Below are 1,153,433 nucleotides of genomic sequence, written 5' to 3' on the forward strand. Positions count from 1 at the left end.
GCTGTAAACTCCCCTCTCTCATTCTTAACCTTGAGTGCAGACTGCTGTGCATCCTTGCATGGATACTCTGGGAAACAGGACGGGTGCTGCATTGTTCTCATGCTGCCACCAGGCACATGGAACAGTGTGTGCCCCTACAGGCTTCCCGTTTTACACACTGAGTTTGGTGTAGGTCTCATGATTTCCTCAGCCCTGTCTCCCTTGCTGGCCACTGTCTCAGGTTGGAGTCCTTTAGATGCCCAACAACAAGTAATAGAATGGCATTCATTTCCTCAAAGCAGTGGTTCTCAAAGTGAGATCTATGGACCCCAGGGATCCCTGAGACCCTGTCAACGTATCTGCAAGATCAAACTATTTTCATAATAGTACCAAGATGTTATTTGCCTTCTTCACTGTGTTGACATTTGGGGTGAAATTGCTGCATGGTACTCTTCACTGTTACAAACTCTTGGGGGAAAGAAAAAAGGAAGCCAGTTTCATTTAAACAGTTATTTTATGAAACCTTGCCCAAAGTGTACTCTTGAAAATTTATGACTATTTTGTGTGACAACTTGGAAAAGAAGCACGGAGCCCTCTTACGCATCCTAACATATGATGGTTGTCTTGAGGCAAGACCCTTGTATGAGTAAACTGAGTTGTGAGCTAAACTAGCCACTTCCACAAACACAGTACTCAAAGAGATCAAATAATCATGGTTATTCAGATTTAGTTATTTGACAGACATTTTTTCAAAAAGAAACAAACTGAACTTGTCATGTCAAGAAAAACAGTAATTGACAGTATGTGTATTTACTGCCAAAACAGAAGCTTTAAGTGAAAATTAGAATTTTAAAAAATCTTTGCCCACCACAGTGAACTTAACCCCTTTCCAACACTTAATGGAAGTTTTTGATGAGGTCAGTGGTGATATTAACAAACATGAATTTTCAGTTTTCATCCTGACATCAAATTCAGAAGATCTGCATAGCTCAGTGAAGCAATATTTTCCAAATGTCCCATGTGTAGTATTACAAAATCATGCAGGGGCAAAATATCTATTCACAGTGCAAGCCAGACAAAATGGATTTTAAAATAACTGAGTACAAAAAGTTCATTGATATAGTTTCAAATTCCACATTGCAACTAACTTTTAATAATCTACCATTTGTCGAGTTTTGGTAAATGTCAAAGACAAATATCCACAGTTATCTGAAAAGGCTATTAGAATATTCCTCCCTTTTCCAACAACATATCTATGTGAGGCTAGGTTTCCTTCACATACTTCAACCAAAACATTATCACAGCTGACTTAATGCAGAAGTAGACATGAGAATCCAGCTATCTTCCATTAAGCTAGACATTGAAGTGATTTGCAAAAATGCAAAACATTGTCACTCTTCCTGGTAAATTGTGAGGTTTTTTGGAAAACAATTATTTTTTACAATAAAATATCATGTTAATTTATCTTGTAAGTGAATTAATAAATTCATGCATTTTAATGAATCACTAAACATCAATTTAATCATATGGATGAGTAAATATTAATGAACTAACAAACATTAAACTTTCTTTCTGTTTTTTCAATATGATAAAATATTTAATTATCTATTACTACCTAGCAAAGTATCCCCAACCCTAATGGCTTAAAACAATAATAATCATCTTTTATCTCTCATGGTTGCTGTGGGTCAGGAATTCAGGAGTGGCGTGGCTGCACAGTTCTGGCTCAGGGTCTCTCATGAAGTTGTAGTCATCTACAACTTCCACTTGACTGGGGCTGAAGGCTCTACCTTTAAGGTAGCACCCTCACAATCCTGGCCAGTTGTTTTTTGCCTTTGACATGAGTCCTTGGTTCCTCTCCATGTACTTAAAACACAGGGACTGGTTTTCCCAGAGTGAACAGAAGAGATCAAGTAGAATCAGTGATCCCTTTTATGACTTAGTCTTCGAAATCACACTCTGCCACTTCTACCCTCTTCTATTTGTCACACAGACCAGCCCTGATTCAAGAGAATACACAAGCGCATCAATGCTAGGTCATAAGGATCTTTGGGGGCTATCCCAGAGCTTCAAGAGCACAGGATCCATCAATAGATATAACCCACGTGAACAAAGGCTCTTTGAAGTTATCAATGAAAATATAAAGGAGTACTGAAGGCCAAAACATTTGAAAGCTGCTAATAAATGAATTGGTCCATATCTCTAAAAAGTCTTTGCTTGCTATTTATCTGTCTGTCTATCCATATTTTTGGCCTGTTGCTCATAGTTATACCATCCGTTAGGCAACTTCTTGCTCACCTTCCACAAGCTATGCTACTTCTGAATCTGAGTTTACCGAAGATTCCCTTATGCATTTTAACACTCCCATAAGATTGGCTTGTTGGAATTTTTGGTATTGCAATGCTTGGGGTATTTTGGTATTGCAATTGCTTCAGCTCCATGGGTTCTCAGATTAGGCTCCCTGAATATTCATGCCTCCAAGAGGGGTCATAAGAGGGCAAAGAAGAGTAGTGAACATAACAAACAAGCAAATTAAACAGCCTGTTAGAAAGTGAAGTGTTACATTGAGAATTACTGCAGGACAGGTGGCAGGAGGAGGCCAGTCAGAGGGAGATGTTAGAAAAGTATGGCAGTTCAAATGCTGCTGGCTTAGACTAGGGTGTTGCCAGTGAGTGTGGTGAGAGCTAGTTTGATTCCAGTTAGATTTTAAAGGTAGAATCAATAGGATGCCCCCGTGGCTTGGAAGTGGGGTATAAAAGAAAGACAGGTATTAATTCCACGGATTTGGGCCTCAACAGCTAGAAGGTTGGATTTGCCATCCTTTGGGAAGAGAAAATTGCAGATGCAGTAGTTTGAAGGGGAGGATATTTATAAAGCATCCCCCAGTTTTCTGTAAAATCTCAGCCTCGCCTCATAGGGAGCAGAGGTCCTAGAGGCCAGGTTAGGCCTGCCTGCTGCCTGCATTGCAGAAAACAGGCAAGAAAATCATTCACTATGTGTCATTTTATTTAAGGGAATGCAAGAATGTTGTTCTTGAGCCTCTCTTTTTTTCTTTGTCTTTCTTATTGGAAATGAAAGGAAAATAGCCAGTGGAGATAGGATCTCAGGTCTAGAAATCCTAGCAGGTAATTTGGGAGTTGAAAACAAATCTCTCCTGAAATGCATTAAGCAGGTGAAGGGGATTCCAGCTTCAACTCTTAAACCACACCTTATCCTGGCCTGGCAAACAACTTCCTTCTAGCCCCAGGCAAATCCCAACTCCCACCTGCCAAATGCCTATAGTTTAAACAACAAAACTCTGCAGTGGAAAAAGGAAGACTGATTGGAGACCAATGTACCGGAAGGGCTGTTTGAGGGCCTCTCTCTGAGAGCTGCACCCATAGAATCGGGGTCCTAGGTTGGGGGACCCAGGGCATGACTTCTTTTGGCACATCAGAGCAGGGTAAATATCTGACTTGTTCACTTATTTCACTAGAATCAAACCACTAGCCATGGCTAAATTCTTCCAAGGGGCTAATATCTCCAGGATCCATCAGCGAGCCACACTACGTCATGCTTCCTGCTCAGGACAGCAGGGCTGGAGTTTCCAAACTCCGGTCTGCATAAGTCAGTTGGGGGTTGTTGAGGAAGTTCCCACGAGTAAAGGGAGAACTGAGAAAAACAAGGCTCATGTTCTGCTCTGGGGAACGTGTTCAGCAGCCCTTGCTATTCCCATTTGATATGTCAGAAAACTAAGGCTCAAAGAGGGTGACTGACTTGCCCTGCAGTAGTGAGCGGCAGAGCAGAGATGGAGATTTGTTCAGCAAACCATGGTGACTCCCATTTGCTGAGCACCTGTAATGAGGTAAGCAAGGCCCTCTGTGCTTTGTGTGTGTAAATGTGTCCAGTTCTCATGGGTTACTTCCTTTTTAAAGAAGTGAAACTGTCCGACAGAGCTTCCTGCTCCCATGGAAATGTTCTGTATCTGCCCTGTCCAGAACAATATGGAAGCTGCCAGCCTGGGTAGCTCTTGAGCACTTGGAATGTGGTAGGTGAAACTGAGGAGCTGAGATTTTTATTTCATTTCATTTCGTTTTAAATGATTAAATTTCAATAGCCACGTGTGCCTACTGGCTACTTCATTGGCCAGTACAGTTCTAGGCGATTCAGTAGCTTTTTCAAAACCTAGTGAAACAACGAGGTGAGGGTTATGTCTCTGGCTGACTGGGTCCACAGTCCGGGCTGTTCCCTTTCTGCTCTGCCCTGGTGAGATGGCCTACGTTTTGCAAAGTGAAAAAGGTCCTGGGAAGGAAACTGATCAGACACTACACAATCAGCTGAAAATAAAGCCAGAGACCCTAAAGGTTGGTTCTGTGTTTGGGCCTGCTCTTTTGAGTGTGTCTGGAGGCCCCAGAGGGCAGCCACACAACCCAGCTGGGGGCTTGACACTTTGCATCAGCAACTTCCAGAGCCCACCTGTCCTAATTGGCTGAGGGTTCTGTGACTCACAAGTTCCAACCCTGCTATTTAAACAGCAGCATTTCCTTTTTCTGTGTTTAAGACCAGTTGGTGGCCAGGTGGCAGGCTCTAGGCCCAGCCTCACGCTGTTGAAACATGCATCTCTCAAAGGTTCCCCTGGAGGCAACGCCCCAAGGTTCAGCACGGGTCTGCTGCTGGGTGTCTGAATGCAGGTGTTTAACCCAAGTGGGCCTCTTGCTTTATCAGCCTCTCTCCAGCCTTTGAATGTTCATCCCTGCTGTGTCACTTCCCTGCTCCAGAACCCCAAAGGACACCCCATGATGCTAGAACAAACTCCAGAGTCACAATGTCCATGGCTGGCCTCTGTCCACTACTTGACCTTACGTAGTGCAGTTGCAGGTTATTAGCTCTGCCCCAGTCCTTGGTTTCCTTGCCGTCCCTGTCCCAGGTTTTTAGAATGTTCTTCCTGGATTGAACACGGCTTATTCTCTCTTCATTTGATCTCTGCCAAAATGTCACCTCTTCAGAAAGGTCTACTGACCCCACAGTGTATAAAATAATGCACCCCTCACTGCCGTCTCTCACCCTGCTTGCTTTTCTCAAGACTCTTATCATGAGTGTGTATGTCTTGTTTGGTTGGTTTGCTTAATGTAACCCGTACTAAGGTGTACACAGGGTAAGAAGGAACATTGCCTTTTTAAAAACTTTGTATCTCCAGTTTCTAGAATGGAGTCTGCAGGTAGGTGCTCACTGAGAATTTGCTGGGTGAGCCTAGCTGTGTGCCTGCATGGCTGCTTACCTCAGCTGTAGGGGTGGGGGCAGAGGTATGCTCAGGCTTGGCTCACCGCAGAGGTCAGTGCTTCCTTGATTTGCATGCTGAACCATGAGAAACAAAGAGATTTGCTGGTTTAATTTCTTTTGCCCTGGGAAAGTTAAAGATCATAGATAATCCAAAACTCTGTGCCAAGTCCTCTGATTTATAATTGAGGAATTATCCACATAGAGGTAAACAAGAACGAGGGACTGACAAGTGAACTGTAGGAGGAGAATGATAGGAAACAGACACAGGGACCCATGCAATCTCCGTGCCTTCAGCTGGCCTGGGTTCCCGCCAGCCCTCGCTTAAACTTGGATCTAGAGAATCCCTGCTGATTTTTACTCCCAGGACCCTTTGAGCCATGCTGCCAAGCTGGCAGTTGGGAGAGGGGGTCACTGCAAGCGACCAGCCTGTCTACCCATGACAATATCTTGCATGCATCTGAAAATACTGAGTGAATGACTGAGACTGTAGAGCTGAAAGGGGAATGGTGGCCTTGTGAAGACTGGTATAGTCAAGCAAACCCTGCACTGAGAGTGAGGAGCCTAGGGCTGGCCTCCCTGTGCATATAACTCCAGACATGGCCTGAGGCCTCAGTTTCCCTAACTGTGCAATGAAAGCCTGGTCTAGCTGAACTCTAGTTCCCTTACTAGCTCCGACAGCCTCTCACCCTTGGAATGCACCTTCCCATCTTTATTGTCTCTGGTTCTTACACGTGAGCTACCAAGAGCAAGGCTCATTGGGCTGGCGTGCATCCATTGTTTTTAAGTAGCAGAGGTTATTTGATAGCTATTCTCCCAAAATATTTTTCATAACTTCCTTACAAGAAGGTTCTGGAAGGTAGCCATCATCAAAATAGGAAGTAAAGCCAGGCTGGTGTTCTATTTATCAGATCACACAGGCTTAACCAACATACCTGTCCCTACTATGGTGATTTTGGCAGCTTGAGCCAGTTTCAGAGTGGTGAGAAGTCATCTCTGCGGCTTGTGGGATTTGGTATCTATGTCCCTTCTTTTCATAGTTCACAGCTGTGGAGGCCCAGGGAAGGCCCCGGTGGCCTTCTCCTCCCTCAGGGCCTCAGTGCGGCTGCTCCAGCTTCAGAGGCTGGGAAGGCCCAGGTTTCCTCTGTCAACTTTACATTTGACTATAAGCTGCCCATGAATCTGATCACTCTGAGAAGTGTCCCAAAGCACTAGTCCAGCAGAAGTCAGACTCCTCCACCTCTCCCCACTCTATCTATAGCCCAAGTCAGGAAGAATGAGAGGGTGGGTGCAGGGTTCCAGACAAGCTACAGCTGGACGATCTCTCTGGGCCTCAGTTTCCTCAGATGGGAGGAAGTTTCAGAGTTTCCCTGGCCCCGAGCCAGAGCCAGCCCCTTTCCCACGAGGGAGCTATGGTAGGCACGTTATGTAACTTGTATAAAGGCAGGGCCTTTGCTTTTTCTTTTCTTTTTAATGATCCTAGGTGCTCTAGGAAGAGAGGAACATTTTTATGGTCCCAGTAACCAAACAACATAATGAAAATCATGGCAACTATCAGCCTAATAAAACCCATGGCAAAAGCCTCCACATTTTCAAACAAGACCCTGGGAATTTAAAGCTCTCTGAAGCCTTAAGTGGCTTGGGCCCTGCTAAAGGCCTTGGGACGCCAGCTGATGGCTGATGAAAGGATTTTAACGCGCCACTGAAATTCTCTTTTCCAAAATAACCACTTTGAAAACTGTTAATTATAGACACACAACCAGCCCAAGCCCCCCAATAGCACTGGGGGCTTCTACCAGGGAGAGCTGGCTCCCAAGGCTGGCCACTGCCCTAAACTGCACATGCTTTGTGTCGGGGAAATTCACTTTAGGAAGAGAATTCAAATGAATTAAAACCACATGGCCACTCCCCCACCCCCAGCTGCCCACTCCACCTCCCTCCTTGGAGACAGAGGCCAGTTCAGTCTAATTTGGTCCAGTGTTTTTGTTTCCTAAAATCCGTCTTGGGCTTTGGGCCATTAATAGGTTGCAGCTGATTTTAATCTACAATGAATCAGAGACTTCGCTTCTTTGGTTTTAAGGAGATTACAAATTGTGTGTCCCACAAACTTGGGATGGAGGGGAACAGATCCTGGAAGGCACAAAAACTGCTCTCCATTAAGTGATCTCTCAAAGCTGGGGGTGGGGGGACGGTAAGAGGAGGCAGGGTCAGCTGCAGGAACTCAGAACCTGTCCTGTGTGAACAAAGCTAAAATCAAGGATCAGGACTTGCAGAGGCTACTCCCCTATCTTCAATAAATGAATTCCCCAAGTTATTACTGGGTACCTCCCATATGCTAAAGCAGGGGTTAGCAAATGGCACACTGGTCAGGTTTGGCCTACAGCCTTGGTTGTAAGTAAAGTTTCACTAGAGAACAGCCATGCCCATTTATTTCTGTATCATCTATGGCTGTCTTAGCAGTTGTGGGGGAGACCCTGCAGCCCAGAAAACCAAAAATATTTACTATCTGCCCCTTTGGAGCAAAAGTTTGCTGACTGCTGCACCAGGGAACTATACTATAATAAATCTTACTAGGCAGGAGTTCCACTTACACCACCACAAAAGACAGATTTAGGATTTACTCAATTTCCACCTCATCCCAAAGTCTAGTTTAGCCTTTCTAAACATCAGCCTTCAGGAGAAGTGTCTCTATGTTCCTTTAACTAATGACAATAAAAAGCAATGCCAGTAGTCATGCCACTCACTTGGAGGTTCAAAGTACTTGCCCTGACAACCCCACACTCCCACTCCACAGGTGAAGAAACAGTCTCTGAGATAAAGAAGCTCACTGAAGTTCACTCAAGAAACAGCACAGTTAGGAAGGACTGGACCTGAGCCATTGGATGACAGAAATGAGGGAGCTGGGGTGCTCTAACATAACCCCCTCCATATGCATGTCACTCTGTCCACTCCACTGGGGTCCTGTACAATCCAGTGAGGGCTCAGGTCTGTATTTTCAACGTAAATAAAAAAGATGTAGTACTGAGCATAAGGGAGCAGCATGAGGCTCAGCCTGGCCAGGTCACACTCGCTCCTCGAAAGCCATCTTCATCTAATTATTTAGCTCCTGCAACCCCTGAAGACCTCGGACTACATTTCTAATGAGCAGCATTTGCATTGGCTCTTTACTCGGGGCTTCTTACAAAGGGGATTGCTTTTAGGGAAGGGCAAGGTCCCTGGCTTTGCCCTCCCCAAGCACCCACATGCCTGTCCATCACTGCACCTGTCATGGAATCATTGCTCATCAAAGGGATTCAGAAGTAGCCTTCAATCTGTTGGGGAACATGGCACCGCTGGCTTCTGCCTCTCGGTGAGCTCCCAGGGCATCCCCGGCACCAAGGGCTGTAGGTGTAATCCTCACAGCTCTGTTCAGTCTAGACTTGGTTCCCTGGTAGTTTCGAGCTCTCTGTTCCATGGGACCCAATAGCCGGGAGATTTTTGTCACTGCTTCCTTGAGTCCAGACCAGAGGAAGAACAGAGACTCAGGACTCTAGCAGGGAAGCATCAGGAACCTACATGGGTGTTCAGACACCTGACTTAACAAGGTCCTGAGCTGTGCTAAAGAGTGATACTGCCACTCTGCATCTCTGGTGGTGGCTTCATAGCCTTTGAATGGAATGAAATGCATCATGGCTAATCAGCAGTCACTGAGTGACTTTTATGCGCTGGGTGCCACTTGGATGAACAAACTGGTGAGACAGAAGCTGAGGCAGTCACCTGCCGCGGGGCTGGTCTGTGAGGAGGTCACCTGCCAAGGACCTGGTCTGTAGAGCGCAGTTTCCTCCCATACCAAGGTGTTTGACCAAACTCCACAACTTCACTGAGGGTCAACCGTCTCAGGACCCTGTGCACGCTGGAGTCCTCACACAGGACAGGGCAGGTTAGTTGAGCTCTTTCCTTCTGTGCTAGCAAACACAGCTGAGCTGGCAGACAGCCAAGTCACAAAGCTCATAAACACTTCCTGGGCTGGACTCACAACCTAAAGCTTGAAGTAGAACAAGCCAGACAAGTCTGAAAACCCACAAACACACACCTCGACACTCAGGGTGTCACTGGCTGGGCAGGCTGGGGGCCTGAATGGCTTTGGAGCAACGAAGGAGGACATATTATAAAATGAGAGATCTCCCTTCTCTCCCTTCTAAATATAACGGGAGTGAATTATGGATTTTTGATTTCATTTGTCCTTCAAGAGAAACCGGGCAGTGACCTCCATGTGCTCTCCCTCCACTCAGCCCTGGATGTGGAGTTTTTGCTATCAATTGCATTTTGTGTCCTGTATAACCAAGGGCTGGTACCCAGTGCAGGAAATGAGCTTCACAAGCATTGAATGTGTACCAACCTGTGGTATGGGAGTTGCCAGAAATATTCTCATTTCTAACTGAGAATATTCATAGAATCTTGAAAGTTTCAGCTTCCCCGCCTGCACACTTGTGTGTGGGCACCCGCCATGTGTATATACACACCCAAATACAAAATTTCCCTCAATTTCCCCCAACACATGTCTATGGCAAGATTTGCCCATACACAGACCCACACCCACTCCCCAGGTTTCCCCTTCATCTCCCCAATATAGAAATGTGGGCACCTAGGCATGTGGCACTCCCCCCACCCAGACACACATGAGACTTTCTGCTCCCTCAGAACACCCCAGCACGCAGGAACTGGGGAGCCAAGGATGTTTATATTCCCACATGTGTATACACGTGTGTGCGTGCACACACACGTTCCAGCTGGTTCCAACACAGCCGTGACAGGCCTGGATCTGTTTGCCATTGTTTGTCCTGTGTCTCTAACAGGCGTCCAAGCAACCGAGAAGAGGTCACGAGAAGTTTGCTGTCCCATTTTGTAGCCTTTACCCTAAGCCTGAGTGTTGGGGAGGTGGCTTTTTAAAATCCTGTGTGGGCGGCAGGGTGGAAAACAGAGACAAAGGCATTCCTTCCAATCCCCTGACTGGGCTTCACTAATGAGCACTGTTCTGGACTGTTCCGAGGAGTTCTTTGTTACCCTGTCTGAAACCAGGCTGGGAGGATGGAGGCTCAGCTGAAGAATTTCTGGAAGTCCCATCTCAAGGATCTGCTTCATCACCTCTTATTCCTCTGATTATTCTAGGCCCAGGCTTCCTGGGGGCAAACTGGGTCCTCCAAAAGCCTGGGTGGGAGGCACCAGCCACCCCGGCAAAGACTAATGTGGGTAGAAACGGAAGAAGATAAAAAATTGGCATTTTTTATGGGAGGGAATTTGATCCACAAGAAAAGGTGGTTTACTAAAAAAAGAAAAGAAAAAGAAAAAGTGGTTTATAGAGGATTTTGCTCCCCACTCTAACTTCAGTCAATGTTCTAAGGGCTTGCTCAGCATCTGCAAAGTGAATACTGTCTTTGCATTGATAATAAGACTGGTTAACTCACAAGTTCATTTTACATTTCCAAGCACCACATGGACTTTGTGTGTCTAAGACACTAAGAAGCCCTAGGTTCTTACTGTGTGGACTTGGCCAGAGGGAAGTCTTCTGTTGTACCCATGCCTGCTCAGCTTGTCTGCATCGGACTTGTAAGCCCCACCTTGCCCCTCACCAGAAGAGCCCTTTCTTCCAAGGACTCCCCTGGGAAGCCTTGCACCGACACCAGTGCCTAGTCCGCCTTTCAAAGCACTTTTGGAACTCTTTTTCTGGAATGCCCTTAAGACCTGTTATACAGGGGTCTGATAATTAAGTTCGCAAACTCTTCCTAGAAAAAGTGCTTGGAAGGGTGGACTAGGCGTGGCTTTCCAAGGGGAGTACTGCAAAGGTGACCCTAGTGATATTCAACAAAGAGGTATGCAGCACCTTTTCTAGGATGAGCTTGTGAACTGTCAGACCTCATGCACTGTGTGCAGGTCATGATGGAGGCTGATCCCTTAGTTCTGCTGCCTTCATTTCTAGACCTCTAGCTCCCTTTCCCTCCACACCACTCAGTGAAGGCCTGGTCTCACTTGCTGAGTGAGGAAACAGCTGTAGCAACACTCCATACTGGTCCTGGAAGAGACACGGTGCTCCCAGATCAAGCCCTGCTCACCTGGGGAAAAGTGCCGAGGCTTTGGCTTTGGCAGGGCCAGGGCCTTCCTGCCTACAACAAGAGGCACTGTCAACATGCTATCACCAGCTCAGAAAGGCCCGTGGGGGAGATATGATTAGAGCCTGTAAACACCTTGGGCTTCCTAGATAAAAGACAACACCTTGAAGTTTTATTGTCTACCTACTCTGTTTTTTAAATTGTTCTAGCTCCCTTCTGTTTTTCTTTTTTTAATACTTAAACTTTATTAGGTATTAATTTCAAACAAAGGCCCCCTGGCACCTTAGAGCAGGATTTCATTTAGTGCCTTGGAGAATTTCTTTCCATGACCTGGACTCTCAAAAGACTCTCTCAGTTGGGGCTGTGTGCAGTGCCTCAGTTTGGTTCAATTTAGTAAATTGAACTGCTGACACCTGCCCTGAGAGGCAGGGCAGGCCTGGGGTATAGGGGAGGCTGTGAACTCAGAGCTGGGCTGCCCGAGGGTTGAATTCTAGCTTGACAGTTCTATATGGGCCCTTGGACAGCCTTGATCACCTCTCTGAATCTGTGTTTTGTCACCTGTAAGATGGAGACAACCTCATCCTTCTCACTGGGCAAAGTCATAAAAAGACACCAATCTAGGGAGTGGTGGGCAGGATTTCCTGTCTTAGCATTTGGCCCCTGGAGAAGAGGAGAGGGACGCCTCTTCCTCAAGTCTGTTCCTCCTCCCTGAGGCCTTCTGTCTAGTCCTAGAGGCTTCCTCATCCCTTTTGGAAAGAGTATCAGCTGGCTAAATTGGAAGTTTTTCATCTTGGTCTCCCCTAGTGCTCCTAGGCAACATTATCCCCCTCCAGTCTCCCTCCAAACCCATCCCCAAGCAGGAGAAGAAAAGAGCTTTCCATTGTTTCTAGACAGAGCACACAAGGGAACTGGCTTGGCTTTGTTGCACCTACTTCAGAAAAGATCTGCAGGCCCCACGAAGCATCAATCCTCCAGAGGAGAGCTCCAGGCCCCTGGGAGCAGGGGGAGGCCAGGCAGGGTGAGCTGCAGCTGTCACAGGGGGGCCAGTGCAGCCAAGACCCGTGCAGCTGTCCAAGGTAGAGCCTGCTCACACGTGCCCTCATCACGCTGGATCCCACCTGGAAGAGTCCTGAGAAGGTCCCCTGGCAGACACAGCTGTCCTATGTGAGAGAATTGTACTAAAGGCATCCACACAGGGTCCAGTCCCTCCCTGATGAAGATTCTTGCTGTCTCTCAGGTTCCCAGAGAGGACAGCGGATGCAAGAAAGTACTGAATAGGCACAGCGGAGGTTAACACACTTTAAATTAAGCTTCCCATACTTAGAAGAGGCCACAGTTCCCACAAATCCCCTGGAGCACGGAGCTCTGAGGCGGAGGGTTCAGTTCGTTTGTTCTTTCAGAAGTGTGCCTTGGAAGCCAGGAGTTATTTGTTTCGGAAAGGTAGGCGCTCATCAGGTGGGTGGTCTTTGCATTTTTTGTGGGCTTTGATTCCTTCCCTTTTCTTTTTGGGACCATTGAGGGGTTATTTTTCCTCCTACCAGCAGTGCTCTGGGGGTTTGGCTACAAATGCCTCTGTGCTGTGTTTTCCCACAGGCTCCTGCAAAGACAGCCCCGTTGCCTTCAGAAGCCCCGGGTGGCCCCGTGGGGGAGTTGGGGCTGCAGCTGTGCACCCCTCCTTTCTGCCGCCGGCTTTGATCAGTTTTTGTGGGGGCTGCCTGCAGTCTGACCTCCCGTGTCTAGCATCTCTCAGGTGGAAAGTTCTGTTCAGCCTGTCTGTGGCTTCAAAGGCTCTCCCTCTTTTGGGCTGGGATGAGACTGATAATGGTTCTCATTTTGTTGTTGTGTGATCTCCAGCAGCCCCCATCTTTCAATGGACAGCTTGGCTTGTTTGGTTGGGTTGCTCTGGCTGAACTCAAATCACCTTTCTGGTTGAGGAAGCACATTGACGTCCTCTCCATCCCAGACAAAGATGCTGGCAACACTGTGGCTAGGCACCCAGTGACTCAGGATCTGGGGCTGAGCAGGGCAGAGTTGATGAGGGGCAAAGAACTGCTGGAGCCTGTTTGTCTGTGGAGAGGAGCACTCAGGCCCGCAAAGCTGAGGGAGAGCCAGTGCTTTCTGCTCTAGCTCCTTGCAGGAGTCCCGTGTGACAGCTGAGTCCTGTCATACAGCATCCCATGCCTGTGCCTAGGCCTGTCTGGGTGTAGGAAAGGGCAAGAAGTCCTGAAGTTAAGAACTTGAGCAATTAACTATTTTGAGAAGTAGGCACTAGGCCAGCCAAACTTGGGAAGTTCCTATTCTGGTCCATTATTTCCAACAGTTGTGGACTTATAGCCCTGGTTCTCAGCCCAAACAGATTAGTGACAGCTCGCTTGGTTGCTCTGGGGCCTGCTTCCAGATCCTGCCCTAAAGCTGCTGACCTTATGCTTGGGCCTTTCAGCCTCAGTGGCCTGGATAAGAGGACAAAGGCTGGACAGCTGAGGCGTTGTCAGCGAGTTTGGGCAGGGGCCGCAGCTGCAGCTTGTTGCTGTCGTGATGCGGCGGGGTTAGGCTGCAGTTGCCCTTTGGTTTCCTCATATTCAAAATAAGGGTGGCCAAGGGCAGCAGGAGCGGTCAGGAGAGCATCCTTCTTCCGCTGTCTGATAGCACAGTGCTCTTCCTTCCTTTTGATCATACTCAAAACAACTGTAATAGAACAATAAGTCCAAAAGGAGGCCACGGGGGGTTGTTATGCTGTTGTCCTGTGGCAGGCCTTGCTTGGCTTTATCTTGCATCAAGGTCTGCATGGGAGGAAATCTGGCAGGCCCAGCGCTTTTCTCCCTGTTGCTGACCTCCCTCCGTCCGATGCGGAATGCTGGGAGGACAGGGAAGGACTTGCCACACTGGCCGGTCCCGCCCGAGCCACGGCAAGGGGGAAATCAGCCCGGCTCGCTCCAAACTCTAAAATGTGACTCTGTGAAAGGCAAAGGGACCCCCAAGAACTAGAGCCCTGGATCTGGAGAGGACCATGGATCTGGAAGACTCCAGAAAGTGTCACTTTGCCCCAGGAAAGTACTTTCATCAGACCTTTTTACAGCAGGCAGTGTGCTCTCTCCTCGTCCCAGATGGGGGAGTGAGTTATGTCAGAATGTGTCCTCTGTTTGCGGAAAAGCAGGGACAGACTCAGCAGTGAACTCTCCCATTCTCAGTTGGTCAGGGGTTTCATCTCCTCTCCCAACGCAGTTGAGAGCAGAGAGAGGACCTCGGGGTATTGTATTATAATCTTCCTTCCTTTGCAGTCTGGTAGCTCAAGTGTCAGCAATTTTGGAGGGAAGACCTTTCTACCAGGGCCTGGGAACTCCTAGGAGAATGTCCTCTCTATTCAACATGGATCTTTACAGATTAATAAGGGATTGAGGGAGGAAATACTCCTTAGGGCTCAGAGGAACTTGACTGGTCCTAATTTTGACTACATTTACCCCTGAACACAGCTGTTTTGCCTTCCATCTGTTGTTTGCAGGATCTAACCAGGTCATCACAGCAACTGTGATCTCAATCAATCCATCACTCAACCTCACTGTTCAAGAGAAATTCCAATGCCAGTGCTGTTAGGAAAACCATCCGTGAGTCAATACTTCTTTCTCATTTGGCAGCTGAGTGTGTGAGACGCTGGTTCAACTGCCCCCATGGGGCCTGCGCCTTTTGTAATGCTGCGAATCCAGCATAGAGTAAAGCTAGGTTCAAGGTCTGGTTCCACCAGTATTTCACGATTGACATTAACAGATTACATGAACTCAGAGCCTACAGATGAGGATGAGCATAACAACCTCAAGGATTGTTTTGAGGACTAAATGAGATAATGTATGTGATGTCCCTAGCACATGTTAAACATTCTATACAGTGTGGCCATTATGATCACCACCATTTCAAATAGATGTGAGGGTCAATTGTGAGTGGTGCCCATGGGTGAACAGTGAGTCCCACTCTCTGCCACAGAAGTGAATGCATGAGAAACACAAGAGAAACCGATTTGTTAGGGCAAAGTTTAATAAAGTTCAACTGCAACACCAATAGCAACTCCAGGGACGGAACTCAGCTTTCTGGATGGCCAGTCACTTCATCTCTCTGTGTAACCCCACTGTACTAGTTTCTTGGGCTGCAGGAACAAATTGTCATAGAGCCAATGGCATAAAAGAATAGATACTTTTTCTCTTATACTTCTGGAGGCCATAAGTCCAAAATCAAGGTGTCCTCAGGGCTGTGCTTCCTCAGAAGACTCTGGGGGAGTTTTCCTTGCCTCTTCCAGCTTCTGGTCCCTCCACGTGGTCCTGGGCTGGTGGCTGCATAACTCCGGTCTCTGCCTCCATGGTCACACTGCCTCCCTTCCCCTACCCATCCTCCATGTGTCCCTTCTGAGAGAATACTTACCATTGGATTTAGGGCCCATCTGGCTAATCCAGATGATTTCATCTCAAGTTCCCTAACTATATCTACAAAGACCTTTTACATAGATAAGGCTGTATTTACCCGTTCCAAGAGTTAGGGCATGCATATATTACTTTGGGGACACTATGCAACCTCCTATATCCACTAACCCCATAGAATATCCCACTGGATTATGACCAAAAAGTCAAGGTAAGAGCTCACACTTGTGGCTGCTGAGAAACATCACATGTTCTCCACTTGTCCCCAAGAAGGGAGGGTGACCTACCACCTATAAAGGAAAATCTTCCTCTTCATTCTTTATTTATTGCCAGGGAGTGCAGTTCTTCCCACCCTGTGAAAAACCAGAACCCTTTGCATCCACTAGGAGGCTCAAATCAGTGCCAAGTCCCAGGTCTCTGTCCTGAGCCACAGCCGTTGGGGTTTCAAAACTTGTTTTGCCCCTTAGGCTTAGGAGTGAACTGTGAAGACTGGCTGTGTGGTGAGTCTCCTTCTTCTGAAGGCCCCGAGGAAGCTTCATTCTCTCAGTGCTCACACCCTTCATCTCCTCCTCTTCTCACCAAACTCCTAAGGCCCCACATTCCCAGAAAGGTTCCAGAGCCCAAGTCATCTCCATTCTCAAAGGCCTCCTCTGGCCCTTCCTGTCTACTTCCTTCTTCAGCCCCTTATTCAACCAAAAGATCCACGTCTGATAGAAAGAACATTCTCCTAGGACTTCCAGGCCCCTCTGGAAGGGTTTCCCTCTAAAATTGCTGACCCTTCAGCTACCAGACTGCAAGGGAAGGAAGACCATGCTTTCAATCAAATGATACTTACATATCATATAAATTTAACATAGATCTCAGCTTCTATCAAGTGGCTTCAGGAAAAAAGCCAGTGTTACGCTTTTTCCCTTTGATGAGTCTAATTCCCTGGGGCTCTGCTGGTGGCCTTGCTTTTCCCCTCACTTTGTGTTTGTAGCTTCCTTTTTGAAGGTATTCCTCCTATTTCTGGCTCACAGATATTGACCAGTAGCACGTGTAGAGGTCAGTCTTCACAAATTTGGGACCTCTGAACACTGGATTATGCACTAACAGTGTCCCTGACGTTTACTGGAACCTGGCCAGGGGTGGGAAAGTCACTGGGCCCCACAGTCCTGAGAATAGGGAAAAGCAGGGACTAACTGGATGGAAGTGAAAATGAGACACGGTGGAAGCCCTGGTATATCTTTTGCTTAGAAGAGATGGGTAAAGATCAGCAAAGAGATGGGTACAGTCAGTCATCTTCAACTTGTCTGTTGAGGGCACACTTTCTCCCCTTTCTCTGTCCACGTGTTTGGGCAAAATTTGTGTCTGCACAAAGAGATGGTGAGTTGGGTGTATGCATGGAAAACAGCCCTTTTAGAAGGGCCTCGTTCTACTTTAGAATGTGACTCCCAGAAGGATGAAATCTGACCCGAGCTCATACACTGCCAGTAGGAATATAAAATGGTTTGGCCATGTGGAGAAGAGTATGGTAGTTCCTCAAAAAGTTAAAGATAGAATCACCATATGAACTACTAAATCTACTCCTAATTATATACCAAAAATTCCTTAAAACAGGAACTCAAATACCTGCACACCAGTGTTCATAGCAGCATAATATTCACAATAGCCAAAGGGTCAAAAGATCCCAAATGTCTACTGGATGTCTAATGGATAAACAAAATGTAGTATATCATTACAAAGGAGAATTATTCAGAATAAAATGGAATGAACTGTCTGTACATGCTACAACATGGATGAGGCTGAAAACAGGCTCATGAGAGAAGCCAGGCACAAAAGGTCACACGCTAAACAATCTCATTTATACGAAATGGGCAAAATAGGTAAATCCATAAAGACAAAGCAGACTGGGAGTTTCCGGGATCTTGAGGACAGGAGAATGTGGAGCAACTGCCTGCTGGGTGTGGTGTTTCCTTTTGGGGGATGAGAACATTTTGGAACTGGAGAAAGGTGATAGTTGTACACCACTGTGGATGTATAACACTAACTGCCCCTGAATTGTTCACTTTAAAATGGTTAATTTCATGTTATATGAATTTCCCCTCAATAAAAATAAATGTTTAAAAAAGGAGAGAAAGAGTAAAAAAAAATCATTTGTGGGTGGCGCCTGTGGCTCAAAGGGGTAGGGTGCTGGCCCCATATGCTGGAGGTGGCGAGTTCAAACCCAGCTCCGGCCAAAAACTGCAAAAAAATAAAAAATCATTTGTATGTATCCTGTGCACACACCCCAACCCCTATTCTCATTCCCATTCCCTGCTCCCTCACAGGCAGACCTGTGTGTCCATTCTTGGTGCCACAGGACCAGATCAGCTCATGGTGCAGATCACTTGATCCCATTCTGAGACGCATCCTCTAAAACCCCATGACTAAAGCTGAAGTCTACACAGCAGCAACCAATCGTTTCAGCAGACAACAATGGGTGTGGGTGAGAGCACCTTAATATCCAAGCTATTGTTTCCCAATATTTTGTTTCTGTGGCCATAAAGTGGATTTTGTAGGCAAGATGAACACATTTGCACATTTCTGTCTTTAAGAATTTCTGAAGGCTGAGAGAAGAAAAAGAACACAAGTATTAGGATACCTAGAAAAAGGTGTTGAAGGCCTATAAAAAGCCTATCCAGCGTGAAACTTTTATTTATCACAGTTAATGGTGAAAGAAAGTTCATACTCCCATTCTGTTTGTTACAATCTCATTTGAGGAGTTTAGAGAGAGCTTTTAGTTTGGTACTACTAGAACAGAGAAAAATGCCCAGAAGGAGAACTGGAGACATGGAGACTAGCCTGTATTAACTGGGACAATAAGTTGTAGTCTACTGACAAAACTGTCATTCATTTATGCACATGAACTCCTCAAAGTCATTCATGAGGGTTGGAATCAACATCTTCTAAGCTCCTGTTAATGTTGATATTTTGACCAACTCCCATGAGTCACAAATGTTCTTAATGGAAATCACTCACTTGTTTATTATGGAGCTGCCATGTGCCAGCAGGCAATGGGCCAGTCCACTGGCTAAAGAAGACCCCATCCCTTCCTTACACATGCAGCTCAGTGAGAAAGCTAGGATGGGCACACCCAGAGCAGCCTAGCTACACTGCAAATGCTCAGCAGAGGTACAGAGTCACGGGAGCACCAAGGCGTCACTGCCTCCGGGCCCTCCCAGAGTTGGGGATATTGGAGCCCAGAGTTGAAGAAAGAGACAGGCGAGTAAGAACAGCATCCCTACTGACCCAGAGGCATGAAAACAAATGGCATATCTGGGAACAGTGCTGCAGAGGACAGAGGAGGTTGTCCAGGCAAGTCAGGGGCAGACTGGGAAGGGCCTTGCATCTGACCCAATTCTTCCTGCTGACTTTTTCCTTTATATAAGAACAATAGCCAAGTATTTATCATAAATCATTTCCTTTAATCTTCTCTAAGCCCCTTTTACAGATGATCGCAGTGAGGCTCAGAAAGGTGAGCAATCACCCCAAACAGGGATGTACACATCACTGGAACATAGAAGGAAATGTCTGTGAATTTCCTTCACAGCAGTCACTGCTGCAGGAGAGGGATGGAAGGACAGGACCAAAAGGACACTGGAGGTTTAAGAGTATCGGCAACATTTCATTTCTCAAACCATATTTGGGCACGTGGATGCTCTTTGTGCCTTTTTGTATGAAATTTTCACAGTGACTCTCCAACCTACCAGGTGGTATGTTAGGTCAGCATCTCTGCTGGAAAGGAGGCTGGGTGCTGAGGCTGAGGGCTGCTCTTTAATGCCCCAATGTCTGCTGAGCTTTTCACTGTGCTGGAGGATGAGTTGCTATTTATTCTACTTTGCCAAGGCCTCAGAGACAACACCTCTACAGAAAAAGCGGGACACACAGGTTTGACCTTCCTGGCCCCCTCAGGCAGGAAGTGAATGTGTCCCACCTAGGTGTGCAGGAGGAGGGAGGAATGAGCTGAGCCTCACTTTGTGTCTTATGTGCCACATGACTGATGGTGCTCTGAGCTCTTTTTAAAGTGAATTTCCCTTCAGTTGCACTGTTTGCCTTTTTTGCCAGAGCATCCTGCCCCCTCTGGTACAGCCCCATGGAGGAGACCCAGCCCCTCCCTGCCTTCCTGGTGTGCAAAGTTTAAAACAAGAGGCCTCTGCCATCGGACATCCTTACCATTTCCAGTTATTAAGTGTAATCAGGTGTGCCAGGATCTGATTTCAAAGCCAAAGCAAAGGGACTTGGAGGAATCCTCTCTTCCCACTGCACTAGTGGAAGACAAAGGGGTCTGAACAAACAGGATGTGCTGAGAGCTACAGAGAGCACTCCCAGCAAGATGGACGGGCAGAATGCAGGCTGGAATAGATGGCCTATGAACTTGGGAGTTGGCATGCAATGTAATCATGCCCAAGAGAGAAAAGGATCAGAGTGAGGAGAACAGTGATTCATCTGGTAGCCTCGCTGGATGGTTCTTGATAGACAGTCATGCTCTTTTGGGGCCCAGGGAGTTATATAATCCCTGTCCTACTAGAAGATCCCATTTCTGGCCATTCATCTTGCAGGGGAATGTTGATATTTCTAGAGATCAGAGAGAATCCACTATGCCTTGGAGGGCAGGATCTACGGACAAGGCAGAGCTGATGTGTAGGGTGGAGGTGGAGAAGCCGTGCTGAGTGCAGCCCAGTGTTTGGGTTTTGGGGAATCCATTCATTTCTGTCCCCACTTCTATCTCTTAGCCCAGACTGACCCTAGGACCCAGGAACCTACATTTATTTAGTAAACTCTCCCAATCATTAACTCAATCAGGGGTTCAATGTCATTCCAGAGAACAGGACACTTCTTAGGGAGATATGAGCTCAGGGAAAATTTTAGTAATTTCCTCTTCCCACTGATACCATTTTCATATGGCAGAAATCAGAGGCAAACAAAGGTCGTCCAGGGCAACCATGACATTGGGTGAGAAGGTGCCTGTGCAGACTGCCCCCCTCTTTGATGGCAGCACTTAGTGGTGTTTGCCTCAAGTTCACCATCTTTCAGAGATAGGTTTCTGGTACTTTCAACCAGGGAGTACTTGGAAGATAGCCTATAGGCTCCTCAGACTGTTACAGCGACTGGGGGATGCTCCTGGAATTTTCTGGATGAGACTGAAAGGATGAATGTCCTCCAGTACATAGGCCCATCCCACACAACTGAAGAACTACACCAGCCTTTCGCTAATTGAACAATACTGATGGAATTGGTCACTTCTGACCCTCAACTGAACCCCAAGCTTCTCTGACCTGGAGGTTTTGAACATAAAACTGCAGAAAGAGTCTCTGAGAATAAGAATCCTGTTCTAAAGGCCACTGTTTGTTCTAGATGAAATAAAAGCACCCAGAAAATGAAAACCTGCCTGACATCTATTCTTCATCAATTGCCTTTAAAGGCAATTCTGAAACAAACTCAAAAGTTCCCAAGAGAAATTCTAACCCAGTTAAAGTATTAGAATATTTATGGAGATGCTTCTTCCCAGGGCTAGACTTGTGGGAACTGGAGATTCAGGGGTTGCCTCTCAGAATCCACGAAGTAGATCCGGAGCATATATTAGGTGTTTTTGTCCCTGTGCAGTGTAAATAGCTGGCAGCAGCTATAAGAAATAAAATCCTGGCTAATAGTGAGCATATGCAAAGCAAAATGAATATACTAGTTCTAAAAAATTTCTAGCTATGTAAAAAGGCAACATGATTGGGGCTTTTCTCTAGTATGGCCAGAGTGGAAACTGACTATAAGGTCCTTCACAGAATTCTAGCTACAATAAATGGATGGACTAGGGCTATTTTGTTTTGTTTTGTTTTTTTGAAGGGGCAAGGGAGACCAGCAGATATCATCCAGATTTTTCTTAAAGGGAACGTCTTCATGAGCCCATCATTCTACTCATAACAAAATGACCTTCCCAAAGATTTCAAATTCTATGGAGATTTTGAGCACAAAGCTGCCATGTCTTTCAGAACTCGATTCATCATTCAAAATGAACTGCTGCTAACTCAGATTATTCAGCCAGGAGGGGTGGGAAGGGGGGATCCATTAATCAAAAGGTAGCAGGAGGCCCTGCCAGGTGAGCCAACTGCAGAAAGGCAAGAAGTAAGCCTAGGCGGAGAAGGAATACCCCTTCTCTCACTCCTGGGGCAGCCAGAGACCAGTGTGCTTCAGGGAATCTCAGAGGAGTGGTCTAACCTATATGCTCTCCTAGATTCAGAGTGACTGGAGCTTTCCCGAGAAGAATTTAAATTTTAGGTCTGATACAAGTCGTACGACATTAAGCAAGCTATCTAAACCCAAGCCATGGGCCCTTCCCAAATGAGGTTGATAGTACCTGCCCCAGAGTGTTGTTAGGGAAACAAGTGAGCATTTATTGAGCACCCAGTATAAGCCAGGCTTGGTGTGAGGTACTGGGGAGACAAGGGTAAAAAAAGTTTCATTTCTGACAGTTTCATTAGCTCACTTCTGTTGTGCACAGGGCACAGACACTGCCTAGCATATAATAGCTGCTCAGTAAATGTTAGTTCCTTTCCCCTTACTAGCTGTAGCACTGGGCATCTGCTGTGTGCAAACCCCTGTGTGACCCTTAGACCTGACATTATATAGTATTTGATAGCTTCAGAACTGGTTTCACACCTGAGAGCAAATGTCAGCAGCTTTGGCACTTGCTCATGGACCACCAGCAGGGGTGGTGGGAGAGATCTTGAGCTCATACTTCCTTTAAACTGGAGCAGCCCTTCTTTTATTGGTTTTATATCCTGGACCTCTAAGAAAGAACCAACAGGGGTGCTTAGGACATATCAACAAACAAACCAAAGATGACCACACTCCAGACCTTATGTTGTAGCAGGGAAGACACATGATGAAGGGCAAGACTATGAGCTGGTTATTAAGCTACATGGTGTAAGTGCCTTGGGAAAGTACCAGGCAGTGTGGGGGTAAGGAGAGGCAGCTGCACCTTTAAACAGGTTATGTCTCATGGAGGAGGTGAGGAGAGGAGGTTAGCAAAAACTTAGAGGTGAGGGAGTCACCCCACTCTCTAGGGGGAGTTGGTGAGGGAGCCAGCTATGGCGCTCTCAGGAAACGTGCAAAGGTGGAGGTGTCCTTAGCACAGGAGAAGATGGAGGAGACAGGGTGGCTGCAGCAGGTGGGCAGGAAAGGAGCAGTAAGAGACAGGGAAGCAGGTGCTGCTGGACGCAGGGGGACTTTACAGGTCAGGGGAAGGACTTTGTTTTCAGCTTCAGTGAAAAGGAGGTCACTTCATAGAAATGGCGTGATCTGTTTTGTGTCTTAAACCTGAGAAGAAGTCATTGCAGTAACCCAGGATCAGACCTTCCATGAAGGCTGGAAACCCTTTCATCTGCACTGTTGTCCTCACAGGCCCCTTGGGCTTGATGATCCATCAGATTATCTCAGTTCCCATCTGATACCTTGGGAAATGGACTCAGGGAGGTTTTGGGTGTCCTCTGAGGGCCTAGTGCTGGAAGGCTGTGGACTGGGAAGTGAATTCTTCCAGTTTCTCTGGCTGTTGTGTCTGTGTGAGTTTCTCATGTCCTCAGCATTGTTTGGTGCAGAGAAAAGGCTAAAAATAGAATACCTAGCCGCATGTGCCTGTAGTCCCAGCTACTCAGAAGGCTGAGGCAGGAGGATTGCTTAAACCCAGGAGTTTCAAGTTGCTGTGAGCTATGACACCACAGCACTCTACCCAAAGGCAACAGAGTGAGATGGAAGGAAGGACCAAATTCTAAGAAAAACAAACAAACAAACAACAACAACAAATGACCCTAAAATTCTAGTTACTACTGTGCTTCTCTTCCTCAGGATCCCATCCCTGTACTGGGAAAGACTGGCATATCTCTTAGCAATGTATATACTTTTTCAGGCTCTTCCATACATTCATACATGTTCTTCTCTTGCCCTCACAACATTTTACAGATGAGGAAACCAAGAGGCTTCCTGATAGCAGTTAATATTGCTAGCTCATAGTTATGGCCTTCTTACCAAGCAGCCGACAATGTTCAGGTACCTATGTGCATTAACTAATTTTAGCATTAGCAGCTCTGTGAGTTACATGCGTAATTGCTTAAGATTACAAAGCTAGTAAGTGGTCAATTGCAATATGAACCCAGGCAGTCTACTCATGAGCCTGAATTCATAAATAACTACATTCTCAGGTGATGACATTTAAGATGTCTTTCTAGTATGCAAGAGTCAGGCAGCCTCCAATTGCATTCAGAATAAATATCTGTGTTTTGGGTTGCATGATATTTTATAATTTTTGAATTTCAAGATTTATTTAAAGAAAGACTTCATCTGAATATCCAGATTTCTGGCTTCCCTTGTAAAATCAGAAGTTCTGGTTACATTAGGCCAGCATCCCAGAAGACAATACTTGACTGAAACTGAATACCATTAAAGGAAAAATTTTCATGACACTTGTTAAGGATATTAGGGAGACTTTACTGAAGAAGAGACACTACCTTAGAGTTTTGCAGTAGCAGGATGAGACGGGCTCGACTCTGATTACAAAGTGGAAATTCATAGCTAAGGAGCAAGGCGGAGGTCTGTGGATAGAAATTTACTGCCAGGAAACGTACAGGCTGGTGGGATTCTGGCTAAACTGACTTGGTGGGATTCTTACTGAAGGCAGGCAAGGGGTATAAGATGTTGAGAGTAGAGGAAGGAGGAATTTGATCAGATACTGATGGTGATCAAATACCAAGGGTAAAGAATTTTTGCCAAGGTGACTGAGCAGAATTCTTGCTAAAATTGGACAAAGTGAGCCAAGGACAGAGCCCAAGGTTGGGGCCTAATCAGAAAGAGGACTCAGAGAGGCGTGACTCAAGTTTGGTCAAGGAGAGTCTTTGTCAATAACTGCTGCCTTTTTATACAAGGCACACTTTCCCTTATCAGTCCCTCTAACTCCCTATGATTGCACCAGGCCTGTTTTTGCAACTCTGTTACCTGGCTAGCATGAACATTTGAGTTGGTAGGTCCTATCCTGTAAAAAACCACAATCCCAGAGAAGCAAGATGGATCAATAATTTCTGTCCTGGAGCTATCGACACACTAGGGAAGTCATTTATTCATTTGTCTAACTTTCCGTTCATGTATCCATCTATCCATCTTTTCACTCTTTCTGTCTCATGCATCCTCCCCACCTACCTGCTACATACAGTCATAGCTGCATTTCTCGGTCAATATCCACTTTTCTCCCACTCAGATAAGGGCAGGATCAATTAGAGACTGAATTGTGTCCCCTGAAAATACATAGGTTGAAGTGCTAACCCCTAATGTTACTGTATTCAGAGATAGGGCCTTTAAAAGGAGGCAATTTAGGTACAATGAGGTCATACAGGGAAGGCCCTGATCCAGTAGAACTAGTGTCCTTATAAAAAGAGGAAGGGACCCGAGAGGTTCACACACAGAGGAGAAGCTTGACAGGGCACAGAGAGAAGGTGTCCATCTGCAAATCAAGGACAGGGACCTTAGAACAACCCAAATGTGCTGCCATCTTGAGCTTGGACTTCCAGCCTCCAGAACAGTGAGAAAATAATTTCTGTTGTTTGAGCCATGCAGTCTGTGGTATTCCACTATACTAGTAGCCTGAACAGAAAATTTTTATGTGCCTTTTGTCTTTTCATCCCTTCTTCCCCCTTTTCCTGAATAGGCAATCACCTAATGCTCAAGGACATTCAAACAGCCACTAAGAGAAAGTGTTAGTAATCCTGGTGAAGAAGGTCTATGGTTTCTCCAGCGGGGTGAATACCACCGTTAGGATGGGCTGTGAGGGTGGGAAAGGGCTAGGGGGGTATGCCAGTAAAGAATTCTACCAGTGAGATGGACTTGGGCTGCTTCCCTAAACACTGTATGTGTACTGGAAATAGGGAGCTACTGCTTAAAGTTCACAGACTGTGGAGCTGGGGTGTGGGCACGGAAAATATGAGCCAAACTCACAGTGGCTTAAGGAGCACTGAGAGCTGTAGGTCCGTCCAGCTGGCTGTTGGGTTTAGCAAGACCTTTTTGTTGGAAGATTCTGTGTGCAGCTTAAATAGAGCAAAGGTCAGATTGATTACTGCAAAATTTGCTTCCTCTTCAGCCTGCCTATGGGTTTCCACCAGGTGTTCTAGCTACAGAGACTCAGGCTATTGACACAAAGGTAGGTGGTTTCTGATTTACCCCGGAGGGGCGCAGAGAGCTGGGAGAAAGCCAAACCCGCTTCTGCTTCATCTCCGCATCAACTTTCAAGCTGTTATATTGGTAATGACTGTGGGGTTCAAATGATGGTTTGGCATGAGAGAGCAGTCAAACCCCAGATGGGTTCTCTGGCCCCAGAGGACAGCCAATGGCAATGGACTTCAACTTCGGGTTCTTAATGGAATGAGCAGGGATCTGGAAGTGATCCCAAGAACCTGACTCTAGAATCCCCCTGCAGCAGGTTTAAGAACACCGTCAGAGTTACCTTCTTTGTCATCAGAACCTCCTAGGGAAATGCTGCAATTCTAATCAGTGGATGAAAGTGTCAGTCACAAGACAAATTGGACCAATCATGTTATCAACATTGACATATTCAGAGCTCAAGCAAAGGCAAGGAAACACGGACTTATTCAAATTTGCCTCTATTTTACTCCTAGCTTTGTGTCCACTAAAAAGGATGTGGAAATACTGAAATTTGAATGCAGATGATTTGGGTTTAGCTTTTAGCCATCAGATGAGATATAAAGGTAATAGTATTTAAAAAATAAAGAGCAAAGTCTTAGTATCATAATTCCATTTTTCCCCTAGTCCTCTGGTTGATGTGTGAATTCAGACAAAGCATCATTTTTGAAGCAACTGAAATAGGGCCAATACCACACATGACTAATCTTCAAAAAAAAAAAAATCATGACAGTTTGTGAATAACTTCTAAGGAAGAGCTTTGGGTATCTTGGGAAAACACAATTGTCAAAAACTTGATCCAGGCTGAGAGATGGAGACTAGGGATTCTTGCAGGAGTCAGAGGAGGAGCTGGGGGTTAGTAAAGAGAGAATATCTTCTTGTTTGCTCAGATAGGGTTCCTCAATGGAAATTTCTCTTGTTTCATATGATGTCTGAATTTGAATTGCCCCCAAAGACTAGGAGGAAGAAAGGCACCTGAGTCTTATGGTGGGGACAGAATTTTCTTTAGCTAAGAGAGGATCTTATTTCCATTTCTCCTTCTATACCACATCTTCCCTAACCTTCCTCATGTCCTTACATAAATTTCAGCAGCTCTTCCTTCCCACTCACTAGTCTTGTATTTCTGTATTGGACACTTCAATGGGGTGAGAAGTAGGAGACTGAAGTCAGGGATTGGAGGATGGTTTGGCTGTGACAGGCTGTGAGGAAGCCAGGTCTACAGTGATGAGAAGGGAAGCAAAAAGCACAGGAGAGAATGCATATGATTGCTGCAGTCCAGTTCAGGGGTATAAGAATACACTAGAGTTCTTCACGGTCTTGCCCTCTCATAGCCCCTCTCCTGGAAGAAGCCTTGCCCATTCCTTTTGCTGTTCAGGCAGCCATGTTTTTAGAGACTTCCTGTGCCCACAACCAATTGGCTAGTTAGTGACCAGTGTCTGAGACAAAACACTAAGATGAGCTGGGGTCAACTGGATTCTCTCTTAGGAATTTTAACTAAGGTAAAAAGCCAATAGGAACTGAAGTTGAAAGGCTGAGCAGTAGGGAAAGACACCAGGATAGGCATAGGCATAGCAGTAGGGAAAGCCATAGGCAGATCAAAGTCTTGAGCAAGCAGAACTTCAGTATGAAGGACAATTCTGTTGGAGAAATTACCTTTGGGCAGACAGGCAGAGAAAAGCAGAGTCACCAGGATAATGAATTCCCAGACTGTCTCTCTTCCTGCAGGCTTTCCAATTCCACAATCCCCAAATCCTCAATGACACCTGTTGCCTTTAATCAGAGTAACTAAGATTCTTTGTCCCAATAAAACAGCCCAACTATAACTGAATTTTTATTTGAAGACACTTGCTTTGGGGAGAATGTGTAGGCTGGCTCTTAGCAGGCATGGCCTACCAATAGTTCACTTGGAAGTAGCTTGTGTACCTGAGATTAGGTTTTAGGCAGGAGGCAGTGTGGCCAAGTTTATCCCTTTGTTCTGATGTCAGGGTAGGCCAGGACTAAGTCCTGAAGAAAGGGAGTCTGGGCATTTAGAAAGAACTGGTTTGGTTCGAGAGAGTCCCCTTTAAGTCATTAAAATCCAGGTTCACAGATCTCTATAAGAAAAGCTTTAAAACCACAATTTTTTCCCTGGTTAAAAGGAATAAGGAGGTTTAGCAGCCACACTGGTTCACCAACCAGAGCTCATGAATCATTTCTCATGTCTGATTTCAGGGCTCAGGAAGGCTAGAGTGGAAGGAAACAGAGAGCAGCCCTTGTTGACATGCAACCTCATCTCTATGTCCACAGCTTCTTGGAACTGTCCCCCAGCAAGGCTGCCATCAGCACTTGACTGAAAACACATGGAGGCAGCCCACTCTGAGCAGGAACTCATTAGTGGAAGAATATAAGGGAAAGGTTTTGATTCTCTCTCTCTCCGTTCTCTCTGTGGCGAGGAGAGAAAGGAACGTCACAGGGCTTAGAAGGAATTTGCATCATGTCTGGGAATGGAAGTGCAAGGGAACGTTTCTGAAAGCATTTTTACATACTGGTCCCAGGCCATGCAAACCTATTTGTCTTATCTGAAATGTGTTGTTGAAGTCAGGCCGTGGCTCCATTTAACCCAACTGTCCCTTTCCAGGTTTATCAGTGTCCAGTAGCTCTAAGGGAAAAGCACCCACAGTGAAGTGGTCTTTCCTGGGCACTCCTCTGCTTCAACAATGTCACCTATGGTCTAAAATGGCCCACAAAACTATTTGGTCTTCCTTCCTCAACACTACCCCATAGATCTCTGCTGTATGCCAGGTAACACAAAAGAAAGGTATATGTAAGGAGTGAATATGAAAGAAGGAGAGAGTTACAAGCCTGCTGAGCATAGCAGTATAAGACAGACATTTCAAGTGTCATTAATATATAGCCCCCTTCCCTTCCACATACAAGGGAAGTTTGTAATTTCCTGTCTCTTTCCCTCCCCTCCACTTTCCTCCGCTCCCTCCCTTCCTTCCATTTTTTTTTGAGACAGAGTCTCTCTATGTCATACTCAGAAGAGTGCTGTGGAATCACAGCTCACAACCTCAAACTCTTAGGCTTAAGCAATTCTCTTGCCTCAGCCTCTCAAGTAGCTGGGACTACAGGCGCCTGCCAAAATGCCTGGGTATTTCTTTGTTGTTGCTGTAGTTGTCATTGTTGTTTATTAGACCCAGGCCAGGTTTGAACCCACCAGCCCCTGTGTATGTAGCTGGCGCCCTAACCACTGAGATAACGGGCACCAAACCTCTTTCTTTTCCCTTCACTTCACTTGCCTTCCCTTCCCTCCCCTCCCTTCTCTCTTTTCTTCCCTTCTCTTCCTTTCTCCCTCCCTTCCTTCTGACAAGTCTCTATTGCTCCAGGGTACAGTACCATGACATCATAGCTCACAGCAACCTCAAACTCCTGGGCTTAAGAGAGCCTCCTGCCTGAGCCTCCCAAGTAGCTTGGACTACAAGTCCTCACCGTAATGCCCTGGCTACTGTTTCTATTTTTAGTAGAGATGGGGTCTCACTCTTGCTCAGGCAGGTCTTGAACTCCTGAGCTCAAGTGATCCTCTTGTCTTGGCCTCCCAGAGTGCAAGGATTATAGATGTGAACCACTGTGCCTGGACAATATGTGTCATTTCTTGAAGGAAGATTAACTACTAGTGCTCAATGTTTCTTTTTTCCCCTCTCCTCCTCCCTCTACCCCACTCTTCCCCTACTGTGGGGATTCTGGAAGTGCCTGTTGATATTCAAGGGCAGTACTGAGGCTTCACAGGGTGGGGAGCTTGTCTGGAGAGTCTCAGACAAGCACAGACTTTGTTTTAAGTCACTGAAACTTTGGGGGTTGTTAGGCAGTAACACCAAATCTGCCCTGACTTGGACCAAGTGACTTGTTGGTTTTCTCTCATCCCGGATTTATTTATATAAAGTTCTAGACAATTTGTGTTCTACCCAAACCCTGTCTTCACTGAAATTCAGAGACCTAGGCGGTGTGTTTTCTCTCCTATACACTTAGGGTGTTCAGAAGAGAAGTGTAACAAGCACCTTCCTTTCATTACAGCAAAAGGGGCCTCTCTGAATTTTGGAGCGGAATAAAGAAAGTCCTTCCGCAGCTATAGAACAAAAGTGATAATGATGATATTGAAACCAAAGCTTGGGGGGAAAAAATGACCCTTTCAAATGGTTCTACGGCCATAGTTTTTAAGCCAGAATCAGATATTCTGCACTCCCTCCTTGCCTTCGCCCATTTTTCCTCCATTACCTAGTCCTTATGCTCCATTTCCAGAGTTCTCATTTGGTATCCCTGGTTTTTGCTGGATAATCTTTTATAGTCCTGACTCTGAGAAGTGACTTTACTTTATCCAAAACACACAACATAAAAGACATTCAGCTTCTCTGGGTTAATTGAGAAATGTTCACTCTGTAGGCTGACAGGGACCACGCCCTTCTGAATCTTCCCCATAACTATAGTACCTCAATCAGGGAGACAAAATTGGACTTTGCTCCCAACATGTACATCCATATATATACACATCTAAAAAGAATCTCTGAACTACATCATTAATTATTAATACTTCCAGTAAAAGTAATTAACAATAAAAGATGCCTCATTAGCATCTCATGGGTGGTACCAGCTTGGCTGATTTTCAGCTCCCAGGGAAGACTCCCACCTGTGTCTTTATTGTGCACATTTCCTGCGGGAAAGTCTCCTAATTTTTAATCATGGTAAGAAGAGAAGATGGCAGTGATGAAACTTGTATTATATTCTCAGCATCACTGCTCAGGCCTTCCACAGCCACTGCTCAGAGCTAGGAGATCAAACCACTCGCTTTTCTTCTGGTGATTCTTTTATTTGGAAAATATTCACTACCTTCCCATACTATTGTGTGTATAGTATTGTGCTGAGTACTTTTGCAAATTGAGGATGAGCAAGAAAGATTTATGACAGCTGGGAACAGAAACATAACATGGGCAAGGGGTGAGAGAAGGAGTGAGACCGCCTGGTTCGGATCCACACTCCATCCTTCCCAGTGAAAGACCGGACATTCTATGCTTCAGTTCCTCATCTGTAAGGACAGAATGACACAAAGTCCTACCTTATATGATTGTTAGAAGGGTTAGACAAGCTCGTTAGTACAAAGTGTGTGTCAGACATGTGGTGTGTGTCCGTGTGCACAGGGGGTGCTTAGAACCTGTCGCTGCAGCACAGTTTGTGGTGAAAAGTCGGGTGGGCCCTTTTCTGGGGAGTACCATTTATTTGCCAATTAATCACGGGGCACAGGGTACCATCTTAGTGTCTCCTGGGGTTGAAATGTAGTTTCAAGGAGTAGGCCACTTCATCTTTGACATTTGAGATTGGGATTATGTCTTCTTCTTACTTTTTGTCAAACATTTTTGAGTGATCCATTTTAATGTGTGAACCATTTGGCTTTTCTTTCTTGGTAGACAGAGTAAAGAGAAACCAAATTGAGAGTTACAGAGAAGAAATAACATCTTGCCCAATGTAGGGCAGAAAAAGTAGTACCTTTTCCTCACTCCTATTGCAAGGTTCATGGCTGAGATATCTATAACAAAAGACAGATTAATAAGAGAAAAACATAAATTTTTTAAAGTCAAAAGTACCTATTAAATGGCTCAGAACCCAAACCAATAAGCCTTTTCTGACTTAACTGTGGACAAAAGAAAAGTTCTCAAAAGATGCAAAGAGAAGCAGCCTTCCCAGATCCAGAACCAGTTTCGAAGATAGCCAAAAGAAAAGAAGGACGCAGGTAACCACCCCCTCTAAGAGCTGGCAACAGTTGTTATGATAGCTGCAAATGGGGTGAAACTCACATTTCTGTCTGGCTACATTCTTGGGGCCCCTAACATGAAGTTGGCCACCTGCATACACAAAAATGACAAGTTGTGTGCCCAGACAGGCAGAAAGTGGAGCCAAGTTATCAGGACACCAATCGACACAAACAAGAAGGCGACAGCTGCCCCTGGGAAGAAAAGTGTCAATAACAAATGGGAACCCTGAAACCAAGTTTATCCAGAGAGTCACAAACTAATGTTTTGCTCCTGTTATTCTGAATTTGGGAAGGAAGGGATAAGAAGAAATTTTTACTCTCCTTTCTTGACTGAGCACTACAGATAGGGATCTCCTTAGTAAACCCAACTGGGGTCTGCTCACCCAGCTCAATAAAGCCAGGCACTGACACCGAGATTTGCAGTGAAAGAAAAAAGCATTTATTGCATGCGCCAAGCAAGGAGAATGGGTGGCTGATGCTTAAGATCCGAACCCCTGCATGGCTCACAAGCCAGGGCTATTTTAAAAAAAGGCAGGGGTACATTTTAGGAAAGCAGAAGTTGCCAAACAAACAAACAACAAAAAAAAAATCTGTAAATCAATACATGGAAGGTATACATTGCTTTGGCCCCAAAGGTGAGCTATCTTAAAGATGCAGCTTACAGATCATAGGTAGATTCAGAGACTCTATGATTAGCAACTGGTTAAGAAAGCAAAGCCAAGGCAAAACTTGGGGTCAGCAGAAAGAAATGTTCAGGTTTGGCCTGTGAGGTGACTCTGTCTCAGTCCCTCAGGAAGAAATTTACAGCAGAGAATAGAGGTGAGAGTTCAGTCCTCAGCTCCCCCTGATCTACAGGATAGTGGTCAGCATTTTCCATCTGGTGGGGCTTCTGAAGAACTCAAGAACATATGTTAAGATGTTATCTTTAGCTTCTATCGGGAACAAACGCCTTGTGACTCTGCCTGCCTGCTTGGGAGACTCTTGTTACCATCTTCTTGCATATCAGGTTGCTGGTTTACTCTTTTTTTTTTATTAATATTAAATCATAGCTGTGTACATTAATGCGATCATGGGGCACCATACATTGGTTTTATAAACAGTTTGACACATTTTCCTCATACTGGTTAACATAGCCTTCCTGGCATTTTCTTAGTTATTGTGTTAAGACAATTATATTCTACATTTACTAAGTTTCACATGTACCCTTGTAAGATGCACTGCAGGTGTAATCCCACCTGTCACCCTCCCAGTTATAACCTAAGAATATGGGAAATGGGGAGAGGGAGGGGAAGGAGGGGAGGGAGGGGGGAGGATGGGCGGAGGGAGGGTGACAGGTGGTTTACTCTTCAAGGCTAGCTAGGTGCCTGGAATTTCTCTTAAAGGGCCTCAAGACTTTTCCTTTATTCAGGCTTGCCAGGCCTCTAAGAGGGGTCCCTGCTCCATCTCAGTTTGGAACAGCTAACCCTGGAAAGAATTCTTATTTCACTGGCTTTTTGTCAGTTATCCCCGGATCTCATCTCCAGAATGAGTGGAGTGTGTTAGCCATCCTGAGTTAAGCACCATAAACTAACTTCAGGGGAGAAAAAGTGGGATCTTTTCCTTACCTATTACAAGGTTCCTGGCTAAGGCCCTGCAGCAAAAGAAGAGAAAAGCATAATAATTTAAAATTTAAATGACATGGGAGCCTTTAGAAATGAAGACCCAAAGAAACAGAAAACACCTGTGTGCTTTTATGCTTAGGTTGGTGGCAAGTGGACAGTTGGGTATAAATGTGATTGGAGGACAAAAATGTATGATCTAATGGAAATAAACTGGGGGGACTTAGCCAGGCCTGTCTGTTCTATTTGTTCTCTCTTTGTACCATCTTCAGAGATAAGGATATTCCTTTCCTCTGGGTGTAGAGTTAGCACTTTAGGTTTTATGATTTGTTTCAGGAGAAAAGAGGGAGGGGAAGGTGATAGTGACCTTTCTGCTTCTGCTGTTTTCCCAAATGTCATGTACTGAATCCCACCACTAGTTTCTCAAATAATCTCTTGATGTTTGAAATTAGCCAATTCATGACATAAGAATTCAAAGGAAACGTACATTTCATCAGTTGCAAAAACTCACCTTGATTTTCACATTTTATTGAATATCACAAGTTCTCAAAATGTGCCCCACTCAGAGGAGACACATGGCCAATGCCTGAAACGTCTGCTTTCCAGCTCTTCCAGGTCCACCCGGATCCCCCTTGCTGCATGTCACCAGCACACCTGCTGCTCCCCAGGAACACTTCCCTGATCCATGCAGACGACGAGTAAGACGTTTTTCCTTTTGCCCTTGCTTGTGATCCTGCTTCATGTCATAGATAGTAGTTTATGAGCCTTTTCCCATTCCTTGTATTACATTTCTTGAGGGTGGGCACACATCCTATTGTTTTCTCATTTCATTTTGGTATATACTCAACAAATACTACATACTGAATTGTTATTTATTTATTTGTTTTTTGGCCGGGGCTGGGTTTGAACCCACCACCTCCAGCATATGGGGCCGGCGCCCTACCCCTTTGAGCCACAGGCATCGCCAACATACTGAATTGTTAAAGGACTCAGGTATTCAGAGTAGGAATCTGTACCTACTTTGTACAAAGCACTCTGTTGGGGACTAACAGGGGACATGAAATGGGGTAAGGCTTAATTCAAGCTCCCAAGACACTTTAAAAAATTATTATTATTATTATTTTTTTTTTTTTTTGAGGCAGAGTTTTACTCTCTTGCCCAGGCTACAGTGCTCTGGTTTCAACCTCACTCGTGCAACCTTGAACTCCTGGATTTAAGCTATCCTCGTGTGTCAGCTTCCCAAGTAACTGTGACTACAGGGACCTGCCACAATACCTAGCTAATTTTGTCATTTTCAGTAGATACCAAATCTTGCTCTTGCTCTGGTAGGTCTCAAACTCCTAAGTGCAAGTGATCCTACTCCTTGGCCTCCCAGAGTGCTAGGATTACAGGTGTAAGCCACCAGGCCCGGCCTACTTAAAATCTTCTGAAAAGGGAGCAGGTAGAAAGTGATCCTTCAGAAGACAGCTTGAGGTCACTAATAACCTGGATGAGTAGTCACTGGCTAAAGGCTGAAAAGATTTAATACCTGGCTTTGAAGGGGCTGAAGCCCTCAGACTGAGCCCAGACTGATGCTTCAGTTAAAAAGCTCATGGCAGTAGGAGTGGGTGGGCTGGGTGTTCTACTAGAAATGACTGAATTATCATATGGGTCAGCAACTGATTTATTTGCTAATTGACTGGCCCAGCTTTGGGCTTTAAATCTAAAGAAATCATTTCATCCTTTATTAAATTCTGCATGAATCTCCCTCTTTGTTCCATTGGGCCACAATATACCAATGAAACTTGAATTTACACTACAATAGTTATGCCAGTAATGGCCTTCAAATGCTACTAATACCATACATGCTCCACTTCTTGGCGGGATCTGAACCTGTCAGTGAATTCTGAGCCCATTGGCCACCCCCTGGCACAGGAGAGGCCCCCATCATTTCATTTCATTTCATTGCTGATGCCCACCCCCAGACCCCCCCCATCATTTCATTTCATTTCTGAATCAGTTTCTCTTTGGCGACCCCAATTCCTTCACACCTACTCTTTTTATTTGGTAGACAATACTTTATTCGGAAATGTTCCCTCCTGTAATTACAAATCTTGTTAGTCATCCTCCTCCTCTCCCCAGGGGGATTGTGGGCTTTAATTAATTAATGTGGTTAAACCGCTTTGAGGTGCCTGGTTGAAAGGTGCTATATAAGTGCAAATTATTATTATTATGGCTGTTGACATCCCATGGTGGCAAAGCCCTCCGCCTTACACATCTAGAGACTTGAACAAAGGCTTCTTCATCCTCACCTTCCCTGCTAGGTCTGAAATCACTGGCTCAATGGTCCAGGAGCAAATCTGTTACCATCTCAACAGCAATCAACTAATTAATCCCCATTATGTTGGCTTCCGTTTCCTTCTTCCAAGCAGCAAGGTCCTGTTTTATTTCACAAATCACACCCCCATCAGCTCTACACAAAGGTCACAGTCTCCCTATGGCTTCTGTTGGCCTAAAAGGAGAAAAAAGAGAAAGAAAGTTTGGGAAAAAAATGTCATGAAATGTACTAACTTCCCCCCAGCAATTTAATGAAACTTTCCCTGCAGCAGGGGCCTCTTTCACAGCTACTACCCACAGAGCCAGCTGCCTTGCAGACCAGGGACACCGAGAAACCCAGCAGAGGTGTGGGGTGAGGTCCTGTACCCCTGGCTTGGCTGCATGGGGTGGGAAGAGGTCATGCATAGAAGCAGGAGCCCCTCTTAAGCCTTCTCTACTACCCCCAAGTTTCCCCTGAGAAAGCCAGCTGACATCTGTAGCCATGAAAGGCTCACAAAGGCAGGGACCATGATTTAGATGTTTTGCTGCACCTAGTGCGCCACAGCCCTTAACAAATGCCCAGCACTTCCACCGTGATGGCAGCCATTGAAAGCAGCCCTGTGGGGGAGACGTGGCCTCTCATAGGGACGCTGCTGACCAAAACGCTCCTTACAAGGCTGTGCCTCAGACCCTTTGTTAGGGTGGATGTGGGCAAGCCTCAGGGGGTCATGTCTTCCTTGGCCTTCATTCATCCTCCCTATTGAAGGGCTCCTTCAGGACATCGGTCAGTCTCTGTGGGAAATGATTTGGAGAGCAACAAAAGAACTGGGCTCTTTGGGGGGCCTTCAGAATTCAGCAAACATCTGGACATGGAAGGCCAGGTTCTCAAGCAGCCTAGCTTGGGAGATGTGAAAAGAGAGAAAGCGCTGGGTGTGCAATGTCAGCTCTTAGTTCTGTGGTGACATTTGTTGTAGAAAGACACAGCCGCCCCAGGTAGATAGTAAAATTTTCAAAAGCTTCCCTATTCGTCAATTTTTGTGAGCACAGTCCACTGTTTGTCAGTTGTCATGGCATGTGTGAGGAAATAAGAGTTTCACATGCCTGGCGAGCAATGTGTGATGGATGTTCTGATTCTGTGTGTACTGTGAATGACCCAAGGTTGCATAATCCTGTCCAGGCAGTCATTGTTAAGCATTTCTGTTATTCTTGAGGTCTGTAAAGCACTTACTCGACAAGGTGACTTATTGGATCCTCATCATGAGCACATTATAATTGACGGAAAAATTAAGCACTAAGAAGTTAAGTGATTTACACTTCATCACACAGTGAAATTCAGCATCTGAACTCTTGACTCTCAATGTTCCCTTTATTGTTGAGTGTATCCATTTAGAACACATTAGTCAGCATGATCCAACACTTGCCACTAATCAGCATTCCCCAGTGTCCCCAAATTTACCCTCCAACAGCAAAAGAAACTGGCCTCTGTCAAGAGACAATGGAATGTGGTTTTTATCAGTATTCATAAGCTGAAGTCCAGTTCAAATCCCTCATGCTCTCAGGGCCTTTCTTCGTCATCTGCCTTGAAATAAGTCTACACCCTTTATCCTTCCATAGCTTGTTGTTTGAATTTCATAGGTGATCTCAGTTTGCTTTAGAGTAAACTTATTTAACTACCTCTCTGATGACTAGATTTTGAACTACTAAAAGAAAGGGACTCCTTTCGTCAGCCTTATGTTCCCTGAGCCCCCGAGCACCTGTGCTTTGTGAACAGTAGATGCTCAACAAATACTTATTGAACTGAGCTCACTGAAATGGGGCTTACGTCACATTCCAGAAAGAACACTGGGTTCTTCTGGAAGAGATTTTCAAAGAAAATCAGCAACCTGAGTTGATTTAACATATTTTGGTATTATTGTTACCTGTGCATTTTCACAAGTACAAATTGTTAGCTCTCCAAAGATAGCCAAATGGCTTTTGGGTCCTAAAAGAGGGGTAAATCCAGTCTCACTATAGCCAGCTTTGGGATAAGGTTTTTCCTCTAACATTTTGTTCCATGTTAAAAAGAAAAAACAAAAAAAGTGGAAACAGGAAAAAGTATTTCAGGAAAAAAATCTCTCCTAGTAGCTCTCTTTCGAGTTGCATACTGCATGATAACAAAACACATACTGAAGTTTCTGACTGAAGGAGATTCTGTTTGGGGTGGTGAGAACAAGGTTTCTGGGTGCTGATCCTCGGTGAAGTAAACAATGTGAAATCCTAGTCCTTTGCTCTAGACTTGGGAACCAAAGACAATTCTGATGGCATTTTTAACACACATGATAGGTATGCTGCATTTGAAGAGTGTAACTCTATTATGTAACAAGCCCAGCCCTTGGGTGTGCATTATTGCACTCTAGGGCCTAATCTCTGCAACTGGGCTCCTCAGCAAGGGCTGTGTCACTGAATATTCATTCTTCCTTTTTTTCTCATGACAATAGAACTCCCAAAGTTTAGCTGGGGACATAGCCACCCAGGGATTAGTGACAATATTTCATTCTTTCCTGTCATATGTCTATAGACTGGCCAATATCATATAAGCAGAAATAATGTGTGTAATTTCTTCCAGTTAATGTCCTTAAAAGAAGTGGGTGCTGTCCCTCTCTCACCACTCTCTGTCCCACGGAGGACATAATGCTCAGTCATTGTAGACCATGACAACAATGGTGGTTGATACCTTATGGATGATGGCGTGACAAGCCAGCAGCCTGGGTCCCTGGACAAACATGTGGAGGTGAGCTGCCACACCAGCTCAGGATCTGAGGTACTAGAAAAGGAAGCAGTAAACCTCTGTCTTGTACACCACTGTGAGTTTAGGCCGTGGTTACACCCAGCTAAACTTACAACCGAATTATGCTCTAGGAGTGCCTTGAAGAATCATGATATCCTGGGAGGCTGATGCGGGTGGATCGCCTGAGCTCAGGAGTTTGAGACCAGCCTGTCTTCATTAAAAATAGAAAAACTAGCTGGGTGTTGTGGCAAGCACTATGGTTCCAGCTACTTGGGAGGCAGTGGCAAGAGGATCACCTAAGCCCAGGAGTTTGAGGTTGCTGTGAGCTATGATGCTACAGCATTCTACCAAGGCCAACAAAGCAAGACTTCCTCTCAAAAAAGAAAATGAGAGAATCATTATATTATGTGACATCCATTTTAGCTTAGAATTTCAAGATTTAGTCAACAGAGGCCCCTGAAGCCTGAGAGATAAGTTGCTATGAAAGTTGGCAGGATGGAAGATAAGGGAGCTCAAACCCATTTCTTTCTTTTTTTTTTTTTTAGAGACAGAGTCTCACTTTGTCACTCCTGGTAGAGTGCCATGGGGTCATAGCTCACAGCAACCTCAAACTCTTGGGCTCAAGAGATCTTCTTGCCTCAGCCTCCAACCACCTGACACAATGCCCAGCTATTTTTTTAGAGATGGGGTCTTGCTCTTGCTCAGGCTGGTCATGAACTCCTGAGCTCAAACAATGCACCCGCCTCAGAGTGCACAGGATTACAGGCATGAGCCACCATGCCCAGCCTCATACCTATTGCTGATTTCTAAAATCTTAGGAGCCAAGGCTATTTGGGAAAGGGCTACAAACCCAATTTTGAGGCAGTGAACATTACTTCACTTTTCTGGAACTCAGTTCCCTCACCTAGAAATCAGGGTGACATACAAAACTAAAAGTTTGTTTTCTGGGAAAAAGTTAACTTTAGGAGGAATAAAGAAATGTTTATCAATCATCTAAGTATATACATAAGCACACGCACTGTGCAGAGGTCCTGCTGGAGGTTATGGAAAGCTGACGTTCCAGTGGCAGAGGCAAGAGGCATCCATGAGGAATGCCCATGGGAACACAGCAGACTTACACACATAATCACACTCAACTGTGTGGAAAGGACTGTGAGTTAGTAAACCTGCTTGGAGAGCAATTTGGGAAGACATAGCAAAGATAAAAATGTGTCTAGCTTCTGATCAATCATTCTGTCTTTGATATATACCTGGAGAAACCCTCATACCTGCATAATGAGAAACACATGTGACTGAATTAAGTTACAAATAATCAAAATTTCCATAATTAGTGGACAACATGTGGCACATTCATACGTGGATGTGGAGACCTGCAGTAAAGTGAAAGACCATGATCTTCGTCTATCAAGTCTATCAATAAGGCTATACTGCAGTAACAAAGTGCTAAGTGACAAAAGCAAGTTGTAAAATAATGTGCACAATAAATCAGGTATGCAAATTTAAGAGTGCACTCAAAATACGTCATTAAGTATGAATTCACATAAACGTAGAAAAGTTTTTAAGAACAGAGGGGAAGGATGTATTCCAAACCTAGGAGACCTCCTACTTCTGGGGTGGAGTGCAGGATGAGGAGAAAGTTTTGAAGTTAGTCATGTTTTATTCCTGTAACAATAATTTAAAAAATCTGAAACAAATGAGATAAAATTTTTCATTTATTAGATTCATGGGGTTTCTTTTATGATTTTCTGTACTGTTCTGTATTAAAAATAGTTTTCCACCTTGACAAAATCTCTCTTCGAGACTAATAGCCAGAGAAAAGGAAGTGAACCTGGCAGCCGGCAGGTGTGGGGAGGTGCTAGCGCGAGGGCTATGAAGTGGGTGTTACAAGAGAAGAGCAGGGCCAGAGGGGTGCTTTCCTTCCTTTCAGCCTGGGAAGCCCCACAACAAGAGACAGGCAGGAGGAGTGAAGGACAATGCCTTGGCCGGGATGAACTTTCTGAAACGGCAGTGGCACCTGGCAAGCTGGGACAATGTGATAGCCCTGTTTTGCCCTCTTCCCCGTGACCTCTGCGAGAGAGGTTCACTCTCTCTGCTCCATTGGATTCCAGGGCTCTTTGCCCAGGTTCCCATAAGAATGCCAGGCTGTGCCCAGTATGTGGGTTGTATTTACCACACAGACACCACTACACCTGGATGGAAACAGACTGAGAATCTTCTGGGTCACTTTGAGTCCAGCAGGCATAAAACATTTCCAAGGGTTACTGATGAAACGAAAATCTGATGGACTCAGATGGTGGTATTTGAGAGAAAAGAATTTTTTTAATAAATCATCCAGTTGGCTCAGTGACTAAAAAAATGGGGTGGAAGAATTTCACTGAAGTTTATGACAAGGGAACAAATAGAAGAGATTAATGCCTCTCCCGATACGCTTCAAAAGGCGAACCGTTTACTATCAAACCAACCATTCTTGATAGTAAAAGCAAAGCAAGAAAGATGAAGCGCACAGTTTCCAGCTCTAAAAAAAAAAATTCATTGTTTTCTGTTTTCTTAAGGGTCCCCACATTAAATGGTTGAAGACAAAGGAAACCAGGCTGGTGCCCGTAGCATAGTGGTCATGGCACCTGCCACTTACACTAAAGCTGGAGGGTTCGAACCTAGCCTGGGTCAGCTAAACAACAGTGACAACTGCAACAAAAAATAGCCACCTGTTGTGGCGGGCACCTGTAGTTGCAGCTACTTGGGAGGCTGAGGCAAGAGAATCACTGAAGCCCAAGAGTTGGAGGTTGCTGTGAGCTGTGATGCCATAGGACTCTACCGAGGCGACATAGTAAGACTCTATTTCAAATAAAAAAAAAAAAAAAGGAAACCAGTTGTTTTCAGCAGCCTCTCTGCACCTATCTCAGGGCACTACTGCTCATTAAAACCCAAACTAATAGAGGATGGCACCAGAATCCAAACTCCTCCCACCATATCTGGTCTCAGTTTTGTGAAAACATATTCTGTCCTTTTCAAAACAACCTGGCTTTTCTTTTTCAAATGCTCCCTAGATTCCTGAGGAATCTCCTGAGGAAAAGGAGTCAACTAGGGGTCCTGCTGTATTAACCTTTCCTTCTTTAGAATCTGCTTCACCAAGTCCATGGGGGTATGGACTTGGTGAGACCCATGAAAACCAGGACGGCTCCCGGAGATCCAGGCCCTCCCCCCGACTCCCTCCTCCTGTCACATCAGCAACACTGCCCAGCTGCCTTCAGTCACAAGGTCTTTATTCCTGGCCTTGAGTCTCAGCTGTGTTCTGGGTGGCACAACATTGGGGGTTTGCTGGATGAACACAGGACATGACCAGCGAGATGTAGGCCAGCTTGGGCTTCTCTGTAAGCCTTCTCGCCCTTCTGCAGTCAGCTCACCCCATTAAAGCTAATTCCCAAGGCCAGCTCTACCTTTCTCTCTCTGAGGGGAGCCACACCTCTGAGCTTCCCTAGCAGATGGGCATTGGGACTTGCATGGTGAACTCCGACGACAAAAGAAATAATGGATTCATGAGATCCTCTCCCACCCCACCTTTCCCACTTCAGTTGTACAAAGGGGCTGAACTCTGTGCCTGAGACCTGGCCCTTCTGAGAATCTGAACCCTTGGGAAGCTGGTGGCTGTGAGCTCCCTTTCCTTGGGGGTCTGATTTCCAGCATCTAGAGCCCAGACAAAGAAGATGTACACAGGGCGGTATTACCATACTAATGCCTGAGTCCTGTGGCTTCTTGAAGATGCTGGGAGGGTGGGTTTTCTTTCTTTCTTTTTTTTTTTTTTTTTTGCAAAAGGAGAATAGTTCCACTTTCTATTTTAACTACAATAATAGCATGAACTGGCTCCTTCAAGTGTTTCAAAAAGCAGCCTGAGAAATCTCTAACCAGCCCCTCAGTCTCTCCAGCCTGCCGTTTTATTGTCCTTCCCATCCCAGCGAACAAAGGGGAGGGAAGGGAATAAGGCCCCCAGTTGCCAACTGTTGTCAGCATCCTAATCCCTGAGAATGGGTGAGGGGAATGGCCTGTGGAGCCGGTAAATCGAATTTTGTCCTCACCTTTTATTCCTCCCCTCTGCTTGTGCACTCAGGAGTTCTTCAGGTATTATAAAAGCCCCTGGCTTATAGGCTGGTAGGAATCTTGGGGCTTGTGAAGGGATAAAAGGCACTGAGGGATTGTTCCCACATTCCTAACAGCCCCCAGCTCACTCCCACGGGCAGCTTTTCCCATCAGTTCAGGCAGGCGGCTGGATCCAGGTCTGAGTGTCAGCCACAGTGGCTGGCAGCCGCTCTCAGCTGGTAGTGCCCCTGCCCTCTCTGTCTGTAAGCCCTTAACCGTGGACTGCACATCCCACCCAGAGCTCCAGGGCCAGTCTTCATGCCAGCTAGGGCCTCCCCTGCCAGAGTGACCCCTCACCAAGGAAAGCTTCTTGGCCTTGGCTGCTGGTACCTTTCCAAGTTTACTACCCAGGGATCAAGGGTTTCTTTGCTTTAAACCTGGGGAATTGTGTAGGTGTCTTTTAGCTCAGTCATCGGTAAGAATGAGGAAAAGAAATAAACGTTTATGTTCCAGTGTGTGGAGATCTCAAGGGTACAACTGTGCTGAGCTAAGTGAATGATAAGTACATCATCTCCTAGGAGAATCAGATAAGGCTGAAGTGAGGAGGCCTTTGGAAATCACCCAGACCGGTTGCTCAGTCGAAGTAACAAAAACACTTTACGCTGCACCCCCTGACACAGAGTCATAATGTGTACACACATAATCATACAACAAATAATTTACTAAATGATACAATATGTGATATAATCCGATTTTTTAAATTCTCTACTTCTTCGTCTCTCTTTTTTAAAATGCTGGTTGTGACTCATCAATTTAATTTCATAACCCATTAGATGGGCTGCAATGCAGTTTCTGAAGCCTTGAATTAAGGTTAAGTTTTAATTTTCAAGCTGACAAAACTAGGGCTCGAAGAGTTTCTCAGGATCACCCCAGAGCTGAAGCTGAAATCAAAACATTCTGTCCAATGAAGGAGGAAAGCAGAGCTCCTTTTCATTTTTTCAAGGTCTTTGGGAACACACAGTGAGAGGGCAGGGAGTGCCAGGAGCCCCAGTTTGCTGCCACATCACTGCCTGGGGTGAGGAGTTCTGCTGCCTCCAGAAAACCTTGGAGAGGGGAATGTAGCTTGATGGAGTGGAACAGAGAAAACAACTTGAAAGCAACCAGGTGAGGTTCTGAGGTTTCCCAGGCATTCTACTTACTGATTTTGGTACTTGTGTCGTAAAATATTTTCCTAAATTTCTCTTTCCTGGATACACAGCCTCAGGTCAGCCTCCTTTAGCAATCTACCTTGGCCCCTGTTTTCTTTGCAGTTTTAATCTCTACCAATTCCTTATATTTTTAGTCTCTATTTTCTCTAAACAACTTCCTTGTCCCTGTTAAAATTGTGATCCTAGCAATGAATATCAGAGAGGCAACTTGGTAAATCTTGTTCCCACAAATATTATCCCCAAAGTTATCCAAACTGACCAGGCTTAGAAATGTTATTGCACAAAATACCCAGTGATCAAGGTACAAGCATCATAGCAAGGCTCTCAAAAGAAGCCATCTGGGAAGAACTAACTCTTTTCCTCCTGAAATTATCAGGTAATATCCCACAGGATTTCTTGCACTCTTCATCCAAACTTGCTATTTATTAGACTTCTAATCTTTTAAGAAAGCCTCTAAAAATGAAGAGCTGAAAGCCACCCTGTGCACAGGGTAAATAAAAGTCCAGCTTGCTGATTGCTTGTTAGTTATACACCCTTAGAAAGTATGTAACAAAGGGGCCTGCTGTTTGCTTTGCTTAATCTGGTCTTAAAATCTCTGCTTCTTTGTCAGAAAACAATATTTGCAATTGTAAAAAAAAATATTTACCAAAGAACTTGGATAGCATAAGTCAAAGGCTAAGAGCCAAAGGTCAGTAGTTCTTATCCCACATTTCTTGGACCCCAGAGTTCCTGCTGTGGAGCTCAGCTGTACCAAACACACACATTGTTTTGCAAGTCCTTTAAGAAGCAGACATTTTAGAAGGGGAAGGAGCAGGAAGGCTTCAGCCTGTTCCTCAGTCAGAAGATGAACTCTTCTTCTGCCTGTCCCACAGAATCCCTGTTAGGCTCTGCAATGTAGTGTGTCTCCCCAGGGATACTGCAGGGACGGCCTTCTTTCACAAACCTGGGAAAAACACTCAACTTACAAAATCTACAGGGCAGATATTTTTCCTGTTGACAGCAAAGGCAATACTGGTTCAGGCCAGATGTGTATCTATGCAACTTTATCTGCAGGGCCTGACAGTGGGGGACAGATGTGTATCCTGAGCATTTTGAAGGAGCCCCTTCTTAATCCTCAAAGCAGTTTTGGACATCTGACCCTGTCAGCTGATTCTTCTAAGTTTAATGGTGTTTGAATTTACTCCTTCATGTATCCTGTAAACCAGAGAATCCAGCATCTGGGAACGAACCCCACTTACAGATCAGTGAGTTCTAGATTGTGGCCTTGAGGTGCTTCATCTTGAGCAGCTCACTGAGTGAGCAGAGAGACTCCCGCCCAGGTCACTCCACAGAATCTATGAAGAGGACTGGCATGGTGGCAATGCCTAGTTTTCTTGGTTTGATCCTCATTTTCGGTTGTCTCACTCTGTTTTGAAATTCTGTAGTTCTTCCTCATCCCCACCTCAGTTTTCTCTGTCAAATTCTTGCCACAACTGCCAATCTCTTGATCTCATCAGGGTAAACATCACTAGCCAGTTCATCGAGGCCCTTGGTTCTGTCCTGAAATAGCTTCTATCAGGACCACAGCAGGAATTACCACAAGCAATAGGTGGCACTGAGCACAATCCGATAAAGAAATAGCTTAGTCCAAGGTTCTTACCTTGAAGAACCAGGCCTTCCTCCTTGATGGTGTAGACAAATGAGGTGAAGGGAGCCAGAGGGGACTTGGCAATGAGAATCTGCACATAAAGCATATTTTTTCAGAGTTAGTCGAAGGATCAGGGATGAGTCTCGATTCCACTCCCTGTCCCACTTTGAAACAAAGTGGTAACACATGACTAGAAGTCATCAGGTTTATTTTTTAAAAAACTATTTCAGAACGAAAATGTTCAAATGAGTGTTTTCCTTTTAAAGTGGTCATTTTAAATGCTATACAGTTATTCTAATTATGCTGCCAGCAAATGCCATATGCTTAAACCCATTTTTTTTTTTTTTTTTTTTAAGAGACAGAGTCTCACTTTGTTGCCCTCGGTAAAGTGTTGTGATGTCACAGCTCACAGCAACCTCCAGCTCTTGGGCTCAGGGGATTCTCTTGCCCCAGCCTCCCGAGTATCTGGGACTACAGGTGCCCACCACAATGCCCAGCTATTTTTTTGGTTGTTGCAGTTTGGCCAGGCCCGTGTTTGAACCTGCCACCCTCGGTATATGGGGCCAGTGTCCTACTCACTGAGCCACAGGTGCTGCTGTTCGTTCGCGTCTCCGGTCACGTAATAGCCCTTAAACCCATTCTTCTAGAAAAATCTTATTTATATCATATGCTTAAGTAGTTACCTTTCTGCTCGAAGATAAACCAGCCTAATTCTCTTATTTTAGGCATAAAGTTAGCTATTTTAGTAGAGAAAAGAATTCAAAGCTCCCCGTAAAGATTCATCATCCCTGCAAATATGAAAAGTAACTTACTAGAGGCATAGCAGTGGTGGGTTGCTTTGCTGGCTCCAGTTCTTCACCAACTCCTTTACCACGTGACTATATTTTCTCTTATTTAATTAAGGTGTAGTGTGCTTTCCATGATGCTTGACTGGGGGTTAGCCATATGACTTGCTTTGGTTAGTGAATAGGTTGTGCCAATTCCCTGCCTAGGCTTCAAGGAACCTCAAATATTTCCACTTGTTCTCTTATGTTTCTACCATTGCCAGAGAAAAATCCATCCATGCTAGTTGGTTGTCTCAAAGAAGACTAAGAGATACCTGAAACAGAGCTGGCTAGCTAGGCCCTGCCTAAATAGTTGACCCCCTGGCAGTGAACAGCAAAATACTGCTGTATATATACCTCTGAGATTTTGATGGTGGTATCATGAACCATTATTGTAGCAAGAGATGATTGATACACCAGCCAAAAGAAAATGTCAAAAATGTTTTGAGCAACAGCATTCTCCTAAGACTACACCAAGTTTATAGGACATGGTTATTTGGTCATTTAAAAAAAAACAGTATCATTAACCCCTTATTATAACTCATATGACTTGACAGAATCTCTAATAATTGGTGGATTATTTTATTATAACATTTCTACTGAAGGAAGATAAATAGTGGTTTCCTGTTTCACACATTAAAATAAAATCATGGCATGGCTCAGTATAATAGTTATGGTGCCGGCCACTGAGGCTAGTGGGTTCGAACCCGGCCTGGGCCAGCTAAACAACAATGACAACTGCAACAAAAAATAGCTGGGCATTGTGGAGGGCGCTTGCAGTCCCAGCTACTTGGGAGGCTGAGGCAAAAGAACTGCTTAAGCCCTAGAGTTTGAGGTTGTTATGCGCTGTGAGCCCCGGCACTCTACCAAGGGTGACATAGTGAGACTCTTTCTCAAAAAAATAAAAACATAAAATAATCAAAAATAGTGACAATTTGGGCAGAACCACTTACATAATCAGGGAGGCAAGAGAGAAGGAAGAAATAATTTCAAATAATACAAAGACTTACATATGATATCTCAATCCATCTCAATTCAGCAAACATTTACTCACTGTCAATGATGAGAAGTGGTAGAAAAATGTGATGGGAAAAATCATGAGTGTTAGTCATAGAGTTTGAATCTAGTTCTTCCAACACTCAGCGAGGTACCTATAGCAGAGGCTATAATTTTCCTCTCTTGGCCATTCACCTTCTTCCTTTTAGTAAACAACTCTCCAAGTTTCCACATTTCCTTTTTTTGTAACTAGGTGTGGCTGTGTGACCAAGCTTTGACTAATAGAATGTGAGTACAAATGACAGGTAGAACTTCCACAATTATGTTTTCATAAGAAACTGCCTTCCCTTCACTTTCCTTTTCTCCCTTCCCAAGGCAGGAATCAACTCCAACCGCATGGCCATGGGCAGCATCCAGGTGGTGACAACACAGCATAGGACAGAGAAGCTCGGTGACCTTCAGGGCATCATTGCCTCCCATCAGGGCCACCTGTCCCCTCAGGACAGAGTCACCTGTCTTAACTACTATAATTTTGATGTCTGTGTTATTATAGTGCAGGCTGAACTCCAACCAATACTGTGACTGAACAATCTAGACTTTCTGAGACTCAGTTTCTTCATGTGTAAAATGGGGATAAAGATTCCTGCTTAGAGGAGAGATTAAAGATGGCGGCCGAGTAACAGCTTCCCTGCAACTGGGAACCGCGAGTCTGGGGAGACAAGACTCCAGGCATCTCTGGCCGGTGGGATCTGCCTATAATCATCCCTTTGAGGATACAGGGAGCCAGCAAGGGACTTCTGGACCCCAAGAGGAGGACAAAAACAGTGGAAAACTGGCAAGTGGTTGCGTGTGTTCGATCGACCTAATCACGCTGGCAACCATAAGTACAAGCAGCAGTGAGACTGCAAACCGGAAAGACCTTACCTGTGAACTGTTTCGGTGTTCTTGGACTTGGCACTCAGTTGAACTGCCATGGGGAGAGCTTGAGCAGGAGTGTGGAGAACTCTGGGCATTGTCTGGGGTCGCAGACTGAGCCACTGAGCTGGGCGCAGGAAGCCATTGTGAAAGAACTGCCCCGACAAGCTCCACCCTCAGGGTCTTAGAGCAAGGATTGGGCGGGTCAAAGTAACCTACAACTGAGCAGCCTAAAGGTGGGGACTGAGCTGCCTTACGGCCTTAATCCTTAGGGGCAGAGTGAGACGGTTTTGGCACACTGGAGCCTTGGGCTGTTGCCCTAGGTAGAGTGCCGTGATGTCACAGCTCATAGCAACCTCAAACTCCTGGGCTTGGCGCTGCCCAGACCTCCATAAGAGCTGTGCAGTGACCCCCGACTGGTGACCCACACCCACCGGGCCTCCACATTCCCTGACCAGGAACTGCGGGAGCCACGCAACCCTGCGTCCTCCCCCCTGTGTCCTCCCAGCTTCCACACTAGCCCGTTCATCTGGACAGGGACTCTGGTAGCTGCGTGCCCTTTGGAGCCCTCCCTGCCTCTGCACAGAGCTCTTCTCCTGGCCAGAGACTGCTGGAGCCTTGGGCACTCTGTGCCAAAGTCACTGGGTGCCTGGCACTCCCAGAACCATGCGCACCACCCCCAGCCCTGTTGCTGGATCTGGGTGTGTCACAAACCGGAGCTGCTTCCACAACCAGAACTCCCTAGCTAGAGGAGCCCCAGAGGAACTACAAAGGGTCACTCCCTACAAAGATCCAGCAACAATAGAGTGATCCCGCTGGGGTCTAATCTTGAAGAGACACCTCCCCAACTCTGAGGACAGCCAGAGGCAACAGTGAAAAACAATCATGAGGCAAAATCAACAGAAAAACTCTGGCAATATGAATAATCAGAGTAGATAAACACCCCAAAAGATCAATGGGGCAGAAACAGCACAAGACCCCATGCACAAACAAATAGCTGAGATGTCAGAAATTGAATTCAGGATCTGGATAGCAAATAAGATCAAATTAGAATTCCAAAAGTTATCTCAAGAATTCAATGGATTCAAAGACCAAATGACCAAAAATTTTGACGCATTGAGACAAGAAGTTGCATCCCTCAAAGATCTGAGAAACACAGTAGAATCCCTCAGTAACAGAATGGAGCAAGCAGAAGAAAGGATTTCTGACATTGAAGACAAAGCTTTCGAATGCTCCCAAACCCTCAAAGAAGAAGATAAATGGAGAGCAAAAACAGACCACTCTCTTAGAGAGCTCTCGGATAATTTGAAGAAAACCAATATTCATCTTATAGGGATCCCTGAAAGTGATGAAGTGGCTTCACAAGGCACAGAGTCTCTTTTCCATGAGATTATGAAGGAGAACTTTCCAGACATGCCAAGAGATTCCAAAATTCAGACAGCAGACAGTTTCAGAACTCCAGCACAACTCAACCCAAATATGACATCCCCCCAGACACATCATAATCAATTTCACTAAAGTTAATATGAAGGATAAAACTCTGAAAGCTGCCAGACAAAAGAAAACCATTACCTACAAGGGGAAGAATATCGGAATAACTGCAGATCTCTCTGCTGAAACCTTTCAAGCTAGAAGAGGATGGTCATCGACTTTTAATCTCCTAAAACAAAATAACTTTCAACACAGGATCCTGTACCCAGCTAAACTGAGCTTCATTTATGGTGGAGAAATTCAATACTTCAATGACATTCACATGTTGAAGAAATTTGCCACAACTAAACCAGCTCTCCAGGACATTCTTAGACCTATCCTCCATAAAGACCAGCGTAATTCTCCACCACAAAAGTAAACCCACCCAAAAAATTCTTGATCAAATTCCAACTTCCACAGTCGCAAAAGGATTAAAAATGTCCACCGGTCTCTCGAAAGGCTTATCAATATTCTCAATTAACGTGAATGGCTTAAATTGTCCTCTAAAGAGGCATAGGTTGGCGGACTGGATACAAAAACTCAAGCCAGATATCTGCTACATACAAGAATTGCATCTTACATTAAAAGACAGATATAGACTTAAGGTGAAGGGATGGTCATCTATATTCCAGGCAAATGGAAAGCAGAAAAAAGCAAGCGTTGCAATCCTGTTCGCAGATGCAATAGGCTTTAAACCAACCAAAATAATTAAGGATAAGGATGGACACTTCATATTTGTTAAAGGTAATTAATACTCAACATGATGAGATCTCAATTATTAATATTTATGCACCCAACCACAACGCACCTCAATTTATAAGAGAAACTCTAACAGACATGAGCAACTTGATTTCCTCCACTTCCATAGTAGTTGGAGATTTTAACACCCCTTTAGCAGTCCTGGATAGATCCTCCAAAAAGAAGCTAAGCAAAGAAATTTTAGATTTAAACTCAACCATTCAACATCTGGACTTAACAGACATCTACAGAACATTTCATCCCCAAAAAACTGAATATACATTCTTCTCATCAGCCCATGAAACATACTCCAAAATTGACCACATCCTAGGCCACAAATCTAACCTCAAATTTAAAAAAATAGAAATTATTCCTTGCATCTTCTCAGACCATCATGGAATAAAAGTTGAACTAAATAACAACAGAAACCTGCATACCCATACAAAAACATGGAAGCTAAACAACCTTATGCTGAAGGATATATGGGTTATAGACGAGATTAGGAAGGAAATCACCAAATTTTTGGAACAAAACAATCAATCAAGACATGAATTACCAGAACCTCTGGGATACTGCAAAGGCAGTCCTAAGAGGGAAATTTATAACACTGCAAGACTTCCTCAAGAAAATGGAAAGAGAGGAAGTCAATAACTTAATGGAACATCTCAAGCAACTGGAGAAAGAAGAACACTTCAACCCCAAACGCAGCAGAAGAAAAGAAATAACCAAAATCAGAGCAGAATTAAATGAAATTGAAAACAAAAGAATTATACAACAGATCAATAAATCCAAAAGCTGGTTTTTTGAAAAGATCAATAAAATAGATAAACCTTTGACCAACCTAACCAGAAAAAAAAGAGTAAAATCTCTAATTTCATCAATCAGAAATGGTAATGATGAAATAACAACAGACCCCTCAGAAATTCAAAAAATCCTTAATGAATACTACAAGAAACTCTACTCTCACAAATATGAAAATATGAAAGAAATCGACCAATACCTGGAAGCACGGCACCTACCAAGACTTAGCCAGAACAAAGTGGAAATGTTGAACAGGCCTATATCAAGTTCTGAAATAGCATCAACTATACAAAATATCCCTAAAAAGAAAAGCCCAGGACCAGATGGCTTTACGTCAGAATTCTACCAAACATTTAAAGAAGAACTAGTACCTATACTACTAAACCTCTTCCAAAATATAGAAGAAGAAGGAATATTACCCAACACATTCTATGAAGCAAACATCACCTTGATCCCCAAACCAGGGAAAGACCCAACAAGAAAAGAAAATTATAGACCAGTATCACTAATGAATATAGATGCTAAAATACTCAATAAGATCCTAACAAACAGAATCCAACAACACATCAAAAAAATTATACACCATGACCAAGTGGGATTTATCCCAGGCTCTCAAGGCTGGTTCAATATATGTAAATCTATAAATAATTCAACACATAAACAAACTTAAAAATAAAGACCATATGATTCTTTCAATTGATGCAGAAAAAGCTTTTGATAATATCCAGCATCCCTTCATGATCAGAGCACTTAAGAAAATTGGTATAGAAGGGATATTTCTTAAACTAATAGAGGCCAACTACAGCAACCCACAGCCAATATCGTATTGAATGGAGTTAAATTGAAATCATTTCCACTTAGATCAGGAACCAGGCAAGGTTGCCCATTGTCTCCATTGCTCTTTAACATTGTAATGGAAGTTTTAGCCATTGCAATTAGGGAAGAAAAGGCGATCAAGGGTATCCACATAGGGTCAGAAGAGATCAAACTTTCACTCTTCGCAGATGATAATGATCGTATATCTGGAAAACACTAGGGATTCTACTACAAAACTTTTAGAAGTGATCAAGGAATATAGCAATGTCTCAGGCTACAAAATCAACACCCATAAATCTGTAGCCTTTATATATACCAACAATAACCAAGCTGAAAACACAGTCAAGGACTCTATTCCTTTCACAGTAGTGCCAAAGAAGATGAAATACTTGGGAGTATACCTAACAAAGGACGTGAAAGATCTCTAGAAAGAGAACTATGAAACTCTAAGAAAAGAAATAGCCGAAAATGTTAACAGATGGAAAAACATACCATGCTCATGGCTGGGAAGAATCAACATTGTTAAAATGTGCATACTGCCCAAAGCAATATATAAGTTTAATGCAATTCCTATTAAAGCTCCATGTCATACTTTAAAGATCTTGAAAAAATAATACTTCGTTTTATATGGAATCAGAAAAAACCTCGAATAGCCAAAACATTACTGAGCAATAAAACAAAGCTGGAGGAATCATGCTACCAGACCTGAGACTGTACTATAAATCCATAGTGATCAAAACAGCATGGTACTGGCAAAAAAGCAGAGAAGTAGATGTCTGGAACAGAATAGAGAACCAAGAGATGGATCCAGCTACTTACCGTTATTTGATCTTTGACAAACCAATTAAAAACATTCAGTGGGGAAAAGATTCCCTCTTTAACAAATGGTGCTGGGTAAACTGGCTGGCAACCTGTAGAAGATTGAAACTGGACCCACACCTTTCACCATTAACTAAGATAGACTCCCACTGGATACAAGATTTAAACTTAAGACATGAAACTATAAAAATACTTGAAGAAAGTGCAGGGAAAACTCTTGAAGGAATCGGCCTGGGTGAATATTTTATGAGGAGGACTCCCCAGGCAATTGAAGTAGTATCAAAAATATACTACTGGGACCTGATCAAACTAAAAAGCTTCTGCACAGCCAAGAACACAGTGAGTAAAGCAAGCAGACAGCCCTCAGAATGGGAGAAAATATTTGCAGGTTATACCTCCGATAAAGGTCTAGTAACCAGAATCCACAGAGAACTCAAATGTATTAGCAAGAAAAGAACACATGACCCTATTTCAGGGTGGGCAAGGGACTTGAAGAGAAACTTCTCTAAAGAAGGCAGACGCAAAATCTACAAACACATGAAAAAAAGCTCATCATCCTTAATCATCAGAGAAATGCAAATCAAAACTACTCTGAGATATCACCTAACCCCAGTAAGAGTAGCTCACATAACAAAATCCCAAAACCAGAAATGTTGGCGTGGATGTGGAGGAAAGGGCACACTTCTACACTGCTGGTGGGAATGCACACTAATATGTTCTTTCTGGAAGGATGTTTGGAGAACACTTAGAGACCTAAAAATAGACCTGCCATTCGATCTTATAATTCCTTTACTAGGTTTATACCCAGAAGACCAAAAGTCACAATATAACAAAGACATCTGTACCAGAATGTTTATTGCAGCCCAATTCATAATTGCTAAGTCATGGAAGAAGCCCAAGTGTCCATTGACCCACGAATGGACTAGCAAATTGTGTTACATGTATACCATGGAATACTATGCAGCCTTAAAGAAAGATGGAGACTTTACCTCTTTCATGCTTACATGGATGGAGCTGGAACATATTCTTCTTAGCAAAGTATCTCAGGAATGGAAGAAAAAGTATCGAATGTACTCAGCCCTACTATGAAGCTAAATTATAGCTTTCACATGAAGACTATAACCCAACTATAGCACAAGACTATGGGGAAAGGGCCAAGGAAGGGGAAGGGAGGGGGGAGGTTTTGGTGGAGGGAAGATAATGGGTGGGACCACATCTATGGTGCATCTTAGAATGGGTACAGGCGATTGCACTAATGTACAGCTATGATTTAACAATAAAAAAAAAGATTCCTGCTTAAATGGAATTATCATGAGGATTAATTTAAGTATATAAAATATCTGTCACTGTATCAAACACATGGTCAGTTCATAATGAATAACAGGAGCATTTCTACTCACCCCATTACACGTGCTTCCAAAGTGCCACCTAATCCTCACTCACCAGAAAACCAATATACTTCGCTATTATCAGGAAGAAGTCTCAGTCATTTTACAACAGCTTAAAAATTATCTAGATAGGTCAGGTGCAGTGGCTCACCTAGCACTCTGGGAGGCAGAGGTGGTGAGTGCACAGGTTTGAGACCAGTCTGAGCAAGTGCAAGACCCTCTCTGTAAAAAATAGCTGGGTGTTGTGGTGGGCGCCTATAGTCCCAGCTACTCAGGAGGCTGAGATAAGAGAATCACTTAAGCCCAAGAGTTAGAGGTTGCTGTGAGCTATGATGCCAAGACACTCTACTGAGGGAGAAAAAGTGAGATTCTGTCTCAAAAAAAAAAAAAGTTATTTAGATGAACTTAGTCATCATTCACAGAACCAATGAGTAGAAAGAACAGATGAGTATTTACACCATCATGTCAAAAATACCTCATTTGAAAAGTGAAGTGGATCCTTTTCTGCTTGAGATAGCTTGGAGATGGTTCAGTGTGAAGGTTAAGGATTCCTCCTAGGAGGGGAATGGCATGGTAGAAGAAAAGATAGTGCTTCTCAAACTTCATTGTGGGTATGAATTGCCTGCAGGTCCCGGGTATTTTTTCCTTTTTTTTTTTTTTTTTGAGACAGAGTCTTGTTTTGGCACCCTGGCTAAGGTGTAGTGGCATGATCATAGCTCATAGCAACTTCAAGCTCCTGGGCTCAAGTGGTCCTCCTTCAGCCTCCTGAGCAGCTGGAACTATCGGTGTCCACCACCACATTCTGCTAATTTTTCTATTTTTTGTAAAGACAAGGTTTTGCTCTTGCTGGTCCAGAACTCCTAACCTGAAGCAATCCTTCCACCTCGACTTCCCACAGTGCTAGGATTACTGATGTGAGCCACTACACCCAGCCCAGGTCCTGCAGACATACAGATTCTAGTTCTTAGGTTTTGTTGTGGTTCATAGACTGAATTTTGAATAGGCAATTCACCTAACTGAAAAGACGGAGAAGTAGGAGATAGGAAGGCTGGAGCTACTGCAATGATTTAGTGATGACATGATAAGGACCTAAGCCTCAGCTGTGTCATAAAGCATGGGGTGGGGAGGAATGGATAACCAAAATATAAGTCCTTTAGAACAAATAGTAATAAAAATAAACTACACATATCTGAAATCTCAGATCTTGTATGTAGCAACTAGATGCAAAACCAAAAGAACAAAAATAAATAGCAGTCAACAGAGTTATCATACTATATTATATTTTTGAAAATTATACTACCATTATTATTTTATAGACTGAGGAAGCTGAAACCCAGCAAAAAAGGATGTGATGTCCCACTGGGACACAACAATGGCTTCTGAGTCAAAACCTTATAACTGTGTGGTGCTAGCACCATCCTCTGATACCCAGCCCAGAAACAAGCCTCAACCAAGCAGATTCTCACACCTGGAGGGAGTCTGGGCCAGTTGCTGATGAATGCCCTTTCTGGAGCAGAGTTTAAAATGGGTCATCAGGGGCGGCGCCTGTGGCTCAGTGAGTAGGGCGCCAGCCCCATGTGCCGAGGGTGGTGGGTTCAAACCCAGCCCCGGCCAAACTGCAACAAAAAAATAGCCGGGTGTTGTGGCAGGCGCCTGTAGTCCCAGCTGCTCGGGAGGCTGAGGCAAGAGAATCGCGTAAGCCCAAGAGTTGGAGGTTGCTGTGAGCCGTGTGAGCCACGGCACTCTACCCGAGGGCGGTACAGTGAGACTCTGTCTCTACAAAAAAAAAAAAAAAATGGGTTATCAGGGTGGCACCTGTGGCTCAGTGAGTAGGGCACCGGCCCCATATACGGAGGGTGGCAGGTTCAAACCTGACCCTGGCCAAACTGCAATAAAAAATAGCTGGGCATTGTGGCAGGCACCTGTAGTCCCAGCTGCTCAGGAGACTGAGGCAAGAGAATTGTCTAAGCCCAAGAGCTGGAGGTTGCTGTGAACTGTGACGCCGTGGCACTCTACTGAAGGTGATAAAGTGAGACTCTGTCTCTAATAAATAAATAAATAAATAAAAATAAAATGGGTCATCAGCCAGGTGTGGTGGCTCACATCTGTATTCCTAGCACTTTGGGAGGCTAAGGTGGAAGGACTGCTAGAGGTCAGGAATTGAGACAGCCTGAGCAAGAGTGAGACCCCTTTCTCTACAGAAAACAGAAAACTCAGCCAGGTGTGGTGGTGGGTGCCTACTCAGGAGGCTGAGGCAAGAGGATCGTTTGAGTCTAGGAGTTTGAGGTTGCAGTGAACTATGATGACACCACTGCACTCTACTGGGGTGACAGAGCCAGACTCTGTCTCCAAAAGAAAAAAAAAAGGTCATCACAAGGATAATTTGTGTGCAGTTAGAAAGAGGAAGTGATAAGTTATGTCAGATGAACCATACTTCCTTTCTTTGGAAAAGAACTTCCAGATTGATAGATCAGAGAGTTGCCATCAACATAAAACATCTGATTTCAGCAAAAAAATGTGACAAACTCTCTCGATAGCCTTCCAGATAAAGTGAAGACAAGTTGAGCTGGCTGCTAATACCATTAGGTGGATCTGTACGTGATCAAAGATAAGTGGAAATCTAATGAGGGGCAGCAACCTCTGGTAGAATGTACTGGATTCTCTCTGACCTGGATGAAAATGCTGATGCAATCACTACCTCCATAGAACAAATATGGGACCTAGCAGGGAATACAACTAGCAAAGATTGCTAACCATTATAATAGAGCTTACATTCTAAAGGTGGCAAAAAGACAGTAAACAAAATAAATAAGTGAAATATATAGTATGTTAGATGAATATACGTGCAATGGACAAAACAAAACAAAAAAAACCCCAGAGAAACAGCATCAGAGGAGGGGGTCACTCTTAAAGAGAACAGTATGCGGTCTCATAGACGAGGCAATATCTGGATTTGTGGATCATGTAACTAAACTTATTGGTGAGATTTTGAGTTGGTGGGAAGGTAATAGAAGACAAAAAATTAAGAGAAAGTTCATATGTTAGATTAGAAAATCATAACAAAACGAATCCCAGTTTGGTTAGAATGTTGGGAGAAATCCAATATATCTTTTGGGATATGCAGTTTTATTTAGATAAACGTAAGGCCTTGTCCTTGAGAACAGAGCACCAAATATTGGTTACAGAATGGGAAAGATGAGATTTAGCATTCAGGAAAAGGAGGATTACTTAACTACAGTTCAATATGAGCCAGATGTGTCATGTGATTCTAAAAACCTAGTGTGGTCTCAGGTTGTATCAGTGGAGACACAGCATAGTCTCGTTCCCCTCCTCATCCAGCAAACCATGCCTGATGCAATGTGTTTGGATTGGGGTCCAAATTCCAAAAAGAAAACTGACAAATACAAAGCAAACAACTACAAGAGAACCACCAAGGAGGTTAGATGGCCACCAACAATCCATGACCATAAACACTTAAAAAAAGAAAACCAAAACATGATGGTGATAGGGCTAGGGGGGAAATACATACTGCTTTTTTTTTCCTTGGTAGAGATGGGGTGTTGCTACCTTGCCTGGGCTGGACTCAAAATCCTTGGCTCAAGTGATTATCCTGTCTCAGCTTCCAGAGTAGCTGAAACTACTGGCCCAGGCCTGATGTACGCTGCTTCTAATAAGAGTTTTCTGACCTGCAGGTTCTGTAGTGTTACATACTAGTGGGGGGAACTATAAATTAGATTTCTAGCCCAATATGGTTCAGGAAAAGAAGTAATGCTTGCCATGTATCTTTGTGACTACACATAGATTCCTCTTAAAAAAAAATTTTTTTTAATATATATTTTTATCATAATCTGTCTTCTACCCCAGGTAGAGTGCAGAGGCATCATGATAGCTCACTGCAACCTCCTAGTCCTGGGCCCAAACAATCTTACTGCCTCAGCCTCTCTAATAGCTGGGACTACAGGCACCCATTACCACACCCGGCTATTTTTTTTTATTTTTTGTAGAGATAGGGTCTCACTCTTGCTCAGGGTAGTCTTGAACTCCTAACCTCAAGTGATCCTCCTGCCTCAGCCTCTCAGAAATTCTAGGATTACAGGCGTGAGCCACTGTGCCTGGTCTCCTCTCTGTCTCTTTTTAGATCTGAATTAATACCCTCTGCCCTTGTGCCTTTCTGCCATTTGAACTATAAACTATATTTTTCTAAAGCCAACAACCCCACAGAAGGTAACTTACGCTGTTCTGTTTCAGATCTTCAGCCAGTCCATAAATTTGGGAGTGTTTCTCCTATAAATTAGGAGTGTTCTAATATTGTCTGACTTAGGCTATTTCCAAGTGTCATTCTATCTTTTCCAATACATAGTGCCCTACAGGGAGGCCTAGCTGCCTAATAAAACTCCAGGGCTAGAGTGAAAAATTTTGATCACATTCAAACCTGTGTGCAATGTGTGAAGTTGGCTTTGAACTCTCTGAGGGTTCACAGAAATATGCAAGTGAGAGAGAATGAGTGTGGACACATACGGCTCAGAAAGCCTGGAGCTCCACGTGGTAGGTGTGGGGTATTGTGGGCTGTTAATCGCACCTCCCACCAATAGCCAGATTGTTTTCTCTTGAAGATTTCCTCAGTGTCAGACTACCTCAACTTTAATTGAACTCTAATGAATATATTTTCTCCTCCCTATTGCAGAGAATATATTTTCTCCTCTACCTATTGCAAATAAAGTGGTCACCAAGACTTGCAAATTCTTTTGAGGAACATTTAAAGTGCACCTAGTACGCACTAGATGCTGGGTCCCAGATCCTACTACAATCTGGAAGTAATCTCCATATGTGTAGCTTTCACACACCCATCCATAAATTTATTCAATCCACAAATATTTTCTGGGCTCTTTTCTTTGCAGTAGGCACTGTTCTAGGCATAGGGGTATAGTCAGGGAAAAAACAGAGGAGTCCCTGGTCTCATGGAGCTAACATTCTGGTGGCAGAAGACTGATGGTACAGGGAGGCTTTTGGGCTTTTTCCCCTTTGACACTACTACTCACCCTCCATTTTGGGGCATTCAGTCCATCCATCAGCAGACATTTATGGAGTCCCTACTCTAGGTCCAAGAGATTTCATTTACACACTGTATGTTTACACTTATTAGAAGACCTCCACATGAGTTACCTCATTTTATTTCTTAGACGCATGCTCTGAATTCTCAGTGTGGCTACGAAGAGCAGAGGCATTGTCTTTGACTCCACTCCCTTCCCTTCTTTAGGGCCCAATGCAGTTGCAGCTGGGGGCTCCTAAAATGACTGGTAGGTATTTTCTTCACTTCCTCTCTATGCTGTGTGTGTGAGGGTTTCTCCCAACTTACAAGTGGAGGCTTAGGTACTCCAAATAAAACGTGAAGAGCTGGCCTTTGGGGCTCCCAGCTTCTCCTTGCATACATCCTCTCCTCCTGTTATGGCCCTCCACTTCGATATCTATTTTGCTCTCCCATCAGATAGGCTGTCGGCTAATTTCCTATAGCCCTAAAGCCATGACTGGAGAACTGTTGGGCGTTACCCTTCCCAGGTGTGCCTGTGTTTTAGTGTAACACTCTCAGAGGGAAGGAAGGGATCTATAATGGTGGGGTGGGCAGGGCTTCTTCTGAGGTTCCCACAGTACTAACAATGACAAGAACCACTGCAACCGACACAGCTTAATCTTCGTAATGACACTGGAGGCAGGTAGCTTACAAGAGACGGAGTTGGGTTCCAGTATAGGCTACCTGGTTCTGTAGTCCGTACATTTAAGCAACACAATGGCAGCTCCTAATTTGGTACATACTGATAAATCCATTTCCTTGGGATAATACATCAAATGAGGCAGAACATACAACAGCAAATAATGGCATTTTTTTTTACTGCATCATGGATCTTGCCTGATTCAAGACAGAGAAGGGGACCAGACTGGGCATCCGTGTGGGCTGCCTCAGCTATCACAGGTTTGCACACTGGCAGTCTTCCTTCTGCCCTTCATACCCCATACAAATGCCACTTCTTCTAGAAGCTTATGCTGATTTCTCCAGCCTAAGGTCATCTGTCTCTAAGTCCCCTGCACTTTATCTGTACTCTCTGATAATCGTCACTGCTTTCTTCATGTTTTACAGTTAATGTTAATTGAATTTATTAGCATCTATTTGAAAGCAGATAAGATCATCATTGTTGCCGCTGCTTCTGGTCCCACAAACCTCCAGGATGGTGCTATATATACATAAAAGAAGCTCAAATATGAAATGCAAGGCTGAATGAGTAAATATATACACAGATTGGTAACCTACTAAAACACTCGTGACTTATATCCACTTTGAGGACTTAACTAGTTCTCCCTCCCACAAAGCTAGGGGACTTAGAAGATGCCATAGAAAAGAGCAGGCTGCCCAGTCAATCATTGCCAAGATTCCCAGCTTGGGCAGACCCAAAGTTAAGTCTTTGGTTTCAGCTTGCTATAACATCACATGTTTTTCCTGGCCTGATCCCACTTCCAAGAGGCTTGGAAAGTGGAAAAGGAGCCACAAGACAGAAAGTGCTGGGCATAAGAATCCGAGACCTTCTCCAGGATAGTGGCACCTTCTAGGGATAGTGCCTATGTCCACCTTTTAAAGTATAGGTGTGACCCCTCAAGGAAAACCCAGTCTATCCCTGCTTGATGGGTGGCTACAAAGGCCAGTATGGAGCAGGCCACACAGAGATGTCAGGAACCTTGGATGCAGGCTGTCCTGGAGGCTGCTTTTATATATTTCTGGTCCTGGCAGTTTACATGAGTTCCTACAATAAAGCTCCAACTTTAGGAAAAAATGAGTTTTGCCTTCGTGGCCCAGGAAAGCAGATATGAAGAGGCAGCCATGAGCAGAGTGTAAGCTGGCATCAGTTCTTTCACTTTCTTTTCTCTAACTCCTGTGCCAGAAGGGCTTCCTTTGACACTGGGAATGAATCCTTCCTCTCTAAATGTTTTCTTCCCCTGCCACCCACTACCCCAAATCTCACATCAGCTGGGGTGAAGGGCAGAGGGAAATGAGCTGGCAGAGGGCAAGTGTTTGCAGAAGAGTTTCCTTATGGATGGGGCAGGTGGTAGGACTGGGTTTCTATACCAACTCTCTGCTGTAAGACGCAGGGAGGGGTCCACAGACAATGTAATATGTTTAGCCAAGAAAACTAGAGTGAGAGGCAATTGAGGTAGATAGCTCCAAAATATGACTTTGCATCCACCCACAATTTCCTGTCCTGCTAGTTTTTTAATCCTGTCTCAGTCTCCCTCATGATCAGCAAGATTATGTGGTTGTTGATGAATTCAGCAGGGATTTCCTTGTTGAAAGTGTCTGACGCTTTCATCTTCATGCAAGGGTCCTGCTGAGAAGCTAAGGAGGAAACCCACTGATTCTGAAATGTCCTTCCACAGGGACCCTATTATCTCACTTCAACTGGAGCTCGGGGCTAATAAAAACCCATTGCTAAGTTAAACAGACCTTTCCTCTAGCTATGCCAAGTGTCTGCGACAGAAATCTTTCATGCCAGGGTTTTTCCTCCTTGTCCAAGACTTAGAAAAAGGTTGTTTTCTCAGCTGCTTTGAAGCCCAGGAAGAGAGCCAGGGAGGCAAACAAGCCAGTTAGTTTTGCATCAGATAATTCAACAGGCTTTTGATAACCTGAAGTCTTCTGTCCCTTCCCCAGGTGAGCTAAACTCTCCACTGAAAGGGACAGAGGGCCGGAAATGCTCCAGACAGGAAGATCTGTGACTGGAATGAGGCCATAGATCAGGGGGGCTTGAAGTGTACCCATTGATCCTCATAGGAATTCCCCATTGTGTTGAGAAAGCTGGAGGGAAAGATGGCAGAGGGCCAGCTCCAGTCGGTGATTAGAATCTGCTTCATCAATCGGAAAATCACTCTCCACGGAACACTGAAACCTCCACATCAACGGCTTTGCAGGATTATGAGGAAGTGAAGAGAATGAGTTTAGTGGCATCCAAACTGCCTTCTCAAAATAGGGAAATAAGATCTGCAGAAGTAATACAGTGCTGGAAACTGGCAAAGTAGAAAAATGTATTTGAAAACGGCATGAATTTATTAAAATTACTTTATAAATTTTCCTATAGGAATTAGGGTACAGAAAGTAAGCTGCACCCTAATTCCTATAGGAAAATTTCCTATGGTTCAATGCCTAACTTCCCAGGAAGAGTCTCCTGGCAAGTTTGGCATTGAAGCTATAAGATCTTACTCCAGCATAGACTATCCTTATGCTCTTTTATAACATATCTCTGGTGATTGTTTTCAAAATGTTTACCCATAACACATTAGGGTTCCAAAGTATATTAAAGTTTGCCTAAGAAGTAGCTATTTCCTTAAAGAAAACATTAAGTTCTTCAGATCAGTAAGACATTAACTTAGTAAATTAATATGGTAAATTATGGTATTGTTCAGGGTCAGAGTGACATTTTGAGTTTGTCTTTCCCCCAAATTTTCTTATAAAAATTTTCAAACATGCAACAAAGTTGAAAAATTTTATAGTGAAAACCCATAAATCTATCAACTGGCTCTACCATTAACATTTTATTATACTTGTTATTATCACATATCTACTCATCCATCAACCCATCTTATTTCTTTTTCTTTTTTTTTGGTGGTTGTTGCATTTCCAAGTACATTGCAAACATCAGTACACTTTCCCCAAATACATTAGTATGTGTATAATTAACTATATGCTTAATATTTGTTCATACATTTTAAAAACAATGTTGGTATTTTTTTCAGTGAGTTTTACATGTGCTTTGAAAGTGCTAGAGATTCTTCCCAAATTATATAATACTGGAATCAGAGAGAACTTAGCAACTAACATCTATGGCAGAATACACATTTATATAGTCAAAAAATATGGCATGATAATTCTTTCTATAGTAATATTAGCTTTATTGAGGCATAATTTACATGCAATAAAATTTTTTAACATAGGCATTTAAGCTATGAATTTCCCTCTAAGCCCTGCTTTAACTGAATCACATAAGTTTTTTTTCATTTTAAGTCTTTTCTAATTTTCCTGTGATTTATTCTTTAACTTGTTACTTCTTTAGAACTATGTCTCTGTGTGTGTTCTTAAATTTGCACACATTGAGAATTTCCAAAATTTTATTTTGTTATTGATTATTAATTTCATTCTAGAGTGACTGAAGAAGTTTGCATGATTTCAATCTTAAATTTATTGTGGTTTGTTTTATAGCTTAATATATAGTTTATCCTGGAAAATGTTCCTTATATACTTGAAAAGAATCTGCTATTATTGGGTAGAGTCTTCTATAGACATGTTAGGTCTAGTTGATTTATAGTGTTGCTCAAGTCTTATATTTCTTTGCTGAGCTTCTGTCTAGTTGGTTTATCTATTATTCAAAGTGGAACACTGAAGTCTCCAACTATTATTATTGAATTGTCTATTTCTTCCTTCAATTCTATTTATTATTCTATTAGTTTTTGCTTCACTTATTTTGAGGCTCAGTTGTTAGATGCATATATGTTTATAATATTATGTCTTCCTGATAGTGTGACCCCTTTTTAATTATAAAATGTTCTTTGTTTCCAGTGATAATTTTTGTCTTAAAGTCTATTTTGTCTGATAATAGCATAGCTACTTCAGCTCTCTTTTGTTTGCTGTTTGCATGGCATATATTTTTCCATTTTTTAACTTTAAACCTATCGATAACCTTGACTCTAAAGTATATCTCTTCTAGGTAGCACATATTGGATGATGGTTTCTTTTTATCCATTCTGCCAATCTCTGCCTTTTGATTGAAGCATTTAATCTACTTATATTTAATGTTTAATATGCCTGCCATTTTACTATTATTAGTGTTCTGTGTATCTTATGTCTTTATTGTGCATCTATTTTTTTCATTACTGCCTTCTTTGCATTAGATATTTTTCTAATATACACTTTAAATTCTCTTGTTGTTTCTTCTGCTTTACACTTTTCAGTTATTTTCTTAGAGGTTGCCCTAAGGATTGCCATTAACATTTTAACTTCAAACTAGTTCAGATACCACCTTAAGTTCATTTTTATTTTTATTTATTTATTTAGTTTTTGAGACAGAGTCTCACTTTGTCACCCTGGGTAAAGTGCTGTGGAAACATAGTTCACAGCAACCTCAAACTCTTGGGCTGAACTGATTCTTTTATCTTAGCCTCCCAAGTAGCTGGGACTACAGGTGTCCAACACAATGCCTAGCTATTTTTTAGAGATAGGGTCTCATACTTGCTCAGGGTAGTCTCTAACCTGTGAGCTCAAGCAATCCACCTGCCTCGGCATCCCAGAGTGCTAGGATTACAGGCATGAGCCACCGTGTCTGGCCTTCTTAATTTCAATTGTTCATAAACACTTTGTACCAATATAGCTCTATTCCCTCCCCATTTGTACTATTGTTATACAAATTACATCTTTATATATTCTAAGTTCATCAAAGCAATTTTATAATTCTTGCTTTATGCAGTTGTCTTTCAAATCAGATAGAAGAGAAAAAGAATTATAAACAAAAATACATTATATTGTCTTTTATACTCATATATGTGTTTATCTTTACTGGTATGCTTTGTCTTTTTCATGTGGATTTGAGTTACTCTTTAATATTCTTTCATTTCAGCCTGAAGAATTTTTTTTGTTTTTTTTGGTTTTTGTATTTTATATATGGCAGGTGTAATAGTGACAAATACTTTCATATTTTGTTTTTATGGAAATATCTTAATTTGTCCTTCATTTTTGAAGAATAGTTCTGCTGGATGTATAATTCTTGATTCACAGTCTTCTTTCAGTATTTTGGACATGTTATCCACTGCCTTCCAGCTTCCTATTGTTTCTGATGATAAGTCAGTCAGTTAATTTTATTGAGGACCCCTGTATCTAAAATTAATTGGTGGTCCATTAATGATTGAACAGATTTCCTTAAATAGCATGAATCAGTGTGTGTTTTGGAGCATGCATTCAACACTCCAGCAAGCAGTTATAACTCTGTCTTATCCTTCAATTCTTTCTTGCACAGAGCCTCAAGGTCAGCCACAAGTAAGAGCTTTGAGTCTTCTCAGATCTTTCCTTGACATAAGCAAAGCCTTGGTTATTGCCTTCTAGATTCCCTGGTATATGTGAAAACTTTAGAAAGATTCCTATTGACATATCATTCTCCAGTTTTTCTTTTTAATTTTTTGGTCAGTCTCTTGTTAGCCCTACCTGGTATTGAGGCCTCCAGCAGCCAAAAGAGTAAGCAATTGCCACCAATTGTTTTCAACAAATATATGGGTAGAGTTGCTCATACAGACCAAGTTCTGAGCCACAGTCAAATAAAGACAAGCCCTGAGAATGGAGCTATTTGACAGGTCAAACAACAAGAATTCTCTGCAACAGGGCTTTTATGGTGCTGCAAACCTGTTCTACCCTCTCATGTGGCTACTAGTACACTATCTTTCAAAGGTACTATGGTTGCAAGACTGTTAGTTTTCAAAGTTATTGCAGCACTGGGGAGAGGAGGATGGGATTAGGGAAAATTAAAATGCTATAAATCAAAAAAAATAAAAAAAATTAAAAAATGCTATAAATTTTGCTGTTCTTACTGAGATTCACTTGGTTTTCTCAAATAAACATTCACTGGATTATTGCAAGCTTTTATTTGAGTTATTGCAAGTCTTTATTTAGTTGAGCCTCCCAAGCCCAAATTTTAAACATCATGATTAATATCTTTGTTATCTCTCCCTACTTAACTCTGATACCTTCTTTTTCTGTTTTAAAGGTTTTCACAGCACTAGACAACTTCTTATTTTTTTTGTTTTTAATCAACTTAATGCTTTCACCTACTTCAAAACAGCAAATAATGTCACTCTGTATTATTTTCCAGGCCTTTAATTGAATTTGTCAGTGATCATATTTTTACTTTCTAGATGTTCTTTCTTGTCTTTCATTTTCAATTCATTGCATCCTGTTGTTATTATATCATCTTTAACTCTTTGAGGATATTAATTATACTTTAAGTTTCTTGTGAATTTCACATTATTTCTAATTCTTCATGGTTCTTTTTTCTGTTTGTTTTCTTTTCTCTTTGATGTGAGAGGCACTTTACATAGTTTGGTGGTCCTTGGTTGTTCAATCAAATTTAAATATAAATTAGGTAATTAGAAGCACTCTGTATATGAACAGCACTTGTAAAGTGATGAGATCCACGGTAGAGTCAATAGATGCAGATAATTAAAAAAAATAACCCTTCAATCTCTTGCTTGGTTGCTGCATTCCAGAAGCAAAGCAGAGGAAGGGCTATAGATCAGCACCTGGTAGGCATAATCCCTTGTTTTAACTAAATGCCTGTTTTTGTCCAATGTTTTGTCTGGATTCTTAAGTTGAAGTTTCCCTAATTTAATTTCTCCAAAAATTAATTTGGAGAATTTTGGCCTTCAACCTCAGTTGAAAATCTGTCACTTGGCTGTCTAGGGTGAGAAAGGGGATTTAACTATTTCGTAAACAATTTTAAACCAATCTGTTGTTTTTGTCTTCTCTGTCTTCTGTGATACCTGGTACCTCTATGTTCTGAAGAAATCTCTCCAGCGTTCTACTGCTACACTATTTTGAAGGCATTTTGGTCTGTTCTTTCTTGTCAACCTTATATTACTTCCTGTTTTCTAATTTTTTTTTTTTTTTTTTTGAGACAGAGTCTCACTATATTGCCCTGGGTAGAGTGCCATGGTGTCCTAGTTCACAGCAACCTCAAACTCTTGGACTCAAGCAATCCTCCTGCTTCAGACTCCCAAGTAGCTGGGAATACAGGTGCCAACCATGATGCCCAGCTAGATATTTTTGTTTTGCCTTTTTTTTTTTAGTAAAGACAGGATCTTGCTCTTGCTTAGGCTGGTCTTGAACTCCTGAGCTCAAGAGATTCACCCGCCTTGGCCTTCCAGAGTGCTAGGATTATAGGTGTGAGCCACTGTGCCTGGTCCTGTTTTCTAATATTTTATTAAAACCTAGTGATGTCTCAAAGACAGTCACAGTGTCTTTGCCCTGTTAGGTTAATATTATTATCATTTTTGTCATTATCATCACACTGAAATAATTTCATATGGATTAAGAGAAAGAGTAGAGATAAACAGGTAGTCAAACCTCCACATTAAAGGAGAGGCATTCTTTGTGAACTTTAGTTCTTCTATCTCCAGTCAGGTAGTGATTTGGTGTCATTACGATACTCAGCTTTGAGGATACCAGCCATATGGAATAAACAGTTCCTCTCAAGGGTGTGCAATATAATTTTTTAGGTATCATCAAATCATGCTGACAGGGGGCTGAGAAAGGTGGCTTGGGAATAAGTACAATCTCCTTATTATCAAAGGTAACATGCTATGAATTTGGTCAAACACAACTTCAAATCTTGGCTATGTAATTTTGGGCACTCTCACCTCTCCAAACCTTGCTTTCTTCATCTCTGAAATGAGCACAATAACAGTGACCTCACAGGTTTATCGTGGGGATTAAAAGATGAATGAAATTAGTGGAAAAATGTGGCATATTATAGGAACTTGAGAAATATTAGTTTCTTTCTTCTATAGTGAGGGAAAATGATGGGGCTAAAAATGCAGTAGCTTGCCCTTTTTGAAGGCTAAAGAGTTAGTCCAATGGTTTAATCGCTTTTCCTTGCTGCGTGTGTGGGAATGTATAAGGCTAACTGCAACTTCACACAAAGAATGTAGAATTGTACGTTGGAGTTTAAAATGAGATTTCTAACCATCACTGAAATTTTAATATTACCATTTGTTTAATTCCCAATGGGTGCTCTAAAAGAGGTGAGAACTGATTTTATCACTACTCAGTTCATGGCCATCAAATTCTACATTTAAACTTTATTTGCAAAGGTTTTTCTTTAATCAGAAGTTAACAAAGGATCGCCTAATATAAGAATGAATTTGTTTCATTATCATATTTATTTGGAAACCTCAATCTAGCTCCCACTAAAGCAACAGGATACTTTCACAGGGGATTTCAAGCTACACAGACCAATTCCCTTTCTCTACCCTAAATCAGGAGTATTAAAATGACCAGAAAAGCAAGATGCTCTGGCCAGCCATAAATGCTAAGCTCTCTGCATGTCCAGTTAGGCGGGCCTGACTTCCCAACACCATCCACAGACCTACAGGAAGCAGAGCCGTATCCACTTGTCCAGGCCTGCTAGAAAACCCAGCCAAAGCAAGCAAGGCAGCTTTGGCCTTCAAGGATCACAGAAGGAAGGCTGTGATTGTGTGATTATTATAGTAAAAAGATGCCAGGAACTCAGAGGGTGTGTCTTGAACGCTGAAGCACATAGCCTTGTTACATCATGCTTGGGCCACACAGGATTTCTTCAGTCTCACAGGAATCGATTCAAGGAAGGCAACATGTTTCTATGTAAAGAGGCCGAAATCTGGGCTTGACACATTCCAAAACAGCTGGTTGAAGGGGACGGTGTGTGTACGGTACCACATCCTCGGCCCTGCTCTGACGGGAGGAAGCAGTGTGAGTGAGAAATCAACATGTTCTTTCTTCAGAGCACAGTCAAGTTAATTCTCCCTGTTACTGCACCATTCTAATGATTTCTCTAAAGTTCTCCTCCAGCAAAAACAAACAAACAAACAACAGAGGACAAGAAGGAAACACAAGACAGGATTTCTGATGAGTTGAAGGGTGTAACACAGAGACAGGAGGGGTACCCTTTCCAGCCTTCCCTTTTAAGCTCATCTTTGTGACAAGCTCAGGAAGACAGAGGAAGGTAAACTTTATATTAACGCAATAACCCTTTCTAGCATTGTCAGGGCATAACCAGGAGCCTCTCAGCTTGGTCTTTCGTATTTTTAATATTTTTAATGTGACTATATCTAAATCTTACATATGTAAACACAGGATGACTCATTTGCCAAGCATTATTATTATCTTTAACCCACAGGAATTGGCTCACAGACTGAAATAATTCAAGAAACGAGGATTTGCCTGAGGCCTTTAGAAAGAACTTGATAAGAAGAGCTTGATAGCAACCAGATTGGATATGTAAGGACTTTAAAAACTTTCCTACCTCTTTGAGAACCCCACCCCCACCCCCTGATTTCCATTTGGGGTCAACTCTTGACAGACCTGGGATAATAACCGTGATAAAAGCTAACATTTGTTAATTAAGCTTTTGTTGTGTGCCAGGCACTGCTCTAAAACATGTAATCCTCCTATCGACCTTCTGAGGTAAATACTATTATTATCTCAATTTTCCCAGTGAGGAAAAGGAAGCACAGGTCACACAAGTCTGCTGATCAATAGAGGGGAGGGATTGGCTGACCAAGCCCAGAACTTTTATTTATGGCAGCCTGCGAACAAGTGGGCCCATCAGGCTGTCACTTGTGGGATGTGATTTGAGGGGTACCAGTGGGTCCCTAGTCGAAATCTCCTTCCCGTTGACTTTGCAGGGTCTGAAATTCTTATCAGAGAATTTTTTGCACTAAATCTGTGTCTTCAGCCATTCACCTGGGTAACATACGCACACACTGTCAGGCAGAGCACATTCTCTAGAACGAGTCAACAGGTTATCCTGAGACACAGAGCTCTGAAGCTGAGAACGAGGTGAATACCAAAGTGGTCAAAACTATCTAATATAAGATGCTCCCTGCACTGAGAGGTCTGGACAGGGCCTTTTGTGGGGGCCAGCACATCCTGGCACTGAGTCCCCAGAGGACTTCAGTGGTCACAGAAGGAGGGCCACATGTCATCATCGTGGGTTATCCCTGCTCAGAATACTTGGAGTCCTTTTATGGGATCATGACCAACACTTTGTTGTTACGGGATCAGTAATATCTCTTTTATTGTTAGTGCTGACTTGACTACACTATGATACTATTTGCCAGTCCTGCCAAGCAACTGATTTTCTCTTTTCCCTCCGCACACTATGAGTATGGCTTTAGGCTTTTCTGATCCTACAAAGAACACATGTTCATTATAAATAAGTCAAAAGGCGTTATGAGGAATAAAGGCAACAAGCCCTTCCTCAGTGACTCTGAGTGATGGAAGGAACTATAGAACAGAGTGTGGGGTAAGAGCTTCCTGCAGAGGTGGGACAGGAAGCAAGTCCAGAAGATGTGGTCTTGGGAAAGTGCTAAACTCTTTGGGGGCCTTCCTAATGTCAGCTTCATTCTGTAGCTCCTCTGCTCCTATCCTACTCGACAGGCAATTGCTTCCTGGAATGGCACACAGCAACCTGGGGCTTGGCTTAATTAGGAGGCATAACAATGGGGAAAGCCTCTTCTTTGTTCCCCTAGGAGACCCATCTTAAATAACAACTCTCATTTTTCCCTCCTTCCCAAGGAGTTAATCATGTTTTAGAAGTAAACTAGAGCTCTGCCTAATTACTATGGGACAAAAGCTTTTATCACAAAGACAAGAGTTCACATGATTTTTCTTCAGTGCTCAGGGAGGAGGAATGAATTAGAGATAACTACTCGTAGGGCACTGTGGATTTCTGTATATACAGGCAGGAGATTCCTCCCCAGGGAAATCAGTCAGTACTCTAGAAGGAATGAGATCCCAAAGAGGAAAAAAGGCAAGAGAAAAGAGAATGGAAATAAAAATAAAAATCAGGTTCAGCAATACAAGAGCCTGGAGACCTCAGTCCCCCTCAGGCACAGCTGCAGAATCTGACTCAGGAGTCACAGGATCAGGGAGAGTTTATTCTTGGGGACAGCTTGGGGGATGGGAGCAAAGACACCTTACTTACTGGTGACCTGGAACAGGTTTTCTGAGTCATCTTTCCCTTTAAAATCAGGATCTTAAGAGAGAGACCCAATTAAGGCAGGCCTGACAAAAAAATATTTAAAAAACAACCATCTGTCTGGACTAGTACATAACAGTTTTTATGAGATTTTTGTAAAATATTTACTATGCTCTTTGGGGTCCCTAGGTAACAGGCTTAGACAAGGTTAATGATGAAGCCAGCTTAGCCACAATATTCACACACTAAGTTAACTATTGTCTAATTAAAGTTGCACTGCTACCTCTCTATTTGGATCAAAGTTTTAATTGTTTTCTTAATAAGTGAAAACGAAAGTACTTTAGCTTTTCTTGATATGATTTTAAGGTATGCAAATGTCATTCATTTTAATTTTATCATTCTCTTGACTACATAACGATATATCTACTCCATGAACACTACACTGTTATGAAAAAGGATTCGTAACTATGTATATTTACTTAGAAAGATTGCACATGATGTATGCATTATTTGAAAAGTAGGTTGTATAACATCATATATGGGGAGCACATGCATATTTTTATATATGCATAGAAGCTTCTGGGCATTTTCTCTCTTGTACTATTCTATATTGCTTGATTTTTTTTTCTTCACAACTAGCATGCATTACTTTTTTTGTCCTCCTTTTCAGAATACATAAACAAAAACATCCTCTCCCTTATACAGGTAGGAAAAGTCAAGTTATAGGGAGATCACACATTCTTCCATATTCGGTCAGCAAACAGGCCAGGATGTGGGATTCACTGTTCCCAGAGGCTGCCCCTATGGAGCAGGTACAGACTCTACCAGAAAGCAGACTCTGCTACTGAAACCAGACCACACCAGAGTGAAAATACAAGACTAAAAAAGGGCAGGCACACTTGGAAATTGTATAAAACCATTTTTACAACAAGCACAAACAATTATTACTTAGAACCGAGTGACTTATTTAATGTTATATTAATTCAACAAATATTTACTGAGTACTTCCTGTGTCACAGGTACTGAGCTAGACATTAGGGAAAACAAAGATGAATATGATGAGGTCCCTGCCCATAAGGAGCTAAAGGGCCAGCTCTGAGGCAACCCAGAAGGCCTTGGGAATCCAGGGGATGGCATGCTAAAAACACCTGCTTCACAGCTCCTGGGGCATTGGTGGCTTAACTGCTTGTACTTTGAGCTTTCTTGGATTCATCTGATCAATACTTAAGTGAGACGTACTGGGAGGACATGGATCACAAATCTATCCTATCTCTCTGGGCGTGGTGCCTCATACTTATAATTCTAGCACTCTGGGAGGCCAAGGTGGGTGGATCGTCTGAGTTCAGGAGTTTGAGACCAGCCTGAGCAAGAGCAAGAGCAAGACCCAACTCTCTTACAAACAGAAAAACTAGCTGGGTGTTGTGGCAGGCGCCTCTGTGCCAGCTACTTGGGAAGCTGAGGCAAGAGGATGGCTTGAGCCCAAGAGACTGAGATTGCTGTTAGCTATGATGCTATGGCACTCCACCCAGGGTGACAGAGTGAGACTCTCCCTTAAAAAAAAAAAAAGTTTTCTCTATTAGATAACTCAGATCCCTGTATATAATCCCAAAGTCCTCACAAGTAGATTACCACACTTTCCACTTCTTGAAAACCACCTTTGGCTCCCTGGTTTCTACTTTTCAACTCCTTTAGCAGGTGCTTCTCAGTAGGGGCCGAGGGCTGCTCCAGCCTCACCTCTCACCTGTGTCACTCCTGATCACGCCCAAAACTAGCTCTCCTGAGCCCACATGTCAGAAGTGCCTCTATGTGGGCTCTTCCCTCTCCCTGAATGAATTCTGTCAAAAGCCTGACTCAAAAGCTAACCCCTTTGTGAAGCTATTCTTTACACTCTCTCTTGGCCTCAGACAGGATCTGCTGTTCTCTATACACTTTGGGGAGGCCTTGATTACACACAGCTTTCGGATTCTCACTCAGCCTGACTGGACACTCCAGTTGTTTGAATACTGACAACTACCATGTCATTTGTCAAAGAGCTGCTGTCCCCAAGCTCTACAAGTGCCCCACTGCCACTCCAGCCCCAGGACTGCTGTGCATGGTCAGCAACTAAGGGGGTACTGCCTGGTACAGCGGGGAAGGGGGTGGCTCCAGAACCCACACCCATCCTCCCAAGACCTGGCATCTATTCTGCCTCTTTCCTTACTAGGAATCACCGGTCATTAAAGTTTACTGTCCTACTGACCATCACGACATTATGCTCAGTGGTTCTGAGACTTGCCAAGCCAGCTAGATTTTAAAAAATATGTTTTATTCATTTCTGCTTTTTTCAGCCTAGTACACAGTAGTATTCAATCAATAGGAGCTTGCTAAATGACCACATTTTCAAAACTACCTCTAATTTCATCTTAGTTGCTTATTTGATGCCATTTTTGAACTGGAAAGAATATTTTACAGCTCATCATTAATGATTAAGTGAGACTAACTCAGAAAAGGTGTATTTTTGTAGTGGAAGCAATGACATCAAGGATTTTCATCAAGCTTAATATGTGGGAAAAAAATAAAAACATGGATAGAATAGCTAAGTAAAACCTCAAAGTGACTTTTTAATTGCTTTTATAAATCAATATTTTTAACTTACTTTTTATATTAACCTTACTAAAAAAGCCTTATACACCAGAAAAGCTGTTTAATGTAAGTTCCATGCTCCTTTCTCTCTATTGTGGTAAAGGTAAGTAGTGAAAAGGTCAAAGGAAAACAAGAGGGGAAGAATAAATGCAGAAAGGAGCAGAGGAGGTGCAAAGGGATGAAATCATCTAGAAACCAGGAAGGATTTGAATATTCAGAGCTTGTGTCTACCTAATGGGAGGACAAAACCATCAATTCAATGATGAAGGTTGTCATTATCAGAATTTTTTTGTATGTATGTAACTACCAGCATTCAGTGTGTATTACTTAGTATCCTTTCTGTTGCAAATAACAGAGATGCAACTGAGCCCAAATAAAAATAGGACTGGACTGTGCAGGGGCAACTGCTCTTAGGCATGGTTGGATACAGGGCCTCAGAACCAGTCCCCACCCTGCAACATTCTCTCTCTAACTCTTGATTTTGTTTTACTTTGGGCTGATTTTACTGTCATTCTCAAGTGGGTTCCTTCTCTCTATCTGGTGGCAAAGATAGCCACCAGGAACTCCAGGCTTACCTTCTACCAATTTAGCAACTCTGATTGTTCAGGAAAGTCCTGGGTTTACTCTATTCAGCTTGGGTCGGGTTAACCAACTATTACAAAGCAATCTCTGTACACAGGGGATGTGATTTTTCCATTAGTCAGACATGAAGCCAGTAGGTACAATCAGCCATAACTAGGCAACACAGACTGAAAATTGAAGAAAGGTATTTATTTCCTTTACAGGAAAATCATGATGTAGGTATTAAGAGAAGGGGGAGGAAGAGACCAAGGGCAAGCTGAAATACCAGATGTCTACCATACTGTTCATGAAGCAAGACAACCTAGTTGTTACAAGTCACTTTAAAGTCTCTTTTTACCATTTACTACGGTAGAACCCTCTGTAATTTGACCACCCAAGGGACTGTAACAAACTGGTCAACATACAGAGGTGGTCAGCATAAATCCTTTATTCAACATATTGTGTACTCTAATGCAGCAAACGCTACCATATATATATAATGTCCTACTATAGGGTTCTAAGGACAGAAATGGATGTTCTGCTTTGAGTTTTAAATACAACTATAATCAGTATACACTTGATTCCAAAACAAATATGTACGTTCTAATAAAAAAATTGACCATAAAAAATACAATTCTTTTCAAAATGGTAAAAACAAAAAGGAACTTCTACTGAGCACATGTGATGCCTGTCCAGCCTATGAGAATTAGGTCAGCTTAAGGGGTGGTCAATGTAGGGAGGTGCTCAACTATGGAGGTTCTGTCACAGTTGTTGTAGCTTCAGAACACTTCTGCATCTCTCTGAGCCTATTTCCCCCTCTGTAAATTCAGAGTAAATAATACCCACTGAACAGTGTTATTATAAAACCCCACCTCACAGTGTTTTATAAAGATGATGTTTGTATAGCTCTTATGTACCTAGCACAAATATAGCCGTTAGCTGTTAACGCTATTACCAGCATTCTCTGGGGCAGCTATAGAAACCAGAGAGGGATCCAGAGGGAGCCCAGCTACTTGGGAGGCTGAGGAGAGAGGATGGGTTGAGAGCAGGAGTTCAAAACCAGGAGTAATATAGTGAGACCTTGTCTCTAAAAAAATTTTTAAAAAAGAAAAGAAAAGAAAGCAAGCACAAAGGCTATAGTAGAAACAAAGTGAAGAAGTTGCATAGCTAACTCAGATGCCAAATCATGCCATGGCATACAGCTTCATTTTTGAGCCCCTCTAGAGAATCTATAAAGTGTTTTTCAAGCTTTTCTTTCTCAGAGAACACTTGAACCTGTAGTTAAATTTCCACAGCACACTTAAATTATGATGATTAAGAATAAGAGTAGAACCAAAAGAATATATTTAACTGTGCTTTGAATTTCTTTCAAAAATAAATTAATTAATGACCTTGAAAATTTTTCGAGGTACACCTAAGATCCTCTCCCAGCACACCAGTAGAAAATCACTGGTCTATTGTCTTATTCCTGGCACTTGAACATAATCCTTGCCTCCAATTCCTTAAGTCCTTTTCATCCCAAAACATTAGTTTCCACTCTTCTGTACCAGTTCCATAGGATGGATGATCCTACCTGTTTGCCAAGTAAATAACTTTCTGCACACCTGTTAGTGACTTTGGAAAAGTCCTAGTTTCAGGCTTCTCAATATAAGAATAATATAACTTAAAAATAGCGAAGGCCCGGTTATAATTTAAGGGGGGGTCAGCAATTGAGAATGCTAATTTTCATTACTTTTATTATCTGTGGCCCCGTGTAACAGACTAACGGAGATAGAGTTTAGCAAAGCCAATCAAGTATAAGATAGACGGGCAGAACGGTACCTTAAATTGGCAAAGAAGACTCACAACTTACAATGAACTCCTTTGTGACTGAGTTCTCTCAGGTGTAAAATGGTAAAAACATTACTAAATGGTAAAAATGGGGATAATAGTACTTACCCTAAAGATGTGGTGATTAAGTGAGTTATTATCTGTATAACACTTTAGTACCTGGCAAATGGTTAAGTACTTGAAAAATGTTAGGTGTTGTTGTTATGATGTTTTAAACCACTACTTGCAAGGTAAACACCTGTGCTTTTAAAATAAGAGATCTTATCTTCCTAAAGGAGGAAAAGTTTGAGAGGTCTGGCCAGTCTTACCAATTTAGAGCTGTGTGATCTGGGAAGAGGATTCAGCAGTCTCTTCCCTAATTTGTCCTTCCTGTAAGGCTGGTGGGCCAGCTCTTTAGGTTGCAAGCAGAGTGTGAATGTGGGAAGACATTCTGTAATTCTAGTTTGCTGTCTCTGTCTACCTCTGGACCTCATAAACAGAGACATGACAGGAAAAAATTGCCAACGTTCAATTGCATAGCAAAGGAAGCCACAAAGCCAGACAGCTCCCCGGGGACCCACATAACCACTTTGTCTACTGCCAAGCCCTGGCCCCAAAGCATGGATACGCCTGGGAGCCAAGAGCTAAAGCCACAAAGCTCCACCAGTTTGTTTGGCCTCGGCATCTCAACGTACTGAGGGATCTGTTATTTGGGTTGTTGTCTCATTGTTAAGAAGTAAAAACAGAAACATAAACCCCCATCATCAGAAAACTGGTTTACTAAAATCACTACCATTACCTCCACCCTACCCCAACCCATACTGTGAGAACAGCTCTACTGCTGTGTGTGATGAAATACAGCAAATGCCAGCTTTCCCCACTGGTGTCCCTTGATCACTTTGTGGTCATTCTTTCCCATGGGGCCAACTTGGATGGGCCAGTTTCTGCATCCTTGGGTAGCAGCAGCCCTGTAGCCAATGCCACTGATGGTGAGTCTTTCTGAATCCTGGCCCTTTTAATAGAAAACGCTTGGGGCTGGGTGTAATGGCTCCTGCCTGTAATCCCAGATCTTTAGGAGGCCAAGGTGGGAAGATTGTTTGAGGCCAGGAGTTCAAAACCAGCCCAGGCAACACAGTAAACTCCATCTCTACCAAAAAAAAAAAAAAAAAAAAATCAGCCAGTTATGGTGGCACATGCCTACAGTCCCAGTTACTCAGGAGGCTGAGGCAGGAGGATTGCTTGAGCCCAGGAGTTCAAGGCTGCAGTGAATTATGATTGCACCAAAGCATTCCAGCCGGGGCAGCAGAGCAAGACCTTGTCTCTAAAATACATATATATTCTTTTATGCTTTAATTTCTGTTCCAATAGGTTTTCAAATCTTCCTAACATCTTTCACACAAACACACACCCAAAGGACTTATAACTTTTTCCACCTGTGGGATTTGCTTGTTTCCTCAAATTCTGCCCCTAAATCCAGCGACTACAACTTTTCTTCCTGAAAGCCATGATGATTTGAGTTGTAAAAAATGCCCCCAAATGGAAACCATGCAGAGGACTTCACACAAGAGAATCCCGAAGTTACAAATAGTAGCTTATCATCTTTGGAGATGTTTATTTAAGTTAATGAATTACATGTTGGGCATTTGCTCTGTGCCAGGCACTATGCTGGGACTTTTAGCTGAGTATCTGAGAGTCTGAGAAGCTGGCATGACAGGGATCAGGCAGCAGTTAAAACCATGAACAGTGGGGGTCCAGAGAGTGCTGTTTCTTCCTAGGGGTTGCCAAGAATGTAGGAAATGTAGTTATCATGGTCAGGGCATAGAGAATAGATAGGAAAGTTCTGGGCACAATCACACACTACAAAGTCTTATAGAAAACATGTAAATTATGAGAAAATATGGAATTATAAGTAAAGAAAAGGTACTTAGCACTAGTAATACGTCTTATCCATGAATTCTACTTGAATACTCAAAATTCATCACTCACTACAGGAGATTTTATTCTTAAAAGCAAAGTTGTTTTTTTTTTTAAACAAATTAATGTGCTTTTAGAGAGGCACATATCATCATTGAGAGGTGACTTAGGCAAGGCTGAGCAGTGGCTGAGCTGGAGGCAGACCCCAGAATTCCCAGCCTGAGCGTTACTATCAGATCACCCTGCCTGGGTCTTAAGTATTTGAAAATGGAAAAAAATGTGACAGGTCAAAATCTTAAGATTCTCTGGCTTTCTGATTACTTACTAATCTACATAAGGCTCACATAGCACTCTCCTCTCATTTTGTTAGCATCTGAATTTTTTGGTTGTCATGTGAGTGATGAAAACTTAAAAGCTACATTGATAGGTACAGCCTGTGGAAAGCCACTCCCAGGTTCTCTCAGCCCTGAAAGGGCGAGGGGAACACGCGCACATTTCTCATGCATCCAAACAGACCTATTTGTCCTCTTGTGCACACGTTCAACATCTTAGACACTCATTCAAAAAACAGACTGCTATGTGCTGGCTTGATGAGAAGCCACAGGCTAAGTTCTAAGTTCTCAGATCCTGGCCAAGAAGAGATGGGATACAACCCATCTCCAGACCACAGAAAAAATACTTTCAACCACAGAGCTGGCTGCAAAATATTCTTTTTGTAGGAAACAAAATGTTTCCAGCCCTGGGATTTTTTTTTGGGGGGGGAGGGGGTCCTTTCACTGTTACTGAGTAGGAAAGGCAAATGATTAAGCAAGAGGCCAAGTAAACATCTAAAGAAACCAAAACCAGGCTCTTTTGCTGGGAGAATGAATGAGCAGCACAGCAGTCTTTAGATGTTTTAGAGGAGCAGCAACCCAGGCAATTCTTTATGTGTGTACGGCCTCAGTTTAATCACTGCAGCTCCACTTATTGACTAAGTAGACTTGGACAAGTTACTTATACTTTTTGAAATTCAGTTCCTTAAATGTCAGGTGTGAATAATAATAACGTAGGTTACTATAAAGAATAAGTGAGATAAACATATAAGTTGCACAATGCCCATCACAGAGGAGGCCCTCAAGAAATAGGACTTGTGAAGGTATGTTCAGTAATTCTCATAGGTCACTGGAGAACTATTTTCATGGACTATTAGAACCCAAAGTTTCCTTGGAGTTTAATGCTCCAGGCTCTATGTTTTATAAATATGAAGACAGTCCTGGGGAGATGAAAGGTGGTGACCAAAGACCCTGCAGACTGGATGCAAAGAGTAAAGAGAGCAAACATAATTCCCAGCCTACAATACCCTATGTGCAATTGGATTGCACGTCTCTAAGAATTGCTCAGGAGTGTTTATACCCACCCCCAGAGCTGCTAATTCAGTCTGGGAAGGCCCTGGAATCTGAATTTTTAACAAGCTCTGCAGGTAGACTTGAAGAAGTATTCCTCTGGCCACAGAGAGGAAGTCATCAGCCAAATAAAAAACTGAGCAGAGTGCTAGGGTTGAATCCTACAGTTTAGCACAAACACATGATGGTGGGAATGAGAATATTCCCATTGTACAAAATAGTAAATGAGGTGTAACATGGCCTTGCTCTTCTTCACAGAACCAGAAAATGCAATCATCTTATAGAAGAGGAACCTATGACTTAGAGTCATTTGCCCAAGATCACATACCTAATTAGAGCTAGAACTTAATTCTAAAATGTCATTATCTTTTTCATAATGATATATCTTTTTATTGTTAGGTACCTACAGGTGAAGACATTGGTTTATGTATGTATATTATATACTAGAATCCATAAATACATCTTAATCTCTGAAAGAATTAAAAAAATCATCTAAGCTTTTTGATATACTCAGATGCAAATGTCCGCTCATGTTATTTCTGGGCCTGTGACTCATCTCACAGGCTCCTTTACTGGCTAATGAAGAAAACTTAATTCCGGACATTTCAGAGACACAAACTATAGTTACATTGAGGTACACCACCTGTTTCCTTTTCATTAAAATCCCAGGTATACTGGACCCCATAGGTCTATAAAGTTTTATGCATCATCAGATAATCACGTGAGCATACTGGTTAATGATTACTGTGGTGAAGAATTTAGGAACTTCTTAGACATAGCCTAAATAAATCAATATGGGATTGGATTCAAGATCCTCTCAAACAGATGGGGTTTCAGATGTTCCCGGCAGTAATGAATGGAACATGTAATAATTTCTTAGTACTTATTGGAGTTTCACCCCCACAGACTAGAAATGATGATTTCTTGCTACTTCTTGGCCTAATAATGAAGGATTTAGAAGGCACATAAGATAGCCCTTCCACTTCTACTTTCTTTGATGAATGCTTTAAGACAGCAATGATTTTCATCCCTGAACAGATCCTCTCCTGAAAGCTGCTGTAAAATGCGGGCAACGTAGCAAAGTAAAAGCTGTGGCCTTTTTGAAAAAAAATTAGCAATGGGCTCGGCACCCATAGCACAGTGGTTACGGCACCAGCCACATACACTGAGACTGGCGGGTTCGAACCTGGCCTGGACCAGCTAAACAATGACAATTGCAACAAAAAATAGCCGGTGTGTGGCGGGCACCTGTAGTTCCAGCTACTTGGGAGGCTGAGGTAAGAGAATTGTTTAAGCCTGAGAGTTGGAGGTTGCTGTGAGCTGTGACGCCACAGCATTTTACCGGGGCAACAAAGTGAGACTGTCTCAAAACAAACAAATAAACAAACAAACAAAAAAAACCCAGCAATGTATCTGTAGTTGCAGTCCATCCTCACAAAAATCTCAGAATGCTCCAATTCATTAAGTCAGTAACCATGGCCTTGAAAAGATTTTTTACTATAATTATTGGCCAAGTAAGGCCCAAAGAAGGGGGTTATAGAAATTTCCTTATAGAATCTGAGGTGGAATCAGAATTAGGATCCAAATATATCACTTACCACTTACTAATCCTTTCCTTCCCTCCTGGAGAGAATTCTGACCTCTGGAGCTATTCTTCTGTTTCACGTCATCAGGGCATTCAGAGGATGCCAACTCCTCTCCGATGACACCAACCAGTTAAAGGAAGGGAGTCTGTCATGCTTTCACCAAGGGAGGGGCAGGGTTTGGTTGTGTGTATAAAGACCCTGGACATTTCAACACACCTCTTTTAGAGAAGGCTCTGTGGATTTCAAACCCTCAACTCCCACAAGTCATTATTTCCAGCCAATAAAATGTTTCCTGAGCTTAAATACATCTGGAAAGTTTTGGAAAACCCTACAGGAAGGAGACTGGGCCAAAAGAGCTCCTTTTCTCATGCCATTCAGGAAGGACTACACGAATGTTTGCCCTCTAAGACAGCCAGCGCAGGAGCCCAACTCTGAGGGCTAAAGTAAAGACCCATGGTAGGCAGGGGGGTTCTTTGGGAAACAGGGCCAATGGAGAACAGACTTGGGATCTTATCCTAACTATGTACCAACCAGAGCTTATGTCAACCCATGTCTTTCAAGGTCCATCAGAAAAACAGGACTAACCCCAGGTGGTTCAAATTCTGAGAACTAGTTACAAATGTGTTGGAAGAGCTGATGGGAAAGTAGGGGACAGTGAATTGAACCAGAGATAACCAACAAGAAGCTGCCATCATTCATTTCTAGGGCCAGGAAGAATCAAGGAAGAGGTGCTGTTAAGTGTACTGGAGCCAGAGGCTGGAGCCGTCCAACTGGGTCTGGGATGACAGGAACCAATATTGCTGCCTGGGATACCACAAAAAGCAGGATGGGGTAGGGTGTGCAAAAATACTTGGCTTTTCTCATATTTCTGCCCTTTATCCTCCCTTCAGGGCCCAAAACTAATCAGAATCACTGGAAAGAAAACCTGAGGAATGTAAATTGCAGGGGTCAGTTTTCTGTGGTACCAAGCAGAGCAAGAGAAGGGACGGGCATGAGTCTGACAGCAAAGATGCTATTGACTGGCAAGACCCACTAAGGCAAAAAGATTCCTGACCCCCGATGTACAGATGGGATCTTTTAGAAAACTGATAGTCCTTCACGTTAGCAATTGGTACCACACTCAGGGCTTTTTTTTTTTTTTTTTTTTTTTTTGAGGCAATTATTTATCACATTTATTTTCTTGTATAAATTATGTACTTCTCTGGGCAGACAGCCTTCACCTTATTGCACTAATAGCACATCTGTAATACCAAGCTACAGGACAAGTCTTACCAAGAGATTTGTATTCTTCATGTAGCACTTGTCTACAGGCACTGTAGGGGAGTGAGGAAAAGCCAGGACCACTCAAGAAGTGAAGGGGATAGGGCGAGGGCAACATACACTTTTCTGACAGTTGGTTTTCTCCCAGAAAGGGGAACATGCAAAGCTTCTATCTGGATTTGGGAAGAAGCCCAACACAACACTGCAGTCAGCTGCCTTATTCCTAAGGGAGGCAGGGACTCATCTTTTATCTGTAACAAATCACTCTGGCCTACTTGGTATTTGGGGGAAACAATGGGGTAGGGGACATATTAGAATTTGCAGCAATTAACAGGCCATACATTGCCACAGTGAGGTGGTTGTCACCCTGGCTCCAGGGACCCATAGCTGTATATCCTAGAGAGGGGTGCCATTCAAGATCCAGAGCTGGCTTTGGAAGTCTCTTAACCGAATGGAGCTGGGACTTCAAACTGCTCATTAGGCTCAGGCTGGCTCTATGACCATGCTAGTTAGCCAAGCTCTGGTGTCAGGTCTCCCAACTATTGGTCAAAGCTGTAATGAGCCAAAGCTATCTGTAGGCAGAGTGAAGGGGATGCCTGAGTAGGAAGGGGGAAGCCCATGGGGATGGGGTCCGTGGGCAGTGATTGTAACATGATTAGGCCCTCCTTGCAGGTAGAGGCTAGGCTGAACCAGGACTGGGGTTAAAGCCACAAGCCCCCACACCCAGGGACTTTTAAGTTTGCCAGAGTTCAATGGAGAAGAATACACAGCTACCCAGCACGGCCTCTTCTCCCTAATCTTAGGGACTTTGCAACAAACAGTTCACACCTTCCCTTTCTCAGCAGGTGTCTCCTCACTTTTCATTTTTTACATATTCTGATAGCCATAGTCTCTGTATAGACCAGGGATCTAAAAGGAAATGGCATTGAGGGTAGAGAAGAATGGAATCATGAGTTGGAAGCAGTGGTGGGAGGCAGGGAAAGAGAAAATTTTGACTCAAGACTCTGCACAATTATAAGAAATCCCTTCTGATCCCTAAACTAATTCCTGACGGCCGTCATTGAGGTCTGCTTAGGGGAAGGGAAGCAGCCATACATTGTCACATGAGCAAAGGCCTCCCCTTTCTCCTTTACTAGCCCACTTTGGAGAGAGATAACCTCATCTAGCCACTTCAGAAACAACCCCCCTTCCCATAGCCTCCTGGCCCTCTTCTCTCTGGGCTTCAATGCTGTGGATCGTGTTTTCTTAGCATCTCACAGCTCTCCCCTTTCTCCATCTCAACAGCCATTGTCTTGGTTCTGGCCTTTGTTTCTTTTCATCCTATCTCAAATCCCTCCGAATCTGTATGGCAAGCTCCTACCAAAGGGAGCCTCATAAAGTACCGCTCTGCCCGCATAGCGCAGTTCCTTAGTGGGGCTTCTGAGTGCTTCAAGGCCAAGTCCGGTTTGCCCTCTTTTCTTACTGTATCTTTCACAAGTCCTGTCCTCCACCCCACCCACTGTACAGACCTGCCCTCCCTGTAGCACTAAAGAAGGACCGTTTGCACCTCCCACCTCAGTGCCTTTGCTCATACAGCCTCCTCAGCCTCCTACCCCATCTGCCTGGCAAACACCAAGTCACCTTTTCAAGTTCTGTCTCACACATCAGACCCTCCTCTAAATCCTTCTCGGACTACCCTTTCTAACGAGAGTTCTGACCATCCCCACCATGAGGCCCACACTGCACTCTTACCATTCCCTTACACTTTCTTGTATTGACTTCACATCTGCTTCCTTCTACTAGACCAGCGGTTCTCAACCTGTGGGTTGCGACCCCATTGTAACAATGAAAATACATCCTGCATATCAGATATTTACATTATGATTCATAATAGTAGCAAAATTACAGTTATGAAGTAGCAACAAAAATAATTTTATGGTTGGGGGTCACCACAACATAGGAACTGTATTAAAGGGTCATGGCATTAGGGGGCATTAGGAAGGCTGAGAACCACTGGAGTAGGCATTCCCCTCTATTCTGTTTCTTCAGGGCAGGAAATTGGGCTTTACTCACCATCATTTTCCCATCATTTGGCACATATGTCTAACCAGAAAAGACGTGAAGGATGGAAGAAAGAAAGACAGGGATGAAAGGAAACAGGAGGTGTCGAACACAAAGAACACTTAATTGTCTTGTTGAGATAAAAATAGAAGATTTAGAAAAGGATCCATGTCTGTGGTTAGAGCACACACAGAGGGCTGTTACTCCAATTATAGTCCCTAGAAGATTTATTAGCAAAGATTTTAAGCTACATTATATACATAGTATTGTCTCAGTCTGTTTTGTGTTGCCGTAACAGAATACCACAGACCGGGTAATTTGTAATGAACATAAATTTATTTCTGGCTCGGTGCCTGTGGCTCAAGCAGCTAAGGTGCCAGCCACATACACCTGAGCTAATGGGTTCTAATCCAGCCTGGGCCTGCCAAACAATGACAGCTGCAACCAAAAAATAGCTGGGTGTTGTGGTGGGTGCCTGTAGTCCCAGCTGCTTGGGAGGCGGAGGCAGGAGAATCGCTTGAGTCCAGGAGTTGGAGGTTACTGTGAGCTGTGATGCCACAGCACTCCACCCAGGGCGATAGCTTGAGGCTCCATCTCAAAAAAAATACTAAAATAAAAAATTTATTTCCCACAAGTTGTGGAGAGGCTAGGAAGTCTAAAAGATTGAAGGCTGGCATCTGGTGAGGGCCTTCCTGCTGTGTCATCCATGGAAGAAGGGCAAAAAGAATGGGAGAGAGAGAGAGAAGCAGAGACAGAGAAAATCGGGCCAAACTTGTCCTTTGACAAGGAACCCACTTCTGCAATAATGACACTAATCCATTCATGAGGGAAAGGCCCTCATGGCCTGATCACCTGTTAAATGTCCCACCTCTCAGTACTGTTACAGTGGCTAATAAGTTTCCAACACATGCCTTCTGAGGGACACATTCAGAAACAGGACACATAGCACTCCACCCTAGCCTACCAGACTCATGTCCCTCTCACCTATAAAACATATTTATTCAATTCCAATAGCCCCAAAGTCTTAACTTATTGCAGAACTAACTCAAAAGTCTAAATCCAGGGTCTCATCTAAATCAGATAAGGGTGTGACTCAAGGTATGATTCATCCTGAGGCAAATTCCCCTTTAACTCTGAGCCCTGTGTTTCTAAAGTTACATGCTTCCAAAATACAATAATGGCACAGGCTGGGGCGGCGCCTGTGGCTCAAGGAGTAGGGCGCTGGTCCCATATGCTGGAGGTGGAGGGTTCAAACCCAGCCCCGGCCAAAAACCACACACACAAAAAAATAATAATAATAATGACACAGGCATAGGATAGATAAAATCCCATTCCAAAAGGAAGAAAGAAGCAAGAAGAAAAGGATAACTGTTTCCAAATAAGTCCAAAACCCAAAAGGGGAAAAAAAATCAAATCTTACAGCTCCAGAATAGTTTCCTTAGACTTCAGGCCCCACTTTCTAGGCACACTGAGGTAGTGATTGGGCCCCACAGCAGTTTTCCTGGGTCAGTCTTGTGCCTGCAGCTCTCCCAAGCTGGGGCTGCACACTGGTAGCTCTGCAATTGTGGGATCTTGGGTAGCCTGCCATTATGGCCCTGCTAGATCTAGTGGTGATGCCCTATAGCAGCTCTGACCCCACAGTTTTGCTAATTATTGCCCTAGTGGGGCTCTCTGTGGTGGCTCTGCCCCTATATCAAGTCTCTGCCTAGGCAACAAGGCTGTTCAATATATCCTTTGAAATCTAGGTAGAGGCTGCCATGGCCCCAGAGCCCAGGCATGCTGCACGCCTGCAGAATCAGTACCACCTGGCACCATGAAGATTTGCAGCTTGCACCCTCCAAAGCAGTGGCCTGAGTTTCATCTGGCCCTGCCTGAGCTACAGCTGGGGCAGACAAGGAATACTGCACTGGAATGGAGAAAACAGAGTCCTGAGGTGCTCTGGGCAGCGAGCCTGTGAGGGGTACCTGGATGGTTCCCCAAACAATCTGCCCTGTAGAGTTCTAGGCCTGTGAGGTGGAAGCAGCTTCAAAAATCTTCAAAATGCCTTCAGGATACTTCTCCCACTGCGTTGAACAGCATCTGGCGTTCTTCTATGTCTATGAATCTTTTCATTAAATGGTCGCTTGGCCACACCCTTGGTTTCCTCTCTAGAAAGTGCTCTTTTACTCTCTACCACACTGCCAGTCTGGGAATCCTTCAAATCTCTAAATTCTATTTTGCTTTTAATTGTAAATTAAAACTTGAAATTATTTCCTCTTCTCTCATTTTAAAAGAGCCACACAGCTCCTTCAATATTTTGATTAAAAATTTCTTCTGCCAGATATCCTAGTTCATTTCTCTTAAATTCTGCTTTCCATAAGGCCTTAGGGCATGGACATAATTCAGCCAAGTTCTTTGCCACTGAATAATAAAAATGACCTTTATTCCAGTTTCCAATAAGATATCCCTCTTTTCTGTCTGAGACCTCATCAGGATGGCCTTTACTGTCTCTATTTCTACCGCATGGTGATCGTGGCACTTACATAATCTCTAAGAAAATTCAGATTTTCCCTACACTCTCCTCTTCTTCTGAGTCCTTGCCAGAATCACCCTTCATGTTCCATTTACAGCAATCTAGCCTCGTTTAGCCTCCTCCTTCACATTCTTCCATCCTCTACCCATGAGCCTGGACCAAACCCACTCCCGCATTTTCAGGTGTTTGTTACAGCAACACTCCTGGTATCAACATTCTTAGTCCATTTTTTGCTGCTATAACAGACTAGTACAGACTGACTAATTGGTAATCAACATAAAATTATTTCTCACAGTTGTAGAGGCATCTGGCAAGGGCGTTGCTGTCGCATCATCCCACAGCAGAAGAGCAAAGACGGGGGAGAGACAGACCAAGGGGACGAACTCAACCACTCGCAAACCACGAATATGGGAGGAGGGAGGGTATTTGGGGGGACCTCACCTAATGTGCATGATGCAATGGTACATTTCAAAACTATTAAGAAATGAGTATAATTCTGATGGATGTGTTACTTAGTTTAATGTAAGCATTTTACATTGTACATCAAAGCAGTACACTGAACCCCATTAAAAAAATGAAATAAAATAAAGCCTATCCTTCAAACAAAAAAGCAAACCACGTGCCAGAATGGAGTCACAGTAGGAGATAGGGCTCAGTCCCAACAAAAAGGCAACATTCCAATGCAGGTCAGCACAGACCAGTGTGTCAGAGAGAGCGCTGCCGAAGGAGACATGGGGAGGGGAGCGCAGCTGGGGATCAGCACGGCTGTGGAGGGGTTAGAATCCCTGTTGCACCCATTGAGCCTTTTTGCTTTAGGGGATACTAGTAAAAGAACATAGAGCTGCCAGACAGTGTTCCTGTTTCACCAGACCTTTACTGAATCTTCATTAGGGTGTGAGGATAATACTTTCAGAGAAGAAAATACAACTCAGAATTTAAAAGTAAACTAGGGGGGGTGGCGCCTGTGGCTCAGTGAGTACGGCGCCGGCCCCATATGCCGAGGGTGGCGGGTTCAAACCCAGCCCCGGCCAAACTGCAACAAAAAAATAGCCGGGCGTTGTGGCGGGCACCTGTAGTCCCAGCTGCTCGGGAGGCTGAGGCAAGAGAATCGCGTAAGCCCAAGAGTTAGAGGTTGCTGTGAGCGGTGTGACGTCACGGCACTCTACCGAGGGCGGTACAGTGAGACTCTGTCTCTACAAAAAAAAAAAAAAAGTAAACTAGGGGAATTGATTGCTATGTGGAAAGAGTGACTTTGTAAGAAAAAAATGAAAGAAATAGATGCCCTTTGCATGTCTAATTCTTGTGAAGGAATGTGCCCCTGTACCTCCTGGGGGCCCCTCACTGAAGGGGGGCCACAGGGAGATGAGGACTATTTGGTTCCCATGTGGGAAGCCTCTGCAGAGAGTGCTCTTTATTCTTTGGCAGTAAATGGCAGAACACTGAAGCCAAACTCAGTACAAGGAAAAGACACTAGCTAGAAAAGGGCAGAACTTGGAAACACAGGAGGAGGGCCAGGGATTCCCCCCTGATAATACTCAGAGGACCATGGCCTGTGGAGCTTATTCTTTCTCAAAAGTGTCCTGTTGCCACATAGAGGCACACAGTTAAAGGAAATAACTAATAATTATTTAACAGAGATAGAACAAGCTCCCTTAAGATAATAGAACATTCCCCTCTTTGAAGGAAGCATTAAAGGTAGCCACGCTGCAGGGGTTGAAAGGAAGGCTTTCTGCAATTAATTCCAAGTAGCATGCAGGAATAATCTTACATTAACAGGGGACTCAGTATAGGATGGAGGTGAATAACCCAGGGATGTAGAAGAGGGAGTGTAAGTATATGATCGGGGCTGGGAAGCAAAGGAGAAGGAAAATTCTGGCTTTGCCGTTTAGAAGCCATGAGATTTGGAACAATTTTTTTTTTTTTTTTTTTTGAGACAGAGCCTCAAAACTGTTGTCCTGGGCAGAGTGCCGTGACATCACAGCTCACAGCAACCTCCAACTCCTGGGCTCAAGTGATTCTCCTGCCTTCGCCTCCCAAGTAGCTGGGACTACAGGCGCCTGCCACAACACCCGGCTATTTTTTGGTTGCAGCTGTCATTGTTGCTTGGAGGGCCCGGGCTGGATTCGAACCTGCCAGCTCAGGTGTATGTGGCTGGCGCCTTAGCCGCTTAAGTCCTAGGTGCCAAGCCTGGAACAAATTTTTAAAGCTCTACAAACTTCAGTGTACTCATCTATAATATGTTCCTAGTGACACCTACCTCATAGAACTGTTGTGAGCCTTGAACAAGAAAATGCCCACAAAGCACTTAGCAGAGTAATTGGGGTAAAGGAAACTCTCAATAAACAGCCGGGTAGTCAGAGTAAGCAACCAGAAAGCCAGGGCTTTAGAAGGCTTGTTCTCAGTCTCTCCCAGATATACCCAGGACCTCAGTTCTAATTTTCTAAGGTTTGTAAAGGCTGTGCCTCCTTCTGGTGGCTTGACACTCAAGAGAATTCTGCTACAGGGTCCTGGATCAGATTCCTGGCTCTATCTCTCATTGCTGATTCTGGGCTGAGGACTGAGAAAATAGGCAGTGGGATATAGCCACTGCAGGCTGGTTCTCCAAGGTGTTCTCACAATCACAGTCCCTTTGGTAACAATAAAACACGAGTCCAAGGCTCAAGTACACATAGTCTTTGTCTGAGATGCCAGAGCTCTTAAGCTCTGCCAAGCCAAGAGAACAAACTTCCAGAAAGAGACCCTCAGTGAAAAAAAAAATCATCTCTATTGCAAGCATTCTAACCCTAAGGCAGTTGCCAGGAGCCAGCGATCGATTTAAAAATCCAGGGAAGGTTGGGCGGCGCCTGTGGCTCAAGGAGTAGGGCGCCGGTCACATATGCCGGAGGTGGTGGATTCAAACCCAGCCTCGGCCAAAAAAAAAAAAAAAAAAAAATCCAGGGAAGGTTGGAGACAGGTTGAGGGAAGGAAGGAGTGACTGTATCAACTCTATGGTAACTGAAAACACTCAATCATTTAGAGCTGCAGAAATCAGGAAAGCCCAGTGATTTCAATTGCACTTGACAATCCATTATGCATTGGATAATGTGTAGCATTTCATTAAATGTTATGGTAACATATTATTACATACATTCAAACTGAATGCCAGAGACTTATTTGATTTACTTTCCCTCACACTTCCATCAGGTAAATCTTTTGCCTGCTTCCATTCCCCTACCCCTAATTTCACATCTATTAACATTCTGGAAATGTCTGAAGCCCCTGACTCCACCAATCAGTGGCATCAAGAAAGGACTTGAAATGCAAACCGGTCTTGTACTGTGCTGTGCACCTCACAGCCGCGGCCCTCACAGGAGACAAGCAGAGGCCGTGGTCCAGGTGGTGTATCAGCTCAAGGCAAGGATGCTCCCTCAGCAACAGTAGCCAGGAGACAAAAGCTCCAAGCTGGCCTGCATCTGCCACATGTGTCACAAGTTTTCAAATTGTGCACACTGAGAGTGCAAGGAGCATTTTGGAATCACAGTCATACACCAGGAGGATTTCTAGGACAAATAAAGAGAAAAAAGTCAGCAGCAGATCACTGTCTTCTTCCTTTCAAGCCCCCGCCACAGAGCACGGGGTGCTGTTCTAATACGTACTTCAGTAAGCTTTGCAGGTAAATGAAATGACACTCTAGATTGTCATTTCTCAGAGAAAAGTCAGAGAGGAAGATCATAAGGGCCATTATTTGCAAGATAAAAGAATCACTGCTAAGTTAAGACTTCATTTTCCAGTGCCTCATTTTATTTCTAAATTAAAAAAAATTAAAATCATCACTTGGTTTCAAATCAATTGTAAGTTGTTTATTTTATTAGCCAAGTTTCTCTGTTTGTAAAAAGAGAGATGATAAGATCTGTGCTGCAAGGTTGATGTGGGGTTTAATGGAAATAAAGCACAAAGGGTCAAATGTGATGCCTGCAGCTTTACAGTTACTCAGTAAAGGCTCACTCACTTCCATCAGTAGAAGATAAAACAGAGTTTTAATTACCACTGCTGGGAGCAGTGGAACCAAATAAGGATGTTCTTTATTATCAACTATGGGACGATCTTGCCCCATTTTCTCCTTTCACTCACAGCAAACCAACCAACGTTAAAATACCGCATCCTGTCTAACCTTCATTCTCTTATGAGCCAAATAAATTTCAGCGTCCTTGACTCTCAGGTCAGTGCCTTGACCAACATATCGTGTAGTTGTTTCCGATGTTGTTTCCCAACTGGAAATACAGGCTGCCACCTGCCTCTGGTCTGCCTTCCTCCATCCTGCTCTGCCTTTTCAAAATAAAGATACAGAACTCAAAAATGTGATAACCACAAGGCTTCTTCCATATTCAGAAGACCAGACAAACGAAAGACAAAAACACTCTGGTTCTCCTATGGTGTGCCTTTAGCCTTTGAAGATGGTGAACAGAAAGCTCAGGATTGAAGGCTGGCCCTCTGTGAGGAGGGGCGGCACAGCCAGCCCTGCTGCAGCATCTTTTCTATAAGAAAAATCAATTGGCTGGGAAGTTTATGCTTGTTGTGAAGTTCAACTTGGAAAAAGTTGCCTATTATATGTCTGGGCTTAAGAATTTTAAAAGTTGACTTTTATCTTGAAATTCATTGCCATGTTGAGCGAGATGGTGCTTAAAAATTTTTTGTTTTTGCAGAACTCGATAGAATCTTTTTATTAACCATGTAAAGTTATAGGGGTATAAATATTACCTCACCTGCAAACTCTGTAATTTGACTGGGTTTGGGGACTTTTTCTGCCTAGAGTCTTTCTACTGAAAGTCACCAGATTAAAGTGAAAATAGGAACGAATTAGGAATTGGGAGAACTGAGTTTCTCTTCCATTTCTGCTACTAGTGGTGTGACCCTAAATAAGCCAATTAATCTCAATTGCTTAACCCATCTATAAAATCAAGGGGTTAGAATAGAGCATGGGATTGAGGACCACGCAAGTGGGAATCATTAAGTGCTTGCTAAACTCTGCAACTCCTGGATGTGGCCTCACCCTGCTCAATCCTGCTGGTGGAGCCTGGGGGGGGCCTTCTTTGTCCACAAACACGTGGGATTCTTAAGTTCACTGTAGTTGAGACTCAGTGAACAAGATGGCCCCTAGATTGCATTTCAGGTGGGACACTGTCACATTCTTAATGACAGTGAAGATACTGATTCACTGTATATCAGTTTGTAGTTTATGTAGACACGGAACCCTTCTTTCCCTTTTGCTTTCCCTAAACAACGATCTTGCCCTGTTTTCCTCTCACTCACAGCTAACCAACCAAGGCTAGAATATCACATCCTGTCCCACTTTCATTCTCAAATGAGCCAAATAAATTTCAGCATCCTTAACTCTCAGGTCAGTGCTTTATCCAAGAGATCTTATAGCTGTTTCTGATGTTGTTTTCCAAATGAAAACATTTTTCTTCCTCGGCCAGAGAATAAGGTCTTCAATTTGGTTCCAAAGCCCTGTGTCTCCTTTACTTCCCGCAGAGTTCATGTTTCTCCAGAAACCTCTCACCAACTTAGAGCTGGACAGTCACTCCATAAGGGGATTTGGTACCAGACAGTGCATAAAAATAAATCTAGGTTGACCTGGAGGACAGCAAAACAGTGCAAGTCCTGGTGAAATGAGTGGCTCATCATGCTCTGTGAATGCAACTAGTCACTTGGCCCATTGTAGTCTAAGCTTATGACCCTCTAAGAGAGAAGTAAGGACATATACTGAGTCTACCATAACAATATTAATAAGTGTGTTCTGTTGAAATACATTAATAAATATTCTTTATTCCAAGATATAGTTCTTTTTTTTTTTCTTTTTTGGCCAGGGCTGGGTTTGAACCTGCCACCTCTGGCATATGGGGCCGGCGCCCTTCCCCTTTGAGCCACAGGGGCCACCCACCAAGATATAGTTCTACTTTTTGGTGTTAAAATGTCTTTTCCTTTTTGAAATGGTGGTAAGAATTTTATCACTCTATTGATAAAAAATATTGTTTCAAATCCTATGGTAAGGCTGGACACAATGGCTCACACTTATAATCCTAGCACTCTGGGAGGCCCCTGTGAGTAGACTGCCTGAGCTCAGGAGTTCGAGACCAGCCTGAGCAAGAGAGAGACCCCCATCTGTAAAATTAGCCACACATTATGGCTTACTGTAGTCCCTTGGGAGGCTGAGGCAAGAGGATCTCTTGAACCCAAGAGTTGGAGGTTGCTGTGAGCTATGACACCACAGCACTCTACCAAGGGCAACAAAATGGGACTCTGTCTCCAAAAACAAACAAACAAACAAACAAACACCTATGGTAGTTCCTCACCTTTGTCTTTTTATTTTTATTTAAACTTTTATTGGCTCCAGGTGGCTCAAAATTTTTGTCTCAGCAAAGTCAGTGTGTCTCCTTGGGTGAATATGGATTTAGGCCTGACATTCTGCCCCAATCTACCCTTCAGCTTATCTTGGAAAAGAAATTTTTCATCCTTTTTTTAGTTATTCAGTCCTCTATAAGCCTTTCCAAGCACAGAGAAGAGAAGTTAAGGCTTATGGAAGGTGACAACTTAGACTTTTTACCTTCTCTCCAAAGTCCTCAATGCTGCCTGTTCCCTGAATCCCTCCCTTGCTCAGGCTAGTCTGTGTTTAGGGCTCTGACTTCCTTACACAGAAGAATTCCCAGGAGGATTCAAGGGACGTCTGCTTCCCACTCTCCCATAGCCCCCAACAGGATAGTGTTGCAAAAAAGCATTTCTATATAGGTGTCTGTTTGCAACTGTCTGTTGAAAAGGTCTTTGATGCTAACCTTTTCAACAGACAACTACTAGGATAATACTTAAAGGACTGATTCAACTGTAAAACGCAATTCCTATGGGGAAGAAGTGATTCTAAATAAACAGTATGTCCTTCATCTTCGAGACTAGATTTATATGTAGATGCAAGCAGTTTGTTTCTCTTTGAAAATAAATGTATCAACTGTGTAAGTGTCTAGCATAGTCCTTCCTCTGACGGTACACAGATAAAATTCAGTTGCAGACCTCAAGGGGCTCTTCACTCAGGATTCCAAAGTACAAGAATGCAGACAAGTGCTAGGTATAACTGTGGGCCAGAGGGAAGAGGGACAGATCCCGGCCAGGTATCAGGGAAGTCTTCAAAGTAATGATGCTTAGTCTTTGAAAATGTAAAATGGACACTGAGAGAAGAATTTGAAAACAAATTTTATTTCAGAATATTATGAGGTAAGAAACATTTTGTTACATAAATTGCTTTTGTATTGTTTGAGTCAAAGTTACAAGTGTGTATTATACCTGTTAGGTGTGAATTTACCCATCCTCTTCTTTTCCCTCCCACCAACTTGATTTTTGATGAGTGTTATTTCCATATGTGCATGTAAATGTTGATTGATTAGTTCCAATTTAATAGTGAATACATGTGGTGTCTGTTTCTCCATTCTTGTGATACTTCCCTTAGAAGAATGGTCTCTAGTTCCAACCAGGTTGTTACAGAAGGTATTAGCTCACCACTTTTTTATGGCTGAGTAGTACTCCATAGTACTCCACATTTTATTAATCCACTCATTCATGGGCACTTGGGTTGTTTCCATGTCTTTGCAATTGTGAATTTTGCTGCTATAAACATTTGTGTGCAGGTGTCTTTTTTACCTTTGAGTGAATACCTAGTAGTGGGGTTACTGATTAAATGACAGGTCTCCTTTTAGTTCTTTGAGATATCTCCAGACTACTCTCCATAGAGATTATACTAGTTTCCAGTCCCACCACCTGTGTATGGGTGTTCCTATCTCTCTGCATCCAGGAGAGAGAAGAATTGTGTCACCAGAAAGGAAACACCAAATACTTCCAAGATGCAAGACAACTTGAGGCTTCAGGAAAGCCTTGGGCTTAAGTAACATTAATGGTCCTGCCAACCATTTCCTAGGCACTTTAGGCTCACCCCTTAAGTCATCTGTAACTTTAGGGTGCCTTCTAAACAGAAGATGAAAATATTATTATAAAGTCCACTTAAATAAACCTCCTATATGAAATAGTCACTACTTTCCAATTTGTTGAAATAAGAGAGTCATAATATTTATCTCATCAAGGGGGTATGAGGCTTGGTCAGGATTAATTTAGTTCATTATTCCTTCTAGGGCACTTGAAAATTTATATAACCCCATATATAGTCTGTAACAACAGCCTTCATGAGGATTTGATGAGAGATAGTATGAACATGAATGTTTCCTAGAGTTTTCATCTATCTTTGAAGTATAACCAGCCTCACTCTAGCTTTTCCAGCCCTTGTGACAGGACCCCAGTTACTGAAAGAGTTTCTCCCTCATCACTGCAGAGCCTTCCTTAGCAGTAGGTGCTCTCACAGCTCTTGCACCCTGTTTTTCTACTTCTCGAAGTAGAATGTGAACAACCAGAGGGCATCATCCATCTCTTATCTTTGACTCCTGCATCTAGTTAGCACAGTAACTAGCAGAGATGATTAAATCAAGGTTTTTCAAAGGAACAAGTGCCCAAACCCTTTGTTCTTGTTCCAAGGCAAAACCCAGCCTTCACCCTCTGAGGATGTGGCCTACCCCTCTGCACCTCATCTTTCTTTCTTTTTTTTTTTTGCACGGTATTGTTATCATTTTATTTTATAAATTATATATGCATGAAATACTGGAAAGGAATACAATAAAATAGCAACCTGATTTTCTTTTTTTTTTTAATTAATATTAAACTCATCTTTCTTACTAACCAAATTTCATTTAAGGCAGAGGTCCTCAACCTTGGCTGCATACTAGAATCATTTGGGAGAGCTTACAAATAAAATAAACACAGATGCTTTTTGCTCCCTGGGCATAGATTTTGATATAACCGGTCAGGGAAGGGCCCTCACATTGGTACAAATGCCTCTGTGATGAGTCTAAAGTATAGCCAGGCTTGAGGACCACTGATTTTAAGAGGGTCCTCAAATCCCACCTCTTCCTAAAAAGACTGCTGCTGACAGTTCTGCCTTCCTTTGGATTCAAAGCAATAGTTGTTGCTATTCATTATAATACTGTTGTAACTATTCATTATATAATTAATCAAACACGGCCTTGTGACGGTACTTCAGAATTAGTTTGTTCTTTAATTCCTGCACTGCATTTTGATTGCCCATAAGGGAGTATGTGTATGTGTATATATGCACACACACACACACACACACACTATATATATATATATATATATATATATGATCGTCCATACTAGACCAGAGGACCTGGAGGGCAGGAACTGATAAACCACTTCCTTGTATCCCCTTGCCATGTACAGGGTAGACCAAAACAGATTTTTGATGATTTAAAACAATGATAACCAGAAAATCTAATAGAGGCCATTTTATTTGACATGTTTTTGGTAAAAATAAAATGTTGCAGAAAGGGTGGGGTAGGATTGAAGCAGAGTTAGAAAAGAGAAAATTAAAGTCAAACGAAAAAAAGCTAAATTAGTCCAAAAGAAAATGTTTCCCAGCTTCTTAAGAGGTTTTTGCAAACACTGAAGCAGAACAAATGATTTCTTTCTTGGTTATATGATTTTACTAAGTTTCCAGGGTGTAAATAAAATAATCAGGCAGTGAGGACTCCTTCCCTCAGACTACACAATTCAGCTCTTGGGTTAATCAGCTGGAAGATCTGTGCAGCTTGACCTGACCCCCTTCTAGGCCTGTGATCTCAGGCTAAGCCTCACATTCAAGAGCCCTGGTTTAGAGATCAATGTCATAGAAACAGAATAAAGCATAATCCCCCTCCCTTAACCTCGATCCCTTGGTGTAGTGGCCTTTGCTTGTACATTGAAAAAAACAAACAAAACAAAACCCCGAAAACCAGCCCAACTCCTACCCCTATTGTCTTCTCCAAGTGGCTGGTGTCCTGGTATCCAGCAGGTCTGACTACCCTAGAATGATCTAGGCATGTTCTACTAAGTGATGCTATAGGAAAGTGCTCTTTGATGCAATTACCTTAGCAGCCTAGCTTTGAAGTATTGTTTTGTGCACATATCCCAAAAGGCTTATCTTCACATGGCTCCTATGGTTTGTCATGAAATAAGATCACAGGAAAGACTCAGTGAATCGCTAAGCACATCCTCTGCTATGGCAATAAAAGGTCATCAGAGAGAGAGACATGTTTTCTGTATCAAACTTTATCCTAGTTATGAGGCCACAAGTTTAGGTACACAACTGGTACCTAAAGGCATGCCTATTTCTACAGATTAATTAAATGTATGTTCTTTGCCTAGGTTGGCCATTTTAAAACTGGTCACATTTTACATTATATTCTAATTATTGTCTGAAAACATGATTCAAAGGCCTTTAAATCTACTCCTGATTGATTAGGAATAATAATAACACGTTGTTCTTTGTAAATTAAGATAACACTGCTGACCCGTCTAATAGGATATGAGTTGCTATACTGTCACTGATCCATCCACACTTTGCTCTTGGTTCTTCTTGTGACCTCGGCTTGCCTTTGACCTCATCAGCCACAAGCCAAGAGACATCAACATCTTCCAGTCACCAAAGAGACAGAAAATAATAGCATTTGTCCCAACAAATACTTCCTATAGATGCTTACTGATTAATTTATTACAACAAAAAGAAAATAAAAAAATGTAGCACTCAATTCTTTATTTACTTATAAATTCTAAGTAGAATTTGTAAAACTAGTATTTGGGAGCCTTGAATCCATGACACCAAATCACAAAACCAGTGTGTATGGTAAGAACGAACTACTGGTTTTCAAGGATCCATGGAAATGGATGACTCAACACTGATTCACAAGGCATTTTGCTTCCTCTGACAGAGTTTAGATAGGAGTGCTTGACAGTCCTGAATGATTTGAAAGCTGCAACAATGTTTATTTAACATGATTTACTACCTAGAGTACAAACTAAAGGCCATTACATTCTCCAGAAATATTTTTGAATGTAGTCCACCAAAAAAAGAGCAGTAAGATTTAGAGCCCAGAATACCTCATCAGGGAACAGGTACCCTGAGGTAGTGAGTACACCATGGCCTGAAAAGTCAAGAATGCTTCTCTGCATGGAAACATGCAGCCTCACCTTCTCAGGACATGGCTGATGGGATCACCAGGCAAACCAGGAAGACTGCTCTGATCTGTACCCATGAGTATGCAGAAAGTTATGCCTGGAACTGGCAGTAGCTCACACCTGTTTGGGATGATTCCTGCCTCCTTGATAAAGAACTAATTTACCTAATGAAGGTAAAGGCAACAACACCCTTCCCACCATCTCCTCTGGAAAGCACCACCAGTGCAGGATTTCATGCCTTTTTTAATAGCCTGAATTTGATGCATATTTAGCAAGACAGGAAAATAATGGGTTGTGAAGTCTGTCCTATCCAAAAAATCAGAATAGTCACTCTATCTTCTTCTTGCTCCTGCTTTCAAGTAATTGAATCTGTCACCCCAGCAGGAAAAAAATTGATGTTAAACATTAGAAAAAAAAGAAATCTTCTGATGATGAAATATTTTACCAAAGGGGTCAGACAGTGGTGTCTCTTTCTTTATAGTGTGGAGAGAAGATTTAAAACAGTAGTAGAAAGTCATCTTTCTGGGTGGGAGCAGGAAGATTCTCACTTGAGATCAGGACAGAAACTAGGGAGCTCCGAGAAAGTCAGCATCCTTTTGAAGGTCTTTCTGGCGTCATTCAGCACTTCACACTATAAGCTTCTGTCTGGCCTAAGGTTTTCACAGCATACATATCCCAAGAAAAAGAACCATCACCATTTAAAATATCCACAAATTAGTCCTGAACACATACCTAAGTGAAATCATCACTGAGAGATGGAGAATTTGAGATCCCCCAGGGTGTGGTCTTTGGTCATTTATGAAGGGGAATGCTAACTCTGTGAGATCTATTTGATATTGTTTTCCTGTGTGTGAAATGTCTCCCCATTGGTGTTGGAGCAAGCAGGGAGGATGGTTTCTTTACTCCTGCCTTGCCAGTGCTGGCCAAGGACAGAGAATGTGGCCAACATCTTTATTTAATTTGTTTGTTTGTTTGTTTTCAGACAGAGCCTGACTCTGTCACCCTCAGTAGTGCCATGGCATCATCATAGCTCACAGCAACCTCCAACTCCTGGGCTCAAGAGATCCTCCTGTCTCAGCCTCCTGAGTGGCTGAGACTATAGGTGCCTGCCATGATTCCTGGCTAATTTTTCTTTTTTTTTTAGTAGAGACAGGGTCTTGCTCTTGTTCAGACTGGTCTCAGACTCCTGAGCTCAAGTGATCCACCCATCTTGGCCTCCCAGAGTGCTGGGATTACAGGCGTGCGTCCCCATGCCTGGCCTGGCCACCACTTTCAGAAGATGCTCAGATTGCTGGCCTTCGAAGTCAGAGAACACAATCAAAGCACTCACCTGTCTTCTCTCCGAATCAAGGTACTGGAGAATCAGCCGGGTGTTCACACTGTGACTCCAGGTGTTTCCTAGTGCAGCTGTCACACAGCTGGATCCAGAAGTATCTGAAATGAAACAACAAAATTGTGTTTATGGACGCCCTTTCTTATAATGGCGTTTCACATCAAGTCCCATAATTACTCATTGCTCAGAGAGTACGCAGAGGCTCAATTCATTACCACAGAAATTGACAAATTAGAGGAGGAGGAACGGGGTTAAAGATATGAGACTAAAACCAAAAACCATGGCTTGGCGCTGGTAGCACAGTGGTAAGGGCACCAGCCACATACACAGAGGCAGGTGGGTTTGAACCCGGTCTGGGGCCTGCTAAACAACAATGACAACTGCAACAAAAAAAACAGCTGGGCATTGTGGCGGGCACCTGTCGTCCCAGCTACTTGGGAGGTTGAGGCAAGAGAATGGCTTAAGCCCAAGAGTTAGAGGTTGCTGTGAGCTGTGACGCCATAGCACTCTACCAAGGGCAACATAGTGAGACTCTGTCTCAAAAATAAATAAATAAATAAATAAATACTAAAAACCAGCATGGGTTTCCTCAGTCTCGTTGAAAGTGATCACCACTGGGCTAAACAGTAACACAGTTATGTATCAGGAGACTGCATTCAGGGCAGCTTGGGGCCACTGTTGTTAACCAATCAAGCCACTCAATGTCCATGGCAGAAAGGCATAATTCTATTCCACAGTACAAGCATTTATGAAATAGGTTTAATAGAGTCGTTAGACATTTTTAGCTTGATAAGAGTCTTAACTCAGTTTTCCTTATCAATAGAGAAATGGCAGCATATATATAAAATGCCTTAGCCTTCTCAGCCCCTGTATACACATTGAGAAATAAATAACTGAGATCTCAACAAGTCTGGGAATTTTGGACTGAAGAAGAATTTAGCATCAGGAAGATTAAATTTGGGGTGGCCTTGGTTCATCATGGATGTAATTAAAAACATGCAAAAATTAATGTGAAAATTGCTCAGCTCCTGTGGCTCAAGTGGCTAAGGCGCCAGCCATATACACCTGAGCTGGCGGGTTCGAATCCAGCCTGGGCCCGCCAAACAACAACAATGCTGCAACCAAAAAATAGCCAGGCATTGTGGCGGGCGCCTGTAGTCCCAGCTACTTGGGAGGTGGAGGCAGGAGAATCACTTGAGCCCAGGAGTTGGAGGCTGCTGTGAGCTATGATGCCATAGTACTCTACCTAGGGTGACAGCTTGAGGCTCTGTCTCAAACAAAATAAAACAAAAATTAATGTGAAAATAATAAACTACATTGTTCTGATCTGATCTCATCATTCTACTTAAAATCCTCCCGTAGTCTTCTATGCCTGAGAGAGACACTAACTCCTGAAGAATGTGTTCTTGGACACATTGTCAGCTGCCTCTGCACCTCCCGCCGGCCTCAGCTCTCCCGGCTTGCTTGGGGGATGGTCTCCCGTGACCTTCTGACTCCTCTGACCTCATTGTCCTTTGGTCAGCAGCTGATAAAGCTTCTCCCTTCTTTGGCATCCAATCTACTGGCGTCTTCCCCTTCTCCTGTTACCACGTTGATTACTCCTCTCCCTTCTCCACCTTTGTGCTGGTGAACCTCAGGGAGTTGGGCGAGACCACATTTTTTCCTAATATCAAGTGCTTTCAATGGCTAGGAGAGTAATGTACATTAATGAAGAGGCCAGGTGTTTATATATTAATATGACAAAATTCTTTACTACCACAAAGAGATGAAGTTGCTTCCATTTTTCTTGAAATTCACAACGCTCTCTGTCTACCTTTCATTTTCTCCTTTCTGATAAAGACATGTTGATTGAGAAATATTTTCTGTTCTAGGAAAACAAGCACTGCAAGAGCAATAGCAACTACTTATGCAAAACAGCATTACTGAAACAATGTACCCATTTCATACAATCCACCCATTTAAAGTGTATGGTGCCTGTGGCTCAAGGAGTAGGGCGCCGGCCCCATATACCAGAGGTGACGGGTTCAAAGCCAGCCTTGGCCAAAAAACTGCAAAAAAAAAAAAAGGAAGTGTACAGTTCAATGGCTTTTACTACATCCACAGAGCTGTTCGACCATCACCACAATTAACTTTAGAACATTTCATCAACCCCAGAAGAAATCCATACCCATTGGCCATCAGCCCCCAGCTCTCTATCCCCTGCCTGCCCAGACCTTTAGGCAACTTCATCCACTTTGTGTTCTTTCTAGATTTAGCAACTGACTTTCAATCTTAAGGCCCCAGAGATGATAGGAGGTAGTGGGGACTGTGATAAACTTAAGAATTCATCCAAGATCTCAAGGGGGCAGCTGTTGTTCAGCTCTAGCTTGCTATTGTCAGGTGGCAATGTGCGTTCATAGCTATTCATATATTTGATTTCTGAAAGAAAAGATGGAATCAATATTTTAAGTACAAACTCCTGATTTTAAAATATTGGCTAAATATCCACATTTTAAGAAGACACAAACAAACATGCTTGTGAGCTGGATTTGCCTCATTCCCATTAAACATGCAGCCCCCTGGGGATGCTTCCTACGCCTACATCTCAAACTCTAACTTGTCTCAGCACCTGTCCCCACATTGCACTATAAGAACTGACATCATAAATTTTAGCTTTGTCAATTCCATATCTTCATACCAAGCTCTTATCTTTCCCAATAAATTCATTGCTCCTTCTTTGTTCCTTCTTTGGGACTTCCAGTTAATGTGGTTTGAAACCTTTGCTCCACTTTTAAATTTCTCCTCCTTTCATGTTCCTCATTTCTGATAATTGTGCTGTAAAATCCCACCTACGCCATTCCCTACCCTCCACTCCTCTCACCCCACCCTTTGGCCTGCATTAGCTTTCTCCTGGGGTGATTGCTTTAGTTGGGCAAAGCTGGTGTCCATGCTGCTGCCGGTTTCTCCCTACTAAAGCCCATCCTCTTTTTTCCTGCTGCGTTGACCTCCTCCCAGCCCCGCCAAGCACACTACCCTGCCACTTACAACCAGATGCTCACAAACTCTCAGTGGCTCCCGTGCCTTCGGAGAATTCCAAATTCCTTACCTTGGCATTCAAGGGCCTTTGGCTTCAATTTAATCATTTCTTCAGTGTTCTCACCTCATTTGGAATTCCTCTATGTCCACATGTCCAAAATCTACCTTGCCTTCAATGCCACTCCCTATGAGTCAACTTCTGTACTTCACAGAGATAGTGCCTTTCTCTTCAAAACTTCCATCATACTTAGTTTCACTTTCTCACATTACTGCCATTTTCTATCCTGTGGCATATTATTTATTTGCTTTTCTTATCACCCTTAATAAACAGTCATGCACCACAAACCACGTTCAGGTCAACAACAGACTGCATATATGTCGATGGTCTCATAACATTATAATGGTGCTAAAAAATTCCTATTGCCTAGTGATGTCACAGCCATGGTAATGCCTTAGCTCTGGTAACATCACAGCACAACTGATTACTCATGTGTTTGTTGTGATAATGATGTAAGCAAACCTACAGCACCGCTAGTCATATGAAAGTAGAGTATAATCGTGTATAGCATCTAATACTAGATAATGATAATAGACAGCCATGTTAGTCACTTATGTATCTACTATATTATACTTTTTAATCATTATTTTAGAGTATACTTATTCTAATTATTAAAAAAAAAGTTAACCATAAGAGTATACTTATTCTAATTATTAAAAAAAAAGTTAACCATAAAAGTCACTCAAGTCCTTCAGGAGGTATTCCAGAAGAAGTCATACGAGATGACAGGTCCATGCACGTTACTGCCAACCTGCTAGTGGAGGTGGAAGACAGTGATACTGATGACCCTGACCCTATGTGGGCCTAGGCTGATGCGTGTATCTCAGTTCTTAACAAAAGTTTAAAAAGTTAAAAAAAAAATCTTAAAAATTGAGAAAAGCTTATAGAATAAGGATATAAAAAATATTTTTGTATAGCTGTGCAATGTTTGTTATTCTGTTATTAAAAAGAATCAAAAAGTTAAAAGTATTATTTAAAAGGTTTATGAAGTAAAAAAGTACAGTAAGCTAAGCTTAATTTATTATTGAAATTATATATATATATATTTATTTATTTTTTTGGCAGTTTCTGGCCAGGGCTGGGTTTGAACCCATGATCTCTGGCATATGGGGCCGGCGCCCTACTCCTTTGAGCCATAGGCACTGCCCTATATATTTATTTTTTTGAGACAAAGTCTTACTCTCTCTCCCTGGGTAGAGTGTCATGGCATCAGCCTAGCTCACAGCAACCTCAAACTCTTGGGTTTAAGTAATCCTCCTGCCTCAGCCTTCTGAGTAGCTGGGACTACAGGTGCCCATCACAACACCTGGCTAGTTTTTTCTATTTTTTTAGTAGAAATGGGGTCTTGTTCTTGCTCAGACTGGTCTTGAACTCCAGAGCTCAAGCAATCCACTGCCTCAGCCTCCCAGAGTGCTAGGATTATAGGTGTGAGCCACTGTGCTGGGCCTAAAAATATTTTTTATAAATTTAGTGTAGTTTAAAATTTTATAAACAGTGTTTATAAAATCTACAGTAGTATATGGTTATGTCCTAGGCCTTCACATTCACTCACCACTCACTGACTCATCCAGAGCAACGTCCAGTCCTGCAAGCTCCATTGCTGGTAAGTGCCCTATTCATGTGTGCCATTTTTCATCTTTCCTATCACATTTTTACTGTAGCTTTTCTACATTTTGATGTTTAGATACACAAATACCATTATGTTACAACTGCCTACAGTATTCAGGATAGGTTTGCAACCTAGGAGCAATGGGCTATACCAAATAGCCTACGTGGGTGCTGGGTTTTTGTGAGTACACTCTACGTTGTTCATACCATGACAAAATTGCTTAAGATGCATTTCTCAGAATATATCTCTGTGGTTAAGTGATGTGTGAGTGTGTGAGAAAGCCAAAGCCAAGTCTGATTTATGGAAGCATGCCTGCATCACTCAACGCAAGGTCTGAGAACCTGAGGATGCTTATAAACAATGATTAAGTGACTAATTAATTAGTTATCTCCACTAACATGTGAAATATGTTATATACTTGTTTTAGCAGCAGGTTTACATTCTTATTTCTATCTTGCTTTAGCTAAAGTTAAAAGTTTACATTTTTCAAGTAAACTCTAGAAGCTAGTTGCTTAGATGCCTGCTAAATGATAGGATGAAGTGAGGCCAATCTTTAGTTTGCCAAGAAAAAATTACACCTGAATAATTAGGAGTTGCTAATTAATTTAGTACTTAAAAAGTTTTTTGGGGGGTGATAAACTGTAACATTTTCTCAGATCTAAAGAAAGACACAGGATTATCTTCAAAAGTGAGAGCCACATTTGGATCAGTAGAAACTATTTAAAGAACTCCATGTCACTGAATCAATGACAACAGTATAAAAAAGTACTCATATACTTTGCTGTTTTCTAGACAGGGAAACTCAAATTCTAACAAAGGGCTATGAATGCAAATTTCACAGAAAAGTTTCCAATGTAAACCTTAAATGAGCAAGCCTGAGGAGATGAATTTTCATGAGTGCTTAGTTAATGATAATAAAAGACAATACTTTTAAGGACCTACATGAGTACATGAGGGACCATGTAAGCCCTTTATATAGAGGGGCTTACATCTTGTTTGAGCTTTATCTCTCAGTTATATCTTTTTGATTTTCACAACACCTCTATAAAGTAGGAAATATTATCATCTCTAGTGGCAGACTGAAGCTGTGACCAACTAGTCACTCTCCAAGGTCACATGGCTGCCTAAAAACACATCCAGGTTCAGGATCAGGCCAACTGAGTCTTAACCATTACTCCAATTAGCCTTCGAGCTTATCATGTCTCTCAAGTCAAAAAACCTGCTATTCTGCCAGTCCACAGGGGCCCTTAGGAGAGGCCTGAGAGCCCAAAGGCCCATCTCTGGGAGGTGTGTTGTGAGGGCCTTATCACTCATCTGAACTCTGCAAGTCACTCAGGCTCCAAAATCAGCTTCCTCTGTTCTGATGTATGGTGATAACTGAGGGCAAGGGGCTTCCACAAAGATAGCACATACCCTGCCTCGGCAAATTATTTACCCTTGCTCACCTGGCCCAGCAGCCGGATCCATGCAAATCCGGTGGCCTGAAAATGACCCTCTCTGTTAGGTTGAAAATCTGGTCAGCACTGAAAAGTTATTTCACTTAATAGGGCCTCAAATATAGGGAAACAACTACTGGGTGCCTATAGTGACCGATCACTTGACAGAGGGAGTTGGGGATGCTGTCAGTGATTATAAATTTGTAAACTTATTCTCAACTATAAAACTTAGTAGCTTCTTAAGTCTTTTGGCTTCCAAGCATTCCTATGAGAGATCTGGTGTAAGTGATCATTAGTGCTGTTTATGGGAAACTTAAGGTAGGAAGAATTTGCTTATTGGCTTTTCAGAAAAGGTGATTTCCTGCCCAATGACCTAATTGGTCAGGAAATAGACAAATGAATTTTCTCTATGCTCATTTTAAACACAAGTACTAAAAAATGGGGCACTCTGTCCTTTACGATGACTGTGATAATTAGACCTGCTGAGGCGGTATGACTTCTTGTCTGAAATTTGGTTTTTCCAATACAAATAAAAACCAAATAAATGAACAGGGCTTTAAAAATATTTTCAGTTTTGAGTATTTTCCAGTGCCACAGAATTGAGCCTGCAAATGTATCTGGGTAAGCTACATAGTACAAATCTATATAATTTATTCACACTGAAGTCAGAGCTCCTTATAAAAGACTGTGGGAACATTTATTTCCCACTGTTTCAGAGATTCTTTGGCTAAGTCAAAGCATGTTCTCTTTCTGTGATTGCTAGTCCATCTGTGAAATGTGCATAATAATTCTTGCCTCTAGCAATCTAAAGTTCTTGGTGACCCTTAGAGGAAGACACTTGATATATATAAATGACAGGAACTCTGATGATCAAACACTGAAGAGGAAATTCTAGGGAGAAAAGAAGTTTGATCAGTATCCTCTATATTTTTTATTCTGCTAATAATAAATCAAGATAGTAAAGCTTAGTTCTGAAATTGTTAAAACAACAGGATTTGGATTCTGATACCTTTTATGACTACTATCTGTTGGATCCAATTCCCTACTCATCTGGAGTGGGAGTTGGTTATAAAGAGATTTTTTCACAGGCAGCAGCTCTCTCTCTGCTCTGTACAGAAGGAGTGTAGCCCTTGTGCAATCAAACTGAAGGAGGATGACTAGCTTGCTATGTAGCCTTGATTTCCAAAAGGTAATGGGCTCTGGTACCAACCTGTGTCAGTATTTGGAATGGGCCTGTTGGGGAGAGCCTTTAATGAGCAAGCTCCTTCTCTGAAAACATTTCAATTTATGACTCCTATGCTAAGCATTTTGGAGAGGTCAAATAGAATCTCTAGTATATAACATAAAAATGTTTGTGCTGTAGCAAAAGGGTCACCTTTAAAAGAATAGACTTTTCCATGATTGAAAAAAAGTGTGGGTGGAGGGGGACCAACAAAGCAGTGACTCCAAGAATAGGAACAGAGGGGAAGTAAAAGTTTAGGGCCTTAGAAGATTGTATATTCTGGATATTTAGTTCCTCCTCTCCCTTAGATGAAAGGCAACTTACTGAGAGTAGAAAAAGTAAACTTGAAGAAAGGAATAAAAATATATACAAATGTTTTCAGGACTGAAATAGATCCAGGGAAGCAGATGGTCTGTTACCACTGGAATTGACATTTTCTTTCTTATCTCTTATCCTCACGTTCTAAAGCATGTTCTATGTAATGCGTGATAGCCCACGGTCAGCTGCTGGCTGGGAGGTAGGACCCTGCAGTTCTATTTCTGACTCAGCTGTGGGCTTTTAATGAGACCAGGTGGGAGGAAGAGAGCAGTGCAAGAAATAACATCAGAGGAGGCCTTGGAAATGAACCATTACATCACCTCTCTAAGCCTCAGTTTCTTTATCCATGACAAGAGGGGTTGTTAAAAATAATCTCAAAAGCTCCTGCCTGTATTAAAACACTTTTAGTCTATTGTATTCTGGTGGCAAGAAATTAGTTCCTCATTCAGAACCTCACTTTTTCCAGGAAGTCTGAGAATGCTGTATTGCACACGCCATCTTTGCATTGCTGTGCCCTATCCAGCACCCATTTATAGACATGTGGTCCTTTTTCTGACAGCAGATTTCTCTTCAGACTGAAGATTTTCTTAGCCTATTCTCCTTACTAAAACTTCTGCTTCAGAATGTTTTTTAAATTGGATTACCCATTTGAACTGGAGAAGTGACTGAGAATCTTGGTTACCCCCAATCGAAAGATTAAGTAGGGAAAAGATTTAGATTTGCTTTTTCCTAAATTTCCCAGAGTAGTCTAAGTTGGTGGATCATCAGCTCTTATTCTAAACAATGCAGAAAGAATTTTAGCAACCAAGAATTTTAGCAACCACTCTTTCAAATTCTTTGAAAGAATTTCATCAAAGGTGAAGAGGATGAATGATTTATAGAAGAGGGAGACTGCTTAGAATAGGCTATTTTTGAAATACAGATTCAAGATGACTTACAAGCTCCATGAGGCCACAAGGCAAAGGTGTCAAATAAAAGAGATTGTGATAGGCTCAGACATCTATCCTCCAGCAAAAGTAATTTCTCTGGAGGCTTATGGTTCACTAACTGAACCTGTGAACCAGCTGTATTTAGTGTGCATTCTACTTCCTCAGGTCTCTAAAACTGACAATGGTCTATAGGTCAAGTTCCAACGGAAGTGATATTTCTGACCTAGCTCTATAAATAGAGCACTGGAAAAAACCCCTCAGCTGCAATGGCCCAGGGACCACACGCTATCTGTTAAGTAAGTAACCACAGTATCTGTGCTACCATTTTAGATGAAAAAAAAAAAAAAAACTTTGTTATTTATAATCTTGTGATTTTTGAGAATCTCAAAATACTTTAAAACTATTCATCTTCTTTCAGAATTGAATAAATCATCTGAAGTACAAACCCATATAATAACTGCCTCTCCGTCCTACCTGCGCACTGAGGAAGGCATTTGGTCTGTTAAAGAATAAGGCTGCTTCACTTTGTAAAATGCGTTACTGAGGAAGGTAAGAAATGTGAAGCAGAAGACGGGAAAAGGTGGGGCAATCAGAACCTCTGGAATGCAAGAGGTAGTGGTGGATTAATCCTCTACAGCAAAAGGTGGGGCAGAGCAGGGATAAGCTAAGAGACTAGGTTAGAGACTGTTGTGCATTAGCACCAATCATGCCAGTAACTCCACTGGCTTCTGCAGTGGGAGAAAACATAATGTAGTGATCACGTATCATCCAACGAGGACACTCTAAAAAATGAAATGAAGACATATTAACAATTACACTGAGATAACAAAGATAAATTGGAATCATTCTGGGAAAATCAAGGTGTATGGTCATCCCCACAGAAATACCACGTGGGAACATACAGAATCAGGATGAGGATACTCACTTTATAAGAAAAATGTCTGGAAACCATCCTGTTTGCCAACCAAACAGTTATATAGGGGCTATTGCATAGGGTTTCTCTACTGTTCGCAGTGATGATCATCAGGGTCCTCAAAGATAGGTAGGAAAACAATAGCAGGCTTAAGAAAAACTGAACTAGAGTGTCTGAACAGAAAGAAGCAATCTCCTCCCACCAGCTTAGCTCCCAACATTCTCCAGGAGGTCTTATCCCTAAACATTTCTCCATTAATAAAGTTTTCCTCCTGCTATGTAAGGGGGAAAAAATCCTGAATGATTACCTGTAGCTAAGTCTTTTGACCTTTTGGAAAGAACTTTTTAATTAAAAATAAATTCATTTGGCTCAGCGCTTGTGGCTCAAGTGGCTAAGGCGCCAGCCACGTACACCTGAGCTGGCGGGTTCGAATCCAGCTCGGGCCCTGCAAACAACAATGACAGCTGCAACCAAAAAATAGCCGGGCGTTGTGGTGGGCGCCTGTAGTCCCAGCTACTTGGGAGGCGGAGGCAGGAGAATCACTTGAGCCCAGGAGTTAGAGGTTGCTGTGAGAGCCACGGCACTCTACTCAGGTATTTTATTTATTTGAGGCAGAGCCTCAAATAAATAAATAAATAAATGAATAAATAAAATAAATTCATTCATAGAAAACACACACCTCCCTTCAGTAAATACTAGCATAAATAAAACAAAGAAAACAAAACCTCAACCATTTAAAGAAGTCCACAGCACTCTCTTTGTGAAATTATGTTTCATTTAAGATAAGCCAGGAAGATGTTTACTGAAAAGTTGTTTCCTCCCAATACAATGCTCCCTATCTGCTGCTCGCTGTGAATTCCTCAGATCATACTAATCAGCTCTCCCAGTAGGAACTTGGCTCTCCTGCTCCTATTGTGGACTCTAAGGCAGCAGCAGGATGCCAGAGCTGATTCTAGTAAGCTTTGTGTATCACACATGGTCATCATCTTATTTTGATCACTTGATATTTGTTTCAGGCAACACTGGCGGAAGCAGGAGAAATTCAGCTGCCCATTCTCAACTCAGATTAGGTATCCCCTTACCTGGCGGAAATGTACATTCAGCAAGCTAGGAGGGTAAAATCTTTTATTAAGTCACTCTTTCTGGGGAGATTGAAACTATTGTGAAGTAATGTGGTAGCCTTATATATCTAAGGAAGCAGTTTAGACAGTGAGAAAGCTGGTGACAACCTACTTGCCTGAAAAGAAAGGGGATGCACTTATGCTTATGAGATTTGCCTTCCGGAAATCAGCTCACAAAAGCAAACCCAAGACTGGAAACGGTCCTTTCCTGGGGCTACAGCTAATAGAGAAGTAGGCCAGGATAAGCCTACTCTTGCTTCAGGCCCACATCGAATCCCTGGCTATTTGCAAGCAGTAAGGATAGGAGAGGAAAAGAAATGCTGTTGTTTATTAGGAAACATGTTCTTGAAGAAAAATATTTCTGTGAAAACATCGGTGGCTTAAAAAACTATTAATGCAAAAAGACATTTCAACTAAATACAATGTCTAATCCTGGACCACATCCTGGAAAAAATTGCCATAGAGCACATTACTGCGACACCAGGCAAAGTTTGAATATTGCCAGCATATTAGATAATAGTATTGTATCAATACTAATTTCCTGGGTGAGATCATTGTATGGTGGTTATGTAAGAGAAGTTCTTGTTTTTAGGAGATAAATAATAAAGTGTTTGGGGATGGAAAGTTATGATGTCTATAACTTATGCTCAAATGGTTCAGCAAAAATTAAAATTAATAACTAATAATATTATAAAAATAAATTGGCAACAAAAATAACCTAGAAAGATAAAACAAATGTAGCAAAATGTTAACAATCTAGGTAAAGGGTATCTAGGGAGTTCACTGTACTTTTCTTGGAACTTTTCTGTAGGTTTGAACTCTCCCTTAATCCCTCAAAAAAATTAGTATGGCAAGGTACCTCAACCAACCCTGAAAGATGATTGGGTCAGTCTCACAGGATTGGAACTCTAGAGAGATTACTAGGGCATTGTCTCATATGAGTGTTCTACCCATCAGAATCTGCTAACTATTAAAAATGTAGAACTCTAGTTCCCATCCCAAACCTGATGAATCAGGATCTCTGGAGGTGATGCCTGGGAGTCTGTGTTTTTAACTCTTCTAGATGACCCTTATATATACCAACATTTGCTGGGCACGGTAGCTCATGCCTGTAATCGCATCACTCTGAGAGGCCAAGGCAGGTGGATAGCTTGAACTGGGGAGCTAGAGACCAGCCTGGGCAAGAGTGAGACCCTGTCTCTACTAAAAATAGAAAAAATTAGCTGGGCCTTGGTGGAGGGCACCTATAGTCCCAGCTACTCAGGAGGCTCAGGCAAGAGAATCACTTGAGCCCAGGAGTTTGAGGTTGCTGTTAGCTATGACAGTAGAGCACTCTAGCCTGGGGCAAAAGAGACTCTGTCTCAAAATAAATATGTATATACATATATACATACCAACATTTGAAAAGAAAAATCATGTATTAGGCATTTGTTGTTTTGCTTCCAACTGTAGACTCCTCAGGCCCTAGTACAGTCATGGATGCATTTGGATTAGAAAATCTCCCCCTAGTATATTATGATGTGGCTCCTATCCTTTTCATCTAGGAAGACTTCATTCTGGAGAATGCCCTTTAGCCCAGTTTTTAAGACTGACTTAATCCCCCACCCTTTCCCCCATGGGAATAGAGAGATGTAAAATGCTCTTTAGAACTGCCATATAATCCCTCTGGGGCAGTTGTCAGAGGAGCCACTAGAAATACTAACTCAGAAAGGCTCGGTGGAGGAGGGGCAGCTGCCAGCCTGAGGCATGAAACAGGCCAAGGCTGGTGCCTGGAGAGTCCTTCCTCAGAGACCCTCAGTGAGGTCCCCCCTCAGTCATGCTCCTTGACCAGCATTTCTTCAAGGCACTAACCATGGCTCAACTTTCAGAGTTCAAGCTCTCTTTGCTTCCTGGGTGAGAACAGGAACAGAGCACAGCACAGAGAACCCAGCAGGGCAGGAGGCAGATGCCCCCCAGGGGCTTTAAAAACTCCAGGTGCGAGCGCTGAATCCTAACCACTAGCCGGTGGCTCAGTCGGTGGGGCGCCGGCCCCATATACCGAGGGTGGCGGGTTTGTGCCCGGCCCCGGCTGAACTGCGACCAAAAGGTAGCTGGGCGTTGTGGCGGGCGCCTGTGGTCCCAGCTGCTTGGGAGGCTGAGGCAGGAGAATCGCTTGAGCCCAGGAGTTGGAGGTTGCTGTGAGCTGTGTGATGCCACGGCACTCTGCCGAGGGCCATAAAGTGAGACTCTGTCTCCACAAAACAAACAAACAAAAAAAAAAAACTCCAGGTGCACATCTGAGGAATTCAACTTACTGTGTTTCCTCTGATCCCTCGACATGGGTATAATTGTTATTCCCATTTCATAAGCAAAAAAGTGACTTGACCACCGAAAACCCACCTAGTCAGAGGCACAGATGGGTGGAAGCCCAGGCTCTCTACCATTTCCGACTTCCTGCATTACACCATCCAGTGCCTCCCTTGTGGCACTGCCATTGTGGAGAATGCTCTTAATCACAGATTTATTACTGTACTTTCCTCCCTCCCCATCTCCACTGCCACTTTGGGAAGGAGAGGCATAATGATAGGACAGACCTTGCAGTGTGGGAGGGAGTGGAATGCTGCCCCTGCAGCCTCTGGAAGTGGGGCGGGGAAGAAGGAGAATGCAGAGGAGTTGGTGGAGCCCAGCCCAGTCCAGCCCAGGGTCCTGGGCTGCCTGAGTTTTAAACAAGAGCCCAAAGCGTTTTCTTTTATTATTATTATTATTGTTATTATTAAATCATAGCTGTGTACATTAATGCAATCATGGGGCACCATACACTGGTTTTATAGACCGTTTGACACATTTTCATCACACTGGTTTACATAGCCTTCCTGGCATTTTCTTAGTTATTGTGTTAATACATTTATATTCTACATTTAGTAAGTTTCACATGTACCCTTGTAAAATGCACTGCAGGTGTAATCCCACCAATCACCCTCCCTCTGCCCATCCTCCCCCCTCCTTCCCCTTCCTCTCCCCCTTCCCCCTATTCTTAGGTTATAACTGGGTTATAGCTTTCATGTGAAAGCCATAAATTAGTTTCATAGTAGGGCTGAGTACATTGGATACTTTTTCTTCCATTCTCGAGATACTTTACTAAGAAGAATATGTTTCAGCTCCATCTATGTAAACATGAAAGAGGTAAAGTCTCCATCTTTCTTTAAGGCTGCATAATATTCCATGGTGTACATATACCACAATTTATTAATCCATTCGTGGATCGATGGGCACTTGGGCTTTTTCCATGACTTAGCAATTATGAATTGGGCTGCAATAAACATTCTGGTACAAATATCTTTGTTATGATGTGATTTTTGGTCTTCTGGGTATATACCTAGTAGAGGAATTATAGGATTGAAAGTCAGATCTATTTTTAAATCTCTAAGTGTTCTCCAAACATCTTTCCAAAAGGAATGTATTAATTTGCATTCCCACCAGCAGTGTAGAAGTGTTCCCTTTTCATCACTTCTCTGCCTTTTGGCTAAGATCAAGTGTAGAAGTGTTCCCTTTTCTCCACATCCACGCCAACATCTCTGGTCTTGGGATTTTCTGATATGGGCTAATCTTACTGGAGTTAGATGATATCTCAAAGTAGTTTTGATTTGCATTTCTCTGATGATTAAAGATGATGAGCATTTTTTCATATGTCTATAGGCCGTGCACCTGTCTTCTTCAGAGAAGTTTCTCTTCAAGTCCCTTGCCCAGCCTGCAATGGGATCACTTGTGCTTTTCTTGCTTATAAGTTTGAGTTCTCTGTGGATTCTGGTTATTAAACCTTTGTTGGAGACATAACCTGCAAATATCTTCTCCCATTCTGAGGGCTGTTTGCTTGCTTTACTTACTGTGTTCTTGGCTGTGCAGAAGCTTTTTAGTTGGATCAGGTCCCAGTCGTGTATTTTTGATACTGCTTCAATTGCCGGGGGGGGGGGGGATCCTCCTCATAAAATACTTGCCCAGACTGATTGCTTCAAGGGTTTTCCCTGCACTCTCTTTTAGTATTTTTATAGTTTCGAGTCTTAAGTTTAAATCTTTAATCCAGTGAGAGTTTATCTTAGTTAATGGTGAAAGGTGTGGGTCCAGTTTCAGTCTTCTACAGGTTGCCAGCCAGTTCACCCAGCACCATTTGTTAAATAGGGAATCTTTTCCCCACTGAATGTTTTTAATTGGCTTGTCAAAGATCAAATAATGGTAGGTAGATGGGTTCATCTCTTGGTTCTCTATTCTGTTCCATAGATCTACCTCTATGTTTTTGTGCCGGTACCATGCTGTTTTGATCACTCTCAATTTATAGTATAGTCTGAGGTCCTGAGTAATGTCTTGGCTATTCGAGGTATTTTCTGATTCCATATAAAACGAAGTATTATTTTTTCAAGATCTTTAAAGTATGACAGTGGAGTTTTAATAGGGATTGCATTAAAATTGTATATTGCTTTGGGTAGTATGGACATTTTAACAATGTTGATTCTTCCCAGCCATGAGCATGGTATTTTTTTTCCATTTGTTAACATTTTCAGCTATTTCTTTTCTTAGAGTTTCATAGTTCACTTTATAGAGATCTTTCACGTCCTTTGTTAGATAAACTCCCAAATATTTCATCTTCTTTGGCACTATTGTGACTGGAATAGAGTTCTTAACTGTTTTTTTCAATTTGACTGTTGTTGGTATATATAAAGGCTACCGATTTATGAATGTTGATTTTGTAACCTGAGATGCTGCTGTATTCCTTGATCACTTCTAAGAGTTTTGTAGTAGAATCCCTGGTGTTTCATTTTCCCACTCTGGGGAATTCACTTTGGTTGTCCAGGTCCTGCAGAACAGCTGGTGTTTCCTTGACTATCTGATTTCCCAAGGCAAGGCGAGGAGAAACTGTGGCACTTCTGCTTTTGGAGGCCTGCCCTCACATGAGGGATGTCCCCATGGCCACCACACCAACTAAGGCTTGCAACAAATTGGAGCCATGGACGGAGGGAAACTCCATTTGTGACAGGAATTCATAGGTCACAAGTTTCAAGGTCCAAACACTGTGCAGACTGCCAGCATGTGGGTGTCCTGGGCAGTGGAGATGACCTTACTTTAACTTCCTCAAGTATCCCTTCCCACCAGAGTCCCGGCCCGAGATGGGAACAGTCAAGTCCTTTCAGGCAGCAACCTCATGGCAGGAGAAGGAACTGGTGAACAAAACGTGCTGACACCAGCAGGGCTATTTTAATTGAGGGGAACTGGTTTGGGTGGCAGTAGGCAGTCAGTGCACATCTGCAAAATATGAATTCCTAAGCAAAGCAATTTCCTTCTTTCTGGAAGGCCAATGTTTATCCAGAAAGGGAATAGAACTATAGGTTTACTCAAAATGACCAGCATCAGCACAAAGTGATCAAGACCACCAACTCTGTGTAATGTGCCCCGCATCTCAGACATCAGTTGACATAAGACATTACAGTAAAGAATTATGAGGTAACACTTTGGGGTTACTTAGTATGTTATAGGTGCTAAGCAAAACACCTCACATAGGTTATCTCCATGAGGGAGCAACCATTATTATACCAATTTTCTAGGGAAGGAAGCTGAGCTATAAAGAAAGTGATTTGCCCAAGGCTACCTGGCAAGTGGATTTGAATCCTACCAGACCCAGGATTTGAACCCTGAAGTCTGACTTGTTATTTTTCCTTTCAGACATTTAGAAAGTATTACAACTGTGACCATTTCTCCCCTTTTCTGGGTGGGAGAATTCATAGGATTCATACCTCCTTCATTTTTCAGTTACCCCATTCATTTTCCTTTCTTCATTGAAGTGTAATATTTAATTTCTTTATTCAAAGTCATCTGTGCCTTTCTAGAAAAGCATATTTTAATAACGTTCTCTCCCTATTGTTGAAAAACTCTTAGTCATACGATAGGTTTCTAGAAATTGAAACCAAAGAAAAATAAATCTCCAGATTTTATCTGACTGAAAATATGTAGAGTAGCCCCAGTTGTCAAAATCATGACTGGCTTTCCTTCTATAACTATAACCTCCACATCTGGTTCATCTTCTTTGCCAGAAGTATGTGATCATGTATCTTTCTATATCGTTGGATATTTCCATATTGTATGGCATTTCTAAGTAGAATTGCTACATTAATCATTACAATCCCATTGATAATGACATTATTTTTTTTTATCAGTGTTAATTCTACAATGAAAAAATAAAACAGCAAAAGGGGAACGTGACAGAGGAAGAGGAACCCTACAGAGACCCTGGTAGCCCATTTTTTTATCTGTGATATGGCTGTGGGATGGGAAGAGGGACAGTAATCAAAGCTAACATTTACAAGCATCTATTGTGTGCCAGAGATGGTTCTGCGGGCTTTACATAATAAAAAAAAAATCCCTTAATCATCCCAACAATATGAAGTAGACACTGTTAGTGCTTTACCTACAGTTGGGCAGCTAGTAAGAGGCAGAGTCTGGCTCCAGACCCTGTGCTCTAGCATTACATTTCTGATATGCACCTGGGTCTGGGGGTCCTTGTTCTGGATACTTCCTGTGTCAGCAGCTGAGTTAGACCCTGAATTATTACAACATCCTTATCCAAGGATGGCCTATGAAGTTCACAATATTACCCATAGACTCATCCTGTTTATGAAACAAAAGAATGGCACAAACAGAAGAACTATATACTAAGAATTTTTTGAAATAAAAGATTGTATCATCATTATTCTTAGGAAGGTGGTGTGCTCAAGGTTACACACTTAGCCACTGTCCAGTACTGGGACAAGCACCTCTTCATGTCCACCTCTTGAGCCAGGACTAATTGCTTCACCTGGAAGGCACCATGTACTCTCTGCAGGATCTGGGCACGTCTGTAGTCACATGTGGCTCTGTTCAAGGTGCAAGGGCCCGCTGTACCAGTCCATCCGACTGTCAGGTCCAGCTCAACTCTAAACTAAAATCAGTGCAACACCAACAGTGTAGCAGCAATGACAAAATAATAAAATAAATGGCGGAAATGTCTCAAAGGCATAAAAATTCCTTTAAACTGACCATCAAGGGAAGGAAAGGGAGGGTTTCTGTTTAAAGAAGCAAATGTCCACCAGCAGGAATCTAAAACTCATTATCATTCCGTATTTTCCTTTTTCTTGACTGAAAAGCTTTTCTATCCTCCTCCTTCCTTCTCCGTCAAAAGAATAGCCCCCAAACAGTCACAAACTTTAAAAGTAGCAAGTCTTCACTTCAAAATAATATGTAAAAATAAAAACTCAAAAACACATAGTGGTTGGAAAACAGCTTTGTATGGAGCCAGGGCAAATTTTCTCTTAAGAGAGGCTAATTTTGTTAAGACTGGGGAGAGAGAGAGATGAGAGGCAGAAAGAGTGGGAGCAAAGGAGAAAGGGAGGCGGGAGAGGAGGGGATCAAGGAGGAAGAATCGCTGGCTTTAAAAAGCAACATTGTCCAGAGAGGTGAAAGGGAACAGATGGCCGTGGAGAATGTGGCCCTCAAAGCCCCGAAGAAAAGGGCGATGCTGACAGATCTTGCTGTTTCCCATTGACGCCTGAATGTTCTGGTGTGGGGAGCCGAGGCCAGTGCAAGGGACAGACCTCTGTTCCCAGCAGCTCACTGGGGACTGGCGTTAAAACTCACTGAGAAAAAGAGCAGGTGGGGGTGGGTGGAGAAGCAGCTGTGGTCACAGAGGGAAAGGACAGTGGGCAGCAGTGGGGACGTGCAGGCTTCCACAACCTTCTCTTCTAACTGGCTTGGGAAAGTCAGCCCCGGGCGATCTTTGCCCTGGCAGAGGTGAAGGAAAGGACAGGAGCCAGGGCCCAAAGTCTCAGCATCCTCCCCTGAAAACCTACTGGGGGAGGCATGTGTGGGATAAAGTATATACCTTGGGACAGGGAAATGCAGAAAATGTTCCAAATGCTTTTAGAAGATTGAGACCTTCAAACTACAATAAACAAGAATCTGGGTCTTTGAAAAAGGTCAGAGAATTCTGCCAAGCAAATCTTACACTATTTCATGGAGTCTCAGGGCAGAGAAATGATTCGTTGAGGAAAACACAAGAATAAGTAGATGTCAGACTCAGGAAAGAATCCAAGTGGTAGTCTCAAGAGGCTGAGCCAGTCCCCAGGGAGGTGCAGGATTCAAACTGAGCTTGAGCAGCACACAGGACGAGAGGAGGGACAGGGAGGTCTTTGGTGCCCAGGCCGTGCTCATGTATGTATGTGGGCTGAACAAGGGAGGAGAATCCTGTGGGCTGGTGACCTGTAGCATGCCACACGGCAGGATTGTTACTGGAGACTCACAAGTCATCACAGCGCAGCACTAGGACAGGAACATCTGGCTAGCCTCCTGGCCAGGAAGGGCCTGGCCTTTCAGGAGGGGAGAGCCCGATAACCCTACAGATGGAAGGCTGGAGAATGGGGGAAAGAAAGGGATGGTGTGTAGAAGCAGTGATTACAAAGAGGCCCATAAACTTCAAGGCACACAGATGCCATCAGTGTAATTTCCTCAATATAACTTTGATCAGAAAAATTATTGTTCCCACTGACATCTTGAACTCCCCTACATCCTCCCTACAGAAGGTGATGATAAAATTGAGCCCCATTCCTGCCCACTAAGAAGGGAGCCACATTCTTCTTGGCTAACCTTCCAGTCAGCCAGCCCATGGAAACTGCAGGAACTAAAATCATATTCCCTCTTCTTCCCTGGCCCTGACAATGGCAGAGACTTGAACTCACGGCTTAAGGTCTTGAAACAGTGGGGAACAGGTTTGGAGAAACAGATCCCTTACCAGAATAATCACTTGGAAACATTCCCACACATGTCAGGCCCCCATAAACATCTCTCATCTAACCCTCTGTGGGAGTCAAGGAAGTAAAGGGGGGCTCTAAATACAGTCAGTGACCTGGCAAATTCACCTTCACCTGCCTCTATTTCCACATGAGAGGGGTGCCAAAATGGTCACCAAGCCCATGTTGTGCACTGTACACACATCTGAGTTACTGAGAAAATTCCCATGGAGCGGCAGAGTAAAAAAAGATCATCGGAGATAAAGACTTTGCCTTTCATTTCCCTGCTTCATCCAAATTGCTCCCCAGGGCTTTAGATTTAGAAGCTCCACTAATCAACCTTATAAACAGCAGCCCAGCCATTGCATAGAAATTACTTTGTATAGCTCCTGAGTGAAACTACCCCGAGGGACAGAAGATGCCCAAGGCTTTAACAATCACAAGAGAACACAGCCCCTGTATGAGAAGACAAGCACACTTTGACATCCCAATTGAAACTCCAGGCTGAATCCAACATAGAAGAATATAATTACCTTTCCTAGTTTGACGGTGCACTAAAGAAATTGGAGAAGTGGAATACCTATTAGGTCCCACTAATCCTCTTCCTAAATTCAAAGCAGGGCTAGTCCCTGGAATTCATTTCTGAGTGTTCTTCCTCTCCGCTATTGTTAAACAGCTCAATTGATAAGTGCTTCCAGCTAATAATGCTTTCTACTGAGCTCACCCCTCCTCTTTCCCAGCAGCTCAAAGCACTTTACAAATATCACCTCATTATTCTTTATAACACTCAAGTGAGCCTGATAGGTGGAAAGGTTCATTATCTTCTCCTTACCAACAGGGGAAACAGACAAAGGAAGGAGAAGTGACTTGCTGAAGCCAACAAAGCAGAGGCAGAACTGGAACTAAAAGCTCGCCATTCCCCTGACTCCAAATGTGCACATGGCCCACGTCAGCTTGTAAAGCCGTTCTGCTGACAGGGCAGGACTTCCTTGCTGTGGGCTGTGTTGTAATCAACAGGTCTGCAGGACTGGGGCACTGGCTGGAGGGGAAAGGGCATGGGTCAAGATGGATAGGTCCCACTTGTATGGTTTTAACTAGTTTGGACGTTTCTTCAGCTCTGAGTCTTAGGGCCTTCCTTAGAAAATGAGGTGTTTGGAGGCTCTTCCAGGTTCCTTCCAACATTTATATAACTAGTGAAATTAGAGTTTCAAAAGAGGGGTTCTATTTTTGCCTAGCACCTCGTGGCCATCTGGAGCTCGTTCCTCTTGTGAGCCTGAAATAGTATCCTTGTCTCTCCACAGAGTGCCCTATGTCACCCGCTGTCCACCCCGTGGGGATCAAATCGTCAATTCAACTTGGCAAATGGGAGAGATGACCCTGGGGCATCGGGGCCAAGGACTAAAGAGAGGCAGGAGTAGGCAGGGAGCAGGAAGATAGAAGATTAGGAGGGTTGTAACAGGAAAAAGTGGCAAACAACGTCTTGAGCTATGTCTCCTTCCTAAACCGGGGCATTCCCTACATCCAAGTAACCTAGGACAGACAGGTCTTCTAAGGCATAAGAGGGCCCCAAAGAAACAAGGTTTGCTTTGGTTTTTCCAAATATAGGATTCACTTGCCAACCCCCAAACCCACGTAAACAATGCCACAAGTACCTTGCAATGGTGGTTTTCCATTTAAGCAGAATTTCATTTTAGTGAAATAACATTGATGTGCCTTCCTCAAGTTAATTAAAACGGGATTATACAGGTGGCTTCATAGTTTATAATTTGTGTTGCTTGAGCCAGATAAGCCTGAACCTTTAGAAAACCTGCAGCATTTCATCTCTCTGATCTACACTTTCTTCTCCTTAATGATGTTTTGTTACTCTCAATTTGCCACAAAGAGAATTGGAGAGAGGAAGGCATTTAGTAAAATCAACATTTGTTTGTAGGAGAAGCAGCCCCCACAACCAGAATAACAACCTTGGAAAGAGTTTTGGGTGATGGGCCGATTACAGTGACTGGATATAAAGGACTGACTGTGCAGCTGCCAGAAAGAAACACATTTTTGTAATATCTGAGTGGTTTCTATTGGCCGGATCTGCCTTGCATTCACCATGGGAACTGAGTCAACAGTTTGCTTGCTTTTCTTTCAGTGATTACAGAGCAGTTTTCTTTCTTCCACACACAGGGTAAAAGGAGTAAAGAATGGATACTACCTAAAATTCAAAGCCTTTGTGATTAAAAAAAAAATGGATATAATTTTATTTCTCTTCAAGTTCAGCTGTAAAGGCCAGTTGCAAACTCCACTCCATCTGCTCTCTCTAAGGATCTCAGCCTCCCCTTGTGGAACCTCCTTTCTGGGAAGTTAAAAAATTTCCAGGATTAGCTCAAGTCTTGAGGCTGCCAATTGTGACAATCTACAAAGGTCTCTTAGGTAATGATTCAGACCCGGCTTTTGCTCTAGGCCAATGTGGTCCCCAGTGAATGGGAAATATTATCATTTTCTGGCCCTTGACCATAACATTGGGTTGACCTTCCAAAATTTTGGAAGGGCAAGATCAGCATCTCTGCATACTAAAGACTCAATAACTAATATAACTGTGACAACATAAATGTATTATAATAGAACTTGAATAGCAGTGGTTAAGAGGTCACCTGTACAAGTTTTTAGAAAAATACCACAAGAAAGGAGAAAGACAGGAAGGAGAGAGAGAGAGAAATACGCCTCATAAATTTAATAACTGATCTCCACTCAATTCTGGAGAAAGGCATCTCATGAACATCTCCTGAACTGAACTTTTGAATTCCCCAGAGAAAGGCCAAATTTCCAATGCTAACTAGATAAAATGCCCAATTCCTCTTAGCATCACAGCCCCAAATTGGGGAAGAATGAATCGATACTCTCAGCTTGTTGTGTGTCGTAGAGATGAGTAAGACCTTAGATCCTACCAGGGACTGCACTAGTGTAATGTGGTTAGAGGTTACCCTAATCACTCCTCAGACACTCTCTCCCTGTAGTTCCTAAATAGTGCAGATATCTGGGTGGTTGATAAAACACCAAAATAAGCTTCTTACCCAGCTCTGTGCCCTCATCAAGCCTCAATTTCCCCATTTGAAAAATGAGGGAGTAGGACAAGAGGGCCTCCAGTATCCCTTCAAACTCTTTTTTTTTTTTTTTTTTTCCAGTTTTTGGCCAGGGCTGGGTTTGAACCCGCCACCTCCGGCATATGAGGCTGGTGCCCTACTCGGTTGAACCACAGGCGCTGCCCCAAACTCTTAAATATCCTACAACTATTGTATGTCTGCATAGGCTGGCACAGAACTTCTCCCAGTTGCAGTATATTCTCTGATAATAAGTTTCATCCAGTGCTAGTCTGCAGGGATCCCTGACAGTATCTGAGGAACCTCAGGCCATGAATTCAGTCTACTGGCTACCAGGAATATTTATTTCTCTCATTTATGTGGGGTAAAGTCGATGTCAGAACATGAGTTCTGAGTGAGATGTCTCCTCACTCAGGAGAAGCCAAGGGCACATGCCAATAGGTACAATCCAAAGTGGGTGAGGATGAAGAATTAGCAAGTAAATCACAATGGGTGAAGCTCACATATAAACATCTAGGAAATAAATGGGTAGCTTTTTATATAAATGACCAGAACTTCAAGGCTTAGATTTTTCCACTACTCAAGATTTGCAATCTAGTTATGACCCAGCTCAGCAACTATATCCATAACAATGGATTTCCACAATGCTAGTTGAGGAAATTTTAAGGTCAGCAACTCCAAGGAACTTCTCATTCAAGTACTCCAAAATGTTATGTAAGTATTATTTCTTCTGATCCCAAACAGATGTGGAGATGAGGCTCTTCATCTGAGAAACAAGGAACACTTTTCAGACTTGTCCCAGGTGATGGAGTGAGCCAGGAGTTGGACAGAGACTCCAACAAGCCACCCTTAGAATTACCCGGTTCCTGATCTGCTACTCATTAGCAGAATACCCGGGTTTAAAATGGTAGAGAAAAATTCAGAAGATTCATTGAGTAATGGGACCAACTTGGTCTTCAGGATCAGATTTTTCTAGAAATGCAGTATCCCATTTGTTTAATATCTTTATTTAGAATTCTTCTAGAAGCCTGACCAGGAAGAAACAATCTAAAGCTGACAAAATAATTAATATAAACACTAATGTGTATGTTTGATTTTTAAAAAATGTTCACTTTTCTATATTACCTTTTAGGTCAATTCAGAATATAGCCTTCCTTGGGCGGCGCCTGTGGCTCAAGGAGTAGGGCGCAGGTCCCATATGCCGGAGGTGGCGGGTTCAAACCCAGCCCCGGCCAAAAACCACACACACACACACAAAAAAAAAAAAAAAAAAAAAGAATATAGCCTTCCTAAGATAGATCAACATTTAGAACATGTTGGTTGATCTGATATATTAAACAAAAAAAGTAAATCAAAAGTATATGTGCATTATGGTCTAATTTTTGAAAAAAATTACATAAGTATATACATAGAAAAGTGGCTAAAATTACAAAAACATATTTTACATTATCTTACTATAGTAGCTTTATAATTTTTTTTTTTGAAGTTTTTGGCTGGGGCTGGTCAAACTTTGAACCCGCCACCTTGGGCATATGGGGCTGGCACCCTACTCCTTTGAGCCACAGTCGCTGCCCAAGCTTTATAATTTTTATTTTCCTTTTTGGCTGTCGGTATTTTCTCTTGGTACATAAAACAACATGAATAAACTTCATAAACATAATATTGAGCAAAAGAAACCAGTACCAAAAAGGACCTACTATATGACTCCATTTACATAAAGTTCAAAAACAGGCAAAACTAGGTAGCTCAAGCTACAATCCTAGCATTTTGGGAGGCTGAGGGGGGTAGATTGCTAGAGCTCAGGAGTTCAAGACCAGCTTAAGCAAGATCAAGACCCTGTCTTTACTAAAAATAGAAAACTAGCTGGATGTTGTGATGGACACTGTAGTCCCAGCAACTTGGGAGGCTGAACCAGGAGGATCACTTGAGCCCAAGAATTTGAGGTTGCTGTGAGGTATGATGACATCATGGCATTCTAGCCTGGGCAACAGAGTCAGAGTCTATCTCAAAAACAAACAAGAAAACAAACAACAACAACAACTAAAACGACAAAACTAACCAATGGTTGTAGAAGTCCATTTAGTGGTTAGTTACCTCTGGGATGAGGGTAGAGGAGTGGGAGGGAGTCTAGCAGGAAGGGGGAGCCTCTGAATGCTTGAAATACTTTATTTCAGCACAACCTCCTGGGTGATGGGCTCAACTACAACTTGAACTATACCTAACAAATGGAAACAATGTAACCTAATCGTGTGTATCCTCATATTAATCTGAAATAAAAAAATTGTTTCTTCATCTGAGTGCTGGTTACACATGTTGTGTTCACCTACCAAGTGCATGGAGCTGTAGTTTCATGACATATACACTTTCAGATATATACACGTTTTTGTTTATTGTATGTTATACTTCATTTCACATGTTCCTTAAAGAACAAAACATAAAAAAAACTGAATCCAGAGGCTTCCTCCCATATATTGTTAGGAAGTCTAGAGGAATAACTCTTCTGTGGGCAGGGAAAGGATATTTCAAACTGTGCTTTCAATTGTACAGTTGCCTTTCCTTTGGTGGTAGCAGTGACACACAGGGGAGAGAACCCTGTCTCATAGCTCTAGCTGAGAAAGGGACTCTAGAATCTGCTCCAGGGAGAGAAACACAAACTTACATCATTGAAGGATCCTGACTTGTGAACAACAGCATCCTTCGCCATCTCCCTTGACAACACCATATTTATGATAACTGTGGAAATCCAAGTTTTCATCCCATCAGGCTAGCTATAAAGGATAATGGGTTGGTGCTAACCAAAGGCAGGCGCAGGTGTGCTTCCCATGTGGCGTCTACATCATGAAAACAAGTGAAAAGTGGGTGAATCTGCTAAAAGGGATGCTCTGTGAAGACCAGGCCCTTGTAGCCTCAGTGCCTAGTGTGAGATATGCCACAGAACAGGGGCTCACAAAATATTTTTGAAGGAGTGACTGTATAAATCCACTTTCAAAAAGAAGAAACTATTCTGGCTCAAGTAGGAATTACCATGAATGGAAAAGGAGAGAGAAAAAGACGAAGTAGGACAGTATATATTTGACCGATGATTTGTGTCTCTGACTGTCCCTTCGTGTTCTTCAACTAAACTAAGTCAGGCTAACAAAGGCCTGGGGAGATTGTGCTGCTGCAATGTTTGGTAAAACTAACCAGAAGAACCAACCCCCAGCTGACAGAAGTATAACGCAAGTCACATATGTAATTTAAAATTTTCTAGGCTTGGCGCCTGTAGCTCAGCGGCTAGGGCACCAGCCACATACACCAGGGCTGGCGGGTTTGAACCCAGCCTGGGCCTGCCAAACAACAATGACAACTACAACAACAACAACAACAACAACAAAATAGCCGGGCACTGTGGCAGGTACCTGTAGTGCAGCTACTTGGGAGCCTGAGACAAGAGAATCATTTAAGCCCAGGAGTTTGAGGTTGCTGTGAGCTGTAATGCCATAGCACTCTACCCAGGGAGACATAGTGAGACTCTGTCTCAAAAAAAATAAAAAATAAATAAAAATAAAGATAAATAAATAAATAAAAATAAATAAAATTTTCTAGTGGCCGCATGACAGAAAAATGAAAAGAAATGGGTAAAATAAATGTAAATCATACATTTTAGCGCACTACAGCCAAAACAGAACTTCAACATGTAATCAATATGAAATATTTTACATTATTCCCCCCATACTCAGTCTTTGAAATCCAGTGTGCATTATATACTTATAGCACATTTCATGTGCTTAGTAGCTAACTGTGGGTCGTGACTATTGTTTCAACAGTGCAGGTGTAAAAGGACATCCATTTGGTGGTGACGGTGGTGGTGGTGCGCGTGTGTGTGTGTGTAACGGAGAGTATGAGAGAGACTAACTTCATGGCACTTAACACTGGTTCCATCTGTTCCCAAACTCAGCTGTATCCAGTCCTTGGTTTCTGTAGCTATGCTAGTGTCCTTACGATACTCCCATGTTCTGCTTCAGTTACTTTGAGTACGGCTTCTGTCACATGCTATCAAAAGAGATAGCTACAGAGAAAACATGTTCCTGGGTGCACCCTACTTTAGAGGCACAATGCCTGTCAAATAGTAGACAAATTAGTTTTATTGCTTTTATAGATCAAGAAATAAAGTTATTAACAAAAATGTGCCACCATTTTCTTCTGAAGGTTCTTAGGTTACTTGGTGTAGGTTGCACAATCGATTTGTACATCCCTTTTGAGAAAACATGAACCAAAGTCTAGTTCCAACTTGAAGTATTCCAGGTGCATTTTCACTGTAAATTCTGAATCAAACAGGAGTTTAATAAGATGCAGGCGTTACAAGTTACCTGGATACTATCCATTGGAGACTGATGCAATGTAAAAGAAATTAAAATAACAGCCTTTCTATCAGCCAACATACTTCTTGCTTCATCTCAGGGTTTGTCTTCTTGACAACACACATTTATTTCTGTGTGTCTTTAGTTAAACATGGAACTGGAGCTTGAGGGGAAATGGGTTGGTGGTTTAACTTTGCTGAGAGAAAAGGAGCAGGCATCCCTGATGTGAAAACACAAATCACTTGATGATTTAAATACTATAAATAAGTTTGATATTTCAGTATTGTTGTTCATTCCACAGAAGAGGATCCACACGGGAGAGGTGATATCAATGAATGCACAGTTTCATCCTGATGCCAATTTTTCCATGTCACAAATCAATCTTTGGATGACCTAAATTGTATATGCTACCCCTGTTTCTGGAATACCTTTGCGAGAGGTAAATTGGAAAGGAAGGAGTAAATAAAAGCAGAAACAATCACCTTCCTCTGCTTGATAGGAAAGCCTTCTCATGATTGGGAAAAGAGAGGTAATGAATGACATTAAGAGCAGCTCGGGCTTGGCTGTCAGAACCTTTAGTGCTAAAGGCACACACAGTCCAGTGGGGCTAGAGGAGAGAGGAAGGGCCAGCAGGATACTAGGTGGTATCAGGGCAGAGACAGTCAAAAAGAACCAGAAAGAGCAAGCTTTCCATTATCTCCTGCTGTGAAAATTCTTGGATGAGTCCTGCACGCATTGAATGTGGGCGGACAGTTGCAGGATATGCTGTAACTCTCACCATTCAGAGAGAGGTCGGATATTCAGTTAGCACCTTATAGCAGAGGAAGAATGGAATGGTATGTTATTGTTACATCTGTGTGAGTCACAGGCTTGTAAATGCCTTTATATAATGCATAGATCATTCAGCATCTGAGTTGGAAACTTGACTGCATTGTCTATATGTGGAGAGCTATTCCTGATTTGCCTTGGATGGAAGGGTTAAGCAGGTCATATTTGAATTTTCTGCTTATCCCAATTGTGAGCAGGAAGAGAAATTTAGCAGATGGAGCCCCTACACAAAAGGAGGACACCTGAGTTCTGCCAATAGTTTGTGTGTGGCCTTTGTGACTTCCTGCTTTTATCTCAAAGTGCCCATTTGCAAAAGAGGGGCAATAATAACCTGCAAAAGACACTGCCCTAAACGTTGATGAGACACATCTGAGGACCTGTAAACATTGGAGAGAACCCTGGGGAAACAGCAATGAAGCAATTGAGGGAGCATCGTTAAGTGACCACAGCAAGCTCCTAAGTCTGTAGACCCTGGAGTCAGTCTCTGGGTTTGAACTTTGGCTCTGCCACTTACTAGATATTTGTCTTTCAACAAATGAGTTAACCTCTCAGTGCCTCAGTTTCTTCATCTGTAAATCAGAGGTAGTACCTACCTCCTAGGTACTATTAAATGAGTTGATGTATGCTAAATGCTTAGAGAAGTGTCTGGCAACATACAAATATTAGCAAATCTCATTATTAATTAAGTATAGCATATTTTCTTTTTTAAAGCTGAAAAAGACTTCACAAAGTATCTAGTCCTCAGAAAAGCACCCCTTTTCACAGATGAGAAAACTGAGGGCCAGAGACATTAAAATAAGTCAATAGATACAAGTCTGTGTATGCCAGTCAGCTCATTAGCAGAGACAATGATATTTCTGAGCAACTATTCTCAGAAAGCACCATTAGCTATCATTACCGAACATTTTTAATACACTTTTGGTATAGTCTTGGAGAATGGTTTAGGCCTTACTCATCAGATGATAGCTGCCAGGTAGACTTTTCTTCTGGGAGACACAGAATGCATATGAGAATATTTGGCTGGTGGTATACAGTGCTAGGAGAGAAAAGCCAAAACCCATCACACTTCCTTCTTCTAAAAGAAGAGTCTTTTAGAAGAATGAGCTAAGTCCAGAGGTTTCCACATCTGTAGTCGGGGCTGGGGGGAACCCTTTGTCTCGGTGTGACATGGCAGTGAAGGGTGGCTGGCCTGGCATGCTGCCTGATTCAGAGAAGCTACAGCCCAGCTGACAGGAGAGTTGGTCCGAGCAGTCTCACTGTTCGCTTGAGAACTGGATTGAGCTCATAGGTAGGGGAAGTGGGGATTAACAGTGTGGTGTCCGAGCTAATGAGTTAGCAAAACAGAGACAGATGGCAATTGAGTAACTTAACTCACCCATCTCTGTTTGCAACGCACTCCCACAAGCTTCTCTGTCCTTGTGCTATCTAACTCTGCTCAGTCCTTTCCATCCATCCCAGAAGGTCACAGCCAGAGAGCAATCATCTTGCATGAAAAAGAGCTATCACCACTTTCCTAATACAACTGTCATCCACAGTTGAGGTGTAGTGGTGGGGAGGAGGTCTTTCAGACAGCTTTGGAGAGATACTGACCTCTGGTTATAGAAGGAAAGCACAGCTATTTTTAATGAATTCTTGTTATTTTATATGTAAGATATAATTTCTTATAACAATTGTTTAAAAAGTAGATAGTTGTGTATGAGAATGCTAAAAGGGGGCATAACTTGCAACTTGGGATTGAAACAAGAAAAGGGAAATTTTATTCTGATCCCCAAACAAATTTCCTTTAGTCAGATCCATAGACTGTGCAACTATTTCCTTCACAGTAAGGCAGCAGAGTGCCATATCCAGATAGGTGGCATCTGTACACACTAAGACCAGACATACCAATCTTGCCATTTTGGGAGGCAAACGATTACTTCACAAGTTATCTACTGCCCTGTACCTCTTTCCTTTCTCTTCTCTCTCTCTTCTTTTTTCTTTTTTTTTGGCTTCTTTCCTAATGATCATTGTTTCCCGCTGGCATTCCCGTGACAGGCTAGCAGGGCCAGGCCAGCCAGGACATAGCTAGTTTGGAAAATCCTGCCTTATACTTTTGTGTGTTGATTCATTTTTAGAATAATCTCCTTAGTAGTAAAATTCCAGGCATGTATGCAACAGAAGATTTTCTAGAAGGAAAGGAGGTTAAAAAAAAAATCTTTGATTTATGCATTTTGAAAAAAAGCTTTGTATTTCCCCCCCTTGTTCTACAAGGTATTGAGAAACAAACAAACAAACAAAAAAAAATAAGATAAACTGCATTGATGCAAATGAGTTTTGTTTTTACAAAGTAAAAACAGACTCATGAAAAGAAATGTTAAGTGGTTACTGAGTTATTCAAGAGAATACAAACTTAAACAGAGGTATTGACAAGGAAGGTGTGAACAGAAAGTGTACTCCCTGCTCACGTCCACATTCCCAAACTTCCCTACCCAGTGACCTTCTGGGGGCTCACTTTTGTCATCTTAGACTAGGGTCTTGGGATTGACAAATAGTAAAAAGTGATCAGTTACAAGACTCCACAGCTTACTAGACCTAATGATGTTTGGGAGAAGTATTTCTGTTCTACTCCAACCCTATGTATGCTAACAAGGGACAGTGAAAGATGCAGGTGATGACTTTGAACACAGGGTGCTGGGAGTAACACTCAGAGGAAACCAAATAAGACATTCTTGGAAGCAAAATTTCATTAGTGTCTTGTCACTCACTGTCATGAAATGGACACACTTTCCAACCATAAGGCTCAGTAACTAGGAAGTAACTAGTCACAAACTCCTTGTCAAAAAAGAAGAATGTCTTAAAGAGGTGAAGCTGGTAAGTTCAAAATCTGGTTTGGTTTACATCCCTCAGTGTGTATATCTGCATTACACACCACCTCAGCCTCAGTACTGCAGACACTTTGGGCAGGATAAGTCTTGGTTGTACGACTATCTTGTGCATTACGGGATGCTTAGCAGTATCCCTGGATAGATGCATAGCATCCTTCACTCCCACCCCAAGATGTGATGACCAAAATGACTTCAGACATTGTCAAATGTCCTCTGGGAGGTTGAGAACAACTGGTACACTGGTACACATGGTAAATTCTGAAAAAGCTCAAGTAAGGGATGTTAGGACCCTGTGGTTGATACTTTACAAAGTTAATTAGCTTGTAAAATATATTTTATCTTGTTTAATGAGAATCCAACTCACATGTATACAGAGATAAAAATACTAAAAGGGAATTAGCACCAAACTATAAGATGCATTGCTTCCTTCTAATAGGGGTAAATTTAAGAGCAAGTTAAGAATTAATTAATTTTTAAATCAGTTGTTTCTTATCAGAAAGAGAGATCAGAGTAGACTAAAAGAATACAGTGAACATAAACAAGGCCATGTATTACTAGGAAGTACAGTGCTCTAAGACTGATGGGGGCTCTGCCCCGTTGGGCCAGAAAAGAGCCAGGTGATACAATGCTAGTGATTTAACAAGAGCTCTTATCTCGTGTGTCTCTAACAGTCCTTCATAACCCAGGAAGCTATTAGCAGACCACCAGTAGGATGTGTTTTAGGAGTAGCCAGGACACATTTGTGCTGGTCTACTCAGTGAAAAGGCAAGTCCAAGTTAAAGCCAGATAAGTAACTACAACTTGAAATTCTTAACTTCATTTGCATTGGAGAGCAAATCAATTGTACTGAACAGAATTCAGAGAGTATTAAGTTCTAAGTCCTGCTGGGAGGTTGACATTGTATTAGCAGAGTGCCTGATAATAGTGTCATCTGCAAGAGCTGTTCTTTGAACAATGAATGAATAAAAGAACAAATAAATAGTACTTGATAAGGAGTGCCTTGGGTAGGGTCCTAATTTATGAGGTTCAAATTAGGAAGTCCACTCTGTCCTCTCACACAATATCTTTTGGTGCTAGTATCAAAGATAAAATCGTGAGTGAGATCAGAGATTCTCAGTCTGGACAACTCTCTCCTCTACCCTCTGCATTGCCCCCAAGGTATCTGTCACAAATGGAGGGATATTATTGGCAGCTACCCAATGGGAAAAGGCAGGAATACTGCTAAACATACAATAGTGCACAGGACAGCCCTCCATGCTCAAGAATAATCTGCCCCAAAACATCCATAGTGCCCAGGCTGAGAAATTCTAGGTGAGACAAATCACAGACCAGAGCTAAATAGATGGACAGGATATCTCAGAATGTATTTTTGGCCAGTCCCTATTCCTGTTCTTCCTAGATCTTTTCTCTATATATCCATCTCCCTTGAGCCTCCTAGCCTCAGATCTTACTTTTTATGCATTTTTCATCCACTGCCAATTCCATCTGATTGTTTCAAAAATAATCTGAGGTAACCATAGGATGGAACAATAGAAACAATGGTCAGATCCCCATGCAGGAGAGGTCTTGAGGGGACAGAAACAGGAAAAACTATTTCCTCCTGAAAAAGAACAATGGGAGTAGAGACTCAACTGGCGATTTCCACAGTGCCCAGTCTGCTTATCATGACACCATTAATGACTCAGGAGAAGCAGCAGTGTTATAATCTAGTCACAGAGAAATACATGGCTTTTGAACAGAAATTCACCATGATCAATTTGGGGGAATTAGGAAATAAATCAATATTGCTTTAACTTACATTGATAAGTTCTGGTAAAAGTATATTTCCCAGGGAAATCTATCAGGTAAAGTAGAAAGACTGATAAGCCAGGGGTCGGAGACAAGATGGCTGACCGAAGCCAGCTTTCCACAGAGGCTCCCGTCCAGAAGAAGAGTTAAAGGACAGAAATTTAGCAAGTAACCTGGTGGATTAGAGCTGCACCAAGAGAGAGGGTTGAAGAACGCACATCAACCCCGCTGAGGTGAGCTGCAACCCCAAGGATACAAACAAAAGGTATAAAATCCATCACCAAGAGGACAGGAGTCCCCTCTCCCATGAGAACGGCTCGGAGTACCCCACAAACAAATGAGCAGAGATCAAAGTTCCTCCCACTACACTCCATGGGAGAGACCCTCTAAAAACTGGACTATCTCCCCTACTAGGGTGCCACGGCGTTCTCCTGCCAGGCATAAAACTGTATAAAACTGTATATATTCTCTACCTGTAACTCTGAGCTCCCAGCACTCCCCTTCACTCTCACTCTGAGGTCTGGAGGCCTGTCCCCCAGGAGTCCAGATTCTTGGGTGATTTCTCGAGGGGTGTGGACAGGGCCTAAACTGCAGCTGGTCAGTGCTGACTCTGCAGCATGGGAGTGAGGAGAGGAAGGTCAGCTGAGAGGGAACCACACCAGAGCGGTGGTGCCCTGAGGCGCAGAACGACAGCCGTCATTTGGCAACAATAGGACTCACTCCTGGATATTCTGAAGCCACACCCCTGTCGCCCTGGGCAACCAGAGGAGGCTGGGCATCTACACAGGTGGCAACCACCACGGAACAGATCTGGGATGGAAAAGCAGGTCCCGTGAGTAAAGGGTTTGCCTGACGCGGTACTGGCCTATGTGGAGTATGGGGACTAGAAATGAACGTGCAGAGCCGGGAAGTTCCCAGGGCGGGGCTGACCCAGAGGACTGCTTTACTGTGCCTGAGACACACCCAGCCCTCAGGGGATCGTCAGACTATAGACAAAGGAAAACAGGAGGCTAGAACTGACAGGTAACCGAATACAAACCAGCAGGAGCAAAGACAGGGCCTGAGGTGCAGGCTTTGGGAACTCAAAACAGCTTCTCTTCTGCAGGGGAATTGTTCTGTTCTGTTCTGTCAGCAACATCAATCAGGGGCGGGGATGGAACTGAGTGAACACCCCCCAGTCTCCATCAAGCGCCCAAGGTTGTCCGGCCTTACCTCCCCCTGCTAAATAGAGGCAGAGCGCAGCAACCTGGCTGAGCAGAAATAGATTTCCTTGCGATTTAGGCAGGTGCAAACCCCTGGAGTATCTGTTTACTACAGGCAACTGGGTCACAGCCCTGCAGGACTATCAGTGACTGGGTGTGACATAGGTGCAAGGTGGGGAAGGAGGCATCAAGCTTCCCAGACTGACCTATTTGCTGGGTGGGTCCTCCTGACTCCACGGAGCACTGGAGTAAGCCATATCTGAGTAATCACCAGAGCCCTGAGATCCTGTTGCCAGAGACCTTTAAAACTCTCCCATCTGAGACAGGTGCTGACTGAGACAATTGATTTGGACCTTTTGAACTGAGCCAATCGCCTGAGGACTATTGAGGTGGTGCCCTGGGTGTGTGGTTGTGGGAAGGTTTGATTTTCTTCTTCCAATTGTTGCCTGTGGGAGGCGGGGTGACTTAATGGCTGGTATTTTCCACAGCTGAGACTTCAACCAAGAGTAACTGTTTCACTAGGGTAGAACAGAGACCAGCTGAAAATAAGACAGAACCACTTAGCCCCACCAGACCAAACAAGTCCCCAGTTTCTCAGGCCATAGCACTGTATAGGTCCTTGACAAAGCTCCAGGGAAAAAATCAAATAGTGGAAAACAATCATGGAGTGGAATCAGTGGAAAAACTCTGGTAACATGAATAACCAGAATAGATCAACCCCCCCCCCGCCCCCAAGGAAAGATATGGCAGATGTAACTGAAGATCCCATTCATAAACAGCTGGCCGAGATGTCAGAAATCGAATTCAGAATTTGGATTGCAAACAAGATTAATAAAATGAAGGAAAATTTGGAATTAGAAATTTGAGGAGCTATTCAAAAGTCAGAATTAGAAATTTGAGAAGAAATTCAAAAGTTGTCTCCAGAATTTAATGAATTTAAAGACAAAACCACCAAAGATATTGACGCACTGAAGCAAGAATGTGCAGACCTCAAAGATCTGAAAAACACAGTAGAATCCCTCAGTAACAGAATGGAGCAAGCAGAAGAAAGGATTTCTGACATTTAAGACAAAGCCTTTGAATGCTCCTAAACTCTCAGAGGAAGAGAAATGGAGAGCAAAAATGGATCATTCTCTCAGAGAGCTCTGGGATAATTCGAAGAAGGCTAATACCTGCCTCATTGGAATCCCTGAAAGTGATGAAGTGGCCTCGCTAGGCACAGAGGCCCTTCTCCATGAAATGACGAAACAGAAGTTTCCAGACATGCCAAAAGATTCTGAAATTCAGATAGCAGACAGTTTCAGAACCCCAGAACGACTCAATCCGAATAAGACATCCCCCAGGCATATCATAATAAACTTCACTAAAGTTAATATGAAGGAGAAAATTCTGAAAGCAGCCAGACGTAAGAAATACATTACCTACAAAGGGAAGAATTTTAGAATGACTGCAGAACTCTCTGCTGAAAATTTTCAAGCCAGAAGAGGGTGGTCATCGACTTTTAATCTCCTAAAGCAAAGTAACTTTCAACCTTGGACCCTGTATCCAGCTAAACTGAGTTTCATTTATGATGGAAAAATTAAATACTTTAATGACATTCATATGTTGAAGAAATTTGCCATAACCAAACCAGCTCTTCAGGATATTCTCAGACCTATCCTCCATAATGACCAGCCCAATCCTCTACCACAAAAGTAAAGTCACTCAGAAACTTTTGATCAAACTCCAACATCCACAGTGGCGAAAGGATTAAAAGTGTCCACTGGACTTTTGAAAAACTCGATACCCAAAATTTTACCAGACTTATCAATGTTCTCCATTAAGGGAGGAGACAAGATGGTTGACTGAAGACAGCTTTCCACAGAGGCTCCCGTCCAGTAGGAGAATTAAAGGACAAAAATTCAGCAAGTAACCTGGTGGATTTGAGCAGCACTAAGAGAGAAGGTTGAAGAACGCACGTCAACCCTGCTGAGGTGAGCTGCGACCACAAGGATACAAACAAAAGGTAAAAAATCCATCACCAAGCGGAAGGGAGTCCCGTCCCCCATGAGAACGGCTCAGAGTGCCCCACAAACAATCAGGCAGAGTTCAAAGGTCCTCCCACTATACTCCATGGGAGAGACCCTCTAAAAACTGGACCTATCTCCCCTACTAGGGTACCATGGTGTCCTCCTGCCAGGCATAAAGCTGTATAAACTGTATATAGTCTCTACCTGGAATTCTGAGCTCCCAGTGCTCCCCTTTACTCACACTGAGGTCTGGAGGCCAGTCCCGGTGGCCGAGGGGGGACCGCACCAGAGTGGCGGTTCCCTGAGGCACAGTGCGAAAGCTGTCTTTTGGTGACAATACAGCCAGGCATGAAACTGTGTAGAGCTGTGTGTGTTCTCTGCCTGCAGCCCCAGGCTCCCAGTGCTCCCCGCACTCCCCTCTGCTCTCACTCCAAGGTCTGGAGGCCTGTCCCATAGGGGTCCAGACTCTTGGGCGATTGCTCGGGGGTGTAGACAGTGCTGGGCTACAGCCGGTCGGTGCAGACTCTGGGGTACGGGAGTGGAGAGAGGACGGTTGGCCGGAGGGGAGCTACACTGGAGCAGCGGTTGCCTGAGCCATAGAACAGCAGCCCTCTTTTGCTAGCAATATGGCTTACTACCAAATATTCTGAAGCCACACCCCCGTATCCCTGGGCAACCAGAGACTCTGAGTATAGGATTTGCCTGAGGCTACTCCAACTTCCAAAACGGGGTAAACTCCCAGGGCGGGGCTGACCCAGAGGTCCGCTTTTAATAAAGGTTTAATAACCTAAGATGCACCTGGCCCTCAGGGGATTGTCAGCCTATAGACAATATAAGAGCAAAGACAAGCTGATTTGGAACTCAATTCAGCTTCTCTTCTGCAGGGGAACCGCAGAGTTGTTCTGTTCTGTTCTGTCAGTAACATTAATCAGGGGCGAGACTGGACCTGAGTGAAAACCTGCCCAACATTCATCAAGTGCCCGAGGTTGTCAGGCTTCAATTCCTCCTGCTAAAGAGATGCAGAGCGCAGCAGCCTGGCAGACCTCCTTGTGATTCAGGCAGGTGCATACTCCTGGAGTACCGATTCACTACAGGCAACTGGGTCAGCCAACTGCAGGGCTATCAGTGACTGGGTGTGACAGGGGTGCAAGGTGGGGAAGGAGGCATCAACCTTCCCAGACTGATCTATTGTCTGGGTGGCTCATCCTAACTCCATGCAGCACTGGAGCAAGCCACACCAGAGTAGTCACCAGACCCCTGTGATCCAGTTCCCAGGGACCTCTTAAACTCTCTCACCCGAGACAGGTGCAGACTGAGACAATTGATTTGGACTTTTTGAACTGAAACAATTGCCTGAGGACAAATCAGGTGGTGCCCTGGGTGCACGGTGGTAGGAAGGTTTGATTTTTCTTTTCCAATTGTTTGCCGGTGGGGGGTGGGGTGACTTAATTGCTGATATTTCTCCACAGCTGAGACTTCAATCCAGAGTATGTTTCACTAGGGTGGAACAGAAACCAGCTGAAAACAAGACAGAACTACTTAGTCCCACCACACCGGACAGGGCCCCAGTTTCTCAGGTCACAACCCTGTACGGGCCCTCGACAAAGCCCCAGGGGAAAAAATCAGAGGAGTAAAACAACCATGGGGCAGAATCAGCGGAAAAACTCTGGTAACATAAATAACCAGAATAGATCAACCACCCAAGGAAAGATATGGCAGATGCAATTAAAGATTCTATTTATAAACAACTGGCTCAGATGTCAGAAATCGAATTCAGAATTTGGATTGCAGACAAGATTAACAAAGTGGAATTAGGAATTCGAGGAGAAATTCAAAAGCCGTCTCAAGAATTTAACGAATTTAAAGACAAAGCTACCAAAGACTTAGACACACTGAAGCAAGAATTTGCAGCCATCAAAGATATGAAAAACACAGTAGAATCCCTCAGCAACAGAATGGAGCAAGCAGAAGAAAGGATTTCTGACATCGAAGATAAAGCTTTTGAAAGCTCCCAAACTCTCAAAGAGGAAGAGAAATGGAGAGCAAAAACGGATCATTCTCTCAGAGAGCACTGGGATAATTTGAAGAAGGCGAATATCCGAATCATAGGAGTTCCAGAAACATGAAGTGGCCTTGCTGGGCACAGAGGCCCTTCTGCATGAAATTATGAAAGAGAATTTTCCAGACATGCCTAGAGATTCTGAAATTCAGATAGCGGACAGCTTCAGAACCCCAGCACGACTCAACCCCAATAAGACATCCCCCAGGCATATCATAATTAACTTCACTAAAGTTAATATGAAGGAGAAAATCCTCAAAGCTGCCAGGAGAAAGAAAACCATAACCCTCAAAGGGAAGAATATTAGAATGACTGCAGATCTCTCTGCTGAAACTTTTCAAGCCAGAAGAGGGTGGTCATCGACTTTTAATCTCTTAAAGCAAAATAACTTTCAACCCCAGATCCGGTATCCAGCTAAACTGAGTTTCATTTATGATGGAGAAATGAAATACTTTAATGACATTCATATGTTGAAGAAATTTACCATAACCAAACCAGCTCTTCAGGATATTCTCAGACCTATGCTCCATAATGACCACCCCAATCCTATACCACAAAAGTAAACTCACTCAGAAACTTCGGATCAAACTCCAATTTCCACACTGGCGAAAGCATTAAAAATGCCCACTGGACATTTGAAAAACTCGATACCCAAAACTTCACCAGACTTATCAATATTCTCCATTAATGTGAATGGCTTACACTGTCCTCTAAAGAGGCATAGGTTAGCTGACTTGATACAAAAACTCAGGCCAGATATCTGTTGTATACAAGAGTCACAACTTAAAAGACAAATACAGACTCAGGGTGAAAGGATGGTCATCCATATTGCAGGCAAATGGTAATCAGAAAAAAGCAGGTGTTGCAATTTTATTTGCAGATACGATAGGCTTTAAACCAACAAAAGTAAGGAAGGACAAGAATGGTCACTTCATATTTGTTAAGGGTAATACTCAATATGATGAGATCTCAATTATTAATATCTATGCACCCAACCAGAATGCAGCTCAATTTATAAGAAAACTCTAACAGACATGAGCAACTTGATTTCATCCAGCTCAATAATAGTTGGAGATTTCAACACTCCTTTGGCAGTGTTGGATCGATCCTCCAACAAGAAGCTGAGCAAAGAAATTTTAGATTTAAACCTAACCATCCAACCTTTGGATTTAGCAGACATCTACAGAACAATTCATCCCAACAAAACTGAATACACATACTTCTCATCAACCCATGGAACTTACTCCAAAAATCAATCACATCTTAGGTCACAAGTCTAACCTCAGTAAATTTAAAGGAATAGAAATTATTCCATGCATCTTCTCGGACCACCATGGAATAAAACTTGAGCTGAGTAACAACAGGACTCTGCATACTCATACAAAAACGTGGAAGTTAAATAACTATGCTGAATGATAGCTGGGTCAGAGATGAGATTAAGAAAGAAATCGCCAACGTTTTGGAACAAAACAACAGTGAAGACACGAACTATCAGAACCTCTGGGGCACTGCAAAGGCAGTTCTAAGAGGGAAATTTATAGCACTGCAAGCCTTCCTCAAGAGAACGGAAAGAGAGGAAGTTAACTACTTAATGGGACATCTCCAGCAACTGGAAAAGGAAGAACATTCCAACCCCAAACCCAGTAGAAGAAAAGAAATAACCAAAATTAGAGCAAAATTAAATGAAATTGAAAACAAAAGAATAATACAACAGATCAATAAATCAAAAAGCTGGTTTTTCGAAAAGGTCAATAAAATAGATAAAACTTTGGCCAACCTAATCAGGAAAAAAAGAGTAAAATCTCTAATCTCATCAATCAGAAACAACAAAGATGAAATAACAACAGACTTCTCAGAAATCAAAAAAATCCTTAATGAATATTACAAGAAACTGTATTCTCAGAAATATGAAAATCTGAAGGAAATTGACCGATACTTGGAAGCACGTCACCTTCCAAGACTTAGCCAGAATCAAGTGGAAATGTTGAACAGGCCCATATCAAGTTCGGAAATAGCATCAACCATACAAAACCTCCCTAAAAAGAAAAGCCCGGGACCAGATGGTTTCACATCAGAATTCTACCAAACTCTTAAAGAGGATTAGGACCTATATTACTCAACCTGTTCCAAAGGTAGAAAAAGAAGGAAGACTACCCAACACGTTCTACGAAGCAAACATCACCCTGATCCTGAAACGAGGAAAAGACCCAGCAAGAAAAGAAAATTATAAACCAAAATCACTAATGAATATAGATGCAAAAATATTCAACAAGATCCTAACAAACAGAATCCAACAACACATCAAACAAGTTATACATCATGACCAAGTTGGATTTATCACAGGGTCTCAAGGCTGGTTCAATATATGTAAATCTATAAATGTAATCCAGCACATAAACAAATTTAAAAACAAAGACCATATGATTCTCTCAATCGATGCAGAAAAAGCTTTTGATAATATGCAGCATCCCTTCATGATCAGAACACTTAATAAAATCGGTATAGAAGGGACATTTCTTAAACTGATAGAGACCACCTACAGCAAACCCACAGCCAATATCATATTGAATGGAGTTAAATTGGAATCATTTCCACTCAGATCAGGAACCAGACAAGGCTTCCCATTGTCTCCATTGCTTTTTAACATTGTAATGGAAGTTTTAGCCACCACAATTAGGGAAGAAATGGTGATCAAGGGTATCCATATAGGGTCAGAAAAAATCAAACTTTCGCTCTTCGCAGATGATATGATTGTATATCTGGAAAACACTAGGGACTCTACTACAAAACTCTTAGAAGTGATCAAGGAATACAGCAGCGTCTCAGGTTACAAAATCAACAATCATAAATTGGTAGCCTTTATATATACCAACAATAGTCAAGTTGAAAAAACAGTTAAGGACTCTATCCCATTTACAGTACTGCCAAAGAAGATGAAATATTTGGGAATTTATCTAACAAAGGATGTGAAAGATCTATATAAAGAGAACTATGAAACTCTAAGTAAAGAAATAGCTGAAAATATTAACAAATGGAAAAACATACCATGCTCATGGCTGGGAAGAATCAACATTGTTAAAATGTCCATACTACCCAAAGCAATATATAATTTCAATGCAATCCGTATTAAAGCTCCACTGTCATACTTTAAAGATCTTGAAAAAACAATACTTTGTTTCATATGGAATCAGAAAAAACGTCGATAGGCAAGACATTATGCAGAAATAAAACAAAGCAGGAGGAATTACACTACCAGACCTCAGACTATACTACAAATCGATAGTGATCAAAACAGCATGGTATTGGCACAAAAACAGAGAAGTAGATGTCTGGAACAGAATAGAGAACCAAGAGATGAACCCAGCTACTTACCGTTATTTAATCTTCGACAAGCCAATTAAAAACATTCAGTGGGGAAAAGATTCCCTATTTAACAAATGGTTCTGGGTGAACTGGCTGGCAACCTGAGGAAGACTGAAACTGGACCCACACCTTTCACCATCAACTAAGATAGACTCTCACTGGATCAAAGATTTAAACTTAAGACATGAAACTATAAAGATACTAGAGGAGAGTGCAGGGAAAACCCTTGAAGAAATCGGTCTGGCCGAGTATTTTATGAGGAGGACCCCCACGGGCAATTGAAGCAGCTTCAGAAATACACTGCTGGGACTTGATCAAACTAAAAAGCTTCTGCACAGCCAAGAACACAGTAAGTAAAGCAAGCAAACAGCCCTCAGAATGGGAGAAGATATTTGCTGGTTATGTCTCTGACAAAGGTTTAATAACCAGAATCCACAGAGAACTCAAACGCATTAGCAAGAATAGAACAAGGGATCCCATTGCAGGCTAGGCAAGGGATTTGAAGAGAGACTTCTCTGAAGAAGACAGGCGCATGGCCTTCAGACATATGAAAAAATGCTCATCATCTTTAATCATCAGAGAAATGCAAATCAAAACTACTTTGAGATACCATCTAACCCCAGTGAGACTAGCCTATATCACAAAATCCCAAGACCAGAGATGTTGGCGCGGATGTGGAGAAAAGGGAACACTTTTACACTGCTGGTGGGAATGCAAATTAATACATTCCTTTTGGAAAGAGATATGGAGAACACTTAGAGATCTAAAAATAGATCTGCCATTCAATCCTGTAATCCCTCTACTGGGCATATACCCAGAAGACCAAAAATCACGTCATAACAAAGATATTTGTACCAGAATGTTTATTGCAGCCGAATTCATAATTGCTAAGTCATGGAAGAAGTCCAAGTGCCCATCGATCCACGAATGGATTAATAAATTGTGGTATATGTACACCATGAAATATTATGCAGTCTTAAAGAAAGATGGAGACTTTACCTCTTTCATGTTTACATGGATGGAGCTGGAACATATTCTTCTTAGTAAAGTATCTCAAGAATGGAAGAAAAAGTACACCATGTACTCAGCCCTACTATGAAACTAATTTAGGGTTTTCACATGAAAGCTATAACCCAGTTACAACCTAAGGATAGGGGGAAGGGGGAAAGGGAGGGGAGGGAGGGGGGAGGTGGGTAGAGTGAAGGGGATTGGTGGGATTACACCAGCAGTGCATCTTACAAGGGTATATGTGAAACTTGGTAAACCGTCTGTGAAGCTAGTGAATGATGCCCCATGAATATATCAATGTACACAGCTATGATTTAATAAAAAAAATCAAAATCATAACCCTAAGCGCGGAAATCTCAAAAAAAAAAATTCTCCATTAATATGAATGGCTTAAACTGTCCTCTAAAGAGGCACATGTTAGCTGACTGGATACAAACACTCAGGCCAGATATTTGCTGCATACAAGAGTCACATCTTACCTTAAAAGATAAATATAGACTCAGGGTGAAAGGATGGTCACCCATATTTCAGGCAAATGGTAATCATAAAAAAGCAGGTATTGCAATTCTATTTGCAGATACAATAGGCTTTAAACCAACAAAAGTAAAGAAGGATAAGAATGGTCACTTCATATTTGTTAAGGGTAATACTTAATATGATGAGATCTCAATTATTAATATCTATGCACCCAACGAGAATGCACCTCAATTTATAAGAGAAACTCTACCAGACATGAGCAAATTGATTTCCTCCAGCTCCATAATATTGGAGATTTCAACACTCCTTTGGCAGTGTTGGATGGATCCTCCAATAAGAAGCTAAGCAAAGAAATTTTAGATTTAAACCTAACCATCCAACATTTGGATTTAGCAGACATCTACAGAACATTTTATCCTAACAAAACTGAATACACATACTTCTCATCAGCCCACAGAACATACTCCAAAATCGATCACATCTTAGGTCACAAGTCTAACCTCAGTAAATTTAAAGGAATCGAAATTATTTCTTGCATCTTCTCGTTCTACCATGGAATAAAAGTTGAGCTCAGTAACAACAGAAATCTGCATATTCATACAAAAACATGGAAGTTAAATGAACTTATGTTATAGCTGGGTCAGAGATGAAATTAAGAAGGAAATTGCCAAATTTTTGGAACAAAACGACAATGAAGACACGAATTATCAGAACCTCTGGGATACTGCGAAGGCAGTCCTAAGAGGGAAATTTATAGCACTGCAAGCCTTCTTCAAGAGAATAGAAAGAGAGGAAGTTAACAACTTAATGGGACATCTCAAGCAACTGCAAAAAGGAAGAACATTCCAACCCCAAACCCAATAGAACAAAAGAAATAACCAAAATTAGAGCAAAATTAAATGAAATTGAAAACAAAAGAATTATACAACAGATCAATAAATCAAAAAGTTTGTTTTTTGAAAAGGTCAATAAAATACATAAACCTTTGGCTAACCTAAACAGGAAAAAAGGAGTGAAATCTCTAATCTCATCAATCAGAAACAACGAAGATGAAATAACCACAGACTCCGCAAAAATTTAAAAAATCCTTAATGAATATTACAAGAAACTACTCTCAGAAATATGAAAATCTGAAGAAAATTGACCAATACTTGAAAGCACGTCACCCTCTAAGACTGAGCCCGAATCAAGTGGAAATGTTGAACAGGCCCATATCAAGTTCTGAAATAGCATCAACCATACAAAACCTCCCTAAAAAGAAAAGCCCGGGACCAGATGGCTTCAGGTCAGAATTCTGCCAAACCTTTAAAGAGGAATTAGGACCTAATATTACTCAACCTGTTCCAAAATGTTAAAAAAGAAGGAAGACTACCTAACACGTTCTATGAAGCAAACATCACCCTGATCCCCAAACCAGGAAAAGACCCAACAAGAAAAGAAAAGTATAGAGCAATATCACTAATAAATATAGATGCAAAAATATTCAATAAGATCCTAACAAACAGAATCCAGCAACACATCAAACAAATTATACAATCATGACCAAGTCAGTTTCATCCCAGGGTCTCAAGGCTGGTTCAATATACATAAATCTATAAGTATAATTCAGCACATAAACAAATTAAAAAACAAGACCATATGATTCTCTCAATTGATGCAGAAAAAGCCTTTGATAATATGCAGCATCCCTTCATGATCAGAACACTTAAGAAAATTGGTATAGAAGGGACATTTCTTTTTTTTTATTTTTATTTTTTTATTGTTAAATCATAGCTGTGTACATTAGTGCAATCGAGGGGTACAATGTGCAGGTTTTATATACAATCTGAAATATTCTCATCAAACTGTTCAACATAGCCTTCATGGCATTTTCTTAGTTATTGTATGTAGGTATTTTTATTCTGCATTTAGTAAGTTTCGCCTGTACCCATTCTAAGATGCACCGCAGATGTGGCCCCACCCATTACCCTCCCTCCACCAAAACTTCCCACCTCCCTTCCCCTTCCTTGGTCCTTTGCCCATAGTCTTGTTCTATAGTTGGGTTATAGCCTTCATGTGAAAGCTATAATTTAGCTTCATAGCAGAGCTGAGTACATAGGATACTTTTTCTTCCACTCCTGAGATACTTTGCTAAGAAGAATATGTTCCAGCTCCGTCCATGTAAACATGAAAGAGGTAAAGTCTCCATCTTCTTTAAGGCTGCATAATATTCCACGGTATACATGTACCACAATTTGCTAGTCCATTTGTGGGTCGATGGACACTTGGGCTTCTTCCATGACTTAGCTATTATGAATTGAGCTGCAATAAACTTTCTGGTACAGATGTCTTTGTTATATTGTGACTTTTGGTCTTTGGGGTATAAACCTAATAAAGGAATTATAGGATCGAATGGCAGGTCTATTTTTAGGTCTCTAAGTATTCTTCAAACATCCTTCCAGTGAAGGAATGTATTAGTGTGCATTCCCACCAGCAGTGTAAAAGTGTGCCCTTTCTCCACATCCATGCCAACATCTCTGGTTTTGGGATTTTGTTATGTGGGCTACTCTTACTGGGGTTAGGTGGTATGTCAAAGTAGTTTTGATTTGCATTTCTCTGATGATTAAGGATGATGAGCTTTTTTTCATGTGTTTGTAGATTGTGCGTCTGTCTTCTTTAGAGAAATTTCTTTTCAAGTCCTTTTCTCACCCTGAGATGGGATCATGATTTCTTTTCTTGCTAATACGTTTGAGTTCTCTGTGGATTCTGGTTATTAGACCTTTATTGGAGGTATAACCTGCAAATATTTTCTCACATTTGGAGGGTTGTCTGCTTGCTTTACTTACTATGTTCTTGGCTATGCAGAAGCTTTTTAGTTTGATCAGGTCCCAGTAGTGTATTTTTGATACTGCTTTAATTGCCTGGGGAGTCCTCCTCATACAATATTCACCCAGGCTGATTCTTTCAAGAGTTTTCCCTGTAATTTCTTCAAGTATTTTTATAGTTTCATGTCTTAAGTTTAAATCTTTTATCCAGTGAGAGTCTATCTTAGTTAATGGTGAAAGGTGTGGGTCTAGTTTCAATCTTCTACAAGTTGCCAACCAGTTTACCCAGCACCATTTGTTAAATAGGGAATCTTTTCCCCACTGAATGTTTTTAATTGGCTTGTCAAAGATCAAATAACGGTAAGTAGCTGGATTCATCTCTTGATTCTCTATACTGTTCCAGACATCTACTTCTCTGCTTTTGTGCCAGTACCATGCTGTTTTGATCACTATTGATTTATAGTACAGTCTCAGGTCTGGTAGCGAGATTCCTCCTGCTTCGTTTTTATTGCTGAGTAATGTTTTAGCTATTCAAGGTTTTTTCTGATTCCATATAAAACGAAGTATTATTTTTTCAAGATCTTTAAAATAAGACAGTGGAGTTTTAATAGGAATTGCATTAAAATTGTATATTGCTTTGGGTAGTATGGACATTTTAACAATGTTGATTCTTCCCAGCCATGAGCATGGTCTGTTTTTCCATCTGTTAACATCTTCAGCTATTTCTTTTCTGAAGGTTTCATAGTTCTCTTTATAGAGATCTTTCACGTCCTTTGTTAGATAAATTCCCAAATATTTCATCTTCTTTGGCACTACTGTGAAAGGAATAGAGTCCTTAACTGTTTTTTGGGCTTGGTTATTGTTGGTATACATAAAGGCTACAGATTTACGGGTGTTGATTTTGTAGCCTGAGACACTGCTGTATTCCTTGATCACTTTTAAAAGTTTTGTAGTAGAATCCCTAGTGTTTTCCAGATATATGATCATATCATCTGCGAAGAGTGAAAGTTTGATCTCTTCTGACCCTATGTGGATACCCTTGATCGCCTTTTCTTCCCTAATTGCAATGGCTAAAACTTCCATTACAATGTTAAAGAGTAATGGAGACAATGGGCAACCTTGCCTGGTTCGTGATCTAAGTGGAAATGATTTTCAATTTAACTCCATTCAATATGATATTGGCTGTGGGTTTGCTGTCGATGGCCTCTATTAGTTTAAGAAATGGCCCTTCTATACCAATTTTCTTAAGTGTTCTGATCATGAAGGGATGCTGGATATTATCAAAAGCTTTTTCTGCATCAATTGAAAGAATCATATGGTCCTTATTTTTTAGTTTGTTTATGTGTTGAATTACATTTATAGGTTTACGTATATTGAACCAGCCTTTAGACCCTGGGATAAATCCCACTTGGTCATGTGTATACTTTTTTTGATGTGTTGTTGGATTCTGTTTGTTAGGGTCTTATTGAGTATTTTAGCTTCAATATTCATTAGTGATATTGGTCTATAATTTTCTTTCCTTGTTGGGTCTTTCCCTGGTTTGGGGATCAAGGTGATGTTTGCTTCGTAGAATGTGTTGGGTAATATTCCTTCTTTTTCTATATTTTGGAAAAGGTTTAGTAGTATAGGTACTAGTTCTTCTTTAAAGGTTTGGTAGAATTCTGACGTAAAGCAATCTGGTCCTGGGCTTTTCTTTTTAGGGAGATTTTGTATAGTCGATGCTATTTAAGAACTTGATATAGTCCTGTTCAACATTTCTACTTTGTTCTGGCTAAGTCTTGGTAGGTGGCGTACTTCCAGGTATTGGTCTATTTCTTTCAGATTTTCGTATTTATGAGAGTACAGTTTCTTGTAGTATTCGTTAAGCATTTTTTGAATTTCTGAGGGGTCTGTTGTTATTTCATCATTACCATTTCTGATTGATGAAATTAGAGATTTTAGTCTTTTTTTCCTGGTTAGGTTAGCCAAGGGTTTATCTATTTTATTGATCTTTTCAAAAACCCAACTTTTTGATTTATTTATCTGTTGTATAATTCTTTTGTTTCCAATTTCATTTAGCTCTGCTCTGATTTTGGTTATTTCTTTTCTTCTGCTGGGTTTGGGGTTGGAGTGTTCTTCCTTCTCCAGTTGCTTGAGATGTCCCATTAAGTTATTAACTTCCTCTCTTTCCGTTTTCTTGAGGAAGGCTTGCCGTGCTATAAATTTCCCTCTTAGGACTGCCTTTCCAGTATCCCAGAGGTTCTGGTAATTCGTGTCTTGATTGTTGTTTTGTTCCAGAATTTTGGTGATTTCGTTCTTAATCTCGTCTATAACCCATCTATCCTTCAGCATAAGGTTGTTTTGCTTCCATGTTCTTGTATGGGTATGCAGGTTCCTGTTGTTATTGAGTTCAACTTTTATTCCATGATGGTCTGAGAAAATGCAAGGAATAATTTCTATTTTGTTTAATTTGCTGAGGTTAGATTTGTGGCCTAGGATGTGGTTGATTTTGGAGTATGTTCCGTGGGCTGATGAGAAGAATGTGTATTCAGTTTTGTTGGGATGAAATGTTCTTTAGATGTCCGTTAAGTCCAGATGTTGAATGGTTGAGTTTAAATCTAAAGTTTCATTGCTTAGCTTCTTTTTGGAGGATCTATCCAGCACTGCTAAAGGGGTGTTAAAATCTCCAACTACTATGGAAGTGGAAGAAATTGAGTTGCTCATGTATGTTAGAGTTTCTGTTATAAATTGAGGTGTGTTGTGGTTGGGTGCATAAATATTAATAATAGAGATCTCATCATATTGAGTATTACCTTTAACAAATATGAAGTGTCCATCCTTATCCTTAATTATTTTGGTTGGTTTAAAGCCTATTGCGTCTGCGAACAGGATTGCAACGCCTGCTTTTTTCTGCTTTCCATTTGCCTGGAATATAGACAACCATCCCTTCACCTTGAGTCTATATTTGTCTTTCGATGTAAGATGCGATTCTTGTATGCAGCAGATATCTGGCTTGAGTTTTTGTATCCAGTCAGCCAACCTGTGCCTCTTTAGAGGACAGTTTAAACCATTCACACTAATTGAGAATATTGATAAGCCTTTCGAGAGTCCAGTGGACATTTTTAACCCTTGTGACTGTGGAAGTTGGAATTTCATCAAAATTTTCTGGGTGTGTTTACTTTTCTGGTGGAGGATTACACTGGTCTTTATGGAGGATAGGTCTGAGAATATGCTGAAGAGCTGGTTTAATTATGGCAAATTTCTTCAACATGTGAATGTCATTGAAGTATTTAATTTCTCCATCATAAATGAAACTCAGTTTAGCTGGGTATAGGATCCTGGTTTGAAAGTTATTTTGTTTTAGGAGATCAAAAGTTGACGAACATCCTCTTCTAGCTTGAAAGGTTTCAGCAGAGAGATCTGCAGTTATTCTGATATTCTTCCCCTTGTAGGTGATGGTTTTCTTTCATCTGGCTGCTTACAGAATTTTCTCCTTCATATTAACTTTAGTGAAATTGATTATGATGTGTCTGGGGTATGTCTTATTTGGGTTGAGTCATGCTGGAGTTCTGAAACTGTCTGGTATCTGAATTTCAGAATCTCTTGGCATGTCTGGAAAGTTCTCCTTCATAATCTCATGGAGAAGAGACTCTGCCTTGTGAAGCCACTTCGTCGCTTTCGGGGATCCCTATAATATGAATATTAGTTTTGTTTGAATTATCCCGGAGCTCTCTGAGAGAGTGATCTGTTTTTGCCCTCCTTTTCTCATCCTCTTTGAGAGTTTGGGAGCATTGGAAAACTTTGTCTTCAATGTCTGAAATACTTTCTTCTGCTTGCTCCATTCTGTTACTGAGGGATTCTACTGTGTTTCTCAGATCTTTTAGGGCTGTAACTTCTTGTCTCAATGTGTCAAAATCTTTGGTCATTTGGTCTTTGAATTTGTTGAATTCTTGAGTTATCTTTTGGGTTACTGCTTGGAGTTCTAATTCGATCTTATTTGCTATCCAGATTCTGAATTCGATTTCTGATATCTCAGCTATTTGTTTGTGCATGGGATCTTGTGCTGTGTCTGCCCATTTGATCCTTGGGGGAGTTGATCTACTCTGATTATTCATATTGCCAGACTTTTTCTGTTGATTTCGCCTCATGATTATTTTTCACCGTTGCCTCTGGCTGTCCTCAGAGTTGGGGAGGTGTCTCTCCAAGATTAGATCCCAGTGGGTCACTCTATTGTTGCTAGATCTTTGTAGGGAGTGACCCTGTGTAGTTCCTCTGGGGCTCCTCCAGCTAGGGAGTTCTGGTTGTGGAAGCAGTTCTGGCGTGTGACACACTCGGATCCAGCAACAGGGCGGGAGGTGGTATGCATGGTTCTGGGAGTGCCTGGCACCCAGTGACTTTGGCACAGAGAGCCCAAGGCTCCAGCAGTCTCTGGCCAGGAGAAGGGCTCTGTGTAGAGGAAGGGAGGGCTCCAGAGGGAATGCAGCTACCAGTATCCCTGGCCAGAAGAATGGGCCAGTGTGGAGGCTGAGAGGACACAGGAGGAGGATGCAGGGTTGCACGGCTCCCACAGTTTCTGGTCAGGGCATGCGGAGGCCCAGTTGGTGTGGGGTCGTGGCACAGATCTTATGGAGGTCCAGGCAGCACCAAGTCCAGGAATTTGAGGTTGCTATAGGCTGTGACACCACAGCTCTACCCAGGGTAACAGGTTGAGCCTTCAGTGTGCCAAAACCGTCTCACTCTCCCCCTAAGGGTTAAGACTGTAAGGCAGCTCAGTCCCCGCCGTTAGGCTGCTCAGTTGATAGGTTACTAGGTCCCACCTGCTCCTTGCTCTGGGACCCTGAGGGCGGAGCTTGCCAGGGCAGTTCTCTCACACAATGGCTCCCTGTAGCCCAGCTCAGTGGCTCTGTCTGGGGCCCCAGACAATGCCCAAAGTTCTCTACACTCTTGCCTAAGCTCTCCCCAAGGCAGTTCAACTGAGTGCCAAGTCCAAAAACACCAAAACAGTTCACAGGTAAGGCCTTTCCGGTTTGCAGTCTCATTGCTGCTTGTACTCACGTGATTAGGTCAATCAAACACACACAAACACTTGCCAGTTTCCCACTGCTTTTGTCCTCCTTTTGGGGTCCAGAAGTCCCTTGCTGACTCCCTGTATCCTCAAAGGGATGATGATAGGCAGATCACCAGCCAGAGATGTCTGGAGTCTTATCTCCCCAGAGTCACCGTGCCCAGTTGCAGGGAAGCTGTTGCTCGGTCACCATCTTTAATCCAATCCCGACAGGACATTTCTTAAACTGATAGAGGCCATCTACAGTAAACCCACAGCCAATATCGTATAGAATGGAGTTAAATTGAAATCATTTCCACTCAGATCAGGAACCAGACAAGGCTGCCCATTGTCTCCACTGCTCTTTCACATTGTAATGGAAGTTTTAGCCACCACAATTAGGGAAGAAAAGGCGATCAAGGGTATTCATATACGGTTAGAAGAGATCAAACTTTCACTCTTCGCAGATGATATGAATGTATATCTGGAAAACACCAGGGATTCTACTACAAAACTCTTAGAATTGATCAAGGAATACAGCAGCATGTCAGGTTACAAAATCAACATTCATAAACTGGTAGCCTTTATATATACCAACAATAGTCAAGCTGAGAAAACAGTTAAGGACTCTATTCCATTCACAGTAGTGCCAAAGAAGATGAAATATTTGGGAGTTTATCTAACAAAGGACGTGAAAGATCTCTATAAAGAAAACTATGAAACTTTAAGAAAAGAAATAGCTGAAAATGTTAACAAATGGAAAAACATACCATGCTCATGGCTGGGAAGAATCAACATTGTTAAAATGTCCATACTACCCAAAGCAATATACAATTTTAATGCAATCCCTATTAAAGCTCCACTGTCATACTTTAAAGATCTTGAAAAAATAATACTTCGTTTTTTATGGAATCAGTAAAAACCTCGAATAGCCAAGACATTACTCAGAAATAAAAACAAAGCGGGAGGAATCACACTACCAGAACTGAAAGTGTACTATAAATCCATAGTAAAAGGCGAAAGATTCATACGATCTGAAGAGAAACCAGAGTATACTATAAATCCATAGTGATCAAAACAGCATGGTACTGGCACAAAAGCAGAGAAGTAGATGTCTGGAACAGAATAGAGAATCAAGAGATGAATCCAGCTACTTACCATTATTTGATCTTTGACAAGCCAATTAAAAACATTCAGTGGGGAAAAGATTCCCTATTTAACAAATGGTGCTGGGTGAATGGGCTGGCAACCTGTAGAAGACTGAAACTGGCCACATACCTTTCACCATTAACTAAGACAGATTCTCACTGTATTAAAGATTTAAACTTATGACATGAAACTATGAAAATTCTAGAAGTGAGTGCAGGGAAATGCCTTGAAGCAATCAGTCTGGGCGAGTATTTTATGAGGAGGACCCCTCAGGCAATTGAAGCAGCTTCAAAAACACACTACTGGGACCTGATCCAACTAAAAAGTTTCTGCATAGCCAGGAACACAGTAAGTAAAGCAAGAAAACAGCCCTCAGAATGGGAGAAGATATTTGCAGGTTATGTCTCTGACAAAGGTTTAATAACCAGAATCCACAGAGAACTCAAACTTATAAGCAAGAAAAGCACAAGTGATCCCATCGCAGGCTGGGCAAGGGACTTGAAGAGAAACTTCTCCGAAGAAGATAGGTGCATGGCCTACAGATATATGAAAAAGTGGTCATCATCTTTAATCATCAGAGAAATGCAAATCAAAACTACTTTGAGATATCATCTAACTCCAGTAAGATTAGCCCATATCACAAAATCCCAAGACCAGAGATGTTGGCGTGGATTGGAGAAAAGGGAACAGTTCTACACAGCTGGTGGGAATGCAAATTAATACATTCCTTTTGGAAAGATGTTTGGAGAACACTTAAGAGATCTAAAAATAGATCTGCCATTCAATCCTATAATTCCTCTACTAGGCATATACCCAGAAGACGAAAAATCGCATCACAACAAAGATATTTGTGCCAGAAGGTTCATTGCAGCCCAGTTCATAATTGCTAAGTCATGGAAAAAGCCCAAGTGCCCATCGATTCACGAATGGATTAATAAATTGTGGTATATGTACACCATGGAATATTATGGAGTCTTAAAGAAAGATGGAGACTTTACCTCTTTCATGTTTACCTGGATGGAGCTGGAACATATTCTTCTTAGTAAAGTATCTCAAGAATGGAAGAAAAAGTATCCAATGTACTCAGCCCTACTATGAACCTAATTTATGGCTTTCACATGAAAGCTATAACCCAGTTATAACCTAAGAATAGGGGGAAGGGGAAAAGGGAGGGGAGAGAGGGTGGAGGTGGGCGGAGGGAGCGTGTTTGGTGGGATTACAACTTCAGTACACCTTACAAGGGTATATGTGAAACTTAGCAAATGTAGAATGTAAATGTCTTAACACAATTACTAAGAAAATGCCAGGAGAGGCGGAGCAAGATGGCGGCCGTGTAACAGCTTCCTTGCATCTGGGCACCGTGAGTCTGGGGAGATAGGACTCCAGGCATCTCTGGGTGGTGGGATCTGCCTATCATTACCCCTGCGAGGACACAGTGAGTCAGCGAGAGACTTCTGGACCCCAAGAGGAGGACTAAAAGAGTGGAAAACCAGCAAGTGGTCGCGTGTGTTCAATCCGTCTAAACCCGCCTGCAACTGTAAGTTCAGTAGCAGTGAGACTGCAAATCAGAAAGGCCTTACCTGTGAACTGTTTTGGCATCTTTGGACTTTGCACTCAGTTGAACTGCCTTGGGGAGAGCCTGAGTGGGAGTGCAGAGAACTTTGGCCGTTGTCTAGGGCCCCAGTCTGAGCCGCTGAGCCAGATGGAGCTAATAGTGTTTGGCTCTGGGTCACAGGGAGCCATTGTGAGCGATCTGCCCCAGCAAGCTCTGCCCTCAGGGTCGCAGAGCTAGGATTGGGTGGGAGCTGGTAACCCAGCGACCAAGTAGCCTAAGGGCAGGGTCTGAGCCGCCTTGCAGCCCTAACCCTCAGGGGCAGAGTGAGACCGGTTTTGGCACACTGGGTAAGTGGATAGCCACTTCAGCAGTAATTCCAGCGACAAGTACTTCCCTGGGAAAACTTCTGCTCAGCAAGTTTACAAGTTCAAAGTGCCTTTTAAGTGGGCTGAAGAGAGATTTAGGGTGTCTACCTGCTGGGGTTTGAGAAATCAGCAGCCTCCAGTCGAATCAGAACTGTGATTAACATCTCATACCCCAGAAGACCACGTGTTGCCCAGACAATATTCAATAACATACACATACTGCTTTGTTTTTGGTTGTGTTTTTTTTTTTGTTTGTTTGGTTGTTTTTTTTGTTGTTGTTTATTTTGATGTTGTTGATGTTGTTTTGTTTTTTAAGTTCAACCTTTTCCATACAGATCCTTTTTCTTTCTCAATTTTTCTAGTTTAATCATAATTTCCCATTGCTGTCTTTTTCAACAATTACAACTTCATTTTTGCTAGTGTTTCTACTGCTATTATTTGGTTTTTCACCCAATTTTATTGCGTAAAGTTTTTTGTTTGCTTGTTTTGGTTTGATTTATAGCATTTTTGTCTTTCCTCTCTACTTGGTGGAGGTGGGGTACTGTGTCTGATCAGGTTAGCAAAGAGCTGCTGACCTCAAGGGAACCACCCAACTAGCCACCCCCAGAAGGTGGGTTTTTTTTTAAGGTTGTGTCAAAGTACCCTATTGTGCACCTATATTGCTCTGTCTCCCTCTTTCTGTGCCTCTCTTCTTTTTGTCAATATTCCTTTTACCCACCCCCTCTCCTTTCTATATTTTTCTTTTGTTTTTTCTTATCACTTGGTCCTCCTTTCTTTCATCCCTTTTTTGCTCTTCAACCTTCTCACCCTTCTGGTCCTGTAACCCTTAGTCCACAGGAACGAGAACTTAAAGAACAAGAGGAGGTGAAAGGAAAATTAGGGAAAGGAAACAGATAAAAGAAATCACTCATGAGGAAGAATCAGCAGAAAACTCCAGGCAACATGAAGAACCAGTCCAGAACAACCCCGCCAAGGGACCATGAGGTAGCTACTGCAGATGATTCCACCTATAAAGAAACGTTAGGAATGACAGAAAGGGAATTAGGAATACACATGTTGAAAACAATGAAAAAAATGATGGAAACAATGAAGGAAACTGCTAATAAAGTGGAAAATAACCCAAAGGAAATCCAAAAACAGAATCAAATAAGAGATGAACGATATGAAGAATATAAAAAGGATATAGCAGAGCTGAAGGAAATGAAACAGTCAATTAGGGAACTTAAAGATGCAATGGAAAGTATCAGCAACAGGTTAGACCATGCAGAAGAAAGAATTTCAGAGGTAGAAGACAAAGTTCTTGAGATAACTCAGACAGTAAAAGAGGCAGAAAAGAAGAGAGAGAAAGCAAAACGTTCACTGCCAGAATTATGGGACTTTATGAAGCGTCCCAACATACAAGTTATAGGAATCTCAGAAGGGGAAGAAGAATGCCCCAGAGGAATGGAAGCCATACTAGAGAATATTATAAAAGAAAATTTCCCAAATATCACCAAAGATTCTGACACAGTGCTTTCAGAGGGATATCGGATCCCAGGTCGCCTCAACTCTAACCCAGCTTCTCCAAGACACATTGTGATGAACCTGTCCAAAGTCAAGACAAAAGAAAAGATTCTGCAAGCTGCCAGGAGTAAGCGCCAGTTGACCTACAGGGCAAATCCATCAGAGTGACCGCAGACTTCTCTAATGAAACTTTCCAAGCAAGAAGACAATGGTCATCTACCTTTAATCTACTTAAACAGAACAATTTCCAGCCCAGAATTCTGTACCCTGCTAAGCTAAGCTTCAAAATTGATGGAGAAATCAAATCATTTACGGATATACAAACATTGAGGAAATTCGCCACAACAAGACCAGCTCTACAGGAAACACTTCAACCTGTTCTGCACACTGACCACCACAATGGATCAGCAGCAAAGTAAGAACTCAGAAATTAAACGACAGAACCCAAGCTCCACACTGATGCAAAAGATAAAACTAAGCAATGGACTCTCACCAAATTAGATGAATAGAATACTACCACACTTATCAATTATCTCAATAAATGTTAATGGCTTGAATTGCCCACTGAAGAGACATAGATTGGTTGACTGGATTAAAAAACACAAGCCATCCATTTGCTGTCTGCAAGAAACACACCTGGCTTCAAAAGACAAATTAAAGCTCCGAGTCAAGGGTTGGAAGACAATTTTTCAGGCAAATGGAATTCAGAAGAAAAGAGGAGTTGCAATCTTATTTTCAGATACATGTGAATTTAAAGCAACTAAAGTCAAAAAAGACAAAGATGGTCACTTTATATTGGTCAAGGGAAAAATACAACAAGAAGACGTTTCAATTCTAAATATTTATGCACCCAATTTAAATGCTCCCAGATTCTTGAAACAGACCTTACTCAGTCTGAGCAATATGATATCTGATAATACCATCATAACAGGGGACTTTAACACTCCTCTTACAGAGCTGGACAGATCCTCTAAACAGAAATTAAACAGAGATATAAGAGATTTAAATGAGACCCTAGAACAACTGTGCTTGATAGACGCATATAGAACACTCCACCCCAAAGATAAAGAATATACATTCTTCTCATCACCCCATGGAACATTCTCCAAAATTGATCATATCCTGGGACACAAAACAAATATCAACAGAATCAAAAGAATTGAAATTTTACCTTGTATCTTCTCAGACCATAAGGCACTAAAGGTGGAACTCAACTCTAACAAAAATGCTCAACCCCACCCAAAGGCATGGAAATTAAACAATCTTCTGTTGAATAACAGATGGGTGCAGGAAGAAATAAAACAGGAAATCATTAACTTCCTTGAGCATAACAACAATGAAGACACAAGCTACCAAAACCTGTGGGATACTGCAAAAGCAGTTTTGAGAGGAAAATTCATCGCTTTAGATGCCTACATTCAAAAAACAGAAAGAGAGCGCATCAACAATCTCACAAGAGATCTTATGGAATTGGAAAAAGAAGAAAAATCTAAGCCCAAACTCAGTAGAACAGAAGAAATATCCAAAATCAAATTAGAGATCAATGAAATTGAAAACAAAAGAATCATTCAGAAAATTAATGAAACAAGAAGTTGGTTTTTTGAAAAAAATAAATAAAATAGATAAACCATTGGCCAGACTAACGAGGAATAGAAAAGTAAAATGTCTAGTAACCTCAATCAGAAACGATAAAGGGGAAATAACAACTGATCCTACAGAGATACAAGAGATCATCTCTGAATACTACCAGAAACTCTATGCCCAGAAATTTGACAATGTGAAGGAAATGGATCAATATTTGGAATCACACCCTCTCCCTAGACTGAGCCAGGAAGAAATAGAGCTCCTGAACAGACCAATTTCAAGCACTGAGATCAAAGAAACAATAAAAAAGCTTCCAACCCAAAAATGCCCTGGTCCAGATGGCTTCACACCAGAATTCTATCAAATCTTCAAGGAAGAGCTTATTGCTGTACTGCAGAATTTATTCTAAAAAATTGAGGAAGAAGGAATCTTCCCCAATACATTCTATGAAGCAAACATCACCCTGATACCAAAACCAGGAAAAGACCCAAACAAAAAGGAGAATTTCAGACCAATCTCACTCATGAATATAGATTCAAAAATTCTCAACAAAATCCTAGCCAATAGATTACAGCTTATCATCAAAAAAGTCATTCATCATGATCAGGTAGGTTTCATCCCAGGGATGCAAGGCTGGTTTAACATACGCAAGTCCATAAACGTTATCCACCATATTAACAGAGGCAAAAATAAAGATCACATGATCCTCTCAATAGATGCAGAAAAAACATTTGATAAAATCCAGCATCCTTTTCTAATTAGAACACTGAAGAGTATAGGCATAGGTGGCACATTTCTAAAACTGATTGAAGCTATCTATGACAAACCCACAGCCAACATTTTACTGAATGGAGTAAAACTGAAAGCTTTTCCTCTTAGAACTGGAACCAGACAAGGTTGTCCTCTGTCACCTTTACTATTCAACATAGTGCTGGATGTTCTAGCCAATACAATTAGGCAAGACAAGGAAATAAAGGGAATCCAAATGGGAGCAGAGGAGGTCAAACTCTCCCTCTTTGCTGACGACATGATCTTATACTTAGAGAACCCCAAAGACTCAACCACAAGACTTCTAGAAGTCATCAAAAAATACAGTAATGTCTCAGGATATAAAATCAATGTCCACAAGTCAGTAGCCTTTGTATACACCAATAACAGTCAAGATGAGAAGCTAATTAAGGACACACCTCCCTTCACCATAGTTTCAAAGAAAATGAAATACCTGGGAATATACCTAACGAAGGAGGTGAAGGACCTCTATAAAGAAAACTATGAAATCCTCAGAAAGGAAATAGCAGAGGATATTAACAAATGGAAGAACATACCATGCTCATGGATTGGAAGAATCAACATTGTTAAAATGTCTATACTTCACAAAGCAATCTACCTATTCAATGCCATTCCTATCAAAATACCAACATCGTACTTTCAAGATTTGGAAAAAATGATTCTGCGTTTTGTATGGAACTGGAAAAAACCCGTATAGCTAAGGCAGTTCTTAGTAACAAAAATAAAGCTGGGGGCATCAGCATACCAGATTTTAGTCTGGACTACAAAGCCATAGTGCTCAAGACAGCATGGTACTGGCACAAAAACAGAGAACAGAGACATAGACACTTGGAATCAAATTGAAAACCAAGAAATGAAACTAACATCTTACAACCACCTAATCTTCGATAAACCAAACAAGAACATACCTTGGGGGAAAGACTCCCTATTCAATAAATGGTGTTGGGAGAACTGGATGTCTACATGTAAAAGACTGAAACTGGACCCACACCTTTCCCCACTCACAAAAATTGATTCAAAATGGATAAAGGACTTAAATTTAAGGCATGAAACAATAAAAATCCTCCAAGAAAGCATAGGAAAAACACTGGAAGATATTGGCCTGGGGAAAGACTTCATGAAGAAGACTGTCATGGCAATTGCAACAACAACAAAAATAAACAAGTGGGACTTCATTAAACTGAAAAGCTTCTGTACAGCTAAGGAGACAATAACCAAAGCAAAGAGACAACCTACAAAATGGGAAAGGATATTTGCATATTTTCAATCAGACAAAAGCTTGATAACTAGGATCTATAGAGAACTCAAATTAATCCACATGAAAAAAGCCAACAATCCCATATATCAATGGACAAGAGACATGAATAGAACCTTCTCTAAGGTTTGATCTTAGAAGAAGATGTTCTTCTAAGATCAAACCTACCATTTGATCCTGCAATCCCATTACTGGGCATCTACCCAGAAGGCAAAAAATCCTTTTATCATAAGGACACTTGTACTAGACTGTTTATTGCAGCTCAATTTATAATCGCCAAAATGTGGAAACAGCCTAAATGCCCACCAACCCAGGAATGGATTAACAAGCTGTGGTATATGTACAGACGAATGGCTAACAAACACATGAAAAAATGTTCATCATCTCTATATATTAGAGAAATGCAAATCAAAACAACCCTGAGATATCATCTAACCCGTGAGAATGGCCCACATCACAAAATCTCAAAACTGCAGATGCTGGCATGGATGTGGAGAGAAGGGAACACTTTTACACTGCTGGTGGGACTGCAAACTAGTACAACCTTTCTGGAAGGAAGTATGGAGAAACCTCAAAGCACTCAACCTAGACCTCCCATTTGATCCTGCAATCCCATTACTGGGCATCTACCCAGAAGGAAAAAAATCCTTTTATCATAAGGACACTTGCACTAGACTGTTTATTGCAGCTCAATTTACAATCGCCAAAATGTGGAAACAGCCTAAATGCCCACTGACCCAGGAATGGATTAACAAGCTGTGGTATATGTATACCATGGAATACTATTCAGCCATTAAAAAGAATGGAGACTTTATATCCTTCGTATTAACCTGGATGGAACTGGAAGACATTATTCTTAGTAAAGCATCACAAGAATGGAGAAGCATGAATCCTATGTACTCAATTTTGATATGAGGACAATTAATGACAATTGAGGTTATGGGGGGGGAGCAGAAAGAGGGACGGAGGGAGGGGGTGGGGCCTTGGTGTGTGTCACACTTTATGGGGGCAAGACATGATTGCAAGAGGGACTTTACCTAACAATTGCAATTAGAGTAACCTGGCTTATTGTACCCTCAATGAATCCCCAACAATAAAAAAATAAATAAAAAAAAAAAAAAAAAAAGAAAATGCCAGGAAGGCTCTATTAACCAATGTGATGAAAATGTGTCAAATGGTCTATAAAACCAGTGTATGGTGCCCCATGATCGCATTAATGTACACAGCTATGATTTAATAATAAAAAACACACAAAAAGACTGATAAGCCAGATACTAAGACCTGTGTGACTCTGAAAAGTCACTTACTGTCATTGAGACTTGGTTTCCTCATCTAAAATAAGAGATCATTTCTAGCAGCTGAGTTCTCAATTGGCAGGATAAACATATGGGGAAAAGGGAAAGGGTGAAGGATTTGGAATAAAGATGAAAATGACTCCATGGCTTCAAGGGAAGGCTCTACATTCTGCTCTTTCAATTCAGAAACCCACCAATACCTGCCAGGTAAATTGCATCCACCCTATTGATCAGATCTAACTTAAAGTGACTAAAGTGGCCACTTCACTATTTTTATAAGACTGGAGTCATCACTCCTTGAAAACAAAGTTGCCTTATGAGAGTGTACACAAATCCAGTTTTCCTTTGTAATTCAAGGGTTCTAACCTAATACTAACATACTGAGAGCCTTGAGATTGCCACAAAATATTTGGGATTACATTTTCAGTGAAATTGCACCAAGGTGGTGGTGACAGCCAGACTGCTGAGTGAGTTATGGCACCGACACCGCCCAGAAACTTGGCATTTTTCTGTTTTTATTTTTTTCATCTGATGACTCTTGCTGAGACTATAAAAGTCAGTGATCCTTCATCCCCCATTCCATCTCTCTGTAGGGAATTATGATATGATTACATACCCTTAATTATACATACACACTGGCATTCTGAGGAAACTGATGAAAACTACCTGGCAGAAAACATAGGGGTATATTAACTCTCACCACCTGGGGCCTGCTGGGAGACTAACCACAGCTCTTGGCTTTTACTCCTGGAGTGAGAGGTCATTCTGAGAGCAGGTGTGTGGTCAGTTAATCACATGTGTTTCAGTTTGGCTGGGTGAATACGTTCTCCAAGTTCACTTTGAGTCCATCAAACATTCCTGGCTTTTCAAATGACCAACAACTCCTGTCAGAGAGGAATAATGGGGAAGGAAAGTAGTCTCCTCATTGGTTAGGCAGAGCCAGATAATTTTACACAGTTCCCAGAAGCCACTTAGGGCACACTTTCAGCACAAGGACATCCCCAGAAGCCTGAGGCTTTAAGAAAGAGGCAAATTAAGAGAATGGCAGCAAAATAAAATCCCAGGATTTTAGGAAGTGGTTCCAGGAACAATGAATATATAAAGATGAAATGGGATCATTTTTCTGGGCAATCTACTTTCATACACATTGCAATATATGACAATAGCTAGCATCTGTGAGTATGTGAAAACACCTTGTATGCTTATAGTGACCACAGCAGCCACTGAGGGTGGCTGCAGAAGGTCCGTGGATCCCTTTGTGACCAACAGCCTCCGTCTTTACTCTGCTATCACTTCACCACACTCATAGAAGTCTTGCTTACCAGCCCAGCAACAGCTGTATTGATTAAAATGTGATGTCCCTGGTCACTAATAGTTCCTTGGGAAACAGAAGGTAAGTAGCCAAACCACACTATGGGAGGAGCAGGCAGCCATCTCTCCCATTTCCATCCAGACATTTCCTGACCAAAGAAATTGTCTTCTCACCAACTTTTCTGCTCTCCATCCCAACCTTCTCTTCTCCAATCTATTATTTTGTCCTACCTCACACAGAATGCATACATCTGTGTGCCTTTCCACTTACTCTTCATATACCTCCATCATTCCTCTCCTTGATGGGAGGAAGATTTTTCAGTTAACTCCAGGAAAAGTAATACCACTTCCCATGTACCACTCTGAGGCTGAGGACACCAATCACAGAAAGGTGGATAAAGCCAGGAGAAGGATTTCCTTTGCTGGCCAACAGGTATACCACCCCCACCACCATCCCAGCAGTTCCCTCTTCTTTTCCCCTTAAAGCCTGTGGCAGTTGCTGAACAAATCTTTTTGACTTGAAACTTCAGAAGATGTTGGCAAAAATCTGTGCAGTAAAAATTATCTCCAATGTGTAAAGTTTAAATAGAGGGATAACTTTTAAAAAGATTTATTCGTTCATTCACTCATCATCCAATAAATATTTATTGCATCCCTTTATGGAACAGGAACTAGACTGGGTGAGACCAGCCAGGTCTTTTAGTAAATAATAGCATGTGACTTATGTCAGGCTGAGCAAGGTCTGGCAATGTCAGGGTATCCTTGAGTGAGAAGTTCTACTTACGATTTCCTGGAACAAGTAACAGTGAAGCAGCACATATGGTCAATAACAGCTACCCAATATATATTTGTTACTATTACTGGATGAAGAAGCATTGGTGGGAAGAGCGAGTTAGAAGATAGGACGGAAACTTTCTGGGCCTAAGCATTCTCATCTGTTAAATGAGGATCATGCTACCTGCTTCATTTACTGGATGAGAACGCAGTGAAGATCAAGAGGCAATGCATATGAAAGCTCTTTGTGAATTACAAAAGTAGAATGCATACATAAACTACTATTGTGATTGCTTTGTCCTGTGATCACTGGTAAGAGTTGTATAGTCAGCCCTCCATATCCTAGGCTCTCCATGCCCAGATTCAAAGTGGCTCAAAAATACTTGGGGAAAAGGCAATTTAAAAATACAATAATAAAAACAATGCAAATTTAAAACTATAGTATAACAACTATTTGCATAGTTTTACATTGCATTAACTATTATAAGCAATCTGGAGATGATGAGTCATATAGGAGGATGTGCATGGGTTCTGTGAAAACACTACACCATTTTATATAAGGGACTTTTAGTATGGGGGGTCCTGGAACCAGTCTCTTGCAGATACTGAAGGATAGACTGTATTATCTCTTCACTTCCACCAAGACAGAAACCTTTACAGAGGATGGTGGTCTCAACTAACCAGGTCGGTCACTAATAAACTAAATGATTTGAGTCATAAAGGGAAAAGGAAGGAGCTATTGGAGAAATATGCTCTTTATAATTTAACATATAGTAATTAAAAACAGAAAATACTAGAAGCCCATGTATTAAAAGGTGTATTGAAGTGGTTCAAAAGTAATTAGGCTTAGTAGGATGAGGATAAGAAAGCTAAAGCTAGTATTTTGTCCTATCTCTATCAGTTTATGAGTAGAAGGGAACAGTTCAGTATTCTCAAAATGGAGTAATATTTGGAGTTCTTTTAAAGGAGAAAAATTATTTGAAATCTCCAAAACATATTTAAAAACCTGAGTCTAAGAGATCTTAGACCAAGTTTCAGAATCACTAACTTAAAAAACTTAACAATTTTTGAAAATGTCTTTTAATTGCAAAATATTATCTTTATAAATTAAAAAATCTTTTAAAGTTGGGGCGGTGCCTGTGGCTCAAAGGAGTGGGGCACTGGCCCCATATACCAGAGGTGGCGGGTTCAAACCTGGCCCCAGCCAAAAACTGTAAAAAAAAAAAAAAAAAAAATCTTTTAAAGTAAACATATAAAAAATTTAAAATCTCATAGAATTTGAAGACCCCGAGAATCCACAGCCCCTTATTTGAGAAGCATTGATTTGCCTTGCCCTTTCCTTTTAGGGATGAAGGGACTTGGGCCTGTAAAGACAGTGACTCCCCTAAGCCACACAGATGGCTATTTGCAAAAATGAGCCATAAGCCCTGACTGCCTGATTTCTAAAGCAGAGCTTTCTCCTTTAGACAAGACCTCATCTGTTTGTGGGCAGAGCTCACTATCTGCTCTAGACACATACTGGTATTGTGCTAGGCCTGAGACGGGGAAGCAGATGGAGGCGAGGACTTTTCAAGGGGAAGTGACGTGGGTGTGGCAGATGCAGAACATCATTGCAGCAGGGTGAGCAATTTGAAAGGAAGGTATTTCCAAGGCTGGGCGCTTCTGCTCATCATTGAAACAAAGAAATGCTGGGACCAAAACACAAGCAGTTTTAATAGCGGGAACATTTCTGCCTAACAGGTTTGGGCAGAAAAGTAGGAAGAATATGGTTGTGAGCTCAAAACTGGAGAGGAACTACAAAAGGTATGAGGCTATAATTCAGGGTGGCCAATTTAATCAGCTCACATCCACTAAACACCCACATACACATGGCGCTTTACAACAACCCCCTTCCCTCTATCTGAAGCATCCACCGGCCTGTTTTAAATGGGCCACCCTGTACATGTCGGGAATCTGGCCAGGGTGTTAAAGCAATTGCTCCCCTTCCTAAGAAAAATAGGGTAGATTTTTAGACAACCACAAGTAAAGGTTAGAGCCTCTAGGTTTACATCCCATCTAAAAGCTGGGAAGGACTTAGGCAATCTTTTTTCCAAGAATCTGTTTGCAAAACTCAATAATATATTAAACCCTTCCATTTCAGACAAGTAACATCCTATACTATCGACATTCCCAGACTTTTACCCTGCAATTTCCCTGGGTGCATTTCCCCTCTTTATTGGAGCTGAATTCAAGCACTTTATGAATATTCCCACATAATGACTGAAGCATTATGACCCTTGAGTTACACATAATTAGCCAATCAATGATTCTGGTTACTTTCGGCCCTTGAATAATGAACTCATTGTAACTACAGAAAGCATGTTCTTACCATTGCCTGTTTAAACTGCCAAGAATATTTTCAGCCTTACTGATTTACCAAGCAACTTTTGATTGCAATCTGATGGGAGTACTGACGAGGCCTGTTCCCTTGACACTCCCCAGGAAGTGGGCCTAGTAAGCTTCTGGTATTAGGTGGTCTCTCAATACCAGGAAGCAATGCAACACAAGTCATCCGACTCAAGTCCCTGCCCAACTGTGTTGACAGGTGCTGTGATTTTTCCAAGAAATCTGATACTTCCAAAGATTGTGACTCACACAGAGGGCATCAGCACATTAGGAAAGAGTGAAAAACTTCCCTGACATCAGACCATTTTCCCTTAACTTTTTCATTCTTACACGATGACATCCACTGGAAGACACAAGGAAGCTAAGAACAAGACTCCAGGCACTCTAATTACAGCTGGTGATACAAAGCACACAGAAGGTGCTCAACTAACAGCTACTGGGTGGGGGGGTTGTTTTTTATTTATTTTTGTTTGTTTTTGAGACAGTCTCATTCTGTCTCCCCAGGCTAGAGTGCGATGGTCTCAGCCTAGCTCACAGCAACCTCAAACTCCTGGCTTCAAGCCATCTTCCTGCCTCAGCCTCCTGAGTAGCTGGGATTACAGGTGCTCTTCACAGTGCCCAGCTAGTTTTTCTATGTTTAGTAGAAATGAGGTCTTGATCTTGCTTAGGCTGGTCTTAAATTCGCAAGCTCAAGGGATCCTTGGCCTCCCAGAGTACTAGGATTATAGGTGTGAGCCACCGTACCCTCCCAGAGTACTAGGATTATAGGTGTGAGCCACCGTACCTAACTTTAATCTGAGTTAGTTTTGATGTGTGTTTTAGGGGAGGAAGGTGGGCTCCTTTTGTATACACAAAAGGAAAGGCTGGATGGTTTGTTTGCAGTGGCTCTGCATGTCTCCAAAGATGCGAGCAAAGAAAAATAGGCATTTTTCAAAGCAGTTAAGTGAACAATCATAAGCGCTGTACAGTTATAAGCTTGCTTTAATGACACCTCACATTTTACAAAGTCCTTACGTGGCTCCAGCAGCTTTTGTGTACGTGAAATAAACGGCAGGTGACTTATTACATATGTCCCTCTAATTCAGGAGTAGGTTTGAAGGCTTTGGGCCCCTAGGAGTCCTCTAGCTTAAGAAATAGAATATTATCAATATTCTAGAAGCTTCTTATGTAATCTTTTCCCAACAGCATCATCTTCTCTCCTACCCAGAGTTAACCTTTATCTTAAACTTGTTGATTTTCATGCATGCTATTGTCAGCACTTCAAAAATCCTATCAAATTTATATAGAATAAAGCTTCCCAAGTCAATATAAGGGATACAGTTATTTTTCACTGAAATTAAATCATCTAATTCATTAACTCATTCAACAAATGTTTACTTGGTGCCTAGAATGTACCAAGCAAAGACTTACGTGCTGGAGAAACAGCCATACGCAAGACAGATGTGGTCTGTGTCCTTATAGCCTAGACAAGCAGAGTTATACAAATGATAGCTGTAATTGTGAAGGGAGCTCTGTGGGTGAGATGAAGTCTTCTCTGGAAGTGTAACTTCAGCCACAGCCCAGGAGCAGACCCGGGGTCTGGGAAGGCATCCCTGAGAAAGTACCATGGAGGAAAATCTGAGGCAGAAGATTTGGCATAATGATAGACACTAGGTGTCAATGAGAAAACGAAGCTGTTATTTAACCATTACAGTTTGTTTACTGGACACAAACCTTCCAAACATGCGGCCTGTAAAGAGAAATATAACAAAAAGTGAAAATTTTGGGAGCTACTGCTCCAGAGTGTCCCAATGGCCACTGAAACTGGGAAGTGGAAAAGAGAGTATTAAGAAAATTGAACTTCAGGGTGGGCTCTGTAGCTCAGTGATTAAAATGCCAGCCCCACACATGAGGGGTGGAGAGTTCGAACTGCCCAGGCCTGATTAAGAAATAATAAAAAAAAAAATAACAAACTTTGAAAAAAAAAAAAAAAGAAAATTCCACTTCACCATGACACACAAAGAGATTAAAGAACATCCTTGCACCCTGGCTCCTGATGTGCTATTTCCTGAGATCAAGCAGCAGACCTGTCCCCAAGTTTAAGCACGGTAGTGCTAACTTTTGTTATTGAAGCAGTTGCATCTGCACTAACGTTTACAAATCACGACTGTGTCAGTTTTTCCAAGCAGGAGAAATAGATGGAAAGCCAGGCCACATCTTAATAGGGCCCTGGTGAGCTAATGGGTGTGATTATTTCATTGTCTCGGATTCACGCCAGGCCGGGCTCATCAGATACAGGCACAATCCAGGAGAAACATGACCTCACTTTCGACATGGGACTGTGCATTCATATGCCAATAGGAATTTAGCAATCCCTCAGCGCAGGTAAAACTGAGCTCTTTACAGTTCCAGCTAATGAGAAGCATACCAAAGTTACCTAAAACAGTAAAGCTAATATTGACATTAACATACTACATACTGTTAGGGTAAGGGAAGCCAGGAAAAACTTCTGAGACCATCTGTGCTAAGTGTGTCAGATCTATAAGGAGGCGCGTATTTAAGATAAGTTGCCATCTCTTTAAATGATTAAGTACCATATTTGTGGAAAGCTATAACCCTACCAGGACCACACGGTTGTTAAGTGGTTAGAGCCAGAAAGGTGAGAATCTCAAGATTTCAGTTGTACCACAAACTGCTGACTTGCAAAGTCTTTGTAGAGGTAACCTCTGTGCCTCAGTCTTCCCAACAATTAGAAAGCAATTCTGTCACTTATCTCCAGCTTTGAGATGAGCAAGAGTTTTGCAATAGAAACACACATGCATTCTCTGATTCGTCCTCAGAATCTTCTCATTGTATGTCAACAACCATTGGAAGATACCAAGAAGCATGACACCAGGTTCAATGTTCTAATTCAGATTATAGCACATTTACTCATTATTCATTCAATACATTTTGCGGGGGGACACCTACTATATGTCAGAGTTAGACCCTGTACTATGGAATAGGGATATAACAGTGATTAAAAACAGACCCATTCCATGCTGTAGTGTGCTTTGCATTTGCTGAGGGGAAGTGCCAAGATTGACTCTTAACTCCTCTGTGAGCTGTGCAACGTTGGATAAGTTACTTAATTTCTCTGTTAAGTTTCATTTCCTCATTTATAAAATAAAGATACTATAAGCTGTCTGGTATGTGAATGTGATTCAAACTACATCTCACACACAGAAAGTGTCCAATAAATGTTGGTTCTTTCCCTCTTTCTAAATCGCAAAGAAGATAATGCTTAGAGTTTCAGCTCTTCCACTAAAAGATGCTTCACAAATGCAAATGACCAACTCATTATTATCATTGACTAAATAATATAGTCAGTGTGGTATAGTGGAAAGATCTCTGGCTTTGGAAACAGAAGACTGTTGGAGACTGGAGGTAGAATCTTGACTCTCTAGCTTACTAGATATGTGACCTTGAACAGGCATTTAAATCTCCCTGGGCCTTTATGTCCTCATCTGTACAATAGCAATGATAGAGCAGTTTTGAGGATTACATAAGATAATAAATGCAACATACATAGGTAACTGGTAAACAGTGGCAAATGACTGGGTGTTGAGCAAGTAGTGGACACAAACGCATAATATACAACTGTAGTTTCAAAGGAGCTGCACTGATGAAAATATTATAGTAGTATTTGCACTTATTTTCATTTACTTGTGAGATTCACAGAGATAGAAAAGCAGGTACCATTGCCTTAAGAATGGAGTATATCTTAGCAGGATTCCTGGAGTGAAGCTGTGAAAAGGAACTTGAAAAGGTAATATCAAAAAAAAAAAAAAAAAAAAAAGAAAAGGTAATATCAACACTTCAAAGAGGGAAAAATGTTCTGTTTGCTCTTTCAGGGACTCCAAAAGAAAACAGGTATTTCCCTCAATTTTATTGTTTCTTCTTAATGACTTAAAAACCTAACTTTTAAATTTTCTAGCTATCAGAATACCAAGCAAGGATCTAAGAATATCAGAATTTTAGTTAACTGCAGCAAAATAACAGCACTTAAGTAGAATCCAAACATATGTCAGAGAACATGGTCATAAACACCATCTGTGAAGTCCTATAGTTAAACTCCCCTTCCATAGCACTCACTGTTGGGTCTGCAGTACATGCACATGTGAGAGTCAAGAGTTCTTTCATGAATGTAAAAGAAGCTTAGTATAAATGTAGATGATGACCGACTTTGTTTGGTGGGTGTTCTCTAAGCAGCATAGTAAGGGACAGAATGAGTTTGGCCAGCCCTGTCTCTGGGAGAGCTGGAAGACAATGCCTCAAGCTCCACAACTTCAGCCAAGCAGGGCATCCTGGAAAAAAGCAAAAGCTGATTCCCTATAGTGGCGTACAGACAGGGACAGAGGAGTGCTCAGAGGAGATTTACTTGACACAGCTATTGTTTCATCCCTGTTGTACATCACCAACTTCTCCTAGCATACAGAACTGGCAGCCAAGTAGGAAGTCCTTTCTTTTTGTTGGGCTATCTGTTGAGTAAATAACCAAATCTTGACCTTGGATATATTTCCTCACGATGTCATTAAATCATGAAATCAAAGTCAGTGGTGGCAAAATATAAATATTATCTATTTCATATCTTCTCCAATTTCTAACATTACTTTTCCTTTCTTCACTTTCTGCTGGCCATCTTATGTCTTATTTCACCGAGAAGAGTGAAGCCATTAGGAGAGAATGGCCTCGTCTCCACATCACCAAATCTACTAACCTGCTGACCTTTATACTCACGTAGTCTGCCTTCTGTTCTGTTCCAATGGATGAGTAGCCTAAAGCCAGCCCATATGCATGTACCAGCGTCCCAACCCCTTCCTATATCACTGAGATCTTTTATTTATGATTATTCATGTTTCCTTCCTATTGCATCATGTATATCAATATAAAAATGCAAAGTAAAAAGCGCCCGCCTTAAAACAATAAAACCTCTATTTTACTCCTCCAGCTGCTACTCCTTTTTCACTGTTACCATTTGTAGCAAAACATCTTAAAAGAGATGTCTATGCTGTTTCTCTTTTTAACCTACTCCAGTCAGGCTTATGTCCCCAACATTCTGCTGAAACTACTCTTGTCCAAGAGTCAATTTTCCCTCTTCATCTTACTTGGCCCCTCAGCAACCCTGGGGCTAGCTCCTTCCTTCTTGAAATATTTGCTTCATTTGGTTTCCACAAAAGTCACACTCTTAGGGATTTCTTCCCACTTATTGCTCCTTCCAGGCTCCTTTGCAGGTTTCTCCTCCTCTTTTCTATCTCAAAATGTTGATGTGCCTCAGGATCAATCCTCTGCCATATCCCTACCTCCAGCTCAACCCATTCCCCTGTGTTCCAGGAGAATATATTCCGCTGCCTTGATATTTTCCACTTGGATGACATCCTCATGCTCAGCCTTTCCAGGACAGAATTCTCAATCTGATCTCCTACCACAATCTGCCTTTCTCCCCAACATTCCTAGGTCTTTTTGGCCTAAGTAACTCCAGGGATGGAAAAAATAACACTATTCTTAGAGTTATTTAGGCCCCAAAATATAGAGATAATTTTTGATTTTTTATACTCATATTTCATGTCCAATCTATTTGCAGGTCTTTAAGCAATTTCTTCAAAATTTATCTTGAATCTGACTACTCATTCTCTCTACCACAACCCTCCAGTCCAAGCCACCACAATCTCTTCTAAATTAGTGTCATGTTTCCTGACTGGTTTCTCAGCTTTCATCTGTTCCCCTTCCATAGTCTGTGCTCTTACAGCAGGCCAAATCATCTTTCTAAAATATAAATCAAGTCATGTCCATCCCTGGCTTAAAACTTTGCTTCAGGCTTAGAATAAAATCCAAAATATTTACCTGGCTTTATAAACCTAGCTCTGTCTAACCAACTCACCAGCCTTACTAGTGAATATAAAACTAGATACACAAAGGAACTTTAAAATTATTATGTACTATAAGTAAATGTTGTTGTTGCTATCATTGTTATTGGGTCAGTTGCCTCTGGTAAAGAGTTTTAAATATGTCTTCTAAATGTAAACTACAATTCCTGCCACTGGCCGTATGTCACTACAGACAGATTGTGTAACTGGCGAATCCTTTTGCTTGTTAATAGGTTAAGTCATTAGCCTCCTGTTACATATTTAACTTTGTATTTTTCCCTGCTGGATGTGACTGTCCCTCCAGGAAAAAGCAGCTATGCTACTAACCCTGGACACAAGGCCAGGCTAAGGCCATTTCAATATCCTGTGAGAGAATCATCCCTTTCAAGCTTATTTTTGCAGCACAAAATGAAAGATATACATACATATAATACAATAATGTATTTTTTTTTTTGAGGCACAGTCTCAGTTTTTTGCCTAGGCTAGAGTGCCATGAGCATCAGCCTCGCTCACAGCAACCTCAGAATCCTGGGTTGAAGCTATCCTCTTGCCTCACTCTCCTGAGCAGCTGAGACTACAGGCACCTACTATAACACCTGTCTAAATCTTTCTATTTTAAGTAGAGATGGGGTCTCGCTTTTGCTCAAGCTTGTCTATAACTCCTGAGCTGAAGGGATCTGCCTGCTCAGCTTCCAGATGCTAGGATTACAGGCATGAGCCACTGCACTCAGCCAAGAAAGATAATTTTTAAAATCTCATATTATATATGGCATTTGCAGTCCAGAAATGACTTCTGTGTGATCCAGAAAAATGACTAGGATGTGGTCTTCAATTCAACCCTTGTACTGAGCTAGTTATTATGATTATTCTATGCATCACTTAAATGCAAGAGGCACTGGAATGAAACCTTGCAGCCAGAAATAATGTTACAATGTCTAGGGAGGGAAAATGAAGAATGCAGCACCTATTTTAGTTTGTGAAAGAAGAATGTCATTGACCAAGTTGCCCCAAAATTCCAAGCAGCTAATGTGCTTGTCCTTGAGAAACGTAGAACCCCATTTTCACAATTTACCTAAGAAGAAATCATGGTGTGATCAGGAGATAACTTGCCAGGTTTACAGCAACACTTTATGGTGACCAATACCGCTTTCTGAATACCCTAATTTTTTGAGGGAGGGTTTCCACAACTCAACTCAGTGGACCCAACCTGTGCAAGAGCCAGTGTTCTGAAGAGCAGTATGACCAAACTGATACAACACCAACGAGATACTGATGGTAGATTCCCAAATGAGTTTTCAAATTTTACTAATAGCCAAACCCATTGACACTAGGCTATTTTCCTTAAGTGACTTTTTTTTTTTTTAATGAAACATCAATAAACACACAATCTGGGGATTCAAACAATGAACCCAGTGGGTGATATCAGTGTGAAACCATGTCACTTCTCTCAAGAGGTATGAATCACCTGACCTCCTCAGTGCAAACAGGTGCTGGCTACAAGGAAGAGACCTGGGAACTGGCTAAACGCTATAGCCAAGGGATTCAGGAAGGCCGGGTTTTTTGTTGTTGTTGTTTTTCTTGTGTGCCATCTTTCTGCACACAGAAAGGGGAAAACACAAGAACTCTAAAAACGAAAAAAACACAAAAGCAAACAAAAGCTTCCAGCAGTTACCTTTAAAATCCAAACTTAATTTTATAGTCATACTTGAGATGTTTGCAGCGTACTTCACTTAGGCTTATACTTCCTCTTCCCTTGCAATTTTTAGACTGCCCATCTCAAGTTCACCGCTCGGTTTCTTTTCTTTAAGCAGCAGTGGAGTGTTTACTATTTTGGACGTTAGGTATGACTTTCTTTTCTTAGGATGTCAGATGATTTCTCTCATTCACTACTTTAAAAAGGTAAAGAAAAGAGGCAAAAGCAGCAGGCTTGATGACAGGTATGAGCAGGTGTCCCACCGCCACTGACTTACCGCAGGGCACCTTGGAGCAGTTGCCGAGCAGTCACAGCAGAGCAGGCCAGGCAGCCATGACTGATCACTCAGAGTTAAGTGCAAGATGAAATGTGCTGGCCACCTTTGGCTAGAAGCACACAGGCGTGGTGGAAAAACAAACAAAGAATGGAGCACATCTACTTTATAGGAAGAAAATCATAGTCAATGTCTGAATCAAAACAAATATAAAAGAATTCAAATATTCTGCCTTTACTCTGGCAGGTGGGCAGCAGCCTAAAGATTTGGTTGTGGTGGGTGGGAGAATGGAGAATGGAGAGGATTGGGCCTTTGCCACATATGGGCTGTGGGATTCTGTGGAATTAACTTCTCTGAGGCAGTTTGCTCATTTTGAAAATACAGATAAAACTGCTGCCTCACAGGTTTCTATAAAAATTGTAGGAGAAAATTGAAAATACATACTTGGCACATGAGTGAAGTTAGTTCCTTTCCTGATCAGCTTGTTTCTGCTCCCTAGAAGCACTGTTTAGTAATATTTCCTCAGTAATAGAATACTACCTCTAAACTCAGTCAGCAATAAATGAATAGCAAGATTCTGCTAATTCTTTTTGGTATCCATAAGGGTCTGTACGTATTAAGATAAGAATCAATCCTAGATTATTCTCCTACAACCTCATCATTTCTATGTCACTGCCAGAAGTCTCAACATGTCCATACCCATAAAGATACATTTTTTTTTTTTTTCAGACAGAGTCTCAAGCTGTGGCCCTGGGTAGAGTGCCGTGGAGTCATAGCTCACGGCAACCTCCAACTCGGGTTCAAGCAATCCTCTTGCCTCAGTTTTTCTCTTTTTAGTAGAGACCGGGGGTGGGGGTGGGGGTCTCACTTTTGCTCAGGCTGGTCTTGAACTTGTGAACTCAAGCAATCCACCCACCTCAGCCTCCCAGAGTGCTAGGATTCAGGTATGAGCTGCCATGCCCTGCCCCATAAAGATACATTTTGTTCCAATGTTTTTTTTTTTTTTCAGAAGTTTTCTCTTATTTCCTCTTTTCTACTCAAGCTGTGACACCAGCTGTTTGTCTCCATTTTAATAATCCCATGTCCTCAGGACCCAATAGAACTGTTTCCTGATCTTTCTCTTCTAAGAGAAGAGTAAGGATTTTTAGCCTGCATCATTTACCTAGGCCAGATTAATTATCAACTTAACCTTCATGCATAACCTTTTCAAATGCTGTACCCTCCACCTGGAATAGTCTTCTCTATTTTTCTGCCCTGTCACCACCTTCAGTCTCCTTTGGACACCCCCACTCCTAAGAAGTAATGGCCCCTCCATGTGATCCTTCAATCTTTATAAAATTGCATTTCAAATATGTTTATCAGTCTTGGTCTACTTTATGCTTTTTTATATCTTAAATATTGAGTGAACAAATAAGGATGTTCTCAGCTGTTCAGATGGCTCCTTACAACTCACACATAAGCTTACAGGTCTTCATTAAATCTTAAAGTCCTCAGATTCAACCGTGAAGTATAGAAAGGTGAAGAGTTTTCTATTTTACGAGTTTATTTAATTTGATCCCAGTGAGGGGTGTCCAAACAAGTGAGGTCTTTTTAATTATCTGTGATGTTGGATATCACAAAAATCATGTACAAACCTTTTCTTTTTTTCTTTCGCTCATCAGCTTTCCTTAGTGTTCGGCTATTTAATGTGTGGCCTGAGACAACTCTTCTTCCAATGTGATGCAGAGAAGCCAAAAGGCTGGACATCACCGCATGACAAAGAAAGTGAGTATTAAGCACAATTTGAAAAAAAAAAAAATCATCATCACCTTTCAGCCCTAATAACATATTTCATAAATAGCTTCATGAAGTGGCCATTTGCAGGGGCTTTCAGGTTGCCTGCTGGTCAGACTGGACCCTGCACAATTACAAGGATTCCACAGTAGTCTACGGTCCCTTTCTACATTTTATAAAGAGCACTTCAAAATGCTCTGAAAAATCTGTTATGTCCTAAAGCTCCTGAGAGTGAAATGTTACAGTTGGAAGCTGCCTGCAGCTCATTTATACACTAAAGTTATTAATCCCCTTCTTATATGTTTGATATAAGCCTTAGGGCACTTGGGAGGGGGATCCAATTACCCAATTCAGAGAATTGCCCTTTTCTTTCAACCAAGTTCAGAGCCCTGAATTTTTGTTCCACCAATGACTTTTTGTTTCAGTCAAACAAGGTCACAGAAGAGGCCAACATCTGCCAAGGCCAACAGGGGTTTCATTTACATGCCCACTAATGCAAGCAACATAAGAACCTCTTGAGAGCATTAAACTAGGGTGTGGGACAACAAGCCTGTTATTTATTTACCAGTTCCCAAAGCCACCACTGCCAGTTTCTTGCTATTCAACATTTTTGGTTGCCATTTTGGATCCATTTTGGATTCAATGAAACTCTCTTCTGTGCATCTGGAAGACATGATCTGTCAGGAGGCAGGAAACCTCGGGGGGAGGGGGGGAGGGATGCTCAGGTGAGCCCTAGAGGAAGGTTGCAGGAGTCCACAGACATGAGGCAGACTGGGGACAGTCTGTACTTACATGAAGTCAAACATCACCAAAATTAGCTTATTAATGACTGTAGATTAGAGGTTTTCAGTCTGCCACCTGTCACAGACTTTATATTAGTGACTTTCATTTATTTATTTTTGTTGTTGTTTCCTTTACAGTGAATACAGAAGAATGAGTCAGTATAGCTTTAGCTAAAACTGGGACACTTTTATCATGGCCAGAGAGAAGATGGTCTGTCTGGCCAATGCCCTGTCACTGTCAGACACAGGCTATCCTTTAGAATTGACTATGGTATGTTTGTTACTTGAAGCTGATGATTAGTACTTCAGTTGTGAGTAAACATTTAACAGATGGTGCAGAGAATAAGGTAACATGTCACTTCATCTATCAAAACTTGCAAGATTTCCACTTTCGAATTATGAACAATTAAAAATCAAACTAAAGTTGTTAAGAGAAGAGTTAATCTTTGGAAAGTTTATTAAACTCCAGGATAACTAGTTATAAAAGAAAAGTTTCTTTAATTTACCAAAAAGTCGTATTAGTCTTTGAATTGCACTGTCTTTGCAATAATCAATTGAAACATCTGGAAAACTCTTATATCTGACTATTTTACAAACATATTCAAATTATTGCTGAAAAAAAGTCAGGAAATTAAAAGGGAAATGAAAAAATACTATACTCTTCTTGTGCCCCAATCAAAAAGCCAATAATTTTTGAGTCCCATAAGCCAAAAAGGTGACAAAATTTTATATAAACAGTGGGAGATATGATTTATAAAAAAGTAGAGGAAGAAAAGATGGTTTAAAAATATATTTTAGACAGTCATATAATTTACACAGATATATTTTTCTAACACATACTGCTTGAATGAGAGAAAAAATGATGTCTTGATTCCTTTTTTTTTAAGAACATGGAAAAAGACTTCATAGATTACACTGATTAGGTAATGATGTGGAAATTAAAGGACCTGGGTTTTAATCCCAGACCTTGAAATTAATTCATCATGTGGTTTTTGGGAAAGACTTTAATCTGCCTAACCTCAGTTTCTCCTGATAAAATATACAGATTGTATGATATAGCATGATTCACCAAATAGAAAGCCTTTATAGATAATGATGCTTGCCCATGAAAATGCAAAGGTTAAACTACCTTCGGCAGTTTGAAAACCTAAAACACCAGACAGAGCAGTAACAGGATAGTTCTTTGTTTTCTAGTGGCATTATCAGGGGTGGGGAGAAATAAACTCAAGTATTTCCTCATCAAACAGCTAAATCTGCACAGAACCTGACTTTCCCTTATTCTCTATACAGGAATACGTTCTTTCTGCATAGTCCCCTGAACCTCTGGCATTAAAGCTGATGGTCTATGCTGAGGTGGCCCACAATGTACTCTTTACTCCTGGCTCCACCACTGTCACTCTGCTGTGTATCCAGACCCAGCTACACAGTTTCTAGTACTTTCTTCAGACCCAAGATAGGATGAGAAATGTGCAGGGCACTAAATCCCTGTCCCACCAAAGTCCAGGGCAGTCAGAGGCCAGCACCCTGACATGGGCATCCCTCTGCCCTCAACACCTGCCATCTCCTGCCTGAAACTATCCCAGGAATGCTGGGGTCTGGGAAGCGTAAGCCGGGAAAGGGGTAACTGGCAGAAGGGAAAACACAATCCTGCTCTCAAAGCAGCAATAAAAATAAAATTAAACCCTCACACAACACACATAGGATTCTTTATGTCTTCAATTGAAGTTGCCTGAATCCTTCACACTGCAACTACGTGCAAGAGGATTTTCTGAAAAAACAAACCACACACACAACAGACCTTACTGCTCCCTTGAAGGGGCTTATTTAAGGCAAAACAAGGCCTCCCATCATTCCTGTGAGAGATCATTGTCCCCCTTGTTGCCACAGCGCCCTGTGAGGCTGTGGGAAACAAATGACCTCAGAGGCACTGCAGTATGTGTCACTGCAAAAGAAAAGAGAATGGAAGGGGCTGTAGGGAAGGGGGGTGCTGCTGGGGAGCCGGGCCCTCCACAGCCCCTCCTCCAGTGATAACCCTCCAGGCACAGCGGGAAGGAGGCTTGTAGGCCCCAGGAGGCTCCATCCATCCTGTAAGGGGATTAGGCTCCCATTCCCCAGAAGCAAAGCGTCTTTTTGGACGTCCCGCTGCTCGCCCTGGTCAATCTGGCCTCTAACTGGCCCTCCCCACAAAAGTGCCTCTGATTGCTAGCGTCTCACTCTGTGTCATGGGTGTCCTGAGTCAAGAGAGGGAGCGAGTGGGGGCTGGGAGGCGGGGGAAGAAGAGCGTGTGGTCAGCGATGAGGTGGGTGGCTGGGCATGGGACTGAGGACAAGGGCATCCTGAGAGCAGGGACGGTAGAGGGGGATGGCAAGGGAAGATGGTGGGGCAGAGCTACAGCAAGTACCGAACCGACGTTCAGTTTGCCTAGAACAGTGCAGGCGCTGGAGGAGGAAGGCCGTGCCAGGTACGGAGGCCTTGCTCTCGCTGGGGGCACGCGCGGAAGAACGAGTGTGAATCCAACGCACAGCTTTCTCCCGCGGACGCCAGCACCTTGCCAATTTTACCTCCCCTCCCAGCATCCTGAGAACAGTGGGAGATGTGATTTCCGTCTGACGCCGGCGTGCAGCAGCACAGTAGATTCGGGAGCCTCTGAGAGTCTCGCCAGCTGCTAGCGCGGCACCGTCCCGCAACACGTGCGCAGGCGGCCCACACACTTGGCCCGCGTCAGTTTCCAGCTCTCCCTGGTGGGAGAAACACTTGCTAGAGCGTCCCATTTTACTTTCAGAGGTGAAAGAGCCCCAGACCCTCCTCCTTGAGCCATAGAGCGACCAACAGAGTGACCAACAAAAATTGGAAGGAGGACAGTGTGGGCCCGGTGCTGGAATGAGGAGGCCTGTCTGATTCCCAGCCTGCATGCTTGCAAATTTTTCCGTTTCTGTACTGTGGAAAATTTAGAAAGCACAAATAAACCGAAAAATTAAAAATATCATATATTAACATATATACATACGCACATCACACAGTTAATCTGTAAAATTCCTTTTATATGTATATGCCTATATTTTCTATGGAAATATGTAGTATGCAGTTATATCTTTTTACTAGTCATCTATTTTCTGTACATAGTAACAATTTCTGAAAATTAGAGTTTCAAAAATTCTGTTAGGCCATAGGATTTATTCTGGCCTCTATACAACAGAGAGACATGGTATTTTGCAGTCTCAGGGGTAGCAAGAGCAGTTAAGTTTGCTGAATATGAAAATCTATTTTGTACCAAAAATCTTTCCTCACAAAACAGTCTCAACTGTGGTAATACAGGTTTTTGTGCCAAGTTGGCAACTGAGAAATGCTGGTTTGAGAGAAGCTGGGTTTACCGTACACAGCTCTATCCACTTTGAGTTGTTTACCAGACACAGAAATGTCTCTGGCTGCCCTCCTGCTTCCCAGTGGTACCTATAGCTGGGTAAGAGCCCCCAAGGCACTTCCCTCTCACAGAAATACTCATTCCCATGAAAATGACAAATGAGAGATAAGGCTGAGAAGGAAGGGAATGTCCTACCTTTCTGTTGTATTTCCTTTAGACTCAGTGGTTACTCTTTTTCAGAGTGGCGATAATTATAGGAAAATGTAGGCTCTGGAGCCAGAAACTTCACCTGAAGCTCCCCAATATAGCCTTTCTGTATCTCTACTTCCTTGCCTGCAGAATGGGACTAATGCTTATATCATCAGATTGCTGTGAAAATTAGTTAATATAAATAGGTTAATATGTGAGAAAGCCTTAAAACAGTGCTTGGTATATAGTAATAAAATGCTGCTATAGTAATTATTAGTATTAATATATTTTTCATGGTTCACTCCCATTTAGGAATTTTAGTACCCCAGTCAAGGATTAATACAAATAATAAAAAGAGCTAATTTTTTTGAGAGCTCACTATGTGCCAGGCACTAGAGGTCTTTTATATGTATGTAATGTATTATAAGTATGCAATTCTCACAGTAGTTCCATGAGGGAAGCTTGCAGGCATCTTGTTAGATGCATTGTGTTAGATTGAACCATGTGATGTGACTGATATTCAGACATTTTAGATCTATAAAGCAGTGACTTCTTTAGCTTAGCCTAATTTATTTGGGGTGATTATGAAGACTTCAAGGAAACAAGACGGTCAAGGAAAGAAGATACGTGGACAAGGACCAGAAACCTCTCCCTTTTCTCCATCTCTACCCACCAGAACTAAAAGATGAGGAAAGGCTAGGATATGATTCTTAGGAACAAAGCAGGTGACAAATGATATCAGGTGTGGAAGATGAAGGGACTAATGCCCTGGGGAAGAAAGTTAAGAGACCAAATGTAAAAGCTGTGACTCTTGAAATTCCTGGCAGTATTTCCTCAGGCTCAGAAAACAATTTAATACCTGTTCATTCAGTAGGTATTTATTGAGCACCTACTAAGAGGTCTTAAAATAGAATGGAAATGAGAAAGACCTGGACTCTGACATTGGTCCAGCCATTTGTTAGCTATGTGATCTGGGGTGAGTTTCTTAACTTATAAATGTCAGGGCTCAGAAAACAATACCCGAGAGTGTGGTGCTTTGGCATGCTGAGTATACTGAACTAAATAAAATTGGAAGATCTTAGAAGCAAAGTTTCTCTTTGAACGTCTCCTGCTCTCTTGTCTTCCATCTCCCCCATAGGGAGTCACAGAAACCAGAATTCCTCTTCCCTAAGGCAACTAGTTCCCTAGAAACCAGAACCTCTCTTCCCCTAAAGTAAGCCATAAAAACCTAGAAAGGTCCCTCTATTCCCTTTCTCACCTCTCCTTTCAGACCTTCATTCCAGAGTGGTCCTGCCCCATAACCAGGAAGAAGGAATGTTAAAGTAAGGCCAAAAAGAATCTGAAAAGACCTCCCCACACCAAGTCTGTTACCATTAGATCATATCACATTTCCACATGGCTGTCCATTCTTCATGGAACCTAAGCATTAAATAGATACCATGCCCTAGGTCTTTGGGTCTTCATTTCTGAAGGCTCCCATGTCATGCAGAACTTTGGTTGAATAAATTTGTTATACTTTTCTCTTATTAGACTGTCCTTTGTTAGCTAAGTCTCACGTTGGCTATGACCCTTCTGATGGATGAGGAAAGGTATCACAAATTTCTGCTCCATAAAAGCCTCATTTCCTCATCTATGAAAGGAGATAATCTGACCTATCATGTGGAGTTGTTGGGAAGATTAGAGACAATGCATGTGAAAAAGACCCAGCACAGTGCCTGGCACACAGCACACATGCACAGTAAGAGTAACCGTTACTATTGCTACAGGCCCTGAGGGTGCCAGCCAGTGAAAGAAAGAAGCATAGAAATGATGCTAAGATGGGCCCTGTGAGGAGGAGGCTCAGTGCACAGAGGACAGCCTTGTATGGTGAGAGGCTTCACTCAGAGAAGGATGGGGAGAGGGTAATTTCAGGAGACGGGGTGGCACCTGCATAGGCACAGAGGCTGGAAAGGTGCATGGTGGGCTCTGAGCTGGGAGCAGCTCGGGTGTGTGTGTGTGTGTTTGGAGGGGAGTGAGGAGGAATAAGGGAACATCCAAGAGAGTGGGTGGGCTGCAGGATGGAGAAGAACAGGTAAGTGCACGTTCTCCTCTGCCTTCACCAGGAGTTCAGGAATGAATAAGGCTAGATATAGTTCTAGGGGATTCTTCTTTTAACTGCCAAATAAATAGTTTTGATGTTTAAGTGTTTGTTGTTTGAGACCTAGAAGCCTAGCCCAGGCTGACTAGGCTGAGTGCCCCAACCCTGCAAACAATGAGAAAAGCAAACAAGCAAAAAGTATGCAGACCAAAGGTGAACTGGAGGAAATCTTTTTTCCTTTCTTTCTCCTTTCAATGTCTAAAGGACTGGTCTCCAAAGTCTATATTTCAAACTAAAAGAACAGACAGTTTTAACTTCTAAATCCTGGCAGAGAAGAAACATCACCCTTTTTAGAGAGAGAAAAAACACATCACCCGTAACTTTCAGCAACATTTTTGCCAGGAGCTTTCAAAATGATTCCTTCAGGGTAGCCAAGAGGAGCCCTCAAAAGGTGAAAAAACTCGCAGATACATCTGGCTTCTGAGGAACTGCAGCTGGCCTAAAGGCGTTGGAGGTGGTGGGCTGGGCCTGGCTGCCCACACTGCTCCTCCACCCTGTGTTTGCAGGCAGCAGCTGTTTGTGTTTACCACTTACTACCTTGAAGCAAGCAGAGCGGGGACTTAGTTTTCAGTCTCCCCCAGTGACTGCCTTTCTCCTTTTCCCCAGCTTCCTGGATCCCTCTCCCAAAGCAACAAAATGCCCTGCAGCTGTTTGTGTTTACCACTTACTACCTTGAAGCAAGCAGAGCGGGGACTTAGTTTTCAGTCTCCCCCAGTGACTGCCTTTCTCCTTTTCCCCAGCTTCCTGGATCCCTCTCCCAAAGCAACAAAATGCCCTGCTTGTCTCCGAGTTAAAGGAATCCAATCACCCAGAAAGGGAGACTTTATGAGCTTTCTGGGGGCTCTGGGCGGATGGAAGGGATTAAAGTAAGGTGTGCTTTATGTCTTTTTAGTTTACTCTCCTGCTGCCTTATGGGGAAGCCAATTCCCCACCCTAGGACAGGTCTGCTTCTTCCTCTCGGTGGGTTCTGTTTTGCTTTCTTCCCCCATGGTAAGAAGGTGGAGGGAGGACGCAGTAAAACTCCATTTCAGACACATCATAAAACTCGGAGAGGCTGCCCTATGGCAGCTTCAAGCAGGTTGGGTGTGCCCACTATCGCAGCTGCTCCTCTTTGGAGGGGTGCAAATTAAGAGAGATTTCCAGCAATTCTGTCACTATACACTGAGACTGTAACAGAGGGACACACCTCAGCCCTATTTTCTCCAGGATTGGCCAGTCTCCAATTAGTCTGGTGAATTTCTTCTTTTGTTAAGGATATTCAAATTCTATGATATAGTTAAATATAAAACAGGATATTCTCCTAAAATATCTTTCTAATGACTTTTTAAAATTTCTTTACCATAGGCTCTCATATCATACAATCCAACTGAAGAAAAATTTACAGCCCAGATCCTGCATTCCATGGACGAACCAAACCATAACCCTCCCAGAGTTTTCAGACAGGACAACAAGCAAGTCACGGGGGAAGTACAATTGTACAATAAACGTACTAAAAGATGCTCCATCTCTCTAGTGGTCCAGCAAACAGAAACAACAAGTAGGTATCATTTTCACTGAAAAGATTCACAAAGATTGAAAAAAAAAATTAACTGCCAGCCTGGGAAATAGTATGAAGGACCAAGAATTCACAGACACTACTGTGGGCATGCAAACGGATACACTCCTGACATATAGTTTCGCAATCCACGTGAAAACACGCTTAGAAACTACTAATATCATCATATCAATGTACACAGCTATGATTTAATAAAAAAAAAAGAAAAAAAAAGAAACTACTAATCACCTCAGGAATGCAGGCTACTTCCTTTTATTGTGCTTCACTTTATTGGACTTTTCAGATACTGCATTTTTTACAAATTGAAGGTTTTTAGCCACCCTGTGTCCAACAAATCTATTGATGCCATCTTTTTAAAAGTATGTGTTTACTTCATGTCTTGTTTTGGCAATTCGCACAATATGTCAAAAATTTTTATTACTAGAAAAAAGTAATTTTATCATAAAGACATTTGCACTAAATCATTTATCACAGTTCAATTTACAATCACCAAAATGCAGAAACAACCTAAATGCCCACCAACCCAGGAATGGATTAACAAGCTGTGGTATATGTATGCCATGGAATACTATTCAGCCATTAAAAAGACAGAGACTTTACATTTTTTGTATTAGCCTGGACAGAGTTGGATCACATTCTTCTTAGCAAAGTATCACAACAATGGAGAAGCAAGAATCCAATGTACTCAATTCTAATATGAAGCCAGTAGATGATCTAATACATACCCACATAAGAGAAAAACTCAATTCAATTCAAGGTGAGGGGTGGAGGAATGAAGGAGCCAGGAGTGGGGAGGAGAAAGGGGAAGGGGTGTGTTCCCACTTAATGGGCACAATGTTAAGGTGTATGATACACCTCTTGGGGATGGGACACAATTACGAAAGGGGCTCTACCAAACAAATGCAAACGGTGTAACCTAATTCTTTGTACCCTCAAATTAACCTGAAACAATAATAAAAGAAATTAGGAAAACATTTTTCATTATTACATATTATTATATCTGTTATGGTGATCTGTAGTGATCTTTGATATTACTATTTTAATTGTATTGTGAATACACAATTCAATAGTGTGATAAATAGTAATTAAAATATTACTGTTTTAATTGCACCCATATAAGATGGTAAACTTAATTGGCAAATGTGGTGTGTGTTCTGACTGCTCCACTGATGGGCTATTCCCCCATCTTCCTCCCTGTCCCCTGAGATATAGCAATATTAAAATTGGTCAGTTAGTAGCCTCTAAGTGTTCTACAACAGCCTCTCAGTGTTCAAGTGAAAGGAAGAGTCACATATCTCTTATATACAATCAAAACCCAGAAATGTTTCAGCTTAGTGAGAAAGACATGTCAAAAGCTGAGTCTGTCCAAAAGCTAGTCCTCTTGAGGCAGTTGGTCAAGTTGTGAATGCAAAGGAAAAGTTCTTGAAAGAAATTGAAAGTGCCACTCCAGTGAACACACGAATGATAAGAAGTGCAACAAACAGCTTTATTGCTGATAGGGAGAAAGTTAGAGCCATCTAGATAGAAGATGAAACCAGCCACACATTCCCTTAAGTTAAAGAACAGGTAAGGGCCTGACTCTTCAATTTTATGAAGGGTAGACCAGGCATAGTGGCTCACACCTGTAATCCTAGCACTTTGGGAGGCTCAGTTGGGAGAACTGCTTGAGGCCGTGATTTTGAAACTAGCCAGGAAAATAGCAAGACCTCATCTTTACAGAAAAGAAAGAAAACAGAAAGAAGGAAATAAGAGGGAGAGAGAGAGAGAGAAAGAGAGAAAGGAAAGAAGGAAAGAAGGAAGGAAGGAAGGAAAAAAGGAAGGAAGGAAGGAAGGAAGGAGAGAAATTATAAAGGCTGAGAGAAGTGAGGTTGATTGATGAGGTTTAAGGAAAGAAGCCATCTCCCTAACATCAAAGTGCAAGGAGAAGCAGCAAGTGCTCATGAGGAAGCTTCAGCAAGTTGTCCAGATGCTCTAGCTAAGATCACTGATGAAGGTGGCCACACTAAACAACTGATTTACCATGCAGACAATCGCCTTCTACTGGGAGATGATGCCACCTAGAACTTTCATAGCCACAGAGAAATCAAGGCCTGACTTCAAAGCTTCGAAAGGCAGGCTAACTCTTGGTACAGGTTAATGCAGGTGGTGACTTAAATTTGAAGCCAACATTCATTTACTATTGCAAAAATCTTAGGGCTCTTATGAATTATGCTAAATCTACTCTGCCTATGCCAGATAACAGCACATCTGTTTATAGCATGGTTCACAGAATATTTTAAGCCCACTGTTAAGACATACTGCTCAGGACAAAAGATTCTATTCAAAATATTACTGCTCCTTGACAATGCATCTGGTCACCCAAGAGCTTTGATGGAGATGGGCGAGGAAATTAATGTTATGTTCATGCCTACCAACACAACATCCATTCTGCAGCCCATGGATCAGGAGTGATTTTGGCTTTCAAGTCTTATTTAAGAAATACATTTCATAAGGCTATAGCGGCAGAAAGTAATCAAAAATTACAGAAAGCAAAATAAACTAAAAAACTCCTGGAAAGGATTTACCATGCTAGATGCCATTAAGAGCATTTGTGATTCATGAGTGATTTTGAGGAGTTCAAGGCTTCAATGGAAAAAAGTAACTGCAGATACGGTGGAAATAGTAAGAGAACTAGAATTGGAAATGGAGCCTAAAGATGTGATTGAGTTGCTGCAATCTCATGATAAATCTTGATGAAGATGGGCTTCTTATAGATGGCAAAGAAAGGGATTTCTTGAGATGGGATCTACTTTTGATGAAGATGCTGTGGACATTGTTGAAATGACAACAAAGCAGTTAGAATATTACATATACTTAATTGATGAAGCAATAGCAGTGATTGAGAGAAATGACTCCGATTTTGAAAAAAGTTTCATTGAGGGTAAAATGCAATCAAACATTACCACATGCTACATGAAAATCTTTCATGAAAGAAAAAGTCAAGGCGACAACTTTCATTACTCTCTTATTTTAAGAAATTGCCACAGCCACCCTAATCTTCAGCAGCCACCATCCTTGCATCCTTAAACATGGAGGCAAGACCTCCCACCAGCAAAGATTATGAGTTGCTGAAGGCTCAGATGACTGTCAGCATTTTTTAGCAATATTTTTAAATTAAAGTATGTATATTTTTAGACATAATGCTATCACATACTTAATAGACTACATAATGTAAGCATAATATTTATATGCACTAGGAAACCACAAAATTTGTGTCTCACTTTGTTGCAATATTTGCTTTATTGTGGGGGTTTGGAACTGAGCCCATGGTATCTTTGAGGTATGCCTCTATGTCCTAAGGAGATAATTAGAAAAGTTTGGCAATCTGGATATAAAAGGATATTCATTACAATTTTTTAAATGATAGTAAAACACAGAAAAAACCTAAATGAACAATTGGGAAATGCATAATGGATAATGGTACAGTGATTTAATGGAATATTATAAGGGTGTCCATAAGGTTTGCATCCAATTTAAAATAATTATTTTAAATTGCACATGAACTTTATGTACATCCTGTATATAGCTACTATAATTAATGGAGTCAGTCTTTATGTCTGTAAGTAATTTCTGAATGAAAAATGAAAGGTCACCCAGCCAGTACAGTATGATTTTATTTTCTAAAAATGGCACATGTAGGTATAATGTATACTTTCCAAGAGAGATCTGGGGAATTGCTCACCAAAATGTTATTTCTCTCAGCCATATGATTTAAGTGGACTTTTCCATTTTTCCTTTGTATTTTTAGCCTTTTTGTTTAATTAGAAAAAAATAACAAGAATTTTATTTTCATTTTTGGAGGTAAAAGAATCCCAAATCACTGGACTAATCTCAAACTGTGAGTAGCAATTCTCATGAATTGTATTCAGTCTGGTTCTGCAGTTTTTGGCTGGGGCTTGGTTTGAATCCGCCATCTCTGGCATATGGGGCTGGCGCCCTATTCAGTCTGGTTCTGAAGATGTATTTTCCAGAAAGACAACTGGGGCCTGTTGATATTAGAAAGCATTTGTTAGTGTCAGGGATAGAAGAAGAGGACATGGGTGGATCAAAACTGGAGAATCTAACAGACTCTAAAGCCTAAGGCCCACTTTACTTTCTGTTGTTTTCAGAATCAGAATGAAGCTAACAACAAAATGAGGAGAAGGACTTTTCAGGCAAATCTTTGGATTCTAGATGATACATGTATTAAGGTGAACTTTAAAATGCTCAGCCTACTTTAAGGATATTGGAGCTAATCTACCACTCAATAAAATTTGTATTGGTGGTTTCTTTATGCAATTCAGAGTTAAACAAAAAACGTGTGTCTCTGAAAACAAGCAATATAATAAATAGGACTTCAAAACATAACTACAGCAGCCCCACCGGAGCAGGAGCGCCGTCCCTACCAGTTGGTAGAAGAGTCCATGGCAGCTGCCCACACCCTCCAGTGACAGGATGGGGTCCTCTTCACTATGCGTTACAGTCTCCTTGTCGGTCAGAGAGCTCACTTCACTATATTTTTTCCTAAATCCACAGGCACTCAGATACTACTCTAATAGTGGGGTTATTTCCTCCTTTTACAGAAAGGGAAACTGAGTCGTACATAGGCATGTCAGATCTCAGAGTTGAACTGGGACTCCCAATTCAAAATTCATTTCTGAGTCAGCTGTTTTTTTATTTTTCTTACTCAAATCATGAGTGAGCCTAGAAGCTAGCCCACAGTTTCCCAAGGTTCAACCTATCTTACTCTCCCACCCAACAGCACAAAATCTTTGGATTTCTAAGCTTATGAGTAGCCAGGTATGAAATATTTCATTTTTCCAGTTTAAAATATTTACTGGAAGATGCAAACATTCTTAAAATAGGTATCCTGCTTATATACTACCACAGATAGTAGTGACTATGGCTCCTTTTTCTAATATCCTTTATAAATTTACAAGTAATCTCTTTGTCAAGAAAACATTGCCACCATAGTCAACTCTAAATCATTTTTTATTCCATAGAAGTGGTGATGAGAAAGATCATATTTCTTTGCTTAGTATCACAAGTGGTTCCTATAGTATGTAATTTAAGTACATCCCTCGGAGACCCATGGGCTTGAGAGTACCTGACACAGTTATACCAGTGGGACAGCCTGAACTGCTCAGAAACTATTAGAACTGTGCTTCTAGAAACATAGCTATATGGATACAGGGAAGGTCTTCCTGAGCCATTCCCTCTGCCCCCCTTACTCCTGCTGCCAACAACCAGAAATGATCCAGGCGTCTCCCCCAGTAGCCCACTCTCTGGGCTGTTAGGACCTGGATCCACATCTGCTTCCAGATTTTCATCCTGTCTGCTATTGATTCCATAGCTGCCTGGAAACCCGCCTTCCTCAACCCAGGTCCTTCACCTCATCTTGCCAAAGTGTCAGTGTGAGTCTTCTCTGGCAGATCTGGTTATCAAGGGAGGAAGAGACAGGAGAAAAAATAGGCACACCTCTGTGGCAACATCCTATCCCCATCTCTAGTATTTCCCACAAGCCCTCCCCTCCATGACCCCATCCCCTACACCTACACACACAGAGGACCAGGATAGCTTTTGGGACAAAATGCCAAGAAAGTGACTCTGCTGGTTCATTTCCTTTCACTAAAATGCAGATAAGGATTATTTTAGTCCTTTGCAAATCCACCATGGCTACCTATGTATTACCTTATCTTTCACTATGAGGTTAAGTGGGGTGATCATAACCCAGCATATAAACTTTTTAAGGGAAAGTACTATGGCAGCTATGCCAAGACAACAGTTGCAAACTAGGACTGTCCTCAGAAATTGGGATATGTGGCCAGGTGCAGTGGCTCACACCTGTAATCCTAGCACTCTGGGAGGCTGAGACAGGTAGATTGCTTGAGCTCAGGAGTTTGAGGTTGCTGTGAGCTGTGATGATTCCACGGCACTCTACCCAGGGTGACAGAGTGATACTCTGCCTCAAGAAAATTAAAAAAAAAAAAAAAATTGGGATGTGTTCATCCTGGGTCTAGGGAAAACAACCCAACATATAGAGAGGTTAGGAAGAGGCCCAGAGCAGGCGGTTTTGCTCTCAGCTTGCTTTCTAACATTGCAAATAATAAAAATCTTAGAAACATCCAATGGGCTGTGTGGCTGCTTCAGAAATTCCCTTCAGGCACTGAGGGAATGTCTCATGATTATACTCTGTAGGTTAGACAGGAGAACAATAGCACCACCCTTCCCCGCTCCCCTAACCCCTTCTCTGGGCCCCACCAGATCACTGCCAGCTAAAAGTAAAAGCAAGGGACACTGGTAGGCCAATTCTTGGGATCCACAGAAAAGATAAAGGAGTGAATGGGATTCAGGCACAGGCCTGGAAGAGCCTCAGAGAACTTACACTGGTAGGTGTCACAGCAGCTCTGGAGCTCCCTCTCTAAACCCTTCCTAATAAGGTAGCAAGTGGGCTGAGAGGAGGCGGAGGAAGAGTCCAGGCCCATGCCCATGCCCAAGAGAACAGTGAGGGAAGTCTGTCCTGGCATCCAGAGGTCCTACTGAATATAACGTCTCACACAAAGGTGGGGTCAATTAGGGCCTAGAAACCTAGAAGCTTCTTTTGGCAAGAGAGTTCTATAATCCAAACAACTATCTTCCATGTGAACGCTTAGAGCAGTGGTTCTCAACCTTCCTAATGCCTCGACCCTTTAATACAGTTCCTCATGTTGTGGTGACCCCCAACCGTAGAATTATTTTTGTTGCTAATTCATAACTGTAATTTTGCTACTGTTATGAATCGTAATGTAAATATCTGATATGCAGGATGTATTTGAGCCATGAATGTGGATGTTCGATGTTGGATGTTCGATGTTGGATGTCACAATGGGGTTGCGACCCACAGGTTGAGACCACTGGCTTAGAGCCAACTCATCGGCCAGGAGGAAGGGTTAGGACAGGTGTTTCCATGTGGATAAGGAGTGGACTGGTCACTTCCCAGGTTCTGGCCAGCTTTCAGAATGTATCATAGAAGGCCTCAGACCTGGTCACAGGGAAAATAAATTCACTTTGGCCGGCATTGCAATTGATAATTACGCAGAAATATAGCATCACGTAGTTGTTTAAACCCTCTTGTTACTCTGTACATTCTCCTTATGCAGTATCATCCTTTAATCAAATCTATTGCTCATTCATTCATCAAATCTATTGCTCATCCACATTCATGGCTCAATTATCAGCTATAGGGAGATGACTTTCAAATGTTTTTCTATAGCCTAGACCTCTTCACTGAGCTCTGGAACTCTTATATCTCCCTGGAATGCCTTTTCAGTGTCTCAAAGAGGCCCAAACTCAATGTAAAGCACAAAATCAGCCTTTGAATTTACTCTCTTCTCTTTGGCCCTATCCCCATTATCCCTGTACAGAAAACCCAGAATATCCCCCCTGGACAACTGCATCTGCCTCGTAGCAGGATGCCCTAATTCATTCCCTGTGCTGCAACCAAAGTGATCTTTCCCACAAGCAAAACTCATCACCTAATTCTACCCCTTGCTTGAAACAAATCAATGGCTTCTCTTTGCTCACTGAGTCTCCAAGCTAACCCTGTGCAGACCCTTCCTCTCCACGTGCTGTGTGCACATTGGCTCCTCCCCATGGTGTCCTCCCTCTAACCAGGCTGCAGCTCCTCCCATGGCGTCCTCCCTCTAACCAGGCTGCAGCTCCTCCCATGGCGTCCTCCCCTCTAAGCAGGCTCCGGCTCCTCCCCATGGTGTCCTCCCCTCTAACCAGGCTCCGGCTCCTCCCCATGGTGTCCTCCACTCTAACCAGGGCCTGCTTTCCATTCAGGGGGCAGCACACACCTTTGGAAAAGACCCCTGACATATTTGATTGTCCTGTGATGCTCTCTTAGCCAACGCACCCCTCTCCTTCCAGGTAAGGCCCAGGGTTATAATTTGTTATTGACCTTGGTCTTCTTTGATTCATGGCTGTTCTTCTGGACTATAAACTTTGTGTGGGCAGGGGCCATGTCTGTTTGGTTTGCCATAGCATTCATTAAATAATTATTGAATCAAGGAAAAAGGGAAAAAAGGAAGGAGGGAGAGGAATTATTCCCATGTTCCTTCAGCATGCTCTGTACTTTTCCACTCTGGGACTTCTGTTCATACTATTCCCTCAGTCTAGCAGATTCCTCTCTCTCATTCAAAATGCCACTGTCCCATGTCTGTCCCTCATTTCTGGAATTCTTTGAGCCTGGTTTATGTTTCATTTGTCTCCATATCCCACCACCACCTCTGTCACCAATCTCAGGCCTTAGGCCAGTGCCTTCCACAAGTTTACTGAAAAGACTGGAATTCAGTGGATCCACTGGAGATGAAGGCTGGACCCCTCCACATATGTAGTTGTGCTACTGCCTGTCACCATTTATAACTTTGCCGACCTGGGCTGGCAGTTCTGCTACATCCCTTACAGAAGTCAAACAAGTGTAATTCCCACCTTCCAGTACCCCATTATCTGAAATGGAGGATGGTAATAACCAAGCACTTAGACACTGGCATGACTAAGTGTGCTCAGCGGGGTGAGCAGTGGAGAGAGGGGGAGTTTGAGGTCCTAAGCAACCCTTACCTTCCTTCAGTAAATCAGTGAAACTGTCTATCTTCACCCAATGCTATTCACTTAATACAAGCCTAAAGAAAACTTGTTTTAGTTTATCCATTTGCCTCATGGTTGCCATAATATAATTTTCAAATGAACTTTCTAAACGCAGACCACACACGATATTTCAGTGGACCTAACGCTGATTTATGCCAAACCTGGGGGGGAGGGAGACACTAAAGAAAGATGCTTCACCAGCAATTTTCTGATTGCCTTTGCTAGCTCCACGTTAGTAACATACAGGCAGAGTTTAGCGCCTCAATTACTTCTACATTTGGCCCATTCAAGAGTCATATCATCTCTGTTATACCAAGTAAGCATGAAAGCCAAAACTATGATTCCTAAGACAACCATGGTGATAAAAAAAAGAAATTAAAAGACCCTTGCTTACTTAGCCATCATTCTGAAAAAATCAGAATGCAATTTGTTGGACAGATTCTATAATCTGCCGATGAAGGCAGTTATAGGGCTCAAGTTTATCCAGCGTTAACAAGCCCTAATAGTCTAGTTCAGCTCAGACATAACAAACGGAAATGGCTTTAAATTATCCTTCCCTAGAGACATGATTTCATAAGAGAACAAACTCTATATGCGCACAGAGAGATTTCCAATGTAAACATGTGGTGGAAGCTAAAAGCTGCAGCCAGTTTTCAAGCTTGGATACACCAATGGCAGGGTATTTGATTTCAAAGACACCGATTTCCTCCCAGTGCAATAGCATGTATGCTTTTTCTGCTGGCTATACTTTGAACTGCAGAATATGCACAAGCTTGCATATATGTGTAATTTTATAGTTTTCATCCTAGCTAGGATATTAATAGATTTTACTTAGCCTTTCCATGCATAAGTATGACTGGGATACAGATGCCAAAGGGATAAGGTTCCTTCTAGAAAACACAAGGCTCACTCATCACCTGGGCTGTATGAAACAGAGACTAGCCCTTAAGGCTTTGGAAAACACAATGTGAGCAACTTGACTGTGCCATGTTCAAGCAGGATATCAACCAAGATCCTTCTGAATATGAAAAAGTAGGGAAGAGAGAATGCTCTTGCCCTATAAAGAAGACAGAACATCCTAGCTTGTTCCTTTTGGGCTAATGAGATCTAAAAAGCCTACAACCAAGATTTTATAACAAATGAATCAGCCAACACTCATTTGGGCTATGCATCAAAAAAGGTTGTCTTCTGTTTTTATTTGGCCCATGAGCTAAGAAGGGTTTGTTACACTTCCAAATAGTTGGAAAAAAGGACAAAAGAAAAATAATCTTTTGTGACATGTGGATGTTGTATGAAATTCAGATTTCATTGCTCATAAATAAAGTTTATGGGAACATCGTCACATTCATTTATTTGTTCACAATGTCTACAGCTGGCAGAGGTGAGAAATTGTGATGAAGACCCTAAAATATTTTATTATGGAAAAGGTTTGTTGACCTCAGATCAATGAACACAATATTAATGAGACAAAGACAAGATTAATCTTTAGTTTCTTTTGGGTTTTTAAGCAAACATACACATTATGCCTAGGAGCTCACAAGTGAACTTATACCTTGGCACTTATACCAGAATCCACTTATCCAAAGTCAAATGCTTTAGTTTTCCCTCAAACTATCAAGTCGCGCATGAAACATTTACACCAGAGATCACAAAGAAACCACAAGTAAGAAATCTCAATTTTTATTAAAAATTTCCTGAATCTGAAAATATTCAGGGCATCAGCTTGCATTCTGTGAACTAGACCATGAGTATACCATAGACTTTTCACTGTATAGTCAATATAAATTGTTATTGCTACCATGGCAGGCCTAAGAAAATTGTGCTTTTCAAAGTATTTTACACTTTTATATAATTTTAAAAAATTAAAGTAGTAATTAATTTAATTTAATTTAATTTATTCATAGAAAGTGACATCAGCAGCTTTGGACTGTGAACTCTTCGAGAGAATGTCCTTTGCACTTAACTTTTCTCCATGCCCTGCCAGACCATGGTCTATACAATGGCCATGTGGTATTTGCTGACTTCAGCAGTGTTTTTCACTTTTTGATTTCTTTCTTGCCCTGTTCATTTTTAGGGTCTGTATAGAAAAGTTCATTATTTTATCCTTGCCCCGTGGCAGTACACACTTAAACTGCTCCAGAAAGATGAGGTTCTCTAAAGCTTTAAAGTTGTCTCTCAAACCATATAGATATCTTCTGCTTTGGATTTCCATGCGGTCTCACTGTGTGTGGGTGTTATAATAAAGACCAAAAGTGACCACCAACAGGCCAGCTGCTAACACCAGTAGCTGAAACCACTGTAGGCAGAGTCGTCTGCTTCTTCTTCTTCTTTTTTTTTAAGAGACAGCCTCTCGCTCTGTCACCTAAGCTTGAATATAGCAGTGGTGCAATCACAGTTCACTGTAATCTCCAACTCCCAGTTGGAGATTACAACTCCTGCCTCAGCTTCCTGAGTAGGTGGGATTGTAGGCACATGCTACCATGCCTACTTATCTTTTTAAAAATTCTTTTAAAGAGACAGGGTCTTGCTATGTTGTCCAGGCTGATCTCAAGTGATCCTCCTACTTTGGCCTCCCAAAGTGCTGGGGTTACAAGCATGAGCCACTGGACCTGGCCAAGCCTGCTTCTTAAAGCCAAATCTTTGCAATGCAGGGGACCCCCCAACCGTTTTGTGGGAAGTGCTAAGTCTATTTCCCCAAAGTTATAGTAAATAAAGAAATGCTGCTAACAAAAATTTCTAAACTGCTATTCCTTTGCACATATATAACATGCATTTAGTCAAACGACCTTTATGCAACATTGCTAAGATATCAGGTACAATGCTAAGTGCTAGAAACCACGGAAGGGGCAGGACTTGAACTCTGTCCCCATGATTTTTCAGTCTTGTGGAGGCAAACACTGTTGCAAATAACTCAAGGACAGACAAGAAAAAACTACACTGTGTTGAGAACTATAAGACAGGAAAGGGGAAATAAAAAGAATGGTTGATTCTTCCTGAGGGTGAGTGTGAAAAAAAAGTTCAGAAAGGAGGTTGAGGCACTTGGTTGAGTTCTGAAAGCTGTGCCAGCCTTGGGGTTGGGGGTGTGGGAGGGAAGGCAAGGTGGGAAGGGATAAATTATAGGCAGAGGAATAGCAATAGAGACTCCACAATGTGAAATAGCTTAGTTCAGAAGAAGAACTCAGAGCAATTCACAATGGCCCTAGTGTGTGTGTTTGGGGGCGGAGGGATGATGGAGAAATGAGGCCGAGAAGGAAACCATTCAGAGAGATATGGCTGGGGAACTCAGCAACTTCCAGATCCTTGAGGCCCCTGCATGTATGCTAAGGAGTTTGGACTAAACCCCAGAGACAGTAAAAGAACACTGAGAAACTTCAAGTACAAGAGCAATACAATCACAATGTATGTTAGGAAAGCACTTCGGCCATGGTGCAGAAGAGGGAATGAAGGACTCCAGAGTGGGACTGCTGGGCTAGTCTAGGCGAGAAAAATTCAAGGGATGAATTTCGACACTGGATGTAGGGCTGGATAAGAGAGCCACAAGGAGGAAATCTTAATGGTTAAGTGGCAGGGGACACAGCAGCAGAAAGGAGAGAGTTAAGTTGATCCTAGGTTTTGGGTTTGGTGACTGAGTAACTAGTAGAGCTATTCACCTTAAGAAAGAATAGAGGAGGAGAAATAGGATCTTTTTTTCTTAAAAACAGCAATAAGAAATCAGTCCTTCCTGACTATATTCTAGGCTAGGAAACCATATCAAACGAGGCTGTGCTTTAGGCTGTATTGGAAAATTCTGTTTCTGCCCTTGTGGCTTTTAAACGGCATGGGTTAGATTATTGTGTCAAAGAGGAAGCCACCTTAAATCTCTTTTGGAAGAAGATGGGATATAAATAAATATATAGAAAATACCAAGATATTTAGTTTTTAATCTATTTCTAAATAGTTTTTAATCTATTTCTTCTTTTTCTAAAGACAAATATAGGACTTTTCTGAAACTCTTTTGTGAGGTTTAAGGGGACCATTAAATTATACACATTTTCCACAACTAAATTCTGAAGCTGTCAGAAGAGACAGAGAGGGGAAAAGCTACCTGACATTAGTCTAGGTAATGAATTTTTAGATTTGACCCCAAAGTATAGGTGACAAAAATCAAAAACAGAAAAATGGCATTCCATCAGAATGAAAAGTCTTTGTACATCAGAGGAAACAATTCATAGCATGAAGAGACAACCTGCAGACTGGGAGAAAACATTTGCAAGAAGCCATACACCCGACCAGGGGTCAACATCTAAAATATGTAAAGAGCTTAACAAGTAATCTGATTTTAAAATAGGCTAAGGGTATGAAAAGATAATTCTCAAAAGAATACATACAAATGGGCAAAATGCTCAATTATTGTTGATTACTGGGGGAAATGCAAATTAAAACCACAATGAGATATCACCTCACAGCTGTCAAAATGGCCACTGTAAAAAAGACAGAAGGTAAAAATTGGCAATGAATATGGAGAAAAAGGAACCCTGAAAAGTGCAAAACTATATGGAGTTTCCTCAAAAAACTTAAAGTAAAATTCACATATAATCCAGCAATCCCATGTCTGGGTATTTAACCAAAAGGTCTGAAATCAGTATGTCAAAGAGATAACTGCCATGTTCATTTAAACACTATTCACAATAGCACAGTTGTGTAATCAACCTAAGTGTCATTAACAGATGAATGGCTAAAGGAAATGTGGTCTGTACACAATGAAATACCATATAGCACTGAAAAGGGAAGAAATTTTGTTATTTGTGACAACATGGAGAAATTGGAGAACATTATGGGAGAAATGGAGAGATAATGGTTGGAGGAGTAAGTTTTTTCTTTTATACATATAAAAGAATATATGTAGATAGCAGATATATTGCACAGTATGGTAAATATAGTAAATAATAACATCACAAATTTCTAATTGCTAAGAAAGTAAATTTCAAATGTACTCACTACAAAAACGATAAGCATTTGATGTGACAGATATCTTAATTCCCTTGATTTAATAATTGTGCATTGTATTTATAGACCATAACATCACTTTCGGCCCCATAAATACATACAATTATAATCTGTCAATTTATAATTAAAAATAAAATGAATAAAAATGAAGCAGCATAAATGGAGATCAAGGGCTAGATATACTTTAAAGATAAGAGGCAGGGAATCTCTCCAGGATTTGTTGTCCAAGTAGAGTTAGGGGTGAGCATCCAGATGATGGCAAAGACAGAAAACTCCAGGCACCTGTTGGCATTCATTTAAAACTGAACATTTCAAAAAAAGTCTGCAAGTATCATTAGGCCCAACATGGATGTTTATAAGGCTTGGAAGTCACAAGTACTGATCATTACCTGCTCCCCCACATGTCCTTCTTCACAGTGACAAGGATAAACTTTTCTGTGTTTTTCTATTTCTTTCTCCCGTTTTATGGGCTGTACTTTATGGTAAAGATTTCTTTTGTTCATCAAATGTAAAGCTAAACTCTTCATTTAAAATAGAGAGCAAGGAGGTGAGAGATGGGGCATGGGTGCATAGCAACAGTGGAGTTCCCCAAAACTGGATTATGCAGTGGCTACTAAGCTGGGGGAGGACAAAACCTGAATGTGAGAAGTACTTTGTTATCCCAACTCACTGTTTGGACAAGTCATACCACTTTCCATAGGGAGGAGTGGTGAAGAAGCAGACAGGCCAAGAGAGGCGTAGAGAAAACCCTTCTTCAGAGAGAGTGAGGACCTTCCCCCATGCCCTTTACTAGTAGGTTTTATTTTCTAAATTAACTTAAGCTATAGATATGATAGAATTCACAAATTTGGTTTTATTCAATAAGCATCAAGTAGCTTCTGTGTTCCAGGCACTGGACTAGGCACTGGACATAGGAGAGAAAAGACCAAGTTCTATATTCAAATGTTCACATCCAATTTCTAGAACATAGGCCTATTCAAGAAAGATAATGATGTGAAAGAGTCAAGGGGTAAGCAAAATATCTGAGAAGCAAAGAGGAAGTAATAATTAGTTGTAACCTAGGAGATAGGAGAAAATATTAAAAATCACCTCATTTTTTTCCTTCCACTCCATACAATATTTCAGAACACACTTCTTTTTCATTAGTGAAGTTTCCCTGTTTGCTGAAGGCTGTGAAAGTGCACCTTGTGCAACTGTGTAATATCATAGTGGACGAGGTTCTTCCATTAGCCCAATACCCCTTCCTCCTTTTCTGATAAGGGAAACATTCCTCTTCTTTGGAGAAATGTCCAGATCCACTTTTGGGGCTCTGTGTTCTGCCACTGGGGTAGACAAGTGATCCAGTGGGCCAACAGGACTCTCTTTGAGGGCGCTGGTATAAAGTTGGAAAGAAAAAGAATTTCATGCCCTATGAGATCCTAAGTGATGAGGACTCGAGAAGATGCTTTGCTCCCATGGGGCAAAACCTGCCAAGGGCAAAACCAACAGGTGGAGAGCAGAGAGAGAGAGAGAAACAGAAAGAGCAGTAGGAGCAATGATGCTATTGTTGGAAACCCATTTAGATCCACCCTTTAGGCTTCTCAATTACATTAGCCAATAAGTTCCACTAGATTTGTAACTTGCATTTATCATAAACTTACAAAAGTTTTTAAAACATTACTTACAGATTGCGTCTACCATAACTTCGACCAAAGAAATTAAGGTTCAGACTTTCCCAAAGCTTTATGAAGATGCCTACTGCTTTAATAATGTAAGTTATGTTTCAGAAATTGTCAATTATTCCATATATGACCTGTCATTTAATGATGAAGCTACTCTAATAGAGTATAATTTATCAATTATCATGTTCAGCTTTTATATTTCCTATAATATCATACTGATGGATAGCTCAACCCTTTCCTATGTTTCTACAATTTATTTTATCTATCATGCATTATTTGGAATTATAATTTACTAAAATATAGTCACCTTGGTTCTTATCCTTCAAAGAGATCAAATTCATGTTTAATTCTAATTTAGTCATTAACAGTGGGCTTTACCTTAACATTCTCTCTGTCTAGTTCACCTTCATGGCATTAGCAAGGTTAAATCACTTTTGATCTGTGGAAATCATTGCTTCTCACCTTCCCTGAAGTGAAATATTAGCAAAATTAGAATTTTAAATTGTAGGAATGACTGATGCTCTACTTGTTCACATACACAGTGAACGCTATCTCCCAGTTCTTAACCTATAAGGATGAAATGAGATAAGTGAAAGTACATGGAGATCTCTGAGCAGAGTGTTGCCCACTGCATTCACATTTTACTTTCCCTACCAGATGCTGATTTCTAGAGAGCTCAGAGTCACGATGTTTTTGGCTGTCCCATATATGCATGATGGTGGTGAGATGGTGCAGGGCTGGGAAAACTTCCCCATTGCCCTCTGAAGGTTCACTAAAAATCAACCGACAAAGGCAGATTAAAAGAGAAAAGGCACATGAAATTAATGTGTACACATGTGCATGAGAGTCATACAAAATATGAAAAACTCAAATAAAGGGTCAGATGGTTGAAGTTTTATACTGTTCTGAGGTTAACAGAAAGAACAGGGGCTTGGAACTTGGCAAGTTCCTTTCTAGGAGGAAGAGAAGAGGGAAGGCGTGGCTAGCAAAGGCAGTCTCATGGGGATACAACCTCATAGGTACCAGCCCTCAGAAACAGTGAGTTTTGGTCAGAATCTCAAATGTGTCAAACTCTCAGTCTCTCTCTTCCAAGAGCCGATCCTTCCTAGATCTCAGTAAGGGTTAAGTGGATAGGTAGAGAAAACCTGGCTCTTTGTTTCACCCAGGTAGATTTTCTCTACAGATGCAAAACTCCTCCACAAAAGGGAGCTTTACAGAGCTACTCCTGTCTGCAGGTCCTCATCTCAACATACGTCAAAGAAGTACATTTTGGAGTGAAATATTTTTGGTTTCTTTTAATGGAAAAAATAAAGGAAATAAAAAAATGTATCTACTTTTCTTAGTAACTCATTTCAGTGGTTCAAAACCACCTGGAAGTTACTTCTGATAAATATTTCTCTGTTAGCAGTTAGTAAAATACTATTGAATACCAACCATGTACTAGGCACTATTTTACATTCTTCCCAAACCATTTCTTTTTTCTTAACCCTTCTGTAGAAAAAGAAAAAGCAGCAACCTTTTCTGTAAAAGATTATTATATGGTCACATCTCAGCATTGTCTGTGATTAAGCTACCTCAGTTCCTTTAAACATTCTTTATTGCGATGATTAAAATTATATATATTACAGAAAATGACTATGCCATTAGATTACTATTTTACTCTACTACCTTTCAACATTTTCTATTTAGAAGAGGCAGGTTTCCCAAGGCTCTAATTTGCTTAACATTTAGACTGATTCATATTTATAAGAGGGGAAACCAGGCACAGAAAGAGAACAGTACATGCAATGTTTGTCTTAGTGGCATCTACAAGATTAAATCACGCCTAGTAAGTTGAAATTGTTGATTTTCACCTTCCTTTAAGGTAAAAATATCATCAATAAAGTTGAAATCAGAAACAAAGTTAGGCTGGATGCAGTGGATCATGCCTGTAATCTTAGCACCCTGGGAGGCCGAGGCAGGTAGATTGCCTGAGCTCATGAGTTCCAGACCAGCCTGAACAACAGCAAGACCCCACCTCAAAAAATGGCCTGGTATTGTGGCAGGCACCTGTAGTCCCAGCTCCTAGGGAGGCTGAGGCAAGGGGATCACTTGGGCCCAAGAGTTGAAACTTGCTATGAGCTATGACACCATGGCACTCTACCTAGGACAATAAAGTAACACTCTGTCTCAAAAAAAAAAAAAAAGAAAAGAAAGAAAGAAAGTTAGTTATTGTTGTAGATGCTAAGATTTGATGGAAGATTGCTAAGAAAAAGGACACATTTTGAAATATCTAAGTAGCCTCCAATCTTAACCCATACATGGGTGGGCCCTTGGCTGCCATGTTTAAACCATATTATCTGATTGCATTAAGGCAGGACTCATCGCCTCTGCTAGACTGATCAGCTCCTTTCTCAGGAATTTAGTTCACCTGGGTTGGGAAGCTGAACTAAGGACATAACAAACTAGTATGGGTACTGGGAATGCACCATATTTGGTCTTGTGCTCACCAAGCAGTGAGAGTAGCCAGCTGAGAAAGAGAAAAGGAAGAAAGCCCCTATAGAGGGAAGCAGAAATTTGCACCCAAGAGGCCCTGAAGGGAGCCAGGCAGAGAGATGCACCTGGAGAATGGGGACTGGCTGCCTGGGTCCCAGGCAGTGCTCCAGTTCCAGGCCCTGGTCTTTTATGAAGCCCAGCTGGATTTCATGCCCTTGGGTTCTGTGAGTCATCCAATTCCTTCCGGCAAATTTCTCTTTTTTGTTAGGACAGTTTGAGTAGGTTTCAATTCTTATTTGTTTGTTTATTTATTTATTTATTTATTTATTTATTTTGAGACAGAGTCTCACTATGTTGCCCTCCGTAGAGTGTCGTGGCATCTCAGCTCACAACCACCTCAAACTCCTGGGCTTAAGTGATTCTCTTACTTTCGCCTCCCAAGGCGCCCACCACAATGCCCAGCTTTTTTTTTGTTGCAGTGGTCATTGTTGTTTAGCAGGCCCGGGCTGGGTTCAAACCCACCAGCCCCGGTTGTATATGTGGCTGGCGCCCTAACCACTGAGCTACAGGCTCTAAGCCTAGGTTTCAATTCTTTATAAATAAAGAGGAGAGTTCTAACCTAGGCAATAAGAGAGTAGTTCTTTTCTTTTATAGATAGGGTCTCACTGTGTTGCCCAAGCTGGTCTCAAACTCTTGCACTCTAATGATCCTTCAGCCTTGCCCTCCTGAGTAGCCGGGACTACAGGCCTATACCAGTGCACCTGGTAGGAGAATGATTCTTAATCCAGGCCGAGCATCAGAATTTCCTGTAGAGGTTTTTAAAAATACAAACACCCCTGGCCTATCCCAAGGGATTCACATTTACAGGTCTAGGATAGAGACAAGGCAAGGTAAAATTTTAAAAAGAGTTGAATGGGAACTGGCAGAGAGCAGAAAGCAAGGAATCACAGGAAAAAGAACATGTGGATCAAGATAACAATGTTTAATAGGGAAGAAAGCACCATAGGATGCAAGAAGTCATGCCACTTCTGCAAAGTTGCAGGCTGTCATGACTAATTTTAGCATCTACTTTCATATTGAAAAAACTATGGTCAACATCAATATCTGTCTTGCCAAGATTTAAGGTTCTAAGGGGTATTGAATTCACATATCAATAAACTATATGTGTCCCCTGCAGCTTTAAATATAAATCACTTGGTTACCTGGAAGCATCAAATCTTTAAAAACATTATTTAGCTGGACAGTTATAGGTCGTGTGGTCTAGGCTAGGCACAAATGAAAATAAAATCTGAATATGTGCAAAAGAGGCAATTATGTGGGAATTTGGCACAGAAATTCTCCCCTGCACAGAGAGAAGTTGAGTCCAAAAGTTGATTGTATTCATCTGACAGCAAGATTAACACCTGAATTATGGAATAGATTAGTAAGGAAACTAAAAGTAAAATCACCCTCTTATTGGTTTGGCAAAGGAATTTTTCTCTTTTCTGAAGTATATGAGAAAAATTACTGTAATATTTCTTAAACACCTTTTAAAACAACGATAAAAAGGAAGTTTATACTATTCAATTCTATAGAAATAGCATTAGTTTCAAGAAATTGATACAGAATGAGAGAACCTGATTTGAGACTTAGAAAATGGTCCTGCATAATAGATGTAAATTTGGCAGCAAGTAGAATTCTGTTCTCATTTTATGTTAATGTTCAAGGCACTTCTGTCAAAATGACTATAAGATTTTGGGGGATACTTCTTTAAAAACTTTCAGAACTAGTGGTAATGGATTAGCGTGCATCACCATAGCAATCCAGGAACTGGACAGTGAGACTCCAGAGGACTGGGTCCTCTGCTCCTTCCTCAGATTCCTTGCTTTTCATTTCCTGTGTGTAGCCTCATGTGTACCAAAAAGGACGAATTAAGTGTTGAGTGAGGAAATATAATCACTTCCGTGCAATTATGACATCATTTTGGAAAAGTAAATAATCTTACCTTTTAAACTTCTGCTTCCTTGACTGTCAAACTGAGACTTATTCAAGTCAAATACAAAGGAAGATCCTAAAGACAGTTTTGAGAGAGAGGTATGTGGTTTAAGGCAAAAGACAGCCGAACCATAATTAAACATTCCATTTCCTCAATAGTTTGTTCTACAAATGATGTAATAATAATAGCTAACATTTGTTGAAAGAGAATATATGAGTACTGTGTATAACTGTAGTATATATACAGTATATAACTGTACCTTTTAACCCTCAGAACAATCCCTGTAATAGGTACTATTATTATTCTCACTTTTACAGTTAAAGAAATGGTGGCACAGGGAGGCTAAGTAACTTAGCCAAGGTGAAACAGGTGAAGAGGCAGAGGCAGGATATAGGCAGGCAAGTGTGGCTCCCAACAAAGCCAGTAACCTTTATGCTATTCTGCTTTGTGGATGTAGTGACCACACATACTCTTCAGCTGTCTCCTTCTAGTCTCTTAAAGTATCGCAATCCTAATGAGTATTTCTACAATACCAAACCCAGGGTGGGTGCCTCACTGTCCATGAAGGCACTGCAGAACTTTCATTAATCCCCACAAGGCACTACTTTTTTTTTTTGCAGTTTTTGGCTGGGGCTGGGTTTGAACCCACACCTCCAGTATATGGGGCCGGCACCCTACTCCTTGAGCCACAGGTGCTGCCCCATGGCACTACTTTTGTTACTAAAAAATTAGCAGTCACAGATTCTGCCCTCCACTACCTTTAATTAGCCAGGTGAATCTGAACAAGCTCAAATGTCCTCATTTAAATAAAGGAATTATATCAGATGATCTTGAGGCTATTTTCCAACTCTATGAAATGCTATGAACAAAAGAAAAAGATTCCAGGACTCATCTACGATTCCCCGCACTGTCAGGCCTTGTCAGCGCCACTTTCACAGAGCTTACAGCTGGCTCCTGGCAGATGAATTAGTGCCGGCAAAACCTGTGGGTATCATAAAGAAAGCTGATTGCTTGAGGACTGAAAAGATGCAAATTACTGAAGGATGCAAGTATGCTGGTGGTACTAGTGAATGGCATGGATGGGCATGTTCTTTTTTAATTTTGAAAAAAATTAAGTGTAGAAAAATACAGAGAAAAATATAAAAAAACACCACTTCTATAATTTCTTCGATTTTACTTTTGTGTGTGTATTGGGGTAAACGAGGGCTGTCTGGAGAGTACCCAGGCATGTGTGTCTCCATTTTTCATGTTACATGTCTGGATACTTTGCAGATAGCCCTTGTGCATATACATGTCAAGTTCAGCCTGGCAGGGTGGCTCACACCTGTAATATTAACACTTTGGGAGGCCAAGGAGGGTGGATTGCTTGAGCACAGAATTTCAAGATCAGCCTGAACAAGAGTGAGATCTCATCTCTAATAAAAACAGAAAAACTAGCCAGGTGTTGTGGCAGGAGCCTATAGTCCCAGCTACTCAGGAGGCTGAGGCAGGAGAATTGCTTGAGCCCAAGAATTTGAGGTTGATATGAGCTATGACACCAGGGCACTCTACTGAGGATGACAGAGTAAGACTCTGCCTTAAAAAAACAAAAAATAAAGTTATATTCAGTTTTCGACGGAGTAGTGGGTCACTGATACCCCAACCATGGGACCCAGGTTTCATCTTCTAAAAACTGCCAGTTTATATCTTATGCCTATTTTTCTATTAGTTTTTTCTTATTGAATTATAGGTATTTTTTACATATTATGGTATGAATACTTGTATGCAAAACGTCTCTCTCTCTCTTTTTTTTTTTGAGACAGAGTCTCACTTAGTGTCCCTGGGTAGAGTTCCCTGGCATCATAGCTCACAGCAATCTCAAACTCTTGAGCTCAAGTGATACTCTTGCCTCAGCCTCTCAAGTAGCTGGGACTACAGGCACCCGCCATAATGCCTTGCTAATTTTTCTATTTTTTAAGTAGAGACAAGGTCTCAGCTCTTGCTCAAGCTAGTCTCAAACTCCTGAGCTCAAGCAATCCACCCACCTCAGCTTCCCAGGGTGTGCTAGGATTACAGGCATGAGCCACCAGACTTGGTCCTGTATACCAAACTTCTTAAGGCTACAGGTTATAGGTTGTAAGCCCTGGTTGGCCCTGATTGGACCAAGGGGACACCCAATCTGCTGGCTACATGCAGCAGCAGAGAGGGTTAGGGCATTTTGTTCAGGAGCCAGCTAACTGGTTACTCAGCTGGGTGGGTAGGTTGTGGACAGGGTCTTTGGATTCTCTTTCATTTGCCCAGCCATTGTTCTGGTCCTTCTGCTACTTCACACTTCAATTTCCTAATAAGTAGGAAGGAGAAATATAAACCAGTCATTTCATTATCACTCATGGAATCACAGAATGAAGGAGAAAAAAGTCTGGACTCTCTTGAGCTTTCTAAAAATAGGTTTCACATAGATGAGATGATTTTTAAAAAATATTTATCGGTTTACAAAATGTTAAAAAGAACAGATGAAACTAAACCAAATTGCAATAAGAAAAATAAAACATATTTACTTTTATTTCTCTGCAGTTCAGTTTTTTCTTTTTCTTTTGAGAAAGGGGGAAAATTTTTTTGTTTTCTTTGTCCGAGGGCTAACTAGAGATAGCCTAGATTTGAAATACAGCAGATGCAAAATCTTCTCTTCTGTGAGGTTGGTGAATAATATATGGTATAAGCTCCTTCTCCAAGAGAACTTAGATCTTTTACCATGCAGGCCAGGAGGCTGCTCCTTGGTGCTGTCCCAAACTTTCTCAGTGGAGAGGAGCCATGCACCCTACAGAGGTTTAGAAAGAAAACAATACTATGAAAGAGAGCTTAGTCTCCTTGGATTTTCTTAAAATAATGATCTCATGTCAAACTGCAACTGTTAAAATGAATTGCATTTTGATTAATGACCTTTATTCTGTTAAAAAAATAAATGACCAAAGTGTGTGTTTATATATGCAGAGATGTATATTATACATATGTGTGTGTATCTCATTTGTGTTTATGTGTATATAACAAGAGTAAAAGAGCTAGCTGTTTTTGCCATTTGTATTTGGGGGGAAGGCAGGTAAAACAGTAAGTTCTGTTGATAGGAAATTATGAGAGAGAATCTGATATCCTGAATCTTTCAACAAGACAGGGTTCAGAGAGCAAGTATGGAAATAAACTTAGAACTAGCTTCTTATTTCTAGGGATCAGTTCAAAAAAGTAAGCATATAATATGAACTCTTTTTGGAAGTTGGGTTTTAGATGTTGTGGGGGAGTATTTGGTTTGCTGGCTTGCTTAGTTCTGTTTGTCGATTGATTTTTTCTTTTTTGCATAATTCTATTGGAAAGTGAGTATGAACAGAATATTTTAAGGTCCCTTTCCATCAAAATCACTATCTTTAGCAACCCCCCCCCAATACTTTCAAAAGCATGTTTGCAAAATTGATATTATTCTCTCTTCCCAGTTATTCCCTATAACTTGAAAACGACAAACCTAGAAATTGTCGCTCAAATCTATTCAGAATAACTCATTGTGAAGTCAGACAACCTCTGTTATTAGTAGATTCTCTTAAAGGCTGGAAGCCTCCTGGATAAATTACTTTTAAGTGACCATGTAGGCTCCACGAAGGGGAAATGACTGTTGGTGTGGGTCATGCGGAAGCTGTCTAAGCAACGTGGCCCAGGAAATTGCAGAACCCACTTTGGTGCTAATTAGTAGATATGTGGATGTATGGAAACTATGGTCAGGGAAACCTGTACTTACATGAAACATCTTGAGTCACCACAGAGTAGAACTTAATGAAGCGGCCCAACTAGCATAGAGAAATGTAGACTAACATAGAAACTTTAGTTTATTTTTAAACTTATAACTTTTAAATAAGTCTAAATTCATCCAAGCAGTAACAGTGCCAAAGAACAAGAACATTCTCTTGTTCTTTAGAATAGCTATTCTGTATATAAAACTATAATTGTTTCCCTAGGTAAAATATTTCTGAGTCTTAGTTTGAAGTTTCTGTATCCCAGATTAGACTCATCAATTTACAGTAGGAAATACATGAAGCTGACATTAAAGGCTCTTGATTCAATATGGAACCCATCTACTTAATTCTGTTCCCACAGAAATGCTGCCACCAATGCTAAATTTTCCCAAGATTTGCCTCAGGTATCTAGTTAATGGAGAAACTAATTGTGAATTGCTGACTAAATAGGTAAGCAGAAAGAGCAGAAAACAGAAATACTAGATTTTATTATTACTTTGTTTTTGCTGATTTGTTCACACATAATACTTGCTTCTTTAAGGGCATGTTATGAGTACTGGAAGTTAACTCTTGGGAGAACTACATCCTTTAGGATGAGCAGGAAGTGGTTTGACAGCTTTCTCTTTCTCTCTCTCTCTTTTTTTTGAGATGGGGTCTCACTATGTTGCCCAGGATGGAGTTCACAGTCCTGATCATAGCACACTGCATTCTCAAATTTCTGGGTTCAAGCAATCAATCCTCCTGCCTTGGCATCTAGAGGAGTTGGGACTACAGGCTCATGTTACTGCACCTGGCTCACCACTCTTTTGATGAGTAAATCCTGAATTTGGTAATCCAGAATCTTACTGAATAAGAATCTTAAAGGCCAATCTCCCACCCAGTACAAGTATCCCATCTATTTCAAAAAATCCTTCTTTCATATAAATGAAAGTCTTAAGCAGTACTCTCTTAATATAGGAGGAAAACATCTGACCACCTTTTTCTTTGTAAGAACTCTTTCTATAGATAAATACCATTTATTTTCTCCCTTCAATCTTCTTTTCTTTTGGTTAAATAGCCCACTTCCATCATTCTTTAGAGGTCTGATTTTCCATGCTTTTAATCATTTCAATTGCTTTCCACATCCTCTGAAAATGAAGCCCAAGCTGGGCATGATAACTGAATGAGAGCTTTGCTACTGACTCAGTTTGTCATGCCAGGCTTCTGTTAACATAGTCTAGCATCATGTTAGATTTTAAAGTGTATTTTTTCCAACATAATTGATTCTTTACTTTAAACTTTTATGTTATAAAAAAAAAATTAACACTAACTTGTTTAAAAGAGAAAAAATTGTCACATCATTTAGAATGGTCTTTTCTAAGGTAAGAAACAGACCCCACAGAGTTTTAACATAATTATAGATGCCACACACAGCTGGCCAATATTAAAATGCCCTGTTATCAGTCCCAAGTTTCCTCCTGGAATTCCCAAATTCCATATGTGTAACATCATGCTCTCTAGAACCAGTGAAAAGAACCAATTCTCTCAGGCTGATCTATCTTTTAAGTAGCCTGTGGCCTCCAGGGGACTGGTGGTACTAGAAATTGTTGAATTCTCAGATGTGAAGATGTTTTACTCAGGAGTGTGGGTTATAAGCAACAGAATGCACATGCAAACTGGCATAAGCAAATAGTAGGTAAGGCTGGGGTAGATTTAATGGGTCACATGACCAAGGTAGCTGGACTCAACTGTTCAAAAGATGATGGGAATCAGTCCTCCATCTTTCTGCTCCGCTTTTCAGTGTGTGGCATTCTTAGGCAGATTCCTCCAAAGTGGTAGTTACAAGCTTAACCTCCTCTCGATTTAGCAACCCACCAGACAGGGTCTCCTTGTTCCTGGTAGTTCCTGGAAACCAAAGTTTTAGCAGATTCTCTTTTTCTCCACTTGGGTCAGCTTCCCAGAAGAAAAGTGAAGCATTGTTTTCAAAGGACAGGGGAACTGGGCAAGGGACAAAAACCACTACCTCCTCTCTTCACAGCCCACCGGGGTCTCCCCATGGTTTTTAGGGTGTCTGCAAATGGCATAGTCTGTGATGTGTTGTATGGAATCAGTAAAAGCTTATAGAGTAAATCCACTGGCTAGCACAAGACCTCAAACACTAAAGGGCAAAGCAGCATTGCCGAGCAATGCACAGGAGAAAAGGTTTGTTGGGTCTGGGGGTGTGTTGAGAATATACATTCCGTTCTGTGTAATTTCAGGGAGTGAAACCCAAGAATTAGAGAAACTCATAGATCTCGGAAGAAGCATATAATGAGCATTTCTTTGTTCCTTAGTTCAGTAAAGTTCTGATCAAAATTCTGCGGTGGGGCGGCGCTTGTAGCTCAGTGAGTAGGGCGCCGGCCCCATATACTGAGGGTGGTGGGTTCAAACCCAGCCCTGGCCAAATTGCAACAACAACAACAACAAAAATTCTGTGGTGACTTTAGGGCTGCTCAGTAAAATAGGCAGGGTGGCCACAGAACAAGGCTGGATGACGATATATGAGGTACCCAGGGTGGGAAGAAGGGACAGGGGGCTCCATAGGGGAGTGAGTGCCCATGGGGCTGCAGGCAGAGGTAGGATAGCTGTTCTAATAAATTCCCTGCCTTTTGAAAATGATTTAAAGATTGAAGGGGTTTCTAGCTGAATATGATAGTAAAATAAATGCATATCCATGAATAATTAAAAGAAAAATTCTTATTCTAAAACACAAATGTGATGCTGAAATGTGCCCGTATCATGTTTACTAAGCCACAGTGATTATACTTTAAATTACATTATAGTTTATTTGCTTTTTATAGTTACAGATATTCCTTTGTAATTATGTTGACATTTAATTTATGAATGGTTTACACTGAGTTTTAATAATACCTTCTTAAAGATTAATATCCACTCATAGTGGTTAGAACTTGAAATAATTACAGTCTTGTTTACTTTTGGTTCCTTGTTGAGTCTTAAGTTAATTATAAAAATATTTGTAAGTAATAAAAATAACCTCATTGGGTAATACAGACATGGGTATTAAAAGCAAAAGGTAACCAGGAAATTTAGCTGAATTCCCAAAGGAGTCTCTGGCTGAGAAGGGTTTGGGACACACCATGCTACTATACGTTTCCAAATGTAATATACTCTTGGCCTAAGCACAGAAGGAGAAAGTAGTACAGAGAAAAAGAGGGGAAATGGAACAACTCTTTGTTAAAAAAAAAAAAAAAATTTTTTTAAAGAATAGCATTTTTATTTTCTGTGTGCTCTGGAGAAAAAAACAGGCTAATTTATATACTATTTTCTCTTAAAAAAGGGCGGGGGTGTCAAACAAATAAGGCACTGAGAAAAGTATCTGAGATCATCAAATTGATGGTATAGTTACTTTGAGAGAAATATTTTATAACCTATTAAAAAATTAGCTTGCCAAAACAGATAAAATTTAAAACACACCTTTCCTCAATTCAAGTGTGAAAACATGTTTGCACACCATCTCACTATGTGTCCCTCCAGATTTACTCTCCATCCTCCATCTGGTTCCTGAGGTTGAAACCTAGCTCGTGTGCATCGCAGTGACAGGACCCGCTCAGGTTTGGTCACTGAGAGAGACCAGCAGGAGACTGGAGGGGTAGAGTGGTGCTGTGCTAGGGTCTCATGACAGAAGCTCTTAGATCCTGCCGGGCAGTCCTTTCTGCACAGCCCTTTCTGTCTCCTGCTTCCAGAAACCAGCCTGTTCCCTCACCTTCTCAGGCTAGGGGTACTAATGGAACCTCACTGTAATTAGCCCTGAAATACTGCACATGTCTACCTTGGTGCTTTCCCTGATCCTATCCATTCCACTGAAATTATTCCTTTGATTACTAAAGTCTCCAGGATCATCCTAATGAAGTCCGCATGTCTTTCCTGATGGGATCCTGGCTGATATAATAGGCCATGTATTAGGTTGAAGAAAAAGTAATTAGGTTATAGAAAAAGTTCTAATGGCAACCTCCATTCATTTTATGTCTACCCCTAAAATGTACTATTGTTTCTATTAGAGATGAATACAGGACAAGCCTAGGCATGAGGAGGTTTATGACCAAAAAAGCCTTTGGTCCTTTAGTCATAGACACCAAGTGAGCTGGAACAAGAACTGGGTGGCTTTCATCATGTTGATGCAAGCTTGCTGCTCTGCTCTGCCTTCCTGGAGTCCCTACCTGTCCTTACAATCTGTCATTCTTCTCATGGGGTAGTGGTGGGGCAATAGCACTGTAGGTAAATGTGTTTTAATTAGGGAGAAAAGTTTTACTTATTAATGAACAATAACATTATTTTATTAGTGTTTAATAAAAAATGAAATTTCTAGAACTGAGCATCTCAATAGCAGGAACCATGCCTCATTCATTTTTCTGTCACCTAGCACAGTGCCTGACACTCAATAGGGAGCCATTAAAGCACTCACTTATTAAGATAAATTATAGAGGTGAGTTCTGTGGTGCAGTAGGATGGTAGTGCTATGGGTAGCCTCAGTTGGGCATCCCGAGTGTATATTTCTACCTTGTCCCTGGGTTCCCTCTCACTCTTCTTCTTCTTCTTTTTTTTTTTTGAGTGGGTAGAGTGGCCTGGTCTCACAGCAAACTCACACTTTTGTGAGACAAGTGATCACAGCCTCTCAAGTAGCTGTGACTAATAGGTGCCCTCCACAAGGACCAGCTAATTTTTCTATTTTTGATCAGGCTGGTCTCAAACTCTTGAGCTCAAGCAATCCACCCGGCTTGGCCTCTTGGAGTGCTAAGATTACAGGCGTGAGCCACCATGCCTGGCCTCCCTCTTCTTCATATTGACACAACATCATTAATGTCTCCCTCAGTGGTTTTCAATCTATTTTGGGTCATGGACTTCCCCTTGAGAATGTGGTAAAAGCAGTACACCTGCTACGTACACCAAAAGATAAAGGTCAAAGAGTGAAGGGTAAAAAAAATACTCTTTATCAAGATGGTCTATGTAATACTACTGCAGACACAGTCCCTGTGTAGAAAAAGGACAGGGCACAGGATTCCACTCTGAGGAATCTTAAGTGGTTCATTCCAGTTCAAATGTCACAGGAACACAACTCTAGAGGAATCGACTTTTTTTATCCAAACCCCTATAATGAATATCTACCTATAGTGGCTGTTTTTGGCGAGGACAGTTGTCACTGTGGGCCAGGCACTGCGCTAAGTGCTTTATATATCTTAATTCATTTAACTCTCAAAATATCCTGATAAGGTAGGTACCACTAATTATGCCCAGTTTAAAGATGAACCTGAGACCCAGGAGGTTTAGCATATTGCTCAAAGTCATAAAAGTAGTTAGTGAAGGAGCCAGGATCAGAACCCAGGTAGCGTGGCTCCACTGATGCATTGTACTAGAGCATCTCTGTTAGCAGCTCACGGAGTGCTGGGCACTGTGTGAGCTGCTATGGGGACCAGTGACATAGAAACAGAGTTCTCCCTGAGGACGCCATAAACCCAGGGAGGAGTCAGGCAGGTAATGCCTCATTTGCATTACCAATACCACACAGTCTAGGTGAGGGAGAACTAGGGCAGAGCCCAGGCACTACTCAGCCAGAGCATGAATGGTGGGTGAAAAGCAGCCTGAGAAGTGACATAAACTTCAAGGGGAAAGGTAACTAGAATGGGAATCCAGAGACTCTGAAAAAGCAAGGGGTAGGAAAGAAAATGTAAAGCAACTAGTAAATTAGCCACATTCTAGAAAGAAAAATTATGGTCAACATTAATCCACAGCCTGAAATACTGAAGTTTATTTCTTATTCTTTATTTCTTTTTTCTTTATTTGCATGACATGAAGGGGGGGAAGTTATAAAGATGTCGTTTACATAATTAGAAGATGCCATTTAAGAGCCAGAGCACGTGCAAATCCAGCCCCGTGCTGGCTGAGAACTACATGAGGCTGGCACATCCCAAGTGGGCCAGTCCTGGTTCCAGGCCTTGCTATGTGCCAGGCTCTGTGCCAGGTGTTAGAGACAGATAGGCAGGATAAGGTAGCTACCCTCGAGAAGCACACAATTTACTGAGAAAGATAAACTACTATGCAATTTACTATAAAAAACTACGCCCAGGATAACAGAGGATAGAAAGAGTCTTTGAGATGAGGCCTGGAAGGCTCATCAGATGTCATCCCTCTCCAGACATGCAGGGCGGAAGCAGATATTTTGTTAATTCTAACTGGGCTCGAATGGTCCATTCTAACATAAAACAAGAGATTTGAGAGCCACCAAAACAGCACTGCAAGTAAGCTACTACAATTTACTGATACATGGGGCACTTATTAAATGAATTATAATATGTACATCTGATGGTGTGGTTCTGTTTATGATCCTCTAAGAGGTTAGCAAACTCTTCTAGCCACTAAAGACTGGAGATACATGTCATATTTTTTTTTCTCAGCTTCTTTTCCTACTCCTGGCTATCTTTGTAACTTCTAAGGATTCATGATGGTGTGAATTGTCAGCAGGGTCTCCAGAATCTTCCTGCATGTTCTCTTAATATCTGGACATCATGGCTGAAAGTCAAGCTTAAACTCTCAGAAACATGCCCTGGCTTCTGCTTCCACCGTCTGGGTGTCAAGCGTCTTGGGTATTACTTTCTCTGATGCAGAGCTAGGTTTCTCCAGTGCTTTCTGGTTTGTACAATGCCTCCTGTGTGGCAGGCCTCCCAGTTTCCTAAGGAATGCCACCCTTAGCTGCCAAGGCCTCATACTCAATGCCCAGTGAGGTCACGAGTTGGGTACATAATAAGCATTCAGTAAACATTTGCTGAAGAATGAAGGAACAGATGAATGAATTCTCACATCTTCACATCTCTGAGGGACCTTGCCTTCAGCTGCACCAGCAGCAGTGCTCCAGCCCGTAGCTAGTACAACTGGACACTTCATCCTTCCAATCTACTCTCACACCCAGATTCCATAGTCTCCCTGGGTGTTCCTGTTTTTGGGTCAGAAAGGTCTGTTTATCCTGTCCCCGTGCTCTCCTTGGAAGAGAAACAGCCCTGGGCTAAGTACTGCTGGGAAGGATCTCCCCTAGAAATGAGATGTTTGCCCCTCTGTTCTTGCTTCTGCTTTTGAAATTCTCAGTCACCATATCTACTGGTCAAAGTTCTTAAAACCCTACATCTAACATCAAAAGTCATCCCACAATGGGGAAAAACACAGCACTTTTTAACTCTTCCCACATGGGTTTGAGTAAATATATTTGTGAGAGTAAAGACAAATCCCATTGTAAGGGAGAGGGAGAAGTTACATTTACGAACAGCATTGTCCATATGATTTTATTTGTCCGTTCACTAGCAACTGCACAGGATGTGAGTCACTTGGCAGCCTGCTGGCTGGTTTTCAGAGGGTGCCACTACTATGTAAGCCAGTTTCTCTGTTTGGCGCCCACCTGCACACCTCTTAGCAGTGGTGCTGCAATTTCTCAAGCTCTCGGTTAGTTTCTTTCCCGCTAGACTTGGCAAAGCTGGAGCAAGCATTTTCAAAGGCAGCCCTTTACATTATACATATGTCTATTTTTTTTTAAGCAGGAAAAGGAAGGTTTACTAACTATACACAACTTTGAGGGTTACCAGCTGCTTCTTGGAAATCTAAAATGTTGGGTTTCAAGGCAGCTGCCTGTCTCTTAAAATGTCAGGGTTTCAGGCAGCTTCCTGGACCCTCAGTTCTTAAGAGTGCTCTTTGTTGAAAAATGACCAAACACCCCAAAGTAAGGCAAGTAGGAAACAAATTTTATTGAGGAAGAGACAGAAAGGTTTACAGAGTAAGAGCAAGGTATAGGTTTAGAGAGCAAGATAAGTGAATGGGCCCCCATTGTCACAACAAAGAAAAGGCAGAGGGGCCCATATATCCATTTTTAACCAACCTTTCAGGGTGCTACTCAAAAGCACTCCTAGTGATTGTGCAAAGCCAAAGTCTTAAGCTTTCTGCAGTAGGCTTTGTGGGCAGTCCTCTGCAGGCCCCCTCAATACTCCTAACTTCAAGTTGGCTGTCTCTACTCAGGCCTACATTAGAGGCTTGGAATTAACCTAACACAAAGCAGGGAGACAATGATCTTTCAATAGAGTGCATCTATGGGGCTTAGAGGCAAGATTCTACTGGGTGTAGAATCTCTACTAGGCCAACTGTTTCCTAATCTGCACAAGCTCAACTCAGCCAAACAAAACACACTGATGGAGTACCACTTATGTACAAGGCACAGGAACAATACACAACCATGAGAAATGTGGGTCTCACCCCTCAAAAGAAGCTTATGGCCTTAGGGAGGAGAAAGACTTTGTACTTAAATAAATACCCAATAATACAAGGCCACACATGTCAGCAGCCAGTATGAGGTGAGGACAGCAAGAGTGATCTATACGTGTGAGGGGACGAGGAAGGACATTTGAACGGGGAGTTGGAATGGGAAATAATCAGGCAGTCTGGACAAAGAAAAAGGTGAGAAAAGGTATATCAAAGTCTAACTGTCAAAGTCCTTGAGTGAAATCATGGACTGAGCTATTTTGTGGTCCTTACAAATAGCCAATTTACTCTGAACCTTCAAGGTGTCATACAGAAGTTGAATATAGTCCTCCAGACATGGCAAATGATATTATTATTACTTGCTTCATTTTATATATTTATTTAATATAGTGTTTACTATGGGCTAAGTACTGTTCTAAGTGGTTTATAAATATTAACTCATTGAATCCTCACAGCAGTCTAGGAAGCCAGAACGATTACCCTGCCCATTTTACAAATGGGAGAACAAAAACACGGAGGCACCTGTTTAAAGTCTATACCTACCCTACCAAGAAAGAACATGTTATGGATCAAATGCTGCTGTCTGCTGAGTCTCCCGGAGGTGACAAAAGGCCAAGGGTGAGGACTATCAGTAATGTCTTCCCAGAGCTTTTTCTGAAATCTTCTAAGCCTACTGCTTGTTGAATTGCTCCTGAAAGCTCCTATGGCACCAGTATTTCTTACTCAAAAGAAGGGAAATCAAACATCTGCAAGTTTACCAAGTGTGTAAACCATCTACCTTAGACCCACCCTAGGGAGATCAGTCAGACAAGGACAGAGGGATGTGAGGAGGGAGCAGCAAGGAGCGGGAGGCGGCTGGGGCTGCCCTGTCTTGGAGAATAGAACAAGATTACTTTTCTCAGGTATAAAAGACTGAGAAAGGAAGGAGAGTACAGCTTCATGCTTCCTACGGCTACCTTTTTTCTTTAGTGTCCCTTTTTTGTTTTGTTTTAAGTTTCCTTTTAGAACTTGATTTTAAAAGTTGTGAGGAGTTAGTGGTTGAAAGAAAAGGGAAGTAGGAGAAAGTAGGAGAAAGGAAAAGCACAGTGGAGACTAGGAGACAGCTGAAGAGATTGTGAAGGAAGAGAAGGGGAGATTCGCTACACTGCTGCAGGGGGCAAAGAAAGATGAGGGGCATGTTGAGTCAGAGCAGGAAGGCGGGAAAATTTTTAACCAGACAGAGACAGTGTTCTAGTGTGACCCTATGAAAGAAATCCTTCCGGACCCTTGGGTCCATAACCCACAGTTTAAGAAATGCTGTTGGGATACTTGGTAGACCACACTGGTAGAGATATTTTACACTTAACAACTGTGGCCACAGCAGATGATGGGATGGATTGGCTAGCTTCATGAACTTTCCCAGCTGGAGCAAGTAAAACTTTTTACTTAATGAGATCAAAATGCTGACAAATCATTTCATAGAGGGAGTGAACTAGGAGGAGAATGTGTTGGTTCAAAAAGAAAATGGTGCTGGACAGAATATTTTTGCAACTTCTTAACTAAGAGGGAAGCAGAGAGAAGGCAGCATGTTTGAAGAGGAGCAAGTCCCTCGCCTTTAGCAGGACAGCAAGCTGAGTGCGGTGGGGCTCCGCTGCCTTTGGAAGAACAGCCATTTTTGAACACCTTTGTGGTTTCTGTGTAAGCTCACCTCCAAGCTGTTAGCTGTTGAGAGTCTCTTTAGGCTCTTTAAGATATTAAAACAATGACACATTTTAAATTGTTATTCCTAGTTTTTCCTCCCATTGGTTTAATCGTTTTCAAATAAAATAGGAGGCTTCCAAAGTTAACCTCTTCTAGCACCCAGACTTCTCTGTTGACTGCATTGCTGTGTGACATATATGAACAAAAACTATTTAGGGACGGTTTCAGAGAGGGAGTTCTCTATCATTTTCAGTCGGTAAAGAACAAGGAGAGAAAGGGATGTTCCCAGCATTAAGTCATTGGGGGTTGGGAGGAGTGGAAAAGTGGGGCTCTAAGGGCACCACGTGTACCAGAGCAGTGGTCACTGAAGGGGTTGTGGAGTGAGACTGACCCGAGTGCTTATTTCACCTCTTTCCATGGCGCTGTGACCTGCAGCAAGTTACTTACCCTCTCTAGGCCTTTATTTCCTCATTTGTAAAATGGAGATATCAATATCTGTCTCCTAGGGTTGCTAGGAGGCAAACTGAACTCATGCAGGTAGATAATATGGGTAAAGCACTGGCACACTGTCAGGCACTCAGGAATGGTAGCTGTTATCATCCTCAGAGACGTGTCTAGGGAGACATCATTTCTCTAAGTAAGGCAGGAATTTTAGAGAGGCAAGCATTCGAGGAAGGTCCAAAACTGCCATAATGAGGTCAAGCAATTTTGATCTCAAAGTGAATCTCAGTTCTGACCTGATCATTTGAGTTAAAGGTGGAATGCAGAAGCCATCCAGGCAGTCTATAAGGTATGATTCTGAGCAAGGGTACACCCAGGAGGGCCACTCCCAGTGGATTTGGATCATCAGAGCTACCTACAGGGAAGATAAAGGGATGAGAAAAGACTTCCTTCACATTAGTATGACTAATCTGATTCTGTTTTCAAAGTTTTATATTATATATTGTTTTGTTTTATTTTAAAACTGATGGTGACTTTTAGTAACCATAAAAGTTCCTAGGTTTCTTGGACAGACTTTTTGTTATTAGAAGTAAAATAGGTTTGCCAGATTTAGCACAAAGAAATATAGAATGTTCAGCTGAATCTCAGATAACACATTTTTTTTAGTCTAAGTATGTGCCAGTATAATATTTGGGATGTACTTATATTAAAAAATCATTTGTCATTTACCTAAAATATCTAATTTAGCTGGGCATCCTAGATTTTATTTCAGAAACTTAAATAGTGGCCAAGAACATGCCTTTTCTAATATGCAGAGTGGTAAAGCAAAGTAACCAAAACAACAACAAAAATCCCCACAGTATCTAGGGCTATTACTTCTCAACAAATAGAGTACTAAACTCACAGACTTTTTTTTTAAAGATCATTTCCCCACACAGGGAATTTTTTTTTTAAAGCATCTCAGTCTAGAGAAAAAAAAAAAATGGAAAGGGGACTTCCCCTCTGATGGCATTTAAATAATTATTGGTCAGCTGACGTTTAAGACATGCCACATTTAAGAATACTAACCCCATGCTTTTTTTGCCTTTTCTCAAGGCCAAAAGGCTATGCTCTTCCAAAATCTTTCTTTTTTATTCTTTATGGAAAAAAATACACATACAGAAATTATATTCCCCCATATGGAGTAGCATTTTCTTTGGCAGGTTCAATGTCACTACATACTATGAAATTAACCTTTGGGGCTGAAAGAGCCCAATAGTGCTGACCATTGTCTCTAGCTACAGTTGCAGCCCAGCTTTTCTCACTGACCCCCGAGAAATGGGGTCGGCCATGTCGTGAACAAGGCCACACAGCAGGTGGACCATCCATGCAAGCAAACAAATGCAGAACTCTGCCTTGGTGGTATCAAAACCAACTTTCTTTCCTGATTACAGCCAACAATATTCCTTACTTTCTAAAATATCCCCAAACAACCACCGGTTCAAGGTCTTTAGCAACTTAAATCTAGAAATAGTTTTAACCTATAAGGGTCTGGGATTTTTTGAGACAGAGTCTCACTTTGTCACCTTGGGTAGAGTACTGTGGCAGTGCACCTGGCAAAATATGCTATTTAAATCATAGAGAATCACTAGTGAAAATGCACTGGTGCTTTAACGATGGATGGCCCAGCGTGGAGTGACCACATGAGAGATGAAGCCAAAGAAGAAAGATGCTCATCTTATTACCTTGGAATAAAGCATGTATAATGGACAAAGTGAAATGAGCTGCTTCTTTAGGAAGCCTTCCTTGATACAGGCAAGGGAAGGCAGAGTTTGTGGTCCTCCTAATTTCCCCGTTTCTGACATGAATATATAGAAATAGCTTATACTATGTGATATATGGATCAATCCACTTTGGATTACTCACTGTTCTCAGAACATATCTGAAGCTCATACCTTTCTTCTGGACTGCTTCCCATTCTTATGCATACCACCCCAAATCCCAAGTAGTAGTCATAATTCAACTTGGATGCAATTGTTTTGGGAAGGCTTCCCTGAAGTGGTCTTGCCTTCTCTTTCAGATTTCTAGCCCACTGTGATTTTTCATACAGATATTATATCTAATTGGAAGTAGTAATAGACTTGTTTCTCTCACCAATTATAAAGCCCTCTGAAGGCAGGGACCAAATCTCACATAGCCTTGTCAAAATGGAGCAGAGGGGAAGGTATTCAACCAACACCAGCAGAACTGATGAACTTATTAACCATGTCTTTGATTTCTTAGCAACATCGTCTCTAGAACATCTTTACTGATCACAGATGACCTTTCTGATATCACACAGAACTTATCTCTACCACATACCACAGAACTTATTACATCATATTGAAATTATCATGTAAGCTACCAGACCACCATTTCTTTCTTTCTTTTTTTTTTTTTTTTTTTGAGACGAGTCTCCCTTTTGTCACCCTTGGTAGAGTTCAGTGGCATCACAGCTCACGGCAACCTCCAACTCTTGGGCTTAAGCGATTCTCTCGCCTCAGCCTCCCGAGTAGCTGGGACTACAGGCGCCCGCCACAACACCCTGGCTTTTTTTGTTTGAACCTTCCACCCTTGGTATATGGGGCCAGAGACCTACTGACTGAGCCACAGGTGCCCAGACCACCATTTCTTAAATGGTTGGATAGTTTCACTATCCATGTGTTTGCAGTACCTAACATAGCACTCACATAGGAGAGGACGTATAAATATACATTTGATGAGATGTTCTTTGAGGGGTGCTTAGAGTCTCACCTTCCACACCTTGTCTATAATCAAGAACCATTAATTGATGTTGACATGTGAGGTAGCTTCTAAAGCAGTTTCTCAGTTTTTTCAAGTAGATCATACTATTTTTGTTGAGCAAAAATATGGAAATCTTCCTTAACATGAATGCTAATTTCAAGGCTTCATGAACCTTGAGAAGCTTGAGAGTTAGATGTCTGAAATGACTTCCTGGGTGGCCCTCTTCCTTAGCCCAAGAGAGCCTCAAAAATTTTTTTTGACACTTCAGTATGACCTGCATTCCAATTATGATCATTACTCAGTAATTTCAAAATAAGTTCAACTAAAGTTCTAAAGCTAGATTGTAGTGGTGGTGACATAACTTTACAGATTTATTTAAAAAATACAATTAGTTGTAAGATTATAAGGGATGAATTTTATGTTACATAAATCATACCTCAATAAATCTTTTAAAAAATTAACTTAGACTATGCAATAACAGGGAAACCTCTTAATTTTCTTTTTGACCTCCGAAGTCTACCACAGCAACAGATAGCATGGCTGTTCCTTGTCAGCCAGGAGGTGCGTCCACTCTGGCAGGAGCATTCAGGCAGGTCACCAAATGTAAACAGCTCTGCAAAGGTCATCACAAAGATGCTGTTGTTCTGTCTCTTAGCTGAGAAGGAAAGGAAAGTCACCACAGAATATCTACTCTTTCTTGAATCCCTAATTAGAAACATGTGGAATAGGGCCCACCCACAGGTCAATCAGACAGAAAGGCCTCATTTCTTCTGCCCAGTGTTGCATGTTGGCTAAAGTAAGACCTCTTCCTGAGTCTACTACAAGAATGGTTTCAAGTTATAAAATTATCTCCAAAGACCACAGTGAAAGCACCAGTGGATTTTCACTAGTGGTTCCCTATGATTTGAAAAACACTTCCTTAACCAGCACAGAATTTGTGTCACGTTGGTAAACTTGTACCAGTTCCATTTGTTTGTTCCATTTGAACCTGGCCATGGGCCTTTGTATCCTGGCCCAAATTACACATTGCTCAGATTCTCTTGGGTAGGTGAAATGCAGAACTTACAGAATTTAAAAGCTCTCAGCAGCATTTTGGCAACACAGATCATACAAATGTCTGTATTCTGTGCTATAATCCATCTACATTGAGCTTAATATTTTGGTTCTTTCCATTTTACACATGGAGAATATAGCACCAATACCTAAACGATCTCAGGGAGGTATCAAGTAAATGAATGACCGACTATATAAACTTTATTCGCTCTAAAGAAGATTCCATGTATTTTATTTTAACAATACCCAAACAACAATGCTTTTATTCTCATTTAGACACATTCTAATAGAAATTTACTTTTCTTCAAACTCAGGGAGATAGTAACTTGTTTTGGCAGTAGAAAATTGATATACAGTCAGTTCAAGTAAAATTAAAGTTTTACTTTGGTCCTAAAGAACTACAAATGCTGGCATACCTTATTATTTACACATGCTAAAATGGTCTTTTTTTTTTTTTTTAAAACATAGGGAGCAATATATGCAAAGACTGTGCTGGCCCAATGTGGGGCCTTTTGCAAAGACCAGATAGTCCAAGAGGCCTGCTTTGATCTGACCAATCTCCTATGTGGAAGAAAGCTATGGTTCTTAGATTAATTACCCAACCACAGATCTGCTGCCAGGCCACTTTGAGTCTCTCCTTATAGGAAATAAAATGGCCATTTACTTCCAACCGTGCAGCAGAGCAGCCTGTGCAGAGACAACATGCTCTTTCTTCACTCGCTCAGAGCTACATAGAAGATCAGTGCTTCGGCAGCCACACCCTGTCTGCACTCTGAACTCCGCTGTTTCTTATAAGTTTGTCAGACAGATGATCAGGGGCTGACAATGGTGGTTCTTGGAAAGAAACTGTAAAAACTAGAGGGAGTTAGTCTTACACATGGAGAGCTGATCTTCTTAGTTCAGATGTACAACACAGACTGAACGTGCTTCTGGTGAGCCCTTTCACCACACAAGAGTCATCAGTTAACTTTTTAGGGAAAACTGATGGGGTTCTGGCAGCTGGATGGTGGTGGTAGGTGAGGAGTAGGGAAAGTCAGATTTTAGAACCTGTGGTTCCAATTAAATTGGTCTCATGCTCTATAAGGAAGTGACCATTGCTGCCCATCATAGGGGCCAGAGGATCGAAGCTTGGATTCGGTGGACGACCCTGAATGAATCTCTGATCTTCCCCGTGTCTCTGCTGCCTCACTTCTTTAAGAATAAATAAATAAGACCCTTGGTGAAATGAGATGGCATAATCTTTCTGACTCCACTGTCAAGACTTGTCTCGTGAATGCTACTCTGCTCAGCAGAATCAAGTGTGTGGAAGTTCTTGGCTCTCGATGTATGACGAAAACCAGGGACCAAATGAGCAACAGCCAAACGTGAGATCAGACTCTAAACAGAGGCAAACATTTCCAGTTTGCCTTTCAAGGAGCTGCAGCCCACCTGACCACTGAGGTCCAAATGGAAGTGATTTAACACTTGTTGGATGCATTTTCTTTGGCTAGCTCATGCCTTGTTGACTATCTTTGAGAGGGGTCTGGCAGGGTGAGGGATCACAATGAGTACACAGGGGTTAGAGGACTATGGGGAGGGACAGGAGAGACAGTGGACTGGGAGTGAACTGGCCAGTGAAACCATCCCTTTGATCAAATGTTAATTTTTCTCTAGGCAGGAAGATTATAGTGAACTTGCTGTCAGCACTCTTGGACCAATCTTTCCAGACACTTCTCTGAAGAGTAAATAACCCTGATCAAACCCTCCTTAAGTCACTAGTTGAGGGAGGAGGAATTTAAAAAGCTGGTGACACCCACAGAATTCTTAATAGGAATCTAGATTCACTGCCCTGGCCCACAGCAGATGCTGGCCCCTAAGCATATGCTCCCTCCTGTCAGGCTATAGCAATCAGAGGCCATAGGGGTCCTTATGCTCTTTCCTCCTTAATTTCAAAACAGCCAAGGGAAAAAGGAGGAAGTGAGGAACTAAATCCTGCTGCTAAACAATCCTAGTTATTGTCATCTGATTCCACATGGCTCCTATCAGCAAAACCATTTATATCATTCCAGACCTATGCCCAACCCCCCAAGATCTCCCTGTCACTAAACTTATGATAGTTCCAGGGGAACTGCAAGCCAGAGGTAAAGGATTCCTTTGTTTCCATCTCTATGATAGGATGACACGTGGTCCTGAGTGCCAAGGTACTAAGATAAGAAGGGTGCCCAAAATGCCCAGATGGCTGCAGAATGAAAACCCGGCGAAGAGAGCCAAGTTTGCACAGCAGACAAGGGCCACTGTGGCCAAGGCTGGAAGTGAAGTCTTGTAGTCCACAAGCAATAGCGGAACTGAAGGGAAGCCATCCTCCGACTCAGCTGGTGGGAGCTGGGCAGCTTCCCAGCTGGAAGAGGCTCTCAAACACATCCCTGTAAGCTAGCCATGAAAGACAGAGATGCCGTTAAAAACAACAAACAAAAGGAGCTGCTAATCAAGAGGAACTTTAGACTTAAGAATGGGATTCAGTCATCATTTAGAAAGATGCATGCCTGGGCCAAAGCCCAAGAGAATGACATTCAGCTGTTGTACCCCTCTTTGGGGCCCAAATTTGGAGGCATTGAAAGGAGAAGAGATTCACAAAGGGGCAGATGGGAAGGCCCCCACAGACACGCAGTGCGGTTCCCATACAGAATATTAGAATTCCCCAGGTATAAGCAATCACAATTGGGATCAGCTGCTTCAAACTGAAATAATGTTTTGAGGCCAGCAAAGGCCTCAAAATTTATATCATACTCTTTCCTTGTAAACTTTGAAAGTTATAATCATTTGGTGGTCGCGTAATGCTGGAAATCGGCAACCCCTGGTTTTGGCCACCCCAGGTGCTAACTCCCCCAGACACCCCAACCAAGGGCTTTTTCTACAGTTGGTAAAACAAAAGTATTTTGCATCGAAAGCCCAAATGGCCTTGGCTTTTTGGTTAACAATGGCTGTTCCTTCCATTTCTTTCCTAATACTTTCAATACTAATAAAATTGCTTTTAGCAACATTTTATCTTGCACTTACCCTTCAAATAGAAAGGCTATAACATCACCAAGTGAGCCAAACAAAACAAGACAGTGGAAAAGAGAAACATTAAAAGCTTGATAATTATACTGGCAAAATCCATAAACTATGGAAACGAACTGCGGATAAGATAGTCTAAGTTAATTGGGCTTTGAGAGCTATTTGAGTAATTACCAGCATTGGAGTATTTTTTTTCCTTGAAAGTCCAGCTGCCTTGGTTCAGGGCAAAAAGTGTGGGTGGGGGTGCTTATTGACTTAGCCCCCCCCATATGACAAGGAATCTAGGACTGGGGAGACAGGATCTGCGAGGTTTGTGAGGAATGATCCTTCCCACTGCCCTTGCCTGCATGGTTGGATGGGACAGAAGCAAAGCAATAGACTCTTCTCCCTCTGGATTTTAGTTTGCAGCATGCTTTAAACTGGAATACAGCAGAGGAGAGGATCAGTTCTACATTCTGCTTTGAGCATGGCAAGGATATCCTGCTTTGAGAGGCTCCACGGAACTGCGTTTTGCTCTTCCCACTGATTTAGGTAGTGTCAGTGTGGACTAACTGAATCAATCTTCATAATCAGAAACAGCTTCTCTATTTAGAATGTACACTTTTCACAAGCACTTAAAAAAACAAAACAAAACCATATTTCTCCATTGTGCTACTATTCTATATGGACTTGGGTCTTGATGGATGGAGAACACTGTCTCCCGCCCCCCAAAAGACAAAATAATATTTATTTCATTTGTATAACATATACAAATAACAGTGCTGAGTTTCAATGGGTCTGTTTGGTGAATTATTATACAACATGTTTGGGGCCAATATCCAGTTACCTTCTCTTTAAATCCTGCCTTCCCCACCAGTGACATCAACATCTATGGGTAGCATCCTCTAAACATACTATTTTAAGTATGATAACAGAAGGAAAAAAGATGATCTGGAGCTGAGATAGCATGAGGATGCAGGAGGAACAGGATAACCTTTGAAAAGAAAATGCAAGCTCTTCATAAGAGCAAGAGTTCAGGATGTCCTAGGTCACTGCTGGTGCCATTGTCATTTATCACTGGCTGTAGAAACACAGAGGCCAGATTTCCTGGAAATAAAAAAAAAAAGGCTTTTTTTCCTCCTGATGTAAACCATTATCTATTTGCATGAGATGAGGAAAAAAAGGCATACGCATATGTTAAAACTTCAAGCCTTTAAAATAGCCATTGCCTGCTTCCCAAATGGCCAAATTATTAAGTCTCATTTTCTTGCAATGATTTCCTCTTCAGACAAAGCTGCCTAGGGGTAGTCTATTAAAATTGATTTTATTGGTTTTTCTTTTCTTTTCCCCTTTACTAGATTACATGTTGGGCTGCAGTTAACAAAGTAGGCACGGCACCAACAATCTACTCTGCTTCTCTCCACTCACAGAAACTTCTGGAGAGACTTGAGTTTCATCCATACAAAGATGAAGTACACAGGGTTGGAGAAATGAGAGATGAGGTGGTTCAGAGGTAAGGGATGGAAGGCCACTATGTAAATAGGTTCATTTCCAATACACTGTCTGACAGGAGTTCTCTGCTGGGAGAACAACATGGCCAAATTTTCTCCACAAGAGAGCCTCCACAAGAGAACCATCGTCGCGACAAATCAGAAAAGTTTCAGAGAAAGGAGGTGAGATGGCTTTCAAGGGGGCGAATGAGAAAAAGCAAGGGAAAAGGCTGGAACCTGGGGCCTATAAGCGAGACTGCTTGCCACCCCGTGGAGTTTCATTTTCTTTTAGACAAACTAGCTTTCCTCAAAGAGAAAGGTGATCTGCTTTTTAAAAAGACTTCCCTCTTTCTCTCTCATGTTCATCCCACCTCAAACCTATAATGGTGGTCCTGACATCAGCATGGAGGCCTCTCCTAATATTGTTGTGATCCTATCTGTCATGCAGTTTACAGGCTTTATGGTTTTGTAAAAAACACAGGGATGAAAAGGTAGAACAGTTGAAAATTCATCAGGTGACAAGAGGAAATCAGGTTTGGGTGCCTGAGGGAAAAACAGCTCACAAAGCTTTGATGTGACCCCTTCCATTCTAGAGAGCCCGGGCCTCTGTTCTGCTTCTGCCCAGCACCATCCAGGACGGGAGCTGCAGAGGAAGAGACGCGCTCATCCTCACAAGGCTACCGGGCAACGGGCTGATTTGAAACTAGTTTATTTTTCAGGTCTTGATTTATAGAAAACAAGAATATAAATGAAAGCATTTCCAGGCCTGACAATAGTTTCAGACTAACATCAAAGTTAAAAAACATGAACAATCTTTTGTATTTATGTTTTCCAGGATAGCCAGTCGAATTAATTGACATAGAACATCCTGAAATTCCCGAAGTGTCATAACTAGAATCACCACTTCCTCACAATTATTCGTTTCTTTAGTGGGAAGAGCTAACTCTACCACTGTCCAATACCAGTGGCGCTGTCTCAGTTTACTTGGCACATCTTTGGAAGACACCCAGCCTCCACCATTAGTTGGCATGTTTTACGGCAAACAACACTGCATTTAAAGATGTTTCTCTAGTGAGATTTAATAAAAGCGACTATTATTATCATTACAATGCTATGGAAGGTTCTGAGTGCACACTGGGAACTCCAAGCCCCCAGCCTTCCCCCTTTTATCTATCTTGTCATTTTCAACTCCAAAAATAATAAAAGCTGAATCTGGCAGGAGCTGTTTGGCTTTCCAATTTTGGGAGATGCAGTGCTGCCTAATCTTCAGCTGGATTCATCCTTTGCCCTTCACCTTTCTGTGATTCTCTTTTCTTCTCTATTTGAAAATAAACATTCTTTACCTTGAAATGGTAATGAGTAACAATCTGTCTGTGGCCCATTTCTTTCTTTTTTTTGAGATAGAGTCTCGCTCTGTTGCCCAAGTCTCGAGTGTCGTGGCATTACCCTAGCTCACAGCAACCTCAAACTCCTACGCTCAAGTGATCCTCCTCCCTCAGCCTCCCGAGTAGCTGGGACTACAAGTGCCTGCCACAAAGCCTGGCTAGTTTTTCTATTTTTAGTAGAGATGGGGTCTCTCTTGAGCTACTGAGATGAACTAATTTACCCATCTTAGCCTCACAGAGTGCTAGGATTACAGGTGTGAGACACCATGCCCGGCCTCCATGGCCCATTTAACTGCCAGTACCAATGCCATTGACATGGCTTTCACTTTAATAACTGGAAAGTGGGTAGCAGACACCCACACTTGACAAGGCTGCTGTGCCTCTAATGCTTCCCTTCACACACATGGAAACAGAGCCACCTTTTTTGGTGGGAACATCCGCTATCTTTCATGCCTTCTCAGTTAATAAAGGATCTTGCTGTGGAATAGCTTTCCCAGTCCATAAGCAAAAGAATTTACGAAGAAATATGTTAACATTCCAAAGAGCTAAATATAAAAAACCCATCTTTAAGAGACACGAACATCATAAAATAGAGTGGAGTTGTATCAAAGATACATTCATAGGCCTAATTGTCAAATAATGGATGCCATGCTATTACAGCAAGGATTTTTCCATCTTTTACTTTTCTCTTTCAGTATTATCTATGAGCTGAGAGCAATGGCAGCTTTTCCAACAGAAAGTGCATTTGGTTTCAATTCACTTTCATAACAACAAAGACCAACCCTTAGCAAGATGGAGAACATTAAGCTCCATTGTTCAGGCTGAGGGTGACTGACTTGGGTGGCAGAAAGCTAAAAAGTTTCTTCTCTGAAGAAGAAAATGCCTGTGGGTATAGCAAATCTCATTCCCAAACAGTCATCATTGTCTTCTTCTTCTTCTTTTTTGTAGAGACAGAGTCTCACTTTGTCGCCCTCAGTAGAGTGTCATGGCATCGCAGCTCACAGCAACCTCCAGCTCTTGGGCTTAGGCGATTCTCTTGCCTCCAGAGTAGCTGGGACTATAGGTGCCCGCCACAACACCAGCTATTTGTTGTTCTTGTTGTCGCAGTTTGGCCGGGGCCAGGTTTGAACCTGCCACCCTCGGTATAAGGGACTGGCGCCCTGCTCCCTGAGCCACAGGCGCAGCCCCCTTATCTACTTGTTGAAAATGACATGGGTAAGTATAAACGATAGTGAAAGAAAATCAAAGAATCATCTCAAATCATAGAACTGGGAAGGAAACTCAAGAAATCATCATCTAACTCAGCCTGCTGTAGAGGTTTTGTTTCTAAAAGAATTATATAACCCCCAAGACATTGTTATTTAATAAGGTCTAAGGACACAGCAAAGTATTTTATAAATTATTTTATTAAGCCTCATGTAAAGCCTATTCTTATATTAAATAATCAGAAAATGAATGAGATTCTCAGAGATTTGGCAACTTGAAGATTTTAGAGGTTGTTACGAAGAAGAGGTAGGAAGAGGATCCAAGTTGTGTTCCTTTGGCAAAAGAAAATACCCGTGTCACTGGTCTGTGTCTTGAACAACCAGAAACTCACTCTTCATCTTTACAATTTTTCAGAAATACTTGCCAGTTACATTTCCTTTTCTCTCACTGACAGAAGAGAAGACATGTTGGATAAGATAAGATAATAAAAGAATTCTGACACAGGAAAAGTCCTGTCCTTCAGGAAAAAAAAAACAAAACACCCAAATTGGAAATTATGTAATTCTAACCTTGCTACTATTTAGAAAAAAACAGAGGGAAAATACCATACACTGTACATTCCCTGAGAACCTCCAATCAAGGACTCTAGCACGTTTCCTGGCTTTAGACTAGCTATAAATAAATTTAATAAGGATGAAAAAAACCACTGCATCATTTACAGTTTTCTCTCAACTCCAGCTGACAAAAATCCAGTCCAGATGTTTGTTTTTCAGGAACAACAGTAAGGGGGTAAACCCCAATCATGAGTATGAATGCTCCAGAAGAGGATGGGTTTGAGGAGAAAGGGAGAGCTACGTTGGCAGGGATGGTGTAGACAAACCTGGTTTGATACTGATTTAACAGAAACACAGTAATTAATTTATTTTGTATGAGAAATCAAGTTTATTAGCCTTTCCCGTGCCTCATCTCCCCTTTCAAAGCCACAGGGGCTTGGCTGGTGAAGCCTGAAATGGTTGTTCCATAACCTTTGCTTTTAAATTAAACAAATGACCTCAGATTTTGGAGCAGTTGTTGACTCAAGGGAAAGCATGCCATTAAAAGTGTGCCAGAGACAGACTTAATTGGTACGAGTCCCAAAAAGTGTTCGAAAGAGCACAGGCTTCCCGCATATAGATTTCAGGGAAATTACTAAAAGGCTGCACAGCTTTGTCAGAATTTGAGATGTGAAACAAGGCAGCTGAAAGATTCCGTATCAAAAGGGTAAATTCAATTCAGGAGATATTAATCTGATTACCTAAGTAAGGCTGAGAATCGGATACGCTCCATTGTGTGCTCTCCTTCAACCTGGACAGCTGGAGGAGCCAATAGCTTCCTTTTCCCTGACATATAATTAAGTTTTAAGAGATGATCAAGTTACGGATATACAAAGTTTTAAGAAATATTTCATTCAGGAGTGGCATTTACAGTGCTCGCCTGTTGCAAGAGACATTGTTCACTTTATTTCCTTGAGCCTCGAAGGAGAGTGTGTGGATCAGGGCCTAGGGGCTTGGTGTTTGCGTTTCAGGCTACAATAAACGCCCTCAGTGCACCTGCCTGGAGGAAAAACCAGTCCAGCCGCCTCCCAAGACAAAAGGCCCCTGTATTAAGTGCTGAAAACCCAGACATGAACTGACCCTGTCAAATTCCAGCTAAGAAAAGAATATATCAATATTTTCACCCAATCCGAGAGTAACTGTCATGTAAGTTTCTAGACTTCCTTTCTCATCCCCCTGAGTCTGAACAATGGAAACTTGTCAACAGAAGTCGCCTCCTTTCCTCCTGGTGCACTCATTGCCTGGCACACCATAACCTGCCCTTCAGGGACTGACACACACGCTCCTGCTCATTCTTTCCCAGGCCCTTCCCACTGGAATCTCACTTTAGCCCTGCAAGTTTATCTTCCCAAAGAGAGGGCATTTCTAATGCATGTGTTTTCAAAGATTTCTCCAATACGTACTTCTCACAAAATCCAGGTACACTTAGAATTGCAGAAATATTTATCAACAGGCCAACAAATTTCTATTTCCTCCATGCCCATCATGATCCACAATGCGACTTGGTCACAGGGAACAGTGAGTCACACATACCGATTTTAAATGACATCCCCTGGGAGAGCTGTTCAGCTTGGGCTTGTTTTAATTCATGTCTAGAATCAGTCGTGCTGGTCTCAGCTGATCTTTACACTCACAGGAAGAAAAAAAGGACTTCTCAAAAAGTCTGAAACCCAGATAGTTGAAGTTTCCTTTGTGGACTTCACTGGAGACATTAGCCCAGGTCATGGATGAATAAACTGAGAAGCACAAGGACTACATCAACTTGAGAGTGTACATTGGTTATGAGAACAGAAAGGATCTCTGAATTACAATCTCTTAAGCCAATTCTAAGTGGAGGGAGAAATTAATTAAATTATGATTTTGATAATTATTTGAAACTACCATAGGTAGTAAGGTTTTGGATGCAAACCATTTTTTGACATTTTTGATGAACAGCTAAACTTTCAAGGGCTGATAGCTTTCTCAAAGTTGCTTCAATAGCTCCTCTAATGGGGGGGAGGGGCAGGAAACCAAGATGATGGGCACCTGAAACCCAGGTTCCCTAACATGACCATTCCCACCAGGATGTACTTGATCGTTGGTGTCTGAAGAGAGCATAGGAACTGAGCAACAGCTAGCCGATGTGGTGCACATAACAGCGGGCCAAGGAAATCAGTCACCCTCTATAGGTGTTAAGCTACACCATGCTACCTCAGCTAGCCTGGCGAGTTCTCGGTGAAACATGGGGCCGGTTCACAGCCTGCCATATTATGAGTGGGTCTAACTCAGTGATGGAGGTGGTCTGTCATCTGATACCCAGGGCTCTGCATACAATGTGATTCAGGACATGCCAGTCAGGGCTCCATCCTAAGATGGTGGTCCAAGCCACCATCACAAAGCTCACCAGTGCTCTTTCTGTGGATGTCTCTGCCATTAGAAATCTGCCTCCCTTGTCCTGGCAACTCACTAGTTGCCATTCTACCGTGTCACTTTGACTGCTTCGTGTGAGTGGGTCTCATTTTCTAGCCTTTCCTTGTTTTCTTACCTTTTCCTGTTTTACCCCCTGTAGTGCAATGCAGATAATTAGTGAAGGTGTTAAGATTTAATGACAGTATGAAGGAATTCTAGGGTTCCAACTGGATAAAGCCGACAAAAAAAAGGGAGGGGAGGGGAGGGAGGAGGGGGAGGATGGGTGGAGGGAGGGTGATTGGTGGGACCACACCTATGGTGCATCTTACAAGGGTACATGTGAAATTTACTAAATGTAGAATATAAATGTCTTAACACAATAACTAAGAAAATGCCGGAAAGGCTATGTTAACCAGTTTGATGAAAATATTTCAAATTGTATATAAAACCAGTGCATGGTACCTCATGATTGCATTAATGTACACAGCTATGATTTAATAAAAAAAAAAAAAGAAAGAAAATTAGAATTAGCCTTTACGTTCTAGAGGACAGGAGTCAAGCCTGATATTGTTCTTATTACCTTTGAATACCCAGCAAACATTTTACATTTGAGGTGCTCCATACTTAATAAATGGATGAATGAATAAACAATTGAATGAATGGAGCCAATGCTTAACTTTTGGATTAAGAAGCACTCTTCTTGGGACAGTAAAGAGCTCTGCAATGAGAACAAGGGAGGAAGAGAGAAATCTTAACTATACTCAGAAGCAGGCATACAAATGACAACGCATTGGGATATGGGGCAAAAGTATTAGATCCTTCCTCACAGTTAAAAAATTTATATTTCTGGTGTACTTTATATAACTTAGGATAATGATTTTACATATTTTGGGGGTAATATGCTCAAGAATGATGGGTTACAGATGCAAAAGATTGCTGCTCTAGATAATGAATATATAAGTTGACAAAGGGATTGCCAAAATGCTAATGGAAGGGTTGTTTCAGCATCTTTGAAAGACACCCAGATAAGCCTGCTGAGGCTTCAAGGAGAACAACACATGGGTCTACTCTTTGAAGATAGAATGCAACAGAAGCAGCAAATTGGCAAAGCATGCTGACTTCACTTCATGCCACTCTTGTGTGCACAGCCAAGGGAACTGAGGTCCAGAGAAGGTCATGACTTGTTCACAGTCAACTGATGGTTCCTGGTAGAGCTGATCCTAAACACAAGCTCCCAGTTGCAAATGCAGGGCTGTGTCTTCTGTCATTAGGAAAACACACTGCTTCCCTGATGTCTGTCTGTAAAGAGATTTCAGTCTTCACACAAAGAAACAACATAATTATATCGACAAATGGAACCCTTTCAACTTGGACAACGACAGAAACATCTTAAAGAGCTGAGCAGACTATACTCATCAAGGACACAGACTTTGGAGCTGACTCTAAGTTCGAATCCCCACTGATTATTATGTATGTAATCATTAGCAAATTATGGAATGGTAGGTGCTTCAGTTTCTTTGTTTCTAAAATGGGGGTAATGATTGAACCTCACAAAGTTATTGTTTTTTTTCCTGATGCATAGCAGGCACTCAATATTACTGTAATCATTAGCAAAAGGAACATAAAACATGTGTTTACTCCCATAATGCCATTTAGTGCTGCAAGTCACCTGCTATCCTCTTACCTCCTAACAAGGAAATGCAGACAGCCTGACAATTATACTAACTCTAAGGCACCTTGGTGAAGGGAAGGCTCAACCTGATGTTACTCAGAAACCTGGCGTACCAAAGAAATTACCCCTAGGTTGATAAAATGGAAAATTAAACCCAGATCTGGCCATCCAGGACCTTAGAATGATTAAAACTTTAATTATAAAGTTCTCATAGCTTTAAAAAGTTTAGGGATAACCCCACCTAAAAGCAATTCCCCTCAAAAAGATCAAAATCCAAGTTCTCTAGGTTTCATCTCCATCCCCTCTAACCTGCAAATTACTGCCTGAAAAATCTCTTTGAACTGCAAAATGATCCTGTCACTTCCCTGTTTCAATGGCTCCCCTTCACCCTCAGAAAAAAAGTCAAACTGATTAGCATGATGGATAAGACCTTTCCCATCTGGCCTGCCTACCTCTGCACCCTGCCTGGATTCCATCACATGGGCTTTCCCTCTGCCAGGAGGAGCTTCCCTTCTCCTTGTCCACTTAGGAGCTGCTTTGATCCTTCAAGATCTAGTTCAAGTGTCTCCTTGTTGCAAAGTTCCTAGAGAAGCCCCATGGCTTCAAATCAGGATTGCTCCTATGTGCTCCCCGGTGCCATTATGGCACCAAGACCCTTTGTTTACTGGTCCATCACACTCCCCTGCCACCTGACTGTGAGATTCCCAAAGAACAGGGACTGTGGCTTTTGTCTCTGTGCCCCCAGCACCTGCTTAGCACATGACCTACTAGATAGAATGTGCATAATAAATATCCTTACTGTGTATCAGACTAAAGTCCTTCAGTCACCACCCTTGTGAGAACGAGGAAGTTCTCTCCTTCAAAAGCTGAGTATGAGGCTTCTCTTCTTTCCTTCCTCTGCACTGCCTGTTACCACTTACCATATACAGTTGGAGCAGGCACATGGCTAGAGCTGACTGCACTTTGAAGGAGTTTTACAGCATATATGATGTGTTGGTGAGAAAAATTACAATGGTAGTTTCATGCTTCTTTTAAGTGAATACAGGTCTAAAGCTTTAAATAATTCTTGGTCTGTTTCCCCTGTAGCTGTAAGTACCTCATTCATTCATCACATATTTATTATTGTCAGGTGCTATCCTAGGCTCTGGAGATCCAGCAGTAAGCAAAGGAGACAAAATCCCTGCCCTCAAGAACTTACATTCTAATGACCCTAAGACAGGATTTTCTGCTAGTTTATCTTAAAGTTGTACTACCCAAAGGGTAAGCTATTTCCCTCAGCTCTAAATCAGTTCCCAAAGGAGCAAGGAAGTTCTTCCTGGCTGGGTCTCGGATCTACCCCCTGGGCTCTGGCAGCCACTTTTCACTGACATTTGTTTTCTGGGCTTTACCTTTAAAGATTTCAAATGCTTATTCTATCTCTGGTCTAGAGCTCTCTTGGGGAGTATATTCCTCTTGTCACTCAATTCAGAAGCAATTTATTTTGATACTTTTCTAGTCTCATTTGTCTATAATTATCATATTTAGAAACAAAGTAAATTTTGTTCCCTTACTCCTCCAGCCATTGGGCATCATCTATCCTCTATAGTAGGAAGCAACACTGCCAGAAAACATGGTTTTCTATTCTCCTGGATGCTCTAGTGGGCCTATTACAGGAAGTGGGGTTAAGCAAATCAACATTATAATGTAAAAAGACCTTGTTGTTTTCTATTAAAACATAGGAACCTTCACCTTCAACACACATACACAAACACTGTACACACACACACACACACACACATATTTGCAACTCAGATCCTCTCTTGAGGGTAGAGAGTAATTGTGCTCTAGCATAGTGTAAATTATGAAAGGATGAAACAGACACAGAGTCTCCACTGCACACATTTCCATGATCCAGCTGCCACCTTGGCTTCTCTCCCCACCATGAGTGCTAACGGCACCCCTCTGCATACCGGTCCCACTCTCAGGAGGCTACCTCCTTGAGACTCAGATGAAAACAGATTCATCTTGGTATCTGTGGTGTCTAACATCAACAATGACTCAATGAATAAAGCAGTGTTTCTCAAAGTGTAGTCCCTACATCAAAAGTGTCATCAGTTCCTGATAATTTGCTAGAAATGTAAATTCTCTGCCTTCTGGGCGGCGCCTGTGGCTCAAGGAGTAGGGGGCCGGTCCCATATGCCGGAGGTGGCGGGTTCAAACCCAGCCCCGGCCAAAAAACACACACACACACACACACAAAAAAATTCTCTGCCTTCTTCCCACACCAAATAAAACTCTGGGAGTACAAGCCCAAAAATGTGCGTTTAAGCCCTCTGGATAATCCAATGCATGAGAACCACTGGAATAAAGGTTCTGGTGGACAAACACAATCACTCCATAACTGTGACCAAAGAGCAGTCCTGCAGTATCTGGGGAGATCATCTACCTTCTGTGGTTGAGCACGTGGATTTGGAATAAATGGATATCAGAACCTAAGTTAGATCTCAGCTGGACCACACTTACGCCAGACCTCCTTACCAGACCTTGTTATAATCCTTCCCCAAATTCAAGTAAATATCACAAATGAATTCCGAAAGTATTTCGTGCCACATTACAATAAATACTAAATTATCACTGGGCCCCATTCCTGAAAACTATTCATTCTTTTCTTCTTTATGATCTCTGACTTAGAGGCCTCTCACTGTTGGACAGAATTCTCTGCAATGATGGCAAAGATGGATGGATCTCTTCTCAGAGGATCCTTCCAGTCTGAGGGCCTCAGGATCATGCCACCTCCTGGAATCCCATTGTGTGGGCTTTTGTCCTGTCACCTCTCCAGCTGAGACAACAGACAAAGCTGCTGTTGGTGTTCTCATCCCTCCAGCCTTCTTGAGACTGAGACCTTTACTGGAATCATGAAGATCTGGGAAATCAGACAGTAAATCCTAGGTGGTGAAGAAGTCTGAAAGTGAAGGGAAAGTACTTTCAAAACCTCGATGTCTGCTCTCCCACCAACCACCTCAAAGATGGCTCCCCAAATAAAACTCTCTGGCTGTGATCTAATTTGATTCTAACCTATTGTGCTTCTACTGTGTCTCCCTTTGTCCAATAAGAACCAGCAAAGCAGAGCTCCTAACCAAGAAGCACTTCCTGGCGTTGACTTTCATCCTTTTGATCTCTCAATCATGGTTATATTGCCCCTTGGCCTGCCTGCTGAAAATCTCCACAAGTTCCTTGCCCTTTTGAGATTTATAGCTTTTCTGACATTTGAAGGCTATGCCCATCTCCTTTCAACTCTAGCCTCCCTACCTCACATAATATTTAGGCTTCCTTCTGCCAAATACCACACATTTTGGGGTGCTTTTCTATAAATTAGGCTTTGCATGGCATCTACACAGCTGCTGGAGTCACATATGCCCAGTCAGGTGCTATGGATTCTTGAATACCAGGCAGAGTAGAGCAGGGAGGAATCGTGTGCCCTTGGAAAAATAGGCATAAGAAGTCTTGTGCGTTGATATATGTCTGTGGCTTTGGAATCAAAAACGGAAAGGTCACCAGGACACTTACATGTTTTTATCCAAATTCACTACTAAGACTTCCCAGGAGGGGCTCTGACTCTGTTCCCAGCACATGCCTCTCTTTTACTGTGTGGCCTTTGAGCAGTGTCCCTCTCTCCTTCATGCTTCAGTTGCTTGAGGTGGATTAAGAAATTTATCATTTTAAGACATTTAAAAATACCACGGAAATGCTAATGTTAATAATGTTGATCACAGTTGCTAATGTTAATCTTACAGTCACACGGCGATACCTCGATTTTTTCAGAGCACTAATTACAGCCGATCTGCACCAGAACCCTGAGGAGTGGATTTTTAAAATTATTCCACCCACATCCATTTGTACGTGGTTCTACCCAAACCAATGTGCATTCCGTTCGAGTTTGGGTTGTGAAGGGCCTTGAAGTTGAACGATGGAGAAGGTTCTGCTAACTTGACCACCCCACCCTGAAGACTGTGGTTAATAGACTGCAAATTTGGCCAAAGCAGGACAATAAATCACAACTATAATAATAAAGCTGAAAGTACACAAAATTTAAGCAGAAACACCAGTGTTTTTTATCGGAAATGAAAGAAGCCATTGATCACAGCAACTGTCTGAGATTAGCAGGGAGCCACGTTTTCAAACATCCTGCAGTAAATCCAGAGCAGATCCAGCTGGAAAGCAAGAGTGGAAATAAAACTCGAAAACTCACACCATGCTTTGATGTCTGCTTCTTTCACAACCATGAGTCTCTGATTTGCCCCAACCATTCTGAGCTGCTCTTGTTTGTTGAATTTATTTTAAAAGAGAACACAGGCCATGAACTTGCGTATAATTTTTCAAATGGACTCCAGCTTTTTGCAGGGATGGCTTGTTAGGCAATGTGAATCCCAAAATACTTTCTCATGCACATGAAATCAGCCACCAATTCCCCTGACTCCAATCAGAATATAAAGTATTCTTTATATTCTGGAAACCACTCTTGGTTCTAGTAAGTACTGCTTTTTTTCTATGTTCTTTCCCCAACTATGCACTATAAATTTTCCACGTGCTATGATCTATCAAAAACAATTAATGTCAATAAAAGGATACGAACATGCCAGATGCTGGAAATGCCAGGATGGCAGCCTAATAATGTCTTCTTTGCTATAAAGCCAACTGGGCCTCATGAACTGGGCCATGTCACCACACTGAAGTAACTGCTACTCTGTTAGATCATCAGAAGAAAGCAAGCCAATGGTCCAGGTTGAGTACAGCTTCAATCTTGCCTCGGGCTGACTGTCTCTGTCTATCAATCTCATCTGCCAACTGTGTCCCAGTAAGCATGGACTCAGCCAGTTCTACTCAAATCTCAGGTAACTTTGGAATAGGATATGGCATCTTAGGCCAGTTGGACTATTAGATCCTTTCTTTACTGATCGCTATGAGAAAAGAGATGCTCTCTATGACGGAGGTCCCAGCAGTCTTTAGCATCTTCAGTGTTTACCATGAGAAAGAATTACCAAGGGCTAAGAAACGTCCTTGGCCACATAACACTCGCAGCAACCAATCACTGAACTCTATGATAATCTATGTGGGCGACTTTCTATCCACAAAACAAAAGTTAAAGAAGAAAATACTTTGACTCACAGTGCCAGGTCTTAGAACAAAGTCAATATAGGACCACAAATTCTTTTTTTTCTGCCCCTGTGTCACCTATTAAAATGACAGGTTGGATGAACAGAGGTTGCTAAAGTCTGTGCCAGCTCTAAAATCATGGGAGGGGTCTGAAGAGCAGGACCACTCACCCACTGGTGGGGTTTTAATTCTGATTTATAGCATGGGAAGAATTCCCAAGAACTGATGTTGCCCTAGCTTAAACTTAATAAAACGGACCTTCAGAAATCTTAGTGCTGGTATTTTGGCATTCCTACAACAGACTCCCTTCCCTGAAGTGCTGTCTCTTTTTCCTTCTGTGCGCACCTCTGGTCTGGCTGTCTTTTGCTATCTCTGCCACAGAAATACACACACACACACACAAATCAGAAGTGTGTGCAAACCAGTGAGAGTGAGAAACACACTGGGATGGGGCTGGCTCAAGGGCTACCCTGTCCCACAATAGATTCAGCTGCGAAGGGCACTATGTAAGTTGTTGTAGAGTGAGAACAAGTGGCCAAAAGCAGCAAGTAATAAAATGATCTGAGTCTACCTAAGAGGACTACCCAGCAGGGGCTGATTCAGGGAAATGAAGTCCCTTCTGCTCTGACGCAGAGGAGTGACCTGGCCCAACTGAGAGATCTCTTCCACTCCAATGGATCCTGTACTATTAATATCTGCCAGCTGCAGGCCCAGAGCACCCCCCTGCTGAGATCAAAAGCGCCCCTATCTTAGCTGGAACAAGGTCATCTGCACAGGGCTGTAAATGAGAGCCCTGGCTGGCTGCAGGGATGTCTACGGGGGAGGAGAAGGAGGAGAGGGGAGGTGCTCTCTCACGCGCCTTTAATCTCAGCTGACCAGCTGTTGCCCTCCCAGGGTTTGTGAAGTTGAGGGCTCTTTGTTTTTGTGGTGCTGCTCCCCCCAGCTCTTTATTAAATTGTAGCTGGGTTTTTACTTGGATTAAGTAGACCTATGTTCACTGCTTGAGATCACGATACAATTCCCTTCATTAAAGTTTCATTCCACTATTGAGTGATCCAGCTTCCAGGTAGGAGAGCCAAAGAAGGAAGAAGTGGACCCCAAAGGCCAAGGACTTTCCCAACCTTGTTCCTGTTCCAGACTTTTGTGCCTTGAAATTTCCTTATTTAGTTAAAACAATTCTTCATGTGTGCAGTATGCTTGTCAATTTGCAGCCTGCCCTTCCCAACTTATCCCATTCATGTGGGAGCATGGAACTTTCGGGAACTATGCAAATTGACCCAAGTTACAAAACCACCCCATCCCAGTGTGCATCTCACTCTCACACTTCTGATTGTGTACATATCTGTGCGGCAGAGACAGCAAAGACAGACAAAACCAGTAGTATACACATTTGGAAAAAGAGACAGCAATTCAGGGACGGGAGGCTGTTGTAGGTATGCCAAAGTGTCAATGCTGAGGTTTCTAAAGATCCTTTTCATTAAGTTTAACCTAGGGCAACATCAGTTCATGGTCATTCTTCCTTTTCTGTAAATCAGAATTAAAACCCTGCTGGTGGTGGATGCTCCTGATGTTGAGCCCACCCCCACACCCCTCACCCATGATCTTTTATGTTAGAGCTGAGACTTTAGCAATCTTCTATTCATCCAACCTGTCATTTAATAGAAGAACAAACTGAGGCCCAAAGTCATCAAAAGACCTGCCTAGGATCACAGTTAGTAATACAGTGGCAAAGCTGATACAATGAATACTTGAAACAACAAAAAAGGAACACAAGTATATATATTAATCGTAGGAACTTAACAACCCTTGCAATGTATCTGAATAGATATAAATGTTCTAAGAATTTTTCCCATTTTAATTTACTGTTGAAAAGCTTCATTATAGACTTTAGGAAAAAGATTTCTACAGTCATGCTCAGCTATTTAAGAAAAAGATCTAGAAAAAACAATTGCTTCCATTTTCCCTTGGATTTCATAAGGAAAAGTTGTCTAAGGATAAGCTAGTAACTCTCCCTTTGCTATGAATACAACTTTACCATTTTCTTGTAGCAGTTACACCAGAGCCTCAAACAATTTCTTTTGTATGTGTTCTGTTTCTCATCATTGCTTAAGATTAACCAGGAAGCCAGGACAAAGAAAAGTATTATTTCTTTCTTCTTTTTGCAGTTTTTGGCTGGGGCCAGGTTTGAACCTGCCACCTCCAGTATATGGGGCCGGCGCCCTACTCCTTTGAGCCACAGGCGCCACCCAGTATTATTTCTTATTGGTCTTCAAATAAGGAAGTAAGATACTCTCTTCAGGTCTCCTCAGAGCTAAATAAGTGTGGTGTGTGTGTGTGTAATAATTATAACAAGTTTTAATGATGTTCTTAGGTACTTTCTGGGATTCTCACGGTCACTGTTCTTACAAAGCATTTACTATGATATTAGTTCACTATTTATTTACTATCTACTTTGTGCCTGGAACTTTGCTAGTCACTGGGGCACAACATGAATAGAAAAAGAATATGATAGAGTTCATGTCCTTAAAAATCTGCCAGTTTAGTCAGAAAATCATTAAAGGTTAAATTATTTTTCTAGACTTTTTCTTTATACAGCAAGTAGAGAGGACATAAAGGAAAAAAAGAGGGTGAGACCAATTGAACAGACAAGGAAGTTTCATGGAAGAGGTAAGCTTTAAATAAGCCTGGAAGGAGTGGATTTGGGAAGAGAATAGCAGTAGAAGTGAAAAAGAAAAATGTTGTTCTAGATAAGGTAAGCTGTCTCTGCAGAGGCAGGGAGCCAGGAGTATGTGGGGAGGGGGGCATGCAGAAGATGGGAGCTCCCGGCATGGGAACATCACATAAGGTATTGGCAGGAACCAAGGTTAAATAGGAAAGGAACCAAGCTTAAACAGACTATGAAGGGCTGAGAAGCATTAACTCTATCTAGTGGTGTTCTGAAAACTGGTTTCCACCCAAAAGAAAAAAAAATCTGATTTTTAGCATTTGCTGATTTCCAGGGTATAAGTATTTTTACCCTGGCTGATTTCAAACTAACAAATCCCTGAGTATTTTAAAATTCTCAGAAAAAGGGCGGCGCCTGTGGCTCAGCGGGTAGGGCGCCGGTCCCATATGCCGGAGGTGGCGGGTTCAAACCCAGCCCCGGCCAAAAAAAAAAAAAAAAAAAAAAAAAAAAATTCTCAGAAAAAAAAAAAACAATTCTAAGATTTCTGAGTAGGAGAGTAACATCAAAAGAGACTGGGCTTGGGAGGTATAACTTAGCCATCGCAGGGTGGAAATGGCAGAGGCTGGAGTTAGGAAAGCCATTCTGGATTTTATTAAAATTATCTAACTGGGAGTTTAATAAGTCAGTTGATCACAGCACAAATTACAAAAAACAGGGACAGAGGAAAGATGTATATGGGAACACTTGATGATGAAAGAAGTTTGAGGAAGGAGGGATTGTACATGATTCCAGTTTTCAGCCCAGTTGAGGGACGTGGGGTGACAATGAATTACTGCATATAGAAAGACAGTACACTAAGGATCTTATGTCTGAAAAGACACCACCAAGAAACAGAGGTGTGGTTCTTGCAATTTCTGAGACCATAAACTAGGGCTGATCTGCAGAAGACCATGTGGGCAGTCGGTGGGGCCTGTGCTAGGCCTAAAACTCCCCTGTGTTCCATCATGAACAGTTCTTGGAAAGTGGAAAGGGAAGAGAGGCCTGGAAGAGCAATTCACATCTGCCCAGGCCCATAGAATTCTGCCTGAAAGAAATCAAATTACAATGAGAAGAACGCAGAAAGGTCAAGCAAGAACTTTCAATAAAATGAGGAACCACTCTCTGACTTGCTGGTATAATTTCCCCAGCTACATAAAGATTATTGTCATCAAAACCATAGCCAGCCTGACCTTTGCTAGCAGGGAAAGGTGGAGAAAATTTTGCAGATTTACTAACATGGAGATCTTTCTATAGGGCTGATCAGGAATGCCCTATCTTGAGCACGTGAAAGTGGGGTATGCTTTTAGTCAGTCTAAAAATAACTCAGCACAAAAGAAGAGCTAAATTGCTATGGGATCATGGGTAAAGCCAACATTTGAGCATCAGTCTCAGAAAGAAAGTGATTTAGCACTTCACCAGCCATCATGCTAAGGACCTGAAACAACCCACACAGGAATGACAAGCCTTCAGATGGAGCTCATTTATAGAGATGGGCAAGAGACTCTCCAAATACAAGAGATCGGATGCCGGTAAAGGAGGCCAACCCTAAATCACCAGGCTCCAGCTGGGTTCACTGGCCAGAGCCTATTAACCATGTCTCCAGCTCTCGATGGGAGGCAGAGAGGTAGTGGGGCTGTATGTCAGTGTCAAGTTTCAGCCTCTCTAGGATAGATCTCTTACCTTCAGACAGGGACAAATCATCAGCTGGAGACACCAGGTCTGCCTGAGAAGCCAGGGCTCCACTCAGATGGGTTGTAATTTGATTCGTCAAGATAACCTGGGAACAGACAGGGGGAAGGGAATGGGAGGGGAGAAGAAAAAGAGAGAAGACCAAATTAACTATTAGAGCCATCAAAAGGCAGACTGTGGTTTAGGAGAAGACTGATAAATACATAGATAGGAAAACACAAGCTCTGATTTTCACCAACTTTATCTTTAGGCCAGAACATACTGGCAAGGTATATCAGTTATTCAAGACGCAGAAAACTGAGGAAACAGGATGACTTTTTTTACAAGCTTAAACTGCTAATCAATTATTTCTAAATGCTGAGTAAATTGGGACTGAGAGGTGTTAACATGTTAGCTAAATAACAGAAGGCTAACCACAATTAAGATGCACACATACATAATTTATCAGACTTTAACTTTAAAATTATATCCACAACTTAATATACTGCTGTCCTGAATAAAGGTAATAATTTGAAATTTAGATGTCAGTGGCTTCTTCCCTTATTAACTCAAAATAGTTTTACTTCCAAATTTATGAAATAGGAATAGGGTTCACCTCTAAAGAAATAGCACTACTTATTTTAGACAGAGTCTTACTCTGTTGCCCAGGGTACTAGGCTAGAGTGTCTTGGTATCAGCCTAGCTCACAGTAACCTTAGGTTCCCGGGTTCAAGTGATCCTTCTGCCTCAGCTTCTTGAGTAGCTGGGACTACAGGTGCCTACCACAATGCCCGGCTAATTTTTCTATTTTTAGTAGAGACAGGGGTCTCACTCTTGCTCAGGCTGGTCTTGAACTAATGAGCTCAAAGGATCTTCTCACCTTGGCCTCCTAAGTGCTAGGATTACAGGTGTGAACCATTGCTCCCAGCCAACACTCTTCTTTTAAATTAGTTGAATTCTAACAATGTTCAAAGTTTTACTAATTCTTTAAAACATGAATTAACATAATCCTACCTGTACAAAATAAAAGTCATAATATTTTAAATTCCTGGAAGGAACTCTAAAACTACTTAATTTGCATGGCCTACTGCCACACATTATTTTCACATGTAGTACAATCAAGAAACTATTCTTTTCCTAAACAATTCTCATTCATAAAACCTACCTTATTGTTTAGAGATCTAAAAGAAGAATAAACAAAGATTCACTTCTGGAAAATTAGAACATGGTTAGCACCACAATCACTTTTCAGGTCTGGTAGAAAATGTGAACACCTTGGACATTCAGAACAAATGCCCCTTCTGAAGGGGGCATTTGGCGCATAATTCAGTGCTTAAAATACCCACCTAACCAATCTGTGTTAGTCTGAACCAAGAACAGCTATGGTTTTGTTGCCACCCTGATTTGAACAGAAATGGACATCATCTCCATTCTTTATTACCCAGTTTTCAGCCACACCTCTGTCACTGTTTCCTGAATGGACCAGTGACACATTATAAATCCTGTACCAATGCCAGTTTAATTGAGAGCTGAGGGGCAGAAGGATGGCAAAGGTCAGGTAAAGAAACCAAGTGCTATATAGCAAAGACCACTTTTTAAGGTCTTTGTGTGTCTACTGGGCTCACGAGACTCCAGCTACTCTGAAGTGATGATCAGATATTGCAGGATTCCACTCGGTTTTTGCTAATCCTATCACTCAGATTCTTTTGTATCACTGCTCTTTACAAATCACAAGATATGTCTCTATTTAAAATGGTTGGAAATGGTTAAGTAGCCTGCTTTTTTAACAAAACAACTATTCAGATACGAGAGTATGAATAAGGACTTGGGTTCAGCTTTGGAGTTCACATAAGATTGGGTTCACATGCTAATTACACACTGTGCAACACTGAGCTTTAATTGTTGATAGGTAGAATAATACTTATCTTTTTAGAATTATTATGAAAACTAAATGTGATAACATGGTGCCTGGCATAAAGTGCATACTCAACAAGTCAAAGCCATTGTTGTTGTTATTACTATTATGATGAAAGCTATGTTTCATAAATTAATAATTAATAAATTAATAAATAATTAATACATACATAAATAAATAATAAATTAGCATATGCCACATGCTTCAGGTAATTTGTTCTGATAATAGAATACTAAATTTCAATTTTCTACATCAGGATATACTTTAGTATTTAATCATTCCCACCAATTTTAGTCCTCCCAAAGTTTTATTTAATTGCAAAGAATTTGTGCAAAAATCTCCGTCATTAAAGCAAGCCCAATAAGATACTGACATTGCTCTGAAAATACTAGCATTTTGTCTAACAATGAACAAAATAATGATCTCTCCGTGCTAGTAAAAAGTTAATTGTGAAACTTCCGTAAAATCTAAATATGTTAGCTCTAATTTCTGTGATTCTTCTAAACAATGGCTTGGTGAAAATGACTAGACTTCCAATGATATGGTAAGAGCAATGAGAAAAAAATTACCGGCTCCCTACCATACAAATTATGTCACCATATACATGAGAGATAAAGGCACTGTATGTCTTCTCTAGAAACTTTTAAAATAAGGCATTGACTAAAATATTTAGACCACTTTTTCTCAATTTTAGTATCATTTCACTGCTCCTATAATGGAAACTTGTACTGAAATGATGGTAATGAAATGATGCTCCGCAGAGCCTAAAACCAAACTACAGACCTACTTCAAAAGATACCCACCCCCATTTCCACTTCCGATGAAAAAGTACATAGACAAGAAAACATTTTCACTCCCCAAAGGCAAATGTACGAGCTCCTAACCAGTTTTGCTAATAATCTTCTCCTTTTTTATTACAAGTCTTACAGCCCAAATCACTGAACACATACATAATAACCAAACTCGGGGGGTTGCTAATCACATCATCTTACTGAACTGTGCTTTTCTAAATTTGTGTTCAGCAAAATGATAGAATGAAAATATTTCCAAAATCATTGATTATAAATAACCATGACTTGAACAGAAGCAGATAGATGTGTTTTCCTCTAAGGCAACCAGGAAACTTGAAAACTATCCTCATAAAATAACTTATAAACTACTATTACAAGTTATAAACAGGGTCTTAATACTAGCTGGTTTCTAAAAATAAATTCTGACCAACACTTCAGAGGGGCTTTCCTGCTGCTTTGCTCCATTGGAAAGACTGCGGCCTCTGATGCTGGTACCAAATTTGTGCAGGAACAGCTTGCATAGTGGTGAGGACAAGGGCTTTGGAATCAGACCTGAGTTCATGTCTTGGGGCGCTACCATTTACCAGCTGTGTGACATTGGGCAAATTTCATAACCTATTTGGGTACGATACTACTTAACTTACAAGGTTTTGAGGTTTAAACTGGATAATGGATATAAAAGTCCTTAGCACAGCAACTGGCCTATGGTAAATGTCATTCCCATCTTCGTCATTTGTTATATCCTTTGCTGATTTGTACCTGCTTGTTTACATAGAAAACCCATGGCTGATCTTCTTTGGTATAGCACGTAGCCCACTGGAGACAAACAACAGATATTTGCTGTTTATATATTCAAAAGCAATAACAATTTTTAATTGAAAGTGCATCTGCTATTTTTACTATTTCCCTAAATGTATTCCTTATTAAAAACAAACAGCACACAGTCACTACCGCCAACTAGAATCCCAAGGCCAGAGTGGGACTCTTGGATAAAAGGAAAGATACATATTTTTTTTAATGGTATGATTACATCTAAAGCCAGGTGTAGAATCCAGCTTCAAGTTTACTCTTCAGGAAGAAAAATAACATCTACCTACTGGAGGGAACAGGAAGCCCTATGAATTATATAAAACAACTACTGTCTTCCCTCAACCTTCTATAGAGAAAGACCACTTACTCCCAAGGATTACTTGCATTGGTTTCTTGGTTATAGGATGCTTAAAGAGGTACACTTATATAAAAAAAGGTCCTTCATATAATGTTACATGGGACTTCCTCCCCCCAGGCAAAATGAGGGGAGGTTTTTTCCTTTAAAAACCATGCCCCCTGGTTGGGTGCCCGTAGCTCAGTGGTTAGGGCACTGGCCACATACACCAGGGCTGGCAGGTTCAAACCTGGCCCAACAACAATAACAACAAAATAGCCGGGCATTGTGGCGGGCACCTGCAGTCCCAGGTACTTGGGAGGCTGAGGCATGAGAATCACTTGAGCCCAAGAGTTTGACGTTGCGTGAGCTGTGATGCCACAGCACTCTACTGAGGGAGACATAGTGAGACTCTATCTTAAAAAAAAAAAAAAGAAAGCCCCGGAATTCCCAGTTTACCCTTGCATTACCTGGCTTTTCTAAATGCATCCTATTTAACCCTTCTGTGTACTGTGGTCCAACACCTGTACTCAGCTCAATTAAGATCTCTAAAAATGAAGGAAACTCAGGGTATAAAGTCATAAACAATAGGTCCTACTTTCACAGAGAACAAGACTTTTAAGCTAGAAAAAAGAGAAATAGGAACCAGTTAAAAATGAGATGAACTAGTAAGGCAAATGGCTAGAAAATCAATGTGGTTTTGGTCAGCAGGCAGAGGATCCTGGGCATAAAAAGCCAACCCACACACAAACAAAAATATATAACTCATATCCACTAAGTATTAAAAAATTAGTTTAAGACAGCCAATACCTGTGATAATAGAGTAGGAAGAAAATAAGCTGGTCATTAGCCCTAGGGGTCAGGAGACTGGACAAACTAAGCCTGACTCCCCACAAGCCTACATGTCCAATGCAGACCATCTGCCTTCAGCTGACCCATCTTTCTTCAACTATACTATGACTAGACCACACCTACCCATACCCTACTCCAGCTTTGCTCCTAGCCCAGAATACCTCCCACCTTAAGGGCCGCTGCCTATGGCAGATTTGCCCCACCCTACATTGAAGGATTAGAGCAGCAGTTCTCAACCTATGGGTTGTGACCCACAGGAACTGTATTAAAAGCCTACGGCATTAGGAAGGTTGAGAACCACTGGATTAGAGGTATCTTTGTGGGGCCCTTCGTGAGTAGCCATTTCGTATACTGGAGCCTACACTGAGTATGTAACATAGTGAACAAAAAACAGATCAGACTTAGAGAAATCAGAATAGGGAGTTCCCAAGCCTAAGGGTGCAGCCTTTTTTTTTTTTTTGTAGTTATTTATTTATTTTTTATTATTAAATCACAGTTGTGTACATTAATGCGATCATGGGGCACCATACACTGGTTTTATAGACCGTTTGACACATTTTCATCACACTGGTTAACATAGCCTTCCTGGCATTTTCTTAGTTATTGTGTTAGGACATTTATATTCTACATTTAGTAAGTTGTATTCTACATGTACCCTTGTAAGATGCACCGCAGGTGTCATCCCACCAATCACCCTTACACCTGCGGCACAGCATTTGATGGAAGGAGCTCCTTTGATTCTTGGCAGGTGATAAAGCAGAGGAAGTTTGTGATCAACCATGGATAGAATGGTTTAAGAGTGTGATACCTGGTCATGTTTGGTCAGAAGAAATATTCATCATCAATAAAACAATAACTTAATATTTGTAAGTCAGATTGTTTTTTAAGGGCCCAAGAATATGACAAATGCCATCATTTAGCTTTTCACAGGGGCAAATGAAAGGTAAATTTTGTAATGCTCATCATCCCCAGTGAACTAGAGTCACCTGTCCTGATCACTAGTACAGGTAAGAAGGGCATGCAGGCCTCCCTGCCTACTCTCCTTGCTAAGGTGACAAGAGGCAGAGTAGAGGACAGAGGCACCTTCACCCCAGACTCCTGACAGTGGACTTCTCTAGGCCATAATCTCCTAGTCTAGAGAATTTCATGATCAAAGAGACCTAATGTTCAGAAATACACTGAAAGATGGTCAAAATGCTACATTGTAACAGCCCGAGCTTGTGACAAGAGACCCTCCACCACATGAACTAGAGTTGCTCACTTGGTAAAATGTGGGAATTAAAAAATTGCCTCCAAACTGAGATTAATAAATAAACCTAAGTCAAGTTGGTAAATATCAATAGCTTCAGTGTCTATAAATCAAGAAGATAGGGCAATTCTATATTAATTTTATCAATCTCTTTGGCCGTTTTTAGCATCCCCTGCTACACGTGGCTTGTCACTTCCAAGGCCCAGGGGAAGTTTGGAAATGAAAGTTGTTCGTGGAACTCATGGTTAAATGCAACAGAGCTCAGGGGTAGGCTGGGCTTGAGGAACCATGAAGCAGGCTCAGGCACCTCAGGGCCATTTCTATGCCCGTGAAACACCTTTTTCCTCCTGCCCACTCCCTGGCACATACCTGCCACAAATTTAACATAAAGCACCAGAGAAGTTTCAAAATCACTTTAATTGGGCCAAGATGCCTAGGTGCAGTGACTGTCTGAGACTTGCAGCTCTGAAGTGAACAGGCAGCCCCCAGAGACCCTGGACAGCTAGAGGAAGAGCAGCAAGAAGAGAGTGCGGGGCTGATGCTATTCACACCTGTCCGGGGCTACACCTAGTCACTCCTCTGCCTCTCCTCAGGTCTGAGGGCAAAGTTAATCTTTTTGCACTAAAAATGGTCTATTAGTTTAAGGTAAAGTTTTTTAAATGTTACTTTTGGTATCTGTAACGGTTCTAATTGCCACACACGGCAGTGACCTAGTCTCCCATCCAAATTGAGCCCAGGGGTGTGGGGGGTGTCAGAAAGGCTGACTTAATCTTGGCTCTGTTCGGCCTTGCTGAACGTCTGGCTTTTCAAGGAGACAGAGGCCGGAACTTTCCTGTGAGAAACTGTTCAGGTTCATTGAGCTCTTTCATCAGTGAGGCTTGAGAGAAAGTCCCTGGAGTGGTTTTCCTCATGCTGTCCTCTGGCTCCCCAACTATGACAGTGTCTGCCCCAACCTGTCTGCTATAGTAGGAGCCAGGGGCCAGAGGGAGACAGGACAAAAAGGAGGAGGCAGCAGGGTGGCCCAGAGGCAGGGGGGAAGGCAAGGAAAGCAGGTTCTAGAGGACTGTATTCCCAGACTCATGCCTCACCTCATCCTAAACCCTTCCCTTCCATGTCCAGATTTGGAGATACCCCACATTTGTTGCGAGGAAAAGTCAGATCAAATATTCCGGAGTTGGAGGATCACAAAAACAAATCTGGTTTTACTATTCACTAGCTTAGTTTTGCCAAGCTCTGGAAAATTATAAATCATTCTGTGATGGAAAAAAAATAATCTCTCTCTTTTTTTTTAAGGTTCAGCTCAAAGAATATCAACTGTCAGTTCTAGGATAGAAAAACTGATAAGGTTTTAGAGTCTACCTGCTATTTCCATCTTGAAGGACTGCATGACAATTGTTTACTGGAAAAATCTGAAAGGCTGTAGAGGATTTTCCTTTTGAAATATTTGTAGTAAAAGGAGCAAACTTCAATTTGGCTTGAAGAAAACTGGCTGTGGGAGTCAGGCAGCATTTTACTTCTGGCTGTGTCACTAACGTGCTGTGTAGTTCTGAGAAATGCTCCTAACTTTCCTGTATCTAGAAGTGTTGAGTCCACAACGATGTGAAGGGAATGAACTTATGCTGACTATTAATGTAGCGGCTGCTAAGAAAATGGCTTCACATTTCAACTCAATTAGTGTTGGCATTATATTCCAAACTCCACCATTGTCCTTGGTCCTCTCCATCTCCAACCTTCAGAAATTCATCCCATACAGAAACAATCGGTAGTGACCAAGGAAGAGAGGACAGAAAAAGGAATGAGGTAGACAACTTGAAATTATGTGCGCTTGGGGTCATACTTCCAATTCTAATAAAATCCATAGGTCTTGTCAACCCTGAGGAATAATCAGTTCTGTAAATTTCCCTGTGAAATTCACAGGCAAAGCTAGAGAAACACTCTGCTTAGTGGGAGGACCCCTACAGAAGAGAGTGGCTCAGTGTAAGGAAATACAGAAGGAGGAAGTGACAGCGTTCCCGCAGCTTTGCACAAGTACACACTTGCCCAGTCACAGAGGGGACTGGTAACAGTAGTGCTTCCACACTATTGCAGCCATTGCCTTGACCACTGAGTTCTGAAGACATGAATGGAGGTAGAATTGTGTCTGCCATCTGGCCAAAATCAACACACGCGCTAACTATGTGGTACTGGAAGGCAGCTTTCTCTTTGCCCTGCTTCTCCTGGGGTGCATGAAGCAGAAACTGTGGCTGCAGACATGGCTGTGGCGAGCTACAGTTCCACTGACACCATGTTGTTCCACCGGCCCTAATGGGGGGAGGTTAGCACGTGTTGGTTCTGGGTCTCAGGTGGGGCCAACAGTTGTAAGGAGGCCACCAACAGCAAGCTAGTGTGGGGTTTCCACCTTTAGCCTAGCCCCAGCAACATCCTGTCAGTGATGTTGGGCCCAGTGCAGGAAATAACACATGCTGTTGGTGAACTGCGACAGTGCAGCCACAGGGGCTGCCAGTGGTGTGCGTGATTTTTTGCAGTTAGCATGAAAAGTCTCCTGCCAGGGCCTCGAAGAGCAAGGCCAACTGTCAGATGACTCCAAGGTTCACATGGAGGTGGAAGAAACTATCCTCCCAGGTTTCAGCTGCAGGATAAGTTTTCTGTAGCCAATTTGCTTTTGTGTGAAGTTTGATTGGCTGTCCTTGCCCACTCCCTTATCACTGCCCACGAGTCCCATAGAAAGGCTGAATTTCCAACAGTCACCCCACAGCCCAGAGTTTCTGCTGACCTTTTTAGGTGTTTTTGTTACTTGATGGTGCTTTCTATTCCTATACAGCCTGCACTCCGGGGATTCCCCTCCTTTGATTTGCAAAGAGGACTAGAAAGATACCCCGTGGTGATCAGTCCATCACAGAGGGCTGGTACTAACTGATTTCCCCTTCTTAGACTCATTTGAAAGCAAAGAAACAGTTTTGTTGAGTCACTTGCTCCCTGGGGGTCTGAAAATACGGCTTGTGGGGGAGTCCAACCTGATAGACAGCAATGTTGATATCCTCCAGTGCCAGCTGCAATTACAGCGGCTTACAGCAGAGGGGAGTGGGAGCATGGAGGAGCCTCCGGTCTCACTGAGGAACCTCCAGTGGAGGACAGGCCAACTGCGGCCTGATTCCTTGTACCTCTATGCCACCAGCACAAATGGCATCCTGACCACCAAAGGCTCACCAAGCTCAGTGACTGCACAGGTGCAGCCAGGTCTGTCTACAGAGTAAACCTGTAGCATAAAATGGGACCAAAGGTCACTTACTATGTTATTACTTATTACTATCAAAAGGAGGTCAAAGGTCTGCCTAAGTACAAATTTCCAAGTCAGCAGCCTCATCAGATACATTCTTGGACAAAAATCATTTATTTAATGTCCTCAAGGAAGGGATATTGTATAAAGTGTTATTTTTAAAAGTGTGTGTGTATGTGGGGGGTAGCTGAAGCAATGTTGTCTGTATTCGTACTTAAATAAATGACATCAATATAGACAAACAATAATAACTGACAATTAAACACAGTTAACACAGGAGAGACATAAGAAAAGTGGGTCCAAAACAAATACATTACAATAGCTAAATATTTACATGGTGAGGGGCGGGCTTCCTTCCACACCAATGTCTTTGGATTGGAGACCTTCCACCATGGTCACGAATAAGCAAACTTCCAATCATGTGCTATGAGCCCATTAAAACAGATGTCCTGGCCAAAAGCAGGCTATTCTTGAGGCTCAAGCCCTAATGCCAGATGACAAACAGGTTTTTAAGTGTCTGATACTCAGTCTGGTGTCTTGGAAATGGCTACCTGGAACACTGCCCCCAGAGGAAATGTGAGGCTGTGTCAGGCTTCAGAGTGGCTTCAGGGGACGGTGAGGCCTGTGTCCTGCACACTGACTAAACTTGCCTGATATAACTGCATGTGGGTATCAGCCTATATTTTTTCTCTCTCACTTTCGGGTAGCTATTTGTCATCTCTCATCTGATGTCATTAACAAGAATAACAAGACCATTTCACATGTGTATGATACTTCACACTTTTCAGAGTATGTTCACAGAATAATCTTTGATGATCCTTGCTGCAGAGTCAGAGGAACTGAGAACTAATGGCAGCAGATGTTGTGTGCTAGGAGGTGAGCTCTGGAGTCAGACCCCCTCGGCTTCCATCTCAGCTCCACCACCTACCAGCTGTAGGTTGCCTACTCCATACCTACTCGCATAAATCATCTCTCCCACCCCTCACCTTATTCAACTGTATAACTGATATAGCAATCATGTCTACTTGAGGATAAATGAGTTAGCACGTAAAGCACTTAAGACAGTAGTACCTAACACCTAACAGATGGCTGACAAATATTACCTTTTTACCCATTATTCTATCCACGCTAGAGGGGAAGTTGAGCTTTGTGACATTCTCATTCCAATCTCTGTAATTCTCATAGTTTACCCCCTTTGGATTTCATTCCCACCACAAATGCCCCAGTCTGAAATGTCCTCCTTTATACTTAAGTTTCCATCTTTCAGGGGCAAATTCAAATCCCAATGATTTCTCCCATGAAATCTTTCCTAACTAATCTAGTCCCAACTGATCTCTCAGTTCTTAATATTCCTACTTTAGAATCAGTACTGAGTAATTTAGTGTGAGAATTTTTCTCTAATTATCACAGGCATTACTCTTCTCCCCCAAATTACAGTGTAAATTTCCTGAGCCTATATGGAGATTGTATGGGTTCGTACATCTCTGACCCCACTACGAAGAAGTAAAGGAGAAGAGAGGAAACAAACATTTACTGAGCACTTCCGCCGTATCAAGCCCTGTGCCAATACCTTGGCTTGAGACCTTGGCTCAGTTCATCCTCATGACTGTGTGAGGTAAACAATATTATCCTACTTTTGAAGATGAGGAAACTGAGGTTTAGAGAAGTTGAGAAATTTTCTGGGATCAAATAGCTAGCACATGGGAGAGTCTGACTCTAACCACAACTGCCTGGTTCTATAGCCATAACTTCTCAACATGAAAATTCAGGGCCTTGTGAATATTTGTCTATTAATTTCTTCAGAGCAAGGTATCTGCTGCTACCAGACTGAGCAAGTCACATATTGTTTAATACAAAATCACATATAAAAATTTATTTAAGTATAAAACAAATTTTCAGCAGCAAGAAGAAACCAGTCAACTGTTAGAAACCTATTTGGCAGAGTTGGAAATATTGAGTCTTTGGGCTGGGAGGAGCCATGCTCTAGCAGGTATGGCAAGGCAAAGACTCATGGATTCTATTTCTGTCTTGGCCACTAACCACTCTGCTAATATTTTCACTTCTGCTAACATGTGACAATGAGGGTTTCAGAAGAATGTTTGCCACATGTGAACAGAATAAGAGCAAGCAGTTAGCTGGTGAAGTGTGGCAGAGCCACAGACAACACTAGGATCTATAATAGACGAGTTCACAGCTGGGACAAATTCCATGTGAACATTTATCATCCCAGCTTCACTTCAACCCATAGACAGCAGAACTGGGTCTGGAACAATCCTTAAATACAACTGATAACAGTATCTAAGTTATTAAACACCCTACAGAGACTATCTTTAGTATACTTAGGATCCATTATAATCATTTAAGAAATTTGTTCTTATTTTTCTACTTGAAATGATGTTCATATTTATTTTTCAGACTGGTTACTTTGTATAATATAGTAGTGCTAAATAAGAAAAATTTAGTAGTGCTAAATAAGAAAAATTAATTCTTAATATATTTGGAAATCAACTCATGAAGTGTATTAATGTTTTTGTTTTTCCTTGAGACAGAGTCTCACTCTGTTGCCCTAGGCCAGAGTGCATGGCATCAAAGTTCACAGCAACCTCAGACTTCCGGGTTCAATTGATCCTATTGCCTCAGCCTTCCTATTAACTGAGACTATAGGCACCCTCCATAACACTCAGCTATTTTTTTTGTTTTGTTTTGTTTTCAGTACAGATGGGGTCTTGCTCTTGCTCTGGCTGGTCTCGAACTTCTGAGCTTAAGTGATTTACCTGCCTTGGCCCCGCAGAGTGCTGGGATTATAGGCGTGAGCCACCGCAACGCCTGGCCGTGCATTAGTGCTTCTTGCATCCAGTGGAGCCCTGACCTTTTGGTAAAGACACAGCAGAGACAGAGCTGGTACGGGCAGAGGTTTGTCCTCAAACCTCTTTGAAGTCATCCAGCCAAGAGGCCAGTCTGTTTAACAACTGGTAACTGAGGAGGGTTTATGGCTGTTCCTGCAATCTTTTAAGGTGCACCACGATCTCTTTGAAAAAAAGGGACACAACCTGCGGACAGTGACTATCCATTTCTACATATCTAAAATCTCACTGAATTCAGAATCCTGGAGCTGTGAGCATGTCTTGTGGACTTCCCGCTCCCATCAAGGCCTGGAAAAAGATACCTGCTGAGTACATGCCCAGCTGCTTTGGAAAGAGAGGACAAGCAAGCTCTTTTCTGCTTGGTTATTGACACACAGTGTTCCTTCTCATGGCCTCTGCCTGCCCTGCCCAGGACCACACTGAAATGACTAAATTTGCCTGTTGCTCTAGTGAATCCAGTCAAATAAGTCAATTCTCTTTAAGTTTGTGGTCTCAACTCCTTGTTGGTTTATTGCAAAATTAAAAGGCACACAGAGTAGAACCATCAATCAGTAACCAGCAGAGGAATAAGCTCTTTGTGGAATCTACTGAGAAGCAGGAAAGAAGAAAAATGAAAAGAAACCTCATGAAACAGTCATTTGTTAGGAGAACACAGAGAAAAAAAATCTGCATTTTACATGCAACATTCATTTAGGAAAAAAGTCTTATTAAAGGTTTCCTATCTCACCAGGAGAGCAAGCACAGGAACGCAAACAGAAATCCCTCAAAACACACTGCCATTTATTAGCTGGTTTCTTCTGGGGGTTGTTGTATTCCACAGACACAGCCAGAGATCATGGGGCCAAAGAGCTGCAACAGTGATTCAGCAGGCTTGGGACCAGGTGAAGGAGATGAGGAGCCACGATTATTATAGAACAAACAAACATAACTGGCTCCTTTAGCCCTCTACCCTAAGCTTGATCTTCCCTTAGCATCCCTTTAGTTAAAGTTAAAAAACTCAGTCTCAGGTTTTATTTGAGATTTTTAATAAATGCAATTTGATGAGAGTGAAAAGGAAGTGCAATACATAGTTTGGGGGAAGAAAACTAAGATTTACTGAGGTACCAAGCACCAGCTCAGTGCCTTGTTTATATACCTCCTTTAATCCTCATCACAACCGTCTGAGCTAACTGGCATTCTTCCTCCACTTCAAGGTTAAAGTATTAAGTGACTCGTCTATCTTGCAGCAGGCAGCAACAGCAATGTGACTTCAAAATAACTTCCTTCAACTAGATTTATCATTTCGAGTATGCCTCCAGGAAAACGACTGTGTGGCATTCTAAATCCAACTGGAAGAAATGAAATAGGTAGTATTGGAAACAGCATAATGGTCACAAACTGGCCTTGTGTCTACTTTATTTTTTTTCTCCAGGTAAGTTTCTTCTCTAGAACAAGTAGTATTCCTGCCCATTTCACAGGATAGAGAAGCAAGGCACCAAGAGGTATTGGAAACGGCTTGCATGGCAGGCAGATGGGCCATCAGAACCACACCTGTGGCAAGATGTTGCCTTTGAAATAATAGGGTAATGGGGAAGTTCTCTACACTTTTTTCTTACTTTGCTTTAGAATAATGATTCCTGTCTGTCTGTCTATCTATCTATCTATCTGTCTATCTATCTATCTATAATACACACACATATAAGAGTTTAAAATCCTCTATCTATCTATCTATAATACACACACGTATAAGAGTTTAAAATCCTCATCTGAACCTTCTTATCACTGGCAATAGGGCATATATTACATCTCTTTCCATATCAGAGAGGAAAAGTGACTTGCCTAAAGTCTACAGCATATAATCAGACCCAAAACCAGGTCTGACTCAGTATCTCATAGTCTTATAGTCTTATGTTTCTCGATCCTGAAGGAGAGTATACCTCCAAGAAGGAAACAGACTGATGGTAAAAGGACAACTTTAAGAAGAAATCTGGGTCTCAGTGGTGTTCTGAAACACAGATGAGCTGCTTATAAGTTGTGAGGTCCAGTGGAACTGAACCTTGGCTTCACTTTTTTCTCTACATAGGTCTTGCCTATTAATAACATTAAAACCGATACTGTCTCTGAAGATGGACATCTGTTACAATGTTAGGCTCACTACAAGTGCTGGTTATGGTTTATTATAAGTGTATCTCTTTATTAATTTAGCCAAGGAGTCCCCAAGAACGGTATAAATGGAGAAAGCCATATCTGGGAGTAGGTAGGTTCAATGGAAGATTACAGGAGGTTAAAGAGTAAAGTTTATATTTAGGGCATCCCACCCCACCACCCACCATCTTCTTTCTGCCCCAAGTACCTCCTGGGCTTTTCACTCTCATTTGTCCCAACATAAAAGTGGGACACCGCTCAGACCTCCTTTCCCCAGCCAGTACCATAGTAGCATTTATAAAGTCTTTGAGAGCCCAAGATCTCATCCCTATACCATCTACCAATACTCATAAATCTACCCAGTCCTGTCCTTTCTTCTTTTTTTTTTTTTTGGCCGGGGCCGGGTTTGAACCCGTCACCTCCAGTATATGGAGCAGGTGTCCTACTCCTTTGAGCCACAGGCACCACCCCAGATCAACTAAATCTTAAATAAGTCTTACTGGTGACTTTTGCCATTGAGCTTTGTGTCTGTGTCTATTTATTTATTTTTTTTTTTGAGGCACAATCTCACTATATTGCCCTTGGTAGAGTGTGGCGGCGTCACAGCTTACAGCAATCTCAAACTCTTGGGCTTAAGCGATTCTCAGCCTCCCAAGTAGGTGGGACTACAGGCACCTGCCACAATGCCCAGTTATTTTTTTGTTGCAGTTGTCATTGTTGTTTAGCTGGCCCATGCTGGGTTCGAACCTGTCAGCCTGGGTATATGTGGCCAGAGCCCTACCCACTGACCTATGGGTACTGCCCTTTACTTTTTATGAGATAGAAAATCTGGCTCTATATCTGACTGACAGACTGCCTTATAGTATTTGAAGCATAGTTGAAATTAAGCTAAATACCTGACAAAACAAAATTATAAGTAATTTATTTATTATTAAAGTAAAAATGTTAATAAAATATTTATTAAGTATTAATTATGGTTCAAACAGCAAGATAAGATACTTTCTGTTAAAAAAGAGAGGTAAATCAAGTATGTGAATGAACTCTAAGGAAAAAGAGCAAATAGTTCTTGTCCTGGGAGAGGTGAAAAGAGGGGCCTAGGGAGCCTATGTGATGAGAAGAGAGGATTTCTCACTGGTGGGCTCAGGGAAGGTACCATTTGATCTGGGCCTTGCCAGAAAGGCAGAATTTGAACATTTAAGAGTTATGTGGAAGGTCATTTCACACGGCAGAAGAAGACCCCAAATTATAAAAATTTGGATCTACAGAGTATTTCAGAAGAGGACCTTAAACTCTAAAATATTAGAAGTCACAAATGAGGTGACCGACTTGTCTCTTTCTACAAAAGACCAAGCATTTATACCAGAGATTCATCTGTCTCTAAAACGAGCTCTTTGAAAAGCATAAAATGGGCCCGTAGCTGAGAGACCCTGAGGAGGACTTCCTTCCCTTCTTCCTCCTCCTCTAACATCTCATAGACCAACCTTTCAGGACATCTCCACAATCCCCTCTAGCTGAAGTTGGCTCCCACAGGACAAGTTCTTGCAGTAAAAGGTAAAAACAAAAAACATCTCAGCTAAGAGAGTTCAAGGATGTGTGTGTATGGAGAACAAGTTTCAAACTGTATTTAGAAGCTAAATTCTGCTAAAACACATCAAAGGGTAACAGGCCCCATTACAGAGGAAAGGAAAAACTCTAATTTGTATGCAACAGGGTTTAGGAAAAATTTTTATGAAAGACTTTTAGCAAACCAGGGAGTAAAAACTAAAACAAAATAACAACCAAAAAGTCGTCAAATGACTGTGTGTCATCAGTGCCTGTCCTGGTTGATCTCTCCAGTTCCCACATGGGCAGAGGAGACCTTGTCAGACTTCAGGCTTTCTGGCCTGAGGAAGGAGGCACTGTAAACCAAAGCAGAAGACCCTTATTTGTTCTAAAAAAGAAAAAGTCTACTTTCTCTGCCAGTAACTTTTCAACATGACTGACAAAAGAGCTTTCTACTTTTCCATTTATGTTTTCAAAGCCAACAGCAATGCTCAACTAGAAGCTCAAAAAAAAAATGTTTTAATCAATACTATAACAATCTCACTTTCACATAAATTTAGTCAGTTATTAGAAATAATTGGAGGTCACAGAGAAACTGCCTGACTCTAACACAGACCTGGAATTGGGGATAATAAGATGGCCCTCTAGAGTAAAACTGGGTAATCAGCACTCAAAGGCTCGGGACAGAAGGACACAAGGAAAGGGCAGGATATATGTCCATTAGGTCTAGGCAATGACCATCAGTGGATGCCAAAACCAGTAGGTGAAAATCTGACAGAGATCTTGGCCATGGGAAGATGAAGCTGCCACCATCCCAACCCACTGGCCAATTTAATCACCATCAAAGGTGTTATAATCAGATATTACCACTGCAGGACAGATAAGATAAAAAGTACCAGCACTACCTCAGAAGTACTTTTGCCAAAACACACACACACACACACACGAAACAGAACCTACCTAAATCCTAATCTAATCAAACTTCCAGCTGTAACTCTCTGTTTAAAGGCAACAGAAGATCTGGAAGAACAAATTAAAGAACACAGTAAGAAAGCCATCAGCCAAACCTGTAACATGGGACATTTTTTACATCCACTTTCGCAAAAAAAAAAAAAAAAAAAAAAAAATCAGTCACAAATAAAGGGAAAGTAGAGAATTGTCACAGAATAAAAGATAATTAGGGGTATAACAATCAAATGTAATTTATGGACCTTATTTAAGTCCTTATTAAACTAACCAACTGTAAAAGGATAACTTTGACACAATCAGGGAAGTCTGAATGTGGGGTGGGTGTTAGATAATATTAATGAATTGTTCATTTTGTTAGGTGTGGTGAAGGCATGGCAATTATGGTTTTATATAATTTATTGATTCAAGGGTGAGGGATGGGTAGAAAAGTGTGTTCCAGAGAGGAAGGGAGGAAGTAAATGAAATGGGAAGGGAGGATGTAAATGAAATCATGATACATTTTGTAGTTCTGCCATGAGTATCTAGATCATCACAATAATGTGAATATTAACTAAATATTAACATATAACCATACTGGGAAAAGAAAGGGGAGAGTGAAACTGAAGGAAAAAATGTTATAATGCTCAATGTTTGTCTTCCGTAGAAAACACGAGAGAATGTATAAAATACAAAAATAAAGATATAGCAATTCACATATACCTGTTAAAAATGTGGAGATAACTAGCAAAGTCAGCAATAAAGATTTGAAAGTGGTGGCTTCCAGAGAGTAAGAAGTAAAGGGAAGTGGGAAAATTTAGCAGGAAATTGTTGTTTTTCAGTTTAAATATACTACTACTACTAGATTTATAGAAAGATATACATGTTTTATTTTTTGAAAAATAAAATTTAAAAATTAAAAATGAGCCCAACATGGTAGCCACTTTTAGGACGACATAGTGGTCACCTGTAGCTCTTTTCAGCAAAGATATTTTTCAGCAGGTGTTTTTACGAACTCCATAGGATGCTGTGGGCAGAAGCTGAAGTTCTAAAACTTTCAAAATATATAAAGCGTTCATAAACTTAAAATATCATGGTGCTAGAACACTGCAACTTTTAACAAAGGAAACATAATGATAAAACATTAACTGAGTACTTTTAAATATATCTCATTTAATCTTCAAATAAACCCTATGGTGGCTCGGTGCCCATAGCTCAGAGAGTAGGGCACCAGCCACATACACCAAGGCCGGCAGGTTCAAGCCTGGCATTAGTCCTGCTAAACAACGACAGCTGCAACAAAAAAATAGCTGGGCGTTGTGACAGGCGCCTGTAGTCCCAGCTACTTTGGAAGCTGAGGCAAGAGAATCGCTTAAGCCCAGGAGTTTGAGGTTGCTGTGAGCTGTGATACCACAGCACTCTACCCAGGGCGACAATAGTGAGACTCTGCCTAAAACAAAACAAAACAAAAACAAAAACAACCCTACGGTGTAGCATCATTTTATTTTTCATATTTATTTGTTTCTAAAGGTGAAAAATAAGATGCAGTGACACTGAATGTTTTGCCAGGATCACACAGCAGGATGGAGCAAGGATTTATACCTGCGAGGTCCAGTTAAGGGTCTGGTTCTTAGCAATGGTGAAGTGTCTCACTGATACACATAGAAAACGAGGAGCAAAGCCGGGGAAAAGTATCTCTAATCTTTTCTGCAGAAGGAAGTGGAAGACAATGGAACCCTTAAGACAGTATAATCTTCCAAAACCACAGCCACTACAGCCAAGTTTACTAGCTCCAAACCAGCTGACTACACACCACGGAGCTCCATATGCCCACTTCAGTGATCACCTGGTGGAGAAGAGCCTCCTGTGGCAATTAAATCAAAAAATCATAACAGAATTGTCAGATTACAGGACAAAGAGAGGACTATGACACATGAAAACAGTTTGCCATTCCTTTTCAAGTTGGAACAAATATCTCTCCCCTATAAGGTAGAATACAAAGAAAGTTCCCTGAATTCTAATAAAGTTGCTCTGTGTATTTTTCAAAGCTACCATTTATTGAGCAATTACTATGTGGGAACAATGACAGTATGTACCTTTCAGACATCATCATCCTCATCCTCATCCTCAATTAGGTGGATCCCTTAGTACCAGAAGGCCAGTCTGCCAAGCACTTCTCAGCAATTACCTTCTTTAATCCTGACCACTGTGGCTCTATGAGGCAGGCTATGGTATTATATTCTTTTTATAGATAAAGAAAAGTTTTATCTATAAAATGAAAGCTTTTCTTTCTTTTATGAACGTAGAAAGTAGAAGGTAATGGGAGGGCCAGGATTTAGATCTACTGGAATGAAAAGCCTTGCCTCTTACCCACCATGTTAAGTTGCCTCTTCATCTTTTTTGATCTTCACAATACACCTTCGAGGTTAGTGCTAGAATCTTCATTTTACGAATGAGAAAATCGAGTCTCAGAGAGGTTAAATCACTTTCTGAAGACACACGGCTGGTAAATGGAAAAGCTGGGATTCAAATTCAGGATCATTTCACTCCAAAGCCCAGGCTCTTCATCACTATATTACCTCTCTTTTTACTGGGATGTCAGTGTATGCAGTCAACAAATGTTTACCAAGGACTTACTACGCACCAGGTACTACTCCAGGCACTTAGGATACAATGTGAATAAAGAAGATAGAAACCTGTCCTGCAGAGTTTATATTCTAGCAGTGGAAGGTGGATAGTAAACATGATAAATGGTAAATGATAGAGTATGCTAGAAAGTGATCATTGCTATGAGAAGTAGACAAACCAGGGTAAGGGGGAATGTAGCATAAGGTGGGGGAACACGTTGCAGTTTTAAATAAAGTGGGCAAGAAAAGCTTTGTAGAGAAGAGAACTGTGAATATAGACCTGACAGAGCAGAGGACTGTAGTGGATTCTTTAAAGATCTTTTCACCAAGACTAGGCACTATGGTTCACCCTTGTAATCCCAGCACTCTGGGAGGCTGGGATGCGTGGATTGCTTGAGCTCAGGAGTTCAAGATCCTTTCACCAGAAATATTTAAGAGAAATCTTATAGCCGTTTAACATTTTATCTTGTGTGGAAATACAAAAGAAGCAGACATGTTAAAAAGCTAAGAGTCTTGGCTTTGTTCTCCAACTTGCAAAAATATATCGTGCAAGGAGAGAAGAAGATGTATGCACAGCACATCTGCCATTACGGAAGGATACAGTAAGATTGTGGGCTGTGTCTAAGAAAAGAAATAAAAGAGCTGAATATTTTACATATCAAGAATTAGCTCTCAAAGTCAGAGCCCTTTCCCAGGCAATCTGGATGATGTCTTCATTAAGCTCTCAGTCTACAGATGCTAACATTATAAAACTACTCCCATAAAACTGCACTATGTAACAGCAAAAGACTAGCTGAACCCTGTGACCCAAACGTGATTATCTCCAGAAAAACCAACAAGGAGGCCATGTTCCACCTTCCATGAGTACACAAAGCCTAGCAGTGAGAGCTCGTTACTTGGGGAATTCAGCCTAAGACTGTGGGAAATTACAGAGATAATCTCTCCATCCAAATAAGAAAAGAATTCCTCTATTAGAAAAGATGCCAAGAACTCATCCTTCTATTCCATACTTTCTAAAAGGAAGAATTAAGGCTAGACACTGAATTCCAGTGCTTGGCCTCTTTCCTCTATGAATGGTCCCCAACAAACCATCTTCTCCTTACAGCTCATAAACATATTTCTTTGGCCGTGTCTGAGGAGACAGCCACATATACTCTATAGGGCCTCTCCTATTTGGCTAGATAGCAGGGCATATAACAAAGTAGGGAATTGAAAAAGCGTAACTGTCCAGTTGGTAATGGAAGTTAAAGTTGCAAAAATATTCCCAGGGCTAATGTTAGTAAAGCGTTACACTATTATTTGAATTCATTTCCACTTTGGATTTCCTGGTTGCCCCTGGAAGAAGAGGATGGTTTTATCATAGCTGTTTCTAACTGGCAGCTATGCATGACCAAAAGCTTCTGATCAAGTGAACTGGTCAACTCAGGACCTTGATCCTTGATCCAACACCTGTGCTCCAGACTAGACCAAAATAAATGAGAAGGCAGGAGTGGGGGGTGGGGAGAGAGGGACAAGACAGAGAGGTAAATAACTTTTGATTCAATCCCTCGCTGAGCACCCACTGGGTGACAGGCATTGCTCCAGGTTCTGGGCCAACAACAGAAAACAGGACTAATGTATCCCCTCTGTTTGCCCTTGTGACCAGTCAGGCTCCATAATAAACAAGAAAACCAGGAAATGAGGAAAATGATTTCAGATATGATGAGTGACATGAGGAAATAAAATATTGGGTGCAGATACTGACAGAGGTCAGGGTAGGCCTGTCTGAGAGAGGACATTTAGGCTGAGATCTGAGTGACAATCCCAGGATGGCACAGATTCCAGGCAGATTCCCAGGCAGAAGAGATGAGTTTAAAGGTCCTAAGAAGAAGGAAGCTTGGGATGCCCTAGGAATCCTCATGGCTAGAGGTTAGTGCGTAGAAGAGTGACCAGACCAGTGGCCAGGCAGTGTCGTGGAGGTTGCCAGTGACGCTTTAGGTTTGCAAGGGTGGTGGGAGGCCACTGGTGGGTTTGAAGCAGGAAACTGATACCATCAGTTTTATGTTTGAAAATAATCTGATTATGAGGTGTTAAACTCCAACATTTAATCCCCCCTACCTCAAGCCACAGATTTTGTGTTCTTTGTAATCCACTTAAAATATTCATAAGCTCTCAACCCCTCTTGGCCAGAAAAAAAAAAAAAATTATCTGCAAAACTCTTCTTCAGGTGCCAAAGGTTGGCAGAAATGGAAAGAGTATAATAGTGGTTCCCAAAGACCTGGCAGCACAATGGGTGATGACCCCTGAACGGTGTAGCTGGAGCCAGGGGACTTCTCACAGCCTGCCTTCTCGGGTGGCCAAGCATGACCCATGAGGGGAGAATGTATCTGCTCACACTGTGACTGCCCCCGCCTGCTGAAGCTCATCACAATGATGGCTCAGAAGGAGAACACTTCTAGCTGGGAATGCTTTTAAATAGAATTCCAGTTCATCCAAGGCTGGGTGTGTTCTCTTTGTATTGGTCAGTAAGTACTCATTACATCTTTACCAAATGCAGTGTAGGAACTAATAAAAACGAGAAGTGAATACTGTGTGAATGGAAACGCTGTGTGCCTCTGAGGGTTTGAAAGGCTCATGGAGATGATAAGCCAGAGGAGGGAAAACATCCACAGTGACACACAGAGCTACCTCCACATAAATATAGATATTTAGAGATAAACACAAAGCGCCCGTAGCTCAGTGGGTAGGGTGCCAGCCACATACGCCAGGCCGGTGGGTTTGAACCTGGCCTGGGTCTGCTAACAACAATGACAACTGCAACAAAAAAAAAATAGCTGGATGTTATGGCGGGTACCGTACTTGGGAGGCTGAGTCAAGAGAATCGCTTGAGTCCAAGAATTTGAGGTTGCTGTGAGCTGTGACATCACAGCACTCTACCCAGGGTGACATAGGAGACTCTGTCGCACAAAAAAAAAAAAAAAAAAAGATATTTAGACATAAAGCTAAAACCCAAGTCTTCTGATTCCAAGTCTTCTGTCTTGGGCGAATGGACCCACAAACCTCATGGTTTATGACGAGAGATGAGATGAGATGTGAGCAAACATTCTGCCAGGAATGCAATCTATAACTCCTGCTACTACCCACCCCTCCCCAAAGACAATGGTCATCCATAAACAGCCACTTCAAAGAATCCACTTCAACAAATTCAATCTCTTCCAACCCACCACCAATTTCACTTCCCTATGGGGAGCTACAAAATGTACGCGGGAGGAAGTGAGAGTGACCAAATGCACTATCTACACAATGATTGCACACCCAGAGGCAAACGGCAGCACGTGTGTGTGCATGCCTGTGTGTGCCTGCTGTGCGTATATAAGCATTCTGATAGTCGGTTCAAGAAAAAGTGAGCATGGACTAGATATGTCAGGTGTGTCTACCCAGAGTCCAAAGTGATATTTCCCAGAATGGAGAGAGAACCGCATCTGTGTAAGATGGGAACCATAAAAATGACAATCCCAAATTTGGGGCAGTAGGAGATCAAACAATTGAAATAAATTATTTAATTATGACAGAGCACTGTGGAAACAGCAGCCACCCACTAACATTTTTGTATTATATTCATACAAAAAGTGGGCATGGTTAATCTCACATATATCAGCCAAATAGAATATAATACTCTACTTTCAGCTAGGGAAAAACAAGATTGATTCTGAGCCCACATGCCAAATATTTCAAAAATAACTTTCTCTACATATTTGAAGACTCTCCTTCAAGAGTTTGTATACATATCAGGGGAGTTCAGGCGTAATCCCTCTATAAAATAGCTCAAATCTCGAAGTACCAATCTTTTGATTAACATTAATGTTTGCCAAATAATCAATCAAGCCCTACGCATCTAATTTTGCCTATTATTTCTTTGTATTTTTTTCACAACAAACTTCTGAGGTGGATAGAAAAATTATTATTCCCACTAACATATGAGAAAACTAAGGTTCGGAGAAGTTACTGGAATTGCTCTTTCTAAAAGAGGTAGAATTTTAATCCCAAATTTTGATAATGTTCAACCTTCATCATTTCAAGCATCAAAATATAAATTCAAATTAAACTTCAGCAAAACTATGATGACATAAAGATCACTTAATGGCAGCGGTTCTGGCAACATGGTGAGACCCTCCTCCTTTTCTAAAACACACACACACACACACACACACACACACACACACACACAAACCAAACCAGCGTTTCCCTGTAGTCAAGGGGAAGGGAGGCAATTGGTTGCCGTAGATATATGCATTTGCCAAAATACATCAAACAATAATCTTGACTATATATAAATTAAATTTTAGAAACATTTGATGTTAATGTAATCTCCCAATTTTGCTTCCCATTAGTAAGAGAAATTATTATTTTTTATTATTAAATCATAGCTGTGTACATTAGTGTAGTCAAGGGATACAATGTGCTGGTTTCATATACAATCTGAAATATTTTCATCAAACTGTTTAACATAGCCTTCATGGCATTTTCTTAGTTATTGTATACAGACATTTGTATTCTGCATTTAGTAAGTTTTGCCTGTACCCAATCTAAGATGCACCGTAGGTGTGGCCCCACCAGTTACCCTCCCTCTACCCCAACCTTCCCCCTCCCCTCTCCTAGCCCTTTCCCCATAGTCTTGTGCTATAGTTGGGTTATAGCGTTCATACGAAAGCTATAAATTAGCTTCATAGTAAGGCTGAGTATATTGGATACTTTTTCTTCCATTCTTGAGATACTTTGCTAAGAAGAATATGTTCCAGCTCCATCCATGTAAACATGAAAGAGGTAAAGTCTCCATCTTTCTTTAAGGCTGCATAATATTCCATGGTATACATGTACCACAATTTGCTAGTCCATTCGTGGGTCGATGGGCACTTGGGCTTCTTCCATGACTTAGCAATTATGAATTGGGCTGCAATAAACATTCTGGGACAGATGACTTTGTTATATTGTGATTTTTAGTCTTCTGGGTATATACATAGTAAAGGAATTATAGGATCAAATGGCAGGTCTATTTTTAGATCTCTAAGTATTCTCCAAACATCCTTCCAAAAGGAACGTATTAGTGTGCATTCCCACCAGCAGTGTAGAAGTGTTCCCTTTTCTCCACATCAATGCCAACATCTCTGGTTTGGGGATTTTGTTATGTGGGCTACTCTTACAGGGGTTAGGTGATATCTCAAAGTAGTTTTGATTTGTATTTCTCTGATAATTAAGGATGATGAGCATTTTTTCATGTGTCTGAAGGCCGTGCACCTGTCTTCTTCTTTTTTTTTTTTTTAATGTGGTCTTATAGGTGCCCTAAGAGCACTTAAAATGTTTTTATTTTTTTTATTTTTTTTTTATTGTTGGGGATTCATTGAGGGTACAATAAGCCAGGTTACTCTGATTGCAATTGTTAGGTAAAGTCCCTCTTGCAATCATGTCTTGCCCCCATAAAGTGTGACACACACTAAGGCCCCACCCCCCTCCCTCCATCCCTCTTTCTGCTTCCCCCCCCATAACCTTACTTGTCATTAATTGTCCTCATATCAAAATTGAGTACATAGGATTCATGCTTCTCCATTCTTGTGATGCTTTACTAAGAATAATGTCTTCCACTTCCATCCAGGTTAATACGAAGGATATAAAGTCTCCATTTTTTTTAATGGCTGAATAGTATTCCATGGTATACATATACCACAGCTTGTTAATGCATTCCTGGGTTGGTGGGCATTTAGGCTGTTTCCACATTTTGGCGATTGTAAATTGAGCTGCAATAAACAGTCTAGTACAAGTGTCCTTATGATAAAAGGATTTTTTTCCTTCTGGGTAGATGCCCAGTAATGGAATTGCAGGACCAAATGGGAGGTCTAGCTTGAGTGCTTTGAGGTTTCTCCATACTTCCTTCCAGAAAGGTTGTACTAGTTTGCAGTCCCACCAGCAGTGTAAAAGTGTTCCCTTCTCTCCACATCCATGCCAGCATCTGCAGTTTTGAGATTTTGTGATGTGGGCCATTCTCACTGGGGTTAGATGATATCTCAGGGTTGTTTTGATTTGCATTTCTCTAACATATAGAGATGATGAACATTTTTTCATGTGTTTGTTAGCCATTCGTCTGTCATCTTTACAGAAAGTTCCATTCATGTCTCTTGCCCATTGATATATGGGATTGTTGGCTTTTTTCATGTGGATTAATTTGAGTTCTCTATAGATCCTAGTTATCAAGCTTGTGTCTGATTGAAAATATGCAAATATCCTTTCCCATTGTGTAGGTTGTCTATTTGCTTTAGTTATTGTCTCCTTAGCTGTACAGAAGCTTTTCAGTTTAATGAAGTCCCATTTGTTTATTTTTGTTGTTGTTGCAATTGCCATGGCAGTCTTCTTCACGAAGTCTTTCCCCGGGCCAATATCTTCCAGTGTTTTTCATATGCTTTCTTTGAGGATTTTTTATTGTTTCATGCCTTAAATTTAAGTCCTTTATCCATCTTGAATCAATTTTTGTGAGTGGGGAAAGGTGTGGGTCCAGTTTCAGTCTTTTACATGTAGACATCCAGTTCTCCCAACACCATTTATTGAATAGGGAGTCTTTCCCGCAAGGTATGTTCTTGTTTGGTTTATCGAAGATTAGGTGGTTGTAAGATGTCAGTTTCATTTCTTGGTTTTCTATTCGATTCCAAGTGTCTATATCTCTGTTTTTGTGCCAGTACCATGCTGTCTTGACCACTATGGCTTTGTAGTACAGACTAAAATCTGGTATGCTGATGCCCCCAGCTTTATTTTTATTACTAAGAACTGCCTTAGCTATACGGGTTTTTTTCTGGTTCCATACAAAACGCAGAATATGTCACTCATGAATATAGATGCAAAAATTCTCAACAAAATCCTAGCCAATAGATTACAGCTTATCATCAAAAAAGTCATTCATCATGATCAAGTAGGCTTCATCCCAGGGATGCAAGGCTGGTTTAACAAACGCAAGTCCATAAATGTTATCCACCATATTAACAGAGGCAAAAATAAAGATCACATGATCCTCTCAATAGATACAGAAAAAGCATTTGATAAAATCCAGCATCCTTTTCTAATGAGAACACTGAAGAGTATAGGCATAGGTGGCACATTTCTAAAACTGATTGAAGCTATCTATGACAAACCCACAGCCAATATTTTACTGAATGGAGTAAAACTCAAAGCTTTTCCTCTTAGAACTGGAACCAGAGGTTGTCCTCTGTCACCTTTACTATTCAACGTATTGCTGGAAGTTCTAGTCAATACAATTAGGCAAGACAAGGAAATGAAGGGAATCCAAATGGGAGCAGAGGAGGTCAAACTCTCCCTCTTTGCTGACGACATGATCTTATACTTAGAGAACCCCAAAGACTCAACCACAAGACTCCTAGAAGTCATCAAAAAATACAGTAATGTTTCAGGATATAAAATCAATGTCCACAAGTCAGTAGCCTTTGTATACACCAATAACAGTCAAGATGAGAAGCTAATTAAGGACACAACTCCCTTCACCATAGTTTCAAAGAAAATGAAACACCTAGGAATATACCTAACAAAGGAGGTGAAGGACCTCTATAAAGAAAACTATGTAGCCGGGCGTTGTGGCGGGCGCCTGTAGTCCCAGCTACTCGGGAGGCTGAGGCAAGAGAATCACTTAAGCCCAGGATTTGGAGGTTGCTGTGAGCTATGTGAGGCCACGGCACTCTACCGAGGGCCATAAAGTAAGACTCTGTCTCTACAAAAAAAAAAAAAAAAAAAGAAAACTATGAAATCCTCAGAAAGGAAATAGCAGAGGATATTAACAAATGGAAGAACATACCATGCTCATGGATGGGAAGAATCAACATTGTTAAAATGTCTATACTTCCCAAAGCAATCTACCTATTCAACACCATTCCTATCAAAGTACCAGCACCTGTCTTCTTTAGAGACGTTTCTCTTCAAGTCCTTTGCCCACCCTGAGATGGGATCACTTGTTCTTTTCTTGCTAATACGTTTGAGTTCTCTGTGGATTCTGGTTATTAAACCTTTGTTGGAGGTATAGCCTGCAAATATTTTCTCCCATTCTGAGGGCTGTCTGCTTGCTATACTTACTATGTTCTTGGCTATGCAGAAGCTTTTTAGTTTGATCAAGTTCCAGTAGTGTATTTTTGATACTGCTTCAATTGCCTGGGGAATCCTCCTCATAAAATATTCACCCAGGCTGATTCCTTCAAGAGTTTTCCTTGTACTTTCTTCTAGTATTTTTATAGTTTCATGTCTTAAGTTTAAATCTTTTATCCAGTGAGAATCCATCTTAGTTAATGGTGAAAGGTGTGGTTCCAGTTTCAGTCTTCTACAGGTTGTCAGCCAGTTCACCCACACTGAAAGTTTTTAATTGGCTTGTCAAAGATCAAATAATGGTAAGTAGCTGGATTTATCTCTTGGTTCTCTATTCTGTTCCAGACATCTACCTCTGTGTTTTTGTGCCAGTACCATGCTGTTTTGATCACTATCAATTTATATTACAGTCTGAGGTCTGGTAGCATGATTCCTCCTGCTTTGTTTTTATTTCTGAGTAATGTCTTGGCTATTTGAAGTTTTTTCGGATTCCATATAAAACGAAGTATTATTTTTTCAAGATCTTTAAAATATGACAATGGAGCTTTAATAGGAATTGTATTAAAATTATATATTGCTTTGGGTAGTATAGACATTTTAACAATGTTGATTCTTCCCAGCCATGAGCATGATATGTTTTTCCATTTGTTAACATCTTCAGCTATTTCTTTTCTTAAAGTTTCACAGTTCTCTTTATAGAGATCTTTCACATCCTTTATTAGGTAAACTCCCAAATATTTCATCTTCTTTGGCACTACTGCGCAAGGAATAGAGTCCTTGGCTGTTTTTTCAGCTTGGCTATTGTTGGTATATATAAAGGCTACAGATTTATGGGTGTTGATTTTGTAGCCTGAGACATTGCTGTATTCCTTGATCACTTCCAAAAGTTTTGTAGTAGAATCCCTGGTGTTTTCCAGATATACAATCATATCATCTGCAAAGAGTGAAAGTTTGATCTCTTCTGACCCTATGTGGATACCCTTGATTGCCTTTGCTTCCCTAATTGCAATGGCTAAAACTTCCATTACAATGTTAAAGAGCAATGGAGATAATGGGTAACGTTGTCTGGTTCCTGATCTAAGTGGAAATGAATTCAATTTAACTTCGTTCAATACGATATTGGCTGTGGGTTTGCTGTAGATGGCTTCTATTAAAGAAATGTCCCTTCTATACCAATTTTCCTAAGTGTTCTGATCATGAAGGGATGCTGGATATTATCAAAAGCTTTTCTGTGTCAATTGAGAGAATCATATGGTCTTTATTTTTTAGTTTTTACATTTATAGATTTATTGTACTGAATTACATTTATAGATTTACGTATATTGAACCAGCCTTGAGACCCTGGGATAAATCCCACTTGGTCATGGTGTATAATTTTTTTGATGTGTTGTTGGATTCTCTTTGTTAGGATCTTATTAAATATTTTTGCATCAATATTCATTTGATATTGGTATATAATTTTCATTTCTTGTTGGGTGTTTCCTTGGTTTAGGGATCAAGGTGATGTTTGCTTCATAGAATGTGTAGGGTAGTATTCCTTCTTTTTCTATATTTTGGAAGAGGTTTAGTAACATAGGCACTAACACTAGTTCTTCTTTAAAGGTTTGGTAGAATTCTGACGTGAACCCATCTGGTCCTGGGCTTTTCTTTTTAGGGAGATTTTGTATGGTTGATGCTATTTCAGAACTTGATATAGGCCTGTTCAACATTTCCACTTCATTCTGGCTAAGTCTTGGTAGGTGGCATGCTTCCAGATATTGGTCAATCTCTTTCAGATTTTCATATTTCTGAGATTAAAGTTTCTTGTAATATTCATTAAGAGTTTTTTGAATTTCTGAGGCATCTGTTGTTATTTCATCTTTACCATTTCTGATTGATGAAATTAGAGATTTTATCCTTTTTTTTCCTGGTTAGGGTAGCCAAAGGTTTATCTATTTTATTGATCTTTAAAAAAAAAACAACTCTTTGGGCGGCGCCTGTGGCTCAGTGAATAGGGCACTGGCCCCATATGCCAAGGGTGGCGGGTTCAAGCCCAGCCCCGGCCAAACTGCAACAACAAAAAAAAAAATAGCCGGGCGTTGTGGCGGGCGCCTGTAGTCCCAGCTGCTCGGGAGGCTGAGGCAAGAGAATCACGTAAGCCCCAGAGTTAGAGGTTGCTGTGAGCCGTGTGACGCCACGGCACTCTACCCGAGGGCGGTACAGTGATACTCTGTCTCTATAAAAAAAAAACAAAAAAAAAAACTCTTTGATTTATTGATCTGTTGTATAATTCTTTTGTTTTCAATTTCATTTAATTCAGCTCTAATTTCAGTTATTTCTTTTCTGCTGCTGGGTTTGGGGTTGAAATATTCTTCCTTCTCCAGTTGCTTGAGATGTTCCATTAAGTTGTTAACTTCTTCTCTTTCCGTTTTCTTGAGGAAGGCTTACAGTGCTATAAATTTCCCTCTTAGGACTGCCTTTGCAGTATTCCAGAGGTTCTGATAATTTGTGTCTTCATTGTCATTTTGTTTCAAAAATTTGTTAATTTCCTTCTTAATCTCGTCTATGACCCAGCTATCCTTCAGCATAAGGTTACTCAGCTTCCATGTTTTTGCATGAGTACGCAGATTCCTGTTGTTATTGAGTTCAACTTTTATTCCATGATGGTCTGAGAAGACACAAGGAATAATTTCTATTTTTTTAAAATTTGCTGAGGTTATACTTGTGACCTAGGATGTGATTGATTTTGGAGTATATTCTGTGGGCTGATGAGAAGAATGTGTATTCAGTTTTGTAGGGATGAAATGTTCTGTAGAAGTCTGTTAAATCCAGATGTTGAATGGTTAAGTTTAAATCTAAAATTTCTTTGCTTAGCTTCTTTTTGGAGGATCTATCCAGCACTGCTAAAGGGGTTTTAAATCTCCGACTATTATGGAACTGGAGGAAATCAAGTTGCTCGTGTGTGTTAGAGGTTCTCCTATAAATTGAGGCGCATTCTGGTTGGGTGCATAAATATTAATTGAAATATCAGAATATTGAGTACTACCTTTAACAAACATGAAGTGTCCATCCTTATCCTTTCTTATTTTGGTTGGTTTAAAGCCTATAGTATCTGTGAATAGGATTGCAACACCTGCTTTTTTCTGCTTTCCATTTGTCTGGAATATAGATGACCAACCCTTCACCTTGAGTCTATATTTATCTTTTAAGGTAAGATGAGATTCTTGTATGCAGCAAATATCTGGCCTGAGTTTTTGTATCCAGTCAGCCAACCTATGCCTCTTTAGAGGACAGTTTAAACCATTCACATTAATTGAGAATATTGATAAGCCTTTCAAAAGTCCGGTGGATATTTTTAGTCCTTTTGTGACTGTGGAAGTTGGAATTTGATCAAAAGTTTCTGGGTGAGTTATGGATAGGTCTGAGAATATCCTGGAGCACTGGTTTAGTTATGGCAAATTTCTTCAACATGTGAATGTCACTGAAGTATTTAATTTCTCCATCATAAATGAAACTCAGTTTTGCTAGATACAGAATCCTGGGTTGCAAGTTATTTTGTTTTAGGAGATTAAAAGTTGATGACCATCCTCTTCTAGCTTGAAAGGTTTTAGCAGAGAGATCTGCAGTTATTCTAATATTCTTCCCTTTGTAGGTAATGGTTTTCTTACATCTGGCTGCTTTCAGAGTTTTATCCTTCATATTAACTTTAGTGAAATTGATTATGATGTGTCTGGGGAATGTCTTTTTTGGGTTGAGTTGTGCTGGAGTTCTGAAACTGTCTGCTATCTGAATTTCAGAATCTCTTGGCATGTCTGGAAAGTTCTCTTTCATAATCTTATGAAGAAGAGACTCTGTGCCTTGTGAAGCCACTTCATCGCTTTCAGGGATCCCTATAAGGTGAATATTGGTTTTCTTAGAATTATCCCAGAGCTCTCTGAGAGAGTGATCAGTTTTTACCCTCCATTTCTCTTCCTCTTTGAGAGTTTGGTAGCATTTGAAAGCTTTGTCTTCAATGTCAGAAATCCTTTCTTCTGCTTGCTCCATCCTGTTACTGAGGGATTCTTCTGTATTTCTCAGATCTTTGAGGGCTGCAACTTCTTGTCTCAATGTGTCAAAATCTTTGGTCATTTTATCTTTGAATTTGTTGAATTCTTTTTTTTTTTTTTTTTTTTTTTGTAGAGACAGAGTCTCACTTTATGGCCCTCGGTAGAGTGCCAGGGCATCACACAGCTCACAGCAACCTTGAACTCCTGGGCTTAAGTGATTCTCTTGCCTCAGCCTCCCGAGTAGCTGGGACTACAGGCGTGAATTCGTTGAATTCTTGAGCTATCTCTTGGATCGCTGCTTGAAATTCTAACTTAATCTTATTTGCTATCCAGATTCTGAATTCAATTTCTGACATCTCAGCCATTTGTTTATGCATGGGATCTTGTGCTGTGTCTGCTTTGTTGTTCCTTGGGGGAAATGATCTACTCTGATTATTCATATTGCCGGAGTTTGTCTGTTGATTCCGCCCCATTATTGTTTTTCATTGTTGCCTCTGGCCATCCTCAGAGTTGGGGAGGTGTCTCTCCAAGATTAGACCCCAGCGGGATCACTGTATTGTTGCTGGATCTTTGTAGGGAGTGACTCTGTGTAGCTCCTCTGGGACTGCCCCAGCCAGGGAGTTTTGGCTGTGGGAGCAGCTCTGGAGTGTGGCACACCCTGATCCAGCAACAGGGCAGGGGATGCTGCACACATTTCTGGGAGTACCTGGCACCCGGTGACTTTGGCATAGAGAGCCTGGGGCTCTAGCAGTCTCTGGCCAGGACGAGGGCTCCATGCAGAGGCAGGAAGGGTTCTGGAGGGAGGGCGCAGTTCGCCTGGCTTCCAGAGTCCCTGGCCAGACAGGCAGGGCCCGTGCGGAGGCAGGGAGGGTACTGGAGGGAGAATGCGGGTTGCGCAGCTCCTGGAGTTCCTGGCCAGGGCAGGCAGAGGCCCAGTGAGCGCAGTGTGCTGACGCTTGTGGTTGCTGGCTGAGTCCCTGGCTGGGGCGGGTATGTGTTGGCCCAGTGGGTACGGGGCCAGGCGGTTCCCGGCAGAGGCCCTGGCTGGGGCAGGTGTGCGGAGGCCCCGTGGAGGGTGGGTGGAGGGTGGGGGGAGGCTTGGCACAGCCCCCAGGGTCTCTTGTTGATGGGCACTTAGTCCGGCAGACGGGGGGAGTGGGCACATCTCAAGGACCTCCTCCCTCAGTCTCCAGAAAGAGAAATTATTGATTTTCATTCTTCTTCTTCTACTGCCTTTGTCTAGAACACAAATTCTTTCATTTGAACCTCCAGTGGTAAACATATTCTCTTTGACATCATTTCTTTGATGTTAAATGCAGTGACGTTACATTATATTTATAGGTTTGCATAAAAGAATTTTTTTCATGTAATACCATATGTAGTTGCCTTATCTTGGTTGCTCTGATTGGGGTATGTTTTTAATTAATATCTGGGGTTGTTACAGTGTTCCTGTTGTAAGGGCTACTCTGGGGATCTGAATCGCTGGATTGTTCACATTCAGAGCTCAAAACCAAGAGAGCAAAAATTTCCAAAGAGCAAACAGAATAAAGTGTTTGCTGAGAGCACAATATTCTTCCTCTTTTCAGATTGCTCTACCTAGCTGAAGAATACCAGGTCATCAGAGGCAAAAAACTAAGGTAGACTTACAGGTCTACTTTTCAGGGAAAAGAGCACCTGGAGAGAGTGCAAGGCTTTGGTGAGAATTCTGATTCTATTTATCTAGAAGATGGGGCCTATGTCTTTGTCAGTTCTTGCACAACGCATAGAACTATATAAACAAATGATGTGCTGATGTTTTTGATAAACAATATTTATATTTTCGTAGCACATCATAGTGTTTTCACATTTATTACTGCACTTGAAGCACAGCCTTGTGAGGCTGGTACTATTATCCCCCCTATTTTATTAAGCTATCAGAGCCACCAGGAATATATGTAATTTGTCAAAAGACATTTAGCTCTTAAGTGGTAGAGTCAGACTTAGGTCTTACTAATTCTGGCCTCTATTCATTTATACCACATTGCTCTGATAACTGCTTAGATCTAAAAAAAACCCATCCCCTTTCCAGACAAATGTTAGGGCTCAGAACCTGATACTGCAAAATGTGGCACCTTGGCATACCAAGGATGTTAAGCTAAAGGACACTGAGCAAACCACAGAAGCAGGAATGTCACACTCTCATCCTCTCCTACCTCTCCTCTCTATAGCAGGCCATTAACCTACCCCACCTGAAGGGAGGTCTTAAGACTTTCTGTCCAGGGGAGTCCTGCCCTATACTTAGAAACTGAGAAGAATTTAAACAAACAGGCCTTGCTAAGTTTCCCTCAGTTTATACCATTAGATCATACCCTTTTGTCCTGCAATTGTACTTCTGCATGACTGTTCATAAAAATACAGTCTTCCGGCTTGGCACCCATAGCACAGTGGTTACAGCGCCAGCCACATACACTGAAGTTGGTGGGTTCGAACCAACCTGGCCTGGGCCAGTTAACCAACAACGACAACTGCAACAAAAAATAGCTGGGCATTGTGGTGGGTGCCTGTAGTCCCAGCTACTTGGGAGGCTGAGGCAAGAGAGTCCTGAGGCTTAAGCCTAGGAGCTGGAGGTTGCTGTGAGCTGTGTTGCCACAGCAGTCTACCAAGAGTGACATAGTGAGACTCTGTCTCAAAAAAAATAAAAATAAAAATAAAAAATACAGTCTAGTTTTCTGGGTTTTCACTTCTAAAGGCTCCTGTGTCACATAAAATTTGGTTAAATAAATCTTTTATGGGTTTCTCTTGTTAATCAACCTTTGTTATAGGGGTGTTAATCACAACCTTGCAAAGGATGAAGAAAAGATACTAATTTTTCTCTCCTATGGTTTCTAGTGCTTAAATGGGGACCTAAAGCCTATTCTCAATACTGCCAACACCAATCACGTTGTCAGACAAGAACTTCCTGGGAGAAGGGATATGAGTAAAGAAGAAATGTTATGGGACCATCCATCCATAAACCCAATGTATGTGCTTAATCCAATGTGGTTGTCCTACATCTCATTGAATATGTATTTCCAACACTGCTATATTTATAATTCACATTACACCTATTCCCTGCTCTATGCGTTCTTTTTGGCTCTTCCATGAATTATTTTCTTCTTCTGTGCTACTTGAGTCATATAAATAGAATAGTATTTATTAGCTTATATTATACAGCTCATTATTTTCACACCAGTTGGTCACGCCGGTGTGAGGGCATCTTAAAAACAAGGGCTATGTCTCATTCATTTTTGTGCCATTGGCACAGTACCTGGTATACATTAGATCCTGAAGAAATGGCTGCCAAATACTCACTATAGAACGTGACAATCATTTGTGATACACTTAGCCAAACATGAGCGACAAGTATTAACAGACCAAACTTTACTATCCAAATCACTGTCCCAAATATACAGTAACTCTGCCATTATAATTCTACCTCTGAATCCAGTTTAAGAATTCTACTTTAACCATTGATAAATGTTATCACAGGTCCATAAGGGTCTATTCACACCAAACATCAGGGTAATAGGAAGCCCTACTAGTAAAGTGAGCTGGATACAGGATAGGAAGCTGAAATCCAAGACCATCTTTCTCATTCCAAGATGTCTGGCCACTTGGCCAGTATTTTGTCTACTTAATCCACTTGACCTAGATTGTCCCATTTATTTCATACTAAATCCTGCAAGAAGTATGAGATGCTATTTTAGAGGTACGGTTCCAAGAGATCAAGGTCTTCAGACGCCATATTCTGTGTTTTTCTACTACCCTTTGCAGCCTCCATACATACTCCCTTCACATGGAACAGGTAACATCCAGGCAAGGCAGATGAGAAATGACAAAGGAGGAGGTTAAAATACAGTGCTGACTCATCTCTCTCTCACTCCCTGCCATCCACTCTCCTTGGAACCTGAAAGCTTCTCACGTATTGTTTAGCACTCTCCAATCCTCCCAAACTAGCTTCTATAACCTCTTCTCTGACTAAAATAATCCCTGCTCCAACCTCCTTCCACAATAAATGTCTAAAGGCTCCATGAAAGTCCTAGTAAACAATTTGTATCTACCTTCCCTGTCCTCTATCCCCGCAAAGAGATGAGGTCCCAGATATTCCACTGGCTTAAATTTCCTCAGAAACTTCTGGCTTTCCAAAACACTACCTACTCAAAAAACCTTCTTTTCTAGTCTGGTAAACCCTATCACCAAGCCTATAAACCTCTGATCCTATGTGAGGAGACTGGCTTCAACCCTTTCTGTCAATCATCCCCAATCCCAGGCCCAAAATTCTTATAAGACTAGATACTTTTTAGGCACTCAGATTTCATTTAGAGTAGTCCCAAATGGGCTAGGCATGTTTACCAACATGACAGCCATAACCTCTGATTACCAGCTAGTCAAACAATGCTACTAATTTAGAAGCCATAGTCCTGAATAAACACAATCCTCACCCCTATTCTCAGAAATAGGAGTCCCTGGAGCTTTTTCCATTGTTTTCAGTGAATCCTGATGAAGTGGCAAGGAAGGGCTGTGGATTAGAGGGTATGTTTGCAGAGCCACTTACCTCAAGGGTCTGGCAGGATGGTCTAATTGCTCACCCTTGGGTTTTAGGGGTACAGACTGTTCTGAGAGGAGATAAAGGACTATGTAGAAAGCAGTTAGAAGACAAATACCAAAAAAAGGTGAGATTTACATATAAAATAAATTTGCTGCTGATTTCTCTTGCATATTGCTTTTTGGCATCCCTTTTACCTACTATACATTGCTTGTGATTTTTGCATTCTGGTTTCTGATAATCAAGGCTGCCATTTGTGGCATGTTTTCCATAAGAAAGTATCAGTTGAGGGGGAAGGGCTAAGTCCATTATGGATGAACATAGGCCTTACAACTTTCCTCCTCCCCAAAACGGTTGATTTGACTCAGGCTTCTGAACTGAAGGCCTGACATACTCATTTTTGCCTATGGAAAGGTATGGTTTGTGTGTTCAAGCAAGAGCTAGTATATGTGTGTGTCGGGGGGTGGGGGGAAGCATTGTGAAATATACTAATCTTTACTGTATATATGTCTCTCTTATATAACATGAATATACAATTACATAAATCTAAAATGTAAAATTAAGTATTAATAATGAACTTTATGAAATAAGATTTAAGTTCAAAAATCTTATTTGAATTTTTATTGAAACTATGTCAACCTGACTAGGACTATCTGCCTATGAGCCTGCCCCTGCCCCATCCCTTCTGCATGGTGATATGCATCCTTGCCCCCTTTTCACTACTTAGATCTTTCCTGGCTTCTATAAAACAAGCAATCATGCTTTTCACAAAAGCTGGGTAGATTTGAGCTTTTGTTACTGTAACTGAGTCTTAACTAAAATGTTGTACTATGCATTAGAATTTTCTGTGTTCAAGCCTCCTTGCTGGTTTGCAGTCTATTTATAGATAATCTGCAAAAGTTGCAAGGAAATGCTTGCAGGTACCCTGTTCCTTTCAACTCTTACAAGGCACTAGTGGGTTGGCAGGTGTCATCTCTTTGATGCAAACAAGGAAACTGAGGCTCAGGAACTTGCTCAAAAACTAACAGCAACTAACTGTAAGAGGAAAAAATATTTATTTTTTTCCTCACTCATTATTAGGTTCATGGCTGAGCCCCACAACAAAAGACAGATTAACAAGAGTATAACCAATTTATTTGGTAAAAATTTTATGTGACATAGGTGCTTTCAGAAATGAAGACCCAAAGAAACAGGTAAACATGCATTTTTATCCTTAGACTTGATGAATGGTTGGATGGTTGCAAAGAAGCAAGAATGAACATGGGCAGGCGAGAATTCTACCACTGGACTTGAAGAGAAACTTCTCTGAAGAAGACAGGCGCGCAGCCTGCAGACATATGAAAAAATGCTCATCATCTTTAATCATCAGAGAAATGCAAATCAAAACTACTTTGAGATATCATCTAACTCCAGTGAGACTAGCCTACATCACAAAATCCCAAGACCAGAGATGTTGGTGCGGATGTGGAGAAAAGGGAACACTTTTGCACTGCTGGTGGGAATGCAAATTAATACATTCCTTTTGGAAAGAGATATGGAGAACACTTAGAGATCTAAAAATAGATCTGCCATTCAATCCTGTAATCCCTCTACTGGGCATATACCCAGAAGACCAAAAATCACATCATAACAAAGATACTTGTATTAGAATATTTATTGCAGCCCTATTCATAATTGCTAAGTCATGGAAAAAGCCCAAGTGCCCATTGATCCACAAATGGATTAATAAATTGTGGTATATGTATAGCATGGAATATTATGCAGCCTTAAAAAAAGATGGACACTTTACCTCTTTCATGTTTACATGGATGGAGCTGGAACATATTCTTCTTAGTAAAGTGTCTCAAGAATGGAAGAAAAAGTACCCAATGTACTCACCCTTATTATGAAACTAATGTAGGACCTTCACATGAAAGCTATAACCCAGTTACAACCTAAGAATAGGGGAAAGGGAGGGGAGGGAGGAGGGAGGGAGGGGGATTAATGGGATTACACCTGCGGTACATTTTACAAGGGAATATGTGAATCCTAGTAAAAGTGGAATGTAAAGGTCTTAGCAAAATAACTAAGAAAATGCCACGAAAGCTATGTTAACTAGTGTGATGAAAATGTGTCAAACGGTCTATGAACCAAGTGTATGGTGCCCCATGATCATACTAATGTACACAGCTAAATAAATAAATAAATAAATAAGAAAAAAAAGAATGAACATGGGGGGGGTAATGATCTAATGGTAATAAACAGGAGGGAATTCAGCAAGGCCTGTTCATTCAGATTCTTCAGAGCCCCTGTGTCTTCAGAAGTAAGGCTGCTCCTTTCCTTCTTGTATAGGGAGGGGATCTCTTGATGAGGGTCTTGATCTCTTATGATCTGCTTCCAGGGAGAAAGGCAAGGTGAAAGTGAGAGGATGACTCTTCTGTTTTTGCAATTTTCAGAAATGCCAAGGTGCCATATTTTAGGGTGGCATGTCCTGAACCTCGTCACTACTAAAAATTGTGGAAAGGATTTCAAGCCAGGCAGTTGGTACTCAGAATTCTATGTATATTAAACTCCCCTAATGGACTGGGTCAGGAGGCAGGGAAAAATCCCACAACAGGGGTCCATCAATAAAAATTTCAACTGCACTTGGTAAAAGTTTCAGTGGGGGTGCGGGGATGGCTTGTTCACCATTCTGTAATACTGTACTACCAAATCAGAATGTTTTCTGCATCTGATTAAACACACTTCACCTGGGGGTGGGTCAGAAGGGGGTACCTTCCCAGGGCAGTTTGCAACAGGGGCTGAAGATTTGACCTTCAGTCCCTCATACCCCAGTATCTCAGGTCTCCCCATCTAATACTGCCTCAGCCACAGAGCGACAAAAGACAGGACTTGTTTATAGAACCTTGGACCCTAATTCCTCATGCCTCATCTCTTTTTTGCACTGCTACTCTTTCCTCCTACTCTGTCTGCAAATCACAAATGCTTGTGCACATGCGCACTCGCCAGTCACGTGAAACAATGCTGCAATGTAAGCGTTCCTACAAGGTGAAGGGATTTTAGAAAAAAAGGCTCTAATACTCCTGCAGCAAACTCTACCAACTCCAGGGCTAGCACAACTTTGAGCCCCGCATCCACTAGAGGAAAACAGTCTCGTCCAGGAACTTGCCTGCCTGACCTTAGAGTCCCTGGCCTATTGTGTCCTCCCTGAGATTTCCTTGATCCTCCCTCAAATCTCACCCGCTGCTTCTGCTTCACCTCTTCTCACAAATTGCAATACCAGCTCAATACCTATTAATGGATTGGGGAAGAGGGGTAGATAGGTTTCCCAGTCCTGCTTACTCCTTTATTTAGGAATAAGAAGGGAAGTAGAAATATCTAACATAGAGGGTTGTATGTGCATTTGAAGACTGCATTCCAAAGTTGGCACATGAGGCAAATTTTACAGAGTCAAAATTACCCTGGAAAATCCCTTAAACCTCCCAGTACAAAATAAATGGTTTTGGAGTTACAATACTGCACAGTAATATGTGTATGAGTATGTAGTAATATGCATAGCATATAATTTAAAGTATAAGTGCAAAATACAATTCTGCAGGACCTTTAATTAGATACTGAAAGAGAGTGCTCACAGATGAACTTGAATAAATTAAATAGGGCACTGATGCTACTTCTCCACAGGCAGCTTCACCTCAACTCCCACAGGCTTAGCTTTTCGCACACTTCTAAATAGGCTTAAGGGCTCCATTTACATGAAAAGACAGCTCCGGGAACCTTTGAGGCCTTCTCTTAAGATACACAATCACTACAAAAGGAAAAGGGAGAGCATTCTTTCACACAGATCTCTTTTCCTGTTTTTGCCTAGTGGCAGGAACAAAAGATTTCTGAAAAAGAAAGCCAGTAAAAACTGCAGGCCAATAACTTCTAGGCTAGGCCATGAAAGATGCCGGTTTCAGAATGCTTCCTTAAGCTGTGACATCCACGGCACACAGCCTTGAGGAGATGCGAGGGTCTTCATGACCAATTGGCCTAAAGTCTTTGAAGCATGTAAGGCCTTAAGAAAAAATTAATTCTTAAGAAGCCAGGCAGAATGAATTAAAAGGAGCGGTCTAGCTGAAGTCGGGAGGTGGGGGATGGGAGAATGGGGTGGAAAGAACAAAGGTTAGACTAGGCATTTACGAATTAATATAAAATTAATAATTTTTTGGTGTGTTTTAAGAACTTACTCATTTGATAAATGTGTCTTCAAATGTAGTATCAGGTAATAGTTTATGTTAAGCTATTAAATGTTCCTGTAAATGTGAGAAAATTAGCTTGTGGTATGATGGGGTACAGAAAATGCTACCCTAAAATATGGCTCTTTACACACTGAATATTTTAAACTGAAGAAAATTGAGAAAAATAGCAGAAGCAGAAAGGTCTTGGATTTCTCTCCTGTAGACCTTCACTTGACAGGTGTCTTCTGCTATCCCCAGAGAGAAGAAACTTTAAACAGAGAGACCAAGAAGCATCTGAACATGCTAAGTAGCACCCCTGCCCTACCCAGTTCATTATCATTAGGTCATGCCTCTTTTTGTTTAGTCTTACTTCTACACAACTATCCATTCATCATCAAGCTAACCATAAAAATAGTTTTCCCTGGGTCTGGGTCTTCAATTCTGAAGCCTCCTGTATCACATAAAAATTTGGTTAAATAATATGCTATGCTTTTCTCTTATTTAACTTGTCTTTCGTTAGATAGGTATAAGCCACGAACCTTGCAATAAGTGAGGAAAAGATACTACTTTCCCCCCTCTACTATGCAATCCTCCCCTTTGCCTCACATACACATACAGTTTCTCAGCTACACTGGCCTTCTTTTTGTTCTAGAACATTCTAAGCTTACTCCTACCCTAGGGTTTTTGCACCAGCTATTTCTTCCTGTTTGAATAGGTTTTCATCAGTTCCTCCCATGACTCATGGGAATCTTTTTCATGATTTAGATCTCACTCTTGCTATCTACAGAGATAGCTTCATGGGTCTTTATTCCTTATTACCACAAAAGACTAATTTAGGCTGGGCGCTGGCTCAGGCCTATAATCCCAACACTCTGAGAGGCCGAGGTGGGTAGATTGCCTGAGCTCACAAGTTCAAGACCAGCCTGAGCAAGAGTGAGACCCCATCTCTAAAACATAGCCATGTGTCAGGGTGGGTGCCTGTAGTCCCAGCTACTCAGGAGGCTGAGGCAAGAGAATCGCTTGAGCCCAAGAGTTTGAGGTTGCTGTGAACCATGAAGCCACAGCACCCTTCAGAGGGTAACAAAATGCAACTCTGTCTCAACAAAAAAAAAAAAAAAAAAAAAAAAAGTCTAATTTAAATAGTACCAGCATTGCAAAGAAGGGAGAATAATGTTCTCTAGTTTACTGTCTCTTGACCTGCCATCAAACAGGTCGTCTGAAGTAAAGCACTGAGTGGGAATACACCTGTAGGAGAGTTGCAGGATTCAGGGATTTGTTATTTGACACTATACACACACACCACACACACACGTACATACACACATGCACACACACACACACATGTATATATACACACATACACACACCACACACGTATGTATATACATATACACGCACATTCACACACATATACACATATGTGTGTATATACACACACCACACACATATATACACACATACCCACATGTGCACACACACATACACATACGTGTATATAAACATACCACACATGTATACACACATACACATGTGTATATAAACACATACACACACGTATGTACACACGTGTATACACACACCACACACATGTATATGCACACATACACACACATACATGATTTCGCACCTTGGTCTGCATTGTGGATTCTATCCTTGAGATGACATGTTTTTGTTTTTTCACCCAGGCTAGAGTACCATGGTGATAGCCTAGCTCACAGCAACGTCAGATTCCTGGACTCCAGTGATCCTTTTGCCTCAGCCTTCTGATTAGCTGGGACTACAGGTGGCTGCCACAATGTCTGGCTAATTTTCTAATTTTAGTAGAGATGGGGGTCTCGCTCTTGCTCAGGCTTGTCTTGAATTCCTGAACTCAAAGGATCCTCCTGCCTTGGCCTCCCAGAGTGCTAGGATTATAGGTGTGAGCCACTGCACCCAGCTGAGATGACATGGTTTCATAAAATAAATTGTATTTTCAAGAAACCAGAGAAATTATTAGTAACATATATACACACATAGAGATTTATTAGTTAGTGAACCTAGAGTCTGTGAATTTTATTAAGACACAAAGTCCATGGGAACTTTCTTGGGTCACATCACAATTACATATTACTAGTTAAAGAGATATGTTTCTGGAGTAAGAAAAATAAAAAACAACAAAACTTGGTTTCAAATCTTATCAACCATCTCATCTCACATAACTCACTTATGTTTCTGAATCTTTGATACATCATTATAAAAAGGTGGGTAGTAATAACTTTCAGGGTTGTATAAATCTCTAAATGAAACAAATGATATTAAATACCTACCACGCATCTAGCACTTAGTAAGGATTCAGTTTCTGTGCTTTAGTTTGAAGGTCCCTTACTTTCCCAATAACAAATAGATCTATCCATTAATCAAAAGCATTAATTATCTATTTGTGATTCTCTGCCAGTTTGAAAGCATAGGATATGGAAGAAATAAAAGATACGGACTTTTATACTTTTATAGAACTTACAATTGAGTTAGGATGCCAAAAATGGTCACAGAGAAACCACTTTAAAACTCTTAACATATTTATATAATAAACTTCAGGATTTTAGGATATTATTATGATCAAAATAAAACTACAAAAGATTCCAAACCCCACTACCTTAAGAAATCAACTGTTTTCACTTATTTGTGTTCCCTTCTCACCTTGCTCCATACATACTTATTTTTACAATTTTATAAGCTGTTTTCCCTATTCAACATTATACAAAATTTCTTATTAAAACATAGTCTTCAAAAATCATTTAATTTAAAATTATCAATTAATATAAACACCAATAATGTATTAAGTATGTTTATCATAGTTTAATTCTTTCACTGATAGACAGCAAAGGCGTTTTTTCTTTTCTTTTTCTTTTTCTTTTTTTTTTTTTTTTTGAGACAGAGCCTCAAGCTGTCGCCCTGGGTAGAGTGCTGTGGCATCACAGCTCACAGCAACCTCCAACTCCTGGGCTCAGGCCATTCTCCTGCCTCCGCCTCCCAAGTAGCTGGGACTACAGGTGCCCACCGCAACACCTGGCTATTTTTTGGTTGCAGCCGTCATTGTTGTTTGGTGGGCCCTGGGCTGGATTCAAACCTGCCAGATCAGGTTTATGTGGCTGGCGCCTTAGCCGCTTGAGCTCCAGGTGCCAAGCTGGAGTTTTCTCTTTTATAATTAAAGCTGCAATTAACTCCATTAGTGCATCTTGCAATTGTTTTTTTTCAGATTTTATTCCTTTTTCCTGGAATCTATGTTCTGGCAATAAAATATTAAACTATAAACTTTGTTCTTAGAAATATCAATTACTTATTATTTCTTTAATATACCTTATATGAATAAAATCAGATTTTACATTTATGATTTTTGTATTTATCTGACTCTATTTGATTGCTTCCTATGCCAAAAGTTTTTCTTTTTTCTATCAGCTGTCAGATGTCTAGAAGTTGAGAGGCAAAAACACCAGGAAAGTGAGGAAAACAATAGGAAAGCCTCATGAAGGAGCTGGGATCTGACCTGGGCCTTGGAAGCATGGTGGGATAGGCCTCAGAGAAAAAGGGAAACTTTACAGATGAGGATGACAGCCTGAAAAGGAATGTTGAGGTGTCCAGATTGAACAGTGTGACTTCTGGGCTCTTCCTGAGAGCAGCTAAGCCATTCCCAGGGAAGAGCTAGAAGAAGCCTGAATGAAGCGAGAAGGGACATATCACTGAAGGGCCTGAACACAAGACATAAAAACAAAAGCTTCCCCAACTGAAATTAACTCAGAGTCATAGTCATAAAGTTAAAGGAAACATTTAATGGGGTTTTCAATAAGTCTTTTTGGGGCTGGTTGCAGATATCCATATCTACCTGATAGAATGAAGAGAGATCCCTTAATCCTTTCTAAACAGACCAAACATCAGATGGTCAGGGGCATGATAGACACAGCCAGTGAAGGAAGTGGCCACTAGCACCAGTCCTGGACAGGTGACAAAGATTCCTAAGGGTTATACCTCTGGTGATTAGTCCTCAAATTCCACATCCAAATAGGATAAATCTGTATTTACTCATCAAGTTCACTGTGTTACCTGACCAAAAATCTAGTCTAGTCAGAGGTATGGTGTAGCACATGTTTCTTCTGTTGGCCACAGTATAATATCCTGGATCCAGATGAACTTCTTTTTTTTGCACAGTATTTATTATTCTAATAAACCAAATGGAATGTTTAGAGATGACTGCAGCAATCTGATTGGCAAACTTACAGGGCATTAATTCTTCCAAGGTGACTGGTGCATAAAAAGTGAAACTATAGTACTCATGTAAACAATCCATCTGCCTCATTTCCCTCCTCCAGGCACCTCTAATTTTTAGCTGTAAGACGAGCTAATGTTTTTAGCATAGAAAAATGGCATCATCCCAGACACAGAAATTACTCTAAGAAAGAAAAATTCTATAGCCACACAGATTGTGTAAGTAGGCATCCATCACCAATGGCTGATACATTGAAACAGACAGGCAAAGCCATGGTATAAACATCTCAGAAACTAAACATTAAGTTACAGGCATCAAAAGTTCTACTTTAAGTGAGAAAATTGTGTGATAATCATTGTCCACAATACATATACTTTTGAACTAACCTCAAAGCACTGCAACTCAACAACACAGTATAATTGTCTCATTGTCTCCCAACAGCTCCCTCACTGTGGTTACTTTAAAATTAGAGTGAATTATTTTATAAAAAGAGTCAGGCAGATCAGATATGAAAGCAGCACTTGGAATTATGGGACCAGAACCAGGGTACCTAGGCTTTCCTGAGGCCAACCCTGAAAGAAGCAAACCAGGAAGGTGCCCTCTAAAATCAAGTCTTAATTTTCTCTGCAAATCTTGCTCCCAACTTGTTGATATTATTAACTCTTTCTATAACCCTTTTTATCCTTGTCCTTGAATTCATTCTTAGACCAGAAGGAGGGAAAGTTTTTGAAAAAAGTTGAAACACACACAAACTCCTTAAGATATTAATGTTTTCTTTTCTTTTTTTTTTTTTTTGGCCGGGGCTAGGTTTGAACCCACCACTTCCGGCATATGGGACCGGCACCCTACTTCTTGAGCCACAGGCGCCGCCCAAGATATTAATGTTTTCAGTGGGGAGAGAGAGAGGAAAAGAAAGTGAAAGGAAGGGGAAAAGAGCAAAGTGAAGATGAAAGACAGTGAGAAAGAAAGAAAAGTACTAAGTGAAAATGGGGTAAGGAGAGGATGAAAAGGGAAACAATGGGGAAAAAGGAGAGTACGCAATTCTATTTAGCATAATAAAGAGAATTACTCCAGAAGTGAAAGAATCAAAGCAGTAGAGAGAAAAATGTTAAACTATTTTCCATCTCCTCTCAAAAATCACCTCTTGATTACTCAGTACCCCACAAGTATTTATGCAGCCCAACAGTATGCCTTGCATTCTGTGATAACAGACAAGGACTCTGCACAATAGACATCAATAGCACAATGCTTATGCTATGGATCCCTTTGGTGGTTTGGTAAAGTCTATGGATCCCTTCTCAGAAAAATGATTTTAAGTGTATCAAATTAAATATATAGGATTACAAAGGATACCAATTTTTATATGAGTACAGTTTTAGAAATAACTTCAAATATTTGAAATACTAATGAATGTGCTTCTTAATGTATTAATAGCAAAATCTAGTGGTAGGCCTAATCTAACTACTATAATATCAAAGTTATGATGAGTATAAAGAATATTTAAAGATATCTGGAATACGGGTGGCGCCTGTGGCTCAGTGGGTAAGGTGCTGGCCACATATACTGAGGGTGGTGGGTTCAAACCCAGCCCCGGCCAAATTGCAAAAAAAAATAGCTGGGTGTCATGGCAGGTGCCTGTTATCCCAGCTACTCAGGAGGCTGAGGCCAGAGAATCGCCTAAGACCAGGATTCGGAGGTTGCTGTGAGCTGTGACACCATGGCGGTCTACCGAGGGTTAATAAGTGAGACTTTGTCTCAAAAAATAAAATAAAATAAAATAAAGATATCTGGAATAATTAAAATGTAATGTTATCTATAATATTAAATATCTGTGGATTAAAGTTAATTATTACCTAAGTTCAAAATTGCAGGAAATAACCAATTTCAGTTAAGGTTAGTAAAAATGGAGATGTAGTTTTTGTTTTTCCTCCTGTTCATGGATCTCCTGAATTTGGGAGCTGAGGAAGAAGTGGGGGGAGTGTCAATTGACATTAGGATAAGAACCTCTTATTCTACTCCTAGATAAAGAATAAAAACAAAGAAATAGCCCCTCACATTTTATGAACTTTTTAATCTACAAGCAACATGAGATTCTACAAAATCATGTAGGCCAAAATTGCTGAAACCCAAGAACTCTAAAGAAATAAATAACCAAAGAAACTAACATAAAGTGGCACTAATTAGACAGGCTTCTTGGAAAAGGCAATTCCTTTCCAAGTCTCTAAAGAAATGCTAATATACTGGGAACACTGATCAATTGAAAAAATTAAATATGAGCTCCACCTCACACCACGCATTAAGGTAAAATCTGGACAAATTAGAATTAAATACAGACCCATTCAAAAAAAACTGAAGAAAAATGAGTATTTTTCTTCTTTGTCTTTAGTGATTGTTAAGACAGAGTAGGATTTAACATAATATTTGAGGCCAAACAAATATACCAGTAAAACATACAGCAATGTACATATATGTAATAGGTAAGAGTGTGGCTCATAAGCCAGACTGTGTGAGCTTAATCTCATTTATACTACTTTCATCTACGAGTATACAATTCTCTGGGCCTTCATATCCTGTCAGATAATATTTTACATTTATCATATAAACACTTGAAATGATAGCCAATAAGTGTCCCCCAAAGTTCCTATTATTATCACAGCTTCTTTTAAGGTTCCTTTAAGCCTAAAAGAAATTATATTTGATTAGAGAAAAATGTATGCAATTTGCTTATCAATGATTCAAAAAATTTCTAATTTTTTGAATAAACAAAATTAGATGACAAATGAAAAACTGGGAAAAATAATTGAAACAAATGTGACGCAAAACGTTAATAACCTTACTATATTGAGTTCTTATAAATCAATATAAAGACACACTAACATTCCAATATAAAAATAAACAAAAGATATAATTGAACATTCACAAAAGACAAAATATAACATATAGAAAAATTTTTGAAAGAAAGATTTAAGGATATGAGAAAATACCTACATATAATGTTAAGTAGAAAAAAATTTTATAGATGAAATAACCATCAATTTTGGTAAAACATAAATATAATGAAAGAAGCCTGAAAGGAAATAAATATACCAGAATGTTAAACTTATCTCTTATGACTAAGTGATGCTTATTTTCTTCTTTATATATTTCTGCCTTTTTTGAATGGAGAATTTGACCAAGTTTATAATGAGGAACGTATCTTTCAATAGGAAAAAAAATAACATTATAGCATTGCTCAAAATGGTGAAAAATTAGAAGCCACTTAAATGTCCACCAATAACAAAAGGGTTAAAGACATATATTATGTCTGTATTCAATACGAGTTAATAGGCAGTTATTTAAAAAGAGTAAAGTATATTTTTTCTGCAATGTGGCTACATAAAAAGAAACAAGGTACAAAACAGTTTATAGAAATATCCTGTTAAAAATACTATGTATATTTCTCATCATTTGACAAGATACGTACGTGTGTGTGTGTGTGTGTGCGCGCGCACGTGTATGTATAAGGGATGGAAGGCAGGGTGGTAAAGAAGTAGAAAAACAGATTAAGGCTTAGGGGAGTCAACTGAATTTCCAGAATATAAACTAGGACCCATATTTAAACAAAAATTCAAAAATACATATCCAAGCTAGACTTACATTATTTTAGATGGCTCCCATTCCTCCCATCCCCATTCATGTAATTTCTGAAGCAGAAGGATGAATACAGAGAAGATTCCCATTCGAGTCCTACATAGAGTATCATTAAGAAAATCAGAACCTAATCAAATTTCTACAGCTAAAATGCAACTTTATTTTTTTTACAATAACTGCTTTATTGAAATGTGATTCACATGCCATATAATTTACCCATTTAAAGTGTGCAGTTCATTGATTTTTAGTACATTGAGTTGTACAACCATCACCATAGTTAATTTTATTTTTAGAAGTCAGCGTCTTGCTGTTTTGAGTTTTAGCTGCCTGACTCTAGGTACATTAAACTGCTGTAGGTAATAGGATTAAAAGAGGAATTTGAGCTCATTTTCTTTTGTAGAAGCGAAAAAGACCCTTTAGACATAAGGTACTCAAAAAGAAAGGCTATTGGTTGTGAAAGACATTCCTTTTTAATCTCAATTAAAACCAGCTCCTTCCTGCACCTTACAGGTAATGAAGGCGTCTCTAAATGGCAGACATATCAACCTTAATGTACGTGACTGAGATAATACGGCTGCATGAGAACTGCATTCAGTCATGACAGACACTGGTATTTTTCCTATAACATTAAAACATGGAGAATTTTATATAAATGCACTAGCATATCATCTTTAAACAATACTATTCTCTCTCATTTTCAAAAACAAACATTATTTCATACTTTCTTAAGGGCTTTGGTGGAAAAAGTACAGCACTAAAGATTGAAAAAAAATTGATCAGGGCAATGTGCAAAGATGTTGGACCTTCCAACCTTGAAAATAACTGAAGTTAGCTCGTGTACCTATAGGAATGGACATGACATTTGCAGCATACTTCAGAGAACACTGCCCATCATGGGCGTTTCTTTTCTTAAAATTATTCTTTTTATTTTATTTTCCTGAATATTAGAAGTCAAAGTCAAAAGGATAGCTCTCCCACATCCCTTCAAAAGCTTTAGCAGGTTTCAAGTTGTTTACCAGCATTTAAGATAGAAAAAGGACTGGGACCTCTTCCCTCATACAGCTACACTCCCCTCTAAAAAAAGAGCATGTGCTTGGCTCTTTCACCTTATGCTTTTAAGAAGGAATTTTAATGGGACTGGGCTCCTTGAGGTGTACAAACGTAGGAGGGAGGGGCACAACAGTAAATTATACCTTGTAAAGAAAAAGTTAGAACCCATTGGCTGTTACCAGAAATTGTAAGCCCATAAACAAAATCTGTTTAAAAAAAAAAAAAGTTCTCCTTGAAGGGTGCAGCAGAAGAAGATGAATCACTCCTTCCCCCGCTCCCACCCCAGATCTATCATACAAGAATCAAGGACTTGTCAATGACTCCGAACAGCAGGGCCTTGACAACTAAGTCAAAGACAAAGTTGTTTTGTCCAGCATCTCTCTGTTCTCTGGAAGCATTTTTTTCCCAATTAATATAAGTTATGAGGCTGCACTGGAGAGCTCAATAAACTGACACTCAAGAACATTAGCTGGCTTTTTTTATGCTGAAAACCTTGGTAAACTGATATGTACAGGTTGTGTCCACAAGGGTGGACGAGCGGGAACTCCTGGTAACCTCTGGCTGTAACACTGTGGCTGCACTGGGGCAGCCATTGTGTTTTGCCAATATTCTCTCCCCTACTATGAATGTTCCCCACCCCTCACTTATTTTCTGACAGTTAGACCCCAGCACCTCTGGAGTCTGTTCTGAGCTATCATTGAGATGTAAGCATGAGCTCCTCAGTGAATGGATGCTGGTGGTCCTGGGGCTGTTGGCAGGCCTGGGCAATACCCAAAAGGCCCTTTCCTAGAGATTTGGAGGAGGACTTTGCCTCTTTTGGGTATGGTTTTTCTCTCCATAGACAAAAATAATAAAACTACTACCACTGTGTTGATCATTTTAGAAATACAAATCCAAAGAATTCTACAATTTGAAAACATCATTTGAAAACATCAAATTAAAGGAACTGACTAAATTCAAAGTAAATTGTATAGCTCTATGCCTCAGGCATCAGAGTAAGAAAATTAAGCTTCTTGACTAAGAAACAAATACAGAAACAAAACGTGACTTATTTTTATCAAAGTTCTATTCCAGAAACTTAAAAGTATAGCTTGCATAGTGAACTGAAGATCCACATGAAAAAATCCACAGACACATTTGCTGTGGTCCTAAGAGCAGAAGATATCAATTAATTGGAGGAGTGTGAAAAGAAAGAAGACAAAAGGGCAAGGAGAGAAATGAGGAATGTTGAACAACAGAAAAAATGCCATAAATAAATAATTCAGAATGGACGCTAAATACAAAAGTGGGAGCAAAGTTCAGAGACGGGCGTCTAGTGTTATTGTGTGGCACATTTATTCACTAAAGCGCCAAAGCAGCTATTAGAGGAAACAATACAGAGCCCTATCCCCCTGGAAATTTGAGCCCTGCTTTGGAATTTCTTCCTTAACAAACAAGAAAGTCTCACCACCCTCTCTTAGCTTCAAAGCATCACTATGGTGGTAGCCTGCAATTAATATCTTTGGTCTGATTTATACTGTATATGTTGTTTGAAGCACTCTCAAAACTCATATAGTTTATTATTTATGAGAAAAATGTAGCTCTGGCATGCAAACAAATAAACAAAACCCCTCATATCCCTAACCTGCAGGATTACCCTGATTACTGTGACTCACCTTGGTCACTTCAACAAAGTCCCTCCATGTTACCAGTGCTGTGTGTGCAAAATCTGCAATTAACAAGACCCCTAGCTAAAAAGTAAAAAATACCCTGGGATTCCCTGTTACAAATTAGTATAGGGAGGGATGTAGGTAAGTGTGTAAAACTATAGTCTAGTTGGTTTCTGTTTTATGCAACAAGTAGGTTCCTAAAAAGTTAAGATTTAAATACTTTTCATTTTTGTAGATGAAATCATTTACAATTCACATCAGGAACTCACGAAATTAAATCTAAATGTAGTTCCAGTTATAAAGAATGCTTTTGTAATTAAAATAAAATATTTTCGTTGGGTCAATTTTATACATTCAGACTTGATTTTGCTGGAGTTACTTAATGTTAAGCATACTTAGAGTATTATTACTAGTTAGTATGCATTATTTTATTTTGATGCCATTCTTTTCTTTTTCAGCAAAAATCCAAAGAAGTATTTCTGTCACCCAAGTTCCTACTACTCACAACATGCAAGGACAAAGCTGTGCCACAGCTTTAGCTTAGTGTGTCCTGTGGCATGTGTGGCATGTAGGGGAGCAGACACCAGCAAATCCTTAGGAAAAAACTGGAGGCCGTGTCCCACCTACCAAGCCACAGTTATTTCCAAACCAGCAAAAAAGCTGAACCCAAATCAGGCTGTGCTTTAAAAACAAAACACCGGTTCTGCATACCTGAGTTAATGAGGGCAGCATCTTCAAGCTGACCCAGGCCAGCAGTGGCTGCCCATCTGACAGAGCACTCAGGGTGAGAGGGCTCAGGTACCTTACCCCTGAACTTTAATGACCCACTGGCATGCAGAGACAAGAGTGCCAGCACCATTGGGCACATCCATCCCAATCTGCCATTTCAAAGCAGCTGCCTGCTGGCTGTGTCTGCCCTCTGCTACCAGAGTGCAATGGGGCAGAAAAATTAAAATGCAGAGGAGCCAGGGGAAAAAAGAAAGAAGGAAACCTTAAAGACAGTATCTTGGAAGCATATGTTTTAGGATCACTACAGCCAGTTCCCTGTCAAGAAAATACTAGCCCAGGTCAGTTGGTCCAATGTCATGCAGCCACAGATGGTATATGCCTCACTCACTATTCAGGTCCCTGCACCTCCCAAATAGCAAGAAACAAAGTATACTGATGCTGTGTGGTGTAGTTATCCTGCCACCTAGTGTTGTGTGTGAAAACAAACAAATAACATTAAAAACATATATGTGTGTGTTATGTTAGAAGAATAAAAATAATCATGAACTTTGCTAAATTCCAATTTTTTCTTTCTACACATGAAGATCTTTCATTTATACTTATGGCCTGGGGAGATCTGTCAACAATTACAACAGTCCTTCTCATTTAAATGGAAAGCCAAAGAGCATTAAGTCTAAAGTTTATAGAATGTGAAGGAATAAAGAACATAACCTCCAAAACCCACATTAATGATTTTTAAAAGGCCTATGCCCTCCATGAATACAATAATACAAACTGGAGCTGGGTAGGATAAGGATGGTGGTAGCAGCGTCTGCCCCGTAGAAGAGAGGAAAAAGCAAACAGAAGAACAAGGATTGCTTTTTAAAACGTTATTACTTCTGCCACCAATGCATCATAAAGTGAAGAGAAGCAGTGAGCCTGGAATAAAGTGTGGGTTAGAGTTCCATTCAGTAGCTTCCTAGCCATGCTGGTGAGTCATGCAGCATCTCTGAGCTTTGATTTTGTTTTCTGGGAAACAACTGTACTTACATCTATTCTTCCTACTTTCAAAAACTGCACTGAAGATCAGTCACAAAACATATGTGAAGGCATTTTGTAAACTACAAAGATCGCCTCCCCCACTACCTGTCTCTTCTCTGGTTATGGCTGTCATTTCTGCCTTCTGTGCATTGAACTTGTCCCAGAGCATTAGTGTTCATTCTCAAGTAAGTGCTTTTAGGGTTAAAAGAAGTATTAAACAAGAAAATGTTCAAGTATGTCATGCAACATACAAAAAAAATCCACCCACCAGACTAATAAAGAATTAGCATTATAGTTTAAATTAGATTATTCCAAATGTTTCTCCTTAAAATTATGTTCCATTGAGAATAAGGAATCTTGATTAGCTCTTTCTACTAATATTGGTATACTCATGTAAGTTCTTAAAATGACAGAGAATCTGAACTGAACTTTCCTTCTTATGGGCAGAGTTTACATTGTGATAATAAACCAGGCATCGGGAAACAGCTTTTCATTTCTGTTCCCACACTAACTAGCTGTGCAAACAAGCCGCAGAACTGTTCTTGATTTCGGTTTCAAAAATGTGCAAAAAGCAAGAGGTAAATTCAATAACCCTCCTTCCAGTTCTATGATGACAAGTTGCTGTTCTGCTTTTGATAGTGAAATTCAAAGAAAATTCAAAGCTCATGACAGACCAGCTACAACGTAATTCTTCAGAAATTCTGAAAGTTGTATAAATGTTCAGTCACAGGACAGAAAAAAACCAGCTTTAGGAGAGAAGGGCACTTGTCTCTTCCAGGGGGTGTGTTTGTGCCCTCTGTCAGAACCTCTCAGAGCTGCTCAGAAAGCACCAGGGGCAAAAACAAACAGGCCCCGCACAAAAGTGCTTGCCCAGCCACCTACCTGGCCTTTCAAAATCACAAAGAAAGACTTTACTTCCATTTAGCTCTGAAAATACTCTTTGCTCTTTTTAGTAATATTTTTAACAATGCCAAGAAAAGAATTCTATTTATCCAGATTCCTCTCTCCCCAAAAATGTCAACATTACCTGGGAGTATAGCAAAAACAGCCTGGAGTTTTCATGATGTGAACGTCAGACTCAAAGTCACACTGCAGAGAGATCAAACTTGGAACACAATTGCTAGTAAAGGATATAACTCATGCCTAGATAAAAACCCAGCTGTTGACTTCTGTTACAGAAATCACACCACATGAGGATCGTAAGCTCCTCTTCCCACATGGAAGCCACCTTATTTTAAATGTCCCAGATTCCCACTCCTTTAGGATGACGGCCGTGCCTTGTCTCACAAAAATGTTCAGCTTTGCTTACTCTCCCTGGCTGTTAAGTTTGTATAGACCCTGGCATGTTTTGGCCGGAAGATTTACCCCTTTCCTTTGCACCATCTATTAGAACTTCCACCCGCTGTGTCAAAAGAATTTCTTCTAGCCTTTCCAATAATCTGCTGGAGGCCACAGAAACAGATCTAATCAGAGTTCTCATCAATCTTTTTCCACTGGCCATACAGAGCCAGGAGGCTAAATGGAACATTACTGGATTCTTTTTTTCTGCCTCAAGATACACTTCTGTCTGGGGAGTTAGGGCCCACTGTGTGTTCCTGAGAGCTAACATCTTCCTAGGAATGTTCAGGGATTTCACATTTGTCCCAAATCAAATACACATGAAAGTTTAAGTCTAAATTCCACAGAGCTTTTAAAAGAAGGGACATTGTCTCTCCTTGGCTTGTTACATCTCATTCACTTTGGCCATCTTCCAGAACAGCTGACAAACTGAAAATAAGCACGCTGCCGTCTTGCCTCCCTCCCTTGCCACACCACCCCCTCCTGCCCCTGGAAAGCCCCCGATCCTCACGTACAAGGGCAGCAGAGCCAGTCTCAGGATAATGTGGAGGGGAACACTGCCTTTACCTTGTTGCTCAGAACTTAATACCAATCTTGAACAGTCCTGGTTGGGATTTCAAATGTAAGTCATCCTTGGCCCAAATCAGATTGTGGGATTAGAGCCCTATTCAATTTGTGAGAGCAGGAATTTGCCTTTTAGGGATATGTGTCCAAGTCATAAATCTCATTGGAGATTGTAAACTGCCTCTGTCATTTTTGATAAGCAACAGGAAGAGAGATATAGGGTAACTTAAGTTGTGAGAGTTGAGCTGAATGTTAGAGGCAGGACCCTCCGTAAGCAGGAACTTCTGATGGAAAGTTGACTGCGGAGGAGGACATACGAAGCAGGACATGTGAGCAGATCAAACTAATAATATAAAAACTGAATGATGGGCTCCAAATAGAAACCCCAGGCTCCTGTCTAAGGCACCACTGACATGAATTATTAACATATTAAAAATCTGATCACCATACCCGCAAGTCTACCTGACACAGAATTTAGCAGCAGCTCCAGCTTTCTAAACTGTTGAGAAGAGATAGGTATTCAGTTTGTAAAGCCTTCCAATAAGAACCACTATCTTTGAAGTACTAAATTTATAGCCATCTCAGTGTCCTGGACTCCACCCCATCTGGGCCTCCTCTAGACCACAATACAAATGGGATTAAGATTCCAGGAGCAGGACAGGGCCCAAGTGGCCTGGAGAGGATGGAGGAGACAGTGAGGACACAGGTCATGGTTTTGCCTAGGTGTTTTCACCTTGGTAACCACTGACACATCTCCACTATTTTTGTATTAGGGCCTTCTCTAAGTCTTCCTTCCAAAGGAAAAACCATAAGCTTTTCATACCATGTCATTCATCTATTCAAATTTAGAGGAGATTTTTTTTTTAAATGCAGTATGCCAATTAATTGTGAAGACAACACCTGTACATCCCCATTTTTGCAATGGGAAGCATTCTAGGAAATTCATGTGTGAGGCTGCCCAGAGATCACCCACCCAGTGGCTTGGAATGCAGTGTGACCAAAGGCATTTCCAGAGAGCTCCCAGGGCACAATGGCCATGCACGGGTGGATTTGCTGGCTGGATAAGACAAACCAGCCACAACCTTTCCATCTTTTGTTTCAATTCCTTCCAGTAGATTGGCCTTGTTACCAATACCGATGCCAAGACTAGCAATTGCTTGCAACAAAGAATTGTTGTTAACCCCTACCCCTGCTTCATTCACTCTAATTATTCTCTAACAACACAATGGCTTCAAAAAGCCTGCAACTGTCCAGCAGACACCATGGGCTGAGGAATCACTGAACGCTAGCAGCCTATCAACAAAACACAGCACTGAAGCAGCTTTTGTCTGGGTATTGCTCCATCTTCTCTGAGACAATGGGAGAGAGCTTCGGGGAATAAAAAGGAAGTTCTGCCCTACAGTTCTTTTGTTTGTTTGCCAATGCTGTATCTGTTCCAAGTTCTTGGGCGCATATCCTTTACGACTCCCAAATACAGGAAAAAGCCATGATTTCCTAGGAAATATAGCTTCCATGTTTTTGATGAATTCTCATTGTACCCAAATCAGACTTCAGTAAGGATTCTGGTTAAGGTTATTTTTACTCCTAATGCCAAGTGTATCTTATTATACAGCACAGAGGTGTGAGCCACTGGACTAAACCACAGCAGCAATAACAACATAAATAGTTCTTTCCATAACATTTTAGATGGCTACACAGAGCCCACAAACATATTAGCGTGTTTGGGGCTTTTTTATAAATGTGAGTTGACAGAGTAACTGAATAGGAAGGTAAGAGATTGGAAGCAGGCCACCAAGAAAGGAGACCTGTTTAATAAAACTGAGATTGAGACAATAATCCTGGAGGTTTCCAAACAAAGGGAATATAAAGTCAGCAGAAAATTAAATGACAGGAAGCTTCTGTTGATTACAAATCAACATATAATTAGATTAGGATGCACCCACGATGATGAAATATCAGCAAAAATAAAAGGTCAGTTGTTTGCAGTAGGCAATGCTGTCAGTTCTGTACTTAAAGGAAACAGACCAACACAGTAACCCAGAATCTTAATGATATCCCAGAATAAAGGGAATTCATTATAGTCTAGTTGAGTCATCGAGTAGTGTGTATCCATATGTAAAGGGACCTGGGATGTGTATAGTGTGTAGTGTGTCAATTACTAGAGAGCAAGTAAAGCAATAAAAACCAAGGCTCCAAACCATACCTACAGAAGAACTATAAATAAGTGAACAAACGGAAACTAAATTCCCCAAGGCTGGATCAAAAAAATCAGCAAAGTCTGGACTCCAGAAAATACAAAATGACACCAACCGTGATAATTCAATAGTGCTATTATTGAGCACTCAGTAATTCTCATATGCTAGGTGATTTAACCCAAAAGACAAACTATTAGAAATCTGAATAGTATGTAGAAAGTTGCTTTCTTGCCTAAAGGTTTACATAATGTATAAAGTTTACATTAGGGAAAAATAAGAATAATGTTTTATAGAAAAAAAAAAAAAGAACCTTCAGTGTCCAAAAACTTGCAAAGGTTAAAAAATTTAATCATCTTGAAAATATGTCCCTAACTAGAAAATAGGCATGATAATTCTAGGCAGTTTTTAGTACATTTCCAAAACTTTTAACATGAAAAAATTGTGACTACAAAAAAAAAGAAAAGAAATGTCATTGATTATCACATGTGAATCAAAGCCACGAGTGATTTGAAGACAAAAGTAGTGATGTGCTTTAAAATTTCTGGTGTACACAGTTCCAGCTATTAGGTATAAGTGAATTTTAAAGAGCACATGTTTAATCAATACCAGTGATAACAACTCACAAGGCACATACTACTTATGGGAATATTGTTAGTTTCAGCATCTGCTGAAACACATTGCCCAGAGCTGCACTTGGGGAAGGACTGGCTGCCCCGCTACAGAGTTCATCAGTAGACAGCCTCTAGCACTGGGGTCAGCCTAAGCTTTAGAGGGCTTCCTTGCACAAAGTCCATGACCTTCCAGGAGCAGCTCATATCCCATAACTAAGAGGCTCTATCAGTGACTGCTAGGTGACCATCAGCAAGATATTAACTTCTCTGACCTATAACTCACATCGTAATGCACTGATAATAATATCTTCCTCATGGAGCTATTATGCATACTAAGCAATATAATGTGTAAAAAATATTTATTTAGCATAGTGCTTAGCACCTGGGAAAGGGTTCAGTAAATTGTAGCTCTAGTTATTATTTTTAACCCCAGCAATTAGCACAATTCTTAACACTTAGCAGATACTCAAAAAGTGCATATTGATGAAGTAAGGCATAATCCTGATTACTATATACTCTGCATTCCTCTGTTTGAACACACTGGAGGAAACTACTAAATTCAAACTGAGCAGGAAAAAGGTAATGGGGGGGTTATTTGTTCAACAAATATTTATTAAACGCTGACATTTTAGAAAAACTGTACTTCTTATCTTCAAGGGACTTATAATCTGGGAGGGGAAGCAAGATACATTAATATCGTCTATTTCCAAGCAATCCATAACAAGTACTTTCTAAGTACCAACTACAGGGGAGTTCAGAGCCTCCTGGTTAGGATGGCTAGGAAGGGTGTCTTAAAGCATGATGGGTCTCTTGACAAGCAAAGATGAAAAAAGAGTTCATTCTGGGCAAAGAACGAATCAGTGACTACTGACTAAGCCAAATATAAAGTGAAGAAGGCAAATGTACCTTTAGGAAACGCTTTGCTAGTCCAGAGTAGCTGGAGGGAACAGGAGTCATGCTGGGGAGCAGTGAGAGATGGGTCTGGGAAGCACAGTGTTAACCAGCCTTGAAGGGCCTCAAATACCAGAGCACAGGTGGCAGAAACCAGAGAAGCTTCAGAGCCAAGGCATGGGCAGGCTGAGACAGACTGATCTGGCAGCTGTGTGCAGGGTTAACAGAGCAGGGAAAGCCTAGAGATAGGACAGACACTGTCATCGCCACTTAATCCTCACAACAACCCAATAAATGTCCTTAGATGGGGAAACCAAGGCAGGCTCTCCCCACGGTTGCACAGCTCAGAAGAGATGGGGATGGGGTAGCACCAGAATTCATGAAGAGGGGACTGATTGGGCAGGGAAATCATGAGATGGTCTTGGAATGGCAGGAAAAAAATGCTTGAACTGGTCTTCTTGGGGCTGGGGTAGTGGAAGATATGCAGAAATTACATATTTTTTAAAAGTAGAATCTGACTACTTGGGAGACTGAGGCAAGAGGATTGTTTGTGTCCAGGAGTTTGAGGCTGCTGTGAGCTAGGACACCATAGCACTCTACCGAGGGTGACAAAGTGAGACGCTGTCTCAAAAAAAAAAAAAAAAAAGTAAAATCTGAGAACTGAAAGAATTTAAATTTAAATGGAACCATTTAACCAAAATAATGAAACCAAATATTTTACCATGATACTATGACTGACAATTTAAAAAGACAATACATATGTTTTTTACCCAAGAAAGGGAAAAAGAAAAAAAGGGGGAGGGGAAGATTTAAAAAAAAAAAAAAAAAAAAAAAGTAGGGTGGCGCCTGTGGCTCAAGGAGTAGGGCGCCGGTCCCATATGCCAGAGGTGGCGGGTTCAAACCCAGCCCCGGCCAAAAAAAAAAAACCACAAAAAAAAAAAAAAAAAAAAAAAAAGTAGGTTCCAACCCAGGTATGTATAGCCACTAACAAAAGTGAAAAATATGCACTTTAGGTTTTTCATGTTCTACAGGCACATTTTAAAGGGAAAAGACAAGAAAATATCATAGGCTAGGCCCTTGTAGGTATCTGGGATTAAAGCTCTAACATAAAAACAGCTCCTGGCTAAGAGAATAAACATGCAAAGATGGCACGCTCGCTCCAATTGCTGGTCCTACAGACATGTCACGTATGAACTGGGTTTTTAGTTTAATAACAACAGATGAAAAGTGCCCAGCACAGAGATAGAACAAGTGTTGGCTCCTTTCCTTTTCCTTCTTGACAACCAACAAAAGGGTAAGAAAACCTTTCTTTGGTAGCTTAGTTTAGGGAAATAGAAAACATTTCTATAATTCAGAAAGAAAACTATCAAGGCAAGTTTCCATGGACTGAGGTCTTTGAGTCTGGCACTACCTAGGAGTGAGCTGGGATGGGAATGGGAACAGAACCTGTTTCACTGAGACGTAAATGAGGGTGGGGATGTGAACAAACATTAGGCCACATGAAAACAAGAGGCGTTTTGTACTCTGAACACTTTATCTCATTCTACTAGTGACTCACATACAGAGCCAGACTCGGAGCCAGGTGAAACCACACCTTGTCCTTGTTTAGTGAGAGAAATGATCATCTTTCTATCACCCTTCAACCACCCAGCAATGATAGTAAAGTGCTTCTAAGAAATATCAGGTAAATAAAAAGCATTAAAGTACCACAGTCACTTACATGAGCGTCAAGTTACAATATATAGTACAGCCTCTATAAGTTGACCACCCATGGACCTGTAACAAACTGGTCAGCCTATGGAGGGGGTTAACATAAGGAACTAGGCCTACTGTACTAGTTATTAGACACATACATGTGGTGCATGTCTGGTCTATGAAAAGTAGGTCAACCTAAAATTAGGTCAATGCAGGAAGGTGGTCAGCTATGAAGCTTCTACTGTATTGGCTTAAAGTAAAAGAGGCTCACATTGCTAGGGGACACCATTTTTTCTCCACTCTCCCTGACCAGACAGTCACCAGAAGTTCTTGTTTATTAGTTTAAGCTTCCCTAAGTGGCTGTATAAGGAAGTGGAATCGAGGCTGCTAAAGGTTTCCAGATCCAGGGTGAGAGGTGCTATTCTAAGTCATCACACTGATTACACATATACTAGTCATGGGCTGTGACTCCAAATAGATGCAGCGAGGTCTGTTCTGAGATGGAGAGAACTAAAGACCCAAGGCAGTCTTTATTACTATAGATTTAGCACCCAGGGTAATAAGGGTGCCCTATAAAAACCACTGCTGCTGATAGAGACAGGCTAGGGGCCTGGACAATATCAGTGTCACAACTAGTGAGTAGGTCTCTGTGTTATGCAGCCTCTGCGATGTTCTCATGGCTCAACTGTGGCCTTCTGAGAGGATCCACTAAGGAACAGTTGTGGGCCAGAACAATGTGACTAATGTAGCTTTTTCACATCTAACCTAAGACCTTTTGATTTTTTTTTTAATCCAGATATTGATTTACACTTAGACTGGCCAAATTTTCTCAACTAAAAAACAGAACCCTGTCAGTAAAGTATATTTAGGGAGACAACGGAACCTATTTGAAATGAAATTATTGGAACATCTTATAGTTACGTCAGAATCTGCTGGACAAAGAGGCCTGAGAACGAGGTCAGTACTACTGGGCTGGGCTGGGCTGACAGGAGGGGTGGGTGGAAAAGAGACAACAACAGTGAACAGAGGAGTGAACTGAGGAACATTCAAAGCCAGGCACTGCAGCCGGATTCCTCGGAGGAGAAGGTTGTGATTGCTCTTGAGCAAACTTTACACACTTAGGATTCCTCAATGCTGGCTAAACTCAACACCACCAAGAGTGGTTGTGGTGCTGTATGTAACCCCTTAAGAATGGGAACCAGAGAAGAGACTGGGATAGGCACAGAAAAGGTCACAGGAAAGCAATGCGTGTACATACACACACACAGACATGTGCGCGCACACCCTGGCACTCCCAAAGGAAGTGATAGGAGAGTAGAGGGAGACAATTTCCTCAGATAACAGTTGTGTCTCATACGGAATAAGTCTTCTCCAGGAGACTGTATTCCCACAAGGACAGAGAGTACAGCGTAGTTACCTATGAAGCTTGAGCAACCACATGGCACCTTACGTGCTATGACCATTTAATAAATGTCATTTTGTTGTTGTTGCTATGAGGGTACCAAGATTCTTGTGGGACAAATGTCTTCTAATAATGGTTCAAAGGATGCTGAACATTACAGCCAAAAGGATTATAGATAGCATAAAGTATAATTCTCCAATTTCTTTCCAGAAACAGGTTAAGAGGAGCAACATGTCTTGCTCAAGGTCATACTCTAACCCTAGATATTCTGATCCCTGGTAGGATCCAGGAATCTTAAATTTATTTATTTATTTATTTTTTGGATACAGAGTCTCACTGTCTTGCCCCCAGTAGAGTGCTATGAAATCATAGCTCACAGCAACTCTCAGGCTCAAGCAATCCTCTTACCTCAGCCTCCCAAGTAGCTGAGACTACAGATGCCCACCACAACGCCCGACTATTTTTTAGAGACGGGAGTCTCATTCTTGCTCAGCCTGGTCTCAAATCCATGAGCTCAAGTGATCCACCCACCTTTGCCTCCCGAGTGCCGGGATTGCAGCCACCATGCTTGGCCAGGAATGCAAATTTTTAATAAGCATCACATCAACCCAACTTGCCATTCACTGCAGGTGGTCCACAGACTACAAGCCAGAGATACACTGTATTACATTTACCCTCTGATTTTAAGATCTGAGACCAAGATGAGCATCCCACAGATGAATAAGGGTTAGCATAATCTATCAACATTTCCTTATAAAAATTAAAGAATTATACATATTTTATTAAAAATGGTTTCGATCAAAACCACAATGAAATACCACTTTACAACTACTAGAATGGCTATAAGACATTGCAATAAAAAGCAAGCACTAATAAGGATGTGGAGAAGCCAGACCGCTCACATTTTGCTGGTGGGAATGTAAAATGGCCCAGTCACTTTGGAAAACAATTTGGCAGTTCCTCAAAATGTTAAAACATGGAGTTAACATATACCCAACAATTCCACTCCACTTAGGTACATTCCTAAGAGTAATGAAAACATGTAAACATATGTCCATGCAAAAACTTATATGTAAATATTCATAGTAGCATTATTCATAAGAGCTAAAAGGCAGAAAGAAACAACCCAAATCCATAGAGAAAGAAAGTAGATTAGTGCTAGCCTAAGGCTGGGAGAGGACATAGTGGGAGGAAATGGGGCTTGACTGCTAATGGGTACAAGATTTTTTGGGGGGGAGATAAAATGCCCTAAAATTTGATAATGGTAATAGTTGTACAACTCGGTGAATAAAACCAAAAAATACCAAATGATACATTTTAAATAGGTGGATTTGATGGTATGAGAACTATTATCTCAATAAAGCTATTTAAAATATTTCTGAAACATTATGCTAATTTGCAAGCATCTAAATAATTTTACTACCAGAGCCTATAAATAAAAACCTTTAGAGGCTAGGCATGTAACATATATGACTAGGGAGGGTTAGGTGTAAGAAAAACAGAGAGTGCTGGAGACTTTGGTGAATCAGGAGGGGCGTGCCCACTCTAAAGGGGGCAGCTGCTTCTTAGGTCCAATGAACTATCAATCTGCAAGAATGTAGCCCCATGTTGCCAGGTCCTCCAATTTTAAAGAAAAGTCAGAAACCTGGGTTTTAATATATCTCTCAACTTTTAAATACTAACAGTGAATTCATATATTTTTTAAAGACTTGAGTGAGAGAGTTAAGAACATGTCTGGGGCCAGTGAATCCCATGGCTGCCAGCTATGACCCTTTCCTGTGTAATTAGTAAAGAGAATTATATTCAAGGAGCTCTGAAGCCTATATGCTAAGTAACCTCCACAACTTGGAAAATCCAAACAGCTAGCCAGTATTTACCATAGGTCTTGTAGTGTAAGGTGCTAAATGTTAGGGGTACAGTGGAACAAAAGCATAAGTAATGGCAAGTCAATTACACAAAAAGTGTAGCATTCAGGAGGGAAGTGGCTCCACACACTTCTTTGTTGCCTACACAAGACAATTATGCACACAGCACTAAAACCAGGCTCCAAAGTTCTAGTACGCTGCTGGGCACCTTCTTGGAATACTTAAAACTGGCTCTGAACTCATTTACTTTTCATTGCCTTAAAATAGTGGGAGGAAATAGTCTCACAGTCTCTCAATGTGCTGTGAGTTTCAATTCAAGAGTCAGGTCATTCTTCTAGAGTCAGGAGGGAATAGACACTCAAGCCTCGGTGCTCTGTAAGCCGCAAAAGATTTAAATCCTTGAATTGGCTCCACAGCAAAAATATTTTTTCCAATAGTTCTCTCCTGAAGAAATTTCCCAGGACAAGGAGTTTTGAGGCAGAAACATCACTGCTTACATGATTGAAATAGCAGCTGAATGAAGGGGACTGTTCAGCTGATTTGATGAAGGGTCATACAGGTGTCCTCAAAAATGGATAGGTGCTGGGGAATCAATTTGTGTGCTTTCCCAGAGACTTAAGGAACATATTGTTACAATTAGTTAAGGGGCTGCAAACAAATGATAATTCTTTGTGTGGATGTCTTGCAGACCTACACAGAAGAGCCAACTGTCATCTGGACTCCAGGGCAGCCAAGGAAAGTGAGCAAGATCATGTGTTTATGTGTTTCAGAGAACAACTCCCCAGCTCCTCCCCAACACAGACATGAGATAACAGCTTAGAAGGGGTCAGAGTCCTACTAGCTTTTGACTGAGGCTTCAAACCTCATTAAAAAGTTTGTGAGTCATGCGTAGGGCAAGAACAGAATCCAAAGTACATTCCACCATAGAAATAACAAACATGTTTGCAACACTCCAATTACTGATTCCTAAAATTTTGTACAGTGTGACTAGATTCCCCGATACACAATCTGAACAGAATACAATCTTGCCAGGCACAGTGGTGCACATCTATAGTCCCAGCTACTCAGGAGGCAGAGGCAGGAAGATTGTTTGAGCCCAGGTGTTCTGAGCTATAGTGCGTTATGCCAGTTGGGTGACTGCACTAAGTTTGACTAAGCTATAGTGCGTTATGCCAGTTGGGTGACTGCACTAAGTTGGGTGACCTTCCAGGAGTGGGGGACCACCAGGTTGCTTAAGGTAGGGTAAACTAGCCCTGGGTCAGAAATGGGCAGGTCGAAACTGCTATGCTGATCAGTAGTGGGATAGTGCCTGTAAACAGCCACTGTACTCCAAGCTGGGCAACAGAGCAAGACCTTATCTCTTTACAAAATAAACAACAACAGAATATGCTCACTACATCCCCCTTTTTTCCTGCTTGATTGATCTAATTGGCAGTTCTAACTTCAAGTACAGCAGTACAGTCTTGTGCCACACAATGACGGTTCAGTCAGCAATACAATAGCTAAAAAATTCCTATCACCTGGTGACGTTGTAGTTGTTGTAAATTGCATTGAAATACATTACTCATGCATTTGAGGTGACCTGGTGTTAATAAACCCATCGCACTGCCAGTCATATGAAAGTCTAGCACATACAATTCTGTATGGTACATAGTACTTGATAATGATAATAAATGACAGTGGTTTATGTATTTACTATGCCACATCGTTATTTTAGAGTGTACTTCTACTTGTTTAAAAAAAAAAAAAAAGCTTCCAGTAAAACAGTTTGCTGTGTTACCCGGCAGTAGCTTCATATAACTTGTATTTACCTCCTCTCTTGATTGTCTCAATTTCTCCTGTGCTTGATTTAAGTATTGATTAAGTACAAAAGAATAAAAAAGTTAAAAGAAATTAAAAGTATATAAAGTAAAAAATTGCAGTAAGCAAAGGTTAATTTACTACGGAAGAAAGAACATTTTTATATACATTTTTAGCCTTGCCTAAGTGCACAGCGTCCATGGTCTACTGTAGCGTGATGTCCTGGCCTTCACATTCACTCACCACTCACTCACTGACTCGCCAGGGCAACTCTCAGTCCTGTGAGCTCCATTCATGGTAGTTGTGGTACCGTTTTTTATCTTTTACACTGTGTGTTTACTGTACCTTTAAATATTTATCATTTGTTACAACTGCCTACCACGTGCAGTATAGTAACAGCTATACAGATTTGGCTAGATGTGTGGTAGGCTGTACTATATAGGTTTCTGTAAGGACAGTCTATCATGTTCCCATAATGACAAAATCACCTACGTGCATGTAACCCTAAGGAACATATGCTCGTTGTTAAGGACATACGTACCTTAACATAAGTACCACAGGTACTTCTCCACTTTCTTTCTTGACCCACACTATGGTGACCTACTGGACTTCTCCACCTGAATGTCTTGTCTCATCATGTTACAAAGTGATCTCATCATTCCCCAAGGCCTTTTTTCCTCTGAATTTCTTGTTGAAGGCATCATGATCCACCCTGATCTGAGTCCCTAACCAGGGTTATCACCCAAACAGCCCGGTACCAGTATAGCCAATCAGAAACAGTCTGCCCATTTGACTTCTAAAATGCATCTCAAATATGTCCCTTCACTTCATTTCCTGACTATACAGCAGCTATCTAACTGGCCACATTTTTACCATCCCTACCCCTCTCACACACACTATCACCAGAATTCTCTTCCTGAAAATGTAATCAAATGAACTTTCTCTTTTTCTTTAAAACCTTCACAAGTGCCTCTAGTACTTACAGGATAACGCTTCAATGTGCTTCATAAGATGGACAAAAATCTCACCCCATCTTAACCTATTTAGACCATTTTCTACTACAACTGCATTAAAAAAGGTCTTATTTTACCCTGCACATACTGTATCCTTTTACGCCTCTTTGCATTTACACTGCTTTTCCTCATATTAACAGTGCTTCTCCTGCCATGTCAATCTGGAAAATTTCTAAATATTCTCAAAGTTTCACCTCAAGTGTGTCCTCCTCTCCTTTGCAGAAATATGTGCTGTTGTTTCTGGGCTTTCCTAAGTGTCTTGCTCATACCAATCACAAACCACTAACACAACATATAACTTTGGGCCTAGAGTGATGTCTTATTTACAACTATGTCTCCAGGGATGATTAGGCTCAGATACTTAATAAACATCCATAAACTGAATGAATAAACCAGAAAATTGAAGTATTACAAAAGCAAGACAAGTGGACTTTCCAGTGTGACTTAAAAGTATAACCACAAATCTAAAAGTGAAAATCTCTTCTAAAATAAACTTCATGATGAGGAACATTAGCCAGACAAAATAATGTAGTTGGCATTATATGGCCCTGGCTCACATAACCAGAACTGAACTTTCAGTCCTATGAGTATGATCTCAGGGAAAATACTCAGGATAATGCCTGACTAATAATAAGCATATGTGTGTTTGCTGTTATTATTGGGGGGAGTATAATAATCTGGCCCATAGACCATCTAAAGACGCATAAAAATTAGATGTCACAATGAAATTCTAAGTAGCCTATGATACCTAACCTTAAATTCAGAATCTTAACATACTTACATATACCCCAGTTTCCTAATAATCATGAAAATACTTTGCTTCAAACACATTCATGAGCCAATGGCCTTTTGCCAGAGGCTATATATCAGCATCTGAAGGTGGTGTGCTTAAAAGATTTTGGCAATATCTTCTAGGTTTTTCTATAGACCAACATCAAGCCAATTTAGCTGACCTCCTTGATCTACATAGCCCATCCAGTACCTACAACTATTTTCTAGAGGCCTGAATGAGTCAGAACAAGAAAATGATTAATCAACTTGAAGAGATTTGAAAGCTGGAAGGGAGCCATCCCATTAGTAAAACCTCAAAACTGTGGGACTATAGCAGTTGGAAAGTTAGGGGATTTCCATGGCTAAAAACATTGGCTGGCTTGCTATGGTCCTTTGACCTTGCAATAAGACAGAACAGACCAAGCTAGTGATTTACCTCAGACAATATCCTACATCTGCTGCCCTTGGCTGTTCACTCTGACTTGACAAAATCAAAGTTATTCCCCCTGAGCCTTATGACTTTGGAACTGGCTCAGAAAATTCCCTCTGCTTTCTCCTTCCAATGGCTATCATCCTCAGACTCTGGCTTCACTTTCATGTATACTGAGGTTTAAAATAGAGGTGTGTGTAAAGCATCTAACACAATACTTGGCAAAAAGTCAGGTGGGTCTCCCAACACTTGGGGTACACAGCACCATCTTTCTTTTCTTTTTTATTTTTTTCTTGGCTGGGGCTGGGTTTGAACTCACCACCTCTGGCATATGGGGCTGGTGCCCTACTCCTTTGAGCCACAGGTGCTGCCACCATCTTGCTTTTCTTTTTTGCCAGTTGTTAGCCTGCCAGTATCATTTGAAAATCGCTTTTCCTGCTTAAGGTTTGTATTATTTGCCACTGTTCCTTATTTCATCTAGTCAAATTCTTCCAATTCCCTTTACTGGGGACTTGATTTCGGAAATAACTTTTTAAAGATATTATTTTAATATTATCTAGCTTGTGTATGCTCAAAGTACTACAGACACTATAGTTTCTCCCCCAGCTGCTGTTTAACTTGTAATATTTTATTGATGTAAGGAGGGCTTCTCTTATTTCTCTTCTACCATCTCTGCCACTTTTGGCTCTACTTTCTCTTTCTTGCCCTTCACATTACATGCACTGCCCTCTTTCTACTTGCTGCCATTTAAACATATAAATCACTTGGATTTAATTAACATTTACTGCCATCTCTTTCTTTTCTTGTCCTGCTCTGTGTTCCATCACTGCATTTGTAGTACATTTCGTGTGTTTGCTATCAACAGTGTGTTAGCAGCATATCTCCTGCCTGATTGTTTATTGGTCTCCTGTCCCCGTTTCTCTCTTTAATATCATCTATTTTCCTTAAATAACTTCTTAGGATCTCATCCACTAAATTAAAAAAGAAAAAGTTTAGGCAAAGCTTTCTGCTTAGTTCTCTTTCCTATCAGAAAAGATCCAAGTCCCTCTCAATCAGTAAACAATGTCATATATCTCATGTATATATACAAACCCATGCACGCAAGTTTCACTCCTAGGGCTCTCATCCATTGGGTCACAAGGAACTGGTTGAGCAAGGTCAGCTGCTGCTTTTCATTGCCTTGGCATGGGGGAGGGGTGCTGGGGATTTTACCTTTTGGCACACAGGTCAGTAAACACACTGGGGATTAGCTGCAAAGAGATAAAAAGTCTGGGGGTGGGTAAGACTAGATTGGTGGTTTAAAGGAGAAGGAAAAAGAAAGAGAACTTCAGGAAAAGAAACTGAAATTATACACTGAACAACCAAATAAGGAAAAGAAGGGGAGAAAGAAAATAAGGTTAAAGAAAAAAATTTAGAGAAAACACAAGAAAGTGAAATGGTTAAGGATAAGAAAGAAATCAGGAACAGAGGCAAAGAGAGAAGAAAATGGTGGCAAACAACTGGTCATCCACTTGAAAAAGAAGACAGGAAGGAAAATATTCAGGAATAGGTAAATACAGATGAGAACACATGCCAAATCAATATGTCATCCTCACTTTAAAATCCCTTGTTATTATAACCTACTATCCACAACATGGCTTCTTGTTACAAACCCCTCAGTCTATGGAAGCAGAAATATCACTCTGGCAAAGTGTTTAAAGCCAGTCACTCTAGTCAAAGCTCACAAAGACTCAAATCACATCCATCTGCACAACTCAAAAGTCAGAAAGTAGCTGGCATGTTCTTCTGTCACTTTACCACTAATGACTAGACATAATTTTGGTTTTCCATGTATGAAGATGATGATGATGATAATTTTTATCATGTTCAAAGGATTTTCAAAGTCCATTCTACTCCAGGCAACTACAATGACCAAAAAAGGTCTCCTGCTGGTTTACTGACTGACATTCTAAAAGTATATGGGGAGACAAAAGAACACTAAAATCACAGCCAAGCACTCCTAAGCTGCATAACAGTCTTTTTGGCAACTGCCAAGAAGCAGAAATCGCTGCATGGCAGTCCCCTCCTCTCGTTCCCCCTGTAAGGCTGAATCTATTCCTATGGAACCCTGTAGAACAGGTTTTATAGTGGGTATCTTTTGTCACTGAACCTCCCTTTATTTTGGTAGGAACTCCAAAAGTGTTTGGCTTTGGGCAACTACCCTGAACCTTCATTATAGGCAGTGGTGGTAGGACGGCCATCTGAGGTACCAGGCCTTACTCTGGCCAAGAGGTTAGCTTATAGTGCAAGCTAGTCAGTCGGACTCCCTCCTTGGAATCTGAATGATCAGCCAGACAATGAAGATCAGAAAATGCCTGGAGTGGATTCATCTCAGCAGTGGTACCTCGATATGCCTGTTACTTTCTGATTCCTGTATTCCTAGGGTTGTCCTACTCTGGGAATTTCTTCCACTTTTCCTTCAATTTTATAGCCTATTCCACACCCATCCAAAAATTGCTTTTTCCTTTAAGTCAGCCAAAGTTAATTTCAATTGCTTGCAATCAAAAAGCCTTAACTAACAAAATCAACATTTTATTGAATGAGAAAGTTACCCATGTAAGACTGCCCTGCATTTTGATGCTTTTTTGTAACCTCTCAACTGGCTACAAGCCCAGTCTGTTCTACGCCTTCTCAGCCTGGATACCTAAATGAAAAAGTTTAACTGATTGTGAAGAGCAGGGATAGAATGCAGTGACATACTAGAAATGATATAAGTTGCTTCATCTTATTGAAAAGTCCTCTGGCCCATGATGGCATCAGAAACTGGTTATAACCATTCTGTCAAAGAGATGAGGCAGTCTTTATTTTTTCTGAGACAGAGTCTCACTATGTTGCCCTTGATAGAGTGCTGTGGTGTCACAGTTCACAGCAACCTCACACTCTTGGGCTTAAGAGATTCTCTTGCCTCAGCCTCCTGAGTAGCTGGGACTACAGGCGCCCACCACAATGTATGGCTATTTTTTGGTTGTAGTTGTCACTGTTGTTTAGCAGGCCCGGGTCAGGTTCAACCTGCCAGCCTGGGTGTATGTGGCTGATGCCCTATTCACTGAGCTTCGAGCGCCAAGCCATTGAGGCAGTCTTGAGAGTTAGATGGTAACAGATTTATAACATATCTCTGATCTTGTGCCTAAGTTAATAAAATGACATAGCAAGTCCCAAACCATAGCTGGGTTCTTGCCCTATTAGTTACAGTTTGAATGACTGAGCAAATGAAGACACACCATGGTTCTGTATATGACAAAGTCCTTGTAGGAACATAGTTGAGCCTAGGGCTGGTGACTGGGGCCTAGTTACTCCCAACACCCTGGAGACTGCCATATTCTTACACTGGCTGTGAACAGATTAATCCAGATTTTATTGCAGATGTCTACTCTACAGAGTCATTTCTCTCTCATCCTACAACATACAAGACCTTGAAAATGGCCAATTCCTATTACATGGAGACAAGTAAGCCAGAGGCATCTTCTATAATGTCACACTTTTACTTGCACTGAGAACTGCCCAGAAGTCTCAAAAATTATCTCATCATCTTGGTTCTTATCACATGTTATTTTAAAATGCAATCTGCTGTTTATTTTATTCACAAAGATGCCTTCAGGAAAGTTATTTAAGAAACCTTAATTGTCAAGAACTCCATAGGCGATGCCAAGAATTCCATATAGATGGAATTCTATATGGTTCCAAGGCCAATGGTGACTATGTTCTCCAGCTTAGGCCATGAAAACATAGCTCAACAAGTGAGACAACTACAAGTCAATACAAAAGATTAAAATATATACGACTTAATGTAAGAGAAAACAATGACTTCTCAACTGCATACAGAAGCTTAATGACAAATGAGCTTTCAATTTAGGAACTTAAATGTGCTTGTCAACTTTGCCAATCAAGATGATATTAGCTATTCTATGATCTGTATCTTTTTGGGATTAGAAACAAGCAGACTTTTAGAACCTACCTGTTTGTAAGTTAAGAAGTTCTATAGCATTTTTAGGTTTTCTTCCTAAAATTGCTATTAATAGTTTCTAGGGTTCCAAATGAGTCATTGAAAAAATATTACTTTATTCCCATGTTCATCACAGTCTACAGAAAGCTGCAAAAGCTGAGACCTGGAAAGCACCTTAATAATCATTTGGATTCAATTTTATTCTACAAAAGACAAATTGCAAGTGAAGGCCAGTCAAGAAGTACTGACTTGACATAAGTCACACAGCTGGTCAGTGGCCAGGCTAAACCTAGAGTATAGATTATAGGACTTGTGTGCAGAGCTCATTTCACTAAATCAAGTGCTCATTTCTCTAAATCGGGATGTTTTAAATCAGTACTAAATTCTCATTCATTCATCCCAATTATAAAGCACATCTGATATCCCACGAGCTGTTTTAGGTATGTATACAAAATGATGAACATAACTAAGTTTCTTTTAAAAAGAAAATAAACAAGTTAGTTTTGGAAAATGACACCTCTCAGTATGTTAGCAAATTTTTACACAGTCTTAAAAGCAAGACACCAAAATGGGTTGTATGAGCTTAGTAACAATAATGATTCAATATCAGTTAAGCAGTATGTGAAGTGCTTTGCCAGCAACAGAGAATATTTTCACTAAGCTCATCATACTTCCTAGCAAGGCCAACAAAGCATTATGACCTCTCATCTCCACCCTGGAGGTGAGATGTCTCATCTTGCGGAGGGAGCTCTACAGAAAAAGATCTGCAGTGGTTCTCATCCTTTCTAATGCCTCCTAATGCTGCAAACCTTTAATATAGTTCCTCATGTTGTGGTGACCTGCAAACATAAAATTATTTTTGTTGCTACTTCATAATTGTAATCTTGCTGCTGTTATGAATCGTAATGTAAATATCTGATATACAGGATGTATTTTCATTGTTACAAAGGGGTGGCGACCCACAAGTTGAGAACCGCTGCTTTAGAGCTACAGAGCTGAGTTTTAGTTTACATTCTAGCTCTGCTGGCTCAGCGCCTGTAGCTCAGTGGCTAGGGTGCCAGCCACATACACCAGAGCTGGCGGTTTCAAAGCCAGCCCGGTCCTGCCAAACAACAATGACAACAACAACAACAACAACAAAAATAGCCAGGCATTGTGGCAGGCGCCTGTAGTCCCAGCTACTTGAGAGGCTGAGGTAAGAGAATCCTTCAAGCCCAAGAGTTTGAGGTTGCTGTGAGCTGTGACGCCAGGGGGCTCTACCCAGGGTGACAGCTTGAGACTCTGTCTCAAAAAAAAAAAAAAGAAAGAAAGAAAAAAATTCTGGCTCTGCCATTTACTAATTGATGACCTGGGACAATGTACTTACTCTCTCCTGGTCTCAATTTTTTCATCTATAAAATGGGGATGAAACTACTTACTTTAGAAGGTTAGTGTAAAAATTAGATACAATGTATGCAAAACATTTAGCATAAATACCAAATAAAAACTATTATTATTATTACTGATAATACTAATTAATGTCAAAATAATAACATGACCTTTAGAACAATTCTATAGGAATGGAACTAAATACAGGAATGGCCAGCACACGTGTTTCAAAACCTTTACATAGGCATGCCTACTGTACCTATAGTAAAGTTTTCTCCAATTAAATATTATAGCATGGATTTGAACTTAGAATAGGCGAACTATAAAACCTGAATGTGTAAACCCTCTACAGTGACCAAACAAAAATACGCCCACCCTGGCTGACCCTCAGAAAGGAAGCACAATTGAACTAAGAGGCTCTGGGAGGAGGTTGGTCTCAGGACAAGGTTAATGGGACCATTGTTGAGAAAGATGAGAGTGTTGGTACCTTGGAAATGAAAAGTGCTAAGACATGGAGTGTTAACATTTAACAGCTTTCTTAGTAAGAATCATACCTTTGGCCAGGTGCAGTGGCTCATGCCTGTAATCCTAGTGCTCTGGGAAGCCAAAGTGGGAATATTACTTGAGCTCAGGAGTTTGAGAACAGCCTGAGCAAGAGTGACACCTGTTCTCTATTAAAAATAGAAAACTAGCCAGGCACCAGTAGTCCCGGCTACTTCGGAGGCTGAGGCAAGTGGATTGCTTGAGCGCAGGAGTTTGAGGTTGCTGTGAGCTGTGATGATGCTACAGCACTCTACCCAGGGTGACAGTGAGATTCCGTCTCATAAAAAAGTCATACCTTCACTTGTTTTATTTAATTCTTCTTCATTTTTAAATTTTTCAATTAATATTTGTATTGATATAATTTATATACCATAAAATTACCACATCATAAAATTCATCCATTTGATTATAAGTCCAAGCCAATGAATTTTATGTATTTACAGAGTTGCACAACTATCAGTATAATCTAATTTTGGAACATTTATATCGGCCCCCCTAAAGAAATTTTGAGCTCATGTATAGTTCGGTCAATGTTTCTACCCCCATCCCTAAGCAACCATCAATCACTTTATGTCTTGATAGATTTGTCTTTTCCTATAAATGGAACCATAAGGTACTGTATGTAGTCCTTGGCATCTGGTTTCTTTCACTTAGCCCAATGCTTCTAAGGTTGATCTATGCTGTGGCAGTTATCAGACTCTAATTCTCTTCATTGCTGAACAGTATGTATGGCTATTCCTCACTCTCTTTATCCATTCACTAGTTGATGGACATTTGGGATATTTTCACATTTTGGGTTTTGTTAATAATTCTGCTATGAGCATTTGTTTACAAGTTTCTGTGGGGACAAATGTTTTCATTTCTTTTTAAAATTTTTTTGATTTTTTTTGTTTTTATTGTTGGGGATTCATTGAGGGTACAATAAACCAGGTTACACTGATTACATTTGTTAGGTAAAGTCCCTCTTACAATCGTGTCTTGCTCCCAAAATGTGTGGCACACACCCAGACCCCACACCCCTCCCTCCTTCCCTCCTCTGCTCTACTTTCTCCCACCGCTCCCTCCTTGTCTCTCTGCTCTCCCCTTCCCACACCCTGTCGTGTCATTAATTGTCCTCATGTCAAAATTGAGTACATAGGATTCATGCTTCTCCATTCTTGTGATGCTTTACTAAGAATAATGTTTTCCACTTCCATCCAGGTTAATACAAAGGATGTAAAGTCTCTATTACTTTTTAATGGTTGAATACTATTCCATGGTGTACATATACCACAGCTTGTTAATCCATTCCTGGGTTGGTGGGCATTTAGGCTGTTTCCACATTCTGGCAATTGTAAATTGAGCTGCAATAAACAGTTGATTGTAAGTGTCCTTATGATAAAAGGATTTTTTTTCCTTCTGGGTAGATGCCCAGTAATGGGATTGAAGGATCAAATGGGAGGTCTAGCTTGAGTTCTTTGAGGTTCTCCATACTTCCTTCCAAAAAGGTTGTATTGGTTTGCAGTCCCACCAGCAGTGTAAAAGTGTTCCCTTCTCTCCACATCCACACTAGCATTTGCAGTTTTGAGATTTTGTGATAATGGGCCATTCTCACTGGGGTTAGATAGAATCTCAGGGTGGTTTTGATTTGCATTTCTCTAATAATTAGGGCATTTTTTCATATGTTTGTTAGCCATTCATCTGTCTTCTTTAGAGAAGGTTCTATTCAAGTCTCTTGCCCATTGATATATAGGACTATTGGCTTTTTTCATGTGGATTAATTTGAGTTCTCTATAGATCCTAGTTATTAAGCTTTTGTCTGATTCAAAATATGCAAATATCCTTTCCCATTGTGTAGGTTGTCTCTTTGCTTTGGTTGTTGTCTACTTAGCTGTACAGAAGCTTTTCAGTTTAATTAAGTCCCATTTGTTCATTTTTATTGTTGTTGCAATTGCCATGGCAGTCTCCTCATGAAGTCTTTCCCCAGGCCAATATCTTCCAGTATTTTTCCTATGCTTTCTTGGAGGATTTTTATTGTTTCATGCCTTAAATTTAAGTCCTTTATCCATCTTGAATCAATTTTTGTGAGTGGAGAAAGGTGTGGGTCCAGTTTCAGTCTTTTACATGTGGATATCCATTTCTCCCAGCACCATTTATTGAATAGGGAGTCTTTCCCCCAAGGTATGTTCTTATTTGGTTTATCGACGATTAGGTGGTTGTAAGATGTTAGTTTCATTTCCTGGTTTTCTATGTGATTCCAAATGTCTATGTCTCTATTTTTGTGCCTGTACCATGCTGTCTTGAGCCCTGTGGCTTTGTAGTACAGCCTAAAATCTGGTATGGTGATGCCCCCAGCTTTATTTTTATTACTAAGAACTGCCTTAGCTATACGAGGTGTTTTCTGGTTCCATACAAAATGCAGAATCATTTTTTCCAAATCTTGAAAGTATGATGTTGGTATTTTAACAGGAATGGCACTGAATAGGTAGATCACTTTGGGAAGTATAGACATTTTAACAATGTTAATTCTTCCCAGCCATGAGCATGGTATGTTCTTCCATTTGTTAATATCCTCTGCTATTTCCTTTCTGAGGATTTCATAATTTTCTTTATAGAGGTCCTTCACCTCCTTCGTTAGGTATATTCCTAGGTATTTCATTTTCTTTGAAACTACAATGAAGGGAGTTGTGTCCTTAATTAGCTTCTCATCTTGACTGTTATTGGCATATACAAAGGCTACTGACATGTGGACATTGATTTTATATCCTGAAACATTACTGTATTTTTTGATGACTTCTGGGAGTCTTGTGGTTGAGTCTTTGGGGTTCTCTAAGTATAAGATCATATTGTCAGCAAAGAGGGAGAGTTTGACCTCCTCTGCTCCCATTTGGGTACCCTTTATTTCCTTGTCTCACCTAATTTTATTGGCTAGAACTTCCAGCACTATGCTTGAATAGTAATGGTGACAGAGGACAACCGTGTCTGGTTCCAGTTCAAAGAGGAAAAGCTTTCAGTTTTAATCCATTCAGTAAAATATTAGCTGTGGGTTTGTCATAGATCAGTTTGAGAAGTGTGCCACATATGCCTATACTCTTCAGTGTTATAATTAGAACAGGATGCTGGATTTTATAAAATGTTTTTCTGCATCTATTGAGAGGATCATATGGTCTTTGTTTTTGCTTCTGTTAATATGGTGGATAACGTTTATGGATTTGTATATGCTACACCAGCCTTGCATCCCTGGATGAAACCTACTTGACCATGACGTATGACTTTTTTGATGATAAGTTGTAATCTATTAACTAGGATTTTTTTGAGAACTTTTGCATCTCTATTCATTAGTGAAATTGGTCTGCAATTCTCCTTTTTAGTTGGGTCTTTTCCTGGTTTTGGTATCAGGGTGATGTTTGCTTCGTAGAGCGCGTTGGGGAAGATTCAAAGAATGAACCCACGGACCACAGATCAGTGGTAAGATAGGATTTTTATTAGACAGAAAGGAATATAGAAGAAGTAAAAAGCACTAGAGCTTCTAGAAGAGGAGAAGAACTAACTGGAGAGACTGTATGTGGGCTCTTTAACTAGGGGTATTAGGTCTAGAGAATTATACCTGGCCCGGAGTTGGTAGATGGAAAAACATCTTTTCAAAGTTAATGAGTGCATTAACAAATGAATGAACATACTCCCCTCCCACCCCCCTTTTTAAAGACAAAGTCTCCTTATGTTTTCCTGGGTAGAGAGCTCTGGCATCATGGCTCACAGCAACCTCAAACTCTTGCGCTTAAGCGATTCTCTCGCCTCAGCCTCCCAAGTAGCTGGGACTACAGGCGCCCACCACAACGCTTGGCTATTTTTTTTTGTTGTAGTTGTCATTGTTGTTCGGCAGGCCTAGACTGGTTTCGAACCCACCAACCCCAGTGTATGTGGTCACTGAGTACAGGTGCTGAGCCATTTTATTTAATTCTTATAACAAGCCTCTGAGGTAAGTATCAGTATTACCCCATGTCAAAGAATGGATAAGTAATTACCTAAGACCAATAGTCAATGAGCAGCAGAACAGGTATTGAAACCCAGGTAGTCGGCAGCTCCTGTGGCTCAAGGTGGACTCATTACTGGAGAAAAAGGAGGGCAGGCAGAGGCTGGAACTGACAGCTAACCATGCTGCTCCTATACAAACTGAAGCTGAGACAGGGCAGTGGCACAGACAGGGGCTGAGAGGCAAGTTCTGTGAATTCAAACAGCGTCTCTTCTGGAGGAGAATATAGCCGGGACAGAAACAAATTCTGCAAAGTTGTTCTCTTCTCTCAGCAACATCAATAAAGGGCGGGGCTGGAACTGAGTGAACAGCCCCAGCCTCCATTAAGCACCCAAGGTTGTCAGGCCTCAACTCCCCCTGCCGGATAGTGGCAGAGAGCAGCAGCCTGGCTGAGGAGACATAGATCTCCCTGTGATTCAGGCAGGTGCAAACCCCTGGAGTATTTGCTCATTGGAGGCAACTGGGTCACATCCCTGTGGGGTTATCTGTGACTGGGTATGACAGAGGTGCAAGGTAGGGAAGGAGGCATCAACCTTCCCAGACTAATCTATTTTCTGGGTGGGTCCTCCTGATTTCATGGAGCACCAGAATGAGTCATATTTGAGCTGCCAGTAGACCCCTGCAATCTAGTTGACAGAGACCTTTTGAACGCTCCCACCTGAGACAGGTGCTAATTCAGACTATTGATTTGGACCTCTTGAACTGGGCCAATCACCCGAGGACTATCCAAGTGGTACCTTGGGTGTGTGGTTGTGGGAGGGATTGATTTTCCTTTTCTTATTGTTGCCTTTGGGGATGGGGTAACTTAATTGCTGGTATTTCTCCACAGCTGAGACTTCAAGCCAGAGTAACTGATTCACTAAGGGAAGGACAGAGACCAGCTAAAAACAAGATAGAGCCATTTAGCCTCACAACACCAAGCAGATCCCCAGTTTCTCAGGCCGTAGCACTGTATGGGTCTTTGGCAAAGGTCCAGGGAAAAAGGTACAGACACCAATCCCAGCCTTTGGGCACAGGGCTGGTTAACCACTAATCCTGGAGTCCCCAACACAACTTCTCTTTATCTGCTCATCTACTCAAATGGTGTAGAATAATCATGGGGCAGAATCAGCGGAAAAACTCTGGTAACATGAATAACCAGAGTAGATCAACCCACCAACCCATCCCCCAAGGAAATATATGGCAGACGCAACTGAAGATTCCATTCATGAACACATGGCCGAGATGTCAGAAATCAAATTCAGAATTTGGATTGCAAATTGAGATTGAACGCTCGCAAAGTCTCAAAGAGGAAGAGAAATGGAGAGTAAAAACAGATCATTCTCTCAGAGACCTCTGGGATAATTTGAAGAAAGCTAATATCTGCCTCATAGGAATCCCTGAAAGCGATGAAATGGCTTTGTAAAGCACAGAGGCTCTTCTCCATGAAATTATGAAAGAGAATTGTCCAGACATGCCAAGAGATTCTGAAATTCAGATAGCAGACAGCTTCACAACCCCAGCATGACTCAACCCAAATAAGACATCTCCCATGCACATAATTAACTTCACTAAAGGTAATATGAAGGAGAAAATTTTGAAAACAGCCGGACGTAAGAAAACCATAACCTACAAAGGAAAAAAAAAATTAGAATGACTGCAGATCTCTCTGCTGAAACCTTTCAAGCCAGAAGAGGGTGGTCATCAACTTTTAATCTCCTAAAACAAAATAACTTTCAACCCAGGATCCTGTATCCAGCTAAACCGAGTTTCATTTATGATGGAGAAATTAAATACTTTAATGACTTCACATACTGAAGAAATAATAACTAAACAGCTCTCCAAGATATTCTCAGACCTATCCTCCATAATGACCAGCACAATCCTCCACCACAAAAGTAAATTCACTCAGAAACTTTTGATGAAACTCTAACTTCCACAGTAGTGAAAGCATTAAAAATGTCCACTAGATGTTCGAAAAGCTCGATACCCAAAATTCTACCAGGCTTATCAATATTCTCCGTTAATGTGAATGGCTTAAATTGTCCTCTAAAGAGGTACAGGTTGACTGACTGGATACAAAAACTCAGGCCAGCTATCTCCTGCATATAAGAATCTCATCTTATATTAAAAGATAAATATAGACTCAGGGTGAAGGGATGGTTGTCTATATTTCAGGCAAATGGAAATCAGAAAAAAGCAGGTGTTGCAATTCTATTTGCACATACAATAGGCTTTAAACCAACAAAAATAAGGAAGGATGAGAATGGTCACTTCATATTTGTTAAGGGTAATACTGGATATGATGAGATTTCAATTATTAATATTTATGTACCCAACCTGAATGCACCTCAATTCATAAGAGAACCTCTAACAGACATGAGAAACTTGATTTCCTCGAGCTCCATAATAGTCAGAGATTTTAACACTCCTTTCGCAGTGTTGGATAGAAGAAGCTGAGCAAAGAAATTTTAGTTTTAAACTTAACCATTCAACATTTGGATTTGACAGACATCTACAGAACATTTCATCCCAAAAGAAGAGAATACACATTCTTCTCATCAGCCCACGGAACATACTCCAAAATCGATCACATCTTAGGTCACAAGTCTAACCTCAGTAAATTTAAAGGAACAGAAATTATTCCTTGCATCTACTCGTAACACCATTGAATAAAAGTTGAACTCAGTAACAAAAGGAATCTGCATACTCATACAAAAACATGGAAGTTAAATAACCTTATGCTGAATGATAGCTGGGTCATAGATGAGATTAAGAAGGAAATTACCAAATTTTTAGAAGAAAATGACAATGAAGACATGGATTATCAGAACCTCTGGGATACCACAAAGGCAGTCCTAAGAGGAAAATTTATAGTACTGTAAGCCTTCCTCAAGAAAACAGAAAGAGAGGAAGTTAACAACTTAATGGGACATCTCAAGCAACTGAAAGAAGAAGAACATTCCAAACCCAAAACCAGTAGAAGAAAGGAAATAACCAAAATTAGAGCAGAAATTAATGAAATTGAATACAAAGGATTATACAACCGATCAATAAATCAAAAAGTTGGTTTTTTTGAAAAGGTCAATAGAATAGATAAACCTTTGGCTAACCTAACCAGAAAAAAAAGAGTAAAATCTCTAATTTCATCAATCAGAAATGGTAAAGACGAAATAACAACAGACTCCTCAGAAATTCAAAAAATCCTTAATGAATATTACAAGAAACTTTATTCTCAGAAATATGAAAAGCTGAAGGAAACTGACCAATACTTTGAAGCACATCACCTTCCAAGACTCATCCAGAATCAAGTGGAAATGTTGAACAGTCCTATATCAAGTTCTGAAATAGCGTCAACTATACAAAATCTCCCTAAAAAGAAAAGCCTGGGACCAGATGGCTTCATGTCAGAATTCTACCAAACCTTTAAAGAACTAGTACCTATATTACTCAACCTTTTCTGAAATATAGAAAAAGAAGGAATACTACCCAACACGTTCTATGAAGCAAACATTGCTGTATGAGGGCTTCTTGAGTGGTCAGGCTAAACTCACACAAACAAAGCTGTTAAGCCTGATCACTTTTGGCCATAACAACCCGGAATCAGAGAACACAGCTACCGTTGAGCCCAGTGCCTTGAAGATAATACTTCAGAACTGGTTACACGGTCAGGAGACTGATGCATGAAAAAAACATGCATCTGGTAAGCTAATGGTGCTTCCAGGCTGTGCTCTGTTAAACATAGAAGCTGCTCTCTGCAAAATGGCTTTTCTCTTTTAGACACTGAGACATATAGGATTTCATACTAAAAAAACATCACCTTGATCCCCAATCCAGGAAAAGACCCAACAAGAAAAGAAAATCATAGACCAATATCACTAATGAATATTGATGCAAAAATATTCAACAAGATCCTAACAAACAGAATCCAGCAACACATCAAACAAATTATACATCATGACCAAGTTGGTTTTATCCCAGGGTCTCAAGGCTGGTTCAATATACGTAAATCTATAAATATAATTTAGCACATAAACAAATTAAAAAGCAAAGACCATATGATTCTCTCAAGATGCAGAAAAAGCTTTTGATAATATCCAGCATCCCTTCATGATCAGAACACTTAAGAAAATTGGTATAGACCTGATAGAAGCCATCTACAGCAAAACCACAGCCAATGGAGTTAAACTGAATTCATTTCCACTCAGATCAGGAACCAGGCAAGGTTACCCATTGTCTCCACTGCTCTTTAACATTGTAATGGAAGTTTTAGCCATCACAATTAGGGAATAAAAGGTGATCAAGGGTATCCACATAGGGTCAGAAGAGATCAAACTTTCACTCTTTGCAGATGATATGATTGTAAATCTGGAAAACACCAGGGATTCTACTACAAAACTCTTAGAAGTGTTCAAGGAATACAGCAGCGTCTCAGGTTACAAAATCAACATTCATAAATCAGTAGCCTTTATATATACCAACAATAGTCAAGCTGAAAAAACAGTCAGGGAGTCAGGGACTCTATTCCGTTCACAGTAGTGCCAAAGAAGATGAAATATTTGGGAGTTTATGTAACAAAGGATGTGAAAGATCTCTATAAAGAGAACTCTATGAAACTCTAAGAAAAGAAATAGCTGAAAATGTTAACAAATGGAAAAAACATATCATGCTCATGGCTAGGAAGAATCAACATTGTTAAAATGTCCATAGTACCCAAAGCAACATACAATTTCAATGCATTCCCTATTAAAGCTCCATTGTCATACGTTAAAGATCTCCAAAAAAATAATACTTCATTTTATATGGAATCAGAAAAAACCTCAAATAGCCAAGACATTACTCAGAAATAAAAACAAAGCAGGAGGAATCACGCTAAAAGACCTCAGACTATACTACAAATCGATAGTGATCAAAACAGCATGATACTGACACAAAAACAGAGAGGTAGATGTATGGAACAGAATAGAGAACCAAGAGATGAACTCAGCTACTTACTGTTATTTGATCTTTGACAAGCCAATTAAAAACATTCAGTGGGGAAAAGATTCCCTATTTAACAAATGGTGCTGGGTGAACTGGCTAGTGACCTATAGAAGACTCAAACTGGACTCATACCTTTCACCATTAACTAAGGTAGACTCTCACTCGATTAAAGATTTAAACTTAAGACATGAAACTATAAAAATACTAGAAGAAAGTGAAGAGAAAACTCTTGAAGAAATCGGTCTGGGTGAATATTTTATGAGGAGGACCCCCTGGGCAATTAAAGCAGCTTCAAAAATACACTACTGGGACCTGATCAAACTAAAAAGCTTCTGCACAGCCAAGAACACAGTAAGTAAAGCAAGCAGACAGCCTTCAGAATGGGGGAAGATATTTGCATGTTATGTCTCCAACAAAGGTTTAATAACCAGAATCAACAGAGAACTCAAACGTATAAGCAAGAAAAAAACAAGTGATCCCATCGCAGGCTGGGCAAGGGACTTGAAGAGAAACTTCTCTGAAGAAGACAGGTGCACGGCCTTCAGACATATGAAAAAATGCTCATCATCCTTAATCATCAGAGAAATGCACATCAAAACTACTTTGAGATATTATCTAAATCCAGTAAGATTAGCCCACAATCACAAAATCCCAAGACCAGAGATGTTGCCATGGATGTGAAGAAAGGGGAACACTTCTACACTGCTGGTGGGAATGCAAACCAATACATTCCTTTAGGAAAGATGTTTGGAGAACACTTAGAGATCTAAAAATAGACTTGATATTCGCTCCTACAATTCCTCTACTAGGTATATACCCAGAAGACCAAAAATCACATCATAACAAAAATATTTGTACCAGAATGTTCATTGTAGCCCAATTCATAATTGCTAAGTCATGGAAAAAGCCCAAGTGCCCATCGATCCACGAATGGATTAATAAATTGTGGTATATGTACACCATGGAATATTATGCAGCCTTAAAGAAAGATGGAGACTTTACCTCTTTCATGTTTACATGGATGGAGCTGGAACATATTCTTCTTAGTAAAGTATCTCAAGAATAGAAGAAAAAGTATCCAATGTACTCAGCCCTACTATGAAACTAATTTATAGCTTTCATATGAAAGCTATAACCCAATTATAACCTAAGAATATGGGGATGGGGGTAAGGAAGGGGAGGGAGGAGGGAGGTTGGGCAGAGAGAGGGTAATTGGTGAGACCACACACCTATGGTGCATCTTACAAGGGGACATGTGAAACTTACTAAATGTAGAATATAAATGTCTTAACATAATAACTAAGAAAATGCCAGGAAAGCTATGTTAACCAGTGTGATGAAAATATGTCAAATGGTACATAAAACCAGTGTAGGGTGCCCCATGATTGCATTAATGTACGCAGGTATGATTTAATAATAAAAAAAGAGTCCTGGCTTGAGACTTAGGACGTTTGGGTCCTATTCAGATCTGAAGCAAGCTGTGTAAAACTGGCAAGTCACTCAGGCTCTCTGACCTTCAGTTTGCTCATCTGTAAAATGGGTTGGATGAGGTGATCAAAACATAAGAGAATACGTGAAGGAGTGCTGCTCAACAGCTGCCCTGAAGCGGCTATTACCCTGTGTTTACTGAAGAATGCTGTGCTTTCCATCTCTTAAACTTCAGCTTGAACCATTTAGGTTGGCTCTCTCATTTTATAGATGAAGAAACGTAAGCACAGAGAAGTTAAGTGACAAGTAAAGAACACCCAATAACTGCATTATTCCCCAGACAGCAGCCAGGTTCCCTGACTCTCACCATGATGCCCTGCCTCTGTCACATGGCCTCCTCACTTGAGTGGCAGACTTGATCCTCCCTGCTATCCAGGAATAAGATTTTTAAAATAATAATTGTCACACAATGGATAGATTTCTAGGAAACCATCAACTCCAGGCTTTTGTCTTTGAGCAAGACTCATCTGGAAACACCTAGGAATAGAAAACATACATTTTTAAGCCTCAGAGATTGAAATTCTACCATACTTCTCAGTAGTCCTCTCCAATTTTGCCTGTTAGTAGATGTTTTCTGTGTCTACTCCAAATCCTTCATCTTACATCTTTGTGTTGTTCCCAGGTGAAATGGAAAACACAGGTCACTACATTCTGTCCTTACGTATGCAAAGATTGCTATTAAATTGCCCTTTATCCTTCTTTTTTCCCAAACTGACTAAGCCAAGTTTCTTTAAATTCTTTGACAGTTCTTTCCCAATCCTTTTATCGCCTTTGTGGATGAACTCTTGGCCACCTCTAGATTCAACCCCAACCCGTTAATTTCAAATTGTAGACCTGGGTACAATTTCCAACTATGGTTCTGAATGTTGACAAGCAAGTTGATTGTGTCATGGTTTCTGCAGAAGAGTTCCCTAAATTAGCATCCCACGATCATGCTTTGGTTTATAAAACTACAGGCCACCTTAATTTAGACCGAAAGTAGATTATTTGTAGCTTCTTCACAACAAATTTGAACTTGAACTGCCTACCTCCCAGTTCTCAGCATGTTTCTAACTACTTCTCCTCTGGACACTTACAAAGAACTAACTTTACGAAGAATACAGGTAAAATGAGAGCAAGAAAGTGAACAAGCTGAACAGGAATCCTAAAATATGTATCAAATATAAAAATAAGTAGGTTCGGGTCTGTGTAACACTGATCCTCACTGAGTGCAGAGAATTTAGTAGTATCTAAGAGGCAATGCTTTGCTGAAATACATTTTACTCATCATGTATTGTCCCTACAGTGTTTTTTGGGGTTCTGTACAATTTTTCTAATTCGAAATATTTTAGGGAAAAAAAGTTTTTCCAAATTGCACAACAGTATTTCTTCAACAAACATATCTTTCTCTTGTGTTTTCTATATGAATAGTTGAGGCTTAAAAAGAAAACAAATTTTTGATATGTCTTTTGTTGTTTACATAAAAAATAAGATCACAGTAGTATAAAACTAGCAATTTCCTGAGCCACATGTTAATATTAACATAATAAGTACTTACCAGACACCCATTATGTACCCACTAGGGCTCAGCTGAATAAATATGAGCAGATATACACATAATAACACGACCCTGAAAGGCTTTGAGAGGAGGTGAAATGTATGTTGGATATTGAGGAGGAGTAGAATTTTGACTGATGCTCAAGCTGAAGGAAGACAGACCAAGCAGAAGCAACGCGCAAGCAGAGGGAAGCAGAGCAACATCACTTACACCGCTAATGACACATTGGCAAGGGATGTGACTGGGAAAGAACACAAGTGGATTCTGGAAATGCTTTTGTACAACAATTTTTCCAATTCAAAGTGGTTGTTGAGCAGTTATTCAAATACTGTAACAGAGTCACACAATTTCAGTTCAATTTCAAGATGAGAAAACAACTAATAAATACAATAGGCTTAGTGCAGGATGGAGACTGCATAACAGGAGGTGGTTAATAAGGTCTCACAGTCCAGGGAAACTAAGTCCTTTGCTTTTTATAGCCTCAATAATTCCACCCCCCATCATTTCACATTTTTTTTTCTTCAATCCACCCCATGATTATTTGGTCCCAAACATGGCAACATGGAACTTCTTTGTCTGTGAATGTTTGTTTCTCAGTAAGAAGAACAACAAAAAAAAGTGGCTGAGGTTGATTTATAATTTTTTACTGTGGCTTTGAATCATGGATGGTATCAGAAGAGCTACAGAAATTGAGTTTGTCAGTTAAGCCTCCTCCCTGTTGGCTGAGCAGCAGAGCATGAAACATAAACCATAAAGAAACAATGGCAGAGCTCAGGGGTTATTTGTTGTTTTCTCCGAATACATCTCAGTGACAGAATGGAAAATGCTCAACTAGGAATCCAAACTATATTCTCACCAGGGCCAAGATAATTTCTTAGGGCAGGATTTTCTTTTCTTTTCTTTAAAAAACAAGTTTTAAAACATTTGTTAATAAAAGAGAGAGAAAATGAGAAAAGTCTGAGAATGGTTTGGCAGAATGGGATATGTGGCTTAACTAGCCAGAAGGAATGAAGCACTATTGTGGTGGAACTCACAACCTGTTTCTCCTTACAGATTTACACATGTCTGGGATGTGTTGGGATACACATATCCCAACAACAATCTCACCAGTAAACTGAGGCAGTTAAAGGACTGACAGAACGGGCTGAACTTGAAAGACTTGTGTGAATACCAGTGAATGCTGCGTGTATGAGCTACAGGCACACACATGTGTTTGTGTGTATGTGTGTGTTCTTGCAATAGAAAATAAAAAGCTATAAAAAATTCCTATTCATTAGACATTTATTAAAAACATACGTATCGTAAGTCAGGGATGACTAGGCTAGGCAGGGATGCTAAGTAATGAGACAGAAAGCCTGTCTTGGAGGGGGTCCTGCACCAGAAGGAAAAAGAGGAAGGTAAATACATTTGATTGGATATAAGAGGAGAGAGACAGGGAGAGTTTCTGTGCCTCAAAATTGAGACTCAGGCAACTATGTAGACAGTGATTTTTCTTACTAGCCAAGATAGGGGAAGTATTAAAAGATAGTCATTTTGGCAAGAAAGCCAAGCAGTTCAGACATGGGCATTCTGAGTTGGTGTTAGCCATGCAACATCTAATAGGAATCCCAGCAGGCACTTGGACACATAGGCCTGGAGCTCAGGAGAGAAGTCTGGGCTAGAAGCAGAGGTCTAGGACTGATCAGAGTATGGGTGGATTCCACAGGAGCAAATGCATCTCCCAGGGAAAATGTACAGTAAGAAGAGAATGAAGGGTGGCATTTACAATTCTGTAGTAGACAACAATTCAACAAATACCTTTTGGGTAATTGCTCCGTGGAGTGATTTTGTGAGGTATGCCAGGCAAAAAGAGGTGAATATAATGGAGTTCTAACCCTCAAGTAGATTATTATCCCTATAGGTAATTAAGACAAACATTTCTTTCTTTCTTTTTTTTTTTTTTTTTTGAGATAGAGCCTCAAGCTGTCGCTCTGGGTAGAGTGCCGTGGTGTCACAGCTCACAGGTTGTTAACCTCAAACTACTGGCTTAAGTGATTCTCTTGCCTCAGCCTCCCAAGTAGTTGGGACTACAGGTACCCACCACAATGCCTGGCTATTTTTTGGTTGTAGTTGTCATTGTTTGGCAGGCCTGGGCCGGATTCGAACCTACCAGCTCTGGTGTGTATGGCTGGCACCTTAGCTGCTTGAGCTACAGGTGCCACCAAACATTTCTTTCTTAATAGTGGTACTTATCCTATATTTGCCCTCTAAATTTATTTAAATTACAACATTTTATGCTTTCTATGTCTTCCAGTACATTCTCCTGAGTTCTATTGTTCTTAAATTTAAGGTTACTAATTTTAGGGTTCTCAATTGTCAATTTTGTCTCTAACACTAAAATGCTAAGCTCTTTGAGGTCAGGGGCTACTATACTATTTATTTATTTTTGAAATTCACAAGACTTCATATGAGAATAACCATCACTTATTGAACAGATGCCATTTGCTAAACACTTCACTTCAAGATCATATCAACCCTACAAGGTTGGTATTACTACTCCATTTTATAGATGCAACAACTAGGGTATTACCACTGGCAAACAGAATAGCCAAAACACTGACCCAAATCTGTATCAAGTTCATAGGAGTAAATCCATGCTCTTAAAAATTTCCTCCAGCTGTCTTTATATTTTCACTCCTCATGAAAAGGGAACAGATGATTGTCATTAGTGACGGGAGGGAGGTTTTATACTAACTGGACACCTCCATCCACCCCCGCCTGCTCTTAGGACTACCTCAGGAAACTAGTTATCATGCTTTGAAAAGTACTGTGCTCTAAAACTATTTAGTGAATGTCTAAACATTTTAGGAATAAATGCTTGATGAATGAAAAGGAGTAATTATATTCTATCTGTTAGGATGCCCTTTCTATTTTAATATAATTTTAATAATATAATGAATATACAGTTTAGAAAATGGAACAAGTAATGTTCTGTGCAGGTAACGTCCTTGAATCTTTTCCTCAGTTTATAAATAATATCATGTTGGGCAGTGAAAGCAAGGATTCAAAGGGGTCCTGTTAAATTGAAGAATACAGAGTGAAAAAGCTAAATAAGACTGACAAACTCAAATTTGAAAGAGCATAGCTGGGAGGAGAATTGATTATTTGGCATTAATGTTATTCTGACAAGCAAGCAAGACTAAACCAAATGTGGGCTATCTGTATAATGAAGTATACCTCGGCTATGAAAAGCAAGGGAGCCCTGATTCATCCTATAACATAGGTGAACCTTGAAAACATCATGCAAAAGCAAAAAGGCAAATACAAAAGGGACATGATGTTATGTGGTTCCATTTATATGAAATGTCCAAATTTGAAACCCATAAAACAGAAAATAGATAAATGGTTGCCAGGAATGGGGAGGCGAGAGAATGAGGAGTGACTGCTAAGAGGCATGGATTTCTTTTAGGGGAGTAATGAAAACATTCTGGAGTTAGATAGTGGGGATAATTGTACAACCTAATGAATGCACTAAAAAACCCCACTGAATTATATACTCTAAAATAGGTGCATTTTATGATACACGCATAGGTGAATTATATACTCAATTAAAAAATACAAGTTAAAAATTCAAGCAAGACAATGAAATTCATTAGAAGGAGTACTTAGAATTATAAAAAAAAAAAATCTTTTTCTTAAAGAATTGGTCAGGGCTTATGAACTAAAGCATCAAGTTCTGGGATGCTTTAAAGGAGAGCCACAGGCTTGGTGCCTGTAGCTCAAATGGCTAAGGTGCCAGCCACATACACCAGAGCTGGCGGATTCGAATCCAGCCCGGGCCTGCCAAACAACAATGACAACTAAAATAGCCAGGCGTTGTGGCAGGCACTTGTAGTCCCAGCTATTTGGGAGGCTGAGGCAAGAGAATCGCATAAGCCCAGGAGTAGGAGGTTGCTGTGAGCTGTGATGCCATGGCACTCTACCCAGGGTGACAGCTTGAGGCTCTGTCTTAAAAAATAAATAAATAGATAGATAAGAGCGACAAAGCTGATTAGACTTGGAAAATAAGATTTATATGAAATACTAAAGTGATGGGATCAATTCTATCTAAAAATCCTAAGTCAAAGGGGGAGAGACAATAAAAGTTTCTTCAAGTATATAAAAATGTTAAGTATATAAGAACAGTAACCATCTGTCTTCTATCTTCTCTGAAGCTAGAGCAGAAAGAAGAGGTCTCAAAAGATCATATAAGACACTTAGGACAAACACAAGAAAAGAGTATCCTTCCAGTGAGAGTTTAACAAAGGGCAACATTACGAAAGAAGGCTGTGAGTTCTCCACCACCTCCGAAGTCTCTAAAACAAGGGCAGAGACTTCAGGACTGTAAGAACATTCTCATAGCCATATCTGTGGATTTGTCATGATGCTAATCTAGAGGATGCCCTTTCTATTTTAAGATTCAGGTATCTAAGTGAGATAAAAGGAAAGATGCTATGGACCAGATGAAGTCCAGCCAGATTAATGTTAAAGTAAATCTCTTTAAAATAATTCCAATTTCCTATTGGTTTCCTTCATAAAGCATCCTTGGAGGAGAAAAAAATAAATTTTCAAATTTTCCTGTTCTAAAGGATCTGAGAAGCTTTGATGTACAAGCTGTAGGTGCAATTGTATATCAACAACACTTTCCTGCTTGGAGTTTCAGTGAATTACAAGTCTCCTTTCTCTTTATTAATCCTTTCAGTAATTTGGAGTTTTGTCCCTATTTTTTTTTAACTGTTACAAACTTTTAATTTCAAAATTCAAAATCAACTTCCCACTCAATTTTGACTCATCAAAGTCTTTTTTTCCTCAGATTAATATGAGGGTGCAAACAATTAGGTTACAATGTTTACGTTTGCTAGGAAAGGTTCCTGTGATTGTTGTGCCCGTCACCCAGGAGCTGTGCCATGTACCCTTACATTGTGCTCATTAGGTGGGAGCTCACCAATCTCCCTCTTTTGTCCCCTTTCCCCTCCCATTTCCCCCCAACTTGGGGGGGGCAGTTTTTCTCTTGTGTTGGGGTATATTAGTTTGTCTACTTTATTGAGTACATTGGATACTTGCTTTTCCATCCTTGTCATACGTTACTAAAGAGAATGTTCCAGCTTCATCCAGGCAAATACAAAAGATGTAAAATCTCAATCTTTTTTAAGGCTGAATAGTATTCCATGGTATACACATGTCACAGTTTGTAATCCATTCAGGGGCTGATTCCACATCTTGGCAATTGTAAATTGAGCTGCAATAAACATTCTAGTACAAATGTTCTATGATAAAATGATTTTTTTCTTTTGGATAGTAATGGGATTTCAGGATCAAATAGAAGGTCTATTTTGAGTTCTTTGAGGATCTCCATACTTCTTTCCAAAGAGGCTGTATTAGTTTGCAGTCCCACCAACAGCATAAAATTGTTCCCTTCTCTCCACAACCACACCAGCAGCTAGACATTTGGGTTTGTCCTTAATTTTTAAAGTGTCTCTACCTTCAGCCTTATATCTACTCACCCATCTGTTAGGCTGCAAAAATTTCTCTATTGCCCTGTCACCACACTTGGTACTTTACTGAACCATTCCTGCTCCCCCATCACTATAAACTACCAGCTTTAATAGTGCCAGGTTGCAGTACTGTGCCTACATTATACACAGACACACACACACACACCACCACCACCACTTAATACATCATATCTTCACACACATACTGAAAATTCTACAAATTCAAGCTTTTGGATTATGTTGTAAACTATTTTGGCTGCCTATTTTTTCAACACAGGTGTATAAACGTTTCTATATAATCAGAGTGATTTTTTACAATTCTGAACTATATGTTTTTCATCTCTAAAGAAAGACCAACTTACTGATATCATTATGCATTTGAAATTCCTGTCATTTGATTAAATTGATATGAAACAAATGCTAATCAAACATCAATAGCACTCACGTTCAGGTAATAGCGAATGTAGTCATCAGTTAGAAATTAGCCTGCTTTTCAAACAGCACATACTGTATTTCTCTAGTTTTTATCCTCAGAGTATCACAAATATTACTGGCAGCCACGTAAACTGTTAATGACATGTATTGCTAACTGCCAGTGGTATTTAACAAAACAGGGACATCTTACTTCTGAAACCAGAATTAAAGCTCACCAGAAATGAGCCAGCCAATATTACAATCTTTTTCCTATTCCCTGCTAGTCACTTGGATGTGGGATGAGGGTAGGGGAGCAACATCAAATAATCTTTACAAGTCAGAACAGAACAGGTCTTAAAATTGTTTTTGGCTTCATTGCCCCTAGGTCAGCTGCTGAAACAGAAGTCAAGTTGTGACTTACAAGCTTACATTAATTTTCCTTATGCTGCTTAATTTTAGTAGCATAGTTTCCACATACTCTAATTTCTTGTTTTCAGTGTTGTATGACATGACTTGTAAATAGTGTGAAGTTGGTTTAACTGAAAAACATTAAAGTTATATCCCCATTAGGGCTATAATCTAAAGACCTGCTCCTCACAGATAAGGAATAGTTCTGACCTCTGGTAACTACTGAGAATTAGGAAGAAATCCAACAAGGCCCTCTGATTTATTTGAGCCTAACTTTAAACAAGAAGGCCTTGCTAAATTATACATAGCTCACCTTTCAAAATTAAGTATACATCTTATACTTTAGACCCTGAGTCTCCCATGATCTCCCGTTTCAGAAAAATATTCTTCTATGATTGTCCAACTTTCTGCCCCACATTCTCTTGGTCTCTTTCCTCCACAAAGACAGAAAGTGTGGAGGCTTATATCAAATTTAATTTGGCCCATAGCCACACGGTCCCACCACAAAAAAAAAAAAAAAAAAAAAAAAAATTTTGTGAACACGCTCTCAGGCAGGAACTGTACATTTTCAATGTTCAGAACACATCCCTGTAGGATGCTCCAGACAGTGTTTCTACCCACTGATATAACAGTCCTGGACTCCCAATGTGTAAAGGCCCCAACCCTCAATCAGCCTGATGGAGCTAAACCTGCTTCCCCTGGACCATGAACGCCCATCACATAGCATTAAAGATCTAAAATAGCAGTTATGTTTCATGTCTTAAATTTAAATCTTTTATCCAGCAAGAGTCAATTTTTGTAAGCGGTGAGAAGTGCAGCTCCAGTTTCAGTCTTCTACATGTGGCTAACCAGTTCTCTCAGCACCATTTATTAAATAGAGATTCTTTTCTCCAGGGTATGCTTTTGTTCGATTTATCAAAGATCAAATTACATGAAACAATAAAAATTCTAGAAGAAAGTGTGGGAAAATCTCTTGACACTACTGGCCTGGGAAAGAATTTATGAAGAAGACCCCCTTGGCAATTACAGCAAAACCAAAAATAAATAAATGGGGCATTATCAAGCTAAAAAGCTTCTGCACAGCTAAGGCAAACAGACAGCCTTCAGTATGGGAAAAGATTTTTGCATTCTATGAATCTGACAAAGAGCTGGTAACTAGAATCTACAGAGAACTCAGACTAATCAATAAGAAAAAGTAAACAATCCCATATATAAGAGGGCAAGAGACTTGAACAGAAACTTTTCTGAAGAATACAGATGAATGGCCAACAAAAACACACACAAAAAATTGCTCATCATCCCTAATCATCAGAAAAATGCAAATCAAAATCACCCTAACATGTCACCTAACCTCGATGAGAATAGCCCATATCACAAAGTCTCAAAGCTGCAGACGCTGGCGTGGATGTGGAGAGAAGGAAACACTTTTACATTGCTGGTGGGATTGAAGATAACAACCTCTATGGAAAGAATGCAGAATCCTCAAAGAGATAAGAGTACCATTTGATCCCACAATCCCATTACTAGGAATCTACTCAGAAGAAAAAAAAATCATTTTATCATAAGGACACACGCACTAGGATGTTTACTATAGCTCAATTTACAATTGAGAAGACGTGGAATCAACCCAAGTGCCCATCAACTCATGAATGGATTCATAAACTGTGGTGTATATATACCATGGTATACTATTCAGCCATAAAAGATGGAGACTTTAGATCTTTTGTATTAACCTGGATTAGGTAAAGCACATTCTTCTTGGTAAAGTATCCCAAGAATGGAAAAGCAAGTATCCAATATACTCAATACTAATATGAAACCAATAAATACATAACTACACACCTACAGGAGAGAAAAACACAATTATATTTAAGTGGGGATGAAAGGGAAGAGGGTATGGGATTGGTAAACTCTCACCTAATGTGCACAATGTAAGGGTATACAGCACACCTCCTGGGTGAAGAGCTCTACTACAACTTGAACTTTACCTTAGAAACACAAACAAAGTAACCTAATCATTCGTACTCTCATATTAATCTGAAATAAAAAAAAAATAGCAGTTATCTTCCTGATCATCTATTTTCTTTATAAAAGAGCCACACACTCCAGAATAAATGACCATAGAGTTGTGCCTTTACACTGTGCAGGATTAAGCTCACTGAGATCTATACATAATTGGTAACAAGAGATTCAAAGCAGGTTGGGGCATTTAGGGAAGTGAGGGTGAAGAGTGCTCTGAAAGCAGTAGTGAGGGACGGACACCCAGCTGATTGCAGGGCTCATGGTCAGAGACCAGGGAAGATACATCGCTGTTACTTAAGAAGGAAGCAGGGGACACAGCATGCTCAGGAGAGGGCCAAACATCGTAGAAAGTGAAGGAATGTTCTGAGAAGGGGTTGAGGACATAGGAGATTTTGCTGATAACAGACGCTGAATTCCAGAGGACCCAGGATTTGGAAAGAAATGGAATAGAGGAAATGGAGTTTGGGAGGAAAAGAGTTTCCTACACATTAGACGTCTTACAGTGACTAATCTAAACAAAGATGGAAGGTGTCATGAGATTAGATTGTTCAAGGAAAAGAGTGGTGATTAGGCTGAGAGCAGTGGGGTAGGAGAGGCTGTGGCCTTTATTGTCCAGGCTCTCCTTGATCTCTGTTGATGGAGGTGAGGAAGCCCAAGCAAATGGGGTCTTATCCAAGTATTTACACCCTGATGATGGAAGAGGTGATATATAAATCCACATAACAGAGGAATAACAAATAACTTTGAAATATTGCTTTGTAATTCTAGATTTAATTTTATAGCAACAAATAAAACAAGTGAAGGAACTGCTGGGATTAGATGGGATTTTTTAAAGTGACTTTGATAGCCTTATTTGGGTAACCTTTGGGGAGACTTGGGGATATTTCATGGCTTTGGAGAAACTGAAATAAGTATGTTTGATTTAATGTTCTCTTAAACTTTCCCAAGACACCAAGGTAGAGCTCAGTTGGGAAATTTATCACATCTCCTTGATGATCAGTTTTCTTACCTATCAGGAGGTGATAATAATACCTATCTCCTAAGACTGTCAGGATGATGATGAGAGGTAAACAAAAGCACAGCCCCATACAGCTCATTCCTAATATACCTTTAATTATCTCTTCCATTTATTCTTTCTAACAAACCCATGAGTCATGTGTTATCTCCACTTTGAATGCAGAGATAAGTTTTCAGTGAGATTCAGTAACTCACTTAAGGTCCTTCTTTTAGGAAGAGGCTGAGCTGGGGTTTCTAACTCTGCTTGGGCTGACACCAAAGGTTGGTCTGAGCTCTTTCCACTGAAGCTCACTGATTGCTTGTTTTTCTGAGAATTTATTATGAGAACTTATTTCCCAAAAACTGGATGAGAAACATACTGACCTTTTAATGCCTGAAGTAAGAAAGTAGGTGTATCTGGCTCAACCCCATATATGAATCACTACCAGATGAGAACCACCTGCATTTACTGAGGGTGGTGGTCCTGGTGGTGATGAAGAATACACATAATAAGAACAGAACGTTAGGCATTTACAAGTCCCATAAGAGCCGGAGACTCTGGTACTGACCAAGTGCCGCTATGTCACAAGGGCAAAATTTGGCTCAGCTTTCATCTGTTTTCTCTCTATGTACTGAAAAAGCCCAAAGTTAATGAAAAGCAGAGAAGCAGCTACAGACACAGAAGATGTACCAGAAGTCTAAAGGCACAGGTTCTGGCCCTGCCTTAGGCCACCAGGCAGCCAATGAGCCTTGAGCAGATTCAGAATCTCTCCAGTAGTAAAAATCTAAGGATTAACAGTATGGATTTCAGAAGCAGAAAGCCCAGATCTGATTCTGGTTCTTCTATTTACTGTGTGACCTTGGACAAGTTATTCTCTGAGCCACAGCTTCCCCCTCTCAAAATGGGGATAAGCATACCTAACTCATTAAGCTATGATAAAGATTAAATGTACTGTCACAGGCAGTTGGCACAGAGCTGGTGCTCAGGTCACACCTTTTACAGTTGTTACTGCACCCCTCTCTGAGTTCCAAGCTCCTTGTTTTTGAAATGGGGACCACAATACCTATCTGGCCTCCTTTGCTTGACCTTCCAAACAGGATTATTTTTGATGATTAATGGATATAAAACAGCATTTTGTAAAATGTAAAGGACCATATAAAAATATGGGATTATTATGATGATAACTCAGGGGAGAACAGAATATACAATCTCTGCCATTTGAGGTGATAGGAATGATTAATCTTCCTGGAAGTTTTTGAAAATGATAACCAAATCCTAAAGGTCTTAAATATCTAGCTGGGGTAAACAAATTGTTCTACAGGTTCTTGGAACTCCAAGTTTTTTTTTTTTTTCATAATATAATTGGAACCCCTAAGGATTCATTTAATTCATAGTATAAAGGCAAAACAACAACAGAGTTGGAATAAAGGGAAGGCTGGTTTCACAGATTGCCCACAAAACTGGGAAATTGTTACTACAGCACAATGCAATAAAGAGGCTTACAAATTGAGTCCTGGGGGAAAGATACAAGCTATATTTATTGCATTGTGGACATGAGAGGCCAGAAGTTGGCCTCTTCTATTTTGCAAAGTGCCATGTGCATAAATTTGTAGACTATAATTTCTTTTAATTCAAAACACTGGTGAACAAACAGTTGGCGCAAAGCCACCTTCAGAACATGACAAGTTATAGCACTTAGAACACTGACCATCTCTTATTGCTCAAATTAATCCCTGAAACTATCAACTTGTTAACTTGGAGTTTTTGTTGTTTACCAATGTATGTCTTAACGGATTTCAAATTAATCTTTGGTGGGGGGGCTTAGAAGTCATATAGACACCCCCTTCCCTCAATGCTGAAAGAGTCTTTTTCATACCATTCTGTACAGATGCCAAACATTTCAGGGACAAGAGGGCCTGGCTGGCTTGGCTGCCCCACTGGAGTTAAGAATGACAAATGCTAGGGGTAACATTAATCCCCTGCCCTAAGGTTTCCATGAGGGGCTTCCTTCTAGAGTAGCACTCTGACCTTTTGTGCAGCCACCTTCGAGAATTCCAAGAAGAATTTTATTCAGATGTGAATGAGGCTCTCATCTCTCTCAGTCGGAGCAAAGAAGCCAGGCAGACCCCTGGTTTCAGGATGTACACATTCTTCTGCTCCACACAGGAACTATCCTGCCCCTGCAAGTAAAGGCCTACAAGTGTCCAGCTGCTGTGCTTGACTCTGGGAATGTGTTTAGTTAGGAAAGGAAAGGAGAAAAGGAAGGAGATAAAATGCCTGGTTGTAGCCACAGACCAAGCCACATTCTGTAATATGGTTTTACTGGCATAAAGCTGACATTTTGCCCTTCATTGATCTGTTGCCTAAGTTTACTTCTCAATAGAGAATGAAGAGAAAATGATTTTTGGCTCTCTAAAATATCAATCAAGTCTACTCTCTCTCACCATGTAACTTAGTTAATATTTGAAAGTGGTCTTCATTTTCTTCTTTGATTTTTCTCTTTTCTAGGCCAACACCTTGAGTTCACCATTTCTCCTTTTAGTTTTCTTTTCTTTTTTTGAGACAGAGTCTCACTATGTTGCCCTGGCATCCTAGCTCACAGCAACCTCAAACTCTTAGGCTTAAGCGATTCTCTTGCCTCAGCCTCCCAAGTAGCTGGGACTATAGGCACCCGCCACAACACCCAGCTATTTGGCCAGGGCCAGGTTTGAACCTAACACCCTTGCCGTATGTGGTTGGCACCCTGCCAACTGAGCTATGGGCACAGCCTGTTTCTCCTTTTACGATGTAAATCTAGACCTCTTATTCTCCTGATTGTAATAGTCAAAGACCCCCTTAATGACTGACTTAGTACTCTGGACACGGACTATCAGAAAAGAAGAACTATTGTCACCTGTGAGCCAAACATTCTACTAATGCATCCTCAGATTCATATCAGCCGCTCTTTTTTAAAAGCAAGTACACAGTAGTATTAAATCACATTGTGTTTCCTATCAACTAATGTCCCTAAATCTTTTTCCCATTACTTGCTATCAAGCCAAGTTCCCTCCTTCCTTCAAGACTTAACATTATAGATTGTTAACCTACATCTAGGACTTTACATTGGCTCGTTTAAAATTTTGACTCAGTGGTTAACAGGATGGGCTTTGGTGATACACAAATGGTTCCTGTCCCAGCTGTGTCTCTTACTGCCCTGTGGGACTTGAGTAAATGACTTACCATCTCTGTGCCTCTATATGTACCTATAGAATATTAATAGTACATAACTCAGAGGGTCACTGGGAGGATTAAATGAAATAATCCATATAGCACAATTTCTGCCTGTAAGGAAGTACTCCACAGTAAGTACTCCATACTTGTTATCTATGGTTGTTATTAGCAAATCTATCTGTCAACCTATCCTGATTTTTTTTTTTTTTTGTAGAGACAGAGTTTCACTTTATTGCCCTGGGTAGAGTGCCGTGGCGTAACACGGCTCACAGCAACCTCCAACTCCTGGGCTTAGGCGATTCTCCTGCCTCAGCCTCCCGAGTAGCTGGGACTAAAGGTGCCCGCCACAACGCCCGGCTATTTTTGTTGTTGTTGTTGCAGTTTGGCTGGGGCTGGGTTTGAACCCGCCACCCTCGGTATATGGGGCTGGCGCCCTGCTCACTGAGCCACAGGCACCGCCCCTATCCTGAACTTTTTTAAAATTCTTTTTCTTTTATTGAATGTGTTATTTCCCTCTTCCAACTTTGAGCCAACCATGTTTTGCAAAAGCAAATTTTTTAAATGAAAAAATTGGACTGAACAGAATCCTCAAACAGATTCTTAAGGCTTACCCCCATGACCTCCTTCCAGATGGACATCAAGCATAAATCAGCTCAAAATGTGAGGGTACATTTGTTCAGCTAGCTATAAATCTACTTAACAAACTTCAACAAGACAACAAGAATATCATGAAATCTCTGCCAAACTCCCCCCAGAAGTAAAAATTAACCTTTAACATTACCCATAACCAATCAGATGAACTTTGAAAGGCTGAAAGGATGTTAGAAATAGGAATGCTTTGCTTTTAATGAATCTTATTCGCTTTAATAATCGTTCTCTTCTCACAAGCAATCCTTTAATGATCCGCTTTAAAATTCTGCTGAAGGGAGGGTAATTGGTGGGACCACACCTACGGTGCATCTTACAAGGGTACATGTGAAATTTACTAGGTGTAGAATATAAATGTCTTAACACAAAACTAAGAAAATGCCGTGAAGGCTATGTTAACTAGTTTGACAAAAATATTTCAAATTGTATATAAAACCAGCACATTGTACCCCATGATTGCATTAATGTACACAGCTAAGACAGATATTCTATGCATTCTAGAAAATCTTCTTTTTCACTCCACTTTTGTAAAATTAGGATAGTGCTAGCCATTTTCAATATTCTGGCACCATACCCTATTGGTATAGTTTCTCATAAAAGATGTGATCATGTTGGCAAGTCCTGTCACTACCTTGTGCTGTGATTCCAATGGGAAGGCCTGAGTAGTAAGTTAGGCCAGTCCAATTTGCTCACTGTCCAAAGGATTTACCTTGGTGCTGCAGCTACTAATGATAACAGCTACATGTAAGGCTCAGAGCCAAGTATTTTACATGGATTATGTAATTTTTTTTTTTTAAATTTTTTGCAGTTTTTGGCTAGGGCTGGGTTTGAACCCTCCACCTCTGGCATATGGGGCTGGCGCCCTACTCCTTGAGCCACAGGCGCCGCTGGATTATCTAATTTAATCCTCAAAATAACCATTTGAGATCAATGTTACAATAATCTTCTTCCTGGAGAAGGATAGGCTTAGGCCATACAGCTTGTAAGTGGCTGATCTAGGACTCAAATATAGGTCAATCAGATTCTAGAGCCCAATCTTTGAATCAAGTGGGATATTATCCTCCGCTTTGGCTAAATGGCACTTTATGGTTATATGAACTATACAGCTGTCCAGTCTCAGCCCTGCAGGCACAGAAACTCAGCTTTGTCATTATTCCAGAGTTGACTAGACTTAGGCATGGTGCCTTGCCCTAACACAGTTCACAATAGACCTGGGACCAACCCAGAATGCCCATTTGTGTATTTACAGCAGCTCTGTATCTATCACACAAATACTAATACCTGTCTAAAGCAATTCTACCTACAGAGGCAAAGTGTTAACACAGGATAAAAATAATAAGAGGAGTTTACTACAGAGCTTGAATATCAAACTGAATTTCCAGCAAAGAAGAACTTTGACCAGTGGTGCTGAAACTCTGACGACTGCCAACATTCATGTATCTACTGACAGTAACGGGAAGCAGAGGGTAGAACCAGTGTTTACCTGCAGGTGCCACCTCTCTGACACATTGGTTTGTTACTTATGTTTAGGTCAGTCTTTGGCCTACAGACAATACTTCTATTATTTGGTTGCTTTTTTGTTTTTAGTTATTTTTTTTATTTTTTGAGACAGAGCCTTACTCTGTTGCCTAGTCTGGAGTGCAGTGGCATGGTCATAGCTCACTGTAACCTCAAACTTCTGGGCTCAAGCAATTCTCCTGCCTCAGCCTTCTAAGCAGTTAGGACTACAGGAGTGAGCCATTTAGCCCAGCTCATATTTTTTAAAAATAATAATAATATATAGAGACGGAGTCTTGCTATGTTGCCCAGGCTGGTCTTGAACTCCTGAGATCAAGCCATCCTCTTACCTAAGCCTTCCAAAATGCTGAGGTTACAGACCTGAGCTACTATGCCCAGCCACAGTCGATTTCTTTAGATGACTTTCCACACCTCTGCTCTCATTTATTCTCTGATGGTTTTTCACATTAATTTATTTCTCAACCAAGTTCTTGAGTAAATCCCTCCTCCCATATCTAGTCTATGTTCAATGACATAATAAACTCTAAGGCCTTTTACTCATTTAAGATAGCTAGGAGCTTTCGTACTATCTTTTTGATTTTTGATTTTGCTTTTTTACCCCTTTAAGACATGTGTGCCATCTTCAGTCAGCAGTAGAAAATAGATACCACAAGGGAAGGTACCATAAAAACAGAGTTTGAAATGGCCTTTCCATTATTCTACCTTCTCCAAACACTGGTTTCAATGGGGAAAGGGGGTAAAAAGAGGGCAGTGTGATCCAAGAGACCCTTGTAAACAGTCAGGCCCTTAGACTGAAAGTGGAAGCAGCCCTATACTCAAATAAATAGGAGTCACTAGACTCTGAGTGTGGGTGTAAGCGGTAACTGAGCATGTTCTGAGCTAGGTCACATATTGATTTTAGACATTCCTATCTAGGAAATGCACCATGAGCAATGTCTCATTCTAACCACAGTCCATTAGTCAGAGAGGCAGACCTCTCTGAGGGAAGATCAAGAAAGACAATGCAAATGACCAAGTGTGGGAATGGCACTGACACTAAGCCCAGGGGGGGTGAGGGGGAGCTGAAAGCGAAAGTGCCTGGGAAGGAAGTGAAACCATTTTGTAGGTTAAGAATGGAATGCAAAAATGAAACAGATATGGGCAGCGCCGCTGGCTCAAAGGAGTAGGGTGCCGGCCCCATATGCTGGAGGTGGTAGGTTCAGACCCAGCCCCGGCCAGAAACTGCAAAAAAAAAAGAAAGAAACAGATATTTTAACTAGAGTTCATCTCTCATCTCTCACAGGCCTTCATTTTACTTGGTGACTCAACCTGGGAGTTTCTTAATACCTACAAGCCTTCTGTTTGGTAACCTGCTCTTTCTGGACACACTCATCATGAACGTCCAGGAATAACTCACTCCACGTCATCATGATATTGATCACAGGCGTATTTCTTTGCTTTGGCAGAGTGCTATAGAAATGTCAAAGCACTTTCCCCAGTATTTTCTTTTTCAACCTTCACATAAACTCCTTGAGGTGTGACTGCTGTCCATTTTGTTATGGGTAAGGAAAGTGCTTTCAGTTTTTTCCATGATACCACAGCAGTGGTGGCTACTACTATAATCCACCTGGCTTCACTAAAGGCAACCAAGGTACATAACACCAATCACTCCACTACCCTTAATTGGCCCAAAGCCTAGTCATGTATAATACAGGATGCTATGGTATCTTGCCAACACCTTTAAAATAATGCACACATATACAAGTACAAGAAGTTTTTAAGGTACTCCTGTATATTTGGTTTTGATGTATTTGAATACTGCAACACAAGTACCGATTACCTTTGTTTATTTCAGGTATGTTGTATAAAAATTGTGGTTCTATTGACTAGATCCCTTGTTACCTGGTTTCAACCTTTCTAATTATAGAACTATTCTAAAGATATTCCTAGAGCATTCCACTTAGATTAATACACCCTGATGAAATTCCAATGCTAAATAAGGAGAAAGTTCATGTGTTCCATTCCCTGGAGGAATATTATAGCCTGACAAGGAACTGCCGTCAGTACCCACTTAAAAAGATTACCAAGAGGAAGAAAACCAAGGTTACAATAAAAGAATTACTACCAGAATTTCTCAGTATAATTCCTATCTTTGATGCCTAAACATAACACCTTCTATTCTAACATAGTGACGGTTAAGGCATGTGTATTCAAAAGGGCAATAGATCCCTAAGGGTAGAGAATATTTTAAAATCATCTTCCCAAAAGTAGATTTAAAGGGGACCATTACATTTTTCAAACCATATTCTCCTTGTACTTTGGCTCTTTTAAGTGTTGAAGAAAAAGAGAACAAGGCAAAAAAGAAAATTTTAAAATGCTCTTGGAAAACTCATCTTCTGGAAGGGAATTTTAGTGGGAGGGACAACTTGCCCTGAAAGAGTATCAGTGAAGCTAGGAAAACAGAGGCCCTGGAAACCAGTTGTGTCACCCAACAAAGGCTATAGAGGGATCATGAGCGGTGGCTTCTGTGTCCTCCTATGTTACTGCCCTCAACCTAGGAAGGGCAATGTCCTTGTTATCTTCATGGTACTTAGCATGGTGCCGCCTCACACAGAATTCTACAAGTAGTTGCTGAGTGAAATCAGATGAAACTGAAAAGGTTCTAACACAGTGGTTCTCAACCTTTCTAATGCCTCCTAATGCCTCCTAATGCCGCGACCCTTTAATACAGTTCCTCGTGTTGTGGTGACCCCCAACCATAAAGTTATTTTCGTTGCTACTTCATAACTGTAATTTTGCTACTGTTATGAATCATAATGTAAATATCTGATATGCAGGATGTATTTTCATTGTTACAAAGAGGTTGCGACCCACAGGTTGAGAACCACTGTAACATGTCCCAAAGTATTAGATACCTAAGTACTAAAGTAGAATTTTTTTTTATTGTTAAAAAAAAAAAGAAAAACATCTATTATCTTGAATCTGATGTCTTCAAATGTGAAGGATGACAAAATCTTCCTTGTCTCCAAACTAGGTCACCTATCATGAAAGAGGAAAATGCTTCTGCAAAGTGTGCAACCTAGAACACACATTAAATCACTCAGAAGAACAGGACTTCACCTCTAGATAAGCCCATCAGAGCTGTCCACAGACTCTGCTCAATTCAGGGAAGATTTTCCTTCCAGACTGCCCGTAGAGTCTGCTTGTGGCCCCTGCCTACTGAAGGGCAGCTGAGCACAGCACAACTCTACTGCATATACTACAATGTGTCAGCACACAGATACGATACCCAGCATCTATAGTATCATGTCTAACTCTGCAGAGGTTTTATTGTTGAACAGAGATGCCCTGATGCAGAGCTGAGAAAAAGGATAGTTGTCTCTACCAAATTCCAGCCAGAGGGCCAGGAGCACATTTTTTCACCTCTCTAAGCCTTGGTGTTTTCCTCGGAAAGTGAGGGGCTTACAGCAAGAGCCTCAAAGATCTTTTGTAGCTTCTAGTACTTGTAACACTCCATGACTCTGTGAAGAACAGCAACTAAAATTAAACCTGTTATTGTTTATATACTGCATAGAAAACAGGGTGATACACCAATAGGTCACACAGACATGGATCCTGTTAGCAAAAGCTCAGCCCTTTCTGTGGCTGAAAGGAATGGGAAGAATATTTTGGCTTTCAAAGTGGACAAAGATTTGGTTTGGATGTCTCTCCAAAAAGACAGCATGTCTCAGCAATAGAAATGATGCCAGCAGCCACAGGCTGGGTAGCTGTTAGTGAGGCCCAGCAGGCACAACACATTTCTTAATTACCATTGCTATAACCTTTACCACACCTTGTTTTTCTTGGGGATCTCCTGGTCAGGTAATCTGGGTTAGACACAACACAATTTATAAAATTTGAGGCTTTTCCCACTCTAGGTAAGATTATCTGCTATTTTAAGAAACCTCTTGGGGGATGAGGAAATATGCTGTTTTTCTTTTAAATATTATGCTGTATATCGATTCCAAATGCTAACTGAGCTTTTAAAGAAAAACATGAGTTCCCTAAAAATAGTCTGTCTACAATGCCTCTTAGATTTGGGCCCTTTATACACAGAGTACAACTTGCTTAGCATGCTGTTAGAAATGATATGTGATGAGCATATCTAAAAGGTTAAGAAAAACCAAACATAAATGTCTCAAAAGCATTAAACACATATTAATTAATGTAAGCTGGGTTGACACTTTAAATTTATACTCTAAAAAAAATTCCCAAATGAGTTCCTTAATTCAGATTTTAAAACCTTTGGTAACCAAATATCAAGTCCAAAGGGCCGTCTTGGTCTTCAGTTTTCTTGGACCTCTCTGCAGTCTTTGACTGCGGAGATTCTGTTTTAATCTTGATCACCAGGACTCTACCAGTACTTGCTGCCCTACTTTTTTACTTCATTGTTTACATCTCTGTCTCTAGGCTATTCTTATCTGCTTCACTTACCATAACTTCTTAATGCACCTCAAAATTTAGAGGCTTCCTTCGATCTTTTCTCTTTTAGTATCTTTCTCTTACTCTCTTTCTTTTGAATTTGGCAAGCACCAGCTGTAGTTAGTCCAGCTCTGCAGGAATCACTTTCTAATCTTAATCGCTAAGTTTGACCCTTGCATGTGAGTTTCAATTTTCTATCTCCCCCCACTATATGCTGAACATTTTTACTCTTTTGCCTTAAATAAAACTGAGTTGATCAAGTAAGAAACCTGTGGGAATAGACTGAAATCATAGGTTTCAGTGTGAATTTGAGATTTCTAAAATACGTGTATATATGTCAAGTATGTGTGTATATATGTATATATCCCCCCATAAATACATGTATATATGTCTAAGTATGTGTGTATATATGTCAAGTTCTGCTTGTTGACAAAGAAACAAAGACACCTCAATAGCAATGAGCACATGTATGCCCAGAATGTGTTCTCTGATAACATCTCCACTGAAAAAGGACAGAGGTTTCTTTGAAAAATGGGTGATTTGAAGGCTGAGGCAGGATAGGCCCAAGATGTGCCCAGGTTTAACTTATATCAGAAACCAAGAAAGTGCCTTAAAAAAAACGATAGGGATATGAACATACTAGCTAAATCTGGAACAATATAAGCACCAAAATAATTAGGCAAAGTATTAACCACTAAAGAGAACAGAAACTCATGAGTCCAAACTGGCAAAAGATGGATGGGCAGATGGAGACCAGAACTCTTGCTTATTGGAAAATGGCTAGTGTTGACTGGCAAATATGGAAGGAAGATTAGAGTTGGAGAATCGTGATCTTTCAGCCATCTTATAATAATTGGATTACATAAGCACCATCAAAATCTAGGGGTAGTGATAAAGAGCAAGATATGTGCTAAGGGAAAATAGTAAGTATAGAGGAAAAATTGGAAAATGTCTTGATCTGGTAATCAAAATTTACCACACCACTGAGAGGCAGATAGATGTTATGTGACTCTAGATATGTACAAAAGCTTTGAGACAGATGGTGTTATGTTCCATAATTTCACTTTAAAGAACTATAGTCAATAATGTCCTTTCTGATTGACCCGTGAAACTTTCAACTTGCCAACTTGTTCAGCTTTCCAGTGTTTCCGGGAGGGCTTCTATTTGTTTCCATCTGCATGGGTTTTATGTTTCCTCATTTTTTTGTATCTCAAAACTTTCATGGTAATCCCAGCACCCTGGAAGACCAAGGAAGGTGGATTGCCTGAACTCCAAGGTTCGAGACCATTCTGAGCCAGAGCGAGACCTTGTCTCTAAAAAATAAGGAGTCAGCAAGGGACTTCTGGACCCCAAGAGGTAGACAAAAACAGTGGAAAACTGGCAAGTGGTTGCATATGTTCGATCGACCTAATCCCGCTGGCAGTCGTAAGTACAAGCAGCAGTGAGACTGCAAACTGGAAAGGCCTTACCTGTGAACTGTTTTGGTGTTTTGGACTTGGCACTCAGTTGAACTGCCTTGGGGAGAGGAAGAGCAGGAGTGCAGAGAACTTTGGGCATTGTCTAGGGCCCCAGACTGAGCTGCTAAGCCATGTGAAGCTAATAGTGTTCGGCTGTGGGCCGCAGAGCCATGGTGAGAGAACTGCCCCGGCAAGCTCTGCCCCCAGGGTCGCACAGCAAGGATCGGGCGGGAGCTAGTAACCTAGTGACTGAGCAGCCTAAAGGCGGGGACTGAGGTGCCTTATAGCCTTAACCCTCAGGGGCAGAGTGAGACCAGTTTTGGCACACTGGAGCCTCGGGCTGTTGCCCTGGGTAGAGTGCCACGGCGTCACAGCTCATAGCACCTCAAACTCTGGGGCCTGGCACTGCCCAGACCTCCATAAGACATGCGCCATGACCCCTGACCCGCGCCCACCGAGACTCCGCATGCCCTGACCAGGAACTGCAAGAGCAGCGCAACCCTGCATCCTTCCTCCTGTACCCTCCCTGCCACCACACCGGCCTGCTCATCAGGACAGGGACTCTGGGAGCTGCGTGCCTTCCGAAGCCCTCCCTGACTCTGTGCTGAACCCTTCTCCTGGTCAGAGACAGCTGGAGCCTTGGGCTCTCTGTGCCAAACTCACTAGGTGCCAGGCACTCCCAGAATCGGGCTCACCACCTCCTGCCCTGTTGCTGGATCCAGGTGTGTCACACACTGGAACTGCTCCCACAACCAGAACTCCCTGGCCGGGGCAGCCCCAGAGGAACTACACAGGGTCATTCCCTACGAAGATCCAGCAACAATAGAGTGATCCCGCTGGGTTCTAATCTTAGAGAGACATCTCCCCAACTCTGAGGCAGGCCAGAGGCAATGATGAAAAACAATCATGAGGCAAAATCAACAGAAAAACTCTGGCAATATGAATAATTAGAGTAAATCAATTCCCCAAGGATCAATGGGTCAGACACAGCACAAGATCCCATACACAAACCAATAGCTGAGATGTCAGAAATTGAATTCAGAATCTGGACAGCAAATAAGATCGAATTAGAACTCCAAGCAGTAACCCAAAAGATATCGCAAGAATTCAACAAATTCAAAGACCAAATGACCAAAGATTTTGACACATTGAGACAAGAAGTTGCATCCCTCAAAGATCTGAGAAACACAGTAGAATCCCTCAGTAACAGAATGGAGCAAGCAGAAGAAAGGATTTCTGACATTGAAGACAAAGTTTTCAAACACTCCCAAACTCTCAAAGAGGATGAGAAATGGAGGGCAAAAACAGATCACTCTCTCAGACAGCTCTGGGATAATTCGAAGAAAACTAATATTCGTCTTATAGGAATCCCTGAAAGCGACTAAGTGGCTTCACAAGGCACAGAGTCTCTTCTCCATGAGATTATGAAGGAGAACTTAACAGACATGCCAAGAGATTCTGAAATTCAGATCGCAGACAGTTTCAGAAATCCAGCACGACTCAACCCAAATAAGACATCCCCCAGACACATCATAATCAATTTCACTAAAGTTAATATGAAGGAGAAAATTCTGAAAGCTGCCAGACGAAAGAAAATCATTACCTACAAGGGGAAGAATATTAGAATAACTGCAAATCTCTCTGCTGAAGCCTTTCAAGCCAGAAGAGGATGGTCATCGACTTTTAATCTCCTAAAACAAAATGCCTTTCAACCCAGGATCCTGTACCCAGCTAAACTGAGTTTCATCTATGATGGAGAAATTAAATACTTCAATGACATTCACATGTTGAAGAAATTTGCCATAACTAAACCAGCTCTCCAGAATTCTCAGACCTATCCTCCATAAAGACCAGCGTAATTCTCCACCACAAAAGTAAACTCACCCAGAAAATCTTGATGAAATTCCAACTTCCACAGTTGCAAAAGAATTAAAAATGTCCACAGGGCTCTCAAAAGGCTTATCAATATTCTCAATTAATGTGAATAGTTTAAACTGTCCTCTAAAGAGGCACAGGTTGGCTGACTGGATACAAAAACTCAAGTCAGATATCTGCTGCATACAAGAATCACATCTTACATCAAAAGACAAATATAGACTCAAGGTGAAGGGATGGTCACCTATAATGCAGGCAAATGGAAAGCAGGAAAAAGCAGGCATTGCAATCCTATTCACAGACGCAATAGGCTTTAAAACAACCGAAATAAGGAAAAATAAGGATGGACACTTCATATTTGTTAAAGGTAATACTCAATATGATGCGATTTCAATTATTAATATTTATGCACCCAACCAGAATGCACCTCAATTCATAACAGAAACTCTAATAGACATGAGCAACTTGATTTCCTCCAGTCCATAGTAGTTGAACATTTATTTTAACACCCCTTTAGCAGTGATGGATAGATCCTCCAAAAAGAAGCTAAGCAAAGAAATTTTAGATTTAAACTTAACCATTCAACATCTGGACTTAACAGACATCTACAGAACATTTCATCCCAACATAACTGAATACACATTCTTCTCATCAGCCCACGGAACATACTCCAAAATCGACCACATTCTAGGCCACAAATCTAACCTCAGCAAATTTAAAAAAATAGAAATTATTCCTTGAATCACCTCAGACCACCATGGAATAAAAGTTGAACTCAACAACAACAGGAACATGCATACCCAAACAAAAACATGGAAGCTAAACAACTTTATGCTGAAGGATAGATGGGTTATAGACGAGATTAAGAAGGAAATCACGAAATTTTTGGAACAAAACAACAATCAAGACACAAATTACCAGAACCTCTGGGATACTGCAAAGGCAGTCCTAAGAGGGAAATTTATAGCACTGCAAGCCTTCCTCAAGAAAACGAAAAGAGAGGAAGTTAATAACTTAACAGGACATCTCAAGCAACTGGTGAAGGAAGAACACTCCAACCCCAAACCCAGCAGAGGAAAAGAAATAACCAAAATCAGAGCAGAACTAAATGAAATTGAAAACAAAAGAATTATACAACAGGTCAATAAATCCAAAAGTTGGTTTTTTGAAAAGATCAATAAAATAGATAAACCTTTGGCTAACCTAACCAGGAAAAAAAGAGTAAAATCTGTAATTTCATCAATCAGAAATTGTAATGATAAAATAACAACAGACCCCTCAGAAATAAAAAAAATCCTTAACGAATACTACAAGAAACTCTACTCTCAGAAATATGAAAATCTAAAAGAAATTGACCAATACCTGGAAGTACGCCACCTACTAAGACTTAGCCAGAATGAAGTGGAAATGTTGAAAAGGCCTTTATCAAGTTCTGAAATAGCATCAACTATACAAAATCTCCCTAAGAAGAAAAGCCCAGGACCAGATGGCTTTACGTCAGAATTCTACCAAACCTTTAACAAAGAACTAGTACCTATATTACTAAACCTCTTCCAATATATAGAAAAAGAAGGAATATTACCCAACACATTCTACGAAGCAAACATCACCTTGATCCCTAAACCAGGGAAAGACTCAACAAGAAAAGAAAATTATAAACCAATATCACTAATGAATATTGATGCTAAAATACTCAATAAGATCCTAACAAACAGAACCCAACAACACATCAAAAAAATTATACACTACAACCAAGTGGGATTTATCCCAGGGTCTCAAGGATGGTTCAATATACATAAATCTATAAATGTAATTCAGCACACAAACAAAGTAAAAAATAAGGACCATATGATTCTTTTGATTGATGCAGAAAAAGCTTTTGATAATATCCAGCATCCCTTCATGATCAGAACACTTAAGAAAATTGGTATAGAAGGGACATTTCTTAAACTAATAGAGGCCATCTACAGCAAACCCACAGCCAATATCATATTGAATGGAGTTACATTGAAATCATTTCCACTTAGATCAGGAACCAGGCAAGGCTGACCATTGTCTCCATTGCTCTTTAACATTGTAATGGAAGTTTTAGCCATTGCAATTCGGGAAGAAAAGGCGATCAAGGGTATCCACATAGGGTCAGAAGAGATCAAACTTTCACTCTTTGCAGATGATATGATCATATATCTGGAAAACACTAGGGATTCTACTACAAAACTTTTAGAAGTGATCAAGGAATACAGCAATGTCTCAGGCTACAAAATCAACATGCATAAATCTGTAGACTTTATATATACCAACAATAGCCAAGCTGAAAAAACAGTCAAGGACTCTATTTCTTTCACAGTAGTGCCAAAGAAGATGAAATATTTGGAAGTATACCTAATAAAGGATGTGAAAGATCTCTAGAAAGAGAACTATGAAACTTTAAGAAAAGAAATAGCTTAAGATGTTAACAAATGGAAAAACATACCATGCTCATGGCTGGGAAGAATCAACATTGTTCAAATGTCTATACTACCCAAAGCAATATATAATTTTAATGCAATTCCTATTAAAGCTCCATTGTCATATTTTAAAGATCTTAAAAAAAAGAATACTTTGTTTTATATGGAATCAGAAAAAACCTCGAATAGCCAAAACATTACTCAGCAATAAAAACACAGCAGGAGGAATCACGATACCAGACCTGAGACTGTACTATAAATCCATAGTGATCAAAACAGCATGGTATTGCACAAAAACAGAGAAGTAGATATCTGGAACAAAATAGAGAACCAAGAGATGAATCCAGCTACTTACTGTTATTTGATCTTTGACAAGCCAATTAAAAACATTCAGTGGGGAAAGATTCCCTCTTTAACAAATGGTGCTGGGTGAACTGGTTTGCAACCCTTAGAAGACTGAAACTAGACCCATACTTTTCACCATTAACTAAGACAGACTCTCACTGGATAAAAAGATTTAAACTTAAGACATGAAACTATAAAAATACTTGAAGAAAGTGCAGGGAAAACTCTAGAAGGAATCAGCCTGGGTGAATATTTTATGAGGAGGACTCCCCAGGCAATTGAAGCAGTATCAAAAATACACTACTGCAACCTGATCAAACTAAAAAGCTTCTGCACAGCCAAGAGTAATTAAAGGAAGCAGACAGCCCTCAGAATGGGAGAAAATATTTGCAGGTTATACGTCCGATAAAGGTCTAATAACCAGAATCCACAGAGAACTCAAACGTATTAGCAAGAAAAGAACACGTGATCCCATCTCAGGGTGGGCAAGGGACTTGAAGAGAAACTTCTCTAAAGAAGACAGACGCACGATCTACAAACACATGAAAAAAAGCTCATCATCCTTAATCATCAGAGAAATGCAAATCAAAACTACTTTGAGATATCACCTAACCCCAGTAAGAGTAGCCCACATAACAAGATCCCAAAACCAGAGATGTTGGCGTGGATGTAGAGAAAAGGGCACACTTCTACTCTGCTGGTGGGAATGCACACTAATACGTTCCTTCTGGAAGGATTTTTGGAGAATACTTAGAGACCTAAAAACAGACCTACCATTCGATCCTTTACTAGGTTTATACCCAGAAAACCGAAAATCAAAATATAGCAAAGACATCTGTACCAGAATGTTTATTGCAGCCCAATTCATAATTGCTAATTTATGGAAGAAGCCTAAGTGCCCATCGACCCACGAATGGACTAGCAAATTGTGGTGCATGTATACCATGGAATATTATTCAGCCTTAAAGAAAGATGGAGACTTTACCTCTTTCATGTTTACATGGATGGAGCTGGAACATATTCTTGTTAGTAAAGTATCTCAGGAATGGAAGAAAAAGTATCCAATGTACTCAGCCCTACTATTAATTATAGCTTATACTATAAATTATAGCTTTCACATGAAGGCTATAACCCAAGTATAGCACAAGACTATGAGGAAAGAGCCAAGGGAAGGGAGGGGGGAGGTTAGGGTGGAGAGAGGTTAATGGGTGGGGCCACACCTACGGTGCATCTTAGAATGGGTACAGGCAAAGCTTACTAAAGGCAGAATACAAATGCCTACATACAATAACTAAGAAAATGCCATGAAGGCTACGTTGAACAGTTTGATGAGAATATTTCAGATTGTATATGAAACCAGCACATAGTACCCCTTGATTGCACTAATGTACACAGCTATGATTTAACAATAAAAAAAAATTAGAAAAAAAAGAACTTTCATAATGGTCCACGTATGATAACCCGAGTATAAACATCACCAGGAAGACACCATCTGAATCTAATCATTAGGAACACTGGACAAGTTTTCCTTTTTTCTTTCTTTTTTTTATTGTTGGGGATTCATTGAGTGGACAAGTTTTTTAAAAGCTAGGTGAGGGGGAGAGGGAGACTAAAAAAAAAAATGCCAAAGTCATAAAAGATAAAGAAAGACTATAGCCATGTTCCAGATTAAAGGAGATAAAAAGAGATAGGACAACTAAATATGATAACTAATTGTAATACCTAATCCTAAAGTGGATCCTGTGTTGGAGGGAAAAATACTCTAAAGGATACAATTATATCACAAGGTCAGTTGACAAATCTGGAATACAAATGGCAGTTTCAATAGAAATGTTTAACCACATTTATTTAAGTTGTTAATTCTTTTATGGTTATGTCAGAAAATGTCATCTTTCTTGGAAATACACACTGAAGTGCTTGGAGGTGAAGAATCAAGGTAAATGTAATTTTCCCTCAAATGGCTCAGAAAAATATATATATGTATATGCATGTGCAGATAGCTGATAGAATAAATTATAAAGCAAATGTGGCAAAATATTAGCAATAGGTAAAAATGGGTAAATTTATTTAACTGTTATTTCTACTACTCTTATTCTTGCAACTTTTCTGTACTTCCAAATAAAAAGTTAAAAAACAAAAACACAGGCCAGGCATGGCAGCTCACACCTGTAATCTTAGCACTCTAGGAGGCTGAGACAGGAGGATTGCTTGAACTCAGGAGTTCGAGATGAGCCTGAGCAAGAGTGAGACCTCATCTCAAAAAAAACACAAAAAAGAGTGGCCCCTGTGGCTCAAAGAATAGGGTGCCAGTTTCATATACTGGAGGTCATGGGTTCAAACCCGGCCCCGGCCAAAAACTGCAAACAAAACAAACGCACAAAAAACAAAATTAAAATACACATACATGTGCATGAGTCATGTGTGCACACACTCATTCCAACCAAACTGAAAAGTGTGCACTGTAACTGGCTTATTGTACCCTCAATGAATCCCCAACAATAAAAAAAAAAAAAAAGTGTGCACTGATATTTTTTCTCCTACCCTCAAACTTAGTCATCTCCATCTTTTATTGGCTTTATTCTACCAAGCAAGGTGAAATGTTGCAATTGTCCTCAAGCAATAGCTGCCACAGACAGTGATTCCTCTATAGGATCTGGGGGAAGTACATGAATTGAAAACATTCTAGAAAGGATTCCTCATTCTAGATACCATTAAGAAAATTTCTGATTCTTGGGAGGAGGTCAAAATATCAACATTATCAGGTGTTTAGAAGTTGATTCCAACTTTTAGGGATGACTTTGAGGGATTCAAGACATCAGTAGAAGAAGTTACAGAAGATATAGTAGAAATAGCAAGATAATTAGATTTAGAAGCTAGAACCTAAAGATGTGACTAAATTGCTGGGATTTCATAATAAAATGTGAATGGATAAGGAGTTGCTTCCATAGCCGGGCGTTGTGGCGGGCGCCTGTAGTCCCAGCTGCTCGGGAGGCTGAGGCAGGAGAATCGCGTAAGCCCAAGAGTTAAGAGGTTGCTGTGAGCCGTGTGACGCCACGGCACTCTACCCGAGGGCGGTACAGTGAGACTCTGTCTCTACAAAAAAAAAAAAAAAAAAGGAGTTGCTTCCTATAGATGGTAAAGAAAGGGATTTATTGAAATGGAATCTACTCCTGGTGAAGATAATTGTAAACACTATTGAAATGATGATACGGGATTTAGAATATTTCAAAAACTTAGTTGATAAACTCCCAGTAGGGTTTAAAACAGACTCCCATTTTGAAAGAAGTTCTACTGTGGCAATAATACTATCAAATAACATTGCATGCTACGGAGAAATCTTTATGCAATGAAGTTAATCAGTGAAGCAAACGTCATTGTTGTCTTATTTTAAGCAATAGCCACAACCACCCAATCTTCAGCAACCACCACTCTGATCAGTCAGCAGCCATCAACATGGAGAAAACACCTTCCACTGACAAAAAGATTACTATTCACTGAAGGCTCAGATGACTGTTAGCATTTTTTAGCAAAGAAGTATTTTTAAATTAAGGTATGCACTTTTGAAAAACTTAATGCTATTGCATACTTAATAGACTATAGCATAGCATTAATATAACTTTTGTACTCACTGGGAAACCAAAAAAACTGTGTGACTCACTTAATTGTGATACTCACTTTATTGCAGTACTCTGGAACCGAACCTGCAAAATCTCTGAGGTGAACCTGTGTGACCTTTTTCATTCCTGTGCTTTTACTCCCTTTCTTACGATGCTTTCATGCTGCTTCTATGCCAATCCAAATCAGAAGCAGGCAACATACCTTAAATGTCTTTCTATCAAGAGGCCCCCAAAAAATGGTATTTGACTAACATCCTATGAATTTTTCCAGGCCTTGCTCAACTCTCCTCTCTTCCACAGAGGCTTCCCATAGTTATCACCCCTTCCTGCTTATCAATAATATACAAAAAAGATTGATAAGGGCGGCGCCTGTGGCTCAGTCGGTAAGGCGCCAGCCCCATATACCGAGGGTGGCAGGTTCAAACCCGGCCCTGGCCAAACTGCAACCAAAAAATACCCGGGCGTTGTGGCGGGCACCTGTAGTCCCAGCTACTCGGGAGGCTGAGGGAAGAGAATCGCTTAAGCCCAGGAGTTGGAGGTTGCTGTGAGCTGTGTGAGGCCACACGGAGGGCCATAAAGTGAGACTCTGTCTCTACAAAAAAAAAAAGATTGATAAACAGTATTTTCTCTCATTGACAAGCAGGTGACAAATATCAGTGTCTCCACTTGACAGGTAGGAGAAACATGGCAAAAAGGTGACTTACTTGTCCATGGTCTGGTATCTGAGTAAGATCTAGACTAGAACCCACGTCCTAAGATGAACCATGAGAAAAGAATCCACTGGGAAATATTTTTGTGACTCCAGATTTGTCCCTATTAGGCTCGAAATGTCTGATGAAAGTACATGTTAACCAAGTTAGCTAAAATTAAAACAAAATGGTTTTAAAATTATTATATGCAGGCAGCGACTGTGGCTCAGTGGGTAGGGCGCCGGCCCCATATGCCGAGGGTGGCGGGTTCGAACCCGGCCCCGGCCAAACTGCAACAAAAAAATAGCCGGGTGTTTTGGCAGACACCTGTAGTCCCAACTACTTGGGAGGATGAGGCAAGAGAATCGCCTAAACCCAGGAGTTAGAGGTTTCTGTGAGCTGTGATGCCACAGCACTCTACTGAGGACGATAAAGTAAGAATGTCTCTGAAAAAAAAAAATCCATTATATGCATGCGTGTTTCAGGGTAATGAACTCTCTTTTCAGAAATATTACTAAAATTCAAAATTGTCCTTTTCCTTGCTTTAAGGTAGATATATTTCCTAGAACTATGCTATAAAGTATAATTGAAATACTTCAATAAGATGCAAATTATATTTATATATATAATACAAATTTTAAAGGTGTGTGAAGGTGCTTGAGGAAATATTTTTCTTTTAAATAATTTCAATATGAAATTTCCTGTTCGACGTCTGTGACTCAAGCGGCTAAGGCTCCAGCCACATACACCAGAGCTGGCAGGTTCGAATCCAGCCCGGGCCCACCAAACAACAATGATGGCTGCAACCAAAAAATATGAAACTTCCTAACATGATTGGGTTTTTAGAAATATTCAAGAGGAATTGGAATGGCAATGAAAATCCACTACTTCAACAAGCAGTCAGGACTACTTTGGACTCTGGGAGTGAAATCTTAGTATCACCAGTTGTTTCAGGGATCCAGCTTCTGCCTTTATACATTTATAGAGAAAATCACCAATATATTTTACTGAGTTCTTTCCATAAAATTTTATGATAATTAAGGAAGTCACGGGCAATCCATCACCTAAGCTGCCCTTGGGGCTTATGGTAGAAAGGGTCTGGGGCGGCACCTGTGGCTCAAAGGAGTAGGGCAGGGGCCCCATATGCTGGAGGTGGCGGGTTCAAACCCAGCCCTGGCCAAAAACTGCAAAAAAAAAAAAAGAAAGGGTCTCTGAGGATGTTAAATTAGAAGATAATAAATACACTTGCAAAATCTTGTTCCTCAGTACTCCTTCACGTATTTAAGAGTTTTCCATAGTAAAATTGTATGCATACTTTCCCAATTTTGAAACAAATTTTTAATGGGTAACAATTTAAATAAAAGCAATGACACAGCACTGTCCATTATCTTCCCCAAGATAGATAAATTCCATCTTATCAAAGGGAGGTTGGAAGAAGGAAACGGTTAATATTGCTGTAGTAATTCCCAAATCAAAGTCACCATTTGAACAGCCTATATTCTCAGGCTCCCACATGCTGGATGCTGAGATTGGTTTCATGGACAAGGAAGGTGCCACAAAAGAAATGATTAAAAACAAGTAGATGACGATTACTCCTTTGTGACTCCTGCCTGAAAGCCTGAAATCTGAGCAGAATTCATCTCCGTCCCTCTAATGAATTCCTCTGCTGCTGTCATGCGGTTAATTCTCCACATTTTCTACTACCCTGATTATTAAAAAAAGAAGTAAAAAGGAAAAGGAGCCAGCCAATATAAACATCAAAGGGTACTCCCATTTCTGCGGCCTTCAGATATTTTCCAGAGCTGGAATGTGGGGACAAAAGAGATTGGGAGACAGGGAAGGGGGTGTTTTCTATTTCCTCTAGGAGACAATGGGCCAAACTGGTCAGACAATGCTATAGGACAAGTAGGTGTCATACTGCGAGGCAGCAAAGGTTTTCTCAGTGCAGCTGAAAGATGTTCACTTGTCTTTGCCAAGACAGACCCAACTATTACTGAATGGTGGTGGGTGGAGGCTGAGATTTGGGCCCTCCCTAAAGGGAGTCTAGTTGCAGGCATCCTCCATTGGGCCCCAGACCAAAGCACTGGAGAGACTGGGGGGGCCAGAGGGGAAGGTGATGGGACAGAGGAGGGAGGCAACTTGAGAAACTTAAAGCCAGCACAACTTTTCATTTCCTGAACTTAATGCAAATAATTGTTTGTGGTATTCATTGGAGTTTGAGATTTTCCTTTTGCCAAGTCTGTAGGCTTTATAAAAGACCGAATAGAAGATTGGTTTGAAGTTAATGAGACTGAATGGGAATAAATATAAAAATCTATTATATGGATACAAGTTTTTTTTACAAAAAAAGCAAACAAAAAAACAAAAAAAACTATTACATGCCTAAGTTAAGGATAGAAGGATGACCAGGCTGAACAAAAGTTCATGTGAAAAAGATCTAGGGGTTTTAGCTGACTGTGACCCTTAAGTGAGCCAATAGTGTGACATGGCTGCTGAAGCCCTGAGGCAATTTAGGCCAGATTAGCAAAGTCTAGTGTTCAGAGTAGGGGAAAAAATAGTCCCCTTGTATTCCACACTGGTGTGGACACAGCTGGAGTGCCAAGTGTTAAGGGATATACAGAAAACTGGAGCATGTCAGAAGAGTCGCAAGAAGAGCAATTATGTAGAAATCGTGTCATATGAGAAGTAACCATAGAAACAAGAAACGAATTTATTGGGTAGGTAGCTACCCACAAATCTGAAGGGCGGCTCTGTGGAAGAGAGTGCAAACTTACCCCCATGACTCCAAAGAGCAGACATATGGGCAAAAAGATGGCTCAATACTATCTATAATGAAAAATTTTTCTAACAATTTGAACTGTCCCTAAATAGAATAGGCTGTTTTATGTAATAAAACTCCTCTCCACAAATGAAAGCGTTCAAAATCTAGTGAACATCTGTCAGGGAAGTTATATTCCAGCATTAAGTAGAAGACTAGTCTCAATATCTTGTAGATTCTTTCAAACTTTAACATTCTGAACCTGAGAACTGCATAATAATATAGAAACAACATTAAAAATAAAATATCAATCACCTGGCTTAAATTTGTCTAAATATCAGTGATAAATTTATTCACAGTCACTCAGCAATGCCATTGCAGTTCCCTTGAGATCGTGTTATGAGTAAATAAGTAAAACTTCCCTAGAATTAGAGTCTTAAACTAAAGAGACGATTTCTCCCATATAGGGATTCCAACATTCCAATACCCTTTCTAATATGTTTATTAAGCTATTTTGCCTTTTAGATACTTTGTCTTCAGACATCCTATATACCGAAAGAATACTCCTTGATAGCAGGGTCTCTGTCTTATTTACCTTTGTACCCCTAAGGCTAAACAAGGAGTCTGACACAAAGTAAGTGCCAATGATATTTCCTGACTGTGCTAGGACTGTACCAGGAGCTGTGGATATAGTGATAAACAAAACAGAGCTGGTCACAGCAATTACAGAGCCTACAATCCAATAGGAACCACCAATATTCAATAAAAAGTCATATAAAGAAACACATAATTATAAAATTGTAATAAATACAATGAATAAAAAAGTAAAGAGGAGGAGAAATAGGAATTATAAGGGGAGACTAGCTTTCTTAAAGGAGTGATCTTGATACAAAAACCTGAAGAATAACAGGAGTTGGCCAAGTAATGATGGTAGAAGGAACATTATCATTCCATGGAGAGGAAAGAATCTATGTGCAGATGTTGAGAGGTGGGAAAGGGTGAAGAAGAGACAGAAATAAAAGATCGTGCAAGATCTCACAGGCCACACTATTATGTATTTCTAGGCTGAATTCTAAAAGTACAGTCATAAGCCAATGAAAGATTTTAAGCAGGGAATTGATATAAAATTATCAACCTGGCCGGTGTGCTGAGGAACAGTGTTAAACCATTAATGGGTCATAAAAATTAATTTAGATGATCATATCCAGCACAAAAAAGAAGAAAATGGAATAGAATTTTTTAATTATTTATTTATTTACTTTTGACAAAGAGTCTCACTTTGTCACCCTGGGTAGAGTGCCGTGGCGTCATAGCTCACAGCAACCTCAAACTCTTGAGCTCAAGTGATTCTCTTGACTCAGCCTTCCGAGTAGTTGGGACTACAGGTACTCGCCACAACTGCCAGCTATTTTCAGAGATGGGGTCTCACTCTTGCTCAGGCTGTCTTGAACTCCTGAACTCAAGCAATCCACCTGTCTCAGCCTCCCAGAGTGCGGGGATTACAGGCATGAGCCACTGTGCTCAGCCATGAATAGAATTTTGTTAAATGTCAGAATATATCTCTCAGAGTAAAGGTGTCTATTATTTTGTGAATGTTTTCTTTCAAATTTACACAATAACATAATTGTGCATAGGGGGTATAATAAATGTATGTTTTCATTATGGGTCACACTCAATACAATTTGAAAGCTGCTTATTAGAGGGAAGCAAGAGTGAAAAGTGGGAGACGAGTTAGGAGGTGATTAGAGCAGTCAAGATGGTAAATACAACTTGTTGAGAAGTGGACAGATTAGTACCTATCCTAGAGACGGACATTTGAAAGGATTTGGTGATTGTTTGCAGCTGGAAGGCAAATGAAAGGAGGTATCAAGGATGACTCAGGTTTCTAACACCCATTAACTTGAAAAATGAAGGAATGGGTGAGTGAACAAATGAGTAAATGAAGATGGCACAGTAAATCTAGCTAAAATTATAGATTTGTAGATTACTTAAAATTTAACTATAGAAAAAAACCTATTCTAATTCCAGTAGAACCTCTGTAAGTTGACCATCCAAGGGACTGTAACAAACTGGTCAACGTACAGAGGGGGTCAACAAAAGGAACTAGGCCTACCATATTTGTACATACATGTGATGCATGTCTGGTCTGTGACTAAGTCAACTTAAGGAGGTGGTCAGCTATGGAGCTTCTACTGTATTTAAAATATTAGGCATTTATCTCTCCCTCCACCTTGTTTTCTTCTCATAAGGTTTTGAGAGATAGGTCTCAGGTCGTCTTTAACTTTATATCCACAAGTCCTATTATAGGGCCTACCAGGTAGTACACACTTAGTAATTATGAGCTGGATGAATTAATGAACAAAGTAAAATAAAAATGAAAAAGTAATCAGTCTCAGGGAGAAATGAAGTTTTCTATATTTCTTCAAGTCAAAGAAGAGAAAATCAATTTGAAATAGATTATTCTTATAAGTTGCCACTTAGTAATCAAAGTCACATTAAAAAAACCTAAGAGTATCTTTATAATCACACTACAAAACCACTTTCACTTCTTTCATTAGAATATTAATAAATCTTCAAACGTCCTCTTCTACCTACCATACTGTCATATCTCATTCGTACTCTATGTTTATAGATTTGCAAGAGTCTCAAAGCTCTAAGTTTATAATTACAAATATTACTCAGATTATTCTTGTACACTTGGTAGATGGCAGGTTAAAAGAAGATAAATGGATCAAGAAGAATAATCCAAAAACCCAAAGCTATGTGGCAGTAGAGTCTGCAGTAATCTATTCCTTGCCTTCTGATCTGCAGTTAGCTATGTGGCATTTTGATTACTCTCTAACCAAAATAATTCTTTTGTTGATCCTGATGTGTATTAGTTGTCTATTCAATTTTCACTCCCTCAAGAGCAGACACCAAGTCTTCCACTCTTACTGTACTGTCCATAATGCTTAGCAGTCCTAAACATAATAGAAACTTAATATCTCTTGACTGGACTAGCAGTAAAATTAAAATAAACATTTAGAGGTTAAACTAAACCCTGCTCCCTTCATCAAGGCGTGTTAGTCTTGCACACAAATTTCATCTCCACTGGTCCTTGTCTTTCATTATAAAAATAGCAACTGCCTCTTTGCAACATGAAAAACATTTCCCACTCTAAGCCACACTTGCAGCTATGACACTGAAATGTTCCTCAAGTGAAGATTTTGGAGCAAAGGAGAAAAATGTAACTTACAAGCTTAATTCTTTAAACAAATCCCATAACTCTGTTCCACAGTCCTAGACAGCCCCCTTCGCTTGTTTGTTTGCTTTACTGCCCTGGGCCATTTCCCTCTGAGATCCTGGCAGTAAATAGCCCAGTGAGTGTGGTCACATGTGGACAGACTACTGCTAGTATAGTAAGTATGATTCCCATTATTTCTAACAGCTAACATGCCAGCCTACAAAAAAAAGAGCATTGAAAAGGTGATAAAAGTAGAGAGGCAAGAGATTGAGAAGCTTGAAGGAGGTCTTAACAAACATGATCAATCAGAAAAGCTCATTCCCAGCACTTTTGCCTTAACCTGACTTGGTCAGAACAGAACAGAGGCAGCAGTTATCCTTTTATTCTGTCTGACTGCCCATTGTAATTTTTAGATATCTTTGAAAAATGCATATCATTATGTCATGTATCTGTCACTGAGAACTTGATGTAATCATTTGAAGAACAATACTGACTACTTTTAGGAGAACTTTGAATTTGTCCAAGTGTTTTACTATCATTTCTTAGCCCTTCTCATAGCAATTCTGAGAAATCTAAACACAATTATTTTCATCCATATATGGGAAAAAAGAGATGTCTGCAACTTTGTGCCAAGGCAATCATCTGGGTGCTTGAGGATTTGGTCCTGAACCTCAGTAAATTTGCTTCTGGTCTAGGGAAAAAAAACATATAACAAAATCAATTAAAACACAAAGTAGAGTGAACTAAGTGCTTTAGTAATGGGTCAAATAAAGTAGCACAAGGAGTAGTATTTGAGTCCAAAAAGAAATCAGGGAGGAGATTTAATGATGGAAGTAGCATTTGAGTTTTGTCTTAAAGGATGTCAAATATTATGGAAGAAGATGAGGAAAGAATACTATCTGGAGCAACAGCATCATCCAAGCCATAAAGATCCCCTGTATTCAGGGGACCACATGAAACCTGTGCAGCGAGAACAGAGGGTTCATGTGGGGTCATCAAGCGGAGAGCAAAAGTTCACATGGATAACATCAACAAAAATGTTATCAACAGGCTGAGTGTGGTAGCCCACACCTGTTATCCTAGTAGTGGGAGCCTGTAGCCCCAGCTACTTGGGAAGCTGAGGCAGGAGGATCACTTGAGCCCAGGAGTTTGAGGTTGCTATGAGCTAGACTGATGCCATGGCACTCTAACCTGGGTGGCCAAGTGACATTCTGTCTTAAAAAAAAATGTTATCAGAAAAAGTTAAAAAGTTAAATGTTATCAGAATTTAAAGTTAGGAAAAACTTTGAATGCCTCAAAGAAAAGCGGCTGTATCAGATTTAGTGTAATAAATCCAATTTAGGAGGAAGTTGATAAATCAACAAATCTGAAAACATAACCTATTACTAAATTCCTTGACTGAAAAATCCATTCATATAAATAATCTGTTCCAAAATTCATTCATAAAAGGACTTGTTCAAACTCCTGAATATGTTCCTCTTTTTTTTTGTAGTTTTTGGCCGGGGCTGGGTTTGAACCCGCCACCTCTGGCATATGGGGCCGGCACCCTACTCTGTTGGGCCACAGGCACCACCTTGATATGCTCCTCTTTTAACAAGAGTAACTTACAAGATAAATTCTCAAAAAATAAGGTAGGATACAAACCAAAAAGTTAAAAAAGGAAAGAGAGAATGACTGATATCTACGGTCTCATCCATCAGGTTTGGAGCCAGTAAAAAAAGCTGCCCAAAGAACTCTGGTCTGTTTACTTTGACATCAGCAGAAACATGTAGTGACAAACAGACAACTTGATAGGAAAGTCTATTTTCAGAGAGCTCATATATAATTTTGGATGGCTGACATAAAAGATTTAATCAAGTCTGGGGCCAATTAAGAGGCATTATTTGGACAGTACTAGCTTTGCATTTCTGTTGTCATTAGCTGAAACATAAAGATTACAATTTAATCATTCAAATCTGGAATAAAAGAAAATCTGTTTTTGGAGAAGCCAATATACTTTCTGTATATTAATACTATCCACTATAGACACTTGCAGTGTCTCCTGCAAGTCAACATGAAGTCCTCCTCTTCTCATAGTGAGAAAGGAACAAGCACCCAAAAGGAAGATTTCATGAAAGGCTCCTTTCAAACAATGGCCCTTGCTGTGTCCTCTTGATTAAGGGCTCATAAATAAAAGGACACAACAGCTGCAACTTATGATTAACCATGGTATAGTATTTCAAACAGTGAATAACATTATAGTTATTGCAACTAACAAAACTCCTTATATTGGTTTAGCACATGACCTTGGCTTTGTCTGGCCTGTAGGTGACCTGAATTGAAGAGAGATGTCTGGGTTGAAATTTAATTTGGTGTCTGAAAAGCTGTGTCACATGGCTGGGAAGTCAGTAATGTTGCAATTTCAGGAAACCCCACTCCTCTCAATATGATTGGACTATATAAAGGTGAATTTGAGAAGAGCAGTGAAAAATAAAGCTAATTGGTCAGTCTTAGACAGCCCTTGAATAATGTCCAAACATTTGTGAACAGTCTGAGTAAACTACTCAGGTTATTCTTACACAACCAAGGTAACTTTACCGCCTGTCATGGGCAAGTGCCCTCCAGATTACAGCAGTAAACAAGTCTCAAGTGATTAATTACATACATACTTTCTCTGCCCTCTACTAAGGACAGAACTCTCTTAAGGATAACAGAAAAAGGCTTTGCCCTTTAATTCACAGGCTAAAACCAAAATAATGAGAGTTTTCTCTGAGTAAGACCTGGGCTTTCAAAAGAGACAAGAAGACAAGAAGAAAGCTGCCAATATCCACCGAGTTTTAGATGGGTTTAGGACCTAATTCTAAGAACTATTTTCCCTATGCCCACAACAGATGAAAACTAAAGGAAGAGCCTAGGGTGACTTTCCGCATTTCAGTTAGTAAGTAATCATATCACTTACTACTTAGACAGTTAATTATCATAGGGCCACAAGTTACCTTTTACTGGGCTGTCCTATTACTGCATCATGTAATGGTTTCAAACTCTGGTTATACAGAAGCTCAAGTCTCAATAAACCAGATCTATGGCCTCCTTAAATCATGATCCAAGCACATATCCTTAATTTTTGTTTGTTCACTGCTAGTTCAGGTCTTAACACTATAGTTCTGATCTTAACACTATAGTAGAAGTTGGGTTTCCAAGTATAATTTAAGATTCAAACGGCTACATTTCTATTTCCAACTTTTCCAACAAACCACTTGATTTTTCACTAAACAATAACATTCATCTAATAAAAATACTTTATTTGGTATTTACAACATCGTTTTAAAAAAATATTGTGTTTTTTTAAAAGGCCTAACGTAACAAAGCATTAACTGATAGTATGTAGAAAAATAATATTAGGAATTAAAGGGATACACATTTCCCAGGAAAGAGGCATTTGCCTGAATCCTCCATTTCATTATTGCCACTAAAATGTATAACATTAACCACATGAACAAGTTAAAATTCATTAGCCATTATTTAAATTGTTGGGATAAAATGTTACCATTGAGAGAGATTATGGATTACAATCCTGGAACAGTACTGAGCACAGAGTATTGGACACTTGTTAAATTGAGCCAATTAACCATAAGAAGTAAAAATTAACTTTTTAAAAGAAAGTCAAGATAAAATTTTAATCTGAGCTTGTCATATTGATATTCTCAGAATACAGAGTACTTGGAAATAAAGGCATCAATAATGGCTGATTATGTGAATAAACAAGCTGATTAATTAATGGAAGATGGATAGTTATATAACAAAACTAAAGATAAGAAGGGATATGGCTAGGTTATCGAATATAGTAGGAAAAAAACATGTTCATTTGATGCTATTATTTACCTGTTTCTGTATTTACTGTTCAAAATAGAGCTTAAAATCTGAATCAGTGCAAAGCAATGATATTTTAGCCTGAATTTTCTAGTACAAAAAAGTTACTGGGCCAGTAACCTAGAATGTTAAATAAGGAAGTATGTTTATTGGATGTGAGGGTGATCTGGCTGCAACATCTGTCACCCCATTGATTGCCAGGGTTGATTTGGCAGATCTGGCTGGCTAGGTGATGTCCGCTTCCTCCCTCACTGCTCCATGTGCATCCCTCCCGAAGCTGCGTGCTCGGTTGAAGAGGACAACCTTCCCCAATAGAGGAGGACGGTTCTTCTGTCAAGGGTATACGAGTAGCTGTGCTCCCCTGCTAGAACCTCCAAACAAGCTCTCAAGGAAATGTGTTTATTTCCTTTGAGGCCCAAGTGTAAATTAAAGGGATTGATTTCAGGATCATTTTTCAAGGAAGACTACTAAACCGTATGGTTGAATCAAATTACTCTGAGCAAGTTTTCTGATATCTAGCTTTCAAAGAACACGCATTTCTTTATTTCTTTATAATGTCAGTAACTCTTACTGGGAAAAGTAATTTTGAAATTAAACATCATTCCATTTCTTAAACAATGACAAGAAACATTCTTTGAAAGGGATATTTAAGGAAATTTAAATTTAAGAAAAGGGGTAGTTGCTTTTATCTGTAAGGAGCAAATAGTAAGGGAAAGGGAGCTTGATTCTAATTATATCTCTATTGCTGTTTAATACCTCAAGTCTTAAGATTTATGGTTTCTAATAAAACTTTATCAAATGGGTAAAAAAACAGGTATCTATTTTTATTCATTGATCCATAATTGTCATTGAAGAAATCAATGATATTTTAGGTTGTATCTCTTAACTTTTGAAGTTAGTGGCAAAAAAAAATGAACAAATATTACTTAGTTTCATGCTCCTAAAAAACAAACAAACAAGCATTTCTTCTTTTTTTTTTAGACATAATCTCACTCAGTCACCCTGGGTAGAGTGCTGTGGCATCATCATAGCTCACAGCAACCTCAAACTTTTGGGCTTGAGTGATGCTCTTGCCTCAGCCTCCAAAGTAGCTAGGACTATGGGCGTGTGCCACCACACCCAACTAGTTTTTCTAGTTTTAGTGAAGAAAGGGTCTCATTCTTGCTAAAGCTGGTCTCAAGAACTCGTGAGCTCAAGCAATCCACCTGCCTTGGTCTCCCAGAGTGCTAGGATTACAGGTGTGAGCCACTGCACCTGGCACAAAAAAAGCCCTCTTGATGTCACCTTTCCATAAGGAAATCTACACTGGATGGACTGAGGATATTATGTGGTTACTTATATTCATTCAAGCACTTTTTCAGACCTCTAGAGATATAAGAATGAATAAAACATGGTTCCTATCCTCTGAAGGCTCACAGTCTAGTTACAAATTCAGACATGACAAATTCATCAACTGTATATTTAAGATTTATATACTATATCGTAAACAAATTATGTAAAGACAATAATTATTAGAAATTATATAATAAAAATTACTTAATAAAAAATTTAAAAGAAAGGTTAAGACAGGTAATGTAAGTTACACTATAGCATAAGAACCATCATAATAGAAACAAGTAGAGAATAGGGAGAAGCACCTCTGTCAGGAGGTCTAGCAAAGCTTCACCAAAGGGCTGAGCATATGAGCTTCACCAACCGAAGAAGCTAGTGAGAAATATCCTAGCAGAGGTAAAGTCAATGCAAAACACAAAGGTGAAAAACATCTAAAGCACACACACAGAGCTACGTGCTAGGAGCTGAGGCTAGCAAGGCAAGCCAAGAAAGTCTTGGGAACCAAGCAAATGAATCCAGATCCTACAATTCAGAGAAAAAGTCAAAAGAGTTTTTTAAATAGGAGAATGCTTGGATCAGATTTGCTTGTAGGTGGATAACTCATGCCATATTTTCAGAACAGATCACATCATTCCTGAATCCAATTAACTTTCATAAACCCATTGTTAGAGATCATGTCAGAGCAGAAAAAAAAAATTCCTTTCTGCAATACTGCAACCACAAGTAATGGGTTGGTCAATGCAAACGAAGAGCCATGGCCAAACCTAACACTGTTGCCTATAGCAACTGCTTCGGGATATAACTTTGTAAGATACACACACACACACACACACACACACACCTGTGGTCCCATGCTTCAGGATATAACTTTGTAAGATACACACACACACACACACCTGTGGTCCCATGCTTCCAGTCTGTGGTCTGTTAGGAACTTGACCACTCAGCAGGAGGTGAACCTCAGTGAGCAAGTGAAGCTTCATCTGTATTTACAGCTGCTCCCCACTGCTCATATCACCGCCTGAACTCTGCCTCCTGTCTCATCAGCCATAGCCTTAGATTCTCATAGGAGCACAAACCCTACTATAAACTATGCATGTGAGGGATCTAAGTTGTGTGCTCCTTCTGAGAATCTAATGCCCACCACTAATGGTAGAAAAACTGTCTTCCATGAAACCAGTCCCTGATGCCAAAAAGTTTAGAGACTGCTGGTATGTACCACCCAAATCTGGGACTAAGGGAGTTTTAAGGAATATCAGGAAAGAAAACTGGCACTGAAAACCCTTTTATGAAGGATGTAGCAAAAGAAAAAAAATGTGCAAAATAGCATATAACATGTAAACACACTTTTTGTTAAGAAAATGAATAGTAAATATATTAATATACATGCTGAAAATTTTGAAGGACTGTATACAAATCTGTTAATAGCAGTTAAGACTAAGGTAAGGGGGAACTTTTCCCCTTTCTCCATAATATAACTCTCAAAGGTCTGAATTTTATGAGCATGTATTACTTTTATAAACACAAAGACATATGAGGATCAATTTAATTTAAATAAAATCTCTCAATGGTGGCCTATAATTATAAAGGTTGTGGTGAGCCAGAAAAGTGAACTAAGAGCTTCCACGTGAGAGTCACCACTAACAATCACATTCCCCACACTTCCATGTGGTCAACATAACATGTCTTAGGAAGTTTCTAGGCTGGCAGGCAAGCTCCAATTCTTCCTGCGATTCTTCTGTCTTCTGTTCTTCCTCCCTAGTTTACTGAAGAACATGGTGTAATTCCATGCTATGACCTTTAAAATGATGACTTTAGCGCTGATGAATTTGCTTTCAGTTTGTTCTAACAGCAAATAACCATAGGTTATTATCTTTATGAGAAACAAATATATTTTGGGTCTGTGGAATTTTCTCCTCTTGGAAGAACAGCAAATCCAAATCTAGAGATTTTAAGAATCCTGCATGCCATTCCACTTAGTAAATATAGAAACTCTGATTTTTTTTTTGAGTCCCCTGAACTTTTTGAGGGCTTTACTTTTTCTTTCTTTCTTTCTTTTTTTAAATTAAATCATAGCTGTGTACATCAATGCAATCATGGGATACAATGTGCTGGTTTTATATACAATTTGAAATGTTTTCATCAAACTGGTTAACATAGCCTTCATGGCACTCTCTTAGTTATTCTGTTAAGACATTTATATTCTACATACACCTAGTAAATTTCACATCTGCCCTTGTAAGATGCATTGTAGGTGTGGTCCCACCAATTACACTCCCTCCACCCATCCTCCCCCCTTCCCTCCCCTCTCTCTCTCCTTTCCCTTCTTCTTGGGCTATAATTGGGTTATAGCTTTCATAGTAAGACTGAGAACATTGGATACTTTTTCTTCCATTCTTGAGATACTTTGCTAAGAAGAATATGTTCCAGCTCCATCCATGTAAACATGTAAGAGGTAAAGTCTCCATCTTTCTTTAAGGCTACATAATATTCCATGGTGTACATATACCACAATTTATTGATCCATTCATGGGTGGATGGGCAGTTGGGCTTCTTCCATGACTTAGCAATTATGAATTGGGCTGCAATAAATATTCTGGTTCATATATCTTTGTTATAACGTGATTTTTGGTCTTCTGGATATATACCTAGTAGAGGAATTGTAGGATTGAATGGTGGGTCTACTTTTAGATCTCTAAGTGTTCTCCAAACATCTTTCCAAAAGGAACGTATTAATTTGCATTCCCATCAGCAGTGCAGAAGTGTTCCCCTTTCTCCACATCCACGCCAACATCTCTGGTTTTGGGATTTTGTGATGTGGGCTAATCTTACTGGAGTTAGATGATATCTCAAAGTGGTTTTGATTTGCATTTCTCTGATGATTAAGGATGATGATCCTTTTTTCATGTGTCTATAGGCCATGAGCCTGTCTTCTTCAGAGAAGTTTTTCTTCAAGTCCCTTGCCCACCCTGATATGGGATCAGTTATTCTTTTCTTGTGAAACTCTGAATTTCTTTAAGGCTAATTCTAACTTGCCAGCAACACTTTATATCATAGAGTCGTTCTCCATTTTTCTTTTTTTAATATTTATTTTTATTGTTAGGGCGTCATTGAGGGTACAAAGAATTAGGTTACACTGATTGCATTTGTTAGGTAAAGTCCCTTTTACAATTGTCTTCCACCTCCAAGAGGTGTACCATACACCGTGGCTCCCTGTCTCCTACCCTTCTCCCCATTCTCTATTTTCCAAGCACACCCTTGTACCCTTGTACACTGTTTCACTTGATTCTCAGAGAAACCCGATGAGGTAGATGGGGCTAGAAAGCATCCTCATCCTTTTGGTTTTTTATGACTTTTACACTTTAAGAGATACTGAGCTGGGAGTGGGGAGGTAGTAAATACAAAAGGAGTACATTTCTGGTGCATGAAAGTTGTAAACAAATTTCAATGAACAGTAAAAAAACAGAAACAAACCAAACACAAAATCATTCATAGTCTCACTACCAGATGCAACATTATTGCCACTTGGGTGTACAGGTTTCCAATATTTTCAATTATTCTTTGTATTCCATTACAAAGAAGAAAGCTTCAGAAACATATATTTTGAGATGTTTGTATTTTGGTTCCATGTACAAGTAAAGTTATCAATGCTCTTTGGAGAGAAATGCCTCTAGCAAAAAAATAAAAGAGTTGGCAATACAATGATCTCTAAGATTCTCCTTAATGCTGAACTTCTAATCTTCTCTGAGTGAAAGTGCAGTCAGCCAGAGGTCAAGAATCTGGATCAATAGGATATCACTAGGATCAAAAGGATAGCACTAAGTCAGCCAGTAAAATCCGCCCAAATAAGGAGTTAACTGAACTAAAACCAAAAACATAAAACAACATCATCAATTGGAGAAGGGTTAGTCAAGGAAAGGAAAGGATATAGGTCCAAAAAGGTGAGGCTGAACCAACAAATACATTTGTCAGATTGCTGGCTGAGCACAAAACCCATTTCCTCTTCCTCCTAGGCACGTAGCTGGACCACCTTCTCTAGTTCTCCTGGTAGTTCAGTATGGCCACGTAAGTCCTAGCCAATGGACTATGGGTGGAAGTGATGTGGGATGCTTCCAGGTGGCCTCTAAAAATCTACCATTTGCTCTTCTTCATGATCTCTATTCATGCCCTTTCTTCTTCCATTGTGACATTGGAAGTCATTTTTTGAAAATGGCAGAGCCACAAGATGGAAGGATCTTTGTCTTGGAATTACTGCTTGGGGAAAAGTCTCTCATCAATCACCAATCGAGAACCTCTAAACTTTATGTGGGCAAGAAATAAATATGCATTTATGGAGTCAATGATATTTGGGAAATTTATACATTACAAGAGCTAGTGCTATAGGCTCCCTGACAGGTGACAAATGGCCAGGGCCAGGTGGCCAGCTCAGAGTCTACATAGTTTTGGATTAGGCTACCGTCATCAGTCTAAGGTCATACCTGTTGACCAGGCTTAGCGAGACACATGCCAATGGCATGGTACATAACTTTTTATCAGTAAACTCTAATTCTTTCTGAATTTCACCTAGCTTAAGTATATCAAATGACAGAAATCACATATGTGTTATAAGCAAATCATGAAAAAATTCAAGAAAATCCAAATGCCCACCCAAGTTTTGAGAAGACTTTGATAGTGTTTTACGGGAGAGGGGCATAATTAAAACAAAGTATAGTACGCAGATTTTTCTAAATCAGATATGCAAGAGGGAGATAGGGGAAAGTAAAATTAAAATTTACTGAAAGTCTACTGTATCCCAAAAGCTTTCACATACATATTTTTAGCTAATCCTCATAACAAATCTGTATGGTACTTATTACTATTTTCATTTTTGCAAAAGAGGTAACTGAGGATCATAGCAATTAAGTAATCAACCTAAAGTTACACACAGCAAGTGGTGGAGCTAGCATTAAGCTCTAGTCTAGGTGGCTTAAAGCTTATGTTTTCACTTTTCATCATACTCTTGCTACCCTGATATGTACAAACATTTCTTCTTTTTTTATTTTGACTAGGCTCTATGATTACAATATTTGCATATATTTGGAGAGATGTGCAAAAGTCTTCCTGACCCCAGTATGCTTCCTGGATGGCTCCAAAGATGAATGCAACGTGTCTCGCCCTCTAGGTAGTCACAGAGAATCAACGCTCCTTGAATCACTAAGAAACAAAACATGTTTGCAAATGACTCAGCTTTTCCTGCAGAAATATACTTGGGGAAGGTATCTTAGAACATGTTTCTGCAGTACATGTCTCTTCCAGTTCTGTCAGGGGATGAGAAAACTAAACATCGTCAAGACTTTCTTTTACTGATGACCACCCATGTATGCACACATGTATGAGCACTCACGCGCACACACACAATTTAACCATCTTCACTTCAGGTCCCCTCGCCTTATAGTCAGGTCACCCATAATTAGAAACTGATATATACCAATATATAAGGACATATGAAAAAAAATCCAAACTGAATGGAATATTAAAACATTCAAATAATTTATATACTCTCTATTCAAGCATATCTTGCTACCCTCAACTCTGTAAAAATAACATGTATATGACATGTGAAATCACTACATTTGTGGATAAAGTTAAAACCAACATGCTGAGGTGAACTACTGCACGACAAACTGAAATACTTAAAGCAGTCAAATTGGAAAAAGTAAATCAGAGTTACCCAGTACACTTCACTGCTGTTAATTTAGCTTTGGAAACATTTCCCTTAAAGGAGAACTTCTAAACTGAAGCCACAAGATGGCCTGAGTGTTGGTAGTGGTTTGCAGGGGAGGCCACACATTTTGACAGGAAGGCTTCTCAAGTACCTTTCACCTCACCCACTGTATTATCATGGCAAACACCTCCTAATGCTCTACAGCTTGGAAACTGTAATCTATAATGCATGTGTAATTATATTCTTTACAAAGACATTGTATCTAAATGGAATGAAATAAAAAAATGTACTGTTTAAAAGCCAATTGCTCTTATTAGCCATATAAGATTGGAAAACAGGATGCCTGACTTTACTCAGAGTTTTTACAGTGACTCACTATGTAATTCTGAGGCCAGAGTTCCTCAGCCTATAACCAGAGAGTTTTAAACTGTGTCCAGCCCCCTTTTAGAGGCACCCACCCCAGCTTCTATAGACATGGAAAATTGTTGTTTGGTGATTTCCTACACCCCCCTTTCTAGTATTTCAGCCATTCTCCTTTTACATCTGAGAGACAGTACAGAAAAATCACTGCTTTCCCATAACCGAAGCCACAGGCTTAAAATTTCACTGTTGGAGGGGCAGGCTGAGAAGGAACAAGTCTGGCTTTAACACCACAAATATCTCCAATTACCAAATGTGGGCAGAAAAAATACAAAAAACAGGCAGAGATAGAAAGGCTCTTGGTATTCTTCAAAGCTTTCCTTTGGGATGAAAGTTCCCCTTTGAGGCCTCCAAAGCAGAAAGCCTAGGCAGCTTGCACACCTGGAGTGCATTAGTGAGCCCTGGACTTTGAGGTGAAACAGGCTGAATTTCATCTAGATGCTTCTCACAATCTACTCTCATAAAACCTCACAGTGATTTACCAGCTTAGGAACAAGGCAGGACATTCACAGAGCATTGAACCCAAAGATTATCTTCCAGACTCACTGGATAAATCCTACTGTTCTCTGTAAACACACTTTCATCTTGATTACCTTTAGCTCAAGGACAGTTTCATTTTGTTTGCTGTGGCACAAGCTCAAAACTAAAACCTACCCTCAAATCATTCTCATACTTCCTCTCCAGGAATCTTTCAAAGAGCATCCAAATATTAACTCAGCTAATGGTTAGTCTTCATGCTCTGCTACCTTGTTCATCTGAATACAAAGCCCCAATCCCTAGCTATCCACTCCCTTTCACCTCGTGGAGGTGAGCTCACTTATTTTGCCATTTCCCCACCTTAGTGCCCTCAACCTGCATTGACAGGAAATCTCACTGTAGTCACCAGGCAGGCTCCAACCCCCCATGGCAGCTGATCCGGCTACTCCCACCCAGAAGAACCCTTCATCTTCCCACATTGCCCCATCTCTGTCCTGTACCTTGTGAAGCATAACTGGGCAAAGGGCTCACCCAGCCACCATGATTACTACATTGTGGGCATCTGGTCCCTAAGGTGTCTTTCTCCACCCCCAGCTGCCTGGAGAAGAAGTAGAGTGTAATGCCACAGCCTTGGGGGCCATATGTGCTGGGTTTGCATTCTGGCACTGCAATTCACTACGCATATGACCTTGGAAGAGTTGCTTAGCCTCTCTTTCATTTGGCTTCCTTATTTGTAAAATGAGAATAATGATGGTAACTACTACATCATGAGGTTGCTGTGAAGATTAAATATATGATCTTAGACTAGCATCTGAAATGTTGTGAAGCTCTCACTAGCATAATGGTAATCACAATGATACCTTCATTATCAAAGTACTTTCCTTAAACAAGTACCCCTCTACACTGGCCCCCTCTAAAACTTACAATCCCTCATCTGACAACAGGCAGGATGACCTCCTACTTTCACACCACCAGCTGGGACAAACTGAGTCATCAGTTAGCAGGCTGAGGCAAAAGAGTACACAGGGCAAAGTAAAGATGGATAAGACGGAGCTCTCAAAACTGTCTACATCCCATCAAACTAGGTACTCTAAAAATGAAGCTTATGGTTCAAAAGCTACTCAAAGTGACAGGTAAAAAACCCTTGACATTACAGTGATTCACTAAGTTAGGCAAGGTTCCAGCCTATATGTCTTATTTAGGACTGAGAAACTGTTGGTGCCATAGGCCAAGCTCTAGTCTCACAAGGCCAGGTGGGAGTGAAGGCTAGAATATGGGCTCCCCTGCCACACACATATATATGCTTTTTACCACCTGTGCAAGAAACAACTATCTTGAAGTAAGACCACAACTGGCTGGACTAGTGTTCGGTACTCCTTACAAGCCATCTGTATCTATATGATGTAGGGGATGACACTCGGATGGTATGATGTCCTGAAAGCTGCATCATCTGTTTATCCATGTCACAGACCAGCTCCCTGACACCCATGCTCCAGAGACTCTCAGAGACTACTAGAAGGTACCACTATGCCTGGCAAATATTAACAATTTCTACATGTTACCATGACATAAGAAAGGCTGTGAAGCACTGCTCTAGAGCCAGGGGTGTCCACCCTTTTTGGGGTGTCCAATCTTTTTTCCACCATGCACTAGGAAAATAAGGGTTGTCTCAGGCCACATAGTAAATACATAAACACTAGAGACAGCTGATGAACTAAACAAAGGTCTGGGCATACTTTTTGCAATATCCAACACCAGAGACAAACAAAACAGTCCTCAAATAATATGCATTTGGCCCACAGGCCACAGATTGGACATCCTGCCAGATCAGAAAGAAACCTGCTATTCAGTAAGTTCCACATATTTACTGAGCACCTATGAAGTACAAGGCACCTGATGCTATGTACCTTTAAGAATCTGTGCTTAAATTTCCTATCTATAGGTCAGAGATAAAATAAGTACATTTGTCCGAGCAATAACCTCAGGACAATAATAGATACAAGCACTTTGAATCTTTTAGATTAAAAAAAGTGAATTTAAGCATTTCTTTTTAATTCACTACATAAAATGTGTCTTATCTGAGGATTCTTGCAAAAATATTAATAATATTTTAAAATATTATTAAAATATTAATTTTATTAAAAATTTATTTTATATATCCAGGGATATATGAAAAATATCTACCACATACTAGTGTAGCAAGGAAATCACATACCAATAAACAATAATTTACCTGTAAAAGGAATGCTTGACACATACTGGAAGCAGCTCCTTTACCTTAGAAGGAAAAATATTAATGAAGGAAGAATGGGTTTTAGAGCCGTGGTTCTCAAGCTGTGGGTTGTGACTCCTTTGTAACAATGAAAATACATTGCAGCATCAGGAAGGTTGAGAACCACTGTTTTAGAGTATTTTGCACAAAGGTGGCATCGATCTCAACTGTTTCTGTGTCAAAATGCTAATGTAGAAACACATTCTCACAATCATTCTACAACCAAACACTCAGCATTCACTGTGATTCAAACCAGAGCAGCAATTTTATCTACATGTCAAAGTGTTTCCTATCTCAGCCTCTTCAACAAAACCAAATACTTTGTTCTAGTTCTGACCTTAAAGAATACTGTCCTGAGCCTGCCTGAAGAAGTGGGGCAGGATGATTTTTTTTCAATTACCCAAACAACATTAATTGCTAGCCACATAAAACAGGGCAAAGAAACGGGTGTGTTACAGTGTGGGAGAATTTTCACGGTGCTTTATGATAACTTGTTTCTCCTGACTCTACTTTCTACCTGTTTCCCATATGCCAGGTATCAGTCAGTGCTAGGAAGAAGTTATAGCCCTCCAGACGCAGTCTAAAAATTCCTTTGTTGACTTAAAGGAATAAGAAAATCAAAAGGCCCAACCTTCAAGCTTTCAACAAAGTAGGACTTGAGAAGAAACATGATTCAGTAGACCTAATTACTCGGATGATCGAAGTGGTAATCCAATCTCCAACAACAGCTCATGCAGCTTACCGTCAGAGAGTGAACCCCATCTCTGCATTCATGAGATTGCAGAACAGAGGCAGGGAGCAAACAGTGAAAGAAAAAAGAAAGTATTTGTAGCACATTGCAGAATGGGAAGTAGTAACATGACTAAACTAATATCGCATAAAACAAGAGAAACAGCCTTTCTCCTACACCCTCAAAGAATATTTCAAGTAATTGGGTCAGCAGGAAAAAATAATATTACAGAGCACTTTGATAAGTGTCTAAATCAGTGTATTCACACTGTGTGTTTACTCCACAAAAGAGATAGGGTTTCAGTTTATCCTTGCTGTTGTCAGACAGCCTCAGGCAGAGAAGGAGAATGAGAAAGGAAAAGACCCTAATTGTTGCAAAATGAAGAAGGCAGTGTGGCCACCAGCTCAATGTCAGAAGAAGAATACAATGAAAGCAGTGCCAAGATGACCTGGTAGTCTGCCTAACTGGGCAAGAGGCCATCTTTCAAGAAATGCCAAGGTCATGTGCATTGAACTGTTAAAGATACCTGAGAAGGAAAACATTTTCAGTCAAGGTAACTAACTTTATTTAAAGTGTGCTCTGGTCATCTGAATGAACAGTTCCTCAATAATCAATAGATAGGATGGGGTAAAAGGTTAGTCAAATGCCAGAAGGTTTCAACCTCTTCCCTGAAGAGTTAAATTCTTTTAACACTTGGGAGGCTTTCTTAAAGTAGATTTATTTCAATGTGTTGTAAGAAACTTAAGCTGATATTTTTAAAGCTTAAGTGCCTTTTATTTCCATTTCTTTTCTCTTTCTCTCTCAATCTCTTGCCCCTTCTATGCCCTTTGAAAATTTAGAACTGATTTTATATATTTTCCCTTTATGAGTGAATTTATGCTCTATCACAGAGAGAGAAAACTTAGGTCCACTGATTGAATGTTTTTAACGAAAAGTCTACTGAAGATATCTAGTTAAACTTGGAAAATGAATTTTGGTAGATGAAAATCAGTTGAAGCACATGTAATTAGATTGCTCTGATACTGGCCACAATGAAGTTCATTCTAAAAAACAACAAGAAAACACCCAGGTGCAAACACTCACACACATGCACACACACGGACACACATACATATACACACACATAGGCACACACATACATGCACATGCGCAGTAGTAGAGGCAGTTTTTGGTATGTTGAGTACCTTTCTGCAATCTAGAGAAAAGTGGTCCTCAAAGGTTTGAAGGGAAAACATCATTGACAGTGTCTGTGTACAGAATTATGTGCTGTTTCATTGTGATGAACCTGTCCAAAGTCAAGACAAAAGAAAAGATTCTGCTAGCTGCCAGGAGTAAGCGCCAGTTGACCTACAGGGGCAAACCCATCAGAGTGACTGCAGACTTCTCTAATGAAACTTTCCAAGCAAGAAGACAGTCGTCATCTACCTTTAATCTACTTACACAGAACAGTTTCCAGCCCAGAATTCTATATCCTGATAAGCTAAGCTTTAAAATTGACGGAGAAATCAAATCATTTATGGATATACAAACATTGAGGAAATTTGCCACAGCAAGACCAGCTCTACAGAAATACTTCAATATGTTCTACACACTGACCATCACAATGGATCAGCAGCAAAGTAAGAACTCAGAAATTAAAGGACAGAACCTAACTTCCACACTGATGCAAAAGATAAAACTAAGCAATGGATTCTCACAAAATATGATGAATACAACACTACCACACTTATCAATTATCTCAATAAATGTTAATGGCTTGAATTCCTCAATGAAGAGGCATAGACTGGATGACTGGATTAAAAAACACAAGCCATCCATTTGCTGTCTGCAGGAAACAAGACAAATTAAAACTCTGAGTCAAGGGTTGGAAGACAATTTTTCAGACAAATGAAATTCAGAAGAAAAGAGGAGTTGCTATCTTATTTTCAGATACGTGTGGATTTAAAGCAACTAAAGTCAAAAAAGACAAAGATGGCAACTTTATAATGGTCAAGGAAAAAATACAACAAGAAGACGTTTCAATTCTAAATATTTATGCACCCAATTTAAATGCTCCCAGATTCTTGAAATAGACCTTACTCAGTCTGAGCAATATGATATCGGATAATACTATAATAACAGGGGACTTTAACACTCCTCTTACAGAGCTAGACATATCCTCTAAATAGAAATTCAACAAAGATATAAGAGATTTAAATGAGACCCTAGAACAACTGTGCTTGATAGATGCATATAGAACACTCCATCCCAAAGATAAAGAATATACATTCTTCTCATCACCCCACGGAACATTCTCCAAAATTGATCATATCCTAGGCCACAAAACAAACCTCAACAGAATCAAAAGAATCGAAATTTTACCTTGTATCTTCTCAGACCATAAGGCACTAAAGGTGGAACTCAACTCTAACAAAAACGTTCGACCCCACACAAAGGCATGGAAATTAAACAACCTTCTGTTGAATGACAGATGGGTGCAGGAAGAAATAAAAGAGGAAATTATTAACTTCCTTGAGCATAACAACAATGACGACACAAGCTACCAAAACCTGTGGGATACTGCCAAAGCAGTTTTGAGAGGAAAATTTATCACTTTAGATGCCTACATTCGAAAAACAGAAAGAGAGTACATCAACAAACTCACAAGCCATCTTATGGAATTGGAAAAAGAACAACCTAAGCCTAAACACAGTAGAAGAAAAGAAATATCCAAAAACAAATCAGAGAACAATGAAATTGGAAAAACAAAACAATCGTTCAGAAAATTAATGAAATGAGTTGGTTTTTTTAAAAAATAAATAAAATAGATAAATCTTGGGCCAGAATAACTGAAATAGAAAAGGAAAATCTCTAGTAACCTCAATCAGAAATGATAAAGGGGAAATAACTGATCCCACAGAGATACAAGAGATCATCTCTGAATACTACCAGAAACTCTATGCCCAGAAATTTGACAATATGAAGAAAATGGATCAATATGTGGAATCACACCCTCTCCCTAGACTTAACCCAGAAAGAAATAGAGCTCCTGAATGGACAAATTTCAAGTACTGAGATTAAAGAAACAATAAAAAAGCTTCCAACAAAAAAAAATGCCCTGGTCCAGATGGTTTCACACCAGAATTCTATCAAACCTTCAAGTAAGAGCTTATTCCTGTACTGCAGAAATTATTCCAAAAAGTTCAGGAGGAAGGAATCTTCCCCAACATGTTCTATGAAGTAACATCACCCTGATACCAAAACCAGGAAAAGACCCAACTAAAAAATAGAATTTCAGACCAATGTCCCTCATGAATATAGATGCAAAAATTCTCAACAAAAATCCTAGCCAATAGACTACAGTTTATCATCAAAAAAGTCATACATCACGTTCAAGTAGATTTCATCCCAGGGATGCAAGGCTGGTTTAACATATGCAAGTCAACAAACGTTATCCACCATATGAACAGAAGCAAAAATAAAGACCATATGATCCTCTCAATAGATGCAGAAAAAGCATTTGATAAAATCCAGCATCCTTTTCTAACTAGAACACTGAAGAGTATAGGCACAGGTGGCACATTTCTGAAACTGACTGAAGCTATCTATGACAAACACACAGCTAATATTTTACTGAATGGAGTAAAACTGAAAGCTTTTCCTCTTAGAACTGGAACCAGACAAGGTTGTCCTCTGTCACCTTTACTATTAGTTCGAGCCAATACAATTAGGCAAGACAAGGAAATAAAGAGAATCCAAATGGGAGCAGTGGAGGTCAAACTCTCCCTCTTTGCTGACGACATGATCTTATACTTAGAGAATCCCAAAGACTCAACCACAAGATTCCTGGAAGTCATCAAAAAAAATCAATGTCCACAAGTCAGTAGCCTTTGTATACGCCAATAACAGTCAAGATGAGAAGCTAATTAAGGACACAACTCCCTTCACCATAGTTTCAAAGAAAATGAAATACCTAGGAATATACCTAACAAAAGAAGTGAAGGACCTCTGTAAAGAAAATTATGAAATCCCCAGAAAGGAAATAGCAGAGGATATTAACAAATGGAAGAACATACCATGCTCATGGATGGGAAGAATCAACATTGTTAAAATGTCTACACTTTCCAAAGCAATCTACCTATTCAATGCCATTCCTAGTAAAATACCAACATGGTACATTCAAGATTTGAAAAAAACGATTCTGCATTTTGTATGGAACCAGAAAAAAACCCGTATAGCTAAGGCAGTTCTTAGTAATAAAAATAAAGCTGGGGGGCATCACCATACCCCCATTTTAGGTTGTACTACAAAGCCATAGTGGTCAAGACAGCATGGTACTGGCACAAAAATAGAGACATAGACACTTGGAATCGAATCGCAAACCAGGAAATGAAACTAACATCTTACAACCACCTAATCTTCAATAAACCAAACAAGAACATATCTTGGGGGAAAGACTCCCTATTCAATAAATGGTGTTGGGAGAACTAAATATCCACATGTAAAAGACTGAATCTGGACCCACACATTTCTCCACTCACAAAAATTGATTCAAGATGGATAAAGGACTTAAATTTAAGGCATGAAACAATAAAAATCCTCAAAAAAAGATAGGAAAAACACTGGAAGATACTGGCCTGGGAAAAACTTCATGAAGAAGACTGCCATGGCAATTGCAACAACAACAAAAATAAACAAATGGGACTTCATTAAACTGAAAAGCTTCTGTACAGCTAAGGAGGCAACAACCAAAGCAAATAGACAACCTACACAATGGGAAAGGATATTTGCATATTTTCAATCAGACAAAAGCTTGATAACTAGGATCTATAGAGAACTCAAATTAATCCACATGAAAAAAGCCAACAATCCCATATATCAATGGGCAAGAGACATGAATAGAACTTTCGCTACAGAAGACAGATGAATAGCTAACAAACATCTGAAAAAATGTTCATCATCCCTATCTATTAGAGAAATGCAAACCAAAACCACCCTGAGATACCATCTAACCCCAGCGACAATGGCCCACATCACAAAATCTCAAGACTGCAGATGCTGGTGTGGATGTGGAGAGAAGGTTGTATTAGTTTTACACTGCTGGTGGGACTGCAAACTAATACAACCTTTTTGGAAGGAAGTATGGAGAACCCTCGAAGAACTCAAGCTAGTCCTCCCATTTGATCCTGCAATCCCATTACTGGGCATCTACCCAGAAGGAAAAAAATCCTTTTATCATAAGGACACTTGCACTAGACTGTTTATTGCAGCTCAATTTATAATCGCCAAAATGTGGAAACAGCCTAAATGCCCACCAACCCAGGAATGGATTAACAAGCTGTGGTATATGTATATCATGGAATACTATTCAGCCATTATAAAAAAAATGGCGACTGTACACTCTTTGTATTAACCTGGATGGAAGTGTCAGACATTATTCTTAGTAAAGCATCACAAGAATGAAGAAGCATGAATCCTATGTACTCAATTTTGACATGAAGACAATTAATGACAATTAAGATCACATTGGGGGTGGAGGAAGGGGAGAGCAGAGAAAGAACAGGAAGGGGTGGAGAAAGGAAGAGCAGAGAGAGGGAAGGAGGGAGATGGTAGGGACTTGGTGTGTGCCACACCTTTTGGGGGCAAGACCCAATTGCAAGAGGGACTTTGACTAATAAATGTAATCAGTGTAATCTGGTTTATTGTACCCTCAATGAATCCCAAACAATAAAAAAAAGAATTATGTGCTGTTTGCCTTGGAAGTCAATGTGGTGTTGCACACACTCTTTCACAGACAGAAGTCTTAGTACTCAATATTGTCATTCTTGGATTGTTTGGTATTATACTCTGGGAAAAGGTGGCTTTGCTCATTTTGTGACGTGCCTCAATCATGGATGGCAAACTTGATGACAATATTATGAGCAGAGTGATTTAGAACAGATCTCTAGTGAAAAACAGAGCTCAATCTTGGCACGGTACACTTGTTTAATATGCCCTGGGCCCATGAAATACATACGCCTGCTGCTAATTGAAACAATCCAGAAGCCTTCTCTGGTAGTTACCTGACTGATACTGTTCCATTATCCTACCTTCTTCTGGCATTCCTATATTTATTTCAAGCTTGATTACCATTTATTTCTCAGAATTAGAGAACGCATGATGCAAAGTTTACCTTTTTGTATTTAAAATAGATCTGCTCTGAAGTCTTCAATATGAAATATTAACACTGTAAATTCGTAAAATTGTTCATCTTCTCTAGAGACAAAAGAGCTTTTACAATGCTATTTTGCTTTTAGTTTTTAATGCTTATTCTACTCCTGAGTGACAGACACCATGATCCTCATTTCCTTCGTGAAAAATCATCTAATGATAAAATCACTGATAAAGCTGAGAAATAAAATCTGAATTTAATGATTCATTATTTCAGCACTAGGTCTTGTTATCTTATTTTTAGCAATGACTAAAGATTTGAGAGCCAACTTTTTGGGAACAGCATACTGATTAAGAGTGCAGGTTTTGGAATTAGCTGGGCCTGGGTTTGAATCCCAGTTCTACAGTTTGCTATTATGGGTCTTGGATAACTTTCTTCACATCTCTGTGCCTCACTTTTCCACCCATTCATAGAAAGCCCCAGAAAAAGCAGATGGGTGTTACTTGGCATGTTTTCCAAGATGCATACCTAAGAGATAAAATCTGCCTCCCCTTCATCTCCTAGATATACTTTAAGGATCAGATAGATTGGAAAGCTGACATACATTCTGAGAGCCCAGCTAACAGAACACAGCAACCAAAAGGAATCCAAGCTCAGCAGGAGGATCTGGGCTGTTACAGCACATGCCTGGCCATTTGTTAATGAGATCAGTAACCAGGCTTCCGCACCACTCCTTGTGATAGAAGAGCAAGGGAAGGAAAACCAGGCAACATCTCAATAGACATTGCAAATTCTATTGCAACTAGTTCAGAAAGAGAAGATGTAGTTGAGAAATCATGAAGCCATTGGCTTGGAACTCTCAGGTTTTACAGATGAGGAAGTAGAGGCCCAGAGAGGTTCACTTGACAGAATTCATACAGTAAAAGGAGATAGTAGAATAATATGAACTCAGGTCAGATCGAGTGTACGCTATCTACTAATATTCTGAAATTACTAGGAAATGATAATCCCACACGTAAATGTCAACTGATAACTTAGCCAGCTAGAATTTAAATATAACACCATAATTCCAGAACTTGACTCTGGCTGGGAAACCATAAAGTAACTCTAGACTATGAGGCACTAGCACAGTTAGTATCATGCCCAGCACTTATTTAGAAAGAAAAGCATCATAAAATATGTCAGTAATACTGCATCTCATACAACCAAAAATAGGTGTTTCTTAGCCACTTTCAATCTAAGACTATCCCTAGCCATTTATGCTCATGATGCATGGTGAGTTCATCCCAAATACAGGTGGGAGGACCATGGACAAGAGCAAGTAATCAAGGCTTTATAAGCCTGTCTGCAATGGATAAAATGGAAATAATCAGTATGAAGCATTAAACATTTAAATTACTCTTGCTTGAAGGATGAAACTCAAATATGGCACCTCTTTGGTATGCTTTATCTATACTATAAACACACCAACTTTCTTTAAGTCTTATAAATATATCTTGAATTCTTTCCCTCTTCATGACAGCAAAAGAATGGTAAAAGGAGTCTGAATTGCAAGCATCAGAAGGAAAATAAAAAATAAAAAAACCCTGGGAAAGAATGTGGTACATCAGTATATAAAAAGATTAGTATTTCAACAAAATCAATGTGTTGCTTTATTGCATCTACAGTTTAATTCTTTCTGGGAAATGTTGATTCCCAGGATTCAAAGTATAGCTGAAGAAAGGGAAAGAACATTCTGTTCTTTTCTCATGGGTACACATTATTAATATTTATACTAACTTAATACAATTATTTGCAAAGAGAATAAAGCTAAGACCTTAATTGTGGATTGTACCAATGAGTTCACCATCCAGAGTGTTAAATTTTCTTGTGTAATGTAGTTCAGTCCCTGAAAACAGGATTTATTCAACATAAGGTTTCAATTAATTCATTCAACTCATTCGCAGTTTAAATAGGTAGATCAGAATAGGTTTGTAGGCCTCATTGAGAAGATAACATTTCAAAAAAGACTTGAAGGCGGTAGGGGAGTAAGTCATGTGTATATCAGAGAAAGAGTATTTTAGTCACTGACCTTGATCCAACCCCAGGTCTAAACCACATGCTGTTGGCTTTACTCCAGCATTGTTCAGTATTTCCAATGTATCCTATTCTATAGTCATACATTTTTAAAATAGCTTTTATTAAAGGCTTTAAGGCACCATATTTAAGTTGCTTTTATTTTAGCCTGGAGACATTGAAGTCCATCATGATTGTATCCTTATCTTAGTTAAATAATGAGGTTCTCTTTCCCGTTGGTCTAGAATCACCTTTATCCCTTGACTATCCTGGATTCTGAAATCTACCAGAAAGTGAACCTTATCATTACTTCCACCATAGTCTGAACATGCAGAGCAAGAACCAAGAGCAAAATATTTCAGGGTCATTAGGAAGATAAGGGATAAAGTAGGAATTAAAAGGCAACTGCTAATCACATATATGGTCAATAATGAACTGGAAACATCATGATGAAATAATCTAAGACTTGGGCTAGTTAGTGCCATAATTACAAAGATGCCCTGCAGAGTAAGCTTCCAGTGGTTGAGGTTTCAGTGGGTAGAAGTTTCCCTTTCATGGACCAATATGTGGCCACAAAAGTCAACATAATGACCTATGTAGGATTAGTTTGTATATTTCACTCATCTTATACCTTCACTCTTTCAAAGCTTTGCATTCTTCCTTCAGTAAATATTTATCTGTGCAGTCTAGTGGTTATAGCCTAAGGAAAGAAGCCAGGAACATGGACACTACCCCACATTCCACTGCTGCTTTTCAGTGTAACAAAGAAGTCATTTCTCCACTAAGTTCCCCTTACTGAAGAACTGACATAGTCCGTGCTACTGGAACAAGTCCTAGAGCCCTGTAACAAAATTACTTATATTTTATTTGATTCTAATCCCACAGAAGGTGTGTAGACTCTGGACTCTAAACCAGTGAGTGATTACTCTGTTCGTGGCACCTCTAAGACCCTGATTCAGACTTCCTATTCAAAATCTGCAGCCCAAAGTTTACTTCCCCACTTAGGTTTCACTGCACTTACTGGCTTCTGTCTCAGAGAGTAAAATCTTGGGTTCTGAGGTCAGGATGCTCCCATGGACAGTGTGGCAAGAAGACAGTCAGCTCTTTGCAAAGCATACAGAGAATATAATTCTATTTTGAAGTCTGAACTTCCATGGAAACAGATCAAACACAAAATCATGCCTCCGTGAGTTAGACACTGAGCTAGGTATAGAAGTGTGTATCATCTGAATTCTGTCCTTAACTTGCTGTGCAACTTCTGGCAAGTAATACACAGTGCTTCTTTAAATTCAACTTCTTCACCAGTAAAATTTAAAAATGGTATGTTACTGACTAGGTTTTCACAAGCAATAAACTTTAAAATGCTTTTAAAAATGTAAATGCCTGGAGTTGTGTAATCAGTCACATCATTTTCAGACTAAAACAAAAGCCCAACTCCCTGTAATCCAGGTGTCCCTACACTCAATAATAAGAGACCTTGGAGATTTGGCTCAGAAATAAGTAAACAGACTACAATACAGGAAGGGTAAGCTAGTGGGAAGGGAGGCCAACGCGGGTTGATCATTCACAGCATTAAGTGTCTTATTTCTCTTTCGTAACATAGGCTTGACTAGCTGGAAACAGACCCAACCAAGCACAAAAAGCCATCAGTGGTTAAAAGGAAATAATTGAATGGGAAAGGAACCATGGTTCAGGTCACATCATTTTAATTCTCTTGAGTTCTTTCTTTACTTTAAATTTAAGATAGATCAGTTCAATCTAGATATATAAGATTAAATTATTTTTCCTGCCTGCACAACCTCTTCTATATTACAAGAAAAGCCCCGTCAAGGTTATGGATTTTTATGGAGGGGTCGGGCAAGAGTTCACAATCCTGTTCTTCACTTCTTACAAATGGTTATGTGACTTAGGTAAGTCTTTTAATTGGGCCCTGGCTAATGAGAGCACAAACCCAATTAGTGCTTGGTTTTTCTTAAGTAGTATGTTTGCACTTTACAATGTGATCAGAGGTCAAGACAGTAAGAACAGGACAAATACACATGTCCTATTTAAGAATGTAATGACAGAAAAACATACAGGATCCACATCCTCCTCTCAACAACTGACAAAAGATTTCCTTACCTCTTCTAAATGAGAACTGGATAACCTAAGGGAGGAGGGAAGGTACAAAGTGAAATCAGGAGCAGTAGTGTTTAACTAAAGACCTAACAGAAGGAAATGGAAAGAAGTACAAGGTGTCCCAAAGGTCACCACGCACAAGAAAAATTAACAAGCTCATATTATATTTTATATTTTTAATATTTTTTACATTTGTATATCAACATTATAAAATTTTACAATGAGTATTTTATAAATAAAGGTATACTTACTTACAATTTCCCATTTTCCCTGTGTATGTATATATGGTGACCTTTGGGACACTCTCAAAATTAAAATTGGCTGGTGAACATACCAATTTAAATATGGCTATCATACAGAGGTGTTGAAGCTTTAAATATTTTCACCAGCCTAAAATAAGGATGTAGGGTGACACCTGTGCCTCAGTGGGTAGGGCACCGGCCCCATATACTGAGGGTGGCAGGTTCGACCCCGGCCCCAGCCAAACTGCAACAAAACAATAGCCAGGGGCATTGTGGAAGACGCCTGTGGTCCCAGCTACTCGGGAGGCTGAGGCAAGAGAATCGCTTAAGCCGAAGAGTTTGAGGTTGCTATGAGCTGTGACACCACAGCACTCTACCAAGGGCAATAAAATGAAACTCTGTCTCTAAAATTAATTAAATAAATGATGCAAAATATGATGAATAAAAGGTAATCACTCCTAAAATACTGTATTTAATATTTTCTCTAGAAAATTATATATAAGATAAAAATTTCTATTAAAAAAGACTATAGTCCTGAATCCTGCTCTCCAAAACTTTAAATTTGTATAAAATAAGACTGGAAGGAACTATGACAAAATGTTAACAGAAGTCATTTCAGGGGGTCGTTTTAGGTAATTTTTTATAATAACTTTATTGAGATATAATTCACATATCATAAAATTCACCCACTGAAAACACTACTTCAACAGTTTTTAATACATCCACAGAGTTGTGTAATCATTACCACAATCAATTTTAGAACATTATTTTTATTATTTTTTTCTTCTTTTTTTTTTGAGACATAGTCTTATACTGTTTCCCTAGGTAGAGTGTCACGGCCATCATCATAGCTCACAGCAAACTCTAACTCTTAGGCTCAAGCGATCCTCTTGCCTCAGTATTTCTATTTTTAGTAGAAATGCGGTCTCACTCTTGCTCAGGTTGGTCTTGAACGTGTGAGATCAAGCAATCCACCTGCCTCGATCTCCCAGAGTGCTAGGATTATAGGTATAAGCCACTCCCAGCCCAATTTTAGAACATTATTATCACCTCTTCAGGGAACAGGGGCTATATAAACTGCTATTATAGTGATTAGGAAAACAACAGCTAGAATAATCCCTCCTAAAAACTGAAATAGGAGAGTGCCAGGAATGAAATGCTTTGATGGAGCAGTATGCCTGTGCCCTAGAACCTAGAATAAAAGAGTGCAAGTCTGAAATGTATTCTGAGTAAGATCTGCTGTTAAGCCTGGTTCTTGTTATGGCTATTATATCCTCAATTTCATGAACATCATGTTCACTTGGAAAGAAAATAATCTTGTTTTAGTAGTAATTGCACATCAATAAAAGAGTTCTATTATTTCTATTAAGTTAATTAACCTATTTTTGGAAAGTATACAAAATAGGTCACTTAAATGGGTGTGACCTTACCCAGTGAACTATGCTTTTAAACTGTCTCCAACTATTAAGATTTATAGACCCCTTTATCAACAACTTGGTTGAAAAGGCTGGCTGAGTTAAAGGCATGCAGCAGCAGGCAAAAACAGCCTTGGTCCCTATCAATCAGCCTCTTATAACTTAATGATATTTAGATGATATGATTAGATTTTCAAATTGAATGCTGTTAAATCTAAATTCCAGAGTGCTTGTGTAATCATGTCACATTTTTAAGGTTCAGGCAAATTGTCTAAAGGAGAGAACTGGTGTATAAGGTCTATAAAATAAAGTTCCTCTTGGATTGTTTGTTAAGGAGAAAACAACTTTACACTAGTATATGTATATGGGCAAAAACTGCTTCTAAATTGACAGAATCATCAAAATCATGAAAGGCCCGATCAAAACTGAGAACCATGCTAGGCACTGCCCAGAAGTTTTGTCTTCTATTTTGGTCCTAGTTAGATTGAGTAAAATCCTACACATCCATTTCTATGAAATTTAATGCAATTCCATATACAAAGTCAAAATGCTCTATGTGGCCCACCCCAAGGAGTGATATTTGTGTTGTACCTAATAACATGTAGTGGCTGAGTGAAAGGCACTACATGTTATTAGGTACAACACAAATATCACTCCTTGGAGTGGGCCACATAGAACATTTTGACTTTGTATATGGAATTGCATTAAATTATGGGAGACATGTCCAAGCTCTCACATTCTAACAAAACAGCATCTCTATCACAGAGATATAAAACACAAAAAAAGAACAGTGAGCCTCGCAAGCATGATAACCTTCTGAGGATCTGTGAGCTCCCACATTGCACATATGGAGTCTCCCCCATTGTGAGACCTCAACTAAAAAAGAGTGAGTTGTGTCAAAGCCATAGAGCATTAGCACAGTTTTATTAATTAAGTCCTAACTCGTGACCAGGCACTCAGGAACTGTCCAATAAATACACATGACTATGTAGAAGGTGGCTCTTCAACACCTCCAGAAGAAAGCCTAGGCTTCTTGGTTTTGTCTTTAAAGATTCAGGCCCCACTCCTAATTTTCTTTCTCTAGCTCTTCATGTGTGTTTCACTCTAGGTAAAGTAAGTTTTGGCTATTTCCCATTCCCTCTGTTCTCTTCCTCCAAGTTCATATCTTTGCTTGTATTACTTCTTTTCTAGAAAGATTTCTTCACCTCTCTGTGCTCAAATCCTGTCCGCACTTTACAGTTTAGATGCTATACCCTATACCTGCTTCACAGATTTGTTCTCTGGAGAAATTCTTCCAAGGGGTTTTGGACTCAATGACACAGCAGAAAATGGGTCTGAGAAAGGTATTGAATTGAATTGAGTAGAACTAAAATGAAAGATTATGTAACAGTCTACATACTGGGAAAGAAAACACTCCCACCTCTAAGTCCCTTTCCTTTCTTCAGTTCCCTAAATTCTGGCAACCAGGTGTTTTACCTCAAAAAAAGGTTCCTCTGTGGCCAAAGAGATGAAAAGATATAAAGATGCAAACACCTGGCAACCCACCCACAAAAGAGGGATATCCCTGCCAAAATACCATCATATGAAGACATCAGCAAACCTGTCCCCATCCCAGAGTGCCTAGAGTGTGTGCGTGTGTGTGTATGCAAGCACAGGAATGTATACACCTCTTGCTCTTTGATATGAATAGGTTGCCAAAGATCACCGGACTTTCAAAGAAAGCCTCCAACGCGAAAGGCAAACAGCAAATCTTAACTCTACCAAGTGCTAACGGAGACATAAAAACAACTATGTTCCCAAGGAAACAAATGCATTACAGATTTTCTTTAAAGAACACTCTTGGGGATATAAAGGATACAAATTTTTGACATTCAGTATCTTATACTTTAATGAGAACTGTATAATCATCAATATACAGGGTGTCCCAAAAGTTGCCCCTAAAGTCACCATACTTAGGGCAAGTGGGACAATGTAGCTAAACATACCTTTATAAAATATTCATTACAAAATTTTATAGAGGTAGCCAACATGTAAAGAATATTTTATAAATATTTTTTAAACTTTTGTAATGAATGCTTTGTAAATAAAGGTACATTTAGGTATAATTTCCCATTTTCCCTAAGTATGGTGACTTTAGGGGCAACTTTTGGGACATCCTGTAGCAATAGTAAACTTTTTTGCACCTTTTATCAAATTCAAATTAAAATGGGGTTAAATGAGTGATGAATGAAGAAATATAAATCTGATACATTTACATTATGATAATGTTCATCCCAGGCCCACTGTCATTTCTAATACACATTATAGTATTTAACTGCTAATAGGTTTATGTCTCCCTCTAAAACAGTGGTTCTCAACCTTCCTAATGCCACCACCCTTCAATACAGTTCCTCATGTTGTGGTGCCCCAAACCATAAAACTATTTTTGTTGCTACTTCATAACTGTAATTTTGCTACTGTTATGAATCGTAATGTAAATACGATTGCAGGATGGTCTTAGGTGACCCCTGTGAAAAGGTTGTTCGACCTCCAAAGGTGTCACAGGTTGAGAACCGCTGCTGTAAAAATATTATCAATAAAGCTGAAATCAGGAACAAAGTTAGGCTGGATGCAGTGGATCATGCCTATAATCCTAGCACTCTGGGAGGCTGAGGCAGGTGGATTGCCTGACTTCATGAGTTCCAGACCAGCCTGAATAACAGCGAGACCCCCACCTCTAAAAATAGCCTGGCACTGTGGCAGGCACCTGTAGTCCTAACTCCTAGTTCCTAGGGAGACTGAAGCAAGGGGATCACTTGAGCCCAAGCAATGAAGCTTGCTGGGAGCTATGACAACATGGCACTCTACCTAGGACAACAAAGTGACACTCTGTCTCAAAACAAAAAAAAACAAACAAAAAAAAAGTTATTGTTGTAGATGGTAGGGTTTGATGGAAGATTGCTAAGAAAAAAGACACATTTTGAAATATTTAAGTAGCCTCCAATCTTAACCCACACATGGGTTGCCATGAGGGCGATATAGTGAGACTCTGTCTCAAGAAAAAAAAATATTGTTGTGATTCCCACAAATCTTCTTTTAAATTTTGGATTAATATGAGGGTATATACCAGCAGTTCTCAATCTGTGGGTTGCAACCCCTTTGGGGGTTGAATGACCCTTTCACAGGGGTCGCCTAAGACCATCCTACATATCAGATATTTATATTATGATTCATAACAGTAGCAAAATTACAGTTATGAAGTAACAACGAAAATAATTTTATGGTTGGGGGTCACCATAACATGAAGAACTGTATTAAAGGGTCGCAGCATTAGGAAGGTTGAGAACCAATGCTCTAAGACAGGAGGTTAAAGAGAAAAGGATAAACAGAGTCTGGGGACACAGGCTCAAGCCAGAACTCCATCATGTCAATGGAATAACCTTAGGCAGATCAGGAAATTGCTCTGAAGTTATATTTCATTATCTCTAAAGTATACCTAATAAAAATGTATCTCATAAGGTTGTTTTCCAAATTAAATAAGATAATTCTTACAGAAGGAGAATTCTTATGGAAGGACTTTGTAACTATAAATAAAGTTCTACAGAGGGCAAGGAATGTAATAAGTAGAACATTAGAACTCAAATGAGTTTTCCTGGCGAAATGTCAGATTGTCTATGAAATCTTTGGGTAGGTACATGGATTACAGGAGCATTCCTTCTTCATACCAATTAAGTAAAGATCTAGTCTACCTATCAGATTTTAATCTGAGTACTTTCCTTGCAACATGGAAAAGGGAGTAGAATTTGAGCAGGAAGGAATGGTAATGGGATTGTACTCTACGCATCCATCTAAACAACCAGACAAGTCCTACCTCTGCGGCAATGGGCAATGACTGAGCTAGACCTGAAATGCAAAAACAAATAGGATACACTCCCTCAAGTAATCAAGAAGAATATATACAAAATAAGTGCACAGTTTTCATAGAAACTATGTAAGAAGCATATGCAGGCATATGCCATATAAGGAAGGAGTAATCAGTTCTACTTGGGGTCAGTAGACCTACAAAAGGCTTCATGGTGAAATTAGGTTTTAAAAAATAAAATAGGTGTTTACCAATTAAAGAAGTGGGTGGAAAGAGTTCAAAGTATTCAGAGAACAACAGGTTTTGGAACCCACAGAGTTTCAGTGTGGCTGGAACAGAGGTCACAAGACGATTCAAGGCTGGAAATAAGATAGAGATCATTAAGACCTCCTGCAATATAAGGAGTTTAACCTTTGTCTGATAGCACATGAGATGCCATTAAAGTTTTTTTAAGTAAGAAAGTAATACTTTATGATTTGTATTTGGGAAAAGTTACTCTGGAAATGGTATGGAGGGTAGACAGCAGTAGAACCAGACAGGTGCCAGAAAGACAATTACCACTGTCTAGTGACAGAAGAACAAGAGCCTAATAAAGGTAGTAACAGGGGGATGGAGAGAAGGCCGTAAAATATTAAGGCTATCAAATCTACAGACTTTGAGGGGATGAGATGAGGTTATTGGGGCTTGAGAGATGGGATGGATAGTGAACCCATTCATGGAAAGAAGAAATACAGGAAGAGGATATTCATTTAAGTTTTATAAATTGTACTAGAAATTATTGCAGAACATCCAGGTAGAGAAGTTGACTAGTTGTTGGACTTATAGGTCTGGAGCTTAGGAAAAGATGTGGCATTGAAATATAGTTTGGGAATCATTAGCAGACTGGTATTAATTGGAATTATTAATTCAGTACCATTTTTCTAACACTCTCTTCCTTGCTACTTTAGTTAGCCTATGTCTCCAAAAAGTATTCTCAGACCATTGAAAATCAAAGACACTTTGAAGATGCAACTTGATTTATAGCTAAAAGTACTTTATTTAACTAAAGAGTTGGTACAGATAAAATATAGCCCCTTCTAAAAGCCATGTCATGAATTTTACTATTCTCCAAGTCTACTTAAAAGAGAAAAACAGGCTTGGTGCCCATAGCACAGTGATTATGGCACCAGCCACATGCACCAAGGGTGGTGGGTTCGAACCCGACCCAGGCCAGCTAAACAACAATGACAACTGCAACAAAAAAAATAGCCAGGTGTTGTGGTGGGCACCTGTAGTCGCAGCTACTTGGGAGGCTGAGGCAAGAGAGTGTCTTGAGCCCAAGAGTTTGAGGTTGCTGTGAGCTGTGTCGCCACAACATTCCACCGAGGGTGACACAGTGAGATTCTGTCTCAAAAAAAAAGAAAAATAAAAAAGAAAAAAAGAAAAATAATTAAATCTGGTCAACGATTGCTAAATGCAAGACTAGTAAAATGCTAGAAAATAGATTAACCCAAAATCTTACTTTTCTGTATAGTATAGATAATAATATTTTCTACTTATCAGTTATTGCTTCTCTGTCCTTCAGATTATAAGAATTTTACACTTTCTCTCATAACATGCCTGTTAGGCAGGCAAATGGATGAGGACTTTTATCTTCCTGGTAGATCTGGAGAAACCAAAACATAAAGAGAAGAAATAATGTGCCTGGTCTCCCAGTAGGTGACTAAATTAAAGCTGGAAACAGAATACAGATCTCTAACCTCCTACTTTCACTCTCTCCCCTACACTATCATCATCATCAATCACCTTTAGGATGTTACCACTGGGTGCCTGGCACTATATTCACGGCACTGTGCCAGGTTATCCTTTTAAGGAGTAAAATATTAATGCAGATATTATTGTTGGGGTGGGGGTGTGAGTAAGGAATTTTCTCTAAGGTCTTTCAGTTATTTCTTTTATATACCATGTTTACAAATTAGGTGAATTGTTACATAGCACAAAAAACTAAAAAGAATTTTATATAGTTTTAATATTTACAACATCAAATAGAAAGCCAAATAACAAAATAATATAATTTTGGTAAAGTGAGTTGTTTTGGTCATTATGGTGTGTGTGTAAAAGAAAGATTAATGAGAGAGACAAGATGATGCAGAGAGTTAGAATGAGAATTGGCGCCCTGCGCTGCTCGGTCACCAGCACAAATCTATGCCAGGTGTGGGCTGACTGGAAGTCACTTTGATATAATACTGCTGTGTTGGCTAGTGTGAAATAACTGCTCTGTTTCATGCCAGTTCTCACAAGATAAGACTACATCACAAAATAAGTAATAATTCTGACCCTAGTAACCAAGAGGAAATATCTGGATGAATAAAGTCTGAATTTCTGTCTATCTACCCCTATCTTCACCATAAAAGCCAATCCCTTTCTCCATCCAAATAAATGACCACTAGATGGCCATTACCTCTGTCTGGCGAAGCTCGCATGCCACTGTGTAGTCTCATTTTCCTTCTGACATGAATGAACCACAGAGGTTTCCAGGTTTATATACAATGTTAACTGGTGCAAAGTTCCCAAGGAGCTACTAACCGGACAAAAGAATAAATTTCATTTTAAAGTGAGTTTCAAATCTCTCTACAGAAAGACATCTGAAAGTACTTAAGAAATATATTATGTCCCTGTTGGTTGAAAGAAAGAAAAAAAAAACAACTCCGTCTTGCCCCATAAAGGTTATTGAAAATACCATGCGATTAATGTTACTTATATAGCATTGAGTTAAACTCCAAAGGTAACACTTAACCACTCTATGTTTACCAAGTTAATCTACCAGATTTGTTTACTTTGTCTGATTTACTAAGACAAATACATTGAGTGTCTGAAATGTTTTATCTGGCCCTGGGAAAGGAAAACTAAAGGAGTGTTGTGCTTTCATTAAAAGATAAGTGCAAACAGGCCCTATCCTATCAAATGAACAGCTAAGACCTTTGGCCACTGTTTACTGAAAATAAAATTAGCCTTGGCTGGCAGGTACATATCAGATCTGAGAATAATTAACTATCCACATCTGGTACATGTTACTGAAAATGCTAGTGGGAGCCATTACCTTTGGTAAGGGTTATTTTTCCTGAACAGCTAACATCCCCCTAACAAACTATCAGAATGCACTCTTTATTTCCAAACACACTCACTGTAGCACCAAAAGCAGTTCCACAAATTGTTTCCCTGTTTCAACCCAACAGAAACAGTCTTCGAAATATGAAAGAAATTACCAAAACATGGTTGGTTCCCACCATACTCCACAATGCTCACCAAGGGAATCACCTGCCTCAGCCAAGTCCTAGGAACTTTACAAACAAGGGTCACTTTAAGTTAATCAGCAATAACATTTTGCCCTTTAAGTTTTGCGTGTTGGTTTTCTAAAAGATTTTTAAAGGGAACTTCACCAATATAGAATAAAACAAGTATAGTTTTTACAATTCAAAAGGAAAGCCCAGAAACCCACAGTCCCCATTATTTGTTGGTTGAAAAGGCAGTAATGAAATTCAAGTACATTGTGCCTAATTAATTTCTCTTCTCACCCAACAATTTCATTACCAGGTAATAGTTTTCATGATTTCATTAACTGAAAGGAAATACTCTAAGGCATTCACATAAATCAGCAATGCAAAATAAGTCATTTTATATTTATACCATGGAATTAAAAGTCAAGGGCTCCATAACTAGTTTGCTGTGAAATTCTAAACACATTGCTTGTTCACTCAAGTGACTGCTCATCTCTCTGCTCTGTGGAATACTAACCTGTATCACAAAGCTATAAGAGAGGAATAAATGTTTGACATTACCAGGAAAATGCTTGTAAATAAATAAGGAATTCCAAATCTCCTCTACATTTTTCTTCTGCAGAAAAATTGTAGGACTATATTAATAATGAATTATAACATTTTATCTAGCATCGGTTATTAACATATTTTTCCAACTTTTTTGCAGATAAATATTACCAACTCCTCCTAATGTGGCAAAGGAATTTAATAACATTCTAATGATTAAGACCTTGGGAGATTTGATTTGGCAGCCTTATTTCAAGGAACTGCAAATTGGATTATATTAGCAATGAATAGATGGTGTATCGCTACACATATGTCTTACTAAAATATGCTAGGGGGATAGATTTCAGATACCTTAGTAAAAGGACATGAACTAAGAAATAGATAAGTCTACAGATATGAAGCCAGTCATAAGTCTTGGGAAACAGAAAGAGGTAGAAGCAATAGGCAAGGAGAAAATTTAATACAGGGGATGGAAGAGAACCCAAAGAAAAATAGAATAGAAAAAGAAATGTGTATTCCAGGGTTAGGCAGCATGATCAGGTGAAGGAGGAGGCCAAACAAATGGGCATTAGAGAGATGAGCCAGAGGACCATCAAATGGTTAAGAGGTGGAAAGACAGACATCCATGTTATCAAAGCAGATAGAAACTACTCATTTGAAATCAGAGGAAATGTTAGTTGATCTGAGTTAGGTCTGATAAGGCTAAAAAGAACCAGAAAAGGAATAGATTCGTAACTCCATGCATGCACAGAGTCAAGAAAATACGCAGCACACTATTGAAAAACTATTTTTGGCTGGGAGTGTTGGCTCATGCCTATCATCCTAGCACTATGGGAGGCCGGGGCAGGTGGGTTGGGTGAGCTCAGGAGTTCAAGATCAGCCTAAGCAAGAGTGAGACCCTGTCTCTACTAAAAATAAAAAAAACTAAGGCAAGAGGATCACTTGACCCCAAGAGTTGGAGGTCACTGTGAACTCTGATGATGCCATGGCACTCTACCCAGGGACTCTGTTTCAAAAACAAAAACAAAACCTATTTGTATAAAACTGGCAAAATTAGAAAATTCTAAGCTCTAAAATCTTCCAACTCCAACAATAAATTTAATTTGCTGGACTGTGAAAGATTTCTTATGTGAATGCCCCCTGTAGAATCACTCTAATCATTTATTTATTCTCCTGGAATCCTCTCTGTTCTTTGACCATAGAAGCAAAGCTTTCCTAGAATCCATATAGATAAGCAAAATTCAGAAACCACTTGCAAGTCTTAAGGAGTTAGACAATTCAAAGTATTTTCATATCATTAAACAAGAAGATTCATTTCTCTGAAGTATCAAAACCAATAACTAGCAGCTATCATACATTAAGTGCACTCTTCTGCTTTCGTTATTCTTTTTTATTTGTTGTTTTGGTTTGGGGTTGGTTTTCTTTTCTTTTCTTTTTTTTTTTTTTTTTTTTTTTTGATAGAGTTTTGCTATATTGCCCAGGCTGGACTTGGTTGGACATGTGGCCTAAAGCAATCCTCCCACCCTTGCCTCCCAAGTAGCTAAGATTACAGGCATACACCACCACACTCAGCTCATTATTCTTTCACAAAGCACTTACTTATAAAAGAAAATTTCTGTACATGTTCTAGCATATTAAATTTCCTATTACCATCCAAACTTTCAGCAGTGCCTTGATTGAAATTTAAAAAAAAAATTATATCCCCTGGTATAGAATCTTATATTTGAAATGCTTAAAAGGCTTTCGAAACAATCTTACAATTTTGTTTTTAAAGAATCCGCCATTCAATTTAAAATATCCCTAGATTTATATTTTAAGAAAAAAATTATATGGCTTATTTTAGAATAAAAAGTTATACCTGGCGAGTTACCTAAAACTTGCAAAAAAATTTAAAGGAATTTAAGTTCTCTTTCAATTTACCCACTAAATAAGAGAATTCGATATTCTAAAGTTGACTGCTATAAAAATTAAATCGTTTCTCTGATTGAGAGAGTCCTTGTACCTAGATGTTTGAATTCTTTCATTCTTGCTCTGTATTACTTATTTCTTTCAAAATTTATGTTAACAGTAATAGCCTAGAAATGGAACCTATGAAACTGGGTTTTCAACCTTAGCACTATTGACATTTTAGGCTGGGTAATGTTTTTGCTATGTTGCACATTTAGGCATGTTATTCTGGGGATACAACAAAGTATGGAAAAAAGAGATTGGGGTTTAGGTGTTGGCAGAATTGGGTCAAAATTAAAACTATCACTCAGTGGTGTGGCCTTGTGAAAATTAATTAAGCCTCAGATTCCTCATAAATGAAATGGGAATTATATTTTAGTAGACACTGTCTTTGCCTATCCAGATTCCCTTCGGGGGGATTATGAAAGGAAGGATTACGAAGTCTTCTCTTCCTTTAGGGAAAACAGCTCTCTTTCACACTCAGCCCAGTCTCTGCTCCAGGATGAACACATGAACCAGGGTCAGCTGATGACATCACTGCATTCCCCAGGCCTTGATGTCTGGTTCAGAGATGGGTATGCGAGCTGTGTTGGGCCAATTATACTCAAGTCTGAGACTTTTGCTCAAGCAATCAGGAAAGATTCATTCTCTTTCTGCTAGGGTTGCTAAGCTCAGCCTGTGTAAGAATACAAGCCTACGTACCGTATAGAATATTACTCTATTGTGTGGTGATACTCTACTGAATGGTAATAAAGCCAACCCAGCAGAAAGCAGAATCAAAAGAGAGGGTGCACCCGGAAAAAATGATGTCAGATCTACTTCTCAGATTTTTCTCAGTTGTGTTACCTAATGAATTCCCTTTTATTTTAAATTACATCAGTGTGAGTTGGGTTTTATCACTTGGGACCAAGAGTCCAATTCTATAAAATACATGTCTTAAACAAGTAGTTGAGAGGACTAAGTAAAATAATGAACATAATAGGCCTATAAAGAGCTTCCTTTCCCTGATTTCCAATTTATAGAAATCAAAACAAACACCATTATATAAGAGCTTGAAACGCAATATAGTGAGGGATTTTTTTGAGACAGAGTCTCACTCTGTGGCCTCGGTAGAGTACCGTGGCATCATAGCTCACAGCAACTTCAAACTCCTGGGCTCAAGTGACCCCTTGCCTCAACCTCCTGACTAGCTGGGACTACAGGTGCCCACCATAACACCTGGTTAGTTTTTCTACTTTTAGTAGAGAATGGTTGGCCTCCATTTTGCTCAGGCCGGTCTTGAACTCTGGAGTTCAGGTGATCCACCTGCTGCCTCGGCCTCCCAGAGTGTTAGGATTACAGCCAACGAGCCACTGAGCTCTTTTCAATAAACTGCTAGATGTTCTTTATAATTATGGAGCCAAAACTTCTTATACTTTATGTTACCAACAACGAAGCCTATGAATAGCTCTTGTAAACTCTAGTTTGTTTTGTTTGATACCATCATTTACAGGTGACCAACAGTAAGGTTTGCTTATAAAAGTTCCACAGATTGATTTTATTTTATTGCCAGAAAGCTGAAACATGGAATTTATGGAGTAGGTGGGTTAAAGCAAAATAATGGGGTTGGGACTGGGATGAATCAAGTGAGACACCCACCTTAGATGCAAAATTTTAGAGGCTGCCAAAAAACTCAGTAATCAAGATAATATTTTAATGCAATATTTTAAAAATCAAAATCAATGCCAGAAATTCATGGTGAATCAACTATCAGAATTTTAAATAAAGACAAGATCAGTGTCATTGATCTTTCATTTTGCCTCAGGCTCCAGTATGGCTTAGTAGGGCATTGAAAAATAAAGTAAAATTTATAAGTTGTAAGAAACAGAGACATATCTAGTGTTAACAAACAACATCAAGGACCTAAATTGCACTTGATTGGCAATCTAGTCAGGAACTCTGATTTGAAAGCTAAGAAACTCAGGTTCAAGTTCCAGCTCTGCCAATACTAGGATATGCAACATTGAGCAAATTACTTGGTCTTTCTAATCTTACGGTTTTTGATAAATAAATTGAAAAGTCTATAAGAGATAATTATTAACTTTCAAGTTCTGATTCTATTGTGAACTTTATTTCCCTTAATGCCAAAAAAAAATTGTAGTAAGTGTGTTGTATTTCCAGTTCAACATTTGTGTCATCTGGGAGCTTACGAAATGACAAGCTTTAACCATTCAAGTCTATCACCCAGGTTGAGAGCTGTTTTTTCTTTATTGTTGTTTGTTTGTTTGTTTGTTTTTGAGACAACATTCTCACTCAGAGGCCCTGGCTTCATAGCTCACAGCAACCTCAAATTCTTGGGCTCAAGCGATTCTCTTGACTCAGCCTGGGCCCGCTGCACCTGGCCTTCCTCTGCGAGTACGATGTGCTGCCTGGCATCGGCCACACCTGCGGCCACAACCTCATCGCTGAGGTTGAAGGGGCCCTGGAGGGTCTTCCTGGGCCGCCTCCACCCGTGAAGATAATTGTCCTGGGAACCCCTGCAGAAGAAGACGGTGGTGGCAAAATTGATCTAATTGAAGCAGGGGCTTTTAAAAATCTTGACATTGTTTTTATGGCCCATCCATCCCAAGAGAATGCTGCTTATCCAGATATAGCTGAACATGATGTGACTGTGAAATACTATGGAAAGGCATCTCATGCTGCTGCTTATCCCTGGGAGGGAGTAAATGCGTTAGATGCTGCCATCCTGGCCTACAACAATCTGTCCACATTGAGACAGCAGATGAAACCCACCTGGAGAGTTCATGGTATAATAAAAAATGGTGGTGTAAAACCCAATTTCATTCCCTCTTATTCTGAATTAATCTATTACTTCCATGCCCCCTCAATGAAAGAGCTTCAAGTTTTGACCAAAAAGGCAGAAGATTGCTTCAGAGCTGCAGCTTTGGCCACAGGGTGCACAGTGGAAATTAAAGGTGGAGCACATGATTATTACAATGTTCTTCCCAATAAGAGGCTGTGGAAAGCTTATGTGGAAAATGGAGAAAAGCTGGGAATAGAATTCATTTCAGAAGATACAATATCAAGTGGCCCTTCAGGATCTACTGATTTTGGAAATGTGACTTTTGTGGTTCTTGGAATTCATCCGTATTTTTACATTGGCTCTAAAGCCTTGAATCATACTGAGCAGTACGCTGAGGCTGCAGGATCGCAAGAAGCTCAGTTCTACACTTTGCCTACAGCCAAAGCTCTGGCAATGACTGCCCTGGATGTTATTTTTAAACCAGAGTTGCTGGAAAAAAATCAGGGAGGACTTTAAATTGAAACTTCAAGAAGAACAATTTTTAAATACAGTAGAATAAAAGGAGGATGTAGTAGCCTCTTATCATTAAGAAGATGTGATGATTTTTTTAATTTTTTTAAATGAAAGGGAGGACATGCTTGGTTTTCAATCCTAAAGGAGTCGAATTTCTACTACCTGATAAGTAAGGACAGGATGTGGAGAAAACATATTACCTCATATCTAAAGTGAAAATTTTTGCAAATCTATGCTTGATGGAATTGTGACATTTCTGAAGCCGGTTTGTGGTGCCATTTCTTAAAAAAGCTGCATGATGCAAAGTTTATGAATGGTAATACTTTATAAATTTATATGTTGTATCTATTTTTAAGTCCAAGAGATTTCAAGCCTTCTATTCAGAATTGACATCCATGACACTGGCAATCAATCCCATGGCTAGGCATCCACCCAGGAAAAAAAAAAACAATCATTTTACCATAAGAATATTTGCACTAGAATGTCTGTCACAGCTCAGTTCACAATCACCAAGATGTAGAAACCACCCAAGTGTCTAACAACTCATGAATGGATCAATAAACTGTGGTATATGTCTACTATGCAATACTATTCAGCCATAAAAAAGAGACTTTACATCTTTTGTATTTACCTGGAAGGATTTGGGGAACATCCTCCTAAGTAAAGTATCTCAAGAATGGAAAAGGAAGAATCCAATGTACTCAATACTAATATGAAACCAGTAGATGAACAACTACACACCCACATGAGAGAAAAACACAACCATAATCAAGTGGGGGGAAGGGTCCGTGTGCTCTCACCTAACGACAGTGTAGGGGTACAGGGCACACCTCTTGGGTGAAGGGCTCAACTACAACTTGGACTTTACCTAACAAAGGCAAACAATGTAACCTAATCATTTGTACCCTTATATCAATCTGAGAACAAAACAAAAATCTTATATTCAGAATTGACATCCATGAGAGTGTTTTGTGGTTTAGGGTGGTAAACTTGTTCCGTAAACTACTGTATATACATGGTGTGTTATTCCTCTGCTATACAAAGCCAGAATCTTTTTAATATGCATGTGTGTGGGTATTTTTAAATTCTTATAGTACCTAGCATAGTAGCTTACCTGTGAATATTCAGTACTTTGAATACATAAATATTGCTTTCCAGCTTGGAATCATCAAAGTTTAAAATAGCTTTGTGCCAATACCATGCTGTTTTGATCACTATGGCCTTGTAGTATAGCCAAAAATCAGGTAGGGTGATACCCCCAGCTTTGTTTTTATTACTAAGAATTGCCGGATGCTGGGAAAAATGGTGGCCAAGTAACAGCTTCCCTGCAACTGGGCACGGTGAGTCTGGGGAGATAAGACTCCAGACATCTCTGGCTGGTGGGATCTGCCTATAATCATCCCTTTGAGGATACAGGGAGCCAGCAAGGGACTTCTGGACCCCAAGAGGAGGACAAAAACAGTGGAAAACTGGCAAGAGGTTGCATGTGTTCGATTGACCTAATCACGCTGGCAACCTTAAGTACAAGTAGCAGTGAGACTGCAAACAGGAAAGGCATTACTTGTGAACTGTTTCAGTGTTTTTGGACTTGGCTCTCAGTTGAACTGCCTTGGGGAGAGCTTCAGCAGGAGTGTGGAGAACTTTGGGCGTTGTCTGGGCTACAGGGAGCCATTGTGTGAGAGAACTGCCCCGGCAAGCTCCACCCTCAGGGTTCAGAGCAAGGATTGGGTGGGACCTAGTAACCTAGTGACTGAGCAGCCTAAAGGCGGGGACTGAGCTGCCTTAAAGCCTTAAGCCTTAGGGGCAGAGTGAGATGGTTTTGGCACACTGGAGGCTTGGGCTGTTGCCCTGGGTAGAGTGCCGTGGTGTCACAGCTCATAGCAACCTCAAATTCCTGGGCTTGGCACTGCCCGGACCTCCACAAGATCTGTGCTACGACCCCGCACCAACCGGGCCTCCGCATGCCCTGACCAGGAACTGTGGGAGCCGGGCAACCCTACGTCCTCCCTCCTGTGTCCTCCCAGCCTCCACACTGGCCCGCTTGTCTGGCCAGGGATACTGGTAGCCACGTGCCCTCTGGAACCCTCCCTGCCTCTGTGCAGAGCCCTTCCCCTGGCAAGAGACTGCTGGAGCCTTGGGCTCTCTGTGCCAAACTCACTGGGTGCCAGGCACTCCTAAAACCGTGCGCACCACCTTCCACCCTCTTGCTGGATCTGGGTGTGTCACACGCCGGAGCTGCTTCCACAACCAGAACTCCCTAGCTGGAGCAGCCCCAGAGGTACTACACAGGGTCACTCCCTACAAAGATCAAGCAACAATAGAGTGATCCCAGCGGGATCTTGGAGAGACACCTTCCCAACTCTGAGGAAGGCCAGAGGCAACAGTGAAAAACAATCATGAGGCGAAATCAACAGAAAAACTCCAGCAATATGAATAATCAGAGTAGATCAACTCCACCAAGGATCAATGGGGCAGACACAGCACAAGATCCCATGCACAAAAAAATAGCTGAGATGTCAGAAAGCGAATTCAGAATCTGAATAGCAAATAAGATTGAATTAGAACTCCAAGCAGAAATCCAAAAGATATCTCAAGAATTCAACAAATTCAAAGACCAAATGACCAAAGATTTTGACACATTGAGACAAGAAGTTGCATCCCTCAAAGATCTGAGAAACACAGTAGGATCCCTCAGTAACAGAATGGAACAACCATTAGAAAGGATATCTGACATTGAAGACCAAGTTTTCGAATGCTCCCAAACTCTCAAAGAGGATGAGAAATAGAGGGCAAAAACAGATTACTCTCTCAGACAGCTCTGAGATAATTCAAAGAAAACCAATATTCGTCTTATACGGATCCCCGAAAGCGACAAAGTGGCTTCACAAGGCACAGAGTCCCTTCTCCATGAGATTATGAAGAACTTTCCAGATATGCCAAGAGATTCTGAAATAAAGATAGCAGACAGTTTCAGAACTTCAGCACGATTCAACCCGAATAAGACATCCCCCAGACACATCATAATCAATTTCACTAAAGTTAATATGAAGAAGAAAATTCTGAAAGCTGCCAGATGAAAGAAAACCATTACCTACAAGGGGAAGAATATTAGAATAACTGCAGATCTCCCTGCTGAAACTTTTCAAGCTAGAAGAGGATGGTCACTGACTTTTAATCTCCTAAAACAAAATAACTTTCAACCCAGGATCCTAAACCCAGCTAAACTGAGTTACATTTATGATGGAGAAATTAAATACTTCAATGACATTCACATGTTGAAGAAATTTGCCATAATTAAACCAGCTCTCCAGGATATTTTCAAACCTATCCTCCATAAAGACCAGTGTAATCCTCCACCACAAAAGTAAACTCACCCAGAAAATTTTGATCAAATTCCAACTTCCACAGTCGCAAAAGGATTAAAAATGTCCACCGGACTCTCGAAAGGCTTATCAATATTCTCAATTAATGTGAATGGTTTAAATTGTCCTCTAAAGAGGCACAGGTTGGCTGACTGGATACAGAAACTCAAGCCAGATATCTGCTGCATACAAGAATCGCATCTTGCATTAAAAGACAAATATAGACTCAAGGTGAAGGGATGGTCATCTATATTCCAGGTAAATAGAAAGCAGAAAAAAGCAGGCATTGCAATTCTGTTCGCAGACGCAATAGGCTTTAAACCAACCAAAATAATTAAGGATAAGGATGAACACTTCATATTTGTTAAAGGTAATATTCAATATGATGAGATCACTATTATTAATGTTTATGCACCCAACCACAACGCACCTCAATTTATAAGAGAAACTCTAACAGACATGAGAAATTTGATTTCCTCCACTTCCATAGTAGTTGCAGATTTTAACAGCCCTTTAGCAGTGCTAAAGGATAGATCCTCCAAAAAGAAGCTGAGCAAAGAAATTTTAAATTTAAACTCAACCATTCAACATCTGGACTTAACAGACATCTACAGAACATTTCATCCCAACAAAACTGAATACACATTCTTCTCATCAGCCCACGGAACATACTCCAAAATTGACCACATTTAAGGCCACAAATCTAACCTCAGCAAATTAAAAAAAATAGAAATTATTCCTTGCATCTTCTCAGACCATCATGGAATAAAAGTTGAACTCAATAACAATAGCAACCTGCATACCCATACAAAAACATGGAAGCTAAACAACCTTATGCTGAAGGATAGATGGGTTATAAAGATTAAGAAGGAAACACCAAATTTTTGGAACTAAACAACAATCAAGACACAGATTACCAGAACCTCTGGGATACTGCAAAGGCAGTCCTAAGAGGGAAATTTATAGCACTGCAAGCCTTCCTCAAGAAAACGGAAAGAGAGGAAGTTAATAACTTAACGAGACATCTCAAGCAACTGGAGAAGGAAGAACACTCCAACCCCAAACCCAGCAGAGGAAAAGATAACCAAAATCAGAGCAGAACTAAATGAAATTGAAAACAAAAGAATTATACAATAGATCAATAAATCCAAAAGTTGTTTTTTTTGAAAGATCAATAAAATCGATAAACCTTTGGCCAACCTAACCAGGAAAAAAAGAGTAAAATCTCTAATTTCATCAATCGGAAATGGTAAAGATGAAATAACAACAGACCCCTCAGAAATTCAAAAAATCCTTAATGAATACTACAAGAAACTCTACTCTCAGAAATATGAAAATCTGAAAGAAATCAACCAATACCTGGAAGTACACAACCCACCAAGACTTAGCTAGAATGAAGTGGAAATGTTGAACAGGTCTATATCAAGTTCTGAAATAGCATCAAGTATACAAAATCTCCCTAAAAAGAAAAGCTTTATGTCAGAATTCTACCAAACATTTAAAGAAGAACTAGTACCTATACTACTAAACCTCTTCCAAAATATAGAAAAAGAAGGAATATTACCCAACACATTCTACGAAGCAAACATCACCTTGATCCCCAAACCAGGGAAAGACCCAACAAGAAAAGAAAATTATAGACCAATATCACTAATGAATATTGATGCTAAAATACTCAATAAGATCCTAACAAACAGAACCCAACAACATATCAAAAAAAGTATACACCATGACCAAGTGGGATTTATCCCAGGGTCTCAAGGCTGGTTCAATATATGTAAATGTATAAATGTAATTCAGCACATAAACATACTACAATATAAGGACCATATGATTCTTTCAATTGATGCAGAAAAAGCTTTTGATAATATCCAGCATCCCTTCATGATCAGAACACTTAAGAAAATTGGTATAGAAGGGACATTTCTTAAACTAATAGAGGCCAACTACAGCAAACCCACAGCCAATATCATATTGAATGGAGTTACATTGAAATCATTTCCACTTAGATCAGGAACCAGGCAAGATTGCCCATTGTCTCCACTGCTCTTTAACATTGTAATGGAAGTTTTAGCCATTGCAATTAGGGAAGAAAAGGCGATCAAGGGTATCCACATAGGGTCAGAAGAGATCAAACTTTCACTCTTCGCAGATGACATGATCGTATATCTGGAAAACACTAGGGATTCTACTACAAAACTTTTAGAAGTGATCAAGGAATACAGCAATGTCTCAGGCTACAAAATCAACACCCATAAATCTGTAGCCTTTATATACACCAACAATAACCAAGCTTAAAAAACAGTCAAGGACTCTATTCCTTTCACAGTAGTGCCAAAGAAGATGAAATATTTGGGAGTATACCTAACAAAGGATGTGAAAGATCTCTACAAAGAGAACTATGAAACTTTAAGAAAAGAAATAGCTGAAGATGTTAACAGATAAAAAAACATACCATGCTCATGGCTAGGAAGAATCAACATTGTTAAAATGTCCATACTACCTAATGCAATATATAATTTTAATGCAATTCCTACTAAAGCTCAATTGTCATATTTTAAAGATCTTGAAAAAATAATACTTTGTTTTATATGGAATCAGAAAAAACCTCGAATAGCCAAAACAAAGCAGGAGGAATCACGCTACCAGACCTGACACTGTACTATAAATCGATAGTGATCAAAACAGCATGGTACTGGCACAAAAGCAGAGAAGTAGAAGTCTAGCACAGAATAGAGAACCAAGAGATGAATCCAGCTACTTACTGTTATTTGATCTTTGACAAGCCAATTAAAAACATTCAGTGGGGAAAAGATTCCCTCTTTAACAAATGGTGCTGGGTAAACTGGCTGGCAACCTGTAGAAGATTGAAACTGGACCCACACCTTTCACCATTAACTAAGATAGACTCTCACTGGATACAAGATTTAAACTTAAGACATGAAACTACAAAAATACTTGAAGAAAGTGCAGGGAAAACTCTTGAAGGAATCGGCCTGGGTGAATATTTTATGAGGAGGACTCCCCAGGCAATTGAAGCAGTATCAAAAATACACTACTGGGACCTGATCAAACTAAAAAGCTTCTGTACAGCCAAGAACATTGTAAGTAAAATAAGCAAACAGCCCTCAGAATGGGAGAAAATATTTGCAGGTTATACCTCCGATAAAGGTCTAATAACCAGAATCCACAGAGAACTCAAACATATTAGCAAGAAAAGAACACGTGACCCCCATCTCAGGGTGGGAAAGGGACTTGAAGAGAAACTTCTCTAAAGAAGACAGATGCACAATCTACAAACACATGAAAAGAAGCTCATCATCCTTAATCATCAGAGAAATGCAAATCAAAACTATTTTGAGTATCACCTAACCCCAGTAAGAGTAGCCGACAAAACAAAGTCCCAAAACCAGAGATGTTGGCGTGGATGTGGAGAAAAGGGCACACTTCTACACTCCTGGTGGGAATGCACACTAATACGTTTCTTGTGGAAGGATGTTTGGAGAATACTTAGAGACCTAAAAACAGACCTGCCATTCGATCCTATAATTCCTTTACTAGGTTTATACCCAGAATACCAAAAGTCACAATTTAAGAAAGATATTTGTACCAGAATGTTTATTGCAGCCGAATTCATAATTGCTAAGTCATGGAAGAAGCCCAAGTGCCCACAGACCCACGAATGGACTAGCAAATTGTGGTACATGTATACTATTGAATATTATGCAGCCTTAAAGAAAGATGGAGACTTTACCTCTTTCATGTTTACATGGATGGAGCTGGAACATATTCTTCTTAGCAAAGTATCTCAGGAATGGAAGAAGAAGTATCCAACGTATTCAGCTCTACTATGAAGCTAAATTATAGCTTTCACATGAAGGCTATAACCCAACTATAGCACAAGACTATGGGGAAAGGGCCAAGGAAGGGGAAGGGAGGGGGGAGGTATTGGTGGATGGAGGGTAATGGGTGGGGCCTCATCTACGGTGCATCTTAGAATGGGTACAGGTGAAACCTAATAAATGCAGAATACAAATGCCTACATACAGTAACTAAGAAAATGCCATGAAGGCTACGTTGAACAGTTTGATGAGAATATTTCAGATTGTATATGAAACCTGCACATTGTACCCCTTGATTGCACTAACGTACACAGCTATGATTTAACAATAAAAATAAATAAATTAAAAAAAGAAAAGCTTTCATATGAAGGTCCTACATTAGTTTCATAATAAGGGTGAGTACATGGGTACTTTTTCTTCCATTCTTGAGACACTTTACTAAGAAGAATATGTTCTAGCTCCATCCATGTAAACATGAAAGAGGTAAAGTCTCCATCTTTCTTTAAGGCTGCATAATATTCCATGGTGTACATATACCACAATTTATTAATCCATTCGTGGATCGATGGGCACTTGGGCTTTTTCCATGACTTAGCAATTATGAATTGGGCTGCAATAAATATTCTGATACAAATATCTTTGTTATGGTGTGATTTTTGGTCTTCTGGGTATATGCCCAGTAGGGGGATTACAGGATTGAATGGCAGATCTATTTTTAGATCTCTAAGTGTTCTCCATATCTCTTTCCAAAAGGAATGTATTAATTTGCATTCCCACCAGCAGAGCAAAAGTGTTCCCTTTTCTCCACATCCACGCCAACATCTCTGGTCTTGGGATTTTGTGATATAGGCTAGTCTCACTGGAGTTAGATGATATCTCAAAGTAGTTTTGATTTGCATTTCTCTGATGATTAAAGATGATGAGCATTTTTTCATATGTCTGAAGGCCGTGTGCCTGTCTTCTTCAGAGAAATTTCTCTTCAAGTCCCTTGCCCAGCCTGCAATGGGATCCCTTGTTCTTTTCTTGCTAATGTGTTTGAGTTCTCTGTGGATTCTGGTTATTAAACCTTTGTCGGAGACATAACCTGCAAATATCTTCTCCCATTCTGAAGGCTGTTTGCTTGCTTTACTTACTGTGTTCTTGGCTGTGCAGAAGCTTTTTAGTTCAAGGGTATATGTGAATCCTAGTAAATGTGGAATGTAAAGGTCTTAGCAAAATAACTAAGAAAATGCTACAAAAGCTATGTTAACTAATGTGATGAAAATGTGTCAAATGATCTATGAACCAAGTGTATGGTGCCCCACGATCATACTAATGTACACAGCTATGGTTTAATAAAAAAAAAAAAAAAAAGAATTGCCTTGGCTATATAGGGTTTCTTCTGATTCCATACAAAATGAAGAATTATTTTTTCCAAATCTTGAAAGTATGATGGTGGTATTTAATGGGGATTGTATTGAATCTGTAGATTGCTTTGGGTAGTATAGACATTTTCACAAAAATAGAGACACTGACATTTGGAACCAAATAGAAAACCATGAGATGAGACTAACATCTTCTAGCCACCTGATCTTTGATAAACCAAACAAGAACATATGTTGGGGAAGAGAATCCCTATTCAATAAGTGATGTTGGGAGAACTGGATAACCACATGTGAAAGACTGAAACTGGACCTCCACCTCTCACCACTCACAAAATTTGATTAAATATAGGTAAAAGATTTAAATCTAAGTCCATGAAACAATAAAAATCCTCAAAGAAAGTATGACAATATCGGCCTGGGGAAAGATTTAATGAAGACTTTGTGGCAATTGCAACAGCAATTAAAATTAACAAATGGGACTTAATGGAACTGAAAAGCTTCTGTATAGCTAAGGAAACAACAACTAAAGCAAACAGACAACCTTCAGAATGGGAAAAGATATTTGCATATTGTGAATTGGATAAAAGCTTGATAACTTTAGAGAACTCAAATTAATCAACAGAAAAAGACCCCAAAATCTCATATATCACTAGGCAAGAGAGATGAATAGAACCTTCTCTAAAGAAGACAGACAAATGATTAACAAACATATGAAAAAATGCTCATCGTCCCTAATTATCAGAGAAATGCAAATCAAAACCACCCTGAGATATCACCTAACCCCAGTGAGAATGGCCCACATCACAAAGTCTCAAAAGCTGCAGATGCTGGCATGGATGTGGAGAGAGGGGAACACTTTTACAGTGCTGGTGGGACTGCAAACTAATACAACCTTTTTGGAAGGAAACATAGAGAATCCTCAAAGAACTCAAATTAGACCTCCCATTTGATCCTGCAATCCCATTACTAGACATCTACCCAAAGGGAAAAAAAAATCCTCTTATCATAAGGACATTTGCACTAGACTGTTTAATGCAGCTCAATTTACAGTTGCCAAAATGTGGAAACAACCTAAATGCCCACCAATCCAGGAATGTTAAACTGTGGTATATGTATACCATGGAATACTATTCAGCCCCTAAAAGGATGGAGACTTTATATCTTTTGTATTAACTTGGATGGTAGTGGAACACATTCTCAGTAAAGTATCACAAGAATGGAGAAGCAAGAATCCAATGTACTCAATTCTGATATGAAGGCAGTAGATGAGCTAATACAAGGGGTGGGGGGTTAGGATAATGAGCAAGTGGGGAGAGGAGAAGAAGGAGGGGGATGGGGGTCACAAAGCGGCTTTACCTAACAAATGCAATCATTGTAACCTAATTCTTTGTACCCTCAATGAATCCCAAATAATAAAAATAAACGCAATTAAAAAAATAAATAAATCTCAGTGTACAGGGTCCATGCTATAAATATTATTTTTTATCAATTTTTTGCTAAGCCCTAAGAAGTAAAGAACTCTCCATGCCCGAATTACAGACTCAGCATTTTTAAGGAACTTTTTAAGTGAAAATGGGCTATTCTTTTTATGAAATCAAAATTATATGCCAAATTTCAAACATAAACAAGGTAGAGATGGTAACACCAATGATCCCCCCTATGCCCATTATCAGCTTTAATAATTAGTGAGTGACAGCCAATGTTATTGAATCTGTATTGCCACCAGTATCCCCCTATTCTCATAAATGGCAATTCATTTGAAACCTAGAAATCTTTTGGGGGCTTTAGTTTTCCTATTTATAAAATGTAGGCAATAATATTAACCTCTTTACATACAAATAAAATTAGAAAAGTAACCAAATCCTTTGAAGTTCTTCTAACACGTACTGTGGTACCTGAATGCAAGAAAAAACAAGATAGAAAATGGAATCAACTTTTGTCTAAATAAGTCTTTCTTCTAAACAGCTCAAAATGCTTTAGAGCAGGGGTCCTCAAACTACAGCTCGCAGGCCATATGCGGCAGTGTGAATTTTATTTGTTCCCGTTTTGTTTTTTATTTCAAAATAAGATATGTGCAGTGGGCATAAGAATTTGTTCATAGTTTTTTTTTTAAAACTATAGTCCAGCCCTCCAATGGTCTGAGGGACAGTGAACTGGCCTCCTGTTTAAAAAGTTTGAGGATGCCTGCTTTAGAGGAATGTATCTTTCATTCTCCCAGCACCTTGGTGTGGCCAATGAAAGTATTTATTCACTTTGAGCACATATGGAAATTAAAAGAAAAGGGAAATTATTTAAACTAGATCAAATGAAGAATCAACAGTAAAGGCAAAAAAAAAATCCAGATTTTCTGACCCCTCATATTCTGTCATCATGATCTGCCACTTACATTGTTATTGCAATATATGTGGATGAATACAACAGTTTTCTCTAAATGAAATGGACTTACACTCTATTATGGAGTTTTATACATTTGCAAGAGCAGTGCTATGTAATACATAGGCATTAAAATATACTAAATGATTTTAAAGCTCACTTCACAGATTCATAATTCATACAAGGGCACCTTTTTACTTTGTTTGGCTTTCCTAAAGAAGATAGCAAGAAGTAAAAGCAACTTAATTTACACCAGTGGTTCATTAGAATTGAACAATTATAGCTTGGCAATTCATCGGTTTGAAATGTAAACTATTTACCTGGCAGAGCAAAAATTACTTCAGTACTACACTGAAGAGTTATAACATTTGGATCCAATCCATGATGCCATAGGCCCAGATGATGCAACTTCCATTTCAGTTACAGAGTATTTTTATAGCACTTACCAAGCCATTATAACTGCATATATTTAAGACATTTTCCTTCTAGTTCATACAATAGTTCCTGTTCATTGAGTTTCATCAAGGTAGGTTGGGATCAGGTGGGAGAAGGGGAAAAAAAAAAAGGCTAATTTAAGGGTGTGGTGAGAATGGTCTGCCCTGTGCCAGTCTCCTGAATGTTGACTCTTATTCATTTCCTAGGATACGTCAGGGCAAGCAAGCTCTTTTTTTTTCCCCTATAGTCCCAAGAATAGCCATCTGTGGCTAGTAGAGTGTCTTCTAGGACTATCACAGCAGGGATCAAAATTCCTAAACACTCAAATGAATAGTTTAAAAGTTTATATAAGAAGAAAATTCTTCTCCAGTGATTTCTCTCTGACCCTGAAAATAATATTAGAGGCCACAAGCTACCCAACACCTGATTCCTATGACTGTTTTGCAAACTAAATATAAATAAACAAACCAAACAAATAGGTCTAAATCTTTTTTTTTTTTTTTAGCTCATTATTGAATATATTCAGGATGTAGTAGTGCTCATATGGACTGCTGCTTCTAAAAACAGCAGACAGAATTAGGATATAATACAAATTTAGTGAACTGGCAGTTAAGCTACTTGGGTTCTCATCTTATATCTGCACTAATCAGCTCTGTTGGGCAAGGGCGACAATGCTTCAGGACAGTAGTTTTCCCATCTATCTTGAGAAATCCATGTTCCAAATGATTTTTATTTTAGACAGAGTCTTTCTGTTGCCTGGGCTAGAATGCAGTGGTGTCATCATAACACACTGCAATCTCTTAACTCCTGGGTTCTTATATTCTCCTGCCTTGGTCTCCTGAAGAGCTGGGACTATAGGCGCCTGCCATCACACCCAGCTGATTTTTCTCTTTATTGTAGGGATGGGGTTTTACTCTTGCTCAGGCTGATCTCAAACTCCTGGCCTCAAGCAATCCTCCTACCTTGGCCTCCCAGAGTGCTAAGATAAAACATGTGTGCCATGGGCCCCAAATGATTTTTAAGACTAATTTTACTTCTAAAATTCATGTAATTACACACCTTTTATTACTTCTATACATCATCCCCATTTACAAAATGCCCCCCTTCATATAACATGCATAAAAACGTCTATATCCCTCTATTGATTACCTTATAGAAAACCTGTTTAAATTAAAAGCAAAGAATACGAAGCACTTGTATTAAGTGAACTTTTAATAGTACTCTTTGATGGGTGTGAGTTAATAATAATAATGTTTTCTAGTTCTCAGATCCCAAGACTACCAAAAATTAAGTCCTTTATAAATTGCAACAACCTCTTTTAATCACAGAGATGCTATGAAACCAGAATGAGGACTCACATAATATAAAACAATACTTTCATGTAAAAGAGTTCAAATTCCTGCCAAAAGAGGAAAAAAAAAGTATCAAAGTATCAAACTTTTGAGAATAGCCTTCAATGCATTATTAATAAAAGGAAATTAATAAATTAAAATCATAATTCACTATATTTCAAACATGTTTCCCAATGCTTCATAAATAAACATTACTCAGCATACTATAACCATTAGAATGAAGTTAAATATGAATAAACATGAAAGCTATACTTAAAAAAAACAACAACACCTAAGTCTTTTGGGCATAGTGCATTCACAACTTAACTGCCAAATCAAGACCCAGGCACTTTTATGCTGTTGTGCTTTTTATAAAGGCTGGGGGCAGGGTGTGAAGAAAGAGAGAGAATTAATGTTCTAAAATGTTTTTTTAACTTAAAAGAGACATCTCCCTAAAAGCTGATAATTTGATAAAGGGGAGCCCAATCTTCCACATAAAGAGGCATTAAAAAAACTAGAAATAGCAATGTAATAGTAAAATATTCTAGAATTTAAAATTGATAAATGTAAGCCTTCCCCTGTAGAGATGAACTCAATTCTTCAAGAGTTCTGTCAACATCACCAACCTCAAACTCTTAGATCACAAAAGAAAAAATGTGATGATGTAAGTAAGGAATTATCTGGAAACAAACAAACAAACAAACAAAAACTGCACTCTCTTTTCCTGGAACCAATACTATCCCAACAGAGCAGGCAGGGCAAGAAGGCTTCATTCTAAAGTTTGTTTAATTGTTCCATTCCAATTTAACAGTCTAAGCCTCTCTTCTAAGAAGTGAAAGACAGAATAAAAGGAAAAAAGTCTTCCAAGATGTTATCTAGTTCTTACTCCACTAGCTTCTACTGAAGAAACTCTAAATGCTAATTAGCCACACAAACTGGGCAGATGAACTTCAAGTCTTCATGTGTTACCAAAGTTAAAAGAAGGATGTCTTTCTGTTCTGAGGGCCTAGTCAACCCCAAACTCATATTTGCAGCAAACTGCAAAAAACCTTCATAACTGCATCCTAGAATCAGGGGTTCTCAAACTTTTTAAACAGGGGGCCAGTTCACTGTCCCTCATACCACTGGAGGGCCAGACTATAGTTTAAAGAAAAAACTATGAACAAATTCCTATGCACATTGCACATATCTTATTTTGAAGTAAAAAACAAAACCAAAATGGGAACAAATACAATCACACAGCCTCATGTGGCCCAAGGGCTGCAGTTTGAGGACCCTTGTTTGCACTCCAGTCACTGCTCTTTATCCATGGTCTTTTCTACTTTTCAAACTGACTATTTTTAAAAAGATAAAGCAGTTGCAGTAACTACCTTATCACAGTTTAGTTGAATTCAGCAAACATTTGTTGACTTGGCTGACATCATAGGAGCCAGAAGAACAGGAAGGAAATAACATACATTTATCTAGCTTTTTAATATTTTTTCTGCCTTTTTTGCCAAAAATCATTTGGTTACCCAATAAAGCTCAAACAAGGAATCACTGAGCACTTTTGCTTCTGACCATGATGAAGTAACAGGTGCCAGATTTACCTTATGACCTAAAACAACCAAAAATATTTTTAAATAAACGAAACATAGGAAATAATTTTCTTTCAAGACATTGGACATCAAACAAATGACAATGATCCTTGAGAGATGGGAAATAAAAAAGGAGAGTTCTGTGATTGCCCCTGCTTACTGACTTGTGAGAATTTCCAGGTTGTGGTGCAGAAAGAGGAAACCCAGATGGAATCCAACAGACTCCAGGAGTTGAGAAGATGGACCTGAGGATCCAGAGAGAAGGCTGCTAACGTTCACAGGATTGATCTTAGATGGTCCCCCTGAGATATTCAAGAGAGTACTACTTAGTGCATGAATATAAGGAAACTACCTGAGGCTAGAGAAAGAATGATCTGAGAGCAGTTAGAGAGAAGAGTGCCTAGCCCTCACACAGGACCAAGAGAGAATAACACCCATTCCCACCAAACACTGGAAAACATCATGATTCATGAAGCACTGGGTAGAGAAGTCAGAAGGGTCTTGCCTTGATAGTGGGAAATAATTAGCTTTAAATTAAATGGTCCTGGTCCTGACTAACCAAATCCAAATCCAAATCCAAATCCAAAAGGACAAAAATGTTTCCAAGTAATTTAAATGCATCTCAAAACAAAGTTTAAAATTTATAAGGATACAAATATCCAGCATCCCAGAAGGTAAAATTCACAATGTCTGGCATTCAACTAAAGATAACTATCAAAAGTAACTGGATTTGATAACAGTCAAAGAGAATAATGAGAACAGACGTCTCAGGTAATATACTCGTTAGATGAGGTACATTAACCATATAGTGAGTTCCCATTTCATTTAGAGCCTAATTTTTAAAGTCTAGTTGCTCAATTAGGATGGAAGCAGGCTCCTGTGAAAGCAAAGTCTATTCAAAGTTTGAGGCATATCTTTCTACAAGAGGCTCTACGGAGAGACAGTTTGACCAACACAATGGAGATCCATAATATGCAAGGTCCCTCAGTACTAGCAAGTGATGGTAGTGCTGACATGCAAGAAAGGCCTCAGGAAATAGCTCAAAGACTATCACAGAGCTGCCCTGCATAGCCTAAGCTGGTTTATATGTGTTTAACCAGTAGTCGAGGCCAAAGATTCACATATGTGGTCTGATAAGGTATGACATAATATACAGGGTGTCCATAAAGTGCGTGCACAATTTAAAATTTACAACTATTTTAAATTGCACACGAACTTCATGGACATTTTCATGGGAAGAGAAGTTATCCTTCATGTTTTTATCAAAACAGAATATTTGTCATTCACTTAGCAAATTACGTATTTAAAAATCATTTTAAAGCTGGCTCAGCACCCGTAGCTCAGTGGCTAGGATACCAGCCATATACACCAGAGCTGGTGGGTTCGAACCTAGCCAGAGCCTAACAAACAACAATGACAACTACAACCAAAACACAGCCGTTGTGGAGGGCACCTGTAGTCCCAGATACTTGGGAGGCTGAGGCAAGAGAATTGCTTAAGCATAAGAGTTTGAGGTTGCTGTGAGCTCTGACACCACAGCACTCTAGTGAGGGCAACATAGTGAAACTCTGTCTCAAAAAAAAAAAATCATTTTAAACCTACATACCTTAATAACATTAAAATAATTATAACTATAATCTATATTTTTGAAAAGTTAATAGAGATACTAAAAAGACCCAAAATCAAATTTCTAGAGATAAAAACTACAACGTCTGAGGTTACACATACACTGGATGGGATTAATCGTAGATTAAACATGGTAGAAGAAATGATTAGTGACATTGAGGACATAACAATGGAAACTATGCAAATGAAACACACAGAGAAAAAACTTCAACAAAAATGAAAAGAGCACCAGTGAACTGTGGGATAACTTCAGTTGGCTCAATATATGTGTAGTAGGAGACCCCAAGAAGAGAAAGTAGAGACAGAAGAAACATATTTGAAAAAATAATGGATGAGATTTTTCCAAATTTGATGAAAACACTAATCCATATATCAAAAAAGCTCAACAAAACCCCAGGCATTAAAAATATGAGGAAATAACACAAAGGCATATCACAAATTGCTGAAAGCCAGTGAAAAAGAAAATATTAAGATTAACAAGGAGGGCTCAGTGCCCATAGCTCAGTGGTTACAGCATTGGACACATGCACTAGGGCTAGTGGGTTCGAACTTGGCCTGGGCCTGCTAAAAACAACAACAAAAAAAAAAATAGCCGGGCATTGTGGCAGGCACCTGTGGTCCCAGCTACTTGGGAGGCTGAGGCAAGAGAATCGCTTAAGCCCAAGAGTTTGAGGTTACTGTGAACGGTGACGCCACTGTCCTCTAATGAGGCTGACATAGTGAGACTCTGTCTTAAAAAAAAGGAGAAAAACACATTATATAGAGAGGAACAAAGATAAAGATGGGCACAGTTTTTAGCTGGAAGCAAGAAAAGTGAAAATACAGTGGAGCAATAACTTTTTAAAAGCTAAAGAAAGAAAAATCTATCAACCTAGAATTCTATACCCAGCAAAAATATCTTTCAAAAATCAAGGTGAAATAAAGACCTCTCAGACATACAAAGGCTAAAATAATTCATCACCAGCAGTCCTGTACTCCAAAAAATAACAGTGTGAAACTTTAAGATAGATCCATCTGATTCCTTAATGCTCAAAGAAGGGGAGAAGAATGAGAACAAACCTCTTACGGAATACACTTGATAGATGAGGTACATTAACCACATAATGAGTGAGTTCTCATTTCCCAAATCAGATGGAAATATAGGTCTATACAAAGGAAAGAAAATCACTGGAAATGGTAACTACTAGGTAAATGTGTATCTATTATATTATTTTACTACCTAAATGTATTTTGTAGGTAATTGACTGCTTAAACAAAACTCTAGTGTGGGATTTATAACCAGCGTATAATTATGTGTAGAAATGCACGACAACTTCTGTAAAACCACTGTAAATTTCTTATTTTATATATATATGTATATATATATAAAGTGGCATTATATCATTTAAAGATGGCTGTGATAAGTTAAAGATGTATACTATCAATCCTAAAGCCTCCACAAAAAATAACTAAACAAAGATTTATAGTTAATAAGACCAAAAAGGACATAAAATGACATTATAAAAAGCACTTAATCCAAAAGACATAATAGAAGGTTAACGTATATAATTCAATTGCTTATTTATATTTCAACAATGAACAACTAGAATCTGAAATTAAAAAACACAACACCATTTACACTAGCATCAAAAACCTAGAAATATTAGGTGTAAACAGAACAAAATAGTATATAAGATCTATATAGGAAATTATAAAACTCCTATGAAAGAAATCAAGGAATACCTGAAATAAGTCAAGAGATACTCAATGTTCATGGATACGTCAATACTGTTAAGATGTCAGTTCTTCCCAACTTATTTATAAATTCACTACAACCCCAATCAAAATCCTAACATGGTACTTTATGGATATGGATAAATTGATTCTAGAGTATATGTAGAAAGAAAAAAGACCCAGAAAAGCCAATACAATATTGAAAAAGAAAAACAAAATTAGAAAATGAAACTACCTGACCTTAAGACTTACTTATTATAAAGCTAGAGTAGAGTAATCTGCTCAGTATGGTGGCATGTACTTATAGTTCCAACTACCTACAATTCAGGAGGCTGAGGATGGAAGAATTGCTTGAGTTTAGGAGTTCTGAAGTGTAGTGCAACATACTGACTGGGTGTCTACAGAAAATTCAGCATCAATATGATGACCTACCAAGAAGGTGGGGACCACCAAGTTGTCTAACAAGGGGTAATCCAGCCTAGGTCAGAAACAGAACAGGTCAAATTCTTGTGCTAATTAGTAGTGGGATCACAACTATGCATAGCCACTGCACTCTAGCCTGGGCATAGAGTAAGACTTTGTGTCAAATAAATACATAGAAAACTTTGCAATAGAAAGGAACAAAGTAGTGATATGTGCAACAACATAGATGAATCTCAAAATAATTAAGCTGATTGGGCAGCGCCTATGGCTCAGTGAATAGGGCGCCAGCCCCATATACCAACGGTGGTGGCCTCAAACCCAGCCCCGGCCAAACTGCAACAAAAAAATAGCCGGGCATTGTGGTGGGCACCTATAGTCCCAGCTACTCAGGAGGCTGAGGCAAGAGAATCCATTAAGCCCAAGAGCTGGAGGTTGCTGTGAGCTGTGATGCCACAGCACTCTACGAGGGTGACAAAGTGAGACTCTTTCTCTAAAAAAAAATAATAATAAAACGGTCTGTGAAGCTAGTGAATGATGCCCCATGATCATATCAATGTACACAGCTATGATTTAATAAAAAAAAAAGAAAAAAAAATAACGATTAAGCTGAGTGAAAAACCCACACCAAAAAGTTTATACTGTATGATCCATTAATATAAAACTCTAAATAATATAATACAATCTGTAGATTATAAAAATAAAGATGTGGTTTGTTTTTGTGAGAAGGATAAGGTGGGGAAAGGTGGGAGAGATGGATTGCAAAGGTCATTTAAAAACTTTTAAGGATAAAGAATATGTTCATTATCTTGAGTGTGGGGATAATAATTAGGTAATGAGTATATATATATATATATGTCAAACTTATCAAAGTGGACTTAATATGTGCTGTTTACTAAATGTCAGTTATGACTCAATAAAGCTGTTAAAAATTTTTAAATGTTCCACTGACAACCCTTTTTGGTTCTATGTTTAATTCCAATCATGGCAGTTCTTTCCTACTGTGTTATAATTCTCTCTCCCTAACAGTTCTTTAAAATAATAAAGAACTACTTCATTCATCATTAAATAAAAAATATTTATTGAAAACCAAATGTATGTAAATCAACGGAGTGGGTATTTGAAAGGAAAACAATTGGATGCCATAGGAATAGATATCAGATTACAAGGAATAAGTAACACAGATGATGATGAAATACAGCGACAGATGAAGTTTACTGGTATATAAAAAGGCTCAGGTGATGACTAAACATTAATGCAAATTTAAAGTCTATGAAGTGCTCTTGATAGAACATTTTAAGAAATGACAAGGTTAATATGCAAGAATTTCAAGCAGAATACAGAAGAAGTTGAGGCTGGGTGCAGTGGCTCACGCCTGTAATCCTAGCACTCTGGGAGGCCAAGGTGGGTGGACTGCCTGAGTTCAGGAGTTGGAGACTAGCCTGAGCAATAGCGAGACCTCGTCTCTAAAAATAGCCAGGTGTTGTGGCGGGCACCTGTAATCCCAACTTCTCAGGAGGCTGAGGCAAGAGGATCACTTGAGGTTTCTGTAAGCTATGATACCACCACACTCTATTAAAGGTGACAAAGTGAGACTCTATCTCCAAAAAAAGAATACAAAAGAAGCCATACACAAGTTCTTAATTAAATTATTTTATAATCTCCTCATTTATTAAACTGCAATATATTAACTTTTAATGGGAGGACATGAAATGAAAGAAAAGCTAATTTTAAAAAGTAGATTTCAAGACACATTTACTCAGAATGTTTTCTGTATGAAAAATACAGAAACACATAGTGCCAATATCATCCAGTTGAACTATTTCTCCAGGATTTATAGATCTCAGTTGATTTTTCTAAAATTTATCAACTTTGGCATTTTTCCCTCAAGTGCCAGGAATCTCTGGCTGTTATGTCTCAAGTGGAACTCCTGGAGAAATTCTTTTGCTACCACAACTATTTCAGTGTAGTTCTAAGTGGCAAGTCTCAATGCTTGCCAAATTCCTCTGGTCTGATCTCATCTGGATAAACGCAAAATGGAGCAAAACAGGACGTTCTACTTCCTGGTCATATTTGATTATCCAATATCCCTCTATAATCATGCCTGCTTTTATCTTAAAGAAACCATTAGCTTAAGCCTCTTAATCCAACATGTGACATTGAGTACAAATAGACACAAGAATATCTATTTCCCTTTCCGTCATTGGTACATCTTACTCTACTGAAAAGGCAATCAAAAAGCCCTAACAGTGTTGATAGCTTTTATTCATCTAATCATAGTTATGGGCCAAACTATATGAGCTCGAAAGTCCCTTGAGAGCTAAGGGTTCCATAAGAACCATCCACTCTACGTGAGGCATATAGTGTCTCTTTCAGTTGCACTTAAACTTTGGTCTAAAATTTAAGCCAAAGTTCTTTCTATTGAGCTCTCTCTTTCTTACAGAAGAATAGTTCTTTCTGGGCGGCGCCTGTGGCTCAGTTGGTAAGGCGCCGGCCCCATATACCGAGGGTGGCGGGTTCAAACCCTGTCCCGGCTGAACTGCAACCAAAAAATAGCTGGGCGTTGTGGCGGGCTCCTGTAGTCCCAGCTACTTGGGAGGCTGAGGCAAGAGAATCGCTTAAGCCCAGGAGTTGGAGGTTGCTGTGAGCTGTGTGATGCCATGGCACTCTACCAAAGGCCATAAAGTGAGACTCTGTCTCTACAAAAAAAAAAAGAATAGTTCTTTTTGTATAGTTTCTCAAGGTCCTTCCTTCTACTTTAAGCTTAAGTGCATTTAAGACAGCCAATGACATCCAGGCAATCTGAGAGGCCCTCAACTAAAATTCCCCTGAATCACCTTTTCTGACACTCCTCCACTTTTCCTCGCTTTTGGCCTTGCTAATTATATTTTAGCTTTTGTTTCCTAAGTCATTCATTTCCCCCCTGCTACTGGATTCAATGATGTGGTCCTGCTACTGCTGCTGTTTTTTATTTTTCTTTTGGCTAAAAAAGAAGAAAAAACTGCTTCCTTTTAACAGAAGTATCTTGGGCCTCCTTATGATGAATAAACTTCTACCCATACTCAAAACAAGTACATGGAATTTTACATTGAAGTGGTTCAGTGAGTCTCAGAAAAACATTAAATATTCCCAAACTTCTCAAAAATGTGAATATAACGTTCTACACAGATTATATTCTAGATTTATACCCTAGTGTTTAGCTATATGACGAGTACAGGCCAACCCAAGGACTCTCCAAATGTCTTTTTGGGTTGAGTTCAACTTGTACAAAAAAATTTGGACAAGATATAGATATACTACAGCTAAGATGAAAACCATAAAGAAAAGGGGAAATGCATGAATCACAGTTATGATATAAATAACTTTCAGAAACTCATTTCCAGACAATTCACTCCATTCATATATTAATACTGAGTTTATATCTAATTATAAAAATGCCTATTTTAAATTATTGTTTACATATATAACATTTCTCTATCAACAACAGATTTTTATAATAATTTATTGAACACAATATGAGACACAGGTACACTCTGTAGGTTATATAATTTAATACCCACAATAACTAAAGTATGATTGTTATTATTCCTATCTTACAGAGAAAGAAACAGTCTCAAGGAGCTTTAGTTGCTTGCCTAATTTACCCTGCCAGTAGGTGGCAGAACAAGATATTCAAACCCAAATCTGTCTCTAAAGCCTGTGCCTGTTTGAAGAAGTCATCACTAGTGCTTTGCAAAATTCCTGACACACGAAGCCTAGGTGGTATAGTGGAAAAACACTAGACCGGAGGTCAGAAGGCCTGTGAGCCTGGGCTATGTGTGACCTTGGCCTGGTAACGTTCCTTCTGTAGGCTTTCTTTTTCTCATCTACTAAATGAGGAGTTTGGATAGTTAACACATAATGCACATAATGGCTCTTCCAGTTCTGAAGTTTTGCCATAGTGACTCCATGAATTGTAGACAACACAAAAATAAGGAATAACAGGAAAGCTTGAGTAACAGAAGGGATAACTGGGTATGAAACAAGACAGGCAAGCAAGCCAAAAGGACTAAAGAAACTAGACAGGCAGAAATGAAACAAAAATGGCTTTGTAGTATTATAGGCCCAATATGAATAAAAAACACATTATATAGTACACATAAAGTTAAGCAAGATTTTATCACCAAAGAATTTTATCAAACAGACTCCTGTTTGAATTTAACATCAATTGACATTTTAATTATTATTATTTTTTTTTTTGTAGAGACAGTGTCTCACTGTACCGCCCTCAGGTAGAGTGCCTTGGCGTCACACGGCTCACAGCAACCTCTAGCTCTTGGGCTTACGCGATTCTCTTGCCTCAGCCTCCGGAGCAGCTGGGACTACAGGCGCCTGCCACAACGCCCAGCTATATATTTTTTCTTGTTGTTGTTGCAGTTTGGCCGGGGCTGGGTTTGAACCCGCCACCCTCGGCATATGGGGCCGGTGCCCTACTCACTGAGCCACAGGCGCCGCCCAACATTTTAATTATTTTAAATAAAAAACAAAATGCAGACAGATATGAAAAAGCATCAGACAAACCCCAATACAGACATGCTTTGTTTATTTTTTTACAAGGTCTGACAATTACATGGAGTTCCTCTTACATAAACAGAAATGTAGGTTGGTGCTGTCAGGTACAGCATAAAATACTTGACGAAGTTTCCAGAAAGAGTGGCAGAGAAGAACAACCCATTATATCTTTAACAAGCTCTATTAATCAACAAAGACAATGCTCTACTACTACAAAAGACTGACCTTGGCCTAATAATGCTCCTTCTTAGGCAGAGGCTTAGGAATAGGCTTTCTTTTTCTCATCTACTAAATGAGGAGTTTGCATAGTTAACACATAATGGCCCTTCCACCTCTAAAGTTTTGCCATACTGATTCTACAAATTGTAGACAATGTAAAAACAAGGATAACAGGAAAGCCTGAGTAACAGAAGGGATAATTTAACATCAATTAACATTTTCATTATTTTAAATAAAAAGCAAAATGCAGACAGACATGAAAAAGCATCAGATAAACCCCAATACAGACATGCTTTCTTTAAGTTTTTTACAAGGTTCTGAAGACTACATGGAGTTCCTCTTATATACTCCAGGATCTATAAAAGGAGTACATAAGAATGTGTGGGGTTTACATTTTGTTTTGCTTTTAATATTCAGGCCACAAAGTCAGCCTGTACACAGTGGAATGATTAAAACCTTGATGATACATGGCTTATAGTCAGCCAAGATTCTTCAGTCTGATTTCCTGATTCTTCCTTGGTTTTTAAAACGATAAGAACCAAGTGTCCCTGTGCTCGGCTGCCATTGACTAAGAGCCATACAAGCTGTAGGAAGATAAGCTCTGCATGGAAACAACACAGGCCAGGGGGGACAGTACACCAAACCCAGCTCTGCAACAGCTGGGCCTGGACGGACAACAAATGGCTCAGAGCTCTCTGGACCTTGGAAAACCCAGTGATTTTGGATGGACTGTCAAGAGCTGAGAAGGGCTCAAATTTCTAGGCTTGTGAGAGAGTACAGATGGCCTGGTTACACAGCTTAAGTTCTCTCAATAGATAAATATGTTTTACAAAAGAAGATGAGCAGCCTGACAAAAGAACCTAAGACAAACCAAATCTTCCACAGGATGTTCATAGAAAAAAAGGCTGAGGAATGCAGAGGGGAAAAAGTCTCCCCAAAGGGGAATGGAGGGGGAAAAAATTAAAGCCATCAGTTCTAACAGCTGCCAAGGAAGGAGAGTGAGAACCCTGTTGTGTTCAGACTGCTTATAAACCAGGTAAAAGTGGCTGTGGGTTCTGACAGAGTCCACACAGCCCACAATACTCTTCCACCAACGCCACCACCCTATGCCTCCTCTGAAGACTGCAGCTGCTTTTCAAAGTCCCCAGAAAGCAACAGGCAAATATAGTGACAGCTGGAAGGAAGGGAATTAAGCAAGGACTTGGTATAAATAGAAGTGTAGCCAAAAGGCACAAATATAAAGGGAGAGAGACAATTTTCCTGTGTGGTTTATGTGTATGGTGTCAGGGGAGCTCAAAATAAGAGCTAGCCAAAGTTCTAGCCTTGATGGCCCGAAGGATTTGGCAGGCTCAGCCTTTCTCATGGCAGGTGGGTCAGGAAATGAAGCTTTCAGCTGTCTGCTTCAATATTTTATTCACTGTCACCATTTTCATGTTCGGCCTCTGGCCCATTTGTGTTCTCTTCTTCATTGAGGATGAGCACTTAAGTGTGGACAGAGTCCATTTGGGTTATTCAGATGCTGCCGTGTATCATTTCCCCTCACACAATATTTGTTCACTAGTGACTTGGGAACATGAAATCCTGACAGAATACAAAACATACTACGGAATCAGATCTGTAGAGTACCTTAAAGATCTGCTAATCCAGCCTCATTTTATAAACAGGGAATTTAATTGCAGCTAAGAGAAATAAAGTGATTTGCTTAAATCACACTAATATTTAGAGAATAGGAAAATCAGGGCAAGTACCTATCCAGCCAGTGACCTGTCCTCAGAAGTCAGTGTTCCTTTGGGACTCCATCTCAGACAACGTAAAAATCCTCCCCTACTTCCTTCTTTAATGAGACTTAATAAAAACTGTGATGTGTTTTCACTCTCAGCTGTCTGATCAAGAATTTGCATTTAAGTTTGGTAAGTAATTATCCAAAATGTTTGATCCCCCCCAAAAAAGTAACAAACTTGGAGACATAACAACATCAGAAAAACAGACCCAACCTAAAACTAAGCAGAATGCACATAATTTAAAAACTAGTTACATAAAACGTAGATTTTTTTGCTTCTATTTATCATATGTAATTTGCCACCACTATTAAATCATAACAGGTAATACTGCTACCCAAATAAACCATGGCCTCATTTATCTTATCCTGTTGATTTACAAAACGGCAGGTTAATTTCAGGCTTTGGAGATATCTTTTAAATTAAATTAAGAAAATGTTTTTAAAAAATACTTATAGGGGCGGCGCCTGTGGCTCAAAGGAGTAGGCGCCGGCCTGTATGCCAGAAGTGCTGGGTTTAAACCCAGCCCCAGCCAAAAACTGCAAAAAAAAAAAGTACTTATAACTCAAGGAACAAATTTAAAAAACAGAATAGAATATTTTAATTTAGAAGGAAAAAACATGAATGAAATGCTATTTATGACAAAACTAAACCTGTATTACAAAAATTATTGCACAATCTTTCCTTTTTTGCCAATGAAAATAATTTCGGTATCAAGAGAAATCGCATTCTCAGAAATATATAACCCTTACGGGGCTTAAAAGATTCTAGCTCTGAAAAGGAGTATGTGAGTGTGAAAGGGTAAATGGATATACATCAATTTGCATGTAAGATCGTAATAAAACAATCTCTTCTCAAACCACATTGCGTGACATTTACACACAAAAGGAAAAAAAAAAGACTTCCCTAACTTACTTAAATTAGCTAACTTTTCCTTCATTCTGTACATTTCAATTTAACATATTCTTTAGTATTAAACCTTTACCAAGCATTATTCAATTCTGGGAATAAGGAAATTAAAGACTGTAATTCTTATATAAACGCACTAAAAGGTAACTGAGGGAAACCAATTTTATTATTATTTATTTATTATTTATTTTTAGAGACACAGTCTCACTTTGTCGCCCTCAGTAGAGTGCCATGGCGTCACATACTCTTGCCTCAGCCTCCTGAGTAGCTGGGACTACAGGCACCCCACAATGCCCGGCTATTTTTTTGTTTCAGTTTGGGCGGGGCCTGGTTTGAACCTGCCACCCTCAGTATATGGGGCTGGCACCCTATTCTCTGAGCCACAGGCACCGCCCAAGGGAAACCAAATTTTAAATGGAACAATGCACAGTGTTAAGTGTAGGGATAAAGGATACTTTCAAGGCACATATGGGAAGGAGACTAGACCAGCCTGGAAAGGTCTAGGAAGGCCAAGGGAAGTAAGGGACACCTGAGATGAAGGACAGATATGAATTAGGAAGATTAAAAAAAGAATCTCACTTCTATTATCCTTTATAGTTTCATATCTAACATATTCGTTTCACATGAAAATTTGATCTACCCATTAAACTTCTGAAAGAGAAAATATATCATTATTGTTATGTCAAAATAAGATTAGCAGACTCAGCACCCATAGCACAGAGGTTACGGTGCCAGCCACATACACTGAGGGTGGCAGGTTCAATAAAATAAGATTAGCAAAGAGTACCAGAACACATTAAATATCAAAAGACAAAGACTTAAAACAAATCAAATAATAATGCTAATATAACACCCAAAATCAGTGAACATGGTAATTTTCCAGAGCTGTCACAGGACCTTTGTCTACCATATTCCTATAAATCACTAACGACATGCAAGGCATTCTAGATGCAACAGTGATTAAGCTAGTCTCTCCTGTCCAGAAATCTGTCATTTCACTTTACTTGTATATTCCTTCCCAGACAAAAAGAAAGGTCTAGAACAGCTGTTCTCATACTTTTGGGTCTTGAAACCTTCATTTTCTTAAAAATTAATGTGGACCTGTACAGCTTTTTATCTCTATTTACCATGTTAGACATTAAAGTCAGTTAATTTTAAAGCTTTTATCTAATTCATTTAAAACTGAGTAATAAACACATAATACCTTAAATAACATTTTTTGAAAAAATAACTTTTCTAAAACAAAAAAAATGTTAGACAGAAAAGTGGAACTCTTCTATATTCTTTCAAGTCTCTTTAATGTCTGGCTTAATAAATGACAGCTAGATGGCAGGTCTTGGCACAATAACAATGGTGACCATATGCACAATTTCCTTGGGACAGTCCCAGTTTACTTCTTTTACTCCAGAGTAATTATTAATAGAGCCCCTTCATTCTCAAAAGTATCCTACTTTTGAATATAAATTATACAGTCTCCTTTATGATGCCTTTTAAAAGCAGTGTGTCTACTTCTTCATATCATGTGAAAGGGTCTACTTGAAGCCAGGCTGGGTTTGGTTTACATAATAATATTCCACCAATCTTTTCTTTTCCTTTTTTTTTTTTTTTTTGAGACAGTACCTCCATCTGTTGTCCAGACTAGAGTACTGTGGCATCAGCCTAGCTCACAGCAACCTCAAACTACTAGGTTCAAGCAATCCTCCTACTTCAGCCTCCCACGTAGCTGGGATGACAGGCACCTGCCACAACGCCAAACTAATATTTCGATTTTTTTAGTTTTAATTTTTTAGTAGAGACAGGGTCTCACTCCTGTTCAGGCTAGTCTCAACCTCCTGAGCTCAAGTGATCCTTCCACCTCAACCTCCCCAAGTTCTAGGATTACAAGTGTGAGCCACCAATCCTGTCTCCAACAATCTCTTCTAAAAAATCGGCAGCCCTGGGAGAAATTCCTCTCAATCTCTTGTTTTCTGTGTCTTTGCACCTCGTTCAAGTTTGAACTACAGGATGTAGGATGTCACTTGGCCCCATTGTTTCAAGTTGGTTGGAATGCAACCCATAGATCAAGTGCTACCAATTAACCAGATTGAGTTAACCACTAGACCTGGCACATCGATTAAATCCCATCACCAGAAATTAAGACAACTCAGTAAGACAAGATACTTCTTTGAAAAAGTATTAAATCTACCAGACCTAAATCCATGAGCATGGCAAGGGGTACTAAGAGGAGTGGAAAAGAAGTTCCATTATTCTGATTAGTGAAACTTGAAAATGACGTGAATTTGGCTTTTCATCCCCAAGTGGCAGAGAAACTTCAGCAGTTATCCAATGCTTTTAAAGAGTAGGGTAAAATTATAAGGACATTTTTACGAGTTGTGGCTGGCAAGCGCTAGCCTGTTAAAACTCTTTAAAAACCAGTGCCTTGGTGGAGGTAACATTTACTGTTTACTGTAGCTCTGGTTGTTAGGGGTTATTGCTAAGGTCCTGGTTTTCCATGACATCAGCAGCATTCCAAGGGAAATGTGTGTCAATGACTTTCAGTAAAGACTCCCTTTTCCAAATGTTCAAAGCGTCTGCCAAGCTGCCCTACACCTGCACACCAGCTGAGTGGGAGGAAAAGGAAAAGAAAGATGGATTAAGTAGGATTTTTATCTGGGCTCCTTAATGAGACTAAAGGCTTTTCTTCCTTCAGTGTTTGGTTTTGTGAAATAATTTGATGCCAAACCCTTCAGAAGTGACATGACTCATCCTTAACTTATCATAAACCGATCTGATTATCTGTCATGATCTCTCACTGTCATGCTATCCTGGAATAGCCTTTTGAGAGTTTTCTTCTGCAGGAAAAGTTTAGGGCTTATTGAGATGATCAGTTTGGCATGCCAACCATCTGGCAGGGTCTCTGAGGGAGGCATCTGCCGCTCCCCACATTAGCAGGAAACAGAAGCAGCAAGCAGACATTACTGTGTAGCTGCTTTAAGGATCACCTGGCTTTCAACATTGCAAACCAGATGTGTCTTCCTGAGGCAACAGCAGACCTGCTTCGAGAGGCTGTCCTTGCCAAAAACAAGCATCGGGTTAACCGATTTTGAGGGCACCTAGTGTATACTCAACAAGCTTGACACTGGCATCAGAGCCAGTGCTAACTGCGTACTTATATAAGGCCTTTCTCCAAAAGACTTGAAGAGTTTTATCAATATGAATTCATTGTAAGTCCTCACAATCCTGAGTAGAAAGATGGTAAATATTAACTCAGGTGGGAAAAATTGGGGAAATGGGATTGAGGAGTATTAAGTACTCTGCCAAGAGGGATGCTGTGGGAGAGGGCACAGGGTCCCACATTCCATGCTGCTATCCCTCAGATTAAGTCATCCCGCCTAGGCTTGCTCTAGTCTACAGAGGCTAGACTCACCTGGGGTTTTGTCCCAGTCAAATGGTTATAAAAAATAAGCATTGTTAATGAAGCAAAGCTTGAAGATATCAAAGGAAAAGAAGAACAATCTTATGTAAAGACACAAAGAACTGTCCTCTTAAGGATTTTGGTAGGATTTATGTATCCAATTTCTACTTCTGTGAATGACACAAGGCAGAAGGTTTACTCTTTCTATACCTCAGTTTCCTCATCTATAAAAACTAAAAGAAAAAAATACCATTTAGAATGCCTCTAAGAGATGTTTTGAAATTTTAGTAATTAATGTTTTGAACTATATAGAGATCTTCGAAGGACAATCTTAGAAGTGTAAAAAGTGCCCTCTTCTATAGTATATTACACAGTCCTAGAAGAAATTCCTTTAATTACTAGTATATAAGTTAGGAAATGCAGACAAATTCATGTGCTTTCAAGTGATTTTTCAAACAGAAGCCTCTATAATTATAAAAAATAATCATCTTCACCTTGCAGAAACAGGAAAATATTTTTTAAAGTGGTAGAGGCAAGATCCTCCAAGGTATACGGTAGCTTCAGTTAACACACTAACAAAGATGGCTATTTTTCTCAGTTTCTTTTGACTTTATCAAAAAGGATCCAAATATGAAAAATGCTATGGGAATCATTCTCATTCAACCATAGATTGAATAGAAAGATCGGAAAACACATGTCTTGGATTAAATTACTGGATTAAACCATAAAATTCTGTAATTTCACATTGCATTCTAAGCCTCAGTTTCCTTGAATAATTTTTAAAGAGGGAATTTTATAATTATAGCTTGTTAGTAAAAGATTGAGCCAATTAGGAAACAATTCCATAGATTTTATGGTACACAGAATTAACAAAGTTACCTCTAAGACTAAATTCCACAAATCATTTTCATAAATATGTAAATACATAAATTAGAAAGCAGAGAGAGAGACAAAGAGAGAGGGGAGGGTTTATTTAAAATGTATAAATCCCAAGAAATTTTTTAAAAGGGGGGAGAGAAAGAAACTTTTCTTCTTGAAGATAAAAGATTTAATGAGTTACTAATGCCCTCAGTAAAGTTCCTTGGATAATTGTCCTATTTTAAGCCACACTAATTTTGCTAGGAGCCTTTGCTGTTAAAAGATGTTTTCTTATGTTAAACTACACACAAAAGCAATGTAACAAAACGGTAAAATATGCTTCTGATTTTGTTTTGCTACTAACCTATGCTTATCCCGAAAGTGTCTTTTATCTAACACAGACATCATGTTTCACCACCCACCCTTCACCACATGAAGCAACAATGTCATCAGGAGTGGAAAACTCTGGGAATAAAAACCCAAACTCTTGGAAAAAAATGCTAAATGGGAATATGCCTGCAGCTCTGCAGATTTTCAAGCTTGTCCTGATTGCTTGGGTCTGGAAGCTAGATTTCTGTGCCCAGAATACAGCTGATGAGCAAGGCAAGCTGAGATCACACCCTCAGAGCTAGGAACAGAACATACAGTCTACAGTCATCTAAAGAGTTTTGAGTGCTTGCTACAGAGAATCTTTTCTCATTGGCCCTTGGTGATGTCATGCTCAGGTCTCCAGGGCCCAGGAAATACACCATGACTAATGGAGCATCTCATTTGTGAATACACATTCCTTCTCAGTGGAGCAGCAACAGGCAGAGTGTCAGGGCAACAAAAAAGGCCCAGTTAGGGAATGCCAGTCAACCATGCACAGAGGGCCTTCAGTAGTTTTGAAATAGAGTGCTCTTGTTCACTGTCTCAGAAAACCCTCTGCAACTGCCTGGATGCCTGTGGCCTGCACTACCGATTTTTTAAACAGTTTTTTCTTTTTTGAATTACTTTCTTTAATGAAAAGAAGAGTGCTCATTGTAACAGGATATGCATAGTTCCAGATTTCTAATGTATCAAGGCAGGGGTCAGCAAACTTCTTCTGTAAAAGACCATATAATAAAAATTTTAGGCTTTGTGTACTATGCAATAATCTGTTGAAACCACTCTTTTCCACCCTTATAGTACAAAAGTAGGTATAGATAATAAATAAATGAATAAGCATGACTATGTTACAATAAAACTTGATACACATAAGCAAGTGGCAGAGTGACTTTGACCCATGGACCATGGGTTTCTGACCTCCCTATTAATGGGGGGACCACCTCTTCCCCTGCCATATACCTGGGTCAAAGTACTCTCAAATAAGGAAGCAGTTACAGGAATTTCCACAATATACCTGCGAAGACTATCCCATGCAGAACCTAAAGATGGTTGCAGAGAGGCAGTCTAGCCCTTGGTTTCAGAATGCAGGCTTTATTCCTCTGGTTTCTTCATCTGCACACTGAGTGCCAAACTGTTCCCACTCAGTAGGGTTAATAGGAAACTTCAATGAGCTAATATATAAACAAAGCTTAGCATAGTGCTAAGGATGTCATAGTGCTCAATAATTACATACTGTTAATGCTAGCTTGTTTTTTTAAAGTTACCAGTTACCCCTCATAGTTGCAATAGCTGAAAATGAAAAGACACAGATCACCACGAATGCTAATACACTGTGATTTTCTTTCCAATTCTATTAATATCTACTAATACCACAATTATGCTGTCGTCCTGGGTAGAGTGCTGTGACATCACAGCTCACAGCAACCTCCAACTCCTGGACTTAAGCTATTCTCCTGCTTCAGCCTCCCAAGTAGCTGGGACTATAGGCGTCTGCCACAATGCCCGGCTATTATTTGGTTACAGCTGTCATTGTTGTTGGGGGGCCCGGGCTGAACCCGGCAGCTCAGGTGCATGTGGCTGGCACCCGCTTGAGCCACAGGCGCCAAGCTCACAATTATCTTTAATAGCTGCATACCATTACATGAACCATAAACCCAAATCCCTATTGTTGAACATTTAAGTTGTTTACTATCTTTGTCATTATAAATAATATGAAGATGAACATTGTTAAATATTCCTTGCTGCAAAAATGTATGCACATTTTAAAGAACTTGTAATTATTTTGTTAATTGGCTTTCCAGAAAGATCTGTTTACTAACATTCTTGACAATACTACTAATGACTTTAGCACTGAAAAAACTAAAACTCAGGTTAAATAACTTGCCCAATTTTAATAAAAAATGCTTCATATTTTTTGGCATATAATTTTATAAAACATTTTATAATTATTTTGATTAATGGAAGATTTTTCCAGAACTCAACTGATTTATATTTATTAATAATCCCATTTTAAGATTGAGAAAGCTGGAGGCCAGAACTTTTAGACAGCCAAAGTTCTCCAGATAAGGCAAAGAATACAAAGAAATGTGATCAAACTAGAAATAAACTTTACCTTAATATTGAGCTATGCAAAGCTCACCATAATATCTCAGGCAAAATTGAATTTTCAAGGAGCAAAATAACATATGGCCTTCTTGGGAATTGATTTAACTTTTCTTTCTCTTGGCAAATAGCAAATCCAAACAAAGCCCTTTTATTTTTTGCTGTGAAATTAAGCCTATAAACTAAATGTCTTCTTCCTAGGGGAAAAACGTAAGTCACCTGAGCTTTTGACAAGAACATCACAGATTTAGGCATTAGTTAAGGTTTACTTCATTCACTTTACCCCATTACTTTGCTTAATTTTCTTCTCAACACTAATCTCAATTTGAAATTATTATATATGTGTAGTATTTGTAACAATTTGTAACATATTTGTAACAATTCTAAGTTCTATGAGGACAGGAAGTTAGATTTGTTTACTATCTTTTCAGTACCTAGAACACTACCTGGCTCATAGCAAATGATTTATAAATGTTTGTTGGATAGACAGACCCTCCCAGATGCCACCTATGTATTTCGCTAGCTGTATGACCTCTGAGGCAGTCAGGCTTTGGAGTCATTCTCTACCCACAATACCACAAAACAAACCAGCTTCCCAATGGAGAAGAGCAGACGCTCACCAGCAGAATCCCTAGCCAATTACATCCCGCTCAAGCCTCCACTATTAGTTCAGCCAGGCCACCTGTGGCACATGCTACTAGATCATAATTTCCTAGCTCACCTCTTCCACGTGGCCCAGAAGCCACTTGAAATAGTCTTCCCTAACTGTTTTTTTGATCAGAATTCTGTTACATGCCCATTTTAAAATCAGTTTGGGGCAAGGAGAAAGGTATCGTCATTGTTTGGCTAAACCTCACACTGTAACATTTTGTGGTGAAGGAAATGTTTTGTATCTGTGTGATCCAATACAGTAGCCATTAGTCACATGTGACAATTATTAAGCACTTGAAATATGGCTCCTATAACTGAGGAATTTTTTTTTTTTTTTTGAGATAGTCTCACTATTTCACCGTGGGTAGAATGCCATGGTGTTCCTGCTGACAGCAACCTCAAACTCTTAGGCTTAAAGCAATACGCCTGCCTCAGCCTCCCAAGTAGTTGGGACTACAAGCACCCGCCACAATACCCGGCTATTTTTTTGTTGTAGTAGTTGTTGTTGTTTTTAGCAGGCCTGGGCTAGGTTAGAACCTGCCAGCCCCAGTGTATGTGGCCAGTGCCCTAACCACTGAACTACGGGTGCCTAGCTGGAACTGAATTTTTTAAATTAAATTTATGTAGCCATATATGGTTAATGACTACCTTATAGGACCATGTAGGACTAGGTCAACCATCATGGGACAAAATGGATATTGAGTATCTTTAAATAAGACAGTGAATAGGTGATGCATTGGTCTTTAGAACTTCATTATAATCACTGACCCACCTGGGAGGCTCCTTTGGACATAAACAAACCAATCAATCAAATGAGTAAAACCAAAAAACTTTCTTACAAGAGATGATGGTGGCAGTGTCTCCTTAGTGTGTCTAAAAAGTCACACAAGATATGGTCTCTCTTCTGCCTTTGGACAAGGATGGGTAAGGATGTAATGGCAATATTGCAGCCATCTTGTGAACATGAGGGAAGCCAGTATGACAGCCGACAGAAAAGGTTTTCTTTTGATGAAGGCAACAATAATTAAACTGAATTGGAAATTTCAGAGTCCCTACAATTGGAAGAAGCCTCAGAGATCACCTAGTTCAGCCTCTTCCTTTTATAACTAACAAAACTGAGATCTACAGAGATAAAGTAACTGTGGTAACAGTACAATACCCCTCCACATCCTAAACTCTACCCTGTGAATACGTTACCTTACATGGAGAAAGAGACTTTGCAGATGTGATTAAATTAAGAATTTTTGGACTGGTGGATTATCTTGGACTATCCATACAGACCCTGTGTTATAATGGACCTAATAAGAAGGAAGCAAGAGAATCAAAACAGAAAAAGGATATATAACAATGGAACCAGAGATTGGAGTGATGTGCTCTGAAGATGGAAGGAAGGGCTATGAGTCACAGGATGCAGATGGCCTCTAGAAGTTGGAAAAGGTAAGAATATAGATTCTTGCCCTGAAGTTATAAAGGAACATAGCCCTGCCAACACTTTAACTTTAAACTTTTCACCTCCAGTATTGTAAACAAATAAATTTGTGTGGTTTTATGCCACTAAATCTGTGGTAACGCTTTACAATAGCAATAGGAAACTAGTGCAGTAACCTTTCTCAAAGTGACACAGCTTTCACTGGTGATATCAAAACTCAAGCCTTCTAATGCAGTTTTCCGTCTACCAAAAGCTTCTATCCGTCTGTACTTCCTCTCCATACCACTTTCTCAAACATAGGGAACTCTCAGTTCACTGCCTTTGTTGTGTTACATGGGGAAATAACTGATTAGCCATGATATGGGACCAGTGTGTAGTGGGTAAGAGCATAGTGTCTTGAGCCAGATGAACTGATTTTGAATCCTGGCTACACCAATTATTAATTGTGAATTTGGGTATGTTATCTAGTTCCTCTGTGCGTCTGTTTCATTATCTGTAAAACAGAGCTAATAATGCCTATCTTACATATTTACTGTGAGGATTTAACTAGTTAATATTTACACAGAACATAAAACACACCAGTGGAAAGCGATACGTGTTGCTAAAGGGAACTTTTAAAAGTATGATTGATCTATCCAAAATTTGTCATATGTGACCTAGCTCACAGCAAAACAAAACATTAAAAACAATGCTATTCAACATTTCTATTGAAATCATTTAACTCAAAATTAAGCTTTTAATTCAGAATGTTGATTCTTAACTGACTTTGACTTTTTTTTTGAGACAGTCTCACTTTGTTGCCCTCGGTAGAGGACCATGGTGTCATAGCTCACAGCAACCTCAAACTCTTGGGCTCAAGTGATCCTCTTGCCTCAGCCTTCTGAGTACCTAGGACTACAGGAGCTAATTTTGACTTGTAAATAATGCAGTTTAGATCCTATTCCGGAATTTTGCCCATGTTTGGGCAAAACTACAAATAGGATACCCAGTTTGCAGATAGGAAAAGCCTCATTTATATCATAAAACTAACATGGAATCACAGTTTTTAAAAAATGAGATTTAAAATATAAGATTAAGGATTTAAAGAAAAAACATGGTCTATGCAAAAGACATTTGATTACTGGCTTATTCAAATGATTGGACTTCTTTTTAGAGAACAAGGTGAATGATAAGCTTTTGGATTTCATGTTTAGAATCCTCAACTACCTCTGAGGTAACTTAAGACTTTACAAAAATCTCCCCAGTCAGCAAAAAAGTAACTAAATATTAGAATGTTTCTTCTCATAACATATTCTCATGTATGTGCTCGTATTACCTGCTTCACTTGGTTTTAATCTTAATGGAACATAGCTACTCTCAATGCACTGAAACCATTCACTAAGATTTTGACATGCCTGTATTGAGTGAGGAAGATTCCATGACAGGAAATGGGAAATAAGGACATCCACTTGAATCCATGAAACATTAACAGGTAACACAAGCCAATAATAATAAGAAACAAGAACTAAACTAAACAGGTCCATGAAGGCAGTACCTGTCCCCATAATAATGCTGAACCTACACAGTTCTCACCGCTGGTAGGTGTGCATTATTTCTGGAATGAAGAAATGAACTGTCAAAAGGAAGAGCTAAAGGCTAAATGGGCATAACCACCACCATGTGGCCTCTTTGCCTACTGGCCCTGGCAATGGAGGCACGTTCGCTGTCAATGGCAAACGTATCCTGCTCTGTAACCTTTTATCTTGCTCTTACTCTGTAAACCTATCTTTTTTTTCCTCAATAAACTTTGTTTCATGATTTACTTAAACAATAAAAAATATACACCACATTGTGGAATATTGCTGAACTGTTACATTTGGAATTGTGTAAAAAGGAAATATTGGTAATGTGAGGTGCCTATTTACAATAGTAAGTGGTACAAGGAGAATCACATGTCCTCTTTCCAGTCTGTAATAAAATCTTGCTGAAACTTAAAATGAAACTACTTCCTTAATAGAGCAGGGTTTTCCTTTTCTTCATTAATTAAAACACCACTAAAGAGAAAAACAGGTGTTAGAATAGAGGCAAACACACAGGCATTCCACTGCACTTGAATACTGTGTACTGAATAATTCTATTCACCTTAAATTTAACTGCACTGGTAACATGTCTAAGCTGAAAAAGTAGTAGAGCAGATAACCTGGAAATTTAAAATTCTTTAGATCAATCACCAATATGCAAAATCTATGCTATAAACTTAAATCACTTTTATAAACTTAAATCATCTCCATCAAAATTTAAAACTTTTGCTCTGAGAGAACCCTGTTAGGCTGAAAAGGCAATTTACAAATGGGGAGAAAATATTTGTAAACTATAAATTAAACAAAGGACTTGTATCTAGAATACAAAGAGAACTCTCAAAATTCAACATTAAGCTAAAAACAGTCCAGACAGTAAATGAGCAAAATGAATAAATAAACAGACATTTCACTCAAGATGGCAAGTAAGCACATGAAAGATGTTCAACATCAATTAGCCATTATAAAAAGGTAAATCAAAATCACAATGAAATACCACTACACAAAATAGCTAAAATAAAAATTAATAATAAAAACTAAATTACTCTGGATCACTCATATATTGCTAATGGAAATGTAAAATAGAATAGACACTCTGGAAAATGGTCTAGATAGTTCCCTTTAAACCCAGGATCTTACTCTTAGAGACATATCCCAGATAAACAAAAACTTAATTTCACATAGAAACTTGTGCATGAATGTTCATATCAGCTTTTTCACAATAGCCCCAAACAGGAAGCTATCTCAATATCCTTAAAAGGGTGCACGGTTAAACAAACCATGACACATACATACAACAAAATACTACTCAACAATAAAAAGAAATGAATTATATATACATGCAATAACTTGGATGTACCTTAAGGAAAGTAAAAAAAAGACAATTTCAAAAGAATATATACTGCGTAATTTCCCCTATATAATATTTGGGAACTAACACTATTATAGAGATGGGGCCAGAGGGTGAAGAATGCAGGATGGGATGGATACAGCTATAAAGAGGTAGCACGGGAGAGTCTTGTGGTGATAACACAGTTAAATATTTTGAAAGCAGTGGTAGTTGGCCAAAGCTACACATGTGATTAACCTGAAAAGAGCCACACACACACACACACACACACACACAAATGAGTTCATGTATAACTGGTGAAAACTGAATGAAAGTTTTATGAATTGTACCAATGTCAATTTCCTAGTTTGATATTCTACGGGCGTCGTGCAAGATGTCAACATTAGGAGAAGCTAGGTGAAGGTTACACATGATTTTGCTATGAATCTATAATTATTTCAAAACAAAGTTTTCAAAAAAAAGTAATCTTAAAACAGCTTTAATCTTCATTAAAAGTGTTTTATCTCTTTGAAGGTTATCTATGTGACTTTAAATCCCTAGGTTCCATTTTCTGAAAAGTAAATATGACTTCAATTCCAGCATTTATTTTTAGATAATAAAATATTTTCCTATACCCTCAAATTCAACATTAGCTGAATAAATATTTCAAAGTTTCCAAATAGAAAATCCTTGAGTTGAAATATAAAGAAAAACAAAATTCCAGATACAACCAAATATGTCTCTGCCTTACCTGAAAACAACTGGAATAAGAGTATCCCTGAGTTGGAGAATTTAGAGGTCTCACCAACATAAGAATCCTTTCTCTAATATCTGTGAATGATTCAAAATTTGAACACATATAGTGATAGGGTGATGGACACTTATTATATTGTCTGCCACCACATTCTCTTATAGAAAAAGCATCCCACCTTTTTTCCTCTGAGAATTGCTTTTCTCAATTGTGGTTCTACCAAGAGCCAATTTCCCCTCCAACCTCAGATTAGTCCAGAAAAGGTGCTAGAACCAAACTAGGGGTCCTTCACCCTGGCCTTGATTTGCTCAGAGTTGGGCACCTGGCCCACCCTGGACCACAGACTTTCCCACAAAATTTTCTCACTTAAATGTGCTAGTGCAGCAGGGTTCCAGGGACTGGTTTCATGGAAGGCAATTTTTTCATTGGGGGGTGGGGAGAAGGAGGTAGGGACAGGAGGCAGAGCTCAGGCGGTGATGCTGCGTGTCCCAGTTCCTAACAGGCTATGGGCTGGTAGTGGTCTGCAGCCCAGGAATTGGACTGAAGACCACAGTACTAGAGAAACAGAGCTTCTCTACAGTTTTGCAGATGTAAAACTCAAGCAGTCTCAGCAACCATGTTCCACCTGATGTACATGAGAGAAATTCTGCAGAGGGAATACTTTGAGAGAAGAAAGAAAGAGAAAGGAATAAGGGCTGCTGCCTTTGAGTACCTGGTTCCAGTTGTTTCTGGGGCCAGGTGGGATGTCTGCCTTCCCTACAGTTTGTCACATGAGATATTCCTAATATCCTTCTAATAATTTCCTTTCTTTACCAAACTAATTCAAGTCAAGTTTCTGCCACATGCAACCAAAGTGATCCTACTGTATCCCATACACATCCTTTCTTTACCAAACTAATTCAAGTCAAGTTTCTGCCACATGCAACCAAAGTGATCCTACTGTATCCCATACACATACTACTATAAATGGGAAGGCCATAATGCTGCAAGGCAATGCAGCCCATTAACAGCACTGATTATTAGAATATTTTTCCTCATGTGGAAATGCAGTAAGCCTTTCTAGACATTTCAAGTATTGCCTGCGTCCTAATCAAGTCTCATCCCCCACTTCCCAAATATCTGAAGATCACAATCAAATAACCTGTTATGGATGTATGTTACTTTTTGTCTGCACAGCACACATTTCCCTATTATTTTAATAAAAACACCCCAATTGTTTGGGGGCAAATTACCTCTACCCTATTGAATGAAGCCTGGTGGGACTGTGAGTCAAGGTGCCCTGACTTTCTTTAGCCAAAGGGTGAACATATGACCCAAGCCAGACCCTCTAGTTTTGAATCTTGAAAAACACTGAAAGTTCTGGAGAATATAATTGCTTTGGGAGTGAAGCCCCAAAGAATATGCCCACCAGGTTTTCTGATGCCTTCTAAGGTCCCTATCCTTTCTGAGCCTGATTATTCCACCCTGTCTTTGACTCTGCAAACTCTCTGACATCCTTCCAATAAGGCATGTTATTATTTAACTAATTCACTTAACTAGTTAGTAATCAAAGAGTCCTAACTTAAACATATCCCCAAAGTTTTTCTCTGTTTTAGGCTACATAATCCCAGTTTGTTGAACCATACTTCACAAGACTTGAATTCTAATCAATAATCTGATTGGTTCTCTCCTAAATAAACTCATTTATCAAAATCTTTCTGAATATATGGAAAGGTGGTCTGACTAGAACAGAGAAAGGGAGAACATGTCCATCTTTGATCTGGACGTGTGCTCCTGTTTCTGCAGCTCCAAAGTCCACATCATAAACATATGACCCCGAGATCGTGAGTTTATAGCCAAGTAAAATTTTAAGTCATTTTTATATTAACATCTACAAAGTTAAATTTTCCCAGTCTTATATACTTGACTCTGTAAGTGACACTTCAGCCTATTAGGTTTGTAGCTTTGTAGCTTCAGTTAAGAAAGGGTTACGAACGTCTGATACAGTTGTCACTGACTTCAGGAATGAACTCAAATCCAGATTTTTATTTTCTGACAGTGTGAGACCATTCTAATCTGACACAGGAATGAACTAAGAATAATCCTGCCGGGGAAAGGGGAGGAGGAAGAGAGACAGGGGTCACAGTGAATGGCCCACCTCTTAGGGGTGGGACACATTACAAGAGGAACTTTACCTAATAAATGCAATCAGTGTAACCTAATTCTTTGCACCTTCAATGAATTCCAAACAATAAAAAAAAAAGAATAATCCTATTTACCAATTTTCTCAAAAGGAATTTAAGAATTCTAAATTCTAAGTTTCAGTTGCGGAATCAGCTAAACAAATATGCATAAAAGAACCTTTGAACCACTGATAAATAAATAAAGCTACACTCCTCTAAGGGATGAAGAAACAAAACTAGGTAAATACCCTGTTTCCCCGAAAATAAGACATCCTCCGAAAATAAGACCTACTTACAAGAAAGATAAGACATCCCCTGAAAATAAGACCTAGTGCATCTTTGGGAGCACACCTTTATTTTAAAGTGTCTTATTTTCAGGGAAACAGGGTAATAGTCACACACATAGATACACTCACAATAGGACATATAGATGAAGCACTAAAAAGCAGCAGACCATGGAGCATTACTTGACAACTCCCAACCATTTGTGACTGCCATGCACCCCCCTCTACTGTGTGCAGGGAATCCCATGGGAAGTGAAGTTGCCACTGTTTCATTTTTTAGAATTTTATTGTCATGATCCTACTTCAGTTCAGAAATTTTATATTGCTCAGAGATCTCAAGGCTTCAGTAAAAGAATCAATTTCTATACGAAAGAGTTTGAATTTCTGAGATCTTTTCCATTTTAATTTTAACCATGGCTTTAATCCAGGATATGCTATATAATGAGAAGTCTGAAGAACAAGTACAGTAATAAATAGAGAAATGATACCTAGGAGGGTAGGCTAGCTGCCCAGTTGGGTTCTCCACATTAGTTTTCATCTTACTCGGTTTATCTTCATTCCAGGATCTGAATCCCAGGTAATCAATCTCAAAATCCAATCTGGTCAACACAGCAAGCAGAGACCCACATTAAGTAAGATTACAGTGGTTGATGTATATAACCAGAATATTGATTTATTAATCTCCTGAAAGAAAGTCAATTGCTTCATAGACTAGAAATACATGAGTCAGCCAGACTCTAGTATTTTCTTCCCTGAAAGCCACCTCTAAGAACCTGTTAGCAACCTCCAAGAGGTGAAAATAGTCCCTGGCTGACACCAAGAAAACAAGACTTCAGTCCCACAGCTGCAAGAGAATGGGAATTTTGCCAATAACAGGGATGAACATGGAAAGAGGATCCTGGCTCCAGATAAGATTACATGGCCAATGCTTTCATTTCAGTCTGAATAGAGAACTCAGCCATGCTGTCCAAGATTTCTGACCTATATAGAACTGTGAAGTAATAAAATGGTGTTGTTTTAAGCTAAACTTGTGGCTACACAGCAATAGAAAACTAACACACCTATTGACAAGTGATTCTCAAAATGTAGTTCCCCAACAAGCAGCAGTATTTTCCAGGAACTTGTCAGAAAAGCAAATTCTTGAGCCGTAAGAATCTAGGGAGTAGGACCTAGCCCTCCAGCTAAGCGTACCAAAGTTTGAGAACCACTGAAGTAAACTAGGCTTAAGCAGACAAAGGCAACCTTTACCTCATGATTCAACCTTGGTTATGCTTCTACAGTAAACCAACATCTTTTCTGACTGATGTACTTTCTTTGAGTATGTTAATATCTGCTACTTAGTTTTACAGTTAAGACTTTTTTGATTTGTAATCATACTCTTTAAAACAATTGTATAAATTCCCACTATAATGCACTCTTTAATGATTTCTAGTTTAAGAAAAAAATCTCATTTTCATTTCTCTCATTAAGTGACAGGCACCTTGCTATTGTCCTTATGCAATCTACACCATGTATAACTAAAGAGTAATGTGTTATATGTGCATCTAAGTCTTTACATTTTAGCTGTGTGTTGTTACACAATCTCTCAACTCATAGAATTCTCAAAGTCAATTTGAACAGTGTTTGCCAGGAAGTGAGCACCCTTTCTTACTATATTCAAAAGAAAAAAAGAATCTATAAGGCTTGGTACAGTTGGTTTAAAGGAGCAATCAAGAGACCCAGTTGGGCTGGGCATGGTGGATCCTAGCACTCTGGAAGGTGGGTGGATTGCTTGAGCTCAGGAGTCTAAGACCAGCTTGAGCAGGAGCAAGACCCCGTCTCTACTAAAAATGAAAAAAACTGAGGCTAGAGGATCGCTTCAGCCTGAGTTTGAGGCTGCTGTGAGCTAGGATGCCACAGCACTCTACTAAGCACAACTAAGTGAGACTCTATCTCAAAAAAAAAAAAAAAAGAGAGAGAGAGAGACCTACGTTCCAGTTTAGCCTCTACAATGGACTTGTTGTGTAATCTTAAATAAGTCTGTTGACATCTCAGAGCCTCAGTTTCCTCATCTATAAAATAAAAAGCTGAAAACAAAGGATCTCTAGCATCTCCTACAGCTGAATCCCTCATTCATAGTATATTCCTCCAGAAGCAAGACCAGTGCTTTGATGATAAAAGAAAGATATGATACAAACAGGTTAATGATACTGCAGCTGGCTTATTTTGTATCTTATAAGAACAGGAAAAGACTAGATATTTTCCATCTCTCGGAAGTTATCTTTGAGAGTAAAGAAAAATTAATTTTATTTATTTATTTATTTTGTTGAGACAGAGTCTCACTTTGTCTCCCTCGGTAGAGTGCACTGGTATCACAGCTCACAGCAACCTCAAACTCTTGGGCTTAAGCACTTCTCTTGCCTCAGTCTCCCAAGTAGCTGGGACTACAGGTACCAGTCACAATGCCTGGCTATTTTTTGGTTGCAGTTGTCATTGTTGTTTAGCAGGCCGGGGCCGGGCTTGAACCCGCCAGCCTCGGTGTATGTGGCTGGCACCCTACCCACTGAGCTATGGGTACTAAGTTGAGAAGAAAAATGAATTTTAGATATTAACTTTTAAACTAGAGAGTTGATTATTTATTTATTTATTTAGAGACAGAGTCTCACTCTGTTGTTCTTGGTTGAGTGTCATGGCATCACAGATCACAGCAACCTCAAACTCTTGGGCTCCACAGATCATCTTGCTTCAGCCCCCTAAGTAGCTTGGACTACTACTATTTTTAGAGATGAGATCTCGCTCTGGCTCAGGTGGGTCTCAAACTCCTAAAGTCAGGCAATCCACCCATCTCAACTTCCCAGAGTGCTGGGATTATAGGCATGAGCCACCGTAACCAGCGTTGGTTGAGAGTTTAAATTAAAATTATTCAATGCTACTTTAAGAGTAAAAGAATGATTTACTAAGAGCTATGTACTTATTACCAAGTTTACTTTATGCTCACGTGTATACAGAGCAGTATCTATAAACCTCTTATTAATGAAACCTACATTTTTGTAAGATTTGATCAGAAAATTATAGAAAATAGGCTGGGCATAGAGGCTTATGCTTATAATCCTAGCTACTTGGGAGGATGAGGCAAGGGGATCGCATGAGCCCAGAAGTTTGAGGTTCCTGTGAACCCTGTGAACTGTGACACCCCAACCCTCTACTCAGGGCAACAGCATGAGGGAAAGGAAAGGGAAAGGGAAAGGTTATAGAAAATTTTCATTGCTGAGAAACTTTTCTCTTGTGATCTAAATGATTTATTCTTATTACCTTTACTGAAGTTCCCATTCTCTGGGTAAGAATCTAAGAGAGACAGAAACAAAAAGGATTCATTTTCTAAAGAAATGAAGTTTAGTCTTCTAAAGGAAGAATTTTGAACAATCAACACCAGACCCATATTCTATAAGAACCACCATTTTCACAACATTTTAACATTTCTCTTAAACCATTTGGCCCTTGTGATTCTTTACCTAACAGTAAAAAGAACTTTTACACTAAAGTTAAGATAAAGAATTTTTATAGGTTTTTCTAATTGTGTCATATATTTATTTTACATTCCATTCAACAAATATCTGTTGATCATTTACCATGCTCTATAAGTGCTATGCTAAGAACCTGGGCAAAGAAAGTGTAGTGACTGCTCACAGAGAGCTTATGTTCATTCTTGGGAAACAGAATAATCAGCAGGCAATTCCATCGTCAGAGGCAATGAAAAGTCAAAAATCTAAGTCCATCTGATAAGCCATCAGAAAAAAAAAACATACAACAATCAATTCCGTTTAAACTTCTAGATAGATTTACCATCTCTAGGTTTTCAAGTAAGAGTTAGTAACTAATATATCCCTTCTGTCATGATGATATGATTATAGTGAAGCAGAATATTTCAATATCACTTGTATTTCACATTTATATACTCAAGGCCACCATTCACTGAATAAATCCAACATTCATTCAAATACAGATTGGAGGACTTAGTCCTATCCCTATGGAATTTGCAGTCTAATATAAGAGACAGCTATATAAACAAATTGTTGGAATAGTGTGTGAATAGTGCTTTTAAGAGCGTATAATCCCAGCAGAGAGGAGGGAGTGAACAGACCACTCTGAAGAGGAAACCAGGTGGGTTAGTCTGGGTACCTGATCTCTGGCTTCAATGAATGGTCTAGGCAAAGTAGTCTGGGAAATACGAAAATGAGTAAGACAAAAATCCCTTCCCTATCAATGGCATATAGGAAGAGAGATGAAAAAATATAATTCAAGGCACACTAAGGTATGAGATAAAGTGCTTTGGAAAAGCAGAGCAGAAGATAAGTACTTTCTTTTAACAAGGAGAGAAAGCTTCACAAAGGAGGTGGTATTTCAAGTGGCTCTGGCTTGTGCTCTGGAAGGTTCTATTTATACCAGCAGACATAAATTATTTCAGTTCTGAAGAGGTGCTTTTAGATTTTCCCTTATTACATTAAAGGCTTTATAGAGAAACAACAATAAGCAAATGTATTTTCTGTAGAAAGAATCCACCCAAACACCTTGACATTCTCATTCCACATATTTCACACATGGTGTCTTTTATGTCTGGGAAAGTAGACTAGGAAATGTTTCAAATACTCAAGAGCCTCAAAACATACACAGTGGAAAGTGTACCTAATTTCCAAAAAAAGGTCAAATTGCAGAAGAATCCACTCTGATTGGAAAACAAGCTGCTCACTTCTGTTGTGGAACTGCAGATGCTGCTGACTGCTGCTTCCAACCTTTGCTGACAATGATTTAGGACTAGAAGCTGTGAACATAGAATAATCCATAAAAAAGTAAAGCAATTTTGCAACTGCCGAATCTGAGGCTTTTTTGGTCAACACTAAAGCTGGGGTGGGGGGGTACAGAAAGCATGTACAATAATAGAACAAAGGCAGTGAAAGTGATCAGTAAATAAGGCCACATCAACTAAGAGATGTGCTAAATATGAATGTGAATGTTTAAAAACTGATAAAAGGAATTTGTTGTTGTTGTTAGTATGGGAAAAAGCAACATTATTATCAGCACAAAAAAACACTATCTGGCCACAAAATGAAGATGTCCCTAGTTGAATCTTCATTACATTATATTACATTATTAAGTACGAAATGTACAGTTTCCTTGAGTACTAAGTTTGGCAGTTGATTTCCTTGACTCACTTTGACACTTCTTATTTGCTTTTGTTTGTTTTTTTTTTTTAGTAGTAAAGATACACCATCATTCCTTCAAATGCATGTTTTTGCTTGTAATTATCTTTCAAAAAATTTTAGAGCAATTTTTGTGAAACCATGAATAAGTCAAAAATTTGTGTTATTTTTGAATAAGAGTTCCATTGTGGAACTAATGCAGCATAAACAGCTCAAAATATCAACAAAGTGTTTAGGAAGGATGTGGCTAATAAATTCACAATACATCAATGCTTTGAGAAGTTCCATTCTGGTGATTTTGATCTTGAAAATGAGCCATGTGGGAAGTAGGAGGAAGATGGCAGCCGAGTAACAGCTTCCTTTTAACTGGGCATGGTGAGTCTGGAAAGACAAGACTCCAGGCATCTCTGGCTGGTGGGATCTGCTTACAATCATCCCTTTGAGGACACAGGGAGTCAACGAGAGACTTCTGGACTCCAAGAGAAGGACAAAAGCAGTGGAAAACTGGCAAGTGGTTGCGTGTGTTAGTTCGGTCTAATCCCGCCTGCAGCTATAAGTCCAGCAGTGAGATTGCAAACTGGAAAGACCTTACTTGTGAGCTGTTACGGTTTTTTTTAGACTTGGCACTCAGTTGAACTACCTTGGGAGAGCTTAGGCAGGAGTGCAGAGAACTTTGGGCATTGTCTAAGGCCCCCAAACTGAGCCACTGAGCTGGAAGGAGCTAATAGTGTTAGGCTGCGGGCCATGAGGAGCACTGTGAGAGAACTGCCTGGGCAAGCTCTGCCCTCAGGGTCACAGAGCAAAGACTGGACAGGAGCTAGTAATCTAGTGACTGAGCAGCCTAAAGGTGGGGACTGAGCCACCTTACTGCCTTAACCCTCAGGGGCAGAGTGAGACCGGTTTTGGCACACTGGGTAAGTGGATAGCCACTTCAGCAGTGAGCCCAGCAACAAGTACTTTCCTTAGAAAGCTTCTGCTTAGCCAAGTCTAGCAGTTTAAAGTGCCTATTAAGAGGGCTGAAGAGAGATTTAGGCTCTCCACCCTAAGGGGTTTGAGAAATCAGCAGAGGCCTCCAGTTGTATCAGCATTGTGTTTAACATCTCATACCCCAAAAGAGCACCTGTTGCCCAGACAATATTCAGCAAGATATATATACTGCTTTGTATTTGGTTTTGTTTTTTGGTTTTTGGTTGTTTTTGTTGTTCTTGTTGTTGTTATTGTTTTGTTTTTTAATTTCAACCTTTTCCCTATAGATTTTTCTTTTCTTTTTTTCTTTCTCCATTTTTCTAGTTTAAATATAATTTCCCATTGTTGCCTTTTTCAAAAATTAGAACTTCATTTTTGGAGTGTTTCTACCCCTATTATTTGGTTTTTCCCCTAATTTTATCCGATAGAGTTCTCTGTTTGCTTATTTTGGTTTAATTTATAGCATTTTTCTTTTTCTTCTCTATTTGGTGGAGGTGAGGTACTGTGTCCAAACAGGCTAGGAAAGAGCTGCTGACCTCAAGGGAACCACTCAGCCCAGCACCCCCAGAGGTGGCAGGTTTTTTACGGTTGGGTCAAAGTACCCTACGGTACACCTATACTGCTCTGCATCCCTCTTTCTGTGCCTCTCTTCCTTTTGTCAATAGTCCCTTTTACTTACCCCCTCTCCTTTCTCTTTTTTCTTTCTTTCTTTTTCCTTTTTTTTCTTTTATCCCTTCTTCCTCTTCAACCTTCTCATCCTTCTGATCCTATACCTAAAGGTCTCATCAAAACCCTAGTCCAGGGGCACGGCAACTTAAAGAGCAAGAGGAAGTGAAAGGAAAATAAGGGCAAGGAAACAGATAAAAGAAATCATTCATGAGGAAGAATCAGTAGAAAACTCAACCACCACCCAAGGGACCGTGAGGTAGCTACTGCAGAGGATTCCACCTATGAAGAAATGTTAGAAATGACAGAAAGGGAATTTAGAATATACATGATGAAAGCAATGAAGGAAATGATGGAAACAGTGAAGGAACTGCTGATAAAGCGGAAAATAAACAAAATAACCCAAAGGAAATCAAATAAAAAATAAACGATATGAACAACGTAGAAAGAATATAGCAGAGCTGAAGGAATTGAAGCAATCAGGTAACTTAAAGATGCAATAGAAAGTATCAACAACAGATTAAACCATGCAGAAAAAAGAATTTTGGAGGTAGAGAAGAAAGCTCTTGAGATAACTCAGATAGTTAAAAAGGCAGAAAAGAAGAGACAGAGCAGAACGTTCACTGACAGAATTATGGGTCTTTATGAAGCATTCAAACATACGAGTTATAGGAATCCTAGAAGAAGAAGAAGAACGCTCCAGGGGAATGGAAGCCATACTAGAGAATATTATAAAAGAAAATTTCCCAAATATCACCAAAGATTCTGACACACTCCTTTCAGAGGTATATTGAACCCCAGGTCACCTCAACTCTAACCAAGCTTCTCCAAGACACATTGTGATGAATCTGTCTAAAGTCATGACAAAAGAAAAGATTCTTCAAGCTGCCAGGAGTAAGTGCCAGTTGACCTATAGGGGCAAATACATCAGAGTGACTGCAGACTTTTCTAATAAAACGTTCCAAATAAGAAGACAATGGTCATCTACTTTTATTCTATTTAAACAAAACTATTTCCAGCCTGGAACTCTATATCCTGCTAAGCTAAGCTTTAAAATTGACGGAGAAATCAAATCATTTACTGATATACAAACATTGAGGAAATTCACCACAAGACCAGCTTAACAGGAAATACTTCAACCTGTTCTGCAAACTGACCATCACAATGGATCAGCAGCAAAGTAAGAACTCAGAAATTAAAGGAAAGAACCTAACTTCCACATTGATGCAAAAGATAAAACTAAGCAATGGACTCTCACAAAATAAGATAAATACAACACTACCACACTTAACAATTATATCAATAAATGTTAATGGCTTAAATTCCCCACTGAAGAGGCATAGATTGGCTGACTGGATTAATAAAAACAAGCCATCCATTTACTGTCTGTAGGAAACACACCTGGCTTCAAAAGACAAATTAAAACTCTGAGTCAGAGTTGGAAGACAATTTTTTTTTTTTTTTTTGTAGAGATAGAGTCTCACTGTACCACCCTCGGGTAGAGTGCCATGGCATCACACGGCTCACAGCAACCTCTAACTCTTGGGCTTACGCGATTCTCTTGCCTCAGCCTCCCAAGCAGCTGGGACTACAGGCACCCGCCACAACGCCCGGCTATTTTTCTGTTGCAGTTTGGCCGGGGCTGGGTCCGAACCCGACACCCTCAGCATATGGGGCTGGCGCCCTACTCACTGAGCCATAGGCGCCACCCTGGAAGACAATTTTTAAGGTAAATGGAATTCAGAAGAAAAGAGGAGTTGCAATCTTATTTTCAGATACGTGTGGTTTTAAAGCAACTAAAGTCAAAAAGGACAAAGATGGTAACTTTATATTGGTCAAGGGAAAAATACAACAAGAAGACATTTCAATTCTAAATATTTATGCACCCAATTTAAATGCTCCCAGATTATTGAAACAGACCTTACTCAGTTGGAGCAATATGACATCTTATAATACCGTAATAACAGGGGACTTTTAACACTCCTCTTGCAGAGCTGGACAGATCCTCTAAACAGAAATTAAACAACGATACAAAAGATTTAAATGAGACCACTGTGTTTGATAGATGCATATAGAACACTCCATCCCAAAGATAAAGAATATACATTCTTCTCATCACCCCATGGAACATTCTCCAAAACTGATCATATCTTAGGCCACAAAACAAACCTCAACAGAATCAAAAGAAACGAAATTTTACCTTGTATCTTTTCAGACCATAAAGCACTAAAGGTGGAACTCAACTCTAACAAAAAACATTCAATCCCACACAAAGGCATGGAAATTAAACAACCTTCTGTTGAATGACACTTGGGTACAGGGAGAAATAAAACAGGAAGTCATTAACTTCCTTGAGCATAACAACAATGACGACACAAGCTACCAAAACTGTGGGATACTGCAAAAGCAGTTTTGAGAGAAAAATTTATCGCTTTAGATGCCTACATTCAAAAAACAGAAAGAGAGCACATCAACAAACTCAAAAGCCATCTTACGGAATTGGAAAAAGAAGAACAATCTAAGTCTAAACCAAGTAGAAGAAAAGAAATAGCCAAAAATTAAATCAAAGATCAATGAAATTGAAAAAAAAGAATCATTCAGAAAATTAATAAAACAAGGAGTTGGTTTTTTGAACAAATAAATAAAATAGATAAACCCTTGGCCAGAATAACTAGAAATAAAAAAGGAAAATCTCTAGTAACCTCAATCAGAAATGATAAAGGGGAAATAACTGATGCCACAGAGATACAAGAGATCATCTCTGAATACTACCAGAAACTCTATGCCCAAAAATTTGACAACGTGAAGGAAATGGATCAAAATTTGGAATCATACCCTCTCCCTAGACTTGGCCAGGAAGAAATAGAGCTCCTGAACAGACCAATTTCAAGCACTGAGATCAAAGAAACAATAAAAAAGCTTCACACCATAATTCTGTCAAATATTCAAGGAAGACCTTATTCCAGTACTGCAATAATTATTATGAAAAGTTCCGGAGGAAGGCATCTTCCCCAACACATTCTACGAAGTAAACATCACCCTGATACCAAAATCAGGAAAAGACTCAACTAAAAAAGAGAATTTCAGACCAATATCACTCATGAATATAGATGCAAAAATTGTCAAGAAAATCCTAGCCAATAAATTACAGCTTATCATCAAAGAAGTCATACATCATGATCAAGTAGGTTTCATTCCAGGGATGCAAGGCTGGTTTAACATATGCAAGTCCATAAACATTATCCACCATATGAACAGAAGCAAAAATAAAGACCATATGATCCTCTCAATAGATGCAGAAAAAGCATTTGATAAAATCCAGGATCCTTTTGTAATTAGAACACTGAAGAGTATTGGCATAGGTGGCACATTTCTGAAACTGATTGAAGCTATCTATGACAAACCCACAGCTAATATTTTACTGAATGGAGTAAAACTGAAATGTTTTCCCCTTAGAACTGGAACCAGACAAAGTTGTCCTCTGTCACCTTTACTCTTCAACACAATGATGGAAGTTCTAGCCAATACAATTAGGCAAGACAAGGAAATAAAGGGAATCCAAATGGGAGCAGAGGAGGTCAAACTCTCCCTCTTTGCTGACGACATGATCTTATACTTAGAGAATCCCAAAGACTCACCACAAGATTCCTGGAAGTCGTCAAAAAATAGAGTACTGTCTCAGGATATAAAATCAATGTCCACAAGTTAGTAGTCCTTTTATATGCCAATAACAGTCAAGATGAGAAGCTAATTAAGAACACAATTCCCTTCACCATAGTTTCAAAGAAAATGAAATACCTAGGAATATACCTAACAAAAGAGGTAAAGGACCTCTATAAAGAAAATTATGAAATCCCCAGAAAGGAAATAGCAAAGGATATTAACAAATGGAAGAACATACTATGCTCATGGCTGGGAAGAATCAACATTGTTAAAATGTCTATATTTCCCAAACCAATCTACCTATCCAATGCCATCCCTATTAAAATACCAACATTATACTTTCAAGATTTGGAAAAAATTATTCTGCATTTTGTATGGAACCAGAAAAAAACCCGTATAGCTAAGACAGTGCTTAGTAATAAAAATAAAGCTGGGGGCATCACCATATGAGATTTTAGGCTGTACTACTGGACCCACACCTTTCTCCACTCACAAAAATTGATTCAAGATGGATAAACGACTTAAATTTAAGGCATGAAACAATAAAAATCCTCAAAGAAAGCATAGGAAAAACACTGGAAGATATTGGCCTGGGGAAAGACTTCAGGAAGAAGACTGCCATGGCAATTGCAACAACAACAAAAATAAACAAATAGAACTTCATTAAACTGAAAAGCTTCTGTACAGCTAAGGAGACAACAACCAAAGCAAAGAGACAACCTACACAATGGGAAAGGATATTTGCATATTTTCAATCAGACAAAATCTTGATAACTAGGATCTATAGAGAACTCAAATTAAGCCACATGAAAAAAGCCAACAATCCCATATATCAATGGGCAAGAGACATGAATAGAACCTTCTCTAAAGATGACAGACGAATGGCTAACAAACACATGAAAAAATGTTCATCATCTCTATATATTAGAGAAATGCAAATCAAAACAACCCTGAGATATCATCTAACCCCAGTGAGAATGGCCCACATCACAAAATCTCAAAACTGCAGATGCTGGCGTGGATGTGGAGAGAAGGGAACACTTTTACACTGCTAGTGGGACTGCAAACTAGTACAACCTTTCTGGAAGGAAGTATGGAGAAACCTCAAAGCACTCAAGCTGGACCTCCCATTTGATCCTGCAATCCCATTACTGGGCATCTACCCAGAAGAAAAAAAATCCTTTTATCATAAAGACACTTGTACTAGACTGTTTATTGCAGCTCAATTTACAATCACCAAAATGTGGAAACAGCCTAAATGCCCACCAACCCAGGAATGGATTAACAAGCTGTGGTATATGTATACCATGGAATACTATTCAGCTATTAAAAAAAATGGAGACTTTACATCCTTCGTATTAACCTGGATGGAAGTGGAAGACATTATTCTTAGTAAAGCATCACAAGAATGGAGAAGCATGAATCCTATGTACTCAATTTTGATATGAGGACAATTAATGACAAGTAAGGTTATGGGGAGGGGAGGAAAAGCAGAGAGAGGGATGGAGGGAGGGGGGTGGGGCCTTGGTGTGTGTCACACTTTATGGGGGCAAGACATGATTGCAAGAGGGACTTTGCCTAACAATTGCAATCAGTGTAACCTGGCTTATTGTACCCTCAATGAATCCCCAACAATAAAAAAAAAAAAAAAAGAAAGAAACCAACAATCCCATATATCAATGGGCAAGAGACATGAATAGAGCCCTCTCTAAAGAAGACAGATGAACGGCTAACAAACATCTGAAAAAATGTTCATCATCCCAATCTATTAGAGAAATGCAAATCAAAACCACCCTGAGATACCATCTAACCCCAGTGACAATAGCCCACATCACAATATCTCAAAACTGTAGATGTGGATGTGGAGAGAAGGGAACACTTTTACATTGCTGGTGGGACTACAAACTAGTACAACCTTTTTGGAAGGAAGTATGGAGAACACTCAAAGCACTCAAGCTAGACTTCCCATTTGATCCTGCAATCTCATTACTGGGCATCTACCCAGAAGGAAAAAAATCCTTTTATCATAAGGACACTTGCACTAGACTGTTTATTGCAGCTCAATTTACAATCGCCAAAATGTGGAAACAGCCTAAATGCCCACCAACCCAGGAATGGATTAACAAGCTATGGTATATGTACACCATGGAATTAAAAAAAACATTAAAAAAAAAAACGGAGATTTACATCCTTCGTATTAACCTGGATGGACGTGGAAGACATTATTCTTAGTAAAGCATCACAAGAATGGAGAAGCATAAATTCTATGTACTCAATTTTGATATGAGGACACTTAATGACAATTAAGGACATGGTGGGGGTGGGGGAAGTGGAGACAAGAGAGAGAAAGAAGGAGGCGGGGTGGGGAAAAGAAGAGCAGAGAGAAGGAAGGAGGGAGGGGGTGGGGCCTTGGTGTGTGCCACAACTTTTGGGGGCAAGACAGGATTGCAAGAGGGACTTTGCGTAACAAATATAATCAGTGTAACATGATTTCTTGTACCGTCAATGAATCCCCAACAATATAAAATAAATAAAAAAGAAAATGAGCCTCTTGGGCACCCTGAGAGCAAGGTGTATAACGATGAGCTGAAAGCTGTAGTGGAAGCAAAATCTCATCTATGCATGAATTAGCAGCAAGGTTTGACATTACTATTTCAACAATATTGGACCACTGGAAATTAATCAGCAAGATAAAGAAGCTGGCTAGATGGGTTCCACATGAATTAAACAAGCATCAGAAGAGAAATAGTCTTGAATCTTGCCTTTCCTTGCTGTTACAAAATAAAAGTGAACCATTTGTACACCATATTGTAACATATGATGAAAAATGGATTGTTTTTGACAATTCTAAGTGTTCAGCACAATGGATGGATAAAGATGAAGTACCAAAACAGTCCAAAATCAAAATCCATCCAAAAAAGCTAATGGTGTCTGTCTGGTGGTACAGCACCAGTGGTATGATCCACTACAAAACCTGATCAATTGATTCCAGCAGATGTCTACTGCAACCAACTGGACATGATTAGGATGCATGCAACAGCTGAGACTCATCAAAAGACAGGCCAATCATCTTGCAAGACAACATTTGACCACATGTCTCACAAACAATGCTGCTCAAACTACAGAGGCTGCCATAGAAACTCTTTGTTACTAACTGACTACTTCTTCCAGGCTTTGGACCACTTCTTCGAAGGAAAAACATTCAATCCTCAACAAGCTGTGGAAAACGCCTTTCATGATTTCAGTGCCACTCACTCTCCAGGTTTCTTTGCTGCTGGCACACACAAGCTACCACCAAGATGGCAAAACTGCATCCGTAGGTTTGGTGCATGCTTTGATTAATTGTAATTTTTTTTTTTTTTTGCTTTTTGAGACAGAATCTCAAGCTGTCACTCTGGATAGAGTACGTGGCGGCACAGCTCATGGAAGCCACAGATCCTTGGGCTTCAGAGATTCTCCTGCCTCAGCCTCCCAAGTAGCTGGGACTATAGGCACCCGTCACAATGCCCAGCTATTTTTATTGTTGTTGTTGCAGTTGTCATTGTTTAGCAGGCCTGGGCTGGGTTCGAACCTGCCAGCCCCAGTCTATGTGGCCAGTGGCCTACCCACTGAGCTATAGGCACCACCTGTACTGCTTCTTGTTTGAGATATATTGATTCAAAATAGGACATTTCTGATCTAATGACCTAATAATTATTGGAGGCAGGTTATTCATACCAGATCTACCACCAAGAGAAACGATGGGAAAACACCAGGATGAATTAGAGTGCCTGTCAACCTAAATACTAATAATCATCATGAACATCAGACATGTCTTGCTTCAACTTCATAGTTATAATTTTGATCCTTTATATATTTTGTTTTCATTGATCCAGTGGGACTCCGGTGCTTTATTATATGTATTTCTTATACTTATAAATGACACCATGAGAATGGACTTCAACGGAACTACAATTCTAAGAGCAGAACTACAATTCTAACCATCAATTGTTATGGCAGATTCCATGATATTTACGATCAACTGTCTGATCACCCCAAAAGGGAGTTCTCTAATACAATCGAAACAAAACAAAAAAAACAACATCTCTTAAATACCTGAATGGTTACAATATCTCCAGATATGAGGTGATTTTTTTTCTTTTCCAAGGAATATACAGTTCCCCTGGCAACCAAACTGACCAAAGACAAATTGTGCAGCTTCTCCCTACAAAATTGGATGTGTCCGTGTTAATCAAACTGCTCGGCAACTTCTCCTAGGTATTAAGCCTCAGCTTGCCTGCACGGTCATTTGTATCGTCGCAGCCCCAGTTCTAAAAGCTATCAGACCAAGTTCACATTCAGAAAACACAGGGCGCAGAGAATTACACAGGCAGACTTACGACAGACTGCGTGTGCTTTTTCCATTGCAGCTTTTCTTCCAGTTCTCACGGAAACAAGCACTGCCACAGCCCCTTGATGAGCCAGCAGCACCAGTCATCTGGCAACAATAACTAGTCTCTGGTATCCAAGAAGAACATCAAGAAAGACATTGAGAGGATAAAAAAAGAAGTAAACACAAGACAATTCATTTCTTACCCCCTTAAAATTCTGCAGTTCCACTTGCTTAACCCAGAATTTATTGTTTTTTGCAAGCTGCATAAGCAAGTGCTACAGCCTTATCCAATTTTCAAACCACTTTTTGTGCCTAGCATGGGGCTTGACAATGTTACTGTTGGCATTAGTGCTTCATACAGTACAGATGCCCTGACGTAATATTTTAAATAAGATTTCTCATCAAATATGACATTATGTGGGAAAATGTAGCTCTGTGACCTGTTTGTCATGAGAGCTTGAGAAAGTTACATAATCTCTTTCAAATGTACATTTATCTCATCATTAAAATGAGAGTAAGAAAACCAGTCTTGAGGCGGCGCCTGTGGCTCAGTTGGTTAGGCGCCGGCCCCATATACCGAGGGTGGCGGGTTCAAACCCGGCACCGGCCTGTAACCAAAAAAAAAAAAAAAAAATAGCCGGGCGTTGTGGTGGGCGCCTGTAGTCCCAGCTACTCGGGAGGCTGAGGCAAGAGAATCGCTTAAGCCCAGGAGTTGGAGGTTGCTGTGAGCTGTGTGATGCCACGGCACTCTACTAAGGGCCATAAAAGTGAGACTCTGTCTCAAAAAAGAAAAAAAGAAAACCAGTCTTTTTTTTTTCTTATTAAAATTTATGAGGCCTATTATTCAAAATGAACAAAAATAATTTATAATGTCAGTGACATCAAGGAGCTATTTCATTGTCTTACTTTAGGAAAAATAATGTGTGCCCTCAAAGAACAAAGCCATCATAGAAAATATCTAAGTGGAAATTCATACCATCTTGTATATAAAATCTTTTTTTCCTCACTGCTAGAAGTGAGAAGTCACCAAGTGTCTCTGAATAAGAAAGGTATTGCTAACATTATTGTTCCTCTTTTAGGAATGCAAAGCCTTGAGGTAAAACTGGAGGAAACTACTTGCTCAGAGTCACCCAGTAGATTTGTGGCGGGATGGGAAATAAGGCTGAACCCACACTGTTGGTATTATGAGTTTACCACTTCCTCCTTCCATTTAAGGACATTTCTAAAATGATAGCTCCAATCTTCATATGTGCCTATTACACAGGGTACTACCATTACAAAATTAAATTTCTTTTTTAAAAAAATGAGTGAAAGAGTTCCACCCTCAAACATCTATGTACCAGATGATTCAAATAACACATCCTAGGTCTCTGACACACATAGAGCCTGGGGAGCTAATGCATCACTTTGGAATACTTAGAGCCTACAGAAACACAAAATCAAATTATAGCAGGGCCAACTAGGCTTTTCATACAAGCATATAAATGAAATTCCATGTGCAAAAGTCTTTTCAATAAGGTTTTTGAGATGCAACCACGAATTGATATCATCTCACTTTTAACGACTAAATTCCTAACATGATAGAGTTAATCTTATTTTTAAGCAATAGGCAAAACCAGAACATGATCTAAAATATAAAACAATTTACAGTGAAAAGAAAGTCTCTCCCTTTTCTCTGTTTCCAAGATACTAATTCACCTTCCTGGAAATGACATTATAATAAAAAGAAGCTATGCATTTCTGTGAGTGTGTGTGTGTGTGTAGGTGTGTGTGACATTTATACAAATGGTAGCAAATTCAACATACTATTCTTACTTTATTAACAATGCATCTTGGATATTGTTCCATTACCACTATAGGACTTCCTCACTCTTTAAAAAAGCTGTATAGTATTTTCCATGGTGTACTATTATATATTTAATCAGTCCCCTATTGATGGACAATTAAGTTGTTTCCAAGCCTTTGCTATTACTGTGTTTCCCCGAAAATAAAACATCCTCCGAAAATAAGACCTACTTACAGGTTTCCTTCTGGGTGAAATATAAGGCATCCCCCCAAAAATAAGGCCCCCCCAGGCTCTGTCTCGGAATGAAAATTAATTTACCGTAAACTGGTTGCTAGGGCCATCCCGACTGGCGTCTAGCAACCAGAGACATTACGCAGAGTCCTGATGTCACTGCTGTGTGGAGGCGGAGCGGAGGTCAGAGTGAGCGGTGAGCGGGGGCAGGAGAGAGGAGGAGACTTTTGCAGATGTGTGTAGAAAAACAGGAGGATCAGAGCTGAAGGGATGCAGCGAAGGTGGTGAGTGCTGGTCTGTCTCTGGTGACACTGCCTGATGCTCACGGCCGCCCTCGTGATGACTGAAGGTAGGATTCACAGTTTGTCTGGTTTGTGTTGACAACTACCGTACTACCATACCGTATACAGGTAATAAATTTCCTTTACTTTCATTTAACAATAAATGTGTACCGTATTCTTCTTCATGGAAAAATAAGACATCCCCTGAAAATAAGACCTAGTGCCTCTTTGGGAGCAAAAATTAATATAAGACACTGTCTTATTTTTGGGGAAACAAGGTATAACTAATAATGCAATAACTATGCTTATGTCAGTCATTTTGCTCAAATTAAAGTACAAAACTAAGAAACATTTTTAAAGTGCAATTGCTTAGACAAAGAACAAATGCATTTAAATTTCTTATCGATTATCCTTCACAGAAGGACAATTTATAATTCCACCAAAAGCATCAGACCAACTGCTTTCTCAAACTCTTTGGCAACCAGATATGATCAAACTTATTTATTTTCAATAATCTATAAATAATGCTATTTCATGGTTTATTATGAATGAAGTTGAGCATCTTTTTCTTAAAGTTTAAAAGCCACCTGAGGGAGTGGGTTGAGGGGTCACGGTGTATGGCACGCCTCTTGGGGACGGACACAATTATAAGAGGGGATTTACCTAACAAATGTAACCAGTGTGACCTAATTCTTTGTACCCTCAATGAATCCCAAACAATAAAAATACAAAATGAAATGAAATAAAAGCCACCTGTGCTTAGCCAGGCAGGCGCCTGTAGTCCCAGCTACTTGGGAGGCTGAGGCAAGAGAATCTCTTGAGCCCAAGAGTTTGAGGTTGCTGTGAGCTGTGATGCCATGGCACTCTATCAAGGGTGACATAGTGAGACTCCGTCTCAAAAAAAAAAAAAAAGCCACCTGTGCTTGACCTGTCCTTGTGTTTTACCCATTTTCCCACCAGGTTAGTGGTCATTATTCTTTTGTACTTATTTGTAGATGTTCTCTATTTAATAAAGAAAATAGACTTAGTCTATAATGTGTGGGAAATATTTTCTCTAGATTTTAATTTGTCATTTCATTTTGTTTATAATTTTCTTGCTGGGTATAAAAAATTTTTTTTTTTAGGTATTTAAAGCTCTCATTTATTTCATGGCTTCTGCGTTGTATATTATACTTGAAAAAAAGTTCTCATGCAGAGATTATCTTAAATGATTTCTGATTTTACTTTTTACATTTAAGACATCATTCTTCCCCAGAGATTTAATCTGAAATAAGACTAACTTAATTTTCTTTGCATAATGGTAAGATTTATTGAATGCTCCATCTTTCCCACTATGATATACTATGTATAATGCTAACATTATCATATGTGAAATTTTTATTTATATTTATCTTATACTCATTCCATATTTATTTTTAGATATCCCAGTCTTTTCCATTTAACTATCTATACCAGCACCATACTCTTTAAACTATTATAGCTTAATACTTTTTATAAAAATTGGGCTATTTCTACCTTATTACTCTTCTTTTTCAGAATCTGTTCTCATGAATTCTCTTCTTTTTGCAAGTTTTTTAGTTGAGTCACTTAGATTTTCACATATATAATCATGTTAGATAGAAGATATGATTAATGCGCCTCCTTTCTTATTTTTGTATTTCTAATTGCTTTTTCTTTTAAACTCCTTTGGCTAGTACCTCTATAACAATATAAAATAATAGTAGGGACAGAGGTGATCATCGGATTGTTAAATTTATGGAAATGCTTTTGGCATTTCTCTATTAAGCATGATGTTGGCCTTTCAATTGATATACAGGGTGGACATAAAGTTCATGTGCTATTTGACATAATAAATTGCACATGAACTTTATGGACACCCTGTGTATGTGTTTGTGTCGATATACATGAACACATATGCTGACACATACTCTTTCGGAAGAATTGGTGAAGTATATATGTGTACATTACATATGTACATAAAGTATCCTACATGAAAGACAATATAATATTAGACTCTGGCACTCAATTCATCTACATACATAGTATAAAGCAAATGGTCTTTAACAAGTAAGCTACTTAATCTTTTTAGATAATATTATTGCCTCATAAATTTTTGAAAAGATTAATTAAAACTCATAAAGTACTTAAAAAATTGCCTAGAATTTACTAAGCAGTCAATAAAAATACATATTCTTTTTAAATTAGGGGTTTTAATCATGATAAAGTTTATAAAATGCCTTTTATAAAGGTAAGAATTAACCTTTTTTGATGTTCTCATATGTTAATTTTCTGATAATGAACTATCCTTGCATTCCTTGTATGAACCCTGTTTGATCAGGGCAATTATTCTTTCATGGTGCTCCTGGGTTCATTTTGCTTTTACCTGGAATTTTTATATCCATGATGAGTAAGACTTATCTGAATAACTCATTTTTTATGCCACTTCCTAGTTGTTTGGTCCTTATAAACTTATTTCTTTTTTATAGAAATGTTTAGTAGTATAATTCAGTAATTATTTGTTTTATGTCTGTTTTCCTGCTAGAATATAAATACATTAAGGCAAGAGCCAAGTCTGTTTTTTTAAACCACTGTATCCCTAACAACCAGCTCAATCCTGAGACCATAGTATGTGTTCAACAAATCCATATTTGTTGAATCAATGCATAAATTTATTAGGCCAGGCATGGTGGCTCACACCTATAATCCTAGCACTCTGGGTGGCTGAGGCAGATGGATTGTTTGAGTTCAGGAGTTTGAGACCAACTTGAGCAAGAGCAAGACCCGGTCTCCACTTAAAAAATAGAAAAATTAGCCAGGTGTGATGGTAGGAGCCTGCACTCCCAGCTATTTAGGAGGCTGAGACAGGAGGATCACCTAAGCCCAGGAGTTTGACGTTGCTATGAGCTAGACTAATGCCACAGTACTCTTGCCTGGGCAATAGAATGAGACTCTGTCTCCAAAAACTTAATTCATTTATTTATTTATTATAATGACCCAAGGTAATAAATACATTTTATGTAGGACTACTACGTGTATTACTACTGACTTTGGGTCTTTATAATAAGAGTATATGTCAATTCGGTGTAAATGTTTTAAAGTGAACCAATTCTAAGTAAGGAAATTTTAAACACATAGTGGTTCTTTCTCCTATTTCCACTGGTCTCATAACTATCTGAGAGTTAATAAAGAAGTAGAGTAATTCTATAGGAGAAGTTACTGTGTTGTCTCTTAGGCAATAATTCTTTTTTTTTTTTTTGTAGAGACAGAGTTTCACTTTATTGCCCTCCGTAGAGTGCCGTGGCATCACACAGCTCACAGCAACCTCCAACTCCTGGGCTTAGGCGATTCTCCTGCCTCAGCCTCCCGAGTAGCTGGGACTACAGGCGCCTGCCACAACACCCGGCTATTTTTTTGTTGCAGTTTGGCCAGGGCCGGGTTTGAACCCGCCACCCTCAGCATATGGGGCCGGTGCCCTGCTCCCTGAGCCACAAAAGGCCGCCCAGGCGATAATTCTTATTAAATAAAAATATTCAGTTTACAATGATAAAGGAGATAGAGATCTGAAAAATAAAGCCCTTCAATTGCTTATTCTCAAAGCTTTGACCATTCACAAAACCTTGATTATTTTGTTTTTCCTAACACTTGCCTTTTTTTTTTTTTTTTTTGAGACAGACTCTCTGTCACGTTGGGTAGAGTGCCGTGGCACATCATAGCTCACAGCAACCTCAAACTCTTAGGCTCAAGTGCTCCTCTTGCCTAATAGCTGGGACTTCAGGTGCCCACCACCACACCTGGCTAGTTTTCCTATTTTTAGTAGAGATGGGGTCTCACTCTTGCTCAGACTGGTCTTGAGCTCAAGCAACCCACCCACTTGAGCCTCCCAGAGTGCTAGGATCATAGTCATGAGTCACTGCACCTGTCCTCCTAATTCTTGCCTCTTAAAGAAAATTCTGACCCCTGGCAAAATTCATGTAGAAGAGGGAGAACCTGATTGGTCCAGATTAGCTTTTAGGTTAGTAAGAGTACTAACCAACCTATAGACTATGGATCCGTAGGTCCCATTAGTACCTTTTATCCACTTGCCTGAGATCAGGTCATATGGCACAAATCATGGTTGCTGCCCCTCAGTAAGGTGAGATAACATCCTTTAAAATCATGCGGAAGGCAGATGTCATAAAAGATGTCTACTACAATTTCTTACTGCCTGAAATCATTGGAAAAGTTTCACAAATGCTCTGGCTTTCTTTTTCTTAACTTTTACAATAAAGCTAATAAGGCATCATTGTAAAACTGTTATAATGACTAGAGAAAAATATATGTACAGTATTACCTTCCTGAGTAGTAAGCAAAAGTATTCTAATTGGAAACACACAAAAGAAAAACATCTATTACTTCCATGGGTAAAGATACAATGTCATGAACTCAGAGATGCTAACTCTTTTATAACCCATTTCTCCATATTAATTCTTACATTATACCTCTTCTAAAGAACAATTGTAGAGAATTACACTCTTAGCAATATGATAGAAGACCAGTACATTACACATAAAAATTCTGGCTGACATATAAAATAAGTCTTTTTAAAGTATGTTTCAGCAGGAGATAAAGAGAAATAACTGTAAGCCAAAAACAACTGAAAAAATAATATTTCTCAGAAGGAAAAAACGAAGGATTCTTTCCTGAAAACAGTTACCAATTCTTAGTGAACGAGAGCCTTATTACCGTGTTTCCCTGAAAACAAGACAGTGTCTCATTTTAGGGTGTGCTCCCAAAGATGCGCTAGGTCTTATTTTCAGGGGACATCTTATCTTTCCTGTAAGTGGGTCTTATTTTTGGAGGATGTCTTATTTTCGGGGAAACAGGGTAGCATGCCTTAACACAAATAAAGTAAATGAGATGAGGTATATATTAACCAGTGTGATGTAAGAGTTCCTAATTCTATATGAAATCATTGTACTCCACAAACGCATTAATGTATATATGATCTATATGTTTATGATTTAATAAAAAAAAATTAAAATAAAATAAAATAAGGGCAGCACATATGGCTCAAAGGAAGTAGGGCGCCGGCCCCATATACCAGAGGTGCCAGGTTCAAACCCGTCCCTGGCCAAAAACTGCAAAATAAATAAATAAAATAAAAGGAAATAAGTTGGAAAAAAAAAATAATTAAAATTGTTTTGAAAACAATGTTAAAAATAATGCTAGAGGTGCATCTTATAAGGGTACATGTGATATTTATTAAATGTAGAATATAAATGTCTTAACACAATAACTAAGAAAATGCCATGAAGGCTATGTTAACCAATTTGATGAAAATATTTCAAATTATTTATAAAACCAGCACATTGTACCCCATGATTGCATTAATGTACACAGCTATGATTTAATAAAAAGAAAAAATAAAATAAAAGAAAAGAATGCTAGATAACATGGGGAAATGCAGTTGCAGTAGTATTTAGAAGAAAATTTTAAGTCATTGAATGTTATGTTAGAAAAGAAGAATAACTTGGGCCAGGTGCGGTGGCTCGTGCCTGTAAATCTTATCACTCTGAGAGGCCAAGGTGGGTGGATTGCTTGAGCTCAGGAGTTTGAGACCAGCCTGAGTGAGAGTGAGATCCCATCTCTACTAAGAATAGAAAAACTATCCAGCCATTTTGGCCAGTGCCTGTAGTCCCAGCTACTTGGAGGCTGAGGTGAGAGGATGATTTGAGCTCAGGAATTTGAGGGAGCTATGACACCATGGCACTCTACCCAGGACAACAGAATGACACTCGGTTTAAAAAAAAGAAAGAAAGAAAAAAGAATAACTTACAACTAAGGAGTTAAGGGTCAAAGGAAAGAGGTTAGGAAAAGAACAACAGACTAAATGCCTACACACATATACCCAGAGTGTAAAGAAAGTGAAAGTAAGGAAATAAAGATTAATAAAATAGGGGAGGAACAATACAAATAGACAAGAGTAAAACAAGCCAGAGGTTGATTCTTGAACAAACTGACAAACCTCTGGTGATATTGAGAATGAAAAAGTACAGATTTTAATATTTAGATTTTTTTTTTTTTATTGTTGGGGATTCATTGAGGGTACAAAAAGCCAGGTTACACTGATTGCAATTGTTAGGTAAAGTCCCTCTTGCAATCATGTCTTGCCCCCATAAAGTGTGACACACACCAAGGCCCCACCCACCTCCCTCCTTCCCTCTTTCTCTTTTCCCCCCCATAACCATAATTGTCATTAACTGTCCTCATATCAAAATTGAGTACATAGGATTCATGCTTCTCCATTCTTGCGATGCTTTACTAAGAATAATGTCTTCCACTTCCATCCAGGTTAATACGAAGGATGTAAAGTCTCCATTTTTTTTAATGGCTGAATAGTATTCCATGGTATAAATATACCACAGCTTGTTAATCCATTCCTGGGTTGGTGGGCATTTAGGCTGTTTCCACATTTTGGCGATTGTAAATTGAGCTGCAACAAACAGTCTAGTACAAGTGTCCTTATGATAAAAGGATTCCGTTCCTTCTGGGTAGATGCCCAGTAATGGGATTGCAGGATCAAATGGGAGGTCTAGCTTGAGCGCTTTGAGGTTTCTCCATACTTCCTTCCAGAAAGGTTGTACTAGTTTGCAGTCCCACCAGCAGTGTAAAAGTGTTCCCTTCTCTCCACATCCACGCCAGCATCTGCAGTTTTGAGATTTTTGTGATGTGGGCCATTCTCACTGGGGTTAGATGATATCGCAGGGTTGTTTTGATTTGCATTTCTCTAATATATAGAGATGATGAACATTTTTTCATGTGTTTGTTAGCCATTCGTCTGTCGTCTTTAGAGAAAGTTCTATTCATGTCTCTTGCCCATTGATATAAGGGATTGTTGGCTTTTTTCATGTGGCTTAATTTGAGTTCTCTATAGATCCTAGTTATCAAGCTTTTGTCTGATTGAAAATATGCAAATATCCTTTCCCATTGTGTAGGTTGTCTCTTTGCTTTGGTTATTGTCTCCTTAGCTGTACAGAAGCTTTTCAGTTTATTGAAATCCCATTTGTTTATTTTTGTTGTTGTTGCAATTGTCATGGCAGTCTTCTTCATGAAGTCATTCCCCAGGCGAATATCTTCCAGTGTTTTTCCTATGCTTTCTTTGAGGATTTTTATTGTTTCATGCCTTAAATTTAAGTCGTTTATCCATCTTGAATCAATTTTTGTGAGTGGGGAAAGGTGTGGGTCCAGTTTCAGTCTTTCACATGTAGACATCCAGTTCTCCCAACACCATTTATTGAATAGGGAGTCTTTCCCCCAAGGTATGTTCTTGTTTGATTTATCAAAGATTAGGTGGTTGTAAAATGTTAGTTTCATTTCTTGGTTTTCAATTTGATTCCAAGTGTCTATGTCTCTGTTTTTGTGCCAGTACCATGCTGTCTTGACCACTATGGCTTTGTAGTACAGACTAAAATGTGGTATGCTGATGCCCCCAGCTTTATTTTTGTTACAGAGAACAGCCTTAGCTATACGGGTTTTATTCGGGTTCCATACAAAATGCAGAATCATTTTTTCCAAATCTTCAAAGTACGATGTTGGTATTTTGATAGGAATGGCATTGAATAGGTAGATTGCTTTGAGAAGTATAGACATTTTAACAATGTTGATTCTTCCCATCCACGAGCATGGTATGTTCTTCCATTTGTTAATATCCTCTGCTATTTCCTTTCTGAGGATTTCATAGTTTTCTTTATAGAGGTCCTTCACCTCCTTCGTTAGGTATACTCCTAGGTATTTCATTTTCTTTGAAACTATGGTGAAGGGAGTTGTGTCCTTAATTAGCTTCTCATCTTGACTGTTATTGGTGTACACAAAGGCTACTGACTTGTGGACATTGATTTTATATCCTGAAACATTACTGTATTTTTTGATGACTTCTAGGAGTCTTGTGGTTGAGTCTTTGGGATTCTCTAAGTATAAGATCATGTCGTCAGCAAAGAGGGAGAGTTTGACCTCCTCTGCTCCCATTTGGATTCCCTTTATTTCCTTGTCTTGCCTAATTGTATTGGCTAGAACTTCTAGCACTATGTTGAACAGTAAAGGTGACAGAGGACAACCTTGTCTGGTTCCAGTTCTAAGAGGAAAAGCTTTGAGTTTTACTCCATTCAGTAAAATATTGGCTGTGGGTTTGTCATAGATAGCTTCAATCAGTTTTAGAAATGTGCCACCTATGCCTATACTCTTCAGTGTTCTAATTAGAAAAGGATGCTGGATTTTATCAAATGCTTTTTCTGCATCTATTGAGAGGATCATGTGATCTTCATTTTTACCTCTGTTAATATGGTGGATAACGTTTATAGACTTGCGTATGTTAAACCAGCCTTGCATCCCTGGGATGAAGCCTACTTGATCATGATGAATGACTTTTTTGATGATAAGCTGTAATCTATTGGCTAGGATTTTGTTGAGAATTTTTGCATCTATATTCATGAGTGAGATTGGTCTGAATTCTCCTTTTTGTTTGGGTCTTTTCCTGGTTTTGGTGTCAGGGTGATGTTTGCTTCATAGAATGTGTTGGGGAAGATTCCTTCTTCCACAATTTTTGGGAATAATTTCTGCAGTACAGGAATAAGCTCTTCCTTGAAGGTTTGATAGAATTCTGGAGTGAAGCCATCTGGACCAGGGCATTTTTTGGTTGGAAGATTTTTTTATTGTTTCTTTGATCTCAGTGCTTGAAATTGGTCTGTTCAGGAGCTCTATTTCTTCCTGGCTGAGTCTAGGGAGAGGGTGTGATTCCAAATATTGATCCATTTCCTTCACATTGTCAAATTTCTGGGCGTAGAGTTTCTGGTAGTATTCAGAGATGACCTCTTGTATCTCTGTGGGATCAGTTGTTATTTCCCCTTTATCATTTCTGATTGAGGTACTAGAGATTTTACTTTTCTATTCCTCGTTAGTCTGCCCAGTGGTTTATCTATTTGATTTATTTTTTCAAAAAACAAAAAAAACATTTTTTCCTTGTTTCATTAATTTTCTGAATGATTCTTTTGTTTTCAATTTCATTGATCTCTGATTTGATTTTGGATATTTCTTTTCTTCTACTGAGTTTAGGCTTAGATTGTTCTTTTTCAATTCCATAAGATCTCTTGTGAGATTGTTGATGTGCTCTCTTTCTGTTTTTCGAATGTAGGCATCTAAAGCGATGAATTGTCCTCTCAAAACTGCTTTTGCAGTATCCCACAGGTTTTGGTAGCTTGTGCCTTCATTGTTGTTATGCTCAAGGAAGTTAATGATTTCCTGTTTTATTTCTTCCTGCACCCATCTGTTATTCAACAGAAGGTTGTTTAATTTCCATGCCTTTGGGTGGGGTGGAGCATTTTTGTTACAGTTGAGTTCCACCTTTAGTGCCTTATGGTCTGAGAAGATACAAGGTAAAATTTCAATTCTTTTGATTCTGTTGATATTTGTTTTGTGTCCCAGGATATGATCAATTTTGGAGAATGTTCCATGGGGTGATGAGAAGAATTTATATTCTTTATCTTTGGGATGGAGTGTTCTATATGCGTCTATCAAGCACAGTTGTTCTAGGGTCTCATTTAAAGACACCCTAAGTCTCTCTTCAGCCCACTTAAAAGGCACTTTGAACTTGTTCACTTGCTGAGCAGAAGCTTTCGCAGGGAAGTGCTTGTCGCTGGAATCACTGCTGAAGTGGCTATCCACTTGCCCTGTGTGCCAAAACTGGTCTCCCTCTGCCCCTGAGGGTTAGGGCTGCAAGGCGGCTCAGACCCCGCCCTTAGGCTACTTGGTCGCTGGGTTACCAGCTCCCACCCAATTCTAGCTCTGCGACCCTGAGGGCGGAGCTTGCCGGGGCAGATCGCTCACAATGGCTGCCTGTGACCCAGAGCCAAACACTATTAGCTCCGTCTGGCTCAGCGGCTCAGACTGGGGCCCCAGACAATGGCCAAAGTTCTCCGCACTCCCGCTCAGGCTCTCCCCAAGGCAGTTCAGCTGAGTGCCAAGTCCAAAGACACCAAAACAGTTCACAGGTAAGGCCTTTCCGGTTTGCAGTCTCGTTGTTACTGAACTTACAGTTGTGGGCAGGTTTAGACCAATTGAACACACGCGACCACTTGCCGGTTTTCCACTGTTTTAGTCCTCCTCTTGGGGTCCAGAAGTCTCTGGCTGACTCCCTGTATCCTCTCAGGGGTGATGATAGGCAGATCCCACCACCCAGAGATGCCTGGAGTCCTATCTCCCCAGACTCACGGTGCCCAGATGTAAGGAAGCTGTTACTCAGCTGCCATCTTGCTCCGCCTCCCGCCAATATTTAGATTTTTTTAATGGACTAACTAGAGATGCAGCAGAGATTGAAAAGATAATAAGAACATATCAAATATTTTTATGCTACCAACTTTAAGAACATAAATAAAATGAATAAATTTCAAAAAATACATAAGTCAGCAGAATTGACTCAGGAAGAAAGAGAAAATATGAATGTCCTCAACCATTTAAAAAACTGAATTAAAATTAAATTTTGTCACACATGCACACAACAACAACCTAACCTAAATGATTTTATAGACAAATTCAGTAAAACATTTAAGATACAAATCATTTGAACCTTACAAAACTATTCCAGAAAGTTTAAATAGAAGAAACACTCTCAACTCATTGAATAAGGCTCATACAATTTTAATACCAAAACCCAAGGAGTACAGAACAAAAAAAATGTAGTAGAGGCCAACCTCACTAAATGAATATAGATATAAAAATTGCAAGTAGAATATTAGCAAGAAAAATCCAAATAAATCAAATCATGGCCAAAGTTGGGTTTATTACAGAATTGAAAAGTTACTTGAACAATAAGAATGTTCAAGATTAATAGACTAAAGGAGAAGCAAAATATCATTACCTTAAAAATGTAGGGGAAAAAAAGCATTCAATACAAAAATCAGTAAATACTAAGATAATCACTCTCAGAAAATTACAAATAGAAAGGGACTTTTCGGGCGGCGCCTGTGGCTCAGTCGGTAAGGCACCGGCCTCATATACCGAGGGTGGCGGGTTCAAACCCGGCCCCGGCCAAACTGCAACCAAAAAATAGCCGGGCGTTGTGGCGGGCGCCTGTAGTCCCAGCTACTCGGGAGGCTGAGGCAAGAGAATCGCTTAAGCCCAAGAGTTGGAGGTTGCTGTGAGCTGTGTGAGGCCACGGCACTCTACCGAGGGTGGTACAGTGAGACTCTGTCTCCACAAAAAAAAAAAAAAAAAAGAAAGGGACTTTTCTTTGACCCAATAAAGGGTTCTAGGAAAAATAACCTGGGCAGAAGCTATATATGGCAAGTAAAAGCTTGGCCATAAAACATCCCTCATGACGCCACATGCCCTCTTCTCACATCAGCTGACCAAATGCAGAAGATCTGGCACAATCAAGTCACAAGATGACTTAAATCCCTGGTCATCCCTTGAAGAAGAGCCGTCCTAGGACACCATCAACCAGACACATTCTCACTGGACTTCACATAAACAAAAAGCAAACTCTAATTGTGTTAACACACTAAAATTTGGGGTTGTTTTTCAACACCAAGTGGTCAAATTAGTATTTGATCAAATCATATCACTCAAAAACTTCAGTAAATCCTTAAAATATTTCTTTTGCTCTTCCTGTTTGGCATTGCTGCACTTCACTCTCCATCTGAGTGCTGCTAAGAAGGGAAACAGTATAAACTGAAATTCATTTCAGGTAGAAAAAGCAAGGCAATTACATATGAAGGCCCTGAGGAGGGACAGGGCAGGACATATTTGGGAATTTGAAAGAATCCTAGTGGCTGGAGGGTTGAAAAAATAAGAGAAAAAAGTTAGGAGAAACTGTACTGCAGAGACAGCTAATGGTGAGATCACACAAGGCCTAATAGGTCTTGTAAAGATTTTAGATGGTAACCTAAAGACTGGAATATTGCTGTTAAGCAGAGCACCCATAATCAGACTTACATTTTGAAAACATCACTCTGTCCACAACAGGAGGAAATAAGAGCAGTTATGGGCATCCTATTAGATGGCTATTAGAGTAATCCCACGAATTAACAGAAATATTAGAGTTGCCAAAGTAAGAAATTGTGAAATTATGAAATTTAACTTGGCAAGACCTAAAGGAGTTACTAAATAGAAAGATGGTACATAAAAAGAGGTATTTTAAGTGTTGGAAAGGGGAGAATAATTACAGATAGAGAGGCCAGTTAGGAAACTATTATAATAGACAAGGTTTGAGACGATGGAAGTCTGAACTGAAGTAATGATAGAGGAAGTGGAAAGGAAAGAAGAGATGCAAGAGAACTCTGAGTTCAAATTCAGAGTTCAATATATGCCTGCACCATGGTTACGGACAGGTCTGATTCCCTCACGAACTGTAGGCTACTTTGTGCTCAAGTAGGGTAACCTGCAACTTGCACATGGAGCATAAGAAATCAAATAAATAAATGACAGAATTGAGAAGACAGCAAAAGGGACAGAGATACTTTTGGAATTACATTCAGATTCTTTTTTTTTTTTTTTAAGGGGGACCACTTTCAATGTCCTTATTGGGAACTGCCACAGGTTACAAGAGCCTGGGGAGTCCTGACAAATGCAATGAGGGATTTGTTTTGGTTCCTGAAGTAGGAAAAGGATATTAATGGGGAAAACTCAGAGAAATTTAAATAATGTCTACAGATTACCAAATAGGATCTTATCAGTATTACTTTCCTGTTTTTGATAACTGTACTGTGCTTATGTTAGATGTTAACGTTAGGGGAAGCTGGGTGAAGGATATATGGAAACTCTCTGAACTATTTCTGCAACTTTTTTAAAAGTCTAAATTTTTTCAAAATAAGAAGTTGAAAAATAAATAAAAACCCTCGCTGATGGAAAATTATTATTTAAAAAATTATAGAACATATTTTGAAAACAAATAACGCAGAGCAAAAGCTAATGAGAAAGGTCAGTAATCTATCTGCATAATAAATGTCTTTGTAGGGAGGAAGGGCTTATTAAAAAATATGGTGTGACTTTAAGTCAGTGTGAGACTGTTTTCTTTTACAGTTCATAAATGGTTTTGAAAGTCAATTCAAAGGGACGAGTTCTAAAAATATTTCTTGCAATGACAGCATCGTTGGATTAGTGCAAAGAATGGCTAGGTTGAAGAATAGCACTCATTTAAACAGTGTACCTTATGGTATATTTACTTTTTAAGAAGCACTCCTCATTACCTTATAGTCACACCTTAGGGTGTTAAAGCAATTTCTGGGCACTCAGTAAGTGGAAAATAAGGTTAATTGAATGCAATAATTTATCATGTCTCCCACTGCTTTCTAATACAAGATTCTGAGCTATATTTAATCTCCTCTGTTACAGAAAATCGCCAATTTTCTGTTTTTGAAGTTTGGGGGCAAATTTATTACTCTTTATCAAAAATTTGCTATTTAGGGAGGGAGAAACAGAGTGAAAAGATGAAGAGCCAGCCTATAGGCATTGTGTGGTCACCAAAGTCTGCTCTCCCCAGTGACACTTCCATTGGTCTCTCAGAGCATTCTACGTAGATAAATACTGAGCATGGACCAGACATGCTTACCAATAAACTGTGGGTCATGACATCTGCAACATTTAACAGAGAATTTATACCTCAGGATCTTATCTATCACTTAGCAAGTTCGGATATCCATCCATTGGAATTGTGGTGGAAGGCCTTTCTTCATAACCAAATAATAATCTAAAACTACATGAATATATATAAGCAATTACCCAAATAGGCACTATGCCCAAGTCTATAACAAAACAGAAGCATTTTATTTATTTCCCTAATTAAGTGGCATGGTCTAGGATTTAGGCCCAAGCTTTAGAATCAATGTCTTCATTTCTCTTCCTTTCCGCCACTTCATTTGCCTATGTTTTTGCCTGTCTTACTTATAAAACACATGTAATAACATTGTTACCTTCCAGGAGACTTATGTAAATTTATGAATACGGCCATAAAACATTTTGAAAACATGAAGTGTTACATAAACACTTACTAATTCCTTGAATGTGCTCATTATATTGCCCACTTTGAACCTTAATATTGCTTATAACTGTACACTTGAGATTTCTCCAAGGAAGAAATTCCAACTTTTCTTGCCTGTGGCTTTATAGACTTTTCTTTATATAAGCAAAGTCCAGTTCTATAGGACACAGAACCAGGAACAAACACAACTAACCAAAAACCAAACAGTATTCTCAGATACTCTAAGTCTGTGAACATACAAAATGCACTACTAATAGTTAATCACATTCATTCAGCATTTACAGCATTTAGATTGCAATCAAAATGTAGTAATTTACAGTCAAACATTAAAATTAAAAATTTCACAATATAATATCACCACTCCCAAATTCTCTCTTTTAACAGAAGATCATCTTTTCTCTCTAATCAAAGGGCAGAATCCTATGAAAGCTAAAAGAAAATTTCATATCTAACCAAGGTTTGAGGAATTTAGCTTCTTGTCTCTTTTTATACATTTTCCCAATGAATCACTTCACATCACCGCTGCTCGTGCTCTATATAGCCAGTCTGAAGCTATTACCAACTTGAAAACCTAATGGAAGCCAGGTGTGGTAGCTCAAACCTGTAATCCTAGCACTCTAGGAGGCCGAGGTGGGTGAATTGCCTGAGCTCAGGAGTTTGAGACCAGCCTGAGCCAGAGCGAGACCTTATCTCTGCTAAAAATAGAAGAACTCGCCAGACCATGGTAGTGTAAGCATGTAGTCCCAGCCACTAGGGAGGCTGAGGCAAGAGGATCACTTGTGCCCAATTTGAGATTGCTGTGAGCTATGATACCATAGCACTCTACTAAAGGCAACAAAGTAATACACTGTCTCAAAAAAAAAACTAATTTAATACTAAAAATTTGTAAAATGATTAAATAAGATAAATAGAAGCATTTTATATATTCTAAAATACTCTGCAGTGTCTGTTATGTATAAACATTCAATAAACAGTACTTACAAAAATTATTATGTAATTCATAAAAATAAACTCTGATAGCCCACCTGACTATCCCCGCAGTGGTGACGGTGACCTGCAGCCGACTGTTTGCAGTGAATAGATGGCACCACACAGTAGCTACGTGTGCCTAAGCAAGTCGTTTCCTAAAGATTGCTTAAAAGCTAGACTTAAGGTAGGAAGAGTGCGCTGGGGGTTAGCTACTGTGCTACGTCATCTGTAGAAAATAGAGTAAATCAATGACTAGGAAAATGAGCTAAATGGGGGCGGAGCAAGATGGCGGCCGAGTAACAGCTTCCTTCCATCTGGGCACCGTGAGTCTGGGGAGATAGGACTCCAGGTATCTCTGGCTGGTGGGATCTGCCTATCATCACCCCTGTGAGGATACAGGGAGTCAGCGAGAGACTTCTGGACCCCAAGAGGAGGACTAAAACAGTGGAAAACCGGCAAGTGGTCGCATGTGTTCAAATCGTCTAAACCCGCCCACAACTGTAAGTTCAGTAGCAGCGAGACTGCAAACCAGAAAGGCCTTACCTGTGAACTGTTTTGGTATCTTTGGACTTGGAACTCAGTTGAACTGCCTTGGGGAGAGCCTGAGCGGGAGTGCGGAGAACTTTGGCCGTTGTCTAGGGCCCCAGTCTGAGCCGTTGAGCCAGACGGAGCTAACAGTGTTTGGCTGTGGGTCACAGGGAGCCACTCTGAGCGATCTGCCCTGGCAAGCTCCGCCCTCAGGGTCGCAGAGCTAGAATTGGGTGGGAGCTGGTAAACCAGCAACCAACTAGCCTAAGGGCGGAGTCTGAGCCGCCTTGCAGCCCTAACCCTCAGGGGCAGAGTGAGACCAGTTTTGGCACACTGGGTAAGTGGATAGCCACTTCAGCAGTGATTCCAGCGACAAGCACTTTCCTGGGAAAGCTTCTGCTCAGCAAGTGAACAAGTTCAAAGTGCCTTTTAAGTGGGCTGAAGACAGATTTAGGGTGTCTACCTACTGGGGATTGAGAAATCAGCAGCCTCCAGTCGTATCAGAACTGTGATTAACATCTCATACCCCAGAAGACCACGTGTTGCCCAGACAATATTCAATAACATATACATACTGCTTTGTTTTTGGTTGTGTTTTTTTTTTTTTTTTTTGGTTTGGTTGTTTTTTTAGTTTATTTTGATGTTGTTGATGTTGTTTTGTTTTTTAAGTTCAACCTTTTCCATACAGATCCTTTTTCTTTCTCAATTTTTCTAGTTTAATTATAATTTCCCATTGCTGCATATTTCAATAATTAGAACTTCGTTTTTGCTAGTGTTTCTACTGCTGTTATTTGGTTTTCCAACATATTTTATCCCGTAAAGTTTTCTGTTTGCTTGTTTTGGTTTGATTTATAGCATTTTTGTCTTTCCTCTCTACTTGGTGGAGGTGGGGTACTGTCTCTGATCAGGTTAGCAAAGAGCTGCTGACCTCAAGGGAACCACCTAACTGGGCACCCCCAGAAGGTGGGGTTTTTTTTAAGGTTGTGTCAAAGTACCCTACTGTACACCTATATTGCTCTGTTTCCCTCTTTCTGTGCCTCTCTTCTTTTTGTCAATATTCCTTTTATCCATCCCCTTTCCTTTCTCTATTTTTCTTAACACTCAGTCCTCCTTACTTTCATCCCTTTTTTGCTCTTCAACCTTCTCAACCTTCTGGTCCTGTAACCCTTAGTCCACAGGCACGGGAACTTAAAGAACAAGAGGAGGTGAAAGGAAAATTAGGGCAAGGAAACAGATAAAAGAAATCACTCCTGAGGAAGAATCAGCAGAAAACTCTAGGCAACATGAAGAACCAGTCCAGAAAAACCCCGCCAAGAGACCATGAGGTAGCTACTGCAGATGATTCCACCTATAAAGAAATGTTAGGAATGACAGAAAGGGAATTTAGAATACACATGTTGAAAACAATGAAAGAAATGATGGAAACAACAAAGGAAACTGCTAATAAAGTGGAAAATAACCAAAAGGAAATCCAAAAACAGAATCAAATAAGAGATGAACGATATGAAGAATTTAAAAAGGATATAGCAGAGCTGAAGGAACTGAAACAGTCAATTAGGGAACTTAAAGATGCAATGGAAAGTATCAGCAACAGGTTAGACCATGCAGAAGAAAGAATTTCAGAGGTAGAAGACGAAGTACTTGAGATAACTCAGATAGAAAAAGAGGCAGAAAAGAAGAGAGAGAAAGCAGAACGTTCACTGTCAGAATTATGGGACTTTATGAAGTGTTCCAACATACAAGTTATAGGAATTCCAGAAGGGGAAGAAGAGTGCCCCAGAGGAATGGAAGCCATACTAGAGAATATTTTAAAAGAAAATTTCCCAAATATCACCAAAGATTCTGACACACTGCTTTCAGAGGGATATCGAACCCCAGGTCACCTCAACTCTAACCAAGCTTCTCCAAGACACATTGTGATGAACCTGTCCAAAGTCAAGACAAAAGAAAAGATTCTGCAAGCTGCCAGGAGTAAGCGCCAGTTGACCTACAGGGGCAAATCCATCAGAGTGACCGCAGACTTCTCTAATGAAACTTTCCAAGCAAGAAGACAATGGTCATCTACCTTTAATCTACTTAAACAGAACAATTTCCAGCCCAGAATTCTGTACCCTGCTAAGCTAAGCTTCAAAATTGACGGCGAAATCAAATCATTTACAGATATACAAACATTGAGGAAATTCACCACAACAAGACCAGCTCTACAGGAAATACTTCAACCTGTTCTGCACACTGACCACCACAATGGATCAGCAGCAATGTAAGAACGCAGAAATTAAAGGACAGAACCTAAGCTTCACACTGCTGCAAAAGATAAAACTAGCAATGGACTCTCACCAAATAAGACGAATAGAATACTACCACACTTACAATTATCTCAATAAATGTTAATAGCTTGAATTGCCCACTGAAGAGACATAGATTGGTTGACTGGAATAAAAAACACAAGCCATCCATTTGCTGTCTGCAAGAAACACACCTGGCTTCAAAAGACAAATTAAAGCTCCGAGTCAAGGGTTGGAAGGCAATGTTTCAGGCAAATGGAATTCAGAAGAAAAGAGGAGTTGCAATCTTATTTTCAGATACATGTGGATTTAAAGCAACTAAAGTCAAAAAAGACAAAGATGGTCACTTTATATTGGTCAAGGGAAAAATACAACAAGAAGACATTTCAATTCTAAATATCTATGCACCCAATTTAAATGCTCCCAGATTCTTGAAACAGACCTTAATCAATCTGAGCAATATGACATCTGATAATACCATAATAACAAGAGATTTTAACACTCCTCTTACAGAGCTGGACAGATCCTCTAAACAGAAATTAAACAAAGATATAACAGATTTAAATGAGACCCTAGAACAACTGTGCTTGATAGACGCATATAGAACACTCCATCCCAAAGATAAAGAATATAAATTCTTCTCATCACCCCATGGAACATTCTCCAAAATTGATCATATCCTGGGACACAAAACAAATATCAACAGAATCAAAAGAATTGAAATTTTACCTTGTATCTTCTCAGACCATAAGGCACTAAAGGTGGAACTCAACTGTAACAAAAATGCTCCACCCCACCCAAAGGCATGGAAATTAAACAACCTTCTGTTGAATAACAGATGGGTGCAGGAAGAAATAAAACAGGAAATCATTAACTTCCTTGAGCATAACAACAATGAAGGCACAAACTACCAAAACCTGTGGGATACTGCAAAAGCAGTTTTGAGAGGACAATTCATCGCTTTAGATGCCTACATTCGAAAAACAGAAAGAGAGCACATCAACAATCTCACAAGAGATCTTATGGAATTGAAAAAGAAAAACAATCTAAGCCTAAACTCAGAAGAAGAAAAGAAATATCCAAAATCAAATCAGAGATCAATGAAATTGAAAACAAAAGAATCATTCAGAAAATTAATGAAACAAGGAAAAAATAGTTTTTTTGTTTTTTGAAAAAATAAATCAAATAGATAAACCACTGGGCAGACTAACGAGGAATAGAAAAGTAAAATCTCTAGTAACCTCAATCAGAAATGACAAAGGGAAATAACAACTGATCCCACAGAGATACAAGAGGTCATCTCTGAATACTACCAGAAACTCTACGCCCAGAAATTTGACAATGTGAAGGAAATGGATCAATATTTGGAATCACACCCTCTCCCTAGACTCAGCCAGGAAGAAATAGAGCTCCTGAACAGACCAATTTCAAGCACTGAGATCAAAGAAACAATAAAAAAATCTTCCAACCAAAAAATGCCCTGGTCCAGATGGCTTCACTCCAGAATTCTATCAAACCTTCAAGGAAGAGCTTATTCCTGTACTGCAGAAATTATTCCCAAAAATTGTGGAAGAAGGAATCTTCCCCAACACATTCTATGAAGCAAACATCACCCTGACACCAAAACCAGGAAAAGACCCAAACAAAAAGGAGAATTTCAAACCAATCTCACTCATGAATATAGATGCAAAAATTCTCAACAAAATCCTAGCCAATAGATTACAGCTTATCATCAAAAAAGTCATTCATCATGATCAAGTAGGCTTCATCCCAGGGATGCAAGGCTGGTTTAACATACGCAAGTCTATAAACGTTATCCACCATATTAACAGAGGCAAAAATGAAGATCACATGATCCTCTCAATAGATGCAGAAAAAGCATTTGATAAAATACAGCATCCTTTTCTAATTAGAACACTGAAGAGTATAGGCATAGGTGGCACATTTCTAAAACTGATTGAAGCTATCTATGACAAACCCACAGCCAATATTTTACTGCATGGAGTAAAACTGAAAGCTTTTCCTCTTAGAACTGGAACCAGACAAGGTTGTCCTCTGTCACCTTTACTATTCAACGTAGTGCTAGAAGTTCTAGCCAATACAATTAGGCAAGACAAGGAAATAAAGGGAATCCAAATGGGAGCAGAGGAGGTCAAACTCTCCCTCTTTGCTGATGACATGATCTTATACTTAGAGAACCCCAAAGACTCAACCACAAGACTCCTAGAAGTCATCAAAAAATACAGTAATGTTTCAGGATATAAAATCAATGTCCACAATTCAGTAGCCTTTGTATACACCAATAACAGTCAAGACGAGAAGCTAATTAAGAACACAATTCCCTTCACCATAGTTTCAAAGAAAATGAAATACCTAGGAATATACCTAACAAAGGACGTGAAGGACCTCTATAAAGAAAACTATGAAATCCTCAGAAAGGAAATAGCAGAGGATATTAACAAATGGAAGAACATACCATGCTCATGGATGGGAAGAATCAACATTGTTAAAATGTCTATACTTCCCAAAGCAATCTACCTATTCAATGCCATTCCTATCAAAATACCAACATCGTACTTTCAAGATTTGGAAAAAATGATTCTGCGTTTTGTATGGAACCGGAAAAAACCCCGTATAGCTAAGGCAGTTCTCTGTAACAAAAATAAAGCTGGGGGCATCAGCATACCAGATTTTAGTCTGTACTACAAAGCCATAGTGCTCAAGACAGCATGGTACTGGCACAAAAACAGAGACATAGACACCTGGAATCGAATAGAAAACCAAGAAATGAAACTGACATCTTACAACCACCTAATCTTCAATAAACCAAAGAACATACCTTGGGGAAAAGACTCCCTATTCAATAAATGGTGTTGGGAGAACTGGATGTCTACATGTAAAAGACTGGAACTGGACCCACACCTTTCCCCACTCACAAAAATTGATTCAAGATGGATAAACGACTTAAATTTAAGGCATGAAACAATAAAAATCCTCAAAGAAAGCATAGGAAAAACACTGGAAGATATTGGCCCGGGGAAAGACTTCAGGAAGAAGACTGCCATGGCAATTGCAACAACAACAAAAATAAACAAATGGGACTTCATTAAACTGAAAAGCTTCTGTACAGCTAAGGAGACAATAACCAAAGCAAAGAGACAACCTACACAATGGGAAAGGATATTTGCATATTTTCAATCAGACAAAAGCTTGATAATTAGGATCTATAGAGAACTCAAATTAATCCACATGAAAAAAGCCAACAATCCCATATATCAATGGGCAAGAGACATGAATAGAACTTTCTATAAAGATGACAGACGAATGGCTAATAAACACATGAAAAAATGTTCATCATTTCTATATATTAGAGAAATGCAAATCAAAACAACCCTGAGATATCATCTAACCCCAGTGAGAATGGCCCACATCATAAAATCTCAAAACTGCAGATGCTGGCATGGATGTGGAGAGAAGTGAACACTTTTACACTGCTAGTGGGACTGCAAACTAGTACAACCTTTCTGGAAGGAAGTATGGAGAAACCTCAAAGCACTCTAGCTAGACCTCCCATTTGATCCTGCAATCCCATTACTGGGCATCTACCCAGAAGGAAAAAAATCCTTTTATCATAAGGACACTTGCACTAGACTGTTTATTGCAGCTCAATTTACAATCGCCAAAATGTGGAAACAGCCTAAATGCCCACCAACCCAGGAATGGATTAACAAGCTGTGGTATATGTACACCATGAAATACTATTCAGCCATTAAAAAAAAAATGGAGACTTTACATCCTGCGTATTAACCTGGATGGAAGTGGAAGACATTATTCTTAGTAAAGCATCACAAGAATGGAGAAGCATGAATCCTATGTACTCAATTTCGATATGAGGACAATTAATGACAATTAAGGTTATGGGGGGGGAGAGCAGAAAGAGGGACGGAGGGAGGGGGGTGGGACCTTGGTGTGTGTCACACTTTATGGGGGCAAGACATGATTGCAAGAGGGACTTTACCAACCTGGCTTATTGTACCCTCAATGAATCCCCAACAATAAAAAAAAAAAAAAATTCATATTACAAAAAAAAAAAGAAGATGCCAGGAAGGCTATGTTAACCGGTTTGATGAAAAAATTTCAAATTGTATATAAAACCAGTGCATAGTACCCCATGATTGCATTAATCTACACAGTTATGATTTAATAAAAAAAGAAAGAAAAAAATAAACTCTGATAAATCATTTTATACCCAATAAAACTAAAAGTCTTAAAGACTTGAAAAATACCAATATTTCTACTTATGCATTAGAGCGATGGCAATGAAACAGAAGTAGATAAATATTTAGGCCATATTTTGATAATAAGAAATTCATTACACAGAGAAAAACAAGATTTAAAAACAAATATTCTTGGTGTAACAATTTAACATATTGAGAATATTATAAAATATGACACATAAACCATCATATATAACTGCATGGCAAAATGCTACATGTATCCCTCAAAAGCTTCAATTGAAAGACTGTTAAACAAAGATGACAGATAAGGAAAATTATTGTTATTCAATTATATAATATCAGATTGCCTGACAGAAGGATTAAGTCTATAGCAAGTCAGTATGTAACCTATATAAATAACCTAAATAAAACAAATGATTTTCAGGTAATGTAATTTGGAACCATTTCAATTATGTAACAGAAAACAATTCAACTTCACTTTAACAGAGTGAGAGATAAAAAATAATAATCTGTTGACTCAGGATGAATAAAAGATTGAAATCTAAGACATGAAATAATAAAAATCCTAGAAGAAAGTATGGGAAAAACTCTTACAATGTCAGCCTGGGGAAAGATTTTATGAAGAAGACTTCTGTGGCAATCGTAACAACAACAAAAATAACAACTGGGATTTAATTAAGCTAAAAAAGCGCCTACACAGCTAAAGATACAACAATTAAAGCAAACAAACAACCTTCAGAATAGGAAAAGATATTTGCATGTTATGAATCTGACAAAGGGTTGATAACAAGGATCTACAGAGAATGCAAATTAAACAACAAAAAAAGACCAAACAATCTCATTTACCACTGGGCAAGAGACATGAACAAAACCTCTGAGGAAGACAGATGAATGGCTAAGAAACATTTGAAAAAATTCTCATCATCCCTAATCATCAGAAAAATGCAGATCAAAACCACCCTAAGATGTCACCTAATCCCAGTGAGAACAGCCCACATCACAAAGTTGCAAGGTTGCAGATGCCAGCACAGATGTGGAGAGAAGGGAACAATTTTACACTGCAGGGAGAACTACAAACATTACAATACAGCCTCTTTGGAAATAAGTATGGAGAATCCTCAAATAACTCAAATTAGATCTTCCATGTGATCTCACAAATCCCACTATTAGGCATCTACCCAGAAAAAAAAAAATCACTTTATCATAAAAACGTTTATAGTAGATTATTTATCACAGCTCAATTTATATCTCTAAGATGCGGAAACAACCTAAATGTACACCAACCCAGGAATGTATTAATAGACTGTGATATATATATTGATATATATATATATATATATTGATATATATATATCATGGAATACTATTCAGCCATTAAAAAGGAGACTTTACATCTTTTGTATTAAACCAGGACGGAGTTGAAATGCCTTCTTAGTAAAGTGTCACAAGGATTGAAAAGCAAGTATCCAAGGTACTCAATAGTAATATGAAGCCAGTAGATGATCTATTGCATGCCCACATGAGGGGAAAATTCTTTTCTTTTCTTATTGTTGGGGATTTTTGAGGGTAAAATAAGCCAGGTTACACTGATTGCATTTGTTAGGTAAAGTACCTCTTGCAACCATGTCTTGCCCCCATAAAGTGTGACACACACCAAGGCCCCACCCCCTCTCTCCGTCCCTCTTTCTGCTCCCCCCCCATAACCTTAATTGTCCTCAGATCAAAATTGAGTACATAGGATTCATGCTTCTCCATTCTTGTGATGCTTTACTAAGAATAATGTCTACCGCTTCCATCCACGTTAATACGAAGGATGTAAAGTCTCTGTTTTTTTTAATAGCTGAATAGTATTCCATGGTATACATATACCACAGCTTGTTAATCCTTTCCTGGGTTGGTGGGCATTTAGGCTGTTTCCACATTTTGGCGATTGTAAATTGAGCTGCAATAAACAGTCTAGTACAAGTGTCCTTATGATAAAAGGATTTTTTTCCTTCCGAGTAGATGCCCAGTTATGGGATTGCCAGATCAAATAGGAGGTCTAGCTTGAGAGCTTTGAGGTTTCTCCATACTTCCTTCCAGAAAGGTTGTACTAGCTTGCAGTCCCACCAGCAGTGTAAAAGTGTTCCTTTCCCTCCACATCCATGCCAGCATCTGCAATTTTGAGATTTTGTAATGTGGGCCATTCTCACTGGGGTTAGATATATCTCAGGGTTGTTTTGATTTGCATTTCTCTAATATATAGGGATGATGAACATTTTTTCAGATGTTTGTTAGCCATTTGTCTGTCATCTTTAGAGAAGGTTCTATTCATGTCTCTTGCCCATTGATATATGGGATTGTTGGCTTTTTTCATGTGGATTAATTTGAGTTCTCTATAGATCTTAGTTATCAAGCTTTAGTCTGATTCAAAATATGCAAATATCCTTTCCCATTGTGTAGGTTGTCTCTTTGCTTTGGTTGTTGTCTCCTTAGCTGTACAGAAGCTTTTCAGTTTAATGAAGTCCCATTAGTTTATTTTGTTGTTGTTGTAATTGCCATGGCAGTCTTCTTCATGAAGTCTTTCCCCGGGCCAATATCTTCCAGTGCTTTTCCTATGCTTTCTTTGAGGATTTTTATTGTTTCATGCCTTAAATTTAAGTCGTTTATCCATCTTGAATCAATTTTTGTGAGTGGGGAAAGGTGTGGGTCCAGTTTCAGTCTTTTACATGTAGATATCCAGTTCTCCCAACACCATTTATTGAATAGGGAGTCTTTTCCCCAAGGTATGTTCTTGTTTGGTTTATTGAAGACTAGGTGGTTGTAAGATGTCAGTTTCATTTCTTGGTTTTCTATTCTATTCCAAGTGTCTATGTCTCTATTTTTGTGCCAGTACCATGCTGTCTTGACCACTGTGGCTTTGTAGTCCAGACTAAAATCTGGTATGCTGATGCCCCCAGCTTTATTTTTGTTACAAAGAACTGCCTTAGCTATACGGGGTTTTTTCTGGTTCCATACAAAACACAGAATCATTTTTTCCAAATCTTGAAAGTATGATGTTGGTATTTTGATAGGAATGGCATTGAATAGGTAGATTGCTTTGGGAAGTATAGACATTTTAACAATGTTGATTCTTCCCATCCATGAGCATGGTGTGTTCTTCCATTTGTTAATATCCTCTGCTATTTCCTTTCTGAGGATTTCATAATTTTCTTTATAGAGGTCCTTCACGTCCTTTGTTAGATATATTCCTAGGTATTTCATTTTCTTTGAAACTATGGTGAAGGGAATTGTGTTCTTAATTAGCTTCTCATCTTGACTGTTATTGGTGTATACAAAGGCTACTGACTTGTGGACATTGATTTTATATCCTGAAACATTACTGTATTTTTTGATGACTTCTAGGAGTCTTGTGGTTGAGTCTTTGGGATTCTCTAAGTATAGCACCATGTTGTCAGCAAAGAGGGAGAGTTTGACCTCCTCTGCTCCCATTTCGATTCCCTTTATTTCCTTTTTCTTGCCTAATTGTATTGGCTAGAACTTCCAGCACTATGTTGAATAGTAAAGGTGACAGAGGACAACCTTGTCTCTTTTTAGTTCTAAGAGGAAAAGTTTTCAGTTTTACTCCATTTAGTAAAATATTGGCTGTGGGTTTGTCATAGATAGCTTCAATCAGTTTTAGAAATGTGCCACCTATGCCTATACTCTTAAGTGTTCTAATTAGAAAAGGATGCTGGATTTTATCAAACGCTTTTTTTGCATCTATTGAGAGGATCATATGATCTTTATTTTTGCCTCTTTTAATATGGTGGATAACGTTTATGGACTTGCATATGTTAAACCAGCCTTGCAACCCTGGGATGAAACCTACTTGCTCACGATGTATGACTTTTTTGATGATAAGCTGTAATCTATCAAACTTTCAAGGAAGAGCTTATTCCTATATTGCAGAAATTATTCCAAAAAATTGAGGAAGAAGGAATCTTCCCCAACACATTCTATGAAGCAAACATCACCCTGATACCAAAACCAGGAAAAGACCTAACCAAAAAGGAGAATTTCAGACCAATTTCAGTCATGAATATAGATGAAAAAATACTCAACAAAATCCTAGCCAATGGTATAACTCTTTTCAATTCAAGTTGGGAAGAGTGGGAAGGAGGGAGAGGAAAAGGAGAGGCAGGAATGGGATTGCTGTGCTCCCACTTAATGGGCACAATGTGGGAGTATATGGCACTCCTCCTGGGAGACACAACTACAACAGGAACTCAACCTAACAAAGGAAACATTTTAACCTAATTGTTTGTACCCTCAAATTAATCTGAAATAAATAAATAATCTGATACAAAGCATGTTGCTCAGTGAGGCTGCAGGGTTTGCCATGCCTCAAGATTTGAAGGCTGTCACTAACAATGATCATAAGTACATAGAGTAAGATAAAAAAATAAGCAGGCTACCACAACTCCTGGAGCATCAGTGAGTTCATGCAGGAGAAAAACCATATGCTGTTAGAGGTGTCCAACCTGTTTTCTTCTCTGACACACATTGGAAGAATAAGAACAAGTTGTCTTAGGCCACATACAACATATACAGACACTAACAAAAGCTGATAGGCCAAAAAAAAGTCCATGCATAATTTTCGTGGTATCCAACACCAAAAATAAGCAAAACGATCTTCCCATAATCCACATGCAACCCGCAGGCCTCAGGCATATATGGACACCCTGCAGGCATATATGTACTCAATGTACAAAAACTATCCCCAAAAGATTAAGTCTCTCACACCAGAAAAGTTATACCGGAGAGAAATTCTGCATTTGCACTGCAGAGAAAACTCATGACTGTAGCATCTGTGGAATTTCTTTTGCTGAGAAATTACATCTTCAACCACCTCATTAAATTCATACAGGAGAGAAACCTGCATATGAACTGATGGTGTGCAGGCCTTCACTAACAGATCAAATAGGAAGAAAGCCCAGAATGCTCATACATAAGATAAAGCTCATCAAGGCAGTGACTATGCAAACGGCTCCATCCAGTTTTGCTCGACTCCAGATAATCATTTCTTAGTATGCAACAGAGCATTCATCCATGAGAGAAAAACTTGTTTTTTCAAAGTCATAAAGATTTTTCAGAATAGTCTGATCTAATTATAAAGCACAGAATCCATGCTTCAGAGATCATATGAATGTATTATAGGCATATGGGAAAGCTTTATACTGTGAGACCTCACTCCCAAGAGACCTCTAGGAATTCACAGTATAAAGGAACCTTTCCTTGTTGCACCACCCTCCCTGACTATCGCTTTTTGATGCCAACAGTTTAATGCATGAGGAAGAGCCTTCTTGTAGAACATACTAAAATCTGCATTTAAGTATTAGTGAGTTTATTATTTGTGAAGTATAATTCTTCATCTATGAACTACTTGTTCAAAATTCTTAACTTCTTATGAGTTGTTTTTATTGATTGGTAAAATTCTTAACATGTTATACATAGTAGCCACTCTTTGTTATTATGCATGATAGAAATTTTATTCCAGCTTTCATTAAGCATCTTTTACAAAAGTGGCAATACTGATTAATCTAAGTTACAAATAATACTTTTCCTCCGGAAAAGGTAAACATAGCTGATGCAATTTTTAGTAAGAATTAATAAAATCAGTAACCAGATAGAGATATTAAACATAAATATTATACAAAAACATAAACATACTATTCTCAGTAGCATCTATAAAATATTCACGCAAAAATTAGACATCATAGGTCAAAATCCTATGAGAGTTCAGAGAACTTTAAGACAGCCAACCTCAGGAGCATGTCTTTGTAATTTAAGAAACATGTTGCCTAATTATATAAGGCAAATATTCTATGTAGTGAGTTTATTTAATTTGCAATGAAAACAATGATGACATGCCCGCCAAACAGGCACCATATTCTTAACACTTTTTTCCTGAAGTCTCACTTCCTTAGAGTTAATTGCTCTGCTCAAAAAGCATCTGGCAAGTATTGCCTTGTGTGAACAAAAATACTATCTCCTGGAGTTGAGGAGCCTGCTGTCACTTTTCCCTCTGAATGCATCTCAGATAAAACCAGCTGCGACACAGCTGCAGCCCAGCTGCTGCCTCTGATTTCCTATGGCTGCACTAACAACTATCACCCCAGCTTGATCACATGATAACTAAATCTGAATTACTACTGCATAGGCTCATAACATGAAAAATTAAAGTTTGCCAAGAATTCAGAAAGACTATCTGCATAAAGAATTTTATTTGTGGCTGTGTCATCATGAATCTCTATGCACATTTTATCATCTCATCTTAGGCCAGACAGACAAAAGGGCTGATCATATTGTGGAGGTAATAAAGATTATTGGGTAAATGAAGGAGACAAACATATTATTATTGTCTACTATTGACATAAATGCCAGTAACAGCAAGTAATCATTACATTGGCACTCAAAAAAAAACAAACAAACAAGAAAAAAAAACACTTTTCTCACAGCTCACCACACCATAAACACTTCAAGAGCAGAGGACACAGCTTTTCATTTTTTCTGACATCAGTCCTAGCACACAACAGTTGTCCAATTACATGTTTTCCGAATAAATGAGAAAGGAAGAAGGAAAAATATGTAAGGTAAGTTGTATAGACAGTTAAATCTCCTCTAACTAGGTAGCAATGGAACAGGGCTGATAATTTAATTCTCTGTGTGAAACTGGGAAAATAAGAGGTGGCATACTCTTCATTTCCACACACCCCATCCCTTCTAGCCATGCCTCACGGACAGAGTGCTTAAGAACTTCCTGATTAATATATCAATGTACACAGCTATGATTTAATTAAAAAAAAAAAAAAGAACTTCCTGATTATGTGAAGGACTACTCTTGGTATCTGTTCAGGGGCTCAGCCTGGAGAAGGAGGAAGAAAGCACTCAAGAATTATTAGAAGCAATTCCAGAATTAAGAAGTAAATATTCTCACCAACAAAATCACTGGGAAATCCACAGTTTATTTTTAATAATGAATTTTGTTTCAGTAAATGTCTTCTTAAAGATGAAGAGCCTTGCTAATGCCTCTGACCTAGTATTTGACCCTCTGTGTAAGTTATTCTGAATGTAGGAGTTACACTGTGATCACCAGGAGGTCACTTGCTCATTCACATAGATTATATGTAAATTCTATCGGAGAAGTGCATTTTGCTAGCACTAATCTCCTGGGGAGAGAAAAGGCTGGATCTAAATTGGAGACTACTGACATTTCAATCTTCGTACTTATGACTCAGTTTGAAAATATACTCATGTGCTTGGCTGGTGAGAATGCATATGGTGCTATTTCCACCCAGACCCAGGTCAGATACTCCAGGAGCAGTGATACAACGTATACTGCGGTAAGGTAGGTAGAGGGGGAGAGTGAGGTTAGACTACATAGATATGTGTTTCTTTATTTTTTTTCACATTTGGATACATTTTTATTTCTGTCATGAATTTTTACTTTTTTAATTCTTTTGTACATAGATCATAAATACATTTATGCCCATTTCAGTGTGTTGATTATTTGTACAAATTGGAGTGCTTACATCATATTAATCAACATAGCTTTCATCTCATTTACCAATTACAGCATTAGGACACTTGTGTTCTACACATGATAGAACCAACTTGTACTTGCAATGTGGTCCATAGTTGTGGTCCACCTGCTATCCCCTACTATCCCTCCCACTAAGATATGTGTTTCTTAATCTCAGCCAAGGCAGAAACCATGGATGTGTACTCTAAATTATAAAAAATAAGGTGTGGAGGAATATTTCAAAGGCAGGCACTTGAGACTGAGCCTTATTGAATTATGGAAGACAATTGTTAAATGGGTTGAAAACATAACAATGCGATGTGAAGAGAAGTTTGAGAGACTAAATCTCTATGAGTACAATAGTATACTAGTTTCCCTAATTTTGAATGCTAACTGAATTTCCTGTATAAGGTTATGTTCCAGATAGGTCATACTTCAATGAAGTATGACCAAAAGGCTAAAATCCCAAAAGGCTTTTTAAATAAAATTCCTTTAAAGGCAGTTCCATGTATAACACCGCACCAACTGCTAGAGGGCCTGCCAGCGATCTTGCTGAGCTACCCTCTCACAGGAGGGTTAGAAGGGTGCAGAACAAAGTGTTTTAGCAGTAGAAGGGCCCACAGTTCACCATGGGGACGCACGCCCAATGAGCAGTGAGGGCAGGTGGGGACAGGGGAGCATCACACAGGCTACATAACTTCAGTGCCTGGGAAGCACAAAGTGCAATCACAAATCAAAGGCTTACTAATGTACTATATGACCAAAGGTGACCATCTGCTTTGAATCTGCTATGGGATATAATTGCTCCCTTCTTGTTGGTAGCCATTTCAGGAGAGCTGGGTGGTACCTCTGGCAACCTGCCAAGATGGCCCTTTCCCTTCTGTATTTTGGCAGGAACAGAGACATACTGGGTAAAGGAAGTGGTTTGGTGACATAACTGGATTTTTAGTTTAACCAAAACCAAAGTACTTAGGATGGCATTGTAGTGGGATTGTGCTGTATTTACTTCTCAGAAAAGAAAGAACTGCCACACATTTGATATGTGGAAAAAAGCTTTGAAAGCAGACACCTACTCACCATAAGCAAATGATAATTTAGCTGGATGAACAGAAAAGACATGCCATAGCACAGCCACATGAGTGTGTGTGTGTAAATTTGCTTTCTTTCTAAACCACTGATATCCTGTTTCTGAAAACTTATTCCTAGCCTCTATTCTCCCCTCACAGAACCCAGTTTCTGACAGCTCTTTCTCAACAGCTGTCTTTCATTTAATTTCATTTAGTGTGCAAACTGTCTCAAGTTGCATGCACAAGTATACTGTGAAGAATTCATTTTCTCTAGTTTCCTGGTGACAATAAAAGAATTTAATAATAAAAGTTGAACTTTGGCCTGAAATGGTGAATTACACAAGTGGAAGTGATCCAAAGGTTATTTGGTCCACCCCCTACTATGCAAAAAGAACCTAAACAGACCCTTTCATGTAATTATCTTACTTGTCCTTTTAAAATCTTGTAAGAAAAATTCCACATTCTCACTACAAAAATTTGGTCCAGATCTTGATAATTGGAAGAATGAACTTCCCCAGGGATCTGTGCGGGGGAATAAAAGGATTCAGAACTCACAAACTGGAACTAGTCAGAAAAAGGAACTGGAAAACAAATATGAACACAAAAACACACATACTGGAGAATATGAGGGAAGGCTTCTGTAAGGGAAGCTGAGTTCTTGAAGGAGAAAGACACAATACTTACTGCATGGTATTTTAAGTCATAGCCCTCAGAGTTTAATACCCATGGATTCAAATTCCTACTACTGCCACTCTATGGTATATTTCTCTTCAGAATGGGTATTAACAACATTTGTCTCTTTCAAACACCACTATCCTAAGTGTTCTACATATATTAACTTACAGAGAAATCCTTATATAATAAAACTGTACAGATTAAATAATGTTCTCTCTCTCTCTCTCTCTCTCTTTTTTTTTTAAGACAAAGCCTCACTCTGTCACCTAGGTTAAACTGACATTGCCTCACAGCAACCTCAAACTCCAGGGCTCACGCAATCCACTAGCCTCAGCCTTCTGAGTAGCTGCAAATAGAGGTGACCATCAACATACCGGGCTAATTTTTCTATTTTTTTTTTTTTTTTAGCAGAGATAAGGTCTTGCTCTTGCTAAGGCTGGTCTTGAACTCCTGAGCTCAAGTGATCCTCTGGCCTCAGCCTCTCAAAGTGTTAGGGTTATAGGCATGAGCCACTGTTCCCAGCCAGATTAAATAATGTTCCTAAAGCATTCAGCACAGTACTTATGCTTAATAAATAGTAATAATTATTATTCCCACTTTTGCTCATGAATACCAAATGTGTTCACCAATAAGACTTTAGAATCAAAGATCTAAGAGAAACCAAAACAAGTAATGCCACTTTGCTCCCTCCTTCCCTCTATACATGGCAGGAAATAACTTTGAAACAGACATGAGAAAGGGAGGAAATTCAGTTTTGTCCCTTGACCTAAGTAATCATGATAAGATGTGATTTTGGAATAGTGTGAACACCTTTCAATTTCTTTTGACACAGTTAATTACCTCATCCTCTTCTTCTTCCTATCTTATGCTCACTGTACCACTCTCTGAGTTTCTTAACCCTGTAGGATCTTCAGTGCCACAGGGTGACTCAAATAACATGCCTGTTGCCCTTCCTGCACAGTTTTGCCCCTATCTAAAATTTCTACCTTTCACAGAAGTCATGGTAAGCTTACTCACTTTTCTAGTCTCTCAGAAGTTCCTACATATGGGAGTCCTTGGAAATCACAGATGTCTACTCAAGAACTTCAGTATAATTTGGACTTAGGGTCTCCAGTCTAGTGATGATATTAACACACATCTCAGCATATCTCCAAGTAATAAAGCCAGAGTTCTCTTAGTGTTCTTCTCATGCTTATTTAGTTCAAACTTAAGGTTTGATATAGTTCAAGGGTGACTATGAAGTCATTGGACTATTTTTCCCTGTTTACAGAAGAAATATCTGGTGTAAAGTAGAAAAGAATGACTTGCTTCATAGTGAGAGTGAATATATGCAATTATCTACCTAATCTAATTATTAATTTAGGAAAAAATAAATGAGAAAACTGAATTAATCCTGTCAAAAAAAATCAACAAAAAATTTAAAACACAATTTCCCTTTCAGTGAAAACTGGTAAACATTGGAATTAATTTCTTTAAGAGATTAAAAAAATTACCTTATATTGTTAATTGCTTAGGATGTTTTTAGCTGAAGTATTCTACTAAAAAGACAAGAGTGACAATATCTTTTTTTTTTTTGAGACAGAGTCTCACTATGTCGCCCTCAGTAGAGTGCCACGGCATCACAGCTCACAGCAACCTCAAACTCTTGGATAAGCGATTGTCTTGCCTCAGACTTCGAGTAACTAAGACTATAGGCACCTGCCACAATGCCTGGTTTATTTTTTTGTTGTTGCAGTTGTCATTGTTGTTTGAGCAGGCCTGGGCCAGGTTCAAACCCACCAGCCCTTGTGTATGTGGCCAGCGCCCTAACCACTGAGCTATGGGTGCTGAGCCAAGAGTGACAATATCTTAAGATTTCATTTAACTCCAAGACAATATGATAATAATAATTATTATTATTTTGAGACAAAGTCTTACTGTCACTCTGGGTAGAGTGCTGCAATGTCACAGCTCACAGCTACCTCAAACTCCTGGGCTCAAGTGATCCTCTTCCCTCAGTCTCCTAAGTAGCTGGAATACAGGTGCCTGCCATGACATCTGGCTAGTTTTTCTATTTTTAGTAGAGAAGGGGTCTCGTTTTTGCTCACTCTGGTCTTGAACTCCTAAGTTCAAGGGATCCACCCACCTCAGCTTCCCAGAATGCTAGGGTTATAAGCATGAGCCACCATGCCCAAAACTATTTTTCTAGCATGTAACCATATGACTTTTAGAATTCAACTAAACAGGGCGACGCCTGTGGCTCAAGGAGTAGGGCGCCGGTCCCATATGCCGGAGGTGGCGGGTTCAAACCCAGCCCCGGCCAAAAATCACAAAAAAAAAAAAAAAATTCAACTAAACATTTGGAATTCAAATGACCACTAAGATATCCGCTCCTACCCACCTTTAAAAGCTGAATAACAATAATCTATTCTAATTTAAGATAGATGTATCTAGCCATCCAAATTCAAAACTGCTTTGAAGAGTAAAACATAAGATTTTTTAAAAAATGTACTATCTCCCCATGGACCCACTAGAAGCAGCAATTTGAATGTTAGTCAAGGATTATGGGAGCTAACTTTGGAGGTTGTTATCACTTGAATTAGGCAGAATGACTACGAGGCAAAGAGGAAAAGTTACTGGTTAGTAGGACCAATGTGTGAAACAGTTGGTTGAAATTAGCAACACAAATGTTAGTGGAAACAGAAGCTCTGTTACAGAATTCTCTCAAAGTTTGCCCAAGACTTGGCAGGCACTGACTGCAGGGAAACCTAGCATTCAATTTGACAAGAGGTTAAAATATAATCTATTTCAAAGAGAAGACCAGAAATGAAGTTGTTGTTGCCAGTGCCTCATGTTATCAGATACTGCTGCCCACTCTTTCCCCTCCAGCCCAGTATTTCCACCACTAGCATGAATGCTTGGGCCAAACACCACATTCGGAACCATGGCTCCTTGCTGTCTATATTCAGGCCCCAAATAATCGGTTTCTTTATCCAATCACCCTGAATAAGAGGGAATATTATCTAGCAACTATAGCAGAGGATCCCCTGACACACCCTAGGAGAAATGTACTGGGAATGCCGATGGGAAAAAATCATCATCCAGCAAAGCTCATATCTTCTCTCTCTACCAGCCTCCTATTTCCCTCAGAAAACTTTGCTTCCTGTTATATAATCCTTTGGGTAGGACACTCACACTTCTCATTAGCACCATGCCAGAGTATTTAAGAAATAAAACCTACTTTGATCCCATGTTTACAAAAGAAAGAGACATGTCTGAATTCATACCATAAGCTGGGCTCACAGCCACATTATGAAAGTCATACTCAACCTGCCTGCATTTTATCAAACCATGAATGATTTCTACACTGACCCCCCTACCAACAACTCTAGTGTTCTGGCTAGGGAGCCTTTCTAGCATGTGGCCATTAAGTGACAGAGAATGCAGGAAAAGCAATTTCTAAATAAAATCCATACTCTTGAAAATTAACACATTTCTAAATGATGAAATGACAATATGCCACTCCTGGTTTTAAAATTAATATAACATTAAGTTTTTTAACACAGGAATCAAGAAAGAAATATGACATTGTTTTTCATCAGTTTTTGCCTGCATGTAATAAGGCTAGCTATCGTAAGATAAGGCAGTAGACAATCAGCCTGATAAAAATAAAGAAACGGAAAGTCTTCATGGACAATAAGATCTAGATTACATTGTACTTTAATTAAAATAATCCAGACAGAAACAGATAATTGAAGTGGTAGATTGAATCCAAACCTCTAAAGCCAAGAGGTTTCTAAAAATAATATGTAATAGTTTTGTTGCGATATAACTCATCCTAAAATTTACCCTAAATAACATTCCACTGTATGGCTATTATGAATAAACCTGCTTAGGATATTCATGTACAAGTTTTTGTGTGGACATATTTTCAATTTTCCCAGGCATATACCAAGGTGTGGAATAGCTGGGCCCTGTGGTAATTCTATTTAACTTCTTGAGGAATGCCAAACTTTTCCAAAGTGGCTGCACTATTTTACATTCTCACCAGCAATGTATGAGGGTTCCAATTTTTACACACCCTTGCCAACTCTTGTTATTGCCTATCTTGTTATTGTCACCCTTAGTGGTACAGAGACATCTAATTATGGTTTTGACTGGTATTCTACAAGTGACTAACACTGTTGCATATCTTTCCATGTACTTAATGGCCATTCATACATCATCTTTGGAAAAATGTCCATTCATATTCTTCTCTTGCTTTTAATTGCGTTTTATGTTTTGTTTGTTTGTTTGTTTTTTAGACAGAGTCCCATGTCATCACTTGGGCAGAGTGTCATTTTATTGTTGTGTTATAAAAGATTGTTTATATTTTCTGGATACTAGACCCTTATCATACATAACATTTGCAATTACCTTATTCCATTCTGTAGGCTGTCTTTCAGTGTCTTTCTTCATGGTATACTTTGAAACACCAAAATAAATTTTGGTGAAGTCTTATTTTCTACATGATTGCTTATTGCTTTTAGTGTCTTATCTAAAAACATATTAACCTAATTCAAAGTCACAAAGATTTATACCTAGGCTTCCTTCTAAGAGTTTCAATGTTTTAGATCTTACATTTAGGTGTCTGATTCACTTCGTTTTATAGTTTTAAATGTACAAATCTTAAAATATTTTAGTTAACTCCTAAGTATTGTATGTTTTTGAGATTCACAATACTAGGTTTTCTGGCTTTCTTGAAGCACCAAGGTCAAAAAGGAATAATTATTCATGGACTTCATATCCTATGGTAGATCCTTGTCAGTTTAACTAGATCCATAGTCAACCATATTCAGACCAATCCAGGATGTTCATAAACATGTTAATGAATCAGGAAATTATACTGATCTACCATGAAGCAGCTGAACACAGCAAAGTACATTCTAGAATCAAATATAACAGGTAAAACTAAAAGTTGGTCGCTCACAGGCTGTATGTGCTGAAAAAGTTGTTCTCATTCCTAAGCCTGAGTTTTTTCACCTATAAAATTAAAACAATATCTGTCTTACAGGATTTTACATAGATTAGAAACAATCTTTGGATGCTAAATCAATTTTACTCTTTCCTTTATTTTTTATTTAAAAAAAATAGTTTAATAGACAGGTTACACTGCTTGCATTTGATGGAAAAAGTCCCTCTAATAATACTGTCTGGCCCCTAAGAGGAGTGTCACACACCATGGCCACCCATCCCTTTTCTTCCTTTTCACCGTTTCTCCATTCCTCTTCCACCATGTACTAGCATCAATTGTCCTCATTATCAGAATTGAGTACACTGGATTCTTGCTTCTCTATTCTTTTGATGTTTTACTAAGAAGAATGTATCTCAACTCCATCCAAGTTAATACAAAAGATATATAGTCACCATCTTTTTTAGTGGCTATATAGTATTTCATGGTATACATATACCACAGCTTATTAATCCATTTATGTTGATTAATTTGAGTTCTCTTAGATCCTAGTTATCAGGCTTTTGTCCAATTCATAACATGCAAATATCCTTTCCCATTGAGTAGGCTGCGTATTTGCTTTGGTTGTTGTCTCCTTAGCTGTACAGAAGCTATTCAGTTTAATTAAGTCCCATTTCTTTATTTTTGTTGCTGTTGCAATTGCCACTAGAGTCTTTCTCATAAAGTCTTTCCCCAGACCGATACCTTGAAGTGTTTTTCTGACACTTTCTTCCAGAATTTTTATTGATTCATGCCTTAGATTTAGATCTTTTATCCATCTTGAATCAATTTTGGTGTTTGGAGAAAGGTGTAGGTCCAGTTTCAGTCTTTTACATGTACTTATCCAGTTCTCCTAGCACCATTTATTGAATAGAAATTCTCTCCCCCAGTGAATGCTCATTTGGTTTATAAAAGATCACATGGTTGTACCATTTTTTTTTCCTTTTTTATTTAGTGGGCAGGGCCAAGTTTGAAACCAGCCAACCCTGGTGCACGCAACTGGCACTCTTATCCATTGAGCTACGGGCACCCAGCCAGGTTGTAAGATTTTAGATTCAGCCTGGTCTTCTATTTGATTCCAGATGTCGATGTCTCTATTTCTGTGCCAATACCATGATTTTTTCTTCACTATGGGTGTAGTACAGCCTAAACTCTGATACGCGACTGCTCCAGCCTTGTTTTTATTACTAAGAATTGCCTTAACTATACAGGGCTTTTTCTAGTTCCACACAGAATCAAGAATTATATTTTCCAAATCTTGAAAGTATCATGTTGGTATTTTAATGGAGATTGCATTCAATCTGTAGATCCCCAGACTGATATCTTCAAGTGTTTTCCCTACACTTTCTTTCACGATTTTTATTGTTTCATGTCTCAAATTTAAATCTTTCATCTATCTTAAGTCAATTTTTGTAAGTGGTGAAGGTAAGGGTCCAGTTTCAGTCTTTTACATGTGGTTACCCAGTTCTCCCAACACCATTTCTTAAATCGTGATTCTTTTCCTCAGTATAAGGTCTTGTTTGGTTTATCAAAGATCAGGTGGTTGTAAGATGTTAGTTTTATCTCATAGTTTTCTATTCGGTTCCAAATGTCAATGTCTCTATTTTTGTGCCAATACCATACTGTTTTGATCACTAAGGCCTTGTAGTATAGCTGAAAGTCTGATAGGGTGATACCCCCAGCTTTGTTTTTATTACTAAGAATTGCCTTGGCTATAAGGGGTTTCTTCTGGTTCCATACAAAACAAAGAATTATATTTTCCAAATCTTGAAAGTATGATGATGGGGATTGCACTGATTGTGTAGATTGCTTTGGGTAGTACAAAGATTTTTTACAATGTCGGTTCTTCTCAGCTATGGGCAATGGTATGTTCTTCCATTTGTTAACATCTTCTGCTTTTTCTTTTCATAGGGTTTTGTAATTTTCATTATAGAGGTCCTTCACTTCTTTTGTTAGGTACATTCCTAGGTATTTCTTTCTTTTTCTTAAAGCTACTGTGAAGGGAATTATGTCCTTGATTAGCCTCTCATCTTGGCTATTATTGGCATATACAAAAGCTATTGATTTGCGGACATTGATTTTATATCCCGAGACAATTTTTTTTTATCACTTCCAGGAGTCTTGTGGTTGAGTCTTTGGGGTTCTCCAAGTACAAGATAATATCGTCAGCAAAGAGGGAGAGTTTGACCTTCTAGAAACCCATTTGGATGCCCTTTATTGCCTTCTCTTGCCAGACTGGATTGGCTAGAAATTCCAGCACTATGTTGAATAATAGTGGCACTAGAGGAAAACCTTGTCTGGTTCCAGTTCTAAGTGGAAAGCTTTCAGTTTTACTCCATTCAGTAAAATATTAGCTGTGGATTTGTCATAGATGGCTTCGATCAGTTTAAAAAATGTGCCTCCAATGCCTATATTCTTCAGTGTTCTAATTAGAAAAGGAAGCTGGATTTTATTGAATGCTTTTTCTGCATCTATGCAGAAGATCATATGGTCTTTGTTTTTGCTCCTGTTGATATGGTGAATTACGTTTATGGACTTGCATATGTTAAACCTGCCTTGCATCCCTGGGATGAAACCTACTTGATCGTGATGTATAACTTCTATAATGATAAGCTGTAATCTATTATCTAGGATTTTATTGAGAATTTTTGCATATATGTTCATTAGTAAAATTGATCTTAAGTTCTCCTTTTTAGATGGGTCTTTTCCTGGTTTTGGTATCAGGATGATATTTGCTTCAGAGAACGTGTTGGGGAAGATTCCTTCCTTCTCAATCTTTTGGAATAGTTTCTCCGGGATGGGTATAAGCTCTTCTTTGAAGGTTTGATAGAATTCTGGTGTGAAATCATCTGGAGCAGGGCATTTGTTTGTTGTGAGGAGTTTTATTTATTTATTTGTTTATTTATTTATTTTGTTTCTTTGATCTCAGTGCTTGAAATTGGTCTGTTCAGGAGATCTATTTCTTCTTGATTATGTCTAAGGAGAGGGTTTGATTCAAAGTATTGATCCTTTTCTTCCACATTGTCAAATTTCTGGACATAGAGTTTCTTATAGTATTCAGAGATAATCTCTTGTATCTCTGTGGCATCTGTTATTTCCCCTTTATCATTTCTGGTTGAGGTTATTAGAGATTTTACTTTTCTGTTTCTAGTTAGTTTGGCCAAAGGTTTATCTATTTTATTTACTTTTTTAAAAAAAACAACATTTTGTTTCACTAATTTTCTGAAGGATTATTTTGCTTTCAATTTAATTAATCTCTGATTTAATTTTAGCTATTTCTTTTCTTCTGCTGGTTTTGGGATTAGATTGTTCTTCTTCTTCCAATTCCATAAGATGGTTCATAAGTGTGCTGATGCACTCACGTTGTTTTTCGAATGCAGGCATCTAGTGCAATAAATTTTGCTCTCAGGATGGCTTTTGCTGTATCCCACAGGTTTTGACAACTTGTGTATTCATTGTTGTTATGTTAATGAATTTAACAATTCCCTCTTTTATCTCTTCATAAACCCAACTATCATTCAGCATAAGGTTGTTTAGTTTCCATGCCTTTGTGTGGGAATGAACGTTTTTGTTGGTGTTGAGTTCCACCTTTCTAGCCTGGTGGTCAGAGTAGAGCCATGGTATAATTTCTATTCCTTTAATTTTGCTGAAGTTTGATTTGTATCCTAGGATATGGTGTATCTTGTATGGGCTGATGAGAAAAATGTATATTCTTTTGCTTTGGGATGTTGTGTTCTGTATATGTCTATTAATCCCATTTGTTCTATGGTCACATTTAAATCGTTTTTATCTTTGTTTAGTTTCTGTTTAGAAGTTCTGTCTAGTTCTGTCAGAGGTGTGTTGAAGTCCCTGACTATTATGGTGTTATGGGATATCATATTGTTCAAACCCCTCAAGATCTGTTTCACAAATCTGGCATCATTTAAGTTAGGTGCATAAATTTTTAAAATTGAGATGTCTTCTTATTGTATTGCTCCCTTGACCAGTATGAAGTGGCCATATTTGTCTTTCTTAACTATAGTTGCTTTGAATCCACTTGTATCTGAGAATAAGATCGCAACCCCTCCTTTCTTATCATTTCCATTTGCTTGAAATACTGTTTTCCATCCCTTAACCCTGAGTCTTGATTTGTCCTTCAGGGATAGGTGTGTTTCCTAGAGACATATGGATGGCTTGTGCTTTTTTATCCAATCAGCCACCCTGTGCCTTTTCAGTGGGGAATTCGATCCATTGACATATGATGAAAGTATCAGTAAGTGTGACAGAATTCTGTTCATCTTATTATGAGAAAGTCCGTTGTGTAGTTTTATCCTTTGTGCCACTGTGGAAGTTAAGTTTTGGCCTTTGGCTTGTTGCTATTTACTTTGGCGGTAGTCCATTGTGGTATTCAGAACTGAGAAAAGGTCTATGTATTTCCTGTAGAGCTTGTCTTGTTTTGGCAAATTTCCTCATATTTGTATATCTCCAAAAGATTTGATTTCTCCATCAATTTTGAACCTTAGTTTAGAAGGATACAGAATTCTAGGATGAAAATTATTTTGTTTAAGAATGTTAAACGTAAATGACCAGGCTCTTCCGGCTTGGAAGGTTTCAGTTGAAAAGTCTGCTATCATCCTAATGATTCTGCCTCTGTAGGTCAGTTGGCCCTTACTCCTGGCTGCTTGCAGAATTTTTTCTTTCATCTTGACTTTGGACAGTTTTATTACAATGTGTCTTAGAGAGGCTCTGTTTGAGTTGAGATGACTCGTGGTTCCATATCCACCTGAAAGGAGTGCATTGGGGTCTTTAGTAAAACAGAAGTTTTCATTTATGATAGTCTTCAGTAGGCCTTCCATTTCTTTGAGACAATCTTGTTCCCCTTCAGGAATCCCTATTATTCATATGTTTGAATGCTTCCTGGAGTCTTGTAGTTCTCTAAGCACCTGTTCTGCTTTCTCTCTCTTCTCTTCTGACTCTGTAGCTACTTCTGTTAACTCTAAGACTTTATCCTCTAGCTCTGATGTTCTTACTTTTCCATGGTCTAACCTATTTTTTTAATACTTTCTACTGCATCTTTACATTCCCTGATTGTCTCCTTCATTTTCTTATCTCCACCATGTCCTTTCTATATTCTACATATCGCTCATCTGAGTTTTGGTACTATCTTTCCATTCTCTCATCCATTCCCTTTATTGTTTTAATCCTCCACATTTTAAATTCCCTTTCTGTCAGATCTATTAATTCTTTATAGGAGGAGTCTTATGTAAAAGCTGCCTTGTGGTCCATTGGAGGAGTTGCTCTATTTTTGTTTTTCATGTTGCCTGAATTTTTCTGTTGGTTCCTCCTCATATATACTTTCTTCTTGTTCACTTCCTTGTGGACCTTATTCCTTCTCACTTCCTCCTTTGCTTAAAATTACCTTGTCTCAGAGTTTAGGTGATCAGGAAGCCTCTTGGTATGAGGCCAAAAAGAGGAGAAAGGTAATGAGCAAGCAGGGAGAAACAGGGTAAAAAGAAAGGGAAAAAAAAAAGAAGAAGAAAAAGGAAAGAGTAAAAGAATACTAAAAGTTGGGAAAATAGGGAAAGGGAAGTAAAAGAAAAAAACTTGAAGAATGAGAGAGAAGAAGATCAGGAAGAGAGGCTGAGAGTGATGGAAGAAATGGTATTGATCACATTGGTGCTAAGGACACACTTGTATCTCGAGGGTTTTGAGAGAGCTCACCTGGGAGAGTTCTTCAAAATCAGGCCCTTCTTACAACCCTGAGCATAGCCAGACTCTTCCTCTGCCCAAACTAGGAAGGAAAGAAAAGAGCAAAAACAAAAAACAATAAGGAAAAATTAAGTAAGAATGAAAATGAAGTAGAAAAATTCTGCAGTGTGGTCTTGCCAATACTATCTTCCTAGGGCCAGAGGTAAAAAAGTCTCTTAGCCCCTGTGAGCCAGACCACTCCTGTGGCCTACCTGCCAGACCACAGCTGTGTCCCTCCCAGCAAGAAAGAAAGAAAGAAAGGGAAAGGAAAAGGGAAAGGGAAAGGCATAGGGAAAGGGAAAGGGAAAGGAAAGGAAGAAAGAAAGAAAGAAAGAAAAGAAAAAAGAAATAGTAATAAGATAATAATAGATAGAGGAAATTAAAAATACCATTGTATCTACTAGAGGGAAGAGAAGGAAGTGGAGTAAAGAAAGAAAGGAGAAAGACAAGAAAAAGGGAGGGGATATCTTAGCTGTTGCTGAAGCAATTGATATGGGAGAGATGACAAAGGTAGAAGAGTTTCTATCCAAAGACAGATTGTAGGAGTGAAATAGGGAGAGAGAATAAATGAGGCTAAAATACTCTAACTAAAACATACAGGAGCCCTTGCTCTTGATGAAAGTAAAAATAGAAGAACCAATCATAAAAATAAGCAAGAAACAAAACACATCAATAAAAAAAATAACAAAATAAAAACCCTAATAACCAAAAAAAAAGCAACCTCAGCAACAAATAAATGAAGGAGCTAAAAAGAAAAACAAGGAAAAAATACTAACAACAAGAAAAAGAAAAAAATAAAAAATAATTATATATATGCATATATAATATGTATATTATATATACACAATTATATATGACAGGCAGGTCCATCTTTAGTAGGAATGTATTTGTGTTGCAACATATTACTGGGACATGGGGGTAGTGCTGTAGCTTTAGGGGGCGGACAACACAGCTGACCTCTCTCTAGATCCCAGCCACAGAGAAGACCCACCATGACTGCCTGACTCAGGATTCAGGTTCCACCACGTTGGGAACTCAGATCTTTCCAGAATCCTTGAGAGGCAGATCTCACATGCCCCCAGACAACAGCTCCTGTGGGATGCGGAAGTCCCTGAGCCTGTCACGACTGGAGGTCCAATCACAGCAGGTAGAATTAAGATGGCTATGTTCCTGTAGGTGGCCTGCCCTGCTGACCTTCCTATGACCTTTCCACTATGGCCACCCCTTGCTTCCTGGACTTTCAAAGAATGACCTGTGCTACCGCTGTGGAACCAGTGGCAAATCCGCTCCAAGCAGCCCTCAAATCTAGCTGCTGTACACTTTTTGGATGTGCCCATTCTTCCAGGCTTCCCACTCAATGTAGCTAACACCCGAGAACCAAAAACTGCAAAACTTCCTCACATCACTGACCTCAAAAGCAGAGCTGGTGGATCCCACTGGTGGCTCCACTTCTTTCCTTTTTCAAAAGATAAAAAGAACCCCACAAAAATGCTAGGCTAGAAACATCCAGTTTCTGATCAAAACTTAATAGAAACATCTGTAAGAATAGGAAAACAGAACAAAAATTCATGGTCAAACCAAAATGCAAGTTCAGTTACCACATACAGCCTCCAAAGATGCCGTCTGCTGTTTCAACCGGCTGCTTTTTCATTTCTTGCAGTTTTATCTTCTAAAAAGATTAAGAGGGGCATGTGTTTGATGGACCTAATCCCGCCAGCAGATGTAAATACAAGCAGCAGTGAGACTGCAAACCAGAAAGGCCTTACCTGTGAACCTTTTTGGTGTTTTTGGACTTGGCACTCAGTTGAACTGCCTTGGGGAGAGCATGAGCAGGAGTGCAGAGAACTTTGGGCATTGTCTAGAGCCCCAGACAGAGCCGCTGAGCCAAACAAACCTAATAGTGTTCGGCTGTGGGCCACAGGGAGCCATTGTGAGAGAACTTCCCTGGCAAGCTCCACCCTCAGGGTCACAGAGCAAGGATTGAGAGGGAGCTAGTAACCTAGTGACTGAGCAGCCTAAAGGCAGGGAATGAGCTGCCTTACAGCCTTAACCCTCAAGGGCAGAGTGAGGCCGGTTTTGGCATACTGGAGCCTCAGACTATTGCCCTGGGTAGACTGCGGTGGCATCACAGCTCATACCCACCTCAAACTCCTGGGCTTGGCACCACGCGGACCTCCATAAAAGCTGTGCCACAACCCCCGACCCACAACCCGTGCCCGCCGGGCCTCCGCATGCCCTGACCAGAAACTGCGGGAGCCAGGCAACCCTGCATCCTCCCTCTTGTACCCACCCTGCCTTCACACTGGCCTGCTCATCTGGCCAGGGACTCTGGTAGACACATGTTCTCCGAGCACTCCCTGGCCCTGCGCAGAGCCCTTCCCCTGGCCAGAGACTGCTGGAGCCTTGGGCTCTCTGTGCCAAAGTCACTGGGCACCAGGGACTCCCAGAACCATGCATGAGCACCACCTCATGCCCTGTTGCTGGATCTGGGTGTGTCACACTCCGGAGCTGCTTCCATAACCAGAACTCCCCGGCTGGGGCACCCTAGAGAAACTACACAGGGTCACTCCCTATAAAGATCCAGCAACAATAGAGTGATCCGGCTGGGGTCTAATCGTGGAGAGACATCTCCCAAATTCTGAGGATGGCCAGAGACAACGGTGAAAAACAATCATGAGGCGAAATCAACAGAAAAACTCTGACAATATAAATAATCAGTGTAGATCAACTCCCCCAAGGATCAATGGGGCAGACACAGCACAAGATCCCATGCACAAACAAATAGCTGAGATGTCAGAAATCAAATTCAGAATCTGGATAGGAAATAAGAACGAATTAGAATTCCAAGCAGTAACCAAAAAGATATCTCAAGAACTCAATGAATTTAAAGGCCAAATAACCAACGATTTTGACACATTGAGACAAGAAGTTACAGCCCTAAAAGATCTGAGAAACACAGTAGAATCCCTCAGTAACAGAATGGAGCAACCAGAAGAAAGTATTTCTGACACTGAAGACAAAGTTTTCGAACGCTCCCAAACTCTCAAAGAGGAAGAGAAATGGAGGGCAAAAACAGATCACTCTCTCAGAGAGCTCTGGAATAATTCAAAGAAAACCAATATTTGTCTTATAGGGATCACAGAAAGTGATGAAGTGGCTTCACAAGGCACAGAGTCTCTTCTCCATGACATTATGAAGCAGAACTTTCCAGATATGCCAAGAGATTCTGAAATTCAGATAGCAGACAGTTTCAGAACTCCAACACGACTTAACCCAAATAAAACATCCCCCAGAGACATCAATTTCAATTTCAATTTCACTAAAGTGAATATGAAGGAGAAAATTTCACTAAAGTGAATATGAAGGAGAAAATTCTGAAAGAAGCCAGACGAAAGAAAACCATTACCTGCAAGGGCAAGAATAACTGCAGATCTCACTGATGAAACCTTTCCTAGAAGAGGATGGTCATCGACTTTTAACCTCCTAAAACAAAATAACTTTCAACCCAGGATCCTGTACCCAGCTAAACTGAGTTTCATTTATGACGGAGAAATTAAATACTTCAATGACATTCACATGTTGAAGAAATTTGCTATAACTAAACCAGCTCTCCAGGATATTCTCAGACCTATCCTCCATAAAGACCAGAGAACTCCTCCACCACAAAAGTAAACCCACCCAGAAAATTTTGATCAAATTCTAACTTCCACAGTTGCAAAAGGATTTAAAATGTCCACTGCACTCTTGAAAGGCTTATCATTATTCTCAATTAATGTGAATGGTTTAAACTGTCCTCTAAAGAGGCACAGGTTGGCTGACTGGATACAAAAACTCAAGCCAGATATCTGCTGCATACAAGAATCGCATCTTACATTAAAAGACAAATATAGACTAAAGGTGAAGGGATGGTCATCTGTACTCCAGGCAAATGTAAAGCAGAAAAAGCAGGTGTTGTAATCCTATTCGCAGACGCAATAGGCTTTAAAACAACCGAAATAAGGAAGGATAAGGATGGACACTTCATATTTGTTAAAGGTAATACTCAGTAGGATGAGATTTCAATTATTAATATTTAAGCACCCAACCAGAATTAACCTCAATTTATAAGAGAAACTCTAACAGACATGAGCAACTCGATTTCCTCCACTTCCACAGTAGTTGGACATTTTAACAGCCCTTTAGCAGTGCTGGATAGATCCTCCAAAAAGAAGCTAAGCAAAGAAATTTTAGACTTAAACTTAACCATTCAACATCTGGACATGACAGACATCTACAGAACATTTCATCCCAACAAAACTGAATACACATTCTTCTCATCAGCCCACGGAACATACTCCAAAATCAAACACATCCTAGGCCACAAATCTAACCTCAGCAAATTTAAAAAAATAGAAATTATTCCTTGCATCTTCTCAGACCATCATGGAATAAAAGTTGAACTCAATAACAACAGGAATCTACATACCCATACAAAAAAAATGGAAGCTAAACAACCTTATGCTGAAGGATAGATGGATTATAGATGAGATTAAGAAAGAAATCACCAAATTTTTGGAACAAAACAACAAACAAGACATGAATTACCAGAACCTCTGGGACAGTGCAAAGGCAGTCCTAAGAGGGAAATTTATAACACTGCAAGCCTTCCTCAAGAAAACGGAAAGAGAGGAAGTTAATAACTTAATGGGACATCTCAAGCAACTGGAGAAGGAAGAACACTCCAACCCCAAACCCAGCAGAAGAAAAGAAATAACCAAAATCAGAGCAGAACTGAACAAAATTGAAAACAAAAGAATTATACAACAGATCAATAAATTCAAAAGTTGGCTTTATGAAAAGATCAATAAAGTAGATAAACCTTTGGCCAACCTAACCAGGAAAAAAAGAGTAAATCTATAATTTCATCAATCAGAAATGGTAACAATGAAATAACAACAGACCCCTCAGAAATCCAAAAAATCCTTAACAAATACTACAAGAAACTCTACTCTCGGAAGTATGAAAATCTGAAAGAAATTAACCAATGCCTATAAGTACACCACCTACCAAGACTTAGCCAGAATGAAGTGGAAATGCTGAACAGGCCTATATCAAGTTCTGAAATAGCATCAACTATACAAAATCTCCCTAAAAAGAAAAGCCCAGGACCAGATGGCTTTACATCAGAATTCTACCAAACCTTTAAAGAAGAACTAGTACCTATATTAGTAAACCTCTTCCAAAATACAGAAGAAGGAACATTACCCAACACATTCTACAAAGCAAACATGACCTTAATCCCTAAACCAAGGAAAGACCCAACAAGAGGGCGGCGCCTGTGGCTCAAGGAGTAGGGCGCTGGTCCCGTATGCCGGAGGTGGTGGGTTCAAACCCAGCCCCGGCCAAAAACCACAAAAAAAAAAAAGACCCAACAAGAAAAGAAAATTATAGACCAATATCACTAATGAATATTGATGCTAAAATACTCAATACGATCCTAACAAACAGAACCCAACAACACATCAAAAAAATTATACACCACGACCAAGTGGGATTTATCCCACAGTCTCAAGGCTGGTTCAGTATACATAAATCTATAAATGTAATTCAGCACATAAACAAACTAAAAGATAAGGACCATATGATTCTTTCAATTGATGCAGAAAAAGCTTTTGATAATATCCAGCATCCCTTCATGATCAGAACACTTAAGAAAATTGGTACAGAAGGGACATTTCTTAAACTAATAGAGGCCATCTACAGCAAACCCACAGCCAATATCGTATTGAATGGAGTTAAATTGAAATCATTTCCACTTAGATCAGGAACCAGGCGAGGTTGACCATTGTCTCCATTGCTCTTTAACATTGTAATGGAAGTTTTAGCCATTGCAATTAGGGAAGAAAAGGCGATCAAGGGTATCCACATAGGGTCAGAAGAGATCAAACTTTCACTCTTCGCAGATGACATGATCGAATATCTGGAAAACACTAGGGATTCTACTACAAAACTTTTAGAAGTGATCAAGGAATACAGCAATGTCTCAGGCTACAAAATCAACACCCATAAATCTGTAGCCTTTATATATACCAACAATAACCAAGCTGAAAAAACAGTCAAGGACTCTATTCCTTTCACAGTAGTGCCAAAGAAGATGAAATATTTGGGAGTATACCTAACAAAGGACGTGAAAGATCTCTAGAAAGAGAACTATGAAACTTTAAGAAAAGAAATAGCTGAAGATGTTAACAGATGAAGAAACATACTATGCTCATGGCTGGGAAGAATCAACATTGTTAAAATGTCTATACTACCCAAAGCAATATACAATTTTAATGCAATTCCTATTAAAGCTCCATTGTCATATTTTAAAGATCTTGAAAAAATAATACTTCATTTTATATGGAATCAGAAAAAGCCTCGAATAGCCAAAACATTACTCAGCAATAAAAACAAAGCAGGAGGAATCACGCTACCAGACCTGAGACTGTACTATAAATCGATAGTGATCAAAACAGCATGGTATTGGCACAAAAACAGAGAAGTAGATGTCTGGAATAGAATAGAGAACCAAGAGATGAATCCAGCTACTTACCATTATTTGATCTTTGACAAGCCAATTAAAAACATTCAGTGGGGAAAAGATTCCCTGTTTAACAAATGGTGCTGGGTGAACTGGGTGGCAACCTGTAGAAGATTGAAACGGGACCCACACCTTTCACCATTAACTAAGATAGACTCTCACTGGATAAAAGATTTAAACTTAAGAAATGAAAACTATAAAAATACTTGAAGAAAGTGCAGGGAAAACTCTTGAAGGAATCGGCCTGGGTGAATATTTTATGAGGAGGACTCCCCAGGCAATTGAAGCAGTATCAAAAATACACTACTGCGACCTCAAATTAAAAAGCTCTGCACAGTCAAGAACACAGTAAGTAAAGGAAGCAGACAACCCTCAGAATAGGAGAAAATATTTGCAGGTTATACCTCCGATAAAGGTCTAATAACCAGAATCCACAGAGAACTCAAACGTATTAGCAAGAAAAGAATACGTGATCCCATCTCAGGGTGGGCAAGAGACTTGAAGAGAAACTTCTGTAAAGAAGACAGAGGCACAATCTACAAACACATGAAAAAAAGCTCATCATCCTTAATCATCAGAGAAATGCAAATCAAAACTACTTTGAGATACCACCTAACCCCAGTAAGTAGCCCACATAACAAAATCCCAAAACCAGAGATGTTGTCATGGATGTAGAGAAAAGGGCACACTCCTACACTGCTGGTGGGAATGCACACTAATACGTTCCTTCTGGAAGGATGTTTGGAGAATACTTAGAAACCTAAAAATAGACGTGCCATTTGATCTTATAATTCCTTTACTAGGTTTATACCCAGAAGACCAAAAATCACAATATAACAAAGACGTCTGTACCAGAATGTTTATTGCAGGCCAATTCATAATCGCTAAGTCATGGAAGAAGCCCAAGTGCCCATCGACCCACGAATGGACTAGCAAATGGTGGTACATGTACACCATGGAATACTATGCAGCCTTAAAGAAAGATGGAGACTTTACCTCTTTCATGTTTACATGGATGGAGCTGGAACATAGTCTTCTTAGCAAAGTATCTCAGGAATGGAAGAAAAAGCTTTCACATGAAGGCTATAACCCAACTATAGCACAAGACTATGAGGAAAGGGCCAAGGAATAGGAAGGGAGGGGGGAGCTTAGGGTTGAGGGAGGGTAATGGGTGGGCCACACCCACGGTGCATGTTAGAATGGGTATAGGCGAAAGTTACTAAAGGCAGAATACAAATGTCTACATACAATAACTAAGAAAATGCCATGAAGGCTACATTGAACAGTTTGATGAGAATATTTCAGATTGTATATGAAACCAGCACATTGTACCCCTTGATTGCACTAATGTACACAGCTATGATTTAACAATTAAAAAAAAAATAATAATAAAGTTCAGCACTCCCTCTCAAAAAAAAAATAAAAAAGTAAAAAGATTAAGAGGGAGCTACTGTTTTGCATTTAAAATATGGTAACAAGACTCCAAAACACTTTAAACTTGCCACTAGTTCATTACTAATTGATTATTTTTTTAAATTTTTCTACCTCTATTTTATTCCCATAGTTGCAAATCAAAGGAAGATGATTTTTTAGGCGACCCAATAGAAAGAAGCTATGTAATCCTGTCAGTAACACTGCTGAACTTTGCTTGTTTGCTTTTACATGCTGCACCAAACAAAGGTGGTTGCTTTCACTTAAGAACAGGATTTAAAAGAGCTTTCTCACTATAATAAAAATAATAGGCTTATAATTACAAGTGAACTTTAAAATTAAATGTAATATTTGGAACCTGAAATGAAATTTCAATTATTATCCTGGTATGCATCCTGCAATGATTTGAAAGTCTTCCTTTGGTCCTTTTAAACATAATAACATGTAAAAATATAGTTGGATGAAATGAGCAAGATCAAATATTTGATAGTACAGCAAGGTGACTGCTAAATTATTACATATTTTAAAATAACTACAACAGTGGAATTGAAATGCTCCTAACACAAATAAACGATAAATGCTTGAGGTGATGGACATTCCAATTACCCCAGTTTGATTATTGTACATTATATGCTTATATTGAAATATCACATGTACGCTAATTAAAAAGTAAAATAATAATAAAATCAATCTATATTTTTCATTTTTAAATAATGTCTAGACTTAAAAAATAAGCAAACAAAAGTATAAATGCATATAAAATTCTCCCTTCCTGAACCAGGGACTCACAATCCTTTACTCCAAAGTAAATCACTGTATCTTATTAACGACCTAAAATTTTGCATGCATAGGCCAGTATAAGCAATCACACATACACAAAAGAAGCTTGAATTCTACTATTGACAAATACAAACTAGAATAGAAGCTCCATAGTTGACCACCTCCCTACACCAACCACCTTAAGTTGACCTAATTTTCATAGACCAGACATGCACCACATGTATGTATCAGTACAGTAGGCCTACTTCCTTATGTTGATCACCTCTGTATGTTGACCAGTTGGTTACAGTCCCTTGGGTGGTCAATTTAACAAAAAGTTCTATTGTATCTCCTTCAATATAAAATAAAATTGGGCGGCACCTGTGGCTCAACGAAGTAAGGCGTTGGCCCCATATGCTGGAGGTGGCGGGTTCAAACCCAGACCCGGCCAAAAACTGCAACAACAACAACAACAAAAAATATATATATATACATGTACACACACATATATAAAATAAAATCATGAACACATCTAATTTTTTTTTTTTTTTTGTAGAGACAGAGTCTCACTGTACCGCCCTCGGGTAGAGTGCCGTGGCATCACACGGCTCACAGCAACCTCTTAACTCTTGGGCTTACGCGATTCTCTTGCCTCAGCCTCCCGAGCAGCTGGGACTACAGGCGCCCGCCACAACGCCCGGCTATTTTTTGGTTGCAGTTTGGCCGGGGCTGGGTTTGAACCCGCCACCCTCGGCATATGGGGCCGGCGCCCTACTCACTGAGCCACAGGCGCCGCCCCACATCTAATTTTTTTAACTTATCAGTGTATGACTGTAACAGGGAACCTAGGAGCTTGAAGAAATGTTGGAAAACATTTACCAATCCACCTGTTTTTTTAGTTTAGGAAACTGAAGCTCAATTAATTAGGTAAATTGTTCAAAGTAAGTTACTACCAGAGCTATTCCAAACTCTTACCACATAGAAGCTCTGGATTTTTATTTGTTATATAATTTGAAGGATATTGCCATCTCCTAACAGATCTTAGAACATTTTTCTCAAATGGAAATAAAACAAATTCCTGAAGTTTCAAGAGAAGAAGTTAAGAACTAAAGTTTCTCCCTCTATTTCTGTCACTCCCTGAGAGTGGGAGGTAGAATCATTTTAGTTTCATTCAAAACGTTTCTGCCTCCTGTGCAGACTCAGGAGCCTATTACCTGTATTCTTAACACAACAAGTAAAAATAACTTGTAAAATCTTACAGGAAATTGGCTAAATTCTCTGTAAGCACAGTAAAATCATGGATTTGATTTTCTCAGTTCAATGCCTAAGAATACAGAGAGCTAACAAGCCCCAACCTGCACCTTGCACAATAAATGAATAACAATATCTCATTAAGAAGCCCAAGAGGGAAAGTTCTTGGTTTCATCAGAAGTGAATGAAATCTATAGTGGATTTCTTGTAATCCACTTACAAGAATCATGTGGGCCAATATTCACCCAGTTGGTATGTGGGCAGAGACATGATGTCAACAGTGTCTGGAGATAACTCTGTTCCAGTGCCACTGTTTTTAGTGAGACTACCGCAGTGATGAAAGGTACTTCACTGAGTGAATGCTCCCAGAATATGCAATGGAGTGGGGTGATTAGATAACTGAGTTTTAAGACACTGAATTTGGGTTTTGGGTTTTGGTCATACCGTGTAACCCTAGGCCTATCTTTTAAGTGTTTTGTTTCTCAATTTACTTGCTTTTTAAAATCAGTCACAATATTATTTATGGGTCTGGTGGCTTCAGAAACCTTGACAACAAAGGCCTTGTTCAAAGAACCTACACTTTTTCCAGTTCTTTTAAAAACAAACATGTGGCGGGCGCCTGTAGTTCCAGCTATTCAGGAGGCTGAGTCAAGAGAATAGCCTAAGCCGAGGAGCTGGAGGTTGCCGTGAACTGTGACATCACAGCTCTCTATAGAGGATGATAAAGTGAGACTCTGTCTCTAAAAACATAAAAAATAAACAATAAAAATCAAGCAAACAAACAAATACCCAGAAGCAGTTGTGTGCCTTCTCTCGTATCTTTGCAAGGTTCTATAGAAGCCAGGATTCTTATTCCCTATTATCTGTTATATAATCTTTTGCTGATTCTTTAAACCTTTCAAAATTGCACAGAAATAGAAACTGCCCCTTAAGCCTGACCTGGCACTAAATACTAAAACTTCTGTAGATTGTTAGCTGTAAAAATGCCAAATAAAAATCTCCCGGATATTCTCTCTCACTCTGTACATGTTGTTACCTCCAGTTCCTGGGATTTGTCTCCAACATAAACAGAGTAGTGTCACACTGAAGGAGGTTACCTCCGCCCTTCTGAAAACTGTGACTGGGTCAGTTCTATTCCCTAAAACAAACACAGCAGGAGGGTGGGCCTGGCAAACTACAGCCCCTGATACAGAAAAATGGAACTGATCTTTCTAATAGGACACAAAGTATATCAAACCTGCAAATTTTCCCACATTTTTACAGGAGTAATTAATTGTATTCCACACCTGTAACTACCTTTCTGATGGGGATTATTTGATCGTGATGTCTTTCTTAAAATAAATTTTTAAAACAATTATTTGCACCCCATCTGAAGTAGTCTATCTGCAGCAGTTAAGAATACATTTTCTTCTTCTTTGTTCTAGGGGCCAGGCTCTGACCCTGTTCAATCTATCCTCTAATGAAATCTAGAGAACCTTCCCTTCCTTGATTTGTATTAACATTTTAAATTAACTTTGTATACTAGTAAAAAGAAATGAGAAATGAAAGTAGGTTGTGAAAACAGACAGAACAATGTAACAATCGTAACAACCCACAGTCCACAGTATACTCACAGGAGTAATAGTTTAGAAACTGCTATCGGCACCCAGTAATCTAATACTTTTAGTTGTGTTCTTTACTTTCTGGCTGCCTGCCTTTGGGCTATCACATTTTTTTTTAATCACCATACTCTCTGTGGCAGAGAGAAAAATACAACAAATTGAAACTCAGTATGGTAATTTACTTCCTACTTTCTCATAAAAGATTTGATAGCAAAAGGGTTTGAAACTTTTATGACGGTGACTCATATAAGGTTTTGAATTATATGAGGAATTCATTCAATTACTTTATTAATTCTCCTTTATAAGTCAATAAAGTAAACTGCTGTAGTTCTCTACACTGTATGCAATCTTGAGCTCTAAGCTCAAAAGACAAGCACTGAAATGGAGTCAGGATCTGAGTGAGCCCCTATATACCTGTTTGCTAGCTGAATGTACCTAAGCAAACCATTTAGCCCTTTTGGGCTTCAGTCTACACTTTGCCAACTGGGATGGGCAATGGAATGGGGTTGGGCAAATGATCTCTAAAGCTAATAATAAATTATTTGTAGCCAATTATTAATAAATATCCATAAACTCTTTTAGGTAAGTTAAGTGTCAATAAAAATTACTTGTAAAGACAAAAAAGAAATGAAGTACAATGGAGGGCTGAGAGACCAGAGTCCATATCCAGTAAATAAGAGAAGCCAAGCACCATCTGACCCTGAGGGAAATTACTGGATTTATTTATTTATTTATTTATTTAATTCTTTAGTGACAGTGTCTCAATCTGTCGCCCTAGGCAAAGTGCTGCGTTGTCAGCCTAGTTTACAGCAACCTCAAACTCCTGGGCTCAAGAGATCCTTGTACCTCAAACTCCCAAGTATCTGGGACTATAGGCACTAGCCACGATGCCTGGCCAGTTTTTTCTATTTTCAGTAGAGACGGGGTCTCATTTTTGTTCAAGCTGACTTACTGAACTTAGACCGGACCCATATTGAAAGCCTATAAATCTTTCCTGAAAACATTACATTCTTTAAAAGTTCAACCTTTATGCTACAGGCCAGAGGTTTTTGCACACTCAATAGGCAAATGAGCATCCCATGTGATTTATAAAATAGTTTTGTAAGCCTTTTTTCTAATAAATAAATTTATATTTGATCATCTTTCACTCTACAGATGAGATTTTTAGAAATACACTTCTGTCTTCTTCCTTTCCCACCAAACTCACATACCTTAACGCAGGCAACTCTAATCCATGGGCAAACAAAGTCATAAGTCAGAGAGAACATCCCTCACCCTTTGAAATTTTAACTCCTTTCCAGGCACTCCCTCTGACTGCATATTCCTCTCATAAAATGTAGTGTTTATTTATCTTTGACTCTCCTCAGAGTTGCCTGGAGAAGCCTGTCCAGTGAGCTGCCACCATCCAGATTTAATCGGGTTTCCCTCAGTTGTTTGGCAGCTCTAAATGCAGAAACCAAAAACTCTTCTGCTCGACTGGGCTTTCTCAATGCAAGAGCTGGCACAGCCCCACACAACTCCATCTAAGCAGAACAATCACAGTATTAAGTTCCCTCCCATCACAAGGGCCCAGTGTTACTTGGTTGGGTTGTCACTCCACCTGTCAGTTGCCACCAGGGAACAATGAATTTGCAAATTTACACAGTTTTCTTAGGAACGTTCTTTCTTTTTTTCCTCTTCAGACTCTATGTTCCTGTAGCTTCTATTCTTCAAGGGCACGGGGGCTTATTTAAGCACAAATTTTTACAACCAACTGGAAGGGTGCCCTGCCCTGCTTACAAATGAAAAACTACCACAGAACAGATTTAACTGTAGAAAGCAGGTGGCAGAACAAGGAATAAGATCCAAAATTATGATTGTTTTTGTGTTACTGAAGCAAAGAGTTTGGAAAGGTTTCATTCAGGGCCATAAGATGGGTTGGGAGGCTAAGAAAAGGAAGTAGGTAGGATCTATATCCAGTTACAGAGAAGGAATTTTATATTCATCCACAACTCAGGTCAAACCTCAAAGACATAAAAACCTAAGACACTTCCACACAATCCTAAGCATCATGATTAATATGGAGAGGGTGGGGATCTGTACCCAGGACCCACACCCTACTGTGTGAGGAATCTCTAGACAGTAAGAACCTGTGTACCCTCCGCACAAAAGAGTAGGAAGTGCTTAAGCAGGTGGCGAGAACAAAGGCACTGTACACGTTGAGGTAAATTCTTTAGGGAAGCAAATGTTTTCATAAAAATTAAATTTATACTTTTACTAAAAAATATGAACTTAGATATAATAATAAATTAATGAGACGAAGTTTTAGGAAAAAAAGCTCTTTATTGACACTCAACAATTCTGAAACTCTACAAATCCGTTAGTCAAGAGAGAAATCCATAATAAACAATGGAAAATGAGTAGGAGATAAAAGGAGGAAAACAAATAAGGAAGAGGAATGTGTACCTGTGATATTCCAAAGAGCAATGGGATTTGACTATCAAGTCATGAAAGCTTAACTATCTTTATGTGTGTTATTTGTATATTTATATCCACCATCAGCATAATGATTTGTGGCAGTTTATGAAAATTCAACACAAACAGATAAAATAGATAATAAAGAAACACGAGATCAAAGAGGAACAGAGATAAGAAAATAATGCCAGGAGTAAAAGCACACAAATACACATCTTTTATTCCTTGACAGCTATTACAGATGGTCTGCAAATTTGGCTCTTACATTCCTTGTAACCAAAGAAGAAAATATAATCAAGTATAAGATTCATAATAACTACATGATTTTTTTAAAACTCAATCATTGTCTTCTGACCTTGAGATCTAAGGAGAATTTCATCTCCAAGTCCTCTCACAGACGATGTGGTATGGTGTATGAGGAGGGTGCCTCAGTGAAAACTCAGTCACAAGCAGAATACTGAATTTTATTCAGCTGTTTGCCAACATGTCCATTGTTGCAGGCCAGCAACTTAATAAATCAAAAAGGAGTTGGAGGAAGTGAGGAAGGTAGAGAGGGAGGGAAAAGAGAAGGGAGGCAATGAGAGAAGAAGGGAGAGAGGAAGAGAGTTCTATGAGGAGTAAAAGCGACGGAGCCCAAGTACGGATTTGGCCTGAAACTGAACTGTGAACAATCCAAAGAAATGGATGGACAGTAAGTCATTCACACAATCTTCTATAAATGCCACTTCTCAGAAGCAGGTTTTTGAGCAATCAGAAATCAGAGTTCAAAGTTTTCATCTCTAAGAGAAACCTAAATACAGATTTTCTCTGGTACAACTTAAAGCTTCAGCACTAACTGAAGCTTGCTAAAGCAGAGGGAAGGTTTAAAGTTCTCCTCAAAAATTAAAGAGGCTGGCTTGGCGCCCGTAGCACAGTAGTTACAGCACTAGCCACATACAACAAGGGTGGCAGGTTTGAAACCAGCCCATGACAGCTAGACAACAATGATGGCTACGAGAAAAAATAGTCGGGTATTGTGGAGGGCTCTTGTCGTCCCAGCTACTTGGGAGGCTGAGGCAAGAGAATCACTTAAGCCCAAGAGTTTGAGGTTGCTGTGAGCTATGACGTCACGGCACTCTATCCAGGGTGACACAGACTCTGTCTCAAAAAAAAAAAAAAAAAGTAATGAGCCTATTGAAGACATCATATGATACACCAATAGAAATTTCATAAAAATGTCCATGAAAACTATGGTACAGTAAAGTAGGAAAAGGATGAATTTTGGAAGTTACAGGTGGCTTCCAACTCTGTTTTGTTACTTATTGCTATATAACCCCCCCAAAATTCACATAACCTTTATCTATAATATGTAGGTTGCAATGAGAAATAAACAAGATAAAGTACAAGTATAGTGTTGCATATATAGAGATTAAAAATAAATAGGGAGGGCCCAGAGTAGGTAGCAACAGAAATAATTCAGCCAAAAATAATATACGTGAAATTAAAGAGAGGTAAATACAGAATCTATATGTGACAAAAGAGACTTCTTTACAATGTAACATAATTGAGGATGATCCCAAGAGAGCATAACTTCTATTAATGGAATTGTTTCATATTCCTCAAGAGTGTTGGTGGGTTGAAAATAAGTTGAGAACACAATTCTCAACCAAGACTATTTTTCTCTTTCTTCCCTTTGCATATAATTAATGTTTAATGTTTGTTATAAATAGGAAGAACCTATACATCAAATGATAAATGCCAATGAAATAATGCATCTAATTTCTAAGTAACCACCCGCACTTTGCTTCTATACATCATCAACTTTAACATGAAGCCAAAGAACATATGATAAATGACTTAATTATAAACCTATACTTGCCAGGAAAAGAATTTTATTTTAATAAGCAACATAAAAAATAACCAGAGCCTGCTCTTATGGTAACTATTCGTTTTGTCTTATAGCAGGTGTACATATGAACTTGAAAAGAAACATCTGCTTTCCTTCTTACAGATAACTTCACCTAAGGGAAAAAAAAGAAATTCCTATTTATACAACAAAATGCTTTAAAAATTGAAAGAGCACCACCAGACATAGTTATTGAGGAGCATTTTACTCCCCAATGGTCATCTTTCTTATAAATCCTAACACTTAAAATATTTTATTTCTACTTGTCTTCAAATATCCTTTTTTTTGTTATTACTATTCATCATTAACCTAGTTTCTGGTCATCTCTCCTAAATTACAGTCATTTCAGACTACTAGATTAGTTACACTCCTCACTCCAAAGTTTGCCATTATTATCAGTCTATGCAAGGCCAGTGTTAGCTTTTTTTTTTTTTTTTTTTTTAAATGAGATAGTCTCACTTTCTTGCCCCCGGTAGAGAGCTGTGGAGTCATAGCCCACTGCAACCTCAAACTCTTGGGCTCAAGAGATCCTCTTGCTTCAGCTTCCCAAATAGCTGGGATTAAAGTGCCAACCACAACACCCAGCTATTTTTTTAGAGATGGGGTCTCACTCCTGCTCAGGCTGGTCTCAAACTCCTAAGTTTAAGCAATCCACCTGCCTTGGCCTCCCAGAGTGCTAGGATTATAGGCATGAATGAGCCACCGTGTCTGGGCCGGGCTTATTTTATTTTATTGTTTTTCCTCCCTTATTTTTACTCCTCTATTCTCTCCTTTCCCTACACAAATGAAAACTTCATTGCCTGTATCTATCTTTGGATATAGAGTATGTGTGTGAGGTATATATGAGTGTTCTAAAGTTCTATAAATGGCAACGTGCAATGCACAGCCTTCTTTTCTTACATTTTTTCCTAAATATTCTTTTGGAAATATATCCATATACAGTAGAGTCCTCTAATTCATACTAAACTGTTGCACTGTATTCCCAAGTATGAATCTGCTGCCTACAATAAAGCAGCTTTACATGTATCCAAAGGTGACCTCTGTATAAATTAAAGCCTAAATGCAAAGATGGCTGACAGAAAAAAATACCAGAGAATAATCCTGTGGCCCTAGACCCTAAAAGCATAAACTATCAGATTTTAAAAAGCAGTATGTTTGACCAACTCAAAATTAAGATCATCATCAATATGAGGTCTTAAGTCATGATAGTAAAAAGCCAAATAACCAACTAGTATATAAAGAAGTATTCAACTTCATTAGAAATCAGAGAAATGCAAGTTAAGTACCACTTGGTACTTGTTGGGTTGGAAAAATGAGAAATTCTAAACATATAAAATATTGGCAAGACAGTGGGGCAGCAGGATTGTTCATACAGTGCTGGTGGGACACAGACTGGTGCAGCCATTCTAGGAAGCAATCTGGCCATACTTAGTGACCTTTGCAATGTGTATGTCAGTGACCCTGCAGTGCTAAGTACCACCCTGGCGAGTGCCAGGATGTTCCTCTCACCATTGTCTATGGTAGCAGGGAGGAAAAGACAATCTACTTTCTTTAACGCAATACAAAATATAAAATCACATAGACCCAGACTATGAAATATCTATCTCTCTTTTTTTTTTATTGTTGGGGATTCATTGAGGGTATAATAAGCCAGGTTACACTGATTGCATTTGTTAGGTAAAGTCCCCCTTACAATTGTGTCTTGCCCCCAAAAGGTGTGGCACACACCAAGGCCCCACCCTCTCCCTCCTTCCCTCTCTCTGCTCCTTTCCCCACCCCTCCCTCCTTCTCTCTCTCACTTCTCTCCCCTTCCCTCACACCCACTGTGACCTTAATTGTCCTCATACCAAAATTGAGTACATAGGATTCATGCTTCTCCATTCTTGTGATGCTTTACTAAGAATAATGTCTTCCACTTCCATCCAGGTTAATACGAAGGATGTAAAGTCTCCATGTTTTTAATGGCTGAATAGTATTCCGTGGTGTACATATGCCACAGCTTGTTAATCCATTCCTGGTTGGTGGACATTTAGGCTGTTTCCACATTTTGGTGATTGTAAATTGAGCTGCAATAAACAGTCTAGTACAAGTGTCCTTATGATAAAAGGATTTTTTTCCTTCTGGGTAGATGCCCAGTAATGAGATTGCAGGATCAAATGGAGGTCTAGCTTGAGTGCTCTGAGGTTTCTCCATACTTTCTTCCAAAAAGGTTGTATTAGTTTGTAGTCCCACCAGCAGTGCTTTGAAGTTTCTCCATACTTTCTTCCAAAAAGGTTGTATTAGTTTGCAGTCCCACCAGCAGTGTAAAAGTGTTCCCTTCTCTCCACATCCATGCCAGCATCTGCAGTTTTGAGATTTTGTGATGTGGGCCAGCCTCGCTGGGATTAGATGGTATCTCAGGGTGGTTTTTATTTGCATTTCTCTAATAGATAGGGATGATGAACATTTTTTCAGATGTCTGTTAGCCATTCGTCTGTCTTCTTTAGAGAAGGTTCTATTCATGTCTCTTGCCCATTGATATATCAGATTGTTGATCTTTTACTTCTATAAACTTTTTTTTTTTTTTTTTTAGGACACATTAAAATTTGCTTTAATACTTCTTTGGGGGGAAAAAACACACTTTCTTGTAATGAATGAATAAGAAACATTTTTATGCTATTATTTGTATCTACCATGCCATGAATTCATAGGGGAAGAGGTTCCAGCAGCTCAGGGAGGCACCTTGCCATTGAATGTGACAAAATGTTGATTGACTTTTGAATTCGTGGGAAATAGGTTCCAGCACCTTGTATCACTGTTACATGGGGACTATTGGTTATCTTGTGTGCTATGCTGTACACATATTATGCCATGAGCTCATGGGGAATAAATAGGTTCTTGCGCCTAAAAACATGGGTTCACTAGTACTCCTGTGTGCTATGTTATATGCTTATTATGCCATAAATTCCTAGGGAATGGGTTCCAAGAGCTCAGGCTCCTTTCCGTTAGTTCTCACAAAATGGGCTTCTCTGGGTGGCACAGGCTGGCGCTTCAGTTGAACCCAGGTACCTTTCTCTTTGGCTTCCTTCTTTTTCTGATCATTTTCCTTCACACTTTTCAGGAAGCTATCTCGGCTCTTAGTGTGCTTAATATGCTCAATACGAACATTAATCCTCTTCGCGAGGATCTTGCCCTTAACTTGTTTGTTTACAACAATGCTAACAGCATGCTGGGTAACATAGTAAACTCTTCCAGTTTTGCCATGGTAACATCTGTGTGGCATGCCTTTTTGAACAGAACCCATTCCCTTGATGTCTACAATATCGCCTTTCTTGTAGATTCGCATATATGTGGCCAAAGGAACAACTCTGTGTTTTCTAAAAGGCCTAGAGAACATGTATCGGGTGCCTCTCCTCTTTCCCTTTGTGTTTGTCATTTTGGTGAATTACTGGAAGTTTACCTATAAACTTTTTTTAAAAAAATACAATCTATCATACATTTTCTGTAGAAAATTAAGGCGTGTATGCAAACCTGAAGCACAAGCCAAAAATGACATCAGATATTTTGCACATATATATTATTATACTATAGAATCAAAAGGAATTTTTCTTAAATAACTGAATAATATACAAACTAAGGTCCTAAATATCTCATATAATCAAAAAGTATTACTGAAATGTGATAGCAATGTAATTTGAAATTTTATTTAGAGAATTTAAAACAATTTATTAAAACTGCTAATCTGGCTCAGTGCCCATAGCACAGTGGTTATGGCACCGGCCACAAACACCAAGGCTGGCAGGTTCAAACTCAGCCTGGGCCAGCTAAGCAACAATGACAACTGCAACAGAAAAATAGATGGGTGTTGTGGTGGGCGCCTGTAGTCCCAGCTACTTGGGAGTCTGAGGCAAAAGAATCGCTTAATCCCAAGAGTTTGAGATTGCTGTGAGCTGTGACGCCATGGCACTCTACCGAGGGCAACATAGTGAGACTCTGTCTCAAAAAAACAAATGAAAAAGAAAAACTACTAATCTCATACTGTTATTAAAATTATGATGTGATAAAGGAAAAGAGAGTTGGGTTTTCTAAAGTTAGGCTAATCATTCAACAAAAGAGGTCCCTCTTTTGATTTTTCCATGTTGCCTTAAAATAAGTACAGCAATCAGTTCCCATGAACTAAAGCATATAAATGCTAGAAACTTAACAAGATACAGTGAATCGCCCAGTACTCAAAGTGCTTTATAAAAACACCTGATAGACATCTTGTTCATCTTAGTGTCACACTTTATTACAGTTTATACACATACATATGGCTTCTAGAGTCAGGGAAAGGTCTCCAGGCACCTGGGTTGTAAATAAGACAATAATTTGGCCACTTTAGAAAATCAGGAAAAATAACCTGAATTATAAATATGTAACTCAGTTTTTTATATTATCTCTAGTTTTCACTTACTTTTCCTAGTGTCAGATATAAATCTGAAATAGTATCACTTAGGGCTTAAAAGCCCACAAATACCTCCTGCCTAATTCTCTCATAAGAAATTACTATACTGAAGTGTGATTTAAATACTAATAGTCTCTGCCAAAGCCTGCATTTTCACACACACATAAACATTTACTTGACACAGACGATACCAAAAGAACCACATTCAGAGGCGGGAAGAAAGTGGGGAGTGGGAGGTGGAAGGGCGTGTGCAAAATGCAAAAATGGCACTTGGCACGGTTGCAATTTGAGAGGCCAAGGCAGATTGGGATGTATGGCTTTGTTCTATCAAAAGGTCGTTTGAAGCACAGAAGTTTATTTTTAAAGTAGGGTATTGAGTTCTGAGGTCTCTGATACACCCCAGGAAATTCGCAAAAGCTAGTCTCAGCACTGTGCCAGCCTCCTGCCAGGTCACTAATGAAGACGGAGAACTGTGAGTGCATGAAATAAAACATAGGAAAAGGCGAAAAAGGACTCTGAGTCGGGTCCGTTCCTTTTATTCCAGAGAAGCAACCTTTTCTGTACCTAGGGACTAATGAGTCGTGAACAGGAGGTGGGAACAAATCACACAGTGCGTTACCAGGAGGGACAACACCGTTGGCCTTTGTGTTCAGTAGCTGGTTCAGTTTTCAGAGCATTTCCCAGCAAGGACCAAAAGCAACTTGAACAAAAGAAAACAGAGCAGTTAGATACTTGAACTGTCTCCATTAATACTCCAGAGAATTGGGTGCTTCAAAGTTGGAGTGACAAGCGAGGGTCGGGAGGAGGACATAGGTAGAGGGATCCGGGGAAATCACATAAAGATGGCTTTATATGAAAAGCTCATAATAAGCAGATTATAGTGAACAAAATATTTTAAACTTTGTTTTCAGAGTTGTTATTTTTAAAGTTCTGTCCTTGTAAGGGACATGAACCCCCATCCCTTGGCAGACATTTAAAGAGAGAACAAAAATAAAGCTTAGTAAGATGTTTTATTTTCCATCCTCACCACTTAACTAGTAAGGACATTTAAGATGTTCAAGGTTTTAATCGCCTTCACCCCTCCTCAACACCCTTATTCAGTTACTCCTAGAGAGCAACTGAGCCAGAGCCAAACAGACATCTGAAGCCTCTCTCAAAGCAGGAAAAAAACACCAGCACAATTCTTAGATGCCATTTATTACTCTTCCTGCTTCCTTCTCTCCCCATCTCAATCCCACCAACCCACCCCCACCCCCCGCCCCACACACACACACACGCCCCATAGCACGGCTGGTACACAGGAAGCTTTCCTGGTATAATTAATAGCAGTAAATGCTACAACATGAGAAAGTTTCTAATAATCTGAAGAAAAGTAGAGGAAAAATAGAAAATACAAGGAATTATTAGATAAAAGAAAGGGAGATTAAAGAGGCTGTTATTAAAAAACCTAACTAAAAATACATTTATAGAAAATGACCCAATAAATTTAATTTACTCCCATATACCTTAAAAGTCTAGAATTTTATCTCTTTTCTTTTTCTCATGATGACATGTTGCTCAATAACAAATGTTTTAGTTAACCCAAGATTATCATAAAACCTCTGTCCCTACCAAAACTTAGACCAAAGACCTCAACATTAATTTCTCTTGGACCCAGGGAAAAATGAGATCCTTGACTTTGACTTGGAATTCTAACAATAAATTCAGAGTATGCACCCTAAGGGCCCTGTCACTGTCCACATCCAGGGTCTCACCATCATTTCTCACCAGTGTTATAGCTGATAGCTTCTTAGCTAGTACACTTGCAGGCTTCCTATCCACCACGCACTTTTTATTTAACCAACCATAATCTAGGTAGGGAGCAAGTTTTATTGCCCATTGTACTTGTTGATGTGTTCCCTATTCCCAAGTTAAAAAATAAACCAGCAAAGTTCTTTTTTTCTCCCAGAAAATAAAACAAATACAAAAACAAAAAACCTAAATCAATATGCATTATTTGCATGAATGGCAACTGATTTTTCTTTCTGAAAATCAAGAAACAAAATATATGTTCTATCTTAAACAAGTAATCATCAAACCAATGACAATACGTAACAATTCTAATGGCTTTTTTCTGGTACTTTCTTTCCTAGATAAGGAATGTACTGCACAATATCAGAGCAGGCTAAGAGAACAGCAGTTAATGAGCATAAAATGCAGACAAAAAGAATACTCCCGTGATGGAATATCAAAAGCCCCATTGCTTACCAGGACAATATTCCTTTTTTGTGCTTCATACAATATCAAGATTTAAAGTAACCTGCCATAAGCCAACAAAGCTGATCAATGACTTCTGATTACTCCATCTAATTACTATATTAAGAGTTTTTGATCATCAAATGTAGCAGCTGTGTCCTAAATAGAATTAACTGATGTAGACTGAAATTATATAGACAGAGGTTAAAATCTAGGTGCAAACTGCTTTGAAAATCTGTCCTCCCCTCTCACCCTAAGATCTTGGATGGTTCCCATTTTCTTAATCTTACTTTATCAATGATACAGTTTTCATTCACAATATTGAGTCTCTCAAAATAAAGGTTATCTCTTCTAAGTGGAATATAGACTATGTCATAGTAATTGAAAACATAGATTAGTAGTTAGAAGTCTCCAGTCTGACCAACAGGACCTGTGATCCAGCACCTGTGCAGCATAAGGACTTTAATGACACAGGTTCTACCTTAGGTGAACATTCTGGGGGGAAGACTAGAAACAGACAGCTCAGCAGTGCAGGTGCCCAACCGTCTATATATAAACACCTCAGATGGGTCAGAACAAAATAGATATCTCTGTTCTTGGTACTAATATCTAGGCCCTGACAAAAGTTAGGAAATTGATTCAAAAGTGAAAACTAAGCAGAAAATGTTAATCCCTATAATGAAAATAAAAGAATAAAAGATCAGCAACAACATAAATGCCCATCAGCAGGAGTGATAAAACTGCATAACAGATACCATGAGACTACAAGAAAGAACAAGGAAGCACTTTAAGTACCAACATGGAAGGGGTTTCAAAATAAATTGTCAACTGAGACTCTCAATAAATTGCTAAGCAAGGTGCACCACGGTGGGTATGGCAATAAAGCAGTGATACAAAAAAGGAAAATGATTTTTATTTATTAAGTTATCTACATGTATATGCATGTATGTGTATACATAAACAAATATAGCTTTGACATGCATAAAATATTTATGGAAGAAAATAAAAGTAACTAGTAACTTGATCTGCCTTCAAGGGAGCTAAAAGGGTAGCCTGAGGAATGAAATACACAAAAAATTTCTTACTACATAAGGCTCTGTGCCTCTTACATTTTGAACTAGGTAAATTGTGTTTCCTATTCAAAAAAATGAAAATTACATTTAAAAAATAGTCCCATTGTATGTACATCACAGTGTGGGCTTCAAGAATCCATTAACATGGCCCTGAAAAGAGCTCCTAACAAAACGGCAATTAACTTTAAAAAGTCCTCTGTTGCAGCTTTCCCCTGAATAACTTTTCTCTTCAAATTAACACTGTACTTGCAATGAAAAAGAAGCAATGTTGAGGTTTAATTAATGACTACTGATAAAGTCTATTTCCCATAATTGTGAAAGAGGGAAAAATTGTGAGTTATTTTTATACTGACTAATTTGTCTATCATTAGCCTTTGATCCTCCCAAAATGAACTATGATTTCCTTCAGAGCTCTCATTCAAATCACTACAACCTCAGAGTAGCCTGAAACAGACTTTTGAAATAAGTCTTTTTCTCCTTCATAATTCAACATTGATTATAAATTAATTGGAATATACCTATAAACACAGAAGGTGGTTTTTGACACAAGTGGTTCCAAGCTTCAATGCCATAAAATAAGACTCTGCCCTAGCTCTTCTCCTTTTAAGTAATACCTATATCATTTAAGGATGTGATTGTGTGACTTGAACACATGTCCTGTGGCCATAGCTAAAGCAAGCCTGAAGATGATCTTCTGGGCTGGGAGCATAGCCCTGCTCATACATTCTAAGAGAAGGCTCAAGAAACATCTGAATCTTTGCCTTCTGATAGAAAAACAAAAGACAACTCGATATTAGTCATGCCAACGCCAAACCTATAATCTCTATAAGATACTATTTAGTGCTCAAAGAGTACTAAATAATTATATCCTGTAGCATTTCATTATAGGTCAAAATTTTTTAAATTCTGAGAGCCATATCAGAGTGACAGAAACATAATTGTTAACTCCTGACTTCAAAATCTTCCAGAACAAGATAATTTCTTCCAGACCATGCTACACACTTTGGGTCTCCAACTAAGTACTTACTCTCATTACACTTCATAAATCAGATAAGGGCCAGTTTTTTTGGCATTCAGGGGTGAGGAACCTATGACCTTAGGGCCACATGTGCGGCCTTGAGTGCAGCCTTTTGACTAAATCCAAATTCTACAGAACAAATCCTTTTATTAAAGTGGGTAAAGCAGAAAAAGTTGAAGCTTTTTTTGCCTCCGTGGTCCTAGAAAAAGACACTCTTGAAATCAGAAGGCTGTAGAAGTTTGCTTTGACCTGCGGTGAAATTCTATCAACGAATAGTTTAAGTTTCAGTGCCCTCTTTCCCCACCCCTACCCCCACGTTGAAGTTTAACTGTAATAGTCTATCTAAAACTGAAAGAGACACCAGATATTGACTACTAAACTATTTTCATTTTTCTCAACCAATATCAGATATGGCAGGCACATAAATGTTGAGGATCAAAAACGTCTGTTTTTCAGATAAGAAATTAGACTTTTCAGTTAATGATCTTGAAGATCATGGAGTTATTTCTTTTGAAGCAAAGAAAAGATGGCAGAAACAGAAGAACTGAAAAAGGTTTTCAGAAAAGGCTAAAACATTCACCTGGAAAATGAACTACATTACAGACTAGGGATGAGCCTCTTATTATACTCTGTGATGGTCTGGGGCCTGGGTTTTGATAGACATTCCAAATCAAATGCAACTAATCAAACATTTCCTCATATCTGAAGAGTATGTTGGACACTCAAGTGCATTATGAAATGTGATTAAAATGCTTTGATTTGAAAAATCCCAGAGAAGGACAAGAATACAAATAAAAGAATGGAAAATATATATACAACTGGACATTATGGAATCAGAATTATGGAAAGTAACAAATAAGATTAAACTGATACATCTAGGGAAAGAAACACTAGCCCATTTATACTTAAATTCCTCATAAAGCAACTATTCTTATCCTCATTTTGCAAATGGGAAAATCAAGGCATAAAGCAGAAAAAGAACAACATAAAAAGACAAGTTCCGGGTTTGCAAAAATAATGATTGAGTAAGAACCCAAAGGCTGAGTCTCCTAATGTCGTACTCAACTATTCTCATCTGTCTCTATCACAGAAGGACCCCAATTGTTGTCCTAGGAAATCTGTGAGCCACCCAATAACTGCTAGTTAATATATAATTATCACTTTCATGTATACAGAATATAATTTTAGCCAGGTATAAAAGAGAGGAGGAAGGGGAAAAGACATGATCTTTGACACCCAGGAGTTTTGCGTTATTACAGAGAGAGAGAGAGAGCGCGCGCACTCAAAAGGGACAGCACGCATGCCACCCTTAAATCCTTTTGAAAACAGTTAAAAAAAAAAAAAAAGAAAACAGTTAAAAACAAATAAAATTAGTTTAAAATAAATGGCATAGATGTAGTCTTCTAATGTCCTGTATGGTGAGAAAAATACACATTTTTTAAAACTTTCAGACCAAGCTGAGCAATATAACTTTTAGATTTTTGTCCCATCTCTCCCCAAAATAGAAAAATTAGCTGCTAGGTGCGGTAGTACGCACCTGTCATGCCAGCTACTTGGGGAAGCTGTGGTAGGAAGATCATTTGCGCCCAGGAGTTTGAAGTTGCAGCGAGCTATGATAGTGCCACTGCACTCCAGCCTGGACAATAGGATGAGACTCTTTCTGGAAAAAAAAAAGAAAAGAAAAAGAAAAAGGAAAAATAGAACAGGTAGGACAATGGAAAACAAATAGCAAGATAATAGATTTAAAATTAACCATATAGATAATCACACTATAAAACATGCCATTTAAGAGACAGAGAATGTTAGATTGGATAAAAAAGCAAGGCCCAATGAGTATGTTAGAAATGTGCTTTTTTTCACATTGCATTAGAGCCTATTAAAAAATAAAACACTTTTGTCTTTCATGTTTTTAATGTACCTGGCTAAATCTTCAGATAACCCTGGATGCAACAGTAATAAAATAAAAATCAACAAAAAGATTAATATTTCATTGAGATAGGGAGGCTCATTCTAATTTTAAAATAATTATATGCTGCTAGTAATAGCATACACTACAACTAAAACAATACTATTGTTCCCTTTGCATTCTCAAACATAACAGAGTTTAAGCAGAAGTAAATTTTAAATATTACTGTCAAGTAGTGTTTAAGATCTCTGTGGGATTCATGTTTTTTCTAATGGCCACCACTATTAAATCAACGGAACAATAACTTTGTAAGCAGATTTTGAGCACAATTTAAGCATAATATGCCAAAACCACATGAAATAAAAAAGGAGAGTAGGTAATAATTTACCTGCAGAAGTTCTGATTAAACAGATACCTTAATTATTCCTTTCCTGAAATCATACCAGCAAAGTAGACAGTTAACAATACATGAACAATGGGAAACAACTTAATTAAAATGACTGAAAAAAGAAAATGATTATTTTGTAAAAATAGGCTCTAAGAATAGCAAGCATTTTAATATTATCTTTTCCTATTTTCCATTCTCCAGCTCCAAGTTCCCCTATAAAATAAGCAGTCTTAACACCACTGTAGATACCCAATAACAAGTGCTAGTGAGGATGTGGAAAAATTAGAATCCTTATGTATTGCTGGTGGGCATGAAACTGGCACAGCCATCTTGGAAAACAGGTTGAAAGTTCCTCAAAAATTTAAACAAAGAACTACCATATGACCCAGAAGTTACACACTAGGTATAAACCCAAGAGAACTGAACACATGTTCATATAAAAACTTTTGCACAAACATTAATAGCAGCACTATTCATAATAGCCAAAATATAGATAAACAACCTGAATTTGGTGAATACATAAACAAATGGAAGTGGTATATCCGCACAGTAAAATATTATATGTCAGTGAAAAAATAATAAATTACTGCTATGTACTAAAACATGGGTAAACATTATGCAAAGGGTAAAAAGGCTAGTCACAAAAGACCATTAACATTAAATGTCCAGAATAAGCAAATCCGTAGGGACAGAAAATAGATTAGCTACTTGCTAGAGTTTAGAGAGAAAGAATAATGGGGAGTGAGTGACTATCAATGGGCTCTTTTTAGAATGATAACAATGTTCTAAAACTGAATATTGGGGATGGTTGGACATTTCTGTTAATATACTAAAAACCACTAAATTGTATGCTGAAAGTTTTATTTAAAAAGCTATTATTGGCTTGGCGCCTGTAGCTCAAGTGGCTAAGGCACCAGCCACACACACCAGAGCTGGCGGGTTGGAATCCAGCCCAGGCCTGACAAACAACAATGACAACTACAATCAAAAAACAGTCGGGCATTATGGCAGGCACCTGTAGTCCCAGCTACCTGGGAGGCTGAGGCAGGAGAATAGCTTAAGCCCAGGAGTTGGAGGTTGCTATGAGCTGTGATGCCACAGCACTCTACCCAGGGTAACAGCTTGAGGCTCTGTCTCAAAAAATAAAATAAAATAAAAATAAAAAGCTATCATTTTATTTAAAAAGTTATCACCAATGTAAAAGTTGTTCTCACATTTTCTGACCTTCATTTCTTTGATCATACCTTTCCTTTACCTGGAATGTATTCCCTTTCATTTCTAACTATTGAAATCAGACCCATTCTCTGAGAGTCCATTCTAATGTCACTTTCCCACTCCTCTCACAAAATCTTTTCTGATCTTCCCAGAGTGGCTTTTTTCTTTTTCCTTTCAACATCAAAAACACTCTGTTCCTGAATATGATGTCACTTTATGTATGTTAACTCTATCAGTTCTTTGTGAATATCCATACAAAATAGTAAGACCTTGAGGGCAGGGGTCACATTTTCCTTGTGCATCTAGTATCCCTACTCCCACTTCCTTGTCAAAATACTTTTTAAACCAATGTATTGGAATTCTCTGATACAAACACATTTCTAATTTCATAACAAAAGATAAAGGAAAAACAGAATTTTCTCAAAGATTTACTAAGGCTCTATTATACACTTAATCCTATGCTAGGCCCAATAAAGAGCAGAGAAGTACAGCACATTCTCTACCTAGAAGACAAGTTACAGACTGAATAGTGGACCATAGAACAAAAGGCATTTGTAGAAATTGTTTGTTTAACACTATGATCTACATCTCTCAAAACATATAAATCTGGAGAATGACATCAGCAACATGGCTGACAAGAGGTGCCTGTTGCTCACTCCCCAACAAAAAAAGATGAAAGCAATGAATAAACAGCTATATTTCAACTAAAGTACCAAAGAAAGAGTGTGAAAGTACAGCAGGGGAAAGGCAGGGTGTGGTGACTCACAGGTGTGAGACCAGCCTGACCAAGAGTGAGACCTCATCTCTAAAAATAGCTGGCATCATGGCAGGCACCTGTAGTCCCAGTTACTTGTAAAGCTGAGGCAAGACGATCATTTGAGCCCAAAAGTTTGAGACTATTGTGAGCTATGATGCCATGGCACTCTACCGGGGATGGGGTAGGGGGGAGACAAAGTGAGACTCTGTCTCAAAAAAAAAAAAAAATGCAGCAGGGACTTCTGGAGACCCTGAGGAACATGGAGATTCAGGATAGCTACATAGAAAAAGGAGTGTTTCCCTGCCACTGCCACTGTGTCTCCCCATTTGGGATCAGTGTGGAATCAGGAAGGACTTCCCTATGCAGGGGAAAGATAAGCAGATTGCCACCAGCAGTCTCCAATTAATGCCACAGACACCTGCAGTTCTTACTGCTAGAATCCTGTAGCTCTCACAGAGCCCCGTTGGAGAAGCTGGCAGAGTTGACATAGCTACAGTGCCCTAGAGAAGAATCCCACATTGGATCCCTTCTCCCCTATGACCCAAACTGCTGCTATAAGTGTTCCCTTAGAGCCATAGCCACTGCTAGAGTGTGTCTTGCTCCAAGAGCCAATAGCCACTTGATCTACCCCAATTTGAAGTTCCACTGCCATTTTACCACACTCACATGCACCATTTCCAAGCTAAAATGCGACAGCTCTATGACCTTGAAAACAAGATGCTCTATCTTCCTCATTCCAAGGGCTGCAGACCCTAACCCTGACCACTGAAAGCCCATGTCCAACAGAACAACCATGGCACTGGTGCTTTTCCCACAGGGGAATGGTTCCCAAATACAACTGACCAGTCATTCACTTTCCTTGTGTTCAAACAACCATGGCACCCCATCCCCAGAGCAAAGGCACCCAAGCTAGCTGCAGACTGACCAGCCCCAGGCTTTCCCAGAGCATAGACCATTCTAACACCTCACCCCAGGAAAGAAGTGTCTGTGCCAAGCTTCAGACAAAGCAGCCCCATGCTTCCTCTGAGTGGGGATCAGTTTCGTACACTGCCCCCAGGGAAGCAGTACCCAAGCAAAGTCACAGACCAACCAGACCCATACCATCCCTGGAGAGCAAACCAGCTTATTGTGCGCAAGCCAAGCTGCTGGTAGATGAGCTCCATTCTTCCTTGGAGGAGAGACCTGGAGCAGAGCCTGATGGAGCCCTGTCCCCAGAGGAGCTCTGTCGCCAGAGGAACAGAGCCTAATGTAGGCAGATCAGCTGCACATACTTGTGCAGCCTAAACCACTAAGGTACTCACAGACATAACCAGAATTCACTACAGCTGAAGAAACTGCATAGCCGCCACAGTACAGCACCTACTCAGAACAAAGCCAACACACGTATCCAACTGACATAATAAGACATATCTAAATGGGGCACAATAGTTCCCACTTGTAATCTTAGTTACTCACAAGACTGAGGCAGGAGGATTGCTGGAGCCTAACAGTTCAAGGCTGCAGTGAGCTATGGTTTTGCTAGTGGAATAAAGCCTGAGCAACAGAGCAAGACTTTGTCTTTAAAAAAATCAAATAAATAAAACACATCTCCAGATAAAGGTCAGTCCCCATGAAAGTCACTCTACAAAAGTAGAAAAATGTGACTATTCCACTAGATACACAGATATCAAGGCAGCAATACAAGAAACATAAAACAGTAATAAAACATGACATTACCAAAGAAACACAATAATTCCCCAGTAGCTGACTCCCTAAAATGGAAATTTATAAAATGTCTTAAAAAAATTCAAAATAATAATCTTTTAAAAAGTCAGGAAGATGCAAGAGAATACAGACTGACAATTCGACAAAGCCAGAAAAATAACATAAGATCTAAATGAGAAATTCAACAAAGATTATGAGAATTCAAAGAAGATATGATTTTTAAAAATCAAACAGAAAACCTTGCGGCTAAAGAATTCAATGACTGAAATAAAAAATACAATGGAGTTTCACCAACAGATTAGATCAAGCAAAGGCATTTCTGAATTTTAAGACAAGTCTTTTGAAATAACCTAGTTAGAAAGAAAGAGAGAAAGAGAGAGCGAGAAGAGAAGAGAAAAGAATTAAAAAAGCCTATGTGACTTATGTGACACCACCGAGTGAACAGATGCACGTATTCACATTATGGGAGTCCCAGAAGAGGAAGAGATAGGAAAATGCATTGAAAATCTATTTAATAAAATAATAGCTGAAAAATTCATCTAGATTCAGAAAGCTCTAAGATTCTCAAGTAGTTTCAGTCCTAAAAGATCCTCTTTAAGACACATTATAGTCAAACTGTCAAAAGTCCAAGAAAAAGAAAGAATGCTAAGAATAGCAAGAGAAAAGCATCAAATTGTTTCTCGAATGCATACTCTCAGCATTGGAGAAATCAACTGTACAGAAAATGAACAAAGAAACATTGGATTAAAGGATTGATGGATGGATTGATTGATTTTTAGACAGAGTCTTTCTTACTCTGTTGCCCTGGGTAGAGTGCCATGGCAACATCATAGCTCATAGCAACCTCAGTCTCTTGGGCTCAAGCAATCTTCTAGCCTCAGTCTCCTTAGTAGCTGGAAATATAGACACTCACCATGACACCCAGCTAGTTTTTCTGTTTTTAATAGAGACGAGGTCTTGCTCTTGCTCTTTCTTGCTCAGCCTAGTCTCGAACTCACAAGCTCAAACAATCCACCTGCCTTGGCCTCCCGGAGTGCTAGAATTACAGGTGTGAGCCACTGCACCTGACCAGAATGCTGGATTTAAACTTCACTACAGACCAAATGGACCTAACAGACATGTACAGAATATTTCATTCAACAACAGTGGAATGCACATTCTTCTCATGAAAACATTGGATATTCTCCAGGAATATGCTAGGCCTGAAAAAAAACCTCAACAAATTTTCAAAAACAAAATCATATAATTGTCTCTTCTGATCAAAATGGAATAAAACTAGCATTAAGTAGAACATTGATGAAATAAAACTAGAAATCAATTATTAAGAGGAATTTTGACTACCATACAAATACATGGACAACCAATATATTTCCAAATGAACAATGGATCAAAGAAGAACTTTGTAAGAAGAAAATTTTAAAATTTCTTGAAACAAATGAAAAGAAAAACAGAACATACTAAAATCTATGGGGATACATAAAAAGCAGTTCTAACAGGGAAGTTTATAGCAATAAACATCTACATCAAAAAAGTAGAAGGCCGGGAGAGGTAGCTCACACCTCCCTCTGGGAGGCTGAGGTGGGTAGAGATTGCCTGAGCTTATGAGTTCAAGACCAGCTTGAGCCAGAGTGAAACCCTGTTTCTAAAAATAGCTGGGCGTTGTGGTGGGCACCTGTAATCACAGCTACTTGGGAGACTAAGGGAAGAGAATTGCTTAAGTTTGAGGTTGCTGTGAGCTGTGACGCCATGGGACTCTACCAGGGGTGACAAAGTAAGATTCTGTCTCAAAAATTAAAAAAAAAAGTAGAAAAATTTCAAATAATAATAAGCCTCAAGACACTAAAAAAGAAAATACCAAACCCAAAATTATAAAAAGTAAATAAATAGTAAAAAGTAGGGCAGAAATAAACAAATAGAGCAGCGGTTCTCAACCTGTGGGTTGCGACCCACAGGAACTTTATTAAAGGGACACAGCATTAGGAAGGTTGAGAATCACTGAAATAGAAAAAGTGAAACAGAAAGGTTTGGTTTTTAAAAAGATAAACAAAAATCCACAAACCATTAGTTAGTTAGACTAAAAAAGAGGATTCAAACAAATAAAAATGAAGAACAAGACATTACAACTGATACCAATGAAATACAAAGGATAATTAGAGACTATTATGAACAACTATATGCCAACAAATTGGAAAACCTAGAGGGAACAGATAAGTTTCTGGACACATACAACCTATCACAATTGAGCCAGAGATAAAAGAAAACTTGAACACACCAATAACAAGCACTAAGATTGAAAAGTAATCAAAAGTCTTCCAACAAAGGAAAGCCCAGGACCTAATGGCTTTATGCTAGGTTCTACTGAACCTTTAAAGAAGAACTCTAAATAATTCCTTAAAGAAAAATACTAATTCTCCTCACAGTATTCCAAAAAAATTGAAGGGGAAAGAATTCTTCAAAATGCATTCCATGAAGCCAGTATTACCCCAATATCTAAACCAAACAAGGATACAATATAAAAAATTAAAAAAAACAGAAAACAATAGGCCAATATCCCTGATGAAACACAGATGCAAAAATCTTCAAAAATTACTATTAAGTTAAATCCAAAAGCATATTAAAAATTATACACCATGATTAAGTGGGATTAATCCCAGGGATGTAAAGATGATGCAACACACACAAATCAAAAATGTGATACATCGTATCAACAGAATGAAGGGAAAAATGACACAATCATCTTAAAGCATTTGAAAAATTTCAGTATCCCAAGATGGCAGCCGAGTAACAGCTTCCTTGCATCTGGGCACCGTGAGTCTGGGGAGATAGGACTCCCAGGCATCTCTGGCTGGTGGGAACTGCCTATCATCACTCCTATGAGGATACAGGGAGTCAGCGAGAGACTTCTGGACCCCAAGAGGAGGACTAAAACCGTGGAAAACCGGAAAGTGGTCGCGTGTGTTCAATCCGTCTAAACCCGCCCACAACTGTAAGTTCAGTAGCAGCGAGACTGCAAACCAGAAAGGCCTTACCTGTGAACTCTTTTGATGTCCTTGGACTTGGCACTGAGTTGAACTGCCTTGGGGAAGGCCTGAGCGGGAGTGCGAGAACTTTGGCCGTTGTCTAGGGCCCCAGTCTGAACCGCTGAGCCAGACGGAGCTAATAGTGTTTGGCGGTGGGTCACATGGATCCACTGTCAGTGATCTGCCCCGGCAAGCTCCACCCTCAGGGTCGCAGAGCTAGAAAAGGGTGGGAGCTGGTAACCCAGCAACCAAGTAGCCTAAGGGTGGGGTCTGAGCCGCCTTGCAGCCCTAACCCTCAGGGGCAGAGTGAGACCGGTTTTGGCACACTGAGTAAGTGGATAGCCACTTCAGCAGCGATTCCAGCGAGAAAGCTGGGAAAGCTTCTGCTCAGCAAGTTTACAAGTTCAAAGTGCCTTTTAAGTAGGCTGAAGAGAGATTCAGGGTGTCTACCTGCTGGGGTTTGAGTAATCAGCAGCCTCCAGTCGTATCAGAACTGTGACTAACATCTCATACCCCAGAAGACCACGTATTGCCCAGACAATATTCAATAACATATACAAACTGCTTTGTTTTTGGTTGTGTATATTTTTCTTTCTTTTTTTGTTTGGTTGTTTTTTTTGTTTGTTTATTTTGACGTTGCTGATGTTCTTTTGTTTTTTTAATTTCAATCTTTTCCACACAGATCCCTTTTTCTTTCTCAATTTTCCTAGTTTAATTATAATTTCCCATTGCTGCCTTTTTTAATAACTTCAACTTCATTTTTGCTAGTGTTTCTACCGATATAATTTGGTTTTTCACCCAATTTTATCCCTGTAAAGTTTTCTGTTTGCTTGTTTTGGTTTGATTTATAGCATTTTTGTCTTTCCTCTCTACTTGGTGGAGGTGGGGTACTGTGTCTGATCAGGTTAGCAAAGAGCTGCTGACCTCAAGGGAACCACGCAACTGGGCACCCCCAGAAGGTGGGGTTTTTTAAGGTTGTGTCAAAGTACCCTACTGTACACCTATATTGCCCTGTCTCCCTCTTTCTGTGCCTCTCTTCTTTTGGTCAATATTCCTTATACCCACCCCCTCTCCTTTCTCTATCTTTCTTTTTTTCTTATCACTCGGTCCTCCTTACTTTCATCCCCTTTTTTTTTGCTCTTCAACCTTCTCACCCTTCTGGTCCTGTAACCCTTAGTCCACAGGCACAAGAACTTAAAGAGCAAGCGGAAGTGAAAGGAAAATTAGGGCAAGCAAACAGATAAAAGAAATCACTCATGAGGAAGAATCAGCAGAAAACTCCAGGCAACATGAAGAACCAGTCTAGAACAACCCCACCAAGGGACCATGAGGTAGCTACTGCAGATGATTCCACCAGTATAGAAATGTTAGGAATGACAGAAAGGGAATGTAGAATACACATGTTGAAAACAATGAAAGAAATGATGGAAACAATGAAGGAAACTGCTAATAAAGTGGAAAATAACCAAAAGGAAATCCAAAAACAGAATCAAATAAGAGATGAACGATATGAAGAATATAAAAAGGATATAGCAGAGCTGAAGGAAATGAAACAGTCAATTAGGGAACTTAAAGATGCAATGGAAAGTATCAGCAACAGGTTAGACCATGCAGAAGAAAGAATTTCAGAGGTAGAAGACAAAGTTCTTGAGATAACTCAGACAGTAAAAGAGGCAGAAAAGAAGAGAGAGAAAGCAGAACGTTCACTGTCAGAATTATGGGACTTTATGAAGCATTCCAACATACGAGTTATAGGAATTCCAGAAGGGGAAGAAGAATGCCCCAGAGGAATGGAAGCCATACTAGAGAATATTATAAAAGAAAATTTCCCAAACATCACCAAAGATTCTGACACACTGCATTCAGAGGGATATCGGACCCCGGGTCGCCTCAACTCTAACCGAGCTTCTCCAAGACACATTGTGATGAAACTGTCCAAAGTCAAGACAAAAGAAAAGATTCTGCAAGCTGCCAGGAGTAAGCACCAGTTGACCTACAGGGGCAAATCCATCAGAGTTACCGCAGACTTCTCTAATGAAACTTTCTAAGCAAGAAGACAATGGTCATCTACCTTTAATCTACTTAAACAGAACAATTTTCAGCCCAGAATTCTGTACCCTGCTAAGCTAAGCTTCAAAATTGACGGAGAAATCAAATCATTTACGGATATACAAACATTGAGGAAATTCGCCAATACAAGACCAGCTCTACAGGAAATACTTCAACCTGTTCTGCACACTGACCACCACAATGGATCAGCAGCAAAGTAAGAACTCAGAAATCAAAGGACAGAACCTAACCTCCACACTGATGCAAAAGATAAAACTAAGCAATGGACTCTCACAAAATAAGACGAATAGAATACTACCAAACTTATCCATTATCTCAATAAATGTTAATGGCTTGAATTCCCCACTGAAGAGACATAGATTGGCTGACTGGATTAAAAAACACAAGCCATCCATTTGCTGTCTGCAAGAAACACACCTGGCTTCAAAAGACAAATTAAAGCTCCGAGTCAAGGGTTGGAAGACAATTTTTCAGGCAAATGGAATTCAGAAGAAAAGAGGAGTTGCAATCTTATTTTCAGATACATGTGGATTTAAAGCAACTAAAGTCAAAAAAGACAAAGATGGTCACTTTATATTGGTCAAGGGAAAACTACAACAAGAAGACATTTCAATTCTAAATATTTATGCACCCAATTTAAATGCTCCCAGATTCTTGAAGTAGACCTTACTCAGTCTGAGCAATATGATATCTGATAATACCATCATAACAGGGGACTTTAACACACCTCTTACAGAGCTGGACAGATCCTCTAAACAGAAATTAAACAAAGATGTAAGAGATTTAAATGAGACCCTAGAACAACTATGCTTGATAGACGTATACAGAACACTCCACCCCAAAGATAAAGAATATACATTCTTCTCATCACCACATGGAACATTCTCCAAAATTGATCATATCCTGGGACACAAAACAAATATCAACAGAATCAAAAGAATTGAAATTTTACCTTGTATCTTTTCAGACCATAAGGCACTAAAGATGGAACTCAACTCTAACAAAAATGCTCAACCCCATCCAAAGGCATGGAAATTAAACAATCTTCTGTTGAATAACAGATGGGTGAAGGAAGAAATAAAACAGGAAATCATTAACTTCCTTGAGCATAACAACAATGAAGACACAAGCTACCAAAACCTGTGGGATACTGCAAAAGCAGTTTTGAGAGGAAAATTCATCGCTTTAGATGCCTACATTCGAAAAACAGAAAGAGAGCACATCAACAATCTCACAAGAGATCTTATGGAATTGCAAAAAGAAGAACAATCTAAGCCTAAACCCAGCAGAAGAAAAGAAATATCCAAAATCAAATCAGAGATCAATGAAATTGAAAACAAAAGAATCATTCAGAAAATTAATGAAACAAGGAGTTGTTTTTTTGAAAAAATAAATAAAATAGATAAACCATTGGCCAGACTAACTAGAAACAGAAAAGTAAAATCTCGAATAACCTCAATCAGAAACGATAAAGGGGAAATAACAACTGATCCCACAGAGATACAAGAGATCATCTCTGAATACTACCAGAAACTCTATGCCCAGAAATTTGACAATGTGAAGGAAATGGATCAATATTTGGAATCACACCCTCTCCCTAGACTTAGCCACGAAGAAATAGACCTCCTGAACAGACCAATTTCAAGCACTGAGATCAAAGAAACAATAAAAAAGCTTCCAACTAGAAAATGCCCTGGTCCAGATGGTTTCACTCCAGAATTCTATCAAACCTTCAAGGAAGAGCTTATTCCTGTACTGAAGAAATTATTCCAAAAAACTGAGGAAGAAGGAATCTTCCCCAACACATTCTATGAAGCAAACATCACCCTGATACCAAAACCAGAAAAAGACCCAAGCAAAAAGGAGAATTTCAGACCAATCTCACTCATGAATATAGATGGAAAAATTCTCAACAAAATCCTAGCCAATAGATTACAGCTTATCATCAAAAAAGTCATTCATCATGATCAAGTAGGCTTCATCCCAGGGATGCAAGGCTGGTTTAACATACGCAAGTCCATAAACGTTATCCACCATATTAACAGAGGCAAAAATAAAGATCACATGATCCTCTCAATAGATGCAGAAAAAGCATTTGATAAAATCCAGCATCCTTTTCTAATTAGAACACTGAAGAGTATAGGCATAGGTGGCACATTTCTAAAACTGATTGAAGCTATCTATGACAAACCCACAGCCAATATTTTACTGAATGGAGTAAAACTCAAAGCTTTTCCTCTTAGAACTGCAACCAGACAAGGTTGTCCTCTGTCACCTTTACTATTCAACATAGTGCTGGAAGTTCTAGCCAATACAATTAGGCAAGACAAGGAAATAAAGGGAATCCAAATGGGAGCAGAGGAGGTCAAACTCTCCCTCTTTGCTGACGACATGATCTTATACTTAGAGAACCCCAAAGACTCAACCACAAGACTCCTAGAAGTCATCAAAAAATACAGTAATGTTTCAGGATATAAAATCAATGTCCACAAGTCAGTAGCCTTTGTGTACACCAATAACAGTCAAGATGAGAAGCTAATTAAGGACACAACTCCCTTCACCATAGTTTCAAAGAAAATGAAATACCTAGGAGTATACCTAACGAAGGAGGTGAAGGACCTCTATAAAGAAAACTATGAAATCCTCAGAAAATAAATAGCAGAGGATATTAACAAATGGAAGAACATACCATGCTCATGGATGGGAAGAATTAACATTGTTAAAATGTCTATACTTCCCAAAGCAATCTACCTATTCAATGCCATTCCTATCAAAGTACCTACATCCTACTTTCAAGATTTGGAAAAAATGATTCTGTGTTTTGTATGGAACCGGAAAAAACCCCGTATAGCTAAGGCAGTTCTTAGTAACAAAAATAAAGCTGGGGGCATCAGCATACCAGATTTTAGTCTGGACTACAAAGCCATAGTGCTCAAGACAGCATGGTACTGGCACAAAAACAGAGACATAGACACTTGGAATCGAATTGAACACCAAGAAATGAAACTAACATCTTACAACCACCTAATCTTTGATAAACCAAACAAGAACTTACCTTGGGGGAAAGACTCCCTATTCAATAAATGGTGTTGGGAGAACTGGATGTCTACATGTAAAAGACTGAAACTGGACCCACACCTTTCCCCACTCACAAAAATTGATTCAAGATGGATAAAGGACTTAAATTTAAGGCATGAAACAATAAAAATCCTCAAAGAAAGCATAGGAAAAACACTGGAAGATATTGGCCTGGGGGAAGACTTCATGAAGAAGACTGCCATGACAATGGCAACAACAACAAAAATAAACAAATGGGACTTCATTAAACTGAAAAGCTTCTGTACAGCTAAGGACACAATAACCAAAGCAAAGAGACAACCTACACAATGGGAAAGGATATTTGCATATTTTCAATCAGACAAAAGCTTGATAACCAGGATCTATAGAGAACTCAAATTAATCCACATGAAAAAAGCCAACAATCCCTTATATCAATGGGCAAGAGACATGAATAGAACTTTCTCTAAAGACGACAGACGAATGGCTAACAAACACATGAAAAAATGTTCATCATCTCTATATATTAGAGAAATGCAAATCAAAACAACCCTGAGATATCATCTAACCCCAGTGAGAATGGCCCACATCACAAAATCTCAAAACTGCAGATGCTGGCGTGGATGTGGAGAGAAGGGAACACTTTTACACTGCTGGTGGGACTGCAAACTAGTACAACCTTTCTGGAAGGAAGTATGGAGAAACCTCAAAGCACTCAACCTAGACCTCCCATTCGATCCTGCAATCCCATTACTGGGCATCTACCCAGAAGGAAAAAAATCCTTTTATCATAAGGACACTTGTACTAGACTGTTTATTGCAGCTCAATTTACCGTTGCCAAAATGTGGAAACAGCCTAAATGCCCACCAACCCAGGAATGGATTAACAAGCTGTGGTATATGTATACCATGGAATACCATTCAGCCATTAAAAAAAATGGAGACTTTACATCCTTCGTATTAACCTGGATGGAAGTGGAAGACATTATTCTTAGTAAAGCATCACAAAAATGGAGAAGCATGAATCCTATGTACTCAATCTTGATATGAGGACAATTAATGACAATTAAGGTTATGGGGGGGGAAGCAGAAAGAGGGATGGAGGGAGGAGGGTGGGGCCTTAGTGTGTGTCACATTTTATGGGGGCAAGACATGATTGCAAGAGGGACTTTACCTAACAATTGCAATCAGTGTAACTGGCTTATTGTACCCTCAATGAATCCCCAACAATAAAAAAAAAAAAAAAAGAGAATAAATTCTAAATGGCTGCATAAAGCCTGAAATATTAGAAGAAAACTAATCAGGTACTGCTCGTTAGTATACAGTAAACCTTTCTAGTTTTCTAGCCTTCTTCCTCTAGGCTGCCTGGAGCAGTTGAAACCTTAAATACAAAGGGTTTAAAATGAAAAACATCCAGCCTGGGACAGGTGTCCACATTTCAGTTTGTGATCTGTTTCACTACAGGAGTTTTGCTGAAAGTGAAAAAGTCATACCTGGTGCTCTTCTGTGTGTCTTCCCGTCAGGCCTTCCTAGAGCCCAGAGTTAGCCCTTTCTTCTTGTCCTCATGGAACACAGCTTGTGTGTGAATCCAGATTTAAGCCTTAAAATAATTATGGTCTTCAGTTGATTGATGCTTTCCTCCAGGAACAAGACATCACTGGGACCAATGAACTTGCATTCTTGGATTGTTTGATGGATTCACAGATAACCTGGGTGATATTACTTTTCAGTAATAATGCAGTTGACACACTGCTTTCCAGTCAGTGATAAGGTACATTTCTTCATGTTTTTATGTACATTTTCTTTTTCTGAATGCTCTTTGGTGACCACCACTTTGGTTTTGGCACTGGATGCTAAATCCACAGCACCACCATTCCTTTTATCATCTTCCCAGAAATTGTCCAGTTAGCCAGGTCACTTTATCTGGAAACCTGCATTGTTCCTATCATTGTTAGATTGACATGTCCCCCTCTAATCATTGCAAATGATTCATGGCTGGAGAAAAAAGACATGTTAATATGCTGTTTAGGATATTGCATCCTCATTGATAAGTGACATATGTTTGTAATTTCCCCCTTACAATAATATATTTTCTCCAATTTTATTTATTTATTTTTTTTTGTAGAGACAGAGTCTCACCTTATCACCCTCGGTGGAGTGCCGTGGCGTCACACAGCTCACAGCAACCTCCAAATCCTTGGGCTTGGGCGATTCTCTTGACTCAGCCTCCCAGGTGGGTGGGACTGCAGGCGCCCGCCACAACGCCCAGCTATTTTTTTGTTGCAGTTTGGCCGGGGCCGGGTTTGAGCCCGCCACCCTCGGCATGTGGGGCCGGCGCCCTGCCCGCTGAGCCACAGGCGCCGCCCTATTTTCTCCAATTTTAATATCAGGTGTACACAGATCAAGTAGAATGATCTTGAAGTATTTTTTCTTTTTCTATCATCTATAAGATTTGGCATGATCTGTTTTTCGAAATTATCTTTTACTTTTATTTATAAATATCAGTTGTCTATTTTTGAGACTTAAAAAAAATAATAAGTTAACTAATGATTCCATCCTGAATCTGAGTCCAAGCATTCTATTATAGACATACTCTTATCCGACAATGTGAATGTTACTTTCTTTGCATTATTATCATTATTGCTTAATATTTTGATGTAGCAATTGTCTGATTTTTTTTCTGAATGTATTTATGTTCATTCATTCTTTACGAGGTTTTTCTTTCTAGTCCTTATCTTAAACATTGTTATTGTTATTAAATTTTAAGCCTTTTTAATTTTGTGAAGGCAAAAAAATGGAAACCTAATAAACACATGTATATTATGTAAAAATAAACAAATAAAAAAAGAAAAATTTCAGTATCCCTTCAGAAAGAATATGCCTAAACACAATACAGGCCAAATATGACAAACCCACAGCCAACATCAAACCTAACAAGGACAAATTGAAAGCATTTCCACTAAGAACTAAATCAAGACAAAGATGCCCACTTTCATCACTGTTACTCAACATCAAACCAGAAGTCCTAAATCAGAGCACTCAGTCAAGTGAAAGAAATAAAAGGAATCAGCTCGGCACCCATGCCTCAGTGAGTAGGACGCTGGCCACATACACCAAAGCTGGCGGGTTCGAGCCTGGCCTGGGCCTACTAAACAACAATGACAATTGCAACCAAAAAATAGCCGGGCATTGTGACGGGTGCCTGTAGTCCCAGCTACTCGGTAGGCTGAAACAAGAGAATCGCTTAAGCCCAAGAGTTGGAGGTTGCTGTAAGCTGTGATGCTATGCACTCTACCGAGGGTGACATAGTGAGACTTTATCTCAGAAAATAAATAAATAAATAAAATAAAAGGCATCAAAATGGAAAAGGAAACGTCAAACTATCCCTGTTTGCAGAAGATATCTTAGATATAAAAATACCTAGAGACTCCACCAAAAAACTCTTAGAACTGATAGATGAATTCAGTAAAGTCGCAGGATACAAAATGAACATATAAAAACCAGTAGCATTTCTAAACACCAATAGTAGTTCAAAAAGAAGTCAAGAAAACAATCTGATTTATAATAGCTATTAAAAGAATACCTAGGAATAGATTTAACCAAGAGAATGAAAGATCTGTACAATGAAAACTGTAAAAAGCTAATGAAAGAAAATGAAGAGGACACACACACACACAAAAAAAAAAAAATGGAAAAAATCCATATTCATGAATTGGAAGCATAAATATTGCTAAAATGACAAAGTTATCTATTAATTCAGAGCAACTCTATCAAAATACCAATGACATTCTTCAAAGAATTAGGAAAAAATCCACAAAATTGTATGGAACCACAAAAATAAGAAACCAAACAAACCAAAACAAATAGCCATGGCAATCATGAGGAAACAAAAAACAAAGCTGGAGGCACGTCCTGCCTGACTTCAAAATTCACTATAATCCTATATCAACCAAAACAACATGGGTCTGGCATAAAAAGAGACACAGACCACTGGAACAGAATAGAGAACCTGGAAATTAAACCAAGTATTTATCACCAACTAATTGTCAACAAAGGTTCCAACTATATTCATTGGTGAAAGGACAGCTCTTCAACAAATATTGCTGAATATTTGCAATATTTCATAGGAAAACTGAATATCCTATGTCCACATGCAGAAGAAGAAAAGTAGATCTCTTTCTCACCACATAGAAAAATCAACACAAAATGGATTAAAGACTTTAATGTAAGACCCCCAAACTAAGGAAGTACTAAAAGAAAACATAGGAGAAATCATTCAGGATATTGGCATAGGCAAAGATTTTATGGTTAAGACCTCAAAAGCACAGGAAATAAAAGCAAAAATAAACAACATTAAATCAACTTCACCACAGTAAACTATTAATGTGTGAAAAGACAACCTGAAAAAGGCAAGAAAATATTTGCAAATTATTCATCCAATGAGGGATTAAAATCCAAAATATACAAGGAACTCAACACCAAAAAATAAATAATCCAATTTAAAAATTGGCAGAAGATTGGAATAAATAATTCTCACAAGAAACTTACAAATGGCCAAGGAGTATGAAAAAATGCTCAACATCACTAATCAGGGAATGCAAATCAACCACAATGAGATATCATCTCACCAGTTAGATGGCTGCTATCAAAAGGACTAAAAATTAAAAAATGCTGGAAAATGATGAAGATGCAACAAAAAAGGAAGTTTTTTCCTAGGGGACACAGCCTCACTCTGTTGCCCCGGGTAGAGTGCAGTCGTGTCACTGAGGTTCATAGCAACCTCAAACTCCCGGGCTCAAGTGATCCTCCTGCCTCTGTCTCCTTAATAGCTGGGACTACAGGGGTAGGCCATGATGCCCAGCTAATTTTTCTATTTTTAGTAGAGACGGCTCCTATTCTTGCTCAGTATGAGCATCTCCTAATCTCAAGAGATTCTCCTGCCTTGGCCTCCTAGAATGCTAGGATTACAAATGTGAACCTCTCTACCTGTTCTTTTTGTTTGTTTGTTTTGTTTTTAAGGCTGAATAATATTCCCTTGTATATATGTTTATATGAAAGGTGCCCAAAAAATGCATACATATACATTTTGAGAAAGTAAAATACTGTATTAAAATTGTAATACTCAAGTCACATATGACTTCAGCAATTATAACAGATACAAAATGCAATATACAAGATAACAAATATTATTGGCATATACTGAGTATCCTTTTCATTCTGAAAATTTCTTTGGATTCATATAATAGCTATATTTTCTTTCCTTCCCCCCCCCCCCGACAGGTAGTCCTTTTAAAAATTTTTTCTAACTTCAAAATATTAAGGGGGTACACTGATTTTTTTGTTACCTAGATCACTTTTTAACGCTGAGTCACAGCTGTAAGTGTGCCCATCACCCACATAGTGCTAATTGTACTAGTTAGGTAGATTTTCACTCCTCCTTGCTTGATTTCCACTGAGTTTTACTTTCCTCTGTGCCCATGTACTGTTAGTTCCAACAGTTTACCGCTTTCTATAAAGCATGGGAAAGACAGCAACTCATAGCAAAGGGTACATAGCTGCCTGGAACACCTTTCTTTTTCTCTAAGCTTCATTCCCACAGTGAGACCAGCAGTCATGATGATGGGTACTCAGAAGTTCACCTTCCCTCAAGGTAATCAGTCCTCTTTTGTACTGAATTTCTTAACCTCTCAACTCCTTATTGAATACACTGACCATGAGCTCCCCCATAATTCTTTCTTAATCTTGCAACTGGTTAATGCTAATGTGACTGAAGCCATTAGATAGATTATTTGATGAAATATAAAACCAAATTACTTTGCAGGTGGGATATTTTAGCCCTAATAAGAAATATTCATTAGATGTTCAATTACTTTAACTGAAAGCATTTTCCCCCCTATTCTTATGTAACTAAAAGCCCGGTCACAATGAACTACTGAAAACTTCCAGTGTCTTCTCATTCCCAACTATACATTGCAGAGAAGAATAAACATTCAGACCCGGAGAGCTAGAAGAGAATTTCAAGAGCCTGTTGTTCAGGAGTTCATAATTACTGGATAAGATCAGGTATCAATTGTAAAGTAATTAAAATACTGTGAATTTTTTAAGTAATGTTTGTATAATTTTGGTTATGTTCAAAGTTATTCCTATAACAACCTCAACATGTATTCTGTATTCTGAGAAAGGAGTTACAGCTCACTGGGAACCAAGAAGGAGGCTCATGCATAACCTGCAGCCCATCTTTCCTAGGCTGCATTCTGAGGTGTACCACTACCATAGACCAGAAGTAGTTGTGGCAACTACAAAATCCAGTTAAAATTAAATCTTTCTAATTATTTTATCTTCTGTCAAAATCTAAGTATGCTGATGGGAACATGTTCACACACATAACCTGACATGTGATTTGTGACAGAAATCAGTCAAGAAAAACAGTGACCTATGCTAATCACTCTATTTTAAAAACAAGAAAGGCCAAGGCACGAAGATGCTTGTCTATTTAGTCATGACTTCCAAGACTTGTTCTTCTTCTGTCATCCCCACTGCCTTTTGGGCACTAATTCTGAAAGATGTTTCAAGTTTTAATTCAGCTATTCTTCTGTGCATGTGCAAAACTTTTAAGCCTTTTAAAGCATTCTAAAAACAATAACAAAGAGGAAAACACTAAAATCATTATACAATAAAGATTTTTAAATTCAGCATTTATGATTCAGTTTACTAGAAACATATATATTGCAGGTGGGATAGAGACATATACCAAGATGGATATGATATCGTCCCTTCTCCCAAAGTGTTTACAATCTCCTGAGTGAAACAAGATGTTCACAACTAAAATACGTAACAGCATATATTCAATACTACTAATATCTCAAAATAGACAATATGATGGAGCACATAGAAGAAAAAAGCCTACTTTTGGCTAAGGAAACAGGATGTCATGGGAGGGGTAGTATACAACCTAAGTTTTAAAAAACAGATACAACTTACCTAGCAGAAATGCAAAAGGGAGCTTTAAGGGTAGATGCAAAAAATAGCAAAAGTAAAGGAATTGAGCAAGAAAAAAGAGAGCTGTCTAGGAAATGATGACAAATCTAGACTAGCTACAGCTATGCTTCCATGGGAGGGCAGACACAGAGGGAGAGGACGGGGGTGGGCAGATACAAGAGCCGGAAGGAAAGTTAGGGGAGAGAGAAAGACAGAGTAGTTAGAAATAAAATAGGAACGGAAAGGCAAGGCCAGGCCATTGTGTCTTGAAGGCCAGTATAAAAACTCTAGTTTTGGATGAGAAATAATTAGAAGGCATTTACATAATCAGATCTTGCAAAGATAACTGCAGCAATTGGAAGAAGGAATTACGGTAGGCAGAATATTTTAAATGGAAGACTAGTTGGCTTTTTAATAAACCAAAAGATATTATAAGGGCCTGAGTTAGAGCAGTGGCAGTGAAAATAGAAAGGAGGTACTAAATGCAGAAGTGGAATCACACTGTGGTCATGGACAACGGATGTCGAGGACAAAAGAAAGGGGGAGGGATTGAGACTGATTTGTGGTTTTAAGCTTGCTGGAAGAGGACGTTGGCCATGGGTAACCCATGTGAGAATAAAAAGATAAGAGGTTGGGGGCTCAGAGGGATAACCAATGATCCAATGATTTTGTTTGGGACAAAACAAAGCATTTTTCACTAAATGGTATATTTTATATCTATTGTATGGTATAAAATACTAGCATCTGAAATATCATTTGGCAAATGTGGGAAAAAGGATACACCCATGTACATAGGGTGCCAAAAAAATTATATACATTTTAAGAAAGGAAAAAACTGTATTAAAATTGTAATACTCAAGTCACTTTTGACTTCTGCAATTACAAGAGATATGAGATATACTATACAAGATAACAAACACTATCAGTATACGCTGAGTATCACAATTTTAATACAATTTCTTCCTTTCTTAAAATGTGTAAATGTTTTGTTTTGTTTTTTTTTTGTAGAGACAGAGTCTCACTTTATGGCCCTCGGTAGAGTGCCATGGCATCACACAGCTCACAGCAACCTCCAACTCCTGGGCTTAAGCGATTCCCTTGCCTCAGCCTCCCGAGTAGCTGGGACTACAGGCACCCGCCACAACGCCCGGCTGTTTTTTGGTTGCAGTTCAGCCAGGGCCAGGTTTGAACCCACCACCCTCAGTATATGGGGCTGGTGCCTTACCGACTGAGCCACAGGCACCGCCCTGTAAACCATTTTTTTGAACCCCCCACCATGGTATTGATGGAAGTATAAATTGGTTCAACTTCTTATGTAGGCAATTCCATAAAATCTATCGAAATTTTAAATCTGCACAGTTCTTTGACTAAAAATTCCATTTTTCAGAATTAATTTTATAGATAATTTCACATACATACCTAAGACTTTAAAAGGATATACATACAACATTGTTTATGAACAACCAAAATATAGAAGAACCTAAATGTCTACTAATATTTGGTAAAGAAATGATACCAAATAAGATACAATGATATCTTAAAAGAACAAAATCTCCTTTATACATGGATAAAGCAAGATGCAAAACAATGTGACTGGTATGCAACTGTGTAAATGAAAAATAAATATGCCCATACACAGTTGTTTGTGCACAGATTATCTTTAGAAGTATACTTCTGGAACTGGTAATAGTGTCTGGAGAGGGAGCTAGGAGATTGGAAATGTCATGGCAAAGAGACTTAAAAAAAAAAGGCGCATGAATTGTCTATTCCACAATTAAACTGGAAGGCAACTGATGAACTGAACATTTTCCCACCTATGATTGCCTTCTACTGGAAAGGCCAAATACAGTATAGGGTAACAAGCAAACATGCAAAGGGTACAGAAAAGTCAGAATAAATAGAGAGATTACATATATTCCTTGAAAGTCATCCTACACAACGTACTGTTGTTAATAAGAAGCTTTTGCTAAAAACATTATATACATAAACTGAGTATCATATGCCATAATACAAGTTAAGCAAAAATTTGATTAATTCTATGCCAGATTTTCACATACTCTTTTCTCCATTAATTAAAAGCACATATTATGTAAATGTAAAAAAAAAAGACAAAAAGCAATTTATTTGACAAAAACTTAAAGGTAATAAAGAACTTGAAAGTGATATAAGATGGCAGATTTTATTTTCAGCATTTAAATTTTCCTTTACTGTTAACACAATAATTGTTAGTACAATAAATTAAAAATTAGAAGAAAGAAAAGAAAAAATATAGCAACCAGCAATTTTTCTAGTAAATGACAAAAAACCATGCACATCTGATCAGGCACAGTGGCTCACACCTATAATCCTAGCACTCCAGGTAGCCGAGTTGGGTGGATGGTTGAGCTCAGGAGTTCTGAGACCAGTCTGAGCAAGAGCCAGACCCTATCTCTACTAAAAATAGAAAAACTAGCTGGGTGTTGTGGCAGGTGCTTGACCCCGGGAGTTTGAGATTGCTGTGAGCTACAATGCCTGGCACTCTAGCCTGGGGTAACAGATGCCATGGCACTCTTGCCTGGGGTAACAGAGTGAAATTCTATCTCAAAAAACAAACAAACAACAAAAAAGAAAAAGAAAAATATATTATAAAAAAAAAAACTATGTACATCTATGAGATGGAAAGAATTTTGATACGAAATGGACAATATTTTCAAATTCTACAATTGCTAAGATGTTTACAAATGCATTTTCACATATTTTATATATTAAAAAAATTATAAGGCTGCTTAAGTTTATAATATAATCTTGTTTTCAAATCCTATCTCCTATATCTAAATTAACTTTCAAATGAGTTTTCAGAAAGTTCCATACAATTTTGAATTTCATTATACTTGTAAGTATATTTTTAAAAGTCGGCAATTGGCATTTAAAAGCTTTATTTATTAAAACTTGTATTTTATATAACACATTCTAGAATTCATCAAAAGCAAAGAAATCTTACCATAAATTTCTTACCATCTACAGTAAGAAATCCAAAATCAATGGAAAAAACTGTCTACATTGTCTCTTTAATGGCTTTTTTTAAAACCGGTGATCACCTCTTTTGCCAAGTTGTGATCCAACTCTAGTGTCATTTGGAACATTCATGGCTTTGAGCTTGCTCCATCTAAACCAATAAGTATTTCTTCAGCAAATAACACTGAGTTCTAGTAGTAAGCAGAGGGAGGGGGGAGGGAGAAAAGAGGAAGAGAGGGAAAGAGGGGAGGGGAAGGAAGGAAGGGAAGGGAAGAAAAAGGGAGGAAGGAGGGAAGGAGGGAAGGAAGCTAGGAAGGAAGGACCTTTGTCACTGCAAAAGAATTATATCTCACATTAAGGACATTTAAGCAATATTGTAAGGGCACCAAAAGAGTCATTTTTTCCAACTGAAAACAAACACAAGGGCAGATTCTAACAGGGGTCCTCAAACTATGGCCCATGGGCCCCATGTGGCGGTGATTGTAGTTGTTCCTGTTTTGTTTTTTTACTTCAAAGTAAGATGTGTGCAGTGTGCATAGGAATTTGTTCATAGTTGTTTTTTTTTAAACTGTAGTCCGGCCCTCCAATGGTCTGAGGGACAGTGAACTGGCCCCCTGTTTAAAAAGTTTGAGGACGCCTGCTCTAGAAGGTAGCCTCCAAGATGATTCACAATGATGCTCATGCTCATGGGTCATTTTCTCCCTTACTCAGAGTTGTTCCGTGCACCCAATAAAGTATGATAAAGGTGATGGTGTGTACTTCCATCACTATATCTCTTGACCTGCTCACTTTGTGGAAAGGCAGTACTGAACAGCCCGCATCAACTTGCCAGTCTGTGAGTGACTACCACAGCAGATCTTCCATCCTCAGTCAAGCCTTCAGATGACTGCAGCACTAGCCAACATCTAACCACAATCTTATAGAGGCACAAGGCCAGAGTACCCAGCCAGAAATTGAGTGCTCATATATGTTATTGTCGTTTTTGTCACTGAGTTTTGAGTTAATTCGTTATACATCAAAGATAATTCATAAAAGGACCAAAATTGAGACAGGACAACATCTAACTCTGTCCCCTGGGATAGAAAGCAGTGGCCTCATCATATCTCACAGCAACCTCAAACTCCTGGGCTCAAGTGATCTTCCTGCCTCAGCCTCCTGAGTAGCTGGAACTATAGGCATCTGCCACCACACCCAACTAATTTTTCTATTTTTTGTAGACACAGTCTTAACCTCCTGGCCTCAAGCAATCCTCCTGCCTCAGCTTCCCAAAGAGCTACGATTACAGATGTAAGCCACTGCACCAGGCCAAGAGATCTTACATTTCTAAAGCTGCGAGAAGATCTCTTCACCCAGTACTGTTCAGTGATGTTTTGCTGCTCCTATCACATGTAGTCAGTTAAAAGTGCTGCTCTCATTTAATAGTTTCTCAGGGATGAATAGTACTGATTTATATGTGACATGAGTATTTAAGAACTCTGATTATAGTTGCTGATCTGCAGGTAAACACTAACAGTTTATATCTTTACTACCTACATTAAGGAAAAAATTCTTTATTGTTAAAGACAATAATTTTCCCCAAAATTGGTTCTGAAAAGAGGCTAAAAATAAGCTCATGGGCAGGGCACAGTAGCTTGTGCCTGTAATTCTAGCAGTTTGGGAGGCAGAGGTGTAAAGATGGCTTGAGAGCTGGAGTTTAAGACTAGCCTAGGTAACGGAGCAAGACACTATGTCTACAGAAAATCAAAAAGTTGGCAGGGCACGGTGGTGCATGCCTGCAGTCCTAGTATGTGACAAGCTGAGGGAGGAGGATTAATTGAGCCCAGAATTTCAAGGTTACAGTGAGCCATGATCATCCCATGAGAAAGCCTCTCTCTAAAGAAAGAAAAATAAGCTCATGTATTCAAATTAGCTGTATTGGACAAGTCACAATGTTTTTTAAAATATTAAAAATGGAAAGGATCTGATGTTTTTTGCAGCCCAATTCATAATTGCTAAGTCATGGAAGAAGCCCAAGTGCCCATCAACCCACGAATAGATTAACAAATTGTGGTACATGTATACCATGGAATATTATGCAGCCTTAAAGAAAGATGGAGACTTTACCTCTTTCATGTTTACATGGATGGAGCTGGAACATATTCTTCTTAGCAAAGTATCTCAAGAATGGAAGAAAAAGTATCCTATGTACTCAGCCCTACTATGAAGCTAATTTATAGTTTTCATATGAGGCTATAACCCAACTATAGTACAAGAATATAGGGAAAGGGCCAAGGGAGGCGAAGGGAGGAGGGAGGTGAGAGTGGAGGGAGGGTAATGAGTGGGGCCACACCTACGGTGCATCTTAGAATGGGTACTAAATGCAGAATATAAATGTCTACATATAATAACTAAGAAAATGCCATGAAGGCTGTGTTGAACAGTTTGATAAGAATATTTCAGATTGTATATGAAACCAGCACATTGTACCCCTTGATTGCACTAACGTACACGGCTATGATTTAACAATAATTAAAAAAATTAAAAAATAATTTTAAAAAATCAGCAAAATATGGTCAAAAAAAGAATGAAAGAAAAAGTATCCAATGTACTCAGTACTATTATGAAATGAATACATAATCACCTACACTTTCATATGAATGATAAAACTCTTTTTAACTATAGTCCAGAAAGAAAGAGGGAAGAAGGGGTAGAGGGGAGGCGAGGGAGGAGGCCGGGAGGAGCGAGGGTATTTGGTGGGACCTCATATATTGTGCATAATGCAATGATACATTTTAAAACTATTAAGAGTAGAGTATAAATATCTTACCACAACAAATAAGTGAGGTGTTTGTTATGTTAACAAGTTTGATGTAAGCTTTCCACTTTGTATTTCAAATTATCACATTGTACCCCATAAATGCATTAATGTACACAGTTATGATTTAATAAAAATTTTTTTAAATGGAAAGGATATTAGATATCACCAAAGCCAATACTTTCATTTTTATAAATGTGAAAATTAATTTTCCAATAATTACCTATTTAGACAAGTTATTTTCATTTGTCAGGAATGTTAGTTTATTCCTAAATTGTCAACTTTAAGAGAATTATTATAACATACTTGGTGGAAAAACACAAACTATTTTTCCTCTGCTCTCACACCACAATCAGCACAGAGATTTCTATGAGCAGATGGAGGGAGAGGTCTTTCCCCACACATCAAGCAAGGAATCCTTCAGAAGACACCGGCTGGGTGTCCTCCAATTCAGCTTCATTCTGATGCTATCCTCCTGCAGACAACATCAGACTCCACATGGTAAATGAAGCTACAGTCCCTAATACCACCCTCCTTCCGAAGCCAGTTGCAAGCCCTGGGTTGTTTTGCCTGTGCTCTGACTGCCTGCCTATAAATCAGGGTTCCCACAACTCCCTCTCCTTGGGTCTGATTAATATGTTAGAGAGGCCCACAGAACTCAGGAAAACATTTACCTATATTTACTGGTTTATTATAAAGGATATTACATGGACAGCACCTGTGGCTCAGTGGGTAGGGCGCTGGCCCCATATACCAGGTCCCGGCCAAACTGCAACAACAACAAAAATAGCCAGGTGTTGTAGCGGGCATCTATAGTCTCAGCTACTCGGGAGGCTGAGGCAAGAGAATCGTCTAAGCCCAGGAGTTGGAGGTTGCCGTGAGCTGTGATGCTACAGTACTCTATCGAGGGCAATAAAGTGAGACTTTATGTCTAAAAAAATAAATAAATAAAAATAAAGGATATTACAAAGGATAAAGATACAGAGATGTATAGGGAGAGGTGTGGAGGAAGGGGCGCAAGACTTCCGTGCCCTCCCTGGGGTGCCACCTCCAAGACCTTCACATCCTCAGCTATCTGGAAGCTCTCTGAGCCATGTCCTCTGGGTGCTTTATGTACGCTTCATTATATAGGCATGGTTGATTAAACCACCGCCCATTGGTCATCAACTTAATCCTTAGTCCCTATTCCCTCTCCAGAGATTGGAGAGTGAAAGTCTCAACCCTGTAATCGAACCTCGTTCTTTCCAGTGACCAGTCCCATCCTGAAGCTTTCTAAGGACTACCAGCCACCACTGATCTCATAAACATATATTTTTTAAAAAAATCAGTTTGGGGTGGGGTGCCCATAGCTCAGTGGTTAGGGTGCCTGCCACATGCACTGGGGCTAGTGGGTTCAAACCCAGCCTGGGCCTGCTAAACAAACAAACAGCAACAACATCAACAAAAAATAGCTGGGTGTTATTGTGGGTGCCTGTAGTCCCAGCTACTTGGGAGGCTGAGACAAGAGAATTGCTTGAGCCCAAGAGTTTAAGGTTGATGTGATGCCACAGCACTCTCCAGAGGGCAAAAAAGTGAGACTCTGTCTCAATTAAAAAAAAAAAATCACTTTGGAGAGTCCAAGAATTTTAGGAGTTGAACACCAAGAAACAGGGACAAAGATCAAATATTGATTTCACAATACTGTAAAAATATTACCACCTAGACCTAATTAGTTCACTATGCTATTTTTAAAGGATAAAACATAGGCTCAATAATACATTAAAGATTGTTTCAAAAATGTAATTTTTTGGTATAAGGACACAATGGAATAGTATAAGGTTGTAAAGAAGAATGAGGAAAATCTATGAACTGATCTGGAATGATTTAAAGATGTATTGCTAAGAAAAGAAGAAAAGAATAGTTAATGATCTATAGTATGTCATTTTGTATAAATAAGAAAGAGGAAATAAGAAATCGTAAGTATCAAAAGTATATATATATCTGCAAAAAGAAACACAGGAAGGATAAATAAGAATTAAATAGATTAAAAAAAGAATTAAATAGCTTAGATAGTGACACGGAGTAGGTGGAAAGAAGGAAGGATGGGAATGGCATAGAAGGAATGGGAGGTGCTGAATATAATTTTTTGTACAGTTCCTACTTTGGGGGATATATTGATGTCTTACACACACATACTTCAGTGGTAAGGAGTAAACTCTAAAATGGAATCTAAATAGAAACAAATGAACCAAACTTGCATTTCAAATGAAAACTTAACCACACTTGATGGAGGTAGTGGGCAGGACAGGGAATAAAAAACTAACCCATGTAACTTCTGAACACAGTATTTATACAAGGTGTCTTCAGGCAAAAAACAAAAAGCACTTAAATATTAAATGCTAACTAGAAAGGTTCCTTTTTGCCGATACACAGGTTAGCATTTCTGAAATTGCTTTTTTCACGTATAGGATTGAGTAAGCACATTGAGGATAATGCACCTTGTGTACAGTAAGCACATTGAGTACAGGACTGAGTAAACACATTGAGGATAATGAAATTAGGCTTCTTAATGTTGAAGGAGGAATGATAGAACGAACACTGTGGTGCTGAATTGAAATTGTTGTTATTAGTATGAACTTATGGTTTTTCAGATGGCTAGATAAGGACAAATATCTATTCTGTGGTATTATTGCCACAAATACATAACCTGAATGTAACTACAAAGGACTACAGATCAACCCAAAATGAAGAACATTTTATAAAATAACAGGCTGGCATTTTATAAAATATCAATGTTGTAGAGGACAAAGAATGAAATTGTCTCAGATTAAACATTAAGAGGAATGGCAACTGAAGGCAACATGTGATTAGACATTTTGACTTATTATAAAGGTCATTATGGGATCATTATTTGACCTAACCAGAAAAACCATGAATATGGTTTGTAGGCTAGATAATAATATTATCAATGTTAACTTCCTGATTTTAGTAATTATATCACGGTTATATAAGAGACTGTCCTTGTTTTCAGGAAACATACACGGAAGCATTAAGGGTAAATTTACGTATCATGTCTTCAATTCCAAAACAGTTCAGGGGAAAAAAGTCTGTGTATTATTTATTTTATTTAATTTAATTTTATTTATTTATTTTGCAGTTTTTAGCCAGGGCCAGGTTTGAACCTGCCGTCTCCAGTATATGGGGCTGGCACCCTACTCCTTGAGCCACAGGCACCGCCCAAGCCTGTGTATTATTATATGTGTATATATGGACAATATATCAGCCTAAATATTCATATTGTCCACCACACACATGCATCAGTTTGATTGTAGATAAAAGTGAGTTCGTAATTTACCAACACAATTATTTTAGAGTATTTGTCAGACACAGTGAACTCTTAGAAGAAATTAAGGATTTAAAATAATGTAAGGGTTCTAAGAACTCTTATCATTCAAGATAATATATTCTTGTACTCATAGAAAGATTAGGAATAAAGGTACGTTATCAAGAATCCAAACGATTCTTTCTTCTTGACCAGAAAAGTTGGCCATGGATATACAAGAACTATACAGATGGGATGGCCCAAAGTTTCAGGCTTAGCTGAAGGAAACAATCACTTCCAAAACCACCATTCTATTTTCTAAAATAAAAACAGTACTCCAGCTTCCCATTTCTCAAGAACTGTTCTACTAGAAAACTAATCAGTACATAAAAAGTAAAGCTCACACCTCAATTAAACATTAAGGTGAACTATCATTTTTTCTGGCTGGGTGTGGTGGCTCACACATGTAATCCTAGCACTCTTAGAGGCCAGAGACAGGAGGATCACTTGAGGCCAGGAGTTCAAGATCATCCTGAACAAGAGCAAGGATAAAAAAAAATAGAAAAATTAACTGGGCATAGTGGCATGTGCCAGTAGTCGCAGGTCCTGAGACGGCTAAGACAGGTAAAAAACTATATCCAGTCAGTCTGAGGCTGCAATAAGCAACCACCACACTCCAGCCCAGGCAACAAACAGAGCGAGACTCTACCTCAAAACTATAAAAATTACTATTCTTTCTAACTGAACGAGCAGGAGCTCTTACTCCTTTTTTCTGCAGATGAAGATCAAGCTAACATAGGTTAAATACAAATATGGCTATCTAAAAAACTAATGAGTGGGGGCGGCGCCTGTGGCTCAGTGAGTAGGGCGTCAGCCCCATATACCGAGGGTGGTGGGTTCAAACCCAGCCCCGGCCAAACTGCAACAAAAAAAATAGCCGGGCGTTGTGGTGGGCGCCTGTAGTCCCAGCTGCTCGGGAGGCTGAGGCAAGAGAATCACATAACCCCAAGAGCTGGAGGTTGCTGTGAGCCGTGTGACGCCACGGCACTCTACCAAGGGCAGTAAAGTGAGACTCTGTCTCTACAAAAAAAAAAAAAAAAAACTAATGAGTGATAAGACACAGAATAAAAAGAGGCAAAATAAGACGCAGCTTGGTATCCATATGACAGGAATCCATGAAGGTGGGACAGGTAAAAGGAAAACATCAAGAGAGAAAAATAATAAAGAGATATAGAACTGACTAGAATTAGTGAAGCAAGAGTTAGGAGTAAAGAAAGAAAAGACTGAATAGAGAGAATGATTATAGTTAGCGGTAACACGGCCATTTCCAACGCTCTGTCCTCTCACTTGATGAGTTAACTGCTGTTAGGGGTAAGTGTCTTCATCAGCAAAAAGGGAAAATTACTTAAATATTACATCCCAGGCACACCACACAATGTCTGACATATAGCATATGTTAGATATATTAGACGTTACTATTACTATTATTGTTGATTAATATCAGAAGTCAAAGAAACATGCTTTGATGGTGTTACCCAAGCTAAATCTAAGAAGAAATTTTAATTTAAGAGAATACTCCAGAAGTGAAAGAGTTCCTTGTAACTTACTTCCTTAAGATGTGACAGTTAATGTCCTAACTGCCCTTGAGGTTGAAGCAGATTGAGATGAAGAGAAACCCAATCTTTCTGTGACATTCAATAAAACTGGAGTCTGTCGTTTAGTTATTTTTTTTTCTTTTTTTTATTGTTGGGGATTCATTGAGGGTACAATAAGCCAGCTAACACTGATTGCAATTGTTAGGTAAAGTCCCTCTTGCAATCATGTCTTGCCCCCATAAAGTGTGACACACACCAAGGCCCCACCCACCTCCCTCCTTCCCTCTTTCTGTATCCCCCCCATAACCATAATTGTCATTAATTGTCCTCATATCAAAATTGAGTACATAGGATTCATGCTTCTCCATTCTTGTGATGCTTTACTAAGAATAATGTCTTCCACGTCCATCCAGGTTAATACGAAGGATGTAAAGTCTCCATTTTTTTTAATGGCTGAATAGTATTGCATGGTATACATATACCACAGCTTGTTAATCCATTCCTGGGTTGGTGGGCATTTAGGCTCTTTCCACATTTTGGCGACTGTAAATTGAGCTGCAATAAACAGTCTAGTACAAGTGTCCTTATGATAAAAGGATTTCTTTCCTTCTGGGTAGATGCCCAGTAATGGGATTGCAGGATCAAATGGGAGGTCTAGCTTGAGTGCTTTGAGGATTCTCCATACTTCCTTCCAGAAAGGTTGTACTAGTTTGCAGTCCCACCAGCAGTGTAAAAGTGTTCCCTTCTCTCCAAATCCACGCCAGCATCTGCAGTTTTGAGATTTTGTGATGTGGGCCATTCTCACTGGGGTTAGATGATATCTCAGGGTTGTTTTGATTTGCATTTCTCTAATATATAGAGATGATGAACATTTTTTCATGTGTTTGTGAGCCATTCGTCTGTTGTCTTTCGAGAAAGTTCTATTCATGTCTCTTGCCCATTGATATAAGGGATTGTTGGCTTTTTTCATGTGGATTAATTTGAGTTCTCTATAGATCCTAGTTATCAAGCTTTTGTCGGATTGAAAATATGCAAATATCCTTTCCCATTGTGTAGGTTGTCTCTTTGCTTTGGTTATTGTCTCCTTAGCTGTACAGAAGCTTTTCAGTTTAATGAAGTCCCATTTGTTTATTTTTGTTGTTACTGCAATTGCCATGGCAGTCTTCTTCATGAAGTCTTTCCCCAGGCCAATATCTTCCAGTGTTTTTCCTATGCTTTCTTGGAGGATTTTTATTGTTTCATGCCTTAAGTTTAAGTCCTTTATCCATCTTGAATCAATTTTTGTGAGTGGGGAAAGGTGTGGGTCCAGTTTCAGTCTTTTACATGTAGACATCCAGTTCTCCCAACACCATTTATTGAATAGGGAGTCTTTCCCCCAAGGTATGTTCTTGTTTGGTTTATTGAAGATTAGGTGGTTGTAAAATGTTAGTTTCATTTCTTGGTTTTCCATTCGATTCCAAGTGTCTATGTCTCTGTTTTTGTGCCAGTACCATGCTGTCTTGAGCACTATGGCTTTGTAGTACAGACTAAAATCTGGTATGCTGATGCCCCCAGCTTTATTTTTATTACAGAGAACTGCCTTAGCTATACGGGGTTTTTTCCAGTTCCATACAAAACGCAGAATCATTTTTTCCAAATCTTGAAAGTACGATGTTGGTATTTTGATAGGAATGGCATTGAATAGGTAGATTGCTTTGGGAAGTATGGACATTTTAACAATGTTGATTCTTCCCATCCATGAGCATGGTATATTCTTCCATTTGTTAATATCCTCTGCTATTTCCTTTCTGAGAATTTCATAGTTTTCTTTATAGAGGTCCTTCACCTCCTTCGTTAGGTATATTCCCAGGTATTTCATTTTCTTTGAGACTATGGTGAAGGGAGTTGTGTCCTTAATTAGCTTCTCATCTTGACTGTTATTGGTGTACACAAAGGCTACTGACTTGTGGACATTGATTTTATATCCTGAAACATTACTGTATTTTTTGATGACTTCTACGAGTCTTGTGGTTGAGTCTTTGGGGTTCCCTAAGTATAAGATCATGTCGTCAGCAAAGAGGGAGAGTTTGACCTCCTCTGCTCCCATTTGGATTCCCTTTATTTCCTTGTCTTGCCTAATTGTATTGGCTAGAACTTCCAGCACTATGTTGAATAGTAAAGGTGACAGAGGACAACCTTGTCTGGTTCCAGTTCTAAGAGGAAAAGCTTTCAGTTTTACTCCATGCAGTAAAATCTTGGCTGTGGGTTTGTCATAGATAGCTTCAATCAGTTTTAGAAATGTGCCACCTATGCCTATACTCTTCAGAGTTCTAATTAGAAAAGGATGCTGGATTTTATCAAATGCTTTTTCTGCATCTATTGAGAGGATCATGTGATCTTTATTTTTGCCTCTGTTAATATGGTGGATAACGTTTATAGACTTGCGTATGTTAAACCAGCCTTGCAACCCTGGGATGAAGCCTACTTGATCATGATGAATGACTTTTTTGATGATAAGCTGTAATCTATTGGCTAGGATTTTGTTGAGAATTTTTGCGTCTATGTTCATGAGTGAGATTGGTCTGAAATTCTCCTTTTTGTTTGGGTCTTTTCCTGGTTTTGGTATCAGGGTGATGTTTGCTTCATAGAATGTGTTGGGGAAGATTCCTTCTTCCTCAATTTTTTGGAATAATTTCTGCAGTACAGGAATAAGCTCTTCCTTGAAGGTTTGATAGAATTCTGGAGTGAAGCCATCTGGACCAGGGCATTTTTTGGTTGGAAGCTTTTTTATTGTTTCTTTGATCTCAGTGCTTGAAATTGGTCTGTTCAGGAGCTCTATTTCTTCCTGGCTGAGTCTAGGGAGAGGGTGTGATTCCAAATATTGATCCATTTCCTTCACGTTGTCAAATTTCTGGGCATAGAGTTTCTGGTAGTATTCAGAGATGATCTCTTGTATCTCTGTGGGATCAGTTGTTATTTCCCCTTTATCATTTCTGATTGAGGTTACTAGAGATTTTACTTTTCTCTTCCTCGTTAGTCTGGCCAATGGTTTATCTATTTTATTTATTTTTTCAAAAAACCAACTCCTTGTGTCATTAATTTTCTGAATGATTCTTTTGTTTTCAATTTCATTGATCTCTGATTTGATTTTGGATATTTCTTTTCTTCTACTGAGTTTAGGCTTAGATTGTTCTTCTTTTTCCAATTCCATAAGATCTCTTGTGAGATTGTTGATGTGCTCTCTTTCAGTTTTTCGAATGTAGGCATCTAAAGCGATGAATTTTCCTCTCAAAACTGCTTTTGCAGTATCCCACAGGTTTTGGTAGCTTGTGTCTTCATTGTTGTTATGCTCAAGGAAGTTAATGATTTCCTGTTTTATTTCTTCCTGCACCCATCTGTTATTCAACAGAAGATTGTTTAGTTTCCATGCCTTTGGGTGGGGTGGAGCATTTTTGTTAGAGTTGAGTTCCACCTTTAGTGCCTTATGGTCTGAGAAGATACAAGGTAAAATTTCAATTCTTTTGATTCTGTTGATATTTGTTTTGTGTCCCAGGATATGATCAATTTTGGAGAATGTTCCATGGGGTGATGAGAAGAATGTATATTCTTTATCTTTGGGATGGAGTGTTCTATATGCGTCTATCAAGCACAGTTGTTCTAGAGTCTCATTTAAGTCTCTTATATCCTTGTTTAATTTCTGTTTAGAGGATCTGTCCAGCTCTGTAAGAGGAGTGTTAAAGTCCCCTGTTCTTATGGTATTATCAGATATCATATTGCTGAGACTGAGTAAGGTCTGCTTCAAGAATCTGGGAGCATTTAAATTGGGTGCATAAATATTTAGAATTGAAATGTCTTCTTGTTGTATTTTTCCCTTGACCAATATAAAGTGACCATCTTTGTCTTTTTTGACTTTAGTTGCTTTAAATCCACGTGTCTGAAAATAAGATTGCAACTCCTCTTTTCTTCTGAATTCCATTTGCCTGAAAAATTGTCTTCCAACCCTTGACTCGGAGCTTTAATTTGTCTTTTGAAGCCAGGTGTGTTTCTTGCAGACAGCAAATGGATGGCTTGTGTTTTTTAATCCAGTCAACCAATCTATGTCTCTTCAGTGGGGAATTCAAGCCATTAACATTTATTGAGATAATTGACAAGTGTGGTAGTATTCTATTCGTCTTATTTTGTGGGAGTCCATTGCTTAGTTTTATCTTTTGCATCAGTGTGGAGGTTAGGTTCTGTCCTTTAATTTCTGAGTTCTTACTTTGCTGCTGATCCATTGTGGTGGTCAGTGTGCAGAACAGGTTGAAGTATTTCCTGTAGAGCTGGTCTTGTTGTGGCCAATTTCCTCAATGTTTGTATATCCGTAAATGATTTGATTTCTCCCTCAATTTTGAAGCTTAGCTTAGCAGGGTACAGAATTCTGGGCTGAAAATTGTTCTGTTTAAGTAGATTAAAAGGTAGATGACCATTGTCTTCTTGCTTAGAAAGTTTCATTAGAGAAGTCTGCGGTCAATCTGATGGATTTGCCCCTGTAGGTCAACTGGCGCTTACTCCTGGCAGCTTGCAGAATCTTTTCTTTTGTCTTGACTTTGGACAGTTTCATCACAATGTGTCTTGGAGAAGCTCGGTTAGAGTTGAGGCGACCTGGGGTCCGATATCCCTCTGAAAGCAGTGTGTCAGAATCTTTGGTGATATTTGGGAAATTTTCTTTTATAATATTCTCTAGTATGGCTTCCATTCCTCTGGGGCATTCTTCTTCCCCTTCTGGAATTCCTATAACTCGTATGTTGGAATGCTTCATAAAGTCCCATAATTCTGACAGTGAACGTTCTGCTTTCTCTCTCTTCTTTTCTGCCTCTTTTACTATCTGAGTTATCTCAAAAACTTTGTCTTCTACCTCTGAAATTCTTTCTTCTGCATGGTATAACCTGTTGCTGATACTTTCCATTGTGTCTTTAAGTTCCCTGATTGACTGTTTCATTTCCTTCAGCTCTGCTATATCCTTTTTATATTCTTCATATCGTTCATCTCTTATTTGATTCTGTTTTTCAATTTCCTTTTGGTTATTTTCCACTTTATTAGCAGTTTCCTTCATTGTTTCCATCATTTCCTTCATTGTTTTCAACATGTGTATTCTAAATTCCCTTTCTGTCATTCCTAACATTTCTGTATAGGTGGAATCCTCTGCAGTAGCTACCTCATGGTCCCTTGGCGGGGTAGTTCTGGACTGGTTCTTCATGTTGCCTGGAGTTTTCTGCTGATTCTTCCTCATGGGTGATTTCTTTTATCTGTTTACTTGCCCTAATTTTCCTTTCTATTCCTCTTGCTCTTTAAGTTCTTGTGCCTGTGGACTAAGGGTTACAGGACCAGAAGGGTGAGAAGGTTTAAGAGCAAAAAAGGGATGAAAGAAAGGAGGACCGAGTGATAAGAAAAAAAAAAAAAAAGAAAAATAGAGAAAGGAGAGTGGTTGGGTGAAAGGAATATTGACAAAAAGAAGAGAGGCACAGAAAGAGGGAGACAGAGCAATATAGGTGTACAGTAGGGTACTTTGATACAACCTTAAAAAAAAAAAACACCTTCTGGGGGTGCCCAGTTGGGTGGTTCCCTGGAGGTCAGCAGCTCTTTGCTAACCTGATCAGACACAGTACCCCACCTCCACCAAGTAGAGAGGAAAGACAAAAATGCTATAAATCAAACCAAAACAAGCAAACAGAAAACTTTACGGGATAAAATTGGCTGGAAAAACCAAATAATAGTGGTAGAAACACTAACAAAAATGAAGTTCTGATTATTGAAATAGGCAGCAATGGGAAATTATAATTAAACCAGAAAAATTGAGAAAGAAAAAGGATCTGTATGGAAAAGGTTGAACTTAAAAAACAAAACAACAATCTAGAACGTCAAAATAAACAAAAAAAACAACCAAACCAAAAAAACAAACAAACAAACAAAAAAAAACACACACGCAACCAAAAACAAAGCAGTATGTATATGTTATTGAATATTGTCTGGGCAACACGTGGTCTTCTGGGGTATGAGATGTTAATCACAGTTCTGATACGACTGGAGGCTGCTAGTTTCTCGAACCCCAGCAGGTAGACACCCTAAATCTCTCTTCAGCCCACTTAAAAGGCACTTTGAACTTGTTCACTTACTGAGCAGAAGCTTTCTCAGGGAAGTGCTTGTTGCTGGAATCACTGCTGAAGTGGCTATCCACTTACCCTGTGTGTCAAAACTGGTCTCCCTCTGCCCCCGAGGGTTAGGGCTGCAAGGCGGCTCAGACCCCGCCCTTAGGCTACTTGGTCGCTGGGTTACCAGCTCCCACCCAATTCCAGCTCTGCGACCCTGAGGGCGGAGCTTGCCGGGGCAGATCGCTCACAATGTCTGCCTGTGACCCATAGCCAAATTCTATTAGCTCCGTCTGGCTCAGCGGCTCAGACTGGGGCCCTAGACAAAGGCCAAAGTTCTCCGCACTCCCGCTCAGGCTCTCCCCAAGGCAGTTCAGCTGAGTGCCAAGTCCAAAGACACCAAAACAGTTCACAGGTAAGGCCTTTCTGGTTTGCAGTCTCGCTGCTACTGAACTTACAGTTGCGGGCTGGTTTAGGCGGATTGAACACACGCGACCACTTGCCGGTTTTCCACTGTTTTAGTCCTCCTCTTGGGGTCCAGAAGTCTCTCGCTGACTCCCTGTATCCTCTCAGGGGTGATGATAGGCAGATCCCACCACCCAGAGATGCCTGGAGTCCTATATCCCCAGACTCATGGTGCCCAGATGCAAGGAAGCTGTTACTCGGCTGCCATCTTGCTCCACCCTCTGTCGTTTAGTTATTATGTGTAATTTGCCTACCTGTTTGTGTACCATTTACAGGTCAAATGCCTTAAACCTCAAAGGAGTTTTCTTTTTAGTTTTGATAGCTAGTAAATTAATTCCATTATATTTTTCCTAAAAACACCACATACCAAAAAAAAGTAAAGTATATAAATGTCAAACAAACATGAAAAACATGTTGAGCCTGTCTAGCAAACAGAGATACAAATAGGAATCATATAAACAATCTCTATTAGCAAAGTGCAATAATGGGAACTCTTGTGGCAAGGTCTTAAAAATGCGAAAGTTTACCTAGCAATTTCACTAAGTTTTTACTTCATATACATAACCATGATTGTGCATAACAGTTTATCCATAAGGATGTTCCCTATGGCATATATTTATAATAGCAAAAAAGAGAAAATTAAAAACAAGCAACACACATTTCAGAAATATATTAATGAAATAAATTATATAGTATATTCATATGTCAAAATACTCTGCAAGCCCTAAAAGTCACGTTGTAGAAGAATATAGCACCACAGTGAAAACATTTAATGCATTGTTTTGTTTTTTTGAGACAGGGTCTCACTCTATTGTCCAGTCTAGAGAGCCATGACCTCAGCCTAGCTCACAGCAACCTCAAAGCAATCCTCCTGCCTCAGCCACCTAGGTAGCTAGGACTATAGATGCCTACTACAACATCCCACTAATTTTCTATTTTTAATAGAGATGGGATCTTGCTCTTGCTTGGGCTGGTCTTGAACCTCTGAACTCAAGGGATCCTCCCACCTGCCTTCAGGTAGGACCCCTTTGCGTGGCTTAATTTTATTTAATTTTAAAAAGTAGATAAGCTTCTTGGTTCTTTTCAACCATTAACTTTTCCATGTAAACTTCAATATGATTTTTATCCAGTTTCTTGTGTTTGTTTTTCTAGAGACAGGGTCTCACTCTGTTATCCAGTCAGTGGCAGGATTATAGCTCACTGCAACCTTGAACTGCCAAATTCAAGCAATCTTCCCACCTCAACTTCCTGAGTAGCTAGAACTAGAGGCAAGCACCACTACCTCCAGCTAATTTCTTTCTTTTTTTTTAAGAGATAAGGTCTCATTATGTTATCCAGGCTGGTCTTGAACTTCTCCTGGCCTCAAGTGATCCTTCTGCCTCAGCTTCCCAAAATGCTGGGATTACAGCCATAAACAACTATGCCCAGCCCAGTCTATCCAGCTTTTTAGAGAATTGAGGTTCTAAAAATCTTTCCCTTTTATTAAACATTTTGAAGATTTTTGACACTCCTGTGAATAGAAGGTACTCTTTCTTTTTTAGCTGGTTATTTATTGACGCTTAGAAAAGCTATTAATGTATACCTGCTTAGAATCTGGTTATCTAATCAGATTTTCCCTTATTAATTAAATCCCCTGTTAATATTACTTCTGGAGTTGAACATGAAGTATTCTCTTAGAAGAATCTTTTTAATATATAGTTAAATGAAAAAAGAAAGATCTAAAAGACCTATATGTAGATGATTCCATTTTGGCAAAACACAACCCTTTCCCCTATTTATACCATATACACATTTTAAGAGAAAAGGCTACCCTTTTCATATCTGTATCTTGGTGACACTAACATTCATTTGATTAATGTCATCTTTTGAGCGAATGTCACATTATACATTGCTACCATAATTCAATTCATCTTCAAGAAGTAATATATAGATAACATCTCTTAAAATGTGTATACATTTTTTTGTACGCTGGTATAATGAGTTTGTATATGATTAAATGGGCTTAGTGAACTCTTAGACATAAACCTTGTTAACAAGGATCCTTAAAGAGACGGTGGGAGGAGAGACAGAAGGAGAGGGGAGGAAAATTTCCTTCCCCCCAAATAATCTGCATTTTAAAAAAGACATTCATGAAAAAACAGCATGACACTCATATCAAAGTGTGTGTGTGTACGTGAACAGAAATGCCTGAAAAGGCAAGTCATCAAAATTTCCATAGTAGACTGTTCATGGCGGTAGAAACATGCTCTTTCTTTATATTTTCATGTAGGATTAAAAAATGTTTTGTATGAAAATACATTATGTAATATTATGAAGAAAAAATAAACTTTTTGTTATAGACTGCAAGATGATACACACTAAGGTATGATAGTATACTGACAGGTCAGAAAAAGAGAAAGAAAGACGATGGGAAAAAAAGGATATCCAGTGAAATTATGTTAAATATCAAAGAGGAGTGATGGGCAGGAAGACAGAGCTGGAGAAGAAACAAAAAGAATTAGCTTTTGAAGGGTACCGGCTTTACCATCACAGTTTCTGTGATGAAGAAGTTTATAACCTAGTTTGGGAAAAATAACTTGCATAAAAACATGACTTGTTTATAAGGAAAGTACAGAGAAAGTAAACACCTAAGTAGACTGAATTAGCAAATAAGTAATAGAAAAAATAGGACTTGAAGATTAGAAAAACTTCAATAAATTAAATAATAAGGATATTCTAGACCTGTGAAAAATACAGCCAAAGACATACAAGTTGAGATATACACCACTGGACGGCAAAGAAAGCTTCACTCGTGTTCAAAATAGACATGATGGAAGGAAGCACTCAGATTACAGAGGGCCTCAAAGAACAAACAGAAAAATTTAGGCTTAATGCTCAAGGCCTTCTTGAGCAGAGGAAAGATACAAGAGAAAAGTTTTAGAATGATAAATGTGGAGGTGAGGAGTGGAGACAGAAGCAGAAGGGCTGGTGCAGAGGCTGTGAAGGTAAGGAAGACCTGGATCGGTATCTCAGCTACAGTAACAAGTGTGCAAGGGCAAACCCAAGAGATATTTTGAAGGAATGTTTGGGAACTCTTACTGCAAAGTCTGCAAGTCTGAACAGCAGTTCCAAAGAGTCCTGGAGCAGGGGAATTGGGAGCTGTCTGTCATCCAAAAGATGAAGGACAGAGGAGGGGTGACTAAGAAGGATAGATTGAAAGGTCCTGGGTCAGCGGAGCCCTTAGTTGGATAGGTCTTCTGAGGCAAGCATCAGTGATCAGTGCTACCCACTCTTATATGTTCTGGCCCCTTTACAGGGAAGCGCTGTCCTGCCCCAAGATTTCTAACAGCCAACAAAGTACCCAAGTTACTATTTCTAGACTCATTTCTGTCTTATAAGCTTAAGGCAGGCCAATCTAACCTCTTACCAAATACCTAAAATACGTTGTGATTGCTCATTATGTAGCTAACTAAATATTATAAAATTCTGTTACGCCCTCAGATACTCATCTAGGCATTGAAGGAGTGACCCAACAAGTATTCCCTAACATTTTCAAAGTAGTCTTTCTTCTGATAAGACTCCTGTACAATTTAGAACTTGTTGACACACTGAACACTATAGATAAGATTTCAGTTAAAAAATATTCCAATATTTAAAGTGGACAGGTTCCTCTTCCCTCCAAAATAAAACCTCAAAAAAATTTAAAAAAAAAAAAAACATCTATGAAAAATGTCGTTCCTATTATCATAGAGTGAAGTTCAATTAAAGAAGCAGACTCTTTTGTAGACATTCCCTGAAACACAAGGACAAGGTATAACAATTTCCACCCTCACAGTGTTGATGAGAGTAGGTTATATTTGTAAAATGCTTAACACAATATCTGGCACATTGTAATTACTCAAAATGAGAGCACAAAATAGTGCTCCTTTAAAACAACAGCAGGCCAATCAGGTTTATTCAGCATGGTTTCAATTATGTTAAATTACATGGAAAAGGGTTAGAAAGAGACGTGCTAAAAAGCTCTGGGTGTTAGAGGTGGTTGCTCTTCTTTATTTTTTCTCATTCTTTTCAAATTTCCCATAACAGGCCCACATTTCTTCTATAATCATACTTTAAAATACTTAATATTACTAGGATTTTGCACAGAAGAGGGGCAGGCAGAAAGGGACTTACTTTCCCTAACATGTAGAGATTGAATTTTTCTCTCAGAGAAAAGACCATACTTCTCATAACTATCATTTGCCTTCCACTTGTTCCCTCTCTTTGAAAGCTGCCTGTCCGCTATTCTTTCATTTTCTGGTCTTAATACAAATTTAAATGTACAAAAACCAAAAATAGGCCAGGCGCAGTGGCTCACACTTATAGTCCTAGCACTACAGTAGGCCGAGGCGGGCGGACTGCCTGAGCTCAAGAGTTTGAGACCAGCCTGAGCAAAAGTGAGACCCTGTCTCTAAAAATAGCCGGGCATTGTGGTGGCTGCCTATAGTTCCTGCTACTTGAGAGGCAAGACGATCACTTGAGCCCAAAAGTTTGAGGTTTCTGTAAGCTGTGAAGCCACAGCACTCTACCATGGGTGAGGGCATCAAAGTAAGACTCTGACTCCAAAAAAAAGACTCATCAGAGACTTACTTCTAAGTAGAAATCTTATTTATGTAGACATAAATAAATTAACCTTATTTATATAGCTAGATAGTATAATAAAAACTTCTATATAGTGAGTATATGAAACAGCCTCTTACTATTGTTGGGACAGAGGAAATAGAATGTTTCTTTAAAAACCCAAATCCTATTTTTTTAAAAGAATATTTTTTGAAAGTACACATATCATAAACGTGATACTAAAAATGGAAGAGTCTTCATACAATGAGCTTAAACTAGATCAAACATAATTTTCTGATTTATAGACAAGTGTCATAATTAGAGAAGTGTCCCATTTTATACTGAAAACCACAACACTAAAAATGGCTTTAAAACTTTTTACAGCAATGTTCTAAAAGACTACAGAGAAACTAGCTCTTCCAACAGAACCTTCTCTAGAAAAAGATGAGGTATTCTACCATTTGCACAGGAGGAGCCAAAGTGGCTGCTGCTGTGACTGCATCTTGGGGAGGAAAGGCGGGAAGCTGCTGCTTCCGCACTTGAAGAATCCAATATTTATATATTTTTAAATCTAGTCATTTTAAACCTTAAAAAAACTTCCAAAGCTTTTCTTCTTAAAGTGCTACTAAGGGGTTAGATATGTTGCTTCCGTTTCCCCTACCCCATGGAACAGCAATAAATACAGAATAGGGTATTTTTAAATTATTGTTTCATACACTTACTCATGAGAATGCTCTGCCTCTTGATGTTAGTTTCAAATGCAGATGTGTAGAATATTTTATCCATTTCTCTATTAAAAAAAAACTTAGAAAAGCTTAATTAAGTTGATTTTTACTTCTATAATCCTCATTGGGCTTTTTTTCCTGTAAGGTTAATAATAAATTTTTGGCAGGAAGTACCATTCACCGCTTCTGGATTATATATTAAGGTACAGAATTAAATAATTTATCTTCATATTCAAAAATCAACTAAATTAAAATTGATAACAATCTTATTCAACCCCTGCTACACTGTGACAGATAAGAAACATAAAACAAGGGCTGCCTTTAAAGTGTTTATCTATCTCCTTTATTATCCAAACCTAAGGCATACTCTCAAAAATGTGGCAAGTCATTTAAATTTTCTAAAAAGAAAAGCTTCAGACTCATGTGACCCACACCTTTCTTTCAACTTCACAAAAATCCTGCCTGTAGCAACACAGATTATAGTTGGCAAAAACTAAATGTGACAATATTCCTTCCCACTGGTCACTGACAAGCATACACTAATTAGATTATAACCAGGATGAAAGGGACAAGAGGCGTGGTAGGAGGGGGAAAGAGAGAGAAGAATGAGAAATAAAATGGATCTTTTCTGAGTTGTCTGTTTTAAGGTAACCAGGACTGCAAGTTTAAGAAGAAGAAAAACATAAATTTTTCTTATGCTCAAAGGAATACTTGGAGTTACTTAAAGAAATACATAGAATGTTAGTCCAAATAAAAAAAAAAAAGAACATTTTTAGACTTAAACCAGTGTGGATCTCTGTAGATCACCTAATACTCTATAAATCAGTGCCAGGATAAGGTTAAGGACCCAAAACAGATCTTGCTTTTTCCCATTTTAAACAGTTTGAAGAACACATTAAGCAAGAGAGAAAAAAATCCTCCACACTGGCCCAATGCTTACACCTCCTTCAGACCACCATTTGAAGCAAATAAGAGTTTCTAGTATTTCCCAACACTTATACTTCCTGCCCTTTGATTTCAAAATAATTTGATTGTGAAAATCTGCGTGTCAATTTGTTTAAAACATTGGATGCATGTTTGCACTGTTGTTTTCTCAAGGAAACAGTGAGCTGTCATTTGAGTCACTGGCACTGCTTTTTCTGGGCCAGTTACAAAAGTCAGAAAGCTGACGGCAGACAAGAAGAGACCTGTTTTCATCATTACGCTTTGCTGTAGCCCAACAAGCAGTAGCGAGGTGAGTGCTATGGTCAGCCAGGTCCCTTCCCTGTTCTTTAGAAAGTTTATGGCTGAGTCCTCATTTGTGAAGCCTTAGCACTCTTCCTTCTTTCACAACTTTTCCTGCAGACTAATGGAAAAGCTACTTCACAGCATTTTATTTAACTGTCACCCTCTCAGGGGTTTTCCCATCTCTAATGTTTTGGTTTTTGGACTGAAGATCTGCCTTATGCTCAGTCTGAAGGGTGCAGTTATTTCTGTTATTTTTTTTTTTTTATTTCCAACTTATTCCTCCAGAAGAGGGCTAGTCTCTCTACTTACATTTTGAAAACCCTTTTTAAAATTAATTTTCAAATTAAATATTGGCTCAAAGATGCACATCAGCTATGCAAGTTTTCTAAAGATCTGCAGATCAGGCCAGAGAAGTAGAGTCTGGCTTGCTTTTGTGGAGAGAGTACTACAGACAAATTTGGAAACCATTACTTAGTTGAAGATTCCAAATCCCAAATCTTACTGAAAATATTTGGAGCTTGAATTACATTTTTCTCCCCATCTAAGAAAAATTTGGGATCGAAAGACTGTAAAGCTCCTAATATTTCTCAGTCATCAAATATCTTTTCCAAAACAGTATTCTGATGAGTATAATGCAAATGAATCACCAATTAAATTCCACCCAAGATACTCTGTATTAAAATTCAGATGAGAGTGCCTGGCAAAATGCATTTTAGGATCAGCCAAACCCCAAACACTGGAAAACAAATAATAACTCTCCAATGTTTTGCCAAGTCCCCAAAAGTCAATCATCACCCCTCTTGCAGAATGTCTTCGTGTTTCTGAATGCCTTCTATTTAGGGGCTTCATAGTTTAGGTCTTTAAGTGTCAAAGGTCAAGAACCACCAATGAGAGTATTAATAAACTTCAGACTCCTAAACTCTGTAAGAAAAATTCACACATAGTCCATCTGTTGAGAGAAAAAAAATTTTCCCCATTCAAAGTGTATTTTAGCCTTAAGATTACCTTTCATTCAGCAAGGATCACCTATATTCTGAGTCTTGCAGTTATTAGAGCAAATCATGGGGTGTTGAGAATTTGGCTTCCTCCATCTTAATAAAGCAGTTCAAGTCCAAGAGGCAGTTAATCCCTGGAAGGCTTTGTGATCCCATCTCCTGACATGTTTGATAAACATGAAAATTGTAAGATGTTCTGACTTGTTAAAATTTTTCAGCCTGCTTAACGTGCTCTTTGGCCTCAACATGCACAAAGAGCTGACTTGGCGCACCTAGAGCCCCATCACCCTCTCTACTGTGTACACACTGACACCCCCTGAAGCATAAATAAGTCACACTTCACAAAGAAATGTTTATTCTACACTCTGTAAGAGGGACTCTCCTTTTCTCAAGAAAACAAAAGTATGGCAGAGGAGGGCAGGGAAAAAGGGTGTGTACCAAAAAAATGTGGCAGAAAAGAGAAGGAAAAAAAAACCTCAATTCTAAATGATTGCAAAATTGAAGACCATAAAAATAAAATCTGGGTTGGGGATAGAGATGTCTAAAGTTGGTTGATAAACAAATCTTGGAGTCTGAAATTACCAAGCTAAGAAACACTATTTCTCTTTGTTTCTTGCCTTAGAAAATGTAATGAATAACATGGTTTTCTTTCAGTACCTCCTTTAATTCAAATGAGTCAACTCCCCTTGAACAGTATTCAAAGTTAAGAAAATGAAATACCATTATGACCAGTATCTGGCCACCAGTGAGCAAGAAAGCAAGCTCAGGCCTCATGAATAGTCCCAACTTCTACTCATCTCAAATAACTGATTAGTTATTGGAGACAGAATAAACAACCACATAAATAACAAGAAAGAGGTCCTGTAACTGTACAAACTAGCTACAGTGTTTAGAAACCCTGCAGACATAGAATTTAGAAGGAAAGTCTCTGAAGAAACCACAAAGACAATACACTGCTGAAATGTTGATGATGCAAGGAAGTACTTCTGAATCCAAAGCTGGCTCCATTCATCAGTTATAGGCATGCTGAGCTCCCCAGACCCACCCATCACATTCCCAACGCTTTGACCATTTCCAGAAGACTGTCTATATGGGGTCTCCTAAGGCTGCTTGCTGCTTATATTACATTTACAATTTTGGCAGCAACAGCAGAAGGGTAGGGTGGAAACAAAGGCCCAAAGGATGCAGATGCAGCACATCTTAGCAGAAAGGAAAACAAGCAGTAAAACAGCTGAGGGACAGAGAACTGGAGAGAGAAGGAAAGAAGCCGGGAGTCAGGATGGCATACACACTATTACACCACCCCGGAAAAACTAAGAATGTGTATTAGGACTGCAGACAGTTTTCAGGTTCTATACGTTTGGGGTATGCGGGAAAAAAACCACCAGATCATTCCAAAGGGTAAGAACTTGCTCTGTGGCTGCTGTGGAAAGAAACAAGGAGAGAAGAGAGAAAATGTTGACCCTCAGCTTAGTGTTGGTAACAACTAAGGAATGAAGGAGAGTGGACAAATAATGACATGAGGAGAGAAAAATAATTAAAACGACTGAGAATATTATCTCCTACCCTCCCATCAATACCAAATACCAAATTTCTTTTTTTTTTTTTTTTTTTTTGTAGAGACAGAGTCTCACTGTACTGCCCTCGGTAGAGTGCTGTGGCGTCACACGGCTCACAGCAACCTCCTGCTCTTGGGCTTATGTGATTCTCTTGCCTCAGCCTCCCGAGCAGCTGGGACTACAGGCGCCCGCCACAACGCCCGGCTATTTTTTTGTTGTTGCAGTTTGGCTGGGGCCGGGTTTGAACCCACCACCCTCAGCATATGGGGCCGGCGCCTTACTCACTGAGCCACAGGCACCGCCCAATACCAAATTTCTTAACATGGTTGTAGCTCAGAACAGTGTGCCATGAAGAAAATAATACCACATAGAGAAAAGGAGACCGGCCAAACCAGTGACCAAGTCATCCATTTTCTCTTACGGGAAACAGAATGCTCAAAAATCTAGTTCTCTGCTTCTCACACTTCAACGTGTATGACAATTACCTGGAGCACCTTGTTAAGATGCAGATTCTGATTCAGAAAGTTTGGAGTAGGTCCAGAGATTTTGCATTTCCAACAACCTGCCAGGTGATGCCAAGCAGCTGCACAGAAGGACGGTTAGTATGGCTCTTGGTCAGGTAAGCTGCAGTTTGCCTTATGACCTTGCAGAAGTTACTTCTCTGATTTTTCATTTTCTTGTTTATTAAACAAAGATAGCAATGCTTAACTCATAACACTGATTTGAGAAATCAACAAAACTATTATGCCTAATGCCTTATTTACTATCATCACTAGCACAGTATTTCCCAAAGGTGGTACATACACCATCTTGCCGGTACAAGGAAAAACTTTTAAAAATTCTAATTGTTAGGCAATATTTTAATAGGTATTATAAAGTAAATAGGTATTAATAGGTATTAAAAAATAACTGTCACCTTAAGCCCAAGGTTTCGTAATTATTATCACTTACGATAAAGCTAAGTTTAAAAGAAAAAGTCAATTTAAAAAATTACTAAGTGAGTCAGGAGTGGTGGCTCACGCCTATAATCCCAACACTCCAGGAGGCCAAGCCAGGTGGACTGCTTGAGCTCAGGAGTTCGAGACCAGCCTAAACAGGAGCAAGACTCTGTCTCTACTAAAAATGATCAAATACCAGGCATGGTGGCAGGCACCTATAGTTCCAGCTATTTGGGAGGCTGAGGTAAGAGGATCACTGGAGCTCAGGAGAGGCTGCTGTAAGCTATGACAGCGTGGCCCTCTACCCAGGGCAACAGAGTGAGACTCTGTCTCTAAAAAATAAATAAAGCTAAATTAAATTTTTAAAAAATTACTAAGTAAATAAAAGTACAAGAAATACTTAGGTATGACAAAAATGATGAAGATGGTACTCAACTGACTTGAGTCTGGGAAACATCAATTTAGACAGGGTTACCAAATGCCTTAAAGGAAACAACTTCACCAGATTAGCCCATTACTAGAGCAGGTATGTGATAGAGTTCTACAGTCATTCAAGTCAGAGAAGCCACACTTGAACCAAATGATATTCACACTCACACTTACTCATAGATACTACTTAACTATGCTATCATGAATCATCAGGCATCCCTGTGATTAAGGAAAACAAATTCTGCTGGATTCAGCTATTTTCCTCTTTCATCCTTAAATTAACCAATCTAAAGGACCTACCAACAACAATTGGATCCAACAATTGGGTAAACAATAGGATTATTCCCCCCAAGAAATGAAAAACTATGATTTCCTAGCTGCAGAATTATGATATTCCCTTTTTCTACAAAAGTTTTGCAAGGTAATTCGTGGTCAAATGGATATGGAGGATATGGATGATTGAATACTTTATAATCAAATTTGTTATACCCTTTAACAGTAACCTTTAGAGCAAACAGGAAATCTGGAATCAAACATGAGTGGAAAAGAGGCAGCAGGTTATGAACAGCATGGTTTTCAAAGACAACTATAAAAAGCTTTCTGATGTATGATATACTTGAAGTAACATGTCATCCTTACAATTCTGCTATAGAAGGTTGAAAATTTTGTTCTAGTTAATGAATAAAAAGAAAGTGAACACAGACATATGTTAGAACTTCACTCATTCATGTGCCCAGGATGTGAACTACTACCTCAATGACTTGACACTTCTCAAATACTGCACTGAAAGAGTATTTGTTCAAACATTTTGTTATTCATAGCATAATGGTTATAGTCATTACTATTTAAGTTTAATATGCTTTATATACATTGTCTCCATCATTTTCTAAAGGCTAGACAATCAATAAAACAATAAATCAAGCCCTGATGTGTTGCGTTTGCTGTGTTCCATGAATTAATACTTCTACCATGGGCTGGGCGCCCATAGTTCAGTTGTTAGGGCACCAGCCACACGCTCCGGGGCTGGTGGGTTCAAACTCACCAGGGCCTGCTACACAAAAAAACAGTCAGGTGTTGTGGCGGGCACCTGTAGTCCCAGCTACAAGGGAGGCTAACACAAGAGAATCGCTTGAGCCCAAGAGTTTGAGGTTGCTGAGAGCAGCTATGACTACATGGCACTCTCCCCAGGTGACAAAGTGAGCCTCTGTCTCAATAAAAACAAACAAACAAAAAAAAAAACACTTCTACATGGCTGATGTGAACCTGTCAATATGTCAGTGAACACACAGTTGTGAAGATATATAAGTAATATATACCACTATATAGTATTTACACTACAGATGACAACACATACAAATAACCAAAACTAAATTAAAGGGCTACTGAGAAGCAGCCCTTTAATTTAGTTTTCTAAATTACAAACCTCTTGCATAAATGTAGTAAATTTTGTGTGTTAAAAAATAACAACAAAAATAAACCAATAGAAATAACAGCATGTATATTTTATATACCCAAGCTGCCCTAAAGCCTTCAGGAAACCAAATAATAAAAGCACCATTGCATCTTGAGGGGGAGGGAATGTAGGCAAGAGATATTTGTCTAGGGAGAAAAGGGATATGAAGCTAAGAATAGAGATACTTACACAGATTTTCATAAATAAAACTGGTCAGAAAAACTTGATTTGTTAAGGAAACCAAAAATAAAAGAATGGCTACTTAATAAGAATCATAAAGATTCTTTCTAGGAGATGAAAAACTACCACAATGATGTCATCTTTACATGCCAATACCAACTTTTTAATAATAGATAAAAGAGGAAATTACAAGCAAATTCAAAGCTATTTCACTAATCCCTCTAGCCAAAGTAAACCACTCAGAGAATTAAAGAACTTGTTCCACAAAATGGTCATTAATGATGTTAACTAGTACTTTTAAAGATTTTCAAACCCAAACTGCATCACCTTGGTAAATCTTTGAAAAACTAAAAGCAATTAAGTTGCACTTAGCCCCTTGGAAAAGTTCAGTTAACCAGTTATATTAAAAGGAGGAAAATTCAACTATCTTCTCCGCTGAAAAATATGCTTGTGTGAATGACTTTCCAAAACCTACTGTAAAATTCTATGGAATTGTTTGTTTCAAAATTAAGTCTTCAAGGCTCAGAGAAATATACAGCACACACATTGTTTATCTCTACAAGATGGAACATATGGAAAAATTTATAACTGTCAAGTATGTTACACTGCAAAACAAACGTGGAAGAACACGAGGGGATAAATATAGTGCAGACTGATTTGCAAATTAGAAATGTTGGAGGCACATGAAAGATTTTTCAAAAATTGCAATGTTTAAGACATTGGCAAGACAGTGGTGCAAACCTGTGCTTTATAAGAGAATTGTACACAATAGTTCAACTATCCCCTTTGAATTATAACACAGGTTTAGGCATGCAAGTTAATTTGAGAAGCAGCCCTTTAAGAAGTAAAACAATTCCTGTCTTGTGTTAAAAAATCCACGTAAGCATTACAGACACACACACACACACAAAAGCAAAACAGATAAAACTGTCAAGTAAAATAACCACCGAGCGATAAATAGTCAAAACAATAAATACTTGAAAAGTTACTTTAAAAATATTTATTGTAAGGTAAACAAATTAGTTTTTAAAATCTTTAATCTGTCACAATACAGATTAATGAATTAAGTCAGTTTTAAAATTTAATGCAATGACTTAAGGTTTAAAAAGGGCTCTAGGGCTGGGAGCGGTGGCTCACGCCTATAATCCTAGCATTCTGGGAGGCCGGGGCAGATGGATTGATTGAGCTCAGGAGTTCAAGACCAGTCTGAGCAAGAGTGAGACCCCCATCTCTACTAAAATGAAAAAACTGAGACAAGAGGATTACTTGAGCCCAGGAGTTAGAGGTTGCTGTGGGCTAGGACACCAGGGCACTCTCCCAAAAGCAACAAAGTGAGACTCTGTCTCAAAAAAAAAAAAAAAAAAAAAAAGAAGAAAGAAAAAAGAAAAAGGGATGTAAACTACATTTTGAAATGTAGAATTTTGCCATTATCACCCCAAGTCCTCTTTCAATTTAGCATAATATCAGAATTCCTATTATGTCAAAAGTTTAGTTTTCATACATAAAACATTTTGCCCCAAATTCTCAATATCAGCAGTGCCCTGAAGAAAAATTCTTTCTAAGTCAAGTACGAAAACATAAAAGTAATTCCCAGGAACTAAAGCACTCTGTGTCCAAAGCTCACATGTACTAAACGCAGAAGCTACAATAAGACTTGGATGTTCTTTCTATTTTCTTCAGTTCTGTAGTCATTACTTTAACAGGCAAAGAATAACTAAACAGCAAAACTCTAACAGGAGCACATACTTTCCACATACCCTAAATGTCAAAGGCTTGTTTAGAGAAAGGCCAAACAGTTCTAAACTACATCTTAGAAGTGATGGCCAGAATTAGATGTTTCTGACTACGAAGTCTATTTCTGCCTCATTGTGTAACCTAGGTGAAGAGATTTATCTGCTCCTCACTTGGCTTTAAAAACAAAGACAGAGGCACATAACTTCTACTTAGCTCCCCAGAATATTGTGAGGCTACAGTAAATAATGCCCATAAAAGCTTTGATCTCTTCAGAAAAAAGAGAAATGAATTCTGACAGAGACAAGACAGGTTTTAAAGATTCCTGAGAGACCAGTGGTGTTCAAGGTACACAAAGAACACCAGTGGTGTTCAAGAATGCAAAGAACAGATAAACCACTGATCACAAGAAAATACCTGTTGACCCTTCTTATTTATTTTCCAAGTAAAAATGTCTTTAAAACTAAGCCCACTAACTGCCATCTAGATCACATCCAACCTCCTCTTCTGTAACATTCACTTAAGCCATCATCACACATTATACCTACTAAACAGGTAAGAGGCAACCAGAATGAGACTCATGATTAGAAAACTAGAGGGAAAAAATCAGCATCCTTGATTTCTGGGCCTGGCTTCTACATTTAACAAAAGAAAATGAGGAATTAGAAAGTTAGTATAAAAAAATAGATTTCAACCTTTATAGTCCCTCCCATCTGCATATTTCACGAAAAGTCATCAAAACAGCTGCCAAGATTTCTTGGTGGGAAAATGATTTTGTAAGATGAAACAACTACACTTAACAGGACCTTAACTTTTGGATATTTGCCAGTATTTTTAATTTAGAAAAAATGCAATATTTTTAATTAAGTCTTCTCTCTAAAGAATCTCATCTGTAATACATGTAATTTCTATTGTTTAACTATTGAATGTATAATGATGGCAATAGCTTACTTCTTATTTTCCCTAGAAGTTTGATTCACAGTGGCAATATATTTCAAATGCCAAATAATTACTAATATGTGACAAGTGTGCAGTACTTAAAGGATGTATTAAAAGCAACTGAAGAAATGGAGAAATGGCTCTGATCGCTGTTCCCTGTCAAACTATGGATATATTTTCTCCACAGAAATAGGGTTATAAATGGCAGCTAGAATCAACCTTTGGAAGTGTTAACAGTTGTAAAATAGTAATAAGGAAAGCCTTTCCTTGCATATTAGTACTTAACAATGATGAGATTGGTGTTTTATTTTCACCTCCCACTCAAGAACACAACCTGGAATATATTAATTTGTGAGGAAATAATTCTTCATTTTTTAAAGATTTGAAATAATTTTTTTTGTATTAGTTACAAGGAAATTAACTGATGTTTTCACAAGAGTATTTGAGCATGTACATAAAGCAAAATAGCTCTTTTTTTTTTTTTTTAAAGACAGAGTGTCATTCTGTTGTCCAGGCTAAAGAGTACGGTGTCATACCTCACAGCAACCTCAAGCTCCTAGGTTCCAGTGATACTCCTGACTCAGCCTCCCTGGTAACTAGGACTACATGCAAATACCACATGTCCAGCTAATTTTTCCTATTTTTAGTACAGACAGGGTCTCACTCTTGATCAGGCTGGTCTCACTCTTGATCAGGCTGGTCTCAAACTCCTGAGTTCAAGAAATCCACTCACCTCAGCCTCCCAGAGTGCTAGGATTACAGGTGTGAGCCACCACACCTGGCCAACATTTTAACACTGTAAAACTGACATGCTGCCTGTCTTCCAAACAAGCACCTTAAGTTGTTTTTTAAAGGACAAAGAAAAAAAGAAAAAGACTGTGAAAAGAAGAAACATAACAATCAGGTTCAACGCTTGTAGCTCAGTGAGTAGGGCGCCGGCCACATACACCAAGGCCCGTGGGTTTAAGCCTGGCCCAGGCCTGCTAAACAACAATGACAACTGCAACCAAAAATAGCCGGGTGTTGTAGCAGGTGCCTGTAGTCCCAGTTACTTGGGAGGCTGAGGCAAGAGAATCGCTTACCAAGAGTTTGAGGTTGCTGTGAGCTGAGACGCTAGCACTCCACCCAGGGCCACATAGTGAGACTCTGTTTCAAAAAAGAAAGAAAGAAAGAAAAAGAAAAAAGAAACATAACAATCAAATCCATGAGTACAGACATTACAGACAAATTGATAAAAGGGAAAATAACTGGTAAATGAAGTTAGTCAGAGGCTAAAAGAACAAGAGATCATCTTGCAACAAGAAAGGTGATCTTTCCCCAATATGGAGTTAGAATATATTCAACTTTGGAAGCCCAAAGTTCCCTTCAGTCTTATCCTCCTCTTACTTCTGCCTGAAATCCAAAGTGTGTGATGATACATTCGCCCAACTTGCAACATCAGACATCCTAAGCTCTTCTGATGAACCCTTCAGGTACTCAAGGTATCGACAACTGCCAGACAAAAAAAAAGTGGCATGGCTTAATATTTCTCCCTAAAGGACTTTTGTTTTGGGAACTTCATTACCCTGTCAATATAAACTTCCTCTGAAGAGATTTACCTTTTTCCATTAAAAAAGATAGAGGTATCTGTATCTGCCTGAAACTGCATACAAGAGACATCCATCATTTAATTAACTCTATCATGTCAATTTTATATCAAATGAGGTTATATAAACTGTCTTTTCATCATTCTTGTTGTAGGTTTAAGGAGGGAATAATCCTTACTGATCTAAAAAACAAAAATCTAATCTGTTCTGGGTCAGATAAGTGTTTGGACAAATCCTATCTTCCAGTGGTAAGATTAGGAATATTTCTAATATTTTTTTTTTTGATCCAAGGCACACATAAAAAAATGAACAAAATCTCCCCCAAACTAAAATAGTCAAATAGTCAGTGGGCACATAAAAAGACAAGGAGAACTAATGTTTGGTGATTAATTTCTATTTCAGTCTTTCTTAGGAACAATACAGTCAAACACAATTACTATCAACCTTCCAGAATCTTCTATAAATAAATTTAAAGAAATGGGGAGAGCAGAGAAAGGGAAGGATGGAGGGGGTAGAGGGTCATAAGGGGTACCCCTCTGGGGGGCAGAACACTATTATGGGAAGGTCTTTATCTGACACAAGCAATCATTATAATCTGGTTCTTTGTACCCTTAATGAATCCCCAACAATAAAATAAATAAATAAAATAAACTTAAAGAAAATGAATCTTAGCTAGCAGGTTATATTCATCCAGGTCTTTCCGGAACATTCATTTTCCATGGGGATGATTCAGTCCCATAGCTTACTTCAGCTCAGTGGTAACTATGAAGAAAGGATCATTAATCCATCAGTAGTTTCCCCTGGAGCCATCTCCAGGCACCTGTGGGAGGAGCTGTAAAGTGGCAGAACAGTGCAAGACCCAGCCCTCTGCCCTCCTGCTGCTTTCTGTTCAGCTCCTTAGAGAACCAGACAACTGGGTGGGTTTCATTATCTTTTAGGATGCTACTGAGTTGAAAACGTCATGATTTATCGCAACTTCTAGATGAAAAATTTCACAAAAATTATCCAAATAAATGCCATCCAAATATAGCTGGAAGACTGAATGAAAATTGGCAGAAGTGCTGATATCAAGTGGCATTTTATACTCAAAAGCACTCAAGTAGGGAGAAAAAATGCGGTGTATACACAAAATTAAAGCAAATATTAAAAATATAAAAACAACAGAATGTATGAGGATAAAGAAATAAGCACATGTATTGAAAAGCAGCATCATTATTTTCCACATTTCTTTATGTTTAAAGGAATATCCAAAGCTAAATACAGAAATAGCATATGTAGTTCTAAGCCCTAACATATGTTGTTTATACAGGATGGTTTTCTCCTGCCTGAATAAATTATTTAACAGAACTCAACAAAATTTTACTGAGTGTCTACTATAGACCAGACACTGCACTAGAAAACAAAAAGAAGAAAACATCTGCCTGCTGGGGTCTTCGGAGGAGATGAGGAACCATAAAATAAAACAAACACTATGGTGATAGGGTAATACAGAACAGACCCGGGGACACCTAGCCTAAGGGAAGGAAGATCACTTCAGGAAGTAAAGTTTAGGTTGCAACCAGAAGCTAAGTAGCAATTACACAAAGAGTGATCAGGAAAGAAACAGAGGAACAGAACGTGAAATAGCTCAGAGGCAAGAGGCAGAAATGAAACAGAAATTAAATTCCATAGAACCAAGGCATAGACAAGGAACCAGTGGTTGAACATAAAGCTGAAGAGGTAAACAGGGCCCGATCAAGAAGAGCTCTGCCCTAAGAACAAAAAGAAGAGATAACAATATTAGCTTTGCATTTTTCTAGAAGAGTATTCTATCTACAGTGCAGAATGTGGAATAGTCTGGCAAAGGGGTGAACAGTTGAAGGTTACTGGCACAATTCTGTGAGAGATGACAGGGCTCTAGACTAGAAACTATTTAAGAGGTAAAATTATTAGAACGCTGATGATGGAATGTAAGAAAAGCAAAAGAAAGAGACTGGAATCTACCGGGTTTCTGACTGGACCTACAGATGATAAAGTCCCTGGAAGCACAACAGACTCGACAAAGAGGGCAGGGAAAGTAGTGAGATTAGGAATAAAACATGAAATGCTTCGGACACCAGCCTGACGTGAGTTCCAAAATGAACAGAAGGTAAAAAGTGGAGAACAGCTGAGATGGGAAAGACAGATAATAGACTGCTAAATAGGTAGTTGAAGTAGAACAATTTTTCAAGATGAGATTTGATAATGTTAGGAGCCAGTAGAAAGGGAGGTAAAAATAATACAAGGACCTTTCTTTTGAGTGCTTATTACGCGTCAGCCATAGCACTTCAAAGTTTTTCTATCTTTAGTATTCACAATAACCCCATGGCATAGGTATTATTTTCAGCTAACACATGAGGAAACTGAGGCTGAGAAATATTATATAATTTACCCAAGATCTTAAAGTAACAGACCTTATACTTGAGTCCAAGTACAACTGATTGCAAAGTCCGTGCTCATAATCACTAGAGTACATACAGGATTTAGGACAGGAAAAGAATAAGAGAAAAATCAAAATCGCTCTAAAATGGACAAAGATGGGACCCAGGGCTTTAGGAAAAAAATATATATTTTCTTTTAAAATAAAGGGATAAAGGAAAACAAACCACGTGAGAAGGTTTGTACTTTTGATGGCAAATGAGATAGGAATGGTCTATCTGAAAATTACTCTTTATCTTATTTTGACTTGGAAGTAGTCATTTGCTGAGTAGAGACAAAATTGATGTGTAAGATGTTTGAAAAGAGTGAGAAATAATTGAAATTGTCATTCAATCATTCATTGAACATTTTTTTTTTTTTAGCCTAGTTCCTGATCTAAGTGGAAATGATTTCAATTTAACTCCATTCATATGATATTGGCTGTGGGTTTGCTGTAGATGGCCTCTATTAGTTTAAAAAATGTCCTTTCTATACCAATTTTCTTTTTTTTTTAATTGTGAAATCATAGCTGTGTACATTAGTGCAATCAAGGGGTACAATGTGCTGGTTTCATATACAATCTGAAATATTCTCATCAAACTGTTCAACATAGCCGTCATGGCATTTTCTTAGTTATTGTATGTCGACATTTGTATTCTGCCTTTAGTAAGTTTCGCCTGTACCCATTCTAAGATGCACCATAGGTGTGGCCTACTAAGTGTTGGGTACTAATCCAGGCACTGAGTTATAGCCGTGAAAAATGAAAGGTAAGTTTCCTGTTAATGTGATACTTAAGTTTTTATAAGAGAACATTTAAAATGAAAAAGTAAAGAAATAAGATAAATTTGCATTGCGATATTGTAATCAGGGAAATTAAACAGAGTAATGAGATTGTAAGTGTTTAGTGAGAACTACTTGACATGAGGTGCTCCAGAAAAGACTTGAGTGAGGCAGTGGACACGAGCTGAAAGTGGAAAGAGAAGATGCCCCATGGTGAAGCATGTTGGCATGAAGAACAGCAAAGAGAGTTATTTAAGGAATAGAACAATATTTATTATTCTTATTCAGGGTTATGCTGGAAGGCCAGATAAAGTGAGTTCCCATGAATTTATAATGGCATTAATCTGCCTCACTATATAATTTTTTCCAAATGAATTCAGCAGCTCGGGAACAATCACATAAAAAGCTCAATCACTCAGGGCTGGGAATTTACCAGGTAGGTATGAATGATGATGGGTGTGAGAGCTTCAATAGTTGACAAGAGAGACATTAGAGTTATAGCCCATGAAATCTAAACTGATGAGAAAGATAATGAGATACTTGCAATTCCCGTAGGATGAAGATTTGGTGTATAAGCTGGAATGAAAAGAAAACTCATGGCCAGAGAGGGAAACATCTGAATTTCAGAAGAGAAGTGAAAGTGGATAGAAAAGTAGCAGGAAAGAAAAAGGTACCAAAGAGATGGCTTTTCGAAAAAATTAAAACTCAAGGGTATTAGAAGAAAAATAATGAGAAAAAAAAATGGATGTACAAGTACAGGCGTACTTCATTTTGCTCTGCTTTATTGTATTTTGTAAGATACTATTTTTTTTTTTTACAAATGGAAGGTTTGTGGCAACCCTGTGTCTATAGTCACTGTTTTTCAAAAAACATATATTCATTTTGTGATTCTGTGTCACATTTTGTTTATTTTCACAATATGTAACCTTTTTCTTTACTATTGCATCTGTTATAACGATTGATCACTGATCTTTGATGGTACTATTGGAATTGTTTTGAGGTATCTTCAACTGCACCCACATAAGACAGCAAAACTAATCAATAAATGGTGTGTACGTTCTGACTGCCATACCACCTGGCCATTCCCCCATCTCCCTTCCTCTCCTCCAGTAACCCTAGTCCCTAACAATATTGAAATTAGGCCAATTAATAACCGCACAACAACCTGTAAGTGGTCAAGTGAAAGGAAGACTTCCACATTTCTCACTTTAAATCAAAAGTTAGAAACAATTAAGTTTAGTGAGGAAGGCATGTGAAATCCAAGATAGGCTGAAAGGTAGGCCTCTTACATCAATTAACCTAGTTGTAAATGCAAAGGAAAAAGTGTGGAAGGAAATTAAGTGTGCTACTCCAGTGAACACACAAATAAGAAGGTGAAACAGCCTTATTGCTGACAGAGTTTTACTTATCTGGATAGAAAACCAAACCAGCCACAACATTCCCTTAAGACAAAGTCTAATCTAGAGCAAAGCCCTAATGCTTTTCAATTCTATGAAGGCTGGGAGAGGTGAAGAAGCTATTGAAGAAAAGCTAGAAGCTAGCACAGGTTGGTCCATAACATGAAAGCACAAGGTGAAGCAGCAAGTACTGACATAGTACATAACTCTTTGTACTCTTCTGAATTCATTGAGGGTACAAAGAATTAGGTTACACTCATTGCATTTGTTAGATAAAGTCCCTCTTATAATTGTTTCCCGCCCCAAGAGGTGTGCCATACACCATGAACCCCCCAGCCCTCTCCCTCCAAGAAAGTGGTTACTTTAGATAGAAACTACTCCTGGTAAAGACACTGTGAACACTGTTGAAATGACAACAACATTTAGAATATTGCATTAAACTCTTTTGATAAAGCAGCAGCAGAGTTTGAGAGGAATGACTACAATTTTGCTACCAAATAGCACCTCAGATGAAATCTTCCCTGAAATAAACATTCAGTTGATTTGAAAGTCACTTCAAACTTTACTATTGTCAGTAAACTTCACTATTGTCTTATTTTAAGACAATAGTCAGGCAAGGTGGCTCATACCTGTAAACATAGCACTTTGGAAGGCTAAGGCAGGATTGCTTGAGGCCAGGAATTCAAGACCACCCTGGGCAACATAAAGAGATCCTGTCTTTACAAAACTGAAAAAAAACTAGCCGGGCATTGTGGTGGGTGCCTGTAGTCCTAGCTACTTGGGAGGCTGAAGCAAGAGAATTGCTTGAGCCCAAGAGTTTGAGGTTGCTTTAAACTGTGACACCACAGCACTCTACCGAAGGTGACATAATAAGACTCTGTGTCAAAAACAAAAAAACTAAAAAAATTAGCTGGGCATAGTGACCTGCATCTGTGACCCATCTTCTCAGGAGGCTGAGGCAGGAGGATCACTTGTGTTCAGGAGTTTGAGGATGCTGTGAGCTTATGATGATGCCACTGCACTTCTAGCCTGGCAACAGAATGAGACTGTCTCAAAAAAAAAAAGAATGAAAGAAAAGAAAAGAGGAAAAGAAATAAACTGCCAGCACCACCCCAACCTTAAGCAACAATCCGTCTGACCAACATTAACAGAGAAGCAAAACTCTCCACCAGTAAAAAGATTATGACTCACTGAAGGCTCAGATGATCATCAGCATTTCTTCGCAATAAATATTTTTAAGGTATGTACCCTTTTTTGGACATAATGCTATTGCACTTAGTAGACTACAGTATAATATAAACATAACCTTCATACACACAGGGAAACCAAAATATTTGTGTGACTTGCTTTATGGCAATATTTGCTTTACTGGAAAATTCACTTTATTGTTGTGCTCTAGAACTGAACCCACAAGCTACCAAGGTATGCCTATAAAGAAGACAGAGTGAATGGGGGAGAGATGGAACACTCTCAATGACAACGAAGACGAGAAAAAACAGGTTAGCAAAGCATCCATCCTCAAAGAGGCTATTTTTAGTATAGGGCAAAAATGAGGGTCTGAAAGTGGCAGGGGAAGTGTTGGGAGGACAATAACTCTGTGACAGGGAAGCTGTGGAAAAATGATGAGCATCCTGGCTGACTGGTAAACAGCATCTAAGGAGAGTGCCAGATGGACTCAGAAAGTGGCAATCCCAAAACGTCAGAGGTGCCTGCCACCAAGGGCACTGTAGGAAGCAACCATTTCTCAGGGTGTGAGGTTCTCCATCTACTCGTATGCTTCTCTTTTGCCCTGATTCCTCTCATATGACATTAACTCAGTTGGGAAAGAATCCAAGAGAACCACTTATCTGGAATAAACATCCTTTTAGACAAATTTTAAAAATTACATGTGAAAAAAGAAAAAAAAAAAGCAGAGCTGCCAGAATATCAAAGCAGTTTATTTAGAGAGTCATTTGAACAAGGCAGACACAGTGTAAGGACTCAGGGTCGGGGAGTGATGGTGGTTTAATTTCCACCATCTGGTTATTTCCTCAGGTCCTCTGCCATGCATCACCAAGCTCTCTGTGAATCCACTTTAAAAGGAAGGGGCTAACACTCCTTTTTATTTGCTTCAACATTCCCCTCAATAAAAGGTGGTACATCCAAAAGCTAAAATAAACATTCGGCCACAAAAATCATGCTGCAAAAATGTATTTATTGACATGGAAAAGTGTTCTCTCTTCATTGTTAAGTTTAAAAAGATTATAAAATAATATGTTGAGTATTATCTCCTGTGGTAAAATATACATAAAATTTACCTTTTTAACCATTTGCAAGTGTACAGTTCAGTGGCATATACATTCACATTATTGTGCAACTATTACCACCATCATCCCAAAGGGAACCTCTGTGCCTATTACATACAATGAATTTTACATAGTAATGGAAAACTTCTGAGCAGATGTCCACCAAAATTATTAATGAGGGACAGTTCAATTTAGGTAGTTTCTTCCCACTTTTTAGTCCTCCTTTTTTTTTTTTCTAAAAGGAAGTGTATTTCCAGTGTCTTTATGTTTGAGACAGTCTCACTGTGTTGCCCCAGGCTAGAGTTCCAAGGCCTCAGCCTTGTTCACAGAAACCTCAAACTCCTGGGTTCAAGCAATCTTCCCGCCTCAGCCTCCCGAGTAGCTGAGACTACAGCCTCCTAAGTAGATGGTACTACAGACTCCCACTATAATGCCTAGCTATTTTTTTCTATTTTTAGTAAAGATGTAAAGACAGTGTCTTGCTCTTGCTCAGGCTGGTCTTGATTGAACTCCTCAGCTCAAGGGATCTTTCCACCATAGCTTCCCAGAGTGCTGGGATTACAGGCATGAGTGTAATCCAGCCTCTAGTGTCATTTTAAAAGTATTTTTAAATGATTTTTTTAAAAGACATTGACAGTTAAAACACTTAAAAAGAAAAAAAACCCCACATGGTTGGAGCCCTACTCATGACCTTATTTAGATCTGAACTGGAAACTAAAATATATTCCATGAATGATCTCAAGCAACTCAAATTTTTGTATTTTTTAGGATGAAAAAAATGCCAACACATTATCAATTGCCTAATAAGCATTACAACATTTAAAATAAAAATGGTTACTGCAGCACAGATGATCAATTCTTCCTGGTAATAAGAACCCCCAATTCTTATCTGGGTACACTGAAGTCCAGCCAAAAGACAATATGTCCTGGTTGTCATTGTTGCAGATAGTTGTGGCCTTATGAGTAAATTTTAGCCAAAAAGAAAAAAAAAAGTGCTATGTGTAACTTCCCAGAAGTGTCCTTAAAGGGAAAAAACCACTCTCTTGGTCTTCTCTCCTTCCTGCTAGCTATTAATACTGATAGAACAGCAGAAGCTCAAGCAGCCATCTTGGACAATGTGGCAACATGCTAAGGCCGAGGCAGCAATAAAATAGATGTCTCCTTTTTTGTTTTTTGTCGCCCTCAGTAGAGTGCTGTGGTGTCACTGCTCACAGCAAGCTCAAACTCTTGGACTTAAACAATTCTCTTGCCTCAGCCTCTCAAGTAGCTGGGACTAAAGGTGCCTGCCACAACACCCAGCTATATTTTAGAGACGAGGTCTTGCTCTTGCTCAAGCTGGTCTTAAACTCATGAGCTCAGGCCATCCACCACCTCGGCCTCCCAAGACCTGCGGTTATAGGCGTGAACCATGGCACCCAGCTGATGTCTCCTTTTTTGTTGTATGCAGTCATCCCATTTTTTTTTTAAGAGACAGAGAGTCTTGCTCTTTCACCCCAGACTGGAGTACAGTGGCATGATAATAACTCCCCACTGCCTCAAACTCCTAGGCTTCAGCAATCCTCCCATCTGGGCCTCCCAAAGTGCTGGGGTTATAGATGTGAGTGAGCCACCACACCAGCTCCATCCTAATCTTAACTGATATAATTACAGTGTCCCAAGGTGTATGTGGGGGATTCGTTCCAGGACCCATGTTTATATCAAAATTCCTGCATACTTAAGTGCAGTCAGCCCTCCTCTATACCCAGGTCTCATATCCCGGGAATACTGCATATTTTTTTTATTGTTTCTGTTAATGTTTTATGGGGGCTTTTTGTTCATTGTGTGTAAAGGAAATGCTGTAGTTAATAAGTTAGTCTGAACTGCCTTTTTCTTCCTCCTAAGACAAGGCTTGCTATGTTGCCCAGGCTGGTCTTCAACTCCTGAGCTCAAGCAAGCTTAGCACCTCAGCCTCCCAAGAAGGTTTGACACAAAATCAAATTCTAATTAATACAGGAAAACTGTATTTTCAGTATAGTATTATTAGTAGTCCAGCAGGAATAGTGTATTTTTTTATTTTTTATTTTATTTTATTTTTTTGCAGTTTCTGGCCGGGGCTGGGTTTGAACCCGCCACCTCCGGCATATGGGGCCTGCGCCCTACTCCTTTGAGCCACAGGCGTCCCCAAGGAATAGTGTATTTTTTATCTACATTTGATTGAAAACAATCCAAGTGTACATAAACCTACACAGATCAAACCCATTGTTGTTTAAGGGTCAACTGTACATCTAAATCATTTTGTGTTTTACCATATCTTCTATTCAATCCCATCTGTTTGTCAACAATGATCATAAAAAGAAGGCCAGTATCATTTAGTAAATAATAAAGATGCCCAATTTGCAACCTTCTTCCCAGTTGAATTCCCTATAGAACTTGCCGTTGTTAATCATTCCAACATTCTGAAACTCTTTTCTCCACTGAGGCAGTACTCTTTATTTGCTTCCATCTCTTTATTTGCTCCTTTTCAGTTTTCCTGCAAGTCTTCTTCACAATCTGGCAATTTCACTAAACTTAATCAAGATTTATGTTTTTGTATGTGTTTAATGGCTACTTCAGTAATCAGCCATTCAAATTTTCCCTAAAGCAGTCCTCTGCTCAATTATTACTAAATGTATAATAACCATTTAACCATTTAACCAGAATGCTTATTATCTGCTGGAAACATTATATATTTTATCTCTAATCCTCTCAACAACTCTACAAGCCAGGGACTATTATATTCATTTCAGAGATGGTCTGAATCTCAAAGAATAATTACTGAAAGTCTCATAGTTAGAAAGTTGAAGAATCAGATTTCGAACTCAGGTTACTGAATCCAAAGCTGATTACCCATTCTATGTACACCATGGCACACCCACGTCACTGACTCAAGGACTTTATGGCATTTTAAAGAGACAAGCCAGACTCATAAAAAGCTGAATAATTCAAAATGTTAACAAGAGTACATGACTAAAACACACACACACACACACACACACACACACACACGAACAAAAAGAAGTACTAGGAGTTCCCAGGAGGGAGAGTCACTGAGTTCCAGAGACCATGGAATCCTTCAATTTCTTCCCCATGAAAATATAGAGAATTACTTTAAAAATCAAATCCTTTCTGAAACCCATCCACACCAATTAAAGAGTGGTAAGAGATATTGACTTTGGAATAAGAGTAAAACCTTGCTTTGACATTTAAATTAGTACTTTTAAATAAAAGCCATCAAAAAAAGCATTTTCCTTCTACAAGGTATGCCGTAGGTGATTTGTTTCATCACATCTTACTCTTTAGGGAGAAAATTACACAGGGGCTTAGCTTGGCTAAATTGTCTACTAAAGTTAACCAGCTGTTGACTAAAAAGGACAGGAAAATAGTTTAAAATACTGTCTGGAAATATGTGAAATTAGATTATTTGCGTATACTTGAAGATAATTACAAAAAATCTGAGAAATTCCTCACAAAGTAAGATGAGTAAGTGGTCAAGTAAAATTTTAACAGTGTATAGATAGTTTAGACAGGAATGTGGGACACACAAGATCCAGACTCAATTTTAAAACAATATATCTCCAATTTTCTTTAAGTGCCATGCTACTTAATTACCTACCAGTTTTTAAAATAGGTAATTCTGGAATTAAAATTTATTTTATTTTATTTATTTATTTTTTTTTTTTTTTTGTAGAGACAGGGTTTCACTTTATGGCCCTGGGTAGAGTGCTGTGGCCTCACACAGCTCACAGCAACCTCCAACTCCTGGGCTTCAGCGATTCTCCTGTCTCAGCCTCCCGAGCAGCTGGGACTACAGGCGCCAGCCACAACGCCCGGCTATTTTTTTGTTGCAGTTTGGCCGGGGCTGGGATGCTTTTATAAAAATTCAAGATCATTCATGAAAACCCAAGGATAAAAATGAATTCAGCATTCATCTGTAAAAAGTAAATTCAATTTGTACATGTTCTACTGGTTGTTACAGGAAAAAACTTCTAAATAAAAAGATTTATTTTGATAAAGCCTTTTATTCAACAAAAATCATATCTACTAATTAGAATTTGGTTTTGTGATAAAAATGCTATTATATTTTCATTGTAAATGATTAGAAATGTGGGAAACAAAGAAAAGGATAAAGGTAAGAACAAAGTCATGTCCTTGCTTACCATCTCCAACACTGCTATTTCTTCTTCATTAGCATACTTATTTCTTAAATTTTAATAATTATACATAAATTAGATATTCAGCCTTCTTGCTTTTTCGATTAACTTTATGGGATTTTCCCATGTTATTGTAAAGCCTTCCTAGAAGTCACTCTTAATTCCAGAAAATATTCCAATGAATTTACTTAACCTTAATTAACTTTAAACAATTAAGTTGTTTCCAACTTTCTCCTATTACTAATAATGTTATGAGGAACGTCTTTGTGCTTTTTATAATTTACAAATAATTTCCTTAGCATAGATTCTAGTTAGTGAAATCACTAGCTAAAATTACACAGTAAATAGTCAGGCCTGAATAAAAAGATGAGTCAGCTTATACTGCTTCACAAAGGCTGATTGATAAATATTACGGAATTTTCTAAGCCAGTTGTTTAACAAAGCTATCATTAAAAGTTAAAATTTGTAAGTGCACAATGAAATAAATTTTATTAAAATAAAGATAAAAAACACTCAAAATTCATTGTATGTTAATTATTTTACTACTTTTTACTATTATCTTTGCTCTTAGGGTTACAACTATTGCAACCAATTGGTGGGATTACTATATAATGCACATCTCTCCCCACCTCCACATGCAGTGATGTTATGACAGTGGCCTGACAGGCCAAGGTGAGAATATTCATATCAAGGAGAATAGAAAATGCCACAGATTGGGGGTTTTTTCCTCCAGAAAAATCCCAGGGAATTACTCTGATTAGTCAGTTGATGAGCTATATACGTATCTTGTTTATTTCATCCTCAAACGGCCTATTTTTCTACCTATTTATGTCTTCAAAAAGCCCTTAAGAAGGTGGAGGCAGAGGCTGATATCCAAGCCTTTTACTCAGTTTTGCTGTTTAAGTCACTTAGTAAATGTTTATGAAGCATTTTCAAGTGTTGAGTGGCTGTTAATGATACATAAATGTTTAAGTCTTCAAGTAAAGTGGATAACATAGGAACAAATAATTATTTAACAAGATAGCAAATGATAATTGCTCCAAGATAAAATGGGATAATTGCTATAAGATATAGGGATGCAAAGAAAGGAAAGGTTATTTCCTGCTGAAAAATTTTTAAAGTTCCATAAAATAGATAAATGGTATCAGAGAAAAGTACAATGATTATTTAATAATGGTATCAAAAATTCCATCTTTGTCCAGGCATGTTAACTCACACCTATAATCCTAACACTCTGAGATGCTGAAGCAGGAGGATGGCTTGAGGTTAGGAGTTCAAGACCAGCCTGGGCAAAATCGAGACCTTGACTCTATCAAAAAATTAAAAAAAAAAAACAAAAAACAGGCCAATTGTGGTGGTATACCCCTGAAGTTCCAGCTACTCAGCAGGCTGAGGCAGGACGATCACCTGAGCCCAGGAGTTTGAAGTTGCAGTTATGATGACACCACTGCATCTAACCGGGATAACAGAGGGAGACTCTGCCTCAGAAACAAAGGAAAAAAAACCTCTTCATCTTCTTTTCATAGCACTTTGACATATCTGCTTTATAACCTATATCACTCCTTCTCTATGTCATAATGACTGTAATATACCGCTGCCTTAAATATCATAGTGAATTCTTTACTATCCAAGATCAGAGAAAGTTGTATTCTACTTAATACAATATTCTGATTCAGTTTCTTCACCTGTAAAATAAGATTGTTACGAATTAAATGAATATTTGTAAAACACTAAGAATAGGAACCAGCATATAGATTAAATGCTATATGAGTGATTATTAAATAAAGTAATATAATTGTGGTAGACAGTATTTCCAAAAATGGCCTCAGCCATATTTCTGGCCCCACATGCTCTTCCAGAATCTTGTCACTTCCCATCATTGGTAGAATCTATTTTTCTCCCCTTTAACTTAAGTGGAGTCATGATTATTCTGACCAACAGAGCAGGATAGAAATAATGTTCTGTGACTTGCAGCACTATGTCATAGAAAGGATACAACATTTGCATATCTTTCTCTTTTTGAAATGCTGGCTCACAAGAGCCCAAACATCCCTACTTAAGGAAACTCAAACTAGTCCATTTGGAGAGATCACATGGAAAGACCCATGTAGAGAGAAACTGGGGCAAATAGCCAGCACCAACTGCCACACATGAATGAATCAATGATTACATCTCCTAGCCTTTGAGTTTTCTAGCCTCATACACTGTGAAACTAGAGGCACCATCCATGCTGTGTCCTGTCCCAAATCCTCACTCACAAAATCTGTGAGCATAATTACTTTGTTTTACTTTGTATAGAGATAGGGTCTCACTCTGTTGCCTAGGCTGAAGTGCAGAGGTACAATTGTGTCTCACTGCAGCCTCAAACTCTGGGCTCAAATGATCCTCTTACCTCAGCCTCCCGAGTAGCTGGGACTACAGGCACCCACCACAACACCCAGGTGCTTTTTTTATTTTTAGTAGAGATGGAGTCTTCTGGTCTCAAACACCTGAACTCAAGCAATCCACCTGCCTCAGCCTCCCAGAGTGCTAGGATTACAGACATGAGCCACCGCACCTGGCCAGATAAATATTGCACGCGAGCGAGAGACAGAGTGTGTGTGTGTGTAGTCTTTACTGTATAATTTTCTCTGCTTTTGTTACAATCATTTAAAAATATAAAATCATTCTTAACTGTGGGTGCTGCAAAAACATACTGTGGGCTAGCCCCCAAGCTATAATTTTCCTGACAGACCACTATAGCAAAATTTTCAATACTATAAATTTAAATTACTAACCCCACCTTTATTATAACATTTATAATAGCATCTATAGTTATACCAAATTAAGAAAACATACTTTCTGGCTCCATCCTATAATTATTCACTAAAAGCACAAGCTCTCCTGAACTCTTGTCATTAAGTGAAAATGTAGACCCTAGCATCCATAATTTCCATTACAATAAATGTCTCCTCATTGTTGACATTCACCTACTTTGAAAAGGTCTAGAATACTGTCTAAAAGAAATGACCTCTCTAGGGCCTAACTGCTTCTCTGGGCATCTATACAGATATCTCTGTTTGTTTACTGAGATTCATGACAGCTCAGTGTGATTGATAAAACACCGAACACTTCTAACTTGTAGTGTCAATGCTGTTGAAAATGTTTATTATTCTTGGCAAGAAACGATGGAAAGTGGTGAGAAATAGCCAGACTAACTTCATATGTAAGTGAAGTGGAATTTTTAGGGAATGGTTCCCCCTAGTAAATTTGTCCACACACTGCTTAATCAAGCAAATTTACAGCTATTAACAGGTTGTGCCTCTGTATTCCCGAACATACAAATAAACTTTTTAATCGGAACAAAAACAGGTTCAGAGTCCAGTTGTTTAAACTGGAATTGGTACAGCTAGTACCTAACTGTCAAGGAGAATCATAATCTTAGTAGAAAGGTTGTTTTCCTGTTTCCTCAAAGCTTCCGAGACGCTGCTCAGCAAATACTTCTGTGATCATCTGAATCAAAGCTTTATGATCTCATTTAAAGTAAGATACCCAAGGTAATGCCAAATCAAACACATGTGCTTTCAAACTAAGCTTCCAAATTAGTAAGAGGCTAATAACTTAAATTCAAATTGGAAGGGAAATATTGTTGAGAGCCTGTAAATTAGAAGGCAATCAGGAATTGGAATTGGTATGGGAATGAGTAAATTTAACTCTTGTGTAAAAAGAAAAAAATTATTCATTTTGTTCAGGAATGTAAAAATAAATAAAGTTTAAGTAAAAATAGTAAGTATCTATTTTCAGTATATAACCCTCTATATAGACTGAAAATAGATATGAGTTAAATACAGGTGGGTAAGGGTGTAAGACATAACATGTTAATATAAATGAGTTGCCTTGTGGAATTAGTTAAAACAGTCATCAGGGAAGTAAACAGTCCTATCATTAAAAATCCACAGTAAAAATTTACTTTCTCCATTTTTATAAATCCCTACAAAATTAGAAGTATTATTGCAAAGCATCTGATATCTCTACTATTTTTTTTTTTTTTTCTTTTTGAGACAAGGTCTCACGCTGTCACCCTGGGTAGAATGCCATGGCATCACAGCTCACAGCAAACTCAAACTCTTGGGCTTAAGCGATCTCGTGCCTCAGCTTCCCAAGTAGCTAGGACTACAGGCACCCACCACAATGCACACCTATTTTTTGGTTGTAGTTATCACTGTTTGGCAGGCCCAGGCTGAATTCGAACCCGCCAGCTCCGTCCGCTGTATGTGGCTGGCATCCTAGCTAATTAACCACAGGCACTGAGCCTACATATCTCTACTATTTTGTATGACTCTCTACATTTCATTCACCCAAAAGATTATCCATTAAGTACAAATAGAGCAGCTAAATATACAGAAAACACATAAAAACAGCACTTTTTGAACCTGTATGATTATATAATTGACAAGCTCTATGTACTACAAATTGAACTTAAAACAATAAGTTTCTCTGTATAAAACCTAAATTTTATGACAGATACTTAAATGCTACAATGTCTGCCAAATTCTACTTTTCCCCAAATTATTCTATTATAATGTAAAAGTGCCCACGGTATAAACTAATCAGAAGAAACAGCTCACGTGTATACTTTTTCAAAATAATGGAAAGAGACCCAATAACATTAAAAGTTACACAAAAATATCTATAAGCATCTGAATTCTTCAGACATAGGAAATTTTTTTACACTAACAAAATGGAACCCATTTCTCTCTACAATCTTATATATTTGTATCAGAAAAGCAGGGAGAGATTTGGTCTAAATAAATAAAATGAATTCATTGTATAGGACCCCAAATAACTATTAATTTCTCAAGTGAAGCTCTGTCTGATAACCCAAGGCTCCAATGACCTTTTTCTATGAATTTCTAAATTATCTGTGGACTAAATCACATTGAGTCAGTTGATTATATATTGATTTGCATTATGGTCAAGTCATTTATTATTTTCCTCTATGGTTTAGAATCTTTATAATCACATAGCAAACTAACTACATCTGTAAGCAATTCTTATACTAACTACTCAACTCCTTATGACTTTCCTGAATGCTAGGGAAAAGAAGGTTCCAATTAGATACAAAGAGCGTTTAATATCACTTAAATCAGTGGAGTGTGGCAAGGCACTGGAAAAGAGTAAAATGGTAACAGCAATATTTGAGAAGAGTAAAGTAGATATCTTGTGAAGATTGGATTAAAGAGTTGAAAGATTGAGGAAAACAAAACAAACAAAATTAAGACAATATTCAATTGTTCACAAAACAAGTAGCAGACAGTTGAATTAGTGTGAGGAAAGAAGTGGAAATAAGGATAGAAACAAATTGATAGATTGAGGGAGCCAAGAAATAAGCAGTCACAAATTGGATGTGGTGAGTCACACCTATAATACCAGCACTCTGGGAGGCCAAGGCAGATGGATTCCTTGAGCTCAAGAGTCTGAGGCTACCCAGAACAGAAGGGAGACCCATTTCTATTAAAAATAGAAAAATTAGCCAGGCAGTCTAGTGGTTGCCTGTAGAGGCTGAGGCAGGAATGTAAATTAGTTCAACAACTTAACTGTTTGGCATCAACACTACAACATGTACGTATACTTTATGTCCTAATAATTAAATTAATTGATAAGAACACATAAATCTGTTCACCAAATTGTCCACAGAAGCCCTATTATACTAGCCAAAAATTTGAAAGTAACCCCAAATCCATTAATAGAATGGATGCATAAAATGTAGCATTCTATTGTGTGAATAATCAATGATTATTAATTCTATATTAATTCATCACATAAGAGAAAAACTTCTACAAATCTAACAATAAAAAGAAACTTTCTAACATGAAAAATGATATATTAGGAGTCTCCTTAATTCAGGAAAAAGACAACATCCCACTATCACCACTTCTATTCAAGAATAAACAAGTATGAGGTTTGGAAGGGAAGAAGAAAAACTGTCATTACATATAATATGATTCCTGAAAATATAAGAGAATTTACAAACCATTTTAATAAGCAAGCAAGGCAAGTTTGCTAGACTCAAAATCTATATATAAAAACCTATTTTCTGGTACAAAAACCAATTTGTCTATATTATAAAAATAACTCACATTCTTTAAAAGAAAAACATACACGGTATCCCAAAAGTCACTCCTAAAGTCACCACATATAGAAAAATGAGAAATTATAGTTAAATCTACTTTATTAGCAAAATGTTCATTACAAAATTTTACAAAGAGCTGGCCAACACATAGACAATATTTAGTAAATAATTTATGAAATTTTGGAATTTCTTTCTTCAGGAGCCTTGTTTTTTTTTATAATTTTTGGCTGAGACTGGGTTTGAACCCGCCAACTCTGGTATACGAGGCTGGCGCCCTACTCCTTGAACCACAGACGTCACCCCAGGAGCCTTATTTTTTTCCAAAACATTCCGAAGATTCAGAAAACAAACGAAACAAAATTAGCCCTAAAGGTAAAATAAAAGTTACCTGCAGGAGAAATTAGGCTAACTCAATCTAGGAAGTTGTCTTGATTCTTAATAATGCAACAAACTAATAATTAAAAAGATAATAAAATCTTAACCTTAATAAAATAAAATGCTTAAGTTTAGAATAGTCTACTAAAAGAAAAGTAGAAATTATATATTAGTTATATATTTTACAAAGCCCTTGACAGTATTTATACTATATGTGAACCTACCAGAGTCTAAGAAAAGTCTTCGTAGTACTCTCACATGAACAATCACTTAGAAAGCCTAGGAAATCAATTTTTATAGGATGAGAAAAATAATGGAAGTAAACCAAGAAAATAGATAATAGAGAAAAACAATTCAGTAAAATTTTGGAAACTTGGGAACATGATCTGGAGTTTAATATTAATGAAATAATCAGCTTAGAATATTAATTTAGGGCTGTCCTGAATAGTGGTTAAGAAAAGATCATTCCACAGGAATTTTCCACAGGCTTTCCCAAGTTTATTAGTCACGGTATTAAATAGGAATGGCCTAAAGAAGTATAAGTTAGATTTTTTTTTTTTTGTAGAGACAGAGTCTCACTTTATGGCCCTCAGTAGAGTGCCGTGGCCTCACACAGCTCACAGCAACCTCCAACTCCTGGGCTTAAGCGATTCTCTTGCCTCAGCCTCCCGAGTAGCTGGGACTACAGGCGCCCGCCACAACGCCCGGCTATTTTTTGGTTGCAGTTTGGCCGGGGCCGGGCCTGAACCCGCCACCCTCGGCATATGGGGCCGGCGCCCTACCGACTGAGCCACAGGCACCGCCCATAAGTTAGATTTTTTTTTATTGGTTCTTTTTGTTTAATCTAAACTGCTTTTCTTAAGATTCTGAATGATACAAACTTTCATAAATATATTTGCAGGCATCTCCACATTTTGTACCTTAGAGTTCTTGTTCAATTAGTTCCTTAAAAGCAGAATGTGAAAAAAAAAAAAAAAAAAAGCAGAATGTGATCAGCGCCCAGACCTCCATAAGAGCTGCACACGATCAGCGATTAGTGCCCGGACCTCCGTAAGAGCTGCGCCGCAATCAGCGATCTGCCTCCACCCAGACCCTGGTAAGAGCTGCAGCCGCTGGGCCTCCACATGCCCTGACCAGGAACTCCAGGAACTGCGCAATCTGGCGTCCTCCCTTCTGTACCCTTCCTGCCTCCACACCGGCCTACTCATCTCGCCAGGGACTCTGGTACCATCATGACCTTCGGGGCCCTTCTGCCTCTGGCCAGAGACTGCTAGAGCCTGGGGCTCCCTGAGCCAAAGTCACTGAGCGCCAGACATTCCCAGAACCGTGTGCACCACCCCGCGCCCTGTAGCTGGATCCGGGTGTGTCACACTCCGGAGGTGCTCCCACAACGAGAACTGCCTGGCTGGGGAAGCACCAGAGGAGCTACACACGTCACTCCCTGCGAAGATCCAGCAACAATAGAGTGATCCCGCTGGGGTCTAATCTTAGAGAGGCACCTCCCCAACTCTGAGGGCAGCTAGCGGCAACAGTGAAAAAACAATCATGATGCGAAATCAACAGACAAACTATGGCAAACCAGAGTAGATCAACTCCCCCAAGGATCAATGGGGCAGACACAGTACAAGATCCCATGCACAAACAAATAGCTGAGATGTCAAAAATCAAATTCAGAATGTGGATAGCAAATAAGATTGAACTAGAATTCCAAGCACCAACCCAAAAGATATCTCAAGAATTCAATGAATTCAAAGACCAAATGACCAAAGATTTTGATACATTCAGATAAGAAGTTGCAGCCCTCACAGATCCGAGAAACACAGTGGAATCCCTCAATAACACAATGAAGCAAGCAGAAGAAATGATTTCTGACATTGAAGACAAAGCTTTCAAACACTCCCAAACTCTCAAAGAGGAAGAGAAATGGAGGGCAAACACAGATCACTCTCTCAGAGAACTCTGGGATAATTCGAAGAAAACCACCATTCGTCTTATAGGGATCTCCGAAAGCGACAAAGTGGCTTCACAAGGCACAGAGTCTCATCTCCATGAGATTATGAAAGAGAACTTTCCAAACATGCCAAGAGATTCTGAAATGCGGATAGCACAGTTTCAGAACTCCAGCATGACTCAACCCGAATAACACATCCCCCAGACACATCATAATCAATTTCACTAAAGTTAATATGAAGGAGAAAATTCTGTAAGCAGCCAGATGAAAGAAAACCATCACCTACAAGGGAAAGAATATTAAAATAACTGCAGATCTCTCTCCTGAAACCATTCAAGCTAGAAGAGGATGGTCATCGACTTTTAATCTCCTAAAACAAAATAACTTTCAACCCAGGATCATGCACCCAGTTAAAATGAGTTTCATTTACCATGGAGAAATTAAATACTTCAATGACATTCACATGTTGAAGAAATTTGCCATAACTAAACCAGCTCTCCAGGATATTCGTAGACCTAGCCTCCATAAAAACCAGCATAATCCTCCACCACAAAAGTAAACCAACTGAGAAAATATTGATCAAATTCCAACTTCCACAGTCACAAAAACATTAAAAATGTCTACCGGACCCTCTGAAGGCTTATCAATATTCTCAATTAACGTGAATGGTTTAAACTGTCCTCTAAAGAGACACAGGTTGGCTGACTGGATACAAAAACTCAAGCCAGATATATGCTGCATGCAAGAATCTCATCTTACCTTAGAAGATAAATATAGACTCAAGGTGAAGGGATGGTCATCTATAATCCAGGCAAATGGAAAGCAGAAAAAAGCAAGCATTGCAATCCTCTTCGCAAACGCAATAAGCTTTAAACCAACCAAAATAAGGAAGGATAAGGATGGACACTTCATATTTGTTAAAGGTAATACTCAATATGATGAGATTTCAATTATTAATATTTATGAACCCAACCAGAATGCACCTCAATTTATAAGAGAAACTCTAACAGACATGAGCAACTTGATTTCCTCCACTTCCATAGTAGTTGGAGATTTTAACACCCCGTTAGCAGTGCTGGATAGATCCTCCAAAAAGAAGCTAAGCAAAGAAACTAGATTTAAACTTAACCATTCAACATCTGGACTTAACAGACATCTACAGAACATTTCACCCCAACAAAACTGAATACACATTCTTCTCATCAGCCCACAGAACATACTCGAAAATCAACCACATCCTAGGCCACAAATCCAACCTCAGCAAATTAAAAAAAAATAGAAATTATTCCTTGCATCTTCTCAGACAATCATGGAATAAAAGTTGAACTCAATAACAACAGGAAACTGCATACCCATACAAAAACATGGAAGCTAAATAACCTTATGCTGGAGGATACGTAGGTTATGGACAAGATTAAGAAGGAAATCACCAAATATTTGGAACAAAACAACAATTAAGACACAAATTATCAGAACCTCTGTGATACTGCGAAGGCAGTCCTAAGAGGGAAATTTATAGCACTGCAAGCCTTCTTCAAGAAAAAGAAAAGAGAGTAAATTAATAACTTAATGGGATATCTCAAGCACCTGGAGAAGGAAGACCATTCCAACCTCAAACCCACAGAAGAAAAGATATAACCAAAATCAGAGCAGAATTAAATGAAATTGAAAACAAAAGAATTATACAAAAGATTAATAAACCCAAAAGTTGGTTTTCTGAAAAGATCAACAAAATAGATACACCTTCGGCCAACCTAACCAGGAAAAAGAGAGTAAAATCTCTAATCTCATCAATCAGAAATGACAAAGACGAAATAACAACAGACCTCTCAGAAATTCAAAAAATCCTTAACAAATATTACAAGAAACTCTACTCTCAGAAATACGAAAATCTAAAAGAAATCGACCAATACTTGGAAATACGCCACCTACTAAAACTTAGCCAGAACGAAGTGGAAATGTTGAACAGGCCTATATCAAGTTCTGAAATAGCATCAACTATACAAAATCTCCCTAAAAAGAAAGGCCCAGGACCAGATGGCTTTATGTCAGAATTCTACCAAATCTTTAAAGAAGAACTAGTACCTATATTACTAAACCTCTTCCAAAATACAGAAAAAGAAAAAATATTACCCAGCACATTCTACAAAACTAACATCACCTTGATCCCTAAACCAGGGAAAGACCCAACAAGAAAAGAAAATTATAGACCAATATCACTAATGAATATTGATGCAAAAATACTCAATAAGATCCTAACAAACAGAATCCAACAACACATCAAAAAAATTATACACCACGACCAAGTGGGATTTATCCCAGGGTCTCAAGGCTGGTTCAACATACGTAAATCTATAAATGTAATTCAACACATAAACAAACGAAAAATAAAGACCATATGATTCTCTCAATTGATGCAGAAAAAGCTTTTGATAATATCCAACATCCCTTCATGATCAGAACACTTAAGAAAACAGGTATAGAAGGGACATTTCTTAAACTAATAGATGCCATCTACAGCAAACCCACAGCCAGTATCATATTGAATGGAGTTAAATTGAAATCATTTCCACTTAGATCAGGAACCAGGCAAGGTTGCCCATTGTCTCCGTTGCTCTTTAACATTGTAATGGAAGTTTTAGCCATTGCAATTAGGGAAGAAAAGGCGATCAAGGGTATCCACATAGGGTCAGAAGAGATCAAACTTTCACTCTTTGCAGATGACATGATCATGTATCTTGAAAACACTAGGGATTCTACTATAAAACTTTTAGAAATGATCAAGGAATACAGCAATGTCTCAGGCTACAAAATCAACACCCATAAATCTGTAGCCTTTATATATACACCAACAATAACCAAGCCGAAAAAACAGTCAAGGACTGTATTCCTTTCACAGTAGTGCCAAAGAAGATGAAATATTTGAGAGTATATCTAAAAAAGGACGTGAAAGATCTCTACAAAGAGAACTATGAAACTTTAAGAAAAGAAATAGCTGAAGATGTTAACAAATGGAAAAACATACCATGCTCAAGGTTGGGAAGAATCAACATTGTTAAAATGTCTATACTACCCAAAGCAATATATAATTTTAATGCAATTCCTATTAAAGCTCCATGGTCATATTTTAAAGACCTTGAAAAAATAATACTTCGTTTTATATGGAATCAGAAAAAACTTCGAATAGACAAAACATTACTCAGCAATAAAAACAAAGCAGGAGGAGTCACGCTACCAGACCTATGACTGTACTACAAATTGATAGTGATCAAAACAGCATGGTACTGGCACAAAAACAGAGAAGTAGATGTCTGGAACAGAATAGAAAACCAAGAGATGAATCCAGCCGCTTACCGTTATTTGATCTTTGACAAGCCAATTAAAAACATTCAGTGGGGAAAAGATTCCCTATTTAACAAATGGTCCTGGGTGAACTGGCTGGTGATCTGTAAAAGACTGAAACTGGATGAAACTAAGATAACATTTCACATTAACTAAGATAGACTCTCACTGGATGAAAGATTTAAACTTAAGACACGAAACTATAAAAATACTAAAAGAGAGTGCAGGGAAAACCCTTGAAGAAATCAGACAGGGCAAGTATTTTGTGAGGAAGATGCCCCAGGTAATTGAAGCAGCTTCAAAAATACACTACTGGGACCTGATCAAACTAAAAAGCTTGTGCACAGCCAAGAACATAGTAAGTAAAGCAAGCAAACAGCGCTCAGAATGGGAGAAGATATTTGCAGGTTATGTCTCCGACAAAGGTTTAATAACCAGAATCCACAGAGAACTCAAACGTATAAGCCAGAAAAGAACAAGTGATCCCATTGCAGGCTGGGCAAGGGACTTGAAAAGAAACTTCTCTAAAGAAGACAGACACAGGATCTACAAACACATGAAAAAAAGCTCATCATCCTTAATCATCAGAGAAATGCAAATCAAAACTACTTTGAGATATCACCTATCCCCAGTAAGAGTAGCCCAGATAACAAAATCCCAAAACCAGAGATGTTGGCATGGATGTGGAGAAAAGGGCACACTTCTACACTGCTGGTGGGAATGCACACTAATACGTTCCTTTTTGAAGGATGTTTGGAGAATACTTAAAGATCTAAAAATAGACCTGCTATTCGATGCTATAATTCCTCTACTAGGTATATACCCAGAAGACCAAAAATCACAATAAACAATAGAATGTTTATTGCAGCCCAATTCATAATTCCTGAGTCATGGAAGAAGCCCAAGTGTCCATCGACCCATGAATGGACTAGCAAATTGTGGTACATGTATACCATGGAATATTATGCAGCCTTAAAGAAAGATGGAGACTTTACCTCTTTCATGTTTACATGGATGGAGCTGGAAGGTATTCTTCTTAACAAAGTATCTCAGGAATGAAAGAAAAAGTATCCAATGTACTCAGCCCTACTATGAAGCTAATTTATAGCTTTCACATGAAGACTATAACCCAACTATAGCACAAAAATATAGGGAAAGGGCCAAGGGAGGGGAAGGGAGGTAGGAGGTTAGGGTGGAGGTAAGGTAAAGGGTGGGGCCACACCTACGGTGCATCTTAGAATGGGTACAGGTGAAACTTACTAAATGCAGAATACAAATGTCTACATACAATAACTAAGAAAATGCCATGAAAGCTACGTTGAACAGTTTGATGAGAATATTTCAGATTGTATATGAAACCAGCACATTGTACCCCTTAATTGCACTAATGTACACACCTATGATTTAACAATAAAAAATACTAAATAAATAAATAAAATGTGACTATAACTAGAAAAAAGAAAAGCAGACTGTCCTTGGAGCCCACCTTACATATATTAAAATCCTTCTTAACTTTCAAGGCACAATTCAAGTAACACTTTCTCCTTGAAGAATTCAACAGTAATAATAATAATTAACTGATTCCCCATTCTATGTTTACTCTAAGGAGAAAGAAATCGACATTTAATAAACCTCTGTGACATTCCTAGTACTTTATAAAAGAATATTATTATTTTAATCTTCTCAAAAGTTCAACAACATACTATTATCTTCATTCTACAGAATGTGAAACCAAAGCTGTGAGACATTATACAACACAGTAATAAGTCACAAAGTCAAGATTTAACTGAGGTTCACCTGATTTCAAACTCCATAGTCTTTCTATAATTTTATGCTGCCTCTATTATAGCCTTTACTATATGCCGATTTAAAAATGTGTCATCTATATACCAGTCCACTATTGTAGGTTATGAGGGCTTTCAAAACAAAGGCCCCTTCCTTTATAGGTCTGAATTGTCCTGTCCTAGCAGAATGCCTAATATGTATCATATGGCACTCTAATACTGCCTGAAATAATGTGGAGAAATTAGTACAATGTTCATTTTCCTCATATAATCAGTTTCTATGTAACCACATAACCATAAAAAATAAGTACCTGGACTTCTAGCCATAATAGAGTAATTGGGACCAAGCCTGTCCTCCAACTATAAACAACTTTTTAAAATGGATAAAATTGACAAAAGAATTATTGTTACACATTGGACAAAAGTTAGTAAAGGACTGTGATCCCTAAGAGAAGAGAAATGACCAAGGCGAGCCCCAGATTTCTGTGATACCTGTCTGGAAGCACTATTTTGTTTTTGTTTTGTTTTGAGAGCGAGCCTCACTCTGTTGCTCCAGGCTACAGTACCAAGGTGGCATAGCTCACAGCAAGCCCAAACTCTAGGGCACAAGGGATCCTCCTGCCTCAGTCTCCCAAGTAGCTGAGACTACAGAAGTGGCCCATCAGGCCTCACTAATTTTTCTATTTTTAGTAGAGATGGGGTCTCACTCTTGCTCAGGCTGGTCTCAAACTCCTGATCTCAAGCAACCCACCTGCCTCAGCCTCCCAGAGTGCTAGGATTACAGGCATGAGCTACCATGCTGGCCTGCAAGCATTTTTTAGAATGCAACACAAGGAATGATAACTCAATAGAGAATAAAGGTCTTGCTGAGTTACAGTGAGAGAGTTCAGAATTTAAAGAGAAGAAAAGGACAGAGTATTTAAAAAGATCAGTTATATAAATAAAAGCTAAAGAAATCTGCATAGGGGACCCCTTGAGAATATTTTCACCCATACTAATCTGCATATACATAAAGTAAATTCCACAAAGACAAGCAAAGTACCTTAAATGGTAATCTAAATGATTTCCAGAATTCATACAAGGCTGTGAAACATTTTGACAAGCTAAAGTTGAGACACCTCACTGAATATATAGAGCATTGCATAGATACTGCAGAAGGGTTACACTATTGTAGTAAAGCTAAACCAGATCTAGAGTAGTGGATCTTAAAAGTTAAGAGTGCATCAGAATAACTTGGAGATGTATTAAAACACAGACTTATCAGAATCACCCTGAGGTAACACAGATACTGAAGGTCCAGGTACCATACTTTGAAAACCAGTGCCCTACAGTAAAAACAATGTAGACACACTGTAACAAGCTTGCAAAGGATTGTATTGATTCACAATTAACTCAAACTACTTGCTAGAACAAAGCCAAACACTCTTTATAGAAAGATAATAGAATTCTACATTCAACAATATATAATAATATTCACAATATCCATACTAATACTAAAAATGGGATTAATAACAGATTAGGCTCAAGAAAGGTCAATGAACTCATAGCACAACAAAAATATTATCCACACTAAGGCACAGAAAGAAAAAAGACAAAATTAACAAAGACTCACTGATAGGTGGGATAATATTAATTGGTTTAACATGGGAGTACCAGGGGTGGGATGAGAGGGGAAGGACAGCATCTGAAAAACTAATTCCCCACAATTTACTTTATTTGATGAAATGCCAAAAATCCGATAAAAGCATTTGATAAGCAGGATAAATATAAAGAAAACCATAGAAAGGTACATCATAATCAAAATTCAAAAAATTAGTTAGAAGAGAAAATTTGAAAGCAATTAAAAAAAATAAGACATTATACAGAAGAACATAGCTAAGAATACCACTGACTTCCATCAGAAACAATGCAAGCCAGAAAACAATAGAGGGATGACTGTTTTTTTTGTTTTTTTTGTTTTTTTTTGTAGAGACAGAGTTTCACTTTATGGCCCTTGGTAGAGTGCCATGGCATCACATAGCTCACAGCAACCTCCAACTCCTGGGCTCAAGCGATTCTCCTGCCTCAGCCTCCCGAGTAGCTGGGACTACAGGCGCCTGCCACAACGCCCAGCTATTTTTTGGTTGCAGTTCAGCCGGGGCCGGGTTTGAACCTGCCACCCTCGGTATATGGGGCCAGCGCCTTACCGACTGAGCCACAGGCGCCGCCCAAGAGGGATGACTTTTAAGCACTAAAAGGAAAAAACCCCAAACACTGACAAACTAAAATTCTACATCTCACAAATATATCCTTCACAAATAAAAGTAAAATAAAAACCTTTTCAGAAAACCAAAAACTGAAGAGAATTCATTGCAAGCACATTGACAATATGAGAAATGTTAAAGAGCATTCTTCAGGATGAAGTTAAATAATTCCAGAGAAAAGCCTGGATCTACATAAAAGAATGAAGAACACCAGAAGTGATAAGTGTGTGGCATTTAATATTAATATATACTTTTTATATTTATTATTTATTGATAAATGTTAAATTATTATTTATAGATTAGTTTATATTTAGTATTATTTCATATATTTATAATTTAATAAATTTAACTTAAATTTAAATATTAATACTTAGTATTAAGTATAAAGCATTTTTTTCTTCATATATTTAATTCCTTTAAAGCTAACAGACAATTTAGCTGGATACAATGATATCTGCCTGAAGTCCCAGCTACTCAGGAGGCTAAATGGGAGGGCCACTTGAGCCCAGGAGTTCAAGTCTACCTGAACAACATAGTAAGAACCCTGTCTATTAAAAAATAAGAAGAAGAATAATAACTGACAGTTGAAAACAAATAACAATAATAATAATCTTTTAACAAGGATCTGTTGGTACAGCTTAAGTATCCCTTATCCAAATACCTGGGAACAGCAGCATTTTGAATTTTTTTTTTTTTTTTTTTTGGTAGAGACAGAATCTCACTTTACCACCCTCGGTAGAGTGCCATGATGTCACACGGCTCACAGCAACCTCCAGCTCTTGGGCTTACATGATTCTCTTGCCTCAGCCTCCTGAGCAGCAGGGACTACAGGCGCCCACCACAACGCCCGGCTATTTTTTTGTTGCAGTTTGGCCGGGGCTGGGTTTGAACCCACCACCCTCGGTATATGGGGGCCGGCGCCCTACTCACTGAGCCACAGGCACGGCCCAGCATTTTGAATTTTAATTTGGGGGAATTTTGCAATGTTTGCATATACATAATGAGATATCTTAGGGATTTAATCTTTAGGTCTAAAAATTAAATTCATTTATGTTACATAAACGCCTCATACACGTAGCCTGAAGGCAATTTTATATAATAATTTTAATAATTGTTTGCATGAAACAAAGTTTATATACACTGAACCATCAGAAAATAAAGATGTTACTATCTGAGCCACCCATATGGACAATCTGTGATTATTTTACATCACCATCATTCCTCACTGAATTTTTATGTAACCAATAAGCAATTATTTTCTTATAAATACTTAACAGTAAATTATATGACATGCCATTCATCTGTGAAAAAATAATGTCATGCTCAGAGTAATTAAGCTGCAGCAGTTATCATCACCAGAATACCAGTTCAGCTGTTAAACAACAGCAACAGCACACATTCAGTTTCCACCTGTAATGCTATACACTAATTAAAAGATTACTGAACAATGTATTTTTTTTAGGTGAGATGAAACATCAGAAGCAGTTCAGAGACCAAAAAGCAGGTCCTGCAGGGAGGAGGAGGCATTCTGAAGAATGGCTTGTTTTGTTTTTTTTTTTTTTTATGAGACAGAGCCTCAAGCTGCCGCCCTGGGTAGAGTGCTGTGGCATCACAGTTCATAGCAACCTCCAACTCCTGAGCTCAAGCAATTCTCCTGCCTCAGCCTCCCACGTAACTTGGACTACAGACGCCCGCCACAACGCCTGGCTATTTTTTGGTTGCAACCGTCATTGTTCTTTGGCGGGCCCAGCTGGATTCTAACCCGCCAGCTCAGGTGTACGTGGCTGGTGCCTTAGCCACTTGAGCCACAGGTGCCAAGCCTTATTTTATTTATTTTTTGTGTGTGTGCTGAATGGCTTCTTAAAATGTTTCCGTTGTCAAGAGTCTTCTGCCTCATCCACATTGGTTTTTGTTTTAGAATTCTTTCTTTGATTTTATAAACTGACACAATTTCTCGTTCTGTTATGAATTATGAATGCACACTGCTCTATCCCTTCAGTAAGCCCATCACATATTTTCACCATGTTGTTTATAGGCAATTTTTTCTGCAATGTTAACAACGTCATCTTCATCATCACTATTATCGTGACTGCCTTGATTCAGAACCATTTCAGCTATTTCACCCTTGGTCAATGCGTGAACAACTGCAGTCTCATTAATGATGCTAAAATGTCTTTGAAATCCATGTATTCCAGCTTACTGACAGACTCTGAAGGTATATTTTTGCGTAAGTAAGGAGGTCAGATCATTTTTTTCATCAGACACAAGAATGCTTCAAAGTTAACACCTACTTCACCATCATAACTGAACACAGTTGCAAGCCACAGGTTGTACCAGGCACGCACAGTTGTGTCTTTAGTCACTGTGTTCCAAACACTGACAACAGCATATCCTTCATGCTGACTTTCTGAGAACATTCCACACCCACGACTCTGTTAACAGTTGTTGGCATACAGTTTAAGAAGGTGTTTCCACATTTACTCCTCATTGATTTAAGGATAACCTGGGTACGTGTTTGAATTAATAAAGTCATATTTGGGGGAAAGTATGTGGTGTAAACATTATTTTTTATGAGAATGTCAGCTGGAGGATAAGCAGAACAGTTGTCAGGGAATAACAAAATCATGCTGTCACCATCCAGTCCAGCTTCCCTGAAGTCAGCACAAGCCACTGGTACAAAATGTTTGTAAAACCAGTCAGAAAAGATGTCCCTGGTGATCTATGCCTTTTTGTTAGCATAATAATGGACTGGTAAAAAAAAATTCACTCCCTTGAAAACAGCAAGAATACAAGCTTTTGCCTATCACTGCAAATTGGCACATACAAACACAGTTATTCTGTCCTTGGCATCTTTGCTTCTTATAAGGACCTGTAAGGACTGACTCAGCGATAGTCAGTATCTTTGGGGGGAAATAATGCCAAAATAGTGGTGTTTCATCAGCATACAGACCTATTGTGGCATCAGATTTTCATCAGTAATGACCTTGCTAACTCACTAATGAATTGATGAATTCCTACACTGTTTCATAATCAGGTATTTTCTCACCACAAATCTTTAAAACTTTAATTCTGTGTCTTTTCTTAAATTTCTGCAATCAGCCAGTTGAATATTCCTAGTTCTCTTCAATCTCTGGTCTGCAGTGATAGATCTTTTCAGTTGTTTCAGGATCAGCATGCCATTAAGTGCCACATGTTCACTGCAATCCTGATGGCTTCAGTTTTTCAATACACGATCAAGATCTTACTTTTAGCTTTATGCAGTGTTTTTCTATTTTGCACTAACTTCTCTCATCATTTTTAGCATAGAACTTCAACAATTTATCCTTCTGTTTCTTTGGGTTATATATGTTGGTCATTCTAACACCATGCTCTTCTGTAGACATTTCACACTTACACCACTGTTCAATTTCTCCAACAGCTTGACTTTCTGTCTATAGGAAAACGTAAATGCTTCCTTTTTTCTTCTTTCTTTTTTTTATTGTCATATACACATAGATCATGAATACATTTAGGCATATGTGGGGTACAATGTGTTGATTTTTTTATACAATTTGGAGTGCTTATATCAAACTAATTTATATAGCTTTCGCCTCATTTACTTGATTATTGTGTTAAGACATTTATGTTCTATACTTGATAGATTTGACTTGTACCCTTGCAATATGCTCCATCGGTGTGGTCCCACCATTTACCTCCCTATCAAACCTTCCCCTCCTCTCCCTTCCCACTCAGTTTCTCTCCTTCCTCCTGGGCTATAGTTGTGATCTATCTCTCACCAGAAAGTGTGAGTAAAAATAAATTGGTTTCATAGAAGTACTGAGTACATTGGATACTTTTTCTTCCATTCTTGAGATACTTTACTTAGGAGAATATGTTCCAGGTTCATCCATGTAAACATAAAAGAGGTTAAGTTTCCATCTTTTTTTAAGGCTGCATAGTATTTCATGGTATGCATGTAAACTGTTACCTGTAGAAGTATCTGCAGGCCTTTTTGATATTTTCAGCAATATCTTTACACCACAGAGCAGAGAATAACCAAAACAAATAACCAAAAAAACAGTAAGTGATGCACATGGGTCATGGCCTCACGTAGGCATCATGGGAAACCTGCTGTGCCACTTTGTTGTCCTTTGAGGGTGATTGCACAAGGGAGTCTGGGCATGTGGGAAAAAGACATATCAAGCTGAAGGGGAGCTAAAAAAGGTCTTTTTCCCTTAGGAAGTGAATAAAACTAAGGCAATGATGCATCACTCTCTCCTCCTTGGTACTCTTCCTTCACTTGGCTTTAGACACCACACTTGACTTCACGTTTATCTCACTGGCTGCTTCTTCTGGGTCTCCTTTGTTGATCCCCTCCCTTCCCCTCTCCTGCCTCAATCCAGATTTCTTAATGTTGAAATTCCCTGGACTCAGTTCTTTCCCCACTTTTCTATGTACTCATTTTCTTGGGGATTTCACCTCATCTCTGGTTAAATACTTTATGTGTTCATATGACTCCCAAATTTACTTCCAGTGGAAATATATATAACTCCATTTATATTTCTAATAGACATCTCAAAGTCAATAAGTCCTGTTTCTTCCCTCTGCCTTTCCATTTCAGTTGATGAGAAATGCACTTACAATAAAAACTTAGATTTATCTTGACTCATTCTCTTATCCCCTGCATCCAATCAATTATAAACTCATGTTGTCCTATTTTAAAATTCCAGAATTCACATCTCACTATCTCCAGGGCCATTAACCACTCTGTCCATGTTATCTTCATCTTGTGATTGAATCCAACAACCTAACTGATCTGTTTCATCCCTTGCTCATATAATCTATCTCAAGTCAGCAGCCAAATGAGGTGTTTCTCCTCTGCCCAATGCATCCATCCACCCAATGTCCCATAAAGGCCTTCCATGAGCTGACCACTGTTATCTCCATGACCTCATCTCCCATGGTTCTTCTCTTGCTGTCTCTACTCCAGCTGTATGGGCTTCCCTGGCATTCCTCGAACTCGTCAGCCATGCTTTTCTCCTACAGATTTGCACTGACTGTTCTATTTGGAAAGCCTTTTTCCCACATATTTTCATGGCTCACTTCCTTTAGATTTTTGCTCAGATTTCATCTATATAGACCACCAATTTTTTAAAGATATTTTACATTTTTCTTTATTTTTATTATTATAGGTATATAATTGTTGTATATCTGTATAGGGTACATGTGATATTTTGATATAGACATACAATGTGAATTAGTCAAATCAGGGTAACTGGGGTATACATCACCTCAGGCATTTATTTAACATTTCTTTGCGTTAGGAATATTCCAATTTTACTCTTTTAGTTATTTTAAAGTATACGCTAACTTATTGTTGGTTATTGTCACTTTGTTGTGCTACCAAATCTTGTTCATTCTATCTAACTACACTTTGCACCCATTAACCATCCCCAATTTACCCCTCTAGCTCCCCGCTTCTCTTCTGTAACTGTCACTCTACTCTGTCTCCATGATATCAATTGTTTATTAATAATGAGCTGCCACATGTGAGTGGGAGGATGTGAAATTTGTCTTTCTGTGTATAGCTTATTTCACTTAACATAATATTCTTCAGTTTCATCTACATTGTTACAAGTGGCAAGATTTCATTCTTTTTTGTGGTTATATGATATTCCATTGTGTGTGCATTCCATAATTTCTTTTTCCATTCATCCAGTGATGGACACTTAGGTTAATTCTGTAACTTGGCTATTGTGAATAGTGATGCAATAAAACATGGGAGTGTGGTATCTTTTTTATATACTAAATTCCCCTCTCTTGGATATATACCCAGTAGTGGGAGTACTGGATCATATGGTAGTTCTATTTGTACGTTTTCAGGGAACCTCCACACTGTTTTCCACAGTGGTTACACTAATTTATATTCCCACCAAAAGTGTATGACGGTTATGATGGTTCCCCTTTCTCCACATCCTCACCAGCATTCATTAGTACCTACCTTTTTGATGAAAGCCATTTTAACTAGCCTGATATATCTTCTTGAAGTTTTGATTTCCACATCTTTGATGACTAATGATATTAAGCATTTTTTCATGTAGCTGTTGGCCATTTGTATGTATTCCTTTGAGAAACATCTAGTGAGATCCTTTGCTGATGTTTTAATTAGATTATTTGATTTTTTCCTATAGAACTGTCAGAGTTTCTTATACATTCCAGTTATTAATCATTTGTCATATAGGTAGTTCACAAATATTTTCTCCCATTCTATGGACTGTCTCTTCCCTTTATTGTTTCCCTTGCTGTGCAGATGCTTTTTAGCTTAATGTGATCCTCTTCATCCAATAACATCTAATAGTTGGCTGTCATTTTGCCTTCTGGAGCCTCATAGTCTCATTCTAACCTCTCTCCCATATGGATGTCCATCAAATATTAGGAAATGGCTATTGTAAGTCCTTATAGGCTTCTTTCTTTATCTATTTTGCTTACAGTGATATCATGATGGGTCATGTCAAAAACTCATAAAATTCAGACACTTGTATGGTGTGATCAATAGTCTAATAGCCTTCCAAAGAAAAATGTGATTAGGTTAATCTACCATAACATTTTTTATAACCTCAAAATGGCTCTTAAAGATCATTTTTCTTTTAGAGTACTTAACTACCATCTGCTAAATCATCTAATCTAAATTTTACTGAGGATCCACTTCAGATTCATCAGCTGTAGGGAAAAGAAGGAGAACCTAAAGATGCTATTGCCTTACGCTCTGTGATGGGCTCTCTCTCTTTTTCCTCCACCATCGTTCTGCCTCAAGCTCTATATCCAGCTCAAGCTGGAGAGGCAAAGGAGAAAAAAAGACACCAAAAATGGGTTTGCCAGATAGAAGTGCAAGCTCCATTCTCAAGTGCTTTCCCCCATGCTCTTCATAGCAATAAAGAGTAATCGTTACCTAATGTTTTGCTTTACCTGTACTACTTTTCTTCTCCAATTATTAACTACCCTGAAATGGTTACCAGTAAGGCTTCACTTTTCCACCCTTTCTATAAAGAAACAAATGCTAAAATCTTAACATGGCAACAGCCTAAGAGCGAAAAGGAGAGTAGCTTGATATGCAGCTGTAGGATGATACCTTTCCAGTTTTGCCATTTCCTCTGTCACCTCCTTACTACAAACTATACATGTTTGCTTTTAGTTCCAAAAACAAAACAAAACATACTATGTCTCTCCACTAAACAAACTCAAATCAAAGCTCCACTGTTGTATGCTTGATATAATCATACCCAATAATTGTGGGGGGCAGATTTTTATTTATTTATTCATTCATTTATTTATTTTTACATATACATGTATTTATTAGGTTTCCACTTTTTGCCTTCACAAAACTAAAAAGGCTTAAAAATTTAATAACAATAATAATGTTTAAGATAAGGACTAGAAAAAAAACCTTGTAAACAACAAATGAAGATAAATACTTTGAAATTGTTTGCTTTAAAGATTTTTTTTACCTGGCTTACTGTACCCTCAATGAATCCCCAACAATAAAAAAAAAAAAAAAAAGTTTTTTGTTTTTTTTTTACAATAGAAGACATCTCCCTAGCAAGTAAAGAACTGGTTGTATGGCAAAAATAAGCAAAATACAGGATAAAAACATGGAGAAGATTATGTTCCCTAGTGATAATTGAATAATATGTGTAGCCACCAGGCTGGAAGGATTTTGTTACTTTGTTCATTTTTGCTTTTGTTTTTTTGCTTGATTTTTCCCACTAAGAACACTGGCAAAATTGATTAAATAGAATTAAAAGTCAAATCACCTGGCTACCATTTAAAAGGAAAGAATAATTTATAATTTCCCCCTAGAGAATTAGAATCAGTTTCAAACTCTTAAGGACCTTTCATAGCAGAAGCACATAATTGCCTAAATTGGGAAAAATCCAGACTGAGCATGTAAATGCAAGCAAAGCAGACAATTTCAAAGAAAGACATCATATCCTCAAGGCTAAGGTACAAGCACAATACAGGAAATTCCAAACAGAAGTTCCCCCTACAATTATGGCTATAGTACGCTTGCTCTCCAACTCACTGCCCCCCTCACAAGATGAAAAGGGAATTGTGTGTTTTTTTAAGTATCTCATTTCCATATTAAAATGTAAGGTCAAAAACCATTAACTCACATAGTATTTTTTAAATACTTGTATCTTTCTTTTAGAAAATGTGTTAGGGATTTCTATTGTATTCTGCATTATGGCCATCAGTGACATCACAGAGTAGTAGAAGCATAGAATTTCAAACTGAAACCTTTGATATCATCTAGCCTAAGATTTTCATTTTTTGAAGGTTTGGAGAACTTAAGTGATTATCTAGAGTAAAGCAGCCAGATGGTGACAGATCAGGAAATAACCACGTGCAATTCTGTTACCTCTATTAAAAGAAGACAGTGGGCCCCACAGGACACACTCATGATACTTGTTATACTTATTATACTTTGTCTGACTGCAAAATACAGAAAGTGCCAAAAAATGTATACCCCCTGCATTTACATTTTAAAAGTCTGCTAATTCAGAAGTCTAATAGTTTTCACTTAAAAAAACTAAAACATCATCCTGAAAACACCTATCTATAGAAAACGGGTGTTGAAGTTATTATATACTACCAACTACATTTTATAAACCACATTATAATAGGCTAATGTATAGTAATCAAATGTCATCACATATAATTAAAGATAAATTCAACATGTCAAAACAGAAGATCAAAGCACTTTTAATGTTCAATGGCCTGTTCCTTGATCATGCCTTTAATTCACACAATGCAGTGAATCACAGTGCCTTGTCCTGCTGTAGTAGAAATAAACTCCAAAGAATTCTATTTTTTTTTAAATCAGCAAGCATATAAAATATTCTCAACCCATGTCTGAAAAAGTGCATCACCAGTTTTCTATTAAACCTGATCCTGAAAAAAAACAGGCAAGATGTTTTTCATTCTCTAAATCAGATTCTGACCTAAGCATAAATTTTTGAGTTACATAGAGTTCTTGGCTTCATACATCAGCAAAAAGTAGATTAACTGAATTACCTGGTATTTCCTATTTGCTGGTCATTGTTGGGTTCTTATTGTTTAATTGCTTTGCTTTGTTTTTAATACCTACCATAGCAATGAAACACCACCTACTACCTGACCAATTCAATGAGAAAGAGCCCAGGATAGGATCATTCAGCAGCAGACAACCCACCCCACCTTCAGTTATTTCATTCCTCTAAACTTTGGCTGAACCACACTCGCTGTTATTTCACTGAAGAGACTGCCAAGTTATCCACAGGCAAATGCACACAGAAAAACCACAATATGGAGAATGTCAGCTGTTACTCTCAAGAATCTCTTCACTAAAGTATGTGCTGAGTAATGAGGAGCTATTCTGCAAGTTCAGATAAATGTAGAGTTAAAATATCTTCTGATATAAATAGCCAACTGAGATTAATAATGGGCACAGATGATACCGGGGAAAGTTATGAAAGAAAACAATGTTCTAAGAGTTTCTGAAAACCTACTGATTTTATATTATAAATAAGTTCAATTTTTTACTGTAGACCTTTACAAATAAGTAATAGGTTACAGAGAAATCAGAGCCTCTAAAAGGAATGACTTAAACCACAGGTAATGAAGGACATTTGAAGGGTTAGGAGGGCTAAGATAAGAGAATGTTTTATTTGCAATAATCAACACATAGCAGTATTTTGCAGAATTAACTCAAGAAAAAGAGAAGTTATTACTAAATTACTGATCCGAGATTATCAAACTTCTAAGAACCAAACTAAATCATGTTTTTAATTTTAATTTTTATATATATTTTTTGAGACAAGGACTCACATTCTTGGCTGGATGGAATCTTCATAGTTCACTATGACTTCAAAACTCCTGGGCTCAAGCAATCCTCCTGCCTCTGCCTCCTGGGTAGGTGGGACTACAGGTGCATACCCCCATACCTCCAAATTGAAACATTAATAAAAACCTACCTCTGCATAATTTTTTTACTTGCCTAAATTATGTAACTGTAGATCTAGGTTGTTCTACATCCACCAATGTAGTTTTCCATCAAGAGATCTGCCTGATTCTTAGCACAGGCTTCTTATTTATCTTTGGTATTTCAAACCCAAATTGCCAGTGGGTCACAACTTTCCTCCAGAATAAAGAGAAAAATCAGATGACTGGTCTGATGTGCTTATTTCTATGACTGAAACTTAAAAAAACTAAGGACTATTAGCTCTACAGGCTCATCTTAGACAAATCATGGCAGAACTTTTAAATCGAGTTTAAGTATCTCTTAAACATCATTATATACAGAATGTAAAAAACCTTCCTAATGTGTACTACCTCTTGAACTTGGCAAGAATATGGTAAAAATTTGTATACCTTTTAGACACTCTTACATATTGATATAGAACTATCCAAGTGGTGTCACTGTACTTATGTATAAATTCATTATTTGCTTTTATCAGATGAATACTGACATGAGGAGGCCTATATGCCATTCTTTTTTGCTTTTTTTTTCTTTTCTTTATTTTTCCTTTTATAGAAACAGATCATTGAGGTCTGAGCTTACTTCCCTAATGGGGTTAATAAGCACAACACAGGAAATACAAGGGAAATCCTACATTCCAGTTGGCTTAGACCCCTGTTTTAACCACTAGATTGCTTGGTTTGGGGTCCTCACTTGTGATAAAAATGTAATTTCCTTCCTCAAATTATTTTGTAAGTTAGTTACTTAACCAATGCAGTAGTAAAAGTATTATTAGTACATGGGTTCTACAAACTCGTTCCCTGTTTAGTAATAATTTGACTTAAGAGAACACAGTGAGAAGAAGCAAAATAAAATATAGGGCTTTTTCAAAAAAGTGAAAGAAGGAGAGTATTGATACTTAGATAAAGATTGGTCTGTAATTGTCATTGTAGGGCGGCGCCTGTGGCTCAGTGGGTAGGGCACCAGCCCCATGTGCCAAGGGTGGCAGGTTTGAACCAAGCCTGGGCCAAACTGCAACAAAAAATACCAGGCATTGTGACAGGTGCCTAGAGTCCTAGCTACTCAGGAGGCTGAGGCAAGAGAATCACCTAAGCCCAGGAGTTGGGGGTTGCTGTGAGCTGTGACACCACAGCACTCTATCAAAGGCGATAAAGTGAGACTCTGTCTCTACAAAAAAAAAAAAAAAAATTATTGTAGCTGGTACAGATTCTCTACATAGAATGAAAGAATGAAGTGTTGGATGGTCAGGGCATAATAATTTACTTTACAAAATGGTCTTTTCCTTTAATAAAATTTGAGCAACTCTTTAAAATCAAAAAAAGAAGCCTCTTCAATAATGTATACATTAATTGTTATATTTAAGTTTATAAATATATAAACCATAACTATGTTTCCTTTTATTTTTCCTTTTATACAAACAGATCATTGAGGCTGATTTTACAATTATATATTTATAATATGCTAATATATACACTAAGTAATGTTGGTTTTGCTAGTGAAGTACATGCTTAACACCTCTTTATAGTATTTTTTCTTTTTTTAAATTAAGGTATAATTGTAATGAACTATAAAAAGCTATACTTATTCAATGTGTACAACTTGATAAGCTCTGAATTATGTATATACCTACAAAACTATCATCACAATTAAAACAATGAAAATATCCTTAACCTCCAAAAGTTTCCTTGCACCCCTTTATAATCCTTTCCTCCTCCTCTTCTCCCCTTCCCTAGGGATCAGTACTGATCTACAATCAGTATAGATTGTTTTCATGTTCTGGAATATTATACAAGTGAAGTCATATAGAATGTACTCTTTTTTGACTGCTATTTTCAATCAGCATAATTATTTTGAGAGCCAACCATGTTGTCACATGTACCAACAATGCCTTTGTTTTATTGAATAGTGTTCCACCTCATGAATGTACACTATTCTATCTACTGACTTGTTGATAGACATGTGGGTGACTTCCAATTTTTGGCTATTACAAATAAAGCTGCTACACATATAAGTCTTTGCATGGACATATGCTTGCAATTCTCTTGGTTAAAAAGCCAAGTAGAATGCTGGATCATATGGTAGGGATATGTTTAACATTTTAAGAAACTACCAAGCTGGTTTCTTGGTAGAAATGGTTGTACCATTTTACATTCCAAACAGCAAGGTATGAGAATTTCAGTTCCTCCACATATTCACCAACCTAATATAGTCATTCTTCTTAATTTTATTGTTTTTATTTTTATTTTTGGTTGACACATAATAATGGGACATATTTATTGGATAAGGAGTGTTATTTGGTATAGCATCTCACTGCAGTTTTAATTTACATTTCCCTAATAATTAATGACATTGGGTTTCTTTTCTTGTGTGTATTTGTTACCCATATATCTTCTTTGGCAATAACATATTGGCTCAAATGTTTTGTCCGTTTTTTGATTGGGTTGTCTGTTTCTTATTGAGTTTTGATAATTATTTATATATTCTAGGTATAAGCCCTTTATAATATACAGAAGAACCTCTGTAAGTTGACTGCATTAAAAGACTGCGACAGACTGGTCAACAAACGGAAGTGGTCAACACAAGGAACTAGGCCTACTACACTGATACGTGCATGTGTTGCATATCTGGTCTATGAAAATTAGGTCAACTAAAGGAGATGGTCATGCAGGGAGGTGGTTAACTATGGAAGTTCTATTGTATTATCTCTCACTCTGTGGTTGTCTTTTCATTCTCTTGTGAAGAATAGAAATTTTAAATTTTGATGATATTCACTTTATCAGTTAGCCATTTTAGGGATTATGCTTTGAAGGCATATATAAGAAATGTTTGCCTACCTCAAGGTAATAGCAATTTTCTCCACCTGTACTCTTTAAGGAGTTTTATAGTTTTAGGTTTTACATTTTAGTCTATGATCCACTTGAGTTAATTTTTATATGATATGTGATATGAATCCTTTTCTTTACATGGATACTCAATTGTTTCATTATCATCTGTTTAAAAGGCTTGTCTTTCTCCAGTGAACTGCTTTTACATCTTTGTGAAAACTTAGTTGGCCGTGTGTGTGTGTGCATGTGTGTGTGTCAGTTTCTGGATTCTCCATCCTGTTTTATTGATCTCTTTCATTATCTTTATACTCTAGCTTTAGAAGTCTTAAAATAGAGTTAGTCCTCTATCTTCTTTTTCAAAGTTGTCCTTTACAATAATTTTTTGTCCAAGATGCTATAGAGATAGAAATGAAATGAAGGAATTCTTATTTATAACTACATGGAGTTTAGACGTAGTCCTCTATTTAAAAGATAAAACCATTAATTCTTAAAGCTAAGCAATAAACTTTAAAGAAGACTAAGTACAGACTTCAGTAGGCTTTTACAGTCTCTACTGAATATTAAGTATTAGACAGGAATCATCATTCTCTTCTTCTGTTTGGTAATTTATGGGATTTAAACAAATAGTCACCATGTTAAACTTGATAACATGTAGTAACAGAATATATGTTTAACATCTATTATGTGCTCAAAAATGTACTAGACTCCTGTCAAAACAAACAGAATATAGTGTTTTTATCATACTGATATCCACTTGGGAAGAAAAGAACAGACATTAATAATAAAAAAAAAAATACTTCAGTAAATCAGTCTAAAAATAACAGAATAAGGAGCTTGGCCAGATGGGATTATCACAAAGACTCCTTAGAGAAAAATTATACAAGTTTTGAGAGAAATATTGTTGATATAAGGATAAATTAGATCAGTTAATAGGAAAAGGCATAATGTTATCTCAGCAAGATTATCCTGGTAGCACAGAGTTAAAAGAAAGAATGACTAATGTTAGGGAAATGGGGGAGAAAATGATTGCTATAACTCAGTCATGAGGTGTTGGGGGCCCAGACCAGCTACTTAGTAGCTATTAAAATGTCGAGATACATTAAAAAAAAAAAGTGAAAGAAAAAGTATTTATTTACTTAAAATGTTCAAATATGCTACAAATGAGATTTTAATACATTTTAACTGTGTTTAAAATATTTTTAAAGCATATAATCACAATTGCATTTTTTAAAATTTACTTTTGTGGTTATAAAAGCTGGAAGCAGGACCTACACTTTTCACCACTCACAAAGATTTAAAACTATGGCATGAAACCTTAAAAATTATAGAAGAAAGTAAGGGGGAAATTCTTATAGATATCAGTCTAGGAAAAGAATTTATGAAGAATACCCAATGACAAAAGCAACAACAAAAATAAATAAATGAGACCTGACCAGGTGAAAAAGTCTCTGCATAGCTATGGACACAGTCAATAAAGCAAATAGACACCCTACAGAATGGGAGAAGATATCTGCATAGTACACATCCACTTAAGGACTGGTTACCAGCATCTACAAAGAACTCAAGAAAATTGACAAGAAAAGATCAAACAACTCCATTAGAAAGTAGGGAAGAGACATGAACAGAAATTTTCTTTTGAAGAATGGCCAACAATACTTGAAAAAAATGCTTATCTATAATCATCAAGAAAATGCAAATCAAAACCACATTGAGATATCACCTAACCCCGCTGAGAATGGTTCACATCATAAAGTCCCAAAAGCATCAGATGCTTAAGTAGATGTGGACAGAAAGGAACACTCATAATACTATTGGTGGGACTGCAAACTAGTCTAGTCTCTATGAAAAGTAGTATGGAGATTCTTCAAAAAACTTAAAGAAGACCTACCTTTTGATCCTACAATCCCTCTATTAGGTATTTACCTAATGGGAAAAAAAGACATTTTATAAAAAAGACGCTTATACCTGAATGTTCATAACAGCACAATTAACAATCACAAAGGGCCAGCCACAGTGGCTCACACCTGTAATCCCAGCACTCTGGGAAGCTCAGGTGGATTGCCTGAGCTCAGGAGTTCAAGACTAGCCTGAGCAAGAGTGAGACCCTGTCTCTAATAAAAATAAAAAACTGAGCCAGGCGTTGTGGCAGGTATCTATAGTCCCAGCTACTCCAGAGGCTAAGGCAAGAGGATCTCTTGAGCCCAAGAGTTTAAGGTTGCTGTAAGCTACGATGTCATGGCACTCTACCCAGAGCAACAGCGTGAAACTCTGCCTCAAAATAAATAAATAAATAAATAAAACCAACAATCACAAAGATGTGGGAACAACCCAAGTTGTTCAACCCAAGTGCCATCAGTACATGAATGGATTAATCAATTGTAGTATCTGTAATACCATGGAATGCTATTCAGCTATAAAAAGATGGCGATATAGTAACTTTTGTAACAACCTGGACAGAACTGGAGACCATTCTCCTAAGTGAAGGGTCATAAGAATGGAAAACATATGCTCATGTGGAAGCAAATCTCAATGAAATTCAAGTAGGAGGGAAAGGGGGAAGGGAAGGGTAAACTCCCACCCGGTGAGTATACTGCCTGGGTACATTGCACTTTCTGGGTGAAGGACACATGCACAGCTGTGAGTTTAAATATACAAAAGCAAATTATGTAACCAAAATGTAGTTATTACCCCCATAATATTATTTAATTTTAAAAAATGTCAGTAATGTCTATGTTGACATGTAAAAATGATAATATTTTATCTGTATTGGGTTGAACATAATATATTGTTAACATTTTAAAATTTTACTTTGGTGGGGCAAAAACCGCTCTCCACACTAATTTAAATAGTAGTGAGGCCGCTCAGTTACAAAGTTGTTTTACAATGAACTCTGAGGGGCCTCCATTGCCAATCTGCCCACGCTGTAGCTTCATGTTTATAACATGGCTAGCCAGTAAAATACACTTTTTCCTCCTTCTTAGCATATGGAAGCATTTTCACATTGTGAGTTCTAGAAGAGGTCTGGGGGAGGGAACAATTTGCAAATGCCATCAAATGAAATGTGTACTTTCAAATGAAGCTGATTGTACAGAGTTTCATGTGGCAAAAATTGTGCTCAACAAGTCTTTCTTTTTTTTTTTGAGAAGGAAAGGTTCAAAGCTGTATAAAATGCAGCAGAATGATAAAGAAAGAGACTAAGGATATCACTGGAGATTTTCAGAAAAGCTGTTTGGAGTGTTAAAGATGAAAATTCAAATAAATTTGTTCAATTCTTGTTTTAAATTCCTTTTAGAAACGTTACACTGATGGCAATGGAACAAGGCCGAATAGTGCAGCAGTGAGACAGGGCAGTGGAGTCCTCCAAGGGTCACACTCAGACTTGTTCCTGACACTTCTCATGTCTGCCTCTGCATCTCCCTCCCTCGCTCTCTCCCACTTCTTTACCTCCTTTACCTACATGTGGGAAGAAGAAAACTGAAACATGTAACAGAGCTAATATCACCACAGTGGCTTTATGAGGAAGAAATACAGAGGCAGGACATAATAGCTGAGATAACCTGTGGGCCGTAACCAGGTAAGTTCACAACTCATATGCTTTATCTTCTGAAAGAAATGTATCCACAAGTCATTACCTATAAGGATAAAAGATAAGAATCCAGAGCTTTAGGTTTTTCCACTTTCCTAATTTTTCTAATTCGAATATTCCAATACTATAGACAGAAATCTTGGCTAAAAAATCCACACATACAAATAATGGGGGGGGGACACTTTTTTGTATAAACCCCAGTAATTTAGCCACATGGAGACCAAAAATGTGCAAATAATAACTGAAATCACAGCCTGATATTATACAAAATCCTAAAACAAAAACCAAACTAAAATTGTAGGCAGCTATAAAGAAAAATCAAATTATCTTCTTATATACATATGTGTAATCTAACTACACCTGAACATTCCACTTATGGCTTTGGGGGGAAATAGGGAGAATGAACAGAAAGGGGGAGAAAGAAGGAATATTGGTGGAAATTAATAATGTGCATAGAATATGTTTATCAAAACATAGAAGAACTGGAGTTTTACTTCCCTCTGGCTCTCCAGCCTCACTCTCAAGTACAGAACATACCAACAACATTATGGCTCTTATTAGCCAATAACATTATTTTTAGGTTGTATGCATACTTAACAATTTGACTAATATTATTACCTAACTTCAACTTTTCTTGGTGAATAATAAGAAGAAGATGACATAAAATTTCAATTTTTACCCTTTCTTTATGAATCAAATCCATAAAACTTTCAAGAAAGAAAAGATAAAAGTAAATTCTTCATTCCACTTATCTATGCCAAAGGGCTTAATCAGAGCTTGAGGGATCAGAGACCTTGAATTTGCTGCTTGCTACTTAATACCAGTTCTGCCCCTGGCAACTCTGAAACTTGCTTTTATAGTTCCAGGCTAAAAGCCAATTCTGATAGTTGCCAAGGACATTTTTTAAAAAAATCAATCTTTTCGTACAGCAATGTTTCTTCAGGAAAATGAAGAAATGTAATTCCAAACTGTCTTGAAGCCCCAGCTCATCCTCAGGAATTTTTCTGGCATTTAAAATTAATTCAGCAGCATCACAAAGAGGATTTTTTTTTTACAGCTGAGTAAAGATTTCTAATTTTTCAATCAATCAATGAACATGTACTCAGAGCATACTACAAGAGAGGCACAAGAAGGGAAAGGATTTTGTTCTCAGAAAATTGGGATTCTAGTTGGAAAGAGAAACTAACCTAATTAATTAAACTAATTAGAAATAAAGAATGCACTGTTGGACATTGATTGCATTAATAATCAGAATTCAAAGATTAAAAACTAGAATAGGCCAGAAAAGTCCCAAATGGCTCTATGAAAGAGGTGGAAGGAACATAATAAGATTTGAGCAGAGAAAAACAATCAGCAAGATTTGAAAAGACAAGAAGGTTAAGCATTACAGGGAAGGGAATAAAGCCCTAAGGAAGGCAAGAAAGTAAAACTCAACATGGCATAAGGATAGGAATAGGGTTTGGCCTAAGGTGTGAAAAAGTAGTTTAAGTAAAAGTGTGTTTGTTAAAGAATACAGTCGAATAAATATAGTGAGCCTAGATTAAAGAAGGTTTTGAATGCCAAGGAGACCAATAAAAACTTGAACATTAGGCCAATAAGAGTCATAAATATTGACAAGGAAACAACAGCATGAAATTCTTTTGAAAACAGCTTGGGGGTAAAGATTGGAAACCAGCAAAGAAAACAGTGGAGCCATTTATGTGTGAAGTATTAAGAACCTCCATTTAAATAATAGAATCCCTTTATGCAGCATTCAACAATATTTATTAAGTGTCTGAATGTTTATCATCCACATGTGAATAAGACAAATATGGTTATTTCTGGCCCACAGAAACTATTACATAGTATATGTTCATTGTTTTAAGCTACAAAGTTTTAGGGCAATTTGTTATAGCAATAAATAACTAATATAGTTATGAAGCTACCGAAGAGGACACCAAATAACATCAGAAAGGCAGAAAAAGACTTTCTTTCTTTCAGAAAAGACTGGAAAAGTGTACTGTCACTAAAGACCAAAAATAAAAAGCTTCAACATACAGAAAACAAGTATCAGATGTAAAAGAGGAATAGAGGATGATGAAAGTTTTTTTTTTTTTTTATTGTTGGGGATTCATTGAGGGTACAATAAGCCAGGTTACACTGATTGCAATTGTTAGGTAAAGTCCCTCTTGCAATCATGTCTTGCCCCCATAAAGTGTGACACACACCAAGGCCCCACCCCCCTCCCTCCATCCCTCTTTCTGTTTCCCCCCCATAACCTTAATTGTCATTAATTATCCTCATATCAAAATTGAGTACATAGGATTCATGCTTCTCCATTCTTGTGATGCTTTACTAAGAATAATATCTTCCACGTCCATCCAGATTAATACCAAGGATGTAAAGTCTCCATTTTTTTTTTTATTTATTTTTTTTTATTGTTGGGGATTCATTGAGGGTACAATAAGCTAGTTACACTGATTGCAATAGTTAGGTAAAGTCCCTCTTGCAATCATGTCTTGCCCCCATAAAGTGTGACACACACTAAGGCCCCACCCCCCTCCCTCCATCCCTCTTTCTGCTTCCCCCCCCACCTTAATTGTCATTAATTGTCCTCATATCAAGATTGAGTACATAGGATTCATGCTTCTCCATTCTTGTGATGCTTTACTAAGAATAATGTCTTCCACTTCCATCCAGGTTAATACAAAGGATGTAAAGTCTCCATTTTTTTTAATGGCTGAATAGTATTCCATGGTATACATTTACCACAGCTTGTTAATCCATTCCTGGGTTGGTGGGCATTTAGGCTGTTTCCACATTTTGGCGATTGTAAATTGAGCTGCAATAAACAGTCTAGTACAAGTGTCCTTATGATAAAAGGATTTCTTTCCTTCTGGGTAGATGCCCAGTAATGGGATTGCAGGATCAAATGGGAGGTCTAGCTTGAGTGCTTTGAGGTTTCTCCATACTTCCTTCCAGAAAGGTTGTACTAGTTTGCAGTCCCACCAGCAGTGTAAAAGTGTTCCCTTCTCTCCATATCCACGCCAGCATCTGCAGTTTTGAGATTTTGTGATGTGGGCCATTCTCACTGGGGTTAGATGATATCTCAGGGATGTTTTGATTTGCATTTCTCTAATATATAGAGATGATGAACATTTTTTCATGTGTTTGTTAGCCATTCGTCTGTCGTCTTTAGAGAAAGTTCTATTCATGTCTCTTGCCCATTGATATAAGGGATTGTTGGCTTTTTTCATGTGGATTAATTTGAGTTCTCGATAGATCCTAGTTATCAAGCTTTTGTCTGATTGAAAATATGCAAATATCCTTTCCCATTGTGTAGGTTGTCTCTTTGCTTTGGTTATTGTCTCCTTAGCTGTACAGAAGCTTTTCAGTTTAATGAAGTCCCATTTGTTTATTTTTGTTGTTGTTGCAATTGCCATGGCAGTCTTCTTCATGAAGTCTTTACCCAGGCCAATATCTTCCAGTGTTTTTCCTATGCTTTCTTGGAGGGTTTTTATTGTTTCATGCCTTAAATTTAAGTCTTTTATCCATCTTGAATCAATTTTTGTGAGTGGGGAAAGGTGTGGGTCCAGTTTCAGTCTTTTACATGTAGACATCCAGTTCTCCCAACACCATTTATTGAATAGGGAGTCTTTCGCCCTAGGTATGTTCTTGTTTGGTTTATCAAAGATTAGGTGGTTGTAAGATGTTAGTTTCATTTTTTGGTTTTCAATTCGATTCCAAGTGTCTATGTCTCTGTTTTTGTGCCAGTACCATGCTGTCTTGACCACTATGGCTTTGTAGTACAGACTAAAATCTGGTATGCTGATGCCCCCAGCTTTATTTTTGTTACAGAGAACTGCCTTAGCTATACGGGGTTTTTTCGGGTTCCATACAAAATGCAGAATCATTTTTTCCAAATCTTGAAAGTACGATGTTGGTATTTTGATAGGAATGGCATTGAATAGGTAGATTGCTTTGGGAAGTATAGACATTTTAACAATGTTGATTCTTCCCATCCATGAGCATGGTATGTTCTTCCATTTGTTAATATCCTCTGCTATTTCCTTTCTGAGGATTTCATAGTTTTCTTTATAGAGGTCCTTCACCTCCTTCGTTAGGTATACTCCTAGGTATTTCATTTTCTTTGAAACTATGGTGAAGGGAGTTGTGTCCTTAATTAGCTTCTCATCTTGACTGTTATTGGTGTACACAAAGGCTACTGACTTGTAGACATTGATTTTATATCCTGAAACATTACTGTATTTTTTGATGACTTCTAGGAGTCTTGTGATTGAGTCTTTGGGGTTCTCTAAGTATAAGATCATGTCATCAGCAAAGAGGGAGAGTTTGACCTCCTCTGCTCCCATTTGGATTCCCTTTATTTCCTTGTCTTGCCTAATTGTATTGGCTAGAACTTCTAGCACTACGTTGAATAGTAAAGGTGACAGAGGACAACCTTGTCTGGTTCCAGTTCTAAGAGGAAAAGCTTTGAGTTTTACTCCATTCAGTAAAATCTTGGCTGTGGGTTTGTCATAGATAGCTTCAATCAGTTTTAGAAATGTGCCACCTATGCCTATACTCTTCAGTGTTCTAATTAGAAAAGGATGCTGGATTTTATCAAATGCTTTTTCTGCATCTATTGAGAGGATCATGTGATCTTTATTTTTGCCTCTGTTAATATGGTGGCTAACGTTTATAGACTTGCGTATGTTAAACCAGCCTTGCATCCCTGGGATGAAGATGATGAAAGTTTTTTAACATGTTATTGAACTTGGTATAGTTCACAACTAATAAAAACTAGATAAATGTATAAGAAAATTGTTACCTGCTTCTTTAAAAAGAAACGAGTAGGGAAAAAGTGAACATAGTTCATACATACCACAAATTTGGACAATTTGCATTCTTAAGTCTATGGATAAACCACTAACTGATTAAATCACTATGGTGCCATATGGTGCCATAAATTATTTACATGTTTGCATCCCAACTACATTTTAAGTTCTTCCTAACTAGTGACCTTTAGCTTCTTATCTTTGAAGTCTCAGTACCTAGGACAATACCTAGTCCATAGGAGGTATTCAGCTGCTAATTGAAAATTACTGAATTTAGTAGAAAAGCAATGGCTTTCTAGACATACCTATACATCATAGATCATTTTTGAGGTAGTAAGACTTTTCTTCCATTTCTATCTCTGTTGGATACTATCTCTTCACTATAATTCCCTAAATTTAGCACTGTCCCATTTGTCTACCTTGGAAAACTGTTTAAGGTCCTTCTGTCATATAAGTTTTCTTCTGGATTTATATTCCATAGATTCTATTTCAAATATTAAGATGACAAGTTAAGTGTCCTTTTCCTATCCAAGTTAGTACCACTCAGTGAGTTAAACCGAACATTTTATTCAAAAGATGAATCCCCAGAAAATAAAATAAAAGTAATAATTAGAAGATGAGTGAAGGATAAGTTAGTATTGTCAAACACCATTCATATAGTGAAGGATAAGTTAGTATTGTCAAACACCATTCATACAGTGATTTTTTTTTTTTTTTTTGTAGAGACAGAGTCTCACTGTACCACCCTCGGGTAGAGTGCCGTGGCGTCACACGGCTCACAGCAACCTCTAACTCTTGGGCTTATGCGATTCTCTTGCCTCAGCCTCCCGAGTAGCTGGGACTACAGGCGCCCGCCACAACGCCCGGCTATTTTTTGGTTACAGTTTGGCCGGGGCTGGGTTTGAACCCGCCACCCTCGGTATATGGGGCCGGCACCCTGCTCACTGAGCCACAGGCGCCGCCCTCATATAGTGATTTTTTATCAGCTTCTTTATGACTCTCTTGGGTTTCCGGGTCTTCAGTTCTGTTGCATTTCACATTCTATCTTAACTCAAGTCTCACTCAAACCTCCATCTGAATTATACTGGAGTAAACATTCTGAATCTATATTCTTTCATGTTTTTTTTCCCAGATCATCTCAAGTTTTGGCTTACATGTCAAAATATTTATTTGGGCATATCAAAATTTAAAATTCTATATTCCCTTGCCCTCAAATTCATAATGGCTTAAATAAAGTAATTAATAGACTATTTTTGGAAGAAACTTAAGTAGAAGCATAAAAAAATAAGAAAATGAGGTGATGGTATAACATTTAAAGTAAATATTGGCTCAGCGCCCGTAGCACAGTAATTACAGCACCAGCCACGTGCACCGAGGCTGACAGGTTCAAACCCAGCCCGGGCCAGCTAAACAACAACTGCAACAAAAAACTAGCCAGGCATTGTGGCGGGTGCCGGTAGTCCCAGCCAGTTGGGAGGCTGAGGCAAAAGAATCGCTCAAGCCCAGGGGTTTGAGGTTGCTGTGAGGTAGGACGTCACGGCACTCTACCAAGGGTGACATAGTGAGACTCTGTCTCTAAATAAATAAATAAATAAATATTGGATGCTCACTTTTAAAAAGTCTATTCAGAAAACAAACTAAACTTTTGATTTTTAAAATGGACCTGATAACTTTGTCACTTAATATATAAATGGATACTACCTATCCTAAAGAGTTGTAATCTGGACAAATTCTTAACATTGAAAATGTTTGTGGTCATTTCCACAGAACAGCTGTCACCCAGGATGACTAAAATAACACAAATTAGATGTAACTGAGTTAAAGGACCACACCGGGTTTGTAATTCAATTTGTCCTATGTGGTATGGGTTTGAGTTTCTCCCCTCCAGCAAACCATAGTTTGAAAACTTCATCAAATGGGAAGAACAAAGAAATAGAAATATATAATGCAAATGTTAAGCTTGAACAATTTACATAAAATCCTCTTTAACATAAAAGTCCGATGGCAGTAAACACTTCTTTAAGCTTCCTTGGAGGGTCCTATTCACTCAAACTTCTTAGTGCCAATTTCTCACTCTATCACAATTTATTCTAGCTGTAATGTAAGTTTTATTTTGATCTAGTTCCCAAACTTTGCATATTGTTTACCTTGAAATACAGAGCAGATTCCAGGTTAGATTCAAGCCTACTTACAGAGTTTAGTCCAATATCCTTGGGGTCATTAAGGAGAGTCAAGGTCAGAGCTAGATTTTTAACTACAGTGGACCTTTCAGCAGCCTTAGATATCACTGATTATAAGCTGCTGATAGATAGAGCTAATTACATTGTCATCACTGTGTTGATAATTTTCATTTCTATAGTCTAGCCAGTATAGACCTGTCCCTAGAAGAATGTTTTGATAAGATGTCCTGAAACGAACCAATCCCTATCTTTGCACAAGGCAATTTGATCACAGAAGGATTTTTAGAAAAAGAGTTAAGCTTAGAAATTTAGTGTTGCCTCTGCCTTGCTCCATCCAGTAGAAGGCATAGTTTTTAAGCAAAATTTGAGGTAAAGAGGTTTCCAAATGAGTACATTATTCAAGCAGGTCTTAAATCATGCCATAACAATAGTTCCATAGAAAAACAAAAAAAATGTTGTAATTAATAGGCTACATTTCAGAAAAGCTTGTTTAACAAGAGTTCTCTGATAATTATAGTAAACAGAGCACAGGAAAAGGGAGTGTATATCAACTTAATAAACAATCGAAAAATAAATTTATCCTCTTTTGATACTGATTATGTATAAAGTCCACATTTGGACTTTTAACTGTATTAAAAAGTCATTTTGCGGGAGCAAGATGGCAGCCGAGTAACAGCTTCCTTGCATCTAGGCACCGTGAGTCTGGGGAGATAGGACTCCAGGCATCTCTGGCTGGTGGGAACTGCCTATCATCACTCCTATGAGGATAAAGGGAGTCAGCGAGAGACTTCTGCACCCCAAGAGGAGGACTAAAACAGTGGAAAACCAGCAAGTGGTCGCGTGTGTTCAATCCGTCTAAACCCGCCCACAACTTCCACAGGCACAAGAACTTAAAGAGCAAGAGGAAGTGAAAAGAAAATTAGGGCAAGGAAACAGATAAAAGAAATCACTCATGAGGAAGAATCAGCAGAAAACTCCAGGCAACATGAAGAACCAGTCCAGAACAACCCCACCAAGGGACCATGAGGTAGCTACTGCAGAGGATTCCACCTATATAGAAATGTTAGGAATGACAGAAAGGGAATTTAGAATACACATGTTGAAAACAATGAAAGAAATGATGGAAACAATGAAGGAAACTGCTAATAAAGTGGAAAATAACCAAAAGGAAATCCAAAAACAGAATCAAATCAGAGATGAACGATATGAAGAATATAAAAAGGATATAGCAGAGCTGAAGGAAATGAAACAGTCAATCAGGGAACTTAAAGATGCAATGGAAAGTATCAGCAACAGGTTAGACGATGCAGAAGAAAGAATTTCAGAGGTAGAAGACAAAGTTTTTGAGATAACTCAGATAGTAAAAGAGGCAGAAAAGAAGAGAGAGAAAGCAGAACGTTCACTGTCAGAATTATGGGACTTTATGAAGCGTTCCAACATACGAGTTATAGGAATTCCAGAAGGGGAAGAAGAATGCCCCAGAGGAATGGAAGCCATACTAGAGAATATTATAAAAGAAAATTTCCCAAACATCTCCAAAGATTCTGACACACTACTTTCAGAGGGATATCGGACCCCAGGTCGCCTCAACTCTAACTGAGCTTCTCCAAGACACATTGTGATGAAACTGTCCAAAGTCAAGACAAAAGAAAAGATTCTGCAAGCTGCCAGGAGTAAGCGCCAGTTGACCTACAGGGGCAAATCCATCAGAGTGACCTCAGACTTCTCTAATGAAACTTTCCAAGCAAGAAGACAATGGTCATCTACCTTTAATCTACTTAAACAGAACAATTTTCAGCCCAGAATTCTGTACCCTGCTAAGCTAAGCTTCAAAATTGACGGAGAAATCAAATCATTTACAGATATACAAACATTGAGAAAATTCGCCACAACAAGACCAGCTCTACAGGAAATACTTCAACCTGTTCTGCACACTGACCACCACAATGGATCAGCAGCAAAGTAAGAACTCAGAAATCAAAGGACAGAACCTAACCTCCACACTGATGCAAAAGATAAAACTAAGCAATGGACTCTCACAAAATAAGACGAATAGAATACTACCACACTTATCAATTATCTCCATAAATGTTAATGGCTTGAATTCCCCACTGAAGAGACATAGATTGGCTGACTGGATTAAAAAACACAAGCCATCCATTTGCTGTCTGCAAGAAACACACCTGGCTTCAAAAGACAAATTAAAGCTCCGAGTCAAGGGTTGGAAGACAATTTTTCAGGCAAATGGAATTCAGAAGAAAAGAGGAGTTGCAATCTTATTTTCAGATACATGTGGATTTAAAGCAACTAAAGTCAAAAAAGACAAAGATGGTCACTTTATATTGGTCAAGGGAAAACTACAACAAGAAGACATTTCAATTCTAAATATCTATGCACCCAATTTAAATGCTCCCAGATTCTTGAAACAGACCTTACTCAGTCTGAGCAATATGATATCTGATAATACCATCATAACAGGGGACTTTAACACACCTCTTACAGAGCTGGACAGATCCTCTAAACAGAAATTAAACAAAGATACAAGAGATTTAAATGAGACCCTAGAACAACTATGCTTGATAGACGTATATAGAACACTCCATCCCAAAGATAAAGAATATACATTCTTCTCATCACCCCATGGAACATTCTCCAAAATTGATCATATCCTGGGACACAAAACAAATATCAACAGAATCAAAAGAATTGAAATTTTACCTTGTATCTTTTCAGACCATAAGGCACTAAAGGTGGAACTCAACTCTAACAAAAATGCTCAAGCCCACCCAAAGGCATGGAAATTAAACAATCTTCTGTTGAATAACAGATGGGTGAAGGAAGAAATAAAACAGGAAATCATTAACTTCCTTGAGCATAACAACAATGAAGACACAAGCTATCAAAACCTGTGGGATACTGCAAAAGCAGTTTTGAGAGGAAAATTCATCGCTTTAGATGCCTACATTCGAAAAACAGAAAGAGAGCACATCAACAATCTCACAAGAGATCTTATGGAATTGGAAAAAGAAGAACAATCTAAGCCTAAACTCAGTAGAAGAAAAGAAATATCCAAAATCAAATCAGAGATCAATGAAATTGAAAACAAAAGAATCATTCAGAAAATTAATGAAACAAGGAGTTGGTTTTTTGGAAAAGTAAATAAAATAGATAAACCATTGGCCAGACTAACTAGAAATAGAAAAGTAAAATCTCTAGTAACCTCAATCAGAAACGATAAAGGGGAAATAACAACTGATCCCATAGAGATACAAGAGATCATCTCTGAATACTACCAGAAACTGTATGCCCAGAAATTTGACAATGTGAAGGAAATGGATCAATATTTGGAATCACACCCTCTCCCTAGACTTAGCCAGGAAGAAATAGACCTCCTGAACAGACCAATTTCAAGCACTGAGATCAAAGAAACAATAAAAAAGCTTCCAACTAAAAAATGCCCTGGTCCAGATGGCTTCACTCCAGAATTCTATCAAACCTTCAAGGAAGAGCTTATTCCTGTACTGCAGAAATTATTCCAAAAAACTGAGGAAGAAGGAATCTTCCCCAACAAATTCTATGAAGCAAACATCACCCTGATACCAAAACCAGGAAAAGACCCAAGCAAAAAGGAGAATTTCAGACCAATCTCACTCATGAATATAGATGGAAAAATTCTCAACAAAATCCTAGCCAATAGGTTACAGCTTATCATCAAAAAAGTCATTCATCATGATCAAGTAGGCTTCATCCCAGGGATGCAAGGCTGGTTTAACATACGCAAGTCCATAAAAGTTATCCACCATATTAACAGAGGCAAAAATAAAGATCACATGATCCTCTCAATAGATGCAAAAAAAGCATTTGATAAAATCCAGCATCCTTTTCTAATTAGAACACTGAAGAGTATAGGCATAGGTGGCACATTTCTAAAACTGATTGAAGCTATCTATGACAAACCCACAGCCAAGATTTTACTGAATGGAGTAAAACTCAAAGCTTTTCCTCTTAGAACTGGAACCAGACAAGGTTGTCCTCTGTCACCTTTACTATTCAACATAGTGCTGGAAGTTCTAGCCAATACAATTAGGCAAGACAAGGAAATAAAGGGAATCCAAATGGGAGCAGAGGAGGTCAAACTCTCCCTCTTTGCTGACGACATGATCTTATACTTAGAGAACCCCAAAGACTCAACCACAAGACTCCTAGAAGTCATCAAAAAATACAGTAATGTTTCAGGATATAAAATCAATGTCCACAAGTCAGTAGCCTTTGTGTACACCAATAACAGTCAAGATGAGAAACTAATTAAGGACACAACTCCCTTCACCATAGTCTCAAAGAAAATGAAATACCTAGGAATATACCTAACGAAGGAGGTGAAGGACCTCTATAAAGAAAACTATGAACTCCTCAGAAAGGAAATAGCAGAGGATATTAACAAATGGAAGAACATACCATGCTCATGGCTTGGAAGAATCAACATTGTTAAAATGTCTATACTTCCCAAAGCAATCTACCTATTCAATGCCATTCCTATCAAAGTACCTACATCGTACTTTCAAGATTTGGAAAAAATGATTCTGCGTTTTGTATGGAACCGGAAAAAACCCCGTATAGCTAAGGCAGTTCTTAGTAACAAAAATAAAGCTGGGGGCATCAACATACCAGATTTTAGTCTGTACTACAAAGCCATAGTGGTCAAGACAGCATGGTACTGGCACAAAAACAGAGACGTAGACACTTGGAATCGAATTGAACACCAAGAAATGAAACTAACATCTTACAACCACCTAATCTTCGATAAACCAAACAAGAACTTACCTTGCGGAAAGACTCCCTATTCAATAAATGGTGTTGGGAGAATTGGATGTCTGCGTGTAAAAGACTGAAACTGGACCCACACCTTTCCCCACTCACAAAAATTGATTCAAGATGGATAAAAGACTTAAATTTAAGGCATGAAACAATAAAAATACTCAAAGAAAGCATAGGAAAAACACTGGAAGATATTGGCCTGGGGGAAGACTTCATGAAGAAGACTGCCATGGCAATTGCAACAACATCAAAAATAAACAAATGGGACTTCATTAAACTGAAAAGCTTCTGTACAGCTAAGGTGACGATAACCAAAGCAAAGAGACAACCCACACAATGGGAAAGGATATTTGCATATTTTCAATCAGACAAAAGCTTGATAACCAGGATCTATAGAGAACTCAAATTAATCCACATGAAAAAAGCCAACAATCCCTTATATCAATGGGCAAGAGACATGAATAGAACTTTCTCTAAATACGACAGACGAATGGCTAACAAATACATGAAAAAATGTTCATCATCCCTATATATTAGAGAAATGCAAATCAAAACATCCCTGAGATATCATCTAACCCCAGAGAGAATGGCCCAAATCACAAAATCTCAAAACTGCAGATGCTGGCGTGGATGTGGAGAGAAGGGAACACTTTTACACTGCTGGTGGGACTGCAAACTAGTACAACCTTTCTGGAAGGAAGTATGGAGAAACCTCAAAGCACTCAACCTAGACCTCCCATTCGATCCTGCAATCCCATTACTGGGCATCTACCCAGAAGGAAAAAAATCCTTTTATCATAAGGACACTTGTACTAGACTGTTTATTGCAGCTCAATTTACAATCGCCAAAATGTGGAAACAGCCTAAATGCCCACCAACCCAGGAATGGATTAACAAGCTGTGGTATATGTATACCATGGAATACTATTCAGCCATTAAAAAAAATGGAGACTTTACATCCTTCATATTAACCTGGATGGACATGGAAGACATTATTCTTAGTAAAGCATCACAAGAATGGAGAAGCATGAATCCTATGTACTCAATCTTGATATGAGGACAATTAATGACAATTAAGGTTATGGGGGGGGAAGCAGAAAGAGGGAGGGAGGGAGGGGGGTGGGGCCTTAGTGTGTGTCACACTTTATGGGGGCAAGACATGATTGCAAGAGGGACTTTACCTAACAATTGCAATCAGTGTAACTGGCTTATTGTACCCTCAATGAATCCCCAACAATAAAAAAAAAGAAAGAGAAAAAAAAAAAAGTCATTTTGCCCCCTATAAATTATATAGGAACAATTTCCCTGAGACAAACTCTTCCCTCTACTGTTTCTGACTGTGGTAGATACAGACATGAAAGGCACCTTGCATAACACACCAGAATATACCATAAGCCTGTTGTTCCGTCTAAAGTCTACTTTCTTCCAACTTTCCTAAGACTCTGATAGTACACCTAAGAAACTTAAGATCTCTTAACTTAAGAGATGCGATGCAACTCAATAGTATCAGATAATGTACCTGTCAATCATGACAAATGAAAAAGAAAAGCGATTTTTAAAAAATCATATCTTACTTTAACAGTATCAGTAGGAGACATACTGTTTTTTAAATTAAGAGAGCTAGCTATTCAGTCTTCTGCCTGCTATCTGACACCACCTGAGATATACTATAAATCCTCCTAAAAGACAAGACAGAAACATACTTCTGGTCAATTATAGAGGTCTCATGAATAAACCAGATGCTAAGTACAAGAAGGTTAAGACTATTGCCAGCCAGAACACACAAAAGGCACCTAAAAGACCTTGGAAGCCTAATCCTTATTTTTGTGCCCAAAAAAAGGTACCATGCTTAAAGGCAGAAGAATAAACTATTGTGGCAATGCTATTTTCTATCTTTAATTCATTCATACCCTGTTTCCCCGAAAATAAGACAGTGTCTTATTTTAAGGTGTGCTCCCAAAGATGCGCTAGGTCTTATATTCAGGGGACATCTTATCTTTCCTGTAAGTAGGTCTTATTTTCAGAGGATGTCTTATTTTCGGGAAAACAGGGTAGTGAAAGGTATTGTTATACTTTAAAAGGTTTGCCTACATCAAATTAAATAAATCTCAAATTATCTAGCCATTATCATTTTACAGATAGAGAAATTAAGTATAGCAGAGTGATGTGACTCATTCAAGGGCACATATTAAGATTGCAATATAGTTAGAAAATAAATATCCACTCTTTCCTCCAAGGCAGGATGACCCAGTCATATAATATATAACAGTCACATAGAACAAAAAATATTCAAAGGGAAGTCCAGATAGAATACATTAAGAACTATGTATTCTTTAAGGCTCAGCTCAGATCCTACCTTTTACAGTTCATTCCCTTCTTTCTATTTTCCAAGTTTTCCATAATGCTATTAAATGCTATTAAACTATCTTTATTTAATACTACAAATTTGTTTTTAAGTACAAAGCATCAATTCAGTTTAAGTTTGCACATAAGGAAAAGAAAAACAACAGAGATGCCATGCAACTCAATAGTATCATCTTAATTGCTCTTCTTGGTTACTTAATTCATTTGAATTGTAAAGTTCAAGAGGAATCAAAAAAGTAACCATATTCCAAGACCAACTCTATTAAATCCACAGTTAAAATGAAAACATTTCTACTAACATAAGAAGTGCAACAAGTTTAAATTTGGAATTAACCAAACACAAGTCATCACTTTAAGTTCATATGAAACCACTGAATAATGAAACAGACCGTTCCTTACAATATCAGTTCAAAAATGTCTTGCTTCAGCTACGCCTGGTCTGAAACATTCCAGCATAGTTTATCTACTGAGTTATAAACATGACCATCTCAGTTTAGTATAGGTTATACTTAGAATAAGTTTCATATGTGTTTATAAATACTTCGATTATGAAATATATAGTTTAAAAATTATACTCTTCAATATTTTTCACATCCTAACAGAATAATTCACAGACACAAAAATACACAGCAAATATCACTAGACTTCATGCAATTAAGTGTCAGTTTTATTCACCAGTTAGTTGTATGCTGAGCTTTGAAAGAACCCTCATACTACTGAGGGTGACAGTAATTTGAAAAGAAGTACAGTGAGAAAAGAATGAATTTCTTTTAACTCAAACAAATATCCCCTTTTGTCCACAATTGTTTTTCCTTTAAAGAGAAAGTTTAGCAGTGTTCTGCATCAGCAAAAAGAACAGGTATTCTTCTTAGCAAAATAACTAAGAAAATGCTACAAAAGCTATGTTAAATAATGTGATGAAAATGTGTCAAACGATCTATGAACCAAGTGTATGGTGCTCCACGATCATACTAATGTACACAGCTATGGTTTAATAAAAAAATAATAATAATAAAATAAAATAAAATAAAATAAAAAATAGGTAAATGTATTGGATAAACACTTATAAATAAACTTTTCATGTAATTTGAAAAAAAAAAAAAAGAACAGGTATTCTTCACAAAGAGTAAGGATGTCTCACCTGCTTTTATAACAAAAAACAACCAATACAAAAAGGTGAAAAGTGGAATTCAGAGAGAGAATCTGACAGATGGATAACCCTACACAAAGTGTTAGAAGGCAAATAAAGTAGCAAACTTGACATGTGACTTTCTATTTCAAGGTTAAATGGCAGAACTCATGGAGAATATTTGAACAAACATAAAAATCCAAATATACCTAAAGAAAAAAAATCACTAAAAGGTGGGCGCTGGCTTTTATAAAAGGCAGCAAATCACTCAGAACATTATAGTTGAAGAGAACTATATCCATCATAAATTGGCTCCCACAAAATTACAAACCTATGCTTTTGTGCATGTTTTCAGCATTGTTCTACCTAACATAGAACACTCTCTGCAGGCCTAAGAGAAATAATAAACAAAAATTTTAAGTGACCTACTCTGGGTACTTCTCTGCCTTTCAAGAACTTTCTTAATACAATAACCACCGTAAGATCACTGTTAATTTGTATAGAATCTTTACTGAACAACAAAAAATAACTGACAGTGGTTGTCTATATTATTTCACAAAACATCTCTGCATAAATTAAGAGTCAGAAATAATCTACTACATGTTACCAATCAGAAAATTTAAGAGCAAGGACAAAGACAGACAATGATGGGCAGGGACTAATTCCCCACTGCCTGACTCTCAGCCTTTTGCCTTGGTATGAGTGGTTCCTCTTAAATCTTTGAATACTCAAAAGTATATAGCAAGTGCAACCATCTTATAATACAAGTACTTTCTCAGAAGCTCCCATTTACTTTGATTCAGACTTACATTCTTAGCTTTATAGAGTTAAAAAAAGAAAAAAGAAATTCAAATACTAATGGAAAATCTAATTAAGCCTATAGTTTGGTGGTAATAATATTTGCCAGTTATCTAATCCCTTGACACATTTACTTTGAACATTAAGTGATCATAAAAAATACAGGGTGGCCATAAAGTTTGTGTGCAATTTGAAATTGCACACCATTTTAAAATGCACACAAACTTTATGGCCACCCTGTATTCTTCAAGGAAGAGTGACAAATAGGTAGCACAATTTATATCTATTTCAATATTAAGTTATTTATATTCACAATTCAGTACAACCTAAATCAAGCACAGAAAAGTTTCTGGAACAAGTACTTCCCTCTTGGTTTGCCCAAGAAAAGGTAAGTAGTCGGTAGCTACCCAATCTGAACTCTGCTCTAAATGGTCGCTGCCCTCATTGCTTGGTTCTGTACACACAGTTTGTTTCTTTTGTCTTGTTTTGTCAAGAATATTCTTTGTAAAATCTTGGCTGCTTCGTGCCTCCGTACAAGCTGGAGTTTATCAGTCAGGGAGGAGTATCCTGTGTCATGATCAAAAGCACAAGTAAAGAGAAAACTCAGGGAACTGTAAGGAAGCTGGTGGAACCACAGTAACTAAATGTACATGTGTGTCTGGCAACAGGGAGCGGGTGTGGGAGCTGGGTAGGAAATTAGGGCAGAAGATGAGGTGAGAATAAATAGATCAGGGCCAGACTATGAAATCCTGGCATGACAAGCAAAGGAATTTAGATTTTTTCCTAACACGTTAATGGGTGTTTTTAAGCTGGAGAATGATAAGATTAGATCTATAAAGAAAGAGACTTGACAGCAGTATGGAAGATGGATTAGAAAATGGAACAGGAAAATAAATAGGCAGCTCTCTAAAGAATCGAAATGAAAGATGAAAAGACCCAAATGGAGCAATGGCTATAAGAACAGAGAAAAAAGAATGAACATACTCAAAAACAATTTTGGAGCTAGAAGAGACAGGCCTTGGTGACAGACTGCTTGTGGAGACCAAGGGTAACATAAGGACTCAGGATGAATGTGAGGTTTCCAGCTGGGAGGATGGGGAGGCCATCAAAGAAGATAGAAGATACAGGAAAGATGGGAAGGAGAGTGTTTGGAGTGTATAAAGAAAAATGAGTTTGGGATTTGTTGAACTACTTGCTAGGTTACAATTCTTACTGAGCTCCAAAAGGATAAGATCTTGTTTGCTAATTTTCTCCGTGCTGCAACCTAGTGCAATGCCAGGTGAGTTTAATTCAAGTTTGTGAGAATAGTGGCTAATCTATGCCAAAATCACTGAGACTTGACAATATTTAAGATATCTCTTCAAAGTGCCTGTGTGGAAAGGAAACATGAGACAGGTGGTTTGCTTTACTTTTCTGTCAAATTTCTTCTTTGGTAGTTTCCAAAATAAATTCCCAATAATAACAGCGTTCTTTTTTCTTAACAAGAAGATCTATTACTAAGAGCAGCCTGTGGTAGACCATGGTACCTCTCACGACTTTACATTCTTCCACACATTCCAATAATCAAGTCACATCACCTCTAATTCTCTTTCTAGTCCAGAAACCTGTACTACCACTTAAGATTTTAAACCCTGCCACACCCAATAGTCAAACATAATCAGAGCCATTTAAACAATGTGTGTGGGGGTGGGGGGTGAGGGGGAACCCCCATCCATTGATGTTTAAAAAAACCGTAGGGGGGAGGTATAGAAAAAAATAGCACCATTTGTTCTGGTTAATGTTGTGCAATGTTTTCTGGGGCTTGCCTTGTGGGCATGTTGAAATCATAACTAAATAAATCAGCTCCAGCAACACAAAGAAAAAATATTCCCTTCCCCCTCAGATGCCTGAAGAAATAATGGCATCTTCTCCATGATGTGCACACACTTTGGAGCTGTTTTGTTTTTAATCCTCTGCCAAGTCAAGTTTTAGTTTTATTTTAATCTTAGTAACCACAGTAAATTCCAAATCTTTGACTAGTAAATGCTTTCTTCCTTGCCAGAATCTCACTCACTTTTCTTTTTAACTCCTGTAAGACTTCAATGATGGCTGCATTGCTGATCTCTTTCCATGTAGAAGAAAATAAATATGCTATAAATTAAGTATATTTCCTGACATTTACATATTGGTATAGGTGTGACATGGATTAAGATAAAACTGTCATCTTCCATGTTCATCATTTTTTAAAAATGTATTATGTGTACTGGTGGGGAAAGAACAGCCTAAGATGCCAGGACATCCAAGCTCAAGTCTCATTCATTTAGTTGGCTGTATGACGTCCAACAATTTAAATCGGTTTCCTTATGTATAATATTTAGGGAAAATATACTGGATCCTTTTTGAAGACATCTTTCACATTAAAATTCTGATTCTTAAAGATTATGGTTACTACTGACTTTTTTAACAAACAGAAAGCAATCAAGCAAAAAAAAAGACCTAAGGAAAAAAAAACTAGTTGGTAGTAAAATGACATGAACCTCAGAAATTACCTAATCTGCACAGCTTTGAAACCATATTCTATACAAGATATCTAAACCAAGAGTTATAATTTATTGGAAGGATTCCACAGCTTAAAGAAAAAATTACAACCAGCTAATCTAGTCCAGCTCTATCGTTAAAGTAACTGAGATCAAGAATGGAAGAAAAAATATAGCACATCCATAAAATACTGTGCAGCTATTAAAAACAATGGCAAGAGAAAAGGGGTCATGATGGGCAGCACCTGTGGCTCAAAGAGTAGGGCACCAGTCTCATATGCTGGAGGTGGCGGGTTCAAACTCAGCCCCAGCCAAAAACCAAAAAAAAAAAAAAAAGAATATGTCTATAAAAAAAAAAAAGAGTATGTCTATAAAAAAAAAAAGAGTATGTCATGATAAATTTAAAAAGAAAGACGGATATAAATCTACATAACTATAAATTCATTTTTCAGAATAATGAACTCACTGTATCACTTTTTTTCACACATTCTCATTATAAAAATTCAAGTAATTCAAAATATAAAAAGAAAAAATGCAACAAATCATCCAAAAATTTCACCATTGAGAAATACTCAGTGTTAACATTTAGTGAATATTATTCCAGACAACTATTCACATATACAGATAGATGCATAGATACAAATAAATTGATTATTTCTGGGATAAGATTACAGTCATTTTTAAAAATAATAATATAAAATTTAATTTTATACTTGAAATTAATAAAAGCTGAAATGAAACTGAAAAAATTTAAATCTTAGTTAAAATACTATTCACTAAAATGTTTATTAATTACAAAAATCCCTCAAAGTATAAGAAATATGATAAAAACTATAAAGAGAGAGTATATTAACATTACCTTTAAACTACATTAAATTCAAATTAGTTCTGGATGAATTGCTGCTAAAAATGATAAAGTCATTAATAATCTCTTACCCTCCATTTTCCTTCCACCTACCTCCCAATTTTTGTTGAGTATGTGAGTTTTACTTTGCCATGATGTACAACATTTACATTCTGTTTTGTTGCCAGTTTCTAAATCTTACATTTATACATAAATGTATTTAATATCACAACCAGGCTTTAGTTTGATTCCTCTCTTGGTTGGCTAAATTTTTACAAGTAGTTTTTTCAGAAAGGGTCTCATAGAAGCCAAATTCTCTGGGTTCTTTCACATTTGAGAATATACGCCTGTTGCCTTTATACCTCAATAACAACTTGGTACAATGTTCTTGGGTCACATTTTCTTTTATCAGAACTGCACTGACGCTGCTCTTTAGTATCACTGATTGTTGTGAAGCCCTAAGGTCAGTCTAAACTTCTTCCTTGTAGATGACTTTTGTTTTTACTTGCATAACTGCAGAAGTCTTTCTTTTTATCAAATAATAATCAGGACATGATTTGATGTTGATCCTTCTCTTACAATTTTCAGTTTTGAATTTCCGTGTCTTTTTTTTCCCCAATGCATCTTTTTCATCTGCAGATTCAGTTCTTCCTTTCAGTGAAGTTTTGCTTTATGACTCCTTTAAATTTTTTTTTAGTTTGATTTGTTGGGTCCTCTTCCTCACAGACACTAGCAATTATTTTATTAACCAGACTTTGTTTTATATCACTGTTAGTCAAATTGCTTTCACCTTTGTCTTTTACTCCTGTATTTATTGTGATTATTTCAAACTTCTAGTCCGAACCATTCTATTTTTCCCTACTTCTGTTTTATTCTTTACTGGTTCCATATCACTTACTAATTCTGCAACGGTGGTGTTCTGGTTCTCATTTTGTTTCCTTAGTTCTGCAATCTTATTTTTTATCAATATGAACACATTTTATGATTTATGTATATATATGTGTGTGCGCACACGTACATGTTCTATAAAAGTGCAAAAGGCTATACACCAAAATGTAATAGTTTGTTGTCATACTTCAGGATTCCTTTTCCATATTTATGCCTATCTGAATTTCCTAAATTTTTTCACAATGACTTGTACACTGAGGTTGATAGACACAGATACACATATATGTAAATGTTGCAAATGTATTTCCAGAAAAAAAGTGGATTTCTAGAAAAATATATCTGGAACAGGAGGGGTAAAATAATTTCCCTAAGCAAGGCATTTGGTAGGATCGCTTCCTTCAGTTACATATATAAATAGTTTCCAAAATGCTTGCTTCTGACAGGATTGCTATAAGTTTTAAGAGAACTGAAGTATCCAGCCAAGGCCTGAATGTCTTTATACGACTACTAACAATCACCCAAAACTGTATAAATTTCCAAAAATAATATCCCTCCTCAAGCTATGTGTACATTGTGGTCTTTGAAAACTAAGAAATTAAGCTATGTTAGCGCTCTGATCATCAGCATGCAATTTGCTTCTGAGACAAAGATATGCAGTGGATATTGAGAAAACCTCTCTTACTTTCTTCATGACCAATTTTGTTCTTCTGTTTCAGAAGTTACACAAGTATAGGCCTCAGAAAATTTCTCCATCAAAACTATATCTAAAAAACGAAATTCCTCTCAGAGTCTGACAAATCGCTGATTAACGCATGTAGACATCACCCAGTATTCTGGCAAATGTATTTCTCATAAATCTATATTCTCCCAGATATATCATGACTATATTGCTATACCTACACTAATTTTGATACTACAAATTCCTGAAATCCAGGACAGGGTCCAGGAACAAAAACCTATTTTTCTAAAATGAAAGATAAACAGTATAGGTTCTCCTGAAGTGTTAAGCTGAAAATAAGAGCCTTTACTGATGGCTAAGAAAACTAAGGTGACTTAAAGAAAACAATCATAAAGGACTTGAACTTTTTTTAAGGAAGAAATGAAATGTTGTAGAAAAATCAAATAAAGTCAAACCATCTCTAAACTTGAATCTCAGCTACTACTAAGCTGTTTGACTTTGAACAAGCAATTTAACTTTTCTATACTTGATTCTTCATCTGTTGAACAAGAATAGTATTTATATTGTCAAGTAGTATATTTACACTTAGCATAGAATATTAACCTTATATTTGTATATTTCTGTAAAGTTTATAAAGTACTTTTACAAAGAATATCTTATTCTTGGCTAGAATAAACAAACATGTAATAAATAAAAGTTTCATTATCAAAAATACAGGGTATCCCAAAAATCACCCCTAAAGTTGCCATACACAGAGAAAAATGAAAAATTTTTCTTTACCTTTATTTACAAAATATTCATTACAAAATTTTACAAATAGGTTGTCAATACAGAGAATATTATGCAAAATGTTGTAATGAATGTTTTGTCAATAAAGATACATTTAGCTATAATTTCCAATTTTCCCTATGTATTGATACTTCAGGGGCTTTTGGGATGCCCTGTATTATGCTAGAAAGAAGACATGATATGGTAAATTTGTTTTAGAAAATTTAATTGAGTCATCTAATAACATTTAGAAATACATCGGCATATTTATTCCTGGGTTATCATTATTTTTCAAAGCTAATTTTAATTTCAAAAGAAAGTTATTGACCAAAGGAAGCTGGGAGAATTAAACAGAAACATTCTCAAAAAGCAGAAATCATAATCTAAATTTCAGGACTCATAACACTGGCAGTGGATTCCTATTTTACTCCTAAGTTATAGAATAAAACATAAAAATGAAGAATGTGGAAGTTTAAATAATATAAGAAATAGTATCTCTTATAATGGATTAATAAAAAAAGCAATATGAAAAACTGATTACAATAAAAGATATAGCAAGAAAACCCTAAAGAGTCCTTGAAATATAGTAGAAAAATTCATGATAGATCTAAAGAATAGGCAAGATGAGGGAGGAAAGAAAGGATTTTGGCCTGGTACTGTGGCTCTCGCCTGTAATCTCAGGACACTGGGAGGCCAAGCCAGGTAGATCACCTGACCTCAGGAGTTCAAGACCAGCCTGAATAAGAACAAGACCCCTGTCTCTACTAAAAATAGAAAAGCTAAAATAATAATAATAAAAATAGAAAAGCTATCCAGACATAGTGGCAGGCACCTAAGTCCCAGCCGTGGGAGGCTGAGGCAAAAGGATTCCTTGAGCCCAAGAGTTTAAGGGTGCTGTGAGCTGTGACACCATAGCACTCTACCCAAGGCAAAAGAGTGAAACTCTGTCTATAAATAAATAAATTAATTTTTTTTTAAAAAAAGGTTTTCAAGGAAATATTTAAAAGCAGCCTTCCTAGTCTAGGAATTTTCTTTTTAGTACCTGGAACATTCTAAGAAAGAAAGCTAGGAACACGCTTCTAGAATAGTGTTGGGAGGTAGAATGTAAATCTGATGAGATGAAACTGTAGACAAGTGAATAAGGCCTCAACACTTAGTGTTGGTTGCAGTGCCTGTGGCTCAGTGAGTAGGGCGCCGGGCCCATATACTGAGGATGGCGGGTTCAAACCTGGCCCCAGCCAAACTGCAACAACAACAAAAAAATAGCCGGGAGTTCTGGCAGGCGCCTATAATCCCAGCCACTTGGGAGGCTGAGGCAAGAGAATCACCTAAGCCCAATAGCTGGAGGTTGGTATGAGTTGTGATGCCACGGCACTCCACCAAGGGTGACAAAGTGAGACTCTGTCAAAAAGAGGGAAAGGGAAAGAGGGAAGAAAGAAAAGAAAAGAAAAGAAAGAAAGAAAAGAAAAGAAAGAAAAAAAACTAAATTGTTGTGTCCACATGAATGAGTTTGGATGACCAGTTTTGTCATTTAGTGATACAAGTTTAAACAGATGAATGCTTTGAAGGAAGGATACACTAGTAAAAATTGTTTAGAGCTACAGCATCTTCAAAAAGTGTTGAGACCTTATTCACTTGTCTACAGTTTCATCTCATCAGATTTACATTCTACCTCCCAACACTATTCTAGAAGCGTGTTCCAAATAAGAATAGGGATGAAAATAAAGAGGATTTTTTTTTTGTTTACCATAGCTTTTATCTGAGTTTTCTGTTTACTGTATTCAGTCTTGACTTCATGCCAAGTTTATTTGACAAGCACTTGGCGGTAAGACTAGACACTAAACTTTTCCTTCGTGAAAATCAATGTGGGTGGCTTCTCTGTATTTCTCATCTTTTTACAGGAGGGTGCCTCTTTGTGGTACCATATGAGACTGCCTATAGCTATATGAGAAAGCCTGCTCCCCAGCTTGACTAAGCATTCAACAGTTAACCTCACCTCTCAGTTCCACTGAATTAATAAAGATCAGAATATTCAGTCAATCTGTAGACAGGAAAGAAATTCATAAAGGAAATCATCATCACATAAAATAAAGCTTCATATACAGAGCTCTATGCTAACTATTATGCAAAATAAACAAACATGATCCCTACCTTCCATAAAGCCTCCAAGCCAGAGCAGATGATGTCAACACAGACATATAAACAGACATGCACAATGTAGACCAGAGACATGACGGCTGCCAGTAGGGCAGAAATAAATCAACAACACCTAAATATTTATAAAATGTTAGAGATTTATTATGTGCAATGTATTCTGTAAAATACATACAATAGTCTCTGGAACTGGTGAAGGTTGAGTGAAGATAAAATTCTTTTTTTTCCTGATCCTATTCCATCTCTGACTCCTCATGTAAACTGAAGTCTTAATCTGACAGTGACTATATTTTGTTCTATAAAAAACATAATAATGGCCTTTAAATTTCTTCCAGGTTGCATACACTATAAGGGTACTAACTCATGAAAATACTCTTAATACCCAGTGAAGTAAACTGCACAGAAACTCAGCAACTTCTCTCATTTTAACTATTTCCCACTGCAACCACTCCTTATCTTTTCTCCATTCTTACTCAATGGGCTCGTTGTCTTCTTCTTCTTCTTTTTTTTTTTTCCGCTTTGAGACAGAGTCTCACTTTGTTGCCCTCAGAAGACTGCCATGGCATCACAGCTCACAGCAATCTCAAACTCTTAGGCTCAAGCGATTCTCTTGCTCCAGCCTCCTAAGTAATTGGGACTACAAGCGCCCACCACAATGTCCAGCTATTTTTAGAGATAAGGTCTCGCTCTGGCTCAAGCTGGTCTCAAACTTGTAAGCTCGGGCGATCCACCCACCTTGGCCTCCCAGAGTGCTAGGATTATAGGAGAAAGCCACCACATCTGGCTGGTCTTGACTTCTTTAATGAGATAGCCAAGGTCACATAGTATATGCTCCCTTAGCATCTGTGCTCTCCCTGGGGAAACTCCCTGCAAACCACCCATCTTCTGTGTCTCACTCCTCTAATCACTAATGATTCTTTTCCAAGGTCAAAATCTCCACCTGTACACTTGACTTCATTCTTTCCAGACTCCTCCAAAGTCTACCAGTCAATAATTAACACCTACAGAAATTTACCAGGAACAAAAAATACTTTCACATAATAAGCTTTATATATGAAGTCGACCATTTTGAGACATTAACTTTTTTTTGTTTTTTTTCCCTCAGATTAATATAAGGGTACATATGATTGGATTACATTATTTGCCTTTGTTAGGTAGCATCTGAGCTTACTGAGCACTCCTTCCTCCCTCCCCCTCCCTGAATTTAATCATGTTTTTCTCTCATGTGGGCCTGTAGCTGTTGTCTACTAGTTTCAAGTAAGTATTGAGTACATAGGGTGCTTATTTTTAAATTCTTGAAATACTTTACTAAGGAGAATGTTCTTTATCTCCATCCAGGTAAATACAAAAGATGTAAAGTCTCCAACTTTTTATGGCTGAATAGTATTCCATGGAGAACATACCACAGTTTATTAATGGGGGTTGTTTCCGCGTCTTTGCAATTACAAAGTGCAAATGCCCTTGTGATAAAATGATTTTTTTTTCTACCAAGTAAATAACTAGTAATGGGATTAGAGAATCAAATTGGAGGTCTACTTTTAGCTCTTTGAGGTGTCTCCATACTTCTTTCCAAAAAAGCTATACTAGTTTGCAATCCTACAAACAGTGTATTACAAGTGTTCCCTTCTCTCCATACCCACACCATCTGCAACTTTGGGACATTCTTCCACGTTTAAGTGTAACAGGTAAAAACTAAAAAACAGACAACCATCTTAAAACAACACAAAACAAACAAACAAAAAGATGTTGTTATCTGGACTGAATCTTCCACAGTATCAAGCAATTACCTAAAGTCTTTTTATATCAGAAAAGTGACTAAGGAAAGAAGGTTCCCACTTTGCCCCAAATCTCCACCTCTGCTCCATCTTTGCCCATGACATTTTCTTTCCCAAGAGCATAACTCCTATCCCACACCCATCTTAATCAGTCTATAACCTAAGATACTACAATGTCCACTTAACATGCCCCTCCTTCATGAAGCATTTACTTTAATGAAAGAATTAATTCTATCTTACCTATATAGTCCTCTTCGATGGTTAATTTTGCATTTCTCTACTGTATTTCTCATGTTTGTTTGTTTTTAATTATTATTTTCTTTTATTGTTTGGGATTAATTGAGGGTACAAAGAAGTAGGTTACATTGATTTCATTTGTAAGATAAAGTTCCTCTTATAATTGTACCCAGCCACAAAGAGGTGTGCCATACACAGTGACCCCCCCAACCCCCTCCCTCCATCCTTCTCCCCATTTGCTGATTCCACTACACACACACACCCTTGTATTATCACATCTACTGCCTTCATATTTGAAGAGTACATTAGATTCTTGCTTCTCCATTCTTCTGATGCTTTACTAAGAAGGTGTTCCACCTCCATCCAGGTTTATACATAAGATGTAAAGTCTCCACCTTTTTAGTGGCTGAATAGTATTCCATGGTATACATATACCAGCTTGTTGATCCATTCCTGTGTTGGTGGGCATTTAGCCTGTTTCCACATGTTGGGAATTGTAAATTGAGCTACAATAAACAGTCTAGTACATATGCCCTTAGGATAAAAGGATTTTTTTTGTTCTCGGTAGATGCCCAGTAATGGGATTGCAGGATCAAATAGGAGGTCTAATTTGAGTTCTTTGAGGATTCTCCATATTTGCTTCTAAGGTTTTATTAGTTTGCAATCCCACCAGCAATGTAAAAGTATGCTCTTCTCTCCACATCCATACCAGCTTCTGCAGCTTTGAGGTGGGCCATTCTCACTGGGGTTAGGTGATATTTCAGGATAGTTTTGATTTGCATTTCTCTGATGATTAGGGACCATGAGCATTTTTTCATATGTTTGTTAGCCCTTCGTGTGTCTTCATTAAAGAAGGTTCCATTCATCTATCTGCCCAGTGATATATGGGATTGTTGGGTCATTTTTTGTTGACTGATTTGAGTATTCTATAGATTCTAGTTATCAACCCTTCATCCGAATCATAATACACAAATATCTTTTACCATTCTGAAGGTTCTCTGTTTCCTATAAATGTTGTTTCCTTAGCTTTATAGAAGCTTTTCAGTTTAATTAAGTTACATTTGTTTATTTTTGTTGTTGTTGAAATTGCCACAGAAGTCTTCCTCATAAAGTCTTTCCCAAGGCCGATATCTTCAACTGTTTTCCCCACATGTTCTTCTAGGATTTTATTGTTTCATGCCTTAGATTTAAATCTTTTATCCATTGTGAATCAATTTTTGTAAGTGGTAAGACATGTGGGTCCAGTTTCAGTCTTTTACCTCCTCTGTCCCCATTTGGATGCCCTATATTTCCTTCTCTTGCCTGATTCTATTGGTTAGAATGTCCAGCACTATGTGGAATAGTAGTAGCAATAGAGGACAACCTTGTCTGGTTCCAGTTCTAAGTGGAAAAGCTTTCAGTTTTACTACATTCAGTATAATATTAGCTGTGGGTTTGTTGTAGATGGCTTTGATCACACTACGAAACGTGCCAAGTATGCTGATATTCTCAAGTGTTCTAATTAGAAAAGGATGCTGAATTGTATCACATGATTTATTGCATCTATTGAGACAATCACATGGTCTTTGCTTTTGCTTCTGTAGATATGGTGAATTATGTTTATGGACTTGCATATGTTAAACCAGCCTTGCATTCCTGGGGTGAAACCTACTTGAACACAATGAATGAATTTTTTTTTAATGTGTAGCTGTAATCTATTATCTAGGATTATTTTTTGTTAGTAATAAACTATATTTTAATTTTATTTTTCTAATTGTTTTTTTTTAATCATAATTTTGTACATTGATGCATTTATGGGTTCACAGTTCGGCTTAAATATATAATGTGAAATGCTTATGTTGAACTAAGTAACACATCCATCACAATTATACTCAATTATTTATTTATTTATTTTTTTGTAGAGACAGTGTTTCACTTTATTCCCCTCGGTAGAGTGCTGTTGCGTCACACAGCTCACAGCAACCTCCAACTCCTGGGCTTAGGCGATTCTCCTGCCTCAGCCTCCCGAGCAGCTGGGACTACAGGCGCCCGCCACAACACCCAGCTATTTTTTTGTGGCAGTTTGGCCAGGGCTGGGTTTGAACCTGCCAGTCTCGGTATATGGAGCTGGCGCCCTGCTCACTGAGCCACAGGTGCCACCCAATTATACTCATTTCTTAATAGTTTCTTTTTCTTATTTTTTTCTTAATACTTTTGAAATGTCCATTAAATGAGGTCCCCCGAATACCCTCCCTCCTTCCATACCCACCCTCCTCTCCCCCTCTCTCCTCTTCCCTTCAACTTTCTGGACTATAGTTATGTTTTGTCATTCATATGAATGTGTAGTTGGTTGTATATTGATTTCATAGTAGTAGTATTGAGTACATTAGATACTTTTTTTGCCATTCTAATTTTTTGTTTTGTTTTCTTTATTGTTAAATCAGAGCTGTGTACATTAGTGCAATAAAGGGGTACAAGGTGCTGGTTTCATGTACAATCTGAAATATTCTTATCAAACTGTTCAACGTAGCCTTCATGGCATTTTCTTAGTTATTGTATGTAGACATTTGTATTCTGCCTTTAGTGAGTTTCACCTGTACCCATTCTAAAATGCACCGAAGGTGAGGCCCCACCCATTACCCTCCCTGCACCCTAACCTCACCCCTCCCTTCCCCTTCCTTGGTCCTTTCCTCATAGTCTTGTAATTCATTTCGGTTGTAGCCTTCATGTGAAATCTATAATTTAGCTTCATAGTAGGGCTGAGTACATTGGATACTTTTTCTTCCATTCCTGAGATACTTTGCTAAGAAGAATATGTTCCAGCTCCATCCATGTAAACATGAAAGAGGTAAAGTCTCCATCTTTCTTTAAGGCTGCATAATATTCAATAGTATACATGTACCACAATTTGCTAGTCCATTCGTGGGTCAACGGGCACTTGGGCTTCTTCCATGACTTAGCAATTATGAATTCGGCTGCAATAAACATTCTGGTACAAATGTCTTTGTTACATTGTGATTTTTAGTCTTCTGGGTATAAATCTAGTAAAGGAATTATAGGATTGAATAGCAAATCTATTTTTACGTCATCCAAACACACTTCCAAAATGAACGTATTACTGTGAATTCCCACCAGCAGTGTAGAAGTCTGCCCTTTTCTCCACATCCATGTAAACATCTCTGGTTTTGGAATTTTGTTATGTGGGCTACTATTACTGGGGTTAGGTGATATCTCAAAGTAGTTTTGATTTGCATTTCTCTGATAATTAAGGATGATGTGCTTTTTTTCATGTGTTTGTAGATTATGCATCTATCTTCTTTAGAGAAGTTTCTCTTCAAGTCCCTTGCCCACCCTGAGATGGGATCACGTGTTCTTTTTTTTTTTTTTTACTTTTTTTTTTTTTTTTGGTTTATGGCCAGGGCTAGGTTTGAACCTGCCACCTCCGGCATATAGGACCGGCGCCCTACTCCTTGAGCCACAGGCACCGCCCAGGATCACGTGTTCTTTTCTTGCTAATACGTTTGAGTTCTCTGTGGATTCCGGTTATAAGACCTTTATCAGAGGTATAACCTGCAAATGTTTTCTCCCATTCTGAGGGTTGTCTGCTTGCTTTACTTACTATGTTCTTGCTGTGCAGAAGCTTTTTAGTTTGATCAGGTCCCAATAGTGTATTTTTGATACTGCTTCAATTACATGGGTAGTCCACCTCATAAAATATTCACCCAGGCCGATTCCTTCTAGAGTTTTCCCTGCACTTTCTTCAAGTATTTTTATAGTTTCATGTGTTAAGTTTAAATCTTTTATCCAGAGAGAGTCTATCTTAGTTAATGGTGAAAGGGGTGGGTTCAGTTTCAATCTTCTATAAGTTGCCAGCCAGTTCACCCAGCACCATTTGTTAAACAGGGAATCTTTTCCCCACTGAATGTTTTTAATTGGCTTGTCAAAGATCAAATAACAGTAAGTACCTGGATTCATCTCTTGGTCTCTATTCTGTTCTAGACATCTACTTCTCTGTTTTTGTGCCATTACCATGCTGTTTTGATCACTATCAATCTATAGTACAGTCTCAGGTCTGGTAGCGTGATTCCTCCTGCTTCGTTTTTATTGCTGAGTAATGTTTTGGCTATTCGAGGCTTTTTCTGATTCCATATAAAATGAAGTATTATTTTTTCAAGATCTTTAAAATATGACAATGGAGCTTTCATAGGAATTGCATTAAAATTATATATTGCTTTGGGTAGTATAGACATTTGAACAATGTTGATTCTTCCCAGTCATGAGCATGGTATGTTTTTCCATCTGTTAACATCTTCAGCTATTTCTTTTCTTAAAGTTTCATAGTTCTCTTTCTAGAGGTCTTTCACGTCCTTTCTTAGGTGTACTCCCAAATATTTCATCTTCTTTGGCACAACTGTGAAAGGAATAGAGTCCTTGACTGTTTTTTCAGCTTGGTTATTGTTGGTATATAAAAAAGACTACAGATTTATGGGTGTTGTTTTGGTAGCCTGAGACATTGCTGTATTCCTTGATCACTTCTAAAAGTTTTGTAGTAGAGTCCCTAGTGTTTTCCAGATATACAATCATATCATCTGCGAAGAGTGAAAGTTTGATCTCTTCTGACCCTATGTGGATACCCTTGATCGCCTTTTCTTCCCTAATTGCAATGGCTAAAACTTCCATTACAATGTTAAAGAGCAATGGAGACAATGAGCAACCTTGCCTGGTTCCTGATCTAAGTGGAAATGATTTCAATTTAACTCCATTCAATATGATATTAGCTGTGGGTTTCCTGTAGATGGCCTTTATTAGTTTAAGAAATGTTGCTTCTATACCAATTTTCTTAAGTGTTCTGATCATGAAGGGATGCTGCACATTATTAAAAGCTTTTTCTGCATCAACTGGAAGAATTATATGGTCCTTATTTTTTAGTTTGTTTATGTGCTGAATTACATTTATAGATTTACGTATATTGAACCAGCCTTGAGACCCTAGGATAAATCCCACTTGGTCGTGGTGTATAATTTTTTTCAAGTGTTGTTGGGTTCTGTTTGTTAGGATCTTGTTGAGTATTTTTGCATCAATATTCATAAATGATATTGGTCTATAATTTTCTTTTCTTCTTGGGTCTTTCCCTGGTTTGGGGATCAAGGTGATGTTTGCTTTGTAGAATGTGTTGGGTAATATCCCCTTTTTTTCCTATATTTTGAAAGAGGTTTAGTAATATAGGTACTAGTTCTTCTTTGAAGGTTTGGTAGAATTCTGACGTAAAGCCATCTGGTCCTGGGCTTTTCTTTTAGGGAGATTTTGCATAGTTGATGCTATTTCAGAACTTGATATAGGCCTGTTCAACATTTCCACTTCATTGTGGCTAAGTTTTGGTAGGTGGCGTACTTCCAGGTATTGGTCGATTTCTTTCAGGTTTTCATATTTCTGAGAGTAGAGTTTCTTGTAGTATTCATTAAGGATTTTTTGGATTTCTGAGGAGTCTGTTGTTATTTCATTATTACCATTTGTGATTGATGATACTAGAGAGTTTACTCTTTTTTTCCTGGTTAGGTTGGCCAAAGGTTTATCTATTTTATTGACCTTTTCAAAAAACCACCTTTTGGATTTATTGATCTGTTGTATAATTCTTTTGTTTTCAATTTCATTTAATTCTGCTCTGATTTTGGTTATTTCTTTTTTTCTGCTGGGTTTGGGGTTGGAGTCTTCTTCCTTTTCCACTTGCTTGAGATGTCCCATTAAGTTATTAACTTCCTCTCTTTCCGTTTTCTTTCTTTTTTTGTGGTTTTTGGCCAGGGCTGGGTTTGAACCCGCCACCTCTGGCCTATGGGACCGGCGCCCTACTCCTTGAGCCACAGGCGCTGCCCATCTCTTTCCATTTTCTTGAGGAAGGCTTGCAGTGCTATAAATTTCCCTCTTAGGACTGCCTTTGCAGTATCCCAGAGGCTCTGGTAATTAGTGCCTTGATTGTTGTTTTGTTCCAAAAATTTGGTAATTTCCTTCTTAATCTCGTCTATAACCCACCTATCCTTCAGCATAAGGTTGTTTAGCTTCCATGTTTTTGTATGGGTATGCAGGTTCCTATTGTTATTGAGTTCAACTTTTATTCCATGATGGTCTGAGAAGATGCAAGGAATAATTTCTATTTTTTAAAATTTGTTGAGGTTACATTTGTGGCCTAGGACGTGGTTGATTTTGGAGTATGTTGCATGGGCTGATGAGAAGAATGTGTATTCAGTTTTGTTGGGATGAAATGTTCTGTAGATGTCTGCTAACTTGAGATGTTGAATAGTTAAGTTTAAGTCTAAAATGTCTTTGCTTGGCTTCTTTATGGAGGATCTATCCAGCACTGCTAAAGGGTTGTTAAAATCTCCAACTACTATGAAACTGGAGGAAATCAAGTTGCTCATGTCTGTTAAGAGTTTCTCTTATAAATTCAGGTGTGTTCTGGTTGGGTGCATAAATATTAATAATAGAAATCTCATCATATAGAGTAATATCTTTAAAAAAATGAAGTGTCCATCCTTATCCTTCTTTATTTTGGTTGGTTTAAAGCCTATTGCATCTGTGAATACAATTGCAATGCCTGCTTTTCTCTGCTTTCCATTTGCCTGGAGTATAGATGACCATCATTTCACCTTTAGTCTATATTTGTCTTTTAATGTAAGCTGCAATTCTTGTATGCAGCAGATATATGGCTTCAGTTTTTGTATCCAGTCAGCCAACCTGTGCCTCTTTAGAGGACAATTTAAACCATTCACATTGATTGAGAATATTGATAAGCCTTTCAAGAGTACGGTGGACATTTTTAATCCTTTTGCGACTGTGGAAGTTGGAATTTGATCAAAATTTCCTGGGTGGGTTTACTTTTGTGGTGGAGGATTACACTGGTCTTTATGGAGGATAGGTCTGAGAATATCCTGGAGAGCTGGTTTGGTTATAGCACATATCTTCAACATGTGAATGTCATTGAAGTATTTAATTTCTCCATCATAAATGAAACTCAGTTTAGCTGGATACAGGATCCTGGGTTGAAAGTTATTTTGTTTTCGGAGATTAAAAGTCGATGACCATCCTCTTCTAGCTAGAAAGGTTTCAGCACAGAGATCTGCAGTTATTCTAATATTCTTGCCCTTGTAGGTCATGGTTTTCTTTCGTCTGGCTGCTTTCAGAATTTTCTCCTTCATATTAACTTTAGAGAAATTCATTATGATGTGTCTGGGGGATGTCTTATTTGGTTTGAGTCGTGCTGGAGTTCTGAAACTGTCTGCGATCTGAATTTCAGAATCTCTTGGCATGTCTGGGAAGTTCTCCTTCATAATCTCATGGAGAAGAGACTCTGTGCCCTGTGAAGCCACTTTGTTGCTTTCGGGGATCCCTATAAACGAATATTGGTTTTCTTTGAATTATCCCAGAGCTCTCTGAGAGAGTGATCTGTTTTTGCCCTCCATTTCTCTTCCTCTTTGAGAGTTTGGGAGCGTTCGAAAGCTTTGCCTTCAATGTCAGAAATCCTTTCTTCTGCATGCTCCATTCTGTTACTGAGGGATCCTACTGTGTTTCTCAGATCTTTGAGGGATGCAACTTCTTGTCTCAATGTGTCAAAATCTTTGGTCATTTGATCTTTGAATTCTTGAGATATCTTTTGGGTTACTGCTTGGAATTCTAATTCGATCTTATTTGCTATCCAGATTCTGAATTCGATTTCTGATATCTCAGTTATTTGTTTGTGCATGGGATCTTGTCCTGTGTCTGCCCCATTGATCCTTGGTGGAGTTGATCTACTCTGATTATTCATATTGCCAGAGTTTTTCTTTTGATTTCGCCTCATGATTGTTTTTCACTGTTGCCTCTGCCTGTCCTCAGAGTTGGGGAGGTGTCTTTCCAAGATTAGACCCCAGCGGGATCACTCTATTGTTGCTGGATCTTTGTAGGGAGTGACCCTGTGTAGTTCCTCTGGGGCTGCTCCAGCCAGGGAGTTCTGGTTGTGGAAGCAGCTCTGGCGTGTGACACACCCGGATCCAGCAACGGGCAGGAGGTGGTGCGCACGGTTCTGGGAGTGCCTGGTGCCCAGTGACTTTTGCACAGAAAGCCCAAGGCTCCAGCAGTCTCTAGCCAGGAGAAGGGTTCTGCACAGAGACAGGTAGGGCTCGAGAGGGCACGTGGTTACCATAGTCCCTGGCCAGACAAGCAAGCAAGTGTGGAGGCTGGGAGGGTACAGGAGGGAGAACACAGAGTTGTTCAGCTCCCACAGTTCCTGGTCAGGGCATGCGGAGGCCTGGGGAGCACGGGTCGTGGATCGGGGGTGCAGTGCATCTCGTATGGAGGTCCGGGTGGTGCCCGGCCCAGGAGTTTGAGGTTGCTATGAGCTGTGATGCCATGGCACTCTACCTAGGGCAACAGCCCGAGGCTCCAGTGTGCCAAAACTGGTCTCACTCTGCCCCTGAGGGTTAAGTCTGTAAGGCAGCTCATTCCCCACCTTTAGACTGCTCACTCACTAGGTTACTAGGCCCCGCACGATCCTTTCTTTGTGACCCTGAGGGTGGAGCTTGCAGGGGCAGTTCTCTCACAATGGCTCCCTGTGGCCCACAGCCAAACACTCTTAGTGTCATCCTGCTCAGAGGCTCAGTCTGGGGCCCTAGACAATGCCCAGAGCTCTCCACAATCCTGCTCAAGCTCTCCTCAAGGCAGTTCAACTGAGTGTCAAGTCCAAAAACACCAAAACAGTTTACAGGTAAGGCCTTTCTGGTTTGCAGTCTCACTGCTGCTTGTACTTACGGCTGCCAGCGGGATTAGGTCAATCGAACACATGCAACCGCTTGCCAGTTTTCCACTGTTTTTGTCCTCCTCTTGGAGTCCAGAAGTCCCTTGCTGACTCCCTGTATCCTCAAAGGGATGATTATAGGCAGACCCCAACAGCCAGAGATGCCTGGAGTGTTATCTCCCCAGACTCACCGTGCCCAGTTGCTGGGAAGCTGTTACTCGGCTGCCATCTTGCTATACCTCTATAATCTAGGATTTTATTGAGATTTTTTGCATCTATATTCGTTAGTGAAATAGGTTTGAAATTCACCTTTTTATTTGGGTTTTTTCCTGGTTTTGGTCCCAGAGTGACGTTTGTTTCATAGAATGTGTTGAGGAAGATTCCTTCCTTCTGAATTTTTTGGAAGAATTTCTGCACTATGGGTTTATGGCTCTTCTTCGAAGGTTTGAAACAATTCAGGAGTGAAGCCATCTGGACCATTGTGTTTATTTGTTGGTAGATTTTTTTTCTTTTTTCTTCACTCTCGGTTCTTGAAATTGCTCTGTTCAAGAGACCAATTTCTTCTTGATTACGTCTAGGGAGAGGGTGTAATTGCAGGTATTGATCCATTTTCTCCACATTGTCGAATCTGGGCATAGGGTTTCTTGTAGTGCTCAGAGATGATCTCTTGTATCTCTCTGACATCTGTTGTTATTTCTCTTGTATCATTTCTCACTGAGGTTATTAGAGATATTACATTTCTGTTTCAAGTTAATCTGGCCAAAGGTTTGTTGATTTAATTTATGTATGGGAAAAAACAACTTTTGTTTCATGAATTTTATGAATAATTCCTTTGTTTTCATTTCATTAATCTGTTTTAATTTTGGTTATTTCATTTCTTCTGCTGGGTTTGGGATTAGATTATTCTTCTTTTTTCAATACCATAAGATGGTTTGTGAGTTTGTTAATGTGTTCTCTTTGTGTTTTTCAAAGGTAGGCATCTAATGCAACAAAGTTCCCCTTGAAACTTGGTTTTGCTGTATCCCACAGGTTTTGGTGTCTTGTGTCTTCATTATTGTTATGTTTGATGCATTGAATAATTTCCTCTTTCATCTCTTCCTGAACCCAATTATCACTCAACATAAAGTTATTTAATTTCCACATCTTTGTGTTGGGATGAACATTTTTGTTGGGGTTGAGTTCCACTTATACTGACTTGTAGTCTGAGAAGATACAAGGTATAATTTCTATACTCTTAATTTTGTTGAGGTTTGATTGTATTCTAGGACGTGCTTGATTTTGGAGTATGTACCATAGGCTGATGAGGAAAATGTGTATTCCTTAGCTTTGGGATACTGTGTTCTGAATATGTTTATTAATCCCATTTGTTCTACAGTCACATTAAAATCCTTTGTATCTTTGTTTAGTTTCTCTTTAGAGGATCTGTCCAGTTCTGCCAGAGGGGTATTAAAGTTCCTGACTATTATGGTATATAAATGTTTATATATTTATTTTATTATTTTTTTTTTTGAAACAGAGTATCAACTTTGCCACCCTTGGTAGAGTACCGTGGCATCACAGCTCACAGCAACCTCGAGCTCTTGGGCTTAGGCGATTCTCTTGCCTCAGACTCCAGAGTAGCTGGGACTACAGGCACGCACCACAACGCCCAGGTATGTTTTTGTTGCAGTTTGGCTGGGGCTGGGTTTGAACCTGCCACCCACAGTATATGGGGCCATTGCCCTACTCACTGAGCCACAGGTGCCACCTAATGTATAAATACTTAAATTGTGATCTCTTTATGTTATATTGTTCCTTTTACCAGTATAATGTGTCTGTCTTTGTCTTTCTTAACATTACTTGCTTTAAATCCACTTGTATCTGAGAATAATATTGCAACCCCTGGCTTCTCCTGATTTCCATTTGCTTGAAATACTGTCTTCCATCCCTTAACCCTGAGTCTTGATTTGTCCTTCGAGGCTAGGTGTGGCATATGGATTGCTTGTGTTTTGTTTGTTGTTGTTGTTGTCATTGTTGTTGTTGTTGTTTGCAGGGTTTTTTGGCCAGGGCTTGGTTTGAACCCACCACCTCAGCATATGAGGCCGGAGCCCTACTCCTTTGAGCCACAGGCACAGCCCTGGCTTGTGTTTTGTTTTGTTTTTTTATCCAATCAGCTAGCCTGTTCCTCTCTAGTGGTGAATTCAGGCCATTGAAATTTAATGAGAGAATTAGCAAGTGTAGTGGACTTCTTTTCATCTTATTTTGTGAAAGTCCATCGTGTAATTTTATCATTGAGCCATTGTGGAAGCTGTTTTGGCCTTTAGCTTCTGCGTGTTTACCTTGCAGGTGGTCTGTCATGGTGGTCAGTGTTGAGAATAGGTCTAAGTATTTCCTGTAGAGCTAGTCTTGTCCTGGAGATATCTACAAAAGATTTGATTTCTCCATCAGTTTTGAAGCTTAGTTTAGCAGGATACAGAATTCTAGACTGAAAATTGTTTTAAGAAAGTTGAAGGTGGATAACCATGCTCCTCTGGTGTGGAAGGTTTCCGTTGAAAAGTCTGCTGTCATTCTAATGGTTCTGCCCCTGTAAGTCAGTTGGCACTTACTCCTGCCTGACTGTAGAATTTTTTCTTTCATCTTGACTTTAAACAGGTTCAATACAATGTGTCTTAGAGAGGCTCTGTTTGAGTTGAGATGACCCGGGGTTTGATAGAATACCAGTAGAACTTCCATTCCTTTGGAACAATCTTCTTCCCCTCATGAATCTCTATTATTCATATGTTTGACCGCTTCATGGAGTCTCATAGTTCTCTAAGCGACTGTTCTGCTTTCTCTTCCATGCTTAATGACACTTTAACTACCTGGATTAACTCGAAAACTTTATCCTCTAGCTCTGAAGTTATTTCTTCTCCATGGGCTAACCTATTTTGATACTTTCTACTGCATCTTTACATTCCCTGATTGTCTCCTTCATTTCCTTAAGCTCTGCCATATCCTTTCTATATTCTACATATCTCTTCTCTGACTTTTGGTTCTGTCCTTCCATTTTCTCATCCATTCATTTTGTTCTCTTTACCATCCATATGATTAAATTCCCTTTCTGTCAAGTTCATTAATTCTTTGTAGGTGGAGTCTTCTGCAGTAGCTGCCTCATGGTCCCATGGAGGAGTTCCTCTGTTTTGGTGTTTCATGTTGCCTGAATTTTTCTGTTGGGTTCTCCTCAAGTTTTCTTTCTTCTTGTTCATGGCCTTGACTGACTTTTTCCTTCTCATTGCCACCTTTGTTTCCAACAAAAGTCCTTGGTCTTGATGACAATATGTTGCAATATGTCACCAGGACACCAGGTGACACTGTGGCTTTTTTAGGAGACAGACAGTATAGCCAGCAACCTTTACGGGCCTTATTTCAAACTTAATTGCCTCCTTTGGTGATCACCTGATTGTTTGCTGAGCATTCTGACCTTCCCCGGTTGGGATATTTTTTTTTTTTAACTAAATCATAGTTGTGTACATTAATGCAGTCGTGCGATACAATGTACTTGTTTGATATAGAATTTGAAATATTTTCATCAAACTAGTTAATTTAACCTTCGTGGCATTTTCATAGTTATTGAGTTAAGACATTTATATTCTTCACTTAGTTAACTTCACATATACCCTTGCAAGATGCACCATAGGTGTGGTCCTACCAATTACCCTCCCTGTACCCATACTCCCCTTCCTCTCCCCTTTCCCCGTCTTCTTGGGTTATAATTGGGTTATCGCTTTAGTAAGAAACATATAACTTTGTTTCAAAGTAGGGCTGAGTACATTGGATACTTTTTCTTCCATTCTGAAGATACTTTGCTAAGAAGAATATGTTCCAGCTCCATCCATGTAAACATGAAAGAGGGAAAGTCTCATCTTTCTTTAAGGCTGCATAATATTTCATGGTGTACATATACAACAATTTATTAATGCATTCGTGGTAGATGGGCACTTGGGCTTCTTCCATGACTTAGCAATTATGAATTGGGCTACAATAAACATTCTGGTACAGATAACTTTGTTATAATGTGATTTTTGGTCTTCTGGTCTTCCTAGTAGAGGAATTATAGGATCGAATGGCAGGTCTACTTTTAGATCACTAAGTGTTTTCCAAACATCTTTCCAAAAGGAACGTATTAGTTTGCATTCCCACAAGCAATGTAGAAGTGTTTCCTTTTATCCACACCCACGCCAACATCTCTGGTTTGGGGATTTTGTGACGTGGGCTAATCTTACTGCAGTTAGATGATATCTCAAAGTAGTTTTAATTTGCATTTCTCTAATGATTAAGAATGATGAGCATTTTTCATGTCTGTAGGCTGTGCAAGAAGTTTTCTCTTCTTTCTCTTCAGAGAAGTTTCTCTTCAAGTAACTTGCCCAGCCTGAGATGGGAACACTTGTTCTTTTCTTGCTAATACGTTTGAGTTCTCTGTATTCTGATTATTAAACCTTCGTCGGAGACATAACCTGCAAATATCTTCTCCCATTCAGAGGGCTGTCTGCTTGTTTTACGTACTATGTTCTTGGTTGTGCAGAAGCTTTTTAGTTTGATCAGGTCCCAGTATTGTATTTTTGATGCTGCTTCAATTGCCAGGGGGATCCTCCTCATAAAATATTCTCCCATGCCAAATTCCTCAAGAGTTTTTCCTGTACTTTCTTCTAGTATTTTTATACTTTCATGTCTTAAGTTTAAATCTTTAATCCACTGTGAGTCTATCATAGTTAATGGTGAAAAGTGTGGGTCCAGTTTCAGTGTTCTACAAGTCACCAGCCAGTTCACCCAGCACTATTTGTTAAGTAGGGAATCTTTCCCCCCCTGGATGTTTTTAACTGGCTTGTCGAAGATAAAGTAACGGTAAGTAAAGCTGGGTTCATCTCTTGGTTCTCTATTCTGTTCCATACATCTACCTCTCTGTTTTTGTGCCAGTACCATGCTGTTTTGATCACTATCAATTTATAGTATAGTCTGAGGTTTGATAGCGTGATTCCTCCTGCTTTGTTTTTATTTCTGAGTAATATCTTGGCTTTCGACGTTTTTCTGATTCTATATAAAATGAAGTATTATTTATTCAAGATCTTTAAAGTATGACAGTGGTGCTTTAATTAAGGGATTGCAATAAAATTGTATATTGCTTTGGGTAGTATGGACATTTTAACAAGGTTGATTCTTCCCATTTGTTATGAGAAGTTTTTCCATTTGTTCACATCTCAGCTATTTCTTTTCTTAGAGTTTCATAGTTCTCTTTATAGAGATCTTTCACGTTCTTTGCTAGGTAAACTCCCAAATGTTTCATCTGCTTTGGCACTACTGTGAACGGAATAGAGTCCTTGACTGTTTTTTTCAGCTTGACTATTTTTGGTATATATAAAGGCTACAAATTTATGAGTGTTGATTTTGTTACCTGAGACGCTTCTGTATTGCTTGCTCACTCATAAGAGTTTTGCCATAGAATCCCTGGTGTTTTCCAGATATACAATCATATTATCTGCGAAGAGTGAAAGGTTGATTTCTTCTGACCTATATGGATACCCTTGATCGTCTTTTCTATCCTAATTGCGATGGCTAAGACTTACATTCCAATGTTATAAAGCAGTGGAGACAATGGGCAACCATGCCTGGTTCCTGATCTGAGTGGAAAAGATTTCAATTTAACTCCATTCTATATGATATTGGCTGTGGGTTTGCTGTAGATGGCCTCTATTAGTTTAAGAAATGTCCCTTCTGGGCAGCGCCTGTAGCTCAAGGAGTAGGGCGCCGGTCCCATATGCTGGAGGTGCCGGGTTCAAACCCAGCCCCGGCCAAAAACCACAAAAAAAAAAAAAAAAAAGAAATGTCCCTTCTATACCACTTTTCTTAAGTGTTCTGATCATGAAAGAATGTTGGATATTATCAAAAGCTTTTTCTGCATCAATTGAGAGAATCATATGGTCTTTGTTTTTTAATTTGTTTATGTGATGAATTATATCTATATAATTACATATATTGAACCAGCCTTGAGACCCTGGGATTAAGCCCACTTGGTCATGGTATATAATTTGATGTGTTGCTGGACGCTGTTTGTTAGGATCTTGTTGAATATTTTTGCATCAATATTCATTAGTGATATTGGTCTATAACTTTCTTTTTTTGTTGGGTCTTTTCCTGGTTTGGGGATCAAGGTGATGTTTGCTTCATAGAATGTGTTGGGTAGTATTCCTTCTTTTTCTATATTTTGGAAAAGGTTGAGTAATATAGGTACTAGTTCCTCTTTAAAGGTTTGGTAGAAGTCTGATGTGATGACATGTGGTCCTGGGGTTTTCTTTTTAGGGAGATTTTTTATATTTGATGCCATTTCAGAACTTGATATAGGCCGATTCAACATTTCCACTTCATTCTGGCTAAGTCTAGGAAGGTGGCGTGCTTCTAAGTATTGGTCTATTTCCTTCAAATTTTCATATTTCTGAGAATAGAGTTTCTTGTAATATTCATTAAGGATTTTTTGAATTTCTGAGGCGTCTGTTGTTATTTCATATTTACCATTTCTGATTGATGAAATCAGAGATTTTACTCTTCTTTTCCTGGTTAGGTTAGCCAACAGTTTATCTATTTTATTGACCTTATTAAAAAAAAAAAAACTTTTAGATTTATTAATCTGTTGTATAATACTTTTGTTTTCAATTTCATTTAATTCTGGTTAATTCTTTTCTTCTGCTGGGTTTGGGTTTGGAATGTTCTTCCTTTTCCAGTTGCTTGAGATGTGCCATTAAGTTGTTAACTTCCTCTCTTTCTGTTCTCTTGAGGAAGGCTTGCAGTGCTATAAATTTCCCTCTTAGGACTGCCTTTGCAGTATCACAGAGGTTCTGATAATTCATGTCTTCCTTATCGTTTTATTCCAAAAATTTGGTAATTTGATTCTTAATCTCATCTGTGACACAGCTATCATTCAGCATAAGGTTATTTAGCTTCCATGTTTCTGTATGAGAATGCGGATTCCTGTTCTTACTGAGTTCAATTTTTATTCCTTGACGGTCCGAGAAGATGCAAGAAATAATTTCTATTCTTTTAAATTTGCTGAGGTTAGACTTGTGACCTAAGATATGATCAATTTTGGAGTATGTTCCATGGGCTGATGAGAAGAATGTGCATTCAGTTTTGTTAGGATGAAATCTTCTGTACATGCCTGTTAAATCCAAATGTTGAACAGTTATGTTTAAGTCTAAAATTTCTTTGCTTAGCTTCCTATTAGAGGTTCTACCCAACACTGCCAAAGGAGCTTTAAAATCTCTGACTATTATGGAGCTGAAGGAAATCAAGCTGCTCATGTCTGTTAGAGTCTCTATTATAATTTGAGGCACATTCTGGTTGAGTGCATAAATGATAATAATTGAAATCTCATCATGTTGAGTGTTACCCTTAACAAATATGAAGTGACCATCCTTATCTTTCTTTACTTTTTTTGGTTTAAAGCCTATTGTATCTGCGAATAAAAGTGCAACACCTGTTTTTTTCTGGTTCCATTTGCCTGGAATATAGGTGACCATCCTTTCACACAGAGTCTATATTTATCTTTTAAGGTAAGATGAGATTCTTGTATGCAGCAGATATCTGGCCTAAGTTTTTGTATCCAGTTGGGCAACCTGTGCCTCTTTAGAGGACAATTTAAGCCATTCACATTAATTGAGAACATTGATAAGCCTGGTAGAGTTTTGAGTATAGAGTTTTTCAAAAGTCCAGTGGACATTTTTAATCCTTTTGCCACTGTGGGAGTTGGAAGTTTACTTTTCTGGTGGAGGATTGCGCTGGTCATTATGAAGGATAGGTCTGAAAATATCCTGGAGAGCTGGTTTAGTTATGACAAATTTCTTCAACATGTGAATGTCATTAAAGTATTTAATTTCTCCATCATAAATGAAACTCGGTTTAGCTGGATACATGATCTTGAGTTGGAAGTTATTTTGTTTTAGAAAATTAAAAGTCGATAACCACCAGTCATTCTAATATTCTTCCCCTTGTATTGTTTTCTTACATCTGGCTGCTTTCAAAATTTTCTCCTTCATATTAACTTTAGTGAAGTTAATTATGATGTGCCTGGGGGATATCTTATTTGAGTTGAGTCATGCTGTGGTTCTAAAACTGTCTGCTATCTGAATTTCAGAATCTCTTGCCATGTTTGGAAAGTTCTCCTTTATAATATCATGAAGAAGAGCCTCTGTGCCTTGTGAAGCAACTTCGTCACCTTCAGGGATTCCTATAAGGCAAATATTAGTTTCCTTTGAATTATCCCAGAGCTCTCTCAGAGAATAATCCATTTTTGCTCTCCATTTCTCTTCCTTTTTGAGCATTTGGAAGCATTCAAAAGCTTTGTCTTCAATGTCAGAAATCCTTTCTTTTGCTTGCTCCATTCTGTTACTGGGGGATTCTACTATATTTCTCAGCTCTTTGAGGGCTGCGAATTCTTTCTTCAATGTGTCAAAATCTTTGGTGATTTTGTCTTTGAATTCATTGAATTCTTGAGACAACTTCTGAAATGCTCCTTGAATTTCTAATTCCAACTTTACCTCCATTCTATTAATCTGATTTGCAATCCAAATTCTGAATTCTATTTCTTATATCTCAGCCAAATGAATGGGATCTTCAGTTGGGTCCACCATATCGTTCCTTGGGGGAGTTGATCTACTCTGGTTATTCATGTTACGTAAGTTCTTCTGCTGATTCCGCCCCATGATTATTTTACACCATTTGGCTATATGAGCAAATAAGGTGAAGTTGGGTTGGGGGGCTCCAGCAGTAGTGATTAACCAGCCCTTTGCCCAAGAGCTGGGACTGGTGTCTGTACCTTTTCCCCTAGAGCTTTGCAAAGGACCCGTACAGTGCTATGGCCTGAGACACTGGGGACTTACTTGGTGTGATGGGGCTAAGTGGCTCTGTCTTGTTTTCAGCTGGTCTCTGTCCTACCCTAGTGAATCAGTTACTCTGGGTTGAAGTCTCATTTATTATTTGTATCCTTAGTGTCGCAGCTCACCTCAGTAGGGTTGATGTGCATTCTTCAACCTTCTCTCTTGGCTCAGCTCCAAACCATCAGCTTACTTGCTAAACTTCTGTCCTTTAACTCTCCTTCTGGACGGGAGCCTCTGTGGAAAGCTGGCTCCAGTCAGCCATCTTGCCCCCGCCCCGCTTCACCCCCCACAATGGGATCTTAAAGTTGAGAAGAATCCTTCAGGGGCAGGTCTCACAGTGCCCCGTGAGTCCAGTTCCTTTGGGGTGCTAGAGTTCCTCAGCCTGTCCCATGAGTGGAGTTCTAATCCCAGCAGGCAGAATTAAGACAGCAGTGCTTTAGGATCCTGCTTAGACTCTCTTACCACCTTTCCATAATGGCAGCCCCCTGGCCACTGAGACCTCCTCAGTATGGCTGCCTCACTAGTCACCAAGCCTATGGCAAATCCACTCCAACCAGCATTCAAATCTGATTGCCATATACTGTTCAAGTCCACCATCTCTTCCAAACTTTCCACTCAATGGACAGCTTCCTTCAACAATCAAAAACTCTGGAAAGGCTTCCTCCCATCCCAGACCTCTGTGGAGAGCCAGCCAGTCACAGTCACTTCCCTAATTCATCAGATTTCCAGCACTCTGGAGCATATGTTATATCCAGCTTACCATCTTCTCACTGTGCTCCCTGAGCTGACTCTGGGTAAGGTCCCTGCAACAGGTATGGCTGTGTTCTCTCTTTTTCCCCAGTCATTCTAGGAGAGCTCAGCTGAACAATCCTTCCGGTCTACTATCTTGCTCCACCTCCACCCAGAATAGTGTGTCAGCATGTTCTTTAAATAAAATTAATTTTAGTTACATAAAATTTAACATGTTTCACTTTTCTGAACTGTGTAATGTTTATGTATGTTTCTTTATGTAATGTTTCTTTTTATCACTACAATATCTGACAATTAAAACTCTTCTTAGATTTAGGCAAACATCTTTTACACATTAGGCTATTTCTTGATTTGGTATATTTCCAAAACTAGAGAAATATCCTTCATATGAAACAGAAGAAATCAGAAATAAGAAGAGTCAAATAGTGTCATACAAAACCATGCTGTTCAGTGGCAAAAAAAGATAGGCTTTTCAAAATGTCAAGCTACATTCTTAGAACAACTCCCTAATAAAATTCTGTTTTCTTATGACATTTGAAACTATCTTCAAATCCTAAGCGCATATTCTTTTTTCTGATCTAGCCATAAGAATTAATAGTTCTATCATTTGTATTTCCAGATCTAAGATATGCACATACGCATGAATTAGCTGACAACAAAATTCTTCACATTTCTGAATGCCATCTTTCGTGGAACTTTCTTCTACACTTTTAAGCAAAAAAAAAAAAGGGGGGGGGTAAGTAAACTAAAATTAACTATCTTTTCTCAACTGTGTCCTCACCGAAACTCAGCAATGTGTCTCATTTTACCTATTTCCCACTACAACCACTCCTTATCTTTTCTCCTCTCCCCATTTTCTTCATTCTTAGTCAATGTCCTTATCTTCTTAAATGGGATATCCACAGTCTTACTGTATAATCCTCCCTCAGCATTTGTGCTCTCCCCTGGGAAACTCCCTATTCCATCCATCTTCAATCTCTCACTCCTCCGTTCTTTTTTTTTTTTTAACTAGAATCCATAGTTTGTTCAGATTTTCTTTTCTTTTCTTTTTTTTTCATTTCTTAATAGATTTGAAATGTACCATTGCATCATGCCCATTACGTGAGGTCCTTCCAAATACACTCCCTCCTCCCATGTCCCCTCGCCCCTCTCCTCTTCCCTTCTACTTACTGGACTATAGTTATGTTTTTCCATTCATATGAATGTGTAGGTGATTATACATTGATTTCATAGTAATATTGAGTTCATTGGATACTTTTTTCCCCATTCTTGAGATACTTTACTAAGAAGAATATGTTCCAGCTCCATCTAGGTAAACATAAAACATGTGAAGTCTCCATCATTTTATGGCTGAAAAATATGTCTTGGCTGTTATGAATTGGGCTGCAATAAACATTCTGGTGCAAATGTCTTTGTTGTAAAGTAATTTTTGATCATCTGGCTATATACCTAGCAGAGGAATTGCAGGATGGAACAGTAGGTCTACTTTTAGTTCCTTGAGTGTTCTCCAAACTTCTTTCCAAAAAGGTGGTATTAGCTTGTACTCCCAACAGCAGTCTGATCTTTAAAGATTCCTTTAACTATTCTTTCCCAGCACCTCCACCTATACACTTGACTTCATTCTTTCCAGACTCCTCCAAAATCTACCAATTAATAATTAACCCCTACTCCCCACCACCTTTTCTCCTTCCTCCTCCAAAGGCTCTGCCTACAAATATGCTAATTTTCTCATTAAAAAAAAAAGATTGAAAAGGTCTTCCCTTGAGCCTGTGATCCTATAGCTAGCATTTCATCTCTCTCCTCACACTCATCCTAAATAAATCCTTTGAAGAATAGTCTGTAAATTCTAAGAACTTGGCAAAATGCTTTGCTATAAGAATAGTCTATAAGTTCATTAAGTCCTTAACATCCTGGATTCTTCTACCCCACATCATAGTACTAAAACTATCTTCTCAAATCAGTGACCTCAGAAATACCTACAAGGATCTTTTCTTAATCTCATCTACCTCCTCTTTTGGACAGTAGAGCATGACACTGCTGACCCTCCTCTCGAAAATCCCTTCATTTCTTCATTTCTATGTCCCATGGTGATCTAGCCAGCAAACATGAGAAACAGCCTCTATACTACGAAATGTCTACTATAATCCCCTTCACTCATAAGACATAGGAAAAAAGGAAACAGACTCATTGAGTCTGTCTGTGTGGGGGCATTAAGCACAAAAAAAATCTCACCTATCAAATGGGCTCAGGAACAATGTGGGTATCATCCTGGCACAGAGAATGTAAACCTCTGCTTCCTCATGCCATTCTGTTGATTATCATTCCTAACAGCTTCTGTAATGAGCGCACAGTAGAATCAATTCAAGCTAGAAGGCTACCATAACTGATTTCTGGGTAGAGTATAGACGAGGCTGGGGTACACTGGAAACTGCAGCAGCTACAGTAAATCTGGGTCACACAGCTTCAGAGGGACTTCTTAATATTGTGTGCTGCACTGCTTTCTCTTCCCTCTTTGACCGTTCTTGCCAACTTCTTTTCTTCCAACAAACTCTAAAATGTTATGTATTATTCAAGGCTTTTTCATCAGTCTTCTTTTCCTGTTTCTTTCTCTTCCTTACAATTCTGATCTGCCCCTACACACTCACCTCAAGCACTTAATACATCTTCTTAATGACCCAAACCAGCTCCTCTTGATTTTCTCTCTTTCAACATCACTGCCCTAGTTATCCAGATGCAAATCTTGCTCTAAATCTTTTTTCCTTTACTTCCCACATACAATCTGGACTCAATTCCGCAAATTCTGTCTATCAAATGCTTTGTTATTCCCTCTCCACTGCCACATTTTATGTCAGACTTCTATTATCTCCCCTTAGGGCCTCTACAATGGCCCTTTAATTTCAATTTTTGGTTCTAATCCCTCCCCATTCCACTCTATCCTTTCCATTAAAGCAAGCTATCTTGCTCCTATCCTGCACTGCTAAAAAGCCTTCATAAACTCTCCACTACATACAGAATAAAGTTCAAAAAATCTTCATTCTCATTTTAAAAAGCCTCCATGTTAGTGGTGAGAGATATGGGTCCAGTTTCAGTCTTCTACAGGTCACTAACCAGTTCTTCCAGCACCATTTGTTAAATAGGGATTCTTTTCCCCAATGCATGCTTTTGTTAGGCTTATCAAAGATCAAATGACAGTATGTGGCTGGGTTCATCTCTAGATTCTCTATTCTATTTCAAATATCTATAGCTCTATTTTTGTGCCAGTACCATGCTCTTCGATCACTATAGATTTGTAATATAAGATGAAGTCTGATAGAGTGATGCCTCCAGATTTGTTTTATGACTAAGTATTGTATTGGCTATTTGGGTTTTTTCTGATTCCATATAAAATGAAGTACTATTTTTTTAAGTTCCTTAAAGTATGACATTGGTGTTTTGATGAGGATTGCATTAAAATCTGTAGATTGCTCTGGGTTGTATGGACATTTTAACAATGCTGTTTCTAAATGCCCACCAACCCAGGAATGGATTAACAAGCTATGGTACATGTACACCATGGAATACTATTCAGCTATTAAAAAAAAAGGAGACTTTACGTCCTTCGTATTAACCTGGATGGAAGTGGAAGACATTATTCTTAGTAAAGCATCACAAGAATGGAGAAGCATGAATCCTATGTACTCAATTTTGATATGAGGACAATTAATGACAAGTAAGGTTATGGGGAGGGGAGGAAAAGCAGAGAGAGGGATGGAGGGAGGGGGGTGGGGCCTTGGTGTGTGTCACACTTTATGGGGGCAAGACATGATTGCAAGAGGGACTTTGCCTAACAATCGCAATCAATGTAACCTGGCTTATTGTACCCTCAATGAATCCCCAACAATAAAAAAAAAAAAAAAATGCTGTTTCTTCCCAATCATGTGCATGGTATGTTTTTCCATTTGTTAACATCTGCTATTTCTTTACTCAGGACTCAGGGTTTCATATTTCTCTTTATAGAGATCTTTCACATCCTTTGTTAGATAAATTCTCAGGTATTTCATCTTCTTTGGCACTACTGTAAAAGGAATAGAGTCTTTCATTATATTTTTGGCTTGACTATTGTTAGTATACATAAAAGCTACTGATTTGTAGGTATTGATTTTGTATCACAAGACTCTGCTGGATTCCTTGATAACTTCTAAGAACTTTGTAATTGAGTCCCTAGGGTTTTCCAGTTGTAAGATCATGTCATCCACAAAAAGCAAGAGTTTGACCTCCTCTGCCCCTATTTGAATACGCTTAATCTCCTTCTCTTGCCTGAGCAATAGCTAGGACTTCCAGTACTATGTTGAATAACAGTGATGACAATGAACATCCTTGTCTAGATCCAGATCTGAGTGGAAATGTTTTCCATTTTATTCCATTCAATATGTTATTGGCTGTGGGTTTCCTGTAGATGGCCTCTATCAGTCTAAGAAATGTCCCATCTGAGCCTATTTTCTTAAGTGTTCTAATCATGAAAGGATGCAGAATATTATCAAAAGCCTTTTCTGCATCAATTGATAGAATCATATGGTCTTTGTTTTTTTGTTTGTTTGCTTGTTTTAGAGACAGTCTCACTTTATTGCCCTCGGTAGAGTACCATGGCATCACACAGCTCATAGCAATCTTCAACTCTTGGGCTTAGGCGATTCTCTTGCCTTAGCCTCCCAAGTAGCTGGGACTGCAGGCACCCGCCACAACACCCAGCTATTTTTTTGTTGCAGTTTGGCCGGGGCCGGGTTTGAACCTGCCACCCTTGGTATATGGGGCCGGCGCCCTACCCACTGAGCCACAGGCGTCACCCAGTCTTTGTTTTTTGTTTTTTTTTTTTTATTCATCTGATGTATTATATTATGTATGTTGCACCAACCTTGTAACCTTGGGATAAAACCAACTTGATCATGGTGTATAACTTTTTTGATGTGTTATTGAATTCTGTTTGCTAGAATCGTATTGAACATTTTTGCATCACTGGATAAAAGATTTAAAATTAAGACATAAAACTATAAAAATACTTGGAAAGAGTCCAGGGAAAATGCTTGAAGATATTGGCCTGTACAAATATTTCATAAGGAAAAAAACCCTGGCAATTCAAGAACACCAAAAATAAATTACTGGGAATTGATCAAGCTGCAAAGATTCTGCACAGCTAAAAGGCACTACAACTAAAGCAAACAGCCAGCCTTTGGAACAACAGAAGATTTTTGCATATAATGATTCTGACAAAGGTCTTATAACTAGAATCTCAAATTAATCATTAAGAAAAGAACAACCCCATTTCTTTGTGGGCAAGAGACTTGAACAGAAACTTCTCTGAAGAAGACAGGCTCATGGACTACAGACACATGAAAAAATGTTCATCATCCTTAATCATCAGAGAAACACAAATCAAAACCACTTTGAGATATCACCTAATACCAATAAGATTAGCCCACATCACAAAGTCCCAAAACTGCAGATGTTGGCATGGATGTGGAGAGAAGGGAATCTTTCTATACTGCTGGTGGGATTGCAAACTAATCAGCCTTTTTAGAAAGAAATGGAGAATTCTCAAGGAACTAAAAGTTGAGCTATCATTATACCTAGCAATTCCATTACTAGATAACTATGCAGAAGAAAAAAATCATTTTACAACAAAGACATTTGCACCAGAATGTTTACTGCAGCCCAATTCATAATTGCCAAGTCATGGAAGCAGTCCAAATGCCCATCAATCCGTGCATGGATTAACGAGTTGTGGTATATGTATACCATGGAATACCATTCAGCCATAAAAAAGATGGTGACTTAACATCTTTTAGGTTTACCTGAATGGATTTGGAACATATTCTTAATAAAGTATCTCAAGAATGGAAAACAAAGTATCCAATGTACTCAATACTATTATGAAACCAATACATAAAAATTTACACTCTCATACAAATGATAAAACACAAATATAGTCTAAAAAGGGGGAGAGGGGAGGGGAAAGAGAGAGGAATTGGTAGGAGCAGGGAAGACATTTGGTGGGATCTCACCTAAAGTGCACAATGCAAGGGTATATTTCAAAATAACTAAATTATAAATGTCTTACCATAAAAAATAAGTGAGTTGGTGGTTATGTTAACCAGTTTGATTTATACATTCTATATTGTATATCAAATCATCATATTGTACCCCACAAATGATGCAGTTATGATTTAGTTAAAAATCAAATTAAAAAATATAAAATAAAAAACCCTCCATGACCAGCCTTTAAGCTTTACTTGCCATTTTATCTCCCACTTCTCTCTTTTTTTTTCTTTCTTTTTTGAGACAAGAGTCTCACTATGTCACCCTCAGTAGAGTGCCATGGCATCACAGCTCACAGCAACCTCAAGCTCCTGGGCTTAAGTGATTCTCTTGCCTCAGCCTCCCAAGTAGCTGGGACTATAGGCACCCACTGCAATGCCCAGCTATTTTTTGTTGCGGTTGTTGTTGTTTAGCTGGCCCAGCATGGGTTCAAACCCACCAGCCTCAGTGCATATGCTGGCACTGTAATGACTGTGCTATGGCCACCGAGCCACCCCACTTCTCTTTTCCATAAAATCTAGACCTCACTCTAATTCAACCACTCCCTGTTTCCAAATATGTCCTACATCTATGCCTCCATTCCATCTTCACTTTAGCTATTTTCTTCACCAAAAGCCTAACTCTTACCTCAATCCTATCTTGATGTGTCCAAACCCTACATGTACTCCAGAGTCCAGTTCACATGCCCCTCCTTCATGGAGCATTCATGTTAACAAAGGGATTGGATCTGTCTTGTCCATACAGCCTCTTATACAGTTAATTCTGCTTTGTTCTAGAAATGTTTGAATATTTACATTTTATCTCTTGCTAGATAAGTTCTATGAGACAGAAGCAATATCTTATTTATCTTGCTCATTGTGTAACACTTAGCACAGTGTTCTTCCATTCTAGATAGGACTATAATATGTGTTGAATTAATAAAATCTCACAAAACAACTGATGTAATCATAGGCATTTAGTTTAAGATCCCAAAAAATATCTGATCACAAGTAGTAAGTGTTTCAAAAAAAAGCACTTTTTCCTATCCTTTCGAATTCTCAGAGACCTTTGAAGTTGTACTCAGCCAATAATCTCTTACATACAGACATGGAGTGTTCCTGACAATATTAGATACCCTAATGTTTTCGACTATTTCTACTGCTTAGTTTCTTTCTCTCTTCTCCTCCTCCCCTTCCAACTCCTCCTTCTACTCCTAGTCAATTTTTCAGAGGACATCCTTACCTCACTTCATTAAGTTTAACATAAGTTTGTGATGTCTCTTTTTTTTTTTTTTTTGGTCCCCTTCAACACAGCAACTATACCATCTGTCCTCCCCAAAAGATATTTTTGGATAAGGCCAAATTCCAAGTTGTCAGTTAGGAACAAGTATAGGCAGCACGATGCATATCTTAGTGCAATGATAAGTTACTAATCTTTATAAACATGCTGAATCTGTTCAAGTATGTTGCCAGAATGTATGACCAAGTTCAATATTACTTCTTCCCACATATCTGGCTATTCATTAACACTACAGAAACTCTTTATTTACTCTTCCATGCACAGATTTTACTGCCGCTAAAAATCTTACACTGGCGTATATTTTGTTATTGACAATGATCCTTTAAAATAGATTATTGTATTTCAGAAGTTTGGGCAACTGTTAAAAACTTCCAATTATCATTTTCTCTATAAATGAAGCCAGGGAAAATTTTCTACATATGGTCTATGGAACAATTGATTACCCGAGGAGATGATTATTGAATCTTCTGTGTTAACATAAGCAAAATAATTAAAGAAATTCTGGAATTAGGATGATAAGAGTGACTTATCTTTACTGAAAACAGTGACTAGACCCTATTCTACTCTTTGTTTATCCTAGTGAAAAACTTTTTCCCCCAACATATATAGGATATATTAGTTTGACAATTCTAATAGCATTTGGAAATATCTATTGCTCTTTCAACATTGTGAGTCACATGGGTTTATTTTCACAAAAGAAAATGAGGTACAGAAATGTTTCCATATGCTAGAAAGTGGTTCCATCAGTTTAAAAAGACAGGAGAAAAAAATATGGTTTATTTTGCAAATAAACACTAAGCTATTGAAGGTGCCCTTATAAGAACAAGCTAACTTCAGGGTTAACTATAAACATCTTTACAGCCATATCAAATCACCTCACAAAACAACAGAATGGTAAAAGTCAATTATGATTTACGTAAGTTACAAAACATGCAGTATAGTTGAAACACAATTTAATATTCTAAATTCAGACTAACTTGAACGCTTGACTGTTGATAAAGAGGAAAACTTCCTGGCTACTCTTGACTCTGATGACTCCTGGGATCACATTATCAAGAGAAGATAGGTTCCAACTTTCCAATTTCCAAAGTTTTAACCCTGTTGTTAGTTCTTTCTATCTAAGCCCTTTAAACCACACCCACATAAGACGGCAAAATTAATCAATACATGTGTGTGTCCTCATTTCTCCACCTCCCGGCTGTTCCTCTGCCTTTCTCCTTCTCCTCAGGCTTCCCTATTCCTGGAGATACAGCATTATTGATATTAGGCCAATTCATAATCCTACCATGGCCAATAAGTGGTCAAGTAAACAGAAGAGGCATACATCTCTCACTTTAAATCAAAAGCTAGAAATTATTAAGCTTAGTGAGGAAACCATGTCAAAAGCCAAGATACGCCAAAATCCAGAGCTCTTCTCCAGTTAGCCAAGGCATGAGTGAACAGGAAAAGTGGTTGAAGGAAATTAAGTGCTACTACAGTGAACATACAAATAAGAAGGTGAAACAGCCTATTGCTGACAGAGTTCTACTGGTCTGGATAAGAAAGCCAAACCAGCCACAACATTCTCTTAAACCAAAGTCTAATCTAGAGCGAAGTCCTAATGCTTTTCAATTCTATGAAGGCTGAAGAGAGGTGAGGAAGCTGTAGAAGAAAGAAAAGATGGATACTAGCAGAGGTTGGTTCATGAGATTTAAGGAAAGAATCCATCTTCTATAACATAAAAGCTAGATCCAGAAGATCTAGCTATGATCCTTGATGAAGGTGGCCACACTAAATAAAAGATATTCTCTTCTGATCATGAATACCTGGAAAAAAGTAGGTTTTCCATGTAGACATAATAGCCTTATCTTGGAAGAAGATGCTGTCTCAGACTTTCAGAGCTAAACAGAAATGCCTGGCTTCCAATGTTCAAAAGATAAGCTGACACTCTTGTAGGGGCTGGTGCCTTTAAATGAAGTCAGTGTTCATTTACCGTTCTAAAAGTCCTAAGACTCTTAAAAATTATGCAAAAATCTGCTCTGCCAGTGTTCTAGAAATGGACAAAGCCTAAATGTAAGTACATATGTTTACAGCATGGTTTACATCTCTCCCACTGTTGAGATCTACTATGTACGAAGAAAAAAAGATTCCATTCAAAATATTACTGCTCATTGACAATGTATCCAATCACCCAAGAGCTCTGATTGAGATGGACAAGGAGATTAATGTTATTTTCGTGTCTGCTAAAATAACATCCATTCTGCTATCTATGGATCAAGGAATAATTTCATCTTTGAAATCTTCTTATTTAAGAAATATATTTTATAAGGCTGTAGCTGCCATAGATAGTGATTCCTCTGATGTATCTGGAAAAAGGAAATTGAAACCTTCTGGAAAAGATTCACCACTCTAGATGTCATAAGAATATTCTTGATTCTTGAGGGGAGGCCAAAATATCAACATTAACAGCAATTTGAAAGAAGTTAATTCCAACCGTCCTAAATGACCTTGGGGGGTTCAAGACTTCAATGAAGGAAGCAATTGCAGATATGGTGGAAAATAGCAAGAGAAACAGAATTAGAAGTAGAGCCTGAAGATGTGACTGACATGCTGCAATCTCAGGATAAAGCCTGAACAAATGAGAGATGAGGAATTGCTTCTTATGCATGAAAAAGAAAATATAATGGTTTCTTGAATGGAAACTACTCCTGGTAAAGATGCTGTGAACACTGTTGACATGTCAACAAAGGATTAAGAATATTACACAAACTCAAAAATACCCCCTTCCAAGTAGCAGGGTTTGAGAGGAATAACTCCAATTTTGAAAGAAGTTCCACCTGCGGGTAAAATGCTATCAAACAGCATCTCATGCTACAGAGAAATCTTTTGTGAAGAGAAGAGTCAATGAAGAGTCAAAGACAACTTCACCATTGTCTTATTTTAAGAAATTGCCACAGCCATTCCATTGTTTAGCAACCACCACCTGATTAGTCAGCAGCCATCAACATCAAGGCAAGACTCTCCACCAGCAAAATGACTGCAACTGGCTGAAGGCTCAGATGATTGTTTGCATATTTTAGCATTATTTTTAAATTAAGGTGTGTACATTTTGATACATATAGCTATTACACACTTAATAGACTATAGTATGGCATCAACATAACTTATATCCACTGGGAAACCAAAAGAAAAAGTGTGACTCACTTTACTGTGATACTCATTTTATCAAGGTAGTCTGGAAGCAAACCTACAATATCTCTGAGGTATTTTACTATCAAAACAAAAATAAGGTAACAGTGCTGGTCAGCAGTATACATATCCTCCAGACCCAGTTCCTATTGCAAGAAATCTGTACTGCTTCTACTCTGAGAAGATCTCCAGAGTTCATTGTACCTATGTAGGCAATAGGGAGAGAGTATTTTAATGACCACAGAAGTCCAAACATCCCCTAATCTGAATCTGAGGCTTCTCAGTGGAATAAAAATAAGGCCATAAGTATACATATTCCTGTAGACACTGACAAATTCCTCTGAACTAATGTATATCCAGATTCTAGTACGTAATGCTCAGTAAGAATATTAACCTAAAACTATATATTCTGTTTCATACTTAATCTAGTATGTACAACTCCAAAAGACAGAAATCTTTTCATTAAGAGATAGAAGTGCTTACCTAATTTTGTCATAGCAGCCATACTTCGTATTGATCAATATTCATTTCCCAAAATGTTTCCTATAGTTGTAAATGTTTTGCTGGGTCAAGAAAACAGAGAAAAATGGGCTATGCAAAGTTTTCTTCTAAAATAGGAGAGTAAAATGTGTTTATTAAATATCTTATTGAAAACACTGCCTTTTATGCAATAGATTTTTCCATTATCATACATATGCCAGTACAAACTGCAACTTTAAGTGTCAAATATTAGGAAATTCCTGACTTACATATGAATGAAGATAAAGTTTTTTGGTCTCTCAGACCAAATATTTGTCTTTCAACAAAAAAGCACCTTAAGCCTGAATGTTCTTAAGTTGTCGCCCAAGTCTTTTGCTTCAAACAAAACAGCCCCCTTCCAAGAAACATCTATCTTTTAATCAATAATTCTAGGAGAGACACATTACTGATATGACCTTCTACTAAGAAATTTTGAATATGAAAAAAACTACACCTATTTTTGGAAGCTAAAGAAAAACAAAAAAGAAAACATAGAGGATGACAAATATTTGATAGCACACCTTCAATGGACCAGACTCTAAAATGAGAGTTTAAGACACACAGAAACAATACAGACATAGTCTCTGTCCTCACGATCTTAATAATTGATTTGATGCCACCATTACATTTTTCTCATGTCCAAAGAGCTATGTAAGTTGCTATCAATCTTTGAATGAAAGCTAACCATGCCTTATAGGAAACTGTTTCCTAACTCCTAAAATAATCTGCTCCTATAAACAAAAGGCTAATCAACTTGAATGTCTCATTGCTCCTGTCCTTGGGTAATTTTACTATTTATGCTTTACACAGTACATTTGTTCATGGGAACATATAATATACATGTTATTAATAATGATGATGATAATGATAATAGCAATAGCTAATACTTAGTAAGCACTTAAGTTCCAGACACTGCACTAATTTATTATTTACATTTATTATTTAGTGTAACCCTCACCCTAACCCTGTTTGGTAGGTACAATGTATGACAGGGCTAGTATCAAAGATTATTGTTTAATAAAAAAATTAGATAAAAATAAAGGACTTAAATGTATCAAATTAAGAAATCTAATTTTACTTCTTGATTTCCTTCATAGAAAACCATAGTTAGCAGCTTAATCAGAAATATGTAACTTTAAGTTTCAGTGATTATTATCCAGCTCTTCAGCAGAGTATATGCAAAGGTTAGGATATAATAGGTGATAGGGAAGACAAAAGAAGTATATCCATCCCTCCCCCTTTAAACTTGTACCCCAAATAAAAAGCACAACATCAAAATTTATTATCAAATCGCTTATACCAAAGACTTTTGTCTGATGTAAAGGAAATGTTTTAACCAGTGATGAAATATAAAATTTATTTTTTCTTCTTTTTTTTTTTTTTGCTGTTTTTGGCAGGGGCTGTGTTTGAACCCACTACCTCCGGCATATGGGGCCAGTGCCCTACTCCACTGAGCCATTTTTATTCCACTGAGAAGATATAACAACTTTTTCTCCTAACTTCTTTCTATTTCATTTTCTAAAAATACCCATTCATCTGATTAAAGGTTGAATTAAAAAGAAATACTTTCAAATTCCCCAAAAGATATCCTTCAATTCAAAACAGGATATCCTACTGAGAGCTAGAGTTCCAAAACTCCATTGTTAAACTCATATTTTCAAATCCCAATTCACTCAGACTCTCAAGACTGCAGTCTTTAAAAGGAACCAACAGCAAACTATGATGATGCCAATGCACTCAACCCTGCCTGACTGTGTGATGGAGGCAGATCCTGTCTCTTAAAAAAAGAGAGAAAGAGAGAGAGAGAACCAAAACAGCCCTTCCTTCTTCAAGATCCCTATTTGGGAAGAATTCTCTTTCCACAATCCTGAACAGGAGTGAATCTTGAAGATTCCTTTGGGTATAGTCATAATTATAACTATGGGTCAGGAAACTCATTGAGAATCTTATGAAGGCTATGAACTTTTTTCCCAGAATAACTCTCCTAAGTACATACACATAAAATTTTGCACAACTCCAGGAGTTCCACAGAGACATACTATGGTCTTTAAAACCCAGTCACGGACCTCAATTTAAAACTCTTGGTCTTTGTTGCCTCATCAATCACATACCCTTCAACATCACGGGAGTTTGATGTCATATGTAAAAATGATAAAGCAAAACTTTTTAAAGAAAAATTAGTTGAAAGAAAAATGTTAAATGTCCCAATATGAAAGGAGTATTTGGCAATCTGGGGTGTCACTAGGGTGGCTATACACCAAATGGTCTCAACAAATGGCATCAGAAAAGCCATCTAGAAGTTACCATATCTTAGATTGTGTACAAACTACATTATCATCTCAGGCACTTACTACTAACAGCTTCTGGCTTTAGATATTTTAATATTATTTAATCAGTGGAAATTTTTGACCTTCCAGTATAACCAAATTGTCCTTATTCTTCTTCTTCTTATCCAAAAGACAGTTTAGCTTATGCTTTCTTATTATTGTTGTGGTGGTTGTTGATATTATTTAACTGTTAGAGTTAGAAGGAGAAGGAAAGTCTTGCTTTTCCCTTCAGGCCACAATAAATATACCTAAAAAATTTTCAGCATAGAAATACATTCAAGATAGGTATAATTCTTTCTTTCTTTTTAGTGAAAGAGCTCCCTGGCCTATTCAACAATCACAAAATTCATCTTCCTGACCCACTCTCAATTCAGCAGATTTCAAAGAAACCCTTATCAAGTATCTAATAATTATAAGGTCCATAAGGGCAGGGCCCAAGTCAGCTTTGCCTGCTATAGTATGCCCAGCTCTTAGTATGCCTGGAACACCCAATACGAACACCTTCTTCCTTTAGATATTTGGTCTTTGTTTCCAGGCACACAGTAGGTACTAAAAAAATACAACTTTTTAATGTACTGATGAAACTCTTGCAGCAGCTAGTACTTAAACCACTAGGTATGTGAGCTTGGCACAGTTTATTTACCTAGAAAAGTTAATCCTCATACAGTTAGTACTGAGAGCACACTTAGTAGTATCAAAAATGCTATCTTACCCTTTAGCATGGAACCTATATTGTAAGGCCTATTTAAATGAATGTAGCTGAATTTTAAAATATGACTACATTATTGTTATATTGATGTAACTCAAATTAACTTTACAAACACGTATAACAATAAAGGACCAAAAAAAAGGCTAGAAACAGAAATATTAAAATATAGAGACAAAGACAGCCAAAAAAAGAAAAGAAAATACTCATACACATAAATAAGGCAATGTTTGGAAAGAAAATAACTTCCTTATGTATTTGTGGCTTAAAACACAACTAATACTTTCCAAGTGACAAACCTGCCACAAACATAGCAATTGGGAGATTTATTTTTGCTAAGATTATTCTCCAACTCTGCGCAAAAACAAAAAAAAAAAATCTTTACTCTTAAGATGAAATTGTCTTAGTGGAGAAAAAGAGTGATTAAAATGTGTTTTAGTTTTCTTTTTCCTTCTAGTGCTCTTTTCTTTAAAAACTAAGTCCAAAGCGCCATCTAATGTGTCTGTTCAGATTACATGTTGTTGGTTTTATCCCAGAATGCTACAGAAATGAACAGCAGTCAATTTAGAATTTGTCACCTGTGAGTCCTATGTAAAAAAAACCAAAGAAAATAGATATAAATAACTACCTACACACACACACACACACACACAAAATCTGTATCTATCTCCACTCACATCCTAGTGTCTCAGCAACCATTTGGCTTACTTTCTGAATTCATTACAAAACAAGGATCACAATAGGAAAACCGTCTACCTCAAAACATTAAAGAGACAATTACAATAAAAATAACCTTTATTGAGGACTTACTTTGTGATATAATGTTCTAAGTTCTTTTCATCTAATATCTCGTTTAATCTTTACAATAACTCTTTAAGGTAGGTACCGTTAAGTATCATCTCCATTTTGCAGATAAGGAAATTGAGGCACAGAGGAATTATTAAATACTTTGCCCAAGTTTACACAGCTTGTAGGTGACCAGACATTCTGGCTCCAGAATTTATTTCTTATGTATGATACGAAGCTTTCCATTACTATCAGTGGGTCTAAAATAAGAATTTTTTTTAAGCAATGAGGTCTTACTATTTCACTATACCATTGGTATGGATGAGCTCTGCGGAGCATCAGAAAACAGTTTATTTGCAGAAAGAACTAGGGAGATTCTCTTTCCTTCCCCAGTCTTCTGAGAATATCGAAACAAAATTTAAAATTTCCATTTGTCAATCCAGTGTTTACCTATTTTGAAAGTCATTTTAAAGACAAAAATTCCCCACATATTTAAGTCTGTGACAGACTTCTGGCTTCACAGTTCTCTCTATTTAAATACTTAAAATAAGACAAAAGTCAAGAGAACTTCCATATATTTAAAAAAGTAGAGAACATCCTTTTTTTAGTAAAGTGGTTATGGATAGCCCAGGAATAAAATACAGCTCCACGGTTCTAAATGCAAGGGCCCAGACTAGCTGTCTCAGAATCATTGGGGACCCTTGTTATAAGAAAAACAAAGATTTAAAATTGCAAATTACTTACATCAAATCAGAATCTTCAGAGTATAGACCAGGTATTTTAACATATTCTCTGTATAAAGCAATACTTTCTAAAAATGGATATATACTCCCAAAAGCCTAAAAGACAGAATGTTGTCAAAATGCATCAAAATAAAGCATGACATAGAATTTGTCCTGGGTAGTTCTGAAAATAGAAGTATAATTAAAAATTATTTTGAATTTGAGACCAGCCTGGGCAACATAATAAGACTTTGTCTCTAGAAAAAATTAAAAATTTAACCAGACATGGTGGCATGTTCTTGTAGTCCCAGAAACTTGGGAGGCTACGGCAGGAGGATCAATTGAGCCCAGGAGTTTAAGGCGGTAGTGAGCTACAATTGTGCCACTGCACACCAGTCTGGGTGAAAGAATGACTTTGTTTCTTAAAAACAAGTTACTCCTAGGATACTTATTAAGGAGAAGGGCAGAGAAAGCAGGGATTCAGCACCATTCTGATCCTATCCCATTTACTCAAAATATAGATTACCATAGATAAAGCTTGAAAACCGTTGACATACTCCACTCATATTGCTATAACTGACTGTTACTTATTTGTTTCACATGGCTATACCGCCATGCAAATAAAACCAAGCTCTTGAGGGAAGGGGCTGTGATTCACGGTTCTTTATAAGTAGATGGATGATGGACAGATAGATATAAATACAGATGATCAGCCCATGGTCCCTATGGCAGTGCCTCTCTTATTTTTTAACCTCCAGGGCATTTTTCATTACATAAATGTTGGCTTTAGCCAGAAAATATCAATGCATTAAGGGAATCTCCAGTTACTATACAACTACCTGCTTCCCCTCAAGAGTACCTTTGGAAGACACAAAGAAAAAATTTAAAGAGATGATCACTTATAACATGACATGTATTGAAATGAAACAAGTATTTTCACAAACAATGAAACAAGTATTTTCACAAACCTCTATAACCTATATATCTAAAAACTTAATCTAATACTACTATTACACAACTATTTTTGCAATTTCTCATTGGTAATTTCTTTCAAAATCAGTTTTGGAAGCAATAAAAAATAGTTTTACTACTTTATATTTCAGTTATATTTTAAATCAATTATTTAGTTTGACTACCCATCTTATTCATAGCACTCTCCTAAAATTGATAGTTGGAGATTTCAAAATTCTAAACAACCTACAAAATTAAACACTACAGAAAACTGTCAAAAAAAATATCAAAAAAGGAACATGAATAAAATGAGCATATAATATTCCTTGACCATTTTAAGGGAAATAACACCTATTTTGATATATTGCTGCTGTTTCTTAGCTTGCTGAGCTGTAAAATAAAAAAAAAGAAAAGTAATATATTACTGCTGACATTAAAAAAGAAAAAAACTCAGACACCATATTTTTACATGGCTGCACTTTATTATTCCAACTATTGCCATGGTAGTTTTCATTTCCTATATACCAAGATGTTCTTTGTTCTAAGTGTTCCTTTCATGATAGGAATCAAAGCCAGGTCCTTTATGGAGACCCCACAGTGTTCCTCTCAGAGAACTTGGAAGGCTTCATAACTTCAATGCATTGACATTACTCTGGCTACTTCACATAAACCTTTATGCTAAATTCAGTGTGTCTACCACCACGTTGCCCAATTCTATTATTCAAAATACTCTGAAGAAGCTTCCCAGAAATCTCTGTTTGGATCAGCAAAAACAATTTGGTGTCATCAGCAGATTTCACCATTTCCTTTTGGAGTCATTAAAACACTAAACAAGCACAATCTTAGTATATCACCCTTGGGGTTCCTACCATTAACCTTTCTCCAGATGAAGTCAAACTATTCTCTGCTATGTTGTGATTCCCATCATCACGATGAGTTAATTTACTAAAAGTTAAAACTTCAATGGGTATTTTTTAAACTGAAAGTTGCAAAATGTATTACACAAGTAAAGAGGGAAAAAAATCCCAGAAGAAAGGCCAAAGAGAAACAGCTCCTAGTTGTCTGATCCAAGCACACTGCCTCATACTGCACTGATTCTTAAACCTCAACAGGACTTTAACCTTTCCCCTCCAACTATTTATTTCTGTTGTAATCATATGAGAGAACTTATTAAACACATTTGAAAATTCTCTGTGAATTATAACCTGCAAGTCCAACTACTTTATTAGCTTTTCCTCTCTTTATTACATTTAAAAAGAGAAAAGCAAACAGTCCTTAACCAGAAAGTAAAAAAGCATACAGCTTTCTACCCAAACTAGTCAGTACTCTGAACAAGAGAAATCACTCTTTCTTTTATTCAAGTGCAAATCTGTTTGAAGCTTTCATTCTGCTTTCCCAGCCTGTTCTCTGCAGCTGCATAAAAGATGAGACATGTGAATGAAGAAAATTAGGCTGGAGCCAAAAAGCAATGCCGTCCATATGCGAACTCACTAAAAGAGTAGCAAGGTTCTGCACATCCCTTCCCACTTTTTCCACCCTCACAGATCGCTGGTTAAGAGAAGGTCCTGTACTATACTACGTCCAATCCTGTTTAAAACCAACAGCTTCTCACATGAAATCAGGGAAAGAATGAGGTTACTAAATCCCCTAGTCCTGACACAAAGCCTACAGTGTTCTCAGGGTCAACTTTTAGCTATAAACTGGATGGAATAAGGCAGGATGAAGAGTGTGAATGGAGAGTCCAATGCTGTGCCAAGACAGTGAGGAGGCCCAGCAGTGGCAAGCAGAATTCACTTTATCTTTCCTACCCCATGCAAACCAAGGCAAAATCCTCTCCCTGAAAAGCCAAATCTGCTGTAGACTTCCAAAATGTCTGCAAGCTCATCAGCCTACATGCAAAGGTGCCAGGTAACATTCTACATTCTGATATTCTACTCAGGCCAACAGTGAACCACACAACTGAAAAATTTTACCGCCTCAAAAGCAAACTCTGCTGGAATTAACATCTCAAGGGTTTTGACTCAGATGTCATTATAACTCTATGTTATTTTTAATACTGTTCTTTGGATTTTGCCCCATACAAAATTCCCAAGTCACAGAAGTACCATGAACAATGTCCAGATGTACAAAATGCAAAAATATTTTCCTCCTACTTGTGGATTCCAAGATAAACACCACAAGAAGCACGTGTGACTAAACTCAGAGCTCATTCCAAATTAAATACTGCATCATGTGCACAGTGTAGGGCTTAAAAAACAAAACCCCATAAATATTCTACACGGTTCATAAGCCAAGCTTGAGCAAGCACATGACCAAGTTGTAAGAAGGGAACACTGAGGGTGAGAAAAGTCTCAGTCAAGATCTTTCCCAGAAAATTGGTGCTATTTTCAGTAAACGTTTGTATAACATAGGACACAGAAGAAAGAGGAAATAGGATTTTTCTGGGTTTTTTCCCTACTGATGACCCTCAATTTTAAAACTGCCCAGAAAACAGGGAAACACTACAAAAATCTTCTAAGACAAACATGATTAAATACAGATAAACACACACACTGAAGGAATGAACACTTATATATCTGGCTAGGCAGCCCAGACAGAATCCATTTGACTTAGGAGTTGGGTTCTAGACAGAGTACATGCAGCTTACAGAGCAGATAAGCAAGCAGGCAATGTGAAAAGACTTATACATGAGTGGCACCTGTGGCTCAAAGGAGTAGGGTGCCGGCCCCATATACTGGAGGTGGTGGGTTCGAACCCGGCCCCAGCCAAAGAAAAAACTACCAAAAAAAAAAAAGAAAGAAAAGACTTCTACGTTATTGTTATTCTGTTTCAAAAATTAAGTAAAATATAGAAGAATGGATGAACAAAGTGGAAAGAGAGCAAAAAGCTAGTTTGGCTAACTGGGTAAGTTTAGCTTTTTCTCCCAAAACATAATGTGAGCAAAAGCTTTTAACTATGAAATTCAGATTAGGAAATGTTTAATTACTAAAATATCTTGATTTTTAGAACCATGTAACATTTCATAAATACAGAGGAATATATATACTATGTAGGTTACGAAGCCTCATTCTTAGAGGGGGAAAAAAGAAAGCAAAGCCCTTATCTGATGTAACAACAGAAAAAAACCTATCTGCCTATACTATATACCTATTTCACTACCTCCAATTCAAGTTCTAGATGAATTCACCACCCAATTTATGAATTACCAGACTTCCAATCTGCTATGGACTAAATTTTTGTGTCTCCCCCCCACCCCGACACACACACCCCCAAAATCCATACGGTGGAATCCTATTTTCCAATGTAATGGTGTTTGGGCATATGGCCTGCTGGGAGGTTCTTAGCCTTAGCAGATCTTGAAGGTGAGTCCCCATGATGGGAATAGCAACATGAGGACACAACAGGAATGGGGTGCTCACCAAGAAGCTCACCATGCGGGCACCCTCATCTCAGACTTCCAGCCTCCAGAACTGTGAGAAATAAAGGCGTATTGTTTAAACTACCCAGTGTATGGTGCTTTGTAATAGCAACCCAAGCTGAATAAACACAATCCCACATTACACACAGGCCCCTATCCCCTATCTCATCTTCCTGCCTCCTTCCCAGTGGTCATCACTATTCTGAATTATGCCTTTTTAAAAAAATAGTTTTGCTACAGATGCTGAAGTTTTCTTTTCAAACAGGAATTTAGTATTTCTCTTACATTGTCAATTTTATATACACTATCTAACTTATGTAAGGATCTATACAAAAGCACACATAATTTCTCCTACATCTTTTAAAAACTTACATCCTAAAGTAAGATGACACATATCACACACTGGGCACATATTTGGACCTAAAATAGATTTGGTAATCCCTCCTTTTGCTCCCTTTTGTGTGTGCTTCCACCTTAGAGGGGGAGAGAAGAAAGCAAAGCCCTTATCTGATGTAACAACAAAAAAAACCTATCTGCCTATATACCTATTTCACCACCTCCAATTCAAGTACTTCAAGATAAGGAATTAAATCTTACTTGTTCTAATTTCCCAGCACCTAGCAGAGTGCTAAATATCAAATCATTCTTTTTTTCAACTAATCTCTCAAATTAGAGCCCAAATACCTTAAATGTTTCACAGTCAGTCAACAACAACAAATATTGTTCTTTTGGTCACTATTTTTCTTATATAACAGACCTCCTCCTATTGCAGGCCCTAGCTTACCAGTTATATCCCTATATCCCTATTGCAAATCAATGTAACAATATTTTTCTTATATAACAGACCTCCTCCTATTGCAGGCCCTAGCTTACCAGTTATATCCCTATATCCCTATTGCAAATCAATGTAACAATTACTATGCCACTTCATCACACACTAGATAAATATCTCAGATGGTACTGCAATTATCAAATGAGATCATTTCCTCAAGAGTCATACAGTGCTAAGGAGTCAGTCTAGGAGAGCACATTATTACATATGGAAGTATGATTTAATAGTATTTGAGCTATTCTTAACCACAGGTGGCAATACAGCATCATCTACAAAGCAAACGATACACACATTGACTGAGAAGTCCCTGCTATTTAACAGTAAGGAGTTTCACAACCACCTTAAGGTATCTTTACATTATGTACTGAACACAGGTCTCTTGGGAGCTGTGTTCTAAAGGATAAACCTAAGCTCTCAATTATGTCACCATTACCCAATACACTTATGATTACAAATTTATCCATCAGTTTGAAGGATCAAAACTTGTAACAGTTATTGCCACTTTAGATTCATAATTAAGTTGTATGATTCCTAAAAGTATAAGTATAAGAAAACTTCTCTGACTTGCCTCTTCATTCTGCTCAAACCATATTAAATTATCTTTTAGGTTCTAGAGAGGAATCAGGAGAGAAAGTGTCCGAAGAATTCAAGCCAGTCAATAGACATCAGTGAAGGATCTTTTTTAAGGGACAACTGCATTGTTATCCCAAAAGATTTAGCAGTTATACTTGAGAAAGCAAAGTTTAAAGATCTGTTCACATAAATGTTAGCTATAGTCTAGAACTAATTCTTCTAGTGTTAAAAACAAATGAAAATTTAAAAAAAATTAAAAGCTCTAGAACATATGCCAGGCTACTTTACAAAACTCACACCTTTTCACACAAGCCAGCTGAAAAAGCCTTAGTCAAGAATCCACATTGATTTTGATAGGCCAGTCCACGGAAAAACCTTGAGAACACAGACATCTTTCTCAGAAGGCTATTAGTATCTATTTCAAGCCTGTAACAAGCAAAAGGAAAAAAAATCACTTTGTGCCTATAACTTGCCAGATACGATCATTTCTTAATCTACCTCAACTTCCAAGTCCACTTTCAATATACCCCACTATTACCACTGCCTTAAGCTGAAGCTGTGAAAAGGGGTCTAAGAATGCTCTTGAAAAACATAAGGAAAGACCAGCCAACAAGTGACCAGTCATTTCAGTAGGCCACTCCATGTTTATCAAGGCAGTCTGCCTTAATTACCAGTGGGGAAACATCTCCATTCATACTGGGCCAAAGATACATTTCATTTTCCCCACCTACCTCCTTCTGTCCACTAAACATGAGTTTTTGTTGCCAACAGGTTACTCTCACTATACCTAAAGTACAAAAAAGACAACAGCTTGCAGCTTCCATGATGTTGATCAATTGCAAGAGCATTTCCCTGATGGTAACTTCACAAAAGTAGAACTATCCCTGTTGGAACCACTTGGTCCTTTATTGTTTTTTGTTTTGTTTTGTTTTTTGGCTAAATCTCTAATAGTATATCTTGAATAAGCCACAAAAAGAAACAACTATTCTTTTGTCACTATCCCAATATCTAGCATTTCTCTAACTAGCTTGTAACTAGGATAACACAAAATAGTTAGAATAAGGTGTGTTATGTGCTAAAGGACATTATTTTTCACTCTTAGTAGTTTCTGTTCTTTCTTGTCTTTCTATAATTATATTACATACTGATATAGGTCATATCTTTGAGTTTCAATAACAGACAATATTTTTATCCCCTCAAGGTAACCTAATTCATATAACCAAGCACACACTACAGTACTTTAAGGTAACTTATTTCATCATGTCGTAAGCATTTACACATATATAAAACATATTTCTGCTTCAAAGAACACTGTCAAGAAAGTAAAAGGAGAGAATGGAAGAAAATATTTGAAAATCAAGTATTTATTAAGAGACTTGTATCTAAAACATAAAATGAGCTCTTACAACATAATAAAAAGACAACCCAATTAAAAATAGGCAAAAGGGCTTTGGCACCTGTAGCTCAGCGGCTAGGGAGCCAGCTACATACACCAGAGCTAACATGTTCGAATCCAGCCTGGGCCTGCCAAACAACAATGACAACTACAACCAAAAAATAGCCAGGCATTGTGGCAGGCGCCTGTAGTCCCAGCTACTTGGGAGGCTGAGGCAAGAGAATCGCTTAAGCCCAGGAGTTGGAGATTGTTGGGAGCTGTGACACCACGAAACTGTACTGAGGGCGACATAGAGAGACTCTGTCTCAAAAAAAAAAAAGAACAAGCACATGGTTCTGCTTTTGCTCTTTTCCTTCTACCAGCCTGGGTTCTCAGAAGAAGACAAATAGAAAAGAGACAGATGGCTCGGCACCTGTAGCTCAAGCAGCTAAGGTGCCAGCCACATATACCTGAGCTGGCGAGTTCAAATCCAACCCGAGTCCGCCAAACAACAACAGCTGCAACCAAAAAAATAGCCAGGCGTTGTGGCAGATGCCTGTAGTCCCAGCTACTTGAGAGGCTGAGGCAAGAGAATCGCTTAAGCCCAAAAATTGAAGATTGCTATGAGCTGTGATGCCACGGCAACTCTACGGGGGCGTGACAAAATGAGACACTATCTCAAAAAAAATAAAAGATTTAAATAGATATTTCTACAAAGAAGATTTTTTAAAAATGGTCAATAAGTACTTGAAGATTCTCAACATCGTTAGCCACTAGAGAAAGACAAAACCCACAATGAGATAACCATTTCATACCCACTACCAGGACGATTTTAATTTTAAAAAATAAATAAATAAAGACAATAACAAGCTTTAATGAGGATGTGGAGAAAGCCACTGATCTACAGTTCATTGCTAGTGGGATTGTAAAATGGTGAAGCCACTTTGGAAAACAGTTTGTCAGTACCTCAGAGTTTACCAGCAATAAACAGAGTTGCCATACAATCCAGCAATTCCACTCTTGAATATAATTCAAGAGAAATAAAAACATATGACCCTACAAAAACTTCTACATGGAGGCTTGTAACCACATTATTCATCATAGCCAAAAAGTGAAAATAAGCCAAATGTCCATCAACAGATAAATGGATAAACACAATGAATTATATTCAAAATAGTGTATTATTTGGCAATAAAAAGGAATGAAGCGTACTTACAACATTCTACAACCTAATGAATTTTGATATTTATGCTAAATGAAAGACTCCAATCACAAAAAAAAAAATTATGATTCATTTTTATGAAATTTCCAGAATAAGTAAATCTATAGAGACAGAAAGAATGGTTGTCATAGGCTGGAAGGAGATATAATGGAGAGTGACTGCAAACAGGTTTACTTTACTAATATGTATTCTTGAATATGAAAGTTCTGGCATTCAATAGATAGGACACTGGTTCACTGACACTATCCTCTGATATAGTAGAATTCCATCACAGTGAAGTCTCTCTCTGCCCATCTTTTATTTCTCTACTTGACTATGACTTATTTCCAAAGCTCATCTCTATAAGATGAAGTCCTCAGCAGGCTCTAGGCCCAGAGTACTAAATAATAGGTGTCATCAATCCCTACTACTTTAGAGATAAGACGACTATAGTTGTGTTGTTCATCCAAGATGAAGCATCAGAACCCACATTAAAATTTAAGAGTTGTATTTATAGAATTGTGGCACTATAAATCCATCCCTATCTTACAACTATTATGTCTTTGTATTATCTTTGAAAGTGCACTATATCTTACACTTCAAAGTAATTGCCTACCCATCCTCATAAATGTAAAAAGTGTTGAAGGAAACTCTTTTTTTTTTGCAGTTTTTGGCTGTGGCTGAGTTTGAACCTGCCACCTCCAGTATATGGCTCCACCCAGGAAGCTCTTTCTGATATATGCAAAAATTAACGCTGTCAGAAAGAATCCCTGTACAAAGCTATCTTATCCCAATTACACTATAACTTGTCAGATTTTTTGATTCATTTAACCAAAATTTATTGCATACTCACCAACTGCCAAACACTAAGACTATATAAATGAATTAAATTAGAAATGGACTTTACTACGTAAGAATTATCCTTGTAGAAAAAGACAGAATACCTTGTAAACAGGTAATGATGGTGATGTGGAATATAGTAGGAGAGGGAGTATGGTGTTGTCAGGAAAGTCTTCAAAGTCAGAAAGCTAAATTCCACAAAGAGCCAAGAAGGCTGCAGACTACAGCCAGATGCGAGGTTTCCAAGCTGATCCAATCATTCATTCAACACCTGGACACCACTTCTCACCTCCAGTAATAAGACTCAGGTTCTGAGCTACATGTTCCAGAGTCCTGAATAAAATATATTCTCTACCCCAAAGAACTAATTTTCAAAGTATGTCAACAAGAGGTTTTTAATTCCAAAAAATCTTTTCTGATAGGGTAATGAAATAAAAATATGAAAAAAAGCTAAAAGTATTCTTTCCCCTATTATTTAATATACACTACAAGAAGGAGATCAAGATTTTAAGTTTTTTTGAGCTATAACCCCTTTTGTTTAAAATCAAACAGAAAACAAACATTAATTCTGTTATACACTAACATCTTCAAACTACATTGTTTGTACAAGAGAAAGACTAAGAACAAAAATGTGTTTACAGACATCCAAATATCCATGAGTGAGACCATCTCTCACTCAGCTTTCTGATGGTACTCAGGAGGAGCAAATTCATAATCACTGGCCCTAAACAAAGTTGCAGAATTCTTTGCCAGGTACTTTAGGAAATCATGAAGATAGTTCAGTAATGAAGCAAGGCTCTTCTCTTCCGAAGGTGCATAGGCCAACATTGCTCCAATTCGTACAAATAATCTCAGTGGATGCAGTAGGACATGGATGCATCAGGGTGATCTGCAAGAATTTCAGCATACTGCAGTCTCTCAAATTTGTACAGGAGCTGAGTGCCGAACATTACACTGAAGTATTCTTTTATCCTTGCCACAACTTTATTAACAGCATACTCCTTATTATCTGTGTTTCCATGAGATTTCCTGTAATTTGCATAATCCTCCAGAATGGAATCCACATTCTTCTTAGCAGAAAGATAATAGAGCTGTTTTTGCTGGTAATTAAGTCCCAGTCATCAACAGGCCAGGCCAAGGTTTTAGCACTTCAGGAATCTTTACCTTAACTTTAACTCTGTTTATGAATGTTTCTTCATTTTCAACAGTAGGATCTACCGGAGTCCTTTTCTTCCAAGGAAGTTGAGGTATCTCACTGGTACTGCCACCATCTCCATTTCCAGGTATTTTCTGCTTGTTCTTCTTTGTTTTCACTTCAACATTTTTCTGTTGCAGGCCAGATGTCTTCTTCCCTGGGGCAGGCCCTCTCCCCTTCCCCTCTGCATACTGCTCCTGATTGGCTTCTTGAAGTTCTCGCTGTTTCTGCAGATTGGTGTCCACATATTTTAGTACTCTGCTCTTTGGAACCCATTCATCCCAATTTTTATTCCAACCACTGTAACGTGTAAAATATTTCATTTGTTTTTCCTTTATGTCAACCTTCACACACTTTGCTTCATAAAGAAGAGGTCTCCCTGGCTTATTGTACCCTCAATGAATCCCCAACAATAAAAAAAAAAAAAAAAGAAGAAGAGGTCTATGAAAGCACAGTATTCGCTCACCTTCCTGGAATTCAGGCTCCGGGTCCTGCTTCGGCGCCATTTATAAGAGATTCGCCGCGGCCCTCCTCCTCCCACCACCCCAGACTACCGCCCCCTACTCTGTACCCCACCCAACTCCGCCGCAGACGCGCCGTCAGGCACCACCAGCTCTATATCCTGGGCCCGATTTGAGGTTCAGATATTTTAAACTATCTTTACCTATAAACTCTCAGAGAGTAGGCACAGTATCTTGTTTAACACAGTATCCTCAGCCAGAATTCCTGATTCCCATTAAATACAGGTGAAGTAAATGAATAAACAAACGAATGAGTGTAAAGCAAAAAAAGGCAATAAATACCACTATCCCGACGTAATTACTGATGCCTTTTTTTTTTTTCTTTTTTTGGTGTGGTTTTTGGCCGGGGCTGGGCTTGAACCTGCCACCTCCGGCATATGGGACCGGCGCCCTACCCCTTTGAGCCACAGGCGCTGCCCCTACTGATGGCATTTTACTACTTCCTTCACAATGTGCCTGTTTACATTCTCCTTTTCTTTTCCTTTCTCTTGCCCTCCTACTTACTCCCTTTTTATCGTTATCTTTTCCTTTCTATTGGAAACCTACCTTAGAACTGCCACCAGCTGTGCTCCCTGGCAACTGCTTCACACTGACAGCGGCAGAGGGAGAGCTCACAGTTTTCTAGCTAAAAAGTGCCACCTAGTGGTTAAAAGCTTTCCTTCATCCTGAAGGTACAAGGAAACCTGAAAGTCAACTAAGCCACACACGTTGTTCCAGTTTAGTCTTAGGGCGTATCAGATACACTGAACCTATGTCCCTTCATTTTAAAAGTTTAAATTTTATTTCATTTAATTGAAATAATTGACATATTCATGGGATACATAGTGATGTTTCCATATATAATGTACAGTGATCAGATCAGGGTATGATCTGAAACATCATTTCTTTCAATATCCTTTTTCCAGCTCTTTGAAACTATACATTATTGTTAACTATAGTTATCCTAAAGTAGCATAGAACACTAGACCATATTCCTCCTACCCAGCTGTAATTTTGCAGCCTGCAAAAACCTTTCCCTAACCCTCTCTTCCTCTTACCCTTCTAAGCCTCTGGTATTTTCTACTTTTTACTTCAGTAAAATCAACTTTTTGGGGCTTCTACATAGAAGTAAGAGCATGCGGTGTTTAATTTCCTGTTCCTGGTTTCTTTCACTTAACATAATGTCCTCCAGTTCCATTCATGTCTCTATGAATAACAGGATTTCATTTTTTTATAGTTGAATAGTATTCCATTATGTATATATGCCACATTTTTTTTTATTTTTATTGTTGGGGAATTCATTGAGGGTACAAGAAACCAGGCTACACTGACTGCATTTGTTACGTAAAGCCCCTCTTATATTTGTGTCTTGCCTCCAAAAGGTGTGTCACACACCCAGACCCCACCACATTTTCTTTATCATCTGTTGTTGGACACTTAAGTTGTTTCCATATCTTAGCTATCATGAATAGCAATAAAAATAAAGGTGCGAATTTCTTGTCAATATAATGATTTGTTTTCCTATGTATAAATTCCCAGTAGTGGGACTGCTAGATCATAGGACAATGCTATTTCTAATTTTGAGGAACATCCATACCGTTTTCCACAGTAGCTAGTTTATATTCCCACCAACACTGTATAAGAGTTACCTTTTCTCTGCATCCTCACTAGCACTTGTTTGGTTTGGGTGGGGTGTTTTGTTTTGTTTTGGTTTTGGTTGGTTGACTGGTTTTTTTTCTCTTTTTGATAACAGTCATTCCAATTAAGGTGAGATACTATATTGTGATTTTCATTTGCATTTCCCTGATAATTAGAGATGTTGAATATTTTTTCATGTTTATGGCCATTTGTGTATCTTCTTTTGAGAAATGTCTGTTCAGATCATTTGCCCATATTTTAATCAGATTGTTTATTTGCTGTTGAGGTATTTGAGTTCCTCCTATGTTCTGAATCTTAATTCCCTCTTAGATAAGTAGTTTACAACTATTTTCTTCTACTCTGTAAGTCGCCTTTTCACTCTGTTTATTGTTTCCTTTACTGTGCAGAAGCTTCTGACTTTGATGTAATCCCATTTGTTTATTTTTGCATTTGTTGTCTGTGCTTTTGAGATCTTAACCATAAAATCTTTGCCCAGACCTGAAATATTTCTCCTATGTTTTCTTTCCTTTTTTTTTTTTTTTTTTTTTTTTTCAGTTTTGGCTGGGGCTGGGTTTGAACCTGCCACCTCTGGCATATGAGGCCAGCATCCTACTCCTTTAAGCCACAGGCGCTGCCCCCTATGTTTTCTTCTAATTATCTTATCATTTGGGTCTTTGATCCATTTTAAGTTGATTTTTTTTTAATAGGATGAGAAGTGGAGGTCTTGTTTCCTTTTCTGCATATGGATATCCATGTTGTTCCTATCACCATTTACTAACGAAACTATCCTTCCCCTAACGAGCATCCTTGACACCTTTGTCAAAAATCAGCTGGCTATGGGTATGTGTACTAATTTCTGGGTTCTCTATTCTGTTCCATTAGTCCACATGTCTTTTTATGCCAGTACCATACTGTTTTGGTTACTACAGCTTTACAGTGTATTTTGAGGTCTGGTAGTGTAACACCTCCAGCTTTACGAGTTTTTGTGTTTGTTTTGCTTAGGATTGCTTTGGCTATTTGAAGTCTTTTTTTTTTTTTTGCATTTTTTGGTGGAGGCCGGGTTTGAACCCACCACCTCCGGTATATGGGGCCGGTGCCCTACTCCGTTGAGCCACAGGTGCCCCCCAATTTGAAGTCTTTTGAGATTCCATTCTAATAAAGTTTTAATTGTATTTTATTTCCTTGAAGAACGTCACTGGAATATTGATAAAAATTACATTGAATCTATAGATTGCTTTGGGTAGCACTGTCATTTTAGCAATATTAACTCTTCAGATCCATGAACATAGAATGTCTTTCCATTTGTTGGTATCCTCTTCAATTTCTTTCATCAGTATTTTCTTAGTAGAGGTTTTTCACTTCCTTGGTTAAATTTATTCCTAAGTATTTTAATTTTTGTAGCTATTATACATGGGGTTGCCTTTTTTATCTCCTTTTTAGCTAGTTTATTGTGTATAGAAATGTTACTGATTTTGTATTAACTTTGTATTCTACAACTTTATTGAATTAATCTATTAGTTCTAACAGCTTCTTGGTAGAGGCTATAGGTTTTTCTATCTATAAGAACATATTATCTGGCGGCGCCTGTGGCTCAGTTGGTAAGGTGCCGACCCCATATACCGAGGGTGGCGGGTTCAAACCCGGCCCCGGCTGAACTGCAACCAAAAAATAGCCGGGCGTTGTGGTGGGTGCCTGTAGTCCCAGCTACTTGGGAGGCTGAGGCAAGAGAATCGCTTAAGTCCAGGAGTTGGAGGTTGCTGTGAGCTGTGTGGGGCCATAAAGTGAGACTCTGTCTCTACAAAAAAAAAAAAAAAGAACATATTATCTGCAAATAGGGACAATTAGACTTTCTCTCTAGTGTGGATGCCCTTTCTTTCTTTCTCTTGCCTAATTGCTCTGGCTAGGACTTCCAGTACTACACTGAATAGGAGTGGATAAAGTAGGCATCCTTGTCTTGTGCAAGTCTTCAAGAAATGTTAGCTATGGCTTGTCATATAGCCTTTATTGTTTTGAGGTTTTGTCCTTCTATATCTAATTACCAAAAGTTTTTACCATGAAAGGATATTAAATTTTATCTTTTTGCTACATCTTTCGAGATGATCATGTAGGTTTTCTTTCTTCATTCTGCCGATGTAATGTATGACATTTATTGATTTGCATATATTGAAACATTCTTGCACTCGTGGGACAAATCTCAATTGGTCATGGTGTATTATAGTTTTTATGTTAATAGATTTGGTTTGCTAGTATTTTGTTGAGGATTTTGTGTCTATGTTCATCAGAGATATTAGCTGTAGCTTCCTTTATTTTGTGTTCTGGTCTGCTTTTAGTATCAGGGTTATGCTGGTCTCTTAGAATGAGTTAGGAAGAAGGCCCTCTACTTCAATTCCTTTGGAATTGTTTCAGAAGAATTCAGCAGTGAAGCCACCCCATTATGGACCTTATTTGTTAAAGGCTTTTTATTACTGATTCAATCTCATTACCTGTTATTGGTCTGGTTTTCTATTTCTTCTTGGTTCAATCTTGGTAGGTTGTATGTGTCCAGAAATTTATCCATTTCCTCTAGGTTTTTTAATTTCCTAACATACTAATCTATGGTGGTCTGTAATGATTCCTTGAATTTCTGTGATTTGTGTTTCTGTTGTGATGTCTCCTTTTTCATTTCCAATTTTATTTGGGTCTTCCCTTTTTCTTAGTCAATCTAGCCAATGGTTTGTCAATTTTATTTATCTGTTAAAAAAAATAAACACTGGGCTGGGCGCTCATAGTTTAATGATTAGAGTGCCAACCCCATGCACCAGGAGTGGTGGGTTCAAACCCAGCCAAGGCCTGCTAAAACAAAAACAAAAATAAACACTATTTTGTTGATCTTATCTATTTTATTTTTAGTATCAGTTTCATTCATTTCTCCTCTGATCTTTATTTCTTTCCTTCCACTAATTCTGGGTTTGATTTGTTCTTGCTTTTCTAGTTCCTTGAGGTGCATCATTGGGTTGTTTATTTGAAATCTTTCTACTTTTTTATGTAGACATATATTGCTATGAACTTGCCTCTTAGCACTGATTTTGCTGTGACCTATAGGTTTCAGTATGTTATGTCTCTGTATTCATTCGTTTCAAGGAATTTTAAAATTTCGTTCTTAATTTTTTCCTTTACCCATTGGTCATTCAGGAGCGTGTTGTTTAATTTCTACATATTTGTATAGCTTAGAATGTTCCTCTTGTTTTTGATGTCTGGTTTTATTCCTGTGCTCAGATAAGATACTGGATATAATTTTGATCTTTAAAAAAATGTATTGAGGTGACATCCATAGCTCAGTGGGTAGGGTACCAGCCACATGCACGCAGGCCAATGGGTTCAAACCCAGCTTGGGCCAGCTAAGCAATGACAACTGCAAAAAAAAAAAAAAAAAAAAAAAATAGTCGGCATTGTGGTGGGTACCTGTAGTCCCAGCTACTTGGGAGGCTGAGGCAAGAGAATCACTTAAGCCCAAAAGTTTGAGGTTGCTGTGAAGGTGACATAGTGAGACTCTGTCTCAAAAATAAATAAAGTTTGTTGACTCTGGGCATGGTGGCTCATGTCTATTATCCTAACACTCTGGGAGGCCAAATGCGTGAGCTCAAGAGTTCAATAGCAGTCTGAGCAAGAGCAAGACCCTGTCTCTACTAAAACTAGAAAAATTAGCTGGGTGTTGTGATGGGCACAAGTTACTTGGAAGGCTGAGACAAGAGGATTGCTCAAGGTCAAGAGTTTGAGGTTGCTATGAGATATAATGATGCCATGGCACTCTACCCAGGGGGACAGAGTGAGACTCTGGCTCAATCAATCAATCAATTTTTTTTAAAAATAAAAAATTTGTTGAGACTTGTTTTCTGTCCTAACGTACAGACAATCCTGGACAATGTTCCACACTACTGGTAAAAAGAATACATACTCTGCAGTTGTTCTATAAATATCTGTTAGGCCCATTTGACCCATCATGCAGTTTAAATCAGATGTTTCTTTGCTGATTTTCTATCTAGATCAGTGGTTCTCAACCTTCCTAATGCTGCAACCCTTTAATAGAGTTCCTGTGGGTCGTGACCCACAGGTTGAGAACCACTGATTTAGATGATCTGTCCTTTGGTAACAGTAGGGTATTTAAGTCTCCAACTCATACTGTGTTAAAGTCTATCTCTTCCTTTAGATCTAATATTTACTTTATATCTGGCTGCTCCAGTATTGACTTTATATGTATTTACAATTGATAAATTCACTTACTGAATCAATCCTTTATTATTATATCTGTATCTCTTTCTCCAGCTGTTGACTTAAAATCTGTTTTATCTGAAACAAGCATAGTTACTCTTGCTTGCTTTTGGATTCCATTTGCATGGAACTTTTTTTTTAATTTCAGATTAATAGGGGGGTACATAACGTTAGGTTATATAGTCTACTTTTATAAGTTGAACTCTGAGTTGTAGGTAAGTATGCAATATACCTCTGCAATGTATCTACTGCATAAAAATTTACCCAAACCTTTCTCCCCTGCCCCCTACATGAACTCCATTGAGTTTTTTCCTCATGTGAACATGTATTAATCTACTAATTCTAATTTAGTACTGAGTACATCTGATGCTTATTTTTCCATTCTTTTTTTTGAGACAGAGTCTCACTACGTCATTCTCAGTAGATTGCCATGGCCTCACAGTTCACAGCAACCTCAAACTCTTAGGCTTAAGCGATTCTCTTGCCTCAGCCTCCCAAGTAGCTGGGACTACAGGCGCCCGCCACAACACTCAGCTATTTTTTGGTTGTAGTTATCATTTTTGTTTGGCAGACCCGGGCTGGGTTCAAACCCGCCAGCTCTGGTGTATGTGGCTGGCACCCTAGCCACTGAACTACAGGCACCAAGCCTGTTTTTCCATTCTTGTGATACATCACTTACCAGAATGGTTTCCAATTCCATACAGGTTGCTACAAACGATACTGGATCTCCATCTTTTTATGGCTCAATAGTATTCCATGATAAACATGTACCTCAATTTATTAATCCATGCATGTGTTAAAGGGCATTTGGGTTGTTTCCACATCTTTGCAATTGTGAATTGTGTTGCTATAAGCATTCAAGTGAAAATGTCTTAATGGCAAAATGTCTTTTTGGGGGGGAGAGATAAATACCTAGTAATAGGACTGCAGGATCAAATGGTAGGTCAACTCTTAGTTCTTTGCGGAATCGCCACATTACCTTCCATAGAGGCTGTACTAGTTTGCAGTCCCACCAACAGTGCATGAGTGTTCCTTTCTCTCCACACCCACACCAGCATCCATTACTTTGGGACCTTATAATGTGGGCCATTCTCACTGTAGTGAGGTGATATCTCAAAGTAGTTTTGACTTGCATTTCTCTGATGATTAGGGACAATAAGCAATTTTACATGTGTTTGTTACCGATTAGTCTGTCCTCATGAGAAAAGTTTTGTTCTGCATGAAATTTTTTTCCCAAATCCCTTCTTTCAGTCTATGTGTGTCCTCACAGGTAAAATGAGTTTCTTCTAAACACCATATAATTGGGTCTTGTTTTTATTATCCTTTCAGCCAGTCTATTTCTTTTATTATTATTTTTATTAAGTCATAGCTGTGTACATTAATGCAGTCATGGGGTGGTTTTATATACAATTTGAAATATTTCATCAAACTGGTTAACATAGCCTTCATGGCATTTTCTTAGTTATTGTGTTAAGACATTTATATTCTACATTTAGTAGGTTTTGCATGTAAGCTTGTAAGATGCACCGTAGATGTGGGAGGGTAATTGGTGGGACCAGTCTATTTTTTTTAAATTGGAGATTCAATCCATTTACATTCAAGGGGTTATCATTGATAGGTGAGGACTTACTCCTGTCACATTATTGTTTTCATTTCCAGATATAACATTCCCTTGAGCATTTTCTATAAACCCAGTCTAGTGGTGATGAATTCCCTTAGTTTTTGCTTGTCTGTGAAAGATTTTATTTCTCCTTCATTCTTAAATAGTTTTGCTGTGTATTCTTAACTGCCAGTCTACCCCCTACCCCCTTCAGTACTTTGGATATATTATCCCATCCTGGCCTGTAAAGTTTCTGCTGAGAAATCCACTTTTTTTTCTAATGGGGATTCCTTTATATTGACTTGATGCTTTTTTCTTGCTACTTTTAGAATTCTTCTTTGATCTTGACATTTTAACTGCAGCATGCTTTAGAGAGGACCTGTTTGAGGTGAATCTACTGGGAGTTATTCAAGCTTCTTGGATCTAAATGTCCATCTCTCTCCCAAAACTTAAGTTTTCTGCTATTATTTCAGTAAATATGTTTTCCTTACCTTTCCCTTTCTTTTCTCCTGAATGCTCATAATGTAGAATATTTATTCACTTATTGGTGTCCCATAAATCCTGTAGTTTTTTTTTTGTTTTTTTTTTTTGGTCTGCCTATGGTATTTCAAAGGACCTGTCTTTAAGTTCAGAAATTATTCTGCTTGGCCCAGTGTGTTGATTAAGCTCTTGATTATATTTTTATTTCATTTATTGACTTCTTCAGCTCTAGGATTTCTTTTTGGTTCTTTCTTAATGATACCTCTCTTTGCTGAATTCATCATTCAAATTATGAATTATTTTCAGATTTCATTGAATTGTCTTATCTGCATTCTCTGTGTCCAGCTGACTTTCCTTAAGATTATCATTTCTTTTTCTGTCATTACATTTCCTTATGATTGGGGTCTGTTACTGGAGAATTTTTTTGCTTTCCTTTTCAGGTGTCCTCTTTCATGTTTTATGTGCCCCTATATTGATTTCTATGCATCTATACATTTATATCTAAATTGGAAAAGTTGCCTCTTCCAATTTTATGGACTAGGATTCACAGGGAAAAACTTATTCTTGTGAATAGGTCTCGGAGTGTCAGTTCAGTTGTGTGTGTTGGCCTTGGTTCTAATAAATACAATAGAATAATCTCCATGTAGTTTCTTCAGCTATAATCCACACTACTAGTATTTCTGAATTTCTGAGTCACCTAAGCTAACAGAGTTTATGGCAACAGTGGTATAGCTTTGCCAGGGCTGTGCTCACTAAGCTGTTTCTCAGGTTGGGTGGTAGTGTGCATATGAGGGGTCAGTGAAATGGATTCTGGCTCACTGGGTTTGGGCCACAGAGCTATTAGTCTTGCCAAGAACATGGACACATGGTAGTTACGCCAGCCTGAGAGCATAACTGTGAAAGGTGACCCAGAGGCTATTTTTCAGGCCCAAACACAGCTGCTCAGATAGGCTAGGAGCATGTTTGCTGAGAGAAGTTCCTAGGGCTATTTCTTAAGCCCAGGATATGGTCACATGACTTCTCAGTTAGCCTCAATATATGTCTGTGGCGTACAGCCCTGTGTTTCCCTGGCTGAGGACACAGGCACCCAGCTGTGTGCTAGGGATATTTCTGCCAGGGCCAGCACAGAGGGCTGCTTCTCAGGCCCAGAGTGTGGGTATGAGGCTTTCTTACTGGCCTGGCAGTGAACACAGGCCTGTTCCTCAGGCTTGTGACATGCTACATGGCTGCTCAGCTGGCTTAGGAGGCATTTCTGTAGTAGATGGTCCATCTACCATTTCATAGGTAGGTCTGGGACGCAGATGTAAGGTTCCTATGCCAGTCTGAAGGCATGCCTGCCAAAGGCAGCCCACAGGGCTGTTTCTCAGGTCCTATATGCAAATATATAGCTGTTTGGCTAGTCTGAGGCATGTCTACCAAGGGTGGCCCTTAAGTTCAGGACATAGGCTCTCAGTGTTTAGCTGGCTTGGGGGTGTGCCCCTAGAGGTGACCTATACGCCCTTACTGGGGGTGCAGGCCAAGCCCAGGGGCATGTATACAGGGGGCAGTGGCACTGTGGGGCTATTTCTCTGGTCTTGAGCACAGGCACACAGCCACTCCATTGGTCTGGGGGAGCAACATCTGCTCAGAGGCTCAGAGGTCTCTCCTGTTTAGGGGAAGGCACACAGCAGTGTGGCTTGTTCATGGGAAGGTTCATTCTTGGCAGGACTGCCAGATTGTCCCTCCAGCTGTAAGTATAGCAGTGAAGGTTGGTTTCCTAGCTGTGCAGAACCCAATTCTGGGCCCAGGCTCTGCACAGCTAGGGCTGTGGTGTTCAACCACCCACGTTGGCTTGGTGTGATAAAGATGGGGCCCAGTGCTGTAGAGATGCAGTGGCTAGTAGCTCTGATCTCAAAGATGGTGCCCTACAACAGCAGCTTGACTCACAGTGGGGTGGGGTTGAGGGTCAGGTGCACACTCTGGGCTCCTATACAGAGCAATGCAGCTGTGTGAATTCCTGGCAGCTCTCCAAACTGGGCTCAAGACATGTAAGAAATATGAGATCCTCCTTCTGTGAAGATTGTAGGTGGTTGCATTGGCAAGGGGAGCTTGTGGGAATCTTGTCTAACCTTTTCCCCACAATAAGAAGTCCTTCCTGACTCCAGACTGATCCAGGCAGGAAAAGGGAAATGGGGTTGCAGAGACTAACTAGACTTCAAATCACCACAAGTACCTCTCTACTCCTCCAGTGTACTCTAGCACTCTCCTTTCAACACTCCAATCAAACTAGCTGTTTATTCATTGTCCTAGTCCTTTCTTATGTTGGGATACAAATGTCAGGCATCTCTAGTCAGCCATCTTGCTGAACTAGACCCATTCTCTTTTCACATCTACAACTAAGTTGTCAGAAATAACTGATAGTGATAACTCTACAAAGATTCATAATCAGACATATACTAATTTTGTTACTTACTCTAGAGTAGACAAACTATGCTACTTCAATTCTGGTAGAAGTAAAGGTATAATTCCATCAGGAGTTTTTACTTAAATGATCTTTTTCTTTCTTTCTTCTTTTTTTTTTTTTTGTTGTTGTTGTTGTTTGTTTTTCCTTTGGCAACAGAAGTCTCACTCTGTCACCCTAAGTAAAATGCTGTGGCATCATACCCTGTTTCCCCGAAAATAAGACCTACTTACAGGAAAGATAAGATGTCCCCTGAAAATAAGACCTAGCGCATCTTTGGGAGCACACCTTAAAATAAGACACTGTCTTATTTTCGGGGAAACAGGGTAGCTCACAGCAACCTCAAACTCATGGGCTCAAGGATTCTCTTGCCTCAGCCTCCTGAGTAGCTGGGAACTACAGGCACCTGCCATAACACCAGGCTAATTATTCTATTATTAGTAGAGACAGGGTCTTGCTCTTGCTTAGGCTGGTCTTGAACTCCTGAGTTCAAGCAATCCGCTCACCTTGGCCTCCCAGAGTGCTAGGATTATAGGTGTGAGACACCACACATAGTTTTAAATGATATTTCAAATACTATAAAATAAAAATCTGATTGTTTTCCTCCACCTGCAATAATAAATTCCCTAAACTTACCTGATGATAATCTAACAAGATGTTAATGCATTTGTCCTATTGTCCCAGAATCAGTGACTAAGACCCACAGCTGAGAACACAAGGCAGCAAATATCCAAATATGAGGGTAAACACCAACAATCATGTCCAGATATCTCCCCCACCCAACCCCAGCTTGCCAAGAAGTAACAAATTCACTGGTGCATTTAACCAATTCTCACAAGAAAGGAACTAAGGTAAGACAAGGGAGAGGTTGGGAGTCTGGTACTATGTGCATTAACTAAGTGGGCACTTGAGAATTGATTGAGAGGTAGAGATAGCTGCAAGAAGGACATACTAGGTAGCTTGGTTCTAAATTGGCTAGTTGTTGAGCTGCAGAAACTGAAAGCACCTGAACACGGTGATTTGATGTATGTAGTTAATTGTCCACTTACTAGAGTGGCCCGAGGCCTACAAAAGGACTATAGAGTATGTAGCTTGCCTGGTAAGAAAAGAACTGAGGCCCTTCCAGATACATCAGAGCGCCTTATAAGTTTCAATGCCCCCAAGTGGAAAAGAATAGATTAAAAGAATGGGAGAAGGAGAAGACCAGGAGATACACCATACCCTGAGAAAAATGGATACTAACAGGGACCAGTGGAGGATGCTGTGTGAAGTAGGAGAATATGATGGCATTTAACTCAACACAAAGGCAGCAAACAGAAATTTCTGGAAAGACTAGGAATTTCTTTAAGCCTGTAGCTACCTAGATCGTAATAGGATTTCCAAAGAAACTTCTATGTAAGAATCTTGGACCTCCTTGTAGAAGCAGTACATACTACTACTCCCACTTGTACTGAGCAGGGCGTGCCTTTGTGGTACATGGTATACAACTTTATCCAGGATTTTCCAATCCTTCTTCCAAAGATTTACTTTTAAACACATGCTATCATGTATTTTAACTGGACTATTGAAAAATGTTTGGCTACTTCATCTATTCCTATTCAAACATCTAAATTACATATTCTTAAATAAGAACTAGGGAGGAAAAATACTTTAGGCTGCAAAAGAAAATATTACATTTTTTGTACTGGTAGGCTTAGAAAGTAAGGTCAGAGACTTTTTATTGTCATAACGTCAGACAAGATTAACGAAGAGAATCAAATTCCTGTGTAATTTGATATTTATGCATTATGTAAGAATGACACATTTTGCCCCCTAACTCAAGAGAAAAGCTGAAGCAAGGCCTTTTATGTGTCTTTGGCAATAGGTCTAGTAGGCAGAACTTAAGCTGCAGGCAAAACAAAGCACTTATGTTTATTTTCCTTCACACTCATTTCTTAGCTGGCATCATTTCCCTACAGCAAAGATGATAAAAGCCAGTAAAGCTAGAAGAATCAATTCCGAAAAAAAAAAACAGCAAGCTATTACTAGTACTTCGGAGGAAAAAAAGGACCTATTTGCAAAGAATTTACTCTGGCCTTTTCCGTTCTCCAAAGTACCACAATTTACATGTTTACTAATTCAACTTAATCAGGTCTTTCCAATAAACTTTACTCAGGTATTATAGTAAGCAGTTCCTGTTTTTTCCTAAATGACACCTAATCCTCCCTTCTTCTGACAAATATACCCCATTTCATTTGGAAAATGACCCCTCCACATTTTCAGACCATGTGTTTTGAAAAGGAATGGCATCTCCCCAATATAGGGGCAGAGTGTGCCATCCTCGTGCAGCAGGAGCAACAAATCTCCCAGCCATGGTATCAGGTGTGGTGGAGGGTAAATAGGGAAAGGAAGTGGCTAAAGGTGGAGAGCAGGAACCAAATTGTAGCTGAAAACCAAATTGCAGGTAGGAACTGTTTCCTGGTGACAACATCACAGAAAGGTGCTCCTACTGACCTTTAACTGACCTAGAGCTTATTACCATCTAATTAGCATAGGATGGGTGGCATTTTTATTAAGGATTCTAGAGAAGACACATGCATAGAAGGGAAAAATGTTATGTAACATGCATAGAAGGGAAAAATGTTATGTAAGAAATCTGCTACATGCCATGTTTGCTGTATATAATGCATAATTGCCCAAATTTTGAGGAGAAAATAAGGATGCGCATTATACATTGGTAGTGCTGCTCAAGAGCGGGGGAGCCCAGTCAGCCTCCAGGGGCCACCATGCCTTCCTGCCTGGTCCTGCTAGGCACAAGGTTCTAGTCTGGTAGGATCCAGGATCCAGAAGAACCAACATGGGAGGATCTGAGATCCACCAAGCACTGAAATCAGGGGAAGGGGTGGTGGTGGGGCTAGCGAGGACGGCCATGGCCAGGTGGGGCAAGGGCCTAGCCCCAAGGCCTGGCTATGTGGAGGGAGCCCTGTGCAGCAGACTCCTGGGACCTGCCAGGCTGTTGGCAGGCCAAGTAGCCTCAGAAGTTTCTATCCTTCTGACCACACACATGGCCATTTCAGTCGTGGCCCCCAATGTGGCAGGGAGGAAAGGACTCCAAGGACAGGGGGAAGGAACAGCCTTCACAAAGTGGGCAGTTGTGGAGGGTGGTATGAGCTGCACATTTCCCAGGGGAGGATTAGCCCTCTCAGAGGTGTCTCTCCCAGCCAAAAGCTTTCTTCAGGTGTGTTTTCCTGAAAGTTTGGTGCTCATTATACACAGGAGCAGTTTACATGGCAAAATACGGTGACCTATCACGTAATCTGTTATATGACTCCAACCTGTGGATCATCCCAAAAGCAGGAAATGACAATCAATCCTGCCAGGAGGAAGGCGGGACAAACTAATAAGCATATAGAAGACAAGAGTGTGAAACTTCAGGGATTTTCTCCAATCATGGAGACTGACCCATTCCTCTCTTTCTGGAACATATGTTCACTTTGTGCCACTTTGTGTACCTCCTCTCTTCACTTTTACTTCATATTGCTTCTTTTTCTAGTAATAAACTCTTTGTATGGATTGCTCTGTATCTGTGATCACTCCATCATCAACTCAGTACTGGTACTCATTCTTGATATTTGGAACCGAAGGACCAGGCAACATCCAGACAGACCTAACAGTAGTGGACATCAGTGGTAGTACCCAGGCTAATATGATCAGAATGAACATCAAGGACTTATACAGGAGCTGCAGAGACCATGACATTATGAAATATATATTTGGTCTTGTCCCAGATTCCTGACATACAGCTCCTAAAACCCTTGTAATCTCTGGAGTGATAAGAGTATCCTAGGTGACTGATGGGGGCAGATACGTAGCTTCAGGATGTAAGCTGGTCACCAGAAAGTCCAAAACATGATTAAATGGTAAGGGAGGAGAAAGGGGCTCCAGGTCAAGGTGATTGCCAATCATCAATGATATAATCAATTATGCCTACATAATGACACTTTCAGGAAAGCCCCAAAAGACTGGATTTGGAGAGCTTCTATAACCCTTCCCACATGCCTTGACTGCACATCTCTTCTACCTGCCTGTTCATCTGTATCTTTTAAGATATCCTTTGTAATAAATAGGCAACTGTTTCCCTGAGTTTTATGAGTTTCTCTAGCAAATCAATCAAACCCAAAGAGGGGGCCATGGGAAGCCTAATTTATAGCCAGTCAGTACAAGCACAGGTCACAACCTATGCTTGCAATTGTAAAGTGGCAGGCAGTCTTGTAGGACTGAACTCTCAATCTGTGGGATCTTATGCTATCTCCAAGTAGACAGAGTTAGAACTGAACTAAATTAGAGAATACCCCCCTAATGTCCTCTGGAAAATATGCCTGACAATTGCTTACTGTATGGAGAAAATCTCCCACACATTAATGTTGTAGATATTGGGCGACTGTGTGAGAGTAGAGAATAGAAAGTAGGAAAAGTAATTCAGTTTTTTCTGTATCCTTGCAAAGAGACAATATAGGCCTAAAGCTCTTTGCCAAAGGTAAACCCTGAGAACGAGGGTAACGCTGAGGGTAAGAGACAGAAAGATCTCGAGAAAGAATGAGTTTTGATTAAATCATTTGAGCCTCTAGATCAAATCTCACTTAAAGCTAGACTATTCCTAGACTAGTTGGGGGAAAAATCATATATATACACACACGTATATATGTGTGTGTCAATATTAATATATCCTAATACAAGCCATTTAGCAGTAATTTTAATATAAGGCATTCAAAAAACATTTATTGTTGCTGTGAGAAGCACTGCAAATAGTGCTTCATTTCTGGAAAACCTAGAAGTTCAGAAATGAGCTAAAGATCACTTGTCAAGGTTAAAACTTTGTAATACTGTTTCTCTTTATTCACTCAAACTGCTAGCAAAGTCCAAAACTATGGAAGAGGCAAAGTGGATATAATATTTCTAGAATTATTTCTACCACCTTATTCTGCAAACAAGCAGACATTCAGTTTGGGATTAACAAAGTGAATACTGAAATCTAGTATCATTAAATCAGCATCTTCTTTCACACTGAACAGTTTTTCTGATAATCCCAAAGACTTTTCTCTTATTTGCTTCCTTCCTCTATCCATTTCAACTTCATTTCCTCTGACACCAAGCCCTTCTCATCACCTACAATGGAATTACTCTAGCAGTAATTACTCTATCAATATTATTCCATCATTTATTAACATGATAAAATATACTTTAGCCCAAGAGCCAGCATCTTCCTTAATGAAAAAACACCAGTAATCTTTCCATTAATATCAGAAGCAAGACAAGGAAGCCCACTATCTCCACTACTCTTCAACACTGAACTGAAGGTAATAGACAATGAAATAAGCAAGAGGCTTATGAATTGGAAAAGAAGAAAAACTACCTGCTTTCAAATGACATCCTAAGGTACCTGGAACACCCAAGAGAATGAGTAGAAAAAAATGAACTGAAACAATAAAATAATTTAATAAGGTAGCAAGATATAAAATTAAAATACAAAAAAAATAGCCTTCATATACAGACAAACGAAATAGTTAAAGGATATAGTGATAAGGATATACTTACTAAAGGAACAAATAAAATACTTAGTAATAAATTAATAAGAAATGTGCAAAACCTACCTGAGGGAAACTTTAAAATAGAAAGACGTAAAAGTAGACTTGAACAACGAAAACATATCCTTTGTTTTTGGATAGGATGACTCAACATAAAGTTGTCAGTTCTCTCTGAATAAACTTATAAATGTAATTCAATCCCAATAAAAATATCAATAACTTTTTGGGGAGCTAGACAAATTGATACTAAAACTATATGAAAAAACAAACATGTACAAATAGCCAGGGAAACACCAAAAAATAAAAGCTATGACAGGGAACTAGCCATACCAGATATTAGAACATAATCTAAAACCTCTGTAATTAAAACATGTTGAATCTGCATATGAATAAACAAACTACATAACAGAGCAGAGTCCAAAACCAGGTCCAAGTACATACAGCAACTTAGTTAATAATAAAGATGGATTTCAAAAAATTAATAAATGGTGCTGGGAAAACTGTTTAGCAATTTGGAAAAAGATAAAGTTAAATTCCTATTTAAAGATACTTTATTTAATATATAGTTGATTCATTCTTTAACATTGAACTCACTGCCAATAGCACTATAACACATGCCTAAATGAAGCTTATCTCATCTATGTATTTTCTCTGTTATCACAGTCTTTTTGTGCTTAAATACACTAGATCAGCGGTTCTCAACCTGTGGGTCGCGACCCACAGTAACTGTATTAAACAGTTGTGGCATTAGGAAGGTTGAGAACCACTGCACTAGATAGTACTTCAGCACTCTGATTGGGAGCCATTTTAAACAGAAAAATCACTAACAAAAAAGTACAAAAATATGAAAAGAATACTTGTTTACAATAGGAGAGCTGAAACAAAAAAGGTGAAACCTCACTTGAGACCACACACATTGGATGACTCAAATTTTTCACCACTGTGTGCATGTCTACAAACAAACATAAAATATACAAATAAATTCTGACAAGGAGGCAAATTCACAAATACCAAATACACAAACAATGAGAATAAACTGTATAGGCATGCTTGCAGAAAAGATGAATGTCTTCCTCTCTAATCTCAGTGTAGTGAAAGGTTTCCTAACTATGACTCAAAATCCAGATATAAGAAAAAAATATATGGATATATTTTACTACATAAAAATAAAAAACTTATGCATGGCAAAAAAAGTACAGAAAGTCAAAAAAAAAAACTAACAAAGGAAATATTTACAAAATACATCACAAGGACCAATATCACTAATATTGTTTAAACCCTTAAAAATTAAAGGAATGACAATCAAAAACCCAAAAGAAAAATATGCAAAAAATAAACAATTTACACAAAAAGATATAAAAATAGCTGGCCTTTAAACATAGAAAAGACGTTATTTTAAACATAAGTAAAGATGTTCAACCTCACTTATTCAGAGAAGTGTTAATGAGATGCCATTTCTCAGCTATCAGATAGGCAAAATTAACAAGCATAGCAACATACTCTGTTGGCATCCTTACATATTGCTGGTGGAAATACAAATTGGTAAAACCTTTATGGAAATTTGGCAGTTACTAATAAAACTACATACTAGTTTATCTATTGACCAAATAATCCCACTTCTAGGAATTTACCATGAAGATATACTTCCAACAATACAAACATACACAGAGTCATTCATGGCACCCTTGTTTATAATTGTCAAATATTAGCAAACAATGTAAACATTCACGTAATGAAAACTGATTAAATAAATTAATAAACTAGGATATACATGTATCCACACGATGGACCTCTATACACCCATAAAAAAGAATGACAAAGATGTCTATGAACTGATACGGAGTTATTTGCAGGTTGTGGACAAAATAACAACTATATATTGTACAATTCCATTTATATGAAATATCCAGAATAAGCAGATTTAGAGAGACACACAGTAGATCAGTGGTTTCCAGAGACTGGGAGGAGGGGTTAATGGAGAACAACTGCTAATGGGGATAGTTTCTTTTCTAGAGCGATAAGAATGTTCTAGAATTGAACAGTGATGATGGCTACAATATTATGGTATATGGTTTATGTCTCAATATTTTTAAAAAGTATCTATAACTGCACTGTTTTTCTAAGAAATAAGGGGAAGTAAAATCTTGAGAAAAAGAAATGCAGAAATGATAACTTATGAAGTCAATTATCTACAAAAGGTAGGTAGAACGGGATCGAATGATAAGCACTTTGGAATAGAAGGAATTAGAAAGACAGGGAATAACACTTTGTGTAATTCTGACTTTTTTTTTCTTTGTAGAGACAGAGTCTCACTTTATCACCCTTGGTAGAGTGCCGTGGCGTCACACGGCTCACAGCAACCTCCAACTCCTGGGCTTAAGCGATTCTCTTACCTCAGCCTCCCGAGTAGCTGGGACTACAGGCACTTGCCACAAAGCCTGGCTATTTTTTTGTTGCAGTTTGGCAGGGGCCGGATTTGAACCCGTCACCCTTGGTATATGGGGTCGGCGCCCTACCCACTGAAAGCCACAGGCGCCAAGCCTATAATTTTGACTTTTAAAACTGTATTAAAAATGCATAAATAAAATCAATCAGAATTACAGGAAAACTCTAAAATGGTATATAGTAGTCCTCCCTTACACAAAGGGGATACATTCCAAGATCCCCAGTGGACACCTAAAACTGCAGACAGTACCAAACCCTATATTTAATACTATCCTTTTGCAATCTAATAACCCAGATGGCTACTAAATGGCTGACAGACAGGCAGCACATACAATGTGGCTACACTGGACAAAGGGATAATTCATGTCCCAGGCAGCAGAGAACAGGACAGCACAAGACTTAACCATGCTACTCTGAATACTCGAAATTTAAAAACTTATGAATTGTAATCTCCTTTAATATTTTCAGACCACAGGTAACTGAAACCCCAGAAATCAAAACCATGAATAAGAGAACAGTGTAGTACAGAACTATATTTCAAATGTATAACATAATCACACTGAGGAAGGGTGGGTAGACGGAAAACCAAAGTAACTTTTGAATCTAGTCTTTGACCTAATTCCTTTGGGCCATAGATTTTTTTTTAAACTCAAAATAAATTGTAAATTCTAAATAGTAGGGGTCTTTCCCCCAATGTAAAAGTTAACGATTCTGAAACTATGTTTTTATGTATTCTAAGACTAAGTAAATAGGTAAATGTACTGTGGACAATGGGAACCAGGTTTCTTGCCACTGGTGGAGGGAGGTACAGATGTGAAAAGCTGGAAGAATAGGATGAACCCTAATGGTGTTGGATGGGAAGTATCTGTATGAATTCATGCTTTTATATAAATAGAAACAGGTAAACAATAGACAGATAGATGTAGAAATAGATATATAAGCATATACACATTTTTTTCCCCTAGTCCTGTCTATTAAGAAGACCTAGAATCAATGAGGCCACCAAGTGCCCAGACTTCTATTTCTAAATAAATTATGTATAAAAAGGAGTCAGAACTCATTCTAGGGCTATGGCTGGGAAAGTACAGTAAAAGATGAACATGGAATATCACTTTATGTCAGAAAATAAGCAAGAGCTCAAAAAAAGGATAACAATATGTTAAAAGAACATAGAGGCCAGCTTGAAGGGGCTTTCTCATCGGCTAATTCTGAGATTATTTCAGAATCAAAATAACTAATGATATATAATAGTCCATTGAACTTCTTAAATATCCTCAGGCTTATAAAACTATAAATAGATAAATAAATGAAGGAAAGAGAAAACTTCTTCCCAAGCAGAAAGCCAATTATTAAATGTATACAAAAGGGTAATAACCTGGCAAGAAGCATAAATGGGTGCTAAATCAGTAAAAATTTGAGCAGTTATAGGATATTTACATAACCTTAAAGTATCTCCTCACGGCTTGACACCTGTAGCACAGTGGTTTCAGCACCAGCCACATAAACCAAAGTTGGTGGGTTCGAACCCAGCCCGGGCCAGCTAACCAACAATGACAACTGCAACAAAAAATAGCCAGGTGTTGGTGGTGGGCGCCTGTAGTCCCAGCTACTTGGGAGGCTGAGGCAAGAGAATTGCTTAAGCCCAAGAGTTTGAGGTTGCTATGAGCTGTGAGGCCACGACACTCTACCGAGGGTGACATAGTGAGACTCTGACTCAAAAAAAAAAAAAAAAAAAAAAAAAAAGGAAAAAGAAAGAAAGAAAAAGTATCTCCTCACAAGATTCCAGAGAGGAAAACAGGCCAGGCACAGTGGCCCACACCTGTAATCCTAGCACTCTGGGAGGCCAACGTGGGTGGACTGCCCGAGCTCACGAGTTCAAAACCAGCCTCAGCAAGAGTGAGACCCTCATCTCTAAAAATAGCTGGGTGTTGTGGCAGGTGCCTGTGGTTCCAGCTACTCAGGAGGCTGAGGCAAGAGAATTGCTTGAGCCCAAGAGTTTGAGGTTGCTGTGAGTTATGATGTCATCGTACTCTATTGAGGGCAACAATGTGAGACTGTCTCAAAAAGAAGAAAAAGAGAGAGAGAGGAAAACAGTAACTTTACAGTGGAAAACCAGACAGGCACCTCCTACACAAAGTGATTAGAGCAGTTAATATCACAAGTAAAGGATCAAACCAATACCATGTACCTTCTCGTATGATACTCTGAAAGAAAATCTCTTATCCTTGTCGAAAAGAGGACATCCTGTATCTCATCATAAGGAAACTCAAATTGAAAGACAGTCTATTATTGTAGGTGCATATTTAAGTAAAGGGCATAATGCATACTTACATAAGGACTAAAAGACTCAATATATTTAACATTTCATTCAATATTCATCCATTGATGATTATTGCCTAAATCAATATTTTTTTAGGGACTGCAAAATGATCTTCTATCATCCTTCTAAAGTTATTAGCTGGAATTCTTCTATACAGGGTTACTACTTGATTTCCCTGAAATATAGTTAATATGGAAAACAGGATAAATGCTTAATTCTTCCCCTTAAATTGCCAACTGTCAGACTAAGGAATCAGGGCTATAGTTTCTTCAATGGTTTCTGGTGTGATGTTGGGTATTTTTTTCTTTTATCATTATAAGATGTATCTTTTTCAGATATTAAGTGCATTTCAATCAATTGTCAATTGTGTCTTTTTTTTTTTTTTTTTTTGAGACTGAAATTTTCTCATCTTTGGCTGAGAAGGCACCACTCATTCTCTTTGAAGTTGGGCATAAAGAATTTGAAGTGTTGGCCGGGAGTGGTAGCTCACGCCTGTAGTCCCAATGCTGTGGGAGGCCGAGGCGGGTGGATTGCCTGAGCTCAGAGGTTTGAGACCATTATGAGCAGCAGTGAGCAAGAGTAAGACCCCGTCTCTACTAACAACATCAAAAACAGCTGGACGTTGTGGGGGTGTCTGTAATCCCAGCTACTGGGGAGGCAACGGGACAGAGCATCGCCAGAGGAAGCATTGAAAAAAAGAAGAAAGAAAATGAACAACGAAAAAAAAAAAAAAAAAAAAAGAGTACTTCAAACTAAGAAGAATGATGAACAAGCAAGCTGAAATTAAAAAAAAAAAATTAAGGGTGGCGCCTGTGGCTCAGTGAGTAGGGTACCGGCCCCATATACCGAGGGTGGCGGGTTCAAACCCAGCCCCGGCTGAACTGCAACCAAAAAATAGCCGGGCGTTGTGGCAGGCACCTGTAGTCCCAGCTGCTCGGGAGGCTGAGACAGGAAAATCGCTGAAGCCCAAGAGCTAGAGGTTGCTGTGATATCATGGCACTCTACCAAAGACGGTAAAGTGAGACTCTGTCTCTACAAAAAAAAAAAAAAAAAGAATTTGAAGTGTTGATGAGATATCCAAAGAAGACATATCTTGGATGGGTTCTGAAACTGGAAGTAAACAAACAAATAAAAAATATATAGAAATAAAATTCTTATTCTTGAGACATCCTGACCATCTTGCAGAAGTATTTGGGAGAAATTTTTGGTGTAAATTAAGATTTTAAAATAAATACATTCAAATATTTGCTCCAACTGTCCTTGTTTCAGTTTGTTTGTTTTTCTTTTCTCTTACTTATCACGGTTACGATGCTCCAGGCAGTTACAAGGCTCCTACCGTCATGAAGCTGAGAAGGAAAGACACCATAACTATCCATCGGAACTGCCTCTCCTTTATGCCAAGTGAAAAATACAGGTCAAGACAAACATATCACAGAAAACTAGTGTTATAGAAATAGAAATAAGAATTATTTCCTGCTAGAAATATTTAGTATTTGAGTCATACCCAAAGGGTGGTTTTGATAAATAACAAGAAGGGACTGAAAGAAAGGGATGGGTAGGAATGGAAGGAGCCAATGTGAGGAGGGGCATATCAGGAGTGCCAGGAGTAAGGAAAATGCAAGGTGTTTTGGGAGAAAAGAGACTAGACTGTAAGATTACCACTATGTAAAAGAACTTTCTACAATGCAGATATGTCCTTTATCTCCTAGTAGTATAGTATTACTACAATGCCTTATTTAGAAGTTTAATAACCATGTCAGGTTGTATTCTACTTTATGATTTTTTACTTACCAAGAAGGGAATCTACTAATAGCTCAATGTTTAATTAAATTCAAATAAATAGTTTGAAATACAATCTTGGCTGTATGAAAGGTTAGCCAAAGGATAATTTACTATGCTTTTCAAAGACCAAATTGTTTCTTTGGTTGATGTTGTGTGTCCTTTGCATTTCTTGAATGTGTCCTCTGAGTTAGTACAGTTACTTCCAAACATATTTGTTGGTGGTTTAAGTTTACATTTTTAAAAAATTTACCTTTTTAAAAGAAATATTCTTATTGTTTTCTCTTGAGAAGAGCTTAATTTTTTGGCTTTGTAAACTTGACCTCTTTTAGGAATCTCCTAGTCTCATCATTTCTGCTTTTAATCAGTTTATTAAGTCAATAAATGTATTTCTTAGATAGCTTATAATTTTAATAGAGTTTGAAGTCACAGGGAAAGTTTTAGTCTTAAAACAAAAAAAGATTACTGAATAGCCAAAGTAACTTTGAGCAAGAAGAACAAAGCTGGAGTCTTCATACTTTGTGATTTCAAAATATATTACAAGGCCACAGTAATCAAAAAATATGATACTGCCATAAAAACAGACATATAAACCAATGAAAAAGAATAGAGAGCCCAGAAATAAACCCACAGACATGTGGTCAACTCATCTTTAACAAAGGTGCCAGTTTATTAATGTTCCTAACTTAAAATTTACTAACACTAGTTTTATTTTGTAGACTATATTGCAATTAACTTACTGGTATTCTATCTGATCTTTATTTTAATTTACTGGATTGCCAGGTACCATGGGATTGGCATGCCTTGGATATGGCAGTTATCTGTCCAACAATAGCCCTCCTTTTTTATTTTTCTCTCCTGATCTTTGGGAATCACACTTTCAAGAGTTAACCTTTTAGCCAGATAGCATGATTCAGCAGAAGGTACTCAAAATTTCAAGTTTATGTACCAAATGCATTGCAACCAGCTATGTGATCCAGGACCAGTAAGTTCTCCCCTCTGAGCCTCAGTATCTTTATCTGTTAAAAAAAAAAAAAAGGCAGATGAATGTTCCTATCTCACAAAGCTTAATATTATTATTACATATAAAATTAATAGATGAATAATATTAATATAATGCTAGATTACTAACCCTTATACAGGTTTTTATAATTTATAAATCACTTTCATATATAACATATAATTTTTTGATACAATCATTCTACAAATATGTACTAGACATCTACTCAGTTAAGTATGGACACTATTCAACATACTATTCAACACAGGCAGCTATGGGAATGTATAAGAACATAGTTCTATTTCCAGGAGTCATACAACTGAGGAATTCAGACATAGGCATACTAATATTTAAATAACACTGCAAGGTACATAAATAAAGTTCTAGTTAGAAGTTAAGATCATGTGTACAAATTAATTAGATGTTAAGAATCAGTTGGGGCTAAAACAGTGGTATAAAAATCACAGGGAAGAGATAAACATGAGAGCTTAGACAGGAAAGAATAATAAAATATAGCCAGGAAGAGACAAAGGAGGAGGACATCCGTAGGCAGAAAAACACAAGAAGGTACAGATAGACCAGCAGCCTGTACAAAAGAAAAAAAATACAACTTAAGAGGAGCAGGTTGGAGCCAGGAGAAAGAAAACTTTGCATAGCTTGTAAGGAATTTAGACTTAACTATTCAGCAAACATAAGTTAGAGCACCTACCATGCATTATGTGCCGTGCACTGTCCTAGCTGCAAAAAATATAATCATGAACAAGACAAATAAGTGCTTACAGTCTAGTAGTGTTATTCTATAAATAATATGGGACCATTCAGTGCTTCTGAGCAGAGGAAGGATATGATCAGAGACTAGGAAAATTATGCAGCAATGGTATGTACCTACACGCGCATTACTACCTATACAGAAAAGAGAGACGTAACACTTAAGATGCTGCAGTCATAACCAGGAAAGAAGTGGCAAGTGATACCATTCAATTATCCAAACGACTTCTTCAGCAGTCTAGATAAATCACCTCATTTCTCAGCATTCCTATTCTCACCAGAAAATTGAAGACTGCCACTCAGCCACCACTAAGACCTTCAAATGGAAAATTCTACACCCTTCCTTTCGGCCGGAGACACCATCTTCCAGTAATTCACCAAAATGACAAACACAAAGGGAAAGAGGAGAGGCACCCGATACATGTTCTCTAGGCCTTTTAGAAAACATGGAGTTGTTCCTTTGGCCACATATATGCGCATCTACAAGAAAGGTGATATTGTAGACATCAAGGGAATGGGTACTGTTCAAAAAGGCATGCCACACAAATGTTACCATGGCAAAACTGGAAGAGTTTACAATGTTACCCAGCATGCTGTTGGCATTGTTGTAAACAAACAAGTTAAGGGCAAGATCCTCGCGAAGAGGATTAATGTTCGTATTGAGCATATTAAGCACACTAAGAGCCGAGATAGCTTCCTGAAAAGTGTGAAGGAAAATTATCAGAAAAAGAAGGAAGCCAAAGAGAAAGGTACCTGGGTTCAATTGAAGCACCAGCCTGCGCCACCCAGAGAAGCCCACTTTGTGAGAACTAACGGAAAGGAGCATGAGCTCCTGGAACCCATTCCCTGTGAATTCATGGCATAATAAGCATATAACATAGCACACAGGAGTACCAGTGGACCCATGTTTTTAGGTGCAAGAACCTATTTATTCCCCATGAGCTCATGGCATAATATGTGTACAGCAGGGGCACACAAGATAACCAATAGTCCCCATGTAACAGTGATACAAGGTGCTGGGACCTATTTCCCACGAATTCAAAAGTCAATCAACACTTTGTCACATTAAATGGCAAGGTGCCTCCCTGAGCTGCTGGAACCTCTTCCCCTATGAATTCATGGCATGGTAGATACAAATAATAGCATAAAAATGTTTCTTGTTCATTCATTACAAGTGTGGTTTTTTTTTCCCCCCAAAGAAGTATTAAAGCAAATTTCAATGTGTCCTAAAAAAAAAAAAAAAAAGAAAAGAAAATTCTACAACAGGGCACAGATCTACCTTCTTGCTGCTGCCCACACATGGCTTCTGTTCATGAAATTGGAGGCAACAGAAAGGAACCTTCCTGGAGAGATGGGTCACAGGCGAATAAAAAATGCCCCAAGAGGACTCATGGTCCCAATGGTTGTTGAGACGGAGATTAAAATAATTCTTAGCTGATCACTTAGAAACATCAATTTGGCCTGTGGGTCAGGCCTTGCATCTCAGTCAACCTGGGAAGAGGCAGAAGATGATCCACTCCCAAGTCAGCAGCCAGCTGTGGCAGTTGATCATTTTGATTTCTACAATTCAAAGCAGATCTTTCACCAGAGCTAGAAAACATACTTCTCCTGAGAGGGTAAAGACAGGGCTAAGCCAGACAAGGAGATATGTGCATGAATGAAAAGTAGGAAAGGCTTTCAGGTGCCTCAGAGAGGATATGTGCAAAGGACCCTATTCAGAGAATTGCTAATGCTTGCAACATTAGACCGCACAGACCAACTAGAGCCACAGCTTCCAGAATAATCATAGAAGCCTTTGGTTCTGATGGTTTGAAGGTGAAGCAGGTCAAAGGAGCAGGTGAAGAGGGAGGTATGCAGGTTTGGAGTCTCCTGTGCCAGGGCCCTTTCTATCCCTGTCCAGGGATCTCACAGGACACATGGCCACTTCTTCATAACTGTTTATACTATTTTTCCCAAGCCCTTTTTTTTTTTTCACTTTGTCAGTGAATTCCTGCTGGCTCACCTAAGCATGTACTTTTTTCACTTTCTGTTGAGATGAGGCATGAGTAAAATTGAAAAACCTGAATGTTGGTGAGGCTATGGAATAAGTGGAACTCTCCCACACACTGCAGATGGTAGTGTTACTCAGCACATACTTACGACATGTAACTTATATAGCATAAGCCCTTGCAATATCTCCTCATCTCCAGATACACTGATCACAATGCTCACTACTGAAATCAATGCCAACAGTAATGGCACTTTCAAAATGGCACTGTCATTACTATCATTCCAAAAATCCTTGGGTCGTTGACCTCTCTTTATTAGAAGCAAACCAAATCCTACTGTGTACAAAACAGCACTGAAACAATAACACAATATTTAAACCTGAAATACTTATCAAATTGACAGCTACTACAATAAAAAAAAAAAAAAAAAGAATACCACATAGACCAGTGCTGTAGTTTACACCTATAATTCTAATACTTTGAGAGGCCAAGGCAGGAGGATTGCTTAGGACCAGGAGTTGAAGACCAACCAAAGCAAGAAAGAGACCTTGTCTCTACAAAATAGAAAAAGAAAAATCAACCTGGCACAGTGGTTCATGCCTATGGTTCTAGCTAGTGGGGTGGCTAAGGCAGCAGGATTGCTCAAGCACAGTAGTCTGAGGTTGAAGTGAGTTCTGGTGACACCATTTGTACCTTACGCTAGGCAACAGAGTGAGGCTCTGTCTCAAAAACAAAACAAAATTGCACAGAAATAGATGAAATTAATTTTTTAAATTTATTTTTGAAACAGAGTCTCACTCTGTCACCCATACTGGAGTGCACTGCAACCTCCAAGACCCAGGGTAAAACAATCCTCCTCTCAGGCTCAGAAATACCACCATACCCTGCTAATTTTGGTTTTCTTGTTGTTTTGTTTTTTTGTGTGTGTTTGTTCTTTTTTTTTTTTGAGACAGGCCCTGCCTATGTTTCGAAGCTGGTCTCAAACTTCAGGCGTCAAGTTTGAGGCCACCTAAGCCTCCCAATGTGTTAGGAATATACAACCTAGGTAATTTCATAAAGTTTTACTACTTGATATTTATCACAGTGTGACAAATGTGATATAAAATACACACAAAGAGTAAATTATGAGAAGGTAGAAAAGTAGTGACTATAAGAACTTTCTAAAACAACATTTAAATCTGCTCCAGGTACAAATTATGAAAGAATGAAATAATCTCAGCAGATGAACTAATTGAAGATGATGGTAATATTTGCTATAGCAATTACACCTTTAAAAAGCTATCTTTTACATTTTTCTCTGATTTTATTACCTGATACTATAAGTCAATGAACTTTATATAAACGGAAGAAAAAAAAAGAAAGAGAAAAAAGAATAACTTACTGGGATTGAAAATTCCTCAGCCAAATACTTCAGTGAGGATGCTTCTCTTGCCAAGAATCTATTTCTTTCTTTCAGATTGCCTTGAAGTTGTGTATCAAACTCTTTTCTGACCACAGAAGCAACAGAGTCAATAATCACAAGTTTAACACCTTTTGAAATAATTTCTTCTTCCAAAGATTCAATCCTATAAATACAGAATTTATAAGATAGTCTATAGAAGGTGTAGGCAAGATGGCAGTCTAGAGACTTCTATAGCAAATAAAAGAATACTGAAATTACTATTTCCCATAGTTCTAAATTATAAGGATTTTTTTTTTTTGTAGAGACACAGTCTCACTTTATTGCCGTCGGTAGAGTACTGTACCATCACAGCTCACAGCAACCTCCAGCTCCTGGGCTAAGGCGATTCTCTTGCCTCAGCCTCCCCAGTAGCTGGGACCACAGGCACCCGCCATAACGCCTGGGCATTTTTTGTTGCAGTTTGGCCAGGGCTGGGTTTGAACCCACCACCCTCAGTATATGGGGTCGATGCCCCACTCACTGAGCCACAGGTGCCGCCCAATTGTAAGGTTATTTTTTGTAACTCAGGAGCTAAAAACATAAAAACATCACATGCAGGCTGGGCACGACGGCTCACACTGGTAATCCTAGCACGCTGGGAGACTGAGGTGAGTAAATTGCTTGAGCTTAAGATGAAATCAGCCTGAACAAGAGTGAGACCCCATTTCTATAAAAAATAGAAAAAACTAGCCAGGCATTGTAGTGACACATGCTGGTAGTCCCAGCTACTATGGGAGGCTGAGGCAAGAGAATCACTTGAAACCAGGAGTTTGAGGTTGCTGTGAGCTACGATGACTCCATATTCAAAGCATTCTTAAAATACTGCAATCTATAACAGCATACCTTTGCAGAACTTCATCACAGCTGAGTTCCCGATAAAGATGAACTTTACTACTTGTCAAAAGTAATTTTTCTTCAGTGTTAAAATAGCTGGGAAAACGAGATTCTGCTATCTCAATCAGTCTGTGGGGGTAAACACAGTATAAACAAAAATAGTCAATGATCTGTAAAACCACACTGTTGAAACTGTAGTGAATTAATTAAAAAATTCACAAGTCTCATCAATAGAGCAGGTATAAGCAAAAAGACTTAGTAATACAGGTGTAGAATGTAAGTTCCCCCTTTTAAGCACTAACACAGGTTGCAGTCAGAGCATGAGACCAGCAAGGGATCCCATCTAATTTTGAGCAAGAAACGGTATCTCTGAGATTTATCTTTTTTAAATTAAACTTGTTTTTCATAAATGACATTTTGACTAACAGCTATACTTTTAGTAAATAAGAAGAATGTTTTCGTTTTCTTGAATGAAGAGGTATATTTGAACAAATATCATATATTATCATTCTAATCATCAGATATAAGTAAGTCTCCACATCTCATTCCAGAAAAATATGCTTTTTCCGTTAAAACTTAATTTATATAAATATTGCTATGCAATAGTTCCTTAGTAATGTTTTCATTTCTAAATAGCTAAAGAGTTCTGAGAAGAGAATGGGAATTTTAAAGATATAAACAAAATAAATTCCTTACAAAAGGATGCTGGGTGCAGTGGTTCAGATCTGTACTCCTAATAATCTGAAAGGCCAAGGCAGGTGCATCCCTTAACCTCAGGAGTTCTAGACCAACCTGAGCAAAGCAAGACCCCCATCTCTACTAAAAATAGAAAAATTAGCCAGGCATTGTGGCAGGCACCTGTAGTCCAAGCTATTTGGGAGGCTGAGGGAGGAGAACTGCTTGAGCCCCGGAGTATGAAGTTACAGTGAGCTATGATGATGCCAGCACACTTTACAGCTATGTTTTTAATATTCTGTTTGAAAAAATAAAACTATTTCTGCTACATTCTGAAGTACACCAATGATCTTAAGAAAAAAACACATGTACAATTATTTGAGCTATGAGCTATACAAGTCACTTTTTCCATGAAAGACCATTTTTACTTGAAAGAATGATTGACACACAAATTACGGTTTTTCAGACCTGAGTATAAGGCATACATTTTCTCAAAAATAAACGAAGTAATCCTGGTCCTTCAAGAGAAACAAGTGATAGTATTTTTTTGCAAATGATAAAATTCACGGTTTCAATGAAAAATCAGAATTTTAAAAAGCATGACCGATTCCCAATATTTAAATACTTTGGTTCAGATCAGTGGAGATACTAATGAGTAATATTTTTTTCATATTAAACAATGAAATGTGACAACATTTAAAAGAACTCCATGAGTCAGTGAACCAATATTTTCTAAATGACAAAAGCATAATATTATAAAATCATGTGTGGGTAAATATCCATTAAAAGTGCAAGAAAGATCAATAAATTTTAATGTAACAGTACAAAAAATTATTAATCTGATTTCAGATTCTACATATAACTAACCTCTAAGCAATTATTACTTAACTCTTGGTGCATAAGCAAAGAAGAATATGTATAACTATTTGAAAAGACTATAAAAATATTCTTTGATTTTATTTATTTATTTATTTTTTATTGTTGGGGATTCATTGAGGGTACAATAAGCCAGGTTACACTGATTGCAATTGTTAGGTAAAGTCCCTCTTGCAATCATGTCTTGCCCCCATAAAGTGTGACACACACCAAGGCCCCACCCCCCTCCCTCCATCCCTCTTTCTGCTTTTCCTTCCCACCATACCCTTAATTGTCATTAATTGTCCTCATATCAAAATTGAGTACATAGGATTCATGCTTCTCGATTCTTGTGATGCTTTACTAAGAATAATGTCTTCCACTTCCATCCAGGTTAATACAAAGGATGTAAAGTCTCCACTTTTTTTAATAGCTGAATAGTATTCCATGCTATACATATACCTTAGCTTCTTAATGAATTCCTGGGTTGGTGGGCATTTAGTCTGTTTCCACATTTTGGCGATTGTAAATTCAGCTGCAATAAACAGTCTAGTACAAGTATCCTTATGATAAAAGGATTTTTTTCCTTCTCGGTAGATGCCCAGAAATGGGATTGCAGGATGAAATGGGAGGTCTAGCTTGAGTGCTTTGAGGTTTCTCCATACTTCCTTCCAGAAAGGTTGTACTAGTTTGCAGTTCCACCAGCAGTGTAAAAGTGTTCCCTTCTTCCACATCCACGCCAGCATCTGCAGTTTTGAGATTTTGTGATGTGGGCCATTCTCACTGGGGTTAGATGATATCTCAGGGATGTTTTGATTTGCATTTCTCTAATATATAGAGATGATGAACATTTTTTCATGTGTTTGTTAGCCATTCGTCTGTCATCTTTAGAGAAAGTTCTATTCATGTCCCTTGCCCGTTGATATATGGGATTATTGGCTTTTTCATGTGGATTAATTTGAGTTCTCTATAGATCCTAGTTATCAAGCTTTTGTCTGATTGAAAATATGCAAATATCCTTTCCCATTGTGTTAGGTTGTCTCTTTGCTTTAGTTATTGTCTCCTTAGCTGTACAGAAGCTTTTCAGTTTATTGAAATCCCATTTGTTTATTTTTGTTGTTGTTGCAATTGCCATGGCAGTCTTCTTCATGAAGTCTTTACCCAGGCCAATATCTTCCACTATTTTTCCTATGCTTTCTTTGAGTATTTTTATTGTTTCATGCCTTAAATTTAAGTCCTTTAAATCAATTTTTGTGAGTGGGGAAAGGTGTGGGTCCAGTTTCAGTCTTTTACATGTAGACATCCAGTTCTCCCAACACCATTTATTGAATAGGGAGTCTTTCCCCCAAGGTATGTTCTTGTTTGGTTTATCGAAGATTAGGTGGTTGTAAGATGTTAGTTTCATTTCTTGGTTTTCAATTCAATTCCAAGTGTCTATGTCTCTGTTTTTGTGCCAGTAACATGCTGTCTTGAGCACTGTGGCTTTGTAGTACAGACTAAAATCTGGTATGCTGATCCCCCCAGCTTTATTTTTGTTACAAAGAACTGCCTTAGCTATACAGGGTTTTTTCCAGTTCCATACAAAACGCAGAATCATTTTTTCCAAATCTTGAAATTACGATGTTGGTATTTTGATAGGAATGGCATTGAATAGGTAGATTGCTTTGGGAAGTACAGACATTTTAACAATGTTGATTCTTCCAAGCCATGAGCATGGTATGTTCTTCCATTTGTTAATATCCTCTGCTATTTCCTTTCTGAGGATTTCATAGTTTTCTTTATAGAGGTCCTTCACCTCCTTCGTTAGGTATATTCCTAGGTATTTCACTTTCTTTGAAACTAAGGTGAAGGGAGTTGTGTCCTTAATTAGCTTCTCATCTTGACTGTTATTGGTGTACACAAAGGCTACTGACTTGTGGACATTGATTTTATATCCTGAAACATTACTGTATTTTTTGATGACTTCTAGGAGTCTTGTGGTTGAGTCTTTGGGGTTCTCTAAGTATAAGATCATGTCGTCAGCAAAGAGGGAGAGTTTGACCTCCTCTGCTCCCATTTGGATTCCCTTTATTTCCTTCTCTTGCCTAATTGTATTGGCTAGAACTTCCAGCACTACATTAAATAGTAAAGGTGACAGAGGACAACCTTGTCTGGTTCCAGTTCTAAGAGGAAAAGCTTTGAGTTTTACTCCATTCAGTAAAATCTTGGCTGTGGGTTTGTCATAGATAGCTTCGATCAGTTTTAGAAATGTGCCACCTATGCCTATACTCTTCAGTGTTGTAATTAGAAAAGGATGCTGTATTTTATCAAATGCCGTCTCTGCATCTATTGAGAGGATCATGTGATCTTTATTTTTGCCTCTGTTAATATGGTGGATAACGTTTATGGACTTGCGTATGTTAAACCAGCCTTGGATCCCTGGGATGAAGCATACTTGATCATGATGAATGACTTTTTTGATGATAAAATGTAATCTATTGGCTAGGATTTTGTTGAGAATTTTTGCATCTATATTCATGAGTAAGATTGGTCTGAAATTCTCCTTTTTTTTTGGGTCTTTTCCCGGTTTTGGTATCCGGGTGATGTTTGCTTCACAGAATGTGTTGGGGAAGATTCCTTCTTCCTCAATTTTTTGGAATAATTTCTGCAGTACAGGAATAAGCTCTTCCTTGAAGGTTTGATAGAATCTGGGGTGAAGCCATCTGGACCAGGGTATTTTTTGGTTGGAAGATTTTTTATTGTTTCTTTGATCTCAGTGCTTGAAATTGGTCTGTTTCGGAGCTCTATTTCTTCCTGGCTCAGTTTAGGGAGACGGTGTGATTCCAAATATTGATCCATTTCCTTCACGTTGTCAAATTTCTGGGCATAGAGTTTCTGGTAGTATTCAGAGATGATCTCTTGTATCTCTCTGGGATCAGTTGTTATTTCCCCTTTATCATTTCTGATTGAGGTTACTAGAGATTTTACTTTTTTATTCCTCGTTAGTTTGGCCAATGGTTTATCTATTTTATTTATTTTTTCAAAAAACCAACTCCTTGTTTCATTATTTTCTGAATGATTCTTTTGTTTTCAATTTCATTGATCTCTGATTTGATTTTGGATATTTCTTTTCTTCTTCTGAGTTTAGGCTTAGATTGTTCTTCTTCCAATTCCATAAGATCTCTTGAAAGATTGTTGATGCGCTCTCTTTCTGTTTTTCCAATGTAGGCATCTAAAGCGATGAATTTTCCTCTCAAAACTGCTTTTGCAGTATCCCACAGGTTTTGGTAGCTTGTGTCTTCATTGTTGTTATGCTCAAGGAAGTTAATGATTTCCTGTTTTATTTCTTCCTGCACCCATCTGTTATTCAACAGAAGATTGTTTAATTTCCATGCCTTTGTGTGGGGTCAAGCGTTTTTGTTAGAGTTGAGTTCCACCTTTAGTGCTTTATGGTCTGAGAAGATACAGGGTTTCAATTCTTTTGATTCTGTTGATATTTGTTTTGTGTCCCAGGATATGATCAATTTTGAAGAATGTTCCATGGGGTGATGAGAAGAATGTATATTCTTTATCTTTGGGATGGAGTGTTCTATATGCGTCTATCAAACACAGTTGTTCTAGGGTCTCATTTAAATCTCTTATTACTTTGTTTAATTTCTGTTTAGAGGATCTGTCCAGCTCTGTAAGAGGAGTGTTAAAGTCCCCTGTTATCATGGTATTATCAGATATACTGCTCAGACTGAGTAAGGTCTGTTTCAAAGATCTGGGAGCATTTAAATTGGGTGCAAAATACTTAGAATTGAAACATCTTCTTGTTGTATTTTTCCCTTGACCAATATAAAGTGACCATCTTTGTCTTTTTTGACTTTACTTGCTTTAAATCGACATGAATCTGAAAATAAGATTGCAATTCCTCTTTTCTTCTGAATTCCGTTTGCCTGAAAACTTGTCTTCCAACCCTTGACTCAGAGCTTTAATTTGTCTTTTGAAGCCAGGTGTGTTTCTTACAGACAGCAAATGGATGGCTTGTGTTTTTTAAGCCAGTCAGCCAATCTATGTCTCTTCAGTGGAGAATTCAAGCCATTAACATTTATTGAGATAATTGATAAGTGTGGTAGTATTCTATTCATCTTATTTTGTGAGAGTACATTGCTGAGTTTTATCTTTTGCATCAGTATGGAGGTTAGGTTCTATCCTTTAATTTCTCAGTTCTTACTTTGCTGCTGATCCATTGTGGTGGTCAGTGTGCAGAACAGGTAGAAGTATTTACTGTAGAGCTGGGCTTGTGGCAAATTTCCTCAATGTTTGTATATCCGTAAATGATTTGATTTCTCCCTCAATTTTGAAGCTTAGCTTAGCAGGGTACAGAATTCTGGGCTGGAAATTGTTCTGTTTAAGTAGATTAAAGGTAGATGACCATTGTCTTCTTACTTGGAAAGTTTCATTAGAGAAGTCTGCGGTCACTCTGATGGATTAGCCCCTGTAGGTCAACTGGCGCTTACTCCTGGCAGCTTGCAGAATCTTTTCTTTTGTCTTGACTTTGGACAGGTTCATCACAATGTGTCTTGGAGAAGCTCGTTAGAGTTGAGGAGACCTGGGGTCCGATATCCCTCTGAAAGCAGTGTGTCAGAATCTTTGGTGATATTTGGGAAATTTACTTTTATAATATTCTCTAGTATGGCTTCCATTCCTCTGGGGCATTCTTCTTCCCCTTCTGGGATTCCTATAACTCGTATGTTGGAACGCTTCATAAAGTCCCATAATTCTGACAGTGAACGTTCTGCTTTCTCTCTCTTCTTTTCTGCCTCTTTTACTATCTGAGTTATCTCAAGAATTTTGTCTTCTACCCCTGAAATTCTTTCTTCTGCATGGTCTAACCTGTTGCTGATACTTTCCATTGCATCTTTAAGTTCCCTAATTGACTGTTTCAGTTCCTTCAGCTCTGCTATATCCTTTTTATATTCTTCATATCATTCATCTCTTATTTGATTCTGTTTTTGGATTTCCTTTTGGTTATTTTCCACTTTATTAGCAGTTTCCTTCATTGTTTCCATTATTTCTTTCATTGTTTTCATCATGTGTATTCTAAATTCCCATTCTGTCATTCCTAACATTTCTTTATAGGTGGAATCCTCTGCAGTAGCTACCTCATGGTCCCTTGGCGGGGTTGTTCTGGACTGGTTTTTCATGTTGCCTGGAGTTTTCTGCTGATTCTTCCTCATGAGTGATTTCTTTTATCTGTTTCCTTGCCCTAATTTTCCTTTCACTTCCTTTTGTTCTTTAAGTTCTCGTGCCTGTGGACTAAGAGGTCAATGAGTCCTTTTGTTACAAGACCAGAAAGGTGAGAAGTTTGAAGAGCAAGAAAGGGCTGAAAGAAAGGAGGACGGAGTGAAAAGAAAAAAAAAAAAAAATAGAGAAAGGAGCGGGGGTGGGTAAAAGGAATATTGACAAAAAGAAGAGAGGCACAGAAAGAGGCAGACAGAGCAATATAGGTGTACAGTAGGGTACTTTGACACAACCCTAAAAAAAAACCCACCTTCTGGGGGTGCCCCGTTGGGTGGTTCCCTGGAGGTCAGCAGCTCCTTGCTAACCTGATCAGACACAGTACCCCACCTCCACCAAGTAGAGAGGAAAGACAAAAATGCTATAAATCAAACCAAAACAAGCAAACAGAAAACTTTACGGGATAAAATTGAGTGAAAAACCAAATCATAGCGGTAGAAACAGTAGCAAAAATGAAGTTCTAGTTATTGAAAAAGGCAGCAATAGGAAATTATAATTAAACTAGAAAAGTTGAGAAAGAAAAAAGATCTGTACGGAAAAGGTTGAAATTAAAAAACAAAACAACATCAACAACATCAAAATAAACAAAAAAAAACAACCAAACAACAACAAAAAAAAATACACACAACCAAAAACAAAGCAGTATGTATATGTTGTTGAATATAGTCTGGGCAACACGTGCTCTTCTGGGGTATGAGATGTTAATCACAGTTCTGATACGACTTGAGGCTGCTGATTTCTCAAACCCCAATAGGTAGACACCGTAAATCTCTCTTCAGCCCACTGAAAAGGCACTTTGAACTTGTTCACTTGCTGAGCAGAAGCCTTCCCAGGAAAGTGCTTGTCACTGGAATCACTGCTGAAGTGGCTATCCACTTACCCAGTGTGCCAAAATCGGTCTCACTCTGCCCCTGAGGGTTAGGGCTGCAAGGCAGCTCAGACCCCACCCTTAGGCTACTCAGTTGCTAGGTTACCAGCTCCCACCCATTTTAGCACTGCGACCCTGAGGGTGGAGCTTGCCAGGGCAGATCACTCACAATGGCTCCTTGTGACCCACAGCCAAACACTATTAGCTCCGTCTGGCTCAGCGGCTCAGACTGGGGCCCTAGGCAATGGCCAAAGTTCTCCACACTCCCACTCAGGCTCTCCCCAAGGCAGTGCAACTGAGTGCCAAGTCCAAAGACACCAAAACAGTTCACAGGTAAGGCCTTTCCGGTTTGCAGTCTCGTTGTTACTGAACTTACAGTTGTGGGCAGGTTTAGACCAATTGAACACACGCGACTACTTGCCGGTTTTCCACTGTTTTAGTCCTCCTCTTGGGGTCCAGAAGTCTCTAGCTGACTCCCTGGATCCTCACAGGGGTGATGATAGGCAGATCCCACCAGTCAGAGATGCCTGGAGTCCTATCTCCCCAGACTCACGGTGCCCAGATGCAAGGAAGCTGTTACTCAGCCACCATCTTGCTCTTCTCCTCCTTTTCTTTGATTTTCTAACTACTTATCTGTGTGAAGCCTGATCTTGACATATTTCAGTAAAAACAACATATTTGAATAGACTGAATACAGAAGCAAATATTAGAATCCAGGTGACTTTTATTAGGTCATACATTAAAGAGATTTCAAAAATGTAAAAGAATGTCACTCTTCTCTCATTTTTTTAAGTTTAGAAAATACATTTATTTTCCATAAAAAAAAATGTGTGATGGTCAGTTCCTAGGCCAAGTTGGCTAGGCTACAGTCTCCTGTTATTCAATCAAACACTAATCTGTACATCAGTGTGAAAGAATTTTGCAGATGTCATTAATGTCCATAAACAGTTGACTTTAAGTAAGAGATTAGACTATGTCATCTGGGTGGGCCTGACTTAATTAATTAACAGGTTTGAAGAGCAGAACTCAAACTTCCTTGAAAAAGAACAAATTCTATCCAGGGACTATAATTTATAGCTCCTGGCTGAAAGTTCTAACTGGCCTTTCCTGACAGTCTGTCCTAAGGATTTCAGAGTCCCCACAAGAGCATACGCCAATTTCTTTGCAATTAGTCTCTCTCTCTCTCACTATATATATATATATATATATATATATATACACACACACACACACACATATATGTGTGTGAAGTGGCTATCCACTTACCCAGTGTGCCAAAACCGGTCTCACTCTGCCCCTGAGGGTTAGGGCTGAGTATATATATTCTACTGGTTCCACTTCTGTGATAGACCCCTGCCTGATACAGCATGTTAACATGTAACAGACTTATTGTATTTTTAATAGTTAAAAATTTTTCAAATTTTCCATATTAAGTTTCTAGTATGGTAAATATCAATCCATATAATCTACCTAAAAAGTTTAAGAGCCCTGAATCATAGATAACAAAAGATAGCATAACCAAAGTTAAAAGATAAATGACTGGGAGAAAAATCATGTAGACATTTATAGCCATAACACACAAAATGGTCCTATAAATCCATGAAAAAATAAAGAAAAACAACAAGAATGTATTTCTAATTAACTTGCCAAAGAAATATCAATGGGCAATGAATATATGAAAAGATGATGATGGCCCACAACAGTTAAAACAATGAGATATCATTTTTTCCCCCAAGTATGGAAAAATTTAAAGAAAGAAATTAAAAACAGAATATTGATAAATGTTCTCAAAACACTGTTGGTTGGAATGTAATTGCATACAATATTTCTGGAAGGGGGTGTGGCAGCTTATATCAAAATTTAAAGTAAGTATATCCTTAATGGGTTTCTGACAGATTAAAGATACTAACATGAAAGATAAAGCTAGAAACATATTAGGAAAAAACTCTAGGACAACTATTTTTGGTACCTAATAGGAGGGAAAAACTTCTTACGTAAAATTCAAAAACCAAAACCACAAGGCAAGACTTTAAAGGCAACAACTTTAAAATTACAAATTTCTGTTCAACAAAGGATGCCATAGTTAAAGGTAACAGATAATAGAGTAGGCAAATATATTTGCAATGGACAAAACTGACAAACAATTAAAATCTAGAAGATGTACAAAGAACTGCTGCAGGGCAGCACCTGTGGCTCAGTGAGTACGGCGCCGGCCCCATACACCAAGGGTGTTGGGTTCAAACCCAGCCCCGGCCAAACTGCAAAAACAACAACAACAACAAAAATAGCTGGGCATTGTGGGGGATGCCTGTAGTCCCAGCTACTTCGATGGCTGAGGCAAGAGTATCGCCTAAACCCAAGAGCTGGAGGTTGCTGTGAGCTGTGACAGCACAGCACTCTACCACGGGCTACAAAATGAAACTCTTTCTCTTAAAAAAAAGACCTGCTGCAAATCAAGAATAAAAAGACTAGAAGCCCATTGGAAAATAGAATAAAGCTGGATTCACAAATAGAATGCCAAGTATTGTTGAATGAGTGAATGAAAAGAATCCTTGGATCTTTCCTCAGAGTTAACCAAAGTTCAGTGAAAAGAGGAAGTGAGTTCACCTCTCAGCTCACTTACTAGCTATATGATCTTGGGCAAATCGTATAATTTCCAAGTCCTATTTTTTTCGTTTCTAAGATGAGGATCAGAAGGTACACCCTTGTTACTTTAAAGTGTGGTATCAGAATGTACACTCTTCTTACTTTATAGTGCTGGTGTATGAATCAATTATGATGAATGTCAATTATATCATGCTGAATATGTTCTAGTTAATGTTATGTATTGAGAGCAGTGGCTCTCAACCCTATCAAGTCTCAACAACCCACACTTTACAAGATTTTATACTGTCTTTGGGCTTGGGTGCCTGTGAAAATCTCATGGATCAGGGAAGATTAGGCTGGTCCCTGAGTTTAAAGTATGGCTGCTGCCCATCCTCAAAGACAACATTAGGTCCAGGAAGTTAATATGTTACAACATACATTTTCTGAAAGGCATATAGACAACAGGAATATTTGCTGCAGTGGGGGTTACTTATCTTCAGATTATCACAACTGCCTGGACAATGCCACGGCCGTTGTATCTGTGCACCGCTGTATCTGTGCAGAGTTACTAGGACAAAATTTACTTCTGCTTTTCTTCCTGCCTCACGTGGAGTATCATTATAAGGACCACACAGTCAAAAAGCTACTTTTATACCCGTGGCCCATAAAACAAAATAATATCTAAGAAAAACATATTAAAAGCTTTATTTCTGGGCGGCGCCCGGAGCTCAGTTGGCGGGGCGCTGGTAAATACACCAAGGCTGGCAGGTTTGAACGCCACCCAGACCTGCTAAACAAAAACGACAACTGCAACCAAAAAAAAAAAAAAAAAAATACCCAGGCATTGTGGCAGGAACCTATAGTCCCAGCTACTTGGGAGGCTGAGGCAAGAGAATTGCTTAAGCCAACGGTTCTCAACCTGTGGGTCACAACCCACAGGAACTGTATTAAGGGCCACAGCATCAGGAAGGTTGAGAACCACTGGCTTATGCCCAAGAGTTTGAGGTTGCTGTGAGCTGTGATGCCACAGCACTCTACCCAGGGCAACAGCTTGAGACTCTGTCTCAAAAAGAAAAAAAAGCTTTATTTCTGAAATCTCCACTATAGATGAATCATTTGCATATCAATTACAAGCAGAGATGTCCTGAGATAAAACACTGCCCATCTGCCAACTTCCCTTCCTGTAGTCAATAATCCTACATTTACTCTCAATGTTCCATTGCCCAGAGCCACTGATTCCTAACAGATAATACTAGCTATAAATCCTACAAAGGATTTACCATGGTAGAAAGCCAGATAAATAACTATGCCTTAATTTGGACCTGATAGCTACAGTGCAATTTAAAGATTCCAGTTCTAGAAAGAGTTCACTGCTTGTACATAGATTTACTTCATTCCTGATCAGTTCCACAATCAAAAGGTGTACGTCAATTAAGAAGAAAAAGTATTGTTGACAAGTATTATCTTCCTCTGTAGGAGAGAGAGGGGAGAGAGGAGAAAGGAAAGGGGTGAGGGGCGCCTGTAGTCCCAGCTACTCGGAAGGCTCAGGCAAGAGAATCGCCTATGGCCAGGAGTTAGAGGTTGCTGTGAGTTGTGACACCACAACACTCTACCTAGGGTGATAAAGTGAGACTCTGTCTCAAAAAAAAAAAAAAAAAAAAAAAGACATCTAAATATTCATAGGGGATTGGTTTAAAGATGGCGGCCGAGTAACAGCTTCCCTGCAACTGGGCATGGTGAGTCTGGGGAGATAAGACTCCAGACATCTCTGACAGGTGGGATCTATCTATAATCATCCCTTTGAGGATACAGGGAGTCAGCAAGGGACTTCTGGACTCCAAGAGGAGGACAAAAACAGTGGGAAACTGGTAAATGATTGCGTGTGTTCAATCGACCTAATCACGCTGGCAACTGTAAGTACAAGCAACAGTGAGAATGCAACCGGAAAGGCCTTACCTGTGAACTGTTTCGGTATTTTTGGACTTGGCACTCAATTGAACTGCCTTGGGGAGAGCTTGAGCAGGAGTGCGGAGAACTTTGGGCATTGTCTGGGGCCCGAGACAGAGCCACTGAGCTGGGCCTGGCAAGCTCTGCCCTCAGGGTCCCAGAGCAAAAATTGGGCGGGACCTAGTAACCTAGCAACTGAGCACCCTAAAGGCGGGGACTGAGCTGCCTTACACCCCTAACCCTTAGAGGCAGAGTGAGACGGTTTTGTCACACTGGAGGCTCGGGCTGTTGCCCTGGGTAGAGGGCTGAGGTGTCAAAGCTCATAGTAACCTCAAATTCCTGGGCTTGGTGCTACCCGGACCTCCATAAGATCTGTGCCGTGACCCCGCACGAACTGGGCCTCCGCATGCCCTGACCAGGAACTTCGGGAACTGTGCAACCCTGCGACCTCACTCCTGTGTCCTCTCAGCCTCCACACTGGCCCGCTTGTCTGGCCAGGGATACTGGTAGCCACATGTCCTTTGGAGCCCTCCCTGCCTCTAGACAGAGCCCTTCTCCTGGCTAGAGACTGCTGGACTCTTGGGCTCTCTGTGCAAAACTCACTGGGTGCCACACACTCCCAGAACCATGCGCACCACCTCCTGCCCTGTTGCTGGATCTGGGTGTGTCACACGCCAGAGCTGCTTCCACAACCAGAACTCCCTAGCTAGAACAGCCCCAGAGGAACTACACAGGGTCACTCCCTACAAAGATCAAGCAACAATAGAGTGATCCCACTGGGATCTAATCTTGGAAAGACACCTCCCCAACTCTAAGAACAGCAAGAGGCAACGGTGAAAAACAATCATGAGGCGAAATCAACAGAAACATCTCTGGAAATATGAATAATCAGAGCAGATCAACTCCCCCAGGGATCAATGGCGCAAACACAGCACAAGATCCCATGCACAAACAAATAGCTGAGATGTCAGAAATCGAATTCAGAATCTGGATAGCAAATAAAATTGAATTAGAACTCCAAGCAGTAACCCAAAAGATATCTCAAAAATTCAACAAATTCAAAGACCAAATGACCAAAGATTTTGACACATTGAGACAAGAAGTTGCATCCCGCAAAGATCTGAGAAACACAGTAGAATCCCTAAGCAACAGAATGGAGCAAGCAGAAGAAAGGATTTCTGACATTGAAGACAAAGTTTTCGAACGCTCCCAAACTCTCAAAGAGGATGAGAAATGGAGGGCAAAAACAGATCACTCTCTCAGAGAGCTCTGGGATAATTCAAAGAAAACCAATATTCGTCTTATAGGGATCCCCAAAAGCAACAAAATGGCACAGAGTCTCTTCTCCATGAGATTATGAAGGAGAACTTTCCAGACATGCCAAGAGATTCTGAAATTCAGGTAGCAGACAGTTTCAGAACTCCAGCACAACTCAACCAGAATAAGACATCCCCCAGACACATCATAACCAATTTCACTAAAGTTAATATGAAGGAGAAAATTCTGAAAGCCGCCAGATGAAAGAAAACCATTACCTACAAGGGGAAGAATATTAGAATAACTGCAAATCTCTCTGCTGAAAACTTTCAAGCTAGAAAAGGATGGTCATCGACTTTTAATCTCCTAAAACAAAATAAGTTTCAACCCAGGATCCTATACGCAACTAAACTGAGTTTCATTTATGACGGATAAATTAAATACTTCAATGATATTCACATGTTGAATAAATTTGCCATAACTAAACCAGCTCTCCAGGACATTCTCAGACCTATCCTCCATAAAGACCAGCATAATCCTCCACCACAAAAGTAAACTCACCCAGAAAATTTTGATCAAATTCCAACTTCCACAGTTGCAAAAGGATTAAAAATGTCCACCGGGGGTGGAGCCTGTAGCTCAGTCAGTAGGGCGCCGGCCCTATATACTGAGGGTGGCGGGTTCAAACCCAGCCCCAGCCAAACTGCAACCAAAAAATAGCCAGGCATTGTGGCAGGCGCCTGTAGTCCAAGCTACTCGGGAGGCTGAGGCAACAGAATTGCTTGGGCCCAAGAGTTGGAGTTTGCTGTGAGCTAGTTGAGGCCACGGCACTCTACCAAGGGCCATAAAGTGAGACTCTGTCTCTACAAAAAAAAAAAAAAAGTCCACCGGACTCTCGAAAGGATTATCAATATTCTCAATTAATGTGAATAGTTTAAATTGTCCTCTAAAGAGGCACAGGTTGGCTGACTAGATACAAAAATTCAAGCCAGATATCTGTTGCATACAAGAATCGCATCTTACATTAAAATACAAATATAGACTCAAGGTGAAGGGAAGGTCATCTATATTCCAGGCAAATGGAAAGCAGAAAAAAGCAGGCGTTGCTATCCTGTTCGCAGACGCAATAGGTTTTGAACCAACAAAAATAATTAAGGATAAGGATGGACACTTCAGATTTGTTAAACGTAATACTCAATATGATGAGATCTCTATTATTAATATTTATGCACCCAACCACAACGCACCTCAATTTATAAGAGAAACTCTAACAGACATGAGCCTCTCGATTTCCTCCACTTCCATAGTAGTTGGAGATTTTAATACCCCTTTAGCAGTGCTGGATAGATCCTCCAAAAAGAAGCTAAGTAAAGAAATTGTAGATTTAAACTCAACCACCCAACATCTGGACGTAATAGACATCTACAGAACATTTCATCCCAAGAAAACTGAATACACATTCTTCTCATCAGCCAACGGAACATACTCCAAAATCGACCACATCCTAGGCCACAAATCTAACCTCAGCAAATTTAAACAAATAGAAATTATTCCTTGCATCTTCTCAGACCATCATGGAATAAAAGTTGAACTCAATAACAATAGGAACCTGCATACCCATACAAGAACATGGAAGCTAAACAACCTTATGTTGAAGGATAGATGGGTTATAGACGAAATTAAGAAGGAAATCACTAAATTTTTGGAACAAAACAATAATCAAGATACGAATTGCCAGAACCTCTGGGATCCTGCAAAGGCAGTCCTAAGAGGGAAATTTATAGCACTGCAAGCCTTCCTCAAGAAAACACAAAGAGAGCAAGTTAATAACTTAATGGGACATCTCAAGCAACTGGAGAAGGAAGAACACTCCAATCCCAAACCCAGCAGGAGAAAAGAAATAACCAAAATCAGAGCAGAACTAAATGAAATTGAAAACAAAAGAATTATACAAGAGATCAATAAATCCAAAAGTTGGTTTTTTGAAAAGATCAATAAAATAGATAAACCTTTGGCCAACCTAACCAGGAAAAAAAGAGTAAAATCTCTAATTTCATCAACCAGAAATGGTAAAGATGAAATAACAACAGACCCCTCAGAAATTCAAAAAATCCTTAACGAATACTACAAGAAACTCTACTCTCAGAAATATGAAAATCTGAAAGAAATCGACCACTACCTGGAAGTACGCCACCTAAAAAGACTTAGCCAGAACAAAGTGGAAATGTTGAAAAGGCCTATATCAAATTCTGAAATAGCATCAACTATACAAAATCTCCCTAAAAAGAAAAGCCCAGGACCAGATGACTTTACATCAGAATTCTACCAAACCTTTAAAGAAGAACTAGTACCTACACTACTAAACCTCTTCCAAAATACAGAAAAAGAAGGAATATTACCCAACACATTCTACGAAGCAAACATCACCTTGATCCCCAAACCAGGGAAAGACCCAATAAGAAAAGAAAATTATAGACCAATATCACTAATGAATATTGATGCTAAAATACTCAATAAGATCCTAACAAACAGAATCCAACAACACATCAAAAAAATTATACACCATGACCTAGTGGGATTTATCACAGGGTCTCAAGGCTGGTTCAATATACGTAAATCTATAAATGTTATTCAACACATAAACAAACCAAAAAATAAAGATCATATGATTCTTTCAATTGATGCAGAAAAAGCTTTTGATAACATCCAGCATCCCTTCATAATCCGAACACTTAAAAAAAATTGGTATAGAAGGGACATTTCTTAAACTAATAGAGGCCATCTACAGCAAACCCACAGCCAGTATCGTATTGAATGGAGTTAAATTGAAATCATTTCCACTTAGATCAGGAACCAGGCAAGGTTGCCCACTGTCTCCATTGCTTTTTAACATTGTAATGGAAGTTTCAGCCATTGCAATTAGGGAAGAAAAGGCGATCAAGGGTATCCACATAGGGTCAGAAGAGATCAAACTTTCACTCTTCACAGATGATATGATCTTATATCTGGAAAACACTAGGGATTCTACTACAAAACTTTTAGAAGTGATCAAGGAATATAGCAATGTCTCAGGCTACAAAATCTACACCTATAAATCTGTAGCCTTTATATATACCAACAATAACCAAGCTGAAAAAACAGTCAAGGACTCTATTCCTTTCACAGTAGTGCCAAAGAAGATGAAATATTTGGGAGTATACCTGACAAACGATGTGGAAGATCTCTACAAAGAGAACTATGAAACCTTAAGAAAAGAAATAGCTGAAGATGTTAACGGATGGAAAAACATACCATGCTCATGGCTGGGAAGAATCAACATTGATAAAATGTCCATACTACCCAAAGCGATATACAATTTTAATGCAATTCCTATTATAGCTCCATTGTCATATTTTAAAGATCTTGAAAAAACAATACTTTGTTTTATATGGAATCAGAAAAAACCTCGAATAGCCAAAACATTACTCAGCAATAAAAACAAAGCAGGAGGAATCACACTACCAGATCTGAGACTGTACTATAAATCGACAGTAATCAAAACAGCATGGTACTGGCACAAAAGCAGAGAAGTAGATGTCTGGAACAGAATAGAGAACCAAGAGATGAATCCAGCTACTTACCGTTATTTGATCTTTGACAAGCCAATTAAAAACATTCAGTGGGGAAAAGATTCCCTCTTTAACAAATGGTGCTGGGTAAACTGGCTGGCAACCTGTAGAATACTGAAACTGGATCCACACCTTTCACCACTACTAAGATAGACTCTCACTGGATAAAAGATTGAAACTTAAGACATGAAACTATAAAAATACTTGAAGAAAGTGCAGGGAAAACTCTTGAAGGAATCGGCCTGGGTGAATACTTTATGAGGAGGACTCCCCAGGCAATTGAAACAGTGTCAAAAATACACTACTGGGACCTGATCAAACTAAAAAGCTTCTGCACAGCCAAGAACATAGTAAGTAAAGCAAGCAGACAGCCCTCAGAATGGGAGAAAATATTTGCACATTATACCTCCGATAAAGGTTTAATAACCTGAATCCACAGAGAACTCAAACGTATTAGCAAGAAAAGAACACGTGATCCCATCTCAGAGTGGGAAAGGGACTTGAAGAGAAACTTCTCTAAAGAAGACAGACGCACAATCTATAAACACATGAAAAAAAGCTCATCATCCTTAATCATCAGAGAAATGCAAATCAAAACTACTTTGAGATATCACATAACCCCAGTAAGAGTAGCCCACATAACAAAATCCCAAAACCAGAGACGTTGGCATGGATGTGGAGAAAAGGACACACTTCTACACTGCTGGTGGGAATGCACACTAATACGTTCCTTCTGGAAGGATGTTTGGAGAATACTTAGAGACCTAAAAACAGACCTGCCATTCGATCCTATAATTCCTTTACTGGGTTTATACCCAGAAGACCAAAAGTCACAATATAACAAAGACATCTGTACCAGAATGTTTATTGCAGCCCAATTCATAATCGCTAAGTCATGGAAGAAGCCCAAGTGTCCATCGACCCACAAATGGACTAGCAAATTGTGGTACATGTATATTATGCAGCCTTAAAGAAAGATGGAGACTTTACCTCTTTCATGTTTACATGGATGGAGCTGGAACATATTCTTCTTAGCAAAGTATCTCAAGAGTGGAAGAAAAAGTATCCAATGTACTCAGCTCTACTATGAAGCTAAATTATAGCTTTCACATGAAGGCTATAACCCAACTATAGCACAAGACTATGGGGAAAGGGCCAAAGAAGGGGAAGGGAGGGGGAGGTTTTGGTGAAGGGAAGGTAATGGGTGGGACCACATCTACGGTGCATCTTAGAATGGGTATAGGCGAAAGTTACTAAATGCAGAATACAAATGCCTACATACAGTAACTAAGAAAATGCCATGAAGGCTACGTTGAACAGTTTGATGAGAATATTTCAGATTGCATATGAAACCCGCACATTGTACCCCTTGATTGCACTAATGTACACAGCTATGATTTAACAATAAAAATACATAAACTAAAAATAATTAAATACAAAGTTTATAAAAAAATAAATAAATATTCATAGGAAGAAATTATTTTTTTACTTTTTATTACTTCTCCTAATGCTCTATTTATGAATCCTCTAATCCTCCCACATATAAATCCTTCAAATACTTTTCAATTTGTGCTGACGAGATAGCTTGCTTCATAAGCACAAAGTTAGACAATGGTAAAACATGAAAAGCAAAAACATATTCCTTTATGAGTTTCATATTTCTCTGCTTTAGTCTTCTCTAAGTCCAGAAGCAATCCCAGCTGTGACAGACACCATTAATTACCAACCCAATATCCATTTCCACTTCTTCCTTGCTATAATAGCTTCAGTTGTACTTAGGCAGCAATATTAACCTCCTCCAGGCAACTCATCATGATTGTTATAATTATCTTTTCCCCTCACTTTCCCAGACTCCTTAGAGGAGGGTGGCTCAGTGAGAAATCTGTAGGATGACTGCAGGGGATGAAAAGGAAATCTGCAGATGGGAGGATCCAGAAAAAAAAGAATATTTTCCTGCTAAAAGATATGGTTGGCCCTTTTCCTTCCCACTAACTTGAGCACAGAATGGATACAATATCTGAAAATGCACCAGCCCCAGGTCTCTCTGTCATCACTGAGCAGCTGAACCTGTGCCAGCAACCACCTATTCAGGTCTTATAATGTGAGAAAAATAAGGCTCTTTTTATTTGGGGTGTTACGTTACTGGCAGCAGAGCGATTTCCTGCCCGATTGACCAACCCTCCCTGATAAATCCAAATAGGAGACAAGCAGTCCTATAAAAGAACAAATGCAATGTGATCAAACACCTACTATAGAGCCAGCTCCACTCTATTACCCACCATGACAAACTCTAAAAGGCAGTGTAAGAAAGCCACGTCTGGCATCTAAATTAAAGAACACTACTTGACCCTACCATCAAACCTCAAATTCCATTCCATATGGAGAATGGGATAAAAAACTAAAAGCAGGCTCAGCATCTAGGGCACTGGCCACATACACCAGGGCTGGTGGGTTCACACCTAGCCTGGGCCAGCTAAAACAACAATGACAAGTACAACAAAAAAATAGCCGGGCATTGTGGTGGGTGCCTATAGTCTCAGCTACTTAGGAGGCAACAGAATCACTTAAGCCCAAGAGTCTGAGGTTCTGCAAGTCATCATTCTGCAAGGTTAGAAACTTACTTTGACCTCACAATAGTTTATGAAACTAGGTCTTATTGCTTTACATTAGTAATAAGTAACAAGGGGGAAAATCCAGAATGCATTAAATGGAAGAATTCTTTATCGCAGTATATATGTCTCTCCTAGGTCTTAAAAAAGAGTGAGCAACAAGCTACTAGTTGCGGCAGGACCACACTGTTTGGAGGTTAATGAAATCATAGATATTTGCCACGACTGAAGTCAACATTCCTTGTCTACTCAATGAAGAGTTTTTCTCTTGAGATGAAGACATTCCACACAATGCAAAAGAAGAAATTAAATAATCTGGATGTTTTATCTAAGTGGTTCTACTACGTGGATGTAAAATCATTCATTCAATACATTTTTTTCATTTACTGAGAAAAAAAAGAAACTGCTTCCCATGTCAATTTTAAAAGAAATATTCCTGGCTCGGCGCCTATAGTTCAGAGGCTATGGCCTGCCACATACACCAGGGCTGGTAGATTCAAACCCAGCCCAGGCCTGCCAAACAACAATGACAACTACAACAGAAAAATAGCCAGGCACTGTGGCAGGCTCCTGAAGTCCCAGCTACTTGGGAAACTGAGGCAAGAGAACCGCTTAAACCCAAGAGTTTGAGGTTGTTGTAAGCTGTGACGCCACAGCACTCTACCAAGGGTGACACATAGTGAGACTCTACCTCAAAAAAAAAAAAGGGTGGCGCCTGTGGCTCAGTGAGTAGGCCAGCCCCATATACCGAGGGTGGCGGATTCAAACCCAGCCCCAGCTGAACTGCAACCAAAAAAAAGCCGGGCATTGTGGCGGGCGCCTATAGTCCCAGCTGCTCTGGAGGCTGAGACAGGAGAATCATTGAAGCCCAAGAGCTAGAGGTTGCTGTGAGTCCTGTGACATCATGGCACTCTACCGAAGGCGGTAAAGTGAGACTCTGTCTCTACAAAAAAAAAAAAAAAGAGAGAGAGAGAAATATTTCTTTAAAATAGTATCTACTCTGTTTCCCCGAAAATAAGACATCCTCTGAAAATAAGACCTACTTACCGGAAAGATAAGATGTCCCCTGAAAATAAGACCTAGCGCATCTTTGGGAGCACACCTTAAAATAAGACACTGTCTTATTTTCGGGGAAACAGGGTAGCATTCTGTTCTTTTAAAAAAGGTGAAATGTCAAACTATTTGTAAATATTCCATACTACATATAATACAGATTATAAAAATAAAACATTACAATGAAATATCATAAAATCTCGTACCTTTCAGCACTAAATGCTGATTCTGTGTCAATGTACACGACAGCTCCTTCTAACCCTCCCAAGTTAGTAGGTAGTGTAGCCAAAACACTCATCATCATGCAAAACTGAGTTTTTCCACAACCTGGTAGACCTGTAATCTAAAAAAAAAAAATTGTATAAACGTCCCAAACAAATGAAAACAAAATCTTCTTAAGAGTTTGCTACATATGCATCCAACTAACCTGGGCTCCTGGAAAAGTGTAAGCCCTAGAACAGTGGTTCTCAACCTTCCTAATGCCATGACCCTTTAATACAGTTAGTTCCTGTGGGTCGTGACAGTGTTGAGAACCACTGCCCTATACTGCTCCCCCGCATATGGATTGGTATTAGTTATGTATTATCCTCAGAGGAACTGATGAAATACTCACTCAAATCATCCTCTGTATTTTGCAGTTCAGATGAGAAACTTTGGTTGACAAAGGCTGGAAGATTCATTCACTTACATTCACAATTTGGAGCCTTTTCCTCATTAAGACATTTACAATAGAACCTTAATTTAAAAGTCTTTAATAAATGGTTTGGCATTTGTTAAAAATTGGCCTTTCAAAACAATGTCATACTAGTCCCATTAGTGGCTGCTTTGATCTTTATTCTTAAGAGTAAAGTAAAGGTATTAATACACAATTTAGTTCAAATACTTCAGAAAAAAGATGTGTATATGTTTGTGTGTATCTGGGAAGAGAAACAGTATAAATAAAACAAAATCCAACAATTATTGAATCTAGATGATTCATATTTTGAAATGCATATTTTGAAATTTTAATTGGCAGAAAGCTATTTTGAGATTATAAAACTCACTATCAAGAGTGTAAACAGGAAAAACTAGGAAATTAATCATTTGCATATTCAAATCTAACTGAAAATGACAAAATTAATTTTTTTTATTTTTTTATTGTTAAATCATAGCTATGTACCGTAGTGCAATCAAGGGGTACAATGGGTTGGTTTCATATACAATCTGAAATAATCTCATCAAACTGTTCGACGTAGCCTTCATGGCATTTTCTTAGTTATTGTATGTAGACATTTGTATTCTGCATTTAGTAAGTTTCGCCTGTACCCATTCTAAGATTCACTGTAGGTGTGGCCCCACCTATTACCTTCCCTCCACCTTAACCTCCTCCCTCCCTTCCCCTCCCTTGGTCCTTTCCCCATATTCTTGTGCTATAGTTGGGTTATAGCCATCATGTGAAAGCTATAAATTAGCTTCATAGCAGGGCTGAGTACATTGGATACTTTTTCTTCCATTCCTGAGATACTTTGCTAAGAAGAATATGTTCCAGCTCCATCCATGTAAACATGAAAGAGGTAAAGTCTCCATCTTTCTTTAAGGCTGAATAATATTCCATGGTATACATGTACCACAATTTGCTAGTCCATTCGTGGGTCGATGGGCACTTGGGCTTCTTCCATGACTTAGCGATTATGAATTGGTCTGCAATAAACATTCTGGTACAGATGTCTTTGCTATATTGTGATTTTTGGTCTTCTGGGTATATACCTAATAGAGGAATTATAGGATCGAATGGCAGGTCTATTTTTAGATCTCTAAGTATTCTCCGAACATCCTTCAAAAAGGAATATATTAGTGTACATTCCCACCAGCAGTGTACAAGTGTGCCCTTTTCTCCGCATCCACACCAACATCTCTGATTTTGGGATCCGGAGCTGCTCCCACAACCAGAACTCCCAGGCTGGGGCAGCCCCAGAGGAACTACACAGGGTCACTCCCTACAAAGATCTAGCAATAGAGTGATCCCGCTGGGGTCTAATCTTGGAGAGGCACCTCCCCAACTCTGAGGACAGCTAGAGGCAATGGTGAAAAAACAATCATGAGGCGAAATCAATGGATAAACTCTGGCAATATGAATAATCAGAGTAGATCAACTCCCCCAAGGATCAATGGGGCAGACACAGCACAAGATCCCATGCACAAACAAATAGCTGAGATGTCAGAAATCGAATTCAGAATCTGGATAGCAAGTAAGATCAAACTAGAATTCCAAGCAGTAACCCAAAAGATATCTCAAAAATTCAACAAATTCAAAGACCAAATGACCAAAGATTTTGACACATTGAGACAAGAAGTTGCATCCCTCAAAGATCTGAGAAACACAGTCGAATCCTTCAATAACAGAATGGAACAAGCAGAAGAAAGGATTTCTAACACTGAAGACAAAGCTTTCGAACATTCCCAAACTCTCAAAGAGGAAGAGAAATGGAGGACAAAAACAGATCACTCTCTCAGAGAGCTCTGGGATAATTCAAAGAAAACCAACATTCGTCTTATAGGGATCCCCAAAAGTGATGAAGTGGCTTCACAAGGCACAGAGTCTCTTCTCCATGAGATTTTGAAAGAGAACTTTCCAGACATGCCAAGAGATTCTGAAATTCAGATAGCAGACAGTTTGAGAACTCCAGCATGACTCAACCCAAATAAGACATCCCCCAGACACATCATAATCAATTTCACTAAAGTTAATATGAAGGAGAAAATTCTGAAAGCAGCCAGACGAAAGAAAATCATCACCTACCAGGGGAAGAATATTAGAATAACTGCAGATCTCTCTGCTGAAACCTTTCAAGCTAGAAGAGGATGTCATCAACTTTTAATCTCCTAACACAAAATAACTTTCAACCCAGGATCCTGCATCCAGCTAAAATGAGTTTCATTTATGACGGCAAAATTAAATACTTCAATGACATTCACACGTTGAAGAAATCTGCCATAACTAAACCAGCTCTCCAGGATATTCTCAGACCTATCCTCCATAAAGACCAGTGTAATCCTCCACCACAAAAGTAAACTGACCCAGGAAATTTTGATCAAATTCCAACTTCCACAGTCGCAAAAGGATTAAAAATGTCCACCAGACCCTTGAAAGGCTTATCAATATTCTCAATTAATGTGAATGGTTTAAATTGTTCTCTAAAGAGGCACAGGTTGGCTGACTGGATACAAAAACTCAAGCCAGATACCTTCTGCATACAAGAATCTCACCTTACATTAAAAGACAAATATAGACTCAAGGTGAAGGGATGGTCATCTATATTCCAGGCAAATGGAAAGCAAAAAAAAGCAGGCATTGCAATCCTATTCGCAGATGCAATAGGCTTTAAACCAACCAAAATAAGGAAGGATAAGGATGGTCACTTCAGATTTGTTAAAGGCAATACTCAACATGATGAGATTTCAATTATTAATATTTATGCACCCAACCAGAACGCACCTCAATTTATAAGAGAAACTCTAACAGACATGAGCAACTTCATTTCCTCCAGTTCCATAGTAGTTGGAGATTTTAACACCCTTCTAGCAGTGCTGGATAGATCCTCCAAAAAGAAGCTAAGCAAAGAAATTTGAGATTTAAACTTAACCATTCAACATCTGGACTTAACAGACATCTATAGAACATTTCATCCCAACAAAACTAATTTTTAATGTTGAAAAAAATCTCATTTAAATATATGCTATTTGGTACATTAGCTGTGGCACCCAAATTTTAAGAACCAAAGAATGATCTCTTTTGTGATATTAACACTAATGAACAGTTTTTCACAACGGAAGGAATGGAAGAGAACAGGAGAAGAAAAGAAAATATAAGGTAGAGAAGAAAAAAATTGTGAGAGATGAAAAAACACCTATGCTAAAACTGATATATACCACGTGCTATAAACATCAAGAAACTACCTCAGACATATTATGAAATAGGAAGAAAGAAGAGGGGATGATCCGTGAATCTAAATCATTTAGATCAGTGGTTCTCAGACTTGAGTGAGCATTAAAATCACCTGGCAAGCTTATTAACCAGCATTTCTCATTCTGTAGGTCCGGGATATTGCCTAAGAATCTATATTTCTAATATGTTCCCAGGTGATGCTGATGCTGCTCTATACCTGGAGAATCACTGCTTTAAAATCTAGACTAAACGTAAACTTCAACTATCAAGGCTCAACCTTAGAAAAACAAATGCTCACATATTAGAAACTAGGCGCTGACTTATAATCTCTAAAATTATGATTTAGACTTTAAGAATAAATAATTACTGCTATTAATAATAGTATGCTACGTTATGAATGATCAGTAAAGAGTTCTTCAAACTTCTTTGATCATATACTCTAACCAACCAAACAAAACAGCCAAACAAAAAAAATTTATAGTTCTCCAATATATGCATATTTATTATATACAAACTATTTTACTACTATGTTCTATATAGTATAAAACATACACAAAATAGAATACAAAAATAAATAAAAGATTATAACCATTGAAATAGTTTCATATTTATTATTCTTACAAAAGATCTTTCACTCTCACAAAAACAACATTTATAGTGGAGCAATGGTGATTTTTTTTTTTTTTTTTTTAGAGAGTCTCACTTTGTCACCCTCGGTAGAGTGCCCTGGTGGGATAGCTCACAGCAACCTCAAACTCTTTTTTTTTTGTAAAGACAGAGTTTCACTTTATGGCCCTGGGTAGAGTGCCGTGGCATCACACAGCTCATAGCAACCTCCAACTCCTGGGCTTAAGCAATTCTCTTGCCTCAGCCTCCCAAGCAGCTGGGACTACAGGCGCCCGCCACAACGCCCGCCTATTTTTTTGTTGTTGTTGCAGTTCGGCTGGGCCGGGTGTGAACCCGCCACCCTCGGTATATGAGACAGGCGCCTTACCGACTGAGCCACAGGTGCCGCCCCAGCAACCTCAAACTCGAGCTCAAGCGATTCTCTTGTATGAGCTTCCTGAGTAGCCTGCCACAACACCCAGCTATTTTCAGAGACGGGGTCTCACTCTAGCTCAGGCTGTTCTCAAACTTCTGGCAACTCCCTCACCAAGGATTGGTAGGATTACAGGCGTGAGCCCCCAATGCTGGTCTAGCAATAAGGATAAAAATAGTTTTTTAATTGCATTTCTTTTATTGTTCTCTGGGTATAGAGTTAAAAAAATGTATCTTTTTAAAATAATGATTAAATATTTAGAATTCAGTGATCAAAATGTCAAGTCATAAGTCCTGCCTATTTCACTAAATTGTAATGACTGCAAAGCTGAAAAAGGGATAATTGCAAAAATATAAGGATTGCTATTAAAGAAATACATCATTTGTTGGACTTAACTAAATCACTATCTTCATTTTAAATACCTTCCTTTTATCATGCCAAAGTTTTTGTTGAACTCTGGCTAATAAATTGCCAACTTCTCTCATGTTAATTGTTCTTGCAGACTAATCAAAAGATGATGCATTTCAACATTTTTAAATTACATTTAAATTACATTTGTTTTTAAATTACATTTATTTATTTTTACTAAAGTATAACAATCCTCCAGAAAAGTACATAAATCATATATGAACAGTTTGATGAATTTCTACAAAGATATTCATGTGTCACCAGATACAGGCTTTTTTTATTTTGCTTTATTATTTTTTAATTGATAAATAATAATTATATATACAATGCGACTTTTTTTGTTTGTTTGTTTTTTGAGCCAGAGCTTCAAGCTTTCACCTGGGTAGAGTACCGTGGCATCACAGCTCACAGCAACCTCCAGCTCCTGGGCCCAAGCAATTCTCCTGCCTCCCCCTCCCAAGTAGCTGGGACTATAGGCTCCCGCCACAACGTCCAGTTATTTTTTGGTTGTAGTTATCGTTGTTTGGCCGGCCCAGACTGGATTCGAACCCAACAGCTCAGGTGTATGTGGCTGGCGCCTTAGCCACTTGAGCCACAGGCATAGAGCCACAATGTGATGTTTTGATATATGTATACAGTACACGGTGGAAAGATTAAATCAAGCTAATTAACAGATCTATCAACTCACATGCTCATCATTTTTTTGTAGTGAGAACATTTAAAATCTACTCTTTGCGGCACCTGTACTCAATGGGTAGGGCACTGGCCACATACAATGACAACTGCAGCAACAACAACAACAACAAAAATAGCCAAGCATTGTGGCAGGCACCTATAGTCCCAGCTACTTGGGAGGCGGAGGCAAGAGAATCGCTTAACCCCAAGACTTTGAGGTTGCTGTGAGCTGTGATGCTACGGCACTCTCCCCAGGGTGACAGCTTGTCTCAAAAAAAAATTTAAAAATAAAAAATAAAATAAAATCCACTCTTTTAGCAATTTTGACATATACAACACATTATTAACTGTAATAACCAAGGTGTACAATCAACCACTAAAACCTCCCGTCTAAATGAGACTTTGTGCACTTTAACTAACATTTCTCTTTTCCCTGTCCCCTCACTCCATTGACTGAAACCCTTTACCTGGAAGACTCTTCAAGAGTATATAAAATATTACTCCATATTTATTTTATTTTTTAGAGATGGGGGTCTACTTCGAAGAGATAAACTAAGACTGTTGTACTGATTGGTTATTGATTGGTTGGTTGATTTTAATTCTGCAACATAGCATATTACATAGCCACTTATCATACAAAAAGGGTCAGCAAATTTGATATATACTGTCTTTTCTTTTTTTTTATGTGTATAATTTTTTTATTAAGTCTTTTGTAAATAGATCATAAATACTGTCTTTTCATTTGAAAAAAATGCTTTGCCCATCTTTGAAGTTCAACAACTCTTCTATAATCTTTGTTGTGAGATAACCAGAGAAGCTCTTGTGAGCTTCATCATCTCATTACATTTCATAGTCATCATCTCATTACAGAGCATCATAGATTCTACACTTTAATGGTCAAATTTTTGTAAAAATTAGCATTAATGACATCCTGATGTATCCGTTGCACATCTAACATCAACTTCTGTGCCTAAGGATAATGCAACCGAAAAGCTGAAAGAATTTACAGAGACCATCCATATACCCACCACCAAGGCTTTGTATTTACAATTTTTACTATATGTATTATACCATACCATTACTATATCATACATGATTGATCCAGTCACCAATCCATCGTAGATTTTTTATGCTTTCTAAGTCAAAGACATCAATGTATTTTTCTCTGACAGTTTAACATGCACATCATTTACAAAAAAAGAACCATACATATGATTCTTCTTTCTTTTTAAATAAATTTTACATATAATGAAATGTACAAATCACAAGTCCATCATTTCATAAATTCCAACAAATTTCATTATTTTACTATTTCCTGTATGTTTGTTAATTCTGATGGCTTCATATTAACATACGCAATCTAAACTCTTAAAAATTTAAAACATTACCATTATCCCAGGAAATTCCCTCATATACATTTGTTTTATATTCATAAAGTCATTTATTTTTGAAAATATATCTACTCTGATACATTTTTATTTTAAAGACACAAATTAGTTCTTCGTGTATTTTAGTACTGAAACGTAACATAGAAATATCTGTGCTTTAAATCTATAGTATCCTCCTACTTTTAATAATTTAATTCTTGATGCTTCAAATCCTCTTCAATGATTTCTATACATCTTCTGAAAGCATTTGTTCACCAAAAAATCCATTTAAGTTGTTACCATGTTGTTTCCTATGTTTTATTTCATTATTTTACTATGACAGGAAGGACGCAGTATGTCCCCAATGTTACCAATAATGTATTGTATTTGGTCTTTTGCTGTTAAGAAAACCAAAATGAGGCTTTCAAATATTTATCATTAATTTTAGTAAAACATTTTTAGATATTCAACTATGTATCACATAACTTTAAAATGTCACAGAAAGGCCGGGTGTGGTGGCTCACGCCTGTAACCCTAGCACTCTGGGAGGGCAAGGCAGATAGATTGCCTTAGCTCAGGAGTTCAAGACAACCCTGAGCAAGAGCAAGACCCCATCTCCACTAAAAATAGAAAAACGAGCCAGATATTGTGGCAGGCACTTGTAGTCCCAGCTGCTCAGGAGGCTAAAGCAAGAGGATCACCTGAGCCCAAGAGTTTGTTTGACATTGCTATGAACTATGATGCCACGGCACTCTACCCAGGGTGACACAGTGAAACTCTATCTGAAAAAAAATAAAAAATTAAAAGTCACTGAAAAACTTCCATAAGTTTGTCTTCCTATCCTGTATGTTTGTTAATTATGATGGCTTCCTACTATCACTAACCAGTATTTAGACAGACAAAGTAACAGATACTTTCATTGTTAACAATAATGGATATAATTCCATATATCAATTCTTTATAATATCAAGGTTTTTGCATGTCTCCTCAGATGGGATTATTTTGCCTTTGATTTTTACTTCACTAATCATCAGATCTGACCTTTTGCTCCCATTATTAGGACACTCTTCAACCTACAGTTTCTTTGCAGGAAATCTTTTTATGCCACTTGTGTAACTAGGTATGTGTAGTCTTATAAGTCATCCCAATATGTTGAGAATAAAGGTACAAGCAAGGGGCCTCTGCCAACTCTCTACCTCCTTTCCTCATAGACTATAACTGATAATGTAATGGTCCAACATACAGGTCCAGTAAGGACGCCAGTGTAAATGCATAATAGATTAAATGTTAATAAGGTAAATTTCATGTGTTAGACTGAAATACAAATAAAAATTTTAATATTTTCTTCCCACAACCTAACATCTTATATACCTTGCTTTGGAGAATGCTAGTTTAAAGGGCCCCAAACACTTTTCATGGACCTTTTCTCATTATCAAAGATAACACAGATCGAATTAATTATCAAGCACCAGAGCAAGTAAACTTCTGTCAATCAAAGTTAAGAAATGCTTATTCTTCAGAGCATGAACTAGTAGAGGAACAGAGGACTGACCTTTCTATACATGCCAACTATATGTCAGCTTTTCAACATATTTTCACATTTAATAAGCTTAAAACTGTGACATGCTTTTTGATTTTTAGTAGAAAGATGAAACAAGCCAACATTTTAAGATTTCAGATATATCTGAAAATACTCAGAAAGTATCAAGAACCATGAAAATATAAGGTATTAAACTTATTATTTCATCTTTAAAGAAACATGTAAAAAATCTGAAAATGTAAATAAGTATAACTGGCATCTCCTCTACTTTGTTAGTTTTATGTGTTGTTTCAGTATAGGCTTAGAGAAAGTGGAACATCATGTGAATAACATTAAGCGATTTCTGGGTTTGTTTTTTTTATTTGGGGATTTTTTTAAGTTTAGACAATAGCATAACTTTAAACTATACTAATTAATTTCTAATTCTTTAGCAATTTCAGATCTTTTTCCCTCTCTTCATAGCTTTTATAAAAAATAATACCAAATGCAGTTTTATGGGATGCCTGGAGTTAAATTTCATTATTTTTTCAGGTTTACTTGGGTGAAAGTGGGTGAAAACATTTTAACATTAATAACTTTTACTTCACATAGTTTAGCTATGAATTGTAACACTCAAACCACAAAATTTCAAGTTGTAGTCAGCTGGCAGTTTCAGCCCCAATGGTGAAACATGCCAACCAGACAAAGTGCTGTGCTGAAACTCAGAGAAAATACAACATGTAGACACAGAAAACACAATTAACTTCATATAGTTAGAGATAAAGTTTATTAACCCTACCTGAGAAATAGAAAAGAACTGAAAGAAAACTAGAAGCGAAGATCACTCAGACATCAGTAAGGAAGCAAATATTAATAATTAGTTTGAAGAGGAAAGAATTATTCCCAAGAAGAGAAAGTCTAATTGTGCTAAAGTAAAAATGAAGCCTATTCATTTTCATCTTAAATTAGATTACACGGTTGAGATGAATCTGAAACCAAGACCTGTCAGGACCTAGAATCTTGCCAACTTAACTCTCCCCACATTCAAGACAAGGGAAACAGGACAGGGTAATCTGCGAAGCCAACACTTGACAAAATAAAGTTTAAAAACAGCCTGACTTGGGCGGCGCCTGTGGCTCAGTGAGTAGGGCGCCGGCCCCAGCCAAACTGCAACAAAAAACAGCCAGGCGTCCTGGCAGGTTCCTGCAGACCCAGCTACTTGGGAGGCTGAGAGAATCACCTAAGCCCAAGAGCTGGAGGTTGCTGTGAGCTGTGACACCACAGCACTATACTAAAGGCGACAAAGTGAGACTCTGTCTTTGAGGAAAAAAAAACAAAACTGCCTGACTAATCTGATACAAAAGAGCACATGGAAACTTGATACCATTTTTTAAAATGACCTCCAGCATCTAACTACTTGTCTCTATCTGTTCAATAATTATGTCTTCAGACCTACAGAATTCATTTTATCAAAAACACTCTCACTTAAGGAGGCTGAAGCAGTAGAACTGATTAAGCCCAGAAATTCAAGACCAGCCCGAGCAATACAGCAAGACCTTATCTCAACAAAAAATTTAAAAAACTAGCTGGGCACATAGATGCAAAAATTCTCAACAAAATCCTAGCCAATAGATTACAGCTTATCATCAAAAAAGTCATTCATCATGATCAAGTCGGCTTCATCCCAGGGATGCAAGGCTGGTTTAACATACACAAGTCTATAAACGTTATCCACCATATTAACAGAGGCAAAAATAAAGATCACATGATCCTCTCAATAGATGCAGAAAAAGCATTTGATAAAATCCAGCATCCTTTTCTAATTAGAACACTGAAGAGTATAGGCATAGGTGGCACATTTCTAAAACTGATCGAAGCTATCTATGACAAACCCACAGCCAAGATTTTACTGAATGGAGTAAAACTCAAAGCTTTTCCTCTTAGAACTGGAACCAGACAAGGTTGCCCTCTGTCACCTTTACTATTCAACGTAGTGCTAGAAGTTCTAGCCAATACAATTAGGCAAGAGAAGGAAATAAAGGGAATCCAAATGGGAGCAGAGGAGGTCAAACTCTCCCTCTTTGCTGACGACATGATCTTATACTTAGAGAACCCCAAAGACTCAACCACAAGACTCCTAGAAGTCATCAAAAAATACAGTAATGTTGCAGGATATAAATCAATGTCCACAAGTCAGTAGCCTTTGTGTACACCAATAACAGTCAAGATGAGAAGCTAATTAAGGACACAGCTCCCTTCACCATAGTTTCAAAGAAAATGAAATACCTAGGAGTATACCTAATGAAGGAGGTGAAGGACCTCTATAAAGAAAACTATGAAATCTGGGCGGCGCCTGTGGCTCAGTCGGTAAGGCACCGGCCCCATATGCCGAGGAAGGCGGGTTCAAACCCAGCCCCAGCCAAACTACAACCAAAAAAAATAGCCGGGCGTTGTGGCGGGCGCCTGTAGTCCCAGCTGCTCGGGAGGCTGAGGCAGGAAAATCGCTTAAGCCCAGGAGTTGGAGGTTGCTGTGAGCTGTGTGAGGCCACAGCACTCTACCAAAGGCCATAAAGTGAGACTTTGTCTCTACAAAAAAAAAAAAAGAAAACTATGAAATCCTCAGAAAGGAAATAGCAGAGGATATTAACAAATGGAAGAACATACCATGCTCGTGGATGGGAAGAATCAACATTGTTAAAATGTCTATACTTCCCAAAGCAATCTACCTATTCAATGCCATTCCTATCAAAATACCAACATCGTACTTTCAAGATTTGGAAAAAATGATTCTGCGTTTTGTATGGAACCGGAAAAATCCCCGTATAGCTAAGGCAGTTCTTTGTAACAAAAATAAAGCTGGGGGCATCAGCATACCAGATTTTAGTTTGTACTACAAAGCCACAGTGCTCAAGACAGCATGGTACTGGCACAAAAACAGAGACATAGACACTTGGAATCGAATTGAAAACCAAAAAATGAAACTAACATCTTACAACCACCTAATCTTTGATAAACCAAACAAGAACATACCTTGGGGGAAAGACTCCCTGTTCAATAAATGGTGTTGGGAGAACTGGATGTCTACATGTAAAAGACTGAAATTGGACCCACACCTTTCCCCACTCACAAAAATTGATTCAAGATGGATAAAGGACTTAAATTTAAGGCATGAAACAATAAAAATACTCAAAGAAAGTATAGGAAAAACACTGGAAGATATTGGCCTGGGGAAAGACTTCATGAAGAAGACTGCCATGGCAATTGCAACAACAACAAAAATAAACAAATGGGACTTCATTAAACTGAAAAGCTTCTGTACAGCTAAGGAGACAATAACCAAAGCAAAGAGACAACCTACACAATGGGAAAGGATATTTGCATATTTTCAATCAGACAAAAGCTTGATAACTAGGATCTATACAGAACTCAAATTAATCCACATGAAAAAAGCCAACAATCCCTTATATCAATGGGCAAGAGACATGAATAGAACTTTCTCTAAAGACGACAGACGAATGGCTAACAAGCATGTGAAAAAATGTTCATCATCTCTATATATTAGAAAAATGCAAATCAAAACAACCCTGAGATATCATCTAACCCCAGTGAGAATGGCCCACATCACAAAATCTCAAAACTGCAGATGCTGGCGTGGATGTGGAGAGAAGGGAACACTTTTACACTGCTGGTGGGACTGCAAACTAGTACAACCTTTCTGGAAGGAAGTATGGAGAAACCTCAAAGCACTCAAGCTAGACCTCCCATTTGATCCTGCAATCCCATTACTGGGCATCTACCCAGAAGGAAAGAAATCCTTTTATCATAAGGACACTTGTACTAGACTGTTTATTGCAGCTCAATTTACAATCGCCAAAATGTGGAAACAGACTAAATGCCCACCAACCCAGGAATGGATTAACAAGCTGTGGTATATGTATACCATGGAATACTATTCAGCCATTAAAAAAAATGGAGACTTTACATCCTTCGTATTAACCTGGATGGACGTGGAAGACATTATTCTTAGTAAAGCATCACAAGAATGGAGAAGCATGAATCCTATGTACTCAATTTTGATATGAGGACAATTAAAGACAATTATGGTTGGGGGGGGAAACAGAAAGAGGGAAGCAGGGAGGTGGGTGGGGCCTTGGTGTGTGTCACACTTTATGGGGGCAAGACATGATTGCAAGAGGGACTTTACCTAACAATTGCAATCAGTGTAACCTGGCTTATTGTACCCTCAATGAATCCCCAACAATAAAAAAAAAAAAAACTCATTACGGTGCATCTTAGAATGGGTACAGGCGAAACTTACTAAATGCAGAATACAAATGTCTACATACAGTAACTAAGAAAATGCCATGAAGGCTACGTTGAACAGTTTGATGAGAATATTTCAGATTGTATGTGAAACCAGTACATTGTACCCCTTGATTGCACTAAGGTACACAGCTACAATTTAACAATAAAAAAAAAAACTCAGACACACAAAGAAAAAAAAACTAGCTGGGCACAATGTCATATGCCTGTAGTCCCAGCTACTTGAGAAGCTAAGGTGGGAAGGACTGCCTAAGCCCAGAAGTTTGAGAGTGCAATGAGTTATGACAATACCATTGGTCTCTTAACCTGAACAACAGAGCAAGACCATGTCTCAAACAAAGAAAAGAATCTAAATCCTAAAACCAAAGCACAAGTGGGAGGAAGTGGGTGAGGAGACAAAGAAGGCCAGTTTGTACTTTGCCTTGTGAAAGAAGCCTTGCTCTTTTTTTTTTTTTTTTTTCAGAAGCCTTACTCTTAAATTACTTTTTACATCAACATGTGGAAGAGTTTATACCTTGGATTCTCTCCACTACTTCTTCTCATTTCATACTGATAGCTGCTGTTTTGGAAATAAATAGGAAGGGAAGGCGAAAGAGGAGAACAGAACAGAAAAAAACACGGGGACGTGGAAATAACAAGTGCCTCAAGTTGCACTACTAACAAAAATCAAACAGTATCAAGGGATATAATTGTTCATTTTACAGTAGTTACTGAACACATGCCACGTAAAACACCCTAAGAAACCATCCTGGAAAAGAATGTTTATTTCTAAGTTAGGGAGTGAGTAAAGAACTGGGAGCTATGATCCAATCTACTGTACATGCTAAGCTGCTACATTAGGACAGCGACCTGCTAATCTTGCCTTTCAAAACATTGAGCAGAATAAAAAAATTATGTCAGCAGATTATATTCAAGGAACACGCATTTGAAATCTCTGCCTAGTTTTTCTGATACTATTCTGCCTGTGGGGCCAAACTGAATCTAACCACAGTCTAAAGGAGGTAAGACCCACCTTCACAGCTCTGCTGACCCATGATCAAGAAAAACAAACGTTTGCTCCTGTTCTCAACAGCTAAAATTGACTATTAAAACATTTATGTCTTACGTTTCACTGTTTCATACATTCCTATTACATGCCTGGTGCTCATAGTCATTTGAGTTTACAACCCCTATCTTATTACTTCCTGCGAGTTTGGACCCCACAGTTAATTCTGCCAATGTGAAAGAAAAAGAACTACAAAATTAATTGTTCCAAGGAAAAATTAGGATGGTAAAATGGGACTCTGGCACCCTGCCTCTACTATTGGGAAACAGTAGGGGAGTTAACTTCCAAAGCAATATTGCCCCCCTCAAGGAGGATACCTAGATTACTTGAATCATGAACAAAGCATAGAATGACTCAGGAAGTACAAATAATGCAGAAATGTGCTGTATCGCTTCTCATTACAGCAAGCATCTGGGTACCATCATCACTGTTAGTATAATAAATATTTGGCACTGCTGCACAGTTTTACTCTCCTGCAGGTACTCTTGAACAAGCTATCCAGATGTTACATTTCTTTTTGTTGGCTTAAGTTTGGACCACATCACTAGACCTTTAATCTCTAGATTACAATGTGAAGATATCCTTTTTTTTTTCTTTTTTTAGAGAAAGAGTTTCACTTTGTCACCCTCAGTAGAGTGCCCTGACATCATAGCTCACAGCAACCTCAAACTCTTGGGCTCAAGCAATTCTCTTGCCTCAGCCTCCAAGTAGCTGGGACTACAGGTGCCCACCATAACGCCAGCTATTTTTAGAGACAAGGTTTTACTCTGGCTCAGGCTGGTCTCAAAACCATTGCCTGTGAACTCAGGCAATCTACCCACCTCTGTCGCCCAAGTGCTGGGATTACAGGCATGAACCACTGCACCCAGCTGAAAATAACTTTTTTGATGATCTCTTTAAATATATCTTCAATTTTATCTAGTCACAATAACATCTATTTCATGCATTCTTAGCAAGGGTAACACTGACCCCAAGAGTGAAACTTGGTTTTGGAAGAGTGAGATGATCGTACTCTTTTAAGTCTCAAGCACAGATATATATGCAATTAAAAAATAGATACACAGTATATGTGTAGCATAAAAATTTCACTGGAGGTGGCGGGGGGTTGATAAGAAAAAAATTGTTTAAAAGCCTTCTTAGGGTCCAGGCCCTGTGGCTCACACCAATAATCCTAGCACTAGCACTCTGGGAGACTGAGATGGGAGATCACTTGAGCTAAGGGGTTCAAGACCAGCCTGAGCAAGAGTGAGACTCCATCTCTACCAAAAATGGAAAATTAGCTGGCTGCTGTAGTGGGTACCTGTAGTCTTAGCTACTTAGGAGGCTGAAGCAAAAGGATTCCTTGAACCCAGGAGTTTGAGGTTGCTGTGAACTAAGTTAATGCCACAACACTCTACCCTGGGCAAAAGAGTGAGACTGTCTCAAAAAAAGTCTCCTGAAGGGATGATAATGAAAAAAGGATTGAGAAACACTGACCTATACTTATATGAGAAGGCCACCAAGTGGTTTGATCTCCATGTAATACAAACTTCAAACATATCCTTACTACTGATTTTCATTTAGAATACATTCAGAATTATCTACTTAACATATTCTACAAGTAAAGAATTTGCTGTTCTCGGGGAATGGAACAAAGCCCTGCAGTTCACTCCCTTCAGCCATTTAGCAGAGTGGGAGTCTGATTTCTCCTCTACCTCTTCTGCTTTTGGCATGAGTAGTACTTCCTTAGTTCCACTTTTCATCTTGGTGTTGCAACTGAATATATAAATATGCCCAGATTCAGTGACATTCACACAAATCAAAACTGATGATATATAGATTAGGAAATTTTGAAGTTAAAGTCAGGAAAGAGCAACTGTAAAAATGACAGTATGTTTCCAGATTGATTCTTACTCTTCAATCATGGCCAGACATAGCCAAAGTTTTTCAACTAGTTGCCTTATGCCTACCCCCTACGAAATCTATCTGATAGCTAGGATTCTAGGTTTGACCTTTTAACCTAAAACAAAGATCATGCAACACAATTAGTTAGAAACTTCCACTGATACCTATAGTAGTTCTCCATTGCTAAGTAACAAGTTACCGCAAATTTGGCAGCTTAAACCAACACCCATTTACTATCTTACAGTTCTGTAAGTCAAAGTTCAGATAGGCTTTGTTAGATTCTTTGCTCAGGGTATCACAAGGCTGAAAAATCAAGGTGTCAGCTGAACTAGGGATCTTATCTGGAGGTTGGGGGAACATACAAACTTCTAAGCTCATTTAGGTTGTTAACAAAATCTACTTCTCTGCAGCTGCACTTCTGAGGTCCCTTTCTTGCTGTCATCTCAGGGCTGTTCACAGCACCCAGAGGCTACTATATCCCTAATCACATGGCCTCTCCACCTTCAAGCCAGGAACAGCATCTCAAGTCCTCAGTTCTGTCTTTCCCTTCTTACAAGCCAGAGAAATCTTGCTATTTCTAAGAGATCATGTGATTAGATCTGAATAATCTCCCTATCTTAAAGTCAACTATGCCATAGCATACCATAATCACGGGAGTGGTATCTCATTCTAATCACAGGTTTCCAGGGTTAGCGCAGAATATCTTTGGGAGGCCATTTTAGAAATTATGCCTACCACAACATCTCTGAGAATAGAGAGGTAAAAAAGTTTTTAAAAATTACACACAAAATTTTTCTCAAAACATACACGTTTCTCAAATAACCTGACAAAAAAAATGGGCAAATGAGCTGAATATCTCTCAAAAGAAGACATACAAATGGCCGATGGGAATATGAAAAAATTCTCAACATCAGTGATCATCAGATAAATGCAAATGAAAAGCAAATGAAAATGCAAATGAAGAGTTATCTGTACGTCCATGTTTATTACACAATAGCCAAGATATGGACTCAACCTAAGAGGCCATCAACAGATGAATGGATAAAGAAAATGTGGTGTATATACATAATGGAATACTACTTTGTCATAAAAAAGCACAAAATTTTGTCCTTGTTAGCAACATGGATAATCTTGGAGAACACTATGGTAAGTGAAATAAGTACAGAAAGATAAATGCCACACGTTCTTATTCATATGTGGAAGCTCAAATAGTTGATCTAGAAGTTGAAAGTAGAATAATGGTTACTAAAAGCTGGACAGAGTAGGGGGGTAGAGGGAAATAGCCAAAGGGTGGCAAATGGATACATAAGCTCAGCTAGATAGAAGGAATACGTTCTAGATTGAAATCTAGTGACTATAATTAACAACTTATGGTATATTATGAAATAGGTAGAAGAACAGATTTTGAACATTCCCAACACAAAGATAAGATAAATATTTGAGGTGACAGATATGCTAATTACCCTTATTTGATCATTATACGTTGTATACTCATACATGTATCAAAATATCACACTGTGCCCCATGAAATATGTGCAATTATTATGTGTCAAAAATAAAAACACTTTTTTAAGAGGAGGTAAACTGAGATACTCCCTTTACTCAGGTGAAAAACTCAGAAAGACTGAAGATGCTACCTGTAACTAGAACAGAAAGTAAAAAACTTACTACTAATAAGCGGTCAGGGTATTTACATTTCAAGTCAGGCAAGTAGATCACAAGAAAAAACCTAAAAGGATTTATACCTCCACTTGGAATTAGAAAAAAATGATAAAAGCTAAGTGGAAAAATATTAAAAATTCTAAAACTTCAAATATAAAAAGCATTTTATAATTAATCTTACTTAAGTTAATTTTTTTGCTATTTAAATAAGTTTATAACCATCTATCACTATTGTTAAAAATCTCATTTGATATCATATCCTAATTTATAATCACCAAGACATGGAAACAACCCAAGTGCCTATTAACCCATGAATGGATTAACAAACTATGGTCTATGTATGCCATGTAATACTATTCAGTCATAAAAAAGATGAAGACTGTACATCTTTTTGTATTAACCTTGATGGAGTTGGAGAACATTCTCTTTAATAAGTATCACAAGAATGGAAAAGCAAGCATCCAATGTACTCAATACTAACATGGAGCCAGTAGACAAACTAATACACTCCCACACAACAGAAAAACTCAATTTAATTCAGTTTGGCTGGGGAGGGGAGGAGGAGAGGGACTGGTGTACTCCCAACTAATGGGCACAATGTAAGGGTATGTTGCACACCTTCTAGATGCAGGACACAACTACAACAGGTACCTTACTTAACAAATGCAAACAGTGGAACCTAATAATTTATTTAATTACTCTAAAATTTTTTTAGAAATTTATTTGAGCTGGTTCAACTTGAGCCCAAAAAGATTATATAAGATATTATGCTTCTGGTACCACCTGATAGCAGTATATTATGACAAAAAGGTGGGGGGGTTGTTTGTTTTTAACTAATTAACTCATTTGCCAACTATTCAATATGCATGTATGAGGAATAGCTCACACACACCTTTAAATCTTTCTTGCAAGAAAGGAAATAAAATAATAAGGTATAGTATCTAAATATTTTAGATATTTAGGTCTCTATATTTCAGGGGGGGAATGTACAGTTAAATTATGACTATCAGAATGCAAGAAAAGAATATGTTTCCATTGAGAGGTTTGCTAAAAGTATCTACGTCACTAGAACCTTTGGTAAGAAGTCCTCAGGAGTATATTGGTAAACAAAGTCTATCTAGTCACCACATCTATAAGCAATTATCAAAGGAAAAAACGAACTGTTTTAAAATATCCTCAGATCCCTGACACATTTTCCTCTAAAAAGTAGAGCCTAGTTTCCCTTTCCCTGAGTATGGGCTGGACTTTTCTCACTTCTAATGAAGAGAATGTAGCAGTTGGCCTTGTGCCATGGCTCACACCTGTAATCCTAGCACGCTAGGAAGCCTAGGTGAGTGGATCACCTGAACTCAGGAGTTTGAGACCAGCCTGAGCAAAAGTGAGACCCCATCTCTACTAAAAATAGAAAAACTAACTAGGCATTGTGGCAGGCACCTGTAGTCCCAACTACTGGGGAGGCTGAGGCAAAGGGTTCACTTGAGCCCAAGAATATGAGGTTGTTCTGAGCTATGATGCCATGGCACTCTATCCATCACACAGAGTGAAACTCAGTCTCAAAAAAAAAAAAGAGAGAGAGAGAGAAAATGTACCAGAAGCAGTAGTATATAACATCCAAAGCTAGGTCATCAACAGTCCCCCCTTGCCTTTTTGAGGACCATGGAGGGAAGTCAGTCATAATGTCAGGAGGAGACTCTAGCAGCCTGTTAAGAGCCCACCTGGAGAGAAACTGTGGCCTCCTGCCCACAAGCCAGCACCATCTTGCCAGTCACATGCGTGAGACCCTTTGGAAATTGATCTTCCAGCCCCAATTAAGCTTTAAATAACTGCATCCCTTGCCAATATTGCCAATCCACTCCAAAGAAACTGGGAAATAATAAATGTTTATTGTTGTTTTAAATCACGTACTTTGGGGTAATTCATTATACAACAGTATTAACTGATCCAATAACCTAAAACTTCCTAGACCAAATTTTATCTACATCAAAAGTAAAAATAGCTCATGTTAGTTTAATATTATAATTTGCCCATATGTTAATAAAATTTCAAATCTTCCTTTATAGTTTATAAGTAACAATCATTTTTTAATTTCCCCAAATTATTTCATAATATTAACATTTATCACTTTCTAAGCTAACTCAAAGAAATAGCAACCTAAGCAGATTTTAGTCAACAAATATTTTCTTAACATCTTTGTTTGCAGATGCAGTACTGTTTGCAGTACTGCTAAGTACTGAGTGGAGAACCAGTCTTGAGGTACTTATAATTTAATTCAGATTAATGTTCAAGAAATAATTTATGGGTTTTTTTTTTTCTTTTGGAGACAGAGCCTCAAGCTGTTGCCCTGGGTAGAGTGCCGTGGCATCACAGCTCACAGCAACCTCCAACTCCTAGGCTCAAGCGATTCTCCTGCCTCAGCCTCCCAAGTAACTGGGACTACAGGTGCCTGTCACAATGCACGGCTATTTTTTGGTTACAGCCGTCACTGTTGTTTGGCAGGCCCGGGCTGGATTCGAACTCGCCAGCTCAGGTGCATGAGGCTGGCGCCTTAGCCGTTTGAGCCACAGGCGCTGAGCCTAATGTATGTTTTTTAAGTAAACTTTCTTCCTCTGGCCCTGAAGGTATGAAAAGTTTTTCCTTTACCTCTGTGAGGGATCCACAAGCCACACCCCCATGCAGGGCTTCATCCAAGGCAGAAAGGGTTGTAGACAAGAAAGCCGGTGCAACATCAGCAGACCTGTGTGTCTTTATCCCATACGCCTGAACAAGAGAATGATTAAGTTCTTTTCAACCTCAATATTTATTCAAAAACACAAACCATTGTGGTATATGTACACCAGGGAATATTATGCAGCCCTAAAGAAAGATGGAAACTTTACCTCTTTCATGTTTACATGGATGGAGCTGGAACATATTCTTCTTATAAAGTATCTCAAGAATGGAAGAAAAAGTATCCAATGTACTCAGCCCTACTATGAAACTAATTTAGGGTTTTCACATGAAAGCTATAACCCAGTTACAACCTAAGAATAGGGGGAAGGGGAAAGGGGGGGGGGGTGGAGGGAAGGGGATTGGTGGGATTACACCAGCGGTGCATCTTACAAGGGTATATGTGAAACTTGGTAAACCGTCTGTGAAACTAGTGAATGATGCCCCATGATCATATCAATGTACACAGCTATGATTTAATAAAAAAAAGAAAAAAACACAAACCAACCCCCATTCTCTAGATTTTAGCAGCTGCAATCCCAATCCATCCTTTCTCCCTCTATGTTTATTCAACAAATATTTATTCTGTGCCAGGGAGCATTTCCAATTGTAAGAATATGACATAACAGTCTTACAGTTAAGACTGTACAGGAACTACAAAATTAGGACTTGAAACTGGGCAATTACAACAAAACTAATAAGAGATACTGTGCCAGGGAAGTGGACATATAAAAGCAATATACCTGATCTGGCTTTTGTGATCCAGGAAGGCTTCATAGAAGAGCTAGATGTCTGAGGTAAAAATCTGAAATTGCTATTAGATAAGCAAAGGGAAGGTGAATGTTCCTGCCAATGAGGACAGGATGCGCAAAGAAAGGCCAAAAAGCAAAAAGAAACAGAAAATAAAAAAATAAAAATAACAAAGCCTCCAAAAAATAAAGAGTTCAGGCTTGGGGCCCAAGGCACCACCAGCCATTCTGAGGCTCTTGGCTTCAAATCTGGCCCAGGCCAGCTCAACAACAATGACAACTGCAAAAAAAGAAAAGAAAAAAAAGACAACTGCAACCAAAAAATAACCAGGCGTTGTGGCAAGAGCCTGTAGTCCCAGCTACTTGGGAGGCTGAGGCAAGAGAATTGCTTAAGCCCAAGCGTTTGAGGTTGCTGTGAGCTGTGATGCCACAGAACGCTACTGAGGGTGACATAGTGAGACTCTGTCTCAGAAAAATAAATAAATAAAATAAAAAGTTCATTCAGAATGGTTGAAAGATTGGCTTGGCACCTGTAGCACAGTGGTTACGGTGCCAGCCACATACACGGAGGGTGGCAGGTTCGAACCCAGCCCAGGCCAGCTAAGTAACAATGACAACTGCAACAGAAAAGTAGCCGGGTGTTGTGGTGGGCACCTGTAATCCCAACTACTTGGGAGGCTGAGGCAAGAGAATCACTTAAGCCCAAGAGTTGGAGGTTGCTGTGAGCTATGACGCCAAAGCACTCTACCCAGGGCGACATAGTGAAACTCTGTCTCAAAAAAAAAAAAAAAGAATGGTTGAAAGATGAAGTGTGGGCTTTATACAGCAAACAATGTGGCTAATGACGTAAGCAGGGTCTTAATTATGAAGAGCTCTATTGGGTTTGGGATTTATGCTGCAAGCAGAAAGGAGTGACGTGATCTAATTATCATCTCAAACTCAGGTTGCTTGGTAAAGAATAGCTTGAAGGGAGACATCATGGGCAGAGAAATGACGCCTCCAGAAGACATCCATATCAAATCTTATAGAACCATTCTGTGAATGTTACCATATTTGCAAAAAGAATTTCTGTAGATATGATAAAGTTAAAGACTTTACAATGAAGAGATAATCCTGGATTGTCCAAGTGGACCCTAAAAACCATCTGTGGCTCAGTGAGTAGGGCGCCAGCCCCATATGCCGAGGGTGGCGGGTTCAAACCCAGCCCCGGCCAAACTGCAACCAAAAAATAGCCGGGCGTTGTGGCGGGCAGCTGTAGTCCCAGCTGCTCGGGAGGCTGAGGCAAGAGAATCACGTAAGCCCAAGAGTTAAGAGGTTGCTGTGAGCCGTGTGACGCCACGGCACTCTACCTGAGGGCGGTACAGTGAGACTCTGTCTCTACAAAAAAAAAAAAAAAAAAAAAAACCATCACAAGTATCCTTATAAGAAAGAAGCAGAGGAAGATCCACCATACAGAGGAAAAGGCAATAGAAAGATGGAACAAAGAGAAGTGGCCACAAGCCAAGGAATGCCAACAGCTACCAAAAACTGGAAGAGCCAAAGAAAGGATTATCCTATAGAGAGAGTGCAGCTCTGCCAACACCATAATTTCCAACCTTTAGCCTCCCAAACAAAAAGAATAAATTTCTGTTTTAAGCCACATGGCACTTTGTAGTAATTTGTGTTAGAGCTGCCCCAGGGAACTAATACAACAAATTATCATTTCAAAGAGATACTCAGGTTGGTTTGTGAATAACAGCTTGAAGGTGAGTAATCTTAGAAGTTAGATCTGTCAGGAAGATACAGCAAGCATTCTGAAGAGCAATGGTAGCTAAAAGAGGTTAACAGTGTGAGGTAAAAACTTTGGGGACTAGCAACTATCTCTAAAGCCAGGAACGTGGTACATTAGTTTCCCCTCATCCACAGTTTTGTTTTCCACATACTCTCATAACTTTTCTATCTTTTCCCATGAAACAAAGAGAGTTGTTCAAAGCAATGAAACCTATGATAAAGCCAATACTAGCGGTGATTCCCAATTCTACTCCAATCGTAATTCTCCTTCTGACCATCCTCTGTTCAAAGTATTCTCCTTATATCACAAACTACACCTGAACAAAAGAACTTATCTGTTGTTCAAATATTTTCTTTGTTAATAGTTTTCAGAAGTTTTGAAAACTTCAAATATGTCATTTTTCAATCCAAGATAGTAAAGTAAGTAATTTACAGTTCACATAAATAAGTACATTTGAGAAGCATTCAAGAGACTTTTTGGCAACTCTTACTCTGAGAAAACAAGATCTTTTCCCTGTCCCAAATCTACATTTTGAAAATCTATAGTCATGACACAGAAAGTATGACAAAACAGTACAAGACCTTTGTTATAAAAGACTTCAACTTTTTTCAAGAGTAAGGATAAATCTTTAAGTATCATTTATTCAATCAATAATCAAGCAGAGGGCCAGGTAGGGTAGCCAACACCTGTAATCTCAGCACTTTGGGAAGCCAAGGTGGGTGGACTACATACCAGGAATTTGAGATCAGCCTAGGCAACACAGCAAGACCCCATTTCTACAAAAACTTCTTTTAAAATGATTTGCTAAACATGATGACACACGCCTGTAGTCCTAGCTACTAGGGAGGCTAAGGCAGAAGACTCACTTGAGCCCAGGAGTTTGAGGTTACAATGCACCATGATCATGCCACTGCACTGTAGCCTAGGCCACACAGTGAGACCCTGTCTCTAAAAATCAAATAAATAAAAATTAAACAAATAAATCGTTTTTTAAAATAAGCAAGTATAAGTACAATTCTGTGTACTTTATGATGTAGAGTAAAATGAAGAGTAAAGTATTGCAGAGAAAGGGGCATTCCAAATTTGAGTATGTTATGATTTAACCATGTGGCCCTCAAATCCTACTCAATCAATTAAGAGAGAAAGATGACATTTTGAAATAATCACTATCAGCAACATAAAAAAATAAAAACTTTCTGTGTGGCGGGCGCCTGTAGTCCCAGCTGCTCGGGAGGCTGAGGCAAGAGAATCGCGTAAGCCCAGGAGCTGGAGGTTGCTGTGAGCTGTGTGACGCCACGGCACTCTACCGAGGGCGGTACAGTGAGACTCTGTCTCTACAAAAAAAAATAAATAAATAAAAACTTTCTGTTGCTCCCAAATTCCCATATTAGGGAATTGTCTGCCATGAGTATATATATAAGCGACATATATTCTTCACATATACTCTAAAGAGAGAAGTAACTGTAGGGTAGTAGTCTCAACAATTTTTTGTTTGTTTGTTTGTTTGCAGTTTTTGGCTGGGGCTGGGTTTGAACCCACCAGCTCGGTATATGGGGCCAGCGCCCTACTCCTTTGAGCCACAGGTACCACCAACTCTCAATATTTTTGAGGTACTTTCTCTATTTTTGCAACTGTATCATCCCAAAAAAGATTTTGCAATAAAGAATCATTTCATAATCAAATCATAATCAATTCATAATAAAAATATACCGTTTGCATTCGTGGGGCACAGGCCCTGCTGACCATACACAGAAGTTCATGGACACCGCAATAACTCAGGCCAGTCATCTTCATAAGCTCCACTGGCGAAAGACATAGAAAGTCCTAAAGTGACATAAAGAGAATATTTTAAACATATATGCATATCAAAGATATTGGAATTAAAAGGAAACTTTCAATTCACACTGTCCATATGTAAATAAAAGTGTAATTTTTTTGTAGATCAAAGATTTATGCACTATTTTTCCCGTAAATAGGCCTTAATTAAAAGATATGACAACATAGTCATATCTTCTAAATGTCCAGTTTAATTGCTTCTCAGCCTTTTGGTAAGATCAAGTGTAAATATCCAGTTTAGTCGGCATATGCCAGAGGACACACCAAGTCACATCATACAGCAACAGCATCCAATCCAAGAGTATCTGAGTGCTGCACTTGTGCCAAAAAGAGTTCAGGCACAAATGTGTCCAGTTGAAATGAGTTTCTTGCTAAGCTAGGAGTTCACTCAGAGACAGTATTCAATAGTATAACTGATTAGGGAATGAAATGTTAAATTTCATACTTTTAAGAACATTTCAAAGTATGAACATAATGAGAATTATAAACTGTCTAACAGAGGAACCAAAAATATCTTTAAGATACAAAGCAGTTCAAAAAACCTGCAGCATACTCTGAAAATCTGTGTTATTAAGGATAAAATCCTAAGATAAAACCTTAAATCTTATTTACCCTTCTAAGAGGGATTTGCATCACTATTCTACTTAAACATGCAACATCTGCTTTATACATTTCTCAGGCTTTGTCAATAAGAAATTATCTATGTTAATACTATCTCATTTGAGTCCTATTTCTCATGTAACTACAAAATTTAAGCAGATACAACTTCTCTAGAACCCCCCCAAAAATGGCTCAGGTGTACTTCACCTTACGACACGACGCTTCTCTCCCCAAAATGCAAAAATAGTAAATTTTGGTAAATGAAATCACAATTGGAAACGCATCCCAGGTGACTTGTTATTTAATTAGCCTATGGAAAAGCACCATCAAAAGTATATTTTTATAAACCTGAGTTTTATAAACTTATTTCGCATTTCAGGTTTAAGGTTTAATTAAAGTATATTTAATTAATATATGTAAGTTCTCAGTGAAAAAATTTGAATGAATTTTACCTTACAGGTAACAATCTGATGTCTACTCAAACGGTCACACAGCTCTTGTGATAAACCCACTCGTCTTAGTTTCTTGCTACCCATACCTCCAGATCCAGCAAAGAAAAGAACCTTAAAAACATCAGAAAATAACATAAGTGATTGTGGATGGACTTTCCACAACACCGTGAAAAATAAAAAATTCTTCAAACTTCTCCATATGCAAAATGAAACCTATTTTTTAAATATTACTAATAAAATGAAAGCTATATAATCTTTTCAAATTCTTTTTTTTTTTTTAAGACAGATTCTCACTCAGTTGCCCTGGCATCACAGCTCACAGCAACCTCAAACTTTTGGGCTCAAGTGATTCTCTTGCCTCTGTCTCCCAAGTATGTGGGACTACAGGTACCTGCCACAAAGCTGGACTATTTTTAGAGATGAGGTCCCACTCTGGTTCAGGCTGGTCTCTAACTCATAAATTCAGGCAATCCACCCGCCTTGGCCTCCTAGAGTACTAGGATTACAGGCATGAGCCACCACACCCAGCCTTTTTAAATTCTTTAATAGGAGAGATTACTGTTTGTCAAACATGCACACAGAGAAACCAGGAACCCTCAGAAGGGGCATTTCACACAATTCTTTGATATTTATTAAATCAGTGCTTCTCAACCTTCCTAATGCCGCAATGTATTTTCACTGTTAAAAAGGGGTTGCGACCCACAGGTTAAGAACCGCTGCATTAAATGAATATAATATCATTTCACATTTATATACACTTTTAACATTCTCAATGCATTTATAAATTTTATTTGGATACATAATTAACCTTCAAAACATACTTCAAAACAGAACTGCTAGAAAGTAATTATTTCATTTCACTGTAACAATAAGAGCTAAATTTATTGGACACCGACTATATGTGTATACTATGCACTGTTCCAACGCTTTATCTAAATTATCACATTTAATCTTCTCAACAGTCCTACAAAGAAATTAGATTATTAGCTCCTTTTTTTTTTTTTTTTTTTTTTTGTAGAGACAGAGTCTCACTGTACTGCCCTCGGGTAGAGTGCCGTGGCGTCACACGGCTCACAGCAACCTCTAACTCTTGGGCTTACACAATTCTCTTGCCTCAGCCTCCCGAGCAGCTGGGACTACAGGCGCCCGCCACAACGCCCGGCTATTTTTTTGTTGCAGTTTGGCCAGGGCTGGGTTTGAACCCGCCACCCTCGGCATATGGGGCCGGCACCCTACTCACTGAGCCACAGGCGCCGCCCTATTAGCTCCTTTTTTTATGAATGGAAAAACTAAAACCTGGAAAAGTTAGCTGGTCCATTCCCACCAGAAAACTGAAATTGTGGATCCAGAATTTGAATTCAAGCAGCCTGACTCTGAAACCTACCCTCTTAAACATTACATTCTACTGCAACGCCTTAATCACATTTAACCTTGCCTTTTTCTATGAGTCATAACCATCTGAATCAAATGAAATGTCATTACAGTGGACATTATCTATAAAACAAAATTGTTCTTTATTACACTAGCTCTTTATTACATCTCACATGCAATTAAATTTCACTCTTGTACCTTGTTAGGGATAAAGGAGCTCATGAGATATTTGTCTTCAGAGAGCTAGAACACAATCACTGTGATTGCCTTAATAATGCATGCAAAAGAGGGCCATGTATCTCATTGAGATGGCAAAGTGTTTCCTGAAAAAAGTAGAAAAAGGAACTCTTCATTGTCCAAGGAATAAAGGAATATAATTATCAGGAAAGAAGTAACATTTTGGAACAAAACATGTATGTATACAGAGAATGTAGCTATTAGTTTATTTCCATTACCATGGTCCACATTTCTATTTAGCACCTAAGTTCTCTGAATCAGATTAAAACTCTCCCTCTCTCTCTCTTTCTCTCTCACACACACACACATACATACACACCACAGACATACACTCCCATAAACATATCTCCTTCATTTCTCTCAATAGGAATTTGTTAGTATTGATTTCCGTTTCCCTCAAGAGAAAACCAAGTGACATATGCTATATCAGTGCCAGTGTCTTTTCAGATCAGGCAATGACACCACTTAGACTGATAAATTCAATTCTACTAAAAAAATTTTAAACGTTTTAAAAAACTAAATTCCTAAATTCCAAACTTACAGGAACATTAACAGTAACCAATTCTGTGTCAGTGCCCATAGCACAGTGGTGAAGGCGCCGGCTACAAACACGGAGGCCGGCGAGTTCAAACCCACCCAGCCCGGGCCAGCTAAACAACAATGACAACTGCAACCAAAAAATAGCCAGGCGATGTGGCAGGCGCCTGTAGTTCCAGCTACTTGGGAAGCTGAGGCAACAGAATCACTTATGCCCAAGAGTTTGAGGTTGCTGTGAGCTGTGACACCACGGCACTCTACCAAGGGTGACATAATGAGACTGTCTCAAAAAAAAAAAAGAAAAACAGTAACCAATTCTGGTATCTCTACCTTAATAAGGACACTTCCATCACCTATTTCATTAGCTACTGCATACTATTTCTGGTCATGCTCCACTCTACCAAAATAAAACCCATTCTCTATTCATTTGTTCCTTAATTTGCTCTTTCCACATACACTTAAGGATACTCTGCTGAACTCAGGAGTACAAGAATTGGAGCATATTCCCTCCCATATGGGCACTCACAGTCAAGAGATGTATGCACAAATAACTACAGCTGTCCAATATACTGCAATTGCTATTCAAATGTATTATGGCAGCAGAAAGGAAAAAGCTCCAAATTTGTCTGCCAAAGTCAGATCAGTGTCACAATCATACCAGAAATAACTTCCTAAAAAGTCATTCTTATCCTTAAACACTTCCTACAGAATTAGGAGACAATGGGATACATTCCAAACTTCTTAGGGTCACATAAAATCTTCAAAAACTGGCCCTTTACTTGATTCTCACTCATATAGCAGATTGCAAGACTTAGATCCTGGCCTTCCTAATAAAGTTAGTTTGCCTCCCAGTGCCTCAGTTTTCCTCATCTGTGAAACAAAGATGATTCTAATATCTATTTCATAGGATTGTAGTGACACGAGTTAAAGGATGTGGGTAGTGCCTGGCACGTGGTGCCCAACGTTAGCAATTACTATTATCAATTCACTCAGCAAACATCACTCACTGCTTCTCACATTACCAGCTTTCCAGCCACCTGGAATTAATACTGGTATGCACACACACACACATATGGTTACACAAGCACCATCCTGCCTCCCAGAATTCCTTCCACAAAGCCTTCCTCAAAGTCAAATATCTCTCCCTTTCCAATATTCTCATCACGCTTTGTAGACATTTGTTCAATAATCTTATCAATGTGTTTATTATGCAAGTTCCTTTCTTCCACTAGAACATGCAAATTCCTGCTGTGTATTATGTATGCATGCCAGGTTATGTGTTCTGGAGGTGACAGATATTCAACCCTGGGGATTGGACCCTCTCCTCCCTCATCACCAAGAAAAATTCTCATGCTAGATGTCCAATGAAATCTGTGAGACAACTATAATAGCTAATATTTAATAAGTCCTTACTTATCATATGCCAGACACTGTTCCAAGTGCTTTGTTTAGTAGGTTTTACCTCATTTTACAGATAAGGTATACTGAAAGAGAGTTGAGAAACTTGCATAAAGTCAAACAGCTGACAAATGGTGGGGCTTGCACTCCAATCTAGGAAATTAATTCCAGATTCAACACTCTCCAACACCATCTGAAGTGGAATAGTCCATAAATTTCCCCTAATGGCAGGCTCCCCTGACCAGACCACTGCCCAAAGCAGGAAAAGGCTGGGGGTGGGCATCAGGAGGTGAAAATATCATGCAGAATCTGCTAAAACCAGCTTTTTCCAACAAAGAGCATCTTCTAAGCATCCCCAAAAGAAAGCTAGAAGCCCCCGAATCCGCGGCGGGGTTCTCCTGAAGATCCCTGGTGTAGGGGGCGTGCCCAGCACCCACGAGAGACCCTCCGCTCCCTCCAAAGCGACACCCACGAGCCTAGGGAAGGAACCCATAATAATGAGCATACCCCCTGCCCCACACACACTTTTCCAGTACCAGATCTGCAGCATCCAACTTTCAAACTTTCCCCACCCTTCACAGGGCCCGGCGGAAAGCGCCGCAGAACAACAACCGAAGCGCTGATTGGGCCGTCGCCGTGGCAGTTCTACCCAATCAGAGGCAGGAAGAGGTCCAGATTGGCTCCGCTGCTTGCTGGGAATTGTAGTTAATATTACAAGAGAATTCGATTTTCTTTCTTTCTTCTTCTTTTTTTTTTTTTTTTGCAGTTTTTGACCCGGGCTGGGTTTGAACCCGCCACCTCCAGCTTATGGGGCCGGCGCCCTACTCCTTTGAGCCACAGGCGCCGCCCGAGAATTCGACTTTCTAAATATCAAAATCCAAGTGAAGGATCATCACCAAGGAGGATGTGAAGAAAGGGAAACCCCTTCTTGAAATTTTTTCTTTTCTTCCTTGTATCACTACGTCTTTTTTGAGACTCTGTCATGGCTCACAGTATCCTCAAAATCTTAGGATCCAGCGATTCTCTTTCCTCAGCCTCGCGAGTAGCTGGGACAACAGCCGCCTATCACCATCCCCAGCTATTTTTTTCTATTTTAAGTAGAGACCGGGTCTCGCTCTTGCGCAGTCTGGTCTCAAACTCCTGAGCTCAAGGTATCTACTCACCTTGGCCTCCCAGAGTGCTAGGATTACAGGCGTGAGCCACCGCGCTGTGACACGTCACCACATTTTTAAATTGCCTAATGGACCCGAGTGGCAAGTTGTGTTTTCTGGGGAATGGATGACAATCCACCTACCATTGAAGAGTTTGTGGCGGGTGCCTGTGGTCCCAGCTACTTGGGAGGCTAAGGCAAGAGAATCGCTTAAACCCAAGAGTTTAAGGTTGCTGTGAGCTGTGACACCATAGCACTCTACCCAGGGTGACATAGCTTGGAACAGAGCTTTTTGTTTGTTTTAATTTGCCCTTTTCACCACCTTTTGCTGATGAAGTAGTTTGGGAAATGCCTGAATGAAATCATTCAACCAGAAACACACATATTGAGGAAACCTGAGAGTCCGTAGCTTTAAAAGAACACGAGGGAAACCAAACAGGTTTGGTGTGAAAGTCTCTGTGATGAGGAAAACTTAAGTAAACTAATTTTAAAACTTGGTTTCAGATTATTATATTTGTGAAAAGTCTTTGCTCATTTTTTGCTCTCATATCCCTTGTGCATACTTCTACCTTTTAATTTAGCCCACGATGTCCGAAATTTTGGTCAGCAACCCTCACTTAAGAAGAAAGACAGATACGTTATTCAACCTCTAAAACAGGGGCCTGCCTCACTGGTCAATTAACAGTTGTCGCGTAAAGAGCAAATAAATGAATGCAGAGAAGCAGAAGAATGTGGGGATTCCGACCATGGAGTTCTAGGGTTGTAAGAGAGCCCAGACAGAATAATAATGGAGGAGGACCCAGGTCTCCTAGCTCCAGGTATCCGCGGCGCCAGGCAAAGCACTGTCCACTGGTTGTCGCTCAGAAAATGGGGGTGGAGAGAGCGAGAGAGCGAAACATACAACCACAAAAGAAAAAAAAAAGCACAATTATTCCTGCCACCTGCTCGGGCAAATGCAGAACTGAAGTTGTTGGGCCGAGGGGCTGCCACGGTTGAGAGAGTGTCCACAGCCAGGTGGCTGACTTACTCTTTCCGAGCTTTCCCTAGTCTGGCCAGGCAGCGTCACGTGACCCAAACAAATATGGCACTTTATGTTCATCTTCTCTCCACTGAGCCAATAGGAGTGGCGCTCTCAGTCGTCACCACCACTGTTCGGAGTTGGATCTGTCACCTGACTCGGCTCAAACATGGCTGCGCTGGAAGCTCTATTGCTATGGGCGCCGGGAGCAGGTGAGTGTAAGGCACCCCAGAGAAGGCGGGGGCGCTGTCCACCACTCCGGTAAGGATCGTCCCTGCGTCCCACCACCTCCCTACTCTCCAATTCTGGCACAGATTCCTCTTCTGACCTTCAATCTTCTGCTTCAACAGAAGGTTCAAACTAGGGAGGTTCCTGCTGAATTTCTCATCCTTGAGGAGGCGACCACCTGGGGATTTGGAGTAGGACTGGACATAAAGTTCTGAAGGGAATGAGCAAGTGGAGTTACGGGTCTGCGCACTGGGCTAATGCGACGATTGATATTATTAAATGTAGGATACGGGTAAAGAGATGGGATCCATCCCCTGGAGAATGAGACAGTTCTCAGAGAGACAGTAAACATGTCAAATTAAACTTAAAATTATAACTAGGGATGTTAAGTCCCGCCTTTCCCAGCTGGGCCAGTTGTTGCTCGTTTGTCTATAGAGATCCTTTCTTTCCTTCTGACGCTTATATGTGTTGTTTCTAGGAGTTACTCCACAAATGAGAAAATTGAGAATGTGTTCAGCATAATTCTTCTCTTTTTATGTCCCTGCACTTTGTGCTGGGAAAATGAGTCATCCATTTGGAAAAGAGGAGGATGCTTCCCAGAAGCAGCTTTTCAGATTTTTCTGTGAGTGCCTGCGGAGGGGAGAATGGGAGCTGGCACAGGCATGTATACCTCAGCTGCACGAGGCACAAGGGGATATCCCAAAGAGAGTGGAAGACATACTTCAGGCACTGGTGGTGTGTCCAGATCTGCTGAGGTAAGGGATCTCCCCACAGGCAGTCACAGGGCAGGAAACACATGGCTCAATATTCGGGTTCTGGTCACTGTGCCACACTCGACTACCCTCTGAAGAATTAGGAGAGGCAGGGTATATTACACATGCTCTGAAAATTATTATTGGTTTTAGCTTATCATCTGCAACGTACACTTGAAACCACCAGTTTTTGTTTATCATCATTAATGTAGATGGTGGAACTACATTCAAATGTTATTTTCTTTGCTTTCAAAAAAGCACGTTTGCTCATCCTTGCTTATGAGATTGAGGATCTTGTTGTAGCTTTAACAAAGGACTGAAAGTTCACTCACTTATAACTTTATTTTGAAATAATCATAGATGCACAGAGAAGTTGTAAAAATAGTAGAGTACAATGTATGCTTCTCCCAGTTTCCCCCATTTGTAACGTCTCATGTAGCTGTTAGGTACAATATCAAAATCAGGAAACTGACAGTGGTACATGACTGTTAACAACACTATACATCGTATTTGGTTTTCAGCATCATGTAATCTGCTTTTTTTTTTTTCATTTATAGTTCTGTGCAATTTTATCCATGAATATATTCATGTAATCCCAGTGTAATAAGGATACAGAACTGTTCCATCTCCTCAAAATAACTCCCTCACACCTTGGTGCTATCTCTGTATTTGCTCTATGACCCCTTCTTGTCCCCTGGAACCACAGTTATTTCAATGAAGTTCTTCCTGGCAGTGCTATTAAAAACTAGTGGTATAGGAATCAAATATATTGGTTTAGTTTTTCCCTGGCTTTTCCTTACTTTGACTGTTATGTTAGGGTTATGTATTACCAAACATAGAATGAAGAATCTTTTTTTTTTTTTTTTTTTTTTTTAGGTTTTTGGCCGGGGCTAGGTTTGAACCCGCCACCTCCGGCATATGGGACCGGCGCCCTACTCCTTGAGCCACAGGCGCCGCCCAGAATGAAGAATCTTAAGTGATTTTCCTTCTGGCCAGTTATTATCTGAATTCTTATGAATTTTTTTTTTTTTCAGAGACAGAGTTGCACTTGTTGCCCTAGGTAGAGTGCCATAGCATCACAGCTCACAGCAACCTCCAACTCCTAGGCTTAGGCGATTCTCTTGCCTCGGCCTCCTGAGTGGCTGGGACCACAGTTGCCTGCCACAACACCTGGCTTTTTTTTTGTTGCAATTTGGCTGGGGCCGGGTTTGAACCCACCACCCTTGGTATATGGGGTCGGCGCCCTACTCACTGAGCCACAGGTGCCGCCCAGGCTTATGAATTCTTATAACCCTGTTTTTATTATATGGTTAAAAATAAATCTTTACAGCCAGGCACAGTAGCTCATGCTGATAATCTTAACACTCTGGGAGGCTGAAGTTGGTAGATTGCTTGAGCTCAGGAGTTCACAACCAGCCTGACCAAGAGTGAGACCCTGTCTCTACTAAAAATTGAAAAACTAGCCAAGCATTGTGGCAGGTGCCTATAATCCCAGCTACTCAGGAGGCTGAGGCAAGAGGATCACTTGAGCCCAAAAGTTTGAGGTTGCTGTGAGCTATGATGCCCCAGCACTCTACCCAGGGCAACAGAGTGGAGCTCTGTCTCTAAATAAATAAATAAATAAAAATTTTTTCCTCTAAGGGTATTTGATTCAGTTTCTGTGTTCAGAACTTTAGATAACATTAACTATTATGTTTTTCTGGTATTGTTATTTCGCTTAAATATAAGACTAGACAGGGGAGTAGAGATGGGATTGGTGTTCTGTTCTGGTTCTAGTGTTTTACTGAACTGTCATATACATTTGAAAATATCTCATTAGGACAACGTCTTGCTTGTTCAGGTTTAAAACATACTGAGCAGTGAAATCTAAATCTTGATCATGAAATAGAAAATGTCAATAGAAACTTTTTTTACAAAGTGTTTCTTTCCACCTTTTTCAGATGTGGGCAGGATATCAACCCTCAAAGATTAGCCTGGATCTGGCTTCTTGTACTGGAAAAATGGTTGGCCCAAGAAAAGGTAAGTAAGTTTTTTTATATTTAAATTTCCCCCTGAGGCTAGGACTGAGCAGAACTGGAGTTATGGAGTTTCCCTTCTGTCTGTTACTTCCTTTATTATGAAGTTTGTCTTCCTCTTTCTCAGTATTGACAGTGAGAATGGCTTTAAATTTTTTGCTGTCTCCTTACCAAAATTCATTCATTAATTCACTAACATATGCTGGCATATAATACTATTTGAGGTGATGCCATTTTGTCAAATATGACTATGGGGCATGTGCCTGAAGAGAACTTAGTGATGAGGGACAAGACAGCAAATAAACTATGAACCTATAACATTTGGATCTATGTAACGCTCAAATAATAGAGAATAGGCTGAGCTGAAACTTGGTTTTCCTTCTAAAAATCTTATGTTCATTAGTCCAATACAGTGAAATCCTATAGATTAAAGCCCCATTAATTCACATGAATTGAACTAGAAGTTATCAAATATAAAAACATAGTAAGAAGATTATAGTGAAAGAAAACTATTAAGGAAGTACTTTTTTAAAAAAGAAAAATTTCCATTTAAAGCCCTTCTAGACAGTATGTGTTTTTATCAAAATTGATAACCCCTGAAAGAATTTCTCTGAGGCAATTATTTTTTTTTTTTTTGAGATAGAGTTCCACTGTTGCCCCAGGCTAGAGTATCGTGGCAGCACAGCTCACAGGAACCTCAAATTCTTAGGCTCAAGCGATCCTCTTGCCTCAGCTTCCTGAGTAGCTGGAACTACAGGTGCCTACCACAATGCACAGCTAGTTTTGCCATTGTTAGAAGAGACAGAATCTCAACTCTTGCTCAGACTGGTTTCAAACTCCTGAGCTCAAGCAATCCATTCACCTCAGCCTTCCAGAGTGCTAGGGTTATAGGCATGAGCCACCGCGCTCAACCAGGCAATTTTATAACTTTAAGATTTACTTGAGGAAATTTACTCTCTGACTCAGAAGAGAAATGACTGGTCCAATGACATACCATAAAGTTAGTTGGCTAAAATCAAACCAAGATCTGTCTCCCATTCCAATGGAAAAACCATCTCAACATTATTTTTTAGCCCATATGGACTTAAAAGTAAGAAACCAGAAATTCTGTTTTTTAAATGTCTATAATTTAGCCTAATTTTTCTTATTTTTGTTCCACTTGATCATTAGACTTAATTTCGTCCTGAGATCCATTTTTACGTTTATCCTTCCTTGCTGTCAAAAAGTAACAGAAATTGTTTATCTAAATGTATCTCTTGGATAAGACAAAAGGCTTTAGCCAATTGTCTAGCAATGAAAAATGACATAAAGACTAGCAGATCAGATAACAAAGAGAAGCAAGGTTGAAAAATAATGAAACCTAGGATCAATAAGAGTTGACTAGGGTTCCAGACTTAATAGAAAACTTGAGCTAAAATAGTAATACCGTAGTTACAATAGTATCTTCAAAGAGAAAAAGAAAAGAACTCTTTTTACTGATTAGGGAGCCCTTTAGTATAAATATGAAATTGGTCAAACCCAATGAACTTTCCCCTGGACAAGCTTACTTTACACCTGATTGGTTGCTTGTTTTCTAGACAGTTACTCAACTGTGTCAGGTGGTAGATTTCACTTCCCTGGCTCCTTATCCCAGTCTAGGAGTTGTTCTTGTGTTTCCCAGATTCACTGATAAAATTCCATTGACTTACTTACTTATTTTAAAAGTCGTGACTATATTTCAGTTCCTCAAAGATTATTAAAATTTTAAATAAGGCCCAATATGTCGAATGCACTCTTGGAAGAGTTTGACAAGATCAGTCATTATCCTGCAAGTGCCTTCATTTTTTTTAGGAATTTTCTGGCTGCCTTCGCTTTTCTAGGCTTTCATCTTCTGACAAAAGCTTACCTTTTTAACTCGTAGGTGAAACAGTGATTCTCTTTCCTTCATTCACATTATTCACTTCTTCATTCTGCCTCTTTATCTTGCAGTTATTTATTTTTACATGTACAAGTATGTGTACAGAGATTTAGATGTTCACTTTTATGCTACTTCTGTTAGTGGGAAACTGGAAAAAATTCTCATGTCCACAATACAGGACTGGTTAATAAATTGAAGTATATCTATATGTAAAATTCTGTGCCACTATTCAAAATTATGTAGTAAATGAATTTTCAGTGACATGAAAGGATGATCATACTCTGCTATGTGGAAAAAAAACAGTTTAGAACTGAGTACATTTGGTATACATTGTATAAAGATATGCATAGAGAATGGTCTGAATGACCTTAGACTATAAGATTAATGATATTTCTCCTTCAGTGAGATTTGGTGTGAGATAAATATATATACATATATATGTAATATGTGTGTTTATAATTTTTTTATTTTGCTCATTTGTATATCCTAATTTTTCTACATTGAACATGCCTTGCTTTTATGGTTAGAAAATCTGTGCTCACAGAAAGATAAATCTCTTATGTTCTCACTCATATGTGGGAGCTAAATATTAAAAATAATTGATCTCATGGAGACAGAGAACAGAACCATGGTTTCCAGAGGCTGGGAAATTTATCAGGGAGGGGAAGATGAAGTGGGGATAGTTAATGTATACAAAAATATAGTTAGATAGAATAAACAGTATTTGACACTACAACAAAGTATCTATAATCCACAAGAACTTAGGATATACTTTTAAATAACCAGAACAATGGAGCTAGAAATGAAGTGATGAATACTTCAATTACCCTGATTTGATTAATTCACATTGTATGCCTGCATCAAAGCATCATATTTACCCTATAAATATATATAACTATTATGTACCCATCATAATTAAATTTTTTAATTTTAAAAATCTATTTTATTTTTTTTTTTTCCGTTTTTGGCCTGGGCTGGGTTTGAACCCACCACCTCAGGTATATGGGACCAGCGCCCCACCCCTTTGAGCCACAGGCACCACCCAAAACCAATAAATTTTTTTGTAAAAGAAAATCTGTGCTTAGAAACATAGAGCAAATACTTGGCTGTGGGGTCAAGCCTGTGTCTCAGTGAGTAGGGCGCGGGCCCCATATGCCGAGGGTGGCAGGTTCAAGCCCAGCCCCGGCCAAACTGCAACCAAAAAATAGCTGGGCGTTGTGGTGGGCGCCTGTAGTCCCAGCTACTCGGGAGGCTGAGGCAAGAGAATAGCGTAAGCCCAAGAGTTAGAGGTTGCTGTGAGCCGTGTGACGCCACGGCACCCTACTGAGGGCGGTACAGTGAGACTCTGTCTCTACAAAAAAAAAAAAAGATTGTTAGTCATTTCTTTTTTTGTTTTGTTTTGTTTGTGAAACAGAGTTTCACTCTCTCATGCTGGGTAGAATGCCATGGCGTCACCCTAGCTCATAGTGACTTCAAACTCCTGGACTCAGGCGATTCTCTTGCCTCAACCTCCAGAGTAGCTAAGACTACTGGTTCCTGCCACAAAGCCTGGCTAGTTTTTCTATTTTTAGTAGACACAATGTCTCACTCTTTTTATTTCCTTTTTTTTTTCATTAAATCATAGCTGTGTACAATAATGCAATCATGAGGTACAATGTGCTGGTTCCATATACAGTCTGAAATATTTTCACCAAACTGGTTAACATAGCCTTCATGGCATTGTCTTAATTATTGTGTTCAAACCCTTATACTCTACACTTAGTAAACTTCACCTGCACCCTTCCAAGATGCACGCTAGGTGTGGACCCACCAATCACCCTCCCTCTACCCTACCTCCACCTCCCTTCCCCTCCCTTGCTCCTTTCCCCATATTCTTGTACTGAGATTAGGTTGTAGCCTTCGTATGAAAGCTATAAATTAGTTTCATATTAGGGCTGAATACATTGGGTACTTTTTCTTCCATTCTTTGGATACCTTGCTAAGAAGAATATTTTCCAGCTCCATCCATGTAAACATGAAGGAGGTATAGTCTCCATCTTTCTTTATGGCTGCATAATATTCCATGGTGTACAAATACCACAATTTATTAATCCATTCATGAGTCGATGGGCACTTGGGTTTTTTCCATGACTTAGCAATTATGAATTGGGCTGTAATAAACATTCTGGTACACATATCTTTGTTATAGTGCGATTTTTGGTCTTCTGGGTATATACCTAGTAGAGGAATTATAGAATCAAATGGCAGATCTATTTTTATTTTTTATTTTTTTCATTTATTTATTTATTTTTATTGTTAAATCATAGCTGTGTACATTAGTGCAATCAAGGGGTACAATGTGCGGGTTTCATATACAATCTGAAATATTCTCATCAAACTGTTCAACGTAGCCTTCATGGCATTTTCTTAGTTACTGTATGTAGGCATTGGTATTCTGCGTTTAGTAAGTTTCGCCTGTACCCATTCTAAGATGCACCGTAGATGTGGCCCCACCCATTTCCCTCCCTCCGCCAAAGCCACCCCCCTTCCTTCGCCTTCCTTGGCCCTTTCCCCATAGTCTTGTGCTATAGTTGGGTTATAGCCTTCATGTGAAAGCTATAATTTAGCTTCATAGTAGGGCTGAGTACATTGGATACTTTTTCTTCCACTCCTGAGATACTTTGCTAAGAAGAATATGTTCCAGCTCCATCCATGCAAACATGAAAGAGGTGAAGTCTCCATCTTTCTTTAAGGCTGCATAATATTCCATGGTATACATGTACCACAATTTGCTAGTCCATTCGTGGGTCAGTGGGCACTTGGGCTTCTTCCATGACTTAGCGATTATGAATTGGGCTGCAATAAACATTCTGGTACAGATGTCTTTGTTATAGTGTGACTTTTGGTCTTCTGGGTATAAACCTAGTAAAGGAATTATAGGATCGAATGGCAGGTCTATTTTTAGGTCTCTAAGTATTCTCCAAACATCCTTCCAAAAGGAACATATTAGTGTGCATTCCCACCAGCAGTGTAGAAGTGTGCCCTTTTCTCCACATCCATGCCAACATCTCTGGTTTTGGGATTTTGTTATGTGGGCTACTCTTACTGGGGTTAGGTGGTATCTCAAAGTAGTTTTGATTTGCATTTCTCTGATGATTAAGGATGATGAGCTTTTTTTCATGTGTTTGTAGATTGTGCGTCTGTCTGTTTTTTTGTGTGTGTGTGATTTTTGGCCGGGGCTGGGTTTGAACCCGCCACCTCCGGCATATGGGACCAGTGCCCTACTCCTTGAGCCACAGGCGCCGCCCGCATCTGTCTTCTTTAGAGGAGTTTCTCTTCAAGTCCCTTGCCCTCCCTGAGATGGGATCACGTGTTCTTTTCTTGCTAATACGTTTGAGTTCTCTGTGGATTCTGGTTATTAGACCTTTATCAGAGGCATGACCTGCAAATATTTTCTCCCATTCTGAGGGCTGTCTGCTTGCTTTACTTACAATGTTCTTGGCTGTGCAGAAGCTTTTTAGTTTGATCAGGTCCCAGTAGTGTATTTTTGACACTGCTTCAATTGCCTGGGGAGTCCTCCTCATAAAATATTCACCCAGGCCAATTCCTTCAAGAGTTTTCCCTGCACTTTCTTCAATTATTTTTATAGTTTCATGTCTTAAGTTTAAATCTTGTATCCAGTGAGAGTCTATCTTAGTTAATGGTGAAAAGTGTGGGTCCAGTTTCAATCTTCTACAGGTTGCCAGCCAGTTTACCCAGCACCATTTGTTAAAGAGGGAATCTTTTCCCCACTGAATGTTTTTAATTGGCTTGTCAAAGATCAAATAACGGTAAGTAGCTGGATTCATCTCTTGATTCTCTATTCCAAACATCTTTCCAAAAGGATACAATGTCTTACTCTTGCTCAGGCTTATCTTGAACTCTTGAACTCAAACATTCCACCCACCTCAGCCTCCCAGAGTGCTAGGATTATGGGTATGAGCCACCACACCTGCCCAAGAATGTTAGTCATTGCAACTCTGCATGTGCTTAAAGTAATTTCACCAGTAGAATAAGTATAAGCTAATCAGTCTTTAGGATTCCAGATGAAGTATTAAAATCTTTACTAGCCTGCTGTCTTAGACATCTTATCTATTTCTTCTTAGTATTCAATAGAAGCACTAATCCTCAGCTTTCCTGCATGAATTTCCTCCACCAACTTCCAATCATAGGCATTATACAAGAAGAAATGAGATTTTGGACCAAGAATGTATTAGCACATATTAGCCTCTGATGGGATGGATGGTAGTGTCTTCTTGTATTCTAAACCCTTCTCTCTCTCTCTCTCTCTCTCTCTCTCTCTCTCTCTCACACACACACACACACACACACACACACAATACTGCAGTTACTTCTTGCCTTCCAATGAAACTCATATTTGGGAAGCTTTATCCAGAGGCCTGATTTACAAGTGTCTCTAATTTGAAGTAGTATTTGTCAAGATTGGTCCCAGATTCTAATCTTTTTTTTTTTTTTATTTGTCTGGAGAATTAAACACTTTGAGTTTTAGGTACCAGATGAAGGGAAGTTACTGTGAAACAAGCAGGTGCAGGAAGAGTGAGAGGCTTTCTATTTACACATTAGATCTCTGATGGCACATCTCATGGGATTATGTTTCCCTTTTTGCTTAAAATAATCAGAAAATACTTCCTAACCATTCCACTTCTTGTAAAGATTCTTTGAAAATATGTAACTGTGGGCCACAGGTTTGTTTCATTTGGAAATTAAATGAGAGAAAAATAAAATATAGCAGATCCCTACCCCCTTACTTTGCTTCTCCCACTGATATACAAAGGATAGCAAATATCAAAAATAAGGGTTTAGACCAGAAGAGGAAAATGTGGGCCATATTCTCCAAGGCTTACTCATAACTAGGTATTTGGGACAAAGCAAGAAAGATTCTTGGGGAAGGACCTCACATGACAAAAAAGGTCACATGAAATGAACAGACTTTGGAGTCTGAAACTGATCTAATATGGGCTATGGTTAAAAGCACTTTGTCTTACAGAAATAGCAGAAATAAGACTAACCAGACAGAAATATTTATTGATACTTACAATTTGTTAAGTCAAGGACATACCTAATCTCCATACTTCTTATGATTCTTCTAGAAGTTACTTCCAGCTGTTTTCCGAAGAAAGCTTCAGTTTCTTTTATTGGCAGAAGACCTCCCTGGTGACATTCCAGAGAACATCTTCAAGGTGAGAGAGAACCTTGGGTCCTAGGCATGTGAGTTAATTGCCCAGGGTTGCAGTTAACTCAACAAGCTCAGCTTCTGGGTCACAGCAGAGATAGGTCTCCACTATGCTGGCTATTCTTTGTTCTCAGGCAAGGCAAGGTAGAGGCCCCTGTAAGGGAAGTTTAAAGTTAGGGTAAACATCTGATTTAGAATTCTTGAGGTGGATTGTCCAGAAGTACTAAGTGTATCTAGAGATTAAAGATTTTTTCATTTTATGTAGAAGGAATATATAACTTGGATTTAAACTAAGGTGCTTAACTATGTTACTAGTAGATTGTAGGAAATATAAAGGGGAAAAAGAACTACTATTTGTTGATTGTCTTTTCTATAACAGGGGCACTGAATATGTTAGAACTAATCCTCACAACTCTCTGAGGGCAGATTCAAACTAATTCTTAACTGTATGTGTATTGCATGTAGCAGTTACGAATGAAGTACCTGAAGTATGCTCTGAAGTTCGTTACTTATTTTTGGCTCGGCACCTATAGCTCAGTGACTAGGGTGCCAGCCACATATACTGGAGCTGGCAGGTTCGAATTCAGCCCGGGCCTGCCAAACAACAATGACAACTGCAACCAAAAAATAGCCGGGCGTTATGGTGGGCACCTGTAGTCCCAGCTACTTGGGAGGCTGAGGCAAGAGAATCAATCACTTGAGCCCAGGAGTTGGAGGTTGCTGTGAGCTGTGATGCCACGGCACTCTACCCAGGGAAACATAGTGAGACTCTGTCACAAAAAAAAAAAATTATTTTCATTATGACCCTGCCACCAGTTAATTAAAGATACATTTACAGCAGGATTTAAGTCACTTATATTGGGGTCAAAGATTCATGGTCTTGGATCCATCTCTGAGGCTCAATACTTATTTTCATGTAAGTATTTAAATACTTTCTTGCTTTGTCCAAAACACCCAGTTATGAGTAAGCCTTGGAGAATATGCCCCACATGATCCTCTTTTGGTCCAAACCCTTATTTTTGATATTCGCTATCCTTTGCATATCAGTGGGAGAAGCAAAGTAAGGGGGTAGGGATCTGCTTATGACCCTGCCACCAGTTAATTATAGACACATTTGCAGTAGTATTTAAGTCACTTATATTGGGTCAAGGATTCATAGTCTTGGCATCAGCTATGAGGCAGTTAATGAAGAGGCATCTCTGAGCACCATCTATAGACATGGTGTTTAAAAGTGTGAAATAACCTACTTCCCATCCCCTTTCCTCCTTTTGCCCTCACCTTGCAACCAGAGGATAGGTTATAGAGGTTCTTACTTTTAAGGGCTTGGGGATGAAGGACTAATACACACATGATACAATTATGTGCTAAATCATATGGTACTGACTTTAACTCTGTTGAAGTTATGTGGGTTAGACATATTGGGAAAGGTTTTATGAAAGGGTAAGGAATGGACTATGCCTTAAAGCATGACTAGGATTTATGCCAGGGGCTAAAAACTGATATGTAATTTTTTGTTGTTGTTTTGGGGGATTTGGGGGGTTTTTTGACACAGAATCTCACTCTGTTGCCTTGGCTAGAGTACAGTAGCATCATCATAGCTCACAGCAACCTCAAAGTCCTGGGCTCCAGCAGTCCTCCTGCCTCAGCCTCCCAAGTAGCTGGAATTATAGGCATGCACCACCATGCCTGGCTAATATTTCTATTTTTTAGTAGAGACAGGGTCTTGCTCTTGCTCAGGCTGGTCTTAAACAGTTGACTTCAAGTGATCCTCCTGCCTCAGCCTCCCAGAGTGCTAGGATTACAAGTGTGAGCCACTGTGCCTGGCCCTGATATGTAATGTTCTTTTAAAAGTTGAATTTAAATGCCTTTAGAAGGGCATAATGTCTTACCTGCCTGGTCTATGAGTTTGCAGTCCTACATGTAGATCCCCAGAACACTGGACAATTGAGTTAATCTCCCTTAGCCTAAATCTCATTTGTAAAATAGGATAATAGTAGTGTTTTCCTCTTAAAGTTATTTTAAGGATTAATTTAATTTTCTTTTTTTTTTTTTTTTTTTGGTAGAGACAGAGTTTCACTTTATGGCCCTCGGTAGAGTGCCGTGGCCTCAGACAGCTCACAGCAACCTCCAACTCCTGGGCTTAAGCGATTCTCCTGCCTCAGCCTCCCGAGTAGCTGGGACTACAGGCGTTCGCCACAACGCCCAGCTGTTTTTTGGTTGAAGTTCAGCCGGGGCCGGGTTTGAACCCGCCACCCTTGGTATATGGGGCCAGCGCCTTACCGACTGAGCCACAGGCACTGCCCAGGATTAATTTAATTTTCTATGTAAAGGGCCTAGAAAAGTGTCTGGCAGAGAGTAACTACTATAGAATTGTTTGCTACTGATACTATTTTATATTAAAAAATATATATTTATTTACTTATACATATATAGAAAGAGAGAAAGGGAGGTGGGGGGGGAGCTGAAAAAAAAGAAAACATCGAAGCATACAAGGGATAACAGTCTAGACCTGCCCAGCATCCATCCCTCTCTTCATCCTCCAGGAGCTGTATGAGACCTTAGCACAAGGCACAGTAGGCCCTGTGTCTGACGGAAATCAGAGGAGAGAGAGCTGGACTCTGCAGCTCAGCTCTGAAGCTGTCTCTGTGCTCTGGGATCTTCTGAGGCAGGCTCCCCAGCCAGCACAGGCCCTGCTGGAACTCCTACTTGGGGAGGATGACAGCACTGGTCTCTGTCACCAGACTTTGCAGAATGCACTGGTGGACCTCATTCGAAACGCTCTACCAACTTTGCAGGGCCCTGACCCAGGGCCCCCTGGGGTAGTAGATGCCATCTATGGAGCCCTGCGGACTTTGCGTTGCCCCACAGAGCCCCTCGGGATTGAGTTGCGTCTCCTATGTGAGGAGCTACTAGAAGCCTGCAGGGCTGAGGGGAGTCCCCTGCAGGAGGAGCGGCTGCTCAGCTGCCTGCTGCACAAGGCCGGCCGGGGCCTGGTGTCTCTGTACAGCCATACCTACGCAGAGAAGATCACAGAAAAGCTACCAAGGGCCACAACCTCAGGAAAAGGTATGTGCTTTTCCTTGTGTTTTGGTAAATCCAGTATACCCAGCCTCTCAGTCCCTGGATGGTGCCTTCCATGTTACTCAGGACATCTAATAGGCAGGGGTAAGCAAAAATAGGTGTGATGTTCTTTGGTAAAAGTACATATTTTCTAGTGTTAGACAGAGCTGGTGGGGGAAAACATAAAGTAATAGTAATGGCAGGAAAGAACTTTTCAGAAGCAACTGAGAGACGTAAAGACTTTTTTTGAGGCAGAATCTCACCCTTTTGTCCTAGGTAGAGTGCTATGGCATCATAGCTCATAGGAACCTCAAACTCCCGGGCTCAAGTGATCCTCTTGCCTCAGCCTCCCAAGTAGCTAGTACTATAGGTGCCTGCCACAATGCCCAGCTAGTTTTTAAAGACAGGGTCTCACTCTTGTTCAGGCTGGCCTCAAACTCCTGAGCTCAGGCAATCCACCCACCTCGGCCTCCCAGAGTGCTAGGATTTCAGGTGGGAGCCACAACGCCTGGCCTGAGACATAAAGACTTTTTAAGATAAACTATGCTGACTTATGAGAGCAAACTCTTATGATACTTGCTTTTTCAAATGGGCTCTTGCTGAGAAAAGAAGAGTTCTTGGTTTCCTCATAACCCTATCTGCTTTGATGTTCAGTCTCGCCAGATCAGCTAGACCCTGGGCGGGCAATGCTAATCCTGTTCTCCAACCCTGACCCTGCCCAGGCCTGGAAAGTGGCCTATTTCTACTGCCTGAGCAATAGCAAGCACTTCCTTGAGCAGATCCTGGTAAGTTGCACTTCCTTATCCGCCATCACAGAAGTACCCTACGATTCTCCCCAGACTTTCTCCTTCCTTTCTCTCCCACTCATTTAACCAATGCAAAGCAGTCTAATTAGTAGCAAGTCATTTGGTTCTGTCTGTCCCACAGTCCCAGAGGAAAGTAGGCTCCGAGAATCAACACGGTTCATTCTTATAGTTGTGGTCATTTTAGGTTTGTCTTTTAACAGGAACTAAAATGCTGGATTTGTGTACACTTTCTGGAGGGTAGGAGAAAGAAAGACAGTCACAGCAATATGCTGACAAGGGAATTTAATTCCCTTTTCCCAACCTTTTCCTTTCAGATTACAACTGAGCTTCAGTTTTATTTGATAGGTTTTTATTAATCTCAACCTATGTGTCAATTACTGTGCTGGGATCTGGGGTTACCACAGTCCCTGCTTTCGAGGAACTTGCTATCTGGTGTTCCATAAACGTTTATTTTATTCAACTGCCACTTCTGTTACTGTATTAAAAAGCTTCTTATATATATTTTTTTCTTGGATACAGGGTCTCACTGTGTCACCCCAGCCCGAGTACAGGGACATCATCATAGCTCACAGCAACCTCGAGCTCCTAAGCTCCTCCTTCTTCAGCCTCCAGAGTAGCTAGAACTGCAGGCATGCGCCATCATGTCTGGCTGATTCTTCTCCATTTTGTAGAGAGAGGGTCTCATTCTTGCTCAGCTAACTTCTTTCTTAATAACCAGTAAGCTGGAACTCATTCTTTCTAGTCCACACAGCTACCTAACGCAGCCTCTTTTGATTTACAGGTAACAGCTCTAACACTGTTGAAAGAAGAAGACTTCCTGAGTCTCAGCTGCCTTCTAGATAGAGAATTCAGGCCTCTCAGTCGCCTGCTCGTGCTCCTGGGCTGGACACATTGCCAGAGCCTAGAATCAGCCAAAAGGCTGCTCCAGGCACTGCACAGGACCCAAGTAAGCTCATCTGTATCCCATGCTGCTCTGGAAGTGACTTCCATGAAGCTTTGGGCTTACACAGAATACAGGGTCCTAAAGTCAGTCACAATCTCTGCCCTCAGGTGCCTGAGTTAGCATCTCTTTCTTCTCCCATATCAAATAGGACCAAAGCTGTGATGAGCTCCTCAAGGATGCCTGTGATGGGTTGTGGGCTCACCTAGAGGTCCTGGAGTGGTGCGTTCAGCACAGCAGGTATGGCCCTGTGCAGTCAGCCCGCTTCCCACCATCAGACACATTTCACCCTGTACCCCATGTGTGGCCATTTCAACACATCATCCACATAAATGTTTTGGATTGAAATGTTGACCTGCTTCTGCTAGTTGTTGCAACTATTAAAACAGGAAGGGAACATAAGTAATGATTGTCTTCACCAGGGCCAGCAGGTCATATTTAGAGGGTAGTTTTAGGATGGCAATAATGAAAACGAATAATGGGTCTCATTTCCTGAGCATTTATTATGTGCCAGGCATTGCTCCAAGGTTTTACATGGATGATTTCACTAATGCCTCACAATAGCCCTGCGAGGTAGATACCAGTATTATCCTCATTGTAAAGGTGGGCCAGCTGAAGTCCAGAGATGGTAAATAAAATAACTCACCCAAAGTCACACATAGCTAGTAAATGTCATCCGCATTCTTCGTCATATGTTGTCCTGGATCACATTTTTTTTTTTAACAGTACTAGTAGGCTTTTATTTTTAATAGCTATCATGCCATGAATTCATAGGGAAGAGGTTCCAGTAGCTCAGGGAGGCACCTTACCATTAAACGTGATAAAGCTTTGTATGACTGTTATGCCGTGAATTCATGGGGAATAGGTTCCAGCACCTTATATTACTGTTACATGAGGTCTCTTGGTTACCATATGTGGTATGCTGAACACCTATTATGCCATGAATTCCTGGGGAGTAAATAGGTTCCAGCAGCTAATATCATCGTTACCTTGGTTCTCTTGGTTCTCCTGTGTGCTATGCTATCTGCCTATAATGCCATGAATTTATGGGAGTGGGAACCCTGAGAGTGGGTTCAAGGAGCTCAGGCTTCTTTCCGTTGGTTCTCACAAAGTGGGCTTCTCTGGGTGGTGCAGTCTGGCACTTCAGTTGAATCCAGGTACCTTTCTCTTTGGCTTCCTTCTTTTTCTGATCATTTTCCTTCATGCGTTTCAGGAAGCTATCTTGGCTCTTAGAGTGCTAAATATGCTCAATACAAACATTAATCCTCTTGGCAAGAATCTTGCCCTTGTTTATTCACAACAGTACTAACACCATGCTGGGTAACATTGTAGACTCTTCCAGTTTTGCCATGGTGACATTTGTGTGGCTTGCCTTTTTGAACAGTACCCATTCTCTTGATGTATACAGTATCTTGTAGATTCACATATATGTGGCCAAAAGAACACTCCATGTTTTCTTTTTTTTGTATTTTTTTTTTTTTTGTCACTATGTCACCCTCGGTAGAGTGCTGTGACATCACAGCTCACAGCAACCTCAAACTCTTGGGCTTAAGCAATTCTCTTGCCTCAGTCTCCTAAGTAGCTGGGACTACAGGTGCCCGCCACAATGCTCGGCTATTTTTGTTGTTGTTGTTGTTGCAGTTGTCATTGTTGTTTAGCCAGGCCGGGCCGGGCTCGAACACACCAGCTTCAGTGCGTGTAGCTGGTGCCGTAACCACTGTGCTAGGGGCACCGAGCCAACTCCATGTTTTCTAAAAGGCCTAGAGAACATGTATCAGGTGCTTCTCCTCTTTCACTTTGTGTTTGTCATTTTGGTGAATTACTGGCATCTCCAGCTGAAAAAAAGCTAATCACACTTTTATTCAGCATATGCTGATCGAACTCTGTGTGTGCAAGGCCCTGCATTTCCTGATAACTTAGCCTAGATCTGGCTTCCTATCTTGTTCCTCTCACACGTCACCAGCACGTCCTGAAGTAGAGAGGGCAGAGGGAGAAGTAGCAAGGGGCTCTTACTCAAAGCCAGAGAAGCGTGAGTCAGTTTGAAGGTAGAGAGAGTAAAGAAATTAGAAATTTAATCTACGGGACCTTTCTAGCCCCTATTGACCAGAAAGGTTTTTTCTAGGTCCTTTCCAGACAAACAGAGCTGATGAAATGGATGTACGTCTCTGAGAATAAATAAATGTTACTGTCTGTCCCAGGACAGCGAGAATTTAATGTTTGGGGAAGTGAAACCTGTAGTGTTATAGGCAGAAGAGGAAGAACAAAGGGAATGGGCTTTCTTCAGGGCAGTAATACAAACTGCCTCCCTTTTATCCTCTCAACTTTCCCTTTCAGCAACCCCATACCAAAAAGAGATCTCTTGTGTCATTTACATGGTGGAGATAGCCACTCAGTCCTCTACACTCTGCATCACCTTACAAACCTTCCAGCCCTCAGGGAGGAAGATGTTCTCAAGCTCTTACAGAAGGTGCCAGCTGAGAACCTCCAGCAAGAACATGGTGAGTTGGAATGGGGGGACTTACCCAGGATTCCCCCTTTGGACAATCTTGCATATATTTCTTCCAGCATAAGATTAATCTAGATCAGTGATTCTCAACCTTTCTTTTTTTTTTAATTTTATTAAATCATAGCTGTGTACATTGATATATTCATGGGGCATCATTCACTAGCTTCACAGGGTTCTCAACCTTTCTAATGCTGCAACCTTTAATATAGTTCTTCATGTTGTGGTGCCCCCCAACCATAAAATTATTTTCATTGCTACTTCATAACTGTAATTGTGCTACTGTTATAAATCGTATGAATTGTGCCGTGTAAAAGAGTTGTTCGACCCCCAAAAGTGTTGCAACCCACAGGTTGAGAACCGCTGATCTATATGTTATAACTGAGATTTGTCAAGAGAGGGGGCTAGCAGGTATCCTCCAAATTAGCTCTGTTTGTCCTAATCAGATTATGGAATGCAGGGAGAGGTATTCCTTTCCTTTCTTGGTGAGCTGTAGGGAATCCCATGAACACATTCTCACATTCTTTGTCCCTGTGGAACCATCTCAGGAACCACTAGTCTACTCCTTCCAATGAATCAAAATTAGGATCTGCCCTTGGAATACACAGCATTGTTACTGTCTGTGTTCATACAAATTCTTAGAGCATCGCGTCATGCTTCGTAAGCTTTCTCAGAATACATTTTGAGCCTTCCTTCACTCCTATACCTGCTTCATATGCTATGAAACAGATCAAGAGTTTAGAAGAAAGATTTGCTTGAAACGATAACAAAGACTTGGTTTAGCCTTGAATCTTTACTTAAATTCAAGACCCCATTAAGAAGCTTGCTTTTGGGCTGGGCATGGTGGCTCACACCTATAATCCTAGCATTCTGGAAGGCCGAAGTGGATGGATCACTTGAGTTACAAGTTTGAGACCATCCTAAGCAAAAGCAAGACCCTGTCTCTACTAAAAATGGAAAAACTAAGGCAAGAGGATTATTTGAGCCTTAGAGTTGGAGGTTGCTGTGAGCTATGACACCATGGTACTCTACCTGGGGCAATAGCTTAAGACTCTGTCTTAAAAAAAAAAAAAAAGATTACATTTTTATCTTATTTTTAATTGACAAATGATAATTTTATCTATTTATGGGATACAATGTGGTATTTTGATGCACATATGCATTATGGAAGAAGTCTTTTCTTTTTACTCTCAAAAATCGTATCATTGTATAGTCACAACCTGCCACAAAGGTCAAGGACATTTGCCTTATTATTTTTTTTTTTTGAGACAGTTTCACCATGTCACCCTTAGTAAAGTGCCATAGCATCACAGCTCACAGCAACCTCAAGCTCTTGAGCTTAAGTGATTTTCTTGCCTTAGCCTCCCAAGTAGCTAGGACTGTAGGTGCCTACCGCAACGCCCAGCTGTTTTTTGGTTGTAGTTGTCGTTGTTTAGCAGGCCTGGGCTGGGTTCTAACCCACCAGCCCAGGTGTATGTGGCCGGTGCCCTAACTACGGAGCTACAGGTGCCAAGCCTTAGAAAGATACAAACTTTCTCATATAGCAGTACAGGTTTACCAGCCTAGATACTGTTTCATTGATTTTTCAAAAGAACCTACTACAAATTGGAAAAACCGGTGTTATTATTCCATTTTTTTTCTGGAAATATAGGCAACTTGTTTAGCATATTTCCTACAGGAACTAGAAGTATAGCTTCTATGCACGAGTATAAAAACCTTCAGAAGGAGTACAGTATTTTACTTTACTTTTTTTTTATTAAATCATAGCTGCGTACAATAATGCAATCATGAGGTACAATGTGCTGGTTTTATATACAGTTTGAAATATTTTCATCGAACTGGTTAACATAGCCTTCATGGCATTTTCTACTTTTTTTTGAAACAGAGTCTCACTCTGTGCCTGGGTAGAGTGCCCTGAAGTCATCATAGCTCATAGCAACCTCAAACTTTTAGGCTCAAGTGATCCTCTTGCCTCAGCCTCCTGAGTAACTGTCAGTGCCCACCACAACTCCCAGCTAATTTTTCTATTTTAGTAGATACAGGGTCTTGCTCTTGCTCAGGCTGGTCTTAAACACCTGAGCTCATGTAATCCACCTGCCCCACCTTCCCAAAGTGCTAGGATTATAGGCATGAGCCACTGTGTCTGGACAGAGTATGGTATTTTAAATCTAACTCTGGGCAACCCCATGGGATACATTTGGAATTGAAGTTGGAAAAGGCAAAACAGGGTTAATAATAGGACCAGGACTAGGGTGAGGCAAGAGAGGATTTAAGATACAAAAGTTAAGGACACACTCAATCTGACGTGCTTGCAAGCCCTGGCCCTGGGCAATCGTGTCATGTAGAGGCCATGACACGTGTAGCTTTCCCTTCCCTATGTGGAAGGGAAGTCATGCGGGAAAGGAAATGGAGGGGACTAAAAGTTGGTACTGACTAGAGGGAAAGGCCTGGGATGGACTCAGATCAGGTTGACAGAAAGGAGAGAGGGGAAGAACCTACAACCACAGCATCTCTGTACATCAGGCATATTTGCATCCCATACCTGAAAGAATTACTCAGTTTCTTCCTGTTTCTTTTTATAATTCAGATTCAGCTGATACCCTCGTCCCTGAGCACCTGAGTCAGTGTCAGACCGTCACACTCTATCAGGGCTTCTGTGCCATGAAGTATGCCATCTATGCCATCTGTGTGAACTCTCACCAGCACTCTCGGTGTCGGGACTGCCAGCACGGCCCCTCTGAGGACAAGGCCTCAGCTCTGGAGCCAGCGGTTGACTCTCTTTCCTCCCCAGGTACAGTGCTTCCCCCCATCCCTGGCATAAGCTGGTGACAACCTAGCCCAGTGAGTGCTTTGTGTAGTTATCCTCTTTCATCAAGATTGGGAAGGGGAGTGGCCTTGATTTTATGGTGCTCAGGAATAATTTCATCCATTTATCACATCAAAGAGACATGGAGAAAGCCAGTGACTGCATAAATTTTAATGGATTCTGAGCACTTAGTGCAGTGTTTTCCAGATTCCTTTTTCCTTTAACTGCAATCCACCTGCCACTCCAGTTTGCTCCTTGTGTGTAATTCATGTGTTGACATATGTATGTGTACATCTAGAGCATGCCAAAAGAATGCGTACACAATTTAAAAAAAGGAAAACTGTATTAAAATTGTAATACCCCCATGTCATGTATTTATAAGATGTCCGTAATTATAAGAGATGCAAGATACAATATATAACAAGCATTATTGATATGTATTGAGTATTATAATTTTAATACCCTATGAGGGTGCCGAAAAATGTGTACACATTCTAAGCAATGTTTCTATGTATTACTTTATGAAGCTGAACTGAAGGTAATGTTGCTGACAAGCATACTAGACATGCTATGCACATCCATTTTACCTGCAAATCAGACACTTTTGGGGGATAATCAACTTTATTTCCATCAAGATTGTTAAAATATGTATACATTTTTTTGATACCCTCTCTCTATATATACTGAAACCAAGTCTGTTTTTGTTTGTTTTTTTGAGACAGAGTCTCACTCTATTACCCTGGGTAGTGCCGTGGCATCATCCTGGCTCACAGCAACCTCAAACTGTTGGGCTCGAACAATCCTCCTGCTTCAGCCTCGAGAGTAGCTGGGACTACAGTGCCTGCCACAATGCCCAGCTAATTTTTGTATTTTTTAGTAGAGAAGGAGTCTTGCTCTTGCTCAGGCTGGTCTCAAACTCTTGAGCTCAAGCAATCCACCTACCTCAGCCTCCCAGAGCACCGAGATTGCAAGCATGAGCTACCACACCTGAACTGAAACCAAGTTTTAAAGAAGTATAATTACTCTTCCAAACAGAGCACACTCTTTATCAGGGGTCCTCAAACTTTTTAAGCAGGGGGCCAGTTCACTGTCCCTCAGACCGTTGGAGGGCCGGACTATAGTTTAAAATAAAAACTATGAACAAATTCCTATGCACACTGCACATATCTTATTTTGAAGTAAAAAAACAAAATAGGAACAAATACAATCACACTGTCACATGTGGCCCACGGGCCATAGTTTGAGGACCCCTGCCCGGGATTATTTTCCTGTTCTGTTTCACTTTTTTTTTTTTTTTTTGAGACAGAGTCTTACTTTTTTGCCCTGAGTAGAGTGCTATGGCATCACAGCTCACAGCAACCTCAAACTCTTGGGCTTAAGCAATAATCTTGCCTCCGCCTCCCGAGTAGTTGAGAGGCGCCCTACAGGCGCCCACCACAACGCCCGGCTAGTTTTTTGTTTTTAGCAGGCTGAGACTGGGTTCGAACTACCAGCCCTGGTGCATGTGGCCAGCGCCCCACTGAGCTATGGGTGCCGCCTCCTGTTTCACTTTTTTTAATGCAGCCTCTAAGTTGATTTCATGGGTCATATCCTTCAAGATGAAAAATGCCAACCTAATATCCCACCCTCTCTCATTTTTCTTAATAATTTATGATTCCTGGCTGAGCACTGTGGCTCACACCTGTAATCCTAGCACTGTGTGAGGCTGAAGCAGATGGATTACTTGAGGTCCGGAGTTCGAGACCAGCCTGAGCAAGAGTGAGACCCCCACCTCTACTAAAAATAGAAAAACTAGCCGGGTATAGTGGTGCACGCCTGTAAGTCCCAGTTACTTGGAAGGATGAGGCAAATTTCTCAAGCCCAGAAATTTGAGGTTACTATGAGCTATAATGCCACAGTACTCTACCGAGGGTGACAGAGTAAGAATCTGTCTCAAAAAAAAAAAAATTATGATTCCTTAACTTGCTTTCTTTGTCTAATGGTAAGTTATTGCTGTCTCCTGGATTTGGAATAGATCTTCACCTCTGAGCATGGTCATTTTTTGGCTATTCAGAGATCTAGGGCCTATCATCAAGTAAGGAATAAGGTAATATTAAAAAGACAGAAGCAAAATAAAGAGTGTTCAGTAAGCTGTACTTCTAATTAAAGTGGCAAAATCTTTGTGCAAGTCATAAGGAGACATGCTGAACAGTCTCTTATTCTTCTGTTAATAAATGAACTAAAAGGTGTGAGAATATTTGACTCTGGCGAATGATGTCTCTAACATTTGCATTCTCTATCTTGATCTGGCCTCTTTCCTTATACGTGTTTCTGTAGGTACTTCAAATCTCTTCTCAACCTACCTGGCCAAGTGTCAACAGTATCTGTGCAGTATTCCTGATTCTTTGTGCCTGGAACTTCTAGAAAACATTTTCTCATTGCTCTTCATCACCTCTGCTGATCTCTATCCAGAGCCTCATCTCCCTGAAGATTACGCTGAGGATGATGACATAGAGGGGAAGGGCCCCTTGGGTTTGAGGTCCCCATCAGAGAGCCCTCAGCACACAGCACAGCGAGAGCAGAAGTCCGAACACACTTGCCTGGGCATCCCCAGGAGCCTTGCTTATACAATGCCAAGCTGTCTGAAGGCAGAGCCAAAAGATAGCTACCAATGGCCTCCTGGACACAGCTTTTTGGACCTAAAGCACTTTACTAGTGGGGTCAGTGGGTTCCTGGCTGATGAATTTGCAATAGGGGCCTTCCTCAAGCTTCTCCAAGAGCAGCTGGATGAGATCAGTAGCCATGACCCTCCTGAGAAGCCAAAGCTGCCAGAAGGCCAGAGCTACTCAGGAAGCAGAGATGGACTGCAGAGCCGCCTGCACCGGTTTTCCAAGGTCCTCTCTGAGGCCCAGTGGAGATACAAGGTGGTAACAAGCATCCAGGGCTCAGGTGAGAGGAGGGAGCAGAACTGGTGGGTCCAGAAGGTGGGGAAGGAGATAAAGCCCAGAAATGTGGGCGAGAGCTAGGAGTACATGGGAGCCATACCATAACTCAGGTCATATCCCATAGCAACCAATGTCAGAACACTGGGGATTGCTCCATGTCTTAGAGCCCAGTGCAAACCTTCCCCTATCTGTTACCCCAAGAAGTGGGTCCAATCAAAGTGGATCACTGGATTTGCTGTTTCAGAGGACCAACCTTCCCGAAGATACCGACCTGTCACCACACGGCACTCCAGCTTCTACCGGGGTCGTAGGACCAGAAGGAGCCGGGCAGGTAACCGAAATCTCTCTCTCCCCGTGCCTCCTGCCTATGCACTAGGCAGATGGTAACATTGCCTCTTGTCTAATAGTCTTTAAGATAGAGCACATGGTCAAAACAAAGTTTTATTTGATTATCCTAGTCCAGCTCCCCCAAAGTAATCCTTGTTTATTATCTTCGTATATATCCTTCCAGAAATTTTCCATGCAGTGCAAACATATAGCCTTTTATATATACATATGTGTCATACTATATATTGAGAACATACTTCTTTCACTTACCATTTTAAAGGCTGCTTAGTATTCCATTGTCATATATACACCATTGGTGGACATTTGTTTCCAGTTTTTACTATTGTAAATAATGCTACAGTAACAACTTTATCCCTCTCTGTCCATGCTTGTGTGCAGACTTCCTAGCAATAGAATCACTAGGCCAAAGAAATATGGATATATAAAATATAGACACGTATTAGCCAACTGCCTAAGAAAAGGTAAATCAATTCATTTCTACCAGCTATTTGTGATTGCCTATTTGTACATCCACTCATCAACAATGAGTAGTATCAGATTTTAAAAATCTTTAGCAATATAATTAATATAATAATGATGCATCATTGCTTTAATAGTAATTTTTTTAGTTGTCTTTATATATATTTATTGGTCATTTATATTTATATGTGTTTTTCTATAAACTACCTAATCATGTCTAAGGTCCATTTTTCCATTGGGTTCTCTTTCTCATTGAATTGTACAAAGCTCTATAGACATTAAGAAAACATGTTGTCATTATGTGCTGTAATTCTTCCCATATTTTGTCTTTTGACTGTTTATTGATTTTTCTTAGAGGAGTCTAATGTATACACATAAAAGAGTATTAAAGTATTATTTGTTTTATTTTTAATTTAATTTTTTTTTTTTTTTGAGCACTCACCGTGGGTAGAGTGCTATGGCATCATAGCTCATAGCAACCTCCGACTCTCAGGCTCAAGTGATTCTCTGACCTCAGCCTCCCAAGTAGCTGGGACTACAGGTGCCCACCACAATGCCTGGTTTTTTTTTTAGAGACAGGGGTCTCACTCTGGCTCAGGTTGGTCTTGAACTCATGAACTCAAGCAATCCACCCACCTCAGCCTCCCAGAATGCAAGGATTATAAGTGTGAGCCACTGCGCCCAGCTATTTTTAATTTTATTTATTTATTTTTTGAGACAGAGACAACTCAATCTGTTGCCTAGGCTAGAGTGCTGTGCCATTAACTTAGCTCACAGCTACCTCAAACTCCTGGTCTCAAGCAATCCTCCTGCCTCAGCATTCCAAGTAGCGGGGACTACAGACAAAATGCCCAGCTAGTTTTTCCATTTTTAATAAAGACAGGGTCTCACTCTTACTCAGGCTGATCTCGAACTCCTGAACTCAGGCAATCCACCCATCTTGATCTCCCAGAGTGCTAGCATTACAGGCATGAGCCTCCTCACCCAGCCTGAAGTATCAAAGGGGTTGTTTTTGTTTTTGAGACAGAATCTCACTTTGTCACCCTCAGTAGCAACCTCAAACTCTTGAGGTCAAGCAATTCTCTTGCCTCACCCTCCCAAGTAGCTGGGACTATATTGGCACCCACCATTGTCATATATATATATATACCGTCGGTGGACATTGTTTCCAGTTTTTACTATTGTAAATAATGCTACGTTTGTACATAGCATTATGGGGTGTTGACCTAGCTAATTTTTTTAGAGATGGTGGTCTTACTCTGTCTCAGGCTGGTCTCGAACTGGTGAGCTCAGGCAATCCACCAGCCTTGGCCTTCCAGAATGCTAGGATTACAGGTGTGAACCACCACACCGGGCCCTAAAGTTTTAGGTAATCAAATTTCCATTATGACTTTTGGTACATACCATACAAACATATGTAGCCTTTTAAATAATTAGCAGGAATTCATGAGGTTTCCTAAATAATATTAGGTATCTTTAGGAAGGTGGATGACACATAAACCAGGCCTTTGGCTTCAAAGAGTTTATAACTTACCTGCATAGACAGCACCCACTGTCCTCTCCCTCTAACCACCCAGATCTTGGCTTTCAAAGCGCATTCACACCTCCTACACTGTATGGAGTTGATTTTCTCTATTCTTCCTAATACCTCTAGATGGCCGGGACAGAGGTTCCAACCCATCTCTGGAAAGTACAAGTAGTGAGCTGAGCACAAGTACATCAGGTATGTGGGTCTCAACCAGTTGCCAACTTCAAGCAGCTTTTCTGTGATAGAGAGTTGCCTGCACCATGGTATGAAAACCAGGACTGAGTACTTAATGCCTGTGTTCAAGACGGCTGGTTCTGCAGATGGCCAAACAGATTTCATCTGGGAAAGGGGAAAGAGCTATTTCACTTTCATTCAAGTAGCCCATCAGCAGAGAGAAGGAGAAGTAAATAAATACCCAAGGGAGGTGCTGGGTACCACTTCTTATATTCAGAGAAGATAACATAATTTTGCTTTTTGAGTAAAAATCAAGACCCACTTACAGAAAAGGATACTGAGGAGAGAAGAGCTTTGGTGGGAGCTGGCAGCAGAATAATGTTTCCTCCCAGTCACTCACTTCTCCGGACTGTACATTCTTATGCCCCGACAGAGGGAAGTCTGGGTGCTATATCTGGTCAGAGTGAGCTGGACAGCCGGTTGCAGCCCCAACGTCAAAGTTCGCTTATCCCCATGATGTTCTCCCCACCCGAGTCACTGCTGGCGTCCTGCATCCTCCGGGGGAACTTTACAGAAGCCCATCAGGTAAAGGGGGCCTGGGCCATACCTCGTCATAATAAAGAATGCTGAGTCAGCTCCTAGCTGCCTGTGGTAAAGTTAGATGCACATGCAACCAGGGCCACCAAGAGGACATGGGGGTCCACATCGAGCAGGAGAAGCAAGAGGGAGTTTTCATGTGTGCAGGCCCAATCCTCAGCATTGCAGATTAAGAGATAATAAATTGTTTTTGTTCTTAACATAAACAGAGTCTTAAGGTAAAAGCCATAATCCCACCACTGCAAAACATTGAAATGTTTTTCTTTCCTTATACTCCTTCTCTGAACACATACATATCTTACCTAATTAAAAATCATGATGCAGACAATTGTCAATAATATATAGAATGCCAGTTCAGTATAGAAGAAGCACAGGGAGCCAGCAAAGTAGGATATTTGTGTTCTTTAGGGTCAAGAACACAAGGGTCATCATCAAGAAGACTTAACCTCTCTGAGCTTCAGTATTCTCAGTTGAAAATTAGAGTTAAGTATAACACCTACTGTTTCTATCGCAAGGAAATGTTAAGAGAATTATGTACAGACCGTGAGAAATACCAAAGTCCTCTACCATTACTTAAACTTACAAGCAGAAAATACTACTCTTCTAATTTGTAAAACTTTCTTGGTATATTTAGGAGAGTCCCTCTACATGTAGGTCAGAATTTTCCTTTTATTCAGTTCAGTTGTCTAGGAACAAATCTAGGAAAAATCTGGGTGATAGGATAATGTTGGTCTAATTTCCTCTGATCATTTTAGATCTCCTGCTTTAGTGATAGTGATATTATAGTTATGATTCTTAGGTAAGGATAGGACCCAGCCAGTCTCGAGGAAGTGGGCCAGGGTCCCATGACACTTTCACCCCAAATGTCTCTAACTTCTGTCCTCAAGCCTTGATTCTTTTTCTTCTTTTATTAAAACCTTTTTTTAAACATGGTTACAGAATGAGTTGTACATATTATAAGAAAATACCAAGAAAATAAAATTACTTTTTTTTTTTTTTTTTTTTTTTTTGTGGTTTTTGGCCGGGGCTGGGTTTGAACCCACCACCTCAGGCATATGGGACCGGCGCCCTACTCCTTGAGCCACAGGTGCCACCCAATTACTTTTAATCCTGTTGCATGGAATAACCAATATTAAAGATATAGTATATAGTTTATTGGGGCCAATATTTTTCCATATATATGCCTTTTATATAGCTGATATCATTTGTATCTGAAACTTTATATCTTGCCTTTTTTACAATACAAACATATGCCTTATAACTTTGGTTTTAGTTACTTTACAATAGTCTGATCAAGTAGCTCCTTAATATTTAGACTATTTTCAACCTCGTAATAGTTGAAATAAATAATGCCTTTGGGCATTAAACCTTTTAAATTATTTCCTTAAGAAAGTTTTCATAAAAATTACTGGTTCAAAAGATATAATTTTTATTTTAGATAGTCTCACTCTGTCACTCAGGCTAGAGTGCTGTGGTGTCATCATAGCTCACAGCAACCTCAAACTCCTGGGTTCAAGCTGTCCTCTTGCCTCAGCCACACAAGTAGCTGGGACTATAGATGTGCACCACCACACGCAGCTAATTTTTCTATTTTTAGTGGAAACAGGGTCTCACTGTTGATCAGGCTGGTCTCAAATTCCTAAGTTCAAGTGATCTTCCTGCCTCAGCATCTCAGAGTGCTAAGATCATAAGGCATGAGCCATTCTTTTTTTTTTGAGACAGCGTCTCAAGTCGTTCCCCTGGGTAGAGTGTTGTGGCGTCATAGCTCACAGCAACCTCCAACTCTTGGGCTCAAGTGATCCTCTTGCCTCAGTTTTTCTATTTTTAGTAGAGACAGGGTGGTTTTTACTCAGGCTGGTTTCAAACTCGTGAGCTTAAGCAATCCACCTGCCTCGGCCTCCCAGAGTGCTAGGATTACAGATGTTAGCCACCACAACTGGCCTACCCAGCCATTCTTCAAGCTTTACATATTGCCAAACTGCTTTCCAAAAAAGTTATGACAATTAATTTTACACTATCCCCAAGGATTATTCTTATACTTTTTTATTATGATAGATGCAAAGCGATATTACTAAAATTCCTAGATGACTGGTAAGGGAAAACGTTTTCCCATTTATGTATTAATTATATATAATACTTATATTTCCTCTGAAATTGTCCACATCTTTAGCCTATTTTCTGCTGGGGACTTTGATGGTTTTGTTACTGACTTTTATGGATTATTTTTGTGTTTTATCTACTCTTATAACATTGAGTGTTTTTCTGACACTGCAAAGTGGACATCTTAGGGCATAGTTGGTAGTTGACAAGATCTCCTATGTGTAGGCATTCCCCAACTCACTGGGACCACCGTGGCCCACACTCTTCCCTCTCCCATGACAGGTGGTGTTCACCTGCAACCTCAAGTCCTCACCCAGCTCAAGGGAACTGATGTTCATGGAGCACTACCAGGAGGTGATCGAGGAGCTGGCCCAAGTAGAGCACAAGATTGAAAACCAGAACCCAGATGGGGCCAGCAACACCTTTCAGAGGACCGTCAGTGGCCGCTCAACTCTACAGGCCATTGGCAGTGCTGCGGCAGCAGGTCAGGGTGCCCTGGCGCCCTAGAGGTAGCGAGGAGGCTGGGAAGGGGGCGGGAAGGGAGAAACCACCCATAAAGGTGAGCAGAAATCCAAAACGGAACACCTCCCTGGAAAGACCACAATCCTGACACATTCGGAGTAGTTTTCTGACTACACCCAACCTCCTTGACATACTTGGAGGTCTTCACATACTACCATTTGAGGTACTCCATTAGGCTTGTCTTGTGTCAGCAGCCCCCAGCCTTTTGGCCAAGGATCAGTTTCATGGACGGCAGTTTTCCCACTGGGAGACAGTGTGACGGGGTGGAGATCAGGCAGTGGTGAGAACAATGGGGTATGGCTGAAGCTACCCTTGCTCACCTGCCACTCGCCCCCTGCTGTGCTGCCTGGTTCCTACAAGCCACAGATGGGAACCCTTCTGGCATCAGAGATGGTTTCATGGAAGACAGTTTTTTCACAGATGAGGGAAGGGGTGTGATGGGACAGGAAGTGGAGCTCAGGCGATGATACTGTGCTCCCTACTCTTAACCAGTCCTCGGCCTGGGGGTTAGGGACCACAGTCCCGTGTGACTTAAACTGAAGAGCATGAATGCTCTTTCTACTGTGTGTTTTGATGGCCACTATCTCTGGGTTAAAGAAATGGTTAGGAGTTTATTTCCTTCCCATGTAATTATTATTCAGGGTTAAAGTATATTTTACTGTTTAGTAAAGTAGAGAAATTTTGTGTTAATAGTTATGGCTTGGGATTCACAGGTGTCAATTCTTGACCTAGGCTGCACTGCGAAAAAACTTCATTTTTTCATATCTTGAAGGTGGAATCTTGTCCCAGTTTTCACATCTCTTACTGGTCTAGGCTCTATATTCAAGTTACTATCACACATTGCTCCTCACATATTCTCCCAGAAATTGTTTATGCCTATTCACAAGAATATGTACTTTTTATTTTTTTTTTTTGAGACAGAGTCTCACTCTGTGCCCTGGGTAGAGTGCTGTGGTATCACAGCTCACAGCAGCCTCAAACTCTTGGGTCCAAGCAATCCCCTTGCCTCAGCCTCTCTAGTAGCTGGGACTATAGGCACCCACAACAACACCCAGCTAGCTTTTCTATTTTTAGTAGAAATGGGGTCTCACTCTTGCTCAGGCTACTCTCGAACTCCTTAACTCAAGGGATCCTCCCTTCTCAGCCTCCCAGAGTAAGAAATTATAGGCTCAAGCCTCCACGCCCGGCCCTTTTGTTTTTAATATAAATGAACTTTTACAACAACACTGTTGTCTACCTTGCTTTTTTGGCATGTGTTTTAGAGATGTTTTCTGAATAGCACACACAGAGACAGTTCATTCTTTTTCAACCTACTTTTAGATCCCATTTGGAGGAAACCCTTCCTCATCTGGACCACTCAGAGTTTCTCTTGGTTTCCCTTTTTATGCCATTGTTTTGATGCTATAAAAGTGGGTTGTAATGACAGTGCTAATATGCATGGAAGACACTGTGGGCAAATGAACCTCAAACGTCTTAAATGTAACTACTTTTCCTGAAGAAAGCAATAGTTGGAATGAATCATTTTAACCCCTTGCTCTTTCCTTCACTGTTTGGTGGCCAGGAATGGTGTTTTATTCCATCTCTGATGTGACGGACAAGCTGCTGGGCAGCCCTGCAGACCCCATCCCCACACTCCAGGAGGACTTCTGGACAAGCACTAGTCTGGTAGAGCCCACTGCCCCCCTGCAAGAGGTTCTGGAAGGCCTTAGTCCCCCTGCTATGGCTGCATTTGACCTTGCTTGCTCCCAGTGCCAGCTCTGGAAAACCTGCAAGCAACTCTTGGAAACGGCTGAACGAAGTCTGAACAGTAGCCTTGAAAGCCGAGGTGAGCGTGTTTCTTTAGCTTTATCCCTTATTCTCAAATAAGGGCATGGGTATCAGAGTCTTAGTAAATTGTACAAGAAGAGAGGAGTTATTGGAGGAGAGAGGAGTAAGAGAAAGGATTATTAGTTAAATGTCCTCATGTTCAATCTGATGACACGAATACAGTGGGTGCGAACAAATGGATACACATTTAAGAAAGGAAAAAGCTGTATTAAAAATTGTAATATTCAGTATATACTGTTAACAAAAGATGAATACTAGTCATGTTTGACTTCTGTAATTATAAGAGGTACTTAAAGTGGTTACTGTCGGCATCCAGACAGTTCTGATTACCACAAACTACCACCTGAGCAACGTTGACCAATGTGTCTGCTTATAATTTCCATCAGTGTGGCTGGTTTCCTATGGTACGCCACATCCTTTAAGAGTCCCCATACTCAAGCCTCCATTGTGGTTGTCCTTCCACAATGTTCTCAAATTTCATATACCACTTCAAAATGGTCTTGTGTTCTTCAAACGACAACCATGCTGTTTTGACTGTCCTGCCTGTCTCACGGTGACACTAGCATTTGACTAACACCATCTTTTGAGCAAATGTCATACTACACATTACTCCCACAATTCAATTCAACTTCAAAAATTAATAATACATAGATAATATCTCTTAAAATGTGTATACATTTGTACCCTCTGTATAGACAGGTTTTTCAACTTTTTATATCTCATGGCACACTAGAAGCTATGGTTAAACTTCTGTGGCACACTTAAATAACATCGATCAAAAAAAAAAAAGAGTTGTTCCTCTTTTTCCGGCTGGAACCATGGCGGCTGTTGAAAAAGAAGGTTCCTGCTGTGCCAGAAACCCTTAAGAAAAAGCGAAAGAATTTCACAGAGCTGAAGATCAAGCGTCTGAGAAAGAAGTGTGCCCAAAAGATGCTTCGAAAGGCAAGGAGGAAGCTTATCTATGAAAAAGCTAAGCATTATCATAAAGAATATAGGCAGATGTACAGAACTGAGATTCAGATGGCTAGGATGGCAAGAAAAGCTGGCAACTTTTATGTACCTGCAGAACCAAAATTGGCATTTGTCATCAGGATCAGAGGTATCAATGGTGTGAGTCCAAAGGTCCGAAAAGTGTTGCAGCTTCTTCGCCTTCGCCAAATCTTCAATGGAACTTTTGTTAAGCTCAATAAGGCTTCCATTAACATGCTGAGGATTGTAGAACCGTATATTGCATGGGGGTACCCAAATCTGAAGTCAGTAAATGAGCTAATCTACAAGCGTGGTTATGGCAAAATCAATAAGAAACGAATTGCGTTGACTGATAACAGTTTGATTGCACGATCTCTTGGTAAATATGGCATCATCTGCATGGAAGATCTGATTCATGAGATCTATACTGTTGGAAAACACTTCAAAGAAGCAAATAACTTCTTGTGGCCCTTTAAGTTATCTCCACGGGGAGGGATGAAGAAAAAAACAACCCACTTTGTAGAAGGTGGAGATGCTGATAACAGGGAAGACCAAATCAATAGGCTTATTAGAAGAATGAACTAAGGTATCTGCCCTGATTGTTTTTGTAATCTGGTCAGTTAATAAACAGTGACTGCTTTCAAAAAAAAAAAAAGAGTTAAACAATATAAAAAAAAAAGAGCCAGGTACAGTGGCTCACGCCTGTAATCCCAGCACTCTGAGAGGTCGAGGCAGGTGGATCATTTAAGCTCCCAAGTTTGAGACCAGCCTGAGCAAGAGCATGACGCAGTCTCTGAAAAATAACTGAGCATTGTGGCAGATGCTTATAGTCCTAGCTACTTGGAAGGCTAAGGCAAGATGATTGCTTAAGCCCAAGAGTTTGAGGTCGCTGAGATCTATGACTCCAGGGTACTCTACAGGGGCAAGAAAGTGAGACTCTGTGTCAAAAAAAAAAAAAAAAAGAATGTACTTATGCTGCTTTGAACTTATTTTGAAAATAATTTAATTAATGATCTTTAAAATTTTTCACAGCCCACCTAAGATCCTCTCACGGCACACGGGTTGAAAATCACTGGTGTAGACTGTTGAGAACCTTCCCTTGTTAGTAGACATAGCAATCTACAGTCATTTGGGTGAAAATATTTTCTGACTTATAAAGTCAAGTTAGAAATATACATTCTAAAATGATGTCAAAGGAATTGGAGCCTTTAAACTCCATGCCCACTCCTGGATGAGCCTCACTTAACCTAAAATCTAAAACTATCTTGAATTTGTAAGCCAGGGATAAGAGAAAACTTAATGGATCACAGTTGGAGGTACCATCATATCTTTTGGTCAATAATGTGTATGGAATTCTTTGAGGAACAGCTATGTCAGGGGAGCAGTATACAAAGATAGAATTAGGGAAAGTTCCACTCCCCACCCATCCTTGACACAGGTGTCAAACATTGGAACGACTGAGCATCGGAGGAAAAGGAGTGTGTGGAGGGAAGAGTGGTGACTAGGTTATGATATGAATAGCCCCAAGACCACTCCCAGATTCAGTGATTTTCTAGGAGAACACACAGGACTCAGTGTATAGTTATACTCAAACTGAAGATTTATTTCTGCCACCAAAAATGGCACGCCATATATTTCTTCCTAGATATTGGAGAAAGTCAAATTTTAGAAGTAAACATGGGACTAAAAATACCTTACTTTTTATTATTAACATTTTTGCATTCTCTCTTCCTTTATCTATTTCCAGGCCGACGGTTAGACCATGTACTTCTCAATGCTGATGGCATTCGAGGTTTTCCGGTTGTTCTTCAGCAAATCAGTAAGATGCTCAATTATCCACTTATGTCAGCTGGACAGACTAAATCAGGTGAATTGTTTTTGTCCCACTTTTTCCTCCTGGACTTGGAACATTGGGTCAGCAGCAGACCTCACTTTTTCTTTCTCATTTGCTTTCCATAGAGAGTGTAGAAGAAAAGGGAGGAGGCTTTCCGCGGTGCAGCATCTCAGAGCTGCTCCAGATGTGTTGGCCCAGCCTCACCGATGACTGTATTGCCAGCCACACCGCTCTCTCCCAGCAGCTGGAGCAGGTCCTTCAGTCACTGAGAGAGGCACTGAAGCTGCCAGGTATGGGCATCTCCTGGCAGCAGGGAAGGGCTGACCTGGGGAAAGGAGCTGAAAGTGAAGGAGTACTTTGGAGCAGAGGCTTAGACAGCCCTTTAGTTAGCCGGGGCATGTCTCATAGATGAACTTCACCTGTTTCCCTGCCTTGTTTGTTTATTTGTTTGTTTGAGACAGAGTCTCACTTTGTGCTCCAGGTAGAGTGCCCTGGTATTCTAGCTCACAGCAACCTCAAACTCCTGGGCTCAAGCAATCCTCATGCTCAGCCTCCTGAGCATCTGAGACTACAGGCACCTGCCACAATGCCCAGCTAGTTTTTCTATTTTTAGTAGAGACAGGGTCTCACTGTTGCTCAGGTAATCCAGAGTGCTACGATACAGGCATAAGCCCCCCGTGCCCTGCCCGCTAGACCTCCTGATAAGGTACTTCTTTTTGTGTGTGTGTGTGTGACATAGTCTCACTTTTATGTCACTGTTGGTAGAGTGCTGTGGCATCACAGCTCACAGCAACCTCAAACTCTTGGGCTTAAGCGATTCTCTTGCCTCAGCCTCCCAAGTAGCTGGAACTACAGGCGCCTGCCAAAATGCCCAGCTATTTTTTTGTTGCGGTTGTCATTGTTTAGCAGGCCCGGGCTGGGTTGAAACCCACCAGCCTCGGTGTATGTGGCCAGCACCCTAACCACCAAGCTATGGGTGCCAAGCCAAGATACTTCTTAATTGAGAGGATGGTTAACACTTCATTAACTGAAACATTGTTTTTATTAAGAATGAAAAAAATTAAGCATGGCTTATTCCATGCTTGAGGTTCTAGGGAGACTACCTCTGGCAAGCAAGTGACCAGGTACTTAGTAAATATTGATCAACCCTTTCACAAAAGATTGATGTGCTCTTTGTAAAGCCATTCTACCCCAGAGACACCAGGGCAAAAATAAAAAACTATATGCCTGGAGTGATTTTACACACTTCAGATTCAAAACTCTTCCTGGCCAAGGACCACATGTCCACATGACAGACAGGATTTTATGCCTTGTAAGTGCAGCCCCAAGCTATAGGATGCCTCTTGAAGTATATAGGCAGCCCAGACACAAAGCTGGCAGACTGAAAATAAAGTCTTTGTCCCTTCTCTTGCCATACTCCTCTCAGAGCTGAGGAGTTCTCCACTCTCTTCCCTGGTGGAGCAGACAGCCCAGAAAGCTCCTGGGGCAGAGACGCACCCTGTGTACATCCAGACCCAGCTCCTCCAGAGGATCCTGGGCAAGCAGACCCCAGCAGACAACAAACAGACTGACTACATGGGCACCTTCTTCAGTTACTGCAGCACCCTGGCTGCAGTTCTCCTTCAGAGTCTGAGCTCTGAGCCTGGTGAGTAGCAAGAAAGAGGAAACAGAGTCATGACTGGCCTGCAAGCCTTCAGGGCAAGGCAGAGGACAAGTGCTCGATGAAGTACAGCAGTTGCCAAGGACACTAGGTTTTTAATATCCTCCTCTCATTCATGTCTGTTTTATTCACCTTTATGCTAGGATAGTTGTATAGTACACACGAATACTCAGATTTTCATGGAAATAGTGACTAAGAAATAGCTCTATCAGACTTTGAGTCCATCGTGGATTTGAGGACTCAGCAATCTTTTTTTATTCTTTGTTTTTTTATTTCAAATTAATATGAGCATACAGATTTTTAGGTTACATTGTTTTCACTTCTAAGGTAAAGTTCAAGTTGTAGTTGAGCCCTGGGGGTGCGTGCTGAATACCCTCACATCCTATACATTAGGTGAAATCCCGCCAATCACCCTCCCTTCTCCCCCTTTCCCCCTCCCTCTTCACCCCTCCCCCTTTCTAGACTATACTTGTGTTTATCATTCATGTGGGCATGTATTTATTTACATATTGGTTTCATATTAGTATTGAGTGCATTGGATACTTTTTTCCCATTCTTGAGATACTTTACTAATGGGTTTCAACTTCAGGTAAACATAAAAGATGTAAAGTTTCCATCTTTTCTTGTGGTTGAATAGTACTCCATGTTATACATATGCCACAGTTTATAAATCCATTCATAGGTTGATAGGCATTTGGGTTGCTTCCACAACTTTGCAATTGTGAATTGAGCTGCAGTAAACATTCTGGTGTAAATGTCTTTGTGTAAAATGATTGAAGACTCAGTAGAGGAATCTTGTCTCTGATGTGAGTGCCAGATCTTACTTGACTCCCCAGAGCAAATACTACATGCACTTCAGTTGAGTTGAAGAGAACAAGAGATGTCTGTGAAGTTTGTCTGTAGAGCAATGGCAAGGTGCAGATAAACTTGTGGTCAGTGTCATGTTAAGAGAAGCCTTTGCTTAGAATGAATTAAGAGGGCTGTCAACATTATCTTCACATGGACTACTTTTTCACTGATTCTGGGAAACAGGGCTCTGAACTTTTACAGTCAGTGGTGCAGACAGAGGTCATGTTCTATACCTTTGCAGATCATGCGGACATCAAGGTAGGAAATCCTTTTGTTCTGCTGCAACAGAGCTCTTCCCAACTGGTGTCGCATCTCCTGCTTGAGAGACAAGTTCCCCCAGACAGGTAGGAGCCAGCTGCCTATCAATCTCTCTGATTTTCATCAAGAAATCCCAGGCCTCCCTTGGGCTTGGGGTCAGTACAGAGGGTGAAGATTTCAAACTTCACTTTAGTTTATGTTTACTTTTATATATTAAAATTAATTGTGCCTTATTTCTTTCTGTCTCTCTCTTGACACTGCTAACATTTGTATTGGAAGTATGTGATTAGTGGGTGGCTCTTCATTTTATGGGTAGTCAAAAATCCAAAAATTTGATAACACAGTAGTTGGTTAGACTATAGGAAAACAAGCATTCTCAGAAATTGCTGGTGGGATGTAAATTGGCATAGCCTTCGTGAGAAGGCAGTTTGTCAGTATCTATTAAAATTATAAATTCATGTGACTTTTGACCTGAAAATACACATTAGGGAACTAATCTTGAAGCTTTAGTATATACATACAGTAAGTGCTGTATATGCAAAAACATCTCATTCCAGCCTTGTATGTAACAGCAGCAGATCAGAAAACTCCATTGTCCACTAGTAGGAGGCTAATTAAATTATGGTTCATCCACATAATGGAATAGTACATAGCTATAAAATTAATGAGAATCCTCTCTGTAGAGGGATATGATCAGAGTTATATTAGTTATTAGTTTTATTAGTTAAGTAGAAAACCAAGGACAGAGCAGTATATCTAATAGCCTACCTTTTGTGTTTAAAAATTAAAATAAAAAAGAGGGAAACAACTAAGAGCCTTCATTTATATTTGCTATGTAAGTGTAAGGAAATTGTAAGATTAGGTGATGGTTCTTGTGTATGCAGGCCTCACATGACTTCTCCTTCCCTCCCTCCAGACTAGCAGTCCTTCTAGCTCGAGAGGGTCTCAGCCTAAGTGTGCCACAGGTCATCGTCAACTGCTGCTGTGAGCCCCTGGCTCTTTGCTCTTCACAACAAAGCCAGCAGACATCCTTCCTCCTGAACCGCCTGGGCACCCTGACCCAGCAGCACACCTCGTACTGGCTGGATGACCTCCCACTTTCTACACTGAGTTCCCCAAGGCCAGCTGAGAATCCCACATTAGAAAGAAAGCCCTACTCCTCCCCAACGGACTCATCACCCCCAGCCCTCACCTCTTCTACGTTGGCCTTCCTGAAATCTCGCTCCAAGTTATTGGCTGTGGTAGCCTGCCTGGGGGCTTCCCCAAGGCTAAAGGTCACCAAGCCCATCCTATCATGGAAAGAGTTTCGTGGCCGCAGGGAGGTGCCCCTGACTGCAGAGCAGGTGGCCCGGGAATGTGAGCGCCTTCTGGAACAATTCCCTATGCTTGAGGCCTCTCTCCTGGCTGCCTGGGAGCCCCTGCAAGAGTCATCCCAGAAGGGGCAGAGTCTGGCAGGGAGTCTCTGCGGGCAGGCCAGTCTTTCTACTGTCCTTTTGGGCCTGCATTCTCCCAGTGCCCTAGATGTGTTGGCCGAGGCATTTGAGGAATCCCTGGTGGCGAGAGATTGGCCTCGGGCCCTTCAGCTCACTGAAGTGTATGGTCGAGATGTGGAGGGATTGAGCAGCGTACAGGATGCAGTCCTCAGCTGTGCTGTGGCGTGTGGTAAGCAGAAAGCTGTGCCTCCCTCCTTCACTATTGGTAATATTTAGCATTCACTGAGTACATCATCACATTTCATCCTCACAATAACTCTAGAGGAATGTGCCACCATAATTTCATGTTACTGAGAGGAGATCAAGACTCAGTGAGGTTAGGAAACTTGCCCAGGATGGTAAATAGCAGAGCAGTTCAGAACCCAAGTCTGTCTGACTTAGGACGTAAACTTGTAACCAATAACCAATATTCTCAATCCTGCACATCACAATCATGAAATTTCTATAAACTGCACCTATCTGGTCCCAATCTCCAGAGGCCCAGGATGGGGTTCAGGCCCACATCAACTATAAAACAGAGGTCAGCAAACTTTTTCTGTGAAGAACTTTGTAGGCCACACAGTCTCGGTTGTAACTACTTAACTCTGCCGAAAAGCAGCCAGATTCAGTGCACAAAGGAATAAGCATCACTATATTCTAATAAAACTTTATAATAAAAGCAGATTGTGGGTCTGTTTGACAAACCCTGCTTTTAAAGCTCTGCAGATTTTTCTGTATAACCAGAGTGGAAAGCCAATGAGCTACAACATGCCCCTACGGGGAGCAAGCATTGGGTGTGCTGTAGGAAATGGTTTTTGGGGAGGAGGGAGGCTTGGCCACCCTTTGGAAAAAAGAAAATCCATCCTTGAAAAGGTAGACAAACCCATTGCTGGGTTGTGTGGTGTTAATTGCTTAGAGTCTCTTTAGTAGCTCCATGATAAGAGCTGTGAAGTGAGTGTGGGAGAGAGAGATCTACTAAGTAATGAGGACAGAAAAACTCCAGGGAGTGAAACTAGTTTACCAGAAATAACTTGCAAGTAGTTATGTACAACACAGAGTGGACATTGCAGGAAAAAGTAAAGTCCATTGGAAGGAGAGACAGCACCATATAAGCAGCACACCCAAAAGCTCAGAGCTTCATCTCTCCTTCTTTCCTCTCTCTCTCCCTCCCTCCCTTCCTTCCTTCCTTCTTTTCTCCTCTCCCCTCTCTCCTTTCTGAAAGTCCCATGACTGTGATCAAGTTTACATAAAGGGAAACATAGGGGGACAGCATTTCTCCCTGTTATATAATGGTTCCAAGTGTAAAAACTAGTTAAGATCACATGGATCCGAAGGATCCTCCAAGCTCCTATTTTATGAATTGGAACAAAGCCCTTCCCTTAAGAAGTACCCTGTTTCCTCGAAAATAAGACAGTGTCTTATTTTAAGATGTGATCCCAAGGATGCGCTAGGTCTTATTTTCAGGGGACGTCTTATCTTTCCTGTAAGCAGGTCTTATTTTCGGAGGATGTCTTATTTTCGGGGAAAAGGGGTAACCTGGATTCTCAAGCCCTTTAGATGTCATGCTTCCTGCCTCTGGGCATCTTTTTTGTCCTGTAGACAAAGAAGGTTGGCAATACCTATTTCCTGTGAAGGATGCATTTCTGAGAAGTCAGCTGGCCCTACGGTATGTGGACAGGTGGCCCCTGGAGTCTTGCCTGGAGATCCTGGCCTACTGCATTTCAGACACAACTGTCCAAGAAGGACTGAAGTGTGAGTTGCAGAGGAAGCTGGCAGAGCTGCAGGTGTATCAGAAGGTACACACTTCACATCAAGAAGGAAACAGCTTCTCACCCTATTGCTAACACCAGCCTGTTCTTATATGTTGGGGGATTTTCTGGGTTTGGCTTTGCATCTGGCTTCTGTTTGTAGGTGAACAGTGAAGAGGCCTCTGTCTGGTCCCTGTGTTATTTGTTCCTAGAGTTTTAAACATGTTTGCATCAAGAAAGGGTAAAAATAACAGAAATAACATTGGGATGGTGCTTTACAGCCTACAAAGACTTTTTCACATGTATATGTCTTTTCTATACTATGTCTTTAAGAATAATTGTTTTAAATTTCAACTAAACACCAAGAGCTGTTTTGAAAGGATGCCTGAAAGTGACAGTTTCAAAAGTGAAATATTACTGCAGGATATTTATTACATTCAAGAGACCCAGGGAGACAGATTTAGGAGGCACAACTACATAACAAGTATAAAATATATTCTAATTTTCCCATGTGAGAACAGAGTCCAGTCTCCACCATGGGAGGTGAAAATGACAAGCGAAAGGTTTTCTTTTCATTCTTGCTCAGCAGTTTTCATGCACAGCTAAAACTGCTGCATGAAAGGTAATCCCACAGAACACTCCAGCCAGAAGAATATCTTGGGTGGAGTTCTGAATAGAGGAGCATAGGATAAGTGACCCCAGACTGCTGAGTGATCTGTGATGCGTGGGACCCTCTAGGAATTGTCTTCACCAGGGACAGGTCCCAACTCTGGCCTCCCACGCAGGCCATACTCCTTGATAGTACTTCCTAAGGAATCTTTGCCTCATTTGCTCTTTTTCTCCTCTTCCTTGGCATGTTCTGACTGCCTGACTATGGGACAGAGGTCTTGGGATGGCCCTCCCTGGACACACCAATGACTCGTTCGTGGAAGAAGCTGCAGTGTGATTTGATGGATCTTTCTGCCTTCCCATAGGTTTTAGGTTTGCAGGCTCCCCCAGCCTGGTGTGACTGGCAGACCCTGAGGAACTGCTGTGTTGAGGACCCATCAGCTGTCATGAACATGATTCTGGAAGCACAGGTACCATTTTCCCCATATTGTTCCCCTTCATCCTCCTTTCCTCGTTGCGTAAACCCCTTTCCATGCATCAGTGTCCACATTTTTTCTACACCCGATTCGTTTCTCCTTTTTATTGTGGAATTTGCTGACATACAGATACGTATAGAGAATAATACAATTGATGCTTTCATACTATCACCATTATATTCATATGTGAAATTTTCTACACTGTGTACACTGGGCACAGAAAGGATACTGAGAAGTAGAATTGCTGGGTCATGGGGCTTGAACATCCTCACCTTTACGCGATGTTACCAAATAGCACTTCAAATTGGTTGTTCCAGTTATACTCCCACCCACAGTTCCTACTGCTCCAAATCCTCACCAGCTTTTTATATTGTCCTATTTTTTACTTTTTGCCGAAAGGGTGATATCTCATTATTGTTTTAATTTATAGTTCATAATTACTAATTAATTTGAGTATCTTTTCATGTATTTATTAGCCACTTAAGCACTAAATAGGATTTTATCTCTCTTTTAAAAAGCTGATCTACTGGTTAGTCTCCGTAGCTCAGTGAGTAGGGTGCCGGCCATATACACCAAGGCTGGCGGGTTCAAGCCCAGTCTGGGCCTGCTAAACAACAATGACAACTGCAACCAAAAATAGCCAGGCATTGTTGTAGGCACTTGTAGTCCCAGCTACTTGGGAGGCTGAGGCAAGAATATCACTTAAGCCCAAGAATTTGAGGTTGCTGTGAGCTGTCACACCATGGCACTCTACCAAGGGTGACATAGTGACACTCTAAACAAAAAAAAAACTGCTTTCCCATAGTTCAAAATGTAGATGCTCATTCAAATGTTTTTTTCATTCAGGAAACATTTTTTGCATGCCTGTTATTTGTTAGTCACTGTGCTGGATGGTGCTGAAATAAAAATAATGAAACTTAGTTCTTTCCCTGGAGTGGCTTAAATTTGGGGGCAAGGAATAATGTGAGATGCATCTCTAGGTGATTGCAACATAATATATATCAAGTGACACAAGTGAGCCCAGATTGTGGGAGCACAGGCAAGGTACCTAACACAGCCAGAGAAATAAGGAGGCATCCTGAAGAAGGCAGCCCAAGCAAATCGTAGGGAGGGCATTCCAGATACTACCACGTTGGAATATTTGGACAAAATCCTGGGAATTCCATTGTCTGAAACTTCAATCCACAGCTCACAAATTGGGTTGGGGAATACGGAGAGGGGACAGGCATAAAATCCAACCACCAACATGTTTGTTTGGCCCATACAGTATTGATCAGTAGAATTTTTATATTTTATATTGATTTCATTGCCAAAATTTTAAAGTAGAGAAATTTTATAATATAAAAAATAATTTTTTTTAATCTTTAAAAGTCTAAGAACATTGGGCCTGCCCGTTCTCATGACAACACTTGTTAGCTAAGTCCGTGCTGTCTCCTTTGATCAGGATCTTCTCAGTCTTTCCCGCTTCCTTAGTATCTCCTAGGGCTAACACCAAGTGTCAGTTGCCATACGTCATCGGCTTCTCATTTTTATAGTACAGCTAGGAGGAAAATAGGTTTAATAGTAAGCCTGCTCCAATCATTTTCATACTTTATCTTGCAACTGTCATCCTTTGAGTTTATGATCTCACTTCAGTACCACAGTGAAGTTCCCATAAGCACTTACCAAACATTCCTGGGGCTTAGCACACTTAAGACTGCTAAGAAAAATTAGGCAAAGTTGGATGAGACTACAAGGCCAGTAATTTAAAGGAACTGACTGTGTCCGTGTTTCCTTCCAGGAGTATGAGCTATGTGAGGAGTGGGGCTGCCTATACCCCATTCCAAGAGAACATTTAATCAGCCTACATCAAAAGCATCTTCTCCACCTGCTAGAAAGAAGAGATCACGAAAAGGCTCTGCAAGTAAGCCTCCAATTCTTCCTCTTCTTTTCAGGGAGGACAAGGTTAGCCAAATCATATAGATTTTTGCTTGCTGAATCCCATGCTCTGTCTAGTTTACCCCTACATGTCCTTCAAAAGCCAAAGTAGTCATCTTGGGTAGAAGGTGCCTAACCCTGCATTAGGATCCAGATGGGGCAGCTGGGAGCAGGATTCTGCTGAACTCTGGCCCTATCAAAGCCTTGGTACCTTTGGGAAGCTACTGGGGTGGTTAAAAAAAAATGAGTACAGAGAAAGGGTTAGTCCAAAATGAATAAACTTAAATATTCCTTTCTCAAACAAAAAAGGCTAGTCTAAGAGTTCTTCTGCAGGCCTCACCTTCCTCCTCTACCCTCTGCAACAGCTCCTGCAAAGAATCCCTGACCCCACCATGTGCCTTGAGGTCACAGAGCAATCCCTTGACCAGCACCCCAGCTTGGCCACTTCTCACTTCTTGGCTAACTACCTCACCACCCACTTCTATGGACAACTAACTGCTGTTCGACACCGTGAAATCCAGGCACTGTACGTGGGATCCAAGGTAAGAGGAAAAGAGGGGTGTTGGGAAAGCACACCTGGGGGAGAGCTATGGGCTCCACTTCAGAACTTGCCTTTTCAAGGCCATCCTTGACCTGAGCTATATACTCTTGACCCTAGCAACCCACCACATCCTAGTTGAGTCTCCTGCCTGCCTCCACAGTGAATTTTTACCTTGCTCTCTGAAGTAGTCTTCATGCTTTCCACAGCATCTGCTATATCCAACCTTCTCAATTCTGACCATATGTTAGAATAACCTAGACTTTTAAAAAATACCACTAGTTGACCTTCACCCCAGATCGGTTAAAACTGGTTATGGGAGAGGGATGGATGTCTTCCAAAGGGATTCTTCTGTAAGGTTTTAAAACTACTGCTTGATACACTAGTCTGCTAATGGAAGGTTAGTTGTCTAGGTGAGTAGATGAGATAATAGGTCCTTATCTTTGATGTGAAACCTTGGAGACAGTAGTAGAAGAAATTACAAACTAGGAAAAATAATCCAGTGAAAGAGTTTGGGGAGAATTGGGGTCCTCTGACACTCTTCTATTCTGCCTGGTAGTCCTGTGTACCACCCCACAAATGGAACAAGTGCTAGGAGAGCCATGAATGTAACCACTGGCACACTTGCTAAGAGGTAAACTACATAAAATGTTGCTGAAAAAGGTACACCTTTTTTTTTTTTTGATCACGACTGTATCTAAGTCAGTGAACCCTTGAAAGTAGCAGTGAGCAGAGCCAGTGAACATATTTCACACCTAGTGATCATGACCTCTGAAGAGAGTTTAGAGGCATCACTTAGGACATAACAGGTGCCAGATTTCAGCAGTCTACTGACATCACCTTATATTGCTCATTCTAAGTAAAGCCTCACATAGACAGAATGATGGCATTAAGGGTCAGGGAGAACTCAACCATCCCTGGATGGTCTAGGCCGGGAGTCGGCAGACTACCACCTATGAGCTGAATCTAGTCCCTGGCCTGCTTTTGTAAGTCACGTTTATTGGCAGGTAGGCACATCTATCATTTGCATATGCGCCTGTGGCTGCTTTCAGGCTACATTGACAGAGTACAGTGGTTGAGACAGAGACCTTAAGACTGTAAAGCCTAAAGTACTTACTCTCTGACCCACTATAGAAAAAACGTACAAAACCCTCATCTGGGGAAGATGCTTGGAGTACTTCCCAAGTACCCTGGAAGATGAAGATGAGGGTTCAGCCTTGCTTTCTAAAAGACTGCTACCCAGTTTCAGTAACTGACTATGGCCCATTTGGCCTCTGGCTCCTTTCCCCTTCCATGAGAATTTCAAGTTTCTTCTGAAATTTGTATACTGTTTTCTTTACTCTATGGATCTACCCCACAAACAGGTTCTGCTGACCCTCCCTGAGCAGCACCGGGCCAGCTATTCCCACTTGTCCTCTATTCCCCTGCTCATGCTGGAGCAGCTGCTCATGAACATGAAGGTGGATTGGGCCACCATGGCTGTGCAAACTCTGCACCAGCTGCTGGCCGGGCAGGAAATTGGCTTCACCATGGATGAGGTGGACACTCTGCTTTCCAGATACGCAGGGAAGGCCCTGGACTTCCCATACTCTCAGAGGGAGAAGCGATCAGGTAACTGCCAGCATTCTACCTAGAAGGGAATCCTGTATGGAACAGGAAATACCAGGTTTAGTTTTAAATTTCTCCTTTTTTATTACTTTGGGTTGATAGGCTGTGAATACAGTATACCTTTAGAGAGAGAGAGATCTTTATTGTTATAAACAGAAGAGATCTTGGTCTTGGAGGAATTACAGGAGTAATCAGAATTAAATGGTGGTGAATACCCACTGCATGCCTAGTATTATAATGTAAAGCTCTGAGAAATAAGACATGCTGGAAATAGTCCCTGTCTGGCTTTGATATAATGGGCTGTGAAGTGCCATCCTTTTGTACTGAGGATATGCTTTATTCCTAGGATCCTGTCAGATATCACTTGTATGTGAGCTAACTCAGCCAGCATTTTTTTCCTACTCCCTACCCTCCAAGGACATTGATTAAATGTCTTCCTTCTGGGCATTTTAGATCGATTTTATAGAATCCTAGTGTCTGCTTTATTATCTCATGTACCCAAACATGTTTTTTTTTTGGGGGGGGGGGCAATTTAAGAAACATTCATGTTGGGCGGCGCCTGTGGCTCAGTGAGTAGGGCACCGGCCCCATATGCCGAGGGTGGCGGGTTCAAACCCAGCCCCGGCCAAACTGCAACCAAAAAATAGCCGGGCATTGTGGCGGGCGCCTGTAGTCCCAGCTGCTTGGGAGACTGAGGCAAGAGAATCGCGTAAGCCCAAGAGTTAGAGGTTGCTGTGAGCCGTGTGACGCCACGGCACTCTACCCGAGGGCAGTACGGTGAGACTCTGTCTCTACAAAAAAAAAAAAAAAGAAACATTCATGTTATTGGCTTAGAATGGAAACGCCTATACCATCCCCTTTTTTTTTTTTTTGAGACAGAGTCTGTTGCCGGAGTGCTGCAGTGTCACCCTAGCTCATGGCAATCTCAAACTCCTAACCTCAAGCATTCCTCCTGCCTTAGCCTCCTAAGTATCTGAGACTATAGGCACCACCACAATGCCAGCTCATTTTTCTATTTTTAGTAGAAATAGGGTCTCACTATTGCTCAGGCTGGTCTTGAACTCCTGACCTCAAGTGATCCTCCTGCCTCAGCTTCTCAGAGTGCTGGGATTATAGCATGCGCCCAGCCTACCATTCTTTATATCTAGTAGAATCATGGAATGACAATCAGTAAAGCAAACAAAGCTTTGTGCTAAATGCCTAGGGTGGTGAATAAAGATGCTCATAGGAAGACAGTAAGTTATCAGCATTTTCCCTCTACAGAGTCTGTGATTCAACTCCAGGAAATTGTCCATCGGGCTTCAGACCCTGAGACTCTCCCTAGATCACCATCAGCAGAGTTGTCTCCTGCTGCTCTTCCTGGTAAGAACTGTTTCTGACTATTCACTAAATTTTCTAGTTTAATCTTACCTTTTTTTTCCCTCTTTTTTCATTTCTGGTTATGACATTACTATTTTTTTGATTCATTCCCACTTTGTACATCCCAAAAGATTCAACATACAGCCAATTCTCATTGTTTGTGGTAGTATGTCTGTTGCAGAACCCCTTTTAGTGTTGAGACAACCTCAGCTGTTGGGCAACTCAAAATTTTCACAACTGCAGAAGTTCATGAATGTCCTCAGAAGGCACACTGAGCATTGTTTTTGAGGTTACACATAAATTTTAGTGAATAGTCAAATTCACGGATGCTCAGGATCAACTGTGTTTATCCCAAAAACTCACACTGTCAACCCCACAGGGTGCAACTCCTTGAAGGTTTCAGCATGTCTTGGTCATCCTTTTTACCACCTCTGCTGTCCCCCAGACTCCAGCTCCTGCACAATGGCCTGCTCCCAGAGGAAGCTTAGCCACGGAGCATTCTAAGGCCCTTCTAGTTGCAACTAGGAATCACTGTGTTTGACAGTTCTCTTTCTGTGACCAGCCAACATTGCTCTTGTAGGTGACAAGAAATCTCCTTCTATAACATAAAGCAGACTGTGGCATTTCCTGCTCATATTTTGAGAATTGGCCATATTTCACAGTAAACAGCAGCACTGAGGGAGGGCTCAGACTTGCAGGTACGTAAGCAGCTTAGTGCCTCTGCATGAGGCAGCCTAAACAGCTTTGGCACAGATATATACATGTGCTACGCATCAGGTGTATATGTGTATATGTTCAGGTGTATATGTGTGTACATATATATATATATGTACATATATACACTCACATTGTATATATATATATATATATAAGCTTTTTTTTTTTTTTTTGAGACAGAAGACTCACTCTGTTGCCCAGTCTAGAGTGCAATGGCATAATCATAGCTTAAGCAACCTCAAACTCCTGGGCTCAAGTGATCCTCCTACCTCAGCCTCCTGAGTAGCTGGGACTACAGACACATGCCACTATGTCTTGATAATTTCTCTATTTTTGGTATAGGCAGGGTCTCAGTAAATGTTGCCCAGGCTGGTCTCAAACTCCTGGCCTCAAGTGGTCCTCCAACCTCAGCCTCCCAAAGTGCTAGGATTACAAGTATGAGCCACCACCCCCAGCGTATATAAGTTTTTTATTGTGAAAAATTTATAATATATGAGAGAGAGAGAGAGTAGTATGATGAGAGAGAGTAGACTCACATTCCCAATACCCAATACCCAGCTACAATAATTATCATCACATGATAACCATTCTTGTTTCATCTGTATTCTCACATCCTTCCACTAGACTATTTGGAAACAAATCCAAGATAATAGCATTTCATTTATAAATATTTTCATGCAAATTTGTAAAACACAAGGGCTTTTGTAAAACAAAACCATAACATCACTATAATACCTAGAAACAAATTAATGATTTCTCTTTTTTTAATATATAGACTCACAGCAAATAATTGATTATTATCAAATATCCAGTCAATATTCAAATTTCCCTAGTTGTCTCATAAAGATTTTTTTTAAGTTGGTTTTTCTAAAATCAAGGTCTAAATACCCACCTATGTCATTTGGCTAAAATATGTCTTAATCATTTTTGATTCATAGGTACTCTGCCTCTTTTCTCTTTTATTACTCCCCACATACACCTCTTTTTTATTTGTTGAGGAAACTAAGTGATTTGTCCTGTGGAACTTCCCACTTGCTGGGTTTTGCTAATTGCACCCCTGTGGCAATCTGAATTTCCAGTACACTGGCAGGTAGGTAGACGCTTGACTTGACTGAGGCTTAATACTTTTTGGCAAGTATACTTGGGAGATGTCAGTGTATACTTCCATCAGGGGACACACAATGTCCAGTAGTCTTTTATGAAATGAAGAGCCATTGATGCTCATTAACTAGATCTTTTTTTTTTTTTTTTTTTTGAGACAAAGTTTTAACTCTGTTGCCCCAAGCTAGAGAGCCCTGTCATCATAGCTCACAGCTATTTCAAACTCCTCGGCTCAAACAATCCTCTTGCCTCAGCCTCCCAAGTAGCTGGGACTATAGGCGTCCACCATAACGCCCCACTAGTTTTTTTCTACTTTTAGCAGGGATGGTCTCACTCTTGCTCAGGCTGGTCTCAAAGTCCTGAGCTCAGGCAATTCACCTGCCTCAGCCTCCCAAAGTACTAGGATTATAGGCATGAGCCACCACATTTAAGGCATCTAGCCAACTAGATCTATGATTTCAGTAAGGGTCTGTGAAATGGTGAAATTCCATCATTCCATCTTTATGTATAAGCTGGCATATTGATCACCTTTTACTCTGGCTCTGGCTCACAGGTGTCTCTGTTGTACATTCCCCCAGTGTGAGGGAGAAAAGTTTCCCACCGAGTCAGCCCCTGCTGGAATTTGTGCCCCCAGCAACACCCCCTGCCAGACACCAGTGGGTCCCAGACGAGACGGAGAACACCTGCATGGTCTGCTGCAGGGAGCACTTTACCATGGTAAGCAGCACTGGTCTCCAGTTCTACCTGCAGGGGAAAGAAAAGGAAAATTCTCGTCCAAGAGCCTATATCACCTCCTGGTATTTTCAGAAGAACTGCCAAACCTAAGACTTTAGGCTTATCTTTGACCTGGCCAGTATGTACTTTCTGGATTCAAACAAGCAGTAGACACAAGCTCAACTAGCCTTAAATTCTAAAAGTTTAGCTATGCTCATGAGATAACAAGATAATCACAAGGAGTCACCAAATGCCAGGGGATCTTGTTTCATGCTCCCATGTCTTCCACAGTAAAGACAGGTGACCTATGTGGTGGTTATATGTGCTGGCTCAGGAGACAGGACCTGGGTTCTCTTAACAGCAATATGATATAAACTTTTTTAGTCTCATGTACCCACTTGTAAACTATGGATGATGTATTATTTGGTTCAGGGAGCTGTCAGAAGTAAGTGTGGTAACACATGTCACCATACTTAACCACAGTCGCTGCCTGGACTTTCAGGTCAGTGCTGATGAAAACCGTGGGGATAGAACTTCTCTGTGTCTGTTTCTTTCTCATCCTTAAAAGAGGAATAATATTTCTGTCACCCTCTCATAATAATATGAGGCAGAAGTTTAAAGGCATTTTGAAAAAAGGACATTTTTTTCATCACTATCATCAATAACATGTAGAATTGTAATTCTCACTGGCCAAGAAAGTCACATCTTCCCCACTACTTTTTGCTGTGTTTCCACATGTTGCCTCTACACACAAGTAGAACATGTTAGGAGCTATTGCAAAACTGTCCATGACTTGTCACCTTTGCTCATCAATTGAGAGAGATTTTAAAATGTCAGTTTTTGAGGGCAAGTACTGGTGTGTCCTTTTTCCATAGAGACTCAACACAGCTGAGTGTGCTTAATAAGCCACCTGGTGTGCTTAATAAGCCACCAGCAGCTAATACGACGTAGAAGCGGATTGGTGACTATCTCACATTCTCTTCCCTCTCTTCCTGATGGCATTCCTCAGTTTAACAGACGTCATCACTGTCGCCGCTGTGGCCGCCTAGTATGCAGCTCCTGCTCCACTAAGAAAATGGTGGTGGAAGGCTGCAGAGAGAACCCCACTCGTGTGTGTCACCAGTGCTATAGTTACTTCAACAAAGAGTGAGTGTCTGCAGCACAGCTGCTACTATTCCCAACCACTGCGTCCTCCCCCAGGTCCTTACTGTCCTAGGGGTCTCATTAGGGAGAATGTTTCAAATCTGAAACACTTACACAAATATTCAATTTAACATTCACACTAAAATGCCATGTAGATTGACCTTACTAAGAGAGAAAGTGGTGGTGAGAGGAAGCTGTGTTCAGTTCATATTATTGTCCTCTGTGAAATCAAGACTCTAGGTTCTTCAGAGTCTTGGTTCCGCCAACTCAGTTATTTTCCAGCCACTCTTGCCTCAGTGGATCTCAGCTGGACTCAGAGGGTTCCTTTTACACCTGCTGCGTGCTCGAGCATTGCTTGCATCAGCTCTAATCTAGGTAGTCATACTGGCTTGTTATCTGCAGTTAGAAGGGCCCCCACACTTTCCTACACATAGTTCATCTGATGATGACCTTCAGAAATTGCTCATACTTCTTGTGAAACAGATCAAGGCCATGTCTTCTGGGTTAGTGTTGCTCAATCTTTTCTACTGCTTATAGCAATAGTGAAGCTAAGACTCGTAGAGCAGCTGGAAATATGGGCCAAAGCAACTATCCACAAGCAAAATTACTTTTAATTCTGCATGTTTTATTCATAAATTAAATAGGTTTTATGTTTTGCTCAATAATATTCTTATGTTTGTATTAATGTGAACATTTTTGATTATTATGTACCATGATGATTACTGATCTTCTAGGAAGGTAGATATTCCAAGCTTACACTTTCTGGGACTCTGGCATACCACTGCCTCCCTTCCTTGGATGGAGCAAGAATTACCTGTTCACCATACTGCTGAGATTTGAAATGAACAGTTAGAATTGGTGGGGATTCTCTCATTCTATAATTTTACTCTCAGAGAGTCTCTGTTTTAATGAGGAGACAGCCAAGAGATAGGCCAGAAGGCTGTTGATCAAGACAGTGCTAGAGGCACACACAGCTCATCCTGGGCAGTCAAAAGGGCTCCAAAAGGTGACCCTTTAAGGATAAGCCTTAGAGGATGAGGAATTAGTAGGAAAAGAAGCCCAAAAAGGGCACACCCAAAGGTAGGGGCAAGAGAAAATGTGGGTCATACAAGGAACTGGAAATTGGTAGGTGGCAGGCTCAGGTTCAGTAAAACCTGGATTTAGCTGCTGGCAGCTGAGCCAGGAGGACTAAAGCAATGGCACAAAGGCTTGGACTTGCTCTCGGACTCATGGGCTGGGTTTGACTAGTTGGCTTCCAGTGCACATACCAGATGTGGGCTCTGGCTTGTGGCCCTGGGACTTGGTGTTTGGTACACCAGCTAAGCTGACCAGGGCCATTCATAGAGCAGAAAGGACTTTCCTATGGCTTGAGCATAGGTCATGAGTGGTGAGGGACAGCCAAACCAAGACATAAAAGGCCTTGCCAAACTGTGAATGTAGGATGTGTTTGTTTTTAGCTTGAGGAACTACAAAAACAATTGAAGTAGGAACATAGTGTGACTTTCATTTTTAAAAGCTTGCTGTAGATAGAAAGTACAAAATAGGTTGACGGAATCAAGGAAACCAGTTAGGAAGCTGTTGCATACCCTGGCAATAAACAATGGGAGCCCTCACTGAGGCAGGGATGAAGAGAGATGGGGATGTTTAAAGGGATAGTTAGGAAGTGGGATAGACAGGACATGGTGAGTAACCATGGCAGGTGAGGGAGAGAAAAGAGTTATGGAGGATTCCCTGATAGTGCACTTGAATAAGAGTAAACATCAATATTAGACTAAATGGCTGGGGATAGTGGCTCATGCCTATGATCCTAGCACTCTGGGAGGCAGAGGCAGGAGGATCACTTGAGCTCAGGAGCTCAAGACCAGCCTGATCAAGAGCAAGACCCCATCTCTACTAAAAATAGAAAAACTAGCTGAGCATTGTGAGAGGCGACTATAGTTCCAGCTATTCAGGAGGCTGAAGCAGGATTATCACTTGAGCCCAGGATTTTGAGGTTTTTGTGAGCTATGACACCATGGCATTGAACCCAGGGGTGACAGAATGAGACTCTGTCTCAAAAAAAAAAAAAAAAATTAAACTAAACTAAACTTAAATCAGAGAGGAGAAAATGATTCAGGCATTTTGTTTTTGTTTCTCTGTTTCCAGTGTACTGGAGGAGAATGCAAGACAACCAGAAGGTAAGGCTGACTCACATCCTCTGTTACTCTTCATTTATATACTCAGGTTGACTGTATCTTCAGACCAGCAGCTAAAACTAATACACTCTGAGGCAATTCCATCCAACCTGTTTGCCAAAGAAAACTTGGCCAGTTTCCCCTGAGGTTCATCATATTAACCTGTCTCAGTGTCCCACAAGCTTCCCGTATTAAGAAGGCCAGCAAGCAAAGAATTTTATCCTTAACTTTTAGCAAATTGTCTTTCCTAGGTTTCCCTTTACCCCATCCTACCTACCAGTGCTTCCCCATATGCCTTAGTAGTCACTGTTAACAGTTTTTTCTATAGCCTTCAACAACAGGTGAGTTTTTAGAGTATCTGGTGGCTCAGCCACTCATTTAAAAACACAGGCACCTGACTCGGGACCTGTAGCTCAGCAGCTAGGGTGCCAGCCACATACACTGGAGCTGGTGGGTTTGAATCCAGCCCAGGCCTGCCAAACAATGACAACTCCAACCAAAAAATAACCGGGTGTTGTGGCGGACACCTGTAGTCCCAGCTACTTGGGAGGCTGAGGCAAGAGAAACACTGAAGCCCAAGAGCTTGAGGTTGCTGTGAGCTGTGTCGCCACAGCACTCTACCAAGGGTGACCCAGTGAGACTCTGTCTCAAAAAAAAAAAAAAAATATATGCACCATTCAGGGTCTCTTGTGTGAAGCCACAGGGCTGGATGACAAGTGCTATAATACTTGTCTGATGTCTATGCCTGGGGAAGAAGGGTTGAGGGGCTTAGTGGGGTCTTCTAAAGGAAACAAAAGGAACTAAGGAGAGAGAAAGGGGCCCTAAGATAGCAGACAAGTATCTGCCTGCACCTGATACCAGCTCACTGAACTGGGCAGCCTGAACTGCCAGCCTCTGGCTGACACATAAATGGCAATTCTCTTCTCAGCACCAGACAGCTCCCAGAATGAGAGCCCTCCATACTCACTTGTGGTGAGAGTCCCCAAAGCAGATGAAGTGGAATGGATTTTGGATCTGAATGAGGAGGAAAATGAATTGGTGCGGAATGAATTTTACTATGAGCAGGTAATAGCAATAGAATGCAATGCCCATTTGAGTTTCTTATGACGCATAGTAAGATGGCAGGAAATCCAGAGGTAGGTGAACACAGCCTGGCCTTCGGTTGTTTACGGTGTGGTGATGTGGGAGCTAAGACAAGGAAATCCATTAAGGCAGAAAATAAGGAGCATCTTGGGCAGTGGACAAGGGGAGACCAGGAAAGGCTCCTCTTGGTAGCATTTAAGATGAGCCTTGGAAGAGTGGGAGGATCGTGACAAGCAGAATCTAGGCATTTCCAGGGTCTGTGAAGGGAGTGAGGATACAGGAAAGACAAAGAGTACAAAACTAAAACGTCTGAGCAAAAGACAGTGTCAAAACTGCAGGGCTTGATTGGAGAATGGGAAGTTGTGTTATTTGGAAGGAACACGGGTCAATAGAGTTGATAGAGAAGTAGCAAAAGTGGGACTGAGCTCTGCAGTGAGGAATATCTATGGCAGTGGTTCTCAACCTTCCTAATGCCGCGATGTATTTTCATTGTTACAAAGGGGTCATGACCCACAGGTTGAGAACCGCTGGTCTATGTGGTAGGTGTTGGGGACCTGGGAAAGTTTTCTGAGTATACTTTAGGAATATTAATTTAGCAGCAGTATGTCATGACTTGAAGCAGAAGTTCCTCCAGGTGATCAGATGAGCAAGGAGCCCATGATAGTCCAAGCCAGGAATAAGGAGGACTTGTGCTAGTGGGACAGCAGACTGGAAAGAACAGGGGACTATGGATGTTTCCAGAAGTAGGTCCCATGTGGACAGAGGGCCTTCCTCCACTAAGATGACAGAACCTAGCAACTAGGACCTGGCCATACTACTTAGAACATCTGAAATTTGTTTAGTTCCGCTTCTGTTTTGCTGTGGAATTTGGCACCTTCTGAAAGGGGAAGAGTCCCCTCTACCATCCAGCTGCATATAACAGTGCTGTGGTCCCTGGTCTCAGAGTGTGTCTCGCCCTTCTTCTGCCTGGCCAGGCCCCCAGCGCCTCCTTGTGCATTGCCATCCTGAATCTGCACCAGAACCCCACTGCCTGTGGTCACCAGCTGATTGAGCACTGCTGCAGGCTGTCCAAGGGCCTTGCCAACCCAGAGGTGGATGCGGGATTGCTCACAGACATCATGAAGCAGTTGCTATTCAGTGCCAAGATGATGTTCGTCAAGGCTGGCCAGAGCCAGGACTTGGCTCTTTGTGACAGGTATATGGAAATGAGTCCCTCTTCTTTTCTGTGGTGGCAATTTCTGTTCAGCTTCTTTTTCTGATCCCAGATTGAGTTCTTATCTCACCATCCTCTCTGACAAGACATGCTGAAGTACTTTGCATCTCCTTTTGATGTTGATGGAGTACTATTGCCAGATCCCAAGGATTCTTTCCTCCCCGACCTGGATAGCCTGTGTCTTTTTTCTCAGAGAGGATCCTCAAAGCAGAGTTTTCTGTAGCTATTGTCAGTCAGAAAGAAAACTTTGTATGATTAATTTGTTATTAAAATCCATTTTAAGAAAGCACCTTTAGTCTTTGTAGAACGTTCTGGCTTTAAAAAAGAAATGTGTAAGCTGGGTACAGTGGCTCATGCCTATAATCCTAGTACTCTGGGAGGCCAAGACAGGAGAATCACTTGACCTTAGGAGTCAAGACCAGCCTAAGCAAAAGCAAGACCCTGTCTCTACTACAAAATAAAAAAACTAGCCAGCCACTGTGGCAGGAGCCTGTAGTCCCAGCTACTTGGGGGGTTGAGGCAGAAGGATCAATTGAGCAATCCCAACCCATTGTTTGAGGTTGCTATAAGATAGGCTGAGGCCATGGCACTCCAGCCTGGACAGCAGTGTGAGACTCTGTCTCAAAAAAAGAAAAGAAAAACTAAGTGTGTCCTCCCTTATTAACCAGAAATTAGCCTCAAACAAAACTCTACCCAAATCTTGCCCAAATTCAGACTGTGACTTCAGTGAATAGAGCTATAAGAGCAATCTGGAGATTGTTCTATTCCTGTGTCAAAGGTAGGAATCTGGGTCATAAAGTAGAAATGTCTATGGAAAAGGTATGAGTAGACCTCCTTCATGTTCCTGCACAACCTGCTTCCACTCCTTTTTTTAACTTGGCAGTCAAAACTCCTAATTCCCTGTTTATCCACCCAGATGCATGAATCATGAATATTCCCAGCACTCAGTCCTAACCAGATTTGGAAGCAGAGAACATAATTTTCTTTGGAGTGTAAACGCCTCCCTCAGACACTTGCTCAGAGTATTTACCTACAGATAGAGCAGCTAACATGGAGCACAGTGAATCCCCGCTTCACTACTTCCTAGTAGTACATGCAACAAATCTGCTAACTCTTCTTGGCCTCAGTTTTCTCCTGTATGAAATGGGCATGATAATACTTACCTCATGGGTCTGTTGTGTGGGTAAAGGAGATGACCTGTGTAAAGGGTGAAGAATTGAGTCTGGTATCTACTGTGTCCTCCAAACATGTTAGTGACTTTTATTATTTTTCTGAACAAAAACTAGAAGGTTGCAAAGAGCAGAAGGAGGTGCAAAGGAAAGCAGAAGGAAGTGAAAAGGAGCTAATTTTATTCTTTTGTATGAAGAGGCAAATAGCTTTTACATTGTTTTTCAAGCAGATAAATGAAGAAATTGATGCATGTTAAGTGAAGTTTTGTAAATAACCGTGAAAACAACCCAAAATCTACTGAATTTCTAGAAAAGGATGAGAAGAGAAAAAAAGGTAGAAAAAACATGAAAAAACAACTGAAGGCAAAAATTTTAAAAATGTACAAATATATCTCAAATATCAGAAATGTAAATGAGAAAAGAAGAAGATACTCAGATTGAGGAGGAAACAAATTTAACATCAAGTCCTATTTCAAGTCCCTTGAAGATGTAAAATATATATAATATGTATAATGTAACTTCTCATAGATAGAGGGAATATCTACTTTAGCCTAAGAATTAAGAAAGTCCTCACTTCAGTAGGGTTCTCACCCACTCCAAGGTACCCTGGGCTGCTTTGACAGTTTACAGCAGTGGTTTCAAATTACACATTCTTTCTCCCCCACCCTGCATTCAGATACACCCATTATGGGGAATTATCCCCTTTGCTGATAGAAATGTGTTGGCGTGAGCCAACACACCTGGTCTTTTATAAGATTTTTACAAGCATCCAGTAGCAGGAGTAAGAAGATAATCCTAGTGGATTGTAATGAGGGCCCATCCTTAGCCCAGGAAGATGTCAAGTCTAGAATCTGAGGGAGGGGGCAAAAGGCCCTGCCCAGCAGCACTTCCAGGAATGGTGGTGATGTGCTCTTGGCACTAACTAGCAGTGCTTGCCATGGAGACTCAATCTATGCTCCCTTCATAAAGGAGAGTTCAAAAGGGTCAAAAACCAAATGGGTAACTTGCAAGCCTCCGACATTCAACATGAAAGCCTTACCTCAAATAGAAGCCCTGAGCATCCCTACTCTACACATTAATGTTAACATTTAATGACTCACGCACTATCCTAAGCCATTTTACTTAGGTTATTTCATTTGATCCTGAAAACTTCATTATTACAGTCACACATCACTACTGACAGGGATACATTCTAAGAAACACATCGTGAGGTGATTTGTTGTGTGAACGTTGGAGAGTGTACTCACACAGACCCAGGTGGTTCAGCCTCCAGGCTACAAACCTGTAAAGCACATTACGGTACTGAGTCCTATAGGCAGCTGTGAGACGATGCCAAGCATTTTTGTATATAAACATACCTTAAACATAGAAAAGGTACAGTCAAGTTATGGTATTATAATCTTCGGGGACCACTGTGGTATGTGTTGTCCGTTGTTAACAGAAATGCCGTAAGATGGTACATGACTGTGTATCCACTTCACAGATGAGTGAATTAAAGCAGAGAAATGTTAATTAACTTGCCCCAGGTCATAGAGCTCCTAAATGATGGAGCTAAGATTCAAAGAGTCAGACTCAAAAGCCTCACTCTCAGTGTCTGTGCTATACACCCCTCAACTCTCGGTATCACATTTCACATTGAAAATGGAATAGAAAACCTTTGAACAACAACTTTTCTTCCTAAGACTCTGGGGTGCCTCACGGTCTTGCCTTTTCCTCCTGTAGCTACATCAGCAAGGTTGATGTCCTGAATATTTTAGTTGCTGCTGCCTACCGCCACGTGCCATCTCTGGATCAGATCTTGCAGCCAGCTGCAGTAACCCGGCTCAGGAACCAGCTTTTGGAAGCTGAGTACTACCAACTGGGCGTTGAGGTGAGGCAGAGACAAAGCTGACTTCCACCCAACTATAAGGAGTTGCCTTTGCTTCATCCTGCAAACAGGTGTTGCCAACTCTTGGTTGTCCTGACCATGGGAAGAATATAGAGCATTACCATATCCCAGAGTGCAGGGGATATGAGGTGCTTGGCAGCATGGGGTCTTTGGGACATTAAAGTCTGGATGTAGCCATCTCTCACTAAAATGAGCAATTTTTCTTCCAGGTCTCCACAAAGACTGGGCTTGATACCACCGGGGCATGGCATGCCTGGGGCATGGCCTGCCTCAGAGCTGGGAACCTCACTGAGGCACGGGAGAAGTTCAGTCGCTGTCTGAAGCCCCCGCTTGACCTCAACCAGCTGAGTCATGGCTCAAGGCTGGTACAGGATGTGGTTGAGTACCTGGAGTCCACAGTGAGGCCCCTCGTATCCTTGGTAAGAGCAAAGCAGGCAGAAAGCCCAGCTCAGGGAGGGAGGCCTAGGAACAGTAGCAACCTGAGAAAAAAATCAGCTTAAATTCAGCTGATGGTGTCAGTCCTGGCTCAGAGTATTCTAGGTTTATATTCCGATTTTTCCATTATATGTAGTTTAAAAAGTATCCATACATGGTTACATAAGTAATAAATTTTTTTTAAAAAAAAGGAAACGAAAACTATTTTTAAAAAGGTAAAAAGCACATATAATCCCATACCCATGCAAATATTAGTATTAAAATTTTGGCAAATTTTCTGTCATGTTTTTGAATGAAATTGGGGGTATGCTGTATATAAATACACTGTATAGACTTTTGAGTATCGCCTGCTTTCCGCTTGCTTTTCTACTTGTATAGTAAACAATTTTCTTTGTTCATATTCTTTGAAAACCACATTTTTAGTGTCTGCTGAGAACTCACTGAGTTCTATTTTTCCCTCTCACTTTCTCCTTTCCCGTCAGCAAGATGATGATTACGTTGCCACTTTGCGGGAACTGGAAGCTACCCTCCGGACCCAGAGTCTCTCCCTGGAGGTGATTCCTGAAGGGAAGGTCATGAACAACACCTACTACCAAGAATGCCTCTTCTACCTGCACAGCTACAGCACCAACCTGGCCGTCATCAGCTTCTACGTGCGGCACAGCTGTCTGCGGGAAGCCCTGCTGCACCTGCTCCACAAGGTGGGGTGCGCCGCACAGCCACAATGGGCACTGCCTGCCCTGCTCGCCCCGCTGGGCCCACACGCCTTCAAGAGCACTGATAACCCCTTCCTCACGGTTAACGCACTAGTTAGGCTGTGAGAACATCTCTGACAGAATCAGGTCAAAATGGAAAGCTCTGTCTACACACCCATTGCTATGTGAGTATACAACAAGCCTAAGCCTGGATCCCAAATCACTGTCCAGACTGGCAGTGGCAAATTCCATCCCTTGTCCAAAAACATGTAGCAGAATTGGATAGTAGTTAAGGGCATGGTGTCTCAAATGAGATGCTTAGTGTGAGTCTGGTGTGACCTTGGGCATATTGCTTAGCTCTCTCTGCTTCCACATACCTGCCCACCTGGACTGGCATGCCTCTGACCCAGCTGCCGGTGCAGAGTTGTTATCACAGGGCCAGGAAGCACCCATGGTACCAATCTTCCATTTAGGCCCCAAGTGCATGTTGAAGAGAGAACTTTTTTCCTCCCACATCCTCTGCTCCCTTCCACAAAGGTATTGTAAAGAGCATTATTTCTTTGGGCTACTGATAAGCAATTGGCATTCCTTTTCACCATGGCCCTTTGACATTTCTTATTGTTTTCATTTTTTTAAATTCTATTTATTTATTTAAGAGGTAGGGCCCAGGCTGACCTTGAATTCCTGGACTCAAGCAATCCTCCTGCCTCAGCCTGTCTAGTAGGTGGGACTACAGGGATGTGCCACTGCTCCCAGTTGCATTCCTTTTTCTTCTCTGAATGTTCCATAATAACTTGCTGAGAAATTGGCTGACACTTACTGAATTTCATAGAAAATTAAAGGCGCTCAAGGCAAACTTTACTTTCATTCTATCACCCTTAATCAAAATAGTAGACCTATTTACTGATAGACCTATTTTCTAGAATTTCTTCAAGTGGAGTCAGCATTTCACAGGATTGTGGCAATGTTATCCCTACAGGATGCTGAAGGAGGTGTTCTCACCACTGCTTAGCTATTGACTGTGTTAGCTACTAATTGGGTCTCAAGAATAATGCGGTAGTCATGTTCCTTTTTTCTCTGTTTGCAGATGAGTTTAGTGGTAAAGATGTTTCTCCAAGCGCAAATTGAGACTGGAAATCACCCAGTTCTATTCCCTCTGACAACTGTAATCCAGAGAGTTAAGCTGCTTACTTGATTTGCTTGGTATAAGCTGATGACAGCATTGTCCTTGCGTTATATTTGTCAGAACCAGGAAAGAACCCTTCTTTTTATCTCCTGTAATCAGTTCCCCTTGAACTGAAATATCTTGCCTTTATGCTCAAGCATGTAGGAACCACAGAAAAAAAAATGGTGAAAGTTACACTCAAAGGCCTAGAACAGGCGTCCTCAAACTTTTTAAACAGGGGGCCAATTCACTGTCCCTCAGACCGTTGGAGCACCAGACTATAGTTTAAAAAAAAAAAAAAACTATGAACAAATTCCTATGCACACTGCACGTATCTTATTTTGAAGTAAAAAAACAAAACGGGAACAAATACAATCACACCGCCTCATGTAGCCCGCGGGCCGCAGTTTGAGGTACGGGCCTAGAACATGAAAGGTGTTCTGTTCCTGACCCTTTTCCTTTGCCCCTTTGCCCACGCTGCCCAGGCCAAGCTTTCTACAACATAAATACACTCAGTTTATTCCCCACTCTAAAAGGCTGTCAGTGGATCCCCACACCACGGGATGAAGTCCACATCCTTAGCATGCTACAAAACCCGCCAGGATCAGGCCCCTTATTTCTCCAATTTATTTTTTATCTATACCTTACATACTAGACTCATAGAATTAAATTTTCCTGATTGTAGTGTGCACTGTCATATATATCCATGAGTCTTTATATGCTGTTCCCTCTACCAAGAATGCCCTATCCCTCCTTGTTTCCTTGGAAAAACCCTGTTTATTCTTCCAGTATCCTTTCAGCCCCTCTCATTGAACATTAACCTCCTCTTTCTTTGCACCTTCATCGTGTTTGTTACTGCATTTATCCCAGTGGATTATAACTGAGCACTCACACCTGGACCAAGAAGACCTACATTTTATTCATCTGTATAATCAAGCACCTGGCCTAGTACTGATTATAGATCAATGATTGGATAGAATGAAATGGAAGTTCTTAAGGTGCTGTCCTTCTAAGAAATGCCATCTTTCCTATAATGCTAATGGCTCCTAAAGTCTGGCCTGCAACTTGTAGATTATTAGGTCTGATTTTCCCAATTAGGATTAGCTTGAATCAGGAAACCAGCTCTAGAACCTTTACTCACCATGGGTGTTCTCGAAGCCCAGATCCTCTGTGCTTCTAAACAGCTCATGCCAAGTGCCACTTTGCCAGCATGTTGTTCCACCACGACTTTCTAGCCATCCTTTGCTCTCCAGTAGTTATGCCTAACCTAGCATCTAAATGCCAAAATGACTTCTCCTTCTGGGAGGCTGAGGTGGGTAGATTGCTTGAGTTCACAAGTTCGAGAGCAGCCTGAGCAAGAATGAGACCCCCCGCCCCCCCAATCTCTAAATGTAGCCAGGTGTTGTGGCAGGTGCCTGTAGTCCCAGCTACTTGGGAGGCTGAGGCAAGAGAATCACTTGAGCCTAAGAGTTTGAGGTTGCTGTAAGCTATAAAGCCACAGCACTCTACCTAGGGTGACAGAGTGAGATTCTCTCTCAAAAAAAAAAAAAAAAATGACTTCTTGCTTTTCTTTTGCTATGGAACAGGGGTTTATGAACTACAGGTGAGCAGGGAGGTTAATATGTATGTACCCTTTCCTGAGGAGTCAATCCATAATTTACTGTTTACTCATTCATCTAATAGCCAAGGAGTATTCCAGGCATTAGGGATACAGCAGTGAAAAAGGGAAAAAAAAAAAAAAAACAGACAAAGCTGACCTTATAAAATGTACATGATAGTAGGGAGAGAGACAATGAACTTAGAAAATGTACAGTGGGCCGGGGGTGCTCATGCCTATAATCCTAGCACTCTGGAAGGCTGAGGCGGGTGGATTGCTTGAGCTCACCAGTTCAAGACCAACCTGAACAAAAGCAAGACCCTATCTCTACTAAAAATAGAAAAACTGAGGCAAGAGGATCGCTTGAGCCCGAGTTGGAAGTTCCTGTGAGCTATGACACCATGTCACTCTACCCAGAGCAATAGCTTGAGACTCTGTCTTAAAAAAAAAAAAGAAAGAAAGAAAGAAAATGTATAGTGTAGGTGATGAATAAGAAGAAAAATAAAGCAGGAGAAGAGGGAGGATGGCTTGTGCAATCTTAGACTGGGTGCCCAAGAAAGGTGCTAGCTGAGTCGGGAAGTACAGAACATGAGGAGTGAGCCATGCAGATCTGTGAGGAAAGTGCAGTGCAGGCCGAGGGACAAGAAGGGACAGAGACCTGGCAGCTCTGCAGCAGGTAAGGTCAGAAACAGGCCCAATCAGGTAGACATTGTGAGGAATGAGAAAGGAAACACCCGGAAGATTGTAGGCAGAGGAGTGACATGTTCCAGCTAATGTTTAACAGAATCAATCAGTTTGATTTGTTGGCATCAGACAGAAGAGAAGCAGGAGTGAGCAGTAGTTGACTGAGCAGTGGGAGGTTTGGGAGAAAAGGCTACTATAGTAATCCAGGCAGATGGTGATGGCGGCTTGGGCCAGCATGGGCCAAGGGAGGTGGTGAGAAGTGGTCAGATCCTATGTCTATTGTGATGGCAGGGCCAATAGGATTTGCTGGTGAATTTGATGTAGGAATGTGAGGGAAAGAACAAGTCTAAGGTTTGAGGCCTGAACAACTAAAAGAATGCAGTTACCATCCGAGAAAGGGAAGACAGCAGATTTCAAAGAACAATCAAGCATGCAGTTTTAGAGGTGTTAAGTATATTAGATACCCAAAAATACATGATAAATCAGCAACTGGATATAAGTTGGAAATGCAGTTCCAGAATTCAGAGAGAATTAAAAGTCTGGACATATGGATTTAGGCATCATCAACAAATAGATAGTATTTTAAGCCATGAGACTGGATAAAATCACCAAGAGAGTGAGTATAAATAGAAAAGAGAACAGGTTCCTCTTAAGCCCTGGGGAGATTAAGAAGAATCAGCAAAGGAAATTGAGAAGGAACAGGTAGAGATGTAGAAAAAATACCTAATGTCTGGGAGGTCAAATAAGGAAAGTTTTTCTCAATTAAAAATAAAAATTTAAATTAAAAATCATAAAGTGGTCTTTCAAGGAGAAAGAAGCCATCGTCTATATCAAAAGGTGCTGAAGCCAGGCACAGTTCCGTCTCCACTAAAAAAAAAGAAAAACTAGCCAGGCATTGTGTTGGGTGCCTGTAGTCCCAGCTACTCAGAAGGCTGAGGCAGGAGAGTCTCTTGAACTCAGGAGCCTGAGTTTGCTGTAAGAAAGGCTGATGCCACAGCACTCCAGCCTGGGAAACAGTGAGACTTTATCTCAAAAAAAAAAAAGCTGCTGATGAGGACCAAGAATTAACTGTTAGATTTAAGAGTTTAAGAGTTGAGTGGTCATTGGTGACTTAACGGGTAGTTTCAGTGGTATTGTAAGTTCAGAACTGAGAGTGTATTCAAAAGAAAAAATATCACAGGAGGGACATAGGAGACAGTGAGTATAGATGACACTGTCAAGGACCTTTTCTGTAAAAGGAAGGAAGGAGGTGAAGCGCTCACCAGAGTGAGATTCCCAAAGGCGTCTGTGACACGCAGGGTTCAGAAGCACTGCTGTGGGAGGGTGCAGAAGGCCTGTGAGTGGAAAGAGATTCATTGGGTCCTAGACAGAGCCAGAACCCAGGCTCATGACATCTGACTTCTCACCCCACCCTGCTCTAGGAGAGTCCTCCAGAAATCTTCATAGAAGGCATTTTCCAGCCAAGCTATAAAAGTGGGAAGCTACACGATTTGGAAAACTTGCTGGAATCTATTGATTCAACCCTGGAGAGCTGGGGAAAGTACTTGATTGCTGCCTGCCAACATTTACAGAAGAAGAACTACTACCATATTCTGTACGAGCTTCAGCAGTTTATGAAGGTAATAGCAGCCCCTTCCTACCTTGTACCTCAGTCGCTGATGCCTTGCTCTGCAAGGGAAACTGTGCAAGATGGGAACATGACTGTCCTTTGGTCCCTGGCCTTGCTGTTTGACCCTAGACCAAATCCATGTTGCTGTCTAGTGCTGTTAAATAATATTAGAATTTCCAACCTAAATTGAGAGGCAAACTTTAATCTCATCAGTAATGGTATTCTTCAGAATGCAGTGAATGTTAGGTACAAAAAGAAATGTGTGGTAGTTTCAAGATAAGAATGAGGCATGAATGTGGGCTTTGTAAAGAATGATAGCAAAGCAAGTGTTTTTAGAGAAAATGTATGAGGGGAGAAGGAATACATTCCTCCCAATCTGTCTGAGGATTGCCAACACTAAATTATAGAGAAATTAAATTATTTGATGCCAGAGTAAGAGTGAAGCCAATTTGAAGGGAGGGTCAAAAGTGGTTTTTTAAGATCTCTTCTATGGTGGAATGATGCCCTACCCAAGAACTCTACCAGTCCGTGCACTTTAGGACGACCTCTTGGGTCTTGGAATGATGGACACAAAATAGGAGTTCAGCTGGTGGTGGGTGTGGCGCTGGCAGCCAGGCTGTGCAGGTGGAAATCAGATTAGCACCATCATCCCATCCAACATCCCCCATCTCCTTTGACCTGAGTGTTCATTTTCCTCTTCCAGGACCAAGTCCGGGCTGCCATGACATGCATTCGGTTCTTCAGTCACAAAGCAAAATCATATACAGAACTAGGAGAGAAGCTCTCGTGGCTGCTTAAAGCCAAGGACCACCTGAAGATCTACCTCCAAGAAACATCCCGCAGCTCTGGAAGGAAGAAAACCACCTTCTTCCAAAAGAAGATGACAGCAGCTGATGTGTCAAGGTAGCTCAAGGCTCAGGGGACCCTTGGGACAGGGCAGGAAGGCTGGAACTGAGTGTTTCTCGCTGATAAAGCTGTTCCTGCTGAATTCCTAAACCTTGAGAAAAAAATCTAAAAGGAATCATCCCTGAAAAGCCTACAGAGGAGCTTACTGGGGAAAGTGGGAATGGAGGGAGGATTAAGATCACAGGCTACCATCAGACTAAACTCCAAACTCCTTACAACAGGCAAAAAAGGCCCTCCAGGTTGTGGCTTCTTCCAGTGTGGCATTTTACCTCCTGCTGCTCTCTTCTTCCTAGCTAAGTGCCAGTCACTGGCCTCCCGAGAGTCCCTCAGCACACCAAGTACTTGCTTCCCCTCAGCTTTTATGCTTACCAATCCCTCTGCGCAGGCCACACATCTAACACAGATGTTCCATCACTACCATGTATTGCCTCCATAAACTTAATCACTCCATGTTTTATTTATCTGTGTGCTATACATTTCTCCTCTAGCCCATAAACTCAGTAAGGGCAGAGCTCGTATCTCTCCTGGCCTCTGTTGATGTACCTGGCACATAGGTGCTCAGTAAACACTAACTGGTTCAGTGACTGAACCTTATCCAGTTCCACAGTGCACCGTAACTATTCAGTCTGTGCATGGCACTAGCCCACTCATTTTGGGCTTTGCATAACTTCTTGGAGGGTATTTGGAGTCTCTTTTTCCTCTGCATCATTTCTTTTGCCTTTTCCACCGTCATCTTATTCAGACTTCCCAGTCACCCAGCCCTAGACACCTCACTCCTAAGGCCCCTTATGAGGCTGGATTTGTCAGTGTCCTGTCACCATAGGCACATGAACACACTTCAGCTGCAGATGGAAGTGACCAGATTCTTACATCGGTGTGAAAGTGCTGGCACCTCTCAGATCACCACTTTGCCTCTGCCAACCCTGTTTGGAAATAACCACATGAAAATGGATGTTGCCTGCAAGGTACGTGCAGTGTTTCAGACCCCGGGCAAATTATTCTCATCTTTCAGAACACTTGTCACAGTTGTAATTGTCTAGTTATTATTTCAGGTATTTGACAGCTGCCTCTCGCTAGAATGTGAGCCATAGAAGGCTGGGGACCAAGTCCATTTTGATCACTCTTACATCCCTAGTGCCTGGCACTTAGTAGGGTCTCAACAAATATTTGTTGAATAATTGAATAAATTGGGGCCCTCATTCTTGATTGAAGGGCTACTCTAGTAATTATTGTTTCTTTAATCATGTTTCCCTCTCCTTTTCAGGTCATGCTAGGAGGGAAAAATGTAGAAGATGGTTTTGGAATCGCATTCCGGGTTCTGCAGGTATGATTTGCAGAACTATTAATCTCCAGATTATACCAAGGGCAATCAGCACCTGACCACAGTTACATAAGAAATTATTCTTTAGAAAATTTCTATCTCAAGTAAAGTAGATTTATATGTACCAGGGCTGAAATCAAGGAGGTGACTATTATAAAACTGGGTCAAATTCAAGATTCTTGGCCACTTTGCCAAAAGCTGAGTAACCAATGACTAAATCATCAAAAGCCTTTCCGATAAATACCTGAAGCTAGGTCCAGCACAGTTCCCCACAGCTGTCCACTGCTTGTCCTCATAAGGGGATATGGCCATACCCTCCGCTCCCCCCGCATCCTCTGTGGGCACAGGAGCTGGCTCTAGAGGTACCTTTTCTGTTGTTTGTGATGAAAGGACACAGATGAAGCTGTGGCACTAGAGTAGGGTTGGGGGAGGGGGCTGAAACCATGAGGGATCTCTCCAGGTCCCCCACCACCACCACCACCACAGTTTCATGCAGATGGCCCAGCAGCCAACTGAGGACCACCACTGTTCAGGGCAGAAAGGATACTCCGTACATTGTACGTGTCTTAAGGATTGATGGCTCCATAAGAGATCAGTCAGGTGTCTTTCTTCCCATCAATTCTGAGTGTTGAACAAAGCTCTTCACACACAGATACCCCTGGTGGGCAGGCAGAGGGGCAGCTCCACCCAGGCCCATGGCATAAGGGTTATCCTAGACCTGGTTTAAGATGTTTATCTAGCAAATCAATCTTTTGGTGAATTGGTCTGTTTCTGAATACTTAGGCATCTCTTCACGAGCACCAGGTGTCCAGGGCAGAAAATACCAGCCTCCCACACCTGTTCCCCAAGAGAAATGTGACTCATTAGAAAAAAAATCAACCAGTCTTAAGAATTCGAGAAGAATTTTTCAGAAAGTACCATAGCAGCAAGGCAGATGCATTCCATTTTTAGATATTAAGACGATTTTTTCTTTTTTTCTCTCTTTTTTTATTAAGAGGATTTTTATGGATGCTTCCTAAATGTCTGTCCTAACCCCAAAAAGTAACTTTTGCTTGTTTTGTGTTTGTTATGTTCATGTTTTCTATTGTGACTACAATCCATATGGCTTATCTGTACTAAGCATAGTGGGAGCTTTTCAAATGTCACCTCCTTTCCACCATTGCTGTCCCCTAAGCCCGTCATCCCATACCCCATGCTAGGACTTCCAGCTAGATACTGCCACAACCTACTGCAGAGCTGCCCGGCAGTTGGTGGAGAAGGAGAAATACAGTGAGATCCGACAGCTGCTCAAATGTGTCAGTGAGTCAGGCATGGCGGCCAAAAGTGACGGGGACGCCATTCTCCTCGACTGCCTGGAAACGTTCAGGAGAATCCCAGCCCAGGTACGCTCCCTTCCATACCTCTTCACTCCTCCATCTATTTCAGGTCATCACATCCCCCTCTTTATTTTTCTGTTGCCCACAATGTGCTTGGACCTCTACAAGATGCCTTTATCTTTCTGACCCCTCTGCAATAATGGCCTCACTCTAATCAACCTTCCCTGTGAAGAAAATTGATAGTGATGACCTCTGCCCCCAGAAGGTGTCCCTCAGCCTAATTGTCTAATATTGTGTGCACCTGAAAGTGTCTGCGGACCAACAGAGTTGAGCTTCTCCCTGCGATTCTAGAGGAGGCCAGGATGGGCCAGCAAGTGGCCTTTGAAGCATATTGCCTCTGTGGGTTCCTTGTGAGTGTACAGAACCCACCCAATTGTGAAGGCTAAGAACAGGCAGGCCTCTTAGGAGCTATTCCTTCTCCCTAAATTCCCAAGCATAGTGTTATGGTGAGATTTCCCTTCTTGCTCTTATAGCAGGAGTTGAATTTTAAAAGAAGAGTCAGTTGGGCATGGTGGTGCATGCCTATAGTCTCAGATACTCAAGAGGCTGCGGCAGGAGGATCACTTGAGCCCAGGAGTTCTGGGCTATAGTGGGCTATGCCAATTGAGTGTCTACACTCGGTTCAGCATTGATACGGTGACCTCCTAGGAGCAGGGCAGTACCAGACTGCCTAACGAGGAGTAAGCCAGTCCAGGCCAGAAGTGCGGCAGGTCAAAATTCCTATGCTGATCAGTAGTGGGATTGTACCTGTGAATAGCCACTGCACTCCAGCCTGGGCAATATAGCAAGACCCCATCTCTTAAAAAAAAGAAAAAGTCAGGTAGTTATCCCCATCCTGGGCTAAGACTGGGTTGGGCCACAGCTCCCGGGCTGCAACACTCTTCTCTCTCTCTCACAACTGCTGTGTTTCTGTTCTGCTCAGGAACTGGAGGGCCTGATCCAGGCAATACACAATGATGACAATAAGGTGAGCAGAATTGTCTCCAAACCCTGGGAGTGCCAGTGAACACTACCTCACACTTGGCTTGTCACCTTTATCCCTCATCTCCCCGAACAGTTCCATACATCCTTGTATCTCAGCTTCTTTGCTGGGACTTGGTGGGGAACAGCTGATCATCACCTCCCCAATTCTTTGTCTTTCCCAAGACACATGTGTCCTATGCTGCTCTTGAATCTCCATGGTATACTTCTCTCACTGAGCCCTAGGAAATCCCTTGCTTCCATCCTTAGGTTGACTGGATGAGGTTCCTAAAGTAAGCAAGTATTTTTCTTTTATCCTGAAGGGAAAAGGGTACAGTGAGGAAAGCCCCACCCAACATGCTGACCAACAATGTCCACTAGTGCTTCATTCTTCCTGTTTTTGAAAAGCTCATCTCTCATTTAGAAATTGATGCCAGCCAGAATAAAAGTATTTTCAGTTGTCCCCATTTGTAGCTCACTACAGATCAATCTCCCACTGTATGCAGAAAGGCCACCAGGCCAGGAGAGGCACACAAAACCCAAGCCAGTCTGAACTGTCCTGCCCATAAGGAGAGGAATGATCTGGCAACTGAGTCCTTTGTGATGAAAATAATGTCAGGCAAACAGCTTCTTACATATTTCCCAGAGCAATATTGCTAATCCATGGGCTGAATTTACTGGGCATTTTTAAGTCATGGGGATAAGGAGAAAACATTCAAAACATTTCTTCATTTATTTTTGCAACATTCTGGTGAGATCTTTGGAAATGATGAAATCCTAACATTCTGCAATGTGGAGAATTACTCTCCTAGAATCAGAATGAGAACACAATAGCTAGGACAGACATCCAGGCTTCCTGATTCCCAGACTATGGTTCTTTTTGCCTTCACTGAGCCTCTCACTGAGCAGGTGAGAGGCTCTATCCCTGGAAAAGACATGCACTAAAATCTAGACAGGCCTTATTACTTTTCCTCAAAGCAGTGGCACTAATGCATTAAGTGATATTAGGTCACAACGTCTTGCCCAAAACTGCTCATTCAGTTTATATTTCAGCCGTCCCTGGCAAAATGCCCTTCTTCCCTTGATAGGAATTTTGCCTTCCAGCTCATGATATGTATTGAGCATATGTTGGTGCTAAGTGGAGCTGAAGGCCTGGGGAGCTCTGGCATCCTAGGGCAGCAAGCACACACCCAAGCAGCAGGAGCTGGTCACTTCAGTGACCCCACACACCTAGCTGCAGGAAATTACCCATAATTGAGTTTATACAGGAAAGAAATACTTTAGTGACCAAGACAAAGAAAAGGTGGAGCCTTACTAAGTGAAGCAAAAAGAGTCCCCTCCACTAACCAGGAGAGATCATTGTATCAGAAACACTGCTGCTGGTAGAAACTCTGTGGCAGTTCGTGAGGGCCTCACTGGACACCAGCCCAGAATGCTGGATAACCGGAGGGCACTGCTGGTGAAAGCGGGGCCTGAGAAGGAAGGACTTCTGTCTTCCCCAAGCCGAGGAGTCATGAGATAGGGAGCCTGGAAATAGTACATACACAGGTGCATATACCCTGAAACTTTAGCTGCCTCTGACTCAAACAAGAGAAGTCAAATCAGGTCTAACTGAGGTTAGATCCTAATTAGACCTGTGGTAATTGTGTTTAAGTGTTTTCCTTTCCAAATTTCCTGTTTAAAAAAAATATAAATTCAGCTAATTGAAAACAGAAAAGTAGAGAAGGGGATCTGTGTGTCCATCATAGGCGGGAGATGTGAGGGTTCATTCATTCATTCATTTGGTGCACAATCTATTGAGTGTCTGTTACATGCCGGGCCCTGTGCTAGGCGGGAGTACAAGGAGTACAGACAGCGGACACAAAACTCAAAGTCTAATCAAGGAGACAGACATCAATCAATCATCCAGAGAACTATAAAGTCACAACTTGCAAGCGGTGGTAGTGCTAGCTCTGAAGCCAGGAGCAAACTAGAGAGCATGGGGCGGTAAGCTAAATTCTTAGCTCGTTAGTAATAACTTTTTATACTGTGAAAAAACACAAAGGAGTATATTATGTCCAGAATATTTAGAGTTGTTGTACTATCATAAAAAGCAAATTACTAATTTGGCAGTCTGCCTGCCTGAGCTTTGTGATACACCTCTGTATATTTGATTCACTTGTAACGACGGTTCCCTTTACACTGTCTTCTACCTGACTGCCAGGTTCGGGCCTATCTGACTTGTTGCAAACTACGTTCTGCCTACCTGATTGCCGTGAAGCAAGAACACTCACGGGCCACAGCCCTTGTCCAGCAGGTGCAACAGGCTGCCAAGAGCAGTGGGGATGCAGTAGTGCAAGACATCTGTGCCCAGTGGCTTCTGACAAACCACACCCGGAGTGCCCACGGCTCAGGCTCTAGGAAGTGACCCTGGGCCTCGGGACCAGGGAGAACTGTGGCAACAGCAGTGACAGTGGTGCCCTCTGCCTCTTTCCTCGTGTGGAGTGGGACTTCTCTGGCTCTGTGCCAGATCAGAAAGATCTGGATTGGACCCTACTTGCCTTCTCGGGCAAAGACAGGACCTTTCACACAAGTGCCATGTTTCTGTAAAACTGTGGAATGTGTGTGTGTTTGTCTGGAGATGGTCAGTTCCTTCTACCTCAGAGGAGTGAGTGCGCATGCACACACATGTGCATGCTCCTGTGCACTAATGTTTACACCTGAGCCTTTCTGAACAGATGAGACTCTCCTCCACTGTAAAGACGCACTTTACTTTAGACTCCTGCCGCTCTGGAAACCTTCCCCGCGTTTTGGTTCTTGCCCCGGGTCATCCTGTTTGTACACAGTCCCCTCCAGGTAGGCGTGCTGTATCCTAATCAGAGGGATCTACAGAGAAGTACAAGCAACACCAGAGGATTGCCTCTTTTCCCTTCTCTCCTCCCCAAAATTCAGAGAAGGCTTTGAGGCAAGTGCTACCTGTGGAGTAAAACTATTTCCAGGTGTCTCCTCCCAAGCACAAGCAGTCAACAGGAGTCTTTCGAAGATAGGGTAAATAAAAGAGTTTTCAGGTACTGGGATCCGAAAGCCATGAGCAAGTGGGGGCGGCTGACGCACCGGCTGGAGGGTCCCTGCACATTCATGCAGAGGGGAGAGAAAGGCAAACCATCCAAAAGGGAGGCAGGGGGTTGCTCACAGGCACAGAGCCAGCTATCGTGAATGTCCCTGCTGCACAGTCAGTGGGTGAGAGAACATGACTCCCATTTAAGGATCTGGGAGAGGAATGGCAGCAGGATCCTAGGACTGAACAGCTAGACCTTACCTGTTTGAGTTACGGTCCTGTTTGTCCTCTGTAGCTCTGAGCCTCCCACCAGTCAGAGCTCAGCTTGCTCATCTCACCTTTAATGCTGAATTGGAAAATTGGAAGAAATTGGAATCTAAGGTCAGTGTCTCTGGTGCTTAGAAACCCTGTGGATTTCCCTCTGAACTAAGTGTTTTAACAGTAAAGCAAACAGCCCGTGCTGACGTGTCAGATTAGTTTTGGCCCTGTTAGAGGGGTGAAAGACTGTAAGAAAAATACAGTCTCTCTGGGCTGAAGCTCGACTTTTCCTTCCTTGAGTCATAGTTCACCTTCATCCCCTCAGAAATGTCATTCCCTAGCCTCTGCTTGCCCTTCTGAATCTGCCCTTTTTGCACTGAGCATAAGCACTTTATATAATGGGTCACAAATCTTGCAGCCCTTAGGTTGGGATGTTCGGACCAGATTTTCCTGGCTTTTTCCTCTAACTGAAGTATCAAATTGGCAACCACTGACTAGACTGACAAGATGAGATGTTACACTGTGGCCTCCAGCAAAAACACCACCGTCACCAAAGCTATGTCTGTGTCAGGGCGGACTGTTCACTGCAGACAGGCCGCAGTCACAGGACGCTCCCACAAGCTTCTGGCTCCGTGGCTCCTCTGCTGTCTTGCTCCTGCCCTTCCCACCCTTTTATTTCCTTGTGGAGAGAAAAGATGGGTGGGAAAGATCATATGGCCTTCAAATTCAGCTGGGGCTGTAGACATGTGCCACTATGCCTGGCTAGTTTTTCTATTTTTAGTAGAGATGGGGTCTTGCTGTTGTTCAGGCTCAGGCAATCCTCCTGCCTCAGCATCCCAGAGTGCTGGGATTACAGGTGTGAGCCCTGTGCCCGGACAGACCTTCAATCTTAACCTTTCTCTAAACGATCTCCATAATGCTGCAATGATTCTGGGGTTAGCATTTCTCTCAACTTTTCTATGTGTTAAAAACTACTGATGCTCTCTCTACCACCAGAAAACCTTTTTTTTTTTTTTTTTTTTGCTTCATTTTGGGGGGAGATAGAGATAAATAATACATTCATAAGGTAAACAGATAAGGGAAAAGTCCCTCCCTCTGGTCCCCCCAGCTCAGTCCCCTCCCAGAAGCCACCATTGTCACCAGTGTCTGGTGTATAGTTCCGGAGCCATGTTATACATAAAAAAGCGTGAATGAAAACGTATTCATGGTGAAGATGTGCCATAATTGCATAACCAGTTTCTGCTGATGAACAGTTTAGGTTGTTGCCATCTTTTGCCCCTAAAGATTATGCTGCAGTGAATTATCTTATCCAGAATTGCTGCCTCAGAGGATAAGTACATTTGATAAATATTGTCAGGTACCTTCCAAAGAGGTTGTAGCAATTAACTCCTCCACCACCAGTACAGAGAGCATCTGCTTCCCCATACCCTTGCCCCAACTGTTTTCAGACTTTCTAGATCTTTGCTAGTCTGATGGATGAAAAATAGAACGTTTTTTTTTTTTTTTCTTTCAAGTCAAAGTCTTGCTCTGTTGCCCAGGCTGGAGGGCAGTGGTGTTGTCATGGCTCACTGCAGCATCCCAACTCCTGGGTTCCAGTGATCCTCCTACTTAACTGGGACTCCTGAGTAACTGGAACTATAGCCATCTGCCAGCATGCCCGGCTAAATTTTTTTTTTTTCTCTTTGTAAAGATGAGGTCTTGCTATGCCCAGGCTGGCTTCAAACTCCTGGCCTCAGTGATAACTCCCACCTCAGCCTCTCAAAGGGGGCTAAGATTACAAGGTGTGAACCACAGCACCCAGCCTCTGAAACTTTTTTAAAGGCTGTTTGTCATTTTGTTAACTCTATATGTCTTCTCAATATCAACCAAACTGAGAATCTGAAACCGGGTGAAGTGTCTGGGGAAAGCAGAACTCAGACTTAGCTTAAGCTGTTTTGATGCCACTGTCTTAGGACATATATGTTTGCAGTGTGATACTTAAGCCATGTGACAGTAACATCACTGCCATTATCTCTTTTCCACAGAAACATCTCATCCAATTTCTCATTAAAAAAAAAAAATACACAACAAACAGTAATGATGAAAGTGACCTGAAAACAACCTGATATGGACATAGCACGAAATTGTCACACACAACAGACAAAGTGGAGCACCATAATCTAAATCTAGGTTGGGTGACCGCTGACTCTGTGGAGAAAACTGAGACCCTGCAAGGTCATCGGATATCTCTGGCTGCAGCTTTTACAAAGTAGATCAAAGGCTGTAAGACTCCTCATACCCAAGCAACCAATTGTCAATAGTTACAGTAACCTTGGAAGAAATGGCCTTTCCTTGGTCTCCAGCTCCTCTTCCACAGTGACAGTGTTGGCTGACCAATTCCAATTCTTCTGCAACATGTTTTTTTTTTAATTTATTATGTTTTTCTTTCAGATTAATATGAAGGTATAATTAGGTTACGAGTTTGCATTCGTTAAGTAAACTCCTGTTGTAGTTGTGTCCCGCACCCAGGAGGTGTGCTGTGAACCCTTCCATTATGCCCCTTAAGTGGGAGCACACCGATCCCCTCCTCTTACCTTCTCCCTCCTCCCTCCTCAACCCCTGCAACAAATGCTTTGAACATCTGCTTACTGAATGGCTTTTCTGGTGGTGTGCTTCCCTGCCACCTGTTTTTTCATGTTCTTTCTGCTCGGAACCCTTCCTTCACCATCTCAGTATCTAACCCTCCAGTCTACCATTGTCACACCTCTTCCTTCAGGCCCATATCAGGTGCCATCTCCTGTACAGATAATTTGCTTATCTGGCTATATTACTTCTTCATCCTGCTTAGACTAAGACTGAAATTCTTCAAGATTCTAGCCATTACCTCTCCCACATAATCCCGTGGGTTCAGTAACTATCTAGACCAGCTAAGTTCTAAACAAAATTGATCCCCCTTAATTCTTTCCTACACCAGACCTGCCTTTTTTTTTTTTTTTTTAGACAGAGTCTCTAGCTGTCACCCTCTGTATAATGCCATGGCATCACAGCTCACAGCAATACTCCAACTCTTGGTCTTAAGCCATTCTCTTGTCTCAGCCTCCCAAGTAGCTGAGACTACAGATGCCCACCACAATGCCCGGCTATTTTTCATTGTTGTTATGGTTGTCATTGTTTTAGGTGGCCCAGGCCAGGTTTGAACTCGCCACTCTCAGTGTACGTGGCCAGCGCCCTACCCACTGAGCTATATGAATGCCGCCAGACCTGCCTTTTGATTACCTCCTGGAACTCTCCCATATGGCTGACCTGTACCTAAAAATATTGGCACATTTTAGATGGAATGCACCCTATCCACCCACCTAATCTTCCTCCTTCAGTAAATATTAGTAATAACTGATGTTGGCCATATGTGGTGGCTCACCATTGTAATCCTAGCACTGTGGGAGGTTGAGGCAGAAGTACTGCTTGAAGCCAAGAGTTCAAGACCAGCCTGAGAAAAGTGAGACCCCCTTCTCTGCAAAAAAAATACAAAAAAAAAGTTATCCAGGTTTGGTGGTGGACACCTACAGTCTCAGGTACTTGGGAGGCTGAGGTAGGTGGATCCCTTGAGGCCAGGAGTTGGAGATTACAGTAAGCTATGGTGAAGTCACTGAACTCTAGCCTGAGCAACAGAGTGAGACCTTGTCTCAAAAGAATGAAAAAGAATTAGTGTTTTTATTACTATTGTTCATGCTGTCTTGTTAGAAATCTTTGTGCTGTTTCTCCTTGCTCCTCGCCCATTCAACAAACATTCAGGTACCTAGCATGCATCAAGTGGATGTCCAGGGCAAAGCTAAATCCTGTCACCCTATCATTCTGGCCAGAAGAACCTGTTTCTTCTGCTTCATCACCTTAGTTCAGGGCCTCATCACCCCTTCCCTGGCAGTTGCAGAAGCCTCTGCACCTCAAACCTTTTCATCCTAGAGTTGCACCTTCTGCCAACTCCATGTTAACATTCTAGAAGAATAAAGGGAACTCTCGATAATCTGGAGGTATGGAAAGTTTTTCTAAGCAGATGCAAACCCTGGGATCCTTGAAAGACCTAATTTTTTACTGTGCTACAATAAACATAACAAAATTTACCATCTTAACCGTTTGTAAGTGTACCATGTGACAGCATTAAACACCTTCACGTTGTTTTGCAACCATCACTACTGTCCATCTTCAGAGCTCTTTCATCCTCCCAAACTGAGACTATGCGCCCATTAAACACTAACTCCCCCTTGCTTTTCCCCTCCCCACAGCCTCTGATAACTCCTGGTGTCCTTCTTCATAAATTTGGCTACCCTACGGAGCTTGTGTAAGTGTATTCATAGAGTGCTTGTTCTTTGGTGTCTGGCTTATTTCACTTAGGCTAATGGAAAGAATTTTTATGTATTTAATTTTTTAAAAACACTGTTACAAAATAAAAAGACCATAGAAGTCTAGAACAGTGATTTTCAACAGGTGTGTTGTGGCACACCGGTGTGCTGTGAGAGGACCTTAGATGCACCATGAAAATTTTTAAACCTCATTAGTTAAATTACTTTTTAAAGAAGTTGAAAGCACAGCAAGTATATTTTTTCACTCTTTCATTAACAATGTAAGTGTGCCACGGAAGTTCAACTATAGATTCAAGTGTGCCGTGAGATAAAAGGTTGAAAAACTCTCACCTGAGAGGACACATCTGCAATGTGTATGACAAAGGTCTAATTTCCTAAATTTGCAAAGAATTTCTACAAAACAAGAATAATTCTAATAGGCTGGGCATGATGGCTTATGCCTGTAATCCCAGCACTCCGGGAGGCCAAAGCAGATGGATTGCCTGAGCTCACAGGTTAGAGACCAGCCTGAGCCAGAGCAAGACCTCATCTCTCAAAATAGCCAGGCATTGTGGCAGGTGCCTGTACAGCCTCCCCCAGCTTCTCAGGAGTCTGAGGCAAGCAGATTGCTTGAGCCCAAGAGTTTGAGGTTGCTGTGAGCTATGACACCACACCATTCTACCGAGGGTAACAAAATGAGACTCTGTCTCAAATAAAAGAATAATTCTAAAAACCCAATTGAAAAAAGCAAGCCAAAGGGTGTAAATAAGTAGCCTCTATAAAAGGAAAAGCATGGCAAAAAAATATTAAAACAGTTCAACTCATAAGAGAAATACAAATTTGGCTCGGTTCCCGTAGCACAGTTGCTACGGCACCAGCCACATACACTGAGGCTGACAGGTTCAAACTCAGCCCAGGCCTACTAAACAACAATGACAACCACAACAAAAAAATATCCAGGCACTGTGGTGGGCTCCTGTAGTCCAGCTACTTGGGATGCTGAGGCTCCTAACACTAAAGGAGTTAGTGTTTAATGGGTACAGATTCTTAAGAGGATTGCTTGAGCCCAAGAGTTTCAGGCTGCTGTGAGCTGTAACACCATGGCACTCTACCGAGGGTGACATAGTGAAACTATGTTTCAAAAACAAAAAAAAAGAAAAAGAAAAATATAAATTAAAACCACAAAGAAATGCAATTTTGCAGGTATCAGACTGGTAAAAATCAAGAGGTTATTAAACGCGTTGTCTCTGCAGGAACCTGGGGAACAGGTTGATGGGAACAGATATAATCCTCACCTGTATATAACAGTATGATTTGTAATAGAGGGAAAAGTCCAAAAGTTCATGAATAGGGGATTATTTAAGGAAAGATTATGGCACATCCATGCTGTAGAGTACAGTGTAGCCATTAAAAAGAATGAGAAATAAAGATCACCAAGGAAAAAAAGTGAAAGACTTAACAGTCTGCATTATTTTTACTCTGTTTGTATAAACTGAAGTGATATAAGAGGAAAACAAAGAGAGAAATGTTCACTTTGCATTTTATACTTTATTTACTTTGTATTTCGGTACCATTTGCATTTTCCAACCTTGGTTGCATGTATACTAAAATATATGTACATCAACAAAGATTATCTGGACTATAAAATTATGTGCTATTTTTTGTTTTCTTTCTTTAATTTCTTTTTTCTTTTCCTTTTTTCTTATTTTCTTATTGCATGTAGAAATATATTTCTTTAATTTCTGAAAAGAGAAAATACTATCTGTAGATGTGAGGAGTAATATGCTGATTGAGAGTGGATGCAGGGGAACCAGCTAGCCAGCATATAAATCACTGTCCTGTCAGCACTAGCTGTGGGGCCACTTTGTGGCTCTGTGACTCAGTTTCCTTGTCTGAAAAGGGAGGATGATAATACACATCTCATAGCACTAAATGAGTTAATACCTGTAAAATATTTAGTGTCTGCACTTGGTAAGCCTCAAAAAACATCAGCTATTCCTACCTAACTTCATCCTCATTACTATTATTTTGATATGCATATACACATCAATTCTATCAGTACCACAGGCCCATTTCAAATGGCACTTCTCTGGAAAGATTTTGTTCTTCTAGCTCCCACTCTCCTCCTCCTCTCCGTACTGGATGTGGGTTCTTACTCTGTTAAATACGACTGTTTCTGGGTCACTCTGATCCAGAAAGCTCTCTCACTCTGACCTCATTATATCAATCTGTACTCATCATTTGGTTACCTCATAGACTAAGCTTCAATCACTTACAAACTGTGTGTTATTTACCAGCAAATAAAGATTCATTGAATTAGATTGCATTGAATGTAGCACATGCCAAATCAGAAATAGAGGAGAAAGTGACTCATTTAAAAGTTATCTGGAGCCAGGTTTGGTGGCTCACAGCTGTAATCCAAGCACTTTGGGAACCAAGGTAGGAGCATTGTTTGAGATCCAGGAGTTTGAGACCAGCCTGGGCAACATAGCGAGACACCCCTCCATCTCTACAAAAAATAAGAAAAATTATCACAGTGGTATGCACCTGTACTCCCAGCTACTCAGGAGACCAAGGCTGGAGGATTACTGCATCCCAGGAATTTGAGGCTACAGTGAGTTTTTTTTTTTTTCCACCACCCTGATTCTGATTCCATTCTGATTCTTTTTTTTTTTCCCTTCTGATTTTTTTTTTTTTACTAAATCATAGCTGTGTACATTAATGCAATCATGGGGCACCATACACTGGTTTTATAGACCATTTGACATATTTCCATCACACTGGTTAACATAGCTTTCCTGGCATTTTCTTAGTTATTATGTTAAGACATTTATATTCTACATTTAGTAAGTTTCACATGTACCCTTGTAAGATGCACCGCAGGTGTAATCCCACCATTCATTGGGCTTCCTGCCCCATCCTGTCCCCTTCCTTCCCCTCCCTCTTTCCTTTCCCTTCTTAGGCTATAACCAGGTTATAGCTTTCATATGAAAGCCATAAATTAGTTTCATAGTAGGGCTGAGTACATTGGATACTTTTTCTTCTATTCTTGAGATACTTTACTAAGAAGAATATGTTCCAGCTCCATCCATGTAAACATGAAAGAGGTAAAGTCTCCATCTTTCTTTAAGGCTGCATAATATTCCATGGTGTACATGTACCACAATTTATTAATCCATTCATGGATCGATGGGCACTTGGGCTTTTTTCCCCATGACTTAGCAATTATGAATTGGGCTGCAATAAACATTCTGGTACAAATATCTTTGTTATAATGTGATTTTTTTTGTCTTCTGGGTATATACCTAGTAGAGGAATTACAGGATTGAATGGCAAGTCTATTTTTAGATCTGTAAGTATTCTCCGAACATCTTTCCAAAAGAAATGTATTAATTTGCATTCCCACCATCAGTGTAGAAGTGTTCCCTTTTCTCCACATCCACGCCATCATCTCTGGTCTTGGGACTTTGTGATATGGGCTAATCTTACTGGAATTAGATGATATCTCAAAGTAGTTTTGATTTGCATTTCTCTGATGATGATGAGCATTTTTTTCATATGTCTGTAGGCCGTGCACCTATCTTCTTCAGAGAAGTTTCTCTTCAAGTCCCTTGCCCAGCCTGAGATGGGATCACTTGTTCTTTTCTCACTAATACATTTGAGTTCTCTGTGGATTCTGGTTATTAAACCTTTGTCGGAGACATAACCTGCAAATGTCTTCTCCCATTCTGAGGGCTGTCTGCTTGCTTTACTTACTGTGTTCTTGGCTGTGCAGAAGCTTTTTAGTTTGATCAGGTCCCAGTAGTGTATTTTTGAAGCTGTTTCAATTGCTCAGGCGGTCCTCCTCATAAAATATTCACCCTACAGTGAGCTTTGATCACACCACTTACTCCAGCCTGGATGACAGAGTAAGACTCTGTCTCATAAATAGATAAATAAATAACAAAGTTATGTAAGGGTCTTTTTCCACCATGAGACAGACTTCTCAAGCTAAAAGGACTGTATCTTATCATGTATGTATCCCCAAGATGAACATGGCACAGGATTAACTCTCAATAAATGAGTTGATGGGCAGCGCCTGTGGCACCAGCCCCATATACCGAGGGTGGCAGGTTTGAATCCAGCCCCGGCCAAACTGCAACAAAAAAATAGCCACACTACATGTGTTGTGGCGGGCACATGTAGTCCCAGCTACTCAGTGGGCTGAGGCAAGAGAATCACCTAAGCCCAAAAGCTAGAGGTTGCTTTGAGCTGTGTGAGGCCTCGGCACTCTACCGAGGGCAATAAAGTGAGACTCTGTCTCTACCAAAAAAAAAAAAATTGTAATACTTGGGCGGCGCCTGTGACTCAGTGAGTAGGGCACCAGCCCCAAATACTGAGGGTGGCAGGTTCGAACCCGACCCCAGCCAAACTGCAACAAAAAAATAGCCAGGTGTTGCAGTGAGCACCTGTAGTCCCAGCTACTTGGGAGGCTGAGGCAAAAGAATCACCTAAGCCCAAAAGCTGGAGGTTGCTATGAACTGTGACACCTTGGCACTGTACTGAGGGCAACAAAGTGAGACTCTGTCTCTAAAAAAATAAAATAAATAAATGAGTTGAACTGATTCAGTGCCTGTAAATCAGCGGCTAGGGCACCAGCCACATACATCAGAGCTGGCAGGTTCGAACCTGGCCTGGGCTTGCTAAACAACAGTGACAACTATAACCAAAAAATAGTCATGGATTGTTGCAGGTGTCTGTAGTCCCAGCTCCTTGGGAGGCTGAGGCAAGAGAACCGTTTAAGCGCAAGAGTTGCTGTGAGCTGTGACACCACAAAACTCTACCCTAGGCGACATAGTGAGACTCTGTCTCAAAAAAAAAAAAAAAAGGAGTTGAACTGCTAAATTGAATTAAACAATGGGAATAATGTAAGGAACCACCCAATCTAGAAGTAATTTCCAGGGAGAGGGAAAAAATTATTTGTACAGAAAACGGATGAGACAGAATGTATGTAAAGAAAAGTTGAGAAAATGCACTTAGTCTCTCTTTTGGTAGTTTAAGGACCTTGTGGCTGAGAAAAAGGAAAAATCTAATAGTTTCCACAATTTAACACAAACAGGAATTCAAATAATGGAAATACAGAAATTTGAGTCCTACTACTTTAAAAAAGAGAGAGAGAGAGAAACAAGATCTCGCTACCTTTCAGCTGGAGTGCAGTGCTGTGGATATAGCTTACTCCTGGGCTCGTGAAAACTTCCTGCCTCAGCCTCCCAAGTAGCTGGGACTACAGGTGCATGACACCACCCCACACACCGATCCTTTCCTTCCTTCCTTCCTTCTTTCCTTCCTTCCTTTTTTTAAAGTTTTTGTAGGGATGGGTCTCAATATGTTGCCCAAGCTAGCGTGGAATTCTTAGCCTCCCAAAATGTTGGGATTAAAGGTATGAGCCACTACCCTGGACCATTCTGTTGTGTTTTTAGACATAAACTGTTAAACTGTTCCTAAGCTACCTGCATCAGATAGGACAAACAAAGAATCATAATTTTTATTTTATTTTTAGGGAAAAAGTCTCACTTTGTTGCCCTGGGTAGAGTGCTGTGGTGTCACAGCAACCTCCAACTCCTGGGTTTAGGCGATTCTCTTGCTGCAGCCTCAGCTGGGACCACAGGCGCCTGCCACAATGCCCAGCTATTTTTTGTTGTTGTTGCAGTTTGGCTGGGGCCAGGTTTGAACCTGCCACCCTTGGTATATGGGGCCGGCACCCTACTCACTGAGCCACAGGCACTTTCCTTTTTTTTCTTTTTTAGAGCTACAAGTGACCATAGAATACATTGAACATACCCCTTATTTTCTTTTTTCATTGCCTATTTATTCAACAAATACTGACTAAGGTTATATTAGGTGCTGTATGCTGGAGGTATAAAGATGAATAAATACACAAAGTTCATGTGTTCTTGGAGCTCATGGAGTGGTAGCATCAGTCACTTGCATGAGTCCTACATACTTGACACTGTGAGAGAAAGTCAGGGTGTTAACAAGAGCTCATGGGAAGAGTACCGAATACAGACTTAAGGTATACCAGGGAAGGCTTCCCAGAGGATGCAATGCCAAGGATATATAAGTAGAGAGGAAAGGAGGGTTCTTGGCAGGATGGACACCTTGTCTGGAGGTCCAGAGACAGCAGAGAATCTATCTGAGAGAAACTGAAGAAGTCACATAAAAGGGGAACCTGGTCAAGGTGGTGTGAGCAGGTCATGCGGGTCTTATGAGCTGGGTAAGGAGTCAGGACTTTAATCCATTGGAGGAAAGAAAGACTCCAGAAGCACTTGAACTCAGGAGTTCGAGACCGGCCTGAACAAGAGAGAGAGACCCTATTTCCACTAAAAATAGAAAAAACTAGCTGGGTGTGGTGGTGGCAGTTGTAGTCCCAACTACTCAGGAGGCTGAGGCAAGAAAATCACTTGAGCCCAGGAGTTAGAGGTTGCTGTGAGCTGTGACGCCATGACACTCTAGCCAGGGCTATAGAGTGAGACTCTGTCTGAAAGGAAGGAAGGAAGAAAGGGAGGGAGGGAGAGAGAAAGAGAGAGAGAAGAAAGAGGAGAGAAGAAAGAAAAAAAAAAAGACTCCAGAAGGTTTCAAGCAAGAAATTGACACTATGTGATTTACGTTTCAAGATCACCTTGGCTAGAGCGTTGCCTGTAGCTCAGTGGGTAGGGCACCAGCCACATACACCAAGGCTGGCGGGTTCAAATCCAGCCTGTGCCTGCTGAACAACAATGACAACTGCAACCAAAAATAGCCGGGTGTTGTGGTGGGCGCCTGTAGTCCCAGCTACTTGGGAGACTGAGGCAAGAGAATCACTTGAGCCCAAGAGTTGGAGGTTGCTGTGAGCTGTGACACCACAGTGCTCTACAAAGGGTGACATAGTGAGACTCTGTCTCAAAAAAAAAAAAAAAAAGAAAGAAAGAAAATCACTTCGGCTGCCCTTTGGAGCATGATTTAGTCAAGGGAAAGGGTAGAGCAGAGATGTTAAGAGGTTTTGGTAGTTTCTGAGGCTTCCTGTAGCCCTTAGAACACAGTCCAAATTCTCAACAGTGATGACAAACCCCTGCCTTCTCAGATTTGTCTACCTTTTATTTCTCACCTTCTTTCCCATATCGTCGGCCCTCCTCGGTTTTTTTGTTTTTGTTTCTTTTTTTGCAGTTTTTGGCCCGGGCTGGGTTTGAACCCGCCACCTCCGGCATATGGGGCCAGCGCCCTACCCCTTTGAGTCACAGGTGCCGCCCCGTTGCCCCTCCTCTTTTAGTTTGCCAGATACAGAATATTCTTTGCCCGCTCTGAGTCTGATACCTGAACCACTTTTTCCCTCAGATTCACCTGGTGATTCGTCCTCCCAGTCTTGGTTCAAGCAGCCTGGTCTGATCTCTCCTCGTTATGCCATACGTGGATGGTCCTTTCTCCCACGTGTCCTTGTGGTGAGGCAGGAACAGGGTCTGTCTTGCTCACTTCATATTCCCCGTACCTGCAACAATCCTGGAACATAGTCCAGGCTTATTTATTTATTGACACTGAGTTTCACTTTGTCACCCTCAGTAGAGTGTCGTAGCATCATAGTTCACAGCAACTTCAAACTTTTGGGCTCAAGTGATCTTCTTGCCTCAGCCTCCCGAGTAGCTGGGACTACAGGCATCAGCCACTGTGCCTGGCCCAATATTTTTTGTTTTTAGACAGGGTCTCCCTCTGTTGCCCAGGTTATTGTGCGGTGGAATCATCATAGCTCCTTGTAAACTTTAAACTCCTGGGCTCAAGCCATCCTACTGCTTAAGCCTCCTGAAGTGCTGGGATTATAGGCATAAGCCACAGTGCCCAGCCCTTTATTAATTATTTTTAAAGGAATAAATGATCTGATGGTGGCCTGAAGAAATCTACAATTTAAGGGGGCAGAGGACCAAGAATGCCTGAAAAGAACTCCAGAGGGAGTAGGAGAAACAGGAGAACTGAGGCCACAGAAGACAAGGAAACAAGGGTTGACATCTGGTTTCCGAATAACTCATTTTACCCTTGAAACACACCCCAAAGAGCCCAAGGAGGGCAACAACAACAAAAATAAACTCTATCTTTAGTGAAACCTGGAGACTATTGGTAAGAGAGCTTCATGATATGAAGATGAAAAAATTGATAGAGTGAAACCTCTTCTGCTGCTGTAAAACATAGAAAGGAAGAAAATAGGAGTGGATACAGGTAATTCTGCTGGTTGGTAGCAGGAACTTGAAGGATTTATGTCTCATGTCTTCTATGTTCTCTATAAAGTCAGAGAAGTCACCTCCTAACAGTTCAACAGGGCCTTGGTAGTTTGGGCAGGTGGCAAGCAAGTGAACTGTATGTTGTAATCTCAGAAGCATGTAATATGGCCTCAGTGCATAGGAGAAGTTGCTGGGAGTTCTGGTGAGAAGAGGAAGCCAGGTCACTATTGGGAATCATTTTTATGCAAGCACTGCTGATAAATGGCCTAAAGAGATTTCAGAAGACCTTCATTCACAAGGCTCCAATTAGTTGTGATTTTTTTTTTTTGAGGCAGATTTTATATTTTTCTTTCTTTAATTTTTATTTATTTTTATGTATTTTTATTGTTATGGATACATAATACACACTGAACATATTTATGGAGTACATGTGATGTTTTGATACATGTATACGGTATATAATGATCAAATCAGGGTCATTGGAGTATCTATCAACTCAAGCATTAATAATGCCTTTGTGTTAGAAACATTCCATAAAAAAAAGAAACATTCCAATTCTACTCTTATAGTTATTTTATTTATTTATTTATTTATTCATTCATTCAGTCAGTCAGTCAGTCATTTATTTTTGAGACAAGGTGTCACTCTGTTGTCCAGGCTGGAGTGCCATAACACAGTCATACCCCACTTACAACTTTGAACTCCTGGGCTCAATTGATCCTTCTGCCTCAATCTCCTGAGTAGCTAGGAATACAGGTGCACACCACCAGGCCTGGCTAAATTTTAAATTTTTTGTGGTGTGTCTCACTGTATCGCCCAAGCTGATCTCAGACTCCTGGGATATTTTAAAATATACAGTTCAAGGCTGGGAGTGGTGGCTCATGCCTGTAATCCCAGCAGGTGGGCAGATCACCTGAGCTCACGAGTTTGAGACCAGCCTGAGCTAGAGTGAGACCCCATCTCTAGAAATATCTGGGCATTGTGGCAGGCACCTGTAGTCTCAGCTACTCGGGAGGCTGAGGCAAGAGAATCGCTTGAGCCCAAGAGTTAAGAGGTTGCTGTGAGCTATGACACCAGGGCACTCTACGGGGGTGACAAAGTGAGACTCTGTTATAAAATAAAACAATTGTTACTTACAGTCACAATATCGACTGTATTGTGTCTATGCAGTCAATATACAGTGACTTATAGTCACCCTACTGTGCTTTAGATTTCTCCTTTTTAATCAGTATCCAGTTTTGTATCTAATTTTGTATCTGTAATTTCATATTCTTCTTAAAGGTGGCCCCACAAATTGTGTAAGCCTTATTGGATCCATCCTTAATGCAGAAGAATAGGTGGCCAGGCAGCACAGAAAGCCCAGTCGCTGTTGGTGACCAGGAATTTGCAGGAGCTCCAATCTTACCAGGTTGAGTGATTCTCTTCAGCTGCTCTCTCAGCACAGGGACATCGGAGAGAGACTGCTTCACGCTCGACCTTTGCTAGATCAGGGTGATAGTAGGGAAGGTAAACTGGCAAGAAGAAAGTTAGAGAATTAGGAGGTTATGGTTAGAGCAGGATGTTAAAAGCAGGATGTTAAAAGTTAAGATATCTGAGGACTACAAAGTTCATGTGATGACAAGACACCCCCGGTGTAATGCTTGTCTGGGAATGGGGCCTGAAGAATAGTAGAGTAGAAGGTCAGGGACAAGGAGAAGGTCAGGGAGCTGAGTCTGAGCAAACAGGCATCCCATTTTCAATGATCAGTGCTCTGGGCGAGCCATGTATATCCACAGCATTACACCATGCAATGTCCTCAATACCACATTGCTGTGTGAGATGAGATATTTACTATCTAATCATCCTTTCTCAGATACCACATAAGGCAAAATTCTTGCATGTTCAGTTAATAATCTTTGTTTTATGTCAGGTTGACATAAAACCTCTGGGGTAAACACCAGTTAATAAGGAAGCTTTGTGGAACATGAAAGGGCCCACTTCTCTGAGAGTCTCAGGACTGGGCCCCCAGTGGCCACATCAGGACTATATGAATTATGTGAACAGTATGGCCCTTAGACCCAGGCAAGAAGGGCCCCTTCCCTTAGCAATGCACTTTGAAAGCCTGATATTTCACAAAAAACGCACAAGAAACAATAAATGTATGTAAGTATATATGAAGATCAGTGACAGCTTGGGCTCTGGTGCAGACATAACAACCTGATACTCTGAATAAGAGCCCTTATGATGACTAACACTGTATAGGCCCCAGGTAAGCACTCCTTGACTGTATCTAAATGCTTTGCATGTGTGAAGACTGGCTGCTGCTCTGAGTGCAGGGAGGATTTGAATGGAGGATGCCATTGCGGAAGAGAAAAGACAATTTTTAATTAACTTGTCAAATTCCTCTTCAGCATGAGTGTAATAGATACGTGCACTAAAATGGATTATCATTTTTGTTGACCCAAAGGTCTATTTTCTTACCACTCTTCATATTCTAATCTGCATGGATTTGCAATACGTGTGCTATATGGAGGCTAAAAAAATTTGGCAACATTAGTTCACATTTCTTTTAAATTGGTAGGCATGTAGGTAATACACATGCATAAAGGGTGATACACCTGTCCGTTGTTTACATTAGCAAGTAGATGGACATTGAATATTAAAATTTGGAATAGTTTTGGTAAAATTTATAGAATTTAAAAATAAAAATGTTCAGGAGGCGGAGCAAGATGGCAGCCGAGTAACAGCTTCCTTGCATCTGGGCACCATGAGTCTGGGGAGATAGGACTCCAGGCATCTCTGGCTGGTGGGATCTGCCTATCATCACCCCTGAGAGGATACAGGGAGTCAGCGAGAGACTTCTGGACCCCAAGAGGAGGACTAAAACAGTGGAAAACCAGCAAGTGGTCGCGTGTGTTCAATCCGTCTAAACCCGCCCGCAACTGTAAGTTCAGTAGCAGCGAGACTGCAAACCAGAAAGGCCTTACCTGTGATCTGTTTTGGTGTCTTTGTACTTGGCACTCAGCTGAACTGCCTTGGGGAGAGCCTGAGCGGGAGTGAGGAGAACTTTGGCCTTTGTCTAGGGCCCCAGTCTGAGCTGCTGAGCCAGACGGAGCTAATAGTGTTTGGCACTGGGTCACAGGCAGCCATTGTGAGCGATCTGCCCCGGCAAGCTCCGCCCTCAGGGTCGCAGAGCTGGAATTGGGTGGGAGCTGGTAACCCAGCGACCAAGTAGCCTAAGGGCGGGGTCTGAGCCGCCTTGCAGCCCTAACCCTCGGGGAGAGAGGGAGACCAGTTTTGGCACACAGGGTAAGTGGATAGCCACTTCAGCAGTGATTCCAGCGACAAGCACTTCCCTGGGAAAGCTTCTGCTCAGCAAGTGAACAAGCGCAAAGTGCCTTTTAAGTGGGCTGAAGAGAGATTTAGGGTGTCTACCTGCTGGGGTTTGAGAAACTAGCAGCCTCCAGTCGTATCAGAACTGTGATTAACATCTCATACCCCAGAAGACCACGTGTTGCCCAGACAATATTCAATAACATATACATACTGCTTTGTTTTTGGTTGTGTGTTTTTTGTTTTTTTTTTTTGGTTTGGTTGTTTTTTTTGTTTATTTTGATGTTGTTGATTGTTGTTTTGTTTTTTAAGTTCAACCTTTTCCATACAGATCCTTTTTCTTTCTCAATTTTTCTAGTTTAATTATAATTTCCCATTGCTGCCTATTTCAATAATTAGAACTTCATTTTTGCTAGTGTTTCTACCGCTATTATTTGGTTTTTCCAGCCAATTTTATCCTGTAAAGTTTTCTGTTTGCTTGTTTTGGTTTGATTTATAGCATTTTTGTCTTTCCTCTCTACTTGGTGGAGGTGGGGTACTGTGTCTGATCAGGTTAGCAAAGAGCTGCTGACCTCAAGGGAACCACCCAACTGGGCACCCCCAGAAGGTGGTTTCCTTTTTAAGGTTGTATCAAAGTACCCTACTGTACACCTATTGCTCTGTCTCCCTCTTTCTGTGCCTCTCTTCTTTTTGTCAATATTCCTTTTACCCACCCCCTCTCCTTTCTATATTTTTCTTTTTTTTTTTTCTTATCACTCGGTCCTCTTTTCTTTCATCCCTTTCTTGCTCTTCAACCTTCTCACCCTTCTGGTCCTGTAACCCTTAGTCCACAGGCACGAGAACTTAAAGAGCAAGAGGAAGTGAAAGGAAAATTAGGTCAAGGAAACAGATAAAAGAAATCACTCATGAGGAAGAATTAGCAGAAAACTCCAGGCAACATGAAGAACCAGTCCAGAACAACCCCGCCATGAGGGACCATGAGGTAGCTACTGCAGAGGGACCATGAGGTAGCTACTGCAGAGGATTCCACCTATACAGAAATGTTAGGAATGACAGAAAGGGAATTTAGAATACACATGTTGAAAAAAAATGAAAGAAATGATGGAAACAATGAAGGAAACTGCTAATAAAGTGGAAAATAACCAAAAGGAAATTAAATAACAGAATCAAATAAGAGATGAACGATATGAAGAATATAAAAAGGATATAGCAGAGCTGAAGGAACTGAAACAGTCAATCAGGGAACTTAAAGATGCAATGGAAAGTATCAGCAACAGGTTAGACCATGCAGAAGAAAGAATTTCAGAGGTAGAAGACAAAGTTTTTGAGATAACTCAGATAGTAAAAGAGGCAGAAAAGAAGAGAGAGAAAGCAGAACGTTTCACTGTCAGAATTATGGGACTTTATGAAGTGTTCCAACATACGAGTTATAGGAATCCCAGAAGGGGAAGAAGAATGCCCCAGAGGAATGGAAGCCATACTAGAGAATATTATAAAAGTAAATTTCCCAAATATCACCAAAGATTCTGACACACTGCTTTCAGAGGGCTATCGGACCCCAGGTCTCCTCAACTCTAACCGGGCTTCTCCAAGACACATTGTGATGAACCTGTCCAAAGTCAAGACAAAAGAAAAGATTCTGCAAGCTGCCAGGACTAAGTGCCAGTTGACCTACGGGGGCAAATCCATCAGAGTGACCGCAGACTTCTCTAATGAAACTTTCCAAGCAAGAAGACAATGGTCATCTACCTTTAATCTACTTAAACAGAACAATTTCCAGCCCAGAATTCTGTACCCTGCTAAGCTAAGCTTCAAAATTGAGGGAGAAATCAAATCATTTACAGATATACAAACATTGAGGAAATTCGCCACAACAAGACCATCTCTACAGGAAATACTTCAACCTGTTCTGCACACTGACCACCAAATGGATCAGCAGCAAAGTAAGATCTCAGAAATTAAAGGACAAAACCTAACCTCCACACTGATGCAAAAGATAAAACTAAGCAATGGACTCTCACAAAATAAGACGAATAGAATACTACCACACTTATCAATTATCTCAATAAATGTTAATGGCTTGAATTCCCCACTGAAGAGACATAGATTGGTTGACTGGATTAAAAAACACAAGCCATCCATTTGCTGTCTGTAAGAAACACACCTAGCTTCAAAAGACAAACTAAAGCTCCGAGTCAAGGGTTGGAAGACAATTTTTCAGGCAAATGGAATTCAGAAGAAAAGAGGAGTTGCAATCTTATTTTCAGATACATGTGGATTTAAAGCAACTAAAGTCAAAAAAGACAAAGATGGTCACTTTATATTGGTCAAGGGAAAAATACAACAAGAAGACATTTCAATTCTAAGTATCTATGCACCCAATTTAAATGCTCCCAGATTCTTGAAACAGACCTTACTCAGTCTGAGCAATATGATATCTGATAATACCATAATAACAGGGGACCTTAACACTCCTCTTACAGAGCTGGACAGATCCTCTAAACAGAAATTAAACAAGGATATAAGAGATTTAAATGAGACCCTAGAACAACCGTGTTTGATAGACGCATATAGAACACTCCATCCCAAAGATAAAGAATATACATTCTTCTCATCACCCCATGGAACATTCTCCAAAATTGATCATATCCTGGGACACAAAACAAATATCAACAGAATCAAAAGAATTGAAATTTTACCTTGTATCTTCTCAGACCATAAGGCACTAAAGGTGGAACTCAACTCTAACAAAAATGCTCGAAGCCACCCAAAGGCATGGAAATTAAACAATCTTCTGTTGAATAACAGATGGGTGCAGGAAGAAATAAAACAGGAAATCATTAACTTCCTTGAGCATAACAACAATGAAGACACAAGCTACCAAAACCTGTGGGATACTGCAAAAGCAGTTTTGAGAGGAAAATTCATCACTTTAGATGCCTACATTCGAAAAACAGAAAGAGAGCACATCAACAATCTCACAAGAGATCTTATGGAATTGGAAAAAGAAGAACAATCTAAGCCTAAACTCAGTAGAAGAAAAGAAATATCCAAAATCAAATCAGAAATCAATGAAATTGAAAACAAAAGAATCATTCAGAAAATTAATGAAACAAGGAGTTGGTTTTTTGAAAAAATAAATAAAATAGATAAACCATTGGCCAGACTAACGAGGAATAGAAAAGTAAAATCTCTAGTAACCTCAATCAGAAATGATAAAGGGGAAATAACAACTGATCCCACAGAGATACAAGAGATCATCTCTGAATACTACCAGAAACTCTATGCCCAGAAATTTGACAATGTGAAAGAAATGGATAAATATTTGGAATCACACCCTCTCCCTAGACTCAGCCAGGAAGAAATAGAGCTCCTGAACAGACCAATTTCAAGCACTGAGATCAAAGAAACGATAAAAAATCTTCCAACCAAAAAATGCCCTGGTCCAGATGGCTTCACTCCAGAATTCTATCAAACCTTCAAGGAAGAGCTTATTCCTGTACTGCAGAAATTATTCCAAAAAATTGAGGAAGAAGGAATCTTCCCCAACACATTCTATGAAGCAAACATCACCCTGATACCAAAACCAGGAAAAGACCCAAACAAAAAGGAGAATTTCAGACCAATCTCACTCATGAATATAGACGCAAAAATTCTCAACAAAATCCTAGCCAATAGATTACAACTTATCATCAAAAAAGTCATTCATCATGATCAAGTAGGCTTCATCCCAGGGATGCAAGGCTGGTTTAACATATGCAAGTCTATAAACGTTATCCACCATATTAACAGAGGCAAAAATAAAGATCACATGATCCTCTCAATAGATGCAGAAAAAGCATTTGATAAAATCCAGCATCCTTTTGTAATTAGAACACTGAAGAGTATAGGCATAGGTGGCACATTTCTAAAACTGATTGAAGCTATCTATGACAAACCCACAGCCAATATTTTACTGAACGGAGTAAAACTGAAAGCTTTTCCTCTTAGAACTGGAACCAGACAAGGTTGTCCTCTGTCACCTTTACTATTCAACATAGTGCTGGAAGTTCTAGCCAATACAATTAGGCAAGAGAAGGAAATAAAGGGAATCCAAATGGGAGCAGAGGAGGTCAAACTCTCCCTCTTTGCTGACGACATGATCTTATACTTAGAGAACCCCAAAGACTCAGCCACAAGACTCCTAGAAGTCATCAAAAAATACAGTAATGTTTCAGGATATAAAATCAATGTCCACAAGTCAGTAGCCTTTGTGTACACCAATAACAGTCAAGATGAGAAGCTAATTAAGGACACAACTCCCTTCACCATAGTTTCAAAGAAAATGAAATACCTAGGAGTATACCTAATGAAGGAGGTGAAGGACCTCTATAAAGAAAACTATGAACTCCTCAGAAAGGAAATAGCAGAGGATATTAACAAATGGAAGAATATACCATGCTCATGGATGGGAAGAATCAACATTGTTAAAATGTCTATACTTCCCAAAGCAATCTACCTATTCAATGCCATTCCTATCAAAATACCAACATCATACTTTCAAGATTTAGAAAAAATGATTCTGCATTTTGTATGGAACCGGAAAAAAACCCATATAGCTAAGGCAGTTCTCTGTAACAAAAATAAAGCTGGGGGCATCAGCATACCAGATTTTAGTTTGTACTACAAAGCCATAGTGCTCAAGACAGCATGGTACTGGCACAAAAACAGAGACATAGACACTTGGAATTGAATTGAAAACTAAGAAATGAAACTAATATTTTACAACCACCTAATCTTTGATAAACCAAACAAGAACATACCTTGGGGAAAAGACTCCCTATTCAATAAATGGTGTTGGGAGAACTGGATGTCTACATGTAAAAGACTGAAACTGGACCCACACCTTTCCCCACTCACAAAAATTTATTCAAGATGGATAAAGGACTTAAATTTAAGGCATGAAACAATAAAAATCCTCCAAGAAAGCGTAGGAAAAACACTGGAAGATATTGGCCTGAGGAAAGACTTCATGAAGAAGACTGCCATGACAATTGCAACAACAACAAAAATAAACAAATGGGACTTCATTAAACTGAAAAGCTTCTGTACAGCTAAGAAGACGATAACCAAAGCAAAGAGACAACCTACACAATGGGAAAGGATATTTGCATATTTTCAATCAGACAAAAGCTTGATAACTAGGATCTATAGAAAACTCAAATTAATCCACATGAAAAAAGCCAACAATCCCTTATATCAATGGGCAAGGGACATGAATAGAACTTTCTCTAAAGATGACAGACGAATGGCTAACAAGCACGTGAAAAAATGTTCATCATCTCTATATATTAGAGAAATGCAAATCAAAACAACCCTGAGATATCATCTAACCCCAGTGAGAATGGCCCACATCACAAAATCTCAAAACTGCAGATGCTGGCGTGGATGTGGAGAGAAGGGAACACTTTTACACTGCTGGTGGGACTGCAAACTAGTACAACCTTTCTGGAAGGAAGTATGGAGAAACCTCAAAGCACTCAAGCTAGACCTCCCATTTGATCCTGCAATCCCATTACTGGGCATCTACCCAGAAGGAAAGAAATCCTTTTATCATAAGGACACTTGTACTAGACTGTTTATTGCAGCTCAATTTACAATCGCCAAAATGTGGAAACAGCCTAAATGCCCACCAACCCAGGAATGGATTAACAAGCTGTGGTATATGTATACCATGGAATACTATTCAGCCATTAAAAAAAATGGAGACTTTACATCCTTCATATTAACCTGGATGGACGTGGAAGACATTATTCTTAGTAAAGCATCACAAGAATGGAGAAGCATGAATCCTATATACTCAATCTTGATATGAGGACAATTAATGACAATTATGTTTGGGGGGGGACAGAAAGAGGGAAGGAGGGAGGTGGGTGGGGCCTTGGTGTGTGTTACACTTTATGGGGGCAAGACATGATTGCAAGAGGGACTTTACCTAACAATTGCAATCAGTGTAACCTGGCTTATTGTACCCTCAATGAATCCCCAATGATAAAAAAAAAAAATAAAAAAAATAAAAAATGAAATAAAAATGTTCAGCTTTATTTAAATAATCTTGATTTCAAATCTCCATAACTAATGTATTTACCTTTTAATTTTAATAAAGTAAATATTCTAGAAGAAAAATGACCTAAAATATTTTAATTAATTTTTATTTCTCATTTTCTTTGATTTCCATTTTTATGTTTTTGTTTTTTATTTACTTTTTTTTTTTTTTGAGACAGAGTCTCACTATGTTGGCTTGGTAGAGTGCTATGGTATCACAGCTCACAGGTGCTTCAAACTCCTGGGCTTAGCCAATTTTCTTGCCTCAGCTTCCCGAGTAACTGGGACCACAGGTGCTCGCCACAACAGTTGGCTATTTATTTGTTGCAGTTGTCATTGTTGTTCAGCTGGCCCAGGCCAGGTTTGAACCTGCCAGTGAACCCCCCCAGCTTCGGTGTATGTGACTGGTTCCGTAACCAGTATGCTACAGGTGCCGAGCCAAAACCATATTAAATTTTGTATGCCTTGGGCTGAGCACAGTGGCTCACACCTGTAATCTAGCTCTCTAGGAGGATGAGGCTGGAGGATCACTTGAGCTCAGGAGTTCAAGACCAGCCTAAGCAAGAAAGACCAAGACCCCATCTCTTCTAAAAATAGAAAAAAAATTACCAGGCTACTCAGAAAGCTGAGGCAGAAGGATGGCTTGAACCTAGAAGTTTAAGGTTACTGTGATCTAGGATGATGCAACAGAGTGAGGTTGTATTTCAGTATGCTTTGTAAATATTAAATATGTTTAATCCTTTATGTAAGTACTGCCATTAGAACATAAATTATTAGATAATTATAACAACATAGTGATTTTATTGAAATGAAAGCAGGACAAACACATTTCATGGGCTAAGTATATAAAATTTTATAAATTACAGGTCTTTATTACTTGTAGGAACATCACTGGCCCAGGAATAGAATACAGCCAGATGTTCTCTTTGTTATCATCTGCCAGCTAGATACAGGGTTCTACTAGAAAACTCAGAGGACCTGGGAGATGATGGAACTGTTGTTTTTTTTTTTTTTACAACTATGTGGAGCAGAACCATCCTTCAACCCCGGTGCCTGCCTGGGAGTGTGACATGAGCAAAGAGGAAACTTTTATCATATTGCATCACTAAAATTGAGCATGGTTCTGAAGTCATGGGCCTAAAAAAAAAAATAAGAAAGAAAATTGAACATTGTTTGTTACAGTAGTTAATTGCCTCTTATCAGAACAAAGCACCTCATCTTCTATGATCTTCTCCACTGATTATTTGGCTAATAGATATCACATATCCATATGTAGACAAAATAAATTGTACACAGATTAAAATTTGGATGAACACCTATGAAAGTGTACCAGAATGATTAAGATTCTCATACTAGGACACTAGGTCAGTTATCCCTGTGGATACTGATGATAGACCTTGAAGGGTGGAGAAAAATATAATAAAATAGGTATCAAATTTTCCCTTGGCACATGAGGAAATTGAGGGTAATGAAAGTAAGCCAGAGATATGTCTGCTTTAGACCAGCAGTGATGGTGAAAAAAGTAGATCAAAAATGGCTAAATAGCAGCAATGTCATATGGTTTAATATAATACATTGTATTGATTAGGACTTAGACTATAAGGACAATTTATTTCATCATGAAACAAGAAGTTTCAAGGGCAGCTCCAGTCTTGGTTAATTCAGTGACTCACAACAACGTCGTCAGCAGCCCAGGTTCTTTCTATCTTTCCCTCTACCATCTTCAGCATGTAAGCTCAGTCTTTGGGCTGTTGGAGCCAACAGGTCTGAAGATGATGGTGGAAGATTCAGGTGCCACATTTAACCACGACAGCAGCCAACAGAAGACAAAATTTCTTCCTGTGTTTCACTTTTTTTTTTTTTGTAGAGACAGAGTCTCACTGTACCATCCTTGGGTAGAGTGCCATGACTTCACACGACTCACAGCAACCTCTAACTCTTGGGCTTACGCGATTCTCTTGCCTCAGCCTCCCAAGCAGCTAATGGGTAAAACTTTCCTAGAAGCTACCAGAGAGATTCCTTCCACATCCCACTGGCTGTGATTGAGTCACATGCCTTTTCTATAGCCAATCACTTGCAAGGGAAATGTGATCCCCATAATTGCACTGGACCAGTAGTTCACAGCTCCAGTAGCACATCAGAATCACTTGAATAGCTGTCAAAAGATTTTCCTAAGATGAGAACAATTAAATATGGATCTTGGCCAGGTGCACTGGCTCACACCTATAATTCCAGCACTGTGGGAGGCTGAGGTAGGAGGGTCACTTGAAGCCAGGAGTTTGAGACCAGCCAGGACAACATAGCAAGACCCTGTACCTAAAAAAAATTTTTTTTAATTAGCTGGGTATGGTGGCTTGCATCTATAGTCCTAGAAACTTGGAGGCTAAAGCAGGAGGAACACTTGAGCCTGGAAGTTTGTGGTTGCTATGAGCTATGATTTTGCCACTACACTCTAGCCTAAGTGGCAGAGTAAGTCCCTGTCACAAAAAGAAAAAAGAAACTCTGTGGTGAGGCCTAAGCATTGGCATTGGCGTTTTAAATATTTTATTTTATTTTATTTTTTTATTTTATTTTTTTTTGTAGAGACAGAGTCTCACTTTACCGCCCTCGGTAGAGTGCCGTGGCGTCACACAGCTCACAGCAACCTCCAACTCCTGGGCCTAGGCGATTCTCTTGCCTCAGCTTCCCGAGCAGCTGGGACTACAAGCGCCCACCACAACACCCGGCTATTTTTTTGTTGCAGTTTGGCCGGGGCTGGGTTTGAACCCACCACCCTCGGCATATGGGGCCGGCGCCCCACTCGCTGAGCCACAGGTGCCACCCCATTTTAAATATTTTAAAATAAGCCAGAGTTGAGAGCAACTGCAACAGGTTAATCAGAGTACAGAAGAGAGACGTAGACACTGGGACAAAGTCAAGGAAGGGAAGAACTATAAGGTGGCAGCTAACAGTGTCTCCTGAAGTTATTAACTTTTTTTGTTGTTTCAGAATATTACATGGATATAAACATTTGGTTACATGAATTGCTTTTGTACAGTTTCAAAGTGATAGGTGTGCTCATCACCCAGATAGTTACTAACTTTTAATTTTCAAGAATAAATTCTGAATATTTCAATTCTTTTGTTTGAGACAGAACCTCAAGCTATTGTCCTGGGTAGAGTGCTATGGCATCACAGCTCACAGCAACCTCCAACTCTGGGGCTTAAGCGATTCTCTTGCCTCAGCCTCCCAAGTAGCTAGGACTACAGGCGCCCGCCATAATGCCCAGTTATTTTTTTGTTGTAGTTGTCACTGTTTGGCAGGCCCAGGCCGGATTCAAACCTGCCAGCTCTGTTGTATGTGGCTGGTGCCTTAGCCACTTGAGCTACAGGCACCACCCTGAATATTTCAATTCTTAAAAAATTGAAAAATTATTATTATTATTATTATTTTGAGACAGACTCTTCCTTTGTTGCCCTTGGTAGAGTGCTGTGGCACCATAGCTCACATCAACCTCAAACTCTTGGACTCAAGTGATTCTCTTGCCTTAGCCTCCCAACTAGCTTGGGACTACTGGAGCCTGCCACAACACCCAGCTATTTTTAGAGACAGGGTCACAGTCTTGTTCGGGCTGGTCTTGAACCTGTGAGCTCAAGCAATCCTCCTACCTCAGCCTCCCAGAGTGCTAGGATTATATGTATGTGCCAAACCTGAAAAATTATTTTCATCAATTCTTCCCAGGGACAACCTGTTTTATGGGTTCATTCTATATTATTTTAGACCATTTTCTGTGCTTTTGCCTACCTATATGTATGTACTCATAAAAAATATACGTCATTTTGTCTGTGTGTAATTTTTAAATATAGATCTTATTACACAGCACACATTTATCATTCCAAAGTTCATCAATTTATCCAGCCACATATACATATGTATAATTATTTTTTAAATACAATTATTTTGGAATAATTACTTGAAAATTATTATACTATTTAAACATAGTAACAATTACTTGAAAATTACTATACTACCTAAGCATAGTAATCATACCAGCAGTTATTTTTCCCCTAACTGATGGACTTTGAGACTATTTCAAATTTTTTTTTTTTTTTGCACCAGGGCCAGGGCTGGGTTTTATTGTACTCATGTACCACCTGTAAGAAAGACTCGGACCCCACTCAGGTATAAATCAGATGGTGATTGATTACACTTGCGCAGGTGGGCCGCCGCCCCGAAGGGCAAACAGCCCCGAAGAGAAAAGCAGGTTGCCTTTTATACCTTTTTTGTGCTAGATGGCAAGCCAAGCAAAAACAGAAGCAGAACGTGGCAGTTAGCCCAGGGGTGGGGTTACAGAATTGGCTCAATGGGGGTCCTGGCACTGGTTGCAGCGAGTTAGGGGGTTGTATCATGGCAGCTGGCATGGGGACAACATGGGGAATGCAGCACCTTGGGAACTTCTCGTAGGTGATTTATTTCACTATTGTTTAGTTATTGCTAGGGGTTGGGGTAAGTTCACCCATTGTCACCTGTTGCTAGGAGTTCTTGGGAACTCAGGGAACTTCCTTGTCCTATTCTGAAACCTGTCTTTGAAATTAACTGGGGGAACATGCCGGGGACCAAGGCTGAAACAGGCTAAGACAAACCCAAGCTCTTTTAGGGAGCTGCTCCTTATTACAGTTTGAACCTGCCACTTCCGACATATGGGGCCTGCACCCTACTCCTTTGAGCCACGGGTGCCACCCATTTTTTTTTTTTTTTTTTGAGACAATCTCTCTATATTGTCCCCATTAGAGTGCCGTGGCATCACAGCAACCTCAAACTCTTGGGCTTAAGCAATTCTTTTGCCTCAGCCTCCCGGGTAGCTAGGACTACAGGCACCTGCCACAATGCCTGGCTATTTTTTGTTTGTTTGTTTAACAGGCCCAGGTTGGCTCAAACCAGTGTATGAGGCCAGCGCCCTAACCACTGAGACAAGCACCAAGCCTGCTTCTAATTTTTTGCTGGTACAACAATGCCTACTCCTTACATACATGTGCTATTGTTACTGCAAATATTCAGAAGCTGAATTTCTGGGTAGAATTGGCTTCACAATTTCTTCTATTTATACCAGCAGTGTATAAAAATCTCCATTTTCCTAAATTTTCCCAACATTTCCTAAGCTTCCTAATTTTTTGAGAACCTGATGGTAAAAAATGGTAATTTCTCATCCCACACTCTCCTTCCATCCCCCACCCCCCACCCCCAGGGCAGGGGGGAGTGGAAGAAGAAGAGTGTGGGATGAGAAATTACCTAATAGGCACTACATATGCTAATCAGGTGATGGTTACACAGAAAGCACAGACTTCACTTCTATGCAATGCATCCATGTAACAAGACTAAACTCGTACTCCCTAAATCTGTAAAAATAACAATAAAAAATGATATTGTAGCAGACTATATAACTCAAGGGAAGGAGGAGTGAGAGTTAAGCTTTGAAAGCTCTGTAAATATAAGAAACACCTGTGATACAACATCTCAGTAACACCTCGGTGATAAGGGCATGGGGAAGGGATTTGGCTCTCCTTAATACCCACTGGATCACTTCTGTAAGAGGCTGCAGGAGAGGTGAGTCTGGGTTCATTCACTCGTTCATTCTCTCATGGACTCACTCACTCTAACTCTTTTGCTCCCTCCTCCTGCTCTACAAAGACTGCTGCTTTCCCTCAAAGACTGTTTCTCTCTCTCTCTCCCCCTTCGGCTAAGATGAATAGCCCTCAGGCAACTAAGGGGAGTTGATCCTGAGCAAGTTAGCACAGCAGTCCATGTCCAGTTAGATACGCCAGGGCTAGAGACCTGGCCAGTTCCAGACTCTGACATGATATAATGGCGTTTTGTTCGAATTTTCTGTTCTCTGATCACTAGTAATGTTAAACATCTTTACTTAAGTATATTTGTCATTTGCGTATCTTTCTCTTTTTTTGTCTTTTTCTTTTTTTCTTTCTTTCTTTCTTTTTTTTTTTTTGAGACAAAGTCTCACTCTGTTGCCCTGGGTAGAGTGCCATGGTGTCATAGCTCACAGCAAGCTCAAACTCTTGGGCTTAAGCCATTCTCTTGCCTTAGATTCCTGAGTAGCTATGCCTACAGGTGTGTGTCTCTTCCATTTTTTAGTAGAGACAGCGTCTCTCACCCGCTTTGGCTTCCCAGAGTGTTAGGAGCCACTGTGCCCAACCATTTGCATTTCATCTGCAAATTTTCTGTTTATATATATATAAACAGAAATATATATATATATATATTTGCCTGCAGCAGATGCTGGGGTACACCACACAGATGACCCCTTCAGAAATTAAGCACTTATGCTTGCTTCAGCAGCACATATACTAAAATTGGAATGATACAGAGAAGATTAGCATGGCCCCTCTGCAAGGATGACATGCAAATTCATAAAGCATTCCATATTTTTCTATGATAAATGAAAACTTCACAAGTTTTACTAAAGGTCCCAACACATTTTATTTTATTTTATTTCATATTTATTTATTTATTTATTTATTTTTGTAGAGACAAGAGTCTCACTGTACTGCCCTCGGGTAGAGTGCCATGGCATCACACAGCTCACAGCAACCTCCAACTCCTGGGCTTAAGCGATTCTCTTGCCTCAGCCTCCCGAGTAGCTGGGACTACAGGCGCCTGCCACAGCGCCCAGCTATTTTTTGGTTGCAGTTCAGCCGGGGCCAGGTTTGAACCCGCCACCCTCGGTATATGGGGCCGGCACCTTACCGACTGAGCCACAGGCACCACCCTATTTATTTATTTTTTGAGACAGCGTCTCACTATCTCACCCTTGGTAGGTTGCCATGGCGCCACAACTCACAGCAACCTCAAACTCTTGGACTTAAGTGATTCTCTTGCCTCAGCCTCCCAAGTAGCTGGGACTACAGGTGCCTGCCATAACACCCAGCTACCAACACATTTTAGATGGATATGTGTTGACCTGACCCCAGGTCATCTCAACTCAAAACAGAGCTTCTCCAGGACACATTGTAATGAACTTATCCAAAGTTAAAATGAAAAAGAAAATTCTGCAGGCAGGAATAAACACCAGCTGACCTTGGGGGCAGAGTCATTAGGATGACAGCAGATTTTTCAACTGAAACTTTGCAAACCAGAAGATCATGTTCAGGAAGAGATAAAAAAGGAAATTATTAAATTCTTCAAACATAACAACAATGAAGACACAAGTTACCAAAACCATTGGGATACAGCAAAAGCTGTCTTAAGAGGTAAGTTTATCGCACTAGATGCCTACATTCAAAAAACCGAAAGAGAGCACATTAACAAATTCATGAACCATCTTATGGAATTGGAAAAAGAAGAACAATCTAATCCCAAACCCAGCAGAAGAAAAGAAATAACAAAAATTAAATCAGAGATTAATGAAATTGAAAACAAAAGAATCATCCAAAAAATTAACAAAACAAAAAGTTGTTTTTTGAAAAATAAATAAAATCTATATACCTTTAACCAGATTAACTAGAAAGAGAAAAGGAAAATCTCTAAAAACCTCAATCAGAAATGATAAAAGGGAAATAACAATAGATGCCACAGAGATACAAGAGATTATCTCTGAGTACTACAAGAAACTCTATGCCCAAAAATTTGACAATGTAGAGGAAGTGAATCAATACCTGGAATCACACCCTCTCCCTAGACTTAACCAAGAAGAAATAGATCTCTTGAACAGATTTCATGCACTGAGATTGAAGAAACAATAAAAAAAATCTTCTGACAAAAAAATGCCCTGGTCCAGATGGCTTCACACCAGAATTCTATCAAACCTGCAAGGAAGAGCTTATACCCATACTGCAGAAATTCTTCTAAAAAATTGAGAAGGAAGGAATCTTCTCCAATGAGTTCTATGAAGCAAACATCACCCTGATACCAAAAACAGGGAAAGATCCAACCAAAAACAGGGAAAGATCCAACTAAAAAGGAGAACTTCGGACCAATTTTACTAATGAATATAGTTGCAAAAATTCTCAATAAAATCCTAGCCAATAGGCTCAGCACCTGTAGTTCAAGTGGCTAAGGTGCCCGCCACATACACCAGAGCTGGCAGGTTCTAATCCAGCCCGGGCTTGCAAACAACAATGACAACTAAAGCCAAAAAATAGCCAGGTGTTGTGGCAGGTGCCTGTAGCCCCAGCTACTTGGGAGTCTGAGGCAAGAGAATCACTTAAGCCCAGGATTTGGAGGTTGCTGTGAGCTGTGATGTCATGGCACTCTATCCAGGGTGACAGCTTGAAAAAAAAATACTAGCCAATAGATTATAGCTACACATTAAAAAAATCATACATCACAATCAAGAAGGTTTCCTCCCAGTGATGCAAGGCTGGTTTAACATATGTAAGTCCATAAACGTAATTCACCATATCAACAGAGGCAAAAACAAAGACCATATGATCCTCTCAATAGATACAGAAAAAGCATTTGATTCAGCATCCTTTTATAATAAGAACATTTGAGAATATAGGCATACATGGCACAATTCTTAATCTGATCAAAGCCATCCACAACAAACCCACAGCTAATATTATACTGAATGGAGTAAAACTGAAAGCTTTTCCACTTAGAACTAGAACCAGATGAGGTTTTCCTCTATTGCCACTACTATTCAACATAGTGCTGGAAGTTCTAGCCAATACAATCGGGCAAGAGAAGAAAATAAAGGGCATCCAAATGGGAGCAGAGGAGGTCAAACTCTCCCTCTTTGCTGACAACATGATCTTATACTTAGAGAAACCCAAAGACTCAACCACAAGACTCCTAGAAGTCATCAAAAAATACAGTAATATCTCAGGATATAAAATCAATGTCTGCAAATCAGTAGTCTTCATATATGCTGATAACAGCCAAGATAAGAAGCTAATCAAGGACACAATTCCCTTCACAATAGCTTCAAAAAAAACATGAAATACCTAGGAATATACCTAACAAAAGAAGTGAAGGACCTCTATAAAGAAAATATGAAACTCTATGAATAGAAAAAGCAGAAGATATTAACAAATGGAGGAACATACCATACTCATGGCTGGGAAGAATCAACATTGTGAAAATGTCTATACTACCCAAAGCAATATACAGAATTAGTGCAATCCCTATTAAAATACCATCATCATACTTTCAAGATTTGTAAAAAATAATTATTTATTTTATATGGGACAAGAAGAAACCCCTTATAACCAAGACAATTCTTAGTAATAAAAACAAAGCTGGGGATATCACCCTACCAGACTTTCAGCTATACTATAAGGCCATAGTGATCAAAACAGCATGGTACTGGCAGAAAAATAGAGACATTGACATTTGGAACCAAATAGAGAATCATAAGATAAAACTAACTTCTTACAGCCACCTGAGCTTTGATAAACCAAACAAGAACATACACTGAGGAAAAGAATCACTATTTAATAAATGATGTTGGGAGATCTGGGTACTACATGTACAAGACTGAAACTGGGCCCGCACCTCTCACCACTTACAAAAATTGACTCAAGATGGATAAAAGATTTAAAGATGTGAAACAATAAAAAAACCTCAAAGAAATTGTGGGGAAAACACTTGAAGATATCAGCCTGGGGAAAGACTTCATGAAGAAGACTTTTGTGGCAATTGCAACAACAACACAAATAAACAAATGGGACTTAAATAGACTGAATAGCTTCTGTACAGCTAAGGAGACAACAGCCAAAGCAAACAGACAGCCTTCAGAATGGGAAAAGATATTTGCATATTATGAATCAGAGAAAGGGTTGATAACTAGGGTCTACAGAGAACTATCAACAAAAAAAGAGCCAACAATTCAGTGTATCATTGGACAAGAGACATGAACCGAACCTTCTCTAAAGAAGACAGATGAAAGGCTAACAAACATACAAAAGAATGCTCATAGTTTTTAATCATGAGTGAAATGCAAATCAAAACCACCCTGACATATCACCTAACCCCAGTGAGAATGGCCCACATCACAAAATCTCAAAGCTGCAGATGCTCACATGGATATGGAGAGAAGGAAACACTTTTAAACTGCTGGTGGGACTGCAAACTAATACAACCTTTTTGGAAGGAAGTATGGAGAATCCTCAAAGAACTCAAATTAGACCTCCCATTTGATCCCACAATCTTATTACTAGGCATCTATCCAGAAGAGAAAAAAAATCATTTTATCATAAGGACATTTGCATTAGACTATTTATCACAGCTAATTTTACAATCACCAAAATGTGGAAACAACCTAAATGTCCAGCAACCTAAGAGTGGATTAACAAGCTGTGGTATGTGTATACCATGGAATACTATTCAGCCATTAAAAAGATGGAGACTTGGCTTGGCGCTCGTAGCACAATGGTTACAGTGCCAGCCACATGCACTGAGGGTGGCGGGTTTGAACCTGGCCCGGGCCAGCTAAACAACAATGACAACTGCAACAACAAAAAAAAAAGCTGGGCATTGTGGCGGGCACCTGTAATCCCAGCTACTTGGGAGGCTGAGACAAGAGAATTGCTTAAGCCCAAGAGTTTGAGATGGCTATGAGCTGTGATGCCATGGCACTCTACCCAGGGTGACAGCTTGAGACTCTGTCTCAAAAAAAAAAAAAGTTGGAGATTTTACATCTTTTGTATTAACCTGGATTGAGGCGGAACACATTATTCTTGAAGGTAGTAGATGATCTAATACAAGGTGAGGGTTAGGGGAATGAGGGAGCAGGGAGAGGGGAGAAGGGAAGAAGTTGGAGATCATGGTTTATGGCACACCTCTTGGGGGAAGGAGAAAATTATGCTGGGTGTGTAGGTGGCTGACAGCTCTTAGCTGAGTCTTTCTCTAGAACTTAACATCAGCAAAAAGAGCTGATTCACCCAGGTCCTGGCCTCTTCCTGGAAGCTGCCCACTTCTAGTGACTGATCACTGTGGGAGTGAGACCAAAGGAAGCCAAGCTGCTTTCCTAAAATTGGGACAATTCATTTCCAGAGCTCCCTGCAGAACAGGATCATCTACGCTTTTGCCATGACTGCATCACAGTTGAACTTCCCCCTCTGCTCAATCCTACTCCCATCACTCCTCTGTAGATATTAATCCTAAGAGTACAACCAATAAACTTCCTGTGTGCAATACCTATTTCAAAGATCTGTTTCCCAGGATACCTGGCCCAACACCATTACAAATATGTTCCCCAATATCACCTGGCTTTTAACTTTATTTATGATATTTTTTGTATAATTTTTTTTTCTTTTGGAGACAGTCTTACTCTGTTGCCCTGGTTAGAGTGCAGTGGTGTCCCATAGCTTACTGAAACCTCCTGTGCTCAAGCCATCCTCCTGCTTCAGCCTCCCAAGTAGCTAGGACTACAGGCATGTGCCATCATTCCTGGCTAATTTTTTTTTGTATTTTTTGTAGAGATGGGAGAAGTCTTACTTTTGGTCAAGCTGGTCTCAAGCTCCTGACCTCAAGCAATCTTTCCACCTCAGCCTCCCAGAGTGCTAAGATTGCAAGTGTGAGCCATAGTGCTCCGGGCTACTTTTCATGTCTTAAGAAGGCCTTCTTTCCTTATAGGGCTTAAAGATATTTTCTTCTGTTATAATACTTTCACAACACTTTTTTTTTGGCCTTTGTAATTCATCTAGTACTTGTTTTTATGAAGGATGAGAGGTAGGGAAGCCAACTTCATGTTTTCACTTGGCTAGCTATTTGTCCAGCATCATGGATTGTGCTGTTCACGTTCATCCCACTGATTTGAAATGTTGCCTCGGCAGCTACCATATTCTTACATGACTCTCCCCACTTTACCATAGCTTAATGCTTCACAGTGGCATCTGACCCAAGCCAAATCTGGAGTTGTTTAAATTATAAACACAGGAAATATCTGCAGTATCTCTTCAAAGGTACAAACCATGGGGTGTGAAGCTTCGGAGATGTCAACAGCCATATGTTCTGAATGAAGTCCACCAACATTCATAGAAAGGCAAATATGAGAGGGAGAGAGTCTGATGATGCTTAGGGACTGAATTCTAGTTCTTTCTGAGATACGCCTCTGCCCTTTCACACTTCCCAGTTGCAACTCTTTCTTGAGTTAGGAGCGAAATATTTCATGGTTTTTGGTCTAAGCTTGCTCAAAATGGGTCTTTATCTTGTAACTAAAGGAGGCCAGATACACAAGGTATATCCTCCAGGGCTTGGAACATATGGTGACGTTGTATACAGAGATGAGCTGGACAAGGGCCAGGTGGTAACAAAGGTAATCTGTGGCAGCTAGTCATCACATAGGTAATCCATGCTGAAACTGCTTTTTACCATTCCCATGTTTCTTCCATACCCTTTTCCTTTAGTTTCCCAGTCAAGTATCGTTTTTAAGAAATACAAGATAGTCTTAGTCAAGCTAAAGGGGAAAGAGATTTTCCACCCTTAGAGGAGGCTAGCTAAGGATTGTAGAGTCTAAGAGAAGCCAGGAAGAGTGAAGGCAGTGGAACTAGGGCAGTTAGAGAAGTTCCTAGAAGGGGGACACTTGTAATCTGAGTCCTTCACATCCAGTATCTTGTCTCCTGGATCCTAACAGCATGCTGCCAAGGCAGGAAGCATAAGTATATTAAAGAAAAACATCCAGACAGAGCTAGAGGCCAAAAAAAAAGAAAGAAAAAAGAAAGGAAGGAAGGAAGGAAAGGGAAAGGGAAATGGAAATGGAAGAAAAACAGCCTGTGCAGTTGCAGGAAAATCCAGGGAACCAAGACGAGAACGTCAGAGAGTTTCTGAGTTTCTCAGCCACTGATTCCCAGTGATGTTGTGCAGGGCCAAGTTGCTCAGTTGTTTACTTGGGCAAGTCTCTTCTGGAAACATGACAAGAGGCCAATGCTGGCACATGTTCCTTGCCCAGGCTGAGCAGACTAGACAATACTTTTGGTGTTGGGCAGAAAGCTGTGGAGAGGTGCGATGTAGCCTGAGCACAAGGAGATTCTGAAGGAGTAGTGCTGAGAGAGGTGCTCATGGGAGCACCTGAACACCACAGAAAGGATGGAGTCTGGGATCTGAACAAGGGAACAATTATGATTTAATATTCTGAAAATGCTAACAATGAGTAAAATAAACACCCATGCCTGAGTTTTTCATTCTATTCTTTGTTGCTCAGCGCTATATTTGACGTCACTTGCTGTTGAGTATAAATGCATCTTGTGCTCCAGTGGCACAATTGGTTAGAGCCTGGTACTGACAGTGTATAAATGCATCTGACTATTTAGGATAGGCTAGAAACTTTCAGATATAAAATTTTTTCCATGGTAAATAATCTTTCGTGGTACTTCTCTAAATAAAAGGCAGTGTAGCATTATGGTTATAAGTAGCCAGCTCTAGCCTTGTACCACTGTGAAGGAGCCACCCTGTGACTCTTGCCAAGGACAGCAGATGATGCAAGCTCCTGGAGGAACTGTCATTCAGGAAGGAAGGGGGTGGTGGTAATGCAGGGAAAAACATTCCCTCCCTAAAACTCAAGGGAAAGGGTCTCTGCACTAAACGTCACAACCTTAAAGTTGGTCCTTCAGCCTTCAAAATTCCTAAGGCCAATCTAATTTGTATTATATATCAAGTGACATTATTAATTCACTCTTGATTCTGTTAATTATTACCAACAAAATTGTGTTCGCATTTTGTTAATGCTCTGTGAATTTTCTGTAAATAAAATTCTTTCTAAAAGTCTCTTTAAAAAAAAATTCCTAAGGCCAGTAGGCTATGGGAAGCAAAGTCCCTCCCTCTTGGTTGCCGTTTTCTCTCTCAAACTGCTTTCCTCTATCTCCCTAACTCAGATGGGTCCCTCCTAGCATTTATAGACCCTGAGGATCCTACATTCCCATGGCTGTCTTTGCCCTGAGTTCTAGGCCTGCTCTTCCCTCCCTAGTTCCTATACCCCAGATTTAGATTACCAGCCTCCCATCCCCAGAAACTCACCCCAAGATCTCTGAGTATCTTAGAGATACACAAAGGGGGTTTTCAAATGTTCAGATTGCAGATATTTGGCACAAATCAAGAATAGGATGAACTTCATTATGTCAATCATACTAGCAAATAATCCGGCAAACTTGGAATCTTGTTTGTCCAGTCCAGAGGAGATATCCAATGTCACTATCAATGCCCCACACGCACTGTCTCCCACCTTTCCCTTGTTTTCCCCTCCTCTTTCTTCCCTTCATTCTTTACCAGGCTTTTCACTGGACCCCACAATGTATAAGGCACAGTCCATGTGTGGTTGCTTCCCCTTGGCCCATCCATGTCTCTGGATTTTCACTGGGGACATTTGCCACTTCTTCACCATGGTAAGCAGTAGAAAATGGCTATTAAGAGTGCAAGTTCTGGAGTTGACTCCACTCTACCAGGTGTGTGAACTTTAGGAAGCTACTTAATTTTTCTGTGCCTCAGGGTTCCCATCTGTAAAATGGAGATAACAACAGGGCCTATCCCCAGGTGCTCTTGCGAGGAAATCTATTCTTTTTTTTCTTTTTTTTTTTGTAGAGACAGAGTCTCACTGTACAGCCCTCGGGTAGAGTGCCGTGGCGTCACACGGCTCACAGCAACCTCTAACTCTTGGGCTTACGCGATTCTCTTGCCTCAGCCTCCCGAGTAGCTGGGACTACAGGTGCCCGCCACAACGCCCGGCTATTTTTTTGTTGCAGTTTGGCCGGGGCTGGGTTTGAACCTGCCACCCTCGGCATATGGGGCCGGCGCCCTACTCACTGAGCCACAGGCGCCGCCCGAGGAAATCTATTCTTAATTAACAGTGCTTTGTATTAACTATAATCTTCCCCCAGTGGGTGAGGTGGGTGGTAACTGGCTTAAGCAATTAACAGGACCCACACCAGCTACCATGGTTGGTTCAGGAGGGAGCTCAGTATTCAGTTCAGGCCAATGAGCTGCAAGGAGATTGCTGGGGCTTCTAGAAAGAAAAGCTTCAACTCCAAGATTAAATGATATTCAGGAATTATTAACATTATCAGGAGTGATAATGGTGTCGCAATTTTATAAAAGACAAAGGTTCATGTTAGAAATACACACTAAAGCACTTAAGGGTGAATGCTATGGTACCTGTAATATGCTTTAAAATGATATTGACAAGCTGGGCGTGGTGGCTCAGGCTGTAATCCCAGCCCTCTAGGAGGCTGAGGTGGGTGGATTGCCTAGGTTCACGGATTGGAGACTAGCCAGAGCAAGAGTGAGACTCCATCTCTAAAAATAGCCTGGGGTTTTGGTGGACGCCTATAGTCCCAGCTACTTTGGAAACTGAGGCAAGAGGATCACTTGGGCCCAAGAGTTTGAGGTTGCTGTAAGCTATGACTCCATAGCACTCTACTGAGAGTGACAAAGTGAGACTCTGTCTCAAAAAAAAAAAAAGATTGGCAAAACATCAATGATGTTGATGCTGAATGAGAATTCATGATACTATTTGCTGTACATTTATTTGAAAATTTCCATACGATTTTGCTTTTTGTAAAAAAAGTTTGCTTACTATTGAAGAAAAGAGCATTTTTGTCCCCGGAGGCTCTGTAGATGCCTTAGACCTGGAGCCTATAAGCATGGCTTCTGGAGTTAATCAGCTACAAAATTAGGCATCTTCCCACCTCTCCTTGAGGACCTTCAGCACTTGAGGCAAGAAGTAGGTCACCTGGGCCGCAGCAGAGGACAGCAGGGAGGCCAAAGGGAATGGAGCAATGAGTTTAGGTAAAGGGATAAACAGAGCTTGGCTTTCCTGCATCTGTGTATCAAATTAAATGAACTCCTACCTCTGGCCTGAGAGTGTGTGGGGGGAGCTTAGCATCTCTATAATTTAAGCCACTCCTATTACTTCTTAGATAACAAAATGTTAGTACTGGAAGCAACTTGAGAAAACAGCCAACTGGACCATCTTATTTTGCACCCAGGTGTGATATTTTAAGAAGGGTATGGTCGGCAGGTGAGACACTACTCACTAACCTAGTAGACTGGCTTCTTTTTGCTTCGTTTCTTCATTGCTCCCCTGAGGAAAAAGATAAGGCAATATGATGAATCCGCAAACTTTATTTTCTCTGAAAATTGAAGTAAAGGGAACTCTTTGGAAAAAGGAATCATCTGCATGATTGAAGATGGGAATATCCAGCTTCACGCAGGGGCTTCAGAATGCTCAGAGGGAGGAATCCAGTTTGCCCAAGGTTAGCCAAGACCTTCCCGAGTTGGTCTAGACTCCAGGATTGTGACTTGTATTTCAAAAAGGAAAACAGATGATCAAGAGTTTGAATCTACAGGCCCTGGAAACATGTAATGTTGATGCTCCTGTCACAGCAGTTGAGCATGCAGGCCAGAGTTTCTGTGCTGGAGAGGAAATCAACCCAGTTTCCCAGGCTCTTCCGCCACCTCCATGCCCAGTCCAGGATCTGCCCCGTTCTCCTGACCCCTGAGGGTTACTGACTCTCCAAGCATTAGAGAAGAATGTTCTGTAAGTGTGACCATCTCATGCTGTGAGCCACCTTCACAGGAGAGTGGGGTGTGCAAACGTTTCCATAAGGGTCTAGAAGATCAGAGTGGGTGGGATTCACAGCAGCAGCCAGCCAGGAGGACAGCCCTGCAGGGCTGGGCTTCTCCTTGATCCCCTTTCATTATGAGGTGGATTGGGCCTGATAAAGCCCTGAATCTTCCACCAGCTACTCCCACTTGATTCCGAGAAGCTCACAGCTGACATTCCACAGGCGCTCAGCTGTTTTGTTATCTCGGGCCCTTGGAGACACCCAGGTCCTCTTGCAGTCACTAGAAGGCAGAGAAAAGGATAAGTTCCAGGAATGAGAAGTGACAGGAGATATTTATGGTATCTTGTTCAGAATATGTTTCTAAATATATATAAAGTATCATATGCCGGATTCACAGAAACTAATGATAGTTTCTGTTTTTAAACTGAAATGCAGTTTAAAAATTCTTACAAAACAAATTTGCAATATAGTAATATGAAATCCAACAATTAAGTTCACAAACTCATCCTAGAAAAAGTGCTACATACCTCATGACTGAATGTCACTATGGTCACCAGATGGCCAAGGGGAGTACTTAGAAGGTGACCATAGTGATATTCAGCCATGAGGTATGTAGCACTTTTCCTAGTGCTATAATCTAAGATTACAGGCTCATGCCACAATGCCTGGCTATTTTAGAGACAGGGTCAGCTCTTGCTCAGGCTGAGCTCAAGCAATCCACTTGCTTCAGCCTCCCAGAGTGCTAGAATTACAGGTGTGAACCACTGTGCCTGGCCTCACCCCATTTGGTTTTGCCTTTGTTTAAAATTTATTTATTTATTTTGTGAGACAGAATTTCACTTTGCCCAGGCTATATGGGTTTATATTGCAGGGTTTTATTCTCCCATTACATCACCAACATTTTCCTATTAATTAAATATTATTTGAAAATATATTTAATGGACATAAAATATAATTCAGCACTTTTCCTAGTGATGAATTCCAGAATTTAATTCTCTGACCTCATACATGAACTTCTCTGTTAATGTATTATAAGATCTAGCACCAGGTATAATAGCCAGAGGATTTAAAGCAGTGATGAACATAAGCAACATTCTGAATGCCTGCAGCAACTGCAATGTCATGGGAAAATATAATTTTACTAGTGATAAAGTGACAGGTATTGCACATACTATTGTGGTTCATTGCCTACATTCATAATTAAAGGAAAAGCTAAATTTCAAGTGGAGGTTAGTGGAATTAAGATGAAATTATTGTCCTAACCAAGTTCACAAACTGCAATTGAATCCACAGACCCACCTGTGTCTCACAAATTCCAATGAATCACCCTGCTTTGTTTTGGAGTGAGCAGGGGCCTGAGGACTAAAGGGATGAGTAGGTAGGGCAGAGCACAATTCTCGTAGAGCTGTTTGTTTTTATTTTTAAGATAAGAGTCTCACTTTGTCACCCTGGGTAGAATGATGTGACATCATAGCTCACAGCAATCTCAAACTCTTGGGCTCAAGGGATCCTCTTGCCTCAACCTCCCAAGTAGCTGGGACTATAGGCACCAGCCACAACGCCTGGCTATTTATAGAAACCAGGTGTTGCTCTAGCTCAGGCTGGTCTCCAACTCCTGAGCTCAAGCAATCCACCCGCTTCAGCCTCCGAAAGTGCTAGGATTATAAGTATGAGCCACCGTGGCTGGCCCTCACTGTGGTTTTTTCAAATGGCATTTCTTTCTAATTATAAAAGTCCTGTATAACATTTGGAAAATACAGTACTGGAAAAAGAAAAAAAGCCTATTGTTTAGTTGCTTTTCCTCACAGTCTTTCTTGCTTTGTTTGTGTATAAATGGATATGTAGCGTTTCTCTCTTTATTTTATATAAAACTGGGATTCTGTTGTATCTAGTTCAGGAAGGACATCTTTCCCTTCTGAAAAATATTTGTAAGTTATACAAGTAATAAATAACTACATCACTTTCTACAATATTTTAAATGATCAAGAAATACTTAGAATAAAAAGTTAAAATCCTCCTTCACACTCTGCCTGATTCTCTGTCAAACGTCCTAAAAGTAACCACTACCACCCAGTGGCTAGGTAACTTTTTGGACTATTCTCTATGTATTTACGATACATAATTATATGGGTTCATATTGCAGGTTTTTTTCCTCCCATTACATCACCAACATTAATTAAATATTATTTGAAAATATATTTAATGAATATAATATTTTATCAGATGTTTAAGACAGTGACATTGGGCGGTGCCTGTGGCTCAGTAGGTAGGGCACCGACCCCATATACCGAGGGTGCCGGGTTCAAACCCAGCCCCGGCCAAACTGCAACCAAAAAATAGCCAGGCGTGGTGGATGCCTGTGGTCCCAGCTACTCAGGAAGCTGAGGCAAGAGAATCGCCTAAGCCCAGGAGTTGGAAGTTGCTGTGAGCTGTGTGATGCCACAACACTCTACCCAGGGCGATGAAATGAAACTCTGTCTCTACAAAAAAAAAGACAGTGATGTTACACACTCAGACTCTAAAGTAGTAATTGTCCCATAAAAATATGATGCAAGCCACATATGTAATTTTACATGTTCTGGTAGTCACATTTGAAGAGTGAAAGCAGTCCAGGTGCAATGGCTCACGCCTGTAATCCTAGCACTCTGGGAGGCTGAGATGGAAAGATCCCTTGAGCTCAAGAGTTCAAGACCAGCCTGAGCAAGAGTGAGACCCTGTCTCTAAATAGAAAATTAGCCATGTATTGTGGTGAATACTTGTAGTTCCAGCAAATTGAGAGGCAGAGGCAGGAGGATCATTTCACAAAAAGTTGAGGTTGCTTTGAACTAAGCTGATGCCATGGCACTGTAGCCTGGGCAACAGAGTGAAACTCTGTCTCACAAAATAAATAAATAAATAAATTAATTAATTAATTAATTTAAAAAAAAGGTAAAAGCAAATGGGTGAGGCCAAGCAGTGGCTCACGCCTATAATCCCAGCTACTTGGGAGGCTGAGGCAGGAGGATCACTTGAACTCAAGGATTTCAGGTTGCTACGAGTTATGATGCCATGGCACTCTATCCAGGGTGACAAAGTGAGACTCTGTCTCAAAAAAAAAAAGCATTCATTTGTCATTTGAAAAATTTATTCAACAGCCAACCTTTGTTTTACACAGTGCATAACAGACCATGTTAAAAAATGAATAAATGAATGAATGATAAAAAAAATGGGTGTAATTAATTTTAGTAATATATTAATATAATTTACAATTTGTTATAATTGTAACTTATTACAAATAAGTTAATACTTATTTTATTTAACCCGATAGAGCTGAATTATTTTATCATGTAGTCAATATAAAAAGTTAACGTAATACTTTACAGTTCTTTTTCATACTATAAATTCAGTGTCTTATCCAAAATGTTTGGAACCAGAAGTGTTTCAGATTTGGGATGTTTTTTGTATTTTGGAATAGTTGCATTGTACTTATGAGCTGAGCATCCCAGATTCAAAAATCTGAAATCCAAAATGCTCCAAAATCTGAAACATTTTGAACACTGATGTGACACTTAAAGGAAATACTCTTTGGAGTATTTTAGACTTTGGATTTTCAGATTTCAGATTCTCCGACCTGCATATCTTCAAAATCTGGCATGTACTTTATGCTGACAGCACTTCTTAATTTGGACTAGCCAAGTTTCTTTTTTTCTGAGACACAGCCTCGGTGTCACCTTCGGTAGGGTCACTTTGTCACCCTTGGTAGAGTGCCATGGAGTCATAGCTCACAGCAACCTCAAACTCTTGCACTCAAGTGATCCTCTTGCCTCAGCCTCCCAAGTAGCTGGGACTATAGGCGCCCACCAAAATGCCCAGCTGGAGTAACCATATTTCAGGTACTTGACAGCAATATGTGGCTAAGTGGCAACCAGATTGAACAGTGCCTCTCTAGCCAGATGGCCTGGGTATAAGTCCCAGATCTACCACTATGAGATTTATGACCTTGAGTAAGGTTCATATTATCCTGTGCCTCAGTTTCATATGAAAAATGGGATTAATATTATCTGCCTCTTAGAGTTGTGATGATTATACAAATTAATACATATAAAACTCTCATAAGAGTGCCCAGCACATTCTAAAAGCTCAAGCAACATTAGCTGTTATTATTTATCCATTCCCCTATCATTGGACACTGAGATTGTTTCCAATGCTCCCTTTAATAAATGATACACCAATGAATAGCCCGGACAAAGTTGGACAGTGGGAAGATTGGACTATATTAAATCATGGAATGGGAAAAAGATTTAACCCTGGGCTTCCCTTTATTTCCAAGCTCTGGTTGCCTGGGAATAAGTATGTGGTAGGATTCAGCACTGAAATTTCTATTTCTATATTCCCAACAGATAGTCCCAATCTTGGCAGCATTGGGAGACAGAGTCCATACTGGGATGACAGGACCTTCCCCCAGCACTTTGGCTAAGTGGTACTAAAGAATTCACGAATCAAGTCAACCAAAAGCTTAAAGGAGAAAAAGGATCCAGAGGGCCCACTAACATTCTTCCCATGGCATAACCAACAAGGATAGTCTTCTTTAACAGCTTTCAGAAAGCCACAAACTTTACACAGAACCCACCATACAGGTCTAAAATAGAACCACAAAAGCAACTCTTCCTAACATACTTTAATTTCTAATATAAGTTTCTTTGGAAAAGCAACAGGATTTGGTTTGCCGGCCCAACCCAAACCTGGACTACATCATCAGACCCAAACTCAGCTGCTCAGGATGCAAAGCCCAGCAAGTCCTGGGCCTCACACACACAGGTGGTAGAGAGAACCCGCTCTGCCTCCACACACCTGAAATACTTGCCACTCAGGGGCTCCAGGCCCTCAGCCAGGGCGCAGTGGAGGCTGGTCTGCGCCCCCTCCCGCACCGTCTTGACAAAGGGGGAGAAAAGACGCAAGAGCAGGCACAGCAGGAAGGAATGCCGGACCAGCTCGGAGCGGACAATGCCTGGGTGCACTGCATAGGTGGTGACTCCCGTGCCTAGAACAGAGAGGGCACAGTGAGACCAGAGACACACTCTGAGCCCAGGAAAGCAGCTCATCTCCTGCAGCAAAATGCACAAATGAAAAGAAGGGACTCAGGAAACTCCAAGATTCAGCATGTCCCACCTCTAGCAAGGCAGATTTTAATCAGTAATGAATTGATCTCTTCCAGAAAGATCTCTAGCCTTCTCAGTTTTTTATGCACTGAAAAGAGTGCCTAGTTCAAAATCCTTCTATTTCAATGTCACCTTTATACTGTGGCTTAAGTACTACTAATAAAATGACAATATATATAAAGTACTATATAAGTTAATGTACTCTCAAGATACCTCTGGTGCCACCACTATTTTCACTACTTACTGCGTGCAAGGGTTGTGCTAAATGCTTTACATGTATTGTCTCATTTGATTCTTAAAGAGCCTTGTGAGATAGAATGTATAAGATGCCTGTTGCCCAGGTTGGGTGCAGTGGCTCATGCCTGTGATCCTAGCACTCCAGGAGACTGAGGCAGGAGGATTGCTCAAATCCAGGCATTCAAAACCAACTGAGGCAACACAAAGAGACCTTGTCCCTACAAAAAAAAAATTTTTTTTTTTTTTAGAGACAGAGTCTCACTTTGCCACCCTTGGTAGCGTGCATCACAGCTCACAGAAACCTCCAGCTCTTAGGCTTAGGCAATTCTCTTGCCTCAGCCTCCCGAGTAACTGGGACTACAGGCGTCCAGCATAACACCTGGCTATTTTTTTGTTCTGGTTTGGCCAGAGCCGGGTTTGAACTCGCCACCCTCAGTATATGGGGCCAGTGCCCTACTCACTGAGCCACAGGTGCCACCCTAAAAATTTTGTTGTTGTTGTTTTGTTATAGTTATCATCATTGTTGTTTGGCGGGCCCAGGCTGGATTCAAACCCGCCAGCTCTGGCAGGTGTGTGGCTGGCACCTTAGCCACTGGAACTACAGGTGCAGAGCCACAAAAAAAATTTTTTAAACTAGCCAAGCATGGTATGCCTGTAGTCCTAGCTAATTGGGAGACTGAGGCAGGAAGATTGGTTGAGCCCAGGAGTTTGAGGTTACAGTGAGCTAAGAGGGAGCCACTGCACTCCAGCCTGAACAGCAGAGCAAGACCTCAAAAAAAAAAAAAAAGCCCATTTACAGCTGAAGTAAGGAAGTCACAGAAAGGTTAAGTAAACAGCCTAAGATCATACCTAGCAGGCTACAGGGTCAAGGTCTGAACCCAGTGTAAAGACAGGGACTGTAGAGCTAGCCTACCTGGATTGGAATTCTGGCTCAGCTAGTAAACTTGCTTTGGGTAAATTTCTTAATCTACATGTACCTGTCTCTTCATTTGTAGAGTAAGGAAAAATAATAGCACCCACCTCATAGGAAGGTTGTGAGCACTTGTGAGTTAAGATGTATAGTGTACGGCATGCCTAAAACCACCAATTATTGTTACAATTATTATTTATTTTTATGATTCCCCTATTCTTCTACCTTAAGCATTCTGAGAGTAAGAATCATTGTTCCCAAACTCCGGCTTATTCACTATAGTAAATAGTCCCCTAGATTTGCAGATGCCAGAGCCAGCAGCTCACCCAGGTCTCCAGGGGAGCATAGTCGTTAAGTATATGAATCGAGTATATGATGCCCCATGATCATATCAATGTACACAGCTATGATTTAATAAATAAAAAAAAAAAGAGCTGGCCTTACCTGATTTTACAGCTGAGGAGATAGTCAGGAGAGGTGAAAAGGAAATACACACACATAGCCAGTAGATGGCAAAGTGAGAATTGTACCCAGGGGTCTGAAATTCAGTGTTAGCTCCCTGACTCCAGGAAGTGGCAGTCATGAAGCTCAGTTCACCATGTGGACCTTGGCAAATGGCCCTAGAAGGAACCACAGTGGTTCCTTAAAGCACGGCATCTATATTCCAGTTCTGATTCCTTCCCTTGCCATATAATCTTGAGCTGGCCATTTCCATGAACCTCAGTTCTGATCTATAAAGTAAGAGTAACAACACCTGCTCTGCCGTTGCAAAGAGTTGTTGTGGAAATCAACTAAGATAGGCTGAGGTGGGTGGATTGCTTGAGCTCAGGAGTTTGAGACCAGCCTGAGCAAGAATGAGTTCCCATCTCTAAAAAATAGTCAGGTGTTGTGGTGGGTGCCTGTAGTCCCAGCTACTCAGGATTGCTCAAGCCCAAGAGTTTGAGGTTGCTGTGAGCTATGATGCCACTGCACTCTCCCTGGGTGACAAAGTGAGACTCTGTCTCAAAAAAAAAGAAAAGAAAAGAAAGAAAGAAAGAAAAGAAAAAGAAAATCAACTAAGACAACAGATATGAGATAAAATATGAAATAACGGTAAGGTAACTATATGAAGTTCTTAACCCCTATTCAAATTTAAGCTTCCTGGTGGCAAGAGCTCTGTTTTTGTTCTGTCTAGAACTTAATTCTCCTTAGTGCACAAAGCTGTTACTGAAATGTGCATGTCTGACAGTCTGACTTCGGAAGTTTCTATGAACCTCTAATCTGATGTGAGGACCCTGTTTTTTGCTATTTCATCCTGTCACTTTCTCCAGACTTACCTTTGAGTTTCTTGGCCAGCTCCCGAGTAAAAAGTATGTTGGCCAGCTTGCTGTGGCAATAGGCAAAACCCCTGCTATAGTGCTTTTCTCCATGGAGGTCGTAGAAGTGAATCTTGCCAACATGGTGGACCACAGAGGACAGGTTCACCACCCGTGCAGGAGCAGACTTCTTCAGTTGCTCCAGAAGAAGGTGGGTAAGAAGGAAGTGGCCTGTGAGAAAAGCCAGCAGAGGAGATTTAAGAGTGGAATGGCAGGGGGTGGTGCCTGTGGCTCAGTGGAGTAGAACGCCGGCACTATATGCTGGAGGTGGCAGGTTCAAACCCAGCCCTGGCCAAAAACTACAAAAAAAAAAAAAAAAAGAGTGGAATGGCAGCCTGGGCTCAGGGAATGAGAGCTGATGACAGGATTTCAGTATTAGCTCCCCATCTTCCAGTGTAAACAAATTTGGATGCCTCAAGTAACTCAGTGCTAATGGTAAGTTGGTCTGAGTTAGTGAATTTCTCAAAGCAAGAGCCAGAATTAGGCTACAGGTAAAGGTAATAACACTTAATCTATATTTATTTGTACCTCTCCTTTGCCCCAGTCAGAACAACACCCACCTCCTAGTTTCCAAATCTTTCTGGTCATGTGGGCCCAGGTGCACTCACATAGAGAAGATGGACTTGTCAGGGGAAAGAACATTTGCCTAGGATCAGAGAACATGTTCCATGCTGTCCTCTCTAGAGCTTTCACCTTGAACTCTGAACCCAAGCTTGTCTTACACCTCATACTCCCAAGTTTTGCCTACCCCTTGGCCCTCATATTGATCTGCACCCGCTGAGCCCTGGCTCTGCCTAGCCAGGCTTATACTGTCACTCCCCTATCTAAAAATGACATTCTTCTCCCTAGTATCTCCTGAAATTTGGGGTTTTTTGATGACATAGGTAGGAGGATCTCGCTTTTTTAGCATGGTCAGGAAAGAAACAGTGAACAAGCCAATGCATCCAGTCTATTAGAATCCTAAACTCTATGAGGACCACTAGAGATTCTCAGGACTGGTATAGGGTCCACTTCCTACAGAGGACAAGGTGGAATATGCCTACTTTTCAGACTCCCAAAGGTACTCACCTAGGTGGTTGACTCCTATATGGGTTTCAAAGCCATCAGCTGTCTTGGAATATGGATACATCATCACTCCTGCATTGTTGATCAGAATATGAAGCTGCCTTTCCTCTATAGAGCATAACCAAGGTGGCCCTGTGGTTAGTAACAAGTCCCCCGCCTGCCTGTCACAGTCCTGAGTATTTGCCCCTGGCCTTTGTATGTGAGCTGTCTTTGTCGGGGCAAGGTTTAATAGAAGTCACTTGTTCTGCTCTTTTCTTGTAAGACAAAGTAAGACAAAGTATTGCCTCAACAGTCAGGAGTTATCCCCTATTTGGGCCTATCTCCATGATAGTCAATAAGCATGGTCACTGGTTTTCTAATTTTATTCATATCTTCCAGGACACAGTTCATTCATTTATTCAGCAAGTGTGTACTGAATACCGACTCTGGGCCAGGCCCAACCTGCTGGCCACTGAGAATCCAGTGTTAAAACAAGCCAGACATGGTCCATGTCCCTCATGGATAGTCTTTAGTAGAAGCTGGTCATTTTCCATGACCCAGAAGAATTCTGGCAGCAGCATAACTTCAGCTAGTCCCTGTGGCCACAGAAGGTACATTCTCAGGATGAAAGGAGAGAGTGGCATCAGTGCCACACCTTGATGCTGAGGTGCAAGCCCAGACAGGAAGCTGACACCTCCAACATTCCCACTGCTGAGGCAAAATGGAGATGAGGACCCCACCCAGCTTGTCCACCCACTACCACTTGGCCAATTCCAGTTCATGAGGCAGAACCTGTCCAGTGGGATTAATGGTGGCTCTGATGTAAGGGCCATTGACAGTCCCAGGTGGGGCAGCCACTCCCATACCCAGTTTCCACCAGGCCTCACCTGCCAGAAAGCCCTCAGCAAAGGCTCGGATGGATTTGGTGTCAGATAGGTCTAGTTTCCGCACCAGCACCTGGGAGTTCTTTGTATCTGCTCGGATTTCACTGGCAGCAGACTCCCCCTTCAGTACATCCCGGCAGGCAATGTACACTCGGGCTCCTGGGGCCAAGACAAAGAGGGGCAAAGATACTCAGCTGAAAAAGAGGCAGAGTAAAGGAGCTTAGGACTGGTGGACAGAGCGTTCTCCCAGCCATCCCTGAAGAATGGCATGGCTGTTTTGCCACCTCAGGATTTTCACAGTAGGACTGGCCACTCTTCTTGCTGTCACCTTAACCCCAGGCTGGAAACCCTGGTTTAACGCTTTGATATTTAATGCTGCTTAGTATCTCCTTTTAGAATAACTGACTTGACCATATATTATACACAGACATTGTTTTTCTTATTTTATATAATAGGGAGGGAGTAGAGAAGAAGCAAGGTTTGTTGAAGGCCACAGAGTAAGTTGGTGTCACAGGTGGACTTGAATTCCAGGTTCCTTGAGCTCCTAGTCAGAGCCTCCAAGCCCAGGAGGAAAGACAAGAAACCAGGAGCAGAGCCCTCAGTGCAGGGGGCAGGGCCCCATGGAGGCTGGAGCAGAAACACTTGCCTCTGCGAGCGAGCTCTCTGGCCGTCTCCTTGCCGATGCCTGTGTTGGCGCCAGTGATCACCACCACTTTCCCAGGAATCTGCACGCTTGTCTGACATACTCCACTGGCAAAGAACTTCCTATCAGCAAGGGAAACACAGCATCAAGCACCATCTTCCCCAACCCCTCACTGAGAAACATAAAATAACGTCATCCAGACTCAAAGAGGATCTTTTAAGTTATAGTCACAAGACCAGAAGAATTAATTTAATCACTTTCCCAATGGTCAAGGTAGTCACTTGCTCATTAGCCCAGGCTGGAAGGTCATTTGCCTGGAAGCCACAAATGATCATCTGGGCAAACAGAGTAAGTGCTGTGATCCAGAGACAATGGAGACCTTCCTAGTTAGATAATGAGGATATCCAGCTCTTATCTCTTGATGTCCCTCCTCTAACTCACAGTCAAAACATATGCACAATGCACCATTAGTGGACTCAAAGAGTCATCAGTATGCAGCATTCTAGGGACTGCATACACAGATGTTGCTCTTGGGCTGCCTCTCTTGTTTTAGAGCATGGGGCAGTTCAGAGGCTTTCTGCAATAATATTAGGTATTTCATTCTGGCCAACAGTACACAGAAAGAAAATCTCCCTGGTTCAGGCCTCTCTGCAGAGAGAAGTTGATTTTGTAAGTTCCAAAACACAAGACCAGAGAGGGGCCTCTGCCCATCATCTGACTGCCAGACAGTAGGCTGGGTACTTCCTAATTTATTTAATCCTCTCAATCACTCCAGTGTTATTTCCATATCAAAGTGGAGAAAACTGAGGCTCAAAGAAGTTCAAGTCACCTCTAAAGGTGGCAGAACTAAAATTTAAACCCAAGTCTCTACGGAGGACCTAGAAAAACACTCTGCCCCTGGTAAGTCCGTTTTACCTTCTTTATCATCTGCAATTTTTATATTCTCCACACAGAACACAAATTTCTTTGACACTTCCAGAAATCCCACAACTAAAGAGCCATCCCAAAACATTAGTTGAGGGTAGTCTCAAAGGGAAGTGAGTTTGTTTCCTTCCTAAAGGGCCTTGTACTTAACCATAAATTCCTTGACAATCACCACCCATGAGAACCCAGCAGGGCCACCTTAAAAGGAAGATCTTTAGAGAAACCCAAGAGAATAGCGCAAAAGAGTAAGGACTTTCACCTGAGTTGTCTGTCCAGTTACGTAACACAGTCTCCATGCAGCCTTCCACCCAGCCCCACCTCTCCCAGCCCCAGGTGGTTCCTTCTCATTTTCCAGCATGGTATAACTCTCCTTCCAGCCTGCTTTTTCTGTCCTAACTTTCTTTCCCTCAGCCTCCTTCTCATTCTCTTCTTTCAGACACGCTTCCAATATAGACCTTGGTAAACTATTGTTGTGAGTTGTTAAATTAAGACAAACCTGATGGATGGAGCCATCACATACAAGAAAGAAAAGAAAGAAGTGAGCAGTCCCAGGGTAACCAGCATCTTTCCAACTTCTTAAGTTGTTGCTGCTTTTGCTGCTGCTACGGGTTCAACCCCAGCTCTGGGTTCCGATACTGGTCTGGCTTCTAGCTTCTCACTCCACTAGCTCCCGGGTACTCGGCAATAGCCAGACTCCTAGCAGCGCCCAGAATCCTATTTAAATCCGAGAGCTGTCACCGCACAGCCTGTTGGGAAATGTAGTTCTGGCAGGGAGGAGCCAGAGGAACGGGTAGAACTTACTTACACAGGCAAAGGAAACGTGGGGAAACTGAAGTGACTGTCCCCTAACTCCCCACCCTCAATCACTTCTCTTAGATAGGGAATGTATTCTCCCAAACAACCACACCTTAACCCTGAAAAATTGAATATACATATATTGTAGAATATTTATAACTTTAGCAACTTTAACAACAATTTGAAATTCAAGTGTGATTAACATAGAAAGATGAGGGAAACCTCAGAGAATGGACAGAGAAGTCTGGACAGTGGTTACCCTTAATGAGGAAGGGGCAGTGACTGGGAGGGAGTCTGAATGGAGCTCCTGGGGTGCTGGGAGTGTTTTGTTCTTTGGTCTGGGTCCTAGTACACAGGAACGCTCACTTTCTGAGAATCCATTGAGTTATACACTTGATTTGTGCACTTTTCTGAGTTTTATGTTATACTTCAATGAAGCTTTTTTTTTTTTAAGACAGCTATTTCTCAGGCTGGAGCAAGTGATATTATCATAGCTCACTGCAACCTCAAACTCCTGGGCTCAAGTGATCCTCCTGCCTCAGGTTCTGGAGTAACTGAAACTATAGATATGTACCACCATGCCTGGCTAATTTCTATACTTTTTATAGAGATGGGATCTTACTATGTTGCTCAGGCTGGTCTCAAGCTTCTGGCCTCAAATGATCCTTCTTCCTCAGCCTCCAAAAGTACTGAAGCCACTGTGCCCAGCCTTTAGCAAAGTTAATGCACATGTGCACATTACAAGGCAAGGGCATAGTATTTAAGTGTATAGACTCTAGAGCTGGAACTTCCCGATTCAAATCCTGGATCATCTACTTACATGCTCCATGGCCCTGGGCAAGTTACTACATCTCTTTGTTAACTCAGTTTCCTCACTTGTACAATGGGTGGGCATGATAAATATATCTGTATATATATATATATATACACACACACACACACACATACATATATATACACACACACATGGGGTTGGACATAAAGTTCATGTGCAATTTTAAATAGTTGTAACTTTAAATTACAAATGAACTTTATGTCCACCCTATAATATATATAATATATACACACATACATATGGGTATATACATACTAACTTAAATTTTTTAAGTATTCAATTATTGGATAGGTAGAAAATTTGAGATAAAAACTAGCATATACTAAACCCAACAACAGTCAGCTGTTGTGGTTAGCTGTATTGACTCCTCTCTCCCTTGCTATCCCTCTTTCTTTACTTAAGGGTTTGGTATAGAAAAGGTAGAGTGTGAATGTGAGTGAAGTTTCAGCTGAACACCATTAAAGATGGGGAGAAACACACACACACAAAGCTGGCAGAAATTCTCAGAGCCTCTGGATGTGTATGAGAGGATGGGAGAAGGATAGGTGGGGTTCACTGCCCTTATTCACTCAGCATTCCTCTCCTGGACAAATGGACAGGCAAGGAGCCAGGACAGGACCTCAGGAATCATGTCCCACTTCTGTTCCTGTAAAGCCCGAGAAGCTCCCAGGAAGATACACACATGAAAGAGTCTCCTGTGCCAGATGGTGTTCACCCCCTTCTTCATCAGTTCGTCCCCTCAACACACACTTACTGGGCGCTTCTCGTGCCAAGTACCAGAAACACACAGTTTCTGCCCCTTGGAAAGCCCATGGACTTGACCATCAGAACAAGGAATGATCATATAATCACAAGGGGAACTTCTCTTAACTCAAATCCAAGATCTCCTGCATTTATGAAAATGGTGCTCAACTCATTTTGATGTTGTGGGGAGGCAGAGAGTTCTAAAGAACAGCACACAGTTCTCAGAAGAGTAGATATTAGAAGGAATACTATATATAAGGCATCCAGAATTATGACAATATATAAATAGGTTCCTAAAAACAAGTGTTAAATTTTATAGTCCAAAGACACTATCAGATTATTGATTAGCTGTACCAAAACGTGAAACTTTAGGCCAGGCACCTTGGCTCCCACCTGTAATCCCAGAACTCTGGGAAGCTGAGGTGGATGGATCACCTGAGCTCAGGAATTATAGAACAGGCTGAGCAAGAGCTGACCCTGTCTCTAAAAATAGGCAGGCATTATGGCAGGCACCTGTAGTCCCAGCTACTTGAGAGGCTGAGGCAGAAGAATCACTTGAACCCAGGAGTTTGAGGTTCCTGTGAGCTAGCCATGATGATGTATTTACACTCCAGCCTCGGTGACAGAGTGAGACCTCATCTCTAAAAAGAAAGAAAAAGAAAAGAGTGGAGAGATAAGAAATAAACACAAATAAATAAGGGAATTTAAGTATAATTAAAATGCTATTTTAAAAAAATAGTGGCGGGAAAATGATTTATTTAATAAAGTATTGTGGGCGGCGCCTGTGGCTCAGTTGGTAGGGCGCCGGCCCCATATACCGAGGGTGGCGGGTTCAAACCCAGCCCCGGCTGAACTGCAACCAAAAAATAGCTGGGCGTAGGGCGGCGCCTGTGGCTCAAGGAGTAGGGCGTCAGTCCCATATGCCGGAGGTGGCAGGTTCAAACCTAGCCCCAGCCAAAAAAAAAAAAATAGCTGGGCGTTGTGGCAGGCGCCTGTAGTCCCAGCTACTTGGGAGGCTGAGGCAAGAGAATCGCTTAAGCCCAGGAGTTGGAGGTTGCTGTGAGCTGTGTGATGCCATGGCACTCTACTGAGGGCCATAAAGTGAGACTCTGTCTCTACAAAAAAAATAAATAAATAAATAAAAATTAAAGTATTGTAACACCTTGGTATCCAATTGGGAAAAAGTAAACTTGATCCTCCCCAAATTCTAATAGATCAAAGACATAAATATGAAAGATGAAGCCATTAAAGTATTAAGAAGAACCATGGAACAATATTTTAAATAATTTTAGTGTGGTAAAATCTTTCTAGCAAGACAGGATAATCAAAAACAAAAAAATGAAGGTAAAAGAAAATATTCGTGACAAAAACCTCCACACATGAGGCAAGATGGATGAGAAACTGGGGGGAAATAGTCACAGTATGTGTCACAGACAAAAGTCTAATTAATGTAGTATGTAAAAAACTCTTACAAATCAATAATAAAAAGAATAACAACCCAACTGAAGTAACAGTTTAGAGAAAAGGAAAATGCAAGTGGATTTTCAACCTCACTCATGAAAGATACAAATTAAAATGACACTGGGAGCCACTTTTCACCTATCAGATTGGCAAAGATCTGATGACTGTATGATCCACTGGCAAAGATGTGAAGAAATAATATTGAAACACTGCTAGTGAGGGAGTTGGTAACAAACTCAGTAGAAGCAAGTGTGGTAACACCTGATAAAGCCACACGTGTACCGGTTGACCCAGACATTTCACTTCCCTGTATGCATAGGGTTATTGTTGCAGCATTGTAACAGCAAAAGTTTGGAAGCTTCCTAAGTGTCCATCAACAGTACAGTCACACTATAGACACTACATGCCTGTGAAAAAGAAAAATATTTTTTAAACATACTGATATGGAATGATCTCTGAGACATACTAGGTGAAAAAAGGGAGCAGAACAATGTTTATAATATGCTACTATTTGTTTAAAAAGTGGAGGGGATATATGGACATGTTGGTGTATGCATAGAGTATCTCAGAACAGATAAGAAATGAATAATGACAATTGCGTCTAGAGAGACAGCAGTGGGAGGAGGCTTTTCACTGAGTGTATGTACTTTTTGTACCTTATGAACCCATAATCTATGGTCTATTTAAAATTAAAGTTTTCAGTTAAAAAAAAAAAAAACAACCCTTATAACCCACAGGCTTCACCTTTGTGTTCCAAATTAAACACCTGGAGAAGGTGGTATTATTATAGTTACATACTGTCCCTGAGTGAAAACTCTTATCGTGAATTCCTACAAATCTTGTGTCCTCTAATCGTAGACATAATGATTATACTGAACAAATGCATACCCTATTGATATTGAAAAGGACACTGACTTGTTTCTAAATCATGATGTTTTACTGATTGTCTTGAGCATTAGAACATTTTAGCCTGTGTGTTGTCAGCTCTGGCCAATGATTGTAACCTCTGTTTTGTACCCTCCGCTGAAAAAGGACAACAGTAATAAGAAGAGTCCCTTTCCTTCTCCTAAACTGTCTTATAAAAGTATTCCAACTTGTAACAGACTTTGGAACACTTCCAACTACTTTGGTGTGTCTTCCTGAGTCAATCCTTGCATTTAACTTTTAATAAATTTTTACCACATACTAAGTTATTTCTGCTTAGGCTGAGCAACATTAGAGAGAACCTATCTCTACAAAAAAAAAAAAAAAAATTAGCTGGGCATGGTAGTGTGCTTCTCTAGTCCCAGCTGCTAGAGAAGTTAAGTCAGGAGGATGGCTTGTGCCCAAGAGTTTGAGGTTTCTGTGAGCTACAATGACACCACTTGCTGTACTCCAGCCTGGGCAACAGAGCAAGAGCCCATCTCAAAAAAAAAAAAAAAAAATTCTGCCTCAACAGCCTTAATTCTGGTCAATGCTCATACCACTTTGAAACAGTTTATGTGTTTATTTTTGTTAAATTAACCATTGCAATTTCACAAAATAAAGCTATTGCTCAAACCAGTATTGAGACATTCTTAAGTATGTTTTACCATGCAAGCAAAGCCATTGTCATCGCCCATTTCATCATTGTAACTGGCAACAAGAAAAGGTCCTGGACCAATCTAATATCTGCTTTTTAGGAACTTTCCACCTGAGACAGACATAGATATAAGTCATAGACAGGAAGAGATGAGAACGCCAGAAGACGAAGTACAGGAATGGAGCTGAAATTCAGTGATGATGAAGCATTCCTCACTTCCAACACCTTTGAGAAGGGTCCTCTTCTTGCCTCACTGTAGGTGAATCACAGGTCAAGTTCACAGATCAGCTATCCTCCCACGGTTGATACTGGGGCAGGGATCGATGGAGATTACATGCTGTGAAGCAGAGCTCGCTGGTTTGACCTTTGGCTGGAATTCATCAAGTGTGGTCACGCTGCAGTGGCCACCAGGTTCTCCCTGTCCTGGCTACCCTATCAGAACAGAGCCTCTTAAAAACTAGAGCGGTTCATTTTGTATAAAATCAGAAAAAAAAAACGCTTATAGCTAAGGCAATTCTTAGTAATAAAAACAAGACCAGGGGCATCAGCCTACCAGACTTTAGGCTGTACTACAAGTCTGTAGTGATCAAAACAGCATGGTATTAGCACAAAAATAGAGACATAGACATTTGGAACCAAATAGAAAACTATGAGATGAAAACTAGTATCTTACAGCCACTTGATCTTTGATAAACCAAACAAGAACATACACTAGGGGAAAGAATCCTTATTCAATAAATGGAGTTGGGAAAACTGGATAATCACATGTAAAAGACTGAAACTGGACCCCCACCTTTTTCCACTCACTAAAATTGGATACAAGATACTAAATCTAAGGCATGAAACCATAAAAATCCTCAAAGAAAGTATGGGGAAAACACTTGAAGTCAGCCTGGGGAAAGACTTGATGAAGAATACTTTTGTGGCAATTGCAACAACAAAAATAAACAAATGGGACTTAATTAAACGAAATAGCTTCTGTACAGCTAAGAAGACAACAACCAAAGCAAACAGATAACCATCAGAATGGGAAAATATATTTGCATATTATGAATCAGACAAAAGCTTGATAACTAGGATCTACAGAGAACACAAATTAATCAACAAAAAACCCCCAACAATCCCATATATCACTGGGCAAGAGACATGAATAAAACCTTCTCTACAGAAGACAAACAAATGGCTAACAAACATGAATTCGTCGTCCCTAATTATCAGAGAAATGCGAATCCAAACCACCCTGAGATGTGGTATATGTATACCATGAAATACCATACAGCTACTAAAAAGGATGATGACTATACATCTTTTGTATTAACCTGGATGGTGTTGAAACACATTCTTCTTAGTAAAACAGCAAAAGAATGGAGAAGCAAGAATCCAATGTATGCAGTTCTGATATGAGGACAATTGATGCTAGTACATGGCGGGGGCTGGGGGAGTAGGGAAGTGGAGATAGGGAAGGAGAGAATGAAATAAAAGGAAAAAAGAAAAACAAATTAAAGCATAGGAAGAACTGTAAGCCTCTCTTTCTCCTTTCCTGCTTTTCCTCTCCCCTAGTTTTCAAATCACAGATTCTGGAAGCCAGATGAGACAAGTAGAAGGTCTTGAGTCTTACTTTCCTACTTCAGCCCTCACCCCACTTCCCTACAAGGGCTTATAAACACCACATTGTTGTTTCCATTCCCAGCCATGAGGAACTCTTCCCAGCTCCCTACTGAAAAAAGCACACCAAAATGGAAGGAGTTTTTTTGTATTTGTTTTATCCCCACTCCAAATGATTTGCTGTTCTCTTTTCTTGGTTTTATTTTATTTATTTATTTATTTTAGAGACAGAGTCTCACTTTGTCACCCTTGGTAGAGTGCTGTGGTGTCACAGCTCACAGCAATCTCCAGCTCTTGGGCTCAGGCGATTCTCTTGCCTCAGCCTCCCAAGTAGCTGGGACTACAGACGCCCGCCACAATGCCCAGCTATTTTTTTTTTTTTTTTTTTTTTTTTGCAGTTTTTGGCCGTGGCTGGGCTTGAACCCACCACCCTCAGTATACTCACTGAGCCACAGGCACTGACCCCTTTTCTTGGTTTTAAAAGGTGAAATAAACACATTATCTTTCTCAAAGAAAAGAAAAAAATTGCTGCTGGTAGGTAGCTTCTGTTGATCTTGCTCCATGAGTCAGCCACCCTTCCCTGTAACCTACGGCAGGCACTACCGACATTTGAGCCACTTCTTCCTTGGGAGGGGCTATTCTGTGAGCTGGAGGATGTTTGGCAGCATCCCTTGCCACGACCCACAAAATGCCTGTAGCCCTACTGCCGGCTGTGACAACCAAGAATGTCTCCACACACTGCCACTGTCCACTGTGAGGCAAAACTGCCCCCCTTTGGGAATCACTTCCCTCCAGAACATAGGGGCTACAGGGTAACCCTGACATATGCATTGCTAAAAAGGATTAGAGTGCAGTAACGTTGTACTTAGTATCCTGTGTGTTTGACTCAGCTCCAGCCAAGCTAACCTGCTTACTGTCCACAGCAAGTTATTAATATCCTCTCAGGGCCTGGGATGCTGGCCATCCACTAATCCTTTTGCCCTTCAAACCTTTACCAACTCACACCTTCATTCTGTCTACCTCTGAGTGCTCCATTAGTCTCTTATGGCTGGGATCTGTGCACACATATACATCAAAAACACACCTCTCACGAGCGACTGTCTGAGGTGATAGAAATGTTCTATGTCGGGTGGTGCCTGTGGCTCAAGGAGTAGGGTGCCGGTCCCATATGCCAGAGGTGGTGGGTTCAAACTCAGCCCTGGCCAAAAACCACAAAAAAAAAAAAGAAATGTTCTATGTCTTGATAGGGGTTTGGGTTATATGCCTTTGTCAAAACAGCAAATGTCCACTTAAGACTTGTGCATTTCACTATATGTAAATTTTACATTAAAAGGAGAAAAGCTAGATGGCGCCCATAGCTCAGTGGATAGGGCGCTGGCCACATACACCCAGGCTGGTGGGTTTGAACCCAGCCCAGGAAACAACAATGACAACTGTAACAACAACAAAAAAAAAATGGCCAAGCGTTGTGGTGGGCGCCTACAGTCCCAACTACAGTCCCAGTCCCTTAAGCCCAAGAGTTTGAGGTTGCTGTGAGCTGTGATGCCAGAGCACTCTACTGAGGGCCACATAGTGAGACTCTGTCTCAAAAAAAGAAAAAAAAAAAAGCAGAAAAACTATAGAGAAATATTGAACTCTAGTTAATAAGTGATGTATTTGCTGAAGTTTTTAGAGGGGAAAGTGTACTGGTGTCTGCAGTTTACATGGAAGTGCATTAATAAAATAGGATAGATGAATGGATAGAGGGAAGTAAAACAGACATTTCACATAGGTGATATATACATCACATGTATTTATACGTGTGACAAAAACAAGTATAGTAAAATATTAATGTAGAGAATACAGAGAATGGATATATGTGTGTTTGCTGTAAAATTCTTTAAACTATTATGAGTGTTCGAAATGTTCTGATTAAAGTTGAAGCATGGGGCTGCGCATGGTGGCTCACGCCTATACTCCCAGCACTTGAGAGGCCGAGGCAGGTGGACTGCCTGAGCTCACAGGTTTGAGACCAGCCCGAGTCAGAGTGAGACCTCATCTCTAAAAATAGCTGGGCATTGTGGTGGGCGCCTATAGTCCCATCTACTCTGGAGGCTGAGGCAAGAGAATTGCTTAAGCCCCAGAGTTGGAGGTTGCTATGAGCACTCTACCAAGGGTGACAAAGTGAGACTCTCTCTCAAAAAAAAAAGTTAAAAAAAATAATAAAAATAGAATGGAAGCATGCACATATACACAGACACATGCACACAGGCCCCTCTGTCATGGAAAATCAAGAAGTATAACATTTCAGAACGAAAAGCTGAACAAAATTGCCATATTCACTTTTTTAATAAAAATATTCTGACATCATCCCAATTTTCTTTAACTTAAGAAATCTTTGGGTGGCGCCTGTGGCTCAGTGAGTAGGGCGCCGGCCCCATATACTGAGGGTGGCGGGTTCAAACCCAGCCCCGGCTGAACTGCAACCACAAAATAGCTGGGCGTTGTGGCGGGCGCCTGTAGTCCCAGCTACTTGGGAGGCTGAAGCAAGAGAATCGCTTAAGCCCAAGAGTTTGAAGTTTCTGTGAGCTGTGAAGCCATAGCACTCTACCTAGGGCAACAGAGTGAGACTCTGTCTCAAAAAAAAAAAAAAGAAAGAAACATTTGATTGTCTTTCAGGTCCAACTTAAATATATCTCCTCTCTGAAGTTTTTGCCTGTCCTAATCAATCATCCTGTTCTTTTGGTTCCATACTTTATATTTACCTTTCCTGTAAGGCAGTCTGGAAGATTCAACTTTTGCTTAGTTAGGCAAATTCTTGTCTCCACCATGTAGGCCAGAAAAAGGAAAAAGGGCCTGGGTGTTTGTATTCTCCCAGAAAGGAGAACCAAGGTTTGCACAAAGCAGACATGCAAAGAACAGTGGCAAAGATGGCTGAGTTTGCAGTAATCTTTCTCTGCTTATCAAATTCTAGGATATTCTAATTTAATTATTTGCAGCTTTGTAAGTACTGCAAGATTTAGGTTCCAGTAGAAGTGGACTGTGAGTACTCCTACAGAGGAAAATCAGAAAAAGAACATACAAGGCACCAAGGACTAACATGGGATGAAAAGTAGAAAAGAAGCTAGTTGTTTTGCAATTAAATGTTGGGGAAGTTTTCAAAAATGAAAGTGGACCAAGAAGACCAGGTCTTAGACCTGCATTGTGGTGAGGTGCCCAGGAAAGAGAGGCAAACTTGTGCAAAGCTTCTACCAAGTCAAGTGCCCATGGAGATCAGCAAAGTCATAGGCATCCAGCGTCAGGATGAGGACAGACAGAGAAAACAACTGCCTCTTAGACAACTTAAAAATATTTTACTGTTTTCACACAGAAGGGAATGGAATTAGTTTTAAAGAAAAAAGGAGTTTTGCTATTTTCTATTTGGGACAAATCAAAGAACATAGAGAATCATACAGAGAAAACTCACTCCAACTCACAATCCAGCTTATGAAATAAAATACACAGGACACAGATTTGGCGGTTCTGGAACCTGAAGTCTGTTCAACTTAGAGAACTCTTTTTAAGAAAAAAAGAATATAAAACTATGAAAAAATATTAGGTATCAGTCAGGTGCAGTGGCTCAAGTTTGTAATCCCAACACTTTGGGAGGGTGAGGTGGAAGGACCACTTGAGGCCAAGAATTCTAAGACCAGCCTGGGCAACACAGAGAGATCCCATCTCTACAAAAACCAGAAAAATTAGCCAGGCATAGTGGTACACACCTGTAGTCCCAGCTACTCAGGAGGCTGAAGCAGGAGTATTGCTTGAGCCTGGGAGTTCAAGGTTGCAGTGAGCTATGATGATGCTACTGCACTCTAGCCTGGGCAGTAAGACTCTGTCTCAAAAAAAAAAAAAAAGTAAAATTAAAAAAATTTCTACAAAGATCACCAAATCCATAAAATGATACTAAATTTTAATAAACGAGCTGACATATTTAACAATAACTTTTTTCTTATATTTTTGATAGCATACTTTTTTTTTTTTTTTGTAGAGACAGAGTTTCACTTTATGGCCCTCAGTAGAGTGCCATGGCGTCACACAGCTCACAGCAACCTCCAACTCCTGGGCTTAGGCGATTCTCCTGCCTCAGCCTCCCGAGTAGCTGGGACTACAGGCGCCCGCCACAACACCCGGCTATTTTTTTGTTGCAGTTTGGCCGGGGCTGGGTTTGAACCCGCCACCCTCGGTATATGGGGCTGGTGCCCTGCTCACTGAGCCACAGGTGCTGCCCGATAGCATACTTTTTGATTGACCTCTTCTATGACAATGATTTTATAAACACCATTCTCTGTACAGAGAACAAAAAGATAATTCAGTCTTTTCTCTATCATGGGTAATCGAATTTGTTTTTTTAAAAAATCTTATTTTGAAATATTACAGAAAAGTTGCAAAAATAGTACAGAAAATTTCTATATACTTAGCTACCCTTAACGTCATTTAAATGTTATTTAAAATGTTAAATAACCTTAGAACTATCACCCTATTGAGCCCTGGTTCTCAACCTTCCTAATACCGCAACCCTTTAATACAGTTCCTGTGAGTCACAACCCACAGGTTGAGAACCGCTGCTGTAGAGGAAACTAACATTGGTATAATACTATTAACTAAAGTATAAGCCTTATTCTAATTTTACTAGTTTGCTCACTAATGGCCTATTTCTGGTCCAGGATCCAATTCATGACTCCACATTGCATTTGATTGTTATACACAATGAGATATTTGAAGAGTGATGATTAGTTGTTTTATAAGTGGTATCTAAACTTGGGTTTTCTATTGTTTTCTCATAATTAGATTGAGGTTATAGTCAAATTTGTTCATGAATAGTTTCCATTTTGACTAGGCATTGATGAGAACCAAATGTTCCATTTAACATGTACACTTCTGATGCCTGAAAGAATTTTCCACTGATTAGCTTCTAGCTCATACATTTGAAATCTTGTTAATCATGCCCTACCCACATACTTCCAGCCCTGGGCACCACCAGAGCCATTCATATTGTGATATAACCTCTAGCTCCCCCACACCCACCCCCAAAAATTAGTATGGAGATTTCTTAGCAGAGCAGTAATAAAATATAAGTTTGATGTCTCAGCAGGTCACTCTGCCACATTTATTTTAACCATCTTTCATCATTATATTTTAATGACAAAGATGTAAACAAATGTCAACTAAAGTCACCCTATCTTTTGGTTTCCAGCCCCTTTCCTATATTTACTGAAAGGACTAATGATCTCTCTAAAATTTCTGTGACTTCCTGGGGACTTACCACGTGGTGTGTGTAGCAGACTTCCCAAGGTTTGAGACGGTGGAGATGAGGATACAATTGAGCAGCTCAAAATGAGTTAATAGCAAACTTTAAACAGCCATGTTCTTTTGGTTATGCTGACACTAATAATTTCTTACTTGTCCTTTATCTGTATAAACTCTAGTCTCTGACATTTTTCTTTTCTTTCTTTCTTTTTTTTTTTTGAGACAGAGCCTCAAGCTGTCGCCCTCGGTAGAGTGCCGGTGGCATCACAGCTCATAGTAACCTCCAACTTCTGGGCTTAAGTGATTCTCTTGCCTCAGCCTCTCAAGTAGCTGGGACTATGGGCGCCCACCACAACGCCCGGCTGTTTTTTGGTTGTAGTTGTCATAGTTGTTTGGTGGGCCTGGGCTGGATTCGAACCTGCCAGCCCCGGTGCATGTGGCTGGTGCCCAGCTGTTGACATTTTTTTAACTCTTTACCTTCTATCCTTCTTGACTGTTCACTTAAACCCCCAAATTCCTTTATCTTCACATTCAAAGCAGTTCAGCTATTTCTTTGTTAAAATTTCTCCTCAGGGTATCCTTCCCCTTCCTACATGTGCTATAATGGTATTTCCCAAACTCAGTACAGTTTCCATCCCTAAGAGGAACTATTTTTCTTAATCTTTTAAATGCCTTCTCAGAGTAGATAGTAATAAAAATAAAATGTGTGCTACTCTGTAACCAGGATGTATACATGGCAAGAGGCATTAAAATGTGAGTTAATCCCACAGGCTATAAGGGCGACACCTGTGGTGCAAAGGAGTAGGGCGACGGCCCCATATGCCAGAGATGGCGGGTTCAAACCCAGCCCCAGCAAAAAAAAAAAAAAAAAATCCCACAGACAATGGGGACAGACTTCCTGACTTCAAAATCTTTGCTTTACTCCGCAATAAAAAGGTAAGTAACTCGATTCAAAACGAGAAGAAGATGACCCTGGACATTTCTCCAAAGAGATAATCTCTAAAAATAAAACAGCAATAAGAACATGAAAATATGACAGCATCATTAGTCACTGGGGAAATGCAAACCAAAACCACAGTCGGATACCACTTCACACCCGTTAGGATGGCTAAAATCAAATAGACAGTAGTAAGTGTGGATGAGGATATAGAGAAACTGCAACCTCTGTGCATTGTTAATGAGAGTGTATCATGGTATAAATGCTTTGGAAAACTGGTGTTCCTCAAACAATCAAACACAGAGTTAACATATGGCTCAACAATTCCATTTCAAGGTATACTCGAGATAAATGAAAACACATGTCTACCCAGAAACTTGTACATGAAGGTTTATAGCAACGTTGTTCGTAATAGCCAAAAAGTAGGGGGAGATCATTCTGTGCCTCAACTAATGAACATATAAAGTTCCTAACAGATAAGAAAAGATTTACTAAAGCAATCTGCCTAACACAGAAATTGCTTTTCTGTTTGGGGAACAAAGTAGGGCATGAATCCTACATTTTATTTTTTTCTTGCCTAAAAACTTTCACTGGCTTGATTTCGAGATAAAGTTCTAACTTTAGTTCGGCATATAAGGGCCCTTTATGATCAGAGCACCACCTGTGTCTCTGACTTCATCTCCCGTCCCTCACCCATACCCACCCTTTGATCCAGCCTCATCTAAGTTCTTAGAACACGTGAACTCCATTACATCACTGTGCCTGGGATACTCAGGGGTGCTGCCTCCCCTTCATCTGCCAGATAATGAGGCTCAACTGTCCCTCTTCCTGACCCCTTGACTATCTCGTTCCTTCATCAGGTGGAGTTTTGTGCCCCTCCCCAGGGGTGTTCAACTTTTGTGCTCCAAATACCCCCGTGTTATCCACACAGTGCCCGTAGCACACTGCCTCAACCCTGCCAGTTATTTTGATTGTTGAAACAACAATCGCACAACCTGCACACAGGGTTTCTGTATGAACGTCCACAAACATAAACCCTTTCCTCTTCTCCCCAGTCAAGCCCACAGTCCTTTCTTTCCCAAACTTCTCACCAGAAGTCTCTTTTCACAGGTAATAAACTCCCTGCTGTCTTCAGCCTTAGTGTGGAATGTCAGTGGAAACCTGGCTTTGTCCTAGGATATGCTTATTCTTTCACACCTCACAAGCCTGAGCCTCCAGGGGTGGGTTCTCTCTTCTCTCTATGGCCCTTTTCTGCTTCCAGACCCTTATTTCACCCTCCCGTGAAACCCCTGCTCCTCTGAGGCTCAAGTCACGAGAGCACTCTTCCATGACTTTGTCCTGTGGTCACTTCTGTTTCACGTCTCCTATTTCATTGAAGATTTTGGTGCCTGGCTTGGTGCCTGGAGCTCAGCCACATTACACCAGGGCTGGCAGGTTCGAACTGGACCCAGGTCTGCTAAACAACAATGACAACTACAACAAAAAAATAGCCAGGTGTTGTGGGGGGTACCTGTAGTCCCAGCTGCTTGGGAGGCTGAGGCCAGAGAATTGCTTAAGCCCAAGAGTTAGAGGTTGCTGTGAGCTGTGATGGCACAGCACTTTACTGAGGGCAACATAATTGAGACTGTCTCAAAAAATAATTTTTTTTGGTGCCTAGTTCTCAGTCCTCTTATCCCAAGAGGCTGCCATCAACCAGGTGACTTCATTACCTTTATATATAAGCCAGCAACTCCCCACCCTCTGGCCCTCATCTCCAGGAACCTCCTCCTCTACTCTTGCCCTCCAGTCAGTTGGCAAGTGGAACCATCCACCTCTGAAGTCCCTCCTTCAGACTTCTCACCCTTCTCCAGTGACATGAATTCCAGTGTGAAAGTTATCAATACCAAAATGAAGTCTTTATGCCAAGAAGCCAGGAGGGAGGGGCCCTCACATTCTATGTTTGCACCAAAAGAAAAGCCACAGGAAATTTTTCCAAGCTGCAGCTTGCCACACAAGTGACACAGGGATAGATAGCCACTATGCAAGAATACTTTCATACTGTCTCCACTAATGTACTGATGTCAGCTCCCCCATAACCCTGCAAGCAATGTTCTCTTTGTTGCAGAACAACTCACCTGAACTTACTTTTCTCTTTATCTCTTTCTTTCTTTTCTTTTTTCTTTTTTTTTTTTTTGAGACAGAGTCTTACTCTGTTGCCCAGGCTAGAGTGTTGTGGAGTCATAGCTCACAGCAACCTCAAACTCCTGGGCTCAAGTGATCCTCTTGCCCCAGCCTCCTGAATAGCTGGGACTACAGGTGCCCACTAGTATGCCCAGCTAATTTTTTATTTTTATTAGAGATGGGTTTCCATCTTGCTCAGGCTGGTCTCGAACTCCTGAGTTCAAGGAATCCTCCTGTCTCAGCCTCCTAGAGGGTCTAGCCACACTTTTGTCTTTATTTTTTTTTTATTTATTTATTTTTTTTTTTGTGGTTTTTGGCCGGGGCTGGGTTTGGACCTGCCACCTCCGGCATATGGGACCGGCACCCTATTCACTGAGCCACAGGCACCGCCCAACACACTTTTGTCTTTAAAAGCATCCCCTCTGATGCTCCTGTGATCCATCATAGCATCTTTATTTTGAATTGCAATTCCTTTGTATTCCCAATTAAACTTCCTTTGCAGAATAAGCTGATAAAATTACTTGATTGTTTTTAGGAGACACTGACAAATTTCAGCTCACTATTTTTTTTTTAATTTTTCTTCCCTTTTTATTGTGGTAAAACATACATAACATAAAGTTTACCATTTAATCATTTAAGTACATAATTTAGTGCTATTAGATACATTTATAATATCAGACAACATTCCCCCATCTCCCTCTCTAGAATTCTTTTCATCTTGTAAAACAATTCTGTGCCCATTAAACAATAACTCCCCATTTCCTCCTCCTCCTCCTCCCTGGGAGCCCCCGTTCATTCTTTTCTGTCTCTGTGATTTGGCTACTCTTGGAGTCTCATATAAGTGGAATCACATAGTACTTAGTTTCTTGTAACTGGCTTATTTCACCTAGCATAAGGTACTCTGATTTCATCCATGTTGAAGCATATGTCAGAATGTTCTTTAAGGCTAAATAATATTCCATCATATGGATAGACCACACTTTTATTAGCCATTCATCTGATGATGGTACCTGGGTTGTTTCCATGTTTTATTTAGCTATTGCATTACTTTTCTATCCAACTTAAGATTTCACAGTCATCACTTCAGTCATTATCTTGCCAATATCCTCAGCCATTGTCTTTCTGCCTCAAGAGCCTGATAAAACTCAACCATGATGAACCCATTTGTCTGGTTTCTAACTCCTGAGCTCAGGCAATCCACCTGCCTCAGCCTCCCAGAGTGCTAAGATTACAGGTGTGGGCCACCGTGAGAACTGCTAGAGAGAAAAAAATCCCATCCCCTTGTATGTTTATGTGTGTGTGTGTTTTGAGACAGAGTCTCATATATGTCGCCCTCAGTAGAGTGCTGTGGGATTACAGCTCACAGCAACCTCAAACTCTTGGGCTTAAGCGATTCTCTTGCCTCAGCCTCCCATGTAGCTAGGACTACAGGTGCCCACCACAATGCCCAACTATTTTTTGGTTGTACTTGTCATTGTTGTTTGGCAGGCCCGGTCTGGGTTCAAACCTGCCAGTTCTGGTGTATGTGGTTGACGCTCTAGCCACTGAACTATAGACGCCAAGCCCATCCCTTTGTATGTTGATATCATTATAAATTCATGGCCACCAGCCTCGCCTAGGAACCCCAATAAAGCTGTTGATCTTATTTTATTTCCCTAATTGCCACTAACCTAATCTAATCAATGATTATTTCAAACATTTGCTACCCTTCTGAAGCTTCTGGCCTACCTCCTTCCATCATAGCCTGTATCTGGCCTCTTTTTTTTTTTTTGAAACAGAGTCTCACTTGGTCACCCTTGGTAGAATGCCAGAGTGTCTTAGCTCACAGCAACCTCAAACTCTTGGTTCAAGTGATCCTTTTGCCTTAGCCTCCCAAGTAGCTGGGACTATAGGTGCCCGTCATAACACCCAGCTATTTTCAGAGACAAGGTCTTGTTCTGGCTCAGGCTGGTCTTGAACCTGTGAGCTCACACAATCCACCTGCCTTGACCTCCCAAGTGCTGGGATTACAGGCATGAGCCACAACATCTGGCCAAGTATACTGGCCTCTTATCCACACATACAAGTAGAAACCATTGCATACAAAAAAAAATGCTTCAATTCCCTGCTACCAATTTTACAAGTATAGTAGAACCTCACTGTTGACCACTTCCCTACTTTGACCACTGCCTTAAGTTTACCTAATCTTCATAGACTGAACATGTGCCACATGGCCATGTCAATACTAGGCCTAGTTCCTTATGTTGACCATCTCTGTATGTTGACCAGTTTGTTACAGTCCCTTGGGTGGTCATATAACACACAGTTCTACTGTATATTGGAATCCATGCTTATCATATCTTCCATTCCTCCTAAGATGAATTTCTTTTTATCCCATCCTCTCCTGTTTTCTCAGGCACCTCACCTTATCATTTATCTCCTTTCTCTTCTTCATCTTTAATTGTTTCCTTGATGCTCTTTAAAAATTTTCCTACTGGCCGGGTGCGGTGGCTGATGCATTTAATCCTAGCACTCCGGGAGGGCAAGGTGGGTGGATGGCTTGAGTTCACAAGTTTGAGACCAGCCTAAGCAAAAGTGAGACCCTGTCTCTACTAAAAATAGAAAAACTGAGGCAAGAGTCTCTATTGAGCCTGAGTTTGAGGTTGCTATGAGCTATGACACCATGGCACTCTACACAGGGCGACAGCTTGGGACTCTCTCTCAAAAACAAAACAAAATGAAACAACAAAAAAATGTTCCTACTATCTTACCTTGCCGTCTGATGGTAAGCTTCTTTTCTCTCCTTCACAGCTTTAAAGAGTTGGCCATTCACTCCTTAGACTACTCCAATCAGGCTCTTACCTCACCATTTCTCTGAAGCTGTATTTAATAATATCACTAATAAACTTATATGATGCTGAATCTACTGTGCACATTTCAGTTTTTATATTGCTTGATTTCCCAGTGGCATGGCACATGTGATCAGTATCCACTTCTCGATTTAGAGCTTTATTGAGGTATAACTGACATGGAATATTCTGCACATGTTAAAGTATACAATTTTATAATCTCTTATATTTATATATACTCGTGAAACTATCACCACAATCAAGACAAATGAACATGACCACGATGGCTCATTCCTATAATCCCAGTATTTTGAGAGGCTGAGGTAGGAGGATCCTTTGAGCTTAGGAGTTCTTTTTATCCTTTCCTTTTTTTTTTTTTTTTTGAGACAGAGTCTCACTTTGTTACCCTCAGTAGAGTCCTGTGGTGTCATAGCTCATGGCAACCTCAAACTCCTGGGCGCAAAGCGATTCTCTTACCTCAGCCTCCCTGGTAGCTGGGACTACAGATGCCTGCTACAATGTCCAGCTATTTTTCTCAGGGATCTCACTCTTTCTCAGGCTGGTCTCGAACTCCTGAGCTCAAGCAATCCACCCGCCTTGGGCTCCCAGAGTGCTAGGATTACAGGCCTCAGCCACTGCTCCCGGCCTTGAAACACATTCTACATGTATTACATCCCACTGTATTTTCCAGGTCCCTCCTGTGCCAATTGTCAATTGATTGCCTCTCTTCTCCCATCCATATTTCTTGCCTGCTCTGTGAAAACAGAGATGTACCCTTCAATGATTGAGACCAGCTGATTGAAACCAAAGCTTGAACCCTTCTTCTTTGTCCTCTGGCACGATGTTAAGTTTTGTCAATAGATGGCACTGGAGAGACACTGCAGGAGGGAAGGGATTGGCTTCCTGGTTCTGGTGTAGTAACCGGTTCAGCAGGCTTAGGCAGCAAGCTTGGCTTCTCCATCACCCGGCTCCTACGGTTCACACAGCTTCTCGTGCATCAGCACTCGGTGGCCAGTAGTGCCTCGCCCTTAGGTGGTTTTGTAGCAGAGAGTCTCCAGGGAGACACTTTCCTATGAACAGTTTTCCCTGATACCACGATGTGGCACCATAGTGACTTTCCGACCATTTACTTTGTCATACCTGTGGCCTCTCCAGCAAGATCTGGGCTTCTGCCCAGTAGTGGAAGGGATCTCTTCCTTAGGACCTTTATCTCAGCCTCTGGTATCATATAAAATATTAGAGTAATCATATCTGCTTTAAAAAAAATTATATCTGCTCTTTAAAAAAAAAATTTAGAAAAAAATAATGTTAGAGTTCTCTTTTCTTGTTAGACCACAAGTTGGCAAACCATGGCCCAAATATCAAATCCACTCACTGCCTATTTTTATAAATAAACTTTTATCGAAACACAGCCATGCTCAATTGTTTACATATTGTCTATGGCCATTTTTATGTTACAAAGGCAGAGTTGAGTAGCTGCAACAGAGACCATTTGCCTCCTAAATCATAAAATATTCATTTTTCGTTTCAGAAGAAGTTTAGCTCCTCTTCTAGTCAGTCCCTCATAACTCTAATCCTATTACAGTTAACTTTTTTCATATTACACTTTCCCTGTTCAAATTATCATGAGAACTCTTCTCATTGAACATCATCTAATGTATCTCCAACCTCTCTGGCTTATTTTTCTCAGTCCATTTTCAGTGTCTCTTTTTCCTATTCATTTCATAACATTAGTGAGCCTCAAGGTCCTCCTCTCAGCTTGTTGAAGCAACTCACTGGCTTACTCACCTTTAATTATTAGGTTTAACCAATAGTTGTTTTCTTTTTCTTTTTTTGAGACAGAGCCTCAAGCTGTCACCTTGGGTAGAGCGCTGTGGCATCACAGCTCACAGCAACCTCCAACTCCTGGCTCAAGCGATTCTCCTGCCTCTGCCTCCCAAGCAGCTGGGATTACAGGCGCCCGCCACAATGCCTGGCTATTTTTTGGTTGCAGCCGTCATTGTTGTTTGGTGGCCCGGGCTGGATTCGAACCCACCAGCTCAGGTGTATGTGGCTGGCGCCTTAGCTGCTTGAGCCACAGGCGGCGAGCCTTAACCAATAGTTTTTAATCTGGGTTCCTTGGATGGCTCCAATGTGTCCATAAACCACCTGAAAACACATGAAACTTTTGTGTGGATAAACCAGGAGCAGTGGCTCACCCATGTAATCCCAGCTACGCATGAGGCTGAGAGAAGAGGATCACTTGAGGCCAGGAGTTTCAAGCCTGGGCAATACAGTGAGACCCCCATCTGTAAATAAATGAATAAATAAATAAATAAGCCAGGCATGGTGGCACTTGCCTGTAGTTCCACCTACTCAGATGGCTGAGACAGGGAAATTGCTTCAGTTCAGACGTTTGAGGCAGCAGTGAACTATGATTGCACCGATGCATCTTAATATGGGTGAAAGGGCAAGACTCAGTCTCTTAAAAAAAGAAATGGTGTGTGGATATGCAAATGTGCATACATATGGGAAGAAATTTTCCAGCTTCATCTTTTGGCAACATGGCTCAATACCTAAGTGAAAGGGCGGCACTCGACCAGCAGAGATCTCACAGACCATCAAGGCTTGTACTTAAGGTCTTTATTGGCGAGGGAGGGATGCTGCAGAGCAGCACCAAAGAGGAGAGAAAAGAGAGAGAGAGAAAAGAAAGAGGAGAGTAAAGAGATGGGGAGAGAGACAGAGAGAGAGAGGAAAGAGAGAGAGGGGAGAAAAAGAGGGAGCTTTCTCTGGGGTAATTACCTAACATTCCTCCTTTCTTGATATGTTAAAAATAGGGGTTGGCCTTGTGATAGGGGACTTGGAGTTCTCTCTTCTGTAGTTTCTTTCTGCTGAGAGGGGCTCGTAGTTTTAATTGGCCAACTAGAGGATGATTATGATCTTTTTTGCTGGGAGGATGTAAGTTTTTGCTTTCAGACTGCCCTTTTAGCGGTGGTTGTTTAGAAGTGTTCAGGAAAGTCTTGTGGCCTGGAGTAGAGTGTACCCCATTCATGAAGAAGTTTCTTTTTGTTGTAGGTTAGGAGCTGTATCAGCGGTGTAGGTTTGGAGCATCAATCGAGTGTTGAGACAACTTTGAGAGTTGAGTTTGGATAAAATGAGTTATTGAGTAGGAAATGCCAGCTGTTCCTGTGCCTATGTTAGCCACGATTTCCACCGCTGCCAGTTAGGGAAGTATGGTAACTTGGGCAGCCTGTTTCATACGGGTTGTTGGATTAGAGAGAGAGAAGAGGCACTGGAACAGGTTCATCTTCTGCAATAATTTTGAAATCAGGTAGCAACACAACTACGGAACAGAGACTCTGAATGTGGATAGGAGGAATTTGGTATAATTTTTCCGTAGAGAAACTGGAAGGAAAGATAGCACTTTCTGTGTAACTTTTTGTGTGTGTGTGTGTGTGTGGCTTGGAAGGGAAAGTGACTATATTTGGGCATTTTGATGGGTTCAGACCTGACAGGGGAGTGGAGCCGGTAAAGTTGAAGTAAAGAGGGTATGACTGGATGACTTGATTGAGTGAGGGCACAACAGGTTTAGTTTCATGTGTGTAAGTTGTTAAATTAAGAGATGCAGGGTTTGAAAGGTTGAAAGATAAAATGTTAGAAATCATTATTGGGGCAGCCTGAAGTTTAGTGTGTAAAGAGACTTTTTAACTTTTCCTGAAGACTGAGGATGGAAAGCAATATGGAATTACTATGGGATATCTAAGGCTTTGGTTAAGGTTCCAGAAATGGTGGAGGTGAATTTAGATTTATTGTTGGATTGTAAAGAACAGAGGATTCCAAAGCAGGGAATAATGTTTTTGATATGATAGAGGTAATTTAATCTGAGAAGATTAAGAAGGTATCTACTAATACTAAATGGTATTTATAAGTTGCCAGTTTGTTGGTTAGTGGTGGAAGAGAGAAGAGAGTGTGCCTCGATGATTTATTGGAGGACAAAATTGCATAGCCTGCTCTACGAGTTTTCATATACATAAAGGAATTGCCATCTGAAAACTAGAGGAGATCATCAGTATTAGGAAGAGGTCTTTCTTGTAGGTTGGAGAGGCAAGGGAGAAGAGTGTCTAGTGTTTGAAGACAATCATGAGTGGCTGACGAGTCAGAGGGAGTAGTTAAGAGGGATGCAGGATTTAGTGTGGGACATGTGTTAAAGATAATGATGGGTCAGATAAGAGAGAGGTTTGAAGGTTAAGAATACGGCATGGTGGCAGGGTTTGAAGATTTTTGTATGTTAAAATATCAGATAGAGAACAAGGGGACAGGACAGTAGTAGGGGAACCCAAAGTGAGTTTCTTTGATTCTTGTATTAGAGTAACTGCGGCTGCCAACGCCTTGAGACAAGGGGCCCAACCTCGAGCAGTGTGATTTAATTGTTTTGAGAGATAGGCAACTGGAGTAAATGTGGGGCCTAGCTGATGTTCAAGCACACCAAGAGCAAATCTACAGTTTTCTGTAACATATAGGAGGAAGTGGCAAGAAAGATCAGGAAGGTGGGGGGCTGGAGTTTTTAATAAAGCATGCTGTAGAGATTTAAAGGAAGTGGAAATGGAGGTTAGGAGAGGCTCATGAGGGTTACCTCGAGTAGTATTATATAAAGGAGTAGTTGGAGAAAAAAGTTGAGAATCTATGCTCTGAGGTATTCCTCTCCTAAAAAGGAGAGGAATTCTTGTTTTGTGGTGGGTAGAAGAAAGTTGCGAAGGCTTTTTTTTGTCTATGGTAATAGCTTTGAAGTCTGGGGACAAAAGGACACTAAGGTAAGTGATTTTCTGTTGGAATAATTGAACTTTTGAGGGAGAGACCCAATATCCCCTATCTGCAAGGAAATTAAGGAGAGAACAGGTGTTTTGCTTAGAGTTATGTAAGGTGGGATTACAGAGCAGGAGGTTATTGACATATTGAACTAAGGTTGAAGGAGAGGGATCTAGGACTGGAGATCTCGTGATAATGTCTGGTTAAATAAGTGGGGGCTGTCACAAAATCCTTGGGGGAGTACAGTCCAAGTAAGTTGGAAAGAAATTTGAGAAGTAGGGTCAGTTCATGTGAGGCTAATTAGGTTTTGGTAATCAGGGTGTAAGGGAATGGAGAAGAAGACATCTTTGAGGTCTAGCACAGCGAAATAGTGGTTTGAGGTGGGATGGTTGATAGGAGGGTGTATGGATTAGGGACTACTGGGTGTATAGGAATGACGGCAGAGTTGATGAGTCTTAGATTTTGTACTAAGAGATAGGTGCCATTAGGTTTTTTAAATTGCTAGTATGGGAGTATTATATGGTGAGTGGGAAGGTTGTAAAAACCCTTTTTTTTAAAGGAGATTCTGTATAATAGATTGAAGTTTTAGGAGACTAGATTGGGGAAGTGGATATTGATGTTGAGAAGGAAAAACAGAGGGGTCTTTTAGTTTAATAATTGGAGAGCAGGAGGCAATTGAGGGGGTTTTAGTATTTTAAACTTTAGGATTTACTTGCTGTGGTGGAATGGGCCAGGGCGACGGGTCTTTGATGGAAAGGACGAGGCAGAGAGAGGCAGAAGGAGATGGGTCAGCATTTATCAATTTAAGATCAAAAGTGAGGGTGGTACCTAATTTGGAAAGTATGTCATGTCCCAGAAGGGGAACTGGACAGGAAGGCAATGCCAAAAAGGAATGTATAAATGAGAAATTGCCAATCATGCAGTGTAAAAAAGAAGTTTGACGTGGACAGTGGGAAAAACCCTTTACCCCGACAATAGAGGTGGGCAACAGGGAGGTAGGACTGCTGAACTCTTTAAGAATTGAGAAGCTAGCTCCTGTGTCTAATAGGAAGGCCATCATCCTACCTGCCACCATCAGGGTTACCCTTGGCTCTGCAGAGGTGATCTTTGTCGGGTGAGAGAAGCCAGGGTCCCGTTAGTCTTTAGAAGAGGCAAGCCATAGCAGGTCCCACAGGTTGGCTGGCCCCATGTCCTCTCTGGGCCAAGAGGTAGTCAGCCTTCTGATGGTCAGCCTTTCTTTTGCAGAAAGGGCATGGCCCTGGTGGAGGTCTAAGATTGGGGCAATGTTGTACCCAGTGGCCTTCTCCACCGTATTTGTAGCATGGTCCAGGTGGTTGAGTTATGAAGAGGCCTTTGGCCCCTTATGACTTGGGCAGGTTAGGAATTATGGCCTCAGTGACACTGTTTGTAATGTTTTGAGCTAGCATTTGATCATCTTGGGTTTGAGATTTTTAATTTTCCCTTCTGAAAACATCATCTCGCCCCATGTAAACCTTAAAGGCTGTGTCTAAGATCACAGCCTGGGATGTCAGGGCTCCATGCTCCAAGTGCTTTAGCTTAAGTTTGATGTCGGGGTAACTTTGCTTAAAGAAATAAGTCATGAGAAGGTTTTTCCCATTTATTGTTTCAGGATCTAAGTTAGTATACTTAAAAGCCTCAGTAAGGCGTTGGAGGAAAGCTGAAGGATTTTAGATTTATCTTGTATGACTTCCCATAATTTATCATAATTGATAGCTTTTTTGGTGGAAGTTTTAAGTCCACAAAGAATGCAGGTAATAAAAACATCTCTACTTTTTCCCCCAGCATTATCATTATAATTCTAATTTGGCTGGGAGTTAGGGACTGCAGTGTCACCTGTAGGATGCTTATTGTTTGATATATGAAATCGATTTGCTGCCTCTTTCACCCTCTCCCACACTTGTTTGTACTTGTCAGAGGTTAGGGTATTGGCTAAAATAATAAAAATATTATGTTAGGTAAGTTGATAGGACATAGAGGTCCAGAAGTGTTCCTTGGAGCAGCTGGCGGTGGACTGAGAGATGACACGGAAGAATTCTGAGGGCTTGTTGGAGGGGAGGAGTTAGGAGATGAGCTTAGACTGGTTGACAGGGAAGTAGAAGGGATAGAGGGTGGAGGCAACTCTGTGGTTGAGGGAGGAGCTGAATATGGCGGGGGCCAGAACAAGAATTACTCCGGTTTCAGAACTAGTGGCTGCTTGCCTACGCCACCAGGTTCATCTGCTGGATCAAATAAGTTTGGTTTAGGGAGATAGAGATTAGCTCTTTGTTACAAGATTTTTGGAATCACCCAAACATAAATTAGGTTTGGTTTTAAGATATAATAAGCCCTGAACATAGGGGACCTCACTCCATTTGCTAAGGTGCTCATAATAGTTATCTAAGTTTTGAATTAAAGAGAAATGAACTATAACTTGGCCAGATACTCTGGTTGTCTAGTTTGTAAAGTGGCCAAACCTGGGTAGAGAGTTTAATTAATTTTTTTTTGGCTTTAAATCTAATCCTAATTCTACCAGATGGTGTAATAAGCACCCCAAGGGGGAGTTAGGTGGGATAGAATGGCCTGCACCCATGGCAATTCGTGGCAGGAATAAAGCGTGAGCAGAATCACGCTAGGACCAGGACAAAGGGCGGATGTCTCCGCTGCTTTGTTCCTGGCCATGAAGATGAGAACACAGTCTAGGACAGTCCTCACAGTACCTAGATCAGTGTCCCCCTTGGAACTGAGGAGAGCTTGAGACCTGGAGCCAGGAATTTTCACGTGAGGTATGGAAGCTCTGGGCTAAGCCATGCAAAGTTAATGGGAATAGGGAACTCAAGCCTTGAGAAATGGGTGAATCGCCAGCAATATAAGCAACCCAGCCCACGATTGGGGAAAACTTGCTCCCATAGGGGTACTCACCAAGTCTGGATGAGGCCGGTGTTGAGTGCTGGTTAGAGCACCTTGGCTGATGGACACAAGCCGATGTGGTGGTGAGCACCAGGAGTGCGAGAAGAGGACAGGGAGCCCCCAGGAGCTAAAACCCTGTGGAAGGGGTGGAAGGTACCCTGTGAGCGTTCCCTAATTACATTCCACTTCTGACGCCAGATGAAATGGTGGCACTAGACTGGCAGAGATCTCACAGACCATCAAGGCTTGTACAAAAGGTCTTTATTGGTGAGGGAGGGATGCGGCAGAGTGGCACCAAGGAGGAGAGAAAAAGGGGAGAGAGAGAGAAAAGAGAGAGGAGGGGAAAAAAGAGGGGGGAGAGAGAGGAGAGAACGGGGGAAGGGGGAGAGAAAGAGAGGAAAGAGAGAGTGGGGAGAGAAAAGGGGGGGGGTTTCTCTGGGGCAATTACCTAACACTGAGAGCATAATAGGAACTGGATACAACCTGCTTGAGTTTGAGTGCCAGCTCTGCTGTTTTGACGTGGACAAACTTACTTAACCTCTACTGTGCCTCAGTTTCCTTGTCTGTAAAATAGGGAAAATTATTTTACTTACCTCATAGAGTTTAAGGAATTAAGAAAGTTAACATATACAAAGCACTAGGACAGGCCCTTGCACATAATAAGCACTATTTAAGCATTAGTTATTATTGCCATTTAGGGCACTCTCCCTTACCCTTGGGCCCCAGCTAGATCAAAGTTTTTTTGTTGCTCTAACGCAACCTGCTTTCTCTGACTCAGAGCCCTCTTGAGGGCTCATTTCTTCATTCAGAGAGCTCCTGCCCATGTGTTGCTTGCTTACTAACTTCCCTCTGGCCTCTGCTCAAATGTTTATTCCTCAAAAAAGCCTTTCCTGATCTCTGAAAGGCAAAGGTCATGTCTTCCTTGTTCCCTGCTAGCATGCTGTAGGAATGCCATAAATATGTCAAGTGAATGACTGAACGAATAAGTAACAAAACACATGAAAGGCTTTTTATAAAGTTGCAAAACCCTATACAAATATTAGGTAGCACAATAGTGACAGTGTGACAAAATGTTATGGTTACTAGAGTCTCTGTTTACTTAGTAGGAATTTATGTGAAGGAAACTCTCACCTCTACAATTCCTATAAAATATATTGGTTCAAATTGGCCTTGGAACATGTGTCTTTAAATCAAATGGAAATTACACAAAAGAACCAGAAAATACATGTATTACTGCATGCAGTCAAGGAACCACAGACAGATAATGATTTATTAAAGCATCCCCCACTTTCTTCCCCAGGAAATAGGCCTCGGATGAAAGAAACCATTGAACAGGGAATCTGCTTATTCCAGAGAACGTGTTTATGGCATTAATTCATGATGGGATTAAATACTTTCACAAGTTGGCAAAACCAAAAGGGCTAATCTGGGAAATTCATTGCTACCTTGAGTGACCCATGTAATCAGGAAAACTATATTTTTTTATTATTGGGAAAACTATATTCTGTTATCAATGAACACTCAAACATACACCAGGAAAATGATGATATTACCATCATAATTCAAAATAGACACAATAAAATAATTGTCCTTAGAATGTCTTCAAGGACCTATTGCTTCCTCTCCATTGGGTAACAGAATCTTTGAAGAGGAAGTGTTCACACTCCTCCAACCTTACCAACTGTCAGACTCCAACCGCTCCTCTCCTGGGCAATGGACCTTAAAACATTTCTCAGATGCCAACATTTGACCTCCAGGAGAAACTAAGAGGTAACTGCCTTACCACCACTGGGGAAAACTGCATCAGGGACTGGATTTGGCCCAGGGAGATACAGAACTGGGGAGATTTCACAAGACTCGCTGGTGGCCAGAGGGAAAGCTGGCTAGATGGCCGCCGGGCACTGCGCTCTAGCTGGGCTGCAGGCGGCTGGGGGTTTGGGGTGCACCTGCTCCGGCTATGGGTCAATTTCTCCCAGCGCCGGTGAGTGGCGCTCTAGCTGCAGCCTGTCTGCGGCCGCCACGCCCCGGACTACACATCCCAGAGGACCTTGCTCCCCGCGCTGTCGTAATTTGAACCAGGCAGCGCCGGCCTAGGAAGAGTTGCTGTATAGCTTAGCGCTACTGGGGCGTCCCTCCTCTGCTGCTGCTGAGCCTGCCGAGATGGTTGTCCTCCTCCTCCTCCTCCTCTTCCTCCCCTTCCTGCTGTACGTGGCTGCGCCCCAAATCAGGTCTGTGCAAATGTGTTGCTTTCTCTTGCAAAGTCTTTTCGGGGGACAGGAGTCCTCAATGAAGCTCTTTATTTGGCAAACTCCCTTGGGGGAGTGGGGGGGCTTCAAAATGGCCGAGGCCCGCGCTGGATGAGTTGAAGGCGAGGTGCACCTGTCCTGATGCGGGGGGCGAGATCCAATACCGCAGGCCGCAGAAGGGCACTGCACTGAGGGGCACCCTGCGTTTCCTGCCCCCCTTTTTTGTCTTAGCACCCTGTGACTGAAGCTCCAGGGAACCCTGAGGGCAAGGCTACCTCAAACACTAGAGTTTACAGCTTTGCGGTTTTCAAACCCTTGAATAGTGAGGATGTGGTCTGGAACCCTGGTTCTCCCTTAAATCCCACCTTTTGAGGCATAAAGGAGACATTCCACCCTTTGCTCTTTAAAGCTCGTGGGAATCTTGGGCACCGGTTGCTTGCTGTCTTGTTGCTGTTAGGTTCGCTCGTTTTCTGGTCAGGCGTTGTAAAGGAGAGAAGTGAAAAGGGACAGTGTTTGATTGTGAGCCCTAGCCTGCCTTGGGAGCAGGAGCATGGGGGATCTGAGTTATGTGGAGGGGCGGGGGGAAAGGCAGGCAGTCTGTGAGGTGGTGCCTTGACAGGTGACACATCAGCCCAAGGTACTGAGTGCCGCCCCCGCCCCCCAGATCACCGGCGGGTCGCACAATGGGTAGGCTGCGATTGGTTCTGAGTAAATCACCAGGAGTGACGGTCGACCAATGAAAAGACACAGCCTTTCCCCAGGGTGGGCGGCCTTAATGCAAATGAAACTTGAAGCTGGGCCAACTCACAGTGTGGTTCTTAGTATGGTCTTTCTTCTGTCCTCCCTCCCTCCCTGGGGCCCCTCTTCCAGCTGTATTTTTCTCCCCTCTGAACAGTTAGTGCTCCCACCTGTACGCACACGTGCGTGCTCACACTCAGACAAAAACGCAGTTTTTTTCTTTTCACCACAGGATCCTCTTAGCCACATAAATCTCATTAAAAAGTTGAACCTGGGCTCGACGCCTGTGGCTCAAGCTGCTGAGGCACAGGCCACATACACCTGAGCTGTCGGGTTCAAATCCAGCCCCGCCCGCCAAACAACAATGACGGCTGCAACCAAAAAAAATAGCTGGGTGTTGTGGCAGGCGCCTGTCATCCCAGATACTTGGGAGGCAGAGGCAGGAAAATCGCTTGAGCCCAGGAGTTTGAGGTTGCTGTGAGCTGTGATGCCACAGCACTCTACCCAGGGCGACAGCTGGAGGCTCTGTCTCAAAAAAAAAAAAGTTGAACCTGAACTGAAAATAATGCTGGTACCTCACCAGCCCTTACGGCATAGAAGAATTCCAAATGGCCGCGCTCCCTGACTGCCTTGGTCTTTCTCTTTTTATTGACAGTCAAAAAGTTCCACCCCACAGGTACCCTTCTCATTGGCCAGTTTGAATCAAGCAGGAGATGCTATTCCTGCCCCTACAGAACTACAGGATTTCATAGAACTGAGAAATTTCCAAGTTTCAGGAAGTTAAGTTTACAAATTCCCAAGAGCTGAGTCACCGTGGAGAGGACCCTGCAGGCGTATCCTTGTGGTCTCCTTGAGAAGACCTGTTCTTCTAGGCCTCACCCTTCTCTCAATGGTAGTAAGGCCAGAACTGTACTTTTGGAGTTGATTATCTCTTTCATTCCTGCTGGCTAAGGAGAGGAAAGGGTCCTGATATGTCCACTGTAAAAGTTCTTGCTAAGGTGGCAGAAAGGAATTTCAGGATGTGCACACAACTGAGCAATAGTGGTGAGTTTTTTGAGTGAAAGTGACAGTCATAAGAAAGGCTTGTGCAGAAGCAAAAGTCCCTTCTTGGTGAGTGGCCATGTGCAGTGGCTCACACCTGTAATCCTAGCACTCTGGGAGTCCCAGGCAGGAGGATCACTTGAGCTCAAGAGTTTGAGATCAAGATCCCATCTCTACTAAAGATAGAAAAACTAGCCAGGTGTTGTGGTGAGTACCTGTAGTCCCAGCTACTCTGGAGGCTGAGGCAGGAGGATTGCTTGAGCCCAGGAGTTTGAGGTTGCTGTGAGTATGATGCCAGAGCACTGTAGCCTGGGGCAACAGAGGGAGACTGTGTCTCAAAAAAGACAAAATAAAACAAAAGTATCTTCTCAAGAAAGGGAGGAACAGACTTGAAACAAGCATGTACCATGAACGCTGAACGTTTTTATTTGCTGACGTCAAAGAAGGCTGGGTGGTCAGTGTTCATTCTGTTCTGTTGGCTTGGTGAGGTCAATGTTCATTCTGTTCTATTCATATATAGTGGGGGATTGGTCAATTTGTACCTGTGCTGCGATGGCTCTTCTCTTTAGGTCTATTTGTTCAAGGGCTGTTTATTTGAACCAAGTGACTGACTTTTCCATTTTCTTCTCCCTTGCTAACTAACTACCTGCTTTAACCTCCCCCTTCAGGAACTCTGTGCCTTTGAAATCTTACAAGGATATATGGGTGGAAGTCTCATTTTCTGTAACCACTTCAAGCTGGCAGGGAGCTAGGGGAAAGTAGAGTACCATAGGGCCAATGGTTTTATTTATTTTATTTCTCTTTTATTATTATTATTTTTTATTTTGAGACAGAGTGTCACTCTATTGCCCTGAGTAGAATGCTATGGCGTCATAGCTCACAGCAACCTCAAACTCAAGGCAAACAATCCTATTGCCTCAACCTCCCAAGTAGCTGGGACTACAGGTTCCTGCCACTACTCCCGGATAGTTTTTCTATTTTTAGTAGAGATGGGGTCTCATTCTTGCTCAGGCTGGTCTTGAAAGCCTGAGCTCAAGTGATCCTCCCACCTCAGCCTCCCAGAGTGCTGGGATTGCAGGTGAGAACCACTGTGCCTGGTTTGGTCCTCAGAACCCACTTAGGTAGAAAGTGAACTCTGCTATCCATTTTATCCTAGTTCTTTGTCAGGACTTAGATCCCTGATTGAGGATTTGAGATCACAAAGAGGTTCCCACTGAGTCTAAAGAAAAGGAAAAAAAGCATTTAAGCATAGGTTGATATCACTGGCGAATGAGAATGGACAGGCTCAACTGTTCCCAGGGACCTGCCTGCTTTCTCCTGCAGAGGGCAAAGGAGATCTGCTCCTGCAGGCTTATCTGGCAGTATCGGGTGCATAGGCCAGTCAGCTGAGGGAAGCGTCAGAGGAGGAGTCTCCAAGTTAAGGTTAGGGGCCACTGGAGGTTCCTCGCTCTCAGGATCTGAAATGGGGGTTGGTAAGGGATGGTGATCCCCGCCTACCTGGTTGACATTTCTCAAGGTAGAATTTGTACTTACCAGGGTCCTGAGTGACATCAAGTCTGGCACGTATGGAACTTCTGTCCACTTTCCTGTCTACAGAAAGATCTAATTGAAGGATGTTTTGCAGGGGTCCTCAAACTGATTGTATTTGTTCCCGTTTTGTTTTTTTACTTCAAAATAAGATATGTGTAGTGTGCATAGGAATTTGTTCATAGTTTTTTTTTTTTTTTTTGAACTATAGTCCGGCCCTCCAACAGTCTGAGGGACAGTGAATTGGCCCCCTGTTTAAAAAGTTTGAGGATGCCTGTAACTGCTCAGCGGCCATAGCTCAGAGGTTAGGGCACTGGCCACATACACCAGGGCTGGCAGGTTTGAACCCAGCCCAGGCCTGCTAAACAAATGACAACTGCAACAACAACAACAACAAAAAGCCAGGCATTGTGGCAGACACCTGTAGTCCCAGCTACTTGGGAGGCTGAGACAAGAGAATCACTGAAGCCCAAGAGTTGGAGGTTGCTGTGAGCTGTGACGCCACAGCACTCTACTGAGGGAGACAGAGTGAGGCTCTGTCTCAAAAATAAATAAATAAAATTTGAACTGCCATCACCTAGCTTGTATTTGGGCCAGGCAGTATTATACAGGAACACAAGTTTCTTCTTTATGCTGTCTAATTTGAAGAAGTCCCAATTCCAGAAAATATAGCTGAAGGGAGAGTCTTTTGGGTTGGAGAGAGTATTACTCTTTTTTTCTTGGTTCTCTGGATAAAACATGGAAGTACACTGAGGCCTCTAAACTCCTTAGATTCCCAAAGGCCTCTAACCCCTGTGAAGTAGAGAGATACCGGCCATATCCCATATCACCAGTGCAATGCTGGGATGTATGCTTCTAATGTAGGCATCTCTCAGGTTTCAAGACCTCTGGAGGTCCCACCTTTCTCTCTCCCAGATCTGATGAAGGACATTTAGCCCTGACAAAATAGTTAAAGTGGGACTTTTTGTGCCTGAAAGGTTTTTCTCCTGCTTTCCACATAAAAATTGATTGAATCGGGCAGTGCCTGTGGCTCAAGGAATAGGGCACAAGCCCTATATACCAGAGGTGGCAGGTTCAAACCCAGCCTCAGCCAAAAACTGAAAAAAAAAAAAAAAAAAAAAAAAAAAAACAACTGATTGAATGAAGTTTTGCTCCTATATTCATTCATCTGGGGAGGCTACCTTACCAAAGCCTGTATACCTGATGGTTTGGCTTCAAAGTCCAGGCACCCAATCCCCCAAACTGCCCTGTGTCTGCTGGCAATTCCTCCACTGAAACAGACAAGCACAACAATCAGAAAGATTACTGAAAGAGTAAGCCCTCCTGGCAAAGTGATAGATTGAATTTTTTCCCCACACATAATAAAGAAGTACTTTGAAGTAAGAATGGAATCTAGCAGAAGATACTAAGCACGGGGTAACCATGCAAAGTGTGGGCTCGTTATGGGGAAGTTCCCTGCCGGCTCCCTAGGCTGGTGTCACCAGCACCTAGCAACCACTTGGATCAACATGGCCCGAGGAGTGACCCTCTGCCACCCCACTTAGGCTCCCCCTCCTAGGAGAGCTGTAGTCAGCCAGATGGAACAAGGTTTATGCACCTGTGACTCACTGAAAAGCCTGCAGAAGCAAAAGAAGAAAAATCCTGTGGTCCAGTTTCAAGGGTGAGGATAATAAAGCTCACCACGAGTCACTCAGGGATGGAATAATCAATCTCCCGGCCGCTCACCACGAGATACCACCAGTGTAAATGTTTTTGCTAATGTCATAGAAAGGAATTCTAGGATGCACACACAACTGAGTGGATAGTGGCAAGTTTATTGAGTAAAAGCAGACAGGTGTAGGAAAGGCTTGTGCAGAAGTGAAGGTATGCTCTCAAGAAAGGGAGTGAAAGGAACAATTGCCTGAAACGCAAGAGGTTACTTTTTAAAAAAAATGTTCTTTTATTTTTTTGTGGTGGTGGTGTTGAGACAGTGTCTAGCTCTGTCACCTGGGTTAGAGTTTAGTAACATCATCATAGCTCACTACAGCTTCAAATTCCTGGACTCTACCAATCCTACTACTTCAGCCTCCCAAGTAGCTGGGACTATAGGCAAATGCCAAGACACTGGTGAATTTTTCTGGTTTGGGTAGAGACGGTGTCTTTCTCTTGGTCAGGCTGGTCTTGAACTCCTTAGCTCAAGGGATCCTCCTGCCTCAGAGTGCTAGGATAACAGGTGTGAGCCACTGCAATCAGCCCTGCTTGCTTTTTTTTTTGAGACAGAGTCTCATCATGTCACCCTCGGTAGAGTGCCGTGGTGTCATAACTCATAGCAACTTCAAACTCTTGGGCTTAAGCAATTCTCTTGCCTCAAGCCTCCCAAGTAGCTAGGACTACAGGTGCCCACCACAATGCCCAGCTTTGTTGTTGTTGTTGTTGTAGCTGTCATTGTTGTTTGGCAGGTCCTGGGCTGGGTTCGAACTGCCAGCCCCAGTATATGTTGCTGGCGCCCTATCCTCTGAGCTACAAGCCCTGCTTGCTATTTTTATTTGTTGAAGTCGAAGAAAGCTGAGTGATCAGTGTTCATTCTGTTCTTACAAATTTATAATGGAGTAACAGGTCACTTTGTATCTGTGCAATTATGGAAAATTAATGGCTCTTTTCTTCTCTTCAGGTCTGTTTGTTCAAGGGCTGTTTATTTGAGCCAGCTGACTAACTTTTCCATTCTTTCCTCCCTTGCTGAGACCTGACTACCTACTCTAATATTGTTAAGTCATCACTCCCACAATTAAAGCTGAAGGGACATGGGAGATAGCTGGGAGTCTTGTTCTCTGGGGAGGGAGGTATGGTTGGTTGGATTGTTTAACACATAGGTCAGTTTGCACAAAAGATTGTGCACCTGGCAATTCCAAGTTCAACGAAATGCTCTTTAAAAATGTATCTCCTGGTCAACAGATTGTTTTTTTGTTTTTTTTTTTTTTTTGATTCAGAGTCTGTTTGTTGTCCTTCGTAGAGTATCATGGCAGCATACCTCACACCAGCCTCAAACTCTTGGACTCAAGTGATTATTTTGCCTCAGCCTCCCAAGTAGCTGGGACTACAGGTGCCTGCCACAACACCCAGCTATTTTTAGAGATGAGGTCTTACTCTGGCTCAGGCTGGTCACAAACCTGTGAACTCAGACAGTACACCCGCCTCAGCCTCCCAGAGTGCTAGGATTACAGGCATGAGCCACCACACTTGGTCCCTAGGACAGTGCTTTTAACAAGGACTCTGCACTAGACAAAGCAGGTCTTGAATCTCAGCTCCCTTTTGTACTTACGTCTTTTCTTTACCTTATTTGTAAGTGTGAGTATAGTTTTTTCCTGTATGTTTTATCCCAAATTCACAAGCTTACAAGGTCTCATAATTTTAACTTCTTATAGTGTAAAAGCCATTTCTCAAAACCATAAAATGCCAGGTGTGAGCAAACTAACATACAGAGAAAGTTCTTTCTTCTTTTGGGCTAAGTCTTATGATTTCTTAAGCCAAAAGTGCCTTAGAGTTCAAACCAAAGCCGGGTGTCTGCTAAGCAAAATTCATTCAGCTCTTGTACTACAGGTAGCAACTCTAAGCTTTATCTTTATAATACAACCATTTTTTTTTTAAGACTGAGTCGGACTCTGTTGCCCAGGCTGAAGTGCATTGGCCTCCTCATAGCTCATTACAGCCTCAAACTCCTGAGCTCAAGCAAGCCTCCTGCCACAGCCTCCTGTGTAGCTGAGACTACAGGCATGCACTGTCATGCCTGGCTAACAATCAGTTTTTTCTTTGAGCAAGAATGGAAGACTTTTGTCTTTGTCCCTCCAACTTACCTTAAACATAAAAAGGACAACAGAGGAAGGAACCAAAGCGAACTTCAGTCTTGGGATCTGAAGACACAAGGAGTCGGAGGAACCTCAGGCTGAGAAAGGACAATGAAGAACTGATAAGCTTTTTCCCCGTCTGCAGGAAAATGCTGTCCAGTGGGGTATGCACATCAACTGTCCAGCTTCCTGGGAAGGTAGCCGTGGTCACTGGAGCTAACACAGGCATCGGGAAGGAGACAGCCAAAGAGCTGGCTCAAAGAGGCAAGTTCACCTCCTTTTAATTCCTTTCTGCTACTGTTGTTTTACCCCTCACAGTGACAATTATTCTCATCTTTTCTTGAGATTCAAGAACACCCAGGTATGCCATTGATTTGCTGGTCTGAACCTAGTACTATGCTCTACATATAATGGGCACTTAAGTATTAGTGATTTATTTTTATTTCTCTATTTGCTATTTACTTACCTCTGTTGTAAAAATTCCTGTTTTTAAAGAAATATTGAAATGTTTAATGACATTCAAGATTAATATTAGGTCTATAATGCCCACTCGATAACGGAGCTGATGGTTTCTTTCTCTTTGGCTGACAGGAGCTCGTGTATATTTGGCATGCCGAGATTTGCAAAAGGGGGAGTTGGTGGCCAGAGAGATCCAGACCATGACAGGGAATCAGCAGGTGTTGGTGCGGAAACTGGACCTGTCTGATACTAAATCTATTCGAGCCTTTGCTAAGGATTTCTTAGCAGGTAAGTGTAGAACCAGAGAGAATGTGGGTCTTATGACCAACTGGCAGACTTAGCTAGAAGGAAAAAGATCTCTCCCCCTCTGATACATGGAAATGGTAGATAAAATATGGCCAAAATGTTTTGAAATCATTATGATCATTGAGATATGATTTTTGCTAAAGGGACATCCTCAAGAAGCAGAAACAAAAAGGGAATTCAGAAAGTTACAGCAGTGAGCAAGAGCTGAAGCCAAAAAATCTAATGGAAGTATCAGAACTGAATATGGGCTTTTTAGGATTGGGGGTCTAAAACACATACAAGGATAGGAGATGAGGCCTTAGGCCCTTCAAAATGGGAGCTATGTCTGAAGCTCCACATAAGGCTGAGTCTTAAAAAGGGCTATCAACCAAGATTAAGGCTGTTGAGACAGAAATCATTTAATAAAGGTCTATTGAAAGCCAGATTTGAGGATTAATCTGGGAAAACACACCAGCAAAGTTGGGCGTGTTCCAAAGTCTATAGCAAGTTAGAAAGCTTTTATAAGAAAGTTTAGGAGAATGAGGGGAACTGCTCATATCAGAGTCCTCTTTTTTTTTATTGGGAAATACTACAGAGATGACAGTCATTGGCTGCAGATGACAACATACAGGCCAAAATATTTTATGCTCCAGATAATGAGTAAAATGTTATGATTCAAAAAAGTCAGCAGAACTTTATAATTTATAAACAAATTGATGTCCATTTCAATGTCAGCAGGTTGCATATTAATTAGTGCATAACAGTCTAAGGAACTCACAATAAAATTTGAGGGACTCTAATAAACTGTGGTATATATATATACCATGGAATATTATTTAGCCATAAAAAAATGGAGACTTTACATCTTTTGTATTTCCCTGGATGGCCCAAGAATGAGAAAGCAAGCACCCTATGTACTCAATACTAATTTGAAACTAGTAAATCAACAAATACAGGTCCACATAAGAGAAAAACACAAATTCAAGGAACAGAGAGGCTCCGTGCCTGTGGCTCAAGCGGCTAAGGTGCCAGCCACATATACCTGAGCTGGCAGGTTAGAATCCAGCCCGGCCCGCCAAACAACAATGACAGCTGCAACCAAAAAATAGCTGGGCATTGTGGCAGGCGCCTGTAGTCCCAGCTGCTCAGGAGGCTGAGGCAAGAGAATCGCCAAAGCCCAAGAGCTGGAGGTTGCTGTGAGCTGTGATGTCATAGCACTCTACTGAGGGTGACGAAGTAAGACTCTGTCTCTACAAAAAAGAAAAAGATTTGAGGGACCCACAACTATATATAGATATTTGAGACAGAGTCTCACTATGTCACCCTCAGTAGAGTGCTTTGGCATCACAGATCACAGCAACATCAAACTCGTGGGCCTAAGTGATTCTCTTGCCTTGGCCTCCCAAGTAGCTGGAACTACAGGCACCCGCCACAACACCTGACTATTTTTTTTGTTGTTGCAGTTGTCATTGTTGTTTAGCTGGCCCGGGCCGGGTTTGAACCTGCCAGCCCCGGTGTATGTGACCGGCACTATAACCACTATGCTACCGGTGCCAAGCCACCACAACAATATTTTTTATCATGGACAGGATGCCCAGGTGTAAATTATTAGACCTTTCCTAGTAATAATTTGGAAGCATGCCAAATGTGACATGTAGGTTTTCAGGGCCATTTGGTCCATGCTATAGAGGCTAATGAAAATCCTGGCCGCCAGATCAGGAACATGATATGTTTACCATCTCAAAATATGGATGGATAAACAGTCATGTGCAAAAAATTAGAACCTCAAGCTGGCATCATCTGTGGGGTCTGAATTCATACTACCAAATTTCTTCCCTTGCTTTTTTGCTGGGTGGAAATATAATAATCTTGATCTGATGAATTAACATAAAAATCTATAGTATCTCATCAAAAACAAATCCAAGAGCACTTTGTAGATGAACTTCTTCATAACCCAGGGATCTAGGCCTCCAAAGAAAACAACTTTCACTGATATGAACTTACAGTTCCAAGTTACAAACCACATGAAGATATGAACCATGAGAGAGAGTTGGATGAGGCAACAAGGAAGTGAGCCCAGTATTTCCTTTGGGCCCTGAACCCAGCGGCAGGAGCACATACTTTTGAACATCCTTTCCCCCTTGCTTTGGCAATCTGTCCATTCAGCTTGGGAAGTGTTTCTATTGGAAGAGGCAGATGGAACACTTCCCAAAAGCCATAAGTGGCTTTCAAACTAGAAAGATTGGAGAGGTCATTTGGTAGTATAAAATAGAATTTATAAAGTATGTAGGATTCAGCTAAAGTATAACAGTGAAAAACAATATAAGATATGAGTAAGTAGTAAGGGAAAATGGAGGGAAGATTGAAGTTCTACCTTCTCACTTTGAAAGCTGGATACTGGGCAGATTTCCAAAATGTGGCAGCTGTGGCTGGCTGCTTCCACACTCCATCTTTTCTTCCCTGCAGAGGAAAAGCACCTCCACATTTTGATCAACAATGCAGGAGTGATGATGTGTCCTTACTCTAAGACAGCAGATGGTTTTGAAATGCACATGGGAGTCAATCACCTGGGTAAGAGATTTGGCTGTATCACAAACACAGAGGGAATCAGAATTTATTTTGGGAAACCAGGGGTCAGATTGGACTGCAGAGTTATAATAGGCCAGGTGTGAATAATGAGTAGTTTGGTCCTGCCTGAAAGCCCTGGCAGGAGCTATGTTGCCTTCTTAGTAGTGACCCTTGTGAACAGCATTGGTAGAAGGTAGAGACCACCTATTCTTTTTTTCTTTTTTTGCTGAGACAGAGTCTCACTCTGTTACCCTGGGTAGAGTGCTGTGATGTCATAGCTCACAGCAACTTCAAACACTTGGGCTTGAGCAATCCTCTTGCCTCAGCCTCCCCAGTAACTGGAATTATGGGCATGCACTAGTATGCCCAGTTAGTTTTCTATTTTCAGTAGAGACAGGGTCTCGCTCTTGCTCAGGCTGGTCTTGAACTCTTATGCTCAAGCAGTCTACCTGCCTCAGCTTCCCAGAGTGCTGGGATTGCAGGTGTGAGCCACTGCACCTGGCCAAGAGACCACCTACTCTTAGAGAGTGATGCCAACCAAAGTTGGCATGAGATGGGACGTCATATTCACATAGTCCAGACCTACTTTCTGTAAGGATGTCTCAAGTCTTTGGCTGTTCCTGTTTCTTTAACCTTCGTTGAACTTGTTATCTAGTTGATAAGAGTTGAAGTGAAAGACCTTATTCTTGTGTTCTCTGTCTCCCATAGCTGAGCCCTGCTTACCACTATCCCTCTTACCTCCACATTGTTCTTCAAGTCTTGTTAATTGTAGTTTTTCTCAACAGGTCACTTCCTCCTGACCCATCTGCTGCTAGGGAAACTAAAGGAATCAGCCCCATCAAGAATAGTAAATGTATCTTCCTTAGCACATCACCTGGGAAGGATCCACTTTCATAACCTGCAGGGTGAGAAATTCTACAACTCTGGCCTGGCCTACTGTCATAGCAAGCTAGCCAACATTCTCTTCACCAAGGAACTGGCCCGAAGGCTAAAAGGTAGGCTTAGAAGAAATGAGCATGGGAAACATGAGTTAGTCGGAGGTAGATAAGAGCCACAGGTGTTCCTGCTTCCATGACTATAACTGGGTATAGTTTAAGCAAGCATCCCACAACTGAATATTGGAGATGGCTGGCTGGGGAAAGTCTGACTTTCAGTCTGAAGTGTTGGCTTTATCCATTATTTGTTGTGTGACCTGCAGTGAGTTATTTAATCTTTTAAGACTTATTTCTTCATATATAAAATGGGACTACTTCACAGGATATTGTCATAGTTAATTCAGGCCTCATGAGAAAATCAAGACTTTTTCCCCCATAGTCAGACAGAGTAGGAGGGAGGGACCTGAACTAGCACTACATAAAGCCATTAGGATAAAGCAGGTTACTGGGGATATGGTGGTCACATGTTTATTCTCATCTTTTGTTGTCTTTGACTGTTCGGCAAAGTCAAGTCCTGTCTTCCCCTCTCCACGGCACCCTTCCCTTAGGCTCTGGCGTTACGACTTACTCTGTACACCCTGGCACGGTCAAATCTGAACTGACTCGGCACTCATCTTTCATGAAATGGGTGTGGCAGCTTTTCTCCTTCTTCATCAAGACTCCTCACCAGGGAGCCCAGACCAGTCTGCACTGTGCCTTAACAGAAGGTCTTGAGACTCTAAGTGGGAATCATTTCAGGTATGAATTATCTGGTTTTGAAGATGAGATTTTATTGCCCAAATGAAATAATTTGAATTTGTCTGGTATAACATACCCTTTTTTGTTTTGTTTTGTTTTTTGTTTTATTTTGAGATAGAGTCTCACTTTGTCACTCTCCATAAGAGTTCTATGGCGTCAGAGCTCACAGCAAACTCCAACTCTTGGGCTCAAGTGATTCTCTTGCCTCAGCCTCCCAAGCAGCTGGGACTACAGGCGCCCATCACAACGCCCGGCCATTTTTTGGTTGCAACTGTCATTACTGTTTGGCGGGCCCGGGCTGGATTTGAACCCACCAGCTTAGGTGTATGTGGCTGGCGCCTTAGCCGTTTGAGCCACAGGCGCCCAGCCAGGTGTGCTTTCTTAATGGTGTCCCTGAAAGCACAAGTTTTTTTTATCTATTTTTTCTTTTATTACTTATGCGTTTGGTGTCATATCTGAGAAACCACTGCTTTACTCCAAATCACAAAGATTTACTACTGGTTTCTGTTACTATAACAGAATAGCATAGACTAGATAATTCATAATGAAAGAAGTTATTTAGCTTATGGTTCTGGAGGCTGAGATGGCCCCTGCTTGAGACCTTCTTGCTGTGTCATAATATGGCAGAGAGCATCTCATGGTGAGAGGGCAAGTGATGTCAAACCCAGTCCTGTGATAGTGAGATTAATACATTCATGAGGGCAGAGGGATTAAGTTTCCAACACATGAACTTTTTTTTGAGACAGATTCTCACTTTGTCACCCTCAGTAGAGTGCTATGGCATCACAGCTCATAGCAACCTCAAACTCTTGGGCTTAAGTGATTCTCTTGCCTCAGCTGCCCAAGTAGCTGGGACTTCAGGCACCCACCAGAACACCTGGCTATTTTTTTGTTGTAGTTGTCATTGTTGTTTGGCAGGCCTGGGCCAGGTTTGAACCTGCCAGCCCCAGTGTATGTAGCTGGCACCCTAGCTGCTGAGCTACAGGCACAGAGCCCCAACACATGAACTTTTGAGGGAACATTCAAACCACAGCAACTACTGTATTTTCTTCTAACAGTTTTTTAATTTTAGCATTCCATTTAGATCTGTGATCCATTTTGAGCTAATTTTTGTATGTGGTATGAGATAGGGGTCCACCTTTCTTCTTTTGCATGGGGATATCCAGTTGTCTCAGCAACATTTGTCGATAGGATGTTATTTTCCCCATTGAATTGACTTAGTGGCTATTAGTCTGCTTGGGCTTCCACAAATTGAGGGCCGGGTGGGGTAGCTTACGCCTATAATCCAGCACTCCGAAAGGCCCAGGTGGGTGGAGTGCCTGGGCTCAAGTGTTCAAGACCAGCCTGAGCAAGAACGAGACCCTGTCTCTAAAAAATAGCAGGCATTATGGCGGGCACCTGTAGTCCCAGCTACCAAGGAAGCTGAGGCAAGAGAATCTCTTTGAGCCCAAGAATTTGAGGTTTCTGTGAGCTGTGACACCACGCACTCTATGGAGGACAACAAAGTGAGACTCTGTCTCAAAAAAATAAAAAAATCAGCTCGGCGCCCGTGGCACAGTGGTTATGGCCACATGCACTGTGGCTGGTGGGTTTGAGCCCAGCCTGGGCCAGCTAAACAACGACAGCTGCAACAACCAAAAAAATAGGTGGGTGTTGTGGTGGGTCCCTGTAGTCCCAGCTACTTGGGAGGCTGAGGCAAGGGAATCGCTTAAGTCCAAGAGTTGGAGGTTGCTGTGATGCCACCACACTCTACCAAGGGCAACATAGTGAGACTCTGTGTCAAAAAAATAAAAAGTCAATTGACCATAAATGTAAGGGTTTACTTTTGTGTCTTTAATTCTGTTCCATTCATCTGTATGTCTATCCTTATGCCAGTACCACACTCTCTTGATTGCTATAGATTTATAATAAATTTTCAAATTAATCTTTTATTTGTACTAATTCTTACCAAAGTTCCAGCTCCACTGGAAATATCAGCACTGTGGCCATGCTGATGCCATAACTACACTTAAGTGCCTCTTACCTTATTGTTTGAATAATTTTTATAGCATGTCATAGCCTATGAGGCAACATCCTGTCTTTTGTATCATTTGCTCTTTACTAACCTTGCAAAGAGTACAAGGGACGGCACAGTGGAGGTTGTAGAGGCCCGGCAATTCAGAGAATGACGCCGAGCCTCTGGTTCTCAATGGTGGTCTTTTTACTCAGAAATGACAGATTGTACTGCTCATGCAGGTGACTTTCCTTAAACAGAATACCTTACTTACATGACTTGTTTTGTAAATGTGAGGATAGTTTTTTGTGGTATTTCTCAAATGTTCAGCGTGTTTAAGAATCATCTTGCCAGCCATGGTGGCTCACGCCTGTGATCTCAGCACTTTGGGAGGCCAAAGCGAGAGGACTGCTTGAGGCCAGGAGTTTGAGACAAGCCTGGGCAACATAGCAAGACATCTCTACAAAAAAAAAAAAAAAAAAAAAAAAATTTTTTTTTTTTTTTTTTTTTTTTTTTTTTGAGACAGAGCCTCAAAATGGGTAGAATGCTGTGGCATCAAAGCTCACAGCAACCTCCAACTCCTGGGCTTAAGTGATTTTCTTGCCTTAGTCTCCCAAGTAGCTGGGACTACAGGCCACAATGCCCGACCATTTTTTGGTTGTAGTTGTCGTTGTTTGGCAGGCCTGGCCTGGATTTGAACCCACCAGCTCTGGTGTATGTGGCTGGCGCCTTAGCTCCTTGAGCTACAGGCGCCAAGCCTACAAAAACAAATTTTAAAAAGATGAATCATCTGGAGAACTAGTTGAAAACAGATTCCTAGACCACAATTGGAGAGATTCTGATTAAGTACGTCTGGAGTAGAGGCTGAGAATTGGCATTTCTTATTCTTTTTTTGAGACAGAGTCTCACTCTGTGCCCTGGGTAGAGTGCAGTGGCATCATAGCTGACAGTAATCTCAAACTCCTAGGTTCAAGCCATCATCTTGCCTCAGCCTCCCAAGTTGCTGGGACTACAGGTGCTCACCACAACACCCAGCTAGTTTTTCTATTTTTTTAAGTAGAGATGGGGTCTTGCTCCTGCTCAGGCTGGTCTCCAACTCCTGAGCTCAAGGGATCCAACTGCCTAGGCCTCCCAGAATGCTAGGATTATAGACATAAGCTACTGCATCTGGCCTGAGAATTGGCATTTCTAACAAGTTCTCAGATTATGCTCCTGCTGCTGGTCCACAGCACACACTTTGAGTAGAACTATCTTAATGGACATAATGTTCGGAGTTTGCTTCTTGTGGTTAGTTCAGATTTGCCAACTCTCCTTTCACCTTCAGTATTTGCTTAGAATATGTAGGAAGCAATTTTCTTGAAATTGTATACTTTTAAAAATTGCTTCCCACATAACTTCAAAAATGAAGTTTTTTGAAGTTCATAGTATGTGATCCTATACTTACCTGGTCGGGGAGATACCATGATTACAAAGGTGGTTTTCCCAGGGCAAGGCTTATCCATTTCACTCTAGATGAGCTGACCCCTGCAATTTCCCCAAATGTGGGAAACTTGGCTGTGTAATTTGTAGTAGTGAGGGACTGCCTCTGCACTCTTCCCCTAAAAAGAAAAAATTACAGGGCAGCACCTGTGGGTAGAGTGGTGGGTTTGAACCCAGCCCTGGCCAAACTGTAACAAAAAATAGCTGGGCATTATGGCAGGTGCCTATAGTCCCAACTACTCAGGAGGCTGAGGCAAGAGAATTGCCTAAGCCCAAGAGCTAGAGGTTGCTGTGAGCTGTGATGCTATGGCAGTCTACCGAGGGCAACAAAGTAAGACTCTGTCTCTTAAAAAAAAAGAATAGAAAAAATTGCAGTCTATTCACGCAATCATTTTTTCAAAAAGCTGGCTGGTCACAGTGGGTCACCACCTGTAATCCTAGCTCTGTGGGAGGCCAAAGCAGGAGAAGACTGAGACCAGCCTGAGCAGAGTGAGACATTTTCTTGATAAAAAATAGAAAAATTAGCCAGGTGTGGTAGCAGGTGCCTGTCCTCCCAGCTACTTGGGAGGCTGAGGCAGAAAGATGACTTGAAGCCGGGAGTTGGAGAAATTTATTGGCTCATTAGTATGGGGGCAAGAAGTCCAAGATGGAGAAGCCAGCATCTGACCAGAGGGTCTTGCTGCATCATATCAGGGCAAGAGAGAGGGGAGCGGACCCAACTCCCAAGATAATGGCATTTATCTGTCATAGCAGAACAGAATGAACCAAGACATTCCTGGTACCTTGTTACCGTTTCTTTTTTGCTGTCACCTTGTTCTTTTGTTGATTTTGAAACTGACTTGTCATGAATTTACAAACAGTTATAACTGTACGTAGTCCAGATATAAGTATTTGCTTATCACTCCAAGCATCTATCTGTGACCAGTGTAAACAGCAAGGCTTCTGCAATATAACACTGTCCAAGGCCCTGTAGAATAGATGTTATAGACTCATTTGAAGAAGGTGGATGTACATAGATGTCAGGCAGGCACTTATAGAAGAGGTAAATATATAAGTAGAAAGGAGACTACAAAGACCAGGGGACATGCATTATAAATCAAACAAAGCATTCTGATCAGAGGTGGTGTAGTGAGATCTAAAATGGCACTTAAGGGTGGCACCTGTGGCTCAAAGGAGTAGGGTATTGGCCCCGTATACAGGAGATGGCGGGTTCAAACCCGGCCCTGGCCAAAATAAATAAATAAATAAGTAAAAATAAAATGGCAGTTAAATTTTCTCTGGTATAAAGATTGGAAAATGAAGAAATGGGACAAAAACTGGCCTTGGGAAGCTCCTGGAGGTCATGTGATCCCTGGGTTGTTTTTCTGTTGTATCCCTTATCCCAAGCAGGGAGTAGACTCTGTTCTTAACACCGTGCTCTAAGCCTCTCTCTTTCTCTTCCAGTGACTGCCATGTGGCATGGGTCTCCGCGCAGGCTCGTAATGAGACGATAGCAAGGCGGCTGTGGGATGTCAGTTGTGATCTCCTTGGCCTTCCAGTAGATTGACAGGCAGTGGCAGTTGAACTCAGAAGAAGACTAAAGCAGACTACACGGTATTTCCTAACAAAAGATTCTCCTCCATGTTGGCCAAAACCTTAAACAAAAGAAAAGAAGACCTTCCAGTCTTGCCTGTGTGGTTGCATTTGAAACTCAGTTACGCTGCCAGTTTCATCTGATTCCCTTTAGTTTGTCCAGATTTCCTTTGCTCTTGTTGCTTCCAGAGTTACCAGAGATGTCATCAAAGGATAAGAAGACCCTCATCTGACCTACGTAACCCTATTTTCCTTCGAAACCTATTACTTCCTAGGGGAATATAAGCTATGGCAGGGTTTATTTGTGGGAATTTGGAATAGTTTCTACCCTGTTTGTTCACAATATAGTTCTTGCCAACCAACAAATCTTCGCTTCAAGAGAGCCACACTACAACCTCAGCCAAACTCTGTGAATCACAGTGGCTTGGCCTAAGGGCAGTGCTTATTCCCTACCTCTTTAACCTTCGTGCACCAACATCTGGCTTCTTTCAGGAAATTCTTAATTGAATCGATTATAGCAAGGCCTTATTTCTGACAGCCTAAAGCTTAATATCTCTTACAAACAGTTTCCCAGTCTAGACCAAAGAAGAGCTTCCTTTTCTAAGAAGGTGGTGAGGCTTAGGGGATGGCAGAAATAAAAATGAAGTTCAAACTGTAATTTTCCTGCTGTTTCTCAGGCTAGCAAACAGGTAATGTAAGGAGCACTACCAGAAGAAGGGCCACTTAACCCCAGTTACTGACCCCAGACCCATGGAGACCTCATGGGTTTTTTTTGAGATAGTCTTACTTGGTCAACTCTTGGGAGTGCCGTGATGTTATAGCTCACAGCAACCTCAAACTCTTAGAATCCAGCTCTTCTCTTGCCTCAGCCTCCCAAGTTGGTGGGACTACAAGCACCTGCCACAACACCCAGCTATTTTTTAGAGAAGGGGTCTCACTGTTGCTTAGGCTGGTCTTGAACTTGTGAGCTCAGCAATCCACCTGCCTCAGCCTCCCAGTGTGCTGGGATTGCAGGTGTGAGCCACTGTACCCAGCCACGGCCTCTTGTTTTTGTGCCTTAGTTTCCCTTAGAAAAACCAAAAGAGGAAAGGAAAGGCTTTGGGGTTATCGTTATTGTGTATATCCTTGTGTGTCTTCTTGTATGTTTATACACTTGGGAGTACTTTCACAAAATTTAAAACAACCACAAAGTAACAGTGGCTAGACCCTAAGGCAGGCAATCAGAGATGGAGTAAACCAGTGTCCTCCAGTCTTTGATACGGAAGCAGATTCTGTCTGGGTGGGTAGTACCTGCTATGAAGCACATGAATAGCCGGGAAGAAGTAAAAAAAGAATCCTTGGAGATAACGTGTGAAATAAAGGAACTAGTTAAGGATTTAAAAACCAGTAATATAGCCGGGCGTTGTGGAGGGCGCCTGTAGTCCCAGCTGCTCGGGAGGCTGAGGCAAGAGAATCACTTAAGCCCAGGAGTTGGAGGTTGCTGTGAGCTGTGTGAGGCCACGGCACTCTATCTACCAAGGGCCATAAAGTGAGACTCTGTCTCTACAAAAAAAAAAAAAAAAAAAAAACAGTAATAAATACCTCTAGAAGAATTGAGGGTGAGCACCCAAGACTGATGAGGTACTGTCTTAAACACCAATCAATGTGGCAAAAAAAAAAAAAAAAAAAATCCAAAACACAAAAACCCCAAAATTATTTCAAGGACTGATACTGATAATTACAGTCAATTTCATAATCTTACGTTTTCTTACATTATCTTGACAAGATTAAAATATCTATTTGCCAAAATTCTATATTTTATTTGGAGAACTTTTATCAAAAGTAATGCTGCCAAAGGAAGTCTGAGGAGTTGGTAATGTTATCATCCCTTGTTTGGAATATGCTATTCTAATAGGGTTTGGGATTTCATTGAGCCGACAATTAAATTTTAACTTTGGTATGTAAAAGAAGTATAGGACCCCACAGTCTTCTCATATTTGTAAATCTTGTTGAACTTGTTTTGACCATTAAATTTAGAAATGGTCATTTTATGTAAAAATTGGAAATCTTTTGATAATACTGCAGTAGAATAAATGAATTATTAATATTTTACTTATATTGAACTATCAATGACAAATAAAAATTTTTGGATTATTTACTATGTTTTTATTTGCCAGAATAAAAACTGAGAATTAAAAGTTTAATTATAGGGCAGAGCCTGTGGCTCAGAGGGTAGGGCACCAGCCCCATATACCGAGGGTGGCGAGATTGAACCGGCCCCAGCCAAACTGCAACAAAAAAATAGCCGGGCATTCTGGCAGGCACTTATAGCTACTCTGGAGGCTGAGGCAAGAGAATTGCCTAAGCCCAGGAGTTGGAGGTTGCTGTGAGCTGTGATGCCATGGGCACTCTACCAAGGGTGATAAAGTGAGACTCTGTTTCTAAAAAAGAAAAAAAAAGTCTTTTTTAATTATAGCCAAAAGAAAAAAACACTTTTCATCATGATGGTTATGCAATTATTTCTCATTCTAAAGGATAAATTGTTCCAGAGTCTAGCTACAATATTGTAACTGGGGCATTGGAATCAGGAGCTAACCACTCCTGTGGGTTAAAGTTGCCCTTTGAGGATTAGGAATCCCAAGAAGACAAGGAGATCATTCTCAAAGCTACCTTTCTTGAGAGAACTCCACAGTTTTTATACCCTCCTCCAAAGTTGTTATTTTTTACTATTCATCATCCAGCCCTGTAATCTCTAACTGCAGGGCTTTCTGTCACATTCTTTTTTTTTCTTTTTTTTTGTAGAGACAGAGTCTCACTGTACCGCCCTCGGATAGAGTCCCGTGGTGTCACACGGCTCACAGCAACCTCCAGCTCTTGGGCTTACGCGATTCTCTGGCCTCAGCCTCCCAAGCAGCTGGGACTACAGGTGCCCGCCACAAGGCCTGGCTAAAATGGAACCAGTTCTTTTTTTTTTTTTTTTTTTGCAGTATTTTGGCCGGGGCTGGGTTTGAACCCGCCACCTTTCTGTCACATTCTTAATCAGTGTATGTTCCATCTATTGTTTTTTTCTTTAGCCCAGGGTCATAATGGCCTTCAAGGTGTAGGAAGCAGGGAAGGATTGACTGACATGACTGACCGATAACTAATGACAGATCATGAACTTTTACAGCTAATGGGTGGGGCGATTTGAGGCTATTTCTCTTACAGTACAAACTCAGTTTACATACCATTAATTTAAGCGATTATTTGATAACTCATTCACTCATTTCCTACTTACTTTTTTTGACACTGTTCAAAGATCACCCCATGCTATGTATTTTTCTTTAAATACCTGCCCTTTATTTCTGTACTGTGATCAGTCCCACAGCATTGTTATGGGACTGATCACAGTACACTGCCACTAACTCCAGACTTCATCTCTCTATGCTAAGAGCAAATTAAGAGCTAAATGAAAGCCTGTTGAATCAGTGGTCAATGAACTCCATATAATAAAAATGAGGGCCCAGAAGATACAAACCACAAAGCATTTTATGAACATTCATATAATTTTTTTTAACACAAATGTGGTTTAAATATTGTGCTCCCAAGCAAACACACGTGATAAGGACTTTGTAATTGTCTACATGTTACACTTAGTGGCAAATGAGACCTACACCAGATTATCCATTACCCAAGGGCAGAGAGTATATCTGTTCATTCACCAACATATGCCGAGACCCTGGCCCAAAGCCTTGACTCACCTGTTGTGAACAATGGCGCCAGGCAGCCTAGTGCACTAGGCGGGCTGCCCGCTAAAGAGTGAGTGCTTATTTAAGGGTCATGCTACCTAGGTACCATTTCTCAGGACCCTTGACCTCCCCAGTAAAAGTGCTTTACAGCTGAGGGCGGGCGGGACCCTAGCCTAGGTTATTTATCCTTCCAGGGCTGAAAGCTAAAGTTTAATCAGAAAGTCTGGATGGCAAAATAATGTGAGTGACGGTGAGACGACGCCTAGGCGCAACCAGGTACTAAATGCTCCCGACTCCCGGCGGCAGCGGCTCTAGCTGCACCACCCGCCCCAGAAAATGCTAGACCCCCCCCCCGCGAGTGGGCGTTCCCTACCGAACTACAACCTCCGGCATGCACCACGGCGCCGGGCCCTCGCCTGCTGGAGGGGCAGGCGGCCGAGCTGCCCGTCTCGTGAGGCCCTGGGGTCCTTTCGCTGTGCGTCTTTCCTACCCCGGAATGGCTATGGCCAGGGCTCCGGCACTGCTGCTCGCTTGGGCGCAGCACTGGTCGTCGAGGAGTCGCCTGAGCCGCGCAGCCAGCCGGATTTCCCGTCAGGCTTTCGCGCCCGGTGCTCCCGCAGCGGCGGCTGGAGGACGGGGGCGTTCCGGCTTAGGAGGACCCCGCCGCGGCCCCGGAAGCGCCTCATTAGGGGTGGCCGGGGCGCGGCGGCCGCCGTGATGGCTGCGGGGCTGGGCAGCTGATTCCCGCGCGAGGAGCGGGCCCAGCGCCCAGAATCTCGGCGGCCACTGCTCGAGCGCCGCCTGCGCCATGGCCACCTCCGCCGCCTCCTCGGAGCATTTCGAGAAGCTGCACGAGATCTTCCGCGGTCTCCAGGAAGACCTACGAGGGGTGCCCGAGCGGCTCCTGGGGACGGCAGGGACCGGTGAGGCGGGGGTAGCCGACGCCCTCGGGAATTCGGCCCTACGCACTTCGGGAGGAGGAGGCTCCTGCCTTCCTCCCCGGCCCCGGCCTCTAACCCTCAGGACACGCCCCCTGGGGCTGGCTGGGCCTGGGTGCCCGGGGTCTCTGTGCGGCCGCTTAGGCGAACTGGAGGCGTGCGCAGGAGTGCTTTGGCCATCGAAAGTTTTCTTTTTTCACTATGTCAGCTCTTAAATATGCCGTCCTGTAATTCAGTAGAATGGGTTTCGTTTGTAGCTCTTTGTATTTTATTCATTTAAAATCGTTTTTTCCCCCTTAAGGGAGGCCCATAGTTTTCACACGACTGACAAAGGATCTGTAACATAAAAATGGTCAAGAACCCAAAAGAATCATAACTTATCAATAATGGTAAATACTATACGTGTAATAGTTATGGGATTCATCTTTAAAACAGAATTGTGGCGTTCAGATGTCCCATTTTGAATTTTCTTGCTACTTAGTTTATTTACTGCCTCTTAATTTCAAGATTCAGTTTTCTGCCAGCTCTGTCTGAAGGAGCTAGAGTTTTCCAGGCTTAAATCTGTACGAAGATCTGCCATAGTTCCTGACCTCTATGCGAATAGATCTTGATGACAAGAAGACTTTTGTTTTATTGTTTTGCGCTGGGCACGACGGCTCAGGCCTTTAATCCTAATACTCTGGGAGGCTGAGACAGGAGAATCACTCAAGGTCAGCAGTTCGAGACCAGCCTGAGTAAGAGCAAGACCCCACATATCCACAAAAAATTACACAGATCAGCTAGGTATAGTGGTGTGCACCTGTAGTCCCAACTTCTTGGGAGGCCCAGGCAGGAAGATTGCTTGAACCCAGGAGTTTAAGGTTGCAGTGAGCTATGATGATGCCACTGCACTCCAGCCCAGGTGACAGAGCAAGGCACTTTCTTAAAGGAAAAAAAGAAAGAACTTGGATGTTTGCTATATGAATTACCCAAGCTCATGTGAATTTAATGAGAGAATGAAAGGCATGTATATATAATATATGTGCATTTAGTAAAAGGCTTCTATGTGCCAGGAACTGTCCTAGGGCTGGTTAATATTGCAAATTACATGAAAAAGACACACCCATTCTAGTGTGTGGATGGTAATGTGTAAATATTAAGGGGCAATGTTAAACACAATACAGGAAAATAAAGCAGGGTAAAGGAATAAGGGGAGATAACTTCCATTTTAAACAGGGTGGCTATGAAAGGCCTTTCTGAGGAGATGGCATTTGAGCAGAGACTTGAATGAAGTGAGGGGGGGTAAATCATGAAGAAATCTGAGAGAAGTGTCAGGAGGAGGGAATAGCACTGCAAAGACCCCTAAACAGAAATGAACTTGTGTACTTGAAGAACAGGAAGGTCAGTGTGTTTTGGAATGGAGAGTGGAGAAGGAATGACATGGAGAAGGGAGAGGAGGTAAAGGAGAGAGGTAAGCAGGGCCAGATCATGTGGGACCTCACAGTCCATAGTGGAAGATTTGCACCTTTTTCTAAATTTGATGAGATATAGTGAAAGGGTGTTGAGCAGGACTGTGATGAGATCTTATTTATGTGGTTGAAAAGTAGACTACATTTTCAGCCTGTCCCTAAATTCATTTTTGTAACATCTATCATTTCTATAAGGCTAAATAATGCAAAAGAGTATTCTGTTTTGAAAAACAGCTGACTTAGTTATTGGTATGGTTTGACTATCCCCTCCAAAATTCACTTTCAATCTACAGCCATACTACCCTGGCCATACATACACCAACATACACCATACATACACCAACTTCTTTTAATCTTAGAAGCTACGTAGGGTTAGGCCTGGTTAGTGCTTAGATGGACGACAACCTGGGAATACTGGGTGCTGTGACCTAAAAAAAAAACATTGATGTTTAATTGCCATTGTATTAAGAGGTGGGACCTTAAAAGGTGGTTAGACTATAAGAACTCTGCTCTTGTGAATGGAATAATGCCAAGTAGGTTTGTTACTGCCATGGTGGGTTATTTTAAAAGTTAAGCTTGGCATAGTGGCTTACACCTGTAATCCTAGCACTTTTAGGAGGCTGAGGTAGGTGGATTGCTTGAGCTCAGGAGTTCAAACTCTACAAAAAATAGAAAAACTAGCCTGGTGTGGTAATGGGTGCCCGTAGTCCCAGCTACTTGGGAGACTGAGGCAGGAGGATCCCTTGAGCACAGGAGTTTGAGGTTGTGAGCCGTGACACCACATCACTCCACCCAGGGCGACAGAATGAGAATAAGAGTGAGTTTGCCCCTCTTCTGCTTGCTTTCTCATTCTTCTTGCCCTTCCGCCTTCTTCCATAGGCTGATCCACAGGAAGCAAGAGGATCCTCAAAAGATGTGGGCCCTCAACCTTGGACTTCTAGCCTCCAAAACTCTGAGAAATAAGTTTCATTTTCTTTCTTTCTTTTTTTTTTGTAGAGACAGAGTCTCACTATGTTGCCCTCAGTAGAGTGCCATGGCATCACAACTCACAGCAACCTCCAGCTCTTGGGCTTAGGCAATTCTCTTTCCTCAGCCTCCCGAGTAGCTGGGCCTACAGGTGCCAGCCACAACGCCTGGCTATTTTTAAGTTTCATTTTCTTATAAGTTACCCAGTCTCAGGAGTTCTGTTATAACAAGTCAAAATGAACTAAGACAGTTATATTCATCTTTGTTGTCTAATTAACCTAATTCCTGCCAGGAGGGCAGTCAGAAAAATGTGAATTTGTACCCAAGCATGAAATACTTTAAGTTGCTGGTAACAGACTTAGTTATTTAATGGATGGGTAAATAATATATGCATTTATCTCCATAGTTACAAGAATTTCAACAACTTTATCTCCTTATTCACTGCCTTGTTCATTCTACTCAATAAATATTTGTTAAATAAATTATATTTAATTAAGCAAACACATAGGGCCTTGTCTTTGAATCCTCTTTCTGGTTCAGAGAACACTTCATAAACTTTAATGCCTGTGATGAATTAGTAGACACTTCATAATGTTTATAATACACCCTTGCATGTAGCTTATATTAGTGAATTTTGTTCTACATCTTTCTACTAAGGACTGATTTCCAGAAACAATGGTGGTTCCTATTTATTGAACCCTTACTACTTTTGGCACTAAGTGTTTGTTATGTGTATTATCTCTTGTAACCCTTTCAAACAACCCTGTGAGGTCGATAGTCTCACAGTCCTTATTTGCAGATAAGGAAATGGGTTGAGAGGGATCCTTTTAATTCCTAAACTGTCTTGGTTCACAGATAATCACATATCTCTGAGCTCCTGGTGAAACCAAAGTCATTTCCACAACTCTTAACGGACCAAGATTAATCATTTTTATGCTGGCAATTCAGATCTGCAGAAGAAAGGCCACTCATCTTGGTTGTACATTATAGAGTATGCCATTTCTAGCTCTGTTTTTCAGAACTGGCTGTTACTGTTTTATTTCACGTCCAGGGAATGGTGTCACCATCTACCTAGTTTAGCAAAGGAAATAGTCTCAGAGTGAATCTCACATGTGACTGGTTTGGGAGGCTTGTTGGGTGGAGATAGGGGTATTTGTAGTGGCTCATTCTTATTTCTGGTGCCCATTCTACCCAGGATGTATTTCTGCTGGGTTTTTTTTGTTTGTTTTGTTTTGTTTTGTTTTGTTTTCTTAAGAAACAAGGTCTCCCAAGTCACCCAGCCTGGAGTGCGGTGGTGTGATCATAGCTCACTGCAGCCTCAACCTCCCAAGTAGCTAGGACTATAGGTGCACACCACCTTACCTGGCTAATGTTTTTTTTTTTTATTTGTACAGATAGGGTCTGGCTGTGTTGCTGGGCTTGTTTGCTTTTTATTCCTTATTTCTTTCTGTCTTTTTTTTCCTAAACAGATTTTATCAGTTGCTGAAGGCTATACCCAGGGAGCACAAAAGTGCCCCTCAATTCTACATATAATCTACAAAAGCACTGGATTAGAGGCAGGAGACTTGCATTGGAGACCTAGTGCTGCCACACCTTTACTTCTCCTCTGACCTTGGGGAAGGCATTCGGTTTCTCCAGGCCATAGTTTCCTCACTTGTAAAGGAAGAATTAGGTAGAAGACTAGGTGATCTCTGAGGCCCATTCAGCTCTAACATGCACTGGGTTCACTATTCTGAGACTGAAGCATTAAAAAGCAGCTATTGATCCTTTCATCCGAGTAGGGATCAGACTCTTTTGAACTTTTAAATATCTGCCTCACTGGCTTCATCAGAAAATGATTTCAAAGGCTCTGGGTTTTGTTTTAGAAGAAATGTCTTTTTTTTTTTTTGTGGTTTTTGGCCGGGGTTGGGTTTGAACCCGCCACCTCCTGGGTTTTGTTTTAAATCTTTGGAGTTCACAAAAGATCTCATAAGTGTGAATTTTGTCAAATTGTTTTCAAGGAGTATATATTTCTTTTAAAAGTATATAAGTTGTAGAATAGTAATAAGTGTATTTTTTTAGAAGTGTATGTTTTATGAAATTAGGTAGAAAGTGGAATATTCCAGCTCCAAAAAGAGTGAACATAATGGAATCACATAGGGATATTAGTGAAATAATAGTGGTCCTGTGGGCTACCTTTTCTTCCCCTGCTTTCATTTAGGTAGTTACTTTCCATGAGTCATTCTAGAATTTGCCACTTGAGAATATATATTTTCATATCTATTAACATAGGAAGAATAAAGGAGGAGACGTTATCACTAACATAGTAGTAGAAAAATCCAAGCCAGGAAGGGAATACACATGTACAGTGCTGCATCCTACAGTATGCCTTGGGTCAGGAGCGGGTGCTCATGAATTTGGAGATGTGTAAATTCAGAGGAGTGAGGACACTTGGCAATTTTGTAACAGCTTATTACCAAATAATGTGATGGTTGTAATTGTCATTGTTTGGCAGGCCCGGGCTGGATTCAGACCTGCCAGCTCTGGTGTATGTGGCTGGCACCCTAGCAGCTTGAGCTACAGACACCGAGCCACTCTCATTTTTTTTTAAGTCAACTTAATTCATGCAAAATAATTTAATACGTAGTGAAATTTTTTTTTTTTCTGACAGTTTCTTTTGCGAGGTTAGCCTGCCACACCACCATCCTACCTCACAGCAACCTCTTAACTCCTGGGTTCAAATGATCCTCCTGCCTCAGTCTCCCAAGTAGCTGAGACTACAAGTACCCACCACAGCTCTCAGCTAATTATTATTTTTTTTTTTTGTAGAGACAGAGTGTCACTTTATGGCCCTTGGTAGAGTGCCGTGGCCTCACACAGCTCACAGCAACCTCCAACTCGTGGGCTTAAGCAATTCTCTTGCCTCAGCCTCCCGAGTAGCTGGGACTACAGGCGCCCGCCACAACGCCCGACTATTTTTTAGTTGCAGTTCGGCCGGGGCCAGGTTTGAACCCGCCACCCTCAGTACATGGGGCCGGTGCCCCACCGACTGAGCCACAGGCGCCACCTAATTTTTCTATTTTTAGTAGAGACAGAGTCCTGCTTTTGCTCAAGCTGATCTCAAATTCCTGAGCTCAAGCAATCTGCCTTTCAAGGCCTCCCAGAGTGCTAGGCTTACAGGCATGAGCCACTGCCTCCTGCCAATACATAGTGATTTAAAAAGGAAATGGTACCATATTTTAAGTGGAAAATGTGTATAACCTGTAAATGATCAGAAAAAGTACTGTGAAGGCAAAATAACACTGTTTTGGTTAGATGTTATTGCTTTGAAGCTGAAGCTTGTGCTATTTTTTGTTAAAAGGACAGATTAGTGATTTTTTTTTTTTTTTTTTTTTTAGAGACAGAGTCTCACTTTACCGCCCTTGGTAGAGTGCCATGACGTCACAGGACTCACAGCAACCTCTAGCTCTTGGGCTTAGGCGTTTCTCTTACCTCAGCCTCCCGAGCAGCTGGGACTATAGGCGCCCGCCACAGTGCCCGGCTATTTTTTGGTTGCAGTTTGGCTGGAGCTGGGTTTGAACCCGCCACCCTCGGTATATGGGGCCGGCACCCTTCTCACTGAGCCACAGGCGCCGCCCGTGGTTTTTAGGTATTAAAGACACATTAGCACCAAAACGACATCATGAGAAAGGCTGAAAGAGAACTGAAAAGGGATTGACAGTCTCACTATGACAGTCTACCTATACCACCCCAAGGGAGAAACAAGGACCACACCATGCAGCCTCCCAGTGAGCAGAGTTGCATTTTAAATATGTTTTTTAGGAAAGTACTGGATAAGGGTTAGTACAGAAGAATTGATTCACCTTTGGGATGAAGGTAGGGACAGATTTTAGAGAACCAGTAATTAGTAAACATTCTTACGGATGAAAGTGTGCCTGGTACCTCACTTAGGATGAGGGAGGAGAAAAAGTTGAGAATAACTCAGTGCTTCTTAGTAGGGATGCTGTTGGCCTTTGGGACCCAATAATTATGCAAGTCTGTCCCAAGCATGGGTTGTCTTGTTCCCTGGGTACTAAATGTCAGAAGTACCAGTAATATTCTTCCCCTCTTCCCCCCACTCAAAGGCCTTTTAGGGTAATTAAGTACAACTACCCACAGCTGGGGAGGAATGGGAAGTTTATGCTAAGCAGAGGAAATGGTCTTTACAAATGTATGGAGATAGTAATGATTATTTGAAACGTATCCATCTTTTCTAGAAGAGAAGAAGAAGTTGATCAGAGATTTTGATGAAAAGCAACAGGAAGCAAATGAAACGGTGAGAATGGAGACAAAGTCCTTGTTTCCTCTTCTACCTGGTTCTGATCTTTTCCAGAAGTAATGTTATGACATGATTACAGATTGATTGTTTTGTTGACTTTTTTTTGATTTTGACTATTTTTTACTAAATGGAGCTAATCAGTGGGAATGGGTATTAAAAGGGTTTAACAAACACAAATGGGTAAAGCTTGAAGACTCTTTTGAAATAGCAGTCTTTGGGCGGTGCCTGTAGCTCTGGTTATGGCGCTGGCCACATATACCCAAGCTGGCAGGTTTGGGCCCAGTCCAGGCTTGCTAAACAACAATAACAACTGCAGCAAAGAAATAGCCGGGTGTAGGGATGCAAGGCTGGTTTAACATACGCAAGTCCATAAACGTTATCCACCATATTAACAGAGGCAAAAATAAAGATCACATGATCCGCTCAATAGATGCAGAAAAAGCATTTGATAAAATCCAGCATCCTTTTCTAATTAGAACACTGAAGAGTATAGGCATAGGTGGCACATTTCTAAAACTGATTGAAGCTATCTATGACAAACCCACAGCCAATATTTTACTGAATGGAATAAAACTGAAAGCTTTTCCTCTTAGAACTGGAACCAGACAAGGTTGTCCTCTGTCACCTTTACTATTCAACATAGTGCTGGAAGTTCTAGCCAATACAATTAGGCAAGAGAAGGAAATAAAGGGAATCCAAATGGGAGCAGAGGAGGTCAAACTCTCCCTCTTTGCTGATGACATGATCTTATACTTAGAGAACCCCAAAGACTCAACCACAAGACTCCTAGAAGTCATCAAAAAATACAGTAATGTTTCAGGATATAAAATCAATGTCCACAAGTCAGTAGCCTTTGTGTACACCAATAACAGTCAAGATGAGAAGCTAATTAAGGACACAACTCCCTTCACCATAGTTTCAAAGAAAATGAAATACCTAGGAATATACCTAACGAAGGAGGTGAAGGACCTCTATAAAGAAAACTATGAAATCCTCAGAAAGGAAATAGCAGAGGATATCAACAAATGGAAGAACATACCATGCTCATGGATGGGAAGAATCAACATTATTAAAATGTCTATACTTCCCAAAGCAATCTACCTATTCAATGCCATTCCTATCAAAGTACCTATATCGTACTTTCAAGATTTGGAAAAAATGATTCTGTGTTTTGTATGGAACCGGAAAAAACCCCGCATAGCTAAGGCAGTTCTTAGTAACAAAAATAAAGCTGGGGGCATCAGCATACCAGATTTTAGTCTGTACTACAAAGCCATAGTGGTCAAGACAGCATGGTACTGGCACAAAAACAGAGACATAGACACTTGGAATCGAATTGAACATCAAGAAATGAAACTAACATCTTACAACCACCTAATCTTCGATAAACCAAACAAGAACTTACCTTGGGGGAAAGACTCCCTATTCAATAAATGGTGTTGGGAGAACTGGATGTCTACATGTAAAAGACTGAAACTGGACCCACACCTTTCCCCACTCACAAAAATTGATTCAAGATGGATAAAGGACTTAAATTTAAGGCATGAAACAATAAAAATCCTCCAAGAAAGCATAGGAAAAACACTGGAAGATATTGGCCTGGGGGAAGACTTCATGAAGAAGACTGCCATGGCAATTGCAACAACAACAAAAATAAACAATTCTGTACAGCTAAGGAGACAATAACCAAAGCAAAGAGACAACCTACACAATGGGAAAGGATATTTGCATATTTTCAATCAGACAAAAGCTTGATAACTAGGATCTATAGAGAACTCAAATTAATCCACATGAAAAAAGCCAACAATCCCATATATCAATGGGCAAGAGACATGAATAGAACTTTCTCTAAAGATGACAGACGAATGGCTAACAAACACATGAAAAAATGTTCATCATCTCTATATATTAGAGAAATGCAAATCAAAACAACCCTGAGATATCATCTAACCCCAGTGAGAATGGCCCACATCACAAAATCTCAAAACTGCAGATGCTGGCATGGATGTGGAGAGAAGGGAACACTTTTACACTGCTGGTGGGACTACAAACTAGTACAACCTTTCTGGAAGGAAGTATGGAGAAACCTCAAAGCACTCAACCTAGACCTCCCATTCGATCCTGCAATCCCATTACTGGGCATCTACCCAGAAGGAAAAAAATCCTTTTATCATAAGGACACTTGTACTAGACTGTTTATTGCAGCTCAATTTACAATCGCCAAAATGTGGAAAGAGCCTAAATGCCCACCAACCCAGGAATGGATTAACAAGCTGTGGTATATGTATACCATGGAATACTATTCAGCCATTAAAAAAAATGGAGACTTTACATCCTTCGTATTAACCTGGATGGAAGTGGAAGACATTATTCTTAGTAAAGCATCACAAGAATGGAGAAGCATGAATCCTATGTACTCAATCTTGATATGAGGACAATTAATGACAATTAAGTTTAGGGGGGGGGAGCAGAAAGAGGGAGGGGGGTGGGGCCTTAGTGTGTGTCACACTTTATGGGGGCAAGACATGATTGCAAGAGGGACTTTACCTAACAATTGCAATCAGTGTAACTGGCTTATTGTACCCTCAATGAATCCCCAACAATAAAAAATAAAGAAAGAAATAGCCGGGTGTTGTGGCAGGCGCCTGTGGTGCTGGCTGCTTGGGGGGCTGAGGCAGGAGAGTTGCTTGGGCCCAGGAGTTTGAGGTTGCTGTGGGCTGCTATGCCATGGCACTCTAGTGAGGTGAAAGTCTGTCTCAAAAAATAAATAATAATAATAATAAATAAATAAACAAGAGTCTTTGATAACATATCCTTGGGCTAGAAAGGTGGCTCACCCTTATAATCCCAGCACTTTGGGAGGCCAATTTGGGAGGATTGCTTGAGGCCACTAGTTACAGACCAGCCTGGGCAAGAGTATGACCCTGTCTAGACAAAAAAATAGAAAAATTATCTGGGCAGAGTGATGCATCTGTAGTCCTAGCTACTTGGGAAGCTAAGGCAGGAGGATCACTTGAGCCCGGGAGTTTACGGTTGCTGTGAGCTATGAGGCCATTGTACTCTAGCCCAGGTAGTAGAGTGAAACTCAGTCTCAAAAAAAAAGAAGTAGGGGGTGGCACCTGTAGCTCAAAGGGGTAGGGCACCGGCCCCATATGCCAGAGGTGGTGGGTTCGAACCCAGCCCTGGCCAAAAACTGCAAAAAAAAAAAAAAAGTGGGCCATTACAAAAGTTTTGAGATACACAAAAATCAGGAAAGACAGGACTAAAACAAATGAAGCCCTCCCTGCAATACTGATAAGCCAAGCAAGCTGAAACCTGCTTGGGTGAATCAGAAAGGACGCTGCCAACTGTGTTCCTTGGACACGAAATGATGGGCATAACAGTCTGTCTAAAAAGTTTCGTAGTGACATGTGTGTGTGTGTGTGTGTGTATAGTCCTGCTGTGAGTAGTAAGGGCATTCTCATACCTTCATCCAAGTACTCTCTTTTAATCTCTTTTTAAGATCTTGACAGTAAGCTAAGTTATGGTCTTTAAATTGATCATCAGAGAAAATTAGCTCAGCAGTAATTCTAACCATTTTCCTTTTTTTTTTCTTTTTTGCTCTAACTCTGGAAGTAAGAGGCAAGAGTCCTTCTAACTCCATGTCATCATGCTGTAGCTTCAGCAAACCCATTAAGATTGGAGCTAAAGGGGTGACGCCTGTGGCTCAGTGAGCAGGGCACCGGCTCAGTGAGCAGGGCACTGGCCCTGTACACCGAGGGTGGCAAGTTTGAACCTGACCCTGGCCCTGGCCAAACTGCAACAAAAAAATAGCCGGGCGTTGTGGCAGGTACCTGTAGTCCCAGCTATTCGGGAGGCTTTGGAAAGAGAATTGCCTAAGCCCAGGAGTTGGAGGTTGCTGGGAGCTGTGACGCCATGGCACTCTCCAAGGGCGATAAAGTGAAGACTGTCTCTAAAAAAATAAAAATAAAAAATTGGAGCTAAAATCCAGGTCTCTGGTAGTAATCTGCAGAAATAGTTGCCCCTACATTTTGCCATCTCAGAGCTGACCGAGAAGAAAAGTTAGTTTTAGATGAGAGAACTTTCTTCTTGCTTGTTGAAGGTCAGCTTCCCAATTATTCCAATTAAGTTCTGAGAAGGAAACTTATCTGCATCCTTTTCACTGTTCCATGTCTGTTGTAAGAAGGACTAAGCCACCAGATTGTGGGAGCTATCTCTTCGTAATGGGAGTGCTAGAACTTGTTAGTACATGGGCGTATCTCTGATGTATGGGACAGTCTCCTCTTTCAGTTTACACTTGGTAGCATTTAAAACTCTCTTAGTTACCCCTGACTTGTTTGGTACACATGCACTGTCTTTCTCTGAACTGAGCAAAATTAGGAGTCCTACCCTGGTCATCCCAGGCAGTTGAAAATAATTTAGAGCTTCTTATGAACATGTCTAGATGTTACATTGTACTTATCCCAGTGAAATGAAAGTCTGATTCCACAAAGCAGCCTACTCTGTGGGCTGTGGTATCTCTGATACAGAGATAAACAATTGATTTTCAGAAAGAGGTAGAGAAGAAAGAACAACTCTCCTACCAGACCTCTTGACTGGAATTTTTAACCAGGCTAAGCTCTAAAAAAAGAGTTGAGAGTTTAAAGATTTTGGATCTTGACTCTTCTTACTGTGTAATCTTAGGCATGCTTTCTTTTTTTTTTTTGAGACAGAGTCCCACTAGGTCACCCTTGGTAGACTGCCGTGGTGTCACAGGTCACAGCAACCTCAAACTCTTGGGCTTAAGCAGTTGTCTTTCCTCAGCCTCCCAAGTAGCTGGGACCATAGGCGCCAGCTCAAAGCCCAGCTAGGGCAGGCTTTCTTTAAGTCCTCCATCTTGAGATGGAGAAAGTGAGGATTAAATGAGAGAATACAAGTAAAAACATTTAATAAGCTGTAGGGTCTTCTGTTTTTCATTCATTCATTCATCACATATTTTTTGAATGCCTGCTTTATGTTTGCTAAGTACTATTCCAGGTACCCAGAATGAGGCGACCATGCCAGACATAATCCCTGCCTCCTGTACTGTATGGTTGAATCCTTATTAGGGGTGGTCTCTGGTTTTATTAGTTCAAACTAGGCACATCCCCAGAGGAGAGGGCAGAACCGGGGCTTCTACTCACCGCTTTCTACCTTCCCAGCTGGCAGAGATGGAAGAGGAACTACGTTATGCACCTCTGTCCTTCCGTAACCCTATGATGTCTAAGCTCCGAAACTACCGGAAGGACCTTGTCAAACTCCATCAGGAAGTGAGAAGCACACCTTTGACAACCACACCTGGAGGACGAGGAGACATGAAATATGGCACATACGCAGTAGAGAATGAGCATATGGTAAGTTTCAGCTGTTTTATTTTCCTGAAGGGCCTGTTGTACAAAAATTAACCGTATTGGGCGGCGCCTGTGGCTCCATATGCCGGAGGTGGCGGGTTCAAACCCAGCCGCGACCAAAAACTACAAAAAAAAAAAAAAATTAACCGTATTGTGAAATATAGTTGATGTTGTCAGTACACATTAGACTTCATTTGTTTTTTCCACTCTCTTTTTTCTGCATCCAATTCCCCTTTTCCCCGGGGCACCCACTGTATTTAATGCATGTCTTTCCAAACCATATGCATATTTATATTTCTTTGTATACTTTATATAAAATATTTATGTGTTACCTATTCTTATATCTGGATTCTGACCCATTGATCTAATTTCTTTTCTTGAGCTTTCATTGTTTTATATAAATTTTGGCATCACTTTCTCAAGTATGCCTAAAAAATTCATTTAGGTTTTTAATTTATCAGGAGTATTGTTATAGAATTAATCCAGCTTGCCTTTACTTTAATGTCAAAGTGGCCCAACAACTGAGATACAGTAGAGAATGAGCCTGCTGCTGAAGAAGGGGTTAATACCTTATTCTGTGGTAATGAAAGGTGAGCCACACTGCCTTTGTAGCCTTCAGGACTCTGATACATCCATGTAAATTAGACTAACTGAAATTCTATATTTTGAAATAATCTGGAGAAGCCAGAGAGTTAAAAGAATAAAATAAAACTTCACAAAGTTTAAATTTCATGTGCTGCATTTGTATTATATTCCACAAATACAGTACAAGTAGAAATTGCCTAGCAAATAGTATGGAAGAGAAATAGAAAGGGGCCCACCAGTGCAAACTGAACATATGCAGAAAGGCTAGCAGTGCAGTTTTAAACAAATGACATCTTGTTTCATGATGAATCCTGATTATAGTTTAAAAGACATTCAGAATGATTCTGGATTGACATTGTTGAGGTCAAAACTAAACATTTTGAGAAGGATGTAAAATTTTTAAATGGAGAGACAGATCACTACAAATCAGAAGCTGATGAGAAACCACTAATGAAAGGAGACGGGGACAGGCAAGTGGAGCTTGTTAAAATGGGAGTTATAAAAGTGACTTTGGCTATTAAGAAAAGAAGGGAAGAGAAGTTAAAAGAATAATTTTTGGCCGGGTGCACTGGTTCATGCCTGTAATCCCAGCACTTGGAAGGTCAAGGCAGGTGGATTGCCTGAGCTGACAGGTTCAAGACCAGCCTGAGCCAGAATGAGATTTCGTCTCTAAAAATAAGGTTGGTTTATGTTATGTCTTTTCCTGCTGTTTCTTTAACCTTATCAGTTGAAAATCTGCAATTTTTAAACTTTTTTCCTTCTTCCTTTGAAATAACATTACTGAGTTTATTGGAAGCTCATCAGTGGTTTCTTCATCCACTGGTCTCTATGCCATTTATTAAGTGAAAGTGCTACTTAAGCTTTGGCTCTCTGAATCAGTCTTTGGCTTCGTGGTGACATCCTATTATTGCTAGTCACCTGCTCTGAAATAGGCCTATGAGCTGGTCCCCTTGATTGTATGCTGTGTGCTTTGAAAAACTAAGAACTTAGAGCTGCCCCTATTTCTATCAGTGCTTGTTAATTCTGGTGCGACAAAGGCTACTTTTGTACTCATGCTGTGTTTAGGATTATAGACGGAGTAAAACTTTGGTGGAGATTTAGAAAATTAGGGCAGCTGCGAAAGCTTACTTGAAGCCCAGATACAACCTTCCCTAGAGTAAGTCACCAGCTATATTAGGCCTGAGGTGAAATTCTTTGGGGGGCTCACCACAGGTATAGTCACAAGTTTTTTCCAGAACACAGTAGAGTCTTAGATTTCTAAATGATTTATGTGCTAAAAGTGAGTAACTCATTCATAGCCCCTCAGTACCAGGCAAGTGGGAATCTTCAGTGAGTCATTTTCTAGGGCTGCAAGGTTCAGTTGGTTTGTGTGTAGCACTGTCAAAGTTGTAGGCTGCGTGCATTATCAGGTAGCCCCTGCATCTCCCAAATCTGAGTTCTGAGCTGCTGCTTCTCAGAAGTTACTGATCCAAGAGGCACATGGACCAGTTCAAATGCATCACAAACACAGGGAAAAATGCTCCAGTGTTCTGAATCCTTCTTTCCTCGCCTTGCTGAAGTGTAAAAGAGCATGTAAATGGGAGGTGTTGCGATGCTATTGATTGAATGCCAGGTTCTGCTTTAGACTGTGGTCTTGAAAGTAACCATCTTTGGTTCTGTCTTAAAAGTAATGGGAATTATTGTTCACTAATTCCCCTCCTACACAAGGAAGGTCATAAGGAACATGCTGGCAGTGAATTTATGGGGGAAGAAGCCTAATATTTCCCTTCCATACTCCTGTCAGAATCAGCTGCACTCTCAAAGAGCATTGCTTCTGCAAGGCACTGAAAGTCTGAACCGAACCACCCAGAGTATTGAGCGTTCTCATCGGATTGCCATGGAGACTGACCAGATTGGCTCAGAAATCATAGAAGAGCTGGGAGAACAACGAGAGCAGTTGGAACGTACCAAGACTAGGGTATGTCTGGGCAGTAGGGAAAGTAGTTGGGCCCCCCACACCTGGATGCCATATTGAGGTCAGAAGTTATAGCTATTGTAAATCCAGGGAGTAATCTTTTCTCAATTTCTAGCTTGCTCCTTTGTAAGGAGCTCTCAAGTAATTTTACCCCAAGATTTAGACATCATTGGAAATTTTTGCGAAGTGAAGGAAGAAAAAGACCGAAGTGATCTGATTTCTGCACTTGTAAGACTGCAGCCACTTCACGCCTATTATATAGATCACTATGAAAGTTTTGACAGTATGCTCCATTATGTCACTTCCAAGAAACATAGTCGACAATGTCCTTTCTGATTCACCTGTGCAAGTTTCAACTTGCTCAGTTTATCAGTGATGCCGGGAGGGCTTTATTTGTTTCCATCTGTAAGGATTTTATGATTCTTGATTTTTGTGTATCTCAAAACTGTCATAGTGACCCACACAATCCCTGTATTCTTTCTTTAGCAAGAGAATAACATGTAAAAAGGCACTTATAGATTCAAAACCACGAATCAGATTTTAACTTCTCAAACATCTAGTGGGATATTCTGTTGTTCTCATGAAAACATCTACTTATACCCTGTCCTTCAGAGCTCAGACTGTTTTCCGTATGTCACGAAATAGTACCAATCACATGTTATAGATTTATAAATTGTAGTTCAAACCTGGACTATAACCCTTTATTGTTACCTAAGATAAGGACCACTGTGGGAAGTAACAAATACTTAGGCCAAATGATGATGGTTATTTGGGACCGTTAATCTAGTATCACTTTAAGAGGCCCTGAAAAAACTCATTTCTTCCTTTCCATAAATGGGAATCTTTAAAATAGTAGTTTGCGGGTGGTGCCTGTGGCTCAAGGAGTAGGGCGCCGGTCCCATATGCCGGAGGTGGTGGGTTCAAACCTAGCCCCAGCCAAAAAAAAAAAACAAAAAAGGTAAAATAGTAGTTTGCCAATGGAATGCTGTATTCTTAATAGCATGAGGCAAATCAAACTGAAAAAGATACTGTAGCTAAGATTTAGATAGGAAAATATTAGCTCAGTGGGGATTTGAGGTTTTCTTATCCATCTTGATACAGTTGTCCATTCTCAAATCAGTAGTATTCTTCCCTCACTGAAAAGTCACAACTAAGTACTAAATTCAAGTCAAGCTATAGAGAGTGTAGCTTGCTTACAGAGAGTGAACACACTACGTAGGCTGTTCACATTTAAAAGCCAAGCAATGAGCTGAGAGAAAATTACAAGGCCACTGGGGAATGGGAACAGATGGTAGGTCACCATCTGCAGGAGGTGAAATACCCTCCAGCTATCTAGATTATTATCCTCTCCTGCTATTAATTGAAAGGGAAAAGTCCAAGGGGGTCAACTCCTTTCATAATTCAATGTATCTGTCTCTTAAAGTAGTAAAGAAAAAATGATTCCTAGATTCCCTAAAGCGGTAACCCACCGCCCACAGAAGCAAACAACTCAAGAGGCTATCCTAGAATTTGGTTGATGAAATTCAAATCTTAAGCTGCTCAAAGTTGCTTCACAGTCACTGGCTAGGTACATTTGAAAGCTTCCTGTTTTGAGTATCAGGGCGAAAGATTAACCCAGTCTCAGAAGTCCATCCCCATAGCAGCCTGGGGATATAATGATTACTAAGCCTACTTGATTAATATCCTGTCCTTTCCAGGTTCTTCTGCTTGTGTTCAAAAATCATTTAAATTGGTTTGATTTCTTGGGGATTTTCAACATTACACTCCTTAATTTAGTTTAAGAATATTCAAATTGTACAGTGTGTACTTTTGCAGGAAGAGGGAAATAATTGCCGTTTTCTCTTCTCAGCTGGTAAACACAAGTGAAAACTTGAGCAAAAGTCGAAAGATTCTCCGTTCAATGTCCAGAAAGTAAGTTTTACAAAATTAATTTATCTCAAGTCTTAATGTTTTCAAACAGAAACTTTTGAAACGGTGACTTACAGAAGTCCTACTATAGTACCTCCACACTTGAAGCCATACTGTTCCTACACTTAATACCACCCCGCAGATCAGAGAAATAAAGTAAGGAACATCCTAGGATAAAATCCTTTTTAAAAGTGTATACTGCTCTGACATAGAGCAGTGGAAAATTTCTCAGCTGAAAGGACACTGAATTCCAGCTTACATTCCTTAGAGAAGACAGCACACAGCAATTAATAAAAATATATTTGTAAAAACTCAATGCTACTGCTTAATACTTGCTTTTGGCTCTGCTTGCCCTTCCTAGGAGTCAGCCCCCTTTTGCAAAGTTCTGTCTTGTTAGCAAGAAGTAGACTTTAAAAAAACAAAAACAAAAAAACCTCCTTGCATTGTCACTGTTGGTGGGCAGTGACTGAGTCAAGATGCAGCAGACCCTGCCAGCTCTTTGTCAGATCACCCAGTGAACTATATGCACTGCCTCATGCAGGCGTTTTGAAAACAAATTCCAGAGAAACAAAAGCTATTTCAGATGATAGTGGAATTTGCAGTGTGTCTACAGGGCGAGGCAGCTGGCATTCTCCTGTATGGGGCCACTATGGTTTGTACATTTGGTGAAACAGCATTTGCCACATATCAGCTAACTATGGCTTCATTTCCCAAAAAGCAAGATCGACTTCCATCTTCCTACCAGTCACTTGGCTCAATTTCATTTCGCTTTTGCAGAATAATAATATGATAAATAATAGCTCTTTGAGGATCAGTATTTATTGACATGTGCTGACTGCCACAAATAACTTGGTGCATGACCTTCAGCACAGGTGGCCTAACATGAAACAAAACTACAACCCAGCTTTGGAACTAGTTGGAGGGGGTAATGTTTTCCTTAACAGTGGCAAATTCCTTATGGAATGGGGAGAAACCTACCAGGAACATTCTTTGTGTAAACAAAAGATGTTTTGAAGCTCCTATACTACCTTTTTAATAGAGATATCCATTTGCATTTATAGGAGAGCAGAAGGAGAAATAAAGAAGAGAGAGTAAGAAGGGAAAAAGTTTATAAGGGAATGAAGAACATTACCCAAGCTTCTAGTTAGCTGTCCTAAAAAGGGGCCATCCATAAACTGGACTTTGACACTAAAGAGTCTGTCCCAAACCCTCATCCCAACATATGCTCACAAATGTAATAGATAACTGCTGTGGCTCTATGTGGATAGATTAATGAGATTGTATTTCTGCTACTTTGAAATACAATTCACCTCAATTTCAGAAATGGTATACTTTTTCATATGTATAATATATTTTTCCTAGCTTAACCCTTCTAGAAGAGCTATTTTTAAAGTAAGGAAGTAGAACTACTATTTGAAGACGTTTTAGAATCAAGGAACCATTTTTATGCTTTGGTATTATCCCAGTTTTCAACATTTCTGTGAGGTAGACAATGTTATCTCTAAGTTACAACTACAGAACCTTGTGAGTACTTACCTACTACCAAGTGGCTGTGTGATCAAAAAACATTTTGCATCATAGTATCCAGCCTTGGTGTCAGGTCAAACCCCACAGTATTAAGAATAAAAAGTAATAATGGCCTGGCGACCATAGCTCAGTGAGTACACCGAGGCTGGTGGGTTTGAACCCGGCCTGGGCCTGCTAAACAACAATGACAACTGCTACCAAAAAATAGCTGGGTGTTGTGGCAGGCGCCTATAGTCCCAGCTACTCAGGAGGCTGAGGCAAGAGAATCACTTAAACCCAAGAGTTTGAGGGTGCTATGAGCTGTGACGCCACAGCACTCTACCAAGAGCAACCTAGTGAGACTGTCTCAAAAAAAAAGAAAGAAGGTTGTCCGCACTTCTGACTGCTCCCCCACTTTGCTTCTCTTTGTAGAGTGACGACCAACAAGCTGCTGCTCTCCATGGTCATCTTACTGGAATTGGCCATCCTGGGGGGCCTGGTTTACTACAAATTCTTTCGCAAGCACTGAACTCTTCATAGGGAGGGCTTCGTGGACCAGAACTTTGACCCTGTGAAAGAAGGGTGTTGGGGATGTGGAGTAAGTGCGTTGCTGCTGCAGGGTAGCAGTTGAAGGATGCATAGTGCAGCCAGACTCTGGGAGGAGGGAGGATGGAAAGCCAATTAAATGTGAAGGAACAGCAACAAGACCAGTGTGATATACCAAGGTAATAAATGGTGTTTATGACTTCTTCAAATTTACATAGTATTACAACATATTAACAGCCGTGAACTGCCCAAATACATTTACAGTGATAGTACTGGTCACTACAATTGTGAGAATGCTCAATATTCTCATTAAGGCAGTATTGACCCAGACAACCACTTAATATCTGTCTCCTCAAATGCCTCACAATTCTGGAATGCCCACTGTGAAACAGGTCAATGCACAGTATCTCCTAAATTCTCACACATGCTTCATTTTCTGATTCATCTGGTGAACTAGGAGTAGGAAGTTGGTCATATACAACGTGCCCTCCTTCCCTTGTCTGACCAAAACTTGAAGCAATCACATCCACTGCCAAGCTAGCTGTAGCCTTCGCCTCTTCCTCTGAAGCAGCCAGCTGTGGATTGACTTCAACAAGATCCAATGCTGACAGCAATCCTGGAAGAACAATGACAGAAACCTCAGAAAATTTTCTAGCTGTTACTTGGTGAGGTTCATCCCACCCGGGCAGGGAGAATGAGCCATGATAAAAACAAGAGTCATTTTCTACTGTAAAATTATCTGTTGTCACGAAACCCCTTGCACCTCATCCTCTTGGCTATGAATGTAAGTTAATCCGAGTAGGATTGAGAGAAACCTTTAAGGTACTAAAGTAAATCATCCTTGTTCAACTAACACAATAGCCATAGCTGTTAGGCTTTCTGGAAGAGGGGCTTGGTGGGGGATAGGGAGGTTTCCAGCCTGCTCATTGGGAAAATGTGTGCCATCTGCGGCATGACTAGCAACCTTCCAGCTGCCTGCCTAGAAATGGGGAAGTGTTAAGGCAAAGAACATCTACTTCCTAGCCAGAGCTCCCCTCCACTTTTAAACTCTAATGCTAAACAAGCTTTACATCACGTACCCTGAAATGTAATTATTATTGCAAACCTATTGTCACTCCTGCAAGTCTGGTTCCTCATGTGACACTTCTTTTTATTTCCTAGCACACTGACCTAGTATCACACTTGGTCAAGGGACGATTCAGCCATATGTTCATTATTTAATCTGGACTCCAGTTACTTTCCATAAGGGTTTGAAAACTTTGGCCTGGAGCAGGCTGAGGGGAAGACTAGACCAGAAGAGCCTATTCACACCTGCCGCACATCTCTAGAGAATTTAACTTTTCAGTTGGTTATTCCAGGTGAAGAGTTATCTGAACAAACTGGCATTCAAGAACACAAATATCTGAGAATATTTAGAGTAGCTATAAAATCTGGAAACATAAGTGAACATACCTAATGTTAATCTTATAGTACATGAACTGCTCGGTGCCATCACACCTAGTCAGTGTCTTTCCTTATTAGCAATGCATAGTCGAGTGCACTGTGTACAGCCGCAGAACAGGCATTTTATTGTATCATTTCTGTCACTTCCTGCATGTAGACCCGGGTCTCTGATGATCTGGGTCTGATTCCCACTGACTAAACCTGTACCTGTAGTATATTTCAGTAGTAATCAAGAAGGCCTGCACTATTAAAAACATGTATTACCCATATTTCCAGACTATTGCCACCCTATAAATTAGTTTAAGCAAACTGCTTTAGATATCCAATTGACAGTGTCATGACAGTCTTTTGGAATAAAATAATAGTGCAGCAGGGGAAGGGAGGGATAAGGCATGGCCACTGCCACATCTAACTGCTCGAAGTTACTAACTACTGGCAACATCTAAGATTTTGGATCTTAGAATCAGACTTACCACTGTCAGGCCTGATAGACAAGTCCCATTTTTCCTTTCTGTGCTGCCTAAGGTTCTAGCAGGCTCCAGAGCCAGGGAGACCATTTTTGAATGCCAATTTCTATCCCAACTAGTCAAGAGTTTCCTATAACACTCGAACTTAGGCTTATGTCTATACCCCAGTTTCATGAGATGCCTACTGAAGCAATACCCATCCTTTAAATTTTAGAATGAAAGGTTATTTAAAGTAGTTTTAAAACCAGAAGCTTTCTGACAGAAATGGAAACTGTTTGCAAACAAGTATGGGTTTTGTGGCTTGGCGCCTGTAGCACATTGGTTACAGCATCAGCCATATGCACCGAGGCTGGCAGGTTTGAGCCTGGCCCAGGCCAGCTAAACAACAATGACAGCTGCAACAAAAAAATAGCCAGGCATTCTGGTGGGCACCTGTAGTCCCAGCTACTTGGGAGGCTGAGGCAAGAGAATTGCTTAAGGCCAGGAGTTAGAGGTTGCTGTGAGCTGTGATGCCCTGGCACTCTACCCAGGGTGACATAGTGAAACTCTGTCTCAAAAAAAAAAAAAAAAAAAAAAAACACCAAATATTAGTTTTGGAACAGTAACCCCTTTTAGCCACTGTTGATAACCTAGAATTCATCTTACTACTCTTTCTGTCAGCCATTCATCTAACTCTATTCCCCTTATTAAAGATTTTATCAAACAAGGTCTAATATAAGACTTACCCACATAAAAGGACTCAAGATACTGTCTGACTTGCCAATCATCAAATCAGCTTTATTTTATTTTTTTGAGACAGAGGCTCACTACGTTGCCCTTGGTAGAGTGCTGTGGCATCACAGCTCACAGTAACCTCCAACTCTTGGGCTCAAGCAATTCTCTTGTCTCAGCCTCCCAAGTAGCTGGGACTACAGGTGTTGACCACAAAGCCCAGCTTTTTTTTGTTGTTGTTGCAGTTGCCATTGTTGTTCAGCTGGCCTCGGCTGGGTTTGAACCCGCCAGCCTCAATGTATGTAGCCAGCGCTGTAACCACTGTGCTATGGGCACCGAGCCATCAGATCAGCTTTAACTCCAAATTCCCAACTTCCAGTGAAGCAACCTCTTACCTATTTATTTATTTTTAGAGACAGAGTCTCAGTCTGTTGCCTGAGCTGGAAGGCAGTGGTGCAGTCAGCTCACTGCAGCCTCAAATTCCTGGCTCAAACAATCCACTTTACCTTAATCTCTCAAGTAGCTGGGTACAGGTGCACACCACCATGCCCACATAATTTTAATTCTTGGTAGAGAAGGTGTCTTGCTGTGTTTTCCAGGCTAGTCTTGAACTCCTGGCCTCAAGAGATCTTCTCATCTTGATTTTCCAAAGTGCTGGGATTACAGGCATGAGCCACTGCCCCGCCAACCTCTTAACATTATAGTAAAAATTATAGCTACTTGGCCTGGGCTTCTTATCTTAATCTGCTTCTATATAATTCGGACACAGTATCATTGTGGCAATTTATTCTTGTCTTTAATAAGTGTGTGAGTAGACAATTTTTTATTTAATATTATCTTAGCATAGGTTGTTAAGAGCTAGATCCAAACATGACTCTAAGTAGTTATATCCTCTATTAGCTTGGCGATCTGATTGTTAGCTATTAAAGTTGAGGAAAACTAAGTCTGCAATGACAAGGAATAGTAGAAATAACCTCTTGGAGGCAGGAGACTTTTAAACATTTACCCAATAGACCCATACCTGGTTGCTACATACCTGTGCTGTGTATTTCTTCAGTAATATACATGCCTTCCCGATAGGTCAGTCCTCCTACCACAGGGGTTCCTGTGGCTGGAGCCAGCGAAGGGTCAAATGCATCAATATCAAAACTCAGATGGATTGGCCGTTGTCTCCTGGAAAGGAAGAGGATAAGAATACTTATGTGGTTGTAATCAACCTTCCTGTGGTTTGCAAATCCTTAATTTTACTGCTGTTAGTCCTAGTGCTTTGTTAATAAACCTGTTAATAATATTTCCAGGTTTTCTATTTCTGGAAGTTACTGAGATTAGCATGTTGACCTCCTACACACAACTTCATGATACTGTTATTTGTTCTGCATGCCTCAAACTCCAGTTTATGGTTCCAGTTTATCTTGGGTATTAGAACCTCTTGCACGAGTAACTAAACAGAGGAAATTCTTCACTTCCCTATGAGATTTGGCTCTGATATATTCTAATTTATGTTGGTTTGATCTAGGTTACCATTGCTGTCATTCTCTGAATATAACAACAGCTGAGTAAACTTCGTTAACTTAGTCCTGATTTTATGTCTGCAATCTTTTTTATTTTTATTTAATTTTGCCCAGTCAAGTTGACACATTGTCTGCAATCTTAACATGTAATTCTAACAAGTTTAGCTGAGGTGTCCAATGGCTGAAACTAACATACAAATCCTTATGCCACATAACTAAATTTCTTAAAAGCTTAAAAAATGGGGCGGCGCCTGTGGCTCAGTTGGTAAGGCGCCAGCCCCATATACCGAGGGTGGCGGGTTCAAACCTGGCCCCGGCCAAACTGCAACCAAAAAATAGCTGGGTGTTGTGGCGGGCGCCTGTACTCCCAGCTACTCGGGAGGCTGAGGCAAGAGGATCGCTTAAGCCCCAGGAGTTGGAGGTTGCTGTGAGCTGTGTGAGGCCACGGCACTCTACCGAGGGCCATAAAGTGAGACTCTGTCTCTACAAAAAAAAAAAAAAAAAAAAAAGCTTAAAAAATGATACACTACTAGACAGCAATTCTGATATTACTCACTCAAAGTCTTGGTATTGAGAAAATGCTCTTAAAACTAACATTTCATGGGCGGTGCCTGTGGCTCAACGGAGTAAGGCCCCGGCCTCATATGCTGGAGGTGGTGGGTTCAAATCCAGCCCTGGCCAAAAACTAAAAAAAAAAAAAAACAAAAAAAAACTAACATTTCATTAACATTCATCTGCCATCTTTCTACCCTACCAAGATTTGCCTGATACAAAACTCAGGTGATTAGTGGTGGCACACACCTGTAGTCCCAGTTACTTGGGAAGCTGAGGCAGGAAGATCACTTGAGCCTAGGAGTTTGAGGTTACTGTGAACTAGACTGATGCCACAGCACTCTAGCCTGGGCAACAGAGCAAGACTCCATCTCAAAAAAAAATCCCTCAGATGAAGAAATAGTGAGGCTAGGAAGAATGGGACATTTGGAACAATGAATGTTTCCCATGTCAAAAGACAAGGATTTAAATGGGGATAAAGAGAAATTCATCAGAGAGAGAGGTCTGTGCAATGACTTAAAGGAAACCTCCCAACCCTGGAAGAAGAATATGTCTGTGTTTCATATTATGCCCTTCTGAACTATTTGAAATTTTTGTATGTACATGTTTTGCTTTTATGTTAAAAGTAAAGCTGCTGTCCTCAAGAGACAGGCTAAAGGGGCGGCGCCTGTGGCTCAGTCGGTAAGGCGCCGGCCCCATATACCAAGGGTGACGGGTTCAAACCCGGCCCCGGCCAAACTTCAACCAAAAAATAGCCGGGCGTTGTGGCGAGTGCCTGTAGTCCCAGCTACTCGGGAGGCTGAGGCAAGAGAATCGCTTAAGCCCAGGAGTTGGAGGTTGCTGTGAGCTGTGTGAGGCCACGGCACTCTACCCGAGGGCCATAAAGTGAGACTCTGTCTCTACAAAAAAAAAAAAGACAGGCTAAAGTGTGCTGCCTTGTGGAAGTTTGCCCTCTTCCCTCTGGGACCCAGAAGTGGACATCTGTTGTCATTACTTACTTGCCAATCAGTAGATCAAATGTCTGTTCCATGACCTTCTGGATACCAAGTCGATCAATGTCTCTCATGGAAAAATACTGGATATCATAGGTCTTTAAAATAAAACTGGTGAGATATAAAGGAAGGAATCCTTAGTTTAAGAAGCATGTTTACGAATATATTGTAAAAAACCTACAACAGGTTAAGTCAGGCGTCAAGCTTTCAAATGGATCATAATTGGCCAGGAAAGGCCCAGAGTTTAACTCTAACACATGAACTTACTGTTCAGGAGGGTCCACATCTCTTAGACCAATATACACAATACTTGGGGAAGAGATACAAGGTTTGATCCAGGAAAATCCTGGGAGCTGCGGTACCTGTGAAGTGAGGAATGGACAGGATTAATCAAAGATTCTTGGTCTCACCAAGATAATCATCATGTGCTTCCCAAGTATGAAGTCTGCTTTCTTCTACTCACAGGGCATGTTTAAAACAGTACAAGACACACTTGACCTGGAGAAGAGAACTGATACAAGTGGAAATGTTTCAGAAGGGCAGCTGAAGAACAGAGTACAGCTTTCTCAAAATAATTTTCTTCTGAGGTCGTCTTGGTTTCTCATTAACATACCTACTCTTAAGAATACTGCTGATGAGCCTTTTACACATTACTGAATTGTTTACTGTTGCTTCTTGAAGCATAACCCAGTTGCCACCTCAAGTTGCCAACAGCAACTAAATGAACGATCTTTGTACTGTCCTGGTTATTCACTGAGGGAAGGGAGGGAAATACAGATTCTAGTCTATGCGTAACATGGACTCCCATGTCCTCTGAGCAGTGCAGGAAGATATCACCCAGGGGTAATCATGGTTTACTAGTCTTCTAGACCAGTGTGTCTGAGGGTGTGGCACACAAGCCTAATCAAGAGCAGGCACCACGTCCTGATCATCTTTATATCCCTTTAGACTGGGAGACCAGAGAGACCTAACCTCCAAAGAATCAGTTATATTAACTTTTTTTCTTTAAATTTCATGTTAATGTGAGGGTAGAAACAACTCGGTTACAATATTTGCATTTGTTAGGTAGAGACCCTCTTGTAGTTGTGTCCTCTATTAACTTTTTAAGAATAAAAACTATACAGCATAAAGTTTAGAGCATCTAGCAGATGGCCTGGCCTGTTACAGTGTTTGATGAACAAAATGAAGGAGTGGTAAGCCACAATCAACCCACTCCTCACCAAAATCTTACATAACCTCAAAGCCCCAGAAAAACCCAAGAAGCCATTCACCTTGTTCATTTCAGCCCACTGACCTTGTCCTGTAGTTCTCTGAGGAGAAATGAAACTGGCTGTCCATGGAGATTTCCTGATGAAGTGGTAAGGGGTGTATTGATATCAGCATGGGCATCAACCCAGATGACACAAAGATCTGGACAGTGTCGCGCATGGCCACTAATGGTACCAATTGCCAGGCTGCAAAGAACAGATATAATCTTAAATTCCCTCTGTTTGGAAAACATCACCAGTAACAAAAGTCCTCAGCCAGCACAGCTTATATTTTGTCCTCGGGGCATAGACTGAAGGTTGGGTTTAGGTGACACAGAAGTCTGAGTCCTCCTTCCCAAAGATGAACCGTGAGTGAGTGAGTGAGGTAGATAGGGAGAAATCTAAAGATGCAAAGCTGGCTATTTCAGCAGTGTGATGGATGTCACTGCTGCCCCCAAATCCATGTAATTTGATCCAATAGCTCTGCCCCAAAAAATGACCTCAAATATTTATTATTGGAATGATACTCAATTAAATGTGGTACATTTGGAACAACTCACAAAAATGTTGCTTAATATCACCTGAGAGACCAGAGAGATCTAACTTCCAAAGAATCAGTTATATTAACTTTTTTTCTTTTAATTTTAGGTTAATGTGAGGGTAGAAACAACTCAGTTATGATATTTGCATTTGTTAAGTAGAGTACCTCTTATAGTTGTGTCCTATATTAACTTTTTAAGAATAAAAATTACACAGCCTTATAGTTTTTTAGACAATTTATAAGTGATACTTCCTAAAATCTGAAAGGAAAAAAAAGCTGTTAATGTAACAGGGAAACTCAATTAAAAAACTCATTTAGGGGTCGGCACCTGTAGCACAGTGGTTATGGTGCCAGCCACATACACCGAGGGTGGTGGGTTTGAACCCAGCCCAGGCCAACTGCAACAAAAATAATAGCCAGGCATTGTGGTGGGCACCTATAGTCCCAGCAACTCAGGAGGCTGAGGCAAGAAAATCACTTAAGCCCAAGAGTTTGAGGTGGTTGTGAGCTGTGACACCACAGCACTCTACTAAAGGTGACATGGTGAGACTCTGTCTTAAAAAAAAAAAAAACCTCATTTAGGCAGGGCCAGGTAGCTCATGCCTGTTATCCTAGCACTCTAGGAGCCCAAGGCGGGTGAATTGCTTGAGCTCAGTGTTCAAGACCAGCCTGAGCAAGAGTGAGACCCTGTCTCTACTAGAAAGAGAAAAACTAGCCAGGCATTTTGGTGGGTCCCTGTAGTTCCAGCTACTTGGGAGGCTGAAGCAAGAGGATTGCTCAAGCCCAAGAGTTTAAGGTTGCTGTCAGCTATGACGCCACAGCACTCTACCCAGGGTGAATAAGTGAGACTCTGTATCCAAAAAAAGAATGCTATTATATATATCATACTGTAAAAATTCTGTAGGGTATTTTCCCTCCAGATCAGGAAACAGAGAACCAACTGTTAGCTCAAAATACCATGTCATCCGGTCCTCTCCACATGTCTCCCAGTTTACCTGTGGTCTCCTCCCACTGTGACGCAGTTGTAGCCACCTGACACTGCTCTGCTAACCACCTCAGCCAGTTCCTGGTTTGCAAGACCCACTGAGCGCGGATTCACTATCAGGTTGTTGTAGAGATCATCTTTGGGCACTGGAGTAAAACTTAAATCTCCAAAGTCTTTTAGGTGGCATCCTGGAAAGAAATGATGCACGATATGGTGAATTGTATGAGCTATTCTAACTTTTAATTGCCTGGGCCACAAATAACTTTCAACAAAGTTCAAAAGGTCAAATGACTGTGGCAGGATTGTCTGAATCCTTCCATCAATCCCGTAAGGTAGATCCTATTTTGAACACTATTTAGCAGAAGAAGCTGAGCTTTGGAAACTGAAACCCAGAGATGTTGATTGGCTTCACCTAACAATCACAACATTAATAGCAATTAGACCTGAGATATCCCAGAGTAGAAATAAAATATCAACAAGAATGAACAGAATTTAAAGAAAAGTACTACTAATTTAGGACAAAAATACATATTTAGAAATTCTCATGTTACAAACTTTTTCATAAATACAAAGACATCTAAAAAAGAGAAATATTATTTAAAGGTCCCAGGTACTATTCTAATTGCTTACCATAAATTCTTATTTTTTTATTTTTATTTTATATTTTATTTTTTGAGACAGAATCTCACTATGTCGCCCTTGGTAGAGTGCCGTGGTATCACAGCTCACAGCAACCTCAAGCTCTTGGGTTTTAAGTCAGGGGTCCCCAAACTGCGACCCGCGGACCACATGCAGCGGTGTGAATTGTATTTGTTCCCGTTTTGTTTTTTTACTTCGAAATAAGATATGTGCAGTGTGCATAGGAATTTGTTCATAGTTTTTTTTGTTTGTTTTTTTTTTAACTATAGTCCAGCCCTCCAACGGTCTGAGGGACAGTGAACTGGCCCCCTGTTTAAAAAGTTTGAGGACGCCTGCTTTAAGTGATTCTCTTGCCTCAGCCTCCTGAGTAGCTAGGACTACAGGCCGGTACTACAATGCCTGGCTATTTTTTGTTGCAGTTGTCAACTGTTGCTGGCCCAGGCTGGGTTCAAACCCTCCAACTTTGGTGTCTGTGGCTGGCACCATAACTACTGTGCTACGGGTGCCAAGCCAACATAAATCCTTATTTTAAGACTCAGAACAATTCTATGAGGCAACTACAATACGCCTATTCTGTAGATGAGAAAACTGAAGCAAAGAGAAATAACTGAGCCAAGGTCAGGTGGTTGTTTAGTGCCAGAATCAGGATATACATCTAGGCCATGTGGCTCCAGAGTTTGTGCCCCTTATCTGAAATGCTTGGGACTAGAGGTGTTTGGGATGTTGGATTTTTTTCAGATTTTAGAATATTTGAATATACCTAATGAGATGTCTTAAGAGATGGAACACAAGTTTAAACACAAAATTTACTTGTTTCATATATACATTATACACATAGCCCTAAAGGTAATTTTATACAATTTTACTTTTTTTTTTTTTGGCCAGGGCTGGGTTTGAACCCATCACCTTCAGCATACGGGGTGGGCGCCCTACTCCTTTGAGCCACAGGTGCCGCCCTACAATTTTAAAAATAATTTTGTGGGCGGTGCCTGTGGCTCAAGGAGTAGGGCGCCGGTCCCACATGCCGGAGGTGGTGGGTTCAAACCCAGCCCCGGCCAAAAACCACACAAAAAATAAATAAATAAATAAAATAATTTTGTACATCGAAGTTTGCGTGCACTGAACCATCAGAAAGCAAAGGTGTCAAAGCCAAATGTGATAGCTCATGCCTATAATCCAGCACTTTGGGAGGCCAAGGTGGGAAGTCAGAAGTTCAGGATGAGGCTGGGCAACACAGTGAGACCCTGTCTCTAAAAAGAAAAAAAAAATTTTTTTTTTTTTTGAGACAGTTTTACTATGTTGCCCTTGGTAGAGTGCCGTGGCGTCACAGCTCACAGCATCCTCCAACTCTCGGGCTTAAGCGATTCTCCTATCTCGGCCTCCCAAGTAGCTGGGATTACAGGCGCTTGCCACAATGCCCAGCTATTTTTTGGTTGTAGTTGTCACTGTTGTTTGGCAGGCCCAGGCTGGGCTTGAACCCGCCAGCTCTGGTGTATGTGGCTGGTACCTTAGCTGCTGAGCTAAGAAGAAAAAAAATTTTTTTTTTTTTGTAGAGACAGAGTTTCACTTTATGGCCCTAGGTAGAGTGCCATGGCATCACACAGCTCACAGCAACCTCCAACTCCTGGGCTTAAGCGATTCTCTTGCCTCAGCCTCCCAAGTAGCTGGGACTATAGGTGCCCGCCACAACACCCAGCTATTTTTTTGTTGCAGTTTGGCTGGGGCCAGGTTTGAACGCGCCACCCTCAGTATATGGGGCCAGCACCTTACCGACTGAGCCACAGGTGCTGCCCAGAAGAAAAAATTTTTAAGTTAGCAGAGTGTGGTGTTGGGTGCCTGAAGTCCGAGCTACTCAAGAGGCCAAGGCAGGAAGATCACTTAAGCCCAGGAGTTTGAGGCTGCAGTGAGCTATGACGTTACCATATTCCAGCCTAGGCCAGGTGTGGCTCATGCCTATAATCCTAATATTCTGAGTAGCCAAAGCAAGAGGATCCCTTGAGCTCAGGAGTTCGAAAGCAGCCTGAGCAAGAATGAGACCCCATCTCTAATAATAGAAAAAATTAGCTGGTAGCTGCGGCAGGCACATGTAGTCCCAGCTATTCAGAAGCAGAAGTAGGAGGATCACTTCAGCCCAGAAGTTTGAGGTTGCTGCAAGCTAAGCTGACACCATGATACTCTAGCCTGGGCAACAGAGTGAGACTGTCTCAATAAATAAATAAACAAATAAAGCCAAGGTGTCACTAGGTCAGCCACCCATGTAGATGATCTATGGTTCTTTGGTGTCACCATCTTTCCTGACTCTGAATTTATACGCTGCTGATAAGCAATCATTTTCTTATACTTATTCACTCCTAAGTGCTTAACAAGAAAAAAATATGACACTGTTAATACAGAGGAAAAAAAATGTGTTCAGGTGACTTGTGATGTCATGTTGGTACTCAGAAAGTTTCAGATTTTAGAACATAATGGGTGTTTGGACCAGGGATGCTTAAGCTGTATTCTTTACTATGCAGAATCCCTCCTAATTTTTAACAATTTAAGAACTAGTGATATATTCTGACATCTTTGAATACTTTCCCACCCATGTTGGACTACATAATCCAACTCTATCAAATAGGGATCTGAAACTAGAGACTGAAATGTTATCATAGATTATATCCTTAGGGCCCCAATTCTCAAACTTGAGTCCAGGATTTGGGGCAGGGGCAAATAACAGGATAGAAATAATATCTATAATTTGGGGAAAATGGCATTAAAGATTTGGATGAAGATCAGCATGGATTCATGAATTTAAACAGTTTTGAGCTTTTCCTCTTGAATCCAAAGCCAAACTTTCAAGGAAATATAAAAATATGAGAAGCAATGACTGCAACATAAACCTATAAAGGCCAGAAATGACTTGGAGTATAAGGCCAAGCAAGAGACCACAGAAAACCTTATCCTATTCCTAATTGAAGGTAAGATACACCTGCAACAAGAATTCTGCATCTTTTGGTCACCGCACTTGAAGAAATAAAAGACCCCAAACTGGAGAAGATGCAAACTAAACAAGTAGAAAGGGGGGAGGGGTAGAAGAGTGGAGTTAGGAAAATGTGACAGCAGGCCAAAGAACTTGTGAACCAAGAGAAAAAAGACAAAACATGAAAAGCTTTTAAAGAGACAGACTATGAGAGCTGTGAGTAAAGTCATAATGGACTTCACCAAATCGCGAAATATAGGGAGGACACTACTTTAAACTTTAGACTTAGAAATAAAGCCTTAATTAACCAAGTCAATATCAGGTCTTGGATCCGTTGGCAAGACAGTTGTGAACCAGACAGATCTTGAATGGTGATGCCTATTCTTGGATGTTTTAACTTCCTCATCTACGTTTATCTCTGTATCTTCCTCATTAGATCTTTACTAGATGTAAGACATCAGGGCATGTCTGGGGTTTTGTAATAGGTATAAGATTATAAAAGATTTATAATCTGACCAGCCTAAGCAAGAGTGAGAACTTGTCTCTACCAAAAACAGAAAAACTAGCTGGCCTGGTGGTGGGCACCTGTAGGGCCCATGGCTACTGGGGGGAGGGAGAGGCAGGAGGATTGATTGAGCCCAAGAGTTTGAGGTTTCTGTGAGCTATGATGATGCCAGGGCATGTCTTAAAAAATAAAATAAAAAATAAAAAGATTTATAATCTAATTAAATACTCTTAATATTAACTCTTTAGAACTACAATAGAACCTCCATAGTTGACCACCCCGCTACATTGACTACCTTAAGTTAACCTAATTTTCATAGACCAGAAGTGCACCACATGTACACATCAGCCCAGCAGACCTAGTTCCTTATGTTGAACCACCTCCCTGTGTTTGACCAGTTTGTTACAGTCCCTTGGGTGGCCAATTTACAGAGATTCTACTCTATTTGCAGGCACTTTAACTCCTTGAAATTCATATGAACAGTAACATAGGTCACAGAAATCTGGGGAACACTCAAGTCCAGTCCTGGAACACACAGATGTAGACTCAGATATGTGTGACAGAAGACAGTACTCTACTCACGTGTATTATCAGAAAAAAGCTGCACAAAACCTAAAAAGGAGCCCAAAGAAGATCTAGCAGTCTTATACACATAGCAACACTCCAGGAAGACAGACTGAATTTCATAAAAGGATTTTAGTCAGTACGTGGTCATTTGCTGCCCACAATCTGAGCAGTAGATTCTCCTAAACTCCTAAAATTATCCAACTCCATTTACTCTGATTCCTTGTTACAAAACGGCCTTCTGGTTATTCACTGGATTTCCCAGATACCTTCCTATCAGCAAGGCTTCCACATAGTGGATGCTGGAAAGACATGCTTACCATAATCGCTCATGGACATTTTGGATAACCCAGGGTGGTGCAGCCACCACGCCCTGCCTCATAACATGCCTTTCAATAAAGTTATTAGAGTAGGTTATCTACTGCAGCAAATGCCCCCCAATAATGGTTCAAACCCCATTTATTTCCTGTTCATTAAACATCCAGATGGGTAGCCCAAGTCAGCAGGAGGCTTTCTTCCATGTAGTGATTCAGGGACCTAGCTGGTGGTTCTGTGTGGCTAAGGCTAGGTCTTCCCAGGTGCCAGGCACTGGGAGTGAAGAAAGCATTGAGAAAGCACCCTTCTCTTTTAAAGGCCCTGACCTGGATGTGGCACCTCACTCCTGCCCACATGGCACTGACCCACAAATGCAGGTCTAGCTTATGGCCAGAAGAGGATGAGAATAGATTCTGTGGACAGCTAGCAATCTCTGCCACAATGAGTACTTTTTTATTCTACTGCTATAACCTTTAAGTGATTAAGAACTCAGAATATTAAACTTTATGGGCTGATCTAAGTGCAGCAGTGTTTACAACTAATTGATCACAACCAGTTACAGATTCCTTTATTCTTTCACCACTCCCACTACTCTACATGGCTAGTAAAAAAAAAAAATTATTAATTTTAAAGAAAATACTAAAGTTTATGTTGCTCTGGGATTACCAACGTTTATTACTTTTAACTATTCTTATTCATTACAGAGATGAATCAGCAAATGCATCATTCTGATGTGGCCTCTTATGGCTTTCTCCTGTACTTTCCACTGCATCAATAGTATCGAGGCACCCAAAAGACCAGTACTGAACCCTGGACTGGCTTCTCAAAAGTGAACAATGACCCAGAAGAATAAACACACATGCCATGTTTGAAAAGAGTTGACCAATTTAATAAGAATGAGAACTTTCAATACTGGAGCAATGCAAGATGTAGAGAAGATGAATTGAAACCCATTAGCTACTGTTTTTGAGGTAAGTGGGGAGGCAGATGGGAGGTTAATTTTTATAAGACCAGAAAAAACTGAGTAATATTAAAACTTATATCAGAATGCTATGGCAAGTTCTTCTAGTTCAGGCTCGGCGCCTGTGGCTCAAGCAGCTAAGGCGCCAGCCACATACACCTGAGCTGGCGGGTTCGAATCCAGCCCAGGCCCGCCAAACAACAATGACGGCTGCAACCAAAAAATAACCGGGTGTTGTGGCGGGTGCCTGTGGTCCCAGCTACTTGGGAAGTGGAGGCAGGAGAATCGCTTGAGCCCAGGAATTGGAGGTTGCCGTGAGCTGTGATGCTACAGCACTCTACCCAGGGTGACGGCTTGAAGCTCTGTCTCAAAAAAAAAAAAAAAAAAAAATTCTTCTAGTTCATAAGGCATAAGAAATGGTCTCATAATTTTTTTTTTGAGTCAGAGTTTTACTTTGTTGGCCCCGGTAGAGTGCCGTAGCATCATAGCTCACAGCAACCTCAAACTCTTGGGCTCAAGTGATTCTCTTGCCTCAGCCTCCCGAGTAGCTGGGACTACAGGCACCCACCACAACGCCCAGCTATTTTTAGAGACGAGGTCTCACTCTGGCTCAGGCTGGTCTTGAACCTGTGAACTCAGGAGATCCACCCACCTCAGCTTCCCAGAGTGCTAGGATTATAGGCATGAGCCACCATGCCCAGCCCATCACGACTATTTTAAAGGCTCTTAGAATGCAGCTGGGAACAGTGGCTCACACCTGTAATCCTAACACTCTGGGAGGCTGAGGTGAGTGCATTGCCTGAGCTCAGGAGTTAAAGACCATCTCTACTAAAAAATAGAAAAATTAGCTGGGGATGGTGGTGGGTGCCTGTAGTCCCAGCTACTCAGGAGGCTGAGGCATGAAGATCACTTGAGTCAAAGAGTTTGAGGTTGCTGTGCACTGTGATGCCATGGCACTCTACCCAGGGCAAAAGAGAATTAAAAAATAATAACAATTTTATACACACACACACACACACAATTCTTAGAATAGGAGAAACAGCAAATATTATGAAAGAAATATCTGCCTCTCATTCCTAACAGAAATATCTCTTTCTCTAACTCTGTGCTTCAGGTCATTTCATCTGAAAGTCTAGGTCAGATGAGACCTACTGTTTCATTGCTGCTCTTTCTTCTTTTTTAAGCAGCATTGCAGGACAAGATGAGGCTGAAACTTCAAAGCAGCTCTCATGTCAAACAGATCTGGAAGCAGTTTGAAAGGCTCTCACTTTTCACTTGCTCTTTATACACTGGCAGAGCCTCACTGCTTCTCTCCTGAGTGCTGGTAATAAAATACACTGAATACTACTGATATTCATATTTCAGACCCAGATATTACCTTTGGCCTTGATAAAGCTCTCCAGGCTCCATCAGAGTGGAACGGGAACACAAGTGCATCAACAGAATGATGCAACCAGGCTGTGAGGAAGAAATCAAAACAGCCCTACCTGACCTTAGCAATATCTGTGAACAGCACTTCTATTTCAGGGCTACTGAGTGTATTTGTGAAAGATGCTGGTGAGAAAAAAGGAGGCAGAGGAACAGAATTACCTGCCTCCACAAGACACACTGTGCAAGGCACTCACATCCTCTGCTGGTGTATTATCCACACACTGCAGAGGAGGAAATTCAGCAAGGCAAAATAGCTCACCGTTTAGAGCACCTGAAATCATCTTTGGGTTAGAGACCTACGAGACAATGTGTTGAATAAGCAAGTATTTCTTCAACAGCATAAGGGTACGTCATTCTCCCTACTGCTGTCACTTCCATGTATAGGTGGCTCTAGCTGACACCAAGGCTCCCAGCAAGCTAAGGGAGAGGCTTTTCGAAGTGGGCTGACTCCTCATTAGTAGTTAAAAAACAAACAGAAATTAAAACCGAAGTGGAGGAGGCAACTGTGGCTCAAAGGAGAAGGGCGCCAGCCCCATTTGCCGGAGGTAGCAGGTTCAAACCCAGCCCCGTTCAAAAACTGCAAAACAAAACAAAACAAAACAAAACGAAGTGGGGTGACACATGGGGAGTCTACTAAGCCGTTGGCAGAAGGCAGAATAACAGATTGAAAAGTGAGGGGCCGCTCAGTGTGCAGTTGTCCCAAACTGTCTCTAACTAAGATAGATAGGTGTATGACTTGTCAGGAAGAACAAGTCAGTGAAACAGAAAGAAAAACAAAGACTCTAATCTTGGTGCTGAGAAGGTACTGATGATTTACAACGTTATAGATTCAGCCATGCAAAAGGAATTCCTGATATTTTGAAGGGATGTACCTGCTAATTCTCAGAATCCCAAAGTTATGCCTGGAATACCAGCCTTTTTTTTTTTTTCCATTTTGTCGCCCTCGGTAGAGTGCCATGGCATCACAGCTCTTAGCAACCTTAAACTCTTGGGCTTAAGCGATTCTCTTGCCTCAGCCTCCCAAGTAGCTGTGATTACGGGCACCCACCACAACGCCTGGCTATTCTTTTTGTTGTAGTTGTCATTGTTGTTTGGCAGGCCCAGGTTGGGTCTGAACCCACCAGCTGCGGTGCATGTACCCAGCACCCTAGCCACTGAGCTACAGGCACCAAGCCAGGAATACCAGCTTTTTAAAAACAAAGTTGCAGGGAGGCGCCTGTGGCTCAGTCGGTAAGGCGCCAGCCCCATATACCGAGGGTGGCGGGTTCAAACCCGGCCCCTGGTCAAACTGCAACCAAAAAATAGCCGGGTGTTGTGGCGGGCGCCTGTAGTCCCAGCTACTCGGGAGGCTGAGGCAAGAGAATCGCTTAAGCCCAGGAGTTGGAGGTTGCTGTGAGCTGTGTGAGGCCACGGCACTCTACCGAGGGCCATAAAGTGAGACTCTGTCTCTACAAAAAAAAAAAAAAAAAAAAAAAAAACAAAGTTGCAATGTTCCCAGAATTCTAAACTAGGGGGAAAAATTTGCCAGGGTTAATTCGAGACAGTATCTTTCTTTCTTTCTTTTTTTTTTAAGAGATGAGGGTCTCGCCCTGGCTCAGGCTCGTCTCTAACCTATGAACTCAAAGCAATCCACCCACCTCAGCCTCCCAAGTGCTGGGATTACAGGCATGAGCTACCATGCCCAGCCTGGGACAATATCTTTCTTATCCCTAAAATAAGATTTGGGTAACCTTTGAAGAGACTTAATTAGGTAAACTCATTTGGTTACCAATAAAATACAGAGATCTGAATTTTATTTAGTGCATTTAACTCGCAAATATTGTGCAACCTCAAGAACCATGTGCCTTGAGATATCTAAAATCTTCTCTTTGCTCCTTAGTCCCAGTCCCTAAAATATATTTGGAACATTAGAGAAAGAAAGCTTATTCCACAAGAAGATGTATTTGTTCTAGTTCACTTCGGTGTTCCAGAGAAGACAGTTCTGATCAGTCCTAAATATCTCCTTCATTCCCACTCCACTAACCCATTGTCTCTGAAACAGGTGTTCTCAGAGGCAGTGAAGACCATGACAGAGGAAGAGGGAACAGGGAGTGGCACTGGGGGCTCAAGGATGGAAGATGACCATGTGGACCTAGACCATCACCTCAAACATGTTCATGTAACATATACCAGAGAGCAAATGATACAAACATGGTGTTAATCAATGCTTTTGCATGAATGTGATACCTGAGTACAAAAAATTCAAATACAAAACACACTTGAAAATTTAGCTCAAGATCGTAACTAAGATGATTTCCAAAGCCAGTAATATATTTCCTGCTAATTGGTTCTCCAGCTACATCTAACTTTCTTACATAAGGAGATCAGATAGTGATCTGATAGTATCATCTGAAGACAGGCTTAGAAACAAACACTCATGTGAACCAAAGTCATGTCAACCCTCTAGATGAGGTTGAGCCAGCCCAGGGCTTCTCAGACAAACTGTCAGCTGTGGGCGCCCTAACAGCCTGGTCCCAGCACAGCAGTGGTAGAGATAAGAGTAGGGTTCCTCTGGCTTCACTAAGTCACATAACCATATCTCTCATTCAGAACAAGACTGTCAAGCTTCTCTGAAAACAGACCTGACAAAACCTCAGTCTTTCTCGTAGCTTATCAGAGGAAGAGATAGCAACAATCCCTGAGGACACAGTACTGCTTTTCACAGCATGTGATTTTTTTTGTGGGGGACAATCTTACTCTGATGTGCTGTGGCATCATCATGGTTCACAGCAAACTCAGTCTCTTGGGCTCACATGATCCTCTTTCCTTAGCCTCCCGAGTAGCTGGGACTATAGGCACTCCTAATTTTTCTATTTTTAGTAAAGACAGGATTTCACTCTTGCTCAGGCTGATCTCCTGAGCTCAAGCAATCCACCTGCCTTGGCCTCTTGGAGTGCTAGGATTACAGGCATAAGCCACTACACCCATCCATAGCATATGATCTTTAAAAGATTCTTTATACTCCACCTTGTTCCAAAAAGAATTTAAAGGAAGACATATCAGGCTGGTGAGTACTGCTCTGCCATACAGTCCCAGTGTGGCTTCCTGCCCCAAACTCTAGGCTGACATCCTGGTGAGTTGGACCAAGAAACTTCAAACCACACGGATTGCATTCTCTACTTCTCTGGGCTAAAAGCACAGAATACATGGTTATGGCCTCAGCTAAGTGTCACAACAGATGCAAAGAACAGACTCTCTGCCATGTGCCCCTAACTTCCCAAGAGAGTCAAGATTTCTAACCAAGCTCAGTTTCTAATCCTGTCCTACCTCACACAGTTGTTTAAATTGGTAACAAGGAAAGGCTTGCCATGTCCTGGAGATTACAGATTAGATCAAATGGATAAGGCATCTTGGTGGTTTTCCTCCCCATCTTACTTTTCTTTTTCTTTTTTTAATTTTCCTGGAAACTGATAGTATAACCTAACACTTCCCAAAATCTGTAACATGAATGACTATGTCATTTGGATCAAGATTGTTTGTTTCTTCTCACCAAAAATTAACACAGGCCCACTGATTTCTCATTGAAATGGCTCCTAAAGAATCTTGCAGTCACACAGTGTGAATATTCTATTTTCTTTCTTTTTTTTTTTTTTTTGTAGAGACAGAGTCTCACTTTGTGGCCCTTGGTAGAGTGCCATGGCCTCACACAGCTCACAGCAACCTCCAACTCCTGGGCTTAAGCGATTCTCTTGCCTCAGCCTCCCGAGCAGCTGGGATTACAGGCGTCCGCCACAACGCCCGGCTATTTTTTGGTTGCAGTTTGGTCGGGGCCGGGTTTGAACCTGCCACCCTCAGTATATGGGGCCGGCGCCTTACCGACTGAGCCACAGGCGCCGCCCCACAGTGTGAATATTCTACATTCCCTATGAAAGAATATAAAGGCTAGGCCAATTAAAGCTCAGAACACTTATTCTCTGAAAGCCCTACCCACAATGCCACACCCTGCCATGACTCAGTTCTTGTGTCACACAGGAAAGTATTTCTACTTCCTTTCTTATTCTGTGGTTTTTTTCTCTTGAGGTAGAGAAGGAGCCGAGAATATTCTGTCTTTCTTCTTTTCAAATCTTCAGGTATCACTACACATATACACGCGCGCACACAGGTAGTATATCCTCAATACTGACAGAGTTTGGTCCTTAATAGTGAACAAGCAAAATTATTCAAAGATTATAAACCAATCACTATAATCCCTTAAGTTCTACCTTGGACTGTGCTGTTTTGAATAGTAAAGGAATATTGGCATCTGTCTAAAGTAACTAAAGGTCAGCCTTACTTTTAAAAAGCAAGCAAAGGGCGGCGCCTGTGGCTCAGTGAGTAGGGCGCCAGCCCCATATGCCGAGGGTGGCGGGTTCAAACCCAGCCCCGGCCAAACTGCAACCAAAAAATAGCCGGGCGTTGTGGCGGGCGCCTGTAGTCCCAGCTGCTCGGGAGGCTGAGGCAAGAGAATCGCGTAAGCCCAAGAGTTAGAGGTTGCTGTGAGCCGTGTGACGCCAAGGCACTCTACCCGAGGGCGGTACAGTGAGACTCTGTCTCTACCAAAAAAAAAAAAAAAAAGCAAGCAAAGCATGGTGACCGATGCCTGTAATCCCAGTGTTTTGGGAGGCCAAGGTGGGAGGATCGCTTGAGGACAGGCGTTCAAGACCAGACTGGGGAACACAACAAGACCCCCATCTGTCAAAAAATTTAAGAAATGGCTCAGTGCATTGTAGTACAGTGGTGACGGCGCCGGCCACATACACCGAGGCTGGTGGGTTGAAAACTGGCCCAGGCCAGCTAAACAACAATGACAACTGCAACAAAAAATAGCTGGCGTTGTGGCGGGTGCCTGTAGTCCCAGCTACTTGGGAGGCTGAAGCAAGTGAATTGCTTGAGTCCAAGAGTTTGAGGTTGCTGTGAGCTGGGACACCACGGCATTCTAGTGAAGGTGACATAATGAGACTCTGTCTCAAAAAAAAAAAAAAAAAGAAAAGAAAATTTTTTTTTTTTTTTTGTAGAGACAGAGTCTCACTGTACCGCCCTCGGGTAGAGTGCCGTGGCGTCACACGGCTCACAGCAACCTCTTAACTCTTGGGCTTACGCGATTCTCTTGCCTCAGCCTCCCGAGCAGCTGGGACTACAGGCGCCCGCCACAACGCCGGAGGATCATTTGAGCCTAGCAAGTTGGGGCTGCAGTAGGCTATCATAAACCTATGAATAACCACTGCATCTCAGCCAGGGTGACAGAACGAGACTCTGTCTCTTAAAGGAAAACAACAACAACAACAAAAACCCAGCAGTTATCATTACCTTTATCCTGGTTTAAAAATATACATTCCAAAAAGGGGGCAGTAACTCACCATTATTACCTACTAACATTTAGCTTGAATAAATCTGTCAACGAGTAGCCAATCACCTTGAAAGAGTTTAAGTTTGACATGTGATAGTTATCCTTCGAGTCGTACATTCTTGAAAATCTGAGAAAACAGGTGGCTTCTGAGCAAGTCATTTTGAAAGAAAGGAAAGGGTAATCTGGAAAGATCCATCATGGATTATGATGGTGAACAAAGTTACATGAAAATGCCATGGGTGTTTTGCCTCCTTTTCTCCTTTAACAAATGTTTACTGTGCACTTTCTGTGCACTCAGCACTCTGCTAAGTCTTAGGGATACAGAGTTAAGGTATGGCGGCAGCCTTCGGGAAGCTGCTATGAGCCAACTGTGCCCAGGATGTGGTGGGAGCAGGGGCCCCAGAAGGGAAGAGTCAGGGGGCTTCCCAAAAGAGGCAATATCTGAGTCTTGAAGGTATTAGCTGGAAATAAAAGGAGAGAGGGAAGTGCTTACCACAGAGGCACATAATACCCTTAGCCCTACAGAAAAATGCACAACTTCCCTGGGGCCAGGGCATGTCCCAGAGGACTACAGAGAGAAGAGATGGGAGGAGAGGGCAGGGCCTGGATCCTAAATGCAGGAGGGGTTGAATCAAATCTGCATTTTAGATCTAATGCTCAGCTAATGAGGAGCTAACACTAGGAACACTAGGGACACTAGTCAACTTTATCTGTACGGATTTACCTATTCCAGACACTTCATATAAATAGAGTTATATAACACGTAGCCTTTGGTATCTGCCTTCTTTGACTTAGTATATTTTCAAGGTTCATCCACATTGCAGTATGCATTTGTCCTTTATTCTTTTAAGGCTGAATAATATTCCATTGACTAGATAGACCAAATTTTGCTCTCCTATTTATCAAATGATGGACAATTAGTTCATTTCCACTTTTAACCATTATGATTAATGCATGAACATTGTCTATAAGTTCTTGCGTGGATGTGTTTTGAATTCTGTGAGGTATACATGTAGGAGTGGATTTGCACAATCACATAAGTATATGCTTTAGTCTGTTTTTTTATTTTGAGATACAGTCTTGCTCCATTGCCTGGCTAATATGCCGTAGCATCATCAAAATTCACCAGAGCCTCAAACTCCTGGGCTCAAGTGATCTTCCTGCCTCAGCCTCCTGAGTAGCTGAGACTACAGCATCCACCACCATGCTCAACTAATTTTTCTTTCTTTTGTAGAGATAGAGTCTCACTCTTGTTCCAGTTGCTCTTGAATTCCTAGCCTCAGGGGATCCTCCAGCTTTAGCCTCCCAGAGTGTAAGGTTATAGGTATGAGCCACCATGCCTGGCCTCGTTAACTTTTTGAAGAACTATCAAACTGTTTTCTGAAGTGGCTATACCATTTCACACCAGTAGCATATGAGACTTCCAATCTCCCTACATGCCAACACTCAGTATAGACTATTTTTTGTATTACAGCCATCCTACTGCACATGAAATGGTATTTCCTTGTAGTTTTTACTTGCATTTCCCTAATGACTAATATGTTTATTGGCCATTTGTATAACATCTTTAGAGAGCTGTCACGTTGGTTCATACCTATAATCCTAGCACTCTGGGAGGCCAAGATGAGTGGATCATTTGAGCTCAGGAACTGAAGACCAGACTGAGCAAGAGAGATACCCAGTCACTACTAAAAATAGAAAAACTAGCCAGGCATTGTGGTGGGTGCCTGTAGTCCTAGCTACTTGGGAGGCTGAGGCAAGAGGTTTGCTTGAGCCTAGTAGTTTGAGGTTGCTGTGAGCTATAATACCACAGTGCTCTAGCCTGAGTGAAAGAATGAGATTCTGTTCTCCTCCCCCCAAAAAAAATCTTTGGAGAAATGTCTATTTAAATCTAATGTCGATGTTTTGAGTTATTTATCTTCATTGTTCAGTTAGTTATGCATGCCTGCTGGACACTAGAACCTTATCAGATATATTATTTGCAAAAATTCCCCCCCATTTCATAAGCTGTCTTTTCACTTTTTTTTTTTTTTTTTTTTGAGGCAGAGTCTCAAGCTGTCACCCTGGGTAGAGTACTGTGGTGTCATAACTCACAGCAACCTCCAACTCAGGTTCAACCGATCCTCTTGACTCAGTTTTTCTATTGTTAGTAGGGTCTTGCTCTTGCTCAGGCTGGTCTCAAACCTGTGAGCTCAGGCAGTCCACATATCTCAGACACTCAGAGTGCTGGGATTACAGTTGTGAGCGACCGCACCAGCCATCTTTTCACTTTCTTGATAGTACTCTTTAAAATACATTTTGAATTTTGATGAAGTCGAATTTATTTTTACTTTTTTTTTCTGTTTTTTGAGACAGAGTCTTACTATGTTACCCTTGATAGAGTGCCGTAGAATCACAGTTCACAGCAACCTCAAACTCGGGCTTAAGCGATTCTCTTGCCTCAGCCTCCCAAGTAGCTGGGACTACAAGCACCTGCCCCCACAACGCCCAGCTATTTTTTTGTTGCAGTTGTCAATGTTGTTTAGCTGGCGGGACCAGGTTCAAACCACCAGCCGCCAGCCTCGGTGCATGTAGCTGACGCTGTAACCACTGAGCTATGGGCACTGCCCTAATTTACATTTTAAGTTGAATGAGTTTTGACAAATATATACAGTTGTAACCACCACCATGCTCAAGATATGGAACACAGAAACAATTTTAATTCACCGTAGCACATTAAGGTAGGTCCGTTTACTACAATGAAGTACACTTAGAACTTGAAGATATCTTTAAGCTACTTAAAACTTTAATTTGCTATTTTCAGAAGTCACTTTAGCGAGCATATGGTTCAAAAATCAAAGCAGGGAGTTGGTGAAATCCAAGGAACTAAGATATAGTCCTAAATTAAAAACTAAAGAAACTGTAACCTAATTAGTAAGTTATATTAACTTACAAGATGATGTGCCAAGTAATAGGTTGAAGCAAAGAAAAAAAAAAACACCTACACACAAAAACCAAAACAAAACAACACCAAAAAGCAAGAATTTATCATCAAGGTCTTGAGAAGATAAGGCTTTGGGTATTCTAGTCCTCATGGCAATTTGGTTGTCATTGGAATTTGTAAGCCTGCATATCACTCAGGATCATTAAGCTGCTAAGCAACAGAAACCTATTCTGTTTATTTTAAAAGAAAAGCAATTTATTTAATTTGGGCGACTAAGAATCCTTAAGAGAATCTTTAAGAATCAAAATCTGGGGCAGCGCCTGTGGCTCAGTGAGCAGGGCGCCGGCCCCATATACGAAGGGTGGCGGGTTCAAACCCAGCCCCGGCCAAACTGCAACAAAAAAAAAAATAGCCGGGCGTTGTGGCGGGCGCCTGTAGTCCCAGCTACTCGGGAGGCTGAGGCAAGAGAATCGCTTAAGCCCAGGAGTTGGAGGTTGCTGTGAGCTGTGTGACGCCACGGCACTCTACTGAGGGCAATAAAGTGAGACTCTGTCTCTACAAAAAAAAAAAAAAAAAAAGAATCAAAATCTGGTTTAAAAGTCACATTGAGGCCGAGTGCGGTGGCTCATGCCTATAATCCTAACACTCGGGGAGGCCAAGGTGGGTGAATTGCCCAAGCTCAGGAGTTTGAGACCAGCCTGAGCAAGAGCGAGACCCTGTCCCTAAAAAATTAGCCAGGCGTTGTAGTCCCAGCTACTCAGGAAGCTGAGGCAAGAGGATCACTTGAGCCCAAGAGTTAGAGGTTGCTATGAGCTGTGACACCACAGCACTCTATCAAGGGTGATTAGGAAGGAAAGAAGGAAGTCACGATGCCAGAAATAATGGTCCAAGGAAGACACTATCTCAGTGGCTCCAGGGGAAATAAGCTGCAGCTTGCGTGGCTGGACCCTGGACAGCAGCTACTGCTAGGATGACCACTGCCGCTGTCCATCACAGAATGAATTATTTGATGCTTCTTGAATGTTAAGTCAAAGTTTGTGATAGGTGCTTCTGTTGGTGGTGACAAGGTCAAGTGATCACAACCCTAGCTGCAATGAAAATGAATTGGAATGTGGGTGTAGGTACACCCAAGGAGGCAGGTGAAGGTCAAATTATAAAGTACCTATCTTGTTAGAAGTTGAAGAACAAGACCAAAATGTAAAACTATTGGCTGGGCACAGTGGCTAACGCCTATATCCTAACACTCTGGGAGGCTGAGGCAGGTGGATAGCTCACGGGTTCAAGACCAGCCTGGACAAAAAGCAAGACCCCATCTCTACCAAAAATAGAAAAACTGAGGCAAGAAGATTGCTTGAGCCCAAGAGTTGGAGGTTGCTGTGAGCTGTGATCACAGCAACTCTACCCAGGGTGACAGCTTGAGACTGTGACAGCTGTGAGCTATGACCACAGCACTCTACCCAGGGCAACAGCTTGAGACTGTCTCAAAAATAAAAAAAGAAAACTTAAAATTAAAGCATGTTAGAAAAATGCATCTACTACAGGTCTGAGATTTCACTGTTTATTGTATGGACAGGCTATGTTTTAAAAGTATGAAACTATAACGCCATTAAAGAAAAACACCAGGACCAGAGCCATTGTGGCTCTGCCTGCAATCCCAGCTCTTTGGAAGGCTGAGGTACGAGGATTGCTAAGGCCCTGAGTTTAAGACTAGCACCCATATAACATAGTGAGACCCTGTCTCTACAAAAATTTTTAAAAATCAGTTGGGCATGATGGTAGGTGCCTATACTCTCAGCTACTAAGGAGGCTTAGGTAGGAGGATTGCTTAAGCCCAGAAGTTGGAGGTTGCAGTGAGCTATGATCAAGCTACTCTACTCTAGCCTGGCAACAAAGTGGGTCTCTGTCTCTAAAAAAAAAAGTAAAATAACCTAGCATTCGGGGAAGCGAAGACAAGAAGATCACTTCAGGTCAGGAGTAAAAGACCAGTCTGAGCAAGATAAAGACACCCATACCTATTAAGATAGGAAAAAATCAAACAGGGTGGTATGTACCTTAGTCCCAGCTACTAGGGAAACCAAGGTGGGAGGACTGCTTGAGCCCAGGAGTTTAAGGTTGCTGTGAGCTATGATGATGCCACTGCATTCTAGTGGGGGCAACAGAGCAAGACTCTGTCTCAAAAAAAAAAAAGTAAAATAAGAGTAATTTTAAGAAAATAAGGGTGGCACCTGTGGCTCAAAAGAGTAGGGAACCGGCCACATACACCTGAGCTGGTGGGTTCAAATCCAGCCTGGGCCCGTCAAACAATGTCGGCTGCAACCAAAAAATAGGTGGGCATTGTGGTGGGCACCTGTAGTCCCAACTACTTGGGGGAGGTGGAGGCAGGAGAATCGCTTGAGCCCAGGAGTTGGAGGTTACTGTGAGCTGTGATGCCATAGCACTCTACCCAGGGTAACAGCTTGAGGCTCTGTCTCAAAAAAAAAAAAAGAAAAACACCAAAATAATACAAGTGGAAATGAATTGGGAGATTAGTTGTGATGGTATGTGAATGACATTGTCTGAGGAGTATGGATGTATTTTTAAAAGAAAGTCTTGCAGCTGGGCATCCGCAGCTCAGTGGTTAAGGCGCCAGCCACATGCTCCGGGGCTGGTAGGTTGGAACCCAGCCAAGACCTGCTAAACAAAAAATAAAAAAAATAGCCAGGCATGTGGTGGGCACCTGTAGTCTCAGCTACTAGGGAGGCTAAGGCTAGAGAATCACTTGAGCCTAAGAGTTTGAGGTTGCTGTGAGCTATGAGAGTCACAGCACCCTACTGAGAGTAACAGCACCCTACTGAGAGTAACAATGTGAGATTCTGTCTCAATTAAAAAAAAAGAGAGAAGAGAAAAATAAAAGAAAGCCCTGGAAAGACTTTAAGCAAAGGACAAAGATAGTCAGATTCACACTTAGATTATACTGGAAGCAATGCAGTGGGGGAACTTAGGAAGGAAAACTGAGACAAGAGATACCATTTTTTTTTGAGACAGAGCCTCAAGCTGTTTGCCCTGGGTAGAATGCTATGGTGTCACAGCTCACAGCAACCTCAAACTCTGGGGCTTAAGTGATTCTCTTGACTCAGCCTCCCAAGTAGCTGGGAGTACAGGTGTCCACCACAACACCCAGCTATTTTTTGGTTGTAATTGTCATTGTTGTTTGGCGGGCCCGGGATGGATTTGAACCCGCCAGCTCTGGTGTATATGGCTGGCGCCCTAGCCGCTTGAGTTTTAGGCGCCGAGCCAAGAGATACCATTTGAAATTTACAACCAGGTGTGAGAAGAGGGGTAGAACCAGAGCTGTATCATTATGCAGAAGAATTATCATTTAGAAGGTTAACAAATCAGCAAGACTATGTGGTCAGTAGGCATAAGGGAGAAAAGGGAAGGAGAAGACAACTGTGGTGGTCTCTGAATTTGACTTGAGTATCTACCTGTAGTTAATAAGCGATAGCTGAAATACACAGTGGGAAGACAGTGGGAGAAGCAGATCTGAGGAGAAGATATGAACTTAGTTTTGAACATATTTAGTTTACGATATCTGTGAGAGTGAAATAAAGCTACTTGGACAGAGGTGAAAGAACAGGCCTGGCCTTCTAGAGGAAGGTCAGAGTTGTGAGAAGAATGGGGGAATGAGTGGGAGTGGTCCTTGGGGGCCTCTATGAGAAAATGCCAGGAATGGAACGCTGGCGACATCAACATTTGTGGGTTGGAAGCAGAGGATCCCGCAAAGGAGTCTGAGAGAGACCCATCAATGGAAAAAGGAGACCCAAGAGTGGAATCTGGGCTAACAGAGGAGAATATTTCAGGAATAAAACAGTCAGCTGTGATAAAGGCCAGCAAAATAAAGGCTGACAAATGAATGAGCTTGCTCAAGATAGTTCCAATGGAATAGTAAAATGGAAGCCAAGTGAAAGCATCACTAACATACAACTACATTTGAGACTCCCCACGTTCTCTACCAACCCCTGAAAGCAAAGAACTCATGAAGGATTTGGCTCCAAAGTCCTTATGTTTAAACAACTATCTCAAGCCTGCTCTATCAGCAGTTCTTACAAAAGCAAACAAAATTTTTGGGTCTTAACCAGTCTCAACCTAAGAGATTCCTGTTCTACTATCTGACAGGGTACCAAATGGAATAGGCAGCATAAATGTCCTCAGTTTACAGGGTGTCTCAAAGTTCACCATAAATAGAAAAAATTAACAAACTCATGTTTTATATTTAATATTTTTATATTTATATATCAACATGTAGAGAAATATTTTGTAAAATTTTGTAATGAATTTTTTGTAAATAATGGTACATTTAGGCCAGGCACAGTGGCTCATGCCTGTAATCACCTCAGGAGGCTGAGGTGAGTGGATTATTTGAGCTCAGGGGCTCAAGATCAGCCTGAGCAAAAGCAAGTCCCTTTCTCTATTAAAAACAGAAAAACTAGCCAGGGCATTGTGGCAAACTCCTGTAGTCCCAGCTACTGGAATGGCTGAGGCAAAAGGACCACTTGAGCCTAACAGTTTGAGGTTGCTGTGAGCTATGATGCCATGGCACTCTACCCAGGGCAATAGAGTGAAGCTCTGTCTCAAAAGTAAACTAAACTAAGATAAAATAAGAAAAAATTAGCCATGCCTTGTGGTGGGCACCTGTAGTCTCAGCTATTGGGGAGGCTGAGGCAGGAGGATCACTTGAACCAGGAGTTTGAGTTTGCTGTGAGCTAGGCTGATGCTCTGGCACTCTAGCCTGGACATTAGAATGAGACTTGGTCTCAAAAAGAAAAAAAAAAAAAAAAAAAGGCATATTTAGCTATAATTTCCCATTTTCCCTATGTATGTGTAATGACCTTTGAGAAACCCTATAGTTTAGGCAGACCAGAGTAGCTCCCAAATGGCTTCCTAAACTCCAGACCCTCGGCCTGGTCAACAGTGGCAAATTCATTTTGACAGTTAGCCCTATTTGATCCACAGCTGGATCAAATTACCATAATCACAAAGATGGAGACCTCCAAGTGGTAATCCCAGCTTACAGTTATCTTTACCCACAGAGCACTCAATCTACTTCTGCAGAGAGGACAAACTACAATGGCTGTCAGAGCTAGGCAGATCAGGAGCAGACACACTGCTTCCCAGTCTTGCCAAAGAAATGCCTCTTCATTCTTCTTAGGGCCTTTACACACTAAAGGAATTGAGTAACCTAGAGAACCATTAAGTGTCCTTACTAAGTTCAGAGAAATGAAAAACAACACCCCCTCCAAAAAAAGAAAAAAGAAAAAGAAAAAGAAACCCTAGTTACTAAGTCACATATATGTTCATTCAAGAAAACAGGAAGTGGGCGGCGCCTGTGGCTCAGTGGGTAGGACGCCAGCCCCATATACTGAGGGTAGCAGGTTCGAACCTGGCCCCAGCCAAACTGCAACAAATAAATAGCTGGGCATTGTGGCAGGCGCCTGTAGTCCCACCTACTTGGGAGGCTGAGGCAAGAGAATCGCCTAAGCCCAGGAGTTGGAGGTTGCTGTGAGCTATGACACAACAGCACTCTACCAAGGGCAACAAAGTGAGACTCTGTCTCTACAAAAAAAAAAAAAAGAAAGAAAAAGAAAACAGGAAGTTTAACTGAAGCCATGGCAACTCAAGTAACATCAGAGCAAAGACAAAGAACAAAGGGGCTTGTGAAAATTACCTTTCCATGTGTCTTCTTTCCCTTGAAATTTGACCCACAATGCTTATTTCAAAGTACTCAAAGGACTTAAGGTATTTTGGTATTTACTGTTTCTGAACAAAGCAACTAGAACTTCTCTTGGTACTTTTTCCCAACATATTCCAGCAGACTAGCCAGAATCACATGCAGGAGATCCAGTGAATGCCACAGTCTTTTTCAATAAACTGCTATGACACTGAGCTACCAATCAGCTCCACGGTAAGGAAATAATTGTACAACTAAAGATATGGGAAACAAATGAAAGGGAAGACCAAATAAACTGAAGCTCTAACATAATTTTAGGTTGGGAGTTTAAAGAGGCAGCAGAGAGAAAATAGTATTTAAAGGAGAATGACTTCCCTCAGGTTGAAGTGGAAAAATACCAAGAGCTGTGGCCAGAAGGGAGGTCTAGGAAGCATGAGTAAGAGGAGCTGTTACAATGTGCCCCTCCCGCTCATTCAGCAGCCTCAGCTCAATTTTACAAAGTCTCTTCTGTAAGAGGCTGAGACTGCTTCTCCTCGGAATTCTCTGCCAGCAGAATCCAGAAACGATATAGCAATTTAAGCAAAGCTTGACACGGTTCATCAGATGGGCTACAGAGATTTATCCAATACGTGTATTTAAAAATAGTCATTACCAGAGGTGGTTGTCTTCAGTGTAAAATGATTCTTTTAAAAAGGCAGAGTGTGTACAAGCTATTTTAAGAGGCAGTATCTTCATTTATAAGCAGAAATAAAAACCTCCTCCCGCTAGGTAAATTGTGACAGGATAAAAGAAAACAATCTTAGTGATTTATTTTTCTTTGGTGGTGAGCTTAGTTATTAAAATGGCTAAGAAAGAGATTCTATTGAAGAAGCTGTAATTGTTTAACAAAGAAGAGCTTTGAGTATTCAATCCAAGTCACCATATCCATATGTAGATGAGGTTTATGAAGGACACTTGAGTCAAGGTGATTTCAGTGACTTCATTATTCTTCTGTTTTCTGGGAGGAGATGACTTCTCTTGGAATGGACTCATAATCAGCAAAGATCTCAAAGCAAGAGTGGGGAAGAGACTGTAGTTCACCTAGATTCTGTGTTACCATCTCCAGGATCTTCCTGCTGCTTCACACACTTTGCACTTACAGGACCAGAAAAGGTAAGCGAGCAGTCCTAACAAAAATGGAGCAAATGGCCTTGAACTAAAGGTATTAAAAACTGGTGCCCTAGGGGCAGTGCCTGTGGCTCAGCGGGTAGGGCGCCGGTCCCATATGCCGGAGGTGGCGGGTTCAAACCCAGCCCCGACCAAATTAAAAAAAAAAAAAAAAACTGGTGCCCTGTTACTAAAAGAAGCATTCTTCATTACAAAGAAAAAGGTATTTTCTTTGGGTTAGATTTTCTCCTGGTTCTAAAATCTCAGAGTACTATTACTATCCTAAGCAAAAGAATGCAACTCTACTTCTGATTACTTAGAGCGCTTGTAAAAATGCACGTATCTGGAGCAGGTGGGGTGGCTCAGGCTATAATCCTAGCACTTTGGGAGGCTGAAGTGGGAAGATCACTTGAGTCCAGGAATTTAAGACCAACCTGCAGACACTGTCTCTTCAAAAAATAAGAAAAAATTACATTGTACCCCATGACTGCATTAATGTACACAGCTATGATTTAATAAAAAATAATAAGAAGAAAAAATTAGCCAGGCATGGCCATGCATACTGTAGTCCCTGCTATTCAGGTGGCTGAGGCAGGAATACTTCTTAAGCCCAGGATTTCAAGGTTTTAGTGAATTATGATAGCACCACTGCCACCCCTAACCCCCTGGCTGAGACTGTGTCTTTAAAAAAACACATTATCTTCATCTCACTCAATGAGCCAGACTCTTTCCCAGAGCTTAGGAATCTATATTTTTGACATGTCACCTGGTGGTTGTCATATTCAGGTAAGTTTGAAAAAGACAGAAGTAATCCCTGCTTATAATAATACAAGGTGTTAACCATAGAGAGGAGATGAATGATTTTTAAAATTTTTTTGTAGAGACAGAGTCTTGCTAAGTTTCCCAGGCTGGTCTTGAACTCTTGACCTCAAACAATCCTCCTACCTTGGCTTCCCAAAGTACTGGTGTGAACTCTTCCACCTATAGTGTGAACCACCATGCCTGGCCAAAATGGATGATTTGAAGAGTGGAAACTGGTGAAACTGATGAATTTAAGTCTCATGATTAAGTTAGGAAAGCTATAATTTTAGGAGGGAAAGGTTAACAGTACAGTTAAAACTGGAGCTAGCTAGCATTCTTATCACCACTTTATATTCACTAGCAGCTTGTTCCTGGCCCTGCTTCACTCCACCTTCTTGCCTTCCACACATTACTCTATTACAACAAGACGTGGGCTAGGTGCAGTGGCTAATGCCTATAAGCCCAGAACTTTGGGAGGCCAAGGCTGGAAAAATTCCAGCACCTTGGGAGGCCAAGGCAGGATTAGACAGTACAGCAAGACTCTGTCTCTAAAAAACTTTGTTTTAATTCACCAGATGTGGTGGTGCAAACCTATAGCTATTTGAAAAGGGCTCAGCAAGGAGGACAGCTTAAACCCTGGAGTTGAAGGTTGCAGTGAGCTGTAATCCTGCCACTTCACTCCAATCTGGTGGACAGAGACCCTGTCTCACCAAAAAACAAAAAAACAACACACACACCCAAAACTTTCCCTGAAGACTACTTGATAGATCTTTTTTATTTTATTTTATTTTTTGAGACAGAGCCTCAAGCTGTCACCCTGGGTAGAGTGCTGTGGCATCACAGCTCACAGCAACCTCCAACTCCTGGGCTCATTCGAGTCTCCTGTCTCCGCCTCCCCAAGTAGCTGGGACTACAGGCGCCCACCACAACGCCCGGCAATTTTTTGGTTGCAGCCATCATTGTTGTTTGGCGGGCCGGGGCTGGATTCGAACCCGCCAGCTCAGGTGTATGTGGCTGGCGCCGAGCCTACTTGGTAGATCTTAAGCTGCAGTTGGAATCCAGAGGAGGACAGGCAGTGTGACAGACGGTTCTTAAGTAAACAGCTGACACTGTGTAGGCCCTGGATATCAGAGATAAGACTTCGAAGTGGTTTATGACTAGTCATGAAGAGGTATCTAAAATCCAGCCACTGACCAGGCTTAGTGACTCACTTAGTAATTCCAGTACTTTGGGAGGCACAGCAGGATCTCAGCACTTTTTGAGGCCAAGCTGGTAGGATCACTTGAACCCAGAAGTTAAAGTTGCAGTGAATTGTGAACATCCCACTGCACTCCAGCCTGGGTGGCAGAGTGAGACCCTCTAAAACAAGTAAATAAAATCAATGCTGGGTGCAGTGCTTACATCTGTGTCTCAGCACTAGAAAACTGTTTAAGGACAGGACATGGAGACCAGCTTGGGCAACATAGCAAAACCCTGTCCCTACAGAAGATTTTAAAAATTAGCTGGGCATGGTGACATAGCCTGTCTTAGCTACTCAGGAGGCTGCAGTGGGAGGATCCCTTGAGTCCAGGGTTTCCAGGTTACAGTGAGCTATAATTGTCCAGCCTGGACAACAAAACCTAACCCTGTCTCAAAAGAAAAAAAAATTAAATAAAAAAAATATAATAAAATCCAACCTCTTACCCAAATTAGAGAGCCTTTTCATCAAGCCAGCTTCCCTTATGGCAGCTGGACCATGTTCCACTCCTTTTCTTTTCTGTAAGACACAAATTACACAGTTAGATGTAAGGGAAGATAACTGGGAAAAACAAAACAAAACAATACTCTATATCACCAAAAATACAAGTGTACTATATTACACTTCATTCCCAATAGATCTCCTTCCAAAACCTGACAGCATCAGCCCTTTCATTTACTACCATCCCTCCACCTCTAAGGTCTGGTTACTTATTTCATCAAACTTGTAGGGAAGAAGTGGAAACAAAACCCTATTACTGGAATCGAATCAGCCTTCCAAGCCCAGCCCAGGGAGGGGCTGAGCCCGGTTAGGATCTAGTGTTTGGCTGTGTGCGCGGCTGGAGGTAGAGACCCGGCTTTTCCACTCCAGTACTCTGCAGGTCTCTTTCATTGAAGTGAGAACAAAACAGCCCCTCCCGCCCTTTCGCGGCCGGAGCAGCCGGCGATTTCCTTCCCAAGAGAAGCTTGTTCTGATAGAATGGATCCCCGAGCCTTAAATCTTCGCTCGCTCTTTTCAACCTCCTCTCCGTCGATTTTCCACGGAGATTCTGGCCGGCTTCGCTTCCTCCAGCATCTCCATGGAGTCCTCTTCCTCCTTCCCTCCCCTCCATCACCCAAGCTGGACCCACCGTTTTCTCGCTCTTTCTGGAGAGGCCGCAGAAAGCCGCCTTCTCGCTACCTACTGCCCCCATCCCGCGCTGGGTGCCCTCCAACCTGCCTTCCTCCTCGCTCTCTCCATCTTCTGTGGCGGGGGAAAATCCCACGTGCTCTCCCGGTGCCCAATCGCGGGAACCCGCCTGCTCTTCCCCTGGACGCTTCTCCCCATTCTCTCCTAGCCTCTCGGTCCCCCGCACCCCACCGCCACTTTCTCCAGGTTCTGGGGGCGAGGATCCTGCCCCATGGTGCCAGGTCCCGGTCTTCACCTGTCCCTGTGAGAACGGGGCTCCTATTACAGCCACAGAGTGAACAGATTTCTTCAAGACGGAATGCACTTGCGTCCGGAGGAGACGCGAGAGGCTGCTCTTCAGCGACATGACCGCAGCGCTGGGAATGGCCGCGGCAGAAGTATCTCCGTGCGGATCCGAGCTTCCAGTGAGCTCCACCGGCCGCAGCTGCTCTCAGATATCCGCGCCAGCCGCCCCACCCCTCACTGCCCCGTGACGTCACCGCCGCCTCAGCCACGCCCCGGCCCCGCCGCCCGCGCCCCCAGCCAGCCCCCGGCACACCTTCCCGCAGCCCCGCCCACTGCTCGGCGAGGACGCGGGCACGCCCTCGATGACGTCACCACATTCTAGTCCGGATTCTCCTGCCAGGCACCGGCAGCTGTCGCTGACACCTTAGGGCCAAAACCCTGGTCTGGCCACTAACAGCGCGGTAACAGAGAGGTGTGTCCCTTCGCAGAAAACCGTCAGCCACTGCCAAGTCCATGAAGGCGGTGGAACACGCGAAGTGAGACACTGTTTCTCTGCGCGACTTTTCGCACCTGGCAGATGCTTAACTCTACCGGAGGGCTGGCTAGATTGAGCCTGGTCTGCCGGGGCCCCACCTTATCGCCTTACCTAGACAAAGGGAGCATCATCCATCTGCTTCCTTCCATCTCACAGCTCGAAGTCCGGGAGACAACCTTAGCCCACTTGTGGGCGTCAATAAAAAATTGGGCTCGTACATAAAATATAGATTAGTGCTCTCTGGTCTGACCCTTCTACCTCAGATATCTTGGGTGGAGAAGTTAGGATGTACAGAGCAATTATCTTGGGGCACCCATAGTTCAGTGGTTAGGGCGCCGGCCACATGCTCCAGGGCTGGTGGGTTTGAACCCGGCCTGGGGCCTGCTAAACAAACAAGCCTGTGGCAGGCGCTTGTAGTCCCAGCTACTTGGGAGGCTGAGGCACAGCACTCTACCCAGGGCGACATAGTGAGACTCTGTCTCAAAAAACAAAAAAAAGAGAATCGCTTGAACCCAAGAGCTTGAGGTCGCTGTGAGCTGTGACGCCATAGCACTTCACCCGGGCAACAAAGTGAGACTACGTCTCAATTTAAAAAAAAAAAAAAAAAAGCAATTATCTTCTAGGTATTTTCAATTCTTTGCCTGAGTAAGGGGAGCATTGGTTATCAAAAATCAAATCTGGGGCGGCGCCTGTAGCTCAGTGGATAGGGTGCCAGCCACATACACCCAGGCTGGCATGTTCGAACCCAGACCAGGCCAGCTAAGCAACAATGACAACTGCCACAACAACAACAACAAAAATCTGTCCCAGCGTGGTGGTTCATGCCTGTTGTAATCCTAGCCTCTGGGAGGCCACTGCAGGTGGATTGCTTGAGCTCACAAGTTTGAAACCAGCCTGAGCGAGAGTGAGACCCGCCGCCTCTTCATCTCTACTAAAAATGAAAAACTGAGGCAAGAGGATCACTTGAGCCCAAGAGTCTGAGGGTGCTGTGACCTATGACGCCATGGCACTCTACCAAGGGCAACAAAGTAAGACTCTGTCTAAAATAAATAAATAAATAAATAAAACGAAAAAAAAATCCCAAATCTAACATATTAGGACTATTTCTAGATTTTAGACAGGATAAAGAGCTGTACTAAGTACTTACAGTTTGTATAATTAAAAATATTTTAATAATAATAACCAACTGAAATTCCAAGATCTTTAACCTTCAACAATTCTATAATATAAGGCCTGTTTTAAAGCCGACAAAACAAGATCAGAAAAGATATTTGCTAAAGTCACACAGATCTTAAATGGCAGAGCTGAGTCCACATTCCAAGTTCTTAACCATGACACTATGACATGCAAGAATCTAGATCTTATTCCTACCAAAATAAATTTTCATAGACACTGAAATTTATTTCACCTCATGCTGCTAATTTACATGCTGCTCTCTAAATCTTTCAGAGGTCTCCACGGCAACACCATAAATCCAAGGTACTTGCTCTATAGTTTTATTTTTAGAGGCTATATTGTCTCCCCCTGCTGGTTTAAGAGAGATGTTGTTGAGACATCAGCAAAATAAGCACAGTAATTTTGTTTGTTTGTTTGTTTTGAGACAGAGTCTCACTTTGTTGCCCTCGGTAGAGTGCAGTGGTGTCACAGCTCACAACAACTTCCAACTCCTGGGCTTAAGTGATTCTCTTGCCTCAGCTAGTAAGTAGCTGGGACTACAGGCACCTGCCACAAGGCTCAGCTATTTTTTGGTTGTTGTCATTTGGCAGGCCTGGGGCGGATTCAAACCCCTCAGCTCCGGTGTATGTGTGGCTGGAGCTCTAACTGCTGAGCTACAGGTGCCCAGCCAAAATAAGCACAGCATTAACTGGAAGGCGATAGATGAGAGTCAACATCACTTGTATACTTGTTATGCAAATACTTAGCCGGGTGTTGTGGCGGGCGCCTGTAGTCCCAGCTACTGGGGAGCTGAGGCAAGAGAATCGCTTAAGTCCAGGAGTTGGAGGTTGCTGTGAGCTGTGTGAGGCCACGGCACTCTACCGAGGGCCATAAAGTGAGACTCTGTCTCTACAAAAAAAAAAAAGAAAAAAGAAATGCAAATACTGCCCCCAAATTTACAGAATCAATTCCTGTAGCCTAGGGCACCAGCAACCTCTGCCTAACAAGCCCTCCAGGAATGGGTGAGGGCATAGACAAGGATTCATAGTCACTGATGCCATCATACTTCTTCAGTTCATCAAAATTAGTTTGGTTTGGTATTTTTCTTTTTCTTGCCTAGCATCAGATCCAATATGTTTCTTTCTTTCTTTCTTTTTTCTTTTCTTTTAGAAACAGGATCTCCCTCTGTCACCCATGCTGGAGCAGTGGCCTCATCATAGCTAATTGTTACCTTGAACTTTAAGTGATTCTCTTGCCTCACCCTCCCAAAGTACTAGGATTATATGCATGGGCCACCACACACCTGGCCACCACATCCAATTTTGTCCCCCTTTGTATGTTTTCTGAAGTTCATACTGCCACACTGGCCCTCCTGTGCTACTGCAAAAACCTCTTGCTTCTTGAGCACCTACTGTAGTATAAGTCACCAGATGGACCTTTCCAAAGTATCACATTAATCCTGCATGTCACTTTTAGTGATTGTCCACTATCTATAGCTTAGTCAGAGGTGAATTACTAGTTCCATGTTATTATGCATTGGGGAAGTGAACAGCAGATCAAAATAAACAGGTTGAGTTTCCCTAATCCAAAAATCTGAAATCTGAAATGCTCCAAAATTTGAAATTTGCAGAGTGCCTACATGATGTCACAAGTAGAAAATTCTACACCTAGTCTCATGTGAAGGATTGCAGCCAAAACTTAGTTTCATGCACAAAATTGTTTAAAATATTGTATAAAACTACCTTCAGGATATGTATATGAAACATGAATTTCTTGTTTAGACTTGGTTCCTAGCCCCAAGGTATCTTATTATGCAAATATACCAAAATCTGAAAATATCTAAAACTGGAAACACATCTGGTCCCAAGCATTTTGGATAAGGAATACTTAATCTACTATCCTTTAAAATTCAAATTATTATTTATTACTTCTATATGTCTGAAATTTTTTTCTTTTTTGAGATAGAGTCTCACTATGTCACCCTCGGTAAAGTGCGGTGGAGTCACAGCCCACAGCAACCTCAAACTCTTGGGCTTAAGCAATTCTCTTGTCTCAGCCTCCCAAGTAGCTGGGACTACAGGCGCCCACCACAATCTCCGGCTATGTTTTTGTTGCATGTGTCATTGTTGTCTTTAGCTGGCCCAGGCTGTGTTCAAACCCACCAGCCCTGGTGTATGTGGCTGGCACCCTAATCACCGCACTGCCTCTTTTCTGCACTGCACCCACAATCACTGCCTCTTTTCTTTAGGGGCACTGAGCCCTAAAATATTTTATAATTAATTTTTAATTTCTGAAGTTCAAATTGACTACTCTACTTTTATTTTCAAAATAGGTATTTAATTTAAAAATGAATTAGAGCCAGACAAGGTGGCTCATGCTTATAATCCTAGCACTCTGCGAGACCGAGGCAGGTGGATTACTAGAGGTCAGGAGTTTGAGACCAGCCTGAGCAAGAGCAAGACCTCATCTCTCAAAATAGCAGGGTATTGTGGCAGGCGCTTGTAGTCCCAGATACTTGGGAGACTGAGACAAGAGAATCACTTGAGCCCTGGAGTTGGAGGTTGCTGTGAGCAATGACGTCACTGCACTCTACTGAGGGCAACATGGTGAGACCCTGTTTCAAAAAAAAACCACACAAAAAAATGAGTGTTTTTTGTTTTTTTTTTTGAGACAGAACCTCAAGCTGTCGCCCTGGGTAGAGTGCCGTGGCACCACAGCTCACATAATCAACCTCCAACTTCTGGGTTTAAGCAATTCTCTTGCCTCAGCCTCCCAAGTAGCTGGGACAACAGGGCGCCCCCTACAGTACCCGGCTATTTTTTGGTTACAGTTGTCATTGTTGTTTGGCAGGCCCGGGCTGGATTTGAACCTGTCAACTGTGGTGTATGTGGCTGATGCCCTAGCCACTTGAGCTACAGGGGCTGAGTCTAAATATAATATTCTAAATTGATAAAAGAATGAGTTAAAGGTTAGGCATGGTGGCTTATGCCTGTAAATGCTAGCACTTTGGGAGTCCAAGGTGGAAGACTGGTTTGAGTTCAAGACCAGTCTCAAAAAGAGCAAGACCCTGTCTCTACAAAAAATAGAAAAATTAGCCAGGCATGGTGGCATGTGCCTGTAGTACCACCTACTTGACAGGCCAAAACAGGAGGACCATGTGAGACCAGTTTGAAGTTGCAGTGAACCATTACCCTGCCACTGCATTCTAGCCTAGGCAACAGAGTGAGCCCTTGTCTCAAAACAAAAAAAGAACAAGTTAAGTTTTAGCTTTTTTTTTTTTTTTTGAGACAGAGCCTCAAGCTGTCGCCCTGAGTAGAGTGCCATCACAGCTCACAGCAACTTCCAACTCCTGGGCTCAAGCGAGTCTCCTGCCTCCACCTCCCAAGTAGCTGGGACTACAGAATGCCCGGCTATTTTTTGGTTGTAGCCATCATTGTTGTTTGGTGGGCCCGGGCTGGATTCGAACCTGCCAGCTCAGGTGTATGCAGTTGGCCCCTTAGCTGCTTAAGCCACAGGTGCGAGCCAAGTTTTAGCATTTTACTTTTAAACTTGTACCTTGTTATTGCACAGCTCTAGGATCCTTCCTCAGGTTCAAACCAGCTTGCTCTATTTTTCTTCTTCCTTCATTAGGAAAACCTAGAGATACTGCCTCTTTTCTTTAATTCAAATCTGCAAACACACACTTTATCCCTTGACAGGTTGCTGGGAGTAGTGGGAAGTGGGTAAGAGTAGGTAAGACTTGATCATTGGGTTTGCTGATTTCCATGTTGTAAATATTTACCCATGGCTGATTTCAACCTCCCACAGTGATGTCATTAAACATCAAGTTGGGGAGAGGTGCCTGTATATAATATTTCCACTGTACAGATACAATCAACATAAATAATCTCAAGAGCATAAATAATAGTAAGATGTAAATTAATTAGGCAGTGATAAGTATGGAGTCTATTATCTTTGTTTTTAATATAATTTAATAGTAAGCTTATATAATTTCATTTTTAGGCAAGACTGTATTTAACACTGTATTTAACAACTGCATCAAAAATTCCTGAAAATTGAAACTACTAAAAATGGGCTCTAGTCCACTATTATTTATTGCAAATCCAAGGAAAATCAGAAAAAGCTTTTAAACTGCAAATTCTCAAAGGAAGTGTATGGGCAGAAGGCTGTGATCTCTCGCCCGATTCATTCCAGCTTCTGTGGCACAAAGAACAAAGAGCGGGGCGGCGCCTGTGGCTCAGTGAGTAGGGGGCCGGCCCCATATGCGGAGGGTGGCAGGTTCAAACCCAGCCCCCGCCAAACTGCAACAAAAAATAGCCGGGTGTTGTGGCGGGCGCCTGTAGTCCCAGCTGCTTGGGAGGCTGAGGCAAGAGAATCGCGTAAGCCCAAGAGTTAGAGGTTGCTGTGAGCCGTGTGACGCCACAGCACTCTACCGAGGGCGGTATAGTGAGACTCTGCCTCTACAAAAAAAAAAAAAAAAAAGAAAAGAACAAAGAGCACTCCCCTGCCCCTCCCAACTACTTACCTGAGGCAAGGAGTTCTAAAAAGGGGTAAAGGGGTTTTGAAGAGACAGAAAACATTCTTACCCTTTTCCAGGCCATTTTCTCTGTTACATATTCCTCACTATCAATATTTTTTTTTTTATGGAAAAGTGTCAACATCTTACTTTATTATTAATGTAAGCATTGGATGCCAAAGAAATGAAGGAAATTTTACAAACTCAGAATTTTTCTAAGTACATGAAATTTCCATTTTATTTTATGGTTTTATAACACAATAGTGCAAACACATTTCTCTACAACCATTCCAACATAGCTCCTTTGGAATTATTTCAGTGTTCTCTACTGGTGACTTTACCTAATACCTTGAAGCTATTCAAACAAAATTTCAAATGACTAAATAGATGAATAAGAATTAGTCATCAGATGTGTTAATGTCCAACAAGACACTGCCAAAATGTTTCTCCTGCTACAGCAATTATTAAGTCAGAACCTTCAGAAAACAAAGGCAGAGCAAGGGTATAATAAAAGAAGCTTGTGCAGCTAAAGCCTCCCATCGTCCTAAGCCTGACATAAGCAAGGCAAAAGCATCTGTCCCGAAAACTAAATGGGTCTCCAGTATTTCCACTCAGTTGAACTTTCAAAGATAGACACCCAAGACATATCAATATATGGATACCACCTTGGCTCTGGTTCCATTAATTATGCTGGAAGAGTTTAATACCCATCCAAGTCCAAAGATGGAAGAACACACACACTGGTGTGGTGATGGGCAGGAGCAGAGTGTAAAGGCAAAGACTGGCTGGGCTAGTGCAGCCACGGGGGAGGCTGAGTAGAACAGTCCTGCTAAAGAGACCAGTGGAATAAGAACGGTCAATGTAAGAAGAGACAGAAACATTCTTCTCCTCCACTTATTACCCTCCACTCTGCTTTAAAACGTATATGGTACTAAGAAAATTTAGTTGTTGTGGTGGCTTTTAAAAAAATTAGAACCTGGTGTTGTTCCATTTCTTCTTGCTTCTTAGTTTGATGTGTCATCCTAGCTGTGGTATCATACTAGGAATTCCATCAGTGGTTGGATAGGCTATTCCTAGCTCTTCATTTATCAATTCATTTGTTGATGCTTCCTATCTGAGCGGCTTCTTGGAGAGCGGGCACACCAGGAACTCCAGCAGCGCCGGGTCGAAGCCACAGGGCGGCTCCCCTGCCTTTCCCCTCCGGTCTGCCGAGGGGCGCGACCCCGATGCGTGCAAGCACCTACGGGCGACCACAGACGTCTGTGCGCGTGTCCCCAGCAGGGCCGAGGTGAACCTGCGGCATGCTCCGCTCGGCATTGTCTGGCAGGACCGGCGACCGTTCTTCCCCTCACTATCAATTTTACCCTTCCATATCTATAGGAGGAGGGGCGAAATAGTCATCAAACTCATTCCAGCTGAACTGGGGTGATGTTTTAGATGGAAGGTACAGATTACTAGGTGAAAACAACAGCATAAGCAATTACTACAACCCCAAAGACTGACAAGGTGAAAAGACTGTTGCCTTGTACACAATGTCCAATACAGGGCTGGGTTAGAAAATAAAGATGCGACTTCTGAGGGTAGAGCTATTAGTTGTACCCTGCAGGTGATCCTAGAGACCAGCCTATGCAAATTCAGAAATCCTGGGCAGAAATGCTTGTACCAAATGAGGTTTAGGATAACACACCCAGCAGCAAAACAGACCAACCAAAGAGACAACTGTTGGGGGAAATTCTTACTAAGGAGTTGTCCCTCTTTCCTATAGACAGATCAAACAACCAAAAAGAATTAGCAGCTGGGCACGGTGGCTCACCTGGGAGGCCAAGGCAGGTGGATTGCCTGAGCTCACGGGTTTGAGACCAGCCTGAGCAAGAGCACAGCCCCGTCTCTAAAAATAGTGGGGTGTTGTTATGGGCCCCTGTAGTCCCAGCTACTCGGGACGCTGAGGCCAGAGCATCACTTGAGCGCACGAGTTTGAGGTTGCTGTGAACTGTGACTCCACGGCACTCTACCAAGGGCAACAAAGTGAGACTTTGTCTCCAAACAGCCCCCCCCCCTCAAAAAAAGGATTAGCAGAAATAGCAACAGTTTCTTTTTTTCCTTTTTCCAAATATATACTTTAGATTACCTAAGGCTAGCACCCCCTCTGGGGGTGGTATAGTGGACATAAGGTTTTACTTCTGATAATTTTAGCAAGGTATGAATTGTTAAAGGTACTTGATAGGGTCCCTTCCACTTCTCTGCTCCCTGCTGGGGTTGGGACCTGAAAGAGGCAAAGTCCTGCAAAGTATTTAGCACCAGAACCACTCATTCCACATGCTGCTTTACTCTGTTTCTTTTATTCATGGTTATATTACCATACTTACCTCAGAATGCTAGGAAGGACCTCTTATAAACTATTTCTTTTGGCTGGGTGCAGTGGCTCATGCCTGTAATCCTAGCACTCTGGGACACCAAGGCACATGGATTGCCTGAGCTCACAGGTTGGAGACCAGCCTGAGCCTCAGCCTACCGAGTAGCTGAAACTATAGGCACCCACCACAACACCCAGCTATTTTTAGAGACAGGGTCTCACTCTTGCTCACGCTGGTTCCATGTAATTTTTTTTTTTTTTTTTGTAGAGACAAGAGTCTCACTGTACCGCCCTCGGGTAGAGTGCCATGGCATCACACAGCTCACAGCAACCTCTAACTCTTGGGCTTCCGCGATTCTCTTGATTCAGCCTCCCAAGCAGCTGGGACTACAGGCGCCCGCCACAACGCCCGGCTATTTTTTGGTTGCAGTTTGGCGGGGGCTGGGTTTGAACCCGCCACCCTCAGCATATGGGGCCGGCGCCCCACTCACAGTTTCATTTACTTGCTTGGTTACCTCTGCTGCAAAGGTGGGTCCATTATCATTCTGTATGGGGTAAAGAAGTCTATGCCAGGATCATTGAATTTACCACATCTAGTTCCTTAGAAAAATGGTTTACCAGGTTCCTACTGAGGGTTCACTCAAAGTGGCTCATGGGTGACCACAGGACACTGTGCAGCATATCCAGGTACAGATGGTGGGAAGCAAAGTTTCCCCAGTGGACACCAGCATGGAGTACCCAAATGTGGTAATTTCTTCAGGAGGAGCTACTGAACTGCCTCTGCAGCTGTCTGCCCACGGCATCCATCACCACCCACTGTTTCACAATGGCAGTCTTCTGCGAGTTTCCTTAGGCCCTGGGATTCATCCAGCAGGAGCTTGGTAATGCCCTCAGAGGTAAGAGATTCTGTCACTTTTGGTGTCTAGGTTTGTCCCCAGGCTTATTGCATGGAGTTCTCACTTGCTGCCTGCTGATGGCTGCCTCACTGCTACCTGGCTTGTGGAGTGTCATCTGCAACTGGTGCTGGTGCTGGGGCCTGGGCCATGGCGGGAAGTAGGGAGGGGTGTCCCCCATTCCATTTGACCACTTCTGCACATGAGGCTTGGCACAGATTGAATCACCATTATCAACTTGCATCTGAGTCTTCAGTGGGGAGGCACGGAGTCCTAGGCAGCCCCCTCAATTGGGCCCCACTATGAATTTGCACCCAAGGCTTCTACGGGGATATTTGAATTGGAGCTACTAGTGAGGCAGGGTCCCCCCGGGGCCCTTCCTTCATTGTAAGAGTCCTGGACTTCAAGGAGCCATTAACTTTCTTGTTCCCTGGAGCCCTTTGCAATTTTGAGCAGGATTCTTTCCAAAGTCCTATCTCTAAAAAGCTCACTGACTGTACCCACCCTAGGGTGGCCTTTCCTTTCAACTGTCACAAAGGATGCTTGGCTGGCATAGCCAGCAGAACACACACATTTTTTAGTTTACTTTAAAGGCCAAATTAGTCAGCTATGAAGGATTCATGTTCATTGCTCTGCCCTGGCTATGGGTGCCCTCTGGCTAAATTTCATTTCCTGCTGGGTAAGGAGGGACCATTCCTAACCCTGAGTCATAACCTAGTGGGCAAGGGATTGAAAATGAGTTCAGGCAGGACCCTCCACAACCCTCCCATGGTGCCAAGGTGGTGGCAGCATTCCCTGCCCTTTCTGTGCCACTCAACAGTGGGCCATGTGTGTTGGTCTTCCCTCCCACCAGATCCACTCTGAGCTGTGGCCCCTCCCAGTGTCTAATGCTGTGGATTTCCGGCAGGAGTCAGAGGATCTCTTTTTATCAAAAACCTTACAACACAAATCATTTTGTATAACACCAAAAATAAGTTTATCTCAAGCAGAGAGCTTGAGACTCAACATTTTAACTGCATTCTGAATTTTCCTTTTATTGAAAACTTGTGCATAAGAATTGGTCATTCTAGAAAACCTAGCATGTCATTGAACCTTGCCATTTGTACAAATATTTGCAAGTAGGGGCACCATACACCAACTGTGGTCCCCAAAAGGGATCTTTCTCCTTAACTTTCCTTACTTTTAAAAGACTTGTTTCTCATTCTTCTTTAAAAGAAGCAACTTGGCTGTGGTCTAGGGTTCAGCATTGTAGGCCAATGCCAGCTGATTGTGGGTGGACCTCCATGGTATTTCACCGAGTTATTCCCACTCTCTCTTTTTTATTTTATTTTATTTATTATTAAATCATAGCTGTGTACATTAATGCAGTCATGGGGCACCATACACTGGTTTTATATAACATTTGACATATTTTCATCACATTGGTTAACATAGCCTTCCTGGCATTTTCTTAGTTATTGTGTTAAGACATTTGTATTCTACATTTACTAAGTTTCACATGTACCCTTGTAAGATGCATCGTAGGTGTAATCCCACCAATTACCCTCCCTCTGCCCATCCTCTCCCCTCCCTTCCCTTCCTCTCGACCCTTCCTCATATTCTTAGGTTATAACTGGCTTTCATATGAAAGCCATAAATTAGTTTCATAGTAGGGCTGAGTACATTGGATACTTTTTCTTCCATTCTTGAGATACTTTCTAAGAAGAATATGTTCCAGCTCCATCCATGTAAACATGAAAGAGGTAAAGTCTCCATCTTTCTTTAAGGCTGCATAATATTCCATGGTGTACATATACCGCAATTTATTAATCTATTCGTGGATCAATGGGCACTTGGGCTTTTTCCATGACTTAGCAATTATGAATTGGGCTGCAATAAACATTCTGGTACAAATATCTTTGTTATAATGTGATTTTGGGTCTTCTGGGTACATACCTAGTAGAGGAATTGTAGGATCAAATGGCAGGTCTATTTTTAGATCTCTAAGTGTTCTCCAAACATCTTTCCAAAAGGAATGTATTAATTTGCATTCCCACCAGCAGTGTAGAAATGTTCCCTTTTCTCCACATCGATGCCAACATCTCTGGTCTTGGGATTTTGTGATATGGGCTAATCTTACTGGAGTTAGATGATATCTGAAAGTAGTTTTGATTTGCATTTCTCTGATGATTAAGGATGATGAGCATTTTTTCATATATCTGTAGGCTGTGTGCCTGTCTTCTTCAGAGAAGTTTCTCTTCAAGTCCCTTGCCCAGCCTGAGATGGGATCACTTGTTCTTTTCTTGCTTATATGTTTGAGTTCTCTGTGGATTCTGGTTATTAAACCTTTGTCAGAGACATAATCTGCAAATATCTTCTCCCATTCCGAGGGCTGAGTGCTCGCTTTACTTACTGTGTTCTTTTTTTTTTTTTAATTAAATCATAGCTGTGTACATAAATGCAATTATGGGGCACTATACACTGGTTTTATAGACCGTTTGACACATTTTCATCACACTGGTTAACATAGACTTCCTGGCATTTTCTTAGTTATTGTGTTAAGATATTTACATTCTACATTTACTAAGTTTCACATATACCCTTGTAAGATGAACCGCAGGTGTAATCCCACCAATCACTCTCCCTCCGCCCACCTTCCCCCACCCTCCCCTCTGTCCTATTCTTAGGTTATAACTGGGTTATAGCTTTCATGTGAAAGCCATAAATTAGTTTCATAGTAGGGCTGAGAACAGTGGATAATTTTTCTTCCATTCTTGAGATACTTTATTAAGAAGAATATGTTCCAGGTCCATCCATGTAAACATGAAAGAGGAAAAGTCTCCATCTTTCTTTAAGGCTGCATAATATTCCATGGTGTACATATAGCACAATTTATTAATCCATTTGTGGATCGATGGGCACTTGGGCTTTTTCCATGACTTAGCAATTATGAATTGGGCTACAATAAACATTCTGGTACAAATATCTTTGTTATAATGTGATTTTTGGTCTTCTGGGTATATGCCTAGTAGAGGAATTATAGTATTGAATGGCAGATCTATTTTTAGATCTCTAAGTGCTCTCTAAACATCTTTCCAAAAGGAATGTATTAATTTGCATTCCCACCAGCAGTGTAGAATCCACGCCAACATCTCTGGTATTGGGATTTTGTGATATGGGCTAATCCTACTAGAGTTAGATGATATCTCTAAATAGTTTTGAGCCCTCAGAATGGGAGAAGATATTTGCAGATTATATCTCTGACAAAGGTTTAATAACCAGAATCCACAGAGACTCAAACGTATAAGCAAGAAAAGAACAAGTGATCCCATCGCAGGCTGAGCAAGGGACTTGTAGAGAAACTTCCTGGAAGAAGACAGGCGCATGGCCTACAGACATATGAAAAAATACTTACTGTGTTCCTGGCTGTGCTGAGGCTTTTTAGTTTGACGGGGTCCCAGTAGTGTATTTGTGATGCTGCTTCAATTGCCCAGGGAATCCTTTGGGCAATTTGCCCAGGCTGATTTCTTCAAGAGTTTTCCCTGCACTCTCTTCTAGTATTTTTATAGTTTCATCTCTTAAGTTTAAATCTTTAATACAGTGAGAGTCTATCTTAGTTAATAGTGAGAGGTGTGGGTCCAGTTTCAGTCTTCTACAGGTTGCCAGCCAGTTCACCCAGCACCATTTATTAAATAGGGAATCTTTTCCCCACTGAATATTTTTTATTGGCTTGTCAAAGATCAAATAATGGTAAAGTAGCTGGGTTTGGTTCTCCATTCTGTTCTATACATCTACCTCTCTGTTTTTGTGCCAGTACCATGCTGTTTTGATCACTATCGATCTACAGTATAGTCTGAGGTCCGGTAGTGTGATTCCTTCTGCTTTGTTTTTATTTCTAAGTAATGTCTTGGTTATTCGAGGTTTTTTCTGATTCTATATAAAACGAAGTATTATTTTTTTTCGAGATCTTGAAGTATGACAGAGAAGCTTTAATAGAAATTGCTTTGAAATTGTATATTGCTTTGGGTAGTATGGACATTTTAACAATGTTGATTCTTCCCAGCCATGAGCATGGTATGTTTTTCCATTTGTTAACATTTTCGCTATTTCTTTTTTTAGAGTTTCATAATTCTCTTTATAGTGATCTTCCACGTCTTTTGTTAGATAAACTCCCAAATATTTCATCTTCTTTGGCACTACTGTGAATGGAATACAGACCTTGACTGTTTTTTCAGCTTGACTATTGTTGGTATATACAAGGGCTACTGATTTATGAATGTTGATTTTGTAACCTGAGATGCTGCTGTATTCCTTGATCACTTCTAAGAGTTTTGTAGTAGAATCCCTGGTGTTTTCCAGATATACAATCATATCATCTGCGAAGAGCAAAAGTTTGATCTCTTCTGACTCTATATGGATACCCTTGATACCTATTCTTCTCTAATTGCGATGGCTAAAACTTCCATTACAATGTTAAAGAGCAGTGGAGACAATGGGCCACCTTGTCTGATTCCTGATCTGAGTGGAAATGATTTCAATTTAACTCCATTCAATATGATATTGGCTGTAGGTTTGCTATAGATGGCCTCTATCAGTTTAAGAAATGTCCCTTCTACACCAATTTTCCTATGTGTTCTGATCATGAAGGGAAGCTGGATATTATCAAAAGCTTTTTCTGCATCAATTGAGAGAATCATATGGTCTTTGCTTTTTAATTTGTTTATGTGCTGAATTATATTTATAGATTTACATATATTGAACCAGCCTTGAGACCCTGGGATAAAACCCACTTGGTCATAATGTATAATTTGTTTGATGTGTTGCTGGATTCTGTTTGTTAGGATCTTGTGGAATATTTTTGCATCAATGTACATTAGTGATATTGTTCTATAATTTTCTTTTCTTGTTAGGTCTTTTCCTGGTTTAGGGATCAGCGTGATGTTTGTTTCATAGAACGTGTTGGGTAGTATTCCTTCTTTTTCTATATTTTGGAAAAGGTTGAGTAATATAGGTACTAGTTCCTCTTTAAAGGTTTGGTAGAATTATGATGTGAAGCCATCTGATCCCAGGCTTTTCTTTTTGGGAGATTTTGTATAGTTGATGCTATTTCAGAACTTGATATAGGCCTGTTCAACATTTCCACTTGATTCTGGCTCAGTCTTGGAAGGTGACGTGTTTCCAAGTATTGGTCAATTTCCTTCAGATTTTCATATTTCTGAGAATAAAATTTCTTGTAATAGTGATTAAGGATTTTTTGAATTTCTGAGGAGTCTGTTGTTATATCGTCTTTGTCATTTCTTTTTTTTTTTTTTTTTTTTTTTTTTGGTAGAGACAGAGTCTCACTTTATGGCCCTTGGTAGAGTGCCGTGGCCTCACACAGCTCACAGCAACCTCCAACTCCTGGGCTTAAGCGATTCTCTTGCCTCAGCCTCCCAAGTAGCTGGGACTACAGGCGCCTGCCACAACGCCCGGCTATTTTTTGGTTGCAGTTCGGCCGGGGCTGGGCTTGAACCCGCCACCCTCGGTATATGGGGCCGGCGCCTTGCCGACTGAGCCACAGGTGCCGCCCAAGAGCTTTCTTTTTTTTTTGGCCGGGGCTGGGTTTGAACCTGCCACCTCCGGCATATGGGGCCGGCACCCTACCCACTTGACCACAGGTGCCACCCCGTCTTTGTCATTTCTGATTGATGAAATTAGAGATTTTACTCTTTTTTTTTTTCCTGGTTATGTTAGCCAAAGGTTTATCTATTTTATTGACCTTCCCAAAAAAACAACTTTTGATTTATTGATCTGTTGTATAATTCTTTTGTTTTCAATTTCACTTAATTCTCTAATTTTGGTTATTTCTTTTCTTCTATTGGGTTTGGGGTTGGAATGTTCTTCCTTTTCCAGTTGCTTGAGATGTCCCATTAAGTTGTTAACTTCCTCTCTTTCCGTTCTCTTGAGGAAGGCTTACAGTGCTCTAAATTTCCCTCTTAGGACTGCCTTTGCGGTATCCCAGAGGTTCTGATAATTCGTGTCTTCATTGTCATTTTGTTCCAATAATGGTGATTTTTTTTTCTTAATCTCATCTATGATCCAGCTATCATTCAGCATAAGGTTATTTAACTTCCATGTTTTTGTATGAGTATGCAGATTCCTGTCGTTACTGGGTTGGACTTTTATTCCATGTTGGTCCGAGAAGATGCAAGGAATAATTTCTATCCTTTAAATTTACTGAAGTTAGACTTGTGCCTAAGATGTGATCGATTTTGGAGTATGTTCCGTGGGCTGATGAGAAGTATGTGTATTCAGTTTTGTTGGGATGAAATGTTCTGTAGATGTCTGTTAAATACAAATGTTGGATGGTTAGGTTTAAATCTAAAATTTCTTTGCTGAGATTCTTGTTGGAGGATCTATCCAACACAAAGGAGTGTTGAATCTCTGACTATATGGCACTGGAGGTATCAATTTGGTCTAGTCTGTTAGAGTTTCTCTTATAAATTGAGATGCATTCTGGTTGGGTGCATAAATATTAATAACTGAAATCTCATCATATTGAGTATTACCCTTAACAAATATTAAGTGACCATTCCTATCCTTCCTTACTTTTGTTGATTTAAAGCCTATTGTATCTGCAAACAGAATTGCACCCCCTGCCTTTTCTGATTCCCATTTGCCTGAAATTTGGACAACCGTCCCTTCACCCTGCAACTATATTTATCTTTTAAGGTAAGATGAGATTCTTGTATGCAGCAGATATCTGGCCTGAGTCTTTGTATTCCGTCAGCCAACCTGTGCCTCTTTAGAGGACAGTTTAAGCCATTTACATTAATGGAGAATATTGATAAATCTGGTAAAATTTTAGGTATCAAGTTTTTCGAAAGTCCAGTGGACATTTTTAATCCTTTTGCCACTGTGGAAGTTAGAGTTTGATCAAAAGTTTCTGAGTGAGTTTACTTTTGTGGTAGAGGATTGTGCTGGTCATTATGGAGGATAGGTCTGAGAATATCCTGAAGAGCTGGTTTGGTTATGGCACATTTCTTCAACATGTGAATGTCATTAAAGTATTTAATTTCTCCATCATAAATGAAACTCAGTTCAGCTGGACACAGGATCCTTAATGGAGGCTGGGGCTGTTCACTCAGTTCCAGCCCCACCCATGATTGATGTTACTGACAGAACAGAACAACTTCATCAAATTTGTTTCTGTCCCTGCTATATTGCCCAGCAGAATAGGTGCTGTTTGAGTTCACAGAACCTGTGACTCAGGTGCTGTCTGTGCCACTGCCCAGTCTCGGCTACGGTTTGTATTGGAGCATCACAGTTAGCTGCCAGTTCCACCCTCTGCCTGCCCTGCTTTGTCTCAGCTAATGATCCCCTGAGGGCCAGTGCATCTTAGGCTCGGTAAAGCAGTCCTCTGGGAGACAAGATGGCTGACTGAAGCCAGCTTTCCACAGAGGCTCCCATCCAGAAGAAGAGTTAAAGGACAGAAATTTAGCAAGTAACCTGGCAGATTAGAGCTGCATCAAGAGAGAAGGTTGAAGAATGCACATCAACCCTGCTGAGACGAGCTACGACGCCAAGGATACAAACAAAAGTTACAAAATCCATCACCAAGTGGATGGAAGTCCCCTCCCCTATGAAAACAGCTCAGAGTACCCCATAAACCAACGAGCAGAGTTCAAAAGTCCTCCCATTATATTCCATTGGAGAGACCCTCTAAAAACTGGACCTACTTCCTCTACTAGGGTGCCATGGCGCTCTCCTGTCAGGCATAAAACTGTGTAAAGCTGTATATATTCTCTACCTGCAGTTCTGAGCTTCCAGCACTCCCCTCAACTCTCACTCTCGGGTCTGGAGGCCTGTCCCATAGGAGTCCAGATACTTGGGAGTTTTCTCGAGAGGTGTGGACAGGGCCTGGACTGCTGCTAGTAAGTGCTGATTCTATGGCATGGGAGTGAGGAGAGGATGGTGGGCTGAGAGGGAACCACACAAGGAGCGGCGGTGCCCCGAGGCACAGAATAGCAGACGTTTTTGTCAACAATATGGCTCACCCCTGTATATTCCAGAGTCACATCCCCTGTCTCTCCAGGCAACCATAGGAGGCCAGGAATCTTCTCAGATGGCAACCACCGGTGGAACAGATCTGGGACGGAAACGCAGGTCCCGTGAATAAAGGGTTTTCCTGAGGCGGTACCAGCCCAGGTGGAGGGTGGGGACTAGAAAATGCACGCCCAGTGCCAGCAGACTCCCAGGGTGGAGCTGACCCAGAGAACCACATTACTGAGCCTAGGATGCACCTGGCCTTCAGGGAATCATCAGCCTAGACAAAGGAGGGCAGGAGGCTAGAACTGACAGCTAACTGTGCTGCAAATACAAACCTGCAGCAGCAAAGACAGGGCCTGAGATGCAGGTTCTGTGAACTTAAAACAGCTTCTCTTCTGCAGGGGAATTTAGCCGGGAGAGAAACAAATTCCACGAAGTTGTTCTGCTCTATCAGTAACATCAATCAGGGGTGGGGCTGGAACTGAGTGAACATCCCAGCATCCATCAAGCAACCAAGGTTGTCAGAACTCACCTCCCCATGCCGTATAGTGGCAGAGAGCAGTGGCCTGGCTGAGGAGACATAGATCTCCCTGTGATTCAGGCAGGTACAAGCCCCTGGAGTATCTGCTTATTGGAGGCAACTGGGTCACAGCCCTGTGGGGTTATCAGTGACTGGGTGTGAAAGAGGTGCAAGGCGGGGAAGGAATCATCAACCTTCCCAGACTAATCTATTTGCTGGGTGGGTCCTCCTGACCTCACGGAGCATGAGAGTGAGTCATATTTGAGTTGTTAGCAGACCCCTGCAATCTACTTGCCAGAGACCTTTTTAAACTCTCCCACCTGAGACAGGTGCTGACCGAGACAATTACTTTGGACCTTTTGAACTGAGCCAATTGCCCAAGGACTACCCAAGGGATACCCTGGGTGTGTGGTTATGGGAAGGTTTGTAGCACTATATGGGCCCTCAGAAAGATCCAGGAGAAAAGGTACAGACACAAGTCCCAGCTTTTGGGCAAAGGGCTGGTTAATCACTACTCCTGGAGCCCTGAACCCAACTTTTCTTTATCCACTTATTTAGTCAAACGGTGTAAAATAATCATGGGGTGGAATCAGCGGAAAAACTCTGGTAATATGAATAACGAGAGTAGATAACCCCACCACCACCACCACAACCCAAAAAAGATATGGCAGCTGCAACTGAAGAGCTCCTTCATAAACAGATGGCCGAGATGTCAGAAATTGAATTCAAAATATGGATCACCAACAAGATTAATAGAATGGAGGAACGGTTGGAATTAGAAATTCCAGGAGCAATTCAAAAGTTGTCTCAATAATTCAATGAATTTAAAGACAAAATCACCACAGATTTTGACACATTGAGACATGAATTTGTAGCCCTCAAAGATCTGAAAAATACAGTAGAATTCTTCAGTAGCAGAGTGGAGCATACAGAAGAAAGGATTTCTGACATTGAAGACAAAGCTTTTGAATGCTCTCAAACTCTCAAAGAGGAAGAGAAATGGAAAGCAAAAATTGATCATTCTCTCAGAGAGCTCTGGGATAATTCGAAGAAGGCTAATCTCCACCTCATTAGAATCCCTGAAAGCGATGAAGTGGCTTCGCAAGGCACAGAGGGTCTTTTCCATTAAATTATGAAAGTGAATTTTCTGGACGTGCCAAGAGATTCTGAAATTCAGATAGCAGACTGTTGCTGTCCACTGGCCTAGTCAGAGACACGGAGGCAGATAATGCAGATGAAATGAATTATTTACTAAGGGATAGCTGGTGCTCACTTAGGCAGAACAGCAATTGGCCGTCTTTACTCACTTTCTTATATACCCAAAATCATCACATAGAAATAATCCAAGAACAAGGAACACAAATGGCAAAGATTCCTTGTCAGAGTTAATCAAACAGACTACACACACACCTTTCTAAACCAAGAATATCTTGTTTAGAGATAAACAATAATGGAGATGAACCATAAAGGGCTGGGTTGTCTGTTCTGTTTGCCTACTTCTGTATATGATTAACTGAAAGTTTTGTGTAAATAGAGGTAGGGGATTAAGTGCAATGGTCCATTGCCCCAGGCAGATACTCTATCTGCAGCTATGACTTGGTGAGGGTCTCCAATACATTCTTTCCTTTAAGGCATGACTGCAGCCCAAGTACTGGAAATGCTCCTTCTCAGAGCCTCATGACTTCAAGGAGCACAAATGAGACTGATTCACCTTACAAGGGTGCAGTGGACTGTGCCCCTTCAGCAGTTTCAGAACCCCAGCATGACTCAACCTGAATAAGACATCCACCAGGCACATCATAATTAACTTCACTAAACTTAATATGAAGGAAAAAATTCTGAAAGCAGCCAGACGTAGGAAAACCATAACCTACAAAGAAAAGAATACTAGAATGACTGCAGATCTCTCTGCTGAAACCTTTCAAGCCAGAAGAGGGTGGTCATCAACCACCATCAAAAGGATTAAGAATGTCTACTGGACTTTCGAAAAACTCAATACCCAAAATTTTACCAGATTTATCAATATTCTCCATTAATGTGAATGGCTTAAACTATCCTCTAAAGAGGCACAGGTTGGCTCACTGGATACAAAGACTCAGGCAAGATATCTGCTGCATACAAGAATATCATCTTACCTTAAAAGATAAATATAGACTCAGGGTGAAAGGATGGTCATCCATATTTCAGGCAAATGGAAATCAGAAAAAAGCAGGGGGTGCAATTCTGTTTGCATATACAATAGGCTTTAAACCAACAAAAGTAAGGAAGGATAGGAATGGTCACTTCATATTTGTTAAGGATAATACTCAATATGATGAGATTTCAATTATTAATATTTATGCAAACAACCAGAATACACCTCAATTTATAAGAGAAACTCTAACAGACTAGACCAAATTGATTTCCTTCAGCTCCATAATAGTCAGAGATTTTAACACTCCTTTGGCAGTGTTGGATAGATCCTCCAATAAGAAGCCAAGGAAAGAAATTTTAGATTTAAACCTAACCATCCAACATTTGTATTTAACAGACATCTACAGAACATTTCATCCCAACAAAACTGAATACACATACTTCTCATCAGCCCACGGAACGTATTTCAAAATCAATCACATCTTAAGTCACAAGTCTAACCTCAGTTAATATAAAGGAATAGAAATTATTCGTTGCATCTTCTCGGACCAACATGGAATAAAAGTTGAACTCAGTAATAGGAATCTGCATATTCATACAAAAACATGGAAGTTAAATAACCTTATGCTGAATGAGAGCCAAGTCATAGACGAGATTAAGAAGGAAATTGCCAAATTGTTGGAACAAAACGACAATGAAGACACGAATTATCAGAACCTCTGGCATACTGCAAAGGCAGCCCTAAGAGGGAAATTTATGGCACTACAAGATTTCCTCAAGAGAACAGAAAGAGAGGAAGTTACAACTTAATGGGACATCTCAAACAACTGGAAAAGGAAGAACATTCCAATCTCAAACCCAGTAGAAGAAAGAAATAACCAAAATTAGAACAGAATTATATGAAATTCAAAACAAATGAATTATACAACAGATCAATAAATCAAAAAGTTGGTTTTTTGGAAAGGTCAATAAAATAGATAAACCTTTGGCTAACATAACCAGGAAAAAAAAAAAAAGAGTAAAATCTCTAATTTCATCAATCAGAAATGACAAAGACGATATAACAACAGACTCCTCAGAAATTCAAAAAATCCTTAATCACTATTACAAGAAATTTTATTCTCAGAAATATGAAAATCTGAAGGAAATTGACCAATACTTGGAAACACGTCACCTTCCAAGACTGAGCCAGAATCAAGTGGAAATGTTGAACAGGCCTATATCAAGTTCTGAAATAGCATCAACTATACAAAATCTCCCAAAAAGAAAAGCCTGGGATCAGATGGCTTCACATCATAATTCTACCAAACCTTTAAAGAGGAACTAGTACCTATATTACTCAACCTTTTCCAAAATATAGAAAAAGAAGGAATACTACCCAACACGTTCTATGAAACAAACATCACGCTGATCCCTAAACCAGGAAAAGACCTAACAAGAAAAGAAAATTATAGAACAATATCACTAATGTACATTGATGCAAAAATATTCCACAAGATCCTAACAAACAGAATCCAGCAACACATCAAACAAATTGACCAAGTGGGTTTTATCCCAGGGTCTCAAGGCTGGTTCAATATATGTAAATCTATAAATATAATTCAGCACATAAACAAATTAAAAGCAAAGACCATATGATTCTCTCAATTGATGCAGAAAAAGCTTTTGATAATATCCAGCTTCCCTTCATGATCAGAACACTTAGGAAAATTGGTGTAGAAGGGACATTTCTTAAACTGATAGAGGCCATCTATAGCAAACCTACAGCCAATATCATATTGAATGGAGTTAAATTGAAATCATTTCCACTCAGATCAGGAATCAGACAAGGTGGCCCATTGTCTCCACTGCTCTTTAACATTGTAATGGAAGTTTTAGCCATCGCAATTAGGGAAGAAAAGTTGATCAAGGGTATCCATATAGGGTCAGTAGTGATCAAACTTTTGCTCTTCGCAGGTGATATGATTGTATATCTGAAAAACACCAGGGATTCTACTACAAAACTCTTAGAAGTGATCAAGGAATACAGCAGCATCTCAGGTTACAAAATCAACATTCATAAATCGGTAGCCTTTGTATATACCAACAATAGTCAAGCTGAAAAAACAGTTAAGGACTCTATTCCATTCACAGTAGTGCCAAAGAAGATGAAATATTTAGGAGTTTATCTAACAAAGGACGTGAAAGATCTCTATAAAGAGAATTATAAAACTCTAAGAAAAGAAATAGCTGAATATGTTAACAAATGGAAAAACATACCATGCTCATGGCTGGGAAGAATCAACATTGTTAAAATGTCCATACTACCCAAGCAATATACAATTTTAATGTAATCCCTATTAAAGTTCCACTGTCATACTTTAAAGATCTTGCAAAAATAATACTTTGTTTTTTTTTTTTTTTTTGGTTGCAGTTCAGCCGGGGCCAGGTTTGAAACCGCTACCCTCGGTATATGGGGCCGGCGCCCTACCGACTGAGCCACAGGCGCCGCCCATAATACTTTGTTTCATATAGAATCAGAAAAAACCTCGAATAACCAAGACATTACTCAGAAATAAAAAGAAAGCAGGAGGAATCACGCTACCGGACCTCCGGCTATACTATAAATTGATAGTGATCAAAACAGCATGGTACTGGCACAAAAACAGAGAGGTAGATGTATGGAACAGAATAGAGAACCAAGAGATGAACCCAGCTACTTACCGTTATTTGATCTTTGACAAGCTAATTAAAAATATTCAGTGGGGAAAAGATTCCCTATTTAATAAATGGTGCTGGGTGAACTGGCTGGCAACCTGTAGAAGACTGAAACTGGACCCACACCTTTCGCCATTAACTAAGATAGACTCTCACTGTATTAAAGATTTAAACTTAAGAGATGAAACTATAAAAATACTAGAAGAGAGTGCTGGGAAAACCCTTAAAAAAATCAGTCTGGGCGAGTATTTTATGAGAAGGACCCCCTGGGCAATTGAAGCAGCATCCAAAATACACCACTGGGACCTGATCAAACTAAAAAGCTTCCACACAGCCAAGAACACCGTAAGTAAAGCAAGCACTCAGCCCTTGGAATGGGAGTAGATATTTGCAGATTATGTCTCTGACAAAGATTTAATAACCAGAATCCACAGAGAACTCAAACATATAAGCAAGAAAAGAACAAGTGATCCCATCTCAGGCTGGGCAAAGGACTTGAAGAGAAACTTCTCTGAAGAAGACAGGCACATGGCCTACAGACATATGAAAAAATGCTCATCATCCTTAATCATCAGAGAAATTCAAATCAAAACTACTTTGAGATATCATCTAACTCCAGTAAGATTAGCCCATGTCACAAATCCCAAGACCAGAGATGTTGGCGTGGATGTGGAGAAAAGGGAACACTTCTACACTGCTGGTGGGAATGCAAATTAATACATTCCTTTTGGAAAGATGTTTGGAGAACACTTAGAGAACTAAAAATAGACCTGCCATTCAATCCTATAATTTCTCTACTAGGTATGTACCCAGAAGACCCAAATTCACATTATAACAAAGATATTTGTACCAGAATGTTTATTGCAGCTCAATTCATAATTGCTAAGTTATGGGAAAAGCCCAAGTGCCCATCGATCTACGAATGGATTAATAAATTGTGGTATATAGAGACTTTACCTCTTTCATGTTTCCATGGATGGAGCTGGGACATATTCTTCTTAGTAAATTATCTCAAGAATGGAAGAAGAAGTATCCAATGTACATAGCCCTACTATGAAACTAATTTATGGCTTTCATGTGAAAGCTGTAACTCAGTTATAACTTAAGAATATGTGGAAGGGAGAGGGAGGGGAGGGAGGGGGGAGGATGGGCAGAGGGAGGGTAATTGGTGGGATTACACCTACGGTGCATAATACAAGGGTATATGTGAAACATAGTAAATGTAGAATATAAATGTCTTAGCACAATAACTAAGAAAATGCCAGGAAGGCTATGTTAACCAATGTGGTGAAAATACGTCAAGTGTCGGGGCGACACCTGTGGCTCAGTCGGTAAGGCTCCGGCCCCATATAGCGAGGGTGGTGGGTTCAAACCCGGCCCCGGCCAAACTGCAACCAAAAAATAGCCAGGCGTTGTGGCGGGCGCCTGTAGTCCCAGCTACTCGGGAGGCTGAGGCAAGAGAATCGCTTAAGCCCAGGAGTTGGAGGTTGCTATGAGCTGTGTGAGGCCACGGCACTCTATCGAGGGCCATAAAGTGAGACTCTGTCTCTACAAAAAAAAAAAAAAGGAAAATACGTCAAGTGTTATATAAAACCAGTGTATGGTGCCCCATGATCGCATTAATGCACACAGCTGTGATTTAATTTAAAAAAATTGCCTGGCCAGGCATGTGGCTCACGCCTGTAGTCCCAGCGCTGTGGGAGGCCGAGGCGGGTGGATTGTCTGAGCTTAGAGGTTCAAGACCAGTATGAGCAACAGTGAGCCAGAGTAAGACCTCGTCTCTACTAACAGCATCAAAAACAGCCAGCACCGCCAGAGGAAGAAGAAAATGAACAAAAAAGGAGTACTTCAAACAAAGAAGAATGAACAAGCAAACTGAAATTAAAAATTAAAAAAAATTGCCAAGAGAATAGATATTAAATGTTACCACCACAGAAAGGCAGTTAATGGATGTTAACTAGTTTGATGTAGCTGTTCACAATGTAAACATATTTCACAATATGTTGTACACTGTCTATATATACATATATATCATTTTTTTCAATTAAAATTTAATTATTTTTATGTAAAAAAAAATAAAAATCGGTCTTCTGGGTCAGCCCAGCTTTGGGAATCTGCAGGCTCCAGGACTGTGTATTCTAGTCCCTGCCCCACGCTGAGCCCAGGCCGGTACCACCTCAGGCAAACCCTTTACTCACAGGGCTGGCATTTCCATCCTAGATCTGTTCCGCCAGTGGCTGCCACCAGAGAAGATGCCCGGCCTTCTCTGGTTGCCCAGAGAGACAGGGGGTATGACTCTGGAATATCTAGGGGTGAGCCCTATTATTGTTACTGTGGCTGCTGCTCTGTGCCTCGGGCTACTGCTGGTCCTGTATAGTTCCCTCTCAGCTGACCATCCTCTCCTTATTCCCGTGCCATAGAATCTGCACTGACCAGCAGCAATCCATCCCCTGTCCACTCCTCTCAAGAAAATACCCAAGAATCTGGACTCCTGGGGGACAGGCTTCCAGAGCTCAGAGTGAGAGTGGAGGGGAGTGCTGGGAGCTCAGAATTGCAGGTAGGGAATATATGCAGTTTTATACAGTTTTATACCTGGCAGGAGAGTGCCATGGCACCCTACTAGGGGAAGTAGGTCCAGTTTTTAGAGGGTCTCTCCCATGGGATATAATGGGAGGACTTTTGAATTCTGCTCGCTTGTTTGTATGGAGTACTCCGAGCCATTCTCATCAGGGAGGGGACTCCCATCTGCTTGGTGACGGATTTTGTACCTTTTGTTTGTATCCTTGGGGTCGCAGCTTGCCTCAGCACAGTTGATACAGGTTCTTCAACCTTCTTTCTTGGCTCAGCTCTAATCCACCAGGTTACTTGCTAAACTTCTGACCTTTAACTCTCCTTCTGGACGGGAGCCTCTTCTCTGCTTTTTTGTCAGAAATGTCTTGCTTTTCCAGAACAGCCATGCTTTCCTTCAGGTTCTTCACAATGTCTGCTGGAGATTTGTGGGACTTCACAAATGGGAATGGCAGGACTGCAGGGCCAGAGGCCTTTGCTGTACTCTGCCTGCTTTACAGGGCTAGGCCAGCCCCGCATTGTCGCTTTCCTGGTCCTTGGTTGCTGTCCTGGTTGTCGGCCACTGCCCCTTGGGGCTGCTCGTTCAGTCCCTGCTGCACAGTTTGGGCGCTTGGCCCCTCCATTGTCTTCCATCTGCTCCTGCTCCTGGAGACGGGCAGCGGCTGCTGGTCTGCTGTGCTTGCTCAGGTTGAGGCTGCTGCTGCTGTGGGGCCCTGTGTTGCTTTCGCCTTCACCCTCGCCCTTGCCCCAGCTCTGGAAAGTTCTCTGTCTCCCAGGCCCCGCTGCCCGACTCCAGGCCCAAGCCTGGCTTTGACATGCACCTGTTCCCACTCTCTTAAGTGTAACTGGGAACTCATTTATTTACAGTTCAGTTTTCTGTTTTGTAAAAGCACAGAAAAGCCAAATGGAAAAGGAGGAAATAGCTTGATGACTACGTTGTTCTTCCTCCTCATAGATATGGAAGGGTAAAACTGACCATGGGGAATACCTAACAGAGGCAAAGGCCTGAAAAGGGAAAAATATATTACAAGTTGTCCCTTTAAAACTCCTCACCCTTGGGCAGTGCCCATAGCTCACTAGGTAGGGCACTAGCCACATACACCAGGGCTGGCAGGTTTGAACCTGGACTGGGCTTGCTAAAACAACAATGACAACTACAACAACAATAACAAAAAATAGCTGGGCATTGTGGTGGGCGCCTGTAGTCCCAGCTACTTGGGAGGCTGAGGCAAGAGACTTGCTTAAGCCCAAGAGTTTGAGATTGCTGTGAGCTGTGATGCCACAGCACTCTACCGAGGGTGACATAGTGAGACTCTATCTAAAAAAAATAAAAAATAATAAAACTCCTCACCTTTTTTGAGGAATTAAAACCTGCATTTCTTTCTGAGGCCAATAATCAGAGAGGAGAGGAGTGTTCTTTGTTTTCTAGTATCTTAAAGTACAGGAGACAACAAAATCATCTAGACAGAAATACAAGATCTTCACCTGAGAAAATACATAGTAATAGATGAATGCTGAAAACTCCCTTTAAAAGCTCTATAATTCTGCTTATAGGGAGAACAATGGTTCTTTAATATAAGGGTATGACAGCCTCCTCATTTGCTGACAATTAATAAACTTCCCTTTCCTTGCCTCAACAGCTTATTCTCATTTTTCACTGGACCTTGGGGACAAGCACAGAACTTTCAGTAACAAGCAACTCCTTAGTTTAGATTTCCCAAACTGTCACCTTTTCTGCTGATCTTTCTTGGCAAGGCGACAATAAGGACACATAGTACTACCAGTGATCCTCTATCTCACCTTGTCAGTCTTCACAGTTGTTGCTTATGCCCTTTTTCACCTGGTAATTTGTAGCATTCTTTATTTTTTTGTACAAACCAGAAAAAGCAATGGCAATGGCATAAATAAGTACAAACCTTCCATCTAAAATATCGTCCCCATTCAGCAAGAAGTAGCTTGATGACCATATCACTCCTCCTCCCATAAATATGGAAGAATAAAATTGACAGTGGAGAATATCTAATAGAGATAAAGGCCTGTAAAAGGGAAAAATGTATCATAAGTTTTCTCTTTAAAACCTCTCACCTTTTTCAAGGAGTTAAACTGCATTCCTGCCTTTGCCCAGAGGGGGAAGGATTGTTCTTTGTTCTTTGTTTTCTAGTATCTTAAATTCACAGAAAACAACTCAATGAAATTATCGGGCAAAGGCACATGTAACAGAGATAAGGCCAACCAAACCACCAACCATAGTTAAAAAGCAATAGCCTGAAACTGAAACTCCCTTTAAAAGTTCTGTATTTCTATTCATAGGGTAGACAAGGGTTATTTTTTTTTTCTTTTTTTTGAGACAGAGTCTCACTCTGTTATCATGGATAGAGTACCCTAGTGTCATAGCTCACATCAACTTTGAACTCTTGGGCTCAAGCGATCCTCTTGTCTCACCCTCCTGAGTAGCTGGGACAATAGGCACTTGCTACTATACCTGGCTAATTTTTCTATTTTTAGTAGAAATGGGGTCTTGCTCTTGCTTAGACTGGTGTTGAATTCCTGAGCTCAAGCAATCCACCTGCCTCAGACTCCCAGAGTGCTAGGATTACAGGCATGATCCACCACACCCAGCCAGGACAGTGATTCTTTAAGATGGGAGTCTACCATCTTCATTTGCCAGTACTTCCTCAAACCACTTGTCCTTATTCCTCATTTGGCCTCAGGGATGAGTACCAAACTTCCAGTAATGGTACATACTACAAGGCCTATCTTAAAGCTGAGCATGGCTATTCAGGAGGCTGACATTGGGAGGATTGCTTCAGCCCAGGAGTTTGAGACCAGCCTGGCCAACATAGTAAGAATTCATCTCGGGTGGGGCCTGTGGCTCAGTGAGTAGGGTGCCAAGCCCCATATACCAAGGGTGGCAGGTTTGAACCTGGCCCCAGCCAAACTGCAATAATAAAATAAAAAAATAGCCAGGCGTTGTGGTGGGTGCCTATAGTCCCAGCTGCTTGGAAGGCTGAGACAAGAAAATCACCTAAGCCCAGGAGTTGGAGGTTGCTATGAGCTGTGCTACCACGGCATTCTACCAAGGGTGACAAAGTGAGACTCTGTCTCTAATAAATAAATAAATAAACTTAATAAAAAATTTAATCTCTAGAAAAGAGAAAATGGAAAAAAGAAAAAACAATAACATAAATACATTGCTGATGTGTAAGCCATAAACCTGGTCATTGACATAATTGACCTACAATTTTGCCCTGATGTGCCCAGAGCCCAGGTCAGCAGGCAGCACCACCTGCAGCTTAGTTGTTGATTGTGCTGTTGTGGTTGTGTCTCTTCTGGAAGAAAGAGTTATGTGCAAAGAAGTGTGCCATCTGCAATATGGAGAGGCATTTCACAGAATGCAAACACCATTTAGGTAAATTAGTAAACTCCAGAATGAATGAAAGCTTCATGAGCACAAATCTTTTGTCTACAATACTGGGTACTGTGGCACTATTTCACTGGACACTCTATAAATATCTATTAAATGAAAGGAAAGGTAAGAAAACAAGCTGTTCCAATTGTCTTGATGCTCAACATCTGTTTTCAGGGTTGGCCTCTGGCTTGGCATGGTGGCTTGTGCCTATAATCTCAGCACTTTGGGAGGCTGTGGCAAGTGGATTTCCTGAAGCCAGGAGTTCAAGACCAGCCTGGGCAACATGGCAAGACTCCACCACTATGAAAAACTAAAATATTAGCAGGTCTGGCTCAGCACCTATGGCTCAAGCGGCTAAGGTGCCAGCCACATACACCTGAGCTGGCAGGTTCAAATCCAGCCTGGGCCAGCGAAATAACAATGATGGCTGCAACCAAAAAATAGCCGGGTGTTGTGGTGGGCACCTGTAGTCCCAGCTACTTGGGAGGAGAATCACTTGAGCCCAGAAATTGGAGGTTGCTGTGAGCTGTGATGCCATGGCACTCTACCCAGGGCAACAGCTTGAGGCTCTGTCTCAAAAAAAAAAAAAAAATTAGCAGGGCAGGTGGTATGCGCCCGTAGTCTCATTTACCAAGAGGATCACTTGAGCCCAGGCATCTGAGGATACAGTCACCTATAATGAGGCTACTGCACTCCATCCTGGGTGACAGAGCAAGACCCTGTTTCATAAAACAAAACAAAGCAAAACAAAGCTTCAAAACTCTAGCTATTCCTTTATGAAGTCAGGGTCAAAATTCCTGACATCTCAATGCAATGTATAATTTCTATTCTTTTAATTATGCTGAGGATTGATTTGTATCCTAGAATGTGGTCGATTTTTGGTGTATGTAGCACGGACTGACAAGAAAAATGTATATCCCTTAGCTTTAGGATGGTGTGTTCTATATATGTCTATTAATCTCATTTGTTCTAGGGTCACATTTAAGTCCTTTGTATCTTGGTTTAGTTTCTATTTAGAGCATTAGTCCAGTTCTGTCAGAGGGATGTTAAAGTCCCCAGGAATTATGGCATAATGGGATATCATATTGCTGAGACCCCTCAAGGTCTATTTCATAAATCTGGGAGTATTTCAGTTAGGTGCATAAATATTTAAAACTGAAATATCTTTTTTTTTTTTTTTAGAGACAAAGTCTCACTTTGTTGCCCTCAGTAGAGTTCCATGGTGTAACAGCTCAGAGCAACCTCCAGCTCTTGGGCTTAGGTGATTCTCTTGCCTCAACCTCCTGAGTAGCTGGGACCACAGGCGCCTGCCACAGTGCCCAGATATTTTTTGTTGCAGTTTGTCTGGGGCCAGGTTTGAACCCACCACCCTCAGTATATGGGGCCAGTGCCCTACTCACTGAGCCATAGGCACCACCCTGAAATGTCTTTTTGTTGTACTTTTCCTGTGACCAATATAAAATATCCATCTTTCTCTTTCTTATCTTTAGTTGCTTTAAATCCACTTGTATCTGAAAATAAGATTGCAACCCCTCCTTTATTCTGATTTCCATTTGCTTGTAATATTGTTTTCCATCCCTTAACCTGTGTTTTGATTTGTCCTTCAAGGCTAGATGTGTCTTATGGAGACATTATATAAATGGCTTGTGTTTTTTTTATCCAATCTGCCAGCCTGTGCCTTTTCAGTGGTGAATTCAGTCCATTGACATTTATTTATTTTATTCTATTTTTAAATTTTTTTATTTACATATTTTTATTTGGAAATGTTTATATCAGTACAGTGAAACTAAACATTAGACATGGCATGCCAGCAGTTTAGATATCATCAATTTATTATAAAAGAGAGACATGGAAATTATTTACATGATGCAAGGTTTCAGAACTTCAGTGGAATGGGCAGCTTCATGTCAATGCCATTTCAGTAGTGATTTGTTTCAGTCTACATACTTTCCAAGAATATCACCATCTGTAAATAAGAAATAATTCTTGTCATTTGGGACTACTTTAGTGCCTCCAAATTCTGGGAGAAGAACTTTATTTCCAACTTTCACACTAACTGGTTGAACCTCTCCACCCTTTCCTTTAGAGCCTGACCCAATAGCCACTACTGTTTCTTGCAATACTTTTCCTTGAAATTTTTCTGGATGCATAATGCCTCCTTTGGTTATAGTTTTGGCTGCACACCTTTCAACAAATACTCGATTGAAGAATGGAAGAAACTTTCTAAATGCTTGTCCTGCCATAGCTCCCACCTCTGTAGCCACCACTCTGCTCTTGCCGCGCCGCTGCAAGGAGAGACCCCACTGACATTTATTAAGAGAATTGATAAGTGTGGTGCAATTCTATTAATCTTATTTTGTGAAAGCCCATTACATAGTTGTTGTTGTTGTTGTTTTGATACAGAGTCTTACTATGTCACCCTCGGTAGAGTGCTGTGGTGTCACAGCTCACAGCAACCTCAAACTCTTGGGCTTAAGCAATTCTCTTGCCTTGGCCTCCCAAGTAGCTGGAACTATAGGTGCTCACCATAATGCCCAGCTATTTTTTGGTTGCAGTTGTCATTGTTGTTTAGTAGGCCCAGGCTGGGCTCAAACCCACCAGCCTTGGTGTATGTGGCCAGTGCCCTACTCACTGATCTACAGGCACAGAGCCCATTGTATAGTTTTATTCTTTGTACCATTGTGGAAGATAAGTTTTGACCTTTAGCTTCTGGGTGTTAACTTTGCTGGTTGTCCATTGTGGTGGTCAGTGCTGAGAATAGGTCTAAGTATTTCCTGTAGAGCTGGTCTTATGGTGAATTTCCTCAGTGTTTGTATATCTGCAAAAGATTTGATTTCTCCATCAATTTTGAAGCTTAGTTTAGCAGGATACAGAATTCTGGGCTGAAAATTATTTTGTTTAAGAATGTTAAAGATGGAGGATCATGCTCTTCTGGCTTGGAAAGTTTCAGTTGAAAAGTCAGCTGTCATCCTAATGGCTCTGCTTCTATAGGTCAGTTGGCACTTACTCCTGGCTACTTGCAGAAGTTTTTCTTTCATCTTGACTTTGGACACATTCATTACAATTTGTCTTGAAGAGGCTCTGTTGAGTTGAGATGACCCGGGGTTTGATATCCATCTGAAAGGAGTATATCAGTGTCTTCAGTAAAACTTGGGAAGTTTTCATTTATGATAGTCTCCAATAGGGCTTCCATTCCTTTGGGACAATCTTCTTCCCGTTCAGGAATCTCTATTATTCATAAGCTTCATGGAGTCTCATAGTTCTCTAAGCACCTATTCTGCCTTTTCTCTCTTCTTTTCTGCCTCTTTAACTACCTAGGTTAAATAAAAAACTTCATCCTCTAGCTCTGCAGTTGTTTATTCTCCATGGTCTAACCTATTTTTGATACTTACTTTCTTCTGCATTTTTATATTCCCCGATTGTCTCCTTCATTTCCTTAAACTCTGCCATATCCTTTCTGTATTCTACATATCTCTTGTCTGACTTTTGGTTCTGTCTTTCCATTTGCTCATCCATTCCTTTCATTGTCTTTATCATCCACATATTAAATCCCCTTATGTAAATCATATTAATTCTTTATAGGTGGCAATTTCTACAGTAGCCGCCTCATGGTCCCATGGGGAAGTTCCTCTGTTTTGGTACAGGACCAGAAGGGTGAGAAGGTTGAAGAGCAAGAAAGGAGGACTGAGTGAAAAGAAAAAAAAAAAATAGAGAGAAAGGAGAGGGGGTGTGTAAAAGGAATATTGACAAAAAGAAGAGGCACAGAAAGAGGGAGACAGAGCAATATAGGTGTACAGTAGGGTACTTTGACACAACCTTAAAAAAAAACCACCTTCTGGGGGTGCCCAGTTGGGTGGTTCCCTTGAGGTCAGCAGCTTTTTGCTAACCTGATCAGACACAGTACCCCACCTCCACCAAGTAGAGAGGAAAGACAAAAATGCTATAAATCAAACCAAAACAAGCAAACAGAAAACTTTATGGTATAATATTGGGTGAAAAACCAAATAATAGCGGTAGAAACACTAGCAAAAATGAAGTTCTAGTTATTAAAAAGGGCAGCAATGGGAAATTATAATTAAACTAGAAAAATTGAGAAAGAAAAAAGATCTGTATGGGCGGCGCCTGTGGCTCAGCGGGTGGGGCGCCAGTCCCATATGCCGGAGGTGGCGGGTTCAAACCCAGCCCCGGCCAAAAAAAAAAAAAAAAAAAAAAAAAAAGATCTGTACGGAAAAGGTTGAAATTAAAAAACAAAACAACATCAACAACATCAAAATAAACAAAAAAACAACCAAACCAAAAAAACAAAACAAAACAAACAAACAAACAAAACCCAAAACACAACCAAAAACAAAGCAGTATGTATATGTTGTTGAATATTGTCTGGGCAACACATGGTCTTCTGGGGTATGAGATGTTAATCACAGTTCTGATATGACTGGAGGCTGCTGATTTCTCAAACACCAGCAGGTAGACGCCCTAAATCTCTCTTCAGCCCACTTAAAAGGCACTTTGAACTTGTAAACTTGCTGAGGAGAAGATTTCCCAGGAAAATGCTTGTCGCTGGAATCACTGCTGAAGTGGCTATCCACTTACCCAGTGTGCCAAAACCGGTCTCACTCTGCCCCTGAGGATTAGGGCTGCAAGGCGGTTCAGACCCCATCCTTAGTCTACTTGGTTGCTGGGTTACCAGCTCCCACCCGACTCTAGCTCTGCAACCCTGAGGGCGGAGCTTGCCGGGGCAGATCGCTCACAATGGCTCCCTGTGGCCCACAGCCAAACACTATTAGTTCTGTCTGGCTCAGCGGCTCAGACTGGGGCCCTAGACAACAGACAAAGTTCTCCGCATTCCCGCTCAGGCTCTCCCCAAGGCAGTTCAACTGAGTGCCAAGTTCAAAGACACCAAAACAGTTCACAGGTAAGGCCTTTCTGGTTTGCAGTCTCGCTGCTACTGAACTTACAGTTGCGGGCGGGTTTAGACCGATTGAACACACATGACCACTTGCCGGTTTTCCACTGTTTTAGACCTCCTCTTGGGGTCCAGAAGTCTCTCGCTGACTCTCTGTATCCTCACAGGGGTGATGATAGGCAGATCCCACCAGTCAGAGATGCCTGGAGTCCTATCTCCCCAGACTCACGGTGCCCAGATGTAAGGAAGCTGTTACTCGGCCGCCATCTTGCTCTCCACCCAGCAAGTTCCTCTGTTTTAATTTTTCATGTTGCCAGAATTTTTCTGTTGGTTCTTTCTCATGTGTTCTTTCTTCTTGTTCACCTCCTTGTCCTCATTTTTCCTTCTTACTGCCTCCTTTCTTTCAAACAGAAGTCCTCAGTGTTGATGAAAGTATGTTGCAATATGTCGCCAGGACACCAGATGGTGCTGTGGGTTTTTAGGAGACAGAGGATGGCCAGCAACCTTTATGGTTCTTATTCCACACTTAGTTGCCTTTGGTGATTGCCTGATTGTTTCCTCAGCATTCAGACCCTGCTGGGTTGGGATCTTAAAGCTCACAAGACTTCTTCAGGAGCAGATCTCACATTGGCCCCCTGACTCCATTTCCCTTGGGTTGTGGGAGTCCCTCAACCTGTCCCAAGAATGAAGTTCTGATCCTGGCAGGCAGAATTATGATAGCTCTGCTTTATGCCCCTACTGAGTCCTTCCGACAATAGCAGCCCCTGGCCACCTAGACCTTCTCAGTATGGCTGCCTCACCAGCCACCCAATCTATGGGAAATCCATTCCAACTGGCATTCAAATCTGGTTGTAGTATACTGTTCAAGTCCACTCACTATTCCAAGCTTTTCACTCAATGTGCAGCTTCCCCCAACAACTGAAAACTCAGGTAAGGCTTTCTTCTATCCTGCCCCTCTGTGTGTGTGTGTGTGGGGGGGCAGCCAATCCCATCTAGTTACAATCACTTGCCTAATTCATCAGATTTCCACCACAAAAGATCTTACACTGTATCCAGCTTACCACATCCTTACTGTGCTCCCTGAGCTATGACTCTGGTAAGGTCCCCATGCTTGGTAACGCTGTGTTCTCTTTTTTAACACAGTAATTCTAGGTGAGCTCAGCTGAACTATCCATCTGACCTGCCATCTTGATCCACCCTCTGCCTGAGGCTATGCAAGGAGTAAACCACACTTGCAGGCTATGAATCACTTAACAGACCACTTGAGTTTTGATAAATGTCTGGTGGCTTGTCTTGAATCCACAGACACCATTATCTTCAATTAAAATAAAAGTATTTTAAGCCTTTATTTTTTATTTTTATTTTTTTGAGACAGAGCCTCAAGCTGTCACCCTGGGTAGAGTGCTATAGCGTCACAGCTCACAGCAACCTCCAACTCCTGGGCTCAAGTGAGTCTCCTGCCTCCGCCTCCTGAGTAGCTGGGACTACAGGTGCTTGCCACAGTGCCCAGCTATTTTTTGGTTGCAGCTGTCATTGTTTTTGGCAGGCCCAGGCTGGATTCGAACCTGCCAGCTCAGGTGTATGTGGCTGGCGCCTTAGCCGCTTGAGCCACAGGCACCGAGCCATATTTCAAGCCTTTAGACAGAGCTTTACTTCTTTAACCAATTACAAATCAAAGATCTTTAAACCTACTTATAACCTGTAAGCCTTCCCTCTCAAGATATTCTGCCCTCCACATATTGATCTAGGATCTTATGTGTAATTTCTGTCTCCATGAATGTATAGAAACCGAACTGTAAGCCAATTACTGCATGGAAATTTTCTCAGGATCTGTTGAGGCCATGGACCTCATGAGTGGTCATAAACATCTGGCTCAGAATAAACCTGTTTAAGTTATTTTTATAGAATTTGAGCGTTTTTTTTTTCTGTTAACATACCTAATGCTTTACTGTATTGTTTAGGCAATAATGACAAGAAAATGTAATTAGGCTCAGCACCCATAGCACAATGGTTATGGCGTCGGCCACATGTACCAAGGCTGGCAGGTTTGAACCCAGCCTGGGTCAGCTGAACAACAATGACAGCTGCAACAACAACAAAAAAATAGCAGGGAGTTGTGGCAGGCACCTGTAGTTCCAGCTACTTGGGAGGCTGAGATGAGATAATTGTTTAAGCCCAAGAGTTTGAGGTTGCTGTGAGCTGTAAAGTCACTACACTCTACTGAGGGTGACATAGTGAGACTCTGTCTCCAAAAAAAAAAAAAGGAAAAGAAAGAAAGAAAGAAAATGTCATTATATGTTCAAAACAGATACAATTTTTTTCCCCCTGAATACGGTAGAACCTCTGTAAGTTGACCACCCAAGGAACTATAACAAACTGGTCAACACATGGAGGTGGTCAACATAAGGAGGTAGGCCTACTGTACTGATACATGTGCATGTCTGGTCTATGAAAATTAGATCAACTTAAGGATGTGGCCAATGTAGGGAGGTGGTCAACTATGAAAGTTCTACCGAGGTCAGACAATTTTGTTTTTGAGACAGAATCTCACTTAGTCATCCTAGGTAGAGTGTCATAGCATCACAGCAATCTCAAACTCTTGGACTCAAGTGATTCTCTCGCCTCAGCCTCCCAAGTAGCTGTTACTACAGGTGTCCGCCACAACACCTGTCTATTTTTTTTAGAGACCAGGTCTCACTCTGGCTCAGGCTGGTCTCAAACCTGTGAGCTCAGGCAATCTATCCATCTCAGCCTCCCAGAGTGCTAGGATTACAGGCATGAGCCACTGCACCAGGCTGAGGTTAGACAACTTTAAATTCATGAACTCATCCTAGAAAAAGTGCTACACCTCATTGCTGAATATCACTATAATCATCTTTGAGATACTTTGGGACACCAGCACCTAATCCTCCCTTCAATGCAAGTTTGGAATTCTTTTTCTGGAACCCGGAAGCCATCAGAGCTGTCACTGTACAGGTCTGCCAATTAAGTTTGTGAACTCAGTCAGGCATGGTGGCTCATGCTTATAATCCCAGTACTTCAGGAGGGCGAGGTGGGTGTATTGCTTGAGTTCATAGGTTTGAGACCCACCTGAGGCAGAGTGAGACCTCATCTCTAAAAAATAGCCGGGTGTTGTGACAGATGCCTTTAGTCCTAGCTACTTTAGCGGCTGAGGCAAGAGAATCACTTGAGCAGAAGAGTTTGAGGTTTCTGTGAGTTGTGACACCATGGCACTCTACCAAGGATGACATAGTGAAACTCTGTCTCTAAATTAATTAATTAAAAATAGGTGGGCATTCTGTTGGGTGTCTGTAGTCCCAGCTACTTGGGAGGCTGAAACAAGAGAACAGCTTGAGCCCAAGAGTTTGAGGTTGCTGTGAGCTATGATGCCACAGCACTCTACCAAGGGTGGCAAAGTGAGACCGTCTCAACAAAAAAAGTTTGAGAATTCATCCCAGAAAAAGTGCTATATACCTCTTTGCTGAATATCCCTATGGTTTGAAGTACTCCCCTTGGCCATCTGGTGACGATAGTGATATTCAGCAATGAGGTATGTAGCATTTTTTCTAGGACGAGCTTGCAAACTTAACTGTCTGACCTCATATTTTCAATCCTTGGTTGGCTAAATAAATGGATGCATACACTAATATAAAGGACTTACTATATGCCTTTATTTCTGGCTATTCAGAGAGTTACATGTTACTGAAAAACTACCCAGAAGGTAAGTAAGCCTTTTCTCCTATTAATCTGTCTTGTCAGTTAATTCACCAATCATTAGAACCTAGGATAGCAGAGGAAAAGATTTCCTCCCAGCAATGCTAAACCCTGGCAGCTCCTTAAAAATAATTTGGAAGCTTCTTTTTTTTTTTGTAGAGACAGAGTCTCACTTTACTGTCCTTGGTAGAGTGCCGTGGCGTCACACGGCTCACAGCAACCTCCAGCTCTTGGGCTTATGTGATTCCCTTGCCTCAGCCTCCTGAGCAGCTGGGACTATAGGTGCCCGCCACAACGCCCAGCTATTTTTTTGTTGTAGTTTGGCCGGGGCTGGGTTTGAACCTGCTACCCTCGGTATATGGGGCCGGCGCCCTACTCACTGAGCCACAGGCGCTGCCCTGGAAAGAAAGGACTTTTTTTTTCAGCTTTTGGCCCAGGCTGGGTTTGAACCTGCCACCTCTGGCATATGGGGCCGGTGTCCTATCCATTGAGCCACAGGCGCTGCCCTGGAAGCTTCTTACAAACACTAATGTCTGCATCTTCTGTCCTCCACTACCCATTCTGATTTAATTACCTAGGATGGGCCCAGGCATAGGGATAGTTTTTAAAAGCTCCCCAGCCGAATTTTTTTGTTTATTTGTTTTTTGAGACAGAGTCTCACTCACTCACTCACCTAGGCTAGAGTGCAGTGGCATCATCGCAGCTCACTGTAACCTCAGACTCCTGGGTTCAGGAGATACTCCTCCCTCAGCCTCCCAGGTAGCTAAGACTACAGGTGCCCACCACAATGCCCAGTTAATTTTTCTTTTCCTTTTTTTTTTGAGACATAGTCTCAAGCTGTCACCCTGGGTAGAGTGCCATGGTGTCATAGCTCACAGCAACTTCTAACTTGTGGGCTCAAGTGATTTTCTTGCCTCAGCCTCCCAAGTAGCTGGGACTACAGGCACCCACCACAACGCCCTCTTATTTTTAGAGACAGGGTCCCACTCTGGCTCAGGCTGGAATTGAACCTATGAGCTCAGGCAATCAACCCGCCTCGGCCTCCCAGAGTACTGGGATTACAGGCATGAGCCACTGTGCCAGGCCCATTTTTCTATTTTTTGTAGAGATGAGGTCTCACTGTTGCTCAGGGTGGTCTTGAACTGCTGGGAATACAGACATGAGCTATTGTGCCTGGCTTTTCTTTTTCTTCAGGTGTATGATATTGTAATATGCAATCAAGAAAGAAAGTCTAGTGTTGAGAGTTATTTTTCAAGCCAGGTACAATGGCATGCATCTGTAGTCCCAGGTACTTGGGAGGCTGAGGCAGGAGGATCTCTTGAGCCCAGGAGTTCAAGACCAGTCTGGGCAATATAGAGAGACCCTGTCTAAAAAAAAAGAAAAAAAAAGAGTTATATCTTTCAGTGCTTCTCAAATCTTAATGTCCAAGATAATCACCTGACAATCTTGTTGAAACTCAGATTCTGAGTCCATGGGTCTGGGATGAGACTCAAGAATCTTCATTTCAAATAAGTTCCCAGCCAATGCTGCTGTTCTACCTGCCACACTTGGAATAAAACAAGTTCTCTTTAACCAGGGCTCTTTCACCTTTCCTTTCTTTTTTTTTTTTTTGAGAAAGAATCTCACTATGTCACGCTGGGTAGAGTGCTGTGGTGTCACAGCTCACAGCAACCTCAAGCTCTTGGGCTTAAGTGATTCTCTTGCCTCAGCCTTGAAGTACCTGGGACTACAGGGACCACCACATCACTCAGCTTTTTTTTTTTTTTTTTGGCAGTTTTTGGCCAGGGCTGGCTTTGAACCCGCCACTTCCAGCATATGGGGATGGCGCCCTACTCCATTGAGCCATAGGTGCTGCCCAACACCCAGCTATTTTTTGCAGTCGTCATCATTATTATTTAGCTGGCCAGGGCCAGGTTCGAACCCTCTAGCCTCAGTGTATGTGGCTGGCTCCGTAACAACTGTGTTATGGGCACCAAGCCTCTTTCACCTTCCTGTTGAAGTCTTCAGAAAAAGTTACATGAAAGTAAATTATTTTCTAGACTGCACTGTTGTGGCATGATCAAGATCATGAAATTGAGCTGAAGATGTTATCATCTAACTGAATCTGTCAAACCTATATCCATCAAATTAGATGTATCTTTTATCTCAACTTTTCGACGTTAGGTTTATTACATTTAAAAACCTTTAGTGTGCGCCTGTGGCTCAGTGAGCAGGGCGCCGGCCCCATATACCGAGGGTGGCGGGTTCAAACCCAGCCCCTGCCAAACTGCAATAAAAAAATAGCCGGGCATTATGGCGGGCGCCTGTAGTCCCAGCTACTCGGGAGGCTGAGGCAGGAGAATCGCCTTAAGCCCAGGAGTTGGAGGTTGCTGTGAGCTGTGTGACGCCACGGCACTCTACCAAGGGCAATAAAGTGAAACTCTGTCTCTACCAAAAAAAAAAACCTTTAGTGTACAAAGTCTTTTCCTGATATCACCAGGGGAGAGAAACCTTCCACATAAAAGTTCTACTATCCTAGAATGCCACAAGATGGGGATGTGACTCCATGGGAAAAATCTGTGCTCTGCTGTATGTTTTTGCTAATAGGTTTCTTTCTATTTTTCCTTTCTTCTCTAATTATTTTTCCCCACTGTCATTATTCCTTGCTTAAAATAATTATTAGCCGTTTCACTAGATAGGAAAACAACAAGGTCGCAGTAAATGAGTTATGATAGGTTAGTGTAGGGAAAAGAAATATCTTTTCTTCCCATCACTGGGGTCATGGCTCATAATAAAAGACATAATAACACGAGAAAAGCATATAAATTTATTTAATATGTTTTACATGATATGGAAGCCTTTATAAAGAAGAAATGTTTAGGTAGCAGAAATATAGATATATTTTATAAAATTTCAATTTGATGTTGGGTAAATAACGAACATATCTCCTTAAAAATGGAGAGGTAATAAAACTATATATAAAATTTATGGGAATATCAGAAAACATCAAATACTGCCAGGCGTGATGGCTCACACCTATAACCTCAGCACTCTGGGCAACATAACGAGAAACCATCTTTAAAAAATAATAGGGGCGGTGCCTGTGGCTCAGTGAGTAGGGCGCCAGCCCCATATACTGAGGGTGGCGGGTTCAAAACCGGCCTCGGCCAAACTGCAACAAAAAAATAGCCAGCTATTGTGGTGGGTGCCTGTAGTCCCAGCTACTCGGGAGGCTGAGGCAAAAGAATCGCCTAAGCCCAAGAGTGGAGGTTGCTGTGAGCTGTGATACCATAGTACTCTACCGAAGGCAATAAAGTGACACTCTGTCTCTATAAAAAATAACAATAATAATAATTAATTAATAAATAAAAACAAAGAATTAAAAATAAGACAAAACATTAAATCCCCAGGAATAATTTTTTTTTTTTTTGAGATAGAGCCTCACTTTGTCACCCTCAGTAGAGTGCTGTCACATCATAGCTCACAGCAACCTCAAACTCTTGGGCTTAAGTGATTCTTTTGCCTCAGCCTCCCAAATAGGTGGGACTACAGGGGCCCACCACAATGCCCGGCAATTTTTAGATACAGGATTTTGCTCTTGCTCAGGCTGGTCTTGAACTTGTGAGCTCAGGCAATCCACCCATCACAGCCTCCCAGAGTGCTAGGATTATAGGTGTGAGCCAGTGCACCTGGCCCCCAGGAATAATTCTTATAAAAGATGTGCAAGATAACTGCAAAAATTGCTGAGAGAGATTTTTTTTTTTTTTTTAGTTTCTTTTTTTATTTTATTTATTTATTTATTTGCAGTTTTTGGCCAGGGCCGAGTTTGAACCTGCCACCTCTGGTATTTGGTGCCGGCGCCCTACCCCTTGAGCCACAGGCACCGCCCACTGAGAGAGATTAGTGAAGACAAGGGATAGAGAGACCAGGTCCATGGATTGGAAGACACAGTAGAGTTAACATATCAATTCTCCCTAAATTGATTGACAGATTCAATGCAATCTAAGTAGGATTTTTGGTGAAAATACAAACAGCCTATGAAAGCCAACGAAATTTTTAAAAAATGGGCGGCACCTGTGACTCAGTGGGTAGTGTGCTCGCCCCATATACCGAGGGTGGTGGGTTCAAACTAGGCCCTGGCCAAACTACAACAAAAAAATAGCTAGGCCTTGTGGTGGGCACCTATAGTCCCAGCTACTCAGGAGGCTGAGGCAAGAGAATCACCTAAGCCCAGGAGTTGGAGGTTGCTGTGAGCTGGGATGCCACAATACTCTACCAAGGGCAATAAAGTAAGACTCTGTCTCTACCAAAAAAAAAAAAAAAAAAAGTAGCCTCAGTGCCTGTAGCTCAGCGGCTAGGTGCAAGCCACATACATGGGAGCTGGCAGGTTTAAATACAGCCGGGCCTACCAAACAACAATGACAACTACAACCAAAAAATAGCCAGGTGTTGTGGTGGGCACCTGTAGTTACAGCTACTTGGGAGGCTGAGGCAAAAGAATCGCTTAAGCCCAAGAGTTGGAGGTTGCTGTGGGCTGTGATGCCAAGCACTCTACTGACATAGTGAGACTCTGTCTCAAAAAAAAGAGAGTATGAAAATGTTGTTGTAATCTAATATCATTAGTTTAAGAAGGGTATGAAAAGGTAAGCCACAGACTATATTTTGCTTCATGGATGATATTTTTTTTTAATTTAAAAGTTTTTTTTTTTAAGGAAAATAATTTTTAATGCTTCAATGCAAATGGAGTACACACTGATTAAATACAATTCAATCTTCTTTGAAAATATCTCAATGACAGCGTTTGATACCAGTTAAGGCCAGCAGAATTGAAGTGAGGAAAATATTACATGTATTGTCTTTCATTGGCTTCATGTATCACTGCCTATGACTATGGCAACCTAATCTTTTCTTTGCAAATTCCATTTATTGGTACTGATTAACTCTGATATTTGCCTTTGGCCCATAGGCTAATAACAACTGCTGGCCACTTCCTCTTGGTAATGTCTGAAATAACTGGCAAAATGGAAGCACATGCCCTGGCTGCTTTTCCTACTTTCAGAATTGGAGAGTTCACCGCTTAGCCTGTTTCCTTCAGGGTGTCACTGTGGTCCTAGGTCCTCTGCTGCTTTCTGTCAAGGAAACAAGCCCGGGCATCTGATATGGATTTGTCATCATTTCTTCTTTGCATTTTCTTTAGAACTTCTTTTGATATTCCATCCTTTAGCTGCTTTACATTTTCCTTGTTTGTCCATCTCTTCCTTGCATCTTCTCTCACTTCACGTCGAGCCGCACTGCTCAAATCATGTGCATTAAATTCGTGCAACTTGGGTAACAAGTCTCTTACCCACTCATAACGAATTGGACACACAATTCTTGCGTAGACTTTGGTGGTAACTAACACCTCATGAAAAATGATCCATTCAAGTTTGGTTTCCTGTTCATGAAGTGCTGAGGAAGGATGAATGTGAACTGGGCTTCCACGCCCATCCATTGTGCAAAACGTTCTCCCAACCGATCTTCGGGCTACATTTTTGAAATAGCCTGCACAAAGACATCTTCGTAGTACTTCATGTTTAGGGCCTTCAAAGGTCTCTCTTGGGAAATCACTTTGCTGTTTAAGTTTCCTTATTAGTTCTCGAAGTTGAGCTTCCACACGAAATGCAGAAAATAAGCACCTCCAATGAATCCAATGCTTTTGGCACCATGAAGCTGGAGCTCCACTTGATTTGCATTGTTCAAAGATGACAGCTAAAGTTGCAAAGTCATTAAATCCTCCAGCTTTAGCTGCCAGTTCTCGATGTCTCTGTTCTGCTTCCTTCTGGTACTCTGGATCAACTGTCAATAGCATCACACTGGTAAAGTTGTTTAAGAGCTTCCAAAATAAGTCTCTCATTAGGTGGATCCAAATAGGGAAACCTTAAATCTTGAGATGAAAAATCATCAATTTCTCATCTTGAAATAGGTCCAATAAAGGAAAAAGGTCCAATATCTCATATAAATATCCATCCCAGGATCGACAATTCTCTTATGACATCGTGTATGGCAAGGCACTTTAAGGTCAGAACTACAGATGTCAAACTAGTCCTCTTAATCTCAGGGATCACATGGTCAGGCATACACTAGTTCCAAAAATCTTTACTATAGATCCTAAAGCATTTTCCTGAGGAAGTCCTGCCAGCCCAGCCACTTCGCTGTAATGCCTCACTCTTTGAAATTGGAACCACCACCAGGATGTCCAGTCCTAATCTGGGGTTGTGATTTAACTGCTTCACAAAGCCACCATCTACCACGTATCTAATTCCATCTATTGTCAAAGAAGTTGCAGAAATATTGGTGGATATGACACATTTTCTTTTTTTTTTTTTTTTTTTTTTTTTTTGTAGAGACAGAGTCTCACTGTACCGCCCTTGGGTAGAGTGCCGTGGCGTCACAAGGCTCACAGCAACCTCTAACTCTTGGGCTTACGCGATTCTCCTGCCTCAGCCTCCCGAGCAGCTGGGACTACAGGCGCCCGCCACAACACCCGGCTATTTTTTTGTTGCAGTTTGGCCGGGGCTGGGTTTGAACCCGCCACCCTCGGCATATGGGGCCGGCGCCCTACTCACTGAGCCACAGGCGCCGCCCAAGGATATGACACATTTTCTAATTCCAGGTGGAGGTGGCAAAAATATTCTCCTCTGTTGATCTGTTGTCATAGATCCATAACATGGCAATATTAACAAGCCATCTAGCGTGGTATCTTGAACATCATAATCATAATCAACGGACTATGCCATCTGAAAAAGTAATTCACAACTTTTTTCGATTTCAAACTGGCCAGTTAGGAAAACCAAGATATCTCCAGCCATTTCATTCAAAAGGATATCCATGGTCATTTTCACAATCGCTTGAATATATGCAGTATTTTCTCTGTCTTGTGGGCCAAATTGCAGAATTTCTCTCTCACTGGATAAAGCCTTCCAGGTATATCAAATATTGGACAATTTCCAAAGAATGCAGACAGCTTGGCTAATTCTATAGTTGCTGACATTACCACCACCTTTAAATGTTCTTTCCTGTTAGGAGACTTCTCCTGAAATAACTTCTTCAATAAACCAAATAAGATATCTGTAGTTAGAGTTCTCTCATGGGCTTCATCCAAAATAATGACACTGAATTTGCTAAGATTTGGATCTCCCAGAATATGTTTCAGTAAACATCCATCAGTCATGTATTTGATTGCTATCTCCTTAGAGCTGCAATCATCAAAATGAACTTGGTATCCTACTTTGGATCCCAAAGTGCATTTCATTTCTTCAGCCACCCTCTGAGCAACTGATATGGCAGCTACTTTTCGTGGCTGAGTCACACCAATCATACCATGTTGTGAAAACCCTGCTTCATATAGATATTTTGGGAGTTGAGTTGTTTTACCACTTTCTGTATTTCCAGTAACAATAAGGAATGAATTGTCCCTCACAGCTTGAATAAGCTTTTTCTTTGTTTCTGAATAGGAAAAGTTGGAGTAGTTCCTCCCTCTTGTGATGTGCATCCTTTCTCTTCTCTATCAGCGATGGAAACAGCCAAGGGCCGCTCTTCCTGAAGGTCTCTTGACCGCTCACCTTCCTCTTGCCGCCTTGGCACCCTGCCTGCGACGGCAGGAAACTGGGACATAGACCTGGCCCCAAGTGGAGGTGAGCACGTCCACCGATCTGAAGAGATGGGAGGGGAAAGGCGAGGACCTAAATTTAAAAGTTTTTAAATTTTAAAAACTTTAAAATTTAAAATTCAATTTAAAAAATTTTCTTTAGGGCAGCACCTGTGGCGCGGTGGGGGGGGCGCGGCACCATATGCCGGAGGTGGTGGGTTCAAACCCAGCCCTGGTCAGAAACCTCAAAAAAAATTTTTTTTCTTTAAATGGACAGATAAGGATACGTCGATTCCTGAAAGATGAAGTAGACACACTTTTCCCTGTCCTTGCCACTAAGAACAGCTAAAATCTTTAGCTTTTTTTTTTTTTTTGAGACAAAGTCTCACTATGTCACCTTCAGAAGAGTGCTGTGGCGTCACAGCTCACAGCAACCTCAAACTCTTGGGCTTAAGCAATTCTCTTGCCTCAGCCTCCCAAGTAGCTGGGACTACAGGCGCCCGCCACAACACCTGGCTATTTCTTTGGTTGTAGTTGTCATTGTTGTTTGGCAGGCCTGGGCCAGATTCAAACCTGCCAGCTCCAGTGTATGTGGTTCGTGCCCTAGCCACTGAGCCTATAGCCACTGAACTATAGGCCCTGAGCCATCTTTAGCTTTTTAAATATAAAACAAACATGAGAAGTCTCTGAAAGGTGGGGTAAAGAATCAGACCGGCAAGGGACCAGCCTGAAAAACAGCAGTGCATTCCCTGGGTTTGGTTTTTGCCTTATACATCCCAAATGCTGGAGATGAGCACAACACAGTAATGCCAGTGGCAAAGACAAAAAGTGCATTGAGTAAAAGCTGCTGTCCCTAGCCAAGAGACAAAGTGAGGACCAGGCTAGGAAAACAGAAAACTTTCAGACAATAACTATTCTGCTCTAGCCAAACACCACCAAAAACACTGCAGCTTCCCCACTTCTACCCCCAATCCCTGCCAGCAAAGGCCAAGTGAGAAACCTAGACTTCTACTTTTCACTAGACTGAAAGGAAGGGCCTCTCCTTGAAGGGCAGAGCAGTGACTTTTATCCCTGCTGGGTGGTAAGAAGCCTACTCCAGATCTACCTCATGGTGTCAGCATAGCATAAGAGGGTAGCCTGGACTTCCACTCCTACCCAGAAGTTACAAGAAACACCTCCCCACCAGGTGTCAATGGAAGCCAAGTGGAGACGGTAGTGATGGAGGATACCAGAGAAGGGTGAGGTCTAGGAGAACAGGTCTTCTCAAGGAGACCACAAGGATACACCTGCAGGGTCCTCCTCGCCATGGTGGCTCAGCTCTTGGGAATTTGTTAACTTCCTGGAATTTGGAAATTTCCATTTCTATTAAATCCTGTAGTTCTATGAGGGCTGGAATAGCATCTCCCGTTTAATTCAAACTGGCCAATGAGAAGGGTATCTATGGGTTGGAACTTTTTGGCTATTGATAAAAAGGGAAAGACCAAGCCAGTCGGGGAGCATGGCCATTTGAAATTCTTCTATGCCGTAAGCTCCCAGCCAGTGAATAAAGCCCTTCCTCTTATAAACATGGTGTTTGGGTGCTCTTTCTCTCTGTTGGGCCTTATCTTCCTACAACAGTAGGGCCTTTTTCCCCCACCTAAAGCAGTGGCAGAGAAGGCCTGCTGTAACAGAAGATTTACATAAGATCCAGAATCTCATAGTATCCGAAATGCCTAGGTTTCAACTGAAAAATGATTCATCCTACTAAGAACCAGAAAAAATCTCAACTCGAAAGAAAAAGACAATCAGCCAATGCTAGTATTAAGATAACAGGGATATTTGAATTATCTGGTAAAGATTTTTAAGGCAGCCATCATAAAAATCCTTCAATAAGCAATTACAAATACACTTCAAAAAATGAAAAAAATAATAGTCTGCAAAAATCAGAAGATATAAAATATGAAATAAAAATTTTAGAACTAAAAAATACAATACTTAAAATTTTAATGTATGAGCTCAACAACAGAATAGAGAGGACACAGGAAAGAATCTAATCAATAGAGAGAAAAATAGACTGAAAAAAATTAACAGAGCTTTAGGGACCTATGAAATTGTATGTAACAAAAGATCTAACATTTATGTCATTGTAATCTAGGAGGGGAGAAAGTTGATGAGGCTGAAAAAAATATGTGAAGTGTGAACTAAAATAATATCCTAAGCCCTCCTGCTGACTGAGAAGACCCCTCTTGGCCAAGGGGGGTCCAGAGAAACCTTAAACCTGAGTTCCTAGCCATGATGAGATGGGAAACAGACGTACTTTATCACACCCTCTCCTCAGTTTTCTTCCCTGAGAGCTAATCTTCCGACCACTTCTCCCTTTTTACAGTTTTGTTATGACAACTGACCAGCATTCCTTCCTGATGAGAACAACCATGGAATGGTTCAACCAGTCTATGGAGGCTATGCTTCACCTTTGAATGATATTAAGGCTGCCATTTTCTGAACGTGGATTCCATGAAGGGGCATGAAGCTCAACTGCACATATGCATGTTTTTCCTGTCATAAATATTCAACATCCCTCCAATAGCTTGTAAAATATGTATATTCAGCCACCCTGCTCAGCATAAATTCCTGTTCTTTGTACTCCCTTGAAGTACATGCTCTTGGCTTCTACCTAAGGCAACTTCTTCCCAGCCTGTCAGAATGGCCACTCTGCAAGCTGCAACCCTTTATGAAAAATAAAGCTTTCCTTTCAAAATGTATAAACCTTGTCATTTTTCAGTTGACGGAAGAATAGCAGAGACTTTTCCAAATTTGGCAAGATACAAACTTATAGATTCAAGAAGCTGAGAAAAGACCAAAAAGGATAAATCCAAAGCAATTCATTCTAATACATCATAGTCAAACTTCTGAAAGCTAAAGACAATCTCTATCTCCGTCTCTCACTCTCTCTCACTTTTTTTTTTTTTTAAGATGAAGTCTTTCTCTGTCATTCTGGCTAGAGTGCTATGGCATCATCATAGCTCACTGCAACTGCAACCTCAAATTCCCGGGCTCAAGCCATCCTCCTGTCTCAACCTAAGTAGCTGAAACTATAGGTGTGTGCTACCACATCTGGTTAATTTTTCTATTTGTTGTGGAGATGAGGTCTTGCTCTTGCTCAGGCTGGTCTTGAACTTTTGCCTCAGGCAATCCTCCTGCCTTGGCTTCACAAAGTGCTAGGATTACAGTTGTGAGCCACTGTGACCAAAGAAAAACTCTTTTCTTTTAAAAGCCTAGCTTAAGCACAAAAGAAAAACTCTTGAAAGCAGTGATGGAGAAGCAATATCCTATCAACCAGGGGGGAAATACTCAAATAACAGATTTCTTATCAGAAAGCATGGAAGCCAGAAAGAAGTGTAGCACAGCATTTTTTTTTTTCTTTCTTTCTTTTTTTTTTTTTGAGACAGAGTTTCATCACTGTGTCACCCTTGGTAGAGTACCATGGCTTACAGCTCACAGCAACCTCAGACTCTTGAGCTTAAGTGATTCTCTTGCCTCAGCCTCCCAAGTAGCAGGGACTATAGGCACCCACCACAATACCTGGGTATTTTTTGGTTGTAGTTGTCATTGTTGTTTGGCAGGCCCAGGCTGGGTTAGAACCTGCCAGCCCCCATGTATGTGGCCGGAGCCCTAGCCACTGAGCTACAGGCAATGAGCCAGCACAGTATTTTTCAAGTGCTGAAAGTAAATAACCATCAACCCAGAATTCTGCATCCAGTGAAAATATCCTTCAGGAAGAAAGAGGAAATTAAGACATAAATGGGGAAAAACTAAGAAAATTTGTCACCAGTAGATCTACCTTTAAAAAAATGGCTAGGATGGGTTCCACCCAGTCAGTGAGTAGGGTGCTGGCCACATACACAGAGGCTGACAGGGTGGAATCGACTCGAGCCAGCTAAAACAACAATGACAACTGCAACAACAACAAAATAGCTGAGCTGGGCATTGTGGTGGGCGCCTGTAGTCCCAGCTACTTGGGAGTCTGAGGCAAGAGAATTGCTTAAGCCCAAGAGTTAGAGGTTGCTGTGAGCAGTGATGCCATAGCACTCCAACCGGGGTGACATAATGAGACTCTGTCTCAAAAAGAAAAAAAAATGGCTGGGTTGGGTGAGGTAGATCATACCTGTAATCCCAGCACATTGGGAACCTGAGAAAGGAGGATCATTTGACGTCAGGGGTTAGAAACCAGCCTGGGAATCATAGTCCCAGTCCAGCCTAGTACTCATTTCTACAAAAATAAAAATATCAGCTGGCTGTGGTAGTGCATATCTGTATTCTCAAATAACTAGGATACTAAGGCAGGAGGATTGCTTAAGTCTAGGAATTTGAGGTTATGGTGAGCTAGGATCTTGCCATGGCACTCCAACCTGGGCAACAGACTGAGATTCTGTCTCAAAAAAAAGTGGCTAAAGGAAGTTTTGTTTTTCTTTTTTAATTTCAGATTAATGTGAGGGTACAATTAGGTTACAATGTTTACATTTGTTAGGAAGAGTCCCTGTTGTAGTTGTGTCCCACAGCCAGAAGGTGTGCCATATACCATCCCTTTCCATCCTCCCCTCTCCGCTATCTTGAATTGAGCTTCCCTCTTATGTGGTACGCGTATTAGATCATCTACTGGCTTCATAATAGTATTGAGTACATTGGATACTTGCTTTTCTATTCTTGTAAATTTTTTTTTTTTTTTTGGAGACAGTCTTACTGTGTTGCCCTCAGTAGAATGTCATGGTGTCACAGCTCACAGCAACCTCCTGGGTTTAAGTGATTCTCTTGTCTCAGCCTCCCAAGGAGCTGGAACTACAGGCACCCACCACAATGCCTGGCTATTTTTTTGTTGCAATTGCCATTGTTGTTTAGCAGGCCCTAGCTAGGTTCAAATCTGCCAGCCCTGGTGTATGTGGCTGGTGCCCTAACCACTGAGCTATAGGTGCCGAGCCTCCATTCTTGTAATTCTTTACTAAGAATGTGATTCTTGCTCGGCACCTGTAGCTCAGTGGCTAGGGCGCCAGCTACATACATAGGAGCTGGCAGGTTCAAATCCAGCCCGGGCCTGCTAAACAATGACAACTGCAACAAAAAAACAGCCAGGCATTGTGGTGGGTGCCTGTAGTTCCAGCTACTTGGGAGGCTGAGGCAAGAGAATTATTTAAGACCAAGAGTTGGAGGTTGCTATGAGCTGTGACACCATGGCACTCTACCAAGGGCGATATAGTGAGACTCTATCTCAAAAAAAAAAAAAAAATTCCATCCAGATTGATACAAAAGATGTAGAGACTCCATCTTTTTTATAGCTGAATATTACATGGTGTACACATATCATGGTTTATTAATCTATTCTTTGGTTGATGGGCATTTAGGTTGTTTCCATACCTTGATGACTGTAAATTGAACTGTGATAAACAATCTAGTGCAAATGTCCTTATAATTTTTTTCTTCTGGGTGGATGCTTAGTAATAGGATTGTGGGATCAAATGGAAGGCCTATTTTGAGGATTGTGGGATTCTTTGAGGATTCTCCATATATTTTTTTTTTTATCACCCCCAGTAGAGTGCTGTAGCGTCACAGCTCACAGCAACCTCCAACTCCTGGGCCTAGGTGACCCTCTTGCATCAGCCTCCCGAGTAACTGGGACTACAGGCGTCCGCCACAACGCCTGGCTATTTTTCTGTTGCAGTTTGGCTGGGGCAGGTTCAAACCTGCTACCCTCCGTATATGGGGCCAGTGCCCTACCCACTGAGGTGCTGCCTGATTCTCCATATTTCTTTCCAAAGAGGCTGTATTAGTTTGCAGTCCCACCAACAGTGTTCCCTTCTCTCTACTAAAGGAAGTTCTTCATTTGTTTTTATTTTTTTTTTTCATAGACAGAGTCTCACTTTATCGCCCTTGGTAGAGTGCCGTGGTGTCACACAGCTCACAGCAACCTCCAACTCCTGGGCTTAGGCGATTCTCAGCCTCAGCCTCCCGAGTAGCTGGGACCACAGGCACCCGCCACAACGCCTGGCTATTTTTTTGTTGCAGTTTGGCCGGGGCTGGGTTTGAAACTGCCACCCTCGGTATATGGGGCTGGTGTCCTATCCACTGAGCCATAGGCGCCGCCCTTTATTTTATTTTTTTGAGACAGCGTCTCACTTTGTTACCCTTGATAGAGTGCCGTGGTACCATAGCTCACAGCAACCTCAACTCTTGGGCTCAAGTGAATCTCTTGCCTCAAGGAAGTTCTTTTTTTTTAGAGACAGAGTCTCACTTTATCACCCTCGGCAGAGTGCTGTGGTGTCACAGCTCACAGTAACCTCCAACTCCTGGGTTTAGGCTATTCTCTTGCCTCAGCCTCCCAAGTAGCTGTGACTACAAGCGCCTGCCACAACTCCCAGCTATTTTTTTTTTTTTTTTTGTAGAGACAGAGTCTCACTGTACCGCCCTCGGTAGAGTGCCGGGCGTCACACTGCTCACAGCAACCTCTAACTCTTGGGCTTACGCAATTCTCTTGCCTCAGCCTCCCGAGCAGCTGGGACTACAGGCGCCCGCCACAACGCCCGGCTATTTTTTTGTTGCAGTTTGGCCGGGGCTGGGCCCGAACCCGCCACCCTCGGCATATGGGGCCGGCGCCCTACTCACTGAGCCACAGGCACCGCCCCCAGCTATTTTTTTGTTGCAGTTTGGCGGAGGCTGGATTTGAACCCAGCACCCTTGGTATATGGGGCCGGCGCCGTACTCACTGAGCCACAGGCGCAGCCCCTCAAGGAAGTTCTTTATGGCTCAGTGCCTGTAGCTCAGTGGCTAGGGCGCTGGCCACATACACTGGGGCTGGTGAGTTCGAATCCTACCTGGCTCTGCCAAACAATAATGACAACTACAACAACAAAAATAGCCAGGCATTGTGGTAAGCGCCTGTTGTCCTAGCTAATCAGGAGGCTGAGGCAAGAGAATCGCTTAAGCCCAGGAGTTTGAGGTTGCTGTGAGCTGTGACGCCATAGCATGGTACTGAGGGCAACATAGTGAGACTCTGTCTCAAAACAAACAAAAAAAATGAAGTTCTTTAAATGGAAAGAAAATGATAAAAGAAGGAATCTTGGAATGTCAAGAATGAAGAAAGAACAAAGGAAAGAGCACAAGCATGAGTAAACACAATAGACTTTCCTTTTCCTCTAGAGCAGGTGTCCTCAAACTGCGGCCTGCGGGCCACATGAAGCCGTGTGAATTGTATTTGTTCCCATTTTGTTTTTTACTTCAAAATAAGATATGTGCAGTGTGCATAGGAACTTGTTCATAGTTTTTTTTTTTTAAACTATAGTCCGGCCCTCCAATGGTCTGAGGGACAGTGAATTGGCTCCCTGTTTAAAATGTTTGAGGACGCCTGCTCTAGAGTTTTCTAAATTACATTTGATGGTTGAAGTAAAAAGTATGCCACTGTTTTTGTGGTTCTCAATGAATGTAGAGGAAATATTTAAAGCAATTATAAATGGGAAAGGTTAAAGGAACATAACTAGAGGTAAGGTTTTCAACCTTTATTCAAACTGGTAAAATGTCACATTAGTAGACAGTGTTGTGTATACATAATGTATTACCTAGACAAATCATGAACTAGCTATACAAAGAAATACACTCAAAACCACTATACAGATAAATCAAAATGGAATTCTAAGCAATGACAGGTGAGAAGTGTTATATTTACATCTGGCGGGCGCCTGTAGTCCCAGCTGCTCGGGAGGCTGAGGCAAGAGAATCGCGTAAGCCCAAGAGTTAGAGGTTGCTGTGAGCCGTGTGACGCCACGGCACTCTACCCAAGGGCGGTACAGTGAGACTCCTGTCTCTACAAAAAAAAAACAACCTTATTTTGTTGAAATTCCCAGAGTGCTAGGATTATAGGCGTGAGCCACCACACCCAGCTACATTTTTTCTTTACTATTCAGATAGTCAAGTTCCCAGAATAAACTCAACAATATAAAATAACTACTCATCGTCAAAAATAAGATTAATCCTTTGTACTGTCACTACACTGCTCAATTCACTCAAATATATATGCCCCGGTTCCTATAGTCAGAAGTTTGGAAAATGTGGCAAAGACTGGCTAGTTGTTGACCAAATCACTTCTTTTCCACTCTGGGCACATTGATAGACCACATTTCCCAACCTCCTAATTAGAAGTAATTAGTTATAGCCTTGATAATGAGTTCTGCCAACGAAACATGGGTGGAGGCTGAGCATGGTGGCTCACATCTGTACTCCTAGCACTTAGGGAGGCTGAGGTGGCAGTATTGCTTGAGATCAGACCACGTTGAGACTAGCCTTGGCAACATAGTGAGACCTTGTGTCTACAAAAATAAAAATAGGGAGAAGCAGAAATCAGAGATTCAAAGTAGGAGAGGAATTCAAAATGCCAGTGCTGGCTGGAAGATGGAGGAAGCCACAAGTTAAGTAATGAGTAACTTTTAAGAGTTGAAAGAGACCCCCAGGCAACATTCAGCAAATGAATGGAGACCTCAGTGCCACATCCAGAAAGAACTGCCAACAGCCAGAATGAACTTGGCAGCAAATCTTATATAGCACCTCTAACTTGGTCAACACCTGGATTTCAGCCTTTGTAACCCCAAGCAGAGCAGCTCCTTAAAATGTGCCAGACTCCTGACCAATGGAAGCAGGGAAGGATGACTCAGAGGCCAGAAGGCTGAACCAAGAACTCAAGAGTGCACAATTGTGAACCATGAAGGATTATTCCTAGGCCTTGACCTGGGAATAATTAAAGAACTCTTGCTGGAGTCTGTCTGGCTGCATTTCAAACTTGCTTTGGCTGGTGTCTCTTTTAAAGCTATTTTTGAACCTGTAATGTAACTATTATCATATGTCTGTCCCACCTTTATGTGTCTGGAGCATTGAAGGAAGATAATGTGCCCCTATAGTTTTATAAGTCCACAAATGGAGTGGAATTGTGCCTAGGAACTGATATTATGGATTACCTCAGAGCCCCATCCCCACATGATTTAGAAGATTTACATGATAAAATTTGGGGCATTTGAGCTATAGAGACTTAGATGATAATTTCTGATTTTGAGTTGACATGCTAATGGGAATCTTGGGAACCTGTGAAGATGGTGAGTCTGGGGATTGTGGAAGGCCGTATTCTAAAAGGACCTCTTAATCTCTGTGCTCTCCTGTTACTCCTGATTATGTTATGTTACATAAAAAAGGGATTTTACAGATCAGTTGACCTTACAATAGAAAGGTTATCCTGGTGGACCTATTCTAATCACATGACTCCTTTAAAATAAGTTTTCTCTGACTTGTTGGAGAAGCAGAAGTTAGAGATTCAAAACCATGAGAGAAATTCAGTATGTGTCATTAACGATCTTTGTGGCTTGAAGATAGACATGACTGACCTCTAGGTGTTGAGACTGACTCCTGGCCAACAGCTACTAGAAGAGAATGGAGACCTTTAGTCCTATCACCACGAGAACTGACTTCTGCCAACAACTTGCGTGAGCTCCTAAGAGTTTTCCCTAGAGCAGTGATTTTCTGTTCTTCTTTTTTATAGACAGAGTCTCACTCTGTCACACTGGTAGAGTGCTGTGATATCATAACTCACAGAAATCTTAAACTCTTGGGCTTGACCAATCCTTTTGCCTCAGACTCCTGAGTAGCTGGGACTATAGGTGCCTGCCACAATGCCTGGCTAGTTTTTTTTATTATTATTTTCGGTAGAGATGGGGATCTCACTATTACTCAGGCTGGTCTCAAACTCCTGAGCTCAAGCAATCCACCTGCCTTGGCCTCCCAGAGTGCTAAGATTACAGGCATGAGCCACCATGCCCACAGTAATTTTCAACCTGTGTGCCATGACACACTGCTGTGCCACAAGAGGATCTTAAGTTTGCTGTGAAAATTTTTAAAGATCGTTAATTAATTGTTTTTGAAAAAAGTTCAAAGTATATTCTTTTTATTTATTCTTTTTTTGGATCAACATAATTTAGGGGTTCCATGGAAGTTTAACTATAGGTTCAAGTGCGCTGTGAGATAAAAAAGATTGAAAAACACTGCCCTACAGAGCCTCATGATGAAAACATGGCTCAGCTGACATCTTGATTTTGTCCAAGAGATCCTGAAGAGAGGGCCCAGATAAAATATGCTGGATACCTGACCCATGGAAACTGTAAATAAATTTGTCTTGTTTATAGTTAAAAAATAAATAAAATAGTCAGGTGCAGTTCCTATAGTCCTAGCTACTTAGAACAGTGAAGTGAGGGGATCACTTGACTCCAGGAGTTTCAGGTTGCAGAGAGCTATGATCAAGGCACTGTACCCAGGCCTGGGGGACAAACTGAGATCCTGTAAAGAGATAGAAATAAATATGGTGGAAGCCTTGCTCACAAAACCCTCTCATGAATAATTCTTCATTTTTGCCCCTCAGCTTGACCTGATGCAGAGCATCCAAAAGGGAAAACCATAAGGAGGCCCCATGGGACTGTGAAGCCACTACATGGAAGGTGCCTGTGTCCTGAATCATCACTTGACAAAAATTGTAAGTCACCTGACCAGGAGCATCCATGTGGAAGTGGGGACAGATAATAAATGTGTGAAGCTACTGTTAAGTTTGTTGTTGTTGTTACAGTAGTTAGCCTACCTTGAAAAATATAAAGTATAGGCTGGACATGGTGGCTCATGCCTGTAATCCTAGCACTCTGGCAGGCCGAGGCAGGTGGATTACCTGAGCAAGAGCAAGACACTGTGTCTAAAAATAGCCGGGTGTTGTGGCGGGTGCCTGTAGGAGCAGCTACTTGGGAGGCTGAGACAAGAATGGCTTGAGCCCAAGAGTTTGAAGTTGCTGTGAACTGTGATGCCATAGCACTCTACTAGGGGCAACAAAGTGAGAGACTCTTTTGTCTAAAAAAAAAGAAAAATATAAAGTCTACAATTTGTTTCTCATGCTTCTTGTCCATTCTCGTCCACAAGTGAATTCATTAGGCAATTAGTTGTGAGAACCTTTCACTGACCCTGCAGAAAACCTTGATGAAATCTGTCAAGTGCTAATTTGCCAGCCGCTATAATGTTAAGTCCTTTTCACCAGCTGCCCTTCCTTGCTGACATAGTTCAAGGAACTTCTGAAGCTTAAGAAGGCTTTGAAGACTAACACTGAGAGCTAAGTATCACTCTTTGCTGTTTTTACCAGCTCACAGTCAAGAGAACATTTCACTTCGCATCCAAATTGACAGCTAGGTAAATGCCAATTATGTAGGTTTCAATTTCTACTGACATGCCAAACTGTATAACAGAGTTATGATACTGTGATCTGAGAGCACAAAGTAGTAATAAAGATTCAGTAAAATTATATTACCTTACTATTTATTACTAATCACTAAATATTCAAAAAATTAAGTACATTTAGGAGTCTTTTTCCATGACTCAATAGTTGTGAAACTTCTTAGCCTGCACAGGTTCTTAATCTTTTTTTTTTTTCTGAGATAGAGGCTCAAGCTGTCGCCCTATGTAGAGTGCTATTGCATCACAGCTCACAGCAACCTCCAATTCCTGGGCTTAAGCGATTCTCTTGCCTCAGCCTCCCAAGTAGCTAGGACTACAGGCACCCGCCACAAAGCCTGGCTATTTTTTGGTTGTAGTTGTAGTTGTTTGGCAGGCCCGGGCTGGATTCAAACCCTCCAGCTATGGTATATGTGGCTGGCACCTTAGCCCCCTGAGCTACAGTCACTGAGCTGGTTCTTAATCTTTTTTGTTGCATAGACCCTTTAGAAGTCCATTGAAGCTAATAAGCTTTTATCACTATATACACATATAGTGAAGTATGTGTGTGTGTGTGCGCTATATAAGTGTATATATATATATATATATACACACTATGTAAGTATATATATACACACACACTATGTAAGTGTATATATATATGTAGCATATAAGTATATACATATATATAGTACATATATATATATTTTAAGAGGAAAAGTTTCACTCTACCAGCTACATGGAATGCAGTGTTGTGATCATAGCTCACTGCAGCCTCTAACTCCTGGGCTCAAGTAATCCTCCTGCCTCAACCTCTCAAAGTACTGAGATTACAGGTGTCAGCCACTGTAGCCAGCCACAGAATGTTTTAGAATGTATAAATACACAGGATTTCAAAGAATATCAACTGAATTATACTTACCAAAATATTTTTAAAATGTTATAGTACATTGTGTACTATTTTTTAAATGTTATAGTATAATGTGTCTTTATAGACACACTAAATAACATCGAGTGGTCTCATAATCATTGGAATTCTGAAGTAGCAATTACTGAAAATGACACTGTGAGATAACTAACAATGAAATGAAATTAGTTGTGATTTGTCAGTGACATAATCACAAGTACTGCTACTAATTGGTTCATTGCCCACATTCATAATCAAAAGAAATGTTAAAATTTTAATTAGATGTTAATGAAACTAAAGATGAAGCCCTGATTCTTTTTTCTTTTTATTTATTTATTTTTTCTGAGACAGAGTCTCACTCTGTCGTCCTGGGTAGAGTGCTGTGGCGACATAGCTCACAGCAACCTCAAACTCTTGGGCTCAAGTGACCCTCATGCCTCAGCTTCCTGAATAACTTGGGACTACAGGCACTCATCACATGCCCATCTTGTTTGTCTGTTTATGTATTTTAGTAGAGACAGGATCTCACTCTTGCTCAGGCTGGTCTCCAACTCCTAAGCTCAAGTGCTCCTCCCGTCTGGGCTTCTCAGAGTATTGGGATTATAGGCATGAACCACTGCAACTGGCCTGATTTTTTTTTTTTGCAGTTTTTGGTCGGGGCTGGGTTTGAACCTGCCACCTCCGGCATATAGGTCTGGTACCCTACCCCTTTGAGCTACAGGCACCAACCTGATTTTTAATTTTTTTTTTAAATTTTCTTTACTTTTTAAACCTTTTTATTATTTATTTATTTTTGAAAACTCTGATTCTATTCATGGAACCCAGGTTAAGAACTGCATGACTATAGGTTTCCCCAAAGAATTAATAGTGCTTATCAACTGAGTGGAGGAAAATAAGGATTGTTTACTTTTTCCTTCTTTTCTGTATTTTTCAAACTTTTTACAGTAGGCAAATATCACTTCCATAATTATAAAAGACATGAAATGATATATACAAAAGTAAGATGAGTGTAGGAAATGGCCAGATTCAGTGCACAGAAATAAAATTGGAAAAAAGTAAGCAATACTTGAAGAGCATCCTTTAGGAAAAATAAAAGGGAATCAACATCCTACATGAAGATGAAGAAACTAAACCTTACTTTCAGCAGAGAGACTCTAAACTGGTGAGAGCTTTATGTTATTTACATACAAAGGTATCAACTTTTTAAAACGCGATGACGCTGCAGGGCTAAGGCACCACAACTGTTTTAACAGGCCACACTGGTGCAACTCTTGGGCCACATTACAAGTAGAAAGGGAACCCACATGCCACTATTACTCATGAGTTGAGTAATTTTATTGTCCTTTCCTTCTGTATCTCTTACTTTTTCTTACCTCCCAGCCCGGACTTGTCTGCTTAATCAATGCTCCAGTGGTTTGGGAGAGAGAACTTCCCGGCAGTGAAATCCAAACTCCTTACAAAGTCATGTAAGACCCTGCTGGATTTGACTCCCTACTTACCACCCCAACCCCCAACTGTCTTTTCCACCTCAAAAGCCTCTCAGGCCTTTTGATTCTTTGGATAAGACAACCTTGTTCCAGCCTTGGGAGCTTTGCTTCTCCTGTTCTTTTCTGGCAAATTCCTTCTCCGTAGCTTCCCCAGACCAGCCTGGCTCATCCTCGAAACTCCAGGGTCTCTGACTCAGAGAGACCTTTCCTCATTGCCTTATTTGAAGTTCCCAGTTCTTTCACGCCAAGAACACTCTCTGAAGTGTTTCCACATCGTCTTCTGCTAGAAAGGAAGCTCTTTGACGGGACTGTTCACTACTGCATCCCCCGGCACCTAAAACTACCTGGCATTGAGGGTGGCGCCTGTGGCTCAGTGAGTAGGGCGCCGGCCCCATATGCCGAGAGTGGCGGGTTCGGACCCAGCCCCGGCCAAACTGCAACAAAAAAAATAGCCGGGCGTTGTGGCGGGCGCCTGTAGTCCCAGCTGCTCGGGAGGCTGAGGCAAGAGAATCGCGGAAGCCCAAGAGTTAGAGGTTGCTGTGAGCTGTGTGAGGTCACGGCACTCTACCGAGGGCGGTACAGTGAGACTCCGTCTCTACAAAACAAAAACAAAAACAAAAAAAAAACCTACCTGGCATTGGAACGAATAATATTAAATGAATGAATACCTGTGGCCTGTCTCCTCGGGACTCACTCTTGCTGAAAAACAGAAAGCAGTTTGTCGAGAGAAATCATGTTAATAGAAATTTTAATTTCTACGCTAAACTGCTGGTTCCTGAAAGAAGTCTCCTGAAAAAGACAAAACGCGGACTCAGCCCGGACTCGAAGAACTTTCGGCTCGGGGTCGCAGGTCGGCTCTCGGCACACAACTGCAGCTGCGCAGAACGCGGGGCGGGGCGGAGCTAACCCCGCCCCCGGAAGCGGGTATAGAGCCGGCGAGTCCGCGCGGGTGGGCTAGCGCGGCGTGGCCGGCAGAGGCGCGGTGGCTCCCGGGTACGCGCGAGCGGGTCATGGAGGAGGAACAGAGCTTCTCGGATATCTACGGCGGCCGCCTTGCCCTGCAGCACCGCTACTACTCCCCGTCCTGCCGGGAGTTCTGCCTCAGCTGCCCTCGACTCTCCCTGCGTTCGCTCACTGCTGTCACCTGCACCGTGTGGCTGGCGGCCTACGGAGTCTTCACGCTCTGCGAGGTAATGGCTGGTCGGCCCCTTCCTGAGCTTGGAGGCTGGGGGTTCGGCTTCGCAAGGGTCTTTTGGGTCTTGGGTGATGTCTGGACCTTTAGTTGGACGCTGCTACAGTGGTAGGACCTGAGAGCAGGAACTCCCTGGTGCTGGGGACGCCATTCGGCTGCTGGACAGCTCTTTTCATTACATTTAGTGAAGTTTGTGCCGTATGTTCTCCTTCTCCTGGCTGCTGCTACGTTCAGCATACATCCAATTCTTGCACGACAGTCTAAAATATTTACTACCGTGTGCTGTGTTTAGTGCACCATCGGTTATTTAATTCGAAGAGTTCAAAGATTTGTTTGGTGGGTCTCCTTCATCACTTCTGCGTCTCAGAGATATTACTGCTAACACTACCTTACATACTCTTCCACAGATTGTCTTTGATTCAACAGGTGTGTGCGTGCATATGTATAGATATGTTATAGTTCTTCCTAATCTCTGTTTACCAAGGCAATTGAACCAACCCACCCTCCTCCTAGGCCCTTCCCCAATTTCAAGTATTTTCTGAAGAATTATGAAGTTTCTGACATCCGTGGTTTCTGTGCTCAATTTCCTGACTCATTCCTACTGTCTCCGACCCTTAGTTTTCATAACTCTAAAATGGATTTAATATCTGCTATATCAGCTTCACTGGTCAAATGCAGCAACTTTGTGACAGCCCTTAAATAGAATTGTCCCAGTTGCCCTTTTCAGGATGAGTTCTAGTTCCATATGTAGAGCCTGAATTGTATATGTTATGCGAGGAGTGCTCTGACCAGAGCTCAATACAGCAGGGCTGTTCTTTTAATTTTTGTAATTTGAATATTGCTTCCATTACTTCATCCATTAGTTTTTTTGCTATCAAAGCATATTTCAGAGCATGTTGATTTAACATTGACATATTCAGAATTAAGACTGCCTAATTAATACAAAATTGTATCTAAAAATTTGTTGATAAATCAGTTAAAATGATTAAGTTGACTTGACAGCTTCCTTATACTTAATTTGTAATATAGTTGAAGTTTATTATAATACTAGCCTGAATTCTAGCATTGTACATAGTCATATGAGGAGGAGGGAATAGATATTTACTACATATGTCAAGTGCTGTACTGAATTCCTTACTCTCTCCTACAGAAAACCAAGGCTCAGAAAGAGTAATAACTTATTCAAAGTCCCAGAGTTATAAAGTGGCAGATCCTGCCTTCAAGACCAGGCTATCTGACCCTGAAACCCTTCCTTGTACTTTATATCATAGTATAGCTGATTTTAGGCAAAATTTTCAAGTAGAAGTTCATTTTTTTTTTTTTTTTGCAGTTTTTGGCCAGGGACCAGGTTTGAACCTGCCACCTCCGGTCCATGGGTCCAGCGCCCGACTCCTTTGAGCCACAGGTGCTGCCCCAAAGATTGACTTTTTTTGCAGTTTTTGGCCGGGGCTGGGTTTGAACCCACCACTTCCGGCATATGGGGCCGGCGCCCTGCCCCTTTGAGCCATAGGCACTGCCCTAGAAGTTCATTTTCATGCCAGTTCAGTTCTGTCTTTATCCCTCTCATCCTGGTGTACCCCACTTACCCCATCAAGTGCCCAGAACTCAGTGACCTCATCATCCTTTGAACTCTCCTGCAACACCTCCTGAGGGTTCTGTGTATCAAAATTTATCTTTCCTCCTATTCAAAACTACTCCCAAGAGTAATAAATATCTGGAGTGGGAAGAAATCTGATTGCAAAGAGTCATTCAAACATGGGCTAAACCCTAATCTATTAAAAAAATCTATTATTTTTTGTTTGTTTGAAACAGGGTTTTACTCAATTGCCCAGGCTACAGTGGAGTGGCATCCTTAATAGCTCATTCGACCTCTCAACTTCCGAGCTCATGCAGTTCTCCTGTCTGAGTAGCTGGGACTATAAGTGTGTACCAACATGTCAGTTTCTCTATTTTTTGTAGAGAAGAGGTCTTGCTCTTGCTCAGGCTAGTCTTAAACTCCTGCCTCAAGCTGTTCTCCTTCCTTGGCCTCACAAAGCACTATATTTACAGATGTAAGCCACCAGACTTGGACCACAGTTCTGTTAAAGGTTCCGGGTTTTTATCTTATTTATTCCAACCTAACCTGGAATGTTCTTCCCCTTTTCTTTTCTTTTCTTCTTTTTTTTTTTTTTAATGAGACAGAGTCTCATTATATTGCCCTTGGTAGAGTACATACCATGGCATCCCGGCTCACAGCATCCTCAAACTCTTGGGCTTAAATGATTCTCTTGCCTCAGACTCCCAAGTAGCTGGGTCTACAGGCACCCACCACAATGCCTGGCTGTTTTTTGTTGCAGTTGTCATTGTTGTTTAGCTGGCCCGGGCCAGGTTTGAACCCAGTGAATGTGGCTGGCCACTATGTTACGGGTGGCAAGCCTTCCCCTTTTCTTTTTGACTAAGTTCATCCATCAGTAACTAGCACCTCCTCTGCACAAATTAAATCTTCTTTCCTTGGAAGTCATGGTATCTTTTCTTTCTCTCTTTTATTTAATTTTTCCTTTGGCACTTAAAGTCAGTATCATAGTATCATCCAGAATACTTTCTTTTTTTTTTTTTTATTGTTGGGGATTCATTGAGGGTACAATAAGCAGAATACTTTCTATGTTGTTTTTTTTAGGCAGCCTCAAGCTGTCACCCTGGGTAGAGTGTCGTAGCATTACAGCTCACAGCAACCTCCTACTCCTGGGCTCAAGCGATTCTCCCACCTCTGCCTCCCAAGTAGCTGGGATTACAGGCACCCGCCACAACACTTGGCTATTTTTCGGTTGTAGCCATCATTGTTGTTTGGCCGGCCTGGGCTGGATTCGAACTGCCAGCTCAGGTGTATGTGGCTAGTGCCTTAGCCGCTTGAGCCACAGGCGCCGAGCCATACTTTCTATGTATTAATCTTGCCTGTAATAAATCTATAAGGACCAGGACTGAATTTTATTTCTTTCCATTCTTCCATAATGTTTACTTAGTTCAGATTATGTACAAGACACTGTACCATATGAGGCAGTTGATTAACTCAAAGTCAGTTTTTCTGGATCATAAGAAACTCAGCACTGAAGCCTTGGTTCATCAATGAACAAATAGCTATTTAGCACAGATATCAGCAAATGTTTTCTTTAGAAGGCCAAATAGTAAATATTAGATTTTGTTGGTCTCTGGCTCATATTCTTTTTTTTCCTTTCTTTCTATGATCCTGTTTAAAAAAACAAAACAAAACAAAACAAAAAAAAAACTTAAAACAATCATTTTTTGCTCAAGGTGGACCAGACAAAAAGTGAATCTTATTGTTGGTTAGGTGTAAAGAAGTAGAAAGAAAGGTATTGTCAAAACCAGAGCTAGGCAGTAAAGTAGTAAAAACAGATTTTCAGGAACTACTACAATAGGAGAAAAGATACTTCAGTATAGAATTCAAAATACTTCCTAAATTCCAAATACAGCATGGACAGGAGGGGATTTATAGCCAAGGAGCATGATGGGAGTCAGTGGTTGGAAAATTAATTAATTAATAAAAGGAAAATCAGTGGTAAAGTGGGATTCTGGCTAAACTGACATGATAGGAGTCTTGCTAGAAGCAGGCCAGGGACATCATATAGCAAGGGTTGGAAGTTCTCCCTAAACAGACTGTAGGATTCTTGCTGCGACTGAGTGGGCAACACTGTCTCAACAAAGAGCCACGGGTTGGGGCCTACAGAACTTCAAGGAGCCTGACTAGGATTAGGTTAAGGAGGGTGTTTTGTCAGTACAAATTTTTTTTTTTGTTGTTGTTGTTGCAGTTTGGCCAGGGCCGGGTTTGAACCCACCACCCTTGGTGTAGGGGGCTGGTGCCCTACTCACTGAGCCACGGCGTTGCCCTGTTTTGTCAGTACAAAGAATAAAACACTTCCTGCCCTCAAGGAATGCAGTCCAGAATTACTGAATTTCCTTCATTCTAGGTCATCAATGTCTTTTTTTCTTTACCACCCTTCTGGGAAAAAGTAATGTCTTCTGGGGGGAAAAGAAGAGAAAACAATGCTACATGAGAAAAACACCAATAGAAGAACATGTTTCAACTTCAGAATGTTAAAATGTTCTAGATCAGGGCGGCGCCTGTGGCTCAGTGAGTAGGGCGCCGGCCCCATATGCTGAGGGTGGCGGGTTCAAACCCAGCCCCGGCCAAACTGCAACAAAAAAATAGCCGGGCGTTGTGGCGGGTGCCTGTAGTCCCAGCTGCTTGGGAGGCTGAGGCAAGAGAATCGCTTAAGCCCAGGAGTTAGAGGTTGCTGTGAGCCCTGTGACGCCACGGCACTCTACCCGAGGGCAGTACAGTGAGACTCTGTCTCTACAAAAAAAAAAAAAAAAAAATGTTCTAGATCAGCGGTTCTCAACCTGTGGGTCATGACCCATAGGAACTGTATTAAAGGGTTGCAGCATTAGGAAGGTTGAGAACCACTGCTCTAAATTTGTCTTAGTGTCAAGGATGTAAATTATAGATGTCATTTTTTGAGCCTTTAACACATACATCATTTAGTCACTGGCAGCTACAAGTAACAGAGGATCTGGAAGAACCTTAAGTGATAAGGCCCTTTATTTTATTTATTTGTTTATTCATTTATTTATTTTTTTTGAGACAGAGTCTTTGTTGCCCTCAGTAGAGTGCTGTGGCGTCACAGCTCACAGCAACCTCCAGCTCTTGGGCTTAGGTGATTCTCTTGCCTCAGCCTCCCAAGTGGCTGGGACTACAGGCACCTGCCACAATGCTCGGCTATTTTTTTTGTTGCAGTTTGGCTGGAGCCAGGTTCAAACCTGCCACCCTTGGTATATGGGGCTGGCACCTTACTAACTGAGCCATAGGCACTGCCCCTTATTTGTTTATTTTTGAGACAGGGTCTCACTGTCATCCGGGCTAGAGTGCAGTGGCATCATCATCGCTCACTGCAACCTCCAATCTAGGGCTCAAGTGATGCTCCTACCTCAGCCCCCCTAGTAGCTGGGACTGCAGGCAGGGATCTTTATTATTAACAGAACGGTAAGTCATGAAATGTTCTTCTCATCTGTTCAACTCAAAACAGAACAAAGGCTTTTTTCCTTATTGCCTAGAGATGACCTGTTATAAAGCACAGATATATGTGGTGGACCACTTGGTAATCTTACTGCCTGTGTCTGGCTCTCTTCAGAACAGCATGATCCTCTCTGCTGCCATCTTCATCACCCTCTTAGGCCTCCTTGGTTACCTCCATTTTGTGAAGATTGATCAGGAGACTCTGTTAATTATTGATTCCCTGGGCATCCAGATGACTACATCCTATGCTTCAGGCAAAGAAAGCACCACTTTTATAGAGATGGGCAAGGTCGAGGATGTTGTCATTAATGAGGCTATTTACATGGTAGGTATTTAAGAAGTAAGTATTAATTTTACAGGTCTCTGAGGAAGTAGCTAACTCATGGGGCGTTCCAGGAGCTAAACACTGTACATAAAGTGAGGGCCCTCTGTTCCAATAGTTATTTTCTTTTTGGCTGGTATATCTGTAAACTATAGAAGTGAAACTTGTATAGATCAATTCCTTTATTTTTAAAGAGATGTCGCAGGTTTTCATGGATAGGGAGTCAGCACTTCAACTTTATCTTCAGAATCATCTCTGGTTTGTTTCACTTTCTTTTTTTTGTTTTTGGTCTTTTGTCCATTTAAAGAAAGAATGTACTTCTCCCCCACTTTCAAAAGCTGTTATATGTTCTACTTCTCAGACATAACTATTTATGGAAAAGTGTTGTACCTTACCTTGAAGGAAAAGAAGTTTCACTTAGACCCCTGCTATTTGGATTTTTTCTTCTTACAGCAGAAGGTGATTTACTACCTCTGCATTTTATTGAAAGATCCAGTGGAACCACATGGGATATCCCAAGTAGTACCTCTCTTCCAGGTGAGCATAGAAACTACCTTTCTTTAACGAAATCTGCCTTTTCCTCCTCCTAAATATCAACTGCCACTTCTGGTCAGTAGGAATGTAAACTTATGTTGTTTGTATTGGAGATACCTGATAGCTATCTTTAGTGAGAATTAGGATTTTAGTTATTTCATAAATTCCTCTCTGAGGCAAATAAAGGCTTTCAAAACTATTAGGAGCTGGGCGGCACCTGTGGCTCAGTGAGTAGGGCGCCGGCCCCATATACCGAGGGTGGTGGGTTCAAACCCAGCCCCGGCCGAACTGCAACAAAAAAATAGCCGGGTGTTGTGGCGGGCGCCTATGGTCCCAGCTGCTCGGGAGGCTGAGGCAAGAGAATCACATAAGCCCAAGAGCTGGAGGTTGCTGTGAGCCATGTGACGCCACGGCACTCTACCGAGGGCAGTAAAGTGAGACTCTGTCTCTACAAAAAAAAAAAAATTAGGAGCTAATGCAGATTTTATATTTTATTTCATTTAATTTTTGAGACAGAGTCTCACTATATCGCCCTCGGTAGGGTGCTGTAGTGGTCACAGCTCACAGGAACCTCAAACTCTTGGGCTTAAGCGATTCTCTTGCCTCAGCCTCCCAAGTAGCTGGGACTACTACAGGCACTTGCCACAACACCTGGCTATTTTTTTGTTGTTATTATCATTGTGGTTTAGCTGGCTTGGCTGGGTTTGAACCTGCCAGCCCCAGTATATGTGGCTGGTGCCCTAACCACTGAGCTCTGGGTGCCGAGTCAGTTAATGCAGATTTTAGAATAAAATAATCAAATATTTAGAAACTTCTACCTTTAAGTCATCTTTTATCTACTTTGACTCTATCAGTCTACTAATGAACGATTTTTTACTTAGATGTTATTGATCTGTTACTAAAACTAAACACTATTGTCTTTTAAAATCATTTAATATGCATATTTTGTATAACAGCCATTATACTTATTATCTTAAATAAATTGCATTCCATCATATTGAAATATCAAGTTTATTTAGCCACTCTTTTGTTAGCTTTTTTTTTTTTTTTTCAGACAGAGCCTCATTATGTTGCCCTGGGTAGAGTGCTGTAGTGTCACAGCTCACAGCAACCTCCAGCTCTAAGGCTTAAGTGATTCTCTTGCCTCAGCCTCCCGAGTAGCTGAGACCACAGGTGCCCACCACAATGCTCGGCTGTTTTTTTTGTTGCAGTTTGGCCAGAGCGGGGTTTGAACCCACCACCCTCGGTATATGGAGCTGGCGCCCTACTCACTGAACCACAGGCACCGCCCGCTTGGCTATTTTTTGCTTGTAGTTGTCATTGTTGTTTGCTGACCTGGGCCAGGCTTGAACCTGCCAGCCTTGATGCACATGGCTAGCACTGTAACCATTATGCTACGGCTATCGAGCCATGTTGCTAGCTTTTTAAATCATGCTCAGGTCATTTTTTATTTTGCTCTTACAAAAAACGTTTATACAAATATAATAAATTATTTTCTAGGTAGATATGTACATATTTGTACAGTTAACCCTGCCTCACTGCTCTTCCTTTGTCAAAGGATTTAAGACAGCTAAGATAAAAAATTTATTTTGCATTATCCTTCAAAATTATTTTATTAATGTTTATAAGTAGTTTTATAGATTTTTATTGTATGAGATTGGCCTTCAGAGATTGAACAACTTTACCATACTTTTGAGAATTTGTACTTGTTTTTGTACAGTTTTGGCTAATAATGGATTTAGCTGTTTTTTAGTTTACTATGTAGGTTAAGGCATTTTAAAGTTATTAAATTTGTATCTCTTTAAATGATAGAATTTTCATATTTCCTTGTTATCTATTAATGTTTCCTTTTATTTTAAATTATCCATCTTTTCTATTAGCCAAATAGAATCTGAAGTAGGTATTATACATTAGTAATAATTCTTTATATATTTTTAATAATTCTTCATATATTTTGGGTGTCAAATGTTTATTTTTTTTGTGTGTGTGTGTTTTTTTGGCTGGGGCTGGGTTTGAACCCGCCACCTCCGGCATATGGGACCAGTGCCCTACTCCTTGAGCCACAGGCGCCGCCCCCACAAATGTTTATTAAATATACTTACCACATCTGTTTTTCCCCATTTTGTACCTTTTTTGTTAATTTTGGTCGTGTTACATTTACTTGTACAAAATATTTTTCAATATTTATGTATTAAACTACCTTTATCTCTGAGGACTAATTTTACAACTTGCAGCATTTCTCATGAGGGTCAATCCTTGTTTTTCATCTTGCTTGCTCTTAGTGATGGAGGTCCTGAAATTTAGATAGATTAAAAAGCTGTCTTTTGATCTCTTGCTTTGCACAATTCACAGGCTGGGCTATGGGCCTAACTGGGACTCTTCCCAACAAGGTCCTCTGAGACCTGAACTTCTTACCTCTCTGAGCTCACCCCTGTACCACTGAGACTACTTGATGTGGGTGAGAGATTGAGGTTGTACATATATACAGCACCATGAGCACTGTCTTATGTTCACCTTGACTCTTTATTTCTCCCCTTTGGAATTCAGAGTGCCAAGCCCCGGCTGGATTGCTTGATTGAAGTGTACAGGAGCTGCCAGGAGATCCTGGCACACCAGAAAGATACATCAACAAGTCCATGAGTCCCAGCATTCAGAAAGCCGGTATTGTCTTCCATGGAAGATGACTGCTAAGCCCCAGTGGCTGGCTTAATTTCTGTATTCTGAACCGTCCGCTGGACACAGCCCTAGGACGTAGTGGATCTCAGAGCCACAGAGCAGGTGACTGGAAATCTAACTCAATGTTTCTTTGTATTATAGCATTCCCCCTGTAAGGTTCTGCCCACTTTTCCAACGGGAGAGAGACCTTAAGAATGTTGACATGTCAAAAGTAATTTTGGCAAACAGCACTTTGTGAGATTCCTAAGCATATTCAAGTTTACTTTGTGTTGATATGTTGAGTTAGACGGGGGAAACTGATACCAAATCTCTTGAGAAAAGTATAATTTCCAATTGTATAGTATCCCTGTATAAAGTTAAGGAAAAAAAAAAAAGTGAAGCCCTTCCGGTACTCGTTAGCAGTACTTGTCCACATGGCTCCTGTGTTCTGTACAGGGTTAATTTATGATGACTCTTAATAAAAGATCTTCCAAAACACACAATAATTACCTGGTTCACAGACAGATGCTTTTTATTGACAGACAAAGCTCATAAATACTTTTCTGTTACTCAGCATTTTCTATTGTTTAAAAGCTGCTTTTTGCCAAGAGGGATGAGACAAAAGGCCAGAAAGAAATTTGACTTTGGTCTTCAGACATGGGACTTCCATGTTAAAGAAGAATAAATAAACAAACTATAGAAGCCTTTGTTTCTAAAGCAGTTTCTTCTGTATAATATTAATAAACTTAAGGGAAAATTCCTAAAGGTTGGGAAGGAGGGTGGGGAAAATTATTTGACCCCCAAATTCAGTATGAGCACAGCTTCGTTTTTGCTTACTCTTCTTTGGAATTCTGGCTTTCTTTAGAACTCCCTGGGTAGATAATACGTATTATCCTTATTGTCCTTAGAGACACTCAAGATGTTAAAGACCAGAGCTGTAATCTGTTTTACACCAGCCCTGTGGGAATTGTCTAGGAGCCTGTGGTACATGTGACTTATTTGAGGTAGAAATGTCTAGTTAGATCCCCAAATCCTGAGGTGAAAGATAGGTACAGAAATGGCTGTGAAACTATCTGCTTTACAGAGTCAAGTTCATTTTAAAAAGGCAGACACTGACGTGCTTTCTTCATCATGCTTATCAAGTCTTTTTTTTTTTTTTGAGACAGAGTCTCACTATGTCACCCTCAGTAGAGTGCTGTGGCATCACAGCTCACAGCGACCTCAAACTCTTGGGCTTAAGTGATTCTCTTGCCTCAGCCTCCCAGGTAGCTGGGACCACAGGCGCTCACCACAACACCCAGCTGTTTTGTTGTTGCAGTTGTCATTGTTGTTTGGCAGGCCCGGGCCAGGTTCGAACCCGCCTGCCTCAGTGTATATTGCTGGGGCCCTAACCATTGAGCTATGGGCACCGAGCCATGCTTATCAAGTTTTTTTTGAAAAGGATGCTCATTTATCTTTTCTAAGACATAAATTAAGACAACAGGCATTATTAGCTGGTAAAGTTTGCCACCCTGAGTTCATATCAATAACTCCAATCATTGCCCCAGACTTCAATCTGGTTTTCTCTTAATTGTCCTGTCCAAGGTTGAGAACCTGGCTCTCATCACCCTCCATGATATTTACCTATTGGATCAGTGGCCCGAACTGTGCCCCCTTCCCCCCACCTGGGCTTTGCCTGTCCGGCCTCAAACTCCTGAGCTCAAGGGATCCTCCTGCCTCAGCCTCCCAGAGTGCTGGGATTATAGGCATGAGCCACCGATCTTGGCCTTAATCTTCACTTTTTTTTTTTTTAAGGGAAGTTACAAACTGCTTTTATTAGGTAGCTATTTTCAATATTATCTGCTCTCTTTAACAAGAAGGAAGACACATATAGCTAACCTAAAGAAAATATATTGCTGGGCAGCGCCTGTGGCTCAAGGAGTAGGGTGCTGGTCCCATATGCCGGAGGTGGCAGGTTCAAACCCAGCCCCGGCCAAAAACCACAAAAAAAAAAAAAAAAAAATATATATATATATATATATTGCTAAGAAACAATGAAACCCAGTTGTACTTACGCTGATGAGCAACTGGAGATGAATTAGACTGACCTTTGAATTTAACCCAATGCACAGTTTTCCTTAGCTAGTTTTTGCTTATGAGTAGAGGAGAGCCACAACTCCCAAATCAGTAAGGGAGACTGAGAAAACATTACTAGGCCTGAATATACATATTTACTCTCGGTCATGCTTATCGAGTTTTAAAGGGTGAGAGAAGAGAAGCTCATAGCAGCTGAGGTGTTCAGACTAGTCACAGCCTTGCAGTTTTTGTGATGTGAGCAACACACACATTGTTGGGGTTAAAGGCTTGGTTTTGGGGTGCTACTGCTAAATCCACACAGTTTTCAGCACTTTACTGACAAATGGTAAGGCTATCTTAGAGCTTTGAAATAAAACTCAGTTTCTCTGAGGTTGGAAAATCAGAGTATGAACTCTTTCGTTTTGTTTTCTCCTGTTTGGGGATGGCATAGAGAGAGATCATCTCTGTACTCAAGTCTGAGGGTGATTGTGGTGTTATCAGGAAGGTGAAAGGTAAATGCTCTTAGGTTCAGGGGTCCTCAAACTACAGCCCGCGGGCCACATGAGGCAGTGTGATTGTATTTGTCCTTGTTTTGTTTTTTTACTTCAAAATAAGATATGCGCAGTGTGCATAGGAATTTGTTCATAGTTTTTTCTTTTAACTATAGTCCAGCCCTCCAACGGTCTGAGGGACAGTGAACTGGCCCCCTGTTTAAAAAGTTTGAGGACACCTTGGCTAGAACAGATAACACATTATGTGCCCCCACCCTCAAATTAATTCCTAGTGAAGTTTGCTAGAAGTCTGTAGGAGCACATCCAGGCCTATGAGCTGGGGCAGCTTCTGTGTTCCTGACTCAACTTGGTTGGTCTGACAGCAGCAAAAAGCAGAGTGCATTTGCTTGGTTTTCCAAAGAACGGGGAAACAAATAATGACCACTATGTCCTACAGTAGTAAGCACAGTCTTCACTGATCCCCGTCCAGTTGTTAGAATGAGATGGGGAGAGGTCACATCACCTCCGTGTCCTTGCTTAGACACTAGTACTGGGTTTGGCTTATAATCCAGTGTGAGGGAAAAGAACTTGAATCTTAGCACACTTAGGGATAGTGTGTTGTCCTGCAAAGATAAGAGCTGCTGCCCCAGAAGGGACATTGCAAATGCCTACGAACCAATAAAAGAGAAAAGTGAGTCTATTCCTTTTTCTCCGGTCGTGCCAACACCTTTTCTACTTGGGAAAGGAAGTTCAGTTTTAGTGAGTTCTACACTTTTGTCAGAGTTCAGGTGAATTAGAAATTTTACTCGTATTCTGTTCAAGGATATTGAAAACTTCAAGTATAAATCTCTACAAGGACCATATACACATAAAAAATATTAGCTTACTTGAGAGCATCAGTGCAGAAAGCCCCAATTACAGCACTGATACCCTCAGTAACAGAAGACCATCCCTGTCTATGTCAAGAATCTGGTAGCATCCAGAGTCATTATTCTTTTTTATAGTTTTTGGCCAGGGCCGGGCTTGAACCCACTACCTCTGTTATACGGGGCTGGCGCCCTACTTCTTTGAGCCACAGGCGCCACCCCCCCAGGGTCATTATTCTTAAGAAAAAAAAAAAGAGTAAGTGGTTTTTACATTGGGTCTGGATTTTTAAAAGTTGGGCCCGGAAACATTGTAAGGTACCTAGATGGTCAAGGTTTCACAGACAATGAAGTACACATTCCACAGAACTAACAGGGGAGGGGGCTGTTAGACCCATCACAGTAGTATTGTACCCCAGGATATACAGTCTGATCCCAGAGGTACAGTCTGATCCCTGATTCCCCCACAGTGGGGGAAAGGAAGAGAAATATTCACAGCAATGTTGGCCCCTTTGTAGCATGGGGAACTGAAGCAAGGCGCTGTTGTCCCTCCATGTCCCATAGCTGATGGGCTATAGGTGGGTTGGTAGATGGGTTCACAGTCGCAGAGCAGTGGTTCATGTAGCTGGCCATGATGAAGGTAGCTTCTGCAATCTAAGGAGAGGTCAGAGAAGTGAAGGAATTGAACTAGCCTTGGCTTGAATCCTAACTTTCTCACTTATTAGCTATTGGGTATATAACTTTCCTAGGTCTTGGTTATTTTAATGTCTTAAAATACCTACCCAGGAGAAACTATCCAAAGGGCATCTTTACTGTGAGATTCACAGGCCTAGTGAAATGGACATTGGTCCGGAAATCCTCTGAGATGCACAGTACCCTCCCGAGAAGAAGAGGACCAATGATATGCTCTGGTTAGTGCTACAGTCAGGGAAGGGAACTTTCTTGGGTAATGGATCTGGATATCCTCTCCTTTAGCAGGGTGGCAATAAAAGGAGGAGATTTGGCAAACTTGAGGGTTAAAGTGGAGAACAACAGGGTTTCCAGTTACTCTCAGAAGGGAGTCAAACACAATAAATTAGAACTGAAGTTTTTGAGCCTTTGTAATTGTTATTTTTGCTGGTCATCATTTCCTGTACTGAGTAGAAGAAACACGGTTTTGTTTTGTTTTGTAGAGACAGTCTCACTTTATCACCCTTTGTAGAGTGCTGTGGCATCTACAGCACAGCTCACAGCAACACAGCAACCTCCAACTCCTTGGTTTAAGCGATTCTCTTGCCTCAGCCTCCCAAGTAGCTGGGACTACAGATGTCCACCACAACGCCTGGCTATTTTTTTGCTGCAGTTTGGCCGGGGCCGGGTTTGAACACACCACACTTGGTATACGGGGCTGGTGCCCTACCCACTGAGCCACAGGTGCCGCCCAGAAACGCAGTTCTTACAGCAGAAATCCTTTTGCTGCCTTTAAGACCACAAGGAAGAAGGAGCACTGTGGAGACTTTGTCCACTTTGTACCTAGTTTTGGGTCAGCAGAACGCAGGGATAAGATGAGTGTATCTTATAGAGGAAGCCACCCTACCCTGGGGCCTGCTGCAGATAAGAGAAGAACAGGTGGGCACCCCAGTCAGGACTGCACTGCTGAGAATTACAGTGAAGAGCACCATATTAGCTAGACCAAAGTCAGTTCATTTTTTGGCCAGGGGAGGTGGTGCACACCTCCCAGCTGGGGGTGGGTGGATTGCTTGAGCTCTGGAGTTTGAGACCAACCTGAGCAAGAATGAGATCCTGTCTCTAAAAACAGTCAGGCATTATAGTGGGTACCTATAGTCCCAGCTACTTGGGAGGGTGAGGTAAGAGGATTGCTCAAGCCCAAGAGTTTAAGGTTGCTGTGAGCTGTAATGCCACAGCACTCTACCCATAGCCATGGAGTAAGACTTTGTCTCAAAAAAGTTAGTTCCCTCCTAAATGGTTCTTCTACCTAATAGTTCAACAATGATACTGAGATGCAAATCCTCCAGAACCCTTGGGAATCCCAAATATAAATAATTTTATTTAGGGCAGGGCCCATCTAGAGTACTATCGTAACTCCAGTTTCCTCTAAACTCCTAGCCTTCCCCCCTCCCCATATCATACTAGATCAGAGAAAAATATTTTAGCAGCTGTCAGACCCACCTTGGGAGCAGCCATCTGGAAGATCAACTTCTCAATGTGGATTTTCCCAGAGCTCTGGTCTGGAATGGATCTAATCACAAGCATGAAGTCATCCCTGCAGCCACCAAAGGTTGTCACTGAAGAGTAGGGGTAAGTGATGTGCACTTGCTGTGGAAGGGAGCCAGTTAGCTCTGGGGAAACTTTTCACCTATCCCCAGTATTCCCTGTCTCCTCAAGGCACAGGTAGTGTTAACCAAGAAGGGAGAACTCTGAAGTGTCATAATTTGGAGATCACCATCTTGAATGTCCACAAGCTTTGTCTAGACTAGAGGATAGCAACTTGGGTAGGGATAGGGGAACCATAGTGATTTATCTCAGGCCTTTGATTCTAGAGAGGAGAAGAAAAGACAAGTGTTCAGGAGGAGGAGGGGTCAAGGAGACAGCCCTTATCCTCCCATACCATAGTGTTGTGGTCCAGGATGCTGACGCCATCTTCATTCACTGCAATCCACACCAGAGAGTTTTCTTTGGAAACCATAGGGGCAGGCTGGGAAAACAGGAAAATCCTATCAGACATATCCATAGCAAGAGATCTGGAACTAAAAAACTTTATGAGAGAGAAGCAAATCCAGGGATCTGAAGATCGTATTTACTGTAAACAGACAGGGCAGAAGGTATATGGCCTTGGGGGTCATCCCAAGGGTGGAGAGGATGACTTGTGGCATGCCTAGAACCCATGCTGCCGCAGTAAACTAGATGGAAGCTCTGTGCCTCGAACATAGGCCACCCCTGCCTGCTTGGTCATGGGCATAGGGAATAGGCTTTTTCCCAGTTCTCAGAAATATAGTATTCCACCCAGAGTCTCCTGGCTGACATGCACATGGCCTCAACCAGTTTCCTAGGGACTGTAAAAGAAATGTGAAAGCAGCAATGCCATCTTGGCAGGGTGCGGTGGCTCATGCCTGTAATCCTAGCACTTTGGGATGCCAAAGTGGGAGGATCACTTGTGCTCAGGAGTTTGGCACCAACCTGAGCAAAATTAAAAGAGACTCCATCTCTACTAGAGAAAAATAAAAGAAATACAATCTTACAGTCTTTAGCCCTGCCAGTAAGAAAGTGACCACTTAATGGATGTTTCCTGCAATGACTAATTTTCAGTGGCCAGGCTACAGTAGGTAATCCAGAAGATCTATCTCACCTACTCAAGAGGAAGACAGATGAACATGTCACCTTCTCCAGAAGCTTTTCCCAACCTCCCACTACCTCCAAGACCAAGTGGGTCTTCATTTTACGTCTTTATGACAGCCTTGTACTCTTCCTTCACTGTACTTGTGACAGCTTATTAAAAAAAATTATATATATACACATGTATATAGAGAGAGAATGAATATGCATGTGATTATTTGATGAATGTGTATCTCCTCCACTAGATGGGAAGCTCTGTGAAGGCAAGGACTGTGTCTGATTTACTTCTCACAACCTCAAGCAACCAGCATTGAAATACCAGGAGCTAGCTCAACAACTATTTATTGAACAAATAAGTGAATGTCCATTTTTCTCATCAGTAGCTTTAGTGACAGGATCACCATCTAGCTTTGAGTACAGGAAACTGCCTGTGATTATCTACAAAATTCATGTACACCAGATACCCAGTGAAGAAAAGTTCTTACTGAAATTACTCTGGTTACCTAGCTTTCACCAGTACCTGAGTGGCATGATTCCCCTGTGTGCCATGCCACACCAGGGGAGGTGTATTTGTTTAGGTTACACAGTGTTCCATCTTTCAGACTTTTTAAAAATGAAAGCGTTCTTAGGAGTTCCTGAAGTCTGAATTCTTACGTGTGAATTTGTTAATCTATCTTTTCTTTCAGGAGTAGCACTGAGAAGTCAGTAGAGGGAAGATGAAGATGATGAGCAAGGAATAAACTCTGCTTTGGACCTGGAATTCTGGACTAGGCCAGAAAGGGTAGAGAGAGAGTGACCCCTGGCATTGCCAGTGTCTGCAGTGAGGGCCGCAGACTGGCCTGGCGCAGCGTGAGCACACGGAATGCAGCTCTAGAAGACACTCAGCATGTTCCTGAGTGTGTGGGCCACTGGTTCCCCTAGCACTTACCTGAGCAGCAAAGAGCTTAGCACCAAAGAAAGGCCATTTCCGGGCCACGGTCAGGTAGATGCGGATGCACTCAGGAGGGGAGCAGCCTTGTAGTGCTGCCCACTTTGTGGTCAGCATGTCTGCCAGGTGCCTGGTTTGGGCAGATGGAGAGAAAAGGTACCAGTGAAGTGCCAGCATGTTTTATTCCAGCTCCGAGCCTCCCCCCAGGGCCACGCCACCAGACCTTGTAGCCCACCTACCTCAGCTGTTCTGGGGGGGCCCCGTGTCTGTAGCGCCTTGGGTAGAACCTGTCCAGGACTTGTTGGAGGAGGTGCTGGACTTTGGCAGACGGTGTGCCTCCGGGGCCTGGCAGGGCAGGTTTCTCCAGGTCCCCATATTCTACCTGTGGTAGAAGCCCATGAGACCAGTCAAGAATTTGGAGGTGGATGGGGCTGGTGGGTGCTGTTGGAGGGGTGAAATAAGCCATTACTTAATTGGTGGAATGTGAACAGATGTCAAAAACACTTGTGGACAAATCCTTTACCTCAAGTTTTATAGACATTAGAAAAACAACCTAAGGGTCCTAGAATATTAGAGATCATTCTAGACCAACTTTCATTTTGTAGCTCAGAGGATATGCCTTTTCCAAAGACATAATTAGTGGCAGAGAAGGGAAAACATGGAAATTCTAGCTTCCAGCACAAAGATACAGGATATAGGATTGAAGATGCTACGTATCTTAGAGTTTAATAGAGTGTTCCAAATCTACCCCTTAGAGTCAAACACCTGAATCAAAATTATTTAAGCCCTCTGAGCTTCAATAAATAAAGACACAAAGGTACATGTGAAATTTACTAAATGTAGAATATAAATGTCTTAACACAGTAACTAAGAAAATACCGTGAAGACTATGTTAACCAGTTAGATGAAAGTATTTCAAATTGTATATAAAACCAGTACATTGTACCCCATGTTAATGTACACAGCTATGATTCAATAATAAAAATGAGCAAAATATTTCAGCGGAGATTTCGTCAAAGAAGATACACAAATGTTAAATAATCACATAAAAAATGCTCTTCACCATTAATTGTTAAGGAAATGAAAATCAAAACCACATTGAGATAGCACTATTTATCTGTTAGAATATTTAAAATTTAAAATGCTGACCTTAGAAAGATTTGGTGAGGATTCAGAGCAATTGGAACTCTCCTACACTGCTGTTGGGTATATAAAATGATACAACCACTTTGGAAAACAAATTCAGCAATTCTTTTAAGAAGTTAACCCCACATCTATCATGTGATTTAACCACCCTACACCTGGAGAAATAAAAGCATGTGTCCATAACCCTGATTTGTACATGAATGTTCAGAGAAGTTTTATTTAAAACAGCCGCAAACAGGAAACAACCTTGCAGTATAATAAATTATAGTCATGAGCCAAATAAAATAAATAAAAACAGAGAAGGAAACTAAAGCATAGATAAGTGAAGTGACGGGGCTAAGATCTTGCAGTTAGAAGGTGGCTAGGAGTCAAATCCAGGTCTCTGGATTTCAAGCCCAGCATTGTGTGCAGGTAGCCCCTGTCTGCAGTGAGGAGGAGTCAGCTGTACTCCATACCACAGATGGCAAGGTCACGCTCTCCCGGGTGCCAGAGGATCTGTAGAACCTCTTGTCTCAGCCCTAAGATGGCAGCCTGCCTTCCTGCTTTTTGAACAGATCCTTACCTGGGCCATCAGAGCAGCCATCTCAAGAGCCAGTTCCTTGTTGACAGGAAACCTCCCTGCCGCTATCTCTCCGCTAGTTTGGGAGGCGAGAAGAAGCCGCTCTCGGTCCATCTCCCCTTTGACTTGACTGCGGAAGTACAGCCTGAAGAGAAGAGAGTGAGAGAAGCTAGGACTCAGCTTCAGTCCCGGAGATGGGTTTTCTCTGGATCTGTTATCTTGATTTCCAAAAAGAGAAGCTACTCTTTTTATACTACTTATGAAGCTGTTTTGTATTGTCTCCAGAAACGTGTCACCAAGTATGACACTGAGTAGATGCAAGGCCATGCAGATCTCATCCCAACAGGAAGACACGGTTAATTCTGAATATACCATTAAGACTTACTGGATTTGGTGAGCAGAAGCTAGTCCCTGGAACTATATGTTACGAGGAGACTGCAGGAGTTGAGATTCCAAGAGATTAATGGAAAATGTTTGTCTGAAGACATACTGGGATGGGATTTTCTTTTCTTTTTTTTCTTTTTTCGTAGAGACAGAGTCTCATTTTGTCGCCCTAGGTAGAGTGCCATGGCATCACACGGCTCACAGCAACCTCCAACTCTTGGGCTTAGGCGATTCTCCTGCCTCAGCCTCCCAAGTAGCTGGGACCACAGGTGCCCACCACAATGCCCAGCTATTTTTTTGTTGCAGTTTGGCCAGGGCTGGGTCTGAACCCACCACCCTCTATATATGGGGCTGGTGCCCTACCCACTGAACCACAGGTGCTGCCCTGGCATGGGATGTTCTTAATTCAAGTTGATAGAAAGTCAGGATGTCTACTTTTGTATTTCCTGGAATTGGTATAGGGCTATTTTATTTTTTATTTTTTTCTTAAGACAGAGTCTCAAGCTTTCACCCTTGGTAGAGTGCAGTGGCATCACAGCTCACAGCAACCTCCAACTCTTGAGCTTAAGTAATTCTCTTGCCTTAGCCTACCAAGTAGCTGGGACTACAGGTGCCTGCCACATGCCCGGCTATTTGTTGTTGTTGCAGTTATTGTTTTAGCTGCCCGAGCCAGGTTCAAACCACTGACCTCGGTGTATGTGGCTAGTGCCCTACCCACTGAACTACAGGCACCACCAAGGTATAGGAGCTATTTATTCTTTAGCCTTAAGTATCTGATGATCATACAAAACTTCACTCTATCATAAGTAACACACACAGCCATCTCATGATGTTGGGGTGTGTGTGCATGTGCGCACATGTACACACAGCACAAGAAAGGCTGACAGCCTGAGCTGCCCTGGGTCTCACAGAGGATCCAGAGCAGAGCCAGCCTGGCCCAGCTAGTGACCACCAGGCAGTGTTGTATCTGTGGGCCTGGACAGGCCACTTAGTTGAGGAGCAGCCCTTGTGTTTGGACCCACTCTCACGTAGTGCTCAGGACCTGTTCTTGTACATCAACTTCACGACACGTGTCCCGCCCTCAGACTTCCCAGGGTGCAGTTCCTTCAGGGCTTGTTCCCATTTGGAGATGGCATCACAGATCTTGAAGAGGCAAAAAGGGGAAAGTCAGAAAAGCCCCTGATGCGGAAAACATGGTCCAGCCAGGGCAAGACTTGGGGAAAGCAGAAGAGCAAAGCTGGATGAGGTCCTCCCACCAGAAGGCTGACCTGAGGTGCTCCCCAAACCTGAGACTCGCTCACAGACAGAACCATGGGCGTGGTGAGCAGCAAAGCCAGGAATTCGGCCCCTACCACCTCCACAGCTGAGGGGCCTTCCCAGAGGCGACAGAGTCCCCAGTTGGAAACCATGGTCTTATATCACTGGCTCCATTTCCATCCCATTGTCTGCCGTTTTCCTTAACAAATATGCCAGAGACCTACTGTGTATCAAAGAAGCCCAGATGCCCAGATTTATACAAAGAAGATACATGGCACGGCTTTTCCAGGCAATGTTTATAGACGATAGAAGTCTTTTCCCTTTTGCCTTAAAGCAGACAAGAGCCAAATACAGAGACTCATCACACGCTGTAGTAGGTTCTCACAAACACTTGATACCTGCCATGGCAGTAACCCTAAGCCATAATAGAGATTGGTATTGAATCCCATTCAAGGGCCTTTACTTGCAGGGGTACCCCAAGGACCTACCCCTTACAGGTGTTGCAAGGCCCCAGTGGAAAGGGTGGAAGCAAGGTGCTGGAGTACATGACGCCCAGTGGGTCTGGGAACACAGTTGTCTGCCTGTGAGTGGGCAGATGTAACGGGCAGCACCTCGTTGGGGCCTCCCCGTCTACATGCTGAGCTAAGAAGCTTTCCCCCTGGATGCTGCACAGCCACTTGAGGGAGGAAGTGTGTGCAGATCTTGTTTCCAGAGACAAGAAACAGCTGTTTCCACACAACAGCTCAGCTTTCCTCTGCTTGCCCAGGTACATTTTAGGATGATACAAGAATGATGATCCAGGCAGCACCCTGGGCTCAGCACCAAACAAGCGACTAAACAGGTCAATGGGCTCTTTCCAACCACCAATATCCCTGAGCCGGGAGATGACGTAGGAAGGGCTTAACTGACTTAGTGGGGAGGCTGTCACCTTTACACTCCCCTGCAGGCAGTGTTCTAGGTCCCTGCCAGAAGGATCGTCGGTGAAGAGGGCAAAACCAGAGTGGGATGGCTTTCTCATGCCTGTCTCCTGGTTTAGCCGCTGGAGGAACTCGTCAACTGTGGAGGAGCCATCAAAACCAACCACCTGTGGAGGGAGAGGTGATCTGTCCCAGGGCAAACTTCCTGAGAGGTGTGGGAGGAGGGGGTGTGAGCACAGCAGGTGGAAAGGAGCAAGGGCGAATGCAAGAGGCCAAAATAAGTCAGTTTCCATGTTCACATGCAGAGGGCCAGTGCATGATGGGGGTGAGCCTGCCACTGGAAATGGGTTTGGGTGTGAGCTCAGCCCCTCCTTTACCAGTATTTTGGGAGCCCTTTCTTTTCTTTTTCTTTTTTTTTTTTGAGACAGAGTCTCACTATGTTGCCCTGGGTAGAGTGCCGTGGTGTCATAGCTCACAGGAACCTCAAACTCTTGGGCTTAAGGGATTCTCTTGCTTCAGGCTCCCAATTAGCTGGGACTACAGTAGGCACCTGCTACAACACCCGACTATTTTTTGGTTGTAGTTGTCATTGTTTGGAAGGCCTGGACTGGATTTGAACCTGCCAGCTCTGGTGTATGTGGCTGGTGCCCTAGCCACTAAGCTACAGGCACGGAGCCTGGGGGCCCTTTCTTATGCCACTTTTTTGGTCAGTGTCTCAGCTTTGCTGTTTATGCAGTGGGCTCGAGATCTACTTCTGGGACACTAGTGAATCCCTTGTGATTCAAGCTCCTTTCTCTCTACCTCAGTGGTTCTCAACCTTCCTAATTCTGCAACGCATTAATATAGTTCCTGTGGGTTGTGACCCACAGGTTGAGAACCGCTGCTCTACATACTGGCACTAACCACCCGAGTCCCACTCACAAATCCCAATAACATTTTGGGCTGAATGATTAAAAAAAGAAGAATATAGCAAGCCTAAGCAGACTTAGCACCCATCTGGCCCAGAGGTATTCTCTGGGACAGGGATATGAGAAGGCCCGCGGCAAGGAGCACGCCCAGCCTCCTCACCAGGTAAGTCCCGTTAGCGAAGTGCACAGGGATGCTGAAGGGCAAGGAGTGGTGGAAGGGGTTGCGCAGCAAGATGGACACCACCTCCATGCGCGATGGCCTGGCTTCCCGCTCCCCACTCTGCAGGGTCCGTTCCACTGCTCGCTGGCAGTAGGTGGCATACTGGCCAGTTTCATTTCTAAAAGGCAAGAAAAGGAAGTCAGGACTGTTAGGGACTATGCCACCTTGGCACCCTGGGTCCATACCCAGACTTAGCCATGATCAAAACTAGCTAGGGCAGGTTTTGAGGAAAAACCCTGAAGACTCTGGTCTAGGTGTTAATTCAAGACCTACCAGGCTGCTGGTGTGAATATTTTCTTCCAGAAGTCAAGGGACATGGCAATTGAGAATGAGCATTTGGGGACAATTTGGGGGCAGTGTTGCTTCACATGAGAGCTGCCACGATACATCCATGGACACAGGGCTTGGCATGCAGAGAAGCCTAAGCACGTCCAGATCACCATTTGCCCATTCATGTGCGTAATGATGGGTAAAGTCTCCCTGACCACTGGGCAATCTCAGAAAGTAGAAGTGATTGGGTCTGTCCTAGTCTCCCCTTGTCCCTTTTACTCCTGCTGCAGTTGGTGGTGCTCAAGTGGCAGAGGGAACAGCCAGGTTCACTCACCTGGGATCTGCATGGCGTTGAAGCTGCTGTTTGACATACCAGAGGAAGTGATGCTGAGGCAGGAAAAGTGGGGCACAGAGAGCCAGGAGCTGCCAACACTGTGGGGACACAGGCACATGAGATGAGTGCTGGGTCTGCAGCACCACCTCCCTCATGGCCCTGAGCTGTGGAGCCTTCACCATTCTTTCCCCAAACCAAAGCCTTGACAGCCGTGGGTTCTAGAATGGCTATGGCTGTCCCCGAGTGGCAGGCCCCCAGTCTAATGGTGTGTGGACAGCACAGCCATACCAAGGCATCTTCGAGCACCCAGGCTGCCCTCTGACTAGGCTCAGGGTGTGCCTGCCTAGCCACCTGCTCCTGTCTTTCACACATGGGCAGCCCTTGCCAATGGCTCCTGTCTGCCCACCTGCATGAGGGAGTACTTCGGAGGGGGGCGGCAGCTAGTCTGCTTCATGAGCTGGCAGTAGATCTCGCTCTGCAGCTCGGGGTGGACCAGGCAGACCTGCAGTGCCGTCTGGGCCAGGGACACATGGTAGTCCACAGAGGCGGCTTCCACAGGCACGTTGATGAAGAGCTGGCAGGACTGGGAGAGAATGATGGTGAGCTCTGGTGGACCACAGCCCCGGGGTAACTGTCCTTTCTGGCATGGAATAGTAAGTGGAGAGGCGGACAGCCTAGGGCATTCCTCAGGGCTCTAGGGATGCCCTGGAGACTGCCCTTTCTAAGAGGGAGTACTGTTACTGCTTGAGAGCATCAGTGCGTACTGAAAGAATCTTTCCTTTAATGTTTCCATTACATAAGCAAGAGAAATTCATTTTTAAAGGAAGAAAATACAGACAGGCACAAAGAATATTCTAAATTAGGTCAGAATCTCTCAGGTCCAGAAGCATCATAAACTTGCCCTTTCCTGCATAACTACATAAGGAGGGGAGCCCCTCGAGAGGGAGTTTTCACTGACATTTCCCAAGCCCAGAGCTTCCTCCTCCCAGTGAGAAGATTATATTCCTGCCATGATGGAAGGGAAGGGGACCCTGTAGGAGTTTCTATCCCTCCTCCTCCAGATCCCTCTCTGGGCTACCCTTAGTTGCATGGGTCTTCTCCACCCAAGTATCACAAGTATCACCATGGTGGGCTCAAGCTGCCTCTGGCAGAGCCCACGCAGGCAGTGTGAGTGCTGTCAAATGGTGGGCCTGGCACTTTACCTTAAAGAGCTTGAGGGCCTCCGTCTGCAGGGCCTCGGAGGGCAGCGTGGTGAGGGAGGCATGCAGCCCGTCTTTGCTGTAGCACAGAATGGGGTGCCTCCAGACGGGGGAGTCTAAAGCACAGCAGCAGAGAGCAGCAGCAGTTACCACGGCAGGTGCTCACCCCCACCCACCCCCAACTTCAGTCTGTGCAGAAGATGAAGGGTTGTGTTGGCCTGTCGTCCACAGGGTGTGGGGTATGCAGGTATGCACCGAAAGTAGCACACTCCCGGCATGGCTGTGAGGAAGGTGGCCAGCATCTTCCTCACAGAGCTGCAGGTGTGAGTGCAAAGCTATAAGTGATGCGAGGATGTGTACAGGGAAGATGGAGGAGTGTTTGAAAGGCCCAAGACAAAGAAGCCTTGGAGCAGTAGTAACAGGATGTGTGGGAGATGCGTTCTACCTTAGTTCCTCAAGTCTCCAAGAATTGGTAACATTATAAACCCCCCAGGGTGGACACAGTGGCTCACACCTGTAATCCCAGCACTCTGGGAGGCTGAGGTGGGCGGATTGCTTGAGCTCACAAGTTCAAGACCACCCTGAGCAAAAGTGAGACCCCCCCCATCTCTACTAAAAGCAGAAAAACTGAGGCAAGAGGATCTCTTGAGATCAAGGTGGAGGTTGCTGTGAGCTATGATGCCTGGCAGTCTACCCAGGGCAACAGTTTGAAACACTGTCTCAAAAGAAAAAAAAAGCAGCTCAGCACCTGTAGCTCAAGCAGCTCGGGTACTAGCCACATACATGGGAGCTGGCGCGTTTGAATCCAGCCTGGGCCCACCAAACAGCAATGACAACTATAACCAAAAAATAGCCAGGTGTTGTGGCGGGCACCTATAGTCCTAGCTACCTGGGAGGCTGAGGCAAGAGGATCACTTAAGCCCAAGAGTTGGAGGTTGCTGTGAGCTGTGATGTCACATCACTCTACCCAGGGAGATAGCTTGAGACTGTCTCAAAAAAAAGAAAAGCAGCCCAGGTTTAGGTTAGCCTGATCCCAATTTAGGTTTCATTTATTAACAAACTCTTAACTATACATTAACCAGCTATCTTCTTTCCTCAACCCTCTGCCCAGCCAGCAAAGCTGCAGGTTAAACAAAGTAAAACATTTACGCAAGTCACTGGAAAGTCTGCTTCTTCCCAGATTAACTCCCCAAGACACAGAGTGGTCATCTCGTTATCCTGGCCAGACACAGACGGGCCCTGGCATGGGGATGGGAAGTTCCCTCTGTAAGATGTTTTAGAAAGAGCTTTGGGGCATAACAGTGCTTTCCTTAGGTTCTTGACCAACAGTTACCCAGCACTGCCCCAACCTAAGCAGAGATGCCACTCTTGCCTTACCTGGGTCTCCCTCACCATCCATCAATTTTCCAATGAGCTGCTCATAGGCAGTGCCCACCTTGGCACTGCTGCCACCTGCAGCCACTGTGAGGTGGTAAAGCCACGTTTCCTGGAAGAAAACAGGCAAGAGCTCCAAGGAGGGCTCCTCAAAGGGGCCACACTCATGGTAGGGTTCAGATAGTCTGGTTGGCACGAGTCAAGGCCACCAGACTCTAAGAGGGAAGACTCAAGTTTCCAAGTTTGTGGTTCTATCTCACAGCCCCAGTGAAGAGATGCTGGTCACTGGGAATGAATTCAATATAAAGAAATATTCCCATTTAGAGTATTAGTTGCCAAAGTGTCCAAGAGGAAAATAAACTTGAATTTTGGAAAGCTCAGGTGAAAAAGAGAAGGAAAATGATTATCACAGCTCTAAGCTTGGCCTTGGAGGCCCAGACCCCCTTCCTTACCTTTTCATGCTTTGTGCCAATGAGGAGGTAGGTGGGGCTGTGTTCTGGGGGGTGGATCACCAGGGTGCAGTGGGAGGAAAGCAGCCTGCCAGTTCCTCCAGCCTCGTAGTCCTCGTCTGAGTCACAGGATCTATCTACTTCCTCTATGCGTGCATCCTGCACAGGCAGACGGCCCAGGGGTCGCTGTGGACGTGAGTCTGCCATCAATAGGCAAGCCAGTGGAGGATGGGAGAGGCTTGGGCTCTGTAGAGCTGGGAAGCATGGATATGGGTGGATGACAGCATGGAGAGGTGGGCAGTGGAGACTGCATCTCCCCAGCCAGGCTGGGAACAGAATGAGGCCTGCCTAAAGAAGCACCATTGACCACACAGGCAGAATCTGCTGGCCATGCACACTGTGCTATGTAGCTCTGGGGGGATCTGGCCAACTGGCTGTTGTACTTGTCATGGGGTTAGATGTTATAGAGGGTAAAGTTGGGGACTTCCATCAGGGCATGGAGCCACAGTAATGTGCTTTAGGGGGAGCAGGAGAATGGGTGCTGCCAGGAGGTGGAAGAAATACCTTGTCCTCATGGCTCCGATAGTAGTAGAAAGTTTTCCCAACAAGAGCACACCAGACCAGCTTGGAGTGGCCATGCTTCACCTGGGAGAAAGAAATAAACCAGCATTATTAGAACCAGGTAACCATGGAAATAAATCCAGAATTGGCAAAGAGAAGCCACAGGAAGACAGCTTTGATTGATAGTCACACTCAGGGCCTTAGTGGAGATGGTGCTCAGACTCATTGCTAATGCAGCCACCCCTTTCATAGCCAGGGTGCCACGGTGTGCATTATGCAGCACCTCAGGGCCCTATGACCTGCCATTCAACAACCAGGCCAATCAGTTCCAATGCAGACCACTGGGCCTCTAATCCTGCCTCAGGGTGGCACCAAGGAACATGAAAACAGGAAGACCTTGCTGGCTAGCAGAGACCAGAGTTGTGAGGATGCTGTGAGGGAGTCAGGGCCAGGCCACGTTGAAGCCCTGGGGCAGCCATAAATCATGAGGGAACAGAAACCACACAGGGGCAGGGGAGAATGACATAACACAGACTGAATGAGGAAGCAGGGGCCGGCACAGTGAGCCTGCGCGCACTGAGCCAGCTCAGCACAAGTGGCTCTGGGTCTGATGGTCTTCTTGTCCTGTACACATGCTTCCTTGTTTACTTCTCGTTTTGGCCGTTAAAAAGTATTTCTCTGCTCCTTACAACCAGAAGAGACCTAAATAAAATGTCTTCAGGGCAGGCCAGGGCAGGGGTCCTGTAAGTCTTTGAATAACCTTAGCTATCTCACCTAGGTCTTTCCCACTATTAATACTGGGTACAAGGTGGTGGGTACCAAGGTGGAGGCTGGGGACAACCCCTAATGACCTCAAAGCAGGTACAAGACAGTTCTGTCCCCTTTTGTCTTGAAATTTTGTTGTTTTTTATTTTGTGATAGTCTCACTCTGTTGTCCTGGCTAGAATACTATGGCATCAGCCTAGCTCCCAGCAACCTCTAACTCTTAGGCTCAAGTGATCCTCCTGCCTCAGCCTCCCGATTAGCTGGGACTACAGGCACCTTTCATGACATGGCTAGTTTTTCTATTTTTAGTAGAAAAGAGGTCTCACTCTTGCTCAGGCTGGTCTCAAACTCCTAAGTTCAAGGGATCCTCCCGTCTTGGTCTCCCAGAGTACTAGAATTACAGGCATGAGCCACCAGGCTTGGCCAGAATTTTTAAAGAAAGCCCAGATAAGCACTGGGATAGAATAGTTGTTGTTCTAACAACCCTGATCTCTATTTCCAGGGAATCATTCACCATTCCCTTATGTGGTCAAACCATGTTGGAGGGCCAATCAGTGAATCACTTAAGGGAGCTCCTGGAGAAAGGAGCCATGTATGATAAGGAGAGTGCACACCTTCCCTTGGCACTCCCACACCTGGCTCCCTGACATTCCCCGGCTGTCAGCCCCACATAGTACCTTGGTCAGCCAGCCCTTGACAGTGGGCTTGGTGCCACCCTGAGGCAGGATTGGAGGCCTAGTGGTCTGCACCTTCAGTAGGCTTTGTAGCACTCGGACCCACTCCTCCAGCAGGCTGGGTGAATCAGCTGTCAGATAGTAGGTTTTCTTCTCAGAGATGAGCTATGGAGGGTAACATACAGGGTCAGGTGTGGCAAGACAGGAGGATGGCCCTGGCTCTGGGGTAGACCAGACCCTTGAACAACCACTGGGCCTTCCTTCCTTCTACTTTGTAGCTCCCTCCCTTCTTTTCCACCTCCTTTTCTCCCTGTCTTTCCTTCCTTTCCTCCATTTCTCATATATTCTGTCTCCTCTTCCTTTCTCATACTTACAAACTAGGATTACATCCAAATATTGATCTCAAGAATTCCCTTCATGCACATTTTGCTCCATCTTTGTCTCAATCACAGCTATATTCAAACCCAGAACCTCTCCTGTCTAAATACTAGGTGCTAGGAGAATGCTCACCTGGAATGTCTGGGCACCCTCCCGTCGAACAATTTGACAGTGGGAATTCAGATCCACTTGACCTTGAGGTTGCCGGATGACATCACTCTGTAAAGGAAGGAATGGGAAGAAAGTGACTGGAGTGTGGGGCCTTCCCCTTATTGCTTATTGCAGGTCACAGGCAAAGGGGAAAGAGATTCCCAAGATTCCTGCCTATGTTATAACGGGTAACTTATTATAGATTCTGGTCCTAGCTAAATGAAACCTTAAATAGAAACATGGATCCTCTGACCCAGGCCTCAAAAAGGACAGAATGAGTCTTTAAAATTGATCAGAAGCCACCTGGTTATTACTGAACCATAAAGCCCTTAAATTTTTTCTACTACTTCCTTTTTACCAAGTATGGTAAATAAGTAACAAATACAGGGGCTTTCTCTATTTTTCATAATACATAACTGGATTCATCCAGGCTGCCCTAGTATATTACTATTAGTATCCTTTCCAATGTCACTGCAGACATTACCAATCAATCATGGCATGCTTTCTCACTGAGCAATACAGGCCCAGAATAACATGGGTATTCAAGACAGCCACTGTCAATCAACCAGAGTTGCACAAGAGGACTTTTTTGCTCTCTTTAAAACATTAAAATTGGTTCTTCAGGCCAGGCATGGTGGCTCATGCCTGTAATCCTAGCACTCTGTGAGGCCAAGGCAGGTAGATTGCCTGAGGTCACAAGTTCAAGACAAGCCTGAGCAAGAGCAAGACCTCGTTTCTAAAAATAGCCGGGCATTGTGGCAGGCACCTGTAGTCCCAGCTACTCAGGAGGCTGAGGCAAGAGGATCACTTGAGCCCAAGAGTTTGAAGTTGCTGCAAGCTATGATGTCACAGCACTCTACTGAGGGTGACAAAGTGAGACTCTGTCTCAAAAAAAAAAAAAAAAAAGGTTCTTCAGGGAGGTCCCATCAAAATAGGGCCTGTATCTAAGGCCCCTTAATTCCAAAAGTGGAATTAGGAAAAGAAGTTGGAGGAGGCCAATGAACTGGCCTGTGAGACATGAGGGTAGCCTGAGAACAGTTCTTTTACTGAACCAAGCATAAGAAGAAATCAGCTTCTGAAGGAAGAAGGAATTGCCAAGCTAATTGGCCTACAACTGCCTTGACTGTCCCTGCCTTGTTTCATTGTGAGACCTGGTTACCAGCTTCATAGTCCTTTTGTGTGGTTCAAACCTTAGGTGCCCAGTCTGTTCCGCCTACCTGCCAGACCTGTGCCCTTCTGGCCTTAGCCCGCAATGGTCCTCTCCATCCTAGCTCACATAACCCAGGGTCTGGGGCGGGGGCCTTTCCACTAAAGTGCTGGAAGGAGGCTCTCACCGGGGACTTGTAGTACATCATCTGTCCCTGTCTCAGCACAAACCAGCGCCTCTTCCATAGCTTCACCCGGCTCCCCATTTTCAGCAGGTAGCCTGACTTCTCCAATGACTCCTGAGGGATGGAAGCATGTAGGGGAAGAGGAAAGCAGAAGCAAAATCAGTTAGGGCTCCTGGACATCACACAGGCCTAAATGATCCCGCAGAATCAGGGCTTTGTTATCAATTAAAAAACTTATTAAGTACCTACTACATGAATTTTCAGAGCACCATGCCCTGCTAAGGATTTAGAGGGGACTGAATAAAGTATGGGTGGCTCAGCGCCTGTAGCTCAGTGGCTAGGGCGCCAGCCACATACACCACAGGGTTGTGTGGCGGATTCGAACCCAGCCTGGGCCTGCTAAACAACAACAATTGCAACAAAAAAATAGCCAGGCATTGTGGTGGGCACCTATAGTCCTAGCTACTTGGGAGACTGAGGCAAGAGAATCGTTTAAGCCCAAGAGTTTGAGGTTGCTGTGAGCTGTGACGCCACAGCACTCTACTGAGGGCAACATAGTGAGACTCTGTCTAAAATAATAATAATAAATAAATAAATAAAGCATGGGTGATCCTACTACGGAAGGGTCCCCACAACAGTTAGGGGAGACCTCGCCGTGAAAAGATGGCAGATCAAGGTCTGCAAGAGGGAAAGTCTGGCCAGGGAGGTGACTGGGAAAGAGCCAGACCTGAATTGGCCTTTGAAGGAAAGGCCAGCCTCTCCCTCGAAGATCAGCTAAGGGGAAGAGGAAGGTAGCACGGCAGTGAGAGAGGGCAGGGTGGCCAGGGGGACTCCAGGCAAATCAGCCAGGCTGGGCAGAGGGTCGCCAAGGCGGAGAGATGGGGATGGGGCACCAGAGATGTGTGGGGTGAGAGCTGGGGAGTTGGGCAGGTCCATGTTACTGCCATGACAGGTAGTAGCACATCTCAGAACCTCTGGCTTCTCATCTATGAAATGGATCAATAACCCCGAGAGGACTGGAAGGCACTGAGCACAGTGCCTGGCACACGGGGAGAGCTCAATATAGGTCAGCTCAAGTGAGCATTCCAGGGTCTGAGGGGCAGTGGAACAAGGTATATATATGTATATGGCCTCTCACGGGGCCTGCAGGCTGTGGGGGGCTCTCAGCAACTGGCCATTCCTGGCATGTGAGGAGTTTACTGGGCTCCCTCTTCTCTCCCTCATGGGACTGTTTATATCTAACACCATAACTATACAAACCCTCAGCCCAGGCCCTGCCCTCCTCCCTCCACCAAGCCCAGGGCCCCTCGCCGCACACAGCTTCTCCCTGTGTCTTACTGAGGACCACATGCAGCCTCTGCTGGTGCTCTGCTCCCATTCTGTCCCTTAGCCCCCAGCAGGGTGTGGGTTGTGCTCCCAGCTCACCCCGCCTAGGCCTAGCCCGTTGGTGGAGTAGGATGAGGTGCGCTGCAGCTTGTGCTCGGGCTCTGAGTAGTCACTGTCCAGTGAGCAGGCATCTGGGGGGATGGCGTAGTCGCCCTCGGAGCTCAGTGAGGACATGGAGACACCTTGCCACGGGAGGAGGGGTCACAGTTGAGTCCCACACCTCTGGACTCATGCAGCCCGGGAGCTGCAGAGCCTTCATTACCCTCCTGGGACCCTTCAGTCTGGAGGAGAGTGGCACTGCTTGGGGTCATGAACACAGATCAAGCAGGGACCCCATCCTCAAATGCCTGTGGGAAGGGGTGAGGGGCTCCTGGTTTCTGGACCCCACCCTGCTGCCCTCCTCTTACCTCTCTTGATGGCTCGAGGACTGCCTAGTCCACTGGCTTTCCTAGACTCGGAGCAGGGAACTGAAGTTCGAAAACTCGCCTGAGAGCTGCAGTCATCCTCAGACCCAGAGGATTCCTCCACAAAGGGCACACTGCTGATCTGGGTGGCTCTCTGAAAGACAGGCCCCTCCCCACTGCAGTTTGCATGCTGGCTCCAAGGACCCAAGATGTAGCCAGTATAGCCTTCTGGGGCAACGTGGAGGGTACCACCCAGTGAGAGCTCTGAACAAACTGTTCCAACATAAGGTCCATCCTGGCCTTGCTCCTGTGTCCTTGGGCCTCCCTCCCCAACACTATTCTGTGGTCCCGGAAGCAGCTGCCCCATCCAGATTAAACACTTGCGTGCTGTCACCCTTGCTCTCTGCCACTAGGGGGCCAGAAAGCCACTCCACAGGCCAAGTATGGACAGGTGCTTTAAAAATATGGGGGGATATTGAAACAATCAATGAGAGATCGTCTCGATTGACAGACATTTAAAATGACTGTTTATCTCAGTGCTGGTGAGAGTATGGAAAGAACATGGAAACAGGATGTTCTAGTGTGTAGGGTGCTTCTAGAAGGTAATTTGGTAGTACCCATCAAAAATGATTTGGCCAGAAATCCCACCTTTAGAACTCTGTCTGACCGAAATATGTATGTATACATTCACAAAGATATATTTGTACAATGATGTTCATTGCAACACTTATATTGGAGAAAAACAGGAACATGACCTAAATGGTTAATATAATCATTGGAGGAAAGCTAAGGTAGTTAGGGTGCATCTCTACCAAAGGGTACTGGCCAGCCACACGGTGAGGAGGTGCACTTCTGTTTCCGGCATATGGCTAGGTGAGCAATCAAGAAACAGAATAATGCATGTGGTCCCATCTGTGTGCACCTGTGAGAGAGCACTGCATATGTGTAAATGCATTTGTAAACACCAAACCATTAATGATAGTTGCCTCTGAGGTTAGGAGTTCAGAAAAGCAATGTGAGAAGAAATTTCGCTTTCAGTTTTTTATTCTTCAATTTAAAGTTGTATAAAGAATTACTATTCTGATTGAAAAGCCAATAAATAAGAAGGAGACAAAAATGTGTACGAAAACATCATGTCGCAGTTATATCTGATTTTTGTTAAAAAAAAAAAAAAAAAGGTATGTCTTGGCGCCCGTAGCTCAGTGAGTAGGGTGCCGGCCATATACACCGAGGCTGGTGGGTTTGAGCCCGGCCCAGGACTGCTAGGCAGCAATGACAACTGCAACCAAAAAATAGCTAAGTGTAGTGGCCGGTGCCTGTAGTCCCAGCTACTTGGGAGGCTGAAGCAACAATTGCTTAAGTTCAAGAGTTTGAGGTTGCTATGAGTTGTGACACCACAGCACTCTACTGAGGGCAACATAGTAAGACTCTGTCTCAAAAATAAACAAACAACAACAACAAACAATACATAGTGATGTTACAGGAATGTAATTTTGCACACATCGAAACAATTCTGGAAGGAGCTTCATTGTCCTCCAGGACCTGGTGAGTGGGACAGTTGAGAAAAGATAAGAGAAAGGTGAAGCAGACACAGGTTTAACCTTAACTTCTTACTTTGGCCATGCTAGTACTGATTCAAATCTTTCTAACTATAGAAAGTTTATAATAACAACCTAGTAAAAATAAACAACACAACATAAGGACATATGATGGGCTGAGGTCCCTGACCAGACTCACCGTGTACAAAGACCTGACCGTAAAGCCCCACCCCAGTCACTGCATGTCAAGACCAGGGGCCTCTCCTGAAGGGGCACCCCCTCTTTGCACAGCAGTTTCTTACCCCCTTCAGTGCTGTGTAGACAGGCACGGTGACATTCTTGTAGATGAGACCAGAGAAAGGCCCAGGGGGTGCACAAGCAGGAGGGCTAGAAGCTGAGCAGGGAAAGGGGGATGAAATTAACTCAGCGGTAAAACCCAGGGTGAGTGTGGGGGAGGCAGAGGACTGGGCAGATGAGGAATGGGACAGCTGTGCAGGAGCAGACCTCAGAGGGGTCTAAGGCCGTCTCAGAGGGGTCTAAGGCCGTCTCTTCCTCCTTTCTGTTCTCTGACTTCCTTTGAAGTGCTCCCCATGCAGTAAAGGACCCAGCACAGCAGAGTCTAAAACCCTCGCCCTTTAATCATCTTATGCTCCTGGAGGCTGGCACTCAGTTCCACTCTTGCCAAAGTTGAGTTATCAATCATGTTGGTATGGGCTCTGCCCTCGCTGCAGGGCTGTAGATTCAGAAGTCAGTGGGTAAGGCTCATCTAAGTCAGGGCACATGGGGCTCCTCACACCCACATCCCTCTCCCTGCAGAAGGAAGCCAGTGCAGGGTGGAGGCTGGGCTGGAGGACCCTCCAAGGTCCCTTCCAGCTCTCTGGCTGGCTACAACCCTATGATGAGCTGAACCTGCACCGCTTTCTTTCCCTCCAGGTAGCCCTTGCTGTGATTTCACGGGTGCCAAGCAGGCCTGGCCCTGGTGTTGCTCAGAGTCTTTCCCCTCTTGCCCACCCTGCCCACCTTGGGCATCTGGTCCCCTTGTGCCTCCCTCGGAACTCACCACAGCAGGCAGCGTTGCTTTTGGGAGACAAGTCTGAGAGTTGCATGCCCGATGTGGCCACAGCATAGATTCGGCTCTCCTGCAATGAGGAGAGGACTGTGTCCACCCCAGCCCCTCCAGCCATGTAGAGGTAAAAGCACAGTGCTGGAGGTGGGCAGACCTGGGTCCATATCCAAGGAGGACCAGTGACTGGCTGAGGAATCTTGTTAACTTTATTTCTGAGCCTCCTTTTCTTCCAAGGAGGTAATACTTACCATTCAAGCTGCTGTGAGAATCAGTGAAATAATTAACATAAACATTTAACACCTGGAATATAATCAGCGCCACCACAGATACTCATTCTCTCTTTTACCTCCACTCTTATGGTTAGGGAAAAGGAAGGTCAAAAGGAGAGAGGATCAGTAACCTGTTGCTAGGAATACTGCCTGTTTTAGAGACCCTCAGGTTTTAGGATCGCACCCCAAGAAATTGGGGGTGTTGGTAATGAGGACATCAGGGCCACACAATGAGGGCATGATTTTTGTTGTTTTGTTTTTGGGGTTTCTTTTTTTTTGATAGGGTCTTGCATCAAAGACTCTGTTGCCCAGGCTCGAGTGCAGTGGTGTCATCACAACTCACTGCAACTTCAAAGTCCTGGGTTCAAGAGTAGCTCAGCCTCCAGAGTAGTGAACTACAAACAGGTGCATCACTATGCCAGACTAATATTTTTATGTTTTTAGAGACAGGGTCTTACCCAGGCTGGTCCCTAACTTCTGGCCTCAAGCAATCCTCCTGGCTCGGTCTCCCCAAAGTGCTGGAATTACAAGTGAGCACCTCAAGAGTAAGCTCTTTTGTAACAATACAGTCATTTGGAACCTAGAAACCTATAGTTTCTTCCTATAGTAAGAATGTTTTAACATGTCATGGTCAGGCTTCAGGGCCAACCTACAAAGGCTGTTCAATATACGTGACACATCTACAGGAGAATGCCCATCCTCAGGATGCTTAGGGGTCTGAAGCAGCTGGGGAGCTTTATCTAATGGCTTTGATTGCTCCCAAACCACCCACAAGGTCCGCCTATGCCTTTCCATATCTATTTTCTCCACTAACCCTAAAGGGAAAACAAGGGCCCACTGGGGTGATTGGTGAGTCAAAGAGGCTGAGGTCTGCCTTTGGAGGAATGCCATGTGGCTCCCAGAAACAGGTGGACATCCTGTCACCATGGGGCCAACTGGGCTGAGGGATGGAGCTGGGAGGTGGGCTTCATAGTAGGAGGCTGCCCAAGGAGAGCAGCAACTCTGGGGCAAGTGGAGAGAGGGGATGATGAGACACTAAGATAACTGGGGTCAGCAAGGTAAGAGCCAGAGGCAGTGAGGCAGGATGTCATGGAGAGGCACTACAATGGGGCAGGGCATTCCTGTGCTCACATAGGGCAGATATGCAAGGTCCAAGTGGCAAAATTCAGCATTAAATGATTATTTCTGCTCATAGTGGACATGGAATTCAACCAAGGACAGGCCTCTAACTTCACGGAGGAAATGAAATTTGAAGAAATTAGGTTAAACAAAAAACAGGACTGTTTGACAAAAGGTGATCTAATGCTGCGGCCCCCAGCCCGTCTGTGGACCAGTACCAGGTTGCACAGCATCATCACCTGAGCTCCACCTCCTGCCCCACCCCCAGCCCTGTCTTGTGGAAAAACTGTCTACCACTGGTCCCTGGTGCTAAAAAAGGTCCAGTCCATGTGGCCTGTTAGGAACAAGGAGGTGAGCAGGAGGACAGGGACCAAATTACAGCCACTCCCCATACTCACCCAAGCTCTGCCTCCTATCAGATCACTGCCTGCCACCCCAACCACCCTTCCCTGTCTGTGGAAAAACTGTCTTCCATGAAACCAGTCCCTGGTGCCAAGATTGGAGACCACTTATCTAATAATGCCTGAAAGCACATAAGTGTTTCTCAATTGAGAAATGAGAAATGTCCTCTGAATTTCCAGTCTTTGCTTTTCCCCGAGATGGTCACTGCCAGCTGGTCTTGCCTAAGAAAGAGAGAGAGAGAGGCTGGGGACTCTGGCCACTGTGCTCCTTAAGTTCTCTGCCAGACACGAGCCTCAGGGAACTGGGATGGAGCTGATATTGGGTCTTGTTTCCTCCAGGAGCAAGCTACAAAGAGGACTGTAAACAAGAGACACATTCTCCTTAAATTTCTCTGGGTGGTTCTTGGGTCCCTGGGACCCAGCTGAGAGTAGAAACGGTCTGTAGGAAGACCCAGAATTTGGCTGATGTTCATGTGGGGAGAATGTCATCATAGCATTTTATATACTTATTCTCTCATTCTCCCCCCTCCCCCTACACACACACACTTTACTTGTACAGGCAGAGCTCAGGACCCACTCAGACCCATCATAGTGGATGGCTGTAATTTGGCAAAGTGGTGAGAGTGAGCAACTCTTCTCTCTGCTGAGCCCTCTGGCCACATCCCAAATACTCTTTCACTCCCCATCTCTGCTTTAGGACTCCAGAGTAAGAAGAGGGTTGGCAGCCCCTGGGACCTGCACTTTCCATCCCCTGTGTTCCTGCCCTGAGGCTCGGCTGGGTCTCCACTCTGGTAGGTATCCTTGCAATCAGCAGTGGGTTGGAGGGTCACTGCTAAGATATAGCCCCAAAGCCTCCCTGAACCAGCATTTCAGAAGGATATCATGGAAGGTGCTGCTGAAAAAACAGGTCTCCTAAGCAGTAGTATGTGATGGTGTCACCCTGATGTGACTCCCTCCCCCAGGGGACCCCATTCCCTCTGCTGCCAGGAGCTGACACTCAGATGCCTGCACAGTGCTGCCTCCCACGACAGCAGCACCTGGGGGTCTGCCTACAGGTAAGAGGCTGCTCCGCCACTGCCCCCTAGAGGCATATGGCCAGACTGTGAGAGGGGGCTTTAGAGGCAGCTGGACCTGGACGTAAGGCATGGCTCCCTCACTAACTACCACATGACCTCGGGTAAGGACCTAAATCTGTGAAGTTAAGTGGTTTCTTAATCTGTGAAAGGGAGAAACAGCATCTGCTTGAACAGGTAAGGATCTTTCCCACAGGCTCTGTGCGAAGCCCTTCATACCCTCATGTCAACCTCACCAATGTCCTGTGGAATGTAATTTATATAGCATGCCCCATTCTTATTTTTATTTTTTATCATGGAAAATGTCTAACACAAAAGCAGGGGGAATAGTATAACATTCAACCTCATGTGCCCATCACCCAGCTCTGCAAAGATCAGTGTTTGGCCAGTCATTTTTCCTCTGTATCCCCCACCCCCACTTCAGACTGCTTCTTCTGTCGCGTCATTTTATCCAGTGTTACAAATAAGGAAGCTAAGGCTCAGGAATAAAAATAGGCAATGCTTACCACCTGTGAACCACCACTGTGAATACTTTCTTTTTTTTTTGGGACAGAGTCTCACTATGTCGCCCTCCGTAGAACGCCATGGCATCACAGCTCACAGCAACCTCAAACTCTTGGGCTTAAGTGATTCTCCTCCCTAAACCTCCCAAGTAGCTGAGATTACAGGTGCCCACCACAACATCTGGCCATTTTTTGTTGCAGTTGTTTAGCTGGCCTGGGCTGGGTTCAAACCCGACACCTTCAGTGTATGTGGCTGGCACCATAACCACTGTGCTATAGGAGCCGAACCTTTCATAACAACCCTATAAATAGGTTCTACTATTCACATTTTATAGATAGGAAAACAGGCACAGAGGTTTAATAACATGTCCAGGGCCACACAGTTAGAGATTCAACCCTAGTGATTTGCTTCTGGGACCTGTGCTCTTATCCATCATGCCAAACCACCTCAAAGAACCACAAAGATGAAATGATTCCATCTTCCAATCAACAAATAGAAAACAAATAATATTAAAAAAAAAACAATACAAAGATGAAATGAGGATAGCAAGTTGGTAGTCTGGGCAGGCAGGGTCCATGGTCCCTTCCTCCCAGGACTGCAAGGACACCAGCCTTACCTCCTGCTCGGCAGGTGGATGAGCAGTGAGTAGGGATCCTGTCCTTAGCTCCGCCCCACCACCCGAGGTTGCCTCTTACCCAGGATGGAAACCGGTGCAGAGGGGGTGTGGGCGGTTTCTTCCCCAGCTCTACTTCTTCCAGCTCAGCTCCCAGGGCCTTTGGGCTCTTTCTTTCCTCCTCCTTCCTTGCTGGGGGTGGCTCCTCCATCTCCATTAGCTCTGGTTCTTCTTGAGACTCAGCTTGGGCCTCTATCTCACAAAGGCCAGAGGGCTGAATTGCTGAGAAGGCCCCAGTCTCAATGCTCGCCACGTGGTGGAAGTGCCCAGGGCCTGCCTGAGGCTGGCTGTGGTGCCTTTTGGCCACCTGGATGCTGTCTCGGGGGGTGCCAGGAGCCTGCACCTTTGGCATGGTCAGGCTGCTGCCAGGCTGCTCCCTGGCAGACGTCTTTGTACCAGGGGGCATTACTCCCTGAGCAGTGACCAGGCCCTCACCCCAAGAAGCTGAACCATGTCTGGGAGTATGAGTCTTCATGCTCAACTGGTGAGGACACCCTTCTCTTTCCAGATGAGGTTGAGGTGTCTTAGCCTCTGCTATTTCCCCAGAGTGAACCACGCTGGAACCAGAATCCTCCAAGGGGCTTCCTATTTTAGAAACAGAGTCCTTGCTCCTCAGAGCATCTAGAGAAGATGCAGACAGAGCCATCTTTAGACCCTGGACCTGAGGATCATTGTCCTGGCCTACAGTCTGGGTTCCTGGCCCTGAAGAAACAAATTCCTCCTCTGGGGCTCCCTGGGGGTCCACCAGGAGCTTCCCCGAAGGAGCCATCTGAAGACCTGTAGTTGGGGCAAGAACAGGCACACTGAGCTCCCTCAGCTCGGCCCACCACCTACACATGCCCAGCCCACTTGCCTACCTTCTAGCGCATCTTGAAGGGCTCCCACTTGCTCTACCAGGTGCTGATTACAGCTTTTCAGGTACTGATTCTCCATCTCAAGCTGATGAAAAAAAAAAAAAAAAATGAAGATTTAGACTATCAAGCCTAGCTGGGCACAGTGGCTCACGCCTGTGATCCTAACACTTTGGGAGGCCAAGACAGTTGGATTGCTTGAGCTCAGCCTAAGAGTGACACTCTACCCAGGTTAAAAAATTGAGACTCTTGTCTCAAAAAAAAAAAAAAAAAAGCCAATGCAGTGGCTCATGCCTATAATCCTAGCATTTGGGAGACAGAGGCAGGTAGCCTTTCTTTAGCTCAGGAGTTTGAGCCCAGCCTCAGCAAGAGCGAGATCCCATCTCTAAAAATACCCAGGCGTTGTGATAGGCGCCTGTAGTCCCAGTTACTCGAGAGGCTGAGGCAAGTGGATCACTTGAGCCCAAGAGTTTGAGGTTATGAGCTATGATGCCACAGCACTCTACCTAGGGCGACAGTATAAGACTTTGTCTCAAAAGAAAAAAAAAAATTAAAAAGCAGAAAAAAAGAATCAGGGTTTCATCTTTAGTTTCATTAATTTCTGATTAAAATTTTAACATTTCTTCTGATTATGAATGAGGGCAACAAACCAATTAGTAGTAATAGTGCTTGTGATTTTTGCCACAGACAAAAAGTGAAGTGAGGTGACTCAGCATTCAAGCTGTATGAAGAACAAATTGTTGACAAATGGTTGAAGGTCAGTCAAGGGACCATAAACGGAAGGAGGCAAGAAAACTCTAGGGATGAGGGCAGCCCTGGCCACACCTCCAGGCCAGGACCACCAGGAGAGTTTTCGACTCACTTCTGCTAACTTTAGTGTCACCCATTCCTTGATCTTGGCAGCTTTCTCTTGAACAATTTTTGCTTCCTCAGCTCTCATCTGCTTCTACAAGAAAGAGAGATGGCCTTTAGTTCCTCACAATAGGGACCAGGAAAGTGAGCAACTAGAGGTGGGAAACCCTGGAAAGAAATATCAAGAGATCAGATGGGGTTAATCCAATACAAAAAAAAATAAATTCAGATATAATTTTAAAAAATATTCTTAAAGTGGAAAGGCCTTCATAAGCATAATCAAATCCCAAAAAGCTGCTAAGGAAAAGACTACTAAATCTACACCACTGCTATAAATTACTGCATGACCAAAGAAAGAAAAAAGAATCCCTAAAACAAAATCAGAAGGTTAACTGGGCAAGGATTTGCCATACAAATAACATACAAGCAAAGGGCTAATTTGAAATGAATAATCCAATAAATATATGTAAAGGATATGAATAGGATGAAATCAACAGAAAAGGCAAAGAAGCCCAGGAAAAGCTGTTCAACCTCAATCATAATTTTTTTTTGTTTTTTTTGCAGTTTTTGGCCGGAGCCGGTTTGACCCCCCCACCTCCGGTATATGGGACTGGCACCCTACTCCTTTGAGCCACAGGCACCACCCCCTCAATCATAATTTTAAGAATGCAAATAAAAATGTGACATCATTTTTCTCCATTAGACTAACATAATTTAAGAGTTTGAAATTATCCCAAATTGTCAAGAATGCTGGGAGCAATCCCACTTGTACACTGGCAAAGCCTTTTTGGAGGGCAATTTGATATAACACCTGTCAACATTTTATTAATTTTTTTTTTTTTTTTTTTTATTGTTGGGGATTCATTGAGGGTACAATAAGCCAGTTACACTGATTGCAATTGTTAGGTAAAGTCCCTCTTGCAATCATGTCTTGCCCCCATAAAGTGTGACACACACTAAGGCCCCACCCTCCTCCCTCCATCCCTCTTTCTGCTTCCCCCCCCCATAAACTTAATTGTCATTAATTGTCCTCATATCAAGATTGAGTACATAGGATTCATGCTTCTCCATTCTTGTGATGCTTTACTAAGAATAATGTCTTCCACTTCCATCCAGGTTAATACGAAGGATGTAAAGTCTCCATTTTTTTTAATAGCTGAATAGTATTCCATGGTATACATATACCACAGCTTGTTAATCCATTCCTGGGTTGGTGGGCATTTAGGCTGTTTCCACATTTTGGCAATGGTAAATTGAGCTGCCATAAACAGTCTAGTACAAGTGTCCTTATGATAAAAGGATTTTTTTCCTTCTGGGTAGATGCCCAGTAATGGGATTGCAGGATCGAATGGGAGGTCTAGGTTGAGTGCTTTGAGGTTTCTCCATACTTCCTTCCAGAAAGGTTGTACTAGTTTGCAGTCCCACCAGCAGTGTAAAAGTGTTCCCTTCTCTCCACATCCACGCCAGCATCTGCAGTTTTGAGATTTTGAGATGTGGGCCATTCTCACTGGGGTTAGATGATATCTCAGGGTTGTTTTGATTTGCATTTCTCTAATATATAGAGATGATGAACATTTTTTCATATGTTTGTTAGCCATTCGTCTGTCATCTTTAGAGAAAGTTCTATTCATGTCTCTTGCCCATTGATATAAGGGATTGTTGACTTTTTTCATGTGGATTAATTTGAGTTCTCTATAGATCCTGGTTATCAAGCTTTTGTCTGATTGAAAATATGCAAATATCCTTTCCCATTGTGTAGGTTGTCTCTTTGCTTTGGTTATTGTGTCCTTAGCTGTACAGAAGCTTTTCAGTTTAATGAAGTCCCATTTGTTTATTTTTGATGTTGTTGCAATTGCCATGGCAGTCTTCTTCATGAAGTCTTCCCCCAGGCCAATATCTTCCAGTGTTTTTCCTATGCTTTCTTTGAGGATTTTTATTGTTTCATGCCTTAAATTTAAGTCCTTTATCCATCTTGAATCAATTTTTGTGAGTGGGGAAAGGTGTGGGTCCAGTTTCAGTCTTTTACATGTAGACATCCAGTTCTCCCAACACCATTTATTGAATAGGGAGTCTTTCCCCCAAGGTAAGTTCTTGTTTGGTTTATCAAAGATTAGGTGGTTGTAAGATGTTAGTTTCATTTCTTGGTGTTCAATTCGATTCCAAGTGTCTATGTCTCTGTTTTTGTGCCAGTACCATGCTGTCTTGACCACTATGGCTTTGTAGTACAGACTAAAATCTGGTATGCTGACGCCCCCAGCTTTATTTTTGTTACTAAGAACTGCCTTAGCTATACGGGGTTTTTTCCGGTTCCATACAAAACGCAGAATCATTTTTTCCAAATCTTGAAAGTACGATGTAGATACTTTGATAGGAATGGCATTGAATAGGTAGATAGCTTTGGGAAGTATAGACATTTTAACAATGTTGATTCTTCCCATCCATGAGCATGGTATGTTCTTCCATTTGTTAATATCCTCTGCTATTTCCTTTCTGAGGATTTCATAGTTTTCTTTATAGAGGTCCTTCACCTCCTTCGTTAGGTATATTCCTAGGTATTTCATTTTCTTTGAAACTATGGTGAAGGGAGTTGTGTCCTTAATTAGCTTCTCATCTTGACTGTTATTGGTGTATACAAAAGCTACTGACTTGTGGACATTGATTTTATATCCTGAAACATTACTGTATTTTTTGATGACTTCTAGGAGTCTTGTGGTTGAGTCTTTGGGGTTCTCTAAGTATAAGATCATGTCGTCAGCAAAGAGGGAGAGTTTGACCTCCTCTGCTCCCATTTGGATTCCCTTTATTTCCTTGTCTTGCCTAATTGTATTGGCTAGAACTTCCAGCACTACGTTGAATAGTAAAGGTGACAGAGGACAACCTTGTCTGGTTCCAGTTCTAAGAGGAAAAGCTTTGAGTTTTACTCCATTCAGTAAAATATTGGCTGTGGGTTTGTCATAGATAGCTTCAATCAGTTTTAGAAATGTGCCACCTATGCCTATACTCTTCAGTGTTCTAATTAGAAAAGGATGCTGGATTTTATCAAATGCTTTTTCTGCATCTATTGAGAGGATCATGTGATCTTTATTTTTGCCTCTGTTAATATGGTGGATAACGTTTATAGACTTGCGTATGTTAAACCAGCCTTGCATCCCTGGGATGAAGCCTACTTGATCATGATGAATGACTTTTTTGATGATAAGCTGTAATCTATTGGCTAGGATTTTGTTGAGAATTTTTGCGTCTATGTTCATGAGTGAGATTGGTCTGAAATTCTCCTTTTTGTTTGGGTCTTTTCCTGGTTTTGGTATCAGGGTGATGTTTGCTTCATAGAATGTGTTGGGGAAGATTCCTTCTTCCTCAGTTTTTTGGAATAATTTCTGCAGTACAGGAATAAGCTCTTCCTTGAAGGTTTGATAGAATTCTGGAGTGAAGCCATCTGGACCAGGGCATTTTTTAGTTGGAAGCTTTTTTATTGTTTCTTTGATCTCAGTGCTTGAAATTGGTCTGTTCAGGAGGTCTATTTCTTCCTGGCTAAGTCTAGGGAGAGGGTGTGATTCCAAATATTGATCCATTTCCTTCACATTGTCAAATTTCTGGGCATAGAGTTTCTGGTAGTATTCAGAGATGATCTCTTGTATCTCTGTGGGATCAGTTGTTATTTCCCCTTTATCGTTTCTGATTGAGGTTATTAGAGATTTTACTTTTCTATTTCTAGTTAGTCTGGCTAATGGTTTATCTATTTTATTTATTTTTTCAAAAAACCAACTCCTTGTTTCATTAATTTTCTGAATGATTCTTTTGTTTTCAATTTCATTGATCTCTGATTTGATTTTGGATATTTCTTTTCTTCTACTGAGTTTAGGCTTAGATTGTTCTTCTTTTTCCAATTCCATAAGATCTCTTGTGAGATTGTTGATGTGCTCTCTTTCTGTTTTTCGAATGTAGGCATCTAAAGCGATGAATTTTCCTCTCAAAACTGCTTTTGCAGTATCCCACAGGTTTTGGTAGCTTGTGTCTTCATTGTTGTTATGCTCAAGGAAGTTAATGATTTCCTGTTTTATTTCTTCCTTCACCCATCTGTTATTCAACAGAAGATTGTTTAATTTCCATGCCTTTGGGTGGGCTTGAGCATTTTTGTTAGAGTTGAGTTCCACCTTTAGTGCCTTATGGTCTGAAAAGATACAAGGTAAAATTTCAATTCTTCTGATTCTGTTGATATTTGTTTTGTGTCCCAGGATATGATCAATTTTGGAGAATGTTCCATGGGGTGGTGAGAAGAATGTATATTCTTTATCTTTGGGGTGGAGTGTTCTATATGCATCTATCAAGCATAGTTGTTCTAGGGTCTCATTTAAATCTCTTACATCTTTGTTTAATTTCTGTTTAGAGGATCTGTCCAGCTCTGTAAGAGGTGTGTTAAAGTCCCCTGTTATGATGGTATTATCAGATATCATATTGCTCAGACTGAGTAAGGTCTGCTTCAAGAATCTGGGAGCATTTAAATTGGGTGCATAAATATTTAGAATGGAAATGTCTTCTTGTTGTAGTTTTCCCTTGACCAATATAAAGTGACCATCTTTGTCTTTTTTGACTTTAGTTGCTTTAAATCCACATGTATCCGAAAATAAGATTGCAACTCCTCTTTTCTTCTGAATTCCGTTTGCCTGAAAAATTGTCTTCCAACCCTTGACTCGGAGCTTTAATTTGTCTTTTGAGGCCAGGTGTGTTTCTTGCAGACAGCAAATGGATGGCTTGTGTTTTTTAATCCAGTCAGCCAATCTATGTCTCTTCAGTGGGGAATTCAGGCCATTAACATTTATTGAGATAATTGATAAGTGTGGTAGTATTCTATTCGTCTTATTTGGTGAGAGTCCATTGCTTAATTTTATCTTTTGCATCAGTGTGGAGGTTAGGTTTTGTCCTTTGATTTCTGAGTTCTTACTTTGCTGCTGATCCATTGTGGTGGTCAGTGTGCAGAACAGGTTGAAGTATTTCCTGTAGAGCTGGTTTTGTTGTGGCGAATTTCCTCAATGTTTGTATATCCGTAAATGATTTGATTTCTCCGTCAATTCTGAAGCTTAGCTTAGCAGGGTACAGAATTCTGGGCTGAAAATTGTTCTGTTTAAGTAGATTAAAGGTAGATGACCATTGTCTTCTTACTTGGAAAGTTTCATTAGAGAAGTCTGCGGTCACTCTGATGGATTTGCCCCTGTAGGTCAACTGGCGCTTACTCCTGGCAGCTTGCAGAATCTTTTCTTTTGTCTTGACTTTGGACAGGTTCATCACAATGTGTCTTGGAGAAGCTCGGTTAGACCCGGGGTCCGATAGCCCTCTGAAAGCAGTGTGTCAGACTCTTTGGTGATGTTTGGGAAATTTTCTTTTATAATATTCTCTAGTATGGCTTCCATTCCTCTGGGGCATTCTTCTTCCCCTTCTGGAATTCCTATAACTCGTATGTTGGAACGCTTCATAAAGTCCCATAATTCTGACAGTGAACGTTCTGCTTTCTCTCTCTTCTTTTCTGCCTCTTTTACTGTCTGAGTTATCTCAAGAACTTTGTCTTCTACCTCTGAAATTCTTTCTTCTGCATGGTCTAACCTGTTGCTGATACTTTCCATTGTATCTTTAAGTTCCCTAATTGACTGTTTCAGTTCCTTCAGGTCTGCTATATCCTTTTTATATTCTTCATATCGTTCATCTCTTATTTGATTCTGTTTTTGGATTTCCTTTTGGTTATTTTCCACTTTATTAGCAATTTCCTTCATTGTTTCCATCATTTCTTTCATTGTTTTCAACATGTGTATTCTAAATTCCCTTTCTGTCATTCCTAACATTTCTATACTGGTGGAATCATCTGCAGTAGCTACCTCATGGTCCCTTGGTGGGGTTGTTCTAGACTGGTTCTTCATGTTGCCTGGAGTTTTCTGCTGATTCTTCCTCATGAGTGATTTCTTTTATCTGTTTCCTTGCCCTAATTTTCCTTTCACTTCCTCTTGCTCTTTAAGTTCTTGTGCCTGTGGACTAAGGGTTATAGGACCAGAAGGGTGAGAAGGTTGAAGAGCAAAAAAAGGGGATGAAAGAAAGGAGGACCGAGTGATAAGAAAAAAAGAAAGATAGAGAAAGGAGAGGGGGTGGGTATAAGGAATATTGACAAAAAGAAGAGAGGCACAGAAAGAGGGAGACAGGGCAATATAGGTGTACAGTAGGGTACTTTGACACAACCTTAAAAAACCCCACCTTCTGGGGGTGCCCAGTTGCGTGGTTCCCTTGAGGTCAGCAGCTCTTTGCTAACCTGATCAGACACAGTACCCCACCTCCACCAAGTAGAGAGGAAAGACAAAAATGCTTTAAATCAAACCAAAAGAAGCAAACAGAAAACTTTACGGGGATAAAATTGGGTGAAAAACCAAATTATATCGGTAGAAACACTAGCAAAAATGAAGTTGAAGTTATTAAAAAAGGCAGCAATGGGAAATTATAATTAAACTAGGAAAATTGAGAAAGAAAAAGGGATCTGTGTGGAAAAGATTGAAATTAAAAAAACAAAAGAACATCAGCAACGTCAAAATAAACAAACAAAAAAAACAACCAAACCAAAAAAAAAAAGAAGAAAAAAATACACAACCAAAAACAAAGCAGTTTGTATATGTTATTGAATATTGTCTGGGCAACACGTGGTCTTCTGGGGTATGAGATGTTAGTCACAGTTCTGATACGACTGGAGGCTGCTGATTTCTCAAACCCCAGCAGGTAGACACCCTAAATCTCTCTTCAGCCTACTTAAAAGGCACTTTGAACTTGTAAACTTGCTGAGCAGAAGCTTTCCCAGCTTTCTCGCTGGAATCACTGCTGAAGTGGCTATGCACTTACTCAGTGTGCCAAAACCGATCTCACTCTGCCCCTGAGGGTTAGGGCTGCAAGGCGGCTCAGACCCCACCCTTAGGCTACTTGGTTGCTGGGTTACCAGCTCCCACCCGTTTCTAGCTCTGCGACCCTGAGGGCAGAGCTTGCCGGGGCAGATCACTGACAATGGATCCGTGTGACCCACCGCCAAACACTATCAGCTCCGTCTGGCTCAGCGGCTCAGACTGGGGCCCTAGACAACGGCCAAAGTTCTCCGCACTCCCGCTCAGGCCTTCCCCAAGGCAGTTCAACTCAGTGCCAAGTCCAAGGACATCAAAACAGTTCACAGGTAAGGCCTTTCTGGTTTGCAGTCTCGCTGCTACTGAACTTACAGTTGTGGGCGGGTTTAGACGGATTGAACACACGCGACCACTTGCCGGCTTTCCACTGTTTTAGTCCTCCTCTTGGGGTCCAGAAGTCTCTCGCTGACTCCCTGTATTTTCATAGGAGTGATGATAGGCAGTTCCCACCAGCCAGAGATGCCTGGAGTCCTATCTCCCCAGACTCACGGTGCCCAGATGCAAGGAAGCTGTTACTCGGCTGCCATCTTGCTCCGCCTCCACATTTTATTAATTTATTTTTATTTTATTGATTCTATTTTTTTTTTTTTTTTTTGAGACAGAGTCTCAAGCTGGCACCCTGGGTACAGTGCTGTGGCATCACAGCTCACAGCAACCTCAAACTCTTGGGCTTAAGTGATTCTCTTGCCTCAGACTCCCAAGTAGCTGGGACTACAGGCACCCACCACAATGGCCGGCTATTTTTTGGTTGTAGTTGTCACTGTTGTTTGACAGGCCTGAGCTGGATTCAAACCTGCCAGCTCCAGTGTATGTGGTATGTAGCCTGCTTAAGCTACAGGCACCAAGTCTATTTTTTTTTTTTTTTTTTTTTAGACAGAGTCTTACTATGTTGCCCTCAGTAGAGTGCCCTGGCATCGCAGCTCACAGCAACCTCCAACTCTTGGGCTTAAGCAATTCTCTTGCCTCAGTCTCCCAAGTAGCTGGGACTACAGGTACCCATTACAACACCTGGCTATTTTTTTGTTATTGTCATTGTTATTTAGCAGGCCCGGGACAGGTTCGAACCCACCAGCCCTGGTGCATGTGGCCAGCACCCTAAGCAATGAGCTACGGGCACTAAGCCAACCTGTCAACATTTTAAATGTATACACCACTGACCTCACAAACTCATTGATCAGGAGTTGCTGTTACAATATTATTTGATATAGCAAAACAAAAATTAAAAACTGAAAACTGGAAGTAGCCTAAGTAGTCACCAATGAGGAATTAGTTAAATAAACATGGGACATTCACAAAATGAAAGCAGAGCGCTAAGCTTCCATCCGCAAAACACATTAATAGCAAGGGGTAGGGCCAGCAGTGGTGGCTCACGCCTGTAATCCCAGCACTCTGGGAGGCCAAGGGATGTGAACTGCCTGAGCTTAGGAGCAGGAAACCAGCCTGAGCAAGAGCGAGACCCCGTCTCTACTAAACAAACAAACAAAAAAGTAGCCAGGTAAGGTTGTAGGAGCCTGTAGTCCTAGCTATTCAGGAGGCTAAGGCAAGAGGATCAGTTGAGCCCAAGAGTTTGAAGTTGCTGTGAGCTATGACACCACAGCACTCTACCCAGGGTGACAAAGTGAGACTCTGTCTCAAAAAAAAAAAAGGAAAAAAAATGGACTGGGGATTCAGAAAAAGTGTCACTTGTCATTCCTGTCTGGTGTTTTTGCACTTTTTACTATAACAGTTTTGTATTTTTTTAACCTTTACAGCTAAAAAAATAAAATAAAGCTAAATTAATATATAACTGAGGTGTTTCCCTAAAAATAATCACAAGTGGAGAGAATGATTAAAAAGGTTTGTATCTAAAGGACTACAGCCTAGGACAGAATGGGATATGGGCCTTGATCCTACATGTGGGATGTGCTAGGAGACACTGGGCCTGCACTGCCACTTCTAAAGTGGGGGGAGATACTACCTGGGAGCTGGGCCATTCTGGGGGGGAAGTGAGAGAAGCCTGGCACAGTGCCTGAGGCACAGGCATCACCTAGCTGTGCAGTGGGAACCAGCTTCCCATCTAAAATGCTCAGAGACTCTCTTTACAGTTCTAGGAAGATGACCACAGAGATAAGTTCCAAACAACGCAGTCTGTGGGAATGAGACAGGCATGAGAACACATCAGACTCTCAGTGTTTCAAGACCGGAAGAAACTTAAAGGGTTTGGCAAACTATGGCCCTGAAGCTAAATCCAGCCCCTCTCCTGTTTGCTACCACTCCTACACCTGTCTCTGTAAATAAAGCTACACTGTAACAGCCTGTACACGAAATGGCGTTTTCATGCTACAGAGCTGAGCAGTTGCAACCCAGATCATGTGGCCCGCAAAGCCTAAAATATTTGCTATCTGGCCCTTTACAGTAAAACTCAGCTGACCTCTGACCTAGCTTGATAGCCTCTTTGTATAGCTGTGGAAACTGAAGTGCAGAGGGAAGAAGTGACCTGCTTTGGTTGGTTCATGGCCCAGTTGGGACTAAAGCCAGATCTCTTGACTCACAGAATAGCATTCTTTCTATCATGATCTTGACCTATTCATGATAATTGTAAAATGATTTTTTTTCTGACCTAAGGAGCTTTAGCAGGAGTCATTTTGCCCACCAATGCCCAAGATGCTGCCATTTCTAATCAAACCACTAAAAAGAGAAGATAAGGGGAGGTGCCTGTGGCTCGGTGGGTAGGGTACTGGCCCCATATACAGAGGGTGGCAGGTTCAAACCCGGCCCCAGCCAAATTGCAACAAAAAACAGCCAGGTGTTGTGGCAGGTGCCTGTAGGTCCAGCTACTTGGGAGGCTGAGGCAAGAGAATCGCCTAAGCCCAAGAGTTGGAGGTTGCTGTGAGCTGTGATACGACAGCACTCTACTGAAAGCAATAAAGTGAGACTCTGTCTCTTTAAAAAAAAAAAGAGAGAGAAGCTAAGGTATTTCTAAAATCAATGCAAAAATTGACTGGAGACTCCATGTATACAAATTCTACTGTCCCATGGTGTTTTAGTAACGCACAATGCCCCACAGCAAACAAGGGTACATCTGTTAAGGGGATGTTCAGTGAATGCTGATGATTACACATTTGCCCATGATGGCTAGAAGGTGCTTTCAGGATTAGTTGGAACCTTCAAGGAGATAGTACATGCAGGAAATTAAAAGTCATCCAACTGTACTGTGGGGTCTTTAGCTGGGAACGATCGGGCTCAGGCACCAGGGAGAAGCTGAGTAGTGAGGCCAATGGCAGAGGGTAAGGTCAGAATTCGGGTGAAGGTAATGAGATTGTGAAGAGGAGAAGCAGGGAGGGGGACATTCCAGAAGTCCTCTCCTGAGCAAAGATGCTAACTGTAGCTGAAATCCTGGGCTCCCCCATGCTCAGGAGAGCGGGGCCCAATTGTTAGAGGCAGCCGCAATTTTGGTCTCTGCCTCTTCAGGTTCATTGAGAAACTATGCCCAACCAGCTGACCAAGGCTGACCGTCCAGCTCTGTACGGCTCTGATCATATTACAGCCAAGTGTCACATACCACATGTTGGCAGGACAGAAAAGGAAAACTCTCCTTACCAAACGCTGACCTGTATCTGATTCTACACAAAGATCACTGAGGTGAATTATCCCAACAGCCCTATGAGGTATTATAACTCTTCTTTTATCAGTGTGTGAAATGAGAAGCAGCAACTTAAGCATGTTACCCATAGACAGAAGCAGCAGGTGCTGGATAGTGGGATCCATACCCAGGTGGGTCTCCCTTGCAAGGCCCTCCACCTACTATATTCTCTGCTTGGCGTCTATGGGCAGATGTGAGAGAAAGAGACCTTTAATCTCCACATGAAAGAACAGGCTAACGAAGGAGTTTGAGAACTGGGGGTGCAGATGCTGGAGGGGGTGGTGCTCAGGTGCATGTGGGCCTTTACCTGCTTCTCCAGCTGTGCCTCTAGCTGGCTGATGAGCTCATCCTTGCCCTGCATAGTTTTCAGCAGTGCTTGGTATTTCCGGTGCAGGCTGCCTGCTGAGTCCACACGCTGGAGGTTGGACAGTTTTACCTTCTCTTCCATGACACCCACCTGAAAAGTACCGATGATCTCATAGCATCTCACACCACTCATGTGGTATGTGCAGAGGCCATTGACGCAGGACAGGCCATCTCCTGAAGCCCCAGCCTGTGACTCCCAGGCAGAGCCCCTACCCAGGGCTGTCTGGGCCAATTAATTAAATGAACATTTATAAATCCCTTATCTGGGGCTTGGCACCTGTAGCTCAAGCAGCTAGGGCACAAGCCACATATACTGGAGCTGGCAGGTTTCAATCCATCCTGGGCCTGCCAAACAATAACAACAACTACAACCAAAAAATAGCCAGGCGTTGTGGCAGGTGCCTGTAGTCCCAGCTACTTGGGAGGTTGAAGCAAGCACTCTACCCAGGGCAACAGCTTGAGACTCTGTCTCAAAAACAAACAAACAAACAAATAAAAAAAACCCTTATCTGGGCAAAATAAAGAACTAACAAGGAAGAAACTCAGTTTGGTTACTCTGACAAAACCAGCTGGGTCTTGAGCAATCCACCTCTGGAGTACCCAGTAGGGATGAGCTGGGCAGGACAAATGGCCTAGGAGATGCCCTGAGCACACAGTTGTGTTTACTGCTTACTGGATTTCCATGCACTTCCTTCTCAGCATCTCCCAAGCCTTTTGTTAATAGATGGGGCCATGCAGTTGATCCAATCAACAGGCTCCAGGTGGGAATGGCACATCATTTCTGGGCTAAAGTATTTAAAAGATGGTATACAGCTTCTACCTCACTTTCCTGCCATAGCAAACAAAACTGTGTGCTCCAGTTAGTGGGGCCATCCTTTACCGTGGACCCCTGAGTGACTAGGGAAGCAGAATTGCTGCTAAGCCTCAATGAACAGTCTGATGAGTGAGAACCATGATAAACCAGTGGGGTTTCAGACTTAATGTGCCACAGCAGCACAACCTAGCCTACTTGGATTAATACGCCCACTCACTGCACTGACCCTTACCCAAAGACTCCTCCATTCCCACAGAAAAGTCCACCCACATTCATTTATTCAGGAAAGACCAATGGTCATTTCCCTAGCATACACCCACCAAACCCCACCCCTGGTTGTTACCTGGGTCTCAGCATTCTCTGCTCTCTGCTCTGCCTCCAGCAGCCTCTGCTCCAACTCCTGCATCTGCTCAACCAGAGAGGAAGGGGAGATGTAGGTGGCACATCCCCACTGTGAGCCAGTTGTGCACACTGCACACAGGCCAGGGTTCCCCTGTCTACCTCAAGTGGCTCAAAGGAGTTGGGTAAAGATTTCCATGACAACTCTCAGCTCCCTGGTCCTGAGTCTGTGGGGGCAGGTGAAGAGCCAGTGGCTGCTGTCCTCTCCTGAGGGAGGGCGTGGCTCTTCACTCAGCTGCAGGGTGTCTGCAGAGGGAGCAGTACCACTGTCTTTCTTCCTGAGCATTTGGGCCCCAGTCCTGCCTTCAGCCTCCCCTCCCAAAGAGCCCCTCTCTCTAAGCACTGGGTCGTGGGCAGGGCCATGCTGCTGCCCCGAGCATGTTCCTCCCCACCCAGAGTGTCTCACTGGCTGGAGACAAACACTTCTTCACCCACTGTTAGGGACACTTCTGCTGGCAAGGGCATTCATGAGTATCACCTAATTTAATTTCTTTAATCTTTTTTTTTTTTTTTTTGAGAGTCTTACTTGATCACCCTCAGTAGAGTGCCACGGCATCTTTAGCTCACAGCAACCTCAAACTCCTGGACTCAAGTGATTGTACTGCCTCAGCCTCCCAAGTAGCTGGAACTACAGGTGCCCACCACAATACCCGGCTATTTTTTTTAGAGATGGGACTCTCACTTTATCTAGCTCAGGCTGGTTTAGAACTTGTGAGCTCAGGCAATCTACCCGCCTCGGCCTCCCAGGGTGCTAGGATTATAGGCATAAGCCACCATGACAGCCTAATTTCTTTAATCTTAAAGGAATACAAAGAGAAAGAGAGGCTCAAGATTCATTTTTTTAACATTCCATCTTACTGGCCAATGCAGTGGCTCATACCTGTAATCTCAGCACTCTGGGAGGCCAAGGCAGGAGTATTGCTTGAGCTCAGGAGTTCAAGACCAGCCTGAGCAAAAGTGAGACCCTATCTCTACTAAAAATAGGAAAAGTAGCTGGGCGTTGTGGTGCGCGCCTCTGATCCCAGCTACTTGGGAGGCTGAAGCAAGAGGATTGCTCAAGCCTAAGAGTTGGAAATTGCTGTGAGTGAGGGTGATGGCACAGCAGTCTACCCAGGGTGACAGAGTGACCTCTGTCTCAAAAACAAAATGCTATCTTGATGCCAGTAGAGGCATGCCACTCAGGATGGAAGAGCTTGGCGATTCCAAAATCTTATACCAAGCAGACCAGGCAAACGGACCAGTGTTCCTGCACCTTCAGGGAGCAGATCCAAGCTGAAGCCAAAGGAGCCACTCACGAGCCCACAGCCCACAAAGCATCTCATTGCAACTTCAAGAGTAAATGGAGTATAGGCTGACGTCAGCTGTCAAGTTCCCCTGCCAGGGACACCCTGTGCACTGCCCACACTGCTCACCGTTGCACAGAGACCCTGCAGAAGCAAATTCATGAATCCAATTCTCATGTCAAATGCCACGTGTCACAGCCTAGTTGGAGCTAGCTGCTTCCTTCCTCAGCCTGCCTTGTCCTAAAGCAGCGGTTCTCAACTTGTGGGTCATGACAAGGGCTGTGGCATTAGGAAGGTTGAGAACCATTGTCCTAAAGCAACATGTGTACATTAAACACATACCACAAATTTTGTGTCCTGGCCTCACCCTCCATGTGGTGGGACAGGCCCAGAGCCCTCTTGCTTTCCAAGCTCTAGCCCAACCTCATCTCTGAGGATTTGGCCTTTTCTCTGGTTACTCGACCTTCTCCCCTTAGCCTGGACTCTGGCTTGATATTTACCAGTGAACTGAGCAATCTCTTCTCTCTTTCTCAATCTTACCTTCTCAGCTGAAATTCTGCTTTCTTTGATTAAAGCATGGAAGAGAAGGCACCCACAGCCTGGTGCAGGGCAGTGGAAGGAAAGCTACACGGAAGCAGCAGTTCGTGCATGGGGGCCTCTTTTCTCAGATGGCCTGCCCTCATCCATGTTTTTCTGGGATTGGGGAGACACAGATGCTTTCTGTACACATCCCTTTGACAGAGAGTTTGGATTATACTCATCTGAAAATCCCAAGTAAAACTCAAGATTTACAACCCATGGGACAAAAATACCCATGAACTCCAATGGATAGGACCCCTCTCCCTTGACAGGCATCAGTGCTCAGGCCAAGATGCCACATCCTCTCTCTAACCTTCCTTTACTGGATTTAATCACCATGAATGAACCTGTTGACTGAGCTAAATGGGTAGGTGGATTCTGGTCAGACTCAGGTATCAGTTATAGTCAGAAGGACTGTCCTAAATCAAATCATCCTTGGGCCTGTCCTGGAGGAGTTTCTTGACCTTCTAACATTTACTAAGCAGCCATGGGGCAGACATCAGCATAGCATAAATCAGTATTATGGTTATATGGCTGGTTGCCCAGAGCAAAAAGAATCCTACTTGAGGTGGGTCCCCAGTAACTAAATGGAACTAAATAGTCCTTGCCCTTCAACTCCAGGCCTGATTGGGCCAACCAGATTCTAAAATCTGGCTGACATCAAGAGATCAGAGGCTGGCTAGATGTGGTGGCTCAGGCCTGTAATCCTAGCACTCTGGGAGGCTGAGGCTAGAGGATCATGTGAGCTCAGAAGTTGGAAACCAGCCTGAGCAAAAGCCAGACTCTGTCTCTACTAAAAATAGAAAAATTAGCCAGGCATTGTGGTGGCTGCCTGTAGTCCCAGCCACTCAGGAGGCTGATGAAAGAGGATCACTTGAACCCAGGAGTTTCAGGCTGGTGTAAACTATGATGATGCCATGGCACTCTACCCAGGGCTACAGAATAAGATTCTGTCTCAAAAAAAAAAAAAAAGATCAGAGGCTGGAGCCAGAGGGCTGAACTGGAGAAGGAACACAAACTTCACCAAGTCCTGGCTGCTGCACAGTCCTTCAGTCCCGTGAGCTGCCCTGGGGTCCTTCTAATAAACTCCCCTGGGGTCCTTCTAATAAACTCCTTGTTTGCTTATGCTAGCCATACAGAAACAATCTAAACAATGCAGTGACTGAGTGCATTTCCTTATTCAAGAATAAAGTGAAGGCTGAGCACTGTGGCTCACGCCTATAATCCTAGCACTCTGGGACACCGAGGCGGGTGGATCACTTGAAGCCAAAAGCTCGAGATCAGCCTCAACAAGAGCAAGACCCTGTGTCTACAAACATTTTTTAAATTAGTCAGGTGTTACGGCAGGCGCCAGTGGTCCCAGCTACTCAAGAGGTTGAGAGGCAGCAGGATCAGTTGAATCCAGAAGTTTGAGGTTGCAGTGAGCTATGATAACACTATTGCACTCAACCCTGGGAGACAGACCAAGACCGTTTCTCAAAAAAAAAAAAAAAAAATTGCAAGGTATAATGTCACGTGACTATAGTCATTGCTAATCAGGCTGAGACAGAAGTATATCTTGAGCTCAGGGGTTCAAAGTTACAGTCAGCTGTGGATAACGCCACTGCACTCCAGCCTGGAGGACACAGTGAGGCCTTGTCTCAAAAAATACATACATACATACAATGGAATGTTGAATGGGAAAGCCTTAGACTCTCGACAAGTTTCCTAGATTGACCTTCGGCAGCACCACTTAGATATAATAGCTATAGCTCAGAAGAAGGCATAGGATTTCTATAGGAAATGATAATTTGCCATTTGCGACCTTCAGCAGCAATTGTCTGGTATTCTCTAACCCTGTCAGATGGAAAAAACTTGTCTTGCTGCTTTGCAGATGGAGATCAAAGTATAGCAAAGACAAAATGTCAGTCTTAATTCCCAGTTGGGCATTTCCACTTGGGTCAAGAGTGGTGACATGGGGTTAGAAGCAGAAATCACTGACAACACAGTGAGCATTCTTCCCCTGAGGATGAGCTGTCCCTGTAAGGCATGCTACTCCTGAGGCAGACGGAAAGGCAAGGCCCCCTTCAGAGCTGGGGTCTCTGTCGCTGCCAGGCAGCCTCGTCTCTGGACCCTCCCAGTCCTTCCATCTGCTTGGCAAGGACACTGCACACTCAGAGCAATGTGCATTCACTGTTACGAGAGAATATTTTTTCCTCTAAAACTAGTTTCTGAGCATTGAAAACACTTTGAACATCTTGAACTTTTTGTTTTTGAGACAGAGTCTTATTCTGTGCCCTAGGTAGAGTGCTATGGCCTTATAGCTCACGGCAACCTCAAACTCTTGGGCTAAAGCAATCCTCTTGCCTCAGCCTCCCGAGTAGGTGGGACTACAGGGACCTGCCACAACGCCTGACTTTTTTTTTTTAGTAGAGACTGGTCTCATGCTTGCTCAGGCTGATCTCAAACTTCTGAGCTTGAGCAATCCATGCACCTCGGCTTCCCACAGTGGCGTGAGCCACTGTGTCCAGCCCCTTGAACTATTTAAAAAGAGAAAAGTACCAGGATCATCCACGTATCTGTTACTGTGCCCCAGGAATTATCAACATTCTGCTGTCCCTGTTTGAAAAGAATATTTCTAACATTATGGTTCCCTCTGTTTTTATGAAAATAAATTTTTCTCTACTGCTGTTGGAATAATCCCAGTAGCGTCCTATGCTGAAACGTCATTTTTCAAATTCTTCTTTTAAGCCCACCATCAACATTTTATGAGGACAGATCTTTCTTCTTCAAATTTGCTGAGTCACACGTGAAGTTCGGAGAAACTGGAGATAAGGGTGGTCCACTCTTTATTTGGCTCTTGTTCCCTGCTTCAGAGGGTTCCCTAGGACCATGTCTTCAACTGTCCCGTCAGTGTGTGGGTCTGGGGTGACACGCCAGCCAAGAAGGTGTCGGGTTTCGATGGCATGTAAAACCTGGCTACAGCAACCTGATGAAATACTCTTGGCACCAATCTGGTACTTAACTCCCTGGTCCACAGCTCCTGTAACAGGCAGTGATGCTGTGAAATACCAGCCTGCCGGTGGCAGGAGCAGCAGACACTCTCCTGCTCTCCCAGCATGGCCTGCCATGCTGAGCAGCTGTCCCAGCCAAGAGCCACACCATCCTTGGTGTCAGTTATCCCTTTGAAATGTGTGTTCAACATTCTTAGCACTACTTTGCACCCATGGGAGGGAACGATACAGGTAAGAGCTGAGGCTAAGGAACCCAACTAACTCCTCCACAGTGTGGCTTTAGATGAGTTCCCTAAGCTCTCCGTGCCTCCATTTCCTCACCAGCAAAAAAAGGGATATGGCATTACCCACCTCCTAGGGTTGTGACGATTACACAAGATGCCCCATATGAAGCACATGTGCTTGACCTAGCACTTGGCAGTTCGTAGACAATATGAGGTTGGACAATAAAGTTTGCAAACTCGTCCTAGAAAAAGTGTTTTGAGAGGTAGAGTAGGTGCTGGTGTCTGTGCATAGCTTTCCAAAGGGAGTACTTCAACGGTGACTGTAGTGATATTCAGCAATGAGATAGGTAGCACTTTTTCTAGGATGAGTTTGAGAACTTAATTGTTCGACCTCATATGTAAGCTGCTTGTTGGTTTTTTCTTATAAAAGACAGCACATAGGACCAGGAAGACCAATTTTTTTTTGTTTATTTTTTATTGTTTTTGTTTTTAAATAGAGTCTCACTCTGCGCCCTAGGTAGAGTGCTGTGGCGTCATAGCTCACAACCTCAGATTCTTGGGTTCAGGTGATCTTCTTGCCTCAGCCTCCTGAGTAGCTGAGACTACAGGCACCCACCACAATGCCCAACCAGTATTTCTATTTTTAGTAGAGACATGGTCTTGCTCATGCTCAGGCTAGTCTCAAACTACTGAGCTCAGGTGATCACCTGCCTTGGCCTTCCAGAGTGCTAGGATTACAGCCGTGAGCGACCATGCCTGGCCAGGACAGGAGGACCAGTTTGCCTCCAACTGTCTGATATTCACCTACTGTCCTAGCATAATTAGCAATATAGCCTCCTTTCACTTTCTCTCTAGTGTCCTGGTTTAGATGATAAATTATGTGGTCATACTATTAAGGATTCACCTACAAAAAGTATGGGTTTAAATCACAGATCACCAACTATTCATCTACAAAGTGTCCTGCTCACACCTGTCATCTAAGCACTTTGGGATGTTAAGGTGGGAGGATTTTTGAGGAGGAGTTTGAGACCAGCCTGGGCAATATAGCAAGACCCCGTTTCTTTCTTTCTTTCTTTTTTTTTTTTAAGACATAGCCTCAAGCTATCGCCCTGGGTAGAGTGCTGTGGTGTCACATCTCACAGCAACCTCCAACTCCTGGACTTAAGTGATTCTCTTGCCTCAGTCTCCCAGGTAGCTGGGACTATAGGTGCCCGCCACAATGCCCGGCTATTTTTTGGTTGTAGTTGTCATTGTTTGACAGGCCCAGGCTGGATTTGAACCTGCCAGCTCTGGTGTATGTGGCTGGTGCCTTAGCCGCTTGAGCTACAGGCGCCACCAAGACTCCATTTCTTAAAAAAAAAAAAAAATTTTTTTTGAGACAGTCTCACTATGCCACCCTCAGTAGAGTGCCGTAGTGTCACAGCTCACAGCAACCTCAAACTCTTGGGCTCAAGTGAATCTCTTGCTTCAGTCTCTCAAGTAGCTGGGACTATAGGCACCAGCCACAATGGCTATTTTTTTGTTGCAGTTGTCATTGTTGTTTAGCTGGTCAGGGCCAGGTTCAAACCCACCAGCCAAGGTGTATGTGGCCAACACCATAACCACTGTGCTACAGACGCCAGAAAAAAAATTTTTTTTTTAATTAGCCAGACATGGTGGCACATACCTGTAGTCCCAACTACCCAGGAGGCTGAGGCAGGAGGACTACTTGAGCCCAGGAGTCTGAGGCTACAGTGAGCTATGATCACATCATTGCATTATACTCCAGAGTGACACAAAAGTGAGACCTTGTTTCTAAAAAAATGTGGCCTGTAAGTGTAGATATTTAGCCTACACATATGTAGCTAAACATGGCCACCTGCTGTGTGTCTAGCACTGTCATAACCACTCTACTTGTCTGAACTCATTTAAATTTCGTAACAATCCTAGACAGTAGATACTATTAATATCCCCATGGTATAGACCAGGAAACTGAAACAGTGAGGTAAAGTAACTTTCCTGTCACACAGTGATAAGATTCAGAGTCAGGTTTCAAAGTCAGGTGGACTGGCTCCAGAATCCATTGTTACCCACCATGCTCACATCCAAATCTCATATGTCACACAAAAATCCCAAGTCCACATACATCTCTATTTCCAGCTTCTCTCAAAAAGTTAGATCTGAGGCAGTGCCTGCGGCTCAAAGGAGTGGGGCACTGGCCCCATATGCCAGAGGTGGCAGGTCCAAACCCAGCCCCAGCCAAAAACTGCAAAAAAAAAAAAAAAAAGCTAGATCTGGCTACACTAGGGTTAAGTTTTTTTATGGCAATAAAAGTGGCTTCAGCTGGTCTCCAGTTCGCCCAGAACTTACCTTACTCTCTTCACCATCTCACTTATCTGTTACCTGTAAACATCTGAGTTTGGGAACCCAAGGTTAGTTATTAAATGTTATAACCATTTAACAACTCTGTTGTAATCAAGGACAACAGTTTTCAACTTTTTTTAAAACAGCAAACCTTTTGTTCAATTGAAAACAAATGCTTATTCCCAAATAAAATACATGAGTGTGGAGTGGGGACAAGGGCTCTAAGTAAGGCCTATCTGTGGGCTCCACCATACCTCACAGCCCCAGAACCTCCTCGGGGCCCCATGGACCTCAAGGCACCCACTGGAAAGACAGCTGAATGGGGCCAGAAGTAAGGCCACAGAATAGATTAGTGGCAGGAGATCTCAGACTTCCAAGGACATAAGAATCACGCATGGACCTGGTCACCATGCAGATTCCAAGGCCTTACCCACAAGATTTTTATTTAGCAAGTCTCAGGCATGGAGCAGGTAGTGCTTAAAAAGAAAATCCCAGGTAGTTCTGAGGAAGATGGTCCACAGAGCATACTCTGAAAAACACTACCCTGGCCACAGGATCCAAACAAGGCTGAGTCCTTCAGGGACGTAGCAACATCAGCATCTCTTCCCACGTAGCTTTACGGAAGTACAAAGGCATCAATGCTGTGGTTCTTGAGAAATAATACAGTGGGCAAAAGAACAGCCTTATAAAAACAGGGGATTAGAACAACAATTAAAAAAAAAACTCCCTTGGCTTGGCGCCTATAGCTCAGGGGCTAGGGTGCCAGCCACATACACTGGAGCTGGCAGGTTCAAATCCAGCCCAGGCCTGCCAAACAACTATGACAACTACAACCAAAAAATAGCCAGGCATTGTGGTGGGCGCCTGTAGTCCCAGCTACCTGGGAGGCTACCTGGGAGGCAAGAGAATCTCTTAAGCCTAAGAGTTGGAGGTTGCTGGGAGCTGTGATGCCACATCACTCTACAGAGGGCGACATAGTGAAACTGTCTCCAAAAAAACTCTCTTTACACACATACACATACAGAGTGAATAAATGTTCTAGAAGGCATCTCCTCCCAAAGCAAATCATAATCTGTGAGCATGGAGACTTGCTGAGACCCGCTCTGTGATGATTTTATACATATCCCCAACTAATCCTGACAGCCCTTGTATTCTCTTTTTATGGTACCTGGCCTTGCTACATATCATGAGGTATTTAAAGATATGTTTCTCTGGGTCTTGTGTTCTATCCACATGTTGTAAAACTGGTATTTAAACTGAACTGCAGCCTCTGTATAAATCCATGGTCTGAGAGAGGAGGAGCGATATTCACTGTTCTTTTTTCTTTTTTCTTGTTGGGTATTCATTGAGGGTACAATAAGCCAGGTTACACTGATTGCAATTGTTAGGTAAAGTCCCTCTTGCGATATTCACTGTTCTTTTGTTTAAGGGGACTGAACTGACCCATTTATCCACCCCCAAAATTCCTGAACTACAAATTTTAGGTATATAAATATAAAGCGTTACTATACTTCAAAACCTTGGTTGGTGAAGCTGGCAAGCGATTCTGAATGAGAGAAAGTACACGCCGTTGCATTAGAACTGGAAGAAGCTGCTTCTGTTAGATATTTTTGAGCCACAAAGAGGAGCATCTTACTGCACTATTTCTTCTTTTATTAATCCCTCAAATCCCTTTTGGAAGCATTTAGGGAATAAATAAAAAAAACCCTTGTATTCTAATATTGATGTCATGTACTCATCATGGTAATTCCTACAAAGCTCTTCTATAGATAGACGTTATACCACCACTTTTCTGATGGGATACCTAAGAAACAGGTTTAATAAGAATAAAAACTCCAAGGAAAATTCACATTTTAATATCCATTTTATCTGGCTTCTCAGAACAATGTCAATTTTTATTTATTTATTTAAAGGGTCTTACTTTGTTGCCCTTGGTAGAGTGCCATGGCATCATAGCTCACAGCAACTTCAGTCTCGTGGGCTCAAGTGATCCTCTTGCCTCCCTTTTCTGAGTACCTGGGACTACAGGCATCTGCCACAATGCCTGGCTAGTTTTTAGAGACAGGGTCTTCCTCTTGCTCAGGCTGATCTCAAACCCCTGAGCTCAAGCAATCCACCGGCCTCAGCCTCCCAGAGTATTAGGATTACAGGCATGAGGCACTGCACCAGGCCTCAGTATCAATTTTTAAATTAATCTGAATAGCCTTTGTGACTGGGTGGGGAAAATGGCACCCAGAGAGCAGAGCAAGATGTAAATTCTGAGTCATTAGCCACACCTTCAGAGTCCTCAGCCAGACAGAAAAGGAACCCAGGGCTAATCTGGCTTCAGAATGGGGCAGCCCTGACAACCCTGCCGACAGCACACTGCCCCTGAGAGATGTGGCTCAGGCAACATCTGAACTGCCTAAGCTTCTTGCCCTTCATCTGGCTCCCTCTTCTGTAGGTGAAAGATTATCTAACAGCCTTGACATTTTAGTTTTTTAAAAAAAGATTTCTTTCTAGCACAGATTATGCCATGCCTAGAATGATAATTCTGTAAGAGGGAGTCAGGTGTGTGTGGGTTGTGCATGGAGGAAGGAGGAAGGGCATTCTTCCAAATCTCAGCAGCCAGTGGGCAAGTCTGATCCCAGGCCGAGATGGTCCCCTGGGAAGCACCCAGGCTTTGCTGACTCTGCAGGACAGCCAGCAGTGAGCAAGCATCCAGGCCCTGCAATCTCCCTGGGCCAGCTATGTAGAGTGGTAGAGGTGCAGGCAGGTCAGAGGACCCGCCAGAGAAGGCTGACATAGCTCCCTGTTACAGATACAGACTGACCATGATTGCTAGGCCTGCAGGAGCTCTCCTGAGAAACCCCAGGTATCTCTCCCTGGGATCTGAAACTTACCTTGGCTCTACTGAAGGAAATCTTTTGTGAATTCCTGGACCTGTCTTACAGGTTTGGGGATGACTGGAGGGGACAGGCACAACCCCAAAATTGAGCAATGCTGTGTTTATGGCCTTAAGGTTTCCTGCCAAGAGGTCCAGTGTCTGGGCTAATGTCTCAGCCCTTTTCTTAAGTCTTCCTCTTCATGGTCCCCAGTCCAGATTTATTCCTCTCTTCCCTCCCACACAGATTTATTCCTCTCTTCCCTCCCAGTCTTTCCTGCCCTGTATTGTACCCTTCCCTTTTTGCCCCTGTCACACCTTGAGCCCCCAGCATTTCTAAGTGAGGGCATTCTGGTTACATAATAATCAAAGACAGCCTTGAATACAAGAAGAGATTAGTGTTATAAATGATCAGCTTACCTAGACCCAAAGGCTGTAGGGAAAGAAGGTATTTGTTTATAATATGTTTAAAGTTTTTCAGTTGACTCCTGAGGAATAAGGCAGGAGGGACATTACACCTTTCTTATCATGAAATATTTTAAACTTAAAAAAAAAAAAGAAATATTTTAAACAAACAGAAACATCTATTTGTCTAAAATATTGTGCATTGGGGAAGGAGGAAGGGCATTCTTCCCCGATGCACAATATTTTAGATAAACAATAATTTTTTTAAATGTGTATCCACCATTCATCTTTGTCAAACCTTAATTCTTGTCACATCTGCTTCTGATGTTTATCTTTAAGAAAAGAACCATTACTGGCTGGGCAAGTTGGCTCATACCTGGAATCACAGCACTTTGGGAGGACAAGGCGGGAAGATCGCTTGAGGCCAGGAGTTGGAGACCAGCTTGAACAACATAGCAAGACCCTGTCTCTACAAAACACTAGAAAATGTAATCAGATGTGGTGGTGTGTGCTTGGTCCCAGGTACTTGGGAGCCTGAGGCCAGGGGATCGATTGAGCTCAGGAGTTTGGGGTAGCTTTGAGCTATGATGACACCATAGCCTGGGGGACAAGGCAAGACCCTGTCACAAAACACACGCACACATACACACATGAAAGAAATGAACCATGGCAGATACAGTTGAAGTTCTGTGTATTTTGCCCCCATTTTAGTCCTCTCCCTCTGGTATTTGCCCTACACTTAGTTATGCTTATAATTTTATCTCACTTACATTTGGTTTGGTAAAAAATACCTAGGGGTACATATTCTTATGGCAACAAGTGGCTTCAGCCCAGCATCTTATATTCTCCCCAAACCCATTTGGCTCTCTTCACTCTCACTTATTTAAGTTACCTGTAAACACCTGAGTCTGTAACCTCCAGGTTAGGTATTAAACAGTTCTAACAGTTGTAAGCAAAGACAATGTTTTCTAATTTTTTTAAAGCAGGTTTCTTTGTTCAACTAAAATCATATGTTTATTCTCAAATATATCAAACCCCTAAACAAAAGATAGTAATAAACAACAGATAATATTGTTTGTGCAGGGTTTGCAGGTTTACAATATAAACTGTGGGAGGAGAGCAAGATGGCGGCCGAGTAACAGCTTCCTTGCAACTGGGCACCGTGAGTCTGGGGAGACAAGACTCCAGGCATCTCGGCCGGTGGGATCTGCCCATGATCATCCCTTTGAGGACACAGGGAGGCAGCAAGAGACTTCTGGACCCCAAGAGGAGGACAAAAGTAGTGGAAAACTGGCATGGCAATTTAAAGAGCAATAGGAAGTGAAAGGAAAATTAGGGCAAGGAAACAGATAAAAGAAATCACTCATGAGGAAGAATTGGCAGAAAACTCCTGGCAAAAAGAACCAGTCCAGAGCAACCCCTCCAAGGGACCATGAGGTAGCTACTGCAGAGGATTCCACCTATAAAGAAATGTTAGGAATGACAGAAAGGGAATTTAGAATACACATGATGAAAATAATGAAGGAAATGATGGAAACAATGAAGGAAACTGCTAATAAAGTGGAAAACAACCAACAGAAAATCCAAAAACAGAATCAAATAAGAGATGAATGATATGAAGAATATAGAAAGGATATAGCAGAGCTGAAGGAACTGAAGCAGTCAATTAGGGAACTTAAACATGCAATAGAAAGTGTCAGCAACAGGTTAGACCATGCAGAAGAAAGAATTTTGGAGGTAGAGGACAAAGTTCTTGAGATAACTCAGATAGTTAAAGAGGCAGAAAAGAAGAGAGAAAAAACAGAACATTAACTGACAGAATTACGGGACTTTATGAAGTGTTCCAACATATGAGTTATAGAAATCCCAGAAGGGAAAGAAGAATGCCTGAGAGGAATGAAAGCCATACTAGAGAATATTATAAATGAAAATTTATAGTATCACCAAATATCACCAAAGATTCTGACACACTCCTTTCAGAGGGATATCGGACCCAGGTCACCTCAACTCTAACTGAGCTTCTCCAAGACACATTGTGATAAACCTGTCCAAAGTCAAGACAAAAGAAAAGATTCTGCAAGCTGCCTGGAGTAAGCACCAGTTGACCTACAGGGGCAAATCCATCACAGTGACTGCAGACATCTCTAATGAAACTTTCCAAGCAAGAAGACAATGGTCATCTATCTTTAATCTACTTACACAGAACAATTTCCAGCCCAGAATTCTATATCCTACTAAGCAAAGCTTTAAAATTGATAGAGAAAGCAAATCATTTACTGATATACAAACATTGAGGAAATTTGCCACAACAAGACCAGCTCTACAGGAAATACTTCATTTTTTTTTCTTTTTTTTTTTGTGGTTTTTGGCCAGGGCTGGGCTTGAACCCGCCACCTCTGGCATTTGGGACAGGCACCCTACCCCGTTGAGCCATAGGCACCGCCTACAGGAAATACTTCAACCTGTTCTACACACTGACCATCACAATGGATCAGCAGCAAAGTAAGAACTCAGAAATTAAAGGGCAGAACCTAACTTCCACACTGATGCAAAAGATAAAACTAAGCAATGGACTCTCACAAAATAAGATGAATAGAATACTACCACACTTATCAATTATCTCAATGAAGTTAATGGCTTGAATTCTCCACTGAAGAGACATAGATTGGCTGACTGGATTAAAAAACACAAGCTATCCATTTGCTGTCTGTAGGAAATACACTTGGCTTCAGAAGACAAATTAAGGGCAGTGATTGTGGCTCAAAGGGGTAGTGCGCTGGCTCCATATGCCAGAGGTGGTGGGTTCAAACCCAGCCCCAGCCAAAAACTGCAAAAAAAAAAAAATTAGTAAAAAACAGAAGACAAATTAAAACTCCAAGTCAAGGGTTGGAAGACAATTTTTCAGACAAATGGAATTCGGAAGAAAAGAGGACTTGCAATCTTTTTTTCAGATACATGTGAATTTAAAGCAACTAAAGTCAAAAAAGACAAAGATGGTCACTTTATATTGGTCAAGGGAAAAATACAACAAGAAGACGTTTCAATTCTAAATATTTATGCACCCAATTTAAATGCTCCCAGATTCTTGAAACAGAATTTACTCAGTCTGAACAATATAATAACCAATAATACCATAATAACAGGGGACTTTAACACTCTTCTTACAGAGCTGGACAGATCCTCCAAGCAGAAATTAAACAAAGATATAAGAGATTTAAATGAGACCCTAGAACAACTGTGCTTCATAGATGCATATAGAACACACCATCCCAAAGATAAAGAATATACATTCTTCTCATCACCCCATGGAACATTCTCCAAAATTGATCATATCCTAGGACGCAAAACAAACCTCAACAGAATCCAAAGAATTGAAATTTTACCTTGTATCTTCTCAGACCATAAGGCACTAAAGGTGGAACCCAAGTCTTAACAAAAACCCCACACAAAGGCATGGAAATTAAACAACCTTCTGCTGAATGACAGATGGGTGCAGGAAGAAATACAACAGGAAATCATTAACTTCCTTGAGCATAACAGCAATGAAGACACAAGCTATCAAAACCGGTGGGATACTGCCAAAGCAGTTTTGAGAGGAAAATTTATCACATTAGGTGCCTACATTTGAAAAACAGAAAGAGAGCACATCAACAAACTCACAAGCCATCTTATGGAACTGGAAAAAGAAGAACAATCTAAGCCTAAACCCAGTAGAAGAAAAGAAATATCCAAAATCAAATCAGAGATCAATGAAATTGAAAACAAAAGAATCATTCTGAAAATTAATGAAATAAGGAGGTGGTTTTTTGAAAAAATAAAATAGATAAACCTTTGGCCAGACTAACTAGAAATAGAAAAGTAAAATCTCTGATAACCTCAATCAAAAATGATAAAGGGGAAATAACAGCTGATCCCACAGAGATACAAGAGATCATCTCTGAATACTACCAGAAACTCTATGCCCAGAAATTTGACAATGTGAAGGAAATAGATCAATATTTGGAATCACACCCTCTCCCTAGACTTAGCCAGGAAGAAATAGAGCTCCTGAACAGACCAAGCACTAAGATTAAAGAAACAATGAAAAAGCTTCCAACCAAAAAATGTCGTGGTCCAGATGGCTTCACACCAGAATTCTATCAAACCTTCAAGGAAGAGCTTATTCCTGTACTGCAGAAATTATTCCAAAAAATTGAGGAGGAAGGAATCTTCCCCAACATGTTCTACGAAGCAAACATTACCCTAATACCAAAACCAGGAAAAGACCCAACTAAAAAGGAGAATTTCAGACCAATTTCACTCATAAATATAGATGGAAAAATTCTCAACAAAATTCTAGCCAGTAGATTACAGATTATCATCAAAAAAGTCATACATCATGATCAAGTAGGTTTCATCCCAGGGATGCAAGGTTGGTTTAACATACACAAGTCCATATTAACAGAGGCAAAAATAAAATATGATCCTCTCAATAGATGCAGAAAAAGCATTCAATAAAACCCAGCATCCTTTTCTAATTAGAACACTGAAGAGTATAGGCATAGGTGGCATATTTCTAAAACTGATTGAAGCTATCTATGACAAACCCACAGCTAATATTTCACTGAATGGAGTAAAACTGAAAGCTTTTCCTCTTAAAACTGGAACCAGGGGTGGCGCCTATGGCTCAGTTGGTAAGGCGCCGGCCCCATATACCAAGGGTGGCGGGTTCAAACCTGGCCCCTGCCAAACTGCAACCAAAAAATAGCCAGGCGTTGTGGGGGGTGCCTGTAGTCCCAGCTGCTCGGGAGGCTAAGGCAAGAGAATCGCCTTAAGCCCAGGAGTTGGAGGTTGCTGTGAGCTGTGTGAGGCCACGGCACTCTACCAAGGGCCATAAAGTGAGACTCTGTCTCTACAAAAAAAACAAAAAAAACTTGAACCAGACAAGGTTGTCCTCTGTCACCTTTACTATTCAACATAGTGCTAGAAGTTCTAGCCAATACAATTAGGCAAGACCAAGGAAATAAAGGGAATCCAAATGGGAGCAGAAGAGGTCAAACTCTCCCTCTTTGTTGATGACATGATCTTTTTTTTTTTTTTTGTAGAGACAGAGTCTCACTTTATGGCCCTCGGTAGAGTGCCGTGGCCTCACACAGCTCACAGCAACCTCCAACTCCTGGGCTTAAGCAATTCTCTTGCCTCAGCCTCCCGAGTAGCTGGGACTACAGGCGCTCACCACAACGCCCGGCTATTTTTTGGTTGCAGTTCAGCCAGGGCCGGGTTTGAACCCGCCACCCTTGGTATATGGGGCCGGCACCTTACCGACTGAGCCACAGGCGCCGCCCGATGACATGATCTTATACTTAGAGAATCCCAAGACTCAACCACAGACTCCTGGAAGTCATCAAAAAAACAAACAAACGCCTGTGGCTCAGTGAGTGGGGCGCCGCCCCATATGCCAAGGGTGGCGGGTTCAAACCCAGCCCCGGCCAAACCACAACGGAAAAATAGCCGGGCATTGTGGCGGGCGCCTGTAGTCCTAGCTGCTCGGGAGGCTGAGGCAAGAGACTTGCATAAGCCCAAGAGTTAGAGGTTGCTGTGAGCCGTGTGATGCCACGGCACTCCACCCGAGGGCGGTACAGTGAGACTCTGTCTCTACAAAAACAAACAAACAAACAAACGAAAAAAAAAAATCAGTAATGTCTCAGGATATAAAATCAATGTCCACAAGTCGGTAGCCTTTGTATACGCCAATAACAGTCAAGATGAGAAGCTAATTAAGGACACAACTCCCTTCACCATAGTTTCAAAGAAAATGAAATACCCAGGAATATACCTAACAAAGGAGGTGAAGGACCTCTATAAAGAAAATTATGAAATCCTCAGAAAGGAAATAGCACAGGATATTAACAAATGGAAGAACATACCATGTTCATGGATGGGAAGAATCAACATTGTTAAAATGTCTATACTTCCCAAAGCAATCTACCTATTCAATGCCATTCCTATCAAAATACCAACATCGTACTTTCAAGATTTGGAAAAAATGATTCTGCGTTTTGTATGGAACCAGAAAAAACCCGTATAGCTAAGGCAGTTCTTTGTAACAAAAATAAAGCTGGGGGCATCACCATACCAGATTTTAGGCTATACTGAAAAGCCATAGTGGTCAAGTCAGCATGGTACTGGCACAAAAATAGAGACATAGACACTTGGAATCGAATAGAAAACCAGGAAATGAAACTAACATCTTGCAACCACCTAATCTTAGATAAACCAAACAAGAACAATAAGGGAGTCTTGGGGGAAAGACTCCCTTATTCAATAAATGGTGTTCGGAGAACTGGATATCCACATGTAAAAGACTGAAACTGGACCCACACCTTTCCCCACTCACAAAAATTGATTCAAGATGGATAAAGGACTTAAATTTAAGGCATGAAACAATAAAAATCCTCGAAGAAAGCATAGGAAAAACACTGGAAGATATTGGCCTGGGAAAAGACTTCATGACGATGACTGCCATGCCAAGTCTTTGTTGTTGTTGCAACAACAACAAAAATAAACAAACGTGACTTAATTAAACTGAAAAGTTTCTGTACAGCTAAGGAGACAACAACCAAAGCAAATAGACAACCTACACAATGGGAAAGGATATTTGCATATTTTGAATAAGACAAAAGCTTGATTAACTAGGATCTATAGAGAACTCAAATTAATCCACATGAAAAAAGCCAACAATCCCATATATCAATGGGCAAGAGACATGAACAGAACCTTCTCTAAAGAAGACAGATGAATGGCTAACAAACATACGAAAAAATGTTCATCATCCCTATCTATTAGAGAAATGCGAATCAAAACCACCCTGAGATACCATCTAATCCCAGGGAGAATGGCCCACATTACAAAATCTCAAAACTGCAGATGCTGGCGTGGATGTGGAGAGAAAGGAACACTTTTACACTGCTGGTGGGACTGCAAACCGGCACAACCTTTTTGGAAGGAAGTATGGAGAAACCTCAAAGCACTCAAGCTAGACCTCCCATTTGATCCTGCAATCCCATTACTGGGCATCTACCCAGAAGGAAAAAAAAATCCTCTTATCATAAGGACACTTGTACTAGACTGTTTATTGCAGTTCAATTTACAATCGCCAAAATGTGGAAACAGCCTAAATGCTCACCAACCCAGGAATGGATTAACAAGCTGTGGTATATGTACACCATGGAATACTATTCAGCCATTAAAAAAAATGGAGACTTTATATCCTTTGTATTAACCTGGATGGAAGTGGAAGACATTATTCACAAGAATGGAGAAGCGTGAATCCTATGTACTCAATTTTGATATGAGGACAATTAATGACAATTAAGGTCACAGTGGGGGTGGGGGAAGGGGAGAACAGAGAGAGAAATAAGGAGGGAGGGGTGAGGAAAAGAAGAGCAGAGAGAGGGAAGGAGGGAGGGGGTGGGGCCTTGGTGTGTGCCACACCTTTTGGGGGCTAGACACAATTGCAAGAGGGACTTTACCTAACAAATGCAATCAGTGTAACCTGGTTTATTGTACCCTCAATGAATCCCCAACAATAAAAAAATAAAATTGAAAAACAATATAAACTGTATTATACTGTAATGAGTTTTTTTGCTCAATGTTGGGTTTGGAGATACCGGAAAAAATTGTATTAAAATTGTAATATTCAGGCTCGGCACCTATAGTTCAAGTGGCTAGGGCACCAGCCACATACACTGGAGCTGGCAGGTTTGAATCCTGGGCCTGCCAAACAGCAATGATAACTGCAACCAAAAAATAAAATAAAATAAAATAGCCGGGGCTTGTGGTGGGCACCTGTAGTCCCAGCTACTTTGGAGGCTGAGGCAAGAGAATTGCTTAAGCCCAAGAGTCGAAGGTTGCTGTGAGCTGTGACGCCAAAGCACTCTACCCAGGGCGACAGCTGGAGATTCTGTCTCAAAAAAAAAAAAATTGTAATATTCAATATATACAATAACAAAACATGAATACAGGTCATTTTGACCACCTTTTGTAATTGCAGAAGTCAAACATTACTTGAATATTTTAATAGTTTTTTTTTCTTTCTTAAAAAGCGTATACATTGGGTGAGTAGGGCGCCGGCCCCATATGCCGAGGGTGGCGGGTTCAAGCCCAGCCCCGGCCAAACTGCAACAAAAAAATAGCCGGGCGTTGTGATGGGTGCCTGTAGTCCCAGCTGCTCGGGAGGCTGAGACAAGAGAATCGCGTAAGCCCAAGAGTTAGAGGTTGCTGTGAGCCGTGTAACACCACGGCACTCTACCCTAGGGTGGTACAGTGAGACTCTGTCTCTACAAAAAAAAAAAGCATATACATCCTCTGTATATTCTATTTGTTATTCCTCCTATGCTAGCCCAACGGTCCACAACCTTTTTAGCAGCAAGGACCACGGAAGACATGGTTTCATGGATAGAAGATTGGGGAGATGGTTTTGGGAAGATTCAAGCACATTACATTTCTACCTTAGATCATCAGATGTTAGATTCTCATAAGGGGCACACAACCTACACCCCTCACATGCACGGTTTATAGGAGGCTTCGTGCTCCTATGAGAATCTAATGCTATTGCTAAGGTGACAGGAGGAGGGGATGCGAGCAACGGGCAGCAAGTGTAAATACAGACTAAGCTTCACTGGCTTGCCTACTGCTCACCCCAGGGGACTGGGATTCACAGCTCTATACTTAAGAACAGTATCTGTTCTCTCCTTTCTTAATAAACAGAACCCTCAACTTTTAGCTGAGCACATGGTTACTCAGAATAAAGACTACATTTCCCAACCTACATTTTACAACCCATGGTGTAACCATGTAAATAAGATTTGGCCAAGGTTCAGCACCTGTAGCTCAGGGGCTAGGGCACTGGCCACATACACCGGGGCTGGCAGGTTTGAGCCCAGCCTGGGCCTGCCAAACAACAATAACAACAACAAAAAAAAATAGCCGGGCATTGTGTCGGGCACCTGTAGTCCCAGCTACTTGGAAGGCTGAGGCAAGAGAATCACTTAAGACCAAGAGTTTGAGGTTGCTGTAAGCTGTGATGCCACGGCATTCTACCAAGGGTGACATAATGAGACGTAATGAGACTCTTTCTCAAAGAAAATTTGGCCAACAGGATATGAGCAGAAAGAATATATGCAAATTCTGGGTCACAGACTCCCAGGGAAGAGGCTGGAATGTGGATATCAAGTGAACCATCTTCAAACATGAGAGAACATCATCGTAGAGCTGAACTACTCATGTCTAGAATGTAATGTGAGAAAGAAAGAGACATTAGTCTGGCTTAAGCCATTGTTATTTTGGATTATTTTTTCCAGCAGCCAAATTATTACCCCGCTAATACAGTAGACACAGGGTTTTAAAAAATTTATCCTGTTCAGATTCATTCTGCTTGCGAATCTGAAGTTTCACATCTTTTATCAAGTTTGGAAACTTTTCAGCCAATATCTCTTCAAGTAAAGCCTCTCCTTTATTCTTCCCTCCACTTCTGGAATCTTATTTGGTGAATATAGATGGATCATTAGGTGGATGTAGCATCCGTGTTTCAGCCTCTGTGTCTTTATTTCTCTGGGCTGCATTCTGGATGATTTCCATAGGTTTATCTTGCTGTTCGTTAAGTCTGCCGTTGGTAGTGTCTAATCTGATGTTTAATCCATCCACTGAAAATTTAATTTCAATGAAAACACTTTCACTTCAGAAGGTTTTTGTTTTTTGGAGACAGAGTCTCACTCTAATGTCCAGGCTAGAGTGCCATGCCGTCAGCCTAGCTCACAGCAACCTCAAACTCCTGGGCTCAAGTGATCCTCCTCCTGCCTTAGCATCCTGAGTAGATGGAACTACAGGCCACAATGCCCAGCTAATTTTTCTATTTTTAGTAGAAACAGGATCTTGCTCTTGCTCAGGCTGGTCTTGAACTCCTGACCTCAAGGGATCCTCCCACCTCGGCCTCCAAGAGTGCTCCAAGGATTACAGGTGTGAGCCACCATGCCTGGTCTACTTGAGAAGTTTTATTTGGTTTTCAAGGTGGCCTAACTTTATAGTTAATGTTTTGTTGTCTCATGTTTTTAATTTCTTTCTTTTCTTCTTTTTTTTTAGAGACTGGGTCTCATTCTGTTGCTAGGCTACAATACAGTGATACAATCAAAGCTCACAACAACCTCAAACTCCTAAGCTCAAGTGATCCTCCTACCTCAAACTACTGAAAAGCTGGGACTAGAGGCAGGCACCATCATACCTGGCTAATTTTTAAATTTTTTGTAGAGAGGGGGTCTTGCTATGTTGTCTTGAATTCCTGGCCTCAAATTGATCCTCTCTCGTTTTGGCTTCTCAAAGGGCTGGAATTACAGGAATGAGCCATTATACCTGGCCTCATGTTTGCAATTTCTTTGTTATGTTTTCAAAAATCCTCATCAACTGTTCTATTATCAGAAATTCTGAGAGGTCTACTCTAATTGTTTATGTGTATGTAAATTCTCATTCACTATGGATTATTCCCTCAAGTATTTAATCATTTTGGATTACATACATGTATTCCTCTTCATAGGCTTTTTTCCCTGTGGAGATTCTGCATGATGTGGGTTTAGGTCTTGTTTCTTCAAAGGTTTTATATCTTTCTATAAGGTTCCCCACGGGTATCAGTGGCCAAGAACTTGGGCTTCTTCATGAACCACACAGGAAGTATAAATCCTAATGTTAAACAACTATCATCCTCTGGTCCTCAGGGAAGACCTTTCTCTTTCTGTACTTTTGGTTTTTTCTACCAGAGCCTAAACTAAGTCTGAGAAGTTTCTGTCATCTCCCCATGCTGACGGATGATTTTCTTTTTCTTGTTTACCTTCTTATTTAACAGTCCTGATATTATGGAGAAGTCGTTTCAGCTCCAACTTCTAACTGGCTAGACATCATCTCTGTCTCCATTGATGTTAAAATTCAAACCTCAAACCTTAAGTTACTGTAGGGAGGCCAGCCACCCCCGTCCCAGCTCTAAGAGTTGAGTACCACTTCATCTTTTCTCTCACTTTGTTCAGCTCTGCATTTAGATAATCTAAATATTTAATCTTGTTCCATAGCAGGGTTTTTTAAAGGTTGTTTTGTTGTCTGTATTACTAGAAACAGAAGTCTCTTCCCTCTGTGTCAGACCACTTGGCTGACTCCATCTCTACTTTTCCTGACCTTTTCTCACACCCCTCTGCCAATACCATAGCCTTAGGCAAGGCCCTTAAACTTCATATAGTGAAAACCATTTCCTGGGAGCTTGTTAAGCACACCTATTATTAACAATATCCCAAGAGACTGAGACCCAGAGGACTGGGGTGGGACCCAGGAATATACACACTTAAAAAGCACTCCAGGAGGGTTCTAGCAAAATGGTTTTGAGCAGGCCCAGCCAGGTGGCTCAGGCCTGTAATCCTAGCACACTGGGAAGCTGAAGTGGGTGGATTGCTTGAGTTCAGAAGTTAGAGACCAGCCTGACCAAGAGTGAGACCCCATCTCTACCAAAAATAGAAAAACTAGTTGGACATTGTGGTGGATGCCTGTAGTCCTAGCTACTCGGAGGCTGAGGCAGGAGGACCATGTAAGCCCAAGAGTTTGAGGTTATTGTGAGCTACAATGACTCTACACTACTCTACCCAGGGTAACAGAGTGAGACTGTCTCAAAATAAAAATATAAAAATGAAAAAATGGTGTTGATCACTCTTTGAGGATTGTCTAAGGCCTATACCCTTTCCTGATGTGGCTGAATTCTTCTTTACCTATTGGCAGTACCTCACAGGAACCCCGTACATTTCTGTTTTGCAAAGTCTGAATCAGGAGACAGCAATTACAACAGACTCAAGGTTCAAGAGTTCTAGTCCAGGCTAGTCTAGCACCACTCCCCAAAGCCATGCTAATACCACTGACTTGTTTTTCTGAACTCCAGGCTGCAGAGCTATCAATAAAACAGGACATTTATTCAGGCTTTACTGATCAAAACTTTGATATTTCTTGGAGATGGGTGAGCTGAATTTTACCTTTGAACTATATAAGGAGGATTTGCTAAACAATTAGATACTATGAACATAACTATAGGGAATGGGTAATTCACCACTCTTCAGATGGGTTATGCTCAAAAATATCTTTGAAAGTCAGTTGTTTCAAATGTATCTTCCCATAGAAACATTATGAAAGGTGGTCAGTTTCCCAGACCAGTACACCCAAGACTGTAAAGAAAATAATAGTTCCCATTTAAGACCTGCTCTGTGCCAGAACCTTTATATATGTGATCTGGTATCATTCTCAAAATAACTCTGAGAGGTAGGCATTTATGTCCTGGCCTTAGAGTGGAAGGGATTTCCCAGGATGACAGAGCTAGCAAGTGGCAGAACCAGGTAGGTCTGGCTCCAAAGCTTGTGTCTTTGTCACCAGGAAACCAGGCTGCCTTCTGTAGCTCATATGCTTAATAAAGGGTGAACAGAAGGTGGAGATTTCCACTTTTTTCCCCCAAAACATTATCCTTTCCTACCTTAAGGAAGAAATGTTAAGGGAGTGATAGAACCTCTCCACTGGCTCAAGAGATGGGGTAGGACCATGCCAATGGGCACCATTTCCTGGTGTGCCACATGAGGAAGCAAAGCAGAAAAGAATGCAAGGTGACAGACAGCTTTGTCAATTGCTCAGAGTTTGGTCTCAAAATAAAACAAAACTACCCCGGTTTGCACTTTGCACATGTTGCAAAGAATCTTATGGAAAGTTTAGAACTCGGCTGTGAGGAGGGGCAACTCTCTCAGCTCTGGGACTCACCTTGTCAGCCAGCAGCTCCCTTATCTTACTGGCCTGGAGGCGGAACCGGAAAAGCTGGGTTTCCAGGGCCAGGCAGCGTTTCTGCCAGTCTACACTGGCCCGCATCTCCACCTTGACTTCTGCCATGATGAAATTAACTTCTGAATGTTCCAGAGAACCCTAAGAAGCAGCACACAGAGAGAGGGAAAGATAAGAGTGTGAGGAGGAGCTAGGTACAGAAAGGAGGAGGAGACCAAAGCTGAGCAGAGAAAACAGGGTTGGGGAAGGGAGTCAGCCCTGCTTTCTCAGCCCCATCCCTGCCTTGCTCAGCTCAGCGTGTACTGCTCTGTCCTAAGTTGGCTGAACAGCCTCAGGAAACCAGGAAACCTGAGAAACTTCATGGAGGACCTAGTCTGGCTTTGACAGAAGTGAAAAGTAGGGCTCTTTTGATTTTCATTCACTTATCCATTTAACAAATATTTATCCATTCAACAACCCTGTATGTGTCAGACTTTGTTCTAGACATTGGAGATGCAGAAGTAAACAGGGGGTCCTCTGTCTTTGAGTTTTTCAAGGAACTCTTAGGAAAGTCTAATCACAAAATTGCAATGTAGTCATAATTGTCAATTGATATGTGGATACACAGGAACAGGGAAAAAAGACTGTCCTGGGAGGGGGTATATGTTTAGGGTAGGCTTAAAGTTGGCAACATATCCATCCAAGGTCACATAGCAGAGGCAGAACCCTGGCTCCCAGTTTATTTCTTATTCTACTCCACCTATATAGATGTTAGGTGAGAAGAAAACAGAAGGAAAATAAAATGCTTTGAATTTCCTTAACAATTTTCTATTTAGTTGGTGCTCTGCCAATTGTTGTCACAGAATCATCCTGCTTTGGAACAGATTCCTACCCTGTCCTCTCAAGTTATAAGATGCAAACCAGAAACTGCTAGATTTTTTTTTTCCCTGCCTCTAGAGAAAGCCACAAGTCTTCGGGAGAAAAAAACAAACAAACAAATGAAACTTGGTACAAAGGCAGAACAAATCAAGTAGACACCTATCCCCAGCCAGGGGGATCTACCTAGATGCCTCCTGAATATATTTGAAAAAAGAAAAACTAGGCGGAGGACGAGAAAAGAAAAAGGAAGCGTGAGTGTACATCAGAGAGGAGATACAGGCAGACTGAGCAGAAGGAGAAAAGGCCCGGGAGACATGTCTATCATCAGGACTTTTTAAATCCCCCTTCTTCTAGGGTGTTATTTTTTTTTTTTTTTTTTTTTTTTTGAATATCATCATATTTATTTCCCTACAGGTAATTTTTGTATAGCTTCAACATTTTCTCCTCAAAAAGACAAAAAGTCTCAAAGTTTAGAACTGGATCACTTGGCCCTTTCTTTTCTTATCTCCTCCCAGTTCAAAATGCTTGCATCTCTTAATGGCCAGCATCCTCTTGGATCTGCAGTTAGGCTCCACACATTCCAGCCTCAGCACAATCTTCTTTGTGGTTTTAGCCTTCTTCCGGAAAATTGGCTTTGTCTGCCCACCATAGCCACTCTGCTTTCGATCATAGCGCCTCTTTCCTTGGGCATACAAGGAATCCTTGCCCTTCTTATACTGGGTCACTTTGTGAGGCTGATGCTTGCCACACTTCTTACAGAAAGTTCTTCGGGTTTTAGGTACGTTGACCATCTCTACAGTAGAACTGTCTCTACGATGAAATCTCACCGCGAAGCTCGGCGTCCACAGCCCTTGCCTCCCGCCGCTGGCGCTCACAGGTTCTAGGGTGTTATTAATGATACTCGGCAACAAGCAGAAATGGGCCCTGTCCCAAACCATGATATAAGGCCACCTTAGTATTAAATTATTTTAAGGAATGACTGCTATTTTTTCATCTGTTTTTAATATCATCTGTTATAGATAAATGTGATTTATAGGTTAAAATGATACATTTTGCATTTGCTTTAAAATCCTCCTTTTAGAGGTAAGAAGTGGGGGAGATAAATGAAGTAAGATTTGTCAAAATGTTGGTAATTCTTAAAGATGGTTATAGTGGTCTCTCTACTTGAATATATGCCTAGAATTTTCCATAATAAAAATTTATTGTTTTTTTAAATCCCCTTTTCCTTCCTCAGGAGCCACATGACCTCAGAAAACCCAGCCACCTCCTGTACTGTTGCCAAATATCACCATAGTACAAAGTAAGCCTCCCTTTGATGAATTCATCACCAATAGTGCCTCTCTCCTCACATTTGACTTTGACAAGCATCTTCCTCCCATTATACATTACAAATAGCTATCATTTATTGAGTCCTTATTGTGTGCCAGGCACGTGTGGTCTCTTTTTATCCTCACGGCATCCCATGAGACAATAGACAGGCACTGCTGTCCACACTTACACTGGAGGACACTGAGGAACAAAGATGCTAGTTATACAAGCTCATAAGTACTGAGGCTGGATTCTAGTTCTAAAGTCCTTGCTCTTAGCCACTGCTCTTTACCCATCTAAAAAATGGAAAGAATTCTGATTTCATAAAGAGAGAAGTAGACTGTTAAAGAGAGAAATTTTTTTTTTTTTTGTAGAGACAGAGTCTCACTGTACCGCCCTCGGGTAGAGTGCCGTGGCGTCACATGGCTCACAGCAACCTCTTAACTCTTGGGCTTACGCGATTCTCTTGCCTCAGCCTCCCGAGTACCTGGGACTACAGGCACCCGCCACAACGCCCGGCTATTTTTTTGTTGCAGTTTGGCCGGGGCTGGGCTTGAACCCGCCACCCTCGGCATATGGGGCCAGTGCCCTACTCTCTGAGCCACAGGTGCCGCCCAAGAGAGAAATATTTTTATAAAATCTTTCAAAAGCCCTAGCACTAGGGTGAAACTATATCCCACATTTTCCCAGGTATCCTGGGCTCAAATATTCTGACCTTATAATCTCCATAAACACTAACACTTACCAAGCGTCCTTATTTTTTCATTTAAAAATTAGTGTCAGGCCAGGCGTAGTAGCTCAAGCCTGTAATCCTAGCACTCACTATGGGAGGTCAAGGCAGCTGGATTGCTTGAGCTCAGGAGTTCAAGACCAGCCTAAGCAAGAGTGAGAACCCATCTCTACTAAAAATATAGAATCTAGTTGGATATGGTGGCAGGTACCTGTAGTCTCAACTACTTGGGAGGCTCACAGCAACCTCAAACTCTTGAGCACAATCTTAGGGTCTGTATTTGAGAAAACACAAACTTGACTTGGAATCTGTTTAAATTTGGGAGAATTTGACCAACAACTGACAAACTCTTGAGCACAAGAGTTTGAGGTTACTGTAAGCTATGATTCCCCGGGCACTCTAGCCTGGGCAACACAGTGAGACTCTGCCTCAAAAAAAAAAAAAAGGCGGCGCTTGTGGCTCAAGGAGTAGGGCGCCGGTCCCATATGCCGGAGGTGGTGGGTTCAAACCCAGCCCCGGCCAAAAAAAAAATTACTGTCAGTAGACCTGTAGAGAAAGGCCCAACAATTAAACCACAGATGGGTCGGGATGTCTTGGAGTCTTCCGGTTCTGGCTCCTCAGAACACATGACCTCAGTCCTCCTCTCCCAGCCCCATCATACAAACAATCCCAACATTGTGACCTCGCAGCAATCCCCACCTCAAAAGACTGGGACCAACTGGAACGGGCAGGAAGACAAAAGACAAAAACAAAACATGACCTTCTCTGAGCTAAGATCACAGCTGAAAAGACAAAACAGAGCCCTGTAGGGCTCCCAGAGAAGGCCAGGAAGCTTCGTGTTTGATTTTCTTTGTCCTTTGAGGAGACTGCGCTTTTCCTTTTATAAATAGAAAAAAAATGGCAGACCTGAGACTAGGACCTGGGAATCTTGAAACTTAGCCCAGGGCTAAGAAATAACAGTAAAGCACAAAAGTAAACCCAGGGGCAAGAGAAACTTAATCCTTTTAAATCACTCCTCCTGATTGCCAAAGGTTCTACTGAGATTCCATGGAGAGAGCAAAAACCCAAATTATCTAAATCTCCAGGGACTTTGGAAATAAAATGTCATTGGTGTCTGCCTCCCCTTGATCTCTGAAATTATCCCTGAACTTTCAGAGCACTTTCCCCCAACCAAGCATCTCCATGATATCACAGTTCTAACTTGATCAAGTGGTCTGGTTAATCCTCTCCCTGCTTTTGGGGGTGTTGGCAAGTTCCTAAGGAGGCTGGGACTCATGCTAGGCTTGCCTTGGCATGTGAAGAAAGCTAAGGGTTTTGAAACAGATCTGGAGCAAGGTGCTTGCTGCCAAGGCCAGAGGCTCTTCCGACAGAAGCAGGTGGTCGGAGCAACAGCTATAAAACGAGATGTTAAGGGAAGATACCAGTGACTTGAACTTCACCTTTTCAGTCAGCTGACACTTGTACCTTCCATAACTATGCACCAGGATATGCAGAAACAAATACCTTACATTTGCAAAACAGTTCATAGATTTTCAAGGCACTGTGAAGTGAGGTACACGTTACTTCTCTTAATATCTCCAAGATGCGGGACAAGTGCAATTATTCACAATGAGCAGATGAGAACGCTCAGTGCATCTTAGCATGCTCTTGCTTGGAGATACAGAGCTAAGGAGTAACAGACCTGGGCCAAGAATCCTGTCCTCCCAACATCTAGAACTGACACTTTCATTAATGGCAAAAATAAATGGGAAAATGAGAGAGTGGAATGTGAGCTGGGAAAAAAACTCAGCTCAATTGTTCTTTTCATGTTCTATTCTGGAATGCTTTAACACATGTAAGAAGTAGGGAGAGCCTGTAATCTTAGCACTCTGGGAGGCGGAGACCAGTGGATTGCCTGAGCTCACAGGTTAGAGATCAGCCTGAGCCAGAGCGAGACCACATCTCTAAAAACAGCTGGGCATTGTGACAAGCACCTGTAGTTCCAGCTACTTGGGAGGCTGAGGCGAGAGAATCACTTAAGCCCAAGAGTCTAGGTTGCTGTGAGCTGTCATGCCACAGCACTCTACTGAGGGCGACAAAATGAAACTGTCTCAAAAAGAGAAAAAAAAGAAGAAGAAGTAGGGAGAATAGTACAATAAATCCCAATCCCCAAAACCTGGCCACAATGATCATCAACTCGTGGCCACTTGTGTGAAACCCACTTCTTTAAATTCTTTAAACTGGTGCCCAGCATGCTAAACTGCTTGGCAGGTGAGCCATAATGTAATTGCCATGGCTTTGATGCCTGGTCTGGAATTTCCCAAATCCTGCAACTCCCTAGATTGAAGCCACAGTAGGGACATGCCTCAGAGGCAGAGGCTAGAGTTAGGATGAATAGCAAGAAGGCACAGGTGACTTCAATCTTAGGGCCTGTAGCTGAGAAAACACAAACTTGACTTGGAATCTGTTTAAATTTGGGAGAATTTGACTCAACCTAGTATTCCGTGATGTGCATATATTAAGAGCAAATAAATAAACATAAATAAATAAATTTAATTCAACTTTTTTTTGAGACAGAGTCTTACTCTGTCACCCTGGGTAGGGTGCTATGGCCTCATAGCTCACAGGAACCTCAAACTTTTTGGACTCAAGCAATTATCTTGCCTCAGCCTCCCAAGTAGCTTAATTCAACCAACTTTTAAATGATTCCTATGTGCAAGGTTGGGGATATAGAAAGGAATTAAGATTCTGTGGTTTTTGAGGCTTAAGTCTACCATCTGCATATCCTGGTACCTCACTATAAAGGTACCTCATCAGGATAGGCATCTAAAAGAAAGAGATCAGAGATCACTGCAGGCCTCAGAACAGCTGATTGTATCTATCTTGCAGAGGATGCAGGAGGCATCAGAAGGTAGAAGGACTTCTGTCACGTGTACAGTTTCCACCAGGTTCTCCTGTGTTACCTCACTGTGATTCCTTCTGTGTATCTTTTGTGACTTCCGCTTGCTACTGATGGGCTACTGCCATCTTCTAAAAGTGCCCTGGTCAACTAGGCTGACCACCTGCCCAAGTGTAGCAACAGAAGAGTTTTGTGTCCCCTTCTGGGGTCAGAGCTAGCAGACAGAGGGGACAACTCCCTCTGATCTCAGCATTGTCATCTGGTCAAGCCAGCCACTGGTTTGACCAGTACTGGGTGCCTGCAGCACATTCCACACAAGTTTGGGGAAAGAAAGGAAGACGTAAGCATGTCCCAGGCTTCAGGGATCTAAATATCAAAAGAAGGTGCCAGGACAACCAGGTTCAGCACACCTGGAGAACAAAAACAGCTGGTGCCAACAGGCCTTGGTTTAAAACTGGCTTAGGCACTAAATAAGCTGGTGACTGTAAGCCATTTGCCCCACTTCTCTGAACCCCAGTTCCATTTTGAAATTCAGGGCAACAGTATTTGAAAATGAGGACAATAATACAGAAGAACCTCCACAGTTGACCGCCTCCTTAAGTTGACCTAATTTTCATAGACCAGACATGCACCACATGTACGTATCAATCAATATAGCAGGCCTAGTTCCTTATGTTGACCACCTCTGTATGTTGACCAGTTTGTTACAGTCACTTGGGTGGTCAATTTAAAGAGGTTCTACTGTATCAGACTGAACCATATGAAATTGTCAACTTTTAATCCAGGAGCAGTGCCTCATAGCTGTAATTCTAGCACTCTGGAGGCCAAGGCAAGTGGACTGCCTGAGCTCAGGAGTTTGAGACCAGCCTGAGTAAGAGACTCTGTTTCTAAAAAAACAGCTGGGCATTGTGGTGGGTGCCTATAGACCCAGCTACTTGGGAGGCTAAGGCAAAAGAATCACTTGAGCCAGGAGTTTGAGGTTGCTGTGAACTATAACGCCACAGCATTCTACCCAGGGTGACAAAGTAAGACTCTATCTCAAAAAAAAAAAAATTGTCAACTTTTTGGCAATTTCATAGGTCACATAATGCATAATTCTTGAGAATTAAAAGAGATATCACAGGGCAGCGCCTATAGCTCAGTGGGTAGGGTGCCAGCCACATACACTGAGACTGGCGGGTTTGAACTTGGCCTGGGCCAGCTAAACAACAATGACAACTGCAACAACAACAACAACAAAAATAGCCAGGAGTTGTGGTGGGCGCCTGTAGTCCCAGCTACTTGGGAGGCTAAGGCAAGACAATCACTTAAGCCCAACAGTCTGGGGTTGCTGTGAGCTGTGACACCACAGCACTCTACCCAGGTTGACAGCTTGAGACTCTGTCTCAAGAAAAAAAAAAGAGACATCACAAAAGCCTGGTACACAGTAGGCACTCAATAAATGACAGATTGTTACTACCAACAAATAAATGGTAAACCCACAGCGCCCTGAAGATAAGAGAAGATGCGGTCTCAGCACCTGTAGCTCAGCGGCTAGGGTGCTAGCCACATACATACCACAACCCAAAAAATAGCCAGGTGCTGTGGCGGGCACCTGTTGTCCCAGCTACTTGGAAGGCTGAGGCAAGAGAACTGCTTAAGCCCAAGAGTTTGAGGTTGCTGTGAGCTGTCATGCCCCGGTACTCTACCGAGGGCAACATAATGGGACTCTGTCTCAAAAAAAAAAAAAGAGAAGATGCAGTCCAGAGGTCATGTTATTTACTTTTTTTTTTTTTTGTAGAGACAGAGTCTCACTTTATGGCCCTCGGTAGAGTGCCGTGGCCTCACACAGGTCACAGCAACCTCCAACTCCTGGGCTTAAGCGATTCTCTTGCCTCAGCCTCCCGAGTAGCTGGGGCTACAGGCACCCACCACAATGCCCGGCTATTTTTTTATTGCAGTTCGGCGGGGCAGGGTTTGAACCCGCCACCCTCAGTATATGGGGCCGGGCCTTACCGACTGAGCCACAGGCGCCGCCCTGAGGTCATGTTATTTTAAAAACTATTTTACATATTTATTTTTGAATATTGAACAAAAGGGTATGCAGCTCAAATTAAGGCTTCTTCCCGGGCCTGTACTACAGCCATAGTTCTCCCCAGAGGCAACTACTGCTAAAGGTTTTGTGTGTTTTCTCAGAGATATCAGTGCATATACAGGCATTCATAAACTTCGTGGCACGTACACCATACTTAACAATAGAATTTAGATTGTTTAATTTCCATGCCTTTGTGTGGGAATGAAAATTTTATGTATCTGCCACATTTTATCTCTGCGATTTTATTCTTGTTTGGAGTCAGTCTCACTAAGTTTCCCCAAGCTAGGGTGCTGTGACCCCAGCCTACCTCACAGCAACCTTGAACTCCTGGGCTCAAATGATCCTCCTTATCTCAGCCTCCTGAGTAGCTGGGACTACAGGTACCCACCACAACATCCAGCTAATTTTTCTATTTTTAGTAAAGATAGGGTTTCACTCCTCCTCAGTGATCCTCCCACCTTAGCCTCCCAGAGCACTTGGATTACAGGCGTGAACTACTTCTCCAGCCTCTCTGATTTTTTTTTTTTTTTGAGACTGAGTATCATGCTGTTACCCTGGGTAGAGTGTTGTGACATCATAGCTCACAGCAACCTCAAACTCCTGGGCTCAAGTGAGCCTCTCACCTCAGCCTCCTGAGTAGGTGGGACTACAGACACCCACCACAACACCTCGCTATTTTTAGAGATGGGGTATCACTCTTGCTCAAGCTGGTCTCAAACACCAGAACTCAAGCAATCCACCTACGTGGGCCTCCCAAAGTGCTAGAATTATAGATGTGAGCCATCTCACCCTGCCTCTATGCTGTTTTTCTTACTTTTTTTATTTTTATTTATTTATTTTTGTGACAGAGTCTCACTACGTCACCCTTCGTAGAGTGCTGTGGCATCACAGCTCACAGCAACCTCAAACTCTTTGGCTTAAGTGATTCTCTTGCCTCAACCTTCTGAGTAGCTGGTACTATACGTGCCTGCCACAACACCCGGCTATTTTTTGATTGCAGTTGTCATTGTTGTTTAGCAGGCCCGGGCTGGGCTCAAACCCACCACCTTTGGTGTATGTGGCTGGTGCCCTATTCACTGAGCTATGGGTGCCGAGCCTGTGCTGCTTTTCTTAAGAGACATGTTCTCACTCTATTGCCAAGGCTGGAGCCCAGTGGTGCAATTATGGCTCACTATAGCAGTGGTTTGCAACCGTCCTAATGCCGCAACCCTTTAATACAGTTCCTCATGTTGTGGTGACCCCCAACCATAAAATTATTTTCGTTGCTTCTTCATAACTGTAATTTTGCTACTGTTATGAATCGTAATGTAAATATCTGATATGGAGGAGACCCTCAAAGGGATCACAACCCACAGGTTGAGAACCACTGCACTATAGCCTCGAACTCCTGGTCTCAAGTGATCCTCCTACTTTAGCCTTTCAAAGTGCTGAGATTATAGGAGTAAGCCACTATGCCCAGCCCTCTGTGCTTTTTAACAGCTTTAACATATTCTATCATGTGGCTGTTATATGATCTTATTTAAAATGAGTTCTGGCGGTGCCCATAGCTCAGTGCGTAGGGCACTGGCCACATACACCTAGACTGGTGGTTCAAACCAGCTAAAACAACAATGACAACTGCAACAAAAAAAAAATAGCCTGGGGGGGCGGCGCTTGTGGCTCAGTGAGTAGGGCGCCGGCCCCATATACCGAGGGTGGCGGGTTCAAACCCAGCCCCGGCCAAACTGCAACAAAAAATAGCCGGGCGCTGTGGCAAGCGCCTGTAGTCCCAGCTGCTCAGGAGGCTGAGGCAAGAGAATCACGTAAGCCCAAGAGCTGGAGGTTGCTGTGAGCTGTGTGACGCCATGACACTCTACCAAGGGCAGTAAAGTGAGACTCTGTCTCTACAAAAAAAAAAAAAAAAAATAGCCTGGGGTTGTGGTGGGTGCCCATAGTCCTAGCTAGTTGGGAGGCTGAGGCAAGAGAATAGCTTAAGCCCAAGAGTTTGAGGTTGCTGTGAGCTGTGATACCACAGCATTCTACTCAGGGTGACAGCTTGAGACTCTGTCTCAAAAAAAAAAAAAAGAGTCCTTTATTTGGCAAACATTGATTTGTTTCTAATCTTTTGCTAAAAAAAAACAATGCTACAATTAATGTTTAATGATATGCATCATTTCATATAATTCCATATGATATACATTATTTCACAGATAAAGTCCCAGAAAAGGAATTATAGTCAAATTTAAATTAGTAGAATTTAAATTTAATTGTAGCTAAGTCAGCAGTGACTCACGCCTGTACCTAGCACTCTGGGAAGCCAAGGCAAGTGGATCAACTGAGCTCAGGAGTTCGAGATCAGCCTGAGCAAGAGTGAGACCCTGTCTCTATTTAAAATAGAAAAACTAGCCAGGAATTGTGGTGGGTTCCCATAGTCCCAGCTACTTGGGAGACTGAGGCCAGAGGATCACTTGAGCCCAGGAGTTTGAGGTTGCTGTAAGCTATGATGCCATGGCACTCTACCCAGGGAGATAGCATGTGCCTCTGTCTCTAAAAAATAAAGAAATTTAATTGTAAAATTTGAAATGATGTACACTTCAAATTGCCAGAGAGTTCAAAGTACCCTCTCCTAAGGCTATCCGAATTCATACTTCAGCCTGCTTCCCCACAGAAGAGATCAGTTTTGAACTAGTTTTTCTTTCTCTTTTTTTTTTATGTGGAGACAGAGTCTTACTTTATTGCTCTAGGTAGAGTGCTGTGGCATCACACAGCTCACAGCAACCTCCAACTCCTGGGCTTAGGCGATTCTCTTGCCTCAGCCTCCCGAGTAGCTGGGACTGCTATTTTTTTGTTGCAGTTTGGCTGGGGCGGGGTTCGAACCCGGCACCCTCGGTATATGGGGCTGGCAACCTACCCATTGAGCCACAGGCACCGCCTTGAACTAGTTTTTCATAAAGGGGCAAAATGACCCAGGTGGTGGATGAAATCACCCAAAACCTAGGTGAGGGAATCCTGGCACCTTAGTATTCATGTGGATAAAGAATTCTCCAACCCTTAAGGAGCACACAGATGTGCAGCCTCCTAAAGAAAAGAAGGGGAATGGTACCCAGGACAGTGCTATGGGGGAATGGGATGGGAAGGACATACTTCTGTCCAATAGCCAGTGACTTTTGAAGAGGGCAGAAGAGGCACCACATGTTGTCAACTCAACTGCTGGTTTCAGTGAATTAGGGACCACAGGTGCACTCCTGCATCCCCCTGTGGAAGGGCATTAGATAGTAGACCCAAACCTATGTTCAGAATTTAGGAGGGCTGGGTTTCAGTCTTGCTTCTTCCACTTTTCAGCTATGTGACCTTGGGCAAGTCACAACTTCTCTCAGTCCTTGTTTCATCCTTTGTAAAATGGGGTTAATAGTACACAGAAACACTAAAATTGACATTCTATAAAGTGTTAAGCAATGTTACCAGCACTGCACACAGAAGGCAGTCCAGAAAGTTTGATGAAGGAACTGATAACTCTTCCATTGAAAGAGTTACTTCAATGATCTTTCAGGTGTTTTAGCTGGAACTAAGACTCTGCCAGGAAAAGTTTTACGAGGTAGATTCATAGTAAAAAGCTTATGGAGGAAATATCCTGGCAGGCAGCAATCCGACAAGGAGAGGATTCTTCTTCCAGATAACGTTCTTACCGCCTCTGCCATCCCCATTAAGGTTCCCCCCGCGCCCCCTCGGTCTCTGGTGACCGATTCATGCCTGAGACTCTAGGACATAATGCTCATGGGTCACTCGGAGCCAAACCTGTTTTCTTTTCTGCTTGGCTGACTGGCCCCTAGGAGTCAAGCCTGACCCATAGGACCCCGTAAGAGAACCACCCAGAAATCACGCGGGATAACCTAAGGTGAGGCGGGGAGGGCGAACACCACCAACCAACACGGTGGAAGCCTGAGAATATGCCCCGAGGGCCCTTCCCGGGCAGCAACTGGATCCAGCCAGTCCCAAACTCCAGGTCCTCCCCAGGAAGGCTACAATTCGCCTGGCGCCGCGGGTCTGCAAGGGGTCGCGGCTCCCAGCGCTCCCCGCCGCCGGGATCTCGCCTCTGGGTCGGGAGGCACCTGCTCCGGATCGCCCTCCCGGCCGCACACCCCCGAGCCCACCCCCGCCAGCGGGCACGCGGGGCCGCTCACCTTGGAGCCGGCGGCCGTCTCCGCCGCCGCTGACCTTGCGTCGCTCCCGCCCGAGTCCCGGGCGGCCGCCGGGTCTCCGCTCCCGGGCTGCAGGGGTCGCGGTGGGCGGGGCGGGGCGAGGCTGGAGCCGGGAGCGGTGCCCGCCCGAGCCTCGCGGCGCCCCATCCAACGCCCCGCCGGGCTCCCTCCTCCCCTCCGCTCCCCCCGCTCCTTAAAGGCAGAGCGCTGGGCTCAGCTCTGCGGGCAGCTCGCGGAGAGGCACAGGAAATGACCTCAGCAGGCCCCGGCCTCCCACCTCTCCGCACCGCTGGGCTCGTCCCTGGGGCGGCAGGGAGGGCTGCAGGGTCCCGGGGGCCGCAGGGGTCTCCTGAGCTGCGGCCCTGAGCCGTCTGCCGAGGCCGTGCCAGGTGTCCCAGTGGGCGGCCAGGGTCCCCCTGGGATCTGTTCCGCCCAAAATAGGTGGGGACCCGCGCAGGCTGGGGGACCAGACCAGACCTTCCCCGCCTAAGGATTTGTGTGGCCACCTGCAAGACGGATATTTGTAACAGAAATACTTGTTTCAAATAGTCTGACCCACTAGCAGACCAAATGTTCTGTTTTGTAAGGAGATGAGAAAGGGAGGTGGTGGGGGGGGAAATGTCACTGTAGCCTACAGTGTAACTTCCTGGCTTATGTATTTACTAATATTATTTATTTTAAAGAAGAGGGCCCAGAAGCCAGAGAGGCCGGCGGGACACTGCCTGCCAGGCCGCGTGCAGGGCAGTCATCAGCGTGCCTTCCTTCTCAGGGATTCCCTAGTCCCAGGTTCACCCAACGTCATCCCATACCCAGAGGGGACAGGAACACTCAACATTTGGTTAGATGAGCCTCGGGTAAGGAAGATGTAGATGGTGCCAATTACAGGGAAGGATCCGCGTTTCAAAACTTCCCCAACCCTACAGGCAATCTCCACCACGGCCTCAACAGAAGCAAAACGCCAGCAGGGCCTGTTTCTCCGTATGGGCGTTGGAAGTCTCAGCTCAGGCACCTGAAAAGAATCCCTTGGCCCCATCCTAGGTGTGAATCTACATCTCTGTAGGCGGGGCTGGGAAACTGCCCGACTGGCTCAGTAGGGGGTTCTCATTCACAACTTTGAGAGCACTGACACTAAGGAAAGTTGCTCCTGTAGACTAAAAGCGAAAGTTTGTTACTGACTGCCCCACGAGAAAAAAATTTTTTTCCTCAGGGCCCAGTGTTTTCATAGATTAAGAAGGTTTGGCGCCTGTAGCTCAGTGGCTAGGGCACCAGACACATACACCAGAGCTGGAGGGTTCAAATCCAGCCTGGGCCTGCCAAACAACAATGACAACTACAACCAAAAAATAGCTGGGCACTGTGGCGGGCACCTGTAGTTCCAGCTACCCTGTTTCCCCGAAAATAAGACAGTGTCGGGCGGCGCCTGTGGCTCAGTCGGTAAGGCGCCGGCCCCATATACCGAGGGTGGCGGGTTCAAACCCGCCCCGGCTGAACTGCAACCAAAAAATAGCCGGGCGTTGTGGCGGGCGCCTGTAGTCCCAGCTACTCGGGAGGCTGAGGCAGGAGAATCGCTTGTACCCAGGAGTTGGAGGTTGCTGTGAGCTGTATGATGCCATGGCACTCTACCAAGGGCCATAAAGTGAGACTCTGTCTCTAAAAAAAATAAATAAATGAATAAGACAGTGTCTTATTTTAAGGTGTGCTCCCAAAGATGCCATAGGTCTTATTTTTAGGGGACATCTTATCTTTCCTGTAAGTAGGTCTTATTTTCGGAGGATGTCTTATTTTCGGGAAACAGAGTACTTGGGAGGCTGAGGCAAGAGAATTGCTTACGCCCAAGAGTTTGAGGTTGCTGTGAGCTGTGATGCCATTGCACTCTACCGAGCGCGACATGGTTAAGACTAGTCTCGAAAAACAAAACAAAAGATAGGTCAAGAAACGTGTGAGTTGGGTGGTGCCTGTGGTTCAGTGGGTAGAGCGCCCGCCCCATATACCAACGGTGGTGGGTTCGAACCTGGCCCCGGTTCAAACTAAAAAAAGGAAAGAAAGAAAAGAAATGTGTGAGTTATATATGCTTCACGGCCCCAGGTTCAAAACTATGGCTCAAAACTAGCATAAATTAAATACAACTCACATGTCAGTTAATGTTGTGGCCAATGGGACTCCGAGGGCTGAACTTGCAAATGGCTTTATAGCTGTTGAGGGCTGGGATAGATCAGCCCCCATTCTGTGGGACATTGGCCTCTGCTATCTCCTTCAACATTCCAGAAGTTGCGTAAGGAAGCCTGAAATCAAGTCATCTGCATTCTGACAAAGGAAGATTCATTCTTTTATTCGTGTATCCGTCCACTTTGAATAGGTAATCAAGCACATGGTATATATTTCAAATAATACAGAGGGCTAACGATGAAAAATGTCTTCCTGTTATCCTATCCTTGTCCCCCATATCACCCCTCCCCAAACACAACTTGTTATAACTTTTTTGTATGTCCTTTGAACATATTTTATGCATACATAAGTATTCATGTAGTCATATGTATTAGTATGTATTCACGTCCACCTCTTTTTTGTTTTGGACAGTATCTCTGTTCCCTGGCTAGACTATAGTGGCATCATCATAACTCACTGCAACCTCAAACTCCTGGGCTCAAGAGATCCTCCTACTTCAGCCTTACCAATAGCTGAGACTATAGGCATGAGCCACCATGCTTGGCTAATTTTTTAATTTTAATTTTTGCAGAGAGAGGCTCTGCTATGTTGCTCGGGCTGGTCTCGAACTCCTGTCCTCAAGTAGTCCTGCATCAACTTCCCAAAGTGCTGGGATTATAGGTATGAACCACCAGACCCAGTCCACATCCACATTTTTATACTAAAGAAGCATTCCCCCTGCCCCCCCCGCCTTTTTTTTTCCACTTGAGATCCTTTGTTGATTCTAAGTATGACATGTCAGCACTCTTAGAGCTGCCTTGCCTTTTTTAATGGTTTCTTAATTTTCCTAATCATGAATATTTCAGATGTTTCCAATCTTTGGTTCTTACTTTGCTATTATGAATACCTTAGAACACACTTCCTTTTTTCATGTATGGGACTATTTTTATGGTTTAATACTTAGAAGTGAAATCACTAACTCTAAACACAATGTGAGTTTTAAATTTTAGTAGGTGTTATCAAATGGCCCTTAAAGGAGGCACCAACCCACTGTGTGTGAGTGCTTCAGAAATGTTAGCTACCCTTGTCCCAACAGCACTACTCCATAGAACGGCCCCCCTTTCTTTGGTTCTATTTTAATCCCATCTTTGGGAATTTGGGCAAAGATCACAAAGCCTCTCTGGGACTCAGTTTCCTTATCCTTAATATGACATGTAATAACTCTCTCTGGGGTTGGTTTGGAAATTAAATCATACAATAGAGCTACATAAATTTTGAGATCCAATAATTGCTCAATAAATACATGATCATGATTTTTCTCCATGACTTTTATTTTGAAATGTTCGGACCTATAGAAGTTGTAAAAATAGTCCATTGAGTTAACAATAATTTATTGTATACAGTAGAACCTCTGAAAGTTGATTACCCAAAGGACTGTAATAAACTAGTCAACATATGGAGGTGGTCAACATAAAGAATTAGGCCTACAGCACTGATACATACATGTGTTGCATGTCTAGTCTATGAAAATTAGGTCAATTCAAGGAGGTTATCATTGCGGAGAGGAGGTCAACTTTGGAGGTTCTACTATATTTCAAAATAGCTAGAGGAGAGCATTTGTAATGTTCCCAGTACAAAGAAAGGATAAATGTTTGAGGTGACAGACACCAGTTATGTGATTTGATGATTATACATTGTATCAAAATATGTACAACTGTTATATATCAATAAAAAGAGAAAAAATAGTACATTAAATACCCATACACTCTTCTAGATTTACCAGTTGCTAACATTTTGCCACATATACTTTCTTTCTCTCTCAATATATTTTTTTCTTGAACTATTTGCGAATTAGTTGTATACATCATGATCTTTCACCCTTAAATACTGTAGCATGTACGTCCTAAGAACAAGATATTCTCCTAACATAATCACATTCAGGAAATTAACATCAGTACAATACCATCTGCTGCATAGACCACACTCAAATTTTGCAGGTTGTTCCAATAATGTCCTTTACAGCTCAGTTGTGTAGTCCTTCTGTTTATTAGTATTAGTCTCTACCTGGTACTCACCAGAGTGAATGGACACCTAGCAGAGAATAAGCTCATCCCCTAAGAGTGACTCCCTTAGCTCTTGACCTTGCATTTTGAGGGGGTAGGGAGGGGTAAAGGTAATCAATAATTAGCCAGCACAGGGACACTAGAGAGTCAAACAGAATTTCCCATCTCCCACTAGGGATTGTCCCATCAGCCTGCTGAGATTGCCTCCTCACCTGACCCCAGAATGGTCCAGTCTGCCTCCTCCCGAGGGTCCTCTGGTTGGGTTTCTGGTGTCTTTTTCCCTTCCTCGTTGGTCCCCACTCAGTAGAGGCAACTGTTCTGGCTCCAGAGAGGCCTAGGTTGTGGGCACCCTCAACCACAGCCCCTACACTAACCGACCCAAGGATGAATCCATGGGGACTGCTAGGCTGGCCCTATGTCTAATTTAGCCCTGACATTGAGGGTTGGGATGTGTCAGATACTATTTATTCCTCCACAGTCTTTCTGTCTTAAGGCACTTCTTTTTTTTTTTTTTTTTGTAGAGACAGAGTCTCACTTTATGGCCCTCGGTAGAGTGCCGTGGCCTCACACAGCTCATAGCAACCTCCAACTCCTGGGCTTAAGCGATTCTCTTGCCTCAGCCTCCCGAGCAGCTGGGACTACAGGCGCCCACCAAAAGCCCAGCTATTTTTTGGTTGCAGTTTGGCCGGGGCCGGCTTTGAACCCGTCACCCTCGGTATATGGGGCTGGCGCCTTACCGACTGAGCCACAGGCGCTGCCCTTAAGGCACTTTCTATGTAAACTTAGATGGAACTGAGACTCAAACTGTGTCAAACTGTCACTGGCCAAATTCAGACAATATCATCAGCTGAAACTGAAGTCCGTCTTTTCTTCCCTCCCCCTCCTTCATTCATTTATAGTAGCTGAGTTTTAAGTTGTTCCAGGTATTCTATTAGATGCCCCTGACTGTAAGCTTAGATAAGCCTCTTCCTTCTTGCCTCGGTTTGTCCTATTATGAAATGGGGAAATTATTTTCTAGCATAGCTACTTGTGAAGTCAGAATATTTGAGAGTTGGAGGAACAGGCAAGATTATGAGGGAATCACCACAGCAGGAGGAATTTTGCAAATCTGATGTAAAGAAAAAGTGACTTGGGTTCCACCTTTGGCTGAAGCTGTTGTGGGAGGACAGCAGGTAGTGCTGGGTGGTAGCTGGGAGCCTCGGAGGCTTCACAGGGTCCACAGAGATGTGATAGCCACCACCATACTAAAGTTCATATATGTTAGCTTGATAAGTAAAGGTGGCCTAACATTGGAGAATGGAGGATGGAGTAGAGAGATGGGACATTATATACCTTGCATTGCGGGATTGGTTAGGGCAGTCTTATGAGAGGACATGAGGCCAGGATGGGCACGCCCTATCAACTGGTTTGAACCAATTGGGCTTTTGCTTTGTCAGGTTTTTGTATTAGCAGCCACGGGACATCAGAGGTGAGTGGAGGCATTTGTCCTCTCTTCTATGACCTCCTACAGATGGGATATTCAAATATAAATATATTGGCAAGCAGGTGCAAAACAGCCACAGCTGCTTCAAAGGAGTCTGGCAGCTGACCTGATCCAGTTCTTCCACCTCATTCATGCCAGGGCTTGTAATCTTCCTGGTCAAGTCCAAATTTTGAAAACCACTTATTTTACCAATGAAAGATTATTTCTAGCATCCTTCAAGCACAGGAAGCCCTCAGGTGTAGATATTGATGTTGTCTGAAGTGCTTGTGTAACCATGGTCTAGAGTGTAGATTCCTGAATAGAGCACTTCAGACGCTAAGTAACAACTCTGGGGTTAGAGGAAGTCAGTTTATATACACACACCACAAAGCTTAGGCTTCAAATTATAATAAATAAATTCCTACAGAGTCAATATAACAGCATGCTAGTCCAGGCCTGGTTCCCTGGGCAATGCTGTGGGAAAGAAAGGGGACCCTGGAAGTGACCAGACTTCAGTTCAAGTCTCAGCTTTATCATTTATGTGGTGATGTGACCATGGCCACTTGCTTAAGTTTTCTGAGTTAACTCTTCATTTGTAAAATAGTGATAGTAATCATTATTGCCTTTTAGAGCTGTCAGAAGGATTAAATGAGATAATATGATTTCTGGCACATAGTCATTTATAAATGCTAGATTTTGCTCTTTATTCTTTGAACAAATATTTAAGGTCTGTTGTTTACCAGAGCTCTTTGTTGCAAGATTGCAAAAGATAAACAAATGGCTTGAGAGACAAGAATAACTCTAGGAGAACTAATGGAATGTTGGACAATTCATCTTCCCATGAACAAGCCTCTGGAAATCCCACATCCCAATTCCTCATGTTTTCTTTTTTTTTTTTTTTTTTGAGACAGAGTCTCAAACTGTCACCCTGGGTAGAGTGCCATGGCTTCACAGCTCACAGCAACCTCCAACTCTTGGGCTCAAGCGATTCTCCTGCCTCCGCCTCCCAAGTAGCTGGGACTACAGGCGCCCACCGCAACGCCCGGCTATGTTTTTTTTTTGGTTGCAGCCGAAATTGTTGTTTGGCGGCCCGAGCTGGATTCGAACCCGCCAGCTCAGGTGTATGTGGCTGGCACCCTAGCCGCTTGAGCCACAGGCGCTGAGCCTAATTCCTCATGTTTTCTTGTAGCAGGGCTCTGGCTGAGATATAAAGAGACTCCTCCTACTTCACCAAAATGCTGAAGGCAGAAGCATCCTTCCTCCTGCCTTCAGGGCCTGGTTCTCAGTTGCTGTTGGAAGGAGGAAAGGGGTCTCAGACTCCTAGGAGCCCTGGGACCAGACCTGGGGCAGTCTTCCTCCTGGGGAGGGGGGGCAGAGATTGGTCACAGAGAGGCAGGAGGCACCAGGCACGGTAGCTAATACCTGTAATTCTAGCACTCTGAGATGCCAAGGTGGGAGGATCCCTCAAGCTTAGGAGGGATCAGCCTGAGCAAGAGCAAGACCCCATCTTTACTAAAAGTAGAAAAATAACCAGGCAGATGCCTGTAGTCCCAGCTACTCAGGAGGTTGAGGCAGGAAGATTGCTTGAACCCAGGAATTTGAAGTTGCTGTGAGTTAGGCTGATACCATGGCACTTTAGCCTGGGCAACAGATAGAGACTCTGTCTCAGAGAGAGAGAGAGAGAAAAGGCAAGAGGTTATTTCTACTGTTGAATGTTTGGGAGCAGCTGGGGTAACCATGGGCTGGATCAGAGTCTCAGAATCACCATCCAAGTGGGGGGTGGGGAGGTAATGACAGGATATGCAGAGGAGGGTACAGTGGGAAGGAAATGAGATGGCCCAGAGGCCAAATTCTGTGTGTGTGTGTGTGTGTGTGTGTGTGTGTAAGAGAGAGAGATGGGGAGATGGAATGGAGGATGGAGTTGGTGTAAGAAACTATCCTAACTTTATGTGTGGACTGTTTTTTCATTTATTTATTCATGCAGTTACTTACTAACAAATATTTACTGAATACTTGTTATTTTCCAGGCACTGTGCTAGAAAGAAGTGTGGCAAGTGTGACCCATGAACCTCAGGCACAGGCTTTGTTTGTTTGTTTACTTATTTACTTTTTGAGACAGGCTCTCCTTCTGTCACCCAGGCTAGAATGCAGTGGGATCATCATAGCTCACTGCAATCTCCAACTCCGGGCTCAAACGATCTTCCTTCCTCATCCTTCCAAAGTGCTGGGATTGCTGCCATGAGCCTGGCCAGGCACTTGCTTTAGAATAAGACTGCCTGGGGCGGCGCCTGTGGCTCAGTGAGTAGGGCGCCGGCCCCATATGCCGAGGGTGGCGGGTTCAAACCCAACCCCGGCCAAACTGCAACAAAAAAATAGCCGGGCATTGTGGTGGGCGCCTGTAGTCCCAGCTGCTCCGGAGGCTGAGGCAAGAGAATCGCATAAGCCCAAGAGTTAGAGGTTGCTGTGAGCCGTGTGACGCCACGGCACTCTACCCGAGGGCAGTACAGTGAGACTCTATGTCTCTACAAAAAAAAAAAAAAAGAATAAGACTGCCTGCCCTTGAATCCTTGCAGGAGACACGGAGTGGAACTGATGCAATTACCACATATATCACGGCAAACAATCTGTCCAGTGCAGCTGTGGGCTCTGGAGCCAGAGAGAGCCAGAGGATGGGGAAGGGAGGGGCTCTACATTTGTAAAACAGGAATCAGAATTCTTTCCTTAGACAGTTGTTTCAAAGGTGAAGATGGAGGGCTTGCCACTGTGCCTGGCATATTATCAATATCTAGTGAATAAATACACACATATATGTATTTTTATTTATTTATTTTTTTCACTTTGTTGCTCTTGGTAGAGTGCCATGGCTCACAGCTCACAGCATCCTCCAACTCCTGGGCTTAGGCAATTCTCTTGCCTCAGCCTCCCGAGTAGCTGGGTCTACAGGCACCCGCCACAACGCCCAGCATTTTTTTGTTGCAGTTTGGCTGGGGTGGGGTTCAAATCCTCCACCCTTGGTATATGGGGCTGGCGTCCTACTCACTGAGCCACAGGCATCGCCCAATATATAGTAAATATTAAACGAGGAGAGAACTTGAAGTATAAAGGTGTAAAGGACTAACAAGGCAAGGGACTTGGAATCTAACAAAAAGGAATGGTGTGGAAAGAGCGCCTGGTCAGGTAGGATTCCAATGAGAAAGTAGACAGTGATTCCAAATCTAACTTCATCATTATAAAAATCTGACATGGAAATAGATTCCAGGCCCCACTCCTGGCCATTCAGCTCAGCAGGCCCAGGAATCTGTATTTTGCATTTTCTTGCCCCTTGCGACCTGTCAGGGGTCTGTATCGATTGGAATGCCATACGTCATATTCATTTTGATCATTCCAGTCATCTTCTCAGAG

At 40.7% G+C, this 1,153,433-nt stretch overlaps 12 protein-coding genes, 2 non-coding genes and 4 pseudogenes across 31 annotated transcripts; 8 read left to right on the forward strand and 10 right to left on the reverse strand.

Annotated features, from left to right (window-relative positions):
• Positions 1–35,339: 35,339 nt before the first annotated feature.
• RAD51B (RAD51 paralog B) lies at positions 35,340–772,284 on the reverse strand. Of its 7 annotated transcripts, XM_053602196.1 has the most exons (12): positions 772,236–772,254; positions 769,726–769,850; positions 768,157–768,267; positions 766,979–767,092; positions 762,683–762,799; positions 742,402–742,538; positions 721,485–721,604; positions 720,582–720,765; positions 239,727–239,823; positions 98,883–98,986; positions 45,279–45,357; positions 35,340–35,786 (listed from the first exon to the last, which is right to left on the reverse strand). In XM_053602196.1, the coding sequence occupies exons 2-12, from the start codon at positions 769,747–769,749 to the stop codon at positions 35,770–35,772; spliced, it is 1,104 nt and encodes a 367-aa protein (XP_053458171.1). In that variant the 5' UTR covers positions 769,750–769,850; positions 772,236–772,254; the 3' UTR covers positions 35,340–35,769. The 7 variants fall into 7 exon arrangements, with proteins under 7 accessions (XP_053458171.1, XP_053458170.1, XP_053458172.1 ...); XM_053602195.1 differs by lacking the exons at positions 35,340–35,786; positions 45,279–45,357 and adding an exon at positions 68,308–68,536 and having other exon boundaries at positions 772,236–772,259; XM_053602197.1 differs by lacking the exons at positions 35,340–35,786; positions 45,279–45,357; positions 769,726–769,850 and adding an exon at positions 68,308–68,536 and having other exon boundaries at positions 772,236–772,284.
• LOC128593822 (xaa-Arg dipeptidase-like) lies at positions 245,372–399,980 on the forward strand. Its single transcript, XM_053602147.1, is given in 6 exon segments — positions 245,372–245,423; positions 247,583–247,693; positions 248,597–248,902; positions 397,043–397,214; positions 399,001–399,916; positions 399,918–399,980. Coding segments are annotated over 6 exon segments (1,620 nt in total).
• On the reverse strand, positions 691,908–692,936 carry LOC128593859 (mortality factor 4-like protein 1; annotated as a pseudogene).
• A 1,739-nt stretch (positions 772,285–774,023) lies between the features above and the next one.
• On the forward strand, positions 774,024–844,412 carry ZFYVE26 (zinc finger FYVE-type containing 26). Of its 2 annotated transcripts, XM_053602389.1 has the most exons (42): positions 774,024–774,079; positions 774,574–774,850; positions 776,788–776,866; positions 783,889–783,978; positions 786,515–787,037; positions 787,686–787,816; positions 788,619–788,783; positions 788,929–789,017; positions 791,112–791,275; positions 793,868–794,071; positions 796,403–797,014; positions 797,255–797,341; positions 799,472–799,540; positions 799,953–800,104; positions 802,499–802,700; positions 804,300–804,563; positions 807,282–807,401; positions 807,494–807,658; positions 808,795–809,013; positions 810,119–810,221; positions 811,052–811,797; positions 813,207–813,403; positions 814,330–814,434; positions 816,221–816,343; positions 816,723–816,899; positions 818,260–818,506; positions 819,767–819,865; positions 822,234–822,397; positions 823,404–823,540; positions 825,683–825,714; positions 826,640–826,776; positions 827,769–827,989; positions 830,899–831,046; positions 831,274–831,483; positions 831,982–832,200; positions 837,062–837,259; positions 837,953–838,152; positions 838,979–839,120; positions 839,420–839,479; positions 840,676–840,858; positions 841,775–841,819; positions 844,016–844,412. In XM_053602389.1, exons 2-42 carry the CDS (start codon positions 774,657–774,659, stop codon positions 844,217–844,219), a joined length of 7,626 nt encoding a protein of 2,541 aa, XP_053458364.1. In that variant the 5' UTR covers positions 774,024–774,079; positions 774,574–774,656; the 3' UTR covers positions 844,220–844,412. The 2 variants fall into 2 exon arrangements, with proteins under 2 accessions (XP_053458364.1, XP_053458365.1); XM_053602390.1 differs by lacking the exons at positions 837,062–837,259; positions 837,953–838,152; positions 838,979–839,120; ... (2 more) ...; positions 841,775–841,819; positions 844,016–844,412 and having other exon boundaries at positions 831,986–832,194.
• LOC128593823 (60S ribosomal protein L7-like) lies at positions 804,609–806,173 on the forward strand. Its single transcript, XM_053602148.1, has 2 exons — positions 804,609–804,612; positions 805,356–806,173. Exons 1-2 carry the CDS (start codon positions 804,609–804,611, stop codon positions 806,117–806,119), a joined length of 768 nt encoding a protein of 255 aa, XP_053458123.1. The 3' UTR covers positions 806,120–806,173.
• A 28,947-nt stretch (positions 844,413–873,359) lies between the features above and the next one.
• LOC128595044 (U6 spliceosomal RNA) lies at positions 873,360–873,462 on the forward strand. The gene has a single exon (XR_008382738.1). It is a non-coding gene; the product is annotated as a U6 spliceosomal RNA (small nuclear RNA).
• Positions 873,463–883,103: 9,641 nt separating this feature from the next.
• RDH12 (retinol dehydrogenase 12) lies at positions 883,104–895,341 on the reverse strand. Of its 3 annotated transcripts, none has more exons than XM_053602431.1 (7): positions 895,163–895,341; positions 893,746–893,864; positions 893,103–893,258; positions 892,240–892,308; positions 891,133–891,342; positions 888,362–888,551; positions 883,104–883,811 (listed from the first exon to the last, which is right to left on the reverse strand). In XM_053602431.1, the coding sequence occupies exons 1-7, from the start codon at positions 895,228–895,230 to the stop codon at positions 883,709–883,711; spliced, it is 915 nt and encodes a 304-aa protein (XP_053458406.1). In that variant the 5' UTR covers positions 895,231–895,341; the 3' UTR covers positions 883,104–883,708. The 3 variants fall into 3 exon arrangements, with proteins under 3 accessions (XP_053458406.1, XP_053458405.1, XP_053458407.1); XM_053602430.1 differs by having other exon boundaries at positions 892,240–892,344; XM_053602432.1 differs by lacking the exon at positions 892,240–892,308.
• Positions 895,342–922,471: 27,130 nt separating this feature from the next.
• Positions 922,472–942,116, forward strand: RDH11 (retinol dehydrogenase 11). Of its 3 annotated transcripts, none has more exons than XM_053603282.1 (7): positions 922,509–922,780; positions 930,071–930,189; positions 930,517–930,672; positions 933,136–933,240; positions 934,023–934,142; positions 934,721–934,910; positions 939,826–942,114. In XM_053603282.1, the coding sequence occupies exons 1-7, from the start codon at positions 922,713–922,715 to the stop codon at positions 939,926–939,928; spliced, it is 861 nt and encodes a 286-aa protein (XP_053459257.1). In that variant the 5' UTR covers positions 922,509–922,712; the 3' UTR covers positions 939,929–942,114. The 3 variants fall into 3 exon arrangements, with proteins under 3 accessions (XP_053459258.1, XP_053459257.1, XP_053459256.1); XM_053603281.1 differs by having other exon boundaries at positions 922,522–922,780; positions 934,023–934,232; positions 939,826–942,112; XM_053603283.1 differs by lacking the exon at positions 933,136–933,240 and having other exon boundaries at positions 922,472–922,780; positions 934,023–934,232; positions 939,826–942,116.
• On the forward strand, positions 938,340–938,503 carry LOC128595278 (U1 spliceosomal RNA). The gene has a single exon (XR_008382910.1). It is a non-coding gene; the product is annotated as a U1 spliceosomal RNA (small nuclear RNA).
• A 2,059-nt stretch (positions 942,117–944,175) lies between the features above and the next one.
• Positions 944,176–963,383, forward strand: VTI1B (vesicle transport through interaction with t-SNAREs 1B). Its single transcript, XM_053603292.1, has 6 exons — positions 944,176–944,584; positions 951,249–951,307; positions 956,491–956,682; positions 959,048–959,221; positions 961,068–961,129; positions 963,065–963,383. Exons 1-6 carry the CDS (start codon positions 944,470–944,472, stop codon positions 963,159–963,161), a joined length of 699 nt encoding a protein of 232 aa, XP_053459267.1. The 5' UTR covers positions 944,176–944,469; the 3' UTR covers positions 963,162–963,383.
• On the reverse strand, positions 963,349–997,905 carry ARG2 (arginase 2). The gene is made up of 8 exons (XM_053603291.1): positions 997,604–997,905; positions 996,627–996,699; positions 971,638–971,815; positions 970,149–970,308; positions 969,122–969,216; positions 968,861–968,965; positions 966,836–966,972; positions 963,349–963,794 (listed from the first exon to the last, which is right to left on the reverse strand). The coding sequence occupies exons 1-8, from the start codon at positions 997,712–997,714 to the stop codon at positions 963,589–963,591; spliced, it is 1,065 nt and encodes a 354-aa protein (XP_053459266.1). The 5' UTR covers positions 997,715–997,905; the 3' UTR covers positions 963,349–963,588.
• Positions 997,906–1,004,480: 6,575 nt separating this feature from the next.
• LOC128594466 (phosphatidylinositol N-acetylglucosaminyltransferase subunit Y-like) lies at positions 1,004,481–1,004,680 on the reverse strand (annotated as a pseudogene).
• A 50-nt stretch (positions 1,004,681–1,004,730) lies between these two features.
• On the reverse strand, positions 1,004,731–1,005,132 carry LOC128594791 (protein preY, mitochondrial-like; annotated as a pseudogene).
• Positions 1,005,133–1,028,190: 23,058 nt separating this feature from the next.
• On the reverse strand, positions 1,028,191–1,028,855 carry LOC128594465 (10 kDa heat shock protein, mitochondrial-like). Its single transcript, XM_053603296.1, has one exon. It carries the CDS (start codon positions 1,028,620–1,028,622, stop codon positions 1,028,314–1,028,316), a length of 309 nt encoding a protein of 102 aa, XP_053459271.1. The 5' UTR covers positions 1,028,623–1,028,855; the 3' UTR covers positions 1,028,191–1,028,313.
• A 10,778-nt stretch (positions 1,028,856–1,039,633) lies between these two features.
• On the reverse strand, positions 1,039,634–1,057,027 carry LOC128594468 (probable ATP-dependent RNA helicase DHX40; annotated as a pseudogene). Its single transcript, XR_008382562.1, has 4 exons — positions 1,056,915–1,057,027; positions 1,041,624–1,042,669; positions 1,040,997–1,041,332; positions 1,039,634–1,040,894 (listed from the first exon to the last, which is right to left on the reverse strand). The product of XR_008382562.1 is annotated as a probable ATP-dependent RNA helicase DHX40 (transcript).
• Positions 1,057,028–1,057,168: 141 nt separating this feature from the next.
• On the forward strand, positions 1,057,169–1,067,912 carry PIGH (phosphatidylinositol glycan anchor biosynthesis class H). Its single transcript, XM_053603294.1, has 4 exons — positions 1,057,169–1,057,436; positions 1,062,622–1,062,831; positions 1,063,282–1,063,365; positions 1,065,910–1,067,912. The coding sequence occupies exons 1-4, from the start codon at positions 1,057,257–1,057,259 to the stop codon at positions 1,066,000–1,066,002; spliced, it is 567 nt and encodes a 188-aa protein (XP_053459269.1). The 5' UTR covers positions 1,057,169–1,057,256; the 3' UTR covers positions 1,066,003–1,067,912.
• Positions 1,067,913–1,069,690: 1,778 nt separating this feature from the next.
• PLEKHH1 (pleckstrin homology, MyTH4 and FERM domain containing H1) lies at positions 1,069,691–1,144,570 on the reverse strand. 6 transcript variants are annotated; one of them, XM_053603286.1, is made up of 29 exons: positions 1,144,344–1,144,570; positions 1,132,318–1,132,476; positions 1,108,768–1,108,830; positions 1,107,552–1,107,701; positions 1,096,710–1,096,793; positions 1,095,854–1,095,935; positions 1,095,019–1,095,617; positions 1,090,952–1,091,030; positions 1,090,194–1,090,285; positions 1,088,357–1,088,507; positions 1,087,989–1,088,131; positions 1,086,567–1,086,677; positions 1,085,215–1,085,301; positions 1,084,708–1,084,869; positions 1,083,269–1,083,349; positions 1,082,708–1,082,890; positions 1,082,259–1,082,367; positions 1,080,885–1,080,997; positions 1,080,089–1,080,265; positions 1,079,683–1,079,780; positions 1,079,019–1,079,196; positions 1,077,962–1,078,117; positions 1,076,819–1,076,919; positions 1,075,396–1,075,537; positions 1,073,927–1,074,069; positions 1,073,688–1,073,817; positions 1,072,035–1,072,121; positions 1,071,596–1,071,742; positions 1,069,691–1,070,080 (listed from the first exon to the last, which is right to left on the reverse strand). In XM_053603286.1, the coding sequence occupies exons 1-29, from the start codon at positions 1,144,506–1,144,508 to the stop codon at positions 1,069,919–1,069,921; spliced, it is 4,134 nt and encodes a 1,377-aa protein (XP_053459261.1). In that variant the 5' UTR covers positions 1,144,509–1,144,570; the 3' UTR covers positions 1,069,691–1,069,918. The 6 variants fall into 6 exon arrangements, with proteins under 6 accessions (XP_053459261.1, XP_053459260.1, XP_053459262.1 ...); XM_053603285.1 differs by having other exon boundaries at positions 1,095,019–1,095,773; XM_053603288.1 differs by lacking the exon at positions 1,069,691–1,070,080 and having other exon boundaries at positions 1,071,597–1,071,711; positions 1,095,019–1,095,773.
• On the reverse strand, positions 1,133,555–1,134,064 carry LOC128594464 (60S ribosomal protein L36a). Its single transcript, XM_053603295.1, has one exon. It carries the CDS (start codon positions 1,133,982–1,133,984, stop codon positions 1,133,664–1,133,666), a length of 321 nt encoding a protein of 106 aa, XP_053459270.1. The 5' UTR covers positions 1,133,985–1,134,064; the 3' UTR covers positions 1,133,555–1,133,663.
• Positions 1,144,571–1,153,433: the final 8,863 nt, after the last annotated feature.

This window comes from Nycticebus coucang, chromosome 9, assembly GCF_027406575.1.
Source record: "Nycticebus coucang isolate mNycCou1 chromosome 9, mNycCou1.pri, whole genome shotgun sequence".
Taxonomy (NCBI): Eukaryota; Metazoa; Chordata; class Mammalia; order Primates; family Lorisidae; genus Nycticebus; species Nycticebus coucang.

Bases quoted from the DNA above. Each gene is read 5' to 3' on its own strand.
- RAD51B (XM_053602195.1), bottom strand. From the start codon at position 769,749: ATGAGCTCCTTTATCCCTAACAAG. The intron at 742,539-762,682 runs GTAAAGGAAAAA...TTTTTTTTTTAG, and splicing joins CTTGTGGATCCCTCACAGAG to ATTACAGGTCTACCAGGTTG. The intron at 98,987-239,726 runs GTAAGAGATCTA...GTTTCATTTCAG, and splicing joins TGATTTGTCCCTGTCTGAAG to ATACTTCTGGATCCAGCTGT.
- ZFYVE26 (XM_053602389.1), top strand. From the start codon at position 774,657: ATGAGTCATCCATTTGGAAAAGAGGAGGATGCTTCCCAGAAGCAGCTT. The intron at 816,344-816,722 runs GTAAGCCTCCAA...CCTCTGCAACAG, and splicing joins ATCACGAAAAGGCTCTGCAA to CTCCTGCAAAGAATCCCTGA. The intron at 825,715-826,639 runs GTAAGGCTGACT...TTCTCTTCTCAG, and splicing joins GAATGCAAGACAACCAGAAG to CACCAGACAGCTCCCAGAAT.
- RDH12 (XM_053602430.1), bottom strand. From the start codon at position 895,230: ATGCTGGTTACCCTGGGACTGCTCACTTCTTTCTTTTCTTTCTTGTAT. The intron at 893,259-893,745 runs GCAAGTGTTTCT...TCTTGGCCCCAG, and splicing joins CAGAGAGCTCGCTCGCAGAG to GAGCCCGAGTGTACATTGCC. The intron at 892,345-893,102 runs GTGAGGCCTGGT...TATGCTCTATAG, and splicing joins TGCTGAGGGCTTTCTGGCAG to AGGAAAGGCAGCTTCATATT.
- RDH11 (XM_053603281.1), top strand. From the start codon at position 922,713: ATGGTTGTCCTCCTCCTCCTCCTCCTCTTCCTCCCCTTCCTGCTGTAC. The intron at 934,233-934,720 runs GTAGGCTTAGAA...CCCTTCCCTTAG, and splicing joins ACTGGCCCGAAGGCTAAAAG to GCTCTGGCGTTACGACTTAC. The intron at 934,911-939,825 runs GTATGAATTATC...TTTCTCTTCCAG, and splicing joins CTAAGTGGGAATCATTTCAG to TGACTGCCATGTGGCATGGG.
- VTI1B (XM_053603292.1), top strand. From the start codon at position 944,470: ATGGCCACCTCCGCCGCCTCCTCGGAGCATTTCGAGAAGCTGCACGAG. The intron at 944,585-951,248 runs GTGAGGCGGGGG...CATCTTTTCTAG, and splicing joins CCTGGGGACGGCAGGGACCG to AAGAGAAGAAGAAGTTGATC. The intron at 961,130-963,064 runs GTAAGTTTTACA...TTCTCTTTGTAG, and splicing joins CTCCGTTCAATGTCCAGAAA to AGTGACGACCAACAAGCTGC.
- ARG2 (XM_053603291.1), bottom strand. From the start codon at position 997,714: ATGTCGCTGAAGAGCAGCCTCTCGCGTCTCCTCCGGACGCAAGTGCAT. The intron at 996,700-997,603 runs GTGAAGACCGGG...TGTGTCTTACAG, and splicing joins CCCCGTTCTCACAGGGACAG to AAAAGAAAAGGAGTGGAACA. The intron at 971,816-996,626 runs GTAAGAGGTTGG...ATTTCTTTCCAG, and splicing joins GAAAAGGCTCTCTAATTTGG to GATGCCACCTAAAAGACTTT.
- LOC128594465 (XM_053603296.1), bottom strand. From the start codon at position 1,028,622: ATGGCAGGACAAGCATTTAGAAAGTTTCTTCCATTCTTCAATCGAGTA.
- PIGH (XM_053603294.1), top strand. From the start codon at position 1,057,257: ATGGAGGAGGAACAGAGCTTCTCGGATATCTACGGCGGCCGCCTTGCC. The intron at 1,057,437-1,062,621 runs GTAATGGCTGGT...GGCTCTCTTCAG, and splicing joins GAGTCTTCACGCTCTGCGAG to AACAGCATGATCCTCTCTGC. The intron at 1,062,832-1,063,281 runs GTAGGTATTTAA...TTCTTCTTACAG, and splicing joins TTAATGAGGCTATTTACATG to CAGAAGGTGATTTACTACCT.
- LOC128594464 (XM_053603295.1), bottom strand. From the start codon at position 1,133,984: ATGGTCAACGTACCTAAAACCCGAAGAACTTTCTGTAAGAAGTGTGGC.
- PLEKHH1 (XM_053603285.1), bottom strand. From the start codon at position 1,144,508: ATGGGGCGCCGCGAGGCTCGGGCGGGCACCGCTCCCGGCTCCAGCCTC. The intron at 1,096,794-1,107,551 runs GTAAAGGCCCAC...TCTTTCTTGTAG, and splicing joins AGGCACAGCTGGAGAAGCAG to AAGCAGATGAGAGCTGAGGA. The intron at 1,071,743-1,072,034 runs GTATGGGAGGAT...TCCCTTCCACAG, and splicing joins TCCTGGACCACAACACTATG to CAAGTGCACATCACTTACCC.